This window comes from Ambystoma mexicanum, chromosome 5p, assembly GCF_040938575.1.
Source record: "Ambystoma mexicanum isolate Mex_15411 chromosome 5p, UKY_AmexF1_1, whole genome shotgun sequence".
Lineage (NCBI taxonomy): Eukaryota > Metazoa > Chordata > Amphibia > Caudata > Ambystomatidae > Ambystoma > Ambystoma mexicanum.
Window position 1 is genome coordinate 424,243,285 of NC_090930.1, and position 1,153,433 is coordinate 425,396,717.

General features: G+C 47.0%; 1 protein-coding gene across 2 annotated transcripts; it reads right to left on the bottom strand.

The window, feature by feature from the left end:
- Positions 1–14,475: 14,475 nt before the first annotated feature.
- On the bottom strand, positions 14,476–533,450 carry PHF6 (PHD finger protein 6). 2 transcript variants are annotated; one of them, XM_069612825.1, is made up of 10 exons: positions 533,246–533,450; positions 468,336–468,494; positions 372,436–372,537; positions 170,670–170,803; positions 170,332–170,375; positions 157,848–158,011; positions 157,404–157,547; positions 136,247–136,351; positions 65,558–65,691; positions 14,476–15,091 (listed from the first exon to the last, which is right to left on the bottom strand). In XM_069612825.1, exons 2-10 carry the CDS (start codon positions 468,468–468,470, stop codon positions 14,965–14,967), a joined length of 1,089 nt encoding a protein of 362 aa, XP_069468926.1. In that variant the 5' UTR covers positions 468,471–468,494; positions 533,246–533,450; the 3' UTR covers positions 14,476–14,964. The 2 variants fall into 2 exon arrangements, with proteins under 2 accessions (XP_069468926.1, XP_069468927.1); XM_069612826.1 differs by lacking the exon at positions 533,246–533,450 and adding an exon at positions 533,089–533,192.
- Positions 533,451–1,153,433: the final 619,983 nt, after the last annotated feature.

A 1,153,433-nucleotide genomic window follows, 5' to 3' on the forward strand; every position in this document is an offset into this window, starting at 1 on the left:
TCCAACGACGACAGGAAATCGCCCTCCTCCAGTTGACCCAGGACGTGTTGGAGGGTGACCATCCGGAACTTCTGTGCCTTGATGAATTTTTTCAGTCGTCGTAGGTCCAGGATGGGACGCCATCCTCCCGTCTTCTTCTTCATGAGGAAGTATCTTGAGTAAACTCCGGAGCCCCGAAGCCTCTTTGGGACGAGCTCGATGGCGCCCTTCTTGAGCATCGCCTTCACCTCCAAGAGAAGTTGAGGGACGTGATGTTCTTTCCTGGCCACAGGGGGGACGCGCTGGCACCTCCTTAGAAACTCGAGCGCGTGACCCTGAGCTAGGGCGTCCAGCACCCAACGGTCGGTGGAGATGGACTCCCACACGCTGACGAAGCTTGCCAGCCGGCCTCCCACCGGGGTGCTTCGGTGGGGGCCCGACCCCACGGCCGGTTCAGTCCTGCTTCGACGAGGCTTTGCCGCCTTGTCCTTGGCGACGACGGCGGGGTCCGCCTGACTTGCCTCGTCCCCTGTAAGCTTCCTGTGATGACGAACGGGCCGCTTGACGGTAGGTGGAAAATCCGCCTCTGGAACCTTTGGAGGCACCCTGTTTGCCTCTGCCGCTCCGAAAGGGCGGCTGCCGTTGCTGGAGAACCCCAAGAGCCCGGGCCGTCTCCGTGTCCGCCTTGATGGCTTGAAGGGAATCGTCCACTGTTTTCCCAAAGAAGGTTGTTTCCGTCGAACGGCATGTCCAAGACCCTGATCTGCACGTCCTGACGGAAGTCAGTAGCCTTGAGCCATCCACGCCGCCTAAGGCACACGCCGTTGCCCAACTGGCGAAATCCAGTGTCAGCGATGTCCGTTGCAATCGTAATGGCGTGGTCCGACGCCACCTCTCCTTCTTGCAAGATCTCTAGGGCTTCCGCCCTCTTGTCGTCTGGTAGGAAGTCCAGCAGGGGGGCCAGTTTGTACCACAACTCCCTGTCGTAGCGGGCTACGATAGCCAAGGCGTTGGCCGCCTTAATTGTCGTCGCTGATGACGAGATGACTCTGCGAAACCTTCCTTCTCTTCCGGGCAGAGCTGGAAAAGCTTGGATGCCCTGGGGATCATGGAGTGAAACGATCCAATCTCGTCGAGCGGGGAAGCCCGGGTGGGAGGTGACGACGGGAGATCCTCGTCGTAAACCTCGTCGTCTGTACCCGTCGCGGCCGTGTCAGTCCCCGTATCATCCCCACGTGTCGTGGACGGGGAGGAGGGCTGAACAGGGCGCAATGGCTGAAAAGGAGGTGGAGGATGAATCCTTCTTCTCTTAGGGGGAGGGCTCCCAGAAGGGCCTGGCTCCGGGTCCCCCGTTGGGAGCGGTTCCTCCGTTGGTGGTAACGGCAGTCTCGTCCTTATCTCCGAGCATAAGGACTGTATAGCCAACAAAATGGCCGCCGAGTTGTCTTGCAGCACTGGTTGAGGGAGATCCGACAGGCGATTAGGAGCCCCGTCGGCATCCTCGACGCCCTCGTCGTCTTCCACATCGGGGTCCCTCCCGACAGGATGGCCTTCTTCCACGCCAGAGCCTTGGCCTAAGACTTCGATCAGCTCCTCCTCAGAGGTTGAGGCCGAGTCCACGACGACCTCCGGGCCCCCTTTTTCTTCTCCGTCGGAGGTTTCACGGGGGTCCTGTCGATGGGCATGAAAGAGGACTCCCTCCGCGGTGGCAGGGAGATTCTGGGCCCCGGGGTCGCCACCACTGGTGTAGCCTCCACAGGCTGAACCAGGGCCGCCGCAACTGCCTCGATAGAGGCCTTGGCCGGATGGATCAAGGCTTTCACCACCTTAGGTGCGCTCACCGCCTTCTCCTTGGGGGGAGGGTCACCACCTCGCTCCCCCTCCGATGGGGCCTTAGGGCACGACCGGGGTCTCTCCAGGAGTTTTGCCGGGTGCTCGGCCGTCCTCTTACCCGAGCCAGAGCGTTGGCTCGTGGTTGATGGCGGCGGGGAGGATGCGCCCTGCCTGGCGCCCATAGAGCCCGACCGTTCGGCGCTCCCGGTGCCAGCGGACTCGCGGTGCTTGGCCTTCTGTTGGACCCCCCTCGCCGGGGCGCCCTCAAAGGTCTTAGAAGACCGCTCGGACTTCTTCTTCTTGCCCGACGGGCTCTTTCCTTCCAGCCAATTGGCGAGACGTAGATGGCGGTCCTTCATGGCCCGCTCCGACATATTGCCGCAAAACGCACAGTCCTTCTCCACGTACGTCTTGTCCTCATGTAGGCAGTAAAGGCAAAGGGAGTGTTCGTCCTCCTTAAAGACATTCTGAAGCTGGCATCCAGGGCAGACCCTGAACAGCTTTCTGGGCGTCGAGCTTCCCTTCTCCTGGGCCATGTCCGAGATGGGCCTGAGAAACTCCAAAAGCATGGCTCGATGAAATCTTCACCCTTGAGGGGCGTAGACGAATCCGACACGGGTCCCCGTTGATCGGATGAAGAAACGGTGGAGCTCGAGGCTCTTTTGACCGAAAAAGAGAAATTTTTCTGAGAAAAAAACGTGAACAATAGCACTAAAGCTCGAGAGCAATAGCACGAGGATCCCAACACTTGAACGTGCGGTAAAAATCTGAAGATGGCTGCCAGAGGCGGGGCTTAGGTAGAGGGCAGTCATTGGCTGTGGTCAGTATGACGCAGAGATCAGTGATTGGTTACTACTACGAAAGACAGATCAGAAACGAAACTGATACTGATTTTTTCTTTACCGAGGATTGCCAGCCTGACGACGGGGAATATTCATGAGCATGTGAATCCATGCCAGACCCCATGCTGGAGAACCTATACTTGCTCCCAACTTCGAGTTTCACAGTTACTCAGAACTTGGATCCAACCTTCAGGTGCTTCCAGTGTGCTAATCCAGCGTCAGCCCTCACTTCCCAGTGCAATCCTGCTGATTACCCCACTGAGGGAACTGGTACCTTCACTTGGCACATTCTGTCACTCCAGTATTCTCCCAGTCTTGTCAACCTCCTGGCAGGTGTCCCTTCTATTGGTCATATACAGAAAGCACTGCATTTAGTACAGCATTCGCCTAATCTGCCTTTTGCTTTCAGCAGCCATCCGGAGAAGCTGGTGTTCCTGTTCCTGCCACCTGTGGCCCTAATCCTCGAACAGCGAGTAATTTCTATTTTCGCTGTTGGTTGCTTAGGGACAGAGGTTTTCATACTCCTTGCGATCCACGTGTCTTGACAGGTACCTAGTTGATCCAAGAGGACCGAATCAATGGCAATGGGTATTGATTTTGAATGGTGACAGAGTTGAGGGCCCTGTAGTCTATGCAGGGCCGTAGATCCTCCTCCTTCTAAGGTACAAAGAACAACAGGGAGGCGGCAGGGGACCGTCAAGGATGTATGAACCCTGTATTCAAGGCCTTGTAGATGTATTCTTTTAGAATGACATCCTCCTTCTGGGTGAGGGAATATACGCACCCAGAAGGTATCTTGGCTCCAGAAACCAAATCGATAGGGCAATCATATGGTCTATGAGGTGGTAACTGTTCAGCATTGCACCTGTCAGACGTATTTGTACCGCTTGTAATCCTTGGGTAATGGTGTGGCATGACTGAAGCGGCATCCTAAAGCAGACAAGGACCTAGCCGTCTAGTGTCTGACCTCAAACATTGTGTCTCGCAATGGGCTGAAAGGAACTCTTCGGACGCACAGAAATGACGTCATAATTATGTACGTCACTCGTGGCGGCGCAGGTATTTACTTGTATAAATGTCAACCTTATGGCCCCAGAGAAATTACCAAATTTTTTTAACTTATTTTTTCATCTCTCCACATTTGTATTACTTACCTTTATCATGACGCCGCTCGCGCAACCACGAGTGACGTCATTAATTTTGGCGCATGCGCGAGTGACATTGCGCGAGTGACGTCACGCTGACCATTTTTACATATATAAACAGACTCGCGGTAGATGCGGTCGGAAAGCAGCGCTTCCTGATCGCATCTCCGCTACTGGACCAATTCAAATCTCCTAAATTGGTAAGTTTAAACATGGGCTACCTCTCTATGCCCATCTTCCTAACCTGTTCCTCAGACTCTAATATGTAAATCCTCCCCTAGGAGACAAGAATCAGCTAATAAATAAACCAGCATTCTGGTACAGATGCCACTTCAGAAATGAAACAACTTGGGAACCCCATTCCCTCATCTGTAATAAAGCCACTTCTTCAGACCTTTAGAAGAGGGGTGAGTTTCTCCCAGAATGATTATATCATGTATATCCATAATGGTCTATGATTAGGCAGTTTCTAAACACCACATCTAATTTGAGTATTATGTTACTGGTCACACAGTTTTTAACTGCCATTTTTTCAACACAACCCTGCCCAAACTAAAACTTCTACTAATAAGTGTCTATTATTTCATAGTCCAGTATCAACAGACATCCAAGCACACTAGGGACTTGTTGTCTATCTCTTGACTATTCTTGCTGAAAGAAGACTTACTCTAAAACGTACTTGTTTATTTGAAAAAACCTTTTTTGGATATATAAAAGAAACTTTATTTGAATGAAAAATATGTCAAAAATATTCTTTTGAATTTAGTATGACACCATGTAATTCTCTTTCTATATATGTTCTTTATAGATGCTTGTGAAAGTTATGTTGAAAATTTAAGCCCCTGATGAAGAGAATATGAATCTCGAAACACGTTGGGCCAACAGAAAAAAATCAATAAAAAAGGAGAAGACCTATGTATTCTCAAAAAGAAAAATGATCTATTGAATTTCTTTATGAACTACTGTCAACCCTAAATTTTGAATCATTAGAGATTAACTTTATACCAAAACTTTGTTTAACTCAACTAGGCTTTATGCCGTCTAGAAAGTGTGCAGGGGACGCAGTTTTCCATAAATTGGATTTCTTTTTGTTCTCTAATCTCTGTGGATAATCTAGAAGCAGGCAAACCAATCAAGGTAGTACAACTCAAAATGTAGAAGACAAGTTCTTCCTACCAATGTATCCCTCTGTCGATTGAATTAACAAACAGAGAGATCTATTAATTGGAATAGTGAGGGACACCCCACCGGACACCACCAGCTGCAATGCAAAATGTACAAGTCAATACCTAAACCTGACAAAAGTACAAAGAACAAGGGCAGTATCGGGCTGACCTTTGGTGAAAGAATCCCCTGAGTGGGTTGGTAACAGATGACTGGTACAGACGTGGGAGTTCTTCGTGAGCCGGATGGAAGTGTGTGCCTGTAACAATAATGCCCAACGAGTACAGTAAATAAAGGTGTGCCTGAAGAGCTAGGGAAATGACAGTGGTATAAGCAAAAAACCTCTTACAAGGAGTGTTGGGATCAAGAGAGGTAAAGATTCTGTAGTCCGAAAGTCCAATCGTCCAGGAATCAAAGATAGAAGTTGAAACAAACCCGACGGCACGAGGACGCATGTAGCAATATACCAGTGCAGCAGCAGGAAAGGTCTCTGGTCCTTGCACTGTGCAATCCTACCCTGACGACACGAGGACGCCCGAGTGTTTCCAGGAGGAGCACTGTGAAGAGAGGCTCTAGTCTGTGCACAATGCTGTTGGGGCGGCTTTCCAGGAAAGTAGCAGTGGAGTAGAATTGGATTCCAGTGGACGAAGCAGGGTCTCATAACAGGCAAGAGTGTTAAGACAGATTTCGGAACTCTGACCTGGTGGGCAGAGGTTCAGAAGGCCTGCCTAGTTTCTTGGAACAGGGTAACCTTCTGGAAAAGCTAGACCAATCAAGGTAGCATTGGCGGCAGTCAAGATTAGGTCTCAGGAGGGGTGAGGGTGACTGAAAGACCTCAATGAGCACACAGAGTAAAAGGACACTTACAAATCACTCAAAGTGAGATATATATATATATATATATATATATATATATATATATATATATATATATATATATATATAAAATCAAAAATACAAATACATTTATTCCAAGCCCTTTGCAATTCAACACCTAGTTAGAAAATCACAGCAATACGATTGAACTAATACAATCATATCTAAACACATATATACAAGACCAATGGGGTCGAAAGGATGAATGCACTAATGGGTCCACAATCTAAACAGGGAAGGAAGCAGGCAGTGCAAATAGTCTTTAGGCCCTTCTACATCAAACAGTCCTAACTGAAAGGCAGTGCAGTCCCTAAAATGAGTGGAGCCCATTGCTCAAATGTACTTTCAATGCTGGTGCACGCAGTAGTTCAAATGGGCGAAACAGGGTCTTTTGTAGGGGCTGTAGCAGCTCAGGAAGGTAGGTGAGGTGATACAGAATAGGTTCCCACTATTCGAGGAGGGCCTCCACGTGAGGGCAGAGTTGATTCCAAGAGTTTGGAATAGTTTGCACTAGCAGTGGAAAGGAGAGGAACCCTCAAGGGCCACTTGTGTGCAAAAATGGATGGAGGCGCTAGGGGCCACCGGTTAAGGTGGCAATTACTCACCGACCCCGGCGCACTCCGGACCAAATTTCAGCAGTAGAGTCCACTTCGGTTGCAGGTTCAAATGTGGCAATTTCGCGGTTCTGCGGCTTTCAGCAACGAAGATACAGCGTTGATTCCACTACGGGACAGTGGCGATTTCTCCGCTCCTGGTGGATGGATCAGGCCAGTTCCTCTTTAGCAGGTTTCAGGGCAAAGAGGACCACACCTGCAATGAACTTGCAAAGTTCGTCACCACTGCTGGGCGACACGGTAACCACGTGCACTCAGTTCAGGCGCACTCTTTACTCCAGACCTGGGAATGCCAAGTGTACAGAATTCAGTGTGAGTGCCGTGAACACAGAGCTTGTGATGTACCAAGTTTCGAGGGCCTCCACGAAATGGCGGTACTGACAGCAAAAGTCCTGCGTAAACTGGTCAGCCCAGGGACACTTCCGAGAAGGCTTACTTGCAGGTTCTGATGAAGGTGCTGAGAATAGTTGGTCCCACTATTCCAATGGGTCGAAGCGTCTTTGCAGACCTAGGACGACCAGATGCAGAGGGGTCCCACGGCATGACAGCAGGTTCAGGGTGCCAAACCTTTCAGCGGGTCACAAGTGGTTCCTCGACTCGGCTTCGTAGTTTCAGGATACTTGGATCCTAGCCTTCGTTCAGTGAGAACTCCAGAGATCGACATGGTATGGTTGTTTGGAGCCTTCTCTTATCCAAAATCTCCTTTGCGCCAAAACGAAGAGGACCCAATTGGAGATCTGCTCACATACAGGCATACCATCCGTGGACCAATCAAGCACCACAGTGGCGCAGGCATTCACAGCACTCCAGACTCTCTGGCACACAGGATGTGTATTGGAACCAGACGTTCCAGCCTACATCCTGGGGGCGTGCACCAAAGGCATGCAGAAGCCGGCGAAAGCTTGGCGTTTTGCAGGAAAATGCATGCCCAAATAAGGACTGACCCGGGTCGTCTCGACCTGGGGAAGATGAAAGGGCAAGATGGCCAAAGGACAGGATAAAGAATCTCGTGGCATGGCCATTTTGGAGCCAGGCGACCTATTTGTGCCAAACGCGGTAACCACGGTTTACTAGGCAGGAAACGGTTAAAAATATATGAAATGATAAGCTGCCACCAGCCCTGTCCAAGGCACATCTGCACTGCTCCTAAAAAATCCTTAGAGTAACTAGGGCCTTTAGAAATGACAGGAAGACCCAAGTGCACTGTAAGGTACTTTGCGCACTTGCAACATATTGCAGAAAAGTTGCAACATTGACGAGGACTAGGGGAAACAAAGTCTCCCAGTACTGACTGTCTTAAAGGGCATGTCTGTTTCCCAATAAGAAGTGACCGAAAAAGCTCAGGAGTGCAACAGAAGGCTGTGCTCCTCTGGTAAAGTCAGACTAGGATGTTTAAACAAAGCAACAAGTTGGGGGGTACACAACTGGTGGGAAAATTACACATTAAATGGAAATCTTTCCTAATAGAGAGTATCTAGGTACAAGGAGGCAAGAAGAGTAGCCGTGAGACTAATTCAGAGGTCAGTTTTAAAGTACGGGCGGCAGTAGACAAAACGTGAGACAAGGCAGTCTGAGTAATATAGCAGATCAAGGTATCGTCGATCAGCAGACATGGGGGCACGCAAAGGCTGCGTCAAAAGCAAAAAACAGCAATAGCAAAACACAGAGTTCCAGAAAACCTTTGTAATCAGAAGTGCCGAACAGAGCTGAAGGCGGTCCTTAAGTCTTGTGTGTCACGTGACTGGGAGAGCTGTGGTTTCCCAATCGGAGCGTGTGACGTAGAGTATGGTATGGTTTCCATAGTTTCCAGGGCAACTTCCAACGTGCACGGAGCGGCGTTCTCCGTCTGGAATGTAAATGTCTTCCTTACACTGGAATGCACCCGAGTAGGGGTTGGGTGACTTGCAGCATGAGCATGTTTTTTTTCCTCAGCACGGGAGAGACCCTAGACCAGGATACTGGCGGTAGCTTAAAGCTACATTTAGCAGATTCTTGACAGCTGCCAACAATCTTTGCCTGAATGCCAGTGAGACAGATCTCCCTCATCGGGGACCCCTGCTCCCGCTTTTCCACTGGCCTGCCGCCCTTGGCCATGCACCCTCACCTACCAATAAGGCATACAATCTTGGGGTCATCTTTGACTCCACTCTCTCCTTCTCTTCTCACATCTGAGACATCTCCAAAAAGTCCAACTACCAACTGAACCTCCTCAGAGGTATTCTACCTTTTTTCACTTTCCCCCAGAAGCTCATCACCTTGAGAGCCCCGGTTCTCTGTAGGCTGGATTATTGCAACAGCCTCTTTCTCAATCTTCCTACTTCTACTCTCCGTCCTCTACAACTCATCCAGAACAGAACTGCAAGACTTATCCTTGGACTCAAGCCCTGGGACTGTATCTCTCTGGCGCTGAAATCCCTCCACTTGCTCCCAATGGCTACAAAGATCAAGTTCAAGACCATCTGCATAATAAACAAGACTTTCTGGGGCCAGGGCCCGCACCATTTACAACGCTCTCTTCCTAAATACTCTCCCCTCTAGCCTCCAACTCTCTGCGGGTGAGACGCTTTCACAGTGATTTGAGAGTAGATCTTTATGCTCTGCAGGTGCTTCCCTCTGGAACAGCCTCCCTGCCTCTCTCCGTCTTGAGCCGAAGCACCTGAAGTTCCAGAAACTCAAGACCTTCCTCTCCTCTACCTCCTTCTCTATTCCTCTCCCCTGCTAACCTTTCTTTTCTCTCCACCCCACTTCTCCCCCCTAACTCTGTTCAGTTTTTGCTGACTGGTTGCCTGATTCACTTCCAGAGCCTACAGGTTCCAGGCACCCCAGTCAGTCTTCTACACTTGCCTCCGGGACGCTGCACTTTGTTCAACGTTTCTGCACTTCAGCTTACGCTCCTTGAGCGGGATAATCCTCTCAGCACTTAACCCAGGGCCCTGCTGGACCAAACTCTTTGTTCCGCCCCACCCTCCCCCTGCACCACCATCTATATGTCTGCATGACCTAAATGTAGTAGGACCAGTTAGTCTGTCTGTCCTGTCCCCCCCACCGTTTTTCCGTACCCGCCCTCCCAAGCTTGCTCTAGGAGAAATGTCATCAGGCCTAGTATGCTAGTTTTTCTGTTTAGATCATCGGAACCTTCAAGGCATAAGAAGGATTACTGTATTCCCTTGTTCCCTTACGCCTTGAAGGGCTTTAAAACACTTCACCTGTGTATAAGGGCTATATAAACAATAAATAAAATATAGGGGATGCAATCAATTTCTCACTAGTTTCTGGCCAGATTCTGACCATCTTAAAAAAAGCACTGGTGATTCCTTTGCTCAAAAAGCCATTGTTGGACGCTTCAGTCTTCGACAATTACCGGCTGATCTCCCTGCTTCCTTTTCTTTTGAAAGTTTTAGAAGCTGTTATTACCCACCAGCTGCAATCTTTTCTGGAGGCCACAATATCTTGGACCCCCGTCGGATGGGCTTTCGGCTCTTAATGGGGACCCAGTCTGTTCTTGTGTCAGTTCTTGACGATTTAACTATGATCAAAGATCAAGGCGGTACAGCAGGCCTTATTCTACTAGACCTGTTGGCCGCTTTTGATACTATTGATCACTCTTCTTTATCGAGTTTATCCAGACTACAGAATGCTGGCATTCCTGGCCAGGTCCTGGAGTGGTTTCGGGCGTTTGACTTCTAGTTCACAATTGGTGTCTCTTGCGTCGTTCAGGTCTTCACCTGAAATGGTGACCTGTGGGGTTCCGCAGGGCTCAGCCCTCTCCCCCCTGCTTTGCAATATATACATCCAGCCACTGGCAGCCCCGATTCACTCATTTGGGTTTAGTTTTTATTCGTACAGATGATACCCAGATCCTGTTTAGGCTGGATCTGGGCCAGGCAGGCACTGCGGCTTAGCTTGGATCCTGTTTGGCAGCAAGTGGGGCCTGGATGGAAGCTCTCAAACTTAATGTTGAGAAGACCGAGGTCCTTATTATTGGCCTGACAGGTGGGTAGGAGAACAGGACCACAGACTTCTGGCCATTAACATTGGGGCCTCTCCCTGATCTGGATGAGGTAGTGAAAAACCTTGGTGTAAAAATGTCAGCCTCCCTGAAAACAGAAACCCATGTTAATACTGTGTGTGGATCAGGCTTTCTCACGTTAAAGCAACTGGGAAAATCCTTCCTTTTATTCCAGAGGATCTTCACACGCAGGTAGATGCAGGGTATCTCAACAGCAGCCTAGACAAATCTAATGCATTTTGTCTGTCTCAACCATCATACCTACTGTATCGGCTGCAGGTTCTGCAGAAAACAGCGGTTAGTCTGGTGAAAGGTATCCCTTCTGGCCAGCATGTCTCGAATCCTCGACATGAACTTCACTTGTTGCACGCACAGGCCCAAATTAATGTAAAAGTTCTGTGTATTATCCATCGGGCTCTGAATGAATAGGGCGGTTTATCCCTGCAGGAAAAAATCCCACGGTACTGTCCAGGCCGTGTACTTCAATCGGCAGGGGCAGGACTGTTGAAAATACCCTATCATCGGGAAAGGACAGGCGGCCGGGCTTTCTCCATCGTGGGCCCTAAATTGTGGAATACGCTTCCAGTAGGGATCTGCTGTCTCCAGGACTTTGGTCTCTTTAAACAGAGTCTGAAGACTATTTATTTGCCCAATAGGTGTGTTTTTCCTGCCCATGCTTCTAGACTGCACCATGCCGCCATTGGTGAAAGAGCGCTTGACAAATGTGGTGATTGATTGAGGACCGATGAGTGGGAGCCTGATGGTTCCCTCGTGGTGTCTTGGGGCTCCGAACCGGATCCTTCGCTGCCCTAGTCTCCTTGATCCGACTCAAAGAGACCAGCAGCAGTTTCTGACTGCCATCATGGCATGTGCCGCACACCGTGTTTGACGCTCAAAGTGTTTTAGGCCTAAAGAACTCACAGGATGCGCAATGGGTCTCCTAGTGATCGTGGGGAAGGCAGTGGTTGCACACTCTATGGGTGTCTTTCCACAGCAACTTAGTTACACTTTGGACAGAATTTAAAAAGAGTGGAAAGAGAAATTAAGGGCAGCAAGACAAGAGCAATAGAAGCAGGGAATAGAGGTAGGCATTCTCTATATGAAAAAAATCAGTCCCACCCCACTTTCCCTACTACTAGAATGAAGCCAGTTGTAGGCCAAAGCCTGCTGCCGGAACAATCATCTATTTCAGTCTTTGTGAGGTCTTCCGTCGAGAGGCAAACGTAAAGTAGTAATGAAGAGATATTAACTCAAAATTAGTGTAGCTACATGACTCCGCGAGAAAAACAACTAACCAGGATGGTGGAAAGAAATAATCTGAGGGAACTCGATGCGTGAGGAATCACGGGGACAGTCGACGTCAAACTAGGGATCGAATTACAAACACGCTCAGTCGATGACCCTTTTCAAACAATCGAAAAATTCCTGTGCAATATGTGGGCTGGGGAAATGTGTATTTTTCATTATTTATGAGCCGAAAACCTTGTAGTGATTTTCTTGGGGCAAAGCTGGAGACCACTTTGGTTTAAATTGTACTCTTATTTTTTAAATTAATGTTGAGAAACACTGTTTTTTGCTCAGAATTCTGGGGTGGGACTGTATATGGAATCAGTCATGCCGCTCTAGCTGAAACTATACATTAATTCAAATATTTCTACAGAACAATCACTCTTGAACTCCAGCCCAATACCAATCCTCTATCTCAGCAGAGATTGTGCTAGGTGTGTGCTAGCTACATGAGAGTAACAAAGCATGTGGCGCTAACTCACACAGATAATGGCTGGACTGGCTAGCACCTTTTAAAAGACTTTAGCATGACCTTACGAACATTCACCCAAGTATGGAATTTATGTATGTTTGCGATTTATAAGGCACAAGGCTAGACGGAAAGCAACATAGTACTGTACAAGGGCGAGTTATCCAAGGGATTAAAAGTAAGGATATGGAGAAGCTGAAATGGCTAGGGGAGCAACGGAAAAGGGGGATCCAGAGGGGAAGAATTGGGGTTCATTAGAGTAATAGTCAGTTTGCGAGCGATTCTTTGGAAGGTAGGGCCTTCAGGCCTTTTCTGAAGTATAGGATGGAGGGAGCCAGTTTTATCTGCATTAACTTGATCCAGGGAGCATTGCATGGAAAGGCCTGTTCGCCCAACCTTGCAGTTCTTGGTTTCCAACCTGCCGATGTTTAGTTTGCTGATGATGCATTGGCCTCAGGAGAAGTTGAATTTCTCGGCGAGCTAAACCAGTATTTTGGTTGTGACTGCTTTGTAGGTAATAGAGGCTGTTTTGAACATTACTTGTGCTTGAAGTGCTAGCCAGTGCAGCTGCCAGAGGATGTGGGCTGAAGGCTTTCTTTTAAGGGTGTGTTTTTCCAAGTTAAACTTCTCAAAGGGGGTCTATGGACATCCCGACAAGCCCAAGTAATTCATATGGGCAAACCTATGGTGCTTCACCAGGCATTAAACATTCAGCACATGCCGGACACCAGTACAGACTCTTTAACCCCCATCCTCGTGGCCCATATGGGCTGCTGCTTGCCACATTGGTGGAAGTGCTCTGTTGATGGGATCAAGCTTGGACTCCTGTTCTTCTTCCACTTGTATGTCCTTTCCATCTGCCTTGGCAATCAGACCCCAGATGGTAGCCCTCTTTTTCCTTCACAGCGTGATCCTGTGAGACTCACTGTGTCCATTAATATTTCCTCTAAAGCCATTCCCACACTGCCTCCATGTGCCATCTGGCATTGGGTCCCAATTGCATACTTGATGCCAATGTGCCTAGAACTCCTATTACCTTCATCACTTTGAAAATAGTTATGCTTAGCAAGTTGGAAGCTTTTTGTATCATATCCTGTGAAGGGTATGATATTGAATTTCCAGTGTCTAGCACTGCCTCTGAAAGTGGTAACCCCATACTTTGGTTTTCCTCATCATCCATTTTGACACAAGCATGTGCAATTCTGTCTTCTGAGTGCGCAGTTATCAGTAAAATAATTAATTTGGAGTGGATTTGCTACCAAAACAACCTATTTTGAAGTGACATAGTTGTAGGCACATCACTGCAGGTAGGTCTTTGTTTGTGAATCTGGATGGCAAGTTTGGTTCATTCAGAGTAATAACCTTTTTCTATTAAGTTGAACACATCTTGAAACTATCCTTTTAAAAATTGAAAATACTAAATAAAAGTGTGGATCAGAGGACTCAATGTTTGGTATGTCAACCTAAAACAGATTCAGGTTGAAAAACACATCATCACATCCAGGTAGGTTAACTACTCAATTGTAAAGAAGGCTAAAAATAAGAATCTTTAGGTCAGGGCGGATTTAATAATAGGGAGAGCATGAGTAAAAACAATTTACCATTATATCATGAATATACTAGCCACTAAATGAAACCAATACTTTAAAAAAGAAGAAATGGTGTTCATTTATTTTAGCATACACATTGCATGTAGACCACTGAAATGAATGTTTAGGAGGTAAAGGTGTCTTGGCGGGGGGACTTAAGTTCTCACTGAGTTGAAGTCAATCTCCGGAACTGCAAAATTGAGGCACCAGGTTTGACACCCCTTGGGAGAGGTTGCATCAAAATCTTGCAGAAGTTCAATAACCTTTTGGCAAATGAAAATGTTTTTCAGTACAAATTTAATGGTTACCCTAAAACACAAGACTTGCAGCCTACTGCTATAAAGAAATAGCGGCCATAGTTTATTTCCATAAAATACAAAATGCAAAGATTCTCCTAACAAAAGGGCTCAGTAGTTTGGGGACAAGATATACTGCACACTACGCGCAAATTAGTTTCCAAAAAACATGAATGATTTAAATGGTCATTTTGGAAAAATAAATCCTTAAATCCAATACACACACATTCTGTTGAAAAATTCGAATTGTTTCCCATTTTTGTTTCTCTGTTGACAGACATAAATAACATTAGTATCCTGTTAGGACGTGCCCAGTCTAGAACCCACACCCCCCACCAACCCCCGACGGACTACAAACTAGACTACCATAAAAACATGTAAAAACTGCCGTTTATTGTAGGCTCACACATGAACATTCCAGGCAGTGTCATGACATTTCATACATGAGCTGGCCAGTATAAATTCACCAATCCCGTTTTTATTTACAAAAACAATTTAAAAAAGTATATTACTTGAGGATTAGTTTTATTCATTCCTAGCTTTCCATCTTTGTCCCATGAACATGTTCAAACGATGACAAGAGTGATTTTAACTTTATACAGAATAAAGAAATCCAACAAACATACTCTTGAAAAGCCAGATATTATTGGTAAACTAATGAGGTCTCCATTTTCATACTTACAAAATGAGCCAAGGTTCAAAAATACAACTTTCCAATTGCCCTGCAGTGCTTTACACAATTGTTGATAAAACGCACTTGACAGTCTTCAGAATTAAGACTTCTACTGCATTTGACTACATCAGCATCTTGGGTGCGGTTGAACACCTTGGAAATGTACCAATCAGGAGTAACTCCTATACTTAGTTTCCATTGACCTGTTGAGTGGCGCCACTAAGCTCTATGCCCATTTTACTTCGACTTTTGCTTTCTCGTTCTTCATCTTCTTCATCTCTTTCTTCATTCCCGCTATGGTTTTTACAGTAGAGTCTAAAATGAGAGTGCGAAAGTTAGTCTGTATTACTAGTACTGCAAAACATTTTATACCATAGCGTCTTCGTTAATATTTTTTTAAAAAGAACATTAACTACTGTATTTTTGCTACCATTTGTTTTTTGCCGACTGAGATTTACGGTTGACCAATTTAAAAGATTCGAAATAACTTGGATAATCCAGCAGGTCACAACAGATACCACGCCTCCTAAAGTTCCAAGGTTGTACTAATCACTGCAAACATAGAACATGGGGACTGACTATTCGATCACAAAACTTCCTTCGCTCACAGCGTAAGACGGAAGCAAGTTCAACTGGCACTTTGCAAACGTACTTTGTGGAACCCTGACAAGTTCTAACAATGATATACATTTGTTCTATGGTTATTCCCAAATAATTTAATTTCGAAAGTGGTTGTAGATTGACCTTTTTTAAGTATGTGTTTCATGCATCCCTACCCCCTCACGTATAGAGGCTGGTTCTGCCTGGCCCAATAGGCGTTAACAGAACTCACATTCATTAGGAGCACTTGTACTGCTTTGCGGTACTGTTGCCATTCAAAGCCAAACACATGCATGTGGCTCCCTGCTATTTGTAGCTCAATGTAGCTCTCACCCAAAGTGTGAATAGGAATTTTTGGCCCCACCGAAAAAGTAAAGGAATGCCTGAAAAACAAAGCACAATTTGGCATATTTATGGCTTCCTGGTGCAGTCAGTGGTGGTCGAGCCATAGTTCCTTTTTGGTGGGTTCCCCCTCAGAGAGGTTCTTAGGGAAGTTGCATTGCTATTTTCATAGACCTTAGAGTGGATATCAAGTTCAGGTAGATGTTGGGCCTAGAGCGAGTACTGGAAGTCAGTGATTATACAAGTATGGCCACTTGTGCATTATCTGTGAAAAGTTCCAATGACCGTCAAATGGACAGATTTACATTGTCGGAGTTTGAAAGCTTTTATGGCAGGACTATGTGGTCTGTGTAGGTTTGTAGGGTGGTCTGGTTGGTAAATTAAGAGTGAAGGCAGAGGCTGAGAGTAAGAGGTGGGGAAAAGAGGTAAAGGTGGGAGGGCATGTGTGGGATGAGGAGGGAAGTGTATGGTGGTTAAGTGGTCAATAGCTGCTGGACCTTAGAGGTGGGTGTGGTGATAGCAGAGGGGTCTATGATGGCCTTTTAGGTGATGGGAGGTGTGTGGGCATAGGAAAAGAATGGGGTTGTACAGGGCAGTTGGAAGTGAGGTGGTGGTGGGTTGCAGGTTATGAAACGATGCGAGTTGACAGAGTTGGAAATTGAGGCATCTGAAATGTGGAGTGCGACATGTTGGTGTGGTGGGAAGTGAACAAAACAGGTGATGGCTGGACGGTTTAGAATTAATCTTAACCTCTGGCATCTGGGAAACCCTCTAGACCATCGTTCTTTATCAGCTAAGTCATTCCGGAAAAGGAAAAGGCCATATACAAATCAGGCTTGGTATCAACCCAAAAGGGGCAGCCCAGCCCAAACTGCTTGATCACACCCCTTCTGTGCAAGACCACAAGCATCCCAGATATGTTCCTGCCTCATTAGGTGTCATCAGTGAGGTGTAGCATGTATCTCTCCGACCCAGCAGGCACAGGACCGACGTCTGGGCATACCGTACCACTCAGGGTGACTAAACAAAACAAAATAGGTGATGCTGGAAGGTTAAGAATTCCCCTTAACCTCTGGCTGGGCAACCCTCCAGACCATCGTTCTTCGCATGCCAAGCCATTAGAGAAAGGGGAAAAACCATATGCAAATCAGAAAGTGACAAGAGGGTTGGAGAATAAAGTAATTACGCATACTGGTGATGTTGTGGCCAAGTGGTGTACAAAAACGTGCAGCGCAGTCGTGGTGGTGTGAAGTGTGGTTTTAATTGCGGGCATTGTGTGTCCATGAAACTGTGGAAGGTGATCTGAACTATTGCTCAAGTGGACAGAAAGCAAAGCAGTTGTTTACGTAAACAAGAAGTGCAACGAAGTGTGATGCAGTTGTGTGTAAAACTGCAAGAGCATGAGTTGAATAGTTGGGAGACAGAGTATTATGGGGGCTGCGTGCCCTTGTCTGTAGTTGTGTGCACTATTTGGTAGTTGAAATGTCTGCATTGCATAGGTCAATGCCTCCATTGTATGATATGTGCACTGGAGGAGATATTTATCAGGCAACAATTAATTCAAGGAGTAAGTCGTCCCCACATCAAAATTCATCTTCTTGCTCCTCTCCATTGGAACGCCCTTCCCTCTATTTCTTCGATTCATCACCGTCTATTCCCTCTTTCGGGTCTCTTTGAAAAACCACCTACTTCACTTTCCATGATGGTTTGCTCTCTGACTTGATTTTTGAATTACTTTATATTTAATTATTTTTGTACCATTGTTTTTAACTTTGTACAGTGCTTTGGACAAAAGCGCTATATAAGACTCAATAAAATACAAATACACATCAATATCTAAATATTTGTGGGTTCTTCCCCAACAGTCTTAAACACATGCACCACCACTATTATCCCGCGCCCCTTTTCCAATAGGCAAACCAAGAATCAGGCGGGTATGCAGAAAGAATATATATTTATTATTTAGTAGACAAAATTCACACAATAAGTAGCAAAATGCACGCCACCTTACTCTGTGGCTCACAACCTTTCCTTCCTCCAACAACTTCAATACAAGCAACTTTTACTCCCAAAAAGGGGGACAATACATTTTGGGAGTAAAATTTGCAGACCATCTACAACACAACATGTGCATTTTTCATATTTACTTTCTATTCCCCCCTTGTTAAATAGATCGGTCTATAGAACACTTTATACATGGGTCGGTCACAAAAAACTCTTAATATCAAGTTAATTTAGGCAGCGCCCGAGAACATGACATGACAGTTTTACTTCACCATATAGATTGAAAATGGTCCGACTTTAAATGAAATGTAATGTTTTTCCACTTGGCAAAAGAATAAACCTGTGCAGCACACTTTATTTCAGTCCTCCCTGTGCATTTTTCATTTCTAGCAAGATTCTGGAACAACAATATTAATCAACAAATTCTTTTCTCAATATATAATGCAGCCTTTTCCTTTACCCCGAGGCATTGAGCAGTCGCTCACTCAAATTGGAGTCCCTTTCTCAATCTCATTAGAGTGTACTTTTAAATCAATTATTTACCAGGTTTCGCCAATTCCTGACTGTGATGCTGGAAATGCATTGCAGGGACAGGGCCCTCCATACCCTTGTCCTGTACTCCCTTATGTGCATTCTGTGTTTCTTGCACAGGAGTACATGTGGGACTCCTGGCAGTGCAGCTCTCTTTTTGGTTGTGGTGAACAGAGACCCTTGGGATACCCTTATGACACCCCTGGGTTGGGGTACAACCCTGTGCCCCTAATGTATGTTTTTGGACACCCGTGTGTGGCTCACAGAGCAGGGTATGGGCTGGTGGCAGATCCATGCTGAATTTGACAGGTGCTCCTAGTAGCCTACATTTTGGGATACCCAGGCCCTTGCCACAGGAATCAGTGGATTCCTGCTAGGAGACCAGATGGCCCCTGTGGCCTCTTGGTTTCTATTACCTGTTACCTTGTTTCCCAAAGTCCTGGGAAGCCCGGACTCTCTCCCTTCCCTGTACTGGCTTTTGGGTGGAAGAACCATATATGGTATGGTGGGGAAGTCCAGGCCAGACTGGCTGGAGCCTTCCCAGTGACTATGTTATGTGTACACCCTTGGGGTGGGACCTGGGCGTATGTAGTGTGTGACCGATATGCATTCCATGTTATGGGGGTCTGGTATCTGTGTGTGTGAGACAAAGAATGAGACAGGCCTGCCGGAAACTGACATGAATGTAGTGTGGCATGTTGAAAGGCTGGGTGCTTGCCCCAATCCACATTCCTTGTTATGGGTGTCTGCGTGGAAGTGAATGGCCTGAATGCACTGTGAGCCTGATTGGCTGGCTCCCTGCATGAATGCCCTTCTGACTGATTGAACTTGGCTCAGCAGTGTGAACGAGGGACAGATCTGTATATCTGGGGACCTCTCACTTACCAAATTGTTCAGAAGCTGAAGTTGAAACTTGAAGCTGCTTATCCTTGAAGCCCAGCTGGAAGAAGGTTTGCTGTTGCTCATTGTCAATGGAATCTGAAAGCTGCCGTGTCTGCCAAGGACTGATCCAAGAGAGGACCTGTTTAGGAGACTTCTCCCCGAGCTATGAGGAAACATCGTGCAGAAGCTGATCTTCATCAAGGCACCCTGGAAGTCAGTCCCAAAAAGCTGTTGACCGGAGAGTGGATCCATCGAGAAGCATTGAAGTAAAGCACCCGGACATGGAGGCCGTTGATATCCACCATTGCCTAAGAACATTTAAACGAAGGGCTCCCTTGCCATCAACATTGACTGCTTTTTCCCACCAGAGAAATTCGAGGTCACGGACAACCGAGGAGAATCCGCCGGTGGGTTTCCCATTATCCAAAAGTCCACAAAGACGCTGACGAGTGCAGATCCAGCCGTGGTCGAGTCCCGAACGTCGACACCCGCTGCCTGTCCTATGCTTGTCACCGAGTCCTCTTTGCGGCACTGAACTCTCATCGAGGTGCACCGCACGCCTCGTCTACGCAGGACATCCACGGTCGATCGTCAACGAGCACCGCGCAATTCGAAAGCTTCTGTCCCGATGACAGAGTTCACATTTTCTTCACAGCATCTCAACGAGAGTGGGTCCTGCTTTAAAGGAGGGCCACTCACGAGGAACCCGTCAACAAGCTGTCCATGACACTCTGCTAAACTCTGGTACATTTGGGTAGTGGAAAATTTTTGACCAGGAAACAAGACTATTTAAGCATAAAATGGACTGGGCTTGTAAATACACTTTATTACAGGTTGCCCTGGTGTGGGGGATCCTCACACAGAACTGTGTCTTGGTAGTTAAAGTACTATCCTGCTATTGTTTAAGCCAACCTGTCTTCCTTTTTATGTCCTATGCTGATACACATTATGGTTTGATTTGTATGCCATTAGAAACTGACCATTTGGTGCATTTTAAAGGAGTTAATAGTTAAGAGTGGTACCACATAGATATTTTATACATTTGCCATAATAGAATTGCCAGAGTACAAAGTGTGTCATTACTTGATGTATACACCTCGAATCTTATTTATATGAAGAACTGTGTTAGCAAATAACAGTGCATGGACATTCCTTTGGGGGGCGGGGGCTTGGGGACTACACTGTACTTCAGAACCAGCCTGCATCACCTACTGAGAGCTTAAGCCTTGGTTGCTCGTCCTTTCCTACCACAATAGAGAACCTTGGCTGGGGTGCGCTCTGTGCTTCTACTCTGCCATATAGAGGGCAGGAGTACAGATGACCCCCGCCCCTCCAGTCTTTACACTGACTGGTGATTGTTATTCTCTCATTTTGGAAAGAGAACCATTTTCCCATTGTGCAACTACTTTTAAAATCACACCCCAAAATCTCAATTATGAGGTGCCTGCTTATTGGCACGTGATTCTGATTTGACATCTATTTGTCCTCCCCGTTAAACAAGGCCTAGTCCCTTTTAGTTATTAGGCTCCATTTTTGGGAGTTATGGCTCCACCCATTTGGAATTGCATTTCTAAACACTTCAAATGGACTCACAATCTTCAACAGGACTCTTTTCCTATATGTATAAATAAGCGCCACAAACTATAGATTTCTGAATTGGTCTGATCATGCCGGTCGCAACGCACTGCGTCTCATGTCGGCACACTGTTGCAGGTTCTGAATGGCAGAATTTTATGATCGATTCAGAACGGATAAAATGTAGCATCGCAAGATGTTATAGCCCGGTATCCAATTTAATAAGCTACCATCGTCCCGGCTCTCTGCAACTTTTTAAGAGATGCTATAATCCCATTTTAGCTTTAACTCTGGTTCCCAAGGTCGAGGGAAGTTATATCATCAGATGGGGCTTTTCATAAGCTTTGAGCATATTTGAACCATGGTTGTAAGTGTCACGGTTCTCAAGTAAATGGACAAAATATGATTCTCTGTATAAACCTATGGCAGATTTATTAATGACATAAATACTTTTCACTTCCCATGGCGTCCATCTTCTTTTCCTCGCTGTCCGGAGGCACTGAAAAAGAGGAAGGGTTAGCCAACCTTTTCCTGGCAGCCGCCGATACCATCGAATCCGGCAATGGCTGTGACCTCTGGATTCCAGCACCCGGTATTTCTTCTCCAGTCTATCCAGTTTGGCCATAGCTGAGGGCCATGCTCTCCGCACACACGTCGTCCAGAAGGGGCACTGCCATGATTGTCTTCCTCTTGGCCTCGCGCCTCTGGTACAAGAAATCCTCCTTCCGGGTTTCTTCGGGCACAAGCTGGAATAGCTCAGAGGCTCTGGCAATCATGGAATGGAATGACCTCACCTCATCCGCTGGGGATGCCCTAGGCTGCGGAGACCAGTCACCCATTGAGACGATATCCTCGTCCATTCTTGTCGTGGCTGCATCCGTCCCCAAGGGGGCCTGACACGGACGTGGACGCTGAAATAGGGGAGTCGTATGACACTTCCTCTTTGCTGGTGGCTGATCGGGGCTGGGGGACCATTGGAATCGGGCCCCGTGGCATCCTCTTCTGGATCTCTGACACCAAGGTGTGGTGGGTCAACAGGATGTCCAGAGAGACATCCCTCGGCAGAGATGGAGTGATCGGAACGTGCCTTTGTCCTCCTCTTCGACATCCTCATTGATCGTATGTAAGGACTCCAGTTCCTCGTCATCCATGGACGAGACCTCCATGGCCTGTGAGGGCTGATCTGGGGCCTCCTTGCCCCCACCCCCTTCCACCCTGAGGGGCTGGAACCGAGTTCTGAGATGGCGTTCCCTTTTCCAGCGTCCCAGCAGACTTTGCCAAAGTCACTGCAGCGGTTTCGTGCCTCAGGGGCTGGGATAACTTCTACGTTGCGGGGGGCTACCTTCACCGGGTCAGCCACCTTAACCGCTGTGAGATCAGCTGCCATCAACTCTTATCAACAAAGTCTTACCTTGTGCCGACTGGGCCTTCTTGGGCAGTTCGGCCTTCTTCTCCTCCGTCTGTGGCTGCTCAGGATTCACCCGCAGTTTAGCCAAGTTGGATGATTTTCTTTCCGAGGAGGAGCTCGATTGCCAGCTAGCTGTGGAGGCGCAGGGTGAGGTCGATCGCGGCTTGTCCACCTTGGGACCCGCTTCCGCAGTGAACCTGGTGAACTCAGGCTTGCGGTTCTTGGCCTTGTCTTGGGCCCCCACGGATGAGATGCCCTCAAAGGACAAATAAGACCGCTCCTCAGACCAGTCTGGGTGAGGCATGACCCCGCTCGGAGCGGGGGGTAAGGGTCTTGGCGTTCAGCCACGCCACCACTCTACTGTGCCACTCCTTCGTCGTCTTCTTGTAGCAACCGAGGCATATCACACACTCCCCTTCTTTGTGGCCCAGATGCAGGCAGTAGAGGAATTGCAGGTGCTTGTCTTCAACAAACACATTCCGTAGCCTGCACTTGGTGCAGGATTTGAAGAGGGATCTTCTGCAGTTCTCCATCATGGTTGGAGGGCGCGAAGTAGGCACGATGGCCTTCTGAAAACTTTGACAATCTTCACTGACAATGGATCGCCGTTGTCAGTAGATGGAGAAGCGAGCACACAGGCTCTTTCAAAGCAAAATAAGAAACTTTATCCGTCAAAAACATGAAAGAACAGTGAAGTAGCTTGCAGAGCAAATTTAAGGGCTCCCAACACTGAAGCGTGCACTAAAAATCTGAAGATGGCTGCCAGAGGAGGGGCTTAGGGAGAGGACTGTCATTGGATGTGGGCAGTATGACCCAGAGGACAGTGTTTGGCTTAAAGGAGAAAGCCTTTTTTTCTTTTACTGAGGATTCCCAGCCGGACGATGGGGAATATTCATGAACATGTGAATCCATGCCAGACCCCATGCTGGAGAACATCATATTTAAACTTACTGTTCCCCTACATTCGGGAAAGTTGAAAGGATTCAAAAGTGTTGACTGGGGAGTCTTAGCCTGTAGAGTCGCTTGGCCAGCCGGCTCGCTTGGATGCAAAGTAGTGTGACAAAATCCCATATTTTAGACAGAGTGATGAAATTGGATTGGCCATGTGGGCTGTGTGCCACCACCTGCCGAATGATGTGGGGTTCAGAGCAGGTAGACTGGGGATCCCCCATGCCCATGCTCCCAGTCTCACGATAATTTCCCTCCTACTGTGCCCCAGGAGAGGACATGATCCTTCCACGGGCTCCAGAATTAATTGGCTCCAGAATAAGCAATAGCAGAAACAAGTTTGATAGACAATGGGGTCTGGCAGAAGGAACTTAACAGGGCTAGACCTCCTCTCCTCCTCGAGACAGAATCCTCTGGGCTGGGGGGGGGGGTAAATAAATCAATATGCTCCATACCCACAGAACAAGCCTTGCCCGATAGAGAACAGAGTTCATCCGCTTCATCCCATTACTTTTCTCCATCTGGTGTGCAGACCAGAAACTCCATTTCTGTCACATATACAACAATGTTATTAACCAACCAACAAACATACTACCAAACACTACCACTACAAGCTACAAGGTCGACATAGGCTCATATCATTAGCATCGGCTGTAGCATTTCCACCCATTCTCCATTACCCCCTTTGATTCACAATATAATTTAGATTTGTATCGCTTATAAAATGCTCCCATTGTAAATTGGACCTATTTTATTTCCAATAAAATCATTTTACAGCCAACTTTTAAAAATATTGTGAGAAAAATACTCCCACTTCAAAATCTTAATGAGTCTTCAAAGCACCTCACATCCATTGTCACATTCGTAGGCACTGTGACTAATTGATGGGATTTGTCCCCTCTCCCCAAGGGGGGGGGGGGGACCTCCCCATCACCATGAGGTTAGGGAGGCAAGCCCAGCCACTCAAGTTCCTCAAGGAATCAGTCACAAAAGACACCCAAGTATTACTTTCTTTTTGTATTCTAGGAATCTCTAAGCCTGTCTCAATTTGGCAAAATCTTTTCTGTCAGCCTAAAACATTTCCAGAACGGCAGTGCAGCCAGAATGGCAGTTTGCGCTGAGCAACCAAGCAATTTTAATCAGCCTCTTCTACATCGTGTATCTCACAGGCATACTCGAAAGCAGACAGCCAATTACTGATGATATTTTTCTCATCGTACATAATTAACAGATGCTTAGGAAATCCTGGATGAGAAGAGGATCCATAACGATCCCCAGAACCTCTGGAGGAGCCTTGAGACCCTTGTAGTCTGGCCGACTCTAACTGGTGTGCTCTGACTTTCTGTCATCTATCCTATCAAACTCAGGCTTAGACATGTTAAACGCCAACTCCTTTTCTCCAAGTCTCAGCTTTCCTTCAACTCCTACAAGGCCTCAGCTTTTGAGGTGGACATTGAAATAGGAGAAGTCCCTGCTTCTAAGTCCTCTGCATTTTCAATAGTGGCAGAAAGTACAAGTCCATTGCTACTGCTGGGACCTGCACCAGTATCTGCTGTATCACTACTAACTGGTAATGGAACAATCCTCGATTCCTTATCTAGCAATTTCTGTATAACATCAGCCTTTAAACCAGAGAATGGCAATCGTCCATCTAAACACTCCTTTTTCGTAATGTTCTATTTTGAGAGCAGCAAGAGTAGTCATGGTAAATGTTTCTATATAGTAGCCAACTATTATATACCCTACCAACTTCAAATCACAGTTCTGTGTAAAAGAATTAGAGTGCTACACCAGTGAATACTGGGGTATGCCCCAGACCTTATCCTCACCACAGAGCACCAACTTGTTAAGATGGATTTCTAGAATCTTTCCTAGCGGACAGATTATAGGACGCCACCCTAGTTATAGTGAACAGGGGAGCTCTGAGAGGTTAACAAAACCTAATCAAGGTAAACATGGGGAACAGGCAAGGCTATTCTCAGGAGAGTAGGTGGGATCAGGGGTCCAATATGAGTCCACATAATTAAGCACACAATAATTCAATTTAGACAGGAACGTATACAAATACAAATATTTGTCTAGTTCTTAAACACACACTAAAGTAATGAAACAAGCAGGTGATACTATCGCACAATACTCGATAATAAACATACACATTCACCATAGTTTCTTAAAATGCATTCAATTACTTGCCATTCCATTCCTTAGCACTCTCCAATCTGCGTCCCCTCACTCCTCTGACCCCAAGGTGCTGGCAGAGCTCTATTCCAAGACTCTGACAGCTGCAATCGACACCATTGCCTCGCATTGTGCCACGCCAGCCTAATCCGTCGGGGCACATCAACTAGTGGTTTACTCCTGACCCCCAAGAGCTCTGAAAAGAAAAACCCAGCTAGCAGAATCCAAATGGATAAAAACAGTGACAGATGCCTTGAAGCTGGTGTTCACTACTGCAGGCAAACATTACAACCAAGCTATCATCCTCGCCAAATCCAAAACCTATAATACTAGAATCACCAATGCAAAGTCTAACACCCGTGAAATCTCACTATCCTGAGAGAACAAGAAGCCCCCTCCACCCCCTCGCCACCATTAATAAAGATGACACATGGTGCACTAATTTCCAAGACGCCACGCTTGCAAAAATTAACACCCTCCACAAAAAAATAGACTTTGAGCTTTCTATGCTAAAATATTCTCAGCTCGGGATCTTTACCCTCTCTCACCTGGTCTTTTATTCTTTTTATGGGTGACCTTTTTATGTCTCGCCATAGTGTGTGTGATTGAATTTATAGTTCCCTGCAACTTTTGGGCTTTGGCTTGGTTGCCCATTTAAGCATCCCTTTATAATTTCTTTTATTATCTCTTGGGTGAACTACTGCTCCGAAGAAGTAAAGTGGGATTCCCATCCTCTTTACATTTCATATAGTTAACCGGCACACCCCACCTTATTTATCCCCTTTCTCACTTACCAGGTAACATTTATGTTACAATTGCAGGTTTACTTGAATGGCTGGTCACAGTGGTTTTACCTTAACTTTTTAATCTTATGCTCGCAGGCTGTCAAATTCGCCACAGTAATGCACAGAATGGTGGGCTCCTTTTTCAGCATTTTTAAGTATCATTGTTCTTTCTTAGGTCTTCTGCGGTCCTAGGCAGGAAAGATCTTGGTTGTATTCACGTCTTTGGCGGGAGTCCTTTGTATTGCCCGCCGATGCTCCAGAGTGTCTGTGAAGGCAGCAAGTTCCTACTGACAAGCTGGCTGTCATGATTGGACAGCCAGCCGCCCCTTTTCTGTAAACTGCAGGGAGAGTTTACACAACTTGTGCTGTAGTTGTTAAATACTCGAATCCTGGAAGCTGCAGACAATTCGAACACGGGAGCTAAATCCAAAAGAGTAAGATTAAGAAACGACGGCTGTAAAGATTTCGAGCGACCGGAGAGCCTGCTGTGTAACCGGAGCCTGATGTAACCCTTCCTTCCATCCGACCTAGTGGTCCCAAAGACAATGACCCCTACCAAGAGGCTGCTGAGACCCACTGGTCTCAAAAAGACCTGCATTTTGAGCCATCCCTCAACAAGATGCGACCTTGCTGGGCTACAATTCGTAAATATGCAGGGACCTTGAGCTATTGTGTGGTGCATGGTCTTCCAAAGTCAGATTCCTGCTGAAACATTGGTGGACTCCTGCTGGACCTTCAGAGACACGATTCAAATCCCTGAAGTCCCCTCGTCAGAGTGCAGGACCGAGAGAGTGAAGAGAATCCGACCGGTGATATTCGTTCATCTGGTTCCTGTAAAAGGGCGCCATATCCACACAGCCGCGAGAAGCCTTGATGAATCCTTTGTTGGAGGCCTTTTTCTAATGACTGCTGCTGCAAATTCCCATCCAGTGTCCATTGCTTTCGTCACCAGACTTAGATTCCAGGGACCCTGGCCTGGCCTGGCCTGTGCTGCTGCAGCTTGAAGCCATCTACCCAAGAGCTCTTCTTTTCTGTTAAAGTACTGTGTTGGCTTGGGTAATACTTACCTCGAGTCTTGTGTCGCTCCTGTGAGGCAGAGTGGATGATTTGTGTGTTTTGGAGATTGCCCATACCGTTCACCCAGACCTAACGCTGGAACACCTATAGGGTGTCTTCCAGGAAGTCCCTGAACACTTAACGAATAATAAAGCGAATACTTACGTGTTGAAGAAGATATCGTCTGGAACTCTCACTATCCTGCATCTGAACCCTACCTACTAGTTCTATCGCTCCTTTCTGTAGCATGGCTCGTACCTCTTCCAGCAGAGGGATGTGTTGCTCCTGACTGGGAACCAACAGAGTACGAGGACACCTGCGTTGGAACTCCAAGGTGTGCCCCTAGGCAAGAGCGTCCAGCAGCCATCTGTCGATGGTGACCTTTCTCCACTCGTCAGCCGGCCTCCCACTGGGGTGCACGAGTGGGGACCAATGTCTTGGCCGGTTCAGGCTTGCTTAGGTGCCGGATTCCTGCGGGCGATGCCGACCTCCACTACCGTAGGCCTGGGAGCGGCCCCTGTAGGCTTCTTGCATTGAGGAGCAGGAAGGCCGTCTGTAGGACATGGGGAAACCTGCTAGATTCTTCCTTGGAGGACCAAAAAGACAAGAAATGCTTCTGAAGAATGCCAAGGGAACGCGCTGTCTACCTATCTGTTTTGATGGCCTGGAGAAACTCGCCGACTACCCTCGCAAACAGATTCTTGCCGAAGGGCATGTCCAGCATCTTCGCTTGGACCTCCTGATGAAAGTTAGTGGCCTTCATCCATCCCTCCGACGAAGGCAGACACTGTTCCCCATATGCCAGAAACCTGTGTCGTCGACTTCCACTGCCACCGTGATGGCATGGTCTGATGCCACTTTCCCTTCCAGAAAGAGGGTGAGGACTTCATCTTCTGATCGTCGGGGAAGAATTCCAGGATCGGTCCTATCTTGTACCACAATTCCCTGTCGTGCCTGGCTAGGATCACCAAGGCGTTGGCCGCCTTGATTGTGGACGTCGCTGTATAGATCATTTTTTTACCCATGGCGTCCAACCTTTTCCCCCTCACTGTCCGGAGGGACCGATGCCAGTGAGGCCAGGTTAGCCGACCGTTTCCTCGCAGCAGCAGACACCACTGAGTCAGGTGATGGTTGCTACCTCAGGCACTTGGATACAGAGTCTGTCACCCTATACACTTCTCCAGCCTATCCCGCTCGGCTGGAGCCGTGCAAGGGTTCTTCAGGAGGGCCAGGCCGTCTTCCCAAATATCGTCCAGAAAAGGCACTGTCATGATAGCCTTCCTTTAGGCCTCTCACCTTTGATACAAGAAGCCCTCCTGCTTGGTTTCCTCAAGCAACTGATGGAATAGTTCGGAGGCCCTGGCATCATGGAGTGGAATGATCCCACTTCGTCCGGTGGGGAAACTCTTCGTCTTCGTCCGTACTTGTGGCTGTATCTGTCCCAGTACCCGTCTCTGGGTCCGCTGGGGGTCAAAGTGGTGGATTAGGAACAAGTTACTTACCTGTAACTGTTCTCCAGCATGGGTCTGGCATGGATTCACATGCTCATGAATATTCCCCGTCGTCAGGTTGGGAATCCTCGGTAAAGAAAAAAATCAGTATCAGTTTCGTTTTTCTGAACTGTCTTTCTCCTAATAACCAATCACTGGTCTCTGGGTCATACTGCCCCCAGCTTACCTAAGCCCCTCTGGCAGCCATCTTCAGATTTGGTAGCACGTAAAGTGGCAGTAGGACCAAGAGAAGAGCCGCAGAGGGGCAAGAGGGAGGGTTCGCATGTGAATCCATGCCAGACCCATGCTGGAGAACAACAGTTACAGGTAAGTAACTTGTTCCTTCTCCAGCATGGGGTCTGGCATGGATTCACATGCTCATGAATACAAGAATACATAGCAGTACACACATGCAACCACAGGAGGTGGCAAGGCTCAACATTAAGCATTACATCAACTCAACATTAAGCATCTCTTACCTCCTCACCAGGCTCACCTTAAGCGAACAGGTTGCGCAGCACTGCTTGGCTGACTCTGGACTCCTCCCTGGAATCCCGGTCGACGCAGTAGAATCTCGTGAACGTGTGCGTCGACCTCCACATAGCAGCCCCGCAGATGTCGAGCAGGGGCACACCAGACAGGAACGCCGTGGTAGCAGCAATCCCTCTGGTTGAATGGGCTCTCGGACGGCTGGGCAACGGTCGGTTTGCCAACCGGTGACAGTGCATGATACAGCTGGAGAGCCATCTGGAAATGGAAGCCTTCAAAGGGGCCTTCCCTTGGTTCACAGGTCCAAAGTTCACAAACAGCTGTGATGTCTTCCGAAAACTCTTCGTGCGGTCCACGTAGAACTTCAGCGGTCTAGCCAGATCCAGCGAGTGCAAAGTCCTCTCAGCCGGCGACAAAGGCGACGGGAAGAAAACAGGTAACACCAAGAGCTCGTTGAGATTGAAGTCCGACGGTACCTTGGGCATGAAGGAGGGGTGCGTCCTCAGCACCACCCTCGTCTCGTGGAATGTCAGGTAGGGTGGTTTGCAGGAGAGGGCCTGGATCTCTCCCACTCGTCGTGCGGAGGCGATGGCCGCAAGAAAAACTGTCTTCCACGATTGGAACTTCAACGGTGCCGAATGCAGAGGCTCGAATGGCGGCCCCATGAGCCTGCCCAGCACAACGTTGAGCTACCACGCCGGGGCCGGAGCCTTCACCGGCGGAATGATCGGAACAGTCCCTTCATAAACTCCTTCACCAGGCGATGAGACCACAGAGATGATCGCCCCGGAGTTCTGGTGTAATGGGAAATCGCCGCTAGATGCATCTTGATAGAGGCATGAGCTAGCCCCGCCTTGGCCAGCGACAGTAGGTACGGCAGCACTTGAGGGGCCGTAATCCGCAGAGGGTTAATCTTCTGTGCACGGCACCAGACAGAGAAACTCTTCCATTTGTGTCCATAGCACTTGAGAGTTGAGGACGCCCTGGCCTTTGCAAGCACCTCCATGCAGTCTCCTGGGATATCATTCCCTCCAAACTCTAGTGCTGCAGGAGCCAGGCCTGCAAGTTCAGCGACCCCCGGTCGTGGTGGAGGATGGCGCCTCCTTCTCTGGCGAGGAGATCCACGTCCGTCGGCAGTTTGACTGGGGGGGACGCTGACATGTCTAGAAGGTCCGGGAACCAGATCTGCCTCGGCCACGACCGGGACAGTCTGAGTTGATTGATGAGTCGCAGCAGCAAAGGCAACGGTGGGAATGCAGCCGTCCCAGGGGAATGAGAAGGCATCGCCCATGCTCCCTTGCTGGGGAAACCTGCTGGCGAACCTCCGGCACTTGGTGTTCGTCACCGTCGCGAATAGGTCGATCTGGGGATTACCCCATCATTGGTAAAGTAGATCCACTTGATCCTGACGCAGCTCCCACTCGTGGCACGAGCGTAGCTCTCTGCTGAGCGGGTCGGCGATGGTGTTCTTTATTCCTGCCAGATGGAAGGGGACCAGAAACATCCCTTGGGCGACGGCCCAGTGCCACAGATCCTGGGCTTCCTTGGATAGGGCTGGGGATCTGGTGCCTCCCTGCTTCCAGATGTAAAGCATTGGGGTGGTGTTGTCGGTGAAGACCCTTACCACCTTGCCCTTGAGGGACGGGAGGAACGACCTGAGGGCCCAGAATAAGGCCCGGAGCTCCAGGACATTGATGTGTACTGACCTCTCCTCCGGGAGCCACAGGCCTCTTGCGTGGAGATCTCCGGTGTGCGCTCCCCATCTCTCCAGGGAGGCGTCCGTCGTCACCGTCTGATGTGCCGGGGTCTGGAAGTCCATACCCGCTGCCAGATGCGCGGGTGCCCCACCACCGGATTGCTTGGCGGAAGGTCTCGTTGAGCGGGATCCGGTCTTCGAAGCTGCTCGCCGCTTGCATCCAACGGGCGTCGAGGAACACTTGCAGTGGACGCGTCCGCAACCTGCACAGGCGCACGAGGTGGAGTCACGAGGATGTCATACCGAGCAGGGACTTGACGGATCTCACCCTGGCCACGTCCATGGTCGACAGCTATTGCACCTTGCCCAGGATGGCCTTCGTCCTTTCCTCCGATGGAGAAGCCAATTGCGCCACTGTGTCGAGCCTGGCACCCAGGAACAGGGCGACTTGCGACAGTACCAAGTGGGATTTCGCGAAGTTGACCGAGAATCCCAGATCCGTTAGCAGTTGGACGGTCTTCGCTGTGTGATCGACAGCGAGCTCTTGTCTTTGCTCGGATGAGACAATCGTCCAGGTAGGGGTAGACGTGGATCCCCTGCAGGCGCAGCTGCGCCGCCACTGGTGCTAGGCACTTGGAGAAAACCCTGGGCGCCGACTTCAATCCGAAGGGAAGGGCCTTGGACTACGAATCTCAGGAACTTTCGATGTCCTTTTAGGATGGGGATGTGGAAGTAGGCATCCTCCAAGTTCAGCGACGATAGGAAGTCCCCTTCCTCCAGCTGTCCCAGCACGTACTGGAGGGTGACCATCCGGAACCTCTGGGACTTGATGTACTTGTTTAGATGACGAAGGTCCAGGATGAGCCGGCAGCCGCTGGTCTTCTTTCTTACGAGGAAGTATCGTGAGTACACCCCGGAGCCTCTTTGGGACGAGCTTGATGGCTCCTTTCTTCAGCATCGCCCTTACTTCCAGCAGCAGTTGGGGGACGTGATTTTCCTTCCTGGCCATGGGTGGAATGCGGGGGCACTTCCTTAGAAACTCGAGTGTGTCCACGGGCCAGGGCATCCAGCACCCATCGGTCGGTGGAGATGGACTCCCACATGCTGACTAACTTTGCCAGCCGGCCTCCCACTGGGGTGCTCAGGTGGGGGCCCGATGCTACAGCCGGTTCAGTCCTGCTTGGCAGCCGCCTTGGCGACGATGATGAGGTCCTCCTGACTTGCCGCATCCTCTGTAGGCCTCCTGCGACGAGGAGCGTGCTGCCTGGTGGTACGTCGAGGAGCCGCCGTCGAATCCTTTGGAGGCACCTTGCTTGCCTCCGGAGTTCCGAAAGGGAGGCCGTCGTTGTTGCAGAACAGCCAAGGCCCGAGCCGCCTCCGTGTCGGCCTTGATGGCCTGCAGTGACTCGTCCACTGTCTTGCCAAACAGATTGTTCCTGTCGAAAGGCATGTCCAGAACTCTGGTCTGCACGTCTTGGCGGAAATCGGCTGCCTTGAGCCAACCACGCCGGCAAAGGCAAACGCTGTTGCCAATCTGGTGAATCCGGGACCCGGTACTTCTTCTCGCACCGGTCTCTCCTGGCGGGAGCCGTGGACGGGTTCTTCAGGAGCGACAGCCCCTCGTCCCAGATGTTGTCAAGTAAAGGAATCGAGAGGACCGTCTTCCTCTTGGCCTCAAGCTGTTGAAACCTTCCTTCTTCTGTTCCTCGGGGCAGAGCTCGAAGAGCTTGGATGCCCTGGCGATCATGGCGTGGAAGGAGCCAATTTCGTCGGCAGGGAGGCCCGAGGAGGTGGTGATCGGAGGTCCATCCCGTCGTCGCCACCGCCGTCATCTGTCCCAGTCGTCGTCGTCGCCGTCTCCGGTCCCGTGTCATCCCTCGGATCCGGGGAAGGAGAAGTTGGCTGCGAAGGCCGAGAAGGCTGGAAGGGCGGGGGCCTCCTCTCCGCTCGCTTGGAGGGCTTCCAAACAGTCCAGGCTCCGCTGGATCGTCAGTTGGGGGTAAGGGCAACCTTGTCCTTATCTCCGTACACAAGGCCTGGATTGCCATCAAGATTGCTCCTGAGTTGTCTTGTGGTCCAGGTACCGGCTGCGACAGGCGCGACGGTTGGGGAGTGGAAGTCTCCACCTCCACGGGCTCCTCGTCGGCACCACTGTCGCTTTCTTCGTTCACCTTGTTGGGATCCCTCCCGTGGGACCAGACCTCCTCGAACTTCTTGTTCAGGATCTTCACGACTCCAGCCAGCTCCTCTTCAGAGGCTGTATCTGTGTCCGTGATGCCACCTCCCCCCCACTCTTTTTCCACCTGGGGTTTCACAGGGGTCTCATCGATGGGCTGAAAAGAGGATTCCCTCTGCGCTGGCAGGGAAACTCTAGGCCCCGAGGTTGCCTCCACTGGGGTAGCCCCTAAGGCTTCGCCAGGGCCTCCGCAACTCCCTCGATAGAGGCCTTAGCCGGGTGAATCAAGGCCTTGACGACCTTCGGCGTGTCTGAGGCCTTAACATTGAGGGGTGGGGGGGTAACCGCCTCGCTCCCCCTCGGCTTTCACCATCAGGATCAACCAGGGTTTCTCCCGAAGCTTACCCGGGTTCTTCGATTTCCTCTTCCTCGAGCCAGAGCGTTGGCTCATGGTTGATGGCGTCAGTGAAAGTGCGCCCTGCCGAGCAGCCGAGGAGCCCGACCGTTCGGCACTCCCGGTGCCGGCAGACTTGCAGTGCTTTGCCTTTTGTTGTGCCCCCATCGCCGGAGCGCCCTCAAAGGTCTTAGAAGACCGCTCGGACCTCGTCTTCTTCTCACCTGCTGCTGGACTCTTCCCTTCCAACCAGTTGGTGAGGCGGATACGCCGATCCCTCATAGTCCGCTCCGACATGTTCTTGCAAAACGCACAGTCCTTCTCCACGTGCGTTTTGTCTTCGTGAAGGCAGTAGATGCATCTGGAATGCTCATCCTCCTCGAAGACATTTTGCAACCCGCATCCAGGGCAGCTCCTGAACAGCTTGGATCTGGATGTCGTGTTTCCTTTGTCATGGGCCATGTACTCGCGGGGTAAGCCTTAAAGATCTTCCGGGATCCTCCAAGAAGCGAAACTCTGCAAAAACCTGAGGGGCGTAGAAAATTCCAAAACGAGTCCCCGTTGATCGGAAGTAGAAACGGTGGAGCTTGAGGCTCGATTGACCGAAAAAATGAGATTAAACTCTTTGAAAAATCGCAAAACACAGTAAAAGCTCGAGAGCTATAGCACGAGGACTCCCAATACTTGAACGTGTGGTAAAAATCTGAAGATGGCTGCCAGTGGAGGGGCTTAGGCAGAGGGCAGTCATTGGCTGGGGGCAGTATGACCCAGAGACCAGTGATTGGTTATTAGGAGAAAGACAGTTCAGAAACGAAACAAACCGTTTTTTTTCCTTACCGAGGATTCCCAGCCTGACGAAGGGGAATATTCATGAGCATGTGAATCCATGCCAGACCTCATGCTGGAGAATATTGATAAAGGGGTGTCAGATGATGCTTCCACTTTTTAGGCGGAGGCTGATCAGGAGCCTGGGGTACACTGGGGGCAAACTCATCTGGGTCTCCGACACCAAGGTGTGGAGAGTCAATAAAATGTCCACGGAAATGTCCCTTGGTTGAGAAGGTAAGGAGGGAAAACTAGGCCCTGAGCCACAGTCGTCCTCGTGGACCATATGCATGGACTTGTGCTCATCGATGTCTGTGGACGAGACAGCCGTAGGTTGAACGGCGACCCGGGAGGCCTGTTCCTCGCTCCCCACACCCCCTCACTTTCCCCCCCGAGGGGTCTGAACCAGGACCTGGGCCTGCAGCCTTTGTCAAAGCCTCTGCGGTGGTGTCGCATCGTGGGGGCAGGGACACATTTTGCGCCATGGGAGCCACCCTCGTAGGATCAGCGCCCTTAGCTGCCGTGGTAGTAGTAGACATCGACGAAGTCACAGCCACGGACTTTGTCTCTGCCGTTGAGACCGCTTGGGCTGCGCTGCCCTTTTCTCCTCTTCTATCCTTGGGTTATCCGATTTCTTCCATAGCTTAGCCTCTTTGAAGAAGAGCTTAATGGTAGGCTAGCTAAAGAGGTGGAAGGCGATGCTGATCGCGCCCTATTCAACTTGGGACCCACATCAGCGGGGAAGCCGGTGGACTCGGACTGGCAGATCTCGGCCTCATCCTGGACCTCCACAGATGGGGTGACCTCAAAGTACTTAGAAGACCGTTCTTCGGACCGGCCGATCCTGGACGAGGCATGACCCTACTCTGAGCAGGGGCCAGAGGCCTTGTTCGAGTTAAGCCATGCCCCCAGATCACTATGCATGTCTTTCATTGTCTTCTTAGAGAAACATAGGCATATTTCGCACTGTCTTGTTTAGGGATACAATAACTGTTCGGTGCAATGTGAACCTTCCCAAAAAACCTACATTGCGTTGTTTACAAATAGGTCATTTTGTGTTGTTTACCATCGCTGTGTTTGTGTAGACCGTACTAATGGAAGTAAGACAGTTACCATGGAGGAAACCACAGACAGATCCAACATCCACATGGTGAGGCTGAGTGACTTGCACATAAACTTACTTTATCGGTTTTGATGTGGTCTAATTTATAATACTAGTGTACATTTTCTATTTAACAAGGGTCTTAATATATGTATCAGTTAAAGGACTGATATTGTACATCTACCACTATTCCGGAGTCAACAGCAACTGCCCTCACCATTCAAATAATTTGATATCAATCCTTCAGAAGCAACTATTCAACATATTTATCGGTTTAAGTTCAACCGAAATAATATTGATTATTCTTATTTAGAATGTTAGCCTTCGAAACAAAGTGAACGTGCAAAGATGCCACTTGTGTGGTCTCCAGGATCTGTATTATAAGAAGGGGTGGTTAGTAGGTTTGAGCGTGAAAAGAGAAAGATAGCTCACTGTAGTGCTGTGCAGGTCGTTTTTAGAGGCGTATGCAGATGAGTGACTATTTGTACAGATTGTTGTTGTAATAACTGGCAATCCAGATGTAGGCTTCTGTGCAAATATCGACTATCCTTTGTGTGCAATTTTTATTTTTATTTTCCTTTTACATCTTTATTATTGATATTACTTGGATATAGGGGGAGGCTGGAACTGCTACAACATACTACTCTTCTAATGCAACCGGTCTAGTGGATAAGGTGTAACAACTGAGAATGTATTGAATTATATTAATAGTTTTTTTATTTATTTGAAATACTGTCTGCAAATTGCAAAGTATTAGATCCACAACCTCAATGTATTTCTCACAGAAACAAATGCCACAATTAAAGAAAAACTTCATAAAAACCTACTTTGTTACTGAATTACAGACACTTTCACTAAGCATATGAAGGCAATATGTTTCTGGTCATAAACTTTAGCCGCTTGTTAAAAATGATTATCGTTATAAAAAATAATTCAACGCATATGTTTTGCATGAAGATCACACACCTCTCCCGGCAACATCTCTAAAGGTTATCGGGTACACTTTTAAATCTGTCTTTTTAAAATGTTACATATACCAAGTGTTCGACTTTATGTCCATAATAATGAAAAAATGGTAACCAGACGATTAACCATATCTTTTTAGTAATTTATTACTGATTTTGTAAGGTCGACAATTATTAAAATGAACTGTCTCAAGATGTAGTTTGTGAGATCAATGATTTTAACTTTATATTGTTTAATAATCTAATAATTTTTGTTTAATTTGTTATATATAAGGAATGTACTACTGGACTGGTCGAAATTGAAGAGACCCATGGACCAGAAGTATACATAAGATATTTATAAATTTTAAGTCATCATCATTTATAACATTCATGTAATATTTTTAATTCTCTAATGTTTACCGGAGTGAAATTGGTTATATTTGTATATATAAATCTTGAAGCTGAAGAGCAAATTGCATGGTTGATACAATTTCAAATTGCTGGTTTGTCAGCCTGGTCAAGGGTAAATAATGAACATTTCTGTTTTAAATAAGTTGTTTATGAAGTGCTGTATTGATATGACATTGAGGCTATAATTCAAACATAATGTATGTTTACAAAAAACTAAGCATGTTTCTTTTCATCCATTAGAGACCCAATAGGAAGAAGGGGAGCATGAAGACGCAGACAACACCACAAACTAATGATGTGGCTTGCAAAACCGATGTCAATTGGGAGCAGCTACTTTTTGAAGCTCAGCATGGTCCAGTCAAGATTCAGAGCCGCGATGCAGATGTCCAGTGGCCGGAGTTTGAATGGAATGTCACCAGTGACCCACGGAAAGTAACCATGGATCATTGTTACAGCATAAAACATCACCCCGAAGAAACAGAAATAACAGACTATTTTTCAGAATGGTTTACAGAACCGTGCACACAATCTACACTGGCTAAACAAGTTCACTCTAAGAAACAGAAAATGTTCAACTCTTTCCCAAATACATTTGGAAAATACAGAAATGTCACTAACAGAAATAAGTCCAGCAATGTCGCAAGTGATCGACGATTGTGCTCGTGATATGGACTTCACTCTTCCGAGTGTTAAGGACTTATCCACCACCATGGAATCGCAAACCACCGTACTGCAGGAAGATTGGCTGTTGGGGGGGAGCCAAAATACATGTATCCGACTGCTACCTCATTCAGGTTATCAGAAAAATGATAAGATGTGATCATGAATGACGAAGGAGGATTTGTGGGGAGCCATTGGGAACTTCGTATAGTTAAGGCACAAACCTGAGGATGAAGGGGATCTGTGTACACAACCATAATACATTTTCATGGTCTGCGCAACCTATACTTGGAAAAGTGCCTGCTGGAAATGTACTTTGTTCATCTACTTTGCTGTTTAACGTATCAACGCTCAGTAAAATGTAAAGTTTCTGTACATTTGTGGGACTGGAGTTCCTTGCAAAAACCCAATACTACAGATATCAGAAGAAATTCTTGTTCCCGGCTACTAGCCAGGTATGGACACACAAACACATATGTTTGGACAATGCCTTCGATGGAAAAAGTCTCTGGTTTGCGGGTGATGGACAGTGTAGGTTTTTCTGCTAAATACTACACTTACCACTTTCAAAACATGGAAGCCAAAACAATTGCAAGTTCAGTCGTCATGCAAGTGTCTGAATGTACATCTTGGTTGCAATGCAAAAATATGGGTTCATTAAATCCATTGAACTTCTAAAATCCAGAGGAATGCAAATAGGCCTAATAGCCACTGACAGGCACGTGGAAATAGCCATGGTCATGCGATAGCAGTTCCCCCAAATACAGTATCAGTAGGTTATATGGCACGATGCAATATCAATTTCTAAAAAAGTTACAACTGCTGGTAAAAACAAAAATTCAAGTTGGTCACATTCTTTCAGAAACCATCTTTGTGATGGATCTGTAGATGTATATGTAGATATGCGCTTGAAAAATGGTGTTCATTGATGCAACATTGTTCAAACAAACACTCATCGGAATTAAACATTTCAACGAAAGTGCACATGGACCATTGCGCGTGAAGCATGAGTGTAAGAAAAGGTGGTTGGTGCCAGACTCCACTCGAGAAGATCGTGTATGACAAAAAAAACGCTTTCAAGAGACATGAGGGGACTCACCGAATTCTGCCACACTGGCGATTTGGAGGTGTTCCATAATATGTTGCTAAAGTACAGGCCTAAAAGGTTGCATTTTCGCCATCAGTAAAAGGTCTGAGCCCAACTGAGGGAGAACAGGAACATGACATAAGTTAGGGAAAGGGACCCCCTAACGAATGTGAATGAAGCTTGGGGAAGGGAACCCATTTAAGTGCTGTGATTGCGAGGTCTGAGCCTGGCTGAGGGAGATCCAAGTTGAATCAGGTACTTTTTGTTGAGAGGTCCAAGCCCGGCTGAGGGAGAACTACGTGAACTTTTGTTGAACTGTGAAAAAGTTTAGTGAACTGAAAATCAGTCTCTTTAACAATGAAGGCCAAGCGGGCCTCGGACCACATTTTAAACTGCTTTTTTTTTTTAATAAGCTGAGCCAGAGTGTCATCCTGTTTACAGGGGCCGTCTTACTCGTACTGTCCAATGTGGGGAGGAGAGCTGACTCAGCCACCTTGATCATCTATGTTATAACACTGACTTTTCTTTGTATACATATTCCCCTTTACACATTTCTGCATAAGCTAAGGGCACGCAATAGGTTTCTTAGTTCAACTATTATTGTTTTTGGACTAAGACTGACTAGTACTGTTTTTCTTTATTTTGAATGGTCGAGTTAACTCCCATTTCAGTATTAGGGCAAGTTAGGAAGTCTCCAACCCATTTAAAAGTGTATAATAAACACCCTTGAACTTGATCTTTTGTGTTGTGTTCTTACTTGTGATACCATGGGTTTGTCACAATCACTCCTGACGCTTGTTTAAAAATCCCAAAAATGTAAATGAGACCATAGGGGTCTAGTACTGTGAAACTAAATGAATCCCAACGTTTGATGGCACTCTGCGTGTTGTTGGCCAACTATTAACCCTCTACGCTAGGTACTATATGTAAAATATAATGTACATTTTATCATTAATGTTGCTATATACACAAGGTATGAGGGATTACCGTGACTGGCATAGAGCAGCATTTTGGTTCCAGATTTTGGCTTTGTACATTTGTTTTTCTATTATTTAGGGTTCCCTTTTCACCTTTCTCACTCCACCTCTTAGCCTTCTATGTATTGTGCCTACCACCATTTATTGAGCATTTAGTTGGTTTAGGAGTGGACATGGTCCGTCTTTGGCTCATTACAGTTTTTCGACATACAGTGCCCTAGTAAGCGTTATGTTTAAACCAAAGTACTTATTGGACCGTCTAGATATTCTATGTATAATTTTATTATAACGTGTATATTATCAATATACCAGTGAGGAGTATTCTCTTGGGGTAACTATTTAGAATAACCGTATTTCACTTCCAGCCTAACTCTTCTCTATTGAGGTAAACTGGACTGCTGTACTGGAGCTACCACCATAGTTTTGTCTTTTTGTTCATTGTAAACCTTGTCTAGCTGTTAGGTTAGATGGTGTTTGAACCATCACCAGAGAGATATGGAAATATCTCCAGAAAAACATGCAAGCAAGTTACCAGGGGCTCCATGGAGGTTTGGTAGTGACAGCAGAAATCTGACAGGCAAGATGTGTGATAAGGTAGACCGGGGCACTGAGAACATTTGGAAGATTAAGATGGTAGATGGGTCTGTACCTCCTCGGGGTGAAGATATAAATACAATGTTACAAGGGCTTAATTAAATTAAACCTTGTATGCTGTGAAAGACCACATTTTGCTATAAATAGACGAAATGCTGAATGCACGATCGATTGCAGTAGAGCTGGTCAAAGCGATCGAAGGGTCAGCTAGTGTTAAATCCTCAGGACCGGATGGTTTTTCACTAGAATTTTGTAATGCTTTCTCCATCAGAATTGTGCTTCACACGCACACCATGATGGAAGAGACTCTTGAGACAAGCAGGTTACCAGATTTAACTCTGAAGGGGCTCATTCTTTTTATTAAAACCTGACAGAGCCAAAACAGTGTTCATCCTTCACATATCTCAAATGAAGTTGGAAAATAAAATCCTGGTGCGGCTGATGGCAAATAGGTGTTGCCTTTTATGCAGTTTTTTTTTCAATGTAACATTTTATTGGCATTTATAAACAACAGAGGCTTCATTATTCTTTGTGACATGCTTTTGAGTGAAACATAATAAAGAAGAAAAAGAAAACATGCCTCAACTGAGGTAAAAAGAACAAAAAGTAAAAACGAAAGGGGGAAAAGATTAGGGGGTGAGTTCCGGGGTGGTCCGGGGGAGGGGTCGCGTCAGTCTCAGATTGAAGTTACAGAGTATGGGTGCTATGGTTGCGATAGGGTCAGCCGCCATGTGCGCCGTTCTAGTGTGCCGCTAGGATGATAATCCATTTTAGTTAGCCAGCGGAGCGCTGGAGGCTGTCTGGCCACTCACGGGAAACTTTCCGCAAAGTGCAGGAATGGGTCCCAGGTGCTGTGGAACTTGTTTTGGTTGCCCAGGCGGATGGCGGTAATTTTCTCCGCTGCGGCGATGTCCCAGCATTTGACCCACCACACGGGGATTGCTGAGCCTTCCTGAAGTTTCCAGAGCTTGGCGATTGAAATCTTGGCTGCGGTCAGTAGGTGTGTGCAGGGGTCCGCCAGGTTGCCGGTCATCGGGAACTGTCCTTCTCCCGTGTTTCCCAGTAGGACAATCCCGGGATCCTACGGTATTGTTAGGCCTGTGATCTGTCGGATTTGCTCCAGGACCTCCCTCCAGAACTTATCTGCCTTCGGGCATTCCCAGAGGAGGTGGAATAACTTCCCTATGTCTGTGCAACCACTCCAACAGTGTGACGGGATAGCAGAGCTGCATTTGTGAAGGATTTCTGGTGTCATGTACCACCTGTAACAGACCATAAAGGCTCCCTCTTTGTTTTCTGCAGTTTTTTTTTATTTTTATGGGCAAGTTGAAATTTATCCCTGGCTGCTCTACTTCTCATGATGCCAGAAGATTATTTATTCATTTGTACCGTATTGAGCCAATGATTGTAACTGTAATGAGTTATTTATAACACGCTTAATACCCAGAGGTTTCTAAGCACGAATGCCGGAATCGAACTTGTGTTGCTCTGCGTCATCTTGCTTCCAAGAGGAGCGTATTGACCCTGAGCTATCCTCCTGAGATTCCCGCAGTTGCTGTCCTATTGGATGCACCAAAGGTGTTCAATGCCACAGAATGTCTCTTCACATTTGCAGTACTGCAGAGGATGAGTTTGGACAATTATTAATCTCTCTCATTAGACTTCTACACACCACCCCCTTGGCCATCGTATGCACAAATGGTTGGCCAATCTCCTCCTTAAACTCAATCCAATTGTGCAACTCCGCTGCCCCCCTTTCCACTAGAGACACCGACCAAGCCGCTGCTTCCCGTGTAAGATAGGAAATAAAAAATGCCACCTTAGTAGTTCCTGTGGGAAAAGATTCTGGTCTGCACATAAAATGCAACTCACATTGCATTAGGAAAGATTTGTACTTCCTCAAATGACCCACTCCTTTGCCACTCACCACCTTCATCTGTATACAAAATTGGCGGTTCTTTTTCAGATTCTTTGTTAATCTTTGAGGGTCCTTCGTTTCGGTCTTGTGAACTAAACTACTTAACTCCTCCATTTTAGCACCTAAAGACAGGGGTTCCCTTCTAGCCTCCTTCATTTCCATCAACATCTTCCCTAGCACCTTTAAACTCAACTCTGACTCTGGGTCCATCCTCACTCAGGCAGGATTTATTACTTGGGCCTTTCATTCTGTCAGGTCCAGCCTCCGAATTCCTGCAGGAGTGACGATAGCCCACCAGCCCTCCCCTCTTTCCCCCCAACGCCCAGAGTGCCAATCTGACAGTCTTTGAATTACAACTAACAAACTGGCAAACTCAAGGGGAAGTGGAGAAAATAACAAAATGCAGACTTCTAGGTCAAAACCTCTGAACCCGATCACCTCTGGACTGGATATCTCAGATGATACCTAGGAAACAATTACACACATTACTTTAGTCTTATACTTCCCTTATCTCCTGTGGCTAACTCTCCTCCTAAACTCTCCCTCACCATACCTGCTGTCTATGCTCCTTAGCTGATAGGCCTCATATGTTTGAAGATTTGAAGGAATGACAGCTTGAAAACCCTTAATATGTTCCGGCTTGATACTTGAGCTGAGACACTTCCTGCCTTCAAACGGAATATCTTGTCTTTTTCAAAGGACTACTCTGAAACTCTTTCTAGAAATCTTTTCTGTTTTCTTCTTCACTTGAAACATATATAAAGTTTTCTCAGCTTGAGATCTGTCCCTCTCGAGAGACTCCCAACCTCCTGTGTCCAGATTACCCTTAACTAGAGTCCTCACTCCTATAGTTCATTGGGCTTGCTCGCTAATCCGCTCGTAGACTGAACAGCTGCTAAATATATATATGCTACCGTGCTAACTGTAACACTGCCCACGATGCTTTCATGCTGGAAAATGTCCCATTTACCTTATTTGCAGACCGAACGGTAAACCCGCTTATTCCTGTCACGTACCGCGGATCGTGAGCGGACAGTGTAACGACATGGACTTTGACGCTCTGCTCATGCACGCTCGCAGATTCAATGGGTCCTTTACTCTACAGGCCTGACGGGAACTCCGCGTGTAGACGCGTTGCAACAAAACGCTATTAGTTTACTGTTACATGCAAGCGCCGTCGGAATTAAGTTAGCACATTAGTCTTTGAAGTAACAACGCTTCCTTAACACACAAATGTTATTTTACATTAAATAAACTGCTTCAAACTGTAATCTCTTTCTAAGATTCTTTTACTTTGTACAAGCGTCAGTGCTAACGATGCAACCAAAACATGCTGCTTTTAAGTTATTAACAGTTTAAGAACTCATTGAACCTTTCTTCAGAGCTAGCAATTGAAAAGTTGAAATCACTTAGCTTTCATTCTTCTTCTGTATGCCTTTATCTTGACTTCCTCTTCTCGTCAGTTCTCAGAGGAATGACTGCTGTGACCGACTAGCTCCTCTAAGGGTCTCTCTTCTTCTTGTCCTGAAGATTCTTCTCACAAACTCTGGTTTTTAGTCTTTGATATCTGGAACTACTAAAGCTGCGACCTGCTCTGATGATTTCTAGGATGAAAGGCAGTTAAGAACTCCCTCAATCTTGGCATTGAGCGTTCTCCAGAGTTGCAAACAAGTCTATCTCTGGGAAACCACATTGTGCAAAAACGTTGGAGACCTTGGGCCTCATTACGAGTCCGGCGGTAACCGCGGCGGTAAAACCGCCTGGTTACCGCCGGACTCGTATTACCATTCCGCCTCCGTGATTCCCGGAATTACCGGGGCATTACAACCCCGGTTTTCCGGGAATCACGGAGGCGGAATGGTGTAAATCCCCATTCCCATTGAGTCCTAATGGGACTCAATGGGAATCTGGATCATGAAAACACCGGCAGCATCTCGTAATGCTGCCGGTGTTTCCTCGTCCGCCTGCATGCGGGAGGTGTTAAACCCGCCAGGTCAGACCTGGCGGGAACATCACCTCCCGCCTGCAGGGGTCGGGATCAGGCGATCCGGAAACAACGGTGGCGGCGGGTTTACTGGCACCGTTATTTCCGGACCGCCAGGGTCGTAATGAGGCCCCTTGTCTTCATGTAGTCGCCATTCGTACTCTACGGGCAGTGGGAAATCTCTGCTGAGCACGTCCGCTAGAAGGTTGAGTTCCCCTGGAACGTGTTGGGACAACAGGAACATCCTTTGTCTGAGAGCCCATTTCGAAATGTTCTTGGACAGCTTGGATAGCCCTGGAGAGTGTGTGCCCCCTTGCTTGTTCAAGAAGTACATGGCCATGGTGCTGCCTGTGAGAACTAGGACTGTCTTCCCCTGTAACTGTGCCTGAAAGGCTTTCAGTGCTTTGAATACGGCTAACAGCTCCAACAGATTTATGTGGTTGGAAGCTACTTCTGCTGACCACACGCTGTGCGCCGTCTGCTGAAGCAGGTGAGCCCACCACCCTGTGAGAGTTGAGCCTGTCGTGAGAGTGGCTTCTTCTGCGGGGGTGGTGAAGGCCTCTCCCTTCAAGAGGTTTTCCCTCAAACACCACTGCAGAGAGAGAACAAGGGCTGGCGCGACAACTACCAGATCTTCCCATTGTCCGCTGGCCTGACACCACTGGCTGTTGAGTCACTCTTTCATGGGACGCGCGTGAGGAACTAAGTAAATGCAGGATGCCATTATTCCTAACAGTTGGATGGCTTTGCGTACCATCACCTCTCGACTGGCTACATACTGAGGGATCTGAAACAACATGTTTTGGACCCTCTCGCTGGAGGGGAAGAGCAGGCCGTCTTTTGTCTGAATTGGAGCCCCTAGGAAATGTTTGACTTGACTGGGATCTAGGCTGGATTTCTTCTCGTTGATGGAGAATCCCAGGCAGAATAAGAGGTCTATCGTTTGAGTGTTCAACAGGCATGTTCCGCAGGAATCCCCTGTTATGAGCCAGCCGTCGAGGAAAGGGTAAACCGGAACGGAATCTCTGTGCAGGTGCGCTGCTGCCACTGCCAGTACCTTCGTAAACACCCTTGGCGCTGAGGCAATGCCAAAGGGGAGTACTTTGAACTAATAGTGCTTGGCCTCCATCATAAACCTTGGGTATTGTCTGTGTGCCTGCAACATTGAAATATGAAAGTATGCATCTTTCATATCCAGTGTTGCCATGTAATCCCCCTGTTTCAGCAGAGGGATTACCTCTTGAAACGTGACCATACAAAAAAAATGTGTTCGCTAGGCGCAAGTCTAGCACAGGGCGCATGGTGAGATCCTTTTGGGATACAAGGAAGTACATTGAATAAATACCCTTGTTTACCTGTAGAAGAGCGGCGACTTCTATGGCGCCCATTTCCTGCAGGATCTCGACCTCTTGTAGCAGGATACGTAGGTGTTCCGGCATCCAGCGTCTTGATTTTGGCTGTCTGAATTGAGGTGGTCGGCAAAATTCTATCCAGTATCCGTGGGCGATGGTCTTGAGCACCCACTGGTCTGTTATCCCCTCCCATGCATGAAGGAATGATGTTAAACGTTCCCCAACTGGGGAGGCATGTGAAGGGACCCGAATCTGAGGGTCAATTCTGACCCGAGGCCGTGGAGCCTCTGGGGGTGGAATTCCGGCCTCTACCCTTTCCACGGCATGGACCTCAAGGTGGATACATGGTGGTGGTGTTAGAGCCTTGTCCTGAAGACAAGTTGTTTCCTGAACCATACTGGTTTTGAGGGGAGCGAGATTGCCCATGAAAGGAACAAAGAGAGCTGATCCCTCTCTGTTGTGAAGGCCTCTGGGTAATTTGGTTTAAGGTCTTGAGAGAGTCATGTTCCTTCTTAGCTGTCGCAAGTGCTTCGTCCACAGCCTTGCCGAACAAGTTGGTTTCCTCAACCGGCTTTATTAAGGCTGCTTGGGTTTCAGGCTTAAACCCAGAGTTCCTCAACCAGGCGTGGCGCTTTAGTAATGTACCCTGGGTCCAGGTTCTTCCCGCTGTTTCAGCAGCGTCCAACGTGTTTTTAAGAATGTTGTGGTTGACTTGCTTGCCTTCTGATACAATCGCGAGCAGTCTAGCCCACATTGGTTAAGGGCCCTCTTAGAGGTCCCTCTTGCAGCAGGTTCCACTGTACATCTGAGAAGCTAGCCAATAGAGTGGTGGTGTTGGCTATTCGGGTGGAGAATGCAGCAGCAGCAGTCGTAACCCTTTTTCCCAGTGCATACAACTTTTTGCCTTCTTTATCAGGTGGTGCCTCACCTGTAGACAGGGCGACACCTGCCCTCTTTCTCATAGTTGTAACTATCAGGGAATCCTGAGTGGCATGACCTTTAATGTAAAGGGGGTCGGAAGGAGAAGGGCGAAACAACTTCCCTACCCTGGGATTAACCGCCCTGGTCTGAGCTGGTGTTAACAATGAAAGTGCCAGATGTCTCTTAATAGAGTTCAGTAAGGGAATGGCCTGACTGGCAGGAGGCTTTTCCTTCAGTATGTCTTCTACAAAATCCGAATCTTGCACAGCCTCCTGTGTGGCGATCTGAAAATGTATAGCCGCTTTCTTTAAGATGGCGTTAAACGCCATCTGATCATCCACAGGCGAGTCTGGACGGACCGGAGTGGTAGGAGGGGACTCCATATACAGAGCGTCAGTGTCCGGTGTAGGTGACGTCCAAGGTTGATTATCAACCGGATGGCTGTCTTCCCAATTATCCATGGATCAGCAGGATCATCTGTAGGGTCCCCAAAGGGATCATCATCCTGTACGTAGGTATTGATAAGATCATCATCAGTAAGGTCATAAACATTCTCATCATGAGAATCCTCAAAGGTCCGCTGAAACTTAGCCATAGGCGTATAAGGAAGCTCCTCACGAGGTCTCTTGGTAGCAAACCTTTCTGAGAATTCAACAGTCTGTTTCATGCACCCCTCAAACTTCTCCCTGATCCATGATGATGAACCAGGAGTCCAGGGGAGGAAGGGGTCTTTTTTTTTCCCCAGCTTTTTTTTTTGATCAAAGACTTTATTGTTTTGAAACATAGGAAAACAACTTAACAGTACGTGCATCTCTCTATGTATCAGGGCTGGGAGCAAGGGAGGAATCATACAATCAACATTTTCAGGAGGGGGTAAGGGAAGGAGAGAGAAGCAGGTAGAAAACTAAAAACAACAAAAGAGGAAAGAGAAGAGAAAAAACTCTTGGTAACTGGGACTGCCGTCTAGTGGTCCGTCAGACTTCGCCAAGACAGGAGTTACTCGTGACACGATCAGTACGTTCCTGGCTCGCTTCATTCGGCATCATGCGACCCTGTCCATTCTTAGCGTCTGCCGTGTCTCGCCAGCTAGAAGTCAGGCGTCTTCCCAGCGGCTCCATATTTTGTTCGCTTTTTGCGGGCAGCCCCTTGCAGCATATACCCGATGTTCCATGTCAGCGCAGATGTCTACATCCACAACCCATTGGTCGTAGTCCGCAGTGCGTTCTGCGCCCCACAGTTGTGCTATATTCCGCCTGAGCACGGCTGTTGCAGTAGAGCAGAGTATCTTTTCATACCGGGACAGGTCGGTTTCATTGGAGATCCCCAGAAGGAGATGTTTTGGGCATCTTTCTATTGTCTTGCCTATAACGCTGGATAGTTTGTCACAGCATTTCTGCCAGAGTTGTTGGATATTATTGCATTCCCATAGGATATGGAAGAATGTGCCTTCCTCACGCTTGCAGCGCAGGCAACGTGCGTCTGTCGTCTTCCCCCAGCGGAAAAGGGCGACTCTTGGGTAGTAGACGCGGTGCAGGATCTTTAATTGAACCAGTCTGAGTCTTGAAGAAATGGTTACCTCGCGCGGGTACATTAGGGCCTCCACCCAGTCTTCCGGCTGGAGCGATCCCAAGTCCCGTTCCCATTTGGTCTTCAGGCTGGTCAGTTCTGGTGTCGCAAAGGATGTAATCACATTGTACATGGTGAGGTGACTTTCCGTTCCACCTGGTCCGATACCATATTGCGCTCAAGGGGGGAGCTTTCCGGTATGTTACGTATATTCTGTTGGTGGGTGCTCCACGCATGTTGCAATTGCGTGTGGTGGTATCTTTCTGTGGCTGGGAGGGAAAATTCCTCTTGCAATGTTTCAAATGGTACAAGTTTGTCCCCCCGCAGCACAGCCCCAACGGTGGTAATTCCTCGTTGGACCCATTCGGGCCATCTAGGTAGCTTTTGTATTTCAGGAAGATGGCAATTGTTCCATAGGGGTTGGGCCAGTGTCAGTTTCCCATCCCATCCTAGGTGTCGGTGTACCTATTTCCATACTCTCACAATGTGTGTCACCATGTCTGGTTTCGGTGGGCGACCTAGGCTTCCGTAGAGATGTTCTAATGGTGCTGTTGTGTTGTGGGGGTTGATTGCCTTAATGTGCGGGAGTGTCCCATCTCCATGCAACATGTCATTGACCACCGTCAGCTGGCCGGCCCAGTAGTATGATTGCAGCCTGGGTAGTCCAATCCCTCCTTCCCATATGGACCTTTGGAGCGTGGAGAGAGCGATCCGCGGGTGCGCTCCTCCCAATAGCAGCTTTCTGAGGATGCAGTCGAGCTTATGGAATTCTTGCTGCGGGATATATAGAGGGGCGTTTTGCAGGATGTACAAGAATTTGGGGAGGCTAATCATTTTGAATAGTGCAGCTCTACCTAACAATGTCAATGGCAATGAGATCCAGGTGCAGGTATCTTCTGCGAATCTTGTTACGAGTGGGGCAAGGTTCAGGGGTGTGTAGTCTGCAAGTTGCTGCATGATGCGTATCCCAAGATATTTGAACTGCTCCATTTCGATCTGGTAGGGGCCGTTCATTAGACTGGTTGCAGGCACACCCCCTATGGGAATAGGATGGATTTGGCCCAGTTCACTCGTAGGCCGCTGAATGCCCCATATTGCTCCAGTATGCTCGTAACTCTGGAGCAGGAATTGGCTGGGTCCTTCAGGTAGATGAGCAAGTCATCAGCATAGAGCGATACTCTGTCCTCCCAGGTTGCTGACCAGCGGAAGCCTTCCCAGGTAGGTGTGTTTCTCAGGAGAATTGCCAGGGGTTCTATTGCGATCGCAAAGATCATGGCTGACAGTGGGCAGCCCCGTCTCGTTCCTCTCCCCAGCTCAAAGGGATCTGATTGCCATCCATTGATCCTGGTTCTGGCGGTTGGACAGTTGTATAGTAGGCGTACCCAGCTCATAAAGTTCTCGCCGAAACCCATACGGTGCATTATGACCCAGATAGCCTCCCATCTTACTGAGTCGAAGGCCTTTTCAAAGTCGATTGCAAGTAAGGCTAGGGGGCCTTGTATGCTGTGGGCTCTTTCCAGGGCTGAATATAGTCTGTAAAGGTTCATGCGTGTTGATCTCTGTGGCATGAAGCCACACTGGTCCGGGTGTATCAGAGAGGGGATGACCTGTTGGAGGCGGTCTGCAAGTATTTTGGCCAGTATCTTTGTTTCGCTGTTGATAAGTGAGATAGGCCTGTATGAACTGCAGGTAGCACCGGGAAGGGATTCCTTCCCGATGTCCGTCCTGGCAGAGCAGCGTCACTTCCACGGTGGTGTGAGAGACTGGTCCGGAAACTATTTCTGTACCATCCACTGTAGTGATTACATCTTTTACCAATTTAGGACATAAAGGAAGATTCATCCTAGCTGCCATATCTTGATCCACGTAGTTACCGATTGATCCGCTATCAATGAATGCCTTAATAGCATGCATACGATTTGGTTGGTCGGGGCTTATGAGGACCATGGGCAGTACGAAATGCGAGGTCGAGGAACTGGTTTTTACGCTCGGCAAGCGGACCTCTACGCTTGCCGGGCGAGGTCGTTTCCCGATTCTTGTTGTTTTGCATCCTTATCGGAAGCTCCCAAGGCTTTCTTGACCGGTTTCACTGAACAATCTCGAAGGAAGTGTCCAGACTTCCCACAGTAGAGGCACAGCTGTAACTGTCTTCGCCTTTCTCGTTCCTTTTGAGTTAAAGGTCCTTTCACGATGCCTATCTGCATGGGTTCCACGGAATCATTTCCTTTAGCAGGGTTTTGAGTCTTTGAGAACGTCCGGGTTTCAAATCTGGAGCGATCGGCCTTTCTGTTCTGTAGTTGATGATCTAATTGAACTACTAGGTCGATATAATCGGAGCACTCTTGCGGAGGATTTACCACCTGTGCTAAGTTCTCCACGTAGCCCCCTGTGGAAAAGCGTGATCCTCTTGTCTTCTGGCCACCTGGTTTCAACCACCAGTCTGTTAAAAGATGCTATGTACGCCAGGAGATCTTGGTTACCTTGTCTTAGCGATAGGAGTTCATTGTCCAAGGCCTGCCCTTGTGAGTGTCGTGCGAACAACTTTTCCATACTGGCCTGAAAGTCTTGGAAGTTTTGGAGGACCGGATCATCCTGTGTCACTAAAGGAATGGACCAATCAGCCGCATTGCCACTAAGATAGGAAAGTACAAACGCTACTTTAGCTTGGTCAGTTGGGAATGCAGCGGGTCTACACAAAAAGTGCAAGCGGCATTGGTTGATGAATACTGCATAGCGTTTAGGATCACCTGAGAAACGTTCTGGTGGAGCCAGGGGCACGTTCCCTGGCAGATTAATCTGCACCGGATTGCTTGAGGTTGTAAGTGGATAATTCCCTCCCGAGGTAGGCAAAGGTGCTTGCCCAGCTTGAATTTGTAGCAATTGCCTGGCCAGGTCGTCCGCTCGCTCTTTGGAAACGATCAATTCCCTTCGTAAGGCATTTGTTTCTTGACGAGATGCATGTACCTCGGCCCTCAGCTCCCCAAGCAATTGGGCCAATTGGTCTGTATCCGAGGTTTCCATTGCGCCTGGGTGGGATATTTGTGGTAGGCTTCGCGTTCTGTAACGCTCACTTGAATCCCTCGGAGGCGCGGGTCTGGTCTGGGCGTTCTCCGAACCTTCCAAAGTCACTCGCAGGTCTTTGGCACCACCCTGGAAGGGCCAGCTCCTTACTGTGATCTTAATCTGGAGAGTGAGATGTCTGCGGGCAGAGAAGAAACAGGGGTTAACGTCTGCCTGACGGGGTTTCGGCCCTTTCCCCTTCCTGACACTCCTACAACTCTCCTAGGCCGCACGTGCTCACCTTAGGTAGGTAAAAGCGGCGCTCTCCATCCTGCGTCTGTGCAGGGGCGCTGTAGCCAGTTACTTCACTGGACAATAGTTCAGCCTTTTATTGCGGAGGTAGAGTCCAGAAGGCAAGACCGTCGTTAGCTGCACGAACGGTGAGTGCCTTATATGAGTCTTTTTATTGTCCTTTCAGAATCTTGCCTCTTTTGCAGGTCCGGTATGCTGATCCGGTAAGTGGAGAAGTCCGGAGTTTTTGCAGGCAAGCAAAAAGTTCATCTGAAGTTAAATGCACTTTTAAAAGTCTTTTTTCCCTTTCTTTCAGGTCGCGGTGCAATCAGCGATGAAGACTGATGCCGAAGGATAGTGCCGGAGGATGGACAGGTATCACCACTTAAGGCGCGTGAGTAGAAATGGAGTCCTGAGCTCTAATAATGTCCTTCTTGTATTTTACAGGTGCGGACAAATGGCGCTTAACGGAGCTCGCGGAGACCGTGGCACAGGTAAGCAGATATCACAGAGTTATCGCTAACCTGTATTCTTTGTAGTTGCAGATGGCTGGAGAACGAAGAATGGCGGCACGAGGCCTTGGAAGGCGCCGGAAGGTGGTAAGAGCAGCTCTGGTACTTTCTCGTGCTACTCTAATGTTCTCGTTTTCCTTTTCAGATGTCGCGGAAGGCTGGAGCTGGATTCAGGAAGGTAAGTTGAAGATTTTCCTGTTTTCAGGTGCAGAAGAAGAAGAGCAGCTGGAGCCGACACGGTGAGCGTCCTGCTGCTATTGCAGAATAACGCGAAGCACGTGAAACCAATCGGGTGTGGTTTAAATAGCCTTCAGTAGTGCTTAGGCGTCTTCTTCAACAGCTTTCAGAGGTAAGAAAAGAGTTCCAGTATGTAATTCTTGGGAGTGGTGCTGGCCCCACCCAGCAGTTAAAGTAGTCCCAGCAGGATTGGATGAAGAGTTCATCCTGCAGGTAGGAAAGCAGCTTGGTCTGCAGGAGGTAAGTCCACCCAAGCACCAATCCTTTTTATATGAGCCCGGCGCTTCCAGTGCCGGGACTGGGTCCCTTTATGAGCATGAGCCTGGCGCCGCTGGTGCCAGGACAAGGTCCAAAAGGCCCCTACGGGGGCCGGCTTGTGCCTGGAATAAGGGTCATGACCCTGCTTCCAAGGATGTTGGGCTAGGTCTGACACCTTGGAGGCAGTGGTCATGACAGCCTCTGCCTTCCTGTTCTTCTGGGAGTCCAAGTATTCTGATATTATTCCTGCGTGCTCTCCCCTCCCGATCTTCTGCACAGTGTTCTAATATCTTCACTCGTCCAAGTATGTCCGCTACTTGAGTTTGAGTGCTCGCGATGTAGTTGTGTTGTCCTGCACTGTGAGTTCTGCAGTACCCAAGCGACATGCCACAGCACGCACATCCTGACGCAGAAAGCCTCACATCTACATTGACTGCATCAATTTTGTGCTACAATGCCGTCTTTAGCGCTGCTATTGCTGCCAAGATAGGGACTTCTTCCTGCGGGGCCACCTGCGATGGCGCGGCCATGTCCTTCGGGTTTCCCTGCTGTGTTATGTTACTCCCCTCCTTGCGTGCATAAGCCTCCATAACAGTCCGTCTGGCCTTCCCCTTGCGACACTTGTTAGGCATCTGGAATCAAAGTCTGAGCCAACTCAGCGCAGTTGTAGAAACAGTGTGTCACTTTTATTTCACAGCTGTTCAATTTGGAAGCAAAGATCTCCTCGATCCACCGCCAGGCGTCACACCGCCCTCCTTCACGTCTACACCACACAGGTGGCCACCTTCTCAGGATGCTTTGCGCTCACCTCGCTCTGTCTTAGGGTGACGTGTGTGGTGTTCGCCCCTCTGCCACCTGGGTCAGCTGGCCTACCTTTTTTCTCCTCCCTTCTTCTTACAGCCCTTCAGAAACAAGTGTCAATTCTTCTCTCTCAGCCTGAATACTTACTTTGGTATTTCTTCTTGCTGCACCAGTTTGCTTTCTGCTCTCCCCCGCTCAGGCCCTGCACCATGCTCACTTCCCAGCCGCCATCTAGGTTTTGCCCCTCTCACCGGCTCCCACAACCCTGCCGTTATGTATGCTTTACCCCTAGTATGTTCTCCCAGCGCTTTGGTACATCAAGCTGATGCAGCCCATACGCCACCCACCCTCTGACAGGCTTCACTTAATAGTCGTAGTTTTGACCCAGCCACATGAGCCCAGCACTGCGTTTCTCCTCCTCTCCTCAGTGCCTCCTGGATCCTACATATCTCGCTCATCTGGCAGCACAGTTAGCCAGCACCCAAGCAGCCTCTCAATTGTACCCTGCCAACGTGTATCATCATGTAATTATGACCTACGACCCTCTTGCCATCCGTTCCCCCTCTTGTACCAATCCATATGAAAATAGTTGTGTCAAACAGTAAATGTCCTTGGCTGTTAACTAGTATCTGTATATAATATAAGAGGAGCGTGGAAACTGGCTGGAAGACGTGAACTGCCTCTTCAGCAAAATAATATCGCTGCAGTGCTTAGGTTGTCATCAGTATCCCAAAAAGTTGGATGTGACTAATATCTAAGACTGACCAGTTCGGGATCCTCATAGCCGGCACTTCTCTGTGCTTCTCGTAATCCAGGGCGTCGGTATACACCCAAACTTTGCCCTCCGGTGGCCTCACCCGACGGGCTTTCAGGGCCCACGGGTTGTATCCCATAGTCCTTAACTGACTGCCGTGCCCCAGCAGGAGGCCAACTCACAGGCAGGCTTCCCACCCCTACAGCACTTTCCAGACTCTGACTACACTGTGTTTGGGCCACCGCCAGGGCAGATGCTCTCACCCAGTCTGTCGCCAAGGTTCTTCCATCCCGCCTCGAGGTAGCTGCTGGGTTGCAGGTCGCTCCGTCGCACAGGGTTGCTCCGTTGTGCTTTTCCCCACCTTCGGCTCGCCACTCCGTCGGTGCAACAATCCTGTTAGAGGAGTTTTACTAAAGTCCTACTAGCAGTAAGACTTTAGTAAGCTATCCCAGAGGTTTGTAGATCCCCCCCCCCCCCAACTATTAGTAGCAATCTGTACTAGATCAGGACCTTGGTAGTGTGGCAGAGCAGTGAGGCTCATCTTAAGAGGAAGATGTGAGCTGTAGGTAATCTTAGCTAGACAGGCACAACAAAAAATAACTTGCATATATACTTCTATAAAATACATATATTCATTATATTTACACCAGAATCACTTTGAATACTACAGACGTTTATGCTAGAACACTTCCAAATACTAAATAATACAATTCAAAGGGCACTTTCGCTTTTGTGTTTGTCTGCAGTTACATTTGTATCAACGTTGTAAAGGGAAAAGACAATGTTATCATATTATCGGTAATTGCGCACACATACAGTTTTTTTTAACAGGTTGTCCAGTAATGCATTTACTCCGCAAACACATATAGACCAGTCACTTAAAGAGAGGAAACTAAGTGGTTAGTGCAGCATGAGCTTCGTTCAAGGTTCTAGAGATGGTTTCTTCGCCTGTCAAGTCTTTGAAGTCCAAAGATGCAATCCTAGCTAAAGGTAGTTCGGAGAGGGCTTGAAGTCTTGGCAAACAACGAATAATGAAGAGTTCCTGCGGATTTCTTCCAGTGTCTAAAGTTATTAAAGCAGCAAGTTCGCAACTAACAAAGGAGACCTAAAAACCGACTCCAGAAGGGGACACAAGCAGCAGCTTGGGTTAGAGGTAAGAGGGGGTTGCTCTGGACACCTCTATGTGCGCTCTGGTGCAACTTCTTGGAATCAGGTAAGCAATACCTTTTTCCCCACAGTACCTTTGGCTTGAAGAAAGTGTTTGTGCTGGCTCCTCTGCGATGCAGCAGCTCTGGACCCGTCTTCCGGATTCCTTGGTCTGGTGACGAAAAGGCAGGACAATGGGCGGTGTCCCTCAGCAGCAGTCTTGAGGGAGGACCTGTAGCACGACTTTCAGCAACTTCTTGGTTCACTCTGCGGTTTTGCCACCTTTTCAGCAGCACCAACAAAGGACACAGATTGCCCGGTCAATCATCTTCGCTTCCAGCAGTCCCACACTCTGGTGCGGGGGTCTGGGCGAGTTGGATCGGATCTCTGGAGTGTGCTTACGGGGTCAGCACAGATTTGGGTGGATTCAGCCTTTCTACTATGATGCACTCGAAATGGGCAGGTCTGCTGATATTGGGGTTCTGCAGCTCTGGAAGCTCCTAGGAACTTTGGAGCTTGCTCATTTCTAAGTTCATCTTGGGATTGGTTGTTCCCATCAGCCGAAGGGAAGGAATAATCCTCTTCAGAGCACCTGCATCGCATTGAAAACAGGGACAGGACAGCAGTGGTCGCTTCAACGTCTTGCAAAGGGTCTGCAGGCGTCTCTGATCATCTTTTTATTCGGTTACTGTGGTTGACTTGCTTTACAATCCAGAAGCCTCACCTTTTATACAGTTATAGCACACACTCCTCTGAAATCTCTCAGCATTTTCCAGGAAGGGGTGATTGGCTGTCCAATCAGGACAGCCAGACACCCTGTAGGGGAGCTGGTCCTATTCAGGCACAGGACAGGGGGTGTGTAAGACTCCTCCCCCACTTCCTTCCTGCCCAGACACTCTGGAGCCTAGGCAGGGATACCTACTGGTTCCTGCCAAAGGGGAGACAGACAGACGCACAATAACCCCCACCCCTCCCCCGTCACCCTCGCAGAATGGTAGAAGGGCAAACAAAGAACAACCACTCTATTAATGGCGAAAAATAAAGCAGGGCCCAAAGTTGGTACTTGGGTGTACCTATTGTGCACTACCGGGGCTATAGACATAGCCTGCTGTATAAATAAAATACACAATAGTTGGTAGAACATGGCCACTGCCACCAGCCATAACTAGATGATTGTCTATGTGACTAGAAAGTCACAGGAGCAGAGAGAAGGGGGATACTAGGTATCCCTTTGGCACTCCACTGAAGGTAGTGCGTGCCCATCTCTTTTGGGAGGGATACGAAGTATCTATCTATCCTCCTTAAGAACTGTAGTTACTTGAGGATAAAGAAAAAGAATCTTAAAAGGAGAACCCTAGGGGTCCCCAGCAACACTGCCCATAAGGAGCTGTGTGCTGCAGTAGTAAACACAGATGCCTTTAAGAGCTGTGGAGCAGACCGACTCCATAGTACAGGTAGATTACAAAGAATAGAGTTCTCAAAGACAGAACTCATAGGAATGAATGAGGGGGAAAAAAAGGCTCCAACATTCAGGATTACAAGAAAAAGGTCCAGAAGTCCACCAAGGAGTGCTGGGGTCTCACTGGGAGAGGGGATGAAGCGCAATAATGATAAATCTACCTAACACCAGATTCAGCTGCGTGACAATACAGGGTGAGGAGCACTTCCCTCTCTGTTGTCAGGCCCCCACCACACTGCTAGCTCACCAGAGCACAGCCGTCGTCTTGGGTACGATCGCGTCTGCCTTTCACCGCTCTGTTCTTCTGCATCCATCGGGATACAACATCTGCATAAATGCGTCGCTAGTCTGCACAGTGTCGGAACCCCTTTTCTGGAAAATGTGTGGAAAATCGGGCAAATTTAGTTATAATTATTGAAGGATCATGCAGGAGCTTCACACCTAGCCAGCCTGACTGCATGGGTGTTAGCCACGCCCTCCAGGTAAAGCAAGTAGTTATGGCATAATACATAGTATTAAAGAGATACTGAGTATACTATAAAACAGTAATGGTCTTAAAGGTCTTTCTTTAACCCACTGCTTATATGTGGGACCACTAGCACAGGTAGGCATCAACATAAATGAATAGGGTGTGTGGAGAACAAGGTAAATATAAATCTCAACAAGCAGGTTAAGCAACCTATGGGCCTGCACAATTCAGTACAGTGTCCTAAAACACTGACTACCCCTGTATATGTGGAAGGCCCTAAATCTGGTGTTCAGCACCGAACACTTAGGTAGTGGATGGGAGAAAATAAGTAGATATTTTAACCAACAGGATAAATATTCTAAAAATCTCTATGACCTACACCAACATTCCACATTAATTTGGACACCCTATGGCATAGTATTAAAAATAATAATGCACAGATGATGATCAATCATAGCCATAGTAGGAAAGAAACATTTACAAAATGTACGGCAAGAATTAATAATACATTTTAGCAACAGTACCTCATGAATATATTTCAGGGGAAAATATTTACAGCGTCATCTAAATTAGCTAATGTTCAAATATATTCACAATTAGAGAAATGCAGATAAAAACATGACTTTAAAAATGGGTTCAAGATCACAGGGAAGTACTAAAATTATAGTTTTCATCAAGAGCTCACTGAACCTCTTGTAAGCACAGGTAAAATATCCAGGGGCAGGTAAGCATCCAGAGAATCAATTTAGGAGAGTTCCATAGAAACAAATGGGATGACAATGGGCCATCCACTTTAATGGAGGCAAGTCCGTTGTACCCCTCAGGTACGGATTCCATGACAAACAACCCCCCGGAGAGGTTAACATGATATTTCACAGTCAGTTATTCTGATAAACAGAGACAAAACACTGAGGTGTAGCCAAACTATTTGGGTAGTGTGACTTAACATCAAGGGTTAGACTTGGGGGTAGGGGGCATGAGAGTTGTGAAGGGTTCAGCTAAGAAAACACGGAACACTCTTACTAATATAAGTTAGGCAGCATGTATACAAATACAGTTATTTATTTGGGCATTAGACAAACCTTTAGCAATCAAAAATTGTTAGGGAGAATTTTAATTTCTGTGCCAATTCCCTTTAACCTTAGAGACCGCCAGCTCTTTTGCTGGACTCTGGGCTTTTTAATTTTAACTACTGAGTGAGTGGGACTTTTTTCTCACTCTCGTGTTTTTTCTGACTAGGATTTGTGTGTTTCTTACTGTTTAATTTAGTCTGGTAAACTCCACAGGCATCTGGTTTTTGCAGTGTGACACACAGCACCTTTTGTGCAGTGGCACTGAAATGTCCCTTATGTTTAACTACATTTTCTTAGGTGAACTACTGCTCCCAAGAATAGTAAGAGGACTCCTGTCTTACTTATCTTTTCTTTTGTGGGTCCAGCACACACCACCCTATGTGGAGGACTGGGGGGTTACATAGTAACTCCTTTATCCCACATAACATTATGTTACACCAACTAACTTGAATGGCTGGTGGCAGTGGTTTCTTTTTTACTACCTTGTGCATTGCATCTGCAGGATGATCTCAGCTGCAGGATAGCATGCAAGGGTGACGATATTTTCCGAAAATTGACCCAGTCTTCTTTTTTCACCATTTCTTGTCAGTTAGTTGCTTCTGGGCTTTTACTCTGTTTGAATCGGGTTTGAGTCCTCTGTGCGTTTTGCCTTTGTTGGGCTTCAGCCCTGAAGCCCGCCCAGGCTCCAGTGTGTCTGGAAAGGCAGGAAGTGAGGGAGGGTCCCGAAACTTCCCTGCCCTTTGTCTCTAGGGGTGCCTGAGTGAAACCAATTCTGATTGGCTGGCTCTCTGTCCAGGACGACAGCCACCCTGCTGACAGCCACCCTGCTGGGTGATTGACAGCCTAGGGCTGTGAATGAATGGGAACTTGCTTAAAAGGCAAGGTTTTTGGGACTAGAGGCAGAGTTAACCACTGGAGGACAACATCCGACCAAGACATGAAGAAACACCAGCAGCACCCTCCTGGACCGCAAAGTGCCCAGTGAAGCCCTGTAGCTGTGCTGACCCCGTTTTTGTTTCAACTGGGAAGACCCGTACGTGAGGACTTCTTCCCTTGGGCTGGTAGGACCAACTAGCCTTGAGACAAGCTACATTTTGGTGCAATCCTCGACTTGCTGTGACTTTTCAAGGCTGCAGAAGCCCAATGCCCGGGGACCCCCGACCATCATAGAGTGCATTGTCTTCGGAAGTGCAAATCCGGCCATAACTTTCTAGAAATTCAAAGGACTCTACCGAAGCAGGAAATCTTCATCCAGAGTCCAGGATCGAGGTATCAATTAATCTCTAACCGGAGCTGCTTGTTCTTCTTTGGTGTTGAGAAAAAATCACCAAAACCACAAACAGTCGCTGAATCAAGGAGAATCCATTGCTGCAGAGCGCCTCTCTCGCGAGTGCTGCTGCAAAAACCCGCCAGACACCCTCCCTTTCATCACCATGACTAAGAACCAGGAAAAAGGGTCTGCTACACTGCAACAGGAAGGCATCCAGCTCGAACAAATTCTTTAGTTCACAGGTACTGTGGGGTTTGGGGGTACATCTACATCTTGCCAATTGTGGTGCTTCCTAGCTTGCGCAGTACTATTTTACCCTCTTTTGCGCTGACCTCAACTTATTTGCACAGGCCTTTCAGCTTGCGCTTCAAGGTGGCTCCTCTTAAGCTTCTGTGATTTTCTATTTTAACTACTGACGTTTTAAAAACATTTTCTAGGAAGAGTGCACCAGGACTTTGAACTGGCCCATTGACTTTGTCTGTCCTGGCTCCCTAAAGGCCCCCTTCTGAACCTATTGGCTTTGGCAGTGCTTGTTCCCTTACAGGTTTGAATTGTTTAACACTTACTGCCGGGATAAAATACTGCCTATGTCCCTCTTCTAGAATCAAACTGTTTTTCTAAATACAAAGTATGTTCTGGTCCAACTAACATTTCCCTCCTTATAAGTCAATATTGCAAAGGTGACCACAAATAGGTGTTATTACTGACCTCAAATGACGCCACTCAATGTTCTGGAATGTGTACAACATATGAAAAAGGTTTACTCACCTGCTCTATGGCTTTTGTTGAACTGAATCCTAAGTTTGGGATTAATATTACTATTAGTTGCTGCTTTATACAGATCATCTAATTACCCTTGTGTATATATAAATAAATATTTATACTATAACTAAGTGTGTAAATGTTTACTTGGATATCTGTATTGACTGATTTCATTGTACAGCTCCTATTACTCCTCTTAAGAGAAGCCTGGCTGCTCAGTCACGCTAGCAACTTGGGTAGTACAGGCCTATATTAAAAGGTGGGTTACCTAATACCAAGAGATAGGTCTTGTAAAGTCCCACACCAGTTGGACTCTACAAATTCTTACCTAACAAAAACCGCAGGTAATTAACACACCAAAACTTCACTTCAAAAAGTGCAGTTAAAATCTGTAAGTGTAGTAAAGCAAGAGGATTAAAATATAGCTCTCAAATTGCTGACTTACCTGGCTTTAATAGCCTGAAAATAAATGAGTTAGAAAACACCATACAAAAACTCAGAATTCAGCCATGATCTTTAAAAAGTCCTTCCCTAGCCAGAAAAGAAGTGACCTAAGTCACAGGTCCAATTAAAATGCTTAAGCCAACAGGTGGTATGTAAGGTAGAGAAGTCAAGTTCTTAAACTCACACAATCCAACCACCTTAGGGGAGACCGTTAGGACAGTTTTTCTGAAGCCCAACGTAAAACCAGTCAACTGAGACAGTACAATACTCCACTCTTCGTATAAGGCTGTACCACCTGAGTATATGGTAGTGTAGACCGAGCAGCCAGGCTCCTCTTAGGAGGGAGAGAGGGCCGTAAGAACGTACATAGAACCTGTAGGACATCATGGAGTCAATATAAACACTTACAACCAGAAGTATTATAAAGAAAAATAAGGGTTTATTTTAAATAAAAGTAGGCCAAGTAAGTCTTGGGGTACGTACTGGTTGTAGAGTCAAACACATTAATAAAAACATCACAATGCTTGAAGGTACACAGACCAAAGCATAACACCTTCAGAATACTGAACAGTAATTCTGGGGACGTCAAACCACTCCATACACTTTAATTATAGGTCACACCTATTCTTTGGGAGTAAAAACTATTAGTTACTTTGAGATGACTTTCTGTAATACACGGGTAGTAGACCCTACCAGTTGCACTGTGACGCTCAGCAAAGAAATCACTTAGCAAACCAACCTGCAAGTATACTTTTCTTAACAGTGTAACACTCATTCAAGGAACAGTATATACCTAGAACTACATTTATGATAACGCACAGTTCTACTAGGTGAGTAAGATCTTTTTGGTGTAATATACAATTACAGTTGCTTTTCAGATCAGTGGAACACAGATTAGGTAAGCAATAACTAACTTGTTTTAGGATGGCACACAGCCAACACAAGGTAAGTAAAACCTATATACTTTTTAAAGCACCTACCAGCAACTTAAAAAGGCAAGTATAACCTAAGGCAGACTTATCCTGGTCAGGCTAACAGCAGGTCAGGAGAAGCAAGACCCAATTGGGGACACTCATACATTTATCCTAACATGAATAGAAAAGTGGAACCAACAGCATTACTCTTGGGGAAGAGGCACAACCAATTCACAGGTGATAAACTTAACTTGACATCTACTTTCTGTTAGAATGGCGAAACAGTTTCTAAAGAAAGTAAGACTTTACCGATACTTTTCAGAATGGCAAAACTTTTCCAAGTGAAGTAAAATAACCTTACATACATCAGAAGTGGCAGAACACTTTCAAGTTAAGTAACAACTTGTTTAACTGTTCACGCTAACAGCTACAGTTACCAACTAACTCTTTTACAAGTAAGTAAACTTTTCAACACTAGTTTTACTTTTCAAGGCAGACCCCTTTAAGTATCCAGCCCTTCCCAATTCTATGGTATGAGTTCTCTCAGAGAGGGATCCTAGTGGTCTAGGAGCCTGCTGTAGGCAGGCAAAGTTAGAGTTCCCGAGGAAGAGTGTTCAAACAAGCACTTTCAAAGTTAGTTGAGGGTCCAGGGACTTCAGAGAAGACATCCTAGGAGGATTAAAGCAGGGGCCTGGGTGAACTGGATGAGAAGACTCCCAATTACAGGAAACACCCCAAAGCTACACAGGAATCACAAGAGTCTTAAGGTACGTAATACCGAAGCCAACATAGTACCTCAGCACAGAAGAAGTTAGCAGCAGGAGGACTTCAGGATCTGCAACCAAAAACCCAGTCGTTGAATTCCTTTATCATGTAGACAGAAGACAGGACACTGGAAGGACTTTTGCCGTAAGGATCACGGGGAAGGCTCTAGGCAAGAGTTTCTTTGCCGCTGGATGCGGTTCTGTGATTTTGGCGCCCTTTTCAGGAGCCAGAAGACGACTATCGCAAGTTGGATTCTCATTTTTTGCAAGGTCCATTACTCTGGTGAATGGACTTTTTGGATTTCACGTCGCAGCAGGATGCCCATAGTTTCAGCAAGATTCGGAATTACGGAAGACCGTGCACCGCACAATGGCTCGAAGTCCCAGGGTATTGGGGTATTGCATCCTCACAAGGTCGCAGCATGACATGGGATGGCTCCAAATGCAGGTCCTTTAGAGTCTAGCGGATCTCACCAGGCTCTGGGTCGGCGTCGTCATTTTCAGAGTCCCCGGAATAGCAAGCTCTGGTTACACAGCAGGCTCTCCGGTCGCTGGAAATCGTCTCATCTGCGTTTTCTTCATCTCCCTCTTCTGTTTCAGTGGTCGACTACCTCTTCAGCTTCCAGGATTGGCCTTTTATGCAGGAACCCAGCCAATCAAACAGCCATGCAACATTCAAACCTGGGGTGATGGCAGTCCTTTCAGGACAGCCAGCCTCCCAGTTTGAACTGGATTCTCGCAGTCAGGCTGGAAGACAAAGGGCTGCAGAGTTTTGGACTCCTCTCTCGCTTCCGGCCTTCAGACACTCTGGAGCCTGGGCGGGCTTGACCGAGGTCTCCCGACGAAGATAACATTGACAGAAAGGATTTTCCCACCCTGTAGGTCAGGGGAAGGAACAAATGACATGGCATACTGAATAGGCGAAAAAAGAATACAGGGCCATTTTGGTAAAATGAGCACCCATGGGTGCCTTTGCTGGGGCTGTGGAAACAGCCTGTGGTAAAGGTGGACCGAATTAGTAAAAAGGTTCACTGGCACCAGCCATTAAAAGGTAAGCTTGTCCTGCAACAGAAATGTTACAGTAAAAAGGAGAAAGGAGATACATTGCATCTACCCAGCACTCCACATAAGGTGGGGTGTGCTGGTTTCACCTAACAAAATGTAAAAGGGATCCAAAGATCCTTTCTACCCTTGGGAACTGTAGTTCCCACAAGGTTAACCAGAGAAAGTTAAAAAGGGGAGCCCCAAGGGAAACCCTGCAACAATAGGCAGTATGTGCCGAAAGTTGTCAGAGGATACATTTAAAGAAGAGATTGCCACTCAGAGTTATAGGGAAAAATAATGTAATGCACAAGTAAAGTAAACGGTTCTGGGGTTGACACAGGTCAGGAAGATTTATCACTGCTATTAAAATATTACCTAACAGAGTCCCAGGGGAGGATAGCCAACCGGAACACCACCGTTAATGCCTATGCTAAGGAGAGGTAAGCCAGGAATGTATGCCCATAGGGATGTAGCTATGTTTATTCACCACCTGTACTCGGTCATCCAGGGACCACCACAGAGGTTCCCAAATGCACTGGGCCTTTTGGATTCATGCCTTCGTGCCGTTGAAGGAGGTCCACAGGCCTTGGGTGTAGAGGCCTCTTCAGAGGTCAGGTTTTTGGTCCAGCTAGTTCATGGTTCCATGGCTCCCAAGGCCCGGTTCTGGACACTGGCTTCTTGTTCCATAGGCTGAGCATCTGTGGAGTACCAAGGCTTAACTCAGGACAGAGACTGTGGCAACAAAGTAGCTCAGGGCGATATCGGGCGACCTTCCAGCATAGCTCAGTGATTCTGAGTGCTTCCAGCAGCTGGATCTTTTCGCAGAGTTCATGAATGGTTCTTCCACCAGTCCAGGGGTCGAAGCACTGATGATGGTCTTCAGGAGGTCTGCAGAAAGACAGGGTTTCACCGGGCACATCAAGAAAGTGCTGCTGGCTTCCATCCTTTGTAGGGGGTCTTGGCTCCAATGATCATCTGAAGTATGGCTGCAAGAGTTCCCCTTTTATCCAGGACCAGGGCTGGAATTGACCCCTCCGGACACCAATGGCAAGAAACGCGCCATTAAAACTTGGCTAGGGCTGTCCAATCCTGGACAGACTCTGGCCACTGCACCTGCCCAGCAACAGACACACTGGCACTAATGTGGACTGGGTGCAGACAGACCCAGCCCACACATTCAACTTCAGACAAAAAAATGCCACTTTGTCTGCGAAAGCTAGAGCTTTTCCTGGGAAAGGACATTCCATATATAGAAGATCTGCCCACTCCAGGGCAAAAAAAGACAAGACTATAAAAAAGAAACAGTAAAAACGTATCCTCTGTCACCAGCCCATCCTGGGCACATCATGCAAGTACCCACAAAGTTAGCAAAAACAAAGTTAAAGAGACACAAAGTGTCTCTACCGCACTTTGTGCGGGTAAAAACAAAGAGAATTTTACTATGGAGAACAGAGTACCCCTGTACCGATAGGGACGGATCAGTGCCCCCAGAACAGATGAGCTCAGCAAGGTAGGTGAAGGAGAAAGGTTTCACATACCACCAAAAGTCAGGAAAGGTTTAAGAGCATAGCAAAACAGTGAGTCCCATTGAGGTCTATGGAGAGAAAGCAGCCAAAATAAATTTTGTTCCCAACTACCCCAAAGAAGAGACACAGAGGTTGATTGGCAAACCAGACATCCCAAAGAAAGATGCATTAGCGCAGGACAAACCACTCCCCAATAGAAGTCTATGGGAAATATGGCAGAAAGTCTGCTCTAAAGAATCTTAACCCCGGATCGTGAGGGTGAGCATCACAAATAATCGCCCACCCCAGGACCCAGCGGTAGGCACTCACATCAACAGATTAAGCAAAGACTGCTCCAGCATGGCAAAACAACCCAGTAAATACAAGGCTTCTTTTACAATGTCGACTTTCAAGCCTGAATTAAAGAGTCAAGTGAGGAAGACTCCAGGAAGGTGAGGGAACCCACTTAGATGGCTCCTGGTAGCTTGGGGAAGACAGCACAGCAGCCAACAATTCCAGGATGAAGACAACAGCCGGAGGCGTACCCAGATGTCCCAAGTTGAAGACTTGGCATGGTGTTGAAGTTTCAACAACTTTCTGGCTCCATCTGGACCATGGCAGTGAGCCACAGCCCAGTGGAAGATTCTGGTAGGAATCAGTGGAATGCTGAGATTGAAGACCCAGAAAATGGTTTCAGCGTGTATGTTTCTACCCAGCAGATGTGGGGAAGTAGAAAAGATATTCAGGAAGCCTGGCCTGGACCTGCAGAGGCAAATGCAACTCTGGGATGTGCAAATGCCAATGTACACAGCCAGTATGGCCAGGTAAGAGCTTTAAAAAAAAGAATCAGAGTCAGCAGACCTGCTTCTTCCAAGCAGCAGAACAGGAAAACAATCACAGAGAAGGAGGACGTTAAGTCTACTGCAAAAAGGGGATGGCTAAAGGCCAGGCCACCAATCACAGATAGGCTTTCAACCGAGTGACTTCTCGACTGACTGAGGAAGGAATGAACAGATCTCAAGAGTAACAACGTAGGTGAAAAGAGTTTGAGACTCTATAGCAAAACTTTGATATACGACGACATTCAAATTGGTGTTAATTTATTAACAGTCTGCCATTATCAAGAAAAAGAATATGCTGACCATTAATAGGTCTTCTCATGACCTGGTAAGTTACTTACTTGTATATTCCTCTGGACATGTTTTCAATATATTTTGCCTTGTCTTGCACGCCGCAGTGGTAGTGGTAAGTCTTGATACAGGCTTTAATTTCACATCCAATTGTGGCACCAAGCTGACTGCAAAGCGTACATTTCTAGCCCAGAAAAATAAAGGATACAAGACCAATTGAGAAATATTGCGCACATTTTACATAGCTATAACAAACAACGTATAGCTCTTGCTTTGACTTTAACTTCTTTTATGGCTCTTTTTGAGATGATCTCTCGATCCACAATGCAAAAGGGGGCTAGGCTGCTAAAGTTTCCAAGTAGAGGTTTTATCCAACATGGGCTCTAGGTAGGAACACTGGCAAAACAAGGTGCTCAATATTACATACACACAAACACCTCTCAGTAAATATCACCATATGCCATGAATGATTACCCTTAATGTTTATCGTAAACCTGTGTAACTGAAGGCGGTGCAGAACTGACCCTTTTGTGATTAAAACAATTTAAAGGCCTTGCATAGGGCTCTTCAGAAGCCAACTTATCTTACACAGTAGAATGGCTGTACCAGGTACACCAGGAGGTTGGGTAAGGGAATGTTGCATTTACCTGTGTATATGTACCCTAGGTATGGTTTACACCGATTGGAAAGAATTAGCCCACCTCAATGGTGTACTCTTATTGACATCAAAACGATTAAGGGCTGGCTGTCCTGGCATGGATGGCAACCTTAGATGGGTTTGTGCAAGGTGCAGAAGTGTTATAATTCAGTGGTAATTTTTGCAACTTGTTTTATTGATCATGTCTAATAGAATTGTTACATAACACATAACAAGTCACTTTGTAAAACCCACCTCTGTACAGGTATTGGTGCTCCTTTTTCCACATCAGGAGGGACAATAACACATCAGTGCTGCAGTCTTCATATTGCTCAAAGGTATCTGCAGCAGGCACATGAACTAAGTGAGTATTTGGGCAGGGAGAGGATGTATAGCAGTAGCTGCCCCAAATACCTCCTGCACACCAGGTAGTACACACGTCTATACTTACCTTTCTTACAGAGTACCAATTTCATTCCACACCATCCCCGTATTGCTGTTTTGTGAATGTCCTACTCAACCATCAAACCAAAGATGGAGGAGTGGGTGATATGTTCTTGTTGTGGAAGGGTGAGGAGTGGAGGATGTGACTCCCACAGATCTATGCTTAGTGGGTGAGGGTGGAATTAGCACCACCATTACATGAGGAGTGGGGCATCCAGAGCTTCCCTCTTTGCGGAATGATGAGCATGGAAGGATGAACGCAGTGCAAAGGTCCTATGGATAGTGGAATTCCTGCACCGCATGTGCAAAACCAGAGGGCATGCGTGAACCACAAATCAGCACGGACTAATCCCACATCTTAGTGTACTGTGGGACTTTTGAGGGGGTTTTGAGCTGGGGAAGATAGTGTGGAAACATGAGAGGTTGCGTAGGAAATTGGAATGTTTGGTACTGTTTTGTCAAGTGGGCATAATCTTTTGAGGTACATTTATTTTCAAAACTACACAGATAAGTATGTGTTTTGAAAATGTTCTGATGTGCTTGTGTGCCACATTAACAATTAGTGTCCAAGTTGTGCATTGTAATTTGTGCTTTGATATTAACATGTTCGGCAAACAAGGAAAATTAACGTGCTCTATGCGCTTCTTAGGGTGTCCCTGAACTCTTATGTGAAGCTAACAAGGCAACCCCCAAGGGATGTTCGATGGTGGTGCAAGTTTTTGGCTTTTGCAGTTAATTCCATTTTACATTTAATAGCATGAAATTGTGTCCGACGCATGGGAACGGGCCCATCTAAAATAACATGCATGCCCAAATGCCAGATGTCACGTGACTATTGCGTGAGCCATTAGCCTCGGTTAGCTGATTAAATAAGCGGTGCATTAAGTCTGCATCTTGCACTGCTCACTAGGAGGACCATTAAATGCTTTTGATCGCCGGTACAGCATTACTAACTATGCTTAAACACATCTCCAAGCCCTATTAACCCAGGGCCATAAACAATGTCCAACAAATAAGTAGACCTAAATATTGGGTAAAAAAAAAAGCAGTGCTATACCAATGAACAAGAATCAAGAGATACAGGATAGAAGACTATGTTTTGGAGGGCATATAGTACTGTGGCAAGTTACAGACCCTCGATTGAGTAAAGTAGTAAAAAAAAGAGAAATAATAAAATGCTGGATGTGGGAATGAAAAGGATCACGATTCGGGAGCAGAGCAGGTCAGGTAGGAACTTAATTGACAAAAGAAAACAATGAAGTGGGAGAATTTTTCTTAATGCATTGCCATTATGTCGCCCTTATTATTTTTCCTTATGTTTTAGTGGACTTTGGATAGAGTACCCATTCCTGTTGGCACTGGATAGGCTGGTTTCCGCCATATCGGACTGCAGAGATGCACTGAAAGTGCTGACTTTGGGCATTTAGCCAGCCCCAGTTTGCAAGGGCATCAGCTTGATGCCAATGGACCTTGCTAGTCTAAATTTGTTTGCGCAATGAATTGTTCATCTACGACAGAAGCCATCATAGGGAAGGAGACCTACCCCCTCGCCAGAGGATGCAGCAACAATAATGACGTCATTGCAGTCTTATTTTTTCATAACCTTGATGCAATTTGGCTTTGTCTGTGGTGTGCTATAAATCCTGATCACAAATAACGTATCTGGAAATGGTCAGCCAGATGACACTCCATGAACAAACAAAGAAGGGAACAATTTGTAGTGAAAAAACAACCTATTTTTCCAGATAAGGCCGGAATAGTAGGACGGAAGGGTTGCTATGTGCCTTTCGACAAAGTGGGAGTCGATCATCTGGAGCAGATTTAAGGAGCGTAGTTGGAGGGTGGGCTGTTTAGCAGGTTGGGAAAAGGTTAATGTTAGGATGTGGTCAGTTTGTCTCGCAAGACTAACTGTAATAAGCACCATTGCCCATCTCATTGTAAGAAATTGACTTCATTTTACATTCACAGTACTACTAATAATGTAGTGATGTACATAGCGCTTCACGAGGATCCGCTTTCAAGTGCTGAAATAATTAGTGCCACTATTATTAACATAATACTTCTGCTATTCAAATTATTGACCTCATGAACATGACAGGGGTATCAAATTGGTTCTCTAGGAAATGTGGGCTGCATTTGAGCTATATACCCGGCTACCAGCCAGGCACTGCTTGAGAATTATTATTTGCAGCAAGATGAGCATAATGTGTCAGCCAGTGCCAATGCAAGAGGATATCAACATTTTTTGTAAACATGAAACTTATAACTGATTTGTGGAAGATCTGAAGAAGACGGTCATATGCCCACATCTGGCTGGTAAACATTTTAGAAGCATTCGTCCCCTGCCATTTACCTCCAGGGCAACTGGAGCATGCGCTCTACTCCATCATTGCCTGCATGCTTCCTACATAACACTGCTTCATTTCCATGCAAAGAAGGAAAAAGGGAATCCACATAGGAAAAGCGCTGCTAGTGCGAAAGATTAAACTGATATCTGGCATAAAACCATCTAAATACAAGATTCATAATGTATGGATAGCAACCAAGCAAAAGATTGAAAATTGAATTTAATATGATGTATCAGATCTGCCGACATGTGTTTCGACCCTTCCTGGGTCTTTCTCAAGGCAAAACTGGAAGCATAAGGACCCCCAAAACCAGGTCACGATTGCCAAAATACAAGAAAGTAATTGTGAAAGGGTGTACCAGCCATATGGTAAAGGACATCAAGACCATTAAAGAAAACATTTTGAAAATAAAAACATTGATTAAAAAATTTATTGAAACCAGAAGTCCAAATCAAAAGCAATAAGTAAAAATGCAAATCACATAATCAAACAATCAAATAGGGAGAGACAGGGGTTCGAAAACATGCAGAAAAAACACATACATTGTAACATAATAATGCATTAATGATACATTGTTTACAGATAAAGTTGAATGCATTGCACAGCCGTAGTGCAGGAAACAAGTATTTGGGAAACATAAAACCAACAAGAATTGCCAATTAGCATTTGAAGTATCATTAAAAAAATAAAATAAAAAAAATAAAGAGTACTCACACAATAGTACATCAATACAGCATTGTCCTAATGGTGCTAACACAACCTAGAAAGACTTTCCTTAATTGAAAACTGGCGAACTCGGTGCAATAGACAGTCTTGCTGAAGCAATAACACAAACGTGTGGAGTACACCGGGAGCTCAATCTGGAAAGACCAGACCCAAACTGAGGTGACCAAACTGCTTCCTGTCCACAAAAGTGTAGACATGCAAAGGTATTCGAAAGCATAGAATAAAGTGAGCAAGGGTGGACTCAAAACCAAACCATGTGTGTGAGAAAGAAAACCAATTAAATAGAGTGGCAACATAAGTCTCTGGTATAGTTCCCGTATGAAAATTTGGCTGGCGATAGATAAACTTTCAATAGTTCGGTGCGAATGGATGTCAAAAGACACTGTTACAAGAGCATTTCCATTGCCAATAAAGGAGGAAAACAAAAGAGATACGGGTACTCACATTAGCAAAGTGCAACTCCAAAAAGACCCTGTCCTGTCTGCCATGCTAGGGCATGAAGCATATGTGAAATACAAAGTGTTTACCTGATATATTGTCCTAGTCATAAGTCCAGTAAGGCTGTAACATAGGAGACCATCTCCTGTATGATTATGTATCACTCTTTCAATTAATATTTACAGTGGGATGCCTGTAGAGACATAATATATAACATATGCGTGTGAATCATCGCCTGGTGAATTAACTGGCACATGGGTGCTGTGAAGATTCGCTGATGCAAGGAATCCCTGATCATACATATGTCCTGGAATCAATTCCGCTGGGTCAGCAAGGCCCATGTCCTTGTTCATAAATCTGTGCGGCCCACAGTAGTAGCTACTTCCTGTTATAATGTACAAAATCGCATCAGTTGATAGACGCGAACACGTGATCTATGACTAAACACACATTTATGGCTTGTGTGCCGGCGTGTGGAGCACTCCAAAAATGAGCTCAAAGTCACAGTCTGTGGCCCGAAAATTTGTTTTAAATTGTAATTAGGTCATAATCAACATTGGCTATGCCATATGCATTAGAATTCTGAATGTGGGATATTAAATAGCAATACGGCAATCATGTGATACTGTCATGTGATTGGTTACTATGAGGTGTCCGTGAATTTGGCTAGATCTCAAAGAGAGTGACAGTAGATGAGATAAAAAGCCTGAGTTGACAATTAGGATTATTAATTATTGTGTAACATGACATTGGGTGGTTAGCACCCAGGACTGGATATGTGCACGCCTGTCCCCAAAAAAGGGAGGACAGGCAATGTTTGTTTGTATGTAGCCGAACAGAATCTAAACCGGATAAAATCCAAGGTGGATAACTTGGAATGAGAGTAAACCTTACTATAGGAGGGCAAGATTGTTACTTGGATAAAAGTGTGATCATCTGGTGGAAAGAAGGGAAAGGTGGAAATCTGGAACCTATGTGATTGAAAACAGAAATATCAGAGGAGATCAGAAAAAATAGAAAAAATTGAAAAATTATAGAACAAATATGTGGTGAGCAGGAAGAGAAAGGACACCATGGGCTGGTAGGTAAATACTGAGACTGTACCAAGTCATATCAAGTCCTTATAGTATTGATAAATGCCATTAGGAACAGTACCAACACAACCAAAGGACTCCTAATAGTGAGTGTCAATATAAGAAGACATTCAGTTCAGCAGCTTTGCTGAGTCCAAGTGTAATGCATCTGAGCTTGCAGATAGTGCGTGGGGATTGGCAATCCCCTCCTCTTGGATGAGCGTGTGCTTGAAGCAGTCCAATGAAGTGTATGTCCTTAACAGAGTCCAGTTGGTGGTGTGTTTGCCAATGTATCGCTAAGGGCAACTTGGAATTTTGAATGTTGAAGGGGAGCAAAATGTTCACGAATATGGACCCGTAATTCTCTATTTTGGAACCTACATACACACAAAATAGCATACAATACGAACTGATTTGCAGTTGATGAAGTCCCGTATCTGCAATTTGAGGCCATGGTGACGGGTAAGGAACAAGTTACTTACCTGTAACTGTTGTTCTCCAGCATGTGTCTGGCATGGATTCACATGCTCATGAATATTCCCCGTCGTCAGGCTGGGAATCCTCGGTAAAGAAAGAAATCAGTATCAGTTTCGTTTCTGAACTGTCTTTCTTAGTAGCAACCAATCACTGGTCTCTGGGTCATACTGCCCCCAGCCAATGACTGCCCTCTCCCTAAGCCCCTCCCCTGGCAGCCATCCTCAGATTTGGTAGCACGTAAAGTGGCAGTATGACCAAGTGAAGAGCCAGAGGGGATGGAGGGAGGGTTTGCATGTGAATCGATGCCAGACCCATGCTGGAGAACAACACTTACAGGTAAGTAACTTGTTCCTTCTCCAGCATGGGGTCTGACATGGGTTCACATGCTCATGAATATAAGAATACATAGCAGTACACGCATGCACAACCACGGGAGGTGGCAAAAGGCTCAACATTAAGCATTACATAAACTCAACATTAAGCAACTCTTACCTCCTCACCAGGCCCACCTTCAGGCGAACAGGTTGCGCAGCACTGCTTGGCCGACTCTGGACTCCTCCCTGGAATCCCGGTCGACGCAGTAGAATCTCGTGAAGGTGTGCGTCGACCTCCACGTAGCAGCCCTGCAGATGTCCAGCAGGGGCACACCAGACAAGAACGCCATAGTAGCAGCGATTGCTCTGGTCAAATGGGCTCTCGGACGGCCGGGCAACGGTCGGTTGGCCAACCGATGCCAGTGCATGATGCAGCCGGAGAGCCATCTGGAAATGGAAGCCTTCGAGAGAGCCTTCCCTTGGTTCACAGGTCCAAATTTCACAAACAGCTGTGATGTCTTCCGAAAACTCTTTGTTCGGTCCACGTAGAACTAAAGCACTCTAGCTACATCCAGCGAGTGCAAAGTCCTCTCGGCCGGCGACGAAGGCAACGGAAAGAAAACTGGCAACACCAAGGGCTCGTTAAGATGGAAGTCCGACGGCACCTTGGGCATGAAAGAGGGGTGGGTCCTCAGCACCACCCTAGTATCGTGAAAAGTCAAGTATGGAGGCTTGCAGGATAGGGCCTGAATCTTTCCCACGCGTCGTGCGGAGGTGATGGCCACAAGGAACTCTGTCTTCCACGACAGGAACTTCAACAGAGCCGAATGCAAAGGCTCGAATGGTGGCCCTATGAGCCTGGTCAGTACCACGTTGAGCTCCCGCGCCGGGGCTGGAGCCTTCACCGGCGGGAACGATCGGAACAGTCCCTTCATAAATTCCTTCACCAGTCGATGAGACCACAAGGACGGCCGTCCTGCAGTTCTGGTGTATCGGGAGATTGCTGCCAGATGTATCTTGATGGAAGCGTGAGCTAGTCCAGCTTTGGCCAGCGACAGTAGGTATGGTAGCACTTGAGGTGCCGTAATCCGTAGAGGGTTGATCTTCTGTGCAAGGCACCAGATAGAGAACCTCTTCCACTTATGTCCGTAGCACTTGAGAGTTGAGGAAGCCCTGGCCTTTGCAAGAACCTCTCTGCAGTCAGCCGGGATGTCGTACCCTCCAAACTCTGCTGCAGGAGCCAGGCCAGCAAGTTCAACGACTCCGGGTCGTGATGAAGAATGGCGCCTCCCTCTCTGGAGAGAAGATCTGCGTCAGTCGACATCTTGACTGGTGGGGACGCTGAGAGGTCCAGAAGGTCCGGGAACCAGATCTGTCTCGGCCACGCCGGTGCGACGAGGATCATCCTGCACTGGGACCTCTTGAGCTGGCTGTTGAGTCGAAGCAGCAGCGGCAACGGAAGAAACGCATACAGGAACAGGCCGTCCCAGGGGGACGAGAAAGCATCGCCCATGCTCCTCGGCTGGGGGAACCTGCTGGCGAACCTCTGGCACTTGGAGTTCATCGCCGCCGTGAACAGGTCAATCTGGGGTTTGCCCCAGCGTTGGAAGAGCCGATCCACTTGATCCTGGCTTAATTCCCACTCGTGGCACGAGCGTAGCTCCCTGCCAAGTGAGTCGGCGATGGTGTTCTTTATTCCTGCCAGAAGGAAGGGAACCAGAAACATCCCCTGGGCGACGGCCCAGTGCCACAGATCCTGGGCCTCCTTGGATAGGGTTGGGGATCTGGTGTCTCCCTGCTTCCGGATGTAGAACATCGTGGTGGTGTTGTTGGTGAAGATCCTCACGACCTTGCCCTCGAGGGACAGGAGGAACGACTTGAGCGCCCAGAACAGGGCGCGGAGCTCCAAGATGTTGATGTGGAGAGACCTCTCCGGGAGCCAAAGGCCTCTTGTGTGGAGATCTCCGGTGTGTGCACCCCATCCCTCCAGGGAGGTGTCCGTCATCACCGTCTCCTGATGTGCTGGGGTCTGGAAGTCCGTGCCCGCCGTGAGGTGTGCACGGGTGCCCCACCACTGAATCGCCCAATGGAAAATCTTGTTGAGGGGGATCTGGTCTTCGAAGCTGCCCGCCGCTTGCATCCAGCGGGTGTCGAGGAACTCCTGTAGAGGACGCATCCGTAGCCTGCACAGGCACACTAGATAGATGCAGGAGGACATCATACCGAGGAGGGACTTGATGGATCTTACCCTGGCCACGTCCGTGGCTAGAAGGCGCTCCACCTTGCCTAAGATGGCCTTTGTCCTTTCCTCCAATGGAGACGCCAATCGTTCCACTGTATCGAGCTTCGCTCCCAGAAACAGTGCCACCTGCGACGGACCCAAATGGGATTTCGGGTAGTTTATGGAGAAACCCAGCTCCGTGAGTAAGCGGACGGTCTCTGCCGTGTGCTCGATGGCGAGTTCTCTTGTCCTTGCACCGAAGAGCCAGTCATCCAGGTAGGGGTAGACGTGGATCCCCTGCAGGCGCAGCCACGCCGCCACTGGTGCTAGGCACTTGGCGAACACCCTGGGTGCCGACTTCAATCGGAATGGCAGAGCTCTGAATTGGTAGTGGCGTCCTTGGACTACGAATCTGAGGAACTTTCGGTGTCCTTTTAGGATGGGGATGTGGAAGAAAGCATCCTCCAAGTCCAACGACGATAGGAAGTCGCCCTCCTCCAGCTGTCCCAGCACGTGCTGGAGAGTGACCATCATGAACTTTTGTGCCTTGATGTATTTGTTCAACCGACATAGGTCCAGGATGGGGCGCCAACTGCCTGTCTTCTTTCTGACGAGGAAGTATCTTGTGTATACTCAGGAGCCCCGAAGCCTCTTGGGGACGAGCTCGATGGCACCTTTGAGCATCGCCTTTACCTCCAACAGCAGTTGAGGGATGTGATTTTCCTTCCTGGCCACTTCTTTTGAAATTCGAGAGTGTGCCCGTGGGCCAGGGCATCCAGCACCCAGCGGTCGGTGGAGATGGACTCCCACACGCTGACGAACTTCGCCAGCCGGCCTCCCACCGGGGTGCTTCGGTGGGGGCCCGACACTACGGCCGGTTCAATCTTGCTTGGAGGCAGCCTTGCCGCCTTGGCCTCCTTGGCGAAGACGCCGAGATCCTCCTTGCTTGCCACGACCTCTGTAAGCCTCCTGGGAGGAGGAGCGGGCCACCTGGCGGTAAATAGAGGAGCCACCGCCTGATCCCTTGAAGGCCCCCTGTCTGCCTCCGGCGCTCCGAAAGGGCCGTCGTTGCTGAAGGACTCCCAGGGCTCGGGCCATCTCTGTGTCGGCCTTGATGGCCTGCAGTGACTCATCCACCGTTTTCCTAAACAGGTTGTTGCCGTCGAACGGCATGTCCAAAACCCTGGGGTGCACTTCCTGACGGAGGTCTGTCGCCTTGAGCCACCCACTTTGTCGAAGGCAAACACTGTTGCTTAACTGGCGAAACCCGGTGTCGGCAAGGTCCGTTGCCACCGTTATGGCGTGGTCCGACGACACCTCACCTTCCTGCAGAATCTCCAGGGCCTCCACCCTCTTGTCCTCTGGTAGGAAGTCCACTATGGGAGCTATCTTGTACCATAGCTCCCTGTCGTAACGGGCCACAATCGCTAAGGCGTTGGCCACCTTAATTGTCGTCGCCGCCGACGAGATGATCCGTCGCCCCATGGCGTCCAATTTCTTACCCTCGCCGTCCGGTGGGGAAGTAGAGGTTGATGCTGTCGCCCCCGCCGCCTTCTTCTTGGACGCCGCTGCGACGACCGAACCCGGCATAGGTTGAACCCTGAGGCACAAAGGGGCGGCATCGGGGATCCGGTACTTCTCCTACCTGTCCCTCTTGGCAGGCGTCGTGGACAGGTTCTTCAGGATCGCAAGTCCCTCGTCCCAGATATCGTCGAGTAACGGTACTTCTTGGCCTCTCGCCGTTGTTAGAGGAAACCCTCCTTCTGTTTCTCGGGGCAGAGCTGGAAGAGCTTGGATGTCCTGGCGATCATGGCGTGAAGAGGAGCCAATTTTGTCGGACGGGGAAGCCCGAGGGAGTGGTGATGGGAGGTCCGTCCCGTCGTCACCACCGTCATCATCCGTCACCACCGTCATCATCCGTCCCCGTCGTCATATCCGCCGCTGTGTCATCCCTGGGGTCCGGTGAGAGGGATGAGGGCTCCACGGGTCGTGGGGGCATGAAGGGTGGGGAGGGATGAACTCTCCTCTGCTTGTTCAGAGGGCTTCCTGACGGGCCCGGTTCTGGATCGTCCGCCGGGGTTCGTGGTAATCTCGTCCTTATCTCCGTGCATAAGGTTTGGATTGCCATCAAAATGGCCGCTGAGTTGTCCTGGGGCTCGGGCAATGGCTGCGACGGGAGGGAAGGCTGCTCCTCCACTGGGGCCTTGTCTGCGCCACCGTCGCTTTCTTTGACCACCTCTTAGGGATCCCTCTCGTGGGATCGTACCTTCTCGAACCTCTCGTTGAGGTTCTTCACGGTTTCCACCAGCTCCTCCTCAGAGGCTGAATCCGTGTCCGTAATGGCCACCGGCCCCCCCCTTCTTTTTCCACCGGGGTCTTCACGAGGGTCTTATCGATGGGCTGGAAAGAGGATTCCCTCCGCGGTGGCAGGGAAACTCTGTGCCCAGAGGTTGCCTCCACTGGTGTAGCCTCCACATGCTTCGCCAGGGTCGCCGCGACTCCCTCGATAGAGGCCTTAGCCGGGTGAATCAAGGCCTTCACCACCTTGGGCGCGCTTGAGGCCTTCACCTTGGGGGGAGGGTCACCGCCTCGCTCCCCCTCGGCTGAATCCTTCGAGATCGAATGGGGCCTCTCCAGAAGCTTACCCGGGTTCTCAGATTTCCTCTTCCCCGAACCAGAGCATTGGCTCGTGGTTGATGGTGCCGGGGAAGGCGTGCCCTGCCTGGCAGCCAAAGATCCTGACCGTTCGGCGCTCGGCGTTCGGCGAAGACTCGCAGTGCTTAGCCTTCTGTTGGGCCCCCGTCGCCGGGGCGCCCTCACAGGACTTAGAAGACCGCTCAGACCTTTTCTTCTTCTCACCTGCTGGGCCCTTCTCCAGTCAGCTGGCGAGGCGGGTACGACGATCCCTCATGGTCTGGTCCGATAGGTTCTTGCAGAACGCACAGTCCTTCTCCACGAATGCTCGTCCTCCGTGAAAACATTCTGTAACCCGCATCCAGGGCAGTTCCTGAACAGCTTGGATCCGGGCGTCGAGCTTCCCTTGTCCTGGGCCATGTCCATGGTAGGCCTCAGATCATCTGGAATCCTCCAAGAAGCGCAATGCAACGAAAACTTCACCCTTGAGGGGCATAGCGTAGAACATTCCAAAACGGGTCCCCGTTGATCGGAAATAGAACGGTGGAGCTTGAGGCTCGATTTAACCGAATAATGCGAAAATCTCTGAAAAAAAGAGCGAAAACGCAGTAAAAGCTCGAGAGCTATAGGACTCCCAACACTTGAACGTGCGGTAAAAATCGGAGGATGGCTGCCAGGGGAGGGGCTTAGGGAGAGGGCAGTCATTGGCTGCGGTAGTATGACCCAGAGACCAGTGATTGGTTACTACAAAGAAAGACAGTTCAGAAACTAAACTGATACTGATTTTTTCTTTACCAAGGATTCCCAGCCTGACGACAGGGAATATTCATGAGCATGTGAATCCATGCCAGACCCCATGCTGGAGAAGGAGATTTGTGCATAAGGTGAATTGACAGATATTACACACGCCACATTTATGAAATCCTATCGGTTTGGGCTTGAGCCAAGTCATAGGGTATGACTGAGCAGGCTTCGGTTCGAGCAACGACGGACAAAGTTGATTTTTGAGAGTCTTATTGCAATTATTTGCTATTTAATATCCGACATTCAGAATTCTAATGCATATGGCAAAGCCAATGTTGATTATGACCTAATTACGATTTTAAAATGTTTTCGTGCCACAGACTGACTGAGCTATTAATACTTGGAGTGCTCCACAATGGTGCCGGCACACAAGCCGTAAATGCGTGTTTAGTCATAGATCACGTGTTCGCGTCTATCACATAACGTACAAAATCGCGTCACAACAGGAAGTAGCTACTCCCGTGGACCGCACAGATTTACGAACAAGGACATGAGCCTTGCAGACCCAGCAAAATTGATTCCAGGACACAGGTATGATCAGGGATTCTGTCATGATCTCTGCTTCCAAAAGATCAGGACTTGCCCGACTCCCTTGGAAGCAGAACCATAACCCCGGTTCCGAGTGCCAGCCAGTCCCAATTGGGACCTTTTGGACCCTGTCCTGGCGCCAGTGGCACCAGGCTCATAAAGATGCCCAGTCCCAGCGCTGGAAGCGCCGGGCTCATAATGCTTGGGTGGACTTACCTGCAGCAGACCATGCTGCTTACTTACCTGCCAGTTGAACCTCTGATCCTCTTCTGTTTGGGACTACTTTTCCTGTTGGGTGGGGCAGGAGCCACTCCCTAGGTTCAGAACACTGGAACTCTTCTGGAAAGCAGGAAGTCTTTTCTTAGGCGTGGCTGTGGAAGGAGACGCCTAAGCACTACAGGAGGCTATTTAAACCACACCCGATGGATGAATCTTGCTTTGCGTTATTCTGCATTCTCTGCAGCAGAACGCTCATCGTGTCTTCTGCTTCTGATCCTGGGCCTAAGGGAACAAAGGCTTACCATCCTGGAATCCAGTCTTCAGCAGCACCTGTGAAGACAAAGAAAGAACAGGTTAGCACTACGGTCTTCAGTGGCAGCGCATCTCTTACCTGGTCCATCGGCTGTCACCAACGCCTTGCGCTGCATTCCGGCATCTGAAAGACAAAGGCTTACCTACTCTTCGCATGCTCCGGAGGTCTTCGCACTGCATTCCGGCATCTGAAAGACAAAAGCTTACCAGCTCTTCGCACGCTCCGGAGGCCTTCGGCGCTGCATCCCGCATCTGAAAGACAAAAGAAGGAGCGTTTAAAGACATTGGGCAACTTTATTACTCACGTGCCATTACTCCTTCCCACGCCGAATCCAGTGGGTATTCCAGCACCCTTCAGCTTCTCCAAAGCTCCGAACTTGTACCTGCAAGATAAAAGGGACAGTTCGTGCGCATCGTGAAGCAGGCTACAAGCGCTTACTTACGTGCTTCCAGGCGCTTCTATTCCTCACGCGGGTTCGATCCTCAACTCTCATCAGCCCGCCATCCGCCATCGCCGGAACCCTGCAAAACAAGAGATATCATTACAAAAGACTTTTAAGACATTTGAAGTGCCCAGAACTTACCGTTCGTGCAGTTAACGACGGACAGCAGTCCTCTGAGGTCAAGAGGCCTGCACCCTTATCCAGTGAAGAAACTGGTTACGGCACCCTGCCCCGAGGCAGATGGAGAGCTTGGCGTTCACTTACCTAAGGTGAGGGTGTTAACCCTTTGGGGTTCTACAGGGGAAGAGAAAGGGAAGAGGAGAGAGGCACCCAATAACCCCAGTTCATTAATCCCATATTTTCTATCTGCAGACATCTTACTCTTCGAGTCAGACATACAGTGCACATAGGTCCAGCCCAAAGAGCCAACCGTGTGTTACACATCACCTTTGAAGATACGGCATTCACCCAGTCAAGACCGGTGCCTCTGCGGGAATCAGGTGAGCGTTACAGAACGCAAAGCCCATCGCAAAACTCCCACCCAGGCGCTATGGAAACCTCGGATACCGACCAGCTAGCCCAGTTACTTGTGGAACTAAGAGCAGAAGTGCATGCAGCCCGTCGGGAAACGAATGCTCTAAGAAGGGAACTGATTATTTCCAAGGAGCGAACAGACGATCTCGCTAGACAATTGCTACAGTCACAAGCCGGACAAACTCCGTTACCCGCATCAGGGGCAAATCTTCCTTCAACATCCTCTACGAACCCAGTGCAGATCAACCTACCTGGGAATGTACCTCTGGCTCCGCCCGAACGATTTTCTGGTGACCCAAAGAGGTTTGCAGTATTTATTAATCAGTGCCGGTTGCACTTCTTATGCCGGCCAGCAGCCTTTCCAACTGATCAAGCTAAGGTAGCTTTCGTGCTTTCGTACCTTAGTGGCAATGCGGCAGACTGGTCGATCCCTCTAATCAAGATGATCCGGTTCTCCATGATTTTCGAGCTTTTCAGCTCAGTATGGAAAAACTGTTTGCAAGACATTCACAGGGGCAGGCCTTGGACAATGAGCTCCTTTCATTGCGACAGGGTAATCAAGACCTTTTGGCTTACATTGCGTCTTTCAACAGACTGATAGTGGAAACTCGATGGCCTGAGGACAAAAGGATTACGCTGTTTTATAGAGGTCTACGTGGAGAGCTCAAAGATGTGTTAGACCAAGTAGTGAATCCCCTGCAAGACTGTTCGGACTATATTGACTTAGTCGTTCAAATTGACCACAGACTGCAGAACAGGAAGGCCGATCGTTCCAAGTTTGATGCTCGAGTATTTTCCAAACCACCAACTCCTACCAAAGGAGTAGACTCCGGGGAACCCATGCAAATAGGGGGCCTGAAAGGACCACTAACACAAAAGGAGCGGGAAAGGAGAAAACAGCTGCAATTATGCCTCTATTGCGGAAACTCGGGGCACTTTCTTCGAGACTGTCCGGTGAAACCAGCCAAGAAGGCAGTAGGAGCTGCAGTTACCAGGGTCACAAACTCTGAGCAGGGAAACGACCTCGCCCGACAAGAATAGAGGTCCTCTTGCCGAGCGTTAAAACCAGTTCCGTGACCTCGCATTTCGTGATACCTATGGTCCTCATTAGCCCTGAACATCGATTACATGCGATTGAAGCTTACGTCGACAGCGGTGCCATCGGCAATTATGTGGATCATGAAATGGTTTTGAGGATGAATCTGACTCTTTGTCCAAAGGCTGTAAAGGACGTCATTACTACGGTGGATGGTACGGAGATAGCCTCCGGACCAGTGACGCATACCACCCAAGAAGTGACGCTAGTAAGTCAAGATGGACACCATGAGAAGATAGTGTTCGATGTGATCAAGGCCCCCCAGTTCCAGATTATTCTAGGAATTCCTTGGTTAGAGAAGCACAATCCTCAGATCGATTGGCGAGCAAGGACGGTTCAGTTTCCAGAATGTGTCTCCACTTGTCACCCTCGACCTGGTGTTGCACTGGCAGCAATTTCCTCGGAGGCTCCTCAGTTACCTCCTGAATACCTAGAATTCCAAGATGTTTTCCGGAAGGATCAGGCTAACTCTCTACCTCCTCATAGGTCTTATGACTGCCAGATAGACCTGATACCTGGATCTACTCCTCCTTGTAGTAGTATTTATGCCCTCACCGAGCCTGAGAATCTTCACCTCCGACAATACCTGGATCAATACCTAGCGAATGGGTTTATTCGTCCTTCCAAGTCCCCTGCTTCATCAGCTTTGTTCTTCGTTCCAAAAAAAGAAGGGGACCTTAGAACTTGTATAGATTATCGCGCCCTGAACCAGATCACCGTTAAGAATAGATATCCGTTACCTTTGATCCCTGAACTCCTGGACCAAGTCAGAAAAGCATGCATATATACAAAGCTGGATCTTAGAGGAGCCTACCACTTGGTACGAGTAAAAGAGGGCGATGAATGGAAGACGGCCTTCCGCACCAAGTATGGGCTATTTGAATATCAGGTCATGCCCTTCGGACTTTGCAATGCCCCGGCCGCCTTTCAATATTTTATGAACGATGTCCTCAGAGCTCATAAATGTGTGTGTTGTTTACATTGACGACATCCTCGTTTATTCTTCATAGGAAACTGAACATCGGAAACACGTGAAAATGGTCCTCGAGAGATTGCGTCAACACAAACTTTTCGCTAAGTTGGAAAAATGTGTTTTCAACGTGACTGAAGTTGAATTCTTGGGATTCATATTATCACCTAGCGGAGTGCGTATGGATTCAAAGAAGGTCGATGCAATTCTCAAACGGCCATCGCCATCCTCCGTAAAAGGTGTTCAAAGCATGTTAGGCTTCGCTAACTTTTACCGCAGGTTTATCCCCGAATTCTCTCGAATAGTCCAGCCCATCACCGCCTTGTTAAAGAAAAACAAACGTTTTGAATGGTCTACCGAGGCGGAACAAGCTTTCCAGAATTTGAAGACTAGATTTATCTCTGCACCGATCTTAAAACATCCTCGCCCAGAACTCCCCTACATCGTTGAAACTGATGCTTCGAGCCTTGCCATGGGGGCAGTTCTATCACAAAAGGACCCAGTAACCAATCAGTTGCATCGTCGGCATTTTGGTCCCGCAAATTCTCGCCTCCTGAAATCAATTACACTATTACTGATAAGGAACTTCTAGCTATCAAGCCCGCCTTTAAGGCTTGGCGGCATTATCTTCTGGGGGCCCGACACACCGTTACTGTGATTACAGATCACCGAAACCTGCAATATTTGAAAACCCCAAAGCTCAATCCTCTAGGCAACTCCGTTGGGCACTATTCTTTGCCGAGTTTGACTTCATAATTACCTATCGACCTGGTACAAAAAACGGTAAAGCTGATGCCCTTTCTCGGATGGGAGTGGAAGAACATTTGATCAATCCTAAACCTGTACCTATCATTCCCGAACAAAGAATTCTAGGTGTAATCGCCACACAATCCATAGAGGAAGTTAAGGATAAAGCCAGGCTACTGGTAACTCCAGCAGACATACAGAATTGGCATCTGCAGGGAAAGGACTTTACGGTGAAGGACAACCTATTATATTTCCAAGAACGGTTATACCTGCCCAGCACAGATTTACAGAAAAAGGTAATCTCTTGTTATCACGATTCTTTAATGGAAGGACATCCCGGTATGACCAAGACCTCGGAAAAGATCAAGCGCTACTTCTGGTGGCCGTCTTGGAAAAAAGATATCAGAGACTTTATAATGTCCTGTGGAGTATGCGCCCAAAACAAGAGTCAAAAGGAAAAACCAGCCGGCCTCTTACGCCCTACTGACATCCCGCCTCACCCTTGGCATACGCTTTCTATGGACTTCATCACCGATCTACCTCCATGCTCCGGATACAATACGATCCTAGTAATCGTGGACCTATTCTCCAAGATGGTGCATTTCATTCCACTCAAAGGCTTACCAACAGCAGCAACTCTGGCCCGAGAATTTCTCGAACACATCGTCCGACTGCACGGTTTTCCTTCAGTTCTAATTTCGGATCGAGGTAGTCAATTTATTTCTCATTTTTGGCGAAGTTGCTGTCGGTCGGCTCAAATTGATGTGAGACTTTCGACCAGCCACCACCCTCAAACCGACGGACAAACCGAGAGGACCAATCAAACTCTGGAACAGTATTTGCGCTGCATGCTACAACAAACTGAAAAAACTTGGAAAGATATCCTTTGGATAGCCGAATATGCCTACAATAACTCTTTCCACTCGGGAACTGGGAAGACCCTGTTTTTTCTTTTATACGGTAGTCACCCTCGAACCTCGGAGTTGGATCCACTCCAAGATCTTGGAACACCAGCAGTAGACCACCTGCATTCTACAATCACCCAAGCCTTTAAGGAAGCCGTTTCTCACCTTCAAAGGGCTAAAGAACAATACAAGGAAGGAGCAGACCAACATCGGAAGGAAGCCCCCCAATATCAAGTAGGAGATCAAGTCTGGTTATCCACCAAATATCTACCTCTAAAAGGACCACGCACATTCAACCCAAGATACCTTGGTCCCTATTCCATCACTACCATACTAAATCCAGTAGCGGTCAAGTTGGACTTGCCCCCTCACATGAAGATACATCCGGTCTTCCACGTCTCTATTAAAACCCGTGCAACCTCAAACCCGACTAACTACATCTCCAAAACCTATTCTAGTTGATGGAGAACTCGAGTTTGAAGTCAAAAGCATCCTGGATTCCAAGATCTCCAAATCTAAACTATTTTACCTGATTGACTGGAAAGGCTACGGTCCCCAAGAAAGATCCTGGGAACCTGCAGAATATGTCCACGCGCCTCGTCTAATCAAAAGATTTCATCGAACATTTCCTAACAAGCCTAAACCCCCGGAGAAGCCCGGTTTGGGAGGGGCCTTGAGGGGGGGGTGCTGTCATGATCTCTGCTTCCAAAAGATCAGGACTTGCCCGACTCCCTTGGAAGCAGACCCATAACCCCGGTTCCGAGTGCCAGCCAGTCCCAATTGGGACCTTTTGGACCCTGTCCTGGCGCAAGTGGCACCAGGCTCATAAAGATGCCCAGTCCCAGCGCTGGAAGCGCCGGGCTCATAATGCTTGGGTGGACTTACCTGCAGCAGACCATGCTGCTTACTTACCTGCCAGTTGAACCCCTGATCCTCTTCTGTTTGGGACTACTTTTCCTGTTGGGTGGGGCAGGAGCCACTCCCTAGGTTCAGAACACTGGAACTCTTCTGGAAAGCAGGAACTCTTTTCTTAGGCGTGGCTGTGGAAGGAGACACCTAAGCACTACAGGAGGCTATTTAAACCACACCCGATGGATGAATCTTGCTTTGCGTTATTCTGCATTCTCTGCAGCAGAACGCTCATCGTGTCTTCTGCTTCTGATCCTGCGCCTAAGAGAACAAAGGCTTACCATCCTGGAATCCAGTCTTCAGCAGCACCTGTAAAGACAAAGAAAGAACAGGTTAGCACTACGGTCTTCAGTGGCAGCGCATCTCTTACCTGGTCCATTGGCTGTCACCAACGCCTCGCGCTGCATCCCGGCATCTGAAAGACAAAGGCTTACCTACTCTTCGTATGCTCCGGAGGTCTTCGCACTGCATTCCGGCATCTGAAAGACAAAAGCTTACCAGCTCTTCGCACGCTCCGGAGGCCTTCGGCGCTGCATCCCGCATCTGAAAGACAAAAGAAGGTGCGTTTAAAGACATTGGGCAACTTTATTACTCACGTGCCATTACTCCTTCCCACGCCGAATCCAGTGGGTATTCCAGCACCCTTCAGCTTCTCCAAAGCTCCGAACTTGTACCTGCAAGATAAAAGGGACAGTTAGTGCGCATCGTGAAGCAGGCTACAAGCGCTTACTTACGTGCTTCCAGGCGCTTCTATTCCTCACGCGGGTTCGATCCTCAACTCTCATCAGCCCGCCATCCGCCATCGCCGGAACCCTGCAAAACAAGAGATATCATTACAAAAGACTTTTAAGACATTTGAAGTGCCCAGAACTTACCGTTTGTGCAGTTAACGACGGACAGCAGTCCTCGGAGGTCAAGAGGCCTGCACCCTTATCCAGTGAAGAAACTGGTTACGGCACCATGCCCCGAGGCAGATGGAGAGCTCGGCGTTCACTTACCTAAGGTGAGGGTGTTAACCTTTGGGGTTCTACAGGAGAAGAGAAAGGGAAGAGGAGAGAGGCACCCAATAACCCCAGTTCATTAATCCCATATTTTCTATCTGCAGACATCTTACTCTTCGAGTCAGACATACAGTGCACAGAGGTCCAGCCCAAAGAGCCAACCGTGTGTTACACATCACCTTTGAAGATACGGCATTCACCCAGTCAAGACCGGCGCCTCTGCGGGAATCAGGTGAGCGTTACAGATTCCTTGCATCAGCAAATCTTCACAGCACGCTTTTGCCAGTTAATTCTCCAGACGATGATTCACATGCATAGGTTATATATTATGTCTCTACAGGCATCCCACTGTGGATATTCATAGGAAGAGTGATACATAATCATACAGGGGATGGTCTTCTATGTTTACAGCCTTACTTGACACATGACTAGAACAATATATCAGGAAAACCACTTTGTATTTCACATATGCTTCATGGACAGGAAGCTGCTTGGTCACCTTAGTTTCGGTCTGGTCTTTCCAGATCTAGCTCCCGGTGTACTCCACACGGGTGTGTTATTGCTTCAGCAAGACTGTCTATTGCACTGAGTTAGACAGTTTTGAATTAAGGAAAGTCTTTCTAGGTTGTGTTAGCACCATTAGGACAATGCTGTATTGATGTACCATCATGTGAGTTCTCATTTTTAATGATACTTCAAATGCTAATGGGCAATTCTTGTTGGTTTTTTGTTTCCCAAATACTTGTTTCCTGCACTACGGCTGTGCAATGCATTCAACTTTATTGGTAAACAATGTATCATTAATGCATTATTATGTTACAATATATGTGTTCTTTCTACCCGTTTTCGTGCCCCTGTCTCTCCCGATTTGATAATTTGATTATGTGATTTGCATCTATACTTACTGCTTTTGATTTGGGCTTCTGGTTTCAATAATTTTATAAATGTTTTAATTTTCAAAATGTTTTTTCATGTCTTGATGTCCTTTACTATATGGGTGGTACACCCTTTCACAATTACTTTGTTGTATTTTGGCAATCATGACCTGGTTTTGCGGGTCCTTATGCTTACAGTTTTGCCTTGAGAAAGACCCGGAAGGGTCAAAACACGTGTCGGCAGATCTGATACATCATATTAAATTCAATTTACAATCTTTTGCTAGGTTGCCATCCATACATTATGACTCTTATATTTACATGGTTTTATCCCAGATATCAGTTTAATCTTTCGTACTAGCAGCGCTTTTTCTATGTGGATTCCCTTTTTCCTTCTTTGCTTGTCCTAGTAGGATCGAGGCACCTACTAGTTCCACAAGGGTGCAATAGCTAGTACAGTCACCTGAATTTTACGTTATTTAGTAGACCTTACTTTTGCCCAAGCGCTCACTTTACCCGGCACACCTCGAACATTTTTTGTGCTTCATTTCCATGCATACTGCAAACCCTCACACCAAGTGATGCCCCCAGTTGTAAAATGTAAACACCACATGCATATTGGGGGTTGTTGTGGTATAACTGAGCAAAATAGATTCACCACATTTTATGCTTTGAGTGTTCATCTCGTTACAAATCCTCCTTGTAGTCTTTAATTTCTTCACCTTCTTTTTGCACCTATTCTGCCCCAACCAAAACCACCCTGCCAAGTGAGAGGTTGGGAAAGAACAAGGGAGAGAGAAAGACACAAAGAGGGACCTAAGGAGGGGGGCAGATGAAGCTATAGACTGACAAACTGTGGCAGAGAGGCTGGTACTAGAGAAGGAGGCAAAGTACCAGGAACAAAGGTGGAAAGGGACCAGGCATTAGAGAACGAGGTAGGAAAGGTATCTAGGGAGGAGGGGAAAAGAGAGGAAAGGTACCATAAATGAGACAGGAAATGGAACAAGTCTCTTTCTCCGATCCACTCCATCCAGGGAAATTAACCATTCCCCACTGTCCCTTGAAACTGTTTTTGACCAGTTTTCTTCGACAATCTCATATTGACATGGGGGAGTGGGATGTGGATATACACATGTAGGGACTAGGGGTTTACACAACAAAGACATTTTCTTAGAACAAACCATACCCAAATTGTTGAGTTTGCCCAGACTATAAAAAGTGTACTGATTTCTATTCTATTAAGGAGACTCCTCTCCTCTTGTCTCCATTAAGCCTGCAAACTCTTCCACCAGAAAAAATATCACAAAACCGTGGATAACTGAAATATTTCTTTGAGAAAAACATGGGACCACTGAGCAAGCAATAAAAACTTTAAGGCAGTTTAAGAGTTCCTTTTCGATGTTTCTCAAATGCGAACAAATTAGAGTCATATCACTGCCCCAAGAAGACATTTTATCAGCCAAGAGTGGCAATTAGAAGAGACTAGGAATAGGGCTATCAAGCACACTTTACAATATAGGAAAGCAGGGAATCAGCAATAGTTACAAATCAGATGCCCCGCATTGTATTATTCAGGTATCCAACCCCAGATTCATCAATGGTCCTTGCCTTAAAGGCCCATCACCAAACTCCAGCAACGGTCCAACATGCATATCTCTGCACACTGTTCAACCAGCCAACCCCATACACATTCAGACACTCCACCTACTCCCCCAATGCAGTAATGTACTTTCCATCCACCCCAATCTTAAAACAGGAATAGCACTATTACAGCCACACCCCACAGTCATATTCCGCACAATAACACAACATTATCCATCCCAGAAAGCACATACCCGCCCAGAAACTGCATGAAATCTCCACCTTCTAGCCATAGCCACACAGGTACTAGTGGCCATTCACTCCATACATCCAAACCGACCAGAGATACTTGGGAGGTGAGTAAAATGTAGAGGAGCAGCGAGAGGAAAGGATGGTGATGGAAAGGTGTGATGGGGATGGAAAGCGAAGAATAGGAAAAGAGGTTGCCAAATTTGGAAACAGAAGGCCTGGGCCCTTTCCCTGGATTCCCCAATAAACAGAAATTGTGCTATCTGGGATAAATCTCTATCACATTGGAAATGAAATGAGCACCAATATAAAGCACTTTATTAAGATAAATTGATGCAAGAGAAAGGATTTGGTCTAGTGGCTAAGATCTTAGAACATGATTATACGAGTTCTAATTTCAGCTTTACCGCTTAACAAAAATTGTGTGATTTTGGGATCATTATCTTAGTTCTCTGTATTCCCATTTCTGTATCCATCAAACAGCAGTGCTTAAAAATAAACTGAACACCAATGTGATAAACTAAATTGAATCTAAAACATAGCCAATTTTGGGACCACAGGATCCAGGTTCAAAGCTCAGCTACTTCATTTAAATCACAACTATCTGGTCATAAAGAGAAATCGCTGTATTACCCAGTTATTACCCTAATGGCCAAGAGGGCATGGAAAGAAACTGGACATCAATATGCAAGCAACATCACTCTAGAATACGGGTGAGGAGAACTAATTTAGTATCAAATTACATACTTCATAAATCAGATCTTCTGATTACAATCATTGGTGTTAATTGGGCATACCCTACATCACGCCTCTGTTGCTGCTAGCAATCAGTATGAAGGAGTAAGTTGCTTACCTGTAACTCATGTTCTCCAGCATTGGTATATTTCATAGATTCGCATGTTGTGAATATTCCCCGGCGTCAAGCTGGGAATCCTTGGTTACCTTTTTGTTTGACTTGTCTAAATAAAAATGTCGGTCCATTTTGCACACCATTTCCCTCTTATGGGTGCTTCTGGAGCCAACCAATGAGAAATCGAGTAGTTGGCCCCTCCTCGACAGCCCTTCTTCAGATTCTGACCAGTCATGCTGGCTAGCTATATAATCAGCTCTGAGGCTTTTACCTTGTAGGGGTGGATGGAGGGTACATATGAATCTATGAACGATAATGCTGGAGAACAGGAGTTACAGGTAAGCAACGTACTCCTTCTCCAGCATTGGATATTTCATAGATTCACATGCTTTGAATAGAATATGTAGCAGTAAAAGAACTGTTGGTTGTAAGTAGGGAAAATGCCTATCTTATTGGAACAGATGCTGAAGGCCTGCTGCGTGCTCTCCTTCCTGGCAGTAGTGCCTTGTAAACGTGTGAGGCACCGCCTGGGCTGCTGCATGACAAATGCAGCCCTCAAAATTAAGATTACATAAGCAGGAGCTACAAGCACCTCCTGGTTACCCAAAAGCAACCGGTCACCAGGAGCTACCACTGGGGAACGGGGAGCTATTAGATAGCATTAGGAAAATCTAACTTTCACATAAAATCCAAACATATTTTCATCCATTACTTATGATTCCATATGCTTTAAATATCATATAGATGTGTCCTAATGTTTATTTATATAGATTGTCCCAAATGTACAGAGGTAAATTCACATAGCTGTGTAAGTTTGGCATCAGTTGGCTTGGGGAGCCAAACGTTGTTCCTGGTAAATGTTGGTTTTAAGCTAACCAGGCTCTTCTAGCCGATAAGCAGGAGCTAAATTGCTCCCAGCTCCCTTCAATTCCGAAACCTGCAAATGTCTGTAAGCGGGACTCCTGTCCATATGCTTGGCGACGCTGCTGTAGCTCTTGTAGAATGAGCACGGGCAGCTTAACAAATGGCCTGCCTGCCTTTTCAGGGCATAAAGAAATAGCTGATGTGGTCCACCTGGATGTCCCTTGTTTGGATAGCGCTTTGCCTTTGTTGGTAGGTCCAAACGCTATGAAGAGCTGTGCTGAGGCTCTGAAAGACTTGGTTCTGTCCGTGTACTTCTTGATGGCTCTTTTTACATCCAATGAATGTAATGTGATCTCTGCTGGGGAAGTGGCATTCTGAAAGAAAATCGGCAATGCAACGGGTTGTGTTCTTATGAAAAGCAGTGGGAACCTTGGGAATGAAGAGCGGGTTGGTCATCAGCAGAACTTTATCTTCATGAAAGTAGGGCTTGTTGAATGCCAAAACTTTCAGTTCCGATATCCTCCTGGCCAACAGGACAGCCACTAAGAATGCGACCTCCCATGAAACATTTTATGTTCTTTGTAGCTAGTGGTCCGAAAAGTTCTCTCAAACTCTGCTAGGCCTGTATGCAGGCTCCAATCCGTCTGAGTTCTCTTTGTTGGAGGGAATGCTCGAAAAAGACCTTTTAGGAAATGCTTAACCAGTGTCACTGAACAAGGGGCGTATGACCCACTTTGAGTGTTTCTGGAGATGGCCGCTATATGCACCTTGATGGATGAGTGACTGTGTTCCTCTTTTGCCAGAGAGAGCAGTACAGGAGAAGCTGCTCCGGTGAGCAGTTGAACTGCTTGCTGTTTAGCGCACCATGCACAGACCCATTTCCACTTGAAGCTATATGAAGTTTGTGGAGGGCCCTGTGGCTGCTGAAAGGATGTCTTTGCAATCTTGAGGAATGGCCAGGCGTCCCAATTCTTTGCAATCAGGAGCCACGCTGTAAACTTTAGGGACTAGGGACTGCGGGGTGTGGTGCAGAAATTTGCAGTTGTCTTGGGATATGTCTGGTTGGTTGTGTGGCCTTATTGGCTGGTCCGCTGACAGTTGGTCAGTAGGGAGCAATCAAGATGAGCTGGCACGGATGTGCCCTTATCATTTGTATTGTCCGATGTGTGACCGGAATTGGCGGAAATGCATAGGGTAACAGGTTCGTTCACGGAAAGGAAAAGGCAACTCCCGTCGATCCCTGCTGTGGACTTCTGCTGGCAAACTGGGAACACATTTTGTTGCCGTTGGTGGCAAGGAGGTCAATGGATGAGTGACCCCATCACCGGAGAACTATGAAGTTGATGAATCATGAGATTGCTTGGATTGCCTGCAAAGGCTGTCCGGCACCTCGTTTTGGACTCCCAGGAGATGGAACGCTTGCATGAGGATGCAGTTGGAGATGGCCCTGTTCCATACCCGATGGGCTTCCTGGGACAGAGTCGTAGATCTCGTTCCTCAGTTTCCTGATGTAAAACAGTGGCGGTATTGTCCAGACCGTACATACTTTTAGCACTGGAAGGAAGGATTTGAGGGACCATCTCACTGCCCTTAGCTCTTGCACGTTCATGTGGCTTGCCACCTACTCGGCTGTCCAGAGCACCCCTGACATGTAGTTGGTCGACATTGGCTCCCCAACCCGACATGGATGCATCTGTGATGAGTCGGTTCTTGAAACGGATTCCCCTTTGTAATGTCTTTGTTGGGCCACCAACAAAGCTTCTGTAGCCAGCTTGGGGGTAATTTGTATACTGTCCTCATGTTCCTGCCACTTGGGACCAATTGGCGGCTATGAAGTCTTGCAGGGCCTCATGTGGAACCTGCAGTTTGGCATCGGTGGAATGCATGACATAGCACCTGTGTACTGACATCCATTTGCCTGGTGCGAAGGCAGAAAACAGTGAAGTTAGCGTGTTCAGCGTCTACCGACAGTCTCACTCGTAGTTCCCATGTTGGGAATTGTGCTCCAAGAAAGATTAATCTCTTGGACGGCTGCAGAAAAGATTTCTTGTAGTGGATTGAGAAGCCGAGATTCTGGAGCGTATGCATCCTCTCCGAAATAGATTATGAGCCAGTCATCCAAATAAGGATAGACGTGGTGGCCCTCCCTTTGAAAGCCTGCGACTATGGGCGATCGGTATTTCGTAAAGATCTGAGGGGCCGACTTGGAGGCCGCAGCACAGCACCCTAAACTGGTAGTGGGCGTCTTGTACCATGGGTACTTCCTGTGTTTCGGGTGTATAGGTATAAGGAAGTACGCATCCTGGAGGTCCAGGGACCCCAGGAGATCCTGCGGTTGTATTGCTTCCGATTACTTGCTGCAATGTCACCACTTGGAATTTTTGTCTTTTGACAAATTTGCTTAGCCTCTGTAGATCTAGTATGGGGGGGCCACTTGCCGTCTGGCATTCACACCACAAAATATTGGGAGTAAACTCCTTTTCCCCTGTGACGTCTTGGCACCTTTTCTATAGCATTATGATAGAAGCTCATGATAAGACAGACACAAGCGATCGCAGTTCAAGGGTGTTTATTTAACTATGAATTCGGTATGCAGGTTGGACAAATGCCTAATCTAAACCTAATATGGGAGAAAGAGTCAACCATCAAATGAAAATTAAGGCAGTCATAGTGGGGTTGTGTCAAAATATAAAGGGCCTATACTAAGAAACCTATTGCAAAACCTCACAACTAATACAAAAAGGGATGTGGAATAGTTCAAGAAAAGAAAGAAGTGTTCTCAAATGATATGCGGTAGCCTGGGTCTTCCATCCCCACGTTTTGACCACGGGCTAAGATGGGAGCTTGAAGCACAGTACAGTCTCGAGCTTTCCAGTACAAGACAACCGTTCCAATGGTAGTTCTCTAGGCAGTCGATGGCCAAGTCTCGTTTCCTTGGAAAATCTCTTGCCTTCGGGGCCTGACTTGTTCAACTAATAAAAACACAAAAGTTCCTTTAACAAATTAAAGTTTGTTAGGGTGATAATGATTCTCCCCTGGGTCCCCCTCTTCTGGGCGCTCACCTTTTTCATATTGTATTCCAAAAACATATCAAAGTTCTTTTAATCAACTTTGGGTGAGAGCTTCACCCCTGGATCTCCCTCGGTCAGGCTCAGATCCCTCTTTACTTCATATTCACAATTGTCCAATATCGTTGGGAATTCACTTTCCTTTCTTTCACAGTGCTTGTAGATCAAGGTCTTTCGATTGTACGTGGACATTTCTTGAGCCTCTGTATGACCACTTTGACCTACTTCGCTGGCCCTCCTATGGCCTTCTGGTATCTATAGTTTCTCTCATAATGGGGCTCGACCAGAGTCTCTTGAGCCAGCACCCACGTGGTGCCCGTTTCCCTCTGCCGCTTTATCAACTTTGGTTCAAAACTTGCCACTTTCCGATTCTTACTGAACACAGCCCGGTCTTTATCGGTTCTCCCCTCGGCTCACCGGCTGTGATGAACCGCTTGGCCGTTGCCTCTCTAGAGTCAAGGCGGTACCACAGGCGCGGGAGCTTCCCTCGCTCTTGCTTATCGGCATAGGTTTGCCCTGTGTACCGTTGACTTCTCCGGCAGGAGACTTGTGCTATTGTTCACGGTCTTGGCCTCTCTTCCACAAAGGCTCTGCGGGTCTGGGACGGAAAAGGGCAAGGCCACTTCGCTCCTCGCCACCCTCTCGATGCCTGCCCCCTTTCTCCTTCTCTTGAACTGCTGTGTGGTAGCCGTCTCATCGGGCTGTCTGCCGTGCTCGCCGTGCTCGTTCTGCACTCTCTTGCTCCACCTTTTATCCCTGTGGGGAAAAGGAAGGGCCGTCAGGTGTGTGATTTGAGTGAATTGCCTGACCCTCGGGTTGGGCCATGTCAGGTACACAGGTATAACATTAGTCTGTTGTCCATTGTGTTGTGCGAAGGTTTTCGTGTTTGAAAAGAAAAGGGTTTAAGTGTCAGTGTATCCTAATGGATGTGATGAGGAAGAGGTGCTATTATAAGAAGGGCGTTGGTTGGTAGATTGAGAAGGACAAAATGGGTACGGTTTGTGAAACGGATGAGAGCAACCAGGACTGTGAACAGTAGGTGATGGTGGGAATTGTAATTGTTGGTCATTTTCGACTGGGAGTTCAGAAAGTGACAGAGGGACAGGATTGGTAGGGTTTGCATGGTAAACGGGAATAGTTGGGATTGTGAAATAAACAAAGGGGATTGTGAGAACTGTAGTATTTTACTTGATCCTGTTGGGAGTGCAGGAAACAATGATGACTAGAAGGGTGTAGAAAAGAAGGACCGGGAGCATGCAGGTTTGAAATCTTAGGGGTTGGGTTCTGTATGGAGGGGTCATTGGATTGAAATAGAAGAGATTTAATGGGAGGTGGTGAGGCAGATGTATTGTAGCCTATAAAGGCCTCAGATATTTCGCCCGCCTCTCCTCCTTCCTCTGCATAGTACAGCGTTTCACCTGGTGCATTCCCCTGAGCATAACCCAGGAGTGCCCTACCCAGGTGATACTCCCTCGCTCGTCCACTCCCAGGGTTGGGATCGGAGAGCACCAGCCCTCCCCTGGCCACCTGAATAAGAGATTCTCGAGGTCTATTTGGGATAATACCCCCAGGTTTCTTAACATTCTTTGCCAACATTTGCATTACCTCTTGCAACAGCACCTTTAGGTGTGTGGAGGCTTGGAGGATGTTGTGGGGACATGTACATTCTAATTGGTGTCAGTGGGCGACTACCTCCAGATCCCACTTGTCTGTAGTTATTTAGAGCCAGTGCCGGACGTAGTTGGACACATTTCCCCCCACCTGCGTTGGTTTTTATTTGTAGTCATGGTAGTTGCTTCCACCGTCTCCATCTTTGGGAGCTTGGGGCTTGCTTGCCCCTCTGTCGCTGTCTGAAGTCCTTTGACCTTTGATAGGACATCCTGTATACTTGGGAGTAGTATGGTCCTTTTGTGTATGTTCGACTCCCTCTTGTGGAGGTGAGAATCCAGCTCTTCCTGAGGCGCCCCTAAAGGGATGAAAAGTCTTTCTTCCCTGCAATGAGCGACTGAGCAGTGTCGGTATCTGTTTTTAATGCCTTGGGGGCATCGTCTGCCTTAGGCCCAAAAAGATCACCCCCTTCAAAGGGCATGTCGATTACCTTAGGTTGCCCATCTGGCCTGAAATCTGTGCAACAAAGCCAACCTTGACATCTCATTACCAGGCCGTTAACAATCCGTTTAAATCCTGTCTCGGCCAGGTCAGTCCACCTCTAAATTAATATTTTTTTTTTTTGTAAACTTATTTTTTTTATTTTTGTCGGCAGAGGTTCACAAGGCACAAACTTCAAGGCAACAAGCATATAGACCAGGCATAGCATAAAACATCATAATTATTACAGAGTATAGTTCCAACAGTGGTTACAGAGCATCACCAAATAAAGAAGGACACAACAGCGATCACGATGCATGGATGGAGACTGGAGACAAGCCAGATCCGGGCGTGTTCTCACTTTGGTTGGAGATACGTATTCAATTCGCTCCAGATGTTCCTGGGGCGAGAAATTGGGCGGGCAGCATAGTCAGGTATTCCTCCTCACAGTTCCGTGACCATGTGAGCATACCCAGCCATTTCTGAGAGGCCGGTGGGGAGGAGCACTTCCAGCTCTGGAGTATACATTTTTTGGCAATCATGCAACTTATATTCAAAAACTTTTTCAGGCGCTTAGTTTCGTCAGTCCTCCAGACCCCAAACAGAACTGCCAAAGGATCGGAATCAATTACAGTTTCAGTTACTGCACTTAGTGTGTGTAGAACACTGTCCCAAAAATCGGACAATTTGTTACAGGTCCAGAACATATGTAAGTGATCAGCATCCACTGCCTTGCAACGCAGGCAGAGGTGCACCTCAGAGCGAGCAAACCCCGATGTCCTGCGTGGATTGTAGTAAAGCCTATTAAGAAGCTTATATTGCATGGCACGAAAACGGAAGTTGAGGGAAACTTTGTGTGTGGCAGCACATATCCTCCCACAATTCATCAGGTATTTATAGGCCCAGTTCAGCCGACCATCCGTCGCACGCCCTGAGAGCTGGAGTGGGGATGATGTCTTGTAGGATTTGATACAGTGAAGAGACGACGTCCTGTGCATCGCCCGAGTTAGCGATATATGCTATTGCCGGGTTATCTGGGGGCTCATCAGGAAAGGAGGGCCACATGGTGCGGAACACGGCGCAAAGCCTATAGTATTGAAGAGTCTCTAGGGGGGGATCTGGTGTGCCCCGGTTTCCAAGTTTGGGGATCGATGAATTTGCCTTCGGGATAGAAGTCCGATAGCGCCCGATACCCCAGTGTCGGGCGAAAGCGGTATCCAGCGTGGGCTACAGGCCAGGGAAGGCCCATACAGGAAGCCATTTGTAATATGGGGAGGGCCCACTTGTCGAATATAGCAGACGTGACCAGGCATACAGAGTCGCAGCAATGGGGTCGATGGGGGAATCAAGTGCATAGTGTCGATGTAGTATTAAGGACATTAAGTTGGTACCAGCAGACGCAAGCCGATCCAGTTTGACATGTGGGCGCAGTGGGGAGCCAGGGTACCAATGAGTAGCATGCTGGGCCTGGGCCGCGATCCAGTATAGTGCTAGGTCCGGAGCAGCAATACCACCCAGTTTGTATGAAAGTGCCATGTCAGTCCACTTCTTGCACACTGCACCGAGGTGCCAAAGGAATTGTGCACAGAGTGTATGCAATTTAGTGAAATAAGCCCTCCCAGGCCATATGGGTATATTGCAAGAGGTGTATAAGAGCTTGGGGAGCAAGATCATTTTAATAAGAGATAGTCGGCGAGCAACGGACAACGGAAGAGTGCGCCATTGTGAAATTTTGGTCTCAACTGTTCGTGCTACAGCTGAGTAATTATCAGCAAGCAAGGTGGGTTTGGTGAGGGATATCTGCACCCCAAGGTATCTAACACCCTCAGGGGCCCAACGCAGGGGATACTCGGTGGTGGGCTGTAGGGTAGCTTTAGTGAGCGGGAAGATCTCAGATTTGGAATAATTAATCGTAAATCCGGAGTGGGTGCCGACGCGGTTGATGTCTCTCAGTATGGGATCTAGGTGAGTTATGGGATCTCTGACTTATAGTAGGACATCGTCAGCATATAGGGATATTACTTCAGGATCGCCAACCAGTCTTACTCCTTTACGCAAGTGATGTGCACGGACAAAGTCCGCCATTGGTTCTATCACCAAAGCGAAAAGGATCGGGGAGAAGGGGCAACCCTGTCTGGTGCCTCTGAATAGCGTGAACATCTCGGATGTTAGTGAGTTAACTCGTACCCGCGCAACAGGGGAAGCGTATAATAGTTTAATGAACCCTATCATGTTGGGGCCAATGCCCATTGTTTCGAGGACCAGCCACATGTATTTCCAAGAGACCATATCGAAGGCCTTCTGAGCGTCCAGCGTAACCGCTACGGCCTGGACGTCTTGATCTATACGGGACATGACATTGAACAGTCTCCTGATATTATGGGAGGTGGACCTGCCGGGAACAAAGCCTGCTTGGTCCTCTTGTACCAAGTGCGTCATAATAGGTAGAAAGCGATTAGCAATGATCTTAGCAAAGATCTTTGTGTCGAGGTTCATGAGGGAGAGAGGTCTATAGGACCCGCACTCGTCATCAGGTTTACCAGGGATGGCCGCTTCCCGCATGGAAGGGGGAAGAATAGCGGCTCGGAGTGCCTCATTCCAGACCTCCAACAGCCGGGGGGCCAGAATAGCTATGTGCTCTTGGTAGAAGAACGCAGTGAGGCCGTCAGGTCCTGGCGGCTTGCCTTTAGGTAAGTGAGATAGCCGATACTATCTCGTCCAGCGTAAACGGGGCATCCAACTGGTCCCGGGTCTGTGGGGAAATTTCCGTGGTGGGGATCTGGTCGAGGAGCTCTCGCATATGTTGTTCGGTGTGCTCTACGGGCTGGGAGAAAAGGGATCTATAGAACTCGGTAAATATATCCAGTATTCGTTGGTCCGCCCATTGAGCGTCACCATTTCGATCTTTGATGGAAGTGATCTGCGTTCGGCCCAATTCCCCCCTCACAAGTGTCGCAAGCGTTTTCCCGGGTCCGTCTCCCTCTCCATATTTCCTGGCGGCCTGCGGGCAGCTGAAGTAATGAAGTGTTAAATACCTGGAGCTCATCCGAAATTTGGGCAAGAGTGGTGGGGTCAGCACCGAAGGAGCAACATTGCTCCAATCTTTTCAGTTTGGCCTCAGATCGCCCAAGAGCGGCTCCAATTGCTCTCAACACCCCAGCCTCCCGGGAGATAGACATACCCCTAATGTAAGCCTTAAAGGCCTCCCATCTAACTGCGACGGACGTGTCCTGACGAGAGTTAAGTTCAAAGAACGACTCAATGTCAGCTACTATCTCAGACTTAAACACAATGTCTTTTAGGGATTCGACTTAAATCGCCAGGTGCAGAGTGTTGGAATGGGAATTCCCAGTCCTAAGGACAATATGATTGGAGCGTGATCCGAAAATGTGCGGGGCAAAATGCATGCATCTTCCACCCTACCCATGACCTCTCTAGAGACCAAGAACAAATCTATCCTGGACGAACTATCGTGTACACAAGAGTAATAGGTGTATTCCCGCTGCTGGGGGTGAAGTGTTCTCCAGGCGTTACAGATGTTGAGCGACTGCATGTGGCCATGCAGCCTGCGCGCCACTCCAGACAGAACTCTGGCTGCCGTGGCAGTTCTGTCCAGGACAGTGTCCAGAATTAGGTTCAGATTCCCCCCCCCCCCCCATATGATCTGCACCCCTACGAAGCCCAGCAGTATGGTAGTTACAGTGTCAAAGAATTCCGGAGAATCTACGCTGGGACAGTAAGTGTTAACCAGCAGATACTCTTTATTGACCAATGTGCAGTGTAGTATAATATAACGACCTTCAGGGTTGACGTAGCTTTTATGCAGCACAAACTTGATTGATTTGTGGATCAATCAGTGCAATCTGTTTATAATTTTAAACTGTATTAGGCGTAGTCCAGCGTTCAGGGAAACCCTCTTGGTAAGAGAACGCCCCTAGATTGTGTGAAATAGGAGGTAAAGAACCTGGCAGAACCCCATGACGGGGCAACAGCCCTCAGAATGAGTCCATTGGAATGTGTCTCTTGTAGAAGCAATATCTTGCAATTGTGTCCGTTAGCATAGGCCACGATCTTACGGGCATTAGTGTGGTTGCTCAGCCCCCGAATATTCCAGGACAAAATGACAGTAGCCATTTCAGAGGTAGGCATCTACACACACAGTACCCATATTTCAGTGAACATCCCAGCTCCAGTGATGGTATGAGCTCCCAGAGTTGGAACAGCAAGTGGGCATGTTGCCCTTCAGCATGCGCGCTGAGAAACCTTGGGTGCCTTTTTGAAAAACCACCCCTTTCCTACCCCCCACCCTCACCACTAACCATAGATCAGCAGTGTAAACATCGCCCACCCTTAACTGCGCACAGTTGGGCCGTCCCCAACCTGGCCCAACACGTACCAAAGGTTTGAAAAAAAACAGTGCAATCGCAATGGGGAGCGCTGTTGCCATGCGCTAGCACACTTGGAGCCTAATGGCTCTGTTGCAAAACGAACAGTGGTAGCGGACACATGACGCAGGCCCCGCCCATGGAGCAGGTAATCGGGGACTGCGCACGAGCCCCTGCGGTTCCGAAACAAACCAAGACAGTTTCGACAGTCAAATAGTGTACATCCCTATGCCCCATATATGGGGAGCAGGGCTTATCGTAGAGAGATTATAGACCTGCATTTCAACAACAGGAAGACAGAAATTAAGGTAGGACAACAAAACAATGCAAGACTAGCTCTGTGGAGTGCCTCAATAACACGTCTATAAGGATGTGCACATTAACGCTGTAGCTCGTAAGGACTGCAGGGACATGGGTCATCGCAGGCGCATAACATTACAGTGAACAGAGCAGCCTTACCAGTAACGCATTGCAGATTAAGTTAACAAGTTCAACAAATGTCTACAACCCGTGCCATTCGCAATCAATTATCGTCCACACCGCCGTCTCCAGCACCCTGAAGCGGTATTTGCATCTCAATGAATTTCACCGCCTCGTCGGGGACGGTGAAAAAGTACAGTTTGCCCTTATGGGTGAGTTTGAGCGGTGCAGGGAATAAGATGGCATATGGGACATTGCGTTCCCTGAGCATTTTCTTGACGCCGAGGAATTGACGTCTTTCCTGCTGCACTGCCACTGAAAAGTCTGGGAAGATTCTGATAGTGTGAGACTCCAATCGCAGCTCCCCCTTCTCCCGTGACAGGCGAAGGAGGAGGTCCCTGTCACGATAATTAAGAATCTTGGCTATAATGGGTCTGGGGCTATCGCCAGGTCTGGGTCGCGGGGAAAGGGCCCGGTGAGCCCGCTCCACCGTGAAATAAGGAGAGAGGTCCGGATCACCCAGCAAATCCTTGAGTAGTAGTTCGACTGCGTCCTCCATGCGCCCCTTCAGGGCAGTTTCAGGGACCCCAATGATGCGAAGGTTGTTTCTGCGGGAGCGGGACTCCAAGTCATCGCATTTTGCCTTAACGCTCTTCATGTCGCACGATAAGGTGGCCACAGTGTCCTGAAGTGCGTGTATCGCATCCTCATTTGTGGAGATCCAGTTTTCCGCTTCAGTAATTCTAGATCCAGCCTGATCTACATGGGTTTTGAGAGAGGCAATATTTGCATCAATGTCGTGGAGCTTCTCGTGAAAGGAGGCAAAGTTTTTAGCCATTGATTCCATCATGGCAGTGAGGTCTGGCGCCGCCACCCCCGGATTAGGGTCGTTGTCAAGTTATTCCTGTGGGGGCGACGTGTGGCCCACCTCCGGCCGAGGGACCGTCTTAGTAAATTTGTCCATGGCACCCACCCCCTTTAGCAGATCCTCTGGAACAACTCGACATGGCCGGAACCAGAGGGGGAGGTAATAAGATGAACGAGCTGCCACAGGCTCGACGAGAGCAGCCCGACGAGTTGAGAACCCCCCTTGGTCAGTCCAGCCAGTGAGTCAGGTATTGAGAAGGCCCCATGCGCGGGGAGTCTAAATATATAGCTCAGCCAAGTATGAATCCAGGTGGATCATCGCATTCCCTATTTCGGTTCCCTCGAGGAGCGGTGTCAAATCCGGGGAGGCTGCAGCTCCGGAGCAATGTATGGTAGGGCGGCAGAGGGAGATTCCAGCGAGAGAGGTACCCCCTATGGTCACGCGGCTGAAGTGTGGATGATAGGTCAATCCGCCGTAGAGTGGCCGTGTCCCGGTGTTCCAGGGAATGGACCAAGCAATGCACACGCCGCCAGCCAGTGTCAAGGGCGAGGCGGCCCGAGGACGGCCCTCAGCGAGACACAGCGGGACAAAGATCTCCAGCTCCGAAGGCCCGATTTCCCCCAAAATTCGATGTGCGGATAGTGCTCGTTAGCCGCAGTGCAGGGATTGTGGCAGGGACACAGGATCCAAAGTAGAACCGCAGATGTCAACGGATAAAAGGCGGCTAGGCACGGAGCTCTCACACTAGGCAGCCATTTTGCAGACTGCTCAGCAGCACCCCCCTAATATTTTTAACACTATTTTTTTTTATTAGTGGTCCAGAAGATACATAACACAGTTACAACTTTACCTTAGAGCTAGAAATAAACATGACAAAATAGAAGATCGGTACACATATCATACATCTCATCAAGGTGGTAAGTTTACATAGCTTCATCTTCGTCGGAGATCATATCACACAAAAACATTCTGAAGGGCCCCCAAATATCTTTAGGTCTGCTCGCCGATGGGCGGGTGAGGACAAACTGTTTTTCAGCCTCATTTACATATGTCAATTCCCGGAGGAACTGCTTTACAGTGGGTGGCGCAGCATTCTTCCATTGTTGTAGAATACATTTTTTGGCAACTGCGCACGAGACATTAAACAGCCTTCTGATTTTTTCAGAGCACTTGCCTATATCTCTGTATAAATATTTCTGTGGGGTCAATGCCGGGGGGGATTTGTGTAATTTCTTCCAAGGATATCCGCCACCTCCCTCCAGAAGCCAGCCACCATCGGACAACTCCAGTACATGTGGAACGAACCAGCCTGATCCGCCTTGCATTTGGGACATTTGCCTGGACTATCTGGAACAAACTTGGCTATTTTGGCCGGGGTGTTGTGCAATCTGTTTATAATTTTAAACTGTATTAGGCGTAGTCCAGCGTTCAGGGAAACCCTCTTGGTAAGGGAACAGTACCTGTCCCAGGTCCTGTCATCTATAGGGATTCGGAGATCATTTTCCCATTTATCTTTTGAGGGTGAGTGTGCCTGTATTACAGTGTACAGGCTGGACACCCCCAACCGGTCGCCAGCCGTTATCATCTGCACGCAGGGGTGCGTAGGGGGTTCATCGGGGAAAGACGCCCAGCACCCCTGGAAGGCCGATCTCATACGATAGTACTGCAGTGTCCCAAGTGGGCCCCTGCCAAACGCCCCCATGATCAGCTGAAGGGTCGCAAACTTCCCATCAATAAACTTATCTCCCAGTCTCATCTCTCCATTGGGATCCCAGGCCTCACGTATGCTGGCGGCATGTTAGGGTAACTCCAAAGGGAAACCTCGGGATTATAAGGGGCCAGTACTCCCAGTCTTTTAAATATAGCTTTCCATGCACCAATCGTACAGCTCACCGGGTTGAAGTCGCATGTGTCCCTGTAGTGTGCATCAAAGATTACGGACTGCATGTTCGTGGGGGAAGTGGTGAGCTCCTCTACCTCCACATGGGGGGGATCCTCGTCTCTGGAATACCAATATTTCGAGAATTGGGCCTGGGAAACATAATAATATAGTTCAAAGTTAAGTGCTGTTAAGCCGCCTGAGGAGCATGCTTCAGTCAGTTTTTCCCACCCTATTCTTGGAGTCTTCCAATTCCAAAGAAAGGTCGTCGCCATTGACCTAAGGTATTAAAGAAGGGTCTTCCCGGCCATATTGGGATGTTCACAAATAGGTATAATAACTTGGGCAGGACTATCATTTTAAGGACTGTTATCCTACCATGCAATGATATCGGCAGGCGGTCCCATAACAGCAATTTAGTCTTCAAGGCCTGTAGTGTGGCATCGTAATTGTCTGTGTACAGCGTGTGTTTACCACATGAGACAAGTATCCCCAGATATCGGATGGACTCCCCAGACCACATAGGGAGCCGGGGCAGCTGGCTGACGGTGTGAGGGGGAAAACCTCCGACTTGTCTCTGTTTATGGAGTACCCAGAGTGTGCGGTGAATTCTTGAATCCCCGCCATAATAGGTGCTAAGTTGTTTTCTGGTTCACGGATATATAAAAGCGTGTCGTCCGCGTATAGAGAGATTAGCTGAGTAGCCCCTTTAAGGTTGATGCCCCTGTTGGAGTGTCGCAGTCGGACTGCTATAGCCATTGGCTCTATTGTCAAGGCAAATAGTATGGGCGAGAATGGGCAGCCTTGCCTAATGCCCCTTTGCAATAGAAACAGATCCGAAATTGACTGGTTGGTCAATACCCGCGCCCCAGGTTCCGTGTAGAGTAGTTCCACGTATCTAATGAAGTTAGGGCCAACCCCAAATGCCTCCAGTACTGCCAGCAAGTAGGCCCACGACACAGAGTCGAAGGCCTTCTCCGCGTCTAATGATACGGCTACAGCGTTTTTGCCCGGGTCTATTTGGGCCATAATACCAAAGAGCCTACGAAGGTTAAGAGCCGTAGATCTAGTGGGGATAAACCCATTCTGGTCAGGCTGAACAAGTGTAGGAACTGCCGGTAGAAGCCTACTGGCCAGTACTTTGGCAAATATCTTAGCATCTGAGTTAATAAGAGATAGTGGCCTATATGACATGTCCTGGGGCGGGCGAACAGTTATCAGGGCCTCTCTAATGGACGGGGGCAGTAATTTACATTGGAGGGATTCCTCCCAAACCCGCAATAACAATGGAACAAGTTCCGCACTAAACTCCTTGTGAAACTCAGCACCCAGGCCGTCTAGCCCTGGAGCTTTATTGGATGCCAAGTCCTTAATCGCCTCAGAAAGCTCGTCAGTAGTGAGAGGTTGGTCCATTGCCAGGCGGGTCTCTTCAGGGAGTTTCGGCATTGTCAGCGTCTCCAAGTATGCCCTGATTTCCGTGATCGTCTTAGTGTCTCTATTGCTATACAGCTGTTGATAAAATTTAGCAAACTCAACATTGATCTCACTCTCATTCAGTAAAATCTCTCCGCCAGACGTTTGTATGCTAGTAATTTGATTAGGGTGCCTGTCCTGTTTCAGTAAATTAGGCAGTGTCCTTCCCGCTTTGTTACCCTCACCATATTTACGGGCTTGGACCGGGGCCGCCATGTACTGTACTTCCCTAGCAGCTAGTCTGCCAAATTCCTGGAGATGTTGCTGTATTCCAGCTATTATGGCCTTATCATGTGTACGAGCGTACTAGTCCTCCAGTTTCCCCAGTTCGTCCTCAGTTTGGGTCAGGTCAGCTCTAACCCCTTTCAGGAGACCCACGGATTTGGCTAGCAGCGTCCCCCTAGCCCAGACCTTAAAGGATTCCCATAACGTGGAACATCTATCAACTGAGCCCACGTTCATTTCGAGGAACTCCGCAATTTCGGTGTGTAGCCCTTCTACCACCCCAGGATCACTCAGCAACCCCCCGGGCATCCTCCATCTTCTGGGAGATCTAGGGCAGTTTTGAAATGTAACCTCAAGTGTTATCGGGGAGTGGTCAGACAGTGTACGGGGCAGTATCTCACAAGACTTTGTTACAACAAGCATAGCGGGGGAAACAAACCAATAATCAATTCTGGACTCAGAATCGTGAACCGAAGAGTAGTATGTGTAGGCCTTTCCTTTCGGATGCATCACTCGCCAGGCATCATCGAGGGAGAGCTGAGAAAGGACATGTCGCAAAGTAAGAACAGCCCTACTCGGTGCTCGAACGACCGTGCTGGATCTGTCCAGTCTAGGGTCCATAGCAATTTGAAGTCCCCACCCCAGACTATAGTAGGAATATCAATGGTAGGTAGCAATTGGTATATATTTGTATAAAAGGCGGGGTCATCAATGTTCGGGCCATATGTGTTAACCAGTAGCATCCGCTGTACTGCAATAGAGCCCCACACCAGAGTATACCTACCAAGGGGATCTAATTTATGGCCATCGGGCTAGAATCCCAGACTTGGATGTATGAGCGTGGCGACACCCCTGGACTGAGATGAGTAGTTTGTACAGAACCTGGATTTGCCCCAGCCGGGCAGTATGCACTCATTACTAGTATCAACAGTATGTGTTTTCTGTAGCATAACAATTTGAGCGCCATGCCTGACAATATAATTTCCAACCTTCTTAGTCTTCAACCGATTATTCAGTCCCCTTACATTCCATGACAATAGTTTAACGCTCAATGCGTGGTCTAAGTCTTACATAGAAATGTTCGAATGGCATCTCCAACCTCCTGGATGTATCTTTCAAATAACATGGATCGTGTCAGAATCTCAAAGACCACTTGTTTAAACAGTAACCTATAACCAATTCCCCCCGATGGCCCCCACAGGGCAAGGTGCCATAAGGTGGGGGGCCTTTCCCAATTCAACCCATGGGATATTATATTGACAGCAACCCAATCCAAACCTCCCACCCCCCTCATCGTCACCCCCAACTTGACGATGTCTGCCCCTCAACTTGTGGAATATTCCCGGGGTAGTCATGTTGCCTCACATGACTGCCATCCCCGGCTCCCAACCACCACCAAACACAGAAGATGGCCATCTTTTGTATCAGTTTACTAGGGACCTTGAAGTAAGGCCCATACCTGCTGCAACCAGATCAGTACAGTACGCACATCTTAGTCCGCCGGCCGGGGTCTATTGTTCGCCGCAGGTCGTTCCCCTCTTGGAGGGAGGGGTATAGAGGACTCAATATAAGATAGAGCTTCAGATGGGTTTTCAAAAAAGTGTGCCCTTCCTGCATGATGAATTCTCATTTTGGCCGTACGTGATCTGCCGCGCTCTAAGGAGTTTCTTAACCGGTTCATAAGAGCGTCTGCTTGCCTGGACAGAAGCGGAGAAATCTGGGTATATATGTATACGGTTTCCCTCATATTGCAATGTACCAGCCTCCCTTCCCAACCGCAGGATTGTATCCCTGTCTCTAATTCAGGAGGCGAGCAATTATTGTACGTGGCAGGGCTCCTGGTTTGGGTACCGTTGCTAGAGTACGATGCGCCCTCTCCACAAGGAAATGCTGAGAGAGCGATTCGGGCACGAATAAGGATTTGAAAAGTTCTTCCACATGTTTCTCCATTTGGCCCCTGCCGAAGGATTCCGCCACTCCGACCACGCGGACATTGTTCCTCCTTGACCTGGATTCGAGGTCCTCACATTTGCTCTGTAATTTGTTCTTCCTGTCTTTGATGTAGGATATTTCTCGACTGTGGTGGGCAATAGTATCTTCGTTCACACTTATCCTGTTCTCAGTCTCTGTGACACGTGCACCCTCGTCTATTCTGGCTCTCAAGGAGCCGATGGTGGCAACTATTTCATCCAGTTTAGTGTTCACTGCAAGGAATCCGTTCTGTACTAGTGCGGTCAATTTATCCTCTCTATCCATCCCATCTTGTTCGCCCTGAGCACCCTCATCCGGATGTGTGTCCACCGTCACAGCGTGGCTAGCTGTGTTGGTAAATGTGTCCATAATGCCCTTCTTCCTGCCAGCGGGGGTTTGGATGCCCTGTTTGACTTGCTTGGCTCCACCATGCTTACACCGAGTCGCGTGTGTATATTGGGATTGTCGCAGAAGCTCGGGAGGGTCTAAACCTCTGTCCGTGGGCGAGGGCCAGCCACACTCCCAGGCGCCACGGCCAGTATGGTAGCACCACAAGGTTTGACCAAGTTTGAAGGGCGTATAAAGAAAGGCCGCGTAGCAGCGGTATGGCGGCCGCGAGGCACCACTTCAATCAACAGAGCTGAGCTTGCCGAGCTGCCCGGTGTGTCCCAATCAGCTTCACAGAGTATTTGCAGGCCTAAAGAGGTGAGCAGGGATCAGGAAGACCACAGCCCTAAATTAGCAGGTCTCGATGAAATGTCTGCCGAGGGCATCCAGCGTATAGAAGTGCCTCATATGTTGAAACACGGCAAGGAGCCGTCAGGAGCCGCCTCCGCGGCAGGACTGGCACACCGCGTCCCCCTTGCCCCCCTCTCGCTGGCCGCTTACTTGGTTGTCCAGCTCGACTGCCTGCAGGTCTATGCGCGGGCGGGAGTTTCGATACTCCGCGATCAGGGGGAAGGAGGTGGTCGAGTATCAAGCAGGTCGGCGCCGAGGGCCATCCACAGAAGAGACGGGCACCTCCAACCGCCACCTCGTGAAGAGCGCGGGCCGGATAGCAGGGCCGGGCGAGAGCCGCCAGCATAGGCTCCGCCCACTCGCGGCCTGCAGCGCTCAGCAACCATGGCCGCGGTCTGTTAACAGCCAGATCTCAGCAGTTCAGTACCGCAGCGGGCTCAGATTTTCACAAGTTGTGAATGAGTTCACCGTCAACCGCTCCAGTAGGTTTTAGCCCTCTAGACGGCCTATGAGCGGATCTTCAAACACAGGATCTTGTGGTGATGAAGGAGCAACGGGTTTAGGCGGCCATTTTCTACGTGCGCAACAGCGCCCCCAACTCCCGCATCCCCTGTGGTGCTCTGATTCTCCAGACCCCCAGGCTGTAAAGGGGAAAATGTCCCCTTCAGTGCCTGGGGGCAGCCGTGATGACGTCACCAGGAAATGAAATGTACATGCGGAGGCCTTTTGGCTTCAGCATGTACATTTTGCAGCCACATTTTTCAGTGCCGATTGTGCAGTTTCTACCCGATTTGCTTCGGGAAGGGCTCATTGAAAGGGGAGACTACCCCGTTTCCAACAAGCCCTCCCACAATCCGATTGCTGTTCAAGGAAAATTATTTTGTTCTCCATACGTTTCTGTGGTTGGCTAATGAATAAACATTGTATTTTTCCAACTTTTTCTATTTGCTGTGCATTCAGTGCAAAACATTCTTCTGCGATCACCAAAAGCAAGATCTATTCGGATTCCCTTGGGTTTCTCCTTTTCAAAACTGCATGCAGGTCCCACCTTTCCTTGGTGGCTGTGATGCCAGAGCCCACAATGCATGCGCTTGCTGCAAGCCCAAATATGCTCTTCACTGAGCATTTCCATGCTGGCAGTTTAGCCCTTTCCCTTCGGCTCAGGCCAGTAGTCCAAAACATCCGAGGTACAATTTTTATCGGGACACCTGTGACGGCGTGATAAGGTAGGTTATTCTCTATCTGCTAAGCATTTCAACGTTTTCCCAGAAGCAAATCTCTCAAAACACAGTAATTTGTTCCACTTTTTTGCAATTGCTCTGCTATCTGGGTAGGAAATACTTGCGTCAACAATGCACGCTGGGTGTATTTGAATTCCCACGTGTGTCTTCTTTTCAAAAACGTATGTGGTTCCTTGTTTTCTTTTGTGGGAGTAATACCGAAGCCCTAAATGTATGGACGGCCCACAAGACCCAATACACACTTCACAGAGCGTTTGTCATAGCTGTGGTTTAGCCATTTCCTTTTAGGAGAGCACCTGTGGGAATGTGGAAGGTAGGACATTTGTGGTCTTCTCTTGGTTGTGAAAATGTTTCCTACATTTCCTACTGCGCTTTGTTACACAACCCTTTCATTTCCCAAATGTGCCCTACATTCAGTTGCTGCGTGCTTCTGTGACCTGCGCAAGTCACCTATCTTTCAAAAGGTCAGCCTGTGTTCTTTTCAAACAATGTATGCCTGGCATTTTTCACCAAATTGGTTTTTCATTATTTTCAAGTAGGTCTTTTCAGACAGTCAGCATACACATACTGTGTACGATGGCTTGGTTTTTGTCTTGTGGCATTTCTTGTTTTGTTAAGCATTATGAACAATGTGTGATTTCCTGACTAGAAGTGTGGTGGGAATATAGTGGTGCATGCTTTTCTGAATATTCATGGAAGCCATTATTAGGACAGTTTTTCCTGAAGTCCTAAGGACTTAGTAAAACCATTCAACTGAGACAGTACAAGACTCCACTCTTAGTATAAGGCTGTACCACCCGAGTTCACGGTAGAGTAGAAAGAGCAGCCAGGCTTATTTTAGGAGGGAGAGGGGGCTGTAGAATCAGTACAAATGAAATTGTAATACATATGGTCCAAAGAAACACAAACACTATGGGCCTCATCACGAGTTGGGCGGTATCCCGGCGGTATTCCCGCCAGGATACCGCCTGCGCTAATAGCGCTACCGCCAACCAGTCCAGCACTATTAGCGCCGGATCACAGGTTTGGCAGAATGGTAGTTACCCATTGGAATCAATGGGGAATTTTTGGAGCCATTACCACGCGTTAATAGCACCAAAAATCGGCTAATTCCCAGCGGATTTCCCCCCAGCTCGGAGCTGGGAGTAAATGCTGTCAAACCCGTGATTTGTTGGACCTTTAAATGTGGCGGTAATAGCGTTACTGCTGGATTTAGGGGTTACCGCCCAACTCGTGATGACCCTGCATGTATTGTAAAAATAAATGGTTTATTTAAATACAAGTAGGCCCAGATAAATCCTGCGGTAAATAAGTACTATCACATTATATATAACCACAATTATAAAAACACACCACTATGCTTTAAGGTGTATAAGCCAAAGCATATAATCTTATTTACAACAACTAACATGAGTTCTAGGGAAGTCAAAACCAATAGTTACTTTTAGATTACTTTCAGTAATACCAGGGAAGTAGACCCCATCAGTTGTACTGTGATCCTCAGCAAGAAATTGCATATTAAATATACTTTTCTGATGTAGTAAAATGCAGATTCTAGAACAGTATAAACCTACAACTCTGATTCAGGAGAACACAATTATTCTAGGGGAGTTGGACCGTGGGGTGTAATATTCAATTACAGTTGCTTTTCAGTTCACAGACTAAGGGAAGCAATAACTTACTTATTTTAGGATAACTGTTATGCTCAGGATAAGTAAAACCTATACAATTTTTACAGGAGCTATCAGTAACTTCAAGGCAGGTGTAAATTTAAGACTCTGTTTTGTGCCTGGGTTTTGCTTTCCCTCATCTATTTTAGCCAGTGTTACACTTTATGAATGACTCAGTAGGTAAAACCTAAGGCCAACTTATTCTGGACAGGCTAATAGCAAGTCAGGGGAGGCAAGACCCAGTTGGGAAACTTAGACACTAATTTTCTGAAAGAAGTAGTTAAGTGAAGCAAACAGCATTACTTTTGGCGAAGAGGCACAACCAATTCACAAGTGAGTAAAATAACCTTATCTACTTTTCAGAATGGCAGAACATTTCTAAGTTAAGTACTAACTTTTGTAACTGTTCACTCCCAGAGTTACAGTTACCAACCAATGCTTTTACAATACACTTATTCCCTTTTATAGGCAAAAGCCCATTCCTTTAGAAGTCTTTCCCCTATTCTTGGAGCATGAGTGTTCTCAGTGGCAGAAGGGGGTCACTTGGGTCTAGTGTCCAACAGGCAGTGTCAGGATAGGTTCTTAAATAGCAAAAATCAGAGTTCCTAAAGAAGACTGTTCAAACAGGTGAGTATTTTAGGGTCCAGGGGCTTCACAGAAGACACTCTAGGAGGATTCCAGCAGTGGGCCTGGATGAACTGGACAAGAGACCTCCCAGTCACAGTAAACACCCCAAAACTACATAGAAATCACAAGAGACGTAAGGTAAGTAAATACCAAAACCAACACAGAAGAAGATTTTGCAGCAGGAGGACTTCAGGATATGCAGCCAAAAACCCAGTCAGTGGATTCCTTGACGTGGTGACTGAAAACTGGACCTTGGAAGGGACGCAGCAGAGATCAACGGGGAAGGCTCCAGGCAAGGTTTTCCTCATGGCTGGATGCAGCTTGAAACACTTGTGTATAGGCGCGTTACAAATGCCATATCATATCATATCATAGCTCTGTGGATTTGGCGCCTTTTCAGGAGCACAGAAAAAGACAGAATATCGCTGGTCGGATTCTCGTTGTTTGCAAGGTCCAGCACTCTGGTGAGGGGACTTTTTGGAATGGAATCATGCCTCTGGAGATCCAGCAGGATGCCCACGAAGTTTCAGCGAGATTCGGAATTCGGAAGACTGTGCAGCGCACAATGGCTCGAGGTCCCAGGGTATTGGGGTATTGCAGCCCTGCAAGGTCGCAGCACGGCATGGGATGGTCCAAAATGCAGGTCTTCCTGACCTCTGGTCCAGGGTCGTTGTTTTCAGAGTCCCCAGGTCGACTGGAAGGAAGGGCTACAGCAAGTTACACGGCAGGCTCTCCGGTCACTGGAAATCATTTTAGCTGCAAATTCTTCAGCTTCCTCTTCGGTTTTCTTTCCAGTGGTTGACTACCTCTTTAGCTTCCAGGTTCAGACGTTTATGCGGAAAACCAGCCAATCAAATAGCCTTGCAACATTCAAACTTGGGGGCTGGCAATCCTTTCAGGACAGCCAGACTTCCAGTTACAACTGGAATCTCGCACTCAGGCTGGAAGACAAACGGCTGCAGAGTTTGACTCCTACTTCGCTTCCTGCCTTCACAGACACTCTGAAGCCTGGGAGTGGAGATCAAGGACTCCCGCCGTAGATAAAAGTAACACAAAGGAATTTCCGACCCTGGATGTCAGGGGAACAAACAAGAAAAGGACAAGGATCACTAAAATGGCAAAAAAAGAAGACCGGGCCAGGTTGGTAAAATGAGCACCCATGGGTGCATTTACTGGGGCTCTGCAAACAGCTGTAAAGGTGCACCGAATAAAAAGGCTCACTGCCACCAGCCATTAAAGGTAAGTTTGCCTTGTAACAATTGTTAAGGTTGTAGTGTGAAAGGGGATACATTGTATCTCCCCAGCAGTACACATAAAATGGGGTTTGCTGGTTTCACATAATAAAAGGTAGAAGGAATCCAAGGACCCTTTCTATCCTTGGGAACTGTAGTTCTCACAAGGTTATGTCAGCCTTAGTATGGAGTAAATGAGGCGACTAACTGGATAACGGTAAATTAGATTTGGGTTATCCTTGATCCTGTTGGTGCTGTCCACATGGGTGTTTGATTGCTCTCAAGGCTGTAGAGAGCTTTAACAGTACTTCAAAGGAAAAGTTCAAACACTGTTTGTCAGGCGCTCCAAAAAGTTACTCTCTTACCTGGTAACGTTCTTTCAATGGGATGGTCCGATGACGTATTCCATATCTATGACGGTAATCACCACAGCTGTGCTGCTTCGGGTAGTCTTTCGGCGTCTGCGTCCCCGACTTCCGCAACCACGCAAACCTGTGTATTATGGTGCTCGCCGCCCTGGACCGGCTGACGCAATCTGCCATGTCCAGACCCGACTGAACGGCCTCACACATGGCATCCTTGCCATCCTGTATCATAGCAAGAAAACCATCCCGGTCGTCCCCTTAGGGAATATGTTCAGCCGCTAAGAAAACAGTTCCACAGAGTGCGTGAAACGTGACAAGGCACATATAGAGTTGGCTGCCTGAAGAGCCATACTCGCTGAAGAAAACACTTTCTTCGACCACCCATCAAAATGCTTGTCGTCCCTATCAGGAGGGATGGTAGGATACACCGCCTGCTTTGCTGGGGCCGTAGCCGCCTGCACCACCAAACTCTCCGGAGTGGGGTGCGTGGTCAAGTAGCAGGGGTCGCTACTGGCTGGGCGGTATTTTCGCTGCAAAGACTTGCCCAATGCCGGGAGACTCTCCGGAGCAGTCCAAGCCGCCGCCACCCTCCTTTGCAGAGCCATATGGAACGGCAATACCGGGTCAGTTGGTGGACCTTGGTCCAGGATATCCATCAGGTCATCCTGCAGAAAATCCCCTGGTGGAGCAGACCACCCCAAGTACTCAGTGACCCTCGACATAAGGCGCCGGTACGAGGACTCGGCATGGGTGCCAGGCTCAGGCCTACAGAACTCCACCTCTGGAGAGGTATCCAGACCACTGGCATTGTGCATCGACTGACGCATGTCCTCCATCTGGCTATGTCCAGAGATAATCTCGTCCGGTACCGTATCAGGAACCATCCCATCTTCAGAACCCTCATCCACCTCAAAAATATAATCTATATGGTGGAAAGTGGGCACAGAATGGGGAACAAAGACATGTTTGGCCTTGGCCAGAGCCTTTCTAGGGGGTTCCACCGTGCCACGGGGTACCTCTGACAAAACAGCCTCGAAAGGCGTCGAGGGCGTCTAGTGAAGCGGCGTCGACGTAGAGCATGGTGCAGACAGCATCGACGGCTTCGACACAGGCCTCGAGGGCGGAGCCCCGAGCGTGTCCTTCGACAGCCTGGGCGCCGATGGCGTCGACGACTTCCTCAGAGGCGGAGCCTCGAAAGAGTCCCTCGACGACCTCGGCGCCACAGGCGTTGACGTCTTCTTCGAAGACTTCACAGGTGCACACGGTCTCGAGGGCGTCGAGGACCGGGACCTGGAACGGGCACGACTAGAACGATTCCCCTTGTCCGAGCAGGACCTTTCCCGCGAATCGTGCCGCCCACCCAAGCCCGAAGGCGCACGAGCGGGGTCTCTAGTACGGTCACGCCCAACCCCACTCGGAGGCGCGGACGGACCGGTGCCCTGCGATTCAAGAATCGCCAACATTTTCTTACCAAAGGAAGCCCATTCCTCCAGAGTCGCATGCTTGGTGGGATAAGCAACCCACCGATGGGCGGAGTCCTCGGACGAGGAAGGCGACCGATGACGGTGCTTCCGGGAGTGTCTCGAAGAGGCAGAGGAGTGGGGGGACCCACTCCTCGAAAGCCCAGTGTACCTCGACTTCCGGGGCTTGGACACCTTACCGACCAACAGCTTCTTCTTAGGCTCCCGCAAGGCCTTGGACGTAAGAGACTGGCAGTCGACACAATCATCCGTGTCGTGGGCCTCCCCAAGGCACCAGAGGCAGGTGTCGTGCAAGTCCGTCACCGACATCTTGGACCCGCAGTCCCCACACTTCTTGAAGCCCAGACGCGGGATGGAAGAAGAGGAAAACCTCCCGATAAACTTCACAATGAACAGGTTCGAAGAACCGAAAGAACAAACTCCAAAGAGTCGAGGCGCGCCGAGATCTCCGAAGCGAACACGTTTGCGGAAAAAATGGAACTGAGGCTACAGGCGTCGTGCGTCCCACTTATAACATCTGGTGACGTCGGCCATCGACGTCATTGATGCAGGACGCAGAAAGATTTTCCGAAGCAGCACAGCTGTGGTGATTACTGTCATAGATATGGAATACGTCGGAGGACCCAATCCCCTCGAAAGTATTTGATTTGATATAGTTTTTAGAGTGTGTTGTTTTCACAGATGAAATTAGACAAAAGAATTTTTTAGCACATGTTAAATCCTCAACACGCGTTTCCCCACTTATGATGCAGTGGTTCTTCAGGAGGTAAGCTATGATTGAAAGTTTTTTGCTCAACAAAGGCAAAGGTAATGCTGGGAAAGAAGAACTGGCTGCTTGTACCAACTATTTTGAAGCAGACAACCTGTATTTTATTTTAACGTCTTTTTATTGGCATTTAAACCTTTCTTCACACAGCGTATCAGATGGCATTGCCACATTTTCAGTCAGGGTAGATCTGCCTGGACATATCGTGGACAGTACTCACTCACGCTGGGGCGCGACATGCGCATATCAGCAGCTACTGAGCGTTAGACGGTGGATGTCAGGTTGGGCCCTTACAAGCCTTCGCCATCATCGTGTGAAAGGCCCCAACATCATCCTGTGGCGACGGCTGAGCTAGGCTACTAGGAGGCTCCATTTCAGGGACTGTATCCGAGGCATCGGCCCTCCAGGGCGACGAGGACACTGATGACTTCTGGGAAGGCCCAACCCCACTGGCGACAGCAATGGCAACTGCACCGGAGGCGAATTCCTGGGGAGGCTCAATCGAGGGGCCTCCACAGGCAGACTGCGTACCACCGGGCTTGGAGCTGCCGGAAGTTGCGCATCCAATTGACCCAACAACGACTGGAGCGTACTCAACACCTGCATGGACAGCATAGAGTGTGGATTCCCCAAAGGGTAGAGGGGCGGGCCAGCCCCAAGCCCAACTGACGTAGACGGACCTGCCGACTACAGACCCAGCGCCGATGGATCAAATACTGGCTCATGTTCGTCCTCCAGACCAGAGGACACAGGATATGGAGCCAGGTCTTGCTGAAGAATGTCCACCGGGAGGAAAGGCCCAAAACCAGCCCCAGACTCCCACAGTTCTCTCGAAGGCAGCAAACCACCACCTGTCTCCAGCATAGCCGCCAATAGCAACTGCGGGCCACTTACAGACACGGCTGTTGACGAGGCCCCCAGCCCTGTCATAGACGGAGCCGACAACACCATCAACGAAGGAAGTGAAGGCAGCACCACAACCGTCGCCAGAGGAACTTCCGTCGACGAACCCCTCGTCGTTGGTTCTAAGGCCTCCAGTGGCCTGGCCTTCTCCGGTGAAGCAGACCAGAGCAGTGCTTCGACGAGTCACGGCGGGAAGACTCCCTATGATGGTCCTTTGATGAGGAGTTCTTCGAGGAGGAAGACTATTGAGACTTCGACTTCCCTCTGTCCACTGTCGTGGCCTGCTGCCCTGACTTCTCGGGCCTAGCACTCGCCTCCTTCGACTTGTCCGGTCTTGCTGATCTGGGGAGAGAGGAGCCACTCGCCCCTTTAGAGTGATGCAACCTGTACCCAGAGGCTCTGCTGCCTCTGCCCCCCCCTCCGATGCTGGCACCCCGGTGCACTGCTTCTTAGAGGGGGCTTCTGCGGACACCGCCCTCTGGTGTGTAGACAACACCTTTTCCGCCAGAAGGAAGACTTGTTCCCCCGGGAAGGACCCACCTCCGAACCAGAGTAAGTGCCTTCGTTCAGCCAACAAATCAACCGGCGGTTGCGGTCCTTCAGCGTTTTCTGAAAAAATCCATAACAGATCTCATCAGGTGTCCACGGAATGATTGGGGTACAGACAATCCGCATGGCCGCCCCCCCCCCTCAAAGACCTTTAGGCCGCAGGTTGCACAAGGCCTAAATAAGGATTTCTTCGGGCCCTCAGATGACATGATGGCCCAAGTAAGGAAAGCATGTGTAGAACACGAAGAGGAAACACGCGGTGATCCAAACAGTTTGGAGATGGTTGAAATCTGAAGAGAAGCCGCGGGGGTGGGGCTATACCAGACAGCCTATTGGTGTACCCTAAAGCACCCTAAAGTGTCAAAGGTTTCCATAGGAAAATGCTAGGTTAAAGTTATCGAGGTTTCCCAGCCTGACGACGGGAAATATTCACAGCATGTGAATCCATGAAAGATCCAATGCTGGAGAACCTATCATTTCATTTAATTTACTTTATGCAGCACCAGAGCCACTTCCGACACATATGTTTTATAGAACTCTGGGGGAAGTACATCGCTGCCCGGGGTTTTACTGGTAGCCAGCTACCCAATTGCTTCATTCACTTCATCCACGGTTATATCTTGATCTAGTACTGTCTGCTGTGTTATTGCTAAATTAGGCAACCCTATTTCTTCGAGCGTGCCCAATATTTCGTCTTGAGGAACCAGGCTCTTGTGCCCATATAGCATGCCCATATAGCTGGGAGTAAAATTCTGCAAAGATTTTATTTATTCCCAGTTGTGTTCTGCATACATTATATTCCCCGTCTCTCAGCTCCATGGTCAGGTGTCTAGGGTGTTCCCTCTTTCATAACCATGATAAGAGTCTGCAAGGTCCATCCCTTCTGGTGCTTTTAACTTTATGGTCAAATTTCGACAACCTCCCCCACACCTCTTGGCCACGCTGTTGCACCTCACCCGATTGATGTCCTGCCTCCCGTGCCTCTAGCTCTCAAATTTCCTCTTGTAGTTTCTCCAGTTCCCCTTTCAACGATTTTCAGATGCCTCCCGTGCTAGCAATTACCTCCCCACCGACAACCACTTTCAGTGTCTCCCATATCGTGCCCCCATTCTCTTACACTACCTACATTGTTCTCCAGAAACTCTCCCAGTCTCACTTTCAGCCCATCTCTAAATATTTGGTCTGTCAATGCGTCAGCGGGCATGCGCCACAGTAGTACAGGGGACTAGGGACCTCTCACGTGCCACTCCATCATTAGCGGGGAATGATCTGATATTGTTCTTCCGAGGTAGTGTGTTGCACCTATTTCAGCCATTTGGGTCCGTCCACAAAAAAAATATCTATCCTAGTGTACAGGCCATGGGGAGAGGAATAGTAGGAGTAACACCTATCCCCGGGGTGCGTCTCTCTCCACACATCCACCAAGTCTAGGTTAGCTAGTGCTGCATTGAGTGCTAAGGGTGCTAAGGGTGCCGATCCCTTAACTCGCCTCCCCATATGAGGAAACACTCACAGCGTCATGCTATCTTGGCACAGATCATGGCGACATGTGGCGGGATACCGCGGTTGGGAAAATATAAGTTAATTATACATACTTCCACCTGTTCTATGTACCCTCTCAAGATTAATACCTCCCATTAGAGTCCGCCTCCAGCAATCGGAATGGCGCACTTGCGTTGATCCACCTGAACACCCCCCCAGCGTATTTAGCATATGCCACCCCATATCCCAGTCCACCCCAGTGTTTAACCTATACTAATTCCTCCGCTGTGAGGTGGGTCTCCTGCAGTAGTTCGATGGACACTTTTCTCCTGGATAAAAAGGATTTCACAAGAGTCCTTCGCAAGTATGTGCCCAGCCCCCTCACATTCCACGTCAGTATCTTAATGCTGGATGCCATGCTTGCACGTATCGCTTGCCCCCAGCCCACCAGCATCAACCCCCCTTTCTGGACACCCTGGCTGTCGCGATACCCCGGTGTTTCCGCAGCCCCAGTGTCCCCCCCTTTCCCTGCCACACTGTCAGATCCACCATTTCTCTTGCATGACCATCTAAGTGAATAACATAAAACCAACAACCCAACAAACATAACCATAAACCGACGCCCACCGACTGCACCTTGTTCACAGTGCTCAGGCGTACCCGCACCCTTGAAGCCCATCCAGGCCATTGTGTGCGGAGTAATGGGTGTTAGCAACAGGCCAACACCAGTCTCTGCGTGAGATAGACCTTTAAACCCAAGGAAGGCAGACATACATTGCCCCCGTCATAACTAGGTAGCAAGTGTGGTTACATCCATTCCCTATGCACACTCACAGGTCAGCAACAGTTCTGGCAAATTTCTGTGAGTTCATGAGGAAAAATAAGTGGGTACCACTATGTAAATTGGTATTTCTTGGAATATTTTTTCATAAACAATGAGATTCGGGAAGGTAATTGGAAAAAGATTCACAGGAGCTGGCTTCGATGAGTCTGGAGACACCCTGACTCGTATAGCAAAAAGTCCGAATAGACCAGGTAAAACAACCTGACCACGTAGCCGATCTCTGTATATTGTCCCAAATAAAGGACAGTGTAATTTACAAGGATGGTACTGTTTTCAGTAATAATGGTTCCTTTTGTAAAAAAATTTGGTTGCGTAGAATAAATCACCAGTCTGAATCAAGGTCTCATTTGTTTATAAAGCAAACAGATTTAAAGGTAATGACTAACTTAGTCTTAGTCAGGACGCGGCTACCGTCTCCCACAGTTACAATCGACTAATGGTGCCAATGCATTTCGGAGCTAGACACTCCTTCATCAGGGCAAGTCTGTATTACATAATGTAACATAAATGAACGGAGTGTTGATAAAATCACATAATTGGCAAAAGGGCAAACAATGAAATATATAACACATCATGCATAAATCAATTAATACAAAATCAAGACATAATCATAAAAAATAATAGGTCACATACCAGAGCGTGTTGGAATGCAGGACGCGGTAAAGAGATAGTGGGAAAAGGAGATGAACAAGTAAAATGAATAGTGGGTTAACAGAAAGATAAGTCTATACAATGTGAAGAATTAGAAATAACCTACAGGGATCGAGGTAGCCAGTAGTAAGAAGGAGGACAAAATGTCCGGTTCACGAGGGATCGGAGGTCTAGGGACTCGATCCGATCAGACGAGAATCTGAAAATGTAACAGTATATCGGTAAGGAGGCCAAAAGGTAACATGGAAATGTCAAGGAGAAAAGAAGCAATGTGCTTACCTGCGCTCGCGAAGCTATGAGTGCACAGAGGCTGGAAATGCGGGTGGCAGTAGTGCGCCGTTTCGCATCGCCAGTTTACAGCATTGCCTAGGGAACTGAAGCTTAAATGGACACGTGACCGTAATACGTGACGTGTCCGTCTAGTGAAAAGCGCGGTGCGGTTTGTATGCTGTGTTGCGAGACTAAAGGGGCCATTCGAAAACAAACAAAATAATTCTGAGTGCTAGTGAGTGTGAATAAGCTATTGTGGAACATAGAAAAAATAAAAATAAAAAAAGTGGAAAAATAGTCGATAGACATAGAAAACATACGGTATACAAAAAGAACAATATCTGCATAGAGGCAGAACAAAATAGAGTAATGAAGAAATAAATAGATCAAAGTTAAATGACATCTTTGTGTACACAAGAAACTTGTAAGTATCAGGAGCAATTATTGTGCTGCACAGTTCTATTAAGACCATGTCTACAATTAATCATCAGAGTGTGGAATACTAATGGACACTCGTCCCAAATGGTAGCAACAACATGTGCTACCTTGGGTCCCAAACAGAAGTTCGGGAGGGGGGACAACAGTATCCAGGTAAGAATACATAAGATTATAAAGATGCAAGGCAAATATATGTGCAATTACCATGAAACAACAAGGATACCCTCAACTCTGGGGGAGGAATCAACCCATACCTAACATGGTCAAGGTTCAAACGTGCAAGAAGTCAAGACTACTCAATGCTAAGGACATATAATGTTTCACCACAAAGATTGATGTACCAGATAGTATGGTGTACAGGTGACAGATCACAATGTTCGTACTATTAATATATTGACTCGCAAAGCTTCACTAGCGAACCGCTAAGAGAAAACATAGGAACATAACAACTCAGATGTAACAATGGTAGTTGATCTCTTCATTCAGGCCATTCGGATAAAGACTACCTAGTCTGTCTATCCAAAAGGTTTCCCTTTGATTGAGCCGCAGGCCCAAATCTTCATGTGGATTGATGTTCTTCAATACTTCCAGGATCAGGAACCTGATTTGGTTCAAATTATGGCTTTTATCCCGCCAGTGACGTGCCACTGCTGAATTAGGGTTACAGTTGCGTATACAAGAACGGTGTTCTTTCCACCGTGCTTTGGCCGATCTTGTGGACTGTCCAACTTAATACTTCCCACAGGGGCATTTGATACCATATATAATGTTCACACTATCACAGGTTCCAAATGTTTTTAGAAAAATCTTATTGCCTGTTCTAGGATGGCATATATTGTTGCCCTTGATTACCAGATTACAATTGGTACAGTGTAAACAAGGATACGTTCCTGTGCATAGAGTACTCGGTTCCTTCACGGGGGGTCGTGTGTGGACCAGTTCGTCTCGTAGGTTCTTGCTTCTCTGGTAGGCGAATACTGGAAGTTGTTCAAAAAGATTCTGTACCCGGACATCATTTTTGAAAATGCTCCAATGTTTTTTTATGGAGTTTTTTTATTTTGTTACTTTGGATGGAGAACTTTGAGACATATACTGGAGTTTTAAGTTCTCTCTTGGGTTTAGGCGTACTCTTCAGTAGGGTATCACGGTCTAGGGAATCTACTCTGTGAGTCGCCAAGTCGAGTTCTTCCTTCTTGTATCCACGTGCGGTGAATTTCTCTCGCATTTTAGATTGTTGTGCTTGGCAGTCGTCGGGGTCACTCACAATTTTCTTGACTCTCAATAGTTGACTGTAAGGTACATTTTTGAGTAGACTGGGCTGATGAAAGCTCAAGCGGTGCAGTAAATTATTGCGATCTGTAGATTTGCGGAACAAAGAGGTGCTATAATTGCTCTCTCTTTTATCTATTTGGACATCAAGAAATGTGATCTTGTCTCTGGAGATCTCTCTGGTAAACTGAATGCGTTGGTCAACATTGTTAAGATATATAAAAAACTCATTGAATGTATCTTCAGTGCCTATCCATAATCCAAAAATGTCATCGATGTAACGTAACCATAGATGTATATTCTTGTTCCATTCAAGATTGTTAAGCACGTAATCCATTTCAAACTTATGCATAAAACAGTTCGCATATGATGGTGCCATGGAGGCCCCCCTTGATTACCCATGTTACCTTTTGGCCTCCTTACCGATATACTGTTACATTTTCAGCCTCTCGTCTGATCGGATCGAGTCCCTAGACCTCAGATCCCTCGTGAACTGGACATTTTGTCCTCCTTCTTACTACTGGCTACCACGATCCCTGTAGGTAATTTCTAATTCTACACATTGTATAGACTTATCTTTCTGTTAACCCACTATTCATTTTACTTGTTCATCTCCTTTTCCCACTATCTCTTTACCGCGTCCTGCATTCCAACACGCTCTGGTATGTGACCTATTATTTTTTATGATTATGTCTTGATTTTGTATTAATTGATTTATGCATGATGTGTTATATATTTCATTGTTTGCCCTTTTGCCAATTATGTGATTTTATCAACACTCCGTTCATTTATGTTACATTATGTAATACAGACTTGCCCTGATGGAGCGTCTAGCTCCGAAATGCATTGGCACCATTAGTCAATTGTAACTATGGGAGACGGTAGCCGCGTCCTGACTAAGACTAAATTAGTCATTACCTTTAAATCTTTTTGCTTTATAAACAAATGAGACCTTGATTCAGACTGGTGATTTATTCTACGCAACCACATTTTTTTACAAAAGGAACCATTATTACTGAAAACAGTACCATCCTTGTAAATTACACTGTCCCTTATTTGGGACAATATACAGAGAGCGGCTACGTGGTCAGGTTGTTTTACCTGGTCTATTCGAAATTTCTGTGAGTTCCCACACATGCAGCCCACGTAACCCACCCCCTTGCTGTTAATCATCTTCTCACGCAACAGGTTCTCTTCCGTTGTCCAGGTTGTTGTGCTGCAGCCACATGTTGGCCGCAGCTGGGGTCTCAAGGAAGAGCGTTTTGCCTTTGTAAATAACTTTGAGCCTGGCCGGATAGATGAGCATGTATTTAAAATTTAAGGCACGGAGCCTAGCTTTAATTGGTACAAATAAGTTCCTAACCCTTTGAACCGCTGGCGTATAGTCCGGGTGGATAGCTGTCTTAGAATTGTCTCGTTGAATCTCTCCACCTTCCCTAGAGTACTTCAGAATCACTTCTCTGTCCTGAAAGTTTAATATTTTCGCAATCATTGGGCGAGGGTGCAAACCCGGCGGCAGTGGCCTCTGCAGGGACCGGTGGGCACATTCCACCACAAACCCTTGCGAGAGGTTTCCTGCACCAATTTCCTGTATTAGCAAGTTCTCCACGTATCTCGTGGGGTTCAGACCCTCTATTTCTTCAGGGATACCCAGCAGCCTAATATTATTCTGCCGGACGCGTCCCTCTGCATCCTCAGACATAAACTCCAGAACAGTGTACGGCCTCTCAAGCTCTTTCAGTCTGGATTCCAGATCCCCTGCGGTCTCCTGGGTTTCCTTCAGACTCGACTCAACCGTTGTTACTCTTTCCGCCAGGTGGCAGACATCTTGACGCAGGAGCTCCACATCCACTTTGACCTTGTTTATTCTGGTTTCCAGTGATGACCTCAGCGCTGCCACTGCCGCCAGCACCAAGTCTTCTTTCTTGCTAGGATCCAGCGCTTCCAGTTCCTCTGCGCTACAGTGCTGCCCTGCATTGAATCACAGGACTTGCTGGCGATACTGAACGAGTGCATGATGAAGGTCTTATTTTTGCCTTTAGTTGGGGACATATTGTTCACAAGGTGGAGCAGCTAACAATCAGCTACATGCAGCGCAGCACTGGGTTTTCGTCTCGGGTACAACAGCGCAACGAGCCCGTCACCAGCGTCGTTAGCACACTGCCACTTAGCCAAATTTATTTCAGTGTCTGGCACGGGGTCCAGCGTGATGTTGTCACAGTGTCACACCCACCTCCTGTGTCGATGTATCCCCAGTATTTGTAGTAGACAGCTGGTGCCGGCATACGTCAGTCAGCAGTGTGGTTCCATGTCCATCATGTGTCCAGATGCGCATGTGGCCCCAGTGCAGGGTTTCGCTCCAACACTGCCCCAGGTATTTAGATTAGTGGGGATATAGCATGCACCCCTTCCATATGATTTTCCCTCCAAGTTGTGGTTGCACTACCTAAGCACACAGTCAGTGCTGCAGTTCAACCTCCCCTGCAAATTGCCCTCTCAAAAAACAACTGTCGACCAACAGATCCGCAGGGAGCACTCCTGTAGATCGCCTCAGCTCCCATATCTTTAATCAATTAGGTCAGATTGCACGGCTGCTGTCAGGTTAAAAGTACAGCCAACCAGCGGATGACACCCTGCACCCGCAGCTTTCCTTCCTGTGTAGCCCTTGTGACTCTGCTGGTTGCAGCGTTGATCAGACCCCCTCCACCCCCAAGGTATCAGCAAAGGCCTCACCCAGCGGCTCCTCCAAGTACACTCCAATGTCCCCAGAGGTCAGTAGCACCCTCGCTGGACTGAGGCCCTCCTCAGCGCAACACTTCCCACGTTCTCTTGCTTCCTGACCCACCCCACTGTGAGTCACCTCAACTGCAGCCTCAGCTCTGTTCCATCACCAGTAGCTTGTTGCAGTCCTTGAAGCATTGAGGTCTCAGTGCCACCGCCCACCCAGACGATGAACCCTTTGTCTTAGTTCCACCAACAGTCCTGGGGTTGATGCTGCCAGTTAATGTTCTGTTTGTTTGCAGATTTCCTACCACAAAACGATTAACGCCCATTCACCATGTTTGTTCATTGCCATGACATTGCTTGAATGCTTCGGTCACAATTCTGTTCATCAGCCAGCTCACTGCACCCAGCCATGCTTGGTCCTTGTTACTGTAACAGTTGCCACTGCAGTAGGCCCTGTTTAGCAACAATTAGGTATCAGTGGGTTGTTAGCTTTAAAGTGACGGTGTCCAGCAGAGCAGTGCGCCTATTCTGCTGCCTCCTGCTCTCAGCCGTTTAATATAAGTAATCGGCCGCTAACTTGTTGGTTGTGTCGCCTCTGAGGTGCTGGAGTCGCCTGCTTCGCACCTTCCGTTGCTGGCGTATTACAGTTTCTCCGGTCTCAGGGGCAGAGGGGGGGGGGTCATACGGCACTATTCGAACCCTTCTCACCCATGCTCAGGCACGGTTGCCCAGCAGTCTTTGTCCCGCACTTCCTCTGCCCAGTTATGCTGTCCCCGTTGTCCTCAGGCACCAGCGCACTGTATTCACCAGGGTTGGGGGCTCCACACCTTCTGGGGCAGACCCCAGCAGCCCTCGAGAGCCAAGGCGTTGTCTGCCTCAGTCCACGGGACGTTACGTTCTTCTAGCTTCGCTTCCACATGGCAGTGTCAAAATGGCATGCAGTTCGCCCCACATCTGTTTCCAGCAGTTGTAGACCGCCCCAGCTTCTCTCTTCCAGCGTATCCAGGGGCGCTGATAACGTAGTGTGCCCCAGTGTCCTCAAAGCAACTGGTCGCGTTATCCGACTCAGCTCCTCCACTCAGTCAGCTCCGCAGCGCGGCTCCGTCCACCATTTTTGTTTTCCTGGGGCACCTCATTCGGACGGGTTTTCCGCATGGAAGGCACTCTGTTTTCGGCCAACGTTACATTCATGGTGTGGGCTATCGCTTCTCGCACCCGTGAGCCACGTTATGTGCTTGCAGCTCTCACCACACCGCCGTTGTTCAGGATTCCAAACAGGAGCTCCGTCTCTGTGCTGACTCACTCCATGAGCTCAGGTCACGACCCCCGAAGCGGACCTAACCTGTAAAGGTCCAAGGCTATCGAAGCCAGAGAGAAGAAGGTCTTGAAGGCAAACCCAGGTTACTATTGTGGCAGTTAACACAAGAGAGGAAAAGAGGCTGCCCCTTTGAAGAAAGCTATTCAATCAAAAGGAAGAGTGCTGTGCCTACCAGAGGAGGTTGATGTACTTTGAAAATCTAATTTGTCGAAGTAGGTCTAGAAGTCATAGAAGCTGTGGCAGTAATCCAAAGTATTGAAAATAAAGAGGTATATCTGGTTATCAGTAAATGCTACATTGCAGTTGTCGAAACCAAGGTGAAATAATGTGGGACAAACAGGACTGTTCTCATAGTGAAGCAAGTAGAAGTATAATAGTAGAAGTATAATAGTAGAAGTAGCATTATTAAGAAGTCATCCTGACAAATATACTCATTTGACTGTCGAAACCATAGTTCAAGAAGTCCTAACTGTTAACCAAGAACTGTGCAACATTAACAGTGTGGCTATTGCATTTTTCCTTGAACTGTGGCAAATCTTCAGGTGGTATTGACAAAAGCATCATGGCCAGGATTACCATTGTGGCCATTTACTTACAAGTGGATAACTTTACCCCAGGAAGATTTGCCAGTGGAAACCTTTGATGATGAAATTTTGCTTTTTATGGTTGAACATTTTTATGAAGAGACTATAAATCCTGGGGAAAGGAAACCTCCCAGAACATTAGATGGCCATTTAAGAAATGTAAATAATGTTCATGTCATGTTGAATTGCCATATCTTTTCTTTATGCGTTTGTTGTTTAGTGTGAGGGCCAGTTATCCGGTGTTAAGAGTGTGTTCCCTTAGCTTTTAGACTAGGCTTGAATTCCTCAGCAGATTAGGGATTATGATACATTTTCTTTAAATAAAATGGCATATTTTGAAAGATCTAGAAACAGTTGTCCACTTTGCATTACTGATTCAGCACATTGCCCTCGAACTGGACCACTGGGCCCTGGTATTGGCTGGCCTGTCCCCAGGGGAAAGGGGCCCTGTAACACATTTGTTGAAGAATGGACTAATAACACTGAGCAATATACTTCAAACAAACTCTATTTATTTAAAACCTTTTCATCTTTCCTAAGGGGTGAACTTTGCATGGATAAACGGCTTCTTGATATTCTCAGAGCCTAGTAAGGTAGTATTCACTCCTCAGGCGGTGTAGGAAGTGGCATGTCTCTTAACTGTTATCCGTTAAGATAGCCTCTTTATTCCAATACAATGAGGATTTATATATCTACTAGTTCACTTTCCTATTGGTAGGCACGGCCTCATGAAGGAATAATATTATGTAGGAATGGGTAAACTCTCTCTCCTCTTAGGAGATTTTTTTTGGGATGGTAAAGTCCCTGTGTTATTCTAATGTCTCTTATTTCAAGCAGTTCATTATCTCTAAGGGCACGTTCCTGTTCTTAGGCTCGTTCTTTAGATTTTCACTTGCATACTTTCCAAGTTTCAGGAAGATAATTCAACAGTTCAATACTCATGCTCTTCAATCACTTTTTATAATTTTTTTTCTTCACAAGTTAATAATCTTTGGTGGTAGACTCAGGTACATCTATATTTTCCCCCCTTGATGGGTTTTCCTATTCGTATTCATACACACTTCGTGTCAGAGCAGGTTTCAGTTTCCTCACTTGTACATATAAAGGATACTATTGAAGTAGGTCTGTGCCGCTCTCAGCTTCTGCAGCTCTCCCGGACACATTTGCGGTCCATGTCTTGCCCTCTGCTCACCTTCTGATAGGATTTTGCTGTACGCGAGTCTCTCAGCTCCCTCTCTCCTCTCTCTGGCATTGCTCGGCATCTGCTTTCGTTTCACCTCTGATGGAACCCTTCTCCGGCTCTTCTTAGGCTGCTCTCGCTGCCAGCGCATCTCCGCTTCCCCGCTCTCTCGTGACAGGATTTCATTTAACAGCTGGGCTTAACAAAACAATGCGCTGCCGAAAAAACCTGCAGCATTAACCCTTTCTTAGCCAATTGTGGCTTCAGGTTAAATCGTTGAAGAATATATCTCGGGAATTTCATTCATTGAGTCATTTCAATACGCCCACTCGTAGCTCTCCTCTTCCAGCATGCCAGTCCCCTGTCAACACAACAACAACCCACCGTTAGAGGAAAGCCCCTTAAACATTTCACCTCTCTGGGCACTTGTAGGATTACCTGTGCCAATTCTCCAGGGTCCCTCCCTCATGGCTATCCATGCACCCTTTCAATGACATGATGACCTGTGTTGCCCAAGCTCATCTGCAGATTCTGCTCCTGTGGATTAACCCCTTCAAAGGCCCGGATTGGCAATATTCGATAGACCCCGAACTGGCATAGGAGGTAGTTTAGGAGAGTGTGGTTGAAATATTAGAGTCCTCTACATCTGAAAACTGTGGCGTTTTGGCCGGCTATGCCTTGAAATCCCTCTGTGAAGAGGGTTTTTGGGAAATCTGGTGCAGCGACTTAATAGTCTCATGCTCCTTCTTGGCTGTCTCCAACGCATCGTCTACCGCCTTCCCGAAGAGGTCGGCCTCTTCAATGGGTTTATTGATGATGGATGCCTGGGTCTCAGGTCTGAAACCCGTCTCATGAAGAGCTCCGCTATAGGGCGACCAGTTATCTGGGCGGAAAAAAACAATCTGAGGGACCTCGGCGCGTGAGGGATTTTGGGTACTACACACGTCACGATAGGGATAGTGTTTCAGACACGCCTATGCAGACGTCCCCTTTCGGTCCCCCGAAAGAAAAGATGCAATACTCCACTGTTACCACTGGATGTCGGACCATATGCACAGCATGTGATTCTAAGCAGATTAACAAGCATCAGAAATTATCTTCTGGCATAAGCTCACAGTATGCATTAGTTATCACCAGTGAAGTAATCACTTGCATTTGCTTTGCCTCCCGCAGCTTTATGTTCTCCTGCCATTGCCTGTGTTTAGGGGGAATTTTTGTGGCTTCAGGTGCTACTTTCGCCTCACGCATAGCTTTAGGTGTGCCTGTGGAAGAATGTGACGACTTCTCCATAGACTATTGAAGGGATTTCCCAGCTGACAGCTGCTTATTCACTGATGGGGTTTCCGTGGATGAGGGCTTATTGGTTGGTTGTTAATTCGCAGGCAGGTTTGTCGTAGGCAATGGCTTACTCACTGATGGTTGTTTAGTGGTCGGCGAGCTGTATCTCAATTGAATTGTAGTCGAGCCCTTAATCGTTGACGAGGATGTGTAACTTTTACTTGTGTGTTCTTTTTTTTTTTACGCGTGGACAGAGGTACCGTGGAACTTGCCGTCGACTGAGATGCTGACTGGTGTACCACGTATGAGGTTTTTGCTGCCTTGTTGGACTGCAGACCCATCGTCGACTAGCAGTCATCCGTCAACGATGGTGTTCCCGTCGACAGTACTTCCACCAGACTTTGCCGGTTTTTTGAGTGCACTGGACGACGACAAGGCCATCACTGGACTCTTCTTAGGCATGTCCATCTACAAGGTCGACAACAATGGCTTATGCCCCCCTGTGTCTTTAGTAGATGACGACAGCCTGCAGTGGTTCCTATGGTTTTTAAATGGCCATTCCTCAGAGCTCACTCTTTCATGGGAGAGCAGTGCTTTTTCTCTAGGCACGGCCATGCTCCTCGTGGATTCCGACTCTGAGGGAGCGTAATTCCCCTCTTGAAGTCATTATTCGAGTCACTGGATCATATCTTTAAGGGTTTTGGCACTAAACCCTTTACAAATGTCACATTCCTCTACCGAGTGATTCAGGTAGATGCAATAAATGCACTCCCCATGCTTATCTCCTTCGAAAATGTTTAAGGCCACAGGTGCCACAGGCTTTAAACGACTTATTGGCCTTGGCCTCCATCTGGTGTTTGCCATCTTCCAAAGCAATATTAGACTACTTCTTCTTGATGTTATTGAGCGGGTTGTTCCTCCCTTATGTTATTGAGAGGGGGTTTGAAGTAAGAACTTCACAAATCTTCACAGAACAATTGTTCTCTCACTGGAGAAAAACTCAAGGACACAGTTAGAGCCTGAAGAGGACTGTAGAGGAGGGGCTAACCACTCAATGCCCCATTGGATGGGACCAAATGCACCCTTAAGGAGGGAGCCATCATGCAAAACGCACCGAAATGTATTTAGACAAGTGAAACAAAAGGGTAACCAAAGAGTCCCAGCTGGGGAATATTCACAGCATATGAATCTATGGAAGATCCAATGCTAAAAAACTGCTTTGCAACCCTGGGATTTTACTAATCTGGCTACTGAGGCATTCAACCTGTCTTGGTGGGCACGGAACTGTGTTTTCAGCCCACCCCCGAATGGAAAGGGTATGAGGTGATGCTGAGGGGGCTCTGCGTGTGAAAGGACAGTAACATGCATTCCAACCCAGCCAAAGCAGTCCAACACCATTAGCTCATTGGCAAACGGCTGGAAGGTGGCAAAAAAAGAAAGAAGAAACAGGGGTGGGGAAGGGATGTGTCCAGAAACGATTGCGACTTAGCCCACAGGTTGAGGAAATGAAGAATGGACAAGCAGAAGTGGGTGCTGGAGGATGGACAGAGAAGAGGGATTACAGAATGTGGAGAGATATGTTTGGCTTGTGGAGACAGTCTCTCTGTCTCGAAGATAGAGTAAAGGGATGACAAAAAGTGTTTGGAAGAGTCCCACAGAACGGGACAGGCGGCAGGGGAAGCGCAAAAGTCTGGTATTAGGATCTGGAGGCTGAGCGTAGCCACTGAGGACGGCCGACACAAAAGAATACACCTTACAGAGGGTGTGTAACATTGGTTCTGAGGCAAGAGCGGGCCTTGTAGTGGGAGTTGTTAAGTCAGTACACCTTTATTACTTAAATAGTGATATGCTCATTTTATTCTGTACAATGAAGGAGAAATCCAAACAGAATCTTTTTACTCTTTACTAGTACGTCTTTAGATTTGGTAAATAGGTGTTTACATCCATCACTGATCACAGTTTATATACCTGCTAGAGCCTCAGATTTACAGTAAATTGTTTGAAAGATAGATACACTGGCCCATCATCTGGGTCACGGAATATATGATCTTTTCTTGTTATGTCACTGAGGTCAAGGACTGCGTCAGGTTTGCAATCTATACAGGTTTTGTAAGAAACCTCTGGTTCTAGTCCCACTTGTCTAAAATGGTGTGATTTGGGTCAATTCGAATCCCCTTCCCCTCTGCTTCAGTGGTCTTATCTGATAAATGTTAGAATGCTTAGAAATAAACTGAACAAATGACCTGTTTAAAGTGCTGCCACTAATCAAAAGGATTGGCAAGAATAGGAAAGGTCAGAGATGCGGGAAAGGCAACCGGAATATCTAGACATTCGCCTTCTCTGCTTAGCCAAAAGAGTTTGATCTCAGTCAAATCACTAGATTGTTGTGCTTCCGTTTCCCTTTATGCCATTTTTCTACTCCCCGAAGTGAAAATCAAATGTCTTCAGTGCACACTAATGAGCAATTTTAATCTCTCAATATTTTAAAAGTCGTTCCGTTGAAATAGCTGTGAGGAGCCAGGAATGAGACACAGACACAAAGGACTCATTGTCTTGGCTAGAAACATTTATTTTAAATATTAAAGGGGTTGGAAAATTCCTCACTATCCCTAATCTAGGCAGTAGTTCCCTGCCTCAACCAAAACTAATGGGACCGTCCTTCGTCAGGCTTTCCAAAGCAAAAATACATACTCTGTCTGAAATCCTATTTTCGCCCCTCACACTCTAAACCTAACTCAAAGGTGCAAAGGATATTGTTTCTGTATCTCAAGGCACACAAATATTTAAATTCAACACAAAGACGTAAATCCAACCAAAACTTTGCAAGTGGACAAATGTGCACAGTTCCAGGGAATGGATGCCTTTCCCAGATTCCATAACAACAAAAGTTCCAACAAAGAATAATTAAGCTCCTTCTCTGTTCTGGGGAATGACCCCCTTCCCGAGGTGTTCTCTTCAGGTTTCAGCTAGTGTAAAATCCTATGACTATTACAATTTGGGTGCAGGTCCCATCCTTGCAGGTTGCCTGGTATACTCTCCTGCCAAACTATTCTTCACTCTTATAGCACTTCACAATCACAAAACTGCTAGAACTTTCACAAAGTTACTTTTCCCTTTCATCCATTAAACGATTTTAGTCCAACGTTGCTGTATCCTCCCTTGCTTAATAAGGTTTGTTTCAATAATGGTTATCTTTTTCATGATGGGCTTTTGTCCCTTTTCCAAGTCCATTCGCATTTATTTGACTTTCTTTCTCAATGCTGTCTTTCGGGATATGGGCTCAGTGACTCATTTGTGGCATGGCTTACAGATATGTAAACCATTTCAAGTTGTTCCTGTGCGGCTTCTATGATGCAGCGCCCACTTTTAAGCAACACGGTAATCCTTCTGCCTTCCCTGGGCTTACCGGGTGGCTTATAGTGTCCCTTGCGTTTCTCCGCTTAGTTTTCCTTTGTGTGGCTGGCTCGAAGTGCGTCACATCATCCTCTGCACCTTCCCAGTGTCGTTCTCTGCTATATGCAGTTCGCACTGTCTTGCGCTCTCAGGAGGCAAGTTGACTGCATTTCGGTTTCCTCTTCCGCTGTTTGGATTAGCCACGACACGGTTTCCTGCAGCGTCCTCTCCCCAGGGTACTGGTCGGTATCCGTGCAAGCCTAGCATCTGCATCTCTCTCTGCTTCGTCAGCTGCGCTGGTTTTAAACTTCCCGGCATGATTGAACAATCTCAAAAGACTAGACTGTGTGGGCTTACCCGGTTTACTGATCATTATCCCGCCCCTCTTCCTCGTCTCAGTGGTTACCATATTGTTCTTTATAGGATGTTGAGGAAGCCGATACGAGATCTTATTGGGAGTGATCATTACTGCTCCCTGCCTCTTCCTCGTCCCATTATATACTGGCTTTTGTGTCAGGTTGGGGAATACGAAGAGTGGGTCTGGTAAGCGATTGAGGGAGGGTGTTACAGTATGCTATTAAGGCATGAGGAATGGAGGGAACATCTGCACAAGGGAATGGGGGGTCATGCGATTTCCTCTACTGATGTCATGTCATTCCCCTGAAGGCCTCTGAAAACCGCAGGAAAACCCCACACCCTGGACTATGGTATTAATGTAACACAGTATACTGAAAGAATTTATCCAGAGGTTGTTTTAGTTTTTAAAAGTTTCAAAAATGTATTTATTGAGATACATCATTTACAAAAAATGAATTAATCATTAATTAATGCACACATATTAAATTACATTACCATTGCAGGAGAGCATAAGACACCAGATAATAAAATCCTAACATCACCCTCATTCATCAACAGTCACACCATCATTTGCAACACGAATCAATCAGCCTCATTCACTCACAGTAAAAACATTTGAACTAAAACATTTAGTACAATTCATAAGTGGTAGCATTTCATAAATTAGCCCCACATAGTCTTTAATATTTCATTTTATCCACATGTAATGTGTAGCAGCACAACCATTAACCAGAAAATGTGCTCTATTCCACGGAGTGGGTATGTTCAATAATAAATGATAAATTCCATCCCCGGATGTTCTTCTCTACCGGTTTCGACGTTTTGTGGAATGATTGAAATAACGTCTTCATCAGGAGAAATAATTGATACAATAATACCACCGGCTCCCAATGTCATATGCTCCAAAAGATCAAAGCCCACAAGGTGTGGCTCAGGGACAATCAACCAAATTCCAAGAATCTCGGAAATGAACTGGAATTATTCCAGTATTTGGACAACTGTGGCCGGTATTGATGTTAACTTGGCACGAGTGGTTAAGGTTTCAATCGAGTAATTGAAGCCTACTCGAGGCAGCCGTGCGCGCTGCCAAAAAACCTGTTCGGATCCAAGTCTGCCGTTAAATCGGCATTCACCCGCTGTGATCGACACCACAGAGTTTTCCCCTGAAGGCCGCCTTCCCCCTCATATTGCCGCCCCAAGGGTCAGGATAAAGTAGGAGTTGCCATTGCCAGGTCACATAGGGAGAGGCTACCTCAGGCAAAGGAGGGATAACATCAGATCCATCACATAGCCTACTTTTCTTATCGATCAGTGTGTTCCAGAAAAGCGGACACGTGCACAGCAAGCCTATTAAAATTGGTACAAGCTAGAACGTCTGCCAATTGTTTATTCGATTACACTGTGTTGTACAATTCTGCATGCAAAGTTCCAAAACTCTCAGTAATGGGGCTCCCTGCCCCAGAGTTTCTCAGCCTTTGAATTATATAAATCTCCAGTCCAGGGGGTATGGCTCCCTTCCCCTTGATTCCACAAACTCAAGGGATTCTCCGTCGCTCTTCGATTACACAATTTACTCAAGTTTCTTGCTCAGGGGGTATGCTTCCCTTGCCCTACTTTTTCCACAATCTTACGAGATCACTCTCCCTCTTCCCAATTCGTACAGTACATTCACATTGCCTGGTGTACTCTCCTGCAAGGCCTTCACAACTTTTACTTTCACCTTTCTCCTATGCCTGGTAAACTCTCCCGCCAGTGCTTCTTTGCATATCTGCACCAACGGCGTATGAGTCTTCCCTTGGGTTCTCACACTTCTCCCGTGCCTGGTAAACTCTTGCCAGGGCTTTCACAGTAGGTTGCACCAAAGGGATACAAGTCTTCCCCTTGTGCCTTTACAATGTTCACTTTGTATTTGGGTACAGGTCCCAGACTCACCACACGTTGCCTGCTATACTTGTCTCACTGGTCTTCTTCAACAAATGTCTGTTTCGCTCAATTATGCTTCAACCCCTCTTCACCAGTTTCCCTTCTTAATACTTTCAGCGTTCCAGTTCCCTATCATTGCACTCGAGTGCGCTGGGCCGACTACGCTACGACAAGCCCCGATGTCCCACTTCGCTTCTTGGGCTCACCAGTCTCTTGTGGCAGCGTTGGCATTCTCCACGCCCCATCGCTCCCTTCTCCGGATGTCATCTGCTTCGTGCCCTGACCCGTATCAAGTAAAGTGGATCTGCGTCCCCTCGATTTCAATCTTTGCGGTGCCAGGCTTTTGAATGTCCCAGGACCAATCGGATACTTCCAATCACTAGAGTGCATCTCTGACTCAGTGCTCTGCATTACACCCACAATCTTTCTTGTCTCAGTCTTTCCAGAACAGGAATTGCAAAATGCCTCATAGTCAGCACTGAGTGGGGGAAACAGGTTCTATGTCGCAATATGCAATAAAGGTTGTGCGATTTAAAAGAGTTTCATAGCCTGATTGGAAAGTGGGATACTAGGTTTCTGCCAGTGAGTCACCTTCCCTCCAAGGAAGGTTGTCTCAAAACACGCCCACCCCTCCATGTGGATTCTCCCTCAGGCAGCCACCCCCTGGGTCAGGATCAGGTAGCGACGGCCCTTCTCTAGCCACATGGGAATCCACATCACTGGATTCACCACAGAAGTCCATCTTCTATACTGCCTGGTGAGTTTATTTGGCAAAGTTCACTCAGATCTACTGCGCAAGGGTTTGGAATGTTGTCAGAATATCCAGTTTTGCATTTTAGGAAAAGACAACCTTAACAGTTGCTCAGATTCAGGAAATTCTTTTTTTCACTTTCCTCTAGTGAATGGCCCCCATTTCAGTGCACTTCAAGAAGGATGGGGATGATATGGGACCAAACAGTAAAGCCTCAATTATCCAAATTTCCTTTTGCAACAACCCATCCGTTGCCCACCTCATTCCTTGTGGAGCTTTCAGTTTCAAAGTCTTCTGACAAGATTCCATCTACACTCCCCACAGCCACCAACTAGGCCCCTTCCCAACACCTCATATCCAAAAGTATGATCCCATGTTTATTATCATTTGGATTGGGCCCTTATAAATATCCTAGCACTAACACAATCTACAGTATTGCATCAGCCTCCTCAACTGCACGGCACTCTACCCCCGCCTGACCTCTGCATTAGATCTACCATGTACCATCCCAACCTCATCTTTTTTAGACTAGTCCAATTGGCTCTCAGCTCATACCAAGACCCTGTGAAAAAGACACCATTACATTTTAATTATTTCTGAAGATCTGGCACGTAGTTCGAGACTTCAAAACACCTTCTGGACCTCTGCAGTGATCCACAGCTAATCAGAAGATTCTGGAGATAAACGGCATCTGATGGTGGTAAAGCCGGCCAGAAACGGTTCTGGAGTGGTGGTCTCGACCCAGCTGATGTGGGGATACAAAACTTCAGGGGCCGGACTGGAACCTTCAGAGATAAAAAGCCTAAACCGGGATATCCCCAAACCACTGAATCCTGCTAGTATGGCCATCTTCAGCATGACAGCAAACCTACTTCTTCCTTGCTGCAGGACAGGAAACCAAAAGTATATTGGTCAAGGGCCAGCCAGTCACTTACTAAAAGGGGCCGAAGGTCACCTGACCTACCATACTGGTCGATCAGTAGGACTGCCACCAAGGCTTAGCCAACCCCACCGGAAGTGAGAGGGGAAAGTCCAGGGACCTAAATGAGTTAGGATCAATATGGATACTGCCATTATGGACCCAGAAAAAGGCATGTTGTCAGAATGGCCACTTTAAGCCTACCTCATGGTTACCTAGACAAAGGAAAACCCGGAAACACAAAATGGCAGACAGCAGGATTTAATAAACCCCATTGGTATCCCAAAGGCTACCAAAATGGTACATCGGGCTACCAATATGATAATATAGCTTGCACCCTTGGTATAGCTGCCACAACCTACTCCCTAAAACCTGTGTAGGGTTATTTTCAATGTGATACTTTCTAATATTAAATACTGCATGCCAAAATTAAATTCCCCCCCCCCCCGGCTGACTTGGTGTGGCCTTCAGTATTTGCAAATAGCCCTTTTTCATCCTCGCCGAACACCTGTGGAAACTGACCCCACCCGCACTGTGTGGTTTCACTCGAACCCTCCTTGCTTCCCCTGCGCCCTCTCTGCCATAAACATTACTCCCTAAAAACTCCCCCCCTCACAGGCAGACACATGCATACACACACGCGTGCGCACACAACCACACACAGAATCACATACTTATTAACCCACCAACCTCCTCTGATCCACGACATCTCTTCTAGCGCAGCTGCTCCTGTCACACCCAGCATGCACTCTGGAGCATCCAGGGGTGTGACAGTTCGCTTTAGAAAGACTGCACTGAACAGTCTCAGAACTGTCCTTTCAGAAGAGACCTTTTTTAGTTTCGGTACAGTGAAAAAAATGTGTTCACTCGGTACAGATAGAATCACCTTGGGGTTAAAACAGAGAGCCGTGAGGTAGCCATGGAATAGGCCACCTGGAGGGCGCCCAAATACCATATACCTTATATAAGGTGAAAAGGGACAAAGGCAGGGGTACCATGAGTCCCTTTCACCACTTAACAGATCTTGGAACCAAAAAGACAAAGGGGCAGGAGGGAGCAAAAAGCTGAGTGACTCCCAAAGGGTGGCCCTAGAAAATACGAATTCTGGCTTAACAACTTTACAGCACAGTCTACATGTATTACAACTATACAATAGTGTCGAAAACATAATTGAAGAGGATCTCCTCAAATAAAGAAGCTGGCATACCATTCGCTTCCCTCGTTTCATTTCCTGAATTACGGTTTTGATATCAAAATCTCCAAACTCTGCCCTCGAAGTCGTAGTCAGCTGTACAGTACCAGAAGAGAACAACTAGAAAATGAAAACATATATTAGTCATAGGACTACAAGCACACCCACAGACACAAGAGTAAACTGGGAGAATCCAAGTGAGTAATTTGTTAACATAATGGCTCAAAAAGCTTGTGTGCATAATTAACCCAAACTCTATGGCATCTAAACTTAAAAATAGGAGAAAACTGCAGGTCTCAGGTGCAGGGAATAGGCTGCAACTTTGTATGATAGGACGATCTCCAGAAACTATTGAAATTAGATTCCATCTGGCCTATTCAAAGTTACCAGCATTTCACTCTTGCTGAAAGGCTAATTCCTATACATGGTAAACAATCAGATTCCTCCACAAATAGGATTGAGACTATAGGGCATAGTAAAGCAGTGCATGACTGAAAGCGACTTATGCACAACAGATGACAACACTGATCAGGATTTACATTATTTGATATGGGATACGGTTATATTGAGCGTGAATCATTTGAGTGTATGTTAACTGTCACTGGTCCTCCTTGCCTGCTTGTAGAATATTGCTCCAGGTGGATGAAAGACAGCTCAGAGAATGTTGGGTGAGTGTGATGTACGTATGGATCCATGAATGTCCATTACACTGGAGCTGTGAATGCAGAGTATGGACCGGTGAGCATCTCCCCTTGTGTTTCATTTTAAGAGTAACTGGAACCTGAACATGTAGAAATAAAGCAGCACGTTTCTACTTCTGGAGCATTACTTTTGGGTGTCCAGCCAAAGGGTCACATTCAAAAGGGTCGAATACAATACACTCGACTCAAAAGGACCAAAAAAAATGATTTAATGCCTTATTTTTTTGGCCTTGGTATAGGTTAAATTTGTGGTTTTTGCCCAGAAAACAGGGGTTTGGGGAGGGCACCCCCATCCCCCAAAATAAAAAAATAAAAGTGCATTCAATTGGTCTTTTTTCGTTCCTTTTGATTAGAAACAATTGCATTTCTAACCTTTGTATTCGATCCTTTCACCCTAAACCTTACTTTTGTCCAGAGAAGCTATTTTATTTTACTCTGCATAATAGATGTGTTCCGATATGAAATAGTCAATCCACTAGAACACACACTGCCCTGACCCAATAGTCATGGGAGATGGTACAAGGAAAAAAAACAGTTGCTACTATTATAACGGGGTTAGAGTGTCCATGCAGTACATAAGAATGTTTGGAAACTGCCTTTGCAGCAATTTGGACTACGGGAAAGTTATATTTGTATTGGGGAAAACACTATAAAAATAGCATTTTAAAAAGTAATGGTGTTACCAAAACCTAATGACAGAAATGAATTCACTTGCTTGTATACTCTTTACTGGTGGATTTTCCCTGTTTGCAAGTTCAAGATTTCCCTAACAAGCTGTGAAGAAAAGAGCAGCTGGTTAGGGCAATTTGAAACAATATTGCAATTTCAGGGAATGTACAAAGAGAACATGCAGCCATATACTATATAAAAAGTACACAGAATCACTGGCTCCTGATAAAAATCAGCCAATTATCCAGGAACATATGGGACCTGAGGTGGGACATAGCAAAAATGTGTCAGACAAGAACTCATTTGAGTCATTTTTTTTGAGTTTCTAAAATGGGACAACCCCTAAAGGCCAGTCTCAATTACGGGTCAAATAAAGTATTACGTCTTAACCATGGGTGCAGCAGAAAATACAACCAGCCAGCTGCAAGTCTAAGGGACACCCACAGAGGAGATTCAAACCAAGAATTCAGTTCCAGGAGGTCAGGCAAGACTAGCTGCAGAGTGAGCCCAGGTTCATAATTGTGCAATCAGATCACAGTAGTGGGTAGAGAAACTACCCAGCACACAGAAAGGAGATCAGGGAAGGGGCGACCAACCACCTATTTGGGAAGCAAGGACAAGGGGACGAACAATTACGGTGCTGGGTACAAAAGCAACAAGCCAGGAATGGTGGGTTCAGAGGGGAGGTTAGGTGTCATTGTTTAGATCTAGCAAAGGCAGTTGGAGTCTCCAGGCAGTGCGACTAACTTCATAGTGCGCAGCAAGGACACAGACAAGGCAGCCCCGACCAAGGAGACAACTGTGGCAATGACTTACAAGGTCAAGAGCACATGGTGGACCAGTAGCAACACATGGTGGACTTGGCAGTCAACGAACAAGGTGGTCAGGTCTGAGCAGCCGAGACAATGAATGAAGGCAGCTAGCAAGGATAGATTTCCAAGAGGAAGACAATGGCTGGAGTCGGCTCAAGGAGTTTGGTCAAGAGTTGCTGGCAGGCCATCCCGGCACTGTACAGCACAGCACAGCACAAATTACTCACACCTTTAGGCACTTCAGGACAGGAAGGCGTTTCTCAGGAGCATCAGCAGCTGTGGGCAAGGAAGGCCAGACAATCCAGCCAGGAAGAAAGGTTGGAAGAAGGAAGAGGAGCCCCAACAAGGACAGTAGCGATGCACAGAACAAAAGGAGGCAGCGACAAGCTAGTATGGCCACATAAGGATCCTCAGCTGCAGCCCAAATAAGCAAACATCTTCAGGTGACGTGCAGGCCAGAAATGATTGGAAGTAAGAGTGTCCCCTACTGATAAACACATTCACTCAGGGTCCAACTACACCAGCTCACCAAGCCACAGGCATGAAGCATTCAGGTTTTGGCTGCCAGCCAAGGAGGATAAGCAAGCCAAACTTCCATATACTCAGGAACACCAACATATGTGTACAGTGGGAAGTCTGTAGTACCTTAATCTAGTTTAGACTGGCTTAAACCAAAACCAAGAATGCCTTTATTAGCTCAGAATGAGCCTACATCAACAAAAGAACAACTTACTTATCCCTGGCAACGTTCATTCGATTGGATGTTCCTTCCATGTATTCCTCATCTTTAAATATCTTTCCCGCTTTAGCCACTTTGGAATTTGTTTTTCGGCAAAGGACGCTGTGCATTGATGCAGTCGACTCAATGTCCCTCGAGGGCCTCCGTCTCGAGGTTGACATCATCATGGGTAAGTATAACACGCACAGCGCCCTTTAGCACAGCGTCTTGCCCAAGACAGTATCGGACAATTAAGGAGCGTAAGGTGTAATGCACAGAAATTCTACTGTGGGGTAGGCTGGGAGGGGCGATGAGGAATACGTGGGAGGAACATCCAATCGAAAGAACGTTACCAGGGGTAAGTAACTTGTTCTTCGAATGGATTGTGTCCTCCCACGTATTCCTCATCTTTCGATAGACTCCCAAAGCAGTGTAAGGTTTGGAGGAGGGAGTATTAATTTTGGAATTTATTCTCAGGTTTTGTCATGGACAGAATTCAACACTGCCTTTCCAAATCCTCCTTCCTGGCCTGAAGACAAATCCAGGAAGTAGTATTTTGTGAATGTATGAATGGTAGACCAGATGGCTGCTGCACAAATATCATTTATCTGCACCTCTCTTTGCAAAGCAATAGACGGAGCCATTCCCCTTGTGAGGTGAGCCCTCAGTCCTTCTGGGGGGATCCTTTCCTGCAAGCCTGTATATTTTGTAATGCCTAATATCCATCGGGATAATGTTTGCTTTGTGACCGCCAATCCCAATTTGTGTCCGGTGTAGCCCACAAAGAGTTGGTCATCTTGCCATACGTGAAATATAAAAACAAAGGGCCCCCTTTTGGATCTAACCTGTGTAGCCTTTCCTCCTCCTTACTTGGAGGCAGATAAAATGTTGGCAAAACAATCAGATGTGAAAATCCAATTCAATTTTCGGAAGGAATGTAGGCTTAACCCTTAGAACAACTTTGTCCTTATAAAACATAGTAAATGGTGGTTTATTGGATAAGGCCTGTAACTCGCTGACCCTGCAGGCAAAAGTTACAGCGACTAATAAGATGGTCTTAAAAGTCAGCAGTCTCAATGGACATCAAATGAAGCGCACATAAGAAATGTTAAATCTCAAATTGGAACTTGAAACTGTGTAGGATGGAACACATTTGTGAGCCCCTTTAGAAATGGTATAATCAATGCTATTTTGAAATCTGAAACTTCTTGCGACGTGCGCTTTAGATCAAAAGCGCCTCCAAGTACCCTTTTATGGTTCCAATATGGAGTTCCAGATTTGCCAGATGTAATAAAAAAAAGACAAAGCCACAGGTGTATCGCACTGAAAGGTGTCCACATTCTTATCCCTGCATCAGCTGCAGAATTTGTTCCAACGGCAGCAGTACAAGGATTGCATTGCCGGCCTTCTGGTCGAAAATAAGAGCTCCATTACATCATCCGGGAGGTCCCAATCCTTATATCTCAACTTCTCTGAAACCATGCGTGAAGGTTGAATGTCTTGATCTCTGGATGGAGAACCAGACCCTCCTCTCGCGAGAGAAGGACCTCTCTTTGCAGAAAATGCATTGGACAGCATATGGACATATCCAGAAGGTACCACGTCCTCCTGGCCCAATCCGGAGCAATTAGGATCATGGATTTCCCAAACTTTCTCAAACTCCTGATGACTTGAGGAAAGATAGGGACTAGAGGAAACTCGTACAGGAGTGGAAACTCCCAGTCCACTAAAAACATGTCCCCTAGAGCTACTCTTGGGGTAAATTCCCTGGAGCAGAACAGTTTGCACTTCCGTTTGACACTGATCACAAACAGATCCACTTGAGGAGTTCCCCAAAGGGAAAAGATCTCTGCAATGAATTCCTGAGCTAGTTCTCACTCGTGGGAGACACTGCTATGCCTGCTCAGAGCTTCCACTGCCGTGTTCTGCTCTGTGGCTAGGTGAACTGCTGATAGGGAGATTCCTTCTTGAATTGCCCAGAACCAGAGCTGCATTGCCTCTCTGCACACCACCTCTCTTGTTGAGGAAGTATATGGTCACTGTGTTGTCCATCATTATTAGGACAACCTTTCCACGTACAGACAGCAGAAAGGCCTTCAGCGCTAGTCTGATTGCCCTCAGCTTCAAAAGATTGATGTGTAGTGTAGTTTGGACTCCGATGGGGACCGCCGACCGCTGACTGTCAGATCATTGGAAAGTACAGTTATCTCCGGCACCAGGAAAATGCAGGTTGCCATGAGGTCAAGCAACCTAAAGAAATAGAAGGCCGGAAGAAGCTAGGCACTCTGGAACTTGGTGATCATCTGAAGAATTTGCTGAGCCCTCTCCTCGGGTGGCAAGGCTTTTCCCAAGGATGCATCCAGGACTGTTCCGATGAACTGGAGCCTTTGAGATGGTATCATGTTAGACTTCTTTAAATTGAGGGAGAAGCCCAGTTTGTGGAGAGTGGCAGGTTATGCCAAGATGTTCCAGGACCCATTTGGGAGAACCGGCCCTGATCAGTCAATCATCCAGGTAGGGTAGACGTGAATTCCCCCTCTACTGAGACTCTCTGCCACCACCGCCATCAACTTGGTGAAAGCTTTGGGGGCAGAGGTCAGCCTGAATGGCAGAACTTGAAACTGATATGAGAACCATCAATGGCGAACCTCAGGTACTGTCATGATGCCTACCCCCAGGCATACGGACCAAGCCCATCAGCCCCGGAAGCAGGCATCTAGACATTTAGTAAAACCTCAGCAGCCCCAGCTAGGGGCTATCTGGGTTCAGTCCTGGCGCCCTAGGCGCCAGGCTCATAGTAGGAATCAGTCCTGGCGCCTAAGGCGCCAGGCTCAGTCATTACTTACCTCAGGCAGACCATGCTGCAAATGACTCCAATCCAACATGAAGCCTGAAAGGGACTATTTTTCTACAGGGACTATTTTTTACTCGGGTGTGGTTCTAGGGACTTCTTACCTGGGACTACTTTTAAGGCTATTTAAACCACACCCGACCAGCAACACACGCTTCGCGTTATTCTGCATCCAGCAGCGTAACACTCACCGTGCCTGCAGCCTGCATCCAGTCTTCTGCCATGCCCGCCTCGAATCCGGAGCTCCTAAAACAAAGAGGAAAGAAAGGGACAAGGTTAGAAAATGAACTTATTTCTATTCCACACCTGATTCTGGATCCATCTTGTCTCCGGACCTGTAAAGAACATCATTTCTGCACGCGCCGCACCTCCAGCTGCAGCGCCGCGCCATACTCACCAGTCTTCACAGCATCCTTTGGGTCGGCGCTGCCTCCATCATTTCTTCGCCGAACTTCGGTACCTAGGAGACAAAAGAAAACCACAAGGTGAGCCGAGGGAACCAACAAATATAATTCTTACCACCATAGACTTACCTGATTTACCACGGGAGGCATCCTTTTGTGACTCTCCATATTTTCACATGCCGCATTTGTAAAGAGAGACAAAACAACACGTTTTCCTCGTGCAACATTTACCGGACAGCGCCGGGTAATACAGACTCTTACCTGAGCGCCACCAGCTGCCACAAGAGCATCTTTTCACAAGCCAGCTGCAAGACAAGAAAGGAAGGGGGGAACAAGAGTGAACATCGGACAAATTTAACTCTATGAACCTAATACTTACTGGTCCTCACCAGGAACCTCAGAGTCAATACTCTCCGGAACTCTCCTGAGCCTTCAAACCAGTGAAGTAACTGGAATCGACGCGCCCCTGAAAATCCACGCAGGATGGAGAGCTCATCTTTCAAGAATATGAGGTGAGATTGCTGTGAGGGCATTTCAGGGGTGATTAGTTGGGGAGGACTGTGGGGGTGCCATCACTTGAATCCACAAGTGGCTAAATCCATCTCTCCACTTGCAGGAGAATATTTCTACGGGTTAAGCAGACAAGATTAGGAGGGCATATCCAGTCAGTCATCGCTGCACTACGCATCACGTGGGTGGAGACCGCAGCTGTCCGGGTCCGACCGATGCCCCTGTGGGAGCCAGGTGAGCGGAACAGAACGCGAAGCCTATCTACAAATCCCCACCCAGGCGTTATGGAAACCTCAGAAACCAACCAACTAGCCCTATTGTTAGGGGAACTTAGGGCAGAAGTGCACTCCGCGCGCCAAGAGACTAATGCCCTCAGGAGAGAACGGATTGTGTCAAAGGAGCGCACTTATAATCTTGCTAGACAATTACTGCAAAAGCAAGCTGGGCAAACACCATTACCTGGACTCGGGGGGGAATCCAACTCCTGTTTCATCGAGCAATCCTGTGCAAGTGGTTCTACCAGGGAGCATTCCTTTAGCTCCACCCGAACGTTTTGCTGGGGACCCAAAAAAGTTTGCCGTGTTTATGAACCAATGCCGCTTGCACTTTTTATGCAGACCTGGAGCTTTTCCGAACAACCAAACCAAAGTAGCCTTTGTACTATCATATCTTAGTGGCAGCGCAGCGGATTTGTCAATTCCATTAGTTAACCAGGATGACCCTCTTCTTCGGGATTTTCAAGGTTTTCAATTGAGCATGGAACGACTATTTGCCAGACATTCACAGGGACAGGCCCTGGATAACGAACATTTATCATTACGACAAGGTAACCAGGATCTACTAACCTATATCGCCACTTTCAATAGGTTAGTGGTGGAAACCGGATGGCCAGAGGTAAAACGAATTACATTATTTCATCGTGGACTTCGGGGTGTACTCAAAGACGTTTTGGCCCAAGTTGTCAACCCACCTCATTATTGTGCAGAATATATAGGCTTAGTGGTCCAGTTAGACCCCCGACTTCAGAATTGAAAGGCTGATCGAGCTAAGTTCGAGATTCGGGTATTGGTTAAACCCAATGTTACCCTCAAAGGAACAGATGTATCAGAACCGATGCAGATAGGGGAGTCAAGGGACCCTTAACTCAAAAGGAAAGAGAAAGAAGACGGCAGATGCAATTTTGTCTGTACTGTGGGGCCTCAGGACATTTTCTATGGGATTGCCCTATAAAAACATCTAAAAAAAGTAGTCGGAGTTGCTGATAAAAATCAAACAGAGCCTGATTTGGGAAACGACCACGCCCGATAAGCGTAGAGGTCCGCTTGCCGAGCTTGAAGAAGGATACTCAGACCTCGCACTTCATCATACCAATGGTCCTTATAGATCCAAGGCAGCCATCACGTATGCACGCAGTGAGGGCATACATTGATAGCGGGGCCATAGGAAACTATGTGGACCACGAGGTGGCTTCTAGGATGAATCGATCTCTCTGCAAAAAGACCACTTCGGATGTCATCACCACAGTCGATGGAACTGAAATTGCCTCTGGGCCTGTAACTCATTCCACCGCAGAGATGACACTATTGGGTCAGGATGGTCATCGAGAGACTATTGTGTTTGATTTAATCAAAGCCCCGCAGTTCCAAATAATACTGGGGATACCTTGGTTGGAAACACATAATCCTTGTATTGATTGGCGAGAGAAGAGAATAACCTTCCCGGATTGTGCACATACTTGTTACCCAAAAAAAACCTTGAACCAAGGCCTGGCCACAGCCGCTACTCCAGTCGTGCAGTTACCTCGGGAATATCAAGAATTCCAGGAGGTTTTCCTAAAGGAAAAGGCAAACACCCTACCACCTCACAGATCATACGATTGTCAAATCGATCTCATACCTGGTGCACAACCTCCATGTAGTAGGATCTACGCCCTTACGGAACCCGAAAACCTTCACCTACGACAATACTTGGACCAATACCTTGGTAATGGCTTCATTCGTCCATCCAAGTCCCTGCATCTTCAGCCTCAGCTTTGTTCTTTGTGCCTAAAAAGGAAGGTGACCTCAGAACGTGCATAGACTACCGCGCATTAAATCAGATCACGGTTAAGAACCGATACCCATTGCCTCTGATCCCCGAATTACTAGACCAAGTAAAGGACGCTTGCATCTACACTAAATTAGATCTCCGAGGGGCATATCATCTGGTACGTGTAAAGAAAGGCAACGAATGGAAGACTGCTTTTCGCACCAAGTACGGGTTATTCGAATACCAGGTGATGCCCTTCGGGCTGTGCAATGCACCAGCAGCCTTCCAGTATTTTATGAACGATGTCCTTCGTGAACTCATTGACGTCTGTGTTGTTGTATGCATAGACAATATTCTAGTGTACTCCTCTTCAGAATCAGACCATGTGAAGCACGTTCGTGCAGTCCTTGAGAAACTACGCCAGCACAAGTTATATGCAAAATTGGAAAAATGTGTTTTTCATTCTACGGAATTTGAATTCCTTGGATTTATCCTGACTCCAAAAGAAGTCCGAATGGACTCTCGAAAGGTGGACGCAATCCTCAAGTGGCCATCACCCAGTTCAGTTAAAGGAGTACAAAGCATGCTCGGATTTGCTAATTTCTACCGCAGATTCATTCCGGATTTCTCACATGTTGTACACCCTATCACAGCACTTTTGCGAAAAAACAAAAGCTTCTGTGGACCGAAAAAGCTGAAAAGGCCTTCCAAGAGCTGAAAGTGAAATTCACGTCTGCACCTGTCTTAAAGCATCCACGCCCCAAACTTCCATACAAGGTTGAAACTGATGCATCCAGTTTAGCCATGGGAGCTGTCCTGTCCCAGAAGGATCCTGAAACCGGTCAACTTCACCTAGTAGCATTTTGGTCCAGAAAGTTCTCGGCACCCGAGTTAAACTATGCGGTTACCGATAAAGAATTATTAGCCATCACATCCACCTTCAAGGCTTGGCAGCATTATCTTCTCGGTGCCAGGCATACCATTACGGTAATCACCGATCACCGGAACTTGCAGTATTTAAAAACAGCCAAGGCCCAATCGTCGCGTCAACTTCGATGGGCATTGTTCTTTGCCGAGTTAGATTTCGTGATCACTTATCGACCAGGTTGTAAAAATGACAAGGCAGATGCCTTATCCCGAATAGGGATGGGAGAAGCATATGCGAACCCGGAACCGGTGCCTATAATTTCAGAAGAACAAGTTACTTTCTCACCTGTTAACGTTCTTTCGATGGGATGGTCCGACGACGTACTCCATATCTATGACATGTAATCACCACAGCTGTGCTGCTTCGGAAACTTTTTTCGGCTTCTGCGTCCTGCGTCGATGCGCCGTCATTGAGGACCTCCTCCGACGTCCGACGTCATCCGATGTGATAAGTAGGACGCACGACGCCCGTAGCCTCAGTTGTAGTTTTTTCCCCCAGAACATGTGACATTAGTCAACTGCCAGTCAGACACAAAGCCTTGCGGAACGTAAGCTGCAATCGCAAAAGAAATTCTGCAGGGGGGAAGGCAGGGCGGGAGCGATATGGAATACGTCGTCGGACCATCCCATCGAAAGAACGTTACCAGGTAAGAAAGTAACTTGTTCTTCGAGGGGATTGGGTCCTCCGACGTATTCCATATCTATGACAGACTCCCAAAGCAGTACCAGAGCAAGGAGGAGAGAAAGAATTTAGAATCAAAATTTAGAATAGCCAATCAAATAGCAGAGCAAAGGACTGCCTTGCCAAAGGCCAGATCCTGTGCTCGGATGGAATCGAGGGAATAGTGACGTACAAATGTATGTACTGAAGCCCAGGTGGCAGCATCACAGATGTTGGGAATAGGAACACCCCTCTGCAGGGCAGTAGATGCAGCCATACCCCTAGTAGAATGGGCCCGCAAGCCAGCCGGTGGGTCCTTACGCGCCAAGCGATAACACTCCGAGATGGCCAAAATAATCCAGCGAGACAAAGTCTGTTTCGTCACAGCTTGCCCCAAACGCTTTCCAGCGTAACCAATAAAGAGTTGATCGTCCACTCTGACCCGGGACATGCGTGAAACATAAAAGCTTAAAGCTCTCCTAGGATCAAGCCTATGGAGCCTCCCTCTTCCTTACCAGGATGCGGAGGAGGATAGAAAGCCGGAAGAACAACCTTCTGGGCCAAATGAAATTCCGTCACTACCTTCGGAAGAAAAGAAGGACGAACTCTAAGGACAACCCTGTCCTTGTGAAATACAGTGAAGGGTGGCTTAACTGAAAGTGCCTGTAACTCACTCACTCTGCGAGCGGAAGTAACCGCAACTAAAAACACAGTTTTCAGAGTTAACAGCCTCAAAGGGCAAGAATGTAAAGGCTCAAACGGAGCACCCATAAGAAATTTAAGAACAAGGTTTAAATCCCAACCGGGCACCAGGAAAGGTGACGGAGGAAACACATTAGTGAGCCCTTTCAGAAACTGTGAAATTAAAGGGATTTTAAAGTAAGAACACTCTTCAGACGAGCGCTTAAAGATGGACAGCGCCGCCAGGTAACCTTTAATGATACCTACTTGCAAGCCCCTGTGGGCCAAAGAAAGTAAAAAGGACAGAACCATGGGGATGTCACATGCAAAAGGATCCACATTCTGAACTCTGCACCAGTCACAGAACTTACGCCAACGGCACAGCGACTTTGTTGCTGGCCTTCGGGCCGAAAGCAACACCTCCATCAAGTCTTCAGGGAGGTCCCAATCCTTATACCTCAACCTTTCAGAAGCCAAGCGTGAAGGTTGAGGGATCTGACCTCTGGATGGAGAACCTGACCCCCCTCCCGTGAGAGCAGATCGTCTCGGTAGGGAAGACGACGTGGAGGGCAGATGGACAAGTCGAGAAGGTCCGGGTACCACGTCCTTCGAGCCCACGCCGGAGCAATGAGGATCATCCGGGAACCGAACTTCCGTAACCTCCGCAGCACTTGCGGGATGACGGGGAATGGAGGAAACGCGTACAGCAGCGGGAATGACCACTCCACCACAAACGCGTCTCCTAAGGCTCCTCTTGGATGAAATTCCCGCGAGCAAAACCTTTCGCACTTCCGGTTGACACTGGAGGCGAAGAGATCCACTAAATCCGCCAAAGGGCGAAGATCTCCAGGAGAATCTCCTGAGCCAACTCCCACTCGTGAGAGATCGCGCTCTGCCTGCTCAGAGCGTCCGCCGTCACGTTTTGGGCTCCGGCCAGATGAACTGCCGAGATCGAAACTCCCTGCTGGATGGCCCAGAACTCGAGCTGCATTGCCTCCCTGCACAGAGGAAGTGACCCTGCCCCCCCCCTTTTTGTTGAGGTAGTGCATGGCCACTGTGTTGTCCGTCAGGATCAGGACACTCTGTCCTCGCACAGTCGGCAGAAAAGCCTTCAGGGCTAGCCTGACGGCCCTCCGCTCCAACAGATTGATATGGAGTCTGGACTCCGACGGAGACCAATGACTGCCGACTGTCAGCCCGTTGGCATGAGCTCCCCATCCCATGAGGGATGCATCCGTCACGATCGTCACCTCCGGCCAGGGAAGCCAAAATGGAGCCCCCTTCATCAAGTTGCCTTCGACGGCCCACCACAGAAGGTCCCGGGCGACCGAGGGCAGCACCTGAACCGGGTCCGACATCCTGCCGGAGGACTGCGACCATTGCGTCTTGAGTGCCCACTGCAAAGATCTCATCCGCAGGCGAGCCTCTGGCACCAGAAGAATGCAGGATGCCATGAGGCCGAGCAACCTCAAGAACTCGAACGCTGGGAGCGTCTGGGCATGCTGAAACCTGTGCACCATCTGCTGAATGTGAAGGAGCCCTCACCTGGGGAGGAAAACACGGCCCCAGGGAAGTGTCGAGCACTGCTCCGATGTACTGGAGCCGCTGTGTTGGCGTCAAATGGGACTTCTTTAAATCGAGGGAGAAGGGAGTGGCAGGTGACGGACAGATGATCCAGGACTTGCTCGGGAGAGCTCCCCCTGATCAACCAATCGTCCAAGTAGGGGTAGACGTGAATCCCCCCCTTGCCTGAGATGCGCTGCCACCACCACCATGAGCTTGGTGAAAACCCTCGGGGCGGAGGTCAATTCCAACGGCAGGCCCCGAAACTGAAAGTGCGAGTCGCCAACCGCGAACCTCAGGTACTTCTTGTGCTTGGGATGGATCGGCACATGGAAGTAAGCATCCTTGAGGTCGAGTGACACCAACCAGTCCTGAAGCTGAAGGGCCTGGAGGACTTGAGAGAGAGAAACCATCTTGAACTTGTCCTTCCTGAGGAGTTTGTTCAAACCGTGCAAGTCCATGATGGGTCTCAATCCCCCGTCTTTCTTCGAAATCAAAAAATAAGGGGAATACCATCCCTTGTTCCTCTCCGCTACAGGCACCAGTTCTATGGCGCCTTTCTCCAGCAGGGCTTGAATTTCCTGGGCAAGGAGCGGATCCGGACTCTGCAAAGAGAGGTTCCCCGGTGGATTGTCGCGAGGCCTGTGCCGAAAGGGAAGACAGTAGCCGTGGGTTATGATCTCCAGAACCCACACATCTGAAGTAATGGCTTGCCACTCTACAAGATGCTGCGCCAGCCTTCCCCCAACCGGCGAACCATGGGACATGGCCTCATGACTGAGTGGGAGCAGCTGCAGCGTTACCTGAGGGCAAGGAGGCAACTGCCCGAGCGGCCTTGGCACCACGGGTACCCTGTCGTCCACCTCTGGTACCCCTGCGTTGGCCTCTTTGACTGCCAGCTCCTCTCGCTTTACTGAAGGACGAGTAATAGCGAAAGGAACCACCCCTCCACTGCTGTCCCCTAGGACGAAAAGGCAGAGGTTGGCGAACTGCAGCGCCCAACGACTTCGCTGCAGCTTTTGAGGTCTGCAACCTCTCAAGGCTCTCGTCAGCCTTGCTGCCAAAAAGTTTTTCACCCTCAAAGGGCATGTTGAGGAGCCGGGACTGCACATCAGGAGCAAACCCCGACTTCCGCAACCACGCAAACCTGCGTATCACGGTGCTCGTGCACAAACTCCCCTGGGGGAGCAGACCATCCCAAGTACTCAGAAACCCTAGCCATAAGGCGCCGGTACGAGGAATCGGCATGAGAGCCAGGCTCAGGCCTACAAAACTCCACCTCCGGAGAGGTGTCCAGTCCACTGGCATCATGCAGGGACTGTCTCAAATCGTCAAACTGACTATGGTCCGAGACAATTTAATCTGGAACCTGACTAGGAACCAGGCCATCAGAATCCTCCTCCGCCTTTGAAATGTATTCCAAGTGGCGAAAAGAAGGCACCCGAGAGTGCTTGCTCTTAACCAGAGCCTTCCTAGGGGGTTCCCCTGTGCCACGGGGTACCTCCGACACGAAAGGCGTCGATGGCGTCGAGCGAATCGGCGCCTGCGTCAAGAGAACAGGCATCGGCGCCGAGAGGATCGGCGTCGACGTAATCGGCGACGTCAGATGCAGCGCGGCCAGCATCGGCGGCGTCGACACAGCCCTCGAAGCCGGAGCCCCGAGCGTGTCCTTCGACGACCTGAGCGTCGACGGCTTCGACGACTTCCTCGGAGCCGGAGCCTCGAGAAAGCCTGTCGACGCCCTTGACGCCTCAGACGTCGATGTCTTCCTCGAAGACCTCACAGGTGCACACGGTCTCGAACGCGTCGAGGACCAGGACCTGGAACGGGTACGTCGAGAACGAGTCTCCTTGTCCGAACGGGACCTCTCCCGTGACTCGTGCCGACCACTCTTGCGAGCGGTGTCTCTCGACCTTTCACGACCGACCCCACTCGGGGCGCAGACGGCTTAGTACCCTGCGACTCAAGAATCGCCAGCATTTTCTTCCAAAAGGAAGCCCATTCCTCCGGCGTCGCACGGCTGGTCCGACTCCTACAAGGAGACCCACGAGACTTCCGACGATGACGCGGAGAGTCACCCCTCGAATCATCCGTCGGAAGCCCCGCAGACTTCGACTTCCGGGGCTTGGACACCCGACCTACCGACAACTTCTTCTTACGTTCGCGTAAGGCTTTGGACGTGAGCGACTGGCAGTCGATACAGTCATCCGTGTCGTGGGCCTCCCCGAGGCACCAGAGGCAGGCGTCGTGCGAGTCCGTCACCCACATCTTGGACCCACACTCCCCGCACTTCTTGAAACCCGGACGCGGGGTCGAAGACGAAGTAGAAAACATCTTCACACGAAGGATTTTCACAAAAACGAACAGGTTCGAAGAACAGAACTCCAAAGAGTCGAGGCGTTAACCGCGATACACGAAGCAACACGTTTGCGGAAAAAACGGAACTGAGGCTACGGGCGTCGTGCGTCCTACTTATCACATCGGATGACGTCGGAGGAGGTCCTCGACGACGGCGCATCAACGTCATCGACGCAGGACGCAGAAAAAAGTTTCCGAAGCAGCACAGCTGTGGTGATTACATGTCATAGATATGGAATACGTCGGAGGACCCAATCCCCTCGAACAAGGAATTCTTGGCATAACCACTCTACAGACACTAGAGGATATTCAAGTAAAGATCCAACAACTATTCGATCCAACAGCCCTGCAGGACTGGGTGAAGAAAAGCCCGGACTACTCAGTCATCAATGACCTACCTTATTATCAAGGGCGACTATTTCTACCACACAAGGAACTACAAGAACTAGTCATCTCCAATCATCATGACACCCTGATGGAAGGACACCCAGGTATCGCAAAAACTGAAGCTAAAATTAAGAGATAATTCTGGTGGCCCACCTGGCAAAAAGACGTAAAGTCATTAGTAATGTCTTGTGGCATTTGCGCCCAAAACAAGTCAGAAGAAAAAACCAACTGGCCTCTTACAACCTTTGGATATTCCACCTACACCATGGCACACCTTATCGTTGGACTTTATTACAGATCTACCTCCATGTAATGCATTTAACACCATTCTAGTTATTGTGGATCTTTTTTTCCAAGATGGCCCACTTTATTCCTCTAAAGGGATTACCTTCTGCTTCAATTCTGGCCAAGGAGTTCCTCGAAAACATTGTTCGAATACACGGATTTCCTTCCGTATTGGTCTCTGACCGAGGTAGTCAATTCATTTCACATTTTTGGAAGAAATGTCAACTGGCGCAAATCGACGTGAGGTTATCAACCAGTCACCATCCCCAGACCGATGGTCAGACGGAGAGGACCAACCAGACCCTTGAACAGTACCTACGTTGCATGCTACACCAGGCCGAAAGTAATTGGAAAGATATTTTATTGATTTCCGAGTATGCATACAATAACTCTGTACATTCAGGAACCGGACAAAGCCCCTTTTATACCATATATGGACATCACCCTCGAACCTCAGAACTAGATTCGCATCAGCATTTAGAAATGCCTGCAGTTAGTCATTTGAATTCTACTATTACACAAGCCTTCAAAGAGGCAACAGAACATTTGAAACAAGCAAAAGAGAAATAGAAGAAAAATGCTGATCAACATAGAAGTGAAACTCCACAATACCAGATTGGGGATCAAGTTGGGCTGGCTACAAAACACATACCTCTGAAGGGAACGCTGACTTTTAACCCTAGATATTTGGGACCTTACACTATTAAGGCCATTATCAACCCGGTAGCCGTCAAATTGGAATTACCCTCTAATATGTGCATTGATCCTGTCTTTCATGTTTCACTTTTAAAACCAATTCAACCAGGAACAAGATTAACCAAACCACCCGACCCCATCTTGATAGATGGAGAACCTAAATTCGAGGTAAAAAATATCCTGGACTCCAAGATGGTTAAATCAAAACTTTTTTTATTTAATCGATTGGAAGGGCTACGGACCACAAGAAAGGTCATGGGAACCTAGTGACCACGTCCATGCACCTCGGTTGGTGAAAAGATTCCATCGGAACTTCCCAGAAAAACTAGGGCCCAGGGGAAGAACAACTTTAGGAGGGGCCTTTGGTGGAGGGGGGGGGGTGAGGGGGCGCCAGGCTCATAGTAGGAATCAGTCCTGGCGCCTAAGGCGCCAGGCTCATAGTCATTACTTACCTCAGGCAGACCATGCTGCAAATGACCCCAATCCAACATGAAGCCTGAAAGGGGCTATTTTTCTACAGGGACTATTTTTTACTCTGGTGTGGTTCTAGGGACTTCTTACCTGGGACTACTTTTGAGACTATTTAAACGACACCCGACCAGCAACACACGCTTCGCGTTATTCTGCATCCAGCAGCGTAACACTCACCGTGCCTGCAGCCTGCATCCAGTCTTCTGCCACGCCCGCCTCGAATCCGGAGCTCCTAAAACAAAGAGGAAAGAAAGGGACAAGGTTAGAAAACAAACATATCTATTCCGAACCTGATTCTGGATCCATCTTGTCTCCGGACCTGTAAAGAACATCATTTCTGCACGCGCCGCACCTCCAGCTGCAGCTGCAGCGCCGCGCCATACTCACCAGTCTTCACAGCATCCTTCGGGTCGACGCTGCCTCCATCATTTCTTCGCCGAACTTCGGCACCTAGGAGACAAAAGAAAACCACAAGGTGAGCCGAGGGAACCAACAAATATAATTCTTACCACCATAGACTTAGCTGATTTACCACCAGAGGCATCCTTTTGTGACTCTCCATATTTTCACGTGCCGCATCTGTAAAGACAGACAAAACAACACGTTTTCCACGTGCAACATTTACCGGACAGCGCCGGGTAATACAGACTCTTACCCGAGCGCCACCAGCTGCCACAAGAGCATCTTTTCACGAGCCAGCTGCAGGACAAGAAAGGAAGGGGGGGGGGAACAAGAGTGAACATCGGACAAATTGAACTCTATGAACTGAATACTTACTGGTCCTCACCAGGAACCTCAGAGTCAATACTCTCCGGAACTCTCCCGAGCCTTCAAACCAGTGAAGTAACTGGATTCGATGCTACCCTGCAAATCCACGCAGGATGGAGAGCTCATCTTTCAAGAATATAAGGTGAGATTGCTGTGAGGGCATTTCGGAGGTGATTAGTTGGGGAGGACTGTGGGGGTGCCATCACTTGAATCCACAAGTGGCTAAATCCATCTCTCCACTTGCAGGAGAATATTTCTACGGGTTAAGCAGACAAGATTAGGAGGGCAGATCCAGTCAGCCATCGCTGCACTACGCATCACGTGGGTGGAGACCGCAGCTGTCCGGGTCCGACCGATGCCCCTGTGGGAGCCAGGTGAGCGTAACAGGTACTTTCTGTGCTTATGATGTATAGGCACATGAAAGTAAGCACCCCAAAGGTCCAATAACACCATCCAATCCTGAAGCTCAAGGGCCTGAAGGATCTGAGAAAGGGTGACCACCTTGAACGTGTCCTTCTTGAGGAACATGTTCAAGCATCTCAAGTTCAAGATGGGTCTCAATTCTCCATCCTTCTTGTGGATTAGGAAATAGGGAGAGTACCACCCTTTTTCCTCTCGATCACAGGCACTGGTTCTATAGCACCTTTCCCTAGCAGGCTCGAAATCTCCTGCAAAAGGAACTAATCCGGAACTTTGAATGAGTGGCTCCCTGGTTGAGGATCCAGGAAGCCTTCTTAAAAAAGGGAGGCAGTAATCCTGGTCTACTATTTCCAACACCCACACCTCTGAAGTAATGCGCCACCATTCTTGCAGATGCTGAGCGAGTCTGCCTCCAACCGTGGTTTTGTAGGTTAAGGTCTCAGAGGTTTAGAGGTGGCTGAAGGTAAAGCAGCTGTTGCTTGGGTGGAATTGGCACCTCTCCCCTGTCCACCACGAGGGAACTTTCTTCGGTCCCTTTGACCAGCCAGTCCTCTCACTCTAGCAAAAAAGAAGTAGTAATGAAAGGAACTACCGCTCCAAGCTGGTCCACTGGGGTGGACAGTTGTGGCTGTCCCATGGCGACACCAAGTGATTTGGCTGCCGCCTTCAAGGTCTGCAGCTTCTCCAACCTCTCGTCAGCCTTGTCGTAATGGGGCATGTTGAGCAGTCTGGAGTCCAGACTTCCTCAACCACGCAAACCTGCGCATCACTGGGCTCGCCACCATGGCTCTGCTGATGCGGTCTGCAGAATCCAAAGTGGACTAGAGAGACTCGCACATCGCTTCATTTCCGTCTCTCACGATGTTCAGGAAGCTGTCCCGCTCTTCACCTTCGGGAATGTGTTCAGCGGCCATGAAGATGCAGATCCACAAGGTGAACAAGAACTTCACAAGAGCGCAAGTGGCCTTGGCTGATGCTTCTGGCAGAAAACACCTTTTTTGTCATTGCTTCGAAACGCTTATCGTCCAATCTAGCGGTATGGTAGGGTATGTTCATTGCTTGAACGTGGAAGTAGCTGCTTGAACTACTAGGCTTTCTGGTGTCAGGCGTCGAGATAAGTAGTCTGGATCACTACTTGAGGATCTGTATTTATTTCTAAGGTTTTTATTGACATCCAGACTTGTATCTTGTGCCTCCCAATTTGCTTGATCCCTCTTTGTAGGGCACTGTGACAGGGTAATACAGGATCCTTTTGTGGTCCCTTATCCAAAATATCAGTAAGGTCGCCCTTCCCCATCCCAAAAAGTCAATCACCCTGGACATTAGCCGTCTATATGAAGCATCTGCATGCTCTGTTGGATCTCGTTTGCCAAATTCCAGCTCTGGCGATGTATCTATGCCACTTGCTGACTGTACATTTTCATAAAGGTTCTTCATTCTGGATTCCTCCAAGGCGAGGGCCGCAGGAACATTAGGAGTTCCAAACTCTAGTCTAAAGGGCAGAGTATCTTGGTCAGATGGTTCATGTTCCACATAAATGGAGGACAAAGACATAAGAGATTTATAAGGCTTCTCCAATTCCTTCGATGGAACTGAAGGTTTTGACATTGATGCGCCAGTGATTTTGATGCCGATGGTGTCAATCACTTAGACTGTTTTGGCGTCACAGGCTTCGACACTATCAGCGTAGATGGAGGACTCGACGCCCAACTCGATGGAGTCTTCGACGGACAAGGACTAGTCCCGTCGTCGAGTCCTCAACAATTCGAGGGGTCAATGGCTTGTCTACCGGGCACGCAGGATTTGGGTTTAGACTTTTTTCTTGTCGACTTTGGAGGGCACGACAGGATCATGGCTGTTGGACTTCTCGAGGGGGTCAGCCGCCTTCTCGAAGATTGAGCATTTTTTGCCTGAATACCTCCCATTCGGCTGGAGTCGCCGACTTACTTGGGTTGGCTATTTTCTTCTCAGGCAAGAAATCAGAGGAAGTGGAAGGAGAACTATGGCCCCTTTTCCTCATCTTTCTTGATGTAAATGGGAAGTGGTGTGAACCGGTCCTAGAACGGGAGCGTTTCTTGGACCTTTTCGTCTTAGGAGAGTTGCCTTTAAACTTGTCGGATGAGCACCTTTTCGACTGTCATCGAGGGGATTTATAAGGAGCCTACCCACTGCTAACTTCCCCTCATGCTCCTCCAATGCCTTACCTGTCGGGGACTGGCAAGACCCACAGTCTGCCGTCTTGTGCTCGACACCAAGGCACCACAGACACACCCTATGGGGATGTGTAATAGACATCTGGTCGCCGCAGTCATGGCACTTTTTAAAGCCTGTCTTCGGGGGTCGCAGCAGATGACAAGGCAATTTTTTTGATAAGTCGCAGTTTCTGACGGATCTGAAGCACGCTGTAATTCTCGAAGCGTTAGCGATCGCGGAAAACCAAAACTGTAGCTAACGGGCACTGCGCGTGTTATATATACCTGGGATGATGTCAACCTCGGGACGGAGGTCCTCGAGGGACAGTGAGTCGACCGCATTGACGTACAGCACACTCTGCTGACATTATTCCGAAGCAGCTAAAGCTGGAAGGGGAGGACACAATCCATTCCAATGGCGCTTTTGGCCATGCCTTGGGGACACACAAAGGGCACAAAACAAAATGGCTGTGGGTACATTAGTACCACAATCGCGATCTTCGGGTGCCTTTGGGAACTAATGTGATAAAAAGGACTACAATGGTGTTGTAACCAAAAGAAAAGTAGAGCTGCCGCAGCCTACTCCCCAACATAATATGAGTTACAGGGAGAGGGGGACTTCAGTACAAATCCCTCTGAACACAAGGAAAACAAAATTTGAAATCCTAAAAAGCTAGCATAAGGTTTAGGGGATTCACAAACAACCCCAAAAATTGGATTTTGCTAGCTAGACAAAGTGCACCCCATTTTTCCCCATTGCTCCGAACGATTTGCTCAAACTGAATGGCAAAATGTAAATCTGGTATAAAACTGTTTCCTTATTGCCTAACTGTACATTATGTTTATGCATGCGGTTACATTTTGTTGCATTTCCATGTCACAACACCTTACCCACTCAACACGTAGACTACCACTACAGATACACCTGTTGAAATGCATCCAAAAGTGGGCCTGCCTGTTGATATTCAGTATGACTTCTGTTGAGCATCACCCTTGCACCCAAATAAAAACAAAAAAGAGAGATAAGTTTGACTAATAAGGCAGAATGCTGCAAGGGACAAATCACCTACCATGCATCTGTAATGCGCTGCAGCCTTTTTGGCATTGAAAACATGGAGTTTGCCCCGGACTTCATTTTCCTCCTCTCCAGCATGACAAAATCCACATTTCTGACGGGCGTCACTTGGACTGCTTCTGTGTGGAGACCTTTCTCTCTGCAAAATAAAACCCCAAAACCCACACAAAAATAAGATTTTGACTACCAGTAGCAAATCTCCAACAAATTATCTGACAGTCAAATAAAAACTATTACTATATAAAAATGCCCAAAATATAAACAGTTGAAACATGTGTTGAAACCCAGGCATTCATTGCAACAATTATTCTTTACTTTAGGAAAACACAATTTACACTGCTCTTTGGAAGCAATATGAATGTGATATGGCATTTATAACGCGTCTGTACACAAGTGGATCTACTAAAACTACAAAAGAATATGCAGTTTTGCTACTTACATAGGAACTAGTTTCGTTTTCTACTGTTCTAAAAGACGCTGACTTTGTGTTTTCAGACTGTCCCTTTACATTTTTGGTTCTTGATCTGCCTTTATGCACCTTTGCTTTTTCAATGGGAGAAGGGGATTGCTTCACATAATCTTCAATACCTTCCTCCGTCTCATCTATATGAAAGTAATCATTGTTAAGGAGCATCAAGAGATAAACACTAGAAACCGCTCATTCGTTTAAAGCATACCCCAAGCATATACCTTTAATGCATAAAAATATGCAGCCAACATTCCAACATAAGCAAATGCAAAACCCTTTTCACTCTCCAAAAACAGTCTTTACACCTACTCTGCAACTCAGCGCTTTTTGTAATCGTGTTTTTTATTTTTTTTAAATGGGGCTTCACTTAATCTTTCATGCCCTGCATACTGCAACACATCCTAGGTTGCCATAACCATACTCTTTAGGGCCAGTCAGCTATGGTTGAGATAAAAATTAATGCTCTGGAGGCACAACTCATAGAACACTGCTGGTGATGTGTGCTCCTGCCGCAGCTCTATGCTATCTGAACGTCTTTTTTAATGTGTGGACATAAATAGGTGGAAGACTCGTCTCCAATGCCTCCAATGCATATCAACCGAGTGTTCTCGGTTCTTACTTTCTCATTCCGGTTTAGATCTGATGTCTTGTTCTCACTGATTGAAAGCATTGAAGACAAAATGTTCATTTTACCAGCTCACGCGCCTACATATTTGTGAAAGTATAACAGACATGCCTTCTCTACATCAGTCATCATTAAAATGATGCACAATGTATTGGTCTTGGATCGATGGATGAATGGATATTTTGCTAAAATGTTCTGGGGAACCAAAGGAGCTGCAGCTGATGTCACTATTTCAATAAGCCATCTCAGGCAATAGGATTTTTTAATAGTTACAATACTGACCATTAACATGTTCTAACAATAATAGACCAGGTCCCTGGGCTGTACCGGATAACAGCCCAGGGAGCCACTTGGCCCTTGCAATCCCAGGGTGCTAGTAGCAATGAACTGGGTTGAATCATCAGGACGTGTGCTCAGCACAACTTGTTGATTCAAACAAATACACACCAAAGATGGCTGTCATGGAGCCCCTCTTCTATTTCCATGGTGGCCAAGCAACAAGGAGTGGTGCTTCGGTAACAGAAAAGAACAGGCAAGTGACAGGAGAAGGGTGGGGAGAGGCTGGGTTGATGAGGTGTGGTGGAAAGCATAGGAAAGATAGCAGGCCAGGTGAGATTAGCTTGCTCCAAGTCTGGGCAACCCGATTAGCTGATGCACCACTCCCCGATATACTGACTTCGGTTAAATTTACTATCAGTGGTTCGTATGCCTTTATTTGTGAACCAGAGTACAGGGTTGCCGAAATTGCAGCAAGACAAATGGATGAACTCAAGATGCTAGCAGTGAAGAGGACTTTCCTTTACCTCAACCAAGTCGTATGGGTGACATATCAGCAAGGTGCGATTGTCAGAAGTGTCAACTGCTGCCCACATTATAAGAAAACATTTGTTTGGAGAACTAGGTGTGGAGTTCATATCTAGCAGACGGCCACACCCCCACAACTTGTTCCAAATTATGACCCCAGAGTTTGGTAAGAAAGGGACTAAATAAGTTAGCCATTCTTAAGATATGGCAGCGATCATCTTTGGCCTGCACCAGAGCAACGGTCTACTACTATATGACCTTTTACTGGCTGTCTCTTTGGGGATTACTTCAGCTGGTGTGGGTCACAGCAGAACATGCAAGATACGCCCACGCCAAGGAGGATTCTCAACCTGAAATCCAAACAACACGTACCCCTTGTGGGCTACTCCTCCAGCTGTAACAACGGTGGCTGGAGGAGGACCAGTTAGCGAATCTGTGTTCACACTCCGACACCCCCAAAAATCATCAACCAGGTAGGTCATTATAGAAACACTCAGTTTATATTTTGCATGGAGTGCGATGTGAAGTTGCCTTGCAAGGACACGAACTGGGTGAGTAAGGACTGTGTTCCAAAGGACCGCGCTGAAGACTCATTTCATGTATGTAAGCGCAACAAGCCAAAAACGCTTAAAGAGCAGAGTCTAGCAGTGGGCGGCCTACACCATGCAGGCATATTCCTAGCAGGGCAATATCACCGCCTCGGCAGAGGTCAAAGAGGGCTGGATTCAGAGTATCGGGGTTGACGCCAACCCTGAAGAGCCACACAAGGAGGTACTGACGGGAAAAACCTCACAGTTGGCCCACGCCTCTAAAGGACTGGCATTAAGTCAGCCTTAGGAGAAATCCCCTAACGGCCAGGTCACTGCCCACTCACATAAAGCCAAACACAAGCAAACACATGCAGGAGCCATCTCCAGAGAGAGCAACAAATGGTCTTGGTTGATTCCAAAGACTACAGACACGGGTGTCAAAACGACAAACAATTTTCACACCCTTTTCTCGTTAAGAGGAAGACACTGAGGTGAAGAGGTCGTCCCAAGCTAAAATGATCACCCCAAACAAAGCACATGGTTCATCATGCATGGGCACAGAAAGAGGATCAATCTCTGCATCCCCAGCACACGAATCAATGCAAAAAAATGGTTGATTAGATTTCTCAGCCTCTAAGGAAGTATGGGAGGATGGGGAGGAAGAAGCCAAAGAGGAAGCGCCTTCCCTTGTTGTCCTACTAACTAAGGCTACTACTCAAGCATTCCAGGTTCGAAACATTGTCAACTTTAATGCCACTAGGGCTGTAATCTCTCAATCATGCAAGACGCTGAGCGATGGGTGCTCAAGCAGCGCCAAGAGACACCAGTTTATGAATCTCAGTAACCTAACAGAATAAAGACTCAGATGGATCCTTTATCAGAGTCCCTACATGAGGGCTACTGAGCATTAAATGGCTATCTAGATTACCATAGAAAATATCCTCAGGAGGATGACCTTGTCAATCCAGGAGTACCCTATGGAGTGCCCTGAGGCCATAGCTCCTCCACTTAATGCGTCTTCTACAGATGAACCCTTTCAATACACCACTCTACTAAAGAGATCAACGGTTCCTTTTAGTGTTTGGGCACAGGAGTCTGTCAAAGATGTTGATTTTATAGAAGACGTCTTATAGCAAAAGATGCAAGTAGCACACTACGTTGCACGGGGGATAATAAAAAGAGGATCACTGCCTCACTCATTGTAGCAGGCAGTCACAAAAGGAAAACCTTAGAACGGAGAAATAGTACAAGCAGTCACCCTCAGGACCCCATGTATATCCAAGGCCATCCAACACCTGGCTTTCACTTGGTTGCAAACCCCCTAAAAAGAAGCAAAACACGTCCCACCACCTTCAAACGCCCTCTTAATTGGGAGAGCAAAACAATGTGTTTTGGGCCGTGGATGGCTATTTCAGCATCATACAGTGTCCACATTGCCAACGCAACGTCCGTAATGGCACACTACACCATGGCGCAATGAGATGAAATGGAAGCCTTATGCACTACAGCCATCCTTACAGAAAGTTCTTTAAGGGAAACTGACTGCTAATGACTACAATAAATATAAATGATTTGGATGCAGCAGAAACTGCAGGCTATTATATTGCAGGGGCCCCAATAGTAAATTGACTTGCTTTTGCTGCAGGGCACAGGTTTTAAGCCAGAAAGCAAGACAGTCTGCTCGAAAAGCCCCTAGAAGACTCTCTGCTCTATGGGAAGGCAGTTGATGACACCTTGGAGAAAGCCAAAAAAGCAGGATATGTTTGAAACCCTAGGTCAGATTAGCCATAGACCATAACAGTGATGGGGCAGCCTCAAATCGGTGCTCCTCTCGAGGCCAATTTAACCTGCCCTTGTACAGCACGTGGAATACAACAGCAGCACAGTCTTCTACTCGGCACAACCATGGTAGAGGACGAGGCCAATCCCCTAGGAGGCCTCCAACCCGTGACATGTCCCCTCCCATGCTCCCCAGTAAAACAACGATTAACATGGTTCACCCAGAGGATGGTGGGATCAGAACCGACAAGTAAGGGTGAAGCACAGTAAAGAAGGGCTAATGTATTCAGCAGTTAGAAAAACCATGCAACCTCTGGCAAAGAACCAGAAGAATTCCACATGAATGCCTAATGTAAATTGAAGTTGTGGCGCTTCTTCAGAAGAGAACAATTGTACCAGTACCTCAGTTGGGTAAATCAAGGCAGGGGACACAAATTCAAGTCGCAAGCTCTCTAAAAAAAGAAATCAATGGTCACCTCAATTCTCTACATGCACACAGCATAACATTTCTAACTTGCCAAGAGTCAAATAGTCTGTCTTCCTGCTCTCCTTCCTTCCCAACTAGTTAGAATGCCTGCAATCCGCAGACTGGTTTGAAAAAGAGATAGCTGCCCCTTCAAGAACTTGATCAGAGTTATGCGACTCTTTTACACGCATGCGTCCCTCCACATACCAGTCCCACCCTTCACCCTCACCTCACCGACTGTCACACCCAGTTCCTGTTTTTTCCACCTACTGGGCGGGTCGGAATTGCAGCGCTCCATGGCAACCTATTTTTTGGGGGCAATACTTTTTTTTGGATTTGTGAGTTTTATCATTTTTCTTCAGTGTGGTGCAGCCCTCCGACACATGACGTATACCACGGTATACAAGCAATGCGTCCGTTGTAGGAAGCAGTTCTCGGTGGCCTATCCTCATCATGCCTGTGTCCAGTACCTGGGGATCCATCACCCGGTGAGTGCATGCATATTTTGCTGTGGAACTCACCAGAGGTCGCTGCAAAGTCATCTTCTTACCATGTCAGAGCTGGGACCAGTACTGAAGGTGACTGAGGAATTTGTAATGAGTCCTACATTGCTAAGAGGGAGACAATACCTGCAGGTGGTGTATATGTTTCGGCCCCCGGCCCTCGGTACTGTGATGAATCTAACAATGTCCTCCCTACTTTTCCCTGAGGACCTATGTGGCCAGGGGACGGCAGCCGCTACCTGATCCTGACCTTGGGGGCAGCTATAAGAGGGAGTACCACCTGGTGGGGACGTACAGCTCAGGGGAAGGACAGGACATGGTCGGAGTAAACCACATGTCCCCACCCCCCTTCACTTTCAGGAATGTTTCCTCTATCCCCCTTGACCCTAATGGCATATTGAAATACTCCTCCCCAACCTCTTAGTAAGTCCACTTTAGTTTCTGCCCCAAAAACCCATTAGGGACCATATACGGACTACTGGGACGAAGAAGAGGCCAGGGGCAGGGAGTATCACTCCTAATGAAGCTCAGTATCCACTTCCTCAATACCATTCAAAAGGAAGTTAAATAGCCACTGACATGAGGAAAACCAATAAAGCAGTAATGATTACTAGGAACCGGCATCCAACGCAACAGTCTAGATGGTGGAAAAGGAATGACTGAGACAGGAAGTTTAAATGCAAGTCGGCCACAGCTGATATGAGAGACGAGAGGCAGGAGCTGCAGACGACGTCTGCTGGTTGGTCAGTAACAAAGTCGAGCACCAAATTAAGGGAAGGCACGCCACGGCAGTCAGCGGGAACACTAACCCGACTCTAGAAAAGCGAGAGAGGGGTGCCGGTGGTTCACTGCAAGAAAGGGAAGTGAAGCAAGAACCGCGCAACTGATGGGAAGAAAAGCTGAAGGCAACCGGTAAGACTGGGGAAAGCGAAAGGGGTACCGGGTTGCCGGCGTCTGGATGCCGGGACAGAGGCATAATACAGAAAGAAGGTAATGGAAGCAAGGGGATGCCAGAGACTACCGAAGAACAAAGTATACAAATGGGATGCCGGATGGTCTTACAGATTATGCCGCTTTACAAGAACGCAACGAGAAAGCAAGTATAAAGCCATTGAAAAAGTAAGAGTATTTGCCAACCAAGTTATGAATGGTACGTTAAAATCTTATCTAAGGGAGAATGTATTTGTGTAACAAAGTCCTGGCAGGAGAGTATACCAAGTGAAGACAAGTATGTATACAAATTGTGATGGATCTTAAGGAAGGACCATGCCTTTGAGACTATGAACTATTGTGTGCATTGTTGATAAAAGGATCTCAAGAAGTGCAATGTCATTGTGATAGTGAACTGGGAGCAAAGTGAATAAAGGAAAAGAAAAGTCCTAAGAAAGAAGTGTACCCTTTGAAGGCTTGGGGAAGGGAGCCATTTCCCCGAACAAAGTGAGTACTCTGAGGGGAGCAAGAAATCCTCCCGGAAACTTGGTGATTCGGTTTGGAATGTATTGTTATATTACAAAGAGTCTGAAGAAGGAGGTTCTTTCGTAGAACTGAACATTGTCCATGTGAAAACCTTTTTGTTGGATTTGAACTTGTGTTGAACTTTGAGCAGCTGAACACTTTAAGCAAGCAAGAGACGTTACCCTTTTCACCTTGGAGTTAATTTAGAGTGTGAGGGCCAGAATAGGAGTACAGACATAGGACATACTTTTTGTTTGGACATTAGACAGATCCATTCGTTTTGGTTGAGTTAGGGAAAATCCACCTAGATTGGGGAGAGTGAGATATTATCCCCCCCCAAATGTGTTTAATAAAGGTTTGTAGCCACAAACCGGTCTCCTCAATGTGTACGTGTCTCATTCCTGGTTCCTCACAGTGAATAGGGTGAAGAACGCAACCCCAGGTCCGGATTCTTCACAAGACCGTTTACGGGGAAACGCGGGGCGTCTACATTTTGGAGTACCCCGGGGGTAAAACCGTTAGTACCTCCAGGTGGGAAAGGATCCACCCGGTCGAGGATTTGTTAATTCCTGACAAAATTGTTACGGCACTGAGAAGAGCTAATTTGCTTTGGATGAGATTCTATTTTATTGATTCTCATATATTCGGTCTCCTCTACCCTTACTATTACTAAGGCTTTTTGGTCTGGTCCCAACTTTGTTAGGAATGTTCAGGTTCTTGGGAGCTCCTTCACAACACCCAGCCAGCCATCCCCAGCAAAACATACTTGATCACAACCACGAGTAGGCGAAGATAAACATTCACAAGCCTAAGAAAGCAAACATAACTTGGGCAGTAAATGTTTTTCTGTAGCTTTTATCTGCTTTGCAATATGCACAAAATCTTCAATAAGGATCTTGAACATACGAAACGGGGAAAAAAAAAGAGACAAGGGCTGCAGTGCGGCGATCACTTGCAATGGTTTTATCTGCACCACAATGATTACTAGAGGGTTCTTTCCTTCCTTCGTCCTCCAGGATCGGGCAGAATGTCCTTAATGGTGTGCAAACTGGAATGAATGGCGCAAGATTCATATGGATTGGGCCTTATATAGACCCTGTCTGGCCACCCAGAAAATCTCATGAGATTAGATGTGCAAGATCTCACTTCTCTGCTGGCCCTGCTACTTTCACACGCTGGCCTTGATGGTTTTGCATGGGTAGTCTGGCAATAGAGTAGGTATGGAAGTCTTCTAGTGAAACCGTACAATATTTTCCCCCATTCTCCCTATTGTACACCTTGTCGGCAGTTGCAGTCTAGGAGTGGCATCAAACTAGCACCTCTTCTCTCCGCTTCTTGTTGGATGTTGAATAGTGAATACTGTTCAGCATCGAAAAGAGCATCAGAATGGCGTAGAGCCTAATGCGCTTTCTGCTCTACTAACATGCAGCTAACCAATGGTGCAGGAAAATCAGAGGACATCAATGCATGAATCAATCATGGCTACATGCACATGTAGGAAGATAATGTGTTGCCAAAAAAGTGATGGGTGAAAGGTTTTGAATAAATCTGAACTACTTACTGGCAAGCCCCCCCCCTCCCGACCTCTCCAACACATCAATGTTTTTTAGTCTGTCTGTGCCATTGGAAAATGGGTCCATCCATATGCAAATCAGTCGGGTACTGACACCAATGGGAGCAGCCCAATCCAAACTGCTAGGTCCCCTCTGCACGTAAACGCAAGCAATCCCAGACATGTTGCACCCTTGGTGAGGTGCAACTTGGTTGCTTATGGCGCAGAGAGCAAGGGACCAATGTCTGGGGATATCCTCTCTCACAATGTGTGACAGAGCACCCATGGGTGCCCCCTTTTAAGTCTGAAAAACACTAGATGGCAGACTAATCAAAGCAGATTCCCAAGCATCAGAAAAATACAAACATACAAGCAAACAAATTTACCTGGATTATTTGTGTATCACATCTATTTTTTAAATCTATTTAGCAGAAAATTGCTAGACAACCAAGCACAAAAGGGTAGGAGCAAGGTTCTGCACTATACCCAAGCATATCCATGCTAGAAGTTTACAATTAAAGCCTTGTTATCAAGCCCATTTGGAATGTTTTTCTTCTTGCAATCCTTCATTAACCTCAATGGCATTCCCAACATCTTATTGCAACAGATTTGGATCCAGGATGACTTTTTGGATTAGGGAGATCCATTTAGCATCACTCACCAGCTCAACTCCCTTTGTTGGGGTGCACCGGTCAGTCCCTATGGTTTAACAAAGCAGGAAAGGCTACTCAAATTGTTCTCTTTTTTTGTTCTTTTTTTTAAAAAATGGCAGCATAAACCACCTAAGTGGAGTGCTGCAGGGACACATTGTGCTACCTTTATAATTTTGTTACTTTTGACGTAAGGCCTGAATAAGCTGGCGATGGAGAACACGGTGCACTACCATTCTCCTTTATTTTTACTGTGAGAATGTGATGAGTGACCACGTACTCAAAATGGCTGCTCTGCATGGTTGTAACTGTTCTTCGTTCCATATCCTCTATTGATTCATCAGCCCGCTCAGGCCGGAAATGACCATTTAAAGTTATGCACTTACGTGTGGCTCCTGCAAATGTAGCCCATTCCATGCAGTATCCCTGAACTGGGAAGATCCATATTCCAGCCACAGCAAGGTCTTGTTTATGGACAGTTGTTGGAGGGCTGGGCTACCTCACAGACGGTATTCAGGACAAAACGTGAAGAACAGGAGCCATTCTTTAGTTTGACCACAAGTTTCAAGTAGCCAACGCTGAAGGAAAAATACAAGGCTGCTGCTGCTGCAACCATCACTGCATAGTGAACATATGACTTCTATTGGACAGGGGAGACCACGAAGCAGATCCACCGCCTCTTAGACTGATGCGCACAAACAGTGTCATCCTACTTTGCTTTACTCACATCCCAGAGAGATGAAAAGATACAAAGTTTGCAAATGGCCTGCACTGGTGCATAGAGACCATCAAGCCTTAGGGCTAAAAACCTTGCAAGGTTCTTCTCTGCACTGCTGAGGCCTTCTTCATTTTGCTGCTGCTGCTCTTCAGCATGGAGAGTGGTGCGCCTGTAACCAAACTAGAACAGTTGTGGTGCTGACCATGTGAAGGTTTGAACCATCTGCTACTCCAGTCTGCTACTCCCGAGGGGTCCTAAATGGTCCAAGTCGAGCTGAGTTCACCCAATCCAGTGTAACCTGCTACTGGCTGTTGTGGCGGGTTGGAAGGAGTCAGGCACATTAAGGATACGAAGTAAAAGGACCATCTTTCCAGATTACTAAAGGGATCACCCTACATATCTAAATTAACTAAAAAAAAGGTACTCGTCTGTCATCAGGAAGTCCAAAAGCAACTGCCCTCAGTCCCAAACCTAACTTTCCCTGACCCTACCACTAACGTGAATAACTCAAAATGGCCCAAAGGAATGGCTCTCTTCTCTTGGTTGTCCCTCTTCTTGCCATCCTTCCAGGGACTTTCCCTTTCAGTCTTTATCTTATATCCTGGGGTTATTGATACTCAAATGTTTCGGTTTAGAACACATGCTTCTTTCAGTCATCTTCCGTAACAGTCTCTTGAGACTTCCTTCATGAGCTCCTGTAGCTTTTCCCATATACTTGTGGGTTTTGTACTTTCTTTAATGCCAGTCATACAACCATTTTCCTTGGAACACTTTCTCAAGTTCATGTCTTTAATTGTATATCTTTTGTATTCTTGAGTGTTATAATCTTCACTGGGTTTTGTGTGACTTTATGCCAAATATGGGTTCCCCTCTCCTGGGATCTTGGCACTAAATTGTCTCTTTTCGGATTCTGTCCCCTTAACAGTCTGTTTTCACAACACTTGTTACACTAATTGGCGGTTGCTCTCTCCTCTCTAAGCCTCTGTACCTGGGGGGGGAGGGGTTCTCGATTCCTCCCATGGTATTAGTTTTCACTTTTTATAGGTTTCCAATACAGGGTTATTCTGACTTCATAGAACTCAAATTATTCTAATTTAATGTTTAACTTTCATACTTGTGAGTATGAGAAGTTTCTCCTTTTCCCATATGTTGCTCCTGTGGCCTCCCGCCTTTCCCGTTCTTCCCAGTACCTCCGACGCAAGGAAACCTTGCAGGGCTTGGCACGTAGTCGGGTATTTGGTTTCTCAATTCCTCTTCTCTGTATCTGGTCTTGCCGGAGTTGCGTTCTCAGCTCCTCAACAGCTGTCTTAGAACGTGGGCAGCAGAGCTCATAGTACTTCCTTCTCGGGCAGTCTTGCCGTTGTTAGCTGAGCCCTTCCCCCACCATGATGCAGGTGTGGTCACGACAGCACCGGGTACAGGTAATTGGATGCCTGATCGGGTACGGTTCTCCCATTGCAGAATTCCTCTCCCTCCAGCATGCTCCGTGACTTTGCTCTGATCCGCCTCTCCAAGGCGTAATCATGTCAGGGGGCGTTCCGCTGCATACCATGCTCGCTCTCTCCTCCCAAGAGCTACTAGTCCCAGTTACATACACGTCTCTTTTTAAAGAGACATTTTCTTTTCCTTTGTATGGCCCATTGCTTGAAGCAAAATACAAGGAAGACAGATTAGTCTTCGTAACCGACAGTAGCATATAGGCAGATATGGCATTGTATCTAGGGAATTCCTCATCGAAACGGGAGTCCTTGTCCCCGAGGGGGAGTCACTCCAATTAAGGTCCCACTTGCCCAGACTCCTATGGAGGGTCTTGCGGAGTGGGCACCCCTCCCCAACCTCAAGGGTGGTGGCTCCCCCTTGAGGAGAAGGGACGGATACCTGTGATTCGCCACATTGTCCTGACCATCAGAAGAAGTGCTAGACCTGTGACAAGCAAGCCTCCTGCATCAAATCCAACAGTGAGCCATGTTGTCCTCAGCAATACTCTAGCTTGCAGCTGTTGGTTTTCCCATTCATAATTAGAGGGGAAGTGTGCTTATGTCTTTAATGCCTCCTTCTCTGCATTGGAATTCACTGGACCTGAAGTACACCTTTAGCTATACCTGCCTTGCTGTAGGCAGGGTAACCTGGGTGAAGGAATCCTGTCTGTTGTCCCCTTTGGACAGGTGAGATTGGTAGGATGCCTTTTTCTTTGACAGAACCTGACTTTAATAACACTGCTGTGGTCCAACTCTTGAGACTTTGTGCTTCAAGCCACCTTTCAACCTGTGTTACCTTATGGTCAAGCCAGTCGAGCCACAGGCCCTTTTCAAAGTTGGCTAGCAGTAACCTACATTACAGGGTTACTCCTATGTAGCACTAAGCATTGTACTGGATACAACAGGGACTTAGTTTAGTATTAAGAGTTGTGGTGCCTTGTAACCAATTAACGCTGGTAATTTGTTCCTAACTTCTTTTCCCTACTTTAGACTATTGTAAAAGAGATAGGTAGCGTCTTTATGAACCTTTATAGTTTACTTATCTTGATAGGAGTTTAATAAATGTGCATATATTTTTATAGTAAATACCTGTGTGGAGAATCCATTGATGGGCAGTTTCTTGCTATTAAGTACTCCTTGGTTTAATGACAAAACAACTAGGACTCAATTGTGTAAACATCCTTCAGCATGAATGAGTTTCTTGTCAAATTAACAGTCGTCCCATGTCCAAAAAATTGTATTGTGTTGAGCACTAGGGCAAGAGGTAGGATAAACAAAGTAATTGCATGCATGTTTTCTTAAACAGACAATCCAACGACTAAACGGGTGTACATAAAGCTATCAAATCCAAAACCAATCCAGGATATTTGTTCAGTTTCTCAGTCATTGCTCACAAAAGACGACAAAAAGACTAAGGGCCTCATCACAAGTTGGGCAGTATCCTGGCTGTAATACCGGCCAACTGTAATAGTGTTGGCGCCCACCCGTCTGGCAGTATTACCACCAGATCACGGGTTGGGCGTTAACGGTAAATACCCAATCCCCATTTGATCCAATAGAGCATTTTCAGTGCTAATACCGCAAGCTAAAACAGCCAGTGGTAATACCGCCAAAACGGATTTTCACCTCCAGAAAAAGCTGGAGGTAAACAGCTCATTCAGCGCCCAACTCGTGATAGGGTAAAGCCCTTAAATGCAGCGGTAATACCGTTACCGCCGCATTTAAGGGCTACAGCCCAACTCGTGATGAGGCCAGAGTGTTTAAACACATATGGGACATGGCCTAGGTATTGGGCTCTTGAAAGGATTGTGTCTCATCCATGTCTAGTGTATTTTTCATTACAATAGAAAATGACAGCGCTTTCAAACACAAACAGTATTTTGAACCAATTTACCTTCCGAGTTATGTGCAGTTTTCTTGTGTTTTCGACAATAAATCCTAGTAACACAAAATAGTTGCAAAATGTGTTAATGTTTAAGAAAATGAGTTTTATAGTTTTCATAAATAAAAGGTCAACTGTACATTCATAATCCTACATCCCGTATAAACCTCTCTATACAACTACAGTGTTGATAAAACCCATTAAGCTAACCCCTAAAGTTGGTCAAATCAGTTTAATTGCACAAACATAATTAATACATTTTTTCATTTAAACCTACATATTCAAGCAGGATGGCAGAACAAATTGTGACGTTTACATAGAAAGAATACTTTTTTTCAAAACATCCTTACATGAAAACGCCTTCTGATGATTTTTCCTTGATTTGAGCCTTATCATGCAATGCACAATAGAAATGATACGTCTTTTGACACGTTTTTACATCACACCCAATTGTTGCTCCAGGACAGTGGCATAACGTACACATCTGCAGATTATAAAATGAAAACATTTTAAAATTAAGTATTTACCACAGACATTTCCTCTTCAAAACTGTGTGTGGAGCGGGGGTGAGGAGACACAATTACAACACAGCAACTTGCCTACCAGTCATGGTTAAGCTCGAGCAAGTCATCAAAACAGATTGAAAATAAAATTGTATCCATATTAACATTAGTATGAAAATTCTTTAATTGTAACCTATCAATAACCAAAACAAGTTGTTTTCTACATCTAGTTTTTGCAAGAAATAAACCTTGATGCCAACAATGACGCATTGTGAAGGGAAAGTGGACCAGTCTAAGAAGTTGTAATTAATTGATTTTCACAGAAATTAGGAGAACTGAAAGTTCCATTTTAGTCCTCTTGCACAAAGCCCTGTGCATTTGTTTCCCTACTAGTTTTACCAGACTAACCTGATGAGTCCTATTCAGAGACTTCATTCCTATGCGAATAACGATGCGTGAGACAAATGGGTTGGAGAAAATTCTGTCTTTCTCCAACTCTAGGAGGGCTTTCCCTGCCTGATCAAAGCTAACGACTGTCTCGGTCAAGATGTCCTAAGTAAAAAGTCTTCCGTCCTAAGTCCAAAACCCTACACTGACCCTCACACGCTAAACCCACCATAAAGCGCAAAAGGGCTTAATGGTCCGTAGCTGTCACTTGCAGCTATAGTTAAGTTAAACTCAAAGTTCCAAAAGGGTGTCAAAGAAATGAACAACCAAAAGTTCCAGCATCACTGGAAGGGGTTTCATTTCCCCAAGTTTGTTAGTTCTTTCAGTTATGATATGATATGATATGTTTATTTATATAGCACCTATACACAATGTGTTTCAAAGCGCTTCAAGGCAAGGGAGGGAACAAGGGAAAAAACAATGACATTCTTACAGGCCATGAACAGTAAGGATGTGAAATTAACTATCGTACTCGGCCTGACGACATTTCAGCTAGTGCAAGAGCTAAAACATAGATAAGGAACGGAAGGGGAGAGTGGGAAGGAAATGGAAACAGACAGGCGACTACCGTACTAGGCCTGACAACATTTCTGGTAGAGCTGGAAAAAAAACAAGAGGTGAGGGAGAGGGGTGCAGAAAGGTAGGGGAGGAACAAAACAAGCGACTATCATATTAGGCCTGACGACATTTCAGATAGTGCTGGAGGGGGGGTGGGGAGGAAAAAACCAGTAAGGGGAGGGAGGAGGAGACAGACGAGGTTGCTATCATACTAGGTCCAGGGACAAGTCTGATAGAGTAAGTGCATAGAAGAAAGTAAGGGGAGGAGATAGGAAAAGGGAGAAGGGAAAGGAGGAGAGAACAGAGAGTTAGCAGTCAAAAGAGTAGAGAAAGAGGGCAGAGTGAATGCAATTGCAGAAGTCAGTAGTAACACATAATGGTACAAGCCAGGATACAAGATGAAGATGGGAACAGCATGAATCAGGGCCACCACGAGTACAAGATGCAAAAGAAGTTCAGCATGAGAGTTGAGAAAGGGCGTCACACCATGAATGAAGTCCATAAAAGTCAAATCCAGCAATGTCCACAAGACGGCGATGGTGAAACCAGAATGTATCAGGACAGACTCCTGCAGAAGCAGGCTTGAGTGGGCTGAGGGGTGAGCCGGGTAGGGGTAGTTCACAGTCTCAAACACCAAGAGGGTGTTCGCCTCCTCTCAGCCTTTCCTTCACTTTCAAATATATGGTTATTTCATATCAAGAGGTTGTCCTTTCTTCCACTTTACAATCTCATCCTTCCAAGGGACCGGTTTCCCTTTGCCTTGTTTTCACACATTCACAAGGTTTATTTACTTTCTCCTCTGGCTTGATTTTATCACAGTTCAGGTGTGAGTCTTCAGACTCATGAACAAAAAAAGGCCTGGTGTATTCTCCTGCCAGGACTTGGTTAAAACTCAGCTATTTATATTTTAGGTGCGGGTCCCGGACTTGCATTCCAATTGCCTGGTGTACTCTCCTGCCAGGGCTTCGCCAATGTTATAACACTCTCATAAGTTCATATTATTTTCTTTTGGAGTACTGGGTCTTTGCCTGCCTTTCATTCACAACTTCATGTGCTTGCCAGGTTCCTCCAGCTCCCCTGCTCGGGTTCTCCCAGGTTTTCCAATCACTTTTAACTGGAGTGCTTTGCCCAGCGGTAAGCTTCATCTTCTGGCCAGCATCACGTAGACTCCCGAGTCCTCGCACGACAGCGGCTCTCCCAGTAGAACGTCTCTTGCTCCTTACTTCCACGCAGCGGACCTCTGGTCTCAGAGCCTGCTCTTCCGACACTGCCACGATCGTAGCCTGCTCTCTTGTCTGCTCTGTGTCCCTTCGGTTTCCCAACCGGCCTTGGGTATGGCGCGTCTCCATTTTACCAGCTTGTCAGGTGCTTTAATGTTCCTGGGATTGGTCAGCTGTTCGGAAAACAACTAGCCTGCACTGTGTGGTTCTCGGCAGGCGTGATCTTCATTACTCTAGCCCTCTTCCTCGTCCCAGTAGGCCCATAGGAATAAGTATGGGTTTGTCTATGATTATTACAAGGAAGTTCCATATTACAATATGCAATACATAGCTGTGAAGGCAATGACTGGTGACTATTCCCTCTCACAAGGGTGGGGGGTATGACTTGTCTTTTATTGAGCCATCTTCACCCCACCAAGGTTGTTCTCCCCCATGCACCCCCGCCTCCCAATGTGGTCCACCTGCAGACAACCACCCCCAGGGTTGGAGTCCGGTAACCTCTGCCCTTCCCTTGCCACATGGGGGAAGACTCTCCCCCTGGGTTTAGGGAGGACTTCACCAGATTTGTCAGACCAGGGAGTATTCTTAAAAGAGCAGAATCGGATACAGATGCGGCCATGTATGTTGATGACTTCCTACCTCAGAAAGTGAGGGCTACAGTTGCCCAAACCATATCTCATCTTTTTAAATTATGTTTTATGTAAGTCTCAAACTATAGAGAAAGTGGAGAAGATTGGGCTGGTACCAAAAGCTTAAAACAATGCATGCCTGTGATTACAAGTAAAGTTACCCGATCAGTTCCCAATCTCCCACATAGTCTGAACTCTATTACCTTTTGGAATATGGGGACTCCTGAAGCACAAACTAAGACAGCTAACTGACGAGACATCACATAAGCATGCTCTGCTGGTGCATGCACTCTTCCAGTAATCATTGTGATGACAAAACGTTTCCCTGCATCTGAGGACACTGGACATTCACTGACCAGAGGAAACCAAATGAGATTACCTTCCCTTGACTCCCAGCATGCCCACTTGAGTCAATAGCATTTGAAGATACCCAGAAAGTAGGATGCCTTTATGACCACTCCCTGCACAGACCTGCCACAGAGAGGCAGAAGTACTGAACACAGATGCAACAGCTACCGAGGTAGCCCTAGGTTTATGTGGTTTCTACCTAAAGTAAAGAACAAAGCTACAACCATAAATAAACCCAAAAGTAACAATGGGATTCTGGATAATCTCTACCTTACATTAACTGCCCCAGTGTACACAGGCTGTACTTTTCCTGACAAACTAGACAGCTGCACTCCACCATAGCTCTGGCAGTTGTGCGTTGCTTTTACACTACAGAATCACCAGTGTATACAGCAGTCAGTGAACCTCAGCTGAATTGGAATTGCCAGAGTAGGCTCCTCAACTTGCAAGCAACAGAGCATTAATGTTCATTAGAAATTGCTGAAAATACCAAACCACAAGGTTCCTACCACTCAGCTTGACTTTTGGAAAGGCACTCAACTTCCAAAGTAATGGCGTTTCTGAAAAACAGGCCCCATCTTTATCAAAACATCCTACACTTGGCATTTGAGCACGACAGGCGATATAGAAGCTATCGATCTCAAAGAGAAGCCAGTGTCTCTCTAATTATATCATGACAGAGACAAACCTGGTTAAGCCAATGCAGTCCCAAGGTAACCCCTGGGTTAGAATTGTCAAACTTAATATTTTTAAGGTCCCAAGTGGACTTCGACTTGACACAAGTAGGATCATGATGGAGGAATGCTTCTAGAGACTTTCTGAACCCAATTATTTAACTAACATGCATCAACACCTTACCTATCTTTTACAAGAGGTCATATGTTCAGAATGCCTAATAATGGGAAACTTTGATTAGTCACAGTAATACCAGTTTCCCATCATCCTGCCACCAAGGGCCCCCTGAATGCTTGCATAATAGCACATGTTGCTCCTGCGTGGCACGACCATACCAAGGTATGAATTCTGCACTCAACTTCAGATCCAAATTATAGAAGCCAGAACGATACATTCTAGCCCTTTTAGTCCCAGTCAAACTATGGAACGTTTGATACCTGAGAGTCACACAGGGTCCTGACTTTATGCCCTATGCTTCTGAACCTTTCAAGATTCCTGGTACACCCCTTTAACAAATTCCAGAAATACTTCAGCCCCCAATGCAATTCAGTAATTTCTTCCCCCAACGTTGCAAAGGAAACCTTCTGTGGGTGGCCATCCACAGTCCTTGCAGCAGGCTCATTGTTTACACCTGTGAGCCTGCCTTTATCGACCTTCTGACTTGTGAGCTATGTATTCTTTAAACTACCAGAAAGTTACTGCTTCAGGAACAAACATTTTCCTTTGTCCTGTCCATTTAAAGTGTTAGGTGTTAGCTATTTGCTTCCAGTGGGAGTGCAGTTTTTTCTGTCTCGATGGCTCTTCAGTCTTAGCCTGAAGATTGTAGCTGCAGTCTCCTTGCCTAGTGCTGGACTCTGGTTCCTGTATTCTCGCTGCACCACTCGTTTTTCAGCTTCCTGGTTTGTTGCAGCACATTGTTTTCCTTGGCCGCTAGGTGCACGCATTACACCTACTGAAACTTGGATAGTTTTGATATCTAGGATGTTCCTGGCTTGGGTTCTAGAGTTTGTGTACTCTACACTTTGATTTTCCATTTCGGTCGCTTTTATACCTGGCTTTACTTTGTACTTCAACATACTCTATTTCTAATTAAATTTCCTGTGGTCTCCAATCATTGCATATTCTGTGTTCTAGTTTCAAGGCTGCTCTTTTTGGAGCCCACTACTTGATTGTTTAGCCCTTTGTTCATTCCTCTGTTTTTTTAGAGCATTCCAGGTGTGGCCTATATCCGTTTCAGAGCACTACCCAATTACTCCAAAAGGTGCTAGAGAGTACGAGACATTTCACATCGTTATAGCAAACAAACTATTGTTTCTTCAATGGTAGACTGTTTTACATGCTTTGCATTCCTTAGGTTTTAATCTTTTAATTTGAACGTTCCAAGATTATGTTCGTCCTTCTTTGTTCCTTGGCTAGTTTCCTATGTAAGGTTTTACAACCCATTGCCATTAAACCATGATCTCATTATTACTGCAAGTGGGACTCTCATGCAATTTTCCACTACCAGTGCTAACCATCTCCTACCACGCATTCCATTCGCATTCACAGATTTTGTAAAGCCTCATATATGCCATGCTCTACTCCTCCCACGTTCAGGTCCAGTGCGACAGAACCACGTTGATCCAGACTCCCTTGAGGATCCAGACACTTATATTCCAGTGCACCTCGCTCACTTTAAGAGTTGGACTTCATTGCTTGGCCACAGATACCTCGGATGAGCTAATGACAGCTCATGGCGCAACATAGACCTGGGAAATTCCTATCATCACTGATGCTTTTAAATTCCAGGGTATTGTTCTACATCAGTGAAAGATGAACGTTACAACATCAAACAAGAGCCAACTCTGAAAATTCACAGTAAGATATTTTTGCTGGAGATGCATTTGACATATCTATCAAATGTAATCAAGTACACCCCTTGATTCAGCAATCTTACTGCAGATACTCTAAATATATTCCATTTACAATAAGGGTGCTCCATAGTTACAAAAGGCAATGTCCTTCGGCCAGTCTTGTGCCATGGACCTCTTCACAAGGACAAAACCACCACCAGTTTCAAAATGACATTTAGTGGCCCATATGTAGAGGTAAAGTGGACACAGAGGGTGGGGTAACATCCACAAGCTTTGTGATCTGCTACATGGAGGAAGTAACATGGGATCACTCCCCACTGCCCAAACTCTTGACTCACCAGCTTAGTGGCAGTAATCTTCATAGTGGTTGGCAGAATTTACCTGGTTTGTTAAATGACCACAATCAGACTACTGGATTACTAACCCTGAACAACCTAAACGCGGACCAAAACATTACATATGTATGAAGAACACTTCTATGGGTATTGGAGTAGGATTTTTAGGAAACGTAAACCAAAATGTAACTATTCAGCTTTCACTGTAAAAAGGTTTTAATGTTTTGAACATGTATCCACTATGAAACTGTATCTTGTGACTCCCAGTTTCTAATCAGTTGCAACTGTATTATCCTTGTTTTAAAGTGCCTCATCTTAAGGGTCTCTTTTGGACAGAATTATCATTTTTTATATCTTTTTCTAACACACTCCTTTTGTAGAAAATACTTTATGCACAGTTGTTAGATAGAGTATCTGTAAATCTATATTTTCAGTGATTATACGGAGTGGTGTGGTAGGTCAGAAGGAGGAGACAGTTTAATAGGTGCCATTTGCAAATGGTTTATTGGAAAATATTAAGGACAAATGCCTAGGTTTCCCTATCCTAAGGGTTCTCCTACCTAAATGTCTTCAGCTGGTTTGTAATTCCTGGGTCTCTGGCTCCTCCCACATTTATTATGCAACACTGGAGCTTCCCCAGCTTCTCAGAATAGTTTGTCCTTTGATTTGTAGATATACTCTGCATAACTCCTTTAAGTTACTTCGTCTCAGTACTTGACATACAGGCATATCACTCCTATGTTCTTACTCTTCACAGTCGCAGGCAGTTACTTTTCTTCTGTCATTACATTACAATAACATACGTAACAGGAGTCTGGTTGTCTGTCAACTGATAAGGTTGTAGTGGGCATTTGTGGATAATGAAAAGGGAGTTCCTCTTTGGAAAGGGAGTCTGGGGAATCTCTCACTGTGAGGTCCTGCTTACCGCCACCCCTAGGGGGAATGTTGTGTGGCGGGCTCACCTCCCCAGCCGCACAGGAAGGGGCTCCCCCTTGGGAGAAGTGACTGAATCCTACGATTCGTCACACTATGTATTTTTTGCTACAAGCACAAAACCAAACCTCCCCCTTAAGTCTTACTTTATGCCTACTTCAAAAACACATTATTTCAATTGGAGAGAAATTCACATCACAAGGCTCCAGCATTACTTGCACTCCAGGCCTTTTCTGCATCTGATTGCACAGGCACTATGTCACGGAAAGGTAACGTTTGATAGTGGAAGGCATTCTCAGCAACTGAAAACACACTTTTGGCATTTAATTAATTCACAACACAAGAGACATGCTGGCCATCATCATAACCCATAACCAATACAATTGCAGATTTGCACCGGACTAAGTTTTCTAAGAAACAGTCGGGCTGGAAAAAGTTATTGCCCACAAGAAGTGCTTTATAACCTGAAATTAAGACAGTCAACTACCATGTATGAAATATTGGTAACAGAGAAAGAGGTCCCATTCTCTGTGAAAGGCAATGTGCTCCTGAGTCCACTGTGCAGTTAAGATGCTATAGATGATTACCAAAAAACCTTTCTTGTGCAGACGTGTCTACAGAGAAAACTATGAACTATGTGACTGTACCACCTACTAAAGGACGCCATGTAATTATCTTGTCTTAAGGTTAGTAATTTCAGCACTTCAGTCTTAGTATAAAATCATATTTCACAAATCAAAACAAATTAGCAAATGCTCAAATTTCATATAGATAAGGTTTTATTTCTTGTGAATATCCGATGTTAACAAAAGGTTTCATAGCATGAAAATGGAACTTGAGACGGTTGAGTTCAAAGTAAATGTTGTTAAAACATTTTTATGCATGAAAATACGTTTCAAAAGAGATCTTACAAATAAAAACCAGTCCATCAATAAGAGATATTGAAGATTTTATTAACTTTTTTGGTGCCCATCTTGATGAGGTCAGCAATCCGACATGCCACGTACCAAAGAGTGAGACCATGAAAATATTTGATCTAGAGATACTTTTCCGATGACAGAAGGACAGTACCTCACTTTCCACACTAAAATGGACGCAAACATAATAATGATTCCCCTAATACAGGGCCACAAACTATCCAATCTGCTTTTCTTCTGAGTCAACATTTCAAATTTTTGTTGAGACCATTCCGAGCTGGACCCACCCATTCAAGCATACATGGTCCCGGTGTTAAGGTTGCTTTGATGCCCTTAACAATCAATGCTGTTAGTCATTTGTCTCCTTGTGGTTGTTTCAACCAACGCTTACGGCAAGAGGGTCCATGGTAGGTCAGTAACAGTCTAAAACAGTGGACTTCAAACTTTAGAGTTTCCTCCTGCCCCAACCGAATGTTTGGCGATGAGGGGCTCTCCCTAACTTCTACAGCAGATGTTACATGCTACTAGCAACCACAAAAAGTCACTTAGCCCCTCAGTTCTCTGTATAAAACCAATAGAAAATGTGGTACCCACAAAGTCTATCACTATCCAGTGAGGCCAGTCCAGCAGTCCAGCAGTCCAGAAATCCATCAATGGTTGACTCTCCATCCTTAGTTCTCCTAAAATTCACAGTTTGATGGGAAGGAAATTAGGGTAAAGCCTTTATCTACTGTATACAGATGATGTAACAGAAAGGAAGGGAAGGAAAGGTCAGCTCTGACTTTGTGACTCATTCAGGTACATGTTAACCCACTGAGAGGGGTCAGTAATGCAAGGTGGACAACTGCTTGTGTTTTTATCCAAATTAAATATTTTATTTAACATAAAAAGTGCAATTTAATCCTCACTAAACCTACTCTATCAGGGAGTTCCCTACCTGGTCTAAGGGGATCACTCCTAGCATCAACAACACTCACACTAAACATTCAAAGTAAAACAAAAATGAGTGAATAACCAAAAACCAGTGATTTGGATGACCTTCACCTTCCTGTGTAGATCCTTTCACAAGGGTTGCTCCTAATCAATTTATCAAAATGTTAAAAAGGAAAAGCTAAGTCTTGAACCAATTTGTGATTTATTTGTTTTGGTTGGAAGTCAACCTTTCAAATACAGAGTTTAAAACAACATTTTTCAATTTTAACTATAGACATTAAAATGTTTACATTTCCAATTGTTTTACTGTTAAATACAAGTCACACAAAATTGTTTCAACTATGCATTTGATCATATCCCTAATAATTATCCCTAATAATAGACAATTAAAAATAATGCTGTATGAACGATAGAATTGCTAAAAATAGACAAAATTAGAACACAAAGTTGATTACTTTCTTTGATTAATTCCTTTAAGATTCTTTTTCAAAATATTCAATTTCTATCATTTATTTTATTCAGTAGTAAGATAAGGTGTAATTCACATCTGCCCTTATGGTCTAAAAAATATGTTAATTCCCATGAGTTATCTCACCACAGATTGATTCAAACTACTTTTGTAGATTCCATTGCAGCAGAAAGTTCTTGCCGCTAGATTCCACAAAATGTTTTTTTATTTTATATCTAAGATATTGCCATTGTTTTTTGGTGCAAATAGTAACATTTGTTCAATTCTGGTACCATGGGGTAACTCCTCCTACAGATTCAATTTTAATAGAAAATGTACTGTCGCTATGTTTAATTAAATATGATTTCCATTGAATATTAACAGCCACATTTGTTTGGGAGGTAATATTCTAAATTCATGGAAGAATTTATAAAAGGATTCTTTCCTCATTATAACTAAGCTCGGGCACTCTGCCAAGAGAGGAGTCTCAGTTGTGGTGTTGGACTACATAAGTTGGAAATAGTGCCTTGTTTCGATTGCAAAGCTAATATGGTTTTAGTCGGCCCTAGGTCAAAGTGCAATCGCATCAAGCTGTTCTGATCATTCTGATCAGGGAATTTCAAAAGATATTTTGGAATTTGTTTTAATGGTTTGACCATAAAATTGCCATTCCTGAAAATGTTGTATTTTTGGCAAATAATCCCATAACAGTCGCCAATCGGATTGGTAGTTTTGTTTTTGCACGCTCAGGGTTAGAAATTACTAAATTACTATCAAAGCTAGCTTTTTTCATAGTTCCCAGGCAGTGGGCTTTCCAAGTGATGAGGGATTTGCCATTGTTATTTTTTTAGGCATTCTACAATAGCCAGTAAATAACGGATGCATTAAACATTTTCTGTAGCGGGCTAGGGTCTGCCAGTCTACCATCGTTTGCAAAGACAGTAGGCCTAGTACAAAATGAATTATTTCAATAGATATACTTTTTGGAAGTGCTGATATTCTTTTCCAATAAATCCCTTCAATATAGTTAGTAAGGCTGATTTTCTGGAATGAGCTCCATAAATGACTACTGGGACAACTTTTGCTAACATTAACAATCCTGTCTAGATGCGAAGCTGTATTAAATCTAGGATGAAGATCGGGCATACTGCTGACCTTAGCTTTTGCCATAGACGCTCCCTTGATATAGAATCAAAGGACTGTTTAAAGTCTATGAATGCCAGTATAATGATAGGACTACTTGTTCAATAGCAGTTAAAATTAACAGATTGACAGCTGTGCACAGTCCTGCCATGAAACCCGATTGATGTTTTTCTACCTTAGCTGATAGGAGGGCTATAGGGCGATAGTTGAAGGGATCCTTTCGATTTCCCTTCTTGAATATTGGAATGATAATCGAGGTCTTCCACGAGGGTGGAATTTGGCTGGTTTGAAGGACTTTACGAAATATCAGATTTAAGATATGTGCCCATAGATGCAGATTTGCTTTCAATGGTATATTTGATAGCCCATCTGGGCCAGGAGCAGGAGATAACGCAGCCTTTTAATCAATAGAAGTAGATCTTGGTGTTCAAAAGGGTTTGAAGGTCATTAGTGCAGGTTATTCGGTTCTCATTGGGATCTAGAGGCTCTACAGGGCTTGCAAATATAGCTGTGAAATGAGTCGACCATGCTTGGGCACCAATTGCATTCAGCAAGCATGAGGGAGATATGTCATTTGCTCAAGTTTTTAACAGGTTCCATATGTCAGTGCCTGATTTTCGAAGCAATGGCGGCTAACATACTTTCACATCCTCTCTGCAGTTGCAAGCCCTTGTGTTGTTTAAGCAGATTTTTGGAATTTGTACCAATTTTTGCTATTTTTTCACAAGTATTTACGGAACTATCCTGTCAAAACGGGTTATTGCTCTCCTCATAACAGCTTTCATGGTTTGTACTGCAGGGTCATAGGTGAGTTTATCTAGGAAACGTTGCCTCGCAGCTTTTTGCGCTGGTTGGCAAAAGAAATTTTAAGTTTGGGTATATGGTAAAGACTTGGTACTTTGTGGTGCATCAAGTTCTACCTGCAATAACTCTGATAGAGTGTTTGGTTTCTGAGTATTCCACTTAATTGTGTTCCTACCTTCTCCCAGTTGGATTGCGAGTCTGTAATACCCATGAGGTTTCTGTTGTACTTGCGTCCACGTGATCTCCAGAATGTTGTGATCACTATTCAATGTGGGGACAATCATGATGTTTTTTATATTGCTCATGGTATGAGTCGGCATAAAAACATAATCCAGAATGGTGGCAGAGGCATCTCTGGACCATGTTGGCTTTGGGGGAATGTCCCATTCAATAGCGCCGTTTAGCATTGTAACTCCTCTTTCCCTCAAGAGTTTCATCCAGCATAGTGCTCGGTCGGTTGGCTTCTTAATCGTATCGCCAATACATCTTATATTTAGATCACCGACAATTGGGATAGATTACATTTTTGTGTCTGTTGCCATCAGATCCAGCATACTAATCACAAGTTCTAAAAAAAGAATTGTGCTGTATTATAGCCGGATTCCAATATAGGTTAAGAATGGCTGTGTCGATACCAAGAGGACTCAGCACACCTGTCGAAGATCATTTTGCCCGCTGAATACACGGATGAGGTGAGGCCCACAGAGTTAAAGTAGTTCCTAAGGACAATTTTACCACAGTTAGCAGACCGGCACAGGCTCTTCCCTTAAGATGGGAGATGACGGGAATCCAGCAGACTTCATATATCGGCCATGTGGGTTCAAGTAATATCCACGTTTCCTGCAGAGCGACAATGTCATAGGTGGAGAGAGGATTATTGGTGTTATTACTCATAAGGTATTAAAAGCCCCTTGTGTTCCACACAGCTATTCCAATAGACGGCAGTGGTGGTTCTTGGCATTAATACTTCTGATGTTCATTGGCATCAATCGCTTTTGCCAACCAAGACCAATCCGATTCTCTGTTGTGCTTTTGCAGTGTTCTTAAAGAAACCTCCCGATGTAAGTGGCCTTTTTTTCCTTGGCAATTGATATGCAAAGGCTCAAGTGTATTTATCTGTGGCTGGTCTGTCAGAATGTTATAGACTGGTTTGCTCATCTTGTGAGTTAATACACTCTTGCTTATGTCTAATTTGAACCCACATTGTTTTAATTTGTCCTTTGTGTTCCAATGAGTTCTTTAATGATTTGTGATTGAATCGTGAGGACAACTGTATCCATCTTCTTGTTATTGATGAATTGGATATATTGTACATCATGAGAATGAATTGCTTTTAGATAGTATATGGACCTGAAGGCAGTGAGGATTTCTAATCGATTGGGAAAAGATCTTCTCTATGCCTGTTGAGCATGATCAGCATCAAACACATCTGTATTTTCAATAGACGAGGTTTTGAAATCAGTTTCCTGTTCTCTGTTAGAATTAGCCAGGTTTGGGCCTCCTTCTCTTATGAGTACTTGCCTCCTTGGTGAGGTTTGTCATTCATGCCTTTGCCTACTAGATGCTCTTTTGTCATCTCTTATAGGGAGCCTAAGGTGTTGCTAAAGGAGTGTTTTGCCTGTACGATTCAGTTTTTGTTCTAGAGTCAAGAACTCATAATCAGGGTCTTCATTATCTATGTTCTTACCCGTCTCTACATGCAGCCACGTGGGAGTCGGAGACTCAGGCTTCACATGAGCCTGGGATGTTCTTCGTGAGGCTAAAGTTGATACTGAGTAAGTGGATACATTTATACATTTTTGCTCATCTATCGAGGGACAGTTGCTCCTGGGAGATGTTGCATCCTCACACAGATGAATGTGTTGCGACATCTCTTGGAGGCTTGTTTTATTAGAGATTGAAGGCCCTCTAGGTCTTTTTTTTAGAATTTGGTGGAGTCGTCAAATTATCTATAACATTTTTTGATTTACTTGTTAACACTTTGGCAGTATTTTGCAAATCTTTTGTATTTTGGGGGAAATTACCATCCGTTTAATTTTTTGTCTTCTTTTTTGCGGATGGAATACTTCAAACACTGACTCTTGCAAAATATGCAGCATCCTCTATGACGTCTTGAACAAGTACACGAGGAAGCAATGCAGGATTGGTGTGCGCGGCAAATCATCGGATTCTTATTAAGAGCTGTCGGTAATGCTAGTGTTTGCTAAGCATTTTTGTTTGTTCAAAGGCTACCCAGTCCACTTTGGCCAAAACCATCTTGAGTATATTGTTTTGAACGTCAATTTTTTTTGTCTAGGGTTTCAAAAATGTTCATTAGGCATATAGGCCATTAGTCATGGCATTCAGGGTGCTTTCGTATAATGGGATTGAAGGTTGTTTCAGCCCAAAAGAGGGATGCGGGGTGGGTTTCACAAATGACATAGGTGATGATACAAAGCTGTTAAAGGTTGAATTGGAGGATTCCGTGTATAGAATTGGCAAATGTGATAGATTAAAAGGTTTGGTGATTGGTACGTCCTCCAATTGAGTTTCGCAAATTGTACCATTTGTATTTGGATCAGGACGAGATGCCTGGACTGCTTTTGTAGATTCCCATGTCCAAATTTCCACCGGCTGAGATGTCCTTTGCTCGGTCGCCGGGACTTTTGGGAGTACTTGTGACTATAGTAATGAAAGTTGTGAATTGCCCAGTGCATGAATTATGGCCCCTGTTACTTTTATAACTGAGGAACTAAAATCTGTTATCTATTTTATCCGTTCCTGTATGGTTTTGATTTATACTTCCATGGCCTGGTTCAGCGTATGTTGCTATGCGCCCATTGTTAGCGCAAGACTGGGTTGGGATACATAATAGTTCAGCATCTGTGACAGGCAGTACCTCATTCGAAGGTTTTTGTGCAATTTCTCTCCCTTTGGGATGTTTACATGATTGTAGCCGATTGCTCGAACTTGGTGTCTGGAGCCGTATTGACAGAGCTGCAGCGTTCTGAGTATTTAACAACGATAATTGCTGAATATCTGATGTATGCAATTTCAAACTTTTGTTTTGTAGATTTTGCTTTTATTGAAGTTCTTAAGTTCAAGAGGGTGCGTCGGATTGGCCTCTGCGAGTGCATCGTTGGATACACTTAGCTTCTTTGCATAAGCCGGCATTGTGGATTTTAGAATATAAATCGACACTGAGAACTACTCTAGTAATAATGGGTAGATAAATGAGGGAGGCTCGAGCGAAGTGCTTGCTGCACAGCTAAACAGCACTCGCCTCGCACTATGTGCGGGTGCGCGATGCCTGCACACTGGCAATTTGATTTCCGGGTTAGGGGGCGTGGCTAGTGGCCTACTGTAAAACAAGGATTAGTTTGTTTTAATGATTAAAGCGCTATAAGGAATATGGTAGATAGTAAATAGCAGGCTATGGTAAGGTCGTACCACAAGTCTCAAAAGGTAGTCCACACAGTGATCCACAATAGATACAGCAAGTTCCCAAGTGAAACAGCAGTGGTAACACAGCGGATGTTCCAGCAGCAAGTACAGCTTAACAGCACTCGCCTCACAATCCCATGACACACCCCTATATGTTCCCACGCAACCCTTTATATTGATTACTCGTTATATCCCATTGCAGCTGGGTTACTCCCTTGTTTGAGGTCAGTGGCCGTAGATGTGCTGGTGGTGTACAGTTCTGCAGTTCCAAGTCTCTTGGGTCTTCAGTTTGGTCTCTCTCTCCTCCAGCTTGCAAGCTCCATTGAGGATCACCCTTCTACACCCCTCCACCAGGCTTCTCTTCAGCTGTCTCGAAAACAGCTCCTGTCTTGACACTTGTCTGCAGCTCCTAGTCCAAATATTTCCATATTCCATATGAACCAATTCCCATGAATTCCAAATGAAATAAAAAAAGTTCACCCAACCAAAATACACTGGTGACAGTTCTTCAGCTTTCTTTTCAGATGTTCCCCCTTCCAATTCTAGCCAAGAAAACAGCACCAATGGTAAACCTGGATATCCTCCTTCCGAGATTGGATTGCCACAGTTCAAAGGATAAACAACTTCTGCTTCAAGAACTTTCCTTGTAGTTCGTACCTCTGCAGTGCCTTTGACATCATTGTCAGGATGCTTCTTAGGGTGTTTGCTTTCCTCTTGAAAACCCTCTTATACTACTGTTACCGTGGGAACAGACACCTTTGTTCCACGGTATGCCACTACTTCAACCAAGATGCACTGACAGCATTATATACAATTTATTTTTATTTGATTTCATTTATAAGGAGTTTTAGGCATATGGTAACATGGCATATACAGGAATCTTAGGCATATGATACAAGACGTATACATACAGTTACTGTTGGCATGAGGTAGTACACAATACATATTGGTCTTATTTGAACAACCATGTTTTGAGTGCTTTGCGGAAGGCTCCAGGGGAGGGTTCAGCTCCGAGCGATGGGGGCAGCTAGTTCCAGTGTTTGGCTGCTATAAAATGGAAGCTACAATCACAGTTCTGGTATTTCTACTTCACCTTGATACTTTAGAATTGTTAGGTGTTTTAGACAAGATTCTTCAACCTCCACAGGTAGGCAAGGCACTCTTCTTTCATAGGGTAGAAGAAAGGGGCAGCCTCTTTGCTTCTTCTGTCTGCCTTCTTGCCACCAATATAAATCTCCCTCTGCTTTCTGACTGCTTCTCTTTCAACTTCAACAGTCCCAGCATTACAGATTGTTCACTTAATCATCTTACAAGCACCCAGCTTCGTTCACACCTTCATGGTTCCAGTAGCTACTCTGAAGCTGTAATGCCACACTTCCAGCTTTGGATAACAATGCCACACTTGTATCGGAGGACACTGGACCTTTAACTACCACAGAATGCAGGTGGATAGATTTCAACAGGGTTGGTTTCACTATAGAAATGATTCACCTAGTGGTTTGGGCAATGCGTGTTCTTCTCATCAGTTCAACAACTTCCACGGTTACAGAATACTTGTTCTGGATGTTACAAGGTTCAATCTTCCAAAGAGAAACAGATTTAGGTACACGCGACCACTCTTTCAGGAGGAGCTTCAACTTTAAACACCCATAAGGAATGTATTCCTGCTTTATTAACAAAGAGTTATACTCTGACTCCAGTCGGGAATCAATTGTTCACACGCACCCTCTCTTTGTTGTAATAAGCTTTAGGTTTCTGAGTGATTTAGAAAGCTTCGCCCTCCTTAATTGGAGACAGGTGACCACTTCGGTAACGTTCAAACAGTTAAACAATGGAAAATGAAAGCTTTTCTTAATATACAGGCACCCAGACTTGCATTAGAAGTGCGTGTGATACATTTCATTGGCAGCAGGACTCTTCACGTCCTACGCAAGTCATTATAGAGCTGGTAACAGTTACCGGCAAGGTTTTTAAAGTGAAACTGAATATGGAGCTTCACTCATCAGCTACAGGAACACTGCGGTTGCGGGCTGCTTCCACTTCGACGACTTCTGCTACTACTTTAGGCACTCTTGGTACCCACACCCCTCGGCAGCATAGGCATCTTCGGTCTGGCCTTAACCACGGGAGTCTCATTCACTCCTTTGTCTCTCGGCTTGCTTCTGTACACGGGCCTCGGGTTGCAGCACGGTCATGGCTCTGCAATCACAGTCACTAGGTGCACCTGGGAAGACTTTGAATCTCAGCACGTCTTTCAGTGCAGGCAGAGCAGCATTTGTGAACACAGGACTCTCTCAGGACTTGAATGTGAAATCTGCTTTCCTTTTGCCCCGACGAATACACTTCCTAATGAACTACCAGACTTGTGCCTTTCTCTTTCTGTTACTACTGCCAGCCTTCCAGACCCTGCTCCAACTACATTCTACTTCCCCCTCCTGCTGCAGCCTTTTATGCATCTTAAATGGGGCAATTAAATGGGGCCATTGATTTCAGGTGCAGGCCCTTATTGTTAATTGCCTGACCCTGGCAAAGTGTTAGGTCTGCTTGCCTGTCCTTCACTTCTACTACATGTCTCTTCAACACTCTTCTTCGTTTCAGTCACTATCGGATTCTGGGACATGTAGTTCACTTTAATGAAATTAGGTTTTTCTACTTCTTTAATAGAATTAAGGGTAGCTTTAATTCCCCATTTTCAAAAGAGGGATTGTAGTTTTCAACCTTATTAGTGGAAGAAGGTGGAGAGAAGTCAACATTTCCACCATTCTTTGTAGTATACCTTTGGTATTGAGGAGGATTTTTTTTGTTTTCTTTTTTTTTTTTTAGGGGTACAAAAGATTTGTTCTTTTGTTGTAATAGGTTTGGATTTTAAAACCTTAGAATTTACCATCTCAAGTTTTGCCACGAGGTGGAGAGATGTTAAAATGACAATAAGCCATAACGATAACCTCTTCTGGCATGGTGGCAAGAGTATCCCTTGTAGAGGAAAAATACTGGGTATCATCCCAAGGATTCTCCTTACTACCCTGGGCCCTGTCTCCACCCAGGTGATCCTCCTCCAATACACCACTGCAGGATTTGGATCAGGAAGCGTCTGCCCTCCTCTGGCCACCTGGGAGGAGACTTTAGCCAGGGTTTTGGTGAGGGATCCACAGAATTCTTCACACCACCTTCAAACCCACAGGTCGTGGTGTTCTTAGTTTTAAAGGCAGGTTGTTAATGTTACATTTTTCCTGAGGGAGAGGCCACCAAGATGAGGGCCAGGTTCCCTTTTTTATCAATAGGAAGTGTGGTTCTGATGCGGTCGATGGCCTGAAAGTGTGAAAAGGCCCCACTGCAGGGGCTTATCCTATTTGATGGCAAACTGTAGACTGCACCCTCGCCTAAACATTGATTTCAGAGCAGATGGAATTGAAGCATTTAGCCTTTGGATTTTAAAATCCAAACCTATTACATTTAGCCTGCTCGTACAAATTCCCCTGGTAAAGTAAGAAGGTCTGTTTCCAGATCTGCATCCTCCCATTTCCTCCAATTCAAAAAAGAACATTGCTGACCCAAACACCACACAGGAAGCCACAAAACCATCAATCACCATCTTGGACTCAACCAGCATCGAAGAAAGAACCGAGACAATCTAAAAATGGCTCACAAAAACACTAGATAACATTGCACAAGAAATACCATTCACCCCTTCAATGGAGAAATCAATGGTGAGGTGGTTCACATCCTACCACAGAGCACACTGAACAAAACTTAACAGGAAACTGGAACAAGAAAGGGCTGAAAAACTACGAACAGAAAAACCCACATACCAAAGATTGATACATCTATACAAGACTAATACTCAAAGCAAAAAAGACATACTACAACTGACTGATCACAAACTCAAGCAACACCCAGAGGGAGAGGGTACGTCATCAACGAGCTGAGAAACTCATCATGCAACAACACACCCACGCCAACACACAAACTATGCAACGACCTTGCAGACCACTTCTAAAACAAAATCACAAAGATGCAGCTAGTCATTAAGAGCCTGTCTAAAAACACCAACAACCCCCTAACAACCCAATGGCAGAACCATATACAGGACTTAACTAAACTACCCACCAATTTTGACAGAATCATTCAAAAGTCTAGTGAGCAAAAGCAACAGGGCTGGCTCTCCAGCAGACCCCTGCCCACCAGATTTATACAAGACTATCCTCACCCAGAAAACACCTGCAAAATATTTCCTCAAACCCTTCCAGCACTCACTAGCAACAGGAACTGTGCCACGGGCCTTCAAAATGGCATACTTCAAGCCACTTCTTAAAGAATCATTGGGAAGCACTGAAGACCCAACAACATACCGAGCTCTCTCAAACATCTGTAAGGGTTCAGGAGGAGGAGACAAACACAGGTGGCATGATGATTGCTATAGACATTTATTGGTTTAAGAAAATAAAGAGAACACCTAACTCTCCCCATCTCTAAGAGGGGTTTCCCTACCTCAACTAAAGCACCAAGGGTTCTGTCAGAATATTCATGTAAATCTATACGCCACCATCCTCTGTCAAAAACCGTACTTCACACTTAAAATCAAAACTAAAGTAGGACATTCTAGGTTCAAAAGTAGGACTCCCTTCTTCTGGACTGGGGATAAAAGTTGACTTCCATTTCTTGGCTGCTTCTAAGTGCAACAGCTCCCTCCCACGGGTCACAATTGGCCTCCAACATAAAAGGCTAAGTTCAAGCACTTTTCCGCGGCAGACACTCTGCCTATCGTGTAACACTTTGAAGCCAAGATACCAAGTCATTCTCCTGGTAACCAGTTATAAAGACTTTCAGATACAGAGTTCGATGCAACCAGGGGAGGGTGTGGGGGGGGGAGGGAGGGGGGGGGGCGTCGACGTCTCCCTTCCCTTAGCTCTTCCCACTTGGTTGCAGAGTTCAACAGCACAAGGGTAATGATTCCCTTTCACTGGTGAACAAAGAGTCTTGTGTCTTTTCGAGTTGGCCAAGAGAATGCCTCCCTTCTCCTGGCCTGGTGCATCACTTGGACTGGGGGAATGACTCACTTTCCCAGGATTATTGGCCCTGCCTTCAAGTTAGGGCCATGACTCCCTTCCCCTGGTCTACATATATCTTAGCTTCAAACACACAGTTCCCAAATGTTAAAAGTGTCTACAACACCAGCGTCTCTTCTTTGATTGGACTCACTTGGTATCCCTCTCCACCAAGTACTTGCTTTAACAGTTCAACACAACCAAGGGGAATGACTCCCTTCTCCTAGTATCTTTTCACTTGGTTGCACAGTTTCACATTGCCAGGGCGAATGACTCCCTTTCCCTGGTCTTTGTATCATGTAGCTTCAAATACACAGTTCTCAAAGTTTATAAGGGTCCACGACCCTGACTTCTAGGACTGGACTCACTTCATATCTCCGTTTACCAAATACTGTGATGAGGAAGAGGACTTGTGTTACTTTTTGACTTCATGTCTCAGACCCTGCTTTCTCCCTATTCGGTTTGGCCAACTTGGCTTACTCCTTGTAGAAATCAGGGCAGGAGACGGTATTGTAATGCCAAACAATACTTTATTTTCTTAATGTTTATGAAGCGCCCATAAACGAATAGTAGTTCAGACAAAGGCAGTTGCTTTACTGTGGTTAAAGTCAGGGAGTAAGGCTACTCCTCTTGAGCCTTCTCCTAGTCACTCGAGCCCGGTTAGGCCCACCAGTCGCTTCCTCTCTCCTCTCCAGCTTGCTGAAATGAGCAAAACAGGATAATCAATGCCAGTCCTTTTATCCTCTGTAATAAGGACAGGTCCTACTACCCCCACCTGATTGCTTGGTAGTGTGAAAGCCCTCCCCTTAAAATAGGAGCTGCCGTCCGGTCCCGCCTCCTCTCAGGGCTTCCCTCGCTGGTCGGTACGGCTTGGGATGCTGTGTTCACCTGCCACGTGGGTAAGATGTTGTGCCCGGGGTATGGACTAAACTGTGGGGCTGCTCCTCGTGACACTGTCCTCCCTCTGATGTTGGTTGAGTGGGCCGAGCATGGGACACGGGTTCCCCTTGCACGCTGCCGACCCCCATCGGAATGGGAGGGCAGTCTCTCATGTGCATAGCGCGGCGAGCGCAGCTTGTGCTGTCCTAGCACCGCCGGCTCGGAACACGGCCTGCTAGGTTGTCCCTGTACCGCCAGCTCAAAGGGTGACAAAATACGTGTCTAAGAACCGGTGGTACTCCTGCAGTCTGTAACTTCCTCGCCCCCCCTACATCCCCAGCCTCAACCATACCCGCGACTTCACCTCCCTCACACTCCCTCCCTCACCAAATACTGCTGTAAGGAAGATGTCTCGCTTCTTGATTTGGGTCACAGACCCCTCTTTAGTGGTTTTCATTAGTCTACTGGGACGAGGAAGCGTTCCTCGGATGCAAGACCCTTGCGCCGTCTGCCTCACGTCACTACAGGTCTGCCCGAATTTCACGAGGACCGGGTAGACCTCCAGTTTTTCCTGGGATTGGGTGTCTAGGACAGCAACGGCGTTCCTTCTCGGCTGCTTGGGTGTGTGAACGGCTTCTTTGCATTGCGATCTCAACGCTGTTATCAGACCGTCCAGTCCAACTAGACACAGTCACGCCACCGCACTGTCGGGACAGGCGACAAAGTTGCTTCTAGCTCCCCCGCCTCTGGACTTCCACGGCTGCTCGACCTCGTCCACCACTCCACCTGGTTCTTTCTCTGGGCACGATTCCCAACTCCTGGGTTCATTGCGGGCTGAAGACAAGTAGCCCTCCTTTTGCTTCCCTTTTATGGCACAGGCCGCACCATGGCGCAACGTGAACACCTGCAACTATAGTTGTCATGTCAGTCCTTATTCCTCCTATGACCAACTCGTTCCAGTACTTAGGTCAGGCAATCCTCAGAGTTCTCAAATATTTTCTTTGTTCCTGTACATTTGGTTGTGATGGAAGTGGGGCTTAAGGAGTGAAGGGGTGTATAGGTCATGGGTGGAGGGGGGATATACCCCATTTTCCCCAAGATGTTCTCCTTTGTCCCCAGAGGAGAGGTCTCTTCCCACGAGATCCTCGCGCTGAGTACCACTCCCAGGTGAACAATCGGGCAGCGGTCACACCACTGCAGCCTCATGGGAAGGGGCTACTTCCTGGGGAGAAGCAAAAACATCTTGGGATTCGTCACACATCCCATGCCCAGCAAAACTCCTAGAAAGCCATGTTTACGAACAAGGCCTGGAACATGTAGAAGACAATCAGATACTAGACCATGCACAAATCAGCTTCAGACCCATGAGATGAACAGAAACAGCATTATTATGATCTAAAAACCAACGCCGACTCAAAAGTTAAATCGGCACAAATACGACTAGATCTATCAGCAGCCTTTGACACAGTCCTCCACAAAACACTCATCAAAAGACTCAGATACAGTAATCGGCAACACAGCGTTACTTTGGCTAAAATCCTTCATGGCAGAAAGAAAGTAACAACTTGGCTAACCCCCTTTGACTCAATACCCTGCACAACAACCTGTGGAGTTCCAAAAGGCTCATCCCTCTGACCACTGCTATTGGACATCTAAATGACCCCCTCATCAAAAGACACGGCCTCACCTCCTTCAACTATGACACACAAATCTACAAAATCAGCACTAGTGAAGAACAAAACCAAACCCTTACAAACTGCCTCACAGAAATAAACCACTGGATGAGGACTAACAGCTTTAAACGCAATCCAGACAAAACAGAAATCATGATTGTGCCCAATGACCAGTCGAACCAACACCACATCCCATGGGCTACTGAAATGGGACACCTACCAGAACCATCCAAAAAGGTCAAAAATCTTAGAATATTAATGGCCAATGACTTAACACCTCGAACCGCAGGTCAACGCAGTAGTAAAACGATGCTTCTTCCATCTATACACAATCAAGCGGCTAGTTCCGATTTTCACCTTCCCACATGGAACACTCGCCCTAATTCCTCTCGTAATTTCAAGAATAGACTACGCTAACAGCATCTTTGGAATGCCAGAATACCTTATCAAAAAACTACAACAAAAACAGAACGCAGCAGCAAGACTACTCTTCAGACTAGCTCAGAGATCACATAACACCAGCACTGAGAACCCTACATTGGCAACTGGTCAAAAAGGGAATTTTCTCAAAAATGCTCTGCATTAATCACAGGGCAATCCATGGCCAAAGAGCAGAATTCATACAGGGAGAGATTTCCATCTACAAACCAAACCGAAAACTAAGGTCCAGCAACATTCACCACAAACCTGATACATTTGGAGGTAATTGCATTGCCCTGTATCGTGGCAAAACTTTGGCACTCACTCACGAAAGAAAAATGAACAGAAGATCACTTAAAGTTGAGAAAAGAGCTAAAAAAAATGATACTCTCAGAATTTAACAGGAAAAAATCAACAAAGGGAAACTGCCAAAAAACCACAATGGAAACACCAAAACACCTGAAAACGAAACATGGCAACCCAACGACATAAAATATTCTACCACAAATCACCATAGAATAGTGTGAACTCGAAAGCTCAACATAACCATGGCACAAAATGACAGATGAATCTGCAGTAACCCTACAAAATAACTCTCCAATATCCTGCATACTCACGCTAAAATGACCAAAATACACTTGTACCTCTATGCAGCAAAAAACTAAAACCACCACAAACTGCACACACCCCCGTAACACCCAACAGGATAGTAAACCAATTACACACATCCCCCATGCACACTCCTACATCAAACGGAACAAGTTACTTAACTGTAACTGTTGTTCTCCAGCATGGGTCTGGCATGGATTCACATGCTTATGAATATTCCCCGTCGTCGGGCTGGGAATCCTTGGTAAAGAAAAAATCAGTTTCAGTTTCGTTTCTGAACTGTCTTTCTACTAGTAACCAATCACTGGTCTCTGGGTCATACTGCCCCCAGCCAATGACTACCCTCTACCTAAGCCCCTCCTCTGGCAGCCATCTTCAGATTTGGTAGCACGTAAAGTGGCAGTAGGACTAAGAGAAGGGGGGGGGGGGGGGGGGGGGGGGTTCGCATGTGAATCCATGCCAGACCCATGCTGGAGAACAACAGTTACAGGTAAGTAACTTGTTCCTTCTCCAGCATGGGGTCTGGCATGGGTTCACATGTTCATGAATATAAGAATACATAGCAGTACACACATGTACAATCACGGGAGGTGGCAAGGCTCAACATTAAGCATCTCTTACCTCCTCACCAGGCTCACCTTAAGTGAACAGGTTGCACAACACTGACTGGCCGGCTCTGGACTCCTCCCTGGAATCCCGGTTGACGCAGTAGAATCTCGTGAAGGTGTGCGCCGACCTCCACGTAGCAGCCCTGCAGATGTCGAGCAGAGGCACACCAGACAGGAACGCCGTGGTAGCAGCGGTCGCTCTGGTTGAATGGGCTCTCAGACGGCCGGGCAACGGTCGGTTTGCCAACCGGTGACAGTGCATGATGCAGCCGGAGAGCCATCTGGAAATGGAAGCCTTCGAGAGGGCCTTCCCTTGGTTCACAGGGTCAAAGTTCACGAACAGCTGTGATGTCATCCGTAAACACTTTGTGCGGTCCACGTAGAACTTCAGCGCTCCAGCTACGTCTAGTGAGTGCAAAGTTCTCTCCGCCGGCGACGGGAAGAAAACAGGTAACACCAAGGGCTCGTTGAGATGGAAGTCCGACGGCACCTTGGGCATGAAGGAGGGGTGCGTCCTCAGCACCACCCTCTTATCGTGAAAAGTCAAGTATGGAGGTTTACAGGAGAGGGCCTGGATCTCTCCCACTCGTTGTGCGGAGGTGATGGCCACAAGAAATGCATTTTTCCACGACAGGAACTTCAACGGTGCCAAATGCAGCAGCTCGAATGGCAGCCCCATGAGCCTGGACAGCACCACGTTGAGCTCCCACGCCGGGGCCGGAGCCCTCACCGGCGGGAATGCCGGAACAGTCTCTTCATAAACTCCTTTGCCAGGCGATGGGACCAGAGAGATGATCGCCCCGGGGTCCTGGAGTAGCGGGAGATCGCCGCTAGATGGATCTTGATGGAGGCGTGCGCCAGCCCCACCTTGGCCAGTGACAGTAGGTACGGCAGCACCTGAGAGGCCATAATCCGCAGAGGGTAATCTTCTGTACACGGCACCAGACAGAGAACCTCTTCCATTTGTGTCCATAACACATTAGAGTCGAGGGCGCCCTGGCCTTTGCAAGTACCTCCTTGCAGTCCGCTGGGATATCATACCCTCCAAACTCTAGCGCTGCAGGAGCCAGGCCTGCAAGTTCAGCGACGCCAGATTGTGGTGGAGGATTGCGCCTCTTTCTCTGATGATGAGATCTGCGTCTGTCGGCAGTTTGACAGGGGGGGGCGCTGACATGTCCAGAAGGTCCGGGAACCAGATCCGCCTCGGCCACGCCGGTGCGACGAGGATCACCCTGCACCGGGACCATTTGAGTTGGTTGATGAATCACAGCAGCAATGCTGGGAACTCATACAGGAACAGGCCGTCCCAGGGGAACGAGAAGGCATCGCCATACTCCCCGGCTGGGGGAACCTGCTGGCGAACCTCTGGCACTTGGTGTTCGCCGCCGTCGCGAACAGGTCGATCTGGGGATTGTCCCATCGTCGGAAGAGGAGGTCCATTTGATCCTGCCGCAGTTCCCACTTGTGGCACGAGCGCAGCTCCCTGCTGAGTGCGTTGGCGATGTTGGTTTTTATTCCTGCCAGGTAAGGGTACCAGCAACATCCCTTGGGCTACGGCCCAATGCCACAGATCCTGGGCCTCCTTGGATAGGGCTGGGGATCTGGTGCCTCCCTGCTTCCGGATGTAAAACATCGTTGTGGTGTTGTCGGTGAAGATCCTCACCACCTTGCCCGTGAGGGACGGAAGGAACAACCTGAGGGCCCACAACACAGCTTGGAGCTCCAGGACGTTGATGTGTAGTGACTTCTCCTCCGGCAGCCAAAGACCTCTTGTGTGGAGATCTCCGGAATGAGCCCCCCCCCCCCATTCCTCCAGGGAGGGGTCGGTCGTCACTGTCTCCTGATGGGCCGGGGTCTGGAAGTCCATACCCGCCATCAGATGCGCGCGGGTGCCTCACCACCGGATCGTTTGTCGAAAGGTCTCATTGAGTGAGATCCTGTCTTCGAAGTTGCTTGTCGCTTGCATCCAATGGACATCGAGGCACTCCTGCAGTGGTCGCATCGTTAGTCTGCAAAGGCGCACCAGGTAAATGCAGGAAGACATCATACCAAGCAGGGACTTGACGGACCTCACCTTGTCCACGTCCATGGTCGACAGCCGTTGCACCTTGCCTAGGATGGCCTTTGTCCTCTCCTCCGACGGAGATGCTAGTCACGCCACTGTGTCGAGCTTGGCTCCCAGGAACAGGGTGACTTGCGACAGTACCAGGTGGGATTTTACGAAGTTCATCGAAAATCCTAGATCCATGAGCAGTTGGACGGTCTTCCTTGCGTGTTCGACGGCGAGTTCCCTTGACTCTGCCTGGATGAGCCAGTCGTCCAGGTATGGGTAGACGTGGACCCCTGTAGGCGCAGCCGCGCCACCACTGGTGCTAGGCACTTGATGAACACCCAGGGCGCCGACTTCTGTCCGATGGGAAGGGTCTTGAACTGGTAGTGCCGTCCTTGGACGACGAATCGCAGAAACATTCGATGTTTTTTCAAGATGGGGATGTGAAAGTAGGCGTCCTCCAAGTCCAGCGACGATAGGAAGTCACCTTCCTCCAGTTATCCCAGCACGTGCTGGAGGGTAACCATCCGGAACTTCCGGGACCTGATGTACTTGTTTAGACGACGAAGGTCCAGGATGGGCCGCCAACCGCTGGTCTTTTTCCTTACGAGGAAGTACCGAGAGTATACTCCGGAGCCTCTTTGGAACGAGTTTGATGGCTTCCTTCTTTAGCATTGCATGTACCTACAGTAGTAGTTGTGGGACGTGATTTTCCTTTCTGGCCACAGGTGGAATACGGGGATACTTTCTTAGAAATTCCAGAGTGTGCCCGCGTGCCAGAGCATCCAGCACCCAATGGTCGGTGGAGATGGACTCCCACACGCTGACGAAGTTCGCCAGCCGGCCTCCCACTGGGGTGCTCAGGTGGCCTCCTCGCTTGCCGCGTCCCCTGTAGGCCTCCTGCGATGAGGAGCGAGCCGCCTGGCGGTATGTCGAGGAGCTGCTGCCAAATCCCTTGGATGCACCCTGCTTGCCTCCGGAACCCCGAAAGGGCGGCCGTCGTTGCTGAAGAACGCCTAAGGCACGAGCCATCTCCGTGTCGGCCTTGATGGCTTGCAGCGACTCGTCCACTGCCTTGCCAAACAGGTTGTTCCTGTCGAAGGCCATGTCCAGGACCCTGGTCTGCACATCCTGACGGAAATCGGTTGCCTTGAGCCAACCGCGCCGGCGAAGGCAAACGCTGTTGCCCATCTGGCCGAAGCCAGTGTCAGCAATGTCCATGGCCACCTCTCCCTCCTGTAGGATCTCTAGGGCCTCCGCCCTCTTGTCGTCCAGGAGGAAATCCAGCAGGGGAGTGATCTTAAACCATAGCTCCTTGTCGTAGCGGGCCACAATCGCTAGGGCGTTGGCCGCTTTGATGGTAGTCGCCGCCGACGAGATGACCCGTCGTCCCATGGAGCCTAGTTTCTTCCCTTCGCCGTCCGGCGGAGATGTCGAAGATGAACCCGCGCGCCCCCGCCGCTTTCTTCCTGGCTGCCGCGGAGACAACCGAATCCGGGGTAGGCTGTGCCCTAAGGCACATGGGGCCGGGATCCGGAACCCGGTACTTCTTCTCGTACCGGTCTCTCTTGGCAGATGCCATGGATGGGTTCTTCAGGAGCAAAAGCCCCTCATCCCAGATGTTGTTGAGCAACGGGACCGAGAGGACCGTCTTCCTTTTGGCCTCCTGTCATTGATAGAGGAACCCTTCCTTCGTCTCTTCCACGGGGCAGAGCTGGAAGAGCTCAGAAGCCCTGGCGATCATGGCATGGAAGGAGCCAATTCCGTCGGGCGGGGAGGCCCGAGGAGGTGGTGATGGAAGGTCCATCCCGTCGTCATTCGTCCCAGTCGTGGCTGTCTGTTCCTGTATCTGTCATGATGCCTACCCCTGGGGACCCAGACCAAGTCCAGCAACCCCGGAAGCAGGCATCAAGTTATCCCACGCAAGCCCAACAACCCTTGCTAGGGGCTATTTGGGTCCAGTCCTGGCGCCTATGGCGCCAGGCTCATATGGAGAGTCAGTCCTGGCGGCATAGGCGCCAGGCTCATAGATTAAAACTTACCTGATGCAGACCATGCTGAAAACTCACCTGATGCAGACCATGCCGCAAGAGCTCCAAGCCAAAAGAGGCTTGGAAGGGACTACTTTACACAGGGACTATTTTTTTACTCGGGCGGGGCTGGGGAGGAATACTTACCTAGGACTACTATTCTGCATCCAGCAGCGTAAAGCTCACCGTGCCTGCAAGTCTGCATCCAGCCTTCTGCCACGCCCGCCTCGAGTTTGGAGCTCCTAGAAAAAGGGAGAAAGAAGGAGAAAAGGTTAGAACAAGAGCAATACCTTTGATCCTTACCTGAATTCCCGATCCATCGCGCCTTCAAGCTGGAAGAAAGAAGCTATTTATGCGCGTCGCCTCGCCTGCTGCAGCGCCGCGCTGAACTCACCGGCCTTCACAGCATCTTCACATTCCACCGCATCCTCCTGCATGTTTCCGCCGCACTCCGGCACCTAAGGAGAAGACAAGAACAGCAAGGTGAGCCAAGGGAATACACAGAGGAATATTAGTTACCCCCCATAGACTTACCTGATTTTACCACCGGGGGTACTATTCCTCTTCACGGATCGGCGCAGCTTCCACTGCATCTTCGCCGAACCCCGGCCCCTAAGGGGAAACAAAAGGACAGCAAGGTGAAACAAAGGAACTAACAAGCGGAACCCTCCTCACCACAATAGACTTACCTGATTTTACTGCCGGAGGTATTATTCCCCCAAGACTTCATACTTTCTCTCAGCGCCTGAATAAGGGAGAAAGCAACAGGTTACATATTGACATTATTTTATCGAACTGTGTTGGAAAATACAAATCCTTACCAGAATACTACCGGTTGCCACGAGGAACTTTTCATTAGGGTCAAGCTGCAACCTGCAAGGAATCGGACAAGAGTGAAAGTCAGGCATTTGAACTCTTACGAACTTTATACTTACAGCGTCTTGCTGGGAATCTCGGAGTTAATATTGTTCTGGAACTCACCAATTCCTTCGAGCCAGTGAAGCAACTGGTTATCAACGCGCCCCTGCGCTCAATGCAGGATGGAGAGCTCATCTTTTCAAACCATCAGGTGAGACTATAAGAGGGGACATCAAAGGTGATCTGTGGGGAAAACATCGGGGGTGGGGGGGATTTACGCTCAACTCCACGGGTGGTTAATTCCCTTTCTCCATTTGCAAAAGAATATTCCTACGGGCCAAGCAAACGAAGCTAGGTGGGCCAGTCTAGTCCATCATCTCGGGCCTACACGTCACATTGGTGGAGGCCGCAGCTGTCCAGACCGATCGACGCCTCTGTGGGAGCCAGGTGAGCATAACAGTATCATCCCTCGGCTCAGGAGACGGGGAAGAAGGCTGTGCCGGCCGAGAAGGCTGGAAAGGAGGGGGTGGATGAATTCTCCTCCGCTTGTTTGGAGGGCTCTCCAACGGTCCAGGCTTCGCTGGGTTGTCCGTTGGTGGTAAGGGCAACCTTGTCCTCATCTCTGTACACAAGGCCTGGATCGCCATCAAGATCACCCCCGAATTGTCTTGTGGACCAGGGACCGGCTGCGATGGGCACGACGTTTGGGGAGTGGAATCCTCCGCCTCCACGGGAACCTCGTCGGCGCCACCGTCGCTTTCTTCGCCCGCCTTGTCGGGATCCCTCCCGTGGGACCGGAATTCCACGGACCTCTTGTCCAGGATCTTCACAACTTCAGCCAGCTCCTTTTCAGAGGCTGTATCCGTGTCTGTGATGGCCACCGGGCCCCCCCTTCTTTTCCCACCGGGGTTTTCACGGGGGTCTTATCGATGGGCTGAAAAGAGGATTCCCTCCGCGGTGGCAGGGAAACTCTAGGCCCCAAGGTCTCCTCCACTGGGGTAGCCTCCACAGGCTCCGCCAGGGCCACCACAACTCCCTCAATAGAGGCCTTAGCCGGGTGAATCAAGGCCTTCATGACCTTGGAGGCGCTTGAGGCCTTCACCTTGCGGGGTGGTGGGAGGGTCACCGCCTCACTCCCCCACGGCTGCCGTCAGGATCGACCGGGACTTCTCCCGAAGTTTACCCGGGTTCTCCGCTTTCCTCTTCCCCGAGCCAGAGCGTTGGCTTGTGGTTGATGGTGTCGGTGAAACTGCGCCCTGCCTGGCACCCGAGGAGCCTGACCGTTCGGCGCTCCCTGTGCCCACGGACTCGCGGTGCTTAGCCTTGTGTGGGGCCCCCGTCGCCGGAGCGCCCTCAAAGGACTTAGAAGATGGCTATGACTTCTTTTTCTCACCCGCTGCTGGGCTCTTCCCCTCCAGCCAGTTGGTGAGGCGGGTACGACGATCCCTCATCGTCCACTCGGACATATTCTTGCAAAACGCACAGGCCTCCTCGACGTGCGTTTTGTCTTCATGAAGGCAGTAGAGACATCGAGAATGTTCATCCTCCTTGAAGACATTGCAGTCCACAACCAGGGCAGCTCCTGAAGAGCTTGGATCCGGGCATCGGGTTTCCTTTTTCCTGGGCCATATCCATGCGGGGTTGGCCTCAAAGATCTTCTGGAAACCTCCAAGAAGTGAAACTCGACAAAATTTCCACCCTTGAGGGGCGTAGAAAAATCCAAAATAGGTCCCCGTTCATCGGAAATAGAAACGGTGGAGCTTGAGGCTCGATTGACCGATAAGTTAGTTGAAATCTCTGAAAATTTGCAAAACGCAGTAAAAGCTCGAGAGCTACAGCATGAGGACTCCCAACGCTTGAACGTGCGGTAAAAATATGAAGATGGCTGCCAGAGGAGGGGCTTAGGTAGAGGGCAGTCATTGGCTGGGGGCAGTATGGACCCAGAGACCAGTGATTGGTTACTAGTAGAAAGAAAGTTCAGAAACAAAACTGAAACTGATTTTTTCTTTACCGAGGATTCCCATCCTGATGACGGGAAATATTCATGAGCATGGGAATCCATGCCAGGCCCCATGCTGGAGAAACCACATAACGTCTACCATCTAAAAACAAAACAGTACAGTGACCAGTTTTTCTGAACTGAAGCTACCAACAGCACAAAACTCACTTGCGCGTCTCCCTCTCAATCCAACTAACCTAGCCCTCCTCCTTTTTCAGATCCGCCACTGTGCCGGGAAACAATAAAAATTGCAGCGGTGTGCGGTATAAAAATATAATAACATTTTAGCTAGGAATCATAACCTGAGGGGATAGTTTACTAAGACAACATGTGGCGGTTGATTCTGGGCAGGCAAAACCAGCAAAAGATATCACCACCCCCGCCAACAGAGCAACATCACTCCCATAAACCCAGCCGCAACATGACCCTTCTCTCCCAGCAACCCTATCTTTCCGGGGGAGGGTCCCAGTTTCCCACCATTTCATGGCTCCCCAGGTGGTGCTTGACCAGCAACTCTAGTGCGGGGACCTGGTCCGTTAGTATTCAGGATGGCCAGATGGCAGATGAAACTATAGGTCGCGTGGGACCTTGCTACATTGGGGGAATACAAGTCCCAGTGTGCCTAGATGTTTCTTGTGGCAGCCATATTTAGTGTGGCTGTACAAGACTGAGCGTTGAACCTGCCATTGCACCAGTGACAGAGTCTTCTCTAAGATCTGTTTTAGCTCAGTAGTCACAACTAGCTCTAATGGGAAGGGGCGGGGTGGGGGTGCCTTAAAGAAACCTAGGATAGTGTTTGCACAATCTAAAAGACAGATGTTCGAGATTTTTCTACAGCCCTCTGGTGAGGGATGTAAAAGCATATAAAACTTAATTGCAAGAGGGTTTGCAAGATCAGATTAGATTGTTTTGGAATGCGCAAAACACCAAAGATGCGCAAAGCAGGAACATCCTGCATCTAGGAGCATCTGGCAAATAATGGAGCAAAAAGCTGAACAAAAGAAAAGACAGAAAAAGGAGCTCCTGTCAACAGGTTTTTTTTTTTTTTCAGAAAGCGAACAGAGGTGGAGGAACATGTGGCAAAATATTTCAAAGGTAAGGAGTAGCCACAAAAAAAACTTTGATTGCCTCGAGTAATGCACCGGGATGAGGGAACAGCTAAGAGGTGAAGCTGAGCGGTCCTACAAGAGCATGAAGGCTGATACGGGGTGATTTTTTTGTGCAATATATTGTGGTGCCAACCTGTGCATGTATTTATATGCCAGGCAAAAAAACTTAAAAGTAATGCACTGAATGACAGGCAGCCAGAGAAGGGAAAACCTGGGGCCGGAAATAGGGGAGTGTCTTGGAAGATTGAAGATGAGAAGAGAAGCTGCATTTTTTACTATTTGAAGACTGTGGATAAGTAAATCTGGCAAACCTATATATATAAAGCGTTAGCATAATCCATCAGGAATTAATCAGAGCACCAACCACTGTCACATGACCCGATTTGGGGAGGAAGGGAAGATTTGAAGGCAAAAAGAAAAAAAAAAAAAAAGAACAAAACATTTTTTTTAAAATGATTTTGTGACCTAACTTGGTTGATCAATCCCAGGTGGACCCAAGAACCAAAAGAAAGACCAACCACTCTGAAGTGGTAGCTAAGGTGCAGGGTTTGATATCTTTTATTGAGACTAACTATGCAGAGATGGAACAAAGCATTAGCAGTTCAAAATGATTTTTTTCTTAATTTGGCTCTTAGGGAATCATTTCATACTGTACCATCTAACAAAGAAGCCTGTGGGACGAATGCGTTGTGGTGTCCACTCATTTGGTCGAAAAAAAAAGATCGAATGACCATTTGGTCGAAACCAAATGGTCGAAAAAAAAAAATGGTCGAATTTTTTTTTAATCTATTTATATATTTTTTTTTGTTTTGTTTGGTTAAAAAAAAAAAACAATATATAAAAAGGGGGGTTGGGGGGGGAACCCGGAACCCCCCCCCCCCCAAAAAATGTTAAAAAAAAAAAAAAAAAATTCGACCATTTGGTTGTCGACCAAATGACTGGTAGCCATGTGTTGTTCCATCTCTACATAGTATTTTAAGTTGGTCCAACAAAAGGCCTCAAAACCTGCATCTTGTGTGATTTTAACACTGGACTAACGCAGCGTTTAACGTTTTGTGTACAATATGGATACCAATAAGACCCAGAGACAGCTGGCCCATCTGCAAATGAAGAAAAAGGAAGCCCAGTTGGACAGTGATATTTTTTCCTGGACTGCCCGAAATTAACAAAATTGGATACCAAATGGGCTCAGGATCGTAAACCCACTGAGGACTACCCATAACAAGGTATATGCTTAGCAGGTTCGCAGGAAAATTGAGAAAATAAGGAATAATCTCATACAGTGTTCGAAATTGAGGGGAGCTGGGAGCTATTTAGCTCTTGCTTCTGGCACAGTAGAGCCTGGCTAGCTTGAAACCAGGAGATATTTTTGTCTCTGGTGCTTTCCAAACATGTAAATGTTACATTAACTAAGTATATGAGAATGCTAATAAAGAAGAATTGGAACACATCTAATATACATTTAAACACAATGGTTGATACAAAATGGGCCAAAGGAGCATCTCCATTAGCTCCTGGTTTCCCTAAGGTAGCTCTTGCCTATAGGGTGATGCCCTTACGGAGAAGTGACTACATCCACGGATTCATCACAGAAATAACAAATGGAAGCATATAGACAACTTTTTGACACAAATACCAGGAACTTGCTGATGACCCCCACTGTGGAGTAAAAACAGCAACTAAAGAAAAATCTGGAACAAATAATCAAATCCATGCTGAGCTGCACAAAGTAACATCTCCAACATCTGATAGATAACAATCCATCACTGGTACTTTATTTGCTCCCAAAAATCCACAAGTAAATACATTAACCAGAGTTGTATCGGGATACATTGAATCCATCCTAAAACACTGGATGATGGACATAACAGTTTTTACAGGATGCAACACACTTCCTCAGAAAGATTTAAGAGATTGACTATGTACTACCAGATGTACTCTTGCCCATTTTGGAGTTCACCGCACTTTACTCCAAAAACCGCACTTTACTCCAACATTACACATGAAGATGGACTTGCTTTATGACAGAATTTCCTGCAAAAAGTGAACACCAACATGGACAGCCATTACAGATCTCATGAAATTCATTCTCATGCACAACAATTTCTGATTCAATGGAAGACACTTACCACAAAATACATTAACAGCCATGGGCACACAAATGGCACCATAGAATGCTAACCTTTTCATGAAAGACCTAGAACAAGTGTTTTTACAACATAGATCCCTGCAACCATTAACACAGGGTTCGAAACTGCCAAGAGCCGGGAGCCAAGTACTGTTTGTAAACTATAAGAGCCTGGTTTGCTTGACACCAGAGCAACCAGGTGTTACCTTGTACTAACCAGGCCAATTGGTACCATAACAGATCTATTTGACATTAACTCTTGGTATTTGGGAATGCGTACAAAGGAGCATTAAAAAGAACCTCTTGTTGAGATTTAAAATGTAATGGGACATATGTAACACACAAATAGTTTGCCTATTGGGTCGAAGTTAAATTTGAAACTTGCTATGTATCAGGTCCTCATTCCCCTGTGAAAGCTCCCGATTACTGGGTGATGCCATATACCTACAAGCCGATTTAGCCCCTTCTAAACAAATCCTTATTTTGCCCATGCTAGCCTAACTGTTATATTGTTGGCATCTTCTTGATTTGGACAGAAGGTGAAGACACAATTCTATGACTCACTAAATGGCGTCCATCAATGCATCAAACTCACCATGGAACACTCCAAGAAGAGCGTACATTTCTCGTCTACAACCATCTTGGTTCAAAGGAATAGCCATCTAGAAACAATTGTATACAAGAAACTCATCGGCAAATACCTGCACAGAGCAAGTTTCCACCCATGCCACACAAAACGGTCTGCTATTTACAGCCAGGCCATCGGTTACTCCCACATATGCTCCAACAGGAAGGCAAGGGACAACCAACTCGCCACACTCCGTACATCCTTTTTGCAGAAGTCACTAAGCCAGACAAATTGACAGGCAATTCTACTGTACATTGAAAATACCCAAAGACACCATGCTACAATACAGACACAGCAGAGATACAGAACAAATTCCAAAGGTTGTCACCTACTATTCGCCACGTACACAAATGACTAGGCTTGTTAAGGATATATGACACATTCAGCAAGGATGAGCTGAGAGAAATATTCAAAGAAGGTCTCCTGAATGCATACAAACAACTGAGAAACCTAGCAGTCTCTGACCAGGAGTACATTTCCACTAGACCAAGAACAAAGAACACCTGGAATGTATCCAGGCAACATCAGGAGAACCAGATCTGCCATAACAATCCTGCAGAACTAAGCAATACAGATACAATTGTAGATCCTCCAATGTTGTCTACCTCATCCAATGCAAAAATGCAGGCAAAGGAGTAATGTAGGCGAGACCTAAAAGGAGTTGCGATAAATCAACCATCTTGAACCACAAAACAAAAACAAGTGGGTCGACACTCCGCTGCACAGGACTCTCCCTAGGGTTTTCAGCAGGTAGGACCTCACTGGGAGCGACTTCCCTCTTGGGGACGAAGACTCCCATTCCAGAAGTGAACTCCCATTCCCAACCACTGTTGGAAAAGACTTACTATCTCCTACAATGACTATTTCCCATAAAGATCCCTCTTTGTATGTGTTGGCTACAGGCAATGCTGAACACAGCCTGAACGCCATAGTCAGCGAAGACGGACAACATTGTTTGTTCATGTGACGTGTGCAAGAGGGGGAACTCCTATGGAGAAGGAGGAAACGCTATGCAGATGCAAGCCTCCTCATCATTGATGTTCTGGAGGGGCAGAGCCACGCCTGCCCGCAGAGCCTGTGGCAACAAGGCGTATGAGCGAAGCGCTAGTCGAATGCCTGAAGTTTGGCGTTCCACCCGACAGATGAACGAAGGTTGGAGAAGGAACCGGGACAGGAATACCAGTGTCTCATCTAGAATGACGATTAACACGTTGTCTGGGTCCTTCTGGTTCGCCACAGCATTCATTGCAGGATCGAGTTGTGCTGGTTTTAAAAAGGTGGCCTCTCAGATACCACATACTGAAGGACATTGGAGTTAAGATGCTTAGCCCAAAAGAGAACGATCTGAACCTAGATATAGGTTTTATGACACAGTATGACCGACTTTCTATTACAAACAGGACCAGCAATGTCAAAGTCAGAAGACAACACTCCAGTACCATTTCTCACCATTAGCGGTTATAACCTACTGCTCAGGATCCCTAATGGATATGGGGCACAGAACAGGCAACAGACATCTTGGGCATCCAAGCTCAAAAGGGTGGCACCCATTGTAGAGCATGGGACAGGCTGAGATAACAGCAGACGCTGCACCATTTAAAAATGATTAACATATTTCACATTGGCCATTCTATATGCAAGTAAGGAAACCATTGTGAAGCTTGAGGCTAACTGAAAAGGTAACATTGGAGGCTGCGCCAGTTCAACTTCGGAAACATTTTCAAGTGTCACATTGTATACCAACAATGAAACCTTAGCATCTGCACTGAAATCACTAAACTGTCCCGACACTTGTGAGAAACCTCAGGGTATTCTCACACTCACTCCCCTTGGATCCTCCATGCAGGTGGCCAGGGAAAGGCCATCGCTATTGGATCCTGACCCCGAGGATGGACAGGCGAGGGAGGATCAGCTGGGCGGAGGAACCTTGGGGATGGGGAGTGAGGTACCTTTAGGCGAGACATGGTATCTCACTTATCCTCGGGATAGTCAACCTGATCTTCCCCCAACCTTTGTCGGTTATTATAAAGGTGTTTCACTTCATTCCCCCTTAAATATGCATAACAATATTGAGACGAGGAAGACACAACTAGGAACTGTGAAGATTACCTCCATTGCCTATTCAAGTACTTGGACGAAAAAGAGACCTGAAGATCAGGCATGACCCATTGATTTGCTTAATTATGGTCAGGCAATGCAAACCCTTGGCTTGCACCTGCAAAAACCGTTAGACAAGCACAGGTGCATAAAAGGTGGAAAGAAGCAGAGACGCCAGTATGCCACAAGAAGCCCTGGGAATCCCGCTGGATGGTGAACGCTGACCAGAGGTCCCAAAATGGAGTAGACAGGCAGCAGACGCTACAGGAAGGTGAAGCTCCACATAATAGGAGGCGAGTGCGAAGTGCAGTGCCCAGCTGTTTGGCTGTCCCTCGGAAGAAGAAAGCCAAACGAAGGAGCCACCGATACTGGGTTAGTGTCTGCGACACTTATACCTGGGGTGCTTGATGGATACGAACAAACAGTAACGGTCAATGAAATGAAGCAAACTACGTTACTTCTATTGAATGCCGAACTGAATGAAAGATATTAAAGTAATTTAGCACATTGAATGAAGCAAACCAATTCCGAAATGAATGAAATTACTTCTTTTAAATGAAATAAGCAAAAGTAATCTAACTCACTTAAACAAATGTTACCCCGTATTGAATACCGAACTGAATGATACAAGTGAAAGTAACTTAGCATATGGAATGAAAAACCATGTTGCTTATAATGAATATCTAATTGAATGTGTGAAAGGACCTTATGGTGAATACCAGTTTGAATGAACTGAGCAAAAACCACCATTTTTAAAAACTGCCTCGAATGAACTAAGTTAGCCGGCCTTTATTGGAATACAGAAGCAAAGATATATTGAATTGTATGAAAGCAAGACATATAACAAACTGAACTATTTATCTGAATGCAATGATAAAAGAAAAACCTCCATTGTGAAACAATGAATTGAAAATCAAAAAGGAAGCTTATTTGAAGGAAAGGCCTAAAAAGGTGGTAAAGTTGTGAAACTGCACTAAAAGAAACTGTTAGTTTAGTTGAATCTTGAACTTTGAAAGAAACCTGAAAGCTCCTGGTTGCGTGACATGTAATGGGTGGACTGTGTGGTCTGAAACTGTGCCTTGATCAGAGAAGTTCTTTATGTTAACAAGGAAGCCTGCTGAAGTGAAAGCAGGAAACCAAATATTGATAAACATCAGACTTGTGGGAAGGGCATGCTGAGTTATACAAGTTCAGTTTAAAGACTAAAGCTTCAATATATTTTATTTTGATATTAACATTGCGCTTGGGGAAGGGAACCCTAAGCTGTGGTGTCCTATAACTGTTATCTTGGAACTGTGTTGAACTTGGGGACGAGCATCCTGATTTTTATAGAACTGTATTTAATGTAATACTCAAAAGAGGAGAAAATTAACTTTGAGGTGCGCTTATTGACATATGGGAGAAAAAGTTGATGAATACGTTATAGCTGGAAATAGCTCAGATCCTTATGTTTGGAACACTTTTGAATTATAGTTAATGTGCCAACACATTGTTTTGTATTAGTTGTGAGGGCATGTATAGGATTTGGACAGAGACCGACTTTTATGTTGAACTTACTGACACTGGCGTTCCTTAGTTTATTTAGGTAGGGAAATCCCGCCCTAGAATAGGGCAAGTTAGGCCTTACTCCATACTGAAATTTTCTTTAATAAAAGATTGTTCAACTTTGAATCTGCTGTGTGCGTCTCCTTCCATGATGCCAACCACACACACTACATAGAGTATACAGACCAAGTTTCTTAATTATTTGTTTTTAAACCTCTCATTTCAAAATGCTTTTGAAAAAAAAGCATCAATAATTTTAGGAAACTATAGAAGCCCACTTTAACATTTCCTGAGCCTACTAGTTACATGTGAAATGGATTTGCTTTTCAATTTTCTTTTTGTTAAATGCAATTTTCAGATAGAAATGTGTACGTTTACAAAAAACCATGTGCTCCTTGCTTCCGGGAGTTTCATGGTCGTTTTAGGACAGCACTTTCCAGACCCACATTCCATGCATACTTTTCCTTCAGCCAATAAAGTTTAACATATTTTTTCTCTTCATTTTGGGGAAAAAACTGCTGTGGTTTTCCCTTTCTGATAATTTCAAATTGCAACATCTGACGAAGTAGTCTGTGGGAATGCTTTTCTTTTTTTTTTTTTTTTTTTAAATATAGCAAGTGATCAGGGTGACCGAATGTAGTGTACACACTCCAGTTAAATTCTCCATTCATATGACATTCTTGAGTCTGGGTAAAATGAATTTTGGTTTTCGCCAAATGCTTTAATGCGTACAAGAGTATTGAAACAGATTTTAGACAGGACATACATTAGTGACCATTTATTTATATTAACATTTATAGAGCGCACAGCAGCCCTTAGGCATCGTGGCGCAGTTACAGAAAGACTTGCTGGTTACAGGAAAGTGGTGTGCCTAGCGGTTACAGGCAGCAGCTTTGCTTAGTGGTTACAATGCAGCAGCTTAGCGGTTACGAGGACATAATATGCATAGTGGTTACATTGGATACAGTAAAGTTAATTACATGCTTAGCTTAGCGGTTACCTGAAAAGCAGAGGGGGAAGGTTACTGATTCTGCTTGGTTACAATACAATACAGCATCCTAGCATGATACATTACATTTTTCAGGTATTTTGGCCTGGACCTTAACTTCAAAGAAAACAGACTGTCCCTTATAACATTCCGGGATTCTGGTAATCAGATTAAATGTAACAATGTAAATCACATTACAACATTTTCAGTGTTGACATTTAACACTGGGGAGGGTGGGTTGACACAAATCGGGCAAAAGTGAATCTATTCTGCTGAGGAATGGATGGCCTTCATCAGGGCAGAAAAGAGGAGTAGGATGGTGAGATCCTGTTTCTCTCTGTCAAGACATGAACAGAGATGAATGCGCGAGTGTGTATTCATTTGGATACTAATTGGTTTAATTTACTTGGAATGCTTGTTTGTTGACAAAAGAAAACTCCCTCCAAGGAGAGGAAGATCATTATTCTTACCATGTTTTAGTTATTTCACTGTGTTTTCAATTAGGCAACCACTTCACGTTTTTTGGGGTACAGAAGATGGCAGGAAAATGTTAATCTCTCTTGTTACCAAGGTTCCTATGAGTGAAATAGTGGAAGTGGTTATGGGCCTGTAATACCCACTATGGATGGGTAGCAAATGCTACCCAAATGTCTAAGCCATTCTTGTATCGATACGGCACGGCACAGGACGGTAGCATGTTGCTCCTAATAGAGTTGTGCTAGTCATTAGTTTGTGACTAGGAAGAGAGGTTACCCTGTGTGTTGATCACGACGGGATAACAAAATGGTCCCCTTCTCAATATAGGGTGAGTTTGATCATGCACATTGTTGCGCTGGAGCGTGTATTCATCACATCACTGTAGAGGAAGGTGTCAGTGTAATTATGTAAATGCATTTTAGATATTTAGGTAGAGGGTCATTCAAGAATATGACATTCTTTGGGCGAGTTGCTGAATTGGGCTCGAGATGGTGATTAGTGAAGCGTTATAAATGGTGGTTAATCATTCGCAAGGACAGCAGTTTTTTGCTGGGTTATTCAACAATTCACATGCAATACCTATAAAAGTGCGCATCTATTCATACGTTATTCTGCAAAAGAAGTGCTGAGTGCCACCACTAAACTGTGCTAGTAGTCGGGTTGTTATGATCAATGTTTACAGTGACAACCGTGCTTGGGCATGGTGTTTGAGGTGTGCCGAAATTGAGTGAATTATTTGTGTTCCCTAGACGGACCAAATATATCTAGGTCTAGGGTAAACTAAACCAATCAGCACGGCTGTTGGGGCTGAAGAGAGTGAAAACTCAACAAATCTTCCAGTGTATACAATATATCGGCGCGCATGCCCGGATATTTAATCAAAAATGCCAGTGCTGGATCGGGGCTACGTTTACCCTTACCTGGCATTACTGTGTTATAAAGCTGGAAAACTGGCTGGTGCCGCGGCCTGCGCGTGTGTCTAGTGGTGTCGCTGTACCACTTACTGTAAAAGAAACGCTGTGCAGTATTGCCATAGCATCATTTGCATTATATGCATTGGGCCATTATGAAACTTATCTAGAAGAGCCGTAATGCTCTATGGAAACAGATTTTTACTGTGCACAATGCCAACAGTCTAAATTAAATTTTAGTCTTGATTGCCTGCAAGGGGTTCTTAATGCTCTGACTGAAAAAATACACACAAATGCCCCGATCGTAGGGACGCTAAACGTTATTGTTACCTAGGTGAAGCCTTTGTGTAGGAAAATTCCTTATGTGTGTGGCAGCCATGTTGGAGTGATTTATTGTTGGGCACCAACTGATGCACCATTGTGGATGTGTACGGGGGTAATTGTTTGATCCCTTCCATCCAGGTTCAAATCTCGTATTTTATCAATGTCATTGCCAAACCTCAAGCAAAACAACATTTAAAGGAATGTTTGTTGATCAACGAGTTTGAGCATACACATTATTCACAAATCTTTGATATAACGTGAATTCTAACCTTCAGGGTTGCCAGGTTTCCAAATGTTGCAACCAAAATTATAATTTCAAAATGTTACAGCTTTTTCCCTGGGACGGGATTGGCACACTGCCGGGCCTACCTGGTGGGGATACACTGTAACCCAGCCCAGCCAGAACTTTAGGACGGTTAGGTGTGATGTCCCTGGCCTTGGGCATTAGTTTCCCATGTGGGTCTACCATCCCCTAGCCCAGCAGCAGTCCAAGGGAACCCCGGCAGGGTCTGCGTCCGTTCCCAAAGGTAGAAGCTATAAACGCAGGCCAGCCACAGCCCCGGAATGGTGGGGGCAGATGTCCCTAGCCTTGGGCTGCTGTCTCCCATGTTGGTCGACCGTCCCCAAGTCCAGCGACAGTTCCGGGGAGCCCTAGCAGGATCCTCATTCCTCCCCGGTGGTGACATCTGTAACGCAGCACAGCCAGAGGTGCAGCCTGGGCTTGCAGACGGTCAACCCACATGGGAGACAGCCGCTCCCAGGGAAACACCAATGTTATGCTGGTATGGGGGCCCATTTGTGGGCTGACCCTGCAATTGTGTCCGAGTCCACCAAAATACCTCCCCATATGGCCCACTCCCGCCCTCACACCAACAGTCCAGCACCAGTCCCACCCACCCCACTGACAATGGGCCCTAACCTTGGAATAACAAAAAAAAAAAATAGTACTCGCATAACATTGCAGCTGCTCGCGTACAAAATGCTGTAAAGGAAACAAAAAACATGCGTTACCTATGGTCAACCCAGCAAAAACAAATCATACAAATCATAACCCTCACCCGCCAGTACAAACATGTGCCCCTTCTTAGGGGCAGACTAGCAATCTGCCCCCAGGGAGGGCTACATGAGAGACCCCCTCCATTATGGGGGGGGGGAGGGGCAAGAGGACCAGCCCCTTTCTATTACAAACATCCGTGGTGGTTTAGTGCCCCCCCTCATCCCCAACTAACTCATGTATATTTTTAGAATTTCATTTCTGCAAAACGTATTGCCCCATGCTTTGGGGGCCCATTCCAATGTTTTCTGGTGGCCCTCTCCCACCCCCACCTTAAATGGATGGGGGGCTTTTTTTATACTCCTTCCTAGGGGCAGTAGCAATCTGTCCCCAGTGAGGGCTACATGAGATGCCCACAATCCATTTGGGGTGGAGGGAGAGGGCCACCCCCCTTTCCACTAAAAACATCCATGGTGGTTTAGTGGCCCCCACCCTAAAACAATCTTTTGTTTTAGTTGTCTTTTTATGACTCTTTCCTAGGGGCAAATGGGCACATTAGTGTGCCCATCTGCCCCCAGGGTGGGCAAAATGTACTGCCCCATGCATTGGGGGCCCTTTGCCAACATTTCTGGTGGCCCTCTCCCCCACCCCGAATGAATGGGGGGGCACCTCATGTAGCCCGCCCTGGGTCCAGATTTCTGACCCTAGGAAGGGGTACATGAGGTGCCCCCCATCCCCTTGGGGTGGGGGGGAGAAGAGGGACACCCCCTATTTTTTTTTATAAAAAGGCCTGGTAGTCTAGTGGTCCCCCTGCCCCCACCCAAAACATACATTTGCCATTTTTTATTTTTCTTTTCCCCTTGCCTAGAGACAGACTGGCATATTACTGTGCCCATCTGCCCCCCCCCCCCGGGGGGGGGGCAAAACGTGCTGCCCCATCCTCTGGGGGCCAGGGGGAATAAAGAGGGCTACATAGTAAGCAGCCCCCTCTCTCCTCTCCACCCCCCACTTCACAAACAGATCCTTGGTGGTCTAGTGGCATTGCTGGGAACAGATCGAGCGCTCTATGCCTGATCCGTGCCCAGCAATACTTCAAAAAAGGTGTTGTTGGAAAGGGGAGACTCTTCCCCTTTCCAACGACACCTCCCTCGATCTGAACGGCATAAGTACGCGTGCCGACGTGAAACTGAATGAAATCCAAACCCCCGTCACCCACCCAATCTCCCCAGCCATGAGGAGGAACCTCCTCCTCACATAGCACAGGGGTTGGATTTCACTTGTGTGATCCCTACCTTGCAGCAGTGAAGTGACAAAGGACGAGCCATCTCGTCCTTGGCAACACAAAAGTAAAAGTAATGGCACTTAAGGGGTTAATAGACCCCAGGCTTGGCCTAGAATTACAACCGTAAACACAGATGAACACAAAATGTGAAAATTCAAAATGCAGCAATGTGCATTGAACATCCTGAGTGAGGGCTGAAGGGATGTCAAAAATATTGTATGAGTCAATGTTCTTGATGTGGCCTTTGCTAAATTGGACATCTCCCAGATATGTTGTTCGAAATACTGGTGGGCCCATCTGAGGCCACTTACTTTAGACCCAACCTAGTTTTAGGCAATCTGCACTAGGTGGTCCCTTAAGGTTCACGTATACTATATTAGTGTTTTAGAGCATCACACAGTATTCCATGGCCCTCTTCCTGTGGATCCAGTATTATTGGATTCTAGTGATGCATCTAGGTGCCCATGAAATGTTTCCATTCGACTGTGATGTTGAGTCCTTCTCTCACTGCGTCCAGACGGTGCACCCATCTTTGTTCTAGCTTAGCAAGGACCTTATTAAGATCTCTACCTCTTCTTTGAGGGGCCATCTTTAGCACGAACAACTTGAGGTCCATGTTCGTGTGTTTCTTTTTTTTTTTTAAACTGTTTTTATTGTTTGGTTCACATCCATACATCTTCAGACCACATTACTGAAGCATGTCACAATAATAATACATTGACAACATCACTGCGTGCACTTGGTACAATGGTAGGGGCTCCTTTACTAGCCCTTTAGGATTCCTCCTCTCTCCACAGCATGCCCTTGCCCTGAGTGGTGCACTCCATTATTTACCGCCACTCCCACCCCCTTATTCTGAAGGTGCATCCCTTGCCGTCAGGTACGCTATTAACAGACCCCATAAGCATTTAAGCCTGTTTCGCTGCCTGCATAAAGCAGCGTAGTCCCGATCCATGTCGCTCAGCCAGACCAGATCGTTGATCCATTTATTTACCCCGGGCGGGGAGGCATTAGTCCAGTTCATAAGAATACATCTTCTGGCAGCCATCATGCATGACGCCAACAGTTTGCGGTGTTGCTTAGGCACCCCAGCTGACCACCCAAACATAGCGCACATCACCGTACATGGGATAACCTGACCCACCACCTCAGTCATGACCTCCATCACTGCTTCCCAGTGGGGACACAACTTGATGCATGACCACAGCATGTGCACCATGTCTGCCGGGTCTGCATTGCACCTTGGGCACGAAGTTCGTTTAGTGTGGTCGTATTTGTGTACTCTTGCCGGCGAGATGTAAACCCTATGGAGGGTTTTTAGCTGGATTAATTGCAATCTGGAGCTGGCTCCCGTGTGTGTAATGCCACATATCATTTCCCATTGTTTATCACTGAGGGTCTCCCCCACATCTGCCTCCTATTTGCCTTTGCAACTGAGGGGAGCACGTTGTGAGTCTGCCTGGATGGTCCTGTATATTGCTGATATCACCCCTCTACATCCCAGTGAATGCCTAATAAATTGTAATAAAGGAGTCGTTGGAAGAACGTTGGGGGACCACCGGGGACCACTCCCTGAAGGCCGCGCGCATCGTAAAATATTGTAACCTGCATTGGGGCCCGCTTCCCATCTTGTCGACACTCTTCCTGCGACACAAACATGCCGTTTGGATACAAGTCCCCCAGCCGTGTTATCCCTACCCCCTCCCAATCCCGCACGAAGGATACATCACAATTTGGCGCCAGGACTTCGATCTGCCATAGTGATATACCTGGGTCAAACAGATGTTCCACCCCCAGCTTTTTCATAGCTCTCCTCCAGGCATGCACTCCACTTGTTCAATTTTATACCGGTCCGCCATCTTTCTGGAGATTAGCACTCCCTGTAGTGTGCGGGGGTACACAGAGCATCTCTCTATCCTCGAGTGAGGTGTTGGTTGCGCTCCTGGCATCCAAAACTTTGCAAAGGACAATTGGGCTCCAATGAAGTATGCCTCCACATCTGGTGCGCCAATTCCTCCCTTCTCCCATGGCAACACCAGCACTTCCCAGTTTATACGGGGGGCCTTCGGGTGCTATGCTAGTTTGATCATTTGGGAGCGCACTTCTTGGAAATAGCTCATTCCCGGCCATACCAGTAGGTTTTGAAACATGTACAGTAGTTTCGGCACCACCAGCATTTTCGCCACAGCCATCCTACTCATCAGCGTAAGCGGGATTCTACACCACCTCTCAACACTAGAGTCAGCAGGTAGCTCTTGTGATTATTATCGACCAAGGATTGAGCGTCCCTACTAACCTTTACTCCCAGGTACGTGACGGCTGTCTGTTCCCAACCGAACCAGTCGGTGTCCAGGAGACGGGCAGTCATTTCATTTAAAAGGAATAGGGTGGATTTAGTCCGGTTTAACCTAAGGCCCAACGCTTCCCCCAAATGCAGCTACCTCCCATGTGATTGGCGCTTTATTAACCACCGGGTCTTTTTGTATGCAGATGATGCAATCATCTACATTAGAGATTCATTCACTCAGCCCACCCATGATCAGGCCCCGTTGTCCATGGAGCCTATGCAGACTACAGGCTAGCACTTCAATAGCGATAGCAAAGATTCGTGGGAAGAGCGGGAACCCCTGCCTGGTCCCCCTCCCCATTGCAAACAGTTCCAACCATATACCCCGATGTTTATCTGGGCCTTGGAGCCTGCATACGGCAGCCGTACCGCTCTTAGGAGATATAGGAGCGCTCCCACCTGGGTCAGTACTTCCAATAGGTAGTCCCACTCAACTGAGTCAAACGCCTTTTCCATGTCTATAAGTGCTGAAACCGCCTGCGTACCGGTATTTATCTGTGCCAGAATTGCAAAGTGGCGTCTGAGGTTCAGTGAGGTCAACCTACCGGGGATAAACCCTGACTGATCCCTACCTACTATCTGTGTGACATGAGGCAGCAAGCGATCCGCCAATACTTTGGCAAATATTTTCATGCCCAGATTTAAAAGGGAGATCGGACGGTACGCAGAGCATTCTAATGGGTATTTCCCTGGCTTGAGTATTAATGTTACTACCGCCTCCCGCATCGATGTGGGAGTACTCCCATTGCCAATCCCTCCTCCCAAACTTCCAGCATATGCCGGGCCACTTCCAGGCCCCATTCCTTATATAACTCAGCTGTTATACAGTCTGTGCCCGAAGCCTTTGAGGTGGGAAGGGCCCTCACTGCGCCCAGCATGTCCTCTACCGTAAAAGGCTTTGCCATGGCCTGCAGCGCTTCAACATCCAGTCTAGGAAGTGCTGCTGCCTTAATGTATTCCCTAAGCTCATCCGCCGGCAAGGTACCTCTCGAGGTGTATAGGGATTCGTAGTAATCACGGAATACCTCCGTGATCTCGCCCGGTTTCACCACTACTGTCCCTTCCTTAGTCCTCACTGCAGTTATTTCCCTGTGACCCCGTTCGTGCCTGATCAGGGCTAGCCTCCCCTCCTCCCCATACCTACGGGCCATTGTGGGCTGGGCAAAGTATTTAATCTCCCAAACTGCTAAAGCTTGAAAAAGGTCCAAGCCCTCCTTCAATCTAGCAAGCGATGTTGGAGAATTAATCATCATCTTTCTCCTCCCTGAGCTTCACTTCTAGTTCCGCCTCTGCCCGCTTATCAGTGTCAGCACACCCATTTCGGTAGACATGCACACCCATTTCGGTAGACATGCACACACCCCCCCCCTTAGAAGCACCTTAAACGCTTCCCATAGAGTTCCTTTCCCCTGCACGGAGCCCGAGTTTTCCAAAAAATAGTGTTCAAAAGCGACATACACAACCTGATTAAACACAATGTCTAGCAACGCCGCTGCCTTGAATCGCCATTGAGGACGAGGCAGTGTCAGTGATCCGAGAACGTTTGCAGCAGCAGCTCGCATCCCTCCGTGCAGTGCACCAGGTAGGGGCACACCAGTATGTAGTTTAGTCTGGTTGAGGTATTGTGTGCTGTGGAGTGGTGTGAGAATCCCCTCCACCCCCCTGCTGCAACAACCTCCATACATCTCCCAATTCCAGTGCCTCCATGGCATTCAGCACCGCTTCAGCGGCTCTTGTGCGCTTCCTCCCCACCCTGTTTAATCTATCAGCAGTACGTTCAGATCTCCCGCCCACACTATGTTCGTATCCTGATAATAGTGGCATTTCCCAAGCAAGACATTGAAAAATTCTGGGTCATCCACATTTGGTCCGTAGGCGTTGACGAGGGTTAGTTTTGTGTGACCCGCACATCCTGAGACAATTACAAACCTCCCCCCCTGGATCTATTGCGACGTCACTCACCTGGAACCCCAGTGACTTATGGATCAGTGTCATTACACCAGCAGAGTATGCCGAATGCATGGTGAAGTATTTGCCATCCCCCCAGCTCCTGGCGACCGTTTCATTCCCCCGCCCCTTAAGGTGTGTCTCCTGGAACAGGACCATCTTTGCACCATGTTTCCCACAGTATTGTATTGTGTGTTACGTGGGTCATTCAGCCCCCTTACATTCCAGCTTATTACCCTTTAGGCCATCGCACGGGTGTGGATCACATAGGAGAGCTTGCCTTCCACGCCCTAGCAGCCATACCAGAGGTTGTCTAGTGGTCGTTCTGCGAAGATGTGAACCATTTTGAGGAACTCCAACTCTGCCAACCGGGCAGCCTGTCTTACTCCACCCCCACCTTCTCCCAACGTCCCATACTCTTGCCCTCCTCCACACTGCCCAACCCCAACTTGCATTGGATAACCCCCACACCCCTCTACATATCCCCACAACATGTAGCATAGAATGGGCACGTGCCCGGGGACGCCAGATACCACAATCCAAGTGGCTTCCAACTCTAGATCCTCGGAGGAGGAGGACTAGTTTAAAATAAGTTCTTGTGCATGCCACTGGTCTGACTAGGTACATTTCTAGCGCTGGTTTAGCATGACCCATCGGGGCTCTAACTCACAACTCCGTGACCCTGGTCCGCCCATGATCTAAATCTGAGGCTCTTGTGCCCCGATATTCCGGTTGTCATTTCGGCAAAGTTTCAGTGAATTTGTGCACCGCTGCTGGGTCGGTGAATAAATGCGCCCTCCCGTCATACTGGACCCTGAGTTTGGAGGGGTATTGCATAGAATATTGCAGCTCCCTGTCGCATAGTGCCCTCTTCGCTGCTGCAAATGACATGCAAGCCTTCTGGACGGCAGGGCTGAAGTCCGGGTAAAAGGATACCTTGCTGTTTTCAAAACGTGAGATCGCCAAGTTCCCTTGCCCTCCTGAGTATAGCATCCCAATCAGGTTGGTTTAGCACCTTTGCAATTACAGGGTGCAGATTCTGTCCCAGTCTCGGGACGATCTGAGCTATCCTATGCGCCCTCTCCACCAGGAATTCAGAAGACAGCGTTGGGTCTCGCAGTACCGGTTTTATGAAAGTTTCCATAAACACCATGTTTTGCTGTGGCAGTCTCCAGAATCCCCACCACCCTTATATTGTTTCTTTTCGACCTCAAGCTTCTTATTTTTATCTCTTATGGCCCTCACCTGCCTGTGCAGCTCCTGCACTGCTTGCAAAGTGTCATTGCTCGTGTCCTCCAGTATGCCGATCCTAGTTTCCACTTCTGAGGTTCTGCTGCTCTCTATCGATGCGCTCCTGCATCCAATCCACCTTGTAAATTAGGCCGTCTAATTTCCTGTTGATGGCGAATCCACAGCGCATTTCAGCAAGAACCACGCTCAATTCCAACACTTGGGGGTCCTCCCTTGATTCTGCCTTTGCTCCCGCCAGAGAGGGCATAGCCGCAATTGCAGGGGGTCCTGGCGTAATTGCCCCTCTTTCTGTATAAATGGCAAGCAGATCTGTCTTTTGCCCCCCCCCCCTTCACCATAAAGTTTTTGCTTGCCGCCGTCCTCCCAGATCCGGGGATCATCACCCGTCTCAGGGACCTGCACTCAGGACTTGGTCTATCTCCCCTGCACACCAGTCATATTCCTTCGCCTCCTTTCGCTTGCCAGCGCGTAATAACTGGCTATGTTTGGCTGGGTCCCGGTGCATGTGGTATCCTCCTCTCTCCTACCTTGCCGTGGGGCAGTCTGTGTTCCCAGTGCCCTTCCCAGTGCTTCATGTGCCCCGCTATTGTGCCTCTGTTATCCCTTGCCTCCGTCGTATATACTGCAGGGGGCTCCAGACTCCCACATGTGCTGCCTGGTTCATCGCATTCTACCCGATCATGGATTGTCTGCAGCTCACTGGTGTCACACAATGTCCTCTGTCATGCCTCGCTGTGTCTGAGGCCCTCAGTGCTCCGCTGAACCTCCGTGCCTCTGTTAGAGGACTGCAAGGGTTGCAGCAGGTAGGTAAACACCCTGCTGTGCTCACACTCCGTTCCTGTAAATGCAGCACTACTCTGTGGTTCTAGCGTAGAGGGCTCTGCCTGGTTGTGACCTGCTGCCCCCCGGCAGTACGTGGCCTAATGGTTCGCCCCTTGCGATAGCTTATGCAATCCTTTGCGTGCCCCCCGCCGCCGGTGCTCACCATGATTTCCCCTTCACGTGTCTGATGAGTGTGCGGGCTCCTGAGGTTCAAGCGGAACGCTTCCACTCTCTTGCAGTCTTCCCTGTGCCCTCTCCTGTAGCAGGTGGTGGCACGGTTGTCCCTTTATCAGCCTCCCAACACAATTACAGGACTCCCGGGGCCGTGGCTGGGCGTGCAACTTCCCGTTGGAGCTCGCCGGTCCCCAGCTTCAGTGTTCGTAGTAAACTGGGTCGCTGCGATTCCCTCGCCGTCCGCTCTCTCCCGCTCTCCGCAGGGCCGCCTTTGATGCCTGGAATCTCCGGAACACACTCACTCTCTGTCTAAGCCGGGTGCAGCTCTTCCGATGGAGGGTGCCGCTGTGTGGATGTCTGCTGTTCCACGGAGGGTGGCAGGGGGTGTCTCGTCCTGCACACCCCCGGTCCCCTTCTCCTGCAGACGAGTTTTTGCCGGAGTCCCAACTCCTGCTGCAAGTCCGTTCCAACGTTCCGTAGGGCTACGACATGCAGTTTTCACCTCGCCCCTCCCCAACCAGTCTCTCGTCACCCCGCCGGGGCACCAGTGTTTCCACGGCGTGCTCAGTGGGCTGCTACAGCCATGCCAAGGACCCCAGCGGTCCCGCTCACTAAACAGCACTCGGGCAGTGGTCGCCCGAGCCGCACTCTCGGCCCTCTTTCACACTTGGCGTACTTCACTGCAACTGTGCACCCAGCCAGTCTAGTTCCTCCAAACTGCGCCCCCAGCTTCCTCGGTCAGACCAGCACACCTCGCCTTGCTTTATAGCGTTTTTTGGCCCAGATGGGTCAGGTTTTATCCTCCTCTTTATGAGTCTTTCTTTGAAGCTCATAAGGATGCGGCCATCTTGGTCTCGGGCTCTCGAGCGCAACCCCGGTTTGTGTGTTTCGTTGCGGTGTATGATATATGTTCTGACATCCGTTGCTTCACCACCCTGATGGTTTTTCCGACATATAGTAGGCCGCAGGGACACTCGATGTAAATAACTAGCTTGCTATTGCAGTTAGTGTGTTCGGTGAGTTCTCAATAAACGTTCTTGTGGTTGAACACTTTCTTGGTCTCTGTGAAGCTGCATGCTACACAATGGGGGTCATTACGACCATGCCGGTCCGGTAACAACGGTGCTGGCATAATCTGAGTTCTGCGAGCGGGTGCCTTTCTGCCCGTCAGGTTTGGCCTCTCGCAGACCTTTAAGGATGCACCGGCACTGTTGCACACAGTGCAACGCCTCAACGTCCATAGTGGCTAGAACACAATTGTCTGGTAGTTTAATCTTCTCCAGAACATGTAACGTATCTGTTGTGTCTTTGATGTAGGATTCCATCTTGCTGACGAAAGGGTTAAGAAAGAAATCGGTGTATAATGACAGCAGTTCGAGGAGAGAATCACACGCTGAAACTATGGGTCGTCCTGGTGGCTTATTCGTATTTTTGTGTACTTTAGGGAGGATGTAAAAGGCCGGGATCCTTGGATGTTTTAAAAAATAATCTGTTCCTCTTCACATATCCAATCTTGGTCTTCTGCATGGCGTGTGAGGCTATTGATCTCTTCCTGGAGTCTCTCTGTCGGATCGTGATTGAGTTTAATGTAGGCCTCTGTGTTGGATAATAGACGTAAACATTTGTTCTCGTAGTCTACCGTGTTCATCAGGACTACACCGCCACCCTTGTCGGCTGGTTTAAAGGGCACGGTTTTGTCATTTTTCAGAGACGCAAGAACTGAGCTTTCCTCTTTGAGTAGATTATCTTGGTAGAAACTCTTCCATCCGATGACAGCTTTCGTGACTAGTTTTTCAAAAGTGTCGAACTCACAAGGTATGGTGTGTGGAGGAGAGTAAAAAAAACTGATTGCCTTAAACTAGGTCGAGTCCAAAGTAAGTGGCCTCAGATGGGCCCACCACTATTTAGAACAACATATCTAGGAGATGTCCAATTTAGCTAAGGCCACATCAAGAACATCGACTCTCAATATAATTTTTGACATCCCTCCAGCCCTCACTCAGCATGTTCAATTATACGGACATTGCAGCATTTTGAATTTTGACTTTGTTTTATCTCTAGGTTTACGGTTGTAATTCTAGGCCAAGTCTGAAGTCCATTAACAACGCATGCTTATGGGACGGGCTCCAGTGTAATTTCTTTTAAATTATTATTTTGGTTGCAACATTTGTAAACCTGGAAACCCCGAAGGTTATTATTCCACACATTTTTGATAGAACGTGAATTATATGTATGCTCAAACTCATTAATCAACAAACACTCCTTTCAATGTTGTTTTGCTTGAGGTTTGGTAATGACATTGTTTAAAATATGAGATTCAAACCTGGATGGATTCAAACAATTACCCATACACACATCCACAATGGTACAACAGTCAAAACCTTGAGAACCCTGTTGTATCTAAGCAAGTTCAAGACTAAAATTGAATTTACAGACTGTCAGCATTTTGTGAAGTAAAAATCTGTTTCCATAGAGCGTTCCGGCTCTTCTATATACTTTTCAGCTTTAAAACACAGTGATGCCAGGTAAGGGTAAATGTACCTGCGACCCAGCACAGGCTTTTTTGATTAAATATCACAGCATGTGCACCAATGTATTGTATACACAGGACGATTTGTCGAGTTATCAATCTCTTCGGCCCCAACAGCCGTGCCGATTGGTTTAGTTTACCCCAGACCTAGATATTTTTGGTCCCTCTAGGGATTGGCATTAAGGCAGAGGTCATTGGCATTAAGGCCGCCAATGACCTCTGCCTTAATGCCAGTAAGACCGAGATTCTACTCATCGGCACACACCCTCCCTCCTTCCCTGCAGCTCTCTGGCCGCCTCTCTTGGCCCTCTTCCTGCTCCCACCTGCAAGGCTAAAAACCTCGGGGTCATCTTCGATTCCATTCTCTCCTTCTCTCCTCACATCTCTGACGTCTCTATGAAGTCACACTACCAGTTGCACCTCCTCAGAGGTATTCTTCCTTTCCTCTCCTTCCCCCAGAAGCTCACTGTCTCCAGAGTCTGGTTCTCTCTAGGCTGGACTATTGTAACAGTCTCTATCTTAATCTGCCTGCCTCTACTCTCCGCCCTCTTCAACTTACTCAGAACAGGACTGCGAGACTTATCCTTGGCCTCAAGCCCAGGGATCGCATCTCTCCAGGACTGAAAACCCTGCACTGGCTCCCAGTGACTACGAGGATTAAGTTCAAAACCCTCTGCATTGTCCATAAGGCTTTCTGGGGCCTGGGGCCGCATTACCTTCAACCCTCTTCCCAAACATCTTCCTTCTAGAGCTCTTTGCTCATCTGCCTCCAACTCCCTCATGGTCAGTCGCTTCTCAAAGCAACGAGTTGGTGGTAGATCTCTCTCTTCAGCAGGGGCTTCCCTGTGGAACAGCCTTCCTGCCTCTCTGAAACTTGAAGAGAACCATCTCCAGTTCCGGAAGCACCTCAAAACCCTCCTCTTTGCCTCCACTTTCTCTCCTTCTCTCCCCTGCTGAACTCCTAGTTGAAACTGCACTGGTTTACCTGGCCACCCCCCTCTGTTCTTGTGCCCAGGCCCTGCGCACACCTGCACTGCCTCCCTGGCAACCCCTTGGACTGTTTCTGCATGCCTACAGTCCCCCTACCAGCACTTATGACTGCACTTACCCCGCACTTGCCACCAGCTGGCAGTTTTATTTATTCTACTATCCTTGTACTACACTTTCCCCTCTGCCCTTCCCCATGCACTTTCCCTCTCCCTCCTTCCCTGCACTTGCGCGATTTTAATGACACCTGGCCTAGTAAGATCGTTGTCTGTCCTCATTTGTTCACCCTCCCTTGCCTCGTCGCGCCTTGAAACACTTGTGTGTAGGCGCGTTATAAATGCCATATATATCATATCACTCAATTTCCGCACGCCCCGAACACCAAGCCCAAGCACGGTTGTCACAGTAAACATTGATCATAACTACCCGACTACTAGCATGGTTTAGTGGCAGCACTCAGGCACTTCTTTTGCAAAATAACGCACAAATAGATGCACACTTTTAGATGTGTTACATGCAAATTGTTGAATAACCGAGCAAAAAACTGCTATCCTCGCGAATGATTAACCACCATTTATAACGCTTCACTAATCACCATCTCGAGCCCAATTCAGCAACTTGCGCCAAGCAGGTCATCTTCTTGAATGACCCTCTACCTAAATATCTAAAATGCATTTACATAATTACACCGACACCTTTTTCTACAGTGATGTGATGTGATGAATACACGCTCCAGCACAACGTGCATGATCAACCGCACCATATATTGAGAAGGGGACCAATCATTATCCCGCCGTGATCAACACAAAGGGTAAGATTTCTTCCTAGTCGCAAATCAATGACTAGCCGAATTCTATTAGAGCAACATGCTACGTCCTACGTCCTGTGCATATCGATAACACAAGAATGGCTTAGACATTTGAGTAGCATTTGCTACCCATCCATAGTGGGTATTACAGACCCATAACCACTTCCACGGTTTCACTCATATGAACCTCGGTAACAAGAGATTAGCATTTTCCTGCCATCTTCTGTACCCCAAAAAACGCAAAGTGGTTGCCCGATTGAAAACACAGTCAAATAACTAAAATACAGTAAGAATAGTGATCTCCCTCTCCTTGGAGGGTGTTTTTCTTTTGTCAAACAAGCATTAAATGCGAAAGTAAATTAAACCAATAAGTATCCGAATGAATACACTCACACATTCATCTCTGTTCATGTCTTGACGTAGAGAAACAGGACCTTACCATCCTACTCTTGTTTTCCATCCTGATGAAGGCTATCCATTCCTCAGCAGAACAGATCAGCTTTTGATTGGCTGAAACACTTTTGTGTCGACATCCCCCCCAGTGTTAAATGTCAACACTCCAAATGTGGTAATGTGATTTATATTGTTACATTTAATCTGATTGTCCCGTCTTAAATCTGTTTCAATACTCTTGTATACATTAAAGCATTCGGCGAAAACCAACATTAATTTTACCCAGCCTCAAAGAATGTCATGAATGGAGAATTTAACTGGAGTGTGTACACTACATTCAGTCACCCTGATCACTTTCTATATTTTCCAATTTTGACCCACCTGGGTAGATCAGGGCTTAGCCAGGAGCCCTACTCATACTAGTCTGTGGGAATAAGAAGCTAATGCTTTGTTCATTCTCTTTATAGCATATTTAGTTAGCCCAATAAAATGTATCAAAATATGCATCTTGTGCGATTTTAAAACTGGACTAATACAGCGTTTAATGTTTTTCTTTGCATTAGTTACCCTTCTGTCACCCATAAAGAACATTCCACCAATGGTATACTGGAAAATACACATTATCAAATCACACATACAGCCTCAAATAAAAAGGAAGAACACGTACTTGGCGCTAATCATAACAAAGACAGTGTACATATCTAAACAGTAAAGGGCCATAGATGGACCCTGCTTCTCCCAAGGTAAGTGTATGCCCACTACTATCTGGTGGTAGACAATACATATCTAAGGGGTGGGGAGAAAAAGAGAACCCTAGACAATGTAAAGCACATTTAAAAGACATACTCGGAATTCAAAATGCCTCACATCAATAGTGAATGCAATTTCCTACACCTCTTGTACATAAAAGCATTCATGATACAAAAGGACACAATATAGCACCCGGAGGAAGTAAAGGCTGCAACACTTAACAATGCTCAGAGGGCCACCAATAGTTAGGCTAAAGAGTTAGAATGTAACATTCCCAGAAAATCAGGCATACAAAATAAAAAGTTAAATAAACTAAAAGCACAGTTCCTTAGACAGGAGTGCGTTTAAAATGAATACATCAGATTATATGCTAAAATTCCAGTTTCCTGCCGCAAACGCTAAGTGACCCAGGAAAAATGGCAGTGTACAGATAACATTCCAAAGTCCTACTATAGGAGTGGGTAAAAGTTCCCCCTACAAATAAGACAAATCCAATAGACAAAGCTGCAGTTATGAGAGAAGGCAGGTAAGTGTGTCCTACACCACAGGCAACAACCAATCCCAGGAAATGCCAGAGGGGACATTCTCGAAGAGTTCCAGTTCCAGACCAAGAGGCTCCAGGGATAAAGAACAATACAGGATTCAGATCAATGCAAGTCACTGCATAACTGCAGCAGAGGGTGACCTGCGGAACTCCAAAACCACATGGCCAACAGAGCTGCTGTTCGAAATCCAACGTATAACCCACCAGTAGAGGACCAGTGGTAGGTACCTAATGTGCCGGTTTTAGAGAAGTTGACTCACGAACAGCAAAATACCCTAAAGCTTTTTCCACAGGTTGAGTCACATGATCCATTACTGTGGAACTTTCACTTCGGACCAATGACAACCCAAATGACCAAGAAGGGTCACATGAAAAAGCAGATCCAGACATTTTAAGGGGCCACACAGAGCATTCAGACCGGAGAAAAAGGTTCCATGATGCAGGAGAGTAGGGAAACAATGGAAGCGACCCAAGGCGGCCTGGGCACATAGCAGAGGCAGGCCAGCCATCATTACAGACGATGCAGCCTTCCTACTTCAAGGCACTGTAACCAGAAATGCAAGACCGGAAGACAGTGGAAAAACCAACCCACAAACATTCCCAGCCCAGGGCATCCAGTCTTTCAGTGAGGAGGTACTTGGGAAGACTAAGGAGTGGCGAGGAAGGACATCCAGCAGCCAAAAGAAGACATTTTGTACAGGATACCTGGCCGGCCACTATGGCCAAACCTGGTCCCAAAATCTAGCAGCAAGGCTTTGTGGCAAACATCTTAAAGCATGCAGGTATGTAAACCTACAAAATCCCAGAAGACTTGAGAAAGGATACAGGGTATTGCCAAAATACAACCATTAAATCATGGTCTGGCTTATTCAGCCCTACAATCCGCCAACGGTAGACCCATAAAGGTGTTGGGTGCCAGCCAATCAGGATGGACCTAAAAACCACCCAACACTCACATCCACCAACAGTTTGTTCATTGGCCTGTATAGGGCAAAGGGCCAGTATAAACCTGTTAAAACCAGGTCAGGGGGGTGTAGGGCTAGGTTAAGAGTGAGACAATCTTTGCAAAACAACCATTTTAGGCATGCTTTGTTGTTCCCCAACAAAGGAATAGCCCAAAATGGAATGGCACAAAATAAAATGGCAGCGTGTAGGACATAAATACTTTAACATCCAATGGAGTAGAAGTCCCTCTGAACATAAAATGAGCCAGAGCTCCGAGAAAACCAGTGGGACAAGGGTGGGGTGGTGGAAAAAGTAGCATAGGGGAGTCCATAAAATGGGGCAGCAGATGCCAAAAAACTGAATTTCGATTTAACTGCAGCTCAGCAGACCACTGCAGATGGGTTCTATGGGATTTCTCCGATATGGGCTCTCCTTTACCATGGCACTGGAACTTGACACTGCTAGAGAACATGATCTCCCAAATACTTGGACAACCCCCAGATGTGATACTGCAAGAAACTTCTTGTGCATCTCCTTTGTATTCACACTGTGACTGGTCTAACCTTTGGGGTGATGGTTGGGATGGAAAATAGCGCAAGTGCCCCCAATTGCACCGTGATGCTGGGCATGATGACAAAGTAGGGAGGATTCCCTGGCCAACTCCAATATGCCCGGATCAGGAAGCAGGGGCTTGCCACAGAATGCCACAATGTGTCATTTCTGGCAACTCCTTTGCGACCAGCTCACTCTTCACACTGGCTGGCTCTGTGGTATAGTGTGGCTCTGCCCCGCCAGGACATCTACCCGTCAGAGGCGAGCCAGCCTCTGCATAAGATCCCTTCTCCTCCACTCAAGGTTCTTTGTCTTTTTATGTTTGCCACCAGAAACGAAAGGGGTGTGTCAAAAGTTCCTCTTAGGCTGTTAAGCTCAAGGGGAATCCAACATTGCCTTAGGCCAGAGACTGAAGTTATGTTACTATTTGTTGAATCCAAAACAGAAGTAACATCAGTCTTCCAATTGCCATATATGCAGACAATGTACTCTTGATAGGGAGTCCTTGTCACCTAGTGGGGAGTCACTCCCAGTGAGGTCCCACTTTTCAAGACCCCTAGGGAGGGTCTTGCTTAGCGGGTTCACCTCCCCAGCCTCAAAGGGGGGTGGCTCCCTGCTGGGGAGAAGGGATGAATAGTCCAGATTCGTCAAACCATATAACTAGGAACATCAGGGAATGGTGGCAAAGAGGAACCACCATTGCTGGCCTTATTAATATTTGTTACAGAATATTCAGAAGGAAGAGAGAATTCCTCTTGCTTGCAGTGCGCATAGGGCAGGTCTGTTGAAAGTGGCAGCCCAAGCCATTATATACACACACCTGGAAAGGGGTGGGGTGCAGTACAAACAGCCAAACATTATTAGTCCAGTGGTAGCTGAAGAGGCAGGATTAGGACTGTACTGAGCATATGAGCTCTGGCATAAGTTTGTGGATATTTGGAGAGGGAGTAAACTCTGAGGAGGATGGAGGGGAGAGCAGATAGTGAAAGCATAAAGCCAGTGAGGAAGGTGAGAAGAGAGGATGAGGATAGGAGGAATACCAGTAGTGAAGACATGAAACTAGATGAGACAACCATTGAAGTAGGAGGGTGAAATAGAGGGTCATTATATAGGTAGAATACAAGGAGGTAAGAGGTGGAGACTACAAGCAGAACAGTGGAGGACAGGAGGACCATCAGGAGAGGAAGCGAGGACTAAGATCTGGTTGAGGAAATGTAAGAATAACGGAGATGAAGAGAGAAGATGAGCCTGAAATCCGAGAAGGGACAGTCTAGGACAGGTAGAGGAGTAAGCAGGCTTCAATGCATCGAATAGGTGAAGCTCGTGAACAAGGGAGCAGAAAGAGTGAACAAGTAAGGTTCCCATAGGCGAGAGCAAGTAGTGAAGCATCATGGAGGAAAGTTAAGAGTGGGCTGGTGGGGAGTCAAGCCGGGACACTAAAAAAGGGAGGTGGCATGAGTCCCAAAGAACAGTCAATCCCGTTGATAATCTAAACTCTTGTCAAAGGTGGCTTAACTTCAACATCCTAAAACTGTCCCAGTTAGGAAATCTTAATCCAGACTTGAAACGACATGAGTAGTAAGCGAGTCAGCCAAGAAAGCAAGAAGATCAAGAAATACATTTCATCTAGCGACTCTGTGACTGGTGGTGGGAAGACAACCCTAGACCGCAGGGTGTTGAGGGACACCTTAAAAAGTCGAACATTCCAGAATTTAGCAGTTCTTTGAATTTTCTTTCAGCCAATCTGGTAAATATCAAAGTCTGTCTGAACTAAGATACTAAGGATGTGCATTTTTATGTAGCCCACTTGGTTTGATACCACCCTCTTGGACCTTTTCTTAAGACAGAATACTTAGTTTCGTTCCTCCCATTATGGATTCCTCATATAGCCCCAATGATCTCTCAGTGCCTTATGAACAAGCTAAGTCGGTTAAGACTACTGCATTACCTATTGTATACGCAACTATGCATGCTTCATCAATATAGACATCCGCTCCTCTACGGCAATGTGGTAAGGCATGTTACTGTTTGACTGAACCAAGTCCTTACCAAACAGGAGTGAACCAATTATTAGTATACAGGGGATGCCAATTGACCAATTAGATTCTGAAAATGTGAGATTTATCTACAGAAGAAAGCCTGTGTTCCAAGTTTAGGGCTATTGTTGACACCCCAGAAGCTCCAATGTTTAGCCTTACCCAGACTTCCTAGCTCTGTCTGCACACACACAAACCCCATCCTTCCCTTGCAGACTCACCATGTCACGCAGCCACAGTAACCTTTGCCAGGATGCTGCTCCCAACTCCAGCCTACTCCTTGCACACAACTTCACCCACGTCTTGTCATGAAAATGGAAAACGGGGCTCTGCTCAGAGTCCCGCATTCAATTGGCATGGTGGCCATTATATTCTGCCCGTCTCCCTCCTCCCTTCCTCACCATGGTCGGCATGTTACCTGCGGCCTGTGTGTGTTCAAAGATGACCATGCCTTTAGCAATGTTCTATTCCTCCAGCCATTACCAGGCAATAACATGCCTTGGCCTTATTAATTTCGCTGGGGCCCATTGTCCTGGGCAGAGGGTCATTTCCACCTGGAAATGGCTCTCGGAATGCACAATTATTGCTTAATGAATTGTATGCAACGTGCCTTTCCTGAACGATGGGAGTATGGGAACTTGCGTCTTCTGGCAACATCTTGATAAATGTTTGCATCTCATCGAATTTTGAGCAGTTGTAGCAAGTTGTGGGAGGATAAAAATAACAAGTACTCAACAATTTCTGGACTTTGTCATGATGGGTCTGAGTACTGCATATATGTTCTAAGGGGGAATCGTACTATAAAGTATATGGGTTACTATGGTAAAGGTGTGGCTCCACTTAAGGTACCTTTGACGGGCTAACAAATGGAATAGTTATCTTCCCTTGGGTTCCTTAACTAAATATTCCCAACAGTTTCAGTTCTAGTATTATAGTGCCCCGCTTGCTTCTTGACACTCCTAACAGTATTTCTTTTAAATGCTTACAGGTTTTATCAGACTGTGAGATCATCATCGAACCAAGGATCATCCTCAAGTGCCATCTCTGGCAAGCTCGCCCTCAAGGGAGAAGAGCTTCTTGGTGTGAGGGGAAAAAAGGAGATGCCACACTGTAATGGGTGATAAAAGGATTAGCTTGAAAAGTTGGTTCTGTGGAGCCAACTCAGCTATGAAGTGTCTGCTTGCGCCTCAATCCATAATAAACCAAACAAAAACGAATTAGCTGACTCTGGCTTTGCGTTCATATTTTGGCTCTGGAAAATAGCTCAGGTGCAACAACGCTCGCCTTGGAAGCAAGTTGACGCACAGCAACACAGGTTCAATCCCAGGGTCCGCGCTTAGAAACCACTGGGGTATTTAGCACGTTATAAATAACCAATTATATTTATTATTGTGCTTTTTCGTCTGCATACAGTGCATTTCCTCCAATCTCCTAAAGCAGATTTGAAGAGATCAATTTGTGTTCAAGTAGCGATTTATTTGCAACATAGTAAGCACTCTTTTTTTGCCTTAGTTACACCTTGTTGCACACACTGTCATAAATCGAAAAGGGTTTGGGATGTCCAGGTGTAACTCGTCACAGTCCTTTTCTTTGCTCCACTCTCCAGCTCATACCCCTCATCCCCCTAATCCTCTAGCGGAGTTCTTTTAAAGCCATGATCAGTGTTATTGTTAAAAGGTAAAAAACAAACATATTTCAGTTTTTTTTCTGTATTTCCACCCCCTTCTAGTAGGATTTATGGGCTGCAGCCAACCATTATTTTGCAGTGGGGTAATGTAATCCAATAAAGTCTTACGTAGCAGCAGCATATTACCTCCACTGTTTTAAAAATCGTGCAGACGGGAATAGTCCCCCATATCTTCACAGTATAGCACTGTGTCTATCCGCTTAGTCCACGCGGACCACAGCACCTTGAAAGCGAGAAGAGGCCATCTTCCTTTCCCAGCAGCCTGGCAAAACCTACAAACCACACATTTCCCTCAAACCATGGATAACGAGGAACTATTTACCACTTTGCTCAGTGGACTATTGTACATGATGTCAAACAGCACAATGATGTTAAAGTTACTTAATGGCGTTTCCTGCATTTTACGCACATTCTTTTTTGCAGTGTATTTGTCAGCCAGTCTTAATCATTGCCACTAACCAATCCATGTGTAGGCCCCCCTTTTCTCCACACACCAGTAAAACTCTAAGATACATCACCAACAGCATATATATAGTTCTCTCTCTCCCAACCCCCCCCCCCCCAACCCCCCAGAAGAGGCTCATTCACACCCTTCAAATCCACACGAAATAACAAACAGCATCAGCATCCATCGCATGGGCAGGCTCACCTAATTTATTTATAAGGCACTTGTACAGCTAGAGTAGTTGTTCCAACGTGTCCCATGACAATACATGAAAGGACAGTTAAAAGAGTGGAACAAACGTTGCAAGGAGGTAGAGGGGGAAATAGAAGATAATGGGAAAGTCATGAGAGTAAAAGATATGCAGTGAATATGGTTCCAGCCTTGGAACCAGAAGATCTGGGTTCTAATCCAAGCTTCACCACTTGACCAAAATTAAGGCATCTAATACTAATCGCCATCTCCTTGTGCTTCCGTTTGATTAGCTGCCAAACGTGGGGATGCTTACAAATTAAGGAAATTCCAATTTAAAGTGCCTTATAATATAATATGATTGTTTATTTTCATAAACCACAAAAACAGTTTACGAGAGAAGTGATGTGGTCTTATTGTTAAACAGCAGACTTTGCAAAAAATGTGCAAATTAGAACCATGTAACCCAAACCGTTTCACTCTGGGCAAATCATTTAATCTTCCAGCTTTTTGATTATCTGTCAAATCTGAGAATACCTAGAAACAATCTTCACACCAGTATACTATGCAATAGTGCATCAAAATGACTAGCCATTAAGTGTGGTTTACTTGCAAAATAGCACACTTCACATTCGTAAAGTCTGGTTAAATTCGAGGGAGAATTATAATCTAATCTGACAACTGTTTTGTTAAAGCCAGTATGCCTTTAACCTTGTAAATAGTTTGGCCTGATAATACCCGTTTTTCACCATGTTATTTAACAGTTTATGGTTTCCAATATTTTATATAGGCACACTGTGCCCTATCATGGAGGTTCTTCCTGCGATGCGATTGAGGGGTCAAGGGTTTTGCAAGATCACATTCATTTGGATTTAGATGAAATAATCCACTGTTTCTAAACCTTGTTAAAGAACCTACGCAATATTGTGTGAACATCAGCAATAATTTACCCCCTCCAGAGTCCCTATGTTTTACTTTTATCTGGCAAAGATTGAGAAGTAGAGAAAAGGACAACTATTTGGGTTCGTGGCAACTTTGTGACTTCGGTTTTATCTTGTAAAAATATCATGTTATTTATCTGTGCTGTAGTTTCAAATATCAGATTGTTTTTTAACCGTTTGCATAACATCAAATGTCTACAGTGCACATTACTGGTAGACTCTTCAGGTCTTACAATGTTAGCGTGGATATAGCCTACCTATAAAAATAAAGTATTGCATTGGAGTCCTGACAGTAGCGAGATAGGATGCGAGGTCAAACAACTTTCTGGGTGCCCGTCGATGGAGCCCCCCATGGACGTGTTCATTCCTAGGGCCATTCCCAGCCACTCACTCATTGCCAACCGTGCCACACCCCAAACATCCTCCTTGGATCTCTTTGAGCTAGCTCCATCATGACGCAATATCAAGCTTTTGCACCACAAATGGACTGCCAGTGTTATTTGTAAGCAGTCCTCTGACAGTTAATAGTTTAATTGCTTCTGTAAAAGGTGCTGCTGGTGTAATAAAAAAAATTCTTAGCCAAGTGTGCCTTCGAGCAACATCTGTTCCTTGCACTGTATTCCTGTTTAAAGAAAAAGGCTTTGGCAAAGATAAGCGTTTTGGCTTGTGTTTAGGTATCACAAGACATTTACCAGATCACAAACTATATATATATATTTTTTTGTTTTATTGGTTAATCAACGTTAAACCTTTAACATTTATCCAAAGAAGAAAAAGAGGAAAAAACACTTTAGAGCATCAAGTGTCCGCCCAGCTCTTTCGACTGTTAGGAGACGCTCCCAATATTCCTCTTCAGTTTCCAAGGAGATATTACTTGTGTAACTTCCCAAGTATGAGTGGCATTTTGATGCCAAGGCTGGACATGTTAGCATCACGTGCTTAACAGATTCGATTTGGTCCTTATTTCTGCAGAACGCTGATGATTTTTCAATAAGTCTTCTTCTCAGTTTTACCTCACGGGAGCACCATATATTGAGTCTACAGCGCAACAGCAGGTCTCTGTAGTGTTTAGATGGAAATTTCTGTAGGTACGGTGCGAGGATGTTAAGTGCTTTACGTTCCCAAATGATGTTAGGACACCACTTTCGTAACAGTTTGTTCTCCCGAGTTTCCTCCTAATCTTTTTCCCGTACAATTCGTTTAGCCTTGTCCGGGTTGCACTTCAGGATATCATCCGAGATGCCCAGCTGTACCAGGGTTTCCTCACATCTCCTTTTCCACTCCTGCAGGATTAGATCTTCGTTAGGTAGGCCAGGGCTTGCTAGAATATTGTAAGGCTGCGCTGGTTTGTCCAGAATACATTTCCGGTATAAGGATAGGGATTTCCATATCGTGATTGAGACCATGGATTGAAGTCTTAATTCTGATCTTATAAGTACTAAGGGAATCGAATTAGGTAGATGTAGGATCTTGCGCCAAAAGTAGAACTCACATAAGTTCCAGGTATCCCATCTTAATGCTAGAAGTGATTCTGTTCCGTATGTTAGTACGGCCACCACCTTTTGCTTATAAAATGTAATGATTGGCAACATTGAGAATTTTCCATACCTATGGTGTAGGAATAACCCTTGATTGGTCAAAGCTACCAATTTTTCACGAATCAGGGTATAGTGGGCTTGTTCATTACAGTTCTTATTTATCCTAATACCAAGGTATATGGTAGTTTCCACTACCTCCAGTTTTTCGTTTTCCAACATCCATATCTGTCATTTCCCCGCTGTTTTTTTCCCACAACACGAATTCATGCATAAAATCATCGATTTCTTTGTTAATTTGCATGTAATTACCTTTTAGATAATTATTAAAGGCTTCGATTCTTCGCTGTAAGCCTATTGGTGTCTGGTCAGCGAATACCACGTCGTCTGCATATAGCATCCACGGGACTTCCATTCCATTTATCTTCGGAGGGAAAGCACGAATTTGGTCTTGTGCTGTTTTCATGTCCGCCATATAGAGGACAAAAAGGAAGGGGGGCAATGCACATCCTTGCTTAATTCCCCGAGCTGTTTTGATTTTCCTTGATAGCCCACCATTCCTAGTAATTTGAACCTGAATTGAAGTGTCAGTGTAGAGAGCTTGGATCGCTTCCAACAGGTCATTCGGGCAGCCCCAAGTACTCAGTTTTGACCACAGGCGCTCTCGGTTTACTCCGTCGAACGCCTGTTCAAGGTCAATAAAAGCCAGATAGATCGTGGTCTTCTCTTTCAGTGCTTTAGCCTTTAATAAGTTTATCAAAAACAAGTTAAGGGCAGTGCCCACGCCGCTTATAAAGGCTGTCTGTCTTTCGTCCAAGATGTTGGTTCCTGAGGCCCATTTTTTTAAATTCCTTAACAGGATGGACGCGAAGAGTTTATCGATGGAGTCCAACAATGCAATTGGCCTGTAGTTCCTTGGATTACCACGATCCCCCTTTTTAAAAATGGGAACTATATATGCCTCCATCCACGTAGTTGGAATTTGTCTGGCTTTCATTATTTTTTGGAAAAGTGCATATATCAGGTCAGACCAACCTTCACAGTTCTCTTTTAGCATTTTGTTGGAGATACCATCAGGGCCTGCTGCCCTGGAGGTGCTGAGATTTTTAATGAGCATCAGTATATCATCTCTATCGAAATCCAGGGCCCAGGCAGGACCCTTAGGTCTTATCTCTGGTCCAGTCTCCTTGGTAGTTCCTTTAAACAGCGCAGCATAATGCCGGAACCAACTGTCCTCTGAGACTTGATTGACGCCTAATGCTGACTGGTTCAAGTCTCTATTATTAATTAAATCCCAAGTGCATCTTATGTTTGTTGATATCGCTGCCAGCATTTTTTCAGCGTCTCTTTGTGTTCTTAAGGAGCGAGTTGATCGCAGCCAGTTCTTATAAGTTTGCCGGCATTTCCTCAAAAGCTCTTCTTTCTCCGTGCTGTTAGACTTTTTTATGGTCTTGAGTTCTGCTCTATATTGCTTTCTTCTAGTTACTACAAGGTCATCATAGGCGTGCTTTTTTTCGATGATGTTCACTTTCGCTGGATCATACTTAACCACAAATGCTTCCAACAGCCATTTGTATTCAACTGACTCTTCACCTTTATTAGAGGCTTCTTGATAGTCATGTACCAACTTCGGTATGGCTTGATTTTTTAATCTCAATCGATTTCTCCCCCACAAAACTTCGGTCTCGCTCCATTTGTTAGTCCTTGTTGTTAATCTAATGTCCCACGCAAGCTCAGTTCTCAACAAGCTGTGGTCACTATTAGCTAGCTTGGTTATTGTGAAAGATTTAATCCATGGAAGCGTGTTTCCACCTACGAAACAGTAGTCTAGGCATGCAGCGGTTTTTCCGCTATGCCATGTGTTTGCACCCATTAGATCGCCTCTGGTCTGGCTGCTTAGCATCCTCATATCACGGATAGACATTTCCTTCATCCATCGACTTTCGTTTCCTCGTAGATTTTCTATCTCCCTAATTTTACCATCCTTATCTAGAAGTTTGATGTTTAGATCTCCATTTAATAGAATCAACTTATCTTTGTCTTCAGTCATGGACTTGTCAATTGTATTCATGATGGATTTTAGGTAAATCCCCTGGCTCGGCATGTTTTCGCTCCAGTAAGTATTAATAAGAATCATTTTTTTTGAGTCCTCCTGTTTCTCTGCTTTAAGAGCAATTGATAGGATTTGCACATAGGGATTAGGTATACTGTGTTCCAGGACTTGCAGTGGAGAATCCAATTTTTTTAGCACCATCAGACCCGCATATGGTCTACCTTTAGGACCCTTTTTAGCCGGGTTAAAATAGACTTCATAGCCCTCACATATTGTGGCTTCACGCAGCCAGGACTCCTGAATGGAGATTAGATCGTAGTTGGCTAGGAAGCCACTATCCTTCGAGAACAGATGTTGAAATCCTCTGGTATTCCATGAGGCACAGTATACCGATCTATATTGGTCTTCCTTACTCTATTGCTTCTTTTTGGAATTACAGGTGGTCATCGTCCATTGCCGATCATTAATTTTGAGTTCCGGGTAATTCCGGTTGAATTTTCTCTTCCTTGGATTTTCCAAGTTAGCCACTGTGAATCTCAGGTTTTTTAATTTCTCAGCACGGTACTCCTTGGTGGGGGATTGATCGTTAAGGATTTTTCCTTCTTTTCTAGTTTTTTTCTCCTCCCCCTCCGTCTCCTGTACTTTTACATCTCTTTTTCTCGCCTCCTCGCTCAATCTATCATTTGATTTAAAAACATGAGCCAATGGTTTTTCCCTACCAACCTCTATGGGCTCCGCCCTGGGTCTCCTTCCACCCAAGGTTGTATCTTTTGAATTTATATATTTGGTATCCCGGTCCCAATCTTCTAGGCGATAGCCCTTTTTTTTTTAAGATATTCATTGGCCTTCAGAAACTTCTGTTTGATTTCATTTGAGGTAAGATGTAATATTACTTGGTCCGTCCTCTGTTCCCTTAGGAATTCGACGACTTTTATGTCGTCTGATGAAATTTCCCGAAGCGCTGGAATCTGCTTACAGAGAGCCACCACATAACGTCTATTTAGAAGGGCCTTTCTAGGTCCATTAGATGTAGTTTCCAGCTTCAGATAGTATACTCTGGAGACAGATGGTTTCTTTTGAATTGGAACGTGCAACCTTTGTCTTTTTTTATCAACCATACAGTCCTTTTCGCTGTAGGTGCTTCTTTGCTCAGGGCGAGTATTTTCTTGTTGAAATCGTACATTCATTTCTTTGTAAGCCAACTCTTTCCTTTTTTGTTCTAAGGTTTTGAAGCACCAGGGCTGTTCATCATTCTCATCATGATCTTTTTCAGAAGGGGCAGCTTTTTTTCTTAGCCCCCCTGTGGACTTAGTAATTGGGGCCTTTTGAGATTTCATACCCCCTTTCGAGGATAAATCCAAATCGACCATGTCCCAGTTATCAATTGTCTTCCAATCTGACGGACTGATTCTTCCCCACTCATCTTCATCACTAATTTTGTCCATGAGATTGATCAGGTCACTCAAGTCCGCAGATTTATCCAAATCATCCCTTTTGTCGTCCACAGAAGGCTCCCTGATTTTAGATTCAGTCACTCCCTCGGCCTCCATACTATCTAATTCACCCAACGCCAGTTCTCTTCTTGGCTTCTTAATACATTGCAAATTTTCCCTTCTCGGAGGAGTTCTTAAATTCCTCAAGAAGGCTCTTGATCCATTCACCTTCCGTTTGAGCGTTTCATGTTTTGATTTTTTTCCATTTTCTTTAGTTTTATTAACCCACTCTTTTCCCAGCCGATGTTCCTTCTCTTTTATGGTTGTGCCTGAGAAAATCGCAAAATTAGGTTGCTCTAGTTGGGATTTCGGATCTTTTTTTGATCTCCCTTAGAACCAGGGGAAATAAGAATTATTTCCTCACGAGGTGTCTCTAGTGCGTTGCTTTGTTTCAATTTCATAGGGCCTTTCCCTCGGTTTAGATTTTCCCCCGCCTGCGGATCCACTTTATTTTGTTTATGCAAGGATCTCATCCATTTGCAGTCTTCAAGGACTGCTTCCATAAGCAGTGACTTATCACTAGCATCCCTTCTTGCTAGATCACCGAGGCGGTTTTGCCAGTGCTGAGTTTGTTCAGCTTCTTTATTTATTCGTATATTCAGGTTCTGTAAGGACAGATCCATTTGCATGTTTGCCTCCTTTATTTGCAAGTTCGTAGTAGTAACTTCTTGTACCGAGTCTTTTATCACCTCATAAAGTTTGAGAAAAGGCACTAATGAAATAGTCAGCGAGGTCATGATCACTTGTTGGATATGTTCCATGTCCTTTGCTCTTTCAGTTATACAGGCTTTGCTGATTAGTTGGGTTATTTGATGTTTTCGTAGAAAATCCGAATTCGACACTGGATCTTCCATTGCCAATGTCTGGGTCATTTGAGTTGTCGTACGAGGTCCACCGACTGGAGGTTGTGGAACTTGTTTTCGGCAACCTGAGCTAGTGTTATTCATCTCGGGATCAGTGTTTCGCTTCGCATTATCGTCCCGTTGATTTATGGCGGGTGACTCAGAATCGGCGGTCACAAAGGAACTCCCTTTTTCAAGTTCCATGTCCAATGCTGCCATCCTCTCATTTATTAAGGAGAAACTCTTCCTTTTTTCCCTTTGAATTTTCCCCGTCAGTAGCGTAAGGTCCTGCATGATTTTACTTGCAAGGCTAGAGTTACTCAGGTTAACTGGTGGCAGCAGTCCGGACCCTTGAGTTCTTAAAAGGAGTCATCCTTTCAGTATCATTTTGAGGGTGTTTATCTAAACACGCCTTTACTGGGTAATTCCCACCAATTGGACACGGCTCCATCACTGGATTTTCTAAGGTCATGGGTGTACTTCTCTCGTTTGTACCATCTTTTGGCCTCATATCCAATTTATCATTCTGGATGCAATTCTCTTCCCTGTAAGGCTGGAAAATATCAACAGCTACTGGGGATGCCTCCCTGGAGCCTAGGTGACATGATTTTTTCTCCATATCGATTGTAGAATCTTTCAGGGCTTTTTCCCATTGGGCCAACTCCATGACGTCCCAATCATCTCCATGAGTCCCTCCAATCTCAGATAATGGAGCCATCTTGTTGCTGGAGTTCTTTCTCGATTTTCGAGGAGCCTTTGGAGTGACGCTTCGTCTGCTCACCACCTTCTCCTCTGTTGTGCTCTCCATCCTTGGCTCCACGTCGAGATTAGGTTCGATACAAGTTTCGACAGTTTCGTCGGCACAGTGGCTCGTGTGAGCGTCATCTTCTCTTCGAGAAGTGGATAAATCCTTTCTCACATCAGTTTCGCTTCTAGCATATGTTATTCCAGTCTCCCTGTCGGCTCCTGTAGCCTCCCCTTGTGGATTTTCCGGGAGCGGTTTGGAATCTACTGGAGTTTTGGTACGTTTTTTTGAGGGAACAGAGCAAGCACTTTGGGTAGTTGCATCTGACACCACTGTGTTGATCTTTCCCCTTCTCCTGGTTAGTATCGTCGTTCTGGGACTTTGATGGATCTTGAAGCATAGGAAAAGGATCCCCCCCCCCCCCAACAGAGGGAATAGTACATGTCATTATCTGCTTTGGGGAGTTTGGTATCAATCGTGAGTTTTCTGGGTTTGGGCACATTTGAGGATCATTGGTCCCCATATCCGTGTTTGCCCCCACAGAAAGGCTCTTTCGTTTATTGCTGCAAAAAGGTAGGCGGCTTTGTTTCATCGGGGTCACTTTCGATGAATGCTCAGGAGTCCCCTTTGCCTCTGGTAAAGAGGCAACTCTTTGCCTTACCTGGAGTCTAGTTTGCAGCCCCGTTGCAGAGATGTCCATGGACGCTGGGGCTGGTTTCATCCTGTCGTGCAGCTCCTCTATGCAAACCTCCTAATGGGTGAATGAACTACCAATTCTACTCGTGGCGGAACGATCTCCGCTACAGCAAGCAGCCAAACAGCCCAACAGCCAGGAAACTCTCCAGATGATGCCCTTTGCGCGCTCGGGCTCACAAACTATATGCTCAGGTACTCGCACCACTTTCCAGCTCTTGCCATCCGACGGCCAGGTAGTACTAATATGTGCCTGGCAAATGTCTACATACAAGCCAAAACTGTGGCCTTTGCTCCTAGACAGTGACAGATTTAACATCATTGGCAGACATGTGCATAGGGAGCATCTTTTAAATTGCTGATGGCAAAGTTGTCTGCCATTTATTTATTGTTTCAAACCTGTATGTTTGTGCATGGCTTGTGAGAAATTAAGCCAAGGATTGACCAGAATGAAATATTTTCCACCATTTATGAAATTTCCATAAACCTGGTTCCCTGGTGAGAGCATATTATGCACACCAGTTTCCCAGAACGGCAAACATCTATGCTGAAGGTTTAGAAAATTATCCAATTGACAGGACAGGCACTGGGAAATCCCAATTTACCACCTCCAAGAAGTACACTGCACAGCTGGTGGACACCCCTGGTAAAGTGTGAAAGAAGGGGTGCTCAATGGGACATACCATACCACCCTTTTTCCACTGCGCTGATTCTTATTGATTTGAATAGGAATGTACCAGTCTAAAGCCTAATGGACTCCTAGCTAGGAACATGTTTTAACTCTAGGACTCTTCTGAATATTTGATGGGATTACCCCTTGCATGTAGGACAGAGGTCTACAACCTACAGCACTCCAGGTGTTTTGGAGTAGAAATTCCCATGATTCCAAACTGACTATACTGGTTTGGGCTTGTGAAAGTTTTATTCAAACATCTGGTGAGCAAACCCCCCCCCCCCCCCCCGATATAGAAAGTCTTGTGAGCGACTGAATTATGTCCTCCGATAATTGAGTACGCCAATCCAGTAACCTGCTTTAGGAAGGCAGAGGTGTTAATAGTGGGGAGCTTGGCACTGAGGTTTTGCAAAAGTTAAAGAGTCTGTTCCCAGAACTGTAGAGCATATATGGGCCCTTTAATGGGAAAGGTATCATTTACCATTAGATCAATGCAAGCAAGCAACTTAATTTGAATCTGTTTTGGATATTTTAAGACAGATCTACTGGCCACCGGACAGCTACAGGAATCAAATAACGCTTTCATCACCTAATCTCGCTTCATATGCCAAATGTTATACTCCCCCAGCACTGCTCACAGAGATATTTCAAAATCTGACTTATCAAAAGACAGCCCAACAGAAGCGGATCAGAATGGAACCACCCTGCCAGCCAATCCTGTATGCAGGGCCTTTCTCCAATCAGAAGAAAACAGGACGAGGAGGAGTCTGGCTATAAAAGCAGAGCCAGCTCACTCTGTACATGTCTTCGCCTTGGACAGGTACCGTGTATGTCTCGGCAGGCGCTGGTGAAGGGAAGAGGAGCTGTATCCTGAACCAGGAGATGCTTCCTGGGTGGAGGAACTTGGACTATCCTGGAGCGCTGCCTGAATAGCCTGAAGGAGACTACCCTTGCAGTCCACCTAAGCCAAAAGGGTGGAAGAGCTGGCCCACCTGGGAAGAGGCTAAGGCAAATCATTGCTAAGACCCTAGTACAGGGACAAGGGCAGAAGCAGGACCCCTGAAGAGAAGCAGGGCAATAATCCAGGGCCCATGAAGATGGGGGGGCACAGAGAGAGGAAAAGGAACAGAGAAGACAGACTCCTGAAGGAAAGAGGAGCCATGGCAAGAGAGAGGGAGGAATCACCCAAAGGATGGCGATAAAGAAACAAGGGCACAGACTCAAGCTGATCCCTCAACTAAGAGGCCCTACCGCTGGAAGGGAACTACAGGTCCCAGTTTGACTGCTTCGCATAAATCGCCCGGTTGGTTGAATACCCAAGGAAACTGTAAAAGATGACGACCTTGAATTGATGGACTTTATTTTAGGGAAGGACTTTTAAGTTAAAGATTTTACGCTCAACACTCTTGCACTTAAGGGAAGGACTTAGTTATTTTCACCATTTGATTTACCCATGCTGACCACTCACTTTTTGGAACTTTTGATTCAGGAATCCTTTACGTTCAAAAGCTAGTTGTGACAGGCAAGCTTACTTTAGGGGTTTTAGTACTTCGGACACCTTCTTACTTCATAGGTAAAGTGCACCTTAGTTTGCGTTATTTATTAAGGGATGGACTTTTAATTCACTTACATTTGAACACTTTGCTTTATTCTTTAAACCTTGTTTTGGTTATACATGCTTAATGAAGTATTTTCTTTACAAAGTCTGAGGCCCTTCTCTTCGCCATAACACCACTATGGGTAAAACCAAGAAATGTATCCCATCTGTAAAATGTTTAGAAAATAATTTGTTGCGATGAGCGGGGACATTTGTGGTTGGCACCATAAAAAAAGAATCGGTAGTGATAAAGGTGGTTTGCTCGGTTCTAAAAGTGTTTTATGATGGGATTCTAAGTGCTGTTGGTGTCTAGGTCCAAAACTGGAGGCTGGAGAAAATATCCTCCTTGGCAACCCAGAAGTAGGCTTATGGGTGGGTGGAATAGAAAGTGAACTCTCCGTTCTGCTCGATGGAAAGTGCTATAGATTTGGGCAGTGGATATCAATGTGCAGTTGTCTGAAGGCTCACAGTACTTGAGGTGGAAGGGAATTTGTAAACTGCCAATAAGGAAAGTACTCTTTTCCTCACCCAAAGACTGATCTTTCAACCATTTATTGGTCAGAAAGGAAATCTGCCGTGAAGTTTCCACAACCTGCAACTGGCCACTTTGCAGCTTCTGCCAAATAGTGTTCTGGGGCATGCTGCATTACTTCCAGATTTCATTTCTTGATATCAATGCAGTGTGTATTCTTACCAAGGTTCAACACTTTACTCACAGTGCAAATCCCAAGATGCATTTAGAGGGGACACATACCTTTCTGCTACTCTCTCAAAGGTTCACAAACACCACCCCTGGGTCCTCAACCATCATTCTTTAACAGAACTTTAGGTGGGACTGTGGTATATTTAATGCATTTGCTACATTTTTTCTGGAGAGCATCTGCCTGCATTTCAACACCATAAACTGTCTATCTTCCAGCTAACATATTTTTCAAAGGCATCCCCTGTTTTTGAGTCACACTTTCTCTTTACTGTGCTTCTTGAAAGCCAGGCTAATGGGACAGCTTCATCTCCTCCCACCATTTCTAAGGAATGACAAATAAAGGGTAACAAAATAATAAAAGGTCTACCTTTTCAGGATGTTCTATTATGGACCGACTGCTACAAAGAGGTTTGATGTAGTTTTCTCCCTCACAGCCCTCCGATACACAGGTCTAGGCCTGATTTTGCCAACAATGGGGTTCTGAGGAACAGTTTTATACCCAGGAACCAATTAATATCCGACAGGCAGTTTGTGGGATTTATGGGCCCTGGGAATCCAATGTCCGCTGTCTCAGTGGCCATGGGATCAAGAATAGGCTGGAAACAACAATTCTTAACTGCTGGCGTATAACAAACCCAAATAAGGAGAACATACACAACCTTCCTCCCTGTGGGTATTAAGGGGGTTAGGGAGGTGGGTTATGCAAATGATATACTCAGTACGAGCAACAACAAAAAAGCAGACCCCAGTTCTTTATTAATAGCAAGGCCATGTTTTTTGTTCAGCGTGGTAAACTGCTAGATTAGCACTATTGCAGAAACAATATGGATGGCCAAGAGCAAATAAAGTCTGTAAACCTAGACCCTTGCATAACACAGTCACTGAAATCCTTAGAGGTCTGTCCTATTCACTCAAGGCTTTTAGTGCGGTGGACTCTCTTAAATCTTCCTGCCTTGGAGAAGTCTTTCTAGAGCTCATGTACAGTGGAGAGGTCCCCTCCCAAGATCTCTGTTCCAGTCGAGTACCCGCCAGCTAGGCTGTGCAAGGCATCGATTTTGGGCTTGCTTCTCAACAAAAAAGTGCTGAGCATGGAATAGCAAGTGTTCACCTAACGGCATTCCCTTGCTTTAAACTTGGCGTCTCGTTACCTCCTCAGTCTGAGAGTCCTGGCTCTAGTGCCAACCAACCCACACACTCCCTTCGACATAGTCACAAGCTCCTACATATGGGCCATCAAAGGTCTTGCTAACCACTAGCTTCGACCTCCACCCACTCCAGGATCTTTTTTAAAAAAAAAAAAAGAAGAGGACAGGGTCTACCCTCCAACTACCTCCTGGTTTTTCCTTTTAATCAATCAGTCCTCAGTCTCTTCCTCTCCTCTGGAGTCAGATGTTCCTCCACTTCTCCCCTTTTATTCCCACACACTACTCCTTCAACAGCAATGTTCTTTCTTTCCTCCTCTACCTTCAACCTTTTCATCTCCTCACCCGAATACCTTCTCAAAACCGCTATCGTTTCCCTCCGACCTCACGACACAAGTGTCCTACCTTCCTCAGTCTGAAGCTTCCTGCCTTTGTCCCATTCACCAGCCAGCTCCCAAACACCATTGCCTCAGATTCCTACAAACACACAATGCTCTCTTCAACTGCCCTACATATATGAAGGCTTGGCCCCGCCCCTTGGATCGTTTCCGCTTTAAAAGTCTGGCGTGAGGTCCTTCAGTGCCATTATTCTGGGTTGGCCCTTAGTCTGGCATCCAGGGAACATCTGCCAATTTGGAGGCTCTAACTTCCTCACCTATGCTTCTACATACCAAGTTATTCTAGTAAACACCATCTTTGACTCAAACTGAATCTCTCTGCAAATACAAACTACCACGTTCTCCTTTTTTTGTTTGTGAATTGTGGGCTTGAAGGGGATGTCAGAAGGTAGGGACTTGTGATTTTAGGCTCGCTCTTCTCCCTAGTATGGTACATACCATTGCACTTGCTAGGTACGTGCTGGAATACACTAGCATGATATGCTGAGAGGCTCTACTAGTGACCCCCAAGGGTTTTTGCACATGGAGGGGGAATGCTTCCGGGAATGGATTGAGGGACTACAGTCTCAAAGAACAAACATCCCAAAGCACCTTAATGGAGGTGAGCCTCTGCCTCCCTTAGGTAGCATGGTGGGGTAAAGACCACCACCCCTGTGCCCCAATATCACAGTTCTTGTGATGGCAACCCAATCCCTTTGTGACCCCCACAATCCACCCCCTATGAACAGCCAGGGAACTTCTTCACAATCCCCTCCCTGAGACCTCTATTATGGGCTTGTTCACTTCCCCTGAAAGAATCAGTAGAGTGCCTCTGTGCAATGAGAATCCATAAAGTCCATCAACTGAGCCCTAGTCATAGGATGTATAAGAGGAGAAGAAAATTCATAGTTATATGAATACAAATGCTCTGAGCCACTGGGGTCAGTTAATTAACAAACCTTTTCAGATTTTCTTGAATATTAAATCTTGTGTTTTAGGCTGAGCAAGAATAACAAACTGATGTCAGAGACAATCCAGCTTATGGTAGCCATAAATGTATTTTATTTTTTGGGAAAAAAATAAAGTTAATCTTGGTCCTGGAGTATTTCCACACCTGCATAGTGGCTGTACTGCATTGCTTAGGTTCCGTTGATCCCACTTCTTCCACCGCTGATGGTTTTTGATCAGCAATGTGTACAAACCTTTATTTACTTTGTGAAGCTAAATTTGAGTGAGGCGTACATGTCCTAAAAGGAATCAAACTAGAAAGTAAACAGCAGGCAATGAATTTAAATAAATAATCTAGTAATCAAAAAAACAATCATTACTAAACCGGCACCATGTCAAATACAGATGCAGACTATCTACCATTGTTATTTCACCAGCAGTTTGCACCAAACCACCCCTTTTTTGTCAGTCGGGTCTATGTTCCTGCTCCTTAATGCTGTTCATTATTGCAGTATATTGTGACAGGATTTTATTTGCGCTGAAGAAAGCGTTTTGGCAATCTTCAATTTGTTTTAAGTTAGTGCGAAATACCCTGGGTATTTTGGATTCTACGAAACCTGAATCCCAACAGAGCCATCTTCTATTGCCCAAGACAATGCAAACTGATGTTTTGGTTGCAGATAGATGGCAACATGGTCTGCTTTTGTAGCCAGGATAATTAAGCATTGAAAGAATTGGAAAATGCTCGCTTTCAGAACCACTCGCCTCAAACCTTTTATTAGATTACTTAATTATCAACATGTCGAAATGGAACTTATCCAAGATATGCACCAGTGACTTTTCAAGTTGATCCCATGAAGGGGGGGGGGGGGGACACCTTTCCATTCACCCATCAGAGCCCCTAGTTTATTAATGGGTCATATTAACATCCCAAATGTATTTGATTTATTGATTTCCATGGTCATCTGGAAACACCATATACCCGATCAACTGTTATAACAACGTTACTCACAGAAGTGACTATCTTACTTCTAGTCCATAGTGCCCTTTCCTCCATACTTTTGGGACATTCCGTCCTATGGGACAGGACCAGAGTACTTTGAAGCATCCAAAAACTAGTTTTTGTCCTTTGATTTTTACACGGGGCCACCACATGCGGTAGTCACGCTGCCTTCCTGAGCTCCTGAGCTCCGTGGAGGAAAGTGGACCATGGAGTAGGAGTAATATATGCACTACATGGAGGAACTTTGTTATACTCCTACGTCCCACCCACTTTCCTCCATACTTTTGGGAGATTCCCAAGCACTAACCAAAGAAAACGGGAGGATGGAAATTTCCCCTAACTAGAACAGGCTTATAAGAACTGCCTGGCTAAATTGGGCATCAGCCTGGGAGCTCGGATCAAGACAATGTCTACAAAAGGCTGAGGAGAAGCCCACGTAGTTGCCTTCGCTATGAACTCCCAATGGACATATTTCTAGAAGGCAACAGCAGCCGCTTTGCCTCGAACCAAATGTGCATTAAAAACCTTTGGGGCCTGAAGGCCCGGCACTGTATAAGCCTCTGCGATACACAAAGCGATCCATTGTAAAATTCCTTTTGGTCCCCAAAGGTAATAGAGTTGTGGGGAGCTTCTGAAATGGTTTGTTCTTTGAAGATAAAACTTCAGAGCTCTCCTGACATCCAGGTTATGGAGCACCCTCTCAGCATCTGAGACCGGGTCTAGGGAAAAGAAAACGGGAGGGATACTGACTGGTTGATGTGGCACTCCAAGACAATTTTTGGAAGGAAAGAAGGATGATTGCGAAGCACAACCTTATCCCTGTGAAAGATCAAGAACGTGTGTTCAACAGAGAGCTTGAACCTCACTTGTTCTTCTAGAAGAATAAACTGCAATTAAAGCCACTTTCCAGGAGAGAAACTTGAGCTCTGTAGTGGCCAGTGGTTCGAATGGCTTGTGACAGAGCAGTAAGGACATTTGGATCCTATTTTGGCATAGGCAGCTTGACCAGCGGAAAGAGGCCTGCGGAATGCCTCGTGATTACTGGGTTTGTTAGCTAAAAAGAGCCATTATCCGTTGAAAGATTAGCTGCAATCACTGACAGATACGTTGTGCACAATAAGACGTGGATGCCAGATGCCGCAAGGTCCAATATGAATGACCGGACACAGTCAACAGAAGCATGTCGAGGATCAAGCTGTTTGCGAAGACACCAATGACAAAAATTAAGCCATTTACTTTTGTACTGCGCTCTTGTAGACAGGCTGATGTGCCACCTGGATTATTCGCATATTATCCTCCGAAAGGTTAAATTGCGCTGAGGACTTTAACTCGGGCACCAGGCCGCCAAATTGAAGGATCATGGGAGGGATGCCACACCTGATGATTGCTCTAGTGCAGAAGACTGGGGATCTGCAGTAACATATCGATAGGTGCTGAAGCTCCAAGAACCAGAACCTGGCTGGCCACCAAGGAGCTATGAACAAGAGAGTGCAGTTGGAGGCACTCCTGAGCTTCCAAAGTGAGCAATGAATCAACAGCATAAGAGGGAAGGCATAAGCCTTCATGTTATCCCACGGAATCTAGAGTGCATCCTCCAAGGAAGATGCTCCGAGGCAGTCCCTGGAGGCATAGTGTAGCAGTTTTGTGTTGGTTGTAGTCAAAGAGGTACACCGTTGGCGTACCCCATAACTAAATAAAGTTGGCAAGAAACTTGCTGTTCATTTCCCACTCGTGGTTTGCCATAGACTGGTGGCTCAGTGAATCCACTACAACATTGTTCTATCCCGGAATGTGCACAGCTGGTAGCCAGACATTGTGCTGGACTGCCCAATTCCAAATTTGGACAGCTAGATACACCAGATGAGCCCTGGTGCTCCCCTGTTTGTTCACGTAGAACATAGCCACAGATGGTCAGTGCGAGTTTGTACTACCTTGATGATGGAAGGCCGGAAAGCTTTCAATGCCAGGAAAACTGGCAAGAGTTCCAGGTAGCCAATATGAGACATGCTGTCTTGGGGTGTCCACAGATCGTAGACTTCGAGATGACTCAACGTAGCCCCCCAACCCAGAAGGGAGGAGTCAGTTGTGATCATGACCTGCAGTGAAGGCTCCAGGAAGGAGGTTCCCACTGAGAGGTTGTTGGAGGTTGCCCACCACTAAAGATCCGACCTCATGGAAGATGGGATCGGTATCATTTTGGAGTCCGGGCTAAAGCTTGATACCAACATTTCAGAAGCGCTAGCTGTGTGCAACTCATTTTGAGTCTTGTCAGAGGCAGAGCTAGAACACATGAGGCTGATGAGTCTTCGAAACCACCAGGCTGACCTGTGGGAGGTGCTTGGAAAAAGATGGCACATGGTTGACAAGTCCGCAATCCTGTCCTCCGTTAGGAAAACCCTGGCACTGATAGTATCCCAACGGAAACCTAGGAATACCAGGTCCTGAGCCACCGTCAAAGACCATTCCCACCAGTTTACCGACAGCCCCAGTTGGAACAGAAGCTGGAGAAGAGACAGAAGATTGGGGGGACAAGGACTCTGCAGAAGCCAATCATCTAAATATGGATAGACATTAGATCCCTGAAGCCCGAGGAACGCAGCAATGACCGCCATCATCTTTGTAAAGACTTGCAGTTCTGAGTTGAGACCAAACGGTAGCACTCGATATTGGAACTGTTCCCATACCATAGAAAACCAAAAAGTTATTTCCTATGTGGGGCCCAAATTAGGATGTGCATATAAGCGTCCTGGAGATCTACCAAACTGAGCCAGTCGCCCTTCCAAAGAGAGGCCCTTATCTGGCTGGGCGTGATAATCCTGAATTTCTCTTGGGGAAGGAAGGGAAGGAAAATGTTGAAGCGGGAGAGGTCTAGGATAGTGCACATGCCAGCCAGGTTGGGTTTGGGCACTGTAAACAGATTAGAGTAATAGTTTTTTTATATGTGAGGAGCCTTTTTGGTTGGGTTCCCCTACAAGCGGACCTCAGCGCCCTTCTTAGTAACTGCTAGCTGACTAGTTACGATCGCTTGACTATGTAACAACGGAGTTACCTTGGCTCCTTAACTCCGTTTGAATTATGAATGCAAGAAAATTGGTTACTTGAAATATTGTCATGCGCCCTTGTCGTTAGAGAGAAAAAGCAGACAAATGACCCTTTTTCTCCAATTTGTAGGCATTTGACTTTTAATTGAACATAGTTTCCGAGGTGCCCTTTGTGATAACGCGTGTTTCGACGTCTACATCGTCTTTTTCAAATCAGGGCTAATATTGTTGATTCAGTATTCATAGTTAGTGGTTTAAGCTTATTGGTCATGGGTTAAATCTCTGTCAGCGTGAAAGGACTTTTCGACACGGAACATGCTGACAAAGGAACAGAATCTGCTTCTGGAGGTGAAGGAGATCCGGGGCACTTAAGTCTGAGAGGGGCAGGGCAGGCCAGGCATTCCAGAGGGAGGCATCTGCAGAGGAGAGAGAGAGATCTACCATCCACTTGCTGCTTTGGTCTTCTAGCTCCACCTCTCTGCAGATCGGTTGCTTTTCAAAGGGCTCTAGCAGGAGGGTATTTCGTGAGAGAGACTTTGATGAATTGGATGTAGAAGGGTCTCAGGCCACAGAAGGCTTTGTGGATGATGCAGAGGGTCTTGAAATTGATCGTTGCAGCAACCAGGAGCCAGTGGAGAGATTTTAGAGATGGAGTGATGCGCCCCCTGCGCTGGAGGCCAAGGATAAGTCTTGCAGTCCTATTATGGATTAGTTGAAGGGAGCCGTTATGTAGATTGAGGAAACTGCTGCTGCTGTAGTCCAGCCTGGAAAGGACCAGAGCTCTGGAAACATTAGTTTCTGGGGGAAGGTGAAGAAAGGGAGAATGCCTATCTCCTTCATTGGGGATTACTTGTTGCAGGAACAGAGAATGAATTGTCCAGAATTGAGACAGTAGTCACTATCAATTTTCTCTAATGAACTCAATGGAGAACCGGATGAGAAATATTATAAGATGACAAATTTCCATGAACACTATCTTTACAAATCTCTACTGTTGGTTGTTTACAATGAGTTGTTGCTCTTGAATAAAAATAAGATTCAGAAAAGACAAATGGGTTAGAATCGGATGACTTGGACAGATTACAATTTAAAAACCTTCACAGTCAAAATATTTCGCAAGAAACTATGATTCAATCACCCTTCAGTGATCCATTTGTTTTTCCAACACAGTTAACTCTTATGGTCATTAAGATCATATCTGGGTTAATATGTTTGGCCATTATTATGGTGTTCATCCAATGAGTAACTTTATTTTTAAGGAATAAACATGCTTGTTTAAGCCATTAACTTTCTTTGGCACCCGAGAACCTGCTTCCTAAATGTACTAAAGGGCAACTCATTTGTCGTCTTACAGTTAGGTGTTTTAGATAATTTACTATAAGTGGGATGACGTCTCAGCCCGCGCGAGTCAAGGGCGCATTTTTGATCATTGTTTTTGCTGTGCTGCTTGGCTGTGTTGTGTAGGGGCTGCCTCCTGTGTCTCCTTGCTGACCTGTGAACTCCTGAGAACAACTCGAACCAGGCTGTATTTACAAACTGTGGCATTCCAACGGAATAAGGCACTGTTGCCTTAAAAGTTACGAAACGCGTAGCTCCGCCCATTCAGGAAGTGGTTGCGGAAATGGAAGGAAAGCATAGACGCCCTTGCGGCGTGAAGTCCACGTGAGTCAAGAGCACATTTTTTATCACTGTTTTGCTGTGTGCCGGGCAGCAGTCTCCTTTTCCCTCACCAGATGAGCAGAAGTATATTACCTACCAAGTGGTAGTGAGCTTTGGCTGACACCTGCGGGTCCGGACGGCGCCTAGCCCGATTGCACCCGATGCCACACTCTGCTACCAAAAGGAGTAAGCTGCTTTGATAGCCCACCTGGCTCATACTTGTGTGGAATCACTTACTAATAACGTTTCAACTGGGCGGTATTAGTCTGTACATTGACTGGGTGCCGTTGTGTAGCAGAGGCTGGGGTGCGCTGCCTTCGGAATCATTTTTGTTTTTGTAACGTTTCCCTCAGCTGCAGCCCATAACCCCACTGAGCTACCTGGCGACTATTTCCAGCATAGCTGGTTGTCTGTCGTTGGCAGTCTTTGAAGGTGCAGTGACTGCGTGACTTGGTACTTTGAACAGCACTTCTTCTACAATGGCTTGTTTTGTTCCATCTGCACGGGATCGGTTCTTTAAGATTTAACCAGTTCTTATCTGGCCACTGACTCTATACCGGCTTAGTTTCTAAGTCTGGTTTTCTTTGTGGACTCTGTTTGGGTGTACCTGGGGACTGCGGGGGCTTGCCATTGGCATTCCCCTTTGACCTAGGAACTGCCCATTTGCCTGAACTTCAGCTACCTAAACATACCATGCGATCTGGGCTATGCAGTGGGGGAGACCCCGATATGGCTGCCACTCAAAGCCGGTTAGCTGCACCTGTCATTACTCATCCCACGGATCTAAACCAAGTGGGTAAGACGGAGCCAAGGTTGGGGAGGTCATTTCCATATGCTCCAACCAAAGAATGCTTGCCAACATTTACATCCACCTTGATGCCATCCATGTGATATTGCATAGTCTGAATGACCAGGAACTGGGGGTTAACCAACATATTCACATATCCCACCCCCTGGTATCCTCCCTGCGAATGGATGAGTCAATTCAACATATGTTGACTATCAATGTCTCTGCTCATGGTGTACATCAAGCCCAATGCCATCTCTCCGAAAGAGGAGTGAGGGTTCCTCGGTTCCAAACACCCAACTCCACCCAGGGCCCGAAACCTATATCAGGCCAGCGTGTTATGCACCAATACTTCCCCAAGACCATCATCACCAGCACTGAACTTAAAGCTTTACCAGCTATTAAATGCAAAGCTACGTTAGATCATTCAGTCATGATCTCCCAGCCTAATTTCTCTGGTCTGAAGGATCTTACTGACATTAGCAACATCAAGGTGGCGGATCAAGCTGAGGCAAATTTGAAGTCTGACTCACCATCCTCTTCTCGGCCCTCAGCTGAGCAGGATGGGGTGGTTGGGACTATGGATTCACCAACTCCACTGGTGGAGTTGCTCACTGGAACCTCTCCGGACTTTGATCAATTTGATAACCCCCAAATACCACCAACAGGGGGGCTGGAGGGATCTATTGATTCATCAGTGCTTCACCACACCTTGAGGACAGTTGATTAATGTATTTGATTGACACACCCCACAGTATCGGCCTTAAATGTTGTTCCGAGTTCCTTTGTCTCCTTGTATGATAATGTGTGGGCTGAATTGAAGTCAACTAATGCGATACTGACTAAAGTTATGTTTAAATTAGAGTAGCTGAGAACAGAGGTCCGTCTGGGAAAGGATGGAGCGCGGCTTGAGGGGATGGGTGGCACAGAGATGGGCAACCCTTGCCTCCATGCCCTAATACCTCGAGAGCCAAGCAGGTGAACTGTGTGCCGCCTCCCTTGGTGCTTCCGATTTGGCAACTATTGAAATCTCGGATGATATTGCAATTGAACCCTCTACTAAATCACCCCCAAATGTGCACCTGGCTCACAGTCTGCCACACACTATCCCAGTATCCCCTGCCGTGGTGGATATTTCTAATATCTTATCCTCCCCTGGGGAATCTTGTAAAAATGATTTGATTAATTAAATACCCAAGACAAAGTGTCAATATAACAAAAGAGTGAATGTGACAAAGGGGAGACAGGCAAGGGGCAAACAGTGTTCATAAAAATCGGCTCTTATTGATCAGAGCTGCTCATACTTCCCTGTTTCGACATAGCCTGTCCCTCGTGGTAGAACTTGAATCCCCAACCTTGGTCCCGCCCTTAGCAACAAAAAGTGGATTCCATAAACCAAAACAGACTTTAGATTGCAAAATCCGCCATGGCGGAGTGGCAGTTGGGGAGGACAATAGTATTGGGGCATCTGAGGTTTTGAAGGCCCCGGATTCTGCCGAGGCCACACGTGCCTGTAATTCATTAGAAGGTGGTTCTTAAATCCCCTGCACCTAAAAATGTGGCTGTATTGCCCCCACCACTAATCCCCCCTCTTATTTCTACTCTTGCAGGGTGGGAACAGTACCCCCCTCGTGGAATCACTGAACTAATTGAGTCAGTTTGGCGACCCTGCAGGGGGGACTCTACCTCGGGTGAGATAGAGTCCAACCATGGGAGAGCAGTCTTTCTGTTCCAGTCCCAGGTAAGGAGGTGGAGGGGTACCACCTTTATCTGGTACGGTTGGGGCACCTGAGGTTGAGGGTCCCAAGTTGAGCATGGGATGTGGGGGCGGTAAATCAAGGTTCTTGGAGGTTGACATCCCTGACACTGTTACACACCCTCGTATCTCAGCTGGGGTAAGGGATGTTTTACAACTATCTGCCCCCTAAGTACGTCACTCTGCCCCAAAAGGTTCATATGGGAAACTTGGACAACCTATGGGGCCTTTTCCTTTAGGAAACAAAACCACCCCATATCGAATCCAGCTTAGCAGCAATCTGGAGCCAACTGTGTGAATAGTGCTAATATCCTGACAATTTTTCGCTGAAATAGCACCACTTGCCCTGGTAGTGTCTAAGGATATCCAACGAGTCTCATTCCCAGTGAAGACCCAAATGGGCACTAGCATCATCGATTTGGTATCTCCGCTGGTGGGGGAACTCATTCTAACCCAGAGGGAGGCCCTATCTGAGATGGGCATTGATGTTCAGAGGGTGGAGGAGGAGAAGAGTGCTATCAGCCTCCTAATGGTAACATCTACTATTGGCTTCCCGGGTAAACCAGGCGGACCAAATAAGGTGGGAACGGGAGAAAAGACAGACATGGACTGGGCAACGATAATCTCCTCTCTGTGGCAAAAACTGGTACCATGATCGGTCTCTTGGTGCGATAGCTACGAGGGAGGATAAACAATTTATGGTCAAATCTTGGAACTCCCGAGGTAATTTGCACCTTTTGACCGATCAAAAATGTGTTAAAGAGCTAAGATTGGCAAATTGTGTCTGTTTACAGGAGACAGGAGACATGGCTTACCTCTGCCCCTATTCTAGATGGCTTCACTGTATTCATGCAATCTGGGAAACAAAGTACTGGGGGTAGAACGTCAGGGGGATTGCTGACAGCCATTGATAATTCTTTGGGGTTAATTGTGGATACACTTGAAGATTTGAGGCCCTGGGAATTGAACTTTGCTCTGGGAATGATAGGGATAAGCTTCTCCATATAAATATATGCTGGCATAAGGGAATTGCACCCTTAGATAACTTCCTGGGTTCTATTGGCGATACCATTGATACCTGGAGTGAGAAACCTCAATGGGAGAATTATGGTGCTCAGCGACCTTAATGCCGATTGTGACAATCAGGGCCACCTATGGAATGGTGATGATATAATTGGGGGGGGGGGGGGGACTTCAGCAAAAAGAGTGCAGGGCTGTAAGTGGAGATTTGGGCTTGAGGGTCGTGGCCTCCATCCTCTTGTGGAAACAACAACTGATCAAAATGCCACATCGGATTGGAATACATGGCACAGAGGCTCCAGCAGTTCCATGATTGATTAAATCTTTGCTGACTCCTTTCTTATGAATCACTGTCACTCTTTTGAGGTGAAGATTACTGCTTGGAGTGATCATTCTATTCTGACAGCCTCGTTTGACCTCTTTCAAAATACTAGGGTCTCCATGTCCCAGTCACACGTAACTTCTAATGTGGCTGGGAATGCTGTCAAATGGTCAGATCGGAACATAAGCCAGCTGATTTTAAGGGTAAGGAGTGCACTTGAGCAGTCTTCCTGTGAATGGAAGATTAGATGCTTTAATTCCATTGAGCTCCAAAACCTTGTTGAGGGAATAGTGACAGTTACTGCCAGGGGAGTAGATGCAAATCGGTGCTTAGACATTCTCATATCTTTAATTCTGTAGCAGTTGAAGAAAAAAAGAGCTATGAGGAGGGAAATCCATAATGTAAGGAACAACAACTCCCAGCAAGCTAGGAGCAATGAATTAATTAGAAAGGTGAGACCGGCATATAGGAATCTTTGTAAATCCCGTAAGCACACCATCTTACAACAAGATGCAGAACAGACATTGGGCATATTGATGAAAGCTGATGTTGAGCGCGTTCTGGTACCTTGTGAACGGGCAAGACCCTAATTATGCTGTATCCCAGCTTAACTGCATCCTTGAATATGCTTGGGTAAAGTTCTAGGAGGATAGATTTGGGCCCCCGATTAGTGATAGCCTGTCCAAACCCTCAGTGAAGAAATACGATAGCTGGGACCCTCATCTAAACCTGGCGACTATACATGGCCTAATAACTAGAGCGAAGTACTCTCGGGCCCCCGGCCCCAATGGCCTGACTAATGCTACCTTTAAGGATGACCGTAATCGGTGGTTCAATCTTCTGTTCCTTGAATTTAAAGATATCATCTCCACTGGGATTACTCCAAGATCATGGAATACTGCACATGCGATTCCCATCTAAAAGTGTGGGGGCAGGACTGATCCTAGTAACTATCGCCCAATCTCACTTATCAATGCCGATTGCAAAATCTTTTCGGCACTCCTGCTCTCACACCTGGAGAAGTGGTAATCCATTTACCATCCGCTAAACCAATTCCAGACTGGTTTCAGAAAGGGAAATTCAATTAACCTCAATGGCCTGGCACTGAAGTGTATCCAAGAGGAGGCCTGGAGCCAACCAGGGAGGTTGCACGTACATGGCATCGAATGAGCTAACTGCCGTCTTCGACTCCATCGATCGAGGCAGACTATGGGCCAAATTATCCAAGTGGGGGCTTCCGGAGGGGTTGCGAAGACTCATCTCGGGGGTCTATGAAAATTGTGGTATTCAGGTTCGACAACCAAAAAGGGGATCTATCCAGTAGAATATGTTCTTTCCGGTGGGTGAGACAAGGTTGTGTGTTAGCACCTTGGCTATTTAACCAGTACTTTTCAGCTGTGACTATATCCCTGGCTAACGAGGGCCTGGTTGCCCCAAAATCGGCAAGGAGAAAATTGTCTGCCTAACTTATGCAGATATATTGATTTTCAACTGCACAAAGGTTGGGCTACAAAAATCGTTGAAGAATTTTGAAACGTTTGGCGATGACAACAGGCTAGTTATTAACCCAACGAAAACAAAGAACCTTGCTTAAAAAAAAAAAAAAGCGCCCAACTAACGGCCCTGTATGTACTGTGGGAGCCATGCCACTGGGGTTGGTCGAGTCGGTCCGGTACTTGGGCTTCCATGTTTCTGCCTCTAGTTGCATTAAATCTGCGAATGAGATCTTATTAAATAAGGCAAAACTTTTGGAGGCCCACGTTCTCTGAATCTATCGCAATTTCGGTAGATTCTCCCTGGAACCCTCTATGATGTTTTATGAGGATAAAATAGTTCCTAAAATGATCTATGAACTAGAGTTAAGATCTGTCAATTTATCCAATGTGTTGAACAGAATCGAGGGGAAAATATGGAGGCGTATCCTGGGAGTCCCGAACGCGGTACCAATCACAGCAATTTGCTTTGAACTGGGACTAGTGTCATTGTGGGCTTGAGTCCAATGGGCCCTGCTTGTGCTCTACTCCAAGATTATCTCTCCCATACCCGACTCCCTCTACCAGTTTATGTGCCGAAATGTTGATAAATCCCATGTACTAAAGGCCCCAAGAACTCGTGCAGACTTAACCCTGGCTGAGATTGGGATGACAGTAGAAAGTTTAATTAAGAACCCGGTTAGGACGAAACAGGCTCTATTTGATCATGATTGGGCACTGAACACTGATGTATTTCACTCCTACCCCTCGATGAGTCAGTTGACCCACAAGCATAGAAGAGGCACTCTGTCTAGGACTCAGATTCAATTCCCCAATCGGTTCTACAGAGGCATTCTCTTGAGGGGAAGGTGGAACCTGCATCCTATCAGAGAAATCCAACTCAGGAGATCCCTTATCTCTGTGGAAAATGACTTCTGTAGGTTCTGCTTGGCTAAATTGGAACCTCTTAGGTATCTGGTTCTTGAATGCCCTTCGAGCAAATTTTCTAAAGCCATTGGCAATGCCTCATTATCTCTACGACGAAGATTTAATATGGAAACACTGCATTGAGAACCACAACATACAGGAAGGGCTGGCCTTACCTGGCTTTATATTAAATCATTGCATCTATAGGCTGGAATCAGTATATTTGCAGCACTGGGCACTTTCTTCTTATCTGTTTTCTCTGAACCCTATGGGGAATTGCGGATCTTTGACTTTTGATTTTAGGAAAATCTCTTTCTGTTGTACCACCGGACCAATATTAGCGCAAATTTTATGTCTAATTTTAATTTTTTTTAATCTTCTTTTTAAAGGTGGTATTTCTTTTATTTGTGATGTGAATTATTTGTTGCTGATTTTCTTTTTCTGTATTCACTGCTGTATGTGACTTTGATACATTTTACTTCTTTTGTAAAGGTTAGATAAATATATATCAGTTGGAGTTTCAGATTTGTTTACATCCTTAATGAGGTTTTGAGATGTGATCGCACTGGTTTTCCACTCCAAATCCTCATTTCTTATTCCTTATTTTGGGTTAGCTTGCACTAATGGATGGTTGACTTTGGAACCAATTTCCTATTTATGGTCAACGCATCTAGTCCCATAAATGGAGAATTGCTCATGACACCATGGCAGCGAAAAGCATAGTTTCCTAATTACGTTAGTATGTTACTCAAGTGTTTTAATTTGCTCAGATATACACATACCAAAGGGCAACAGGTGAACTATGGATTTAACTACTGGTGATTTCAATGGCAAGCCATCTGTAAAAACTTGCATTAGATCTGTATACAGTGGTTTACATTTTCGTGTTCAGTCTTCAATCACAGCTTTCATTCTCCATAAAACACTCTAGTAATTAATAATTTACTTTATTTCCTCTTATATTTTGTTGGTCCTTTAGTAATGTCCCAAGCAACTCCTTCAGCCTAGTCTCATCACCACCATTAGCAGAATATGCATTTTTGGATTTCTTTTTTCGGTCCACTATGTTCGAGGGTAGAAAAGGCAGATTTCCTTGGAGGTTTAGATTTATGTTTAGTTGCTGGAACTGTGACCATGCAAACGCACTCAGGTTTGTCACAATTAGCTATACTCTGGGGTTTCCCATTTTTCTTAATGGACTTGTTGGGTAGATTGGCCCCTCACCTCTTTTCTGGCTGCTTCCCCATCTTTCATTTTTATTTGAAGACACGTATCCATATTTTTCGTTAGGTCAATCATATTCTCAGTAAGATTTGTTTTTGACATCCCCAAGGCAATCTTAAATTCCTCTATAAAAAGTGATATCAAATTGTCAGGTTCTGTCGAGTTATTAGTGACATATTTGAAACCCAAAGCCTTAAAGTCGTTCTAAGCATTACTGAATTTTGGCTCCAATTACCCTTACATTTGTAGGCGGTCCATAAACTTTTATAGGTAAGCATTTGGAAGCCGTTGTTGCCAGTGGCGAACTCTCAGCCTTCCTTTTCACCATATCAAATAACAGACGTTGCCCAGGCTTAAAAGTAACCAAACGTTTTCTGTGGTTTTCAACCAGTGTACAATGAGACATAAGAATTGGCTAAATAGTACTGTATTCTTTATCAATGCATTATCATACATGTACATACTAAGGAATGGTTAGCATGGTCAGTGAGCACCTCAATGTTGCATGCCTTCCAGAAGGGCCATAAACAAAATATTACTTCAGCTTGTCTGGCCCCTTCACTCCGGAGTCTTGTTTGACAGTGATCTGGGGTCTCTAGCTGTCTTTTTTTAGCATGCCTAGCTGCATTGAGCGGTTGTTTAATTTGTCTTTGTGGTGAAGTCTCCTGCTGTATTGGTGCCATCTGTTGTCTGGCTGGTCTCTGTTCGGGTGTCTCCAAAATTAGATTGTTGGGTGGCATGATTGAATTACAGGTTGTGTGTCACTGGGGGCTGTGTAATTGCCCAGATTCACTGGTCTTAATTTACCCAGATTTCATGTACTAAACTGTGGCACATTTCAGCATTTACTATGGCCATTTGTTGAGCAAATTGTTAGTCTAGGTTATGGTCATTTGTCAAGTGAAATAGCTATGGTAATTTGTTAAGCAAAGCAAGCATTAGTTGCTAGTTTATCCACCAAGGGCGCCACTTCAGCAACTTCAAATTAAGCAACCACACCATTATATTCCTTGTAAAAGGTTAGCCATGTTAGGGCCCCTTGGTCACCCTCTAAAGAGTATCCCGTCAATTTCTATAGCAGACAGTCATACACTTTCAAAAATATTAGATCAGTACAAAGGAACAAGTTACTTACCTGTAACTGTTGTTCTCCAGCATGGGTCTGGCATGGATTCACATGCTCATGAATATCCCCCGTTAGGCTGGGAATCCTCGGTAAAGAAAAAAAAATCAGTATCAGTTTCGTTTCTGATCTGTCTTTCTTAGTAGCAACCAATCACTGGTTTGTGGGTCATACTGTCCCCAGCCAATGACTGCCCTCTCCATAAGCCCCGCCCCTGGCAGCCATACTCAGATTTGGTAGCACGTAAAGTGGCAGTATGACCAAGTGTAGAGCCTCAGAGGTGAAGGAGGGAGGGTTCGCATGTGAATCCATGCCAGACCCATGCTGGAGAACAACAGTTACAGGCAAGTAACTTGTTCCTTCTTCAGCATGGGGTCTGGCATGGATTCACATGCTCATGAATATAAGAATACATAGCAGTACACATATGCACAACCACTGGAGGTGGCAAGGCTCAACATTAAGCATTACATAAAACTCAACATTAAGCATTTCCTACCTCCTCACCAGGTTCACCTTAAGCGAACAGGTTGCGCAGCACTGCCTGGCCGACTCTGGACTCCTCCCTGGAATCCCGGTCGACGCAGTAGAATCTCGTGAAGGTGTGCGTAAACCTCCACGTAGCAGCCCTGCAGATGTCCAGCAGGGGCACACCAGACAAGAACGCCGTGGTAGCAGCGATCGCTCTGGTCGAAAGGGCTCTCGGACGGCTGCGCAACGGTCGGTTGGCCAACCGATGACAGTGCATGATGCAGCCGGAGAGCCATCTGGAAATGGAAGCCTTCGAGAGAGCCTTCCCTTGGTTCACAGGTCCAAAGTTCAAACAGCTGTGATGTCTTCCGAAAACTCTTAGTTCGGTCCACGTAGAACTTCAGCGCTCTAGCTACATCCAGCGAGTGCAAAGTCCTCTCGGACGGCGACGGGAAAAAGACTGATAACACCAAGGGCTCGTTGAGATGGAAGTCCGACAGCACCTTGGGCATGAAGGAGGGGTGCGGGATAGGGCCTGAATCTCTCCCACGCGTCGTGCAGAGGTGATGGCCACAAGGAACACTGTCTTCCACGACAGGAACTTCAACGGAGCCGAATGCAAGGGCTCGAATGGCGGGCCCATGAGCCTGGTCAGCACCACGTTGAGCTCCCATGCCGGAGCTGGAGCCTTCACCGGCGGGAACGATCGAAACAGTCCTTTCATAAACTCCTTCACCAGGCGATGAGACCACAGGGACGACCGTCCTGCAGTTCTGGTGTATCGGGAAATTGCTGTCAGATGTATCTTGATGGAAGCATGAGCTAGTCCAGCTTTGGCCAACGACAGTAAGTATAGCAGTACTTGAGGGGCTGTAATCCGTAGAGGGTTAATCTTCGGTGCACGGCACCAGACAGAGAACCTCTTCCACTTGTGTCCATAGCACTTGAGAGTTGAGGACGCCCTGGCCTTTGCAGTCAACCGGGATATCGTACCCTCCAAACTCTAGTGCTGCAGGAGCCAGGCCTGCAAGTTTAGCGACTCCGGGTCGTGATGAAGAATGGCGCCTCCTTCTCTGGAGAGAAGATCTGCGTCCGTCGCCAGTTTGACTGGTGGGGACTGCAACAAGTCCAGAAGGTCCGGGAACCATATCTGTCTCGGTCACCTCGGTGCGACAAGGATCATCCTGCACCGTGACCTCTTGAGTTGGTTGATGAGCCTGAGCAGCAATGGCAACGGAGGGAACGCATACAGGAACAGGCCGTCCCAGGGGGACGAGAAAGCATCGCCCATGCTCCTCGGCTGGGGGAACCTGCTGGCGAACCTCTGGCACTTGGAGTTCGTCGACCGTCGCGAACAGGTCCATTTGGGGTTTGCCCCATCGCCGGATGCGTTGATCCACTTGATCCTGGCGTAGTTCCCACTCGAGGCACGAGCGCAGCTCCCTGCTGAGTGAGTCGGCGATGGTGTTTATCTCTGCTAGATGAAAAGGTACCAGAAACATCCCCTGGGCAACGGCACAGTGCCACAGATACTGGGCTTCCTTGGACAGGGCTGGGGGATCTGGTTCCTCCCTGCTTCCGGATGTAGAACATCGTGGTGGTGTTGTCGGTGAAGATCCTCACCACCTTGCCCTTGAGGGACGGGAGGAATGACTTGAGGGCCCAGAACACCGCTCGGAGCTCCAGTATGTTGATGTGGAGTGGCCTCTCCTCCAGGAGCCACAGGCCTCTCGCGTGAAGATCTCCGGGGAGGCATCCGTCGTCACCGTCACCTGGTATGCTGGGGTTTGAAAGTCCGTGCCCGCCGCGAGATGCGCGCGGGTGCCCCACCATCGAATTGCTTGGCGGAATACTTAGTTGAGCGAGATCTTGCCCTCGAAGCCGACCGTCGCTTGCATCCAACGGGCGTCGAGGAACTCCTGCAGAGGGTGCATCCGAAGCCTGCACAGGCGCACCACATAGATGCAAGAGGACATCATCCTGAGCAGGGACTTGATGGACCTCATTCTGGCCATGTCCGTAGTCAGCAGACGCTGTACCTTGCCCAGGATGGCCTGCGTTCTTTCCTCCGACGGTGAGGCCAATTGCGCCACTGTATCGAGCTTGGCTCCCAGAAACAGTGCGACCTGCGACGGAACCAGGTGGGATTTGGGGAAGTTGATGGAGAATCCCAGGTGCGTGAGCAGCCGGACGGTCTTCGCTGTGTGTTCGACGGCGAATTCCCCTGTCCCTGCTCAGATGAGCCAGTCGTCCAGGTAGGGGTAGACATGGATCCCCTGCAGCCGCGCCGCCACTGGTGCTAGGCACTTGGTGAACACCCTGGGCGCCAACTTCAATCCGAACGGGAGGGCTTGGAACTGGCAGTGCCGCCCTTGGACTATGAACCTGAGAAACTTTCGGTGTCCTTTTAGGATGGGGATGTGAAAGTACGCATTCTCCAAATCCAACGATGATAGGAAGTCGCCTTCCTCCAGCTGGCCCAGCACGTGCTGGAGAGTGCCCATCCAGAACTTCTGTGCCTTGATGTATTTGTTTATCCGACGCAAGTCCAGGATGGGACGCCAACCTCCTGTCTTCTTCCTGACGAGGAAGTATCTCGAGTATGTTCGGAGCCCCGTAGCCTCTTTGGGACAAGCTCGATGGCTCCTTTCTTGAGCATCGCCCATACCTCTAACAGCAGTTGAGGTATGTGGTTTTCCTTCCTGGCCACTGGAGGAATTCGGAGGCATTTTTTTTTTTTTTTTTTTTTAGGAATTCCAGAGTGTGCCCATGGGCCAGGGCATCCAGCACCCAACAGTCGGTGGAGATTGACTCCCACACGCTGACTAACTTCGCCAGCCGGCCTCACACCGGGGTGCTTCGGTGGGGGCCCGACGCAATGTCTGGTTTAGTCTTGCTTGGAAGCAGCCTTGCCTCCTTGACCTCCCTGGCAAGAACGGCGAGATCCACCTGACTTGCCTCGTCCCCTGTAGGCTTCTTGCGACAAGGAACAGGACGCCTGACGGTAGGTCGAGGAGACGCCGCCGAATCCTTTGGAGGCAACTTGCTTGCCCCCGGAGTTCCGAAAGGGCGGCCGCCGTTGCTGCAGAACTCCCAAGGCCCGAGCCATCTCCGTGTCAGACTTTCTTTGTGGCCGCTGCTGAGACGACCGAATCCGGGGTCAGCTGTGCCCTAAGGCACAACAGGGCGGTATCGGGGACCCGGTAATTCTTCTTGTACGGTCCCTCTTCGCAGGTGTCGTGGACGGGTTCTTGAGGAGGGCAAGTCCCTCGTCCCAGATGTCATTCAGCAGCGGCACCGCGAGGACCGTCTTCCTCTTGGCCTCGCGCCGTTGGTAGAGGAAGTCTTCCTTCTCTTCGGGGCAGAGCTGAAAAAGCTCAGATACCCTGGCAATCATGGTGTGGAAGGAGCCAATCTCCTCGGGCGGGGATGCCCAAGGAATCGGAGACGGCAGGTCAGTCCCATCGTCACAGCTGTCGTCATCCGTCCCCGTCGTGGCCGTGTCTGTTCCCGTGTCGTCCCTCCGGACCGGGGAAGGCGACAAAGGCTGAGAAGACCGCGGGGGCTGAAGGAGCACTGGATGAATTCTCTTCTTGTTTGGTGGGCTTCCCGACGGACCCGGTTCAGCCGGGTCGTCCGTCGGGGGTAGGGGCAGTCTTGTCCTTATCTCCGTGCATAAGGCTTGGATTGCTGTCAAAATGGTGGCCGAGTTGTCCTGCGGCTCAGGCTGCGACGGTTGCTCCTCATCCACAGGAACCTCGTTGTTGCCACCCTCGCTCTCGTCGTCCCCCACATCGGGAGTCCTCCCGTGGGACCGGGCCCCTTCCAAATTTTTGGTCATTTCCTCCTCGGAGGCTTCACCAGGGCCACAGAAAATACCTCGATAGAGGCCTTAGCCGGGTGAATCAAGGCCTTCACCACCTTGGGTGCGCTTGAAGCCTTCACCTTAGGGGGAGGGTCACCGCCTCGCTCCCACTCGGCCGGTTCCTTCGAGATCGACCGGGGCCTTTCCAGAAGCTTAGCCAGGTTCTCGGATTTTCTCTTCCCCGAGCCAGAGCGCTGGCTCGTGGTTGATGGAGTCGGTGAAGGTGCACCCTCTGCCTGGCAGCCGAGGAGCCCGACCGTTCACCGCTCCTGGTGCCCGCGGACTCGCAGTGTTTTGCCTTCTGTTGGGCCCCCGTCGCCGGGGTGTCCTCACAGGACTTAGAAGTCCGCTCGGACTACTACTTCTCACCTGCTGGGCTCTTGCCTTCCAGCCAGTTGGAGACGGGTCCGACGATCCCTCATAGTCCGATCCGACATGTTCATGCAAAAGGCACAGTACTTCTCCACGTGCGTTTTGTCCTTGTGGAGGCAGTAAAGTCATTTCAAATGCTTGTCCTCCTTGAACACATTTTGTAAGTTGCATCCAGGGCAGATCCTGAACAGTTTGCCGGTAGTCGAGCTTCCCTTCTCCTGGGCCATAGTCTTCTCGTCCGCGAGGTAGGCCTCAGAAACTTCTGGAATCCTCCAAGAAGCGTAACTCGACAGAAACTTCACCCTTGAGGGGCATAGATAAATCCGAAATGGGTCCCCGTTGATCGGAAGTAGAAACGGTGGAGCTTGAGGCTCGACTAAACCGAAAAATTAGATAAATCTCTTTGAAAAAGCGCAAAACGCAGTAAAAGCTCGGGAGCTATAGCACGAGGACTCCCACACTTGAACGTGCAGTAAAAATCTGAGGATGGCTGCCAGGGGCGGGGCTTAGGGAGAGGACAGTCATTGGATGGGGACAGTATGACCCAGAGACCAGTGATTGGTTACTAAGAAAGACAGATCAGAAACGATACTGATACATTTTTTCTTTACCAAGGATTCCCAGCCTGAGGACGGGGAATATTCATGAGCATGTGAATCCATGCCAGACCCCATGCTGGAGAAGAAAAACTGCCTCTTCTTAGAATGCCAACAGGTAAGCACTCGATTAGTATGCCAAACAACCATAGGTTTGCTTCTTGCGTCCTTCAATATCAAAATATAACAACAGGGGAGAACACAGTTGGCTTACAGGCCAGCCATAATCCAATGTACTACTTCTTCATATTAAAACTGTTCCAAAGTGCTGGGTGCTTGCACACATTGTTACGGCTCAATAAACTTAACTAAAGTTTGTTTGTGGCCTAGTCCTTTATTCATTTCCGACTACCCCCCCCACCCCTCCCATGGCAATTTCTGAGGGAGTCAGGTGGCCCCTACCTTGGTTTTCCAGCCCTCTTTTACTGCTCTCTCTGTTTCTTCTGCTATCAATCTGCATCCATCCTACTCAGCAAACACTTGGTAAGGAGTGCATAGCCTGTTTTGTGGTATGTTGGTGGGATAGTCTAGTGTTTTTTCCTACCTGTTTGTCAGCTGTACTGCTCCTAGGCCACATGGTTTGTGGCCTAGTCCTTGGTTTCTGGCTTTTTATTGTCGCTCCCAATCTCATCTCTTAACCACTGCTCCTAGGGGAAGCCACTGCCCGGCAGCCAGGCAAAGGGTAGTGGCAAAGGGGCTATCCAATGTTCCGTGTAAGCTGTGCACATGCCCAGCTTCCCTCTAGGCGCTGCTCAGCATTTTGGCATCGCACAACGACAATTTCCACTTTCTCAAGAATTAAGAAGGCACAAGCAACAGAGGTTACCTGGCATTTACTTTCCCTCTTAATAAAGCAAAATTATACAAACTAGTTTCGATATTCTGGTCTAAACTATTTACATTACCCTGCTATGCAAGGCTCACCTTGAAAACCTAAAGACTCTAAAAACAGAATATAACCCCAAAAGGTTAAAAACGAATATGAAAATCTGGCTCCATGAACATAAGATCTAAAGGCATGCCAGCACACATTAACCAATAACCTCCCTATCCCACCCATGACTACTACGCCCGACTCTACCACTCTTACACCTTATCACCAAGCTCCAAGACAGGGCCACATTTTCCTATTACATGACAACCTTGAATTATCCTACTGTGGCTCTGGGAAAGGTTACCAGGCTTGTACCTCCGTCCAGTAACTGATAACGGAATTGAAGATGAGGCGCACCTAGTTACAGAAGGAGGCCTACCAACTGTTAGAGAGGTATCTGCTATTAACCTAGAGAGTGAGAGAGTGAGAGAGTGAGAGAGTGAGAGAGTGAGAGAGTGAGAGAGTGAGAGAGAGAGAGAGAAAAGGGGCTCCACAAGAAAACTCAGTGAGGCTCTTGTTGAATTGCATCTACACTGTGGTGGTGGAAGGATGAGCAAAACTATGGGCTGTATTATGTGCCCAGCCATTTCACTTCTTAAATCAGCGATGCAAGCAAGGCTCTAAGATTTGACTCACTACTTGGAATCAAATGAGGTTTCAGGGACTAAAAAATTAATTCAATTTACCAATAGGGATACCTTATGCTTATTAAAAGATGTTATGTTCCCCTAAATATCCTCTTGAGATCAGGCAGCAATAATATTAGCGCTCCTTCCTATGCCACTGCTCTGCTGGTCACTGATTCAAACAGATCAGTGGAGCTTCATGTGAAGATAAACTCCTGTGTGTTTGTGGTTTTCCACTTTCTGATTAGCTTATTTTTACTTCCTACAAGCTGGGGTTGCCAGTGTCCCGATCAAGTGGCGTCTCAGGTGCCCTGGAGGATGTTGCTCTTGTCCTCTGATCGGCAAGTCGTGCTGCCGTTTGTGGTTGTATTTCAGAAGATCTTGATATTGATTTTCGCTTTGCATCAGATAGTGCTTTTCCAAGTGATGTTCATTTTTTGTGCTGCAAGTTTCAGTCACTCAATGGCTTCAGCACATTTGAGAAACTGTCCAAGACTGATTGTGCTCTCCTTGTGAATGAACTTAACTGTAATCTTGCCATTTCCCATATTTGGAGTGGCGTGATAAAAAAAAAAAGTTAGATTTTTTCAATTCCCATTTAAAAAATGCTTTGACCACTTTCGAACAGTATACAGTAGTAATACATTTCAAAGGAATAACCAACACATAAAACATTTTGTTTCAGAAACCTCTCCAAATTAGGCCTCCAGTGCCTACTATTGCGAATCGTGGCAAACATCAGTAAATGAAGGTGTTTACAGAGAATTTTTTTGCATCCAGACTACAATCTTGCCCCTAACAAATGAGGAATCCATGCAAAATGTGGTAGTTTTGACTTTAACAGTGTGGATTTGTATAGCCAGACAAACACACACCCACACATACATTCTACTTCATATATAAAGACTTTTTTGATGGGCATATTTTCTTTTTTTTTAAGGGTGTAAAAATGGGAGGTGTACATCAGTTTGCTGTAAGACGGTTTTTGAGTAGATGTTGTCATTACTCTGTCCACAGAACGATGTAATGTTGATGATCAACAGTGCCACAGGAATTCTGATTAGCATACTCTGTGGTAAAGTTATTCTATTGCAATTATAATCCTGACCCAATTTATGAGAGCATGTTCTCTTGGTCCCTGAAGTACTTCATTAAAGTGGCACAAGAACTGGTATTGATGTTTACTGGCACACTCCTTTGTCATTATTCCACCTGGCAAATAATGTACTATGTCTGAATATTATACCAGCCACATGAATTATAAGCAATATTATTTTTTTGTTATAAAGATAGTGTTTTTTTTCTCCATTGGCATAAAAAATGTTCTGCATTGTCTCCAAGCAGTGCCAACAAATGAATAGCCACAACAAAGCCTATTTATTCTAAGCACACAGATTTTTGTGCATACACTTACCTTTCTTTGCATACAAGCACTTTTGCAACGAATTGTGGCATATATTGAAGTCATGAACTGATTGATCTCTCTTTATAAATCACATTTAGCCTACATCTTTGGGAAAAGTGCTGTATAAATCACGTGGAAGGGGAAATATCCTTCCAAGCTCTTTTCAGAGATGACAGCCCACTTAATATGCATGCTCACAAAGTGGCTTACTTCATTCAGTGGTGCACAAGGAAAATTAAACCATTTCCGCACTTGAAGAAACCTAATCAGAGGGATCATTGGACCACCGCCGCCTGTTCGCCCCCGCCCAGTCCCTACTGCCACCCACTGTTTGGACAGAGAAAACTCAAAAGGTATGCTTTACTTCTCTCCTAGCACATAACTAGTCTGAATATGCTGACTGTGTTCATCTGTTACCAGTAAATCAGTTTGGATCCGGATATCTATCCCCAAAATCCCTTAGCACACAGCTAGATTGAATCATTATGCTAGCCACACATTGGTATGCTTAATTACACTGCTGACCATATATCTGGCACACAACCTGGTATGACTCGCCACATTGCATGTATATCCAACACATTGACGTAAAGAATCATTTGACTGTATTATACGCACCATAATTGTCTAGCTTGTGATCTCAGTCCCTCAACACCTAGCACAGTTATATTGAATTATTGCATTAGCCTACACAACAATTGTAATATGTATAACTCACTATAACGCTGACACCATAACTCATCTAGACACTCGTTTTCCCTGAAATCCTAGCCAAAAATCTTTGACCCACCGTGTTAAACTGCATGACAAGCAATTATCTAGATTGAATCAGTGTTTAGTAGCCAATACATATGTATAGCTCATTATACTGCTGACGCCATAACACATAGCTAGATCAGTTTTGCCTGAAAAACAATTGTCTAGACTGAATCAGTGTTCAGCATTCATTACATCTGTACAGCAAACTATATTTGCTGTATGCATTCATAAGCTGCTAATAATTGTTAGCCATCACAACAATTTCACTTCTCAACATACTGCTCACTGCATACCCAACAGTGGAATTTCACCCTCTGTCATTGCCTGAATACCAAAAACATAGTAACAGAGTATTGGTGTGCATATGCAACAGCGCTAGATTGAAACATTGTGATGTCCCACACTTTTTTGACTCCTTCATACTACAAAGTGCATATAACCATTATTTGGATTTGATCACAACTGCAGAGTTGACTCACTGTATGGTCTGCTAGCTGGCACATAGTTCATTTTAGTCGATTGCTTTTATGTATGCATCTATAACAAATTATCTTAGTATCAAACCATGAACACCTAGTGCAAAGCCAGATTGATCCTTTGCACTTCGCTAGATGCTGCTCTTAATGCTTTGCTGCCCAACATGATCTGCATCATAGATTTACAATGTTGCACCTGCTAAACTACTGCATAGTTCCATCATGTGTCTTCATCCCTAGCACTAGCACTAGTTCACCTGTGCCTACAAACCAAAAACAGAGGGTCTGCATACCAATCACCTAGAGACTCACGGTGCTATCCCTTATACAGCACTGTAGTTCGTGGCATTACATATACAACCCCAACGAATAACAGGTTGCACTCCCCATAATTACATGAACAACAAGCAACAAGCTAAATCAACACACCAAAAGTTCCTCATAAATTCTGGAATCAGAATAACCATGACCGCATACACTGCTACACCGAAAAACCCTTTCCATAACCTGACACCCCCCCCCCACTTCCCTCCCTCCAGATAATCATTTAATTTGTAAAGTCTACAAGCCAATTAGCCATTAACATTCTGAGAACAGTTTCATAATCTCCCAACTAACCATCATCATAGAAGTATAAGGAAACAAATAGACTACAAACTAGGCCGAGGAAAATTGAAGGGTGAATATCAGCCTTCCCATCTCTCCCTACCATATCACCCCCCTCTTCCCGATCCAGAGTATGAAAACACTGACAAAATGCCTAAAAAAAATGCAGACGGCAGAATCAGAAATAAAGAAACAAGGAGGGAGTCTCGGGAGGATAGCTCAGGGGAAACATGCTTGCCTTGGAAGCAAGACGACATGCAGCAACACAGGATCGATACCCGGGTATGCGATTAGAAACCTCTGGGTATTAAGCGTGTTCCAAATAACATATCAAGCAGCCCTCCCTACCCCTTCCGATCAGGCATCCAAAGACTACAGGCTTCCCACTACCTTATCTCAAAAGACTATCAACGGCTTAGCTCCATATACCGCCTAAACCACCCTGCTGAACCACATTACTATGAGCCTACATTGGTCTAAGAAAGAGGACTCACCTCACATCCTTGCCTGCATTTACCCAATATAGCCATTGATAAGACGGGACGTGCAAGAAACAATACCAGTTATTCCGTTTATCACCCTGCACCATCCACCTCAACCCCGCAGGAGCAACTGAGAAATATGCCAGACCCCAAGAATAGCCTACAAAGGCTCTTTGAATCTGAAAGACTTAAGGCAGACCCCTGCAAAACTAACGAAAAACAACCTTTAACAACCCAACAGAACGGTATTACCCAATCTGATTGTTTGGTACATCTGGCCAGTACCATTCGATCAATTTGAAACGATCAAATTGGGTAATCACTACATGGGGAGCAGGGGTGTCCCTCGCGCCCCATGTTTGGTAGTGACGGCCTTTGAGGGTAGCGGGGCATCTCCCGCGTCCGATGGTTTGGAGGCGGGGGAAAAAAGAAATAAGAAAAGCAGATCCTGCAGCGTCGGATGCGACCTGCGTAGGAGGGACGGAACTGACGCTGCAGGGTCAGAAGAAAAGTGAACTTCAAAAAGGTAAGTAGGGGTTGGAGGGGAGGGTGTATATTGGGCTGTGGGGGTTAACGTTTTGCCGGATTTGCCCATGGCAAAATTGTCTTTGCGGCAAAATTAACCACAGTCAAGTCGGGTGCAAAGAATTCTGCCACAGCCAAATCATATACATCCAACAGAACTGGTCCAAGCAGCCCAACTCACCCAGAAATGGCAGGCACAAGATGCCTCCGGATCAATGCATGTTCTGTCTCTAAGCACGCCTGACATTTTTTACCTCCTCTCCATACTTGGTTTCTCAGATGATCAATCCAAGAGTATTCCATCAGGCTTCAAGATCATCTGTGCTAACCGCAACCATATCAGAGGCAATAGCACAGCTCTGGACACTCCTTCATAGTCTCAGCACCCCCTAATGACATCATCCCAGACCATGAATCGCTTCATCTGACCTGCTCCATCTCGCCCAGAGGTACACCAAGCGTCCTCTTAATTTATAGACCTCCCACCAACAAACTATGCAACCATCATGTCCGTAGATCAACTACTAACTATACTTGGAGATTTCAACATCTGGCTCAAGAAAGTAGACAACACAATTACAAGGTCACTTGGAGCGAACCTTGCCGCAATACAACTCAAACAGATGGTTAAGAGTCCCACCCACATAGCTGGACAAATGCTGGCTGGCATTTTGTGTAATGAGTGCACCTCCCCTGGGGAGATCACTTCTCTATTCTGTTCACAACATTCACAAAGACACCACGCCTTACGCGACTTAAAGAGGTCAACCATGGCCAGACAGTGGAAAGAAATTTGCATCAACTCCCTCCTAGAAAGACTAGAAGCATCCAAATCTACCGCCCCCACAGATGGACCAACAACCACGCTGGGTGCAAAACTGCACATTCACAACTTCATAATTTCCACATTGGACTGTATTGCCCCATAGATTTTTTTTTTTTTTACAAAACTCAAATGCAACAAGCCAAATCTGAGTCTAAGTTACTTAAAGGAAAATCTCAAACTGGAGAGAAAAAGAAAATCTACACAGTAGCAAATTCTCCTATCATGAACAATTACGACTTTACAGGGCTGAAGTACTCAACAAAGCACTTCTCCAAACGTATGGATTAGTCATATCACAGCAAAGGGGAAATGTATAATAAGAGAATTCAAGCACTGACAGCTTGCAACACAAACCCCAACCCCTACACAGAGCTCTGACTCCATCTCTGCACACTTCAACCAAACGATCCACACTCACCTTGACAATAAAGGCGACTCCTTCCCACACATTACCAACGAGATCCCATCAACACCTCCCACTACTTCCTCTAGATTGTGTTTCCGCCTTCTGTCTGCAGAGGACCTACATGTTACCATTGACTCGCGCTACCCATCATGATCTCCTGATCCATGTCCCCAAATGTTATCATGAAATTTCCAGACTTAGCATCCATCTTAGTATCCCTACTCAATGACTCATCAGTACTGGAAGAGTCCCAACTCAGTTGAAATCTGCATACATCAAACACTTGAGTAAAAAGCCCAGAGCCAACCCATATGACACAGCCAGCTCTCGCCCCATCTCAAACATGCCTTTCATGGCAACTCTTCTGGAGACCTCATGAAGCAAACCAACTCCTGAATGAGGCACAGAGTGGATTTAGACCTTCTAGGAGTACAGAATTGCCCCTCTTCTCCATCTGGTATACGCTTAAAACAATGCAGATTTAAAGTCAGAGTGCACTCATACGGCTAGACAGCTCAGCCGCTTTTGACACCATCAGTATTGGTATTAAAGAAACAGCACTACACTGGATCACTTCATTCCTCAAGAGAAGAAAAGAAACCACTACACTTTGGGCCCCAACAATTCTCGGCCTCGCCCAATTACCAGAGAATTACACCAATGATCCACACTTTCACCTATAGTTTTCTACTTCTACATGACACCACTACTAGACATTAACATCTGAGATCACCTGCTACAACTACACAGATCACACACCAATAATCTACAAATATGTGAACCAGCCATCAATATACGCCCCAGATATTAAATACTGCGTTGCACAGGTAAACAGAAGTGATGCTACAGGTTCTAACTCCGCCTCAACCCCTTGGCCAAACCAGTAAACCACAGTAAAGAATCTTGAAACAATGGATAATACCCGTACTCTTGATCCACAGGTCAAAACCATCAAATCAGTTTCTCGCAGCTCTGCATGCTACACTGCATCTTTCATTACTGAACATTCACCCAGAGGGCAATGGTCAGAACTGCTCTAAAACTATCCAAACTAGACTATTCAAACAGCCTCCACCCCAGATTACCTAATGAGGAAACTTGAAAGAGTTGAAAATGCAGCAGCAAGACTTCTCAGAATTAGGCAATTTGAACATTTCATGCCAGCATTAAGTATTCGCCACTGGACAACAAAAAAGGGTCATTTTTCAATCTTTGTGCATCGCCCATCGTTCTAACCACGGAGTAGGCCCTTCCTCCTTCAGAAGTAAGTTTCAACACTAGACTACTTAAAGAACACTTAGGTCCAGCAATGTTCTAATACTGGCCCTCAACTTCAACAAGAAAAGGCAAGGAATCTCCTTTGTCAGTTCTGGCCACCAAACTAGCACATCCTACTCGAACCTCTGCATCTGGAAGTGAACCATCAGACTTTATGAAAAGAGCTAAAGACTAGGCTTTCCAACCAAGCACTTTGAAAGAAATGAAAAATATCAGAAACTTGGGCTAATTTACAACAAGCAAATTTCAAAACTGTTGGCACTACCATCAGTGGGAAACAAATTTGATTCATGGAACGCATGCTGGTGGCACTGGTCCACACCTTAATCTCTGTGAAATCTACAAGAGCCAGGCAGCGAACCCCCCCCCGCTCCCCTGCCCCTTCCCACCACCCTCCTCGCCCTTTTATCCCCCTTCAGACGACCTCCAGGTCTACACTAAACAGAATCAGACCCTATCCATCTTTTATCAACTCTGCTGTAAAGATTTGCACTTCACAGTCCGAGGGCTGCCCATGTGGCTAACCTGCCTTTTCGGCACACAGGTAACAGGTACTTCCGACCTGCATACATCAAACACCAAACCTTTCTGCATCTGCCTTCTGTGTAGGCATCATGAAGACAGACAAGACAATAGATTCAAATCTCAAAATAACCACTTTTATTAACTTAAATGTCAGGATGGAAAAAGGCCTAACTTGTCCTATTCTAAGGAGCTATTTCCCTACCTAAAAAAAAATAAAATGAAGGAACGTCCGAGTCAAAGAGTTCAACTATAGAATCTGTGTGTCCAAAACCTATACTTGCCCTCACAACTAACTTTATACAATGTGCAACGATAACTGTTTACCCCAAAGTTCTGCCTCTTTCCCAAGTGCAAAGTTCTTTCGTAACAGTCTCATTTATTCTTCATAGACAAAAAGGGACAATAGTTTGAATCAGGCCACAGGGTTCCTTTCCTAGGTTAAAGGTATTCACAACTAAAGCACTGGAGTTCCCTTCCAATTTCAAAATATTAGTTTTAAGAGGCTCAATAGATTCCCAATTTCTGGTTTTCACCTTCTGGCTGGTTGGCCTGCATTCAATCCAGTATTTTGAGGGATCAAAAAAAGAGCCATCTGCTTTATTTTAATTCAGTTCAATGTTCAAAATAGGTTTGTAGGTTTTATAATAAGCTAAGCGATAAAGATGCATTTTCCTTTACACCATTGCAATGTCTATTTTGCAAGTTGGAACCTTTCCAGATTGCCCCCTTCCTCATCTCAGGGTGTGCGGTCCCTTTTACACTTCACGTGATTGTTAATTCATTAAACAGTTCAGACAGACTTTAGAGAACGTGTTCTGCTTCTTTCAGACCCACGCAACCACTCAGCTACATTGCATACTTGCACAATCACTGGCGACCTACAAAAATTGAAATATTGACCTATAGCCAATAGAAATCTATAAACACAAGGGTGTGCCTGAACATACAAAGTCAAAAAATATCATTTGTGGAGATAACAGTATTATTCTCCTGGTAGCCTAAACAATAGATTAAATCAAATTCAATATTTAAATTTACTGGTCTCTCACCAGTCAAAGTAACCTTTATGAGGAAAAAAAAGGGGAAAAAAGACATTGGCATAAAAAAAATTATAAACTTGCTTTAATTGTTAGTTTGTAACTAGACAGTGTGTCAATTTAATAAAAACATACAACATGAAAAACATACAAAAGCAATGCAATTTACAAAGAGAAAAAAACAGGACTATTTAGTCCATACAATCAATGCGAGCAGAATTTATGAAAAGGTTCACAGAAGTAGGGGTACAACCCCACTAGGAAATACACATAGGAACCCAATATATGGGAACTGACAAAAAATTATTTGGTGTTAGCAAAACAGTGAATATATTTTAAATCATAAAAGTTTTCCGAGATAGCTAATAAAACTTAAACTATCCCTAGCTGACCCTTACTTGTCTAAAGGCTCAGATTAAACAATTTCGTGAATATGGCACAGTACATGCGCCAACCAGAGCCCGATTATGGCTACAACAAAAAAAAAAATTATATATCACACAGAATATTGTTTGCTAAGCCTAATTTTGGCTAACCATGTAAACAATGTCGCATAGTGCTGTGTGTTAAGCCAGATTTTGGCTGAAAAATTTGTTTTTCGACATATACAATGTCACCCAAACAGTCATTTATCTGCTGTGTTGTCACAGGCTGAAAGGGGGTGTACTACGCCTACCGCTATAAAGCGTGTATGTCCATGATGCCAAACCGCAGGAGAATGTAGTTCCTGCGACCATTACATAGGACTAGCTGGCGTTTCGGTGGTATATTGATGGGTAGCAACCACCTTCCTGGGATCTTCACATTCAGCCTTAATACAGACAGCCTTAATGTAGGGGGTCCTCCTGAAAAGGTAGTAACAGGGGACACTTTGTGAACTCAAAAGGTTTAACTTTAAATGGGAAGAGAACTAGAGAATATACCAATATATGGTGAAGGCATCAGGCCTCAGAGCCCCAAAAACAAGTTGGCAGTACCCCCAGACAGAGAACTTGAAGGTTACCAGAAAGGCGCCCTTAAAGTGTAAAGAGCGTGCCCAAAAACTAAGTCACCTCGTGAGAGAAATAAGTGAAAGATGTGATCATATAGTGAAAAATGTGTGTGATAGAATACAAAAAATGCTGTGCAAAAGAAAGGCACATAAATCAAAATATGGCAGAACGTACCTCAGAGGGCACATCATGTGCTCACCATGCAAGATGTCGTGCATTCAGCACATTATTTGGGTTTATCAATTAGAAAACGAACTGAATCTGGAATTTTCACCTAAAGTGAAAGAGGAGGAGAACAAAGACATAAAGGTGGCGATAGTTTATGTGCAGCGGTAATTTAATACGGCTGGTCTGCAGGTATGGTAAAGGTAACAAGAACTCACCATATGAATATGTGGATGCCCAGGAAGCGCTTCGTATTTTGCGCAGGACACAAAAACTCCTAGCCTGGGGCTGGAGGTATCAGGCTATGGGTTGATGAGTATTCTCATTAAAAAAGCAATTAAGAAGCATTGGTCAGTGGCACAATTAGCTTTACCAGCTGAACCATTGCCGGTCTTCGCCATGAAGAGACAAAAGAATCTCAAGGACCAACTAGTCCATGCCTCCTCTTCATTAAAATCTTCTAGATCCACTACGACCAGTTGGGACCTTCGCCCACTGACTGGTAATTTTCCCTGCGGGTCCTGCTCCATTTGTAAATTTGCGATGAAGACAAAAACAGTCCTGGTGCATGGCAAACTTTGGGAACTGAGACACTATTCAAATTGCAAGACTGCATGGGCTATCGATTGCATTGAATGCCCGTGTGGGCTCAAATATATTGGAAAAACTACACGGCCAGTACACACTAGAATCACAGAGCACCGCTCCAGGATTCGATGTAAGTCAATTAACTCACCACTAGTGAGCCATTACATGGAATACAGCCACTCTACAGAGGATCTGCGCTGGTGCGTGATTGATGTTGTCAAAAACTCTTCCAACCCCTCTCAAACTCTGTCCACAAAGGAGGCTTGTTGGATTTTCAAATTGGACACCATTTCCAATGGTCTTAATGAGCTATCTCCACTTTGGCACTAAGGCTATATTTATTTAACTCATTTTTCAACTAGTCCTCTTCAAAAGAACTTTTTTACAATTTTTTTCACAATTTTTGCATTTATGCATTTCTATATGTTTCTTTTTACCAATGTTTATTATTGGTTGGTTTTCAATTTTCTTTCATGCAGCTTCGAATTTGGTTGAACACTCCATATGCTTTGGGGTGTGCTGCCCCTTTTCGCTTTCTAATGTTTTTTTCATCCCTAGGATTAGTACCCTTTGCATATAGTACATAATGCCTGGCCTCACTAAAGTTTCAGCAAGCCTGCAATGTTAGTGTTAGTCCCTTGTCTATGTCCGGTCATTCATTTATAGGATTAGTACCCTTGCATATAGTAAATAATGCCTGGCTTCACTAACGTCTCAGCAAGCCTTCAATATTAGTGTTAGTCCCTTGTTTGTGTCCGGTCATTCATGGAAGGGCTCCATTTTGCTTTCCATTCACTTTGTTAGTCCAAGTCCCCTTTCTTTGTCTGCCTTTTTCATTCAGTGTTACGGTCCTTCCAGTTAAGTGCTACTACACCCCACTGGCTGCCTCTTTCTTCACTATGAAGAATAGCGTATACACGCAGCATTTTCCAGAAGCAAGCCGCAGCTTTCTTTAGAAGCAAGTTATTTGCTGCTTCTACGTGGTAGAAGTCAACAGTAAGTTCCACTTTACTTACTCTTCTCACTAGGCCATGGCACGCTCTTTACACTTTAAGGGCGCCTTTCTGGTAACCTTCAAGTTCTCTGTCTGGGGGTACTGCCAACTTGTTTTTGGGGCTCTGAGGCCTGATGGCTTCACCATATATTGGTATATTCTCTAGTTCTCTTCCCATTTAAAGTTAAACCTTTTGAGTTCACAAAATGTCCCCTGTTACTACCTTTTCAGGAGGACCCCCTACATTAAGGCTGTCTGTATTAAGGCTGAATGTGAAGATCCCAGTACCTGAGGAAGGTGGTTGCTACCCATCAATATACCACCGAAACGCCAACTAGTCCTATGTAATGGTCGCAGGAACTACATTCTCCTGCGGTTTGGCATCATGGACATACACGCTTTATAGCGGTAGGCGTAGTACACCCCCTTTCAGCCTGTGACAACACAGCAGATAAATGACAGTTTGGGTGACATTGTATATGTCGAAAAACACATTTTTCAGCCAAAATCTGGCTTAACACACAGCACTATGCGACATTGTTTGCATGGTTAGCCAAAATTAGGCTTAGCAAACAATATTCTGTGTGATATATAATTTTTTTTTTTGTTGTAGCCATAATCAGGCTCTGGTTGGCGCATGTACTGTGCCATTTTCACGAAATTGTTTAATCTGAGCCTTTAGACAAGTAAGGGTCAGCTAGGGATAGTTTAAGTTTTATTAGCTATCTCGGAAAACTTTTATGATTTAAAATATATTCACTGTTTTGCTAACACCAAATCATTTTTTGTCAGTTCCCATATATTGGGTTCCTATGTGTATTTCCTAGTGGGGTTGTACCCCTACTTCTGTGAACCTTTTCATAAATTCTGCTCGCATTGATTGTATGGACTAAATAGTCCTGTTTTTTTCTCTTTGTAAATTGCATTGCTTTTGTACGTTTTTCATGTTGTATGTTTTTATTAAATTGACACACTGTCTAGTTACAAACTAACAATTAAAGCAAGTTTATAATGTTTTTATGCCAATGTCTTTTCCCCCCTTTTTTTCTCATAAAGGTTACTTTGACTGGTGAGAGACCAGTAAATTTAAATATTGAATTTGATTTAATCTATTGTTTAGGCTACCAGGAGAATAATACTGTTAGCTCCACAAATGATATTTTTTGACTTTGTATGTTCAGGCACACCCTTGTGTTTATAGATTTCTATTGGCTATAGGTCATTATTTCAATTTTTGTAGGTTGCCTAAACAAAAGACATTTTTTTTGCCCATTTTTCATCAGCCTACAAAAATAGAAATCACATTTCTTCACTCCCCAGCCCCACCCCCATCGTCTCTTCTGGATTGTACTCCAAATCCTGGGGTTTCCAACCCCCGAACCACCCTCCCTCAGCACCCGCCACCTCCCTCCCCAAAACGCACACAAATGTACCAATTCTCCCTCTTGGCTACTGCTGGGTCCTGCTGTGCCCGTCAGCCCCTGCGTGCACTTGTGTGTCGCACGGGCTAACAGTTCGATTTAGAAAGACCGCTCTGTGTGGTCACAGAGCAGTCTTTCTGAATATGTTTTTTTCCCTTCCTTTTTTTGCAGTTACGCCAGAGAACTCCTGTTCTCACATCATCCAGGTTCAGACTGCCAGCCTCTGCAGTCCGTGGTATTCCGTCCCTCGTCACATTGCAGCTCTGCATCCAACGGTTCACAGCAGTGACTCACCTTCCCCTCCCTCCTCCCTCTGCTCTTTTGGTTTCCCACCATTAATAAACCTGTGGTGTGTGTATGAGCTCCAGCTGTCAGTCCTCTCTTTCAATTGCCAGACCATAATTAGGCTCATTAGTGTGACATGCCTGACCTTTGCAGTGGTATTCTCTCAGTACGTGTGGGGTGAGGCTGCATATTGGTGTGTATGCCTCCTAGTCTCTTCCTCGTCCCAGTAGTAGAATAGCCTAACTAAGACAAAATAAGAAAAGCTGGTCTACAATAATCCATAAAGGTTGGAGAAGGAATTGGTGGGTTGTTAGGAAAAGGGGGGGGAAATACTATGTCCCACCCAACGGCCCCCTGCTCCCAGTCTCCAAGGACCCTCCACCCAGGTGATTCGATCCTTGCTTGCCCACCCGCAGGGTCAGGATCCAAAAGCGATGGCCTTTTCCTTGCCACCTGCGCAGAGGATCCATGGGGAAATAGGCATGCAAATACCCTCAGGTTTCTCACAGTTCCTGCTATCAAACCCTGCCCTCCTTTCTTAAAGAGCCACGCGCAGCGAGGCAAACATTATTGGCAGAACGCCTCTATACAAGATCACTTTAGTTTAATTTTTCCACTGAGGCTTCAAATCTTGGCCCCAATCACCCTACTAGAATACACCTTTTAGGTGCCACTTTGACTGAACCTAACCTGCAAACAGCAGCGCTGTCGATAAGCACTCATTGCACGAGGGCCCATTAAAATAATTCTCCATAATAAATATCCTGTTTCCAAATTACAACACGCAGACTGGCAGTCTCTAAAATCTAGCATGCTTAAAATTAAATACATTAAAAAATCAAATGCTCCTTATTTTTATTGAATAGTCTCATAGTAGAAAATCAATCTTTGCAATGCCAAGATTGCTGGATGATTCAGCTTGTGAACGGCATAGCTTTTATACTTTGAAACCCCCAACACTTCACTACAGACACAGTGTCAGGAGGTTTGTGGAGATCAGAATTTCCAGTAGATTTATTGGTACCCTACTGATTTCAGCACTGCGAACAATTTTTTTTGCAAGAAAATGTTTTCCTCCTGTTTGACAGCACATTTGCTTGTCCCTTATTTTACACTTTTCTCTTTAAATTGTACCAATGATTCACTCTGACTGCCCCATAAACTTTGCAGGCTTGCTGAGTGGGAGCACAGCCACATGGAAACTAATTGGGCATGCGTGTTAAGGAGGTCTACAGGACTGCCCGTTACTATGGTGTGTCCAGAAGGCAAGGGCCCAGGTACAGCAGTGCAGCGCACTGTATCTCCTATATAAATTAACTGTACGCTTTTGCCAAGACTGTTGCATCTTTGTATGATTTTGCATTCAAGAGGATTGTACCATCCAGCTCTCGCTCCATGCTGGTACCCCTCTTTTATTATGCTAAGAGTAAGGGTCTCGGGAGTATATGAACCAGAGCCTACACAAACTAACAAGCCCACCCACACAAGGTGACCTGCAGAGGGTTCCAATACCATCACGTCCACTTGAAATCCAGTAACAAATGCATACCAAGACAATTCTTTAAAAAATAAAATACATTTAATGTGTAGGGATGTTCATAATGCACGACAAATTGGTATGAAGTGATTGGTGATATGACTGAAATAGTATAGTTGTAAATAGAAATAATCCCCAAGAGTACCAGTCTTGAGTAACCAGCACAGAATGTTCCCAGAAATGGGATCTTGCACATCCCTCACTTTGACCCAAGAAGTATGACTGATTAAGGTGTTGGGGAGGCTGTGGGCCGTTTTGTCACATCTAGAGACCCCCCCAGGAATATCAGTGTGGACGGCATGCTTACCATGCAACCCATGAGGGAAACAAGTTTCTGTGACAACTAGGGGTTAGAAAAGCTTAATTCTCTGTTGCCGTACACATTGTTGAAATAGGATGTTCAGTTCAGAGAGGAGAGAACTCGGCCTATCTATAGGAAGATGATATTTCGGGGAAGGGAGGAGGATTGGGGCATAAGGTAGAATAGCCACACTTCAAAAATAAGAGAACATTGAATCCTACTGATTATTTTATCAGACATATGCTCCGTGAATAAGGTGCTGGGATGAAGGTGACAAAACGAGGATCAGGACTAGCTTATAACAGTGAAGATCGAGGATACATCATCATTAATAATAGACGTCATTTTGTTTAGACCAGATCATTTTGCAGACTGGCTGTATCCATTTCTGGAGCCACTACCTACTCTTCCAAACTCTTCAGATTTTATGCATGAAGACGATTTATGAAGAGAAATCCAAGTGCCCCCCCACACCCACCCTCAACTTTCACATCTAAATCTGCCACATGGGCAAAAACTGAATGGTATCATGTTGGTTTTCCAACATGATTGTATTCAGAGTAATTTCTGCCGACAAAATCACTATGAAAAAACTCATTGAAATATACAAGGGGGCGCGTAAAAGGTTAAACAAGTGGGCTAGGGGTAATAACATAGGGAAATAGGGAGACCACCCAAAAGTTAAAAACATAAAAAAATTATAAGTTACTCACCGTAGTTAGTACCCTTTCCTCCATACTGCATGGGAGACGGAACCTTTTTCACCAGAAAAAAACGTCTTCCCCTTTAAATTTTTAGCGAAGCGCAGGGGTGCGTCCCAGGGAGCATGCGCCGCCCCGACTCTGCCCTCCGGAGCCACACCTCAGTCCCCATTGACGCATAGACAATAGATTATGATACCCAGATCCTCATCCCGTTGACGGGAGATTACAACAAGGATTTGGCCTTGGTGAACAGGGTGTACCTCATCCAGGCATGGATGGCCTCCCACAGTCTATGCCTAAAAGATGACAAGACTGAACTCATCATCCTCGGATCCACCCCAAACCTAAACAAACTGGATCACAACTACACTAGCTATATCATAGATGGCAACTATCAAGGTAGCCAAGGAAGTGAAAAGGAATAAGTTACTTACCTGTAACTGTTGTTCTCCAGCATGGGTCTGGCATGGATTCACATGCTCATGAATATTCCCCGTCGTCAGGCCGGGAATCCTCGGTATAGAAAAAAATAAGTATCGGTTTCGTTTCTGATCTGTCTTTCTCAGTAGTAACCAATCACTGGTCTCTGGGTCATACTGCCCCCAGCCAATGACTGCCCTCTCCCTAAGCCCCGCCCCTGGCAGCCATCCTCAGATTTGGTAGCACGTGAAGTGGCAGTATGACCAAGTGAAGAGCCGCAGAGGGGTAGGCGGGAGGGTTCGCATGTGAATCCATGCCAGACCCACGCTGGAGAACAACAGTTACAGGTAAGTAACTTGTTCCTTCTCCAGCAGGGGGTCTGGCATGGATTCACATGCTCATGAATATAAGAATACATAGCAGTATATACATGCACAACCACGGGAGGTGGCAAAAGGCTCAATATCAAGCAATACAACAACTCAACATTAAGCAACTCTTACCTCCTCACCAGGCTCACCTTTGGCGAACAGGTTGCGCAGCACTGCCTGGCCGACTCTGGAATCCCGGTCAACGCAGTAGAATCTCGTGAAGGTGTGCGTCGACCTCCACGTAGCAGCCCTGCAGATGTCGAGCAGGGGCACACCAGACAGGAACGCCGTAGTAGCAGCGCTCGCTCTGGTCGAATGGGCCCTCGGAAGGCCTGGCAACGGTCGGTTTGCCAGCCGGTGACAGTGCATGATGCAGCCGGAGAGACATCTGGAAATGGAAGTCTTCGAGAGAGCCTTCCCTTGATTCACAGGTCCAAAGTTCACAAACAGCTGTGATGTCTTCCGAAAACTTTGTGCGGGCCACGTAGAACTTCAGCGCTCTATCTACATCCAGCGAGTACAAAGTCCTCTCAGCCGGCGACGAAGGCGACGGGAAGAAAACCGGCAACACCAAGGGCTCGTTGAGGTGGAAGTCCGACGGCACCTTGGGCATGAAGGAGAGGTGCGTCCTCAGCACCACCCTCGTGTCGTGAAAAGTCAAGTATGGAGGCTTGCAAGACAGGGCCTGGATCTCTCCCACTCGTCGTGCAGAGGTGATGGCCACGAGAAATGCTGTTTTCCACGACAGAAACTTCAACGGCACTGAATGCATAGGCTCGAATGGGGCCCCCCCCCCCATGAGCCTAGTTAGCATCACGTTGATCTCCCACGCCGGGGCAGGGGCCTTCACCGGCAGGAATAATCGGAACAGTCCTTTCATAAATTCCTTCACCAGACGATGAGACCACAAGGACGCCCGTCCTGTAGTTCTGGTGTAACGTGAGACGGCAGCCAGATGTACCTTGATGGAAGCGTGAGATAGGCCAGCCTTGGCCAAAGGCAGTAGGTACGGCAGTACTTGAGGGGCCGTAATCCGCAGAGGGTTAATCTTCGGTGCACGGCACCAGACAGAGAACCTCTTCCATTTCTGTCCGTAGCACGAGAGTTGAGGATGCCCTGGCCTTTGCAAGAACCTCTCTGCAGTCGGCTGGGATGTCGTATCCTCCAAACTCTAGTGCTGCAGGAGCCAGGCCTGCAAGTTCAGCCACTCTGGTTCGTGATGAAGAATGGCGCCTCCTTCTCTGGAGAGAAGATCCGCGTCCGTCGGCAGCTTGACTGGTGTGGACGCTGACAAGTCCAGACGGTCCGGGAACCAGATCTGCCTCGGCCACGCCGGTGCAACGAGGATCATCCTGCACTGGGACCTCTTGAGCTGGTTGACGAGCCGGAGTAGCAACGGCGGGAATGCATAAAGGAACAGGCCGTCCTAGGGGAACGAGAAAGCATCACCCATGCTCCTCGGTTGTGGAAACCTGCTGGCGAACCTCCGGCACTTGGAGTTCGCCGCCGTCGCAAAGAGATCGATCTGGGGTTTGCCCCATCGTCGGAAGAGTCGGTCCACTTGATCCTGGCGCAGTTCCCACTCGTGGCACGAGCGCAGCTCTCTGCTGAGCGAGTCGGCGGTGGTGTTTTTTATCCCTGCCAGATGAAAGGGTACCAGAAACATCCCTTGGGCGATGGCCCAATGCCACAGATCCTGGGCTTCCTTGGATAGGGCAGGAGATCTGGTTCCGCCCTGCTTCCGAATGTAAAACATTGTGGTGGTGTTGTCGGTGAAGATCCTCACCACCTTGCCCTTGAGGGACGGAAGGAAGGACCCGAGGGCCCAGAACACTGCGCGGAGCTCCAAGATGTAGATGTTGGAGTGGAGAGTCTTCTCCTCCGGGAGCCAAAGGCCTCTCGCGTGGAGACCCCCCCGGTGTGCGCTCCCCAACCTTCCAGGGAGGCATCCGTCGTTACCGTCACCTGGTGGGCCGGGGCTAGGAAACCTGTTCCCGCTGTCAGATGAGCGCGGACACCCCACCATTGCATCGCCTGAGGGAACGCTTCATCGAGCGGGATCCTGTCCTCGAAGCTGCCCGTCGAGGAATTCTTGCAAGGGCCGCATCCGAAGTCTGCAGTGGGGCACCAGATAAATGCAGGAGGACATCATTCCGAGGAGGGACTTGATAGACCTCTCTGGCCACGTCCGTGGCCAGCAGACGTTGCACCTTTCCTAGGATGGTCCTTATCCTTTCCTCCGACGGTGAGGCCCGCCGCGCCACTGTCGAGCTGTGCTCCCAGAAACAGGGCGACTTGCGACGGGACCAGGTGGGATTTTGGAAAGTTGATGGAGAACCTCAGGTCCGTGAGCAGCTGGACGGTCTTCGCAGTGTGTTCCACGGCAAGCTCCCTTGTCCTTGCCCGTATGAGCCAGTTGTCCAGGTAAGGATAGAAGTGGATCCCCTGCAGGCGCAGCCGCGCCGCCACCAGTGCTAGGCACTTGGTGAACACCCTGGGCGCCGATTTTAATCCGAACGGGAGGGCCTTGAACTGGTAGTGCCGCCCTTTGACCACGAACCTGAGGAACTTTCGGTGTCTCTTTAGAGTAAGGATGTGGAAGTAAGCATCCTCCAAGTCCAACGACGACAGGAAATCGCCCTCCTCCAGCTGTCCCAGCACGTGCTGGAGGGTGACCATCCGGAACTTCTGTGCCTTGATGTATTTGTTTAGTCGTCGCAGGTCCAGGATGGGACGCCATCCTCCTGTCTTCTTCACGAGGAAGTATCTTGAGTAAACTCCGGAGCCCCGAAGCCTCTTCGGGACGAGCTCGATGGCCCCTTTCCTGAGCATCGCCCTTATCTCCAACAGCAGTTGAGGGACGCGATTTTCCTTTCTGGCCACAGGAGGAATGCGGGGGCACCTCTTCTGGAACTCGAGGGCGTGCCCCAGGGCCAGGGCGTCCAGCACCCAACAGTCGGTGGAGATGGACTCCCACACACCGACGAACTTCGTCAGCCGGCTTCCCACCGGGGTGCTTCGGCGGGGGCCCGACCCTACGGTCGGTTCAATCTTGCTTGGAGGCCGCTTTGCCTCCTTGACCACCTTGGCGACGACGGCGGGATCCACCTGACTTGCCGCGACCCCTGTAGGCCTCCTGCGACGAAGACCTTGCCGCTTCACGGTAAGTAGAGGAGCTGCTGCCGGCTCCATTGGAGGCATCCTGTCTGCCTCCGGAGCTCCGAAAGGACGGCCGTCGCTGTTGGAGCACACCCAGTGCACGGGCCGTCTCCGTGTCCGTCTTGATCGCCTGAAGGGATTCATCAACCGCCTTGCCAAAAAGGTTGTTCCCATCGAAAGGCATGTCCAAAACCTTGGTCTGAACGTCCTGGCGGAAATCCGTCGCCTTGAGCCATCCTCGTCATCTCAGGCAAACGCCATTGCCCAACTGACGGAAACCAGTGTCGGTGATGTCCGTAGCCACCGTAATGGCATGGTCCGAGGCAATCTCACCTTCCTGCAAGATTTCCAGGGCCTCAGCCCAACAGAGGGGCGATCTTGAACCACAACTCCCTGTCGTAGCGGGCTACGATGGCCAGGGCGTTGGCCGCCTTGATAGTCGTCGCTGCAGCTGAGATGACCCGTCGTCCCATTGCATCCAGCTTCCTACCCTCGCTGTCCGGAGTGGAGGTTGAAGTCGAGGCCGATGCCCCCCCGCTTTCTTCTTGGCCGCCGCCGAAACGACCGAGTCCGGGGTAGGTTGCGCCCTAAGGCACAAGGGGGCAGCATCAGGGACCCGATACTTCTTCTCATACCGGTCCCTCTTCACAGGAGCCATGGCAGGGTCTTTGAGGAGGGCGAGCCCCTCATCCCAGATGTCATCAAGAAGCGGTACGGTGAGGACCGTCTTCCTTTTAGCCTCGCGCCGTTGGTAAAGGAACCCCTCCTTCTTTTCCTCGGGGCAGAGCTGGAAGAGCTCGGATGCCCTGGAAATCATTGCATGGAAGGATCCAATCTCGTCGGGCGGGAACGCCCGGGCAGGGGGCGACGGGGGACACGTCCCATCGTCGCCTCCGTCGTCATCCGTACCCGTCGTAGTCGTGTCCATGCCTGTATCATCCCCGTGGGTAGTGGACCGGGGGGGAAGGCAGAGAAGGCCGCAGAGGCAGGAGAGGAGGCCTAGGATGCGTCCTCCTCCTCTTAGTGGAGGGCTCTCCGAAGGTCCTGGCTCCGGTTCCTCCGTCGGGGGAAGGTGCAACCTAGACCTTATCTCCGAGCATAAGGACTGGACGGCTGACAAAATGGCCACCGAGGTGTCCTGCGGCGCCGGAAACAACGGGAGCGAGGGCTCTTGAGGAGCCTCGTCTGCGTCACCGTCGCCCTCGCCCTCGTCGGGATCCCTCCCGATGGGCTGGGCCTCCTCCATGACTTTGTGGGGGTCTTCTCGATGGGCCTGAAAGACTCCCCCCTCCTGCCACCGGGCAGGGAGACTCTGGTACCTGAGGGCGCCTCCACTGGTGTAGCCTCCACAGGCTGAGCCAGGGCCGCGGCGACATCCTCAATCGAGGTCTTAGCAGGGTGAATTAAGGCCAACGTCACCTTCTGTACGCCTGGGGCCTTCACCTTGGGGGGAGGGTCCGAGCCTCGCTCCCCCTCTGCCGGAATCTTCGAGTTCGACCGGGGCCTCTCCAGTAGCTTCGCCGGGTTCTCGGACTTCCTCTTACCCGAGCCAGAGCGTTGGCTCGTGGTCGATGGCGCCGGGGAGGATGCGCCCTGCCTGGCAGCCAAGGAGCCCGACCGTTCAGCGCTCCCGGTGCTTACCCTTTTGTTGGGCCCCCGTCGCCGGAGCACCCTAACAGGACTTAGACCACTCAGACTTCTTTTTCTTCTTCTCGCCTGGCGGGCTCTTACCTTCCAGCCAGTTGGCGAGACAGAGGTGGCGATCCTTCATGGTCCGCTCCGACATGTTCCCACAAAACGCGCAGTCCTTTTCCTTGTGCGTCTTGTCCTCATGGAGACAGTAGAGGCATAACGAATGCTCGTCCTCCTTGAAAACGTTCTGAAGCTGGCATCCAGGGCAGGTCCTGAACAGCTTCCCGGGCGTCAAGCTCCCTTTCTCCTGGGCCATGTCCGGGGTAGGCCTCTGAACTTCTGGAATCCTCCAAAAGCGTAACTCGAAGAAATCTTCAGCCAGAAAAAATGAGAAAATCTCCTGAAAAAAAGCGCGAAAACGCAGCAAAAGCTCAAGAGCTAAGCACGAGGACTCCCAACACTTGAACATGCGGTAAAAATCTGAGGATGGCTGCCAGGGGCAGGGCCTAGGGAGAGGGCAGTCATTGGCTGGGGGCAGTATGACCCAGAGACCAGTGATTGGTTACTACTGAGAAAGCCCGATCAAAAACAAAACTGATACTGATTTTTTCTATACCGAGGATTCCCGGCCTAACGACAGGGAATATTCATGAGCATGTGAATCCATGCCAGACCCAATGCTGGAGAACCCTAGGAATCTACCTAGACTCTTCCCTCTCCTACCCACAAACAGGTTAGCTCCATGGCCTCCTCTACAGCCTACACATGTAAGCTAATAAGAGCAGCCAAACCCTTCTTATCCACCCAGAGCTGCATTACACTAGCCAGAGCCCTTGTACTATCAAAACTGGACTATTGTAATGCCCTTTACGTAGGAGCCAACAAATATGTTACAAATAAAATCCAGTCTCTGCAAAACAATGCTTAGAGCAGCGCTTAGCTTCCCCAAGAGAACACATGTCCAACTTCAGGAGAGCCCATAATTGGCTCACCACCACCTACAAAATCCTGCTCAAAGTCGCCTCCTTAACACACAAATGCCTCAACAATGCAGCCCCCTGCTACTTAGCCGACAGAATAAAAAGATACACCCGTAACAGGCCCACCAGAACTGCCAATACCAACCTGCTCACAGTTCCCAGTTTCAAACGAACCAAAACGGGTGGCAACAGTTTCCAGGTGAAAGCAGCCCAACACTGAAACTCCCTGCCATCTTCCTTAAGGACACCTCAAATCTACCCCCACTTTAGACGCAACTACATTCAGTGGATAAAGGACAATGACCGATAACTTACCTTGCCTTTGTAAATTATGTAAATATGCATACTTGTAAAATGTTCATCACTACATCTATCGCAACTGCTTTAACCTATGTACACACTGTAAATTACTGAACAGCACTAACCAAGCTGAGAATAACCTTACTGCTCCTGCGCCCTTATACCTTCAGGTCTGGCACGCAGTATAAATGAATAAACAAACCTTTAACATTGCTTAATGACACCAATATTAGTAGGGGGGAGGTTGGTGGGACGTATGGAGGAAAGGGGACTAAGAGTACGTTATTCACTACGGTCAGTAACTTTACTCATACGTCCCGTCCCCTTTCCTCCATACTGCAAGGCGATTACAACTGAATGTAGCCCCAGGGTGGAGAGGAGACCCTCCTTCAGCAAATAGGTTCCTGAGAACCGCCTGTCCGAAAGCTGCATCAGATCTAGAGCCGGCATCCAAACAGTAATGCTTGCCGAAAGCTGAGGGAGTGGCCCAAGTGGCCGCCCTGCTTATGACTTGCCAAGGGACATGGAGCTGGAATGCGATGGCTTTTGCCTTGGCCCCGACTGCATGGGTGTGCATGTTGGCCGGAAGCGGCTTGTGCTGGCCCTTGTATGCTTCCTGGATGGCAGAGACCAACCAGCGGGATATGGAGGCCCGATAGCCTGGCCTTGAGCCCCCGAAAGTGACAAAACAGGGCGTCCAATTTGCGGAAGCCCTTGGTCCTGTCCAAGTAAAATTTCAGGGCACGCCCGACATCCAGGCATTGCAGCACTCTGTGCTTCGTCCTTGGGGGTCAGCAAAAAAAAAAAAAAAAAAAAAACCTAGGAAGTACCATTTCCTCGTTCAAGTGGAAAGCCGACGGCACCTTAGGCAGAAATGCCGGTGTGTCCATAGGACTACTTTGTCCCTGTGAAAGGTAGAATATGGCGCCGAGGCGACCAGCGCCTGGATTTCGCTGACTGTGCGAGCCGAGGTGAGGCCGACCAGTAAGGCCATCTTGATGGTGACCAGCCCGATGTCCGCGGGCGCCATTGGCTCAGAAGGTTTGTGTGCCAGGGCGCCCAAGACTATGTTGAGATCCCACACTGGATGCAACCTCTTGACGGGCGAGTAGAGCCTTGCGAGCCCCGTCAAATGTTTGACAATAGGATTGGAGGAGAAGATCCACTCCTCCGAATTCCTGTAAGCCCCGATGGCTGCGAGATATGTATGGTAGGTGTCCACCTGCGCACCAGAGTGGGCGAGGTGTGCCGAAAATGAGAGCATGTCGTCCAAAGTACATGCCAGGGGGTCAATTTGCTTGGAGTCTGCCCGGTGCAGAATCTGGTCCATTTACTTTTATACTGGGCCTTGGTAGCCTTGCGCCCTGTATGATTTACAGATTAGCCTGGGAGAGGCTGAGGTGCTGCAGCGTTACATGCTCAGGTACCACGCTGTGAGGGCTAGTTTCTGTGGTGTGGATGACCCTGCCCCCCCCCCTTCTGCGCCAAAAGGCGAGCTGGGCCCGTCGGTAGGTGAATCAGAGGATCTCCGAGAGGCTGAGCAGCTCCAAAAACCATGGCCTGGCCAGCCACCATGGAGCTATTAGAATGATGTTGAGCTGGCAAGACTCCTTGATCTTGCAAATCACTCTGTGAATCAGCGGAGTGTGCGGGAAGGCGTAAGCCTACATGCCATTCCACTGAATCCAAAATGTGTCACCCAGGGAGCTGGGGCCCTGTCCCTGCCAGGAGGCGAACTGAGGGCACTTCTTGTTGTGCCAGGTGGCAAAGAGATACACCTGGGGACTGACCCTACCTGTAGAAGATCTCCTGAATGACAAGGTTGTTTAGCTGCCACTCGCAATTGTCTGCTCCCAACCTGCTGAGCCTGTCCGCCTCCAGGTTTGATTCCCCCGGGAGGTGGACTGCCGTGAGGTACAGGTTGTTTTCCAGGGCCCACTCCCACAAGCTGATAGCCGGTCTGTACAGAGGAGGGGGGGGGGGGGAGAGATCTGGTGCCTCCCTGCTTGTTGATGTAGTACATGCTTGTCGAGTTGTCTGCATGAGGACAACCTTGACCCTGAGAAGTGGTGGGAATGTTTGGAGCGCTAGCCAGATGGCGTTCAGCTCTAACCAATTGATGCGGTATCCCTGCTCCTGTCAAATCCATGTGCCGTGGACCAAGATATCGTCCAGGGTGGCTCCCCAGCCCTCAAACAAGGAGTCTGGGGTGATGGTGGCCTGCGGAGTGGGGGGCCGAAAGGTCTTGCCCGTCCATAGGTTTCCATCCCTTGACCACCAGGTTAGGTCCGGGTGGAAAGATGGAGGAACGTTGATCCTCTCGGATTGAGAGCCCCGCTCCTGGTTCCATGAGGCATTGCACATCCACAAAGTGCAGCCAAATCCTCCTCATCCTCAGTCTCATGTGTGGGACGGCTAATAGGACCGGCCCCGAGAGACCCAGGAGATGCTGGTACCACCAAACCGAGGTCACACGTTTGCTAAGGAAGTGGGTGGAGGACCTCTTGATGGCCAAGATCTTGTCCTCCGACGTAAATACCTTCTCGAAGCATGTGTCCCAGATGAGGCCCAATAATGTCAGTGTGTGGGCTGCAGCTGCAACTTCTTGAGATTGAGCGGGAAGCCCAGATCATGTAGCGTGTTCATAAGGGCATGGGAGGAGTGGTGAAACGCTTTCGGAGATATAGCCCCGACGAGCCAGTCGTTGAGGTATGGGTGGACGTGGAGGCCCTGCGCTCTGAGGAGGGCAGCCACTGTATTCATGAGACTGGTAAAGACCCTGGGAGCCGAGTTGAGGCCAAAAGGAAGGACCTTGTATTGAAAATGGTAGCCCATGATCCTGAACCAAAGGAAAGAACGATGGGGCTGCCAAATCGGGACGTGTAGGTATGCGTCCTTCAGATCCAGGGAGCACCTCCAGTGCACAAGGTCTCCTCTATAAAAGCTTGGTATTGGTAGTCCTCGTGCACTCCTATCTCAATGCAAGAATTTCGAAACATAAGCTCATTAAAGGTTAAGTAATGGGGTGCCAGAGAGAAAACAACCCTGACACTGGGTTGTGTTACTAGACTACAAAACGGATGTCCACAATCTTGTGGATCTCTCCCGTCCACTGCACAGCCAATGACAGTTGTATAGACAATCAAACGTTATTTGTTTATGTTCAATTTATAGCTCTAATTAAAAAATAATGTAAATCGCACACTTTTTATAAACCAATTTTTAGTGAATATATACTTTCTCAATCAACAATTATACATTTCGTGTTAATCATCAACCTCTAAGTTTTCTTAATTTGTCACAGTTGAATAGACAAATCTTTATCAGATGGTTTTACGTTTCCTCATGCATTCAATAATGACTCTACAATACAACTTCATAGCAGAGTAATGAATATCCAGTATTAGATTTGTGTCTATGCATTTCGTGGTGTTTTCGCCCCTTCTTCAGGAGTGGTCTATTCTCTTCATTAAGTTCAGGTTTCCAAGTATCATCTCTTATCTTTAGTTTACATTAAATAAGTACTTTTGTCTGTCATAATTCTCCATCTCATAATTACCTGTGTTTCTTCCTATTTCAACCTTTTCTGGTGAGCTAAAAAATGTTTCCTGTAAAAATCAAGAACATAAGAGTAAAGTAACTATACCACTCGACTAACCTCCAGAGTTGTTCAGTTATTAATAACCCAATGGTGGGTGTTTAAAGCCAAAAAACGATCTCTCAATATCCCAGAATTACCTGCTTAGTATTCTTGTTGGATTAACTGTGGTTAATCTAGGCTTTCTCTGTCTATTCGGCAACGTTTTATATTGCCCCCGATAGTGTGACTTTCGTGGCGGTCTCCATCTGCTTTAGAAGTTCAAAAGGATGCGCCTCTCAGCCTTCTCTCTTCCTCCATTTTCTCACGTGCTTCCTACACACACTTACATACCTATATATGTTTTTGTATCTCTATGTCCACTGAGGGTTGACTTGTGGCATTTCAAACAATGTTAAAACTAGAAAGTGGATTCTTACCAGATATCGGTCATCAGATGTTCCCCCTGGTGCACGGTACGCTCTTTAAATCTTGTCCCCCCAAAAAAAGGTATCTTTATCTGATGGATCTAAAAAGGCAAGTGTACTCAATGGCTGCTGTTATAAAAACAGTTGCTGGCCTCTCTAACACTCCCAGGGTTTGTATTGTACCTGTTGGGCTTAAATGATCTAACTTTCCAGTCCACTAGAGGCTAGTTATCTTACCTCTGTTCTTCCCGTTTTCGAGTTCTCAGCCGTGGCAAAAAAGAGCCGCAAAATGGCCGCCATTTGTTTATATCCATCGCCATAGTGACGCGGGCCCGCAATGACGTCATGCGCAATTACTGTGACGTTTTAGAGCCGTGATATTATTGGTTACTAACAATAATCTGTAGTGCACTAATAACTTAGTGACCTAAATTGTCAGAAAAAGATATATATATATATATATATGTATATATATAGCAAATAGTTATGAAAAGGCTAAAGAATGAATTAGAACTTACGATTCATGATGACTACTAAATTCTACATTACAATGATGTGCAATGCACTGGTAACTTGTAGTATTCTAAATTGTCAAAAAATATTATAAAAATGTTTGAAAATGCTAGAGGATGACTTGGAGCCCTTAATTCCCTTTTTGGGGATGTTTAGTAATCTTCTACAGTGGAACGGTCCACTGTAGAAGATATGAAGTCACTCTCAATCACCATATGTGTTTAGTAATTGCATGTCTGAATCACAAATAATTATGAACTGAAGAATATGCTCACATAGTGTTCTACAGGGCTGTAGATGGTTAACAGAATTGATGTGTTACATCCAACCTACTGATGATCATTACGAATGGCAGAGCGCTTCATTTTTTAATTTTTACAAAAAAACTCCCAAATTGTAGTCCTTATTCATACCCATAGGGGATATGCTACTCAATTTCTCTACCCAGTACATTCCTTAACGATTTAGCCTTTGTGTGATTTCCACCCCTTGGTGCTCTTTTCACTACTTCTACGACAATTACTTTAAGTTGTGATATATTATGTTTCTTTTCATCAAAATGACGGGCCACCAGGGACATAATATTCTTTGTCCTGATATTACTTTTATGCTCGTGCCACCTTTCTTTTGCTTTTCTGTTTGTCTGCCCCATGTAAAAGATGCCACAGGCAACTTAGTCCATATATGACTGATTTTGTATCGCATGTGGCGTAATCAATGTCTTACGTGGGTACCTTGCATTATGTTGTTACAGCGACCACAGCTGAGGCATGCAAATGTGCCTGTTTTTCTTGTCCTTAATGTTTGTTTCTCCTTCGGAGGTCTTTACGCTTTGATTAATTCATCATTGAAGTTGCGGCCCTTCTTGCATGCTATAATCAGGGGTTTTGGAAACAATTTCTTCAATTGAGGGTCCATTCCAATTATCCTCCAGTTTTTCTTGACCATCCTTGAGATGTTGTGGCTTTGTCCCGAGTATCGCAGGCCGTAAATAAAAGGTGACCCTTCTGGCTTGTCTTTAGGAGTTAATAATTCATTTCTTGTTAGTCTCTCTGTCTTTTCTCTATCTATTTCAATGATGTTTGTCGGATAACCTCTCCTGTATTTCTCGGTCATAATCAGATTTGCCTCTTCCAGTGTTGTTGGTGATATGATCATCTTTAAGCATAGAAATTGACTGTACGGTAAATTGTTTCGTAGATGTTTCGGGTGATGACTTAAGTAGTGTAGAGAGTTATTGACGTCAGTCTTGTGGTATAGGTTTATTATACCTGCTGGTCCGATCTCCAGTTCCATATCTAGGAAACGTAGTCTCAGTGTGCCAACTTCCATGGTAAATTTTATTCTTTTGTGTATTGAATTGAGGTATTCCAAAAATTCGTCCACACTTATCTTCGTTGCTCTCCAGATTACAAAAACATTGTCTATAAATCTCTTCCATATGATCAGGTTTGTTTTCCATCTTGGTTCAATCAATATCTGTGTACTTTCCAAATAGTACATAAATTGGCATATGCCGGGGCCATGGATGAGCCATTGGAGGTTCCAGCTGCTTTTAAGTAAAATTGGTTTCCGTATCTGAAGTAGTTATTAACTAGAATAATTTTGCTGAACTCCAATATGAGCACTTGGGTTGCTTTACAGTTGTTATTGTTCATAAGTGTCCATCCCAGTGCTTCCAATCCGTCTTGATGGGGTATAGACGTATAAAGGCTTTGAACGTCAAATGACACCAAGATGTCCTCCTCCCTGATTTATGGTAAATTAGTCAAATTGTTTAAAAATCTGTTGTCTTTCAGGTAAATTGTGGTGGCTTGTACCAACTGTTGTAGAGCTTTGGCAACGTAAATTGCAAGTGGATTGAAGATACTGTCTGTCCCGGCAACAATTGTTCTTAGTGGTGGCATTTGTAGATTTTTATGTATTTTGGGTAGTCGATAAAATACTGGTGTAAATGGAAATTCCTGAGTCATAACTTCTTGTTGCCACCCCCCAACTCCCAGATCCATCCTGCTTCGAATGCTTTGTCCAACGTTGTTTGGATGATTTTTGGGATTTGTGGAGTTGGATCTCGTCCAATTTTGATGTAGGTACTGATTTTTACAGGAAACATTTTTTTTAGCTCACCAGAAAAGGTTGAAATAGGAAGGAACACAGGTAATTATGAGATGGAGAATTATGACAGACAAAAGTACTTATTTAATGTAAACTAAAAGATAAGAATGATGATACTTTGATTACTTATTTACTATAGATTGGATACCTGAACTTAATGGAGAATAGACAACTCCTGAAGAAGTGGAGAAAATACCCCGAAACGCGTAGAGACACAAATCTAATACTGAATATTCATTAAGAAATTGGCTTATAAAACATGGTGTGCGACTTACATTGTTATTTTTTAATTCGAGATATAAATTGAACATAAGAAACAAATAACGTTTGATTGTCTATACAATTGTCATTCGGTGTGCAGGGTACAGGAGAGATCCACAAGATTGTGGACATCCGTTTTGTAGCGCGCTATAAAAAGCTGGCATAACCATCTTGAATGTTTGCAGAGTTAAGGAGAGGTTGAGAGTGGAAAGGTCCAGCAAAACTCTCGTCCTGCCTGGTTCTTCTGAATGCCAAAAATCCTGGAGTAAAAGCCCAAGCCTCGCTGGGCGGCTCAGACTTCCTCCACTGCTGGCTCTCTTCGAGCGATCGGATCTCCGCCAGACGAGTTGCTGTCCCAACCTGAGGGAGCAGAGCGGAGGAGGGAGAGGAGAGGCTGGAATGGATAGGCAGTACCCTGTGGATACTACGGAGAGGATCCAGAGGTCTGTGAAATTCTGGCACCAGTAATGTGCATGAAGAGCAAGCCTGCCCCCCACTGGAGGCACATGGACCTGGAGGGACGTGTCATGCCTTCTTTCCCACAAAGGCTGTCGCGGAGGATGGGGACTGGAAAAGGCCCTTACTCCCCCTGCATCCCCTTTTTGTTGCTTGCCTGGATCTCCGTTCCTGGAAGACGCGGAACCCTCCGTACGTACACCCCCTGTCAGAGCGCTGCTGTGACTGGGTGTACAACTCGGGCGTGGACTTTGTCAAGATGGATAAAGACTTGGCCGTTTGTGAGCCGTTTTTCTTCTTGTCCAGCTCTTCGTCCGTGGAGCAGGGGAAGAGGTACCCCCACTCCCACCCCCACTCAAACGGTAGATCTAATATGCGTTCCTGGACATTCGGGTTGAACTTCGTTGCCGGAGCCAGGCTGTCCTCATGTCCGTGGCAATGCAGATGGCACGGCCAGATATGTCAATATGGGTCATGGTGGATTCCATGAGGTCCGGTGCCACCAGCTTGGCCTCAGCCAGCCCTGACAAAGCGTGATTGGCTCTGCGTAGGGAGTTCCAGCAGGAAGTCCGCAATTTCCCACCATAACATTTGGTTAGTGGCAGCCAACATGGCATTGGCGTTGCCCTGACGAAGATGCAAGGACGCTATGTAATACAGCTTCCTCCCGTAAGCCTCCAAGATCTTCTCCTTGCTTAGCAGCATCACAGAGGCGGCGGCTGAGGACAACTGCGGCTTGGAGTATAGTGATGGTGCAGCGATCACTGAGTAGTGTGGCTGAGGGTAGGCCGATAGCAAGAGTGAATCCCCCTCCATCTGCCTTATTTGGCGTCCAGGCGCCGATTGACTGGCTGGACCGAGTGGGGCTTGAGCCAACCCTTCTTGGCCAGGGAGACTACATCAGTTTTCAGTGGAATCCCCGTTTTGGCACAGCGGCATTGCGTGTGGACTTCAGCCAGAACCCCCTCTGCCGGCTGTTCGACCTCGGGTTGGGGTAGACCCAGGTACTCCGCTAGCCCTGCAAGATGTTCGTGGAAGGCCCTGGCTGAGAATGTCGTGTCCGGATCCTCCTCCCTCATATGTATCCTGTGGGTCAGGCGGGTCCTGTGGAGGAGTAGCTGGAGCCGAGGCTGTGGTACAGTGACCGCGGCCGGAGGCTGAGAAGGAGGCGGAGGCTGGTGCAGAGCTTCCTGAGGAATCGGCTGGGGACCAAAGGCAGCAGCGGAGGCGCTTGTGGTGCCGCTAGCATCGTAGGGAGGACCTCCCTGATGGCGTCCTTGAGGATAACCCCCATCCGAGGTGACTTAATGAACCCGAGGAACCTCTCTAAGAACCTCTATTCACTGGCCAGAGACGTGGTAGGGGGTACAGACAGGGTAGCCGGGAGCTGCTGGAGCCGCTGCATATCCTGCCCGTATGGACGGAGTGGGAAGCTGCCCTGCACATAAGGATAGGCTGTAGGCCACATACCTGGTTGAGGCCAGTCCCACCTTGACACTTGTTCTCCGCCGAACTCCTGCAATGGCGTTGGACGGGTGCCTCTGTCTGCTGCAGCGGACATCTCGTCGAGCTGCCCGCCACGTGCCTGCACGGCTTGCTGGGCCCACCCTCCTCCAAGACTCTGGTCTCTGGATCACAAGGCCTACCCTGCTCCTCGGGCCTCGGCCTGGTGGGTGCGAGAGCTGCGTTTAGGTGCCCCCTCGGACGTATTGCCGGTACTAGGGCGCAGCCCTTTGGCCATATTGCCGGTACTAGGGTGGAACCCCTCGGATGATAATCCAGTACTAGAACCTTCCAGTCCCTCAACACTGCCACCAGGAGGATCTGAGGATCCCTCAGCACCAAGGCCAGTAGCTGCAGCAGCCTCGGTGCATGTGCTGGTACAAGGACCTGACTGGTCCCTCCCACGCGGGAGAGTCCTTGGTAAGGCGTCTCCTTTGCGGGCTGCAATAGAAAATAACGGCCCTACCTTGGGCCTGGCTCAGTGTTTCCTGAAGTTCTTGAGGTCCTCTGGAGGAGACTTCTGGAAGAGCTCCCTCCACTTGGCTAGTCTGTTCTTCAGCAATTTTGATGACAGCGGGCCACACTCTGTACAAGCTTGCCAACCGTGGTCTGGGTCAAGGCAACGTAGGCAGAGGACATAGGGGTCTGAAGTGGGGAAGAGAAAGTTGCAGGATGGACACCTGCTGAACCCTGGGGGAAGTCGACATGCGCTGGGGAGGAGTGTGACGCCGGAGGACCAAGTACCTGAATGATAAAAAGAGAAAAAAAAAAGACAAGTATCCGCGCATGGAATTACATGGATGAAGCCAAACCCAGGAGTGCTGGTGAATTCGGCCAGTTCCGGTCGATGTTGAAAAGGGGACGGAGGTGTGGTGCCGGAGGGCGGAGTCAGGGAGCGCATGCTCCCTGGGCCGCACTCCCACACGCCTCTAAATCTAAAGGGGAAGAAGGTTTTTTTTGGTGAAAAAGGTTACGCCTATGCAGTATGGAGGAACGGGGACGGGACGCAAGAGTATGTTTTTCTTATGGATTTGGTCAGTCAAAATTACTTCGAAAACTATTTCAAAAGGGACTCAGAAGCGTGTGATCAGTAACTGGGTCCTTAGCAATGTCATTGCAGGAAATCCCTGTCTGCTCTTTGACCACTCAAGACCAGGCAGAATCCAAAGGGATTGGTGCTTTGTGCATTACATCTCCTGCATCACAGTTTGGATGCTAGTAGCAGAGGAGGGAAATTCTGATTTTTCAGCACCGTGTTCCGCTCTGTGCAGGGAAGCTGGTCCAAAACAGCATAGAAACAGAAATAAAGTTTGGGATGGAAAATGTCACGGATGTGTGGAGACAAACAAAACGTGGCTGCAAGTGTACATGCAAACAAACTAGACGAGGCACTGTAATATACTAGTGCAAACCAGCAATTACTTCGTGAATTTACACACAATCAGTGTAGGAAATAGTATTGTGCAATATTTGAAGGTTTACAAGCACAATCTGTATTTAAAACTCTGTATAGACCAGTTACTCCCTTTGGACGGACACACACACTTTATCCAAAGTTGTTAATGTTTCAGTTACATGAGCTATCTGCTACCGTGTGGGTAGGGGTGGCCCCAACTGAGAAAATTGAGATGCCATCATGAAAACAATGGTGGGATCGGTTTAAAGCTGGCTGTTGCACGTGCAAATGTTCTTAGAATGAACCACTTTACTCAACTTTGATAGGAATTTGGGGTAAGAGGATGTCCTTGATACTAGCAGCTTTAATAATTTGCATTATGGGTCACCACATGGTTTTAGCATATGCAGAGCAAGGAACAAGTTACTTACCTGTAACTTTTGTTCTCCAGCATGGGCCTTGCATGGACTCCCATGCTCATGATTATTTCCAGTCGTCATGCTGGGAATTCTCGGTAAATGTAAAGCAGTTTAGCTACAATCTAAAACTGCTAGTCTCCTCTATAGCCTATCAACCAATGACACTAGTCCTCCTAAACTCCACCCCTGGTGGCCATCTTCAGATTTGGTTGTGTACGTAAAGTGGCAACATGAACCAAGAAGAGCCAGAGAGGGGGAAGGAAGGAGGGTTTGCATGTGAATCCATGCAAGACCCATGCTGAGAACAATAGTTACAGCTAAGTAACTTGTTCCTTCTCCATAAAGTGGTCTTGCATGGAGTCGCATGCTCATGACTACGATTACAAAAACAGTACAAATACACACCCACAGAAGGTGGCAATGCTCACAGAAGCAATAAAACCTACCCCTGGAACAAACGTTCCTCAAAGCAAACAGATTGTGCAGCACTGCCTGGCCAAATCATGACTCCTCCTTAGAATCACAGTCAACACAGTAGAATCTTTTGAAGGTGTGGGTAGACCTCCAAATAGCAACCCTGCGGATGTCGAGCAGGGGAGCACCAGAGAAACTGTCATCGCTGTGATGGCTGTGGTGGAATTGGCTCTTGGTTGGCCTGGAAGTGGTAGGTTGGCCAGACAATGGCAATGCATGATACAGCCAGAGAACCACCCGGAGTTGTAAGCCTTAGAAAGGGCCTTCCCATGTACCACAGGTCAAAAATGGACAAAACGCTGAGAAGTCTTGCAAAAGTCTTTTGTGCATGCAACATGGTACTTCAGGGCACGTGCAATGTTCAACAAATGCAACACCCTTTCAGCAAGCAAAGAAGAATTAGCAAGAAAACTGACAGAACCAAATGCTTGAGATGAAAGTCAGACTGAACCTTTGGCATGAAGGAAGGAGGGGTTCATAAAACGACTTTAGCAAAGTGGAAAGACTAATGCAGAGGCTTACAGGAGAGGGACTGTGCATCCCCCCCCCCCCAACCTGCCTGGCTGAGGTTATTGCCACAGACAAACTTGAAAGAGGCTTCATGCATTGGTTCAAACTGAGGCCCCATATGTTTAGACCATACCACATTGAGCTCCCAGGGGGGGTGGGGGGGGCAGTTTGGCTTTGGCTAGGATCATATTGCATTCCAACGGCACCAAATAGTGTCAAAATTCAAGAGCAAGGCTTCGAGGCTGAGAGACACTGGGTCGTGGTGCAGAGGAGAGTAGGTTGGAAAGTGGAGGCAGTTTGATGGCCAGGACCACCGAAGGATGGAAAAGGTTCAAGTACCAGATCTGCCTGGACCACGCCATAGCAAAGAGGATCATATTGCAGTGGCAACGTCTAAATGTGTTGATCACTCGTAGCAACAGCGGAATTGGAGGGAATGCCTACAGAAAGAGGCCCTCCAAAGGGAACAAGAAGGCATCCCCCAGACTCCTTGGCTGGTGATATTTGCTAGCAAACTTCCGACAATTGGCATTAGCAGCCGTTGTGACTAGGTCGATCTGAGATAGACCCCCACGGGAGATGCAACACTTGCGCTTGTTGAAGCTCCCATTCGTGGCAGGACTGCAGCTCCCTGCTGAGAGTCTGCAATGGTGTTCTGGATGTTTGCCAGGTGAAATGGGACGAGAAACATGTGTTGAAGAACAGACTAGCGCGGGAGAGCACCTCCCATCCAGTTTCCAGGTGTAAAACATGGTGTTCTCCAAGAAGATCCGCACCACCTTAGCCAGGAGCGGAGGCTGAAAAGACTGACGGCCCAGAACTCAGCCTGCAGTTTCAGGACGTTGGTGTGCAACTCCTTTTTCTCCATGAGCCAGAGGTCTCTGGCATGAGTGCCCTGTGTGAGCTCCCCAACCCTCCAGAGAGGTGTCGGTCGTGACTGTAGCCGGATATGCAGGGATCTGAAAGGGATTACCCTGTGAGAGGTGTGAACGAACAGACCACCATTGCAGGACTTGCCAGAATGCCTCATTGAGGGCAATCTTGTCAGTATGTGCCAGTTACTTGTTGCCATCTGGCATCCAGACATTCTTGAAGGATTTCTCATCTGTAGCCTGCTTAAGGGGACCAGATGGATGCAGGAAGACATCATCCCCAGCATGGACCAGACTGTTGCAATGGAGGATGTCGACAGCTGTTGGACCTTTCCCAGGATGGCCGTCACCCTCGCTTCTGGGGGAATCGCCAAACAAAAGAATGTGTTGAGTCAGGCACCCAGGAACAGTGTATTCTGAGACGGCCCCACGTAGGAGTTTGGTTAGTTGATCGAGAACCCTAACGAAGTTATAAGATGAAGGTCTCTGCGGTGTGCTGGGTTGCCAGCGCGTGGGAGCAGGACCGGATAAGCCAATCTTCAAGTAAGGGTAGACGTGGATTCCTTTGTGGCATTTGGAGAACCATTGGGGCAGATATTAGGCCAAAGGGCAAGGCCTTAAACTGGTAATGTCGTCCCTGAACGTCAAACCGCAGGAACGTCCAGCGTTTGCGATAAGTGGGGACATGGAATTAGTAATCTTCCAGATCGAGGGTTTTTGGGAAATCCACTTTTTTTCAGCGAATACGGCTGCAACATGACCCAGCCTTAACTTTTGGGATTTGAGGAACTTGAGGCGTTGCAGGTCTAGGATAGATGCAAAAGCCCCCCCCCCACCCCTCTTGCGCCCCCCCCCCCCCCCCCCAACTGCTTCCCTACCACAAAGTATCCAAGTACATTCTGGAGCTCCAGAGGCGCTGAGGGACTGGTTCTATTGCCCCTCTGCTAGCATGGCTTGAACCTACTTTAGCAGCTGAAACTGTGCACCACTTCTCCCGTGGCAGGAGGAATGTGTGGGCATTTGTCCTGGAATTCCAAAACGCACCCATGTTGAAGGACAGAGCAACCATTTGTCCATGGAGATCTTTCCACATTGATTAACACAGTTTGGTAGCCAGCCTTCCATTGGGGTGCAGAAGAGGGGGGCACAGGTCAAAGACAGGTTCATGCCCTCTTTGGCGTCTGCATCCGGGGAGGGGGCAACAATGACACTGGGTGCCACTGCCGTAGGCATGGCAGCGTCCCCTATAAGCCTCCTGGGTGGTAGAGCAGGAGGGCTGACGATAGGGGGTGATTATGAAGACCTTGAGACCCTCCCCTTGCAGGGGTCTGCAACCTGTGGCTCTCCAGATGTTTCGGACTACAACTCCCATGATCTCCTGACATTGACTATGCTGTACAGGCCGGATGGGAATGGTAGTCCAAACACATCTGGGAGCCAAAGGTTGCAGACCCCTGCGAGGAACTAAAGGACAGCCTCCTCTGCTGAAGGATGCCCAGAGAATGCGCCATCTCAGTGTCAGTCTTCATGGCCTGACAGTTTTGTCGACCGCCTTGCCAAACAAGTTGTCACCATCGAAGGGCACGTTACCTTGCTCTGCACATTTGTGCGTAAATTGTTGCAATTTAAACCACAACTCCCTGTTGTACCTGGAGAGGATGGCCAGAACATTGATGGTCGATGCTGCCGTAGTGAGGATGCACTTTCCTGCAACATCCAGCTTCTTACCCTCTTTGTCCAGGCGCACCATGGACAAAGAAAAGGGGTTTGAAGACCTCTTTCTAGCAGGGGCAGAGACCACAGTCTGGCAAGGGCTGGGACCTGAGGCACCTAGGTGCAGAGTCTGGAACTCGGTACTACTTCTCCAGCCTTCATAACCGCTAAGCTGTCCTCCCAAATGTCATCTAACAAGGGGACCCAGGCGATTCTTGGAGGACTATCATCTTTCAAAAAGGAAACCATCTTTTTTGGTTTACTCTGGTACCGGGTTGAATAGCTTGGCAGTCTTCGATATCACAGAGTGGAAAGAACCAATCCCGTCTCGGAGGTGGGTGGGGGGGCCCTGGTGGGCACATCAACATCTGATGGTTCCCCATCTGCCGCGGAGAGGAGGGGGGCGGTGTGTGTGTACCGGTCGCAACGGTGTCTGTCTGAGCAGGTTACTCAACCACTGGGGGGAGCGCCACTGGCATTGCCTGTAACCGGGGCCTTATGGAGGCAGCATCTGCAGAGCCCGAGGATGCCTCAAATGGTTTCAGACAGGAGCAGTGGGTGGTCACTGCTGGATCTCATCTACCAGATTGTGTAATGTGGTTAGTATGTCCAAGGACATGTCCCTCAGTACCGGGCTTGAGCCCCTTGGAGGGCGAAATGGCTGGGAAGGCCTATGGGCCTGTGACCCCTGATGAGGCATAAACAGAATGCAGTAGTGTTACCCTTGGCCCCCTTCCTGATACAAGTAAAACCCCTCTGGAAGGTCTTCACAACTGGTGTAGATTGCTGGGAACCTTCTGGGGGACAGCAAACGTGGCAGAGAAGAGTGGTGCAGCCTTGGTGGGCCTGGGTAGGAAGTCCAGAGCTGGGAGCATGTCTCACTAAATCACAGCCCTTAGGTAAAGTGGCAACGACAGGAAAGACATGCATTACTTACTGTAATAGCATTTCTGATGATTGTATATGCTTAGATTCACATGCTGTGCATATAGTCCGACATCCAGTAGTAACCGCAGAGTATTGCACCTCATCTTTCGGGGACGTCGGCATAGGCGAGTCTGTAACACTATCCCCATCTTGTCATGTACCCAAAATCCCTCACGCGCAGAGGTCCCTACGATTGTATTTTTTCTGCCATGAGGGAGCCCAAGGTACATGAGTACATAAAGGGAGAAAGAAGTAAGACGTCTATGTTCCTTCCACTCAGAGCGGAGAGGTAGGGAGTAACATGCTGTGCATAGACTAGCAAGCAGTACCCGGAGTTGGAGGTGGGTTGTGAGAAGTAACAGTAGAGAAAAGATGTCTTAGTACTGCTTGTCCCACCTGAGAATCAGACCTAGAATGTGTGTCTAGGCAATAGTGATTTGTAAAGGTGTGTACAGATCTCCAGGTTGCCGCTTTGCAAATGGACTCGAGGGGAACATTTGCAATGAATGCTATGGATGCCAGAGTGCCTCAAGTAGAATGCGCTCTAGGCTTGAAGGGCAGTTCTCTCTTAGCAAGAGAGAAACAGTGTGATGCATTTGACAATCCACCTTGAGATAGCCGATTTAGAGACATGAACCCCTGCTCTATCAGCTGCCACTGAAACGAAAATTGGTTTGTTTTTCTCAGTGGTTTAGTTCTTTCCAGGTAGAACATGACTGCCCTGCGCACATCTAGTGTGTGTAGGCTTCTTTCGGCCATGCTAGTGGGATTCTGGAAAAAAAGTAGGTACTTTAATCGACTGGTTCACATGGAACTTTGATATGAATTTAGGCGCAAATACGGGGTGCGTGTGCAGAGCTACCTTATCCCTGTGGACTGTAACAAAAGGGTCTAGAACAGAAAGTGCCTGTAGTTCGCTAACCCTTCCGATAGAAGTGATAGCCACTAGGAAGGCTGTTTTATAAACCAGGTCTTTTAGACTTGCTTTATGCACAGGCTCAAAGGGAGATCCATGAGCCTGGTCAAAACCACATTCAGGTCCCACCCAGGAGCTGTGTGAGAAATGGGAAGATAAATCCTCTTAACCCCTTCTATAAAGGCCTTAATCACCGGTATCTTCCACCACAACACTTTTTGTTGTGATGTGGTGTATGCCAACAGTGCAGCCAGATTAACTTTTAGGGAATGGAAAACCAACCCAGTGTCTAACAGATGGGTTAGGTACAGCACAATGTATGTGGGTGAGCAATCGATGGGATTGACACCTTTGGAATTACATCAGATGACAAAACGTTTCCATTTGCTGGCATAGCAATAACGTGTGTTCGGTTTCCTAGCTTCCCGGAGTATGTCCATGCACCTCTGAGGAAGCTGTAGGTGTCCAAACTATGACCTCAGGAGCCAAGCTGCCAAGTTCAGAGTTTGCGGGCATGGGTGTAGGATCTCCCCCGTCCTGAGACAGCACGTTGTATGGGCAGGGTAGCTTCATTGGTGGGGAGAGGGACATTTCCATCAGGTGAGCGAACCAGGGTTGGCGGGCCCACATAGGGGCCACCAGTATCATGGTAACTGGTTCCTGGTGCATCTTGTGCACCATCTTGTTGAGAAGGGGAGTCAGGGGGGAAAAGCGTAGACAAATTTCCCTGACCATGTTATTCAGAGACCATTCCCCTTGGAACAGTTCTGGGGGTACCTGGGGGTGTAGTCTTGGCATTGGGCGTTCTCCTGAGTTGCGAACAGGTCGATCTCTGGGAAGCCCCACTCTGCGAAGACATTGGACATTATGTCTTCGTGCAGACGCCATTCGTATTCTTCGGGAAGAGGAAAATCTCTGCTGAGCACATCTGCCAGAAGATGTGATGGAACATGTTGGGACAACAGAAACAGTGTCCGAGAGTCCATATCCAAATGTTTTGGGATAGGCTGGATAGCCCTGGAGAGTGAGTGCCACCCTGCTTGTTCAGGTAATACATGGCTGTAGTGCTGCCAGTTAGAATCAGCACTGTCTTCCCTTGCAGCTGCATTTGAAAGGCCTTTAGTGCTTTGAACACCGGTAATGGCTCCAGTAAATCTATATGGTTGGATGCTACTTGAGGGGACCACACTAAATGTGTGGTCTGCTGAAGCAGGTGAGCCCCCCCCACCCCGTGAGAGACGAGTCTGTCGTGAGAGTGACTACCACTGCAGGGGCTTTGAAGGTTTTCCCCTTCAAGAGATTTTGTCTTGACCACTACTGCAGAGAGAGAACGAGGGCAGGCGAGAGAAGTACCAGATCTTCCCATTGTCCGCTGGCTTGACACCACTGGCTGTTGAGCCACTCTTGCATGGGACGCATGTGCAGCCGCGCGTGGTGAACCAAGTATTTGCACGACGCCATCATTCTTAGCAAGACGAGAAAGTCTTGCATCCGAATTAGAGCTCCCAGAAATTGTGTTTGACTGGGGACTAGACGATTTCTTCTCGTTGATTGAGAAACTCAGAGTGAAGAGAAGATTTTACCGTTTTTTGGGTGTTCGAAAAACATGTGTTGTATGAGTCCCCTGTGATGAGCCAGTCATCGAGGTAAGGGTAAACTGGGACGGATAGTCTGCGCAGGTTTGCTGCAGCCACTGCCAGAACCTTGGTAAACACCCTTGGCGCTGAGGCGATGCCGAAGGGAGTACCTTGAATTGGTAATGCCTGTCCTCCATCATGAAACTTAGATATTTCCTGTGCGCTGGCAACATTGAAATATGAAAGTATGCATATTTCATGTCCAATGTTGCCATGTAGTCCCCATTTCAGCAGTGGGATCACTTCCTGTATTGCTACCATGCAAAACCTCTGGGGTTTTATGAACTTGTTCTCTGGGCGCAGGTCTAGAAGAGGGCGCATGGTGAGGTCCTTTTTGGGTACAAGGAAGTACACTGAATAAATACCCTTGTTTACCTGAAGAATAGCGACGGGTTCTATGGCGTCCTTTCCCAGCAACGATTCCACCTCTTGATTCAGGATCTCCAGATGGTCCGGTGAAAGGTGCCGTGAGCGCGGCGGTCTGAATTGTGGAGGTTGGGCGAATTCCACACAGTACCCGTAGGCGACCGTCTTTATGACCTACCGGTCTGAAGTTATCCCCTTGTTATGCTCACATGGTATCCACGGGGACGCCCTTATGTCCTGGTTGCCGGATTCACCCTGGACCCTTCCCGATTTCTGGATGGTGCCTTCTATGGAGGTCGGGCCTGAAAACACAGGAGGACTGGATTTAGGAAAATATTTTGTTTCCTCCCACCTGCCCCCTAGACTCGATCTGATGGCCCACTCCTCACCTTGTTGTGATGTCTGGCGTGCTCTCCGTCCTGTCTTCTGTGCAGGGGCACATAGTTTTCTGCGGGTTTGAGCGACCGAGTTAACTTCACTGGTGCCAACCCATTCAAGTGTCTTTAAACAGGTAAGTCTGGTTATAGCAGTCTTAAAATGTCCTGGCTTTCCTTTCTTGCGATTAATGTCTTTTCCTTATTTATTTCCCCTTAGGTGCACGGCGGTTCGGTGGATGCGCAGCTCGGATCGGGCTCCTACCAGGATGATGGACGCAGGAGCGTATGACAGATGGTAGGTCAAGCGCGAAGTGCGGCGCAGTAATGTCTTCTTTTGCTAACCTGTATTCTTTATTCCTTTTCAGGTCGCGATGGTCTTTCTGGAGATGGTAGGTCAAGTGCGAAGTGCGGCGCAGTAATGTCTTCTTTTGCTAACCTGTATTCTTATTCCTTTTCAGGTCGCGATGGTCTTTCTGGGCGTGTGAAGATTACGGGAGCGGCGCCGGCCAAGAAATGCCCAGCCAGGTGAGGTTCTCGCGTTTGCTGCCATAAATGCTGTGAGGAACCTGTTTTAACTTTGTCCTTCCTTCTTTCTCCCTCCAGGTGCTTCGTTCCGGTGAGTGCGTGGTGTCCCGATGATGCGAGGAGCAGGAAGACGGACAATCGACGGATGGAAAGTTGCAAGTAAGCAGGGACTGCTAATGATGTTCTTTTGTTTCCTCTGCAGGTCCGCTGTTCAAGGATCGCCGGTTTTTGGTCTCTGGACATGATGAGCGTCACGCTGCTGGCTGCAGAATAACGTGAAGCACTTTCTGTAACTTGGGTGTGGTTTATATAGCCCTCTAGTAAAGTAGTCTGGGCTTCCACACCCAAAACACTGCACCGCACAGTTTGGTTCTAGGAACTAGGCTGTGTGGGTGCCTCCATGTTGGCTGCAGGTCTCCAATGAAAAAGTAGTCCCTTCAAGACAGTATTCCACCCTGAACATGAGCCTAGCGTCAAAGGCGCCAGGACCTACTCCAGGAGAGTCCATGAGGATAGTGCAAGGCCCTTGGGGCCCCAAGTGAACCTTAACCCTACCTGGCATGTAACCATGCCAGTGGGGTTTTGGGTCATGGGTCGTGACAGCACTCCCCCCCCCCCTCCCCCTCCCCCTCTGAAGGCCCCTCCTAAGAGGATTCTCCTGCCTGGTCCAGCCAGGTTTGGCTGGAAAGTTTCGATGAAATATTCTAATCAAGCGCGGTGCATTGTTCTCACTAGGTTCCCAAGATGTGTCTTGAGGGCCGTAACCCTTCCAATCGACTAGATAGTATAGTTTGGATCTGGTATACATGGAATCCAGGATTTCTTTCACTTCGAATTCAGGTTCCCCATCGATCATTATGGGTTCAGGTGGTGGCTTAACTCGTGTACCGGGTTGTACTGGTTTTAGAAGTGAGACGTGGAAAACTGGGTGAATTTGCAGGTTAGCTGGTAATGCTAGTTTAATAGCTGCTGAGTTGATGATGGCTTGGACAGAATAAGTTCCTAAATAGCGAGGACAAAAAGTCTGGGTTCCTTTTAGAGGTGTATATATTTTGCGGCTAGCCAAACCCTGTCTCCTACTTGATAGTCCGGGGCCTTTTTCCGATGTTGGTCAGCAAAAATGTTTTGCTTGTTCTTGGCTTGGATTAACTGTTCTGTTGCTTTTTGAAGGCCTGAGAGATATTTGTATGAAGAGTCTTTACTGCCGGCATTTCTAGACTGGGAGGGCTGTCTAGTTCAGAAGTATGTGGATGTCTGCCGTAGAGGGTGTAGAAAGGTGTTTGACCAGTACTGGAATGTAATGAAATGTAAGTGTTTTCGGCTATCCATAATAGATCTCTCCGGGTTCCTTCGACTTGGTGCAACATGCACCGTAGGTATTGTTCGAGAGTCTGGTTGGTCCTCTCTGTTTGACCATCGTTTGGGGGTGATGGCTGGTGGATAGTCGGATGTTGATTTGAGCCATAGAGCAGCACTTTTTCCAGAAGTTAGATACAAATTGGCTGCCTCGATCAGAGACCAAGACTGAAGGGAATCCATGCAGTTTGATAATGTTTTCCAGGAACACTTTCTAGATGATATGCATCCGGGAGGCCTTTGAAAGGGATAAAGTGTGCCATTTTAGAAAATAAGTCTACTACTACTAAAATGGTGTTGAACCCTTGGCTGGGAGGCAAATCGGTAATAAAGTCGAGAGAAAGTGTGTGCCATGGTGCAGGAGAAATTTTTAATGGTTGCAGGAGACCAGCTGGTTTTTATTTTAGTGACTTGTTTTGTGCACACACCCCACATGACTGAACATATATATTGGATGATGTCTCGACGCCAAGTGGCCACCAATAATTGCATTTCACTTTGGCTAGGGTTTTGGCAATTCCGGGATGACCTATCAGAGAATCGTGAAAGTCTGAAATGATTTGTTGTAGCTCTGTTTTAGGCACATACAGGCGTTCATGGCAGTTGATTTTTAACGGTGTATTGCTTTCCTTTGGTATGCCATTCCAGTAATTCGTTATGGGTTATTTTACATTGGATCACGTTTCTAAGTTCAGTTTGTGTTAAAGCTGTGGTGAGGCCTAAGAGCTTGTCCTCAGGAATAATGGCTACTGGATCTGAGGTTGCATATACTTCCTCATTGATGCCCATGCGAGACAGTGCGTCAGCTTTTCCGTTTCTTACGCCAGGTCGATAAGTGATCACGTAGTCATACTCGGCGAAGAAAAGGGCCCATCATAATTGGTGTGAGGATTGTGCTTTTGCTGTTTTTAAATATTGTAGGTTCCGATGATATGCGATTACGGTGACTGTATGCCTGGCCCCCAAGTGGTAATGTCGCCATGCCTTGAAGGCGGATTTTATAGCAAGCAGTTCCTTATCGGTGATGGCATAATTGAGTTCAGGGGGTGTGAATTTTCGCGACCAGAAGGACACGGGGTGCTATTGGCCAGTTTCAGGTTCCCTCTGAGAAAGAAGCGTCCCCATAGCCATGCTGGAGGCATCCGTTTCCACGATGTAAGGAAGATCCGGACGAGGATGTCGTAAAATCGGGGCTGAGGTGAACCTTTCCTTAAGTTCTTGGAAGGCCTTTTCGGCGTCTTCTGTCCACATGAATTTTTTATTGTTTTTTCGTAGAAGTAACGTGATCGGATGCACAATCTGAGAGAAGTCTGGAAGGAACCGACGGTAGAAGTTTGCAAAGCCCAGCATGCTCTGGACCTCTTAACGAGGTTGGAGAAGGCCATTTAAGAATGCATTGACTTTGTGTACATCCATTCAGATGCCTTTTGGAGTAAGAATGAAACCAAGAAATTCTACTTCGGTTACGTGGAAAAAGCACTTTTCAAGTTTTGCATATAGTCGATGTTGGCGCAGTTTGGCAAGGACAAAACGGACATGCTTGACATGGTCTTGTTTCGAGGTTGAATACACTAGGATGTCGTCTATGTAGACCAGAGCGCAAACATCGATCAATTCCCTTAAGACGTCGTTCACAAAATATTGGAACGCCGCCGGGGCATTACAAAGTCCGAAAGGCATTACCTGGTAACTCAAACAGCCCATATTTGGTACGGAAGGCTGTTTTCCATTAATCTCCTTTTTTAACTCTGACCAGGTGGTACGCACCTCTGAGGTCTAACTTAGTATAAATCTGGGCATCTTTGACTTGATCCAGCATCTCGGGAATAAGTGGCAGGGGTTAACGGTTCTTCACGGTGATCTGGTTCAATGCACGATAGTCAATACAGGTTCTCAAGTCTCCTTCCTTGGTACGAAGAACAGGGGACTGGCTGCCAGTGATTTAGATGGGCGAATGAACCCATTTGCCAAGTACTGGTCCAGATAAGATTTTAGATGCTGGTTTTCTGGTTCTGTGAGCGCATAGATTCTGCCACAAGGGATCTGTGCACCAGGTAGGAGGTCAATCTGACAGTCATAGGACCTATGCGGCGGTAGTGTATTAGCTTGTTCCTTCTGGAACACATCCTGGAAATCTTGGTATTCTTCAGGGAGAGTATTAGTTGCGCCAAGTGTTGATATGCCGATCCTAGGACTTGTAGTAACATTGGAAGTGGATTTGTTTTCTTGGAACTAACAGGTGGAAGTGCAATCACGAGGAAAAGTCAATTTTCTTGCACGCCAATCTATCCGAGGGTTATGAGCAACCAACCATGGCATCCCTAATATTAGCTGAAACTGAGGTGCCTTGATGAGATCAAAGGAAATGGATTCCCGGTGTCCATCCTGGCACAGCAGGGTTATTCCTGCTGTACATTGGGTTACTGGTCCGGAAGCAATTTCTGTCCCATCCACCGTGGTTACCTTTTCTGTGTTCGGCTTAAAACAAAAGGGAAGCCCCATCTGTGCGGCCAGATCGCGATCAATGTAATTCCCAACTGCTCCGCTGTCTATGTAAGCTTCAACGGTATGCATCCTTGATGGTTGGTGATTGATTAGGATCACTGGTATTGCAAAATGCGAGGTCGGTGGCTCATTCTTCTCACTGGACAAACTGACCTCTACTTATGTCGAGCTGGGCAGTTTTCCGACTCCTTACTCATCCTTTTCTGTAGCTCCCACAATTCGCTGGGGTGGGGGTTTTAATCGGACAGTCTTTTAGGAAGTGCCCTGATTGTCCGCAGTACAAACATAACTGCTGTTGCCTTCTCTTGTCTCTTTCAGCTTTTGTTAACGGTGGTCGTATGCCTCCGATCTGCATAGGCTCTGTAGTATTCTCTGACGTGCGTGGAGTAGCAAAGTTGATTCGTAGATACACGGCCCGTGTATCTGATCTGGATCAATCTGCTTTCCGATCTTGTAGTCGATCTAATTGCACCACCAGGTTGATAAATTCACTACAGTCTCTAGGTGGATCAACCACCTGAGCCAAGTTGTCCTTTAATTCCCCTCGAAGGCCTCGCTGAAAAAATGTGGTTCTCTCGTCTTCAGGCCACCTGGTTTCAGCCACTAACCTATTGAAGTTTGTTATGTATGTTAGTAAGTCCTGATTCCCCTGCCGGAGTGATAAGAGTTTGATGTCTACAACTTGTTCATGGGTGTGTCGAGCAAAAAGCTTTTCCATTTCCCTTTGGAAACCCCCCAAAGTCACGTAGTAACGGATCATCATAACTCTTGATCGGGAATGACCAGTCTGCTGCACTACCGCTCAGATATGACAAAATAAATGCTACTCGTGCCTGATCGTTAGGGAACGCGCCCGGTCTGCAGAGGAAGTCAAGATGACATTGATTCAAAATGCAGCATACTTCCTTGGGTCACCTGAAAACCGTTCTGGCGGTGCCAACGGTATTGGTACCGGGTAGGGTGATTTGTACTGGAGCGGCAGATGACATGGTTGTCTGTGCCGGTGGATTATTCCCGGGTAATGGGGCTTGTCTGGCCTGTAATTGCAGTAATTGACTGCTGAGTTCTTCGGTGCGATCCTTGGTGACGACAAGTTCCCTTTGCAGGGTATTGTCTCTTGCCTAGCCGAATGCACTTCGGCACGTAATTGTCCGAATAACTGGGCGAGTTGGTCCATATCTGAAGTCTCCATGGTGCCCAGGTGGATAATGTTATAGAGTCTTCACGTTCTGTTACGCTCACCTGGTATCCAAGGGGACGCCCTTATGCCCTGGTTGCCGGATTCACCCTGGACTCTTCCAGATTTCTGGATGGTGCCTTCTATGGAGGTCAGGCCTGAACACAGGAGGACTGGACTTAGGAACAGATTTCGTTTCCTCCCACCTGCCCCCTGGACTCGATCTGATGGCCCACTCCTCACCTTGTTGTGATATCTGGCGTGCTCTCCGTCCTGTCTTCTGTGCAGGGGTGCATAGTTTTCTGCAGGTTTGAGCGTCCGAGTTAACTTCACTGGTGCCAACCCATTAAAGTCTCTTTAGAGAGGTAAGTAGTCTGGTTATAGTATTAAAATGTCCTTGCTTTCCTTTCTTGCGATTAATGTATTTTCCTCATTTATTCCCCCTTAGGTGCATGGAGGTTCGGTGGATGCGCAGCTCGGATCGGGCTCCTACCAGGATGATGGACGCAGGAGCGTATGACAGATGGTAGGTCAAGCGCCAAGTGCGGCGCGGTAATGTCTTCTTTTGCAAACCTGTATTCTTCATTCCTTTTCAGGTCGTGATGGTCTTTCTGGGCATGTGAAGATATCCGGAACGGCGCCAGCCAAGAAATTCCCAGCCAAGTGAGGTTCTCGTGATTACTGCCGTAAATGCGGTGAGGAACCTGTTTTAACGTTGTCCTTCCTTCTTTCTCCCTCTAGGTGCTTCGTTCCGGTGAGTGCGTGGTGTCCCGATGATGCTGTCGACTGGATGGAAGACCGCGAGCACCAGGAAGGAGGACAATCGACGGAAAGTTGCAGGTAAGCAGAGACTGCCAATGATGTTCTTTTGTCTCCTCTGCAGGTCCGCTGTTCAAGGATCGCCGGATTCTGGTCTTTGGACATGAGGAGTGTCACGCTGCTGGCTGCAGAATGACGCGAAGCACGTTCTGTAACTTGGCTGTGGTTTATATAGGCTTCTAGTAAAGTAGTCCAGGTAAAGTAGCCCGGGCTACCACAGCCAAAACACTGCACGCACAGTTTGGTTCTAGGATCTCGGCTGTGTGGGTGCCTCTATGTTGGCTGCAGGCCTCCAATGAAAAATAAGTCCCTTCAAGACAGTCTTCCACCCTGAACATTTGGTGCCAGGACTGACTCCAGGAGAGTCCATGAGGATAGTGCAAGGCCCTTGGGGCACCAAGTGAACCTTGAGCATTAACACTACCTGGCATGTGACCATGCCAGTGGGGTTTTGGTTCATGGGTCGTGACACCCATCCCATGCCGTGAGGAAAGATGTTAATCGCCCCCTGACCGGGGTGACATGGGAGGGGACCTGGGTCTGGTGGACCAGAGGCTGCAGCTCCTCTAGGATTGGGGACTCTACCTCTGCCGCATCGCTGACCCCTTGAAGGGTAGTAAATGGGGATTCCTGAAGTTTGGCCTGTGTTGAAATTCCCCTTGCCATAGTTTTGACCTGCACGGGACTGCCCTCAAAAGGACCGCCGAGAGTTATTACCTCTCTTGGGGGGGGTGGGGGTGTTTTGAATCACATTCTGGTTCACTTGTCTTCCCTCAATTACAGGAACCCCTGAGGCCTTCCTGAAGCAGGTTCCACTGAGCGTCAGCATAACTTGCCAATAGCGTGGTATTATTTGCTATCCGTGTAGTGTATGCAGCAGCCGAGGTGGCTCGTTTGCCTAAAGCATACAGCCTCTTGGATTCCTTGTCCGGAGGTGCCTCCCCCATGGCAAGGGGTACCCCTGCCTTTTTTCGGGTGGTAGTCACTACTAGAGAGTCGGGGATGGCGTGCCCCCTTATGTATAGAGGGTCGGAAGGAGTCGGCCAAAACTATTTTTCCACTCTTGGGTCCACTGCCGGGTTTCGGCTGGTGATACCAAGGAGGGAGTCAACCTTTTCTTGATGGATTTGAGGAGGGGGAATGGCTTGGCTAGACCGAGGTTTTTCCTTAAGGATATCCGCTACAAAATCCTGCTCAGGCACAGCCTCTTGAATAGAGATGTCAAAATGTTCAGCTGCCCTTTTCAACATAGAGTTGAAAGCCATCTGGTCATCTATAGGTGAAGCCTGGCGAGCTGGGGAGTACGGAGGGGAACCCAGACACAAAACATGTGTCCTGATCTTGATGTGGCAGTGTCCATGGGTCCGTAGCCTCCTGCTGGGTTTCCTCCCAATTGTCTGTGGCACCCTGCCATTCCTCTTCATAATTCAGTAGAAATGAAGCTTCTTCCTCGTCACTGTAAATGTCCCTATAAGTGTCCATGTGGACAATGTCTTCATGCTGGACTTGGACAGAAGGCTGAGCTTGCTAGTGAGAAGAAAATTGAGGGTTAGGCTCTCCACGAGACCTTTTCAGGGATAGATCAGAAAAACTGAATTCTCTCCAGCCGATCCACGCACCCTTCGATTTTCTCTCTAGTCCATTTGGAGGACCCAGACGGGCTTATGGGTGGAAAAGTGCCGTCTTCTGCCCTACAGCGCCGTAAAGTATTTTAGGGTGTCGGAAAGAGGCTCTTGACTCTCTTCATAAGTATCCTGAGAATCGGCGCCCCAAACCGCATCCGAAGATTTTTCCGCAGCTTGCCTCATGATTTTCAGCGGAACCGGGATAAGTCCAACCGACGCTGTAATCTTCTCAATGCGGTCTTCGATAATCGCTGAATCGGCGTGAGATAATTGCTCTGATGGTCTATCGGTAGGAGTATTACCTTCCGCGGCGTTAGAGCGCCTAGCGGTCGGTTTTTCAACTAGAGGCCTAGTCGTAGCTTTCGGCATACCGCAGCCTTTGGGACCGTCGAAGCGTTGGATTTCCACGCTTCGATGAAGTTTTTGGAGTAGCGCCCTTACTTGTTTTAGATTGCCCAGTCGCAAGATGCTGCTGCGGATGCGGGGAAGGCTTTGGATTTGCGCGATCCGAGGAAACCGTCGAAATTTTACGCCCCTGTTGGTGCTCTCACCTTTTTCGACGAGGACGTTGAAACCGGTGTAGGGGTTGTATGCTTACTGAGATGCGTTTGTACGCCCCTGTCGCCGGGTGTGGTCTCTGAAGCGAGACCAGAGTCAGGCCTTAAAAGGTCAGGGACAGGCGTGGCAGACCTAGAAGTGTCCGCCTCGAGGTCGATCACATCCGCAATGGATGTTTGGTCATTGAGGTGCCACCGTCACTCTCAGCAGGTGTGGCGGTGGGGGAAGGGGGCTCCACCTGCGACATACCGTACGCGGCCCACCGCTTTACACAGCGCTCCTTAAGGGGCTTTGGCCGAAGGAGTGTGCAGGCCACACACCGCTTTTTGTCGTGATCTAAGGGGAGACAGGTGTTGCACGTCCTGTGTTCGTCCTTCCAAGGATATCTGACCCTACACTTAGGGCAGAACCTAAAAGGAGTCCTTTCCATAGCCAAAGGGGAAGATTACCAGACCAAAAAGGTAAAGGGGGGAAAGACCTACCGAAAACATGGCCACCCCGACCCCATTCTCCCTACTGTAAAGGTCGGCCAGAGGGCCCGACCATGTGGAAAGTCAAGCCGTCGAATCATAGGCACCGAAATCCACCACAGTCTTCGTCGAAGATGTTCTTGTGACCGAAGTGACTTAATGGGGAATAACAGACAAGTCGGTATAATATAAACAATGTCTCTTCTGTAAGAGCTTTGCTATAGGGCAACCAGTTATCTGGGCGCAAAAAAACAATCTGAGGGACCTCGGCGCGTGAAGGATTTTGGGTACACTACATGTCACGATAGGGATAGTGTTAAAGACACGCCTATGCTGACGTCCCCTTTTGGTCCCCGAAAGACAAGATGCAATACTCCGCGGTGATCACTGGATGTCAGACTATATGCACAGCATGTGATTCTAAGCAGATTAACAAGCATCAGAAAGGTGCTGTCGTTGACGGGGCGGTCGTCAAAACTGCTAAATGAGGTCCAGTTGGCAGGGAGACCTTGGGCGTGGTAACAGTTGCACTGGTAAAATTGACAGTCATGCACAAACCTTTTGGTGTTGCAACAGAAGGAAGAGCAGACTTCGTAGATTGAGTTGTTGACGGGGCGACGGTCTTGGTGGATGAAGTCGTACACGACGGTGGAGCCAGTGATTGGTCCTTGGATGACTTGCTCTTCGACAAAGACCTGTGTTTGGCCGCCGACGCCAGTGACCTCACGGGCGAAGGCAGTGCGCATGGCAGTAGGCTAACTGTTGACGAAGCCAGTGACAGTCTCTATACAAATTGGGTTCCACAGCTGTGGCAACTGTTGACGAAGGCGTTGGAGCGTGTGATTTAACCTTCTTTTGGATCTTTGACAAAGAAGCATCCTCAAATGACTTCAACCTTTTACTAGAGGGAGCACGCTCTTTGGACATGCCGGCCTTGGAAGAGGCAGAACTACACTAGGAGGCCACGTCAGAGGCCTTATCTTTGATCCATGCCACCTTGGCAAATTGGACATCCGTCTGCAGCATTGTCAGGATGGAGACAGTAAATGCCCGAGGTGCCAATCCTCTATGAAGATATTCGTCAGGCCGCAGTTTTCACAGGACTTGAGAACTTCTTTGTGGCATCCAACGTGTTAGAGCAAGGCCCCAAGCCTGGGTCTGTGGCACCACAAGGTGAAGATCCACCGATGGGTGCCCGCTGCCGGTAGTCACAACGTGTCGGTAGACTGACAACACTTCTCAAAAATAGCCAAATGAGCTAAAAGCCATCGATTTTCAAGGAGCGTTGCACAAGGACTCCCAACATGAGAAACATGCAGTAACCATCCAAAGATGGTCACCAGGGGTGGAGTTTAGAAGGACGAGTGTCATTGGCTGGGGCAGTATGACCCAAAAGAACCCAAGTTTCTTCTTACATTGTAACGTTCTTTCGACGGGATGTTCCTCCGACGTATTCCTTATCTTTGATAATACGTTTCCAGCTTGCTGGCCTCGGAAATGTTTTCTATAGAGGGCGCTGCGCGTCAACTTCCGCTGAGTCGATGTCCCTCAACGGCCACCGTATTGGCGCCGACGTCACCATGCCCATAAATAGCCACGCATGGCGTCCGTTGCTCAGTTCTGTTTCGTAGCATAAGAAAACGGAATGCCTGAATTGGTTATGGACCTTGAAGGAGCGTAAGCTGCAACCACAAGGGAAGTATTACTGCGGGGATGGATGGGAGGGGCGATCAGGAATACGTCAGAGGAACATCCCGTCGAAAGAACGTTACAAGGTAAGAAGTAACTTGTTCTTCGAAGGGATTGTGTCCTCCGACATATTCCTCATCTTTGATAGACTCCCACAGCAGTGGCATGCGACTGGAGGTGGGAGTAAGAATGTTATGTATCCCTTTAGGGATGGACCGAATGTAATACGGCCTTGGCAAATCTGGTCTCTTGACTAGTGGAGGAATCCAGGTTGTAAAATGTTGTGAATGTATGGGCGGACGACCATGTGGCAGCCGCACATATGTCTCTGACCGGTACCCCTCTTTGGAGAGCCGAAGAGGCTGCGATACCTCTGGTTGAATGAGCCCTAAGATTTTGGGGTGGCTCTTTCCCTGTCAGTTTGTAACATTCCAAAATGGCCAAAATAATCCACCTGGAAATTTTGTTATGGGTAGTCCCAACTTGTGACCTGAGTATCCTACAAACAGTTGGTCTGCTTGCCTGATCCTAGTCATTCTGCTGATGTAAAAGCCGAGAGCTCGCCTTGGGTCCAGCCTATGTAGTCTTTCTTCCTCTTTCCCCGGATGGGGAGGAGTGTAGAACGAAGGTAAGGTCATTTTCTGAGTAATATGAAATTCAGAAACCACCTTTGGGAGGAAATTAGGCTTCACCTGTAGGACAACTTTGTCCTTGTGGAAAAATGTATGTGGGGGTTTACAGGAGAGAGCTTGTAGCTCGCTCACCCTCCTAGCAGATGTTAGTGCTACCAATAGGACAGTTTTAAGCGTGAGAAATCTCAGCGAACAAGAGTGAAGTGGTTCGAATGGAGTGCCCATTAGGAAGTTTAAGACTAAATTTAAGTCCCATAAGGGAACTTGGAATGGTTTTGGAGGATAAACATTAGTTTATCCCTTGAGAAATTGTATGACTAGAGGTAGTTTGAAATAGGACGGTTCCTCCGCAGTGTGCTTGAAGATTGAAAGCGTTGCGAGATAGCCTTTTTCAGTGCCAACTTGAAGGCCTGAGTTTGCCAAGTAGAGTAGAAAGGATAACACCGTTGGTGTACCACATGAAAAAGGGTTGATATTCCCTTCTCTACACCAGCTGCAAAATTTGTTCCAACGGCAGCGGTATAAAGACTTTGTTGCTGGCCTTCTGGCTGAAAGCAACACCTCCGTGACGTCGTCAGGGAGATCCCCAATCCTTGTACCTCACCCATTTAGAAGCCAAGCGTGAAGGTTGAGGATTCTGATGTCTGGATGGATAACCTGACCTCCCTTCTGCGAGAGAAGATTCTCTGAGTGGCAGACGGATTGGAGGGCAGATGGACATATCTAGAAGGTCCGGGTACCACGTTCTCCTGGCCCAGTCCGGGGCAATTAGGATCATGGTTTTCCGGAACCTTCTTAACCGCCTGATCGTTTGAGGAATAACAGGGACTGTTGGAAACGCGTAGGTGTGGAAACTCCCAGTCCACTACGAACGCGTCTCCTAGAGCTCCTCTCGGGGGAAATTCACTTGAACAGAACAGATCGCACTTCTTGTTGGTACTTGTGGCGAACAGATCCACCTGAGGGGTTCCCTAAAGGGCGAAGATCTCTTGAAGGACTTCCTGAGCTAGCTCCCACTCATGGGAGACTGTGCTCTGCCTGCTCAGAGCGTCCGCTGTCAAGTTCTTCTCTCCGGCTAGGTGGACAGCTGATAGAGAAATTCCTTCTCGAATTGCCCAAAACCAGAGCTGCATTGCCTCTCTGCACAGTGGCAGTGACCCTACGCCTCTTTTGTTGAGGTAGTGCATGGCCACCGTGTTGTCCGTCATTATCAGGACATTTCTCCCCTGTACTGATGTGTAGTCTGGACTCCGATGGAGACCAACAACTGCTGATGGTCAAGTCGTTGGCATGAGCTCCCCACCCAGTGAGTGAGGCGTCTGACTACCGTTATCTCCGGCCATGGTTGCCAAAACAGTTCTTTCAAGATGTTCTCTGGATAGGCCCACCATAGAAGGTCGCGGGCTACTTTGTCCGGAATCCGGAGGAGATCTGTCATTCTCCCTGAGAATTGCGACCACTGAGTTCTCAGTGCCCACTGAAGAGATCTCATCCTCAGGCGAGCCTCTGGCACAAGGAAGATGCAGGACGCCATGAGGCCTAGCAACCTCAAAAAGTCGAAGGCTGGGAGACGTTGGGCATTTCGAAACTTGTTGACCATCTGCAGAATATCTTGAGCCCTCACCTCTGGTGGCGAGGCTTTTCCCAGGGAAGTGTCCAGGATCGCTCCAATGAACTGGAGTCTCTGTGATGGTATCATCTGTGACTTCTTTAAATTGAGGGAGAAGCCCAGTTTGTGAAGGAAGTGGCAGACATAATCTAGCTGGGTCTGAGCTTGTTCCGAAGATACAGCCATGATCAGCCAATCGTCTAGGTAGGGGTAGACGTGGATACCTTCCCTCCTTAGACTCGCAGCCACTACCGCCATTAGCTTGGTGAAGACCCTCGGGGCGGAGGTCAGCCCAAATGGCAGAACTCGAAATTAATAATGAGTCTCGCCAATTGCGAACCTCAGGTATTTCCTGTGTTTGGGATGGATTGGCATATGGAAATGAGCATCCTGAAGGTCCAGAGATACCAGCCAGTCCTGGAGCTGGAGGGCCTGAAGGATCTCAGAGAGAGAGAGTTACCATCTTGAACTTGTCCTTCCTGAGGAACTTGTTCAATTCTTGTAAGCCCAGGATGGGTCTCAGTCCTCCGTCCTTCTTTGGTATGAGAAAGCAGGGGGGGGGGGTGGGGGGCAGTACCAGCCCTTGTTCCTGTCCGCTACCGGTTCTATGGCACCTTTCTCTAGCAGGTCTATAATTTCCTGCAGGAGGAGCGGATCTGGAACTTTTAGAGAGCTGTTCCCCGGTGGATGACTCTGAGGAATTTGTAGAAAGGGTAGGCAGTAACCCTGGGCAACTGTCTCCAATGCCCAAGCATTTGACGTTATAGCCTGCCATTCCGTCAGATGGTGAGTTAACCTGCCCCCTACAGGTGTCTTGTGTGGAAAGACCTCAGAGTGGTTTGGGGGCGGCTGATGCAGATGCCAAGGGTAAAGAGGCACCTGCTGCTGCTGCGGCTTTAGTACCTTTGACCCGTCCACCTCGGTGGATCTTCTCTGGCCTCTTTGAGCCGGCTGTACTCTGCCTTTCCCGAATGCGGAATAATAGCGAAAGGACTTTCCTCTCCCAGAGGTTCCTGAGGGGCGAAAAGGAGTTTGGCGGATAGCAGCTCCTAAAGATTTTGCTGCTGCTTTAGATGTCTGCAACTTTTCCAGACTGTCATCAGCCTTTTTTCCGAATAAAAAAGAGCCGTCAAAGGCCATATTCAAAAGCCTGGCCTGTACATCTGGAGCAAAGCCAGACTTTCGCAACCACGCATGCCTGTGGATTGTTGTACTTGCCGCCATGGCCCTGCTGATACCGTCAGCGGAATCGATGCCAGTTTGAAGTGACTCGCACATGGCATCCTTGCCATCTTTAATAATGTTGAGGAAGGCTTCCTTCTCTCCTTTGGGTATGCAGTCAGCCGCTGATGAAGTACACTCCCACAGTGTGTGACTGAACCTGGCTAGCGTACAGGTGGCGTTGATGGACTTCAACGCCATACTACAAGCAGAGAAGACTTTGCCATAGAATCGTACCTCTTGTCATCTCTATCCTGTGGGACAGTAGGGTAAGCGGTCCTGCTGCTTGATGAAGTTGCCACTTGGACCACCAGACTCTCTGGAGTTGGGCGTTTCGATAATTATTCAGGGTCAGCAGCAGCTACCCTATACTTGGCTGATAATCTTTTGTTGACAGCAGGGATAACTTCAGGAGTTTCCCAGTTAGATGCAATTTTTCTTTGTAAGGCTGTATGGAAGGGGACCACAGGATCCTCCTGTGGACCTTTGTCTAATATGTCTGTCAGGTCATCCTGTTCAAAAACAGGCGAAGGCGCAGACCAACCCATGAATTCAATAATTCTTGCCATCAGGGTTCTATAGGGTGTTTCGGCATGTTCCCCTGGGTCTGGCTTAACAATATCCACTTCTGGGGAAGTGTCCAGCCCACTCGCCTCATGTAATGACTCCTGTAGGTCTTTCAACTTTCTTTCCTCAGAGGTGAAATCCTCTGAAACAGGTAGTGTGGTCCTCTGCAACTCGAAGGTTTCCTGGTCAGAATCCTCCCCTTCTTCATAAATTGAAGATAATCCAGGGTACTCTGACCTTTGAAATGGTATAAAACCCATTTCTAAGGTAGAAGGAGCCAAATTCGTCATTATTGGGCGAGAAAACGTTGATGTCGACGCCGATGTGACAGGCTTCGAAGGCCCCGAGAAAACCGGAAGAGGCCTCAAAGAACTCGAGAGGATCGGGTTCCTACTCGAGGACATCGACGACGTCTCGGCGTCGTGCGGGAGGCTCTTGGAATCACCGTTGGCTGTGGAGTAGCCGTGGTCTTCTCTTTCATCAGCGTCGACGTCAAGTCGATCGACCGATGCGTCGAAGAACCCTTGACAACTGCATTGATTGCGCAGACCCATGCGTCGAAGGAATCTTCGACGACGGCGAGGACGGTGCCTTCTTACCCAATGGCCCGTGGCGCTCTCGGGTGGAATGTTTCGCCGGGTGCTGCGACTCGCGGCGTTTTGATTTTTTGGGTTTTTCACACGGGGTATCACCCTCAGCTGTCTTCGAGGGGGACGAGGCCGCTTTCTCGAAGACGCTTAACATTTTCGTCCTGAATTCCTCCCACTCAGCCTGAGAGCAGTGTTTTGTGGGGCAGGAGACCCTTTCTAGGGAAACAGAAGACGAGGAAGGGGATCTTCAACGTCTCTTCTTTGAGTGTCTTGATCTCGACGAATGGTGGGAGCTACTTCAAGATCTAGAATGGGAATGTTTGACGGCGAGGAGAGGAATGCCTCGACCGAAGAAACTTTCGAGGAGGTTTTGCTTTTTACTGACTTACCTCTCTCGAGCTTTCCCTTACGCTCTTTCAAGGCTTTCGCCGCCATGGACATGCAGTCCTCACACTCCGAACAATGGTGCTCGGCTCCCAAGCACCACAAGCAGATCCTGTGTGGATCCGTTAGACATTTTACCGCAGTCTCGACATTTTGTGAAGCCGGATCGCGGCGTTGTCGGTTCCGATGAAGATGCCATCGAGAACGAGTCGATATATTTCGAGTACCTGACTGAACTGAGCAACGATGTTCCGAGGCCCCATGAAGCGCAGAAAAACGGAACTGAACGACGGACGCCACGTGTGGCTATTTATGGGCATGGTGACATCGGCGCTGATACGGTGGCCATCGAGGGACATCGACCGGCGGACGTTGACGTGCAGCGCCCTCTACAGAAAAAATTTCCGAGGCCAGCAAGCTGGAAACATATCAAAGATAAGGAATACGTCGGAGGACACAATCCCTTCGAAGTGACAGACTATATAGAAGACAAGCAGTTTAACTTCTAGTTAAATTGCTTTACATTTATTGAGGATTCCCAGCCAGACAGGGAATATTCATGAGCATTTGAACCCATGCACCACCCCATGCTGGAGAGGCCAAGTTGTACTGAGACAACAGATTAGGTTGTTGAAGGTCCTGTGCTGGAATTGGAAAAGGGACAATATCCCGCTGAAGATGAAACCGGAGACAGCACTACAAGGACTGTGTTACCATCATTTGCCTTCGTACATCTATAAGCAGACATGCATAACTCTACTTTAAGACTCTGTTCCATTGCAAAGAATATAAATCATAAGTCACAGGAGCACTACTAAATGACAACAGATAAAGGTCCAGGGAATCTGGTCATGTGACATTTCAGGTGTATCGGCCAAATTGAGTCACCAAGTTGAGATCTTTGAATGATGTTAATAATGTCTCCTTCCCTATGCATATATGTTATTTCATTGATAAATGAAGGGTGTCCTAAAGGGTCAGCTGCATTGTATGCCTTCAATTGGTAATGGGCTGAATTCTTCAGAGACTAGTGCAAGCTGCAAACCTAGCTTAAAGGTGGACATTTCTGGGATGTTCATTGACAGTGTTTCATAGTAATGTTTTTCCTACTTTAATCCTCTGGTCAACATAGTCTGCCAAAAAATAAAACTGTTGATTGACAATTATAATTAGCGGGATCTTGAAATTAATAGTACCATTAATGTTGTATGCAAGACACACATTAGTTTTCCAAAAATGATTAGTAGAGTTCCCAAATTAAAATGTTCTTCGTTAGCAAACAAAAACGTACCTGAATAGCAATTTTGTACTAAATGTATTTAATATCACCAGAAGGTATTTGTATGCAAGACATAAAATTTGCAGTAATACAGCATTTCTATGTACCGCTGAGGCAAGACATTAGTGAGATAAGTGTCTGTACAATGTAAAGGTTAGCTGCATGAATGGACACATGATAAAAACGACTCTAAAAACTGTTTTCAGTGCAAGTACAGCTGCATGTCGTCAGTGTTGCACAAAGCAGTATCCACTATGCTGTATGCTTGTCCCATCAGTTGCTGTGTAAGAAGTTGTTCAGATGTTTCAGAAATCCAAAAGTTCACAACGTTTAAGGCAAGTCATAACTGAAGACTAAGTACATAGTATAGTGTAGCAGCAGGCAATGCAATTGTAAACCTCAGGTGGACAAGATGGCCCTAGCCCATCACTGATATGGACTGTTTTCAATATAGCATTAAATACCACTGTTGAGGAGGGTGTTGCCGGTAATGGCCCTTAAAGCCAAATCAGATAGGCCAAAGAGCAGTATTTCGTCCCTGTATGTCCATGAAAATGGTAGTTGCTATTGGCACTCAAAGCCGCCATCTGGGGCGATGATGCTTTGTTTTTAAGGGAACCAAGCTTTGCCAAATTCATGCTTCCCTTACCAAGAATGTACACATCCGTGATAAGAAATAACTATTTCCAGGACCTTGGAGGTGGGCCAGGAGATGTGCAGGTGAGTGGGTGGGGGGAGGATTGTTAAGAAAGATTTCTCTTTACAGCACCTTTCCCTCCATTTTTATGGACCTTGAAACATTTTGCTTTTATTTTTGACTGGGACCTGTCCTTTTTGCATTGCAGTGAAGCGTCCTGCTTCACTACACAGGCTTTTGCTCATTTGTGATGTGGAAACTGGCATGTCCTTCAGGCTGCCAGTACTGGGAAACATTGTTTCCCTTAATCGTCTTACTTTGTTGCCACTTTTTATCTTTGTACAATGCATCTTACAATGAAGTACACTTATTGTTTTGACCAAGACTAACACTTTTGGTTACTTTAGGTGTGCCTAAAGGGACAAGCTGGTAACAGCAGTTACATTTTGCCATTTCTTTTTGTGTAATTTTATTCAGCCTTACCACGTTTGGCTACCTCCTGTGGCTAATGTCCAAACATGGCCGGGCCTCAAGGTTTTTAGTTTATCCTTTGGCCATTTTGCCACTAACCCTTCTTCCTGATCGGTGACGACAGAAAAATCCTTATATGGACTTCAAGTGTCCCAGAAAGCGGAGGCTTTTCGCAGGCTACTGCAGTGCCATGCCTGTTTGAAGTGAAGTGGGTTGGGACTGTTTGGTCCCAATCCACAAACTAGTTTGTGTGTTTTAATGGTATGCAGGAGATGTGCCATAATTGGATCACTGCTGGGAGGAGGGGTAGGGGGGGGCGCTCAGATCTATGGAATGCGCAAAGCAGGTAAGAGCCGAACCTCCACTAGCCAATCAGACAGATCGTGGAAGAAACCTGAATGAGCCAAGAGTCCTGTCAAGTGGCAAGACGTGCCAGTAGACAGTGGACCCGTTGGAAGAAGGCCCGAGTCCTGTGAAGGAGCTTCGACCTTTGGAGTTGAGGGAACACCCATTCTCAAAGTCCGCTCAGAGTCCTGCGAAGAAGAGCCCTCGGATGTGCCCCTAGATCACCCAGTGGCAGCTCAACTCAGTTTTGGCTACCATGCCGTGCTGCTGACATTGCTGTTCTGCATTGCGGCCTGGTACTTTGGGGATCAACAGCTTGTGCTACAGGAGTCCTCGCTGCCAAAAGGTCGTGGTTCCAGATAGGAGGCGAAGTCCAACTGCGACAAGTGTGTCCTCCTGCGTCGCTGTGCATCAGTGGCCATCGTCCAAAAACACTTTCCTGCATTCAGCCCTGTGCTGAGAGGGAGCCCTGCATCTAGTCATTCTGCATTCTCCATCCTGAAGACCTTGCACCAGCATTTGTTGCCGGAGAAGTGCTCCAACCTGCAACCCCTGGCATCCAGGACCGTAGCTGAAGGCGGGAAAAGCGACCTTGGATCCTCTTCAAAAGACCTGCTAAGTCCCAAGAAGAATTAGAGTAGGGGGATGGGGGAGTTGTACCAGTACTTATCTGAATCCTGAACTGCCTTTTAAAAGTTGGTTAGCTTTAAAAAACTTTTATAACAGTTTGGAATGCTTGCACTAACACTCAATGGCAAAGCCAAAGGTTGAGGACACTTATCAGCTGGGATAACTTTTTGTCTACCCTTTGGAACTCTTCATTGGACCCCAGAAGCTCTCCACTAACTTTTTCCTGTCTCACAAAAATGTGAGAAACTAAAGTGAACCTTTGGGCACAAGGCCCCATTGTGTTTAAAGTTAGTGTTGTATATCTGTGGCCCTGTAGTGCTGCACACTAATACCCACCTTCCTTTGCAGGGGTTGGTCATGTATTTTGCCCTACTCCAGTGATTGTACATATGTAGCTTTTATTTTGTGTTGTGTGATAATATCACATGCTAAAGGTCATTTTTCATAGTGTTATCTGGCCATAAATAAATATTTTATAACTGTCCAAGTGTGTTCCTTGACTTTTCACTAGGTGTACTCATTGAGGTGTACTTATCAGGCTCACCCCTCTTGAGACTTAAGCTTGACCACTCGCATTGCTACCTTGAACCGATTTGGCTACAGCTTCCAGAGTTGCCCCATCACTAAACTAGATTGGTCTTCTATACATCTGTCCACCAGGCCAGAGCATAGAAAATCAGTTCTAACAATGATCAAGATGTGTCACTTCAGTGGAGACTCAGATTGGAGCACCGCCTTCAAGGACAAAGTGAATGCTGGGCAGAGGTGCACATCAAGTATGATCTGCTACTTGCGTACTCCATTTGCGTTTCTGGCCTCCAGATTGGCCAGCTCTCTCCCACAGGTGTGTGTATATATAATGGACTCAATCATAGAGCAAAGAGCACTGAAGGATAACTACATTGTATGGTATTGCTGTAGGTCTGTAGATATACAAATTGGATCAAACTATTGCTAAACTACTTTGCCTAAACACCCAGCAAGCTTTATGCATTCATTATGGAAGACATAAGGAAGAGAATAAGGAGAGTGGAAAGCATAGAAGGCAGAGAACTGGGCAAACTAGGTTGCATATTGTATTTGCGGACATCCCACTTTCAAGGTAGTTGGTAGAAAGCAACAGGGTGAGAAGTTGGAATGTCAAGGAGTTTGGGATCAGCCCAAGGGCTGAGCACCAGTTGTACAGATATATGCAACCGGTAGATCTTAGAACTAGATTTTCATCCAAAGCATTTGGCTGTTTTTATCATGCACATTTTCAAAAGTGTTCCCTCGTCAATATGATGTGCCTTCATCTATAAAATGAAATATAGTTGACACTGAGATTAAGCTACACTAAGCTAACCTTTATTGGAAAACATGGAAACAATGCAGTGTTTTACAGTAGCAATACTGTTATTATGTAGCAACTTACATTTTTACGAATAGCATTGCTGGAATGTCTTTTTTTAAAAAAATAAAGTGGATGCATACTGGCCTTTGCCAAACAGAATATCGTGGATCGAAATTGGGATGCGATTAGCAGGAGCTTACAGCAGCTCTTGGGTATTGGGCATCACACAGGAGCTGCCTCTAGAGAACCAGGAGCTAGTATAAAGCGTGACAAATCTAACTTGTGCATCAGCTGAAAGCACATTTCGGTCCACGATATACATTCCATTTTTTTTAAATGTCCTTTAGATGTGTCCTTGATTGCCCTTTGTCCATGTTGGAAAATATACAGAGTTAATATCACATAAGCATATTTGTAGAACACCAGTGGGCCTGGGGAGTCAAAAGTAGTTCCTTGTAACTGTTGATTTCAAGCTAACCAGGCTTTCCTAAATTAGAAGCAAGCCCTAAATAGTTCCCCGCAATTCCAAACCCTTGTACACAATTAGCTTAATAAAAAAGGTACCATACAGATTACTTCTAGCTTGCAATTATTTGAAAAATATAACATTTCTTGGCTAGCACTCCCACACAGGCCTTTGGCACTTTTAAAGTGAAGGAGATGATTACTGATGTACTCTCTTCCCATTACCACCTTTAAATTTGTAGTTAACAGAGAAAAGATAAGGGCAAGAGGGGACAGTCGGGTGAGCTGGGTTTTCATTAAACAGGGTCATTTAAATTGACAGCTGTGCTACACGAGTCAATTTAAATAGCAAATCTACAGAATTACATAGCAAATTGCTATGCAACCATGCTTATTTTATGCCTTGCATATATGCAATACAAAACTAGATGCAAAAGGTTGTCAATTATAGCACACTGATGAAATGCGGTACCGCGATTTACACAAGAGCCTTACACAGGACTGCCTGGCGGCAGTAGTAACGCTACCCCCTGGAGCAGGATGGCAGCAGCAGTGGTGCAGCTCACGAGTGGAGGAACGGATAGGCATCCATCCCTAGGCGTACCAGTGCTGGAACACCGGGAGCCGGGATGGCAGCATGTTCAGCTCCAAGGTATGAAGTCGATGAGAAAAGACAGTAGAGAGACACTGCAGGACCTCACAGGAAAGGCCCTTGTCTTTTCCTTCGGCAGCGCCAGGAAAAGTCCTGGATGTTTGGAACTCCAAAGAGCCAATGGGAGGACTGGAGTTCAAAACCCCATAGTACAATCTGGGGAAATTAAGGCAGTACTTCCATTAATTAAAATGAAAGTCTGAGCCCCAAGGATCAGAAAAATTATATTTTAAAAAAAAAGGGAGCCCAGGATAAACAAGAATACAAAAAGCAAATAAAGTGGATCTACAATTGAAAAATAGAAGCCAAACGGGCCAACAGTAAGAGTGCCTAAACGCAAGAGGACCATAGTGGAAACACTGCCAGTCAATCCTGTAAGCAGGGCTTTCCACCAATCATCAGCCAACAGGGTGCAGAGGAGGAGTCTGGCTATAAAAGCAGAGCCAGCTCATTCTGAACTTGTCTCAGTGAGGAACAAGTGCCATATACCTCTTTCCAGACGCTGCTGCATGAAGAGGAGAAGCCTGGGTGAATGATCCTGGACTACCCTTGAGCACTGCATCCCTGAAAGCCACCTGAAGAAAAAATTGACCCAGGGAGAAGAAAGTACCCCCACGGTGGATGAGCTGACCTGCCTCAGAAGCCTAAGAGACTAGGGAGACTAGCTGAAGCAGGGGGGTGGAGGGGAAGGAAAGTACCCCTGCAGCCCACTTAAGAATAAGGGTTGAAGAGCTAACCTGCTTAAGAGGCTGAGGAAACTGACTAACCCAGGAGGAAGCAGACCCACATGGGAAGAGACTAAGGCAAAACCTTGCTAAGATCCTGGTAAAGAGACCAGGACAGAAGCAGGACCCCTGAGAGGAAGAGGGGCAAAAGCAAATACCTCCTGAAATGTAGGGGGTGGGGGGTGGAATCCCGGACCACCCCCAACCCTCCCCCTCCCGAGGGGATGAGGGGCAAAGAAGAGAGAAGGAATGTAAGGAAGATCGACTCCTGAAGGAATGGGGAGTCATGCAGAGTGACAAATCATCAGAAGGCCAGAGATATAGAACAAAAGCACAGGACCCAGCTGATCCCTTGCCTAGGAGGTCCTGCACCTAGAAGACAACTACAGATCCCCGTTTTCATCGCACAGGGATGACTTGTAAGTCACTTACTTTTCAAGATCATATTTCATCTTTCAACCATGTTTTGCTTACACCTGCTTAATAAAGTAATTTCTGTAAAAAGACACAAAGTTTGAGACCCTTCTGCTCGCCATGTCGTCACATGCATCACAACTACTTGTGAACATTAGTCTATGTTCTAAGGAAAAGCATGCAATTGTCAATAAAGCCAATTGCATTAAGGTGTAAACTAAGTCAATTGTGGTAGGCCTAACAATTAACAGGCCTAACCATGCTAAAACAAATCCCTCGAAAAAAAGAAACATATATCACTTCCATGCTGCAGGATCAGATCCACAATGGCCATCCTCCATCTCTCTGCAGGTTTGGCATGCTGCTAAAATATTCAAGACCTCAAAGGAAACTAACAAGTACGCAAATCTGTTTCAAGCAGTCTGCTCCATTCTCAGAAGATATGCTGAAATGAGCAAATTCTTTACCTTTGGCAATAATCTTTTTAACTGATGTCATTAGTTTCACAGATTTGTCATCTTCAGAAGTTCTTCGTCCACCAAGGAGCACAACACTACAGCTTTGTTCAACTTTACTGGTGCCCATGCCGCTAGATTTGGCATCATGCGTGGCGAATATATGGAGGGCTGCACGCTATGTAAACAGTTTGTCCATGTTCTACAGATTGAGGCTTAAGTGCCCCCCCCCCCCACCCCCCACTGCACTAACAGTTTTCCTTGTCCACCCCTCCATGGAGCTCTGCCCAACTTCTTTGGTGTGCACGCACACATGCGCACTCCATTCCACCTACAAGTCTGCCTGTTCGACTAGGTGGTAATGCGGAATTTGCAATGGCATGTAGATGCATCCGAATATGGTCAATGCTGTCAAAAAGGTTCCTGCCAGCAAATTAAGGACCCACAATGTGACACCTAGGTTGAAACTCATAAGAAAGCACTTGTGCTGCTGCTCTCAAACCGAAACTACTGACCATATAATAGCCGTTAGTGAACCCCGGATGTGCAGCCAGGCATCTTGCAACTGAAAAATGAAGAAGGCCATTACACCTACAAGATGGGGAAAACTGAAGCGGTGTTCAGGGGCTGGCTCTGAAATTGCTGAACAATCTGTGCGATTTGAATTCTGATAAAGACCACAATCTTTCAGCAGAAACAACCCCTCAAGCAGATTTGCAGAATTGCCCCAATAAACCAAAATACCTAATAAAAGCAGCCTGAGGGAGTGGGAGGATTTCAAAGTTTAAGGAAAAGCCGAGACTGTGCAACAGGTGGCATGTGTGGCCCTAGACGGGAGTCAGCCTCTGGAGAGTAGGCACGAATGAGCCAGTCCCTCTCAGGAAAAACGGACACATCCCTGGTCCCTCACAAGTACAGCGGCCACTAAAACCAGCAGCAGGGTGGGCTGATAAAAGGCCGTAAAGAAAAGGTGAGAACTGGTAGTGAACACCTCACTCCTCCAAGCACAAACCTCAGATACATTAGTGGTGTACTGCTATATAAAAGCTGGTGTCCCGGAATTGGCAGAGGAACACCATTTTGCACGTGTACCTGTGAAAGGGCAAGCTGAGCAGCTATAGATCGAGGATTGGGGACACACTCCAGACTTCAGTACTAAAAAGAAATGAGTAATAATAAAAGTGCCAACCCACCATAATCATTCTGATAGAACTATTAGTCTTTTAGTTGAGGCACGGAAACCCCTCTAAGAGTTAAGGTTTTACTTTTTCTTAAATAATAGTCTATAGCAACCACTGGGCCACCTGTGCGTCAGTCTCCTCCTTCTGCACCCTTACAATCAACACTCAAGAACATACTACTGTTGGTTTTTCCATTAAGAATGCTATGCCACAATATGAAAACATGTCCAAACTGGCTGCACCAAAATGCCATTCTATCCATGTAATAAAATACAACAGCATGCTTGCTTTATCATAGGTGCCCAGTATAAAATGCATTTCCAAACAAAGTAGACTGGCTGCACCAAAATGCCAGTCAAGCCACTTCATAACACTTATGTTTTAGCCCATGATGCTTGAATCCCCCCAATAGTAGCTCAGCGCATCACAAACATGCACTCACAAGCCTGTGAGAGTGTCAGGGCAGGTGGGGAACTGAGGCGGGGTGCACGCTTGTGTGTGTGTGAGCGCATGTGGCGCGTGCATGCATGTGCATTTATACATGTGTGCGCATGCGTGATGCACGCTGAAGAGGAAGTGCCAAGTGTCATCCACACTCCAGCCACCCCCTTCGTAGTACCTGGTATTTTCACGCCAAAGTATGTGACGTATGATGAACAAATAAACCAGCAAAGAGCAGCTGTTGGGCTCTGCCCAGTGCCTACCAGAGTAACAGCACGTATTGAAGTCCCGACACCTAAGAAAACATGGACAGTAAGGTACCCATTGAGAAAACCAGATCTACAGTCAAGACGGAATGACGGTTGTCAGAAGGGAATACCCGAAGAAGCCAAGAAGATAATAAAGGAAGACGAATGGTGTTGTCATAAGAAAATCGGACAGACGCAAACAGATGATATATGACCAGAGAATGCTGATAGAAGACAAAGCCAAGAGGAGATGCTATGGATAAGTGACATATTGAGCCCTAGATAAAGAAGTTGACGTCAAGATGAAGAAACTTATGCCATATACACGATGAAGATATTCAGTTAGTTTAAACATGCACAGATGCAAGAAACCGCAAGAAGCAAAGAAATTGTTAAGCTTGCTTATGCTTAGCAGAAAATTCGATGGCAGCAAGCACCAACATATACATATGTACCTCAAAAGCACTTTATACATGAGTAACTCCAATACGCAAATGAGTAGAATTGAACAAAGGTTACTAAAGGTCTCGAGAGGAGAGTGTTGCAGCAAACAAATCTAAAATTAAAACTGAGCGAAACCCAGCTGAAGGTAACCATGCCAAGAAGCCAAGGTTGTATCTGGTTGGAAAAGGCCAACAGTGGATACAATTAAAGACAAAAGAACAGAGTATCCTGTTCAGAAAGGTCAACATAAGCCACAGATGGTAGAAGACTGGCAGAAATAAATCAAATACACTTAAATACATGAAGGGGCCGATTTCACGGTGTCCTAGCCACGTGACAAGGCAGGCAGGAAAGGATGAGACTTCACACCTACGCATGGATCCCTGCCATACCGATACTCCTTCACAAATCTTAGACCAAGAAGCAGACTCGATGCCAATCTACAAAGCAGTAATTGACACATGACCATTGAGGTGATTGTAACATAATTGGAGGGAAGCTGGGGTGCAGACTAACTCCCTGCACCTGGCTGGTCATTCTGCATGCTGCTAGACTTAAGTGGAAATGTATGAATGGGGTTGATGCCAACCCAATCATAGTGGACAGTGTAATCTGTAGGGTCCTATAGTGAGTAGAGCCAATGAGACGTCGTACTTTTAGTGACATTCATAGTGGCCATTTTGAAGGAAAGGCTTAGTTTCCCCCCCTGACATCGATTGTCCAATCCCCGCTCCGCGTTACCACATACAGATATAGTACCTATGTTAAAGTTAGCTTCCTATAACCAATCACGTTGCACGTTATGTTTTTAAGATTGCGCGTCAGTGATGACGGGTTTTTGCTATAAATACTGTGTTTTTTCTAAATGTAAGTTAGAGTTGGAAGAGAGAGAAGATAGAGTAGTTGCTGATGTTCATTGTACTCCGTTTTTTTGTACTCCTCATTAAACTGATTCCTTTGCCAAACTATTGAGTTTCCAGTTATTTGATGCATGAGTACGTATCTGCATCCCCATCTATCTCGAGGGTACTGCTACTCATCTTAAAGGGCTGTTTGGAGATCCCCAGTCAGAGGGCTGGTTGGAGACCATCCAGTGCAATGTGCTTGTGTGCACGCCTAGCAGTGTCAGTGGGCTTTTCCTCGCAAGAAAATCTTTTGAATAGGTTAAAATGGTACATTGTACAAAACACACTGCAAATTGTCTGGCTTTCCACCAAATGTTTCTATCGGTTTTGTAGGGTAACGCATAAAAGAAATGTACTAGATGCAAGTACCCGACAGTGCACAGGAGCATTTCCCCAAAGTATTGCGCTATGGTCAATTGCTCACAAGCTGGTGTGGGCTGGAAAGGGGGTCGGGGTCGGGGGAGGGGCAAGGAATCAATTGCCACCCATCCTCCCCCAGGCTGGCTGGGCTGGGCCAATGCTGCAAAATGCACCAAAATAAAAACTAAAAATACTTCAGAAGATAGGCTGCCACAAAGGAACAGAGTGCTGTAAGGCCTGCTCAATCTTTTTCGAGATGGGTGAGACACTTGTGTTGATTTCAGAAATGTTGCAGAGGTGCCTGTGTGGCCCCCACACATGCCTCCACAGTGACTAAATGAGGGTGAGGAGTTCGCTAGCACCCTGAATGCCAGTGTATAGTGGCCATGAAACTAGATGTTGGATTGCTTGGGCACAGTTGAAAAATGCATAAGAAAATATAACATTCAGGTATTCATTATTATTAGTAACCCGGCGAGAGACAATCAGAAGGCAAGAGCCATTCTAATTGGCTCTCGCCAGGTCCCTACCCGGCCGGGAATCCCTTCATCGGGATTCCACGGCCTTTGTTTCCGGCGGGGGGCGTGGCAGCCCCTCAGCCAATGAGGAGGCTCGAAGCGGGCCATCCCCGCTCCGAGCCTCCCCGCGGCGGAGAGGCTGCCCTCGTCCCCCTCTTCGCTCGGGTCCTTACCTATGGGCCCCGGGGCATTACCTGAGACGGTAATGCCCCCGACGCTCGGGTTCTATTGCTATTAGTAGATTACAAACTAAGGAGGTCATTCAGAGATGGGTGAATTTCTTTAAATGTCGCTGAAGAAAGTTAACATCTCCACCACTGGTATTTCTGAAAATCTACGCAATTCAAAATTCACCAGCAAGGGAGATGGTATTTCTGGAATACCTCCAGAGGTATTTCAGAAATACAAACTCTGCTGGTGGGAACATACGTTTTTTTTAAATTAAATGTTTGTCATTTTCACCTTCCCACTTTACATTTTTTGTATGCACAAAAGGGCTCATTCTGTCCCTTTCATGCATTACATGGATAATTTGGCAAGAGGGGGCACCAGGGATGCCCACATTGTCACCCCCTTACCATGGTAACTGTTTTCACTGTATTGACAGGGAGCACATGGGCTACCATTCAAAACAGTGATAAAAGGTTTTTTAAAGATTGGTGCCAATTTAGATTTTTTACCTCCACCTAATAGGCGGTGGAGGTAAAAAATCCGAGGTCAGCCTAAAATACTGCCTCTGATATTCCTAAGTAATATTGCTGGCGGTATTTGCTCAATCCCTGAATTGGGTAGATGGTAAAATCAGCAATATTTGCCAATACTGCCGATTTCAACGTTACCACCAAACTCCGAATGACCCTGTAAATCTGTGATCGTTTGTCATGGTCTTGCCCAGAACACTCGTACGTGACCAACAAAGGACACATGCAAATAAACTACAGATCTAAGATATTGCTGCCTGATATTGCGCCATTGTTTGCATTTTTATTTGCACTCACTACTTACATTTAGCCTCCTCCCTCCAAAAGTCCCCCTAGAGTGTCCTAAAAGTAGATTTTGGTGCATGGTTTTCATGCCACCATCACATACATGAAGACAAGTTCCACAGGGAGGCTACCGCCCCGGGCAACCCCAAAACGCTGCATAGTTCAGCACCCAATCAAAACCAAACCAGAGAATACAACACGAGAAAAGACCACGAAGAGAAACAAGCCACTACAATTCTCCAATCACAGCAAGGCAGGCGCCACTGAGTGTCACAGCACATCAAGACCAGGAAATTAATCAACCCAGGAGGGCACCCAACCCCAGAATATATCACAAAACTGAACCCCAGACCGAGGTGAAAAAGCAAGTCACAAAAATCCTACACCCATAGCGAGGCAGACACCACTGTGTGTTGCAATACATTGATCTAACACTTAGCCCAGGAAAGAAAGCAACCCAGCAGGGCAAATGCCCCTGGAATATATCACAAGACCAAGATGAAAAAGCATGACACCACAATCCTACAGCCACTGCGAGGAACACGCCACTGTTGATTACAGCCCACTGGCCTACCACCAAGAAAAAGAAAGTTGTTCCAGAAGGACCTCACACAGGACAAATCAGCTGCACCTGGGACAAAGAAAGCCACCACAAAACCTAGAACCACAAGGAGGCACCCGCCATTACATTTAAGCCCACATCAATCTTTCCCAACAAGAAACTACTCAACGCCACGACTCATCTAGTCAGATCAAAACCAACAGAGAATCAAGCAACATCAGAACTGCACAAGAAGGAATCCGAACGCCGAAAACAACGTAGTAGCACAACCAAACCCGCCTTATAACACGAAGCCATAACAGCCTGACACATCAAGACAACAAACATGCCACAATACAAGGAAGACCAAAACAAGAACGGAAAACAGAAGAAAGTGTAATGGAATCACTTCACTGTTGAACTAGAACGACCTACCAGAATTCCCAACACCTCACAAAGCAGACTAAAGATACGGACCAAGACGAGAACAAAAAATGCATACATATCCCGCTACCTCTCCACCCACAATCCTACCACAACAGAAAAACAACCCACAACTAAAGACCCAATGAATTCTAGAACAGACCCCACCAGACTACCACACCGTACAACACACAGAACACAGCAACTCCAAAGAAATGTTTGGAAAAAAACAACAACAAGAATCAGAACGACCATCCACATCCATCACTCAACTTAATTGAGCTCCTCAACGAAGGGATAGAGGCCCAAACTACACAACCAATAAATTACAGCCTCAACCAAGAGAACCGAAAATCCAACAGGCACCAGCCTAACTGAGACAAGAGAAATGATATGCAACAAACAAAACGCACACTCTACTCTGCAGTCTACTCAACTTAAGATGCATGGTTAAGCAAAAAACAGAAATGTACAACCTAAGCAAAGGCAGCACTGACGCACTCTTCCTCACAGAAACATGGCGATCGGACAATTACAAAACAATCGCCAGTGAAGCCATACCAAACAATTTCAAACTAATACATTCTAACCGAGAAAACCAAAGAGCAGGAATCGCAATAGCGCAAAACCACATCTGCTCCACACCAGTCTCCTCAACCAACATAGCACATTGTGAATCAAACCTAATCAACATCAAGCTCAACAACCAATCCAGCCTACTGTGCCTCCTGACCTACAGGCCACCATCCCACACCACCAACTTTGCCAAGAATCTCACTGCCAACCTCTCCACCTATGATAACAGAATTGTTCTGGAGCACTTTGGTTCGAACGAGAAAATGAAACCACAGCAAACTCCCTCAGCACCCTACTGGAAACTTTCCACTTCAAACAAAAAGTAAACGGCCCCACCCACAGTGCTGGACACACTTGGACACAATCTTCTCCAGAGGTGGACTCTCAACCACCACCAATCATATGGAGCGATCAACATATGATCACATTCACTGTCACAATCCCAAACCACAGGATGCCCACAAACCTAAAACTCCTTGTGACAAATCAAAGAAACTGGACGAGTCTTGAGCCAAATGGAATGACGCCGGACTCAGCGGAAGAAAAACTGGACACCTGGATCAAACACCCTAGACCAATTAGCACCTGCAAACCTTTTCAAACCCACCCCAAAGAAAATTGCAGCAAGATGGTTCCCAGAAGAACTGAGGGAATAAAAAAATTAAAACACATTAAGTGGAAAAACAATGGAGAAATCACTACAACCAGTCGGACAAAAACAAATGGACATATCCAAAATTTACAAATAAGCAGTCATGAAAGCAAAACAAAAGCATATTACACTACAATAATCCAATCAGCAACAAACCCACAAAAAGAATATTCCAAATCAAGGAAATTAAAAACCCAACCGTGTGCAACAAATTCTTCGTACCATCACAATCCCTATATGACATCACAAACCTTCTAAGAACAAATATAGAAGCAATACAACAGATCGATGCAAGCCACCCTACCAAAAACACGTCCCCAGAGCCACCAGAAATCAGCGTGCCACCAACCACAACACTCAATCGTTTCAAACCTATAAGCAAAGAAACCTTCAACAAATTAAGACACCAACCTCACCAGATTCCCCCAGTGACCCATGCGCACCGAGCATCGTCGAAAATCTCCACCACAGACCGCCAGCCTTTTACTTCAGACTACTAATGAACCTATTCCTAAACATGGAAATAGTACCTAAAACTTTTTTAAAAATCTGGAAAATACATCAAGAACCATCCAAAATAAATAAAACACACAGGAAATGTGGAAGACCCTACCTACTACAGACCTATAGCGAAACTACCTTAACCAGCGATAATCCTTGAGATTTACAACTACAAAATACTAAACCATGTAGAAAGCAACAGAAGGTATCTAGTCAATTAATCTAAACACATTCCATCGAAATGTTTCCATCTAAAATATTTCCATCTAATGCAGGTTTTTGCGGGGTAAAAGGTTAATTTTTGTTCAGGTGTATTTTAAAAAGGGTAAAAAACGGGGGTTTGACGACTCCTGCCCCAAAACTTTTTTTTGATTTAGATGCAATGGTTTTATATGAAATGACCATAAACCAACAGAATACTTGACAACTGCCAAGTCAGCTTTAGATCCATGAGAGGAACTGAATGAGCACTTCTCTCCATATGGTACGACCTAAAAATAAATGCAGACAACAGCACCGAATCTGCCCTCTTATTACCAGACATGTCAGCCACATTTGAAACAATCAGACAAACAACACAGACTGTAGGAATGCAGCATAAAAAAATAAACTATACCCTACAATGGGCTGAAATCTTTCCTCATTAACCCAACCGAAAGAACACAATTACCGCCATTTACATCCAACACTAAAAACATCACCTGTGGTGTACCACAAGACTCAAGCCTCTCCCTGCTCCTCTCAACATCTACATGTACCCACAAATGAAACTCATTCAAAACCATGCACTGAACGCCTAAATCTACATAGACGATACCAAACCATCTTCAAGATAACCTTCGCCCAAGATCCAAACACGCTCAACAAATGCCTCACCGACATGCAACTGGAAGACAAACAACTAAATCCAACCCAAACAGAAGTAATGATCCCCCTCCAGAAAACAAGGAAACACAGACATACCTGAGCCATCCACCGTGCATGGGAACTCAACCAGAGACATAAGTGATGAAAAACCTGGGAATCCTCATGGACAATGAGCTTTCTGGAAAACCACAAATCAAAGCAATAGCAAAAAAATGCTTCTACTCCAACTAATAAGTGGGATACTCCCCTACCTCAACTTCCCACAAAGAACACTTGCAATCATCTCCTTGGTACCATCAAGACCATACTACACAGCCTCTACCTAGGAATGCCAGAACACCTCACAAATAAAAATGCATCCAAAATACTGCAGCACGGCTACTCCCGAGACCAAATGGAAGATACCACATCATGCTAGCCCTGTAAAGTCTAAACTGACAACTTTAAAGCCTCTGCATTGCCCAAAAATCAATACAAAGACAAGGAGCCAAATTTCTCCAAGCTAAAATTAACCGCTACTAACCAGGAAGAAACCTAAGATCGAGCAACAATGTCCAAACAGAAACAAAACACTACGAGAAGAAAATCTGGAGGAACCGCATTTTCCCACTTGATAGCCAAACTATAGAACTCGCTAGCAAGAGAAATAAGAATGGAAGACCACATAACTTTCAGGAAAACTGAAACCCTGGCTATTCAACTCATTAAGACTAGCAAAAAAACATTCCGCCCCCCACAAACCATACTCTGAGACCAAAGCAAACAGGCGACAATACGGTTCAAAGAACCAACAATAAAACAACCACACACCCAGAGCCAGAAACCAACTAACAAACCCCTCTTTTCCAAACCCCGTACCCCTCCCGTATTGCACACTCCCAAAAGTAGCAGCAAAATTGCACACAAAAACACAAACTACACCCACTGCTAACCACGCAACAAGACCAAACGGTTACAAACAAACCAGAAACTGGATGCTACCTATCTGGACACAAGCCAAGTGGACACAACAAGCTCAGCGCAAACATAGCCGACACACAAAATGCCTGTTTCCCCTGGTTCTGCAAGCATCAACAGAAGAGCACAACTTCTCTCCTATCACTCTTCCCCCACTAACCAACCACACCCACATTTCCTAAAGAGCCACATGAGCACTTGGAGACCAGGCAAATGCAGCAGGGTGTGGTATAGATCACAACATATGAGATACACGTCACATGAACACATATACATGCTTCCACCTATAATTTACACAGTCACAAATGCAGTCAAACATCAGTACAATCACAGAAACAATTAGACACATGCAAACTATAGCTTCCGTGAAAGCACAAATAAATACAAGTCACTCTTGCTCCCTTGCAGTCACCAGATCACAGGTGGGCTCCCCTCAGTTCCCTCAGCTTCCAAGAGCTGAAGTATGAGGTCGACTTTCTTGGAAAGTGCACCTTGGGACCACAGTGAAAGCCAAGTCCCTTTTACGTCTTTCTCTCTGCATTGGACAAGTGGAGATCCCATAGGCTGACTGGCACATCAAGGTAGTCTACTGGAAGGTGGTGAGCAACAAGGAATTGGTGACTGTGCAATGTGGGCCCGTGGAAAGGTTGAGGGTAAGGGAAGGGGATCAAGTTAAGGGTTAAAGAATGGAGCAGAAGGGGAACAGAGGTCTGAACATTTATTGTAAGGAAGGGTGGTAAGGGGACATCAAGGATCTGGTGCAAGGGAAGGCCACTGAGGGTGCACAGTAGGGAAAATAGGGTAAATGAGAGGTACAAAGCTGGAAAGGTAGGTGAGCAGGTTGATTGATGGACGTTTGCTCAGATCTGCGCCTGACCTTCACGTCGCTGCACCAGATTGTAGGACTCGTTTGATACCTTTCTTTGTCTGACAGTTAGGCATACTTGCTTTATAAGCATATGTTTCAGTTAAGACTTCACATATTGTTTTAGGTTGCTTTATAGTGCGACTTGGTGCTTTGAAAGTAGACAATTGTGCAGACTAAGATCATAATTATAGGGAGGTGTCAATTATATCAGAGCATGTACACTTGTGTACTTTCAGATGTTTTTGCCGCAGGATACATCAGGTGAGTGCCGGTCCATCTGGACCCCCATCCCCATCACGCACCCTCTCCACTCCCTTCAGAATACACATATGCATGCATTCCCGGTGCACCAACGCACCATACAACACTCCCTCTACTGACTTGAACTACGGTTCCCGAGGGCGATCAACCAACCAGCGCTTTGTGGTCATACCAATGATATATAAGGCACCATATAAATGCCAAGTAACATAACATACTGACTATTAAGAGGATCCCCTCTTGTACATACATTGGTGTTTTGAAAGCCTTTTTTTATTGAACAGTGTGCTAGTTTATTCCTTGAATTACAACTTTGCAGAAAGTGTTTTGTTGGTTCTAATATTGAAGATGGCAGATTAAGTCTCCTCTGGTCTATAAATTGTGAACTGTGGATCGAAGACCGAGCTAAAATCCCCACCTTCTATACTCGATCCAGCACGTGATCCTGAGCAAATCACTACCTTATTTTCCTAAATTATTTGTAGGGAAAGTCTCACTAATATGAGTTCATAATGTACATTGTTACTCCATAAATTATTATAACTAACCATTTATATAATGTGAACTGGTGGGGACCAAGTGAGGGTTTTATGTGTATAGTTAAGGAGGGTAGACAAAGTGCCAGGTATGGGTATTGCATTGTGAGCAGGTGAGGCAGGAAGCCAGTAATGGGTCTTTCTGTGCCAACTCATGTTAGGATCCCAGCGAGCAGCACGGCCCCTGGTTCAGCTACGGCTTTGCTCTACCAATGAATTCCCTAAATTCGCCACCCGTTTAAAAAAGATGGCATTGGATGCGAGGAGATGTAGCCTGCTGTCCAATTTGGTACATGAGGAAACCTGGACTCTCAGAACAGCTTTCCCATTTCACCAATTATATGACCCTGGTGAAATCATTTTACTATGGCGGGTATGTGGAAGAGTTTCCTGGGGCCCTGGTCTCCAAGCAACCACAAACCTAACTGAAAAAAAGAAAGTAAGGCCTACTCGATATACACTTTAGAATGTGTTTGGTTTGAGAGGGTGGTAACTTATTCCGGAATTTGGGGTCACTGCACAATGGGCCAAAGAATATTTGCCCCCTAGGTCAAAGGTAGCCAGTCCTCCCCTGCCAACGGATATTTGTGGCAAATAATTACACCCCTCCAATTAAAGAAAGAAAAAAAACCCACCAGCCTCCATTACAAGGCATCCAGCTCACTTACATTGATGGTTGTGATAGCCAAAAGTAATAATGTATTTTAGGGAGCATTTGTGCAGATTCAAAAGGAAGAAGCAGCATCACGTATAGAATAATTTTCAAATCTCAGATAAGTCTTGGCTTACATATGATATGGGTGGACGTAATCGCACCACAATCTCCCTAAAAGCCCTGACAATGGGGCCTTTCAAACCCATGATGAAATGTAAGCCGTTAAGGCTAATAACTGAACCTTTAGTTAATGTTATGCCTAGTTACTACGTCAAAGGAAGAGATATTTGAATTCTAGCAGACCAAGCAAGGAACTGCAAAGTCATATCGAAATTCAAGTGGCCAGGTTGCTCAACCCCCCTGCTACCCCAACTCCCAAGACCTATGCGACACCTTGTCCAAACACTTCCATAAAATATCTATTGGTACACAGTGCCATTCTTTCTAAAATAGCAACAAGGCCCCCTCCCCGCTCTTCCAGTGTCTCCATTCCCTTCTGATGCCAACCTTCTCCCCATCTCACAACAGGAGCTCCTCACTCCTAGCGCAAAGCTGCCCGTCAGGCTCTCCTCCTCAAGAACATCCTAACAACCTTTGCAGGCAGCATTGCATGGTCAATCCTTAACCAATCCCTCACCTCGGGAATCTTCCTGAACACCTTGAAAAACCTCCTACATCATACCCCTCAAAAAATCCACATTCGACCCACTCATTCCCCAGAACTACCGGCCCATTTCCAACACCTGCTTCATTGCCAAACTCCTGGACCGCAGGGCATACAAGCAGCTTTGCCTCTTCACAGATGCCAACAACCTCCTTGTCCCAGCCCATCAGGCTTCAGACCCCTCTGAGGAACTGAGTCCTCCCTGGTGTCCGTTTCAGCAGAAGGATGCACTCCGCTCATCCTTCTTGACCTTACGGACGCATTTGATACCATCGACCACACCATACGCCTAGACAAGCTACACTCTTAAGGAAACTGCTCTCACATGAACTCCTCCATCTCGAATTGCTCACAAATCATGCTCCTCCCCCCATTGAACTCCATCTCTCGCTCAGTGCCAAAAGGGTTTCCTCAGGGAGCATCCATGTCTCCCCTACTCTTCAATATCTATCTTAGCCCTTTCCCTGCACTCATTCACTCTCATAACCTCATCTGTTACAACTACACAGATGACACTCCTCCTCCGAAAAACAGAAATCCTAGTATGCTGCAAAACCGCCGCCCCCTCCACCCCTCTCCTATCGCCTGGCCTCTCTCTAGGCACCTAAACCACTCCCCCGACAACTTCCACTTCAGTGAAAAACCACAGTTGCAAGATGGACTCCAATGTATCCCTCTGTTCCTGTGTTGCAATGATACAGCCCAAAAATACCGCTAAAAAAGCTGAAGGTGCATTTTCTGACCATTCGGGATGGACAAAAATACTGAATCCCATAATGCTGAATAAGGGGAGCGGGTGTGTACCCCGCTCACCTTCTGCATTATGGGTTCAGGAGTTGCAGGGGTGTCCCCCACTTCCATTGCATGGAAATCGAGGGACATAGAAAAAAAAAATAATCTTACCGTATTTAATTATTCCTTCATATCAGTCTGGTTTCTTATTTTTCTAATTACGCTGCGCATGGTGCTGCAGCCACTTCCAGGTTTAATGTTCACGCATGATTTTGTGCGAGTTTTACGAAAACGAAACCAACATTGATGCAGGCCCTTCCAACAGTAAATATGCGTTAAATATTTTTCTTTTTATTTGTGTTTAGAATTGCATTTAAATCTATGCATACATCGATCGCCTCATTAAACACAAATCTAACATCCTTCTGAACGCGACAAACGGCATTCGATATTATCATGCAGCAAAGTCTTCAGCGCTGCAATATTGTTACTCAGTATTCCCCGCTTTTAAGAACCATTGCAACTGCCATTTGTAGCAGGCTTGTGTGATGGTTTGTGAATTTAGAAGGTATTTCACATGGCACACTTGCATTTTCCATACCACCTTGTGTACCAATTGTGCCGATAGAAAAAGGTCTGCAAAGGTCCCTGACCAACTGATCCACAACGCAATGTCCAGACACCCCAGCTCCAGGTATCTCGATGTTTCAAAAAAAGGTAACATGAGACCCCCCCCTACACTGACCAGGATTCCCAAGTGATTTAAGAGGCGCACTGTGATATTTATGTGCGCCTTTCACTAAGCAACCATATTCTCCATTATCTAAAAATGCACATTGCTGGTCAACATAGGTTTGCCTAAACACTTTAAAAAACGTTGCAATGATAATTACAAGTGCTCACGTAAATCAAAAAGGTACTTTCAATGCTTGCAAGGGATTGAAATATTAAAAGCAGCATTTTATTTATCTTGTAGGGTAAACATTTTAAATGTCTTCAACCTCACAAATGCGTTGAGTGCCTTTAGGTCCAGCATTGGTCTCAATGTTGAGTCTTTGGAATAAGGAAGTACGATTGTGTGTGATTTTACTGAAGTAAAATTCAGAGTGGTTTCACCGAGGTACAAAATACCGGGGGGAAAACAATTTTTATTTTTAAATTGGAGGGCCCCCCTTTCCTACACTTAACACCATCCCCACCCATTTAAACCCCTTACCCCACTACCATACATATATTCATTCAACATTATTTTTTCGGTATTTTGTACCTCAGTAAAATGTACCACTGAATGTACATCAGTAAAATGACTTGATACCGGAAGTAAGCAGATTATACGCTTGGTTTAATTGTCAAAGAGTGCTATAAGCTCTGCTAACACCAGAAGACAGCGTTCTTATCTTGTTCTGTCCAGACTTTGAGGTATTGGGTTTAGTCCCAGACAAATGTGGCCGAGCTTAATCAGGTTATATGGTAATGCATATCGCCCATGTGCCGGGGGTGGGGTAATTTAGGGAGGCATAAATGGGGGGCTACAACCCAAAAGGTATCCAAGCACATTGCAGAGAAACAAAGGTAAATCAGCAAGTGCCTACAATAGGAGTAAACAAACAAAAAAAAAAGAGGGTTTTGATTTTCTTCCTAAACACCATCAAGTTATTCGTAAATCGTTTCTCTTCAGGAAACCGATTCCAAAGTTTAGCACCCACAAGTTCACAGTAACAGCCAAGGCCCCTGGAGACTCTGCAACGATGTACAATAATGTGAGATAGTGTTGGGGTGGTCTTCATTGTTTACTCTCCATGTATTTTTACTCAGCGTATTCTGTGGAGGCTACTTTTGTCTCAATCGCTCATGTTCAGAAATGTTGATAGCGTGGTGATCTCTGTGACCTCTCCCAATGGCAGAACTCTTCCCCTTCTGTGGTATTGTTTAGCTGAGTTCACTCCTAGAGATTAATTTACTTTTCTTTCTACGATTTCTCGATGCTGCATGCACTTGTTTGTCAAATTGGTTTTCTGTACGAAGTGACATTATGATCTGCACCTTCGTCTCAGGTTGAAAAACTGCCACTCTAAGCAATGAGCACATGGATACCAGTCCTAAAGCAGATTGCCCTCATCACGTTAGAAGCAATTTGGAACATCTGTACAATAGCATGTGCTTCAGCTATGGCTTGCTCAGGTAGTAGTGGTTCATTAAAGGTTTGCATCGCATTCCATTTGTAACAGTCATGTCCTGCCAGCAATGCGGGGGCATTAGCAATAGGGATTCTTCATTTCAGCGATGTTTTTTTTTAATGTTTTACTAAAAAAAATATTCAAGAGCGTGAGCACAAAATGCGTTGCTTCGATTGCTGTATAGATAATTCAAAAGCCCACATAAAACCTAGACGTGGTAAAATATGCATGCTTTTTCTCACCTAAAACAGTGAAGCTAACAGGTTAACCCGGTCTACAATTTAGACACACTTGAGCACACACCTTCTGAGCTTAGTTGGTAAACAAGTATAAGTTGTGGCTTTCAAGAACTATAATCCTGCTGAAATATAGATGTGTCTGCAAAGAAAACAAATCACATAATACAGAAACCAGACAATATACAACTCATTACAGAATTATGTTAAACCATTAGAGTATCACTGTAGTTATATCTTCCACATCCTAAATGGAAGCCTACAAGTTTCAGAATGTAAAGTAACTAGAGGCTGAGCATTCTCCAAGTTGTGCACCATTATAATTTTAGCTCTCAAGACATAATAACCAATTCCTATAGGAGGAGGACATTATCACACAATGTTTTAACTTGATTTTCCGGCTCTGCCGTTGTCATTTCTAGCTCCTTCCCTTCCATCTTTTACTTTCCCCTCTTAAAGTTCTGTCTATTCACCTCAAGTTCGGCCTCGTCCTGCTCCCCTTCCTCTTATCACATTTCCTATTTTGTTACTCATTTCTGTATCTCTCGCCCCCTCCACTCACCCGATTTGCATCTCCCTTGTATTGTGTTCCTCGCCTTTGCGTTTTTTGACAGTGTCTCCTCTCATCTGTGTCTTCTCACTTGCCCGTTCGCTCAACCTCCTCTCTCGCTCACTCTTCCTCCTATTATATCTCCTGCCCTGTCCTTCCCATGTCTCTGCTAGACTGTGCATGATATGGCATTTATAACGCGCCTATACAAAAGTGTTTCAAGGCGCGAAAATGGGCAGCTGGCGTCCATAGAACAAACTGTACCCCACTGCATAGGTACTCCCAGCATACTGTATGTATTCTACCAGTCTCTTCACTTTTCTCAATTGATTTTTCTTCCCTTTTTCCATCCTACTCTTTCCATCTCCGGTGACAAAAGCACTCACTCTTTCATATATCCCTTTTTTGCCATTTGCGAAAACACCCCTAGGCCCACATTGCTGTACACATTTCCTCATCTTTAGCATCCTCTCCCCCTTTCTCAGTCTACTGCCCATACTTTCCTGAACCCCTACTACTGAACTTTCATGCATTCAGCACCGTGCTCTTCTCATTTCTCTCTTTATTCCAGTGTCACTACTTTTGTTTATACAAACCCCTGCAGGGATTGAGAGTGGCTAAGCAGGAGCTAAAAACAGATCCTTGGTATGCAGCATTAACCAGTGCCCAGGAGCTACCACTGGCGAACCAGCAGCTCGTGCACAGCGTTGTGCAAATCTAACTTCGATAAAAGATGCAAACTTACCATGCTGCATCACCCATCATGCTTTAAATGTCATAATTATGTCCTAATGTTGATCTAATAGTTTGTTCCAAATAAACAGTTACATTCATATAGGTGTGTTTGTACAGCATCCGTCGGCCTCGGGAGCCAAATGTGACTCCTGGTAGTTGTTGGTGTCAAGCTAACCAGGCTTTTAAAAAATACATGCAGGAGCAAAATAGCTTCCAGCTCCCGTCAATTTTGAACCCTGCCCGGCTTTCCTTTTATCTTATCCCCCTTTCTTTCTTTGATTACATCTCTCATTCCGACTCCTTCCACCATTTATTCTTTCATCCCTTTTTCTTTCATGTTCACTTTCCTTGTGTTTTGTATTTTGTACTCTAAATCGTATGTCTTTCGTTCCTTCTTTTTCCAACTACCCTGCTCCTGCCCCCTCAACACTCCCAAACTAGCCTCTCCACTCTGCTTTACTTATCTTTAGTCTTATTTGTCTTTTGTTCAATTATGTGCCAAATGTGGAGCAATCTTTCACTTATCTCCAGCAAGTCTCTCTCTGAGGGGCGAACGTTAACACCTTCCCCAAGAAAAGCAGTGCCCCCATCCAAGTTAAGGAACATTTAGATTGGCAAAGAGGTGCCAATGTTTGGGATGGTTGATGAATAAAGTCCATGCTACCTGCATGAGGGAGGTCGGGGTGAGGAGCGTTACACTCACATTGACCAATGCAAACTCGACTGGTTCCGTTACTGTAGAGCTAGGTGACATGGAGCATTTAAAAACATCGTACTATCTGCCCAACAGAAGCATGACTTTGGTAACAGAAGGGACAGCTCTAGAATCGGCAGGAGTGTGGGCTATATGAAATAAATACACAAGGGGGCATCCTATCGTCAAGAGTAAACAGTTTATATTTCATTGATATAAACATTACGTTTTGTCATGTTTGACACAATTGGAATTCCTCTGTGTACAATTAGGCTTTAGTGAATAAAGAGCAAAACACGTACTATTTCAAGCTCAACCAGCATTTATTATTTTGCTTTCGCTATTTTTTCTGTTTCTATTTTTTGCAATTATTTATGCATTACGTTCTTTTTGTACATTTTGCAATCAAATCTTTAAAAAAAGCCATTTTTTTTACATAAATAGTGCAGTGATATTGGTGTGTCACCTTCACCTCCAGTGACTCGTGTTTCTAGTTGCACACTATTAATGGTTGTCACAATCAAGCAATTAGTAACAAGTAATGATATTGCAATGCCAAGCATAAGGTTGACCTAATGGTAGGTCAACGTCTAGATATCAATCAACAGGTTGTATTCTGGGGACAGCATGTGCACTAGAAGTGTGGTGTCCCAAGACGTTTCGGCATATAGGTTGAATGGCCTTCTGGGGACTGGATTGGTCTCCCTATAGGAGGGACATATAAAAAGGACTCAATTAGTGTTGATTTGTGTGCATTTGCTACAATATGGTACATAACATGCAACAATCTAATCTAGTCCACCATAAAATGTAATCTAAAAGTACAAGTCAGTCAGAAACTGACCTTCAATGTATTTCTCTGGTCACTCTCTGTGTTGGAGGCGGGGTAGTCCTCCAGTAACCGTTTTCTTCTTACTTCAGGGCATGGTGTTAACATTGTTGCTCCAGTGTAAGTAAGCTGTAGGTTAAAAAGGGAAAGTTCTGTTGGTATGCAGCAAGGAGGGGAAAGAGGCTAAGATGCTAAATACAATTTAAGCAAGGCTGGAACATTACCTTGTAGAGTATAAGTGCCAGAGGCGTTGTAGAAATGTTCGGGCTGGTCTCTACTTGTGAGGAGAGAGGCATCTAAGGCGGTACCTTTAAGAAAGATACCAGAATTTAGTAAAGCCACGGTCTGGCGTAGAGTAAATGTTTCGCTCTGAAAGGCTGTGGGTATAGCCCCAAGACCTCTTACCGTGTAAGGCGATCAATGATGCCCGTTGCTTCAGCGCTGTTGAAATCTGCTGGGCGAGACAACACTGTGGCGCTTACTAAGGGACGCGGAGCTGTACCGTGTAGATGAAGTGCACATGTGTTGCCGCAAGCAGTGTTCATGCTTCACGCATGGGCAGCGCGGCAGCGTCCCGTTGTCATGACAATAGTCATACAGGTAGTGGGGCAAGCGCCGGAGTTTCAGTGCAAGTGGCGCTGTGGCAACATAAAATAGAGAAAGTCAGCCATGCGTGTGTGGAACTATGGGGTGCCCATAATAATGCGAACATGTGACTGCATGGGCTAGGTCCGTGTTGGGCGCATGTGCTGTGTTGTGTTGTTTGGCAATGGGCCCCAGTTGGTAGAATGGGCGTCGCGTGCATGCTATAATGTAAGTACAGCATAAGTGTGCCGTGAATTAATGGGGCTAGATAACTACCCATAAACAGTAGGTTGTCAAGTGAATATTTATTGTGGGCATGGTCAGTGGGCGCCATAATGCATACCAAGGGGTAAATAACATTAAAAGGTGCCCCACAAGGATTTGAGAGACATGCATAGATATCCTTGCATGCTGCAGTCTGATAGGGAATGGTACGTGGTGGTGTGTGGGAGGGATTCTCGCTGGGGCGATAGGTGGTGTGTGTGGATAACCAAGAATATACTGGAGAGAGTTATGGACCGATTAGAAGGTAGCTGAGCTATCTAATTGTGCTTTAACCATAGGGCCACTTGATTCTGCCTCGTTGAGTCCATTGGTTATGGAATTTAGTTTAAAGATCCACCAAGTCTCCTTGTGATTCAATGTACTAGTGGCATTTGAAGTGTAGGGAACTGTATCCACCACAATATAGCATCCGGGCCATGTTGGAACTCCACAAAGTGTGACACAAGGGGGGCTGTGTGGGTTCTGCACCCAATACATGATCTGTGTTCCCCTATTCTTTTGTGGATTTGTCTTTTAGTTTGGCCCACGTATCTTAAGCCACAAGGACACTGACATAAATGACATTAGGCGTTTTGCAGTAGTGCCTAAAATGCCATTCTCAGTCATCAAAAAGGTGGTCATCTTTTTGGTAAATCTACGAACTGTGCATGTCCCACAGGGGTGATGTCCCCTGATCTCCCTCATGCTCCAGATGGTGGACCTTGTACTTTAAAAAGAAATTTCATTCTGGCATGGGCGAGTACATCCCTGAGGTTCTTAGAACGTTTTAGGGCCATTCTTGGTAATTTCTCTTCAGGTAAGCTTAATTGGACAAGGGGCCAGCATTTATTAAGTAGCCCTTTCAATTTGGTTGTAGTGGGTCCAAATGTTGATACACAGGTAAGAATAACTTCATTTTCTGTGTTTGAAGTTTTAGGCATGAGTAAATTCCGGTATCTTTTTTTTTTTTTTAAGGGTACCGCCTTAGATGCCTCTCTCCTCACAAGTAGAGACCAGCCCGAACATTTCTACAGCGCCTCCGGCACTTATACTCTACAAGGTAATGTTCCAGCCCAGCTTAAATTGTATTTAGCATCTTAGCCTCTTTCCCCTCCTTGCTGCTTACCAACAGAACTTTCCCTACAGCTTACTTAAACTGGAGAAACAATTTTAGGACCATGCCCTGAAGTAAAAAGAAAATAGTTATGGAGGACTACCACGCCTTCAACACAGAGTGACCAGAGAAATACATTGAAGGTCAGTTACCGACTGACTTGTACTTTTAGATTACATTTTATGGTGGAAGAGATTAGATTTTTGTATGTAATGTTCCATATTTTAGCAAATACAAAAGGGCTCAATTAGTGTTGATTCGTGTGTATGTCCCTCCTATAGGGAGACCTACACCAGTCCCCAGAAGAGGGCCATTCAACTTGTATGCCCAAACATCTTGGAACACCACACTTTTAGTGCACTTGCTGTCCCCAGAATACAACCTATTGATCGATATCTTGACGTACACCTACCATTAGGACACCCTTATGCTTGCATTTCAATTTCATTACTTGTTAAAAAATTGCTCGATTGTGACAACCATTAATAGTGTGCAACTAGAAACACTCACGACTCACTGGAGGCGAAGGTGACACACAAATATCAGTGCGCTATTTGTTTATATTGAAAAACTGGTGTATCTTTCTTTAAAGATTGGATTGAAAAATGTACGAAAAGAAAGTAATGCATAAATAATTACAAAAAACAGAAAAAGAAATAGCGACAGCAAAATAATAAATGCTGGTTGAGCTTGAAATAGTACATGTTGCTCTTTATTCACTAAAGCCTAATTGTACATAGTAATTCCAATTGTGACAAACATGACAAAACATAATGTTTATATGAATGAAATATAAACAGTTTACTCTTGACGACAGGACGCCCCCTTGAGTATTTACAACAGAAGCATGACGGCATGTTAGTGGCTGACATTTGGTGTTCTTGGGTGCGGTTTGTCTCCAACAGTGCAAGTTTTATTAATTGGAGATGTGTAGGAGTGGTGTGTGTGCATATCTGCATCAAGCTTCCATGAATGTGCATGTCCGAGTGTGGTGCCTTTGCATCTCCTTTATGGTATGGTCTATATATTCATTTAAGACATGGCCCACACATGAGATGTTGAAAGAATTATTTGATTTCACACTATGTAGATGAAATTCTGTTTTAGCCACGAGCGTTCCATTAGTATGATTGCCAAAACTCTCAAGCTGTGGCAACAATCTTCAAACAATACAATGTATAGGCTTCAGGGAGTAGGATTCAAACAATGAAATATATCAGTTGCATCGATAAAACATTAGATTCAACAAATCAGGTTTTGACATGAAGACAACTAGCCTGGTTCTAAAATAGGTGCGAGGGGTCAGCAGGGGCACAACCGTTTTCTAGATTTCATTTATATTCCTTGCCACATAATTAGGCCCAATTACATCTTTATTTTTTTATTTAAATGATATAAACGTTCTCATTTATACAGTAAATACAATCTCATTTCTCAAAAATATCAATCCATCCAAAAAAAAAATGTATGATCCCAAATATAGATAAAACAGCTCAGTCAATAAAAACCCTCAGTCTGATTATTTTTCCAGTTCTAGTATATTAGCAATAAATTGTGTGAGCGTAAAAATTGAGTTTTTATCTTGACCGCTCAGCATCTGGTCCAATCTGAAACCAGCCTCTAGATGGTATGTCGAAATCCCCAAAAAAAGTACCAAATAAAGCTTGCTTGTGAGCAAGAGCAGGGCAGACCATAAATGATGCAATGTTTCAGAGACATTCCGATCCATACAGAAGCGACAGTGTCTTTCTGATAATGGTAATTGTCTGATTTCTGTCAGTCTTTCTTGTGTCGGGAGAATATTCAATCAAATTTTCAGGAATATATCTCGGACTTTCGAGTCTGGAAATAGCCTCAAATATTTAGGGAGGGTCATTAATGGCTCGTATATCAGCATACAGTGAAGATTCATGGAATACTTTGATTTATCTTTAATTGTCTTCAACCAGTCATTCCTTTGCAGTTTTTCTTTGGCATGCTGGGGACATTGCATTAACATTTCAAGAGAAAGGTATATTAACAATTTCTCTTTTAGATGTTTTATCCACAATTTCAATTTGGTGTTATTCATCGAGTCGTCCGTACTATGTAATATTTGAATAGCTGGCGTTTCTGCATCACCGAGTACCTTTTGCAGAAATTCCAATTGCATTCTAAAGGACTATAGACGCCAAGGACTGCGTTGCAATTTCCTGCCTAATTCCACGCATTGGAAAGTCCTTTGGCAGACGCAGAATTTTCTGCCAAAATGTGGCTTCTAGTTTTTGCCAGTTAATATTACCTGCATTAATCATTGCATCGCTCCCATAAGTGATGAACCACTTTTTGGCGGTAGTATATTATTGGTTTCATAGGAAAAAAAAAAATTCCATATTTTCTATGAAGCAGGCATCCTTGCCATAGACTGCATTTTTCCTTCTACATTGGTCGCCCATTCTTCCTTGTTCTTGGACTGGTTGATTAAGACTCCTAGGTACTTTTGGACACTACTTGCACTATTTTACTGTCAATTGAGAACTTATGCTGCCTTTTTTTTTATTTGGGTGTTGCTTTGTCAGGGACATATATTTAGCTTTCTTTTTATTAATTCGTAAGCCATTAAGATCCATATATTCTTCAATTTTCCGCAAACTCACTTTTAGACCAGATATTGTTTTGTCCATGAGGAGGTCATATGCCTATATTAACACTGGTATCGGGACGGAGTACATTTTCCGCTGTAAATAGACAGTACAGGGTTGCTGCAAGCGGGCAACCCTGTTTCAATCGATTCCATGTTTTAATCGACAAGGTCGTCAGTCCATTTTATGATAGTCTGATGGTAATTGACGTATTTGAGTACAGCAGTTTAATTGGTTCAATTATCTCTGACGGGCAATTCCACGCTGTTAGTGTGTTCCATAATTTTTGTCTGTTTATGGAATCAAATGCCATGTTAAGGTCGAATATTGCATATACAGTAGACTGTCATTAGGGATTCATGTTCAACTAAGTTCCAATTCAAGAAGTTGGTATTAGTGCCTACATTAGCAGTAAAATCCGTCTGATCGCAAATCGGTTGGCCCATTCCTTCAATTTAAGGAGAAATGTGGCAAATAATTTGTCTAAAGGGTCAAGTAGAGCAATGGGACGATAGTTGGCTGGGTCGTCTCGGCTACCCTGTTTGAAGATTTGTAATAGGGTGGCTTTCCTCCATGACAACGGGATCTGATTTAGTTTGTTTATCAGTGTGAGCAGTTGACCCATCATATTTGCCCAGGCCTCAGGTTGCGTTGTACCCGCCATCAGAGCCCAGAGCACGTGAAACTTTCAGTTTGAGAATCATTTCCAAAATGTCTCGATTTCCCCATTGTAGGTTCCATTTTTGTTGGGAATTCCGATGGCTGACGTCCGAAGCTCGTTGTCTATATAAAGTGGAGAAACGTCTAATCCAATTGGCTTCTGATACATTTGAAACGAGAAGCTGCTGGTATTGGGAATTATTTAAAAGATTTCAAAGATCTCTCAAATTCCGATTTTTGAACGTTGCCAATATAGTTTGTAGCATCGTCATTATGAGATTTTTTCAAATTTGAATATGCTGGTTTAACTTTTTTTATCTTTTGCTTATTTTCAGCGTTATCAGACTTCTTCAGTAACCGTATTGTTTTCCGTAGGCTTTTCTTTTTTTCAGCTAATTCAGGTTTATAATGATGTTTACGCAAATTTGGTCCTGGAAGAGACTTTGCCTTCTGGAAGGCCAAAAGGAGCCATTCATGATTCAAATTTATCATCTAGATTGGAACTACGAAAAAGCCTAGGTAATGAATTTGCTTGGGTTTGACTTATTCTTAGTCTTGATAGTTTATTGTTAACTTCAAGCTGTATTACTGGTTGTTTCTTATTTTGATGGGACAAATCTATACCATAAATTGTCACCATATTATGATCAGTTTTCAGGGTTGGTATGATTTGAATTTTCGTAATGAGTTATGCAGTTGAGTTGACATGTATATATAATCAATAGTTGCCGTTCAATTACCACGGCGCCGTTTACGGCGGGCCCGCCAGCTGGAGTATCAGATTGGCGCGCACAGCGATCCTGAAAACCCCCAAATCCAGAGAAAAACTGAGTTTGGGACCCTGATCTGTGTATAAGGAGCCTTAGCTGGAGTTTTCGGGAGGACCGATAAAGACTTGGCTGTTTGAGTCCTTGCCTTGGTCTTTGTTAGTTCCTCATCTGTGGAGGAGTGGAACAATTCCTTATCAAAAGGGAGATTAAGCACCTTGTCCTGCCCTTCCTTTGAGAACTTTGTAGCATGGAGCCACGCTTGGCGGGAGATGTAGACACCGACCAGGAGGCCTCGAGCTGAGGTGTCTACGTGATGTGCCGCAGCCTCCAGCAGACCCTGTGCCAGTACTCTGGCAACCGACAAACCGGCTTTGAAGTCCTCAAACCTATCTACAGGAATACATTCATGGAAGTCGGATAGCTCCCTCCATAGCTTGACATTGGCCGCTGCCAGGATAAGCTCTGTGTTAGCCTGACAAAGCTTGAGAGCCGAACAGGAAAAGCATTTCTTCCCAATGGGGTCAAGAAGCTTGTCCTTCTTGGAGAGGATTTGGGCTGCTGCACTGGAGGATGTAGAGGCCGGCTTGGACTGGAGGGTGGCTGCTGCCACCACCGTCAAAGGGAGCGGACAAGTAGACAAAAGGTATGTATTCAGAAGTATGAAGCTTGTAGCGAGCGTCAATCCTCTTGTTGAGATGCTGCCCCAGAATGAGGTTTTCCCCAGACTTTACATGCCTCAGCCAAAACACCCTTCTGGAGGAACAGGCCGGTGCGCTCCTGAGGCCTCAGAATGAAGGCTCCAGAAAGCACCCCCTCTTGTGGAGTAGGGGCCTCAGGTATTCAAACAAACAGGGTAAGCTTGTGGAAGCTAGGGGACAAGGGTAAACCGTTGCCCTATTCTACCGTTAACAGGATACAATGTGGTAGCACAAAATACAACAGTTTTATAGGAGGAAGGCGATTCAAAAAAGCAAATTAGAAAATACGGATACAGACTTGAAGGGAAGGCCGCCCGGCTACCAGAGAATCGCCCTGGGGAAGAACACCCTGTCCCTGTCGGGGGTGCCTCGCCCTAGGTGGCGCGTGGTGTAACGCCTATCTAAGAGTGATAGTTGAGAGAGATGTCCCTAGCCTTCTATACTGGTGGCATGTATCTGGTTCACAACAAAGTATCAAATATTCAGAGCATTTCTAAATGGCTGTTGCAGCAGAAGAAAGAACTGTCCATTAGATTCTGTCGCCGCCCAATCTAGGTGGTGGCAACCTGAAAACAGGTCAACTAGTTGTATTCCTAACTGAGCATCAACTTTAAGTATGGCCATAGGTCTCAGTAACTGGAATGCAAGAAGTTCAGATGGAATGCCCATTCGCAAAGAACAAAGCTAAAAAGCTAAAATGGCTCTTATAAAAGCATCTCACTCCATACATGCGAGTGTGCAGACAATAGTTTAACAAAACAGTATCTCTCTGATGTGGTCTGAGATATCAGAACAGGTCATGAGAGCCCCCATGACCACAAGGGTCGACCGGTTTCGATGGCGTTGGGGTAATGACCCATCATCTTCAGGACCATGATTTAAGACAAAAAATACTGATCCAGCATTGTTGCACTGGAGGCATCACTAAAGTACATGCGCCTCCTGTAGGGAGAAAGGGAAAGAGGTTAGAAACCTCTGGCCTGGCCATCTACTGGGCAGTGGTGGTCTTCCTGCATCTAAAAGGAGCGAAGTAAAGCCATAAGTGCTTAACATGGTTGCAGGACTGGTGGGGTGCCTGATCACCTGTGAGGTGTGGGTCTCACCATCAAAGGAGGGGGGAGGGGAGGTTAGGGGAGTGTGGGATGGGAGCCCGTGTCCCCATATGCTACAGGGACTAGTGCACAAGGGCAAAGACCAGTCAAGCATGAGTTGCAGTGTGAAAACCTTGTGTGTTAGAGTGGCTACACACTGCAGCAGGAGCATGCTGAGCAGACTAACAAAAAACTGAAAATGTACCTCCCGGTGGACTCCGGGGAGACTGATGGAGCATCACTTGTGTCTAGCGGTGTGGCATCAGATAGCTGGAAAAGGCAAAATGCAGTATAAGTGAACCAGCTAGGAGGGGTTATGGAACAATCCATAGGCCTTGCCCGGCAGGCTCAGCGAACAGTACCTTATATGCCGGTGTACAGCTTGATGCGCTTAAAGCCGGAAAAAGTCCCCGATTGCCTTAAGAAACAAGAGTAGAGCGTGGTCACACTGGCATCTATGGTGACGCCTCCCAGCATCTGGGGGAACGCCTGATCCTGCTGGTAGTAACTGAGCGCGTCCTGGTAGTCAAGGGGACACGTGTGCCAAGAGGTGCCACTGTGTAAGCAACCAGGTGGGGGAGAAGAGGGGGGGGGGGGGGGTTGGAACTGCTTAGGGGGCAAAACCATCACAGTTGTTAGTAGCGGAAGAGTTGAGGTTAAACAACAAGCACTGTGGGAATGAAGACTGGGTGAGCAGTCTAGGGAGGGAGGTGCTGTGGGCAGGATGTTCAAACGTGGCAGATGATGCTAGGGGAGCGCCACCTCTAGAAAAACAGTGTCAGTCCATCGGCGTGCCCCCAGGCAGGGGGCTGGGTGAGGGTCTCTAGACATGGATCTGTTTGTGGTGGAGAAAACCGTATGCCAGCACCACTAATTCATGCCATTGAATGTTCTCGTTGAGGCCTTGGGAACAGGTTTCAAGTCTGAAGATCCACATCTGTTCACGCCTGAACAGAAAGTTGTGGAAATTGCCCCCTTTTGGGCGGTATGACCTTCTCTAGAATGGTCCATTTAAATTGGTCACAGTGTGTCCTTCTGCCGAAAGATGGGGCACTAAGGGAGCAGTCAACTTGTTGGTTCTTATGCATGATCTATGCTCAATCATGCGTGTACGAGCTTGCCTGGTGGTCATGCCTATGTACTTCAAATTGCATGGACATGTGATCATATAGATCACACCCTTAGTGTTGCAATTGGTAAAGGTATTCTGTCTCCAGGGGGTGTTCCAACCTAGGTCTATCTGTTGTCCTGGAGGTCTGGGCACACAGAATATTTGCCACATGTTGCATGTCCTTTGGCAGGAGGGGGTTCCATTGAGTGTGTTGGCTGGGGTTGCCTCCGAGCATGGTGTGTGCCAGAGTTTTCACTAGCTTGTTCAAATTAGGCCGCCTTTTAAGTGTAAAGCACGGGACAGGTATGCTGGTAGTGCCTGTGTTCAAAATAGGCCATAGTCTCTTCACCTCCCTTTTTATTTTATTCAGGAGGGTTGAGTAGCTAAAGACTGCTGTAAAGCATGTAGGGTTTTTGTAAGGTGACTAACCTGGGGATGTTCCTAGCTCTTTTGCATGTCTCCTTGATGATGCTCATCGCGTAGCCTCTTTCAACTAGTTGGTTCACAAGTAGTTTGGGTTGTGCATTGTAGACCGATGTCTGTGTGCATAGCCTCCGGTACCGTAAAAACTGTCTGAAAGGAAGGTTATCTTTTAAAGCTTTGTGATGGTAGCTTGAGTAGCAGAGCAGGGAATTCCTATCTGTGGATTTTTTATAGGCACCTGAGGCAAGGCCCCCCATTTTTGCCCGAAATGGATAGGTCGAGGAAATGGGTCCTGTAGTATTTGTCTTTGTCTAGTGTGAATTTCAAACGCGGATTCAGTGAGTTCAACCAGGCGTGGAAGGAGACTAGTTCCTCGTCCAACCCTTTGAAAAATTACAAAAATGTCATCTATATAGCAGCGCCAAGTGATCAGTTGGGCAAGGTAGGGGTTGGCGTCGGAGTAGATGTGATGTGTTAAAATTGATCAACATATAGGCTGGGGGCAAAGGTGGCCCCCATTGCCGTTCCTGAGATCTGTTGATAAAATGTATCTTCAAACAAAAAAGTTTCTGGTCAGGGCAATTTCTGCGAGTTGTAAGTTGAAGCTGGGTGGTACTTCCCCTAGGTCAATACCAGAGTGTAAAAGGCTATTAAGCATGTCTAATGTCTCTTGATGGGGTATTCGGTGTACAGCGACTATCAATTGTCACAAGTCATTCGTCTTCTGGATTGTATTGGAGCGAGTCTAGTAAGATTAGCATGTTGGTGGAGTCTTATATAGCTGTCCATTTTAGGAATCTGATCCTTGATGAAGAAGTCAAACTGACAGTGGTTGCAAAACAGAGCTTATGCCAGAGACGATCAGGCACCCTGGTGGGGGGACAATGCCTTTCTGGATCTTGGGTAAGGCATACATGGCTAGGACCCAGGGATGAACCGGAGACAAGAAAGATGCCTCGCAGGCACTGATGTATCCCTCAGCCGCGTCAAAAATAGGAGCTATAAGAGCGTGCAGAGACTGTATGATCTGTGAGTAAGATGTGGTAGCTATTATTGTCACTCAGAAGGGTATTGACCATAGTGATGTAATTGGCAGTGTCCATGATGACAATGGCACCACCTTTGTCAGCTGGTTTTATCGCAATGGCTGTGTTGTTGGCTAGATCGGTCAAAGCCAATAGTTGGGGTTTGGTGCAGTTATGGATGAATGGAACAGTGGTTTAAAATTCATTGATCTTCTTGAGAAGTGCTTGCTCGGACGTGACTGACTCAGCAGTGTTGGAGCAGTGCGGAGGAAAGGACTGATGGGGGCGTAGGCCCATGACAGCTTGGTCTTCATAGGTCTGGACGGCAAAATATTGCTTCAGTCTGATTTTCCGTATGAGTTGCGTGCATTCGACCCGTGTCTGGAAGGGGTCATACAGAGGGGTCAGGATGAATGATAGACCTTTTTCTAAGATCTCTTGTACGGGTTGGTCAGGGTATGATTCGAATGATTAACGATCAGTGAGGGAGGAGCAATGGTATTGCTCCTTGTACTCAGCTCCGTGTGACCACTGTTGATTGTGGGTGGTTCTGCCATCGAGATTCTCTGTCACGCTGGCCTAAAAAAAAAAAAAAAGGAACCACAGGAGGGTTACCTTGATTTGTGCCGCTGACTGTACTCGTCTATTATGCCAGTTACTATTGCTAGAGTTGCTACTTGAACTGTTCCAAGATCTATTGGGGCCACCCCTTTAGAGGTTCTGAAATCGTAGTTGGGCAGCGTTACGTCTGGCCTGTTTGGCCTCTTCGGTGAAATACTCCTTGCCCACGTAGGAATATACTTTCACATGTGTGAAGGCTAAAAGGTCTGAGTTTAACAATCTTTCTATTTAGGTTGTCGTCTTTGAACTCTTTCAGTGTTGCCTCCAAGATACTGAGTTGGGCCATTTAAATGTCAGCAGTGATTTTGGTTTTAAGTGGCTCACTTTTATCGTTCAGTTCACGTAGCAGTTGGTCTGTTACTGTTTTGAGTGTTAATGAGTACGAGCCAGTCTCTGGTGCATTTATTGGCAATAAATGACCAGTCTTCTGAATTTGAGATTGTCCAGAAAACTGCGGGGTTCTATTCGAACGGTAATTCAGTTGGGTGCAGCATGCGTTCTCGGGTATTCGGTCATTAAGGCACCGTGTAGTTCTGTGCGAATGATCTTTGAGAATTTCAATGTCATTCCATTCATCATGGTTGTAATATTTAGGGCCCTCGGGTACTGGAATGTCGAGCAGTGCCATCATGTCCAGCACCCGGTCTTGGAATGCTCTAATAGAGCGGGGCAGCTCATCGCTGTCCTGGTCAGCCTAATCGTCATCCAGTGAAGGAGGAGCAGAGGACTGATCGGCTACACTTACTGCCTCAGGTCCTAAGGTGTTAGGCCACGCCCTCAGTGTTTTCTCTACCGGAGAAAGTTGAGGCAGAGGAGGAAGTGGTGGAGGTCCAACAAGCAGAGGTGGAGGCAGAGGAGGCACCACCGTTATCTGCCGGAGCAGAAGGCAGAACAGGAGGCCTAGGATAAATGTCCCTAAACAGATCCTTAAAGTACGCCTTCATGGGATCAGAATGAATCAGTGTCTGAAATTTCCCCAAAAATGCATTGTCGCTGGAGTGGGCAGAGGCCGCTTGGAAGGGGCATACCCCCATGAATGCAATGAGGATGGTTGCCAGGATGGACCTCCACCAATTGGGTCCACTTAGATCAAGGGTGCAGATGCACGAGGTAGCAAGACTGTATGAGGCAACGGTGTCGGAGCATGCCAATCCATTGGAGGGTGGAACGGGTTCTTATTATCCGCATAGTGTGGAAATGGCTGCTCTGCCCCAAAAGGAGCCCCCCCCCCAGCACCAGCCTTAGTGAATGTTGGTGTAAGAGGTAGTCAAAATGGCCACCGTGGGCAGCAGAGGTTGGGCAACCATTTTGTCAATGCCTGAATCGAACTGCGTCACAGGAGAAAGTGAGGCAATAGTCTCCTCAGGGGAGTTAGGGACCTTATGTGCCATTTTAGCCTTGAAGCAAAGAACCTCAGCAGAGCAGGTACTGGCAGATCTAGGGTGTTTACTGGATACCTTAGGTACTGCCCCAGAATTAGTCTCAAGCAGAGGAACCTTGGCAGAGCTGGTACTGGTAGGCCTGTGGTGCGTGACCGCCTTTGCCCCCTCGACAGAACTGGTATCACCACGGCCCCGCACATGGAATGGCTGAGGGATGTACCTCACAGTCAGGTCTTTTCGAAGAGGGTCCCTCAATTCTGCCGGTGTTAGATTTAGCCCCAAGAAGGGGAACCTTGGGTTAAAGCCTGGTATGTTTAGCCCCCACGAGGGGAAGCGCGAGCCAAGACTAGGTGCAGGAAGTTCCAGATACTGAAACCTCAGAGCAAACCCTGGTACCCAGAGCCACAGAAGAACTGGGCCCAACTTTAGCCCCCAAACGGGGAACCTCGGAAGATGATCCAGTTTTGGCAGGCCCGCTGAGGGGACCCTGAGAGGAAACTCTGGTGTGCCTATTAGGCCCCTTGCAGGACACCTCAGGGATATCCCGGAAAGGGGTCCCCAGACCGGGGTGCCCTAAAAAAAAAATAAAAAGGAAAGAACTCACCAAGCATTTCTTTCTTTCGTCAAAGAGCGCGTTGAAATACCTCCTCCCACCTGACAAGCCGCTGGAGTGCCTGGACGGAAAGGGAGTGGCAATAGAAGCAAGAGTACCAACGGTGTTCCGGGCCTAAACACTCCAGGCAAAGAGTGGGGATCTGCCCTCGCAAAACGACGTTCACAGAATGAACAGGACATGAATCCCAGACGCTCCGTCATAGACTGAGGACAAGATGACCATGTAGCCTGAGCAGGAAGGAAGGACAAAAGGGAATAAAAAGAAAATATTCCCAATGATGCTAGTGTGTCCTACCCTGACCGTGCGGAGAGACGTACTGAAGGGCGATGCGCAGGCTGAGCTCAGGAGGGTGTGGTTATGGCCACGTGTGGTGGCCCAGTGTAAAAAGGAGAAAAATCAAACTTTTAATGCTTTTTAACAAAAGTGCTCCGGTCCCGTCCCAAAGGACAGAATGTCCCATAAGCATGGAGGAAAGGGGACGGGAAATAGGAGTAATTCTGAAATAATAGCGCCAGGTTAAAAACTCTGAGTTGGTGAAAGCGAGCAGAACTATTCCCTGTCCCCAGTCGGCGGGCAATGCGCCGAAGACGATAAAGGAAAGCAATTGCAGCAGGGGTGAAGAGTGCCCAAGACCCAGCAGTTTGACAGACACTGAAGCTGGCAACATAAAGCAAGCGGGAACAGAAAACGAAACAGTGAGTGTAAACACAGGGTTGGGAAGGACTGCAGAGGGCTACGCTTGCACAGATCCCCACATATTTACAGAAGGAAAGGTGTGGACCCCGTCTCTTGGAAGGCTCGACAACGGTAGAGGGGTAAGCTCCGGTCTACAGCCTGGTGAACTCACTGGGTGTATGGCTGGCCATTCTGGACGGGTGAAGGTCAAAGACCACAATGGAGGCCTATGCCTGCGGTCAAGAGAGTAAGCTGATGCCCCTGGCGGGGTGGCAAAACTGTGCCATTACCGGAGTCATCAGAAAAAACAGAATGGAAGCAAGCAGCAGATCTCGTCGGCTATTGCGGCCTTGCAGGCAATCCCTGGAGTCTAAAATTGATGCAGTCATGATAGCTGTGGGCCTACTTTATCAAGATGTCCGTGCCCTAGCCGGTAGGACTGGGAAGATTGAGGCACAAGTGAGTGATAGCTAAACAAATATTCAAAATATGCAAGTAGAAGTCAAAGAACAAACAGAAGGTGAAAGTGCTGGAAAATAGAGCAGAGGACGCAGAAGGCAGAGCCAGGCGTAACATGAGAACATTGGGCCTCCTGGAGGGGACAGAGGACACAAAATATGTTCAGACCATGCTCTTGCAAGAGGTGGGCCCTGGGGAACTCCTGCAGGGCTTCACATTTGAACATGCACATAGATCCGTGAACAAGAAGCCCCCGCCTGGAGCGCCCCACAGACTAATAATTGCTAAAATCATCTACTATAAAGATAGAGAGAAGATCCTGGCGTGCGAGAGGTGGAATTCAAAGAGCATCTGCGACGCTGGCTATATAACCGGATTACATGATGCAGGTACAAAGGCGCAGAGCTCAGTTCGGTCTCACAAAGGAATGACTCCGGCAGGTCGGACTGAAAAATATGCTCGTTTATCCTACTCGTCTCAAGGTCCTGCATAATGGCCGGTCTCTTTTTTTGACAGTCCGGAGGAAGCACATACATGGATGGACATGGTAAAGGGAGCTCTGATGGCAGAATAACACGACTAAAAGGTGAAGTGGACAATGGAAGACGCTGCTTAAATAGACGGTGCCCCTTAAGCGCAACCCATGACAATAAAAACAAAGCAACCTGCTGGGACTTTCTGTGACGGTCTAAATGTTGAAACTGCGATCAAGGGTCCCGTCGAGGTCCTTTCTTGAACACTGCATTATGGAGCGACAAGGGGTTTTCATGTAGGGGGAGAACACTGGAGGAACGAGTACTTCAGGAGCTACCCACATCTGTGAAGCTACTGCAACCCCAGTTTGAATTGTAACCCACAATACCAGTTTGACGGTATCTATCTGATGCACACCGACATATTGAACTATAGTGCTTGGTGGGTTATATGCGAGGAGCGGATATGCCCGAGAATGCTGCGTGTAGCAGGGCGATTGTTAGGTGGTGGGGGAGAAGAGGGAGTTTGTGCTGCCTTTAAAAATGTCTGAGCTGACTCTAGATTGTGTTGTCAATGTAGCGCATTTAAAGGAGGCGTCAACATCGCATGATATAGCTCCGTGCGTCCAAGCAGAACATAACTGGTATAGTATCCCCGATTTGGCTATTGCAGTGGTCTGGAAGACCCCCAAACTCTGCATGCCATGGCAGGAAGCCGGAAAATAGTAACCTGAAATGTGGGCGGCCTCAACAGTTACATCAAAAGAAAGAGTGCCGACATACCTGCGCAGGCATAATGTTTAGATTGTGCTATTGCAAGAAACACGTCCCAGTAGACGAGCAAAAAGCACTGATCAGAAAATGGGGCGGACACATGATGGGCTCTACATATTCGGCATATGCCAAAGGTGTCTTAATATGGATGGCACCATCAGTGCCTTTTAAGATACTCAAGTCAATACGGATGAAGGAAGGATGGCCCTTGTGCATGGTTTTCATATAGAACAGAAACATGCATAAGTAATACATATGCCCCTAATCATGATGCCGCCACCACCACCTTTTGTTCGTTATATTCTCAACTTGGTCCCTACAGAGGCTGCCCCTGCACCTGGGCAGTGAAGTTATGTGTACACTCAACCCCACCCTAGATAGGTCGGACAACAAATGAAGCCAGCCCCACCTGCCAAAGTACTGGTTACTCTTTTGGAATCCTTTCAGTTGTCCGACATCCAAGGCTACTTGCATTATTCCGCCCCACACAGAGTACACACTCGACCAGACTATGTATTCACAGGGCCAACGTGTGGGTGAATTTGTTGAAGTAGATTAAAAGGGCTTGCGTTCCGTCTGACCATGCCCCACTTCTCACATGGCAAATCGTTGCACACAGACATTGATCCCAAGGTGGAAATTGAGAAGTGAATCACTACAGGATGCAATTTTCAGGGAACATGTGAGGGAGGGGACTAAATGTTACTTTGAAACTAATACTGGCAGTGCACCTACAGCCAGTACCCTATGGGTGGCTTTTGAGACTAATTAGATGAGAAGCAATATGCAAAATGGGTGACGTACAGAAAGAAATAACAGGAACTATCCAAGGCGGAAGCGGACCTGGAAGAGGCAGAACAGAAAAGCATAAACTTAGAAGTCACGATCCAAGATATAACAGCATTAAGGCAAAAGTACATTGCTAGTTGGGAAAGAGGCAGATTAAGGGTATGCAAAGTACACTGAAAAGCTGCACGAAGGTGACAAACCGGGCAGACTGCTAGCTTGGCTCCGTCAGAGACAAATCAAGGAATGATTTGTTCCATTAAGGACATACGACGACGAACCAAAACCTAACACCAGATTTGACCACTGCATCAGAGACTTATGGGCTTCAGCATCCATCGGCTTAGTTAATTTCCAAGGAGGGGCTTCTGACCACTAATCTGTTGATGTACCTCTTCTGCAGCGCTCCCTGTGCAGTACGACAGCTCCCTTTCTGCCACCCAGACAGACACTACAACAGTGTTTGCCTCCAACTCTATAAACCCAAACCTAGGTATGGCATTTTTCTGATAGATCTGCAAAGACTAGTAGAATCTAATGTTACCTCCTCTGTAGCTCCTGTGGTGGGTCATAAGATGGGCACGGATCTTCCATCTCAATTTTGATGCATTAAATTAAGTGAAAACTCCTAACCCTCCCTATACTAAGGGTGTTCCGTGCAGGTCCAAATCAGGATCAGTCCACTGTCCAAAACTACCCTACTCTGACCCTACCACTAATAGAACACAAAGCAGAGGAGAATCCCTCCCTTCTCCTGTGAGCCGATTCTTCACCACTTTCCGTTCAATAACAGATCTGTAAGTGTTCTTGGCAACTACATTTATCAAGTCCCACAGTTCTGGCACAAGATCTTTGGTTTTAAAGTATCCTTTCTCGTTGACTACTCTTGCTCTCTTTCTTACACTCTTGTCTTATCCCTTTGCTCCCCGTTCTTTACATTCAGACGTAAAGGTTTATTTTTATTCAATGGCCACACTTTGACTGGAACAAATAATATCCCAGGACAGTAACAATTCTCACTCACTATTTATTCTTTATACTCTAGCTTGACTGGGACGAGTAGGAATGGTCCAGTTATCTTCGGTTCCCCTTCTGGGTCTTTCCCAGTCACCGAGTTGCACAGCAGGCTGGGACCCTCGTGGTCACTTGTCAGGTTGGCTCTTCGGCTTCTCTGTGGTTTCCGATATGGGCTCTTCTTCCTTCGCTCTGCTCTTTCTCCGTGAAAGTGGCGTTTGTGTAGTTTATGGACAGACTAGTCCACCACAGCTCGATCATGGTTATGCCACAACTTATTCCTCGTTCAAGGTAGGGACGCCTTGTGTACCCTCAGTGTTCTGCTGCTCTTCTCTTCATTGCCAGGCACCCACAGCTGCACGTTCAAGTTTCCTTCTGTGTACTTCAGCAAGTCAGTCTGAAACTTGTGCGAGTGCCCTCCCTTCCTCTTTCTTATTACATTATCTTGGGACTTCTCCAGTGCAACCTTGAAGTCCTTCCTTTCTGTTTGACTTGTGATCTTTATTCTTCCACTGGTTTTCTTCCTTCACAGGAACCATTTTGGTATTTGAATGACAATAACACAATCCGATTTGTTTTTAATGGCTTTCTTCAGTAGTTGTGTTTGGAGATGGGTTATGGAGTTCCCCATAAGAACAGGAGTCTTGCCCGCAGAGGGGGTTAGGGGTCCTCTCCCGGTGAGGTCCCACCTGCCTCTACAGAGGGTATTGCATAGCGGGCTCACCTCCCTAGCCTCACAGGGGAAGGCACCCCACCTTCCGTGTAGAAGTGGTGGAATCCTGAGATTTGTCACACTCCTCTGAAATCGGACATTTTAACCATACTTTTGATCACAACCAGAAGCTACCTTCAGACTTGGACAAGCTATCTGAATCATGTAAAATGGTACTAAAAGTACACAATTTTACTGACATCTGAAATTGTGCTTCATGATTTTTTTTTGTGGGTCTGAGGTAAGATTTTTTAAAAAGGAGTTTGCTTTAAAATAGATTTGTAACACTTTCCAAGTATCATTTTAAAGTATTATTTAAAAAAAGAATTCAGAATGTTTATTACCTTTAAAACTGAGACACGTTAGTTTTTTCATACATCTGTTATCCTAGTACTTATCTAATTTTAGAAATTATTTTACTGCAAGAATTTATACATTTCCGTATGTATACTTTGCGGACATTGCTTTGTATGCAAGCTCTACTTCGATACCAACCCTCTCGCCTTCTAAGACAGAAGCCACCAGTCTACATTACCTGTGTTGGATACAGTAATAACTTGGTGGAAACCCTGCGCAACACTATTGGTGAATCATCTGAAGCCCTCATAGGGCTTACGGAAAAATCCTACTCCAGATGACTACTCACTCCTTTATAGATCTTGCTGTTCCCTTTACCCCTCATCTTGAGCCCGGATTGTAAAAAAGATGCAGATTTTTGTAAGGCGTTTCCCTCAACTGGGGGTCTCAGTTCTGCCAACATGATCAGGGAAATTCAGGTGATATAAACTTGGTTTGCCATTTTAGATTGTCTGTTTTCTGTGTTTGTTGGAGTCACTAGCTGGAGCTTTGTCACAGAAGGATACCACCTATAAAAAGAGAAAGTCGAACAATATTGGGAGCCCAACCTAAGGTGCAAAAATTAATTCCAATCCAACTACTTCCCTAATGCAAACGCTATCCCACAACAAATTAAAAATGAATTCCAGTGCTTAAAGTGGGATAGAAAATCAAAGGGGTGGGGGCTGGTTCGGTCCAATAGGCGTGGACTAAACAGGGTCTGCCTGCCCCAATAAATACTTCAACAAGAACCTAGAAAAATGTACTTGGGTAACTCTCCATAGTCTCATGTGATGGTGTTTTCATCCAGTCAGCATACTGTATGTAAAACACCATTTGGCTCAGTATATTAACAATTCCATCAGTGAGTAAATCACGCCATTCAGTAAATAAATCACCAATGCTAAGCGGGAGGAATAGCACCAATATGGATTCTGGTCTGCTTTGCATACAGTAAAAACATTTTGGGAACTTTAACTATAGTATTTTACAATTGACAGCTAGGTCTAAAATAGTGATTCAAGCATCAAACATAAAACCCTTCAGAGCACACAATTCATACTAAAATGAGTGCTCATTTCATCTGTCACAACACTCACCCCAACAGTGTGAAGTCTGCAAAACGTATGTACTCAGCTCGCTTTAGTGAGGTTTGGGCTACCTTAATTGAGCAGAAGAAAACTTCAAACTTCCTCAAATGCATTTCTTTCTCTGTGCATAGCTTTTAAAATGGAGCGCTGAATCACAACTAGAGCAAGTCTCCTGAAGCAAATGAGTCCACAGGAGGAATCACAATGGGTGCTTATTGAAAACAGGGTGCTGTCTGGGCTCCCTACGCCCATGCTCAAGAGCGTTTTTTGTAGACTTCTGGGACACAATCCCAGCAAGCCTCCGCCCACTAAAAGCCTGATTATCTTGCACTACAGCTTTACAAGTCTCAATTTACAAAGCATTGAAGTAAACCAATTAATATTAAAATAAGTCATTTGTAGGCTATGTGGAAGGGACATCATTTGTTAAGAGTATGTAAAGGCAGCAATGCCTAACATTTGTAGAATTTATTTTTATAGCTACCTAAAAAAAGTTTAAAAGATAAAAAAAATAAAACAATTCAAAAAATTGAGTGTGTTGAAGTGTGACCTGGGGTACGATTTCCAAAAACTGCTGCTGAGCATTTGATGGTGGATCAGGGGCATATTGGATACTGTACATTTTTAGGTATTTTAGGAGCAATTATTTGTATTTCACAAAAATGTTTGAGACAGTGATACGGTTTGCAAAAACTTTATTTGACAAAAAGGTAAACAATTACTGTCCAGGTTTGTGGATTGGTAGGGATGCCTTCCTTTTCTCTCAAGATAGCCTTCATGGACGAAAATACATTTCTTGCAGGTCAAACATACTAGGCCACAATTTATGTATGCATCCTCCAATTGATGGGTCCGTGTAGGGAGGGTTGAAAAGTCACCCAACAGCAGTCCAGGTCTGCGTCCAGATTGTTTTCTGTCCATTTACGAGAAATGGCGCTAGTTTAAGTTTGTTGCTGGGGTGGAGATAGTGTTCGGAGTATGATGCTGGTGTTTGTAAATCTAGGTGGGATTTTGTTCGTCTGTCTCTGGGGTGGCGTTGGTTTATAATAGTTTTTTGTTTTGTAGGTGTGTAGCGTATGAAGCAGGATGTCGTATTTTCAAGTGGCTAATCATAGAACTTGTCCCAAGAGCGCATTTATTAGGATTGCCCCTTTTAATAGGCAGTAAACAAATTAGACACGTCACTGTTGTAGCACTTTTTACATCTTGTCTTTGCGGAACGTCAAAAAAGTCCCACACCCACGAACGAGTGTTTGTCAATTGAGCACACCTCCTAGGTTTCTGTCTTGTTGGTATGGTCCTTTGTCCTGTGGAAGTTTCAGGGGTTCGGGAGTCTGATAAGGTTGTTTTGCTTATCGTTTTGTGGCGTGGTTCAAGTGTCCTTTCCTCGATTTTGTCTCCTTCTGCTTGACTTGTGCTTGCACCTAAACAATAAAGCAATGCATCCTCGGACGGTGCGTGAGAGGAGTCCTTCACAGGTGGTCGAGGAGAAGGTGATGGTGGTAAGGGAGGCCATACATTACCAATCATCTGCAAGGAACATTACAAAAAGTTGTTAGTGAAAATTAATATATAATAGTTAAACGGTTATGAGATGTGTATGTGTGTGTGCACACATGAGCACATGTATACAGGTGTGGGTGAGCAGATGAGTGAAGTTTTGAGCACATGTGGGGATGCATATGAGGGGCGAGTGGGTAGACAAATGAGTTAGGGGTACATGGGCGGGTGGTCATGGGTGAGGGGGCAGATGGCTGGTATGGATAGGGGGTCTGAATTGCATGGTTTGGCTACGTTGAGGGGCAGGTCGAGGTGTGCGTTTATCTGTATGCATGCACATAGAGTAGTGGGCATGCACAACTTACCTCTACTCTGTTCCAGTTGATTAAATTTGCATATCCATAGAGGCCACGATGTCAGATTGAATGGTGAAGTAGGGTTCTTACAATTGGGGCGTGTTTGAGTGCAGGAGTGTGCTAACTTGATGTCATCCGCGTTTGCACTTTGCATCCTGGATCTTCACCAGTGTACACAGATAATCATAGGTGCGGGCAGGTTGTGGTGTAGTCCGTATAGAAGTCACAGTTGTACAGGTTACAGATGCTGTATGTGTGCATTTGCGCTTGCGACTTCCATATTTGTGTGTGGAATTACATATCCATGACAATATCTGCAGAACAGAATTCCACATTGTGTGTGCATCCTTCTGTCCCTACATTCTTATCCTGTATCCCATGTGACCAGTCTGTAGAAATCCCTGGTGTGGGGGTGTGGGAGGGGGTGGGGGCAGGGGGGAGGGGTGTGTGTTGCCGTATCAATGTCTCTGCATAGCTTTTAGGTCATGCATGCTTAGTTGTTGGTGTGATGGTGTGCGCGCGCATTATCTGCGCACACACTTTTCATACTTTTCATTCAGACATACTAGATGGGTCTGAATTATAAGTGCACATTTGGGATTTAAATAAAATATAAAGTTTGGCTGATTTAATTTTCGATTTCAATAAAGATACGGGGTGCACCGGTTCCAGGTACGGGCAAGGGATATGGAAAACACTGCATTTTGTACATTATTTTTGACAGGTCAATGTCCTTGAATGTTCCCCATACAGCATGTGCGTTTGGACATGATTTGTTACAAAGGTAGCATGGACAAGGTCAAAAGTTAGGAAAATGATAAACATGTTCTCTCTATGTAGTTATAGAACACCTTTATAGAGGTGCTGTTGTAACTTTGTATACATAAATCTAACAACTATCCCTTGATGCATTCAAGGGGAAGTCCAATGTCATTGGTATACATTGTGACACCTTTGTGTAATGTTCAAATTTTATGATTTTTTTTTTAAATTAACATTCCCAAATTAGCAGTAGACTGAGCAAGCAGGACAACCCACTAAATAATTGCCACAACATAACAAGCACTCTAAACCTGATCTTCAAAGAATGGAAAATCCTGCACTTTGGCCTAAAGGCTCAAGAAAATATGCAAAACACATGGCAGCCTTTTCTAAGGAAATAACTAGAATAAAATAAAGGACCGGCTTAACTGACCCAACATGTCGCTTTTCTTTTAAACCTTGTTTTAAGCCCATATCATATGATCAGAACACAAAGGAGGCACAACATAAAGGCAGCACTGGAATTACTAGTATGCTTTAAACCATAAACAGTTAGACAGGTCACCTATCCCAGTGACTTAGCCATGCAGCATCTATTGATATTAGAAAGAGCACAGTTTGTGTTTCTCTGATGCTACCACAAAAAATACTGAAATATTGTTAGAGAGCTACCCAGAACTGAATAAAAGCCACCATGAAGACTGCCACTGTCCCAAACATGGTCATTTGTAACTTTTACAAAGATGGAAACAAACAAGACATCAACCGGGAATACAAACTTACCAGTTTGCTGCCTCTTTTTAATTCCTTCTGAACATCTTCAACAGAAAATCCAGCAAGATCATCACTGTCGGAATGCGAGGACACCAGTGCAGATGAAAACAGCTGGAATGTATGTAAAAATGAATGTTTTTGCTTTACTACCTGTACTTTCTAAAAGAAAATGGCACAAATTACAATATTTATAACGGGCGTTAAACAAATTAAAAATGAACTGAGGCATGTGGCCAAATGGCAGAATTATCAACAGCTACTGGCTGAAACTGAATATTTATAAATACACGTGTTCCTGCTGTACTGTTAAGAACTAAATGAGCCCAAGTGCACAAACAGGTGCCCGCTGCAAACAAACTATTCCCGAATGAAAGCCCTCCTCATCCATCCGCTCTTATATCAAACCAACCCTCTCCTCCTCCTCCTGCTGCTGCTGAGGAGGAGGAGGAGGAGGAGGAGGAGGAGGAGGAGGAGGAGGAGGAGGAGGAGGAGGAGGAGGAGGAACGGACCGTTGCCAAAGTAGCTAGCCTTCTAGTGGAACACAAGCACCTAAAGATCAAAAGATCACAAGATCACAGACATATTGATGTAGAAGGACATAATCAGTTTAGTACTGGCTGTGACCGGGAAGGTAGGAAACATTCAGGACACAATGATGAGTGAGAATGACATGATTTTAAACAAGATTAAAAGAATGAGAACCATGACATGGTTGATGACACAAGAGAATATTATAGTGCTATTAACCCTGCCCCCAAATAATCACTACCATCAGTGTATTATGTTATCTGCACAGACCTGCAAATACTTAAGATGTAGTTTGTTACTCTTGTGCAATCCATTTCCTATCAGCTGCTTTAACGTACTAACTACTTTACCGTGAATGTACAAAGTTATGCAAGTCACCCAGCAATGGGGTTGTACAATCAGTCAATATGCCTTTTGTACAAAGCCCCATTGCAAAGCACTGTTCAAATTTCCATAAATATACAAGAAAATAACCCAATACAGAAATGTGTGAATTAAATCTTAAGAACCCTACATTTCGGCAAGACCAGGCAGATGTGTTTAGATACACTACTGGACTAGGTCAATAGGTCAGATTAATAGGCCTGGTTATAGCCTAAAAGAAAGCCTGGTAATACTGACACCAACAGCTTTCAGGAGCTACATTTGGCTCCTCAGGCCAACTTGTGTCATACAAACATTAACGTTACCTTTGTGCATTTAGGAATTTGTATAAAAGGGTATTAGGACAAATCCAGAAGACCCAAAGCATAATGTGTCATAAATGGCAAACAGTTTATGTCATGTGGGAGTCAAATGTGCAGCCAGCTACTTTAACAGCTCCTGGTTCCCAGAAGTAGTTTCTGCTTACTGGATACCTAGGAGTTGCTTTTAGCTCCGGCTAGTGAAATCCTTAATGCAACCCCCCTGGCGATTACATCATTATTAGGATAGTTATTGAGTGCATCTGCTTCCCGAAGCTAGGTCTGCAAAGGAGCAGGGTGGGAAATTTGGCAGTAAGGGGTCTACAAGCAACCACGGGAGAAAAACTGGTGAGCCAATCACCCAGTCTCAGGTGGTGAGTGGAGGGTATATGTGGACCTAGGTGTTGGGGAAGAACCATTCCTAGAAGAGGCGGGTTAGGAGCTCCTTCCTGAAATGTAGAAGCAAGTGATTGAGTTTGGTGTGGACTGGGTGGAGCTTCCAGAGGCTGGGTTTGTATACAGAGAAGGCCAGTCTCTGGTTCTTTCCTTCAAGAACTGGTGAAGGTAAAGTCTGCACATGTGCATATTTATGGTTGATCATAGGCCTCTGGAGATGCAGAGTTTCTCAGCGAGGTAGCTTGTGGACTTGAATGCGACACTTGCAGATGATGCAGATTAATGTGCTTCCATCTGGAGCCAATGCAGTTTGATATTGGTTGGACTAACCTACTTTGAGGAGTCATGCTGCAGCATTTACAACACATCTCAGGGGTGCCAGGGTAATCGCCAGAAGGTCTTCTGCCACCATCCAGGTGGGAAAGGACCATCGCTTGGATAGCAGATCCGAAGCGATTTTCTGGCATGAAGGGCTTGATTTTTCATAGGAGGGAAAGTTGGTAACAGTTTGTGTTTTCCTTGCCACTTGTGACATTGCACTGGTTGCCAGATGCAGTGTGAAGCTAGAGGTTCATAGTAGAGGGCTAGGTCTGGATTTCAGTGTTGTTGGTCAGAAGTAGGAATTTGTTCTTTGAGGGGCTCAATCGGCTGCATATTGGCAGATGTGGATGGTGTGTGGGGCCAGGAGGATTCAAAGCAGTTCCATGTAAAGTTTAAAGATCACAAGGGAGAGAAAAGATCCTTGCAGGAAGCCAAAGATGATATGTATAATTGGTGATCTGGCAAAATGCATTAGGACGAATTGGTGGCAGTTAGCAAGGTATGCTTTGAACCATCTGAGCACGCTCACTGCTCCCCATGCAGTGATGTAGATTGTCAGTGAGTGTTTTGTAGTTTAGTATAGATTGCTGCCGAAAGGTTGAGAAGAATGAGGAGGCAAGAATGGCCATTCATCAAGGATGTTGGGGGCATTGATCACCTTGATGGTAACCATTTCCTTGCTGCATTTGAAGCCAGATGGTAGAACTGAAGAAGGCTGTTTGCTCTGATATGCTGGAAGACTTACATGGCTACCGATTTCTTAGGGATCTTACCTTCAAAGGGAAGGGGGGTAACGGAGTGGTAGTTCCTGTGGTCGTCCGTGACCGTTGTTTGAGAAGGAAGAGGAATTTTCCTGTCAACAGTGCCTTGAGGGAGCTGTAGGAGTACGGAGGCGGGGAGGACAATATACACTTGAGGGAAGGTAGGGTGGCAGTGAAGTCTTCCATGGAAGGAGTCTTGAAAGTTGTCCAGGTAGTGGTGTTTTTCTGAGATGGAATTTGTGACATTGGCATCTTTGTCCTGGCAGATCATGTTGATAGTGGCTTTATTATGGAGTGCGGTAGAAGTGGGTCTGGCAGCAGGTTGATGCAATGCTTGATGGCGTTGAAGAGGGGGCCGCTTTCATTGTTGGCCATAGCCATTTTGGTAGCAGTTGGCCTTGGGAGTGGTGATCAGTCATCTGCATAAAGGAGGAGCTCCTTGAGCAGGGAAGAGGTTGGATGCGCTGCAGAATTTACCATGTTTTTTCTTGTTTTCTGATGATACTTTTGTTGAAGCAGATTTAAGAGTGTACCAAGGATCTTGAGTGGATCATTAGGATTTATACCGCAAACAGGTGTCATTTGCATGGTCTCCGAGCACTCTGGCAGCTCTGAAAGAGTGGTTCATGTTTGGTTGGTCGGATGCAAGTCAAAGTGCAAGATTGCATAGTAACTGTCTATATGTGCAGCGTCTTCATGCCTACAGCTTAGTGCGCTTTATAAATGTAAAAATAAATAAATTGCGGTGCACTTATGTTGATCGTGTGCTATTTATATAGCGCTTTTGCAAAAGTGCTTCACATACAGGATATTTACATACAATATCACCCAACCTAAGTTGGAACACCTCGGAAGGATGCAAGGCCGAATTGACCTCACCAGGATTCCAACCTGCAGATCACATACAGATAACAGCAGCAAGAGCTAAACCCAATGAGCTAACTTACCAGCATGCTTGCCAAAAGGAAGTACCTTGAGGTCTGCGTGCATTTGAGTTTTCTAGGTGTTGTGTAAGAATGTCTAGAAAGCAGACCTTTTGGACCCATCGTGCTAGGATTAATTGTCTGGGATCTGTGGTAAGGAAGTTGGTTGTAGAATTAGCGTTCCATTTTGCCATCTGGTTAGAGGGACAAGAAGTCGTGTAGGCGTGGATTTGTTGGTTTGCATGTGTTGAGTTTGTACACCGAAGTCAGAGTGGTTAGTGGGTAGGTTTAGCAGATGCCGAAGTAAAGAGGAGATGCAAGATCTTTGCCCATTGATTCTATGCACCCCCAAGCACCAGTTGGAAGCTGGCTATGTATGGTGTGGCAATTGAGCAAGCTTTACATTTGAGGTAGCTCAAAGAGAAGGTGACAAATGTGTTAAAATTTGGGATGCACTGGGCAACCAGGAGGGAGAGTTCTATTGGCACTCAAGTACAGAGTGACGATGGTGGTAGCAGGCATAACATTCTCTTGAAATGTAGTCGAAGATCCAAGATGTGCGTTGCTCTCCTGTTCTTGATACTGGTTTTTGGTTACCATAAGAATAGAGTTGCTTTCCCATTGCTGGGTGGTTATTTAGTTGATTAAGCATTGGGAAGTGAATCTTCAGCATTTTCCCAAATTTAAAAGGTGTTCCTGGATTGAGCGGATTTCCTTTGACAGTGTTCCAGAGTTTGGCCATCATTTTGGAGAAAGGTGATCCTCAGAGTCACTCTTTTTCTACCACGTGGTCTCTAGCTATACACCATTGCTAGATCTTCACCTCCTTCTTGGTCATTATTGGATTCTTTGCATGGGTGAATAGTGCCCAACCACCAAAACACACTGTGGGCCATACAGAGGGTTTTGAGCAGAATTTATGATTTTTTTTTTAACAGATGCCAGTGGGGAGGGGAGGTCTTAGTGTTGGAGTTATGCATCCCGTCGAGTTTGTTCTGCATGCATGCGTTAAGGTTTCTTTGTGAGATATTCCACCATGGAGCGGTATATTGTAGTCAGTTCTTGGTCAAACCAGTGCCAAATATGATGGAAAGGGTGCTGTTGATTTGTGGTTCCATGGCGAAGCCTTGGTCTGTAAGAATGCCAAAATTGTTGGGCAGGCTTCAATTCCCGCTGTCAAGGGAGTGATGTCTCCAGTAACACACTGGGTGAGAAACACGGTTTCTATTTTTTTGGCCGGGTTTGTTTTAGGTTATTTGTAGACATCTATGTGCTAGCCTGCAGTAAGCAGAGCTTGTCTCATTGTTGCTAACCATTTTGAAGATCATTTGTGTATCGTCTGCATAGTTGTACAGACAAGTCTAATAAGTGGGGCCATTTAATGTTAAAAGGAGGAGCGATTGGCTGAATCCTTGCAGGATTACAACTGAAAAGGGGAAGCAAGGAAATTTTGGTTCAATCCGCGAGGAAACACTTCATCCTTTGGAAGAAGTTGGACTACACAATACAACAGTCTCCAGATTAGATTGACTGTCAAAAGCTGAGATAACGATGAATGAGAGCCAAGGGACAGATGTGTCTACATCGATTTAAAAAGGTCAGGTCTGCATAGATAAGTGTCAAATATTCCTTTTATTGGTCTGAATCTTACTTGTGCATGATTTAAAAATATCATTGACTCTACGTGTTGAAGGAGTTGGCTGAACAAAAAGCTTTCTAGCAATTGGGTTGAGTAAAAGTTTGTTGCATCATCTGGGTCGCCAGTGGTATATTTGAGGAGTTGTGTAATGCATACAGTATTGAAGGATCATGGCACAATTCGTTTCCACAGTTTGGCAGTTTGCACAAATAGCAGTGGGTTTTCTTTGGCAACATAGATATCCTTGGACAGAACAGTAGGGGGTGAGGTGACAGGAGCATGAATGCTTACTTTTAGTAAAAAATACTTTTTTAATGCACTTCTGTGATTGGGTTGAATTGGTCTAACTTTTAGATTGTAATTGGGTAGCTGGTTAAGATTTAATTAGTTCCATTAGTCTGTGCTGCGTGTATGGCTTTTTGGATGTTTTTCACTTTATTTTGAAAGTGGTTGGTGATGTGTATCACAGTTCCTGGAAGGGGGTGGATTTGTTGCATGATTTAAGGTCTCTTTTTGTTGATTAATTTAAACATTTTATGCAGGTTTGGTTGCTGCTCTGATGTAATCGGTGCAGTGACTTTTTTGGCCATCAGAAACTGCCACCTTGTAGGGTTGAATCTTTATTGTATAGGCTGCATTGTCTTGCAGCTGGGTTTCTTCACGGTTCTTAGGTGAGGGGTAAACCATCCAGCTGCTTTAAATTTCTGACAGTTTGATACATTTCAGTGATGTACGATGTCCAGAAATTAAATTCTGCTGCAAATTTATATTTTCTTTTTAGGAGTGAGGTCCGTTTCTCAGGATTTTGTTTTGTGTCCACCACATTTCCAGGTTTTCCCAGACTTTGTTTTCTTCTGTCGAGTGTGCTTTATAAGTACTAGCAAGTTGGAAAATTGAGAACAAAAAGGACCAGAAGTTGGTTGCTCCACAAAGCATGCATGGGAGGTGCTGTAGTCGCTAGCACATCATAGAAAATTGCATTGAGTGTATGGCCAGCAGAATTGATCACTTCCTTAACCATTTAAGGTGGAACTCGCCCACGTAGGAGCTTAAATATTAATTAGGTGCTTGTGTTCCACCACAAGGCTAGCTACTTTGGCAAATAGGTTTCCTACAAAGGTTCGATTGCAGTGTGGTTGTCTGTTTATCAGCATGAAGGAAAGGGTTGGCTTGACGGTTTAGGAGGAGAAGATGGATGAGGAGTGCTTTTCATTCAGGAATTGTGTTGCGGCCCTCTTTTCTCCTCTTTTACCTATTTGGTTGTCTTAGACAAGTTGAAAATAGTTAAAATCCTTTAATGTCCCATTACTTTATAATAATCTGATAACCATGTTTCCGTAATGAATAGAATGCCAGTGCCTCCTTTGCTTAGGATTTTGTGGATCTCAGTTCTATACTGAAAGAGTGCAGAAGGAGGCTGACAGAGGTGGCTTATTTGTGGGAAAACACTTATTCAGTTAAAAAAAAAAAGATCCATCCCCATCTCTAGGAGGTGGATAGGGAGTTACCTGCCTTAACTGAACGATCCAAGGTGATAAAAATGTGCACCGTCCTGGGTCAAGAAAAAATGCATCTGTCCCTCACACTAGAAACTAGAACTAAAGTAGAATCATTCTGGCCAATCCCAGGAGAATAACTCCCTTATCCTGGGTTCAGGTTCCTGGTTTGTAACCGTTCTATTCAGTTCAAAATAGTCAGGGGGGGAGAGAATAGCTCCCATCCCCCGATAGCGTTCCAAACAATACTTCACATTTTATCATGAGAAATGGCTCCCTACCTCCGATGGAGTCCCAAGCACTCTGGTACTGCCTCTTGGTGGGTTAGGAAAAGGTCTACTCCACCCCCCCAGATACCCCTGATGCCGGTTTTCAGATAGCCTGGGGTATCGGCTCCCTTCCCCAGGCATACTTGGGCTTTACTGCCGTTGCAGACTACCATGAGAATGACTCCCTTCTCCTGGTATCTTCCTCTCAATTCATCACAACCAGAGGGAATGACTCCCTTCCCCTGGTCTTCTTTCCATCAGGCTTCACACCTACAACAGGCAATTCTTGTTTCACCTCTTCTTTGACTTGGCCCACTATCCTGCCAAGTACTGCCACGAGGAAGAGGACCAATTTCTTTCTTGCTTTCTACCCTTGGGGTCCTTAAACCTTGTCCGATGGTTAGTGGCCTTGGGGCTACCACCAACATGAGGAAGACATGCTCGGATTAAAAGGTCTCACTCTCACATTGGGGTCTTGGACCCTTATCTGGTGGTCGGTGGTTTTTGTACCATCACAGACATGAAGATGTCCTCTAATGCAAAGTTCACTCGTACTCTTTCAAATTAGGGTACTTGTGCCGGCCCCAGTTTCCCCCCCGTGTGCCCTTAATCAGTTGGCAGGACCCTCTCGCGCCCCCACCGGTCAGCAAGCTCTCTCCGGTACCTTCTGGGATCTTCCCGCTGGGTTCGGGTCTCTTCTGGGACATGAACTTGCCTCAATCTTCGGCAGCTTCTTGTTTGCTGCAGCGGCTCTACTGCCTTTGGCTCCGTATCAGCACCCGTTACAGTCTATGTGGTCCACCTCGTCCTGGAGGCCATGCTACTGCCTCGCCAGCTTCTTGCAGGGTCTGGTGTCAGACCCCGCTAAAGACGCATCTCCTACTCCGACAGCGTTCCGGTCTTCAGCCCTTTAAATCGCCCATGGCAAACAACGAATGCCGTTGATCCAGGGACGGCATGAAATGGCGTCAAGTCCCTCTATGGTTTTTAAGTCTGCACAAACCGGTTTCTCCTGGAAAGCTATAACGCTCCTCTGAGTTCACAGAATCATTCTTCCTACATCCGTGTAGCCTTTTCGTATCAGTACTTGCCTCCCAGGTATTCCGTCTCAGTACTACAGTCAGCCAATGGTTTAATGTCACAGTAGCAAACTGAGGTGCCAAGCAAGTGGAGGTTGGTTGAAAGATGGCAAGGGGCTTGGGAAGCATTAGGGAGAATTCTCAGAAATGTGCCAATTCCTCTCTACCTTAGCGACCCCCAGCACTTTTGCTGGACTCTGACTTTTGATTTTTAACCTGAGAGAGCGAGACCCTTTTCCCCCCCACTCTCTCATGTATTTTTATGTGATTTGAACTCAGTTTCTTTTTGGTTATGGAGTCTGACAAACTCCATAGGCATCATTGTTACATTGTGGCACACCACACCCTCAGTGCAGGGACGCATGGAAGTCTTCCATATTTCCCAAAAGTTTAAATCCCTTCTCTTAGATAAGCTACTGTTTCCAAGAGCAGTATGGTGAAATTGACTACTTACATTTGTAACTTTTCTAGGCCCAGCACACACTATCTTACCATAGGGTGCTAGAGGGGTTACCTAGTATCCCCTTTGTCTAGTTTCTTATGTGACATTTTTATGTTACCCTTTCTACAATGAATGGCTGGTGGCAGTGGTTTACTTTTTACTACCATTGTGTGTTTTTACCGCGGGCTGCGTTCGCAGCTGCAGCAAGGCACCCACGGGTGCCCATTTTGTCAAAAGGGCCCTGGTCTTTTTTCGCCATTTCTTGCTGGAAAGGTCCTTCTTGAGATTTACTCTGTGCGCCAAACCAGGTTTGGTCCCTTTGTTTGTTTTGTCTTTGGCGGGATTCACAAGTGAAGCCTGCCTCTGGCTCCAGTATGTCTGGCAGGACAAGAGGGAGGAGCCCGAAACTCACTGTGCTTAATCCCCTTGGTTACAGGAATGCACCCAAAGGTGATTGGCCAGCTGGCTGTCCAGCAAGGACAGCCACCCAGGCAGAAATGAACGGAAGAAACCTGCATAAAAAGCGAGGCTTTTTGGCTTGGAAGGCAGAGACGAACACTTGAAGGAATCTGAAGAAAAACTTGGAAGAGACTCCCGTTGCAACTCCTGGACCGTTGGTTTGCCCAGGGAAGCCCTGCTGCTGTGCTGAAGCTAAATTTGATTTGCCTACAGAAGCCCTGCAAGAACGACTTCTCCCCTTGCGTTGGTGGGACCAAATCAACTCCAAAGTGAACTCGTTTGGACACCCTCTCGGAGCTGGCTGTACTTCCACTGCTGGAACCGAAGTGCAAGGGAGAGGAACACCAAAAGGAGTGCATCACTTAAGACGGACCTGTGCTGAAGATAGATCCCCCCCCCCCCAGACTAAGCAGGACTCACCAAGTCTGAGCCACCGCCACAGAGTTCTGGACCCCAGTGCGAGGAAAGTCCAGAGTGGTATCCGTGAGACCGCAGTGGTGCCATTTGTTGAGACGTGAGGAGCTGAAACCGTGAAGTACCGCTGAATAGAAGTTTGTCTATTATCTGTCGCTGACCGTCCCATTGCAGTGCAGGAGCCCCAACATATCCTCCCTCTTGTTCCCATGACTGGGGCCCAGGAACAAAAGGATCTGCAGATCTGCACAGGAACAGAAACCAGTTGGAACCATTTCTTCCAACCAAAAGGTACTGTAAGGTTTGAGAGGACTTGCCTCTTGTTGTTGTAGCCTTACTTTATCTCAGTTGAGACTTGTCTTGGTTGCTTCTGTAGCGTTGCTTTCAACTTACACTTCTCACAAGCCTCCCAGCTTGTTGCCCTACATTGATTCTACTTTTTCTTCAAAGACCTCTAAAACATTGTGCAAGACTTTTATTCACCTACAAGAAGTGCTTCAGCTCACCTAGACTTTTGCCTTATTGACATTGGCTGGCCTGGCTCCCTGAGTAACTTTTCCTCCGACACTGCTTTACCTTTCCTTCCATGAAGGGGTTAACTTACTTTGCATTGGGGGTTCAAAAGTACTTACCTGCTTGCTTCAGAATAATTGTGTGATCACTTGTTTTATTCTAGAACCCTTTTCTTTGGTGCATTTAGAGCAATACTGAAAAACAGGTCAGTGATATATTAATGTCCATAGTGTCATAACTATTTAAGTCACCTCAGGGTGTAGGAATTGTCTGTGCCATACCCAATGGGTATTTGCTGATGAAGAGAAACTAAGTGTATTTTGGAGTGTCGTTGTTACTGATATATTGCCCCTTCTGAAGAAGGCTTATTCAAACTGTTAAATTAATAATTGTTTAATCAATAAGTGTTTATCTGGATACTTGTCACTGAATACCTGTGTAACAAGCGTACTGCTCAAATTGACCCTTATTGAGATCAGCCTGGCTCCTCAGCCATACTACCAACCTGTGTAGTACAAACTTATAGCCAAGGTTGGGTTCCTATTGCCAAGAGGACAAGGATTTTATAGTGCACCCTAAGGGGCTTCCCCTTGGGTAAAAGGGGCAAAATCTGATGAATCTTCACAGTACTTAGACATCGAACAAGCTTAGATCATGGTGCTGTGCATCTCATTTATCTCTGGATCTTAATTTGGTGTAGTTGCAGCCCTGTGTTTGTCCAGTCTAATGGGGGTTTTCGTAAATTCTGTGTTTGCAGGGTCTGGACTGGAAGGTTTGTGGGTGGTTGTTTATTTGGGATGGGATTCTAGTTAACTAGCTCTAGTAGATTGGGCGTTTGGTCACTATTGTCATTAATCGCTTGGTCTTTCTACGACGCCCGACACGTTTGTGATGAAAGGCGTGTTTTGGTCAAAGATTTCAGTTCGTTCTGTGATCCTTTTAGCTCATAATGGCAAGAACATGCTCACTTTTGGTTGGAGTGGGGGTGCCAGAATTCTAGCTTGCGTTTATTGGTCACAATGCGGATTGTAGTTTAGGGCCTTCATTAGCTTCTGCTATTGTTTTCCTGTTCAATGTAGCCTGTGCAAAAATGCAAAGTGTAGCAAGTTTTAGGTATCGGTTGCTGTCTCTTGTGAATATAAAGAGGTCCATAGTTGGCTGAACGTTTATCTTACATTGGAGTCATGGCTGCATCCAAATTCTCTTCACGGAAAATGGCCAGCCCAACGTAAGACCGTCAAAGTAAGCTAAATTAGCCATGGTTTGTGTGCTGGAGGAGACCGAGCGAGAATATTCCTGAGATTTGTTGCATCCTTAGCCTGTGCCGACTTCCAAAGAAATTTCGCTTTAAGTAAAAAAAAAAAAAAAAAAAAATAAAAAAAAACATAAAAAAACACTTTAGCTGCCAGGCTCAGGGAAAGGAGGGAGGAACGCAAGGTGAAAGAGATAATAGAGCCCACCAATCCCACGATGCACCCACCCCACTCATACCCAAGTGTTTTGCCAACTTTTACGAAAACCTATATACCTCCGAGCTGCTTTCGGCTCATTCTGACATATCGTCCTACCTGTCCGCAATTACTATGCCTACAGTAACACACAGAGACCGAACTCCTTGATAGTCCAATAACCGAACACGAGACACGAGAGGCGATCAAACGGCTTACACTAGGGAAGTCTCCGGGTGAAGACGGTTACACGGCCGGCTTCTACAAGACCTTCACCGACCAACTGTCACCCTTTCTCACGGAACTCTAATGAGATAATGAGCTCTGGGATCGCACCGGATTCCTTTAAGAAAGCCCTCATAACTGTCATCCCTAAGGAGGGCAGAGGCCCCAAACTATGTGGGTCATATCGCCCCATTTCCCTCCTTAATCTCGATGCGAAGATTTATGCTCAATATTGGCTGCCAGACTGGAAACTTTAATGCCCAAGTTGGTCCACCCTGACCAGGTTGGATTTATTCTTGGAAGGCAGGGTGCCAACACCATGCGTAAAACTCTACATCTTGTCCACGTAGGGCACAGTCTACCAGATGATCCGGCCCTCCCATCGATTGATGCAGAAAAAGCCTTTGATAGGGTGGAATGGGATTTCCTGGGTGCAGTCCTCCAAAAAGTAGGGATAGGCCCCAAATTCCGTGATGGGATACTAGCAATATACGCCTCTCCCAAAGCATCAATATTTGTGAATGGGGAATATTCCAGGTGGTTTGAACTGCAACGGGGGACCAGACAGGGATGTCCACTCTCCGCGATCCTGTTTGCACTTTCCCTCGAGCCCTTGGCTCAAAAAATAAGGAACAATCCCTGAATAGAGGGAATATGGCTGGGAGGGACAGAATATAAGGCAGGGTTGTATGCTGATGATATCCTTCTACATTTAACTAAACCTATGACCTCCATCCCTCATGCCCTAACTCTAATAGAAGAATATGGCCGGTTCTCTGGGTTTAAAGTAAACCTGTCAAAATCCATACTCTTTCCCCTCCAAGGTACCCCGGATGATAATGACACCAAGTTCCTCCCCTTAGGGCTCAAAGTAGAACACACGACGATTACGATACCCGGGCATACATATCACCAGAACCCTAGACGACCTCTACGAGGCCAACTTCCCCCTGCTCCTCCGTTGCTTCGAGAGACCTCGAGAAATGGAGCAAACTGACGATCTCTTGGCTACGGCGTATCAATGCCGTCAAGATGGTGTGCCTCCCCCGTTTTCTCTATCCCTTTCAGATGCTTCCGATCAAGATGTCCAAAAAATTCTTTGTGGATGCCCGAAAGATCATGTTGCGGTTCATCTGGCAGGGGAAGAGACAGAGGATCTCTTACGACACACTTATTCTCCACAAAGACAGGGGAGGAGTAGGTCTTCCTGATCTGGGAAATTACTATAAAGCCGCCCAGTTGCGTGTCCTAATCCCGCACCTTAGGGACCACAAACACCTGCAATGGGTTCAGATGGACAACCACTACATGTCTCCTGCCACAGTGGCAGAGTGGCTGTGGTCACCATACCAACGGGTCCAGAGGAGAATTAAACACCATCCCATACTGACTACCATATGGCGCACTGGGAAAGAGATGCGAGAAGTCACCACCTAGCCATCCCCGCTCAGTCACTTGTGGTCTCCTGGCATAAATGATCAAATTCCGAATCTAGAGCGGTTCCAGTCATGGTACGAGGCGGGCCTGGAAAGGGTGGGACAACTCCAGAGAAAAGACTCGTTCATCACATTACCTGATCTGACAACGGCATTGGGGATAGGTACTTTATCGACATTTCACTTTATCCAGCTAAAAGGGGTGTTAACGAGACCTGAATGGAGAGAAAAACTGAGAAGAGACCTTACCGCCTTTGAGAAACTCCTAGACTCAAGAACAGAAATGAAAGGCCTTATATCTGTAATGTATCAAACGCTATTAGCAGCAGGAGGTGGAACTACAGAACCCCTTAGGGCCAGATGGGAAAAAGACTTCGGCGAAGAGATACTCCCCAATCAATGGGACTTAATGTGCAGAGCTGCACCAAAATCCTCCTTATCCAACCAATATAAGCTTCATGCAATAAAGCTCCTACACAGATGGCATTACGATCCGCTTCGACTCTCCAAAATGTCCCAGTCCATGAGCCCGAAATGCTGGAGAAATTGTGGAGAAAATGCCAACTACTGGCACATGTGGTGGAGCTGCCCGCACATCAAAGTGTATTGGACTGAGGCTCTGGGATGGATTAAAGAGGTAGAAGACATCCATAGAGAACTTGACCCATACCTTGTTTTATTTGGCCTTGAAAGAGACGAGGAGGATTGGTTTCGGGTGAAAGGCCTGGCCCCCCCAGCTATTGCTGGCAGCGAGAGCCCTTATAGCGACCAAATGGAAATCTCCTCTGGTTCCGGGTAAGACCGAGTGGATCAAACTGGCCACGAGCATTTATGTGATGGAAACGATCACTGCCTCCCTGCATAATAAATTGGCGAAATGTGAAACCCTATGGAAGGACTTCAAGAATAAATATATCGCACCTACTTACGACTCCCAATCAGAGGAACCCCCAAAAGCCTGACCGAATGATGCAATGTTCAAAGAACACTACAAAGGATGAGAATCTCATTTCCAGATATGGGGGGAGGGGGGGGGAATAAGGCAAGCAGGACCCTGGCCAATATAATCAAAGAGGAACATAATATTAAACAATTCCAAGTCTCGTTGGAGGAGATGGCTCGGTGCACACTGAGCCCGGGGAAATCAATAGTTTCAACAATAGAACTAGACCACTACTTTGGATCGTTTCTGCTCCCCAAACTCGAACACCAGGAGAGAGTGCCATTGGAACTCCCTCTGACAGACAAAATTGAGCAGGCGATAAAGGGACCCGACAGCTGGGAAGGCCCTTGGGACGATTGCCTTCCGGAAGATTTATACAAATGCTACGTGGCAGAACTTTCCCCTAAACTGTTTGAAGTATGGGAGGGTGCCCCATCAACGATTATTATCCCAGTCTATGCGATAAGCAGTTATCACAGTCCTGCTCAACTTCAACACAAACTTACATCATACCGTCCCCCATCACTGATAATCAAGGACACCAACTTTTTCGCTAAAGCGATAGCGAATAGACCATTATCTAACATGAATAAGCTGGTACACCCCGACCAGTCGGGATTCATCCCCACGAGATCAACCTCCATGAACCTATTCAGGCTATTCGCCGCAATATGCCTACTTGACCCCAAAGCAAAAGTAATAGCCATCTCGCTAGACGCTGAAAAAGTGTTTGATTCGGTATGCTGGCAGTACATGTATGCAATGCAGTAAGCAGATGGGGTTCAGGGCACAATTTATGGGGTTTATACGACTACTATACAAGGACCCCAGTGCTAGAATCAAAACAAATCACACCCCATCACTCGGATTCTCACTACACAGGGGAACACGCCAGGGTTGCCCATTGTCCGCCACCCCCTCCCATTTACGCCCCTACTATAGAGAGAATGGCAGTGTTCATATGACACAGGCACATGGATAGAGTTATATGAATTTGCGCGCTCCCCCAATTGATCTCGCTTTATGCGGATGACACCCTACTGTACATTCGCGACCCGAAACTAATTTGGACCCGGTAATGCTACTCCGGGTATAAAACCATTCAGGACAAGTCAGAAATGATCCCGCTAAAGCATGGCACAGTGCAGACGGAAACCATGCTGGACTTTCGCTGGTTTCAATGCTCTGCTCGTTATCTGGGAGTTATTGTAGCCACAGACAGAAACACACTATACTCTGCCAACTACGAACCATATATATTGCAATTAGAAACTAAGCTGAAAATACGGAATAAACTCCCGATTTCAATGTACGGCTGCATTGCCCTACTGAAGATGGTAGTGGTACTGATACTCCTATACCTATTCAGTAACATTCAGATATGGCCCGGTAAACTTTCTTCGTTAGGCTACAGAAAATCACATCCAACTTCGGGTGGCGGTGGGGGCAAGAATGAGCTGGCCAAAGCTATGTGAACAATACGACAATGGCGGATTAGTCGGCCCAGATTCTTCGTTCCATTACTATGCTGCACAGTTAGCAAAGTACTGGTCCCAAAACAGAGAAAAAATATGCCCACATACAAGTGGAGAAATATGAAGCTGCTCCAGCAGATATACGCTCCATGATAATCACCTGGTCTGGTGGCAAGCGGAGGACGTAGCCCAGTGGCCTGCATGATACGGGCATGGGCCGGGCTGTTTCACAGGGTTGGGTGGACAGAACCATATAGCACATCCTCTCCCTTTGGCACTACCCAGCTATCACCCCCACATTTGACAACGCTGCAGAAAACATGGAACCCCACTTATGGAACTGACAGTGGGTGACTTGTTCCCAGGCGGCAAGTTCGGGACGCTGAACGAGGTACAAAAAAGGAATTGGGGGCGGTCTTACCATAGCACTACAATACCATCGGCTAAAAGCAACATGCAGGTACAAACGGCCCTCATTCCCCCCCACCCCCCACAACGAGCCGGCCCCACACCCATTCATATTAAACATTGTAACACGATAGGTAGCATACGGCATATTCACATCCCCCCCACCCCACAGAAGTAGCTACTTGGGGATATAGGAAAAGTAAACAAAGTCTCAACGGCTATTCACTGTGGCTGGGGCAGTCGCTAAACGAAATATACTCAGAAACTGTAAGTCACGAAAGTCGCCCACGGTCCAAGCATGGATTAAAGGCGGTGTATATTAATGAATGCGAGGAGAGCTTTATTTCATATGTCGAGTCCACGAGTAGACCAAAACACATATGGGCCCCATTCCACTGCTATTTAGCGAACGAACACGATGAGCCCCAAGCAATGACAGGGCACGAGGGGACCGTTGTAGGCCAATGAATCAAGCTAAATATTCGCCCTGTATGCATTTATGTTTTACTCTGTATGTAATGAAGTGTACGTGATTCAAGATGTAACAGTCAGCGAAAGAAAAGTTTTATAAAAAAAACAAATAATCTTACTTCAAACAAGCATTGACAAAGCAAATAGTTACGGCAGAAGCAGTTGGACACTGAATTGTACATTTATAGGACTACGGAACAAGTTACTTACCTGTAACTATTGTTCTCCAGCAGGGGTCTGGCATTCATTCGCATGATTATGATCCTGCCGCAGTTCCCACTCGTAGCAGGAGCACTATTCCCTGCAGAGGGAGTCTACAATGGTGTTCTTGAATCCCGTCAGGTGAAGAGGAACATCTCTTGTCCGACGGCCCAAGTCCTGCGCCTCCTTGGTGAGCGTTGGGGAACAAGTGCTCCTGTGCTTTGTGATGTAGAACATCATGGTGGTGTCCATGAAGATCCTCACCACCTTGCCCCTCAGAGACAGAAGGAATTACTTCAGGGCCCAGAACAAATCCCATAGCTCTAAGATATGGATATGGAGATCCTTCTCTGGCAACCACTTGCCTCTGGGCATGCAGATGTTCGGTGTGGGCTCCCCAGCCTTCCAGGAAAGTGCCCGTGGTGACAGTCTCCTGGTATGGGACGGTTGGAGGTGCGGGGGGGGGGGGGGGGTTGAAACCCTGTGCCCCGGGCAATGTTGGAGCGAATGCCCCACCACCTTATCGCCCGACGGAACTCCTTGTAGAGCGGGATCTTGCAAAGCTTCCGGACACCTGTATCCAGCGAGCGTCCAGGAACTCCTAAAGAGGTTGCATCCATAACTAAGGGAGATGCAAGACGACATGCCGAGCAACAAGTTGATGGTTTGCACCATGGCAGTCTTCGACAGTTGATGCACCTCATCCTGAATGGCTGCTACTCTCTCCTCCGAGGGCGACGCCAGGCAGGAGACCGTATTGAGTCTGGCTCCTAGGAACAGAGAATTCTGCGATGGTGTCAAGCAGGACTTTGGATAGATGGAGAATCTGAGATACGTCAGCAGCTGGACGGTCGTCTACATGTATCTGACGGCTAACTGTTGCGAGCGGGCCCAGATGAGCCAGTCGTCGAGGTACGGGTACACGTGGATACCCCATAGACGCAGATGGGCCTTCACCAGTGCCAGGCACTTCGTGAACACCCTGGGGGCCAACTTCAAGCTGAAAGGAAGGGCCTTAAACTGGTAGTGGCGTCCCTGCACTACGTGTTTCTTGTGAATGGGGACGTGGCGGTAGGCGTCCTCCAGGTCCAGCGACATCCAGACATCTTTTTCCAGTTGGCCGAGCACGTGTTACAATGTGACTATCCTGAACTTTTAGGACTCGAGGTACTTGATGTCGCAGGTCTAGAATGGGCCTCCAGCCCCACGTCTTTTTGTCTAAAAAGTATCTGCAATAGACTAGAGCTGCAGAGTTGTTGGGGAACTAGTAGCTCCATCGCCCCTTGTCGTAGCATGGCCAGCTGAGGGATGTGCTGCTCTGGTCGGGCCACCAGAGGGATCCACAGACACCTGTGCTGAAATTCCACAGTACGTCCCTGGGTGAGAGCGTCCAGCATCCATCTGTCAGTGGTGATCTTTCCTCACTTGCTGACGAACCCAGTCAGCCGACCTCACACCAGGTGAGCGGGTGGGGCCCGATGTCCTGGCCGGTTCAGGCTTGCTTCGGTGTCCTGCTTGTGCGCATCGGCGGTGCAGTCTTGATCCACCATAGGCCTGGGAACGCTTCCTGATCCATGGATCTGGAAGGCTGACGGTACGAGGAAAAACCTTTGTACAACCTGCTCTACTTCCCTCTGAGGAGTGAAAAGAAGAGCAGCGCTGCTGGAGTGTGCCCAGGGAATGGGTAGTCTCTGTATCCTCTTTGATGGCCTGTAGGGACTAGATGACCTTACCAAAAAGGTAATCTGTTGAAATGCATGTCAAGTACCCTCGCCTGGACCTCCTGGCGGAAATGCGTGGCCTTTATCCAGCCTTGGCAATGAAGGCAGACACCCCCCCCCCCCCCCATCTGCCGGAACCCTGTGTCGGCAATGTCCAGCACCACCATTATCAGACGCTACCTTCCCCTTCTGGAAGAGGGAGATTGCCTCCATCCTCTTGTCGTCGGAGAGGAACCCCAGAATCAGATCCAGCTTGTACAAAGCTCCCTGTCGTACCAGGCTAGGATCGCAAGGGTGTTGGCCACTTGATGGTGGACGCCGCAGGGCAACTCCTCATCCGCATCTTACACCCTGAGGGGGTCGGAGCCTGGCTCAAAAATGGCATCCCCTTCTCCGGCGTGCCAGCAGACGTCACCAAAGTCACTGCAGCAGGGACACCTGCACTGTGGGGGGCTACCTTCACGGGGTCAGCCCCCTTCACCTTAATAAGACCAGCAGCCACACCATTCAACATCCCCCCCTCCTTCTTCAGAAACATTAATAAACTATGTAGACGGTTCCTCTGGCAGGGAGGCAGGCACAGGGTGGCACTAGAGACACTTCAAAGACCCTACGAAAGGGGAGGATTGAAAGTCCCCAACTTCGAACTGTACTACCTTGCAAGCCAGCTAAGGCACGTGATGCGTTGGATGGCCGACGAGATCACCACAGACACCAAACTCCTCCAACCAGCCTTCCCTGACTTGCTTCTCAGGGATCTACTCTGGGCCGAGAATGGAACCCGGCGCTGCTACCCATACTTGGCCAAGCTCGGAATTCAGCTCTGGAAAAGAGCTTGCAGAACAGTGGTGTCAGCTGATCCCTATTCCCCACAAATCCCCATTGCAGCAATTATGGCCAATCATGCTTGAGGCCTATCAGAAACGCGCGCCCAGTGGGAACCCTGCGGTGTAGCTACCCTGGGAGACCTGGTCCAGGAGATCATGTCTTTCTCCGACCTCGCCGAGAACACGGGGCTACCAGTTGGACAATTCTTGCTTCATGGAGCAGTACTACAGACCATGAAGAGCAGATGGCCGGTGGCCATTACCCTAACAATGGATAATGAGGTCATAGAAACACTGTTGAACGCTGCCGAAGGAGGCCATGAAATTACGAGGCCCCGATGCAAGGCACGACAAGGCACGAACTCAAAAGCAAAGAAAAGTGAGAAACCGAACTTGGCCGAGACTTCGAGAGTGAGGAATGGGAGAAAATAACCGACTACCACAAAAAAATCTCTAGAAACGCCCGCTTACAGCTCATCCAACTATAGATCACCAACAGGGCTTATCTAACACCGGAGGCCATATCCAAATTTAAGGGTGCGCAGATCCAGGCATGCCCCAAATGCAACAAGCCTAGGGCAGGAATGACTCATATGTTCTGGAGCTGCCCAGAGATACAAATTTTGGACACAAGTACAGGATAGGGTGGCAAATACAGACGTCGAACTCGAAGTGCATAATCCTGCAGCCTGCATTTTGGGCAGATGTAAACGCAGCCACAAAAATAAGCCCCTGAACAAACTCAAAGACTTGATCTACATAACTGCGAAAAGACGCATAGCCATGAGTTGGAAGAGCCCTAGAGCCCCGGTCGAGGCGCAGTGGTGGGGAGACCTTATGAGGTGGATAGCGGCGGAGACTGGCGCATGGGAAACTGCAATCCACGAACAGAGGCTGGACTCCAGCGAGGAACTACACCGCTGGGTGGCGTTGACAGTGCCACTGCTTCATCCTACTGCTTTGGACGATACCTCGGACCGTCTTAGCCATATATCCGGTTTGATATAAACGGACAAAGTGGACCGTGGTCTTGGGTTGGGGGATGGGAATGCGTAATCCTTGTTTATAAGTGTTAAATATTACAATGATAATGATCATAGTTTGTCTATTGTCAAAACCAATAAAGAAGTTTAAGACCAGCTGCCACCAGCTCCATCGCCAACCAAGTTCTCCTGCGTCAATTGGGCCTTCTTGGGCAGCTCAGCCTTCTCCTCCGTCCCTGGCTTCTCCCGCAGCTTAGCCCGGGTTGGACAATTTCCTTTGAGGAAAAGCTCAATTGCCGGCTGGCAACAGAGGCGGATAGTGATGTCGATTACGCCATGTCCATCGCGGGACCCGCTTGCGTGGCAACCCTGGTGGACCTGGACTTGTGGTTCTTGGCCTGGACTTGGGCCCCCACGGATGAGGCGACCTAAGACCGCTGCTCAGACCGGATGGTCCTGGGTGAGGCAGGACCCTTCTAGGAGCCCAGGGCAGAGGCCTTGGCGTTCAGCCACGCTGGCAGTCTACTGTACCCATCCTTCGTCGTCTTGGAGAAGCCAAGACATATCTCACAATCTCCTTCCTTGTGGTCTGGATACAGACAGAGACATTGCAGGTGCTTGTCCTCCACAAACACATTCGGTAGCCCGCTCTTAGTGAAGGGCTTGAAGAGGGGTAATGGTAGGAGGGCGTGAAGTAGGCCCGATGGCCTTTTGGAAAATTAAACTATCTTCGCCCTTGAGGGGGTGGTGCTGAAATTCACAGACAACGGAACCCCACTGTCTGCAGATGGAGAAAGAGCACACACGGTCTTTTTAAACAAAAATTGAACCTTTTTCCATCGAAAAACACACAAAAACAGAAGTAGCTCGCAGAGCAAACTCAAGGACTCCCAACACTGAAGCATGCAGTACAAATCTGAAGATGGCTGCCAGAGGAGGGGCTTAGGGAGAGGACTGTGATAAAGGAGAAATACAGTTTGTAAGTGAAAGTGAAACTTTCCCTTTACGAGAATTCCTGGCCTGACTACTCGGAATATTCCTGAGCATGTGAATCCATGCCGGACCCCATGCTGGAGAAAGAAGAACTTATACCCTGTAACTACTAAGGTGCGCCAATAATTGCACAGTAAATAGAATTCTATTCACTCCATTGCATTGAAGTCTGTTTGCTGTGTCTTTTTATTAGCTTTGCCAATGCTTGCTTGATAGTTTGCATTACAGGGCAGAGTGCCTAACAAGGTAAGCAAAACTAATAAAAATTATTGCTTTGTGCCAATGAAGATTGTGACCTTTCATCGTGTACTACAGGACTGAAGTGAGACATCCAGCTACTAAACAGCTGCCCATAGGTTACAAACATGTAACTTTCCATTAAAACGGGTTCTGGTAAAAATATGAAAATATTTGAAAGACTTGTCACAGGAACGATGCATGAGAGTGAGCTAGGGTGCATGCAAGAGCGCCAAGGTGAAATCTAGAGCGAGAACAAGAGTGAGCTAAAGTCAGAGCAAGTGGCAAATAAGTGGTCTGCTGTGGTCCGTGGGGGACCGAGAATGGACCGTTCCCATGGTCGCTGGAGGCATAGGAAGTGCTTTTGGGCAGCAACAGATAGGCGGATTCGGTTCTCGAAAGACCGGGTATGTCCAATTAATCTAAAAGGTCGTTTTTCTGCCTTGCAAACCTTGTTCCCGCCCACTGCAGACTGCTAGAGAAACCGCCATTGGCTTCTCCTTGTTTTACCAAAACCCAGCGTGTTGCTTGGGGGGGGGGGGGGTGAGAGAGACAGGGGGGACTTTGCTTTTAAGGCCTTTGAACCCCTTGATGCACGGCTGGGACTGGGAGAGGCCAAAGAGGAGTGGTGCTGTGTAAAGGCTCGCAGTTCTCTGCAAGTAAGGGCTGAGAGAGCAGGTGTGCCTACCTGCTTTGTCATTTTTTCATGTGAACTTGGATACTGGCTGGCCGTATAGACCTGCTGTGTGCCCTGTTGAAAACTCCTCCTCTGACTTTTCAGCTTACTCTTCAGGGTGGAGAACAGTCAGTTATTGTACCCCAGAAACATTAATTGCTCCAACTTCTTGTATCACCGAGACTGCAGGGTATTCTGCTCCTTGAGCCGTTACAAACGCATAACTCTTAGCTTGCCGCAAGGAGATCTTTCAGAAGCCAAGCTCTGTCGAGGCCCCCTTAGCTTGAAACAGTATAATCGTAGTTCCATCACTAGAACTGTAATTTGTGGGCCAGGAGGAACTTCATACATGCTTCAAACAATGGTGGCTATTCTGATGTGGACGGGGGGGGGGGGGGGGGCGCGGGGGTCTTTGGGCGGAATGTGAGGGGGTGAGGGGAGGGGAACCTCTCCTGCACACGAGGTTACCAACCCGAACCCCGAGTACGCCATAGATTTGGGGAATTTGGTGTATGCGTGGGACACTGGGGCGATGACACCGTGGCATGCTAGACTGTCCATTTCCCCCCTCCAGAAGCAGTTGTACTGCTGCGGACATTGCGGCTCATCCATGAGGAGTTGTTTAACAAAGGGTCCGGATCGGGTGGCGACTGGCCCCTGCAGCTCTACAGATCTTAAAGTCCGCTTTGCGAGCTGAGCGTGGCGTAGTGTCCTGGCTGCGCGCCTCACCTGGGCCCTCGCCTTCTTGTCGCACTGCATTACGCGCCAGAGGGTTTCGCTGCGGTCTGTTCCAAGCTGCTGGACTCTCTGGTGGGACGGCACTACGGAGACCAAAGGCAGCCCCATCTGGGAGGCGGTCCGAGCAAGGCTCGGTGGGGCAGCCTGTGAGGAGCTGAGGTGTGGGCCCCGGGCCTTCAGGGACCATTGTCGTGGATCTTGCACAGCTAGTGGGGGGAGCGGAGGAATCTGAGGACACTGCCATCTTCTCCCCCCCCCCCCCCGCCCTCAGCCCAAATCCATGCTCTGGTCCCCATTGCAGGCAGGCGGAAGGCCCATAACTGAGCCGGCAGGAGGGGCCCGAGCCCCTCTTCTGCACTACAGCCTGTGGGGGCTGCCCCCCCCCTCACTATCATGGACTCACCCGTGCTAGTCCTCTCTGTAACTGCTCCCTAACGGAACTCACCCCCAGGACTGCACACACATCGAGCAGCTTGGATGGCCATGACCACCACGCCTGGACTGGCTGCGTTGTGATCCCTTGGTTGGGGGTCAGGGTGGAGTGGTCCCAGCACAACCACCCAGCCGATGTGGCAACACACAGGGTCTCTGGGTCTGCGAGAGGTGAGGTCAACAGGCGGCAGCTCAGCTGAACCTCACATCGGACAGGGGCCTGCCTCCCCTCACCCCCCATCTCAGGGACTCTCGATCACGTAGGGGCAGTACACAGCTTTCATTAAACCCCCTGTGCCCCCTTTCTGGCAATATCTGCATTCCTTGGACCCGGGCCCAACGCTGATACCAGGGCCTACGTGTGGGGTGGCTTCAATATGGTCTAAAGCATGGAACTCGTTACTGTCGGGACGCCACCCCTCTTTGGTCCCCCCGCTAGAGAGTTATTTCCGCCTTGCTCGGCTCTCTGCACCTAGATCCATACTGAGCTTTAGCCCCACGACGGAGTTTGGAAATGGGCAACCAAAAAAGCAAAGCTGGATCAATTCGCCAGAATAGACCGCGATTTAACACCTCCAGAATCCGAACCAGGAACTTCCCAATTGGATATCACAAAGCTTATCAGACACTGTTAGCGTTGAAGAGTAGTACAGATAACCTACGAGCCAAAATTGATGCCCTAACGTGCAAAGTCGATGTTTCTGCGATTCAGATTGATAAATTGTGCGGCAGAATGTCCGAGGCGGAGCAACGACTCGGCGACGGGGAGGACAAAATCGCAGCACTCCAGCGAGAGGTTGCATCACTACAGCAGACAGTCAAGAAGGTGGTGGCTAAAATGATGACCTTGAACGGAGGTAGATAAGGATTAATATACGAATCACTTGGGTTGGGAGAATCCACGTTAATAGAACATATGGCAGTTTGTGGAGAAATTGCTCAGGGACGTCCTAGATGATCCTCCTGTCTCGCCCTTGTTCATGGTGGAACGAGCCCATCGCTCATTGGCAGCTAGGCCGCCCAATCCCCTAATCCCCACCCCCATTCCCCTAACCCAAAACCCCCCCCACCCCTGCCAAGAGAGACATAATGGCCCGCATTTTTAACTACCAGGACCGTGACGTCATTTTCTGGGCGGCGGGAAAAAAGAAAAATCTGCACAGGGGCTCAGCAACGATCAGCCTGTTTCCGGACTTTAGCCAGCAGGTGCAGGACCACAGAAAGACCTTCCAGGCAGCCAAAAATGTACTTAAGATAAGAGGAAAAATATTTGAGCTTCGCAGGGTACATCATAGAATAACAGTGGTGTATGAAGGGAAAACTATTTTCGTTACGTCCCCGGAGGCAGCTGATTGATTTGCCTCTGAAATTCCAGATCCAAGCGCATCTCCTCGGGTATCCTCCCGAGAGGCCAGGGAGGGGGCGGGCCAGGCTCTTCATAGTGAACTACTTCAGGGTCCCTACTGAGTTTTAAGTGACTAGGGTGGTGAATATTGGCTCAATCAAGGTACTTGGAAGTCCAATCCTGGTTAGCATACGTGGTTGTGCGTCTCTATCACTCAGATGCACAACGGCTGCCGGCTCCCCCCGTGCCCAGCTTTTGACAAGGGATGTTTGTTGTGATTAGGGTGGGCAGTTATGGCCGATAGGTTGGTATTTCTGGCATGCGAAGGGGCTTGCGGGGGGTGTTAATAGTCTGACAAGTTGTTTCACAGGTTTTTAAGGGGGTAAATGGATGGGTACCCGCTTCCGGAGATTTAGGGCTCCTGGCACACGCCACATTTCTCATGCGTCGACTAATTCATCTAGCTTCCAGCCCGCTGAAGGCTTCTCTTGTAATCACGGTCCTGGTCCTAGCTATGACGCTACCTTCGCCTAGTAGGGATATCACTTTGCTTACCTGGAACATTTGAGGGTTCAACAACGGGAAAAAGTCCCGCCTCATCTCGAACTATGCCAGGGATCACCATGTGAATGTCCTCTACCTCCAGGAAACCCATTTGGGGAAGGAACATGAACTCCCTAGTTTGGCTAGGTGGGGAATTCACAGGTATGGGTCATTTACCACACACTCCCGGGGAGTTGCGATATATAGTCATCGGTTATTGGAATTTAATCTACACAACCTTGTATCTGACGAAGAGGGGCGATTTATTCTGGTAGCCGGGGAAATTGCGGGGTGGTCTGTTCTTTTCTTAAATATCTACGCCCCAAACTAAGACTGCCCTGTATTCTTTCAGACATGCTCAGAGTATCTTCGCACTTTCCCAGGGTACGAGGTGGTATGGGCGGAGGACTTCAATACAGCATTGTCGCAGACCCTTGACCGGGTCCTCCGCCACACAAACCACACAGTCCCCGTCGGCCCATAAATGGCACTATTGCTGTAGACTACGCCCTGGTTGATATATGGCGTTTCCTTCAACCGAACAGTCATGAATACACATTCCATTCGGCTGTGCATGGGAGTTCCACTAGGATTGACTACATTCAAATGTCCCCAGAACTAGCCAGGGTTGCCACTAAGGCCCTGATATTGCCCCGAACGCTCCGACCACTCGCCAGTCTTTGTACAGTTCACAGGCCCCATTGTTTCCCCCCTCCCCTCCCTAAGCAACGACTGGAGATTTCGGGCTCGGGCACTGGAGGATGTGGCCTTCCGAGAGGATATCGGCCAAGCTATCTCCGAATTCTTCCTGATAAATGAAGCCTCAGTACCAGACCACGTTTAAAGTATATATCTGGGGTTGGTGCATCTCCCAGGAGGGGGGGGGGGGCACTAAAGAGTATTCGCAGAGCCTTAGTATCAAAAGAGAAAACTAAAGGATATGGAGACTCGTCGGGCATCTCAGGATGCCTCCGATGTCCAGGAGAGCCTGGAGGGCAAGAGACACGAGATCCATATGCTAATGGATAGTGAGGATAGGTTCATAGGCGAGCCTGTCGTGGCCGCAAGATATGGGGAGGGAGATCGGCCAAGAAGGACCTTAGCCTGGGCTGTCAGGCAAGAAAAGCATTTGGAACCTATATTGGAAGTGGAAGCATTGGCAGGAGAGTGCACCAGAGACACTGAGGTAATAAATGATGCATTCTGTCAATACTACAGTAATTTCTATAAAGCCCAGAGTACAGCAGAACATGATGAAATTGTACGATACTTAAGAGTTGCATTGGGGTGGTCAAATCCAGAGGTTGGAGCGCAGTTAAACGCCCCTCCTACAGACGAGGATTTTCTTATGGTCATCCGCTCCCTCCCCAATGGCAAGGTCCCGGGAATAGATGGTATCGCCGCTGAACTATATAAAGCATTTCCAGCTTTACTTATACCTCACCAGCATAGGATAGTCGAGGAGGCTAGCACATCGGGCGTACCCCCTGAGTCTACCAGAACCGCCATTGTGACCTTCTCGCTTAAACCCGGTAAGGACCCCAGGCTGTGCGCATCATACAGACCGCTGTCGTTGGTGAACACAGATAAAATTATCGCTAAACTCCTGGCTGATAGGCTCTTGCCCACATGCCAGCTCTGGTCCTCCCAGACCAGGAGGGCTTTATACTGGGCCGCTCTACGCAAAACCACCTGCGGAGACGGTTCACCATGATGCAGAACGTGAATCCAGAGGTCCCATTCGCTGTGCCGCTTTGGATGCGGAGAAGGCCTTCGATTTGAGGGAGTGGCCTTTTCTGATGTCCTTCACCATGCAAGCCTGGGTCCTTGTATTGTTCGAATGTTATATACGGCCCCTCGTGTACACAAATGGCAGGCAGTCCAGTCCTATTTATCCGTCCCGGGGCACCAGACAGGGCTGCCCATTCTCCCTGATCCTGTTCGCCCTAGCAATAAAACCGGTGGCGTGTGCTCCGAGGCAGTACCATGCCCAAAGAGGGGCGACACTTGGTAAGCAGAGGTCTGTCCAGTTATACGCTGACGATATGTTAGTATACGTCAAATACCCGCAAGATAATCTGAGCCCAGTGGTGGAAGAGATCACCAACTTCGGAACCCTATCAGGTCTACGTATCAATTGGTCAAAATGGGAGGTACTTCACCCCCCCCTTACCATTGGAGTTTACCCGCACAATACTGCCAACTCTTGCCTGGTGCCCACAAGGTATCCGATACCTGGGCATTCGGGTGTCCACATCCCCCGTTAGGCTATACGAGGACAACTACTTGGTGGCATTACAATATTTGGAACATAGGGTGGACACTTGGGTGCGGCTTCCAATCTCTCAAGCAGCCCGCATTTCATTACCCAAGATGGTGATCCTACCCAAATTGCTGAATCTTTTTAATAACGTCCCAATAGGGCCCCCTCTCACCTTCTGGAACCGCCTGAGGAGCATGATGAATAGGCCGATATGGGGCGGGAAACAGGTTTGCGTCTCACTAGACGTTCCTGACCTCTTTCTGTATTATTTGGTGGCCCAAGCTCACTACGCGGGCTGGTGGTTACCTACCGAAGACCTGCCCCATATGAGCTTGGAGAGGGAGATTACCAACCCAGACGACCTCAAGGGGCTTTTGTGGGCTGCACGAGAACATCACACAAAGTCGGAAGTGCAACCGTTGGAAGTTACACTTAGAGCTTAGGATTGTCTGGCAAAGTGGATGGGGCAGGGACAATGGTACTCCTCGTCCCCCCTCCCCCGCTATGTCCATATATCATGCCCGGGGCCTACCTCTCACGCATGAGCCGATCTTCTTACAGCACTTCACCAATATGCAGATACATACATTGGGAGATATCGCTCCAGAGGCTAAATTTATCTCATGGGATGATCTCCAGTCCAAAGGGGAATCTAATTCTATTTCGCAGCTTCTTTACTTTCGACTGTAGGAGGGGATGACTAAATGGCCCGATTTCCCAAATGCTACACCTACTGTTGGAATGCATCACCAACCCAGCCAAAAAGTTGATTTCGATTTTATATGGAATGGCCCGAACTCTTAGACCCTCAGATCCAGATCGAAGTAGGGCTTGGTGGAAGGGATGCCTGGGTACACACTGACGGATGAGAAATGGAACCAAGCTTGTGCACAGACTAAATCCATTTCTAACAATAGGTTCCGCCTGATCCATTTCAAATGTTTCCACCAACTGTACTATTCACCCCTCAGTCCCCATAGGCTGTATTAAGTCCCCTCATTGTAGGAGGTGCCAACAGACATCGGCAGATTTCTTCTATGTCGCTTGGCTTTGTCCGCAGATTCGTCCACTGTGGGAGGGAATCGCAAAGATGGTAGATACATTCGTGCCGATTTCTCCTGAAATTTGGCTGCTGGCAATGGTCAAGTCAGAGTCCCGGAGAGAGAAGCGGCTGATAGGCATGGCTGTTACGCTCACCTGGTCTCTGCGGATGCGTTGGGGTACGGTTGTAGGCGCCTCTGATGTACGAACTTCCCTTTCTGGCTTCGTCCCCAGCGGATCAGCTATGGGCGGCAACAATTGGTGGCACTGCTCCTGATTAATGTTAATGATGAGCTCTCAGTACTTCTACTTCTGGCAGGGGCGCTTGTTGGTGGAATCTAGTTCCTTCACTAATTCCCCGAGTATTAGTCCAGTCCGGCTGCGACTAAGTTCTTCTTTCTGCTTTTTCTCAATGTCTGGTCTTTTCCCGCTCTTTCTGCGTTCTTTCAATGTCTTGATGTTATTGATCTCAATGTGGTCGTTTCACACTGAATAACCTTTCTCTGTTTTCTCCCAAATAGGTGGAAATACGGCTTAACAACGGCTGAGGCGGTGCAGAGCGCGGCAGAGCGGAAGAAGGATGCGACCGCGATGTCCAGCAGCAGGCGAGTGATGCTATTAGGAAGGCGCGAGGTTTTAAAGGCAGCGAGTCCTTAACGTAATGTCTGTTAAGTGTCTAACCTTTTCTTTTTCAGGTGCGGTGAGTTCGAATGGAGTGTGTCGTGACGCGGTGCCTAGAGGATGCGGTCTGCGTTCAGGGGTGTTTGCCTGTGAGCCGCGGTGCCAAGAAAATGTCTGCGCTCCGAGATGTTGCAGGTGAACTGCGGTGCCAAGATGATGTCTGCGCTCCAAGATGTTGCAGGTGAGCCGCGGTGGCAAGAAGCAGCGTACAGGTAAGAGCAGGGTCCTCCAGTGACAAGCACACATGAAAATGGCAGTATAGCTCCAGGTAAGATGAGTCCCAGGCGACAGTGAGCGTTAAGCTGCACAGAGGTGCAGAATAACACGAAGCGTGTGCCTTGGGGTTCGACTGGTTTTGATAGCGGAGCTCTTAAGGCCCCCTTAGCAAAGTTCTGCATGCCACACCCTGCCACTAAGTTAGAAGATGCAGACCACACCCGGACTAGTTACACAAATGAGTTCTTCAGAGTATTCTTGCTCATAGAAAAAGAATTCCTGTTTATTCTAAGCACTTCTGCTGTCCATAATGGAAATATCCTGTTTAAATCATTACATGAGGACTGTGTCCAACCAGGCCCTCCATGTATAAATGTCCCAAAGGGACGTGCGCGACTCATGATGCCCCCTCCACTTGATGGTACCATTCTTGTGATCCTGGGCAAGTGGCCATGACAATGGCCTCCTTGGTGGCCAGATCTCTAGTGCATGTACCAGGGGGGCCGTCAGGGCTCCCACATATCAACATTGGTTAAACCTTATGCTGAGTTGTGAACGTAGGGAGACGCTGTATAATTTAACAATTCCCCTGAATAGCAGACCCAAGGACTACTGGGTACCCTTTAGGAGCTATACCTCCAGAGACATGGAGCTGGTGAATGGTCCCAGAATGCAGAATACCTCCGATACCCTAGGGGACACGTCTGCCAGGACTGCAAAACTATGAACCTCAGTGCTAGGTAGCTAGCGGCAATGACGCTGGGCAGGACATTATTTGTGTGGGGCCTTAACTCTTTGGCGAGTGGTGATGGACGATGTAGCTGTGCTCTTTAAATCGAAGCCCGATGGACACTGTGCGGAATGTGGTGGGATGAATATGGCTGACTTAAGCGGGAGGGGTATTTGGGTCTCTAGTTATCAATTTCTTGTAATGTTTCTTGTGCAAAACTAATAAAACCGTTAAAAAAAATGGTGGCTATTCTGACAAGTATGGGGTCCGTGGCCGAGCCTCCACCTTGAGACCTGATGTAGGGTGCTAGGGTGCTGGTGGCATCGTCTCCGACAAACGACTACTTCTTTTAATCCAAGTGTGGGTTTTGCAACGTCTCCACCAGCCCTTGTTGATGGAGTGGGTACAGAGTCTTTGGCCAGCTCTGGTCCTGTGGTCTTAGGGGGGGTTACAATTTGACGTTTTACCCCATGAATGTGGGAATTTGCTCAGGTTAACAACGGGAAACCTTAACCACGCTTATCCATAATTGAGGAACACAAAAAAATCTTTTCAGGAGATCCTTACACCCCCCCCCCCCCCAAACAACAACAACTGCCTCACCCTAGCTAGAGCCACAATAGGTAGCGCACTGGACTACTGCAATGCCATCTTAGCAGTGAGGCAACACATGCAATTTTGTGTAGCAGCCTTATCAAGGTGCTTCTCCCGGTTAAAGGCCCACATTCCAAAGAAAGGTATTTGGACCAAAAATAAGTCTAAAAATGTATGCTCCCACAACAGGGGATGACGGAAATTAATTTAGATAAAGGATGTAGATAAGGTCTGGCCCTCACAAGAGCGGAAAAAAAGGAGAAGGGAAAGAGTTACATGGGGTCTGCGAGTGGGCCCCCCTGAAGGCGTTGGGCAGGGGATTGAAGGGAGTGCTCCTCAAGATGTTACACAACTTAGAGAGACCCCTCCTTTGACCCAAGCAACATCTCACTTTATGCAATTTTGGCAGAATAAATGTTTCCTCTCCCTTGGTTTTGAAGTGGCAGACGTGGGGATCTCAGCCATCTCCAAACTTTATGCTTCCAATGATGGGGTTGGTCATAAGGAAGTGGGGGAACAATATACCATGCAAGTGGACATGGATGAGCCTTTGTGGTACCCTATGCAGAGACCACAAAGGAATGTTACTCAAATATTCATACCCCGAGTAGAGTTGGACAGGAACCCTGCAATTCTGATTTGGCATTTGTATCCTGGAATTCCACAGGTTTTGCAAGCATAGTGCGCAATCAAGAGCCGTTTGCCTCATAAGACATCATCTGCCTCCAGGAAACTGTTGGACATGCGGATCATAGCTGGGTTTCACATAGTGATCATTGAAGCACAACGAGACTTAAGGGATCGTCCGTTTGGTGATAGTCTAACAGCCATCAGGCATAATCGGGAGCTCACTGTGTGTAAAAACAGATTCAGGCAGAAAGGATATGCTTGCATACCTTCCAGAATGGACAGTCCAGGGTGCGGGGTGACCAACAAGTGTTTGCTGGTTAATGTATATCTTAATCCAGAGGCCTCTAAAATGGAGGATGCTCCATCCACGCCCTTTCCTACTCCTGGGGTAAATACCGGAGGAGGGAAATCCCTGAGGAAGGTGCGTTAGTCATTGTTCTGGGGGACTAATACTGAATGCCTGGATGATTCCTGGTATCCAATCAAAATAGGAAGAAAATGTCAAAGGGCAGCACATGATCGGGGTGAAATTGTTTGACAGGGGCGTGGTCTAACAGAAACTTTACTGGGGACGTGCCTCTGAGCGTCACTTGTCCCAATGGTCCCTGGAGCTCTACCTTAGATTACTTCTTTCTGTCAGCTGATTTCAGAGGGGTGAAAAGTTTGAGAGTTGAGTGATCATTCTATGGTGCGCTGTGAGCCGTCATTGCCCCGGGTGAAATCTGCGCATGACATGATTATGAACGTTGAAATTAACCCAAGAAATCATGCGGTAAAATGAATAGCCCTGGCCTTTGATGACCAGATTGGCGGTCTTTTTTAGGTGCAAGGCAATACTTGAGTTCTCCAAGTGGCTTTGCCCTGTGTGTTTTATCGGTTTTGGGGGGGGGATTTATTGCCTGAGAAACAACTGGGGGGGGGGGGGGTGTAGGGGGGAGGAACAAAAAAAAAAGGCAGATGCACTCTGAAATCAGGGCAATATGGAGGGGGAAGCCGTCGCGAGAATTTTCAGAAATTCGTAAAGTGTAACAAAACTACAAAAATTGGTTAAACATGGGGAGCAAGGATGCCGAAAAACGTTGGGTTGCATGTTGGGAAACACTGCTAGCTTCTGGCAGTTAAAAAAACCCAGGAAGAATGGATCAGTTCTTGCAGACTCAGGCAATATATGAAGAAGTCTCGGTGAAGCATTTTAAGTCTATGTAAAGACAGGGTTGAATGGCTGTAGTTACTTTTCGCAAGTCAGTTGGTTGGGGGCATTCCGCTGGGACCTGGATGACATTGCTCTCTTAATAAAGTTGTGTCAAAAGTAAAACGCTGCGGCCCATTATGGTCTGTGTAACTTTTAAATCTAGCGTTCTGCTATGGTCCCAACTACCATCCCATTCATTTGGGAATATTTTGGTAAAAAGAGCTTCCAGGGACCTGGAGTGCAGCATTGAGTGTTCTGATTTTTAAGGGTTAAGATAGATTATCTCCCCTGCATTACAGGCCAATTTAGATATTGGATGCCTCAAAGAAGATTTTTGCCAAAATGATTTTGAAAGAGCTCCCTATCTGGGCTGGTGGTGCAAACTGTTTTGTCAGGCAGGCTTTAGGAAGGGAGTGGGGAGAGCCTTAAACAGCTTTGTATTGTCGCTCTATAAATGGAGTCTCATGGAGTCATGAGAAACTCATGGAGTTCCTCAGGGAGCATGCATGTCCCCTGTGCTATTCAACCTTTGTATCCAACCTTTCTAATATATGTTGGATGAGCTTTGAGTGCATTTCTCAAACTATGCTGATGACACTCAGCTAGTACTTGGGAGTTATTGGGGGCCTATGTCAAGGACGCAAACCTTCTTCAGACTACCTATCACCACATTGAGACCTGAAGGAGTAAGAACTGTATGGAGATAAGACCAAGTTGCTGGTCTTTGTACCAAGGATGCTCGAACAAAATTACACTATCAAATCATTCTCTAACCATGGCTGTCCAATCCCGGTCTCAGAGCGTTAAAATCCTGGGCTTCTAGCTCGACCCGTTAATCAGTGCAGATGCCCACACTAGACAGTAACAAATGGATCATACCATCTTCAGCTGCTGAGAAACCTGTGCCCTTTCTGGTCAGCGAAAAAAACTGCTCCTCGGTTGCTCGTGCTGCGATTCTGTCCAGATTAGATACGGCAATGCTCTATAAGCCAGAGCCGAAATCCCAGCTCTGCAAATCCTTCAAAATGATTCAGTCCGCATTATTGCGAAGATAACTAGAAGACAGTATCTCTCAGATAGCCGGAGAGATCTTCATTGGCTCCCAGTTACCGCTCCGCTAGAATTCAAGGCTGCTGTACTAACCCACTGAGCGCTATTTGGCACCACTCCAATCTATATTAAGGACCTGGTCTTCCTCTATAAGCCACTGAGGAATCCAGGCCGCTAAAATCTGGAATGCCCTGCCCCTGGAGCTTAGGCTGATAAAGGATTAAGATCTCTATTGTCGGAAACTGAAGACTGCATTAGTTCAAGGTAAAACTTAATGATTTTAGATTAATAAAGCAGTTTTCCTGACGCACTGGTTCTTCCTGCGCTTTTGTCCTGTGCCTTTATGTTTGTCTACTATGTTTTTGTTTGTGCGCCCCAATACCTGCGGGCTTTGGCGCCCGATAAATCAATAAAAGATCACTGGAGACAGTTTTTCTGGCCTCTCTCGATGTAAGCAACGCCTTTGACCATGTAACTAGAGAAATTCTTTGCAACAGCTTGAATGACAATGGATGCACCTTGCCCTTAATTGGGATTTTGGAGGCTCTCCATTCTGGGACTAGAATTTAGAGTCAGATTGGATGCCCATGGTTCATTTACAGATTGGATAGAGACGAATCGAGGGCTGTGCCAGTGGTGTGTCCTCCCGCCGTTCCCATTTCATTTTTATATCAAGGATATGGCTGCCTGTTGGAACTCTGCGAGAAACCCCACAAAATTGGGGAAGGAAAAACTTTACGCGGACGACAGTCATTTGCGATATAATCCCCATAGGCCTACAGAGAGACTTTCTGGGTAATTTGGACCTCTCAAACAGCATCAAATCTAAAATCTTCATGCTGAATAGCAGAAAGGACCAAATGGAAAACATTTATATGGTCCTTGAATGGACAAGTCTTGGCGGTCGTAAACAAGTACCTGGGTTGTTTTATTTACAATGGGAAGGGAAGGAGGGGACCTGATGGAGATCTAAAGTACAAATCTTAGGCAGCCACTAGTCAGCTAATTCAATTTGACTTTAAGTTCAGTAGGTTTTCGGCATTACTTGTGATCAAGTTATTCAGACAAAAACCTATTTTTGGGGGCTCAGACCATGGAAAACTGTGCTCCCTGGGCAAAGTTGGAGGCAAAATTGTGGAGAAAGAAATCGAGTCCCCCAACTTCAGTTCCCTTGGTTGGGATTTTGAATTGGGACAACTGTCAATCCAGACATTAATTGACTGGGGAACATTGCAAATCTGTGATATTATAGTCTCTCCCCCAAATGCTTCCTTCTTTGTGTACCTTAATGTGATGTGGTTAAAGGGCAACTGTAGGGTTCTCGTGAACTGGGTGCAGTGATGCATGCAGGTTCTCCTGAAAATGGAATCCTCAACACAGGAACTGCTACTGAACCCAAATAAAGTTAAACAAAAGCTGTATAGACATGCTTGGATACAGCTGAGGGCTCTAAAAACTATAACGTTCTGGCACCTTATTTGAAGAAGCATCCATCCAGAGACTTTAGGTCCAAAATGTTGAGGTTGAAGCTAGATTTGCCCCCTACCCAGTAAGTGTTGGGGATAAGGGGAATGAGACTATGTCGATACTGTGCTCAAGAGGATAGGACCCTAAAACATCTTAGTGTTTATTGCTCTCACTTGCATCCCTTCTGGAGGGGGAAAAAAATAATTGTTTTTAGTTAATTGTAAGAGGATTTATGGATCAGTTTTAAACAATAACATTTCCTTATCCTTAAGGATTTTAGAATTTTAATGTTTCACATATTTTAAAATTAATTCATTATTAACTGGTAACACTGCGATTTGATGTTTAAATGTGTGAAAAGTTCAGTTTATGTACTAAAATGCACAATAAATTTAAAGTCAAAGCAAGAGTGGAAGCTGGCCCCCCACTAGACCACCAGGAAATTGTTTTTATGGGAAGGGGATGTCCCCAAGCCCCCATCACCCAAAATGGATTGGGGCGTCATGCCGCCCTCTCTGGGCGCAGTCATCTGCTCCTAGGAAGGGGCATCTGACCCAAGGGAGGGCTGCATGAGATTCTCCGCTTATCCACCCCCAGGGAGGGTTGAGATGCCCCCCCTTGCATTTGGTGTGGGAGGCGAGGGCCACCCCCCCGCCCCCATTACATTAGAAAATTCCCCGTCTACCATTTTCAATTTTTTCTTGGTTTACCAAACTTCCCATGGCGCAGATGGGCACATTTGTCCCCCCTCTGTGATCAAACCTTACTACCCCACCCAATGGGAGGCCTGTCCCACGTTTTTTTGGTGGCCCTCCCCCTCCCCAAATGGAGGGGGGGGCACCTCATACAGCCGTTCGTAGGAGCCCCAGGGAGGACTGCATGAGGTGCCCCCTCCTCCATTTGGGGTGGTTGGTTGGGGCGATGGGGTTCAGAGATCCACCCACTTTACATTACAAAATTCCCCGGCAGTTTAGGGTGCCCCTCAGCCCTCCCGCCCCTAAAGTGCAGCCTACTGTTTTCAATTTCCTTTGTTTACCAAAGTTCCCTTGGCACAGATGGGCACATTAGTGTGCCAATCTGCCCCCAGGGTGCCCAAACCCTACTGCCCCATCCATTGGGGGGCCTGTCTGATGTTTTGGGGTGGCCCTGTCCCCCCCCACCCCAAATAGAATGTGGGGGCACTTCATGCAGTCCTCTCTGGGGGCGGATTTCTGCCCCTAGGAAGGTGCAAATGTGTTTTCACTGGTAGGTGAGGTTCAGTAGACCACCAGGGATGGCTTCAAAGGGGGGCCGCGATTGGAAAGTATTAGTGTAGATTTGATTTTGATGGGGTGACCGTAGGTAACAAATGTTTTTTCGTTTACAGCTTTTTCTGCGCGAGCAGCTGCAACGTTATGCGAGTACTGTGTTTTAGTATTCTATGGTTAGGGTCCACTGTCAGTGGGGTGGGTGAGACTGGGGCTGGATTGTTGGTGGTGTGGGTGGGAATGGGCGACTGGAGAGAGATTTTGGTGGCTGGGACACACATGCAGGGGTAGGCCACAAATTGGCCCCCCATGCCAGCAGAACATTGCGTTTCCCTGGGAGCGAATGTCTCCCATGTGGGTTGATTGTCTGCAAGCCCATGCTGAACTACGTTACAGATGTCACCTCCGGGGAGGAATGGGGATCCTGCTGGGGCTCCCTGGAACTGCCGTTGTGTGTGCTTAGGGGACAGTACACCCACATGGTAAATGCTTGTCCAAGGCCGTGGACATCACCTCCAACCGTCCTGGAGTTGTGGCTGGGCTGCATTATAGCTTTTCCCTTCGGGGAGGTATTGGCACACTGCAGGGACTCCCTGTTGGGGAAAATCTGTAACAGGCCAGCAAGAACTCCAGGACGGTTGGAGGTGATGTCTCTGGCTCTGGACATCCATTTACCATGTGGGCGTGCTATCCCCAAGCACAGCAGCAGCTCCAGGGAGCACCGGCAGGGGTCAATTCCCTCCCCAAGGGATATTCTGGATCGCAGCCCAGCCCGCGCTCCACAATGGCCGGGGCTGATGTCCCTGGCCTTGGGTGGCTGTCCCATGTGGATTCACCGAACCTCAGCAACTGTTTCAGGGAGCTCCGCCGGCAGGGTGCCCGAACTTCCCCAGAGGGAGAAGCTGCAACGCAGGCCAGCCAGAGCTCTAGGGTGTTAAGGGGTGATACTCCTGGCATTGGGCGGGTGACTACCATTTGGGTTGAACGTCTCCATGCCCAGTGTTGGTTCCAAGGAGGGTCGGGACATTGCCCGTCCTTTCCCAGAGGGAGAAGCTTTAACGCAGCCAGCCATAGCTCCAGAAAAGTCGGCAGTAATGTCCCTGGCCTTGGGCCCCCTTCTCACATGTGGGTCTTTGGCTGGACTTGTGGATAATAAAATCGGGGGAGATTTGCCAAGTCAGACATTTTTGGATTTCCCACGGGTGTCTTCTCAGAAATGCATGGGGTTCCCAGTTTTCCTCGGTGGCTTGGACACCCTAGGCCCATATCTGTATGGTGTGCGCTTGTGCAAAATTCCTGAAATTCTGCTTTCTGAAAAGACTTGGGGTTAGCAGTGTTGTATGCTTTCCCCTTTGCACCCAGGTAGGTGCACCCACACATGTGAGGTACCGTTTTTGTCGGGACACCGGTGGGAACGCGGAAGGTACGACATGTTGTGTTTGCATGATTTTCATAACGTTTGCATCCTTTTGCTGCTGCCCTTTGTCACACAAACCTTTCATTTCCCAAATGTGGCCTACATTTAGTCACTGCTTTAGGCACTATACACTCTTGTAACCTGCACAAGTCACCTACCCCTGAAAAGGTCTGCCTGTGCTCTTTCAAAAAAATATATGCTTGCCCTTTCTCACCACATTTGTTTTCCCGATTTACACATGCTAAGTACGTCTGTTCAGGCCGTAAGCATAAAACTCCTGTGTACCATGGCTCCGTTTTTGGCTCGTGGTATTGCTTGTTTTGTGAAACATTACAAAAATGTGTGATTTTCTAACTGCAAGAATCGGGGGAACGTAGCAGAGCATTGTTTTTCTGAAAAATAAGGCTAACCATGTCCACCACATAGCTTTTTTTCAGTCATTTTCTCCCAAAACTATGGAATTCTAACCTACATAGTTGTTGCCTGACCTGCGCAAATCACCCCTAAACTTTGAATTTTGTCTACTTTTCAGAAACGTATGCCCTTCTGTCCCCTCATTCAGCTTTCCAACCCTTTTCTTCCATTCCGTCCACGCACGTCCTATTGGGAAAAAAGGGCAAAATCGCCTACCTCTCACAAAACAGTAAAAAAGTATATAGTTAAATAAAAATGTTTAAATGTTTCGTTTCCACTCACACTCAACCTGTTCTTGAAAGCCAGAAAAATGGGGAATTCAGCACAGCAAACCCCTAGCTCTTACAAGGGGGAAAAAACAGGCTTCTTTGTATATCATTGTATTGGCTTTTTTTTTTAAAAAAAAAATCCAAACTACTCCCTTTTTGGTTATTTTCTCTCACCCCCCCTACAGCAAACTAGGATTCCTGGGTGGCGTTACGACCGCCTACATGTGGGGAAAAAAAGGGGCTAAATTTGGCCGAGATATCTCATGTAACCGAAACTTACAAGCCATTGAATGGGGACATACTGAAATCAGCAAAAAAGGCCTTGGCACTGGGGAGGGGGGTGGGGGGGGGTAAATACCGTAATTTAATTTAGTTAGCAAAACAACAAAGTCTTTTAGGAAGGAAAACGGATGGAAAAACAGTAGCAGAGCGGTTCTAGAGATGTTTTCTGCACAAGTACTAACCCTATGCAAAGGTCAGTTTGGAGAGGCTCAAAGTCTTACGAAGCAGCAGAACAACAAATGTTACAGTGGGTACTTTCAGTCGCTAGGTCAGAATTCTAGAAGAATTAACAACATAGGAGACCATGTTAAAGGGCTCGAAAAAGGGACACATGCAGACAGCTTGGGTCAAAGGTAAAAGTTGACACATATGTGCACTCTGGAGCAACTTCTTGGTTAAAGGTAAGCAATACCTTTTTACCCCACAGTACCTTAGATTTGAATAAATGTTTGTGGCTTGATTCTCCTCTGGGCAGCAGTGATGGTCCCGGTCTCCAGATTCCTTGGTCTAGTGACGGAAGACAGGACAATGAGCAGGGTAGCTCAGGAGCCGTCTCGAAGGAGGACCTCTGGAATTAATTTTTTCAGTTTCTATGGTCTGCGGTTTTGGCACCTTTTCTGCACCAACAAAGGACACGATTCGCCCGGTCAATCTTCTTTGATTCCTGCACTCTGGTGAGGGGACTTTGATGAGTCGGATTGTGTCTCTGAAGATCCACCTGAAGCTCAGCAAAGAAATTCAGCCTTGGCAAGATGATGCACTACAATTGGGTCAGAGGTCTCCTGGTTTTCGTGGTCTGTAGCTCTGGAAAGGCACAACACTTCAGGAGATGGCTCAGATTGTAGTTCGCCTCAGGGCTGGTTGGTCCCACCAGCCAAAGGGAAGGAAACGTCCTCTGTCGCATCAGGGCCAGACAATAGTGGTCACTTCAGAGTGTTGCAAAGGGTCTGCGAGCATCTCTGGTCGTCGTCTTCTTTGGTTACTTCCAGTTCCAATGGTCGACTTGCCTTTCACCTCAGGAACCTCACCTTTTATTCCATTTCAACACGCACTCCTCTGCAATCTCCCTCAGCAGTTGACAGAAAAGGGCAGGTGGCTGTCCAATCAGGACAGCCAGACGCCCAGTGGGAGCTGGTTCGATTCAGGCAATCAAGAAGACAAAGGGCAGAGGAGTGAACAACTCCTGCCCCGCTTCCCGTCTCCTCAGACAATGTAGCCTATACAGGGACACCCAAGGGTTCCCACCAAAGGCAAAACAGACACAGACCCTCCGCCCTCCCCCCAGACTGGTAGAAGGGATAGCAAAACAACCACACTAGAAATAGCAAAAAAAAATGAAAAGAGCCACCATGTTAGGACATAGGTGGCGCTTTGTGCACAACCGAGACAGAATACAGTCTGCGGTGAGAAATGAGCACAATAGTTTGTCAAACACCTCCACTGCCACCAGCCATAACTAAAGGGTTGTCTATGTTACTAAAAAGTCACATAAGCAGAGAGAAAGGGGATACTCCACATAAGGTGGGATGTGCCAATCTCTGAGTATAAAGTTTTGAGGGATACAAAGTATACCTCTATCCCTCAGAACAGTTGTAAGGATAAAGAAAGAATCTCAATGGAGAACCCAGAGGGTTCACAGCAACACTGCCCCCAAGGAGCTGTGTAAAAACAGATTCCTTAAAAGAGATGTGTAGGAAAGTCGAATCCATAGTAAACATAAAACATTGAACAGAGTTCCAAAAAAACAGATCCCAAAAGAATGAATGAGTGGAAAAAAGCTCCACTCATTCAGGATTGCGCACATTGTGGCAGTGTATTGGAGAGTGCTGTTCTGCTATGAACGGGTCCCGCAGTCCTACCTTCAGCTGTTAGAATACTGCTACAGCGTTCGAGCAACAACATAATCAGTGGACTGTGTGGGTACGCAAAGCCCCACCCACTTTTTCCCCCCAGCATCCCCATTTATACAGGAGCACGCACATTTTTGGGAGTGCATTGGGCAGTGCTGTTCTGCAAAGCAGCCGAGCAGCTCTCCCTTACACTAATACTGTACAAACATGCTACAACCGTGCCGGAACACGCATCCTGCGTGTTTGCCGATCAGAAGGATAGGCTAAACCTAGAATCTAATGAACTCCCCCAGCGCTCGAAATCACCATCAGGTGATATTAGGCAGTTCCATCAGAAAGAAAACGCTGCTCAGCAGCAACTACTCCTAAAGTTTTGCTGGTGCCGCTTTTCGCCCCCATTGATCCTGTACAGACTTCAATCATCATGAAGACTCCTCTTGTCCCATCTACGGTCGGGCTGCAGCTGCAAAACTGCAGCTGCAAAACTCAGATCCACATCTGACACTTACTTGCATATTCAAAGCAAATTAATGTACTTCCCTCTACGGAGGTAAAAATCATTAACACGCAGGATACGGCACAAATTCTACCACCTCATCACTGTGAAGCAGTAATACACTGAAATGACAATTCACAAATCCCACCCTTATGTTCCCAAATTGTGAAGAATCCAATGCAAGAGTCTGATGTCAAACATTCACAAGCACCAAATACGATACATAAAAAAAAATGGAGTGGTGAGAATGCAATACCGGAGAAACCGATTAGTGCACCTTGTCAATCTCCCAATACCGTTAGAGAAACGCAAATGGAGGATTTTCCAACCAAACCTCCCCTAAATTTGTCGAATTTGCCGATTCTATATCCTGAATATTTCAACAGCATCCACTGCCATATCTTATGTCAAACCTACCCCCGCTCATTTGGGATGATCCACCCACCAAACTAGGTTTATGAAACCACCTTATCAGCCATCAATACTGGCATCTATAGTTTAACCAAAATATTTGAGTCACTGGAAACAAAAACTGAGCAACACACATTCCTATTGACTACCCCATCGGCCAAAGTGGACTGGCTGGCTTTCGAAACACGTCCTGCCAACATTTGTCCAAACCATTCTAATCTTAATACTGCCTTCAACCAATGTGAATTAATAAGTGGGGCATCAAAACCAATTTTGACTATCGGGGTAGGTTCCCAGACATGTGAGGTAATAGAAGATGTATCCCAGGTCATTTCTTCAATGCCACAAAATATTTCTTCAGTAACTAGCACAGTTGAGATTATTGAACCTGTTGCCGATCAAGACCCAATCTGTGAGGAAATGGAAGAACCCCTGTTTGATCTATTTCGACCAATGAAACGCAAAAATAAAACTGCAAAGAAACATTAGTTTGAAACAAAAGAACCAGCCAGCCTTAACAAGAACAAGCAATAATAAATCCCAAAAATGTATTGATGCACTCACTACTGCAGCTCGAACTGTACCAGCCAAACCCAACCCTGGACTCCACAAACCCCAAAGCCATCCAATACTATGCAGATGGGCGCGAAAATACAGATTCAAAATTCCCCTGTATTGCCGGCTACTCTGATAAATCTAGATGAGGAAGAGATCGATGAACTGTTGAATCTCGACATTCCATCACGTACCTTCCTCAAATAGGTGCAATACACGAGATATTGCATCAACCGCGGCTGCTACAAGAAAATAGACGGGAGGAAAAAGGCACAGCGGACGATTATCCTCGTTTCAGAACTATGGAACAATATAGGGATTGTAGTCAGCACTATACAGCATACCCTCATCCAATTGAGCCATGTAATCCAATGAGATACACAGGCGAGGGATCGGCTAGAAAGTTCGAACTGTGTCGAAGTGCTGACTAAAAGGACAATCATTCTAGTAGGCCTCCACCTAGGCTTTTGGACAGTTTATTAAAAATGACTAATAGACAAAAAGCAGATCCATTTCCAAACCAAACATTACTGATGCATTTAAGACCGTACCAACAGCTAAAACTCATACAATCCCAAAGATTTATTAGTAATTCTAAGATGATACAGTGCAGCTATCGGTTTCCTCACATATTTCCTCACCAATGTGCCACTCTGCATCAAGGGGAGTTGGGTTATGGTGGAACACATTCTAGCCCAACTCCCCTTGGCGCAGAGGGGCACATTGGTGTGCCAATCTGGCCCCAGGGTGCCCAAACCTTACTGCCCCACCCACTGGGGGGCCTGTCCCACAATTTTTGGGGGCCCTTCCCCCCCCCCCACCCCAAATGGGTGGTACCGTTTTCATCAGGACACGTGTGGGGACGCGGGAAGGTAAGCCATGTGTTGTTCGCAGTGTGTTTCTGTGGGTGGCCAGAGCGAAAGGTCTCAGAATAGTCTAAATTTCCAGCCAATTTCAGAGTCATTTCCCTGTGTCCACTCACTGAAACACGTCGCCAACAACAGATGTCATTCCTTCTTGCGTTCCCACAGGTGTCCCGACGAAAACGGTACCTCATGTGTGGGCGCACCTACCGGGGCAGAAAAGGATAACCCACTGGTAACCCCAAGCCTTTCGGCACAGCACATTCTGTTCATGTGGGCAACCTACAGATTTGGTCCTAGGGTGTCGAAGCCAGCAAGGAAAACAGGGAACCCCATGCATTTCCCAAAAGAGGACACCCGTGGGAATCCACAGAGGTCTGCCTTGCGTAAATTGCCCCAGTTTTTATTAGCCACAATCCCTGACAAAGTGTGATATTTGGTGGGGGAAAAAAACACAATGTTCACTTTGTCTGGGGTTCTGGGTAATACATTCTGGGGCCCTTCGCGAAAGTCAGACCTCTGTGCATTCCCATGGGTGTCCTCTTTTCGGAAATGCATGGGGTTCCCGGTTTTCCTTGGTGGCTTGGACACGAGAGGCCCATATCTGTATGGTGTGCCTGTCTGGAAAAAGTGTGAAATTCAGCTGTCAGAACAGACTTGGGGGTAGGGGTCTTTTAGGCTTTCCCCTTGGCGCCCAGGTAGGTGCACCCACACATGTGAGGTACCGTTTTCACCGGGATACGTGTGGGAACGCGGGAAGGTATGACATTTGTTGCGTTTGTGGTTTTCATAACGTTTTGACCCATTTGCTGGTACCCTTTGTCACAACCCTTTCTTTACCAAAATGTGCCCTACATTTAGTCGCTGCTTTAGGCACCATACACTTTTGTAACCTGCACAAGTCACCTACCCTTGAAAAGGTCTGCCTGTGCTCTTTCAAAAAATGTATGCTTGCCATTCCTCACCACATTGGTTTTCCCGATTTACACATGCCAAGTACGTCTGTTCAGGCCGTAAACATGTGCTCAGTTTGGCTTGTGGTATTGCTCATTTTGTGAAACACTACAAATAATGTGTGCTTTCCTAACTGCAAGAGTCGGGGGGGGGGAGGGGATTGGGGGAGGGAGAATGTAGCAGAGCATTGCTTTTCTCAAAATTCATAGAAGCCATTGCCGTACCAAGCCGACCATATCCACCACATACCTTTTTTTCGGTAATTTTCCTGCCCCCCCCCCCCCAATCTATGGCATGTTCCCCTACCTAGTTGGTGCCCGACCTGCGCAAATCACCCCTTCCTGAACTTGGAATTTTGTCTACTTTTCAGAAATGTATGCCTTTGTCCTCCAATTCAGCGTTCGACCCTTTTCTTCCATTCCGTCCATGCATGTCCAATTGGCAAAAATTGCCAAAAATCGCCTACCTCTCACAGAAAGTTTGACGACATCAAAATATTTTTTTTTCCCGTTTCCACTCAACCTGTTCTTGAAAGCCAAGAAATTGGGGAATTCAGCACAGCAAACCATTTGTTCCTAGCTCTTACAAGGAAAAAAAACCACAGGCTTCTTTGCACATCATTTTATTGGCATTTTTTGAAAAATGCCCAAAATGTTCGCCCTTTTTGCTAATTTTCCCTCAACCCCCTACAGCAACCTAGGGTGCGTTACGACTGCCTACATTTGGGGGAAAAAAAAGGGGGCCAAATTTGGCCAAGATATCTCATGCAGCCCTACAGATAAGGGGTGTATCAGCCGCTTTTATTCTAAAAATTGGCAAATACTCACAAAAAAAAACTAGAGAGTAAACATACTCCAACAAAAAGAAATAGTGAAACGACACGAGTCTACCCAACTCCATGGATATGTTTGCAACAGCACTGCCACAGGAAGAACCTATTGTTACTGCCTCATCTAAAGAGGTAAAAATGTATCTTTTAATGTGAATGAATAACTAGGTGCAAAGTAGTATTTATTACAAAAACATTTCTGTTTTATAGTTAAAACCTATGTTTACTGCTTATACAAATACTCCCATTTAAACTGGGATTTACAAGTTTACTCCCTAAAAAATCATTACACTCCCAACTTTAAAAAATAGGGAGTAAAATACTCCCACTTCAAAATCTTATCTGGAGCACTGATCTCACGTAACAAAAAAAGTTACAAGGCATTGAATGGCCACATACCGAAATCACCAAAAAAGGCTGTGTCACTGGGGGGGGGGGGGGGGGGGGGGGATAAAAGCATCGAAGGGGAGCCAGATAACCCAGCGCAGGCATACCACAGCTGAACTACATCCACAAAGAGCTACAAATTCAGCTAATGTGAGGCAGCTACTACTACGCACCCATGCCACAACAGACTCTCCACCTCAGTTCAAATTTGAACATCTTATCACAGGGGGTCTATTTTAAGGATACTCCCTCGACCCCAGGACAGCAAAAATGGTTGTGGCTAAAATTTTAAAAACCAATTAAGGATACCAATCACTGTAAAATTTACTAACATCATGAGAGTGTTAAATCAGAATCTCACAATTGTGGTATGAAACACCAGAGGGTTCAAACAAGACAAAACAATCCCTTTAGCAAAATTTGACATTACTCTGCAAGTAATGTGGATAACTTCAGAACCCACTTGGCCAAATTATGACAGAACAGAAGTAGCCTAGCATCGAAAGCGGCTGACAATCTAGGTGTAGTGCGGCTTGATGCCCTCGTCTTTCTCCACCCCCCTGTTGTGTCCTGTTTTCTAACTTTCTCTGAGCGAACATGGCTCGGCACAGCGTTGCCCTGGGCTGCGCGCTTCTGCAGTCAGCCGCTCCTGCTGGTGTCGGCTGCTTCTGCTGGTGCCTGGTGCTCAGGGGAGAGGACGGATGGTCGGGGACTGAGGTGTGTGGAGGCAGCACTGCTCATTCTTTAGTGGGTATGCAGGATTGGGCTGGGCGCAGCAATGCAGGGCTCGTATAGAGGTCATGTGGTGATCCAGCTTTGCTTTCAGTGGGCCATTGTCACGCCTTTTCCACCCTCCAACTTTGCTTTCGGTAAAATGTATCTATAAGCAGGCAGTAACATCTTGTTAGGCATTCTTTATTCCCCACCACTTACTGATATTGGGGGGGTGGGGGGGGGCAGGCAGTTGTAACTATGGGTGGGGGTCTGGATGTTGTGGAGACCACCGTCAATATCTTTAACACCCCTACTGCTGAGAGAGGGGCTCAGTGGTTAGAGGTCCATGTAATGAGCACCTGTATGGTGACCAAGGAGATCATGGCCACTACCCCCAGGGCTTCTACTATGTCTTTGAAGAGGTAACGCCTGTCAGAGGTCTTATCTCTGAGTCTACGCAGAAGGCAACGGCTTGTCTCGGACAGAATGACCCTGCAAGGGTCATTAGCCCTATTAAGACCAGGGATCAGGATAAAGGTGATAAATCCCGTACCTTTGTGAATCCGATTGTTAAGGAGGCCATGAATTCCGGTAATGGCTCACCCAATCCCGGGGAGACATTCAATTCTAGCCCAACCATAATTGTCACTCGGATGCAGAGGTGCCAGTTTGACTTACGTTCTCTGACGAATTCCATACCTACAGCGTCAGTTACCTCGGAGGCACACACCCAGGAACATATCACTCCGGACCAATGGATTGTGGTAAAGACTAATATCAACCAATTAATCGGTGCCAAAACTTTGACGACTAACAATTGAATGGATTCCCTCGATAACTGTGTGGGGAACTATACTGTGAACGTGGATCAGTCCAGTCAAACTGATTCATTAATTTTCCACCGAGCAACATAATGCGGCCACCTGGTAAATGTCCTCTCGGCTTGCTCCACTTTCGAGAGGAACCGTCCGGGCCATCACACCTCCGTTATCGGATGTCTTGGCCACCTGTTTTGGCATGGACCCTTCAATGAGTCCTATTGCTTCTCCTCCTAGAGAACCTTATACACCAATCTCTATTGGGGGACTCTGAAGCTCTCGTCAACCCTAGGGATAGCGGGCGATTCTGTGAAAGTTAACAAAAACTCTATTTTAAAGAATTTCCAGGTAAGGAAATCCACAATGCTGAGGCGAAGGGAAAGGTCCATACAAAATGTTATCGATAAAAGGAATTTTATCATCTGCAATATTGAGAAGCCATCATAGAAGAACCCAGAGATGTCCTAAGGAATAAGGTCCTGGCATGGCTTTGCGAACGAACTGGGCCAGGAGTGGTCAGACAAACAAGACTTGAAATTAACTCATAGACTGGAGATTGATGAATGGTGTATCCAGGAAGGGAATAGTTTCTTACCTGTAACTCCATTTCTCCAGCATTGGTATCTTTCATGGATTCACATGCTTAGAATATTCCCCGTCGACAGACTGGGAACCCTCAGTAAGCTTCTAAAAGCCTTTTCCCGTAGGAAAATGTTCGACACTTTTGTGTCCTATCTACGTCGTTTTGGGCCACGCACGCCCCACTAGGACATAGTGGTATAAATGCCCCGCCCCCGCGGCTCCCTTCAGATTTCGACCCCTCCAAAGTGGAACGGGGTGAAACAAAATTACAAGTTGATTGCATTTTGGGGAGGCCGAAGGGCGCATGTGAATCCATGAAAGATAATGCTGGAGAAATGGAGTTACAGATAAGAAACTATTCCCTTCTCCAGCATTGGATCTTTCATGGATTCACATGCTTAGAATAGAATGCACAGCAGTGAACTTGAAACAACGGAGGAGGTGTAAATGCAATCCAGCACCCACCCCATCCTGCAAAAGGCGAATCATAATCAAATAGGATTTGAAACTAACAATATGCCACAGTATTGCATCGAGTAACATTTATATAAGGCAAAAAAGCCTACATAAACACACATACACACACACACACACACACACAAATACATATCCAAACCAGCATAGACCCTCCTCAAAGAGGAGGGCTTACCTTATTGAAAAAGATGTCGCAAGACAGCTCGTCCCATTTGAATCTCGTCCGCATGCTGACGGTCGAGGCAGTAGTGGCGGGTGAATGTATGGGGCACTGACATGCTGCCGCCCTGCAAATGTCTGTCAGTGGAACCCCCGCCCACAAAGCAGTCGACGACGAAGTCGCCCTGGTCGAATGAGCTCTCTGATGTCCTTGTAGCGGTTTCCCCGCTTTTGAGTGACAGAAGGCAATCGTCGACGAGACCCATCGGGCCAGTCCTTGTTTTGAAATTGCCTTCCCCTTTGTCGAAGGCCCATATGCAACGAAGAGTTGCTGCGTAGATCGAAGTTGTTCAGTTCGATGAAAGTAAAATTTTAGAGCTCTCTTGACATCCAGGGTATGCAAGACCTTTTCCGCAGCGGATGAGGGAGTCACGGAGTCACGAAGAAGGTGGGCAGGACAATAGATGAATGTTTATAAGTCGTAGGAACTTTCGGAATGAAACGAGGACTCGTTGACAAGACCACTTTGTCTTTGAAAAATCTGAGATATGGAGGGTCTATGACCAATGCCTGTAACTCTGAGATCCGTCTAGTCGATGTTATGGCTATTAGAAAAGCCACTTTCCATGATAAAAACTTCGACGACATGGCCATCGGCTCAAAGGGTGGTTTCATTAACCCTGCAAGAACAATGTTAAGGCTCCACGTCGGTGGAAACGTCCGGAATAGACCTCCTGAAGTGTTTCACTAACCTGTCACTAAACAAGGGCGTTGATTTCCTCCCTCTTGTGAATCTGGAGATGGCCTCCAGATGAACCTTTAGTGATGAAAAAGACAAACCACTCTTCGCCAAATGTAGTAGATACGGGAGAATCTGTTCCGGAGTAACCCTCAGAGGTTCCACTCCTGCCTGTCCTTGGCACCACGTACAGAATCTCCTCCACTTACACCTGTAAGACTTGTTGGTGGACGGGGCCCGCGCAGCCTGTAATATCTTCCGACAGTCCGCGGGAATGTTCAAGGCACCAAATTCTGAAAAGTCAGGAGCCAAGCTGTGAGGTTGAGGCTGCTCAAGTTGTGATGCCACACCGTTCCTTCATCCCGGGAAAAGAGGTTGGGCACCTTCGGGAACGCTATCGGGCGATCCGCGGACAGATGAAGCAGGTCGGAAAACCATGGTTGCCTCGGTCAACACGGCGCTATCAAGATGACTCGGCACCTGTACCTGCGTATCCACTGCAGAGTTCTCCGTATCAGAAGAAAGGCGTAGAGGAACATGCCCGTCCACAGGAAGGAAAACACTTCTCCCACCGAATCTTCCTGTGTCCACCTGCTGGCGTACATCTCGCACTTCCTGTTCGCCTTCGTGGCGAAGAGATCCAGTTGAGGTCGCCCCCATTTTTCAAAGACCTTCGACAATTGATCAGTGTATTTCCCCACTCGCGAATCTGGTCCATATTTCTGCTGAGCGAGTCCGCCTGCTCGTTCCTCACTCCTGGCAGGTGATGAGCTACGATGGATATATCGTGTTTTAGAGCCCAATGCCACACTCTGAGCCTCGATGGAGGGTTCTGGATCGCGTGCCGCCTTGTTTCCTTAAGTAAAACATTGCCGTGGTGTTGTCCGTCAGAACTCTCACTGTGGATCTCTTGATGTGAGGCAGGAACGCCCTCAGGGCCCAGCGGACCGCTCTCAATTCCAGAACGTTGATGTGCAGGAGAGATTCCTTCTGAGACCAACGGCCTTGTGTCTGCAGAGTGCCCATGTGCGCATCCCAGCCAGTTAGGGACGCGTCTGTCACCACGGTGAATCGGAACTCCAGCTCCTGTAGGGGTACCCCTTTGGAAATATTCTGAACCTTCTTCCACCACCGAAGAGTTGCAAGGAGCTCGTCGACGGTCAGCCTGTCTGACCAGAGGCCCTGAGCCTGCGTCCAACGGTCCACCAAAAACTGTTGCACTGGCCTCATGAAAAGGCGGCAGTTGGGCACCAGAGGAATGCAGGACGCCATAGCTCCCAGGATTGATGTATATTTTCTCACGGACAGCCTGGAATTGATTTTCAGCTGACTTGCCAATCGACTGAGCCTGGTGATCCTGTCGAGGGATGGTCTGACTAACCCCAACTGGATCTCAAACTGTGCACCCAGAAACACCAAGCTTTTGGACGGCGTTAACAAGGATTTTTCGAAGTTTATTGCAAACCCCAATTGTTGCAAGAAGCTCATGGTGTCCTGTAGACTCCTGTGTGTCGACGCCGGGGAGGACCCCCCCCAACCAGTCGTCGAGATACGGGTATACATGGTGGCCTTGCCTTCTCAGCCAGGCTGCCACCGGAGCCAGGCATTTCATGAACAATCTGGGGGAAGATTTCAGTCCAAAGGGAAGAACTGTGAACTGGTAGTGAGTCCACCCTACCACAAACCTTAAGTATCGGTATGTGGAAGTACGCATCCTGCAGGTCCAGAGACGCCAGAAAATCCCCTTCTTGAACTGACCTGATCACCTCCTGGAACGTGAGCATCTTGAACTTTGCGTTTTTCAGCGACTTCTTTAGTTCGCGCAGGTCTAGGATGGGACGCCACTTTCCATTTGGCTTTTTCACCACAAAGTATCGGGAATAAACCCCTTGACCCCTTTGCGACGACCGGACCAGTTCTATAGCCCCTTTTTGTAGCAGAAGTGCTACTTCCTGCAGCAACACGCTCAGATGGGATTGAGCTACACACGCCGGTGGAATATGCGGAGGGTTGCTCTTGAATTGCAGGGAATGACCGTATTTTACTGTGTCCAACACCCATTGATCTGTTATCAGCTCCCATTCGTTGATGTAATGCGATACTCTGCCCCCCAGAACGTTCCGATGCCCGTCATTGCTGGTCCTTACTCGATTTATCCCTCGTCTTGCTCTCTTCTTGGGGGCCTGGTAGTCCCGGCGACGTTTAGCCGCTTGCGAAGCTCGCCTGTATCCCTGAGAGGAATATGCTGGCCTACCGAAGGGTCGGTCCCTCGATGAAAATCTGGAATTCCTTGAAGCTCCTCTGAAGGGACGAAAAGACCGGAAACTCCAACCACTCTGGAGGGCCCCCAAGGAACACGCAGTGTCCGTGTCCTCCTTCATGCCCTTCAGGGCTTCGTCGACCTTCTCGCCGAAGAGGAGGTCTCCTTCAAAACGGCATATCCAGTACCTTGTACTGCATCTCCGGTCGGAAGTTGGTGCATTTTAGCCATGCCTGTCGTCGGAGAACTACGCTGTTGTTGACTTGTTTAAATCCCGACTCCGCAAGGTCCACCGCAATGTTAATGGCGTGATTCGAAGCCTCCTCACCTTCCCTGACCAGCAACATAGCTGCTTTTCGATGTTCATCCGGAAGGTGGACGCCAACCGATGCCACATCTCCCTGTCGCATCTAGCAACTATGGCGAGCAAATTGGCCGCCTTCACTGTGGTAGCACCTACCGACAGGACCTTTTTGCCGAACGGATCCTGGCGTCTAGCATCACTTTCCGGAGGGGTCGTACACTTGTGTTGAGCCCTTGCCTTTCTCGCCGCCGCAGATACCACAGAGTCAGGTGTTGGTTGAGAGGAAAGGCACCTGGGAGTAGAGTCCGGGGCTTTGAATTATTTCTCTAGGCGACCCTTCATCGCTGGCTCGGAGAAAGGGTGACGCATGGTCTGAAGACCTTCCTTCCACACATGATCTAGGATGGGCACTGAAAACACTGACCACCTCCTTTTACCCATGTGGTCGAAAAGAAAACAGTCCTTTTCCTCCTCTTGGGCCAGGCCAAATTCTGTGCAAGCCCTGGCCATCATGTTGTGGAATGACCCGATATCGTCTGGGGGAAGATTGCTTCAACCTCCTCAGGGTTTCCAATTCTGCATCGGACTCCCGAGTCGGATCTCTGGAGGGGGAAAGGGAGACCACCGACGACGCTCTGCTGCCTGATTCCGAATCCAACAGTTCCCCTTCCTCGAGGCGTGGGGCCGAGAGATTTGCCACCGGAGGCTCTGCCACAGAGGTTGAAGGTGGAGGGCGGCGAGACGCGCCCGGGTCGTCAACGACCGACCTGGCCGGAGTCGTTCGGGGAAGTCTGTCATCCAGTGTCTTCAGCAGCGTTTGCAGCGTGGACAAAACCTCCAATGACAAAAACGACTGCGGGTTGAGCAGGGGGGGGGGGGGTAGAACCCGGAATGCTCCCGGGGAAAGGTGTGGTAAGTTGTAACCCCAGGTCTGCAGGGGCAGCTATTCTTTCACCCTAGTCTCCCGAGGATACCGACAAAGCTTCCTGCTGTAGAAGTGTCTGGCAAAATTGGGCCGTAGACCTCTGGACGCCAGGCCTCTTGAGGGGTGTCCGTCGACAAAGCGATAGTTGGCCCCGTCGTCGTCACCTCCTGCAATCCAGGACCAGTTGATGTTAACTGCGATGACGGCAGAGAAGTAGATGACGACTTCCCAACCGTCGATGGTGGTGGTGGTCGCGCAGGCTTATGCGTTGCTCCCGCCTTCTCCGAACTCCACCTGCGTTTCTCGGTCTCTCGACTCGAGGTCGATCTATGATGATCGCCCGAGGAGGATTTAGATTTTTCTTTGTCTTTCCTCGCTGAATAAGAGGACGAAGAGGCCTTCTTCAAAGAAGAGTGCCTGAAATGGCCTACTGATGATTCCTTGTCCACCGGTCGCGATTTCTTTACCTGTGGTTCCGATGACGATGAGCGGCGCGGGGCCCCTGAAGATTTTGACACCAAGGCTGCGCTGCGTGTGGCGCCCATTTCTGAAGGCGGGTATGCCCACGCTCCGTCGTTCAACCATGCGACAAGTCTGCGACTCCGATCCTTAAGAGTCTTCTGGGAGAAGCCCTTACATATGTTGCACTTGTCAGCCGAGTTATGAGGGTGCAGACAGTAAATGCAGTCCATATGTCCGTCCCCCTCTTAGACCTTCAGTCCGCACGTAGCGCACGGGCGGAACAGTGCTTTCCCCGACATTAGGAGAAAAAACCGCAAGCGCACAACCTAACCAAGTAGAAAATACACAAGGTGCTCCCACTTTGGAGACGGTTGAAATCTGAAGGGAGCCGCGGGGGCGGGGCATTTATACCACTACGTCCTAGTGGGGCTGCGTGCACGGCCCAAAACAACGTAGATAGGACACAAAAGTGTCAAACGTTTTCCTACAAGAAAAGGCTTTACAAGATTACCGAGGGTTCCCAGTCTGTCGACGGGGAATATTCTAAGCATGTGAATCCATGAAAGATCCAATGCTGGAGAAAATCAGTTCTCTCCTGGTTGGCTGTGGATCCAGTAATTTACAGAGTTCTCAGTTTCTGTAATTACCTGCCTAGAGGATCACCGAATCTGAATCTTATAGTGGACTAGCCCACTTTCTGCTGAGAAAGTTGTATATTATGAATACGGACATGTTTCATTCCCGGGCTGCAGGCGTTTTGTTCCTTGTTGTATGTCTATTTGTTCATGGCACTCCGATGCCTGCGGGCATTCAGCACCTTTTAAATATATCAATAAATATGAAATCTCCTGGATCCCGGCAATAAAGCAGGCCACAGGTCGACCAGCTGCAGCAATGCTGAAAGCAGTAAAATTAGATATGGGAACTAAGCTAGAGACATGGGCCTCCCCGCATCACAGTAACCAATTAACTAAATTATCAACTCCCCCTCCCCCTTTAGTACACACGCAGCATTTTTAAACTTATATTGGAATCCGGTGGCCATTTCAGATAGATTCTTTGACCTTATAAATCAAATGCTAGACCTCATTGTACAGTATAATCAAATTCAAACACTTGTGGTTGGTGACTTGAATATTAGATGCATACGAAATGCTAGCAAAGCCCTGGCATCGAGAGCAGAAAGGTAGATCAATCTGATGACTGTAGGAATCTTACAATGCTAAATGGCACTGTGGCCGGTGATATTCTGCCAGCACCTACATGAAAAAGAATCATCCTATGTGATCCTGGATTACGTTTTCATCTCCAATGGTGCCGTTAACAGAATCCAAAGTTTTACTATTCTTCCCTCCTTATGCAACTATCACAATATACTGCAAATTACAAGGTTGCTGCCCGAGAGCCAACTTTGAGAATACTAAGATTACCCCATTGCACTTACTGAAGACAGAAACAGAATAAAATGGTCAGTTCCTAAATTAGAATCTTTTTTAATTAAACTAGAAACTGAACTCCCTGTCATTGCCATTTACATGTCTGGCCACACTCCATCTTTGATGAAAAATCCATCATGGGATTCCGCCCGATGTTTAAACATGCTTTTAACTATCACTCACTCCCTGAAATCGTAACTTAGTAGAAGAATCTCAAAAGATCCTTCCAGAGATATAAAGAAGGGCATTGGGAGACACTGCACACATTATAAAAATGTGATTAAACAATATAAGATCTCTAAAAAACTAAATTGATGGAGAAAGAATGTTGGCTGCAATAACCACTAAATCAAGTGCCCAAATATAACCAGATTACTCACCGTAGTGACCACCTTACTCCTAGTCCATAGTCCCATTTCCTCCATACTTATGGGACATTCCGCAGTCATTTGAGACAGTACCGGAGCACTTTGTAAAAGGCATCACATTTTTCAAAAATGTGTCCTTCCTCTCTTTTTATGCGGGGTACCGCACAGCCGTAACCCCGCCCTTCTTGGCTCCGCCCACCGCATCACCCATCAGTCCTTTTCTATCGCCAGGTCAGAGACCTTTAAGCAATAATAGAGGAACCTTATTAGAGGGGACGGCAGGCGGGCGTATGGAGGAAAGGGGACTATGGACTAGGAGTAAGGTGGTCATTACGGTGAGTAACATGGTTATACTCCTATGTCCCGTCCCCTTTCCTCCATAATTATGGGAGATTCCCAAGCACTCCTCACAGGACCTACGGGTGGATGGAAACCCCCTTACTGTAAAAGGTTTTTCAGCACAGCCTGCCCAAACTGAGCATCAGATCTGAAGCTCAACTCCAAGCAGTAATGTTTACAAAAAGCCGATGAGGAGGCCCAAGTAGCCGCTTTCGCAATGGTCTCCCAGGGGACATACCTTTGAAAGGCAACAGAAGCTACCTTGCCCAGTACCAGATGTGCATGAATCCCTTTAGGAGGCTGTAGACTCTAAACAGGGTAAGACTCTGTAATACAGGAAGCAATCCATCTGGAGTCGCTTTGGAGGCCTGCTTGGCTCACGGGTTACCAAAGGTCACCAAAAGTTGAGAAGAACTCCCAAGTTCAGAAGTTCTGTCCAAATAGAACTGAAGAGCTCTTCTAACATCCAGGCAATGCAAAAAACCCGCTCAGCTTCCGAAGCCAGGTTTGGAAAGAAGACAGGCATCGAAATGGACTGATTTAGATGGAAATCGGAAACCACCTTTGTTAGGAAAGAAGGATGTGTCCCAAGGACAACCATAAGAAGGGATGCTCCACCGACAAAGCTTGGAGCTCACTCACTCGCCTTGCCGAGGTAACGGCAACCAAGAAAGCCACCTTCCACGAAAGGTGCTTAAGATCTACCGTAGCCATTGGCTCTAAAGGCTTATGGCACAAGGCCGTAAGAACCACATTCAGATCCCACATCGGATGATGTTTGCGAACTGGAGGGTAAAGACGCATAAGACCCACAAAGTGCTGTTTAATCACTGGGTTTCACAGTGAGCAAGAGCACTGGTCTGTGGATAGGTATGCGGCCACTGCTGAAAGATAAGTCCTACAGGACATGAATGTCCGACTTTGCAAGATGAGAGATGAAGGACAGCACTGTGTCAATCGTAGCCATCCTGGGGTCCAACTGTTTGGCTAAGCACCAGTGACAGAACCAAAGCCACTTGCTCTTATACTGCGACCTCGTCGAGGCCTTCCTGGCTGCATGAATTATGCGCATGTTGTCAGCAGACAGGTTGAGATGTTCCTAAGATCTGAACTCTGGCACCAATGCCGCCAAGTTGAACGATTGTCAGGAGGGGTGCCACAGCTTTCGATCTCCCTGGTGAAGCTGATCGGGAACTAGCGGAAGCCTGATCGGTGGACACACCGACAGATGTTGAAGCTCTGAAAACCAGAACCTGGCCGGCCACCACAGAGCTATGAGCAGAAGAGAACAATTCACTGTGTTCTTCAGCTTGCAAATCCTCTGATGAATCAGAGGCGGGAAATCACAGGCCCTCATGTTATGCCATGGAATCTCGAGAGCATCTCCCAGAGAGGAAGCATACAGAGGACGTTTGTTTGCCGATGTCGCAAAGAGGCCCACTTCCGCAGTGCCCCAACACAGGGATATCTGCAAGAGGACCTCCGCTTTCAATTCCCACTCGTAGCTGACCATTGTTTGTCGGCTGAGGGCATCTGCTGTGACGTTCAGCTGGCCCGGGATGTGTACTGCCACCAGCCAGACACCATGCTGAACCGCCCATTCCCAAATGTGAATGGCAAGATCCACAAGGAGGAGGAGACTTGGTGCCCCCCTGCTTGTTGATGTAAAACATGGACACCACATTGTCCGTGCAGACACAAACTACTTTGATGGCAATGACTGGCCTGAACGCCTTGAGCGCCAGGAAATTACCAGAAGCTCCAGATGAGTTATGTGAAGGAACTGGTCTTGTGGTGACCAGAGGTCGGAGACCTTAAGAAGATCCAACATCACACCCCACCCCAGAAGGGAGGAGTCTTTCGTGATAGCCACCATCGGAGCGGGGTCTTGGAAACCCGCACCCACCGACAGGTTGCTGAGAGACGACCACCACACCAGGTCCACTCATGGAAGCCGGAATCGATATTATCTTGGAGTCCTGATCCACAGCCTGACACCAAGAACTCGGAAGAGCCATTTGCGTCCGCCTCATCCTGAGTCGAGCAAGGGGAAGAGCCAAAACGCACGCGGCCATGAAGCCCAAAAGCCTCTGGAACCACCAGGCCGACATGTTCTCCGACTGCACAAACATCTGACACATGGCCAACAGATCCGCCATGCTGTCCCCGGTCAGGTAAACTCTGCAGTCGATCGTGTTCCAACGAAAACCCAGGAAAGTCAGGTTCTGAGAGACCATCATGGAAGATTTCCGCCAGTTCACAGACAGCCCAAGGTGAAATAGGAGCTGGAGGAGAGACTGAAGATTGCTCGAAGATTTCAGTGGCCAATCACTGCGCAGCAGCCAATCATCCAAATACGGATACACATGGATACCCTGTAGCCGAAGATAAGCTGCGATAACCGACATCTTTGTCAAGATACGTGGTGCTGAGCTGTGGCCAAAAGGGAGCAATCGCAACTGGAAGTGCTCCTCCCCCACAGAAAACCTTAGGCCTCTCTGATGCGGATTCCAGATCAGGATATGCATATATGCATCCTGGAGGTCCACCATGCTGAGCCAATCGCCCTTCTGTAAAGAGGACTTGATTTGACAGGGTGTGATCATCTTGAATTTCTCTTGGGATAGAGAGAGATTGAACTGGGAAAGGTCTAGGATGGTGCGCAGGCCTTCCTGGTTGGGTTTGGGCACTGTAAACAGCTGGGAATAGATGCCCTCCACTCGTTCCCGGGTTCCACCGCCCTGAGATCCAGTAACTTCTGAATCTCGGCTCGGAGGGAGGGCGTCCCCGACTGCTGGAAAGGAGAATTGATGGGTGTGGGGGAGGGGGGGGATCAAGGGGTAAGCGGAAGCCCACCCGAGAGACTGACAGGACCCACCGGTCCTCGGTTATGGTCTGCCACGCCTCCCAATGAGACGCAATGCATCCTCCCACCGAGGTCTCGTGCGAGCGCAGAAAACCCTCATTTTGTTGGTTTGTCGGTGGCAGCACCACTTGACCCGGAGGAGGAGGCTGAGGCGCGGGAGAAAAACCAACTCCGGGAAATTCCCGCCGAAGGCAACAACGAAGGGGTGTCAACCCTGTGGGATTTCCGATCTAAAAAAACCCTGAAACCAGAGGAAGGCCAAGGGTTTGACAACGATCCATGTCCTGAAATGAGGTTTAACCAGGACAGACAAGGACTTGACGGTCTGAGTGCTGTCCTTAGTTTTGGTCAGCTCCACGTCTGTTGTAGAGTGAAAGAGCTCCTTGCCATTAAAAAGGCAGATCCAAAACTTTATCCTGCACCTCCATGGAGAACTTGGTGGCGTGCAGCCAAGCTGGACTATGGTATCCACACCGAGCATAAGGCCCCGGGCCGAGGTGTCGCCGTGGTTCCCCGCAGCCTCCAGGAGATCCTGTGCCAAGACCCTGGCAACCGACAACCCAGCTTAGAAATCTTCCAACTTTTCAGCGGGAATAAACTCCGACAGACCTTTCCACATTTTCATATTCGCCCCTGCTAACACCAGTTCTGCATTGGCTTGATGCAGCTGCAGAGCTGAGTTAGCAAAAATCTTCCTCACAAGGGAGTCAAGGCGCTTATCCTCTTTGGCCAGAATCTGTGTAGCCGTCTAATCTTCTTAATTGACAAACATTCCAGAAAGTGGCTTCTCCCAAACTTTACGGACCCTGGCCAAAACATCCTTCTGCAAGAACAAGCCAGTAAGCTCGGAAGGAGATAAGGGGAACACCCCCGAAAGCACGCCCTCCTGCGGAGCGGGTGCCTCAGGTACTGGAACATCTAACTGACACATTATGTCCAGCACCCGGTCATGAAATGCTCCGACAGATCAGGGCTGGTCTTCGCTGTCCTGATCGCCCTGTACATCATCCGACAGGTCCGGATCAGGTTAAGTCACATCCGGCACCACAATAGCCTTGTCCACTGGGGACAATGGAGGCGGGGGTGGAAGAGGTGGGGAAGGCCCAGCCGGTAAAGGCGGCATCAGAGGTATAGGCACTGCAGCCAGGACCGTCGGCGCAGGCGGGCATATCTCCCTGAACAAGCCTTGAAAGTACTCCTTCATGGGGTCAGAAAACATCCGTTTTTAAAACTTGCTGAAAAAGGCGCCCTCCGATGAGTTAGGTGTGACAGGAGGAGGCCTCATGAGCGGAGTAATTCCAGGGGCATAAGGGAGAGGGTTGCCAAGAGGGCCCTTCCCCCACTGTTGTCTACATAAAGGGCGCTGATGCCGCAGGAAGCGAGACATTGTGCGGTAGAGGCATCCGAACATTCCGGTCATAAACTGGACGAAACCAATGTTCACCTGAAAAAGCACCCCTACACCTAGGGCCGATGGCGTAGTTGAATGGGTTGTATCCAAAATGGCCGGCGTGGTCTTGGCGGGAACGGCCACCGTTTTGTCGACAACTGAGGAGAACTGCGACATGTGTGGAAGTGAAGCAGGGGTCCTCCACCGGTATGTCAGGGGTCTTCATTTTAGCTTTAACACAAGGAACCTCGGCCGAGCCGGTACTTTGTGGCCTAGAATGTTTGACATCGTAACAGCCAAACTAGCCTTCAATGGAAGGATCGCGGCACTTCGGTAATGGAGGGATTACGGTCCAAAACCTCACTCCATGCCCCCTCAACAGAACTGGTGTCTCTGCAATAGCGGGATCAATGAGGAACACACCTCACCGACAAGACCTCAACAGGCCTCTCAGAACAGTTGGTCACCTTAGCTTCTAAATGACGGGCCTTGGACCCGAATCTGGTAAAAGCCTCCTCACGAGGGGCCTCGAACCTCCGTTTGGTGTCAACAACCTCAACCGAGGTCTCAGGGCATACCCCAGTGATTTTATGGGAAGCTCCAACCAAGGAGACCTCGAAGCAAGCTCCGGTACCCGATGCCTCAGTAGAACTGGGCCCACAAACAGCCCCCACAGGAGGGGCCCCGGAATGTAATCTGGTGTCAATAGGCCCCTTACGGATGCCCTCGGAGAAAACTGGTATAATTATTAAGCCTGGAAGGCACCTCAGGGCTAGCCCCGGTAATAGAGCTTTTGACGCTCCGCCCGGACCGGGAAGACTCGGGAAGGAGTCCCCCGGCCGGGGTGTCCTAAAAAAAGTAAAGAACTCACCGGGCGTTTCTTTTTTTCGTCGAAGAAAGTTTGAAAATGCACTGGGGGAGTACGTTGAAACACCTCCTCCCACCGCTCCAAATGACGTCGAAGCGCCCGGACCGAAAGGGAGGCGCAATAAAAGCACGAGTCCCACCGGTGGTCTGGACCCAAACACTCCCCAAGCACAGAGGATGGGGATCCGCCCTAGCGAAGCGTCGCTGATAAGAACAATTTAGAAAGCCTAGCTGAAACGCCATAGACTGACTACCACGCAACCGCTAAGCCATAGCAAGAGAGAAGTAACTGGAAGGAAAAAAATCTTCCCAAGATGCAAGTGCGTCCAGCCCGAGCGAGTGGAGAAAAGGACTGATGGGCGATGCGCTGGGCGGAGCTAAGAAGGGCGGGGTTACGGCTGCATGCGGTACCCCGCATAAAAATTGAGAAAGGACACATTTTTGAAAAATATGCTTTTTACAAAGTGCTCCGATCCCGTCCCACAGGACGGAGGAATATCCCATAAGTATGGAGGAAAGGGGACGGGACATAGGAGTATGGTGTTTACTTAAGGAAGGAAATCCCAATGCCTCCTCTTCCTTGCTGTTCAATGCAGCTAACAAGATTGGGTCAATCATTTCTTGGATCTCTCCTCAAATTTATCTGGCCAGTCTGTCAAACCTCAATTCCATAAAACAGATTTGTCTAAACTAGTTTTTGACTGTACAGATATTGTTCTGTTAATTAATAAACGTAATATAAGGGCTCCTGGCCTGGATGGCCTTACAAATTCCACACTTCAAGCCCACCCTGATCAATGGGCCACCATTCTAGAAACCATATTTCGAAACATTCTGGTCACGGGTCAAATTCCGAAGAGTCTATCATAATCCCAATCTTCAAGAAGGGGGAAAATCGAAATGATCCCATAAATGGTCGTCCCATTGTCTTGCTGGACATTCCAGGAAATATTTTTGCGCACCTAGTACTTCGAGACCTTAATGAATGGCTTAAAGTAGCCGCCTTGCTGGACTGTCAGTCTGGATTTGTTAAAGGATTGGGAACATCAGTTAACTTTCTTCTTCGGTCAGCCATGAAAAAGCAAGCTATAACTACAAAACAACCCATCTTTATAGCCTTTGTAGATTTTATGCAAGCCTTTGACTGTCTCGAGAGACTTATTGTGGACTAAACTAATTGAACATATATAAAATATAAATAGGGCAACCTGCATCAATCAATTTTATTGAAACACTTCCATTAGGATGAAATTAAAAGACAAATTATTGTCGAAATCTATCCAAACCGGCTCTGATCTGAAGCAAGGCTTTATTTTAGCTTCTACTCTTTAACTTCTATATTAGGGACATTAATACATTTTTAGACCTGCCTCAATTCGACCTACAGTTGGTAATTGTCCTGTATCCTGGCCACTATATGCTGACGATCTTGTCATAATTGATCAGACCCCCTGAATCCCCCCCACGCCCCCCAATAGGGCTTCAAAAGTTAACTTAATGCCTTGGCATTGAATGCAGTAAGCCATGGTCTAGTGATCAATACCCAGAAATCAAATATCCTGATAATGCATACTACTAAAAGCAAGTCCACCCTGAGTGGGCAATTGACGCTAGCAGTTCATATTGTCCAGGAATATCTTGGACAAAAATAATTTGACAGACCAACCATATAAAACTGATCGAAATTCAAAATGCAAATATTGACGTCTGAAGGTAAATACAAAATAAGTTGGAAAATGTTTGCATTGTCCAGTTCTAAACTTTTACAAACACATATGTTGAGCAGGCGAAACTCCAAGAGAACAATCCTAAATGGGAGTACTTAAAGGGCATCTACTGGAAAAAGATACTATTCCTTACCAAAAAGCATACCAATTGCAATTATTCGATATGAACTCAGACTTGTATTTCTGGCTACTATGGTAGCCTAGCAATCATTATCCTGTCTTAGGAAATATCTTATGAAACCCCAGGAGGCTAATCCAACCCCTCATCTCACTGCTGCCCTATAGGGAAAACATGATCAATCCTTAAACATGTGGCAAATGTATATTGCATGACATTGATGAAAAATGCTGATATCAGTGAACAACTGCTTGTAGAGAATCCTGATCAAAAACGATGGCTCTGGGATTGGTGCGCAACTTGGGATAAGTTCAACACCTATACAACCTTTACAAATTGAGAATTTCACTTGAAAGTACTTCACCAAATGCTAATGTATTTAATGAAATTCTCTGACAATAAATATGCTGCAATTCTAATTAGAATACACTTTAATTTGTAGCCCACAAGAGTACAAATTATGTTACATTCAAAAGCCTCAAACTGTATTAGAACATGAAGGTTTTGCAATCAAACAGATCAAATTGAAACATTAAAACATTTGTGCAATGTCCACAGCTAACATTAAGGAAAGAATAATAATATTTCTGCAAATTTGTAATGATATCACAACAACAAATGTGGTTCAGGATTCTTAATGCAAATCACATCTTTAACCATTATCTCTTGGCATTAACAATATTCACAATGAACCTACTGAAGTAAGTACTTCAGGAACCATGGATTAAAGAGGTTCTAAGCCAGGATGATCACTCTGAGCATGTTATAAGATAAACACCCCCCCCATTGTCCTTTAATTGCACCTATGCTTCACATTCAACAATAGGGGGATAACATGCGCCCAATTAAATAAGCTCACCACTTACAAAATGTATTCATTCAGACCAATAACTTGCGACTAAGTCTTTTAAATTGCTGAATGCTCTTTACTCAATTTTTTTGAAAATTGCTTGTTTTCACTCAGCATTTGGAGGGTTAAGCTTCAAATTGTGTGTAGTGTTATCAATTACGTACTGCAACTAATACAGGTCATATTTCCATTTAGTCTCTTACATTTGTCACACAAATCCAACAATTGCGTTTAACATTGAGGCAGGACTATTTAAAATGTTTCAATATTTATTGTTTTAGTTGTGTAATTTATGTTCGTTTTGTGCTGTTGCGCCACTAGCTATTCATATTGTTACAAAAAATCCAAATCCTGCTAGCCCCTCGAAGCCGGATCTTAAAATGTAGTGAATATTTATTGTTGTAATGTTGTGTAATCTGTTTATTCGTTTATAATGCGCACCAGACCTGGGGGTATCAGGGCGCAGCATTTACAGGATATGCAAGTCTTAGGTTAAAGGTTACAGAATGTCAGCAGAAGTAATGCAGGTACAAGACAGGAATAAATCAATAAATACATAAAGGAGAATATACAAATGCAGCACAAGAGTGTAATTCACACATGAACGGGCCTTAAAGATTGGTAGACTTGAGCCAGTTGATGTAGCCAAGTCTGACATTCAGGTTGGGTTGATCTTGCCTGATAGGGTATGGCAGGGAGTTCCAAAGTTGGGCCCCTTTGACGGGGAAGCTGCAGCCACCAACCAATTTGTGTCTCGTAGCCTCATGCTATGCATATTGGCAAAAAAATTATCCATTGGAGATTATATTTTAACGACTATAATGCTTTAAATTTGATATTATGAAATTGTTTTTATATCACTAATATTCTCAATTGTTTTAGCCAAATGAATTTGCTTTTCTTGTAATTGTCAAATTATCTACTACACTCATGTAAAATAATTGCTGTTATATCCAAGATAATATTTGAAAGGTTGTGCTTAACAACCAAAACAAATAAAATTAAATTAAAAAAGAATCCATAGTAAAAGTAAAAAACAGAACAGAGTTTCAAAAGACAGCCCATAAGAATGAATGAGTGGAAAAAGGCTCCACTCATTCAGGATTGAAAGAAAAAATGTCCTGCAAAAAGTGCTGGCGGTCTCACTAGTACAGGGGATGAAGCATAACAATAATAAATATTTCTAACACTCGTCCCCCCAGACTAAGGGACGGGAGGATCTAATCCACTCCTGGATGAATCGCTTGATCCCGTTGGTCATACTTTCTGGAAACCCATCAGCATTATGTTGGGTTCCAGACCTGTGCTGAAAAAGTAAATCAAAGCATTGAAGTGTTATGGACCACCTGAGCAATTCTGGGCTCTCCTTTCATCTGCATCAACCACCTTAAAGGTTGGTGGTCAGTTTGAATCCTGAAAGTAGTTCCATAGAGGTATGGTCTGAACTTCAAGGCCCATACAATAAAAACATTCACATTGTGGCCCAACTGGTTTCCGTATCTTCGTTTTTGAATAATAAAGCAGATGGGGTGCTCCCGGCCTACGTTAACAAATGGACTCAAGACAACTCCTATCAGTCTGGACTAAGAAGGACTGAGTATAATATAGAGCGCTCAGCACTGGAGCTTTCCGGCCCGTGGAAGGCTTTTTCACAGTCCTCATTCCACTTGACCATTTTAGGACACTTGGGAGATGACAGTATTCAGAGAAAAAGCTATGCTCCCATAGTTCTCAATGACATTCCTTAAAGGGATGGTCTAGTAAAAAGTAAAAATTTTTATTCAAAAAAATAGATCGGCAACATAAAAAAAAAAATACTAGCATTCTCCGTTTTAAAACTCCCTATGTAAAATTTTGAGCTATTCAAGCTCAAAATTCGCAAAAGCAAGCACATGGGGGCATCCATTTTGTGAAATGGAGGCCCTCCTGTGCTGGCTTTTGCGGCACTAATGAAGGAAAAGCCAGCCAGCTGTAGTAAACAAAGGCTACCGCTGGGTGGCTTTCCCTTCATTAGTGCTGTAGGCGGAGGACGGGGACCGGAGACCAGAGCAGGAAAGCTGCAGCTGAATCTCGGTAAGTGCTATTTATTTATTTTTTTAAAAATAAGCACTAGCTGCGTTTTTTTTTCTAAGTTTTCCGGGCTGGAGGAGCCCGGAAAACTTAGAAATAAAACCGCAGCTTTAAAAACGTTGTATTTATGTTTGTGGTCGCTTTTGAAGCGACCGCAAACATAAATACAACGTTATTGTGTTGGAAAACGCTGCGGTTTTTCTTTCCAAGTTTCTCAGGCTCCTCCGGCTCGGAGGAGCCTGAGAAACTTGGAAAGAAAAACCGCAGCGTTTTCCAACACAACCACGTGTGTTTCTGCCTGCTGTGGCTATCACTTTGGGTCTCCGGTGCTCCCATAGGAGCACCGGAGACCCAAAGTGAAAGCCAAGGCAGGCAGAAACACACGCGGTTGTGTTTACATGCCGCGTAGTGTTTCTACCTGCAGCTGATTTCCCATTTGGGGCTCTCGGGCTCCCTGTGGGGAGCCCGAGAGACCCAAATGGGAAATGCTAAATGCTGCGTTGTCTGCCTAAATGTGCTTTCCCATTTGGGCTCTCGGGCTCCCCACAGGGAGCCCGAGAGCCCCAAATGGTAAAGCAGATTCAGGCAGAAACAATGCGGTTGTTTTCCGCAATGCCGCGTTGTTTCTGCCTGAATCTGCTTTACCATTTGGGGCTCTCAGGCTCCCCGTGGGAGCCGGAGGAGCCTGAGAAACTTGGAAAGAAAAACCGCAATGTTTTCCAACACAATAGCGTTGTATTTATGTTTGCGGTCGCTTCAACAACGTTTTTAAAGCTGCGGTTTTATTTCTAAGTTTTCCGGGCTCCTCCAGCCCGGAAAACTTAGAAAAAAAAACGCAGCTAGTGCTTATTTTTTAAAAAAAATAAATAGCACTTACCGAGATTCAGCTGCAGCTTTCCTGCTCTGGTCTCCGGTCCCTGTCCTCCGCCTACAGCACTAATGAAGGGAAAGCCACCCAGCAAAAGCTTTTCACAAAATGGATGCGCCCATGTGCTTGCTTTTGCGAATTTTGAGCTTGAATAGCTCAAAATTTTACATAGGAAGTTTTAAAACAGAGAATGCTAGTATTTTTTTTTATGTTGCCTATCTATTTTTTAAATAAACATTTTTACTAGACCATCCCTTTAAGTAACCAGTAAGTCCTAGGAAGGTTCTTGTTTGAGTAGTAGTGGCCCAGTCTTGCACAGCCTGTACTTTTAGTGCATAAGGGCTTAATCTCCCCTCCTCCTACCTTAGGACCAAGGTAGACCACCTAAACTTGGCGCTTACTTGCTTTGATGGTCAGATTGGCCTGTTGAAGGGCCTGCAACACATGTTCCAGGTGGATAATATGCTCTTCCAAGGTAGGGCTGAACACTGCAATGCCATCCAAGTATGCCATGCAGAAGTTCGCTTACCCATTCAAAACATGATTAACCATTCTCTGAAAAGTAGCAGGTGCGATCTTTAATCCAAAGGGCATGACGTTGAACTGGTACAAGCCTTTTGTGGTGGAGAATGGCGTTTTCTCCTTGGCATGGACAGTAATGGCAATCTGTCAAAAACCACAAGTCAAAAGTAATGAGGATTTTTGCTGAGCCCAGCTCATCCACCAGTTCATCGGTCCTTGGCAAAGGATGGGCATCAGTCTTAGTCACTGAATTCAAGGCCCTTTAGTCCACACAGAACCTACGTTCTTTGTTACTGCTTTTGGCCCATTGACTTGTGGAATGTTCAATCACTCCAAAGTGAAGCAACTTGTTGACCTCTGTAATGTGGTTTCTGACATCCTGTAGCCCCTGCTTTTAACAGGTACGCAATCACCAGTAACAATGTCATGTTGGACCCAACAGGTCAAGTCTGATGTAAGTGAGAAGAGAGGGGTAAACTGATTCAGAGCTTTGCACTACTCTTGTTGCTACAGTGTCAAATCAGAAGAGAGTTTTGACTCCTATGGTCCCATCTGAAGGGTGCCCCCCTGAGAAGATCTGGAAGAGGATCAGAAGATGAGAGCAAACACCCCGCCCCCACCCCCCACATCTGTGGTCTAGAAACATAAGCCTTCAGGCAGTTGGTATGAAAGACCCTAGGGGTCTCCTTGGGGTTACCCAAATCAACCAAATATTTCCCCTCTCCACGTTTGCCTACAACCTGGAAGGGTCCTGTCCATTTGTCCTGCAAGACCCTATGTTTTACTGGAACCATGATAAGAACGTGTTGGTCTGGAGTAAACTCCACCATGTTAACCTTCTGATCCGCCATTGTTTCACCAGAGTTTAACCAGCTTTCAAATTCTCAGAAGCCTTGGTCAAACATCTGTGCCATCCTCTGTCTGAGGGATAGCACATAGTCAGTAATCCTTACTGCCTTGAGGGTTGGAGCACTCTCCAGAACCTCCTTAATCAGGACCAAAGGGCCTCTTATGGACAATGAAGTAACTCAAAGGGACCAAACACCACTCCAGCTTGAGGTACTTCTCTATAGGCAAAGAGAAGGCATGGCAGAAGACGGTCCCCCTTCCTTTCAAGTGTTTTTTCTAAAGCGCCAGTCACGCTCTTCATAGTGCTGGTTAAACCCCTCTACCAACCTAATGAGGGTGGTAGGACGTTGAGAACTTTTAGGTGGCCCCGCAGTTTTCCACATGCCATGCATGCAGTGGGACATACAATTTGACCCCCTGTCAGATACAACCGCCATAGGAAATCCTACTCCGGTAGAAATACCAATTAGGACCTTAGCCACTGCCTGAGCAGTTGTCATTGATATATGACATGACATGACATTGGAATAGCTGGAGGGTATCTAGTGGCATGGTCCACTACAACCAATATACAACCGGTTGGCTGAAGAATTTGAAGGTTCTAGGGGACCAACAATGGCAACCCCCACCTTCTTCAAAAGGAACTCCCACAACTGGTAGAGGCACTAAAAAAAAAAAGGTGCCACATTCCTGGCTCTACTTATATCTGGCAAGTGCAGCAACTCCTACAATGTTTCTCAACCTCTGCACCCACAATGGGTCAGTAGAAGTACAAGGATATCCTCTCCTTGGTCCTTTTTGAGCTCAAATGACCAGCCAGTCTGTGTATGTGCCAATTGTAGGAATTTGGAACTCAATTCTTGGGGTACCACCAGTCTCCTGAGGTCCCCTGGAATAGATTCCATAGGCTCACTGTAGAGAGTCCATCCTCCCAGTACAGCCTATGCTTCCCAGGTTCTTTCCCTTCACTCTGGGAATCTGCCTGCTGATGAGGACCTTCTAGAGAGGGATCCTCTCTCTGTCCCCTACTTGAGTCTGTCATTGAGGATCCACCTTCTGCAAGCAAAGTCTGCAGCTCAGGATGTTCACTAGGATCCAGATCTTCCAGACAGGGTTGAATCTCTTCCACCTGACTCATCAGAAGATGGTTCTTCTGGGGATTCTTCTGGCACAAACGCTACCTCAGCCGTTGGTGGAGTCACAGGTGTTGCTCTTCTACAGCACATTCTTGAGGAAGTTTTGGACTTGCGGCCCTTCGTTCCCTTGGAGACTCTGGGTTTCCCCTTGGTCTCTGTTGGAAGGTATCTTAGGGTTGCTTTCCTTGTCAGCTCCCTTCCTCTTAGGAGGTTTTTGGGTGCTGGAAACTACACCCAGGTCCTTCACCTCATTGCCCAAGAGTACCCTACATAGCACTTCAATTTGGACACTCCCAGTGATTTTAACAGTCCTGTACATTTAATGAGAGCTGGCAGCATGGGACACATTGGGACTGGACCGCCTGCCAACTTGGTAAGCCTTTTGGGAGCCATAGCAACTTCCTCAAGTTGAACGCAACTACCAGTTATACTGGCCATAGTGTGTCTAATGGCAAGGGTGTCCTGGCTATTTACACGTACTCTTATACTCTGTCAGGAATACAATTATAGACCTCAATGTTCTGTTGTTCCCACAGTCCCAGAGATACTAAAGAAACTCTAGCTTAAACGCCAATGGGTTCTTCAGCTGGAGTGTGAAAGCTAGCACCCGTCATTGGTATATCCACATCACGTGTGAATACTAAACAAACAGATGGGATTGCTAAAGATTTACCCTTACATCTGGGATCCCCTTTCACATGGTTACCAGACAATTCCCAAATGTTTTCTGGAATGGGGGTTTCTGGTAACCTCCCTCTGGTTTGGGCGCAGAGGTTGCACTAGCCTTATAAGGTTGTTTAGGGGGTATTTACACTGGTTATGCTTGTGGTCCTCTTTCGGGTGGGGGAATTTTTGGAATGATCATGCTCATCTTTCTTATGCTTCTTCCCATCCTCGTTCATGTGAGGAGCCCCGGAATCCATGCGAGGAGCCTTGCTGGCCACCAACAGGTCAGTAGCCAGTGCTAACTTCTTGGGGTCCAGTTCCCTAGAGTCAAGAAGAGACATCTCATACCATCATAAGTGCCCACCTTGAAACCCTTAATCCACCCATCCAAGTAATTCAGGCTTTCACACACCTAAGTGGCCGACAATTTACCATCTCTCTTCTTGTGGTGCCTGAACCTTTTTAAGTATTGGGAAGGGGTCTTCCCAAACCTGGCTATGAGAGCAGTTTTTACCAACTGGTAATTTTGGCTATCCGCATCATTCAACTCCATCACAGCAATTCTGGGGGAGCCTAGAGATTACCCTTGGAACAGACTCCTTTTCACATATACCTTGTACTTTGCATGTAAACTCAAATGTACCGAGCCAGTCCAAAATATCAGTTTTAGCATCATATACACTCACCAAATCCTTGGGTGGGAAGAGTTGCATTGCCTTCCTTTTCATTAATTTCAGACTGAATCTCCAGTTTTCTAAAAATCTAACTGAATTTTCATTTTTTCCTAATTCAAAAACCAGCTCTGCTGACATGTTAGTCATAGTTAGGGGCGAGGTCAGTCGGTTTGCTGGTGGATCAACAATTACATTAGTATTCACATCATCTACCTCAATTTCTGGGAGATGAGGGCTAAGAGTTAAAATGTGTCCATTATCCAGGTCAAATCTGGGAGTAGGGGTTGCATTGTTAATCCAATGATGTTCAAACTGTTCATGGTAAAATGAATGTACCAGTGTAACCTATACTGGAATGTTTGAGGATATGAGCATCATTGATTGTTAATGTTCACGCTGGATGATGCAAGTATGTGGTTACTAGGTTTGTAAAATGCAATATAAATAAGTTAACAAATAAAAGCATACTGGATCAGTGATTTAAAGAACTGCAAGTATCTACAATAGGAGGACCCCCCCCACACCCATCCGATGAAACCGTCCCGAGTCTGCTTACTAATAGCAACCAAGGTCAATCTATGGGCTGAGCATTTTTTGTTCCCAGTTTGCCACAAAAAGTGCCTCGTAGAAAATGCACAACCAATGTTCAAATTAAAAGTCCACCACAGCACTCCCCTAAAACAACGAACTGCATTTTTAGCTGCCGTTCTGCACCTGCGCATACACATTAAATCAAATGCACTCATGCGTACACACACATGCACATGCCATACAGTATGGCTCAAACCCCACAACACACCTACTATGCCTCACATGCTTCCCCTACACTATCCCATCCACCACAGACCCCCTACACAAACATGGGGGGGTCATACCAGCATATATAGAGAATAACTCACTTAGCAACCCTACACACACCCCCATACACATCCTTTGAAGTACGCACTCCCGCTTACTTCCCTCCTTCATAGGCATACCCCACCTTTCACCACCTCATTTACCACCATCCAACACACAATCCCAACTTCCACACCGACTGGACTGACAAGAAAGACCAGAACTCTCCCTGCATCAATAGCTACCTTGGCAACTTCAACATGTTAGTTCCTATACAGAGAGCAACCCAATACTAAAAAGAGTATTCTCACTCCACTCACCTCCCTAACAACCCCCATAACCTCAAACGACTTCACTGCTCATTGAACTCAAGAGCAGACAGGCAATGTCACCTCCCACATGGAGATTAAACTCCCATTACATGGGTTTTCGGAGGCGTTACAGCACACTGCGAGGATTATTTCTCCATTAGAAGGTATGCAGCGATACATTTTTTTTTAAAAACATTGCAAAAATGACACCTGTGCAAATAAATCGCAGTAAAAATGCTGTGGTTTGACCCGGTAAAGGTGTACCCCATTATACCATTTAAGGGGAGCGGGGGTGTCCCCTGCTTCCCTTAAATGGTATAATGAGGTCTGGGGGTTACAGGGGTGTCCCCTGCATCCTTCACATGGATTGCGGCAGCAAAACCACTGCCTTTTTGCCACAATATTTTGCATCCAGGGCCATTTTTGCCGTGATTTTTACACATGGAACCGATTAAAGAGGGCTCTGTAGATAGCCCAGTCACAATCTGGGAGGGGTTTAAAATTTAGAGGGGAGACGATTTCACTAGTGGAGGAGGCACGTCAGAAAAAACATGCGGAGGCGGGAGAGGGGGCGTGGCTTGGCAGCCATGGAGTAGGCTGCACTCAACCTGGGCTCCTGCATCCGACATTGATCCGGGAGAAGCGTATGCTTCTAAACCTCATGAACCACACAAAAAATAAACAGCAGGAGCATGAACTGAAGTTAACTTCATGGACACATGCTGCGATCTGTTTAAGCAGACGTATCGGGAGTTATGGGCTGCTGCAGTTTCGTATGCTGAGTAAGGATCATGACCAAAATGGCCGGCGTTTCCAAACAAAGGACTTACTGGGAGACCGAGTAGCGCTGAGAGGAAGAAGCCACAGCATCTTGCCGCAGCCTTTGTTTGATGCACAGATGGCAGTAAGGAAGAGGGAGAATGCCGGGCGCGCACGCCGTACACTTGGGGAGGCAAGGCTATAAACAATATTGTTTTAGTTGTGTAATTTATGTTCGTTTTGTGCTGTTGCGCCACTAGCTATTCATATTGTTACAAAAAATCCAAATCCTGCTAGCCCCTCGAAGCCGGATCTTAAAATGTAGTGAATATTTATTGTTGTAATGTTGTGTAATCTGTTTATTCGTTTATAATGCGCACCAGACCTGGGGGTATCAGGGCGCAGCATTTACAGGATATGCAAGTCTTAGGTTAAAGGTTACAGAATGTCAGCAGAAGTAATGCAGGTACAAGACAGGAATAAATCAATAAATACATAAAGGAGAATATACAAATGCAGCACAAGAGTGTAATTCACACATGAACGGGCCTTAAAGATTGGTAGACTTGAGCCAGTTGATGTAGCCAAGTCTGACATTCAGGTTGGGTTGATCTTGCCTGATAGGGTATGGCAGGGAGTTCCAAAGTTGGGCCCCTTTGACGGGGAAGCTGCAGCCACCAACCAATTTGTGTCTCGTAGCCTCATGCTATGCATATTGGCAAAAAAATTATCCATTGGAGATTATATTTTAACGACTATAATGCTTTAAATTTGATATTATGAAATTGTTTTTATATCACTAATATTCTCAATTGTTTTAGCCAAATGAATTTGCTTTTCTTGTAATTGTCAAATTATCTACTACACTCATGTAAAATAATTGCTGTTATATCCAAGATAATATTTGAAAGGTTGTGCTTAACAACCAAAACAAATAAAATTAAATTAAAAAAGAATCCATAGTAAAAGTAAAAAACAGAACAGAGTTTCAAAAGACAGCCCATAAGAATGAATGAGTGGAAAAAGGCTCCACTCATTCAGGATTGAAAGAAAAAATGTCCTGCAAAAAGTGCTGGCGGTCTCACTAGTACAGGGGATGAAGCATAACAATAATAAATATTTCTAACACTCGTCCCCCCAGACTAAGGGACGGGAGGATCTAATCCACTCCTGGATGAATCGCTTGATCCCGTTGGTCATACTTTCTGGAAACCCATCAGCATTATGTTGGGTTCCAGACCTGTGCTGAAAAAGTAAATCAAAGCATTGAAGTGTTATGGACCACCTGAGCAATTCTGGGCTCTCCTTTCATCTGCATCAACCACCTTAAAGGTTGGTGGTCAGTTTGAATCCTGAAAGTAGTTCCATAGAGGTATGGTCTGAACTTCAAGGCCCATACAATAAAAACATTCACATTGTGGCCCAACTGGTTTCCGTATCTTCGTTTTTGAATAATAAAGCAGATGGGGTGCTCCCGGCCTACGTTAACAAATGGACTCAAGACAACTCCTATCAGTCTGGACTAAGAAGGACTGAGTATAATATAGAGCGCTCAGCACTGGAGCTTTCCGGCCCGTGGAAGGCTTTTTCACAGTCCTCATTCCACTTGACCATTTTAGGACACTTGGGAGATGACAGTATTCAGAGAAAAAGCTATGCTCCCATAGTTCTCAATGACATTCCTTAAAGGGATGGTCTAGTAAAAAGTAAAAATTTTTATTCAAAAAAATAGATCGGCAACATAAAAAAAAAAATACTAGCATTCTCCGTTTTAAAACTCCCTATGTAAAATTTTGAGCTATTCAAGCTCAAAATTCGCAAAAGCAAGCACATGGGGGCATCCATTTTGTGAAATGGAGGCCCTCCTGTGCTGGCTTTTGCGGCACTAATGAAGGAAAAGCCAGCCAGCTGTAGTAAACAAAGGCTACCGCTGGGTGGCTTTCCCTTCATTAGTGCTGTAGGCGGAGGACGGGGACCGGAGACCAGAGCAGGAAAGCTGCAGCTGAATCTCGGTAAGTGCTATTTATTTATTTTTTTAAAAATAAGCACTAGCTGCGTTTTTTTTTCTAAGTTTTCCGGGCTGGAGGAGCCCGGAAAACTTAGAAATAAAACCGCAGCTTTAAAAACGTTGTATTTATGTTTGTGGTCGCTTTTGAAGCGACCGCAAACATAAATACAACGTTATTGTGTTGGAAAACGCTGCGGTTTTTCTTTCCAAGTTTCTCAGGCTCCTCCGGCTCGGAGGAGCCTGAGAAACTTGGAAAGAAAAACCGCAGCGTTTTCCAACACAACCACGTGTGTTTCTGCCTGCTGTGGCTATCACTTTGGGTCTCCGGTGCTCCCATAGGAGCACCGGAGACCCAAAGTGAAAGCCAAGGCAGGCAGAAACACACGCGGTTGCGTTTACATGCCGCGTAGTGTTTCTACCTGCAGCTGATTTCCCATTTGGGGCTCTCGGGCTCCCTGTGGGGAGCCCGAGAGACCCAAATGGGAAATGCTAAATGCTGCGTTGTCTGCCTAAATGTGCTTTCCCATTTGGGCTCTCGGGCTCCCCACAGGGAGCCCGAGAGCCCCAAATGGTAAAGCAGATTCAGGCAGAAACAATGCGGTTGTTTTCCGCAATGCCGCGTTGTTTCTGCCTGAATCTGCTTTACCATTTGGGGCTCTCAGGCTCCCCGTGGGAGCCGGAGGAGCCTGAGAAACTTGGAAAGAAAAACCGCAATGTTTTCCAACACAATAGCGTTGTATTTATGTTTGCGGTCGCTTCAACAACGTTTTTAAAGCTGCGGTTTTATTTCTAAGTTTTCCGGGCTCCTCCAGCCCGGAAAACTTAGAAAAAAAAACGCAGCTAGTGCTTATTTTTTAAAAAAAATAAATAGCACTTACCGAGATTCAGCTGCAGCTTTCCTGCTCTGGTCTCCGGTCCCTGTCCTCCGCCTACAGCACTAATGAAGGGAAAGCCACCCAGCAAAAGCTTTTCACAAAATGGATGCGCCCATGTGCTTGCTTTTGCGAATTTTGAGCTTGAATAGCTCAAAATTTTACATAGGAAGTTTTAAAACAGAGAATGCTAGTATTTTTTTTTATGTTGCCTATCTATTTTTTAAATAAACATTTTTACTAGACCATCCCTTTAAGTAACCAGTAAGTCCTAGGAAGGTTCTTGTTTGAGTAGTAGTGGCCCAGTCTTGCACAGCCTGTACTTTTAGTGCATAAGGGCTTAATCTCCCCTCCTCCTACCTTAGGACCAAGGTAGACCACCTAAACTTGGCGCTTACTTGCTTTGATGGTCAGATTGGCCTGTTGAAGGGCCTGCAACACATGTTCCAGGTGGATAATATGCTCTTCCAAGGTAGGGCTGAACACTGCAATGCCATCCAAGTATGCCATGCAGAAGTTCGCTTACCCATTCAAAACATGATTAACCATTCTCTGAAAAGTAGCAGGTGCGATCTTTAATCCAAAGGGCATGACGTTGAACTGGTACAAGCCTTTTGTGGTGGAGAATGGCGTTTTCTCCTTGGCATGGACAGTAATGGCAATCTGTCAAAAACCACAAGTCAAAAGTAATGAGGATTTTTGCTGAGCCCAGCTCATCCACCAGTTCATCGGTCCTTGGCAAAGGATGGGCATCAGTCTTAGTCACTGAATTCAAGGCCCTTTAGTCCACACAGAACCTACGTTCTTTGTTACTGCTTTTGGCCCATTGACTTGTGGAATGTTCAATCACTCCAAAGTGAAGCAACTTGTTGACCTCTGTAATGTGGTTTCTGACATCCTGTAGCCCCTGCTTTTAACAGGTACGCAATCACCAGTAACAATGTCATGTTGGACCCAACAGGTCAAGTCTGATGTAAGTGAGAAGAGAGGGGTAAACTGATTCAGAGCTTTGCACTACTCTTGTTGCTACAGTGTCAAATCAGAAGAGAGTTTTGACTCCTATGGTCCCATCTGAAGGGTGCCCCCCTGAGAAGATCTGGAAGAGGATCAGAAGATGAGAGCAAACACCCCGCCCCCACCCCCCACATCTGTGGTCTAGAAACATAAGCCTTCAGGCAGTTGGTATGAAAGACCCTAGGGGTCTCCTTGGGGTTACCCAAATCAACCAAATATTTCCCCTCTCCACGTTTGCCTACAACCTGGAAGGGTCCTGTCCATTTGTCCTGCAAGACCCTATGTTTTACTGGAACCATGATAAGAACGTGTTGGTCTGGAGTAAACTCCACCATGTTAACCTTCTGATCCGCCATTGTTTCACCAGAGTTTAACCAGCTTTCAAATTCTCAGAAGCCTTGGTCAAACATCTGTGCCATCCTCTGTCTGAGGGATAGCACATAGTCAGTAATCCTTACTGCCTTGAGGGTTGGAGCACTCTCCAGAACCTCCTTAATCAGGACCAAAGGGCCTCTTATGGACAATGAAGTAACTCAAAGGGACCAAACACCACTCCAGCTTGAGGTACTTCTCTATAGGCAAAGAGAAGGCATGGCAGAAGACGGTCCCCCTTCCTTTCAAGTGTTTTTTCTAAAGCGCCAGTCACGCTCTTCATAGTGCTGGTTAAACCCCTCTACCAACCTAATGAGGGTGGTAGGACGTTGAGAACTTTTAGGTGGCCCCGCAGTTTTCCACATGCCATGCATGCAGTGGGACATACAATTTGACCCCCTGTCAGATACAACCGCCATAGGAAATCCTACTCCGGTAGAAATACCAATTAGGACCTTAGCCACTGCCTGAGCAGTTGTCATTGATATATGACATGACATGACATTGGAATAGCTGGAGGGTATCTAGTGGCATGGTCCACTACAACCAATATACAACCGGTTGGCTGAAGAATTTGAAGGTTCTAGGGGACCAACAATGGCAACCCCCACCTTCTTCAAAAGGAACTCCCACAACTGGTAGAGGCACTAAAAAAAAAAGGTGCCACATTCCTGGCTCTACTTATATCTGGCAAGTGCAGCAACTCCTACAATGTTTCTCAACCTCTGCACCCACAATGGGTCAGTAGAAGTACAAGGATATCCTCTCCTTGGTCCTTTTTGAGCTCAAATGACCAGCCAGTCTGTGTATGTGCCAATTGTAGGAATTTGGAACTCAATTCTTGGGGTACCACCAGTCTCCTGAGGTCCCCTGGAATAGATTCCATAGGCTCACTGTAGAGAGTCCATCCTCCCAGTACAGCCTATGCTTCCCAGGTTCTTTCCCTTCACTCTGGGAATCTGCCTGCTGATGAGGACCTTCTAGAGAGGGATCCTCTCTCTGTCCCCTACTTGAGTCTGTCATTGAGGATCCACCTTCTGCAAGCAAAGTCTGCAGCTCAGGATGTTCACTAGGATCCAGATCTTCCAGACAGGGTTGAATCTCTTCCACCTGACTCATCAGAAGATGGTTCTTCTGGGGATTCTTCTGGCACAAACGCTACCTCAGCCGTTGGTGGAGTCACAGGTGTTGCTCTTCTACAGCACATTCTTGAGGAAGTTTTGGACTTGCGGCCCTTCGTTCCCTTGGAGACTCTGGGTTTCCCCTTGGTCTCTGTTGGAAGGTATCTTAGGGTTGCTTTCCTTGTCAGCTCCCTTCCTCTTAGGAGGTTTTTGGGTGCTGGAAACTACACCCAGGTCCTTCACCTCATTGCCCAAGAGTACCCTACATAGCACTTCAATTTGGACACTCCCAGTGATTTTAACAGTCCTGTACATTTAATGAGAGCTGGCAGCATGGGACACATTGGGACTGGACCGCCTGCCAACTTGGTAAGCCTTTTGGGAGCCATAGCAACTTCCTCAAGTTGAACGCAACTACCAGTTATACTGGCCATAGTGTGTCTAATGGCAAGGGTGTCCTGGCTATTTACACGTACTCTTATACTCTGTCAGGAATACAATTATAGACCTCAATGTTCTGTTGTTCCCACAGTCCCAGAGATACTAAAGAAACTCTAGCTTAAACGCCAATGGGTTCTTCAGCTGGAGTGTGAAAGCTAGCACCCGTCATTGGTATATCCACATCACGTGTGAATACTAAACAAACAGATGGGATTGCTAAAGATTTACCCTTACATCTGGGATCCCCTTTCACATGGTTACCAGACAATTCCCAAATGTTTTCTGGAATGGGGGTTTCTGGTAACCTCCCTCTGGTTTGGGCGCAGAGGTTGCACTAGCCTTATAAGGTTGTTTAGGGGGTATTTACACTGGTTATGCTTGTGGTCCTCTTTCGGGTGGGGGAATTTTTGGAATGATCATGCTCATCTTTCTTATGCTTCTTCCCATCCTCGTTCATGTGAGGAGCCCCGGAATCCATGCGAGGAGCCTTGCTGGCCACCAACAGGTCAGTAGCCAGTGCTAACTTCTTGGGGTCCAGTTCCCTAGAGTCAAGAAGAGACATCTCATACCATCATAAGTGCCCACCTTGAAACCCTTAATCCACCCATCCAAGTAATTCAGGCTTTCACACACCTAAGTGGCCGACAATTTACCATCTCTCTTCTTGTGGTGCCTGAACCTTTTTAAGTATTGGGAAGGGGTCTTCCCAAACCTGGCTATGAGAGCAGTTTTTACCAACTGGTAATTTTGGCTATCCGCATCATTCAACTCCATCACAGCAATTCTGGGGGAGCCTAGAGATTACCCTTGGAACAGACTCCTTTTCACATATACCTTGTACTTTGCATGTAAACTCAAATGTACCGAGCCAGTCCAAAATATCAGTTTTAGCATCATATACACTCACCAAATCCTTGGGTGGGAAGAGTTGCATTGCCTTCCTTTTCATTAATTTCAGACTGAATCTCCAGTTTTCTAAAAATCTAACTGAATTTTCATTTTTTCCTAATTCAAAAACCAGCTCTGCTGACATGTTAGTCATAGTTAGGGGCGAGGTCAGTCGGTTTGCTGGTGGATCAACAATTACATTAGTATTCACATCATCTACCTCAATTTCTGGGAGATGAGGGCTAAGAGTTAAAATGTGTCCATTATCCAGGTCAAATCTGGGAGTAGGGGTTGCATTGTTAATCCAATGATGTTCAAACTGTTCATGGTAAAATGAATGTACCAGTGTAACCTATACTGGAATGTTTGAGGATATGAGCATCATTGATTGTTAATGTTCACGCTGGATGATGCAAGTATGTGGTTACTAGGTTTGTAAAATGCAATATAAATAAGTTAACAAATAAAAGCATACTGGATCAGTGATTTAAAGAACTGCAAGTATCTACAATAGGAGGACCCCCCCCACACCCATCCGATGAAACCGTCCCGAGTCTGCTTACTAATAGCAACCAAGGTCAATCTATGGGCTGAGCATTTTTTGTTCCCAGTTTGCCACAAAAAGTGCCTCGTAGAAAATGCACAACCAATGTTCAAATTAAAAGTCCACCACAGCACTCCCCTAAAACAACGAACTGCATTTTTAGCTGCCGTTCTGCACCTGCGCATACACATTAAATCAAATGCACTCATGCGTACACACACATGCACATGCCATACAGTATGGCTCAAACCCCACAACACACCTACTATGCCTCACATGCTTCCCCTACACTATCCCATCCACCACAGACCCCCTACACAAACATGGGGGGGTCATACCAGCATATATAGAGAATAACTCACTTAGCAACCCTACACACACCCCCATACACATCCTTTGAAGTACGCACTCCCGCTTACTTCCCTCCTTCATAGGCATACCCCACCTTTCACCACCTCATTTACCACCATCCAACACACAATCCCAACTTCCACACCGACTGGACTGACAAGAAAGACCAGAACTCTCCCTGCATCAATAGCTACCTTGGCAACTTCAACATGTTAGTTCCTATACAGAGAGCAACCCAATACTAAAAAGAGTATTCTCACTCCACTCACCTCCCTAACAACCCCCATAACCTCAAACGACTTCACTGCTCATTGAACTCAAGAGCAGACAGGCAATGTCACCTCCCACATGGAGATTAAACTCCCATTACATGGGTTTTCGGAGGCGTTACAGCACACTGCGAGGATTATTTCTCCATTAGAAGGTATGCAGCGATACATTTTTTTTTAAAAACATTGCAAAAATGACACCTGTGCAAATAAATCGCAGTAAAAATGCTGTGGTTTGACCCGGTAAAGGTGTACCCCATTATACCATTTAAGGGGAGCGGGGGTGTCCCCTGCTTCCCTTAAATGGTATAATGAGGTCTGGGGGTTACAGGGGTGTCCCCTGCATCCTTCACATGGATTGCGGCAGCAAAACCACTGCCTTTTTGCCACAATATTTTGCATCCAGGGCCATTTTTGCCGTGATTTTTACACATGGAACCGATTAAAGAGGGCTCTGTAGATAGCCCAGTCACAATCTGGGAGGGGTTTAAAATTTAGAGGGGAGACGATTTCACTAGTGGAGGAGGCACGTCAGAAAAAACATGCGGAGGCGGGAGAGGGGGCGTGGCTTGGCAGCCATGGAGTAGGCTGCACTCAACCTGGGCTCCTGCATCCGACATTGATCCGGGAGAAGCGTATGCTTCTAAACCTCATGAACCACACAAAAAATAAACAGCAGGAGCATGAACTGAAGTTAACTTCATGGACACATGCTGCGATCTGTTTAAGCAGACGTATCGGGAGTTATGGGCTGCTGCAGTTTCGTATGCTGAGTAAGGATCATGACCAAAATGGCCGGCGTTTCCAAACAAAGGACTTACTGGGAGACCGAGTAGCGCTGAGAGGAAGAAGCCACAGCATCTTGCCGCAGCCTTTGTTTGATGCACAGATGGCAGTAAGGAAGAGGGAGAATGCCGGGCGCGCACGCCGTACACTTGGGGAGGCAAGGCTATAAACAATAACGCTCGCAGCAGCGGCTTCCCCTGGAGAGGCGGTGAGACGGACGCGCGCCGCCTCAGAAGCGAGAGGACGTATACATAAGCGTCCCAAAGCCCCCGGTGAAACTGACAGGGCAGGTTGCAGGCAGGCACGCATCGAGCAGCTGTGGAAATTGGGCTGCACTAAATAACATGGCACTAAGGACGAGATAGGCACGGCTACGCCAGAGCAAGACAGCGCCTTCCCGAGAATCGCTGAGGCACAAACAGAAAGGCTTTCGCCGGGCCACACGGAGGGGTACAATGTAGCTGCCGGTGCGGATGGAAACGCGCTGCGAAGTGGAAATGATACAATGTATTGTCAATGTGTCTGTCGGCTGTATCAACGCTGCCCTCGCCCCCAACACGCTCACTTTCACTGTATAGTGCACATGAAAGGCGATCGGCTAACCCAACACATGAAGGGCAACACGGCCCTGAACACAATGACCTTATAAGCAGAAGGCGTGAGCGTGGAAACCTGCCCTTCTAGCAGGGTAAAAACGCCTCATACACCTAAAGAGGCCCTGTAGGCACAGAACATTGGTAGCATCATATGGCTGCTACAGAATAAGATATCCAATAAGCCCCAATCCAAGTGCATGGGCACCAACTGGGGCTGCAAGGTGAAAAAGAACAGATTGTGGCCCAACCCACGCCAGTGAGCATAAGGACGGATTACTGGAGGGGTGACACTGAGGGGCATGTCCAGATGACAAATAAGCTGGCCACATAACTCACTGCGGCTGATGGCATGAGGCCACCTGTACCCAAAGAGGGGAGGCCCAGAAGGAAGCAAGCACTGTAAAGGGGTGAAGAGTGGACAGTGAAAATGCAATAGAAGAGATAATAGCGCGTTGGGGAAGGCTGTCAACATTACACAGGAAGCGAGAGCGGCTAACCCCCCCACAAGGCAGACTGGACCAGTACGCAAGCAAGCGCAAGACGGGCAGCGCTATAGTAGGCCTGCAACCACGCAGAAGAAGCTGCAGCAGGTGGGGAGGGGGGTGGGGTTTAAAAGACCAACACACTACTGGTGAAACAGATCCTGGGGTAAAATAGGGTGGAAAAATGTCTGTAAGGGGAGGTAAAAACCAAGGGGAGCAGCCCACAATGGACATATTTGCTAAGTCGCAGCAGCCCCCTACCACCCGAGCACAAGGTATGGCTGCCGCAGACGCAGTTTTGCCGAGAGAGGACCACTTGATCTCAACAGCCATCACGGAATTGAAGACTTCATGGGGAATAGTGATGGCAGATCTGAGAACCGCACTGAAAACCAAAATAGATGCAGTGGGGATAGAGGTCAATCTGCTGAGACAAGACGTGAGAGCGCTTGAGGAAAGAACGAGTGGCCTAGAGAGCACAGTGAAAACCAGCACAAACAATGCCAAGGAAGTCCACATACTGAAACAGGTGGCCAACCTGGAGAACCGACCGGAAGAGGCTGAGGGAAGAGCGAGACGCTATAACATACGTGTGGTTGGCCTGCCGGATGGGGAGGAAGGCCAAGATCCCACAGACTATGTGCGAAACATGATTATACAAGAAATAGGAGCTAGCAAGCTCTCCCAAGGGTTCGCAATCGAACGAGCGCACAGGGCCCGGATGAGGAAACCGCAACCCGCCCTCCCCCACCCCCCTCGAGCAATTATAGCGAACATCCTGAACTACAGGGACAGAGAGAAGATCTTGGAATTGTTTCTGAAAGGAGGGACGATAACAAGGGCGTCCGCGACCATCACCGCATACCCTGATTACACCATGCTGGTGCAGAGACAGCGCTATAGCTATGTTGCAATCAAGAAGAGACTGCGCACAGCCGGATTCAAATATATGCTCTTGTATCCCACAAAGGTCAAAATTCTACACAAAGGGAAAGCGCACTTTGACACCCCGGAGGATGTGGCGGCATGGTTGGACGCAAACGGCTGCCCGGAACGAGAGGAGGAACAAGCCCGGGAGGAACACAAGTGATTAAAAAGTCATGCATGATAAGAGGCGGGAGGGGGTGGCCGGGGGCAGAGACTACAGAACTGATAACGATGATGTGGCTAGATGTGGCGTGTGTGCTGCACTCCATTGGTGCAGCACACACGCACTACGTGGCTCGTAGGAGCGACGTGGTGCGTGTGTACTGAGCCAATGACGGCCAGTGTTTTGTCCGGCCCGGAAGACAACAAAGACTTTCCTAATGGAGGGCTGCCGATGCTGCTTGCGGGCCGCCCTCCATTAGGAAAGGGTTTGTGCCTCGCGGGCCAGACAAAAGAGCATGGCGGGCCGCAACTGGCCCACGGGCCATGTGTTGTGCACCCATGCTCTAGAGGAACTAGAAGAGGTAGTGGTGCAACTACCCACCAGTAATAGGAAATGGTAGCAGGTGACACTTGAACACAGAGTGGAATTTAATAAGCAAAATGGGTAGCGTTAAGCGTGCTTAACTTGATGAGCAAAATAGGAGTTACAGGATGGAGACAGTCTACCCCCGGGAATTATAGTGGTAGGACCGCCGCTAGGGCGATATCTCCCGCTAGTACGGCAATTGCTGGAAAAGGGCTAGATGCTGGGGTGCCCGAGATCCAGGGATGGCGCTGGGCAACAGATGGGAGGGGGTGGGGGAGGGGTAGAGATAGGAGGGGGTAGAAGTGCAAGTTGGGGAAGAGGAGTGGGCGGAAAAGAGAGAATGTTGGAGTTGGGAAGTGTGTTAGGGTGGGGATGGGAGGAGGGAGGGGAGTAGTTGAAGTGTTTTAGTTAAGGGGAAGTTTGTGGTGGAGAACGAGCCTACACGTAAGGGGGGAAAAAACTTAGATATGGAATGTATGTGAGGGGAGCGGGATCCTAATACATCATGGGGACCTCAAAGTAATTACTTGGAATGTTAGAGGGTTCAATAGCTATCTAAAGAGGAATAAGGTTATGATGCATCTGCGTAGACAGAAAATAGACATAGCCCCGATACAGGAGACTCGCCTCCCGCAAGAAAAGTTGGAGGTGATCCAAGTGGAGGGGGACCGTTGTAGGCGCAACATATTCGGCCTATTCTAGAGGTGTGATTACCCGGGTAGCAATGCATGTCCTATTCCAGCTGCTACAATCTACAGTCGAAGCAGATGGGATGATGGTTATAAGAGCCCCGGTTGGAAAACAAGGAAGTAAGCATCATAAACACATATGCCCCGAATCAGGACACAGCGGCATACTTTAGAACCCTATACAACAAAATCAGCATGTGCTTAGGGGGGGCGGTGATTTGGGGAGACTAATTGCGCACTAAACCTGAAAATGGATAGACCAGATGGCAAAATAGATAGACCCGATCCAGCCGCAAGGGCGTTGCAGTCACTCAACGGATTTCGGGTTCGAGGATGCATGGAGGGCGCGCCATCTGCAGGACAGACAATATTCGCATTATTCGGCCCCACAAAATTTACACACCAGGCTGGATTACATGTTTGCCACACAGGAGCTAATGAAGAAATAGCGCAGACAGAATATAAAGCAAGGGTCCTATCGGACCACTCACCATTGATACCGGTATGGCAATACCGACCCACGAGAGCAAGAATACCAACTTGGAGCCTCAGAGCAGAGGCGTTGAAAGATACAATTTTCAGGGAAGATTTGAGACAGGAAATAATAAGCTATTTTGAGATCAATACTGGCAGTGTTGAGACAGCGGGCATGCTCTGGGAAGCCTTTAAAGTGGTAGTGAGGGGGATAGCCATAGGTAAGTCCAAGGGACTACAAGGAAGGATATTAGCCGAGCTGCAAGACGCAGAAAAAGAATTAGAAACAGCGTTAAAAAGGGGAGGCAATACCAAGGAAGAAAACGAAGCAATACTCAGGCTGCAACAGAAATGTGCTGGGCAGTGGGAGAGATTATGTAATCTCAACTAAAAAAAGTATAGAGACACAAGATGCAGTAGGGGATAAACCAGGGAGGGCCCTAGCATGTTATACAAAAGCGAGACCCCTAGACACACAATCAGAACAATAACTAAGGAAGATGGGCGCATAGTGGACACCCAAGAAGGCGTTAATCGGGAATTTGTAGACTATTACCGACTCCTTTACGGAGATGAAGAGGGAAGCGATTGCAGTAAAATAAGAGAAACACCGGAAGATATTGGTTTGCTACAAATTAGCGCAGAGGAGCGAGAGGAGCTGGATGCTCCGATTACTCTAGAGCAGGGGTGCACAACTGATTTTGACAGAGGGCCGAAAGTACCTTACATGAGGACTATAGTGGGCCGAAAAGTAAATGTGGGCGGGGCGGTAGGCGGGGCATGGCAGGAGGCTTTTTAAACCCCCAATTTTTATTAAACACATGGAAAAAGAATGTTTTTGAGGGGTAACGATTTTTATTTGCATTTCAAACTTCCATTTTGTACTACACATTTTCCATCGTTATAATTTATTTCTATTTAATTTAGTTATTGTATCTCGTCTGTTTAATTAACATATATATTTTATTGACCCTAGATTGGACATTCCGTTATTTTGGACTGCTATTGTTTGCTGTTTGGGTTGCCCAAGAGGAGTATGGCCTTCGTTGAGTCAGGTTTCCTCAAAAAGCAAAGGATGTACATCTCCTAGCTGTGCCTGTTTTAGCTTTATTATTGGGTTCACTCTTGGAGTGCAACGCTATGCCCCATGGCTCCCTCGACCCCTAACCAAACACTATGCCCCATGGCTCCCTCGACCCCCAAACACACACTATGCCCCATGACCCCTCAACCAAACACTATGCCCCATGGATCCCTCAACCGCAACCAAACACTATGCCCCATGGCACCCCCACCCCTCAACCAAACACTATGCCCCATGGCCCCCACCCCTCAACCCCCACCCCTCAACCCAACACTATGCCCCATGGCCCCCACCCCTCAACCAAGCACCCACTCAGACCCGAACCCCCATCCCCCAACGCAGCACACAAACATGCACCCATACAGACCCGAACCCCCACCCCCAAATCAGCATACAAACTAGCAAGCATGCACACATACAGACCCTGCATCTCAAAATACACCGCACTTAAACTCCAAAACAAACATTCATGCACACCCGACACCCCTGCATCTCAACATACACACACAAACATACAGCAAAACAGACCCAACACACAAACACAAACAGACCACTTACCGGAGACGTGCTGGAAAGCAGGTAAGCTGGAATCGTACTACGGCTGGCGTGGTCCAAGGCTGAAATGCCTTCCGGCATCAAGCCTTATGGACCACGCCAGCCGTAGTGCTGGCACTCCATTGGTGCAGCACACACGCACTACGTGGCTCGTAGGAGCGACGTGGTGCGTGTGTACTGAGCCAATGACGGCCAGTGTTTTGTCCGGCCCGGAAGACAACAAAGACTTTCCTAATGGAGGGCGGCCGATGCTGCTTGCGGGCCGCCCTCCATTAGGAAAGGGTTTGTGCCTCGCGGGCCAGACAAAAGAGCATGGCGGGCCGCAACTGGCCCACGGGCCATATGTTGTGCACCCATGCTCTAGAGGAACTAGAAGAGGTAGTGGTGCAACTACCCACCAGCAAGACTCCGGGGGCCGACGGACTCCTAGTGAATTTTATAAAATGTATAGCAATGAGGTGCTCCCCCCAGCTATTGGCAATGTTAAATGAGGCATACGAAGCAGGAAGGCTACTAGAGTCCCTATGAGAGGCGATTATTATACCGGTCCCTAAACCCAATAAGCCTGGCAATGACTGCGGTTCCTATAGACCGCTGTCAATGCTGAATCAGGATAGCAAGATGCTAACAGCGGTCTTAGCAAACCGAATGAGGAGGATCATTACTAAATTAATACAACCCAACCAGACTGGTTATGTCCCGAATAGGAATATATCCAATAACCTCAGACGACTCCACCGAGTTATTGAACATGCAAATGGGGACGAGGGCGAAATGGCAATTGTATCGTTAGATGCAATAAAGGCCTTTGACTTAGTCAAATGGCCCTGGCTGATTGCGGCACTGACCAATTATGGAATAGGACCTGGGTACCTCAGGTGGGTTAAACAATTATATAGCGCTGATGGCCAGGGTTAAAACGGGAGCAGTAATATCAGAGAGGTGGCAACTCAACAGAGGGACTAGACAGGGATGCCTGTGGTCCCCTATGCTGTATATCTTAGCCCTAGAGCCCCCGGTGATATGTCTGAGGCAGCAATATGACATAATAGGCATCACCATAAAAGGGGAACCGCACCTAATCTCCTTGTATGCAGATGATATGCGGTTATATTTGCATTACCCTGAAGAAAACCTCCAATATGTCCTGGAACTAATGGAAAGATTTGCAGAGCTTTCTGACATATTAGTGAATCCAAAATCTTATATTTCCATTCGGCAGATACAAAGGGATCCGGCTAGATCAATTACTTGTCTTACAGACACCATGGGAGGTCAACACGTCTGATATCTTGGGATAGACATCTATCATACGGTGGAGACAGAGCACCAACATAACACTGAGAAAGAAATCAAGAGTATTGAAAATAGTATGAAGTTCTGGGTAAAGCTCCCCTTAGCGATGATGGGACGAGGGGGCAATGCTGAAAATGGTGGTCCTGCCTAGACTACTACATTATTTTGGGAACATCCCACACCTGATACCAAGGCGATTTTTTGCTGGGATACATGGCATATGCAGGGGATTCCTTTGGCATGGAACGAGGAACAGAGTTGCCCTTGGGAAACTACAAAACGCACACGAGAGAAAGGGTATAAAATTGCCAAACTACGAGATCTACTATATAGCAAGCCAAGAACCAACCACAGAGTCCAGGCTGTTTCGACTGGACTGTGCCCCACAGGGTGTAGGACCTGTCAGGTAATGAAGAACCCACCCCTGTGTTCCCTGCAAGTGCCACTAGTTGCACTGACTGGGAAATGAGAGCAACTACGGATGGTGATCAGGATGCACTGGGAACCGGTAGGGATAGCAACTATGGGAGAGACATGGCAAGAGGGGAGGATAAAAGACTGAGTTGTTGGAGGAGGAAACGGGGCTACATATGGGACAATATATAACATACCATAGGGTGGTGCGGTGAATCAAAGAGACATGGTCCGAAGTAGTACTAGAAGATCAACCGGAAGCCACCATAGATACAATATATGACATAGCAGAAGGAGGACATGAAATATCTAGAATACATGAGCTGATGATGTCCAAAGTGGGGAAGGGAGTGGTACAACTGAAGCAGGATTGGGAAGAGGTGGGTGACCCAATGAGTGATGTGATGTGGGAGGGAGCCCAAGGGTACCATAAGAAAGGGTCAAGGATTGCAAGGTTACAACTATTTATAACCCACAGGGCTTATATGACACCGCAGAGGATAGCCACATTTAAAAAATACAGGACAAGCATGCCCCAAATGTGACGAAGAGAATGCCGGAATGGTTCACATGTTCTGGACATGTTCAGTGATTGAGAGATTCTGGGCAGAAGTAGCACATAGGCTGGAAGAAAAAGGGATTAAGATAGTGGTGGAAACAGCGTGGGCATGCCTGATAGGGGGGGGGGAGGGTTCCCAGACCGTGTAAACTCAAGCAAGTAAGTAAACTAAAAGACTTGGCATACATACTTGCAAAGCGTAGAATCGCTATGGGCTGGAAGGCATGCCATAGACCAAGAATAGAAGTATGGTGGAAAGACCTACAGAAAGGGGCAGAAGCTGAACCAGTATGGCAGTAGGCTAGTAGTTCTGGAGGGGAGGAGGAGGCTGAAACCTTGATAGCCTGGAAACAATCTGATAGCTACGTTATTTGGGCCCACGCAAGTTGGGTCAAGTGATCGGGACCCAACAAAGACCACAGGAGAGGAATCCCCACTGCAAGATGAAGAAGAAATAGAATATGAAGGAGTAGGCTCGAACGTGGGGGACAGAATGGGAGAAGTAGTAGACACGGATGTCATGATGCAGATTCAAAATGTTATTATATGCACTGCAAGTTTGGTTTATGGTGTTTGTGAAATAAACTTAATAAAAATTGTTTAATAAAAAAAAAAAAAAGGGAGGCAGGAGACGCAGTGGAAACGGCAGAGGCGGACTTCAAAAAGTCTGGGACTCTGGCCTTCCAGCTGTCGTTACAGACAGCCCAGGAAACTCTCAGGAACATAGTTCTAGACACGGCTAGCCAAACAGGCATGCAATTTAAGGCAAAGCCAGATTGATGAGGCCGGGTACAAGGCAGGGCAAATGTTGGCGTGGCTGGGGAAAGGAAATTTGAAAAAAAAATAATAAACACGGGCAACAGCCATGTGATAGTGCAGGATGCAGATATAGCCCGGGCATTCGCTGTGTATCATCTCTGTATGACACCCTGCTGGGGCGGTCGGCTCAGTGACCCTCTCACAGCTGGCAAAGCAGCAGCAAGCGGCCCTAGAGGCAGATCTGTTGGAGGAAGAAATATTAACAGCCGTCGGGAAGGTCCCCAGGTCCGAATGGTTTCCAGATTGATATATGGAAAAGGCTTGGGGGCATAGTGGTGGTACCTTTATATCACTTGTTCGAGCAGAGTAGGCAGGAGGGCATGCTACCCGCAGACCTGAGGAAAGCATGCATTGTAGTTATCCCAAAGCCAGTTAAAACACAGATCAGCGCCTCCTACAGGCCGATCTCGCTCATTAACGGGGAGAAGCTATTGGTAAGAATTCCTGCTACCCATCTGCTAGGTGCGATTGGTCAGCTGATCCGCCCGAATCAGTGCGGCTTCATGCAAGCGAAATCCACACGCATTTGCACAGGGTTCACGTGGCCATGGAGCAGGCTCCCACGATCTCAGGCCCAATAGCCCTACTTGCCGTGGATTTTGATATGGTGTTCGGCTCGGTTTACTGGGATTCGCTATGGAGTATCAAGGAACGTATGGGTAGAAATGTATGAGTTAGGTATGCTTGTTGTATGCCTTGCCATTAGCAGAAGTGTGGGTTAACGGAATTTCTTCTAAGGCATTCTCTATAACAGGTCTTCAATCTGTGGGGTGCGCGCCAGCATGCCGGGGGGGGGGGGGGGGGGGGGGGGGGGGGGGGCGCGTGATGCCTGGCGCAGAAGAAGAGTAACGCTTTTCTCTTTTTTTCCCTGCTGCACTGAACTGAGCATGTGCAATGGGGAGCCACTGGCTCCCATGCACATGCTCAGCCAGTGCGATGTGCTGGGGGCGTGGCCATGAAACAGGAAATAAACGCAGCCTGGTCGCGCGCTTTACTGCATTTGGATCGCGCGTCCAGGCTGCAGTGTGGTATCCTGTGTTCCTTGCTCCTGCTGCCGCCGCCCGTGAGAGGTAAGTGACCCCTTTATTTACAACGCGGCTCCCCCGTGGAAATCTGCCACAGGGGAGCCGCTTTAATACAGTACCGTCCCCCCCTTTGCCCCTCTCCCCCTGCGTCCCCCACATTAGGGGGCATGGAGGAGAGGAGGCGAGCGGGGGACCAAAACTGATCTGCCGGTGCTGTATTAATAACGCAGCTCCCCATGGCAGATGGGGGAGCCGCGTTGTAAACACCGGCAGAGAAGTTTCGGTCCCCTGCTCGCCTCCTCTCCTCCATGCCCCCTAATGTGGGAGACGCAGGGGGAGAGGGGTGAAGGGGGGACCGGTACTGTATTAATAACGCGGCTCCCCTGTGGCAGATTGCCACGGGGGAGCCGCGTTGTAAATAAAGGGGTCACTCACCTCTCACGGGCGGCGGCAGCAGGAGCAAGGAACACAGGACACAACGCAGCCTGGACACGCGATCCAAATGCAGGAAAGCGCGCGTCCAGGCTTCAATTTACTCTGAAGTATCCTAGTGTGCAGGAGACAGGAATATCTTTTACTCTTGGAGACCATTTCATGTGACTTTTTTGTATTTACAATTTTTGTGCCAGGGTTGTCGTCTTCTCCCCTGCACCTTTATACTTCTAAAATGCCTTTACCACCTTAAGCAATACTTTCTTTTTTTCTTAACAAGTGGTGTGCAATTTGGACAACTAATTTATTGCAGCTTCACTCCCATGCCCCATGGAGGAGAAGAGGTGAGCATGGGACTGAAACTGCCCTGCCGTTTTTTTTTTTTACAACGCGGCTTCCCCCTGGCAGATTGCTGGGGCCCAGCAATCTGCCATGGGGGAGCCGTGTTATTAATGCAGCACCGGTCCCCTCTGCGCCCCTCTCCCTCTGCAACCCCCACATTAGGGGGCATGGAGGAGAGGCGGCGAGCAGGGGACCAAAACTGCTCTGCCGGTGCTGTATTAATAACGCAGCTCCCCCAAGGCAGATTGCTGGAGTCCAGCAATCTGCCATGGGGGAGCTGCGTTATTAATACAGCAACGGTCCTCCCTGCGCCCCTCTCCCTCTGCGACCCCCACATTAGGGGGCATTTTGCCAACATGTGTCTGCAGAGTTTCCAATTTTATCGAAATGTGCAGTCAATGTACTGTTACCTTTCAGCACCTCATACCTGTGCGAAATTGGGTTCTCTGCACTTGCAGCCCTAAAGACAAAATATTGGTCAAAGCTGGAGGTGGAAGAAAGCCTGCGGTTGGCTATTGGAAAAATAGAACCCAATATTGACAGGCAGGCCCACCCTTCACACTAGTTCTCCAGTATGCCACTGCCCAACTTGCAAGTGACAGCATTGACAGTACGTTGTACTTGAGAAACAAATTGTTACAGCACTTGCATAGCAAATGTTACTACAGGACAGCAATATTGGGTGTTTTCGTTTTTGTGAAATAAATATCCAACACTATTTTTAGTCGAGTCCTCTATTGTAGCAAAATCAGAATGCTTGGTTCACAAATATTTGTCCTCTAATCTGATTTGAATCATTGCAAGCAATGATTTTGAAACAACGTGGTGTTTGGCATTCACTCCTTCGTTAGGGACACCATTCTACTCCAGCGCGCGATAACCATTTGCAACCGAGTACAATTTTGGAGTCCATGTTTATAGGGGGGGCCTGGGCCGGAGAAATTTTTCTTAAGGGGGGCTAGGGGTCAAAAAGTTTGAAGACCACTGCTCTATAAGGAGGGGGACAAGGCAGGGATGTCCTCTCACCCCCCCTACCGTTCATGCAGGCGATAATAGGTCCAGCCCTGACGGGACATGATTTCGATAGCCATGGGGTGGTGAATAACAGCTATCCTTATACGCAGATGACCGGTTGATCTACATGAGCCCACCAGTCTCTTGCCGTGCAGTGATGAAAGATCAGAATGATTATCAGGGCTTCATTGTTTAAAAAGGCCAGTTGGCAGAAATCAGTGTTTTTCCTGGTACAGGGACAAACGGGTGCAATTCCACCAGATTGTGTCATTATCTGGATTCAAGTATCTAGGGATCCAGACGTGGAACATATTGGAGTTTGCTGAACTGAACGTACACCAGATAATACATTCAAGCAAGATGTTACACACTGGCAGAGCCTACCACTGAACCGGATTGGAAGGGCAGCCCTCTTCAAGATGATATACTTACCTACATTACAAGATGGGTCATTTTAGGAGCTGGCAGAATTGTGGGATCCTGTCCCTAGCAGATGTAGTATGGGAGAGAAGCCTTCTCCCAATTTAGGTATTGCTGGGGGTGTTTGGTCTCTGCGGCTGTGAGCAATGTCCCGCAGAGTTCTCCATTGTGGAGGCCGATATAATCCCGGCCTGCACTGAAACCAAGGTCACTTCCACCCTGGACACAGGAGTTATCCCACCTGAAGGATAGATGGGAGGGGGACATAGGCCACTTGGCTTCAGAGGGATGGGTAGAGGCCCTGATGTTCCCCAGAGAAGGGGAAGGGTATATCTACGAGGCTCTGCCTAATACAATACAAGATCCTACACAGAGTCTTACCTCCCGTGTAATGCTGCATGAATGGGGAAGGGTTGAGGATGACAAATGCTTGCAATGCAGGGGAGATCGAGGCAGGTTCTACCACACTTTATGGGTTTGTCCACAGGTTCAAATTTTCTGGGAGAAATGCATTTGACTGACCGTCGGCCACATTGAGTGCCGAAGTTTCTAAAGACTCGAAATGTGCGTTGCTGGAAACATGGGTGAGGCAGACTTCAAATTCGAAAAAACTGTTTCGTCAGTTGCCATGGGACAGATGGAAAAGGCCATTGCCTTGTTGTGGGGGGGCCAGATCACCCTTGAATGTCCAGGTGGCTGGCAGAAATGGATACGTGCATGGCTCCGGAGAGGAGGGTGAATCACGCAAGGGGGTGCCCGAAGAAGTTAGTGAAAATATGAGGGGGGAAGGGGGCAATTGGGGGAGGGGCCTGTGGTTTTAATTACTGGAATGCGTGGTAGGGTTGCTACTTATTGCTCACCGGACCGCTGGTTGTATGATCAGAGAGGTCTTATCTGTAGCTGCTCTCTCACTACTTTGTCAAGCAATGGTTTTTGTTCATCACGTTGTCTCAATGAAAACAAAAAGTTTAATTAAAAAAATAAAAACTCATCGCCTACCCCATACTCACAGCTGGCACCACCCCGACCTTTTGATTTCAAGCAAAAATCATGTCAGTGGAGAATTGAATCTGCGTGTCTCGGTCAGACCACCCTTTTCCCCTTCACACCCACTCTACCACACAAGACCCCTCACCACCTGTCACACATCCTCTTAGCCCCCAGCCAGAACACATTACAGAGACAGAGCCTTAGCAATCCCCTTCTCCACACATGAAGATTCCCTCCTCACCTCAAAATTACAACACCATCATCATCATACAGGCACTGCCCCCGCCAAAATTACAAGAAACCCTACTGCTACCACCACCATGAAACATGGGTCAACAGCTGCCTCCTCTCCATCGAGCAGAAAGCCAGGAAGATCCTGGCAAAATAATCCATGCACCACCAGACCACCACTCAAATACTGCCACAAACAAAAACAGCCGTATGCAATGCCAAAGCCACCAATGACATCCAGGAACTCAAATTCACCACCAACCGTACACAAACTAGTCAACATTGTCAAATGCCTCTCCAAACCACACCCAAAACCCCCCCCCCTCCACCCGTCTACAGCAGTATACAACTCCCTCATGGACTTCAAATCCAAAATGCACATCAAGCAAGCCCTACTCGCTGCTCTCCACTCACACCCCCCGCTCACATTCAAAACATGGGACACCTTCCATCACATACACCCTTACGACCAAAACAAATCCTACACACTTCCTGGATGGTTCATGCCCACCTTAAGCCACATCCAATTGCATCACCACCCTCGCTCCCCACTGACTCAACATTATCAACTCCCCTCCTCTCACATGGTACTATCCCCATTGCACTCAAGCTGGACAAATCTCACCCCTCAAAAAATACTCTTACCACCCCATCACTATCCTGCCATACCGTGCCAGAATCACGTAATGCTTCATCATTGCCCAACTGCAACACCACAAAGCACCTCTGCCCCAAAAAAGTAGTTGAAATAAAATAAATAAAGTACTCTAGAGTGCTATACATTATGAACAAGACACAAACTGGATTGTTGCGCAAAAGGCAGCGAGGGCAGTTGCTTAACGGCTGTAGAAATGTGCGAACAGCAGGGAAGTTTCCAGAGACCTAGCCAGGCATTTTAGACTTTCTGAAGTTTTTGTATCCGATTTGTTGACAGGCAAATAGAGGCAGAGGTCCAGTCTAGATTATATAAAATCATTAACAACCTAGATCTGATGAGGGCACTGAGGAAAGTCTAAAAAAGGTTTTAATTGCCCAAGTTCGCTAGAACGAGTGCCCACCAACTACCTTCAGTCTAATGCCACACCCACACCCACACCCACGAGCTGGTCCTTCAAGAACTTGAATCTGTGACCTGAAATGCAAACAAGAGTTTAGCAGCAAGCGCTTAATCAGAATCCGCAGAGGACAATAGCTTAAAGATGTGGCACACAACCACTTGTTGACAAGAATAGCTTTAGGAGAAAGATTCAGTAGAAACCAAAAATGTAATAATGTGGTATTGTAGGGTCTCTGTTCAAACAGCCATGCTTTAAGCAAGTAAAGCTTCATGTTTTACTTACAAAAATGTATATAGAAGGTGAAGTTTTAAAAGTTAAAATTGGGAGGGATTAGAAGTAAACCGAATTGAAAGAGGAAAGAATTTCATTGAGTGGGTGCGAGAAACTGAAAGGGCAGAACCGGGAGAAAGCACACAGGCTCCACACAAATAATTCAACTCCAGGAGTTGCTCTTTTTCCTTTGCACTCCATTCTGCAAAGTTAGGCAAGCAAATAGAGGGGGCGGCAGCAGTACTTCAGACAAGAACACAGCGAGATGGAAGTAAAGTTTTGGTGGAACAAAAGGTTTAAGGCCTATTTTTGCTAATAGTGAACAGATACAAGCGACACGACTCAATAGAAGCAATTTGGGGTGGAAGAGAAATAGAGGAATTAAAAATAATGCCTAGGTTGCAAGTCGGAAATAACCACAGAGCAGGATTGATATTTTATTTCTATCGCGCTCGTACTTAAGTGTTTCAGAGCGCGACAAGGGAGGGGAACAGGGGAGAACAAAACGGCGATCTTACTAGGCCCAGTGACATTGAGAACGCGCAAGTGCATGGAAGGGGGCGAGGTGGAAAGTGCGAAGCAGGAGAAACCGATAAATAATAAAGGCAACAAACAGTGGTAATGCAGCCAGCAATTTGCAAGTGCTAGGCTTAAGGCAGCAGACAGGGTAGGTCTGATAAGTGCAGGAAGAAAAAGGGGGGGCTGTATGGGTACAGATACAGACTCCAGTGCAAGGGGTGGCCCGGAGGCAGTGCGGGAGGGTGGCAGGATGAGCAGGTACCTGGGCCCAAGACAAGAGGGTGGCCAGGTGCACGGTGCCAAGAGAACAGATCAGCAGGGGAGAGGGGGAGCGAAGGCAGAAGAAAAGAGGAAGATCTTGAGGTGCTTCAGGAACCGGAGATGGTTCTCAAGTTTTAGAGTGGCAGGGAGGCTGTTCCAGAGGGAGGCCCCAGCCGAAGACAGATCTACCCCCAGCTCGTTTCTTAGAAAAACGACTGACCCTGAGTGAGTTGGAGGTAGAGGAGCGAAGAGCTCGAGAGGGGAGGTATTTGCGGAGGGATAGCTGAAGGTATTTTGGACCCAGGCCCCAGAAAGCCTTGTGGACAATGCAGAGGGTTTTGAGTTTAATCCTTGCATCCACTGGGAGCCAGTGGAGAGATTTCAGAGCTGGAGAGATACGATCCCGGGGCTTGAGGCCAAGGACAAGTCTCACAGTCCTGTTCTGGATTAGTTGCAGAGGGCGGAGAGTAGAGGCAGGTAGATTTAGAAAGAGGCTGTTACAATAGTCCAAGCTAGAGAGAACCAGAGCTTGAGATACCATGAGCTTCTGGGGGAAGGAGAGGAAAGGCAGAGTACTTCTGAGGAGGTGCGGTCGGAAACCTGACTTTTTAGAGGCCTCAGATGTGGGCGGAGAAGGAAAGGGTGGAGTCAAAGATGACCCCGAGGTTTTTAGCCTCGCAGGTGGGGGTAGGAGGAGGGCCAAGGGAGGCCCGCCAGAGAGCGAGGGGAAAGGATGGTGAAGGTGTGCCGATGAGGAGGATCTCCGTCTTCTTGCTGGCATTCAGACAAAGATCATTGGCGGCACACCAATCTTGAATGGCAGTGAGGCAATCAGAGATGGGAGAGGTGGTGGCAGAGGGTAGCTTGAAAATGAGTTGAGCGTCGTCAGCGTAGCACTGGATATTTGAGCAGAAAATGGCAATGCAGTGGGCGAGAGTTGCCAGGTATTGGTTGAAAAGCCAGGAAACTAAAATGGTCAAGAAGGAATAGGAGAGGCTGGAAAATAAAAGATTCGTCTTTTTTGGACAGAGGCAAAGAAAATGTAAACCGCCCTTGAGCACAAGAAAAACAATCTGCTATAGGAATCCGTTTTACCAACATCGGATTTCAAAATGTTATGAAGTGTGGCGCAAGTGGCTAATCCAATCAGGAGTGCACAGAAAATAAGAAAACCAATGAGTGACTCACAGACATGTGGCAACTTGAATACTCTGTAAAATGGAGTATAGAAAGCGTCCAGAGTACTCATTTTTTTCGGTAACTAAGCCATGCTATTAATGCATAATTGTCATTTCAACACTTACCATACATTTGTGATGTGCTGCTACCTTGCGGTTGCTAGAGGTCAGCAACATGCCACATTCCTTATCCTTTGTGGACTTACAAAATGCACACTTTCGCGGTCTTCCAATTTTCTTTGGTCCAACAGGGCTAGACATGGTGGGTGACTTCAAAATAAACCACTGAAAAAGAAAGATCAGATTGCATGATTTTGTGCTGGTACACATTTTACATTTGAAACCAAAAAAAGCACTGTGCATCCAGAAGAGAAAATGCCACTAGGTTCTTCTCCCATCAAGGTGGTGAATGTTATGTTGAATTTGTGACTAAACATCACATAATGAAGGCTGTGAAACGTTCAGTGCAGGATTCGAAATTGCTGGGAGCTATTTAGTTCCTGGTTATAGACAAGAGGAGCCTAGTTACCTTCAAACAAAGAGCTACTTGCGACTCCCCAGGCAAGTGCTGCCATATAAACACAGCTATGTAATATTAACTATGTAGATTTGGGAATGTATATTAAAAAGAGAATAAACGACGCCCAAGACATTTAAAGCATATTGGATAATATATAATGGACTAAAAGTTCGAGTACATCTTATGCAACAGTGAGATTTGCAGGGCACTATGTGCTAGCTCCTGGATCTCCAGGCGTAGCTCCTACCCAGCTCGGGATGCTCCTGGTCAACAAAGCCGAATTTCAATCCATGTAAGCGTACATTTCATTTGCGGGCTGGCACAATATGAGTAAATGGAAGATGAGGTGAACACACAGGGCTGGAGATGGAATCCCCACTACAGTACCTAGGCCAGTGGCTCAGTGACACATAGCATAAAAGTCAGTACTTTAGAGACGGATAGCACCACAATCATTTAGTAATTGCTTATATTAACAGTGCCACTCAAGAACACGCTTTATCAAATAATACATTAGTAACCACAGTATGAAAGGAAGTCTACATCCACAATGGTGCCCAACAGTGGCAGCGCATGTTACCAATGACTAGTATTAATGGGGGGACGTGGCTAACTAGCCATGGACTAGGCTGTGTCTCCATGCAGTGCTCCTGATGATCCAACAAACATCCGTGAAACTACGCTACAAAAATGCCAATCGAGGCTTGAAACGAAAGAAAAGGATGTTGGAATGGGTTTACAAAAGGAATCCTGAAGGGCAAGTTAACCGTGTCTGCGGATCGGCAGATAATTGACTTTTCATGTGGCGGCCGTGTTGATACATTATTGCCAAGATGGCGGACAACAAAGGGAGCGGCACAGCAGCCTTACAGATACCAGATTGCTGCTGAAGGACACGGTGCACGAGCGAGGTGGCTGCCTGCAGTAATGAGGAGAAAACTTCGCCTTGTATTATATTATTGAAAGGGCGTCCTGAGCTTGGGTACAAGTAACAGCCTGTGACTGCTACATTGCTTACGAGGGAGCGCCGTGGACTGGGGTGGCTCCCCGCTGCCGGAGGAGACTACGGGACTCTGCCGAACCTGTCCTGGGTGCGGAGGCGTCGGCTGCGGTGAGCGCAGCCGAACATTGCTCTGCGCTGCAGGGGAAGAAGCGGTGCCCCCCGGCTGGACATTGAGCAGCACCCACAGACGGATGCGAGGTAAAAGTGAGCGCTCGTGGTAGAGAAGCTCCCGTCCGTTTATTAAGCAGAGCAGCGTGTGAAGATCGCTGGAAGCTGCAACTGCACGAGCGGGCTGCGGCGGGGGAAGCAGGCAGTCAGCAGCGTTGAGCGGCATATACTGGCGGGCGGTGTGGTCCCGTGGGCAGCAACGTTACGCCTATGCCCGGGACACGACCGATGCGCCGAGCCCCCAACAAACGGTACTGAGTATCAAATCAACTGCTTTTTTACATCAGTGACTGGGCTTTAGGCGCGCGAAGGTGCGCACTGCTTATATTAACAACAGGCTGAAATTAGAGCTGATCGGCTGGGCAATGACAGCGCACCATAGCGTGGTGGAAGCTGGCCTGGCTGTATCACGTGTCCGGGTACAGACCCCACCCAGGGCCAAGACATTAAATAAACAACTTGTGTTGAGCTGTATGGAGGCACTGTGACTACTAGGTAAAATCGCGCGTGCCAGAGTGCGCAGAAAGCATCAGAGGAGGCTGACCATCACTCGCATACACAGGAAGGTATGAACGGAAGGGGCGGATTGTAATGGCCGCAATATAACAAGAAGGCACACGAAAGGAATCCTTTTTGCTGTGGCAGTACTTGGAAAGTTCAGACCACTGGGAGCGCGGGCCCCGGAGGCGCGCCACTGAAAACGGGGCAGAAAGAGGACACGTGGGAGGACACAGCCCATTCCCGGATTGAGCCTGGCAGAGTGGCCCACCGAGACCACCAAACACTGTCTGGAAATGGTGTGATCACAGCGACATAGGTGTGCTGGTGCTAGACACAGCGAGACGGCAGTATGTCTGTGAAAGGGTCGAAGTCCAGGAGTAAACAACCCACTATGGATACCTATGCGAAGGCACAACGGACCCCTTCAACTCCGACACAAAAGACGGGAGAGGCATCGGGGGTTGATCCCCTCTGGAGGAGAAAATCAACAAGTCCTGGCAGCTATAACGACTTGAGTGCGAAGTGGGGCACGGCGATGGCGGAACTGCGGACAGCCCTGGAAAACAAAATAGATGCCGTGGGGATTGAAGTTAACTTGCTGCGGCAGGACGTTAGAGCGCTGGCGGAAAGAACTAGCGGACTGGAAAGTGCAGTAAAGATCAACACTGAAGTAAGCACGAACAACGCGAAGGAGGTCCACGTGCTCAAACAGCAGGTTGCCAACCTCGAAAACAGGGTGGAGGAAGCAGAAGAACGGGCGAGACGGAACAACATCCGAGTGGTTGGCCTGCCAGAAGGAGAAGAGGGCCAGGACCCCATGGATTACGTGGAGACCATGATCCTGCAGGAAGTGGTAGCGGACAAACTCTCGCAGGGGTTCAGGGTTGAGCGGGCACATCGAGCCCTCATGAGGAAACCACGGCCTGGTGCTCCACCGAGGCAGATAATTGCGAAAATTCTGAATTACAGAGATAGGGAAAAGATCTTGAGTACTTACGTAAGGGCGGCACGATAGAGGGCCTCTTCCAGGGTCACGGCGTACCCAGACTACACTATGTTGGCACAAAGGCAGCGATTTAGTTATGTTGCGGTCAAGAGAAGACTACGTTGAAAGTCCTACACAAAAGGCAGAGCGCGGTTCTTGGACTCCCCGGAGGATGTGGAATCGTGGTTAGATCTACAAGGCTGCCCGGCGCGTAACGAGGAACAGGAATCCCAGGAACACGATAAGTGAAGACACTATGTCATGTACCCGGAGGGGGGAGGGGATGAGTGGGGAGCCCGGATATAGCGCCTTGACTTGTTGGATAGACATGGCGTAGCCCTCGAACTTTGTGACTTTATGGGACTGGAATATAGTGTGTCAAAAGCTAAATAAAATTGAGGTAATGGGCGTAGTAACCTTTTACAAACAGGAGCGGCAGGATCACACTTACCTACCCCCGAGACTTAGTAGAAAGGCGGCCAATAGGGCGGCCTAACCCTGCTGAGCTGCGAGTACGGGTTGTACCAGAAAGGGCTAGATGCGGGGGTGCCCGAGATCGAGGTATGGAGCTGGGCAACAGTTGGGGAGGGTGAAGTTGGGGAAGGGAAGGGGGGAGGGTGATGAGGGAGTTGAGGGTGTTTGTAGTTGAAGGGAGTTTGAGTTGGGAAGCAAGCCTATATAGATTGAGATGGAAGTGGGATCTGGACTGCGCTGGTGAGAGGAGGAAAGGGATTTTAATAGGCCATGCGGGACCTTAAAATTATTACGTGGAACGTCAGGGGTCTTAACGCTTATCTAAAAAGGAATAAGGTTATGTTGTATCTGCGCAGACAAAAAATAGATATAGCGCTATTGCAAGAGACACACCTGACACGGGAAAAGATGGAGATGGTGATGAAGAAATGGAAAGGAGTTGTGGTGGGCTCGGCATATTCTGCCTAGGCTAGGGGAGTACTCATTTGGGTGGCGCCGCACGTCCCATTTAAACAGCTACAGGAAGTGGTGGAAACAGATGGGAGGATGGTCATATTGAGGGGACTAGTGGAGAACAGAGAGATAAGTATTGTGAATACATATGCCCCCAACCAAAACACGGCAACATACTTTAGAACTCTGTGCCATAACCTAAGCCTATGCATGGGTGGGGCGGTGATCTGGGGAGGAGATTTTAATTGTGTGCTGGACCCTGGGGTAGACAGATCGGATGGGAGAATGGATAAGACCTGCGCCAGCGGCTAAAGCGCTGCAGACTCTGCTGGACGATTTTGGTCTGGCAGATGTTTGGAGAACCAGACACCCCCAGGATAGGCAATACTCGCATTACTCTGCCCCGCAGCAATTGCATACGAGATTGGACTAGGTCTTTACGTTGGACGTGGTGATGGAGTGTACCCTAGCAGAATATAAGGCGGGAGTCCTTTCGGATCACTCACCCCTGGCCGTTGGGTGGCAATACTGCCCCCGAGGGCAAGGATTCCAACATGGCGCCTTAGGGCAGAGGCGCTTAAGGATCCTGTCTTCAGGGAAGATATGAGGGAGGAGATTGTGAACTACTTTGAGACTAACACGGGTAGTGTCGATTCGGCAGACACATTGTGGGAGGCCTTCAACGTGGTGATGAGGAGTAGCTATAGCTAAATCAAAAGGCCTACAAGGTGGGATCATAGCTGATATACATGAAACCGAAAAAGAACTGGAAAAGGTATTGGAGGGAGGCACAGACATGGAACTGACCCTGAGACTGCAGCAGAAATGTGCGGAGCAATGGGAAAGATTGTGTAAACTTAACTATAAAAAATATATAGAGAGCATGCGGGAAGGGATAAAACTGGGAGGCTGCTGGTGTGGCTATATAAGAGCGAAGCTCCCAGACCCACGATTAGGACGATTGTGAGAGAAAATGGGAGTGTAGTTGATACTCAAGGAGTTAATCAGGAGTTTGCTGAATATTACAGGGTATTATATGGGGATGAGGAGGGGCAGTAGTCTGGGGGAGATCACAGAAACACTGGAGGACATAGGATTGCCTAGGACAAGTGCAGAAGAAAGAGAAGAGTTGGATGCACCGATTACCTTGGAGGAACTGGAAGAAGTGGTGCGGCTGCTGCCCACCAGCAAGACCCCTGGGTCAGACGGGTTCCCAAGTGAATTTTACAAGATATATAATGAAGAAGTGCTCCCCCCCAATGCTAGGAATGCTTAATGAGGCGTTTGAGGTGGGACGGCTGCCGGAGTCACTCAGAGAGGCGATTATAATACCGCTTCCCAAACCCAACAAGCCCGGGCATAGTTGTGGCTCCTACAGACCTTTGTCGATGTTAAACCAGGACAGCAAGATATTGACGGCTGTCCTGGCGAACAGATTGCGCAGAGTTATTGGCAAACTAATACACTGTGACCAGACGGGTTATGTCCCGAATAGAAATATTACTCATAATCACAGGCGACTCCATCGGGTGGTTGAGTGGGGAGTAGGAACGAGGGCAAAATGGCGATTGTGTCCTTAGACGCGGTCAAGGCCTTTGATTCAGTCAGATGGCCATGGCTGCTTGCTGCCTTGGCAAGCTATGGAATGGGGCCTGTATACATAAAATGGGCAACGTTGTTATATAGAGCTCCGTTAGCTAGGGTCAAAACAGGATCAGTGATATCTGACAGATGGCAACTAGGACGAGGCACCAGGCAAGGTTGTCCAAGGTCCCCAATGCTCTATATATTAGCCTTGGAGCCCTTGGCGATATACCTTAGGCAACAATATAACGAAATAGGTATCGAGGTGAGCGGAGAACGACACCTGCTTTCTCTGTATGCTGATGATCTGCTGCTGTACCTGAGGTATCCGGAGGAAAATCTCCAGTACATATTGGAAGTGTTGGATAAATATGCTGGGCGGTCTGGCATAGCGGTGAACCCCCAGAAATCTAGTATCTTCCCGTTAGGTAGTTACAAAGGAATCCCTATGGGAAGGTTACCAGTGCTGCAAATACCCTGGGCGAATAGCACATTTAAGTATCTTGGGATAGATGTGTACCACACGGTGGAAGAGGAGCATAGACATAATACTGAAAAGGCCATTGTGAGAATTGAGAAGTGCATGAAATTCTGGGAGAAATTGCCCCTAGCAATGATGGGATGGGGAGCGATGCTTAAGATGGTGGTCCTGCCCAGACTCCTGCGTTATTTTGGAAATATCCCGTATCTAATACCCAAGACATTTTTCACCAAACTGGATAGCATATGTAGGGAATTTCTTTGGCATGGTACCCGGAATAGAGTGGCATTATGGAAACTGCAGAACTTTTACAAAAAAGGGGGAATAAAACTGCCCAATTATGAGGTATATTATGTCGCGAGCCAACTGCAATATATAGCTAAATGGCTTTCAGACGAACTGACCCCCGAATATAGATTGTTTGGACAGGATTGTGCCCCATTTTATCTTAAAGAAATGATCTGGCTGCCCAAGACAGAGATGGGAGGGCGTCCTGAGATGATGAAGCTAGGGTGGGAGATGTGGCGCCGAGCGTGCCAGATGATGGGGAACCCATACCCATGCTCCCTGCAGGTGCCATTAGTCGCACTGACGGGGGAAGACAAGCAGTTGAGAATGATACTCAGGAACCACTGGGAGGTGGTCAGAGTGGTGACAAGGGGGGACATCTGGCAGGGGGGGGACCATCACAGCGTTTGAAGTGCTTGGGGAAGAGATGGGATTGCACACGGGCCAGTATATAACATCACAGGATGATACAGAAAAGGAGGACATGGCTCGAAACGATATTGGAAGGAGAACCAGATGCTACTGTAGACATGATATATGATATGACAGAAGGGGGCATGAGATCTCCAGACTGTTTGAGATGTCTAAGTTGGGAAGGAGTTCACGCAATTGAGACTAGACTGGGAGACGGAGGTGGGCGCCCCGCTAGAGGATGGAATGTGGGAGCGTGCTTTGGGATATCACAGGATGGTGCCAAAAAATGCGAGGCTGAAACAAATACAGCTATATCACACAGAGCATACATGACACCAGAAAGGATATCTAAATTCAAGGATGCTGGAAGACAAGCCTGTCCCAAATGTAATGAGGAAAAGGCTGGCATGGTGCATATGTTCTGGACATGCCCAGTAATTGAGCGCTTCTGGGGAGGGGGGTGGGGGGGAAATAGCACAAAAACTGGAGGAAAGGGGGGTCGGGATGATTGTGAACACAGCATGGGCTTGCTTGCTGGGGGGGTGGGGGGGTATCCCAGACCACAGAAACTTAGGCATGCTACCAAATTGAGGGATCTGGCATATGTGCTCGCAAAAAGAAGGATAGCCATGGGATGGAAGTCATGTCATAAGCCACGGGTGGAAGTGTGGTGGAAAGATTTGCAAAAATGGGCGGAGGCAGAAACCATGGTATGGCAAGAGGCAAGCACTATAGGAGGTGAAGAGGAGGCAGGGAGCTTGATGGCGTGGAGATTATTGATAGCGGAATTGTTTGGAACAGTACAAGACCCGAGAGGATCCACAGGGCGCGAGACCCCACCACGTGAGGCAGATACAGAAAGCTTGGAGCAATAGGCTCGTCAGGGGGAGGGGGGGAAAGCAGTGACCAGAATAACTTTATGAACATTTGTATTGCTGATGCATACACTGCGTGTGTGGTTTGTATTGTTTTTGTTTGAATAAATAAAAAAAAAATTAAAAAAGGATGACTAGTATTAATGCATTCAATGTCTTAATCAGCACAGTTAAAAGGTTAGCAGTGTCCAGAATGTATATTACCGAGTACATCACAGAGGTTCCAGATTGTAATGTTGGAGCCCTAGTAGCAGTCGCTTTCAATTCAAGCGTGTTGCAAACAGGTGTGATGGTTCCCTCTTCACAGACCACCCATGAGTCAGTCTCCTTAAAAGTCTGGTTTACTTTCTTTACACCATTTACAAGGTTCCGGTTACTCTTGTTATGTGTTGCATTGGGGACCACTCACTGGCTCGCAAGGACATGCACCTCCCAACATTGCTACGCACAAGGTCCCACCTGCACCGTTGTGCTCTCGAACTGCAACAAAATACTTCAATGCATAATCTGTAGCTAATTAACCATGCTCTGGCCTTGCATTGCGGTATACTGTCACTTGATAATAGCACCTGCACCACGGTCGCCCAGAGACCATTGTATTACTGTGTAGTGCCTTATGGTCACCCAGAGACCACTGTGATATTGTGTAGTGCCTTATGGTCGCCCAGAGACCACTGTGATATTGTGTAGTGCCTTATGGTCGCCCAGAGACCACTGTATTACTGTGTAGTGCCTTATGGTCGCCCAGAGACCACTGTTACTGTGTAGTGCCTTATAGTCGCCCAGAGACCACTGTGATATTGTGTAGTGCCTTATGGTCGCCCAGAGACCACTGATATTGTGTAGTGCCTTATGGTCGCCCAGAGACCATTGTATCACTGTGTAGTGCCTTATGGTCGCCCAGAGACCACTGTGATATTGTGTAGTGCCTTGTGGTCGCCCAGAGACCACTGTGATATTGTGTAGTGCCTTATGGTCGCCCAGAGACCACTGTATTACTGTGTAGTGCCTTATGGTCGCCCAGAGACCACTGTATTACTGTGTAGTGCCTTGTGGTCGCCCAGAGACCACTGTGATATTGTGTAGTGCCTTATGGTCGCCCAGAGACCACTGTGATATTGTGTGGTGCCCTATGGTCGCACCCAGACCACATCTGAACTGTGTTGTGCCCTATGGTCGCCCCAAACCACATTTGAACTGCGCTGTGCCTTATGGTCGCCCCCAGACCACATTTGAACTGTGTGGTGCCCTATGGTCGCCCCAAACCACATTTGAACTGCGCTGTGCCTTATGGTCGCCCCCAGACCACATTTGAACTGTGTGGTGCCCTATGGTCGCCCCCAGACCACATCTGAACTGTGTTGTGCCCTATGGTCGCCCCCAGACCACATCTGAACTGTGTTGTGCCCTATGGTCGCCCCAAACCACATTTGAACTGCGCTGTGCCTTATGGTCGCCCCCAGACCACATCTGAACTGTGTGGTGCCCTATGGTCGCCCCCAGACCACATCTGAACTGTGTGGTGCCCTATGGTCGCCCCCAGACCACATCTGAACTGTGTTGTGCCCTATGGTCGCCCCCAGACCACATCTGAACTGTGTTGTGCCCTATGGTCGCCCCAAACCACATTTGAACTGCGCTGTGCCTTATGGTCGCCCCCAGACCACATTTGAACTGTGTGGTGCCCTATGGTCGCCCCCAGACCACATCTGAACTGTGTTGTACCCTATGGTCGCCCCAAACCACATTTGAACTGTGCTGTGCCCCATGGTCGCCCCAGACCACATTTGAACTGTGTTGTGCCCTATGGTCGCCCCCAGACCACATTTGAACTGTGTTGTGCCCCATGGTCGCCCCAGACCACATTTGAACTGTGTTGTGCCCTATGGTCGCCCCCAGACCACATTTGAACTGTGTTGTGCCCCATGGTCGCCCCCAGACCACATTTGAACTGTGTTGTGCCTTATGGTCGCCTAGGACTTAGCCTGTCTCTGACTGCATTTAGCCTGTCTCTAACTGCATTTAGCCTACATATGATTGCTCCGTCTAGCCGAGAGGTACCTGACTCTTGCAAACCAACTGCCCACGCCTAAAACCAGATCACTATGATACTAACTTTTATTTACCTGTCAGCCTTTTGGACCACAATGCCTAAAGTAAACCACCATCCGAGGCCTACACTACAGGGCATACCGCCCGTGGAGGAAGGACTCTTAACTCCCCCCCTAGAGCCCAGCCATCAACTTTCACACTCACTTATTACCTACCAATCGCTAACATACCTTCCCTGTGACATTGCAAGTAGAAATGCAAAACTACGTTCAAGATTACCTAAAATTTACGAACCATTAGCTAGACACAATACCTCTTGCAATAGAAGTAACACTAACATCCGAAACACTCCCCCTATAAAAATTGACCTCCATCGCAATAACCGCCCAAATAAGCAGCCCAATGCTAATAATAGCATACCTAAAAAGAAAAGTAATGCCACCCAGGCCACAGCAAAGCCGAACATCCAATTGAAGTGCGCCCTTATTAATGCCAGGTCACTAATAGCACACGCTACCGAAATTGCGGATCTTATTCAAATAGGAGACTACGACATCCTCGCCATAACAGAAACTTGGCTGCACCAAGCTGCAGGACCTGCCCTAATGCTTGCCTTACCCTATAATTACACCATACTTAGAGAAGACAGAGTCAACTCTCGAGGAGGTGGCCTAGCTATTGCTAAAAATAATCTCACCCTAAAAACTGAATCAAGTTCAACGACTAATTCCTGCGAATCACTAACGGCTAAACTCCTCGCATCTCCCTCTCAAACTATCACTATTCACCTTATCTATAGACCACCAGGCCCTATTGGCACGTTCGAGGAGGACATTTCCACGATCCTCTCAAACAACCTAAAAACTTCACCCCAAGCTATCCTTCTGGGAGACCTAAACCTAGGCTACAATGACCCTAAAGACCTGCAAGCAACTAATGTCACTAATGTCATCTCAGAACTAGGCTTCTCCCAAAAAATCCTACAACCCACACACGAAAAAGGCCGTATACTTGACTGGGTTGCTGACCATAACTGCAATACAACGATTGTCGATATCACCCCACAAATCTGGACAGATCATGCACTGATAACTTTCCTCCTAAATGTCAACTTGGCCCTACCTATTGAAACTGCTTTGGCTCCCCCCTTGCCAACCAGAAACAAAAAACTTATAACTACAGAAAAACTGCTACCGCTCATCCTCCCCAGACTAAACTCTCTACCTGACTTATTGGACACCTCATCACTAGTAAATGAATTGGACACCTCATCACTAGTAAATGAATTCAACTCTTCCATGGCTACAGCTCTAGATACTATTGCCCCACTGAAACTGAGAAAGAGTAAGTCTAGAGCCCACCTAAACACCTGGTTTACTCCTCACCTCAAATCTCTAAGACTTGAAAAACGCAAATGCGAATCTGCTTGGCGACTAACCCCAACAGAGACAAATAAAAGTACACATCAATGCCTCCAAGATTTACAAAAATGAAATAAAGAAAGCAAAAAGAGAGAATTTCAACAACAGAATACTGCAGGCCAAATCTAGAACTAAAGAACTATTCCTTATACTAAAGGAACTAGAAAACCCTATTCCTGTCCAGGATAACTGTGACAAAAATAAAATATGGTGTTCGAACATCCAAAAAGCACTAAATGACAAAATTGCCACACTCCAAACAAAAATTGAGATAAAGAAACAGAATATTCCACCCTCAACTAACCTAAGAGGCAAACCACCAATCAGCACTAAACTAGACCATAAATTTAACTTCTCGAAAGTAACTATACTTGAAACCGAAAAGATAATACTTTCACTCAAGCCATCCAATTGCTGTGGCGACCTATGCCCAGCCCAACTAATAAAAGACGCGGCCAGAGACCTCTCCCCATTCATTTCTAAGCTCATCAATGCCTCCTTTGCATCAGGCACTATACCAGATAACCTCAAGCAATCTTGGGTCCTCCCCCTCCTAAAAAAACAAACATTGGACCCATCCATCCCGACTAACTACAGGCCTATCACAACGGTACCCTTCCTGTTAAAAATCCTAGACAGGGTAGCCTACCTGCAGATCCAAAAACATCTCGAGTTGCACCACCTTTTAGGCACAAGACAATCAGGCTTCAGACCTCAGCACGGAACTGAAACCGCGCTCATCGATCTTAAAACCCAGGTCGACGAGCTGAGAGACTCCGGAAAGATGGCCCTACTCCTCTTACTGGACCTCTCTGCTGCCTTCGACCTGGTGGATCATGATGTGCTCTGCACCCACCTAGAAACAGCTGCCCATTTCTCCACACATGCCATCGCATGGATCAAATCATTCCTAACCGGTAGAACTATGAGAGTCTTCTCTATTGCTGCTGCTGCTGACCCTGTATCCATCACATGCGGAGTCCCACAAGGTTCTTGTGTCTCCCCCACTATGTACAACATCTTCACGAAGCCCTTGTTCGATGATCTAGATAATCTGGGTGTCACCTACACTAACTATGCGGATGACACTCAGATTCTCATACCACTTTCAGGGGATTATGAACAAGATTTGGCCTTGGTGAACAAGATTTATCTCATCATTCAGGCATGGATGGCCACCCACGGGCTATGCCTGAATGATGACAAAACGGAACTCATCATACTGGGGAACACACAAAACATCAATAGATTAAAAGAAGAATACTCCTCCTTCGTCATAGACGGTAACACTATCAAGGTGGCAAAAGAGGTAAAAACATTAGGGTTTTACCTTGACTCCCACCTCACCCTAACCAAACAGGTGAGCGCAATGGCATCCAGCACCGCATATACCTGCAAGCTGATTAGAGCCGCAAAACCATACCTATCCACTGCCAACTGCCTAACCCTTGCTCGAGCACTAGTGCTGTCGAAATTGGACTATTGCCACGCACTATATATAGGGGCCAATAAACATACGCTGCAAAAAATTCAAACACTACAGAACAATGCTCTTAGAGCTGCCTTAGGAATTCCAAGACGGGAGCATATTTCAGAGGCCAGAAGACAATCCAACTGGCTCTCCACAGCGGACAAAATCAAACTCAAAACAGCTTCTCTAACGTTCAAAAGCATCAATCATCTAGCACCCAAATACCTAGCTGCTAGATTCAACAGAAAAATCTCCACTAGACCCAACAGAGAAGCATACTCCAACCAGTTAGTGATACCCCCATTTAAATTAAGTACGGCCGGAGGAAACAGCTTCCCGGTCAAAGCTGCCCAGCTTTGGAACTCCCTCCCGCCCGGCTTGAGATCTACCCAATCCTACGCTCTCTTCAGATCTAACTGTATCAATTGGATCAAAGAAAATGACCGATAGTCCTGCCCTACACCAACATAACCACTGTTCTACAGACGTACTATGTACATAATTATATACTCTCTATCTGCCTACTGCATATTTCCTGTATATATTATGCTATATGTATATATTATGCACAATGTATATTCTCCTTACTGTCCTGCATTATTTAATTTCTACAATGTATAACCACTACTTGTAAACATGCGCAACCTGTAAAGTTTAAAGTATCCTTGAACAACGCGCCCGGTTACCCTCGGGTCTGGCGCGCGCTATAAATAATAAACAAACAAACAAGGTGAGTGTACAGACATAAAGCTGCATAGATTAGGTGGTAAGAGGCAGCTAGGGAGGCCCTTGGAGAACTTTTGTCTGTGAATTATGCCGACCCAGAGGAGTTCTTGGTAAGAGGGAGCCTGTACTGTATTAGTTAGGCCAGCTCATGGGTCAATTTTTATGAAAATTGTCAGGAGTTGGTACTTGCAACACAACTGCATACCGTGGCCCACTAAATCCATTTCAGCTTGGGCCAAATCGAGTCTCCCAGAGTACTTGCTCAAACAGTGCATCAATCTCCTGAGTTCTCATTCATTCAACACGATATATGATATGGCATTTGTAACGCGCCTATATACAAGTGTTTCAAGGCGCGACGAGGCAGGGAGGGGGGGGGGGGGGGGAAACAAAGGGAAGACAGACATCGATCCTACTAGGCCAGGTGTCATTCAGATCGTGCAAGTGCATGGGTAGAGGGGAAGGGAAAAAAACAAGGGGAGAGGGGAAGTGCAGTACAGGGTTAGTAGAACAACAAGATAAATAATAAGGGCCAGCTGGTGGCAAGTGCAAGGTAAATGCAGACAAGTGCTGGGAAGGGGGGCTGTAGGGATACAGGGACAGTCTAGCAGTGCAGGGGTTGCCAGGGAGGCAGTGCAAGGGGAGAGTGGCTGGGCCAAGGACCGAGATTGGTGAGAGTGGCCCAGTTGCAGATTCAGTGCAGTTTCAGTCAGGAATTTAGCAGGGGAGAGAAAGCAGAAGCAAAGAGGAAGGTTTTGAGGTGCTTCGGGAACCGGAGATGGTTCTCCTCAAGTTTCAGGGAGACAAGAAGGCTGTTCCAGAGGGAGGCCCCTGCCGCGGAGAGAGAACTACCCCCAACTCGTTGCTTGGAGAAGCGGCTGACCCTGAAGGAGTTGGAGGCGGATGAGCGAAGAGCTCAAGAAGGAAGATATTTCGGAAGAGAGAGTTGAAGGCATTTAGGCCCCAGAAGGCCTTGTAGACAATGCAGAGGGTTTTGAACTTAATCCTCGCAGCCACTGGGAGCCAGTGTAGAGATTTCAGTCCTGGAGAGAAATGGTCCCTGGGCTCTCGGAGTCCTGTTCTGGATGAGTTGCAGAGGGCGGAGAGTAGAGGCAGGCAGATTTAGATAGAGGCTGTTACAGTAGTCCAGCTTCAAGAGAACCAGGGCTCCTGAGACAGAGAGCTTCTGGGGGAAGGAGAGGAAAGAAAAGAATACCTCCGAGGAGGTGCAGCTGGTAGTGTGACTTCTTAGAGACGTCAGATATGTGAGGAGAGAAGGAGAGTGCGGAGTCGAAGATGATCTGAGGTTTTTTGCCTTGCTGGTCGGAGCAGGAAGAGGGCCAAGAGAGGCCGGCCAGAGAGCTGCAGGGAAGGAGGGAGTTGGTGTGCTGATGAGTAGAATCTCAGTCTTACTGGCATTAAGGCAGAGGCCATTGGCGGAACACCATTCCTGGATAGCAGACAGTCAGAGATGAGGGAAGGAGAGAAGGCCGAGGGTAGCCTGAAAATGAGCTGGGTATCATCTGCATAGCACTGAAAGTTGGGGCAGAGAGCGGCGATGCGATGGGCAAGGAGTGCCAGATACTGGTTGAACAGCCAGAGGTTAGATCCCTGGGGGACACCACAGGTAGAGAAAAAGATGTCGGAGAGGAAGGACCCCAGTTGGACCTGTGAGGGTTGATTGGAGAGGAAAGAGGTCAGCCACGCCAGAGCTTGACCAGTGATACCCAGGTTATCACGGAGACGGTTGAGCAGGATGGCATAGTTGACAGTATCAAAGGCAGAAGAGAGATCGAGCAAAATGAGAACACACAGAGTGTTGGAGTCAAGGTTCGAGAGCAGGTCCTCACGGATATTCAGGAGAGCAGTTTCCGTTCTTCTGGCAGCTCTGAAGCCAGACTGGTGGTCATGAAGACTACCAACATATTCAGCATGGAGATTAAGTTGGGAGATGGCCAGTTTCTCCAGGAGCTTGCCCAGGAAGGGAGTGATGGAGATTGGGCAATAGTTAGCCGGTCGGAAGAGGGTTTCTTAAGAAGAGGGTGCACAAGGGAATGCTTAAGGGGGGATGGGAAGACTCCAGAGGCGAAGGAGTGATTGCAGAAGTCAGCCAGGGCAGGAGCCAGTGAGTCGATGTGGTCCTTGATAGTTTGAGGAACAAGGGTGAACCTATTTTGACGAGACTTTCATAGATCAGACTTGTCTGGACACCTCATCAGCAGAGAAAAGGGGAAAGGCAGAGAAGGGGGCGGGTGGGTGGCTGCAGAAGGGCCGAAGGAAGAGCAGGGAATAGAGGGAGGGAGGTGATAGGAGGAGAGTGAGGACTGGATGTCCTGAGTTTTTGAAATGAAGTGAGGCCAGTGCTGTGCAGAGGGCCTGGGAGGGGACAGGAGAGGTAGAGACTGCAGCAGGGTTGGCCAGCTCCTTTCAGATTTTAAAGAGTTCAGCCGAATTGTTATATGCCGCAGAGATGCAGGCTTCGATAAGGGCTCTCTTCTTGGTGAGAGCGGAGAGCCAATATTGCCTTGGCAGCAGGCCAGTTTGTCAGAGGATGAACATGAAGCACGCCATTTCCTCTCTGCTACCCTGCACTTGCGTTTTTGGGTGACGAGAGCCGAGTCATACCAGGAGTTACATTTGGCTTTGGGCTTCAGGCGGATTCTCATGACAGGGGCAAGGATATCAAGAGTATCAGATATAGCAGAATGGAGAGTGGAGAGGGCTGTGTCAGGGTGGGAGTCAGCCGAAGGGGGAGGGGGGAGGGAGGAGCGAGAAGGTGGCGGCGAAAGCATCAACTGACACGCGCTTCATGGGTCAGATGACCGAGAAGGAGGGTGGCAGTGATGAAGGTGGCTTTGCCAGAGGGGTATGGAAGGTGAGGTGGGAGGATGAGAGAAAGTGATCACTCCAGGAGAGAGGAGTGGAGAGAGGGACAGAGAGGGGAAGGTCAGAAGAGATCAGAGCATCAACCGTGTGCCCTGCAGAATGAGTCGTCCCAGACGGGAGAATAGAGAGTGAGAGTCGCGAAAGTGTCCAGAGGGGGGACAGGAGGCATCAGGTGGATGTTGAAGTCTCCAAGAAAGAGGAGATGAGTGGTTGAGGACATGAGTGAGGCGGAGAGATCCGCCCACTCAGAGAGGAACGAAGGAATTTGACCGGGTGGCCGATAGATAGCCACAGTAAGGGAATGGCTAGGAGAGAGAGTTGGCAGACAAGGCATTCAAAAGAAGAGTAGGTCTGAGTAGGAGTGCCAATGGCAGGAATCCACTCAGGGAAGATAAGGGTAACACCCCCTCCCCCCCCAGCACGGTAGGGCCTGGACACGGAGAGGATCTTGTAGCCGTCAGGTAGGAGTGTGTCAAAGCTGGTGACAGAGCTGGCCGTGAACCAGGCCTCTGAGACAGAGGACATCAAGGTCCAGTTCCACTAGAAGGCGACAGATGTCAGAGGAATGTTTGCCACTCTAAACTCTCGCTCTGCTGTCAATGTGGAGAAAGTTGCCATCCTTGAGGACTTCCGGGGAGGGGTACAGATCAGAGGTACGCCCTGCGGAGGTGGAGGGAGCACGAGGGGAGGGCAGGGAGGGGGAAGGCAAGGTAGCCGCGGACAGAGGAGGGGGGACAGCAGGAGAGGAAAGTAAGTTGATGAGGAGCGGGAAGCGGGTGAAGGTTGGCCTGAGGGCCTTGGACCAAGACAATCCCATTAGAGTAGACATTAATGATGGCCTTAGAGGAGTGGAAGGAGGCCAAGAGGACATCCCAACCGGTGCCACCATTAATGGGAGAAGAGGAGAAAGGAGAGAGCACAGAGACCATATGAAGGGTCCCATAGGTCTGGCGAAGGCACGAAAAAGAATGTCGGTGAGAGTTTCCTTGGAGGAGGCACTGGTGTAGGTGTCAGCGATAGGGAGGCCTGGGCTGGAGACCAGGATGTCCTTTTTAAACTTTTTCCTACCAGATTTAGTGAGGAGAGCAGGATAGTCAATGGAGAAGCAGTTAAAGATAGGCGAGATAGAGAGCATCCTAGAAAAGGAGGGAGAGGAGGGTGGGTGGTGGGGCGAGGGGGGGGTGGGGGGCGAGCCGACAGGATAGCGAGCAGCAGACCAGTAGCGCAGTAGGACGGACTCTCAGGGTAAAGATCTCACAGTGCTCAGTATGGAACCAGAGTTTGAGAATCCTGAGCGGGGAGGAAAAGGCCTAGTTTAACACAGTACAGAAACAGTAAAGTATTGGCACAAAGCTAAAATGGTGAAACGGGTGTAGGAGGGGAGGGCAGGTGGAGATAGCAAGGTGATAATTGGCGCCTGGCCTCCCCTGCAGACACAGAGGGAGTCGCAACCAAGGAGCCGCCCTTTGCCTAAGGGGCCCTTAGCCGAGGGGGGCTGCCGGGCAGGTGGGCTGCCCAGGGGGGACAGTTTAAGGCAGAAGGAGGTGAGTAAGGGGGGGGGGGAGGGAGGGAGGAGGGGGGGGTGTGTGGGCAGGCACGGAGGAGGGAAGGGAGAGGAGGACCAGGAAGTGGCTGAAGGGGGAGGGGGCACAACAACGCACTCGGGAGCGCAAGCAAAACCAATATTTTTAAATTAGCAAAATTCGACTCACAGGAGGCCCACAGGACCTGGCAAGGCTTGGCCCTGAATTGCACTCTTAGTGGGATAGAATCCCTTGACAATTTGAATAGCAAGTTGTGGCTTGGCCTGCAGTCACACAGGGCTACCGGCCACTGCTCGCACCCGCTCCACTGTTCAAAGAAGCGAGCGGGAGGGGCGGGGGGAGCAGCCGTCGAGTAGTCCTGGAAGGGACTAGCAAGGCACCAATCATAGAGTTGGGGGGGGGGGGGGGGGAGGACCAGGAAGTGCACCAACATGCACCAACATTCTACCAGCATTTATGATGGCCAGCAGAACAAAACCTACTCAGACCCAAGATACAACAGTGTGTTCCAGCAATCCTCATGTCAGTAAGAATACAGTGATCACCAAGCATCGAAAATGCTGAGAGCCATTTATCTCCTGCTAGTAGTCTGGATGAGCCTGGTTCGCGTCAGCAAACGCTACTTTTTACTTCCCTGGCAGACTGGGGCATATGAATACAGATATATGATAACTGTATTCAGGAAAGAAAAAAATAAAGAAAAAAAATAAAAGCATGAAGGACCATAGACTATCAAGGCATTGAAGGCCTAAAAATCTATGTGTGTATACACATACACGTACATGGAACTGTCTTGTATAGGACTCTTCTGCCATTTTGGGAGCCGCTGGTAGCATTGCCCTGGAAAAGTGGGGGGTAGAGAGAGTCACGTGAGGAGTGCAGGCCAAAGTACCAGAGTCCTGCGTACTGTTGACTCCAGATGGTTTGTGGCAGTGACACGAGGGTGTCCGTTTACCCAGAGGGGCTTAAGATGTGAGGGCAAGGGGATGTCCGGAGACTCCAAGTGGCCCTACGGTGGCTAATGGGATTGTATGGACCTAAGGCTGAAATGAGCACAGTGGGTCTATAGTAGGTAGTGACGAGGTAATAGACTGAATGAGGTAAGAGGGGGGGGTAGTAGGGGAGCATTTATTTTGGGCTCGGGTAAGTTCTTTTTCCTGTAAGTGACTAAAGATATTGAGTACAACAATATTTATTGCATACCTAAGCTGGATGCATAGGCAGCTTCCAATCAGCCCCATTTAAACATTTGGTAGCCACCCAATCATGGGTGGCCGGCATATTCAAACTTGCAGGAACACACACTCAGGGTGTACATTTAGCAGTGAAGCCAAAACACCCATTAATATAATCGAGAGACCCAGACGTGGCTACTCCATGATGCTTACCCAATGTGTCTGGCTGTCGATGACCTTGTATGGCCATGCTTACAGGGTAAGCACAGACAAGGAGGATTATGGATTTCTAAAATCAAGTTGCCATTTTAAGAGACTGTAGGGGACAAGCCTAAGCTGCCTGAGAATAAAAAGGGTTTTAGAAGCATGCAGTCTTTGCCGATTATACTATACTAAGTGCTTGCTGCCATCAGCCAATTAGTTACACAAGGAGTCAAAGCAGGGGGGCCGTGCTCCAGGAAAGAAAACAAGAAGATACGTACGGCCCACTCATGCCCCGTGTCTGTCTCCTGTTGCCCCCCGCTCATGCCCTGTGTCTCTCCTGTGCCCCCCCCAGCCCCCGCTCATGCCCCGTCTCGCTCCTCTGTTCCCCCCCACCCATGCCCAGTGTCTGTCTCCTGTTCCCCCCCACCCGCTCATGCCCCGTGCCTGTCTCCTGTTACCCCCCCCTATCCCCCCCGCTCATGCCCCTTGTCTCTCCTTTCCCCCCACCCCGACTCATGTCCGTGTGTGCCCTGTACGCCCCCCCGCTCAAGGCCCGTGCCTCCCTTGTGTTCCTCCCCACCCCCCCGCTCATACCCCGTGTCTCCCTCATGTTCCTCCCCACCCGCTGCTCATGCCCCGTTTGTACCCGGTTCCCTCTCACCCCCCGCTCATGCCCATGTGTCTTCCCTGTCCCCCCCCCACCACCCCTCATGCCCTGTTGTGTTCTTTATACACCCCGCCTTCCCTTTCCATGCTGGCCATCTTGGTAAAAGATTTTCCTTCCTACACCGGGACGCCGCAGACGTCCCGGTGTAGGAAGGAAAACCTTTCTTTTTTTTTTTAACCACCCGGCGTTCCCACTTTGCGGACATAAGATGTTAGCGGTCTTCATCTATTGAAAATGATGTTATGGTGATGTTGCACTAATGAAAACCTTTAAAATTTAGTTACAAAAAATGTTAAAGTTGCACTAATTAAAACCTATGAAATTCAATGAAAAAACTTTGTTAAAAGGGACGTTATGGTTCCAAGTAAAACCGAAAAACCCTTGAAATTCGCCAGTTATGGTAAGCTAAGCAACCATAACTCACGCCACCACGGGGCACTGCTAAGACTAACACCCAGGACATCAAAGACGACATCACAAATGTCATTGATGACATCACTGATGACATCACATGTCTGGCTCACTCTTTTCTTTTGCTGACATATCTAGGCCACATGGGTTTCTTCAGTAACAGTCAGAAACTAAACCTTTTATTTGTAGACATATCCTTCAAGTAGGTTCTTACAGTAATTCCCTTAGAGTCCAGTCACATCATATGAAACATATACATACGGGGAGACAAGCTTGAAAGACAGCAATCCATTTTGTGCATAAAGATAATCAATAGACTTATGAGCACTTTCTGATAGTTCTGTTTTTTTATGGCTGTACTTTCCCTGTATATGGTCAGATTTGTATACATTGTACTCACACTACTTTCCTTAGGGTCCAATCACATCAAGGAACAAGTTACTTACCTGTAACTGTTGTTCTCCAGCATGGGTCTGGCATGGATTCACATGCTCATGAATATTCCCCGTCGTCAGGCTGGGAATCCTCGGTAAAGAAAAAACCAGTATCAGTTTCGTTTCTGATCTGTCTTTCGTAGTAATAACCAATCACTGGTCTCTGCGTCATACTGACCACAGCCAATGACTGCCCTCTACCTAAGCACCGCCTCTGGCAGCCATCTTCAGATTTGGAAGCACGTGAAGTGGCAGTATGACCAAGTGAAGAGCCGCAGAGGGGTAGGCGGGAGGGTTCGCATGTGAATCCATGCCAGACCCATGCTGGAGAACAACAGTTACAGGTAAGTAACTTGTTCCTTCTCCAGCATGGGGTCTGGCATGGATTCACATGCTCATGAATAAAGAATACATAGCAGTACACACATGCACAACCACGGGAGGTGGCAAAGGCTCAACATTAAGCATCACATCAACTCAACATTAAGCATCTTACCTCCTCACCAGGCTCACCTCAGGCGAACAGGTTGCGCAGCACTGCTTGGCCGACCCTGGACTCCTCCCTGGAATCCCGGTCGACGCAGTAGAATTTCGTGAAGGTGTGCGTCGACCTCCACGTAGCAGCCCTGCATATGTCCAGCAGGGGCACACCAGATAGGAACGCCGTGGTAGCTGCGATCGCTCTGGTGGAATGGGCTCTCGGACGGCCAGGCAGCGGTCGGTTTGCCAACCGGTGACAGCACATGATACAGCCGGAGAGCCATCTGGAGATGGAAGCCTTGGAGAGAGCCTTCCCCTGATTGACAGGTCCAAAGTTCACAAAGAGTTGTGACGTCTTCCGAAAACCCTTCGTGCGGTCTACGTAGAACTTCAGCGCTCTAGCTACATCCAGCGAGTGCAAAGTCCTCTCAGCCGGCGATGAAGGCGACGGGAAGAACACAGGTAACACCAAGGGTTCGTTGAGATGGAAGTCCGACGGTACCTTGGGCATGAAGGAGGGGTGCGTCCTGAGCACTACCCTCGTGTCGTGGAAAGTCAAGTACGGGGCCTTGCAGGAAAGGGCCTGGATCTCTCCCACTCGTCGTGCGGAGGTGATGGCCACAAGAAAAGCTGTTTTCCACGATAGAAACTTCAACGGGGCCGAGTGCAGAGGCTCGAACGGAGGTCCCATGAGCTTGGTCAGCACCACGTTGAGCTCCCACGCCGGGGCCGGAGCCTTCACCGGCGGGAACGATCTGAACAGTCCCTTCATGAACTCTTTCACCAGACGATGAGACCACAAGGACGTCCGCCCCGTGGTTCTGGTGTATCGGGAGATCGCAGCAAGATGAATCTTGATGGACGCGTGTGCCAGACCAGCTTTGGCCAGCGTCAGCAGGTACGGCAGTACTTGGGGAGCCGTAATCCGTAGAGGGTTAATCTTCTGTGCGTGGCACCAGACAGAGAACCTCTTCCATTTGTGTCCGTAGCATTTAAGAGTCGAGGACGCCCTGGCCTTTGCAAGAACCTCTCTGCAATCGGCCGGTATGTCGTATCCTCCAAACTCTAGCGCTGCAGGAGCCAGGCCTGCAAGTTCAGCGACTTCGGGTCGTGGTGGAGGATGGCGCCTCCTTCCCTGGAGAGTAGATCCGCGTCCGTCGGCAGCTTGATCGGCGGGGACGCTGACAAGTCCAGAAGGTCCGGGAACCATATCTGCCTCGGCCACGCAGGTGCGACGAGGATCATCCTGCACCGTGACCTCTTGAGCTGGTTGACGAGCCGGATTAGCAGAGGCAAGGGAGGGAACGCGTAGAGGAACAGGCCCTCCCAGGGGAAAGAGAAAGCATCGCCCATGCTCCTCGTCTGGGGAAACCTGCTGGCGAACCTCCGGCACTTGGTGTTCGTCGCCGCGAACAGGTCGATCTGGGGTGTGCCCCACCGTCGGAAGAGGCGATCCACCAGATCCTGCCGTAGTTCCCACTCGTGGCACGAGCGCAGCTCCCTGCTGAGTGAGTCGGCGATGGTGTTTTTTATCCCTGCCAGATGAAACGGCACCAGAAAAATCCCTTGGGCGACGGCCCAATGCCACAGGTCCTGCGCCTCCTTGGACAGCGCTGGGGACCTGGTTCCGCCCTGTTTCCTGATGTAAAACATGGTGGTGGTGTTGTCGGTGAAGATCCTCACCACCTTGCCCTTGAGGGACGGAAGGAAGGACCTGAGGGCCCAAAACACTGCACGGAGCTCCAGGACGTTGATATGCAGGGACTTCTCCGTCGGGAGCCAGAGTCCCCTTGCGTGCAGATTTTCGGTGTGCGCTCCCCACCCTTCCAGGGAGGCATCCGTGGTCACAGTCTCCTGGTGGGCTGGGGTCTGGAAGTCCATGCCCGCCGTCAGATGCGCGCGGGTGCCCCACCACCGTATCGCTCGTCGGAAACTCTCGTCGAGCTTGATCCTTTCCTCGAAGCTGCCCGTCGTCTGGATCCAGCGCGCATCCAGGAATTCTTGCAACGGGCGCATCCGGAGCCTGCACATGGGAATGAGGTAGATGCAGGAAGACATCATCCCGAGGAGGGACTTGATGGACCTCACTTTGGCCGCGTCGGCCACCAACATCCGTTGCACCTTGCCCAAGACGGTCCTGGTCCTCTCCTCCGACGGGGAGGCCAGAAGGGACACTGTGTCGAGCCTCGCTCCCAGAAACAGTGCGACTTGCGCGGGCACCAGGTGGGATTTGGCGTAGTTCACGGAGAATCCCAGGTCCGTGAGGAGTTGGACGGTCCTTGCCGTGTGGACCACGGCGAGCTCCCTCGTCTTGGCGCGGATGAGCCAGTCGTCCAGGTAGGGGTAGACGTGAATCCCCTCGCGGCGCAGCTGCGCCGCCACCGGTGCGAGGCACTTGGTGAAAACCCTGGGTGCCGACCGTAGTCCGAAGGGAAGGGCTTTGAACTGGTAATGACGCCCTTGGACCACGAATCTGAGGAATTTTCGGTGCCCCTTTAGGATGGGAATGTGGAAGTAGGCATCCTCCAAATCCAACGACGATAGGAAGTCTCCTTCCTCCAGCTGACCCAGGACGTGCTGGAGGGTGACCATCCGGAACTTCTGCGCCTTGATGAACTTGTTCAGACGTCGCAGGTCTAGGATGGGGCGCCATCCTCCCGTCTTCTTCTTCACGAGGAAGTATCGCGAGTAGACTCCGGAGCTCCGGAGCCCCGAAGCCTCTTTGGGACGAGTTCGATGGCGCCCTTTCTGAGCATCGCCTTTACCTCCAGGAGAAGTTGAGGGACGTGAAGTTCTTTCCTGGCCACGGGGGGGGGACGCGCGGGCACCTTCTTTGAAACTCAAGCGCGTGGCCCCGGGCCAGGGCGTCCAGCACCCAACTGTCGGTGGAGATGGACTCCCACACGCTGACGAAGCCCGCCAGCCGGCCTCCCACCGGCGTGCTTCGGTGGGAGCCCGACCCCACGGCCGGTTCAATCCTGCTTGGACGCGGCCTTGCCGCCTTGACCTCCTTGGCGACGACGGCGGGGTCCGCTAGACTTGCCTCGTCCTCTGTAGGCCTCTTGCGACGACGAGCGGGCCGCTTGACGGTAGGAAGCGAAACCGCCGCCGGAACCTTTGGAGGCGCCCTTGCCTCCGCCGCTCCGAAAGGGCGTCCGTCGTTGCTGCAGGACTCCAAGGGCCCGGGCCGTCTCAGTATCCGCCTTGATGGCCTGAAGGGAATCGTCCACTGTCTTCCCAAACAGGTTGTTCCCGTCGAAGGGCATGTCCAGGACTCTGGTCTGGACGTCCTGCCGAAAGTCCGTAGCTTTGAGCCATCCACGACGTCGAAGGCAAACGCCGTTGCCCAGCTGGCGGAACCCAGTGTCGGCGATGTCCGTCGCCACGGTGATGGCGTGGTCCGAAGCCACCTCACCTTCCTGCAGGATCTCAAGGGCCTCCGCCCTCTTGTCGTCCGGCAGAAAATCCAGCAGGGGAGCTATCTTGTACCAGAGCTCCCTGTCGTAGCGGGCCACGATAGCCAAGGCGTTGGCCGCTTTAATCGTCGTCGCTGCCGACGAGATGACTCTACGTCCCATAGCATCCAATTTCTTTCCCTCGCCGTCCGGCGGGGAAGTCGATGTGGAGGCCGCACCCCCCCCGCTTTCTTCCTGGCTGCCGCGGAGACGACGGAGTCCGGGGTAGGCTGCGCCCGAAGGCATAGGGGGGCCGTGTCCGGGACCCGGTACTTTTTCTCGTACCGGTCTCTTCTAGCTGGCGTCGTGGAAGGGTTCTTGAGGAGGGAAAGGCCCTCATCCCAAATGTCGTCCAACAGAGGCACTGCGAGGACCGTCTTCCTCTTGGCCTCGCGCCGCTGATAAAGGAAGCCTTCCTTTTTCTTCTCCTCAGGGCAGAGTTGGAAAAGCTCGGAAGCCCTGGAGATCATGGAGTGGAAAGATCCGATCTCGTCGGGCGGAGAAGCCCTGGTGGGAGGCGACGACGGAAAATCCTCGTCGTATGCCTCGTCGTCCGTACCCGTCGCTGCCGTGTCAGTCCCCGTATCATCCCCTCGGGTGGACGGGGAGGAGGGCTGGACGGGGCGCGACGGTTGAAAAGGAGGTGGTGGATGGATCCTTCTTTTCTTGGTAGGGGGAACACCAGAAGGTCCCGGTTCTGGATCCCCCGACGGGAGAGGTTCCTCCGTCGGTAACGGTAGCCTCGTCCTTATCTCGGAGCATAAGGACTGTATGGCCAACAAAATGGCCGCCGAGTTGTCTTGCGGCGCTGGCAGAGGGGAATCCGACGGGCGAGCAGGGGCCCCGTCGGTATCCTCGACGATGTCGTCGTCGTCACCTGCGTCGGGGTCCATTCCGACGGGCTGGCCTTCCACGCCTAGGCCGTGGCTTAAGACCTCGATCAGCTCCTCTTCTGAGGTTGAGGCCGAATCTACGACGACGCCCTGCCCCCCCTTCTTCCCCACGGAGGGTTTCACGGGGGTCCTATCGATGGGCACAAAGGAAGACTCCCTCCGAGGAGGCAGGGAGATTCTGGGCCCTGAGGTCGCCACCACTGGTGCAGCCACCACAGGCTGAGCCAGGGCCGCCGCGACCGTTTCGATAGAGGGCTTGGTCGGATGGATCAAGGCCTTCACCACCTTAGGTGCGCTCACCGCCTTATCCTTGAGGGAGGGGGCACTGCCACGCTCCTCCTCTGCCTTAGAGCTCGACCGGGGCCTCTCCAGGAGCTTCGCCGGGTGCTCGGCCTTCCTCCTACCCGACCCAGAGCGTTGGCTCGTGGTTGATGGTGCCGGGGAGGGTGCGCCCTGCCTGGCGCCCGTAGAGCCCGACCGTTCGGCGCTCCCGGTGCCAGCGGACTCGCGGTGCTTGGCCTTATGTTGGGCCCCCGTCGCCGGGGCGCCCTCAAAGGTCTTAGAAGACCGCTCGGATTTCTTCTTCTTCTCGCCAGACGGGCTCTTACCCTCCAGCCAGTTGGCGAGACGTTGATGGCGGTCCTTCATGGTCCGTTCCGACATGTTGCCGCAAAACGCACAGTCCTTCTCCACGTGCGTCTTGTCCTCATGAAGGCAGTAAAGGCAGAAAGAGTGTTCGTCCTCCTTGAAGACGTTCTGCAGCTGGCATCCAGGGCAGACCCTGAACAGCTTTCCGGGCGTCGAGCTTCCCTTCTCCTGGGCCATCTCCGAGACCGGGCCTGAGAAGCTTCTGGAGTCCTCCGAAGTGTAGCTCGACGAAATCTTCACCCTTGAGGGGCACAGATGAATCCGACACGGGTCCCCGTTGATCGGATGTAGGATCGGTGGAGCTTGAGGCTCTTTTGACCGAAAGAATCGAAGTTTTTTGTTGAAAAAACGTGAAAAATAGCACTAACGCTTGAGAGCAATAGCACGAGGATCCCAACACATGAACGTGCGGTAAAAATCTGAAGATGGCTGCCAGAGGCGGTGCTTAGGTAGAGGGCAGTCATTGGCTGTGGTCAGTATGACGCAGAGACCAGTGATTGGTTATTACTACGAAAGACAGATCAGAAACGAAACTGATACTGGTTTTTTCTTTACCGAGGATTCCCAGCCTGACGACGGGGAATATTCATGAGCATGTGAATACATGCCAGACCCCATGCTGGAGAAGTGATACATATACCTAGGGTAAATAGCAGCTTTGAAACAGAGCAATCATTTATTTGCATGAAAATAATCAGTTAAGTTATGAATTGTTTCTGCTACTACTTGTGCTTTTTTGCTAACTTCACTTTCCCTGTATATACCCATATTGGTATGTGTTCTTGTGTCTGTGTTTTGTCTATAGTAATGCAATTATGTAATACATGTGTTTTATTAGCTACTTATTACATATTTCACAGTACACAAAGATCTATTAAGAAAACAATTATTTCATTATTCAACATATTAACATTACGAATATTATACCTTCATCTTGTACACTGCACACAATGTTATGTTTCTGTATGAGTAGCTTAGTATACTAGATATAAATAGCATTCTATTGTGGGGTTCTATCAATGCATCGTTCAATGCACTAATTAGGGTATGATATTTATTGCAATGATCCTTGACACTTGTTTCGCAACATTATAAAAATCCCTTGTACACATATTTCATGAAAAGTACATACACATGTGATCAATGACATTTGTGATGTCATCTTTGATGTCCTGGGTGTTAGTCTTAGCAGTGCACGGTGGTGGCGCGAGTTATGGTTGCTTAGCTTACCATAACTGGCGAATTTCAAGGGTTTTTCAGTTTTACTTGGAACCATAACGTCCCTTTGACAAAGTTTTTTCACTATATATATATATATATATATATATATATATTTTTTTTTTTTCTTTTTCTCAAACGAAAATTAAGCCCAAAAGAGGGCCAAATCTGCAGAATGCACTCCCAAGAGCAGCCAGGTCCAGTAAATCCAGTACTTGGCAATAAGGGACTGCACGGCAAGAGTCAGGTAGCACCTAATGTTCTTTATTCATGAAAGGTGCAAGGCAAGGGAGAAAAAGGTTACATCGACGCGTTTCGCGATCAACTGACCGCTTGTTCACGATAGTAGGGTATATATACACACACACACACACACACACACACACACAATCTCTCACACACATACATTCTATCGTTTACCAGGAAGTTTAATTTACTAGTCCATATTCTCCTTAGGCGTGTAATATTTTATGCCAATTGTTTCGGCTACTAAGCGTTATTCAACAACTTTGAAGCCTATGTGGAGAGGCACCTTTTCAGGTTTTATTTTGGTACATTTACCCTTTTCACATGGTTTTAATAGTATTTCTTGGCGTTTGCAATGCCATTACCATATCTTCCATCACTGCTTGTTGGTCACTTAATAGCAGAGATGGCATCTCACACAGATCCATTACTCCAGTCAAAAGAAGCATGCATGGTGTGGCAGTCTCTGAAATGCAACTTGGTTATGTATTTTAAAAAAATGTAAGTTCACCTGAACACCTTATGGGAGTCAGAATGCAAATTTACAACAGAAGATATATAAAATGTGAACAAGCAACAACACTAGGCCATCACCGCAAACTCCCCCTCAGCCCCCACACCACTGGACTCGCTAGACGCCGTCCACTCCTTCTCCCTGCCACCCTGTACAGCTGTACCCCCCACTGTGCCCCTCTGTATCCTACTCACCACTGATGTATATCTGTTCTGTTACCTCAGTAAAGCGCTCAGTTACTTCTTGAAGCTAGGTCCACACTCGAATAATAAATATATATTTTTAAAAGAATGAGGGACGCAGTGATGATAGGTTGACCAGATTTTCTAAATAAAAAAAGCGAAACAGCCACAAACAATAAAAAGCACGAATAACCCCCTACCCAACCACCAACACCCTCTATAGCTAGTGTAGTGATCACATAGTAAATGATAAATAATTTTAATTTTCAGTACTGCTTTATATAATATGTGCAGATTTGGCTGTAAATGTAAGCATGTGAAAAACAAGGAGCCTTTGCTCCTATTGCTATTACAGGCAATAGATAAAATTTCCCAGCCAATCTCTGCAGCACAATCAGTTAGTGCGGGTAGGTGTGACAATGTCCATCATCAGATGCCATGTGCATTTCCTAACTATTACAAATGTTGATTTGCTTTATAAAAATGGATATAAGTAAAATGGTTGGCAATTATGAAGAGTGGTTGCCTTCAATTACTGGTTCAGGGTTTTAAATAAAAATGTAAATTAAAAAATATTTGCAGGAAAAAAAACCAAATAAAAAAACAAAAAACACCCATCAGGATGGGAGGACAGGGGGGGGCCAATTCCAGGACAGTCCCGGTCAGGCTACCGTGATTCTGTTTTTTAGTGTGGGTGGGAGAGTAGTCTGCAGGAATTTGTGGCCAAGCATGCAATGCAAGATACAGTTTAACTCCAAACCGCAATTTTCCCCGGGACACGATCAGGACCCCCGGAGACGAGGTACACTGCTAGGTAGAAGGGTGTAGTACCACCCTGGAGCATCTAGGAAAGACCCAGTCGGCGATTCAAATGTCAAACAATATCAGCTGCGAACCAATAGTGAGGATGAGACGAGAACAGATAACATAAGCCCCGGAGACCGATGGGGGGGGGCCAACAGAGCAGTGGCGTAAAGAGATGGAACCAAGAAGGCGTGCTGGTTCGCTGATGGGAACCAGGAGGTGAGAAACAGGGGTGAAGACAAAACAGAAAAGCATCCAGGGCATAACCCCCAAAAGTGAAAACCACAGAGCAAGTCAATGAGAGAAAAGCTGCCTGATGGGTTAAAGATGGAACGCATTTATAAAAACAGAATCAAATGCTCGTAGAACATTCATAAAGCGATTGCTGCAACTTCAATGATGAAGTGACCCTCAAAAGAACACGTCTGCTGGAATTTGGAAGTCAGAATTTCAAAAGGGCACATTGAAAAAAATAAGTGTCCACCTATTTGAAGTGCCTCGAAAACATGCACTTGCAGTGAAACGCTGCCTGATGGAATTGGGAACTTACAGTTCCCATACGAACACTGCGACCGTTAGTCCAGGATGACCAGTGCCACGTGAACGAGTACCACAACACCTGAAAATGTACATTTGGAATGAAATAAATCATTTAGGGCCCGATTCACAGAAGCATTTCATAACGGCGCAATCCCATAGGAAAAGCTCTGTGAATCAGGCCCTTAGTCTTTAAACTACATATTGCCAAGTGAAGCCTAGAAAGCCTTGACTTTGCACTTGCCTTTCAGCTAGGTGCTCCTTTCAAGTATAAGCAGCACCACGCTGCGCTTATTTCTTGAAAGGTGCACCCTGACAAAAAGGCAGCATTTCACCACTGATAAACGCTAATCAGCTGTCAATTGTTCTTTAAACTGAGGAATTCACCCCTCCCACCGGCATGGTGTCACACCCCACGAGGGGGCACGCTTGCTAGGACAGTATTCTTTAAACATGTATCAAGAATATCAGACTCACCTGGAGTTTCAATGTTGCCAAGGTCCAGCATTCCACAGAGGCTGGCCAAGTGTTCATAGCATGGGACAGGGCACCATTTTGCCATATAATCCTGATCCTACACATGCCCTTACCATTGCAAAGTACTTTGTTGCAAATGATGCAGAAGATCGGCCTGTTCATATTGCGGGGGGGGGGGGGGGGGGGTGAGATAAAGGAATTTGGGGGGTTGGCGGAGGAAACGGGTCTACACTTGGGGGAAATTATATATCAGAATGGTACGGCGGCTCAGGGAGTCATGGTCAGAAAATACTAGAAGATCAACCTGATGCGGCCATAGAAACAATATATGATATAGCAGATGGAGGGCATGAGATTCCCAGAATCTATGAGCTATTGATGACCAGTGCAGGAAAGGAAGTGGCCCAATTAAGACAAGACTGGGAAGAAGAAGTCGGGGAACCCATGAGTGACGGGCTGTGGGAGCGGGCCCAAGGGTACCATATAAAAGGTCTAGGAACGCGAGGCTACAGCAAATACAGCTCTATATAACCCACAGGGCATACATGACCGGCCCAGAGGATAGCTAGGTTTAAGAACACCGAGCGGCAAACATGCCCCAAATGCGGGTAAGAAAACGCAGGGATGACGCACATGTTTTGGGCATGTCCAGAAATTGGGAAGTTCTGGGGAGAAGTAGCCCACCGGCTAAATGAGAAAGGGATCAAGATAAATGTTGAATCAGTGTGGGCATGCATGGTAGGAGGGTAACCTAGACTGCGCCAATTGAAACATGTGAGCAAACTTAAGGACTTGGCATATATACTTACCAAGCGTAGAATTGCCATGGGGTGAAAGGCATGCAACAGACCGAGGGTAGAAGTCTGGTGGAGAGACCTTCAGAAATGGACTGATGCTGAAACGGTAGTGTGGCATGAAGCGGGCAGTAGTGGGGTGCGGGGGTGGGGGGTGGGGGGGGGGGGGAGAGAGAAACCCTGATGGCCTGGGAACACTTAGTGGCTACATTACATGGGTCCACCCTTACATGGGTCCACCCAGAACTGCTTATGCCACCAGGAATCTGCTGAGTATACGGAAAGGGAAATTCCCCCAGAAGAAGCAGAAGGCGAAGTAGAGTAGGCTCGAGTTGGGGGGGGGGGGGGGGGAAAGAGAGGGGCACTCGGTAAGCAGCAGAAACTTAATATGTATGATAAGTACTGCAGGTTTGTTGATGGTTGTAAAAACCAATACATTTTTAAAAAAAGTTTCCCCATGGCACACATCATACAAATAAAGTTAGTTTTAGTTGGTAGCAGTGACAAATCCTTAAAAATGCCAGCTACAAGTATCTACCTTGCCAATTGATCTCGTAAGGAGTGCCCCAACTGGCTGCCAAAAGCGCACACACACACACGTTATGACAGCAGAAAATCCAATAAATAGCTCCAAGCTCCGAGCAGTGGTCCACCATCACATGACCAAATATTCCAGGCCCAACTAGATAGCAGGTGCACTATCTCCTTTTTGTACATCCAGAAATAGAGACAACATGCCAAGACCACGTTGCAGATAAGGCCTCAAGCCTGGGAACAAACTTCTTTAAACTGGATCATAGCGGTTCGCCCATTTCTCCTTCCCCACCACGTAACTTGGCACTGCATAAAATCCCTTGATACCAGGTGAGCAAACATCTGACCAACCAAACCATATTCTTCTTATCGACTAGTGTAGTAGAGTGCCAAACAATGACAAGCTAGATTGAAATGCATCATTTGTAGAAGGATGTGTATCTAGGAGGTGTGAAAGAACCTATATTAAAAGGATCACCTTTGTTCTACATTCCACTAACCAATGGAGGAGACGTTTTTATGAGGACAGAGATCATTCAAAACAGAACTGACAAGGACAACGTGAAGGTCTTGGAAAGAGGATGAGCGGGAGAGAAGAGTATAGGAGAGAGATCAATGCTAGCATTCGAGAGCACGAGGGAGGTAGCTGAGAACGTCAGCGGAAACATGATATAAGAGAAAGGTGTGGGAAGTGTCTGCAACAAAATGTTGGAAGTGGTAGAGCGAGAGGAAGACAAGGGGGGGGGGGGGGGAGATGAAGGGGTGACGCAAGCTACCCAAACAAGTGTGCACGAAACACTAAAGTATCCACCAATAATGGGAGAACAATCAGATGTATGGAAAAGGGTAGGTCATCCCAATGTGACGGCACGGCACAAAATAAACGTAGAACCATGATGTGTGTCAACAATTGCAGAACGAGTATTGGAGGGTACCATACCCAGATACGTCGGACATGAGTGAGATTATAACACGCAAATGGAGGACATGAGCATCCAGCGGCATATATACAAGAGAAGTAAGGTTTAGAAACAAGGGGGTGCTGGGACAAAAATATACATGTGTTTCACATTTTATGCCAGTGTCTTTGTGAAGTGCAGAAACAGCTAAAGAAAATTGTAGGGATTGAGATAAAACAATGGCCGAGATACAGTTGAATATTGTCGAAATGAAACCAGGAGAGGAACAAGGTAGAAGAGAAAAAGCTAAATTGGCGAAATGGAAATAGTCAAAGAACGATAGAGGGAGCAATGATAAGGAACGTTACGGGAGAAAATTATGAGCAGGAATGTCAACAGCAAGGAGCGAACAGATATTTGGGAGAAAGTAACCATTACCCCAGGGGAAGAAGAGGGTGCGGATGTTTTGATAGGACAGGGCCACTATCTGGAGGTTTTGGAACACAGCATTGGACGTGTGGCAGGATCAGGCATTATGCACGGGCATAAAGGAGCTGAAAGGCAATGAACGAAGAATGGCAGAAACCCGGCACAAGAGTAGGGACTGTATTTCCCCTGCAATATTCTGCACCGACAAAGCAAGACCAGGGCACATTTCAATATATGCAAAAGCCACCATTCCCACGGAATAATGCACAGCCACAGATGCACCAGACACCACAACAGACACCCCTCATAGAGCAGCTGCAGCAGCCACAGCAATCAGTGAATCCATTACAAATGCCAACACAACATTCCAGACAGTAGGAAAATATTGCTGCAAACTCCAGGGGGTGCAACAGTGGTGAGAAGGAACCCCTTTACAGGAACAGGGAGGAGACGGCCCACAGAGAAGCTTGATGTATCCAGTTCGCTCAGTAACTCGCGACACAGGAGCGAAACCCCGGGAGGAGGCAGGTGCTAAGGGATAGGACGTTTTGTTTTTTGGTTGACACAAGGGCGACAAGATCTCGTGTCAGAAAAGGAGAGTTTCCATGGTCACAAATAAGAGCGAACGATACATTTAGAAGCAGCAGTGGTGCGAGAGGACAGAGAAGGGTTTCATGGGACAGACTAGGAAGGTGTTAACTGGCACACAGCCATAGCACTGGACTCAGCACAGCGGCTGAGCAACATGACAGACGAAGAGCTATTCAAAGACAATGACACAGACCAAGTTATTTTCAAAATGTCTATTCCATACCAATTGCAAATACAGTACTGTTGGCGAAAAGGGTACCATCTTTCTTGAAACAAGATTTGACAAAAGTACCAAGTGTACTATAGACTAGCGGCCACTACGATGTAGGTCTGCTGAAAAGGGATTGAACAGCACAAATAAAATTGAAGGAGGGATCAATCTCACCCAGAGTTAAATATCATCCCAGGTCAAGAGAGGCAGACAAAGGCATTTATGAAACATTTGCTGTCTTGATGCGAAAGGGTATTATTGTGCCATCGGAAGCCCCATGTAACAGCAGTGTACCCAGTGAAAAAAGCGAAAAGATCACAGCGATTCATACAAGATTTACACCCCTTAAACAATATTGTAGAGGCAGAATGTACAGCTGTAACCAATCCGGCTATGATTCTTTTGTAACATACGGCCAAATGCCACATATTTTACAGTGGTTGACCCAAGAAACATGTTTTCATACCACTGCACATAGACTCACTATCTTACAGCGTTTACCCATTGCAGGATTAGGCTTCAACACAGAAGACTCCTGCAGGGGTACGAGTCCCCCAGCGTCTTCATTGGAGTGCTACAGGTGGACTTGGGAAACATACAGACACCCAGTACGATTATACAGTATCGTGATGATTTGCTAGTGTGCAGCACCACAGAGAAAGAGTGCAGGACAGACTCTGTAAAGTTACTAACAGTATTGGCCAAGAAAGGGTACAAGGTGGACAAAGAAAACTTGCAGCATTGCCAGGAAGTATTCTATTTGGGCCAGATAATATCAAAGGGAGGAGGGAGACACCTGAAAGAGCAGAGGCAATTACCAAAAAAAACACCACATCCAGAGACCGTGAAATTCCTGGGGCTATTTAATTGTCACGTGTGGGTATTTGACTCCAGCACGTACATTCTGCCCCTTTTAGAAAGAACAAAAAGAAGAGCCCCATAATGTGGGCAGACAAGATTAATGTATGTATGAGGAACTGAAACAAGCAATAAGTAGAGCTGTTAAGATTTTTTTTTATTTCTGTGCCAATTCCCTTCAACCTTAGAGACCGCCAGCTCTTTTGCCGGACTTTAGGACTTTTAATTTTAACCCTCGAGTGAGCTCTCTCACTCACTCATATTCTTGATCTAATTTGGACTCAGTTTACTTTGTTTTTGGAGTCTGACAAACTCCATAGGCATTTTATGGTGACAAAGTACCCTCAGTGCAGGATCACAGAGAAATCCTTTAGATTTCTCTTAAGGTTTAAATGCCTTTTCTTGGGTAAACTACTGTTCCCAAGAATAGTAAAGTGAAATTGACTTTACTTACCTTTTCTCTTTATAGGTCCAGCACACACTATCTTATGTGGAGTGCTGGGGGGGGGGGGGTACTTAGTAGCCCCTTCTCCTACTCTCTCATGTAACATTGTTACCCTAACTACATTTAATGGCTGGTGGCAGTGGTTTAAATTTCCTACCATTGTGCTTTTCTACCGCAGGCTGAATCCTCAGCTGCAGTATAGCACCCATGGGCATTGTGTCAAAAATCGCAGGCCTTTTTATTCAATCGCAATTTCTTGTTTGCGAGGTCTTTCTTGGGTCCGACTCCGCGCGCCAAACCAGGTTTAACCCTTTTGTTTGTTTTGCCTTTGACAGGCTTCAGTACTGAAACCCACCTCTGGCTTCAGTGTGTCTGGCAGGGCAGACAGCGAGGGAGGTGCCTGAAACTCTCTGTCCTTAAGTCTCCGGGGCAACCTGAATGCACCCAGTCCTGATTGGCTGGCTGGCTGTCATTGTAGGACAGCCAGCCTGCTGTCTGAGTGACAGCTAGGCAGTGCATGAATGGGAGAAACATGCATAAAAGTTGAGGCTTCTTGAACTGAAGACAGTCGACCACTGGAAGAAAAATCCAAAGGAATCGTGAAGAGAAGCTTGCTGCAACCTCATGGACCTTTAAACTGCCCAGTGAAGCCCTGCTGAGGTGCTGAAGCTCCCTTTCTGAAATCGAACAGAGAAGCTCCGGAAAGGACAACTTCTTCCCTTGGGTTGGTGGGACCAACTAACCCCAAGACGAACTTTGCTGGACGACCTTCACCAAATGGCTATACTCCTTTGCAGCTGCTGGAACTGAGTGCCAGGGGTCGAGAAATCCGTAGTCGAGCACATTAAGTCGGACCAAAGTTCCAGGAAGATCCCGAGGACCGCCCCGAAGTAGGACAAACCAACCTCGAATCACCTCACCAGAGTGCTGGACTCAAGGAGTGAAGGAAGTCCATCCAGTGTCCAAGATCTGCCGTGATGATATTTGCCGGTAGCTGAAACCGCAAAGTGCCGCTGCAAGGCATAAAATAAGCGGTATTGCATCACAATTTGCGAGTTAATGATGTTTTGCTGTTTACTTTAACAGTAATGTCGCACCAACTGCGATGTGAATTTCCACAGCAAAAAGAATTTTTTTTTTTTAATTAAAAAAAAAGATTGTGCCTTTAAAGTTCGGCCTGCTGTGCACAACGTGCACTGCAGGCGAGGCAGAAGCATCCGGGCTGGGCTAAAAACATTGTATCAATGTTATGTCAGCCCAGCCCGGATGCAGCATCATCATGTGGTGAGAGGATCTCAGCAGCCCTCTCACACTCTGGCTTGACTTTGAGGTAAGGAGGCCTGGCCGAGGGAGTCAGTAGGGGAGGTTTGGGTGGGGGAGCCAGGCCCTTTAGATTTGAAATTTGGGTGCTGGGTGTAAGTGTCTGATGATAATATTTCTCAGCCACTTGCTCACACCCAGCACCCGCCATAATAACGCAGCCTGCTGCTCGTAGAAGGCCTCTTCTACGAGCAGCTGGTTGCGTTATTACGGCGGGTGCTGGGTGTTGGCGAGCACCCGCTCTCTAACACCCAGTAAACACAACTTTGATTCTTACTGCCCCTCATAGGCAATACATTGGGGTTGAATTAATATTTGCTGGGAAAGGTTTTTATCTAGACTTCATTGGGAGATAAAGTGCTCAGATGCTCCGAGACCCTGTTAACCTTTTCCCATTCTCTAACCTTTCTCTTTTGACCAAGCCTCAGAAATTGCCAAGTGCAAAAGTGATATATAAATGCCAATACTGTCCTAGTTAGTGAAGTCACCTCAGGGTGTAGGAAGCATCTCTAACTAGTATCTACTTGCTTGATTCTGAGAAAGTATTTTGAAGTGTATTTGTTGCACATTGCCCTTTTTAAAGAATGCTCATTTAAAACGGACTGTTAAATAATTATTTGACTAGGAAACCTTGAGTGTGTTATTTGGATACTTTTATTGGTGGATTCCGATGCTACAGCGCTACAGCTCACATGTACCCCTCTTGAGATAAGTCTGGCTGCTCAGTCACTCTACCAACTTGTGTAGTACAGACCTATACCAATAGGTGGGTTACCTAATACCAAGAGGACAAGACTGCTGTAGTCTCCCACAGGGTTACTGCATCAATTCTTGCCCAACAGCCCTGTGCTAGGAATACTGATTACAAGGAAGAATTTGATGTATTCGCACATTCAAATTGATAAGTGATGACGGTAGTCCTCACACAAAAAAAAAAAAAAAAAAAGAAAAAAAGGGACACAAACCCATGGCATATTACAGTGGGATCTTAAATCCAGTGATCAGAGGATATTTTCCATGTGAACAAGTACTGGCTACAGCAGTCTTTGCAATAGCAAAATCGTCTGCAATAACGATAGGTTGTGCAGTAACGTCGTATGTGGAGCATGCCGGGTTTGGTGTTCTTGAAAAACCAAAGTCCATGGCCACTACACAGCGAACATCTGGATACAAAGTCATACTGTATAATCCATCAAACATTGTAAAATGATGTGCGGTTAATCCTGCAATATTGATTGCTGAACCAGTAGAGGGAGGAGAATCGGTTCATGACTGTTCCACATACACAGACATGACGACATACCCCCAGTAAAAGAAACTAAGTTAGAGAGAAGGGGGGGGGGGGGAAAATCGGGGACTACCTTTGTCGATAGATCATAGCACTGGACTGAGGCATTCAGGAGCAGCGGTGGTGGTGGCGGCAAGGAGTAGGGGCGATGATCGAGACTGTGACAAGTATCAGATTACTAGCACATTTTTTCTGCACAGGCAGCAGAGTTAGCAGCAAGGATATTAGCATTCGAAGAGCACGAGAACCAGGCAGTGACAATCTTTTCCGACGCCGCCTATTTGATGTCTACAGTACATTCTGACGCCGCCTATTTGATGTCTACAGTACATTCTGGACTGTCACAGTGGAGGAAGGGCTTTAACCATGCAGACGGCACACCAGAACAGCCTGCCCAATTATTCGGAAAATTACTAGATGCACTGGTATATCCCAGAGTAGCTGCTGTGGTGAAGCGTGCATCTCATACTAAGGGCACAAACTTCATTTCCTGTGGCAACAAAGCAGCAGACGCAGAAGCAAAAAAAGGGCAGATTCCCAAAATTGCAGCAACAGCAATTGCCCCACACAAAATAATGCTCAACATGGAGAGGAGGGCTATAATGCATTACCATTAACACAAATAGAACTACACAACTCACAAAACAGATGAAACCAGATCTGTGAACAAAGCAGGGATGTTCATTATTCCCCCACCGGCCTGGTGTGGCGACAGAATAGAACAGTCTGTAAGGCCCCTTGAGTTACTTACAGTGGTGTCATAACACCACCACAGGGGAATATATAGCAGAAGATATATCAGGAGAGTGTTTGTCCCCAAACCTGCATGAACATGTGAATGTTATTGTTAACTGTGCCAGCAATATTCTTCTCGACATACCTTGAGAAGAGCAATACCCCCACCCTACAGGCCCATTTTAGCATTTTCATAGACTATATATGTCGATATGCTGCAAAGTTGTAACGGACGCCAATACATGACCATGGTGGCATGTCCCTTTTCACACTGGAAAGAAGCAGGACCATGTACCCATGCAGATGCCAAGTCAGCTGGTAAGTTACTCATACGTGAGGCGTTTCCCCGATGAGGAATGTGCAAAGTGCTGCAGTCAGATAAGTTATTTTCAGTAATGACATCCCTGCTTGGCATGAAGCACAAGCTTTGTTCTGCGCATCACCCTAGGCCAACAGCGTTGTAGAACATCTCAACGGCCTGTTGAAGGAACGCATTGCAAAATTGGGATACACGTTAATTGGTGGCACTTCCTTCTCCTGGATCCCCATGAAACAGTGATGGGCTCCTCCCACAAGTGCTTTATTGGATGCAGAGTTCTCCTAACGTGTTAGAGAGGTTATGTTGACCTGTACCAGGCACCGCTACCACCACAGAGGCGGTCTAATGGCACTCTTGTTGGCTCTGCAAAAGTGGACGAGGTGGGTTAGTGAGGGTAGAATAAGGTCCAGAAACAGGAGAAACTGGCATGCGCGTTTGATTGCAGATGGGTTGATTGCGGGCACTGGCTTGTGTATACGTAAGGGTGGGGCCCAATGCCTGCGTTTATTGTATGTGAATGTCTGGTTATGTTGGGTGTATGTGCTGTGGGTAGAATGGCTGGTATATAAGGTTGAGGTTGTGTGCACTGGCTGGCTAGTTGTATCCGTAGGGGTATGGTCCAGTCCATGGGGTTGCTTGTTGTATGTGAGTCTAACTTATGCCGGGTGTGTGTAGTTTGGCTAGCCCATAGGGCGTGCATAGTACAAGAGGTGTGTTGGAGGGTAGCAAGAGCGGGTGGTTAATACATTGGGAAATCCCAAAGTTCTTTACATTGGCTAATATTCACAATGCCATCTAAAGTGACGCCTGGCTAATGTACACAAATCTAAGTAACACGCATTTCTAATCTTTGCAAATTCCACCTAATGTGACGCCTGGCTAATCTTGAGAATTCTATCTGGGGACACCTGGCTAATCTTCGCAATTCTATTTAGATGCGACGCATGGATAACCTTTGCAAATCTCTCAGACTGACGTATTGGTTGATCTTTGCAATTCTATCTAATGTGACGCATGGCTATGCTTGCCAATATGTCTATTGTAACATTTCCTGTCTCCTCTAAGTACAACATGTTTCCTGGCCCCACAGTACATCTGGGTGCAACACATTTCCTTCCACAATTCAGTACAATGGCCAACTATGGAGCGCTGCATAGTTCACAATGTTAGTGTGAGTGTGGCAGGGTTTTCTGGAGCACAGCAACGACTGTTCTGCTCACCTGTATCCCCTTATGATGGAGAGTTACAGGCGCTGCAACATTCAACACAAGCCAGCAATGGGGCGGAACACAAAGGTCAACTATAGGGTGCTTTATAAACAAAAAACCCACTTGCTTGTATTATACCACTTTGTTGGTAAATAAATCTGTCATTAATCATACAATGTAATACGTACTCAATGACTGTACAGAAATAGGGGATCCCTTATCAACAAAAACACATAACAAATGTTTTATGCATATCGGAAACAAACCTGTACAAATACAACTAAAGTAACAACTCTCAATCCTCACTGCTCTCGTACACACATTCATAGAGTGTCTAGCGCTCACAATTGGAACCCCTTCGTTTAATATATATCAAGTGAGAAAAATATACCGAAGAATATAGTTGTACCAAAAGAGGCTACAACTAATTACTCAAAAAAAATAGCCGTTTAGACAGAAGCTGCCCAGACAAGGCTGCACTGGAAAGTCAGCCAAAATGAAGCTGTTCCAGTCACGTGGAGGGCACAGACCAATGAGAACCAAATGGATGGGCAGGGGAGGAGGGAGGGTCAGAGGATGGATGAAGGTGAACTTGAGAAGTCAGAGGGAAGCAGGGAGAGATGGCCGCTGGGACAGAGACAAAGATATCCAACTGCTAGGGGGTTGGGTGGGGAAAGGAAAAAAAGCCATAAACAAAAAGGACTACAGCACAAAGGCAGGGCACTCTAGAAGCAGACTAGCTTAAAAAACGGGTGGGTTGTGAGTCAAAGGAAAACAGAAACACTTCAGAAAACCAACAACTAAAATACACACAAATCCCTCCAAAAGACTCCAAGAACCAAGCTAAAAAAAACAGATTAGAATCAAAGTAAAACACTCAAACACCACCAGCAAGCCCCAAGACTGCTAGCCAAGTGTGCAGGATGACTACAGATTACATTCAGGAATGGAGAAGGAAGCAGGGGAGAGATCGCTGCCAGGACATAGGCAAAGAGACACCGACTGCCTGAACCAATTTCTGAGGGGTTCAGCGGGGAAAGGAGGAAAGCCAGAACAAAGGACTACAGCACAAAGGTCGGGCACTTTAGAAGCAGACCAGCTCACGAGATGCGAGTCAAAGGAAAATGAAAAGATTTAAAGTCATTTTGCGACTGACAAAAACGCGGATGAGGGAGAATGGGGGGCAAGAAGCAACCAACGACAACACAGGGAATTGTGGTGTAATATCCCCTTGCAACTATCCCTAGGTCGATTTAATATATGTGCAGAACCTCATCCGCAAGTGACAAGCTACAATTCGAGGGCCCATATTCTGTCCAGTATGCAACCCCCCACTGTGGTAAAAGTGCGCAGAAAGAAAGCATGGGTGCTTCTAAGTGATGTGAAAAGATTTATAGGCACAGCCAACCGGTCAGACAGAGGAAGGTGATCAGACCCCAGGCGAGAGCTGACAAGCAACATGAGACATGACACACTATCGAACAATGTATAAGAGCTAACAACAGCGTCACTCTAATATCTCAACATGTGTGAATGAAGAGATATTTGGAGAAAATGGACTACCATCAGCCTAATGATCAGCGCTCAATATAGCTGATAACATGAGCAAAGAAATGACACGAGTTAGGAGAAATGTGAGTAATGATGATTACTCCAGAGACAATAGTTTCAAGGTTATGCTGGGAAAAAAATATTTATACATTGGTACATGGATATTACCAAGGCAGGATGTGAGAAAAATCAGATGAACACTGCTTCGTATGTCCACTCCTTCCGTACGCCTTGAGTGTCTCCAGATATCTCATGGTAAAGGAAAAACCAGTAAACAGGGCAAATTACTTCACTCATTGCATTATGCAAAACAAGGGGACAATTCCAGGGAAGTTCAGCTTCCTTAAAATGGGTGACAAAAGCAGAATCACTTTATGAAGGTAATTTCCTCAAAGAAAAGAACATGGTGAACAAAAGTGATGAAATATATACTGTTGGGACACAAAGGGGTGCGGTAAAATTAAGTGACCATCCATTGTTGAATGTACTGACAATCAAGGATGACATATCCTTTTGCCAGGACAGCCCACTGCGACACATAACAAGAGAGGCGCTTACCTCTTGGGTTGGGTAGAAGGGATAATGGGATGTAGAGAAGAAGCGCTTATAGAATTCTCGTGGGGGACCTGTAGAAAATGCTTAGAAACAATATGACATATTGTTAACATGGTTGGAGGAAGGGCCAGTGCACACAAACAGGATAGAAAAGGCATTGCTGCATTTCAGAAATAAGGTGCAGTGAAGGCAGGGGACAATGTATGATGCAAACGCATCATGGATATGCCAGGCATGAAAGTAGGTACAGCAGTACTAATGGACCACCATTGGATCTGTGGTTCATGGGCTTATATACCACCAAATTGGGGTGGCAATGGCTCACTGGTAGCGTTACATGAACCAGCACTGGTGGCACCTCGAAGTGATGTGGTGCAAATGGGAGATTGACTCAGTGAAAAGTAAAAAGAAAAAAAAAAGTAAAAGTATACGAAACACTACAACACCCAAAAACTGGCTTATTTTTCTACAACATCCAACATCGCAATGGGCACTATCCCATCTGAACACAGGATGTTTAGCAAGGCACCGATGTTCTTTTCATCCTTTCTCGCCCCCTGCTTGCAAACATCAGTAAATGCCAAATTGTTGCAGATAACTCATGGGAGTTTCTCAATGCGATCAAGGAGGAGTTGAGAGCTATCAGATCGATGCCTCTCCAAAACAGATAGGTCCTTGGCCTCCACACGGCCATGAAAGGAGGCACGTGCGCATAAATTGGCTAAAGTGGTCACACATTGTTTACGTCATGCTCCCACTTTGCTCATCGTGTGCTGGTATGAATAACTTCCCTGCACAATGTGCACACAAAAATGGTCCAGGAAACGAATGAAGCTGAAGATGGGGACCGATTTACAGCTCTGTTCTTGTGGGTGCCTGCCTGGCTAGGTAACATTCAAAATAATAATAGCAGTACACATACAGGTCCCCAAGTCCTACAAATATTAGCACAGTGTAGGAAAACCGGGAAAAGGGTTGCAGAGCAGCACATGACAGTGATATGGGGTAACAATACGCCCACCCTCACACAGATGAGCCACTGTAGGTAAGAATTTCATATTTCTGATAAATCTTCCTGACCTTTTTCTCTTGTCCCTAAGTGAAGGGGAATCTTTTTCCCCGATCACCTAGTCTTTTGACCTTTTTATTTCTCGCCATAATGTATGGTTAGAGTTATAGTTTGCTATAACTTTTGGGCTTAGGATGGGTTGCTCCTTTGGGCTTCCCTGTTCATTTCTCTTTAATGTACTTGGGTGAACTACTGTTCCCAAGCGGTAAAGGGGGATTTTCATCCTTTACATTTTATATAGTGAGCCAGCACACCCCACCTTAAGTGGAGTGCTGGGGCATACAATGCATCCCCTTGCTTAAGCATTTTTGTTACAATTGTGTATTTGAATGGTGGTTTTACCTTAGTAACTTTTTTGCCAGATTACTTGCAGGCTGTTAAATCAGCCTCAGTAATCCACAGAAGGGCCACCATTTTGCTAAAATGGTGGGCTCCTTTTTTCACCATTTTTGTTTGCTTGTAGTATCTGAAGTCTACTTCTGCCATTCTAGGCAAGAATGACCTTAGTGGAAGCTTCGTCGTGAATCCTTTCTATTCCCTACCCAGGGTCCAGAGTATCAGAGTTGTCAGGAAGCGAGTCCAAAACTCTGCAGCGCTTTGTCTTTCACTTAGCCTGAAAGGGACCCAGTCTCAATGGGGGGACTGGGCTGTCCGACAGCCAGACCATCTCCTTCTGTAAACTGCAGAGCGATATTGTAGAAGTTGTGTTGTATTCCCTGCTAAATACTCTGAACCTGGAAGCTGCGGATAAGTCAAACACTGGAGCTGAAACCGAAGAGGAAGAAGAAAAGAGGCCTGTAGAGATTTCCTGCTGTGTAACCGTAGCATTATTTATTTGCCATTTGTACAGTGCACTTAGCCAGAGGCATTAAGGCGCTAGAACTTAAGAATATGGTTACAGTAAAGTGTTAGTACATCATAGATGTTACACTCATAAGGCAGGTACATGTGTGCTTCATGTTATTTACATTCATAGGACAAGTACAGGCAGACTAGTAGTGACATTTTGATTTTAGCAGATGTCCTAGAAGAGGGCATAGTCAGTGTGTTGCTAATCGTTTGTCACAGGTATGTCATTGTTGTGAGTCTAGTCTGAATAGTCTAGTTTTGAGACTTTCAGAATGACCATAGGGATGGGTCGTTTCTCAATTGTGGTGGTAGGGCATTCCATAGATTAGCTGCAACTACTGGGAAGCTAGCCCCTCCTGCTTTTGCCCTCTTAAATCTTGGGATGGTGATACGGTTGGAATAGGAGGAGCGAGTGAGTCTTTTAGATTGTGTTCTGGTGATTTAGTTGCCGAGATATGACAAAGCATTGTTGGCCAGGCATTTGTGGGTAAGGGTGAGAATTTTTAAATTAATCCAGTTGTGGAGGTGTAGCCAGTGTACGAGTCGTCTGGTAGAGGAGATGTGCTCATTCTTGGGTATGTTCAAAGCTGCTCGGATCGCGTTATTTTGCACAACTTGGAGTTTTTTGATGTTACTCAAACTAGTGCCTGCGAATAGTGAGTTACAATAGTCTAGCCAAGAGAAGATCAAGGCTCTTTTTAGTGTGACCCTATTGTCAGCAGAGAAAAGGTCTGCTGGATCTGATACGTTTGGAAGTGTAGGCTGCAGATAAGACAACAGCGTTGACCTGTCTGGTGAGGGAGAGAGATGAGTCAATGTAGACCCCCAATCTTTTTATTACTTTGGCTACCATAATCTTGTTTCCATCGACATTAGTATTCGTACTGTTTTGGCAAGTTATCAAGTTTGGATTCATTTCCCATTAGGATAAGCTCTCTTGTGTCATAGTTAAGACCCAATTCATTTTGGGCCATCCAGGCTTGGATGGCAAGGTAGATTTTGTTGAGGTTATCTGTGTCATAGCATCCTGTAATTAGGATTAGTATTTGTGCATAGTCCGCATAATTGGTGTAGGTGATGCCCATGTCATCTAGTTTGTCGAAGAGGAGTTTTGTAAATGCATTATACAATGTTGGTGATACGCATGATCCCTGTGCCCTGTGGGACGCCACAAGTTACTAGGATGAGGGAGGCTGCTGCTGTGGTTGAGAAGACGCATTGTACGATTAGCAAGAAAGGATTCGATCCGCTTGATGGCTTCTTGTGAGAACTGCACTGCAGTTTTGAGGTGGCTAAATAAGATGTTGTGGCATATAAGGCAGCCAAGAGGTCTAGTAAAAGAAGGCTACATGGGTTTCTTCCGTCTTTGAATTTGTCCATCTGTATTTTTAGATCGAGTAATGCGGTCTCTGTACCATGGCCAGGTCTAATCCCGGACTGTCGTAGTCCTAGTTTGTTGGCTTCTAAAAATTGTTGTATCTGCAGATAAGCAGCACGGTCGATTTTTTAGAAGGAATGATACTGTTGCGATAGGTCGAAAATTAGTTGGGATATTAGGGTCTAAGGTAGGTATTTTTTTTAAACAAGGGTAACACCCAAGCTTCTTTTAAGTAGTCTTGAATGGAGCTGGAGGCGAATGAGCTATTGATGATGGCCGTGATCAGAAGAGCTAATTCCTGAGCACATTCCTTTATTAATGTGGCGGGACAGGTATCGCCTTAACATCTGGAGGGTTCGAGTCCTTTGCTGAGGTTAATGGTTTGGTCTAAATGCGAATTTATCAAGCAAAGGTGGTTCTCGGGTAGCAGGTGTGGGTTTATGGTCTTGATCAAGGAGGAGTATGAATTTTTTGGCTTCAATTTCATTTTGTAAAAGGGAAATTTTGGGGGGCGTGGCTTGGAGCCGAAGCGATGCAGTCGCTCCTCTAAAGCCGCCCGTGGACTGCCCGCTGCTATAGCTAAAATTGTGCGGTTCCTGTGGCTACACGATCCATCGACGCCAGCTATGTGGATCGGAACCGATGGGGCACTAGCAGCTCAAAGATGAAAGCCGGGAGAGGGAGCACTATGTCCGTACTCGTCGCTTGAATCCCGGTCCCCCCCTCTGCCGCTCGGAGAATCCAAGATGGCGGGCGCACGTATGATGGCGTGCGCAGTCAGGAGTTGGAGGCGATCCTCCCCGTAGCACTCGAGCCAGAGGGGACGGACGAGCATCCGGATATCCAGTCAAGAAGCAGGGACTGTTCGGCCGGTGAGGGCGGCCCGGGCCCCACCCTGGAACCGGCGAGGAGCCCCACATGCACTGGCCCCGTTTTGTGCACCCTCTCCCTTTTCCTCCTGGTGCGCCCCGGCCCACGCCGCCCTACAGCCACACATCCAGCGGACGGAGATCTACGCGGGCTGCATTAATGGCCCACCTGGGTGCCCGATGGGGCCTACCTTCCGGCCTATGGACATATGCAACGGCCCTTGAAGCGACTCAATTTCCTGGAGCGGAGATGGGAGACCCTCCCCCCAACGGTTGGCGGCGGGAGCCCTCAGCAGGAGCCCCTTGAGAGATTTAAGGTAGGCCTAGCCCGCATGCTCTTCTTCCCGAGCCGTTCCTGGGGCACCCCGGCCCACAGCCCTGCTGCCCGCGGATAAGGCCTACATCCCGCATGGGCAGCGCTTCTTAACCTCTGGGGCGTGAGCAGCTCCCATAGCAACTCTTCTTCACCGCTACATCGCTCCCGGCGGCCATTGTCCCGCCGCTGACAACCAGCGCGATGACCAAGCAACAAAAGACCACCAAGTCTTCAGACATAGCAATTCTGCTGACCGCTTCCGACAAAGCTAAAAAAACAAGATTCCTGCCCCTCTATCTCACGAGAATCCCTGGATAACAAGGGACCTTTGGCGACCAAAGAAGATATACGTGAATTCATGGCGGATATCAAATCAGAATTCCGCTCTTGTATGGCAGAACTCACAACTAAACTGGAAAGCACAGATAAAGTCGGAGGTTGAACAAAGAGTGGGAGTTGTTGAGGATCATATCCAAGATCATGCCTCTGCGCTAACTGAGGTCCAACGCTCAATCGGACTATTGCAGGACAAGTACGACATCCTGGAATACAAGCAAGAGGACCTCGAAAATAGGGCCCGGCGCAACAACCTCCGCATTCGGGGGGGTTCCCACTTCGATCCTAGACAAGGGGTTGGCTGAATATGTGGGCCTCTTTTTCCAATCTCTCCTCGAAGATTCACAGCTTCTAGATTGCACCCACAGGCTGAACCCCCGACGCGGAGTGGAATCGGATACCCCCCCCCCCCCCCGACATCATCACTAGGGTGCACTTCTTTCCCACGAAGGAAGCCATCTCGGCGATAAGCCGCTCCAAAGACGAAATTACATTCCAAGGGACCTCCCTCCAGATCTTTCAGAACCTCTCTCCTCTTACTCTTCAAAAGAGGCGAGCCCTTCGCCCTCTAACCACCCTTCTTCAGGCTCAAAGAATTTGCTACAGATGGCTCTTTCCCACAGCTTTGCAATTTTCCTACAAGGGCTCGCTCAGGAAAATTAGCCACCTGGAAGATGCTACAGACATCCTGCGCCCAGATGCTTCCAAACCCTCATCTTTCCTGCCCTCCGAAGCAACGGCTGACTCAGAAACCTGGTGGCCTCCCCTAATCCCACACAAGATTCTTGGTCGAAGGTTCCCAGATTCCGGAAGAGGAAATAGCCGGATGCGACCCCATGATGGAGCTTCCACCTCGATCCCAGTTCGCAGCCCGGCACCATGATCCGATCAGCACCCTCAGGAACACAGATAAGCTTCACCCTTAAAGCAGCGGGCATTATCCCATGGTCCATGCCCGGTTCCAAGGCACAGTCCATCTATGAGTCCTTGGAACAAACCACTAAGATTACCTGTAAGGTTAGCCATGTTGGCTACACACTGTTCTATGGACCTGTTGGCCAAGGGAGGCATTAGACCCGCAAAAGGTCAGCCACCCTCAGTTAAAACTCGGCCCTCCCGTTGGCGGCCCGAGAAAAAAACCCCAAAGGCAGGTTGGGGGAATGGCCACGCACTCCTCGACACGATGGCTGATCCCTCTACATCTCCCCCTCTCCCCCAGGACTCGTCAACCTCCCCGGAACTGGCCCCAGAACATCGAACCTAAGGTTCGTCTCCCTGAATGTCAAGGGACTAAATTCACCCGCCAAACGCAAGTCCATCCTACAGAAGCTTCAGAACGACGGTGCAGCAGTGGCTATGCTACAAGAAACCCATCTGCTGCCGGCAGACCATAGCCGCCTACGCACCCGAAACTTTCCAAAGCAACTTTTCGCATCTGGGAACTCCAAGAGGGGTGGCAAAGCTATCCTATTTGGGAGGGGACTGAACCCTCAAATTCTAGACTCTATAATCTGCCCGGAGGGGCGGTACATGGCAGTGAAATGCCTACTACTAGGACAACTCTATTCTATAATTTCCGTATACGCACCAAACTCAGGCCAGGCGCTGTTCTATGAATCCCCGAGTACAACTCTCTCCCCGTTTCTGGAAGGCCAGATAGTGATTGGAGGGGACTTCAATGGGGTCCCGGACCCCACGAAAGACAAGTCACACCCACCCAGTGCCGGAGCCCTGTCCATAGCCCTGGCTCTCCTACAACTATTTAGAACTTTGGGGGTGGTGGACTCATGGAGAGTACTCCACCCATCCGAAAGAGACTTTTCCTTTTATTCTTATGTCCACAGAACCTTCTCCAGGATAGATCTTCTAGTGTCTCCACGTTCACCAACAATGTGACGATTGGCTCCAGAATCTTGTCTGATCACGCTCCGGTGACCCTAGAAATCCGAGTGCAGGAACCAGCTAACCCCCAACAGCGCAGATGGACTCTATATGATCCGATTCTCATCGAGATGCCACTCAGAGAAGCGATCGCAACCACGATCACCAACTTCTTTAAGGAAACCCCAATGAAGACACCTCTACCGCCAATACTTGGGACACAATGAAAGCAGTAGTGCGGGGTGAACTGATAGACACAAACGTCAAACTCGCCAGGGCCTTGAGGAAGACCTTAGAAATGCAGAAAGGACCCATAAGGAGAAGGGCTGGACCCCTTAAATTCAGCGGGCCATCCGGATAGCACAAAAAAAGATCGAGGCCCACTATGCCGAACACACTGCCCACCAAATGGCAAAAGCAAAGGTTTTATTATGCTAAAAACAACAAAGCAAATAAGCTACTAGTGGCCAAACTTGCCAAGGTGAAGAGGAACAATACAATTGTGGGCCTGCGGGACCAACGAGGCAAGGTCCATTACGCTGACCAGGACAAACGGCTCGCTACGACCCACCTGACTCAGGTGATGACCGCTCCAGTGCGGGACATGGAGGAACAGAAGGAATACCTACGGGGTGCAGCGCTTCCCCGGCTAAAAAGAACAGCCCGTGACTCTCTGGAGGCGCCGATTACTGACAAAGAAGTGGACGAGGCAATAAAAGCCCTCAAATCCCGAGCCCCTGGCCCTGATGAGTATACAACCAGGGTTTTACAAGATTTTCAAACCCCAACTATTAGCACCTTTGGTACAGTTGTTTAACTCGTTCAGGACCACGGGCATTGTAACCCCGTCCATGCAGGAGTCAATTACGGTCTTATTACCTAAACCTGGAGGCGATCCGAAGAACCCTGCATCATATAGACCCATTGCCCTGCTCAACATAGATGCCAATATTTACTCTAAAATCCTGGCATCAGGTCTGTCTCAGTTCTTTCCGGAGATAATCAGTGCGGATCAGAGTGGCTTCCTCAGACACAGCTCCACGGCCAACAACATTCGAAGAGCCTTGGATCTGGTAGAACTTGCCTCCCGGGATTCCCGGGAATTGGCGCTTCTGGCCCTGGACGCGACCCAGGCGATCGACAAAGTGGATTGGACTTCATAAAGCTCACCCTTGAGGCTTTTGGATTTGGCCCGGAGTTCTGCACTAGGGACGCTGGCAAATTACAAAGCTCCCAAAACCCTTCTCAGAGTTAATGGCACCCTCTCCTCCCCCATCAACCTAACTTGCGGAACCCGACAGGGATGCCCGCTGTCGCCACTTACTCTTCGCTCTAATTATGGAACCGTTTGCCCAGCGGATCAGGTTGAGCCCTGCAGTCGAAGGCTTTCAATCAGCCCCGGCACACCACAAGCTGGCCCTCTATGCAGACGATGTCCTCCTGACTATCACGAAACTCCGCTTCTCCCTCCCTCAAGCCCTGGCTGAGATAACGAGCTATGGCAAGGTCACAGGCTTCACAGTCAACTACCGGAAATCAGCCGCCATGGGAGTGGGTTTGACCCGAGAAGACCGAGCAGCCCTAGTTCCGCTGTGCCCAATACAATGGACGACCAAAAGAATTAGCTACTTGGGAGTTCAGATCCCGGCCAACCCAAGCGAGACCTATCGGGCTAATTTTCCCCCATTATTTACAAACTTGGAGGCAGATTTGAGACACTGGGCGGCACAAGAAATCGCTGATGGGCCGTATTACAGCCTGTAAAATGAACTTACTACCGAGATTTCTGTATGCGTGCTCCACACTCCTGGTGCCGGTTCCGGCGCCAGCCCTTCAACGCCTACAGAAGAAAATGCTGCAGTTTATTTGGAGGGGGAAAAAAATCTCAGGATCCCTAAATCCACGATGCTGGGCAACGCAAAACTGGGTGGCCTCGGGGTCCCTGACCTGCAGAAATACCAAATGGCGGCTCAACTGTCCTGTATCTAATCATGCCAAGTCTTCACCAACCGCCCTAGATGGATGGACCTCGAACAAGCGCAGTTACCCCTCCCGCTACGCTTTCTCCCACATGTCCCCCCCTCCGGAACAGCGACAGTGGCGGAATCTTTTGGCATCCACCAAACACACCATTTCGGTGTGGGAAAAGGCGTTGAAACAGAAGAGGATCCCGACGGGGCTCAGCCCCCTCTCCCCGGTGTTTATGAACCCGACCTTCTCTCCTGGTCTGTCTCCCCAGAATTTTAAGGCCTGGATTGCAGGAGGCCTAGAGACCTTGGGTCAACTTTTTGAAGGGGGCCAACCCTGCACCTTTGAGCGATGCAAAGAACTCTTTAGGATCCAGGAACAAGATGGATTCACATATACCCTGCCACGCCACTGGTGCACCCACAGACTCGCCAGGCGGCTACTCGTCCCCCCACAGCCATCGAATTGACCCTTAATGAGCTCCCGCCCCGAGGAAGAACCTCCACTCTATACAAGCGCCTCCAAACGGATTTCCTAACCTCCAAGACGCGGTATAATGGCCCTATGGGAGGCAGACCTGGGCCATCCGATTGAAGACCAACAGTGGGTTGACATCTGGTCCCGGGCTCACACCTCCTCATCATCATGCATCACAAATAGAGAGTGCGCCTACAAGATCCTCCTCTGGTGGTACTACCCTCCCCTAAGACTTCACCACATGAACTCCACACTCAACCCTCAATGCTGGAGGCAATGCGGCCAAATAGGCTCCTTCCACATGTGGTGGTCCTGCCCCAAGGCTCAAGCCTTTTGGAAACAATGCCTAGCGACGATAGCGGACATCACTCAGGTGCGACTGCCCTTGGCCCCCGAACCGATCCTCCTTGGATTACCGATCGCCGGGATCTACCCAAGGTCTGGTCCCAAGGCCAAACTATTATTGCAAGCCTACTTGCAGGCAGGAACGTGATAGCCCGCACCTGGAAAACAACGGAAGGCCCTCTCATGCCTTTCTGGTGGATGAAAGTCTGGGACATCCTGATCGTCGAGAAGATGACGGCTGCCGGGGCAGGCACTTCGCTTTCGCAACATCTGGGGTCCGGTATTGGATTTTGACCAAAGGTTCCCGGCCCCGACTTTCAAGCCCCAACTGGCCAGGAACTATTCAGGTCGGAGATCCCCTGCGGGGACGTGAAGACGGAACTGGAGACCGAAGGGTGGGGTGGGAGGAGCGTCAAATGGTATTACTGTATGCTACATGTCGCAAGTGATTAAGCTTTGTATTGCCATAACCTGCCCGTTTAAAATAAACACGTTTAATTAAAAATAAAAAAAAGGGGGACATTTTGTCTGCTAGTGCTTTTTGGACATTACTGCACCTCAGCTGATCTTTGGTAGTGTGGTCAGGTGTTGGGGCAGGTGACTCAACCTCACGGAGGATGGCGAATAGTTCTCAGGCGTTCTGGATTCTAGTATTGTAAAGATCACTTATAGCTTTAGTGATTGCTTCCTTGTAGTTTTTGGCAAGTGATTTGAAGATGGCTTTGTTTGAGGGTGTTGGCAATTTCTACCAGTTACATTTGGCAGATCGTTTAGTCGCACGCAACGTTTGTAGTTCAGAGATGAACCAGGTGTTAAGAGCTTTGAGCTTCATTTTCTTAGATTGCAGAGGAGCAATTGTGTCCATGGCTGTTGGCATGGTTTTGTTGTATAGCTTGTCTAGTGGGGATGGGTCATCTGGATATGTGGCATTTGTTAGAAGAGGCAGCATGTTGTCACAAATTATTTTTTTGAACTTCTAGATGGAGGCGCAGGTAGTTGAGGGGGTGCTTGATTATGTTTGGTGGTTATGGTGGTGGAAAATGTTATGGTATTGTGGTCAGACCAAGGTGATGGGGCATTCGATATGATATTCATATCACAATTGATATCGGCAATCTAAGGTCCAACCTTTTTCATGTGTGGGAGTACTAATGCGATGGGAGAACCCATGGGCTTTCGTTGAGTCGGCAAGAGAGCCTGTGTGTGTGTCTTTAGATTGTAGATTCAGATCATAAGCTAATAGAGAGATGGTCGTCTTCAAAAGGAAGATGGTGGGCGGGGGGGGAGGGGGTTTGGGTGTCTGTATACGACGTGTTGTATACAGGTGCAAGAGTGGGTGAATTAAACTTGTAAGGTGATCACTTCGGCAGTGGTAATAGCAGATTCTTCAGAGACTCTGATGTTAAGGGTGTCTTTGGCTAAGAGCCACTCCGCCTCCTTTGGATGTAGTTCTGTCCTTCCTGTATATTGTAGAACCCCGAGGAATGGCTAGTGACAAAGCAGGACCTGAGGCTGGAGGCAGCCAAGTTTCCGTGACTGCCAGTAGGTGAAGGTCATGGACTTTGAGGTCTGCAATGTCTATGGCATTGGCCGTAATGGACAAGGCGTTAAGGGCTCCTTTCAAGTTTATGGTAGACTCAATGTTTTTATGATTTGTAGTGTGGGAGTTCAAGGACAGAGGTTTGCGTTTTATTTGTGGGGGAGTTAGGCAGTTGTCTGTGTGTAAAGCTGAGCGCGTTAGTTTAGTTGTGGGATAGGTAGAGTTGGGTGGGGATTCTGTGATCAAGTGTTTAGGTGAGATTTGCTGTGGGTGGTTTGGTAGGCAATATATGGACAGTTCTGTTCTTGCGAGTGTAGTTGTAGGCCATGGGGAAATACACGCTGATGTATATCTTGCGAAACTTCAAGTCTTTCATAAAAACAAGGCACTGTTCTTAGAGACCCCAGAAGAAGCTATGGACTGGGTGGATTCACAGAATGGCCCACAGGAGGCGAAGGAGCAACGCGAGAGCAGAGACGAGAAGCATCAACCCGGAACACCGAGGTGCTGTGATAGATATATATATATATATATGGGACTTAAATATAGCTCTGCACAAGCTTGGGAGAAGTTAGAACGCACCGGCGGCAGGCAGAAAACATAGAAGCTAAATGCAGGAGGCACAGAGGACCCTTCTCATACCCACACCAGATAGACTAGTTAGGTTGCTAGTAGTGCGGCAACCTCCTGCTGGGTTCCTGGCACCGATATACAGGTTAGGACTAGATGTGGGAAGGCCCGAGATCCAGGGATGGAGCTGGGGACCGGGAAGGGTTTTAGTGTATATGGTTAGGGTTGTAGGGGTAGTTCGGGAACAAGCTTGCACCAATGTGCCTCTGCACATGATTCACGCCAGGTACACAAAACACATATGCCCCAAACCAAGATACAGTGGCCCATTTTAGAGACATTATATATTAACATCAGTCCCCACATAGGAGGAGCAGTTATATGGGGAGGGGACTTCAATTGCACGCTGAACCCCAAAATGATAGATCAGACACGAAACTAGATAAGCCCACCCATTCAGCGAAAATGCTACAAGCCCTGATGAGACTTTGGGCTGGAAGACATATGGAGGCAGCAACATCTGCATGATAGGCACTACTCTCACTATGCCGCCCCACACAACCTGTACACGAGACTAGATTACATGTTCGCCACTCTGGAACTTGGCGGGGGAAATGACGGGTTCAGAATATAAGGCGAGAATATTACCGGACCACTCCCCTCTGGTTCTGACATGGCGACATCAGCCCCCCAGAGCCAGGAGCCCAACACGGAGGCTTAGAGCTGAGGCATTGAAGGACACCGCATTTCGAGAGGACCTAAGGGAGGAGATAATTGGGCATTTCAAAAATAATACAGGAAAGGGGCGGCCATATCCAAATCCATTGGGCTCCAAGGTGGAATAGTGCGAGAGCATCAGGAGACAAAAGATACTAGAAGCATTTATTAAAAGAGGGGGCACCCCACAGGAGGACGCTGAACGTGTGGGCCAATTACAACATGCAGGTGCTAGGCTCTGGTAGAGGTTATGCAACCTGAACTATAAAAAAAATACATCGAAAGACAACAACACGCAGGGGGAGACAAACCAGGGAGGCTGCTCGCATGGCTATACAAAAACGAGACACCAAGAACAGCAATTAGAGAGATAACGTGAGAAGAGGGCCAAGTCTGGAACACCCAGGAGAGTGTGAACAAGAGATTCCTTAGATTCTACAAACACCTCTATGAAGATACAGGAGAGATGGCAGAGCAGGAGACGTTAGAAGACATTGGATTACCTAAACTGAGTGAGGAAGATAGGGAGAGCCTAGATGCCTCAATCACAATAGAAGAATTAGAGACAGTGGTAATGCATTTGCCCACGAGCAAAGCCCCTGGGACAGACGGGCTCCCCAGTGAACTCTATAAAACGTATAGACAAGAAGTGCTCCCCCTGCTAATTGCAATGTTAAACAAGGCGTTTGAGAAAGAGAAACTGCCGGAATCTGAGGGAAGCGGTAATTATTCCACTCCTTAAACCCGACAAGCCAAGCACAGACTGTGGGTCATACAGACCACTACGCATGCTAAACCAGGACAGTAAAATTCTTACGTCTGTGCTAGCGAATAGACGTAAGCGGGTAAAAAATAAACTCCTACACCTCGATCAAACCGGATATGTCCCAGGTAGAAGCATATCTGATAACCACAGGAGGCTCCACCATATTATAGAACAGGCAGAGGGCGACCCAAGTGAAATAGCAGTAGTCTCGCTAGATGCAGTGAAAGCCTTCGACTCTGTAAAGTGGCCTTGGATGATGGTGGCCTTGAAAGAATACGGGATGGGACCAGGGTACCTGCGGTGGGTGAAAATGGTGTATAGCTTCCCAACAGCCAGGGTCAAAACGGGAGCGATAATCTCAGATAAATGGCAACTCAGTAGAGGCACGAGACAGGGCTGCCCATGGTCTCCGATGCTGTACATCCTTGCACTAGAACCACTAGCGATCTGCCCGAGACAGCAGTACGAAGAAATAGGGGTTCACACTAGGGGAGGACCGCACTTGATATTGTATACGGATGCTATGCTGTTATACTTGCGGTTCCCAGAGGAAAACTTGCAATACATCTTGGAGGTGATGGAGCGCTATGCAACTCTTTTGGGCATTGCGGTGAACCCCAAAAAATCGTGCATGTTCCCCCCGGGGCGGTATAGAGGAGTCCCGCAGGAGAACTTACGCAGACCAGGACATTCAAATACCTGGGGATTAACATACGATTGCAGACAAGCACAAATATAAAACAGTAGGAGGCATCAAGAGCAGCATGGGGTTCTGGGCAAAGCTCCCCCTAGCCATGGTGGGAATGGTGGCCTTGCTCAAGATGGTCCTGCCTAGGCTACTAAATTTTTTTGCAAACATCCCACATGTTGCCCAAACGCTTTATGTAACTCCAGAGTTTATGCAGAGGCTTCTTGTGGCACAACTTCAGAAACCGTCCCTTTGGAAATTACAGAATACGTACAACAGGGGGGTATAAACCTGCCAAACTTTATATACCACCTGGCGGCGCAGTTACAATATGTCGCTAGGTGGCTGTCGGAAGACATTCACCCACAGCTTCCTCATCTACAGACCCCCTGGATACAACAGACATTTCGCCAACAACCTCTGATTCAATAGCTACCATTCAAGTAAATCACCCATCTATTACACTCCTAGAAGACTTTAATATCTGGCTCGATATCCCCACGAACCCCGACTCATCCGTTGGTTGACAGTCTTGATGCACTCAACATCTCCCATCATACGACTGGTCCAAACCACTCAGGTGGGCACACCCTTGATGCAATTTTCAGCTCCCATGACCTGGTTTACGTATCCCACCCCAAACCACTCATCTGGACCAACCACTACGCCATCCCTTTCTCTATCCACACCACTACCCCTCCTCCTACAACTCCCCTGCACCCCCACCCCCTCAAATACTGGAACAAACCTAGCCAAAGCCCCATTCTTCGCCCCCGTGCAAACACCCTGTTAAAGCCTCAACCATCGACTCCTTGCTTATTGACCCACCAATTCCCCGCACCCACTCTGCCTCATCGACCCCGCACAATCAGGCTTCAGACCGCGAAATGGAACTGAATGCACCGATATCGAGCTGGGATGATCTCAAGGTCACTGCAGACTATGAAGCATGGATTCTCCTAGATCTCTCTGCAGCCTTTGACACGGTTAACCACTCAATCCTCCTTGACCACCTTCACCCTCTAGGAATCCGTGGCACTGCCCTCTGGATCGCCTTCTTACGCAGGAAACAAATAATCCTACTCTCACCTTATGTCTCAACTGCTCACTCAGCGAACACTGGTGTACCCCAAGGAGCATGCTTGTCTGCTCTCCTGTTCAACTTCTATATGACCACTCTATCCGGAATCATCCGCATGCACACAATCTCCTGTTACAACTACACAGATGATACCCAAAGGATCCTAATAATTCCAAGTCAGGCATCAACCCCCTTCCCGAGCGTGAAGCCTGTCTCCGCAATATTGATTGATGGATGACAATAAACCACCTCCTTTTGAACCCTGTCAAAACTGAAATCATGGTGTGTGGCAATACTGCCCTTCTACCACATCCGCTCCCATTCCTCGGTCCCCCTCACCTCCCACCGATACAATTAAAAAACCTAGGCTGCACGATGGACTCAGGCCTGACCCTCTCCCGTCAGATCAACATGTCAAAACACTGTCACTACCACCTCAAACTTCTCAGACGCATTTTCCCCTACCTCTCCTACCCGAACAGACTTGCCGCAGTTATGTCCATTGTGATGTTGAGACTGGACTATGTCGCGCTTTGAAACGCTTGTGTATAGGCGCGTTACAAATGCCATATCATATCATATGTCAATTCTCTATACCCAAGAGCCCCGGCATACTAACTCAAACTCCAAAGAGCCCAACTGCTGCTGCAAAACTACTCCTCGCCCTGGGTCAAAGAGACCACATCTCACCAGCTCTCCACTGGCTCCCAGTTGGGACGAAGGACCACCTTCAAGACCCTACGCATCACTCACTAAGCAGTGCACAAGACCGGCCCATTATACCTACAAGAAAAGAAAACCATAACGCCCATCCTGCACCCTAAAATCAAGCACTGGCCTCTTAGAGGTTGGAATCACTAGATGTCAGGATCCGCATGCTCAACCTTGGCCCCAACTCTGTGGAACTCGCTTCCCCTCATATTTGACACACCCAAGACTATATGACATTCCGCAAAGCTCTAAAAAACGTGGCTCTTTCCGTAATACCAACCACGAACTTCTGAAGCAATGGAACCCTAGCAACCCAATGACTGGTGCTCAATGAGATCCCGAACAATGTCATCACTGAATATGCTTATTAATTCGCTATTAAGCAACTGCATGCCCGAAATGCAGAATATCGATCTCCTTAGATCATAACTCCAGGCAAACACTCTCCTCCCATATCACTTACTCTCTACTCTACACCATCACACAATTGTAGTGCAGCTACACCCCTCAATCAATTCAGCGGCCTAGCTGCTCACATACGAACATTACCCCACAAACACCTCAGCATTGTAATAAAAGAGCTACATCCCATGACAAACCGGCCTAGCTGCACACAAGCATCCTACAAGCCTAACGCAGCCAGGACCCAAGCTTGGTGTCCACCTGCCAGACTACACAAATTCAACTGATATCAATACCACCACACCTAATGCTAAGATGCAGCTACCATCAGGCAATTACATCAACACCGAAGCACCCTACTCTCTCAACTGACCTGGAATACAGTGCCAGAGGGTGTTCAACCTACCATCGCTTTGAGGTCATACTAACGATATATAGAGTGCTATATAAATAGCAAACAACAACAATAGCTAGTGCAAATTGTGCACGCCAACGTAAAAGATTATACAGTACTGGGCCAATGAAGGATACAGTTCACTCTCAAAAACAACAGAAAGAAGCAGCAACAAGTATATAGTTCAGCCATCTTAGCAAAGAAGATTAAGAAGTAGTGATGCATGCTTTGAAAAGCATAGACAAATCACTGGTATTCAGGGATGATCGGATGACCTTGCTCTTCAGGGAACACTTCACCTACAAGCATGAATATATAGACCATCAAGATGATCTATCCCCCTCCTCCACACTTTGTTCAACCCCCCTTTATTGTACAATGCTCTGGCTTTCCAACTAGGTTTGTGCTGTGTAAAGTCACCTACATAGTGGTACTTTTTTTGTAAATACACAAACTTGCTATTACAATAAGGTGGACAACATTCTGCAAGCCAAAGACGCAGCGCAAACCGACAAACAATGATATTTCACTACAAAGATAAAACGCAACCACAAACCCATAACTGATGCAGATTTCTTTTAACTGTTGGGAGTGCAACAAAGCACACTCCCCATGCATAGCTACTCAAGCATTCACAAAAGACAGTCTCACCAAAGAAACCCCAGCTCTTACAAACTAGAGACCCTAGAAGCTGGATACAGTAGAGGAGGTCCCAAATAAAGCCTGCAATGCAGTCGCCCATTTCGAAGTACAAGGAACATTCACACCAAAATATGTCACGTATGACGAGCAAATAAACCAGCAGAGAGCCGCAGTAGGGCTCTGCCCAGTACCCATCAGAAGAGCAACAACTATTGAAGTCCCAATACCCAGAAAACCATGGACAGTAAGGTATTTATTAAGAAAAACCTTACCAACAAATAAGACAAAATGAAGATGACTGAGTACTGTCCCGGAAGAAACCAAAAAGGCCTTAATGCAGTGGTCTTCAAACGTTTTTGGCCGGAGCCACCGCCCCCCCCCCCCCCCCCGAGAAAAATTTGGGCAGGTCGGGACCCCCAGAAATGCCAAATGGACAGTATGGATTGCACACCGTCACCTGCTCCCATCACTATCTCCCTCATCCCACTCGCTGTTCTCTCCCCACCCCATCACACCCTGGGCTCTCCCCACTCTGCTCCCACCACTACCCCATGGTTCCCGCCCATTGTGCTCCCACCATAGTCCCTGGGTTCCCCCCCCATCCCGTTCGCAACACCGTCTGAGGGCCAGTGGCGGCTTTATGTGGAGGGGCATAACCATTTCCCCCACAAATGTCATAGCGACCGAGTGTAGCGAGGGAGCCCGAACCAAAAAAGGGGGTTTCCCCCTGTGATTTTTTTTAAATAATGGGTTAAAATGTTGCATTGTAGAGCATACTTTTAACAAAAAAATTGGTAAATAGCCAAACAGTTTGCAATTGGTGCTGGGGGGGTCCAGGGGGCAGGCATGACATTTTTTAACTGGACATCTATGATAGATGTCCAGTAAAAAGATACCATCCCTGTCCCCTAGGCCCCACTGGGCCTAACACAATCAACATGATTATGTGTGTATGCAAGGCGTTGCACATTCATACAGCAATCACTATCATTCACACGAGCATCCATCACCATACAATCACTCATAACATAAGCATACACGCATCCATACATAAAAACATAAACGTACCTTCTGCATTGGCCTGCGTGTGGGTGCTGAAACGCCCTGCTCCAGGCTGCTCTGTCCATATGTGCGAGTAGGCGCAGGAGCTCCCCCTCGGACATACAGTGCCCCAGCGAGCATTTCCAATAAGCTATGCAATGCTGGCGAATCAAAACGCTGCAGCACTTGCATGGCTCAGTGAGCATGTGCGGCTGGGGAACTAAACTGAACTGTCAAAGGGAAACATTGTTTCCCTTTGACAGCTCAGCCAGCCCAGGAGCACTCCATCAGCTGGAAAAAGCAGCTGAGGGAGTGCTCACGGTTTCACTGGGCTGGCTCCTTAGTTCCTCCATAATGGGTGAGGGGCCACTGAGTGGGCGCCCCCTCGCCATTATGGATGAGCGGCCCGGCTCGGACTGGCCTATAGGGCAATGCCTGTACCAAAAATGTAAAATGCTGATGTGGGCCAGTCAAAATGGGCCACCATTTTGGCCAATGTGGACCAGTTTGATGAGTTAACTAACTATGCAGTTAGTAATTTTGACCATTGTTGCTGAATATATCACTATTTACTTACATTTTAACACAAAGCACCCGCTTGGGTACTATTGAAACAGTGGGCCTCATTACAACCCTGGCGGTAGCTGTGCCGGTAAAACTGGCACGGCTGCCGCCGGAGTTGCATACGGGTCCGGCACCCGCGAATGGGCAATTACCGGGTCATGCTGAGTTAGGCGGACCTGATAATTGCCCTTTCGCGGGTGCCGGTACCGGTAGATCCCCATTTGAGCCCCATGGGGCTCAATGGGCATGGGGAGCTCGGATGCACAGGCACTGTTAATAACAGTGCCGGATCATCCAACGAGCTGTGCTCGTGGGTGCCACACATCCTGCCAGGTCAGACCTGGCAGGCTGTCAGGCACCCGCAAGCACAACTCGTACTATGACGGTACGGTAGCAATGGTGCTGTTAGCTTACCGTCACCGTTAACGTACCGCCATAGTTGTAATGAGGCCCACTCTGTGACTAAAGGAATTAATATCCATTTACAACTGCGGGCCACTTTTTCATTGTTGCCCGAGACAGTTTCATGCTTCAGCCCGACCATGTGAGCCACCTCTGCCCATTTCTTCCAATCTAAAAAAAAAAAAATATTATTTGTTTTATTTTTTATATTTCATGTTGAGCTCTCAGGGCCCCCCAGGGATGCACCCGCGGACCCCTGGGGGGGTCACGACCCACAGTTTGAATACCACTGCCTTAATGGAAGACGAATGGTGACGTCACAAGGACTCGGACGGACTCTCAGATAGAAGAAATGATGACCCAAGGATGACACAAAGACGAAACTCCATGAATAAGGATATCGTGAATCTAGAAGAAGAGAACAATGTTGAAATACAAAGAAGTTTAAGCTGAAAGCAGGATGAAGCTGTTCAACCAGCTAATGCCTGTACATATGCTTGGAACCGCAAGAAAGTTAAGAAAACAGTGCGGCTTGCTATGCTAAGTAGAAGAATAGCGCGGCAAGCGCCATTATACATAATCTACTCAAAATGAAGCACAGTATTATAAGTGTGATTCCACTTTGCACGAAAAGCAGAATCAACTCAGGTTACTAGAGGCCATAAAACAAGATTCCTATTCTCGAAAACAAGAAGAGACAGCTGAATCGAAACTTGGCAGATGCAACGCGTGCCATTAGATCCAAGGTCAGACCAATAGAAGGAACGAACAGTAGCCTCGCATAATTGAAACTTAAGAACAGAATATCCGGTCTTTGAAAGGTCGAGATAAGGAGGCGTAGCCAGGTGGCAAGCCGAATAAGAATGAAATACAAAAATTGCGAGAAACTAGACAAATTCATGAAGCGGGCAGCACGTGACTAGCCAAGCGAGAAGAGGCATGGGTTCACTCCTACACTTGCCATCCGCCCAAGCAGAGATATCAGAACTTTTCCAGAAAAAGATAGTTTCGAGGCCAACCTCAGTGAACTAATTGACACAGCCACTAAAGTAATGATTGATTGAAGGAAGGCCGGGTGAACTGGGGGGCACCCTGCACCTGGCTGACCATTCTGCGTGCTGCTAAGCAAAGTGGAAATGTATGCATGGGGTTGATGCCAACCCAATCACAAGGGACCAAATAATCTAGGGTCCTATAGCTAGTAGAACCAATGGGACGTTGTACTTTTAGTGACGTCTACAGTAGTCATGTTGAAGGAAGGGCTTAGATTCCCACCTGACAGTGTTTACCCAATCCCCTCATTCCGTTACCATATACCGGTACAGCACCTATATTAAATTTATCTTTTCCTAACCAATAGAATTGCATATTAACTTTTGAGTGTTACACAGCAATTATGACGAGTTTTGAGTATAAATGTCACTCTTTGTATGAAGTTAGTTGGAGTTGAAGCGAGAAGGACGATCACATCACTGCGGATTTCTATGACTCCCCGTTTTTTGTACTTGTCATTAAAACGGACTCCCTTTCCCAAACCATTGAGTTGTCCTCATCGATTGGTGTTGGGAGTAATAAACCTGCACCCCCATCCATCTCAAAGGTGCAGCTATCTCGTCTTAAAGTACTTCGGAGTAAACCCCAACTCTTATGGGCCAGCCGGGGGTCTCCCCTGTACAATACATTATACCAAAACTTCCACAGCCTATGTTAAACTACTCAAAAAATTGCTAGAAATCCAGTCAACCTCCAATATACCCAGCTAAGAGTCCAGAAAAATAAAATGCTTTTAACAGATTCCACCTAGACCAGGAACAAGATATTTTGGCACCTTAAACCATGCAGCAATAAGGAGTCTGGAAAAAGCAGTTGTACACAAAGCTATACAGAGGATGAGGTCTTTATTCATGGAAAGGGCAGAAACGACCTTGCTTCCTCCTTTCTGATCCAACCTAAACGAAATAACCTGCCTGCAGGAATCGAGTCTATCTGATGCTTTCAAAGTTGTACATGTCCCCACATATTAGATCAAAAAGCAGACAACCTGCCACAACTACAGATAACGAATACAACGATGAGGTTGAAACAATTCGGCACTTGCTCCTCTACTGTTCGGGAACCATGTCAATAGGATGAAAATATCTGCTGCCACACTTTTCCACCTACCATACCCAAAATGAAGAGGTGCGGTGGGAAATATTAATTAGCAGTGAAAGAACTGCTTGGACAACTGCCACCGCACAGACACTGAAACAGATCCTTGGTTCCCTAAACCAGCAAACAAATTCAGCTTTACATCAGAACGAGAGATGTTTTTTCCGATTTCAAAAAGTTCAATTTTTCTGCTGCTTCTTCTTGTAAAAATCATTAATTTGATTCAATCAAGTCCATGGTGGGCCCTCCCAAGCCCGATCACAGTGATGATGATGATGATACAGATGAGATGAGGACAACAGACCCAAGGATGTACAGGCTGATGATACAGACATTATGGCTCAAGTTGGAGGGGTGGGAGGGTGCAGGACCGAAGAACATAGTTTGTGATGTTAACTTGTTAGACCTGAATATGGAAGTCTCAGTTATGGTATTGTTTGATGTGTTTATAAAATAATAAAATGTTTACAAAGAAAAAAAAAATGTATTCAATCAAGTAAATAAAAATAAAAAATATAACTTTAAAAAATGAGGCACAAGGAAACCAGAACTTCTCTCAATTGCCTCCGACAAGTGCACATGGATGACAATCAAAACTAAAAACCGTTGCATCATTGTGGATAAGACAAACTACTATTGTGTCGTACCAGAAGCAATCATTCCTAGGCCTACAGTAACAGGTACCACCTGTCCTAAACGTCAAAAGTGATAAAGAACCTTAGAATTGTTGGCTAAATATAGGCCTATGCAGGGATTTAAATCACGATTGGATAAGCAGGAGCTAAATAAAAGCAGCTCCTGGGTAGACAGCATTAACCAGAAGCTAGTACCTTGCGTTACAACTTCCACATAATATCCAAAAATGTCATTTTGTCTATTATTTATGACCCCTTACGCTAAACATTGTATAGATGTGTCAATGTTTATGTGTCGATTGTCCCAAACGCACCGAGTTCATAGGGATGTTAGTTCTGTAACAATTGACACGAGGAACCAAAAGTAGATCCCGATAGTGGTTGGTGTCAAGCTACAGGGCTCTTCTAGGCTACAAGCCGAAGGCAAAATAACGTCTCCTCCATTTCACACCCTAGTTGTGTTTCATCAGATATCAGCAGGCAATGGGTCGGCTAAGCAGTCTGTAAAGTTGATATTCTAATATCTAACCCAACTTTATACTTTGAAGGATTCAAATATTCCCATCAACATTACCACATTAATTGGAAACTGGGCCAGTAAACGAAAACCAACAGAACACATTTTAGAACCTCTCAACTGGAAGTACAGATTCACCGACAAGCGCACAGCGCCAGCATCTCAACCAGATACCCAAGTCCAGAACAACGACAGTGCTAAACTGCGATCAAAAACGCTACATACAAGTATTGTGCACGACCTTATGTATTAGGTTTTTAAAAGTAACCCAAATCAGTGGACTGTCCAGCAATGTTTTGAGAGCTGTAAAACATGCATTCGACAAGCCGTAAACACGAAATGCAAGCAACTTTTTAAATCTAATCACATGAAACAACAAAACGCCGGGTGAATACAAAACACAGGCTAATCCACATTCAATGAATACGGTTAGCTTTGCGCTCGGCAAACAAAAGAAGCCCCCGTGGGACGAGGAGACGTGCAGCTGCCACTATCCACAGATACCTCAGCGCCAATGGGACGCAACTAACGTCCCAACGCAAACTGCCTGGCCCACCCTTGTATTCAAAGCGCATATACTGGAGATATTGGAAGGCGCGGGAATCCCGCGGAGGGAGATTCCGTCCCTCTTTCTGGCCATACCGGTCGCGCACTACTGCTCACTCGCCCGCTTATCCACCGGCTACAATGGGTGAGCAAGCGCGCGCCCGTACTCTTCCCCGCGGGTCAGAGCATTTAAAGGGCTCGCTACCTTGCGCCTAAGGAGGAAGAGCCCAAAGGCAAAAGAGGAACAGCTCACCTGGGCCCACTGGCTGACACGCAGTCACGTTGTTTGTTTCAACTGTTTTCCCAGCACTGCTCTGTTACTGGACGTTTCCTTTCATTCGGCTACGTTCGGCGCACTGACGTCACGATGATCGCGTGATGGAAAAGGAGGGGTATGTTGCGTTCCGCTGCCTTCTTTGAATCATGCGTGGCGTCACTACTTCAGACCAGGAAAGGGTGAACCGGTTTAGTAGGAAATAAAAGATGAAGAAAGGGCATAACAATTGAAACTGAAAACGGACAAGCAACCATGTAGCAGCATTTTTTGGAAATACTAGTCTTTTTGAAAACACGAAGCATATGAAAAAATAACGATAATTATATTTCTTATTATTTATTGTTTTATAGGTCTAACGAACTTTTCACAAAAAATGAATATACGAAACTAAAATCATGAATTAGTAACATAAGTACATTTTCTTAGTCGTATAAACAATGAATACAAATTTACAATTAGTATACATCCAACTAAACATTAAAATGTACAAAATAAATAAAATCAAAACATACTTCTCAATGGTTATTATACATTTCCCAATGACCAAAATATTATTGTGCTCTGTTTCACCCTTTATGACAACATCTGGCAGTACATATTAAGGTCAGGCGGTAGGTAGCCTCTTAGCCATATATTAGTTCTATTCAAGTAAGACATTTTTAACCAAGATGCACCATGTCATTAAACATAGCTCTCAACTCACACGCTTTTGGCGGGTGTCACCCGCCTTGTAAAGGGCTGCCAAGCCTCCTGCACGCCCATGCATTTCAATGGGAGTCTCACCAGCGAAAAACAAAATCGGGTGGTTTCACCCGCCTTTGCAACACAAATGGTTGAGAGCTATGCATTAAACCTCAATAGTTCAACTTCGAAAGCCTGCCATACCCTCACTGTTATGGCTTGCCTGGTGCCTCGGGCCGCCTCACACACAACACGCACGCATACATACGGAGGAATGCTCCGGCACGTCTGTTGGCTGTAAGGTCCCGGTGGCAACTGCCATCCGAACCATGTTTATTTAACACGTGCATGCGTGAGCCCAAACGAGGCTCGCGCATGCGTAATACCTCTTGACTCCGTAACATCTCTCCCTTTCTTTAAAACAGAAAAACAAAACAAAACATAGTATAACATAACCACACTCAACATGAGTCATATAACTTTAACTCTTTTCAGCAACAACCATCGGAGTCCATGATGTAGTCTCTGAATCGAGCTGGCAGTTGACGTCCTTGTCTGCAAGGATATCTGCTGTTACTCCCTGTAGTTGGCACTGGGGCCTCCGCGGAAGGTTCCCGACTTTCAGGTGTGCTCAGGTCTGGCTGGGTTATCTCTGTCTCTAATGAAACTGCATTTCCAGGACTCTGCTGGTGGGCTCTCTTCAATTTTCTTAAAGAATCACTTGTTCCTGGTTTCGGTCCCTTGCTCATTTGCAGTGGTAACCATTGACCCTCTCACATGAGTTACCCCCATAGGTTGGGGCTCATAGGTGAGAGACATTTTTCCTTCAGGATGACGATTCTTTACTAGCACAGTGTCACCTATGGCAATGTCCTTGTCATGGAGATTTCTCAGTTCATTCTCTTTCTCGTTTCTAGCCAGTCTCTCGAGTCGGACACGTTCATCATCGCTGACTCCTGGTGTTCTCCCCTCCAGTTCGGGAATTAATCCTCTCGGACACCGTCTGAACAAAGCTTCCATTGGTGGAACGCCAGTGGATTGGTGAGGAGTCATCCGATACATTTGCAGGAATTCAAATAGGTCTCGCCGTAATTCTCCACCACCATTTGCAGAGATTCGAAAAATATTGTTTAAAGTTCTCATGAATCTCTCAACTTCTCCATTGGCTCTGGACCAAAGTGGTGTCACCTTTCAGTGCTTGATTCCCCTTTCCTCCATGTATTTTGCGAATTGAGTACTTTGAAACGGCGAGCCGTTATCTGAACAGAGTACCATCGGAAATCCGTGGGTGGCAAAGATCTTTTCCAGCGCCAAGATGGTGTGGTCACAAGCTGTCGATTCAACTAGTTCTACTTCTGGATATCTCGACCATTGGTCTATGACTGCCAGAAAATACATTCCTCTACAGGTGGACCCAAAATCCACATGTACTGTTTCCCACGGCTGCTCACTTCTGTCCATAGACTCAATCGTAGGTGCTCTTTCTGCCAGACTTGCTGCTTGACATGGATACACCTTTGTACGTGGTCATCAACTCTTTCCTCTAAGTCAGGGAACCAAACTTTTGGTCTTAAGCGAGCTTTAGTCTTGGCCAATCCTTGGTGTCCCGTGTGTGCTAGTTGTAGTACTTTGTCAACCAGCAATCTGGGGATCACTATTTGGTGGCCACGCAAGATCAGGCCACCCTCTGACACAGACAGTTCGTTTCTCACCTTCCATAGCGCTTTCATGTCACGTTTAGCTCTAGCTTCTCGTCTGGCATTGTTGCCTAGCACGTCCTTCCTCTCCCCAGTTTCAATTGCTGCCCTAATAATCCGGAACACTTCATCATTGTTAGATGCATTGACAATATCTTGATGTGCCAGGGCTGTAGTCGTAGCTGCTTCCACACCAATACAGACTATTTCTTGGTTTTCTGCAATTTCTTTTTCATCATGTGTACGCCCCTGGTTGGGATGGCGTGACAAATAGTCTGCAGGCTTATTAGTGCCTGGCCTATACTGGAGCTTAACGACATACTCAATGAGCAACAACATCCAGTGTTCTATGCGTGGGGGTGGTTTTGATGACACTCTAGTCATAATTGGGATGAGCGGCTTATGGTCTGTGATAATTGACACCGGCTTTCGAAGAATGTATAAACAAAAGTGGCGATAACCCCATAATATTGCCAGTGTCTCCCTTTCAATTTGAGAGTACCTCTTTTCAGTTTCAGTAAGTTCCCTACTGGCATAAGCAATGGGGCACATGTTGCCTTGCATGTCTGCTTGTGAGAGTACAGCACCCAACCCCACTGGACTTGCATCAACTACAATTTCAGATTCTTTCGCTGGATCGAAGTACGCCGTGGTTTCCTGATCGGAAAGCGCATCTTTGATGTCCTGGGACGCCTTTTGCTCTCTCTCATTCTATGCCCACTGTACATCATTTTTGGTTAACGCTTTGAGGGGTTCAGACAGTGAAGCCAGTCCTTTGATGAACCTGCCGCAGTAATTGACCATGCCCAGGAAGCTTCAAACTTTGCAGGTGACTTTGGTGCTGCTGCTTCACGAATATCACAAACTTTCTCAGGGTCAGGAGAGATCTCTTTAGCATGAACAACAAACCCAAAGAATTCTATATGGTTCTTAAAGAACTCACATTTGGTTCTGTGGAGGGTGAGACCTAAGTTGCTTAGCCTTTTCAAAGCTAGTTCCAATCTTTTCATGTGTTCAGCTTCAGATTTTGCGAATACAAGGATGTCGTCACTCATATTTATTACTCCTTTTAGCCCGACAAGGGCCCCCGATGGTGTTCTGGAACACTTCCGCCGCTGATGATACCCCGAAGCTTAGTCTCTTGAATTGATATAACCCTTCATGGGTAGTAAAAGTGGTGATATAGCGAGAATCTTTATGCAGTTCAAGTTGATGGTATCCTGAACGCAAATCTAGCTTTGAGAATACTTTAGGTCCTTGTAGTTCACTGATGATGTCATCTAACGTCGGCGTGATGTGACGTTCCCTTTTAATGGCAGCATTTGGCAAGCGCATATCCACGCAGATATGGACCGCACCTGGCTGCTTGGGTTTAGGTGCAATCACAATCAGTGATATCCAGGGAGTGGTGCCTTCTACTCTTTCAATGATGTCCATCTCTATTAATGTCTGGAGTTCCTTTTCTACCTGCGCTCTGAGATTGAATGGTATCCTCCTATGTTTGAGAACAGTGGGCCGTACTGTTGCGTCAATGTGAAGACGTATTGGTGCCGCTTTCAATTTTCCTACACCTTGGAAGAGGTCATTATATCTTTCCAGGAGCCTTTCCACGTCCGACTGGTACACCGCCATGGTGAAATGCACAATGTCCAAGGCTTCTGAAGCTGCACAACTTAAGAGAGAATGAGAGCTGACATCAGTCACAAAAAATCGGGCTTTGATAGCATTGGGTCCATGTGCGACCGGTGCAACGAATACACCTTTTATTAGCAAAGGTATGTTGCCTCCAAAATTGTAGATTCCTCAAGCATGGGTGGGCCAGGGAGGGCCTCATAATGTTCAGTTGACAGAACACACACCGATGCACCAGTATCAATTAAGACTGGCATGGGAACGCCCTTATTATCCACAACTGAAGTAGGTTGTCTTCTCTTTTTGGCTTTAGTGTCTATACTGGATTTAAAGAAAATGTCTTCATCATCCTCTTCTTCCTCGGCCAAGTCTAGTCTTTGTATGCCTTGTTCCACTGTCGCCACACTTCTGGATCTCCTAAAGTTTCCACCGGTATCCCTTGCAGGACCTCTGGGAGTCATCAATGGTGCTGCTGCCCTACACATTCTGGCATAGTGTCCCGGTGTGTTACATCTTCCACATACTCTAGATTTCGCTGGACAATCTTCAACGTGTGGCAGATCATATCCGCAATATTGACACGAGGCAGGGGCTATATCCGATCGCTTTTGACTGCACTTGGACTTTGTTGGCATGAACTTCCCCAGAGCAAAGGCCTCATCAGTTTTTCCATGATCTAATGGCAGCATCCATCTTAGCACCTCTGCTTTCTGCAAGGTCATAGGCCCGCCCAGGGCCAGAATTAGTGATAATGTCATCCCTGGTTCACGAAGGATCTGCCTCCTCAACTTGCCCGAGCTGCATCCCTGTATGATCGGATTCTGCACCATACCTTCTTCGTTTTCCCACCTACATGTGCTTGATAATTGGCTCAGTCTTGCACAAAATTCATCTAGGGATTCGTCGTCACGCTATTTTTCTCCACCCATTACAAATCTATCATAGTCCCCATTTGCTATAGGGAGAAAATATTCATTTAAAGCTGCTTTGACTGATGCATGTGTGACCACTTGAAGATTTAATGATTCAAAAATGCGGTGCACTTCATTTCCTGCAGAGTATATTAGTGTCGCTACTTTTGCATCATCATTGTCTTCACCAGTAGCTCTAAACGACATCTCCAATTTCTTGACCCACATTAGCCATTTGGGTCCCAGCTTATGTGGAGGTCCTGATGTGTCAAACTCTGGCATTGGTGCCAGTGTGCTTTGCTGTCGTCGTGACATCTGTGTTGGGGTAGTGGCTGCTCCATCCTGGTCACTCATCTCTGCAGGTCGCACAGGCACCCCACTTTATGTTGTGAAGCTGCAAACCTGCACTGATTAGCTGATGTAGGTCGCACAGGCACCTCTCTATGTGGTGGGAGGCCGCAAACCTTAGATAAGCCACACATACAGTCACTGCAGCGCTCTCTTGTGCCCTTGATTTTCTTGTTTATTGTTACAGATGTACACTGACCTCATATATGGAGTTCCAGTCTTTCAACAGACTTTTCTTGTACTTCTTTATCTTCCTGGATCACCTTTATGCTTGTTAATGGGCATCAGCGTCTTCACTGACTTTAAATCATAGCTTCCCCGTGTCGGAAACTATGAACGTTCCAAAAATTGTTCATAAATTAACCCACAGACAGCACACGAGCACCTTTTCAGGCCGCAACTGTCGTGTGAGAAAATCGAAAATGGCCGCCACCCACCGCGTCGGGTTCGGTGCTATGCAGCATGAGGAGAAGCCGCTTCCACTTTATAATGCGTGGACCGTCTCCCTCACTTCTACGCGCCCCTTGATCCTCGTCGCCAAATGTTATGGCTTGCCTGGTGCCTTGGGCCGCCTCACACACAACACGCACGCATGCATACAAAGGAATGCTCCGACACATGTGTAGGCTGTAAGGTCCCGGCGGCAACTGCCATCTGGACCATGTTTATTTAAAACGCGCATGCGTGAGCCCAAATGAGGCTCGCGCATGCGTAATACCTCTTGACTCCGTAACACTCATCAGGACTAGGGACCTGGACTGGCTACAGCCAGAGAGACCATTGTCGGGGAGGATTGGTCCAAAAGACCCCCCTTGCCTACATCCCCTCCCCAGGTGAGGGCCATGGCTCATCGGGCGTCCCCTCCTTACCACCAGGGCCCAGGTGGTGGATGGCTCACCTGCTGAAGACATTGCCCAAACGTATTGAATTTAGCTAGGCCCAGAAACCATTTTGTCTAATAAAGATGGTGTGAGCTCGGCGCACTGTAGCGCGGCCCCCACCTTTGGAGAGTTTCAATTATCCCTGTGGCCGCATCTCCCTGGCAGATCCGCTGTGAGCCCGTTCCCACGAACGAGACGGACATGAGCTAGTGTAAGATACCAACACTGTAACATTTCACCTTCTGCAGTGTATCGCTGCTCCCAGCATGACAGCATGACCCGGCCAGCAGAGCCTGGGTGGAAACAGAACTGAAAAATGGTCCTTTAATAAAAGCAAAAGTTCCCAAATTCTAATGCCAAAACTACTTGCAATACGTGCATTTTCTCCACAAACCCCTTTGATTAGAAAATGTGTAAAACGTACAGATATGGCAGAATACATGTTCACATGGCATAAGTAATGAAGCACCCCCACCACTGCAGTTGTGTGCAAATAATAAAAGTGTCCCGGGGGGTTATTTGTTATGTGCCTCAGTGAAAAGCTCACACCCCACGGTCCCGCGCCACAACCAAACTAATGCTGCTAGAGTGCAAAGAAAGACAAATGCAACCATACTGAGGGCTCATGCGAAGGACACGCGAGAATGCACCCTCCATGTGTGTAAGTCCAAGCCCCTTATGTGCCACTACCGTCATGTACGGTGGCAAGTCATTTCCTATGTGCTCCACCAACCATACTACTACCTCACTAACTGCAAATGTATATGCATATAACACAATGTTGTACTTGTTAAAACATAGTGTACAAATAATGTGCTCGGACTGGCTAACTTCGAGAGGCATTGGCAATGTTAAGATGTGAGCTTTGAAATGACTCAATTAGTATTGTATGTTATTTGAATGTTTATGATGCTTTCACCGCAAATCGGCAACACACGAGGAAGATGCCTTTGTGAGTTTATGCAAGGCCATTCCCCCTCCCACCCAGTGGAGCCTGCCAGACGAGAGGGCAGAGGCCCGCGCCGCGCTGCTCCACCTCCCCCAACTAGGCTGGAGCCGCTTCAAAGATTTGTAGTCCCTCTGCAGCACCCAAGGCCACGGCCCGCCAACTGCATTATTTACAGCCCAGTAGTAAACCTCCGCCTGAATACACAAATCCAAAGGCGCCCTCTCTTAAACCCCACAACCCACCGGATCACCTTAGGTTTATGGCCCCTGTAAAATTAGGACACCCAATACTATGGCAACATACAGCAGCACATTCATAACGACTTCTAACAAGACAAAAAGACATGTACCGCCTGTCCCATGCCCTGAGACCTAGCCCCACGACCTATGGTACCCGGTCAACAGGACACAGATAACCATGTACTGATGAATCGTCATCAAACACCTCTCAAGGTGCATTCCTCCTGTGTTGCATTAACCTGTAGAATAACCTATTGAAAGATTTACTAAAGAAGATAATATTGCAATAACTGAATGACTGCGGTGTGCATGGCCTAGGGCAGATAAATCAGGAAAAGACATTCATCTCTGACACTGGCCACAGTGGCACAACGACACCGCCCAGATGAACCCAGCAGACCTGCCAGGCCCAGCCCAACCCACGAGGCTGACCAGTGACGTCCTCCAGCCAACGCCAACCACATCGCAGCAGCACCTATAGCTAGTCGTCGCCACCCAATCCCATTGAACTTGTGCCCCCTATAGAATGTAGGTTCTGATGACGTTTTTTGTAAATATATACGCCTGTCTTTGCTATTGTCAGACAGAGCGCTCTCGGAGTTTGCAGAGTTCTTTGCATGCCCTATTCTGATTGATAAACTCCCATTTACGCTCACCCGCACTTTGCCTTGGCCTTATTCCCATCCTGGGAGAGTCCTTCATTGTCTCTCATTGCGGGGAGGATCGTGCTGGTTGGGGACGCTTGCCTTCACCATCTAACCAACCTGTATATCAAGCAGGCTATCAGCAAGGTTCATGTAGGTCTTTACATATATCTTAATCAGGCAGCTGCATTAAGTAAGTACATGTTGAAGAATTTCAGTCACGCCCACTCATTTACATAGGCGACAGATAAGCTCTTCAGATGGTAACTTCATCCACGCCCCTTTAACTTCCATTACCTGCAGTTTATTTAGGCACATTACCATAAATATCCGCCTGACAGTCAGACTTGGAAATTGATATATGTATTTTTGTGCCTTGCGATACAGGAAATATAGCCTGGTGTCAGTAGCTAATGAGGGTAATCTACCAATATGATCATGGCAACAGGCACAATTCCATTTCAATGCTTTGGATCTAAATGTTCTTAACAGGGAACCCAATCCCTCTGACCAATCTGGGCACCAAGCCAGTTTGATGAAAATGTCCTCGTTCCTGGCTCTAAACTCGGATAAAGATTTGCTGGAGCCACTAATAAGTTTTAACCTTACAGACCAAGTATAGACTGGGATTCATCACACATTATTTTTAGATATAAATTGCCACGATTTACATTAATAATAGTGCTCAGACTTGTGAGACCCAGCTCTAGTCTTATAGCCTGAATAGGAGTACCCTTTGGCAAGCCCAGAATACAGCACCAAATACCGCCCTCGAAACAACTAGCTCACACATGGTTCAGATAAGAGGTTTCCAGTGCATACAATGTACTTGCAATTCTATGTAAAGACCGGAGTCTCAGATTATGCTTCTCTTTAATTTTACTACACGAGCAGCAATTGACAAACCGATATTATGATAGTAATAAAGAGCAAACTACAACTTCCAGTTAAGAGAGAGTCTTTGGTAGTCCCAATATTATTGGTCTCTGAACTGACCACGTGACCAACATAACCAATCATTACAGTCCATGTCCATAAACACACTGAACATCCTTCATCGCTTCCTCTTTCTTTGCTGCTCGCCAGCGAGTTAAGTACACATTTATTTCCTTTATGTTTCATGATGGGAAAACTGTGATTATTGATTAATATAGTGTAGCATGCACGCACAGTGTGGGATATTGACTGAACATATCGGCAGGTGTGTTGGCAGAGTTCGCTGCGGCTGCGATGGGGCTGGTACTCTGGCGTCCGCAATGACTCAGTGTATCCACAGAAGGCAGCACGGTCACGGAAGGGGAGCGCAATAGGACCGCATAGTTCCGGCGCTTCCATTTTTTTTCAGTGACGTGTTGGTTAAACACTCAAGTGATAGATGACAACATTCTAAATAACTATTATCTCTACTGGGTGAACGCTCCCACTCCAGAGAGTACTTAATGTTCGATCCCTGGCTGCCCACCCCACAGAAATTGCTGACATCATTCTCACCAATGACCTCGACTTCCTAGCCCTAACGGAAACTTGGCTTCATGAGGCGTACGGACCACACTTATCACTAGCTATCCCGGACAAATACTCTATCCTCAGAGCTGATAGACCCAATGCTAGAGGTGGTGTCATGAGACAGAGTCTAGGACTCTGCGTGCAGGACCCTATCAGGGCCCACAGACCTGTGTTTAAACACTGTGTGCAGAAGCAAGGTAAAAACAAAAGAATCCAGCCATATAAAGGGCTTTTATGTCCCTATTCCAGAGAGAACTGCCTACAAACTACATTACCCAAGAAACCCTGGGCCAAGAACTACATTCTCAGGGCCACGTTGGGCGTGGCACGCACATGCATGCACACGCATCGGAAAGCACGGGGCTTGTGCTTAGAAGTTCAACCGAGGAAGACGTGTTCCTGGGAGCTCCGAGCACGGGGATCTGCACGAGGGGCTACGCCCCATCCGACCTCATCTCAGGCCCCTCGCCTGCAAAAGCTAAGTACAGCGGCCCTGGGGAGTCACGGCCACACAGGGGGAAGCCGTCTAATGCAGCAGCGTAGCGAGAGAAAGGCAGAGCGGTGTCGGCAGCAAGGGGCACGCGCAGGGGGGGCATTGCCCAGGGTTCCAGGTCCCCCGCTCCTACAAGCTAAGTCTTAGACTCCATAGACCATGGCGCTTCTGGCGGCAACCCCGATTTCAACCCGCATCCTGGTTGCAGCACGAACGCGAGCAATGCATACGTTTTGCATGCCAATTAGCCACGTGTAGCGGCTAGCAGAGCAGACACGATTGAGACGCCTGCGGTTCTTGACCACACCGCAACTTGCTGCCTGCAATCTAAGGCACTAAAAACACCCGCCGCAACTGACGGACTGAGTCAGGGGCTACATTGGTCAGGAACCGCACGTATTTCAGCACTGAGCCACGCGCGGCGTAGATCCGCATTGAATGGGCTGTAGCCCGTTGTAGCCAATATTTTAACACTGTAGTGGGCCTGCAGCAGCTGCCATAGGAAGAGAGAGTACTAACCCCTGCATGGGCAGAAAACTGTACCCAACCAATGTGTGTGTGGTGTGTGAGTTAACACACTAGTGAGTAACTGTCACTCTCTTTGCAGCACTGAAATCTGCCCCGGATTCTGGACCTGAGAGTGCGCAGGCAGGAGGCCAGCACTCACCCCAGAGATAAGTCTCTTCTGGTTTGCCTAAAGTGTGTGAATGGAAACGTAGTATTAGAACTGTATTGCATTGTGTTTTCCTGTGTTCCCCCTTCCCTAACCGCTTCCCTTTTTCCCCAACCCACTTTCCGGTGATCCTGCATGTCTCTACCTATCCAACCGACGAGATCCTAACCCTCTTTCTCCGCTGGGGTCTCAGAGGCTTGTGTGAGCATTGCCTTGCAGGCACTGAGACCACGGAGGGGGCGGTTGGTTCGCGCCACTCCTGGGCCTGGAAGACGCAGCTGTGACAGGTGGAGGCGTAGCAATCATTTACAAATCCTCCCTAGACCTCAGATCAGCCCCCACAGTGTCACTCACATCCTCCGAGATACTAACAGCAAAACTGCAAACCTCCCCCACAACCACGATCACCCTCCACCTCCTATACAGACCTACAGGCCCCCCTGGGGTCTCTGAAGAAGACATCACATCTCTCATCTCTGAAAACTCCAAAACCATCAGCACAAATCATGATCCTCTGGGACTTCAACCTCGGTTACCAGGACCCGAACGATGCACATGCTGCATCCCTAGCCGATGTCCTAACAGAAAATGACTTCACACAACTCATTGTACTCCCCACCCACCAAAAGGGCAGAACCATTGACTGGGTAGCAACCTACAATTGCAATACAACCTGCAAGGACCCCCAACCTCTGGCATGGACTGATTATCACATGATCCCTTTTGAGGTCATCACTAATAAGGTACAGCCCAATAAATACCCCCCCGCACCAGCTTGTCCCACCAGAAATAAACGCAACATCACTGCCGAAGCCCTACTACCACTGGTCCTACCCACCCTCAATGCTCTCCCAGCCAACGCTGACTTAAACCTGCTGATTGACACCTTCAATGATTCCATGGCTAGGGCAATGGATACCGTTGCCCCCCTGAAACTATGCAAAGACAAACCTAAAGCTCATCTGAACTCGTGGTACACCCCTGAGCTCAAATTACTTAGAAAAAAGAAAGCCAGGGCGCACCACATTTGGAAGACTAACCCCTCCGCGGAAAACAAATCCAACCTCACAAACATATCCTCACTTTACAAAAGTGAGATAATTCGCACCAAAAAAGATTTATACAACACCAGGATTACTCAGGCAGGATCCTCCACCAAAGAATTATTTAAAATTCTGAAGGAACTAGAAAACCCTATTTCACCTCCAGATACTTGTCTGAAAGACAAATCCTGGTGCACCAGCATCCAAAACTCCCTCAACAACAAAATCTCAGGACTCCAAACCAAAATTGAGGACAAACGCCAACAACTCTTCAATAACAAGATCACCAACCCTGGCCTACCCAAGCCCAACAATACTAGCTCGGGCTTCTCGTTTAAGAAAGTCACCACTACGGAAGTTCAAAAAATAATCACCTCCTTAAAACCCTCAAACTGCAAAGGAGACAGCTGCCCCTCCCAGATCATAAAAGATGCAGCTAGAGAGCTCTCCCCCTTCATCACCAAACTTATTAACCTATCCTTCGCCAATAACTCGATCCCTAGCAACCTAAAACACTTGTGGGTTCTCCCACTCTTGAAAAAACAATCCCTTGACCTAGCCATACCCTCCAACTACAGGCCCATCACCACAGTCCCATTCCTACTAAAAATCCTGGACAGAGTCGCCTACATCCAAATTCAGGAATACCTGGAATCCAACAAACTTCTAGGAATACGTCAATCTGACTTCAGACCTCAACACGGAACAGAAACCGCCCTTGTTGATCTCAAAAGCCAGATTGATGAAATTAAAGAAAAAGGCAATGCCGCAATTCTACTCCTCCTAGACCTCTCAGCGGCCTTTGACCTGGTCATCCATGAAATCCTTTGTAGGTTCCTAGCCACCGCAGCCCACTTCTCCTCCTCTGCCATCACATGGATACAATCCTTCCTGGAAACAGAACCATGCAGGTTTTCTCAACAACAGCCACAGCAGACCCCATCCCCATCACATGCTGGGTCCCACAGGGATCCTGTGTATCCCCCACTTTGTACAATATATTTACAAAGCCCCTATTTGACCAACTGGACCGTCTGGGTGTCACCTACACAAATTACGCAGACGACACCCAGATACTCCTCACCATCACAGGCAATTACCAAGCAGACGTCGCCCAGATCAACAAAATATTCTCCATCATTCAGGCATGGATGGCCTCGCATGGCCTCTGCCTGAATGATGAGAAGACAGAGCTCCTCATCGTCGGCTCCCCCAATACCCTAACTAAACTCAATCCCAACTACAATAGCATCACGATCGATGGACACACCATCCCTATTGCCAAAAGCGTGAAAACCCTTGGCTTCTATCTGGACGCCAACACCAACCTCTCCAAACACACCAATATGATCGCCTCAGCCTCTGCCTACACCGGCAAGCTCATTAGGGCCAGTAGACCATTCCTATCACCTAACAATTGCCTCACCCTCGCCAGAGCCCTTATACATTCCAAACTGGACTACTGCAACAGCCTGTATCTAGGTGCTAACCAATCCGTACTTAATAAACTACAGGTACTACAAAATAACGCTCTGCGCACAGCCCTCACCATTCCGAGATGAGAACATATCTCTGCTACTAGGAAAGCCTGCAAATGGCTCTCCATACGCAAGAAAATTGATTTAAAAACCATCTGCCTCACGTACAAGTCCCTCAATCACCTAGCACCACCATATCTAGCTAACAAATTCACCATGAAACCTGCTACCAGAACCACTAGATCCTCCAACACTCTATGCCTGACAGTGCCCAGATTCCACCTAATAAGAGCTGGTGGGGCAAGCTTCACAGTACTCGCCTCCCAACTCTGGAACACCCTACCTCTCAACATCAAAACTATCGAGTCCTTCCAGATCTTCAGGAAGCAGGTCATCAGCTGGCTCCTAAACAAAGAGTAGCCCCACTAACACCTGACCTCACACCCCCTGCGCGGTAACTGGCTCTTGTACTGTATTATATTGTAACTATATATTGATAACTGTATATATATGTATGTATTATAAATATGTACAAAGTATGCAACACATAGATACTTCACAATGTTGTAACCGTGTACTTAAGCGCACTTCTACCCCTGGGTTTGGAGCGCTATACAAATAAAATAAACAAACAAACAAAACTGAGAATTCAGCATCATGATAGCAGATCGCAATTATTCTTTGTTGAGCGCTAAGCCATTACAGATCATCCATGTTTGTATCAGACTATATATTTTGTTGAGGCGTCTTTAATCTTCACTATGTATACCAGATAGCGGGATGACACATTGTGTGTCATCTGCATGTAAGGTGTTTTTCCCTTTTTTTCTGTATGTATCAGTGAACTGCAACTTGTAAGAGATCTGAGCATAGGAGTCTAACACCTTACTGCACACATGTGCATACCATGAAAACCCAGGGGGAGGGTGGATGGACCCTATTAAGGGCCTAGAGAAGGTCAGCCCAGATGAATGACTGTGATTAAATAAACAGACAGTCTTGCTTCTTGTAACAAGCGTGATCCGCTTTTCTTTATGTATTTGAAATCTGTCAACCCAATCCTTGGTACACTTGAACGATATTGCACTACTGTGCTCCTAGCTAAGGCGCTCTCTGCTAGTACATGAAACTAACAATGTTTAAGTTCTCATTTCATCACTTTCGGTATCATTAATTACACATTTGCTGCCTTATTATTGAAGGGGGTCCTGTGGGCGCCTTTGAGGACAAGTTCATTCACATTTGGTACGTAAATATTCAAATATATCAGTGCAGTCCCCTGAGAAAGTTTGCATTCACATTTGGTAAATAAATATTCAAGTATATCATTGAGATCACCTGAGAACGTGCGCATTCACATTTGGCAAAAAAACATTCAAATATATCATTGAGGTCACCTGAGAACGTGCGCATCCACATTTGGTAAATACATATTCACATATATATATCAGAGAGGTCACCTGATAACATGTGCATCCACATTTGGTGAATAAATATTCAGATATATATATCAGAGAGGTCACCTGATAACGTGCGCACTCACATTTGGTAAATAAATATTCAAGTATATCAGTGAGGTCACCTGAGAACGTGCGCATTCACATTTGGTAAATAAACATTCAAATATATCATTGAGGTCACCTGAGAACATGCACATTCACATTTGGTAAATAAATATTCAAATATATATATCAGAGAGGTCACCTGATAACGTGCACACTCACATTTGGTAAATAAATATTCAAGTATATCATTGAGGTCATCTGAGAACGTGCGCATTCACATTTGGTAAATAAACTGTCGGTAATTTCTGGGGTCTGCAGAGCCGTGCCAATGGTTCGCGGACTCCTAGCTTGCGTAGAGCCCTAACTCCCTCCCTGGTCCCAAGAAGTCGAGGTCCACACAAGGAGCAAGGATTTACTGTGGTTTATTAGTCAAATGCACAGGGATTACATGCCACCACAAGATTCAGGCACATCTCGCCACAGTCTGGTTCGCAGGCCAATTTTGTGTCCTCGTGACGTAACACCGTTTGTCACTTGGCGGACCCCCTCCTAAACCTATCGAGGCCTGGGATTGGCTCGCTGACTGGTAGGTCCAGTATAGGACCCTATAGAAAGGATTACAACTGGACAGGTCTGTGTCAGGTGGTATACTTGGACCATCCCCTAAAGTTGTTACACTGAAGGTGTTAGTGAGTAAGCCTGGTAATAGGCTGGCAACCCTCGCCATCTGCCCCCTAAACCTATGATCCTGATTGGTCAGGTTGCGGGCCCCCAAGCCTGGGACAAATGCCGTTCCCAGCCCGCAAAGCACCTGTTCGCAGTGCATGTCTACTATGTTTCAGTAATTGCAACTATGTGTCTGCATATAACAATAGTATGAAGATGACTAATGGCATGAGAGCGCCCCATTCCCACCGCAGTTGGTGTCTGGAAGGTAACAAATATGTTGCAAGTTGCTGTCCAGCCACGGGGCTGCTTCTCATTCTCAGCCTCTGAGTCTTGGCTTGTTCACAACTTGGCTGAGTCACTTGGTCGAAGACCACTCTTGCAGGTTCAGTTGCCCCAAATTGGTGTATGTTTCACAGGGAATCTTGCTGTTGTCGCCAACGTTACCTTGGCTCAGGAGGGGGAATGTCACTTTGCAACACAATGCCCTTGATGGTCTGTGCTTACGCCGTAGGCGATTCTGCTAACGTAGCATCTCACAGTAAGGGTTTTCTCTGCGATCGCCGTGGCCTGCGGTTTTCCCTTGAGGCCTACTCTGGCTTCCAATATGGTGTCGTCATAATGTCCATATGTTAGTAAGCACTTTATGGTTAGTCAGGTCCTTTAGGTGCTCCTGTCCTTCCATTTGGTTAGCTGCTTAAAGGTATCAGAAAGCGTTCACGAGTTCTTCTTGCTTCTTGCGTTTCTGCGGTGCTATAGCGAGCCTGATGGTAAAATAATGACCATGCTACTATGTAGGTGTCACAATCCTCTATCTCACAAACTGTACATGTTCTTCATGTAGATTGGTGTGTATGAGTGTGTATGTGGTGCGCGGATTGCGCATGTGCTTCATGTCTAACAGAGCTATGTTGTCGGGATGTCTCTAACGACCTGCACATGCCACCTTTTAATACTGTATCTTAGTGAAGTCTGTCCATGCAGTTCTCCCCAACTCTGTCTTGTGCCTCCTCATTCATTCTCGGCAGGGTTCGTGTTACAGTGGGAGCATATGGCCGACTGGATGGGTACCGCTCACGGTAGTTGTCCCTGGTTAGAGCAGTGGGGATAGGCATACGTTCGTATGACTGGCGGCCATGCTGCTGTTGATGCTTCTTCCGGTTGGGGGCTTGTCCAGGACTGAGAGTCAGCTCAGATTTTTCCTCTTCAAAACATTCAAATGTAACATTGAGGTTACCTGAGAACGTGCGCATTCACATTTGGTAAGTAAATATTTGAATATATCAAAGGGGTCACCTTACAAAGTGCGATTTCACATTTGGTAAATAAACATTCATCTTGATTGGACCAGTGCCCCCTTACTACAGGTAGCTGCAGACTACCACTGGGACGTACAACACTTACACCACATTACATCAAGCACCCAGTCAGGGTACCGGGCCCTAATACCCCTCAGCACTGCATTGGGCGAGGCACCCTCGGAATGGATCCCAGCGGGAATTCTCAGATTCTGCCCCCAGAGCGATGAAGTGAAGGGTGAAGTGTAAAGCTCGGGGCAGGTTAAATCACTTTTCCCCCCCAGTGCAGAAACATCCGAGATAACCGGATCGATCCTAACTATACCAAAATTGGCCTAAACTGGCCTCCTGACAATAAGAGGGACCCTAGCAATACAAGGGTGACCCAACACTCTCAGGGCACCACTGGGCCTTATTCACAGTGCCTCCAGAGTCAGCCAAACCCCCCTCTGCGAAGCGTTGGTTAACTTACAGCCTCTCAGTGTCCCTCGGGACAGGAGAGGAGAAAATTATCTTCCGTCCAGGCATCCACAGCTTACGTGTTAGCCGCAAGCCGGCACACACATGGCACGGGGTCCGTTCTCAGTTTTTCCCTTTCCTACCTGACTGAATATACTTAGCGCGAAAACCGACACTGCTCTCTCTCTCTCTCTTTAAAGCGTTGGCGGGCCGGGTGATGCACCCGCCAAGTGCTCCCTCAACTACGACCTCCGGCACACTCCCTCGACCCCGGGTGGGGGAGAGAGACTTGCCTCCACCAAGCGGATGGCCTAACGGCTGGGGGCTGTCACTGAACACCAGAGGGCCTGGTTGCCCTCCATGGCGGACGGGAGTTCCCATCTTCGCTCGTCTCTCCACTGCCCTGACCCCAGCCGATCCCCTCACAGACAGCCCTGCTCCCCCTGCTGGTGGAGCACACCATAAATGTTCTCAACAATCTCTGCACACCAAAAACCACACGTATGTGAACATACAATGAAAAGAGAGAGTAAACAAAACATGCCAGCCATAACAACGTGACACATATCACATGCACACACGAAACCCACAGGATATGCGGGTTTACATGCATAATTAGTAAAGGCAATGTCATTTTTTTCCAATAGGTCAAAGAAGGGAACAGTAAACACATTATATAGAGAAGGTGATAAACAGACCCCCCTGTGGAACTCCCTAGGCAAGGAGTACAGGTGAGGCCTCTGTATCCATGCTGCAGACTCTGCACCATCTGTTACTCAAGAATGAAGTGATCCAAAGGGCAGCATTATCAGAAAAATTAGCCACCTCTTTCAGCCTAGTGACCAGCAGTGTATGATCGACAAGATCAAAAGCTGCGGACAGATCCAACAGCATAAGCATAGCCGCTTCTCCATTGTCTATGAAATGTAACAATCTTGATTTCAAATCAAGCAGCGCTGTGTCGGGTTCCATGCTCCTGCCTAAAACCCGACTGCCACCTGTTTAAAATCATGTGTTGGTTCAAATGTGCTGAAACCTGGATGTTTGCCATGCGATCTAAACATTTTAAAAGAAAAGGTTTATTGGTAATGGGCCTATAGTTGACTGCCATATATGGACAGAGGCCAGGCTTTTTGAGTAACATAGTTATCCGATCACTTTTGAGACCATCTGGGACGAGATTTTCTGCAAAGGAAGCATTAACAAATTTACATAAAGCCGTAATCAGCATGGGGGAGCAGACCTTTATGATAATTGCTGGGCAAGAATCCCCTTTGTAGCTAGTGGGTTTGAGATGATCCACAATATTCGCCAGTTCGGCTTTGGAAACATCCTTGAAGTTGAATAGGATATCTGATGGCTTTTGTGGAGGTAATACTCCTTCATGATTAATAGCAGCTGGGCCAATGTTGGTCTTCTTAACCTCAATGTCCTTTTTTATTCGATTCAGCTACTCACACATAGCATCTTGAACCTTAGTGCACCACACAGCGTCTTTTACCAGTGTATCTGCATTATTTCGATAAGGGGTTTCTAATTCTCTTAGGATTTTCAAAAGTTCTTTAGGCTCCGATTTCGAATTGGCTATTCTTGCATTAAACATACTTTTTTGGCTGCGATAACAGCTGTTATAAAATCTTTAGCAGCCAACCTGTATGCTTCCTTGTTAGAGATATCTTTCAATGATCTCCATGCATAGAAGGATTTAATTTTGATCTTTTTAAAATCATTTGCTTCAGGGGTAAACCAGTCATTCCCCCTTTTGTCAGTGACCTGTTTAGTTTTGAAAGGTGCAAGGGTATTAGAAGCTTCCTTTATGGATTGCATATAAATGTTAGCCATATCTTCTACTGTTTCTGAGTTGATAATCTCCTGCACCATAGGCCATAGCCATGGTTCATGAGTTTGTGGATTGAGCTTTTTTAGATGTCTGACTCTTATACTTTTTTCCCCTTCTTCCTGGTCCGTATAGGTTTTTGAAGGACTATGGTAAAGTAGATGAAAGAGTGATCTGACCATGTACAAGGTGAAGCAGTTAGGTCCCTAGTTATTGTATTATGTGTAGCCACCCATTCTAATATGTGTCCTTTAATATCAGTAGGGGTTCTAACCAGCTGCTCAAAACCGGTCATTTAATGAGTCCTCCAAGGCGATTGCGAGTTTCAGAGTTTCCACATAGATTTCTACATGACACCACACCAGATGAACCCCCCAAGATGCATATGTCTAAGCATAGAGGACCTACAGTTGTTAGAGGAAAAGCTGAAGGGACTGGAACACAAAAAGGCTATAAGACAGGTGACAGACTCCTTAGTAGAGTTCATAAGCAGCATGTTCCTAGTGAGGGGGAAACACAAAGTAAGACCAATCATAAACCTAAAGGGTTTCAACAAATTTGTGATATAAAAACATTTCAAAATGGAAGGGATCCTCCTGCTAAGGGATACACTAATTCAAGGTGACTGGCTTGCCAGGATAGATATGAAAGATGCATATCTGACTGTACCCATAGTGGCAGAACACCAGAGATTTCTAAGATTTATCTGGGGGGAGTCAACATGGGAGTTTCGGTGCCTACCTTTCAGGCTGGCATCCGCACCATGGTGTTTCACCAAGGTAATGAAACCAGTGGTGACCAATCTGAGTGGTCAGGGGATTCGACTCATAATCTACTTGGACGATATATGCATAATGTGCAGGACAGAGAGTTACTCCAAATACAAGTGCAGACAACAGTAGAGTTACTGCAGAGTATGGGCTTCCTGATAAATTGGGAGAAATCCAAGGTACAGCCAGAACAGACCATGGAATTCTGGGGTTCATAGTGGACTTGATAGAGGGATCTCTCAGTTTACCAATTACCAAAGTAAATGACATCAAGAAACAGATACTTTATCAAGGAGAGAGATGTCGCTGAGCGACATTGCAAGGCTTGTAGGATGATTAGCGTCACTGATCCAAGCTATGTTCCCGGGGCATCTGCATTGCAGAGCCCTACAAACATTAAAGATCCAACACCTCAGGATGGGCGCATCTTACAAATCAAGCATTACAATCTCCGAGGAGGTAAGGGAGGAGTTGGAATGGTAGCTGCATCACATGGATGCCTGGAACGGGAGAGCTATATTTGGCACATCCCCAGACATGGTCATAGAATCCGACGCTAGCAGATGGGGTTGGGGAGCCCGATGCAGGAACCTGTTGACAGGAGGCAGGTGGTTGGAACAAGAGACATCCCTACACATCAACTGTCTGAAACTGCTAGCACGGTCCTTTGCGGTGAGATGCTGGACTAAGGAGAGAGCACAATGTTGTGTTCTTCTCAAGATGAACAATGTGTCAGCAGTCAGATATATAAATCGACTGGGAGGCTCGAGGGCTAGGTTATTGGCCGAGATGGCAAAGGAATTCTGGGAACTTTGCCTTCAGAGGCAGGTCTTGGTGACAGCAGAACGGGCCACCAGAATGAGGTGGCCGACTGGAACTCCAGATATCTCAGAGATGCCAGCGACTGGAAGCTGGGCCAGGAAGTGTTCCGAGACTTGATGGTTCCATGCCAAATCAATCTTTTAGCATCGAGATTGATCAGCCAATTACCTCACTTCTTCAGCTGGAAGCCGGACCCGGGACCGGAAGCAACAGACGCTTTCCACCAAGCATGAGATCAGCAAATAAACAATGTGTTTCCCCCTTCTCTATGATTGCGAGGAAGCTAGCCCAAGTAAGGAGGCAGAAAGCATCCCTAGTTCTGATTACTCGAGACTGGGGGGGTCAAGAGTGGTTCCCCACTCTCCTGGAACTATCATATCACAACCCACTGGCTCTGCCCAAACACAAGCTCATTGTACGGGATCCCAGCGGTCTCAGCCATCCACTAGTGTGGACAGGCAAACTCAACCTGATCACATGGGCAATTTCAGGGGAGCTTGGGTTGGACCAGGATTATCTAATGATGCTGAGCTCATCATTAATTAATCCTGGGCACCAGGAATGCACAAGGCTTACAAATCTGCATGGGCTAACTGGAATGGTTGGTGTATGGAGAGGGACATTCATCCTGATGGAGCAGATGTGGTCCATGTAGCCAATTTCCTAGCCCAGGTGGCAGCCCAGAGGAAAGCATATAGTACCATCAATATGGCCAGGTCCGCGATATCGGCAGGGCATCCCAGGATTGAGGGCATCACTATAGCCCTTGATTTTAAGGCTTTCAAGAGGAGTGAAAATGTCCAGATCTCCCAGGGAAAATACTCTGAACTGTGGGATGTGGACACAGTATTGAAATTATTCCTATCATGGCCAGACAACCAGGATTTATCCAGGAAGGCCATTTCAGCCAAACTATCCATGCTTTTGTGTCTATTATAATGTAAGAGATTTTCGGAAATTAAAACATTGGAGGTCAACAGGAAAAGCATATCACGAATGGGGTGACTTTGTTTATAGCGAAAAGGACTAAGACAGGATTGAAATCTATATCATATGATTCCTTTCCAGGGCAACCCAAATTATGGCCGATCAGATGTTTGAAAGCATAGCATACAAAGATATTACGAGGGAAGTGAGACCCCCAATGTCACGCCCCTTAGGAGGCGCTGGTCCCTTTGGCATCGTTGGACTCGAAGGTATGCAGCATTAATTTTTTCTCCAAAGATGGCGGTTCACTCTGTTTGCTGCAGTCTAGATGTTCGACTCCCGAATGGCAGTTTCACTCCGCCCCCTACGCTGCGCACAGCATACCTGGCTCTCTCCCCAACAAGCAGATGCGTTGTTATTCTGCCAAAACAACGCTTCGTAAGTATGGACCTAGGCTTTGTCTTCCTGTCCATCTTACAAACTCTATTTATGCTCACTTTCCGTTTCTGTTTTCTACTTATCAGTGCGTTCTGACTTACACCCGCTGACCTGAAAACTCATCTCCAGAACACCCGGAACGAATGCTCGTACTTACACAGACTTCTCCTTCGCGTTCCAACTCCAATCCTTCCCCGGCTACCTCTGAGGTACGAAGGGGAGTACTAGCTTCTTAGTTCAGCTCAATCACTAGTTTCTTTGCTAAACTCTGTAATCTTCTATGTTTCAGTCGTCACATTACCAGAAGCAATATACGGCATTTGATTCACTGCTCAGACACAATCCCGTTTCTCATACCAGGTACATACCAGCCAGTAGAAATCCAGTCACTGTTCCTCCTCACTACTCTTGCCTAACACTTATTTTCTTTGGTAGCGAAACCTTTCAAGGTTCAAGATCTTCGGTCTATGTGTCATTTCTCACCGCAGCCAACATTTAAAGGGGTGAATCTCGTCTGCTTCTCTTTCATTCACTTACTTAACTTTATTTTCTATTTTATTATTACTCACCATGTCAATCTCATCTTTTCTGAGTAGACACCACAGATGAGCTACTTTGAACCAGCTACTGCCTAGAAGATACACCCGAAGCAGACGACTTCCAGACGCACAAGGTTTTATTCCCCCCAAGGGTTTCCCTGGAGTTCTTCTCTCTGTCTGGGGCTTTTTGTCACAGAGTGGGAGAGGGGTTTCAGGGGGATTCCTATAGCATCGTTTCTCCTGAGCCACGGACACAGACGTGTTGAAGAATCCCACTCTGCTGGTGAGTCCATAATTGAGGATCCAGTCCTTGCTTTATTGTGATATCACATGTGTATAAGTAATACGGTGGTTAACAATTGTTACAGCATTACAGTTAGCAATGCCGAAAAAAGAGAAATATCGAATAGAGCGGGAACTGGACCCTTGGTAGTGGTCTCCAGTTGACTGTCGGTTCTCAAAATGGACCCAGCTCAGCAACAACAATTGCTGACTGCTGTCCAGTCATTGACTGCCGAAGTACATGCTTTAAAACAGGAAAATGGCATTCTACGCCAGCATATGGGAAGGGCTCCCAGTTGCTCTGAATTGCCTCCCGGTCCAATTCCTGGGGATTTATATGATGGGGATCCTCATAAATTAAAAGCTTTCATAGAAGCGTGTACTGTCTAGTTGTCTTTAAATCCGCATTCTTTCACAGTGATCGTGACAAGGTAGGGCATATGATTTCAAATTTAACCGGTCCCGCCTTAGCCTGGGCTATCCCATTGGTTACTACTAATAATCCCTTGCTGGATTCTTACCAGGCCTTCTTGAACAGCCTTAGGACCATGTTTGGGAGGCAAGAGATCACAGTACCAGCTCAAGAACAGCTTTTAGATTTCAGACAAGGGTTGCAAGACTTATTATTATATATTACCAGGTTCAAACAATTGGCTGCAGGTACTTCCTGGGCTGATGATGCTCTCATCACGCTATTTAGAAGAGGACTAAATGAGGAATTAAAGGATGAGGTATCTAGAGTGCCTCGTCCCCCTAACCTCGCAGAATTGATTTCCGTAGTGATGCAAATGGATTACCGATTGCAAGAAAGACATAGGGAACGTCGTAAGACTATAAACCCACACATTTCTTCTGAACTTCCCTTCTCCGCGGCCACTAAAGCCCAAACAGACGAGCCAATGCAGATTGGGGTGACGCGCGGTCGCTTAACTCCAGATGAACGAAATAGACGTCGTCAACTAAAACTATGCATGTATTGTGGGGCGAAGGATCATGCGGTGCAGAATTGTCCCATTGCTCCTGTTAGGGGGCCGGGAAACGCGCGCACCCTACCGTTAGGAGAACCACGGATAGGGAATTAGTGAAGGGTTCCTCACCGGTACATGTGAATTCCCAGATTACAGAAGTCCCTGAGCTTCCCATGGTTGTTCTACGCATTACCCTCCTATGGGAAACAGCAGAACCTGTGGAGGTACCTGCCTTGATAGACTGCAGGGCTACTGGTAATTTTATTGACTATCTATGGGCGAAACGGATGGGAATACCTAGTTCATTAAAATCCCTAGCTATTCTGGTGGAGTCAGTAGACGGAAGCCCACTGGTTTCTGGGCCCATTACGGAACAGACACAACCTCTTCAGATGAAGATAGCTTCCCATATCGAAACCATCATACTGTATATCATTCGAACTGCCCATTATCCAATAATACTTGGATTACCCTGGCTTATGGTTCATAACCCATATATCAACTGGACGGCTGGAACCCTCTTTTTGGGTTCAGAATACTGTATAGGAAACTGCCTTTCGAGTGGTGCCTTGGGTTTTCATCCTGTGTCTTCCTCCCAAGAACGCAAGCCTAACGCCACTGTACTTAATCATATACAGGATGTTCCTGATGTCTATCAGACTTTTCATATGGTATTCTCTAACACAGAATATGCAGAACTCCCACCTCACCGGAGAGATGACTGTACTCTCGAACTGGTGCCTGATGCCCCTATTCCATTCAGGCGTATGTACGTCTTATCATCCAGAGAAAAAGAAGTTCTTAAGAATACCTTCAAAAGAACTTACGTCATGGTCTTATAGCAGAATCCACGTCACCTGCGGGAGCTTCTTTATTTTTTGTTCATAAAAAGAACACTACGGAACTCAGACCATGCATTGACTACCGTGGATTGAATAAGATCACAATCCCCAATCGATATCCTATGCCACTTATCCACACCCAACCCCCCTTATGAACACTGCTTGTCTTGGATCTACGTGATTGGTTTCCATAGACCATTTTGAGAGTTTTTGTTGAAGGAGGGTGGCGTAGATTGTCCCCAAAACATCGAGAAGTGCTATAGGTCTATAGTTTTTTGGATTAGTTCTGTTGCCCTCTTTGAAAATTGGGACAACCCCAGCACTCTTCCACGATTTAGGGGTGGCACAACTCTTAACAACAATTACGCAAAAGTCTGCCCACAGTTCCAGGTTACGCTTAATGGTGTAGTTCGTTAATCCGTCTGGGCCAGGGGCTCTGGAATCACGCACGTTGTTAATTGCATGTAAGATGTCCTCTCTCTCAAACACTAAATCCCATTGGTTCAAAATGGGGGCTTTCCAGTCCTCAGTTGCTGCGTCTTTACAAAAAAGGTTTGTATAAGACAACGCCCACTCTACTTCCGGGACCAAATTGGCCTGTATGGCGTGTTGAGGTGCCAAGTTGTTATTTATCAATCTCCAGTAGTCAGAGGAGTTTATATCTGCCATTTTTGACAGCATAGACTCTGAGTCGTTTTGTAACATGACGGCCATGTGCGCCTTGATCCAGTTCTTGTATTTCTGTTTAATCACTCTTTTACAGTCGCGAGTGATATCATTATAAAGCCCTTCTAAATTTCTTAGTTCTCGCTGCACTATTCTTTTCCGCTGCAGTACAGCCAAGTCAAATTTATGTTTTGGAGCGAAACTCAACGTGTTTCAAGTTGTGTTTGCGTTCCTCAAATTGCGTCACGAGGTGTTGGTATTCAGATGACTCTGATTTTTGCTGAAAATCAGATGTGATATGAGTTACTTCATCGTCTTGGAGATTTAGACGAATCATACTGGCTCCGGTACTCACCACATGTGGCCAAGTTGCTTGTTCTCGTAGGGTCCAATAGTTAAATCTAACTGTAACCATGTCGTGTTCACAGTGGATCATTTTGGTGACCTCTAGGCGAGTTGTCCTCATGTGAATAGTTTCAGACACAAATATGTAATCGAGAACCAAGCTTTGGTCTAGTCTTCTCCAGGTGGGCTGCGCTGGAATGTCTCCCTCTGTGTTTCCGTTTAACATTGTCAGCCCACGAAGGTCCATTTCAAGACGCCATTGATGTACTATCAGCTCTTGTTGTCTATTACCTTTCTTCTTGCCACTGGATGTCTCTTTGTTTGTGGTACAATCTATGTTTAAGTCTCCACAGATAATTAAATCCGTTGGGTTTTCCTTTTCAAGTAAGTCATCAATAACAGCTGTTACTTGTCGATATAGGACAAAGAGCCTTTAGCCCAGTGATTCCAGTATAGGTTGATGATATATATAAGCGGTACCTGGGTCTTTTCCTTTTGCAATGAACTAACTGTGGACATCTGAATAAATGGCGATATGTTAGAGGATTTCTCAATCCTGAAACCAGAGTCTTTTTTTACCGCCAAGAGAAGGCGGTTTATTGTCGGATTAAAACGCTATTTCGAATCCTTCGAGAAGGGGACTTTCAGTTAACCAGGTTTCCTGTAAACACAAGAGATCGAGGTCTTCTGCCCAAGCTGTTGAGAAAAGGTGCATAAAACCCTGTGTGTTCCAAGAACCCATGGTACAGACACTGGTGCCCTCCTGGGCCTGGCATTACTTGTTCTGTTCCCTGTTTAGTGTACCAGCAAGCCAGGACCAGTCGTTTGCCCTGTTTGCCAAGTTAACCATTGACTCTATGCCATCTGGATTAGGTGTTAATCTTTCAGGACCTTGAATTGTTATCGTTATGAGTTCTCCCATCTGGAATTTAGCTGGGGGTTCGGAGTTTAAAAGGCTTGTAATCAGTGGGGCTGGTATGGACGATGCAACAACTGTGTTTTTTCCGTCACATGGACTTGCTTCGATTTCACTCCGCGGTCTGTCACTCTAGGTGCTCCATTTTCCGAAAATCTGGGCAAGATACTATCGGCCGCTTTGGAGATGTCAAACCTGAGTGACATCAACACCGGTCCAGCTTCAAGCAAAGTGTCAGCTATAGGTTTGGACGGCAAGGGAAGGATCACTGCATCATTTTTCCTTTCATTGAAAAATTCAACGGTTTTCAGGTCCTCAGATTCAATGGCTCTGAGGCTGAGAACAAGGTGACACAACCATAGCACATTGTGATGATTTAAAATTAGGTTGTCAGATGATTCTATGCGTTACAATAACAAGTGATGTGGGGCTTGCATTTTTTGTATTGGTAAGTTTTTTCTTTTCCCATTTGTTGTTTGAGATTAAGTTTTTACTATTTCTGACACATTTGGTTGTTTATTTAGGAAGTCGCGTGGGGTAAATACCGACTTTGAATCTGGTTTGAGGTCATTAAGTATGCCATTCTGTGCATTACGGAGAGAACAGCAGACGGCTTGCGGCAATTTACTGATGGAAGGTCTGGATATTGTGTCTTTCTCACTTGTGTGAACACAAGTTGGTAGATACTTGGCAGCCAACTTCGTTCGTTTTTCATCCAGAGTCATAAAGGTTACCGCTGTTCCAACTTTTTCTTTTTGAAGCGTGAGAGGTGGTTGAATCAGTTGGCAGGATCTTGGCACTTTATTTGGGCGAGTCTCGCCTCTTGCCTCTCCTGAGACCTCCCTGCAGGGCATGGCGTGTGTCTCCTTGCGCTCCTCCTGCATGGGTGCAGCAGGCTCCCCCGCATCAGAGCCTTCCTCATCTTCATATGTTGACACATTCATCAAGTCCGCAGACACATCACTGATACAAGTGTGGTTTGCCACTGCTTCAGCTGACAATGATTTTGAGGCTTCCAGAGTCGACTTTATTTCACAGGTTTTGTCTTTTACGATAGGCTGTTGGTTAGTAATTTTATTGGATGTTGACGCCTTTTGTGGATTTTGTATGGCCAAATTTCCTAAGGATTGGCTCTCTTTTAATATGGCTGGGAACAGACTGGTCGGCAAGTTATCTTCTAAGATTGTGTTGTTTGGTTGTGGTTGAATAGTAGCTCGAGCTTCCTTTTCTGAACTTGCGGCCACAAGCGCCTTATCCAGCTGATTTAGCACATCTGTAGGTGTCAAACCCAGGGCGACGGTCTCCACATCCTGAGACAGGGCCTCTGGTCACTCGAGGTCTTTGTCAGTTTCTCTGTAGGTCACAGCTTTCTCGTTAGATGTGCCCGACCCCCCCGTGTCTGCATCAATCGCAGCCAACAACATTGGTCTACTAGTAGGCAGGGCTCGATCGTTGTAGGTTGTGGGCTGGCACCTTGCACAATTAGTTTTCACAGCTGAGTACCTCTTTTGTTTGTTGGGAGAGGTTCAAGGCTTCTTTAGCTACCTCTGCCAGAAGTTTTTTGCCCAAATTGGTGTTTTTGGTGTGCTCAGCCATAGTGTCCAGTGCCCACTCCATCTTCTTATGCATCCCGTGGAGCACTTCCTTACAGTAGATATTTCCATTTTCAGTAATCAAAAATTTGGTGTTCATTGCAGAGACCACAGTTGAAAGATCTTTGATATTATCGTTAAGGTGCTCGCACATTTTAATAAATGGAGCAATTGTTATCGCCATAGAGGACATTATGCTTACTTGCAGATCTTTCACGTGATGTACGTTTCCCACTACGTCCTCATCCTTGCCCACATGCCGTGTACCGCACCTCAGATGGTTTGTCGGTCGTCTGATTTTTGGAAACGGGCGTTCCATTAGTGAAGAGTCTGAAGAGGATTGGTCCGAAGAAGAATCAACTGCCAGCAGGCGAGCGTCTGTACCACCTCCGCCTAATTGCGTTTGCTCATTTAAGGAATTCAAGTGAGTTTTTGGGGAAGTATTCGCCATTTTAACCTTTTTTTTCTGAGAGCAACTGATACTAGGTGAGAGACTCAAGTCTAATCTCCTACGTTTGGAGAGGCTCCTTGCCCCGATAGCTTTTGCCTGTGACTGCTTTGGCAATGGGAAGCTTTCAGCGGCAGGTGACTCACTAACAGGCTCCAGCAAAGCTGATACCGTGTTTGTTGTACTTTTACAAGTTATTTCTTTATTGAGACGAGTAAGGTCAGCTAACACTTTGTTAACGACTTCCAACGAGTTTCTTCTGTTATCATTACAATATGAGTCTTTAGGGTCAAGTAATTTAGAAGAGGATTGGATTTGCATAGTGTCCTGCATTGTAGCCCCCCTCAGCGCCGCACATTCATATGAAGGACAAACCACATTGTCCTCTTCCCCACTAACAAGCACAACTTAAAGGCTGAGCGGTAACAGGGCGCCTACATTGTCAAATGCGCTATAGAAACGAGTGCGCGAAGACCCGAGATTTGTGCCTTTGCCCCCCTCCAAGTACAATCTGGGGCAACTCGGCATAAGCAGGTGACTGCCCTCACCAGCCGCAATTCCAAGGGAAACCCCCTCTCCGTCACTTGTTGGTTTTGTGTGGACTCGTTCGCTAAGCGATCGTCACACCAGGTCGCGCAGGGAGGAAACATCACAGGAAGAGGACGCTGTCAGCGGAATGCAGCTCGCCAAAACGTCGGTAGCCTCATCCGGCAAGTGGGCCATACTCATACTGTCTCTCACGTCCAACACAGTAGGACGCGCCCCTCTTTCATGTGCGTATGCGTTGACAAGTTGCACTTCTTGCATGTTGTTACCTGCTTTGTCTGCGTTTACTATATGAGTATTGGATGTTTGAAACTCGCCCACCATGCTGTCACTTACTTGAGACAGGAGCGAAGGCAGGGATACAAGCGGTACAGGCAGCGACACAGTAGACACTTCCTGGTCCTTGGACGCAGCCGATTACAGCCTTCGTTGCGCGCGTGCCTTTGAAAACGAGACAAGTTTCAAGCTGTTGCGCATGATTCAGCAAGATACTGCAGTAGCGGCTTCGTGGGGAAGGCAGCAGGGGCTGGAGGCGGGGCCGGCAAGGCAAACAAATGGGTAAGAGGCAGAGGGCAGAAAGAGGCAAGTCCGAGGTAAAGCACAGTCCAGTCCAGGATTCCACGGACTTCCTCGGACTCCTCAGACTCTGCCAGACTCCGTGCCCGCTCCGCAGGGAAAGCAGTGTTTTAAGGGTAAACACGCCTGCAGGATAGAAACAGTAGAGTTCAGGCAGCACAGCAAAGGAAAGCAGACTCCACTCCTTCACTCCTCAGACTCTGCCGGACTCTGCGCCCGCTCCATGGGGAAAGCAGTGTTTTAAGGGTAAACATGCCCTGCAGGATAGAAACAGTAGAGTTCAGGCAGCACAGCAAAGGAAAGCAGATTCCACTCCTTCACTCCTCAGACTCTGCCAGACTCTGTGCCCGCTCCGCGGGGAAAGCAGTGTTTTAAGGGTAAACACGCCTTGCAGGATAGAAACAGTAGAGTTCAGGCAGCACAGCAAAGGAAAGCAGACTTCACTCCTTCACTTCTCAGACTCTGCCAGACTCTGCGCACGCTCCGCGGGGAAAGCAGTGTTTTAAGGGTTAACAAACCCTGCAGGATAGAAACAGTAGAGTTCAGGCAGCACAGCAAAGGAAAGAGCAGACTCCACTCCTTCACTCCTCAGACTCTGCCAAACTCTGCGCCCGCTCTGCGGGGAAAGCAGTGTCTTAAGGGTAAACATGCCCTGCAGGATAGAAACAGTACAGTTCAGGCAGCACAGCAAAGGAAAGCAGACTCCACTCCTTCCCTCCTCAGACTCTGCCAGACTCTGCACCCGCTCTGCGAGGAAAGCAGTGTTTTAAGGGTAAACACGCCCTGCAGGATAGAAACAGAAGAGCTCAGGCAGCACAGCAAAGGAAAGCAGACTCCATCCTTCATTCCTCAGACTCTCCCAGAATCCGCGCCCGCTCCACGGGGAAAGCAGTGTTTTAAGGGTAAACATGCCCTGCAGGATAGAAACAGTAGAGTTCAGGCAGCACAGCAAAGGAAAGCAGACTCCTCTCCTTCACTCCTCTGACTCTGCCAGACTCTGTGCCCACTCCGTGCCCTCTCCGTGGGGAAAGCAGTGTTTTAAGGGTAAACACGCCCTGCAGGATAGAAACAGTATAGAGTTCAGGCAGCACAGCAAAGGAAAGCAGACTCCACTCCTTAACTCCTCAGACTCTGCCAGACTCTGTGCCCGCTCCGTGGGGAAAGCAGTGTTTTAAGGGCAAACACGCACTGCAGGATAGAAACAGTAGAGTTCAGGCAGCAAAGCAAAGGAAAGCAGACTCCACTCCTTCACTGTTACCACCTCACTTACCTGTCAGAGGGGGCGCGGTTATGGGTTCCGACGCGCCCCCTCCTGGCGTTGTTATCCCCGATACCGGTTGGGGGGATCGCGGCCATCCGCGGCACCCAGCGTTTCCGGGGTTTCTGTGTACCGGGGTCTGCGCATGCGCGGAAAGCCGCGGCTCGGTCTCCGCGCATGCGCAATCCACAAGCTTGCTTCCCAAGCCTCGTTCCGGACGCGGCAGCACTCGGGACAGCACGGCTTGCGTTCCAAGCCTCCTGAGTGCTGCCGGTCCTATTTAAGCAGCGAGATCTCGAAACTCAACGCGTCTCAACGCGGTTTGTTTTGCGGATCGTGTCCTCGCTCCTGAAGCCTTGCTGCTTCAGTTCCTTACCTGCCTCAGCCTGCCTTCTAGTCCTACCTGCCTCAGCCTGCCTTCCAGTCCTACCTGCCTCAGCCTGCCTTCCAGTCCTTACCTGCCTCAGCCTGCCTTCCAGTCCTACCTGCCTCAGCCTGCCTTCCAGTCCTACCTGCCTCAGCCTGCCTTCCAGTCCTTACCTGCCTCAGCCTGCCTTCCAGTCCCTACCTGCCTCAGCCAGCCTTCCAGTCCTTACCTGCCTCAGCCAGCCTTCCAGTCCTTACCTGCCTCCAATCTACTCTTCAGTCCTGCTCATCTGGCTCGCCTTCCAAGATCTGCCTGCCTCTTCCTTTCCGCCTACCTGCTGCCTCCAGATTGCGTCTTCTGTAATATACTACTGCAATCAGTCTGCAATCCTACCTGGCATATTGTTACATTCTGCAAGAACAAGGAAGGTGCACTTTTGGGGCGTTGGGAGCTGGTCCACCTCTAACCCTGTTGACTTCAGGGGAAGGGGTGCGCTGGTTTCTCGCGTTTCATAATCTACAATAACCTATCGGACAGCCTGGCGACCTCACCACGAACAACTACCGGAAGCCCAGGTACTCAGCGCCCTAGAGACGCCATCTTTAACAGATTGAGACGCCTGCCTTCCGATTCCGAGATGGACGAGACTCAAGAACTCCGGGAGGAGATGCGCGTTCTTCGGGCCGAAATGACAGCACTCCGCCAAGAGAACATTGGTCTAAGACAGATGATGTCACAATCCTCTGGAGGAACGTCTCAGGGAGAAGGGGCCATGTCCCAGACTACGCCCATCAAGTTTGACGGAGATCCGAGACGTGTAGCGGAGTTTTGCAATCATTGCAGAATACATTTCCTCTTCAGAGCCTCACATTTCAATTCCGATAAAGCCAAGATAGGATATATTTTGGGGAATTTGATCGGAAATGCCTTGGCTTGGGCCGTTCCGTTGGTGTCCACCAATAGCCCTATACTTAATGACTTTGCAGCTTTTGAAAAAGCATTTCTGGAAGTCTTTCAATCACCTAATTTGGCCTCCGCTGCCCAGAACTTATTGATGGAACTGAAACAGGGTGCTACAGATATCATAGCTTACATTGGTCGTTTCCGTCAATTGGCAACCGACTCCCAATGGCCTGAGATAACCCAAAAGACTTTGTTCCGAAGAGGTCTACGAGAGGAGTACAAGGATGAATTATTACATATTCCTGAGCCTGATACCCTGCAACAATTAATTGAGCAAGTCTTGCGAATTGACCACAGATTGGCAGAACGGAAGGGTGAAAGAAGACGAGCTGAACGGCTGTTTACAAGACCACCCAATGCTCAAAACGGGAATTCCGGACCCTCGGACTCTGGCCCTGAACCCATGCAGTTGGGAGCCGTTAGGGGTCCGCTCTCGGAAGCTGAACGGAATCGCAGACGGAATTTAAGACTTTGCCTATACTGTGGGGCTGCTGGGCATTTCTTGGGTACTTGCCCTTTACGCCCACAAAGAAAGTCGGAAAACTAGTTGACCTGTCGTCAGTAGGAAGGGCAACGACAGGTCCAGATTCGTATTCAGTCCTTTCCAGTTCAGTCTCTTCATTGCAGCCCATGCAACCGGCAGTTTTATTGGTGGTGAGGATTAAGTTGTCATGGTTAAACAAGGAGACAGAGGTGCTGGGCTTACTGGATTGTGGAGCATCTGGGAACTATATTGATGAGACATTTGCAGCCTGCCAAGAAATACCCTTGTTACCCCGGAGAAGTATCTTGCCCGTCGAGGTTATTGATGGAACTCCGTTATCTTCCGGTCCGATTCGTCAACAAACCATGTGTCTTCATATGCAGATTAAAGAACACGGGGAAAAGATCGTCTTGGATGTCATCAGATCACCCTCTCATCCCGTGGTCCTGGGTTTACCTTGGCTTCTTCACCACAATCCTACCATCAATTGGGGAGCTCGCCTTTTGGATTTCACCTCAGTTCTCTGCCTCCAGGAATGCTGTTTGGCCGGTGTGTCAAGGAAGGAGAATTCCTCCATACCCCTCACGAGGGGTACTGGCTGTCCTGAATTTTGTGCTCTATTGTCTGTTCCTCAGGAGTATGCTGAATTCCAGCCAGTGTTTTCTGAACCCAAAGACATACCATTACCACCTCATCGAACATTTGATTGTACTATTGAATTGGTACCGGGTTCAGTGATACCACATGGGAAGGTATACGCCTTGACCATTACTGAAAAGGCAGTTCTTCAAGACTATTTGTCAGACTGTATTAAGAAGGGTTATATCACTCCCTCGAAATCACCAGCCGGATTCCCACTATTCTTTGTGAAGAAGAAGGAAGGAACCCTACGACCCTGTATTGACTACCGTCAATTAAATGATATCACAAGAAAAGACAGGTATCCATTGCCTTTAATTCGAAGCATCATGGAGTCCCTTCGAACTGCTCAAGTGTTTACAAAGTTGGATTTACGAGGCGCTTATCACTTAATCCGAATTAAAGAGGGAGACGAGTGGAAGACGGCTTTTAAGACCCCTTTTGGGCATTACGAATACAGGGTTATACCATTCGGATTATGTAATGCCCCGGCAGTCTTTCAGCGTTTCATGGACATCATTTTTTGTGATTTAATCGGGATATCTGTTTGGGTGTACCTCGATGATATCCTTATTTTCTCTGTCTCCCTAAAGCAACATGTGGAACATGTTCGAGAGGTGCTTCGACGTTTGTCCCAGAACCACTTGTACGTGAAAGTTGAAAAGTGTTCTTTTCACCAGAAAAGAATGGAATTTCTGGGCTATGTGATCAGTGGCACTGGAATTTTCATGGATCCAGCCAAAGTACAAGCCATTCAGGATTGGACTCAACCTTCTGATGTAAAGTCCCTTCAACGGTTTTTGGGTTTTGCTAATTTTTATCGGCAATTTATACCCCATTTTTCCCAACTCACAGCTCCCTTAACTCAACTAACTAGCATTAAAACACCTTTTTTCTGGGATACGCAAGCCACCAAGGCTTTCAACGTCTTGAAACAGGCCTTTAGTACTGCTCCAATTTTGCGTCATCCCAATGACGAGATGCCATTCATTATAGAAGCCGACGCTTCCGACCTTGCGGTGGGAGCAGTCCTTTTACAAAGAGAACCAGAAACGGATGTGGAACACCCTGTGGCATATTTTTCCCGCAAGTTAACACCTAGCGAACAGAATTATGCAGTAATCGAGAAGGAATTGTTGGCAATAAAAGTTGCTTTCGAAGAGTGGAGACATCATCTCCTCGGAGGTCAGCATTCCGTGGAAGTACGTACTGACCACCGAAATTTGCAGTATTTGAAGTCCCTTCAGTGCAGAACCTCTCGTCAAGCCCGATGGGCCTTTTTTTTCTCTCATTATGACTTCCATATCACATACATTCCCAGTGCTCAGAATTTTAAGGCTGATGCCTTGTCTCGATCCTTGGAGGTAGAAGCAGGAAAGCAGTACAGAGAAGAGCCAATAATATCCCCAAAGCATTTCTTGTTCACTCTCTCACCTTATCTTCAGAAGATACTACAAGAAACAATATCCGATCCTGATCGGGAAAACCTCATGAAACGTCCACAGATTACTGAAGATAATGGACTGCTTTTCTTCCGGAACAGGCTATATGTTCCCACGACCAGTCTTCGAACTCTAGTGCTTCAGGGGTTTCACGACTCCCGAGTTGGTGGTCATAGGGGAATCGGGGCAACTCAAGAAATAATATCCAGACAGTTCTGGTGGCCCGGTTGGGCCAATGATGTGGAACGTTACGTAAAGAGTTGTCCTGTGTGTGCCCAGGTGAAGATTCCTAGGAAGAGGCCCCTGGGATTGCTTCATCCCACCGAGATTCCTCCATACCCTTGGCACACCATAGCAGTTGATTTCATTGTGGAACTTCCTCCATCTGAAGAATATACCTGTATCATGGTTGTAGTGGACTGTTTTTCCAAAGCAGCGCATTTTGTTCCATTCTTTAAAATACCAACTGCTACTCAGATGGCATCAGCATTTCTTTTGGAGATATACAGGTTACACGGACTACCGCAAAAAATCATATCCGACCGAGGGTCTCAGTTCTTGTCATCATTCTGGCGTCAATTGTGCAGCCATCTCGGCATTCATCGTGCACTCAGTTCTGGATATCATCCTCACACCAACGGCCAGACAGAAAGGACTAACCAGACTCTGGAACAATATCTTCGCTGTTTTGCCAATGCCACTCAATCCAATTGGAAGTCTCACCTGGTTTTTGCTGAAGTCTCCTATAACAACACAGTCCATTCAGCTACGGGACTGAGTCCGTTTTTCTGTTTGTCTGGCTTACATCCTAGATTGGTACCCTTTTGTCCTGTACCTTCGAGTATGGTTCCCTCTGCTGATTGGCTCATCACTTCCATTCAAGATCAACACTCCTTGGCTCGCAGTACTTTGGCAGAGGTCCAGACTCGGATGAAGAGACAGGCTGATAAGGGGAGGTCACCTGAACCTGCTTTTCAGGTGGGGGATTTAGTTTGGTTGTCCTCAAAACATCTTCCCATTCGCAATCTACCCACCAAATTGGCTCCCCGGTATTTTGGCCCTTTCAAGATCACTAAACGTCTGTCTGCTGTGGCTTTCCGTTTGCAACTGCCTCAAACTTGGCGGGTGCATCCGGTTTTTCATGTCTCCTTGTTAAAGCCATACGTGGTGGACACATTCGGCCGATCTACTCCTCGTCCAGCGCCTGTTGTGATCCGGGGGTCTCCCGAATTTGAGGTACAGGAAATATGCGATTCTCTCATCAGGCGAGGGGTGTTGCAGTATTTGGTGGACTGGAAAGGCTACCCAGCCTGTGATAGAACTTGGGAACCACACAGTCATGTACATGCCCCCCGCCTGGTCCGAGATTTCTATCGCCGTTTTCCTTGGAAACCTGGGGTTTCTGGGAGGGGGCAAAGTGTTACCACCTCACTTACCTGTCAGAGAGGGCGCGGTTATGGGTTCCGACGCGCCCCCTCCTGGCGTTGTTATCCCCGATACCGGTTGGGGGGATCGCGGCCATCCGTGGCACCCAGCGTTTCCGGGGTTTCTGTGTCCCGGGGTCTGCGCATGCGCGGAAAGCCGCGGCTCGGTCTCCGCGCATGCGCAATCCACAAGCTTGCTTCCCAAGCCTCGTTCCGGACGCGGCAGCACTCGGGACAGCACGGCTTGCGTTCCAAGCCTCCTGAGTGCTGCCGGTCCTATTTAAGCAGCGAGATCTCGAAACTCAACGCGTCTCAACGCGGTTTGTTTTGCGTATCGTGTCCTCGCTCCTGAAGCCTTGCTGCTTCAGTTCCTTACCTGCCTCAGCCTGCCTTCTAGTCCTACCTGCCTCAGCCTGCCTTCCAGTCCTACCTGCCTCAGCCTGCCTTCCAGTCCTTACCTGCCTCAGCCTGCCTTCCAGTCCTACCTGCCTCAGCCTGCCTTCCAGTCCTACCTGCCTCAGCCTGCCTTCCAGTCCTTACCTGCCTCAGCCTGCCTTCCAGTCCCTACCTGCCTCAGCCAGCCTTCCAGTCCTTACCTGCCTCAGCCAGCCTTCCAGTCCTTACCTGCCTCCAATCTACTCTTCAGTCCTGCTCATCTGGCTCGCCTTCCAAGATCTGCCTGCCTCTTCCTTTCCGCCTACCTGCTGCCTCCAGATTGCGTCTTCTGTAATATACTACTGCAATCAGTCTGCAATCCTACCTGGCATATTGTTACATTCTGCAAGAACAAGGAAGGTGCACTTTTGGGGCGTTGGGAGCTGGTCCACCTCTAACCCTGTTGACTTCAGGGGAAGGGGTGCGCTGGTTTCTCGCGTTTCATAATCTACAATAACCTATCGGACAGCCTGGCGACCTCACCACGAACAACTACCGGAAGCCCAGGTACTCAGCGCCCTAGAGACGCCATCTTTAACATTCACTCCTCTGACTCTGCCAGAGTCTGCGCCCGCTCTGCGGGGAAAGCAGTGTTTTAAGGGTAAACACGCCCTCCGGATAGAAACAGTAGAGTTCAGGCAGCAAAGGAAAGCAGACTCCGCTCCTTCACTCCTCAGACTCTGCCAGACTCTGCGCCCGCTCCGCATGGTAAGCAGTGTTTTAAGGGTAAACATGCCTGCACGATAGAAACAGTAGAGTTCAGGCAGCACAGCAAAGGAAAGCAGACTCCACTCCTTCACTCCTCAGACTCTGCCAGACTCTGCACCCGCTCTGCGAGGAAAGCAGTGTTTTAAGGGTAAACACGCCCTGCAGGATAGAAACAGAAGAGCTCAGGCAGCACAGCAAAGGAAAGCAGACACCATCCTTCATTCCTCAGACTCTCCCAGAATCCGCGCCCGCTCCACGGGGAAAGCAGTGTTTTAAGGGTAAACATGCCCTGCAGGATAGAAACAGTAGAGTTCAGGCAGCACAGCAAAGGAAAGCAGACTCCTCTCCTTCACTCCTCTGACTCTGCCAGACTCTGTGCCCACTCTGCGCCCTCTCCGTGGGGAAAGCAGTGTTTTAAGGGTAAACACGCCCTGCAGGATAGAAACAGTATAGAGTTCAGGCAGCACAGCAAAGGAAAGCAGACTCCACTCCTTCACTCCTCAGACTCTGCCAGACTCTGTGCCTGCTCCGTGGGGAAAGCAGTGTTTTAAGGGCAAACACGCACTGCAGGATAGAAACAGTAGAGTTCAGGCAGCAAAGCAAAGGAAAGCAGACTCCACTCCTTCACTCCTCTGACTCTGCCAGAGTCTGCGCCCGCTCTGCGGGGAAAGCAGTGTTTTAAGGGTAAACACGCCCTCCGGATAGAAACAGTAGAGTTCAGGCAGCAAAGGAAAGCAGACTCCGCTCCTTCACTCCTCAGACTCTGCGCCCGCTCCGCATGGTAAGCAGTGTTTTAAGGGTAAACATGCCTGCACGATAGAAACAGTAGAGTTCAGGCAGCACAGCAAAGGAAAGCAGACTCCACTCCTTCACTCCTCAGACTCTGCCAGACTCTGCGCCCGGTCCGCGGGGAAAGCAATGTTTTAAGTGTAAATATGCACTGCAGGATAGAAACAGTAGAGTTCAGGCAGCACAGCAGAGAAAAGCAGAATCCACTCCTTCACTCCTCAGAATCTGCCAGACTCTACGGCTGCTCCGCAGGGAAAGCAGTGTTTTAAGGGTAAACACGCTCTGCAGGATAGAAACAGTAGAGTTCAGGCAACATGCATAGGTTTGAAACTAGTACACCGCAGCCAAAAACTGTTATGCCACTGCGAGTTCCCTCAAACTTCTGTAAAGTTAATAACATGTCGCAGAATGTACTGAAGAAGCATGCAAATGTTGATATTAGACAATTTTGTAGAGAAACTATACAAACTACAGAAGTGTGCCCAATAATTGCGCAATCGAGATCAGCCTCACAACTCGATTTAACTGTCTCAACGTTTAAGTCTGTACCAGACTTTATTCTTTCGGCTGGCTACAAAGGCACGCCTTATACGCAAATTCCGATTAGTGCCTCCAATAATGCTCCCAATGCAACTTTAAAGAGTACACCCTCTGCGCTACCTGTACCTGATACCGCTGAATATGGAGGTAGAATGCAGGGAGAAAAGCCATTGTATAGCCGGTAAAGTTATATCTGATCCCAATTGGTCAACCTCTCAGTGTCCAGATGACTACGCAGAGATAACAACATATACTGTAAATGAGACGGTTGAACCCACCTTAGCAAACAACCAGCGACAATCTAGGCCTGCAGTGATTGAATTAGAATTAAATCGCTCTGACTTCTCACTAGATGATCAAACGAATAATTTATCTGACTCCCCGATCATGTTTGAATATGGACGACAAGATAATTCAGTGCTAGCCACATCCTATGCAGCGCCTACTCCTAGAAAGATACAAAGTCATGCTTCCTCTGAGCACGTATTAAACACGCCAAAAACATTGCTGACCTTATTTATTTATTATTTATTTATTTTCATTTTTAAAGCACTCGCACAGCCTGGGGGCATTGAGGCGCTGTTACAGGAATATGTCTCTTAGTTGCGTATTTATAACGCGCTTAATACCCAGAGATTTCTAAGCGCGGACCCGGGGATCGAACCTGTGTTGCTTTTTGTCGTCTTGTTTCCAATAGAGCATGTTGCTGCTGAGCTATCCTCCTTGATAGAAACAACCTTGAATGCAATGAATAGGGCAATAGGATTGCTAGCAAAATTATTTGAATCACTTGACCCGAAGTTAATCAAACAAGAATCTCAAATAAAGAAAATATTTGACCAACAGTTAGCCCACAACCTACTGCTGGGAAAAATTGAGTAGCTCAACATTGAAATCGAATAAAGGAAATACACTTTTGCCTTCATATAAAATACCGAAAAAGCGCCTGAATGAACAAATGGTAAAAGATATAGAACTGCCTGAAAGCGCTTTACCTACCTCTAATCCCTAAGATAATATTTCCAATTGAACCTGAAAAATAGAGCCCATTGCTCTTCAGAATACTGATATAATTGAGAGTATCTCAAACACTCCCCCCTTTATTGCGAGTGCAAAAGATAACAAGCGATCCTACACAATTTTTACATCTCGTATAAATAAAAATAAAACAAAAATAAAAAAGGGATACATAGTGTGCAAGAAAACAAAACTAAAAATATGAAGTAGACACCTCTCCCATCCCAATCAACATTGAAGCATTTCCTTAAGACTATGAAAGCATCTAATGCGGTAGTAAAGAAATACTCACACTTAGCTCAGCTGACTGCATTCAGATGACCAGTAAGACTATTAGATCATACGAACCGCTAGATGAATTGGTGATAGCGGCCATTGAATTGGAAAAAGCTGATAATCAGGGAAAAAGAAACGAGAGCCACAAATCAAAAGAGCAAGTGAATAAAACTGCTCTCATTGAACCTGATTTGATTGCACAAAATCTCGATGCAAGACGTAACGAAATCAGAAAAGAAATTGATATGTATATGATATCCTGTAGAGATAGACCTTTGTCAAACAATGTCAGACAATATCGACTCTTGCCCCCGTAGTGTAGCCGAAGAGTCTTCAAAATAATACTCTTCCTGAGCGTTAAAACCAGAAAACTCTGGGAAGGTAATTAAGCAGAAGATGGACCCAGTTGAGTGATGATGTCGTCAAACAAGATAGGTAATCTCCAGAGTAAACGCCAAAAGAAGAGAACACCTGCATGAGGAACATTCACATTCAATGTCTGCTGAAGACTAATGAGGTATGAACAAAACCTGAGATCAGACAAAACAACTAACCTGTATGATAGGTAGGAGCTGCAGACCAATATAGACCAAGACAATCGCAGACCGGTTGGGGGGCTCTCTACCTGCAACAGTGATTTCCAGATTTACTAACAGGGAACGATTATGGAGAGGACAACAACCCAGTTAAGTAAAAGTATAAGCAGGCTTACCAGGATGGGAGTGACTGAAGGTCCTTGACAAGTAATCCAGATGAAGATGGTACTATCCCGACGGCACGAGGACGCCTAATCCTGGGGTGGCCAGTCTCTAGTTCCAGGTGTGCCACCGGACCCGACGGCACGAGGATGCCTAACCTAGAGTGGGGAGTCTCTAGTCCCAGCTGCGCCACCGGACCCGACGACACGAGGACGCCTTCCAAGTGGGTGGAGAAACTTGTCGGAAACAATCCAGAGTCCCAAAGCAAATGAACAAGATCCATGCCAGTGGGTACGTACAAGGTACTTCTGCAGCAGCAACCACAGGATTCAGAGGAGAAGAGAGGAACAGAGAAGCACTGACCTCAGTCCCGGTCCTGGAGTATAGGGATAGGGTTAGAGGTCAAGACTCCATACCATGGGCTGGGCAGCACAATGCGAAAGTTCACAAAAAAAAGGTTCTGGCAACTGGCTGGCAATAACGTAGCAAAGGAGCAAGGCAGGCAATCCAGGTGAACGAAGCAAGGAGGTCGGCAACTGACTGGCAATAACGTAGCAAAGGAGCAAGGCAGGCAATCCGGATGAACGAAGCATGGAGGTCGGCAACTGGCTGGCAATAACATAGACAGACAAGGGCTAGACAAAGAGGGAGTACCTGAAATAGATTTCTGTGGTCAACAAGACAAACGACTTAAAGGTTTTCAAAGCAATAACTCCTAATCAGAAGCGCTGCACTCAAGTCACGGAGTGCTTAAGAGCCCGCTTCCACGAGACTCGGCAGAACGTGTCACGTGACCTGGACGTCGACAACGCCGTGCCAGCTTCCATGGCAACCGGCATCGTTCCAGGAAGCTGGTGCGAGCCGTAAGGAAAATCCTACGTGACAGGGAAACATCATGATGCCTGGTTCTTGCTCTCCACACTGGCAACGCACGTGAAACTGCACAATTTCTCCTCAAAACCGTCACGCGTGACAAAGGGTGAAATGGAGCACGAACACCAGCAGGTAAGCGTCTCCTGACAACCTTCTTCTAAAATAATCTCGACTATTACTGATCAATCCAGGAACAAAGACTCATGAAAAAGAGAATGAGGGAACGTCTGTTACTTTTACCCAAAATAATAAACAATTTGATCAAAAAATCATTGTAATAAATGATGGATCAATTGGTCTGGAGGTGAATAATATGAACCTCGCTGCTGCCCAAAACCAACAGCTAGGCAGAAAAATTGACCATGGCGAGGCGAAACAAGAAGAAATTAGATTAGCTGTCGAAATTACATGAAAGAGAATAAAATTCAAATTCCACCACCATGCCACCACCAATGTCAACATAACAATGTGTTACCACCTCACTTACCTGTCGGAGGGGGCGCGCCTATGGGTCCCGACGCGCCCCATCCTGGCACTGTTATCCCCGATACCGGCTGGGGGGACCACGGTCATCCACGGCACTTGGCGCTTCCGGGGTTTCTGTATCCCGAGGTTTGCGCATGCGCGGAAGGCCGCATCTCGGTCTTCGCGCATGCACGGTCCTCAAGATGCTTGGGAAGCCACAAGCTTGCTTCCCAAGCCTCGTTTCGGGCACGGCAGCACTCGGGGATAGCACGGCTTGCGTTTCAAGCCTCCTGAGTGCTGCCGGTCCTATTTAAGGAGCGAGATCCCGAAACTCACCGCGTCTCAACGCGATTTGTTATTCGGATCGTGTTTTCGCTCCTGTAGCCTCCTGCGGCTCCAGTCCCCTGTTGATTCCTGCTACAGCCTTGCCCTTCAGCCTTGCCTGCTTTAGCCTTGCCCTCCAGCCTTGCCTGCTTCAGCCTTGCCCTCCAGCCTTGCCTGCTTCAGCCTTGCCCTTCAGCCTTGCCTGCTACAGCCTTGCCCTTCAGCCTTGCCTGCTTCAGCCTTACCCCTCAGCCTTACCTGCTACTGCCTTGCCCTTCGGCCTCAACATCTACGACCTGCCAGCTTCTGTCTTCCTGCATCCCAGCCACTCCCAGTTTCAAACTTTCTACTCAGCTCTACTATTGGGTTTCCAGTTGTTTTTCCTGGAATCTGGCATCATATATTTTGTGGACATTCACCTCACTCATCAGTCTACCTTTGAGTTCCTCTCTGAAGTATACCACAGCATACAGTCCGCAATACAACCTTGCAGACTGCTCCGGCGCCACAAGACTCAGGAAGGAGCACGCTTGTGGCGTTGGGAGCTGGTCCATCCCTAACCCTGTTGACTTCAGGGAGAGGGCTGCACCGGTTTCTCGCGTTACATCATCTACAGTAACCTGTCGGACAGCCTGGCGACCTCACCACGAACAACTACCGGAAGCCCAGGTACTCTGCGCCCTGGTGACGCCATCTTTAACAGATTGAGACGCCTACCTTCCGACTCCGAGATGGACGAGGCTCAAGAACTCCGGGAGGAGATGCGTGTTCTTCGGGCCGAAATGACAGCACTCCGTCAAGAGAACATTGGTCTAAGACAGATGGTGTCACAATCCTCTGGGGCAACATCTCAGGGAGAAGGGGCTATGTCCCAGACTACGCCCATCAAGTTTGACGGAGACCCAAGACGTGTGGCAGAGTTTTGCAACCATTGCAGAATACATTTCCTCTTTAGAGCCTCTCATTTCAATTGCGATAAGGCCAAGATAGGATATATTTTGGGAAATTTGACTGGAAATGCCCTGGCTTGGGCCGCTCCATTGGTGTCCGCCAATAGCCCCATACTCAATGACTTTGCAGCTTTTGAAAAAGCATTTCTGGAGGTTTTTCAATCACCTAATTTGGCCTCCACAGCCCAGAATCAATTGATGGATCTGAAACAGGGTGTTATGGATATCATAGCCTACATTGGCCGTTTCCGTCAATTGGCAACCGACTCCCAGTGGCCTGAGATAACTCAAAGGACTTTGTTCCGAAGAGGTCTAAGAGAGGAGTACAAGGACGAATTACTACATATTCCTGAGCGAGACACCCTACAGCAATTAATTGAACAAGTGTTGCGTATAGACCACAGATTGGCAGAACGGAAGGGTGAGAGACGACGAGCTGAACGGATGTTCACAAGACCACCCAACGCTCAGGCTGGAAATTCCGGGCCTTCGGACTCCGGCCCCGAACCCATGCAGTTGGGAGCCGTTAGAGGTCCGCTCTCGGAAGCTGAACGGAAACGCAGAAGAAATTTAAGACTTTGCTTATACTGTGGGGCCGCTGGGCATTTCTTGAGTACTTGTCCTCTACGTCCACAAAGGAAGTCGGAAAACTAGTAGGCCTGTCGTCAGTAGGAAGGGCAACGACAGGTCCAGATTCGTATTCAGTCCTTTCCAGTTCCGCCTCTCTATTTCAGCCCATGCAACCGGCAGTTTTACTGGTGGTAAGGATCAAGTTATCATGGTTAAACAAAGAGACAGAGGTGCTAGCCTTATTGGATTGTGGGGCCTCCGGAAACTATATAAACGAGACATTTGCAATCTGCCATGAAATACCCTTGTTCACCCGGAGAAGCGTCTTGCCCGTCAAGGTTATCGATGGAACCCCATTATCTTCTGGTCCAATTCGTCAACAAACCATGTGCCTACATATGCAGATTAAAGAACATGGGGAAAGAATCGCCTTGGATGTCATCAGATCACCCTCCTATCCCGTGGTCTTGGGTTTACCTTGGCTTCTTCACCATAATCCTACCATCAATTGGGGAGCTCGCATTTTGGATTTCACCTCTGCTCACTGCCTCCAAGATTGCTGTTTGCCCGGTGTGTCAAGAAATGAGATCTCCTCCATACCCCTCACGAGGGGTACTGGCTCTCCTGAGTTTTGTGCTCTATTGTCTGTCCCTCAGGAATATGCCGAATTCCAGCCAGTGTTTTCTGAACCCGAAGACATACCACTGCCACCTCATCGAATATTTGACTGTTCTATTGAATTGGTACCTGGTTCTGTGATACCTCATGGGAAGGTATACGCCTTATCCCTTACTGAGAAGGCGGTTCTTCAAGAATACTTGTCAGACTGTATCAGGAAGGGATACATCACTCCCTCGAAATCACCTGCTGGATTCCCGCTATTTTTTGTGAAAAAAAAGGAAGGAACCCTACGACCCTGTATTGACTATCGTCAATTAAACGATATCACACGAAAGGATAGATATCCATTGCCTTTAATTCGGAGCATCATGGAGTCCCTTCGAACTGCCCAGGTTTTTACTAAGTTGGATCTACGAGGCGCTTATCATTTAATTCGAATTAAAGACGGAGACGAATGGAAGACGGCTTTTAAGACCCCTTTTGGGCATTACGAATACCGGGTCATGCCATTTGGGTTATGCAATGCCCCAGCTGTCTTTCAGCGTTTTATGGATAACATTTTTTGTGACCTAATCGGGATATCAGTTTGGGTGTACCTTGATGATATCCTCATTTTTTCTGTCTCCCTGAAGCAACATGTGGAACATGTTCGAGAGGTGCTTCGACGTTTGTCCCAGAACCAACTGTACGCTAAGGTTGAGAAGTGTTCTTTTCATCAGACAAGAATGGAATTTCTGGGCTATGTGATCAGTGGCACAGGAATCTTCATGGATCCAGCCAAGGTACAAGCCATTCAGGATTGGACTCAACCTTCTGATGTGAAGTCCCTTCAACGATTCTTGGGATTTGCTAATTGTTATCAGCAATTTATACCCCATTTTTCTCAACTCACAGCTCCCTTGACTCAACTAACTAGCAGTAAAGTACCCTTTCTTTGGAATTCACAGGCCACCAAGGCTTTCAACGTCTTGAAACAAGCCTTTAGTACTGCTCCCATTTTGCGTCATCCAAATGACGAGATGCCGTACATTGTAGAAGCCGACGCCTCCGATTTTGCTGTCGGTGCAGTCCTGTTGCAAAAGGAACCAGAAACTGATGTGGAACACCCCGTGGCATACTTTTCTTGCAAGCTCACGCCTAGCGAACAAAATTATGCAGTAATCGAGAAGGAATTGTTGGCAATAAAGGCTGCATTTGAAGAGTGGAGGCATCATCTCCTCGGAGGCCGGCATTCTGTGGAAGTACGTACTGACCACCGAAATTTGCAGTATTTGAAGTCTCTTCAGTGCCGAACCTCTCGTCAAGCCCGGTGGGCCTTCTTTTTCTCTCACTACGACTTCCATATCACATACATCCCCAGTGCTCGGAATCTAAAGGCCGATGCTTTGTCTCGATCCTTGGAGGTAGAAGCAAGAAGGCAGTACAGGGATGAGCCAATAATATCCCCAAGGCATTTCCTGTTCGCTCTATCACCTTATCTTCAGAAGATTCTACAAGACACAAATTCCGATCCTGATCGGGAAGGCCTCATGAGGCATCCACAGATTACTGAAGATAATGGGCTGCTTTTCTTCCGGAACAGGCCATATGTCCCCGCAACCACTCTTCGGACTCTTGTGCTTCAGGGGTTTCACGACTCCCGAGTGGGAGGCCATCGTGGAATAGGAGCAACTCGAGAAGTAATATCCAGACAGTTCTGGTGGCCTGGTTGGGCCGATGATGTTGAACGTTATGTAAAGAGTTGTCCAGTGTGTGCTCAGGAGAAGACTCCTAGGAGGAGGCCCCTGGGGTTGCTTCATCCCACCGAGATTCCTCCTTACCCTTGGCACACCATTGCGGTTGATTTCATCGTGGAACTTCCTCCATCTGAAGGATATACCTGTATCATGGTCGTTGTAGAATGTTTTTCCAAAGCGGCTCATTTTGTTCCGTTCTTTAAGATACCTACTGCTTCACAGATGGCATTGGCATTTCTTCAGGAGATACACAGGTTACACGGATTACCGGAAAAGATCATATCCGACCGAGGGTCTCAATTTTTGTCATCTTTCTGGCGTCAATTGAGCAGTCATCTCGACATTCATCGCGCACTCAGTTCTGGTTATCATCCTCACACCAACGGCCAGACAGAAAGGACTAACCAGACTCTAGAACAGTATCTTTGCTGTTTTGCCAATGCCACTCAATCTAACTGGAAGTCGCATCTAGTTTTTGCTGAAATCTCCTACAACAACACAGTTCATTCTGCTACAGGCCTGAGTCCGTTTCTTTGTTTGTCTGGCTTGCATCCTAGACTGGTACCCTTTTGTCCTGTACCTTCAAGTGCAGTTCCCTCTGCTGATCGGCTCGTCACTTCCATCCAGGATCAACACTCCTTGGCACGCAGTACTTTGGCGGAGGTACAGGCACGGATGAAGCAACAGGCTGATAAGGGGAGGACCCCGGAACCTGCTTTCCAGGTGGGGGATCTGGTTTGGTTGTCCTCCAAGCATCTTCCCATACGTAATTTGCCCACCAAGTTGGCTCCCCGATATTTTGGTCCTTTCAAGATTGCTAAGCGCCTGTCTGCTGTGGCTTTTCGCTTGCAGTTACCTCAGACATGGCGGGTGCATCCGGTTTTCCATGTCTCCCTGTTGAAGCCATACGTGGTTGACACGTTTGGCCGATCTGCCCCTCGTCCCACACCTGTTATTGTCCAGGGGTCCCCTGAATTTGAGGTGCAGGAAATTTGCGATTCTCGCATCAGGCGTGGGGTTCTCCAGTATTTAGTGGATTGGAAAGGCTACCCAGCCTGTGATAGAACTTGGGAACCACGTAGTTATGTACATGCTCCCCGCCTGATCCATGATTTCTATCACCGCTTTCCTTGGAAACCTGGGGCTCCTGGCCTTTCTGGGAGGGGGCAAAGTGTTACCACCTCACTTACCTGTCGGAGGGGGCGCGCCTATGGGTCCCGACGCGCCCCATCCTGGCGCTGTTATCCCCGATACCGGCTGGGGGGACCACGGTCATCCACGGCACTTGGCGCTTCCGGGGTTTCTGTATCCCGAGGTTTGCGCATGCGCGGAAGGCCGCGTCTCGGTCTTCGCGCATGCGCGGTCCTCAAGACGCTTGGGAAGCCACAAGCTTGCTTCCCAAGCCTCGTTTCGGGCACGGCAGCACTCGGGGATAGCACGGCTTGCGTTTCAAGCCTCCTGAGTGCTGCCGGTCCTATTTAAGGAGCGAGATCCCGAAACTCACCGTGTCTCAACGCGATTTGTTATTCGGATCGTGTTTTCGCTCCTGTAGCCTCCTGCGGCTCCAGTCCCCTGTTGATTCCTGCTACAGCCTTGCCCTTCAGCCTTGCCTGCTTTAGCCTTGCCCTCCAGCCTTGCCTGCTTCAGCCTTGCCCTCCAGCCTTGCCTGCTTCAGCCTTGCCCTTCAGCCTTGCCTGCTACAGCCTTGCCCTTCAGCCTTGCCTGCTTCAGCCTTACCCCTCAGCCTTACCTGCTACTGCCTTGCCCTTCGGCCTCAACATCTACGACCTGCCAGCTTCTGTCTTCCTGCATCCCAGCCACTCCCAGTTTCAAACTTTCTACTCAGCTCTACTATTGGGTTTCCAGTTATTTTTCCTGGAATCTGGCATCATATATTTTGTGGACATTCACCTCACTCATCAGTCTACCTTTGAGTTCCTCTCTGAAGTATACCACAGCATACAGTCCGCAATACAACCTTGCAGACTGCTCCGGCGCCACAAGACTCAGGAAGGAGCACGCTTGTGGCGTTGGGAGCTGGTCCATCCCTAACCCTGTTGACTTCAGGGAGAGGGCTGCACCGGTTTCTCGCGTTACATCATCTACAGTAACCTGTCGGACAGCCTGGCGACCTCACCACGAACAACTACCGGAAGCCCAGGTACTCTGCGCCCTAGAGACTCCATCTTTAACACAATGAAGGGAAAACGCGATCTGATGAAATTGTAAATGAAACACACCTAAACATTTCAAGACAAAAACTATCTCAGAAAGAGTAGATATCATTTGAAAATAGGAATGATACGACTTCCTATAAAACGAGATCACAGAATCTTACTAGTCAGATCTGTAACAAAGATGATCCATACTCAGTAGTCATCAGTAGTAGACCCTTTCCTTGCCCTTGGTATGATTTAAATCGGGCAAGCATACTTGCAATATTTGCTGAAATTTCAGCCCTAGAAGATATTAGCTCTGTAGATATAAATCAAGTGGAATTCATCGAAGAGAGAAGCTCAGCCATATCCAAAATATGTCTTTCCTCCAGACTGGTAGTAAATGCGATCTGGTTGGCCAAACAAGAGCTATTTGCTCTGGGTTTTGAAATCTCGTTGAATTTATCAACATTGAGAAATAACCCCCGGAAATAGCATTGTGATGAAAGAGGGTGCAGATCAACTTAATGGGAAGAAAAGTCCATGTAAAATGACTAAAACAACAGAAAAGCTTAGATCCAAAGCTAGCTGTGCATGTTGGAGAGCTAACCCATAACTGAACTCAGACCACCGATACCAGTCTATTCAAAACACTTGTTGGAATACTAGAGGTTGCAACCATTTGATCAATAACCAAGAGAATATACTAGCAAAGTATGATGTAGTTATCCTACAGAAGACATGGATGATGACTGCCCATGTTTGGGATAACTACGATATTCTCCTCAATCCAGCTAAATGAGCTACGAAAGGTAGACCTATGGCAGGCCTGTTGATAGCTGTGAAACAAAGCTCTGGAATTACTGTGGAACCATGGTTGACCCCGAATGTATATATTCAATTGGTAAAAATTAAATTAGATCAAGTATGCATTGCGTTAATAAATACCTATTGGAATCTGACAGGCATAACAATGTGACCACTTTATTAATGAGATTACGGCATTATTCGATCTGATAAGCTCTTCTCCTCAAATATCTCATGTTATGTTGGCTGGTGATCTCAATCTGCATTATTTAGATAAATTAATGTCCCAGAAGAATACACAAATAATAAAATGGAACAAACTAATGGCATCAAGAAACATGATTGTGGTTAACGGGGTGCTACTGGGTGATATCCCCCCGAAAAAAACATGGAAGAGAGGTCTTTTGAGGGCTACAATAGATTATGTCTATGTAGACATAACACTGTTTCCTCAAACTACGGAGTTTCATGTTCTTGATGCTAAAGACAGTGATCACAATATTTTTGTTCTGAAATGCTCAATGACTACTAAAAGGAAAAACTTGTCACAGGATAGGTTTATGGGCTCATTAATCACAAACAACTTTAGAAATAGATTTCGATGGACTGAGGAATCATTAACAAATTTGCATGCTACTCTATAAAACAATTGTGATGGATCTCCCTGTAATACAGAAATAAAGAACTTTGAATTTGGAGATCTATTACAACTCTTCAGATCCATTAAGAACCCAATGAGCTTTAAGAAGTTCAAATCTAACAATCTATTTGATCCTATAGTTAAGGAAAGAAAAGCTGCTTTTCGTTATGAAAAAAAAGCCATGACTTTACCTTCTGAGGCCAGATGGATTAGACTAAAAACTATAAAGAACTTCATCAAAGTAGTGGGGGATGACAAGTCACCAGCATTACTAGATCTTTACACCAATCCTGCGGGAAAAGAAGCAAAAGGGATCCTCAAAACAATCCCAGCACAAGAAATAACAGATGACGTGACTATCGCAGCCCTAAACAGCAAACTAATTGTACAACCAAACATGGGCTATAAAAGGTGTGCTTTAACTCAGTGCCATCAACTGCCCCATGAGACAGTAGATGAATTTGCCATCAGACTACAAAAATAATCACATACTCTGAATTCACAAACCTTTCCCATGAAGAAGCGATCTGCCTGAGAATAATAGAAGGCTTCTCCTCATCAACCTTCTGCAAACACCTAATGAAAGACATAATAGACTTAGCATGTATCTATGAAAGAGTGGATGTCCAGGCGGCTGCCATTGAGAGACCAAGGAAAGGAGACACAGTTGTTGCCATCCACTTTACACAACCTCCAACAAAGCCCCAATACAGTGCAAGTCTACCTCCATACCAACCCGCAATACAATGGAAGCAAGGGACGCGCATATGCTACAGGTGCGGATTGACGTTTCCACACAGAGGTCCATGCCAGCTTTAGGACAACACTGCGATAAGTGCAGGAGAGACAATCACTTCCTGTTGGTATGCAGAGAAGGGGCGCCATTCCCACAGTAACCTTTCCCACTGGCTCAGTCGAATATACCCACAAGATCGGAAACACCAAGACCAATGCCTTCCCCCAGGCAGCAGCCAACTCCCAAGAAGAATGATAAGGGGACTAGAAGACATATACATACACGAACAAGAAAATCAAGACGACCCAACAGAACAATACTCCAGAGAATATGTACACCTAGTAAGGGAGGAACTAGACGATGACACTGCACACAAGTCACACTGCAAATAGGAGGTCGAAATCACCAATTAATTGTTTACACAGGAACGACGGCTAACGTCATGAATGAAAGTGACTATAACCCAATCAGAGAGGCACACACCCTCATGAAGTCCAGAGTAAGGATATACGAACGGGGGCGACTCATCAACTGCTGGCCAAGGGACAGTTCACATGTCATCTCCAATAAAAAGAGACAATGATTTCTATAACTATACACGTTCTCCAGAGTCCACTGGCAGGTTGGGGTATGCTAAACTACATGACAGCAAGAGCACTTGCCCTTATCAACATAACTATAACAGCTCTGAAATAGTGCAATGTCACCCAGTCACCAGGACAGAATATACTCCATTGATAATGGCCAGATGTCAATGACCTACATACGCACCATATTTTTGGAGCAATTCCGAAGACTAGGGAAACTAAAAGGCACAATTATCAGGAGGGTCGATTTCATCTTTCATCAAAAGTATCAGCGGAATTACACCGCCTCCTCCTAGATGACATCATCGAAAAAGGAGAAGGCCCAACCCCCTAGGTATCGCTGCTAGCCATAGTATCAAACGACAATGGATGTGTTAGGTAAGAATGAGTGCAGTCCAAATGGTGTGGGACTACACAAGACTTATCTCTTGCTATTAGGGACCCACCTTTTAATATAGGCCTGTACTACACAAGTTGGTACTGTGACAGAGCAGCCAGGCTTATTTAAAGAAGGGTAATGTGAGCTGTGGAGCTGTACAACGAAATCAGTAAACACAAGTATCCAAGTAAACACTTACACATTTGAAGGTATAATGAATTAATGATTTATTTATACACAACGATATTTAAAGCATTCTTTAAAAAACAGCAATTAGTTGTAACATTAATCCCAAGTTAGGATTTATTTCAAAAAGTGAACAATAAAGCAGATGAGTAATTCACTCATATGTTACACATGTTCCAGCTCCCACAGGTGATGTCAGTTGAGGTCAGTATAACATTTATATTGGTATCACCTTTGCAGTATTGAGTTATTTAAGGAAGGAAAGGTTAGGGTTAGATCAAAACAGACTGATCAGTTATAAGAACAGTTACATTCTCCCATAGTGATGCAGGCACTCTATTATCCCAGCATTAAAGTGTTCAACATTTAAAACCTGCAAAGAACAAGCACTGCCAAAGCCAATATGTTCAGAAGGATGGCCAAAGTCAATGGGAAAAGTCAAAGTTCTGATGCTCGTCTTCTTAGAAAAAGGTTCTTAAATAGTCAGTGTTCAAAAGTGAAATCACAGTAACTCAAGAGGAGTCACTTTTAGAAAGCACAAGCTGTAAGGCCAATACAGATAAGTTTAGGTCAACTTAGTGTTGGGTTAAATCTTACTCGCAAAGGTTGGAAGCACCCTACATGGCAAAAGGATAGTATACCCTAAGCCCCACAGTACCTTTGAAATGAAGAAGATGTTCCAGTTGGATGCCTTCTGGATGCAATGCTGCAGACCGTTTTTCCTGGTCCTTGGTCGTGGTGACGAAAGGGAGGATGTCTGGTGGGCTCCTGCAGCACTCGAGAGAGGGGCTCGGCAGCATTGGATTTCTGTCAATTCAGCATCTCTTTGGGGGTTCTGGTGCCTTTTCCTCAGCGCCAAAGAAGAATGAAAAGCTCCAGTTAGAAGTTCCTTGATCCTTCAGTCCTGGACTCTTGTGCGGGACTCTGAATGCAGATTTCTTGCTTCTGTAGGGTCCTCTGGATGCCCAGGGAGATTTGACTCGATTCGGATTTTGGAAGACAATGCACTCACAGATGATCGAGGTATCACAGGTATTGGGCTTCTGCAGTCTTGGAAAGTCGCATCAAGTCGCGTGATATGCCAAAATAGAGTTTGTCTTGAGGCTAATAGGTCCCACTATCATAAGGGAGGAAGTCATCCCACATGGGTCTTCCCTGTCGATTCGAAGAGGGGGTCAGCACAGCCGCAGGGTTTCACCAGGCACTTCGCCTTCAAGGAGGGTGCTGCTGGTGTCTTCTCTTGTCTTCTGCTTCAAATTTTGTCCTCAAGTGGTCGACTCTGCTTCTAGTCCCAAAAACCTCGCTTTTTAAGCAAGTTCCCATTCATTTACAGCCCAAGGCTTTCAATCACACAGCAGGGTGGCTGTCCTGTAGGACAGCCAGCCGGCCAAAAGAAACTAGTTTAGTTCAGGCACACATAGATACAAAGGACAGGGAAGTTTCGGGACCCTCCCTCACTTCTTGCCTTTCCAGACACACTGGAGCCTGGGTGGGCTTCAGGGCTGAGCCCGCCAAATGCAAAACACACAAAGGATTCAAACTTGATGCAAAAAACAGAGTAAAAGCCCAGAAGAAATTAACTAACAAGAAATGGTGAAAAAAGAAGACAGGGGCCATTTTGAGAAAATGGTCACCTTTGGTGCAGCACTGCAGCTAAGGTATCAGCCTGTAGATACATGTCACTAGGTGGTAAAAAAAGAAACCACTGCTACCAGCTATTCAAGTAAGTTAGTGTAACAAAATGTTACATGAGGAATGGGTTAAAGGAGCTACTTATGTAACCCCCCAGCCCTTCACATAGGGTGGTGTGTGCTGGACCCATAAAACAGAGGTAAGTAATACAGGGACATCTTACTATTTTTGGGAACAGTAGTCCACCCAAAACAATGTAGTTTAACATTAAGAGAAGTCCAAGGGACTTCTCAGTGGCCCTGCAAAAAAGGTGCTGTGTGTCACAATGTAAAAGCTGAATTTAAAAACAAATGCCTATGGAGTTTACCAGACTCCATAAAACAGTAAGCAGCATAGAAAATAATAGGCAGGAAAACAATTGAGTGAGTGAAACAAAGGTCCCACTCACTCAGGACAAAAAATGTAAAAGCCCTGAGTCCAGCAAAAGAGCTGGGGGTCTCAAAAGGTTAAAGGGAATTGGCACAGAAATGAAAATTCTCTCTAACACTCGCCCCCCCCCCACCCAGACTAAAGGACAGGAGGATTTAATCCACTCCGGGATGAATCTCTTGTTCAAGTCGTTCATACTTTCTGGAGAGACCATCAGCATTTTGGTGATTGCATCCTGACCTATGCTCAATGGTAAAATCAAACCCTTGGCGGCTGATAGACCATCTAAGTAATTTAGGATTTTCCCCTTCATTTGCATTAACCATCTCAAGGGTTGGGGGGCATGGCTAAGCAGCCATGCTGTAAGGACGTCTCTTCCACTGCTCCTGATTTATCTGGTACGATCCTAGCCAAAGAAGCAGATCCTGTGAACCCTAATATGACAGTGAGCTAATCCGGTTGAGAAAAGTGAGAGTACATACAGGCAAAATCCAAGAGAAATCAGAAGCAGTATAGTGGAGAACGAGCCCGCTGATGTAAACCCCTTGGTGGGCGGTGGAATACCCAAGATGGCAGCGGTTGCGGGTACGACAAACCGGTTCGACCCAACAGTGGTGCAGAAGCACTCAATACTGAGGCTGATGATGCCACACTGACTGCGGAGGGCGCCCAATTGTAGCAAGGGTGTGCGGAGCGAGCAGAGGCAGGGAGGAGCCCAACGCAGGGTGGTGAGGAGTATTGTGCGGCCGCAGAGTCAATTAGAGAATCGGCAGCACCACCCTGAGGCTCACCGGAGTGTCAGGTCGGGGCAGATGCGACCCAAGTGTAAGGACTGACAGGCGTGAGCATATAAGCGGCACCGCGCAAAAACGCTGAACGAGGTGAGCAGCACTGCATATATGCCAAGCCTGCAGCTACAGACGGACGGCTCCCTACACCCCGTGAAACACTCAGAAACACGAGATGTAGCACTTTACAGCCCCCAAAATGGTGCAAGTGCAAAAGAGGAACACAATTATAAACATCCTGAGGGGGCACACATAAGCAGGGTGACATGAAAGACTTGAATACATGGTGCACAAGACGTGTAACCCTACGACTCTGCTTGCAGTAGCCCTGATAGCCTGTGTAAGTTGCTGCATATATAGGAGAGCCCAACAAAGCAGAGAGACAGAAGTAACATTTGACTGCAGTGCACCATGATCATACTACACCGCCACCGCTCACACCTTCGGGAAAGGAGCACAGTTTAAAATCAAGGATTGGACAGATACAAGCCTAGTAACGACGAGATACGAATATCGCCCGAGAGCAGCGCATAAGACAGTTAGCAAGAGACTCAAACATGTCCTTCAAGGCACTTAAGAACAGACCAAAGCAACCCACGTTGGACACGTATGCGAAATCAGCAAACACAAGCGAAGCTACCACGCCGACAGCACCAACACAACAGGAAAAACTGGAATAGATGAAGGGAGACCAGCAAGTCCCGGCGTCAATAGCGCCCCTAAAAATCGCACTGGAAATCAAAATGGATGCCATCAGCCTAGACGAGAATCTCTTGAGACAAGATGTCAGAGCACTGGCTGAATTAACAGGGACCCTGGAAAAGCAGGTCGCAGAAAACACGGTAGGTTTGAAGGACACCACAAAAGACATAGCAACACTGCAACATCAAATGAGAAACCTGGAGGGAAGGGTCGAAGATGCAGAAGGGCAAGCCAGAACTAATAATGTCAGAATTATCAGTCTCCCTGAAGGGGAAGAAGGAGCCAACCCCACGAACTTTGTTGAGAACATGCTACTGCAGGAAATTGGCCTGGGTACCCTCACTCAAGGCTTTACAGTTGAAAGGGCACATAGATACCTAGCCAGAAAACCGCCGCTGGTGGCCCCACCACAGCCCACCATAGCCCGGATATTAAATTATAAAGACAGAGAAAAGATCCTAGAACACTTCAGAAAAGGTGGTGCAACACACAGAGCATAGGCAAAACTTACAGCATACCCTGATTGTACCCTGCAAGTGCAAAAACAAAGGATGCACTTCACATCTGTGAAGAAGAGGCTCCGGGAATCTAATCTCAAATATATACTGTTGTACCCGGCGAGGCTGAAGATCATATGTAATGGCTGAGCCGGCTTCTTTGATACCCCAGAGGATGCCCCCATCCGGGGCTGACAGACAAGCAGTAGACACTGCGGATGCATGATGCGAGCACCTCATAAGTGCCGATGGGAGCACGATCAGACCAACAGCAGACTAACTGCAGGGAGCGACAAACCCACATGAAGGACAACCTTTGGCACCAACTCCTTTTTATGGACAGCAGGAACAATCAATGCATGCTCCGGAAGTCAGGAGCATGTTGCAAGGAAGCGTCCTTTACCCAAGATTGTTTTTTATTTTCGGATACTAGCTGTTACGTATCTGCCCGCTGCACTCCAGATACCAGTGGACAAGATAACTGGGGCGGGAGTGAGAAGCGGGAATGCCTGAGCACAAGGTACAGAGCTGGGCAATTGTTGGGGGTTGGGAGGGAAAAGGGGTTGGGGGATAGTTGGGAGACAGCCTATATAGCCACACAGAGCATGCACGATAGGAACATTAGACCATTGGGACGCACAAAATATATCACCTATGATAGAGAATCTTAGGATAGCCTCCTGGAATGTCAGGGGGCTTAATAGTTACATTAATAGGAACAGGATAATGACATACTTGCACCGCCAAAAGATAGATATAGCACTACTAAAAGAGGCGCACCCTACTGACGAGAAACTAACTGCTGTCACTAAGAGATGGAATGGCATCACCCTGGGATTGCCGTATTCGGCGTACGCTAGAGGGGTATTTGTATTTGTATTTGTATTTATTTTATTTGTATAGCACAAACCAGGCCCAAGGGCAACTGGGCGCATATCTTCAGAACAAAGTTACATGAGGAATTACAGTTGCGGGTACAGTGAAACATATTTATACGCAGAAGCATTATAGTACAAGAACAGTGCAGATTTGATCAAAGTCAAGCATACATAAAGTCGTAGTCATGCGCTCAGTAGGACAGTTAGTTGTGTGTAGTGACTAGCCACTGCTTAGCCTTTTGTTTAAAGAGGTTGAGTGACGTAAGATTTCTCATGGTGGGTGGTATAGTGTTCCAGAGTTTGGCGGCCTGGACGGGGAAGCTGACACCTCCATTGATATGGATATGGATAGTGCCAACCGTACACTTTAGGGTTCTTAAAACGGTCAAAGATAAGGAAGGTAGGATGGGGAATACCTACCTCCAAGGTCGGACTGGCCCGGTATTTCCCCATTCAGGGAACTGAGACCCGGACCCGAGTTTGGTGGTAGCCATGCCCTTATTGAGGGCATGGCTACCACCAAACTCGTAATGAGGCCCAAGATTATGTTTTCATAGGTGAGGAAACCCTAGGTGAATAACGACTGCAGAATATAAAATGCAGGTACCGTGCACCCCGCTAATAGTCATATGGTGTGTGTCCCTCCTAGAGCACGTATCCTGGAAGCTCAGAGGTGAATCCCTGAAAGATGAGATGTTCCGTGAACACCTTAGGGTGGGCATCAAAGACTACTTTGAGTATAACACTGGCAGTGTAGCATCTGCTGGGAGATTATGGGGAGCCTTTAAAGTGGCAGTTAGGGGAATAGCAATAACCAAGGCAGGAGGAATACAAGCCACAATAGAGAGCGGCTTACCCAAGGCAGAAACCATGCTAGAAGAAATAGAGAGCACAGATAGTATGACCAGGGAGCGAGCCCAGGAAGCTAACCATCTGAAACACGAATGCTTGAAACACTGGGATAGATTGGGCACACTGAATTACACAAAATATGCAGAAAAGCAACATGCAGAGGGGGATACGCCAGGACGGCTGATGGCCTGGCTATACAAAAGTGAATCTAAGCAGGATATGATACGGTCAATTAAAGGTAAAGATGGTTCGCCATGCATGATGCAAGAGGGGATAAATAAATGTTTCCTTGACTACTGCAAAGATCAATATGCGGAGACATCCGAGATACAGCCCCCGAGATAGACGAGGCCCTGGAATAGATAGACCTCCCGAGTTTACATTTCAGTGCTTGAGCCGCCCAAAACTTTAGAAGAATTAGAAGCCACTGTCAGAGGGCTGCCAACTGGCAAGACGCCGGGAACAGATGGGTTAACCAGTGAATTTTACAAAGAGTACATAGCGGATATGATGCGCCCACTGCTGGCAATGCTGAACGAAGCATTTGATACAGAAGCCCTCCCAATGGCGCAGAGGGAATCTATTATTATACCGCTGCTGAAACCAAATAAACCCGACACAGACTGTGGGTCATACAGACGTCTGTCGCTGCTAAATCAAGACAGGAAAATACTCACAGCGCTACTGGCCAATAGGCTCAAGATTTCAATAGCTAAGCTCATACACTCGGACCAAACTGGATATGTACCTGACAGAAACATTACATGGAACCTACAAAGGTTGCATCACATCATTGATCATACCATAGACAGTACAAATCATTATGCAGTAGCCTCACTAAACGCGGTCAAGTCATTTGACTCGGTTAGATGGCCTTGGTTGCTAGCTACACTGAAAGGATTTGGCATGAGGCCCACATACATTAAATGGGTACGGCTGCTGTATAGCAGGCCAGTTGCGAAAGTCAAGACAGGTAACCAGATTTCAGAACAACAGGTGTTAGAAAAAGGCACAGGGCAGGGATGCCCAGGGTCCCCTATGTTGTTTATACTGGCCATAGAACCCTTAGCAGTGTATCTCCGGAAGGAGTACCAAGAGGCGGGAAAAAACACACATGGAAGATGGAATCTGATTTCCTTATATGCCAACAACATGCTCTTATATTTACAACACACAGAGACCAATTTACAATACATATTGGACGTGTTTGAGCGCTACGCTGACCTTTCAGGCATCACGGTTAGTAGACAGAAATTGTGCTTGTTCCCTTTGGCGGGTTACAGAGGGAAAGCACTGAACACACTACCAGTGCTGCCAGTGAGGTGGGAGGTGGAAACATTTAAATACCTGGGAGTTGAAATCTATCATGACCAAAGACAGAACACACACAAAATACACAGAAGGCGGCAGACAAGGTTGGGAAATCCATGGACTTCTGGGCTAGCTTACCTCTTTCACTGATGGATAGAGCCGCATTACTGAAGATGGCGGTGCTCCCTAGGTTGCTTCATTATTTCACTAATATCCCATACGACAACCCAAGGAGCTTCTTCAAGAAGCTAGACACTGCATGTCGGAGGTTTCTATGGCGCGACTCTAGATGTAGATTGGCACTTACGAAATTACAGAAACCATGACCAAGGGGGTACAAAGGTCCCCAACATCTAGGTGTATTTTGTGGCGAGTCAATTACAGTTTGTTACAAGGTGGTTGTCAGACAAACAGATTCAAGATACTCTACTACTGTAACCTGTGTGCACTCCATTCTTTCTGAAAGAAGTAATATGGATACACGTGCCACAATTGTCAAAGCCTCTGCTCTTGCTGTCACTAGGGAGGTCAATATGGCATAAGGCTTGTCGTTTACTAGGGAATAAGACGCCCTTTTCTCCTCAGATCCCACTGGTGGCACTAAGAGCAGACGACCCGCAAACCAGACTAAATGTGAGGAAGTATTGGGAACCCCTGGGAGTGGCGACAATTGGGGACCTGCTACGGGAGGGGAAACCAATGGACTTCAGCGCACTCACTACAGAAACGGATTACAAGGAGGGCAACATATACTACATGCCTCTTTCCTCACAAGGCTCAGGCAGAAATGGGCAGAAGTGGCAAGGGAGCTAAAACAAGATGAAGCGATTGAGAGACTCTATGATATTTTAGAAGGCGGCCACGCACTATCGAGGCTATACGAATAAATTATGTCCCAGCATGGAAATTCGTTGGCGCTGACCCGTCATAGCTGGAAAGTGGGCCTACAGGAGCCAATACCAGACAAACAGTGGGAAAGAGTGATAACATACCATAAAAAAGTGTCCAGAAATGCAAAACCAACTAATACAGTTATATTTAACCCGCAGGACGTATTTAACACCCCAGAAAGTTGCGAGATTTAGCAAGGCAGCAGAACAATGTTGCCCAAAATGTGGTCTGATTAACGCGGATATGGTGCATATGTTCTGGGACTGCAGAATGATCCAACAGTATTGGGAAGACGTAGCTCAAATGCTAGCCAAGGCAGACGTAAACTTGGACATACGGTCTCCCACAGCCTCCCTGCTTGGTATTTTTGCACGTCTGAAACCTGGCAAAATGCAGGATAGCGATCAGCTGGAAAACACACAATGGCCCAGATGCACGGCTGTGGCGGGGGGACCTCCCAAAATGGTCATTAGCTGAGACCTCAGTTTGGCAAGAAGCAGCCGTCAGGGCCAAGGGGAGCAAAACACAGACTTGAACTCTTGGAGGCATTTGCTTCAGGAACTGTTGGCCTCTGCACATATAACAACCCAGGCAGAAGTAAAGACCCTGTCGCCTTCGATGGAAGAAGGAAGATAGACACGAATACTCTGTACAGACTAAACGGCAAATGGTACCAGAAGTAACGCAGGTGGCATAGGCTGGTAGGGGGTGTGGGGAGTTGGAGGGAGTGGGGAACCGGGAAGCAGACATAATCATTTGTCCATTGTCAAGTATATTCATGCAAATGTCTGTAAGTTATGTAAATATTAATAAAACACATTAAAAAATACATCTCAAGGGTTGGTGGTCTCTTTGAATAAGGAATGTAGAACCATACAAGTATGGCCTAAACTTCTTCAAAGACCACACAATGGCAACACACTCACGTTCTCTAGTTGCCTACTTTGTTTCACGATCCTTCAGTTTCCTACTGATGAAGCAAATAGGGTGTTCTCTGCCTTGCTCATCCAGTTGACTTAAGACTGCACCTATCCCTGTATTAGAAGCATCTGTTTGTACTTTAAAGGATTGGCTGTAATCAGGAGCTCTTAAGACTGGAGCTTTGTAGAGGGCTTGTTCCAGCCCTTCAAATGCCTTGGCACACTCCTCATTCCATCTGACTTTCTTTGGAAACCTTGGAGAGGAGATGACATTTGGGGGAGAAGCTATACTCCCATCATTCTCAATGAAATTTCTGTAGTACCCAGTGACACCTAGACAGGCTTTCACTTGGGTCTGAGTAGTGGGGGTGGACCAGTCCTATACAGCTTGTACTTTTCTAGGCAAGGGCCTAATCTCACCACCTCCTACCTAATGTCTGAGGTAGACCACTTTGCTCTGACCAAATTTGACATTTTCTTGTCTTTATGGCCAGATGGGCCTGTTCAAGAGCCTGCAATACATAGAACAGGTGATGAAGATTGTCTTCCCAAATGGGGCTGAACACTGCAATGTCATCCAAGTATGCCATGCAGAACTCCTCTAACCCATTCAGATACGGGTTCACCATCCTTTGAAATGTAGCAGGTGCATTCTTTAGTCCAAAAGGCATAACCCTAAACTGGTATAAGCCTGCTGGGCTGGAAAATGCAGTTTTCTCCTTGGCATGATTTGGCTGTGCTATTTGCCAATACCCTGAGGTCAAGCCAAATGTACTGAGGAACTTGGCAGATCCAAATTTATCGACCAGCTCCTCTGTCCTAAGGATTGGCATCAGTCTTGGTGACTGCATTCAGAGCCCTATAGTCCACCGATAATCTCAATTCCTTGGTCCCTGCTTTGGCACTAGTACAGCTGGACTAGGCCATGGACTGGTAGATGGCTCTATAACCCTGAATTCAAGCATCTTGTTAACCTCCTCCTTTATATGAGTTCTGACATGATCAGACATTCAATAGCTCCTGCATTTGACACGGAGACTGTCACCAGTGAGGATATAATGCTGGCCCCATGGAGTCAAGCCTGGTGTAAGAGAAAACATGGAGGCAAACTGACTTAACAGAGCTTTGCACTACTCCTGTTGCTGCAGACTCAGATCTGAAGAGAGTTTTACTCCTTCAATTGTCTCATCGGAAGGTTGTCCATCCCCTGAGGAGATCAGGGAGAGGCTCATTCTCCTCCTACTCTTGATCAGAGGCAAAGCTCCCAGTTCTGGTCTAGAGACATAGGACTTCAGACAGTTAGGGTGAAAGACCCTAGGGGCCCCCTTGGGGTTACCCAAGTCCACTAAATAATTCACCTCTCCAAAGTTTGCCTACAACTTTGAAGGGTCCTATCCATTTGCCCTGTAAGGCCCTCTGCCTTGTAGGAACCATAACCAATGCTAACTGGTCTGGAGTAACTCCACCATGTTAGCCTTCTGGTCATGCCAATGTTTGACCAGAGCCTGACCAGCTTTCATGTATTCTGTTGCTCCTGTCATCAGAAGTACGATCCTCCTCCTGAGGCCTAGCACATAGTCAGTGACACAGTCTGGCTTTAGGGATGGAGGACTCTCCAAACCCCCTTTAATCAGTTCCAAAGGGCCTCTGACAGGATGACCATAGAGGAACTCAACAGGGCTGAAACCCACTGCAGGTTGCGGCACCTCTCTGTAAGCAAATAAAAGGCATGGCAGTACAAGGTCACACTTTCTTCTTAGGGGTTCTTCTAAGGCACCTATCATGCTCTTCTTTGTTCTGTTAAACCTGTCTACCAACTGGTTTGTTTGAGGGTGGTAGGCAGTTAAGAACTTGTAAGTTACTCCACAGTTCTTCCACATGATCTGCATGTAATGGGACATAAAATTAGATCCCCTGTCAGAGATAACTTACTTAGGAAACCCAACCCTTGTAAAAATACCAAAGAGGGCCTTAGCCACTGCTTGAGCAGTAACAGTCCTCATAGGTATAGCCTCAGGGTACTGTAAGGAACACATGGTGGCAACAGTAAAGACAGACACAAGTGATGCCAGTTCAAGGATGCTTATTAAACTGTATGTAGGTTATAAAAACACCTGATCTAAACCTAAACCTAAGACCAGAGCAAGCGTCAACCCTCAAATGAAAATAAGGCAGGCCTTGTGGAGTCGTGTCAAATAAAAGGGCCTATACTAAGAAACCTAGTGCCAAACCTTACAACTAATACAAAAAGGGTGTGGATAGATCTTAAGAAAAGAAAGAAGTGTTCACAAATAATATGTCAGGATGCGGTAGCTTGGATCTCCCTTCCCCACGTTTTTAAGCATGGGGTAAGATGGGATCTTGGAGCACAGTACACACTTCAGCTCTCCTAGCATGAGTCAACAGCTCCACTTGCAGCTATCAGGACCGTCGATAGCAAAGTCTTGTTTCCTTGAAAGTCTCTTACCTTCGAGGGCCTGACGTATTCAATAACAAAACAATAGTTCCTTCAACAAAATGAAAGTTTGTTTCCTGGTTTTATTTAGGGTGAGGATTCTTCTGGGTGCTGACCCCTCTTTACTTTCAGCCTCCCTCCTCCAGGTTCACTGTGGCTTTTCTTTCGCTCACAATCTTAATGTCTTTTTAAACAGTTCCAGTGGACATCCCTCGGCCTGGTCCACCTTTGTCAACACACTGTTTCCTGGGACCTTAGACTTTGCCCCCTTCTCAACAGCATCCCTCATCCGGGTTTACACTTGCCAATTTCATCTTTATATTTACTTTCATTGTGGTATGGGATTCACTTCCGTTGCTTTCTCACAGTTCTTAGGTCAAAGACTTTCGACTGTACAGCGATTTTGCTTGACCTCTGTATGACTACTTTGACCTATCTTGACAGCCTTCTGGTATTCATAGTTTCACTGAGACAGGGATCGACCAGAGTCTCTCGAGATAGCACACACATAGTGCCGGTTCCCTCTACAGCTGGTCTCCCCTCAACACTTTTACAGTTCTGTGAACTTGGTTTAAGCTTGCTACTTTGCGTCTTTCATTCACCACAGCCCGGCTCTTATCAGCTCTCCCCTCGACTCACTGGCTGTGATGAACCGTTTGGCTTTCCTTGTAACTGGAGTCAAGGACCGTACCATGGTAGCAGGAGTTTCCCTCGCTCCTGCTTATCAGTGTCGACAAGCTCTGTGTACCATTGACATCTGCTGCAGCACATTTGGCTATTGTACTTGGCCTTACGATTCTTCCTCTGAGGGTTCATGGGGTTTTGTCAAAGAGGGCATGGTTGTGTCTCTCCTCATCAGCCTCTTGATGTTTGCCGCCTTTCTCCTCCTTTTGAACTGCCGGGTCTGGATAGCTGTCTCGTTGTGCGGTCTGCCTTGCTCGTACTGTGCTCCCTTGCTCCACCTTTTATCCCTCTGGGGAAGGGAAAGGGACACCAGGTGTGTGTGATTCTTATCAATTGCCTGACCTTGACTGACCCTTGTATTGGGACATGTCAGGTAAATGACTCTGGTGTTAGTCCGTTCTCTGGTGTGTCGTGCAAAAGTGTTTGTGTCGGAAAAGGGGGGGGCAGTGGTTTTGAATGTCCTATGTGGTAGGATGGAGAAAAGGTGTTGAAAGAAGGGGGATACAGCGTCTAACCTGTCGGACCCCCCATCCAGGTGATCCCCCCCTCACTGGTCCACCCCCAGGAACTAGATCCACTATGGATGGCTGTGTCCTGGCCACCTGGATGACAGATTCTGGGGACTAGCTAGGGAGACACCTTCATGTTTTTCACAGTACCTGGTAGCATGGTCTACCACAACCAATATAAATTGATTGCCTGAGGAAGTAAAAGGGTCTAGTGGACCAACAATATCAATCCCCACCCTCTCAAGAGGAACTCACACCACTTGGAGGGGCACTAAAGGTGCCAAATTCTTTGATCCACTTTTATCAGAGGTCTGGCATTTGTGGCAGCTTCTACAATGTGTGTCAACATCTGCACCCATCTTGGGCCAGTAAAAGTACTGATAAAGCCTCTCTTTGGTCTTGTTGGAGCTCAAGTGACCAGCCAGGGGTCTCTCATGTGCTAGTTGTAGTCTCTTGGAGGATACCTCCCGGGGTACAACCAGTCGCCGGAAGTCCCCTGGGGTAGATTCTGTAGGCTCACTGTGGCTCACTGTGGAGTGGAGTCCACCCTCCCAGTAGAGTCAATGCTTTCCTGGCTCTTGCCCTTCCAGCTGGTAAGCTGTAGTTTGTCTCAGACCATCTAGAGAGGAACACTCTCTCTGTCCTGTGCTGAATTCCACCCTAGAAGGCCCACCTTCTGCAAGCAAAGTCTGCAGCTCAGGATGGTCTCTGGGATCCAGATCTTCCAAGCAGGGAAGGATCTCCTCCAGTTCTGTTTCACCAGTAGCTGGGGTTTCAGGAGTTGGTTCGCCCACCCACTCAGCCTCAGCTGGGGATGAGGTCACTGGGGTGACCTCGGGCTGTCCACTTGGGGAAGTCCTTATTTTCAGAGCAAGTTTGGGTTTGAGAGCCTTTTTCTTACGAGAGACTTTTGATTTCTCATTGGTATCTTTCTTCTTTCTGGAGGTGGAAGGTTGGCCTGCCTGCTGGTTTGAGATGCTGGATTTCTCCTTGATGTCAAACTGAGAGTCTCTCAAGGTTGCCTCTCTGGCCAATCTTGTCAGCTCCTGTTTCTTTTTGCTGGGAGGTCTGGGGGTACTGGAGACTACTCGAAGAGTGTTCAAGTCATTACCTAACAGAACTCGCCCAGGTACTCAGATTGCACAGTAACAGGAATTTGTACAGTCATGTTATTGCACTGGATGAGGGCTGGCAAAATAGGAACCATTTGGATAGGGCCTCCAGCAAGTTTAGTGGGACCTTTGGGTGCCTTAGCTACATCCTCAGGTTTGAAGAAACGTTCATCAACCACTGTAATGCTGGCCCCAGTGACTCTGATGGCAGGAGTCTCCTGCCATCTACAAGTACACTATCCTTATGATATTCTTTTGTGTTGTCAGGTATTGTGTTATACACATCTACATTATGTTGTTCCCACAGACCCAGGCACACTAAAGAAGCACTAGCTTGAACTCCAAAGGGGTCATCAGCTAGTAAGTGAAAGTGAGCACTTGTTATTGGAGGTTCCTCCTCAGGAGTGAAGGCTAAGGAGACAGTGTGGACCCCTGAAGGTTTACCCTTACATCTGGAATCCCCTTTCAAATGGTCACAAATCACATATTTACCAAAGCTATTCTGGAATGGGGGTCTCTGGTAACCCTCCCCCCCCGGTTTGGCCCCAGAGGTTTCCCATGAAATTTACCCTTGCGTTTTTTTGTGGCCCTCTTTAGGTGGTGGAGGATTCAAATTTTCTTTACTATCTTTCTTATGCGTTTTCCCCTCATCCTTTTTCTGAGTTTCCCCAGAATCCTTATGAGTGGCCCTGTTGCCTACACATAAATCAGCAGCTTGAGCTAGTCTCTTGGGACCAAGCTCCTTAGAGTCAGGCAGGTGCTGTCTCAGCTCAGGAGAACAGACATCCACATATTCTCTAGTAAAAAGAAATTCCTCATTCCTTCAAAGGAATTTACAATTTACTTTATAACACTTAACCCAATCGTCTATGTTTTTCAGGCATTCACAAACCCAGGTAGCCCATGGGGTACCATCTTTCTTTTTATTGTCTCTAAACCTTTTAAGGTATTGAGAAGGAGTCTTCCCAAATCTGGCAATAAGAGCCTGTTTGACTAGTTCATAGTCTTTTCAGTCTGTATCACTCAATTCCATAATATCATCACAACCATTCTGGGGAGCCTAGACATAATCCACGCAACTAAATAATTCCCACAAATATTCTGCAAACCATATTTGAATTAAAATGTACGCAACCAATCCAACACATCAAGTTTGGGATCATACATATTTGCAGCCTCTTTCGGTAAGCAAGGTCTCTTGGTACTAGTAGACCGAGAGGACCATGTGAAGGAAGCGGGATCAATGGACATCTTTTTCATATCATACTCATGTTGCATTTCCCTCTCTCTGAGCCTTCTCTCTTTGTCTTTGTCTTCAGATTGAACTGCATGTTTATTTATTTATTTATTTATTTATTTATTTATTGGGCGTTACAATACAGATCTGTACTTTTTATGCAAAGCATACAAAACAAGCTAAAGACATTTGACAATTTCAATTTCAATACATTTAATAACCACTAAAATTTCCCCCATCATCCATCATCTAAAAATAGTAACCATCAAATAACAATATTCAAATAAAATCTCTTAATTTGCACGTTACAACCATTACAATTCCACTGCACTTGCCTTTAAAAAACAAAATGATAAAGACATTTCATTTGTGTTTAGGATCCCCCTCCACAGATCCTGTTCCGTAGGTATAAAATTCATTGATATAATTTTACCCTTCAGTGTACACAAGGTGGGACAATGAACACATACATGTTTTAAAGTCTCTGGGCCTCATCACAAGGTTGGCGTCCGGTAAGAACGGCACCGGTAAGGCAATACCGGCATCCATTACCGGGCCGGTGTATCATGACCCTAGATGCCGTTGCTACCGGCATCGTCAAGGACCCGCTGTGGCCGTGCACCACCGTACCGGCATGCGGGCATGCGCGCAGATGGGGAGGCCTTAATACTGGCATGCCGCAAAGAAGGGGACACCGCGAGTCACACGTACAAATACATACCGCCATCGAAATGCCGGTAAGAAGGGCCACCATGATGCCGGCAATACCGGCATCGCGGACCACCCGTAAACAGCAAACTGCTGTGTAACCAAGTGCCACAGATGCACTCAATCAGCACAGGTGGAGGCAATGGAGTCAGCGTCAGCACAAAAGGAGCATACCCACACACCACACCCCCCTCCAAGGCAAAATGCTACCATTTGTACTTGCCATACTGGGCCTGGAGGACATGCCTGCACTGCTACTCCTTGAGCAGGCAGTACAACAGGAAACACAGAGGAGACGCCGGAGGAGAAGGAGGGTGAGACATGCCCAGCAAATCCCACCAGTGCAGGCAGTCGCTCCCCGCAGACAGCCAACAATCCAACGTATAAGGGCCAATCCATTTGACTTAACCCCAGCACAGATCCACACCCTGTACCGCCTGGACAGAGACACCATCACCAACATAGTGGAATTAATACAGGATGACTTGGTCAGCCTGATCAACATCCGCACAGCCATCCCCCCTTTGCTGAAGGTGGCATCTGTGCTCCACTTTCTGGCCACAGGCACTTATCAACACACAGTGGGCCAGATGCATGGCATGTCCCAATCATGCTTCTCTGTTGTGTTAAACCAAGTGCTGGATGCACTACTGAAGCACGCAAATGCCTACATATCCTTACCAAGGACACCACAGGAGGCAAATGCCACCAAAATAGCATTCCATGCACTGGCAGGCATGCCCAATGTAATTGGTGCCCTCGACTGTACCCATGTAGAGTTGGTAGTCCCACATGCCGTGGAGGCGGTGTACCGCAATCGGAAGCTATACCATTCCATCAATGTGCAGATGGTGTGTGATGCCAGCCAGATAATAACACACTGCTGTGCCAGATACCCAGGATCCACGCATGATGCCATGGTGCTGCGGAACTCCTCACTACCCCGCTACATGGAAGGAGACGTTGTACGAAGTGGCTGGCTGTTGGGTGAGTCTGCCCTCTGGGCCATGGGGGCAGATGGATTGGGGGGGGAGGTACATGCATATGCTAGGGGAATGCCCTCTGGGCCATGGGGGCAGATGGATTGGGGGGAATGGTAGCTTCTTAAGTCATCCGCCGACACACAGCCCTCACATTTGCATGCAAAATGCCCCTAGCCAAGACATACATTGCCTGGTGCTTTAAAATCCTAGGACCCTAGGTCTTGTATGTCACACAAGGCTCCCTCTATGGATTGGCATGCACTGTACAGGGCTGACAGTCATGTGGATGTGGCTGCCAATGCCGAGATAGTGCATATGAACTTGAATGATGTACAGGCTGAGCACACCTGTCAACTGAGCCTCATCCTCACACATACCTCCTTCTGCTCCCATGTAGGTGATGCTGGATATCCCCTGAAGCCGTGGCTACTCACCCCTGTCAGGAACCCGCAGAACAGGCACAAGCAGGACTTCAATCGTGCACATACACGTACACGTGTGGTCATTGAGCAGACGTTTGGCCTTTTGAAGGCACGGTTTTGCTGCATCAGCAGGTCGGGAGGGGCACTCATATACGGGCCTGAGAAGGTGGGCAAGATCATCACGGCATGTGTAATGCTACATAACATGTGCATCCGGCGGAACATACCCCTGCCACCTGACGTGGAGCTGCCACCACCTGGATAAGTAGAAGGAGAGGAAGGAGTAGAAGTAGGACATAGGCCAGGACGCGAAACTCGTGAGGGTCGCGCAGTGCGCAAAATGGTCATAGACCAATCATTCTGATGTACTTTAATGCAGAGGGTGCCATGTGTTGTGTACTGTGGGCACTGGTTGTGTGGGCACATGTGCACGAATCACCATGAAGCAATAAATTGGCATACAAAAAATCAGCAATGTCCACTCATGTGATGTTTGTTACACAACTGGTGTATTCGTGAGAAATTAAGTACAACATGATTCAACAATCCACGGCCCCACCACCACTCCACCTCCCCCAACCTACTCCAATGCCCCCAAACACCCCAGTACTACACACTACACCCACCACCACCCTCCACCTCCCCTAACCTACTCCCATGCCCCCAAACACCCCAGTACGACACACTACACCCACCACCACCCTCCACCTCCCCCAACCTACTCCCATGCCCCCAAACTCCCCAGTACTACACACTACACCCACCCCCACCCTCCACCCACCCCCTAACACCCAAAGTCAACTATGGCACGACATGTGTCTGGATGTATGCCCAAAGGGATTATGCAGGGTGGCCCTGCTACTGTTGAGCCCCCTTAGGAGGTGGTGGTTGGATCTCTGAGCGGCACGAACTCCGCAGGGACATGCGCACAGGGCTGGTCTGCCTCGAGCCCGATGGCGTGGATGATGCGGATGACCCAGATGGTTGTGATCCAAGGGGCAGGGTTTGCCGTTGGTCCATGCGGTCAGCAATCCTGCTGAGGATCTGACCCAAGGCATTGAAGCCATCACGCACTTGCTGTGCACTTGAGTTAATGGCCTGGATAACGGCTGCGGTGCTGTCCTGGATAATACGGCGTGTTGTCTCCCCTTCAGCAAGGTACTGCTGCACATAGCCTTGCATCACCTCCTGCCGGGCCTCCATCCTGGTGAGACGTCCCTCAAGGTCCCGTATGGCAGTGTGGGTTGTGGTCGGTGGGTGATGTGGTGGCACAGCATGGATCATGGGGCTGTGCATGGCCGAAGACCACTGTCCATGGCTGCCCTGGTCGGATGAGTCCCGCTGAGGTGTGTCCTGTGGGGTGGCTTGCGGGCTTGGTGTGTGCACTACAGGCTCTGAGTGGACAAGTCCTGCATCGCCCTCATTGTCCGGCCCAGCTACCTCATCAACACTATGATCTGCCGATGCAGCCATCTCCCCAATTTTGCTGGCAGCAGCAGAATGTGTGCCATCCTCCATGCCTGCTGTGTCCTCAGCCTGTGTGGATGGTGTGACCACGGATGCAGGTGTCAGCTCGTCCTGTGTACTTGTCTGTGGTGCTGTTTTTGCACCGGTTCTTGGCCAGCTTCCCGCATGGCCCATCCTTGGTCCACTTGAGGTTGATGGACCTGTGCCATCAGATTGCCTCCTAGGCCTTTTGGCTGGTGTTGTGCATTGTGCACTCCCTTGCGCTTCATCACTGTCAGCATCCGTACCTGTGGGGGACAGAGAATGGCAGGATATCAGTGATTGTTCCGCTTGCATTGTGCATGCATTAGTCATTGGACATGTGGCGCCATCTGATCAGTTGCATTCGTGGCTTTGTAGGGGACTGTGTACATGCAATGTTGAAGAGTGGATTTTGATAGCGTAGTCGTGTCCACATGTAAGCATTGTTGGGTGCAGTTGGACATTGATGTGTTTTGGGAGGGTCGTCCTGGGTGGCACATGCCCATGAAATGTGTCTTGTGGGTGTATTCGTGTATGACCGCAACATGAATTGGGATAGGATGTTGGTAGACCCAGAATGTGTACATGGATATGTGTGGGTGTGCATGATGGCCCATTTGTTGGCTGGTGTAGCAGCCACATTTGGGGGAGGATGATTATGATTATTTTTACTGTTTCAGTAGGGACACTCACCTTCATCTGCCGATGTTGGCACGCCAAACTCTGCTTCACTGACTCCTTCGATGGACTCCACGTCTATGATGGAGCTGCAGGTCTCCTCCCATCTGGCCAATTTCAGTGGGGAGTGTGGTCCTCCTCCTGTTGCCAGCCCCTGGCTCCGATTAGCTGACAATATGTGCCGGACTCTCAGCCTGAGGTCGTCCCAATGTTTTTTGCAATCACGCACTGCGCGTGCGGTGGTGCCGACTGCACTTACTTTCTGGGCAACTTCTTCCCAGATGGCCTTTTTCTTGAGCTGGGCTGGACGCCTGAGGTCGTTGCAGAACACCACTTCTGCATTTGCCACAAGGGTGTCGGCCAACATGTTCAGTTCATCGTCTGTAAAACGTGGTTTCCGCAGGCGGGCTGTGCCTCTCTGGGTGGTCTTCGACATGTTGTCAGTGGTGGCCTGGGAGTTGGGGTGTAGAGGGTCCTGGAGGTGGAGGACGGCAATGGATTGTGTTTTTAAAGATGGCCGCCATGGCATTTCCCGTTCCGGCGCGATGACGTTACTTCCGGGTCCGGTATTAACGCACCCGTTATTTGCACTATGTTAATAACGGTAACGGTATTTAGGGGTTGCCGAGGGCGGAGCCGTTCTGTGCGTATTGGTCGATGCCGCTGTGTGGGGGTTTGGGGGTCGTTACCGGCATGCCGGTACAGCCGTAACCGGCATGCAGGGATGCGCGCGCCCGCGCACTCTTGATCGTCCACTATTTGCGGGTTGGTGCCAAGCCGGACATGTTATTACCGCCATGCCGGTTCGGCCAGATTTTTAGTGCCAACCTTCTGATGAGGCCCTCTGTCTCCTTGTGGCAGTGCCGGCATAGTCTCTGGTCCCTCAGCACTTTATTTCGTCTGCCGAGAACTTCTTGAGTTGGGAGTAAATTTAGTTTAAGTCCTAAAATTTGGGACCTGAAGAGCCTTGATGGGTGCTTTTTCAAATAGGGAGCAATGTTGTTATAGTTCTTGATTGTCCAGACAAAGTGATTGCCAAAGCACTGATGTTGCATTAGATTCTCTATGAGTCCAACCCACACATGTCTGGCTAGTTTTTGTTTTACCAAGTAAGCTGTTGCTCCCAATTCTTCTATTGAGGCTTCTATAATTTGCAATGTCTTCAGACACTCAGTCCCCCACTCCACCAAGACCTCTCATAGATAGAGGCAACCCGGAGGAGCCAATATTCTTGCAAATTTCGGCAGCTTCCCCTAGTCAATCATAGTCCGAATGGGGAGCTGTCCCAGTTCATATAATATCCCCGCTAATGGGACTAATCGCGGTAGACGTAAGACCCCTCTCCAGATAATTTCCTGAAGTTTTAACCAATCAACTTGTGCGTTCTTGGTCTCTGCTCCATATATTAATTGTGGGACAATTTGTTGTTTGTACAGTTTTAGCACTGGGAGGAAAGAGAATCTACCAAATTTAGAATGGAACTGCCGAAGCTGCACTAATGCTCCCCTGAACTGGGCCTTGAGGTTGTTCAACAGGTCAGGGCTCCCCCATTATTATAAATGAGGGACCCTAAATATTTACATTTATTTACCACCTCAAGGCTACAGCTATTTAGCTTCCAAGGAACAACTCTGCCTTTTTTGCTTCCTCACTTTAGCACCAATACTTTGGATTTCACTGTGTTTATTGACAAGATCAAACTACCCAAAAATTCTTCCACTGCAGTTAAAGCTCTTTGAAGACCAAAAGATGTCAGGTCACAAATCACAATGTCATCTGCGTACAATAAGTGTTGGATTTTGAACTCTCCCAACCTAGCGGGATTTGTTCTTATAGAGCTTAGGTAGTCTAATATTCCTAAAATATAAAAACAAAAAAGGAAAGGCGCCGGCACACACCCTTGACGCAGACCTCTGTTTGTCTCTATCCATGCTGTATAGGATCCGTGGGCATCAAGTCTAACTCTAATACTTGCCCACATGCATAGCCTCCAAAATCCCCATCAAGGCAAGTGGGCAACCCTTTTCCTGTAAGGCTTTTCCATAGCAAGGCCCTATTTACATGGCCAAAGGCCTTGCTAATATCCAGGAATGCCAAAAACACAGGTCTACCTTGAGCCTTTGCCTGGGATGAGAGTAATTTCAGCACACAAACTATTTAAAGCAGTTCCCATACCCTGGCGGAACAAAGTCTGAAAAGGGTCCAGACAATTAGAATCACATGCCCAGTTTTGATGTTCCTTAAGTAGCATTTTGGCGAAAACTTTATTTGAAGCATCCAACAGTGATATGCGTCTATAGAACTGGGGAGAAGGCCTATCCCCACCTTTAGAAATGAGAATTATGCAGGCGGTAGACCAGGTTTCAGGGAACTCTTTAATAATCAATATGCTTGCAAATAAAGCTGACAATAATTTAGACCAAACAAAAAGATTTGATTTAAATATCAAGTTTGAAAGGCCGTCAGGGCCTGGAGTGTTAGATTTCATACTCCTTTTTATCAATATCGAAATGTCATCCAATTCCCACTTGATTGCCCCCTTTACACCTGGCCTGCGACCACTCTTGGTTCCCGTTTAGTCCCGGTTTCATGTAGAGGTCACTAAAATGTTTAACCCATGCTTCCTCTGGGATCGCCTGGGTTTGTAAAAAGCGATCTCTACCTTTGGGCTTAATTAATTGCCAGAATCTGCCCATTATTCCCTGACAACCAAGCCAGCATTTTGTCGGCATCATTAATATACATCGCAAATTGCCTACCCGTAATCCATTTTCTATAATTTTGTTTTACACTGCGAACCTCTTTAGGGCATCCTCTTGGGAGTTCCTTCTTTAACCTCGCATTTGTTTTTTACGAGCCTGGATCACCCCATCAAAACCATGACTACCGGGGCGTGGCCTGGAGCGCCATCGATGAGGCGGTTCCTTTAATGGCCTCCGTGTGAAGCCAGCTTTCGTAACGAATAAGATGCAGTTCCCGCTTATCAATCTGATGGTTGGAGTCATCCACTGTGACCGGAATGGTTCGGGCACAGTTGGCATCATTGTGAGCTCCTAACGCTCACTCATTACACCCGACCGCAGCTGGTGATTGCGGCGCCCATCAGCAGAGCTCTCCAAGATGGCGGGCAGACTCCGCGACACGAAGAGGAGGAGACGTGCCTACTCCGGACCCAGCTGAACCAGCCCATAGAGGACCCAGGTGATAAATGTACGCTGTCAGTGAGCTACACAGACCACTTAGAGGATCGCCCGCCACAGCCGAGACCCTGCCCGTTAACATTGGTGCGGGGGGCAATTACTCACTGTTCTGCACCACACAGAGACACAGACCCCAGCTCCCAGGCATGACAGGTAGCTGGGACCAACATCAACGGAACACTTCAGGGACCCGGCCCTTTGTCGAGCAGCCAATTCTCACGGAGGCGCCCCTGGCCCGATCAGCTATACGATCCTCACAGCGGATCTCCACTGCAACCGTATAACGACCGAGGTCTACGTCCATTGATTCAGGCGCGGAGAGTGACTCCTTATCTTCCCGCACCACATGGAGGGATGAGCCCTGGCTCCCAGGCGCAACATGTAACTGAGGCTGACATCTCCCAGATCCCTGCAGGACCCGACACTTCAGCGGGCAACGGATTTTTGTGAAGGCACATCTGTCCCCAACAAATTACACAAAGCTCACCACGGTTCACCGGCAACGGCCGTATCACTGCTGAGATTTCACCCATCAGCACAGGCATGAGAGGTGAATCCTAACATCCCGCGCCACATAGAGACACAGACCTCTTCTCCCAGCCGCAGCATGTAGCAGGGGCTGACATTACTTACACGCCTCAAAGAACCGGCGCCTCATTGACCAGCTAACCCCTGAGAACAAGAGGGATGCAGTTAATCTGAGTTCCCTGACTTGACCAGATTCCCTGATGACCTCCACCACATCAAAGACACCCGCAGCACCATCCTGTTGACAGCGCTACCCAGAACTGAAGCAAACACAGTGAACTGTCTATGTAACAGCCCTGGGTCCTAACAGGGGAAACCACGACTTAATCTATGCAAACTGATCCAGGAACCCAGAGCCCAGGCTGCTTTCCCTCCTCCTCCCTTCCCCCCAACACCCAGAGGGAGTAATGTCAGATGCCTAGGGGTACACTGATAGATTTGGTACTGAGAGAAGGACGGCAGCCCTATTCTCTCCCTACCGCGGGAGTCTCCACCATTATAGAGAAGCAAGACATCCCTCCAATGAAGGTGACTCAGGAGCGGAGCTCTCATCAGCACCTGCTCGGCTCCTTTTAGGCCTCCAGGAGCCCAAAACTATAGAGGCTAGAAGCGACGGACGACCCCATCCTGTGGACACCTACCGCAGCTCCTATCAGCCATATCTCGGAGGAGGCACACCAAAAGCATACTGAGACGCTGCAAAAATGTAAAAACACCTTAAAACCCCCAAATGTGCCGATATCGCTACCATGCTGCTCCCATCTGAGAGGGGTAAGAAGTCTGAAACACCGAAATCTCTGCCTCAGGCTTCACCAGATGGTGCTTTTCAACTGGCGACCAAAGGAGACCTTCAAGCTTTTATGTTAGACATTAAAGCAGAATTCCGATCCTGTATGTCGGAGCTCACCACTAAGCTCAAGGGGCGGAGTAAAGGGTCTTGGAGGTGGAAAAGAGAGTGGCGGACGTAGAGGACCTAACTCAGGAACACTCAGCGACGCTTCTGGAAGTGCAACACAAAATCCAGACCCTAACCGGTAGGAACGAGATTCTAGAATATAAACAAGAGGATCTGGAAAACAGGGCCAGAAGGAAAAACCTGCGTATACAGGGGCCCCCTCATCGATCCCAGACCAAAATCTCATGGAATATGTGGGTGACCTATTCCAATCCCCACTCCCACAACTCAAAAAGTCTCAACTCATGCTAGACCGCACCCACAGACTGCAGCCTAGACGAGGGGAGGAAGCGGATCCCCCCCAGATGTAATCACCGGGGTCCATTTCTATACAACCAAGGAGGCTATCATGGCAATAGGGTGCTCCTGAGACAAATTATCTTTCCAGGGGACCCCCTCCAAATCTTCCAGGACTTGGCTGTGGCAACAATGCAGAAGCGGAGGGCCCTGAGGCCCATAACATTATTTCTTTGGGACTTAAAAATAAGATACCGCTGGCTGTTCCCAACTGCGCTTCAATTCTCCTACAAAGGGGTACCCCGGATGATCAGGCATCTGAAGGATGCAGAGATGATCTTGCATCCCAAGTCGCCTACGAACAAAGATGGCGTCTCTCCTGACTCCCCGGATGGTGGCACTGAAGAACTCCCCCCTAAACCAAAGCGATGGCTTGGATGAAAGTCCAAAAGGGCCGGAATGGGTCGGGAACCGATGGGCTGGAGGCAAAAGACCGCCAATGCCTCGACAACCGGCTATACCCCAGACTTGTGATCTCGGACAGGCGGTCCAGTAGACACCGAATTAATAAGGAACACAAAGTAACCAGATACCTGTGAATGTCACCTCAAAGCCCTTGGAGTGAATTACGGACAGTTTTGTTTCAGTTGGTTAAGGAAGTTGCAGACAGAAAATGGTTAACTTCCTGTAAGTTTGCTGTTATGGCTTCACGTTTGAAGCTCAAGTTAAAACCCTAGTTGCACTGTGGCTTCATGGATGCAGAAAACCTAGATGGCGACTGAGTCACAGCCGGTTCCCACCCCTCACACGCGGATTGTGGGCGTCCTAGGGAAACCCCCACCACACCAGAAATGTAACTTTATCTCGTTGAATATAAAGGGCCTGAACTCTCCCCCTAAACGGAAATCGGTACTAAAACGACTCCAGGACATGGAAGGTTCAGTGGTCTTCTTATAGGAAACGCACCTGCTGCCGCTGGACTTCATGCACCTCCGAAATAGACAATTCCTACTCCAGTACCTAGCCTCCAGTGGAACCAAAAAAGGGGGAACAGCAATTCTGTTTGACAGAGGAGTGCAGTTTAGGGCACAAGAGACATTGCTGTGTCCAGAGGGGAGATACACAGCAGTCAAAGGTTTCATATATGGACAGATTTACTCTCTCATCTTGGTTTAACCCCCAACCCATCTTTCCGAAACGATGTCGGCATCACCTCGAGACAAAGCTCAAGAGATTAACTATTTGCAGTACACCACCCTTCCACGACTCGAAGGGCCGGACAGAGAGAAGTTGGACGCCCCGATCACAGGTGAGGAGGTGGAGGCAGCCATCAAGTCCCTAAAACCTAGAGCCCCAGGCCCAGAGGGGCTCACGACAAGGTTCTGCAAAGTGTTTCACCCCCAGCTGGTAACCCCACTGATGGCTCTCTTTAATTTGTTTGGTGTCTCGGGCTCTATCACTCCATCTGTGCAAGAATCTATCAACGTTCTCCTGCTTAAACCCAGTACAGACCCCAGGGAAAATAGTTCTTAAAGACCTATCTCTCTACTGAACATTGATGGCAATATCTATTTGAAAATTCTGGCTAATCGCCTGACAGCCGTTCTTCCCAATTTAATCGAATCAGACCAAACAGGGTTTATAACACATAGGTCAACCACCGATAACATTCGAAGAGCCCTGAACTTAGTGGACATAGCGACCCAAGATTCACACAAACTAGCCCTGTTGGCTTTGGACGCCTTCAAAGCCTTCGATAAGGTGGACTGGACCTTTCTACAGCTCACCTTAGAAGCCTTTCACTTTGGTCCTAGCTTGCGTATAATGGTCCTGGCCAACTACCAGTCACCTAAAACCCTTCTCCGGGCCAACTACAATCTATCAGATCCTATCCCCCTTGACCTTCGGGACCAGGCAGGGATGCCCCCTGTCCCCTCTCCTGTTTGCCCTGGTAATGGATCCACTCACCCAGCGGATTCATATGGAGCCTAACATTAAGGGCATGCCAATCAATGTCTCCCAGTATAAGATCTGTGTGTTATACCCCAAGATATCTATGCTGATGATGTACTGCTAGCCTTAACAGATATTTGTCCCTCCTTGGTATCAGCTCTTCAGGAGCTCTGTAGATTTGGGAAGGTCGCATGGTTTGCCATTAACTTTGGGAAATCGTCAGCCCTGGGGGTGGGCCTGAAGCCAGGGGAGTGGGAAGTGCTTAAACCCTTATGCCTGATTCAATGGAGCAGGAAATCTATACCTTACCTGGGTGTCTGGATCCCAGCCCACCGAAAAGATGTATATCTACTGAACTTTCCCCTGCTTTTTAAAGAACTGGAGAAGGACCTTGAGCAGTGGACAGGAGATATCCCTTATTGGTGGATCACCGCCTGCACGATGAATCTCCTTCCACGATTCCTTTACGCCTGTTCCTCTCTGCCCACTATGATCCCACTGCCCCCCCTTCTGTGCATGCAGAGGAAAATGCTTTCGTTCATAAGGAGAGGTAGGAGGGCAAGGATATCCCAGAAGGCAATGATGGGCAGCTCCTGTTTGGGAGGCTTAGGGGCCCCCAACTTACGTAAATACCATGTGGCATCACAATTAGCCCATGTCCAAGCTTAGGGTATGTCCCCCGGTCCCCCAAAATGGGTGGAACTAGATCAGTCCCGTCTCGCTCTTCCCCTCTGCTTTCTCCTATATATTCCACCCCTGCTATGGAAGACCTAGGCAGGGATCCTGGCCTCCACCAAAAACACTCTTAAGATATGGGACTGGGCATTAACATACAAGGGCACCCCACGTGGCCTGGGCCCTCTCTCCCTGATTTTTCATAACCCGAACTTCTCGTCTGGGTCTCACCCTTTGAACTTCAAAAACTGGGCTGCAGGGGGTCTGGAATCCCTGGGACAACTGTTTCAGAATGGCCAGCCTTGCACCTTCGAACAATGCAAAATGACCTTTCAACTAGCAAAAACAGACAGGTTCTCTTACTCCCAACTTTAACACTGGTGTTCTCATCCCCGGGTTCGACAAGCAGCTACACGAAATCTCAGCCCTCTTGCAGGAACTGTCACTAAGGGGAAAGATCTCCAGTCTATGCAAACTGCTGCAGGAAGACATGTTTACCATTTGACCCCCGTGTACCTCTCAACTCGCCTTCATCACTTCAACCAATCCCTTGACCCCCACTGTTGGCGCAAATGTGGACATCCCGGTTCGTATTTGCATATGTTGGTGGACCTGCCTCACTGTACAATCCTTCTGGGACCAATCTATCTCTGCTATAAAAGACATTTCTCAAGTTATACTCCCTAGAGAACCGGGAGTCATCCTGCAAGGTGCACCTGCGCCAGGGGCCTACCCAAGGACAGGGAGAACTGCCAACCTCCTTACGCAACTGCTACTGGTGGGTAGAATCACAATTGCTCGCAGCTGGAAGACCACTGAGAGCCCCTCAATGACTCTATTGTGGATCAAACTCTGGGACATCTTGGTGGCAGAAAAAGTCACGGCAGCCAAGGCAGGCCTTTTACACCGGTTCACAGACATTTGGGCCCTGCTTATAGAGTATGACCAGACCTTCCCAGCGCTAACCCACAAGCCCCGACCAGCACGATTGGCCCTACAGCTTGGCTCCGAACTAACTATGAATTATTTAGCTCCACTGGGCAAGAGAGAGGCTGTAACTGGAGATGAGGGAGGGACGGGAGATGGGGGGATTGGGGAACCCGGACAATGATCACTCAGCCATAATTAGCTGCAATATCATGTCAGATTGTGTGCTCTGTACTTATGGGCTAACTCCACTTGTGCAACTGATTTAAAATAAACATGTTAAAAAAATTTAAAAAACATGACTTCCACCCACCTTTGAGGACCCGATTTTCAAATATTTTTCTGTGGTGAGGCTACCCAAGACAGCTGCTATGGTAGACGGGAACCCTTCAGGTGAACAGAGAAAGGCCAGCCCCTCTGCACTCAGTCCTATGATCCCGTCGTCAAATGCCCTTGCCAATTTTGGGGACCATTTGACCTCATGATTCCCTTGTCAAATGTCACATAACATAAGAAAAAAAAGAAGTTCCAACATAAACTGCGATTTGCAAGTAGATATGGTTTAATAGTGGCTGTCTGTTCCCCGCAGAATAAGTCTATCCCGAAATTGAGTAACACAACCAGTTTCTTTAAGATCACTGCAGTATATGAACTGCGATGTGCAGTTATATTGTTTAAAGTAACAAAATCTGTTTCTCATAGTTTAAGTCTATCCGATCATAAAAGGAGGAGACCAGTTTGTTAGGGATTGCTGCAGCGTCTGGGGTTGACAACACTACGAGAGAATTGCTACAGAGGGGCCTGAGTTCCAAAAGGCCCCCAACAGACGGTAACTCGAAGACCTTAATCTATAGTCGCAGTACCCCGTCAAACCACCTCCACACTACTGCCGTTAAACAAACAAGTAATCTTTCCAGTACAGCACAGCATCCCTAGTAGGCTTAAGTAGCGAAGTCGCAGGGAGCTCCAAGGCCGTAGCCTGCAGTCACTCCCTGCCGCAAAATGACAACTCTGCGTTATCAGGGGCACAAACAACCTCACATAGGCTGGGGGTTACCCAGCCATCAACCGAGCACTGAACCCACAAAGCCTTTCCAGCGAACACACTGGATAGTCAAAAACAAATTTTAAGGGATTCACTTACTCAGAGTCCTGCCAGTTATAAGTAATATTAGGATTAGGCAGAGTGCAAAGTAGATGAAGAACAGGACTAGGCGAGGCATACAGCAGGCACCAGACACACTGCTCCACACACCGCGCCGCGCTCCACGCTGGTGTTGGAGTTTTATGGATCTCCTCTTTTCCGTCCGCCTCCAGGCATGCAGGCTCACAGAAAGCAGCGAGAAAGGAATTCAAATGAATACACCAAAGAACTGCAAAACGCTGAATACTGCAGTACGCTGAAGAAATGTTTTTGCAAAGCAAAGTTATGATCCGTCTGGGTATATCTTGCCACCAGTACCACCAGACCCACTGCTCCACACACTGCACCACGCTCCGCGCCTGTGTTGGAGTTTTATGGATCCTCCTCTTTTCGGACCGCCTCCAGGCTCGCAGGCTCACAGCAAGCAGCGAGAAAAGACTTAAAATAAATACTCCAAAGCACTGCACAATGCTGAATACTGCAGTACACTGCAGAAATGTTTTTGCAAAGCAAAGTTAGGATCTGTGTGGGCATATCTTGTGTGGGATATATTGACCCACTCAATGGCATAGCCGCACATCACTAAGCTGCATTTGCACAGAAACAACCACAAAAGGGTTGCGCTGGCTCGTATGGGCGCCATGGCTCAAAACTCCGTTTTGCAACAACAACAAAAATGGCTGTGCAGTCCTGCCAAGCACACATCGGGCAGGATGGAACCAAGGGGCACATTAAAGGAGATTGCCAGTGGGTTCCCACATAAACAAAAGAAGAAAGTGGAAAAAGCAGCATTGCTTTGCTTCAAAAGCCAAAATATCCATTGAAAAGAAAACCTTTTTCACCTTTAAAAAAATGCGGCTTTGACGTTAATTCTCTGTTCCTTAAAACCACTGTGATTAATAAGCCCTACCAAGCACTGTGTGTTTCACTGTGCCTCAGCAAAACAAAGCATTATTCTAAATTGACAAGCCCAGTCAAACCAACTAGGAACCTTACTTTTACTCACACTGGAAACACGGTCATTTTCTTTGCAAAAGTATCCAAAACTCAGCTGTTCAGAGAGAGACTCTAACTAGCTGAGCCATGCCTGCTTCAATGTATCTGTGTTTCAGACCAACTCCAGCATTTCAAGAGAATAACTATAGCTGAAGAAAGTGTGTGAATCTGCTGGAGATGAAAAGTTGAATTTTAAAAGGAAGGCCAGCTGCACCACGTATAAAAAAACGGGCTTTTGCAAACTAAAGAAAAACAAATGCCTGTGTGTTGGAACAGTACACTGGTGAATGAAAGCCTGCCAGTCTTTGACAATAAGAAGGGGTTTATGCAACCGGCTTGCTTTAATTCTGGAATTAAGATCTGAAATTAAAGGTTAAAACAATAGTGGCTGGAGTTGCAAGTTGAAAAACAGGTTTTCTGCTTGGAGGGGTGGCACCAAAAGGAGGGTTCTCTCTAAGCAGATGATGACAGCCCCCTGATAATTATGGGGTTGAACAGGCTTTCATCTCATCTGGGACTCTGACAATGAAGCTCCCAGGAAAGGAAACCTAAGGTGTGAAGGGGCAATATAACTTTAATCAAGGGAGAAACCCCCACCATGCTCTGAAGGAAATGACATTTGGCAGCAGTTGAAGTTAAGAAAAAAATGACCCCGTGGGCAAAGGAACTGCCATTTGTTCACAAAGACTAGTTCAGGAATAAAGTTTAAAGACTTCTATCTTTGCAGCAAGACTTTGAGAAATTGTAAAAATGTTGCAGTGTAAAAGTGCTTTTTTGTGCTGTCTTTACATACATGATAGAACTCACTGACACTGACACCTTGGGGGCAGAAAGGGCAAAGTATTGAGGATAAAAAGAAAATGATCAATGTTGATCCACAATAGAGTCAATGTTGCAAACATACATTTTTGTACAAACATCCCTTGGGAGAATGCACATCTGTGTATAAAGTTAGGGAATTGTAGGCCAAATCTTTCATGCTCAAAATTATCAAATTGTGTCAGAAGGGCGAAACAAGGTCCCACAGACTGGAGGATTGGACGGATATGTGCTGCACAAAATATGTAACCTGTGTATATAATTTGCCAAAAGGTTGCAATGGTGTAAATGTATGTTTTTGGCAAAATCGGATTTTAAGTAACGTAAATGTGGGAGTTTTTGGACATTGTAAAACTCACCTCATAAATCTGACATCATTCCCTTAGAAATCCAACCAGTTGAGAGCAAGGCAGAGATTAGCACCACTGTCCAATCCAAGTATCTGTAACGCTCACCTGATATCCAAGGGGACGCCACTCAGCCTGATTGGACCACTCGCGATCTCGAGCACCTCCCTTGGAATCTGTTCGACCGAAGATTGGGCCTGAATTATAGGAATTTCGGATTTAACTTTACTGTCTCTTGTTGCTTGGCTCCCACCTCCTTTGAGAACCAAACCTTCCCCATAAGTCCTCTCCTTACCTTGTTTTCTTATATTATGTGCTCTCCGTCCTGCTTCTCGGTGCAGGGGTGCGTTGTTGATGTGGGCACGGCGCAACCTAGTTGCTTCACTGGTGCCGTCCCTATGAGTCCGGACTTGCTGTAACTCCAGTCTGACAAGGTAGGTTTGTTGGTTTTGATGAACTGTCATTTTCTTTTCTCTTGCCCCTAATAATGTCTCCTTTTCTCCCTTTAGGTACTGGAAGAGGTCGTTGATGGTGTTGTGATGCTTGGGACCGAGCACGAAGTGGTGAGTGAAAGCGCGATGCGCGGCGCTATTCGCCTTTTTCTTGTGCTGACCTATGTCTCGCTTTTCCCTTGCAGGCCGCTGCAATGTCCCAGAATGGCTGATGGCTGAGAGAGTAATAAGTGGTGCGTAAAGCGTAATGCGCGGCGCCTTCTTGTCTTTTCATGTGCTAACCTGTGTTTTTTCTCCTTTGTAGGTCGATGGTATGCTCTGGAACAGATGTGACCATGAGCAGCTCGAATCCAGATAAGTGTGTGATTATTCTTGCTGTTTTCAGAATCGGAATATGGGAACGCTTACTAATGCCTTTTTTCCTTTGTTCTTTTCTTCCCAGGATGCAGCGTTCTGCAATTGGAGGTGGCGCCGCCGAGATGCTGTTCTCTGGATCAGAGAGGCGATGGGTGGAAGCAGGATTCTACTCAAGGTAAATGTTGTGCTAATGTTGTTCTTGTTCTTTCAGGTACGCGGTTCTAGGAAGGCACGCAAGAATCTCAGGAGACCGATCAAAGTTCAGTGAGTGTCACGCTGCAGGCGCAAAGTAACGTGAAGCGTGTTCATCTGCCCGGGCGTGGTTTATATAGCCTCCAGGTATCCCAGGTATCCCTAGGCCTAACCACATCCAGAAAGCTAGACTGCATAGCAGAGTTCATAGAACTGAGCTATGTGGGGGCGTCCATATTGCACCAAAGTCCATTACCAAGTCCAGTTCTCAGTCTGTCCTCTGAACATGTTTGAGCCTGGCGCCAAAGGCGCCAGGACTGACTCCAAGAGGGTCTCCGATGAGATGGGAAGGACTTTAAGGCCCACATGGAGGATCGTAGCCTGGCTCCAGTGTTTTGCCTATGAGGGTTAGGGACAGGGATCATGACAGATTAGGGGCGTGCTTAGTTAACCCTGCCCAGCCTATACTTTGATGATGTCATTATGCGCTATAAATAAGGGTCCCTGACAAGACTCTAGACACACTCTTCCTGATTTCCTGCGCTGCGTTACTGTACCCGTCATCTTCCTGATCCAGACTGCAGCTACAAGGCCAAGCATTGCTGATCCTACTCCAGGGCCACTGCCAAACACACGCAGGGGGAATAGTGTTTGGTTGGGGGTGGGAGCCATGGGGCATAGTGTTTGGTTGGGGGTGAGGGGGCCATGGGGCATAGTGTTTGGTTGGGGGTGGGAGCCATGGGGCATAGTGTTTGGTTGGGGGTGAGGGGGCCATGGGGCATAGTGTTTGGTTGGGGGTGAAGGGGCCATGGGGCATAGTGTTTGCTTGGGGGGTGAGGGGCAGGGGGCATAGTGTTTGGTTGGGGGTGGGAGCCATGGGGCATAGTGTTTGCTTGGGGGTGAGGGGGCCATGGGGCATAGTGTTTAGTTGGGGGTGAGGGGGCCAAGGGGCATAGTGTTTGGTTGGGGGTGGGAGCCATGGGGCATAGTGTTTGGTTGGGGGTGAGGGGGCCATGGGGCATAGTGTTTGGTTGGGGGTGAGGGGGCCATGGGGCATAGTGTTTGCTTGGGGGGTGAGGGACAGGGGGCATAGTGTTTGGTTGGGGATGGGAGCCATGGGGTATAGTGTTTGGTTGGGGTGAGGGGGCCATGGGGCATAGTGTTTAGTTGGGGGTGAGGGGGCCATGGGACATAGTGTTTGGTTGGGGGTCGGAGCCATGGGGCATAGTGTTTGGTTGGGGGTGAGGGGGCCATGGGGCATAGTGTTTGGTTGGGGGTGAGGGGGCCATGGGGCATAGTGTTTGATTGGGGGTGGGAGCCATGGGACATAGTGTTGCACTCCAAGAGTGAACTCAATAATAAAGCTAAAATAGGCACAGTTAGGAGATGTACATCTTTTGCTTTTTTGAGGAAACCTGACTCAACGAAGGCCATACTCCTCTTGGGCAACCCAAACAGCAAACTATAGCAGTCCAAAATAACGGAATGTCTAATCAAGGGTCAATAAAATATATATAATTTAATTAAACAGACGATATACAATAACTAAATCGAAATAAATGATAACAATGGAAAATGTATAGTACAAAATGTAAGTTTGAAATGCAATAAAAATCGTTACCCCTCAAAAACATATTCTTTTTCTATGTCTTTAATCCAAATTGGGGGTTGAAAAAGCCTCCTGACATGTCCCGCCTACCGCCCCGCCCACTTTTACTTTTCGGCCCGCTATAGCCCTCATGTAAGGTACTTTCGGCCATCTGTCAAAATCAGTTGTGCACCCCTGCTCTAGACACACTCTTCCTGATTTCCTGCGCTGCGTTCCTGTACCCGTCATCTTCCTGATCCAGACTGCAGCTAGAAGGCCAAGCATTGCTGATCCTACTCCAGGGCCCACTGCCAAACGCATGCAGTGCTGATCCCATTCCCAGCAAGGCCTCCAATATAAAAAAAAACACTAAATTTCCCATTAACAAGGGGAAAACTGTGGTACCTTTGACATCCTGATCCAGCCTGGCTTGCTGCCACTCACTGCATGCTGCTGCAACCCTGCTACCCTGATGACATATGGTATCCAGTGACCAGAATTGACAGTCTAGAATTGCTACCCGGTAACCTGAACTGCCCAGCTGTTTGCCAGTGACCAGAACCGTTGACTTTCAAAATCCAAAAACTAAAAGTGGACTGTGAGTATCAATTGCCACCCCCTCTAAACCCATAGCCTATCTTGTCCTGGTCCTTATCCCCCTCTCTAAGTCACCCTATCCTTATCCTGATACCTTGTTCAAACTGTCACAATCATTCTCGCCACCCTGCCCTTGATTTCTAGTGCTAGCGCCATCTCTTTAGTAATTTTGTCTTGTGAAATCCTAAACTATTAATCCTATTTCGAGTGATCGGACTGGTTCCGCCGGTGCGGGCGCTGGAGCGAGCTGGTTGAATTCGCGAATCAACCCTGGAGCTTATTGTGTCCCTCTTTGGTGGCCTAGCCTGAATACTCTAGTGTAGAGTAAAACTATTCTTGCCACAACTGATTTACTTTCCTTTTTCGCGGCTTCATTTACTCAAAGTGCCCCTTCTTAGATCTTGCATAACTCATTCAATTTACCAGCTAAAGACTTACTTTCACTTCCATAGTGTATCTGTGATCTATAGCTATCCCCCAACACAAATACTGCATTACAATATTTCACCCGTTTTTCAAAGAAACCGTTTTAGTATATTTACATTGAAAACGGAAATATTTGCAAAGTTTCTAACGTGTAATTTTGATTGTAAACTGTTTTAAATCGTCCATTCATTTTTCGAACTGTATGCTATTGCTTGTGATTGTTAGTACCTTTACATTGTTGCTTTAGCGAAGAACTGTATTTGTTTCAAGGTTTTTGCACACATTCCTTATTTTATTCATCCATTTCCGAGTGTCCTTTTTAACACTGCATGGGTTTCAAATACGTTTTTCACTCTTATTTGGGGAGGGAAGGGCGGATTTGCATTCCGTTTTCGGCTCCTTATTCCTGATCACCTGCCGCTTCCTTATATCCATTCAGAATTGATTATTTGTGGGTTGAGGGAACTTTGCAGTGGGAAATCCTAACTTGGGTGCTATCTGTCCTAAATCAAAAGTGCTCATATCCTGTTGTGCTGTGTATGTACTCCACTAAAGTCAAACCCAGTGCATTGCTCACATTCTCATTTGTAACTATCACCCCATTGGTGATTGCTGCCCCAACCAGACCGAAACACGTGTCTGGGGTTTCTGTTGGTACTCTTGTTCAGAGGAGAATTGCCTAGCATTTCGGTGCGGGACTGCCCCAGGGCAGGACAAAGACTGATATGTTTGGGATATTTCTTCTCTGTGAAAGATAGTGAGCTAAAGACTCTGGGTAAGTCTCTCGTAACCAGGACTAATGTCTGGCAGAGGGACTCCCAGGACCCCCCTTGTTAATTTGCATATTTAAGTAACTTTGGGTCTCACCCTAAGTTACTAGGGGAATCCAGACGTGGACCCCTTGCTCACTATTCTTAGAGAGGCACAGATCCACCCTACTGATGAGGTCCAACCAGACCGAAACACGTGTCTGGGGTTTCTGTTGGTACTCTTGTTGAAAGGAGAATTGCCTAGCATTTCGGTGCTGGACTGCCCTAGGGCAGGACAAAGACTGATATGTTTGGGATATTTCTTCTCTGTGAAAGATAGTGAGCTAAAGACTCTGGGTAAGTCTCTCATAACCAGGACTAATGTCTGGCAGAGGGACTCCCAGGACCCCCCTTGTTAATTTCCATATTAAAAATTGTATGACTTCTTTTGAATTTTAAAATAAATAAATAAATATTGCATTTTATCAACCGGTCTGGTTCATGGTCCATCGTGGCCCGGGGTATTTGAAAAGGGGGTGTGATATGAGTGGTGTATCATCCTAAAGTTGAATCCACATAAATAAGGAGAAAAGCATTCAGTTAGGCGCTACATAGTAGACCGAGACCACAGTGTGCGTGTTGCCTGATTGAAATCTGTTAACGCTCACCTGATATCCCCGGGGGTGTCTGGAAGGCTCTGAGATCTGGAACCCTGTATGCGTAGTTGCCCAGTGCTGAATAATGAATCTGCAATTACAGAAGGGAGGATTTGTGATAACTGTCTCTAATGGGTGAATCTCGCACCTCCCTCTGACCGATTCCCTTCCCACTGGGTTCTTTTCTCACTTTAGTTATTTGTAGGGTGAGCTATCCGTCCTGCGTTTCTTGTCCAGGGGCGCTTGACGTTTGTTGGCGAGCTGCCCGAGTTGCTTCACTGGTGCAGTACGCCTTGTGACACCGAATCTGATGGTCGGCAGGTAGGTTTGTTAATTGTAAGTCTTTGTTCTGTTTATGGTGGGTATATGTTAATGTCTGTATCTCCTTCTTTTTAGGTGCAAAGGTCTTGATGCTGGCGTGCCGGATGGAGAGGCACGTTTTCTAGGTAAGAGAAAGCGCGAAGCGCAGCGCCTTTATTGTCTTTTAAAGCTAACCTGTGTTTTCTTCTTCTTCTCCTCACAGGCCGCTGTGGTGCTGCGAGTGGATGAGAGCGCGATGAAAAACAGGCCCCCAGAATCTGTTAAGGTAAGTACAGTGCTGTGCGGTTGTTTAATATTGAAAGCGAACCTGAATATGTCTCTTTTCCTTTGCAGATGTTGCTGTGGTGCTCCGGATTGAAGCGTGGCGTAGCGCAATGGAATTCAGGTAAGACTGATGGAATTTGATGTTTTGGAAGCACGCGTTCTAATATTGTTTTTCCCTTTCTCGTTATTGCAGGTCGCAATGTTCGAACAGCAGCTGTGGTAGCGGTTCGCCGGAAGTCCTTAAGCTAGTACTCACAGGTGAGTGATGTTTCTTCTTCTCTCAGTTTCCACAGATTGCAGCCCAGTTGAGATGCTGAGTGCTGGATGGTGTTTTCTCAGGTAACACAGAATAATCTTGTTCTTGTTCTTGCAGGATTACAGGAAGATGCTGAAGACCAGGAGCTGGACACGGTGAGCGTCACGCTGCTGGTTGCAGAATAACACGAAGCGTGTTCTGCAGTCAGGGTGTGGTTTATATAGCCCAGGTAAAGTAGTACCAGGGAAAGTAGTTCCGGGCCTGCCACACCCAAAACACTAGACCGCATGCCTTGGTTCTTAGAACTAGACTGTGTGGGTGCTTCCATGTTGGATTTAAAGGCCCATGTACATAAATGGGACCTAGTTTGAACAGCCCTTCCTTCCTACATATGAGCCTGGTGCCAAAGGTGCCAGGACTGGCTCCAGGAGCCCTTTTGCAGTGGTTTTAAGGCCCACAGGGTCTGGTGGGAGCCTGCTTGTGGCACAACTTGTGCCCCCTTACAGTGGTCATGACAGCACTGCCCCCCAAGGCCCCTCTCATGGTATCCTTCCTGTCCGGTCCGGATTTGGTGGGGTTATCCAGGTGAAACCTCTTAATCAGACGTGGTGTGTGAATATGTTGATTTGGTTCCCAAGTTCTGTCTTGAGGCCCATACCCTTTCCAGTCCACTAAATAGTATAGCTTTGATCTGGTACGTTTCGAATCCAGGGTGTTTTTAACTTCAAATTCAGGTTCTCCATCAACTAGCACAGGTTTTGGTGGTGTTAAGACTCGGGTTCCTGGTTGTACAGGTTTTACAAGTGACACATGGAACACCGGATGAATTTGCATGCTTGGTGGTAAGGCTAACTTGACGGCCACCGGATTTATCACCAATTCGATGGTATAGGGTCCTAGATATCTTGGACGAAAGGTCCGGGTACCTTTTTTGGGCACATGTTTTGATGCCAACCAGACTTTGTCTCCAACTTGGTAATCGGGAGCTTTCTTTCGATGCCGGTCTTAGAATTTATTTTGTCTGTCTTTGGCTTGCAGTAAATGTTCATTTGCCCTTTTGAAGGCTTGGGTTATGCTTGTGTGTAGAGTCTTTACCGCTGGCATTTCCAAAGTCGTGGGGGAGTCTAGTTCAGAAGTACGTGGATGTCTTCCGTATATTGTGTCGAACAGGCTTTGTCCCGTGCTGGTGTGTATGGAGTTATTGTATGCGTATTCCGCTATCCATAAAAAGTCTTTCCAATTCTCTTCCACTTGATGCAGCATGCAACGTAGATATTGTTCTAATGTCTGGTTTGTTCTTTCTGTTTGTCCATCCATTTGGGGGTGATGGCTAGTGGATAATCGAACATCAATTTGTGCCATGGTACAACATTTCCTCCAGAAGTTGGATACAAATTGGCTTCCACGATCTGAGATTAGGACTGAGGGGAAAACATGCAGTTTTATAATCTGTTCAAGAAATGCTTTTGCCAGACCAGTAGCGTTAGGAAGTCCTTTGAATGGAATGAAATGAGCCATTTTAGAGAACAGGTCTACAACCACCAGAATGGTATTAAAACCTTGACAGGGAGGTAAGTCCGTAATAAAATCAAGAGAAAGAGTATGCCAGGGAGCCGGTGGAATATCCAGTGGTTGTAGGAGGCCAGCTGGTTTCTGTTTTTGTGATTTATTCTGTGCACATATCCCAAACGATAGAGCGAATCAAGCAATGTCCTTACGCCAGGATGGCCACCAATAACTCTGTTTAACCTTGGCTAGAGTCTTAGCAATTCCGGGATGGCCTTCAATCAGGGAATCGTGATAACCAGACATGACCAATTCTTGCAGATCTTTACTTGGCAGATGTAGTCATTCCCTGAATTAGGGTAATCCATCCAGAACCGTGTGATGTTCATTTTGGGAATTCCATTTCTGCAAGATCTCAGGGTTCTTTAAGGTTCGGATCTTATCTTGAAGTTCACTCAGAGTCAATGTGGCAGTGAACCCCAGTAGTTTATCACTTGGGATGATGGCAACAGGGTACAGGGTACTGTTTGTTTTCTCTTCAACACCCATACGAGACAAGGCATCCGCCTTCCCATTCAGAACTCCCGGTCGGTATGTTATTAAGTAATCGTATTCTGCGAAGAATAGAGCCCACCGCAACTGTCGTGACGATTGGGCTTTTGCTGACTTTAGGTATTGAAGGTTTCGGTGATCTGTGATTACTATGATGATATGTCTGGCACTTAATAGATACTGCTGCCAGGCTTTGAAGGCTGATTTTATTGCCAACAATTCTTTGTCTGTAATTGCATAGTTAAGTTCTGGTGGTGAGAATTTATGTGACCAAAAGGCCACGGGGTGTAATTGGCCTGTCTCTGGATCTCTTTGAGAGAGAACTGCTCCCATAGCTACGCTGGAAGCATCAGTTTGCACTACATGGGGGAGATCAGTGCGAGGATGTCGTAAAATAGGAGCAGAGGTGAATCTTTTCTTGAGTTCTTGAAAGGCCTGTTCCGCCTCTTCAGTCCACTGGAATTTTTTGTTGTTTTTTTCTCAGTAACGATGTGATTGGGTGGACTATCCGAGAGAAATCTGGAATAAATCGGCGATAAAAATTTGCAAAGCCGAGCATGCTTTGGGTTCCTTTAAGTGAAGAAGGTGACAGCCAATTAGGGATGGCATCTACTTTGTGTAACTCCATCTTGACTCCTTTTGACGAGAGAACAAAACTGAGGAACTCAACTTCGGTGACATGGAAGGAGCATTTCTCGAGTTTAGCGTACAGTTTGTGCTGGCAAAATTTTGCAAGGACTGACCAAACGTGCCACATGATCTCCTTCAGAGGGGGAATACACCAGGATGTTGTCAATATAGACCAGGGCACAGACATCGATTAATTCCTGTAATACATCATTCATGAAGTACTGGAACGCTGCGGGAGCGTTGCACAGCCCGAAAGACATTACCTGATATTCGTACAGGCCATAATTGGTGCGAAACGCGGTTTTCCATTCATCCCCTTTCTTAACACGTCCAAGCTGGTATGTTCCTCTGAGGTCTAGTTTGGTGTATATTCAGGCATCCTTGACTTGGTCCAAAAGTTCTGGGATAAGGGGCAAAGGGTAGTGGTTTTTTGCTGTGATTTGATTAAGTGCGCTGTAATCGATGCAAGTCCTCAAATCTCCTTCCTTCTTGAGTACGAAGAATAAGGGAGAGGCTGCAGGTGACTTTGACGGGCAGATAAACCCATTAGCCAGGTATTGATCCAGATAGGAATTCAAGTGGAGATTTTCGGTTTCCGTAAGTGCATAAATTCGACCACAAGGAACCTGTGTGCCAGATATCAGGTCGATCTGGCAGTCATAGGGCCTATGTGGCGGTAGTGTGTTAGCCTGTTCCTTCTGAAAAACATCTTGATAATCCTGATATTGTTTTGGTAAGGTGTCCATTGGTTCCATGATCCCCGATGCTATTCCTGAACAGATTTAAGGTTTGGCTGAGGTATAGATTTCGGGTAGCAAGCGTGGGGGCATTTGTCGAAAAAGGTCAGTCTCTTTGCACGCCAGTCTATGTGGGGATTGTGAGTTACTAACCATGGCATCCCTAAAATCAACCGGAACTGAGGAGCTTTGATGAGGTCAAACGTGATTGCTTCTTGATGTCCATCCTGACACAGAAGGGTTAATTCTGTTGTGCATTGGGTTACTGGTCCCGAAGCAATTTCTGTACCATCAACATTAGTTACCTTTTCAGTTGTTGGTTTTGTGCATAAGGGAAGTCCCATTTCTGTTGCCAGATCTCAATCTATGTAATTACCAACTGCTCCGCTGTCTATATATGCCTCTATGGCATGCATCCGTGATGGTCGTTGGTGAGTAATCAAGGTTACTGGTAGGGCAAAATGTGAGGTCTGTGACTCATCCTTCTCGCTCGACAAGCGGACCTCTACGCCTGCCGGGCCTGGTTGTTTTCCGATTCCTTTCCATCATCTTCTTTCTCTGTAGCGCCAACCACCTTCGTTGGAGGTGTCACTGGGCATTCTTTGAGGTAGTGACCTGATTTACCGCAGTATAGGCATAACTTTAGCTGTCTCTTCTTGTCTCTTTCACCCTTGGTTAAAGGGGGTCGTACTCCTCCAATCTGCATGGGTTCTGTGGTATTTTCTGATTGACGTTGAAAATTATCTTTTGAATGTAGGTACATGGCACCATTTTCGAGTCTACTTTGGTCTGTTCTTCGATCCTGTAATCTGTGGTCCAACTGAACTACCAGGTTGATAAACTCTGCACAGTCTTTAGGTGGGTCCACTTGAGTACCACTTGAGTAAGGACATCCTTCAGGTCTCCTCGTAGGCCCCGATGAAACAACGTGGTTCTTTTATCTTCTGGCCACCCCGCTTCTACAACCAGTCTATTAAAGGTGGCAATATAAATCAGCAAATCTTGATTCCCTTGGCGGAGGGACAGGAGTTTGTTATCAAGAGCTTGTCCATGCAAGTGTCAAGCAAATAACTTTTCCATCTCCTGTTGAAAACCCCTGAAGTTCTGCAGTAATGGGTCATCCCGGCTCACTAAAGGTACCGACCAGTCTGCAGCACTTCCACTCAAATATGGTTACACAAAGGCCACCCTCACCTGGTCGTTTGGGAAAGCCCCAGGCCTACAAAGAAAATGGAGGTGGCACTGGTTCATGAATGTTGCGTACCTTCTGGGGTCTCCATTAAATCATTCTGGTGGTGCCAGGGGTACTTCTCCTGGAAACGTTATCTGTACTGGATTGACTGATGATGGTGTAACGACGGATGGGGCGAATCCGGGCAATGGAGCCTGCACCGCCTGTGTTTGTAGTAGCTGTTTGCTTAGTTCATCAGTACGGTCTTTTGTGACTATTAACTCTCGTTTTAAGGCATTGGTTTCCTGCCGGGCTGCGTGTACCTTGGCGCGTAATTGTCCCAAAAGCTTGGCTAACTGATCAGTTTCAGATGTCTGCATGACGCACAAGGTGGATAAGGTTTTGGCGGTTTTGTGTTCTGTTACGCTCACCTGATATCCCTCGGGGCGTTTGGAAGGCTCTGAGATCTGGAACCCTGGATGCGTAGTTGCCCAGTGCTGAATAATGAATCTGCAATTACAAAAGGGAGGATTTGTGATAACTGTCTCTAATGGGTGAATCTCCCACCTCCCTCTGACCGATTCCCTTCCCACTGTGGCGCCACCCGATGACGGGCGCACGCGGCGGCGTGCCGTATCACGCCGCCACAGTTTGTATAAATAAAGGGGGCGTTCCCGGCCGCGGTAGAGCGACCGGGAAGCCCGAACTGGAAGGACTGGTGCCCGTGTGAGTCCTTGGGTGAGGGGGCTGACGGGACCGCGTGGGGGCTCTGACCCGCCCCCAACAGTGGCGACGAGTGATGAGGGAGACCCGGGCCCGGCGGTGAAATTGTTTATTCCGAATTTTTGAATGGAAGCGGAACGAAGCATCGCTTCGCTTCATGCCGGGTCGCGGGACGCACACGCGGCCGGCGGCCATTTTGTCTTGTAGGCCGTGAAACTTCACAAGGCTCCGGTTTGGAGCGGGAGTACATCACGGGCCTAATTTTTGGAAAAATTGGAAGTGGGAGTTATGACCTGCATGCCCATGCTGGTTTTGTGCATTTTTACACAATTTTGGGACTCTTACGTCGTGTGAAAGCCAGGAGAAGGACCAACTTCACAGGGCCTGTACGGGCCCATCCAGTGCCTAGGCTCAATTTTTGGAACCCCCAGGCCTATATGGACTTTGACAAGGGGAATTCACTGCTTTCTCTTTGTCTCCTTCATCATCAAAGCGCTGTGGTTTCTTCGCTGGCTCCTTCATCATCAGGTTTGGCTGCATGTTGTGCCTCCATTGGTGCCCTGCCTAGAAACCTCCCTCAAGTTGGGTGCCTGGAGAGGAAGAAGTTTGAGTTGCGGCCCTCAGGACAGTAGATAGGGGGTGCCTGTGCGCTCAAACCCATGGGTGACTCTGATGATTCGGACAGTGGTGGTGCAGCTGCGTCACGTCCCCGCGATCGTGGCCAGGCTGCTGCTCAACAACAGGCTGTCCTTCCACCGGTAATCCAGGCCCCTGCAGGACTGCTTCCTGGACAACCAGGGCTTCCCATTATGGCCCAAGCACGCGCACCTGCGGCCCATGCCGCCCTGCAGCCCATTCCTGAGTTCGATGCATCGGGCCCACCCTCGAGCATGGGGCCCCGATGGAGAAGATGGGTGAGTCGCCTCGACATGTATTTCAGGGCTGCTCAGGTGACGGATGAGGACAGCCGGATTGCCACCATGCTATACTCGGCCGGACCGGCTGTCCAGGAAATATTTGAATCACTTACTCCCATCAACAACTCCTACGATGCGGCCAAGGCGGCGCTCGTCGCGCATTTCCTCCCCCTTGCGAACGTGGACTATGAGAGGTTTGTTATGCTTTCGGCTAAGCAGAAGGAAGAGGAAACACTGGACACTTTCTACGGTCGCTTACGCCGCCTCTCCCTCGGATGTGCATGGGGAGACGCAGACGACATGATGCGCACGATGCTGATCCAGGCATGCTCCTCTGGCAAGCTCAGGAGGCAGGTCCTGAGAGAGCCAGGCATCACGCTGCCCCGCATACTGGAGCTGGGCAGATGCCATGAGGTAGCGGAGGCCCGAGCCAGCAAGATGGAAGCAGGGTCTCGGTCGGGGAGGCCTGAGGAAGTGTGTGTGGTGTGGCGAGGTGGCCGAGGTGTGAGACGCCCAGGTGGAGGACCCCGAGACAGGGCAGGAAGGAGTGGGGAGTCGTGCCAGAAGTGCGGGTATGACCTCCCCCACATGACAGAGTGCCCTGCGGTCGGAAAAACCTGCGGGAGGTGTGGGCTGGCCGATCACTTCTCGCGGGTATGTCGTGCGGCCATGCCAGTGATGGTGCCGAGGGGTCAGGCACGGTTGTGGACTCCGCGCCAGAACCAACCGCCCAGTGTAGCCCAGGTGGAGCAGGGTGAGGTCGAGCCCCAGGCGGAAGGAGCTGAGGAGGAATACGAAGAGAACGTTTTTTTTGTCTCCAGCGTAGAAACACTCAAAAGGAAAAGCAGGAGACAGCCAAGATGTGTAGTGGAGATCAACCACTCCCCAGTCCCGGTGCTCGTGGACACTGGTGCTTCCGTCAATGTGATGGCCAGAGGACATTTTGACTCTCTGAAACCCCTCCCGGGTCTGGCCACACCGAGAGCCCGCATTTTTTGCGTTTGGGGGCCAGGAACCGATACCGCTGGACGGTGCCTTCGTGGCTGACGTGGAACATGATGGCCCACACATTAAGGCTCGAGTCTACGTGACCCCGGTGAGCAGTAATACCTTGCTCAGCTGTGCAGCTGCAGAGGCATTAGGGATCGTGAGCTTCGCCTACTTCGTCCACCTTGAGGATATACATGACCTCCTGGACAAGTACGCTGCCCTCTTCAACGGCATCGGAAAGATGACGGGGGAACCCATTCGACTACACATCGATGAGTCGGTGCAACCCATCGCACTGAAACACCGGCGAGTACCCTTTCACTTAAGGGGGCTGGTGGATAAGGAACTGGACAAGCTGGTGAGCCTGGATATCATCGAGAAAGTGGAAGGCCCAACCCCTTGGGTGTCCCCGATCGTGGTGGCCAGAAAGCCCAAGCAACCTGACTCAGTGCGCATATGCGTGAACAAGAGGCTCCTGAACAAAGCGATCAGAAGGGAGCGGCATCTGACACCGACGATTGATGACATCATTGCGGATGTTCAAGGGGCTCGATTCTTCTCCAAGCTGGACCTCCGAGCTGGCTATCACCAGGTCGTCTTTCATCCTGACTCCCGGTACATAACGACTTTCACCACCCACCGGGGTCTGTATCGATATAAGCGGTTGAGCTTCGGGGTGTCGTCTGCCGCTGAAGTGTTCCAAAATATCATCAGGGGCGCCCTAGCAGACCTGGAGGGCGTCCTTAACATTAGCGACGACATCCTGGTGTTCGCCAAAACTGAAGTGGATCACACGAGGAGGCTGGGAAAGACCTTAGAACGACTCCAATCTCTGGGCCTCACCCTTCACCGGGAAAAATGTGAATTCATGCGCTCCTCCATCGAGTTTTTCGGATTCATCTTCAAGGAGGGGGGGGTGTCGCCAGACCCGAAAAAGGTCCAGGACATCAAGGCGGCGAAAGCCCCCGAGTCGGTGACCGACGTGAGGAGTTTCCTGGGGATGGTAACTTACTGTGGGCGGTTCATCCAGAACTTGGCGTCGAGATCTGAGCCACTCCGGGCGCTGACCAAGAAAGAATCACTATGGCAGTGGGGCCCCCTTGAACAAGCCGCTTTCGAGGACATTAAGGGTGCCCTCACAGCGGAGGACACGATGGCATTCTTCGACCCAGCATTAGAATCTGAAATCGTGGTCGATGCAAGTCCCTTCGGGTTGGGAGCAGTGCTGACGCAGGTGGACCGCAATGGGAGTGTTCGACCTATAGCATATGCTAGCAAGGCCCTCACTGAGACTGAACTGCGGTACTCCCAGATCGAGCGGGAGGCCTTGGCGGTGCTGTGGGGCTGCAGGCACTTCCGGCTCTACGTCCTGGGACGCCCGGTGACGGTGGTTACTGACCACAAACCACTGCTTCCGATCCTGGTGGGCTCCTCTTCGAAACCACCGGCGAGAATCGAGAGGTGGATGCTCGCCCTCCTGGAATATTCCGTTACCCTGGTGTACAGGCCCGGGGCCAACAATGCCGCGGACTATCTATCTCGTCACCCGGGAGTGTGCGGGGGAGAGGGATATGACACCTGCGGAGAGGAAGCGGACAGTCATGTTCGCATGGTGGTGGAAGCGGCAACACCAAACGCGATGTCCCTAGAGGAGTTGGAGGCTGCGGCAGCTGAGGACGAGTGCTTTCGAATTCTAAAAGACTCAATGCACAGTGGGTCGTGGAAGTCCATCCTCGAAGCAGGGGCCGGACGCACGCAAGAAGCCAAAACAGTATTGGAGCAGCTGTGGAAGGTAAAGGAGGAGCTGTCGTTCTCGGACTCTGGGCTGCTGCTCCGGGGTGACAGGATTGTTGTCCCACAGGCAAAGGTGGCGGAGGTGATCCATCTCGCCCACCATGGACATCAGGGCGCCGCCAAGACCAAGGCGCGGCTCCGCTCAAAGGTCTGGTTTCCAGAGTTAGAGAAAAGGGTGGATGACTTTGTGGCGGCCTGCGTATGGTGTCAGGCGGCCTCCCCTCTGCAACGTGAACCTGCCATTGAGGCCATGCCCCGAGGCACGAGGCCGTGGGAGATCGTCCACGCCGACTTTGGCTCAACATCAGTGGGTACCCATTTCCTGGTGCTAGACGATGAATACTCGAGATACCCCGAAGTGGAGTTCGTTGACTCAGTGGCCTTTGAGCATGTGGTGGTAGCGATGGAGAAAATGTTTGCGGCGCATGGTTTTCCCCACACCCTATGCTCCGACAATGGATCGCCCTTCCAAAGTGAGCGATTCTCCAAGCTGCTGGAGAGCTGCGGAATACAACACCGGAAGATATCCCCCCTGTGGCCTCGAGCGAACGGGGATGCAGAGAGACTGATGCGGACCCTAAACAAAACCTTCCGGATTGCTCAAGGGCAGGGCCAATCTTTACAACGGGCCCTCTATCAGTTCCTTCGGGTGTACCGCACCACCCCACATGCAGCCACGGGAGTGGCTCCGGCAGAGGTGTTATTCAAGAGATGCCTCCGGGGGCTGCTGCCGGAGGTTGGGGAGAAAGAACCGGGGGTCATCGATAATGAGCGGGTAGAGGCTCAAAGGCGAGTCCGAGTTGAACAAGAAAACCTGCGCCGGGGTCTCCGCCCTCAGAGACTTGAACTAGGGGATGAGGTCCTCATCCGTAATCGACACCCCCACGGGAAGCTATCACTCCCTTATGAACCGGAGCCCCTGGATGTAGTGGCGGTGAAGTGGTCCATGGTGACGGCCTCGGATGGACGATCAGCTGTCACCCGAAACGTGAGCTTCTTCCACGAACTGACACCCCACCTGAACCGGATCCACCAGACACGCCGGCTGACGGAGGCCTCTATGAAGCGGCGCCCGAATCCCCCGTCCGGGGAGAGGCGGTGGAAGGACGTCACGTGCCGGAGGTAGGCAGGAGGTACCCCCAGAGGGCTGGGCGAGGGAAACCTGCCTACCTCAGCGAATATGTCGTGGGACAAATGGCTAGTGAACTGGGGTGAGCAGATCTGGGTGGATGACATTAAAGGGGTTTTTTCTTTGGGTGTGCAGTAGCGTTTAAAGTAGATGTGTGATTTTCTGGTTAATAAAGTTAATGTTATTGCGTTCTGTTGTTCCTCCCGGAAAAGGAGGAGTGTGGCGCACCCGATGACGGGCGCACGCGGCGGCGTGACGTATCACGCCGCCGCAGTTTGTATAAATAAAGGGGGCGTTCCCGGCCGCGGTAGAGCGACCGGGAAGCCCGAACTGGAAGGACTGGTGCCCGTGTGAGTCCTTGGGTGAGGGGGCTTACGGGACCGCGTGGGGGCTCTGACCCGCCCCCAACACCCACTGGGTTCTTTTCTCATCTTAGTTATTTGTAGGGTGAGCTATCTGTCCTGCGTTTCTTGTGCTGGGGCGATTGACGTTTGTTGGCGAGCTGCCCGAGTTGTTTCACTGGTGCAGAACACCTTCTTTGGACCCAGGCCTGCTGCGAGCCCAAATCTGCTGGTAGGCAGGTAGGTTTGTTTATTGTAAGTCTTTGTTCTGTTTATGGTGGGAATTCGTTAATGTCTTTATCTCCTTTTCAGTTGCAAAGGTCTTGATGCTGGCGTGCCGGATGGAGAGGCACATTTTCTAGGTAAGGGAAAGCGCGAAGCGCAGCACCTTTATTGTGTTTTAAAGCTAGCCTGTGTTTTCTTTTTCTTCTCCCCACAGGCCACTGTGGTGCTGCGAGTGGATGAGAGCGCGATGAAAAACAGGCCCCCAGAATCTGTTAAGGTAAGTACAGCGCTGTGCGGTTGTTTAATATTGAAAGCAAACCTGAATATGTCTCTTTTCGTTTGCAGATGTTGCTGTGGAGCTCCGGATGGAAGCATGGTGTAGCGCAATGGAATTCAGGTAATACTGATGGAATTCGATGTTTTGGAACCGCACATTCTAATATTGTTTTTCCCTTTCTCGTTATTGCAGGTTGCAATGTTCAAACAGCAGCTGTCGTAGAGGTTCGCCGGAAGTCCTTGAACTAGTACTCACAGGTGAGTGATGTTTCTTCTTCTCTCGGTTTCCACAGATTGCAGCCTAGTTGAGATGCTGAGTGCTGGATGGTGTTTTCTCAGGTAAGACAGAATAATCTTGTTCTTGTTCTTGCAGGATTCATGGAAGATCCTGAAGACCAGGAGCTAGACACGGTGAGCGTCACGCTGCGGGTTGCAGAATAACACAAAGCGTGTTCTGCAGTCAGGATGTGGTTTATATAGCCTAGGTAAAGTAGTACCAGGGAAAGTAGTTCCAGGGCTGCCACACCCAAAACACTAGACCACATGACTTGGTTCTTAGAACTAAACTGTGGGGGTGCTTCCATGTTGGATTTAAAGGCCCATGTACATAAATAGGACCTAATTTGAACAGCCCTTCCTTCCTACGTTTGAGCCTGGTGCCAAAGGCGCCAGGAGTGGCTCCAGGAGCCCTTTTGCAGTGGTTTTAAGGCCCTCAGGGTTCTGGTGGGAGCCTGCTTGTGGCACAACTTGCGCCCCCTCACAGTAAGCCAGGATTTGGGTTTTTGGTTGCCACCCGTGACAGTCTAACACAGCAGACCAACCTGCAAGGAAGTAATACTTGTGTGGTTAGAATACTGGGTTACACTGTACAAGCGCCTCCCAAAACAAATACTCTAAGTACCAGGCCTGTGGCTAAAATAAATGCTAAGTCAACCCCAAAATAGACAGAAAAAGCAACAGAATACAGTTTAAGCATACATAAATAAATAAAGAAAGAAAGAACATGACCAAAATGACCGCGGTAGAAATTAACATGGCTAGGGAACACCTTCTGCACAAGTTATTTGTCAGAGGTGAGTGGCCAGAAAAGGATGAAAAAGTCTGGCTACAAGAAATAACCCAACAGGTCACCGCCATGAACCTGCATACATGGCAGGACGGGGGTCTATTACACCAAGCTCTGAGCAAGCTATATATGACCCCAAAAATTAAAGAGGAGCAAATCAAAATTGCCAGAATCACAGCCTACCTGTATCTCTACACGGGAGTGATGCGGGAAAAGCAGGAGGAAAATGAAACTTTAGAGCAGAATCAATCTGAACTATTAAATAAGATCCAGATTGATTTAAGTTTAGCGGAACACACCTTACAAAAGAGCCAAGAGTTGGAGGTATAATCTGCAAACTATGTCATAAAATTAAAAGAGGATTTGGCTCTCCAACAGCACAATAATGCAGATCAAGAGACCCAATTAGAGGCACTGAAAGAAGGGTATAAGGAAAAGGTTGACTCTCTGAAAGAGAGTCAACAGAAGTTAAATCAACAAATACATTTTAATAGAGCCTGCGCAGAGCAGATGGTTACCCAACAAGACCAGATAGACAAATTGAAAGAGGAAAATAATAAATTAATCATGAGAGACCTCCACTCTCTAACAGAATTTGATGAAGAGCGCCAGAAATTCAATATCATAAGACAACAAAGGGATGATCTGGCTGAACAGAGAGGCACCCTAAATCAGGAGAAAGGTGACCTAAGCCAGGACATCAGCAGATTAAAAATAGAGTTAAAGGGGAGTGAATTAGCACTCCAGAAACTCAATGAACTGAAAACAGAGTATGGGAATCTACTGGAGCACGCCAGATGGGTAGAAGGTGCTCTGGAAGAGAACACCCAGACCAAAGATGCTAACACTCAAGAGTTGAGTATCCTGCAGCAGAAGTTGTCTCAGTATTCCCAGACCATACAGGAAGCGCAGAGAGACAATGAGACTCTCTGTGAAAAGAATGATGGGCTCAACAAACAAGTGGCAGTGCAAGAGCGGGTCATTGAGGCCAGTAAAGCCTTGATCGCTGAACAAAAAGCTCAGATCTTTGCTTCTTATCTAGAAGCAGGGGCTGAAAAGGAGAAACTAGCAAGGTTGGAGAAAGAGGGTGCTAGATTTAATCTTAACTGGAGGGACCCCAAACAGGTAGAGAGGGACAGGTTAACCCCTGATCATAGTATAGGGACCTCTATGCTAAGGGACTCCAACCCATTTTATACTGTGACCACTGCCAGCTTCATGTCTACCGGTTCACATGAGCCAGAAACCATGAGGCCGGCAGTATTCAAGAGACCCAGCATGATGGAAATAACAGATCAGCGCCCCCCAGAAATTGATGGACGAGCGTCCCTGTATAGATACCCAAACATTCAGGCTGATGTCTCTGACAAGGAAGTCTCCTATGAGAGGAGGGTCAGGGACTTAGATCCACCGAAACATTACTTTCCAAGGGACCAGTTGGTCCAATTTAATGAAAAACCCGATGAAATGAGGCCCGAAAAGAGCATCCTGAAGACCTTTACCCAATTAGGGCAGTGGGGGGAATACTCTGCCAACCCTGGGAGTAGGGAAGAGTCAGAAGACTACTCTTCTGTGCCCCACAGGAGTGGAGAAACTAGGCCCAACCATTCTGTGAGCCCCTCTCAAACTCACGGAATCCGGGAGAGCCTAGATAATCATGAGGGGACCTCAAATAGAGGTGCATCAGAGTCTGAGCGCAAGTGGACTCGGGTGATTCAGCCAAAGAAGGAAAACAAACTCAAGCGAGTTATGACCAAAGACCCCATTAGGCAGATTAAGTGTCATAACCCCCTACCATAAAAATGCGAAATATTCTGTTTGGGAACACCTGGAGCTCTATGAGCAGATGATGGACACTTTTCATATGAAAGACAACCAAAACTGAATAGAGTATGTAAAATGGTCATTTTCCACTGAATACTCCAGTTTCCTTGTGGGACTGGAGGACCAGAAACACTCAAGATGGTCCACGTAGAGGGCGGCCATCTTGAAACACTTTTCCGCCCACAGAAACCCCCAGGAGGCTCGCAAAGCAGCATACAATCTGCAGTGCGGGGAAGATCAGGCACCACGAGAGTTTGTGCAGGAGCTCAAACGCGCCTTCGGACAAACCACTAGGAGGGTGCGCACGGATAGCAGGGAGTTTGTAACCACCTTCTTTCATGCACTCCCCAAGTATATTATGACCCAGCTGGTGAGGGACTTCCACGAGAAAAGAACTCTGGACTGGGTCATAGAGCAGGCGACCCGCATTTATGAGGTCCAAAAACCTGCAGGAAATAAAAATCTGAACAAAAACCCCAAACCAGCCAACACCCCTGCTGCTGCTAAGGTGGCGGAGGTGAAGGTTGCCCCCATTTTAGACCTAGAGATGGGGGAGCCTAAAAACACACCTGCCCAAAGTCAGCAAAATCAAAGACTGAGAAGGACCTCAGGCCAGTCACAAACAGGTGGTCGTCAGGGAGGTAATCCCACTAATGGGACCCCTAACTCCCCTAATTATATCAGCCCCTGATACAAGGGCAACAGACCAATCCTGGGGTATGTATGGACTCCCCTAGCCCAGGGGGGGAATCCAACCAGGTAAGTGCTGCCCCAGGAAACTTCCTTCCTAACTTCCCCCAGAAGGGCAGGAATTCCCCAAATGCTGGGTTAAGCTTCTTTCCCCGATACCCACAAAGCCCCAACCTGCAGGACAACCCTCCTTTCATTCCCCGCTTTCAGGAACCCAGACAACCCAATCCAGGAGAGGGGAGGCCAAGGGTTGAGGGTTACCAAACTTCACCATATCCAGGGTACTATCGGATAAGGGATAGTTACCCTTCCCGTGATCCACCTACGGTTGACCAGAGACCCCTGTATCAGCCGGAACGGGTATCCCAACTGGAGGGACAGGTCCAGAACATAACCCAGGATCTGGGTCGCATGTTGAGGGCTCAACAGAACCCTCAGACAAACATGGCGGCTCTAAACCACACAAACCAAGGACCTGGCACCCCAGAACAATGACAGGGCGAGAACCCTGACAACTCACCGGTTCCAGAGGAAGTGGCACGGGGGGAAGGGGGATGTAAAGCCCTAGAGGAAGCTTCCTTCCTCCCTCGTGAAAAGCCCCTGGACACCCAGGAACCTGAACCAAAATCTCCTGCCCCTGAAAACCTGGCACCCAAAGAACAGAGGGGAGGTAGGAGAAATAAAGAACTCAAAAAGACCCAGTTTGTCGAGGAGGTTAGTATCCTCCAATTTGAAGGGGAAGAATCCTTAGAGGATCCTGAGAAAAAGATCTTCTCCTTCAGGGACGGGGGGACTCCTCCCAAAGAAAAATGGGTCCCAATAGATCTAGATGAAGACTGGATGGGAGTGGGCACTGATTCTGAATCGCCCATCCCAGAACCCCAGAATGAGCATCAAGAAGACATAATATTAAAAGAGGATTCCCAAACTTCCCAAAGCAATTCTGGGGGCTGTCTCCAAAAAGGGGGGGAGGCTGCCCAGAATCAGAAAAGGAGGATCCTGAAACTCCTCGAATCTCTGAGTGCAAAAATTTTCTTTCAGATTCCCAAACTCCTACAAAGAATTATGCCCAAACTACCCCTGTGACAGAGTCCAAAATAAGGAAATTGACCACCCAACTTGCCCAAAATGCACATTATCTTTGCCCCTTGGAGGAGAAGGAGAGTAGATTTTATGCCCCGGTCCAAGGGCAAGGGCAATGTACATTTTCGGCGCTGGTGGACACTGGATCCCAAGCCACTCTTCTGTCAAAAAGGACCTTTGATCAGATAAATTCAGGAAGGGGGAGAGATACCAGATCTCTCTCACCCCTCTTCATGGACAACTCCAGAACTTCGATGGGAATGAAATTCCTGTCGAGGGGACTGCAGATTTGGAAATAAAAATTGGGTGACATAAGGTGAAACACCCTGTCGTAATCGTGACTCCAGAGGGCACACCCTGTCTACTAGGGAATGACATCTGCGAAGGGTGTCCCCCCTAATAGACTGTGTGAACAAGGTCCTCTGGACTCAGACTATCTGGCCAATAAAATTGAAACAGAGTGTCAACCATGTTAGTTTAAATGGCACATGCCACATGGTTGAACAAAAACCTGATCATGTTGAGTTTAATTTCCAGAATAACCAAATACCTGACGTGACAGTAATTGCTGTAGGATTACAAACTGGTGATGGGAACTCCTCTCCATTCCTGAAATTTTACCTTCCTTCCAGTTTCAAGTGGCATTCCACAATGGAATGAAATACTTTGACATGCTATACTGGTTTACAATCTGAAAATCTCAATTCCATAGTCAAAAGTGATGATAAACCAGCTCAAAGTTTAACTGACATTCTGAAAATTAGAGAACAGTTATTGATCCCTATTCAGTTAAATGAGGGGAAGGAATCTGTTCTCGTCCGAGTGTGCGTGAACAACGGCAAAAGCTGATTCAGCGAAGCCATGTTCCGACAGCTCCCAAAAGACCCGCCATTCCCACATTTAAATTGATCGATAAGTGGGAAATGAGCCTGCAAACTCCCAATTTCAAACATATACTGCCTAGCAGGTGTATGCTCAAAATCTCTATCGGAAACAAAAGCATAGTACATAATTGTTTGGTTGTGCGAGATGTCCCTGCTGCATTCTATTTAGGTAGTGACATTCTGAATTGGTTTGCCATTAATTTGGACCTGATCAATTACAAAGCCTGGTCCCGACTAGGGGGCAATCCCATGGACTTTGATGATTCAGAAAAGGCTTTTCAGTCAGCCCAACTGCTGCCGTATGCAGTTGAAGTTCAAATTGGAGAGCAGGTCACCATCCCAGGACGGACACGACTATTCCCACTCGAATTAAAAATTAAAAGAGGACAGAAACTGCAAAATCCTGATGCATATGTACACCTCAATGCCCATCTCCAACAGCAGGGGTTGGGGCTAAACCCAACACCATTAGTCAAAGTAGAACACAACATCATTCCAATATTGATGGATAACAGAGACCTTAGGAGTATCACTCTGGGCGCAGGCACCATTAGTGGAATGGCGGTTGATGACCAACATTTTTCCATGGATCTAGGTAATGAACTGATAGGACCAATCCCCAATGACTGTTTTGACAGTGATAGTGACAATGACTTACCACCAGACAGGATCTTCACTCGGGAAGGGGGGAATTTCCTGATGTACTCTTCCTGCCCTTACAGGGAGGAAAACGTGACTTGTGACATCAGGCAGGATGAGGTTATCTTCCAGGTCCCCAATGACAGTGTCGCCTACCTGAAACCCTCTGTCCAGATCAATACTCTCACCAGGGACCTCTCCGCCCAGCTGGAGGAGGCCGCTGAGATAGTAAAACCGGAAGTCTTTTTAGGCTTCAGGCAAATGGTTGAAGAGCGAGTCAACCTAGCTGATGCCTGTGAGACTCCGGAGCAAAAGCAAAAGTTGAAACAGGTTTTCTCAGATTTTCAAGATCTCTTCGCGGTGGACTCGTATGACTGTGGTCGCACCGAAATCCATACAACAACAATTCCCATGGAACTTGGAATGACTCCAGTGTTTATGAAGCAATACCGCTTGCCTCTCGCATCCATGGAGTCCCTGACGGAAATAATCAAAAACCTTGAGTTCCATGGGATAATTTGTCCAGTCCACAGCACCTTTAATAATCTGGTGCTGGGAATTTTAAAACCGAATGGCCAGTGGAGTCTCTGTGCTGACCTTAGGGAGCTAAATAAATGGGTCCACCTGTCCGATGGCCGCTCCCCTACATTGACCAGGGGCTGGCACTGATCTACGGGTCAAAGGTATACACTGCCATTGACCTGAACAAGGGGTTCTGGGCCATGCCTGTCAGTAGGGAGGACCAATACAAGCTGGACTTTACCTTCGGGGGCAGCAGTACACCTGGACCCGGACTCCCTTCGGAATACATCAACTCCGGCAACAAATTCAACATGTTCCTACATAAGGCCATGCCCAGCTTGGGTGAAAGGGGTAACCTGCCCTATTAGGGTGATGTCTTGATAAAAAGCTCAACTGTGGAGGAACTCATAGCGGAAATCCGTTATGTTCTGACACAGTTGAGGGCTGCCAGAGCAAAACTCTCCTTTCAAAAGGCACAGTGGTACAGAACCTGTGTCAACTTCCTGGGACATGAAATAACTCCTGAGGGTCTCTGTCCCCAGGAAAAGAAAGTGGAGGCACTCCTAAAACTGAAAGACCCCACAACTCTGCGTGAGCTGGATTGACTAATTACAGTAGGAAGTTCATTGAGGATTATGCAGAGATCACAAGACCCCTGATCCATCTGTTGAAGGGGGGGTCAAGTAGGAGTGGGGTCCAGAACAAGCTGAGGCAGTAAAGCAACTCAAAAGAAGCCTCTCACAAGCGCCTTGTCTAGCTTACCCTGTCAAAAACAAGGAGTTCTTCTTGGAGACAGGGTTCTCGAATACATGCTTGACAGCAGTATTATATCAAAAGCATGACAAGGTCAATAAAGTAATCTCCTATGCAAGAAATACTTTATCCTCTGTGGAGGAAAAATTCAATGATTGTGAGAAGGCACTCCTGGCAACGGTGTGGGCATTGAAAATTTACCGCCCGTTCATCCAGGGGGAACACATCATAGTGGAGACTCCACACCAGCCTTTGCAATACCTCCAAAGTGACAGAATCCGGGCCGGAAATGTGAGTAATTCCAGAATTACTTGCTGGATTCTGTCAATGAAAGGCTTTCCTGTGGAGGTCAGATATGGCCAAAACAAGAAGAGTCCCTCATGCAAGGTCTGGCTGACTTGCGTGATTGTGCCAGAGAAAACTGTCTCAAGGACGAAAGTCTTAAAATCCAGGACAACATGGAGCATACCTGAATTCCCCACACAAAGTCCATGAAGAAGACAAGTGCGACGGAATGCCCACAGTCTATGTGGACGAGTGCTCCTACATGTTGACAACAACGGGGAAAAGGAACTGGTGGCCGGCGTTGGGAATGCCTGGGTGAATGATGCCCTGCAACCCCCCGCTGTGTACAAGATCGGTCCCTGCAGTAGTCAGGTGGCAGAGTTGATGGTAGTTCATCGAGCGATCTTCACTGCTGTCCAACACCAACTCCGCGAACTGGTCATAATCACTGATTCAGATTATGTCCGGAACGGGTTCGTGGGGCACCTGGTTAATTGGAAAACCATAGGCATGCTATGTGCTAATAATAAGCCGCTTAAACATGGCAAACTCATCCAAAATATTGCTGATCTGGTCACTTCTAGTGGGATGACCATCTATTGGAAGATGATCAAGGGTCATTCCAGAATAGAGGGGCCAGACAAAACTGGATCGACCTAGCCGATCAGCTGGCAAAACCCCGAGCCATCCAGGGGGAGCTCCTCGAGATCGAGTCCCTGTTGGGGGAAATCCAGGTCACTGCTATCACTAGGTCCCAGACAAATGCTCACAATAAACTCTCAACTGCCCAATGGAGTAAGAAGACCCCAGATGCTGATTTAATCATGGCACAAAAATGGGATAAGATTATTGGTAAGTTTTATCAACACATTGAGGACCCTGAGAACTTTCCCCTGATGGATACCGTTTACATTGGGAAAGAGGACCTCAGAGTGTTGATGAAATGTCCAAAAATGTTCAGAATCCAAGACGGTTTGTTGGTAAGGACATCCATATCTGGTTGTGACCAGTGGGTGGTCCCTACTTCATTCCGAAGCCTGATGCTAAGTCACGTCCATGATGCGGCTACAGCCGGTCATCAGGGGTTTCACACTACTTTAGAAATCTTGCGAGAGGTTGCATACTGGCCACACATGAGGCAGGACCTCGACCAATACTTGAAGGGGTGTCTTGTGTGTGCACAATTTCAGCCAACATCACTCACACACGAGCTCCCCTCCAGAAGAGGGGGATGATACTGCCTTGGTCAGATTTACAAGTAGATTTCATCGGGCCCATGATTAATCGTAACATGCTTCTTTACCAAATGGGTGGAATGTCTCCCAGCCCCAAAATGCAAGGTAGAAACAGCAGCTGCCCTGATGATCAATCACATCTTTTAACGTTTTGGCCTACCCCAAAGGATTGAGTCAGACCGAGGTAGCCACTTCACCAGTGAAGTGATGACAAAGATGTGGGAGATACTTGGGGTAAAAAGGAAACTTCAAATTGCATACCGCCGTCCTCTAGTGTTGGAGTTGAAAGGTAAAATAAAACCATTGTGAGCATTTAAAAAAAATGTGTGGCAGATTCTGGGCCTAGTTGGGACATCCAATTACTGCTTTTCCTGATGGCCATCAGATCTACACCTTCTTCTGCAACAAAGATGTCTCCATTTGAGCTGATGACTGGACGAAGGATGGTTCTACCTCAGCATCTGTAGAGGGGATGAAGACTCAATATGATCTAAAAACAACCAAAAAGGAATACCAAGTAGGAGACAGGGGGCCTCATTACACGGTAGGCGGTGAGCCATGGCGCTATTAGCGCCATGGCTCATGCCGGTAAAATACTGGCACCGCCTTGGCGGAAAGGGGATTTACCGCCCCATTCCAAGGTTGGAGGGGCGGTAAATCCCCCTTCCGCCATTGCCCTTCCCCATTCCCATTTCTGCCCCATAGGGCTCTATGGGAATGGGGAAGGCGCTAATTACGGCACCGCAATTTTGCGGTGCCATAATTAGCTCCGAGGTCCCTTAGCGGGTTGGTTTTTAACGCCTGCAAAAAGCAGGCGTTAAAGCACCAACCCGCTAAGGGACCTCGTAGTAAGGCGGTAATGGTTAACGGTCACCGTTACCATTAACGGTGGCCGTTAACCATTACCGCCATCTGTGTAATGAGGCCCAGGGTCTACTTGTACAATTTCCAAAGAAGCCAGACCAAAGAGCGCAAATTTATGCCTAGCTGGCGAGGACCTTTTGAAAGTGTAGACAAAATCTCACCTGTCGCCTACAGAATCCACATCCCCAAAAGCGAATTGACAGAAGAGAAATGGGTCCATATTAATCAGCTAAAGAGTTGTCACCCTAAGCACACTTTGCAACAAATTGAGGAGCCGAGAGAGAATCAAAAAGGGGAGACATCGGAAACATGAGAATAAGGAAAGGAAGAACCAGAATGGAACCGATAGTATTTATAAATATGATTCTGTAACAGGGAGTATTTTCTTCAGCATCAATTGTGATCAATTGAATGCTTGCGTATCCCACTGCTGTCAACCCAATTGGTGGGCAGTTAGTGGGAAGTTGTCGTAACCGGTTTGTGTTCTCTTTCATAGATTCATACTGGTTGCGCCTGTCTAAAGACCAAGGAGGACCTCCCCGACAACCTGGAAGGGAGAAACCAAAGGAGATTCGGGAGTGTCGCTCCACACCATGAAGGGAAAATCCCAGGGAAAGCAGGGGGTGTCGTTCCATGTTCCGACCAGAGACAATAAGAGGAGCAGGACGCACTGCTCTCTGATGGAGAAAGGACTCATACCTGCCTGATCCTGTTGTGTCCCATGGAGAAATCCCACTTGCCCGACTCTGCCTCGACTTGGAAGCCCAGGAGAAGTCGGGGGAGATGTGTGGGATATATTGTCCCACTCAACGGCATTGCCCCAAATCACTAAGCTGCATTTGCGCAGAAACAACCACAAAAGGGTTGCGATAGCTCCTGTGAGCACCATAGCTCAAAACTGTGTTTTGCAACAACACCAAAAATAGCTGCGCCATCCTGCCAAGCACAAATCGGGCAGGATGGAACCAGGGGCCACATTAAAGGAGATTGCCAGTGGGTTCCCATATAAACAAAGGAAGAAAGTTCAAAAAGCAGCGTTGCTTTGCTGCAAAAGCCAAAATATCCATTGAAAAGAAACCCTTTTTCACCTTTAAAAAAATGCGGCTTTGACGCTAATTCCCTCTGTTCCTTAAAGCCACTGTGATTAATAAGCCATACCAAGCCCTGTGTGTTTCACTGTGCTTCAGCAAAACCAGGCATGATTCTGAATTGACAAGCCCAGTCAAAACAACTCTAAAGAAATCAACCAGGAACCTTACTTTTAATCCCACGGGAAACACGTCATTTTCTTTGCAAAAGTGAGCTGTTCAGAGAGAGACTCTAATTAGCTGAGCCATGCCTGCTTCAATGTATCCGTGTTTCAGACTGTGTCGGTTTGAAGTCTGAGGAGAGGGCCGTGAGTGCTGAGGGGGCCGGGGAAAGCATGGAATCCGTGTGGTGGGGGTGCCGATTTAGGCACGTACAAAGCCCTTTTAATCCTGAGCACTGACAAGGGCGACTTGCACGCTCCCCAGCAAGAAATGGTGCCGCATCGAGCGTTTGCGCGCGTGGAGTGGGTCACTCGAGCTGCAAGTAACAGGAACGCAGATGCGACCTGGACATGGGCGAACAATGAAGGAGGCGGCCAGCACCTGCTCTGTGCTCGGCGGGGAGGGGAACATCCGGGTTCTGTTCGGACGGCACGCCGCAGCACTGCCACGGCTCATGGAAGGGCAGAGAAACTGTATGAAATACCGCACGAACGGCAATTGTCAATAAAGGCTGACACTCCCCACAACAAGGGAAACGTAGGTGACTTCCATACCAGAGAGAACTATGGAAACACAAACCCCAGTACTTACCACAGTCCTCACCTCGCGGCACACAGGTGGAGTGCATCATGGCGACTGGCATCAAAGAAGGAAGGGGACGGGCTTGGGGGCTTGAGGGGGTTTATCAAGGCTTAACTGGGTAGGGAGCACTGATTGGCCCAGAGTTGACCAGCCCCTATATAAGCCAGATAGAGAAAAAGGACTGATGGTGAATTCTCCCCTTTTTTACAGAACCGTATTGGAAGCGAAGAGACAGGAGCCTCTTACTGTTGAGGTTACGAGGATTAAACCCAGGTTTATACCATATCCTCCAAGGAAGCCTCCAAGGACTTCAATACTTGCACTAACAAAGGAGAAGTTGGAAGCCTGACTGGGAAGATTTATTTCTTTATTTTTCTTCTCCTTACTTGCTTTATTTTGTTTGTTCTTTAAAAGTCAATAAAGACTATACTTTTGGTTACATTAAACTACCTTGCCGGAGTGGTCCATCACACAGACCAACTCCAGCATTTCAAGAGAATAACTATAGCTGCAAACAGTGTGTGAATCTGCTGGAGATGAAAAGTTGAATTTAGAAAGGAAGGCCAGCTGCACCACGTGTAAAATAATGGGCCTTTGCAAACTAAAGAAAAACAAATGCCTGTTTGTTGGAACAGTACAGTGGTGAATGAAAGCCTGCCAGCTTTGACAGTATGCAACCGGCTTGCTTTAATTCTGGATCTAAGATCTGAAATTAAAGGTTAAAACAATAGTGGCTGGAGTTGCAAGTTGAAAAACAGGTTTTCTGCTTGGAGGGGTGGCACCAAAAGGAGGGCTATCTCTCAGCAGATACTGACAGCCCCCTGATAATTACGGGGCTGAACAGACTTTCTTCTCTGCTGGGGCCCTGACAATGAAGCTCCCAGGGAAGGAAGCCTGAGGTGTGAAGGGACAATGTAACTTCAATCAAGGGAGAAACCTCCACCATGCGCTGAAGGAAATTACAGTTGGCAGCAGTTGAAGTTAAAGAAAAATAAAATGACCCCGGGGACAAAGGAATTGCCATTTGTTCACAAAGACTATTTCAGGAATAAACTTTAAAGACTTCTATCTTTGCAGCAAGACTTTGAAAAATTGTAAAAATGTTGCAGTGTAAAAGTGTTTTTTGTGTGCTTTCTTTAGAGACATGATAGAACTCACTGACACCTTAGGGGCAGAAAGGGCAAACTATTGAGGATAAACAGAAAAGTATCAATGTTGCAAACATACATTTTTGTACATACATCCCTTGGGAGAATGCGCATCTGTGTATAAAGTTAGGGAATTTTAAATCAAATCTTTCATTCTCAAAATTACCAAAATGTGTCAGAAGGGCGAAACAAGGTCCCACAGACTGGAGGATTGGACGGATATGTGCTTTACAAAATATTTAACCTGTGTATATAATTTGCCAAGAGATTGCAATGGTGTAAATGTATGTTTTTGGCAAAATCGGATTTTAAGTAAAGTAAATGTGGGAGTTTTTGGACATTGTAAAACTCACCTCATAAATCTGACATCATTCCCTTGGAAATCCAACCAGTTGAGAGCAAGTTGAGTTGAGAGCAAGGCGGAAATTAGCACCCCTGTCCAATCCAAGTAGTTTGGGGGCGTGCTTAGTTAACTCTGCCCAGCCTATACTTTGATGATGTCATTATGCACTATAAATAAGGGTCCCTGACAAGACTCTAGACCATGGGTGCACAACATACGGCCCGCAGGCCAGTTGCGGCCCGCCATGCTGTTTTTTCCGTCCCGCGAGGCACAAAGACTTTCCTAATGGAAGGCGGCCCGCAAGCAACATCGGCCGCCCTCCATTAGGAACGTCTTTGTTGTCTTCCGGGCCGGACAAAACACTGGCCGTCATTTGCTCAGCACACACGCACTGGTACACTCACCTGGCTCCCACAGGGGCGTCGATCTGAACTGGACAGCTGCGGTCTCCACCAATGTGACGCGTAGTGCCGAGATTACAGACTGGACTGGCCCACCTAGCTTTGTTTGCTTGGCCCGTAGGAGTATTCTTCTGCAAATGGAAAAAGGGAATTAACCACCCATGGAGTTGAGTGTTTACCCCCACCCCCGCTGTTCTCCCCACTGATCACCTTTAATGTCCCCTCTTTTAGTCTCACCTGATGGTTTGGAAAGATGAGCTCTCCATCCTGCATTGAGCGCAGGGGCGCGTAGATAACCAGTTGCTTCACTGGTTCGAAGGAATTGGTGAGTTCCAGAACAATATTGACTCTGAGATTTCCAGCGAGACGCCGTAAGTATATAGTTCGTAAGAGTTCAAATGTCTGACTTTCACTCTTGTCCGATTCCTTGCAGGGTGCAGCTTGACCCTAGCGAAGATTTCCTTGTGGCAACCGGTAACATTCAGGTAAGGATTTGTATTATCCAACACAGTTCGATCAAATAATGTCAGTATGTAACCTGTTGCTTTCTCCCTTATTCAGGTGCTGAGAGAAATTATGAAGTCTCGGGGAATAATGCCTCCGGCGGTAAAATTAGGTAAGTCTATTGTGGTGAGAAGGATTCCCCTTGTTTGTCCCTTTGTTTCACCTTGCTGTCCTTTTATTCCCCATAGGGGCCGGAGTGCGGCGAAGATGCGGTGGAGGCTGTACCGACCCGTGAAGAGGAATACTACCCCCGGCGGTAAAATCAGGTAAGTCTGGGGGGGTAACTAATATTGCCTCTGTTTATTCCCTTGGCTCACCTTGCTGTTCTTGTGTTCCCCTTAGGTGCCGGAGTGCGGCGGGAACATGCAGAAGGATGCAGTGGATAGTGAAGATGCTGCGAAGGTCGGTGAGTTCAGCGCGGCGCTGCAGCAAGCGAGGCGACGCGCATAAAATAACTTCTTTCTTCCAGCTCGAAGGCGCGGTGGATCGGGAATTCAGGTAAGGATTAAAGGTATTGCTCTTGTTCTAACCTTTTCTCCTTCTTTCTTCCTCTTTCTAGGTGCTCCAGACTCAAGGCGGGCATGGCAGAAGACTGGATGCAGACTTGCAGGCATGGTGAGCGTTACGCTGCTGGATGCAGAATAACGCGAAGCGTGTGCTGCTCTTCGGGCGTGGTTTAAATAGCCTCCAAAGTAGTCCCAGGTAAGTATTCCTCCTCGACCCCACCCGAGTAAAAAATAGTCCCTAGGTAAAGTAGTCCCTTCCAAGCCTCTTTTGGCTTGGAGTTCTTGCAGCATGGTCTGCATCAGGTAAGTTTGCAGCACGGTCTGCATCAGGTAAGTTTTAATCTATGAGCCTGGCGCCTATGGCGCCAGGACTGACTCTCCATATGAGCCTGGCGCCATAGACGCCAGGACTGCACCCAAATAGCCCCTAGCAGGGGTTGTTGGGCATGCTTGGAATAACTTGATGCCTGCTTCCGGGGTTGATGGACTTGATCTGGATCCCCGGGGGTAGGCATCATGACACGCACCACGTCACTCCTACGAGCCACGTAGTGCGTGTGTGCTGCACCAATGGAGTGCCAGCACTATGGCTGGCGTGGCCAGTAAGGCTTGATGCCGGAAGGCATTTCAGCCTTGCTTGCCACGCCAGCCGTAGTACGATTACACTTACCTCGCCAGCGTTCCAGCTTACCATGGTGTATGCTTGAGAGTGTGTGCTGAGTTGGGGGGTGGGGGGTTCGGGTCTGTATGGGTGCATGCTTGAGAATGTGTGTGCTGCGTTGGGGGGTGGGGGGTTCGGGTCGGTATGGGTGCATGTTTGAGAGTGTGCTGATTTGGGGGGTGGGGGTTTGTGTCTGTATGGGTGCATGTTTGAGAGTGTGTGTACTGAGTTGGGGGTGGGGGGTTCGGGTCTGTATGGGTGCATGGTGTATGCTTGAGAGTGTGTGCTGAGTTGGGGGGTGGGGGGTTCGGGTCTGTATGGGTGCATGTTTGAGAGTGTGTGTGCAGAGTTGGGGGGTGGGGGGTTCGGGTCTGTATGGGTGCATGTTTGAGAGTGTGCTGATTTGGGGGGTGGGGGGTTCGTGTCTGTATGGGTGCATGTTTGAGAGTGTGTGTGCTGAGTTGGGGGGTGGGGGGTTCGGGTCTGTATGGGTGCATGCTTGAGAATGTGTGTGCTGCGTTGGGGGGTGGGGGGTTCGGGTCTGTATGGGTGCATGCTTGAGAGTGTGTTTGGGGCATAGTGTTTGGTTGGGGGTGAGTGGAGCCATGGGGCATAGTGTTTGGTTGGGGGTGAGGGTCAGGGGGCATAGTGTTTGCTTGAGGCGTGGGGGCCATGGGGCATAGTGTTTGGTTGGGGGTGGGAGCCATGGGGCATAGCGTTTGGTTTGGGGTGAGGGGGCCATGGGGCATAGTGTTTGGTTGGGGGTGAGGGACAGGGGGCATAGTGTTTGGTTGGGGTGAGGGACAGGGGGCATCGTGTTTGGTTGGGGGGTGAGGGACAGGGGGCATAGTGTTTGGTTGGGGGTGGGAGCCATGGGGCATAGTGTTTGGTTGGGGGTGAGGGGCCATGGGGCATAGTGTTTAGTTGGGGATGGTGAGGGGGCCATGGGGCATAGTGTTTGGTTGGGGGTGGGAGCCATGGGGCATAGTGTTTGGTTGGGGGTGAGGGGGCCATGGGGCATAGTGTTTGGTTGGGGTTGAGGGGGCCATGGGGCATAGTGTTTGCTTGGGGGGTGAGGGACAGGGGGCATAGTGTTTGGTTGGGGGTGGGAGCCATGGGGTATAGTGTTTGGTTGGGGTGAGGGGGCCATGGGGCATAATGTTTAGTTGGGGGTGAGGGGTCCATGGGACATAGTGTTTGGTTGGGGGTCGGAGCCATGGGGCATAGTGTTTGGTTGGGGGTGAGGGGGCCATGGGGCATAGTGTTTGGTTGGGGGTGAGGGGGCCATGGGGCATAGTGTTTGCTTGGGGGTGAGGGACAGGGGGCATAGTGTTTGGTTGGGGGTGGGAGCCATGGGGCATAGTGTTTGGTTGGGGTTGAGGGGGCCATGGGGCATAGTGTTTAGTTGGGGGTGAGGGGGCCATGGGGCATAGTGTTTGGTTGGGGTTGGAGCCATGGGGCATAGAGTTTGGTTGGGGTTGAGGGGGCCATGTGGCATAGTGTTTGGTTGGGGGTGAGGGGGATTGGGGCATATTGTGTTTGGTTGGGGGTGAGGGACAGGGGGCATAGTGTTTGGTTGGGGGGTGAGGGACAGGGGGCATAGTGTTTGGTTGGGGGTGAGGGGGCCATTGGGCATAGTGTTTGGTTGGGGGTGAGGGGGCCATGGGGCATAGTGTTTGGTTGGGGGTGGGAGCCATGGGGCATAGTGTTGCACTCCAAGAGTGAACTCAATAATAAAGCTAAAATAGGCACAGTTAGGAGATGTACATCCTTTGCTTTTTTGAGGAAACCTGACTCAACGAAGGCCATACTCCTCTTGGGCAACCCAAACAGCAAACTATAGCAGTCCAAAATAACGGAATGTCTAATCAAGGGTCAATAAAATATATATAATTTAATTAAACAGACGATATACAATAACTAAATCGAAATAAATGATAACAATGGAAAATGTATAGTACAAAATGTAAGTTTGAAATGCAATAAAAATCGTTACCCCTCAAAAACATATTCTTTTTCTATGTGTTTAATCCAAATTGGGGGTTGAAAAATCCTCCTGACATGTCCCGCCTACCGCCCCGCCCACTTTTACTTTTCGGCCCGCTATAGCCCTCATGTAAGGTACTTTCGGCCATCTGTCAAAATCAGTTGTGCACCCCTGCTCTAGACACACTCTTCCTGATTTCCTGCGCTGCGTTCCTGTACCCGTCATCTTCCTGATCCAGACTGCAGCTACAAGGCCAAGCATTGCTGATCCTACTCCAGGGCCCACTGCCAAACACATGCAGTGCTGATCCCATTCCCAGCAAGGCCTCCAATATAAAAAAAACCCACTAAATTTCCCATCAACAAGGGGAAATCTGCGGTACCTTTGGCATCCTGATCCAGCCTGGCTTGCTGTCACTAACTGCATGCTGCTGCCATCCTGCTACCCTGATGACCTATGGTATCCAGTGACCAGAATTGCCAGTCCAGAAGTGCTACCCGGTAACCAGAACTGCCCAGCTGTTTGCCAGGCACCCTGCCGTGTAGTGCCCAGAATCGTTGACTGTCAAAATCCAAAATCTATAAAAGTGGACTGTGAGTATCAATTGCCACCCCCTCTAAACCCATAACCTATCTTGTCTTGGTCCTTATCCCCCTCTCGAAGTCATCATATCCTTATCCTGATACCTTGTTCAAACTGTCACAATCATTCTCGCCACCCTGCCCTTGATTTCTACTGCTAGCGCCATCTCTTTAGTAATTTTGTCTTGTGAAATCCTAAACTATTAATCCTATTTCGTGTGATTGGACTGGTTCCGCTGAGGAGGGCGCTGTGGTGAGGGACTTGAATTCACGAATCAACCCTGGAGCTTACTGTATCCCTGTTTGGTGGCCTAGCCTGAATACTCTAGTGTAGAGTAAAACTTTTCTTGCCACAACTGATTTTCTTTCCTTTTTCGCGCCTTCATTTACTCAAAGTGCACCTTCTTAGATCTTGCATAACTCATTCAATTTACCAGGTAGAGACTTACTTTCACTTCCATAGTGTACCTGTGATCTATAGCGGTTGTAGGTGAAAGGATCTAAAACAAAAGGATCGAATGCCTTTTTTTCGACACCAAAAGTGCTGAAAAAAAAAGTTTTGAATGCTTTTTTAAATGTTTTTATTTTTTTAAGGGGAGGGGTTCCCCCACCACCCCGTTTTCCTTTTAAAAAAACTTTTTTATGCATACTAAACTAAAGAAGATATAAATAAATAAATATAAAAGCATTTGACATTTTTTTTCAGTACTTTTGGTTTAGAAAAAAGGACATTCGATCCTTTGTTTTCGATTCTTTGACTGGACACCCTCTATAGCTATAACAATATTTCCCCCATTTTTCAAAGAAACCGTTTTAGTAAATTTACATGGAAAACGGAAATATTTGCAAAGTGTCCAACGTGTCATTTTGATTGTAAACTGTTTTAAATCTTCCATTCATTTTTCGAAGTGTATGCTCTTGCTAATCCATTGCTTGCGATTGTTAGTACCTTTACATTGTTGCTTTAGTGAAAAACTGTATTTGTTTCAAGGTTTTTGCACACATTCCTTATTTTATTCATCAATTTCCGAGAATCCTTTTTAACATTGCAAGGGTTTCAAATCTGTTTTTCACTCTTATTTGGGGAGGGAACGGCAGATTTGCATTCTGTTTTCACCTCCTTATTCCTGATCACCTGCTGCTTCCTTATATCCATTCAGAATTGATTATCTGTGGGTTGAGGGAACTTTGCAGGGGGACATCCTAACTTGGGTGCTATCTGTCCTAAATCAAAAGTGCTCTGATCCTATTGTGCTGTGTATGTACTCCACTAAAGTCAAACCCAGTGCATTGCTCACATTCTCATTTGTAACTATCACCCCATTGGTGATTGCTGCCCCATATTAAAAATTGTATGACTTCTTTTGAATTTTAAAATAAATAAATAAATATTGCAGTTTATCAACCAGCCTGGTTCATGGTCCATCGTGGCCCGGGGTATTTGAAAAGGGTGTGTGATATGAGTGGTATATCATCCCAAAATTGAATCCACATAAATAAGGAGAAAAGCACTTCAGTTAGGCGCTACATACTAGGCCGAGACCACGGTGTGCGTGTCGCCTGATTGAAATCCTTAACACTTGCCACCAGTACCACCAGACACACTGCTCCACACAGTTTTGTAATTCTAGTTCCAGTCTCCTTCTTTCACGTGAGAGATATTCTGTGCTTATATTGTGACCCACAGGGGTCGTGATAGGAGCTTGTTGAATTACAGGGACAGGTTGAAGAAGGGAGTTACTCACTCCTTGAGGATTCATCTCACTTTCTGACCCATTTGGCAGATGGCAGCTAAGCTCTAAAATATCAGTTTCATTGATTTCTTCCATATCAATGTTGGGAGTAGGGGTTATGGGCCTACTCCCAGGGATTTTGGTCATTTAACAATTTTACAATCAACTCACTCTTTCTACCCTTTAGACTCAGTCCCCTTGTCCTACATACATCTTTCAATTGTAAGTGTAGTAAGGGACTGTTCATTCAAATTATCAATTTCTGGCATTCATTTTTGTTACAAGTTTACTTTTCTTTATGGTGGATCTAACCTTGTGGATGGTTATTTGGGCACAAGTATAACCAATAGTCACTATACCCACTCTACACCAATCCCACCGTCTGCCACCAGTATTAGGTAAGAATTAGTGCAATCCAACAGGTGTGGGACTACACAAGACTTATCTCTTGGTATTAGGTAACCCACCTTTTAATATAGGCCTGTACTACACAAGTTGGTAGTGTGAATGAGCAGCCAGGCTTATCTTAAGATGGGTAATGTGAGCTGTAGAGCTGTACAATGAAATCAGTAAACACAAGTATCCACTTGCACAATTACACACTTAAAGTTATAATACATTTATTATTTATTTATACACAAAGATATTTAAAGCATTATTTAAAAAGCAGCAATTAGTTGTAACATTAATCTCAAGCTAGGATTCAATTCAAAAAGTGAACAACAAAGCAGGTGAGTAATTCATTCATATGTTACATATGTTCCAGCCCTCAGCAGTGACGTCAGTTGATTTCAGTATAACATTTCTATTGGTATCACCTATACAGTTATTTAAGGAAAGAAAGGTTAGGGTTAGATCCGAACAGACTGATAGGTTATAAGAACAGTTTGATTCTCCCAAAAGGATACAGGCAGTCTAATATCCCAGCATTAAAGTGTTCAACATTTAAAACCCGTAAGGGAACAAGCACTGCCAAAGCCAATAGGTTCAGAAGGTGGCTTTAGGGAGCCAGGACAGCAAAATCAATGGGCAAAGTCAAAGTTCTGAGGCTCTTCTTCTTAGAAAAATGTTCTTAAATAGTCAGTGTTCAAAAGAGAAATTGCAGTAACTCAAGAGGTGTCACATTTAGAAAGCACAAGCTGTAAGGCCAGTGCAGGTAAGTTGAGGTCAACTTAGTGTAGGGTTAAACCGCACTCCCAAAGGTTGGAAGCACCCCAAATGGCAAAAGGATAGTATACCCCAAGCTCCACAGTACGTTTGAAATGAAGAAGTTGTTCCAGCTGGATGCCTTCTGAATGCAAGATTGCAGATCCTTCTTCCTGGTCCTTGGTCGTGGTGACGAAATGGAGGATGTCTGACGGGCTCCTGCAGCAGCACTCAAGAGAGGGACTCAGCAGCAATGGATTCCAGTCGATTCAGTGGCTCTTTGTGGTTTTGGTGCCTTTTTCTCAGCACCAAAGAAGAACAAAAAGAAAGAAGAACAAAAAGCTCTGGTTAGAAGTTCCTTGATCCTTCGGTCCTGGACTCTGGTGAGGGGAGTCTGGATGCAGATTTCTTGCTTTTCTAGGGTCCTCTGGATGCCCACAGAGATTTGGGTGGATTCGGAAGACAATGCACTCACAGATAGTCGAGGTACCCTGGGTATTGGGAATTTGCAGCCTTGGACAGTCGCAGCAAGTCGGGGATGCGCCAAAATAGAGTTTGTCTTAATGCTAGTGGGTTTCATCAATCCAAGGGAGGAAGTCATCCCGCATGGGTGTTCCCTGTTGATTCAGAAATGGGGTCATTACAGCTGCAGGGCTTCACCGGGCACGCTGTGGTCCAGTAGGATGCTGCCGGCATCTTCTCTCGTCTTCTGCATTGGATGTTGTCATCCAGAGGTCGACTCTGCTTCTAGTTATGTTATGTTATGTTACTTTGCATTTATATAGCGCCTTATGTACCATTGGTATGGTCTCAAGGCGCTGGTAGGTTGAACGCCCTCTGGAACTGAAGTTCAACTCAGTAGAGAGAAATAGAGAAGGGTCAAAAGGTGCGTGTGAGCACCGGATATGTGTGCAGCCGGTGTGGCATTCGTGTGATAGTTCCTTCTAAGCGGTTGGTGTGGTGGTTGAGAGCTCAAGAGTATGTGTTTGTTCTGGCAGGTTGTTATCCAGACCGATTCTGGCTGCGTTAGGCCTGAGGAGAACTCTTAGGCTGGAGGGTCTGTAACCTGCAGTGTTTAGTTAGGGTGATGGGGAGTATGAGGCAGATGATGGTCTGAGAACAGCTATACCGAATGGTGTCATAGTATCGCTGTGTTCTAGTTGAGTGGTGGTGTAAAGAAGAGAGTAAGTGTGGAGATGAGATATGGTGGTTTGCCTTAGGTGCTTGAGATCGCGCCCACTCCAATAGTTCCATGTGGTCCATCCGTTCCATGTTCTCCAACTGTTCTATGCATACAACCGTTTCAAGCACTCAAAACCGTTCTTTTCAATGCTCTCTCAAACGTTCCACACACTCCAAACCAATTCCATGTAAGTCACGCCGTTCCATGCACTCCAATCTGTTCCATGCACTCCAATCCGTTTCATGCACTCCAATCCGTTCCATGCACTCCAATCCGTGCCTTGCACTCCAATCCGTTCCATGCACCCCTCCCGTTCCATGCATCCCAATCCGTTCCATGCACTTCAATCTGTTCCATGCACTCCAATCCGTTCCATGCACTCCAATCCGTTCCATGCATTCCAATCCATTCCATGCACTCCAATCCGTTTCATGCACTCCAGTCCGTTCCATGTACTCCAAGCCAATTTTATGCACTCCAACCATTTTATGCACTCGAACCATTTTATGAACTGCTCCTTTCATTACTTCATCCGTTCTACCATTTCACCCGTTCCACCCACTTCACCCGTTCCGCAAACTTCACCCATTCTACACCAGTTCATCCTTTCCATCTACATACTTCACCAGTTCCATCCACATACTTCATCCGTTCCTTTCACATATTTCACCCGTTCCAGTCCCAAATACCTTGCTTTTTATACAAGTTCCCATTCATTCACAGCCCTCGCTGTCAATCACACAGCAGGGTGACTGTCTTGCAGGACAGCCAGCCCGGCCAATAGAAACTGGTTACATTCAGGCACACCTAGAGACAAAGGACAGGGACGTTTCTGGGCCTTCCCTCACTTCCTGCCTTTCCAGACACACTGGAGCATGGGCGGGCTTTAGGGCTGAAGCCCGCCAAAGGCAAAACACACAAAGGACTCAAACCTGATGCAAACAACAGAATAAAAGCACAGAAGAAACTAACTAACAAGAAATGGTGAAAAAAGAAGACAGGGGGCATTTTGAGAAAATTGTCACCCTTTGGTGCAGCACTGCAGCAGAGGTATCAGTCTGCAGATAAATGTCACCAGTTAGTAAAAAAGAAACCACTACCACCAGCCATTCAAGTAAGTTAGTGTAACAAAATGTTCATGAAGAATGGTTTAAAGGAGCTACTTATGTAACCCCCCGGCACTTCACATAGGGTGGTGTGTGCTGGACTCATAAAGTAGAGGTAAGTAAGACAGGGGTCATTTTACTATTCTTGGGAACAGTAGTTCACCCAAGAAAATGTAGTTAAACATTAAGAGAAGTCCATGGGGCTTCTCAGTGGCGCTGCACAAAAGGTGCTGTGTGTCCCAATGCAAAAGCAGATGCCTATGGAGTTTACCAGACACCATAAAACAGTAAGGAACATAGAAAATCATAGTCAGGAAAACATATGAGGGAATGAAAAAAGGTCCCACTCACTCAGGAGTAAAAATTAAAAAGCACTGAGTCCAGCAAAAGAGCTGGGGGTATCTAAGGTTAAAGAGAATTCGCACAGACATGCAAATTCTCCCTAACAGGCTGAATATGTCTGTGTGTAGACATGCACATCCCCAACATGGCCATCCAACAGGAGAGACAACCAGGCCCAAATATAGAGGACATGCTCGACAAACTCAACCATGCTGTTCTGGTCTTTAAACTTGGCCTGAATCAAGGCTGCCACCAACTCGTCCTCCACCCTACTTCACGACCCACTGCCATAGTCGCCACTCATGAAGGCCAGTTCTGATACAAGCGACTAAACTTTGGTATCTCGTCAGCTGTGAAGATCTTTCAAGAGACAATAAGACACCTCCTCTCACCAAAAAGTCTGCTTTCAACTATTGCAACGTCATCCTCGTGTTCAGCATCTCACAGAAAGAACACAATGAAACACAAGAGGAAGTCTGCATAACCCTACCGGAATCAGGGTTCACACTAAATGAAAAAAAGTGTGACATAAACAAAACACACTTAAAGTTCTTTGGACACATCTTTTTGGATCAAGGGATGATTGCAGACCCGACAAAGTACTGGCCATCCTCACACTAACCCCACCTATGCAAGTGGCTGAACTCAGATTCTTCCTGGGGATGGCGGGGTATTAAGCATGTTACCTCCCGAACTATGCCATGATGACAGAACCACTGCAATGACTACTCAAAAAAGAAGCCATCTTCCTGTGGAAGGATGAATGCCAAAAAGCATTTGAAGACATACAAGCTGAACGTACAGCAGCACGCCGCCTGGCCTACTTCATCCCAGCATGGCACACAGAGATCATAGTAGAAGTCAGCCCCTTGAGGCTAGGAGCCATACTGGCCCAAAGTAAGACAGAAGCACATATGCCAGTAGGGCCCTGTCGGACAAAGAAGCAGTTTACTCCCAGGCAGCAAAGGAAAGCCTGCCAGCCATCTGGGCCTGTGAACATTTCCATTATTTTGTGATCGGACGCCAGTTCACACTCATCACGGCCCACCAAGTGTTCTTACCCCTGTTTGGAAATCCAATTTAAAAGGCAACTACAAGTGCGGATCCTGCTCAATATGCAATTATTCTGCCAATTCCAAAACCACCATAATCCTACCCAGTGGACAAGAATACCACATCAAAGACTTCATTGACTGCAACTCAACCTTTGTGGTTCACGGAATAACATGTACATATCAGAAAATATATATATAGGCAGTACAATCAGACATTTGAAAACAAGCATATCAGAACATCTAAGAACTTTGAGAAACAAGGACATGAGATACCCACTCGCCAATCACTTCTTCTAAGATCATTCTACAGATGACCCAAAAGCTATCTCATTTTTTGGGATTGAAAAATAGCCAAACCGTCAAGAGGTGGCAACCGAGAAACGATACTGCGCCAAGGTGAAGCCAAATGGATATGCTTGACAGACTGCTGCCATGTCGGTTTAAACTCTGATAATGAACTATGCCATTATATTTAAACTGTGTCTAAAGAAATGCCATCTATCCAATAAGTATTTAGCTTTCTAATTTCACAATATTCTCCACTACTGTCTATTCAATATTTTCCACTACTGTCTATTCAATATTTTCACCCAATATTTTGTTCCGTCACAATTTATGAATATTTGTTCTGTCACAATTTATGAATACCTAGCCCTTATCTCCTTCAAAAGTATACATGACTGTATCAACTCTCAGAACTCTAACAAAGTTTTTTCAGGTTCGTCACCTTGTCGACTTGTAATAACATACTTTGAAATACAATATAAATTATGGATCTGCACAAACCTTCATCCTCGCCCATATCTTCCAATACTCTCCTTTTCGCCCTCAGAGTGTCACAAGGATCAAAACATCTTTTAATTTCTTTAAAATGATTCTTTTCACTACAAATAAAATTCAGCTATTTACCAATGCATTAGCACGGCTAAACTACTGCTCATTCCAAGATGGCGCCGTGCTCGATGACGTCATGACGTCACATTATAAATGCGCCGTACACGATGACGTCATCATGTCACGTTACAAACGCGTGATGTCGCTGTGACATCACCACGTTGGTATAAATAGTGGCCATCTTGGCTACACAAAACAAACCAGCATGGTTGTCAGGCCATCCACAGACCATTAAACAGCAAGGACTCGGCTCTACAATACCCATTAACAACACCACACAATGTGGAAGCCCTGCGAACTTTAGCATCCATCCAAGTATTAACAAGAAATACACCACAGTAAGAGTGAATATACTCCAATCTATAAGCCTCTATTGAACTAAAGCCAGCACCAAGAGAGTAAAGGCTACCCACACCTAAAACGAATGATTATACTATCACCAAACTCAAATTGTGAGTACCTATTGCCCCTATTTGTTTATCCTTGAGACACTCAATCACGTTCTTAAATGAGATATGTGCCCCTTACAACTCTTTTTCTCTCCTTTCTACATTTTTCAATTTAACTTTAACCAACACAAAAAACAGAATTTACACGATGCATTTATTTTTACAGCTACTGTTCTTTCTAAAATACCCTCCTGAGGAATCAGATTACTCCGTCTGGACAAACACGTGTTGAGGGCACCACTATGATTCTCAAATAATTTCTAGCAACACTATGGGCCTCATTAGGACCCAGGCGGTAAGGGGTTTACGGCGGCGTAAACAGCGCCGACCCTTACCGCCTGATTCCGAGGTCCCTTAGCGCCATGGAGGTTTTAACACCTGCTTTAGCAGGTGTTAAAATCCATGGCGCTAAGGGACATTGTTGTTAATTACGCCACCGTAATTTACGGTGGCGTAATTAACGCCTTCCCCACTCCCATTATGCCCTATGGGGCAAAAATGGGAATGGGGAAGGGTAAATTATTATTATTATTATTATTTATTATTATTAAATGGGTTAATGGGGACTTACCGCCCCACTCACCTCGGAATGGGGCGGTAAGTCCGCCAACCACCATGGCGTAAACATAGTATACGCCATGGTGGTAAAGGTACGACCCGGGCGGTAATTTACCGCCTGGGCCGTAATGAGGCCCTATATGTGAAGCAACATATATTAAGGGCATACATATCAATTTCTACTATTTGAACTTTGAAGCAACTTCCTGCTACAACTCAAACATGTGATGTAACATGCATTTGAATACTCAAAAGAATGCAAAGCATATATTTTCAATTTGCAAATAATTGTGTAACTGTGACTCAATCCAACAACAAAGTGGAGAAATAGTAAATTGAAAAGTGAGAAAACATTTTTGGTTTTTGCAGAGCAACTGCGCATTGACAAGTTAACATTTTCTTTGAAATCTGTGAAAATACAAACTTTCAACACTTAAGCAGCTTCAATTTGATTTTGTTCTCTTCATTTTACCTAATTCAAGGGCGCAGAGAATTACCAGGTGTTTCCTATTTTGAACAAGTTCTCATCAACACTGGGCAGCCTCAGTGCCAACACCATAAACAGTAGCCCTTAATACCAACTAAAGCCAAAACAGCTAGAAGCATTTAATTTCTTTAACTCGCCGAAGGTTGCCTTTTAGGCTGCACCTTTGCACCACTTTTTCGTCACCAAGTGTTATTATCCCTGTTTGGAAATCAAAAAAACGAAAATGCCCCCAGCGTATAGAAAGATGGGACATCAGACTTCAGGAATACGTCTATGAGATAGTCCACAAACCGGGGGGTCAACCAGACCCAGCAGAATATATATCAATACGCCGATGGGATGAACAAACAAGACCCTTGAAAACAAAGCAGAATGCTACATACTTTATATCTCAGAAAACGACCCCCCCCCAGCTCTGGCGATGGCCACATTCTCAAAAGATTTGAAAGAAGCCCGAACAATCAGCAGAGCAACAAACCTAACAAAGGAAGGTAAATGGAAAAATTATAAGAGCATATTACTACCATACAAAGACGCAGATACAAGAGAGATGGACAGAAAGGCCAAAATAAACGCAAAACTGGCAGTAACTGAGCAAGGCATCCTATTGAGAGGGTGTAGATTGGTAGTGACTAAGAGTCTGAGAAAACAATAGTGAAAATGGCACATGAAGGCCACATGGGAGTGGTAAAGACCCAAAAAATACTCTGAAACCAGGTGTGGTTTCCATTAATGGACGCCATCGTGGAAGACGTCATGTAGCACTGCGTGGCATGAAAATGCACATCCGCAACAGCAGCACCACTCCTGCTAACGATCAGACCGATGCCAGAAGACCCATGGCATCGCGTGGTGCTAGATTTCAATGTACCCCTGTTAGAAGGAGGTCATCTGTTGGTGGCAGTGAATGAGTACTCCCGATTTATGATAGTAAAAGCCACACTGTCCAGCGTTCTAAAATGTTGTGCGAATACTAGACAAAGTCTTCAGTGAATGGGGCATTCTTAACATTATAATAACAGATATCGGACCACCTTTCAATGGGCACAAATTCACACGGTTTGCAGCACACATGGGTTTCAAACACCAAAGGATCACGCCATTATGGCTACAGGCTAACAGAATGGCGGAAAGATTCATGTCCACCATTAAGAGGACCAGACAACGAGCAATCATCAACAAAATTCCAGTGCAGCAAACGCTGTGCCAGATGCTGCCTTACTATCGGAATATGACACATGTATCACAGGAAAAACGCTGATAGATTTCATGGTCAAATACAAACCGAGGATGCAACTGTTACAACTGGAAGCATACACAAGTGAGGAAAAGGGACGAGGAAAAGAAACACAAAAAAGAAGTGGACTGACAGAAAGAGAATGATCAATTGGAGAAGAGGTAATAATAAGCAGAAGCATCAGAAGAAGACAGATTCAAGATACGTCACGTAACCCTCCACGATAACAAACACAAAGGGACCTATGATCACAGCTCAAGACGAGGAAGGGAAGATCACACGAAATGCATCTTTCTTCACCATTTCAACAGGCCAGTAGAAGAAACCGAGTGTCAAGAAAGAGCACCTCAAGGAGAAGGACAGAACCAGCAAGGACAGAAGGATTTGGAAACTGAACAAGTGCCCAGAACAATTTTTGAAGAGACTACAACAATCCAGAACATTGAATGACCGCGACGAGCAACCAAGAGACTGCAGAGACTCGTAGAAGAGAAATGAGAGCAGTAACATGAAGTGGGGGAAGGTTTTGTATACAGAATCAGGAACATACAACTTTAAGAAAGAAAGAGGAAAAGGAAGGCAGAGGAGGAAGAAGAAGAAGAGGAGGAGCTTTGAGAAAAAGGGGAAGTGAGAGAAGGAGAGAATAAAGAGAAGTTGTACCTGATACTGGCTACATGTGATCCATTGTAAGAGGTTGCTGTTCCACCCTGTGTTCCACCCCCTACCTGAAAAAGGTTGGATATCCAACACCATCAGGGATGAATCGGTGTCTAGTCAAATGGTCGACAGACAAATGGTTGACAGACAAATGGTCGACACAATTTGGTCGACAGGTCAAATGGTCGAATGGTTGAATGTTTTTTTATTTATATATATATATATTTTAGGTTTTTGTTTAGGGAAAAAAGGGGTTTTTAGCAAAAAAAAGGGGTTTGGGGGGACCCCCCCAAAAAATAAAAAAAAAAGTGAAAAAACAAAAAGATAAAAATTCGACCATTTGACCTGTCGACCTTTTGGTGTCGACCATTTGTCCTGTCGACCATTTATATTCGACCAAATGACCTAGAACCGGATGAATCAGGGTCCCTGTAAAGGGTTAGTATGCGCACTCATGGAGTCCCGGGTGTAGGCACCCCCCGTGAATAACTACGAGGACACATGTCTGCTGCCGTCGGGCTCCGGGCACGCTCTGCTTACCAGGCTCGGAAACACCCCCTTTATTGTAGAACATGCGACGGCTCAACATAGCCGTCGCACCATCATGCAACCATGATTGCATTCCTCTGTTTTTATAGGGAACAAAACTGAACACATTACATCTCAGTTACGAACATAACTCCACAACAGCTGGCCCAACGTGGGCAAAAAACATGGTATAGCCCAACGTGGCTGTAACATAGATGAACAGTAAATTACCCTGAGTATCATGCTTTGTGCCAGGATAGTCCAGTCCCACTTACTCGGACATAACACAATACACAAAATGGGTGGGTCGCCTTCTGCTTTCCCGACAGGGGTACCTGCCACCTTCGCCCTCTCCCATTGCCCGGACTGGGGCATGAAGCCCCCCGGCGGGCCCTGGGTCATCATCACTCTCAAGGTTCTGGGCATCTGTCCCCTCCCTTAGGTCCCCAGATGACATGACATGCTACTCTCCCCACCCTTCTGAAAAAACTGGAGTTGAGTGTCACTGTCCCTCTGGTGTCTGCAGCCGTGACCATGGACCCCTTCACTTAGACAACAACCAAAGGTGTCACGGATCATATGTGATGGATAGCATTCCTTCAGGATGTCTGATCTTTACCAACACTGTGTCCCCCACCACCAGGTCAGGTGGCTTGAAATGTCTTCTCACATTTTCCTTCTTATTGTGTAGTCTCCTGTCCTCGAAGGAATGAGACCTCGGGACAACTTTGAAACAGTGCCTTAGCTGGTGCGACTTCTGTTGCACTGTGCAGCGTGGACATGTACTCCCGCAAACATTTATACGTGTTCTTTTGAGGCAGTTTCCTTGTCCTTGAGCAATGCAGAAGATTTTGGTTAGAGTGTGCATAAGGCGCCCCGCCTCGGCCAGACTGGTGATACTTTCCGATGTATTATCCTGCACTCTCTTAAGAACTCCACAAAGCATCCTCCTTGGAACGGGGGTCCATTGTCCAAGCAGATTACCCAGGGGAAAACGTGGGTCGCAAATATCTTCTCCATCACATGTGCCACCTGCTCAAACAACGTTGAATCCACCAGCTCCACCTCCGGGTATCTGGACCACTGGTCAATCATGACTAGAAAATGTGACCCTCAGCCCCTGGATCCAAAATCTATGTGTACAGTGTCCCACGGTTTGTCGCTCTGGGGCATGGACCCAATTTGTGGTTGTCTGTTGGCAGGCGCTGCGGACTGGCACCATACGAATCTGCTGATGAAGTTGTCTACTCTCTTTTCCAAATTGTGGAGACATACCTTCAGACGCAATCTAGCTTTGGTCTTTGCCGAGCCCTGGTGTCCTCTGTGTGCAAGCTCAATCACCCTCCGTACAAGTGTCATCGGGCTCACCATCCTACTTCCCCTCAGCAGGAGCCCCTCCTCGGTGGTCGAGAGCTCATGGCGTATCCGCCACAGCTGTTCCAACGCCAGTTAAGCCCCCTGGACCTTCTTGTGGAGATCCGACAGAATGTTTTTCCAGTCACCACTCGCCACGGCAGTCTTGATCAGGCCAAAACACTCATCACGATTGGAAGCCTCTAACACTTCCTGGACTGAGAGGGACACTGGATTGGCCGATTCGACCACTAGCTGGACATGGTCCTCGGCTGCCGTTTGTTTGGCGCTCTCCATGTCTTCTTCCTCCCGGGGGTGCCATGAGAGGTAGTCCGTCGGGTTGTGTGACCCTGGTCTGTACAGTAGCTTTACCCCATATTCCAACACTGCAAGCATCCACTCATCCACTGCTTAATTATTGGGGGTGGTTTCGATGAAGAGCCTGCCATGATGGGTAGCAGCAGCTTATGGTCAGTGACTACTGTTACTGGCTTGCCTAGAATGTATATTTAGGAGTGGCGACACCAACACAAGACTGCCAGCGCCTCCCTCTCAATTAGGGAGTACTGTTGTTGCGTGCTGGACAGGGCCTTACTCGTGTACCCCACGGGTCCTACTTGCCCTTGAGAGTCGCTCTGAGTCAGGACCACTCCCAAACCCACCAGGCTGGCGTCCACCCCCGATTTCTGACTCTTTCTGTGGATCGAAGAAGGCCATGGCTCTTTGCCAGTCAGTATCTTCTCAATGGCTTCAAATGTCTACTGCTCCTTCGGGGTCCACCCCCAAGCTTTGTATTTCGGGGTGAGTCGACTGAGAGGCTCGGATATGGTCGCACGATTCAGTATGAAGCGTCTACAGCACGTGACCATTCTGAAGAAGCTTCGGATCTCTGAAGCACTTCCTGGCGGCCTAGCCTCTTGAATGTCCTGTACCTTGCATGGGTCTGGCGATATGCCCCCTTTGTGAAAGATGAATCTGAAGAATTCAATGCACTTTTGCAGGTATTCACACTTTTCCCTGTGAAAGGTAAGACCCAGGTGCTGAATTCTCTCGAGTGTCTTTTCCAATCTTCCCATGTGCTCGGCCTCCGAAGCGGTGAACAATAGTATGTCATCACTTAAGTTGATAACGCTGTCCAGCCCTGCTAAAGCTCCTCGAATCACTTTTTGAAATACATCAGCTGCAGAGGATACCCTGAAGCTGAGACACTTTTGCTGGTATAGTCCTCTGAGCGTTGTAAATGTCATGATATAACGGGAGTCCAGGTGAAGTTCCAGCTGGTGGTAGCCTGCTCTCAGATCGAGCTTCAAGAACAGGCGGGCTGCCCGTAGCTCCCCCACCACGTCATCCAATGTCGGGGTCAAATGTCTCTCCCTCTTGATAGCCAGGTTGGAGAGCCTCATATCTATGCAGATTCACACCAACCCCGGCTGTTTCGGCTTCTGCGCCACAACTATGGGAGACACCCACGGGGTCGGCCCTTCCACCTTTTCGATAATGTCTAGATTCACCTGGTTTTCAAGTTCCTGATCCACCCGTCCCTTTAGGTGAAATGTTATTCGACAGTGCTTGAGTGCCACCGGGTGGATAGACTCGTCAATGTTCAATTTGATGGGTTAGCCTCTCAACTTCCCAACCCCCACAAACACGGTCTTGAACGTCTCCAGGACAGCATTAATGTCTTCAATGTACAACCCATATGCAAAGTGCACAATCCCTAAGGCTTCAGCTACTGCACAACTTAACAGCGTGTCCTTACTGATGTCTGTGAGAAGAATTTCACCTTGATCTGATGTCCGTCATGTGTTACTTTGGTTGTGAAAGCGCTCTTCAGCGGAATGCATTGTATGTCCCCGAATGGGAAGATCTTGGCCTTTGCCGTACCTAGTGGTGGTGGGCCCGGACGAGCTTCATGGTGCTGGAAAGCTATCACGCACGCTGATGCCCCTGTATCCACTAGGACTGGTATGTCTGCCCCTTCAATTGCCACCATGCACTTTGGCTGTCTCCTTTTATTCATCTTCAATGAGCCAATGCTCGAGATAAAAAATACCTCCTCCTCTTCCTCTTCTTCTTCTGCTATGTCTCGTTCTTCTAAGTTGCCCCCTTGTTCCACCACTGTCACGTTCTGTTGATGTCTCAAGACGTTGATGCTTGTCCTGCTCGGGCCACTTGGGATTGCCACCGGAGTGGGGGCCTTGCACATTCTGGCTAAGTGTCCCGTTACTCTGCACCGTCCACACACTTTACCCTTTGCTGGGCATTCATCCGAATGAGGGAGGTCATAGACACACTTCGGACAGGGCATGGAATTTTCCCCTCTCTCTCCTGGGAGCCCACCATGGCTTTGCGGCCGTGGTCCCCTGCTTTCAACTCACTGTAGACGCCTCCACCAAGCTTGAGAGACCGGATTGCTGCGTTCATCTTGGTGGGCCACATCTCCACTAGCTCCGATCTATAGGATGCGAGGAAGCATGAGCCGCTTGGTACAAGTTGTCCACTGGTGCAAGGGTTTTAAAGGGTTTTTTTATTCACCTCTGATCCAGCCGAGTATTTAAGGGCGGACACTTTCACGTCCTCATCCGTCTCCCCTGTGGCTCTATAATACATGTCTAGTCTCTCAACCCAGAGATTCCATTTGAGCCCTAGGCTTGATGGATTGCCTGACGTGCAGAACTCCGGCATCGGGGCCGGTGAGCCTTGTTGGCAGGGGCCTCCTCTTGTTTGAACTGTGCGTCCTCCCTTCCTCCTTCAAGTCCACATGTGTCCGAGCACACAGGCACCTCCTTAAAAGTAGAGACTGCAACTCCCACGTGCAAGAGCGCAGAAGCACCTCTGTGCAGGCATAGGCCGCAACTCAGAACGTCCCCGACACCACTCTGAGGCAGGATACCTTTCCTTTCATGCTCCAAACACCTCCCAACCCTGAGCTTCTTTCACCAACCTCAGAGTCTTTAGCTTGTCTACCTCCTCACACTCACTCTTGCGCCAAGATCCTTCCCTTGACACTGATTGATTCCATGTGCATTCAAAAAAGAAATATTTTTTATTTTGTTTTTGAGAATTGGGCCCCTTTTGGGCCTTCTGCGTCGTGTGCACACTGAAGGGTGTTGCATAGGGGTTCCCAAAATTATCCCCTAGGTGCACAAGCGCTCCACGTGGGAGCCGATGCCACTGGGATGATCAAAATGGCAGTCAAAGTCTTACTGTGAACTGCATCTGGCAGACACTGAGAGGAATGAACGTCGCCACACGCCGTTGCAGTGCAAACCGAAATCCTCTTCCCTGCCCAGGCGTCGTCCTCGTCGCCAATGTTAAGGGTTACTATGTGCACTCATGGAGTGTCATGTCTTCCTGGAAACTATGGGGTAGCTGGCTGCGCCATTACTAGTTCCATCACGTTATTGACCATCTTGTTGCAGCCGTCTAGTTGTTTTTCAAGATGGCCATCGCCAAGAATAAACACTCACAGCAGCAGCAGCGATGCGCGTTGCACCTCAGATTCCTCTGTGCTACACGCTTGTTTTGCTTGCGCTTCAGCCTAGTGCTGTGTTTCCCCTCCTGTCTCTGTCCTACGATTTCAGCCTTTTGTTCTCGTCCGCCTGCCTTGGTTCCGTGCCGTTTTTTTTGTCCTTATTCGCTCCTTGTTCCTCACGCTATTCCATTCTTTTCTGTTACGCTACTCTTAGCGTGGTTCCCTCTTTTCTTCTCTGCTGCTTAGCTCCTCTTTACCTGTTTCTTCTTTCTGCCCTTTCGGGGTCTGCCTCTCTCTTTCCGATCCAGATTCCTGCTAATGCTTTTCGCCCTTAGATTTTCTCCCAACTTACCTGGATTTCATCTCATACTCTTCGTTTACCTCTTATCTGGATACCGCCTGCTCTCCAACTCCTGTTGTCTGGGTCCTAAGCCTTCTTGCGGTCTCACAGGACCTAGTACTCTTCCTTTTACCTTGTTGCATTACGGTCTGTTTGGGCTGCTGGCTTCCTGGTTCCTGAGTGCCAGTTCCTGTTCTAAGGTTTCTGTGTGTCATTGCACGCTGTCAAATCCTGCTATTTCCACCCACCCTTCCTTCCACCGAATCTTCTTCCGGACTTCTCTTCTTTCTCCTAGTATTCTTCTGTTTAAGCTTTCCTTTTCTTTCCTTCTTTTGGAGTAAATAGGCTCTCTCTCCCCGGGATGCCGCCCTGTCAGTAGGGTGATCCCCAACAGAGCGATCTCCCCGGGAGCTAGCCCAGAAACAACAGGAAAAGCCTCCCGGCATAAAAACCCTGTAAGTCCTGGCCCTTGGATGTCAAGTCTGTATGAGAAAGTTGGCAGCAACTTAGAAGACAAGGATCTCTTCCTTGTATCTAGAGTCAAGAATGCAAGTCCAAAAGCACTCAGGAACCAGGAAGCCAGCGCCCCAAACAGACCGTAATGCAACAAGGTAAAAGGAACAGTACTAGGTCTCCTTAGTACAGTATCACAAACTGGTAACAGCCATACAAGGTCTGAAAACTGAGATGCAGACCCTCCGCTCTGAGAATGCTGCATTAAGACAACAAGTGGCTGAAGTGGCCGCTAGGGACAAGGGGAACCGGGTTGACTTGCCTTCTTACCCATTGCCCTTTGGGAAGTACAATGGCAACCCAAAGTCTTTAAAATAATTCCTGGATGCCTGCCTTATATACTTCACTTTCTGGCCTCGAGCCTTCGAGATGGATAGGGCAAAGGTGTGATTTTTGGTATCTAATTTGGTAGGCAATGCCCTGGCTTGAGCTACCACTTTGATCACCCGATCGGACCCAGTCACCAATGACTATGCCCTGTTCGTCCAACAATTCAAGACCCGTTTTGAAAGGCCAGAGGTTCAATACTCCACTTACGAAGCCTTGATTGACCTACGACAGGGTTCACAAGACGTCCAAACCTATGCCTCAGCCTTTCAGCGCCTGGCGGCTAATGCTGGCTGGCCGGATTCAGCACAACAAACTTTGTTCCGCCGAGGTCTCCATGAAGATTTAAAGGACAAATCGCCCGTCCTCAAACTTTTCAAGAGTTAGTCAGCCTTGCTCTGCAGATGGAGTTCCGTCTAGGTGAGCGCAAGAATGAAAAGAGAAGAAGCCGTACCTACCAATCACCTCAGCTGAACTCCCACTCAATGAAAGAGAAGACCATCGCCTCTTTGGGAGAAGAGCCAATGCAGATTGGTACAGCCAGAGGACCTTTAACATCTGAAGAACGAAGAAGAAGAACAGAGCTTGGCTTATGCATGTACTGTGGCTCTCAGAAACATCTTCTAAGAAACTGCCCAGAGGTCCCACCTAGATGGGCGGGAAACACAACGCCCCAAACCTAAACAGCGATAGGTCGGGGGTGATTGCCATCAGTCCCTGTAATTCATCCAGAGTGTATAGAGACTCGGAAGACAGTCGCCTCATGGTGATAAGAGCGAGACTATCTTCAGATAGCAAGGAATGGGAAGCTTTAGCTATGCTGGATTGTGGTGCAGCCGGCAACTTTCTTGACATCAATTGGGCTCAGGAGAACACCCTTCCAATCCACCGCAAGGTCAGATCAATTCCAGTTGAAGGCGTGGATGGTTCTCCTTTATCCTCTGGACCAACTGAGTGGGAAACATTCCCAATTGGGGCAACCATATTCAAACATCAAGAGGAAATTGTATTCGATCTTATTAAGGCAGCCCATTTCCCCATAATTTTGGGTATGCCATGGCTGCGTCGCCATAACCCTTCTATTGACTGGACTGAAAATACTGTGTTCTTTGCTTCCCCCTACTGCAGAGATCACTACCTGGGTAAATATACATTTGAACCTCTCCAGGGTGTCCAAGACGAAGCATCACCAGTAGTGGTTAGTTCTGTGCCCATCCAGTACCATGACTTCTCTGAAGTTTTTGAAGACAAGGCTCATCATCTCCTTTCTCCTCACCGAGCTGAAGATTGTGCCATAGAAACTATCCTTGGGGCCTCAATTCCTTTTGGTAGTATGTATCCCTTTTCCATTCCTGAACGACAAGCCTTGAAAGACTACCTGGAGACCAATTTGGAACATGGACCCATACGTGAATCAAAATCCCCTGCGGCAGCCTCACTTTTTTTTATCCCAAAGAAGGGGTCATCAGAGCTACAACCCTGCATAGACTATCGTGGTCTTAACCAACAGACCATCAAGGACCGTTATCCCATGCCATTGATAAAAGAAATACTGTAAGATGTTTGGGGGGCTACCATTTTCAGGAAGGTGGGCCTTAGGGGAGCCTACCAATTGTTGCGCATTAGATCTGGCGATGAATGGAAGACAGCATTTTGCACTCCCCTAGGCCACTATGAGTACACCGTCATGCCCTTCAGCTTGGTCAATGCCCGTGCAGTGTTCCAGAGATTCATGGACAAACTATTTTCCGATTTACTATTTGTAAATGTCGTAGTCTATCTAGACGACATTTTGGTGTATATTTCATCCGCAACTGAACATCGTAAGCAGGTACGTGAGGTGCTTTCACGTCTTCAAGCTAATCCTCTTTATGCCAAACCAGAGAAATGTGAGATTGAAGTGTCGTCCATTGCCTATCTGGGATTCATTCTTTCTGCAGAAGGGGTTTAGATGGATTGTTTGTTTGTTTGTTTATTTGTTTATTTTATTTATATAGCGCTCCAGACCCGGGAGTAAATGGGCGCTTAAAGATAGGTTACAGGCATTTGTAACGTTATGTACAATATATACAGTCAGAGGTAATTAGACATACAGTTGTGGTGTTTATGCATGTACAATATATACAATTTGTAGTGGGCTAAATCCGACTAAGGTTGGTTATTATTCAGTAACCATCCAATGGCAAGTTTCCTAAATAGTTGGAAGGATTTTGTCAGTTTGATGTTCGGAGGCAGGGTGTTCCAGAGTTGAGAGGCGAGGACCGTGAAACTCGAGCCGTCGGCTCTTTTAGAGGTGAATCTGGGCACTGTGAGGCATAGAGCGTTGGAGGATCTGGTAATTCTGGTGGCTGGCTTCATGGTAAATTTGCTCGTTAGGTAAGGAGGGGCAAGGTGGTTTAAGGCTTTGTAGGTAAGGCACAGGGTTTTTAAGTACATTTTTGTTGAATGGAGAGCCATTTGCATGAGATTCTAGTGGCAGAGATGTGCTCACGCCTAGAAATGTTTAGTGCTGCTCGTAGCGCAGCACTAAACTATCCCTCCAAGATTCAGGCTATCCTGAAGTGGCCCAAGACAGTGAAAGATGTCCAACGTTTTTTAGGACTGGCAAACTTCTACCAAAGGTTCATTACTAACTTTTCCGATAGGGTGTTGGCCATCACTGCTCTACTAAAGAAAGGAGTTTCTTCCAGTGGATTGCTGAGGCGGAGAAGGCATTTATCCAACCTAAGCAGGCCTTTACCACTGCTCCCATTGTCGGACAACCTGACCAAAGTCGCCCATTTATTTTCGAATCAGATGCTTCCGATGGTGCCATTGGGGCTGTGCTTCCCCAAGAGGGAGAAGACGGAATGGAACACCCTATCGCATATCTCTCCAGAACTCTTACCACCAGCGAACTGAATTACACAGTGATAGAGAAGGAGCTGCTTGCCATACGTCAGGCTTGCCTGTGCCACTTCATGTGCTGGTCGCCTGCAATACTGCAGATGATAGCTCATGGTGAGGCTGGATAGTTAGTCCATACGTGCTGGTAATGATGGCAAATAAACCAGCCTCATTCAAAAAGCCGGTGAAATTAGACAGTTACGCCAGAAAGTCAACACTGGACACTTGTCAGACATCCCAAAAGGAGAGGCCTGTCGATAGTGACACAGCTGATGGTGACCCGGTAGATCCCATTGCGTTGGCTCTTCGCAGTCTCCAGGAAGGTATCGGGTGTATGGGTGACAAAATGGACACTTTAAAAATAATATATATTATTTTATTGTTTAAAGCGCAGGCCAAGCTCAAGAGCAGCAGGGTGTGTGGGTAGCCTGCATTTGGACTGGCATCTTTTAACAGCAGTGCTGTGTGTTCTGTGTGTCGGTATGTGCGTCCATTGTAATTAGTCATTGGTCAGGTGTTGAAAGAGCCATGTTTTGCAAGATTTGAGAAATTGGAGAATTGTGGGGGAATTTCGAGCCGACACCGGGATCGAGTTCCAGAGGATGGATGCATGACAAGAGAAGGAGTGTTTGCGGGTCCTCTCTTGTGGACAAGTTGTGATTCTAGGTGGTCGGTCGGTTTGCTGCGTGAGGAGCGTGTGCCACCAGATATGTGGAGCTTAGCCACCAGGTACGCTGGTGTGCTACTCATGACTGCTTTGTAGATGATACATTCAGTCTCGAACAGTGTCCTGGCTTGGAGTGGAAGCCAATGTAGTTCACGTAGGCTAGGGGTAATTTGGTCTAATTTCTATGCTCCGTAATAAGATGTGCTGCAGCATGGAGCCGTGTCAGGAGAGAATTTCCCTCAATGATGTGCGAGACCACAAGAGCCTACACTACGGTTCAGAAGTCCTGCAGCGGGATGAAGGGTCTGATTTTCCGAAGGATTCTGAGCCAGGCTATTTGGGCCTTCTTGGCTATGTGTTTCTGGAAGGACAGGCTGCTGTCCATGGTGAAGCCTAAGGATTTTGCTGAGTCTAAGAGTTGTGGATCAAATCCTTGTAGGTGCATATCATTTAGCCATTGTTGGACACGTTGTTTTTTTCGGTGGGCAGACCAATGAGGACAAATTCAATCTTGGATGGGTTTAGTTTGAGGTAGGCAGTCAACATCCAGGACTGGATGATGACTAGATAATCGTGGAGACGAAAGAAAGATGTTCTGCATGCTATTTACTCTCATGTACAACTGGGTATCATCTGCATATTGGTGGATGGCTATATTGGGATCTTTGAGGAGAGTGCCCAGAGGCTCCATATAAAGGTTAAAAAGGATTGGTGAGAGGATGGAGCCTTGGGCGACTCTACAGGAGACCTGCAGTCGGTTAGAATGCAGTGAGTTCATCTGGACAGCCTGGTGTCCTCCTGAGAGGTAGGAGGTAAACCAATTCAGGACAGTGCTAGAGAATCCCATCCTGTCAGCAAGGAGGGATAGAAAGATGTGGTGGTCGATGGTGTCAAATGCAGCCAAGAGGTCAAGGAGGACGAGGAGGCATGAGTCGCCCTTACCCATGATTTGGAGAGCATCATCCACCATCTGGATGGTGGCTGTCTTGATGCTAAAATTGGGGTGGAACCCTGACCGATAGTCATTTAGGAGGTGGAGTTTGTCAATAAAGGGAGGTTCGTAATGTGCCTGTAGCTGACCAGGTTGTCTGGATCTAGGGTTGTTTTTTTCAAAAGAGGTTGTATGAGACTAGTCTTGAGGATGTCTGGGAATTATCCTTCTGCGAGGGAGGCATTGATGATGCTGAGGAGTACATTAAGCGCCAGGCCCGTAAATTGTTTAATGAAGGAGGCCGGATTTATATTGTTGGCGTAAGAAGTAGGTTTGAGGGAGGAAATCATTTTCAAGCGATCTGGGGAAGGAGAGCAGCAAATATGGCCCAGAGTGGAAGTGTGTGCCCCGGGGTGCAGAAAATGCTAATGCTGTGAGAGGTTGATGCAATGGTTTCTCGGATTTTGTCTATTCTTTCAATGATAAATGTTTTGATTCTGTTGCATTTTTCCTGAGTTGCTGGTACATCTGGGTCGGTTGATGGTTTGGTACAATGCTTTACTACCTCAAAGAGGGCTTTGCTCCTATAAGAGGCTGCCGCAATGGTGGTGGAGTAGTAAGCAGCTTTTGCCTCGGTAATCAGAATCCTACGGTTTGCGGTCGGGGAGGTTATGGTTTTTGCACCACCATTTCTCTATGGCTCTGATTGAGCATTTGTTGGATACTTGCTCAGGGGTATACCATGGGGTGAATGGTTTGGTTTTAGCCTGACTGAATTTTAGGGGGGCATGAGTGTCATCCAGTTTCATAGCAGAGTTGCTGAATAATTCCAGGGGGCCTGAGGAATTCCCTGTGATGGGGTAGTCTGCAAAGTTTGCTTCTAGCTTATTGACTGAGGAGGTTTTGTCTGTTAAAGGGGACTCCTCCAATGCTAAGATAGAGCAATTGTGTATTAGGATGTCTGAAGCTAAACAAAGAATATCCAAGTCGAAGGCTTCAATCCTGGCACTAGAATCCGCAGTGCAGACACTTCAGAAGGAGCTTAAGGTGATTCAGGCTAAAAATGGCAACCTTGAAAATCACTTTTTTTCTCTTCCCACTTCCAGGTCAAGAGAGTTCACAGATCTTTAGGGGGTGCGACGTTCATCCAACGCCCGTTTTTTTCTGCAGCACTTTTTGCCGGAAATATTTTGCCGAAGAGATCATCGAAAATGGAGGGTGGGTAATGGCATATAAGTGGTAGGGTGGGGTGGGGTATAGAGAATAAATAATAGGGAGGGGAGATTGTGGGGACACCACCCCACCCTTCAACAAAAAAAAAGGAAAACATTCAATGCATTTCTCCAGCAAAATATTTTTGGCAAAAAAGACTGCAAAAAAATAACTGGGGATGAATGAACATAGAATCCTTTGGGGCCCAGACCAGCTCCTGGTCTCCCTCTGTGGCCTATAATCACAAAAATCTTCAATTTCCTCAACAGGGAAGGGTTTGCTGCAATTCCTGTCTGCTATCCTTTAAATCTACCCCGATTTTAGTCACACTGTGCAAGTGACGCAGAAACCCTTCAACGACATCAGGAAATACCTATGCGATAGAAAAGTGATGTACGCTATGCTGTTCCCTGCGAAATTCAAGATTATAATCATGCTAATAAGTCTCACTTTTTTACCTTATCAGCTAATGCAATGGAGTTTTTGTATGGCCATTCGGTTCGCCAACCCCACATCCCTGAAATCCTGCACAAGAACACTCTTGCACATCAAGGGGATGTATTCTTTATTTAATATGACAACACTCATAATATTGTTGGGATGATTTGTTGAGAGATGGGGTGGTCGTGCGCTTTACACCATTACAATAAGGCAGAACAAAAATGTTTCGATGTTTAATTGAATCATGAACAGCCGACACGTGTTTCGACACACAGGTCGTCATCAAGCCTGGTTAGTTACAACAAAAAGCAAAAAATGAAAAATTTAAATATTGACATGCACATCAAGAAAGTAAAGGACACGACAATGATGATGTTAAATGCACACCAAAAGACAAAGAAAAATGACATAGTCAAAAAATGCATAAGAATTTCAGTTGCACATTGAAACATATCGACCACAAAGTTTTAAGAAAAAAGTACATCAAAAATCAAAATGTAAGGATACATTTCATACCACGTATCCGGTTGGGAGGGAAGAACAGATGCAGCGGGTGCGGTTGCTTTAGCACCAGAAAAAGCAAACAAAATCACAATAAGCACATGCATCATGATTGGTATATTTGTTTAAAATTCCATATCAGTCGGTATGCTGTGGTCATTACAATGTTTCATAATAAAATGCCACATGAGAAAAATGGGTGCCCTGCATTGGCCTGGAACACCGACATCAACCTGCATGCAATCCAAGCACCAGTCACCAGAAGAAATAATTGTGAAAGTTGGTTCCAAGAAGACGAAAAACAGGGTGAGCGGGCTCCAACGGGCTTGGTAGAAATAAGTGCTGAAGTAGCGCTGCAACCAGTTGATGAAGCAGCTGAATCAGAAATCCTGTGAGAGGACTAATGGAGCGTTACAAGCAAAGAGTAGTTTCCCACATGGTAGTTACTTAAAGCAAGTGAGGGTACATTTGGAGTGAGTAACAGGGTGGAAGTCCTTACAGCACACAATTGGAATCACAGAAATCCTGCAAACTCCTGAATAAAGAAAACCAATACTATCAGATGTCAAGTGACTGATAATAGTATATATGTGAAGAAGAAAACAATGTAAGGGACATACCTAATGGAAGGCCGTGAGAATACACAGCTCTACGAACCAAGAAAGTCAAATAATTGACAAGCAAAAGAAAAGTAAGGCCGTAATGGCAGAAGTAAATATATCGCCTGAAAAATAAAGGAAAGAAAGACACTAATTTAATCAAAGGAATCCAGGTATATTCCTCAAAAAAGTCAGGTCTAAAGGTTAATGAGAGCAGTCATTCAGTGGCAAAATAAAGATGCAGTTGCAAAAACGTACTCATCAAATCGAGTGGCGCTAAAAAGAAACAGGGAAATCCCAGGACACACCACCGGCCGTGGCGTGTATCGTAATTATGAAGCCGCGTATGTCACGGAAGTGACGTAGGCAGCGTCGCGGGCGTGTTACGTCGCGTTCGTGATGTAAAAGATAAACAAACGATGTCCGCGAATGAAAAAAGAAATCCGGTGCTTGGGAATCGTCAATAGCATAATCAAGGCACAATAAGGTTAGCAAGAACTGGAAGACAAAATAAAAAGGAGAATGGGAAAGGATAAATGGAACTAGACTGAATAGTAAAACTCCCGCGTGAATGGGAACTACTTAGCGTGTGAGCCCGAGTGGGTAAGAAATTATAAGGTTGAGTCTCAATGGGGTACAGTAACGGTGGGTGCTGCACAATATTAAATGGTAATTATACTCACAAAAACGCTAGTTAGCAATAAAAGAAAAATATGTTGATATACAAACCAAGTTGCCGGAGGAATGGTGAAGAATGGCATACACCATTCTGCCCGAAAAATAAGTCAGATGCTATATTGGACGACAAATGAAACTAACTGGATAGAACGGCACCTGCCATGAGAAAGTGCAGTGGGCGCTCACGTAATATATAGTAGGTGCTGGTGCTTGAACAGAAGAGGAATAAAACCCTGGTGCAGGCCAACCAGGTCCCAGTTGAGCCTGTATCACAAATAGAGAAAGGATACTTGAGGCTTGTGGAGACTATTATTAATCTAGCAACACTGAGGTCATGTGCCCAATGAGTTTACAGAAATACATACATCTCATGATCAGAACTGAGACCTCGAGTTGTGCAAAGTAAAAGACAAATGAGTTTTGCTTCCATTTGTCGCAGTTTATTAAGTTGGAGATTGCCTCCCTTTTTCCCCGATGCACTTTCATCAAGCCAATATAACGTAAATCAGAAATATGGTCCAACTGATGTTCAAGTTGCCAATGAACGGCTAGAGGAGATTTGGGTTCGCACATCCTGAGACTGGTCAAATGTTCCCTAATGCAAACTCTAAGCTGCCGAATAGTGCTACCCACGTAGAGCTTGCCACAAATACGAATGATGGCATAAACCACGTAAGTAGTCTTACAATTGATAAAATCCCTTATGGCCACTTCTGAGCCAAATTTGTCATGGAAGACTTTACATGTGGGGTGAGCCCAGGGACACTGATTACAATTCCCACATTTATGAAAATCTGCCGGTTGCTGTAACCATGCGGAACTCACCAATTTGTTGTCAAAGAAAGAGGGACTCACCATTGTTTTGATCGTAGGTGCTCTTATGAAAGTAAATTTAGGTTTGGGTGTCAAGTAAGGTTCAATGTCATGATCCAGTCTCAGGATGTGCCAGTGCTTTTCAACCATTTTGTACAATAATGAGGAATCATTGCTGAATTGAGTAACAAGAGAGATGTATTGCGGGGATTCCTTAGACTTAGAAACATTGGCCAAGAGGTCAGATTGTGTTACATGTGCAAACTTGGCGTATGCTTGATTGATGACAGTACTTTTGTATCCTCAATTCAAAAAACGCTGATTAAGTATATTACATTCCTAGTCTTTAGAATAAGTACAATTTCGTCTGGCCCTGTGAAATTCACCCATTGGTGTATTGTCAATGGTAGTGCGTTGATGATTACTCTGGGCCTCATTAGGACCCTGGCGGAGAGGGTATTACGCCAGCGTAGTGCATGGCGTACCTCTCCGCCATACTACGAGTTCCCGTAGCGCCATGGAGGTTTTCTCCGCCTGGTTTTACCAGCCGGAGAAAACCATGGCGCTACGGGACCTCGTTGTTAATTACGCCACCGTATTTTACGGTGGCGTAATTAACTCCTTCCCCACTCCCATTATACCCTATGGGGCAAAAATGGGAATGGGGAAGGGCAGAATGGGGATTGGGGATTTACCGCTCCGCCGAGGTCGGAATGGGGCGGTAAATCCGCCAACCCCCATGGCGCTATCGGCGGCTTTCCGCCATGCTTCGCGGTGCATTTAGCACCGCGAAGTCCGCCTGGGTCGTAATGAGGCCCTCTGTGTGGCCAGAATGGAATTGACCTCAGTCGATTTTCTGTAGGTACTAGTAAACAGGTGTTTACCTTCAGCAAAGATATGTAAATCCAGAAAGTCAATTTGTTTCGAATCACATTTAGCGGTAAAGTTAATCCCAAACACATTGGTATTTGCATAAATTAGAAATTCCAAAAAGGAATCTTCAGTGCCTCTCCAAATCAAAAGAATGTCATCAATGAAGCGCCGCCACATGACAATATTAGAAACAAATCGAGGTTGATTGAGTATATGGGTTTCTTCATCGAAAGCCATGAAGAGATTCGCCAGGGAGGGTGCGAACTTCGCGCCCATGACAACTCCCTGCATCTTTATTTTGCCACTGAATGATTGCCCTCATTAACCTTTAGACCTGACTTTTTGAGGAATATACCTGGATTCCTTTGATTAAATTAGTGCCTTTCTTTCCATTTTTTTTCAGGCGATATATTTACTTCTGCCATTACGGCCTCACTTTTCTTTTGCTTGTCAATTATTTGACTTTCCTGGTTTGTAGAGCTGTGTATTCTCACGGCCCTCCATTAGGTATGTGCCTTACATTGTTTTCTTCTTCACATATTTACTATTATCAGTCACTTGACATCTGATAGTATTGGTTTTCTTTATTCAGGAGTTTGCAGGGTTTCTTTGATTCCAATTGTGCGCGGTAAGGACTTCCACCCTGTTACTCACTCCGAATTTACCCTCACTTGCTTTAAGTAACTACCATGGGGGGAACTACTCTTTGCTTGTCACGCTCCATTAGTCCTCTCACAGGATTTCTGATTCACCTGCTTCATCAACTGGTTGCAGCGCTACTTCAGCACTTATTTCTACCAAGATCTTTGGAGACTTCACCCCCCCCTGTTTTTCTTCTTCTTGGATCCAACTTTCACAATTATTTCTTCTGGTGACTGGTGCTTGGATTGCATGCGGGTTGATGTCGGTGTTCCAGGCCAATGCAGGGCACCCATTTTTCTCATGTGGCATTTTATTATGAAGCATTGTAATTACCACAGCATACCGACTGATATGGAATTTTAAGGAACATAAGCATATGCTTATTTTGATTTTGTTTGCTTTTTCCGGTGCTAATGCAACCGCCCTCGCTGCATCTGTTCTTCCCTCCCAACCGGATACGTGGTATGAAATGTATCCTTACATTTTGATTTTTGATATACTTATTTCTTAAAACTTTGTGGTCGATATGTTTCAATGTGCAACTGAAATTCGTATGCATTTTTCGACTGTCATTTTTCTTTGTCTTTTGGTGTGCATTTAACATCACCATTGTCGTGTCCTTTACTTTCTTGATGTGCATGTCAATATTTTAATTTTTCTTTTTTTGCTATTTGTTGTAACTAACCAGCCTTGAAGACGACCTGTGTGTCGAAACACGTGTCGGCTGTTCATGATTCAATTAAACATCGAAACATTTTTGTTCTGCCTTATTGTAATTGTGTAAAGCGCACGACCACCCCATCCCTCAACAAATCATTCTATTCAATACCAACCAGGGTGGATTGGTTGGCGGGAGTAGGAATGCTGCTTGCACTTCTCTATCATTAATTTTTGACCATAATATATTAGTGATCACTAGCGCACGGATACCCAACTTCGAATCCACACCTTGATATTTACGCTCATAATATTGTTGCTGTTTTTCCAGGAGTGGTCGTCTGCCCCACTGTAGCCGTATGGTGAATTTCTGTTGTGTCGTTTTTGTTTCAATATCCTGTTCTGTTTTCATAAAGGGGTTCCACTGGTAAGTTTGGGAAGCCAGTGTGAGTGGGGAGTGGGGGCGAAAGGGGAGTAAAACTGAAATTGCCATTATCGCTGTATAAGCCCCAAGGTGTATGTTGATCACGAGGTACTAATTGGAGGGGACTTCAGTGTTACGTTATTTGATGGACTGGACCGATCCTCGCAGATGAGCATAGGTCATCCTAAAACAGTGGAAACCATTTGCAAGGTATATTCCACCTTGTGTGCGGTGGATATCTGGCGTGCTCTACATTCAAATATGAGTGATTATACATTTTACTCCTGTAAGGAACTCATGGTGGCAAAAGTAAAGACAGACACAAGGGATCACAGTTCAAGGGTGTTTATTGAACTTTACAATGGGTGAGATAAACGCCTAATCTAAACCTAAATCTAAGATGGGACCAAGCTACGACCATCAAATAATAATAAGGCAGTCCTAGTGGTGTCTTGTCAAATAAAAAGGGCCTATACTAAAAAAAAAAACTATTACCAATCCTTACTGCTAAATTACGAAAAAAGAGATAATGTTCACCAGAAAAGAAAGAAGTGTTCACAAAATCAAAAGTCAGGATGGTATGGCTGGGTCTCCCGTCTCCACGTTTTAAGCAAGGGACAAGGTGGGACTTCTGAGAACAGCACACTTCTGGGCCTCATCAGCACGAGGTTCACAGTTCCAGTTCAATTATTTCAAATACCTTCAGAAGCTAAGGGGGTCATTACGAGTATGGAGGTAGCCATGGTGCTATTGGTGCCATGGCTATCCCCATACCGCATACTGGGTCCGGGTTCCCTGAATGGGGAATTACCGGGCCATTCCAACCTTGGAGGACCTGGTATTTCCCCATTCAGGGAACCCATCCCCATTCCCATTCGAGCCCCCATAGGGCTCAATGGGATTGGGGAGGGAGCTAACAACGAGCCTGTTAATAATGGGCCCATTGTTAGCTCCCTGGTCCTTTAGCGGCTCCCACTAAGGGCGCCTGGTAAAACCAGCCGGCCTTAGCGGGACCCGCTAAAGCACCTCTTAATGCAGCGGTAAGGGGTTAACGGCACTGGCACCCTTACCGGCGCCCTCAACCCCTTACCGCCACCCTCGGAATGAGGCCCTAAGTCTCTTTCCAGCAAAAATCTCTTGCCTTTAGAAAGCCTGCTGATTCACAACGACAAACAAACAAAAGTTCTCTTGATGATCTTGCACATTGGACAATTGCTCTTCGCCCCCAGGATCTCCCTCTGCCGGGCTCGGATCCTTCTTGCAATTTGGGCCTCCCTCCGTCAGGTTCACTTCGGCCTTTCTTTCAAACAGTTCATGTATTTCTAGCAGAGTTCATGCATTGCTCATGCACCTCAACTGGGCTTTCTTTAAAGTTCAAACACACACACACGTTCTTTCTTTTTCGGATTCCATGCATTAAAAATGTTTGCCACTTGCAACCTTGGGCTCAACACAATTTGGTTTATTATCATCTTCCTCCGACTCACTGTGCTGAACCCTTCTTTGTTCTCTGGCGTCAAGAATAGTATCACGGTAGCCAGCTTGCCTCTCTGCCCTCGTTATCAAAGCGGGAGGCCTCCAGGTACCATTGACATCTGCTGCTTTGCACACCAGTTGTAGCTCCCGGTCTTATGATTGCCCTTTCTGAAATTTTGTGGGTCTGAGGTGAAAAGGACAAGGGCAACTCTCTCTTCACCGTCCTTTCAGTTCTCACTGCCTTTCTTCTTCGTTTGAACTGCCAGTTTGGTGCAGCTGTCTCCTTGTGCATTTGGCCTTGCTCGTAGTGTGCTTCTGTTCTCCGCCTTTTATCCTTGTGGGGAAGGGAAAGGGCGTCAGGTGTGCGTGATTATTGTTAAGTATCTGACTCTGCATGACCCGTGTGTTGGGACATGTCAGGTAAATGGCTCTGGTGTTAGTCCATTGTCTGGTACCGTGTAAGAAAGTGTTCGTGTGGGAAAAGGGGAGGGGTAGAGCTTCTAAATATCCTACCGAGTAAGATGGGGAGAAGGTGTTTTTTGGGAAGGGGATACCGCGTCTCAACCCTCAGTGTCCCACTTCCACTCCGCAAAGACCCCATCTGCCAGGAGATCCTCCCCCACTGATCCACCCCAGGAGCTAGATCCAATAGTGATGGCCGTGCCCTGGCCACCTGGATGACAGATCTCCGGGGGCTAGCAAGTGAGACACCTTCAGGCTTCTCACAATCCACAGCCCATAACCTTTACTTACAAATTAATATATGTTTGGGAATGTAAGGGTGCAGAAGGACGAGACTGGCACACAGCTGGCATGGTTGTTGGCATACACATTTATTGTCTTAGAAAATAAAGAGAAAACCTACCTCTCCCTAACTCCAAGAGGGGTTTCCCTACCTCAACTAAAATACTAAGGGTTCAGTCATGATGTCAATGTAAATAGAGAGTCCACCGTCCGGTGTCAAAACCCTGCTTTTAGCCCTTACACTTGTAATTAAACTAAAAGATAGGGGATTGTTCTTGGGCCAGAAAAATGACTCCCTTCTTCTCAACAACAGATCGTTCTAATTGCAGGTGGGACCTTTATCTGAGGGAATATCTCCTTTCCTTAGGTCTCAATCTCTTTTAAAAGTACCAGACAAAGTTCCAGATTGTAAAGCAGTAAAGCTCTCAATTCAGATTCAAAAGGTAAAGTTCCAATTCTTAGGTGGGATGTTTACCCTTTCCTAGGGCTCAACCCCTTTTCAAGGCACAAAAAAGCAATGTTCCACATTAAAGTTCCAACTTAAACATCAACATTTCTTATTGCCCATAGTTGTTTCTTCACTATAGGGTTCCTGGAGAATGTCTCCCATCTCCAGCTATCTCGCTCTCAGTACTTTCACAATGCCAGGTATGAGAAACCTGAGGGTATTCTCACTGCTAAACTCCTTAGATCCTCTATGCAGGTGGTCAGGGCAAGGCCATCGCTCTTGTATCCTGACTCTGAGGGCAGAGAAGCGAAGGGGGATCACCTGGGTGGAGGGTCCTTGTGGACTGGCAGTGGGGGGCCCCTGGGCGAGACATGGGGCCTCATTACACGGATGGCGTTAGGGATTTACCGGTACCGGTAAAATACCGGTACCGGTAAATCCCTACGGCCTTACTACGAGGTCCCTTTGCAGGTTGGGGGATTTAACGCCTGCTTTTTGCAGGCGTTAAAATCCAACTCGCTAAGGGACCTCGGAGCTAATTACGGCACCGCAAAATTGCGGTGCCGTAATTAGCGCCTTCCCCATTCCCATAGAGCCCTATGGGGCAGAAATGGGCATGGGGAAGGGCAATGGCGGAAGGGGGATTTACTGCCCCTCCAACCTTGGAATGGAGCGGTAAATCCCCTTTCCGCCAAGGCGGTGCCGGTATTTTACCGGCATGAGCCATGGCGCTAATAGCGCCATGGCTCACCGCCTTCCGTGTAATGAGGCCCATGGTATCCCCCTTTCCCTATTGACATCCAATCCAATCTTTCCCCAACCTTCATGGGCTCTTATAATCTAGTTCACCTCATTTCTCCACAATTGACAATTGACAGTACTTGGATGAAGAAGAGTCAGCTAAGAACAATGAAGACCATGCTCTTTTACCACTCTGGTACTGGGACGAAGAAGATGCCTGCTAAGAGCTGTAAGGGTCAGGCATGTCCCATTGAGGTTTATGATCTTTCCATCGAAAGGGTTTCCATCGAAACCTTTTCCAACGAAAGTTTTCCATCAATTATTTTTGCATCGAATGCATTTTTTTGCATTTGTTTGGGGGTCCCCTTCCAACCCCCCTGTTTACACTTAAACCCCCACCCCAACGAAAAATAACACTTTACCCCATCCCTATATGCATTCAATGCAAGAAAATGTGCATTCGAAGCAAACAAATTCGATGCAAAATTTACGTTGGAAAGGGTTTCGATGGAAAGACCAGATACCCCCATTAATTATGGTCAGGCAGGGCTAATTGAACACTCACACCTGCAGCCTGTCAAGGGGCTGCAGGTGTATAAAAGGAGCTCAACAGAGCAGCAGAAAAGACAACAGGGATGATAGGCAAAGCAGCAAGGAGGCCAGGGCAAGCAGCAGGGAACCTGCCTGGAGCGAGACGCTGGGGACCATGGAGAAAGGTGGTCGAATGAAGTGTGGTGTGTGAGCTGGGTCCGCCTGGAGCGGAGGGAATGAAGTGAGGGAAGCCATGTGGGAAGGCTGCCCCTTTCCCTTATGCACGTGATGCTTGCTCCCCTGTGTTGAGAGCCCAACACAGGGATGCCTGAGGGGCAGAGGTGGGAGCCTGGCCTTGGAAGTCGGAAACTGTGTGCTCCAAGTTGCAGTGAGAACTGTCAAGCGACCAGTGAGTTTCTGGTGGATGGGAAATGCGGTGCGCGTGTATGTGAACTATGTTAAAAGGGAATGTCTTGTATCAGAGTGGCTGTGTGTCTCAAACGAACACGTTTTTGAAAGTCTCCGGTCTTTCACATTTTAAATTACTGAATCGGCAGGAATACCTTGTATCGGAGTGGTCGCGCATAGCATGAAACACATTTTCAAAGGTCTCCGAACACTAAGCAATCCTTTTAAAGTGAAATGAACAAATATTGTACATTTAAAGTGAAAAGAACAAACATTAAACATTTAAAGCGGAACAAACAAACATTAAACCTTTAAAATGGAACAAACAAACATTAAACATTTAAAATGGAACGAACAAACACTTAACAGAATAATTCTTGAACAACAGACAATGTAAAATGCGTTACAAGTGAAATCATAAATTGTTGAATATCGAACTCAATTAAAACTTTGCGAACAAACAGAATTAAGACCTTTTTGAAGCTAAAGCAGGAACAGGACCCTAAATTCAAGCAAAATATTATATGCTGAGTTCCAAAGTGAACATAACTATGAAGAACAAGCAAACTACTACATGTTGTTTTCCAAATTGAAAATAACTTTGAAGAATAAACAAATAATATCCGAAGTCTGATCTATAATGGAACTTTAAACTTAAACAACAGAAATAAAAATAATTTTCAACTTGTGTGAAAGCTGCCAGAACAAATATTTGAAAATGGAAGCAGCAGAACTGTGAAAATTATAATAAAGAAAGCAAGGATATTTTCTTTTCAACTGTGTTGTTTGACCAAATTATACCTTGGGGAAGGGAATCCTTGAGATCTGAGACATTTGCTGGAATGAGGACGGAGTATAAAGGTTCCCTTGTGTTTTGTGGCTTGGAACTTGGGGAAGGGAACCCCAAGTATTGGTTAAAACTATATGCTCTTGAATACAAGAAAGGTAACATTAAGACGTTTTGTAGAACTGCTTTACACTTGGAGAAGGGAGCTGAATGGAAGCTGCGAGATGGAAGAAGCTCAGACCTTTGTATTGAACACTGTTTTCTTTTGGTTACTGACATCCCTACACATTGTACAGATATAGTTGTGACGGCAAGCACAGGTTTTGGACACAGGCAGATTCCTAAGTTGAACTCTTTGACTCAGGCTTTCCTTAGCTTTATTTAGGTAGGGAAATCCCATTTTAGTATAGGGCAAGCTAGGCGTTCAACCATCCTGACACATAAGCTAAATAAAAGTGTTAGTTTGAACTTGAAGTCTGTTGTCTGTGTCCTACTTCATGATACCTTCACACATGGGAATGAACCCCTACACAGATGTTCTCTCAGGGTTTGTTTTGCAGTTCACAATGCCAGGGGCAATGACTCCCTTCCCCAGACCTTTTCTCAGACCTGGTTAGCAATTCACAGTGCTTGGGGCAACGACTCCCTTTCCCCAGCCCTTTCTCAGGTTTGGTTCGCAGTTCACAGTGTCAGGGGGAATGACTCCCTTCCCCCGTCCTTTTCTCAGGCTTGGTTTGTAGTTTGCAAAACCAAGAGGAATGGCCCCCTTCCCCTGGTCTTTTCTCAGGCTTCACAGTATACTTCGCAATTCACTGGGCCAGAGGGAATCTACCCTTTCCTCTGGCCTTTTGTTTTTCTCTCAGGACCTTGCAGTATTGTTCTTCTCCCAAACTGTACCAACTTGGTTTACTCGCCTGCCAAGTACGGTATGCCCTGAATGAATATTTCTCTTCATGCGATGAGGGCTTTTCCTTATCGGACACTGTTCACATTATCCATGGGAATCTCTACTTTCTTCTAGCGTCCCTTTTCCCCCCACAGTCTTGGAAGTCTTGGAGTATTTTCCCTTCTCCAAGTTCCACAAACTTGGTTTTATCTCCTGTCAATTAAGGTTGGTTTCTCTCAGTAAGCTTTTTGCTGGGATGACCTCTAACCCTCTATCTTTCATTCTCCAAGATTTGGTTTGCCCCACTGGGACAAGGAATATCCCTCCACTCTTCCTCCTTTGGTTGACCACAGCCCTCAGGTATCCCCAGCACCCTCGGCATACCTTTTTGCTTGGCCCGCTGGGTCTCCGGTCTTCTCTGGTGTCTGTGGCTCACCTCGGCTTCCCTTTAGCTTCCACAGTCGGTTCTCATGCTGTGGTGGCTTCCCCATGCTGGTCTCTCCCTGGACATCGGATCTCCTGCAGACTGCTCGATTCCCTGCTCCTCTGGAACTGGATGTCGGGTTCTCCAGCCTTCAAGTAAATCCTTCTTTCTTCCTCCTGTTTCTTTTGAGTCCTGTCCTGCAGCTTCTCCCGTCAGCGCTGCTCCACTCCCCTGTTTGAAGCTCCTCCAGGGCAGAACTGACCCCGCAGGTTGTTCGTTCTTGCTTTCTAACTTATGGTTTGCATTGGCTTTTTCTAAGTGACTAGACCGCTCGCTATAGTTGTTTCCCACTTTGATCTTCAGGGTTCCATGCTTCTCCCTCATCTCAATATGACTATTGTGTTTCTCCACTGGGTCACACAGATTCTTCTTCGTCCCAGTCCTTGAATCTGGATAGTCCCTATTCTTCCTCGTCTCAGTTCTCCTCAGGAAGGAGGTTGGATTTCCTATCTTACACACACATACATGGAAGAGTGGGGTGCTGAAGTGACCTTTGTATGATAGGAGGGTGAGGGAGGGGTGGGATGGAGTATGGGAATACTGTGTTTCCCTTGGATGGTCATCCCTGTCCCTAGAGGGGGCGTCTCTCCCCTTGGGATCCTCCCACTGAGTATCCCCCCTAGGGGACTATCGGGTAGCAGCTTCACCTCCCTGGCCTCATGGGAATGGGCTGCCCCTCAGGGAGAAGTGACAACATCCAAGGATTCAGTTCTATAAGTATCCTGAATAGATCAGTTAAATGTGACATTTCACCTAGAACCCTGTCCTACCATGGTCCGGTACTACTGGTGGTCCGGTTACAACGTGGGACCTGTGGGGCAGCCATGTGGTGATTCAAACCCGAATCTCTGACTGACCTAGTATTCAGAACCAAGGTACAAGAAGAAAATCATCAGTAGAAGATTATGCTGTGGTTTGAGAGGCTTTTCAGGCATTCATCAGGGGGATCTGTGCTACAAAGGAATCTGGGATCTTGGAATTAGTCTGCAGGGAACTAAATGAATGTGAAATACACTTAAAATCACTGTATGATACTCATGCTGCTACTAACTCGTCCACCACTATGTGAGAAATTCACAACTGACCATGGTAGATTGGCGGAGAGAGAGTATAAACTGTGCACCTGCAAACCAATGGCAAGACGCTACGCAGAGCCTCATAGACCTGGCAAGATGTTAGCCCACCTGATTCAGCGAGAGAAGGGCCTCAAAGTGATAGCCTCTATAGTGGATTCGACTGGTGCCTGTGTGTTAATTTCCGAAGAAATAAACTCTGTGTTCTTACACTATTATTCGTCCTTATATTCATCCAAGTTTGAAAAAATCAGGCCCCAATTGGGAGCATATCTAGACAGGGCCACTTTGATATGGCTGAGCGGCGAGCAAAGGGAGTCATTAAATGCCCCATAATGGCAAATTAAATTGGAGTTGCAATTTGGGAGCTGCAGTCAGGCATGTCCCTGGGTCCTGATGGACTGATAGCCAAATTCTACAAAGAATTTGCATATATGCTGGCCCTGAAGCTGCTGGAATTGTACGCAGTGGCCCTGGAATGGGGCATACTCCCCGTTACAATTAATGAAGCTAGAATTATAGTACTGCCAAGGCCCAATAAGGTCTAAATCCTATTGACCTTTGTCCATGTTGAATCTAAGCAATACGATTTTTGGTAAGATCCTGGCGTGCAGAATTCTCCATCTCCGACCAAATATGGTTATGGATGACCAATCAGGTGTTGTGCCTGGCCACGCTACTTCTCAATCTTAAATAGCTGTTTTGTAAATTGGCAGCGATTAATCCTGCTGTTCCTGCCATCGCCGCCTTTTTAGATGGTGAAAAAGCATTTGATTCACTCGAATTGTCATTTATGGATGAAGGACTTACTAGGCTGGGCGTAGGCTCCAATTATATACAGTTGTATTGAATTGTATTGTTTATTTATAAAGTGCTTAGACACAAAACGAGTGCTTCAAAGCACTCCAAGACAGAAGGGTAACATGGGATACAATCAATCATAAGGCCTTGGAAAATTCTGAATATTATACAATAATAATAAGCATAATAGGCCAGAACGGCATTTCTGCTAATTCAAGTGCGTTGCTAGTTAGTGGGGAAAGCAGGGAGAGGGGTACATGAAAAACAACTTGATAATATGGAAGTGTGTGACAAACAGTGAGGGTAGGAGGGAAGGGGGAGAGAGGTGGAGGCACGTAATATTTCACAGCCATTCTAGAGAACATTTCTTGCTAGAATGAACACAGTAGACATTGATATAATGGGGTGGCACAAGGGAGGGGAAGGGTTAAGTTGGTTGTACGTTTTATAATGTGCCACTAACACAAGTGTTTCAGGTGCACAATGCTAGGGGGGACAAGGGGCAACAGGGGGGGCAGACACACAAAGAGCTTACAGGTTTGGTGCATTCAATTTGTGTAAATGCACATACAGGAAGTGCTAGGGTTGGGGAAGGGATACGGCCACCTGGTCCAGGAGGGCCGGGTTAGAGCAGAGGGTTATCTCTTTATGGAAGTCCGTAATGCAATCAGAAGTGTGGGTGCCCAGAGGCAGTGTAGGGTATGGTGAGGGTGCCTGGGATCTTTAGGTTCTGACATGATGCAGGAAACCAGTCAGCAAGCTGAGCAGAAGGAGCAGGTAGGGAACGTAGGTTAGCAGGGGAGAGGTAGAGAGAAGGCAGAGGAGAAGAGGGAGGACTTGAGGCTTTTCTGGAATTTCAGGAGATCTGGCTCAAGACCGACAGAGGCAGGGAGACTGTTCCAGAGGGCTGCCCCTGCAGAGGATAAGGATCTACCCCCAAGTCTCTGTATGGAACAATGTCTCAGTCTCAGTTGGAGGAGGACAAGCAGAGTGCTCTAGAGGGAGTGTATTTGGGAAGCATGTGTTGTAGGTAGTGCAGGTCCCGGCCCCAGAAAGTCTTGTGAACAATGCAGAGGGTCTTTTACTTGATCTTTGCAGCCACGGGGAGTCAGTGGATGGTTTTCAGTGCCGGAGAGGTGCAGTCCCTGGGCTTGAGGCCAAGGATAAGTCTTGCAGTTCTGTTCTGGATGAGTTGTAAAGGTCGGGGTGGAGCAGTAGGGAGATTGAGAAGGAGACTGTTACAGTAGTCAAGTCTAGAGAGAACCAGAGCTCAGGAGACAGTTAGCCACTGGGGGGAAAGTGAGAAAAGGTAGGATACCTTGGAGGAGGTGAAGCTGATAGTGGGATTTTTTGGGTACGTCTGAGATGTGTGGGGAGAAGGACAGAGTGGAGTCGAAAATGAACCCCATATTTTTTGCCTCACTGGTGGGTGTGGGTGCAGGGCCAAGGGAGGCCGGCCAGAGTGCGAGTGGGAAAACGGGAGCAGGGGTCCCAAAGAGAACAATCTGTGTCTTACTGGCATTAAGGCAGAGGTCGTTGGCAGCATACCAGGAGTGAATTGCGGACAGACAGTCATGAATGCGCAAGGAGGAAGAAGAGGCTGAGGGTAGCTTGAAGGAGAGCTGAGTGTCATCCGCATAACACTGAAAGTTGGAAGTGAAGGAAGAGATCCTGTGGGCCAAGGCGGCCATGTAGATATTGAAGAATCAGGGGGATGGGTTAGAGCCCTGCGGGACCCTGCAAGTAGAGAGAGTGATAGCGGAGAGAAAGGGCCCGAGTTCCACCTGGGATGGTCGGTCAGAGAGAAATTAGGTGAGCCACGCCAGGGCCTGATCAGTGATGCCCAGGGTATGACAGGGACGATTGATCAGGGTGTTGTCATTTACTGTGTTTAATGCGGAGGAGAGGTCAAGGAGAATGAGGACAGAAGGAGAGTTTGTATCAAGATTTGAAAGCAGGTCTTCACGGGTATTCAGGAGAGCAGTTTCTGTGCCTCTGGATGCTCTGAAGCCATACTGATGATCATGGAGACAACCAACAGATTCAGTGTGGGGGGTAAACTGAGAGATAGCTAACTTCTCCAGTAGTTTGCCCAGGAAAGGAATGATAGAAATCGGGTGATAGTTTGCCGGGAAAGAGGGGTCGGCAGAGGGTTTTTTGAGTAGTGGGTGCACCAGAGAGTGTTTGAGAGAGGAGGGGAGAACTCCAGTGGTGAAGGAGAGGTTGCAGAAGTCCGCCAAGGCTGGAGCTAGAGTGTCAATGTTGTTCTTTATAGTTTTGGAAGGAGATGGATCCACCTGTTTAGAGGAGGCTTTCATAGACTGGACTTGCCTAGTGACCCCATCAGGTGTGACAGTGGAAAGAGTGTGGGAGGCCGAAGGGGACTCAGAGGATGTTGGTGCATGGGTGTCAGAACTCGCCCACACTCCCCAAGAGGTTAACCAAAGGCTGCAGGTAGTTAGTTGAACTCGTAGTGTAGTAGACGAGTTTTCCCTACCAATGTACCCCTCTGATGTTAGAAAAGAACAATTAGAGGGATCTATTAATCAGAAAAGATGCGAGGGCCGCACCGCAGGACACCACCTGCTGCAAAATAAGGACACAATTAAATGACCAGTCTAGAATAGCTGTAAACGTGCAATGCACAAGGACAAACAATGAGGGCTGACCTGTATGTGGCGTAGTGAAAAGAATTATAGCCAGGGTATCCCTTGAGTCAACCTGAAGGCGGTATACCCTGTAACAGATAGGCCCATGTTTGTGAGGAAGAACTAGAGAGCAATGGCTAACATGAGATAAGGAATGCACTGGGTTCTTATCGAAATGTGGCATCCAGGGAAAGTTTGCGAAGGGAAGGCCAGGCGATCCTCTTTGAAGGTTCTTTAATCCAGGAAGGGAAAGCTATCCCTCCGGCATGAGGATTACTAGTTGAAAAGGTCTCTCCGTAGAAGTCTCTTTCTGTAATCTAGGAGTGGAAAACTATCCTGCCGGCATGAGGACGACTAAAGAAATCCAGAAAGTGCACTCGTAGGAAGTCTCTAGTCCGTGCACGAAGTGAGAGGAGGAAGTCCGGAGAAGCAGGCAGAGGAGTCCAAAAAGGTAAGCAAGGTCAGCAACAAGTGAGCAACAACCAGGGGCTAAGGAAAGCGCAGGCAATCCACAGGACAGTACTGAGTCAGCTTTACACAGGCGGCATGGTACAGAACGTGAGGCAAGAAGTCCAGGAAGCAAACCAACTTAAAAGCCGTGGAATCAAAACAGGACACAAGGAGCAGGCAAGGTAAGGTCCAGAAAACAGGCAATGGGTCAAGAAACAGGAACGTAGACGAAAGCGATGAGTTACAGGGCAAGCAGCTGAGAGAATCAGAAGCACAGGGGCAACGCGTGTGCGAGGCTTATGAGGAAAATGTCACATGACTGAGCGGGCTGCGGCTCCCGGTCAGAGCGTGTGACGTAGTGCGTGCACAGGGTACCAGCCTTTCCATGGCAACCGCCAATGCGTACGGAAGGACGTACTGTGTCCGAAGGGCATAGTGTTTTGGCAGATGCGGGATCGTAGACCATGGGGCTTTGGATGTTTCTTATAGTGGTGTCCTGTTTGGCCATGTGGAGGCATAACTGTGGTTAAGGATGGCAAACTGGTAACACTTGTGTGACGTGAACTGGGCGTGACCCTGAGTGGTTTTCTGACAACATCGTTCCCAAAAGAGCCGCCCACCCCCCGTGAGGAACGGAAACGAGACAGTAGAACGGGAACATGGATGTTTTCCTCAGGTTCCCCCATCCGATCCTCCAGACCATACCCTTTCCAATCGATGAGATAGAGGCGAACTCCCCTACAGAACTTGGTGTCAAGGATTGCGTTCACCTCATATTCATCCGAACCTTGTACAGAAACAGGAAGAGGGTGGGATGGGAGCTTAGTGCTAGGCCTGAAAGGCTTTACCAGGGACACATGAAAAACAGGGTGTATTTTCCATGATGCAGGTAATGCAAGCCGCAATGCTAAAGGGCTAATGGCTTCCGTAATCATATAAGGACCAACAAATCGTGGCAGTAGAGGCCTGCGACCAGGGATACAGAGGTTTTTAGTGGACAACCACACCTGCATGCCGGCCTGATAGTCTGTGGAAGGAGCCCGGTGTGGGTCCGCAAAGGCCTTGGAATGCTCCTGGGCCTCCACCAGGTGTTGTCTAATGCCATGGTGCAGATCGTACAAGTCACTAATGCAAACAAGAGTTGCTGGGTTGTTCTAGGGAACCACTGGACCCAATGGGACAGTCCGAGGGTGTTGGCCGTAGAGGGCAAATAAGGGGGAGGAACAGTGGAGGTGTGCAGAGAGTTGTTATATGCGAATTCTACCATCACCAAAACAGAAAGCCAGATTTCTTGGTACTGCGAGTTAGGCAGCGTAGATAGTGTTCCAGGGTGGCATTAAGTTGCACCGTTTGGCCATCCGTCTGCAGATGGTAGGTGCTGGAATACCTCTTCTCAATGCCCAAGGATGAGGTGAGAGCCCTCTAGAAACGTGACGTGAATTGTGATCCCCGAACCGATATAATGATATCAGGGAGCCCAAAGAACCCGAAAATGTTCTTTAGAAACAGATCAGCGAGAACTGGGGCAGTCGGCATACCCTGACAGGGGACAAACAGAGCCATCTTTGAAAAATAATCGACAACTACCCATATAGTGTCGTAACCCCTGATTAACAGAAGTTCCACAATGAAATCCATAAAAAGCATGGTCCAGGGTCGTTTAGGAACGGGAAGAGGCTGCAAGAGACACATGGGTTCGGCAGCCGTGCTCGTACTCTGGGCACAAATTGTGCAGAAAGCAATGTATTCCACAACATCCTTATGCATCGACGGCCACCAACACCAACGTCGAAGCAGGTCAATGGTTTTCCTTCTACCAGGATGAGCCGCCAACAAGGAATCATGGCACCATTGTAAAGCGGTATGGCGTGTGAAGATGTCCGGGGTGTATATCCTGCCTTGAAAGTAGGGCAAGGAATGGACTATGTCCATATTGCATTCCATGATCTCCGGAGGTTTCCTGAAGACCCAGTCTTGGATCGAAGATTTCAGGGAAGGCTGCAGAGTACATCCGCAAACCACTTGATGTGGTGATGTGGAAGAAGGAGAGAACCATCCAAGGCATGTTGCGAGGGGGTGCCTTGAATGCGAGAGAGTGCATCCACCTTTGAGTGCAAGGAACCGGGGCGATAACGTGATGACAAAGTTGAACATGGAAAATAACTCATGCCATCAGGCATGACGGGCTGTGGTGCATTTGACAGACTGCAAAGCCAGCAGGTTACGATGATCAGTGTACACCTGTACAGGAAGGACCGCCCCAATAGGCGATGTCTCCATATCAGGAAAGCGTCGCTTACAGCAAGTAGCTCACATTCAGTGATGATGTAGTTCTGCTCGTACTGTGTTAGCTTTCGAGAATGGTAGGCAAAAGAGTGCAGAATACTAGAGCCGGCGCATTGTTGTGACAAAACGGCACCCACGGCCACATCAGAGGCATCGGCGTCCACAAAATAAGGCAAGGTAGGAACCGGGTGTTGTAGTACTGGTGCTGTCATAAAGGCATCCTTGAGTGTCTCAAAGGCCTGCTGAGCCTCCGCATTCCAATTGTATTCTCTCTTGCAACTGGTGAGTGTGATCAGGGGGGCAACAATTGCAGAGAAAGACTGCATGAATCGCCTGTAAAAGTTGATGAAGCCAAGAAACGATTGCAGCAACTTCAGGTTAGTGGGAGCAGGTCAGTCCAGTACTGCCTTCACTTTGGGTTGGCTCATCTTGACTCCCTTGTTGGTGATATCATAACCAAGAAATTCCAGCTCAGTGGCATGGAATATGCATTTCTCGGCTTTTGCATGCAAACGGTTCTCCCTCAAACGCTGCAAGACAGAAGAGACGTGTTTCACATGTGATTCATAGGATGGGGAATATATCAAGATGTCATCCAGGTAAACTATGACGTATTGATCGAGCATGTCCCGAAATACGTCATTCATAAAGTATTGTAATGTTGCTGGGGCATTACATAGCCCAAAGGGCATGACACAGTATTCAAACAGACCGTATCGGGTTTTGAATGTGGTCTTCCATTCGTCCCCCTTGAGTATCCTGACTAGATTGTAGGCTCCACGCAGATCTAGTTTCGTGAACACTACAGAGGTGACAAGCTGGTCTAGAAGTACCGATATTAACGGTATCGGGTACTGACTACGTGTCGTAACCAAATGAATGGCCCATTAGTCTATGCAGGGCTGTAGATCACCCTCTTTCTTTGGTACAAAGAACAACAGGGATGCTGCCGGGGATCGTGAAGGGCGGATGAAACCCGTCTCCAAGGCTTTGTCTATGTATTCCTTCAGGACGATGTCCTCCTTCTGGGTAAGGGAGTTAACCCGTACGGAAGGTATCTTGGCCCCATCACTAGATCAATGGGGCAGTTGTAAGGCCTGTGAGGGGGTAAACAATCAGCTCCACACTTATCGGAGACATCCTTGAACCCCTGGTATTCCTTAGGCAGTGGCGCAGCCGCAACCATCCCGATAACAGAGGCAGTCTCCAAAAGCGACCGACAGGGGCTGCGTTGTTTAGTGTCTGAGCCCAGACACTGCACTCACAATGAGTTGAGAGGAATCCGAGTTCCCCGGACTGCCAGTCAATAACCGGGTTATGTAGTGTGAGCCAATGCAAACCAAGAATGAGTCTGAACTGGGGTGCGGCAATCAAATTGAACGTTATAGACTCCAAATGACCGCTTTCAGTGGTCATTACTAGGTCGATAGTACGCTGCGTCACTAAACCAGAGATCAAAGTGGTCCCATCAACTGCGTTGATGAGTTTGGGACAAGCTTTCGAGACAATTGGTATGCCCAACTCCGGGGCATAATGGACATCAATGTAGTTTCCAGTAGCTCCGGAATCAAGGACAGCCGATGACGTCCAGGTTTTGCCAGAGGGATACATGAAGGTAACGGAGATGGTAAAAGGGGCCAATACATTGGAGTCCGAAGACTGACTGCTCGAAAACTGGACTCCTTCTATTGTCGAGCTTTGGCGTTTCCCTGTTTATCTGTGGATTGCTTGGGACATGACCGTAAGAAGTGTTCAGAGGAACCACAATAAAAACACAGGTTGCTTTTCTTTCGGTGTTCCGCTCATCGGAAGACAATGGACCACGCACCGCCCCAATCTGAATGGGCTCACTGTTCCCAGTGTCCTGGGCCTGTAGGTGTGAGGGAACTGGGGGAGGCTCCTTTTTTCTCATTTCCTCTTGGCCTTTCTGGCATCAATTTGGAGAACAAGGTCTAGTAATTCTGAGAACGCCGTAGGAACCACAGGCACGGTGGCCAACGTATCCTTCAATGGGTCTGACAGTCCTTTATAAAACAGGGAGGCCTTTTTATCCTCTGGCCACCCGGTTTCAGCCACCAGTTGATTGAACCTCGCCAGGAATGACAACAGGGAAGTCTCCCCCTGCTGCAAACCTAGTAGTTACAAATCAGTGGCCTGTGTCTTATAACAGGTGTCGAAGACACGACTCAAGGCGGTGATCAAGACATCGCAATCGTACAGCATGTGGCTACTCTCTTCCAGCAAAGGGTTGGCCCATGCGGCCGCTGTGCCTCCCAGGTACGATATCACAAAGGCAGCTTTAGTCGTGGCATCTGGGAAGGACGTAGGAAGGCACAAAAAGTGAAGTCTACATTGGTTTATTAAGGTCCTAAAATATTTTGGATCCGCATTAAACCTCTCTGGGGGAGCCAATGGAAATTGGGCAGACATGTATACAGGAAAGGTGTCCTGTCTAGGTAAAGAGGAGCCAGAGCTAGATGCAGTTACATGAACAGATGCCTCTGCTCCTGAGGACCGGATACCGGCCTGTAGTTCATCTATATGGCGCAGTGTGGAGTCATGTGCAACCGCCATATCCAAACGTAATTCAGCAACCAACTGAACTATAGTAGCCAGGGTGTCATTGGTGTCAATGTTGTAAGGCTTCTGATTATGTCAGAACTCGCTCACACTCCCCAAGAGGTTAACCAAGATCTCAGGGCTGCAGGTAGTTAGTTGAACTCGTAGTGTAGTAGATGGCTTCTTCCTACCAATGAACCCCTCTGATGTTAGAAAAGAACAACCAGAGGGAACTATAAACAAGCCCCGCTCAGAAAAACAATGCTGGAGGACACCGTGAGAGCCAATTCCGGGCACTTGACCGTGCATGAATCAAGTCCACAGGACGATCTCCCCCCGAGTCATGTGTGCATGGATATTTTATAATCTCGTGATGTCAGTCACCATGACGCATAGTTCCAGAACTTTCCCTGTGCAAAAATATAGGCTGGTTCATGGAAAAAACCCAGCTCTCTCTGAGATGCTCCCTGCTCGCTCCTACCCCCTCCCTTGGAGCCCTCTCCGCGAACACTGGAATGTCCTTATCAGTGCCTTCCCAGAGAAAAGCAAGATTAGCTTGGAGCCAGGGCTACCGTTAGTGAGGCTGAATATTCTAAGGGAAGCAGGGATGTATTAACCCCATCTGCAAGCTCTAAAAGGCATGCACTCATAGCTTAGTGTTTATAGCGCTTAAGACTGGCTATCTAAGCGCTATATAGGTGCCATGATGTTCCAAACACTCCAAAAACCTATTAGCTACAGAGCTAGGGACCCTCTCCCTGCCGGTCTATCAACAATGCATAATGTGACCTATTTCATACTAGGCCTGCATATCCCTTGTAGCTCACTACTGCATAATGGAAGTGCTACAACAGACTACTGTCAGCATTTTTAGCACATACTTTGAATACACTATTGGCTTTCAGCGGCTAATGCTGTCATCTAAAGCCCTGATTGGCAAGGTTGCAATTTCGTGTATCACTACATTCCACCCCTATTCAACGTGTGTGCGACAAAATGCTGACTAATACCTATCAATATAGTATTTAGTGCAGTGATAAAGACCTTGGGGCTTTGCAAGAGGTTTAAGCAAACTATCTTCTAGCGGTTAGTTAGCGTGTCATGCAAGGTAAAACACTACCTAAACAAAAATGTACACAAAGTGAACAGTGACATATACCCTTGCCAAAACCTGGCCTACACAAAAAATACCTACACCAAGTGAACATGGACATTTACTCTAGCCAAAACATGGCCTACACAAAAATACCTAAATCAATTTTGTATAACTGATTGTCAGTTAAAAAGCAGCATGCAGTGAAAATGTCAAGGCAATCCAGTGTAGTCTAATCTACAATGCACTATTGCATTTATGTATGGTTACCAATTCTAAAACCTGGCAGCCTTTCACTCTAAGGGCCTACCTCCCCCTGATCCCAGGGCATTCAAGCGTGACTATGGGCTGTGTGACTAGACACTTCCCCCAGGTAGGTGGAACCCAACCAGAAACCATCTAATTTCGTGAACAAGGTGAACCCATGGGCACCAGGTTGTCTAAATAAAAACAATTCTACTAATTTACATCAAAGCATGGCATGTGTTATTCATGCAATCAAAAAGCAAGCAATTCAATCCATATGTATGCTGGTAACTGTAGCTCTGCGTGCCAGTGTGTGGAGGATGGTTGCCCCCACCCAGTAAAAAGCCAACACCTGCTGATTTAACAATGTTTGCCATACAATGCATTGTGTGTATTTAGCAGTCTTGTTGACCTGCCCTATTGCAGAAAAAATGTCTTCATACCTAAAATTCTGCCATCTTCAGTTGGCTGTCAATACTTGTAGCAGTGTTGGGCATATCAATGGGCCCCACTAGGCCAGAAGTTCTATAGCAGAGCTGGCATCAGAACCCATAGTGGCTAGCTTATAGTGCACAGTTTCTATGTCACAAGCATATAAAGCTCCTGCAATTAATGAATCTAGCTCCCTAGCTACGCGCACTCTAGTGATGGGCCATACAAATGGACTCCATTTGTAGCAGCTTGGTAGTACTAAGGAAACATTGCCTCATAAATCTATGTCTAAGTGTATCACTGTAATTATGGAGGTGTGCATTACCAGCCTACCTATTGTGACTTGGAGAATACTCTTCTTCAAGTGGGATATCTACCATATACAATATTAACTTTAGCCACAAACACCATACTACTATCCGGCAGTGGCTGTTTCATCACACCATGGTAAAATGCCTTAGTCAAGTTATAGTCCATAAAATCTTGGCGAGAACACTCGCTGCAGTTCTTGGTCAGAAAAACATCACATTAGACAAATTAAACAAATGGTATCCATTCAGTGACAAAAGATGCCTGACAATGTGCCAGGCCAGCACGCTAGCAATTCCATGTGGATACTCATTTGTAGCGCTTTTCCAAAGAATTATTCCAAATGTCTACAATCAAAAGGTGACTCTTTGCATTAGTGTGCTGGAGACAGCTGTCCCCACAAAAACATGAAACTGGTTGGTTTAGCAAAAACCGTGTCACACTCTGTGTCATAAAATCAAACATCAAGTCAGTCATGGTTTCATTTACCTGCCTTAAGCTGGCTGTAAAAGCATCCAGTGTTTCAAAGATTACCATTTCAAATTATAGCTCACACACTTGGCAGCATTACTTCAATTAAGAAACTTAACCTACGCACAGGTGACTTTGATGTGCGCACTCATCTTATCTCAAAATAAATTACACTCCTGCTTGCATAATTCTGCTGCCCCAACAGTTCATAAATCATTTTCCTGCCTACGTGCAATGTAGACTATTTTTTTTTTTCAAAAAACAAAACATCTCTGGTTAAAGCAATTCAGTTGGAAGAGTAAAACCATTTCGTTTTTTTTTCAGATTCATCTCAACAGTGCATTTAAAAACCATTTTTCAATGTGTTAGCATTCAATTGCTGTGTCACACATCTGTTTGTGGTGCCTGATGTTACAGTCCACAACTCATTGTCCATAGTCCTTTAAACAAGAAAGGGCAAACCATGTCATTTAAGTTATTTCCAGCAACTGAATCATTTGAATGTGTAGCATCAAATACTTGATAATTAGCCAAGTCTGCACCGTGCCAGTTCAGCAAGAGTTATTACTCTGTTGGACACTTTTCGCAGGTTGCAGCAGCGTTGTGCGGTGCAGGGCACGTTAAAAGTTGAAATAGCATGTCGCAGTGGCTCGCCTTCTCTGAGAATGCGTCTGACCCTTCTTTGATCAGTGTCACCCGGCATTTGCACACGTCTACCCCCCAATCTATTTCTTGGTTATTTGCCTAGGCAAAATACAAACAGAAATGTTAGGATTTCATCAAAACTTCAATATCATTATTCTTCATGTTAGGATGTCATCAAAACTTCAATATCAGCGTTATCCACCCCTTCCCATAATACCACCCCCATCTTCAAAAAGTCTCATCAGGTAACTACACACTTTATCATTGCTACTGCAATTATTTATCACCCTTCTGCATGTTTCTGGGGGCTTATTTACACTCAACCATACGGGGTGTAACTGCCTAATCACAAACTCATTTGTGCAATGCGATCATAGTTGGTCAATGGTACCTCAGACTGATCTGTGCTTTTACAAAGCCATATAGTAAGTACCCAGGTCGCACAATGCTTTTCTTTTTCACCAAAGCGATCACAAATGCCAGGCGCCAACTTGCTTCCAGTGTCTCATGATCTTGATTTAGTTTGCCCTGCTGGCATCACTCCATTTTTCAAAGGTAAAGTCTTTCAGTCCAATACCGCTTACAGTTGCACAAGCAGCTGTTTATTTTTTTTTTTCCTTACAGGCAGTGTCTTTTCAAGCCTCTGGTTTTTTCACTTGTCATTTTCTCAAAGGGTGTTTGCTGTTTCTTGAACCACCCCTTTGAGTGCGATAGTCTAAGTCAGTTTCTTTTGTTGCTTCAACAAATCATTCATTCTTGCACTAAGCCGTGTGGCTTCTGGATCATGGCTAATGTGCAGTGTTCATGTTATACTTCAAAGCCCCGCTCTGCATGTTGTCTCTTGCAAAACGGCTAAGCACTTTTGTCAGTTTTGCTTCCATCTGGAATGCCATAATGTCTTTGTCAGTTACTCCATCCCTGGCAATGTAGCTTGCAGTTTGCCAGATGTGTATTTTCTCTTCTCAAAGCGCCTAGAGGTTTCTTCTCCAGTGCACAGCGCTTTACTTCAGTTCACATCACATGGAGCATTGGAATGCAGCTTGCACAGCAATAGCGTTTCACTTCACTTCACATAACATCACATGGGAATGCGGTTTGCACAGTAATGTCTGTTGGAATGGGCAGCTGTCTTTTCTTGGCCCATTCACAGATGCATAGGTAAATGTTCAGATGTGATGTGCCCGTCTGCCATCCTGCATGAAGCCTTTGTTTCCCTACCACAGTGTTCATGGGCAAATTCTTTACTTCTGAACAGCTCTCTGTCTTTGCTCCCCCTTCCTCAGGAATGCAGGCATTGTTTATCTTTCGTGTGCACCTGGCAGCGCCATGAGCACGCAGCTTATCTCTTTTGCCTATAACTCTTATACTGTGGCGGCTTCAATGGGAAGCACTCGTTTCAGACAGTTCATCCAGATTAACTCTTTCTTGTACTGTTTCTGCTTTTGTTTGCCTTCCTTTCGCGCACCTCGCCCAAAACAGCTTCAAGGCACAAGCTCTGCACACACAGCAAGACTCTTGTTTTCAAAAGCGGCACTTTTCTTGTCATCAGATTCTACTCCATGTAATTTTGCAAAATGTCAAAGCGTCTTTTTTTTCTTGTAATGTGCGATCTTTCAAGAGAACTCACAACCCATTAAACCTTTGTGCTATCTTATCACACACAGATGTTTCATTCTGTTGTACCATTGCCAAACTATAACCACTCATTTCAGTGCATTTAAAAAAATTAAAATGCCATATTTAGTTTGCAGCTCCCTGCACGTTTTCCTGCAAGAGGAACCCACACTCTATATATTGCTTGTGGGCTGTTTAATGTGTCAACAACATTTTTTCATCATGTATCACAGTCAACAGGACACTATTTCCAAATCATACATCACTTATAAGGCAACAGCACAAATCCATGGCATAGCATGGGATCAAAAATACTCCAGGGGCAATTTAGAAAAATATAAATTGTTTTTCCCCCAAACCATTGCAAACTGATTCTGCAAATTCAAATCAATACACAAAAATCGAAAATCCAAATAACATTCACTCACTTTCCTTTTAAGTGAGTCTCTCACCCATTAAAAGCATGGCACAGCTTAAAATGCAATATAATCATTTTAGTGTGTTTCCTTTAAAACAGAATTCGCCACCACCAGCACATGGAATTTTACAGTTGCCAAAAGAAAAACAAACCCTTTAGGCTCTCAGCACAGATGTTACTCATTCTCCTAAGCATGGCTCCTCATTATTCAGGAATGCCAACATTCAAAAGCATACATCAAAAAAGCGAACCTTCGCCTCCGAACATTACAGCCCCCACTCGCTAGCACACTGGGGCTGAGTCAATGGTTAAATCACTATTCACAATTTGCATGTCAAATTCTTGCAATTATTTTTTTCCTGCCCTCATGACAGAATAGAGATGAGAACTCTGTCTCACTATGCATTCCAAATTACAACTTTAAACTGGGGAAACCGCATGATAAAATTCTTTTCTAATTGAGCATACATCTTTCTTGACCATTCATCGGAGTGCTTTAAACAAAGCCATTTCCCGCTCGTTTATCGCCTTGTACTCCCTGGCTCCATCCCAAGCAATAAGTCAGTCACGACTGATTTACTGAAGGGAGTCTTAACCACACAAGCTATCGGCCACGGCAAGCCGACACAACATTGCTGCCTTTTGAAGTCTCAGAGCTGCAGTGAGACCACCAAGGAAATGCGACAGCCTGCTCCCCACTCTACACTGTGTTCTCTCACACACTTTGTCATGTAATAGCATGGCACTGCTCTTCACAAATCCCACAAAGCTGCCACCAAATGTCTTGATATGGGCAAAATCTTCCTCGGGGCCAGCCCTTTGAGAGCAAAAATACCCAATTCAGCCCAAAATACAGGTTCTATTGTGCTGAGCAGTGATCTCATGCTAGTGACAAATGACACCCTCAAAGTTTTAGCATATTTATTCTAAGCAGTGAATTTCATATACATTTGGGATTCAAGTTAAAGAATATTACAAAGCATAAAACATAGAGCAATGCAAAATATAGTGAAACATGGAACTTAGATAAACATAGAGAAACATAGAGAAATATAGAGAAACATAGAGAAACACAGTCTTACGTCCCTTTAATCAGCACTGGGAGACCTTGGCTTTTCATAAGCTAGCTGTAAAAACAAGCCCCGCTCAGAAAAACAATGCTGGAGGACACCGTGAGAGCCAATTCCGGGCACTTGACCGTGCATGAATCAAGTCCACAGGACGATCTCCCCCCGAGTCATGTGTGCATGGATATTTTATAATCTCGTGATGTCAGTCACCATGACGCATAGTTCCAGAACTTTCCCTGTGCAAAAATATAGGCTGGTTCATGGAAAAAACCCAGCTCTCTCTGAGATGCTCCCTGCTCGCTCCTACCCCCTCCCTTGGAGCCCTCTCCGCGAACACTGGAATGTCCTTATCAGTGCCTTCCCAGAGAAAAGCAAGATTAGCTTGGAGCCAGGGCTACCGTTAGTGAGGCTGAATATTCTAAGGGAAGCAGGGATGTATTAACCCCATCTGCAAGCTCTAAAAGGCATGCACTCATAGCTTAGTGTTTATAGCGCTTAAGACTGGCTATCTAAGCGCTATATAGGTGCCATGATGTTCCAAACACTCCAAAAACCTATTAGCTACAGAGCTAGGGACCCTCTCCCTGCCGGTCTATCAACAATGCATAATGTGACCTATTTCATACTAGGCCTGCATATCCCTTGTAGCTCACTACTGCATAATGGAAGTGCTACAACAGACTACTGTCAGCATTTTTAGCACATACTTTGAATACACTATTGGCTTTCAGCGGCTAATGCTGTCATCTAAAGCCCTGATTGGCAAGGTTGCAATTTCGTGTATCACTACAGGGATGCAGGATCGTAGACCATGGGGCTTAAGATGTTTCTTATAGTGGTGTCCCGTTTGGCCATGGGGAGGCCTAACTGTGGATAAGGATGGCAAACTGGAAACACTTGTGTGACGCGAACTGGGCGTGACCATGAGCGGTTTAATGACAATGGGCGGGTGAAGGAGAGAGGAAAGGATGTCCAGGGATTTTGTGGGGAAATGTGCTGCCAATGACGAGCAAAGGTCTTGGGTGGATGCAGTGGCTGATGTTATTATCGCTATTGTATTCAAAACCCACTGGCCCTCATTACAAGTCAGGCGGTGGACCATGGTGCTATTAGCACCATGGTCCATGCCGGATTCCGCCATGGTGGATGGCGGAATTACCGCCCCATTCCAAGGTGAGTGGGGCGGTAATTCCCCATTCACCATTTGCCTTTCCCCATTCCCATTTTTGCCCCATAGGGCTCAATGGGGATGGGGAAGGCGCTAATTACGGCACCGTAAATTACGGTGCCGTAATTAGCACCAAGGTCGCTTAGCGCCTTGGACTTTAACGCCTGCAAAAAACAGGCGTAAAGTGTGAATCAGGCGTTAAGGGTTAACGGCGCCAACGGCGCCGTTAAACCCTTAACGCCTGACTTGTAATGAGGGCCACTGCCAGGATATATATGTTAATGTTAATGTTAAAGGACATTTGTACCACGCACTATAAGCACCGGAGACGTCCCCTGGCGGCTCTGAAAGAGGAGGGGAGGATGGGTTAGTGGCAGGAATCTGGAAAAATGCAAGAATGCAGTGATGTGCTGTTGGCGGCCTCAACCCGGTGGGTCCGTTGGCTGGGTTTGTGGTGTTTGCGGCCGGTAGTCGTTGTGTACTGTTGTGCGAGTCTGAGTGTTTTTTGTTTTGCTGTTGCAGTGTAGTGAAGTTTGTGCGGTTTGTTGTGCTGTAGCTTTGTGGTTGTGTTTGGTTTCGAGTTTGAGAGGTGTATGCAGAAAGGGATAGTGTTAGTGGAATTGGTTAGTTGGCATCTCTATCCTGAATTGAAGAGTTGGGCTTGCGTAATATCTCCAGATAGGGTGCGGGGGCACCCTGTGCCTCTGGCCTGATCTGGGCCCGTCCTGCTGCATTCAAGGTCCCTTTCACATCTCCCTCCCACCTCCACCAGCCTCCCTCACAACCCCACCTGTCCTTCTTTCCCACTTATATAGCCAGTGCACCTGCCAGTGTCCACAACTCAGTTAGTGTGGTGATTGGTAATATCTCGACAATTCCACAACACTGTGGTATCTAGTAGCAGCTAAGGGGCGAGTGAAGATGTTGGATGGGATTGGCTGGTGTTGTTGATTCCGTCTCCATGGGTGTCGCCTGTGTTCCACTCTGTCCGGTGTCACCCATCCAGGTGCCGTGGGTGCTTCTCAGTCGGTTCTGGGAGCTTGTCAGTGTCTTTTCCGGTTTAGTCATTCTTTTTCTTTCTGTCGTTTCGGTTTTCAGTCTGTGGCGTTGAAGAGCCAGGTGTTTAGTAATTTTCAGAATTTTAGGTGATCTTTGGTGTTTCTTATTTCTTTTGGGATGTTGTTCCAGGTTTTTGTGGCTAAGTGGTAGAAGGCAGTGCCTCCAAGTTGTTTCTTATGATATGGTTTTAGTTCCAGGCGGATTTCGTTGCTTGACTTGAGGAGTCTCGTTGGCTTGTAGATTGTTATTTTCTTTTGGAGGAATTCTGCTCCTTGTCCACAGATTGCCCTGTGTGTTATGCACATTGTTTTGAAGGGGATGCAATGTTTTACTGGGAGCCAGTGTAGTGTTTTTAGGGTAGGGGTGATGTGGTCTCTTCTGGATAGTTTGAGGAGTAGTCTGGCTGCTGTATTTTGGATCTGTTGTAGTTTTTTCAGGAGGTATTCTGGTATTCCGATGTAGAGACTGTTTGCATAGTCGATTCTTGACATGATGTGGGCGACGATAGTGAGTGTTTTGTGCGTGAAGGAGAGGAAAGGTAGGATTCTTCTTGCTGTGTGGAGGAGGAAGAAACATTTCTTGACTGTTGCATTTATTGTCGACTCGCTTCACACTTACAAGGGGTAAACATCAGGGTTATCCAATTTACCCGATATTATTCGCCTTAGCTATTGAGCCTCTTGTTGCTATCCTCAGAGAACATCATGCAAATAGAGGTATTAAGCTGTTTGACCAAAATGTAGTACTTGCAACCCGGGCAGGCGGTGACTTTCGATGGTTATTTTCTTTTTGTTTACATGAATCTCACCATTCGAAACATGCCGCGGAGAGGGATAAAAATAGCATGGTCAGTGGCCATATTGGAATCCGGGCCTAGGAATGTTGCGGCTTCATTTTGAAGACAGAGTGAGCCATCCAGCCCAATTTTTGGAAATTATTGTGGCAGACAGCCATATCTTGCACATGATGTGCTTCTTGATGTGAATTTTGAACATTTCCACCCATTTTTGTCAAGTGTTGGGTGTGGAGCCAGGGGAGGCCTGCTGTTCTGTGTGTTCCCTGGGCCCACCCTGCAAAATTTATGGGGACTTTAGCCTGAACTGTGTCTGCAGCATCTGCTCCCCAATGGCTTGTGGGACTGTGTCTGTTGGGGTTTCTACACACATGGATGCCTTTTGAAGCGCTGGTGATCGTGGGAGGACATTTGCTGGACTGCCTGTGAAACATCTTTGGCCTGTCAGTGTCCAGTTGAAGGGGAACTAAAGCAGGACTATGCCGCAAGGTGAAGTGGTGCGAGTTGCGGCCCCATTCAGTCCATCTGGGGTGCCTGTGCGCTCGTCACCATGAATGTCGACCAAGCTGCGGCCTAGCAGCAAGCCCCTGCAGTGGCAGTCCAACAGTCACCACCAGCACTACCACCAAGACCACTAATGAGACTACTAATGAGACCACCGGGGGCCCTGCAGCCAATGCCTGAATTTGATATTTCAGGTGCATTTTCTAGTCTGGGGCCCATGTGAAAAATGTGGATGGACAGGTTAGAGATGTACTTCAGGGCCACCAACTACTTTCTTCCTCTGGCAAATGCAGACTATGAATGTTTTCTCATGGGCGCGGCCTACCAGAAAGAAGATGAGATGTTAGACACATTCTATGGGAGGCTGTGCCGCCTCGCAGTGCCCTGTGCTTGGCATAATCCCGACACAATGATCAGGAACCAACTGATTCAAGGGTTTGCCTCTAGAAAGCTGCGCTGACAGATCTTGAGAGAACCGGGCATCACCCTCCCTCGCATCTTAGAACTGGGAAGGTGTCATGAAGTGTCTGAGCTACAGGCGACCCACGTGGAGGCTGGAGTATGTCCCAACAAGGTGGAGGACATTTGTGTTGTGGGCAGAGGCATAGGATTCAGACGACCGGCGGGCGGTCAGCGTGACAGAGGGTCGCCGCCGGTCAACTCGTGCATGAAGTGCGGGTTTCACCTCCCACACCCTGCGGAATGCCTAGCCATTGGAAAGTCATGTGGCCGCTGCGGTGCTGCTGAACACTATGCCCGCATGTGCAAGGCCCCAATTCCGATGGTTATTCCAAGAAGTCCTGTCCATGCTGGCTTCTTCCGCCAGCAGCTCTCATCGAATGTGTCCCAGGTAGACCAAGGGGACGTCAGCAATGTCCCAGACAGTGAGGAAGAGGAGGAGGAAGAAGAAAATGTGTTCTTTGTGTTGAGCATGGGTATTTTGCGCTCAAAGTCCAGGCGGCAATCCCGATGCCATGTGCTAGTCAATAAAGACTCTGCTCCGATGCTTGTGGACACTGGCACCTCTGTCAACGTAACGGCCAGGGAACATTATGATGCTATGCAATCCCCGCCATGCCTCTCCACGCCCAAGGCTTGCATCTTTACCTTTTGGGGGGCACAACCAATCCCATTGGAAAGTCATGTGGCCGCTGCGGTGCTGCTGACTACTATGCCCGCATGTGCAAGGCCCCAATTCCGATGGTTATTCCAAGAGGTCCTGTCCATGCTGGCTTCTTCCGCCAGCAGCTCTCATCGAATGTGTCCCAGGTAGACCAAGGGGATGACAGCAATGGCCCAGACAGTGAGGAAGAGGAGGAGGAAGAAGAAAATGTGTTCTTTGTGTCGAGCGTGGGTATTTTGCGTTCAAAGTCCAGGCGGCAATCCCGATGCCATGTGCTAGTCAACAAAGACTCTGCTCCGATGCTTGTGGACACTGGCGCCTCTGTTTACGTAATGGCCAGGGAACATTATGATGCTATGCAATCCCCGCCATGCCTCTCCACGCCCAAGGCTTGCATCTTTACCTTTGGGGGGGCACAACCAATCCCACTTGATGGTGCATTCCTCGCAGATGTGAAGCATGGAGGGGCGAAGATTTGGGCAAGGTTCTATGTCACGCTGGCGAGCAGCAACACTCTGCTGAGCTGCGTGGCGGCAGAGGCCCTGGGCATCGTGACCTTCGCGTACGCCGTGTACGCAGAGGATATCCAGATGCTGCTGGACAAACATTCATCTCTGTTCGAAGGCATTGGGCGGATGACTGGTGACCCAGTCAGGCTACACATTGACGATTCCATCCAACCTGTGGCATTGAAACTTCGGCGGGTGCCATTCCACTAAGAGACCTGGTGGATCAGGAGTTAGACAATCTGGGCGGACTGGACATAACTGAGAAGGTGGAGGGCCCCACTCCCGGGGTCTCCCCTATCGTGATTGCACGAAAGCTGAAGCAGCCTGACTCAGTCAGGATATGTGTGGACATGCACCTACCTAACAAGGTGATCAAGCAGGAAAGACACCTGACGCCCACCATCAATGACATTATCACTGAGCTACAAGGTGCACGCTTCTTCTCTAAACTCGACCTGCGAGCTGGGTACCATTATGTGGTGCTCCATCCAGATTTCAGATACATCACAACCTTTACCACCCATCGAGGGCTGTACAGGTACAAGAGACTCAGCTTTGGGGTGTCTTCGGCTGCCAAGGTTTTCCAAAATATCATCAGAGGGGCCCTCGCAGACCTGGAAGGGGTGCTCAACATCAGTGATGACATTCTGGTGTTTGCGAACACCGAGTCAGAGCATCTATCCAGGCTAGCAAAGCATTTGAGTGCCTCCGATCCCTGGGTCTCACCCTGCATCGTGACAAGTGCTAATTCCTCGGCTTCGTCTTCAAGGAATGCGGGGTGTCGCCCGATCCCCGGAAGGTGAAGGACATCCAGGAAGCCTGACCACCCAAAAACCTGTCTGAAGTAAGAAGCTTCCTGGGCATGGTCACATACTTTGGCCGGTTCATCAGGATCCTTGCCGCACGGTCGGAGCCGCTGCGGACACTCACAAGAAAAGAAGTCACCTGGAAGTGGGGGCCGTTGGAACAAGCAACCTTTGATGACATCAAGGGTGCTCTCACTGCTGAGGATACCATGGCCTTCTTTGATCCGGACCTGCAGATGGAAATTGTGGTCGGCGCAAGCCCCTATGGTCTCGGGGCGGTGCTTACCCAGGTGGATGCCAATCTGGAAGTCCGGCCGATAGAGTATACCAGCAAAGCACTGTCGGACACTGAACAGTGGTACTCACAGATTGGGCAAGAGTTGTTGGTGGTCTTGTGGGGCTGCAGGCATTTCAGACTGTACGTGCTGGGGAGGCCGGTGACGGTGGTCACAGACCACAAGCCTCTGCTCCCCATCCAGGCAGGTTCGTCCTCCAAACCACCTGCGAGGATAGAACCCTGGATGCTGGCGCTCCTTAAGTATGTCATGTCACTCGTGTATTGGTCAGGCAGCATAAATGCCGCTGTCATGGGTCAGGACTTGAGTCTCACTGTCATGGACCCAGTTAAGGGCCAGGGCTAAAGAGCAACCATGAACAAACAAACAAAAGACATAAGAACCAGAATCCACTCTTACAGGAGACTTATGTGCCCTATTTGCAGGAAAGCAGCCTCAAAAACTACATTACCCAGACTTCCCTGGGCCAAGAACTACTTGGACAAGCCCAAAGGGGGAATAATCGCGTGCGTGTGTGCGCAAGAACATCCATAGTATGGGGCTTGTGCTTGAACATGTTCTGGAGAGCTCCGTGTACGGGGATCAGCACGAGGGGCCACGCCCCAGCAACCTTCCTCCCAGGCCCCTCGCCTGAAACAGATAAGTAACACTCGCATTGGGGGGAATTCAGCAACACGGGGGAGAGCGCGCAATGCTGCAACGCAGCAATGGAAGACCAGAGCAGTCACTGAAGGCGACCTGGGGCACACGCAGGGGGGCACCAGCCATGTTCTACCGTCCCCCTGCTCCAAGGAAGCTAAGTCAATCCAATAATATCCGGCACCCGAGCAGCAGCCTGGGCAAACTGCGCGCATAACCCGCTTGGCATGGCATGAGCGCAAGAGCAGTGCATGTGTTTTGCATACTAATTAGCTACGTGGAGAAGCTTGCATTTGTACAGTGCGGCTACGCCGCAACTCGTCATGTGCGACAGGCAGCATACATTTCAGCTCACAAGGAGCAGGATTGCTCAAGGGTCTGCAGCCCTGTGAACATAGCAGCCACAGTGCACAGCAACGTTCGGCTTAACTCTGCATGTGCCATTCCACTTACAGACAATAGTCAGCGCACTAACCTACAGTGTTCCGCACTGTTTAGGGCACGCAGAGGGGTGAAATTAACCATTTGCATGCTTAGCAGTATAAAATCCAGTGTGTGAAGTAACACACAGACTAGTAACTCATACTCTCTTTACTGCGGTAATACGCTCCAGAAACCGGACCTGAGATTGCGCAGGCAGGAGGCCAGCACTCACCCCAGAGATAAGTCTCTTTCTAAAGCTTGTAATACATGGTGCAATGTGTATGTTTTATTGTGTTATCCAATGTCCCCTTCCCTGTCCACTTCCCCTTTCCTAAACCTCTTACCAGTTACCCTGCTGCCTGAACCCATCCAACCAGCGAGTTCCTAACCCTCTTTCCCCGCTGGGGTCTTGGAGGCTTGTGCAAGATCCTTCTTGCAAGCGCCCAGACTGCGGAGGGGATGGTTGGTTTGTGCCACTCCTGAGCCTGAAGACTGAAGCTGTGACAGAAGCACAAGCCCAAGTGTACCAGGCCCCTGGGTGGTACGGGCCAACTGGGTCATCGAGGAACTCACGAAAATCCTGCAAGATTTGCAGGCCGAGCTTGCTGCCACTAGGCAGGATTATGCGGTGTTGGCCACTCAAGTACGCAGTCTAACTGCGCAAGCATCTCATCTTCCCGGTGGAACTGCCGCCCCCACCCCAGTTCAGGTCCATGTCACCCCAGAACCCGTAGTGCCTCTAGCCCCACCTCAAAGGTACTCAGGGGACCCTCAAAAGTACCAAACCTTCCTTGCCCAGTGCAAACTCCATTTCCTGACTAAGCCATCCGTATTTAGAACCATCCAGGCTAGAACAGCATTTGTTGTTTCCTACCTAACTGGTGATGCAGCGGCCTGGGCAAACCCTCTGGTACAAAGGGATGATGGGAGTTTGTACGATTGGGAGGAATTTCAAGCTGAGTTTGGGAAAATCTTTAACCGCAAGGTGGCGACTATGTGCAATGTCCCTGTTCTACCAGGGCTTGAGGGATGAGCTTAAAGATCTCATAGCCCAAGTGGATCCTCATCCACAGAACTGTCCAGCAATGATGGATTTGGACTTGCGTTTAGATCATCGCCAGACAGAGCGTCGTGGGGACAAAAGGCGCGGGGAAGCACGTCCCATAGCGTGATTGGATCAATCCCCTTCCCCACCCCCTGCCAGCTTGTTCGAGAGGATGGCTGTGGACGAGCCCATGCAAATCGGCTCTGCTAAGGGTCCGCTTACCAAGGAGGAGAAAGGGCGCCGACGTAAGGAGGGGCTCTGCCTATATTCCGGTACCACTGGACACTTTGTGAAAGAGTGCCCTACAAAGCTTAAGTCTCAGGGAAACGCCTCAGCTTGGCGGTCGTAGGGGTAGGACAGTCAAGCCAGGTAGCTGAAGTTACCCCAGTGGTTGGGTTTGTTAACTTTGCCCCACATGTCACCTTATCAGGAACTTTAGGGTTCCTTGGCCGAGATGGTGCCTGTCACCCCCATCTTAGATACAGGGGCCACGGGTAACTTCATCGATATTGCCTATGCCCGAAAGCTGGGAATACCGTTGTGTCCAAAGGATACCCCAGAGGTGGTGAGAGCAGTTGATGGTACTGCTTTATGTTCCGGACCTGTTACTAATAGTACACAGGTGGTTACGTTGTGTTGTCAACAAAACCATGTAGAAAAGATACAGTTTGACTTAATAGCAGCGCCTCAGTTTGGTGTTATCTTGGGTCTCCCATGGTTTTGTAAACATAATCCTCAAGTCATCTGGTCTACTGGACAGGTGTGTTTAACTTCTCCAGACTGTTTAGCGCATTGCATTTCTCCAGCACACAGTCAACAGTCTAAGGTTAATCCAGAGGTTAGTGTGTGTGTGACTGCTATAGAGGGTGTTGATTTAAGTACTCTGCCTTCTGAATACCATGAGCATGCAGATGTATTTAGCAAACAGGCGGCAGAAACATTGCCACCCCACAGACTATTTGATTGTCGAATTGATCTAGAACCATGGGCAGTGATGCCATGCAGTCATGTTTATGCTCTCACGGAAGCTGAGACCACACATTAAAAAAATTACATAGATACCAATTTACGCAGTGGTTTTATCAGACCCTCTAACTCCCCAGTCTCATCGCCTCTCTTTTTTATACCAAAGAAGACTGGCGATTTCAGAACGTGTATAGATTACCGCAGTGTTAATCGCATTACAATCAAAAACCGGCATCCGTTACCTTTGATCCCAGTATTGTTGGATCAGGTACGCAGTGCAACAATTTATATGACATTGGATTTACGCGGAGCATATCACTTGGTACGAGTAGGGCCCGGTGATGAATGGAAGACAGCATTCAGAACCAAGTTTGGACTGTATGAGTATCAGGTTATACCCTTCGGGCTGTGCAATGCTCCGGCGGCCTTCCAGCACTTCCTCAATGAGGACTGCGTGGATATCTGGATGTGTTTGCCAGAGTCTATATAGACGATATTCTGATCTATTCCCAGAATACGCATGACAATGTGAAACACGTCAAAGCTGTGCTTCAACGATTACGGGAACACCGCCTTTTTGCTCAAACTGAGAAGTGCGAATTTCACCGTTCTACAGTGGAATTCTTAGGATATTTTTGACACCCTCTGGCATGCAAATGGACCAGCGTAAGGTGCAGGCAGTTTTGGATTGGCCAGCCCCCACGTCCGTTAAAGAGGTACAAGCCTTTTTGGGGTTTGCTAATTTTTATCCACGCTTCATTAAAGGCTTTTCCGAGTTAGTAACACCCATTACCAAACTACTCCAAAAACGGAAGATCTACCAATGAGACGTGGCTGCAGAACAAGGTTTCCAACAATTAAAACAGGCCTTCACTTCAGCACCTGTTTTACGGCATCTGGATTTAGCTCATCCATTTATTGTAGAGACGGATGTCTCTAGCTATGCTCTAGGAGCAGTACCCTCGCAACAAAACCCTCAGACTGGACTGTTGCATCCAGTAGCTTATTATTCCAGAAAGCTATTGCCAGCTGAAACCCACTACACAATAGCGGATCGGGAGCTGTTGGCTGTAAAAGCAGCCATTGAGGAATGCCGGCATTATCTCTTGGGGGCCCATCACACCATAACAGTGATAACCGACCATCGGAATCTGCAGTTTATTAAGACTGCTAAGACCCTCAGTCCCCGGCAACTACGCTGGGCATTGTTTTTGCCGATTTCGATTTCCTTATCACCTATCACCCAGGGACAGATAACAAAAAAGCAAATATTCTATCCCGCTACCCTGAGACAGACGCCAAGGTCACAACTGAGCCATTTCAATAGTGCCAACCACACGTATAGTAGGAGTGGTAGGCAGACCTAACATCTTCGAGGATGTCTTAAAGGCTATGTCGTCTCAAGAGTTACAAGATTGGTGTTCTAGAGGCTCACAACATTCGCTTATGGGTTGTCTCCTGTATTACGGTAAGGCGTTCTATTTACCCAGAGTGACACTCAGAAAAGAAGTCTTACAATCGTGTCATGATGCTTCCACCGCAGGCCATCCAGGGGTAGCCAAAACTCAACAAAACGTAGCACGCCACTATTGGTGGCCCACACTCCACTGTGATGTGCGAGTTTACGTATCTGAGTGCGACATCTGTGGGAGACAAAAAGCCAGTCATCAGAAACCTGCAGGGTTACTATGACCATTACCCACTCCTCCAACTCCATGGCACACAGTTACCATGGACCTGATCATGGAGTTACGCCTATTCAAAATTATACGTCCATTTTGGTAGTAGTTGATTCCCCAAGTAAGATGAGTCATTTTATTCCTTGCAAGGGAGTACCCACTGCCGGGGAATTGGCAGAACTATTTCTGCAAAACGTTGTGTGACTACATGGACTACCCACACGGGTCATCACAGATCGTGGTCCACAGTTCACATCTCGCTTTTGGCAAGCCTTTTGTCGGTTAGTAGGCATGGATTTAAGTCTATCCTCAGGATATCATCTATAAACCGATGGAAAGACTGAAAAGGTAAACCAGGGATTAGAGCAGTACCTACATTTTTATACTATGAGTGCTGAAACCTCCTGGATTCACTGTCCATAGCTCAACTAAGTATACACCATTTTTTGGGATATACGGCTATCATCCAAGGGTTTTGCCCACAGCCACTATCTCACCTCAGAACAATCTGCCCACCTTGATAGGGCAACATGCTCATGCACAACAAGTTTGGTTCCAAATACAACAAAATTTGGAATTAGCTAAGAACACCTATAAATTATACGCTGACAAGAATCGTTGAGAGGGTCCGCAATACAAACAGGGAAATTGGGTTTGGCTCTCAACACGTGACATTAAGATGACGGGTCCTCGTAAGCTCCAACCCTGATTTTTAGGTCCATTCACCATAACCGCAGTAATCAATCCAGTGGCAGTGAGGCTGGATCTACCCGGTCAAATGAAAATTCACCCCACCTTCCATATTTCCTTGTTAAAGCCAGCCAAACAGTCCATTCCTACCAAAAAGCCACCACCCATTGTAATTGAAGGACACCCTGAGTATGAGGTAAGAGCAATCCTAAACTCACAGCAGTGAAAGGATGGCCTTTATTATCTCATAGACTGGGTAGGGTACGGCCCGGAAGATCGTTCCTGGGAACTAGCGCATAATGTTCATGCCTCAAGGCTAGTTAGGGCATTTCATCAGAACTACCCAAATAAACCCAAACGCAGATCCTTCTGTGCGGGGGGGAGTACTGTCATAGCACAGGCCTTGAGTCTCACTGTCATGGCCCCAGTTAAGGGCCAGGGCCAAAGAGCAACCATGAACAAACAAACAAAAGACATAAGAACCAGAAACCACCCTTACAGGAGACTTCTGTGCCCTATTTGCAGGAAAGCAGCCTCAAAAACAACATTACCCAGACTTCCCTGGGCTAAGAACTACTTGGACAAGCCCTAAGGGGGCGGGGCATGCACGCACGTGTGCACAAGAACATCCATAGTATGGGGCTTGTGCTTGATCGCTCGACTGGAGAGGACGTGTTCCGGGGAGATCTGTGTACGGGGATCAGCACGAGAAGCCAGCTCACTAACCCATAGTGTTCCACACTGTTTAGGGGCACGCAGAGGGGTGACATTAACCATTTGCATGCTTAGCAGTGTAAAATCCAGTGTGTGAAGTAACACACAGACTAGTAACTCATACTCTCTTTACAGCAGTAATACGCTAGAGAAACTGGGCCTGAGATTGCGCAGGCAGGAGGCCAGCACTCCAGCCAGAGATAAGTCTCTTTCTAAAGCTTGTAATACATGGTGCAATGTGTATGTTTTATTGTGTTATCCAATGTCCCCTTCCCTGTCCACCTCCCCTTTCCTAAACCTCTTATCGGTTACTGTAACGCTCACCTGATTCCCGTAGAGGCGCCGGTCTTGACTGGGCGTATACCGTATCTTCAAAGGTGATGTGTAACACACGGCTGGCTCTTTGGGCTGGACCTCTGTGCACTGTATGTCTGGTTTGAAGGGTAAGATGTCTGCAGATAGAAAATGTGGGATTAATGAACTGGGTTATTGAATGTCTCTCTCTTCTTCCCTTTCTCTTCTCCTGTAGAACCCCAAAGGTTAACGCTCTCACCTTAGGTAAGTGAATGCCGTGCTCTCCATCTGCCTCGAGGCAGGGTGCTGTAAGCAGTTTCTTCACTGGATAAGGGGAGCAGGCCTCTTGACTTCAGAGGACTGCTGTCCGTCGTTTACTGCACGAACGGTAAGTTTCGAGTAATTCTAATGTCTTTAAAGTCTTTAGTAATGATGTCTCTTGTTTTGCAGGGTTCCGGCGATGGCGGATGGCGGGCTGAAGTGAGTTGAAGATGGAGCCCGTGTGATGAATAGAAGCGCCTGGAAGCACGTAAGTAAGCGCTTGTTGCCTGCTTCACGATGCGCTCTAACTGTCTTTTTATTTTGCAGGTACAAGTTCGGGGCGGCTGCAGGGTGCCGGAATACCCACTGGGTTAGATGTGGAAAGGAGTAATGGCACGTGAGTATTAAAGTTCCCCAATGTCTTTAAACGCACCTTGTTTTGTCTTTCAGATGCGGGATGCAGCGCCGAAGGCCTCCGGAGCGTGCAAAGAGTTGGTAAGCTTTTGTCTTTCAGATGCCGGAATGCAGTGTGAAGACCTCCGGAGCGCATGAAGAGTAGGTAAGCCTTTGTCTTTCAGATGCCGGAATGCAGCGCGAGGCGTTGGTGACAGCCGATGGACCAGGTAAGTGAAGAGCTGTCACTGAAGACCGTAATGCTAACCTGTTCTTTCTTGTCTTTATAGGTGTTGCTGAAGACTGGATTCAGAATGGTAAGCCTTTTTCCTTAGGCCCAGGATCAGATGCAGAAGACACGATGAGCGTTCTGCTGCTGAGGATGCAGAATAACGCAAAGCAAGATTCATCCATCGGGTGTGGTTTAAATAGCCTCCTGTAGTGCTTAGGTGTCTCCTTCCACAGCCACGCCTAAGAAAAGAGTTCCTGCTTTCCAGAAGAGTTCCAGTGTTCTGAATCTAGGGAGTGGCTCCTGCCCCACCCAACAGGAAAAGTAGTTCCAAACAGAAGAGGATCAGAGACTCAACTGGCAGGCAAGTAAGCAGCATGGTCTGCTGCAGGTAAGTCCACCCAAGCATTATGAGCCCGGCGCTTCCAGCGCTGGGACTGGGCATATTTATGAGCCTGGTGCCACTGGCGCCAGGACTGGGTCCAAAAGGTCCCAATTGGGACTGGTTGGCACTCGGAACCTGGGTTATGGATCTGCTTCCAAGGGAGTTGGGAAAACCCTGACCTTTTGGAAGCAGAGATCATGACAGTACCCCCCCTCAAGGCCCCTCCCAAACCGGGCTTCTCCGGGGGTTTTGGCTTGTCAGGAAATGTTCGGTGAAATCTTTTGATTAGGCGAGGAGCGTGGACATATTCAGCAGGTTCCCAGGATCTCTCTTGGGGGCCGTAGCCTTTCCAGTCAATTAGGTAGAATAGTTTAGATTTGGAGATCTTGGAGTCCAGAATGCTTTTGACTTCAAACTCGAGTTCTCCATCAACTAGGATAGGTTTTGGAGATTTGGTTAGTCGGGTTTGAGGTTGCACGGGTTTTAATAGAGAGACGTGGAAGACCGGATGTATCTTCATGTGCGGGGGCAAGTCCAACTTGACCGCTACTGGGTTTACTATGGTAGTGATGGAATAGGGACCAAGGTATCTTGGGTTGAATGTGCGTGGCCCTTTTAGAGGTAGATATTTGGTGGATAACCAGACTTGATCCCCTACTTGATATTGAGGGGCTTCCTTCCGATGTTGATCTGCTCCTTTCTTGTATTGTTCTTTAGACCTTTGAAGGTGAGAAACAGCTTTCTTAAAGGTTTGGGTGATTGTAGAATGCAGGTAGTCTACTGCTGGTGTTTCAAGATCTTGGAGGGGATCCAACTCTGAGGTTCGAGGGTGACTGCCGTACAAAAGAAAAAACGGGGTTTTCCCAGTTCCCGAATGGACAGAGTTATTGTAGGCATATTCGGCTATCCAAAGGATGTCTTTCCAAGTTTTTTCAGTTTGCAGCATGCAGCGTAAATACTGTTCCAGAGTTTGATTGGTCCTCTCGGTTTGTCCGTCGGTCTGAGGGTGGTGACTGGTCGATAGTCTCACATCAATTTGAGCCGAACGACAGCAACTTTGCCAAAAATGAGAAATAAATTGACTACCTCGATCCGAAATTAGAACTGAAGGAAAACCGTGCAGTCGGACGATGTTTTCGAGAAATTCTCGGGCCAGAGTTGCTGCTGTTGGCAAGCCTTTGAGCGGAATGAAATGCGCCATCTTGGAGAATAAGTCCACGATTACTAGAATCGTATTGTATCCGGAGCATGGAGGTAGATCGGTGATGAAGTCCATAGAAAGCGTATGCCAAGGGCGAGGTGGGATGTCAATAGGGCGTAAGAGGCCTGCTGGTCTTTCCTTTTGACTCTTGTTTTGGGCGCATACTCCACAGGACATTATAAAGTCTCTGATATCTTTTTTCCAAGACGGCCACCAGAAGTAGCGCTTGATCTTTTCTGAGGTCTTGGCTATACCGGGATGTCCTTCCATTAAAGAATCGTGATAACAAGAGATTACTTTTTTCTGTAAATCTGTGCTGGGTAGGTATAATCGTTCTTGGAAATACAATAAGTTGTCCTTTACTGCAAAGTCCTTTCCCTGCATATGCCAATTCTGTATGTCTGCTGGAGTTACAAGTTGCCTGGCTTTATCCTTAACTTCCTCTATGGATTCTGTGGCGATTACACCCAGAATTCTTTGTTCGGGAATGATTGGTACAGGTTTAGGGTTGATCAAGTGTTCTTCCACTCCCATCCGAGAAAGGGCCTCAGCTTTACCGTTTTTTGTACCAGGTCGATAGGTAATTATGAAGTCAAACTCGGCAAAGAATAATGCCCAACGGAGTTGTCTAGAGGATTGGGCTTTTGCGGTTTTCAAATATTGCAGGTTTCGGTGATCCGTAATCACAGTAACGGTGTGTCGGGCCCCTAGCAGATAATGCCGCCAAGCCTTAAAGGCAGACTTGATAGCCAGAAGTTCCTTGTCAGTAATCGTGTAATTGATTTCAGGAGGCGAGAATTTGCGGGACCAAAATGCCACGGGATGCAACTGATTGGTTACCGGGTCCTTTTGTGATAGAACTGCCCCCATGGCAAGGCTTGAAGCATCAGTTTCCACGATGTAGGGGAGTTCGGGGCGAGGGTGTTTTAAGATTGGTGCAGAGATAAATTTAGTCTTCAAATCCAGGAAAGCTTGTTCCGCCTCGGTAGACCATTCAAAACGTTTGTTTTTCTTTAACAAGGCAGTGATGGGCTGGACTATTCGAGAGAATTCGGGGATAAACCTGCGGTAAAAGTTAGCGAAGCCTAACATGCTTTGCACACCTTTTGCGGAGGATGGTGATGGCCATTTGAGAACTGCATCGACCTTCTTTGAATCCATACGCACTCCGCCAGGTGATAATATGAATCCCAAGAATTCAACTTCAGTCACGTTGAAAACACATTTTTCCAACTTAGCGAAAAGTTTGTGTTGACGCAATCTTTCGAGGACCATTTTCACGTGTTTCCGATGTTCAGATTCCGATGAAGAATAAACGAGGATGTCGTCAATGTAAACAACAACACACACATCTATGAGCTCTCTGAGGACATCGTTCATAAAATATTGAAAGGCGGCCGGGGCATTACAAAGTCCGAAGGGCATGACCTGATATTCAAATAGCCCATACTTGGTGCGGAAGGCCGTCTTCCATTCATCGCCCTCTTTTACTCGTACCAAGTGGTAAGCTCCTCTAAGATCCAGCTTTGTATATATGCATGCTTTTCTGACTTGGTCCAGGAGTTCAGGGATCAAAGGTAACGGATATCTATTCTTAACGGTGATCTGGTTCAGGGAGCGATAATCTATACAAGTTCTAAGGTCTCCTTCCTTTTTTGGAACGAAGAACAAAGCTGAAGAAGCAGGGGACTTGGAAGGACGAATGAACCCATTTGCCAGGTATTGATCCAGGTATTATCGAAGGTGAAGGTTCTCAGGCTCGGTGAGGGCATAAATTCTACTACAAGGAGGAGTAGATCCAGGTATCAGGTCGATCTGGCAGTCATAAGACCTATGAGGAGGTAGAGAGTTAGCCTGATCCTTCCGGAAAACATCTTGGTATTCTAGGTATGTGGGAGGTAACTGGGGAGTCTTTGAAGAAATTGCTGCCAGTGCAACACCAGGTGGAGGGTGACAAGTAGAGACACATTCTGGAAACTGGACCGTTCTTGCTCGCCAATCGATCAGAGGATTGTGTTTCTCTAACCAAGGTATTCCTAGAATAATCTGAAACTGAGGGGCCTTGATCACATCGAACACGATCTTCTCATGGTGTCCATCTTGACTTACTAGCGTCACTTCTTGAGTGGTATGCGTTACTGGCCCAGAGGCTATCTCCGTACCATCCACCGTAGTAATGACGTCCTTTACAGCCTTGGGACAAAGAGTTAGATTCATCCTCAAAACCATTTCATGATCCACATAATTGCCGATGGCACCGCTGTCGACGTAAGCTTCAATTGCATGTAATCGATCCGGATTATCAGGGCTAATGAGGACCATAGGTATCACGAAATGCGAGGTCACGGAACTGGTTTTCACGCTCGGCAAGAGGACCTCTATTGCTGTCGGGCGAGGTCGTTTCCCTGCTCAGAGTTTGTAACTTTGGTAACTGCAGCTCCTACTGCCTTCTTGGCAGGTTTCACTGGACAGTCTCGAAGAAAGTGCCCTGAGTTTCCGCAATAGAGGCATAATTGCAACTGTTTTCTCCTTTCCCGCTCCTTTTGTGTTAGAGGACCTTTCAGACCCCCTTTTTGCATGGGTTCCCCGGAGTCTACTCCTTTGGAAGGAGTTGGCGGTTTGGAAAATACTCGAGCATCAAACTTGGAACGATCGGCCTTCCTGTTCTGCAGTCTGTGATCTATTTGAACGACTAAGTCTATATAGTCCGAACAATCTTGTGGGGGATTCACTACTTGGGCTAACACATCTTTGAGCTCTCCGCGTAGACCTCTATAAAACAGCGTAATCCTTTTGTCCTCAGGCCAGTGAGTTTCCACTATCAGTCTGTTGAAAGACGCAATATAAGCCAAAAGGTCTTGATTACCTTGTCGCAACGAAAGAAGCTCATTGTCCAAGGCCTGCCCCTGTGAATGTCTTGCGAACAGTTTTTCCATACTGAGCTGAAAAGCTTGAAAATCATGGAGGACCGGATCATCTTGATTTACTAGAGGGATCGACCAGTCTGCCGCATTGCCACTAAGGTACGAAAGCACGAAAGCTACTTTAGCTTGATCAGTTGGAAAGGCTGCTGGCTGGCATAAGAAATGCAACCGGCACTGATTGATAAATACTGCAAACCTCTTTGGGTCACCAGAAAATCGTTCGGGCGGAGCCAGAGGTACTTTCCCAGGTAGGTTGATCTGCACTGGATTCATAGAGGATGTAGAAGGAAGATTTCCCCCAGATGCGGGTAACGGGGTCTGTCCGGCTTGTGACTGTAGCAATTGTCTAGCGAAATCATCTGTTCGCTCCTTGGAAATAATCAGTTCCCTTCTTAGAGCGTTCGTTTCCTGACGGGCTGCATGCACTTCTGCCCTTAGTTCCCCAAGTAACTGGGCTAGCTGGTCGGTATCCGAGGTTTCCATAGCGCCTGGACGGGAGTTTTGTGGTAGGCTTTGCGTTCTGTAACGCTCACCTGATTCCCGTAGAGGCGCCGGTCTTGACTGGGCGTATACCGTATCTTCAAAGGTGATGTGTAACACACGGCTGGCTCTTTGGGCTGGACCTCTGTGCACTGTATGTCTGGTTTGAAGGGTAAGATGTCTGCAGATAGAAAATGTGGGATTAATGAACTGGGTTATTGAATGTCTCTCTCTTCTTCCCTTTCTCTTCTCCTGTAGAACCCCAAAGGTTAACGCTCTCACCTTAGGTAAGTGAATGCCGTGCTCTCCATCTGCCTCGAGGCAGGGTGCTGTAACCAGTTTCTTCACTGGATAAGGGGAGCAGGCCTCTTGACTTCAGAGGACTGCTGTCCGTCGTTTACTGCACGAACGGTAAGTTTCGAGTAATTCTAATGTCTTTAAAGTCTTTAGTAATGATGTCTCTTGTTTTGCAGGGTTCCGGCGATGGCGGATGGCGGGCTGAAGTGAGTTGAAGATGGAGCCCGTGTGATGAATAGAAGCGCCTGGAAGCACGTAAGTAAGCGCTTGTTGCCTGCTTCACGATGCGCTCTAACTGTCTTTTTATTTTGCAGGTACAAGTTCGGGCGGCTGCAGGGTGCCGGAATACCCACTGGGTTAGATGTGGAAAGGAGTAATGGCACGTGAGTATTAAAGTTCCCCAATGTCTTTAAACGCACCTTGTTTTGTCTTTCAGATGCGGGATGCAGCGCCGAAGGCCTCCGGAGCGTGCAAAGAGTTGGTAAGCTTTTGTCTTTCAGATGCCGGAATGCAGTGTGAAGACCTCCGGAGCGCACGAAGAGTAGGTAAGCCTTTGTCTTTCAGATGCCGGAATGCAGCGCGAGGCGTTGGTGACAGCCGATGGACCAGGTAAGTGAAGAGCTGTCACTGAAGACCGTAATGCTAACCTGTTCTTTCTTGTCTTTATAGGTGTTGCTGAAGACTGGATTCAGAATGGTAAGCCTTTTTCCTTAGGCCCAGGATCAGATGCAGAAGACACGATGAGCGTTCTGCTGCTGAGGATGCAGAATAACGCAAAGCAAGATTCATCCATCGGGTGTGGTTTAAATAGCCTCCTGTAGTGCTTAGGTGTCTCCTTCCACAGCCACGCCTAAGAAAAGAGTTCCTGCTTTCCAGAAGAGTTCCAGTGTTCTGAATCTAGGGAGTGGCTCCTGCCCCACCCAACAGGAAAAGTAGTTCCAAACAGAAGAGGATCAGAGACTCAACTGGCAGGCAAGTAAGCAGCATGGTCTGCTGCAGGTAAGTCCACCCAAGCATTATGAGCCCGGCGCTTCCAGCGCTGGGACTGGGCATATTTATGAGCCTGGTGCCACTGGCGCCAGGACTGGGTCCAAAAGGTCCCAATTGGGACTGGTTGGCACTCGGAACCTGGGTTATGGATCTGCTTCCAAGGGAGTTGGGAAAACCCTGACCTTTTGGAAGCAGAGATCATGACAGTTACCCTGCTGTCTGAACCCATCCAATCATCGGGTCCCTAACCCTCTTTCCCCGCTGGGGTCTTGGAGGCTTGTGTAAGATCCTTCTTGCAAATGCCCAGACTGCGGGGGGGATGGTTGGTTCGTGCCACTCCTGAGCCTGAAGACTGAAGCTGTAACAGCCGCAGACTACCTCTCCAGGCACCCTAGGGGAGGCGACCAGCAGTCCAGGTATGCGGAGGAAGCGGACGAGCATATCCGGCTGGTTGTCGAAGCGGCAACACCCATCACGGTGCCTGTGGAGGAACTGAAGCGGGCCTCAGTGGCTGACGAGTGCTTCAGCATTCTAAAAACGGCCCTGGAGCAGGGCGCATGGAGGACTGTGATGGATTCACTGGACCGAAGAATGCAAGAGGCCAAGGTAACCCTGGAGCAGCTGTGGAGGATGCGTGAGGAGCTTGCGTTCTCGGAGGCTGGCCTGCTTCTTTGAGGGGACCGCATAGTGGTGCCACAGGCTAAGGTGCAGCAGATCATGGAGCTGCCACACCAGGGGCATCAGGGTGCGCCAAAGACAAAGGCCCGCCTCCGACAGAAAGTCTGGTTCCTGGAGCTAGAAATGAGAATAGAAGAGTTTGTGGCATCATGTGTGTGGTGCCAGGCGACGTAACCTGCGCTAAGGGAACCGACCATTGAAACCATGCTCAGATCGACAAGACCATGGGAGGTAGTGCACGCAGACTTCGGCTCCACGACCAGGGGCACATACTTCCTGGTGGTTGTTGACGAGTGGTCCCGATACCCAGAGGTGTAGAGTCTGTTGCGTTTGAAAAGGTGGTGGTGGTGCCGGAGAAGGTCTTTGCCACCCAAGGACTGCCCAAAGTGTTGTGCTCGGACAATGGAGCACCCTTTCAGGCCGAGAGCTTTGCAGGCCTGATGAGAGGATACCGAATACACCACAGGAAAGTCACCCCGCTGTGGACCAGAGCCAATGGAGAGATGGAGCGCATGATGAGAACGCTGAACAAAGTGTTCCGCATTGCTCAGGACCAATGTCTGCAGAGGGCGCTGTATGTATTTCTGCGAGGATACCGGACAACCCCACACACATCCACGGGGGTGGCGCCTGCGGAGGCCATGTTTCAGCGCTGTCTGAGGGACGTTCTATCAGAAGTGGGGGAGCGTGAGCCCGCAGTCATTGACAATGAGCAGGTGGAAGGGGAGAGAAGAGTACGGACAGATCTGCCCGAAGTGGTCTAAGGCCCCTGAGATTTGTCCCGGGGGATGAGTTATTGGTGAGAAACTGACACCCTCAAGGAAAGCTCTCCCTCACGTATGAGCCAGCGCCGATAGATGTGGTGGCAGTAAAGGGGTTGATGGTCACTGCATCGGATGGAACGGCTTCTCTAACCCGCAATGCTAGCTTCTTCAAAAAACTGGGCGAATCCACGGTAGAGACTACAGCAGACATGGACATGGAGGAGGTGCCTGATGAAGGTGGTGGCCTATCTCTTCTACCGGGGTCTTTGACCCACGAAGGGCATAGTGATGGAATGCCGACCCGAGAGACTGGCAGGAGGTAACCCCTGAGGACAGGGCGAGGGAAACCTGCCCGTTTTATGGACTATGTTATGGACTAGATAAACTGTTGTTATGTCCCGGATACCACGGGGGCCGACGCTCACCTGGGAACCAGGGTGGATGTCATTAAAGGGGTCTCCGGGGATATGTTGGTGCAGTGTGCTGTGATGTGTGGTAGCAAGTGCTTCCTTTTCATGTGTTTTGTTGTTATGAAAAAGGAGGAGTGAGGCGCTGCCCCTTTAAGGGCACGTGCATGCGGCAGAGTGATGTTTCACCTATAACACTGTGGTCGTGTGTGTCTGTGAAGAGGTGGGGGGCTCACGGGACACACAGAGAGTGGCAACACTGGTGGTCGACACTGCCTTCTTTACGGCTAGGATTTCCCCGATCAAAATGGTTCTACTCCTTAAGTGCATATATTTGTTTGCCACCATACCCATTAGCCTCACTGCCTCCTTTTATGGGGCGATACGGACAGTCTTGATTGGTCTTATTTGGGGTGGGAAATCTCCTCGTATAAAGTGGGATACACTGACATTACGATATTGTCAGGGAGGGTTAAACGTCCCAAATTTTGAACTCTGTGCACTGGTTTGCATGCTGCATCGTGATTTATTGATATCAGAATCCCCCAACACCACAACATGATAAATTAGAAAATATGCTCGCCTTGTCATCAGCTCTGCAGAACATTCCTATTTCCACGGATGCATGCCAATAGACCTGGTGTAGAACACCAAGTGGGTATCCCTAACGTTGCATAAAAAAATGAGCCCTTTATACTCCTTATACCCTGCATGTTTTCCTGTACAGCGGATCCCATTAACTGAAGATAATGGTATGTAAGGGTGCAGACGGAGGACACTGACAGACAGGTGGCATGATGATTGCTATAGACTTTTATTAGTCAACATAATAAAGAGAAAACCTAACTTTCTCTAACTCTAAGAGGTTTTCCCTGCCTCAACTAAAGCACAAAGGGTCTCATAACGAGGTTTACCCTGTAATACTGAATCCAGCGCCTGACTTCCCGGTGCCATTACAGGAAGTCAGGCGCCGGATTTTGTAAGTCCCCATTCCCATGGAGTCCATTTGGACTCCATCGGAGTGGGGAGACGGAAGCAATGGCACCGTTGCTAACAGTGCTGGTGCTTTCATGATGAATCTGTCTTCCCAGGCCGCTGTGCCCGACAGGGTTAGAACTGTAGGGCGCAGCGGTCCCCGGTAGATAGGTAGGCAGACTCGTAGTGTGGCGGTCCAGAAATAAGAGTGTCAGTGAGCTTACTGGCACCCTTGTTTCTGAACTGCCACACTTGTAATGAGGCCCAAAAGCTTCTGTCAAAATATCTGTGTAAATCAATAGTCCACCGTCCTGTGTGAAAAAATAAACCTACTTCTGTCCCTTACACCTAAAACTAAACTATAGATAAAGTAGACCTATTTGGCCCAGAAGCATTACTCCCTTCTTCTGGACTGGGGATAGAAGTTTGTTTTAAGGTTTTGGCTTCTTCTTATGGGAATGGCTCCCTTCCCCGGGTCAAACCTTTCCTCCAACGCAAAAGGCAAAAGTTGAAGCACTTCTCCTTGGCAGACACACTGCCTGTCTTCTAACAGTTTGTACCAGAAAGTCTTTACAACTTTGCTAGGCAGGAAAATGACTCCCTTCTCATGGTATCTTGATTTACGAGTTCAAAACAACCAGGGGGAATGACTCCCTTGCCCTGGTATTGGTCAGCAGGAGAATTACGCCTTTCTCCTGGTATCTTGGCTTCAGAGTTTGATATAACCAGGGGGAATGACTCCCTTCCCCTGGTCTTGTTCCACATGGTTGCACAGTTTAACAACACCAGGCAGAATGACTCCTTTCCCCTGGCTTCTTTTCACTTTGGTAACACAGTTTAACAATACCAGGGGGAATTACTCCCTTCCCCTGGCTTTTCTCTCAGTTTGGGGACCCAGATCTAGGCTTCCTCATCTCTGGACCGAGGCAGACTTGGTTCACTCTCCTGCCAAGTACTGCCATGGGGAAGATTACTTATGCTTCTCTTTCCTTGTGGGTGCGGGTCGCAGGCCCAGGTTTCTCTACAATTGTAATCTGGCAGACCTGGTTCACTCTCCTGCCAGGTACTGCCATGAAGAAGATGACTTGTAACTCTATTCTTTTGTGGGTGCGGGTCCCAGACCCGTATTTTCATATTTTTCTGTTTGGCATTCTCAATGTCTTCTTTGTCTACAGGGTTTCCCCTCTTGCCCTGTAGTGAGGGTGTGGGGTCTTTATCTGTTGTTTATTCTCACATGACCCTTTTATGGCCCCACCAACCATCCCAGTAACCCTGGTATCTTTAGGGTTTCTGCCGGTGTGCTCCAGTTAGTCTTGGGCTCTGATTCTCCTGTTCTCAGGCTTCCCATGCCTTCCTTCTCTCTCGGCATACTGCAGTGACTCTGCAATCTTGGACCTCTCACCGTTTGTGCATCTGTGCTCAACCATGCAGACTGACTTCGCCGAGGGCCAGGGCTTCTGCTTTTCCTGCTTTCAGTTCAGTCTCTCCACGTCGGACCGACCAGGTACGTCTCTGCCTCCTCGGCAGGTTCCCAGTCACTCTCCTCGTCTGTCATACCGCGCTGGGCCGTCTCCATGCTCGCAGCCCCTCCAGGGATGGCTGGACATATTTGTCCGTCCTTCTTTTGTTTTTATGACGAGTGAGTAAAAACAACTAGAATGTTTATTCCAGTCCTTGCCATGACTCTTCATTGTTCCGCACCTCCTCCTCAACCCAGTACTTGTCAAGGAAGTCATCCTCACATAGTGCCTGCTCTTCCTCGTCTCAGTGGATGTTAAACATATCGCCTTACAGGCATACATATTAGTATGGGATGTGGAGGTGAGGTTCATGGGATAGGAAGGTGTATAGGGTGAGGGTGGAGGGTTGGTATACCTCATTTTCCAGAGATGGTCGCTCTTGTCCTCAGAGGGAAAGTCCCTTCCTTTGAGATCCTTGCATGTTCTGAACACTCACAAGGCATAACAGGTTTGTCTGCCCTCGCTGTTATTCTCATGATTTGTTTGTACTATTAATTCAATTATTTATCTTTGTTGTAATTCATTGTCTACCTTCCCCTGTCCCCACCCTGTTGCCCTGTGGGCGTTTTGAAAATGTTTTGCTAATAAGTGCCTAACAAGTGACCAATAGATAAATAAATCCTCCTTCTGAGTATCACCCCCAGGAGAACTATTGGGCAGCAGCCTCACCTTCCTGGCCTCATGCGGTGGGGCTCCCCCTCGGGGAGAAGTGACAACATCTCAGGATTCGTCATAGGTATGAACAAATTGCATAAGGCTTGACTTACTAGATTCTGGGACTTGTTCAGTAATGGGCACTTTATTGCCCTTGTGAGGTTCCAAAAGCTATTGTCTCCCACTTTGTCTACAGCCTTTCTGTATAATCTAATAAGGGGGGAGCTGACGGCAAGAAACCATGTATGCCAGAAGAACCCAAAGCTAGCTTCCTCCTGAATTATTTACTGTCCAATAATACTGTAACCAAAACCATCTCTTCAGTGTATAAATTGGCCCGGATCTTTGTGATTACTGTGACGGCTGAAAATTGCGACTTTAAAAAAAACTTTTACAACACATATATATGCGGGGGTGAGACCCTCCCAACCCACCCATATTAATATTATACTCTAAACCCCCCCACATATATATGTGGTGTAAGGGGGATGTAAAAAAAAAACATTCAGCATTTTCGGCCGTCGCAATTCCCAGGTTGACATTTTTGTACGATTCCAGTTGGCCCTATCCTCTTTGGCTCCGGAGCTATGCAGCCAGATCCAGGTGGTAGAATGCACTGGGAGTTCCCATTGATGATAACAAATGGGAAAAGATGTGTTGGCAATCAAGATATATTTCCCTGAACTATAAATATCTGGCTTTACAGTACTGCTTCATACACCAGACGTATTATACTACGGTTAAAGATAAAAAGTTTGACACAGCAGCATTGGCTTCATGCCCTAAATGTAAGCAGCGGGAGGCCAATTTCCTCCACATGACTCGGAAATGCCCAAGAATAGCAGAATTTGGATGCAAGGTCACTAGTGTGGTTTTGGATATTATGAATACTGAAAACATAGAATACCCTCTGATATGCTTGCTGGGTCTTCCCCCTCTCCTTCCGAAAATGTTGAGTAGATTTGTGATACTGGCACTGCTTTTAGCTCGGAAATGCATTGTCTTGAAATGGATTGATAGGAACACACCATCTAAGTCTAAATGGATGCATGACCTAATTAAAGTGACTGAATGTGTGGAGATTTACTGTGAATTGGTTTATCTAACAGCTAGGCCCAGAGATATTTGGTATTACTAAGAAGCTATTTTATGGATAAGGGGATGGGAGTATCTGTCGATGCAAATTAGTGATTACTACTTGACCGAATCTGACAATGTCGTCCCTTCTCCTCTAGGGGGAGACCTCTGCAAGGGGGCCAGGGCAGAGCGTCCGCAGTACAATAATCCCCCTGAAGCGGTGCACAGCGGGAGGATCACCTGGGAAGGAAAGCCCATTATGGGACCAGGGAAGATCATCTTCAGGTGATGTGGTATAACCCAGCTGAAAATCCATCAAACCCTTTTCAGGAGTTAAATTCCCCTCCCATCTGCCCTGTTAAGATTGATGTTTCATTGTGAAACCAATCCAACTAGGAAATTCATACAGAGTAAAGAGCGAACTAATATTGACATTGGGCCTCATTATATCTCCGTCAAGTCGCTGAGCCGTAAAACTAGTAAAAACGTCAGAGTTGTGCTTTATTTCGGCACCTGGCAGTGGGGAATCACTTAAGGAAGAGCGAATGAGATGCCCAGAAATAGAACAGGGCACGGAAGCATGTTGGGTTACCCTGATAGGGGGACAAGTACAGAGCCGTATCCTAGCTCTATGTGATCTGCTTTATAAAATCTTGGAAAACCTGGGTAGAGTGGGGGTGGAAGAAAATAAAAGGGCACTAAGTGAGGAGGCGGTATAAGAGGCCTTCCCACTGCTCTCCACCGCTTCTCAAGATCGTAGGGTACTTGAGGATCAGGATATGATACAGATGATGGGTGCAATGAAAGGTGTGCCAACTGGCCGGTTGAACATCTTGTTTTTTTTTTTTTGTTGTTTCTTTGTTCTCCTTGCATTTGTCGGTTTTCTTGGTCATGTTGTTTGCCCCCCCCCCCACCTCGGCTGTGTGAAATACGACATGCTGGATTTGTATTATATTTTAACGTTTTGTACATCCTGGAACTGTATGAATTGTTACAAAATTGTGAAAGATTTCTTTCTATTGTAGTTGGAAAACAAAAGACAAATAAAGAATGAAAAAAGAAATGGGGAATCACCGGGGCATCACAGCCCCGGCCGTCCCTGAAGCCAGGCGCCGGAAAACGTAACTCCCCATTCGAGTCCCATAGGACTCAATGGGAATGGGGAGGATGGTAGCACCAGCAATGTTAATAATGGTGCCGGTGCTACCGTGAAAGTCTGCAGGTGTGTGCCGTTCCGCCCGCCAAGTCAGGCCTGGCGGGCGGGAGGCCATCCCACCCTCAAACTTGTATTTTGCAGATCTGGTGACAACGGTGCCGGTAAGCCTACCGGCAGCGTTGTTACCGGACCGGCAATGTCATAATGAGGCCCATTGATTTATTACATCTGAAACCATGTACTGGATGAGGAAGAGGACTGCGAGGATGAAGATCACTCGAGTGAACCAAAGTGAGCAGTCTAGTTCCTTAACAAATCCGATTGCTTCAGAACAACTCTCTTTCCCAACGTGGTAGTTTAAATCTAGCACACCTGACAGCCAGAGAAGAATCCCTTTGGTGACCGGGAAGCAATGGTGTCAGCTGGAAAGCAGTGGACAATGACGCAAGACCGACACAGAACTTTCTATGATTTTTGGGAATAGGGCTCTTTTCTCTTGAACTACTTTCTCCCCAGGTTTAATCTAGTAGGGGTGTTTACTGTTATTCTGCAGTAGTATTTTAATATCCCCTTTGAAGTCTGGATCTATCACACCAGCTAGGACATCTACACCATGCTTCCAGGCCATACCAGATTTTGAGGTCAGTCAAATGTAAGTCCAAGTAGGTGGAATCAACACTCTGAACCTCACTTACTGAACAGATGCAGGAGCATCTTACCGTGTCCACGGCAACGCTCAGGCGAGAGCAGACCGGAAGCGGGACGCTGCCCATGAACAACCAAACCGAGAGCAAGTCCAAGGGCTACTGGAGCCTCAAGACAGGATCCCGCCACCCAGAAGATGTGAAATGAAAACAAAGGTATGCAGGCTGGTCGGGATTGACAGGAGGTCTGGGGAAGCCGGGTGAAGTGCAGAAAGGACCGAATGAGGGTCATAAAATATTGTGAACTAATACACTAAAAGAGATACAGAGAATCAACGTGGCAGATTCCCCAGTCATTAATAAATGCATGACATGTGAATACATGACAAGTGAAAACTTGACTTTGGACTGGTGTATTTTCTACCATGGCTTTTCATCTGATTTGCTTTATAGCACTGCAAACTTGCTTTTACTTGGTTTACTCTCCTGCCAGGGCTTTTTATCTGAATTACTTTGCAAATTTGCTTTTCTCTCACATTCATCTGATTGACTTTATACATTTGCAAATTTGCTTTTCTGTCACATTCCTCTGATTTGCTTTAAAGAATTGTAAACTTGCTTTACTGTTGCAGTTACCTGATTGACATTGTACATTTGCAAACGTGCTTTTCTCTCACATTTAATCAGTAGACCCTTTTCTGGTAATATTGGGTTTCATATTCCTTCTCAATCACTTCATACACGTTTGTCGTTCTTTGGCAGCGTTTCCGAAGTGCACCAGTGTCCCATTCTCTCTCTCTAGGAGTCACCAGTGTCTTGCCCTTCGGTTCCTTTGCGGTAAACAGGAGGCTGCACTCCAGTATCCCACCTCCTCCTCACAGGTGCCCCAGCTTCATCTTACAGCTTCCAAGTCCTTTCTGGCTCCCGTTTTCCACTGGGCTCTCGCTCAGTGTTCAGATGACAGTGAGGCTGTGTCCAGGTTCCCTTGGCCGCTAGGAAGTTTCTTCTTCGGTTCCTCTTGCATTCGCTTCACGGCGAACTGACCTCTGTAGTTCTCTGTTTTTGCCTTCCTCCCGAGCCTGCCGGCTCAACGGTCATCTTCACACTGAGAGGGCTCAACTTACCCAGTCAGTGTTCTTTCACTGCATGCTGGGTAAAGCTTTTAAATGTGCCGGCACCTATCACGCTCACAAACACTAGAGAGTCTATGGTGCTTCTCGTCCTTGGTGACCTGCATTACTCCATTCAGCCTCCTCGTCCCAGTAGTATTAGATGTATGGAAATTATAGGCAGTTCTTGGCGTCTTGTGTATAGAGTATTAGAAGGTGTTACCAGTAGGTTTTATGGATTGTGGAAGGGAATCAGCACAATATGCCATCAAGGCATGGGAAATGAAAGTGGTATCCCTAGAAGGGAAAGTGGGATACCATGAGCCTCATTACAAGTCCGGCGGTCCGGAAATAAGGGTGCCGGTAGCAACGTACCAGCACCCTTTCTGGACCGCCAGACTATGAGTATCCCTGCAGGGGCCGGTGCTCCCAGCAGGATTCACCTGCCAGGAGCACCGACCCCTGCAGGGATGATTTTCACAGAAGCACCGGCACTGTTAGCAACGTTGCTGGTGCTTCTGTGTGCCCATTCCCGCAGAGTCCTATGGGACTCCACGGGATTGGGGACTTACACTTTCCACCACCGGGACTTGTAATGTCCCATTGGCACCAGGATCACGGGTGGGGGAACGATGTTACGAGGTTGGCAGCAACCCGCCGGTATCACCGGCGGGTTACCACCGACCTTGTAATGAGGCCCCATTTCTCATCCGATGATGTATCACCCCTCTGAGGGTCATCTCCCCCCATGTCAACCTCATGTACTAGATGGCAGTATTCCTTTTGTTTCTCAAGGTGTTTCATGCAGGTAATCCTCACTACTCTCGGTTGTCTCTTCTTCTTCCCAGTATTTTTTGGAAATGGGGAGATGGAATGGGATTGCAAATATCCCATGAAAGCTGAGGAAAGAGTTTCAGATGGGAAATGGGGAGAGGGAGAATACCATGTCTCGCCCTCGGGTATTCTCTGCCCAAACCCCCGGGACCCTAGACTCAGGTGATCCTTCCTCGCCTGTTCACCCCCAGGGTCGGGATCCAAAAGCGATGGCCCTTCCCAGGCCACCTGAATGGAAGATCCCGGGGCAGTCGGTGAGAGAACACCATTAGATTTCTCACAATAGTTACCAGGTTATACAAAGATTAGCTTGAATCAAACCCGTGGGGAGATCGTCTGGTTGTCATGAACACGCAACACTCACCGTCTCGTCTCCAGTGGTTTCCAGTCCAGCGGGGTCGGTACGCGATGAGAGCGTGGTGGCTCCTTCCTGCATCGCCCTGCGTTCTTTGTGTAGGTTGCCATGGCACCTGCACGACACTGTGCAACGTCAGCACCTGTCAAGTTCTGGGCATACACGACTAGTGGTCACGTGACTTCTGGATGTCACGTGATCCACACAAACAAGAAATCCCACAATGCCCACGGTATTTAAGGGACCTTCTCTCACTTCATGGTGCTTCTCAATGCTTATGGGTGGCAACCTTGTTTCTTGCACACCTAACCTTGTTTTTATATCTACTATTTTGTTTGGATTGCCTGGCTGCTCCTGACCCATGGCTTCATGTACTGGATAGCTTGTGCATTACCCAGCTGACTCTAGTGACACTGTTTCTTCGACCTAGCTCTCACTCCTGGATTGTCTTTGAATTTCCCTGCTGATTCTGGTGACCTGTGTTTTGGACTTTGCTATGCTCCCTGGATTGCTTTTGGATTACCCTATGGACTCTGGTGAACTGTGTTTTGGACTTGAGTTTCTCTCCTGGATTGCTTCTGGAACTTGTTGAACTTTGGTGGTCTGAACCTTTTTGGTTTTTATGGATTGTGTAGCATTTGGATTATAGTACCCCCGGAAGAACCCCTGTGGGACCCTCTACTGTACTCCTGGTTGGTGCGTTCCTACCCTTCATCAGGTCTTCTCATCTACGCACCATCAGAACGTGGGTTTTCTTGGTGTCAGGTAAGAGCAAATTGCATGTACACCGTCCAGTAGGGGGTGGGTGCTTGACAATAATGTATTGTTGTTAACCACCATATTTCCCTTTCAGCCACCGAATATTTCCAGTTCCACCTGTGGTCTCAATAGCTGGCTAGGGATTACGTCTTTACTTTCTCTGGCTGGCGCTTTAGAACATAGGTATAAGTTCACCTGGGAGGATCAAGTGTATCCCTGGTGGACTATTAATGAGAGCCAGGAATGGTCTTGATACGAATGAATTTTTCCATAATGTTTTTTATGTTGTATAAGTGGGGATACTTGTGGTTAAAGTGAGTGAAAATCATCATAACATACTGATAGTTAATGTTTATGACTATCCTGCAAATATCAAAACTGCTAATCTCATAGCACATGTGAAGCTCATTCTTAGCGAATTGATACTTTTTGACCCTTTTGGTAGTTACATTATTGTGAGAGACATGAATTTCCAACAATACCCATCCAGACCGTATAACCTGAATAGCGATAATTGTTTTAATCTGGACAGAAACAGTTTTAATGTAATGGCTATGGATTTAGACTATGAAATGGAATGTCCTATTATGAATATATGGGAAACTTTTATTTCATATTTGGGAGTTTTACAATTGTATTCTGAAGGATTGCTGGGTGATCCTGAACGATATGTTACCCCATTAATATCACCACTCCCTTCTTCTTCTCGCCTCCAGAGGCAAATAACTGTTGCAGGAATGTTCTAACCCGCATCCGCTTTTCATCCTGCGCGAGCAAGTGCGTCCCTTGCAGGAACACTATTGATAGAGACATTTTCCCATCTTACACAGGACAGATTTCCTTTTCATAGGGGAGTTTAACACCTGAACATTCCATGTGCCCACCACCACCAAATTCCCCCACACACTGTTCCGCTGTTACCTTATCCGGAACACATTATACAATCAGGCCATATCCACCCCCCTCGTTATCTTTTGGTATATTCCACAGTAGCACCTGTGAACCAACTTCATTCTGTAAGGAGCTCATGGTGGCAACAGTAAAGCGATCACAGTTCAAGGGTATTTATTAAACTGTATGAATGGGTGAGAAAAACGCCTAATCTAAACTTAAATCTAAGATGGGAACAAGCTACGACCATCAAATAATAATAAGGAAGTCCTAGTGAATATAAAAAGGGCCTATACTACAAAAAACGATTGCCAATCCTTACTGCTAAGTTACAAAATAGTGTGGGATAATGTTCACCAGAAAAGAAAGAAGTGTTCACAAAATGATAAGTCAGGATGGTATAACTGGGGTCTCCCTTCCCCACGTTTTTAGCATGGGGCAAGGCAGGACTCTCGAGCACAGCACACTTCTGGGCTTCTCCTGCACAAGCTTACACCTCGTTTCCAAAATATCAGGGCCTTCTGTGGCCAAGTCTCTTTTACACCATGTCTCTTGCCTCAGAGGACCCGATGTAATATAAACAACGAACGAAATGTTATTTTCAGTAATCCTCCCATCGGGTGATTTCCTTTGACCCATGAATCCACCTCAACCGGGCTCTGATCCTTTTTGCAATGTTGGACCCCCTCAGTCGGGTTCTCTATGGACTTTTATTCAAAATATCAGCAACTTGTGACATTCAAGAATCTCAATGGGCCTCATTACGATACTGGTGGTAGCCGTGTGAGTAAAACATTTGTTTTCCTGCGCCCGCGAATGGGCAATTATCAAGTCATTACGGCCTTGCCGGACTCTGTAATTGCCCATTCACGGGCGCCGGAAAAAAAGCTGCCCATTCCCATTTGTGCCACATACGGCTCAATGGGAATGGGGAGGTTGGATGCACCGGCACCATTCGTGAATGGTGCCGTTGTTAGGCAGAATCATATCCAGTACCCTTAGGGAACACTACATACAATTAAGTCTACAAGTGATAGTACAATTTCATCGTTGTTACAAGCTTGTACTACACAATTATAGTGGTAGCAGTAGCAGAGCAGCCAGACTTATCTCAAGAGCAAATGAGCAGTAATAGAGATTACACAAAGGACTACAATTACTGTGACTCAAACAAACACTGACTCAAGGTTTCTGGTTAAAAAATATAAGTACATTTATTTTTAAACCATCTGTTCACAAAACACTTCACTTCTTTTAAACAAAACCACACTCTAAATATACTACACACAACCAATTCCTCTTGTTCAGGTCAATTCAAGGTAAGTACATTAGGATTTGACAGACCGGTGTTTCGAAACAACGAAGTTACCATGGGTTAATACGCAATCACTTTTTGACAGTAATGACAGTTCGGTCTTAGGAAAAGAAAGCGTACCCGCGGGAAGAAATATACCCGAAGTTAAACACACTTAGCACATAGAATTAAAACAAGGGAATCGTGGATAAAAATCATAGGCAATACTTTTGTCAAGGCAATAGAATCAGAGGACGTTTTCTAAGAGGCAGATAAAAGTCAATAGGCCTGCGCCAGTGTCAATTGGAGCAGGGGCTCTGTTGTCGAGGATCACACGGTTAGAATAGCTCACGATTAAAGTTTGCCAGGAGTACTGGATATTGTCAAAGGGAAGCAAAAGTTATAAGAAGGAAGGAAGAAAGGACAAGCCTTCGGAAAGGAAATGGGTTCACCCCGATTCCTCAAGGTCGGACGGAGAGAACGACCAAATGGACACAGTACCTTATTCGAATGAAGAAAGCTGGTGCTACGGCAGTTGTTCCTGGTAGTTCCGCAGACTCATGGTTCCTGAAGCTTCAGTTGTGGGGACAAGAAGGAGGACGTCTGGAGCGATCTGCACTACCCAGGGATGAAGCCAGCAGCAGCAAAGTGACGATGAAGAAAAGTTGCACTCCTTAAAAACAGGAGAGGGCTCTTCTGATGGCTATATGGACCACTACAGCTCTGTGCAGTGATTTCGACCCAGAAGACGTTTCTCTGGCTGTAGAAGGTGAGCTGGTTGATCCCACCAGGCTCAAGGGAAGAAGACTCCGGACTGGATCTTCTCTGTCGTTGAAAGGTAGATAGCTCAGGACTGCAGCAGCGCTTCACTGAGATCCAGGAGTTTCAGCAGCCGTCTTCTTCTCCACTTCTCGTCGGTTCTTGTAGTTCCAGTGGCGACTCTGACTTCCAGCCCAAGAGTCCTGCCTTTTATGCCAAAATCCCCCATTCACACAGCCTGGCTGTCAATCACACAGCAGGGGGTTGTCCAACCCGGACAGCCACCTCAGCCAATCGACACAAAGTGCGACTTGCGTCTCCAAGGAGACCCTGTGCAGGGGGTTACTAAACCCCTCCCTCACATTCAGCCCACCGAGACACCCAGACGCCAAAGGAGGGCTTCTTTCAAGAAGCCCGCCAAAGGACAGCAAACAGAGAAACCAAACCTGGTTTGGTGCGAAAAGCAAACAACAAGAAAGACCTTTCCAACACGAAATGGTGAAAAACCACCCTAGGACCCAAGATAAAAATGATATGGGGTAGCAGGTTTTATGTTCACATCTGTCACCACAGCCAGAAAATTAACACGGGAATCTGCGTAAAAATGATAGTTACCACTGCCACCAGCCATGTCGAGTCAGGAAGGGGGACACAAAGTGCCCCTTGAGTTACAGAAGGACAGGGGAAAGATGTTCCCCTCCAGTACTCCATTGTATAATGGTTTGTACTGGATCTGTATTTTTAAAAGACTAGTAAAGCCAATGGTGACTTTACATGTTGAAGGGGGACAGTAGTCACCCCCAGAAATGGAGTTCACAAGGGAAGTCTAAAAGACATCCCTGTGTCACTGCACTAAAGGTGCTGTGTGACACACAAGTAAAAAGATGATGCCTAGGGAGTTGGTGACACTCCATAGCCCATGAGCACAAAAAGTACAACACACACAAAGATACACTGTAAGAGTGGGAAAAAGGTTCACACTCTTACCAGGTGGAAAAAAATAAACCCCAAAAATCTAGCAAAGCTACTGAGGGACTCACTAGGTAAGGGAAATTAGCCATAAATGAGAATGCTCTGCTTACCGGTACCGTTGTTACCAGTACCGTTGTTACCGTACCGGCAAACTTATAATGAGGCCCAATGTCTTTTTAAACAACGGTTCACTGTGGGCATCCCTCAGCCGGGTTCACATTTGCCAATTTAACACAGTTCACTTAGTTGTAACACATTGTGGGATTCTGTTGTGTATGCGTTATGTATTGTTGCTCTGTGCAATGTGCCAATGTAAGGGGAGGAGATGTGTTGTGTCTGGCTTAGCTGGGTAGTGGGAATGCAGAAGGAATGTTGTGATGTCATGTGGAGTGTTTGTGTCTGAGTGTCGGAATGCGTGAAGGAAGGTTCTATGTTGGGCAGGTAGTCAGCCTGAAGCCTGGGTGATGGGCTGCCAGTGTTTCTGTCCTATTAATGTAACTTACTTAAGGACTATGTCACTGCTTGTGAAGGTGTCCTGAGAGGCTGTAATAAACCTAGCATGTCAACCTAAGAAGGCTGGGAGCTGCTTCGTAACATTGGCGACGAGTCGGTTTTAAAGAAGAAGAACCCAAGTGCAAGAAAAAGTAGGAAGCTGAAGAAACCTGCTGCGGGGGGTGCAGGAAAGGAAAGGCCAAGAAGAAGGACAACACTGCCCCCAATACAAGTAAGACCCATCACCCAGGGTGCCAAAGGGGGAGGAAAAAGACCTGTAGACCCCATAGCATGAGGGACCAGCAGCTCATGATCTGGAGGGAGAGCTGAGTCCCGGGGGCTGGAGAGGGAGCTGGGCCAGAAGATGAAAGCAAGCTGTGTCCCAGTAATGAAATGAGAAGTCATGCTGGATAGGATGTAGAAAGGAGCTGGCCCATAGGGAGAAAAGTGATGCTGTCCCGGTTAAGTGAAGTGGGAAGTAGCTGCTTTCAATGTAAAGTGGGAGGTTTGCCCATAAAGGAAGAGCAGAGCTGTCCCATTAGGTGTAATCATATGTCCCAGCAGGTGAAACAAGGGACAAGGCAAACCAAGGGAAAGCTCCCCATGATGAAGAAAATGAAAGTAAATGAAGCCAGGGTGAAGGGATGTGTCCTTTGTACTGGTAAAGCCTAAAGTGATCATGGTGCATAAAGCAGAGTCAGTAGATGCCAGAGACAGTGACCGTTGGGTAATCAGAGGTCTTCACTACCCTGTGTCTGGCAAGGGAATGGTGACCTCATTATGGAAGTGAACGGAGTTGGCGAATGAGCCCAATGCTCAGGAGATGCAGGAATCGGTCCTTGCGAGGTTTAAACAAGCTGAACTTTCAGGAGTTGCAAGAATCGGGAGCCTTAAACAATGCGGCTGTATCGCGTCAAAGTTGAGAAATGATGGGAATTTACGAGTAAGGAACCCAAAGGCGCGGGGCTGCATGTTCAGGACGCAGCGTAATGTTCATTGAGGAATAGTACAGCACACAGAAGTTGAGTGTGCGCTTTGTTGTACTGTGGCGGGACGTTCAGGTAGCGGTCTACCCAGCGAAGGGAAAGTATGCGATGCCACGTTGGAGTACTACTTATGCATTCTGAGCGGCATGGAGAGGGAATAAGTCTATGTATTGTAAATGCAACGCAGACTTGGAGATCTATCATTCTCCCCACCGAAGGAGTAACGGTGCGGGGGACGAGGTGCTGTTTGGTTGTCTAAAAACTGATGGACAGACCACTGAGATGGTGACGGGTTATCTTCTAAGGATTCAAGGAGAAGGGACTTAAGTATCCTTTTGTGATATTATCCTTGTCTTTTGCGCCACTGATATTTGGTGTTTCAAGAGGGGATGGTTACACTTTGAGGATTTGTAGATACATAGGAGGTGAAATTGACGTCTTGTTTTAAGCAAATGCATTTCTGGTTAGCTACTTCAGGTAATGCTATGGGTGTTTGCTGCATAGATTTCTCATGATTATTTGTGAGTGGTGTGGGTCATGTTTGAAGACTAGGGTTAACCTTTTGAGGACTTTAAGCATTTAGGTCGCTAAGTTTGTGCCATGGACTATTAGGATTGGATTGGTTCGGAATTCATGAAATATGGTGTTTTTAAAAAAAATGCATCATTTCAAATGTATAGAGCAATGCAATGTGAACTGTATAATCTCTTATGTGATGCATTGTGTACAGTATGGAAAATATGTATTGGCTCTGGGAATTTAGTGAGATTGGGGGTAGCGGCTTCAATTGTTTCTTGTATAGGTGTGGATATGATTGTTTGGTGAATGCGGGGGTAGTGCCTCCCATGTGTTTGGTTTTGGGTGAAGCTTATATGTGATATATAAGTATGGTTTTGCTGATGGTGTGAATGCCAGGTCAGCATGTTTGTGCCTTCCAAATGTGATTTCTGGGGGTAGCGCCTTCAGTAATATTTTGAGTATGGGTGTGGAATGATATAAACAAGGGCATTTGGGAGGTAGTGCCACGTTATGTGATGTTTGGGGGAAGCGCCTCCAGTACAGTATGAGCTTGATTGTGATGAGTTGCGCAGGGTTAAACAGTGTACGTGGGTTTAGGGTGGTAGCGCCACCATATATGTTGTGGCATGACTGTAATAAGTTATGCATGGTTATCCCACCTATGACTGTGTGAGGTGGTAGCGCCACCAAGTGTTGGAGCTTGACTGTGGTCATTCATCCAAGGTGAATGGTTTGGTATCTGGGTGGTAGCGCCCCCAGTAGGTGTAGGGTTGTGACTGCAGTATAGTTCACGCATGGTTAGGGGTATGTGTGTACGGGGGTAGCGTCCCCGGTTTTGGTTGGTTTGGGATTGCCTGTGGTATTAGGCATTGCATGGTCACGTATTACCCCGACTTTGTGGTTTATTTACCAGAAATCATTTATTGTTCTATTTGTTGTGCACATGCAGCTGTGTTTAGCTCTACTGTGTGTCCTTGTATGACTCTTTTCACCCCATCATGGTCCGGAGTGCGACAGTGACATTAGTTGTTGGTCCTGGTATGCCTGGCCAGCGCACCGGGTATGAGGCAAGTGTTTGAGTGTCAGAGCACATGTTGTGTGCTTGCCCTGATGATGTGAGTCAGAGTGAATGATTTTGATGTGTATGGAGGTGTGTTGTGTAATGTCTGTGTTGTTGTCGGAAGAGGGGAGGTGTGTTGTGTATGCGTTATGTATTGTTGCTCTGTGCAATATGCCAATGTAAGGGGAGGAGATGTGTTGTGTCTGGCTTAGCTTGGTAGTGGGAATGCAGAAGGAATGTTGTGATGTCATGTGGAGTGTTTGTGTCTGAGTGTCGGAATGCTTGAGGGAAGGTTCTATGTTATCCAATCCGCATGCCCTATTACAATATACCGATATAGCACCTATACTTAAGTTACCTTTCCTAACCAATTGTATTGCATGTCGTGTTTTTGTAGAATTAGATGTCAGTGATGACAAGTTTTGCCTATAACTATTGCTGTTCGACTGAAGTTCGAGGAAGTTGGAGCGAGACAGGTGATCGCAATGCTTTTGATTTCCATTTGTTTCTCTGTTTGATGAACTTGTCATTAAACGGACTTCCCTTTGCCAAACTACTCATTATTGAGTCATATTGGAGTAAGTGAATCCTGCACCCCCAATCCTCACATGGTGCAGCTATCTTGCTTTATAAGTACTAGAGAGTGCGCACTGATCTATGGGCCCGTCAGTGAAACCCTGCTCCTCTGTACACTTGGTAGCAAAGGATGGTTTCGGCCATTAATTATTGATTATATAATACTAAGACACCTTTAGACCGACGGCACAAAGTAACTCTGGGCCTTTGGCAATATCACAAGTCCTTTCGCCATTCCGGCTGAGTAGACTAAGAAGCTTCCCGTGGGCAATGATAGAGTAAAACTTCGAAAAACTGCAGTGGGTCTGAAGGAACCTGCCTTCCAAGCATAACCCTTCTCATTTCCACGGGCAGCCAATCGGATGAAAAACCCTTAAAAGGCTGGAAGAGGAAGGGACGGTGATCCCGCAGCTCCAGAGAGGAAAAGATGTGATGGGTGAGAGAAACAACAAACTCGTTACTTTGGCAAATGTTGTGTAGGCGTTAGAGCCAGTAAGGGAAAGGTAACAGTGGGTGGCGGAGAAAAAATTAAAATAGTCAGAAGTAGAGAAGACTGTATATATATAGGGGGTAACGACTCAAGCATAAGAGATAACGAGTGGATACCAGGGGGACACCCGAGAGAAAAACAAGGGGTGCCAGGGGGACACCTGAAATAAAAACGAAGGATTGCCAGGGGGACACCTGAGATAAAAACGAAGGATTACCAGGGGGACACCTGAGATAAAAACTAAGGATTACCAGCGGGACACCTGAGATAAAAACGAAGGATTACCAGGGGGGCACCTGAGATAAAAACGTAAGGATTTGCCTTGTTCCTGCGCTTTAATACAGCGGTCAGAAGAAACGTGAACTCATAGCCCATATAATAAGGGACAATTAGACTACGGTGGCGTTTAAAGGCGCATCAAAGGAGTTTGTTTAAACTCCATGACGGGGTATTGATTAGAAGGCAGGTATATGTATGACCAGCTGGTGTCCGTCTAGTCTGTCAAGTGTCTGTCATATGTGTTCTGTTGTACGTCGAATGTAAAATAATTGTATTATTGATTGTGTAAAATGTAATTTGGCTTTATGCAATTCTGTAACTAAGAGGGAATCACCAACAAATTGATAGTTTTCTGAGCAAATTGATATTATAAAATTTTGGCGGGAAAAGATTGGATTGGAGCTTGCGTGGTTGGTGCTTGCTCATACTATTGGTAGGATAAAAAACTGTATAATATTGTTGGTGCCGAAATCAAGAATGGAGGAAGTTACTCCACTTGCACATTTGTGCATGCAACTACCTAATCATGCTCCTAAACTAAAAAAGTATAGCACAGAGTGGGTTAAGGGTACTGCCCACAAGATGTTTATGCCTTGGCCACAGAATGGGTCCTCATCTAAAGCCGTTTTACAACATATGACGACTTTTCTACATGCCATATATACAGGCAAGAAGCTAGAGAAACGTCTTGCTATTCTAGAATTGTGGAAGATGTTTGAAGAGACGAAGGTGGAAGAACCACCCACAGACTGGATACTAAATGTATGTACGGAGGGGGGTGAGACGCCTACTGCGCCATCAGCCCCGCCTGAGCCAGTCATTGAAGGGAGTAAGACAGAGGGACTTTATCCGCTAAGAGAATTTAAGACAGCCACGGGGTATAGCAACCCTGCATATGAGTCGCCTACATACAGTAGTGTACATACAGTAGTGACGACAATGAGGGAAGGGAACAGGAAACCAATATTGTCTCCGCAGTCCCGAGGGACAAGGAGAGACGCAAAGATGAAGGAAAAGATCAGGCACAGAATTGTGCACCTCCTGATAAGGAGAGAGAGGGAAGTAAACGATAGGGAAATGAAGGTAGAATTGATGAGATAGCATTCGCGAAGGACAAATGGATGGGAGGTCAGATATTACTGAAGTTGGATGGAAAAGGAAGTGATGATATAAGGCCAAGAGGTAGGTCAGATGAGACGCAAAGGAGAGAGAGTGAAAAAGAGATGGAAGTAAGGGATGAAAGGACAAGAAGGAAGGATAGGCTGAAGCGAGAACAGCTATATCGCGAAGAGCAAGAGAAACAGCTTGATCGCAAACAAGAGGCAGCCTACGACCAGTACAGACAGACTAAGCAAGGGATGTGTCAAGTTTACTAAGGAGATAGGGTTTCAACCCCCTCTCCCGAACCACAGAAGCCGAATAGATCGACCCTCCCGCCGTGGTTGGCACAGGCCTCTGAATGGAAATACACAGATAACCACGTGGCAGCCAATGGGGGGAAGACGGAGTTAGGGAAAGGGGGTGGAATGACAAAGGAAAGGTAGGGAACAGACAACATGCATTTGCAATACAATACTTAATCCTGAACCACAAAATATAGTCTAGTACTTCCTACTTGATACTACCTGTCTTACTAACCTCCTAAACGCTTAGGGTTCTTAGTTACCCTATACCATGACCATACTTATGACCGTGTAATTATAACATGTAGCTAACACATAGCGCACAGGAGCGATACGAACTGCATGGCACATACAAGGGAAACTCCCTTACATGAAGTCAACATACACATGGCCCCAAGGACTGACATTGAACATGAGCAAACAGAAGCAGTAACATAACCCAAGTTTTCCCTTCGAATCGAAATGAACAGTTTTGCCCTTAATCTCTCAGGAGAAATATTCCTGCGGTAAGTATTGCCTCATACTTATCCAGGAGAGAATGTTCCAAACAACCTGTGGACTTGTCAAACTTAATTGAGTCTTTTAACGTATCAAGTAAACAAAATTCTTGCCAATATAAACAAACACTTATCAGGATACTTATCTTCGAGTCTGGGTGACTCACAAGTACACCCGGACGATCTGATATGACGCCGTGAAAAACGCCGCCGCCCTGTGGAGCGGCTGCCGCTTATAGAAGTGAAGACAGCAGTCTGACAGGAAGGAATTGTTCACCGCTGCGTCACGAGAGGTATGGGGAGCTATGCGTGAAAGCCCGTGCTGCACAACATTAATTATCAGCACCTGTGCCAGGGCGGTTAACGGCTAAATACACCAGTAATGAACTCCAGCTGTCCCTTAGCGCGAATCCAGGACTACATTGCGCCTCTAAGCATGCTGATAATCGTAGTCTTTTCCCTATTTCCTACAATATTGTTGTCTAGGCTTGCCCCAGACTCTATTCCTGACAGTACCTCCTCTCCCAGGGCTCTTCCCTGGGCCTGCCTTTTCCGGGTGACGTAAATGGAACTGTCTTACCAATCTGAGTGCATGCACAGAACTGGCTTGTTCCCAAGCACAATCCTCCACTCCGTAACCAGCCCATTCAATTAAATACCACAGATTCCCCTGTCTGCGCCTTGAATCCAATATCTGCTTGACCTCATACTCCGTTTGTCCTTCCTTGGTGATGGCTGGCGGTCTCTGTACTCGTGTTCCCGGAACTGCGGGTTTAAGGAGAGACACATGAAATACAGGATGTATTTTCAATGTTTCAGGCAATTTTAATTTAACAGCCATTGGCGATATACATGTTATCACTTCATACGGACCAATGAATTTGGGAGCAAATTTACGTTATCCTGCCAATGGTAAATTACGTGTGGATAACCAGACTTTGTCGCCTATTTGATATTTAGGGGCTTCCTGTCTCCTTTTGTCTGCCTGTGTCTTATAATCCTTCTTGGCTTTCTCCAAATTCACTCTAGCCTTTTGTCTTATGGCCAAAAGATATTCTTTCCTCTCCTGTAATGCTGGCAAGATTGCCACTGATGGTAACTGTTCTGGTAACATGTTCAGTTCTTGTCCATACAAACATTCATTAGGTGACATCCCTAGTGAAACATGTTCAGTGTTATTGTACGTAAATTCTGCTAGCCATAAAGCCTGAACCCAGGATTCCATACCATCATGCAAATAACATCGTAAATACTGCTCCAAAGACGGATTGTCACGCTCTGTTTGACCATCAGTCTGTGGATGATAACTGGTGGATAATGCGCATTCAATACCCAGCATTGTACAGAAAGCACTCCAAAACTTCGAAGTAAACTGTGGGCCCCTATCCGACACAATACTTTGTGGCAAACCATGCAACCGAACAATGTTTTGTAGGAATAATTCTGCCAGTTTCCCTGCACTAGGAATACCTTGACAAGGCACGAAATGAGCTTGTTTGGACAGATAATCCACTACCACCCAAATAGTGTCATAATGCTTATCCTGAGGCAAGTCAGTTATGAAATCCATTGAAATATGAGTCCACACCTTCTCCGGGGTGGGCAAGGGCTGCAACAGTCCCGCTTTCCTTACATGATCTGCCTTACACCGTGTGCATGTTTCACATTTTTTAACATAATCAATTGTATCCTGTCTTAAAGTTGGCCACCAAAAGTACTTAGTCAACATTGCTTGTGTCTTTTTCCTTCCTGCGTGCCCTGCCAAAGGAGAGTTATGACACCAATGCAGTGCTTTATTTTGTAAACCCTGAGTAGGTAAATATAACTTCCCTGCATAGTACGGCAGACCTTCTTTAACCGTCTCCAAAGGGTCCTTAGTACCCCATGCCGCATTTATGTTTTTCTTCATTTCTTTTTTCACCTGTCTTAATAGACTATTCGTTATCGCTCCCACCACCTTTTCCACTGGAAGTATAGTCTTCACCTCTGGCACCACATTTTCCAAGTTTTGTTGCCTATATAGTGAATCAGCCTTACCATTTTTCTTTCCTGGTCTGAAAGTTACCAAGAAGTCAAATTCATTGAAATATTGTGACCACCGCAACTGTCTGGGGCTTAAAGTGTGTGCGGTCTTGAAGTATTGAAGATTCTTATGGTCAGTTACTACCACCACTTGATGTCCCGCTCCCATAAAATAATGTCTCCACTCCAGAAATGCTGCCCGTATAGCCAATAATTCTTTGTCCGTAATGGAGTAATTCTGCTCACAACTCATAAGTTTCCGGGAATAGAAAGCCACCGGATGCCACTTCCCTTCTCCATCTGTTTGGGACAACACTGCCCCCACCACTGTATTTGATGCATCAGTTTCTACTTGAAAAGGTTTTTCAAGATTTGGGTGTCTCAGCACAGGAGCAGAGGCAAAGGCCAATTTTAGTGTGACAAATGCATTCTCTGCTTCTTGGTCCCAACTAAACCCAGAAGACTTTCTTAACAACTTAGTTATGGGCGTAACAATTTGTGAAAAATTCGAAATGAATCTTCTGTAAAAGTTAGCAAATCCCAAAAAGGACTGAATGTCTTTGATACATTGAGGCACTGGCCAGTCAATGACTGTCTGTACCTTCTTCTGATCCATTACAATACCTGTGGGAGTGAGTATGAACCCGAAAAATTCCATCTTCGTAGTGTGGAATTCACATTTTTCCAACTTCACACATAATTCATGCTCCTGTAACCTTTTTAACACCAGACGTACATGCTCAATGTGTTGTTCTTCTGAGGCAGAATAAATCAAGATATCATCAATATATACAATGACGAATATGTCCAGAAACTCTCTCAATACCTCTTGCATAAAATATTGAAATGCGGCAGGTGCATTACACAAGCCAAATGGCATAACTAAATATTCAAACAGTCCACATTTAGTTCTGAAGGCCGTTTTCCACTCATCTCCACTCTTTACTCAAATCAAATGGTATGCCCCTCTCAAGTCCAACTTAGTATAAATCACTGCTGATTTTACCTGATCCAACAGAACTGAAATTAAAGGCAAAGGGTACCTGTTTTTTATCGTCACCTTGTTCAATGCTCTATAGTCAATAGAGGTTCTAAGTGTTCCTTCTTTTTTAGGCACAAAAAAAAAAGGAGATGACACTGGTGAGGTAGAATGTCTAATGAACCCTTTTTCTAACATCTCATCCAGATACTCCTTCAAATGTTGATTTCCTTTTTCTGTTAGTGCATAAATATGACTGCATGGTAACTTCGCCCCAGCCTCCAATTCAATCACACAGTCATATGAACGATTTGGAGGTAACCTCTCAGCTCCCTTTTTGTCAAACACTTCTGCAAACTCCACATACTGCCTAGGAATGCCAATCCCCACAGCCCCCACCACTTGTGAGTCACCTGTTTGATCCGCCAGAAATAGAGCCGGCCCTACCCCTTCCTTCAAATGTTCTTCACACTCTGACCCAGTGAAAGATACCTCTCTGGTGACCCAATCAATACGAGGATTGTGTAAGATCAGCCATGGCATACCCAAAATAAGACCAAAATGCAGAGCTGCAATCAAATCAAACACAATCTAATCCACATGTCCAGATTCACATCTCATCTGAATTGGTTGTGTTTGTTGGCAAATAGGACCAGAGAACAAGGGAGAACCATCCACCGACTGTACCCCTTCCACCTGTACTTTATCCCTCAATGGTAATCCCAACTTCCTTGCCAAACCGATATCAATAAAGTTGCCTGTCGCACCTGAATCCACCATAGCTGACACCATTTGTTTTATGCATGCAAAAAATAATGTTACCAACAGATACACATGAGAGTTCTTGTGATCCATCGTATTAGCTGCCCAATTTGGGAACCTCTTCAAATTGGGGCCTGACCCTTGAGTTCCCACTAAGGTCGGCCCAAACCTTTTCCCGCCTCCACCTTACTCCCATCGATCCTCCCGACTTTCTTTGGCGTATTAGGGCATGTTCTTATGTAATGGCCGGATTGTCCACAATACAAACATAAGTTATTCACCTTGCGTTGTTCTTTCTCGATAGCTGACAAGGGTCCCCTTACGCCCCAATATGCATGGGCTCTCCATCGCTACTCTTTCCCCCCCTACCCTTATCCAATCTTATAAAAGGTACCATTTCCGGTTTCTTCTTGTCACCCTTCCTTTCATTCATACGATGGTCTAACCTCAAAGCTAGATCAATCATCGCTGTACAGGAACTCGCTTGTGGTTCCACCTGGGCCATCGCATCTTTCAATTCCTCCCTGAGTCCCTGATAAAACAGAACTGTCTGTTTATTTTCCGGCCAATCTGTCTCTATTACCAACCTATTGAATTGCGTAACATAGGATACTAAATCACGTGACCCTTGTTTTAAGGCTAACAATTCCTTATCCTGAGCTAATGAAACTTCTCTTCTATCAAATAAACGTCCAAATTCTGTTAAAAACTGATCCCAATTGTATAGCAAGGGATCATCCTTTTGCACCAGTGGCATAGCCCATGCTGCTGCGTCCCCTGTTAGATAAGATATCACAAACGTTGTCCTAGCTTGTATCGTTTCGAACGCAGCGGGTTTACACAGAAAGTGTAATCTACATTGCGTCAAAAAGGTCATATACTTCCTCGGATCCCCAGTAAATCTTTCTGGTGATGCTAATGGCACACTGCTGGGTGCTTGTACAACAACAGTAGAGGTCCTTCCTGTGACACTCCCTGTGGACGTTCCCGCTCCCTCCAAGGGGGTACCCAGGGCCACTAAGCCTTGAACTTGAGCCTTAAGAGCATTTGATTCCTGTCTGGCATGTGCTAATTCTTCTTGGATTGCTTGTAATGTCGTTAGCACGTCTGCTAACGAAGGAGGATTCGAATCCATTTGGCTTGGGTGGTTTAAATACCCCTAAAATCGGGGGCTGATAATTCTGTCAAGTTTACTAAGGAGATAGGGTTTCAAACCCCTCTCCCGAACCACAGAAGCCGAATAGATCGACCCTCCCGCCGTGGTTGGCACGGGCCTCTGAATGGAAATACACAGATAACCACGTGGCAGCCAATGGGGGGAAGACGGAGTTAGGGAAAGGGGGTGGAATGACAAAGGAAAGGTAGGGAACAGACAACATGCATTTGCAATACAATACTTAATCCTGAACCACAAAATATAGTCTAGTACTTCCTACTTGATACTACCTGTCTTACTAACCTCCTAAACGCTTAGGGTTCTTAGTTACCCTATACCATGACCATGTAATTATAACATGTAGCTAACACATAGCGGATAGGAGCGATACAAACTGCATGGCACATACAAGGGAAACTCCCTTACATGAAGTCAACATACACATGGCCCCAAGGACTGACATTGAACATGAGCAAACAGAAGCAGTAACATAACCCAAGTTTTCCCTTTGAATCGAAATGAACAGTTTTGCCCTTAATCTCTCAGGAGAAATATTCCTGCGGTAAGTATTGCCTCATACTTATCCAGGAGAGAATGTTCCAAACAACCTGTGGACTTGTCAAACTTAATTGAGTCTTTTAACGTATCAAGTAAACAAAATTCTTGCCAATATAAACAAACACTTATCAGGATACTTATCTTCGAGTCCGGGTGACTCACAAGTACACCCGGACGATCTGATATGACGCTGTGAAAAACGCCACAGCCCCATGGAGCGGCTGCCGCGTATAGAAGTGAAGACAGCAGTCTGACAGGAAGGAATTGTTCACCGCTGCGTCCTGAGAGGTATGGGGAGCGATGCGCGAAAGCTTGCGTTGCATTCCCAGTTAACCAGCAAAGTTAACCATGCTCGGACCAGACTCTCTCCTTATTGCCGAAAGCCTTCGTCCACCTTCCTGGACTTAAATCATTCACTCTTCCTCCTGCGTTCCTCACACACGCCGTCGTGGCCGCCCGTGCTGCACAACATTAATTATCAGCACCTGTGCCAGGGCGGTTAACGGCTAAATACACCAGTAATGAACTCCAGCTGTCCCTTAGCGCGAATCCAGGACTACATTGCGCCTCTAAGCATGCTGGAAATCGTAGTCTTTTCCCTATTTCCTACAATATTGTCGTCTAGGCTTGCCCCAGACCTTATTCCTGACAGGATGCAAGAAGAGCAAAGGGTACGTGAGAAGAGAACGAAGAGAAGATGAGGAAATTAGAAGGGCAAAGGAACGTAGAAATGAAAGGATGAGGGAAGTAGACAAGGCTAGAGAAGAAGTGAGGAAGCGCAAGGAAGTAAATGAGGAAATGGAACGTAAGCACAGACAGAGGGCATGAGATCTAGAATATTTGGAGCGGGAAGTTAAAAAACCCAATCCTGTTGTAGAATGGGAAGACATAGAAGAATTCTTTCCTGCGAGCGACTCGGTGCAAGGTATAAGTGAGACAAATATTGAAGGTGACTTCGACACCAGAAGCATCGGGGAAACAATTGATAAAATATACGATGAGATGGGGCTAGAACGGATATCCGATGGGGGAAGGGAAGATGAGCGCTTGGAGAGCACTCAGCTATATGACACTGAGGATGTCACTCAAAGTAGTGGGAGCAGGGGACTGTCCCTAGATGTCATGATGCCCGCTCCCGGGGAGCCGGTTCAAGCCAGGCGTCCCCGAAAGCGGACATCCAGTCCCCAAGGAAGGACCCAGCAACCCCATATAGGGGCCCTTTGGACAGTGTCCTGGCGCCTATGGCGCCAGGCTCATAAAAGACATCAGTCCTGGTGCCGTAGGCGCCAGGCTCATTATGGGAATGCTTGGGTGCACTTACCTGATGCAGACCATGCTGCAGGATCCCGGCCTCCTTGAGGCCTGAAAGGAACTACTTTACCTGTGGGACTAATTTACCATCCGGGCGTGGTCGGGGAAGGATACATACCTGATTGGAGGAAGGATACATACCTGGAACTTCTTCCAAGGCTATTTAAACCCCACCCGAACAGCCACACGTGCTTCGCGTTGTTCTGCATCTAGCAGCTGGACGCTCACCGTGTCTGCTCCTGCATCCTGACTTCTGCCACGCCTGCCAGCATCCTGGATCACCTGCAAAGGAAGAGAAGAAGAGAACAGAAGAAGGAAAAGTCCTTACCTGCTAAACCGCATCCCGGAGACATCTCGCCGACAATCCTGAAAAGGAAGACATTAATTTAAAAGCTCATCGCGTCGATCGCTGCAGCGCCGCATTCCACTCACCTTTACAGGGCACCTCCATGTTCAGCAGCAATCATCCGGATTCGCAGTCACGTCCTAGCGCCTACGGAGAAAAACACCAGAACAAAAGGTGAGAGAGAGAAGGGAATAAGGAAAGCTAAATCTCCATGTTAAGACTTACCTGTTGATTCATTCCCTCTTCATTTCGGGTCCGCGCCGCATCCTGGTATTTCCGGACCCCGGCCCCTAAGGGGAAAAAGAGACATCAGCGTTAATGAGCGAATGAAAAGACATTACCAAAAAACGCTCATTAAAGACTTACCTGATTTCTACAAGGATTTCACCGCTCATCTCGGGTCGGTGCCTGTTCCCCGGCATTCCGTACCCTTGCCCCTATGGGGAAAAAAACACTAGCATAAGTACATTAATGCATGGACACAAGGGGAACCTCTTATCAAAAAACTTACCTGGAAGCCAAGCAAGTTTGGTTCTCACCAATCCGAAAATCCAGTGAAGTAACTGGATACCAACGCGCCCCTGCATCAGAAGCAGGATGGAGAGCTCGTCCTTCCAGACCCTAAGGTGAGACGCTACTAGAAATCACAGAAGGGTTTCAAGGAGGGTGAGAGGGGAAAGTGGGAGGCCGATTGCATTACCCCGCAGACAGTTAATCCCCTATTTTCGCTTACAGAAGGATACTTCTGCGAGCCAGATAAGCCAGATTTGGGGGCCCGGTCCAGTCCGTCTTCCGAACCCTGCGCATCACCTTAGAAGAGGTCACAGCAGCGCGAACCAGGCCAGCACCTCCGTGGGAGTCAGGTGAGCGTAACAGAACGCAAAGCCTTTCTACAAATTCCCACCCAGGCGCTATGGAAAGTTCTGAGTCTGAACAGTTGGCCCAATTACTGGGGGAATTACGGGCCGAAGTACATGCCGCTCGTCAAGAGACTAATGCCCTCAGGAGGGAATTAATAATATCAAAGGAAAGAACTGATGACCTGGCCAGACAGCTTTTGCAAGGTCAAGCTGGGCAAACTCCTCTACCCGGTTCCGGAGGGAAACCCGCTCCTGTGGTTTCCAGTAACCCTGTGCAGATTAATCTACCTGGAAACATGCCGCTGGCCCCACCCGAGCGCTTTGCTGGGGACCCCAAACGATTCGCCGTATTCATGAATCAGTGTCGTTTGCACTTCCTATGCAGACCTGGGGCCTTCCCTAATGATCAGACCAAGGTAGCCTTTGTATTGTCATATCTCAGCGGCTGCGCTGCCGATTGGTCAGTTCCACTGGTTACTCAAGATGACCCGATTCTCCGTGATTTTCAAAGGTTTCAAGCAAGCATGGAAAGGTTATTTGCTCGACACTCTCAGGGGCAGGCTCTGGATGACGAAATTCTATCCCTGCGACAGGGCAATCAGGACCTCCTATCCTATATTGCAACCTTTAATAGACTAATTGTCTTTAATAGACTAATTGTGGAAACGGGATGGCCAGAGGATAAAAGAGTCACGTTGTTTTATCGAGGCCTTCGCGGAGAACTTATAGATGTCTTGGCCCAAGTTGTAAATCCGCCCCAAGAATGCACAGAGTATATAGACTTAGTGGTCCAATTGGATCATAGACTTCAAAACAGAAAAGCAGATCGGTCCAGGTTTGAGATTCGGGTGTTGGTCAAGACCCATGCTAATCCCAAGGGAGTTGATGTCTCTGAGCCTATGCAAATTGGAGGGGTTAAAGGACCCTTAACTCAAAAGGAACGTGAAAGGAGGCGGCAGTTAAAATTATGTCTTTATTGTGGGAATTCTGGACACTTTCTACGAGATTGCCCGGCAAAACCGCCCCGAAAGGCGGTAGGAGCCGCTGATGAAAACCATGAAGACTCTGTTTCGGGAAACGACTCCGCCCGACAAGTGTAGGGGTCCGCTTGCCGAGCTTGAAAACTAACTCTCAGACCTCGCATTTCATTGTGCCAATGGTTCTCGTAGATCCAGAACAGCCTAAGCGGTTGCATGCAATAAAGGCATACATCGATAGTGGGGCTATTGGAAACTATGTGGATCGTGTATTGGTCTCTAGGATTAACCTCCCTCTTCGTCCTAAAACCAGCAAAGATGTCATCACCACAGTCGATGGAACTGAAATTGCCTCTGGACCGGTAACACATTCCACTACTGAGGTGACTCTTATTGGTCCCGACGGCCATGGGGAGGGTGTTGTGTTTGATGTAATCAAGGCTCCACAGTTTCAGGTTATTCTTGGAATCCCTTGGTTAGAGACACATAATCCTCGAATTGATTGGCGAGCTAAGAGAATAACCTTCCCGGATTGTACACAAACCTGCTACCCAGAAAACCTGAAGATTAATCTAGCATCTGTAACCTCTGCCTCCATGCAACTACCTCCGGAATACCAAGACTTTCAGGACGCCTTACAAAAGGAACAGGCCAACACGTTACCTCCTCACAGATCGTACGATTGCCAAATCAATCTGGTGCCCGGTGCACAACCCCCTTGTAGCAGGATTTATGCCCTTACCGAACCTGAGAATCTGCATTTGAGACAATATTTGGATCAATACCTAGCTAATGGTTTTATTTGCCCGTCAAAGTCCCCGGCATCCTCGGCTTTGTTCTTCGTGCCCAAAAAAGAAGGCGACCTTAGAACTTGTATCGATTACCGCGCATTGAACCAGATAACGGTTAAAAACTGTTATCCTCTGCCTCTGATCCCTGAACTCCTTGACCAGGTGAAGGACGCTTGCATATACACCAAGTTAGATCTCCGGGGGGCTTATCATCTGGTACGAGTTAAAGAAGGCGACGAATGGAAAACTGCCTTTCGTACTAAATACGGATTATTCGAGTACCAGGTGATGCCTTTCGGATTGTGTAGTGCGCCGGCTGCCTTCCAATACTTCATGAATGATGTCCTTCGGGAACTCATCGATGTTTGTGTTGTCGTATATATCGATGACATTCTGGTGTACTCGTCTTCGGAATCTGATCACAGAAAACACGTCAGGGCAGTACTTGAAAAACTGCGCCAACACAAACTATTTGCTAAATTGGAGAAATGTGTTTTCCATACCACAGAAGTCGAATTTCTAGATTTCATCCTGACACCCAAAGGAGTCCGAATGGACTCAAGAAAAGTGGATACCATCCTCAAATGGCCATCACCTAGCTCTGTAAAAGGGGTTCAAAGCATGCTCGGCTTTGCCAATTTCTATCGCAGGTTTATCCCGGAATTTTCACGCGTGGTACAACCCATTACTGCACTCTTGAGGAAAAATAAACGTTTTGAATGGTCTGAAGAAGCCGAGCAGGCCTTTCAGGATTTGAAAGCTAAGTTAACCTCCGCACCTATATTGAAACACCCGGGTCCAGATCTCCCTTATGTCGTCGAGACTGACGCATCCAGCCTAGCCATGGGAGCTGTCCTGTCCCAAAGAGATCCCGAAACCAACCAACTGCATCCCATAGCATTTTGGTCCAGAAAATTCTCGGCACCCGAGATTAATTATGCAATCACGGACAAAGAACTGTTAGCCATTAACTCCGCTTTTAAAGCCTGGCGGCATTATCTGCTTGGCGCTCGACATACCATCACAGTGATCACTGATCACCGGAATTTACAGTATTTGAAAACCGCCAAGGCTCAGTCATCACGGCAGCTCCGATGGGCTTTGTTTTTCGCTGAATTTGATTTTGTGATTACCTATCGACCTGGCTGCAAGAATGGCAAAGCAGACGCCTTATCCCGAATTGGAATGGGAGAATCTGATACAAACTCAGAACCAGTACAAATAATTCCCGAACAGAAGAATTTAGGCATGACTCTGTTACAGACGCTTGAAGACATTCAAGCCAGAGTGAAACAACTCCTGGACCCTACAACCTTACAGGAATGGATACAAAAGGGATCAGACTTTACCATAGATAATGGTTTACCTTATTTCCAGGGACGCTTATTCCTGCCGCATAAGGAATTACACGAACTAGTTATTTCCGGTTATCATGATACATTAATAGAGGGACAACCCGGTATTGCCAAGACAGAGGAAAAGGTGAAACGAAAATTTTGGTGGCCCTCTTGGCGAAAAGATGTTAAATCTTTTGTGATGTCCTGTGGTGTTTGCGCCCAAAATAAAAGTCAAAAGAAAAGACCAGCCGGTCTCCTTCAACCTTTAGACATACCACCAGCACCCTGGCACACCCTATCAATGGATTTTATTACGGACCTGCCTCCTTGTTCGGGGTACAATACTATTCTGGTAATTGTGGATTTGTTTTCCAAAATGGCCCACTTTATTCCTTTGAAAGGTTTACCTTCAGCTTCTGTCCTAGCCAAAGAATTCCTCGAAAATATTGTTCGGCTACATGGATTCCCATCTATACTAATCTCTGACCGGGGAAGCCAATTCATTTCCCACTTCTGGCGCAAATGTTGTCAAATAGCGCAGATCGACGTAAGATTATCGACCAGTCACCACCATCAGACCGATGGTCAGACCGAGAGGACAAATCAGACCCGTGAACAGTACTTACGGTGTATGTTACAGCAATCTGAAAGCAACTGGAAAGACATTCTTTGGATAGCCGAATACGCATATAATAATTTGGTACACTCTGGAACTGGCCACAGTCCTTTTTATACTTTGTTTGGGCATCACCCTCGAACCTCAAACCTTGACTCACCTCAGAACCTTGGAATGCCTGCAGTAGAACATCTGCATTCTACAATTATCCAAGCCTTCAAAGAGGCAACTACGCATTTACAACAAGCCAAGAGAAAATACAAGGAGAATGTTGATCTACATCAGAGTGAAGCACCTCCGTATCAGATTGGGGATCAAGTGTGGTTAGCTACCAGACATTTACCACTCAAAGGGCCTCGAACTTTTAACCCAAAATATCTGGGACCTTATTCTATTACGGCAATAATTAACCCAGTGACTGTTAATCTTGATTTACCAGCTAGTATGCGAATTCACCCTGTTTTTCATGTGTCACTTCTGAAACCAGTGGTATCCGGAACCGGACTACTCAAACCTCCAGAACCTATTCTAATAGATGGGCAGCCCGAATTCGAAGTGAAGAACATTTTAGGCTCAAAAATGTTTAGGTCAAAACTGTTCTACCTAATTGATTGGAAGGGGTACGGACCTCAGGAGAGGTCGTGGGAACCCAGCAACCATGTGCATGCACCTCGATTAGTCAGGAAATTCCACCGACTCTTCCCAGACAAACCAAAACCCCCGGAGGGAACAACCTTGGGAGGGGCCTTGGGGGGGAGTGCTGTCATGATGCCCGCTCCCGGGGAGCCGGTTCAAGCCAGGCGTCCCCGAAAGCGGAAATCCAGTCCCCAAGGAAGGACCCAGCAACCCCATATAGGGGCCCTTTGGACAGTGTCCTGGCGCCTATGGCGCCAGGCTCATAAAAGACATCAGTCCTGGCGCCATAGGCGCCAGGCTCATTATGGGAATGCTTGGGTGCACTTACCTGATGCAGACCATGCTGCTTCATCCAGGCCCTCTTGAGGCCTGAATGGGACTACTTAACCTGTAGGACTACTTCACCACCCGGGTGTGGTCGGGGAAGGATACATACCTGATTGGTGGAAGGATACATACCAGGAACCTCTTCCAAGGCTATTTAAACCCCACCCGAACAGCCACACATGCTTCGCGTTGTTCTGCATCTAGCAGCTGGACGCTCACCGTGTCAGCTCCTGCATCCTGACTTCAGCCACGCCTGCCAGCACCCTGGAACACCTGCAAGGGGAGAAAGGAAGAGAATAGGAGAAGAAAAGCCCTTACCTGCTAAATCTGCATCCCGGAGTCATTTCTCCAACGGCCCTGAAAAGGAAGACATCATTTTAAAGGCATTTCGTTTCAATCGCTGCAGCGCTGCATTTTACTCACCTTTGCAAGGCGCTTCCATCTTCAGCAGCGATCTTCCGGATTCAGCTACACCCCGGCGCCTAGAGGAAAAAAGACAAGAACAAAGGTGAGAGGGAGAAAAGGAATAAGGAAAGCTCAGTTTCCTTTTAAGTCTTACCTGTTGGATTATTCCCACTGCATTTCGGGTCCTGCCGCTTCCTGGCATCTCCGGACCCTGGCCCCTATGGGGAAAAAAGACAAAGACATTGAATGAGCGAATGCAAAGACATTACCTGAGCGCTCATCCAGAACTGTTTCACTTCGGGTCGGCGCCATATCTCCGGCACTCCGAACTCCGGCCCCTAAGGGGAAAAAGACATAAGCATTAGCGCTTGCTGCAATTAGACAGCGAACATTATTATTAAGCTTGAACTTTTGAACAGAACTTTTACAGCGCCTTACCTGAACAGTCAAGCTTACCTGAACTCCCATCAATCCTCAATCCAGTGAAGTAACTGGGTTTCAACGCGCCCCTGCATCAGAAGCAGGATGGAGAGCTCATCCTTCCAAACCCTAAGGTGAGGCTTCACGGGGAATCGTGGAGGAGGTAGTGGGAGGCTTGAGCATTGTTCCACAGTTGGTAATACTCCCTTTTCACGCACAGGAGGGTATCCAACGAGCCAGGGAAGCCAGAATAGAGGGGCCCTTCCTGTCCATCTTCAGAGTTCTGCGCCTTCGACGCCGCGCCTCCGTGGGAACCAGGTGAGCGTTACAGAACGCGAAGCCTTACCACAATTTCCCACCTGGGCGCTATGGAGACTTCCGAGACAGATCAGCTGGCCCATCTTTTAGGGGAATTACGGGCAGAAGTGCACTCAGCCCGCCAGGAGACTAATGCTCTCAGAAGGGAACTAATCCTATCCAAGGAAAGAACTGATGATCTGGCCAAAAGGTTATTGCAGGGCCAGGCAGAGCACACTCCTTTACCTGTTTCCGGAGATATTTCTACAACAATGGGTTCGAATAACCCGGTACAAATCAATCTACCTGGACACATGCCTTTGGCCCCGCCGGAACGTTTTGCGGGGGATCCCAAGAAATATGCCGTTTTTATGAACCAATGCCGTTTACACTTTTTATGCAGGCCCGGGGCCTTCCCCAACGACCAGACCAAAGTAGCCTTTGTACTATCTTACCTCAGTGGCTGTGCTGCCGATTGGTCTATTCCATTGGGAAATCAGGATGATCCCATTCTCCGGGATTTCCAGGGCTTCCAGGCCAGCATGGAAAGATTGTTCGCTCGACACTCGCAGGGACAGGCCCTTGACAACGAACTGCTATCCTTACGACAAGGTAATCAGGATCTTTTGTCCTATATCGCCACCTTTAATAGACTAGTTGTGGAAACCGGATGGCCTGAAAATAAAAGGATCACATTGTTTCATCGAGGCCTGCGCGGAGAGCTTAAAGATGTTATAGCTCAGATAGTAGATCCACCCCAGGCCTGCGCAGACTACATAGACTTAGTGGTTCAACTTGATCACAGACTTCAAAATAGAAAAGCAGATCGGCTCAAGTATGAAACCAGAGTACCTATCAAGACCCACGTTAACTCCAAGAGTACTGACGTTTCCGAACCTATGCAAATTGGCAGTGTTAAAGGACCATTAACGCAGAAGGAACGAGAGAGAAGGCGACAAATGCAACTTTGTCTGTATTGCGGAACTTCCGGTCACTTTCTTCAAAGTTGTCCAGTTAAACCACCCAAGAAGCTGGTTGGAGCCACTCATAACGAGTTATTGACACCTGGTTCGGGAAACGACCTAGCCCGACAAGCGTAGGGGTCCGCTTGCCGAGCTTGAAAACAAACTCTTTGACCTCGCATTTTGTCATGCCAATGGTGCTTGTGAACCCAAAACAGCCTCAGCAGTTGCATGCTATAAAAGCATACATAGACAGTGGAGCTATTGGAAATTACATAGACCGTGAATTGGCTTCCAGGATTAAGCTTCCTCTCCGCCCGAAAGTAACCCAAGATGTAATTACTACAGTTGATGGAACCGAAATAGCCTCAGGGCCTGTAACGCATTCCACAGTTGAAATCACTCTGGTGGGTCAGGACGGACATCGGGAAGCAATCGTGTTTGATGTGATCAAGGCCCCACAATTTCAAGTACTTCTTGGAATCCCTTGGTTAGAAACACATAATCTGAGAATAGACTGGCGAGCAAAGAAGATAACTTTTCCTGATTGTGAACCAACCTGTTACCCAAGGAATCCAGCTACGGGTCTAGCCTCTGTAACTTCCACCCCTGTACAGCTACCATCTGAATACCAAGAATTCCAAGACGTTTTTCAGAAAGAGCAGGCTAACACCTTACCTCCCCATCGATCTTACGATTGCCAAATCGACTTGGTACCCAATGCACAACTACCTTGTAGTAGGATTTATGCTCTTACTGAACCTGAGAACCTGCATTTGCGCCAGTATTTGGATCAATACCTGGCCAATGGTTTCATTCGCCCATCAAAGTCACCAGTCTCTTCCGCTTTGTTCTTCGTACCTAAAAAGGAAGGAGACCTTAGGGCCTGTATTGACTACCGCGCCCTAAATCAGATAACGATTAAGAATCGTTACCCTTTGCCCCTGATACCTGAGCTTATCAACCAAGTAAAAGATGCTCGTGTGTACACCAAGCTAGATCTCCGAGGAGCTTACCACCTGGTACGTATAAAAGAGGGCGACGAGTGGAAGACTGCATTCCGCACCAAATTTGGGCTCTTCGAATATCAAGTAATGCCCTTCGGTTTGTGCAACGCACCTGCCGCCTTTCAGTACTTCATGAATGATGTTCTTCGGGAACTTATCGATGTTTGTGTCATCGTTTATATTGACGACATCCTGGTGTATTCCTCCTCAGAATCTGATCACAGAAACCATGTTAGGGCAGTTCTTGAGAAATTGCGCCAGCACAAATTATTTGCCAAGCTCGAAAAATGCATTTTTCATACCACAGAAGTGGAGTTTCTCGGATTCATCCTGACACCTCAAGGAATCCGAATGGACTCGCGGAAAGTGGACGCCATTCTCAAATGGCCATGTCCTAGCTCTGTGAAGGGAGTGCAAAGCATGCTTGGCTTTGCCAATTTCTATCGAAGGTTCATCCCGGAATTTTCTCGAACTGTTCAACCCATCACAGCTCTCCTAAAGAAAAACAAACGCTTTGAATGGACTCTTGAGGCTGAACAAGCCTTTCAGGACCTGAAAACCAAATTCACCTCTGCACCTGTATTGAAGCACCCGCGCCCAGATCTCCCTTACATCGTGGAAACCGATGCATCCAGTTCGGCCATGGGAGCTGTCCTGTCGCAAAGAGACCCAGAAACTAACCAACTACACCCTGTAGCCTTTTGGTCCAGAAAATTCTCTCCACCTGAACTCAATTACGCAATTACCGACAAAGAACTGCTGGCTATTAAATCAGCTTTCAAGGCTTGGCGTCACTATCTTCTCGGTGCAAGACACACCATCACCGTAATTACGGACCACAGAAATTTGCAGTATTTAAAGACGGCCAAAGCTCAATCTTCGCGACAACTTCGATGGGCTTTATTCTTTGCGGAATTTGATTTTGTAATTACCTATCGCCCTGGCTGCAAGAATGGTAAGGCAGATGCCTTATCCCAGATAGGCATGGAAGAACCCAATTCGAGTTTAGAACCTGTGCCAATCATACCGGAACAAAGAATTCTGGGCTTGACTTCATTGCAAACCATTGAGGACATCCAAGCTCAAGTAAAACAGCTTTTTGACTCTTCTGCCTTACTGGAATGGAGTCAAAAGGGTCCTCACTACATCGTTAAGGATGATTTACCCTACTTCCAAGAGCGCTTATTTCTGCCAAGTAAAGAATTGCAGGAACTTGTCATTACCCGTCATCATGAATCATTAATGGAAGGACACCCCAGTATCGCGAAAACAGAAGAAAAGATCAAACGCCACTTCTGGTGGCCTTCTTGGAGAAAAGACATAAAGTCATTTGTGTTGTCTTGCGGAATCTGTGCCCAAAATAAGAGTCAAAAGAAAAGGCCAGCCGGCCTACTTCAACCTTTGGACATTCCACCAGCACCTTGGCACACCTTGTCAATGGACTTTATAACTGACCTGCCTCCTTGTGGTGGTTACAACACGATTCTCGTAATAGTGGATCTATTCTCCAAAATGGCCCATTTTATCCCTTTAAAAGGATTGCCGTCAGCTTCCACCTTGGCCAAGGAATTTATGGAAAATATAGTGCGGTTACATGGTTTCCCTTCCATATTAGTCTCAGACCGTGGAAGTCAATTTATCTCCCACTTTTGGAAGAAATGTTGCCAACTAGCACAAATAGACGTGCGGTTATCCACCAGCCACCACCCCCAGACCGACGGACAAACCGAGAGAACCAATCAGACTCTCGAGCAATATCTGCGGTGCATGTTACACCAATCCGAGTTGAATTGGAAGGACATCCTTTGGATTGAAGAATATGCATACAACAATTCAGTGCATTCTGGAACCGGACAGACTCCTTTTTATACCCTGTATGGTCACCATCCTCGGACCTCTGACCTAGATCCACCTCTGACCCTGGAGATGCCTGCAGTAAATCACCTACATTCCACAATAACCCAAGCCTTCAAAGAAGCTACAACCCACTTACAGCAAGCCAAGAAAAAGTATAAAGAAAACGCTGATTTGCACCGAAGTAAAACTCCTCCTTACCAAGTAGGAGATCAGGTATGGCTAGCAACTAAACATCTACCCCTCAAGGGTCAGCAAACTTTTAATCCCAGATTCATTGGGCCTTACCCCATCAAAGCTATTATCAACCCAGTGGCCTTTAAACTCGATTTACCATCCAACATGCGGATTCATCCCGTTTTTCACGCATCTCTTCTAAAACCAGTACAACCTGGAACCAGACTGTCTGAGCCCCCAGGCCCTGTCCAAATTGATGGAGAATTAGAATTTGAAGTGAAAGACATTTTAGATTCCAATATAGTTAAGTCGAAACTCTTCTATCTTGTTGATTGGAAAGGATATGGACCTCAGGAAAGATCTTGGGAACCCAGTAACTATGTTCACGCACCACGATTAATTCAAAGATTCCATCGAAGATTCCCGCACAAACCAAAACCCCCGGAGGAAAAGACCTTGGGAGGGGCCTTGAGGGGGGGTACTGTCATGATGCCTACCTCTAAGGAACCAGGCCGGGCCCAGCAACCCCAGAGGCAGACATCATTTTCCCCAGGGAAGTCTCAGCGGGCCCAAGTCGGGGCCCTTTGGACTCGGCATGGCGCCTTAGGCGCCAGGCTCATAGCGGACCCCAGTCCTGGCGCCTTAGGCGCCAGGCTCATAGAAGAGGATATGTGTTTAAGTGCTTGGGTGCACACTTACCTGATGCAGACCTTGCTGCTTCATCCAGGCCCTCTTGAGGCCTGAATGGGACTACTTAACCTGTAGGACTACTTCACCACCCGGGTGTGGTCGGGGAAGGATACATACCTGATTGGTGGAAGGATATATACCAGGAACTTCTTCCAAGGCTATTTAAACCCCACCCGAACAGCCACACATGCTTCGCGTTGTTCTGCATCTAGCAGCTGGACGCTCACCGTGTCAGCTCCTGCATCCTGACTTCAGCCACGCCTGCCAGCACCCTGGAACACCTGCAAGGGGAGAAAGGAAGAGAATAGGAGAAGAAAAGCCCTTACCTGCTAAATCTGCATCCCGGAGTCATTTCTACAACGGCCCTGAAAAGGAAGACATCATTTTAAAGGCATTTGGTTTCAACCGCTGCAGCGCTGCATTTTACTCACCTTTGCAAGGCGCTTCCATCTTCAGCAGCGATCTTCCGGATTCAGCTACGCCCCGGCGCCTAGAGGAAAAAAGACAAGAACAAAGGTGAGAGGGAGAAAAGGAATAAGGAAAGCTCAGTTTCCTTTTAAGTCTTACCTGTTGGATTATTCCCACTGCATTTCGGGTCCTGCCGCTTCCTGGCATCTCCGGACCCCGGCCCCTATGGGGAAAAAAGACAAAGACATTACCTGAGCGCTCATCCAGAACTGTTTCACTTCGGGTCGGCGCCATATCTCTGGCACTCCGAACCCCGGCCCCTAAGGGGAAAAAGACATAAGCATTAGCGCTTGCTGCAATTAGACAACGAACATTATTATTAAGCTTGAACTTTTGAACAGAACTTTTACAGCGCCTTACCTGAACAGTCAAGCTTACCTGAACTCCCATCAATCCTCAATCCAGTGAAGTAACTGGGTTTCAACGCGCCCCTGCATCAGAAGCAGGATGGAGAGCTCATCCTTCCAAACCCTAAGGTGAGGCTTCACGGGGAATCGTGGAGGAGGTAGTGGGAGGCTTGATCATTGTTCCACAGTTGGTAATACTCCCTTTTCACGCACAGGAGGGTATCCAACGAGCCAGGGAAGCCAGAATAGAGGGGCCCTTCCTGTCCATCTTCAGAGTTCTGCGCCTTCGACGCCGCGCCTCCGTGGGAACCAGGTGAGCGTTACAAAGTCTTGGACGAAAACTATCCCCGTATTCTACCATATATTATGCCAAGGGTGGCCTGAACCGGTGCAGAAGCAGCTCAAAAAATCGGTAGGAGTAGAAGCAAAACCATGGGCAGAAATACAGTTGACAATTGCACACTACTGCAGATTGTTGCAAGAAAAGAACCGGAAGAAGGAGGCAACTCGTAAGGGTTAGGAAGCAAAACTGGTGAAAAAGAAACTCTCAAAGTTTGCTCTCAAGGGAGCCATGCTGACAAGCCCAGCTGAATCAAGCAAGCAATCAGTAGCTAACCCATCCCAGAATAACCAAGGTAGCGCAGGATTTTACCCGAGGGGAAGGGGTTTTGGAGGAAGAGCATGGCAGAGTAATCAGGGTGGGTTTTGAGGTAACCAGGGAGGTTTTCAAAATAATCAAAGTGGCTTTCAGAACACGCAGATGGGCAGTCCAGCTACGCCAGATGGACAGATGGCCCGACCACCGCCAGTGTGTTGGTTGTGTGGAATGACAGGACATGTGGCGCGCGTGTGCAGAAGCCAAGGCATGTGGCAAAATAGCCAAGGGATGGGGGCAGGCATGGTGAATTAGCCTGCCGTCCCGTAGTAGGGCAGTGCACAAAATCACACAGTGCAGCAGCAGGCACCAGGCTTGCAGCAAGGTGCACAGCAAGTGGTTCAACCCCCACACATGGGGAATGTACCGCAGGGACAATTCCAGGAGGCACCACTGCAAATGTCCCAGGGCACTAGCGCCGGAGGGGGAGTCAACCCTGGGGCTGGGGGAAATCAACAAGTATACAGTGGGCCGATCTTATATATGAAATAGGACAGCTCACGGGAGACTCTGATGTGTTCTATCCTATCAGTGACACCAGACCTTAATAGGGAACCTAAGGTGGATGTCATCATAGGGGGTAAAGAATATTCCTTCTTAGTTGACACGGGTCTGACGCACTCATGCATACGAGAAGGCAAGTTTTCCTTGTCCGGCAAGGCCATAGATACTCAGAGTTTCACAGGAGCTCACAGTAGAGTTCCCTTTACTGACGCACTCCCAGTCTCTGTGGGAGAGCGTGAAATGTATGTACCCTTATTATATTCACGTCAGACCCCAGTAAACATCCTGGGTCGGGACTTAATAGCTAAGTTGAATATGACAATCTCATTTACCGAGAACGGTATAGTGTGCTCCACTCCAGGAATGCATTATTCAAACGTGTGCGAAATGATCAGAGCATACTCAGGGCGCATAGCCATGAGAGCTATACCGTTAGAGCCAAAAGTCTTCGCATATGGGGTGCGGGTACTCATGGCGGGATTGCCAGGCCTCTCAGATAGAACTATGAGTACACCTGATGAGTTTCTATTCAGACCAAGAATACCTATGCACAAAGAGGAGGGACAAGTATTTCCCTTAATGATACAATCTGCTGCAGTGCGAGGGAAAGTGGTATTGGTCGAAGGATATGATGACAAAGGCAGACAATGGTGTGCGATTATCGCCATTGAAGAAGGGTATCGAGTGACTGACGTCACCGATGATGATCTTTTCGAAGAACACCCTGACCTAGAAGAGATGAGGGTGGAAGTAAGTCTCATATTTTGGGCCAAAATGATCAAACGGGAGGTGCCACAGAGAATGATGTTGGCGCTCATATGTCCAGAATACTTTGATGACGACATGGCCCAAGTGCCTGCCGCGGTATGGACTACAGGGCCCTATGACATAGGCCTCCTAAGGGGGGGAAGGTGAAGTAAAAATTAAACTCAAACCGGGAGCAATTCTACCACGAGCACGACAATATCCTATGTCCAGAGAGGCAGATGAAGGAATCACGAAGACAATTTCCGCCATGATGGAGCAGGGAATTCTAGTGACGTCAGAATCACCTTGCAACACAGTGATTTACCCTGTCAAGAAATCAAAGGGAGGGTCTTGGCGTTTAATCCAAGATTTAAGAGCATTAAACGATATAGTCGAAGCCGAGTTCCCTCTAGTCCCTAATCCATCCACCATTCTATACAACATACCCACTGAAGCAAAATATTTCACGGTGATTGACTTAAAAAATGCGTTTTTCTCAATCCCGTTGCACTGTGTTTCTCAAGACCTGACGTCATTTGCTTTCAGACAAATGCGCCTGAAAAGTATGAGGTTGCCACAGGGGTACTGTGAGTCTCCATCCATTTTCAACAGAGTCCTGCAGATGGACCTAAACAAAATTGCAGTATGTGGATGACATTCTGATCTGCAGCATCACTGAGGAACAATGCAAGCGAGACTCTGTCCAGCTACTGACAATCCTGGCTGAGAAAGGATATAAAGTTGATAAGGAAAAGTTAAAATACTGTCAGCGAGAGGGTACATAGGCCAGCTAATCTCACACAAAGGGAAAAAAGGTAACCCCAGAAAGGGCTGAAGCTGTCATGAACACGGCTAAACCACTCACGATAAAACAAATGCAAAGCTTCTTAGGCCTTTGCAACTATGTCAGAGCATGGGTCTTCGACTACAGCTCATATACCAAGCCCTTGCTTCAGGCCCTAAGGAAGGCCCTGGTGACAATGTACTTGTGAGGAACTTTACCAGGAAGAGGTGGGATGAGCCACGATTCAATGGCCCTTTCATCATAAAGGACTTGGCCCCTTCCGCCGTCAAGCTACAGGGCAGAAGGGCATGGATCTTCATAAATGACATTAAACCTTATATAGGGGAGAGTACTCCTGCTGCATCCAACTGCGAAGAAACCACAGACAACGGGGAAGAACCTCAGCACATGCAGACAAGATCCATGGTGAGGAAGAAGGACGCATGAGCAGCATAATAAAGGTAAAAAGAACACTGATTTAAATTGTGGTTTATAAACAAGACATTTTCCAAACCAATGAAAGATAATAAAGGACATAAAACAAACACTCTGTGCATCCCAGTTGCAGGGTAAAGAGAAGCACATCCAAAGCCACAACAACATTGATAAAAACAAACATTTGGAAAAGCACGTCATGCCCAAGTAGTACAAAGAATCAAGACTCTGATAGACTGCAAACAAAATATTTTCTGAAAGTGTAACACAGTACCGTGCAGCAACCAGTATCGAGACTTTGTTCGCAGAATTTATGGTACATTCCAGCAGAAGTCTCAAGTAGGATGTGCTCACCTATTTTCAACATGTGGTGTTATCTTATCCGTCACTCATAGGGAGAGAAGCCAGTGTCACAGACTTTGTCAAAGATCCAGCCAACAAGAAAATAATCTGGCAACTACTGACTGTCATCGCGGAAGCCTTTATTTTACTGCCCGAGTACGGTGATAAGGACACAGATGCTTCCACCACAAGTGATCATTGATGAGCTCACATACACACTCTTCTTTCGCATCATAGAGGAATGCCCAGGACTCGTAGGGAGAACCACGGATACCCTAACATTCATCAGAGATCCAAGAAACAATGAATACCTGAACCAAATGTGGATCAAGCTAAATTACGTGGTCGCAATCCACGCAGCAGGAAAGTGTAAAGACTATTCACATCACAAGAAAGGACTATGATCTAGAAACCAGAAAAACAGGACGAATGTCGTTGTCACCAGAAGACAGCAGATATGCATACCATGTCTTCGTGCACCTCATTGAGAACTTTCCAGAACTAGTGGGTAGACCAACCAATGTTGACATACTCACATTTCTCGGAGATCCAGTGAAGAGTACTCAGTTAAACATGCTCTTGCATGCCATTATAGCTCAGATTAAAAACACTAATGTCCATCGACTTCTGAGGAGATTCCAGTAAGACTTTCGCTGTGGGACAAACCGAGGACAGAGACACAGTTCTTCAATTTTCCGCCACAGGACAGATTGAGGAGAGCAGAGACAAGAACTACACCATCCTATTTTCCTTTTTACCTTTTCCTCTATTTTTCTGTATTTTTATTTTTATTGTTATGTTCACTTTTATTTTTATTTTTATTTTTGTTTTTACAACATTTTATTTTTGTGTGATTTTTAGCAGTTCCGTCTTTTCATTCCTTTACATTGAACTGGTTCCAGCCTGTCCTCAGGACCAAAGCAAAGTCGAGGAGTGCACTGAGACTTACCTACTATAGATATGCATAATGAATGTATAGATTACTAGATTGCTAGCCTAACCCTTTTCCATAGTCTAGCAAAAGGAACTGTACTGCATACCCAGAGATCACCGACCGCACCCACAAGAGGGGGGACATTTGTAAAGCACTCGTCACTTTTATAGTAATGAACTCTTGAGCTACGAGATCAGTGCAAGAAGAGGAATAAATAACTGACTATGGACTTGTTTGAAATGGGGGCACAGAACAGTAACCTGGTTTTACCACCAGCACAGGGGCGCCCCCGCTTCCCTAGAATGAAATGCTGCCAGATGTCCTACAAGTCTATTATGTGTATATGCGTAGTAATTATCATTGTCTTTCTATCGTTAACTATCAGAACTGCCTTCTTTATTGGTGCACAAAGTGTCCCCATCTCAGTGCACCCATCAGACAATGAACGTCTGGGGCCTACGAAAGCACCCAGACCCTACATAGTCATTCCAGTCCCAAGAAAACCTGATGGTAAAATTAACAAACTGAAATTAAATGTAATTAGCAGTGATTTAGACACCTTTGAGGTAACAAATGAAGAGAAAAGCTGGAGACAGGGTCAGCACGGAATGAATGAAAACGCTGCACTGACCACTGCACGCACCCACACACAGGATGCACACAGACAAGGGCAAGTGTCAATGGCTACAGGGCCTCCAACGAAGGCTGCATAGAAGGGAAGACAGCCTACCGAACAATCAGTTCCAGAAAATAGTGGAAGTAATCAAGAGAAGTCAAGTGAGAAACCCAAGAGAGAGGGCAAAGCAAAATCCCTCGAAAGAACAGAAATAGCCACAAAGGTACTCACAGAGAAAACGCAAGCACTGATAGATTAATTGTTCCCATTCATAGTCAGAGCAAAGAAACTGCATGAGGAGCTGAAAAATAGGACTACAGAGACTGTAATAACAAGCACGCCAGCTCGAACACTGCTAACAAGCACCAGATCTACGACACAGTCATATGTTGAGGAGTTGGTGAGCCAATGGCGGCCAGAGAACCTTGATGAAGAATTACAAGAGGAGAGGAAGAGAAACGGAAAACCTTTTCCTATCACAACAATGCAGCCAAAGGACCCTGCTCCACCAGGACGCCCAGAGTGGAAAAGCAACACAGACGCTTTTAAGGACATAGTCACAGCAAATTACAGAAAAACACTGAGAATAAAGAGAATCCCATACGAAGATAACAATGAACTTAACGATTACATGGACAGCACAGCCCATCTCGGAAACAACATATGGTACCAGCACATGAAGGAAGTAGGACGAAGAAAGTCAGAAGGAGAATGCTTCATCTGTGCTCTCCTGCCGTACAGCATGGGCAAATCCAAAATCTTCGTGGCTGTAGAAATTGATGTCCCCATAGCACACTGTATGTCACACGTAGCAATGTGCAACACCAGAGGACAATTTATGGGAAGAGACGCTTCACTGATATGGGCCTCCGAAAAGGACTACCCAGACGAAGATGGCTACGTCCAGGACATTAAAACAAAAAACAGGGCGCACACCAGGAATCACATGATACGATACAAGAATCCTGACGTCAAAGGATCAGGAACACGATGGGTGACAAACCCGAGACTGAACATTCAAGGAAGAACTGCAGAAGAGGCACAAATCTGGAAGAACAGAGGCCAAATGCACATCTGGGGAACAGTATTTTCCCCAAATGGATGGGAAGAAGGAGTAGTCATCTGCCGAGCTTGGATGGTCCTTGGAGCCTACAAAGAAGCAGTAGAGAATTCGCAGAGGTTATGCAAACCTCTATGGCCAAAACTGGTAAAGCTTCTAACATGGGTCAAAGACAGAGGAGGACCCCTGCAGATAGTACCACTGGAAAGCCCAAAACTATGCTTCAGAAGTAATGGCACGAGGAAGATGGGAGAGAATGTAAACTGCAGACAAATCTTTGGAGCCCCAGGAATGACAGAAGGAACCGCAGTCATAATGGACCATTACTGGGCATGTGGATCCAAGGCATACATAAGACTGCCGAAAAACTGGGGAGGTATATGCACGACAGTGAACGTCCACATTCCCGCGCTGGTGATCCCTAAGAATGACCTGAAGTTGGACAGTTTCCCGAAAGGAGAAGGAGGTCTGTGGAAATGATGTCCAGAATGAAGAGAGAAAATTACTTTTCTACCAAATCAGAAGAGGCATTCCAGGCAATCCTATACGAACACAGGCTGTTCAGCCTTACCTCAACAGTGTTCACCACGATGCTCTTGCCACAGATCCAAATTGGAGTGAATGCTAAATGGTTGCAGATAACCAGATGGGAGTTATTGCAGACCATCAATACCACTATAAAAAGATTCAACGCGATCAAAGAAGAGCTGAGAGCAATTAGACTGATGACCCACCAAAACAGATATGTGCTTGACATGATCACAGCAATGGATGGAGGTGTTTGTGCAAAAATCGGAGAATCATGTTGCACATTTGTACCATCACACGATGAAGAAAACGGAACCTTAACAGAGCCCATAAGTATGTTGACAAACTTGAAAAACCAGATGATCGATGAAAGTGATGAAGTGGACGATGACAGCTGGTTTGGAGCCCTGTTTTCACGGGTCCCACAATGGATGGCAGATATATTCAAGTTTCTGGGAGCTTTACTAGCAATGGTACTGCTAGGATTCTGTGTTATCAAGATAATCATTACACAGTGCCAGAAAACTGCGAAGAAAGCCATAGGGATGAAAATAATGGTTGATGTCGAGCCAGGGTGGAAACCCAGAGACCTGACTGATGAAGAAATAAGAGACTTTGTGAAGGCCAGCAAATTTTCGCCAGAAGGAACAAGGTTCACATATACTAAGAAACTAAGAAGATATGAAGGAAAATGGATATACTGCAGTCCAAATGGACAATGTCAGCTAATGACATGGAACAAAGACGAACATGTGAAAACAGCAGGGAGTTTGAAAGGGGTGATAAAAATATGGACTCCAAAGACTCACACATTCACACCATCATGTACAAACCCTGATGACGATGAACATGACACTGAAGAACCAAAGGAAATATGTACAAAAGAGATCGCAGAAGTGATCGATGAACCGACCAGAGGGGGGAGTGTAGAGGAGGTCCCAGATATGGCCTGCACCCATCCCCTCAGTTCGAGGTACCAGGAGCATACTCGCCAAGGTATGTGATGTATGAGGAGCAAATGAATCAACAAAGAGCTGCACTGGGCCTCTGCCCAGTATACATCAGAAGATCCATACCTGTTGAAGCGCCCATAACCAGACAACCCTGGGCAGCACGGTACCCTATCAGACAGCCGTACCAGCCGCTGATACGAAACATAGGGCATCATTACACGGAAGCCGGTGAGCCATGGCGCTATTAGCGCCATGGCTCATGCCGGTAAAATACTGGCACCGCCTTGGCGGAAAGGGGATTTACCGCCCCATTCCAAGGTTGGAGGGGCGGTAAATCCCCCTTCCGCCATTGCCCTTCCCCATTTCTGCCCCATAGGGCTCTATGGGAATGGGGAAGGCGCTAATTACGGCAGGCCAAGTTTTGTAACCCAGCCAGAGGCAAGAGAAGGAGCGGAATCGAAACTCAACAAAGAGCGGCTCATGCCTAGGAAGTCGAGGTCATCCAGTGGAAGGGAGGAGAGTGTCAGCTAACAAGACTCAAACTTCAGAGCATACCAGCCTGCCCCATGAAGGTCAAGATAAGGGGGCCCATGCAGGTGGCGAGGCTGAAACAGAATTAAATGCACTAAAAGCTGGAAACTGAAGCAGAATCATGTTGAATTTAACAAGTGATCAGTCAGGCGCGAAGAAGTACCACCGCCTGATGTCAATCAGGACCCGAGGATGCCATAACTTTTCCTGATAAGAGGCTACAGTTTCGAGGCCATACCCAGCCAACTAATTGACACATAGCCCTAAGATACTGATTGATGGAAGGGAGGCAGTGTGAAACTTGGGACACCAGGTACATGGGTGTCATGGGTGTGCATCTGCATGCCGCGTATTAAAATGGGGATTTATGTCTAGGGGTGTAACCTGCCCAATTACAATGGACCAAGTTATCTGGAGTCCTATAGATAGTAGAACCAATAAGACGTTGTACTTGTAGTGACATCAATCACGTGTGATGTAGTGGGATGGGCGTAGACGCCCACCCGATAAGAGTTATCCAATCCACATGCCCTATTATCATATACAGATATAGCAGCTATACTTAAGTTACCTTTCCTAACCAATTGCATGGCATGTCGAGTTTCTGTAGAATTAGACGTCAGTGATGACGAGTTTTGCCTATAACTATGTTCGACTGAAGTTCAAGGAAGTTGGAGCGAGACAGTTGATCGCAATGCTGCTGATTTCCATTTGTTTCTCTGTTTGATTAACTTGTCATTAAACGGACTTCCCTTTGCCAAACTACAGTCCTCATTATTGAGTCATGTTGGAGTAAGTGAATTCTGCACCCCCAACCCTCACATGGTGCAGCTATATTGCTTTATAAGTACTAGAGGGTGCGCACTGATCTATGGGCCCGTCAATGAAACCCCGCTCCTCTGTACACAACCGACTTCAAATGCCTTCAAATAAACAGGAAAAACAAAAAAGATGGAGGCATCACAATAGCATTCAAAGAAGACCTGAAGAAAAAAAAAAACAGATGAACCGCTTAACATCCTCAACTGCGAAACCATGTTAACACACCTAACAGCAAGCCCAAAAACCAACGTCTGATTCATCCTAGCTACAGACCACCGACATATGATGAAACCTTCGTCGATAACTTCATAGAAGCCATCACCAACATAGCCATCGACCACGAACACCTAATCATCCTGGGGGACTTCAACTTCTGGTTTGAAGACAGTCACGGCAACTCCCAAAACTCACTGATTGAACAACTGACTACCATGAAACTATGGGAACAAGTCAAAGGGGCAACACACTCGGTAGGACACACCCTCGACACAATTTTCTCCAAGGAAAAAACTCATCACCACAGCACCGCCGATACAAATACTGTGGAGCGACCATCTCATATACCATTCGTGATCACTCTGCCTACTGAAGTCTGCATCCAACCTCCTAAACTCACAACCACCACAAAAAAAACTGGAAACACGTCAAAGAAAGCAACCTATTTGAACAACTGGAGTTAACCAAACCCTCAACTACAGAACTAGAGCTAGCTGACCTAGACGGGAAAGCGGAGCTACTACACAAATGGATTGCAGACACAATTGACAAGATCATCCCAGAAAAACCATTCACCCCATCAAAAAAAATAACAATGGCAAAATGGATCACCCCACTATTAAGCACCATGAAAAAGGAAAACAAAAAGATGGAACTGGAATGGAGGAAAGAATACAACTCAGACACAAAAACACGGTTCCAGAGACAAATCGCGCATACAAGAAGGAAATTCAAAAGGCGAAGAGAAGGCATTATGATGACAGAATCACCAATGCCACCAACACACAAAAAGAAATGCTTAACATAATTAAAGAGATGAGAAACCCACCAGGCTGTGACAACACCCCAACTCCCTCAGAGAAACTATGCAACGACCTGGCCGACAACTTCAAGAAACAAATCAATGACATCCGACAAACCACAACATACTACCAAGCGAACCTATCACAGAACCTCAGCACAAACTCAAAAACTTTCCTGAAATATCAGCAGAGGCATTCGCAATGCTGGTAAAACACAGCAAGAAAGCGGGATCACCCATGGATCCCTGTCCCCCGGACATCTACAAATCAATCCTCGCACAAGGAACGCCAGCAGAATACTACAGAAACCTTCTGAACCTATCACTAGCAACAGGAACTGTACCAAGAACCTTCAAATCAGTATATATCAAACCACTTCAGAAAATCACAAGTGGCGACGTAGAAGACCTCACCAACTACAGGCCGATTTCAAACATTCCCTACCCGGCAAAACTCTTGGAAACCTACATATATAAACTAACCCAAGAACACGTAGAAAAATGCCACCTGGTAGACCAAGCTCAAGTCGGTTTCAGACCCGCAAGAAGAACAGAAACAGCACTACTATCCATCTGAGATGACCTAAAAACTAACGCAGACTCAAACACAACCTCATCCCTTATCGTACTCGACCTCTCTGCAGCCTTCGACACAGTTAGTCATGACACCCTAACCAAAAGACTAGAAGACAGAGGGCCTCATTACAACTTTTCCGGTCCGGAATGCGGTGATTCCGCGGTGGCGGTAATAAAGTCTCCGCGTCCGCAAGGTTGTGGAAAGACAGGCCGATTACGTGCTGTCCGTTGCGCGCCCCACACGGTTGTGTAAATGGTGTAACCGTCGCCATGGAAACACCCACGGAAATGGACATAGCGGCGCCACAAGTAGTGTAAAAACTGTGTCCGCCGCTGTCGCCACGGACACAGAAGCGGAAATACCATGTTCACCATAACCGGAAACAGAGAGGCGGCCATCATATAAAGCACAATCCATTGCCATCCATTGCCTTGTAAGCACAAGCAGATTCCACACAGTGAGAAGCCAAAAAGGACCACCAGCATGTCTGCCAGGATTCCAGCCCAGAGGCAACGCAAACAGCGCTTTAGTGAGGCGGAGATAACAGTTTTGGTGGAGCATATAGTGCAGCATGCTGAGATGCTGTTCAGTGTTGATCAACGGCATGCTACACAGCAGTGCAGGAGGGAAGTGTGGGCAGAAGCAGCATGCAAGTGCACCGCTGTGGGCGTGACTGTGAGGAGCGTCAAGGACTGCCACAAGATGTGGGACGACCTCAGGCTGAGGGTGCGGAACCTGATCTCCACACACCGCCAACGCAGCATTGGGACAGGTGGAGGGCCCCCTTCCCCACTGAGGCTGCAAACATGGGAGGAGCGCTGCAGCAGTGTCCTCCACCTTTTATAGCATCCATGGGATCGGGGATGCTGAGACAGGAGTGAGCCCAACTGCAGATGCTGGTAAGTGTGCAAATATGAATGCCATAAGAGTACATGTGTGGCCCGAAGGACCCATTAACAACCCCCCCCCAGCCAGCGCATGAGTGGCCCAAAGGACCCATTAACAACCCCCCTCCCAGCCAGAGCATGAGTGGGCCAAAGGACCCATTAACAACCTCCCCCAGCCAGTGCATGATTGGACCAAAGGACCCATTAACAACGCCCCCAGCCAGTGCATGAGTGGGCCAAAGGACCCATTAACAACCCCCCCACCCCGAGCCAGTGCATGAGTGGGCCAAATGACCCATTAACAACCCCCCCAGCCAGTGCATGAGTGGCCCAAAGGACCCATTAACACCCCCCCCAGCCAGTGCATGAGTGGACCAAAGGACCCATAAACAACCCTCGCCCAGCCAGTGCATGAGTGGGCTAAAGGACCTATTAACAACCCCCCCCCCAGCCAGTGCATGAGTGGGCCAAAGAACCCATTAACAACCCCCCCCCACCCAGCCAGTGCATGAGTGGCCCAAAGGACACAATCATGATCCAGATGACGATCCACATCACTACAATACATGTCCGTCGACAAGCATATGCATGCAAATGCTACTGTTAACTGATCAACCTGTCTGATGCATGTGATGCACCCATCAGGCACCACCACACAACTAATTGCATGCCCTCTGTGTCCCCACAGCCATATCAAGTGACAGTGACACCGCACAACAGCCCAGGCAATGAGCTCCTGCACGCGTGCAAGCCAGCGCCCCTGCCAAGGAGGATGCTGCCAGCAGTTCTGCATCTCTGCCCCTAGTAGCATCTGCTACACATGTGTCGGCCACCATCACCAACATCTCCGCCATCTCCATGCTGCCTGATGCAACACAGCTGCCACAGGCACCCATCATGCCTATACAACCCACCACAGAAAGTATCTGTACTGCAGAGGAGGCAGCATGTAGCGACAACAGTGCCCCGGCACTGCAGTCTGATACAGGGCCACAGGGGGAGGTGCCCACCCTGGATGGATTGGCATGAATTGGCATCGTTCCATGAGCTGGAGTTCAACCCCACATCACTCCACAGTCCGATGAGGTCACCTACCCCCTCAATGGCTGAGCTCAATTCCCGCGTGCAGTGGATGGAGGAGCAGCAGGCTACCCTCACCCAGCTGGTGGAAAGGCAGCTTGAGGAATCCAGGCTGCAGAGGGAGTGCTACAGCACATCTGTACGTCGCCTCCCAAGGTCCATTGGACGCTTCGCCAGCACAATAGTGACACTGGCACACCATGTGTGGGAGGGCAATGACAACACTTCGAGGATTGTTGAGTCCATGTTGATTGGCCAACAGGCACATCTTGCACATTTGCCAACAATCCCAGCTTCAGTGCCATCCACTACTACCACCCCATCCAGCTCCACCTCTGCAAGTCCAAGGAGGCGCTCAAGTCGGCTAACAGTGCCCTCGGGCAAGGATGCACAAGCACCAAAGCGCACACGGATATGATGGCATGTGTGTCAGGCACTGCAGGACACATGGGGACTAGAAGGGTGTGAGGGGGTGGGTACGTTTGGGTGATGGGGGAGGTCCATTAGGGGGTTTGTGTATTGGGGCCTGGTTGGGGGTGGGTACGTTTGGGTGGTGGGGGAGGTCCATTAGGGGGTTTGTGTATTGGGGCCTGGTTGGGGTTGGGTACGTTTGGGTGGTGGGTGGGCACGGGTGTACAGCTTCCCTTACCATTGCACCTCCATCCCTGTTGTAATGTCATGAATATATCATCATTTGAAAAAACACATTCATGAGTGGACATCCATCATTTCATTTGCAGTACAACAATTTATTTACTGGCATCGCCATATCCATGCAATGCTGTGAATGTGCAGTCTCTCAAAAGTAAATGCGAATCAGTGAATCCTGTGCTCGTTGCCCATTTAGTGGACCCCCAGGAGGAGGTTGAGCCATCCCATCCCCACTCCGATCCCCATCCCCATCCCATCCAGATTGTGCAGCATGGCACAAACGAGCGTAATTTTACCCGTCTTCACTGGACTGTACAGCAGTGATCCGCCAGATCTGCTCAAACAGCGGACCCGGGCCTTCAATAGTCCAAATGTCCTCTCAATCGTGCCACGTGTGCGGACGTGTGCCCTGTTGTACGCCTCTTCATGCCTGTTCCTTGGCCTCCGTACAGGAGTCTTCAGCCATGGCGTGAGTGCATATCCAGCATCACCTATATGGGATGTAGATGTGGGGGTCATGTCAGTGTTTGTTGTATCACATCTTCATCATATGCAGTGCAATCTTGTGTCATTGTTCATTCATGCAAATGTGGCATGCAGTGGTTGGACCGGTGGGTGATTTCCATTCTTTGGTCATTGTAGTGGACGTTGGCAATTGGACATTGACCAACACATTGGTATGCATGTGTACTTTGCCCTGCGAGTGACATTGGCTGGTAAGTATGGCATTGTGCAGTGATGTGCACACATGGCAGAGTCAATCTGTCGACTGTGATGATGTTGTCGATGCAGGATGTCTCATGCAGGCATCATGTGCATTGGGAGGGCAGTACTGCATATTGTGGGTGGGGGTATGCAGTGGCTCCAGGTGTATGTGCCAGCGGCAGTATAGGCTGTGTGTGCCATGTGGCAGGGTGTGTACGGGCACACTGTGGCAATCTGTCATGTGTTGCTTTGTGATGTTTGGGTGGTGCTGTCTATTCAGTTAATGGGTGGGGGGGTGATGCATGTGCAGTCGCAGCAGCCCACTCACATTGCTCATTGCCCTGGACACACACACACACACCCCTTCCACAGGGCCTGTGCATTGGCAGCTGTACTCACCCAATAGCCATGTGCTTTGTCTAGCATAGCGTTCCATGTACCGTGGCAATGTGGAATTCCGCAGTACCATTGAGTCATGTGTTGAGCCCGGGAAACGTGCGCAGCAATGTGTTATCACTTGTGTGGCATCACATACCATCTGTACATTCAGTGAGTGGTACTGTTTCCTATTGCGGAACACCATCTCAATCGCACTTGGTACTGTCAGCTCGATGTGGGTGCAGTCGACTGCACCTATGCAATTTGGCATGCCTACAATGGCATGGAATGCCAACTTGGTGGCAATGACCTGGGGAAGGGCACGGGGTAGGGCAATCTGTTCAGGCACATGGCGCAACAGGGCATCCAGTTCCTGTACCAGGAATTTAGAGAAACAAGGTTGTGATATGCCGTGCAGCTCACCAACTGTGTGTTGATAGGTACCGGTGCCAATAAAATGCAGTACAGCCACAACCTTCAGGAGGGGGGGGTGGTGGTGGGGGTGTCTATGTGGCTGCTGATGTTGTCCTCTATTATGGTGGTGATGTGCAGGATTGTTGGACTGTCCAGCCAGTATAATGTGTGGATCTGTCCTGGGGTAAGGTTCCAGGGTGAGGCCCTGATGTGTGGTATTGCAGGCTGCCTGCAGGGTGGTGCCGGTTGGACAATGGGGTTTGCCATGGGTACAGGGTTAGCTGGTTGCCGCCTGCGCCTCCTACGCCTCTGCCTCCTCCTCTGCACCATTACTGCCATCATGTGCAGCGCTGCCTGTTGGTTGAGTAGGCCCAGTCCCAATGCTACTAGAGCTGCTGCCTGCATGGTTCTCTTTTGAGTTGGACTGGGTGTGGCCCTTTTGTTGGCTCCCAGTGGCCTGCTGGGTCCAGCTGGGTTGATTTGGTGCACCTGTGCCCTGATTCAGGTCACCAGGAACTGTTTAATGTCATGTTTGCGGTGGCGGCGGTACCGCCACCGTGGTCAAGGTTTTAGCGCCATTTTTGTGGCAGTGTTTCCATGTCCATGCTACTTGTGATGCTCGCGATGTTTCATATGGCCGGTAACGGAGGGGTTTCCGTGCAGGCGAAGTTTACGGGTGCTTACACTCCGCGGTGGCAGTTTATGGTGGTGCTATTTCCGGGTCCGCAGGTCATAATTTGGCAGTCGCGGAAACGGTGCCGGTATGGTTATACCGGCAGCGTTAAGTCCGGACGGTGTACTTGTAATGAGGCCCATAGGCATAACAGACACAGCACTACTATGGACTAAATCATTCCTAGCAGACAGAACAGAAACCGTATGGATTAAACCCTTCCAATCCACTCCAAGAGCTAACGACTGTGGAGTGCCACAAGGATCTTCACTATCACCACTGTACTTCAACATCTACCAGACACCGGTTATCAGAATCTTCAAAAAATACAACATTACATGCTACAACTATGCAGATGATACTCAAATCATCTACAAAATCAAAGACACCCAAGCCGATCATTTAACCTTAATCGAGTGTCTAAAAGAAGTCTTCAACTGGATGACTGCCAACAACCTGAAAATCAACCCAGGAAAGACAGAAATCATGATCATATCCAAAGACCAAGAGAAGGAAACCGTCATCCCGTGGCCAATGGAAATGGGAACTGCCCCATCATCATCTAAGGTAGTAAAAAATCTGGGAGTCCTGATGGACAACACACTAACCTTAGAACCACAAATAAGTGCAGCAGTGAAGAAATGCTTTTTCCTGGTCAACACGGCAAGAAGAATCTTACCTTTCCTCTCCTTCACACACAAAACACTCACTATCATCGCCCTCATCATGTCAAGAATCGACTATGCAAACAGCATCTACCTCGGAATATAAGAATACCTCCTGAAGAAACTACAACGGATCCAAAGTGCAGCAGCCAGACTACTCCTCAAACTACCAAGAAGAGAACACATCACTCCTGCTCTAAAAACACTACACTGGCTCCCAGTAAAACATTGCATCACCTTCAAAACAATGTGCATAACGCACAGGGCAATCAGCGGACAAGGAGAAGAATTCCTTCAAAAGAAAATAACCATCTACAAGCCAACAAGACTCCTCAGGTCAAGCAACGAAATCCGCCAGGAACCAAAACCATACCTCAAGAAAAAACTTGGAGGCACCTCCTTCTACCACTTAGCAGCAAAAACCTGGAACAACATCCCAAAGAAATAAGAAACACCAAAGATCACCTAAAATTTAGGAAATTACTAAAAACCTGGCTCTTCAACACCACAGACTCAAACTGAAAACCGAAAGAGAAAGGAAAAGGGATGACTAAACTAGAGTGGACACGGACACCTCCCAGAACCGACTGGGAAGCTCCCACGGCACCCGGAGGAGTGACGCCGAGCATAGAGTGGAACACAGGCGACACCCATGGAAACAGAGTCAACCACGCTACCCTAATCCCACCCAACACCGGCACTCGCCCCTTAGTTGCCACCAGGTACCACAGTGTTGTGAAATTGCTGTGATATTATTAAACACCACAATAGCTGAGCTGTGGACATTGGCAGGCGCACTGGCCGTATGAGTGGGAAGGGAAGACTGGTAGGGCTGCGAGGGAGGCTGGGGGAGGAGGGCGCCAGATGTGAAAGGGACCTTGAAGGCCGGACAGACCCAGATCAGGACAGGGGCGCAGGTGTGCTCCTGAAACCCATCTGGGGAGATTACAGAAGCCCACCGCCTCAAGTCAGGATAGAGATGCCAACTAACCAATTACACTAACAATTTCCCCTTCTGCATACATTTCTCAAACACAACCACAAACCTACAGCACAACAAACCGCACAAACTTCACTACATTGCAACAACAAAACAAAAACACACATAGACTCGCACAACAGTACACAACAACTACTGGCCGCAAACACCCGAGGCCCAGCCAACGGACCCACCGGGCTGAGGCCGCCAACAGCACATCACTGCTCTCCTGCACTTTTCCAGCTTCCTCCCACTAACCCCCTCCTTTCCTCTTTCAGAGCTGCCAGAGCACCAGGGGACCAATCCGGTAGTGATAGTGCGCAAATGTCCTTTAACGTTAACATTAACATTAACACCCCCCTACACATTTCCATTCCCGGTTAATACCAGACCCTTATCCAAAAGAAGGCAGGATTAAACATAGCCAGGGTGCCCATAGGAATTATGTCATACTCCATATGAGTAGGGGCAGAGGGAGCACTCCTGGGTAGAAGCAATAGTTATTTCAAGAATTTATTTTCTGGGGGCGTGCCCAGGAGCACCAGCGAGGTGGCAGCTCCCTTGATGGCCTCCGTGCGATGCATGCAGCGTATTATGGATAAATGATGCCCCTGCCGTCTTTTCGGAGCGGATAAAACAGCTGTGGCTATTGGAAGCTCTGGGGCACCCACTGATGACAAGATGGGCTCTTGACGCTGCTTGGAGCCCCGAAACGGTGTCAGTGAACTCGGCACCCCCGTCCACTGCTCCTGATCCAAGATGGCGGACGGACCAGGAAGACATGATTTCCGTGCTTTATCCGAAGACCACAAGTGATGCCAATGCCAGCGACCTCCAGGAAACAGGACACTGCGTCTCAGACCCGTCCCACACAAAGTCATCTCAGCGCTTCCAGCCGGCTGCGGGCACAATTGCAGAGTGCTCCCGCTTTTTCATCCTCGGTGCCCCTGTCCCTCACCGGTCCCCGCCGCCGCACTGAGGCAGCCCCCGGTGCTCTGACGGCCCTGCACTGCCCAATGCACTCTGGGCATTCTCCGCTTCCCTGGCTGGCCCCCCTCTGGGCCCAGAGAGGTGATGCGGGACTCCATCGCGTCTGGCACCAGCCCCTGACCCTCAGGAGCGGGCGCCTGCAGTGCCAGCTGTGCCGCCACGGCTCTGTCTCTCTTGGTTCCTGTGATCATTGCAGCCTGTGTCAGAAATCCTCAGCATACCCTCGGGCGCAATTCGTGGCATCGCCCGTCCCCGGATGTGACCCCCTAACTTCCCAGGATCTCTTGATCTCCCCCCTCACTAAAGAGCTCCAACTGCCTCGCCTCATGGTGACCCAAGTCAGCGGGACACTCAGCAAACAGCACAACTACCCTTAGGGGGCTACCCCCCCTAACCTGACGGCCTTCTCCCACCAGGCTCCATCTCCTTCAGCCTGTCCTGGCTGCACCAGCTTCACCTGCTGCTTCCTGGGGCACCCCGGCCCATTCCCCTATCTTCAGCCTGAAGACACAGGACCCGCTGCTGCCTACTGGAGGAAGCCTCAATACCCTCATTCCTTGCCAGCTAGCCGTGGGAAGCGGCCCCTCCTGGAGAGCCAGCAGCTAAATGGCGTGCCTATTGGGATTCTGAAACCAGACGCCTGATAGCACAGACCTCAACGATATATAATAAAGTGCGTCAAGACCTACCTTCAATGACCAGCACCAGCCTCGGATTCCTCTCTCACCTCCTGCCCTACTCTACGAAGACCCAGCCAGGGCCCCTACTAATGACCCAAGATCCGATCTCACCCACGGCTCCACTCTCCAAATGCCAACCTTTCACGTCTGGAGGCTCGCTCCTCTACATAGTGTTGAACAGAAATCGCGGATCTCACCCTGCCGCCTCCAACTGCAGTTCGCGCCTTGAAACACTTGTGTATAGGCGCATTATAAATGCCATATCATATCATATCAGTCTTCCTTAGGTCCTCTTCATCTCCACTGTTGTGTGCCAGGGTTGGCATAAGTGTCCCTGGAACTGAGACCGGGAGCAATGGCTAAACATCTCAAAACTCCTAGAAGCTCAGATATCTCTGCGATGTTGCGCTCGGCGTATAAAGGGAAGAAGTCCGACCCCCCCAAACTCATGCCTCAGAAGATCACCGAAGACACAGGGATGCTGGCGACCAAGGAGGTCATCCAGTCCTTCATGTTAGACATTAAAGCGGAATTCAGATTGTGCATGTCGGAGCTCACCACTAAGCTGGAGCGGACAGACCAGAGGATCACAGAAGCTGAACAAATACTAGGAGAGGTCGAAGACTTGACCCAAGGGCATGCTGCAACTCTTGTGGAAATGCAATGCTTGATCCAGGTCCTGCTTGACAGGAGCGAGGTTCTTGAATTTAAAGAAGAGGACCTTGAAAATAGGGCCCGCCGAAACAACCTGCGGATACATGGGGTCCCCTCTTCAGTGCCGGACAAATATCTAGCTGAAAATGTGGGTGATTTCTTCCAATTGCTGCTCCCACACATGGATAAAGCACAACTCATACTGGACCACACTCACAGGCTGCGCCCGAGACGGGGGGTAGATTCGGACTCCCCACCAATGTAATAACAAGGGTCCACTTATATACCACCAATGAAGCCATCTCGGCAATAGGGCACTCCCGAGACGAGTTAAACTTCCAAGGCGTCCTGCTCCAGATCTATCACCCTCCTAATGTTGCAGAAGAGAGGAGCCCTCAACCTCTAATGCTTTTTCTTCAAGATCACCAAGTCCGATACCGATGGCTATTCCCAACGGCTCTACAGTTTTCCTACCAGGGGACTCTACGCAAGATCAGCCATTTTGAGGACGCTGCAACGATCCTATGTCCTGACTCTCCTGGGGGCGCAAGAAACCCCCACTCCTGACCGCCTTCCGGGTGAGCTAAACATGTCTCCCCCCAAACCGTGGCACCCGTTCTGGTCAAAGGTCCAGAGGTACCGAAACGTAAAATGAATCTCCCACGATCCGTTCTCTGAGATGGTCGGCATTGGAGCACGGCGCAACAGTAGCAATGCTGCAGGCCTCATGAGGCCCATGCCCTCCTCCAAGGCGTATGCCATCAAACTCCCCTTGGAGGCGAATTCAGACTTTGTTCACTGTCCTAGCCCTGTTGGCTACCTGGACAAGTTGGGCCCTGTTGGCCATGGGACCCGCCGAGCCAGAAGAATCGACCTCCCAAACCTTTACAATCTCAGCATCCCATTGGAGGTGGTTAAAACCCCAGCCACATGACGGCCACATCTTAATTAAGCCTCCACATGACAACAGACATCCATTCTGCCTAATCCCCACCCCGAGATTTGATGGAGGCTCAGGACGCACCTCCACCGCACCGAAAATTGAAATTTCTCACGCTGAATGTCAGGGGTCTGAACTCTGCCCCTAAAAGGAAATCCACACTGCAACACTTACAGAACGAGGAATCCTCTGTGGTTTTCCAGCAAGAGACTCATCTGATTCCAGCAGACTTCCCCCGTCTTCTCAGCAGATTCTTTCTGTTGCAATTCCTGGCCTCCAATGTCACTAAGAAAGGGGTACTGCCATACTTTTTGCAAAAGGCTTCAGACCACAAATTCTGAACACCTTGCGCTGCCCTGAGGGCCGCTTTATGGAGGTTAAATGCTTGATCTATGGACAACTTTACTCCCTCATCTCGGTCTACGCTCCTAATGACAAACAAGAAGGATTTTATAGTGACTTGGAAGAATCTGTCCTTCAGTTCATCGAGGGTCAAACTATCATTGGAGGTGACTTCAATGGGGTCCCTGACCCGCTTAAGGACAAATCGCATCCCTCGGCCCACAAAGACTCCAGGCTGGAGGCGGGCCTTCTCCATCTGTTCAAGACCCTCGATGTGGTGGACACGTGGAGAATGCTCTACCCCAACGAAAGAGACTATTCTTTCTATTCATACGTCCACAGAACCTACTCTTGAAATCGACCTCCTGCTGGCCTGCCCTCAAGTTTAGGCCTTCGCTGATGATGTCATGATTGGTTGCAGGGTGATTTCTGACCATGCCCTCCCTGGCGTGGATGGAACTTATGTGACTCCGTCCTCAATGACATGTCACTAAGCAATGACGATCAAGAACTTCTTTTGGGAAAATCGGAACGAAGACTATGTCACCAGCTAACACCTGGGATGCGATGAGATGAAAGCAGTGGTGCGAGGTGCATTAATCACCCAGGGAGCAGCCTTTCACAAACGCAGGTCCGCGAAGCTGAAGACGTCTGCAAATGCAAAAACTGGACCCCGAGATCCCATCGGGCCCTACAGGCTGCACAAAAGAGGCTGGAAGCACTCTACGCCGAGGACACAACTCAGCTGCTGGCTTAAACCAAACAAGGATACTATGCCAAAAGCAATAAGGCGAACAAACTTTTGGTGGACAAACTCGCCAAGGAAAAGAAGCAGAACACTATCCTGGGCATACGTGACCCCCAAGGCAGAGTCCAATTTGCAGACCAGGACAAGTTACAACTTGCGGTCGCCCACCTCTCAGACATCATGTCAGCGTCCCAGAGGACTCTCGAAGAACAACAGGACTACCTACGGGGCGCTGCTCTTCTGCGCCTTAAAGACGCGGCGAGAGAGAACCTTGAGGCTCCTATCACAGGTGAGGAGTTCGACGCGGCTATTAAGAGTCTCAAACCCAGGGCCCCAGGTTCAGACGGATACACAACCCGGTTCTACAAAACTTTTTGCCCCCAATTTATAGCGCCTTTGGCAACTCTATTCAATTCCTTTGCCACCTCGGGAACTATCACTTCCTCTATGCAGGAATCAATCACGGGCCTCATTCTTATGCCAGGGAAAGACCCCAGTGATAATAATTCGTATAGACCCATTTCACTACTGAACCTCGACGCCAACATATATTCAAAAGTCCTGGCAAATCGCTTGGCAGGCGTCCTTCCCGATCTCATAGACCCGGATCAGATGGGATTCATAATGCACAGATCGACGGGGCACAATATTCAGAGTCCTGAATCTGATAGATGTTGCAAACCAGGATTTGCAGAGGATGGCCCTACTGGCCCTAGACGCAACCAAAGCATTTCACAAAGTGGATGGGGTATTCTTGCGACTCTCCCTTGAGTCCTTCCACTTTGGACCCGCCTTCCAGAAGCTTGTATTAGCTAACTACCAGTCCCCAAATCCCTCCTTAGAGTCAATCGCCTCCTATCCAACCCGATTCCTCTGACCTGTGGAACCAGAAAGGGGTGCCCCCTTTCTCCCCTACTTTTTGCCCTAGCCATGGAACCCCTTGCCCAACAAATCTGTCTAAATACCCAGATTAGAGGCCTCCAAGTGGGCCCCTCCCAACACAAGCTCACACTTTACGCTGATGATGTGTTGCTATCTATAACAGAGATCTCTGCCTCATCGGAGACAGCCCTTGCGGAGATTCATAAGTTTGGCAGGGTATCAGGCTTTACCATTAATCTCGAAAAATTGGTGGCATGCCTGGGAAGTGAACTTCCCTTCACTTTTCAAAGAGCTGGACCGGGACCTCGACCGATGGCTTCTGCAGGAATTCTCGCTCCTTGGCCGTGTCACGACCTGCAAAATGAATCTCCTTCCACGGCTTCTCTATTTCTCTATGCTTGCATATCCCTCCCCACTACAATCCCGCAGCCCCCGCTCCAACGCCTACAAAGAAAAATATTCTGCTTCATTTGGAGGAGTAAGAAATAGCAAATCCCCAGGAGAACCACGATGAGCAGTTCTAGGCTTGGAAGCTTGGTGGTCCCCGACCTCTGGAAGTATCAGGTAGCGGCACAGTTAGCCCACACTCAGGCTTGGGCCATCGCCTCGAGGCGCCCGAAATGGGTAGAGTCTCGCCTGCCCCTCCCCCTACACTTCCTTCCACCCCCCCCCCCCCCCCTGCACCGGTCTTTGCCAGGCATTCTGTCATCCACTAAACACACTGTGAAAGCATGGAATTGGGTTCTGAAACATAAAGGCATCCCGAGGGGACTAGGCCCCTCTTCCCCAATCTTTTATAACCCGGCCTTCTTGCCAGGATCCTGCCCCTCGAACTTTAGGAACTGGATTCCGGGTGGCCTCAAATCCCTGGGTCAACTTTTTGAGGAGAACCAACCGCGCCCCTTTGAGCAATGCAAGATAGCCTTCCAACTGGCAGAAACGGATAGGTTCACCTATTCGCAGCTTCGACACAGCTGCTCCCATCCGCTAACCCACTCGGCAGCACTATGCGACCCTAGCCCCCTTGATCTCACCATCGAAGACCTGCCAGCTTGGGGAAAATCTTGACTCTTTGCAAGTTATTGCAAGTGGACTTCTTCGCTGCTAAGGCCTCCTATATGTCACAGTGGGAAGCAGACCTGGGCACCCTATAGAGGACCAGACCTGGGTAGATATATGGTTGAGGACGCACTCTTCCTCTTTTTGTATCACTAACCAGGAGTCCGCTCGTAAGCTACTCCTACAATGGTACTACCCCCGCTCCACCTGCACCACTTCAACCGGGCCCTAGATCCCCAATGCTGGCGTTGTTGTGGCCTTCACGGGTCCTACTTGCATATGTGGTGGACTTGCCCAGTCGTAAGGGAGTTTTGGTCCCAATGCATTTCTACAATTACAGACATCACTCGGGTAGTAATCCCATTGGAGCCGGAACCTATCCTCCTGGGAGTCCCAATTCCGAGCATCTACCCGAGAACCGGAAGGAGAGCTACCCTCTTAACACAACTTTTGCTTGCCGCAAAGATCACTGTGGCACGTACTTGGAAGTCTGCTGAGGGCCCCCTGATCACCCTATGGTGGCTAAAACTTTAGGAAATTCTAATAGCAGAGAAAATCACTGTGGCCAACGCTGGCCTGCTTCACCACTTTGCAAACATCTGGGCCCTGTATAAAACTATGATTAGAACTTCCTGGCATTAACTTACAAACCAAGCCTGGTCGCAAGGGCCCTTCAACCGGTTTGCAAAGGGCTGGCACCAGCTCATGCCACACCGGACCCTGGCGACAGCTGAGGGAGGGGATGAGGGAGAAGCCATGTGCATGCTCATGTATTGAACTGGATGCAACCTGTGGCTTGATGTCTGCCAGTTTATATGTCATCTGTGTGCTGGTTTAAAATAAACAAGTTTAAAAAAAAAGATTTTGTTTTTTATATTCAATTGGCCAACCTTCCCATGACCCCAGAGCTCTGACCCATATAACACTGCTGGCTTTACTTGCTTTCTATATAGATCCGCAGCCAGGGACACAGCACCACTGCCATGACTCCAAAAGTATGACCTAACGGTGCCACTTAGTTTATCCATGTTGATTGTGTTTTATCAACCTGGGCAACCCAGCCGGAATACTCTTGAAACCTCACCCCAAAATAGTCAAAGTGGTCGACTTGTTCAATCAGACTACCTCCCACTTTTAGGTGGATTACCCTGTGTTTAGTGGGTTTAGAGCTAAACACCATCGATTTGGTTTTGCCGATGTTCAATTTCAGGTGGATCTCAGAACACTTGGCCAGAAAAATAGATAAAGATTTTTCTAGGACCTGTGGATTGGTTGAGATTAAAACTGCACCGTCCATGCAAAAAAAGCACTCGATATTTGCATGAGGATAGTTTCGGGCAGTCCTGGCACCTGCTCAAAAATGCATTGATTATTTCCTGTTAAAAAGGAGCGGAACCAGGACACAACCTTGTCTAATACCCATGGACATTTCGAACTGGTCAGATGTCTCACCCCCCCGGGCAGTAACAAACACAGGCCTTTGTATTTGAGTACAATTGAATTAGGACATGGATCAAGTTACGCGGGGCCTTCTGGGTTAAAAGAATTTGCCACAACATTCCCCTTGAAATAGAATCAAAAGCAGTGCTTCAATCAAGAAATACATCATAAAGGTTCATTTTCCAAAGAGAGGTGTACTTTTGGATAAACAGGGATAGGATCAAACACTGGTCCATCGTGCCCCTGTTTCTCCTAAATCCTGCCTGAAGGTCGGTTATTATATTGCTGCTATCCACCCAACCTTGGAGGTGCTTCAAGATGATTTTGCCAAATAACGTACCCACACCGTCAAGTAAGGAGATTGGACAAAGAGGGCGCTTGAGGGCCAACCAAAATGGCCGTATTCATGTGAGCTCCAGCGCGGCCCTGAATTAATCAGAATCAATCCTGCATATATCCCCGGTGGCGAGGTGCTGTCAAGCCAGCCGGTGCAATTGGAGCTGAAATCGGAGGTTCCGTGGCCACGAACTTGCTGACTGTTGGATGCCCGGGGTCTGCTTTGTGGCCGTGCGGGGAGGAGGCTAGGGGAAGCGGTCCAGCCCAACATATCCTGAGGAAACGGGGCGGAGTCGCGCAGGGTGCGGCCGCTCACACGCTGGGGAAAATCTCACCGGCACACCTGAGTCCAGAGCCCGGGCGGGGTCCCTCACGTGGCGAGACTGCTCTGCGACGCGGGTCTGTGACCGCGGCAGTCGCAATCGGCCGGCGGCTGCGCCGAGCATTGGGAGACTGCGGGAGCGGCCGGGGCTGACTCTGTGGTCGTGGGAGTGAGGACGTCGGCCTGGCTGCAGAGGTCTCGCATGCCCCGGCTTCCCCCCAATGACGGCGGAGAGTGGTGCCGGCGGGCTGCGCCACCCCCCCGTTCCCCGTCCTCAGCGAGGAAAGTGAAACCAGGCAGGGATCCCCAAAGACTGCAAGCAGCTGCTCCCCAGCGACGTGCGGTCAGCAAAGCCCCGTGGCCATCCCAACATCCCACAACACCGTTTGGGTACGGCGCAAGTGGCAGCTATTAAATGCCACGGCCGTGGCACGCATTTGAACTGCACACCCCCCGGCTGGAATCACAGCACGCCGCTCAGGCAGCCCCATGGGAGAGGCCCCTGAGCCTATTTAGCTTGCTACAGCTGTGCCACTGCTCAGCAACCTCAACCCCCAAACCTCAATGGGGCAACGGTGGGGAAAGAGGGAAAATAACCCCAATGCCAAACCACACGACACAAGGCAGTGGCCAATTCGCTTCACCATTTCGCAGGCGGTGTTTATCCCCTCACCCTCCAGTGCGCTCACAGGGCAAAACAGGCAGAGTTTATCGGTAATGTAAACACCACTGGAGACTACAACCATCAGCATTTCCCCAGAGCGTCGCACTCCGACAAAGTACTGCCAGTAGGGGCCACAATAACTGCCTACAGACTCCAAACACTGCATGGAGATACCTCCCCCGGCACAAATAGAATGGGCAAAACTGATAGATCGCAGAGGAAGCTAAACTTCAAGACCAGATCAGCCCCCAAGACGCCCAGAATGCGGGAAAAGCCAGAACCCCTGGCAGACAGCGCACTCCAGATGGACGAGGGAACATGCTCTACAGGCATCAAGGAACTCCTGCTGAACTTGAAAGCAGGCATATGGAGTCTGAACAATAAAATGGATGGCCTTTCCTCGAAAGTTGACCTCCTGCAACATCGCCTTGATACCCACACTGAACGCCTGAATGAGGTTGAACACCGCGTGTCCGATCTGGACGACGGCGCAGCAGCCCTAGTGGCCAGAGTGACGCAACTGGAGACCCAAAGGAAGGCGGCAAATGCTCGAAGTGAAGATTTGGAGGGCCGCTCCAGAGGAAATAATATCAGAATTGTCGGAGTGAGGGAACACCAGCCGCAGACGAAAATGGCAGAGTTTGTGGAGGCGCTATGTACCACCATCTTCGGCCACGAAGCTCTTTCCTGCATGTTTGTCGTCGAGAGAGCCCACAGAATCCCATCTGCCAAACCCATCCCGTGAGCTCCTCCCCGGCCAATAATTGCAAAATTGCTTAACTATAAGGATCATGACACAATTCTCCGGCTCGCCAGGGAGAAGGGAGGGCTACACCACGATGGAGACAGAGTGCACTTCTACCCAGACTTCTCTCCAGTGGTACAGGCACAGAGGAGATCATTCACAGCTATCAGGCAAAGGCTCAGGGATAACCAAATTGCCTATTCAGTGCTCTTTCCGGCACGGCTCAGTGTACAACATGGTGGGAGGGTCCAATTCTTTCAGTCTCCCGAAGAAATAAATGCATACCTTGATCAGGCTGGTTGTCCCGCACTGGACCCTAGCCATGCATGAGCACAGGGAGAAAGAAACCAAAGGAATCCGACATAACCAACTAAGGTCAAAGGCGGAAATACCATTCACAAAGAACGGCATCCTAACCAAAACTATCAGTGGAATTAAGTGCACCAGGGCTGCAGAGCTTGGGAAGCCCCTAGAGCCCCTTGCACAGCAAGAGTTATTTTACCAGTTGATCGTTAAAGGGTGGGGAAATGGGAGTCGGACATGCAAAGTTGTGGTTCACACCCGGAATAAGTAACCAAATGGGCGAGTTGGGGGTTGCCTGTGTAAGGAAGGTTGTTAGTAAAGGGGGGAGGGAGAAGCGCCACCAAACACCCAGCCCCAGCCAGTCCTCCATGCAGCTATACAATGCCAAACCGCTTCTACAGAACATTAAGTAGAGCACCAGCAGCCCTTCATTCTCATCCTCCACAGGATCCCGCAACACCACAGGACATATCTCATAAAATCAGCCCAGACATGAATCCCAATTGGGCAATTCAAAGTCGCCACATGGAACATTAGAGGAGGCAAACTGCCATTCAAAACAAGGAAAATCCTACAATACTTGAAGAGACACGAGGTGGATGTGGCCATGATCCAAGAGACACATCTCCTCCCAGGAAAAGAACATCACTGGGCCCGAAATTGGGGCTGCCATAGGTACTTCTCCTCATATTCATCGTACGCCAGAGGAGTGGCTAGTTTGATTAATCAAAGGGCCGGCTTTCGTCTGATAAAATCCGAAAGAGATACCGAAGGCAGGTCACTGTTGGTGAGGGGAATCCTGGTAAGCAAAGAAGTTATTTTCGTCAACTCATACGGCCCCAATGTAGACGGAGCAAATAATTTCGACTGGGTTCTCACACACCTTGCCGAGACGGGTTCTGCCACAATCATCTGGGGAGGAGATCTGAACAGTACTTTAGACCCCTTGAAGGATAAATCACGAAACACAGCTATGCCAATACCCAAAGCTAGCCTCCAGATACAGGAAATTTGTGATGCCTACAACCTTGTGGACATATAGAGACATAATAACTGGGAGAAGCGTGGCTACACCTTCCACTCGGCAGTACACAACACAAGCTCCCGGATCAACTACCTGCTGATCTGCGCGAGAAGCCCTTTCCTGTAGGGACCCTGCCAAATCCTCCCTAAAACCTTCTCGGATCACGCTGCTGTGACCCTCAACTGCAATCCCTCCATCACCAAACTGCGCCTACTCCAATGGCGATTTAAGCCAGGTTCTTTGCAGAACCTGGTGTTTGCATCCGAGCTGCGGGACGAGATTACAATGTTCATAGAAATAAACCAGGGCTCTGTTTCCTCGATGGGCACATTCTGGGAAACACTAAAGTCTCGAGTCCCAGTGCTCCAATACAAATGATCCACATATCCAAGCGGCACTTAAGGAGGAACTACTAACTTTTAGAGCCGCGGCTGAGCGTGAACTAAAATTCCTAGGCTGGGATCGACAGATTTGTCAATACGGGTAAGGCCAAAAACCAGGAGCCCTGCTTGCGAAACTGATAAATGCAGACAGGAAACCGATGATGGTGGAAACAGTGCGTATCAAACAAGGCATGATAGTATATACAGAAGAAAAAATTGTGGAAGAATTCAGAATCTTCTACCAAGAACTGTACACCTCAAAACACAACTCCAACTCTGATGCCGTACACAGGTACCTGGAAGACACAGAACTCTATTGGGTGGAGAGGAAATTACGTGAACCTCTTAACAAACCTATTACGGCAGAAGAGATCATAGAAGCCATCAAAACCCTACCAAACACCAAAGCCTCTGGACTCGATGGCCTAACGGGGGAATTTTATAAATCCTTCGCAAGCACTCTGGCCCCCATCCTTGTGGAGGTGTACAATGAAGCGTTAAAAACCGGATCCCTACCGCAGACCCTTTGTGAAGCCAACATAATCATATTATACAAAACAGGCAAGCCCCCGAAGAGTGTGCATCTTACAGGCCTATCTCTTTACTAAATCTCGATAATAAGATCCTGGCAAAAATACTAGCTAACAGGCTGCTCCCCTTGATGCCGACGCTGGTGCTTGCAGACCAGGCTGGATTTGTGCCTCGATGCAGCACAACTTTCGGCATCAAAAGGCTGTTCGGACTCATAGAGGCATTTGACCCTGCCCACCAGGCCATTGCAGTTCTACTAGACGCAGAGAAGGCCTTTGACTCTATTGAGTGGCCTTTCCTGTTCGCAGTGCTTACTCAACTAGGCGTCGGGCCCACTTCATCAACCTAATCTCTTTGTTATACACCAACCCCCAAGCCTCCATTGTTTTGGGATCAACAAAATCTGCCCCTTTTACTCTACAACGAGGCACCAGACAAGGCTGCCCGCTGTCAGCACTAATATTTGCCCTAATAATGGAACCCCTAGCGTTGAATCTGCGATCCCAACAGCTACATAGAGGCCTTACCATTGGCCCACACAAGCTAATAATATCCCTCTATGCGGACAATGTAGTGATATTCATTCATGACCCCATTGAAAACCTAAACCCAATCATGAGTGAGGTGATAAAATTCGGCACAGTATCTGGCCTGAAAATCAATCATACTAAATCAATCATTTTCCCGATGACTCCAGCCACTAGGCCATTCGCAGATGACTATCATTTTGCATGAGAGAAAGCACATGTACGATACCTAGGGATTCTGATGTCCCTAAATTAACAGGACATATTTCGTGATAACTATGAGGCAGTAGTGAAGATACTGCAGGAGAAGGTGTCCCGATGGAAGACACTCCCAGTGACCTTATGGAGGAGAGCCTCGCTAGTATAAATGGTGATACTTCCAAAACTACTATATTTATTTGCCAGCATACCTATCCTAATACCACAATCCTTCTTGAAGATAATTAAAAGTCTAGTCCTTGAACTACTCTGGGCGGGCAAACCAGCGAGGGTGGCTTACTTGACATTAATTCTACCAGTGTCCAGTGGAGGCCTCGCCCTCCTCGACATGGAACGATATTACTGGGCAGCCCAGGCGCAGTTTCTAAGCCACTGATACTCCACACACTTTGTTAGACCACACGTTCAAATAGAACGAGCCCTAGCGACACCCAACCTATTGAGAGCAGTCATTATCAGTCAACTGCCAGTACCCCACACCGCACTTAACGTAGTCCTCGCAACCTACAGGATCTGGAAAAAGATGGCTCAAAAATACAACATTCAGATCAGGTTCTCCCCCCTCCTCCCAATCAAATTCATACCAGGGATTCCCCTGACATCGGAAAGGGTCTTCCATCATTGGGTTACGAAGCTTCAGATAAACACTCTGGGAGATCTATTTAGCGAAGGAACCTTTATAACACCCCAACAAGCAACTGAGAGAGGGAGCGCCACTTCCCTCGACACTTTTCTTTACTTCAGGCTCCGATATACCCTCCAAGCACTTTTCCCTACATTCCCTCAACAACCACCTACATGGCAATTACTACATAATGTGATCCAGGCACAGGGTGAGGGCAGATTAGTTGCATCCATTTATAAATCTCTATTAACCGACACAGTACCTGTTAACACACGTGCGAAAACAAGATGGGAGAGATCCCTCCACACATCAATCCCAGATGACGAACGGTCATACATCCTAAGACAAACGCAAAAAATAGCGCTGAACTCACGTTTCAAGCAAATTCATTTTAATTTCCTGCACCAGACATACTTCACCCATGCCAAAAAATACCTACAGCAACCAGAATCATCAGTGGCGTGTGAAAGATGCAGAGACTCAACAGCCGATTTCTTCCACCTTGCATGGGACTGCCCCATGCTGACCCCATTCTGGACACAGGTCTTACAGACCGCATCAGCGATAGTGGGAGAAGAAGTACAACCCACCCAATTGGTGTAACTACTCGGGATGACCAAGCAACTATCACTGGCAATAAGAAAACTAGCGGGAGTTTCTGTTGACACTAGCTCGCAGGAGAATTGCCATGTCATGGGGCAGAGGACCAGTCCGGACAGTAGCGAACTGCCGCAAAGACGTTCTCTACTGCCAGGATGTGGAGTCAGACTTCATCAGGACATTACCCCAACATGCACGCCCCCCAGACATTTGGGGACCATTAGTTACATACTTAATCAATGAGGCAGAGGAACCGACATCATCCTCGCCGGGAAGACGAGACTCCCAGGACACTGGCCCTCATTACGACCCTGGCGGAAAGCGACTGACCGGAGCGCCACAGCGTAAATAGCGTTTCCGCCATTGCACGAAGGAGCAAAGTGCGGCCCATTCCGACCCATCGGGCACGAGCACCACGGCATGGCGGAAGTGCAAAGTCCGCGATGGCGGAAATGACCCCAAAACGGCCCACACCGCCGCCGTACGGCGCCCCAGGTGCAATACCGCCACCCCTCTTAGCGGTCACCGCAGTGTGCGCCTACCGGAAAGTACGGTGGCCGGAAATATACGGAAACGGAAGTTAAAACATGGGCCCGGAACGGGAAACATCCCGGCGTACACCTATAAATACACTAAAACCACACAACCACTAAAATCACTACCCTGAAACACACCCCAACCCGTCAACCACCCTAGCGAAACCAAGAATAATGGGAAAAGCAGCGAAGAAAGCGTGCGACCGCAAGCGGCAGGTCCACTTCTCCCGTGAGGAACTCACCGTGCTAACAGAGACCCTCCAGGAGAATGCTGCCGTCGTCTTCTGCACGCAAATGACCAGGACGGCACTTGCAAACAAGAAGGCCATATGGGCTCTGGTGGCACAGCGGGTAAGTGCGGTGGGGACCGCACCCCGCACCCCACAGCAATGCCGCAAGCGATGGGACGACCTGCGGATACGCGTCCGCAGCATACTCTCTGCCAACCGCAACATTGCCACAGCCACCGGGGGAGGTCCTGAATCACCCATCAAGTTGACCCCCTGGGAAGAAATCTGTGCCTCCACCATCGGAATGGAGAGCATAGAGGGAGTCGGAGGGATGGAGAAAGGAGTGCAGACATCCGAAGATTCAGGTAGGTGGGCCAGATAAAACAATGCCAAATCCACACAGTCCATCCATGTGAAGTACCATGCGTCCACATAGTGCAACAGAAACACATGTCCAGGAGAACGTCCACACACATCGGCCTGATAGCGCACGTTAAAACCCACAATAAATACATAAATAAATAAAAACCCCTAATACACGCACTACACGTGCAGCAGGCACACCCTAACTGCAGGCTGCCAAACAACTGCACCCTCACTCCACACACAAATCAAAGCACCTCCAAGGGCCCGGCCCAAATCACCCTCAGGTACCACCCCAATGCTTGTGACACAATGCAATTCCAAATCCCACAGACCCACCAATAACCCTCGCCCTCCTCTACTCCACCACAGGGTCCGATCCAAACAACGAGCTACAGGACACCCCTACCAGCACACCTGCAAAGAGGGCCAAGACCAACGGCCAGAGACCCTCCACCTCAGCTGCACGCATCAAGACACGGCAGCAGCACAAATCAGGTGGCAGCACAGAGGAGGGAACATCAACAGGCACCCCAGCAGCCAGCATGCCCACAACACCACCACCACAGGTCCCCCCAATGGATGCCACAGAAGGCACTGCCTCCGGTGGCAGCAGCACCATAGGTGACACCCCATTGATGGCAGCATGCTCCGACACAGAAAACAGGGATGCCGAAGTCAGATCCATCCATGACCTGTCCCAATCCCCCTGTCTGTCCCATCCCGTACAACATGAGGATACCACGCAGGGGCACCCACAAGACGACGACTGGACATCCCCCACAAGCCCTGTGGCAATGCAACATGAGGACAACAGCCCCTCTGTGACACCCCCGCAAATGGCCTTGGCCCAGCAGAGGCAACAGTCCCTCGACCAGTTGATCGAACAACAGCAGCGACTGGCCACGCTCCTCAAGGACCATGCTGATGAATGTGGGGGCACTAAGGCAGACATAGAAACATCAACTGAGACACTTAGGGCACAAATCGAGAGTAGCACCGAGAGCCTGAGAGTCCAAATGGAGAGAAGCACCGAGAGCCTCAGGGGGGAACTGCATGCGACGGCCAAGGACGTATGTGCCGAACTTGCCGCAGTGCGCCGTGTGCTCACTGAGCTCTCGCAAACCCTTAGGGACATGCATGGACGTGAGCAGGCAGACACATCATCCGTTGCAAGCTCCGTCCAGGGCAGCCCCCAACGTAGATCTGGAAGGAACCTGCGCTCCACAGGCAGGGGTGCCCCTGATACCCGCAGAGGGGGCTTGCAATAGCGACAGCCCACTGACAATGAGCATCTTTGGACACTGGTGTTCGGGGGGGAGGTAGGGGGGTGGAGGGGGTGTGTTGGGCTCACTTGGGTGGCGGGTCGATAGGGTGTTCAACATGACATCACATATGCCATAAAAAGTGCACGATCAACCAATGAGATGTGTGGACATTGATCTTTGTGTACTAGGCCATCATAGGCGTACAGTCCATATTGCGCTTGTCCCAGACACACGCAGTGCCACGAGTCCCGTGTCCATGTATCAGCCACCAGGCGTGAGTGCTAGAAGCATACATCAATGAGATGCTGACGAATGTCACGGGCCTCCGGTGCCTCGCAGACTCCATGAGGTGCTGCCACATCCCCACCCTCATCATGACCATCATCAGGTGCTTGCAGTTCTGCGTCAGGGGGCATGGGCACATTTCTACGTACGCACATGTTGTGGAGCATGACACATGCCATCACCATCTTTGCAACCTTCTCATGGCGGTACAGGAGTGCCCCGCCAGACCTGCTGAGGCAGCGGAAACGGCCCTTCAGTAGGCCGAATGCCTGTTCTATGACTACACGGGTACGTGAGTGGGCATGGTTGTAGTCCTCCTCATGCTGGTCCCGTGGGTTCCGGACTGGTGTGAGGAGCCATCTCTTCAGTGGATATCCAGCATCACCTGTATGTGGACGAGAAACGTATGATGTGGAATGCCATTGATACGTACGCACACCCCCCCCCCCCTTCCTGCCAGGTCATTGCCAATTCACATACCCCACATCATCATGCATGTAATGAGACTCACCGAGTAGCCAGGATCTGTTCCCTGCGTGTCGCTCCATGTAGCGTGGTATTGTAGAGTTCCTCAAGACCATAGAATCATGGGTTGATCCAGGGAATCGGGCACAACAATGTGTAATGATCCTGTTGGAGTCACACACCATTTGTACATTCAGGGAATGAAATTGTTTTCGGTTGCGGTACTGGGCCTCCATGGCATGTGGGACGACCAATTCCACATGGGTGCAGTCGATGGCACCAATGCAACCCGGTATGCCTGCAAGTGCATGGAATCCCACTTTCGTGTTTGTAATTTCCTGCTCCGAGCGTGGTAGGGAGATGTAGTCGTCTGCGTGCTGCAGGAGGGCATCGAGCACTTGCAATAGTGTCCGTGAGAACAGTGGCTGAGAAATGCCATGCAACTGTCCGACTGTGTGCTGGTAGGTGCCTGTGGCCAGGAAGTGGAGTACAGACACCACCTTCAGTAGGGGTGGGATGGCGGTTGGGCTATCTATCATGCTGACAAGGTCAGCCTGTGTCATGTCCACAATGGCGGCTATGGTGTCACGGTCCAAACGGTAGAGGGTGTGGATCTGCTCATAAGTGAGGTTGAACGGATGTGCTCGGAGGCGTGGGATTGTGGGCTGCCTGCGTGGTGGTAGTGGCTGTGCTGGTGGGCCTTGCTGGCCCTGCCTTGCCCTCCTCCTCCTCCTGCGTCTCCTCCGTGCGGCCGGTTGTAGTTGGTGTTCGTCTTCCTCTTGGAGTTGGAGCACTTGCAGTGCTATCAGGTCCCCCAGGGCCAACATCGCGAGTCCTGCCGGTAGCATTTCGGTGTGGTTGTGGGAGGAGACTGGCTGTGCAATTCATGTGTTTTCAGGCTGTATGGCCTCCACCTGTGGTGATTCATTCCACCTGTGCAAACTGCCCTCCCCTTTGGCCGGCACGTCACGCGCACAACGCTGCAAATCGGGGAATGGTATCTTGCTATTGCTATCATGTATTTGTACCCGATGGGCGTGTTGGATTGGTTGTTATGTTCATTCGGCTATGGTCCCATTGTTTCCCATTCTATCTGTGCAGTCGCGAACAGACTTGTGAAGGGTCAGTGGAACGTAGTACTCGAGTTACGGTGGGCCCTCATGCATCACTGTACCGAGTTGCAACGACGGGCGGGGCGTCCCATTCGTGGGTGAAGGCAGTTGCCATTTTCACACACAGCCGCACTCGATGGAATAATTAGTGATTTCAAACGGCCACAGATGCCATTTCGACGTGATGTTGCAAATGAGGAATTCGAAGGGCGGCGCTTTCGGTTATCAGCTGGCGGCGAGGAGATGCCCACAGGTCTGACTGCAAATATGACGTTCTATTGTTCAATGTCCTTGAGACAGGGCCCATGGCGAGGGAGCAATGATTGATATGAATAGTTTGGGATGCGCATTAGCTACGTGGGCGATGAGGCCGGCCGTTCCCAAATACATGTTACTTCACAACACTGGAATTACGGGCTGGGGCACTGTGGATTTTGCAGGCTGCATAACGCACAGACTCAATGGATGTTTCTAATGTCATGTGAGTAATTATTCAGGCGTTTTGATCCCGGGATGAGGGAATGATGAATGGATGCATGGGCAGGTGATTTGATACAGAGTTTGCCATGTACAGGGCTTCTTGGGATCTATCCGCCTCCCCTACGCTATGTGATGCAGGCCTGCCATAGTGGGACCATCGTCTATCTGGCCTTGTTGAGCCCTCCCTGTCTCGAGGCACCCTCAGACACTTGTGTCCATGCACGTTGACATTCCCATCTGATGGATTCTGTTTTGACAGACGCATGCACAGGTACACTCGTTTGTGATGGTGTTTGCACCTCGATATAGATGGTTATGAGTCGCAAGTGGTTTTGGGGTGGTGATGATCCTTTTGAGTGGGCTAGCATGCATATGGCTGTGGATTTCGTGTGATCATTGAAGTGAGTTGTTCGAATGTAGTTCTGATGGCCATTCTGTTCTTTTTCTTTTCTTTTGGTTGACAGGTATCTCCTCCCCTTTTGCCACTGCCATCTGTATGCCACGCCTGCAGATGGATTTTACTCCCGACACCTGCTGCTTCGTGTTAATCGGTGGAGCAGCATTACGATCTTATGGGACGATCGCCAATGGCCCACATGCCCTTACGCAGTACTGGTGTCTCGGAGCAACATTTCGGCCTTTCAGCTGGACTAGTGCCTCCCCATTGGGACAGCCCTGCGGTTCTGTGCGCTTCCATGTTGCCTTTTCGTACGTGAATGTGGCTCTGTGTACCATGGGAGTACAGGGCGACACACAAGTAGTGGCTGGTCATTTCTTGCGGATGCAGCCCACAATGGTGATTAGTGTTCTGGAGTTCATGGCCTGATGGCTGTATGGGCTTGGTGTCTTTGATGTGCATAAATTGCTATTCTGATTTGGCCCGTGTAGCGTTTTTCTTTGCAAGTGATGTGGCATATGCCTATTTGGGGGGCGATGTATTGTGAGGAGATCTGCATTGGGTTCCAGCTTCGGGGTTTAGTTGCGGGGTACTGTACTGGGCGCGTTTGCCTACTGAGCCCGTGAGGTCAGGGATGGGGGATGCCTATATGACAGTTTGAATGTTGTCATGCTCAGGGGCGGGGGATTGGGTTTTGTGTAACAGATGCCGGTCAGCCAGGTGGACTGGTGGAATGATGTGATTTTCGGAATGTTGCTGGGCACAGGTGCCTGTGTTTGCGTGCGTTTCTTGGTGGGGGACTGCGGTCATGTCCATTGGGATGGCTTCTGTATTCGTGCCATCTGTGCCCTGCAGCTCCCATTGGCCCCTCTTGTGTTTCTTTTGTTCGTTGGCATGCATGGGTGCTTTGTGCATTTCAATGGTTGCATTGTGACTTCATTGCACCTACCGGGAGTTGTACTTTGTGGGCAGGGAGCGGTGTACAGGCACTCAGTGGGGCCGTTTACGGTTGATTCGCGATGCCGTACTTCTCGCCATGGCGGAATGGTACATTCCGCCATGCCTGATGGCGTTAGGTACATGTCCGCTAGGGTCGGAATTGGCGTACCGTTGCACCATGGTGGTGTTTGCGGTTTGGCATGGCGCGCGCGCGCGTGCTTGGTGCAGTTAGCGTTGGCGTTCACTACGCTGTCGCTAATGGCTTCGTACTTTGCGGTGACGGGTCATAGTCGCACCGAGCGCTATTCGATGGCGGTATTGCATTTCCGCCATCGTTTTTCGATTTCCGCAAGGGTCGTAATGAGGGCCACTGACTCCTAGTTCACCCAAACATTGGGACTGGCACACATCCTAATACCTACTGAAGTGGACACACTCCTCTGCCAAATCCAGAGGACTGGTGGTGGGACTGAGAGGGTTGGGGAATTTGGATGGCGCATTGTTGTTGGAGTATCACAAAATCACAAAATCTTTGACTCTGGCCCAGTCTATGGCTGAAATGAAAATATGATCAATGGTGGAACAGCCATTCTGACCATTAAATGATTAAACGTGTGGCATGTAGGCTGGTCATTTGGGAACCGCCCATTACAGGCCCTCAGATTTAAGTTAAACATTGTGCAGGAAGACTCCGTGGCAAAGCAATGTCTTCTAATAGGTGCATTGGCCTTCAGAGGAGGGATGTCCCCGGCTAAGTCCTGGTCGTACCAAAGCCCTGATAGCTTTCTTACGGGTTCCATCTGGAGATTAAAGTCCCCTGCCACGCTGATACATTTTTCCTTGTACACTATCGGTACGAACCTTGTGTTAATTAAATCCTGCAAACATACAAGGGTTGACAAACCATGAGGTGACCATGGTCTGTTATAGATGTCAATTAAGCAGAACAGTTCCTTATTACCAACCCAGATAAACAACATTTGGAGGCCTATGCAATTAGTTGGTACAACCTCTAACTTCCAATCCAGTAACACATTAATCCAAATTAGAAGACCTCTCGACAATCTCCCTTTAGGACCCTTAATTGCTGGTTTAGAAAAGGGGTGGTGACCCTGTAACACAACCAGGTCAACCGCCCAGGTCTCTTGAAAAACAATGATATGGAACCTACAGATAAAAGATCACCAGGTGTTTACAAATAGCTGCAATATTCCATGAGAGGAGTCTGAGACCCCAGGGGTCACAGGAAAACCATCCAGCCCCTCGCACCCGATATACATAGGGCAACCTTTGGGACCTTGAGTCGCATGGCAATGAAGGATGGTGTGGTCATCAGAGTGAAAGTCAGTGATGGACCAAGTTTCCTGCAATAAGTAAACCCCACTTGGGTGTATTTGAGGAATACCAACCGGATATTCTAAAAAGAAGCGATGGCCAGAGGTGTTCCAGAAAACCCACTGTATAGAGTCAAAAGAGTAAGATTGTCATTGCTTATCTGTATAAGCGAGTTTTGGATCCCAGTATGTGGTCTCTCCTATCATATGCGTTTTATAAGATGTTCCTTCCAATGAGGGCATCAAACTAGGGGGGTAATTACAAGTTTGCCGGTCTGGGAACTACGGTACCGGTAAGCTTGCCGGTACCGTAGTCGCCGGACCGGCAAACTACGAGTTCTGCTCATGGGTGCCTTCCCACCCGTCAGGTCTGACCTGGCGGGCGTACCGGCACCCGGGATCCGACCTCCCCTTTCCCATTATGGGAATGGGGAGCATTTCATTCCAGCGCCCGCGAATGGGCAATTATCGGGTCCGGCAGGGCCGTAATGACCCGGTAATTGTCCATTCGTGGGCACCAGAAATGTTTGCAAGTTTGGCAGCAGCCTGCCGGTTTTACCGGCATGGCTACCACCAAACTTATAATGAGACTGGTCTTTCAGGCAATTGATCAGTGGCAGGATTAAACACAGATGGAACATTCATTTTACCTGTAAAGTTAACATCGTCATGGATCTTAATCGATCGCTTGCAACATACAGCAAGTTGAAAACCCAAATTGTGCTACAGATTAGAACACATATGTAATAAGGAGGTTACTGCTGGTGATGCAAATTCAATTAGAACCCAATTTGTGGCACTGTAGAAAACTGTAAGTTCCACCCGTAGTATGTTGTCGCTAGTAATGCCTGAGAGACCCGGAATCAGCATTTATTTATTTTAAAATGTTTTTATTAGCATTTATATAGGCGTTGTTGTACATGTATCAATTTTGTCCATGTTTACCGCATACTTCCATGTCCATACAATGCATTATAAATTACAAACAGAACTATCTTCACTTGTCCAGCGCCTTACAGTATTAAGCGTCCCTTCTTTTTTTCCAGGTGAGCATGGGTTTCCGTGTTATACACTATTTCCTATTCCGGGGTATCACCCTGACCATTACTTTGAGTATGTTGCATTCCATGACATCATGGTCTAGGTGTCTTAGTGAAAGTCAGTGTGCATTCATGGTGGTTTATCATCTGAGGGATGAAACATGTCCCAAACCAGTATTTTCCAGGCTTCGTAAGTGTCGCTCGCATCTTCCGCTGTTCTGGCCACCCCCTCTCTCCACACTCTAGTTTCTGCTTCCGCCCAGCACTCAAATTCTTTGTGCCAGCGTGTATATTGTGGGCCCCCAGCTGATTTCCAAGCCATTGAAATTGATCTTTTGGCTAGTACACACGCCATGTCCATACATTTAACCACATGTTTGAATTTGCTTACTCTGGGGTGTGCACCCAGCAAACATTATTTCGGAGTCCAGTCATACCGTACTATTCCTGCTTTCCTGCAGGCGTGTTCTATTTGTGCCAGAAACCGCTGGGTATGCGCACATCCCCAAAACATATGGATTACACCGGCCTCCCCCATCCCGCACCAGGGGCATAGTGATTGTGCATTGCTGCTGAATTTAGCTATTTTCAGTGGCGTCATATAAGTGCGATACAAAATATTCAGCTGGATCAGCCTAAATCGAGGGTTCCTTGACACTTCCCAGGGGTATATCAGAATTCTTTCCCATTCCCTTTCTGTTATGTCTCCTCCCAGGTCCCTCTCCCCCCTTTCGTTCATCATTGCGCCTTCAGGGTTGGGTCTGTCTATCGGTAATCCATAAAGTCTTGATATCAGTTTCCGACCATCACTCAGATTATGCATTTTATTAAGAGGTTCACTGCTGGCTCCTCAGGCCAACTGTTCCATCTTCCCTTTGCTACCAGCCGTGCCCTCTGGGGGCACCACAAAAGCTGTCCTTTAGGCAGCCCTTCTTTCTCAGCCAGAGATCCAAACTCTCTAAAAACACCCTCCTCATACAGATGATACCCGGGAGGATAGCTCAGCAGCAACGTGCTTGCCTTGGAAGCAAGACGACACGGAGCAACACAGGTTCAATCCCCGGGTCCGTGCTTATAAACCTCTGGGTATTCAGCGCGTTATAAATAATCTATCATTTCATATCATATCTACCCAAGTGTAAATACCCCATCTTTCCCAGTCTCTCGCCGCCGCTAGATCCTTTCTGTCTTTGCATACATCAGCAGCCAATGGTGTTTCATTTGAGTAAGGGTGCTCTAGTTTCAGCAATGACTGGGCCCTGTGCCACAACGTTCTCCCCAGCGTCACCACTATGGGGGCGTTTCCCAGGCAGCCCAATGGTACCCATAGTATTTCCTTCAGGCCTGCCGGGGCTACCAGTTGCTGTAGCAATACTGTTTCTGAGGTAGCCTCATCCGAAAGCCACCTAGTTACAACGCTGAGTTGCGCAGGAAAGTAGTACTTTTCCAAGTCTGGCAATTGTATTTCCTCCTCCTTATAAGGAAGGGTTAGTGTGGCAAGGGACAGTTTATGCCGGGCGGCGCCCCATATAAATTCCCAAAGCAACACCTCTAGCAAGTGGAAGAAGGAGGCTTTGACATAGCAGTGAACATTATTAAAATAATATAAGAAATGTGGCAGAATTATCATTTTGGTGATGGCCACCCTGCTCACCAATGATAAAAGCAACTTAGTCCAAAACGTCATGGATTTCCTTAAGCCTTTTACCGCTGTTGCCGTATTGCTGTCGTGCATTTGCTCCGGTGTGTGCCTTATGTTCACTCCCAGATATTTGAATGTTTCTAGCTGCCATTTGAGTCTCACCTTCGGCAATTCCTCCACACCCTTTCCCCTCATGCCCACCAATGAAAATATACATGATTTTTCTCTGCTGAATAGAATCCCGGATACTCTCGCGTAATTGTCTAGCACCTCCAGGACATTATGGTGTGGGTCCCTTAAGTACAGTAATACATCACCCACGTATAGCGAAATTAGGTGGCCAACTCCCTCCACCCAGATACCCGCTTCTGGAAACTGCTTTCTAAGATAGACTTCTCTTGGCTCAGCCCCAGCACATATAACATGGGTGGCAACGGGCACCCCCGCCTTGTGCCCCTTTGTATGTCCGTGAGCGATGACACCACCCTCCCAGATTTGACCCTTGCCACTAGTGCAATGTATAGTATCTTTATCCACTTGATAAACTGTTCACTGAATCCAAATTCTTTCAGCGCTGCAAGCAGCCACTCCCAGTAGAGCGAATCAAATGCTTTTATTACTTCGAGCAGGATTATTGCATATTGCTCCTGCTAATCTGACGTCGACGATGTGCTATGACATGCTGCAATCGGCATAGGTTCATTTCCGTGTTGCGACCTGGGATGAAACCATTTTGATCTCCATGTATCAGATCCCCAATAACCCTGGCGAGCCACTTAGCTAATATAGTAGTCCAGATCTTGATATCATAATTTAACATTGCTGGTGGTCGATACAAGTCACATTCATTGGTGGCTTTCCCTGGTTTGGGCATCGAGATCACTAATGTTTCTCTCATGCTCTTCGGCAACACCCCTATTTCATAAGCCTCTTTGAACACTCCAAGCAACACCAGGGTCAGAGTTGCCGCATATGCTTTATAGAACTCTGGTGGGAGTCCTTCACTCCTAGGAGTCTTGTTAGTGGCCAGTGATTTGATTGCTTTGACCTATTTCGTCAGCTGTTATATCCTGTTCTAGTGTCTCGCTTTGTGTTTGAACCAATCTAGGTAACTCAATTTCCTCCAGTGTGCCTAGTATGTCCACCTGGGGTACCTTATGTTCGTGTCTGTATAGTTGGGAGTAGAATTCCATAAATGTGTAATTGATCATGTGTTGTGAGTTGTGTACCATGCCTTCATCGTCTTTAAGTTCTGTGGTGGAATGCCTCGGGTGTTCCCTCTTCCACAGCCAAGATAACAACTGGCTTGGTCTGTCCCCTTCTGCATGACCTGTAGTAGTCTTTACAGTATAATCAAATTTAGCTAACCTCCCTCAGGCTTCCTGGCAGCTGCTTCTGGCTTCCACTAGACTTAATTCCTCCTCCCAGCTTCCCAATGTGTGGTTTTCCATGCATTTAATATCCTCTTCCCACTTCTCCAGTTCCGCCCTTAGTGTCTTACTGATACCGCCCGCACTGGCAATAATCTTCCCACTCACCACAACTTTCATTGCCTCCCACACTGTACTCCAATTTTTCACACTACCTACATTCCATTCCATATAGTCCACTAATTTGATTTCGAGTTCGTCTCTGAAGGCCTGGTCTGTCAGGGCATCAGTGGGCATACGCCACAACGGTATGGGTGGCCTTGGGCCCAACATTTTCGACTCTAGCATTAATGATGAGTGGTCTGAGACTGACCTGCCCAGGTATTGCGCCAATTCTATTTGAGCCAGTTGGGACTTGCCATTAAACAGGTAATCTATCCTGGTGTACAGGCCATGAGGTGGAGAGAAATAGGAGTAGCCTCCATCTGTAAGGTGTAATTCCCTCCATCCATCCGCTGTCCAGTTATTTGGTCGACAGACAAATGGTCGACAGACAAATGGTCGACGCAATTTGGTCGAAAGACAAATGGTCCAATTTTTTTTTAATTTATATATTTTTCAGGTTTTCGTTTAGGAAAAAAAAGGGTTTTTTTAGCAAAAAAAGAGGGTTGGGGGAGAACCCCCCCAAAAAGAAATGTGAAAATACAAAAAAAAAAATTCGACCATTTGTCTTTCGACCAAATTGCATCGACCATTTGTCCTGTTGACCATTTATTTTCGACCAAATGTCCTGTAACCCATACATCCACCAGGTCTCGGCTTCCTAGCAATGTATTCAGTGCTGTAGAAGATGCCGCAGCCCGGTTCACTGGTGGGCTGGACCTATCTAGGTTCAAATCCCACACACAATTGAAGTCACCCTCCCAAATGAGAAAGCATTCCCGGTGGGGGTCATTTTGGCACACATGTTCAAGTGTGTAGGTTTCCCGTGATTGGGGAAGTAAGAGTTAACTATACACACTTCAACTCGTTCTATGTGCTCACTTAATATCAAATACATCCCCTCCGTGTCGGCCTCCATCGCTAATAGCCAGAAGGGCACAGCAGCGTTTATCCATGTGAAGAAACTGCGCGCATATCGAGAATATGCCACTCCATACCCCTCTACCCCACATTGTTCCTTCACCTTTGCCATAGCACCCGCAGTTAAATGAGTTTTCTTGCAATAGTGCGATAGATACTTTTTTCCTATCAAGAAAGGATTTCACTTGATTCCTGCGCAAATACGTGCCCATTACCAGTATGTTCCCTGTTAATACCTTAACATGGAACATACGGTTAGCTGCCAGTGAAGAACTACTAACAGTTTGAACAACAAACAGAACGAAAAAATTTTGCCCAACTGCTGCAAACTCCCCACAGTGTTCAGGCGCCCTACCACAGTCTAGACCCATCCGGGTCGTCGTGAGCGAGTTATACCATGTCAGCAACTGGCAGACACCAACTATTTAGCAGGTTAGACCTGCAAGCCCAAGTTAAGTGGCCCGGCATACGCCCGTCAAATTTAAGTTTCGGTAGCATGGTTTTGGTGGGCAACAATTACCATTCTGCTAAACTTGAGTAACCCTTTTAGTGAACTGCCGTGTTTCCCCGGCCCCGCCACCTTTTCTGAACCAAGTGCTGCTCACGTGATAGCTTCTTCCCCTCCAGCTAGATTGTTGTGTTCCAGCCACATAGTAGCCGCCGCTGGTGTTTCAAGGGAAACAGCAGGATCATTGTAGATCACTTTGAGCCTGGATTGATACATGAGCATGTATTTGAGGTTCAACTGACAGAGTCTGCCTGATTGGCACAAAGGAGTTTCTGGCCCTTTGCACCGTAGGCATGTAGTCCGGATATATGGCTATTTTAGAGTTGTCTCGCCCTATTTCTCCTCCCTCCCTAGAGTGCTTTAGTATGACTTCCCTGTCTTGAAAGTTTAAAATTCTTGCAATCATGAGGCGGGGGTGTGGTCCCGATAGAGGACGTTTTTGTAAGGATCTGTGGGCTCCTTCCACCGCAAATCCCTGCGAGAGATGGCCTGCTCTGACCTCCTGTAGCATCAGTGTTTCCACGAATCCCTTCGGGATCGGGCCCTCCATCCCCTCCGGAATTCCCAGCAGGCACACATTGTTCCACCGGGTGCGCCCTTCAGCGACTTCCGAGCGTGATTCCAGCACTGCATTCCTCTTCTCTAGTTCCTTCAGTCTTAATTCCAGGTCCTTCGTGGTCCCCGTGGTTTCCTTTAGACCAGTCTCTGTAGCTGTTATTCTTTCCGCCAGGTTGCGTGTATCTTGCCACATGAGCTGCATATCACTGCTGACCTCTTCAATTTTGGTGTCTATGAATGTCCGCAGCGCTTCAATCACTTCTAGCACTTGTCTGTCCCTATTGCCAGCTTCTTGCGCCCTCGGTTCATTTTGTATTGCTGTACTGCCCTGCGATGATTCACGGGGTCTGACTGTGTTTAAGGAGTCCATGATCGTTGCTTTCCTTTTCCCTTTGGATGGGGACATGCCCTTCTTTGCCTGCGCAGAGGTGGGTTGCTAGTAGCGTTCTGATGCTCGCCCTTCCTGGCGCTGCGTGGCTCTCTTCCTTTATGCAGGTATGATAATCGTGAGTATTCCCAGTTCCACCCACAGTTGTTGACCGTTAGGCTACCCTATTCACAGTTTGAAATAACTCCTGCATGGTAGTTAGTGCTACTTTTGAATCTGCTCTTGGGTCAGCGTTATCTTTAGATTGCTGTGTTCGCAGTTGTGGGGCCAAAATGTCCCACAGCTTCTCTATTTGTTCCCTTTGCAACTCGTATCTGGAGACTTCTCCCAACAGTCCCTAGTGGACCACTGTCGCGCTTCAAGTACAAGGTTTGGGGGCCCACTGTCGTGGCTGGCCCACTGCTTTACTTTGCTTTGTGCACTCAGCAATTTAGCTGTTGTCAATGGACCCCTGACCCCACTCTTTTGAGGCTATCTGCCCGCTGCACCTCAGTGGTGCTCCTCTGCTTCTGGATGTGCTGGCTTACCCCCACTTTCCACAATTTCAGCAGTCTGCTTCAGCCCCTGTTCGTAAGTAGCAACTATCTGCAGCATGTTATGCATGAACTCCACTAATGGCACCAGTTAATGGCCTTTTATTGTCCCGATGTGCCCCGTGCGCTGCGGCCGCCACTCTTCCAGTCAATGCTTACCCGCCAGCGCAATGTACCAGCATGTCAGCAACACTGGCCCATGTGGAAGCGTGCTCTTGGGCTGTCTATCACTCAGTGTCCTCTGCACTGTAGCGGGCCACCCACCTGCAATATCCTCTAGTTTCGAGCCTCTTAATCTCTATCCTCTGCCCTACTTGTGCTTCAGTCCGGGCTGTGCTCGGGTTGTGTCATGCCTCTGGGTTAGTTGCACGTTTGCCCGTTGGTGTGTTGTCTTGGCAGCCAGACAGGCTCCAGCAGTTCTCCTCTCTGTTAGTGCGTAGTAGCTCTAGTGCCTTATATCACCCCGCTTCCCAGCTTGTCAATACACCTCTGACAGTGTGCTCTGGGCTCTCTCCTGAGTCTTACACTTTCCAGGCTCTTTTCTCCTTTAGTTCTGTGAGGGCACCCCTGCCGTCTATAGAGGAGGCCCCCCACCACTGCAGCTCACCTCGCTCAGCAGTGCCTACTTATGAGTCCAGGGGCATGATCCCTCATGTGTTGGCCTTTGGCTTGGCTCACCTTTTCTCAGGCGCTAATCCTTGTCCCACCAGCTGCTCCTACGTTGCGTGCCTCGCTGCCTGTGAACCAGGGACGGTGTGTCACGTACCTTTCACACCTATCATTGTCCCGAATCCCCTGAGTTAGCAGTATTAGTGGCGTCCAGGTCTGCAGCTTGGTGCATTGTGTCCTGGGCCGTGCACCTTCAGGCTGGCTGTTGGGGGCAATCTTTCTGATGCAGGACTGCCTTCCGCGTGTCTGTGGGAGTCGGGTCAGCCGTTGCTCACCGCGTCACAGTTCGCCTTGTTTCTGTGATCACCCACGGCTCGTAGCTACCGGGGTCTTGCGTTCCATTTTCGCTCTTCCCTCCAATTGTTGGGCTTTGTTTGATTCTGTCCTGTGTCTCCAGTATTTCCCGCGGGCTACGTTTGGCCCGCTGCTTTGTCCTGTGCTCAGGGTCACATAGCTTGCGTCTCACCTCCCGCAGCCTGGGTCCTTGCGGCGTGCCTCCTCTCCTCGCTGCGGTGTAGTTATGAGCTGGATCTCACCCTCGTTTGCGCTCATCCGCTCCTGTATGCCGCGGACCCCACCTCCAGATCAGCGAGAAGCAGTTTTGTTCCCTGTAGCCTCGGACCTGGCCGTCCTCTTTGCTGGTTATGGCCCCTCCACCTTCTCACTTCGATGCAGCGGCTAAGTCCGCCATCTTGCCGGGGGCACTCTTTTGCAGGCTTCTTTTTCAGTCAGTGCAACTCCGATTTTCACCGTTGGTTCGCAGCGGGGCTGGAGAACAGTTTCATGTATCTGCTAGTACGTTTGGTGTCTCGTTATTCACCATTCACCAACAGCATTAAGGATCGTATTAAGGATTGTGACAGGAGCTCTACCCAGACACCTCTTCACTCCATGTGCTCAAGCCACGTCTCCTGGAATCATCTTCAATAGAGCTGACAAAGAGGGTCTATTTAGGAACGGGGTCTCAGCTTTGGGGTTTATTTCAGCGGGGGAGGACCCCGTGTACGATTGATATCTGCTGCAACAAATGCTGGCGATCGTTTGCGGTCTTACATTTCTTCTGCAGAGGTTTCACGGGCCTTGGTCAGAAAGGGCAAGGTCACTTCTCTCCTTTGCACCCTCTCAATTTGCGCCATCTTTCTCCTCCTATTGAACTGCTGTGCTGAGTTAGTTCCCTCGTCGTGCTGTCTGCCTTGCTCGTATTGTGCTCTCGTGCTTCACCTTTTATCCCTGTGGGGAAGGGAAAGGGCAGTCAGGTGTGTGTGATTCTGGTCAATTGCCTGACTTTGCCTGACCCTGGCATTGGGACATGTCAAGTAAAGGGCTTTGGTGTTTGTCGTCGTCTTTCGTGGTGTGCGAAAGTGTTCGTGTTGGAAAAGGGGGTGGGCGGCAGAGTGTTAGAGTATCCTACGGGGTAGGATGGGTAAAAGGTGTTATAAGATGGGGGATACCTCGTCTCAGCCATCAGTGTCCCACTTCCACTCTTCGAGGACCCCCCATTCAGGTGATCCTCCCTCAGTGGTCCACCCCCAGGAACTGGATCCAATAGTGATGGTTGTGTACTGGCCACCTGGATGACAGATGTCCGGGGACCAGTAATTAAGACACCTTCAGGTTTCTCACAGTATTGAGAAAACAGTGAGGTGATAATTACAAAAGCCTTGTGCATCTCCTATTAGAAGGCATCCTTGTTGAGTAATGCAAGCCCTGTTGCCTGTTGGGGATATCCTTTGAACCAGGATGATTATATAATTCCGCCGAGTGTGGGAGTCTGAGTGTTTGGTGTTCGGTGCTATGGGGCGTTGGCCCCAGGCCCTGGGGGGCAGACGGTAAGAACAATATATTTAAACACGTTGCTGCATCTGAGCAAAAATTATTTTCCTAAGACTCGCCTCTGCTGCAAGAATTAATGAACTCAACTAAGATCCAGCGAGCGACACTACGCAGCGACACTCAGTGTCAGGGAAAACATTTGCAGAGCCCACAAACTAACAAGAGCTCTGCCCGCGCTGCTCCAAGTAGTAAAACGTTGGCTATGACAGGTGACACGCAATGTGCTCCTTTCCAAACTACAATAAAGCCCTTTTTTGTCAAACGTCCAGCTACCAGTTTTAAAGTAACAGGCTCTACATTCATAAAAAAACAAATGGAAAATAGAGAGGATGGTACCATGGAGTGCAACATTTCAATTGACAGCAACGGCTCCCTCCTCAAATTATGCCAGGGCATTCAAAGGAACTTGTTGGACCGGGCTGATTTTGTTTTTGATAATGTGCTCTCATCTAATTTATCCGGTACCCCAGACTTGGAAAAGCTGTTGACCTCTGCCGAGTCCCTATCTGATGACAATTACAAGGAGCAGGACTCCGTGGGTTTGCCTGACTCACCGTGCTTCCCACAATCTAAGTATCCCTGTGGTAGTCCCCTTAGCGGCACTGGAAGCAAAAATTGATGCTGTGCTACAGCCTTACTCCAACATGGTGGAGGAGCAGTTGGGCCTAAAGGAGGGCCTGTCTAAAGCGATTGGGATATTTCTTCAGAATTCTTCGAAGGTGGGTATCCAGGTGAATGTAGGAGTTGCTTTGGCGGCGGTGAGTGGGGGTTTAGTACCCCCCCCTTGGCTCCTAAGCTAGCAGCTCCTCCTGACATCGAACTCAACCTGGCACATGGCGCTATGACTCTGGGCCCCTCACAGGCCATGTTCTCTCCAATAAGGGATGAGAAGTTGAGTTATACAGCCTATGTGGTGGCTGAATCTGAAAGCGGCGCTCTGGAAGCAATTTGCGCAGAACTATCGCTGCTTAATAGCCCTCTCTGCTTGCCCCCTCCTAAGCACAAATTTAAACATTATAAGAAAAAGGCTATCCAGCAACAGAAGACCAAGACCAAGGTCCTGAGTGGTAAACAAGCTCATATGGGCCCATGTATGGTCCAATTATTGAAGGAAGGGGTAGGATGGTGACAAGAGGAACGGGCATTGGAGATGTGCGATGGGTATGCTTGTGGGGCCCCTGGATGGCTGGCTTGGTCATTGAACGAGGGACGCTGAACCTCAGCATATGCCTGGCCGGTCCGTTCCTTCACCATCCATATCAGTGGCTCCAGCCCCCCATCAGTTTCGGACCTACTGCCTCCCCCCTCAGGTGCCCCCCCCCCCCAACTGCAGGACCAAACTAAATCCTCTACGGCCCCCTCCTCTTCTTGCCTGCCCCTTTTAAAAACAAGTGTGATGGATCAGTGTCCCTCATACCAAACGGACACATGCCCATGTTATAGGGCCCCTAGGGTGGAATCTAAGTCCTTCCAGAGGGGTATAACAGAGCTACAACTGAGGGAGAGGGCTCCTTTGGGGACTTCTCAGCCCTTAGCTCAGCACACAATCAATCAAGAAATGTGGCTAGAGAGAGTGGAGCAGTTGAGACCTAGTTCTCTTGACAACTTGGGCAAAAAATCGGATGCAGCTTGGTTTAAGGAATTGTTACACATCAAGTTTGTGGAGATCAACCCTACAGCACTTAGCCCATTTTTTAATCGAACATGGTTGCTAGAGTTATTGCATCTTATTCCGGACCTCTGCACTATTTCGACCAAGGACATATGTCAATTAGAATTGCCTAGTATGGAGAGTGTGGTCAATTGGTCTTTAGTAACTTTTATTTCACTGGTGGTGGTGGAAGTATTTGTAAAAATGTCGAGGCTCTACGCCACCTGGGTTTTGAAATTATGGTTTACCATCCCTCATGCCAAGGTGTCCATCACTCCCCTAGTTCCCAGCCTATAAACATCTTCAAAGCGACAAGTCAGCTTAAATGGAACCTGTTCACCATGAGACAGCAGGGACAATGGCTCCAGGTTGAGCACCAATGGTGTTGACCGTTTTGGCAAGAGGAGGTGAGGGACCTGACCCTGCTGTCCTGGAATTCTAGAGGCCACAATTACTTTATAAATAATCTAGAGTCTTTGGCAGTCTTAAAGAATGTACAGGGTTTCTTTCTCCAGGAGACATGGTTATGTTCCTCTTTTGTTCTTGAAGGATATACGACTCTTTTCCGCCCCTCCCTTCTGCCGTTGAGGGGCTGCCCAAAAGGTGGCCTATCTATAGGGGCTAAAGTGGCCTGTAACATTTCTGAATATTCTCCCTCTAGGCCACATGGAAATGTCCTGCCGGCTCGTACGAAAGATCTTTGGCCTGGCCAAGAGACTCTGGTGGCCACGTTATATAACCCACCAGGTGGCGACATTACGGCTGAGGTGGTGGTGGAGAGATTTTGTTGCTGGCTGATGCATTGTCCCAAGGGTGCAATGGTTTTGACCGGGGACTTTAATGCCGATAATAGGCAGCTACAACACCACAACACCGAAGAGAGAGAGTGGGGTGTGGAGCAGGGGGTTGTGCCTTGGTGGGGAGTTCTGGCTGAATTTGAATCATGCCTGTGGTGGTGATTGGGTATGGAAAGCAGTCCACCTGGTCAAAAGGACAGTATAGTAGTTACATCGATTTCAACTTCTCTAATCCCCGCCTGGCTAAATTTAACCCAGAACTTGTGATCCGGGATACATCGGCTAGTGACCATTGTATGTTGGTCATGAATTGGTTGGGACCAAAAACTGTTCCTGCTATATGATTGTGCCACAATCCTACCGTTAATATTCAAGACGATATGTTGCGATGGTCAGCCGGTAACATTGCAAAATTCAATTTGTCTCTGGGTCGATGTGGCTATAATGAGGCAGACATTTTGAGGAAATGTAGTGGTGATCTGGGAAAATTACAGGTGCTTCTCCCCCTCCTTGATCGCAGGTATTTACTCAAGAATAATGAGCCGATCAAGTCGGGAGGCAGATTTGATAATGGTATATCCCAAAGGAAAAAAGAGTTGAATGCGGAGGTGCGCAAAATAAAGAGAAATGGCTCATTAACTAGGAGGGAGAAAACTGAAATCATAGCAGCTACCAGGACACGATTCAAGGGTTGGTTGAGGCCATATAGATTCTTGGAGAATAATGCAGGCTGGAAATGTATTAATTGCCTAATAAAGACCCACGATTCAAAGATGATTTGGCAACTTATCCGCAACTTTGGGGGGGATGAGGGGGCCAGAGAGCTCTCTGGTATATCGGCAGGGCTTTGGGGCCAGTATATTGAGAAATTGTATGGGTGGGGGAGACTTAGGAGTCCAAGTCGGACTCAGTGGTAGGTAGGCACATTAGGGAGGCCGACCTGGTGTTAAGTATTAGCAGGTTGAAGGCTTCTGGGGCCACTGGCCCTGATGGACTATGTAATCTGGTCCTAAATTTATTTGATTATATTATTTATTTATTTAATCATATTTGTGATTATGGTGTCAATCCGCCCACTTGGAAATCCTTAATCCGGATTCCCGTCCACAAGAAGTGTTTGCATGACCAACCGGCTAATTACAGGCTACTGTCTATGTTGGATTGCAGCTCCAAGTTATTTGCTGGCTTGCCATTGGAGCTGTTATACTCGTGGGCCAGAGAGAAGGGTCTATTGAATTTTAACAGAAGGGTTTCAGGAAAGGGTGTGGGACCTCCCACTACATTTTGAGTGTGCTAACATTGATGTCGGATAACCGGAGCTATCCAAGAACAACTCTTTATCTATGCTTTGTCGATTATTCGGCCACTTTTGATAGTGTAATAAGCGCAAAACCATGGGAAAAGTTGGCAAGATGGGGAAGCGATTCTTCGCTTTATTTTATGAAGGCTTTATACAGTGACACCCAGGTCAGGGTTAGATTATCACAAGATTGGAGCTATCTGGTACATTATTTACTAAGCGAGGTCTGAAGCAGGTGTGTCCCCTAGCCCCCCTGATTTTCAACTTGTATATTTCTGATTTGCCTCTGGCTCTTAGAGCCATTAACAATCACCCACCGTGGTATACCAGGGAGGCTATTCCCTGCCTGATGTATACCGATAAAACAGTCATTTTAGACCGCACACCAGTCGCCCTCCAGAGATCTTTTAATGCCCTTTTTATTTTTGCTAGAAATCACGGCCTCACTCCCAATGCAACTAAAGCTAAAATAATGACCTGTGGGAAAAGGGCATATGGTGCTCCGTCCTTTATTTGGAGGATGGGAGCTATCAGATTGGAACAGGTAGTAGAGTATAATTATCTGGGTGTTTTTGTTAGGGCTTCTTTATCGCCTTCTCGCCTGGCTGAGGGGATTTCTCATAGGGCCTGGGCTAAATGGCTTGCATTTAAAAGAATCATTGATGCCCAGGGAGGCCATTCCCTTCAGGCACAAATCATTGCTTACAGGTCTGCAACTATCCCAGGCATATTGTATGCCCTGGAGGTTTTTCCACTAAGGGCAGTAGATTGGCTGCCTAGACTGGAGGCAAAGATTCTTCACTCTTTTCTGTCCCTCCCTTGTAGAATGCCAGTGGAGGCGATAAGGCTAGAATTAGGTGTGCCTCCTTTGCTGGCACTCTGGAAAATTGCTGCCTGCAAGTTCTGGGCCAAGATCCATTATGGTTGTACGGGAGATGACTCGCTGTTGCGCAGGACGGTGGGCCACTCCAGAAGGTTCTCTAAAAGTGTCTGGTATAGGGACTTGGAGATGCTGGCGAGGTCCCACTTTGTGGAGGTTGGCATAGCTAATCTGGTATCTTATTTTTCCTTTTAATGAATGATGAGTAGTGTAAAAGATCACTAAATGTAACCAAATGCACTTAATAAAAATAAAATATATTTGCTCTGGCTTACGGAATGGATGCCTCGCTATATGCCCCACGTCATCTTTGGACCAAACTAGAGGGTTATGTCTGGAAAACACTGTTAGGTCTACCGAATTCGACTGCCATGCCGGCCATTAGGAGAGAGCTGGGCTTAGTGTCATTAGCGTCGATGGTAGACCAAAGTTCAATGAGACTGTATAGGAGAATAATCATGTCGGACACATTACCCATCTTCAACATCATGAGGGAAGAAATCGAAACAGGCAAATGCAAGGCTCTGAAAAAATGGGTAAAGGCTAGAAAGGATGATCTAGCCCAAATCGTATGTACAGAAAAAGAACTGCAGGAAAATCCAGATCGAATTAAATGAAAAATGGAAGAAATGGACTGGATCATAACAATAGAGAAAGCGGTGGGGAATAAACTTCTAAGCCACCTGCCACCAACATTCAACAAGTTGAAAAAACCGCAGAATTACTGCCTGAAATTTCCGGACAAAAAAAATGAGAACCTGCTTCATGAAAGCGAGACTAAACCTACTGCTGACACGTGAGATCATAACAATTCGAGGAGCTCAACTGACAAGAGATGTCGCCTATGCAAAGAGGAATCTTCGGCAGAAACACTAAAGCATCTGGTGATTGAGTGTTCAAAAACCAACGCCAACAGGAACATCTACCTCCCTCCGCTGGTTGAAAACGTATGGATCTTTCGACCTGAGGATCTGTGGAATAGACTGATTTCCGGCGAGAAAACGAGATGGACAATAGCGCTGGTCAAACGAATAGAACTTGCATTCAAACAGATAAATCAACAAGCGTCCCAGGGTGGGTCTCCATAAGGCGTGGGTCGTAGGAGGCAAGTTTCAGGTATCCCGTTTACTAGTGGCCAGCGCAACGCACCAGTTGTTGGGAGGTTTTTGTAGATAGAGATGTTTTCAGTGTATCGCGATTTGTGGTTGTGAAAAATTTGATAAAACTTAGTTTTAACTAAGTAGAAGTGAAATAAAAAAAAAATTTTAAAAAAAAATAAAATAGTGGGAGACTGAGAGGGAGCACACAACAAAGGCTCCTGATTTGTTAATGGCTTCCCATTGCCTGGGTCCATTCGGGATGGCAGAGTCACGGCTGGGGCTGCAGTGGTAACGTCAGGGCAAAGCCATTTGTCTATGGGCCCATGCAGAACCACCTGCCTAGTAGTGCCATCGCCTTGGTCTCTGGTAACCAATGTACACTCAGATGTAGTAGGATGAGATTTACTAGGAACCAGATCAGTGTGAGGCCGAGAGGCAATGCTATAAGTTGATTCAGGGTGACAGGCTGTAGATAACTTATACATAGGCCGGCATCTTAGTCGCTGTTCTTTTCTTTTACGCACACAAAGGGGGCTATCCAACATGAACAATTCGTTATGTAGTGCAGCAATGGCGTGCTCCTCAGTTTCTGCGGTTACTTTCACAGGGTCCTGCAGACAAGCATTAGTTCCAACAGTGGGAGATGTCATTGCTTGGGGCCACGTGGCTAAGGCAGGCTGGCATGCATTAGTTATTTCTACATGATCCATATGGGTGTTGCCGGAAGAAACTGTAGCCAATGGTACCCAAGGCAATAGAACTGGTGCGCTGGGGCACTCTGAATCCACTAAAATTTTAATGAGTTCAGAGTTGCAACCCAATATGACATCAACCACCCTAACCCAGGTTTTCTTTAGTTCACAATGATCCTCCACCAAATTGATACATAAGAACATTCAGTTTGGACATAAGGACATTTGACGTTGAAATACAGTATATCCCTGTTGGATAAAATCGACATAATGCTAGCATGTGTGGAGTTCACAGCGTCACTGTCACTATCAACGTCGCTCTCACTGGTCGCTTCACGAGAAGAGAACCGTTTTTCAAGATCAGGACTAGTAGAAAGATTGGTACCAATAATGTTATTGTGGCCGACAGTGGTAGATCCCAGTGAGTTTCTCTGCAGAGTGCAGCAAAGGTTTAAAATAAAACAGAATGTTACCTCGACTCGCCCATGAACACGTCTCAGTGGCGCACTTCATATTCACTAAACAAAGTTAAATAATACAGTTCCTGATCTCAATACACAAACACAGGACATTAAATCACCTTAACACAACCCCCATGCATATTTTAGGTTAATTTAGAAAGTATTTTATTAAATACATATTTTCAACAAAATAAATCCTACATTAACTTGAATTTTCCCCTAACTAGCAATCACACTGATTATCACATTTCAATGTATCATAGTTTTTGAGCATTTACTCTTTTTTTCTCCCATTCAGGAAAAAAAAGAACTACACTATCCCAAGCCCCAAACCTTCACCAATCATCCTTCCTCAGTCTTACCACATGCTCGCTGCCCTCAGAACTCCCTAATGTACACCCTCTATATAATTTGATGGCACTTTACAATATTGATTCTGAACTTGATTCATAAATTTCGTAATGGGCGACTTTCAGAACTCAAAAAACTTGGCAACAGCAATTCATCGTGGGAGATATAACTACCCTTTTGGGTATAGAGGCACTCCGCTCTGAACTAATTTAAAAAAGACCACTGGACAGATTTGCGCCAAAACAAGAAAAGATGTCCTTCAAATGTTTCTTGCCGACTTTTTGGGAAAAGTGAAAACACACCCATTTTATGACCGCTTATATCTTTTGAACCGTAAAATGGATGTGCATGACACATTCCAGTCCTGGAGTGCCCATATCCTTATATTGTCATGAACCATCGAACTCGCCCCTTCTGGGCCTCCTGGTCCCTGACACGTCGGGCCTTACACTCCATAATACTACCAACATGGCGGCAAGCTCAGAATGCTGCTCGCCAGTCTTCACGTTCTACGCAGCGTCCTCTATAAAGAAGCCACACCCCCGCGGCCCAGCGCGTCTCAACGCTGCTACTAGCTGTGATCGGACGTGTGCTCTGAACCTTCTCTAGTGCTACTTGCTATCCCCTGGCCCCTGGATTCCCTTCTCCCGACTTCTTCCCTCTTTCCTACTTCCCGGAATCCCTGTGCCGCTTCCGCGTGCCCCTAACACCTTCTTGAATAATCCTGGAGTCTCCCGTGATCCTGGACATCGAAGCTGAACGTAATCTGGAAGCCGAGGACGGCCGAGCGGGCTTGTTTAAGTCCCGAACCATACGAAAGAAGACTCCACCTAAAGAGGACATCAGGCAACATAGACAGGTGAGAAGGGGGGAAACCTGTGACATATATAGGCATTCCAAGCGCTGTGCTGATCAGGCCTACAGGTCAAATGTTATTTTTTTTTTTTTTTTAGACTTTTATTTTTGCTGGCAGAGGCAAACACAAACAGACACATCAGAGGCATATGAATAAAGTTGTGGCTTGTACATACACATACAGAACACATTAGCAAAGATGCGGCGACAGTAAAAAAAGGGAGGAGCATATCACAGGTGGCCGAAACACGGAGTCTCTGACTGAGGGACTAGGAGGATTCATCCGTTGAAGAAGTGTCATTTGAATTGAGCAAGTAACTGTTGAAGGCCGACCATATGTTACGAGGTCGAGAACGTACTGGGAGCATACACAGAAACTCCTCCTCGCAGTTTCGGGACCACGTAAGCAAATTTAACCACTTTTGGAATGTAGGGGGAGAAGGGTTTTTCCAGTTTTGTAAAACACATTTCTTGGCTATGACACAGCTCACATTTAGGAACCTAACAGTGTCTCCAGCCCCCCCAGTCCGCCACACCCCAAACAGAACCCCCATTGGATCTGGGTCAACAACAGTATCAGTGATTGCGGACAGTGTCTCTATGATTTTACTCCAAAATGTCACCAGCTCCGGGCAGTCCCAGAACATATGCAGGTGGTCGGCACCCTCCGCACCGCAGCGGGGGCACAGTCTAGGATCAGAGCGGGCAAACCTCGAGATTCTACCTGGAGTGTAATATAACCGGTTGAGTAATTTATATTGTATGGTGCGGTAACGGAAGTTTAGGGACACCTTGCTAGTGAGAGAACACATCTTCTCCCACTGCTGATCTGTGAGATCCAGGTCTAGCTCGGAGGCCCAATCAGTACGAGCCCTGGATGGAGGGGGAGAAGCGGCGGACAGGAGGAGCTTGTACAGTGAAGAGACTACCCCGTGAGCACCACCCGAGTTAGCAATGTAAGCAATTCCAGGAGAGTCCTGGGGCTCAATGGGGAAGACAGGCCAGGCATTTCGAAAGGCGGCACGAAGTCTGTAGAACTGCAGAAGCTCCAGAACCGAGCCCGAGTGTCCCGGCCTCCACGTTTGCGGTGTTATGAACTGTCCCTCCGGATAGAAGTCAGTGAGGGCACGGTAGCCCAGGGCCTCCCAGTGTCGCGCCAGGGTGGTATCGTGTGTGGGTTCCAACCCGGGGAAGTTCCAGACGGGGAGCCATTTGTAATAGGGATGTTGCTCGTCGCAGGTTTCAAATATCTGGCCCCAAGCCTGCACCGTAGTCCGGACCGGGTCAATGGGCGAGTCTGGCACATACCGCCGGTCTAGAATCAGGGACATTACATCGGTACCCGCTGCCGCCAGGACCTCTAGTTTGACGTGGGGACGGGGTGGAGGCCCCGGATACCAGTGGGATGCGTACTGCGCCTGCGAGGCAGTCCAATATCGCAACAGGTCCGGAGCTGTAAATCCCCCTTTGTCATAGGGTAATGACATAGCCGACCACTTTTTACGCACAGCACCCGAGTGCCATAGGAATTGAGCGAGCAGTTTGTGCAGGTTCAGGAAGTACTTTCTTCCTGGCCAGACGGGGACGTTACTAAATACATAAAGCAGCTTGGGGAGCAGTATCATTTTCACCAGCGAGAGTCTTCCGGCCAATGACAGTGGAAGAGCACGCCAGCGTGCAACCTTGGTCTCGGCCTGCTCAGCAACAGCCCGGTAATTGTCTGCCAGGAGTGAGTCCTTGGAGAGGGACACCTGAACCCCCAAGTACTTGATTCCATCCGGGGACCAGCGGAGCGGGTATTCGGTGGTGGGCTGTGTCGTGGAGCTGGTGAGGGGGAGGATCTCAGACTTAGTATAATTTATAGTAAACCCAGAGTACGTACCGATGCGGGTGATGTCACGCAGAATTGGGTCTAGGTGGGCCGTTGGGTCTCTTACAAAGAGCAATACATCATCCGCATAAAGCGAGATAATTTCAGGGGGGTCTTTCAGCCGCACCCCCTTGCGCGCATGTCTTTCCCTGACATAATCGGCCATCGGCTCTATGGCCAAGGCAAACAGAATCGGGGAGAATGGGCAACCCTGTCGAGTACCTCTGAAGAGGGGGAACAGACCGGATGTCTGGGAGTTAACTCGAACTCTGGCCACCGGTGAAGTGTATAGTAGCTGGATGTATGCTATCATTTTGGGTCCTATGCCCATATTCTCCAAAACCAACCAAGTATATTTCCACGACACCATGTCAAACGCCTTCTGCGCATCCAGTGTGACCGCAACCGCACTCACTCCCTGGTCAATGCGTGCCATTACATTAAACAGTCTTCTTATGTTATGGGATGTTGATCTCCCAGGGACGAACCCTGACTGATCGTCATGGACCATGTACGACATGACCGGGAGGAAGCGACTAGCAATCACCCTGGCAAAGATTTTGGTGTCCAGGTTCATTAGGGAGAGGGGCCTATATGATCCGCATTCGTTAGCAGGTTTACCAGGCTTAAGCAGGACAGTGATGACAGCCTCACGTAATGACGGGGGAAGGGAACCCAGCCGGAGTGACTCGTTCCAAACCTCCAGTAGTTTGGGTGCCAGAATGGCCACGTGCTCCTGATAAAACTCGGCTGTCAGCCCGTCCGGACCAGGTGCCTTCCCTTTAGGGAATTTAGATATAGCCTCAGTTATTTCGTCCAAACGGATGGGGGAATCTAATTGGTCTCTGGTTGCGGGAGAAATAATAGTCGTGGGGATCTGCTCGAGGAGGTTGCGCATTTGGACCTCGCTATGCTCGGGGGGCTGGGTGTATAATTCTGAATAGAAGTCCGTGAAGACCTCCAAAATACGCTGGTCAGACCACAGTTCCGACCCCCTGGGGTCCTTGATACAAGGTATCTGGGCTTGGCCCCACTCACCCCTGGCCAACGTCGCCAGCGTCCTGCCGGGCCTGTCTCCCTCCCCATATTTACGGGCAGCCTGCGGGCGACTAAAGTAGTGAACTTCCCTCGTAGCCTGTTCGTTAAAGAATTGGAGTTCCTCGCCGATCCGGGACAGAATGGCAGGGTCAACGGATGCAGGATAGGCACTCTCAAGTTCGCGCAGCTTGGTTTCAGAGCGAGCAAGGGCAGCCCTAATGGCTTTGAGGGCTCCCGCCTCCCTGGCAATGGACATTCCTCTGATGAAGACTTTGAAAGCCTCCCACCGGACCCCCAGAGAGGTAGCCTGGGGTGTATTGAGCTCGAAATAAGATTGGATATCGGATAGAATGTCAGCCCTAAAGACTATGTCCTGTAAAGCCAAGGACTTGAAGCGCCATGTATTAATCGTGGGGGGGGGCCCACCCAAGTCGAGAGATAATCGGATCGGCGAGTGGTCCGATAGGGTGCGCGCCAGTATCTGAGTTTCTACCACCCTCCCCAGCAAGGCACTGGACAGGAGGAACATGTCAATTCTAGAAGAGCTATCATGGACCGAGGAATAGTGAGTATATTCACGCAGCTGCGGGTGCATTACCCGCCATGGGTCTTGGATGTCGAGGGTTGTGCTGCGCGCAAGGAGCCTGCGAGCTGCATTGGAAAGGAGCCTAGGGGCCAAGCCTGTTCGGTCCAGTGTGGTGTCTAATATGAAGTTCATGTCCCCCCCCCAGATGATCTGGACCCCGATGTATCCCAGCAATATGGAGGCCACCTGGTCAATAAAGTCGGGGGAGTCCACATTGGGGCCATATGTGTTAACTAGTAGATATTCCCTGTTGGCTATTGCGCAATGTAGGATAACATATCTCCCCTCCGGGTCAATGTAGCTCTTATGGAGCACGAACTTGAGTGACCTATGGATCATCGTTAATACCCCTCTGGCGCGGGTCGAGTAAGCGGTAGAATATCTGTGGGGGCCCCAAGAGGGTGCCATGCCCCTGGCCAGTCGGCCTTTACAGTGTGTTTCCTGCAAAAGCAGAATCTTACAGCCGTGCCTGTTGGCATAGGCCATGATCCTGCGCGTTTTAGTGTAGTTGCTTAAACCCCGGACATTCCAGGACATCACTATTGTGGACATTTCAAATGCCTAGGGTACATCCCACAGTCGCAGCCGGGACCACGTCCTAAGTGAGAAGAGTCCGCATAGGGGGTAGCCCTCCCACCACCGTCGCCGCAGTCCAAATGTGAGATTGAGCCTTCTCGGGTGTAGAAGACCCGATGTGATGCGGCCTGCCGGTCCGCCTCTGCCTTTTCCGATAACATTTCTCAAAACCCCAACAGTGCCGCCCCCCTCCCTCACTGCCCACCCCCAACTTGCAGTGTAAGTCCCCCACCCCCCCGTGCCAGTGCCATCAGTAAACCCAACTCTCCCCAAGAAGCAGAGGTCGGAGGGCGTAATCCAACCGGTATACGCCCCATTCAAAGCCTAACAGGGGCAAATAAGCAATGACAACCAACAAAACATAAACATTGCAATCGCAAGTAGGTGTGCTGTTGCCGTGTGGGCGGCTCTTAGAATAATATGTAGGGCAGCATGTGCTGCCTGATGTAGGTTCTGCTGCGGGCGGATCTCCAGATAGGTCTCCATATCTAGCCGAACGCTGCGGGCGAGACAAGACCAATAAGTAACTAGGGAACATGGCCGGCACAGCGCCCCGGAGGGCAGGAAAGGTGCCGTTGACCTCAGTGAGGTCTAGTCTCAGCCCCATCAAACGCCAGAGGAGCTTGGATCATTGAGGGTACAGTACGCTGTTGCCATAAACACGTCCCGAGTCTCGGATTCACTGGATCAATAAATGGGTTCCGGGTAGTGTCTCTCTGGATCACTCGGCCTCGGCAGGGGCTCCCGCCGGGTTGGGGAGCGGCAGATGTGCCTCAATGAATTTCACTGCCTCCTCCGGAACAGTGAAGAAGTACAGTTTGCCATTATAGGTAATCTTAAGACGTGCTGGGAAAAGAATGGCGTAGGGAACATTCCGCTCTCTAAGTAGCTTCTTGACTCCAATGAACTGGCGCCTCTCCTGCTGCACCGCTATTGAGAAGTCCGGAAAGATCCTTATAGTATGTGAGTCAAGGCGCAGGTCACCCTTCTCCCGCGACAGACGAAGGATAAGGTCTCTGTCCCGATAATTGAGGATCCTGGCTATTATGGGCCTAGGGATATCGCCCGGTTTGGGCCTTGGAGATAAGGCACGGTGAGCTCGCTCGACAGTGAAGTATGGTGACAGGGCCGGGTCACCCAGTAAATCTTTGAGCAAGGTTTCCACTGCATCTTCCATGCGCCCCTTAAGGGCATTTTCAGGGACCCCGATAATTCGTAGATTATTTCTGCGAGAACGGGATTCGAGGTCATCGCACTTCGCTCTCACACTACGCATGTCACGAGACAGGGAGGCAACAGTATCCTGCAGCACATGTATTTCGTCCTCATTTGCTGATATCCGATTCTCTGCATCCGTGATTCTGGTCCCCGCCTGATCCACCCGTGTTTTTAATGAAGCGACATTGGCGTTGATGTCGTCCAGCTTCTCGTGAAAGGAAGCAAAGTTTTTGGCCATCGACTCCATGAGTGTAGTCAGGTCCGGGGGAGAGGTCATGGGATGGTGGTCCGCTTCCCGCTCCTCCTGCATGGGTGATGCATGATCCTCCTCTCCCCTCGGGACGGCCCTGGCGAATCTATCCATAGCTCCCCCCCTGGAAGACCCCCTGGTCTTGTTAGGCATCGTGGATTCAAGCGTGGGAGTGGCGCTGAGCAAGGACCCGGTCGTTGAGGGAGAGAGCGTAGTCCAAAGGGTAATATGGCCAGGTAGAGGTGTCAGTATATCCCAGGCAGTGGTGGAAGTGTCAGCAGGGGGGGCACCCAGTGCAGGTGAGAGCAGCAGCCACCCCACAGTCACTGCACGGAATCAAAGCAGGGACCCGGGGTATGTGATGCTGCGCAGCTGAGGAGAAGGTATGGGCAGCAGGGGCACGGGCCTGGCGTATGTCCACGCAGCACGCACTCCGGGGGGCGTAGTAGGCCCAAGGGCCTCAGGCAGACAGCGGGCCAGCAGCGCGGGTATCGCCGTAGCCCAGAGTGGGACCCCCCCCTGCACCTCACCTCGATATGCCAGCGTCCACAGGTCCACAGGTCGGCTGCTGGGGCCACAGCCGGGCAGGGGCCAGCAGCGAGTCGCAGTCGCGGCGCTGGGACCAGGGGGGGGCGACCGCCGCCAGTCACCCAGCCGCGCGACCCGGATCGGGCCCAAGGCAGTCCAGCGGGCACCAGGAAAGGCGAGCGGGATCCTCAGGGTCTCGGGTGCCGAACGCCCCCGGCTCGGCGGCGATCCGCGGAAGGCAGCCCCGGCAGGCCGCCGACAACTTAATCCATGCAGGGGGGCAGCCGCAGCTCGCCCCGCAGCTCAAAGCCCCGACCGGGCCTCCGCTAGCCCAGCGGGGACCACAGGCAGGCAGGCGGCGCACCCAGGTGCAGCGCCCCGCGCCGCGCCGCAGAATTCAGCAGGCACCCAGAGGAGGAGGCAGGAAACCGGCGGATGCCGATGTCGCGAGGCCGCGGGCCGCCACAGTAGGGGGCTCGTCCGGAGGCCTCCCGACACCAAGAGAAGTCGGGACTTCGCAGGCAGCAGCACAGTGATGTAGGGCAGCGGCTCGGCCGAAATGTGGGTTGATTATTCCCCGTTGTTCGCAGATGGAAGCAGATGTCCGCCAGGCCCACACGGAGCTCGAAGGCTAAGCAGCCATCTTGGGCTGCTCCACAGCGCCACCAGGTCAAATGTTATTAAACATAGAATCTTCACTTTTCCTTTGGATGATAGGGTTCCCCTTAGCTATCTGGTGCCGATATTACACAGTCCACGGTAGCGGGCGTGTAGTTATGGTTAAGTTGCTAAACCCATAGGAAGGACACTTTTTGGGTGGCTTATAACTTTGCTCCCCATGGACGAATATACATAATACTTTGCCAAAAAAGCATATGGGGCCTGCTGAATTTTCTTGGAAAGTTGGGTGAGGTTTCGTGCAGGGGGCGGCAAAGTGATAGGCGGAGTCCCAATTTTTTTTTCCATAGACTGAATGGGCAGAAATTTTGTGCAGGCCTACAGGCCAAATGGCTGGACGGATTTTAACCAAATTTGCGGCAGGAGCAGGGTTTTTGGTTACGAAAACGTGCTTTCGTGTGTTTGGTGGAAATCCGACCAGTACTTTTGTTGTAAAGAGCTGAAATGTACATCTAAAACAATTAGTGATATCTGGCTCCGCTACGCGGACCCATTTCCCTGTTGGCTCCGCGGACAAAAGTCTCATTGGCTTGCAGTATGCCGTGATGTCGGCGAACACTGGACGTGGCCGGTGGTTGGCTGGAGGGAAGCATGCTGTGTGTCAACATTTTTGGGAAACGCTGCCATGGTTTATCGGAGGACAGTGCGGCGCCGGAAGGGCCTGGAAAACATACTTTACGCCATGTGGTGGTGGGAAGAAGGGATGGAAAGGGTGGTGGAGTGACAAGTGGTTCATCTGATAATTCTCATTAGGTGGAAGAAGACGGTGGTGTGCCTGCAGTATCCGTGCGTATTGCGCCAATTCGCAGGTACCTCCACAGGCGACTACCTTGTGTGGCGAATGCAGGCAGCCTGCGTTACGGCACGATACCTGGTGCAGCGAACTCTTTCCGTGGTGACTGATGGCAGATCAATGGCAGAGGGGAGTGCATTGCACATGACATGAACATTTTAACATAGAGTGTACTATGGTGTGGTGCATGTGATAAGATCGTAGGCCCTTCGATGCTTGGGTGGAGGCCTTGCACCGACAACTATGTGTCCTGGTTGCAAGTAGGTTTCACATTGTTGCCTTGTTTGTGTGGTTCGTCAACTTTGCATACACTGTTGGTTCCATGGGTTTGGGTATTGTTAGCACATCCTACAGTGTGTACTCCATGGCTGGACCTGATGGAGTGAACAGTCCTGCAGTGTGTCCAGTGGGTGCAGTGTGGAAGTACTGTGTGCATAAAAGTGGATAGGGTTGTACTGCATATTTTATCGGCTTGGGTACTGTCCATTGCACAGAGTGCTGACTACTGTACTGCACCATGAAGTATTGGTTTTGTGCACTTAATAGAGTGCTGGGAGCAGGGCCACTGTTGTGAAGATTTTATGGATGGGTTGGCAGTAATACAATGCTATGTGAATAGAAGTGGGTAGGGGTGCCCGACACTGTGGTATGTTTGTGGATTCTGCTAACCGTTACATGTGTGCATGCATCGCTGTATTATGTTGCAGGGGTTGGGTAGAAGTTTCGCTGCCTATGTTATGTTTGTGGATTGTGGTACCTGGCCACACGTCCGCCTGCATGGCTCTGTTATGTTGTGCTGGGTGTGGGCAAGGCCTACACTGTTGGGTGCATGGCGAAAGGCCATAGGCCGTAGGCCATGCACCCAAGAACCTAGGCCTTCACCACAGCCACCACAACATAATGCAGCCATGCAGTTTTAACTCTGCATCTCTTCGAGGGTGGTGACCTTTAAAGAATGGTTGTGGAGGACATTTTAGACGTGGTAGAACAGCAGAAGTGAGCTGATGTGCATACATTACCATATGGTGTAGATTATTGCACGGGTTGCACATTAGGGAGCCACATGTGACCATTTGTGTTTGCTATGGTTTGCCCTTTATAGCACCCTTCCCATGTTACGTTTGTGGATTGTGGTATGTGGCCACCTGTTCGCATTCATGGCTCGATTATGTTGTGGTGGGTGTGGGCAAGACCTACACTCTTGGATGCATGGCAAAAGGCCATGTACCCAAGAGCCTAGGCCTTGACGATAGTCACCACAACATAATGCAGCCATGCAGGTGTAACTCTGCATCTCTCCAATGGTGGTGACCTTACCTTCAAAGAATGGCTGTGGAGGACATTTTAGACTTGGTAGAACACCTGAAGTCAGGTGATATGCGTACATTACCATATGGTGTAGGTCATTGCACGTGTTGCACATTAGGGAGCCACATGTGAGCATTTGCGTTTGCTATGGTTTGCCCCTTATAACACCCTTGCTGTAAGAAGTGCTTTAAGATATTGCGCCATGAACGGAAGTCCTCAGCATCACACATTCAAAACATGGACAATGTACACAGCCACCCACATACCGTTTACCACACCCAATGCAGCGACATGCAGCAATGCATGCAAACAGGTGGCCAGGGTGAAAGTTAGCAGGCTCAATTGCAGCTGGGGAGTGCATTGCACATGACATGAGCATTTAAACATAGGGTGTACTATGGTATGTTGTGTGTGGTGAGATCACTGACTACTGTACTGTACTTTGAAGTATTGATTCTTTGCACTTTCTTGGGACGCTGGTAGAAAACAAAATATTGCTACCTCTACTTAGTGGTGATGAGTGCCGCTCTGGGTGAATCTGGAGGATGAAAGCGTAGATACTTTTGGAGAACTTTTAATTGGAGGTGCTTTCAAATCACATGAGATGTGTACTCTGAGTGTGTAACGGTACATGCTATCATGATGCCTGCCCCCAGAGCACCGGGACAGGCCCAGCACCCCCGGAAGCAGGCATCATGCCCTCAGGAAAAAACCCAGCGGCCCCTAATAGGGGCTCTTTGGACTTTGTCCTGGCGCCTTTGGCGCCAGGCTCATATTGGACATCAGTCCTGGCGCCAAAGGCGCCAGGCTCATAAAAGAAGGTGTTTGGTGCACTTACCTGACGCAGACCATGCTGCATAAAGCCTCAAGCCAAATGAGGTTTAGGAGGGACTACTTTATTAAAGGAACTATTTTACTTGGGTGGGGACCGTGGAAGAATACTTACCTGGAACTTCTTCCAAGGCTATTTAAACCACGCCCGGACTGCCACACGTGCTTCGCGTTGTTCTGCACCTAGCAGCTGGACGCTCACCGTGTCTGCTCCTGCATCTTGACTCCAGCCACGCCCGTCTGCATCCTGGGACACCTGTAAAGGAAGAAGAGAAGAGAAAAGGTGAAATAAGAACATTACCTGCTTTTATCAGAAATCCGGATCCATCACACCGACGATCCTAAAGGGAAGTCATTCATTTTAAAAGCACATCGCATTGCTCGCTGCAGCGCCTCGTTCCACTCACCTTCACGAGGCGCCTTCGTGCCCATCAGCGACCATCAGGACCATCCGCCGCATTTCCGCGCCTAAGGGAGAAAAGAGAAGAACAAAGGTGAGCTAGGGAACAGATTGAGGAAGGCCTGATTTTCCACCATAATACTTACCTGATTAATGTTGGAACAATCTCTCCTCACTTCGGGTCGGCGCCGCTTCTTCGGCTCTGCCGTACCCCGGCCCCTATGGGGAAAAAAGACACAAGCATTAGTGGGTGAATGCAAGGACACTAGGGAACCACCCATCAAAGACTCATCAGAGTTTACCTTCGGCGATTCCATTCCTCAACTCGGCATCTTCACTCAGCACCTGAAAAAGAGTAAACGGACAATGGTCAATTAAGGCTTGAACTTTACAACAGTATACTTACGGCATCTTACCGGAAAAGTCAAGCGAATTTGAACCCTTACCAATCCGAGATCCAGTGAAGTAACTGGATATCAACGCGCCCCTGCATCAGAAGCAGGATGGAGAGCTCGTCCTTCCAGACCCTAAGGTGAGACGCCACGGGGGATTGCAGAAGGGTTTTGAGGAGGGTGAGAGGGGGAAGTGGGAGGCCGACGCATTACCCCGCAGACAGCTAATCCCCTAATTCCACCTACAGAAGGATACTTCTGCGAGCCAGACAAGCAAGATTTGGGGGTCTGGTCCAGTCTGTCTTCCGAGTCCTGCACATCACTTTAGAAGAGGTCACAGCAGCTCAAACCAGGCCGGCGCCTCCGTGGGAGTCAGGTGAGCGTTACACATATGGAGTGGTGTACAGAAATGATAGTGTTCGATGCAGTGGTCTTGGATGTGATTGCTGCATGCCTGTGTGACTATTTGATAGTACCTAATCAGGGAGTGCTGCAAAAACAACAGTGAAAAGGGAAGAAGGGCTGTCCCTGCTTTACTGGGGCGTAGCCTTCGCTATAGATGGGAAAGCGCACGTGTCACATTCTGCCCTTCTCAGCATGGTGGGCATGGAAATGGAACTGTGGGGATTATCCAATCAGGTGTCAAGGGTGTGCTTCACAGGAAGGAGCGGTACTATTTTTTCCCAATACTCTGTGTAGTGAGGTTGGCAGAGATGGAGAGACGCAGAGTGCTGATCGTGGGAGATACCTTTGTGCAAGATCTGCACAGGTATGCTGTGCAAAGAGGCATTGCTGTTAGTTTTGAGTTGGAAGGAGTGGAGGCTTTCTGGGGCGCTCTCTATGAGTGCAGTTTAGACTGTATGCTTGACATTTGCAGATGTGTGGCCTCTGTCAGTACTGTTGATGTTGTCGTGGTGCATTATAGAGGTCAACATTTGGGGTACATGTCGTGTGGACATTTGCTCCGTCACCTAAAGAAGTTGATGAAAGCAGTGATGCAGATTTTTCCCACTGCCAAAATGGTTTTCTCAAGCATTTCTTACACACACCCGAAAGACTAGAGGAAATATTTCTCTAGACCACATGTGAACAGCCCTCTACAATTTGGTACAACACAATATATTCACAGGGTCACTTGTTTCCCCTTACACCATTCGTGTCTGCCTGTTTGTATGTGGTATTATTCATTAAATCATCACATACCCATTTAAAGTATCAAAAATATCAATTTATTAATTTTTCTATAAAACATAGAATCATAAAAAAGCATACACTTTTATAACAAACGTGCAGACATCAATATAAAACAGATTTACAATTTTGACATATTGACACTGTACTTCAAAAATATATTGTGGTCTCTTAATTCTTCAATGTTTTTCCTTCTCTCATTAAATTAGTTTTCAGCATGGATCTGAGGTCAGAGACCCTCTCCAAATGAGACGGCACACCCTAGTCCTTTTCACTTTCACCCGTCAGTATTTACTCTACTCATTACAAACTTTCATACTGCATTCACAAATACTCCCTTGGTTTTCTCAAGCATACCACCAAGAGGAGCATGGGACCATGCCAGTGTAATTTGTCCCCAGCCGGAGGTCGGAAGGTGTCTTTCAAACAGAAGCATGTGTCACTTTATGTGCACTGCTGGGATGTTCTCCGCCGATTATGACATCGTGAATGAGCAAAATGTGCACTGGTTCCATGCAAATGTCATTTCTATGACCGCCATTAGCAATGCTGTGTTGTTTTACACTGTGCAAGAAACGTTGAAGAGAATCCTGTAAAAATGTAAGGAGGAAAAGAAAACAGAAACTGAGATAAAGCCTCTTTTCAGAGCCACCACTACAGATGAAATCCCTACTCTGGTTAAAATGTATTCCCCCATTCCTGGAGATGTGGATGAATCTGGATGCAGAAGTCTTGGATAGTTTACTGAACTATCTACTGGACGTGCTTTCGATTCACATGACACTTGCTATCTGAATGTGTAACGGTACATATGAAGTGTTGTACAGAACTGACAGTGTTAGATGCTGACGTCTTGGATGTGATCGATGAATGCGTGTGTGACTATTTTACAGTACCGAATGAGGTAGTGCTGGAAAACCAATAGTGGAAAAGGAAGAAAGACTGCTCCTGCTTTATTGAGGCACAGCCCTCACGGTACTTGGAGAAGCGCACTTGCCACATTCTGTGCTTCTCACCATGCTGTCCAATGGAAATGAGACTGTAGTGATTATCCAATCAGGTACTGAGGGTGTGGTTCACAGGAAGGGGCGGTAATACTGTATTTCATTGCTCTGCGTAATGAGGCGGGCTGACATGGAGAAACGCATTGTGTTGATTTTGGGTGATGCCTTTGTGAAAGGTCTGCACAAGTATGCCCAGGAAAGACACTTTGATGGCAATTTCAGTTTGGAAGGAGTGGACGCATTGTGGTGCGCTGTCCGTGTCTGCAGTTTTGGCGTTATCCTTGCACTTTGCAGACAAGTGGCCAGTTTTGCTACTGTTCATGTTGCCGTCATGCATTATGGTGGCATGCATTTGGGTTACATGGCTTGTTCACGTTTGTTCCATCAACTGAAGAGGTTGATGAATGCAGTGAAGAGGCTTTTTCCCACTGCCCATGTGGTTTTCTCAGCCATACCACCAAGAAGAGTATGAGAATATCCTAATGTATGTTGTACCCAGCCAGAGGCTGGAAGGTGTCTGCTCAATAGAAGCATGTCTGATTATTTGTGCGCTCGTGGGATGTTCTTCTGTAGCAATGACATCAATAATTCTCAAAACGCAGAGTTTTTCTGTGCAAATGGCATTTCTTTGTCGAGCTTTGGTGATGCTCTTTTGTTTGCCCATCTACAGGATGCATTGAAGAGTTTACTGTAAGATTGTGAGGAGGAGAAGAAAACACAAAACCCTATAAAAACCAAAAAAAAGATGTTTCTCTAGAAGCACCTAAAAAAAAGCCTCTTTTCAGAGCCACCACTACAGACGAAAACCCCTACCCTGGTTGCAATTTATTCCCCCACACATAGCACAAAAGCCACATCCGAGGCTTTTGAGGATGGCGGGCATGGAAATGGGACTGTGGAGGCTAAGGGCTTGTGCAGTAACGTTTCTGGGTGGGCTGTGTATGCAGAGGAATGTTGTACAGAACTGATAGTGTTACATGGAGAGCTCTTTAATGTGATTGATGGATGCGTGTGTGACTATTTACCAGTACCCAATGAGGGGGTGCTGGAAAGAAGATAGTAGAAAGGGAAGAAGGACTGTTCCTGCTTTACTGGGGCGCGGCCCTCGCGGTACTTGGGGAAGCGCACGTGCCACATGGGAATGGGACAGTGGGGACTATCGGTACTGAGGGTGTGGTTCACAGGAAGGGGCGTGAATACTTTTCTCCATTACTGTGCGTAGTGAGCCGGGCTGACATGGTTGCCATTACTTGCAAAGGTAATGTAGCATAGCAGAAATTGTTCCAAAATCAATTACAGCTCACAGCTATGTGGGCCGTTACTCTGTTCTGAAAAGCTACAAACAGAATGAAGAGCAGTTCTGGGGTGTGACATTTTGTAGGGCTGCTGCAAAGACCTTGCAAACGGCAAAGAGGCCTAAATCGTTGAACCAAATACATACATGTGCAATGGCATATTGTGGGGTGTTTGTAAGCATGCACTTTCCCAATTACACTCCGTAGAGTGCAGAAGATTGTACTTTTCCACTGTCCGAGGGTCCGTATTATATCTACGATATAAGGGCCCACGCGCATCGTGGGTGCGGTTGCATGGTGATGTCGCGAATATTATCTATTGGGACGGCTGTCCGCAAGAACGCGTTTTGGGCGGAATACTTCGTGCGCATGTGCATAGGTGTCCTATGCACACCGTTGGGATCTCTGGACTGATTAATAGTGCGACACACGTGCAATACAAACAAAGATAGTGCTCACAGAACTGGTCCCTTTTTCCCTTGGCTTCTGAGTTCGTTTCTGTAGTATCGAAGTTGTGGTATGCCTCCCAGACGGCGCTGAAGAGACCAGAAAAATGGGCTCTAAGCGCCTCGTGGGCGACACCCTCGGGAAACCCTCTGGGGAATAAAACCCAATGTGCTTGGATTCCAAAAGACGTGCAGGTCTGGTGATGTTCCTAGTACAAAGTCCTTTGCACTGTGGGCTGAATTGTCCATCTGAAGTAGTCAGGAAACACAGCTCCGTGTAGTCGAGTCTCGTGAAGGAAGGTCTGGAACAGGACAATCTTCTTGAGTCTTCTTGATGGAATCCGGGGGCAAGGAAAAGTAAACAGGACGCTCTACGGGGCAGGACGGCACCCGGAGCAAGGTGTAATGGAGCACGGAAGTCACACAGGAGGCAGGAACGAAGCCCGTAAGGAGCAACCGGAGGCTCGCCGGGCTGCAAGAATTCCTGTGAGGAGGAGCAGGGGGCACAGCGATGCCGAAGCACAAATAGGTAGGAGAGAGGAGGATACGGCAAGGAAGTACAGCCGCGGGAAGGGAAAGGAAAAGGTGGATATAACGAAGAGTTAGGAAAAAGGAAGACCGTAGTCAGAAAGGCGGAAAGGATTGAAAAGGCAGAAGCGTAAGCTGCTATGAAGCTGCACAGGATGTGGAGCGAGTAGCGACGCACCTACCTGGGTCTCAACGAGACTGATATAGCGTTTGGCTTGAGGAGGTCGCCATTTTGGAATAAGCTAGACCTGCCCGGAGCATTAGGAAAAACGGAACCAATTGCAGATGGGCCGGGCAGGTGCGGTGTCCATAGGACACCTCCATTTTGCTTAATTGCAGTCATTCCCACCAGTACTGTGCGTCACTGAGTCATAACAGTATTTTAAAAACAAAGGAAAGGCCACATATACACTCAGGAACAATTTACATATCAACATTCATTTCCACACATTCATAAATACTATTAGGAAAGGGAAGGGATAGCAGAAGTCGATAAATATTGTGGGGAATTGGGGATTTGTACAAGTTGGTCATGAGGGGAGGAAAGGATTGAGGTATCACTGTGACGTCTCTAATCACACCGATGTTGAAGGGATGGCGGGCTGTGAAATGGGGAAGGTGTACACGTGCAGGTCAGCCAATGGTATTTTATTTTGTACATAATATGTCCTTGTACGTTATCTTTTAAGGCAGCAAAATTGTTCACCAATTCTTCCATTTTGGCTTCCAGGCTGTCCAGTTTCCTATTTACAGAGTTTCCTTCCTTTCCTGTGCTCGTATGTTGTTGTGGAAGGGGTGCTGCTTGTGCTGCTTTGCTTTCCAATATGTTCTCTTAAAGAAAAGATAATCCGTTTGGTGTACACAAGGCAATAGATATTACATATTTTACGTTTCAGACTGCGGTGCGTACCAATGGTGTTACTATCGTAAGTCACTTCGTCGTTAGGGAAATTCTCTTCCAGCCACTCTAAGGTGCTTGGCATTGCTACGTAAAAAAAAATAAACGTTATGCTTATCTACTATTGTATACTGCACCACCTGTGCAATTATCAGACAAACTTTAGTGTGCTTACTAGGTTGTAGTGACGTTCTGGTCTTAGTACTTTCCAGTCCTTACTTTGGCCATGCAAAGCAGCAGTGCGGTAAGATTGTTGAAGGAACACTTCTCTTGTTGGTGCATTCTGTTATGGTGTACTCCCTATGCCTTTGTGCTGTTTGTTTCATAAGTACACAGTTTGCAGACCTACTCTATTTTCCCTTGCAATTCATGTACATGGTGCTATTTGTATATGTTCCTTGTGTTTTCTGAATGGTACCACTATGTAACACTATGTAAGAGAGCCCCTGCCTTTCTGAGTATGTTGGATGCCACCCGATGTCCACCACCAGACACATAGTCTGCGACTGCTGTGCGTATTAACATGGTGCCAGCGGGTTCAATGTGTTGTACAGTACATCTTTACAAACTAAGGGTATTCTGATAAAAACCTATGAAATTCAGTGAAAAAACGTTGTTAAAGGGACGTTATGGTAAAGTTGCACTAGTAAAAACCTATGAAATTCAATGGAAAAAAGTTGTTACAGGGACGTTATGGTTACAGGTAAAACCAAAAAAAAACAGAAATTCGCCAGTTATGGTAACCGAAGCAACCATAACTCGCTCCACCACTGTGCACTGCTAAGACTAACACCCATGACATCAAAGGTGACATCACAAATTTCATTGATGACATCACTGATGACATCACATGTCTGGCTCCCTCTTTTTTTGTTCACTGACATATCTAGGACAGGTGCTTTTCTTCTCTGACAGTCAGGAACTTAAAATTCAAAAGTTACTATTTTTGTAGACCTTACCTTTTTCATAGCTTCTTACACGACTTTCCTTAGGGTTCAGTCACAGCATCTGATACATATACATAGGGGAAGACGCAGGCCTGAAACACAGCAATCATTTTGTGTGCAAGAAGATAATCAGTTAGGTTATGAACACTTTCTGGTAATACTGCTGCTTTTTTGCTTAGTTTACTTTCCCTATATATGCTCATATTTGTATGCCTTGTGGTCTCATTATGTTTGGTGTGCAGTAGTACAATTATGTGGTAAGTGAGGCATTATTAGCTACTAATTACATGTTTCACAGTATACAAAATTCGGAAATGAAAGCATTCATCATTTTACTATGCAGCATGGCAAGAGTTTGAATATTGCACCTCTATGGTGCATGCTGCAGACAATGCCTACATGAGTAGGTTCCTGTACTGAAAAGAACTCTGTAATGCAATGGTGTTTATAGCGATGCACTGCTTAATGAACTATGCATCTCATGATAGTTCTCCCAATGACCTCTGATAGTTTTCTGCCAACATTATGCGCACAGTATCTGCCACTGAGCGTCCATTAAGTTCTTTACAGTTTTTTTTCCCATTCCCTACCATCAAGTGGCACTTCAACGGTATGTGCTTGAAACGTTTTCATTTACCCACATCATACATTGTAATATTGAAACAGGAACTCTCTGCTTTCCTTCCTACAATGCTACGAATTGTTTTCCCTACTAACCCATCTCCTACATAAATCGTAAAAATATGCCACCAAAAGCAGCACTGAATGTATCTTACCAACCTTAAGCAAGTTCCCAAAAAGTAACTGTCTGCAGAGCTGTGCTTCTGTCTAGGCTGGACTATTGAAACAGGCTCTTTTTAAATCTGCCCGCTTATACCCTTTGCCCTCTGCAACTCATCCAGAAGAGGACTGCGCGACTTGGCCTTAGCCTCAAGCCCAGGGATGGTATCTCTCCTGCACTGAAATGTCTGCAATAGCTCCCAGTGGCTGGGAGGAATAAGGTGAAAACCCTCTAGATAATGGACAAGGCCTTCTTGGCCCTGGGACCTCAATACCTTCAACTCTTACTTCCTATATATCTCGCTGCTCGAGCTCTTCCCTCATCCGCCTACAACTTCCTCAGGGTCAGTCGCTTCTGCAAGCAACCAGTTGGTGGTAGATGTCTTTTTCAGCTGGAGCCTCCCTCTGCAACAGCCTCCCTGCCTTCCTGAAACTTGAGGAGAACCATTGCCAGTTCCGGGAGCACCTCAAAGCCTTTCTCTTTGCTTCTGCTTTTTCCTTGGTGTGGTGCAGGCCTTGGTTTTTGGGTGCATGGCCTACGGCCTTTGGCCATGCACCCAATAGTCTAGGCCTTGGCCACACCCACCGCAGCAATGCAGTTGTGACTGCATCTCAGCATCCAAAATCATCCATAGCGGCACCCATCACGCCTTTGACCATGCACACAAGAGTCTACTGCTTGCCCACACCCATCACAACATAATGGAGCCATGCATGCAAACATGTGGCCGGAAACCACAATCCACAAACGTAACATAGGCAGCAGCACTTCTACATACCCCTAGCACCATAACACAGCGATGCATGCAAACATGTAACAGTTAGCAGATTCCACAAACATACCACTGCCTCCAACACCCCTACCCACTTCCATTCACAAAGTATAATGTCACAGGTAACCAGAGCACACAATCTTCACAACATTGGGCCTACACCCAGGAAGATACAGAAACCAGAATATAAAAGCACATAGAATATTCACTTCAACCCTACCTCCGTCTATACTGACAGTGTTCCAACACTACACTGAGTGGGCACACTGCAAGACTTTTCACTGCACAATCTCCAGCCATACACCGAAAACCGTAGGATGTTCTAACAATGACCGCACCCATGGAACCAACACTATAAGCATGTCAGCGGACTTCTGGTGCTCTATGCAGAGTAAAATGTGCTCCACAACCATTCTGTAAAGGTGACCATCCTCTGAGAGTTGCAGTCACAACTGCATTTCTGAGGAGGGTGTGGTGATGGCCTTGGCTTTTGTGTACATGGCCTATGGCCTACGGCCTTTGCCCATGCATCCAACAGTCTAGGCCTTGGCCACACCCACCGCAATGTAATCCAGCCATGCATGACAACATGTCACCAAGTACCACAATCCACACACGTACCACAGCTACCGGCGCTCCTACCCAACCTCTGCACCATTATACAGTTAGGCATAGAAAGATGCTCCTTTTAGCAGAATCTACAAACTTAACACACCACTACCCACTTTCATTCGAATACGATGGTGTTACTGCCAAACCAACCACCCAACAATACGTGCATGTCAGCTGACTTCTGGTGCTCTATCAAGTGTAAAATGTGCTCCACAACCATTCTATAAAGGTGAGCACCCTCTGACAGATGCAGTCTAAACTGCATTGCTGCGGTGGGTGTGGGCAAGGCCTAGACTATTGGGTGCATGGCCTACGGCCTACGGCCTTTGGCCATGCACCCAATAGTCTAGGCCTTGCCCACACCCACTGCAATGTAGGCAGCCATGCATGGCAACATGTGCCCAAGTACCACACTCCACGCACGTACCACAGCCACGCCTGTCAGAAGCTCCCTTCTTTCTCACTTTTTTATCCTTGTTGGCGTTCTTCCAGGATGTGGCTTCTTTCTTTTTCACCGACCGTGACTTGTATAAGCCGGAACGCGAGTCCTCGGGTTCCAGCGTGGAAGCCGGCTGCCAAGCCGGTAGCGTTTGAATATCCAGGAACAATGTCAATTAATCCAGGAAGGAAGATAACGAAAGGTAAGGAATAGAAGTGGGTAGGGGTTCCAGGAGAGAACGAAGGTAGAATGCACGATTAACAGAGAGCGAACTCGAACACGTCTAGTAACTCGTAGGGGTAGAGTTGAGATGCACGGAGCCGCGGGGGCGTGCCAGTTTTCTAGGAAGCTGGCGAGTGCACGCAAAGGCTAGACCGCCGCAGCTCTGTTTCAGCGGCCATTTTGGATGGGTTGCAGAGTTAATGCCTCGGTGCATCAAGAACCATGAAGTCCAGAAAGGTTGAACCCGGCCATTCATGACAGCCTCCTGAGCCAGGATCCACCTGGTTTGCCTGGGTGTATTCGATGAAACCTTTGTAGTAGACGAGGAGCATTCATGTTAGAAACTGGTTCCCATGTACGCTCACTAGGGGGATAGCCTTTCCACTCCACCAAGTATTGTAGTTGGCATCGTCTATACCTGGAATCACATATCCTGGAGACCTCAAATTCGACCTGATCGTTGATGAGCACAGGATTAGGTCTAGGAACTGTCTGATTGGAGTGTACATATGGCTTCAATAATGAGGTGTGAAAGACCGGATGAATTTGTTTCCAGGAGTCTGGGAGCTGAAGTGGCTATGCCACTGGGTTAATGATTTCTTTGATGGTGAAGGGTTCGTAATACTTGTGAGCCAGTTTGTTAGGCCGTAGATGTCGAGGAAGGAGTCTGGAGGATAGCCACACTTCCTCCCCTATTGAATAAGAAGGGCTAGGTCTTCGCTTAGCGTCTGCATATCGATTAACAGCTATCCTGGCCTTTTCCAAGTGTTCCTTAGCATCCTTGTGGCCGTTCACCAATTTTTCAATCCAGGAATCAACTGCAGGTACCGGGGTAGGATGTGGCAGAATTGATGGTAAAACCCAAGGATGCAATCCTTGACTGCAGAAAAAAGGACTTGTCTGGATGGCCGAATGGTCTGAATTGTTGTAAGCAAATTCAGCTACCGGAATCAATAGTGACCAATCATCCTGGACCTTGCTAGCAAAACAGCAGAGATATTGCTCTAAAGTCTGGTTGGTTCTTTCTGTGATCCCGTTGGTTTGAGGATGATATCCTGAAGACAATGCTCGCTGAATACCTAGTATTTGACAGAGGTGTTTCCAGAACTGGGATATGTACTGGGGACCTCTGTCAGAGATGATCTTGGATGCTAATCCATGAAGTCTGAATATGTGTTCAATAAATATCCCGGCAAGTTCAAGTGAAGAGGGCAATTTGAACAGTGGTGTGAAATGAGCTGTATGGGTAAACAAGTCAATTGCAACCATTATGGTTGTATAACCCCGGGATGGTGGTAATTCCACGATAAAATCTGTAGCGATGAACTCCCAAGGACGTGTTGGTAATGTAGGTTGATGCAGAAGACCGGCAGGTTTTCTATTGTCGTGTTTGTTTTGATTGCACACAGCACAGGATTGAATGTAGGCCTTTATGTCTGTGATCATTCCTGGCCACCAAAATTGCCTCTGTATGAGCTGAAGGGTAGTAGTGATGCCTCGATGTCCTGAATGAAAGGTATCATGACAGAGATTCATGACTATATTTTTCAGTCCTTGTGTAGGGATGACCAGTCATTGATCCTTGAAGAGATAACCATCCTTAGTATTCAAGTTTCAATGATTATTCTGGGTGTATTCTTTTCAGAGATCTGAGAAAGGAGTATGGGCATGGATGTCTTCCAGGAGGCAATTAGCTTGTGCCACAAACACAGTTTTTGGAAACATCTTGGGAAATGCCCTGACCTCCACAGATTCGTAGTCAGGGCGTCTTGACAAGACGTCAGCAACGATGTTATTGATTCCGGGAAGGTGGTTGATCTGAAACTGGTACTGCGCAAAAAAGAAGGCCCAACGGGCCTGGCGACTGTTTCTGCACTCCAGGGATTGTAATACTTGTAAGTTCTGATGATCTGTTCATACTTGCACTGGATATTTAGCTCCCAGGAGTAAATGACGCCAATCAGTGAATGCTTGTCGGATGGCCAAAAGCTCGTTCTCCAGGACCGAGTAATGACATTCACTTGGGGTCAAGGTACGGGATAGATAAGCAATTGGATGTTCCATCTTGTCCTCAAATTCTTGTTTTAGGACTGCCCCAATAGCATAGTCAGAAGCATCGGTTTACACCATGAAGATTTGATCTATGTCGGGTTGGGCTAGGATAGGACCTTCAGTGAATTTTCTTTTTAGATGTTGGAAGGCCTTCTCTTGTTCTGTAGACCAAACAAATGGTGTATCCTTCTTTAAAAGAGCCACGATGGGTTGTACAATTGCAGAAAATGTAGGAATGAATTTTCTGTAAAAGTTTGTAATCCCAAGAAGGATTGTATTTGCTTCACAGTGGTAGGTGCCGGCCACGAGAGTATGGAATCTAGCTTGCCAGGGTCCATTCCAATTCCTTTAGGACTGAGCACAAAACCCAGGTAGTGAACGGTTTCAGTATGGAATAAACATTTTTCAGGTTTGGCCAGGAGTTTGTTTTCTCGTAATCGCTGTAGAACTGCCTTAACATGCTCTTCATGAATCTGAGGGTCTTTAGAATAAATCAATATGTCATCCAGGTATACGATGACAAAAAGGAACAACATATCCGAGAACACTCTGTCCATGAATCGTTGGAATACCGCAGGAGCGTTGGCCAGACCGAAGGGCATGACCAAATACTCAAAGTGGCCGAAGGGAGTTCTAAAGGCCGTCTTCCATTCATCACCCTCCTTAATTCTAATGAGATGGTAAGCACCCCTAAGGTCGAGTTTGGTGAATATAACAGCTCCTCGAACGGCCTCCAGAATATCCGAAATGAGTGGTAATGGATAACGGTCCTTGAGGGTACATTGATTAAGACCACAGTAATCCAAACAACGTCGTAACTCCCTTGTGTTTTTCTTTGGAACAAAAAACATGGACGCGCCTGCGGGAGACTTTGAATTCTGGATGGTTCCATTTGCTAAGTTGGTATCCAGGTACTCACATATTGTAACGCTCACCTGAATCCCTCGGAGGCGCAGGTCTGGGCTGGAGGTTCTCGGAGTCTTCTAGGGTCACGCGCAGGCCTCGAATGCCACCCTGGAAAGGCCCTTTCCTCACTGAGATCTTGATCTGAAGGGTGAGGTGTCTGCAATTATGAGAGCAAGGGGTTAATATGGAGATATAAGCCTGACTGGGCAAGCTGCCTCCCCTTCCTGGTACTCCCCAAGTAGTTCGTAGGCTAATGTGCTCACCTTATGTAGGTGAAAGCGGAGCTCTCCATCCTGCGTCTGTGCAGGGGCGCCGAAGCCAGTTACTTCACTGGTTAATTGTCCAGCCTCTTGGTTGCAGAGGATGAAGATTTGGAGCTAGGCCGTTGTTAGCAGCACGAACGGCGGTTGCTTGAATATGGAGGTCCGGAGAGCGATGGAATGGCGAAGGTATTGCAGGCAAGTAAGTAGAAAATGTCAATTCGAAGTTAAAAGCACTTCTTAATGTCTCTTTTCCTTTTTCAGGTCGCAGAAGCAGCTGGGTAGAAAAAATGGATGTCGAGGAATGCGCCGAGGAGTGTGAAAGATGAGAGCTGCCCAAAACACGTGCGTATAGATGGGGTTTTGTATTTCTTAATAATGTCCTTTTGTTTTGCAGATGCGAGTAGCAGCGTCGGCGGAGGCGAGAAGAATGCAGTGCCGGTAAGGAAAGTTTCACTGAGGTTTACTAACCAATGTCTTTGCTTCCACAGGTTGCCGGAAAATGAAAAGCTGCAGCCCGTGGCTTGAGATGCACCGATGGACTGGGTAAGTGCTGCGCTGGTTTTTATCTCGTGCTAACCTGGTGTTCTTTTCCCTTTTCAGATGCTGCTGAAGACGAAGATGGTATTTCAGAAGGTAAGATTGTGGATTTCTCTTTCCCAGATGCAGAAGTTGAAGATTCTCTGGAGCTGACACGGTGAGCGTCCTGCTGCTATTGCAGAATAACGCGAAGCACGTTGCTCTGATCGGGAAATAGCTTACTGGAGTGCTTAGGTGTCTCCTTCCACAGCAGCCTCGCCCAGATAAGAAGTCCCAGCTTCCAGAATAGTTCCAGTATCCAGTCCCAGGGAGTGGTGCTGGCCACACCCAGAAGGTAAAGTAGTTCCAGCCATGGATGGATGAGGATTTCATCCTGCAGGTGAGTGAGCAGCATGGTCTGCAGCAGGTAGGTCCACCCAAGCACCATTCTTTACATGATGAGCCCGGCACGTCCTGTGCCGGGACTGGGTCCCCTTATGAGCCTGGCGCCACTGGCGCCAGGACAAGGTCCATAAGGCCCCTATGGGAGCCGATGGGTGCCAGGAAATGAAGTTGTGACCCAGCTTCCGAGGCAGTTGGGCTAAACCTGACTCCTTGGAGGCTGCGGTCATGACAGCACCCCCCCTCAAGGCCCCTCCCAAGCTTGTCTTTTCCGGAGGTTTTGGCTTATTGGGAAAAGCCCGATGAAATTTTCGGACTAGACGAGGTGCATGCACATATTCTGAGGGTTCCCAAGATCTCTCCTGGGGTCCATATCCCTTTCAATCAATCAGGTAGTATAGTTTTGATTTGGAAATTTTGGAGTCCAAGATGTCTCGAATTTCAAATTCGGATTCTCCGTCAACTTGGATTGGCTCAGGAGGTTTAGTCAAACGGGTTCCGGGTTGCACAGGTTTCAGGAGAGAAACATGGAAGACAGGATGTATCTTCATTCGAGTAGGTAATTCTAGTTTGACAGCCACTGGGTTAATCACGGCCGTGATTGAGTAGGGTCCTAAATATCTTGGGTTGAAAGTGCGTGACCCTTTTAAAGATAAATGTTTAGTGGACAGCCAGACTTGATCTCCTTTTTGATATTGAGGAGCCTCTTTTCGATGTTGGTCTGCTCCTTTTTTGTATGATTCTTTAGCTCGTTGAAGATGAGCTGTGGCTTCTTTAAATGCTTGAGTTATCGTCGAATGCAGATGGTCAACAGCAGGTGTTCCGAGAGCTTGAGGTGGGTCCAGATTTGAGGTTCGAGGATGACTTCCATACAGCAGGAAAAAAGGGGTTTTCCCCGTCCCAGAATGGATTGAATTATTGTAAGCGTATTCAGCAATCCAAAGGACATCCTTCCAAGTACCCTCGGATTGATGCAACATGCAGCGCAGATATTGTTCTAAAGTTTGGTTAGTTCTCTCAGTCTGCCCGTCGGTTTGAGGGTGATGGCTGGTGGAAAGTCGTACATCAATTTGTGCTAAACGACAACAACTCCGCCAAAAATGGGAAATAAATTGGCTCCCTCGGTCAGAGATTAGTACTGAAGGGAAACCGTGCAACCGGACAATGTTTTCAAGAAATTCTCGGGCTAGAATGGAAGCTGTAGGTAAACCCTTCAGTGGGATAAAATGAGCCATTTTTGAAAAAAGGTCCACGATCACTAGAATTGTGTTGTATCCGGAGCAAGGGGGTAAATCCGTGATAAAATCCATCGAGAGTGTGTGCCAAGGGCCTGGTGGAATGTCTATTGGACGTAGTAATCCTGCTGGTTTTTCCTTCTGACTCTTGTTTTGTGCGCAGATACCACAAGAAGCCACAAACTCTTTCACATCTTTCCTCCAAGATGGCCACCAAAAATGCCTTTTAATTTTCTCTGAGGTTTTGGCAACTCCAGGATGTCCTTCCATTAGAGAATCATAGTAGCAGGTGATGACCTGTTTTTGTAAGTCAGCGCAGGGTAAGAATAGTCTTCCTTGGAAATACAATAGGTTCTAATCTATTGTAAAATCCTTTCCTTTCAATTGCCAATTCGATGAATCTTCGGGAGTTATGAGTTGATTGACCCTTGCTTTAATCTCTTCGAGGGATAGTGTGTTGATTGCCCCTAGTATCTTTTGTTCAGGAATTATTGGCACCGGCTCCGGATTAGCTGTAAGTTCGTCTACTCCTATCCGGGAAAGGGCGTCTGCTTTTCCGTTCTTAACGCCTGGTCGATATGTGATTACAAAATCGAATTCTGCGAAGAATAAAGCCCAGCGTAGTTGTCTCGAAGATTGAGCTTTAGCTGACTTCAGGTACTGGAGGTTACGGTGATCCGTGATTACAGTTACTGTGTGCCGGGCTCCCAAAAGATAATGCCGCCAGGCCTTAAAGGAGGACTTAATTGCCAAGAGTTCTTTGTCCGTAATTGTGTAGTTGATCTCAGGAGCCGAAAATTTGCGAGACCAAAAGGCGACAGGGTGTAACTGGTGCATTTCGGGTTCTCTTTGTGACAGCACCGCCCCCATTGCAAGACTGGAAGCGTCTGTCTCGACGATGTAGGGAAGTTCTGGACGGGGATGCCTTAAGACTGGAGCAGAGATAAATTTGGCTTTTAATTCTTGGAAGGCTTGTTCGGCTTCTGGAGTCCACTCGAATTTTTTATTCTTTTTCAGAAGAGCCGTGATAGGTTGGACTACCCGAGAGAATTCAGGAATGAACCTTCGGTAAAAATTAGCGAAGCCCAGCATGCTCTGTACACCTTTCACGGAAGTTGGGGAAGGCCATTTGGTGATAGCATCCACTTTTCTTGAGTCCATGTGAACTCCGTTGGGTGATAAGATGAACCCTAAAAATTCCACTTCCTTTGCGTGGAAGGTGCACTTCTCCAGTTTAGCAAACAAGCGGTGTTGGCGAAGTCTTTGTAAAACCGCTGTGACGTGTCTACGATGATCAGTTTCTGAGGCTGAGTATACCAGGATGTCGTCAATATAAACGACTACGCACACATCAATAAGTTCTCTGAGGACATCATTCATGAAAAACTGGAAAGCGGCCGGTGCGTTACATAATCCGAAGGGCATTACTTGATACTCAAATAATCCATATTTAGTGCGAAAGGCCGTCTTCCATTCGTCGCCCTCCTTAATGCGTACCAAATGGTAAGCTCCTTTGAGGTCTAACTTTGTGTATATGCAGGCGCCTTTTACCTGGTCCAATAATTCAGGAATCAAGGGCAACGGGTATCGGTTTTTGACTGTAATCTGGTTCAGGGCGCGATAATCGATACAAGTTCTTAGGTCACCTTCCTTTTTCGGGACGAAGAACAAAGCTGAGGAAGCCGGGGATTTCGAGGGGCGGATGAATCCGTTAGCCAAGTACTGGTCCAAGTATTGCCTGAGGTGGAGGTTTTCTGGTTCAGTGAGGGCATATATTCTACTGCACGGAGGGGTGGACCCAGGTATTAGGTCTATCTGGCAGTCGTATGACCGATGCGGAGGCAGGGTGTTGGCTTGGTCTTTCTGAAAGACGTCGCTGAACTCTTGATATTCCAGAGGTAATCGGGGGTCCTCGGAATCGATGGCTGCTAGCTTGATTTCGGGCTGGGGATAACAGGTTGAAGCGCATTCTGGAAACCGAATTACCTTGGCTCGCCAGTTTATCTGGGGATTGTGCTTTTCCAACCAAGGCATTCCCAGAATCGCCTGAAACTGCGGGGCCTTGATTACATCAAACACAATCTTCTCCCGATGTCCGTCTTGACATAACAACGTTACCTCCACGGTGGTATGAGAAACTGGTCCGGAAGCTATTTCAGTACCATCCACTGTAGTGATTACGTCCTTTACCATCTTGGGACGTAGGGGCAGATCCATCCTGGTAGCCAAGTCTTGGTCCACATAATTACCGATTGCTCCGCTATCAATGTATACTTTGATAGCATGCATGTGATCTGGTCTATTGGGACTTATGAGGACCATAGGCATTACCAAATGCGAGGTCAAGGAACTGGTTTTAACGCTCGGCAAGCGGACCTCTACGCTTGTCGGGCGAGGTCGTTTCCCGATTCCAGTTTCTCAGCATTTTTATCAGAAGCTCCTACGGTCTTCTTGACCGGTTTCACTGAGCAATCACGAAGGAAATGTCCAGAATTCCCACAGTATAGGCACAGCTGTAATTGCCTTCTTCTTTCCCGTTCTTTGTGAGTTAATGGTCCTTTTACTACTCCTATTTGCATTGGTTCCACGGAGTCATTCCCTTTAGCGGAGCTCTGAGGTCTTGAAAGTACCCGGATTTCAAATCTGGATCGATCGGTCTTCCTGTTCTGTAGCCGATGATCTAATTGGACTACTAGGTCGATATAATCTGAACAGTCTTGCGGCGGATTAACCACCTGTGCTAAAACGTCTTTAAGTTCCCCACGTAGACCTCTGTAGAAGAGCGTGATTCTCTTATCTTCAGGCCACCTGGCCTCAACCACCAGTCTATTAAAGGATGCTATGTAAGCCAGGAGATCCTGATTACCTTGTCTGAGCGACAGGAGTTCATTGTCCAAGGCCTGCCCCTGTGAATGTCTTGCGAACAACTTTTCCATACTGGTCTGAAAGTCTTGAAAGTTATAGAGGAGCGGGTCATCCTGTGTCACGAGAGGAATGGACCAATCTGCAGCACTACCGCTAAAATAGGAAAGTACAAACGCTACCTTGGCTTGGTCCGTTGGGAATGCGGCGGGTCTACACAGAAAGTGCAAGCGGCATTGATTGATGAATACTGCATATCGCTTTGGATCACCGGAAAAACGTTCGGGCGGGGCCAAAGGCACATTCCCTGGCAGATTAATTTGCACCGGATTACTTGAGGTTGTAGGAGTGCCGCCCCCTCCATAGGGAGGCAGTGGCGTCTGTCCCGCTTGAGCCTGTAGTAACTGTCTGGCCAGATCATCCGTCCGTTCCTTGGCAATGATCAACTCCCTTCGTAAAGCGTTTGTTTCTTGGCGAGATGCGTGCACTTCTGCCCTTAGTTCCCCAAGCAATTGAGCCAGTTGATCTGTGTCCGAGGTTTCCATTGCGCCTGGGTGGGAAAATTGCGGTAGGCTTCGCGTTCTGTAACGCTCACCTGAATCCCTCGGAGGCGCAGGTCTGGGCTGGAGGTTCTCGGAGTCTTCTAGGGTCACGCGCAGGCCTCGAATGCCACCCTGGAAAGGCCCTTTCCTCACTGAGATCTTGATCTGAAGGGTGAGGTGTCTGCAATTATGAGAGCAAGGGGTTAATATGGAGATATAAGCCTGACTGGGCAAGCTGCCTCCCCTTCCTGGTACTCCCCAAGTAGTTCGTAGGCTAATGTGCTCACCTTATGTAGGTGAAAGCGGAGCTCTCCATCCTGCGTCTGTGCAGGGGCGCCGAAGCCAGTTACTTCACTGGTTAATTGTCCAGCCTCTTGGTTGCAGAGGATGAAGATTTGGAGCTAGGCCGTTGTTAGCAGCACGAACGGCGGTTGCTTGAATATGGAGGTCCGGAGAGCGATGGAATGGCGAAGGTATTGCAGGCAAGTAAGTAGAAAATGTCAATTCGAAGTTAAAAGCACTTCTTAATGTCTCTTTTCCTTTTTCAGGTCGCAGAAGCAGCTGGGTAGAAAAAATGGATGTCGAGGAATGCGCCGAGGAGTGTGAAAGATGAGAGCTGCCCAAAACACGTGCGTATAGATGGGGTTTTGTATTTCTTAATAATGTCCTTTTGTTTTGCAGATGCGAGTAGCAGCGTCGGCGGAGGCGAGAAGAATGCAGCGCCGGTAAGGAAAGTTTCACGGAGGTTTACTAACCAATGTCTTTGCTTCCACAGGTTGCCGGAAAATGAAAAGCTGCAGCCCGTGGCTTGAGATGCACCGATGGACTGGGTAAGTGCTGCGCTGGTTTTTATCTCGTGCTAACCTGGTGTTCTTTTCCCTTTTCAGATGCTGCTGAAGACGAAGATGGTATTTCAGAAGGTAAGATTGTGGATTTCTCTTTCCCAGATGCAGAAGTTGAAGATTCTCTGGAGCTGACACGGTGAGCGTCCTGCTGCTATTGCAGAATAACGCGAAGCACGTTGCTCTGATCGGGCGTGGTTTAAATAGCTTACTGGAGTGCTTAGGTGTCTCCTTCCACAGCAGCCTCGCCCAGATAAGAAGTCCCAGCTTCCAGAATAGTTCCAGTATCCAGTCCCAGGGAGTGGTGCTGGCCACACCCAGAAGGTAAAGTAGTTCCAGCCATGGATGGATGAGGATTTCATCCTGCAGGTGAGTGAGCAGCATGGTCTGCAGCAGGTAGGTCCACCCAAGCACCATTCTTTACATGATGAGCCCGGCACGTCCTGTGCCGGGACTGGGTCCCCTTATGAGCCTGGCGCCACTGGCGCCAGGACAAGGTCCTTAAGGCCCCTATGGGAGCCGATGGGTGCCAGGAAATGAAGTTGTGACCCAGCTTCCGAGGCAGTTGGGCTAAACCTGACTCCTTGGAGGCTGCGGTCATGACACATATGGCCTTCTTTTCAGGCTCGGATAGTATAAACATTCTCCCGAATGGAATCACAGCGGAAGAGTCTGTTTCAATGGTGCAATCCTCAGGTCTGTGGGGCGGAAGAGCTTGAACAATGTCTGTTGAAAACACATCAGAAAATGCCTGGTAAGTTTCCGGTACTTGGATAATGTTGGACACGCTCAGGGAGGATGGCCATGGTTCTGAGAGTTTACTAGAGGGATCCGGGATGTGTCCTGACATAAACAGTGTGACATACAAAACTCAGAGCCAAGGAACAAGGAACCCGCTGTCCAATTGATGTAAGGGTTGTGCTTCTGTAACCAGGGCATGCCTAGTACCATGGGATAGTGGGAAGCCTTTATGATGTCAAACCATATTCTTTCCTGGTGGTTGTTTATTAATAATTGTAGTTCCCTTGTTTGGTGAGTAATAGGACCTGAAGACAAAGGTTTTCCGTCGATTCCCTCCACGGGTTGTATCACTTCTTTGAGCTCTCTTGGAATCCCATGAGTTGTGGCCCATTCATGATTAATGAAGATCCCCATGGCACCGCAGTCCACGAGAGCCAGGATGGGAAAGAATTCATTCTCAGTAGTTGTCAGTACAGTTTGTAGAACTACTAAGGTGTTCTGTCCTGAAGTATTCAAGGAAGAAATGGATGTGGGGCAGGCATTTCTCTCCCAAAGCTGTGCTCCGTTTAGGACTTCACAAAGTCTGCCTGCATTCATCACATATGGTAGTCGTCTGTGCAGGGACCGGCGAATTAGCACAGTACGCATGGATACTCCAGGCACACCACCGACTTCATCCACCTAAAAATCACACATCTCGGATGAACCACTTCTCTCTCCCCCACCCTTTCTAATCCCTATTACAACCACAACATGCTGTACATTATGTTTGCCAGTCCCTTTCGGCGCTGCACTGTCCTCCAATACACCATGGCAGCATTTCCCAAAAACGTTGTCGTACAGCACGCTTCCCTTCAGCCAACCACCGGCCGTGTCCAAAGTTCGCAGACAGCACGGCATACTGCAAGCCAATGAGACTTCTCTCCGTTGAGCGAACACGGAAATGGGTCCGCGCAGCAGAGCCAGATATCACAAATATTTTTAGACTTACATTTCAGTTCTTTGCAACAGAAGAACTGGTCGGATTTCCACACACAAAAGCACGCTTTCTGACCCAAGACCCCGCTCCTGCCGCAAATTTGGTGCAAATCCGTCCAGCCGTTCAGGCTGTAGCCGTGCGCAAAGTTTTTGCCCATTCAGTCTATGGAAAAAAAAACATTTTTGGGACCCTACCTATAACTTTTCCCCCCCTGCTCGAAACCTCAGAGTGGGCCATATACTTTTTTTGTAAAGTTTGGTGAGCATTCCCCCAGGGGGAGCAAAGTTATAAGCCACCGAAAAAGTGGTCTTCCTATGGGTTTAGCAACTTAACCATAACTACACGCCCGCTACCGCGGGCCGTCTAATATTTGTGCTTGGGTTGTCAAGTGGTCAACTTGCATAATGCGTTAAAAAGAGATTTCAGATTTTGCATGTAGGGCATACCTTTTATAGTAGCATATTCTAGTATGTGATTGTTGTGGTGGAGACTGCACGTGTTGGCTGCAATTGAGTATATAAATTGCACCATGAACATGATAACTATACCTGACTTATGATTCTTACCCAGAATAAGAAGACATTACTTGGCCATTTGAGACTGCACTTCCCTTATAATGGTATCACATAGCGATGTGAGGCGTTATCTTGCACATGACTAATGTGGGCCTCATTATGAGTTTGGCAGTGTAATAAAAAAGTGGCTTTAATTCCATTACTATCACTTTTTGGGAGTAACGGAACTACCACCACTTTTACCCATTTACTGCACAGCTGTAGGGTTAGATTAACCTCCCGCATCATTCTGGAGGTTAATTCTCCACTTTAAAGCCAAATATTAACTGATTCACTGCACAGCATTACCACTATTGGTATATCTGCCAAAAATCCCCATGGAGTCCTAAGAAAATGGGGATTTACACCTTCCTATTACCACTAGTAATTCGGTGGTAACGCCACGGGATCGAGTCAACAGATTTACTGCCAAACTTGTAATGAGACCCATATATGTAGACTATGAGGCTTTGGGCCTCATTACGACCCTGGCGCTAATGGGTTAACGGCGCCATAAAAGGCTGCGGTGCCATTAACCCATTAGCGCCTAATTACGAGGTCCCTTTGCGGGACCCGACCTTAACAGCTGGTCTAGACCAGCCGTTAAAGTAGGGACCCGCAAAAGGACCTTCGCGGTAAGTACAGTACCGCAATTTGCGGTACCGTACTTAGCGCCTTTGCCATTCCCATTATGCCCTATGGGGCAAAAATGTGAATGGGGAAGGGCCATGGGGAAATGGGAAAATACTGCCCCGCCAACCTTGGAATGGGGCGGTATTTCCCCATTTCACCATGGCGGACACGTTACGATACCGGCACCAACCATGGTGCTAATAGCACCATGGTTTAGAGCCGTTATCGTAATGAGGGCCTTTATCTGGGATAGCTAATGTGATAAGCACTTGCCTCTACCATGGGGCAGACCTGCACCTCGCAGGTTTAATTTCTGATCATTCTTAGGTGCATAAATGGAGATTTAAGATATAGATATATAGCTTTGTTTCGGCATTAAAAAAAGCCATAACGTATTTCGGCTTCATTACGACCCAGGCGCTAATGGGCTAACGGCGCCGTAAAAGGCTGCGGCGCTGTTAACCTATTAGCGCCTAATTACGAGGTCCCTTTGCGGGACCCGACCTTAACGGCTGGTGTAGACCAGCCGTTAAAGTAGGGACCCGCAAAGGGACTTTGGTGCTAATTACGGTACCGCAATTTGCGGCACCGTACTTAGCGCCTTCCCTATTCCCATTGAGCCCTGTGGGGCAAAAATGGGAATGGGGAAGGGCCATGGAGGAAGGGGGAATTACCGCCCGCCAACCTTGTAATGGGGTGGTAATTCCCCCTTTCTCCATGGCGGAGTCGGTAACTTACCGCTATGGACCATGGTGCTAATAGCACCATGGTCTTCCGCCAGGGTCGTAATGAGGCCCATGCTATCTCTACTAAATAAATAAATGACGTTTTATTAGATGGGAGAATAGTGCTTAGAAGGGGAAGAAATCTGACATGAAGCACTGTGTTACAAACTGATATTATCGGGTATTGAAACTTGACTTGGCATATAGTGGCGGTACCCGAGCCTACAAGCCTGTACCTGGCATGTGAGGCTATTACGGCTCTATTGTACATTGGCATAAGAGGTTTCACTTAGCATATGCTGGAAATCCCATGGCAAACGAGGATGTACCTTGAATAAGATGACTTTTGCTGGTATAAGATGCCAGTATTTTGGCATTTGGATCGCACTTGTCATGCGAGAACAACACTTGATCATATGAATCTATACCTTGGCTGTGATGACTATTTGGTGTGTGACTCTACAGCGGAAATAGAAATAGGCCTCATTACGACCCAGGCGCTAATGGGTTAACGGCGCCGTAAAATGCTGCGGCGCCGTTAACCTATTAGCACCTAATTACGAGGTCCCTTTGCGGGACCCGACCTTAACGGCTGGTGTAGACCAACCGTTAAAGTAGGGACCCGCAAAGGGACCTTGGTGCCAATTACGGTGCCGCAATTTGCGGCACCGTACTTAGCGCCTTCCCCATTCCCATTAAGCCCTATGGGGCAAAAATGGGAATGGGGAAGGGCCATGGAGGAAGGGGGAATTACCACTCCGCCAACCTTGTAATGGGGTGGTAATTCCCCCTTTCTCCATGGCGGAGTCGGTAACTTACCGGCATGGACCATGGTGCTATTAGCACCATGGTCTTCCGCCAGGGTCGTAATGAGGCCATATATCAGGCTCTAGTTAATTGGCATATGTGCACTTTGGACCTCATTACAAGTCTGCCGGTCCAGAATTAAGGGTGCTGGTAGAAACGTACAAGCACCCATTCCGGCCGACAGACTACAACTGTGCCTGCCGGGGCCTCTGTGCCCGGCAGGGTCTGACCTGCCATGCACATCGGTCCCGGTAGGCACAGTTTTCACTGAAGCACCGGCACCGTTAGCAATGGTGCCAGTGATTCTGTCTTCCCATGGGAATGGGGACTTACGATTTCCGCTGCATAAGATCCCAGGCCACCAGGATTTGTAATGTCCCGGTGGCATTAGGATTTCAGACGGGGGAAACGGTGTTACGGGTTCCCGCCAACCTCGTACTGAGGTACATTGTGTGTGCCTGGGAAATAATGCACCCCTGGCACATCACAGCAGGACTGTGTCATCTTTAGTGATTTTTTTTATTGATAGCAATCTTACAAAAACTATAAAAATGTTTGACATCAGTAATATCACTTCCTTGTAATATCTTCTTCTGCGATGTCATCAAGTGTGTGATGTTACTTCTGCTACCTATGGCATTTTTTTGAAATGACATTTGGAATGCAGCATTTACTCATACTCGTCACTGTCCTTACAATTGAGGTGCACCTTTCCCCAGACACTTGCTGTGAAGCAGTTTTCTTGCCCATTTTATAGTACCCCCCACCCCTTGAGGGCTATAAAGGATGGTCCTAGCCAGACCACATTCTGCATATTGTAAGTAATATGTTCAAGATCTCACTACAAATAGGAGTAATGAAGATTACTGGTAAGTAATCAGGGCATTACCCTTCATCCTATTTTCCTCATCCCAGTCCTGACAAGTGAGGATTCAGCAAGCCTGAAGACAGAATAACAAATAATATGCATAATTGCAAAACACAGGCCTCATCACGAGTTGGGCGGTAGCCCTTAAATGCAGCGGTAACGCTATAACCGCTGCATTTAAGGTTCCGCCCAAACATGAGTATGGCACCATTTACCCAGCTCTAAACTAGGGGCAAATGAGCTGGAAAAATGCAGATTTTTCGGAGCAATTACCGTGCTGTAAGACCGCCGGTGGTAATTGCGCCGACAATCCCGCATTGGGGAATTATGTTTACCGGCCAACCGGTGGCCGGTAACGCAAATACAGTCGTGAGGAGGCTTCTTCTTCGTAAACCATTTACAGAGAGCCAGAATTCAGCATAACCATGCAGAAAGAGCCAGCCACCAAATCTTCCACATGCAATTAATAGTGTAAGGCAAATGTAGAAGGAGATGCCCAAGTGGCAGTTTAACAAATCTCATCCATAGAAAACCCTTTCAATTACGGCCAGGAAGGGCCACCCCATCCACCTTCTTGAATGTTGAGATACAGGGGAATCTAACTAAACTCATATTCCATTTTTATGGTCTTTCTCACTCAGGGGTCAAGTCGTGAAAAGAAAGCTGGAGGGGGTTTGGGGGGTCTCATTAACCTACCAATTCAATGTGGAGTCACCAGAAATTAGCATATCAAGGAGCCTTCTGGAAAAAGTGGGAGGGCTTGTGAAAAAAAGTGGGGGGACTCCGTCCACCTCCGTGTGCCCTCGACTTGAGCCCTGCGTCACCTAGCTTCACGGTGTAGTTTTATAGTGCTTCTTATCATTTTGAAGATGACCATATGGCAAAAGAAGGCATTCACAAGAGCAACCTTTTGATAGGCCGGAACCACCCTATTGACGTCCAAGAGATGGGGGGAGTCATTACTAGCCAGACACAAAGAAAAAAAACAAGTTCCTTTGCTAAATGAAAAGCTGAGGCCACTTTAGGGTGAAAAGATTCAGATCATCTCCCGAGAATCTTACTTATGGTTCTGAACTAACTCTCCCAGCAGATGTTACGGCCGTAGGTTATACCACCTTAAAAGTAAAGAGACACATAGAAGCATCTAATCAACCCTCTCAACAGCCATACAGAGAGCATGAGATGATGTATTGTTGATTTCAGAAAGGACAACCTTGGAGGGCATGGCATTTGAGCACCATTTCAGAACTGTACAATTCCTCTCAGCCTACCCACATGATACAGAGCACCACCTATAATGGATCTTTCCATTACACGCAATAAGACCTCATCCAGCGTCTAGAGGCCCTGTGATGCTATGGTGGCCCCCAATGAACACAGGACACTGGACTGGGGTGGAGGTGTTTATTCTGACACCTTGCACAAACAGGATGGAGAGGGGTTGCACCAGATCATAGGGTAGTACTCACAGTTCGGTCCTGTTACAGCAGTGCAGTTGGCTTCACTGCACGGAATGTACCATGGATATTATTTATATCCTCTGCCTGCTAAAGCTCCCATGAGGCTTGCCTTCTGCCATCGAATTACGTTCTGCAGCCACTGGGATCTGCTTGTAGAGCAGACTTCAGTTATGGAGCTGATTCCCTTTTTACAGGAGGAGCACCGAGGCCTGACTGTCCTCCTGGTGTCTCGCTCCAACTCTGCCGGGTTTCCGACCCCTTGCGCTCTTCCCGCGCGCAGTCTTGCGAGATCTTGGCTTGGCGAGATCTCGCGTGATCGGTCCTGGGAAGGCTTGGTCCTAGTCCATGATAAAGTCTGTGAATCTGGTTGGCTTCCGTCCCTCACGTTGGGGTTGGTTCTGGTCAATGGCTGCTTTGGGGGAATGGGTGGTTATGCGAGATGTGTCGCTTGGGGTTTGGTCTGCTGAGATTGCGGGGTGTGGGGCTCATGGGGACACCCTCACTTTGGTTTTCTTCTTCCCTGACCTCCATCTCTTGCTGTTGAGCGCTGTCAGTTAATTCCCATGGATCATTGCCATCTCTTATTCCCATGGAGGGGTGAGCTGTCGAAGCCTTTTTCTTGTACACGGCCACCCTTTGAAGGTTCCACCTTTTCCCATCACTGGTATAGACGTGGTTGGTGCCTTTCCATGTGACTTCTATGGCTTGTATGGCTTGGCTATATTTGGAGCCTGTTAAAGTATCTTTGTGGGGCAGGAATATCTTCACCAAATCTCCTTCGTTGACCTCTGTGCGATATGCTGCTTGTCGCTCTGAGATTTCATTATCTCTTTGCTCTCCTGTGGTCTAAACACAATCTCGCTCATGTCGATGTCGTTGTCCCGTCTGACCTTATGTAGCCACAGTGGTATCAGTGTAGATGCGGCCCTTCTCCCTTTTAACATCTGAAACAGAAATACACCTGTAATGGTATTTGGTGTCAAGGGATGCGCCGCCACAGCCGCTTTGACGGACTTGCAGGAATTCATGCCAGATGCACGTGCCAGTTGTAAGTCTCCTTTAACAAATTGGTTTGCCCTTTCTACCAGCCCGTAGGCTTGTGGGTGATACAGACTTGCTCTCAATTGCTGGATATTGTGCTTTTTGAGGAAGCTTTCCATGTCTCTGGAGACTAACTGAACTCCATTGTCCATCACAATCTCTTTTGGGAGTCCTTCTCTTTGGAAGACGGATCTGAGTACTTTAATGACTGTGCATGTGGTGATGTCCGGCACAAATTCAACTCCCACCCACTTGGAATCATAGCCCACCATGACTACCAAGGTACTTGCTGTCCCTCGACATGCCGTCCAGCGGGCCAATGAAGTCCATGCCCTATTTTAGGCCACACACCGGCTGGAATTTCTGTGGATATCATGGGTGCTTGCCTCAGTTTTAGCCGTTTGTTGCTGTTTGTGAATTCATGGCATCTTTTGATCATTGCCCACACTTCTTGGTCCATTCCGAGCCACCAGTATGCGTTGCACACTCTGCATTGTGTCATATTGCTGCCTAGATGACCTGCATGAGCTCCTCATAGAATCACTTTGCGGATGCCTCTTGGAGGTATTACTTGGTCGCCTCTCATTACTAGACCATCCATTTCTGTGATCTTGTTGTTGCCCTGCAAATACGGTTGCATGTCTTCTGGGATTGCTCTCTCGTTTGGCCAACCTGGGCGGGCCCATTTTGCTTCTCGGCCCAGGGAATCATTGTGTCTCATTTCCTCCTGCCAATGCGACTCGCAAATTTCCATAAAGTCCTTGTTTCTTAGGACTCCTATGGATGCTACAACGCATTTGTCTTCCAGGAATGTGGTGCCCGGGGTACTTTGATCCAGTAACCTGCACATGCAGTACGCTTGGGCGTTCTTCCAGCCGGTAATATGGGTGATCTCGTACGTGTACTCTTGCAGTTTTGCGGCGATTCTTGCTAGGCGTGGCATTGCTGTGTTTGTGCCCCGGGGGCTCAAAATGTGCACAAGGGGGGGGGGGCGTGGCTAGCGCGCGAACGATGCGGACGTGAGCCGAGTGAGCTCCCGTAAGCGCCGATACAATCCTGTACTTTTATCCTGATTTCTGGGGATTTCGGGCGACACCAACGCCGCGATTGTGCCCGTGAAGGTGTGGGCTGGGATCGACTGAAATCTGGGCACCTATCTGCCCACCCGGCGGGCCAAATCTACAGTTTGCTGAAGGCCGGCAGCCCCGTCCGAACTGCGAAACCAAGATGGCCGCCGGGGCCTGAGGGCAGACCTCCTCCGCATGACTGGGGCTTGGGGCGGCCTGACGTGGTGCGGTGTGGAGCGGGATACGAGGCGGACACCAGTTGAACCTGCTGACATCCGGAAGACTCCCGGACAGACCCGAGCCCTCCTGCGATCCCGGTGACAGGCGGCTCCTGCTCTTGGGCCGTCTCGACTCAGCGCCGAGCGGTGGAGGACAGCAGCGGCTCGGCTCGACCGCGCCAGATGTAGGTGGGTTCCCCCCCTGCTCCATACAGAAAACGAACTCTGGTGCCGCATAGGAGGCATAAGGGGACCACCACTTAGCGGGTGAACTGTGAGATACACCGGAGGCCTGCACGGTCTCTGGAGGCCCCGTGAAACCCCAATAAAGGACGCCGAGCCCCTGCCACCCAAAGTACATATTAGCCTGTTGGAGGACGCTCTGAGGGACCCGCGGCTCTCCATCTGACCCGCTGCAGGGCTGCAACACCACACACCGGAGAGGATCCAACTGAGTATAAATAATATCATTCGACTCCACGGCCTCCGGAGCTATGGGGAAAGACAGGCAGAAAAAACCATCCACACAGAGCAGTATGGACCAATTTGCCGCCGCTACTACCCCGGCCCCGGCGGGCCCAGCAACACGACCGAACTCCCCCACGGGGGATGGCTCTCTTTCCCTACATGACGTAATGGCGGCCATTGCTAACTCCCGATCCTCCATGGAGACAAAAATAGACAGTATGGCGGCGGTTGTCTCCTTCCTGCGCCACAACCTGCAGAAACTAACTTCCAGAACAGGAGAGGTGGAACACCGCATCTCTGAAGTGGAAGACAACATTGGCGGGATCAATCGTCAACTGTCCCAAGCCTTAAACTGCCTTAAAACCCTTGAATCAAGAGTGATGATGGAGAGGGAAGATCCCGCCGCAACAACGTCCGCATCCTGGGCCTGCCGGAGGGGGAGGAGGGACAATGCATGGAACTATTCTTGGAGCAGTGGCTCGTGGACATCTTCGAGGCCACATCCTTCTCAAAGTTTTTTTCAGTGGAGAGGGCTCATAGGATGCCACCGGGCAAACCACTCCCGGGTGCTCCGCCACGTACTATCATTGCCCGCCTACTCAACTACCGAGACAGGGATGCCCTCCTGCAACTGTCACGATCACAAGGGTCGATTACCCATAACGGCTCCTGAATCGCCTTCTTCCCAGACTATACCCGAGAAGTGCAGCGGGCACGACAATCGTTTGAACCACTCAAGAGACAACTGGCTCAACTGAATGTGAAATACGGCCTGCTCTTCCCGGCCCAACTAAAGATATACCATAAAGGAACTACTGTTCACTTCAATGACCCACATGAGGCATGGAAATGGGCGGAGGCTCACGTAGAAGGCGATTGGACTGCAAGACCGAGGAGACCGAGAGGAAGACCCCGACCGAGGCCTAGGCGAGCTTCCCCGAGGAGAAACGCAGACCGGGAAGGACAGGAGATCCTGGAGCCAGTGGCAGAACAGGAAGAACACTAAACAGACTATTGTCCCCTACTCCGGGGGCCTAGGAGCAGTGCTCTGACATGTGGGTGTGCACTTTTCGCACCTCTGAGCCCGACGCAAAAGTAGTCCACCATGGAAGATGTTGACATTGGGCGCAAGGGAGGGAACTCTGGAGGAAGCTCTCATCCCTCCCCTAGTTAAGCCCTTTCTCTTTCCCTTTCCCCCCCTCTCTCTTTCTTGCTTATCTAGACCCTACCCAAGGGTCTGGTTTTTGAGCTGACACCTTAAGTTGAAGGTTCAGCTATGTTTGGGCGACAGGTACTTCGTGTTGGGGTGGAGTATAGGGTGGGGGTGAGTTGGGAATGTTCAAAACCTTGTTTGTTATTTCAAGACTGTCACATGCTCATAGGTCAAACGAACCATTATCTCTGGTTGAAGACGCTCTGTACCACTTTACAGAGCACCCCCGCCCTTCTGATACAGGTGGGTACCATATCGCCATCTCTCACTGATCGCTACACCCTTGAAAACCCCATCATGTGTAATAAGTATCCTCCGCACAGACTAGCAGAACACCCATGCGACATACTAAATCTCTGAAATTCCTTATTTGGAACGTGAATGGGATGGGGTCGGGAATTAAACGGCGTCTTCTCAGGCAATTTTTAAATAGACACTCCCCTGATGTGGCCCTTTTGACAGAAACCCACCTGGCTGGATCAATCTGTGCCTTTTTTCAGAGGACTAACTACCACCTTGCCTTTCAGGCGGGGTACACAATGGGCTCCAGGGGCACCCTCATTCTGATACACAAACGCATCCCATTTATTCAACAAACTGTTGAACGGGACCCGAGGGGCCGATACGTGTTCGTCATGGGAACGATCTGGGGTCAGACGGTGGCTATTGCCTCAATCTATTCTCCACCTGGGCTGGGACAGGAGTTACTAGACGACCTCACTACCCTTATAGGGAAACACCACCCTGATACACTTGTTCTGGGGGGAGACTTCAATGACACCATGAATGATAACATTGACCGTTCCCATCTCCGAAATCGCAACCCAGACACCCCTACTAGATTAGCCAACTTTACATCTGCTCTTGGGCTCCGAGATGTATGGAGGGAGTTACACCCGAATGCTAGGGAATATTCGTTTCACTCCGGTGCTCACGGCTCCATGTCCAGACTGGATTACGTCTTTCTACCACATACCGACCTTTACAGGGCAATGTCCGCAGATCTGCTCTCTCGGGGCATCTCGGACCACTCACCTCTCTTAGTTGAAATGTGTATGCAGGGTCCCCTTCCCCCTAGAACGTGGAGACTTAACAGTTACTATCTAGGGTTCCCGGAACTGATAGATCGCCTAGAGGAAGTATCTGCCGAATACTTCGAAATTAACGAGGAGTCGATGGACAACCCTGTGATACTATGGGAGGCATATAAAACAGTGCTCAGGGGTGAGATTCTCTCCTGGACGACACATAAAAGAAACACCCGGCTTCGGGAAATACTAAAATCCGAAGAGGAAGTGAGTAACTGGGAGACTAAGCATATCTCTAACCCTACGCCCGAGACCCATCGATCCCTCCAACGCGCCCAAGAGTGCCTCCGGAACAGAGCGATGGATGCCGCTAAGCAGGCCCATTGGCAGGCTAGAGCGAGGGTGTACGAACTAGGGGACAAGGCGGGTAAATTGCTCGCCTGGCTACAGAGAAGGGACGAAGGACAACGTTATGTCCGGGAAATAGTTACACCACAGGGCGACAGCTATCACTCAGACGCTGGGATTGCTGGGGCCTTTGCAGAGTTTTACACAGACTTGTACCGAGCCCCGACCTCATCGCTAAACCCCTCCCTCTTAGATGCGGTAATGCTGCCGACTCTCTCGGGGCAACAGAGAGACCAGCTGGACTCTGCCTTATCGGAGGCTGAGATTTCAGAGGCGCTATCTCAACTCCAATCAGGGAAGGCACCAGGCCCGAATGGATTCCCTGTTGAAACTTGGCAAAAGCTAGGGGCAGATAAAACGGCGGCTCCTCTGCACAGAATGTTCCTTGCTGCCCCGGAACAGGGGACCCTCCCACCAGATCTTTGCAAGGCGACTATCGTGGTCATTCCCAAGCCTGGCAAACCTCCACATGATTGTGCCTCCTATAGACCTATATCACTGATCAACGGGGAGGCTAAGGTCCTCGCTAAGTTACTAGCGAACCAATTACAATTAGTTGCACCCACCCTGGTCCATCCGGACCAATGTGGATTTATGCCTTGCAAATCGACTCGGATGAATCTACACCGCCTTCATCTAGCATTGGAGAGATCCCCGATTATAAACGAACCCTTGGCCCTGTTGGCAATCGATTTCGAAAAGGGGTTCGATTCCATTCGATGGGACTGCCTCTGGGAGATCATGCGCCGTATGGGATTCGGAGAGGCCTTTCTGGGATGGGTGCAGTTACTTTATACTAACATCAAAGCTGAAGTGAAAGTAAACGGCTGGTCCTCCAGGTCTTTCCCCCTGAGTCGGGGTACACGACAGGGATGCCCACTGTCCCCTCTCCTATTTGCCCTTGCTATCGAACCACTGGCTCTTTGGCTTCGCCAAAACACCGCCTGGAAAGGATTCAGATGGACGGAGGGACATGAGGATCGCACATCCCTGTATGCAGACGACCTCCTTGTATATCTGGGTGAGCCGTCAAGGTCTTCCCCCATTGTAACACAACTGCTCATCCGCTTTGGGGAATTCAGCGGACTCAGAATCAACTGGGAGAAATCAGTTTTCTTTCCGGTAAAGGGTGGAGAACAAGCAATTCCCCAGGAGTGCCCGTACCGGGTGGAACGACAGGGCTTTCGATACCTGGGAATATGGATATCTGGGGACCTAACAAGTTATATAGAACACAATCTCCGACCGATCACAGACCGCTTCATTATTGACGTCCAACACTGGAAACTCCTCCCCCTGACACTTATGGGAAGAGCGGCACTCTTTAAAATGATGACCCTTCCCAGATTCCTTTACATTCTTCAGAATGCCCCACTTAAAATCCCAGATCTGGAATTTCACCAAGTGGAGACACTTCTCAGAGATCTCATATGGGGGGGGAGGCCAGCCACGAATTGCGTTAACCACACTTCAAAGATCGATCTGGGAGGGAGGAATAGGAGTTCCCCGTCTCCAAACGTACTACTGGGCATTACAACTGGCAGTGGTTAATGATCTTCTTCATGGAAGCCGAGACCTACCCCATATACGTGCTCAGATAGCCACTATGCAGAACACCGACCCGCTGTGCCTCCTCTATCAACCCCTCCCGAGAACTCCCCCACCCACAACCACAACACACATGATTACGGTATGGAGACAAGCACACCGATTCATTGGGTGGGAAAACAAAGTTACTACCACACAACCCCTCTGGCAAAACAATAACCTAGCTGAGACCCGGAAGTTTGAGCCATGGCCCAAGTGGGTGAAAGCGGGGATCATTAGGGTTGGGGATATGCTCACGGAGGGGAGATTGACCTCATTTGATGACCTGCAACTGCAATTTCAGATCCCAAACACGGAACGATACCACTACATACGCCTGACCCACGCCCTAAGACCTTACCTAACAGTAGATACACAGCTACCAGACTATACCCCTATAGAGCGTAACATCCTCCCGGCGTATATTCCCACCAAATGCACCTCCATCCTCTGCAATGCCATATCCTCCTTTGCTACCCCTGAACTGAACGAGCTGAAGGCGAAATGGGAAGCGGATGTGGGGGAGATAGATCCAGAGGACTGGATACAAGTCCTCATGCACCCCCGAGAAATCGCTATTTCCTCTAGGCTTCGACTTGTGCAGCTGAAAATACTGCACCGGGTTTATTACCCTAGAACGCGCCTATATGGCTGGAAACGGGCCCCAAACCCGAATTGTTTGTGATGCGGGGATGAGGAGGGAACCTTCATTCACATTTTGTGGGCATGTCCCCGGATACAAACTTTTTGGAATGCATGCTGTAGGGAACTCTCCCGAGTTCTGACCCGCACCATACCACTGGACCCAAGGGCCTTACTCCTGGGTGTGCCTGACGAGATAGAGGCTAATAAGTGGGAGAGATTACTCCTGCACACGGCGATGGGACTGATCAAGCGCAACATAGCGCAGAAATGGGGAGCCCCTGATTCCCCAACACTGGACCAATGGAAATCAGATATGGACATATGCGCTATGATGGAGCATAGGATTTACTCAGCACGAGGCTGTCCCAACAAAGCCTAGAAAATATGGGATAGATGGGAAGAAGGAGCGACCTGAGAATCCCTCCTACAAGCTGGGGAATGTGCACTGGGTGTTTTGTATTACACATTACTACATGTACTGAGGAAGCCGTTCGACTTCTGATGTTATGGGTACTATCTCCACTGATTATGAATGACCATGACAGTCTTTAAATTGATTTGTTTGTTTGTTGCTTTATTGTGATTATTCTATTATGTTAATAACAATAAAATACTTTATAAAAAAAAAAAACATGTGCACAAGGGGTTTGTGGTCGGTGACCAGGCTGAACTTGGTTCCCCAAACGTACAACCTGAAGTACTCCACAGCCCAGGCGCACGCAAGAATCTCCTTCTCGACCGTGGAGTAGTTTTTTCTGAAGTAGACAGTGCTACTGACGCGAAGGCAACTATATTTTCAGTTTCCCCCCTTTTTTGGGTGAGGGTGGTGCCCAAGCCATACGCACTGGCATCTGTTGTTATGTATGTTTCCCATTCGCGATGGATCAGTTTCAGACACGGGGCGTGTAGGATTCTCTTCTTGATTTCGGTAAAGGCCTCAATTTACTGTGATTCCCACGTGTACTCCGCTCCTTTCCTCAAGAGCTCTCTCAAGGGGGAGATGATTTCTGAAAATCGGGGAACGGATTTTACGTAATACTCTGCGAGACCCAAGAACGACCAGAGCTCGGCTTTTGAGGTCAGAGCTGGGGCGTCAACTATGGCTTGGAGCAGGTTTTTTTTTGGGCTCACTCCTTCTTTCGAGATCCGGTAACCCAGGTACTCTCCTTCACATGCCCCAATTATACATTTCCCACGGCGAAGGTGAACTCCTGGCCTCTGTAACTTGCCAAGGACTTCTCTCTGCACTCTGTTGTGGGTTTCTGTGTCTTTGGCATATACCAGGATGGCGTCCTGGAAGTATGACACATTGTCAACGCCATGTAGCAGTGAGTTCATCATTCTTTGGAATGCTGACGCGGCTGATGACAACCTGAACAGCATTCCTGTGTATTGGAATGTGCCGAATGGCGTGATGAATGCTGTGAGGGGACGTGAGGTCTTGTGTAGATCAATCTAATGGTAGGCATCACGCATATCGAGTTTTGAGAAGATTTTTGCATCCTTCATCATTAGTATACATTTGTTGATCTGGGCAAGGGAAAGCTGTCTGTGATGACCTTTTCGTTTCCATCCACTTTCACTATGCAATAGGGTTTCTCCCTTGTGGCTCGAGATGCGTTTACCATGATTATCATCAGCCTATCACCTGGTTCCTCCTCATCACTCGTTCCTCTGTCTCCTTCGATATGGGTGACTTTGTTTTCCCAAAAAAAAAAAGCTTTCCAACTTATTATGTTTCAGTCATTTAAAGGGATTAGTGGTTTATTGGTGTCGTAGACAGTTTAAGGTGCAGGGGGGAAGAGTCTCAGCCTTGGTATCTAGGCTGGTAAGAGGCAAAAAGAAAAAAAGGTTTACAACTAGGAAACCCGCACCCCCTGCACACTGTTGGTGGCAAAAGCCTAAATAATATTTATACCGTACCCAATGAATTCAAAGGTATTACTTTGTTAATTTGTCATTCAACATGTTATGAAAACAATACATTTATGAACAAATGACCAATACAATTTGGTTTTGAGTAGTGTGTCACTCTTCATCAGGGGCAAGATTAATTTCAAACAATTTCTAGAAAGAAAGAATCATTTACAAGAGAGATTTTAGTTCATATTTCTTGAACTGGTCTGAATGAAAAGCATTGCATAGCATTTAAATACCAAAGAAATAACATATTTCTGAATTGTTAATGTATTCTAGACATGTTAGCATCCCTTTAAATCCAACTATGCATGTCCATGCCTCTTAACATAATGCATCTAATATGGAGAAGTGCTGCATGTAAATACTTCCACATAATTACTCCTTTTTTGTTAAATAGATGTGCAAGAGGAAATATTCCCTTCAGTATTTTGCCAGGTCAATTTTTAAATTATTGGTATATATATTTTGCGGGGATATTAACACCTGGAACCCCTCTGCCTGCTAGAGTTCCCACAAGGCTTGCCTTCAGCCATGGAATTACGCTCTGCGGCCACAGGGATCTGCTTGTAGAGCAGACTTCAGTTATGGAGCTGATTCCCTTATTACAAGAGGAACGCCGAGGCCCGACTGTCCTCCTGGTGCCTCGCTCCAACTCTGCCGGGTTTCCTACCCATTGCGCGCTTCCCAAGATAGTCTTGCAAGATCTCAGCTCGGCGAGATCTTGCGTGATAGGTCCTCACAGATGGCTATCCCAGCTCTGTCAGTGCCTTCATTAGTGACGTGGAACGTGTTATTGAGCGTACCTATCCCTCGTGCACAGTGCAAGGTTGTACTCGCACAGCCTTATAGGCCTCTTTGTACATGCTAACCAATAGGATCTCTCACCATGTTACCTCCGCAAAAAACGGTTGAGGTCACCATGACAGTATACAGCCATGGCTGCGGATTTGTTCTGTTTGTTCCTCATGTACATCCACCGCTCAAAAGAAATAAAATACTGTCAGATACAACGGTGCGCCCCTTTTGTGCTCTCAGCTCAACTTTCATCAACATTTTATTTCTTCATTTTTCAATTGCATTTCGCTCGATATCTCCACCTGGGTCTCTTCGTACCTTTATTCCTTACGCCTAACTATACCCTTATGTGTGTGTTATGGTATTCGTTTTTTAACACGTGAATGTACTGTGTATGTGTACGTCTACATTTCAATACAAGTAATCAATCTACATGATTCTTTGTAGATCATTTTGCACATGTTCATGCTCTCCAGTTATACTATTAGTATTGACAAATGCAATACTATCTAATAGCATAGTGAACTTCCTTACATTATGGACATTTAAAGAGTTATCAATGCACCCCCAGCAGAGTGGGAAAGTAAATATGCTTACCAACATGACTATAATTAACACTGTCCACTTCTAGGAATGAGCCAGTGTTAGCATTTTTGTTACATGGCACATCATGTACTATGTGCTACAAAGGGTGAATTTCATTTGCGCAAATTCAAAGGTATTTCTTTCATGATTTGATGTGGCTTGAAATACCTACAGTACTACTGGGTAATACTTCTGACAAATTACTGAATCTATAGGGAATAATAGCAGACCAACACAATTTCACATATTTAAAATATATCTCTTATATTAGTTTAGCAGGTCACACATTGTGCCTTTCTCTGATAGTTATTCATGTAAAGCTTATATTGAGTTCTAGTCTTTCTTTTGTGAATGCACAACTGAAAAACATCCACGTTCCATTTGGTATCAAACCAGTGGCACTTCCTTTGCAGTGGAACTGGCCTTCAAGTGTTAGTATGGGACCTGGTTTCACTTTCTCTACACACTGAAGCTGTGGGGTTTTGTTAGGGGTTTTATCATAGGGCTATTACATAACTTGATTGGTATTTTAGTTTTGTGGTAAATTGGTGGTAAAGTGGCAGTAGTTTAGTATTGTGGTATAAAAGTGGTGAGCATATTTATAATACTACCCTATATGATGAGACCAGCCTTTCCCCCTTTGTATAGATATTCTGTTTTAGGGTTGACTGTAAGTACAAATCACTGGACCTTACACTTATAGGAACATCATAGCACCATCTGTTATGTCGATGACTTATATATGACATCAGCCTACTGTTTTTTAACGGTTCTGTTCAGCTTCCAGCATGCACAGCTGAACACACACACACATGCATCACAGGTTTTCTAGCTTGCTATCTTGTCCTCCAACATTTACTTTCACTTTACCGCAGGAAGTAAAGGTTTTACTGCCATCGGTTGCACTATGACACCTTCCTATTATTCCCCTCATTCAAAGTAACCAACAGACAAAAATAAATTGCAGCCCCACCACTTCTGATTTTTGGTGCGATTATTTTCTTTTATGCATGTAGCATCTTGAAATAGCTGTTGCGATACCCATATTACACACTCAACACTTTTGTAGAAAATACATTAGCCATCTTCTACACAGTGAAAACATATTTTTTCTTACCAAAACCTGAAACACGATGCGATTACAGAGCGTACTTTCTAAGAGAAAAGGCAACATGGATAGCGCAAACCACTTTTCATTTTTTTCGTTAAGCCACAGTGTTCTCAATTACAATGTGAGAAAAAAACAATAATTCTTTTGAAACTAATGATCATTTCTGTCTATCTGACTGCAAAGATAATACTCTCCCTGCACTCTCCTCACCTTACAGATACTCACCCTAACCTGTGAAGCCTCTGCGATTTATCAGAAAAAGCTCCCTCTCTGCCGTGGGTTATCAGCAAAAGGAGTGTTGCAAACTCTGCACTGCTTTTGCACCCCCAAAGGTCAGCTCACAGCCCCAGCTGCATCTAAGGCCTGGACAGCTCGGCTCTCCCTCTGTCTGCTGCTCTCCCTCTCTTCTCTGGGCAAGCCAGAAGCAAAAAGAACCCTGCACCCTTTCTGCATCTTACATTTATGCCTGAGCCCTGTCACTTAAGCTAGTTCATACACCTTTTCTGATGTTTTCTGTCACCCCATCTCTCTTCTAGAGTTCTGACATCTCCCTCTCTCCACCCAGCTTCTGTAAAACTTGTATCCATTTTGCTTCCTGCAGCACACAATGCCCTTCTGAATAGAAAAGACAGCTCATTCATTTTGCACGCATGTTCAATTTTCACCGAAAAACAAACAGAATCTTCCAGGTATATTTAGGTGTTGGTGGGTTGGTTTTTCTTATTTTGATTTTGCTTGCAGCAACAGCGCATATTTGTGAGTCTTCTTGGCTGGAACACAAATTGGCTATATCCTCCCAACTAGGACAGCAAAGTCCCCAGCAACAGTGGCACCATAAAAAATCCTGACTCTCTAGTAGGACTTGCCGAGGCATCGCTCCAAGCGTTGGTGTGTCAACCTAACCACCCGTGTCCCAGCAAGAAAAATTCAGTGAAGCACTTGACTCAGTCACGCAGACAGGTAAAGAGCGAGTCCCGTTGAGTCCCGCTTTGCCGTGACTATCTGCTTCAACCCTGTGGACTTGTGACTACGTTTACCAGCAGACTCTCTGGTATCACTCAGGAGGCGGGTGCTTAAAAGGAGAAATATGCGCACCGCGCGCGCGCAACCGAGTGAGTTCCGTTGAGTCCCGCTTTGCCGTGACTCTCTGCTTCAACCCTGTGGACTTGTGACTACGTTTACCAGCAGGTGAAACTGAGAACCTCAGAAACTGCATTCATTTTTATTTTACTAACTGAGTCCCTCCACTCATACTCTGTTTACCCTTGTTTAGGCTCTCTGGTATCGCTCAGGAAGTGGGTGCTTAAAAGGAGAAATCCACAAGCACCGCCCGCGCGCACCCAAGCGAGTCCCGTTGAGTCCCGCTTTGCCGCTTCGCCGCGGCTTTCGGGGCTCAACAGGACCCAGAAAGCTGCCTTTGTTCCTCTTGTGCTAAGGTTGGAAAACACTGAGTTCGTGATTGACTTATTACTTGGCGGCACTCAGTTCCCATTTCATCTCATGGTTTTCAAACAAAGCGGTCCTTACCGCCTTACGACCGCCATGCCTTCTAACATACGGCAACGGATCATGTCTGAATCCCAGTCGCTACAGGAGGATCGTCCTGCAGAAAGCACAGCAGCCAACCTGTGTTCAACCCCCATACAGCGTTCCTCCCGAACCAAATCTAAATCTAAGGATAAGACAAAAATGGCTCCTAAGGAAAATGAGGACATTCGAAAATATGGTTTTGGCATTGTGAATAATGCCGTCTCAGTGGCCTTGCCCTTTATTGACGTGTCTCAAGTCGCCACAAATAATGGCGCTATTGCTTTGAACCTTGATATGTACATGGATGACTGTGCTTTGCCCATTTCGAATATTGACACACACCCGGAAGAAAATTCTAAGACATCCAAAATGCCTATCTCTCTGACAGACAGCATGCTTTTACAAAATGCACCATCTGGTGTACCACGCTCAGTGGTTCCTGTAATGCTTGAAACCTCTAAAGAGGCTGTAATTGAACTTGACACCAATAACTCGTGTTTCTCGGCCAGAGCAGATGGCTCTAACCTTTCTCAATCACCTGATATGTTCCGGCGCTCTGACTGTAACATATCACTGTTGGACGTGTGCTACGTCCCTCCGACTCCTCAGAGAACATGCGATGATCCAGCGAACCCGGTAAAAACCTCTCATTCACCTAAAACCTCTAATTTGACGCTTGAGGTAATGAACATCTCCCTTATGGCCCTTGCTAAGCTATTTGAATTGGTTGATAGCACACTGAAGTGTCTATCTGACTATTTCGACTCACTCAAATCTGATCAAATGAAACTGTCCATAAGTGTTAACCATTTATGTGGTGATACTAACACAAAATTAAATAACGTAGTCAACCTACAAAAAGAAATAGCCCAGTCTCTGGCCCAGAAACAATTTCTAAAAATGAAAGATAATGCCACATATGTAAATGTGTTCACTCAAACACTTGAGGATCCAGACTGCCAAATTGTAGAAATTATTCCGGATTCACAAACACATCAGCATTTATCTCCAACTACTCACACACATAATACAGAGATAGCCATCCCTTTTGTTGCAGGCATTATAATGGAAAATTGCATCTAACTCTTCTTATATGGCTCCATCTAATAATCCCCGGTCAAATCAAACAGAATTTATTTTAAATGTGGATCAAGCGTCCAAATCGACATACTCTGTTTTTGATTTGAGAGCTGCAAACCAGGCTGCGGGAAAGACAAACTCAAAAAAATTGTGTCGACAGCCAGCACAAAAAAAATAAAAAAATGTGAAAGCTTCGAAGCTGGCGGTCTCATCCTCCACCAAACAATTCATTAACAACTTAACACGGGCTAATAGCAGATCGATAACGGCCTCGAGCCTCATAACTAAAAAATATCTTGCTCTAGCCAATCTCTAAAAAAGTAAGCATCTGGAGTCTTGCCCCTCCCCAAGAATAATAGTAGATCACCCTCCGCTAGATGAATTGATCGAACTGGCCGAAAGTCATCTCCAACCCAAACAAAGCAAATCTGTGAGTGTATCTTTCAAAACTACACCAAAGCCTTCTCGTGATTCTGGAGATGACAACACTGAACCTTCCAAAGATGCTGTAGTATGAAGGCAAACCTTAAGACACGAAATTGATCTGTACCTTGAGACTCGAACATTTGAACCCCCAATCTTTCCCATTATAACCAATGGCGCCGGCTAAATCCACCATTGTTTCCTCCTCTGAATTACTACCAAAGCTGTTTCCCAGAGATACTCAAAATATCACTGTGAAGCGAGTCTCCTTTGCTGAGTCGGTACCTAATGCTGTTGCGAGCCCAGCTCAGGCTTGCATCTCTAACAACTCCCTCTCGCAAACAGATCTGGATGAAATTAAAGATTCCATTGCTCGCCTGTGGACGCTCAATACTAAATCGCATCTTTTGTCTCCACCAAACAAAAGTCTGGTAAAAATCAATTAAGCTTAGAATATCCAGACACTCGCGTAGATACCCCATTGGGTAACTCGCCTCGCAAACAGAGCACACCATCCTCTAAGAAGATCTTAACTAAAGCAGAAAATAGACCTTCTTTGACACTCACTTGTCGACATGACCTATCCTTATCATACATAATGAATCGACAGAGCATCCTGAAACTCTTATATAGACCAAATTGAATTTCCAAACAAGTATGACCTTGGTACAGTCTTTGTCTGGACCCGGTCTTTAATCATTCACAACATTATCTGGGCTGCACGAGAGGACTTGTTTAAATTGGGTTTTGTGCTGTCACTAAATGATGCGTTGAAGGGTTCTTTAAAATCATGTCTCAAAACTACCCAAAAATTCCATCCTTAAGCCTCTAGAAATAACAATGATGCAATTCCAATTGGGCTGAAGGGCCACAACCACATGACAAGAGTATAAGTAGAACAGATTGAGGAGCGGGTATGTTTATCTATTGTGAGCTGGAATACCCCACTCACCTTATTAACAATCCTGAGAGTTTTGTGTGTGACTATGATCTGTTGTTATTACAAGAAACATGGTTGTCTATTGCTCCAACTTGGAACAATTATGACATACATCTAGAACCAGCCATACGAGCAACTAGAGGAAGACCAATGTCTACTCACTGCAACTAACTCTCTAGCAAACATACAACTGCTTCCACTGCATGCTCCAAACCCTTTTATCCAATGCTCTTATATCACTGTTGGGCCTTTCAAAATTGCCTGTTTCAATTTGTATTGGAATCCTATGGGTATCTCAACTGCTTTATTTCTTAAAGACCTAACAACTGCATTTGAGGATATTATGCTTTCACATGGTATCATACATCTCATTGTTGCTGGTGACCTGAATTTACATCTTTTAAAAGAGGAGACATCTAAACAGCAAGAACGGGTACGGATGTGGAATAAACTTGTAAAATCTTGGACTTGGTTATGGTAATTGGTACGAGTGCAGCCGACTCCCCCCTGCTTCCAACCTGGTCTAGACAAAAACAGTCAGCCGCTATTGATTATATTTTTGTCTCAAGAGGCCTTCTTGAACATACCACCGATTTTGCGGTTAAACCATCTGAACATAGTGACCATCGCCCGCTGACTTTTAAAATTGTGTTGTCTCTTGCTCCAGCTGCGAAGAGACACTCACTTAAGGGCGTGTTCGAAATTAACAATTCTCTAAATCAGCTAAAATGGTCAAACTAGTCTTTACTATGCTATCGTGAACATTTAAAGACCTATGAAGATACAAGTAGTGCACCTGCTAAAGTAAACAATGTGGCTCCTTTTGATCTAATGCAACTATATGCCTCCAAGCAGAATGTTAACCCGAACATACCACAAGTATCTGACAATGCAGTCCATATCAGGAAGTCTCAGTTTAAAAAACAGAAAAGACAAGTTCGAAATCTATTACCAGCTCTGAAAATTGCTTCATTAAGACCCATCAAAACTGCCTATTGGAATACAAATCCACAAAATACCAAAAAGATGGAGAAACCATGCTCTATCAGATACAAGGTAAAAACACAGCACAAATTTGGCAATTACTCAACTCTGTCACCAATGCGACTCAACTCTCTTCGCACATAAATGGGGTGTCGGAAAATGACTGGTCACTCCATTTTACTTCTCTGTATGCTTCTCCAACTTCACCCGGGACCCTGGACATGCTCTCTACTCCCTTTGATCTTAAATTTGATGAGGAGGACATTTATTACTTTATTAACAAAGCTAGCATGTCCAGAGCCCCAGGTCCGGATGGACTTTCAAATGCTGTATTAAAGAAGAACATTGATCTATGGGTTCCTATTTTATATTCACTATTTCGACTAATCATCCGTTATCAAGAAATTCTGAAATCTTGGACCCATTCTATCATTGTTCCAATTCATAAAAAAGGAAATAGGCAAAACCCAATGAGCTATCGTCCTATAGCGCTTTTGGATGTCTATGGAAAAATCTTCTGCAGACTAGTCCTGCGAGACTTAAACACCTGGTCTCTCCTACACAAACGAAGAGACCCGTTTCAAACTGGTTTCGTGGCAGGTCTTGGTACTAGTATTAACCTAACAATCCTCAATGCCATTAAATCCTCTTATGCTACGCGGAAGCAACCACTATATGTAGCATTCGTGGACTTTCACATGGCGTTTGATTCTGTTGGTCGGATTTTGCTTTTGAGGAAATTGGTGAATTATGGCTGTCCTAAAGAACTGATAAAGATTGTGAGCCTGTTACATTCAAAAACATTAGTACAAGTAAAGCTAAATTTAGAGGGTCTATTATCCAAAATAATTCCAACTGCTAGAGGATTGAAGCAAGGCTGTATATTTGCTTCAACCCTGTTCAACTTATTTCTACTGGATATAGCTGATTAATTTGCGGCTGTTCAATCTGATCCCCCAAAGCTCGGAAATCAAGCTATTGCATGGCTCCTCTATGCGGATGATCTAGTCTTGATTTCCCAAACTCCATTTGGGCTCCAAACTTTGCTCAATGTGCTTGGCCGGTATGCCTCAGTAAATAATCTCACTGTGAACCAAAACAAAACTCAAATTGTTATTCTTGGTAAACCCAAAGTATCAACTCAAAATAAATGCCAATGGCTGATAAGTAATAACAAATTACAAGTTGTATCTGAATATAAATATTTGGGGCTACACTTTAACAATTCCATTTCAGAAAAATCGCTTGAATTAACAATTCGACTCAAATTAACCAGGCTTATTTCCCAAGCTAAAATTATTCATGCAAAATTCGGTAAATTTACTTGCACGCCGATTATGAGCTTTTACCAGCAAAAAGTGCTACCCGTTATTACATACGGGTTAGAATCTCTGTTACTCAGAACCTCCAAATTCTGGAATGTCCTAGAAGCTAAATTTTGGAAGAGCATACTTGGGCTTCCAAAAAGCACTCCTAATATGCTCTTAAAATTTGAACTTGGGTTATTGCCAGTACATGTCCAAGTCACTTGGAAAATGTGTACCCTATTAAGGAAATGTATTATGGGCACATCTAATCGAGACAGTCTAGCCATTCTGGCCAATTATCTGCTGACCTTGTCTCACACGTTTCCCTTAAAATGGAGAACACACATCTCAAATGCCCTTGAAGAGGCAAATATCTCGATTGATCTACTTGTTACCAATCCGAATCGTGCAAAGATCAAACTTTACCAAGCTGATTGGTCTTTCACGCAAGAAAGATGCCTTGAATTAAAGGACTTTAACAGAACTCTCTTTGGTCACAAACAATTCCGCAGAATGGCAGATTACCTTGTTAGATGCCCATCACCAGATTTGAGACTAAAAATTCTAAGGTTTCGTCTTAATCTGTGGCCGGTCAATCAAGTTTTGCTAAAACGTGGACTTGTTCCCAAGGAATTGAGTTTCTGTCGTTTCTGCAAAGACCTATCCTCCATTGAAACACTTGGTCACATTATAATGCACTGTAAAGCCTTTATCTTACAACAAACTAAACTTGATAAATGCTTGACTCGGAAATATGCGGATCGCTCTTATGATGAAATATGGGCTGAAATATTTGGTTCTAGAAAAATATCTGTTAGGATTGCAACAGTACAAATCCTTGATGCCGCTTTTCCTTTTGAAGGAAAGTCTCTCACTGCTCTAAAATGAAACATACTATAAGCATATTTTGAGGGGAAAATGGAAAATGTTTTTATACTTTGCCATAAGGATCTTCCTGATCTCTTGTTTTTAAGAAATGATCGCACAATGAACAAGAAGTAATAATTGCACAATGAACAAAAAGAAAACATGTAAACTTAGTGTCTATTGATACATGTGTTCTTTCTCCTTTTTACTGATGAATATTTGTAAAGTTGTAATTTCAACTACATCAAATACATTTTTTTTTAAAAAAAAACAGAATCTTCCATCTGGGTCACTTTGCATTTCAATGTTAGAAGGAGTACTAATTGAATAGGGTTCAATGTGATTTAATAGGGACTTGTTAATGGATTAATTTGGGTTAGTTTTTCAATGCAAAACTACACAGATGTCGAATTCATTTATAATATGGAACATTTTTTACACAAGCTCAGTGCATTCAAATCTGCATTGAAAACCTAGTTCACAGCCCCCCATGAGCCCTGTGCATTACCTTTTAATTTGCTGTCTCCACTTGCACTAAATAATTTGCTGATTCTATTTGCCTTTATTTCTACTGACTCCACTAAAATAATGTAATGTCATGTACTAGTCCACATAGGAGTTTTGTATCATGTATTATTCTACAGTTTCTCGCTGCCACAGTATCCAGCCGTTTCTGACCCCATTCCACAAGCCTCAATTAATCCCAGGAAAGCTCACTGTGACACAATGACTACTGCTCTGCAAGAATACAGGGATGAGTGGTGGCTAAACTGCCTACTCAGCCCCACACTATTACTAAATCAAAAGTGATGCCAATCATAAAGGTGAAACAGGTACAGCCAGAAAGATATAATGGCTTCAGCATTTGGCATAGCCAAGGCTGAGGGCAGGCTATGTCTTCTGCAGTGGTATGAGGTGATAGCAGTAACAATCTGGATAGCAATAATACAATATTCCAAAAAAACAAATGTCCAAAGGTTCCATAACAATATAGGATTTTAATTAAAAAACAAAGATGCTGATAATGCAAAAAACACAATAACAAACCTACCCCTTTGAAAAAACACAAATAATGCAAGTTGTTGTAGAGTAGTACTCTGGGTATATGAGCAGAGGTGCTCAGGCACTCAGCAACATGTCAGCCTTCAAGGAAATGTCTTACAAGAAAAAGGCAGAGAAGGGGGCCTAAAGGTCACTATGGTCCCAAAAGTGGACCAGGGGGACATGGCCTCTTCACAATACTTTCTTTTCTTTTCTTGGGTGCTCGACAGCATGGAGCCAGGCTTCTAGGAGCTTGCTTACAGTCAAGCTTGTTGTCGAGCCAGGTCAAATTGTGTTGATCCAGTGGAGAGTCTGTATTAAGTCGGTGTTGAGATGGGGCTCTGCTTGGATCGAGTCAGCGCTCAAGAGGATTTGCACGGGTTTGAGTCAATGATCATGTTGGACCGAACTGATGCTTGCAATGGTTCAAGTCGGTGAGTGACACGATGGCTTCCAGCAGTTTGAGTCGGGTGTTGACTTGAGGTTCTGTTGTATCGCTGTGATGCTCAGAGTGCTTCTACAGGGGTGAGCCGGCACTAATATCGGGGTGGCAGAGGTCCTCACTGTTGCAAGGCAGTGTCTAGATGGCTTGAAGAAGCAAGTAAGCAGTTTGATGTTTGTGGAATGCTAAACGCAGCACCATGGGACCTGTGTCAGCCCTAAGTGCGTTGAACATGGTCAAAGAGGTTTGAAGACCATGTAAAGTGATGAAACAGGGTTCCAGCTGCTCTTGCACTTCTGGACTTCAGGGCAAGGGGAGTTCTGCTTGCTCTGCCATCCAAGTCCAAGGTGTTTGGCTGGCACCTACAGGTGTTCCTTCATCTACCGTGAGGAACCTGGCTCCAGTACTGCTGGCAGAGTGGCAGGTCCACAGAAGTTGACCCCCCAGTGTTCACAGAGGATGGGAGACCGTCTGTCTTTATCTCTGTGACAGAGGGCTCTGGAATGGACTGCACTCCCAACAGAGGTCGAAAGGTTTTCCTCCTTTCTGGTGTCGAAAGATGAAGCAAAGAATGAGGGGGTGCCCCTCACCTTTTCAAGGCAAAATGCTACAGTGGTTCGGTTCAAGGGAAGCCTGCTGTAAGGGGTACAATCCCTGTTGTTGTAACAAGTGATCTTTGCCTTATGAAAACATACCCAGAGTGCCTTGCTTGCAGGAAATGTAGGGGGTAGGAAAGGGAATAGAACTCTAACAGAAAGCAAGATGGTGGGACCCTTCTTCAGGCCTTCCTTTCATTGTTGGCTACTCTAACCATGCCCCTTGCCATGCTTGCCTCAAAGGCATTCCAATGATCAGCACCCCTGTGTGAGGCTTCTTTGTTATGCCAGTACTGCCTCTGAAGCACAGTTCTGAAAAGTCCCCTGGGGAGGCTTTGTTGTCCTTGGAGAAGGTGTGTCCTTTCCCCCTGGAGAATCAAAGGAGGCAGCATCCTTGCCATTGCTCCACAAGTAAGCTGTGGACCCTCTCAACCTCGACGTCATTACACCCAAGTCCTCTCACATGTGGGATCTGCTCACAGAACTGGCACTGGTGCAATATCAGATTATTGTGGGTTTCAGAATTGTTTGTTTTTATCAGACACCATGTCACAACAAGACATGGTCTATACTTAGGGGTTAAACTGCCACCAGACTAGGACACACAATGGTCCTCATTCTGAGCATGGCGGTATAGAAATAAGGGTGCCGGTAGCAACGTACCAGCAACCATTTCCGACCGCCATACTAAAACGATGCCGGTAGGGGCCACAGATCCCCCGGCACGCCTGACCTTCTGGGTTTTTAGGCCCCTACCAGCATGGTTGTCATGGGAACACTGGCACCATTAGCAATGGTGCCAGTGCTTCCGTTTCCCCATTCCTATGGAGTCCTATGAAACTCCATGGAAATGGGGAGCAACCGTTACCATCGCCCTTGTGATATCCCAGTGGCACTGAGATATCAGGCGGAAGTACGCTGTTACGCGGTTGCCGGAAACTCACCGCCTACTGGCGGGTTTTCCGGCACCCCCGTAATATGGGTCAATTATTATATTTTACATCAGCAGTTCAGAAATTAAATTGCTACCTCTTTTTTATTTTTTTACATGTGATGGTTTACAGTAAACCTTACACTTGTCATATTACACCATTAAAACATTACATCAAAAACTAATCAATTAACTAAACATCAGTATATCAAATGTAAGGGTGCAGAAGTACAAAACAAAAAGGTGATGGCTGGAAGGTTTTGAATTAATCATAACCACGGGGCACGGGCACAGCTCTGGGCAACCCTTCAGACCATCATTTTTCAGCCTGCCAAGCCATTACAGAAGGGGAAAAACCATATGCAAATCAGGCTTGGTACTACCCCTAAAAGGGCAGTCCAGCCCGAACTGCTAGGTCACATCCCTTCTGCACGACACCACAAGCATCCCCAGAAATGTTTCAGCCTTTTTGGGTGTCATCAGTGAGGAGTAGCTTGGGTCTCTAGGCCCGGCAGACTCAGGACCCATGTCTGGGCATACCCGTCCCACTCTGGGTGACTTTAGCAAAACAAAAAGGTGCCCGAACTGCTAGGTCACATCCCTTCTACACGAGACCACAAGGCGAACAACGATGGTCTGGAGGGTTGCCCAGAGCAATGCCAGAGGTCAAGATTCATTCTAAACCTTCCATCCATTACCTCTTTGTTTTTGCCACCCTGAGTGTGACGGGTATGACCAGACGTGGGTTCCGTGCCTGCTGGGCCTAGAGAAACAAGCTACTCCTCACGGATGAGGCCCAACAAGGTCGAAAAATGTTTGGGGATGCTGTGGTCTCGTGCAGAAGGGATGTGACCTAGCAGTTCGGGCAGGACTGCCCCTTTTTGGGTGGGACCAAGCCTGATTTTCATATGGTCTTTTCCCTTCTGTAATGGCTTGGCAGGCGAAGAACGATGGTCTGGAGGGTTGACCAGAGTAATGCCAGAGGTTAAGATTCATTCTAAACCTTCTAGCCATCAGCTCTTTGTTTTTGCTTTGTCACCCAGATTGGGAAGGGTATGCGCAGACCTGGGTTCCGTGTCTGCTGGGCCTAGAGACCCAAGCTACTCCTCACTGATGAGGCCCAACAAGGCTGAAACATGTTTGGGGATGCTTGTGTTCTCATGCATAAGGGATGTGAACTAGCAGTTCGGGCTGGACTGCCCTTTTTAGGGTGGGACCAAGCCTGATTTGCATATGGTCTTTTCCCTTCTCTAATGGTTTGGCAGGCGAGGAACAATGGTCTGGAGGGTTGCCCAGAGCAATGCCAGAACTTAAGATTAATTCTAAACCTTCCAGCCATCATCTCTTTGTTTTTGCTTTGTCGCCCCAAGTGGGACGGGTATGCCCACACGTGGGTCCCGTGCCTGCTGGGCCTAGAGACCCAAGCTACTCCTCACTGATGAGGCCCAACCAGGCAGCAACATGTTTGGGGGTACTTGTGGTCTCATGCAGAAGGGATGTGACCTAGCAGATTGGGCTGGGCTGCCCCCTTTGGGGTGGGACAAAGCCTGATTTGCATATGGTCTTTTCCCTTCTGTAATGGCTTGGCAGGCGAAGAACGATGGTCTGAAGGGATGCCCAGAGCAATGCCAGAGGTTAGGATTCATTCTAAACCTTCCAGCCATCACATCTTTGTTTTTGCTTTCTCACCCCGAGTGGGACAGGTATGCCCAGACATGGGTCCCATGCCTGCTGGACCTAGAGACCCAAGTTACTCCTCACTGATGAGGCCCAACAAGGCCGAAACATGTTTGGGGATGCTTGTGGTCCCGTGCAGAAGGGATGTGACCTAAAAGTTTCAGCCTGGATTCCCCCTTTTGGGGCAGGGACCAAGCCTGATTTTCATATGTTTTTTTCCCTTCTGTAATGACTTGGCAGGTCAAGAACGATGGTCTGGAGGGTTGCCCAGAGCAATGCCAGAGGTTAAGATTCATTCTAAACCTTCCAGCCATCACATCTTTGTTTTTGCTTTCTCACCCGAGTGGGACAGGTATGCCCAGACATGGGTCCCATGCCTGCTGGACCTAGAGACCCAAGTTGCTCCTCACTGATGAGGCCCAACAAGGCCGAAACATGTTTGGGGATGCTTGTGGTCCCGTGCAGAAGGGATGTGACCTAACAGTTTCAGCCTGGATTCCCCCTTTTGGGGCAGGGACCAAGCCTGATTTTCATATGGTTTTTTCCCTTCTGTAATGACTTGGCAGGTCAAGAACGATGGTCTGGAGGGTTGCCCAGAGCAATGCCAGAGGTTAAGATTCATTCTAAACCTTCCAGCCATCACATCTTTGTTTTTGCTTTCTCACCCCGAGTGGGACAGGTATGCCCAGACATGGGTCCCGTGCCTGCTGGACCTAGAGACCCAAGTTACTCCTCACTGATGAGGCCCAACAAGGCCGAAACATGTTTGGGGATGCTTGTGGTCTATGCAGAAGGGATGTGACCTAGCAGTTCGGGCTGGACTGCCCCTTTTGGGGTGGGACCAAGCCTAATTTGCATATGGTCTTTTCCCTTCTGTAATGGCTTGGCAGGCGACGAACAATGGTCTGGAGGGTTGCCCAGAGCAATGCCAGAGGTTAAGATTCATTCGAAACCTTCCAGCCATCACATCTTTGTTTTTTCAGGGTGCAGAAGTATGACTCTAACACAGTGGTGGCATGGTGGTTGGTAATGACTTTTATTCAAATAGAAAAAGGAAAAGATAACCCTATCATGCCCTAGTTCTAACAGGGGTTTCCCTGCCTCAACTAGAATCACTAATGGGTCCTGTCAGAATACCCAAATCAAAAAAGTCCACAGTCCTGTGTCAGAATCCTATCTCTTTGCCTTACACTATGAACTAGACTTAAGAAGTAGCATGTCTTCTTGCTCCAGAAAAATGACTCCCTTCTTCTGCGCAACAGATCAAAAGGTAGGACTGTATGCTTGAGGTAGTAGCTTCTTTTCCCCAGTTTACAGTCTTCTTCAAAAACTTCTTCAAAGCAACGTATAATGTTCCAGGTTTGAAAGTTCTCAGTGTTCGGCCAATGTCTCCCTTCCCCGACCCTTCTCAGGTCTGTGGCACAGTTCAATAACTGATGGGGGGAATGCCTCCATTCCCCTGGCCTTTCTCAGGCGTATAACACGGTTCAATGACTAATGGGGGAATATCTCCCTTCCCCTGGCCTTTCTCAGGCTTATGACACAGTTTAACAACTGATGGAGAAATGTCTCCCTTGCCCTAGCTTGTCTCAGGTTCATGGCATAGTTCAACAACTGATGGGGGAATGTCTCCCTTCCCCTGGCCTTTCTCACGCTTATGACACAGTTCAACAACTGATGGGGGTCCCAGACCCTGGTTGGCAGACCTGGTTTACCTCTCTGCCAAGTACTGCGAAGAGGAAGAGGGATTCCTATCTGCAGTGTGTCCCAGATCCTGGTGGGCAGATCTGGTTCACTTCCTAACTGGTACACCTGGTTCACTATCCTGCCAGGTATTTTCATAGCCTATTTTACTTAAGGCCTTCTCTGTATATTGGTGTGGGTCCCAGACCCTGCTTGCTCAGGGTTCCTACAACCCTCTGGTCTTCCCCAACAATCCCCGTACCTTTGGGTTCTCTGTTCAGTCTCTTCTGCATGAGTGGAGTGCTCCCGCAGCTCTGTTCACTTTCCCGTGGTCTCTCTTTCTCACAGGTTCCTCGTTCTCTGTGGCGGCTCCACAGCAATAGCAGCTGGGCGGCTGGAGGCTCTCTCCACAACCGCCTTCTGTGCTGATAGGGAGTGGCCCTGTAGCTCTGTATGGTTTCCCACATTGTCTGTCTCTCGCAGGTTTCTTGCACCCTACGGTGGATCCACAGTGGTGGCTGCTGGGCGGTTGGAGAAATCCTCCTCAACCACGTGGCTCGGGAGCTTCCCTTCGCCTGGCTCCCTTGCTTCCAGCATTCTTCTCTGTCTGCAATTTACAGCCCGTTAAGGGACGCCTCAGACCCGTGTCCCGACTAGCGGTCTCCTCTCTGCCCCAGGGCGGATGTCTCCCTGGCCCTCGGCTCCTCTTGGGAGGGTCTACCTCTTCTGTCAGTCCAACCTTGATATTTATCATGATGTTATTTTACAGGATATAGGTTGTCTAGACTGCTTATGTTGGTTCCGCAGAGCAGTCTTCATTGCTCTGCACCTCTTCTTTGTCTCAGTGATTGTCATTCTTGGTTTCTTCAAATCCTCTGGAATTCTTCCTTATCTCAGTGGTTCCTACCTCAGAATTCAGTATTAGAGAAATACACGGGAGAGGACAGTAAGAATGGGGAGAGTGGAGATGAAAGAGAGGTGTGTTTGTTGGAGGAATACCATGTTCTCCCATGATAGTCGTCATTGGTCCCATAGGGGGCTTCCCTACCCATAAGATCCCCCACTGAGTACAACCCCTATCGGATAGTGGCATCACCTCCCTGGGCCTCGTGGAAAGGGGCTCCCACCAGGGAAGCAGTGAAGACATCCTGAGATTCGTCACACAAAGTAAAATAGATATAGTAAAATCCTCCTACTCAATTCAAAAACCACTTTCCTCACAAATTAAGTTCATTACTTTGAAGAAGAATACAACCTTAAATATCCTGTGTAAAAATTAGGTGAAACATCCAGATTTTATACTTTGCTCAACTGGAAATATTGCAAAGATAACCCTTAGCTGTGACCAATGATACCTGATCACCAGAGATTGTTTCTTTTTGTGCCATTTAAATAAACATCTGTCTCTTCAATATGATTTCTTTAACCTCTTCTTCACCAAGTCTGGGTTTGTCTTCAGCAGCTCTTCATTCACACCTAAGGATGCTAGAATGATTTCACATTTCTCTACAAACTCTCTGACAACGTTTGAGTATTTCTCCAACTTCATTTTCTTTATGACATCACAATTACAAGCAGAAAGTTGGCTCTAGTCTGATATATGGCTTAGAGATATTGCAAAACACAGACTGGGACTTTCTCAAAAAGCTTGAAGGTATCATCTGGAGGAAAGTCCTGAGATTACCTCAGTGGGTTCTGATTGCTACGATTGAAAATTAACTAGATCTGTCATCTTTGCAATATTATAGTATTGGAAACTTCTTGCAACATACAGGAATATACAGGAAGATAGTAGATCCCACAAAGAATAACACATTGAATACATAACCGAAGCAAGTCAGTTTGTCCTTTAAGAATTCACATTTGTCTTTGTGTATGGTCAATCCGTCGTTGTCCAGTCTGTCGAGGACGGCTGCTAGCCAGAGCAGTTGTTCCTCTTTGCTGCTGGTGTGGACCAAGATGTCATCACTGACATTTAGCACCCCTAGGATGCATTGCAGGACTGACTGGATTGTCTGTTGGAACACTTCTGCTGCAGAAGATGTCCCAAAGTTCAGTCTTTTGTACCTCCTCAGAGGCAGGTGCGATGACAAAGTTGTAATGTATCATGAGTCTTTGAGCATCTTTAGCTGGTGGTATCCAGCGTTTAGGTCCAACTTTTAGAAGAATCTTGATCCTTTTAGGTCAGCGATGATCTCATCCAGAGTCGGGGTGATGGGTCTTTCCCGGATAATTGCAGTTTTTGGCAGATGCATATCGATACATATGTGCACCTTCCCTGTTTTGACTTTTTGGTGACAACCATGGGGGAGACCCATGGTGTGGGTCCTGTCACCTTTTCTATTATTTCTGCTTCCTCTAGTGCTTCCAGTTCTTTTGCAGCTAGGTCTTGCATATGAAAAGGCACCCTCCTGTGTCACACAGCTTTCGGCTGTACTGACGTGTTGATATCTAGTTTGATTGCCTTCCCTTTTAGACACCCTATGCCACAGAGTAGTTTGGGGTGTTTTGCCTGCACATCCTGTATATCGTCTATGTCAGTGATTTCACAGATGAACTTGATCAGCCCTAGGTCCTTTGCAGAGTTCCAGCTGAGCAGACACTCTTTGCCCACATTGATGACGTAGATCTTGAACTGGATACTTGTGTCCCCACTGCTAAGTGTCACCCTGAACCGCCCCACCACGTGTTAAGGCATCTTGCAGCCATAGGCATACAGGAGTGTGTCTGTATTTTTCTGCTCCGGCAGAGGCTACATCTGCCTGAAAACCCTCACTGGCATGATGTTTAGAGAGGCCCCGGTGTCAGAGGTATTCTTCCTTAACTCTACTTCTCCCAGAAGCTCACTGTCTCCAGAGCTCTGGACTACTGCAACAGCCTCTTTCTAAATCTGCCTGCCTCTACTCTCCGCCCTCTGCAACTCATCCAGAACAGAACTGCAAGACTTGTCCTTGGCCTCAAGCCCAGGGATCGTATCTCTTCAGGACTGAAATCTCTGCACTGGCTCCCAGTGGCTGTGAGGATTACGTTCAAAACCCTCTGCATTGTCCACAAGGTCTTCTGGGGCCTGGGGCCTCAATACCTTCAACTATCTCTTCCTAAATATCTCCCTTCTCGAGCTCTTCGCTCATCCGCCTCCAACTCCCTCAGGCTCAGTCGTTTCTCCAAGCCACGAGTTGGTGGTAGATCTCTTTCTCTTGCTGGGGCCTTCCTCTGGAACAGCCTCCCTGCCTCCCTGAAACTAGAGGAGATCCATCTCCGGTTCCAGAAGCACCTCAAAACCTTCCTCTTTGCTTCTGCTTTCTATTCTCTTCTGAACTCCTGGCTGAAACTGAAACTTCACTGAACTGGTCACCTAGCCACCCCCTGATCTCGGGCCCAGGTCCCCTCCCCCGCCAGTTGCACACCTGCACTGCCTCCCTGGCAACCCCCGCACTTGGGGACTGTTTTCTGTATCCCTACAGTCCCCTACCAGCACTTGACACCTGATGTCTGCACTTACCCTTGCACTTGCCACCAGCTGGCCGCACTTTTTACTTATTGCTTTTATTTTTTCTATTTTTTATTAGTAATTTCTTTTGATGTTACTAGCCTCTACTCAGCTGCGTTTTGTTCTCTATCCTTTCCAACAATTTTGTTGGTTTCCCACTCAGTCTCATATTGTGTTGACCCATCTCTTTCAGTATTGTGTGTGCACGTTTGATTCTCAGCGCAGACTCATTTACTTTTCAGGTAATTTCTTTGGACATGCTCTATTTGCCTGTCTACTACTCTTAAGTCTTTTACTACTTTTACACCATCTTTTGTCTTTATGTTTCCTGTTGTTACAGTAATCTATTGCTCTCCAAGTTGAAGTATTTTACCCGCGGAAGCGCATTACATTCCTGAAATCGCTATCTCCATTATTTTGCACTTTGAATTTCGGAAGACACCGTTTCTATTGGTAAACAGAACCTTTTTATTCTTATCCATTACTATCCCTACTGTGGGCTATACGGTCTTTAGAACTAACATTAATACCTTAATTTTCTCCAGTCACGGGGTGGCCATGTCATTTGACTGTCAAATCGCGGTGTAGATGAATCCCCTTTGTAGATATAAATAATTTAACGGTACAAAATTCAACTGGAACCACTTTATCATGAATAATGATTGAATATGCCCACTCGGTATAGGGCACACTAAATGGATGTTCTTTTCTCTTTCTCTTTATACTATGTGACACACTAAAAAATGACACAGATTGTTTAATTGATCACACTGAAATATACAGCTCATGTACTACATCATATGTTAAGATAACTTTTACAATTATATCCAAATGTTCCTTCCTTTCTTTTTGCTTTAAGAATTCGATTTTGGCCTTTTGAAGAAGAGGAAAATATCCTCTAAACGCGTTGCCACTTGAATTGGATTCTACCACCTTTTCAAATTTACTGTAACCTGTTGATTCAAATTTTGTTTGCCTCTCTACTTGATATTGTTTTCTAGTGTTTTTGTGAATGAACATTGACTATATGTTTTATGAATCCTCATTCTGTTGGACAGAATTGAATTGTCTGGTTTACATTCTTTTCTGATATCAATATCTAAATTGAGTAGTGGACTTAGTCTGCACATTTGAAAGTGTGCAGGGGACGGGAGGGTTCCTATACTGAATCCTCTGCCCTTTTGTTGACCTCTCAAATAGAGGTCCTAATCCCAATGGTAGAACACAAACCTTTTTTACAACATTGCCCAACTCTGACAACTCTCAGTTTTCAAAACAATGTAAACTAAATACGTACCAAAGGGTCAAACCACTAGGGACTATAAGATCCAGAATGCCCATAGTGATGGGACGAGGAAGAGGGCCTCAGAGTAAGGATCCAAAAGGGTGTGAGTCCGGCTGAGAGTCCAGTCTCTCCTCAGTCTGACACTTTTGCTTGTTGGAGGTGTATCCTGTGTGTATCCTGCTGCAGTGACTTAGTTTAAGCTGAAAGAACTGCCCATAAATTTGAGAAGTAGCATGTAATGCTGGCTTGTGAGTCCGGCTGAGCTAGAGTCCAGTCTCTCACAAGTCACTATCGAGCTCTGCTAATACTTCGAAAACTTCAGCCTTACTACTTGACGTGGCAGAGCAATTGCTGAGTCAATGGAACAAGTGGGCATACGAATGCAGCAAAAGCAATGGCTGCAAACGGCGTCAGCAAGACAAAGTGAAAATAATTCAACCTGCAAGGTGAGTGAATGGGCTGTGAGTAATGTGGGCGGGATGCCAGCTCATTCTGAAAATACCATCTATACACAGACAGCGACAGTTATAGACATAGCTGTAAACACGGTGCAGAAGAAAAGTGAAATTGAAACTGACATAGAATGCAACGTGACTATTCTTGATGTAACAGATGCAGAACTCCTGCAGGCTGACGCCATCCTTACATATTCAAAGATTAATCAGCAAGAGAGTTCAATGCTAGGACAGATGATAGTCAAACCTTACAAAGAGGATAATAAGGTTAACAATCTCAAAACGATCAAACAGAATAATCGGGACCAAGAAGTTGAACGAGAATGGCACTGCAATTAAACTGAAGCACAAGCAAGCTCATTGGCGGTAGTCTGCTCTGAGAATCAAACGTGCACACACAATGCTGAAAGAAATGGGTCAACACAATATGAGACTGAGTGGGAAACCAACAAGATTGTTGGAAAGGATAGAGAACAAAACGCAGCTGAGTCGAGGCTAGTAACATCAAAATAAATTACTAATGAAAACGTGCCGACCGGAAATAAAACAAAATTTCAATGATGAGCAAGAGAAACGGATTATTACAAGACTAAAGGAGGACACCAGAGATACGAGGGAGCGCATATGTGAACAGTCACTGCACTTCTCTTTTGAGGAAAGGTATTCGAACAAAAACGCTAGCAAATACATCTCAACTCCTACTGTCACTGCGGTATCCAAAGGAAAACAACAATTCTTTTCAATCCTCAGACTCTTAAGTGATCTGAATGCAGAAGTGAACGGTGATAAAAGAGACCTAGGTCAAATGACGGAAACTGCGACTGCTGACGGACAGTCTCCGGTAAACATCAGCAACGTACACAATGACAATTGTCATGTGACAAACCTTGACTCGTCTGGTGTGCAGTGCTCGCCGACCCTATTTGCTGTTAAGTAATCACTTGTCGGAAAATTAACCGAACTTGCAAAGACCGCAGCTTTCTAGCGAGGCTGTGACGCAGATTCACAACAACGTAATGGCAGCGCTCATTATTTCGCTTGCCCCCTTCTCAAAGCTCTCCGAAGATATTCACAGTAGCTTAAAAGATCATGACACCTTGCTTGCTATGATTCATACCAAACTCTTACATGTAGAAACCTTTACAACAACTATCCAGGACAAACTGGATGTTGAGGCAGAGTCTTCCGCGAGCCCGTTTAAGTGACATGGCACAGGTCGAATATAATTGAATAAACTAATATGATGGATGCACTGCTGGAGTCCATGAAAGGAATGAGAAAAAAATGAATTCAACACCAAATAACAGGGCACGTTACCATATCAGATTCACAAGACTCAGTGCTACACAACGGAAAAATAAAACCAAATGAATCTAATAAACAGAAACAAAAAGAAGTGCGATCTGAGCCTAGTAGCGGCAAATTGATAGAACTGCCAAGAAACACAAGTTCGGCAATTCCATGCTTGAATGATGAGGCTCAATTCCTCAAAGATGGCGAACAAGGTGGTGACCACACAAAAACTGTAATCGGTACGGTGGAGACTCACAAGAAAACAAAAATCAACACCAGACTCGACAGCTCCTTGATGAACGCGACATCAACTGTAGCACAAGTTGAACGGAATGCTACATTTGATATGAGCAATCACATGGACAGGCAATCGGATGATTTGATATGACATGATATGATAGGTTATTTATAATGTGCTTAATACCCAGAGGTTTCTAAGCGTGGACCCGGGGATCAAACCTGTGGTGCTCAGTTTCGTCTTGCTTCCAAGGCGAGCACGTTGCCCGTGAGCTATCCTTCCCAGATGAAGAAGTATTTGATATTTTCAAAAAACAAACAAAACAAAACAAAACACACAATCAAAATCAGTAAAAATCTAAAGGCCTACTGGACAAAGAAGCAACATCAAAAAATATCAAAGGGAAAATTAAACAGAGAACAAATGGCACTCAAGCTTTTTAAGGCCCCTACAGTTGCCAGTGCAACGTATTAGCAGTGAGACAAGAGCCAAAAGAGAAGTACATCAAAGCGAGAACATAACCCTGCTCTAAATAACAAGACCCATATAAATGACGAGCAAACCTCTACATCAAATAATGTAAACAAAATGACGACAGAAACGGCTCCCTTGACAAGTCAAGAAGTGAGCAAATTTGAAGACTATGACCCTTTAGAAGATCTGTTGCAATATTTGGAAGAGAATGAAGACTCAAGAATAAGCTGTCAGGAAATCACAATTAATGCAGTATCATGACCACCAAGATCTCACCCTCAGGAGCGCACACCACACACACTCACTTCACTCTTAGGGCCTGTGGGAAAGAGGGCTGGACTGCTTTGTGGCGCTCTTGGAGGTCATTGGGCCATGCACCTGGCAATAGTTCTGTTTCAAACCCTACCAAGATGGCCTCTTAACTTCCCCACTCCAAATACCACCAACATGGCCAACAACCTGGCCATCCATCTGCTCCTGTTAACTGTACAGTGTACATGGGTGGGTACCTATTTAAATCGCACCCACGCTTGTTCCTGTGCTTCGCATTACTTGCTTGCAGCGTGACGCTTACCAAAGGCACACGGACTGAAACCTGCAAAAGAAAGAAACAGCTGTTAGAGACTGAAGTCTCGTACAGACCTTGTTGTAACTACAGAACATTTACCTGTTGAGTTGCTTTCGTTTTCCGATCCTGAGATTCCACTATCCTTCACTCTCCGGATTCAATCCGAGCTCTGGGACGTCTTCATCCCGCAGGCAGCTTTGTTCCACTGGCAGCTCCAAGTTCCTCAGGCTCCGGTCCCGGCCCGCACCACCATCTAAGAAAAAGAAAACAAAAGGGAAGAGGTGAGATTGCGCAGTGCAACTGCAAATGACAACGTACTGAGCAACTGCAGGAAGCAATACGCAGTGAAGAACCTTGTTAGGGCAAGACTACACCAAAACAAGGGCACAACTTTCAGCTAAACTGAGATGAACATTAAATGACAATATCAAGAAAGATAGGACAGACATTATTCTCAAAAGTTACAGCAGGCCTGGGCTGCTCCAGTGAGGCAACGGGAGAAAGAGCAAGAAAGAAGTGCCCCTTCGCCTGACAGCCGGAAGGAGAGCGCCTTTTCATAAACCAAAAGGTGAGCCAGTCCCCCTTGGGAAGGGAGGGGAGACAGAAGGGGGGGGCACATACAAGAGTAGGGTTCACACTTAACACATGTGTTCTTGTTCAGGGAGAAGTCCAAGGGCCTAGGTCAGCAACTCTACCCTGACCTCGTCTCAGCACGCAGGGAGTGTACCATTCCAGTACAGCTAGGCAGCCAGAGAAACCAGAGGATCCTGACGCTTCTGCTACTACAAGGTAAGCGTTACATGCAGCCGGGCAAGATGCAATGTACAGTCCAGCTTCAATACATCTAAAAAGGGGATTTAGCCGTAAGGGAAGGAAGCGTAAATCAAGTTCAAATATAGACCATGCAGGGATAGCTTCAACGCAATTTCTGGCCCTGTCACAGAAACAGAAAAAGCTGCTTGAAAATTATGGAAGTAAGTCCCGGCCTCAAAGGGGAATCACTGGGATCTTCGAATGGCAGAACCTTTAATCCTACAAAACCCCACAATAGAAGCCAAAAATCAGCAAATACAGCCAATCTCTACAAAAAACCATTGAGACATCCAACAAGAGATCAGAGTAAAGTGGTCTTAGAAAATATATTAACAAAAAACGAGGTAAAATTGAACAGAAAAAACAGAATGAAACTACTACATTTTGCTCCAGCTCTAAGAACTGTCAACTCGGATGACATCACAATTATTAAATATGCAGAAGAGACCAGAATAGACTGGGTAATATTACATATGAAATCACAACTGACAAAGGAACTGCTACTAACAGCCAAGACTTCAATCCTATCCTTTGGTTTTGAAATAAGAGATAATACCCGGCACAGGGACTATGACAATATGCAAAGTCACAAGGCTGAGTTCAGCAAACACCGAAGTAGGTCTGAAAAATAAAAAGATCAAAGATTTGGTCTCAGCTTTGAAACTAGGGAAAATGTCCTGACTGTAACCTTCAAAAACAGACCACCACAAAACAAACAAGTGGTGCAAAAAAATCAAAGAATAAAGATAATGATCCCATAGCCTGGAATTGACTTTCAAGAGCCTTAACAAATAAATCTTATGACTAGCCACAAGAATACTGGAAGAAAGAATCAGGAACCTTGATCTTGTGGAATACCTAAGGGTTTAAACATCTCTTTGGGAAACAATCTCTTAATTTGGAGAAATATGACATAATCTGTCTACAAGAGACATGGATGCATGATATTCCTTCCCGAGACGGTTATTCTATACTACTAAATCCAGCGTTAAAAGGCCAACATGGAAGACCTTATGCAGGGTTATTAACAATGATTAAAAATAACCTGGGGTTCTCGATTAAGAAAAGTGAAAACAGTAATCCCTTTATCCAGGTAAGGGCCCTGCAACTTACTTACATTGATGGAGGTTTACCAGTATATACAGTGATCCTAAATCTGTACTGGAACACGATTCTAATATCGACAAACAAGTTCATGGGAACAATAAACACAATAATTGATAATTGCCATTTGAGTTTATCAAACTTCCATCTCCTAATATATGGCGATTTAAACATCAAATGCCTAGACAAAAAGGGAATGCCGAAAGATTTCGAGTCTATTACAGCGTTTACTCTAGAACGAAGAAATGATCTATGACATTGAGAGATAACGCTCTGAAATTGCTACATGCTAAATGGACAAAAGACTGGTGATATTCCGAGTACACCAACATGGAAATGGAATTGCAGTACACATACCATTGATTACATATGGAGCTTGTGTAACTTTACACATATCATCGAAGGACTAGATATAATATCAACAGACCTGAATGACTACGATTCAATTTGTATGACATGGAAAATCAGAAAAAAGAGCTCAACGAGAGTACACTTGCATGAAGCCGTAGTAAACCAAAGAAGAAATCGACTGAAGTTTTCTGTGAAAGATATCAAAATGATAACAGAAAAATACTGGGAGCAAGAAAATAAACAGCACAGTGAAAACTCCTATGTGCCACTATTGGCAAGCTATGAGATGACGCAAACTGGATTCAAGTATCCATATCAAAAACCAAAATACCAATATGGTACCGAGGTGGGACAACAAAAAATATCCTTAAGGAAGGATCTCAAAAAAGCAAATAAGATACTAGAACCACTGAGATCAAGCGCTAACAGGCAAAGAAAGCAGCAATATCGTAACTTGATGCATACATTCCAATTACTTCAGGATCAGGAACAAGGTGAGGAGATGCTTAAGGCAATCTGCAAGGCAAATGGCAGAGAGACCTGGATTTTGCTAAACAAGACAACGTTAAACCAACAGGCGATTTCGAGTAGTGGTGCAAATGAAGGAAAATGGATAAAACACTACATTAGAGTATTTACAGATGTAAATAAAAAGACAGATCTCCCTATAGCCAAATGCTGGCTACCATGGCAGATCAAATTCGACTAAATTGAAATAAGTGAAGGTATCATAAAGTTAAAATCCTCAAATGCACCTGGCCCGGATGAGCTGACAAATAACATCCTAAAAAAGCACTGGAGGATTGGGCCAAACTGATAAATGAAATATTTAAGAAGATCACAACAACTGTCAAATTACCTCCAACCTGGACAACGGGCATCATTGTGCCAATTTACAAGCAAGGAGATAGATTGGATCCCAGAAACTATATAACCATTGCCTTATTAGATGTTATCGGAAAACAACTTGCAGCCCACATTCAGAAACAACTGATATGTTGGACTATCAGCTATAACCTCATTGATACAAGGCAAACTGGGTACACAAAGGGAACGGGAACAGATCTCAATCTCTTCATTCCAAATGCCCTAAAAATGTAAACAATCAGAAATAAAACAAATCTATGCCTTGCATTTATCAATCTCCAACAAGTCTTTGATAGCATAAATTGGTCAAAATGATGGGACAAAATGCGCGTGTGGAAATGTCCGGATGTACTGTTAGAAATCATCAAGGCCTTTCACATCTGGTTAAACATATGCTTAAACAAACAATGTGACCTATCTTCAAAAATAAAAACAGACAAAGGTGTGAAACAAGGATGCCCCTTGGCGTTCACACTATTCAACCTCTACTTAGCAGATCCGCCGTTGACCTTGGAAAATGTGGCTGACTTTTCACCAAAACTTTACAGAAAACACATTTCATGGATCCTATATGCAGAACATTTAGTGCTGATTGATCGTATTCAAATAAGACTCCAAAGATATGTGAGTCACCTAGAAGAATACATGCTAAAAAATGAGCAAATGATCAACAGCAAGAAATCAAAAGTCCTAAACATCGTACATGGGCATAAGATAACAACTTCATTCAATTCCAAAGTAGGAAATGAAGTGTTGGAACAACTTGATTCGAACAGATAATTGGGCATTCAATTTAACAACGCATTTGGCAAAGCTATCTGGATAAATATTCTTAAATCGAAAATTAAAATGCTTGCCTCACAAGGAGCCATAATTCACAGAATATGGAAAATTCACAATGTTGCCATTTGGTAATTTTATACAAACAGAAAGTGATGCCAATAATGATGTATGGCGGAGAAGCAGCCTTAAGTTTGATTTGTACAACTTGGAATCTGCTTGAAGTTGTGTTTTGGAAAACCGTATTACACATACCCAAATGCATTTCAATGAGTGTCATTAGAAATGAATTAGGACCACAACCCCTATATTCAATTATATTATGGAAAAGTCTGTCATTCTATAGGACACTTATCATGAAAGACTCGGCTATACCATACCATATTCTAATTAGACCAACAAATGGCCCTCATATGTGGCCTATGGATGAATGGCACAAGATGAATGGCACCTGGAAAACCTGGACACGGACCAAGCAACCTTAATCAGGAACTCTGATGCAGTGAAAAAGAAGCTACAACGGAGAGACTGGATTGAAACATTAAAACAAAGAGAAAACTACAAACCTTTAACGCTCTTTTCCAATGAACCACATAGGCTAAATACGGTGACAAAATATCTTCAAAAGTGTCCTAGCCGGTATCATCGTAACCAATTTTTACGGCTAAGTCTCAACTTATACCACACTAAAGAGATCATGTTTAGAAGAAAGCAAAAGAACTGCCTTGACAATGTGTGCCGATTTTTCAAACTGGACATGAACATAGAATCAGCAAAACATCTGCTAATTGCCTGTCCAGCCCTAAAGTCACATAGAACATTATATCTTGGAAAGTATGTCACAAATGCAAGCTCCCTAAATGTGGATGAATGGGGGAGTCTTTTTCTGTTAGGTGAAAAAAAACATCTCTTGTGTGTGCTGGTATAAACATTCTTGACAAAATATTGGAAATGCCAAAGATGGCTGGATCCTCAGTTGTGTAAAAGATCGATGGAAGTACCTGGCACTAATGAAGTTGACAAGGATGACAACAAAGACTGTTCTGATAAACGTGTCTCTAAAGAATGACAAAGTGATATTTATTATGTGTAAAAAAGTTAGTAACAAACTATAACACAATAAATATTAAAGGATAGTTCCGGGACTTTTTTTTTATTGCCCCTACGGTTCGGCCATGTGTTTTTAAGCATAACTCGGTAGATCATAGAAAACTTTCCTATGGACCTTACCCGACTTTTCGTCCATTAACGCACTCGAAATCAGCCGCCATTTTCTGATAATCCTATCATTTCCCCCCATCGCCCTGGCTCACCTGCTTTTGCGGCACTAAATCAAATCCCCCGCCCCTGAGCCTGACATCAGCAGACGCGTACCGCCCATTTCCCAACGCCAAAGCACGTTTCGTGTCAACAATCGCTGCGCCTCAGCTAATGACGTGTCGCCATGGAAATGGCAGGACGCCTCTTTCCTCAATAAATATAAACACACTGTTTCACAACACACAGCAGCAGATTTTCGATTCCATTACTCTCTCTGTGTTACTTTGAGTATTCTGTGACTCGTTTCTGTGCTCTGGTCAGCTACCTTCGCCGCTTCTAGGCCTTGTGAACACCTGTACCATCTCTGTAAATTATTTTACTTTCTTTACCACACAATGGCTACAATAATGCCGTATATGTACGAGCCCGAGTACACCGAGGAAGAACTACTGGAAAGGCAAGCACGCGAAAACGATGGGGATTCGGACGGCAGTTGGGAGGACCAGTCAATGGATGAAGAGCCTGGACCATGTCGCATGGACGGCGTCTCCACCTGGTGCACGTGCAATCGGTGCGAGCTAATGCCAACTGAGGAGGAGAACTGCTGCTGCCGTGAAAATTCCGGGTGCTTGGCCTACATTTCGGAAGGCGAGCCAAGTCCGCAATGCATCACCGAGCTGCCAGAGTTCAGGGAAGCCTGCCTCTCACGGACCGTGTTGAGGATGATGATGGTGCTTATGCACGAACTTTGCGGCACTGTTCGTCCGCGTAATCCGAGTAACGAGTAAGTATACTCTGGTTGTGATGTCAGTGATGCCACTACTATTTCATGGTCGTCTCATCATTCGAATGCATGTAAATTGGTTCCATGTTGTGCATTTTCTAGATAGAATTTTTTTCAAAGCAGAATGACATTTTTTACCCGAATCGACAGTGATAAGAAAGTTGTCATTTTAATACAGTTTGCATCTTTCATTTTCACAGGTGGTACAGGCTGGTGGCCTATCGTTGCTTCACTTGGTGGCTTCACGGGAGGCTCGGACACCGCGTTCGGAGAGTAATACCTGCCTGTGCGGTACTTGCCATTAGACAACATTTCCCCAGCGACAGTGGACAATACCGCGGATTTTCCCTGGATGTGCTGCAACCGCAACTTTACAATGTGTAATGTTTATTATTTATGTTCAATTGAAATTAAGATCTAAAATAAAACCCAACATATATTTTAACAATGGTTGTTTTGATTTTTTAAATGAATCTAGTGTGTCTCCATTGAATAGTCTTCCTGTGCCTTGTCTTGTCACACCACATGTCTCCGGCCAGCATCCTCCCTCACGCTGGCCGCCCACCTTCAATCCACATAACCGTTGAACCCATATGCAGCAGACATACATATGTTATTTTGCGGGTTGGCATCAAGCCTCCCGGCCTTGCCTCCGACCCCAAAAATACTTACCACACCACTTTGTTCAAGCGTTGGCAATAAAAGGAAGGCCGTTGGATTTTATTGATACAAAACATGGTTATAGGTAAATAATCAATATGGTTGATCATAATAAATCATCCTTTTGGGCACCGGGTACAGAGATGACCCCCTCTGGCCCGTGCCGCCTTGCCACCACAGGCCAGCCTGCTGCTGACTAACTGCCTAGGCATCCAGGGTCTCCAGGGTGAACTGCACCCATATATTCTCCTGGGAGGGTGAGGTATTTATAAACTCACCCCCCTGCCTTCCATGTACTAGATCCTGCAGCCTGCCTCTTACATGCAGTTAGATGGCCTCTCCTTGGTGAGGCCCTGCGGCAAACGAGTCTTGTCTGCACGACCACCGCCCCAATCCACCCCCCGCCCTATCAAAGGCAGTTCGCACCGGGGTACTTGTGCTGGCAAGTGGAGCTGTCAGGGAGCGATAAAGGCCAAGAGGTGCCAAAGACCATGTACACTTCAAAGTGGTCTATAGAGCATGGGTTGTTGTTCCCATGTCTACCGCCAGACCCCGTGTCTCCTGCCAAGCATCCCCCCTCACGCTGGACGGCCCCCTGCAATCCACATAAGTGTGTCTCCATTCACGAGTCTTCCTGTGTCTTGTCTGCACGACCACCGCCCCAATCCACCCCCCGCCCTATCAAAGGCAGTTCGCACCGGGGTACTTGTGCTGGCAAGTGGAGCTGTCAGGGAGCGATAAAGGCCAAGAGGTGCCAAAGACCATGTACACTTCAAAGCGGTCTATAGAGCATGGGTTGTTGTTCCCATGTCTACCGCCAGACCCCGTGTCTCCTGCCAAGCATCCCCCCTCACGCTGGACGGCCCCCTGCAATCCACATAAGTGTGTCTCCATTCACGAGTCTTCCTGTGTCTTGTCTGCACGACCACCGCCCCAATCCACCCCCCGCCCTATCAAAGGCAGTTCGCACCGGGGTACTTGTGCTGGCAAGTGGAGCTGTCCGGGAGCGATAAAGGCCAAGAGGTGCCAAAGACCATGTACACTTCAAAGTGGTCTATAGAGCATGGGTTGTTGTTCCCATGTCTACCGCCAGACCCCGTGTCTCCTGCCAAGCATCCCCCCTCACGCTGGACGGCCCCCTGCAATCCACATAAGTGTGTCTCCATTCACGAGTCTTCCTGTGTCTTGTCTGCACGACCACCGCCCCAATCCACCCCCCGCCCTATCAAAGGCAGTTCGCACCGGGGTACTTGTGCTGGCAAGTGGAGCTGTCAGGGAGCGATAAAGGCCAAGAGGTGCCAAAGACCATGTACACTTCAAAGTGGTCTATAGAGCATGGGTTGTTGTTCCCATGTCTACCGCCAGACCCCGTGTCTCCTGCCAAGCATCCCCCCTCACGCTGGACGGCCCCCTGCAAACCGCATAATGCCACGACATATACATGTCATTCATTCACAAACACACCCCTGTTTCGAATTCTTTATAACCCACTTCATATTTCTAATGAGAACTTCTTTGCACTTTGCTAGTCAACCCGTGAAGGTGCTGGTTATCTGCTCTTCGTCTCTGTGAACTTCCGTGACCACTTCGAGGAAACTCGTCAGTTTGCAACCTGTGAACTGCTCCCTGTTCTACGACAAGAAACTACTCTGATCCCTGCATCTAACTGTTTGCTCGTCAAGGTAAGGCCATGTACCATACTCATTTTGCGTCCAATTTCTTTTCGTTCAAGACAGTACATGCAAGGAACTAGTCACATGTTCTGAGTTTAGTCAAATTATTTTTCTATTTTTTTAAAGTTATTCAAATACTTATCCGCATGTGAATAACGTGTATAGTTCCAAGAACCAAAACATACCTTGCATTGAACCTTTTATGTGTCATTTAATTTTTTTAACACATTGATATTCATAGAGAATTGTTGATCTTTACTTTTCAGAACTTTCCACAATGCCTGCCTGTTCCATTGGCGGTTGCCCTTCGAAGACCCATAATAAATCTGAAGGTACTATAATGCATGTTTTCCCTAAGACAATAGATCAGATAAGAGAATGGGTCCGATATTGCGGATATCCACCCTCTGAGCTTGAAAGTAGAGTCCTAGAAGTCTTTGCGGACAAGAGGGGTGATCGATACCGCATCTGCAGCAGGCACTTTACCTCTGACATGTACTCCACATCATTGCTAATAAAGAAGAACACACCGCGAGCGAGGCGAAAATTGCTCTCAACCGCTATTCCCACTCTATTCGTCCACATCCCTCCACTGGTGAGTCAAGTTTACGTATTTATCTCTCGGCCTTGCGGTAGTGTGTAGCATTAGCTAACAATAATTTCCCCATTTATGTATCCACTCAATATGAAGGCGGAAGATTCTCCATCCGTGTCGTTATTGCAGTCATCAGCCACTTCAAGCGCCTATCGGGTAATCTTACTTGGCTATTCTGCCACTGACTTGTTTTAGGCATGTAAATCAATAGTTTTAATTTATCGTGTAATTATTTTACCTAATGGTACACCCTTGTACTCGTCCTCTAGTCTTTGTTTTCAGTTATAATTATTGTTATCCAAAATAATTCAAGTACTGTCTTTCAGGGAGATGCTGAGGAGTCCAACGTATTGACGACTACCGTTGATGTCACTCAGATGCTCGAGGTACGTTTCAGGACAGTTCCATCGATGGAGATCATCAGATCTTGCATTCTTGTAGCGTGATTGTTACACACAATGTTTCTTTCGTTTTTAGCCATTGATATGTCCTTATGTCGTCGCCCTCCTATGTGTCTTCTTTTTTCAATATTGTGTTCATTACTAATGAAAGTCCTATGTTTCAGGGAGTCGATGGAGCATTAGTCCAAGAAGAAGGGGGAGCGTGCAGTTACGGGTCGGCGCAACAGCTTGCAGAAGTGTGCACCGCAGTTACATCGTCCCTTGATGTTCTTATGCATTTCGAGGTATGGATACTGACAGTTCAATCAAGCGAAATCATATGACGTGATTACATCCGCTATACTTCCTTCTTTATTAACGCAAGTACTATGTTTCAGGGAGATGACAGAGCTTCTTCTACAAGAACATCACCCCTAGTAGTTGATGCAGATCTCTGGGTGGTGACACTTCCAACGATTGAGTAAATCGAATCATATTTACATATCCATTATTTATTTTAGACAACTGATCATTTGTGCAGGTCTATTTAGATGAGCCGTTCACGCCTGCACAAAGTTTCTGTTCTTTTTATCAAAATAGAAAACCATACTAATGCAATTACTGTGTTTCAGGGAGTCACTGAAGCATCATCTTCAATAATATCATCAATGGAAGTCTATGAGGAGCCCGAGGTATGGATCTTGACAGTTCCATCTAACTAGATCAACAATGCGTGAATAATTGTCGTTTGAATGTTCTACACAAAGCGTTCATTCGTGTTTTGCTATTGAGATGTACGTGGGTATTGGTCCCCAAGTACATTTTGTGTTTTCGATATTATTATACATACTAATGAAAGTTCTATGTTTCAGGGAGTCGATGGAGCGTCAGTGCGTGATGGATGTGCTTATCAGGAAAACATAGTCGTTGCAGCGCAAGAGGAAGTGGAGACATGCACACACGAGTCGGAGCAACAGCGTCCTGATGTTGAAGTTCGAGGCAAGAAAGTTTCAAAGAAAAGAAAGCAAAAGAAGGTTAGTGTCCTGGTCACTATATTATGTTGTTTTTCACTGTTAATAGTTCAATACTGTAAGTTGTGTTTAAACTGAACATCCCTTTTCCAATCTGTCCTCTAGTTGCGAGTGGGTGTACGAACTAGATCTACACAGACAGTGAAGCGAACGAGAGATGTTGCTTGTCAAACCTTTTGGCAGGGACTTGAGACTGGAGATGCATCGTGCCAATGGGAAGAATATGAAGTGATTGACAACGGAGCTATACCAACACCAGCCATTGATAGTGAATGTCCTCCTAGTAGTTCGGATGCAGTCGGAGATCAATTCACAGAATCCACACCCGCAAAAACTAAGACCGCGAGAAAGTTGAAGAAATTGTTTTATTCACCCATCTCCGGAGAAGGAACAGATGTTGCAATGGAAGAGAATGAAGTGGACGACAATGAAACACCATCAATATCACTGAACATAGCGGAAGACGATATCAGAGATTCTACCTTTCATGTGAGTGACATGTCCTCAACGTTACAGGCCGAACCAGCTGGGATGCAGAGTGACAGTATAAGGAAAGAGGCCAAATTCATTGTATTCGATAGTTGTTTGATTGATATTATTATTCGGATGAAATGTGGGCATTCGGTTGGTGGGGAAGTATGTGGGGAGCCATTCATTAATGTGACTCGTGCAATTCGAGGCACTAACCTTAAAATACATGCCACCTGTACAAAATATCATCCTTTCTCATGGTCTGCACAACCTATGCTGGGACAACTGCCAGCAGGCAATCTACTTTGTGCAGCGGCTGCACTTTTTAGTGGTTCAAGTTTTAAAAAATTAGAGTCTTTCTTTCAGTTTGTGGGAATCCATTTCATTGCGAAAACTCAGTTCTACAAATACCAAACCGATTATCTATTTCCAGCCATTAGCGAAGCTTGGAGAATGGAAAAAATGTCTATTGATAGTACATTCGCGGGCAAACGGTTCAGGCTAGCCGGTGATGGACAGTGCGACAGCCCAGGATTTTCAGCCAAGTACTGCACCTACCACTTTCAGGACATGGAAAGTAAGAAAATTGTGAGTTCGGTGGTCGTGCAGGTGTCACAAAGTACATCCTCAGTGGCCATGGAGAAAGTTGGCTTTGTAGCATCATTGCAAGAACTACAATCGCGGGGAATGGTGATCGACCTGATAGCCACGGACAGACACGTTTCAATTGCCAAGACAATGAGAGAACAGTACAAAAATATAAATCACCAATTTGACGTTTGGCATCTTGCAAAATCAATCAATAAAAAATTGTCGGCTGCAGGTAAAAAAAAAGAATTGCAAGGTATTTCACAGTGGTCCAAGTCAATCAGCAACCATCTTTGGTGGAGCTCAAAAACATGTGGAGGGTCGTTGGAAATTCTACTGGAAAAATGGCGGTCAGTAATGCCACACTGTACAAACGTTCACCGATGGAACACGAACCAACATTTCCACAATTGTGAACATGGCCATTTGTCCACAGAGGAGGCACGGAAGAAGAAGTGGTTGATTCCTTCATCACCCACTCACAAAGCCATTGAAAAGATTGTATTTGATAAAACTATAACAAAAGCTTTGAGGGGACTCTCGGAATTCTGCCACACAGGAGATTTGGAGGTGTTCCACAATATGTGCCTAAAGTACAGGCCAAAACGATTGCATTTTGGCATGGAGGGCATGATAAATCGGACTCTTTTAGCGGTCTTGGCACATAACCATAATGTTGGCCGTCAACAAAGTAGGACGACCAGAACTTTAGGGACGCTTCGCTACAATAAGGCCTTCACTAAAAGAAGTAAACAATGGGTGATCAAACCAGTGTTTAAGGATATGCAATATGAGTTTATTGAGAAACTTATTGTTGACGTCCTAGATAGGCACATAAATGGAGTTGTGAACGAACCTGTGCAGGGGACAACTGCATTGCCACCCAACATTGCCTCTGTTCCATGTCCACCTAAAGAAGAACTCATTGAGAAATACACATCACGGTTTAAATGATTGTAATTTGATTGTCTGTTCTCTCGAGTCTCCTCATGTCGCAGGCCCATTGAATATGTGTAGCTATGTATTGTGTAAATAAATGTGATTGCTCAGTGTACATGCAATGTGTCTCTCCACCCTTGCCCCTCCCTTCACCGTGCAGTAGTGCGAACCACCCGGGTGTCACCTGTGACTTTGCTCTGGAGTCTCCTCATGTCGCAGGCCCATTGAATATGTGTAGCTATGTATTGTGTAAATAAAAGTGATTGCTCAGTGTACATGCAATGTGTCTCTCCACCCTTGTTCATTTGCGCATTAAATTAAACCAAACAGTAATATAAATCATTTTTCAAAAAATATAGAATGTCTCCGTATTTATGGTTCTGTGGGGCTGCAAAGCACGCAGACAAAATGCAAAGATGGAGTGTAAATTTCAAGTCCTGTGAGACGGCCTTACACTGAATGTAGCTAACTAGGAATGTGTGCTCGTTCAAAGTGAAGGTCAGCTGCTTTGATTTTTTCTAGGGTGCCAGAATGGCCCACGACTCAGTTTAAGGTTCTATTGTTATTTGACCTTGACAGGCCGGGACCACGTAAGAAACGATAATGAATATAATTTCAGAAACGAAAGCCATTTCATGTTCGTTCATTAGAAGAAATAACGTCTGCATAGAAGGAGTGGTATTTCGGGGCTGCCCTACGCACAGACACAATGGAAAATGCAAATATAATGTAAGTAACTCTTTAGATGAGTTTATACCGCAATTTAATTACTATACAGTAGCTTTAAAGACCGGTTAAGTTGGACTTGTTCGTTCTATGTGGCATATTGTTTTGTACCGTGCACTATCTTGGGGAGAACCGTCTCCTTTTACGGAAGCACCTCAAAACCTTCCTCTTTGCTTCTGCTTTCTCTCTCCCTCTCCCCTGCTACAACTGGTCCACTGTCTGCGATCTCGGTCCTGGGCCCTTCCACTCTCCACCTGCACTCCCTGTCAACCCCTGCACTGGGGGACTGTCTCAGTATCCTACAGCCCCCCCTTGACGTTTAAAACCCAGTTGCACTGTCCTAGCTATGAAATAATTTACCGACCGAATATATAAAATGAATAATTTTAATAAAGATCTGATGGTGAGACTAATTTCATTTTTTATGTTTTTCAAACAGGTACTTCACCCATTATTGTCTGTGTCACGAGTACCAGACACCGGCGGATGGCTTTTATAACCGCCAGTTGCTTCTCCGCGTGAACAACGTTACCACCCTGACCATTTTATGGGACGATCGCCAAGTACAAGTATGCCCTTACGCGGTACTAACGGCTAGATGCAACATACAGACCGTTGTGGTGGCCTAGTGCCTCGTTGTTGGAACAGCCATGCGATTATCAGTGCGACCGAAGAGCTTATGTTATCGTAAACCAACACCCTGTGTACTGTACACGAACATCGCTTGCCTCAAGACGAACTATTTTGGATCGAGAGCAAAGAAAAATGAAAATCGCTGAATATTCTCTAAACATTTGATGTCCAATAAATGTACTTTGCCAAATGTACAATCTTGCAGTTTGCTTTTAAACCACAGTTTCATATTCCGAATTGTGGCGCTGTATTGTGAGATGATCTAAGACCCTGTGTACAGCAAAGGAACATCGCGTGCCTCAAAACGAACTTTTTGGAACGTGAGCAAATAAAAATGCAAATCGCAGAATATTCTCTAAACATTTGATGTCAAATAAATGTACTTTACCAAATTTACAATCTTGCGGTTTGATTTAAAAGTACAGTTTCATATTGCGAATTGTGGCGCGCTGTGTTGTGAGCTGATCTGTGTTGGTTTCCGGGTTCTGTGTGGAGTCGCGTAGAAGACGCCTGGGCGCGTTTGCCTGCGCAGCACAGTCACGTCACGGATAGAGGCGGGGAATATGAATGTTTTGATAAAGTCTGTTTCAGGGGCGGGGGATTTGATTTAGTGCCGCAAAAGCAGGTGAGCCAGGGCGATGGGGGGAAATGATAGGATTATCAGAAAATGGCGGCTGATTTCGAGTGCGTTAATGGACGAAAAGTCGGGTAAGGTCCATAGGAAAGTTTTCTACGATCTACCGAGTTATGCTTAAAAACACATGGCCGAACCGTAGGGACAATAAAAAAAAAGTCCCGGAACTATCCTTTAAAAAAAGAGATTAAAAAAGGGCAACTAACCAGAATTAGCGGTTTAGTTGCTGTAAAGGAAAACACCTGAGCAGAGCATTTAAATGGAGAAATTAATTGCAGCTGAGAGAAGGTGTGAACAGGGTATATGTGTCCATTGATGTGGGTTTATGTTTATTCTTGTGACTGCACAATTGAAATGATCAACCAATAGTGGCAGTTATCTTTTGTTGATATTGCATTGGGATCCAGCCTGTCTTACTGGATCATACCTATATGTATTGTTTTTTCTAAACATCTCTGGGTGCTCTATCCCCACTAACCTTATCCAGATGTCATTAAATACTTTTTGTGAAAAATGATGCAGTAAGAAGTGACTGTCATATTTACTATAATGTTGGAACTCTGTGACCTCTCACCCTGAAGTTTCTGTTAATTTAAGTATACCCACCTGGGTTTTTCAGGGCTCTGCCAGGTGCCCTTATCTTCAATTTATTTAGGGACATGCAACCACACCTTGAACAGTAGTAGTCTTAAGTTAAAGGGGAAGTGCAGTCAAAAATGTTATTGTTCCGATCGTTCGGGCATGTATTTTTAAGCATGGTGTAATTGATTTTAAGATTTTTTCCTATGCATCTTACCTTAGTTTTCCTCGCTTATACACATGCGAAACAACGGGTTGGGCGTGGCCATCTTGCGCTAATCTTATCTGTTAAGGCATTGCTCTAAGTTCAAGCACGCTCACGGCAAGAATACAGATCGCCCACCCCTGAAGCTGACATCACTATGCCTACTTTCGTGACGTTCGTGTCCAGCATAGCCAAACGTGCCCAGTCATCACCCACAACATAACGTTACTGAATGCAGAACCAGGAAGATAAACACATACACCCTCTCATAGCATGTAACCTTTCTTTTCTGTCCCCGATCTAATAGCAAAACATTATATTTATAGAAAACATCAATAATCTGCAATTTTATAAGTGCTTTTATTTATCAACAAACGCTCAAAAGAGAATATAAACTCCACGGAAAGAATTATATTTGTTTTCCATAGAAGTTATAGCTGGCGAACATTGCATGATTCGAATGTTATTTATAACTTTCTCATGATACGCCGATTGCGATCAACAATCGATTAATCCCAGCACTATAATTCTTTTGTGTCCTTATGTTACACCTGCACATTTTTGTAATGACGCTCATGGTGTGCCCTTTCAAGTGCAACGTTTTCGCTTCAACAGGACATCACATCGTGAACGTTGATAGGTTGCTCTTTATTATCGGTAACGCCAAAGGGCAGATTGGTCCCTGTCGGTCGTCCTACATAATGGTGATGTTGTAAGCACTGTTTATCGTAATCCGCCAATGTTGATGGAAGAATCCATCCGATGGCAGCTGGAAACTCTGGCATACGCAGAACGGTACAATATATCTGTGTAGATATAGAATACAAAATATTTTAGTTGCAGTTCCGTAATCAAATATAACAAGTTAACTTACACTTCAGAGCCGGCTGAAACCTAATGATAAACACAAACCACACATAATGAGCATGCATGTGACAAAATGGGGGAGTATTTCAGACCATGACGTGCATGAAAGGTTAGCACTTTGAAGGTGGAATTGCTCCCAATTGTTAGTCTGCATTTATCTATGATAGTTTAGCATGTGCTAATCCATTCATACATGCATCCATTTGGTATAGGCTATGTTTAGCATTATAGTTTGTTTTGATTATAGATCGATATTTGCTCAAATCTATGCAGGTATGTTTATCTTGTTATTTTGTATAGCACATTCTGTGTTTCTAGGCGCTAGATATGGTCTGCTTTCTGTCCATATGAATTAGGATTTTTGCTGAGCGCGGAGAGAGAATTGTGTTTGCAGCCGAACACAGTGTAGATGTTTTCATAACAAATCTGTCTCTTGGCAGACAACCAGCTATTTTTGAGCAGAGGAAACAACCTTGGCAGCTGCTCTGCTTTCGTTCGTTCTTCATGAGGCTGTCTCGATGTGCGAAGAGACAGGAATGTTCTGTTCTTAGAATAGAATAGAGAACATGTCATGTCGCTGTGTTCTAGTATAGCATGGAAGGCAGTCTCACAGTTTTAGAGCCAGAGAGCTGGCTGTGTGGGGGTTGAGCTAAGGCTGGGAGAGCTGGTATTACTGAAGCTCTCATTGCTAGAGAGTGATTGCTTTTGATTGGCTTGTTAGTGACTAGTGACTGCTGCCATGCATAAATAAAGATGCATTTTGTTGGAAACCAATGAATTTCTGTGTATTTGTGATCTTCTCTGTTTTGTTTACATAGCATAGCATATATTTAGTTTTACACAATGGAATGGAGACCCAGGTGTGGAAAATCAGTTCAAAGATAGTAAAGTTTTATGTTGGACCACAGACGGATGTCATTATAACGGAACTTGTAAGATAAGGGATCGAAAAACGAACCAAGTGCCCACGTCAAATGTCCATCGGCCGCCCATCCACCCGAACCCTCCACTTTATGGTGTTCAAGGATGGAATGGCGATAGCACGCCTGGGTATTACAAGGGACAAAGTGGTTTAGATATCACTAACCCGCATACAGTTTGTGGGTGCGGTTCGTCGATGAATAACAACGCAAGTAAGCAATAATGCCAAAATAATCGAAACATCGATTAGGTCCTCTTCAAACTATACAAAAATAAAATCAATACTAGACAGATAAACAAACTGCGAGTTATGCACTCAGCGTTTATACTGAGCGGTGTAGATATCAACATAACACAACGTAATGTGTCCATTATTTTGGTCAGATCGCACATTCGAACGTCAATGAAATTAGTTATTGTGCATAGAGCACATGTGCCATTTTTAATAGCAAAAACATTATGTGAGGTTGAACTCACATAATTTCAGGATATTCCATGTTCGCGTTCTCACGCTGAGTAACCGCTCCCGACAACAGATTGCAGAAATGGAAACTAGCTTTCCCTAGCCCACTTGCAATATAATAAATGTTATCATTTTTTGTGGGCATTTGACGCCTTGTGTCCTTCGAGAAGTTGCTAGCTTTTGCTCAAGGCCAAATAACAATAGCTGCCTGTTTTCGGTGATGGGAGACAGAGACGCTTAGGTTTCAATTTTGTGAAAGAATTCCGACAAGAAAAAAAACAAGACGCTGGAATGAGCTAGTAGTTCAGAAAACCACAGACAGTTGCACACAGCTATGTAAAATATTTTTCACAACAGGAACAGAATTTCAAAAGGTATGAGTTGCTACCACCCACGTAGATATATCATCTCTGGAAAAGCAAATACATTATAAACCCAACCTCTCCCTCGTCCTGCACTGTATCATGGCACAAAGCTCAGAATGAGTTGTTAGTATAACTATGTCTTCCTCCCTCCATTCAGGAAACGTCTGACAAGCATTCCTGGTGCATTCCGTAGTGACATAGTAATAGGCATTAGCGTATTATCGTACTTTTCAAAATGTAATTTATGAAAGTCCAGGACATCATTCCATGGTGAGATGAGCCCAACGGACCTGTGTGTCAATCTACAGACTGCAGAAAAACAAACCAATTGTGACCTGGCATCCCGTATGGAGCAGGATCATGTGTACTGTCCAACCAATTGACAGTTCGTTTTCAGGCACTATATCTGATGTCATTATCAAAGCGGTCGTCTCGTACAAGGCTCCAACATTCACTGTGTAGTCTGAATGTTCTAGAGCAGCAGATCCTTTTCTGATCATTTTTGTATTCTCTACAATTAATCCTTATCATCCTCGCTGGTTATCTATTGGCTTCTCTCCCTAGAGGGTTGCATTAATTATGGTGTGAGCATTTCACGGGACAGCCTTCGATTCCACAATGCTTACTATCACTCATGCATGTTTGTTCATACTCGCTTGCACACCCGAGTCAGCCCTCCAGACCTTCAGGCGTTACAGGTGACATTGCGTGCCCATAGTAAATATGTTTATTTTCAATTCAAATATTATTGTGGGCATATTTTGAAGACACCTATAAATCATTTAAATCTTGAAGTCAACCTTTCTACAAGTTCTGATTTTGGAGGACCAGGCTTGTTTACAATGTTTTGTGGCATTGTATGTGTCCTGGGAACACAATTGGGATCCATTCCATGAGTATGCATGGCCAACACAGTCAATGTCAGATCTTTGACAAATTCAAAATCCATTTCCTGGTATATTGACTTGCCCACCCATTGTTTTCCTCGTTTTGTAAAGGCCATGAGGTAACAAAGCATCCCAAATGTTTTCACTTGTTCTCTCCCCACGTTCTCGTTATGCACAAGTACAACTAGTCTTGTCCTGGCCTTCATACCATCTATGCCAAAATACACCATTTTTGCCCTGTACTTTAGGCACTTATTGTGGAACACCTTCAAATCTCCAGTATGGCAGAATTCTGTGAGTCCCTTCTGGCCTCTTGAAAGCGTTTTTATCGTACACGATCTTCTCAAGTGCTTTGTGTGGAGGGGAACATGGCACTAACCACTTCTTCTTGCGTTCCTGCTCCTTTGATAAAGGGCCGTGTGCACATTCATGGAATGTTGATTTTCTGTGTATGAGTGTACGTTTGAACAATGGTGCATCAATGAACAGCATTTTTCGCGTAGAATTTCTATAGATCCATCACAATTTTTGGAACTCCACCACAGATGGTTGCTGATTGATTGACAAAACTTTAAAATATTTTCAGAACCCTTTTTTATTGCCAGCAGCTGTAATTTTTTTATTGATTGATTTGGCAACGTGCCATATATCAAATTGATACCAAATGTTTGGAAACTGATCTCGCATGGCCTTGGCTATTGAAACGTGCCTGTCAGTGGCTATCATGTCTATTTGCATTCCCCTGTATTCCTGATGTTCAATGGATTTAATGAAACCATGTTTTTCCATGGCCACAGATGATTTACATTCAGACACCTACACAATCAATGAACTGACCATTGTTTTACTTTCCATGTCTTGAAAGTGATGTGTGCAGTACTTAGCAGAGAATCCGGGACTATCACACTGTCCGTTACCAGTTAGCCTCAAACGCTTGCCAGAGAATGCAGTGTCCATTGACATCTGTTTGACTTTCCAGGCATGACTAATAGCGGGGAATAGGAATTCTCTTTGATATTTGCAGTGCTGCCTTTGCCGAGGAATTCAATTCCAACGAATTGACAGAAACTAGAAATCTTGCTGAAAGTCGATCCGCTGAAGCGTAAAGCTGCTGAACAAAGTAGATTTCCAGCGGGCACTTTGCCGAGCATCAGTTGAGCCGACCATGAAAATGTATTATGGAGGTGGACACAGGTGGCCTGCATTTTCAAGTTGGTGCCTTGCAATACACAAGACACATTCACCAATGGCTCCCTGCAAATCTTCCCTCTTAATGTATGATCACAATTTAGCATTGGTACAATCTCTAGCAGGCAGCTGTCTATTACAATGTATTTTTTCTCCTTTAGTTGCCAATCGTCCGGCAATACTGTGTTTCAGGACTCGATGGTGCTGGACAATTCCCCCAAACTAGGCAAACTAAAGTCTAAATCTTCAGCAAATTCATCAGTCAATTGCGTTGAAGCTTCAGCTTCTGTTAGTTCCGGTTGTGATATTTCCGCATGAATTGGAGAAACAGGTAACATAGAATGCCTGTTTGGTGGAACATTTTTAGATTGTGTTGATTGTGTCAAAGGGTCTGTAAGCAATTGCAAGACATCTACACTGTCTTCTGTTATATCTTGTCGAGGTCGCACAAAGTAGCAATCGTCCATGGTAACTTTGTACGGTTCACAGGTGGGATTCCATTCATTTTCTGGCCACTGAACATATGCAGCATGAGTCTGAATATTGACTGGTCCACACTGCGCCTCAAATAGTATTTGCTCCATTGTTAAATCTGTTTGGCAAGCAAAATCTTTGGTTTCAGTTGTTGTCTGAGTCTTTATGCCCCTCTTCCTTCTGGACCTCTAACAGATTTATAGAAAAACATGCTCAATGCATAGCACCTATACAGAAGATATGATTTTCATCCTAAAAACGTAACATGACTAAAACATCCACTTAAAAACTTCTCCATAACTAAGTGGATAATTTTGACCCATGTTTTCTTATTTTGCTTCGTAACCTTGGCCTTCTCTTTGCCGACTGCAACATCAATCTGAAAAAACAGCGTTTTTATATGGTTGAAATAAAACAAATTTCGATTGCACACAAAGAAACATTTGCACATTGCTACAAACAGAACCAACTTGACGGATTGGAAAACATTAGCACATTATAACAATGTATTCCTAATGCAATCTGAAGTCCAATTGTATTTCATATTGGGTTATATATACCTCTGGTCCTTGTGCCTCTTCTAATTCCACATCTGGATTACACTCCTTGAATAGAATAATCCTTATAAAGAAATGTAAATCCCAATCATACAAAAAATAAAAAACATTCAGCAATCAGAGTATATCCGCAGAAAGTACTTCAAAATTTATTGTGCACCATATACTACAGGGTTTGTTGTTGCAAAACAAATATAACATTTGTATGAACATACCCTCAAAAATAGTGTATGTGAATTGGTCATAATATACATTTTTGATTTCACCTGAGAACCTTCTGAAATGGCACATGTACTTGATTTGATATCACCCTGAAAAACATAGTGATTATAATGTTTCATTCAAAAATAGTTGGCTTTGTAATGTTACCTTTGCAATCAGTTCAGCATTAGGGAGGAAGTGCAACGTCAGAACAAAAATCAGAAAAGTTTGAAACAGTGAAAGGTTATACGCATTTCAGTCTCAAAGTATAACCTTTGTAGGATTTATTTACATTCTAGCAAGTGAACTGTAAGTACGCATACCTCATACCCTGGACCTGTTGCAAAGGAGGACGTGATTGTAGTCGAAGTTCCAGCATCCCCCTATAACGCAGTACTTGTTTTAATACAGATGAGAAAGCAAAATGAAACTAAAAAAATGAGATGTGGATGATGGTAAAAACAGAGAAGCATACGTAAAATGCCACTCTTTTTGTAACAAGCCTATACTGTACAAATTAATTTTAAACATGTGGAAAATCCAAGCATAACACATGCACGTAGTTTGATTGCATATAAAGAACTAGCGCAATGTAATTACTTAATATGCGAGTGAGGTTGATGTTGACTCCAGAAAAGTAATTGATGTAGAATCTTGCTCCTTCATTTTCAGCACATTGCCTGAAATTAGTACAATGGAAAATGTAAATTAGTATTAGCAAAGTGGCCGCATCCAACGCTCTAAAAGATCACTTTGTGCAAGTCGGTAGGGCTCACCATTGGGATACTAGATGTGCCGGTGTTATCGTCACTGGTGAGTGAGTGTCTGTGCTTCCATCAATGTGCTCTATTTAAAGAAGGATATGTCAACCTATACATTTCAAAGACATGCTGAGAATGTTATAGCTTAGTATGTAAGTTTTTACTAAGGGTCAAATTTCACTGATTTACTATGGGCTCCCGCAAGCGGGGATAGATGAAGTTGTGTAAAGTGAAACTGTTTTATATTCTTTTGACTCTGGTAGCTCTGGAAAGTTGAGTATTACAACTTTGACGTTAATGAACACAGAAAGCTCTTAACCATTCATGAAGTTAGCTTTTCATTACCCTACTTTAAATAAATAGAGAGTTCCTTTGAGAATACTGATTTATGAAGACCATCGTCCAACTTACCAACAAACAGAACAAATTAGTCATCCACTACTCATGTGAGCCACTGTGTGCAGAAATTGTGTCGGAACAGCATTTGGAAGCAATTTACAAAGAATTCTGGGTTGACGCTTTTTTGTGTACTTTGTTCGTACATATCGTTGGTAAAGTGCAGGCTGCAGGGACGGAGTCGATTGGACCTTACGTCGTCCTTCACAGCCTGGGCTCTACTTTCAATCTAGTCCACTGGGAAGCCGCCCTTAGGAATCCCTCTTCTTGTTAAATCAATATCCTTCGGGAATGTATGCAGGACTGTGCCCTGAGTTTTGGTGTGGCTCACAGAAGGGCAACCGATTCATGAAGGCATTCTCAAACAGTCAGTAAGATCTGTATAAAAAATATAATTGATTATAACAAATAGTACTGTCTGCATGTGAATACATGAATTGTAACAGTGGTTTTTGAAAATCTTCCTTTTTAATAACGAAAGCAAACGTGTGTAACCTAGTGGAATGAACTCTGTGATAACTTTCTTACAGAAATGATTGATATGCCACATATCGTAACGTGTTACTTGTCCGTTGAACTAACTTTCAAGCATCAAAAGCAAACAAGCTTGCAAACGTGAACCACGAAACATTGCATTGTATTGCAATGCACAGTGATGCAATGTGCTATTTGCTGAGATAATGGTGAAGTAAATGAACATTCCAATACTGGGTACATTTGGTGGAATTCAATAGTAACTTCCAGGTCAGCAATCGATAAAGATAGAGAAGTAAATTGCTGGGCTACCCTTACTTGGAAGTACAAATAAACCGATTCAGCAAGCAGGGGAACAAGGGCCGCGAAACAGGTATCCGTGGAGCAGGTATCCAGTGAACAGATAGCTTGATGCAGATATACCTTGTAGATCTCAGAGATGTTCTCCTGGTAAATGTGAAAGGTGTTTATAAAGGCTTAGAAAAGTGGGTGTGTATGTGAATGTGTGACATGTTTGTTGACTCCCACTCATCCTCTTTGCCAATGTTTCACATCTGCCATACCCACCCACCCATCCCCTTTGGGAGCGGACAGGCATAGGGTTGCTCGTACAGCATATAGGGCAATAGGGACATGGTTGCAACACAAAGGAAAAATTCTTTTGTGGGTGGTTATTTAAAATGAAAGTGGCATACTTTTGTGGGGCATGTGTGCCAGTTTGATGAGTGACTTCAATATGGGCCTAGTAGTCGGGAACACTCGTAGGCATAGGGTTGCTCGTACAGCATATAGGGCAATAGGGACATGGTTGCAACACAAAGGAAAAATGCTTGTGTGGGTGGTTATTTAAAATGAAAGTGGCATACTTTTTTGGGGCATATGTGCCAGTTTGATGAGTGACTTCAATATGGGCCTAGTAGTAGGGAACACTGTTGCTGAATATATATTGTTTTAGAAGCTCAATGTGCATCCCCTTTTCTTCAAAATACTCACCATTGGATTATATTGAAATGGTGCCCGAAATTGAATGAATAGCGACTGCGAACAGTGTGCCACATTTTCATTGGTGGACAAGATAAACTAATGGCCGAGTACGACCCTGTCCATATGTGCCAACTGCCATTGATACTAGGAGGAGAATGGATGTGGAAGAGGTGAGCGCAAAAGGCCGGGGACACTGCTCAAGGGATAAAAACATATTTAGATTGCAGGGAACGGGGTCTTGAACAGGGGAGTCTCGAGAAACTCTGTCTGGAATGGCCATGTGGCCAACGGATATCATGGGCCTGGAAGGAAGCTGCCAGCAAGCGCAAGAGAGCTTACCAGACATGCCGGTCCCCAACACACGGACCTAAGAGCTTCACGGTACAAGTGCGAAAAAGTACAGAACTTAGATAACGATGCACAAAGGTTGCATTCTGACAAACACAGTAATGTTGTTCGGTTTGTAATTGTTATGTGTAATAGAAACCACAGACGTTTGTTGCCAACACAAAAACAAAGAGTCTGCATAACTTTATATGATGCGTAATGTATATTTTCAATGCTACACACAGGCTAGCTATTCAACAGCTTGTGGCACCTTGTGCAACCACAACCGCTGCGCTGCCTTTCGAGGGCATGTTCCGGGTGCAAAATGCCTTCCATACTGAGGAGGGGGGAGGAGGATGGATGGACTGGAACACGGGAGTATGAGAGACACTGGGGCTAGGGAAGCAAAGGGAACAATGGACCATGTGCAAAATAAACATGTGAGGTGCACATGGTGTTTGGCAACTGGAGTGTTCGGACCTAGCCAGCCCCCTTGGGAGCGCACAGTCGTAGGTGTGAACTGCCATTGATACTGGAGGAGAGATTGATGGGAATGAGTCAAGCGAAAAAAAGCCACGGAACACTGTTGAAGGGACACAAACCTATGTTGATTGCTGGGGCTGGGTCTTGAAGAGGGGAGTATGGAGACACTGGGTCTGGCGAGGCCATGTGGACAATGGTCACCATGCGGACGATCCCTTTGAGGTGCACATGGTGTCAACTTCAGTGTTCCCACCCACCATGCCCCCTTGGAAGTGCACAGGCATAGGTGTGAACTTCCATAGATACTGTGGAGAGGGGCGGATGGGCTTGAGGTGAGTGAAAAAAGCCCAGAACAATGCCAAAGGGATACAAACCTATGTGGATTGCTTGGGCGGAGTCTTTGAGATGGGAGTCTGCAGACACCGGGTTTGGGTGAGGTTATTTGAACAATGGTCCCTGTCAAGGAAGATGCCTTTGAAGTGTACACAGTGTTAGGCAACTTGAGAGTTGCCACCCACCCAGTACCGAGGTGGGATACCGGAGGGGGGATGGATGGGGACCAGGTGAGCGCAAAAGGGCACCAACCCTTCTGTCATGACCCTCATATACGATTGAGTGTGTTCTTGACTCAATGGAAAATTCAAACAACCATTCGTATATGCTCATTTGTATTTTATTTAATTTTGTGATGCTCATGGCACAAACAAACTACAAATTGTATACTTGAGGTTGCAGCACAGAGCGTGAAAATCCCCTGTACTGTCCGCCGTTGCTGGGGAATTTGGCGCGAATGGCTCGAACGACACAAGCGGGTATTACTCATCGAACATGGAATACAAGCCTCTCATAAAGCCACCATGTAAATGAATGGTAGGCCACCGGCCTGTACCACCTGTGAAAGAGAAACATACATATTTTCATTGAATGAACATGATAAGTGTACCACCTTACTTGAAAATACATCAGAGATTCTAAGGCATAGACCTTGGCAAAGTAACTTTCTTGAAAAATTTACTCGGTTTTGAAGTCTAGACCCATTACAAAAGTGAAGACCGATTCAGGCCAGAACTTTTTGGGCCATAGACAAATATTGTTTGTTTGTTGAAAGTGAAAGACACGTAAGTGACAAACACTCTGAATTCCAAGAAGCGAGAGAAATATATTCTATTAGCATGCTAAAATCCTACATCATTGATTGATCAAACTTATGCCAGTGTAGGAGCTAAACAAGAACACTTACTCGAAACTTGGATTGCGTGGGCAAACTGTTGCGTGAAATTTGTGTATAAGCACCATCATAATCCTCAACACGGACCTTGTGAGGCAGGCTGCCCTGAAGTCATGCCGCTCGGTATCGCATAGTGGTGGTGTGCCTTCTTTGGCTATGTAGGACAAGCATCCAGAGTTTTCTTGGCAGCAGCAGTTCTCCACCTGGCATGACCTCGCAATGATTGCAGGTACACCAGGCTGAAATATCTTCCAATGCGACTAGGCTCATGGCTCCGGTTATTCATCTTCCCAACTAACGTCCGAATCGCCATTGTTTCCGCATCTCTCTCTTTCCCTAAGTTCCTCCTCTGAATGCTCAGGCTCGTAGTGGTATGGCTGTATTGTTGCCATTATACAAAGTATTTAGAAGAAATGCAAGTAACGAGTGTAATCAGTTATGCTAGTGCAAGTACCTGTTTGCAGGGGATTTGTGCAAGGAAGATATCTAAACTGAACAGAAACGATTCACAGGCGATCTAAACTAAATACAGTGAAACGATTGACAAAGCAGATCCAATGTTTTCTGATCTGAAATGGTCTGTTTACGCTAGTTGAGGAAAGAGGCGTCCTGGCATTTCCATGGCGACACATCAATAGCTTGCACACAGAGAACGCTGACACGAGACGTGCATTGGCGTTGTGAAAAGAGCCGTACGTGTCTAGTGAAGTCAGCGTCAGGGGCGGGTGATCTGTATTCTTGCTGCGAGCGCACTTGAACTTAGAGCGATGCCTCAACAGATAAGATTATCGCAAGATGGACATGCCCTACCCGTTGGTTTTGCATGTGTAAAAACGAGGAAAACTAAGGTAAGATGCATAGGAAATGATTTTAAGATAATTTAAAGCATGGTCTAGAATACATGCCCGAATGATCAGGTCAATAACATATATGAAAGCACTTCCCCTTTAATAGAACAATGACCTGTAACATCGCGTTCGCTTCCTACACAAGCAAGACGCCTTTCCTCAATACGCGCATGTTATATTTCCTTTGTTTAAAGAATCTTTAATACAGCGCTCCACTTCTACTCACTCAAAATCTTACATGAGCGGCAAAAGAGCTGATTACTGTTAGTGGCAAGGCTGGCGCAATTCTTTAGGACGCTGTGCTTCACTCACCAGCTTCTGAAGCATTTTCTCTGCGGATCACACTGCTTTCCTGACTTCTACTACAACTTCTACCGCTTCTGGCTCGCTGTGGACCCACACCCTGCTCCTGAACAGGTGTTTCCGGTCCGGCCACACGTTTTTGGAGTTTCATCTACTCCCGAGACCCTCGACTTGGAAATTACTTCTTGCCTCAGTGTTCAACATGCCAGCAGCTTGACAACCATAGCAATCAGGCTCACATGGGGAAAACTGTTTCTCCAGCATGCCTTCCACTGTGCAGCCTCTGCACGTCAGAGTTTAGGAAGACAGGACTTCTCAGAACACTCAGGTGAAATCTGCTGCTCCTTGTTCCGGCGTCCCTCTTGTTTTCCCACTTCTGCTTGGTTTGGCAGTTTCGTGTCTTCCTTCTGCTTCCACTGCCACATCCTGCACTCCAGCCAACGTTCCAGCTCCTTCCACTCCTTCCTCCTTTCCCTCCCTGAGGGGGCCTTTTATGCCTCCCAGGTTCAGTGATAATTTTCAGGTGTGGGCTACTAGCAATAGCAACTAGACTTAATTGCTTGACTTTGACAACTGCATGCCTCCTCAGCCCTCTTCCTCATCTCAGTCCCTCTAGGATTCTGTGACTTGTAGTTTCTTTCAACAAATTTATGTTTTAGCATATTTGAATTACTTTTAATGGTAGGTTTAATTCCCTTAAAGTTATTAAGAGAGGCCGCTGAGGCGTCACTATGGGGGTTTGGTTGTAGCCCTGGATAGAAGCTCAGAGGCTACAACTAAAAGGCTAGCTAGCGCTGAGTCCCGACAGTCCCGATATTAGCATAGCCCCAGATCTTTTCCAGTACTAGCAATACCCCTGAGAGAGGGGCTATGAAGATTAGCTTTTAAAGAGGAAGCTAGTTTATTGATGACAACATTTCCACATTCCTTTATAGTGTATCTTTGGTTTTGAGGATGGGGTTTAGTTTACCAAAAAGGATCTTTCTTTTGGTAAAGTTTGCTCGGATTTCACAACATTACGTTCCGGAACTGGAGATCTAACATGAGGGTTAAGGACATTGAAATGACAATAAGCCATTAGCTCTTTAGGTAACTTGGGAGAATTCTTCCTTCCTGAGTAAAAATACTGTCTCATCCCACGGAATCTCCTCACCACCCTGGGCCCTGTCCCCTCCCAGGTGATCCTCCCACAGTACACCACCCCTACGGTTAGGATCAGGAAGTGTCTGCCTTCCTGTGGCCACCTGGGAGGAGACTTAAGGCAGGATTTCAGTGAGAGAGCTGTAGGATTCTTCACAGTATGTTGGTGGGAGGTTGAAGATGGTATGGTAGTATATGTAGTCCGTGGAAGCCCCGTGAAGTCCCGCTTTGCCCGGAAGTCGCTTTTCTGCTGCTTGCAAGCTGGTTCACTGTCATTTGCTTTACAGCTACTGAAATGGACTGCAACATCCAGGAGGTGAATTGTTTCACCACATTGACTTTTTTAAGTTATTTTAAAAGTGTATTGATACTCATACTTGCCTAATCTCTCTGTTTGTACAGCCTTCACTCTTGATTGGAAGGCGGGCTATAAGAACAGGAAGCCCCGTGAAGTCCCGCTTTGCCGCTTCGCCGCGGCGTCCGGGGCGATACAGGGTTCCCTGTTCTACCCACTCAGTTGGTAGCTCAGCTGAACCACTTTTAAAAGCACCACTTTTTTTCCATTCTTTTTCCACCAAGTGTGGCGTTTGTAGTGTGCGGATTCAAATGATTCGCAAACCCAGCGAACCATATCGTCTTACAACGGAGATGCCGTTTGATATATACGCCAACGGATCATGTCAGAATCCCAGGCGCTTCCAGAGGAACGATCCTCTGCAAAGGCGGCAAAAAGGTTGTGTTCAACTCCTAAACAGCTATTACCTAAAAATAAAATGAAAACAAAGGAAAAGCTGAAAACGCCCATTAAACACAATGTTGACATTCGGAACTATGGGTTTGGAGTGAAGAGTAAATCTGCTGTAAGTCTTCTTCCTGCTGCATCTGTGCCTCTAGTTTTAGCATCAAATGAAGGTTTGCCGATTGACTCTGTAGTGTGTATGGCTAAGGTTGGTTTACAAAGCACTATTGCTGATACTGCTGTATGTGTGCCAGCCGATTCCATAATGTGTTTAGCTAAAGATGCTGTGGCTATTTCAGATACTCCTATGCATGCCGAAGGAAATATCAACTCACCAGAAATGCCTATTCCACTAACTGATAGTATGCTGCTAGAAAATGTTTCTTCAGGTGACCCACTTTTAGGAGCCCCTAAAACGATTGACACTTCAAAAGAAATTACAAACATCTCAGATGTCAACAATGTGAGTACCTCGTCTAGAGCAGTTGATTCTAATTTATCTAAATCTCCTGAGATGTTTAAACAATCGGAAAGCAGCATATCTACGCTAGATGTTTCCTACATTCCTCCAACCCCACGGAGGCTAAATAACGCCCCTCTGAGCTCAGAAAAAGTATTCAATTCCTCGAAATCTACAACGTTAACTCTAGAAGTTATGAACATTTATAAGGGCGATCCCTTATGGCTCTTGCAAAACTTTTTGAAACTGTTGATGGTTCATTGAAGTATGTGGTTGAGAATATCAAAGCCATGGAAATAGATCAAAAGAAACGCAACTTAGTTGCGAACTCTAGGCACAATGACATAAATAACAAATTGATCCACATTATTGATCATCAAAATGAAATAACACCGTTGTTGGCTCAGAAACAAGATAGAAATCTAAAAATCAACATGATAGGAGTTTGTGCTTCCACCCAAACAATTGAAGACCCTGACTGTGAAATCATAGAAGTGATTTTGGACTCACAAATACATCTCCCTTTCCATATGTCTAATTGCCAACAAAATGTCAAATCGGACATTCCGTTTGTTGAAGGTATTATAAAAGAAAAAATTGCAACAGCCACTTCCACTTATCAACACGCGAACTGCCCGCTTTTGTGAGGGGAACAAAAGTCAGATTGTGGACATAAATCCAAACCTACGTATTCTGTTTTTGACATGAAAGTGGCTAACAAAGCCATAATCAAGTCAAAAAAGAAGAACTGTAATAAACTTTCAGAACAAAAAAAAAAGCCAAAAAATGTAAAAACTGCAAAGCAACCAGGAAACTCTTCTACTAAACAATTTATTAATATTCTTGCTAAAGCAAATTTGAGATCGACAGCGGCTGCGAGTCTCATAACGAAAAAATATGTTGCCTTAGCTAATTTGAGGAAAAAAATAAACAAGCAGATTCTATTCAATCGTCAAAAGAAATTGCAGACCATCCCCCACTAGATGAACTCATTAAATTGGCTGAAAAACAGCAATCTGCACATGACAAAAACTTTGATGCGCTCTTGAATCCTATACCAGTCATCTCTGGTGATCAGAAAATAGATAATGATGAGGTTGGCAAAGACATAGCAGCATCAAGAAAGGCCTTAAGACATGAAATTGACTTGTATCTTGAATCTCGGAAGTTTGAACCACCAATCTTTCCAATTATAACTAATGGCCCAGCTAAATGCTCCACTGTTACTCACTCTGACACTATGCTAAAAATGAGTGCAACAACAAATATCCCAGTAAAGCGAGTCTCGTTTGCTGACTTTGCTTCTTCTGGTGTTGAAAACAAGAGCCAAAACCACTCTAGTAACAATAATTTTTTACAAACAGATCTGAATGAAATCAGAGATTCTATTGCGCGTTTGTGGCAACTCAATGCCAGATCACAGACGGTATCTTCCCCAAAACAAGCTAATGAAAGACATTGGACAAGCTTGCAGTTTGTTCCAAATGTAAAGTCTTCTTCAGGCAAAACATCAATGCTATCTAACACCCGGATAGTAAAGGTGGAAAACAGACATTCTGTGACACTTTCATGTCGACAGGACTTAGGTTTGTCATACAACATGAATCGACAAAGCATCCTAAGACTTTTTGCCGACGTGAAATCATTACAAGAAATTCAGTCACAAGATCTTGACCAAATTGAATTTCCAATAGCAGACGACAACACCACAGTTCTGATATGGTCCCGGTCATTAGTCATCCATAACATTATTTGGGCTGCGCGACAGGACTTGTCTAACTTGGGAATTTTACTCACCCATAATGAAAACATTCAAGGACAAATTAAATCTTGCCTGAAACCAGCATTCAGTTTTCAACCTTACACTTCAAGAAATCCTGCTGACCTTACAAAAATTATGTATAAAGCACAAAATCATATGACTAGAGTATAACTAGCTAGTAATGAAGAGTTTGTAGAGCTAGCTGTAGTGAGCTGGAACACACAAGGGTTTACTCATTTAATTAACAACAAGGAGAGCATATTGGGGGATTACAATCTAATTTTTCTGCAAGAAACATGGCTCTCCACTACACCAACGTGGAATAATTACGATGTGTTGCTCAATCCAGCTATAAAAGCAACCAGAGGCAGACCCATGTCAGGATTGCTCACGGCTTCGAACTCTTTAGCAGGCATTCAGCTCTGTTCCACACCCTCTTCTAACGCATACATACAATGTTCTTACGTCACTATCAGCTTGATTAAGATTGCATGTCTTAATATATATTGGAACCCTATAGGCATAACATCTGCTCAGTTTTTCAAAAATTTAACATCTGTTCTGGAGAATGCAATGTTGAAACATGAAACTATTCATTTGATCATTGCTGGCGATCTAAATTTACATCTTGTAAATAAGAAAAAAGTGAAAGATAATGAACGCGCATTTATGTGGAACAAATTCATGAATTCCTGGGACTTAATCATGCTAAATGGTACGAGTACGGCTGATTCGCCTCCTCATGACACTTGGTTTAGGCAAAAACAATCAGCCATTATTGATTATATTTTTGTCTCGAGAAGTTTGTTTGCACATTCAAATGATTTTGCTGTCAAATCATCACAAAACAGCGATCATCGACCTCTGACCTTTAGGATCAATCTATGCCTTGCTTCAACTGTACCAAGACATGTATTCAAAGGTCAATATGAAATTAATAATTCTTTAAATCGACTGAAATGGTCACATGAATCTTTGATTTCATATTATGACCATCTACAATCTTATAAAGCATCTGTGTCATCTTCTGAACCAAGCAAAATATCTCCGTTTAGTCTAATGCAATTGTATGCTTCAGAACAAAGCATCAATACCAAAATAAGTAAAATCTCTGATAGCATAGTTCGCACTCGGAAAGCATTATTCAGATCACAAAAAAGAGAAGCTCTGAAACTACCTTTACTTCTAAAAACACAGGCTTTGAAATCTATCAAGACCAGTTATAAAAATTGGTTGAAAGAATACAAAATCACCAAACATCAGAACAATGGAGAACTCATGTTAACTCAAATTAAAAATAAAAACACGGCACAACTCTGGCAACTACTAAATTCAGTCACCACCTCGTCCCAACTATCTTCACACATCAATGGTGTTTTAGAATCTGATTGGTGCCTACATTTTGAAAATGTGTATGCCGCTCCAACTGCAGATGATACTGTGCATATGATATCTACTCCTTTTTCTTTTGAATTCGACGAGGATGATATCTATTACTTTATCAACAAAGCCAGTATGTCCCGAGCCCCAGGCCCAGACGGTCTATCTAATGCCATCCTAAAAAAGAACATTGACTTATGAGCGCCGATTCTATTCTTACTTTTCCAACTTATTATCAGTCATCAAAAAATCCCATCATCATGGACTCAATCGATCATTGTTCCCATTTTCAAAAAAGGCAATAGGCAAAACCCGCTGAGTTATCGACCTATTGCCCTCCTTGATCTTTCAGGGAAAATTTTTTGTAGGCTGATTTTACGAGAATTAAACAATTGGTCTCTACAGTTTAAACGAAGAGACCCCTTTCAAACTGGGTTTTTTTCGGGCATGGGCACTGCTGTTAATTTAACTATTCTCAATGCCATCAAATGTTCGTATGCCGTGTGGAAGCAACCACTTTATATAGCATTTGTGGACTTTCGCATGGCTTTCGATTCGGTGGACAGAGTGCTGCTAATTCAGAAATTGGTGCGATATGGCTGTCCGGAAAATTTGATAAGAATTGTGACACTATTACACTCCAACACTTCTGTACAAGTCAAACTAAATATGGAGGGTTTACTTTCCAAATCTATCTCGACTGCAAGAGGCTTAAAGCAAGGGTGCATCCTTGCATCCACCTTATTCAATTTATTTTTACTTGACATGGCTGATGATTTCATGAGAACTCAATCAGATCCTCCGAAGCTGGGTAATCACGTTGTTCCCTGGCTCTTATATGCTGACGATTTAGTCCTGCTGTCTCAAACTCCCTCTGGCCTTCAAAAACTACTGACAGCTCTTGAGTCTTATGTTGTGGAAAATAACCTCACAATTAATGAAACCAAGACTCAAATTGTTACACTTGGAAAGCTTCCAACTCACTCACATAGCAATTTCCAATGGACAATATGTGATAAGAAACTTCAGGTAGTTCCTGAATATAAATACTTGGGCGTAGATTTCAACAACCTATTATCTGAGAAGATAATTGAGACAAAGCTTCAATCCAAATTGACAGGACTCATTTCCCAAGCAAGATTAATTCATGCCAGATTCGGAAAATTTACCTGCATACCGGTAATGAGGTTTTATCAGCAGAAAATACTTCCTATAATTACATATGGTTCAGAATCCTTGCTACCCAGGTCCCCTAATTGTTTGATCAAATTGGAAGCTAAATTCTGGAAAACCATCCTTAACCTACCAAATAGCACTCCTAGCTGGTTGCTTAGGTTTGAACTTGGTCTGTTATCAATCCAATCACAGGTCACTTGGAAAATGTGTGTTCTTCTAAGAAAATGTATTATGGGTCTATTTAAACAAGATTGTTTAGCTATTTTAGCAAAGTATCTTTTAACATCATCCCACTCATTTCCATTAAAATGGAGAACTCACGTATTGGATGCCCTTGTAGAGGCAAATATCTCTATTGATCTACTACTCACCAATCCGAACCGGGCAAAAACCAAAATTTTCCAAGCTGACTGGATCATGACCCAAGACAAATGTTCTAAATTAAAAGACTTCAACAGGATGTTATTTGGTCACAAAGAATACCGAAGAATGGCAGACTATTTAGTTAGATGCCCATCATTGAGTTTGAGACATAAAATATTACGATTTCGACTAAATTTATGGCCTGTCAATGAAATTTTGCTAAGACGAGGACTCATAACTAAAGAGTTGAGTTATTGTCGATTTTGTACTAATAGAACTATCTCTGAAACTTTGGCACACATTATTATGCAGTGCGAAGCCTTTGAACTTCAACGATTTAAAATAGCTGAATGCTTAGCCTGGAATCTTGCTGATCATACATACGCTTAATGAAATATGGCATGAGATTTTTAGCTCCAGAAGGATTTCAGTCAGGATCGCAACAATGCGATTGCTTGATTTGGCCTTTCCGTATGTGTTGAATCCTGTAAATAATAACAAAAAATCAAACAAGGTGCTTACCTAGTAGCTGAGAAGTTCTTTTTCTTTTTATTCTTACTCCACATGGAGCTCAAGAGTCTAAGTTGATGTGTTTAAAAACATATAAATTCAAGAGGCGATAAATCATCTCCACATGTGAAATTATGTAAAAATTGTTATATGTTATTTATGCATAAGTGTTTTGTAATAGTTGTTGTCTCAGATCTTAACTTATGTATTGTCAGTTATAAAAAATTTGTAAAGTTGTTATTGCAACTAAATCAAATAAAAAAATTAAAAAAAAGATGTAGTCTACTAGGTAATTGGAGACAAGGAAGTAGGCACAAATCTTGGCTTCTTCACCTGACCAGCATGTGTGACCCTGGAAAAATTGCTTTATCTCATAGGGCCTAACCTCTCAAATGGTCATCATAAAAAGTGATTCAGTTAAGTTTGCACTAGAACATAAACAAGCCGAATAATGTAGCTAGCGTTTCAGGCTTTACCTGGCATACAATGACAGTTCTTGGGTAATCCTGGCAATTATCACAGCACTTGGGCTTGCGAGGCTGTAGTTTCTGTATGATGACTATACATGGTGTATGAGGCTTAACTTGTTATAAGATGGCGCTACATGGGATATGAGGTTTCTCTTAGCATTTCATAGCAGTGCCTGACATGTGAGGCAGTATTTAGCATAGTATGGCTACACCTGGCATGTGAGCCTTTAAGAGATATAAGATGGCAGTGGCTGGCATGAGAAAGCAGTGCATTCAGCTGGTGATAGTTCAGCTGGGTGTGCCCCTAGCATATCATAACTGTACGCATAACATAATGGGACAGCACTGCCTTTGATATATGGTTGAAAACTAAAAATGCCTTTTCATCTTTTTAGTACTATTTGTTATTTTATTAATCATATTCTTATTGAATATGTTTTGTACTTTTAGAACGTCAGTTCTTCTCATGTCACCAGGGAAACAGATCATATGGCATCACTTCCTGTGATATTGTCATGGTCAAAGGTCATGTGATGTCTGTTTCTGCAATGTCATCAGGTAGATTATGCCACTTCTGCTACCCCTTGCTTTTCGGTGAATGTACGTCCCTGGTAAAAACTGCATCTACAGTCGTGCAATCACATGGGCTGGGGTTGTTCCTGTTGGTTTCTAGTTTAATGGGAACAATGCAGAGTTCTCTGTTGGCCAAAAAACGGATCTGCAGTCCTGCGATCATATGTGCTGGAAGGACCAATCTAGGACCTGCTTGCTCGTGGACAAAAGCCAGGCGGAATGGTCGACCAAATATCACCGGCAGCCCATCTTTTCCAAACAGAAGGCCCGGCTAGAACATATAGGGTGCCAAAACAATTAAAAACGATTTAAAATTAGACGACAACCGCCTGCAGTTCCGGAAGGGACAAGAGGGCATTGTCACTCCACAGAGGCTACCATGTACAACGATCACTAGGCGCTGCTTGCGTGCGCCAGAGTTGACTGCGCCATTCGAGCGCCTGTTTCTATGCTCATGAACCTCTAGGGCCTGATTCAAAGCTTGTGCTAATTATAGTGTGGCAAGCCGACATTCTCCCCTCCAGTTACCAGAACCATCATTCTGAGATGGGTGGACATATTGGAGGGGAAATGTTGTGCTTTCCAGCAGCAAAAGCTGCTAAAATCACACGTTGTGGGGGAAATGTGTTCTCCAGTGGCATTGAAAGCATTTCCCAAAAGACGGCCACTTTTCTGATTTAAGAAAGTTTTCATAAACTTTCACCAAACTAGAAAAGTGGTGCTGCAGTCAGAGAAATGCCATGTTTAAAATTGTAAAAGGTGTGCTGTGTTATTTAACTGGCACCTCCTAGAGTCCCGTTAATGAACGCCAGCCTAAAACCCAATTACCCGTTCCATGAAGAAAACGTCGGATGAAGGCGTCTTCCAAGTTGTAGGCCGACCCCGGACACTCCTTTGCCATTTGCATAAAGTCATGCAACTGAAAATGACCATGGCGCCACACATGTCATTTATGAAGTCTTGTGTGGTGTTACAAAACTTTAGTTCGTACTCACCCCCGTGTTCAGGAGGCACCTGACTGTCACCGCTTATTCCCCCACATGCCCCAGCTTAAGGGCCCGTGTCCTTTAGCTACATGGGTTCCCCATTCCGTGGCACCGGACACAAGGGCTTGATGGAATGTTGGAAAGAAAAGCTAAAGAAAAGAAAGACAGTGACAGAACGCCCCTACCCAGGAATGGGCTGAGCAGGGGAGGAAATATTCTAAAAGTAAAAGAAAAAAAACCAAAAAAGGCAGTTAGAAAAACGCTTGATGAGAGAAATGATAAAGGAATAAGAGAAGCAAGGGAAGAAGGAGAAGAGAAGCAGGAAGAGAACATGGGTACCCACAGGGCTGTGGCGAATGACAGGCCACCCAGGGACCAGACCTGACGGGCCCTGCGACATCAAAGGGTTGGGGCAACGTGCATGGGGCTGCTCAGGCCGAATAGTGAGGAGCTGCCCAGTCCGGGCCATTAGTGGGGGTCAACCCGAACTGGGCAACGCAGCCGTGCCCCCGAGTCAGCCCACCTCGTGGCTGGTGAGATGGGCCAAGTCTGCTCTGCCCTGCCCTGGTTAGGCAGCCCGAGTGAAGAGCGGGACACTGAAAGAAGTCCCAGGCTGCCTCATCACGGCAGCCTGGGTGAACAAAAACCCCGGGCTGCAACGACGAAGCAGTCTGGGTGAAGAGGAGCGGCCCACGCCCACCCCTGCGTCCCTCCAATGCAGAGACTCCGGCAGGCCGCAGGGCACATTGGAGACAACAGTGACATCTGCATGACAACGGGATGCCGCCTGTACCAAAGATCATGCCACGGGGCACATTGATGATGCAGACGGGTCCCCAGGGCACAGGCCTGACTAGGAGAGAACCAAATGGCCAAGGGTACGGCATTGAGTGTGAGGGGCTCCCCAGTCTACGGGACCATCCAGAAGATACTGGAAATTGCCATGCCTCACGGCGGTGATGTTGGGCCACTCGGACAGTGGGCCACTCATAAACATTTTTGGAAGTGTAGGTTAAGCACAGTGTGTGCGGATGGCCCACACATAGTGGGCAGGGCCACCCAAAAGTAAGACCTACACCCTACCGATCAGAAGGAAGGAGCTGCCATACTGACAGCCCTATAAGGTACTGTGAAAGGGGGGGCAGTTACCCTTTTGTACAAAGACATGTTTTATATGTTGTATGTCATTGTTTGTGTTTATGTATATTTGTATATATATATTTACGTATACAATAAATGTTATGTAGGGAAAATGTTATATTTGGGGTGTTATGAGGAAATGTTAAGTTTAAGTATGTTAAATATTAGGTAGGTTGTATGTATAGGAAATATAAAAAGTGGCGGGCCTGCCTGAGGGCACCGAGGGTGTGGGACCACCCACCAAGGCCATCCTCTGACCTCATGCATCAGTGGGTGGTACCAGGCATTAGGAAGGGGTCCTATTATGTCTGTCCCACCCTATGGGTCTCCCTGTGACCCCCCTAAGGGTGGGCTGATGGATAAGGTCACCTCTCAAGGTAGGAACTCACACCAGGGGAATTGGAGAAAGGGAATTAGAAATAAGAGGTTAAGCGCCTCATTACACGGTAGGCGGTGAAACATGGCGCAATTAGCGCCATGGTTCATGCCGGTAAAATACCGGCACCGCCTTGGTGGAAAGGGGAATTACCGCCCTATTCCAAGGTTGGCGGGGCGGTAATTCCCCCTTCCACCATTGCCCTTCCCCATTCCCATTTTTGCTCCATAGGGCATAATGGGAATGGGGAAGGCGTTAATTACGGCACCGCAAATTGCGGTACCGTAATTAGCTCCCTGGGTCCCTTTGCGGGTTGGTTTTTAACGCCTGCAAAAAGCAGGCGTTAAAATCCCCAACCCGCAAAGGGACCTCGTAGTAAGGCGGTAAGGATTTACCAGTATCGGTAAAATACCGGTAAACCGTTACCGCCTACCGTGTAATGAGGCCCTAAGTGTTCTTTTGTAAATAAAGATGGGTCCCTGTTATATCCCTATAAAATTCACCATGGTGTCTGTGTGCAGTTTTTTTATTTTTTTTAATTTTATTTTATTGATTTATTAACACAACAAAAAAATACAAATCAAACAAGCAGTGCAACCTTCATCCACTTCATTATACTTCCTTGATTTCTAGTCGCTGCTTCCCTTTCCCTCCCCCCTTTGCAAGTCTATTTCTTTTAACATTCTGTTTCTGCATCCTGTGGTGCGGTCTCCCCTTCTATAGCATCTGCCGGGTTTCCTATTGACCCAAACAGCTCGGCTATCAATAATTTCCAGGCCATCAGGGACTCAGTCTCTTCCTCCCCCCCTGTGTTACTAGCTTCTTGCCATACCATGGTTTCTGCTTCTGCCCATTTTTGTAAATCTCTCCACCACACCTCCACATTTGGCATATGGCAGGTGTTCCAACCCATGGCAATTCTCCTTTTTGCAAGCACATAAGCCAGGTCCTTCAGTTTACTCACATGCTTGAGCTTCCGTGATCTTGGAAACCCCCCAACAGACAGGCCCAAACTGTGTCCACTACGATCTTAATCCCTTTTTTCCCCAGTTTCTCTTTCACTGCACTCCAGAAGCTTTCTATGATCGGGCATGACCCGAACATATGCACCATGCCCGCGTTCTCCTCATCACATTTGGGGCATGCTTGCCGTCCAGCATTCTCAAACCTCGATATCCTCCAAGGTGTCATGTATGCCCTATGCGTAATATATAGTTGTATCTGTTTCAGTCTCGCATTTCTAGATACCTTCTTATGATACCCCTGCGTCCGTTCCCACATCCCATCCTCCATCGGGGCACCAACTTCCATTTCCCAATCTAATCTCAACTGCATGACTTCCTTCCCCACTTTAGACATCAACATTTCATATATTCTGGAAATCTCATGACCCCCTTCTGCTATGTCATATATCATATCTGTGGTGGCATCTGGTTCCTCCTCCAGCACTGTTTCAGGCCATATTCTCTTAATTCGCTGCACCATTCTGTTATATGTAATGTACTGGCCCCCGTGCAACCCAGTTTCTTCTCGCAGCTCCTCGAAAGTAATACTAGAGCCCTCCCGTCAAATATCACCCATTGTTGCCACCCCAACCGGTTCCCAGTGGTTCCTGATTATCATTCTTAGCTGCACATCTGCCCCCGTTAATACAACCAGTGGCATCTGAGGAGAGCATGGGGACGGGTTCTCCATCATCTGGTATGCCCTGCACCATAGCTTCCACCCTAATAGCAGCATCTTAGGGCGCCCCATCATTTCCGCCCTGGGTATCCACATCATTTCTTTCAAATAAAATGGTGCACAATCACGCCCAAACAGCCTGGATTCCGAGGTCTCCTCATCAGAAAGCCATTTGGCGATATATTGCAACTGGCTTGCCACATAATACACCTCATAGTTGGGCAATTTTATCCCACCTTTGTCATGGAAATTCTGTAACTTCCATAACGCCACTCTTTTCCGCGTGCCATGCCACAAAAAATCCCTACACATGCTATTCAGTTTGGTGAAGAACTTCTTAGGGATCAGGTACGGTATATTCCCAAAATAGTGTAGAAGCCTTGGCAGAACCACCATCTTTATCATTGCTCCCCGGCCCATCATTGCTAAGGGTAGGTTGGCCCAGAATTGCATGCACTTCTCAAATTTTTTAATGGCTACTTCTGTGTTGCACCTATGCTCCTCTTCCACATTATGGTATATATTGATCCCTAAATACCGAAATGTACTGACCGCCCATGGTACTTGCAATACAGGCAATTGCTCCGCTGGAATCCCCATGTACCTCCCTAGTGGGAACATGCTGGACTTCTGGGGGTTCACCGCTATACCGGACAACCCAGCGAATCTCTCCATCACTTCCAAAATGTACTGGAGATTTTCTTCTGGGTATCGCAAGTACAGCAACATGTCATCAGCGTATAGGGAAATCAGATGTCGCTCCCCTTTTACCTCAATGCCTATGATGTCCTATTGCTGTCTCAAGTATATTGCAAGAGGTTCCAGGGCCAGTATGTAGAGCATTGGGGACCACCGACATCCCTGCCTGGTGCCCCTGCTGAGCTGCCACCTTCTCGATATCACAGATCCTGTTTTACCCCTAGCCAGTGGTTCGCTATACAATATCTTTGCCCACCTTACACATCCAGGCTCTAACCCATAACACTCCAGGGCCGCAAGCAGCCATGGCCATTTAACTGAATCAAAGGCCTTTATTGCGTCTAAAGACACAATCGCCATATCCTCATCATTTTCGCCACCGCTCTCAACAATTCTATGGAGCCGTCTATGGTTATTGGTAATATTTCTGTTTGGGAAATAGCCCTTCTGATCTGGGTGTATTAGTTTGCCAATGACCTTCTTCAGTCTATTTGCTAGGACAGCCATCAATATCTTGCTGTCTTGATTCAGCATCAACAAGGGTCTATAGGAGCCGCAGCTGTGCCCAGGCTTATTGGGCTTGGGGAGCGGTATTATGACAGCCTCTCTCAATGATTCGGGTAAACTTCCCATCTCAAACGCTTCGTTTAGCATTTCTAGCAATGGGGGAAGGACCTCTTCTATGTACACTTTATAAAACTCACTTGGGAGTCCCCGGGGTCTTGCTAGTAGGCAGCTGCCTCACCACCTCCCCTAGCTCTTCTAAGGTAATTGGTGCATCTAGTTCCTCTCTCTCTTCCTCACTTATCTTTGGCAATCCTATGTCCTCCAACGTTTCTCTCATCATAGCGCGACTACTTTCACCATCATCTCCATATAATACCTTATAATAGTCCATAAATGCTTGATTGACTCCCTCTTGGGTGTCTGCTACGCTACCGTCCTCTCTCTCTATGGTCCTGATTGTGACTCTGGGAGTCTCGCTCTTATAGTCTGTGTGCAGTTAATAAGGTATGAACTCTGGGTCTAGCCCATCTCGTGTTATCAGCAATTTTATTTTACAGGTGCAGCGCCCCTCCCTATGCAGCCGTCCTGGTGGATAGGGGGGTGGATTTAATGGAGGCCGCCCTTGTCTGTGGTGAGTGAGGTGTTGTCAGTATGCACACAATAATGGAGGAGAGAAATCGACACTCTCCCCCGAACCACAGAAGCCGAATGAATTCGACCCTCCACCCGTGGTTGGCACAGACGCCTGATTATAGACACAGGACACCACGTGGCAGCCAATGGGGGGAAGAGGAGTTAGGAAGAGGTTGTGGATAGGGTAGGGATGTAGGAACACCGGATAGAGGGTTAGGGAACTCCTAAGGTGGATAGGAAAGGGGAAGCACAGGGAAAAAACCTCCTTATCTAGTTCTTTTACGAAACCAAACACAGGGTATGCGCTATTAATCTTGCCTCCAGCCTACTCTCTAAATCGTATAAACACACCTTAATACGTGTGAACATGTAACAAGATAAACATATAGTAAGCATAGATGAACACCAACAATGGAATTAGATTCCATACATGAAATACATGACACATGGCCCGTTGGGCAAGCTGAAGCACCACTGAACACATATAGCCATAATGTACATGCCCAGACAGGGACACAGATAACTGTTGTGCCTAAACAACCCCCAAACCTGAATGTCCTGTACTGTATGTTGCTGATTTAGCAACCCTAAACATGGTCCGCACTCTGCCGTGTGCCTTTAAACACACGCGTATTGAGCATCAAAGTCCTTAACAAGGATTCACTGAAAACACACACTTTGCAGGAAACTCGTAATGTGCCCAGTACTTACCTGAGCTCCGAGCGGCCCCACGGAACCACTCGGAGTCTGAAGAAAATGCCGTAACCACTGTCAGCCAGCCCACCCGCATTCATCCTGCTCCCAGTATTCACCAGCGTAATTTGCCCATTACTTATCTGAGCTCCGAGCGGCCCCACGGGACCACTCGGAGTCTGATGAAAACGCTGTAACAACTGCCAGCCAGTCCGCCAGCTTCGTCTTGCTCCAAAGTCTTACGGGCTGTAAGGAAAGCTTTGCTCACTTCTCGCTCCGACCGCACCCATCCAGGAACACAAAATAAGCCACACCTGCGGTTGCGAGCGTGTTGGCTTTATGCTGCCCTTCATTACTTGCAGCTGGCAACGCGCGGCAACTTGCGCTGAACTACAGGTTCTCCCCGGAATGCTGGGAAATGTAGTTCTCTTTACCAATGCAATGCTTTAATAAGCAAACTTAGTTACTCCCCGGCGGCACCAGCCCTTATTCCTGACATTACCTCCTCTCCCAGGCCTCTTTCCAGGACCAGGTTTTTCCGGATGTCTCAAATGAAATAATTTCACCAATCTGGGGGCATGTACGGCCTCTGCTGGTTCCCATGAACAGTCTTCTGGTCTGTAACCTACCCATTGAATGAGGTACCATAGATGCTTCTTCTTCCTTTTCACGTCCAAAATCCTTTTGACCTTGTATTCCTCTTGTCCATCTTGTACAATGGGTGGAGGCCGTTTGGTCTTCATTCCGGGAGCTGCAGGTTTAAGTAGAGATACATGAAATAGCGGATGTACCGGCACAGTCTTTGGCAATCGCAATTTCATAGCAGTATTTGATACACACTTACATATTTCATAAGGACCAATAAACCGAGGCATAAATTTACGTGATCCTACCAATGAAAGATTGGGTGTTGATAGCCAAACTCTATCTCCCACTTGATACTGCAGACTTTTTTGTCGATGTTTATCCGCCTGTCTTTTATATGCTTCTTTGGCTCTCTCCAGATTTGTGCGTGTCCTCTGTCTGACTTGAAGAAGCAATTGTTTTCGCTCTTGCAATGCTGGCATATTTTCCATGTTCGGTAGTTGTTCTGGTATCATGTTTTGTTCATGCCCATACAAACATTCATTAGGTGCCATTCCCAAAGAACTGTGAAAAGTGTTATTATATGTAAACTCCGCCAACCACAGTGCCTGCACCCACGATTCTCTGCCATCCCCCAGGTAACCTCTCAGGTATTGCTCCAATGTCTGGTTCACTCTTTCGGTCTGCCCATCGGTTTGGGGATGATAGCTAGTGGACAGAGCACAATTGATTCCCAACATCCGACAGAAAGCACGCCAAAACCTGGATGTAAACTGCAAGCCCCTATCCGACACAATGCTCTTTGGCAGACCATGCAATCTGACTACATGTTGCAAAAACAATTCTGCCAACTTGCCTGCTCCCGGAATTCCCACACATGGAACAAAATGGGCTTGTTTGGACAGAAAATCTACCACCACCCAAATGGTATTGAACTGATTATCGGGTGGTAGGTCAGTAATGAAATCCATTGACAGGTGAGTCCATGCTCTTTCAGGAGTGGCCAATGGTTGTAAGAGCCCTCTCTTTTTTACATGCTCAGACTTATTACGCGCACAATTTTCACAATGTAATAAATATTTCTCCATATCTTTTCTTAATGTAGGCCACCAAAAGTACTTCTCTAACATGATTTGCATTTTCCTTTGCCCAGCATGTCCTGCTAAAGGAGAGTTATGGCACCAATACAACGCCTTTTCTTGTAATTCCTTGGTGGGTAAGTACAAATGCCCATTATGATAAGGCAACCCCTCCCGCACCATTCGTGTTGCATCCATATTTTTCCACTTCTGCATTTGACTTGGTGACAACACCTTCTTTATTTGGTCAGTTATGTGTTTAGTGACTGCTCCAATAACTTTTTCTGGGGCAATAGTTGTTTTGACTTCCTCTACTAGATTGTCTGTATTTTGTTGTCGGGATAAGGCATCCGCCTTCCCATTTTTACTGCCTGGTCTGAATGTTACCACAAAATCAAACTCATTAAAATACTGGGACCATCTCAGTTGTCTCTGGCTCAGGGTTTGTGCAGTTTTAAAATATTGCAAGTTCTTGTGATCTGTTACCACCACCACCTGATGCCGTGCCCCTAGTAAATAATGTCTCCATTCTAGAAAGGCTGCCCGAATGGCCAACAATTCCTTATCAGTAATGGAGTAGTTCTGCTCACAACCGGTCAATTTTCTAGAGAAAAATGCCACTGGATGCCATATTCCATCCTCCTCTTTCTGTGACAGTATAGCTCCTATGGCCACATTGCTAGCATCTGTCTCCACCTGAAAAGCTTTCTCAATTTTTGGATGTCTTAACACGGGTGCTGTAGTAAAGGCTTTCTTTAATTCTTTGAAAGCGTTTTCTGCCTCAGAATTCCAAACAAATCTTACTGCCTTCCGAAGTAATTGTGTGATAGGAGAAACTATCTTGGAGAAATTACTAATAAAACGCCGATAAAAATTGGCGAACCCTAAGAATGATTGGATATCTTTAATGCACTGCGGGGAAGGCCACTCAGTTACTGCCTGCACTTTCTTGGGATCCATAACCACTCCTGCTGGAGTCAGAATAAATCCTAAAAATTCAACCTGTTTTACATGGAATACACATTTCTCCAATTTTACACTGAGTTGGTATTCCTGCAGACGCTTCAACGCGGCCTGTACATATCCAACATGTTGTTCTGGGGAATCTGAGTATATCAAAATGTCGTCAATGTAAACAATAACAAAAATGTCAATGAAATCTCGCAATACTTCTTGCATAAAAAACTGAAAGGCCGCCGGAGCGTTACATAAGCCAAATGGCATTACAAGGTACTCAAACAACCCAAACTTAGTTCTGAAGGCCGTCTTCCACTCATCACCCTCCTTAACTCTTATCAAATGATAGGCACCTCTCAAATCAAACAGTGTAAATCTTTGCGGACCGTACTTGATCCAACAAGACAGAAATCAAAGGTAGAGGAAACCTATTCTTAATTGTGACCTTATTTAATGCACAATAATCAATGCATGTTCGTAACGTGCCTTCTTTTTTGGGAACAAAAAATGGGGGGGAAGAAACAGGGGAAGTTGAATGTCGGATAAACCCTTTAGCCAACATCTCATCAAGATATTCTCTGAGATGTTTGTTTTCAGTTTCAGTGAGAGCATATATCCGACTGCAAGGCAACTTGGCCCCCTCCTCTAATTCGATAACACAATCATATGGTCGATGCAGTGGTAGTTGTTCCGCTCCTCTTTTGTCAAAAACTTTAGCAAATTCCTTATACTGGGCAGGGATCTCTGTTTCCACCGCTCCTACTATTGGCATATCCAGTTTCCTTTCCACCAACAATGCTGCCGGTCCCAATTCTGATAACATATGTTCCTTACACTCCTGTTCCTCGAACCATAACCTCTGCTTTACCCAGTCAATTCTTGGATTATGTTCTTTCAACCAAGGCATTCCCAGGATCACACCAAACTGAGGTGCTGCTATCAAATCAAATGTGATTTCCTCTCTATGACCTGCCGCACATATCATCTCCAATTTCTCAGTCTGCTTCCGAATTGGTACAGATATCAACGGGGACCCATCCACTGACTGCACACCTTCCACCCTCTCCTTGTCTTGCACAGGTAATCCTAAATGTTCAGCCAAAGTAATGTCTACAAAATTTCCCGTAGCCCCCGAATCCACCATTGCCCATACCTCTTTTTTGGACAACGCAAAACATAATGCCGGTCAAGTGGCACAGCGAGTAGAGCGCCCGCTTTGACACCCGTGCAGAGCCTGTTAACGCAGGTTCGAATCCCGGCGGGGCCAAACTCAGCCTTTCATCCTTCCGAGGTCGATAAATGAGCACCACACACCGTGGGTAATAATAAGCAGCGCTCAGATACCTGAGGGTTTGTAGCGCTATATAAAAGCCTAATTATTATTAAATTATTATAATGTCACCAAGATATAAAAATGAGAGGTTTTGCTTCCAACCGTGTTTGCTACCCATCTGGGGAACCTTACTTCACTCGGGCCAGACACCTGTGTTCCCCCTAAGGCCGGCCCATCTCTTTTACCGTTTCCTTCTTGCTCTTGTCTCCCCCGCCCCCTTTCTGAGGAGTATTAGGGCAATTGCGGATAAAATGCCCTGCTTGTCCACAATAGAGACATAGATTGTTACTTTTTCCGCTGTTGATAAATGTCCTCTAATACTACCAATCTGCATGGGTTCCACCTCACTCAACCTTCCTCCTCTACTTCTATCTAGTCTCGCAAACGAGACGGCCTCCGGTCTTTTTCTTTCACCTCTTCTCTCGTTCAATCTGTGATCAAGTCTCAATGCCAAATCTATCATAGCTGTACATGTTCTAGGTTGCGGTTCCACTTGAGCAATGGCATCCTTTAGTTCATCCTTCAATCCTTGATAAAATAACACTGTTTGTTTAGCCTCTGGCCATTCTGTTTCAATCACCAATCTATTAAATTGGGTCACATACGTTACCAAATCTTTAGCACCCTGCTTCAACCCTAATAATTCTTTATCTTGGGCCAAAGACACTTCCCGCCGATCAAACAACCTTCCAAATTCTGCCAAAAACCCATCCCAACTATACAGCAAAGGATCATCCTTTTGAACCAAGGGCATTGCCCAGGCCGCCGCATCCCCTGTCAAGTATGATATTACAAATGCCGTTCTGGCCTGAATGGTCTCAAACGCCATGGGTTTACACAGAAAATGCAATCTACATTGTGTAAGAAACATCATATACTTCCGAGGATCACCAGAAAACCGTTCAGGTGCTGCTAACGGTACATTACTAGGAGATTGAACAATAACGGTAGCATTTTGACTAGTAGATGGTTCTCTAACATTAGACCCACTAGCCCCCTCCAAGGGAGTTCGCTGAGCCATCAAACCTTGTACTTGTACTTTTAAGTTGTCTGACTCTTGGCGTGCCTGTGCTAATTCTAACTGAATATCTTGAAGAGTCTTTAGCACATCGGCTAAAGGCGGAGGAGTCGTATCCATTTGGCTTGGGTGGTTTTAGTATCCCAATATGGGGGTGGCTTATTATGTCAGTATGCACACAATAATGGAGGAGAGAAATCAACACTCTCCCCCGAACCACAGAAGCCGAATGAATTCGACCCTCCGCCCGTGGTTGGCACAGGCACCTGATTATAGACACAGGATACCACGTGGCAGCCAATGGGGGGAAAAGGAGTTAGGATGAGGTTGTGGATAGGGTAGGGATGTAGGAACACCGGATAGAGGGTTAGGGAACTCCTAAGGTGGATAGGAAAAGGTAAGCACAGGGAAAAAACCTCCTTATCTAGTTCTTTTACGAAACCAAACACAGGGTATGCGCTATTAATCTTGCCTCCAGCCTACCTCTAAATCGTATAAACACACCTTAATATGTGTGAACATGTAACAAGATAAACATATAGCAAGCATAGATGAACACCAACAATGGAATTAGATTCCATACATGAAATACATGACACATGGCCCGTTGGGCAAGCTGAAGCAACACTGAACACATATAGCCATAATGTACATGCCCAGACAGGGACACAGATAACTGTTGTGCCTAAACAACCCCTAAACCTGAATGTCCTGTACTGTATGTTGCTGATTTAGCAACCCTAACCATGGTCCGCACTCTGCCGTGTGCCTTTAAACACACGCGTATTGAGCATCAAAGTCCTTAACAAGGATTCACTGAAAACACACACTTTGCAGGAAACTCGTAATGTGCCCAGTACTTATCTGAGCTCCGAGCGGCCCCACAGAACCATTCGGAGTCTGAAGAAAATGCCGTAACCACTGTCAGCCAGCCCGCCCGCATTCATCCTGCTCCCAGTATTCACCAGCGTAATTTGCCCATTACTTATCTGAGCTCCGAGCGGCCCCACGGGACCACTCGGAGTCTGAAGAAAACGCTGTAACAACTGCCAGCCAGTCCGCCAGCTTCGTCTTGCTCCAAAGTCTTACGGGCTGTAAGGAAAGCTTCGCTCACTTCTCGCTCCGACCGCACCCATCCAGGAACACAAAATAAGCCACACCTGCGGTTGCGAGCGTGTTGGCTTTATGCTGCCCTTCATTACTTGCAGCTGGCAACGCACGGCAACTTGCGCTGAACTACAGGTTCTCCCCGGAATGCTGGGAAATGTAGTTCTCTTTACCAATGCAATGCTTTAATAAGCAAACTTAGTTACTCCCCGGCGGCACCAGCCCTTATTCCTGACAGGTGTACACCGCTGCTTGAGCAGGGAAATCAGGGGCTACATGTGCTTTAATCTCCCATCTGGCTGCAGTGATGCTTTTGGTGTAGCCTCCTTGACGTTTAGCCACTGACTCATTTCTTCTCCCACCTGATCCTTAGAATTTATGATGTTAAGTTGTACACTGCCCTCACTGGCACTCTCACAGTGTCTCCAAGGGAGCCTCCATCTGCTTCTCTCCTTCGCTTCCACTTCTCCACCTCTCTTCCCTTCTGCCTCTGATGTAACTCTTCTACCAACTCCCTAAATTACATCCTGCTTCTCTTTGTCATCTCTACCTCTTCAACTTGGTTTCACACCTCGTTGTAATATCTCATTACCCTTCCTCACCCCTCTGTTCATCCTTTCTTCCACCTCCTCCTTCCATTTCCCCATGACTCCTCTTCTTTCCTCCTGTTCCCTTCTTTCCTCTTGCATCTCAACCTCCTTCAACATCTCTTGGTTCCCCACTTCCTCCTGTACTTACAACCTATCCTCCTCTTTCCAGCTTGTTCCCACCTCCAGCTTCTTTGGCATACCCAATCTCTCCAGCAGCTCCAAACTTTGTCTGCACTTCCAGCCTCTGCTCCACTCTCCTGCTTGATTCTCCAAATCCCCATAATGATCCCAGGGGCCCCGGCTTTCTATAAGGCCCTTTCTTTTTCCGATTGCAGCGCTCCTCCTTTAACGGACAATCATCAACAGCCCCTAACTCCAGACATCATTCCCCTCGACCCTCAAGACTGGACAAATCTTCCTCTTCTCAAGAAACTAACACTGGATCCTGACGACGACCTCAGCAACTCATAAACATCCAGCAAGTCATTAGCACTATGCCCAAGGACATAAGCAACAGTATCACCACTGATGCATCCCCAGAAGCCACCACAATGCTGAACTGTTTCACAATTAATTCCACAGAAGACATTATTAAACTGGTTACGGAAAGCAACAAACCTGCTCCCCAGCAGACCCTTGCCCACCACACATCTGCAAGAACATCCTCCGCAACAAACACCGGCACATTACTTCTGCAAGCTTGTGACCCACTCTCTGGAAAAAGGAACCGTCTGCAGAAGATTCAAATCCTTCTACATTAAACCCCTTCTCAGAAATCCCACAGAAAGCACAGACAGCCCCACCAACCCCGCCAACAATAGGGATCAAACATTCCTTACCCGGCCAAACTCCTAGAAACATACTTGTATGGCCAAAAGGGTGAAAAACAACCATCTACTGGACCAGGCACAACTCAGTTGCAGACCTATGATGGTGTTCCATAAGACTCATGCCTCTGACCACTTCTCTTCAATATCTACATGGCTCCCCTAATGAAACTCATTAAGCAACACAGGCCTATACTACCTTCTCTGCCCCATTCAAGAGGAGCAAAAAGGATGTATTGCATCCCTGCACTCTCTCTAACCTGCATGGTTTTGACTCTCGCCAGCTTTGGCAGTTAGACTCACTTGGTGCACATGGAAGCAAGGCTCCTCTCACGCTACGAGTGCCTTCATAGTGCTAGGGCGAGGGTGAAGAAGAGAGCATCAATGTGCTCCCTTCGTCTTTCTTCTTCCCCATTTACAAAAGCTAGGCCAATGGGAAGGGGGAACAGGAGGAGTCTAGGGATGCTGTGTTCCAATCATGCAGCTAGCCCTGCATTTCATTAACTTGCCATATGATGGTAATAGCTGGTAAAATATGTTTGGAGCTGGCCATTTGATGACTATGGCATGTGGTTTGAGTTGCTTAGCATATAAAATCAGCATATAGTGTGAGTACCTGCAAACTAGATGGAAAATATGGAACCATATACCATATTCACTTGGTATCTGATGGAAAAACCTAACATTAAATGTGTGAAGCCTAACATTAAAAGTGTGAATACCTGAACAATGTCAGATACCCTGCCACTGGTGTGAGTACTCTAGCATGTGATGGCAAATCCTGACACATAGTGTAGGTAGCTAAGCCTATGATAGCCATCCTTAGGATATAGTATGAATGCATGACACATAGTGTTAGGCAGTTGCATATCATGGCAATACTTTGCAAAAGGTGTACTTAAGCCTACAAAAGTAACTCTTTTCAAATTGTGTGTGTATCAGGCCATATGGAATACTACCTATCACATGGTGGCAATATATGGTTTCTGAGGTCAGCATAAGGCCATATGATGGCACTAACACATATATGCTAGCAATGCTAGGCGTATGATGTATTTGGCCTTATCATGACATTAACTGGGAAACAATGGGAATGTTTTGGCAAATGAAGGGCATAAGCATATTGGCATAAAATGGAAATGGCTGGCAAATAAAAAGAGTTCATATTTATCATCATCAAATTATTTTATTTCGGCAAATTGCCATAAAAGAATGAACCACATATGAATATATCATAAAAGAATAAAACACATGTAAATATGCATGTAAACATTATAAATGAATAACACAGATCTCAGGAGCACTACAGAGTTCTGGCAGATGCAAATGCTGGAGTACAAGTTAGAAACACTATTTATATGTTCCAGATACCACAAGGTTAAAAATTCATCTGTTATCAATAAAAGTAATGAATGATGAAAAGCAACTGTATGCTTTTTTTTCAAGCGTTGTGCAAATTGCACATATTAACATGTGCCTCCCCCATCTGTTATTAATATTCTTGGCTGGGCCACTTTGGTGAGACCATCAACTAATACAGATGAAGGATAGCACAAATGGCCTCATGGCCATAGCTTGTCTCAAGAAGAATAACAATGACCAGCTCACAAAGAGATTTTCTGTCCAGAGGAGCTATAACAAGGCTGGTCGGCATTGTGTGAATTGTCTGTCTGCAAACACTTGGGCCAATGTTCTTGCTCTAATGTCCTTAAAGACTGGACCGAAGAACACGAAGTGCAAAGTATCCTCCACGGCATCACAACCAAAAGGGCACACATTGCTCTCCCGGCCCCCTCACCATCAAGATAATGTGGATCTTATTGAGAGGCAATTGTATCTTGCTCGAGTTATTTATAATTTTGTAATGTGGTGTATGTAAATTACTCACTTCTAGGTGCCAAGGACAGGGAGGGGAGCAAAATACAGAGGGCAAAGAAATGGAATAGAGGAGGGAAAAGGGTACAATGGTACAACCGAGGCCTATTGTCAGGTAGACAAAAGTTGCATTCCCGAGTCATTAAAATGCATGAGGATAGCACACAGTCCAGAATAAAGTTTTAATGACATTTGACTGATTTGGTTGGTTTGGGCAATTTGAGTTAAGAGCTTCATTCAACAGTTTATTTTGATGTCCCTCCTAAACTTGATGAGGTTTTCCTGGGTTCTCAGCTCTCTATGCATTTGATAGAGCAATCATGGTTTTCAGCAACTAGGCATCATATAGAAAAGCCTAGCACACAATGGCAGTATCAGGGAATATGACTGCACTACTTGGCAAATAGCGTAAGTTCCTAGACATATGATGGCAATACTTAGCAATAATGCCAGTACCTGGCCATGTGATGCATGTTATCATTATCTTGCTTATGATGTCCCAGCCAGAGCATATCAGGCCGATAACTGGTACATAATGGTACTATGTGGGAATATGATGCCAATACGTGGCAAGTGGCATGAAATTATGGTGACAGCTTGCAACACAGAAACAATGTTCACTATATAAAAGCCACAACTATAGGTTTTGCCAATCATTGCTTAAAAGAAATAACATTATTTTGTCTTGTTTCCTTTATTTTAAATGTAATTAACTTTCCTTTTCGATTATGTTCATATTTTGTTTTATATAAAGTGCCCATTTACAGCATTATACGTTTGCAGTAAAAGCTTCATAATTGATGCATTGCTCTGTAGGTTTTCAGCATTGATTCGATTAATTAATTGCTAGCACCTAAATACTACTATAAAGCAGTATTAAGGTGCTGCAACTCATGCTATAATTAACTATTATAGAAGATCGTAGCACTTGAGAACAAGCAATGGCAAAGCCACTAGGTCTGTCTTTTTCTACAAAGTGTAAGTTTGTATGTAAAGACTGCAGGGGGGTCAGTACTTCCGCTCTCTATATGGTAGAGGAGAGGCACAGAGGACCCCAGCCAAGGTTCTCTATTGTGGTAGCAATGGACGAGCAATCAAGGCCTAGCTTCTCAGGAGGTGATGCAGGCTGGTTCGTAAGTAAAGTGTAGTCCCCAAGCCCCCACAAAGGAATGTCCACACACTGTATTAGTTAAAACACAGTCTTTATATAATTAATATTCAAGGTTATGTATGCTATCAAAATAACTCTCTTTGTGCTCAGGAAATCAACAATGGTAAATATATACAGTTCTAAGTGGTACCACAAATATTAGCAGATCTCATTAAAGTGCATCAACTGTACTCTGGTTAAATGTCACACAGATCAAATTAATAAAGGAACCCAACAATAGAAAATAGGAGGAAAGCAGTTGGTTACAACAATTGGCAGAATACTGGCCCCTACAGCTAGACACAGTTCTGTGTGGAGATCCCCCCACCTGGGCAACCTGTAAAGCAAAGATGTATCACAAGCCCAGTCCATATATTGTTCTGCAAGTCTTATTTCCTTCTACAATAGTTCTACAACCCCAATGTACCTGGAATGTAGCGTTCGTCGTCGGGGAATCGACGGCCCTTCTTGAGTGCCCTTCCTTTAAGGTAGGAGTCACGGGTCGTCAAACGTCCGACGGAGAACAGGGTGAACTACGGTGGTGAAGTGGCAGTTTCTTTCCTAGCGGTGCTCGTTGACAACAGAGCATTGGCGTCCTACAAGGAGGAGGCGTGCGGGGCACCTCGGTGATGATAGTTCTGGACCGCAAAGAGATGATGACGAACTGTGGCCCAGCAAGGGCGTCGAGTCGTCTGCGTCTCTGTGGTCTTTAAGTGGCGAGAAACCCACTGGCGGATGCTCCTCAGCGCGTCAACGGTCGGGCCTTCCCCAGCGGGATAAAGCGGGCGGCGATGTAGATGAGAGCGTCCTTGGATCAAATGAAGTTCTTAGGCAAACGGGAGCACGGCGGCTCCAGTCGGCGATGCGGTCGTCGACAGTGGCGGACAACAGTCCGGGCGCTTCTCTTTGGGATTCCGCAGCAGTCCCCGTCTCCGGTCGGCAGCCCGTCGTAGGTCTGTCTACCAGGGAGCTTTGGCAAAGGTCAGCTGGTGCACAATGGTCCCTTGTAGCTCGGGAAGAGGGCGTCTTACAAGGTCCTCTCTGGGTCAGTCCTTGGAGACACAGCAGCTTTCAGATTGTGAAGGAGAGCAACAGCAATTCTTCTCTTCCAGCAGGGCTTCAAGGTTAAGCTTCAGTTTTACTGCAGTTACTCTTCGTAGTGGACTTCAGCTTCTGAACACCAATTCTAGCAGTGAGAGGGCCCCAGATATTCTAGTTGATCTCCCATTCATTCTGCTGGGTCACACTCAGGCAACCAATCGGTCAGAAGGGCATTCATGCAGGCAGGCATCCAATCAGGTGCATTGTGCATTCAGGCCATTCACTACTCTCCAGACATTCACAACAAGTTATGTGTATTGGGACAAGTACCCAGCCATTCAACACTCCACACTGCATTCATACCAGTTTCGGGTAGGGCTATCTAAGTCATTGTGTCAACCACCAGATACTAGACACCCACAACACAGAATGTGTATTCATCACACACTCCATTCACCCAGGTCCCACCCACAGGGTGTACCCACAACATACAGTCACTGGGAAGGCTCCAGCCAGTCTGGCCTGGACTTCACAACAACACCATGTATGGAACTTCCACCCAACAGCCGGTCAGGGGGAAGGGACAGAGTCAGGGCTTCCCAGGACTTTGGGAAAACAAGGTAACAGGCAATAGAAAGCAAGATGCCACGGGGGCCATCTTGTTCCTATAAGGAATCAATTGATTCCAATGGAGGATACTGAGAGCACCTGTCAAATTCAGCATGGAGCTGCCACCAGCCCATACCCTGCTCTGTGGGCCACACACAGGTGCCCAAAAACATACACTAGGGGCACAGGGTTGTAACTCCTTCCATGGGTACCATAAGGGTATCCCATGGGTCTGTACACCAAACCAAAAGAGAGAGCTGCACCGCCAGGAGTCCCACATGAACTCCTGCGCAGAAAACACAACAGAACACACGATAAAAAGCAGTAAAGGACAAGGATACGGAGGCCCTGTCCCTCCGATGCATTTCCAGCATCACAATACCAACCTATCCAGGACAGGAGAATACATCCCAGAAGAAGGGATAAGACTGAGCTTATTCTGACTATCTTGAGTGGACATTGTATTATCTGAAGCTGAGACACATTTCGTTTGTTGGTTTGGCCTTCCTAGCTGGCAGACATGTAGACAGAGCCTGAACAGGCAAAGCCCCCCTAAAATCTGTAAATGCCTTATGGGTCAGAACACCAGCCACCACTAAGTTTCCCAATGGGGGGTAACCCTATGCTAAGCTGAGGCTTAGTCTTTCTTTGGTCCTTCTTTTCTTGGTAGGGCAGAAAAAGGTTAGTGTAGTTTTGAGAGAGGACAGATTTTGTTTTTGTGAGACAACCTGACAAGCACCTGTTTGTTGTTTTCTAGCAAAGAGAATTCATTAGAGAAATAGGGACTAGAGTAGGTGTTTTCTTTAATTTGTTGAATAAACCATCTTCAAACATGTTTTCTTGTACATCTCCTATGTCTGACTTACTACAAAGTCAAAACTGTTAACTTTGCCAATGCTTGTTTTTCACAGATTTCAGTGCAAGGACACACATACTGCTTATAAATCAAGTGGCGGAATGTGCACTTGGTTATAAGATCTTTAGTACACCAGTAGTCTGTTTATAGCTGTAGTGTTAAGCCATTAACTTTCTGAAAACTGCTTTGAAATAACACTGGTACGCACTCGCAGCACAATGTTTGATTTTACTGCTTGATAAAGCTAGCTCAATGAGATCTGAAGAGGATGTGTTTTGGGTAGGGAGGGACAGTTAGTGGGTTTTAATGAGTCAGATGGAGCCACCAATGATTCCCCCGGCGGTGACCTCCTCCCATTTGGCCAGGAGACGGCAGCCGCACCCTGATCCTGACTCTGGGGGCGGCTATATGAGGGAGGATCACATGTGTGCAGACAGTCTCGGGGAGATGTCATGGCTTCATCAGGGGAGACATGGTATCCCCCATTTCCTCTTGAAAATAACCCTCCCATATCCAAGACCCTCATGGCCTATTGTGATACAGCCAGTTCTTCTCCCATGAAGAAAAGGGAAATCACCCTCTTCAATTCCACTCATCAACCACCCAGAACTCATTCACCATTTAAGACTACTGGAAATGGTTATTTAAGTTTTTCTCAAAAGTGAACTTCATCTTCCAAAACACTGGGATGAAGAAGAGGAATCGAGCAGTACAGAGCGAGAGAAGCTACAAGTCCAGTGAGCGCTCTAGTGGTTGCTTGCAAACACCTGTGCCTGGGAACTTTAAAAGGCAACTGAAGCAGGGAATCGCAGTCTGCTGCTGGTGGGAGAGAGCTACATCTCTCTGTGAAGGTGAAGAAACCGAAAGACAGTTAAAGGTGTGGTAGAGCCCGGCGGCTCACCAATGAAGAAGGAAGAGACTGCGCAAGAAAGACACGCTGCGGGAGCGCTTCTCCGGTTGACCGCGGGAGAAATGAAAGATGCCAACAAGAACCGGTGAGTCCACTCTGAGGCACTGGGGACCCTGGGGCGTGAAAGTGGTTAACACACCCCACTAACCTCCCCAAAACCCTCTCTTGCAGAGCCATGCGACTGACTGGAGACTGCCCCTGGGTGGTAGCAGTGTGCAGTATAAATCAACATAACATAACAAATAATCAAGAAAGAGAGAACGAATGAACTTGATGTAAAAAGGGGGATTAAGAAAGAAACAAACCCCGTTCAAGCAAAAGCACATATGTTATACACATATGGGGAACACCCAAACTGGATGGTATATCCATAGGACCGACTGACAAACCAAGTGCATATGTCATGATCTCTGCTTCCAAAAGGTCAGGGTTTTCCCAACTCCCTTGGAAGCAGATCCATAACCCAGGTTCCGAGTGCCAACCAGTCCCAATTGGGACCTTTTGGACCCAGTCCTGGCACCAGTGGCACCAGGCTCATAAATATGCCCAGTCCCAGCGCTGGAAGCGCCGGGCTCATAATGCTTGGGTGGACTTACCTGCAGCAGACCATGCTGCTTACTTGCCTGCCAGTTGAGCCTCTGATCCTCTTCTGTTTGGAACTACTTTTCCTGTTGGGTGGGGCAGGAGCCACTCCCTAGATTCAGAACACTGGAACTCTTCTGGAAAGCAGGAACTCTTTTCTTACCTAGGTGTGGCTGTGGAAGGAGACACCTAAGCACTACAGGAGGCTATTTAAACCACACCCGATGGATGAATCTTGCTTTGCGTTATTCTGCATCCTCTGCAGCAGAACGCTCATCGTGTCTTCTGCATCTGATCCTGGGCCTAAGGAAAAAGGCTTACCATCCTGAATCCAGTCTTCAGCAACACCTATAAAGACAAGAAAATCCAGTCTTCAGCAACACCTATAAAGACAAGAAAGAACAGGTTAGCATTACGGTCTTCAGTGACAGCTCTTCACTTACCTGGTCCATCGGCTGTCACCAACGCCTCGCGCTGCATTCCGGCATCTGAAAGACAAAGGCTTACCTACTCTTCGTGCGCTCCGGAGGTCTTCACACTGCATTCCGGCATCTGAAAGACAAAAGCTTACCAACTCTTCGCACGCTCCGGAGGCCTTCGGCGCTGCATCCCGCATCTGAAAGACAAAACAAGGTGCGTTTAAAGACATTGGGGAACTTTAATACTCACGTGCCATTACTCCTTTCCACATCTAACCCAGTGGGTATTCCGGCACCCTGCAGCCGCTCCGAACTTGTACCTGCAAAATAAAAAGACAGTTAGAGCGCATCGTGAAGCGGGCAACAAGCGCTTACTTACGTGCTTCCAGGCGCTTCTATTCATCACACGGGGTCCATCTTCAACTCACTTCAGCCCGTCATCCGCCATCGCCGGAACCCTGCAAAACAAGAAACATCATTACTAAAGACTTTAAAGACATTAGAATTACTCGAAACTTACCGTTCGTGCAGTAAACGACGGACAGCAGTCCTCTGAAGTCAAGAGGCCTGCCCCCCTTATCCAGTGAAGAAACTGGTTACAGCACCCTGCCCCGAGGCAGATGGAGAGCACGGCGTTTACTTACCTAAGGTGAGAGCGTTAACCTTTGGGGTTCTACAGGAAAAGAGAAAGGGAAGAAGAGAGAGACATTCAATAACCCAGTTCCTTAATCCCATATTTTCTATCTGCAGACATCTTACCCTTCGAGTCAGACATACAGTGCACAGAGGTCCAGCCCAAAGAGCCAGCCGTGTGTTACACATCACCTTTGAAGATACGGTATACGCCCAGTCAAGACCGGCGCCTCTACGGGAATCAGGTGAGCGTTACAGAACGCAAAGCCTACCACAAAACTCCCGTCCGGGCGCTATGGAAACTTCGGATACCGACCAGCTAGCCCAGTTACTTGGGGAACTAAGGGCAGAAGTGCATGCAGCCCGTCAGGAAACGAACGCTCTAAGAAGGGAACTGATTATTTCCATCGAGCGAACAGATGATCTCGCTAGACAATTGCTACAGTCACAAGCCGGACAGACCCCGTTACCCGCATCTGGGGGAAATCTTCCTTCTACATCCTCTATGAATCCAGTGCAGATCAACCTACCTGGGAATGTACCTCTGGCTCCGCCCGAACGATTTTCTGGTGACCCAAAGAGGTTTGCAGTATTTATCAATCAGTGCCGGTTGCATTTCTTATGCCGGCCAGCAGCCTTTCCAACTGATCAAGCTAAAGTAGCTTTCGTGCTTTCGTACCTTAGTGGCAATGCGGCAGACTGGTCGATCCCTCTAGTAAATCAAGATGATCCGGTCCTCCATGATTTTCAAGCTTTTCAGCTCAGTATGGAAAAACTGTTCGCAAGACATTCACAGGGGCAGGCCTTGGACAATGAGCTTCTTTCGTTGCGACAAGGTAATCAAGACCTTTTGGCTTATATTGCATCTTTCAACAGACTGATAGTGGAAACTCAATGGCCTGAGGACAAAAGGATTACGCTGTTTTATAGAGGTCTACGTGGAGAGCTCAAAGATGTGTTAGCCCAAGTAGTGAATCCCCCACAAGATTGTTCGGACTATATAGACTTAGTCGTTCAAATAGATCACAGACTGCAGAACAGGAAGGCCGATCGTTCCAAGTTTGATGCTCGAGTATTTTCCAAACCGCCAACTCCTTCCAAAGGAGTAGACTCCGGGGAACCCATGCAAATAGGGGGTCTGAAAGGTCCTCTAACACAAAAGGAGCGGGAAAGGAGAAAACAGTTGCAATTATGCCTCTATTGCGGAAACTCAGGGCACTTTCTTCGAGACTGTCCGGTGAAACCTGCCAAGAAGGCAGTAGGAGCTGCAGTTACCAAAGTTACAAACTCTGAGCAGGGAAACGACCTCGCCCGACAAGAATAGAGGTCCTCTTGCCGAGCGTGAAAACCAGTTCCGTGACCTCGCATTTCGTGATACCTATGGTCCTCATTAGCCCTGATAATCCGGATCGATTACATGCAATTGAAGCTTACGTCGACAGCGGTGCCATCGGCAATTATGTGGATCATGAAATGGTTTTGAGGATGAATCTAACTCTTTGTCCCAAGGCTGTAAAGGACGTCATTACTACGGTGGATGGTACGGCGATAGCCTCCGGGCCAGTAACGCATACCACTCAAGAGGTGACGCTAGTAAGTCAAGATGGACACCATGAGAAGATCGTGTTCGATGTGATCAAGGCCCCTCAGTTTCAGATTATTCTAGGAATACCTTGGTTAGAGAAACACAATCCTCTGATCGATTGGCGAGCAAGAACGGTCCAGTTTCCAGAATGTGTCTCTACTTGTCACCCTCCACCTGGTGTTGCACTGGCAGCAATTTCTTCAGAGACTCCCCAGTTACCTCCCGAATACCTAGAATACCAAGATGTTTTCCGGAAGGATCAGGCTAACTCTCTACCTCCTCATAGGTCTTATGACTGCCAGATAGACCTGATACCTGGATCTACTCCTCCTTGTAGTAGAATTTATGCCCTCACCGAGCCTGAGAACCTTCACCTTCGACAATACCTGGATCAATACCTGGCAAATGGGTTTATTCGTCCTTCCAAGTCCCCTGCTTCTTCAGCTTTGTTCTTCGTTCCAAAAAAGGAAGGAGACCTTAGAACTTGTATAGATTATCGCTCCCTGAACCAGATCACCGTTAAGAATAGATATCCGTTACCTTTGATCCCTGAACTCCTGGACCAAGTCAGAAAAGCATGCATATATACAAAGCTGGATCTTAGAGGAGCTTACCACTTGGTACGAGTAAAAGAGGGCGATGAATGGAAGACGGCCTTCCGCACCAAGTATGGGCTATTTGAATATCAGGTCATGCCCTTCGGACTTTGCAATGCCCCGGCCGCCTTTCAATATTTTATGAACGATGTCCTCAGAGAGCTCATAGATGTGTGTGTTGTTGTTTACATTGACGACATCCTCGTTTATTCTTCATCGGAATCTGAACATCGGAAACACGTGAAAATGGTCCTCGAAAGATTGCGTCAACACAAACTTTTCGCTAAGTTGGAAAAATGTGTTTTCAACGTGACTGAAGTTGAATTCTTGGGATTCATATTATCACCTGGCGGAGTGCATATGGATTCAAAGAAGGTCGATGCAGTTCTCAAATGGCCATCACCATCCTCCGTAAAAGGTGTGCAAAGCATGTTAGGCTTCGCTAACTTTTACCGCAGGTTTATCCCCGAATTCTCTCGAATAGTCCAGCCCATCACTGCCTTGTTAAAGAAAAACAAACGTTTTGAATGGTCTACCGAGGCGGAACAAGCTTTCCAGGATTTGAAGACTAAATTTATCTCTGCACCAATCTTAAAACACCCTCGCCCCGAACTCCCCTACATCGTGGAAACTGATGCTTCAAGCCTTGCCATGGGGGCAGTTCTATCACAAAAGGACCCAGTAACCAATCAGTTGCATCCCGTGGCATTTTGGTCCCGCAAATTCTCGCCTCCTGAAATCAATTACACGATTACTGACAAGGAACTTCTGGCTATCAAGTCTGCCTTTAAGGCTTGGCGGCATTATCTGCTGGGGGCCCGACACACCGTTACTGTGATTACGGATCACCGAAACCTGCAATATTTGAAAACCGCAAAAGCCCAATCCTCTAGACAACTCCGTTGGGCATTATTCTTTGCCGAGTTTGACTTCATAATTACCTATCGACCTGGTACAAAGAACGGTAAAGCTGATGCCCTTTCTCGGATGGGAGTGGAAGAACACTTGATCAACCCTAAACCTGTACCAATCATTCCCGAACAAAGAATTCTGGGTGTAATCGCCACAGAATCCATAGAGGAAGTTAAGGATAAAGCCAGGCAACTTGTAACTCCAGCAGACATACAGAATTGGCATCTGCAGGGAAAGGACTTTGCAGTAAAGGACAACTTATTGTATTTCCAAGAACGATTATACCTACCCAGCACAGATTTACAGAAAAAAGTAATCTCTTGTTATCACGATTCTTTAATGGAAGGACATCCCGGTATGGCCAAGACCTCAGAAAAGATCAAGCGCTACTTCTGGTGGCCGTCTTGGAAAAAAGATATCAGAGACTTTATAATGTCCTGTGGAGTATGCGCCCAAAACAAGAGTCAAAAGGAAAGACCAGCAGGCCTCTTACGCCCTATTGACATCCCACCTCGCCCTTGGCATACGCTTTCTATGGACTTCATCACCGATCTAACTCCATGCTCCGGATACAATACGATTCTAGTAATCGTGGACTTATTCTCCAAGATGGCGCATTTCATTCCGCTCAAAGGCTTGCCAACAGCAGCAACTCTGGCCCGAGAAATTCTCGAAAACATCGTCCGACTGCACGGTTTTCCTTTGGTTCTAATTTCGGATCGAGGTAGTCAATTTATTTCTCATTTTTGGCGAAGTTGCTGTCGGTCGGCTCAAATTGATGTGAGACTATCGACCAGTCACCACCCTCAGACCGACGGACAAACCGAGAGGACCAATCAAACTCTGGAACAGTATTTACGCTGCATGCTGCAACAAACTGAAAAAACTTGGAAAGACATCCTTTGGATAGCCGAATATGCCTACAATAACTCTGTCCATTCGGGAACTGGGAAAACCCCGTTTTTTCTTTTGTACGGCAGTCACCCTCGAACCTCGGAGTTGGATCCCCTCCAAGATCTTGAAACACAAGCAGTAGACTACCTGCATTCTACAATCACCCAAGCCTTTAAGGAAGCTGTTTCTCACCTTCAAAGGGCTAAAGAACAATACAAGAAAGGAGCAGATCAACATCGGAAGGAAGCCCCTCAATATCAAGTAGGGGATCAAGTCTGGTTATCCACCAAATATCTACCTCTAAAAGGGCCACGCACATTCAACCCAAGATACCTTGGTCCCTATTCCATCACTACCATAGTAAACCCAGTAGCGGTCAAGTTGGACTTGCCCCCGCACATGAAGATACATCCGGTCTTCCACGTCTCTCTATTAAAACCCGTGCAACCTCAAACCCGACTAACTAAATCTCCAAAACCTATCCTAGTTGATGGAGAACTCAAGTTTGAAGTCAAAAGCATTCTGGACTCCAAGATCTCCAAATCTAAACTATTTTACCTAATTGACTGGAAAGGCTACGGCCCCCAAGAGAGATCCTGGGAACCTGCTGAATACGTCCACGCTCCTCGCCTAATCAAAAGATTTCACCGAACATTTCCTGACAAGCCAAAACCCCCGGAGAAGCCCGGTTTGGGAGGGGCCTTGAGGGGGGGTACTGTCATGATCTCTGCTTCCAATTTTTATTTTTAAATGTTTTTATTGGCATTTATAAGTGTAACAGAAACAGTTGCGCAAAAGATGTGCGTCATTTCAGCTATAGCGTATCTTGTTTGCCAAGTGAACTGTAAAGAACAACAGAAAAGGAACACGCAGCAAAAAAGAAAGGAAGCACGAGAGAGAATAGAGAGAGAGAAAAAACAATAAACAGAAACAGGAAAACAGTGGTAACTACTTTGACTGCCCTTTTCCTTCTGCCCTACCGTCCTTCATTCTTCGGGCTTCAAGCCCAGAGCCCAGCACCATCGCTCTCCATTGCCTTCACATGGGGGGTGGCTCGAGGGAGTGCCCGGGCCCACCGTCCTGGTCAGTGCTTCGAGCTTACAGTCTGTGCAAGAAGAGTCAACTCAGGGGGGTTTGTAGCTTGTGGAGAAGATCATATCTCTCATGAGGGCCTTCCAGGACTCTAGTGTGGTGCTCCCTTCTTCTCCGCCCCAATTGTTCCCTTCCTCCCAGGCTTTTGTTTCAGCAGTGGACCATCTCTCCAGTTCCCTGATCCATGGTTCAGGCCTGGGACCAGCGGGCGACTTCCAGGCCATAGCAATCGTTCTCTTCACTAGTATACACGCCATGTCCATGAGTTTCACTAAGTGCCTGACTTTGCTCAGTCTCGGGTGAGTGCCCAACAGGCACTCTTTGGGTGTCCATTCGTACATTTCCATTCCCGCTTTCCTGCAGGTCTGCTCAGCTGTGTGCCAGAGTTTCTGTGATTTGGGGCAGGCCCAGAACATATGGAACATGTCGGCACGTTCGGAGGGGCACCATGGACAAGTCGGGGGGACTTTATCATTAAAGGCAGCTATCCTGTGCGGGGTCATGTAAGTCCTGTAAAGGACATTCAGCTGGAGCAGCCTAAACCTGGCGTTCCGTGACACCTCCTTCGGATACAGCAGGGCTCTTGCCCATTCTCCATCCGTGATTTCAGTCCCCAGATCAGTCTCCCACTTCTCTTTCAGGCGCGCACTTCTCGGGTTAGACCTGTCGTTTATTCGTGTGTATAGCCTCGATGTCGGTTTCCAGCCGTCGCCAAGGTTGTACATTTCCTGCACAAGGGGGTGTATTTCTGGCTCCTCAGGCCAAGTGTTCCAATTTGTCTTGGCTGCGTGCTTCACCCTTTGGTACCATAGAAATTGTCCTGTGGCAAGCCCATCCTTCAATTGTAATGAGTCGAAGTCTTTGAACAGCCCCTCATCAAACATGTCTCCCCATGTATAGAGGCCACAGCTCTCCCAGCTCCTCATCGATGGTAAGTCTGTGGGGATTTTGCATACGTCTGCAAGCATGGGGATGTCCGGTGCATATGAGTGTTGCAGTCCGAGCAGTGATCTGACCTTGTTCCAGATTTGTCTCCCCAGCTTTACAATCATGGGTGGGTCAGGGGGCCCTATTCGAGTGCTCCATAACACCTCTTTCGGGTGCATAGGTGTGATTAGTTGACGGAGAAGGCCTGTCTCAGCAGTCGGTTCATCCAGTAGCCACTTAGCGACGTGCGTTAGTTGTGCTGCCAGATAGTACCTCTGGAACTCAGGCAGTTGTATGCCACCCTCTGCATATGGGAGCGTAAGGATGTTCAGTGTAAGTTTGTGTCTGGCCCGGCCCCAAAGGAAGTCTCTGATTAGTGATTCCAGTTTCCTAAAGAAGGACGGGGGTATGTAGTATGTTATGTTGGTAAAGTAATAGAGGAGTCTCGGTAGTATAATCATTTTGGAGATTGCAGCCCTGCCCATCATTGAGAGCGGTAACTTCGACCAGAATTTGATAGACCTGCGCACTCCGCGTATTGCTGCTTCCGTGTTACACTCATGAGTGGAGGCTGGGGTGTGCATGATGGTGAGACCAAGATAGCGGAAGGCTACCGGCTGCCATTGGATCCCGATCTCGGGTAGTTCCTCTGCGCCCTTCCCTTTAAGCCCAGCCAGGGGGAAGGAGCAAGATTTTTGTCTGCTGAATTTTATCCCTGAATATTTCGCAAAATTGTCGAGGATGTCTAGCGCGGTTGGTGCGTTCAGTTGTGGGTCTCGCAGGTATAAGAGGACGTCGTCAGCGTACAAGGAAATGATGTTATCTACCCCATTGATGTTGATGCCAGCGTCGAAGAGCTGCCTCCTGAAATAGATTGCCACTGGTTCCAGGCCAAGGATATACAGCATTGGTGACAGTGGGCACCCTTGTCTGGTTCCCCTTTGGATGGCCCAAGCCCTCGACACCATGCCTCCTGTCTTCACTCTCGCCACTGGGTTGTTGTAGAGCACCCTAACCCACCGGATGAAATGTTCACCAAGTCCGAACTCCCTCAGGGTCTCGATCAGCCACTCCCAGAATATTGAATCAAAAGCTTTTATGGCATCAAGCGAGAGTACTGCCAGGTCGTCGTTATGCTCAGCTGTTTGAGCCATTATGTGTTGGAGCCTTCTCAGGTTGGCCGTTGTATTGCGTCCTGGGACAAAACCATTCTGGTCCTCATGTATCAGGGATCCTATCACCCTAGAGAGCCTCTTAGCTAATATCGTTGTCAATATTTTACTATCATAGTTTAGCATCGCTAGGGGGCGATACGAGTCACACTCGTCGGCTGGTTTGCCTGGTTTGAGTATCGGTACTATGAGGGTCTCTCTCATACTACTTGGTAGCGTCCCGGTCTCATATGCCTCCGTGTATACTCCGTGCAGCATGGGAGCAAGGACCCCCTCGTAAGCCTTGTAAAATTCTGGAGTTAGGCCATCTGTTCCAGGGGTCTTGCTCGTGGAAAGGGATCTGATCGCCTCTGAAATGTCCTCAATAGTGATGGCCTCTCCTAGCATATTTCGTTGTTCCTGGCTCAGTTTAGGCAATTCAACTTCGGCCAGGGTGTCTCTGATGTCTGATTCAGGGATTCGGTCTTTGTGAGCATATAGTTCGGCGTAAAAGTCTGAGAATACGTCGTTTATTGCTTGCTGTGACCTGTGAGTTGTGCCATCTTTATCCTTGATCTCTTTGGGGGCCTGCCTCGGGTGCTCCCTCCTGCATAGCCAGGCAAGAATCCTGCCTGGTTTGTCCGCTTCCTTGTGTGCCTTAAGGGTTCGCACAGAGAAGTCGAATTTGGACAGCCTCTCCCATGCGATTCTGCACTCTTCTCTGATCTCCTTCAGTCTGGTTTCCTTCTCCTTGGTAGGGTGGAGATTGTTCTCCAGGCGTCTGATCTCCTCCTCTCTTGACTCGAGCTCCTTTCTCAGTTGTCTCCTGATCCCTCCTGCTTCAGCTATTATCTCGCCCCTAGTTACCACCTTCATGGCATCCCATAGTGTGCTCCATTTCTCGACTGATCCCTTGTTGATCTGCTTCCAAAAGGTCAGGGTTTTCCCAACTCCCTTGGAAGCAGATCCATAACCCAGGTTCCGAGTGCCAACCAGTCCCAATTGGGACCTTTTGGACCCAGTCCTGGCACCAGTGGCACCAGGCTCATAAATATGCCCAGTCCCAGCGCTGGAAGCGCCGGGCTCATAATGCTTGGGTGGACTTACCTGCAGCAGACCATGCTGCTTACTTGCCTGCCAGTTGAGCCTCTGATCCTCTTCTGTTTGGAACTACTTTTCCTGTTGGGTGGGGCAGGAGCCACTCCCTAGATTCAGAACACTGGAACTCTTCTGGAAAGCAGGAACTCTTTTCTTACCTAGGTGTGGCTGTGGAAGGAGACACCTAAGCACTACAGGAGGCTATTTAAACCACACCCGATGGATGAATCTTGCTTTGCGTTATTCTGCATCCTCTGCAGCAGAACGCTCCTCGTGTCTTCTGCATCTGATCCTGGGCCTAAGGAAAAAGGCTTACCATCCTGAATCCAGTCTTCAGCAACACCTATAAAGACAAGAAAATCCAGTCTTCAGCAACACCTATAAAGACAAGAAAGAACAGGTTAGCATTACGGTCTTCAGTGACAGCTCTTCACTTACCTGGTCCATCGGCTGTCACCAACGCCTCGCGCTGCATTCCGGCATCTGAAAGACAAAGGCTTACCTACTCTTCGTGCGCTCCGGAGGTCTTCACACTGCATTCCGGCATCTGAAAGACAAAAGCTTACCAACTCTTCGCACGCTCCGGAGGCCTTCGGCGCTGCATCCCGCATCTGAAAGACAAAACAAGGTGCGTTTAAAGACATTGGGGAACTTTAATACTCACGTGCCATTACTCCTTTCCACATCCAACCCAGTGGGTATTCCGGCACCCTGCAGCCGCTCCGAACTTGTACCTGCAAAATAAAAAGACAGTTAGAGCGCATCGTGAAGCGGGCAACAAGCGCTTACTTACGTGCTTCAAGGCGCTTCTATTCATCACACGGGGTCCATCTTCAACTCACTTCAGCCCGTCATCCGCCATCGCCGGAACCCTGCAAAACAAGAAACATCATTACTAAAGACTTTAAAGACATTAGAATTACTCGAAACTTACCGTTCGTGCAGTAAACGACGGACAGCAGTCCTCTGAAGTCAAGAGGCCTGCTCCCCTTATCCAGTGAAGAAACTGGTTACAGCACCCTGCCCCGAGGCAGATGGAGAGCACGGCGTTCACTTACCTAAGGTGAGAGCGTTAACCTTTGGGGTTCTACAGGAAAAGAGAAAGGGACGAAGAGAGAGACATTCAATAACCCAGTTCCTTAATCCCATATTTTCTATCTGCAGACATCTTACCCTTCGAGTCAGACATACAGTGCACAGAGGTCCAGCCCAAAGAGCCAGCCGTGTGTTACACATCACCTTTGAAGATACGGTATACGCCCAGTCAAGACCGGCGCCTCTACGGGAATCAGGTGAGCGTTACAGTATATGCAACTTGGGGAAAGGGCAGATGCCCCATGTGAAGATATACAACTTTGGGGAAGGGCAAATGCCAGTGTTAAAACAAGAAGCCCTGGAAAGAAAGTATACCATGCAATTACAAGTGTGTGAACAGCAGAAGTCATGCCAGGATAGTATACCAGGCAATCACAAGTGTGTGAACGCAAGAAGCCTTGGCAGGAAAGTATACCATGCAAATACCAGTGTGTGAAAGCAAGAAGCCCTGACAGGGGAGTACACCAGGCAACAATAACAGTATGATATTAAGAGATCCTGAGAAAGAATATCCGAACTAGAAAAGAGATATGTGTACCAGGAGAGGAGAAATAAAAGAATGGCAGAAAAGAAAACCAAGTATTCTGGAAATACAATTGCAAAGGTAAACAAGTGTGTATGTCAATTGGAGTGAACCTAGAAAGACACAAAGAGAATTGTTGTATATGAAACTTCAGAGAGCCAAGAGAAATCTAGGGGAACGGAACCGCCCTCTGGAACAAGGATCTCTATCCTGGAAGAACTTTTGAGTTGGAGCCATTTATTCTTCTTTTGTGAACACTTTTCTCTACCTCCAAAGGTTAAAGACATTTCCCATTTCACCTTAGAGTTTAGTTTTAGAGTGAGGTTCAAAATAGAACTTTGAGTCTGGTCACAAATGACCATGGAAAAGCTTACACACATCATACAGGGCTCAAAAGAATCCTTCTCAAAGAAATGGGGAGAGGTTCTGGACTATCTGCAATCAGACTATGGAGCAATGGTGCCCACAAAATATTAGAATAACAGACATATTTAGTTCATAGACATTCCCAAGAACAAAAGAGACATCGAGAAGATCTTCCGAGGAGGGTGAGAGGCGGGGTAGTTGGGGGTTGATATTCAGTTCTTTGTTTGTATTTGAAAATAATAAAAACATACTTAAAAAAAAATAGAACTTTGGACACAGGACAGTATTGGTTTTGACCTCCTAACAGAGAAAGGTCCTTAATTTTGGTTTAGGTAGGGAAATTCCTCTTATAGCAAGGTCAGCGAGGCCTTTTCTCAACCCTTTTATTTTCAATAAAAGTCTTTAACTCGTTGTTAGGAAAGATTTCCCTTAAGTGCAATGTTCCATCCATTTAAACCCCCCAAAGTTTTTGCTTTTGTTTGGCTTGTCTGGCTTTTGTTTGGCTTACCTAACCTGCCTCCTCTGGGCTTTCGCTAATTTGGTAAGGGGAAACTGACACCTCCTTCAGGCTGTCAGTACTGGGAAACTATGTTTCCCTTAGTCTTCGACTATGTTGCCATTTCTTAGTAACTTTTTATCTATGTGCCAAGTACCTTACAGTACCGCACATAGGGGTCCTTTTGTTTTATGGTCCTAGACACCATCTAAGGATTTTTTGGTGTTTGTACAAGTATGCCTAGGACACAGTGGTGGCAGCAGTTTACTTTTAAAGTATTTTTACTTAGTTTTTATGGACCATACCACATTTACCGCACTGTGGACAGTGCCAAAATTGGCTGTGCCACGAAGTCTTTTGTTCTGTCCTTTGGCCATTTTGTCCCTTTGCCTTCCCTCAGGATGAGAGATCCGGGTATTCCTTATTTGGGCATGCAGCCTCCCACGAGAACCGCATCTTTCACAGGCTCCTGCATGCCACATGTGCTAGTGCCCAGGAAGAGGGTCGTATGCCAGTATGCATGGTAGTCATGAATGACTGGAATCACTGTGGGCCACGATTGGCCCACACCTGTCGTGAATGCAAGAGAGCAGATCTTCCATTGGCTATCTGAGATTTGAGCGTAAAACAAATCTTGGATAAGAGAAGGGGCTCTGCATCCATTTCAGGTCGATCTACTGAAGTTCACACCGAACTTCATAAAGAGCCAAGGATCCTTAATGAAAGAGAAGACTCGAGGAACCACCAGTGACGTGCTAGGGAGGTTTGGCACCCTGACCCCGCTGTTGTCCCGTCAGACCCCTGCTTTTGCCTTGTACCAAGAAGGCCTGCAAGGGCACTTTGCCCCTTTGGTGTAGTGGGAACAACTATTCTTGGCACCTCCTACTTACCGTCGCAAAGAGCCCCTGTGGCAGTGTCTCTGGGCCATCCAGTGAACTGTCCAGCTCGAACCCAGTGTATCGCACAGGAACGCAGCCACCCCAATTTGAGACTTGAGACTTTTTGGAATCGCTTATATGTGGTCCCGTCCTAGCTCTTCTGGCTCGCGATTTATGAGAGTGCGCCACAATGCAAGCATTTGCGGTCCCTGTATCGCCCCGCTGTGGGGACTGTCACTGAAAGTGCCTGCAGACCTCCCCCACTGTGTCCTGAGGCATACTGCATCAGAACTGTCCTTCTCCTTTTTCCGAGAGCTCAGTAAAGGCTACTGTTCTGCCACAGACGATCATCCAGTCCCACAGCTGCTGAGACTTGGAGCATCCTGACACTGCAGGGTTAACACCTACAAGCAAAGTGGGCTAAACTGCCAATGTTTGGACTGGACTTTGTCAAGGGTCGGTGAGTACGTTCATCTCTTACCGGTGGTCCCCTGGCACATCCATCCCTTTTAACACACGAGAATCCCTTTAAAGATACTCACCTTGGCTTGGCTAGCCTGCGCTCCCCAGCTATTCCTGAACTCCAAAAGTCGCTCTATCCGCGAGGGTAGACCCTCCTCTAGGAATAGGAACTCATTCTTTATCGCCTCAAGCCCCTTCCTGGGCAGCTACAGCCCCCTGAAGAGAACCATCATTTTGTTTTATGTACGACCGTGCATTGTTAATGCACTACAGTACTTTGAGTGCTAGGCTCCTTACTTCGTAGGGCTGGACTACATAAATTAGGGATTGATTGTGAAGAACTGCCTAAACTGATATCTTTGTTGAACTTTCCCCTTTCTGTTGCAGGTTGTGGCTATTTTCTCCCCTTTCATTAGCATTAGGCTAAATGCATTCTGTATTTATTTATGCATTTAATTTATTTATTGGATTTATTATACGCCCAAACCCGTTGGTGTCATGGCGTAGTTACAGACATCTTTGCATAAATGGATACAGTTAAAATCAAAACCTTTACAAATGGCAGCATAGGTTTCACAATACATAACATAGCAGTCAGATACTGGCAACATATAGTAAGAATGGCGATAAAATAGGCTGCCAATGGCAGAGGGGGAAGTTACCTGGTCCTATCTGTGGGGAGAAAGAGGGGGTGGGGTGCAGCGGCCTAGAATTTGTTGAATAGCCATGTTTTTAAGAACATCTTGAAACATTGGTGAGAGGGCTCATTTCTAGTATGTAATGGGAGTGCGTTCCAAATTTTTGGAGCCATTACTGGAATGCTGCTTCGTCCAGCTCTGGAACATTTGTAGCGTGGGACAGAGAGATGTGCATATTTGTTTGATCTAAGTACACTTGATGTCTTGTTCAAGGTGACAGTGTTGTTGAGATATGTGGGTGCCTTCTTAGCGAGACATTTATGGGTGACACAGAGTGATTATGATTCGGGCTTTTATGGGTAGCCAGTGGGCTTCCCGCCTGGTAGTGGAGATGTGGTCTGATCTTTTTAGTCCAAGGGCTGCTCGCAGAGCTTTATTTTGCAGCAATTACAATTTGGCCAAGTTGGTGTTTGAGGTACATAGCAGTAGAACATTACAGTAGTCTAACTTCGATTCAATGAGAGCCCGGGCTAGGGTGGAGCAGTTACGCGGTGGGAGGAATTGATGACAATGCAATCAGTTTGGAAGTGTAGAAGGTGGCCGAGGATAGTGCATGAACGTGTTTAGACATTGTTAAATTTGCATCTAAGTAGACACCTAGTGTTTTAACCTGCTTTAGGGCTGGAATGGGGGTTCCGTCGATATTGATTGCTGAGTAGTCAGAGCGGAGGGCATTGATTTTGGCTGGGGAGCCCACAACGAGTATCTCCATTTTCTCGTTGTTTAGGCAGAGATTGTTGAATGCCATCCTGTTTTATTGATCATAGTTGTCTCCTGGTCATAATTACCAGTGATAGGGATAAGGATCTGGGTGTCGTCAGCGAAATTCGTATAAATGGCACCCATTGCATCCAGGGCAGCAAATAATACTTTAGTGTACGCATTGCATAGCGTAGGCGACAAACAGGATCCTTGCGGGACTCCTAGTGGTATTGGGATGGGGTCTGCAGCCTCCTTGCCGATGGAGACTTGGGATGTTCAATCAGCAAGAAAGGATTTGACCCAGGAGGTGGCTTCCTGCGAGAACAAAAAATCCTTAGCTAGTGTGCCACATAGTTTATCATGATTGACGAGGTTGAATGCAGCGGACAAGTCTAATAGCAGAAGAATGCATAGTTTGCCAGAGTCTCTTATGGAATCCATCCAGATTTTAAGGTCCAGAAGTGGCGTTTCGGTGCTGTGATTGGGCCGAAAGCCAGACTGTCGAGCTCCGGGGAGGTGGTTTCGTTCGAGGTGAGATTGAATTTGAGAATAGGCTATTTTATCGATTATTTTCAGCAAGAAGGGGACAGTAGTTATGGGGCGATAGTTCGTGGGGACTGTCGCACCCATGCTTCCTTGATGCTGGTAGGGACGGTGTTTGTGCTGAAAGAGGCATTCACAAATTTGGTAATGATGGGTGTGAGTGTAGGGGTGCACAATTTGACTAGGTGTGCTGGGAAGCTCTCCATTACAATTGGAGGGTTTTAGTTTGGAGATAGTGTCTAACACTTGGTATTGGCTTACTGCGGTGAATTTGAATTGGGTATAGGTGTTATCACTGGTTCTGTTAATGGTAGGTGAGGTGAATTTTTGTTAGCCAATAGCTTTCTTTTGGTGCGATTTTTGCTTGAAGCACTTGGATTTTTGAGGCTAGAGCATTCTGTATGGTTGTACACCATGCTTTACTCGAGTTGAGCTGCATGGAGGATGAGATGGGATTCTCCAATTCTCTAAGTATTGTAAAGAGCTCTTTGGAGTTTGAGGCAGCATTGCTGACACAAGTGTTCAAGGCATTGGCTTTATGCCATGATAGCTGCTTTCTAGGTTTGGGTTGCTTTTAAGAATGTATTGGCAGTGTCAGTGGTAGGTTTTTTTTAATGGATGTGTTCCAAGGACCTTTTATTATGCCTGAGTAGTACAAGTTTGTCATTAAACCAAAAATGTGAGCGTTTGTCTGGGCGTTGTGTTTTAGTTGTAAGTGGAGCTAAGGAGTCAATGGTAGTTGTTAGGCATTTATGATAGATGTCTGCAAGACAGTTGGGGTTGTCACTTGAGAGGGTGTTAGAGGAGAGGGCTTCCTCCAGAATGGGGGTGAGGTTGTCAGCTGTCAGGTTCCAAATGTTTCTTGTCTCAACCGTGTCCATTGTAATAGGTGTGGGGTGGAGTTTCTCATTGCTGGAAAGAGTAAAACTAATAAGATGGTGGTCTGTCCAATCAACTGGTACAATGGAATCAATTGAGATAGGAGTATTTATTGTGAGTATCCAGTCTAATACTCTGCCCTTATTGTGAGTGGGGGCATTGACTAACTGAGAAACTTGGTGTTGGGTTTGAAGTGGGGGGTATGGAGAAGTGGGATATCGGATTTAGGGTGGGTGTTATTATTGGGCGCTCTGTAGATAACCAAGATGTTGAAGGTAGTTTTCAGGTTTATTGCGAGTTTAACAAGGAGGAGTTTGTATCCTTCTATTAAGTCTAGTGGGCAAGATCTAAGTTGCAGGCTGGTTTTGGCTATTATGGCTACTCTACCTCCCTGTGCATTAAGTCTATTGGTCCTTGTAATGTTGAATCCTGATGGGATGGCCAGTGCTAGTTGGGGACCGGAGGCTTGGTGCAACCAGGTTTTAGTTACAACTAGTAGCTCCAGTTGTTGGTCTAGAATAAGGTCATGGGTCTCAATGGCATGAGCTCCAAGTGAGCGCACATTCAGAAGTGCACCTGTATATATGTTACGTAGTGAATAAGCTTGTGTGGTAATTGTTTTCTTGAAAACTTTGGTTTAATCGTGTTTTGTTATAAAGGCCTATAATAAATGTATTTTTCATATACATCTGTCTAAGGATAATCTGTGGAGTCTTACTGTGTGTGCTCATTGTGGGCCTCTGATCCCTCTCCCCCCTCCTGCGACTAGTCTTGACCGCATGCCAAGCTACCGTACATTGGTCTGATTTGTCCAGAAGGTTCCCCCGTTCACTAAACTACGGTGGCCCCCTAAACCTCTGCCAACCAGGTCAGAGTTTAGAAATCCATCTTAACACTTGTGTCTGAGTTTCATTCCTGACTCCTCACAGGGTGGAAATTACCATAAGCAGTAGCACGGTCATAGCCAGTCAATGAGTGGGTAAATGGCCAATCAACACCCACAGGCTGTGTATAACACCTCACATCTGATATCCCTCACAGGAGTACTCCAATGTAATAGTTTTAGGTTATTAATGGTGCTTCAGAGTCGCCTAATAGACAAAAATAAAAAGGGACCCCCAAAAACATTGAAAGCAGCTTTCCTGGTGAAACAGTGAAAAGAAGACGATTATGCATGAGGCGTGTATGAGGCATCTTCCTTAACGAGGGACGAGGAGTCTTCGTCTGTGGAACAGGATGCAGAGAGCTCTGAAACAGGTGAAAAGACAGACCAGAAGGAGAAAATGTTAGACCCCAAAGTCCTGGTCCATCCCAGGTCAGATCAGAGGGATGGGAGCCAACAGCGAGTGTAGCCAATTATCCCTGTAGACGGCTAAAACCACCTGTGGACAAGTAGGCCAGGAACAACCTAAGGATGCCATCCGTCCAACCTCTGCTGAGTAAGAAAGCTACAGTGACACCAGTGCTGGAAGATGATCACCTTTTCAGTAAACCTTGGTAAGGACCTGTGCTGGGTCGGAAGAAAGAGTTGGACACTCTGAAGCCATGGTTCAGGTTCTTTTAATGTAAATTATAACTAGGCGGTCTAACTTTCCCTATCTATATAGGGAACACACTGCCTATATAAAGAAACAAAAGGTGCTTGGACGTTATCATGAAGTCAAAAAGAAAATATGTACTCAGTCCAAACCTACCCTATCTGGCCCTGCCACTAATTCTAACTAACTTTAAATAGACCAGAGGAATGATGTGTCTTCGCCTGGCCTCTCCTCCAGTTCATTCAATAATGTCTTGAATTATAACACCTCTCGGTGGGACAGATAGTCTCTGCAATAAATTTGTGTAGTTCCTCAAGAACACTTTTCTCTCTCTTAATATTTGTGCCCCCCTTTTTAGATTGTCCTCAACGGTAATATTTCTTGATACTCAGATTGTTACTTGTAGCTTCCTTCCAGGCCTCCCCTCCAGGAATACTTGAACAGGGTTTTCCTTCACTGTTTTCTAAACTCTCATTATCATACGTTATCAGTCTTAAAGTGTCTCTTCTTGTACTGATTACATAACAGCTGTCTGTGTTCAACCCCTCTCTTCTAGGCTTTTCACTTTTGGTTGACTGTGTTGCTTATTTGATAACTCGCCCTTCGTACTCGGGCGAGGTTCCAGCTTCTTATAATAACTCTCTTCTTCTCTGGATTACTCATTATTTGCCTCCAACTCCCATCACATAGTTTTAGCCGGATTGCTTGTTCTTGTGACTGCAACAAGTTTTTGCCAATTGATAACGATATGCTGTGGGTTTCCTGCTTCTCGCGGTCTTCCAGGTACCGCTCTCTTGGTACATGCCGGCAGTTGGGCTCGGCTCTTATTCAGAGCTGTTTTCTCTCTCTCACTGCTTCACATTCTCAGATCTGTGTCAAACTGGTGCTGCTTATTGGAAGCAACCCAGGCTTCCCGTATAGGCAGTATCAGTGTTGTTCCTGGGGTGTCCTCCCCACCATACCCAGCTTGTGGTCACGCCACCATTGGGTTGCTTATTCCTTTGTGGTCGACCCGAGACTCTTCTTCCCTTTGCATATGCCGGTTCTCTGGTGTCTCGTGCTCGCATTCTCTGTCTCTCTCCAAGACGACTAGCTTGCGCTCCATCTCCAGCCAGCGTGATGATGCCAGGGGGCTTCCCCTGCGCATCAGGCTCCTCACGTCTCTTCCTCCTCATCCCAGTGTCAGAAAACTGAGGGTATTCTCACTCCTACTCCCCCAGGATCTTCTTATCAGGTGGTCAGGGAAAGGTCATCACTTTTGGATCCTGAACCTGGGGATGGAGAAGTGAAGGAGGATCACCTGGGTGGAGGGTCCTTGGGAATGGGAGTGGGGCGCCTACAGATGAGACATGGTATCCCCCTTTCCCTATTGAAGACCAACCTAACCCTCCCCCAGCCTTTATGGGCTATTGTCAAGCATCTTCCCTCATTTCCCTGCACTTTACCTATGACAGTGCTAGGACGAGGAAGAGGCGACTCAGAGGGATGAACACTAGTGGGTTATTTCACCACCCTGGTACTGAGATGAGGAAAAGAGGCATGTAAAGTATTGTGGACAGCATGCATATCTCCTTAACTATGGTCAGGCATTTAGACCAAATGACCCACGCCTGAGCTCATTTAGTAATTGTCATGAAGAAGGCGAATAGTTCGGAGGTGAGAGAGACCAGATAAACCTGCTGGCAGGAAGCAGGAGCTGTGGTGTGCTGCGGGAAGGAGATCGGCATGCAACCTGAAGGATGGAGCGCTTGGCGAGACAGAGCAGAGAGAGGGAGCAGGTGGCAAGACGGCAGGCAAGAGCAGACGGGGGCATGAAAGGACCAGAAGCGAAGCAACCGATTTGGAAGGTCGGCTGCTCACCTGCCCAGAGATCGCTGCTCTGCCCGCAGAGGAAGCTGGCAAGTGAACGTGGAGCCATGTAACAGGTGGGAGAGGCAGCTGGATCTCTCCAGCAAATTCGGAGCCGACACTGCATTAACCAGAGGTCATGGAATGTTGTAAAGACCAGTGAGCCTGCCAGACACCAGTGGAGAAAGCGTGGTTTAGAAGGAGCAGAGCGCAATCATAAGATACATGCAACCGTTTGAATACCGAATGAATGGAAAACACTATTGAATACCGAACTGAATGAGAATTTGTAGCAAAGCTACATCAAGCACATTGAATATTGAGTTCAGTAAAACTTTGCGGGCAAAGCTGTTAACTGATGAAAGTCAAAGTGCCCATTTGAAAACCACTTACGGAAAAGAGAGCAACTGTGAAAGAGTGCGACAGAAAGGTGGGAAATTAATTAGACCACCACAAAGTGAACTATACGAATGGAGACTGTGTGGCAATGCCAAAGATTGGCATAAGACGTGGAACACTTTATGACAAAGCCAAGAGGTTGACCAGGAAAAGCCAGGAGAGTGTGAAGCTACATATAAAGCCAAGAGTCCGACAAAGATAAGGTAATTGAATGTGAATTGGGGCACAGGGCAAATGCAGAAGAACCTGTGTGGGCTGAAGAGCCTAGGGTTCCTGGTTGCGCGACCTGTGATGGGTGGGCCGTGTGGTCCGACAACTGAGCCTAGACCATGGAGCCCTAAATTGTGAAAACCAAAGACATAGTGAACCACACCAAGAAGGAGCACTGTAAGTAAACTGTTGATGCCATCCAGAAGAAGGGTCAAGCTGACCTGGAGTTGTGTTGAACTTTGAAAACCCGGGAACAAGTAAAAGTTGCTACGTTGAACTCTTGGGGAAGGGAACCCAGAGACCTGATGAAATGCAGATGCTGTCTTGAGGATGATGTTTCAAGAGCCTTTTCTGTAGAACTGTTTGCCTTGAACTTGGGTAAGGGAACCCCGAGGATTGTGTGGAACTGTATTGCTTTGAACTTGAGAAAGGTAATCTTGAGACTTTTGTGGAACTTTCTTGAACTGGGGAAAGGGGAGCTGAAGAGGAAGCAAAGAGCTGGAAAAAGCTCAGAACTGTGTGTTAATGTCATGATTCCTGCCTCTTAAGTGCCCAGCCCTCCAAGATTTCAGGCTGGAGCCAGGCCACAATCACCTACATGGCCCTCAAGGGCCTCTCCATCCCTCCAAAGACCCACTTGGAGTCAGACTTGGCGCTTGTGGCACCAGACTCACTCACTCCCATAGGATAACATTGGGGATTGGACTTGTAATGTATTGATGAGGACAAGATGGATGCCCCAACATATTTCAGTTCCCAGAACTGCATGTGCAGTCTAGTCTTTTGGGTGTGGTTCAGCCCAGAGACACCTGGGATACCCAAAGACTATTTAAGCCATGCCCTGGCTGAGAAACATGCTTTGTGTTTTCTGCACCTGCAGCGTGACACTCACCATGTTCGGATCGGTCTCCAGTAGGCCTGCATCTTTCTTCTGCGCTCAGCTTCTGCAAGAACAAGAACACCGTTAGGAACAGCCTTACCTTGCGGCACTTCTGCCCATCATTCATCGCTCCTTCTGCAGTGTCATTCCCATCCCGGCACGCCGCTTCCTAAGGAAAAGGGAAAAGAACAGAAAAAAGGCATCAGTAAGCATTCAGCAAATCTTCGCTTATTTTTAAAGACTGTACGAGCTTCAAACGCTTACCTGAATCCCAGCCGCTCTGGGGGAACTCTGTCTCCGGAAGTTCTCATCCATCTGCAAGAGGGAAAAGACACTCCAGGTTAGCGTGGAAACATCTAGAGGCGCTGCATACCGCACGTACTCACCGCATTTCTTCTTCATAACCGCCATCCACGCTGAAAACGTTGTGGCACCTAAAAGACACAGTAAAAGAACTCAGTTCAATACAAATACGAAAGGGTCGCATCGCGCATCGCACTCTCACTCACCTTCAGCGCTACTCATCTCAGCAGCACGTCACCATCCCCTGACGGTGACCGTCATCTAAGGAAGGAAAGGAGCGAAGTTAGAGAACTGTTCAAACGACTCATTATACTTACCTGTCGGACACTTGCCAGTGAAGTAACTAGGCAGCAACGAGCCCTCATCAATCAACGCGCCCCTGTGCTGAAAGCAGGACGGAGAGCACACTTTCCAAGAAAACAAGGCCCAGTCTCCAGTCGAGTAGACTCCAGGGAAGGGTTTGAGGTCGTAAGAGGTCAGAACAGGCTGAGGGACGTCCCCGTGAATACCAGGTGAGCGTTACAGAACACAAAGCCTCACATCAAAATCCACCTGGGCGTCATGGAAACGTCAGAAACCGACCAGTTAGCCTACATGTTGGGGCAGCTACGTTCCGAAGTACATGCAGCCAGGCAGGAGACCAACACCCTGAGGAGAGAGCTAATAGTAGCCAAAGAACGCACTGATGATTTAAGCCGGCAACTTCTCCAGTCACAAGCAGGGCATGCACCATTGCCGGGAAGCGTGCCCTCGATGCCAGCACCATCAGCCAATCCCGTTCAGATAACCCTTCCTGGGGCAGTTCCCTTGGCCCCGCCCAAACGATTTACGGGGGATCCCAAGAGGTTTGCAACGTTCATGAACCAGTGCCGCCTGGCCAACTGGTTCATCCGTCCCTCAAAGTCTCCAGCAGCCAGCCCTCTATTCTTCGTACCGAAAAAGGAGGGGGACTTGAGAATGTGCATCGACTACGTGCACTGAACCAGATTACCGTAAAAAACGCTACCCCCTGCCACTGATCCCTGAATTGCTTGATCAAGTCAAAGATGCCCAAATCTACACAAAACTAGACCTGAGGGGGGCATATCACCTTGTTCGCGTAAAACAGGGGGACAAATGGAAAACTGCTTTTCGCACGAAATGCGGCTTGTACGAATATCAAGTAATGCCCTTTGGCCTTTGCAACGCGCCTGCAGCATTTCAATACTTCATGAACGATGTCCTACGGGAATTGATTGATGTCTGTGCTCTAGTGTACATCGACGATATTCTAGTATATTCCGCATCAAAGCAGGACCACGTTAAACACGTCCAATCCATATTGGAGAAACTCTGTCAACACCAGCTCTACGCCAAGCTCGTAAAGTGCTCATTCCACATCTCTGAGGTGGAATTCCTGGGCTTTATTCTCAGCCCGAATGGAATCCGAATGGATGTACACAAGGTAGATGCTATCCTGAACTGGCCATCCCCAAATTCATTCAAGGGGGTTCAAAGTATGCTCGGTTTTGCAAACTTCTACCGCCGGTTCATCCCAGGATTTTTTGCAAATTGTGCATCCCATCACGTCATTGCTAAGGAAAAGCAACAACAAGTTCCAGTGGACAACAGAAGCCAAGGAAGCTTTCCAGGAACTCAAAGCAAGATTCACATCTGCCCCAATCTTACGCCACCCTCGCCCTGATCTCCCATACCTGGTGGAAACGGATGCCTCAAGCATGGCTATGGGGGCCGTCCTCTCACAAAAGGACCCAGAAACGGGCCAGTTACACCCTGTTGCCTTCTGGTCATGTAAATTCACACCCCCTGAACTCAATTACGCTATCACAGGCAAAGAACTCCTGGCCATTAAGTCAGCCTTTAAGGCATGGCGGGACTACCTCTTGGGCGCCAGACACACAATCACCGTAATAACTGACCACCGGAACTCCAGTACCTAAAAACGGCCAAGGCCCAATCCTCGCGACAACTATGTTGGGCTGTTTTTTTTGCTGAATATGACTACGTGATTACATTTCGAGCAGGGGTGAAAAACGGGAAGGCCAATGCCCTTTCCCGTATGGGGGTGGAAGAGCCAGGGTATCAGACCCCTGACCCAATAGCAATCATCCCGAGTGACAAGCTCCTAGGAATCACAGCAACCATAACTCAGAAAGAATTACGTGAAGAAATCCAAAACCTGATGAGTCCGGAGCAATTACAAGTGTGGAGTGCACAAGGAGAACATTACATGATAAAAGATCAGTTGCCCTATTTCAGGAATCGTTTATTCTTACCAAACCAAGAACTACGAGAACAAGTCATGTCCGGTTATCATGATTCCTTGATCGAGGGCCACCCCCTGGAATCGCTAAAACCCTAGCCAAGGTAAAACTAAATTATTGGTGGCCCACGTGGCGTAAAGACATTATCCAATTCATCCTATCTTGTGGAGTGTGTGCTCAAAACAAGTCATCCAAGCAGAAACCGGTTGGGCTATTACAACCATTGGAAATCCCACCAGCACCCTGGCACACGTTTTCCCTCGATTGTATTACTGATTTACCACCTAGTCAAGGGTTTAACACTATTCTTGTGGTCGTGGACCTATTTTCAAAAATGGCACATTTCATTCCTCTTAAGAGGCTCCCAAATGCTTCCACTCTGGCAAAGGTATTTCTTGAAGGCATTGTACGGCTCCATGGGTTTCTTTCAGTTTTAGTCTCAGACCGAGGTACTCAATTTGTATCTAACTTCTGGAGAAAATGCTGCTCTATGGCCCAGATCGACATCCGGCTATCCACCAGTCACCATCCCCAACGGATGGTCAAACTGAGAGGGCAAATCAGACGCTCGAGCAGTATCTGCGTTGCATGTTACACCAAGCTGAAGGAAGCTGGTTCGACCTATTGTGGATAGCTGAATATGCTTATAATAATTCCCCACACACCAGCACTGGGCAGACACCCTTTTATACCATGTATGGCAGGCACCCACGTACTTCTGAGTTGGACTTTTCTAAAACCCTGGAAATGCCAGCAGTCAAAACCTTGCACACAACCATTTCTCAAACCTTTAAAAGGGCAGCTGAACACCTACATCAAGCTAAGAATTGTCAAAAGAAGTTTGCTGATGAACACCGAGCAAAGGCCCCCAACTACCAAGTGGGAGACAAAGTCTGGCTGGCGTCTAAATACATGTCCATTAAACTTTCCGTCCAAGATACCTGGGTCCATTCACCGTCACCTCCGTGATAAATCCTGTGGCGGTCAGACTAGCTTTCCTGTCAAACATGCAGATTCATCCTGTGTTCCACGTGTCTCTCCTTAAACCTGTTCAACCTGGGACCCGGGTAGCAATGCTACCACAGCCGGTATTAGTCGCCGGGGAGCCAGAATTCGAAGTCAAGGACATCCTGGATTCAAAGTACGTCAGATCCAAATTATACTACTTAGTAGACTGGAAGGGGTATGGTCCACAAGACAGGACATGGGAGCCTTGTGAGTACATCCATGCACCTCGCTGGCTTAGACGATTTCATCAAATCCATACAAACAAACCAGGACCAGACAGAAGAGCCACCTGGAGAGGGGCCTTGGGGGGAGTGCTGTCATGATTCCTTCCCCTCATGTCCCCAGCCCTCCAAGATGTCAGTCTGGAGCCAGGCCACGATCACCTACATGGCCCTCAAGGGCCTCTCCATCCCTCCAAAGACCCACTTGGAGTCAGACTTGGCACTTGTGGCACCAGACTCACTCACTCCCATAGGATAACATTGGGGATTGGACTTGTAGTGCATTGATGGGGACAAGATGGATGCTCCCACATATTTCGCTTCCCAGAACTGCATGTGCAGTCTAGTCTTTTGGGCGTGGTTCAGCCCAGAGACACATGGGATACCCAGAGACTATCTAAGCCACGCCCAGGCTGAGAAACATGCTTTGTGTTTTCTGCACCTGAAGCGTGACACTCATTGTGTTCGGATCGGTCTCCAGTAGGCCTGCATCTTTTTTCTGCGCTCAGCTCCTGTAAGAACAAGAACACCGTTAGGAACAGCCTTACCTTGCGGCACCTCTGCCCATCATTCATCGCTCCTTCTGTTCTGCGGGCATCTTCGGCGGTGTCATTCCCATCCCGGCATGCTGCTTCCTAAGGAAAAGGGAAAAGAACAGAAAAAAGGTATTAGTAAGCATTCAGCAAATCTTTGCTTATTTTTAAAGGCTGTACGAGCTTCAAAAGCTTACCTGAATCCCAGCCGCTCTGGGGGAACTCTGTCTCCGGAACTTCTCATCCATCTACAAGAGGGAAAAGACACTCCAGGTTAGCGCGTAAACATCTAGAGGCGCCGCATACCGCGGTTACTCACCGCATTTCCTCTTCATAACCGGCATCCGCGCTGAAAACGTCGCGGCACCTAAAAGACACAGAAAAAGAACTCAGTTTTCAATACGAAAGGGTCACATCGCGCATCGCGCTCTCACTCACCTTCAGCGCTACTCATCTCAGCAGCACGTCGCCATCCCCGGACGCCGGCCGTCATCTAAGGAAGGAAAGGAACCAAGTTAGAGAACTGTTCAAAATACTCATTATACTTACCTGTCGAACACTTGCCAGTGAAGTAACTAGGCAGCAACGAGCCCGCATCAATCAACGCGCCCCTGCGCTGAAAGCAGGACGGAGAGCACACTTTCCAAGAAAACAAGGCCCAGTCTCCAGTCGAGTAGACTCCAGGGAAGGGTTCGAGGTCGTAAGAGGTCAGAACAGGCTGAGTGACGTCCCCGTGGATAGCAGGTGAGCGTTACAGTTAATTACCATTTCTTTTATTATTGATATCTCTACCCATTGTTTAGCTTTAGTTGTGAGGAAAAGGATATGTTTTGGACACAGACAGACTTTTAAGTTGAACTCTCTGACTCAGACTTTCCTTAGTATCGTTCAGGTGGGGAAATCCCACCTTAGGGCATGTTAGGCCTTCAACCATCCTGGCATTTAATTTAATAAACCATTTCATTTTGAACTTTGAATCTGTTCTCTGTGTCTTGTTTCATGATGCCTTCACAACAGTTAAACGGGTGTCCCATATTAAAGAAATAGCTTCATTTTCTTGTGCAACTGGGTTTAGTCTTTCATTGCCTTCAGCCAAACATAAGAATGCCACATTCTTCAAGTTACAAGGTAGTTCCATGTATGCAGCTATATTTGTTTGTCTAGGGAGTTCCTCACAGGAACGGGATTCCTTGTCGGCTCCCCCTTGGGCAGAAGGGGCAAATACCTGTGATTTGCCACAGATTCTAAACAGGACCATAACAGGACCTAGCAGAGCTGCCAGGACAAATTAGTGGACATGGCAGGGCCCCTGGCTAAAATAACGGAGATGGCCCAAGCAGCAAAGAATGAGGGCACTGCTGTCGACCTAGAAGTCTTAATGAACTGGACTGAAAGTGCAATTTGTTTTCTGGGAAACGCAAGCTGTGCAAGTTCCATAGAGAGGCGCAGGATAGTCCTCATAAAAATAGATCTGGAATTAGCTCAGCTGGTTGCATCTGAAGGGAGCAGGAAGGTGGAGGGTCTCCTATGTAAGCGAGATGCACAGGTTTCTTGGGACCTATACGCTGCTGGAAAAGGCGCAATAATATAGGAAAACAGGGTTTAGCCATATGTTTTCGACAAGGCTGGGCAATGATGAGCCGCTCGTCCAGCTGTGGCATGCACCAAATTTTCCATGGAGGCAGCGGAAGATTCAACAGAAGCACGGACACCTGATTTAACAACTTTCCCATCACGTGGAATAGTTGGTAGAGAAAGAGGGTAGAGAGGAGTATAGAGACAACTGCCAGCCCCCACAGGTGAGTGTGGTGAATGCCCAGCATCCAAATAATTCAGATTGGCTCTGTGCTTAAGGTACAGGTGCTAGGTTACTAGGGACGCATGGGTGTCATAAAGAAGAACAAGGATTTTTCTAGAATTTCTTTCAGAAACACTTTCTGTCAAGAAACACTTGATGATATGCACAATATCATATCAGAGCACACACAGCAGTAGTGGAGTAACCCCCCTTTCATCAACTGACAGGCCTTAACCACGCCCTAACCGGATGTCCCGCCCCTTGGGGTGTCCATGGCAACGCATGTCCCGCCTTAGCGGATGTCCCTGTGCTGTAGTGACGTCATGTGTTGTGTTGAGGGGCGTGGTGGTGTAGGAAAGGGCGTTTCCGGGGGGTGATGTCGTGGGTGATGTAATATTTTGGGGGGCTAGGCGTGGTCTAGCAGGTGTGGTGACATCACGGGTGTGTCCCTGAAGTTTCCCCTAAGGCCTAACCTAACAGTGACGTCATGGCTTGTGTTTAGGGCGTGGTGGTGTAGGAAAGGGTGTTTCCCGGTGGTGATGTCGTGCATGAGGTAATATTTTGGGGGCTAGGCGTGTCCCAGCAGGGATGGTGACATCACGGGCGTGTCCCTGATTTTTTTTTTGTAAGGCCTAACCTAACAGTGATGTCATGGCTTGTGTTTAGGGCGTGTTGGTGTAGGAAAGGGTGTTTCCCGGTGGTGATGTCGTGCATGAGGTAATATTTTGGGGGCTAGGCGTGTCCCAGCAGGGATGGTGACATCACGGGCGTGTCCCTGAAGTTTTTTCTAAGGCTTAACCTAACAGTGATGTCATGGCTTGTGTTTAGGGCGTGGTGGTGTAGGAAAGGGTGTTTCCCGGTGGTGATGTCGTGCATGAGGTAATATTTTGGGGGCTAGGCGTGTCCCAGCAGGGATGGTGACATCACGGGCGTGTCCCTGATTTTTTTTTTGTAAGGCCTAACCTAACAGTGATGTCATGGCTTGTGTTTAGGGTGTGTTGGTGTAGGAAAGGGTGTTTCCCTGTGGTGATGTCGTGCATGAGGTAATATTTTGGGGGCTAGGCGTGTCCCAGCAGGGATGGTGACATCACGGGCGTGTCCCTGAAGTTTTTTCTAAGGCCTAACCTAACAGTGACGTCATGGCTTGTGTTTAGGGCGTGGTGGTGTAGGAAAGGGTGTTTCCCGGTGGTGATGTCGTGCATGAGGTAATATTTTGGGGGCTAGGCGTGGTCCAGCAGGGATGATGACATCCCTCTGGGGTCAAGGACCAGGGTTTTGATGAGATGATGTAGATATGAAGTTGTGATGTCAGGGGGGCAGGCCGGGGGACGTTGTGGGGGTGATGTAGTTGTGGGTCCTCCCCTAGGGGTGGAGTATGGTGTATATATACAGAAGGAGCTCTGGAGAGAGGTAGACGGCGCTCTTGGAGTCTGCGCTAGTATGCATGGTCTGACCCTATGTTTAGGTGGGCTATGGATGTGTGTGTGTGTGTGTGTGTGTGTGTGTGTGCTTAGAAAATAAGAAAAGATTAACAGTTATAAATGTTGAGCTGTGTTGTGGTAAAATGTGGTGCAGAAAAAAAAAAAAGCTTTGGTTTTTTATGGATGAATCATCCAGGCAATGTAGAGTTAACTGGAGTCTTTAAAGAAGCTTTGTGACGTTGAGGGAACGATCAATATTTCGGTCGCACTCTGATGTGTAGCATTGGCTCATGTTTGTAAAACAAGTCTTACTTTCGTTTTGTATGGAGCATGGAGTTTTAAGCTGTGTCATTGTATGTATTTGTAGAGTGTACGTGTACCATTTGGAAAAGGCCACGTCCGCAGATCTAAGAGGTTAGGGTCCTGTCTCTGACGATATACGTTTCTATGTAAATTGATATAAAGTGGGCTGACTAGCTAAACATTAAACAGTCTAGGTTATAAATATACCGGTAACAGGAAAGCAGCCTTTTCATTTACACTTTTGCGCCTGAAGTCATGGAGTTTGGAAACGAAGTAAGTGCATTTTTTCTTTTTTTATCTTTAAAAAATGATTCAAGGTGTATAATTATTGATTCCTTTTATTTAGAGATACGAAGCACCGTCCTTTTACGATGAATTTGACTGCCAAAAAATATTAGACAAGGGTATGTGTATTTTGTTTTATAAGTGTAGAATTAATGTTATACTTGGAAAAAGGTTAAATTGTTTGAAAAAGAGTCCCGTGAGTAAAACAAAAGGCAATGTAAACATAGGAGGTTCTGCAAAACCAAAAGAATTGTATTTAGGGTTTGTGTATGAGGCTAATAAAGCTATACTGTGTGTTTTATTTATAATAGATACGACTAAAGATGAGAACATAGGCGCTTTACAAGGTAATCTGGATGCTTAAAACCTGTTTGTTGTTTGCCGCTTTGTAAAGGATATATGTGTAGGTAATCTCTAATATTGATTAGTTAGACACGCAGTGGAGAGCGAAGGACTTTGGGCCTCATTACACGGTAGGCGGTAGGGATTTACCGGTACCGGTAAAATACCGGTACCGGTAAATCCCTGCCGCCTTACTACGAGGTCCCTTAGCGGGTTGGAGTTTTAACGCCTGCTTTTTGCAGGCGTTAAATACCAACCCGCTAAGGGACCTCGGAGCTAATTACGGCACCGCTAAATTGCGGTGCCGTAATTAGCGCCTTCCCCATTCCCATTGAGCCCTATGGGGCAGAAATGGGAATGGGGAAGGGCAATGGCGGAAGGGGGATTTACCGCCCCTCCAACCTTGGGATGGGGCGGTAAATCCCCTTACCGCCAAGGCGGTGCCGGTATTTTACCGGCATGAGCCATGGCGCTAATAGCGCCATGGCTCACCGCCTACCGTGTAATGAGGCCCTTTGAGTTTTTGAAAGGTTTCAGGCAGTCATTGTTTTAGACTTGTGAATTTGAGAGTTTTAAATGTAGGGTGGACAGACAATTATTTGAGCCTATTCAAATAAAATATATTTTTATTCTAGAAATGAATGAAAAAAAAAGAAAACAGCGGCCACATGCTATTTTAGATAAAATAAAGATGTTTCAGATGCTTATGGGACCCGTGCAATGTAAAAAAAAAAAGAAGCTGTATTTGACTAGCCAATCTATAATATTGATTTTTTCTCTGACCAGGACACCGTAGATAAATATTGAACAGCAGTGTATAAATGAACATGGCCATCGTAACTTTTTAAAATGAATTATTTGGGTTACAAGTTAATGGCTTTTATGAAAATTATGTTTTTAGTTAAAACACTAATACAAGCAGGAATTTTAACATGGTTTGCTTATAAGTGGAGGGTGCAACCTTTAAACGGTATTTTCAGTTTGTATTTGGCAGTGGTGCGATTGTTACACTGTGTAAAGACACGATGCGACTTATGTATTTAGACACGTGTGTTTCTATAATATTGATTTTTCTTTGACCAGGACACCGTGGATAAATATTGAACAGCAGGGTATAAATGGACATAGCCATCGTAACTTTTTAAAATTAATCATTTGGGTTACAAGTTAATGGCTTTTATGAGAAATGTGTTTAGTTTAAAGCTGTAATAGAAACATGAAGTTTTAAAGTGGAGGGTGCAACCTTTAAACAGTATTTTGAGTTTGTATTTGGTTATGGTGCGTTTGTTACACTGTGTAAAAACACGAGGCGGCTTATGTATTTAGACACGTGTGTTTTGTAAATGATATTTTAGAGTGTTTTTTATTTGAACACCTGAAGTCTTAGGATATTAGGGTTCAAGGTGTAATCACATATGAATTAAAAATGTATGCTTTTGTATTAACATTATAGTAGACCGTGTCTATGGGAAAAAGGCTTCCCAAAAGAGGAAGCATGTAAATGCTGCAAATTCTAAACTTGTGAAAGACACACCGGCGTGTACGAAAGGTAATCCAATTAATTTTAATTTTATAGTGGTGTGTGTGTTTGTGTGTGTGTTTGGCTGCAGTGTGTAAGGATTAATGTTATAATGTTTTTATGTAGATTTACAATTGTTGGGAAAAGCAGAACATGTTGAGGGTCAGCCGAAAAGAAAGCGCTTAGAGGTGGATACGCATGGTACGTGATTTATGTTTGCTTAGCAGCTTTAAGGCTTATTATAGTTTATTTTTTTATTTTTTATGGGTTTTGTATGCTTTAGAAGGAAACAATTATTAGGATTTATGAGCTTCTTTGGTTATAAGGAATCACACTTATGTTTTAGTTTTGTAAACATGTATCTGATTATGTTATGGTCATTTTTTTTAGGGTCTAGTGTTGTGAAGAAGTCTAAAGGATTAGCACATGGTACCTCTGGATGGCAGGCCGCCGATCGTGTGAAAAAAACAGGCCAGAACTTAGAGCATTTTAAGGGGATTTTGAAAAGGACCTATTCAGGGGACAGCACGCAAGGTATGTTATTTATGCTTGCTAGCTTTACAGATTAAAGGTTTATAAAGGTATCTAGGGGATATATTATTATAGGTGTTTATGTGATTTCATTGTTTTAAAAGGAAGCATGTATTAGGTTATAGGATGGTGTATGTTTATAAGGAATAGGCTTTTGCTTCGAGTTTGTAATGTTCTTTTAATTATGTTTATTTTTGGGGTCTAGTGTTGCGCTTACGCCCTTTGCGGTCCCACCAAAGACTCGTGTGAAGAAAACAGGTCAGCCCTACACAGAACACTTTAGCACAACACGGGAGGAGGGTTATTAGGAGTGTTTGGGGCTCAAAAAATGTTTAAAGAACTCTAAACTAAGTTTGAAAAAAGATGTACGGTTTACAGGGGTTCAACCTGTTTTAAATATGACTAACTCTGAAGCTGTGGAAGATCAAAGTATTCAGGTAACTCCGGCTGATCCCCCTCAGGCCCGGTCTGTTAGATGTGATAAAAAAACAAGGTCTCGTGTAAAGGTTATACCACCTATAGACCCATCAGCTAATAGATTGCAGCTGGAGAGTATAGGTTGTGGCGATATTACCCGTCTAATGTGCTTTCATCTTTAAAGGTAGTAGCCCCTTTAGACACAATACAGGCCGTCGTTAGGGCACGGTCTCCTGATTATGGATACTGTACACCGCCCCATACCTATTCACCCACAATCCCCAGCAGTGAGAGGTATGTTGATATTCCCCAAAATTTAGAACCAGCGTTGGAGGTACCAGGTGTACCAATAGCCCCTGATTCTGAAAATGTTATAATAATTATAGACTCCCCTATAAAAGTACCTCTTGGAGATTGTCCTGCTTTAGACCCAATACAGGATACCATTAGGCAACAGTCTCTGGATTGTGGAGATTATTCAATACCCCATACGTGTTTACCTACAAGCCCCAACAGTGAACAGTGTGCTGATATTTTCCAGAATTTCAAACAGGTCCCTTTGGTACCAGATATACCAACAGCCCGTGCTTCTGAACCTGTTATAATAATTATAGACTTACCTGTAAAAGAGCCTATTGTAAATCCACCTATAAAAGAGCCTGTTGTAAATCCCCCTATAAAAGAGCCTATTATAGTTAACTCAGACTCCCACATAAAATTAGCTTGTGAAGAATTTGTATATGCCTCTGTTATTTGTAGGTTAAATGACCCCCCCTAAGCCGTTAGATCTTTCAAGCACAGGGCCAAATGGTGTGAACAAACGGGTGTGTGCAGTGAACAATTTTCACAAGCTTGATAATAAACCGTTGTCTCCCCGACATACCTTTAAACATGTTAACACACGAGCCGCCCGGGTGACGGTTCCCTGTTATAAAAGGGGTGACACTGCTAAGCGATTATTTGAGGTAGATGTATTAAATAGTAAAAAAGGAAAACATCTACCAGGTATACAGAAGAAAGTAAACTTAGGCTGCCAGAGGTATAGATTAAAGCAAAAGGGTACTAAAAAAGCTTTAATTGATACACGTCGAGGTTTTTGTAAGGCCAAACACCTTTTGTTCAAGATGAAATCTAAAACCAATGTACTGGCCCAAGACTATAAAAAACAGTCTTTAAAAAATAAAGCTAGGGCTGTTCCAAATCAGTTGACAATCCCTATCACAGCATTAAGGACTGGGTTAGGTCCTGGGAAGTCCACAAATGGTATAGATGTAATGACACCCCCTAGCACCATAGGGTATGGTTTGGAAGATGTGCATACACCCCCTAAGCCTGTAGACACACCACATTTACCTGTAAAAGGTACAAAGGCCTTGCGTTTAAAATGGCTTCGCTCGAGGAGACAGAGGAAAATGTTTTTGAAACGCTTAAAAAAAGCAAAAGCTATCATTATCCGCCGTGCAAAGAAAGATATAGAGCTTCACTCTCCAGATACACCTGACACGTCTGATACAGAAACTGTTTTTTTACAGAGTTTGGGAACTTACCAACATGATAAACCAAAATATAAAAGTGTTGAATACTATGAAGTTTTTCGTTTTATGAATCTAGATAGGATAACCTCAACGGGTCACGCACTATTACTGATAACAGAATCGGTTGATAGGCTTGTTTCCCACATTTTGGAATCTGCTGGTCCTAATGACTTTGTCCAGATCCGTTTAGACAGTTCTACTTTAAATGAACCTCTTTTTACCAGACGAACCCACCGACAGGTGTTTGATGTTTTAGAGTTTTTAGAAAACATTGGCCGTTTGCTACAAAGTAAGGCTGAGCTTCTTGTAACGGAACCCTTAAGAATTGTAACTGTGATTGTTAGATCTAGAGAGGGTGGCGTGTACAGGCCTTTAAAGAAAACACTCTACAGTATGATTGTGGCTAAGAAGAAGCGTTGGCTTTTGGATTTTAACTATGGGGACTTAAATATATGTATGGCTGCCAGTATCATAGGTCTGCTGGAGCCTAGAACTGTTGCTGACGGTTACATACAAAGAAAGGCTTTAGAGGTCCACCAGACTCTGGGTATACCCCCTGACGTCATGGTTGGTTTTAATGAAGTGTGCCTATTTGAAGATTACTTTGGGGTGCCGATCAAAATTTTGTATAATGAAGGCCGGATTTGGAAATATTTTCCCCAGGGTGACACTTCTAATAAAAACACTGTCTACCTTTTACATCATGAGAAACACTATTACGGCATTTTAAACCTACAAGGTTTTCTAGGGGTAAAGAATTTATGTCCTTTTTGTTGTAATATATACAACAATCGAATGGCTCACAAATGTAGATTACATTGTCACGTGTCAAAGAGATGGGTGTCTTGTGTTGGACGAATCAAAGTTTAAATGTCCCAAATGTAAAACTTTTGCCCGGTCTGAACAATGCCTTAAAAAACACATTGAGAAAGCAGCGCAGGGTTTAGCCCAATGTTATTTGAAAACGGACTGTGTTTCATGCGGTCGCTTTATAAATGCTAATCATGAATGCCGTGGTAAAATTTGCCCTAGATGTAAAATTGAAGTTGTTTCATTGGAGGACCATTTGTGTTACATGACCGTTCCAAAAGATGTGGCTAAAACTGAGGATTACATTGTGTTTGATATAGAGTGTATGCAAGAGACAGGCATACACGTCCCAAACTATGTTTATGCCAAACATTTCACGGGTGATAAGACGTGGTCCTTTTATGGTATAGACTGCATTAAGCGTTTTATTACTAATTTCTTGGATGAAAAATTTAGGGGGTATAGCTTTCTGGCACACAACAGTCAGGGGTATGATTCCTTCTTTTTGATACATGAAATGATTAAATAACGAGGAGCAGTCAAACTGGTAATGCATGGTGCAAAGCTAAAACATTTAGAGGTAATACCCTTTAAAATTCGGTTTATTGACAGCTTAAATTTTTTGCCTATGAAGTTAAGTAAGTTGCCTAAAGCTTTTGGATTTCCAGAGTCAAAAGGTTATTTTCCGCATTTTTTTAATACCCAGCAGAATCAAAACTATGTGGGTCCTATTCCTCCTGTGGAGTGCTATGGTTCAGAATTTATGATGTCTGAAGAAAAGGAGGCATTTCTAAAATGGTACTCAGAGGCCCGTAAAGATGTTTTTGATTTTAAGAGGGAGCTAAAAAGGTATTGTCGTGAAGATGTTAATATTTTGAGAACAGCCTGTAACATTTTTAGAAACGGTATCATTGAGCTAACCCAAAAGGAGCACATTTTGAAACCCAATACTCCTGAGGAGTTAAAATATGTGACGTATGTTGATCCATTCACTTTTATCACGCTAGCTAGCATGTGTATGCATATATATAAACAACTGTTTCTTGAGCCTGAAACAATAGCCCTAGTGCCAATCGACTTGTATCATGAAAAACAAAAACGTTTTTCTACCCCTTCTATACAGTGGTTGATGTACTTGTCCCATCAAGATGGTATACCTATACAACATGCCCTGCGTGGAGGGGAAAAAAAGATTGGTCCCTATTTTTTAGATGGTTATGCGTGTCTAAATGGGGAGGAATTGGCCTACGAATTTAATGGTTGTTTTTTTCACAGGTGCCCCCGATGCTATAAGGAAAATGACTATAACACCATGATGGGCTGTACTAATGACCATTTACATAGAAGAACACTTTTAAAAAAGAATTTTCTTGAAAACAAGGGTTTGCGCGTTATTACACTTTGGGAACATGAATGGACAGATATGCTAAAAAATGATGAGGGGCTAAACATTTTTTTGAAACAAACAAATCTACCAGAACCCTTAGAACCCTGTGATGCTTTCTTTGGGGGAAGGACTAATGCTGTTAAACTTTACCACGCGATAGCTCCTGGTGAAAAGATACATTACTTTGACTACACCAGTCTCTACCCCATTTGTTAACAATTCAAAACCATACCCGCTAGGACACCCCAAAATTATCTATGAAGATTTTGGAGATGTTAAACAATATTTTGGACTGATTAAATGTCAGGTGTACCCCCCTAAAAAACTTTATTTCCCAGTGCTCCCTCAAAGAGTTTCTGGAAAACTAATGTTCCCACTTTGTATGACTTGTGCCACTACAAAACAAACTGAGAAATGCACACACAGTGAGGAGGAACGCTCTATTACTGGCACCTGGTGTACTGTTGAGCTACAAGTGGCCTTACAGAAAGGATACCGGCTGGGTAGGATTTATGAAATGTGGCACTTTAGGAAAGCTACAGTAGAGCTGTTCACAAAATACATTTGTCTTTTTCTTCGAGACAAACAGGAAGCGTCGGGTTACCCCGAATGTTGCAAGGATGATGAATCCCGACAGCGGTATATAGACGAGTATTACAAACACCAAGGGATACGGTTAAGACCCGAGTTTATTGAAAACAATCCCTCTAGACGTCAGTTAGCTAAACTGTGTTTAAATTCCTTATGGGGTAAATTTGCGCAAAGAACCAACCTTCCAAACACAACCATTATAACAGACCCCGAAGAGTTGACCGCTTATCTTTTTGACCTGGGCTATGACATTTTAAGCTTACAGTTTATAGATGAGGAAACAGCGTATCTTTGCTGGAAGCATGCCAAAGAGTTCCCAATGTGCTCCAACAACATAAACATTTTTATTGCATGTTTTACAACAGCCCACGCCCGTTTGGAGCTTTATAAAGTCATGGATGCCCTCCAAGACCGTTGTTTGTACCACGATACTGACTCTGTTATTTTTGTCAGCTCACCCGGTGACGAGGACCCGCCCCTGGGTGATTATCTAGGTAATTTAACAAGCGAACTAGCTCCGGGAGAGCACATTGTAGAATTTGTTTCTGCAGGTCCCAAAACCTATTCCTATAGGACATCCAACGGTGTTGTCTGTATGAAAGTAAAGGGTATCACTTTAAGGTTAGCAATAGTATAAAATTTAATTTTGACAGTTTAAAGGAGCTGGTGCAAGAATACTCTTTAAACAACATAACCAAAAATATCACAGTTCATCAACCTTCAATAGTGCGTAAAAAGAAACAATGGGAGATTAGCAGTGAAACGCTGCAAAAAACCTTGAGGGTAGTATTTGATAAGCGTGTGCTTACTGCTAATTACAAAACATTACCCTATGGTTATTGAAAAGGGAACAACGTATACGATGGATACCCGGTTACAACACCCTTTTTCATGCGTGTTAGCGGGACCTTCTAGCTGTGGTAAAAGCTATTTTATTAAGCAGCTATTAGAAAACGCACCCTCTGTTATGAATACCATTCCTGAAAATGTTATCTGGTTTTTTTCTTGCTGGCAGCCCTTGTATAATGAATTGGCATCTAAAATACCACATCTGAAGTTTGTGGAGGGCTTACCAAATTCTTTGAATGACGACCGCTTGCTACCACCAAATCTTGTTAATATGATTATTGTAGATGATCTTATGATGGAAGGTGGGCATAGCTCGGAAATCGAGAAAGCTTTTACACAATACTCACATCACAGGAACCTTAGCATTTGCTACATTGTTCAAAATTTATTCTACCGCGGAAAGGGCAACCGCTCCATAACATTAAACGCCAGCTATATAGTGTTGTTTAAAAACCATAGAGATAAACATCAACTAACTGTCCTAGCGAGACAGATGTACCCGGGTAATACCCGTTTTTTTATGGAGACCTTTGAAGACGCTACCTTAAAACCTTGCGGTTACCTCTTGGTGGATCTAAAAACAAACACTTTAGAAGACTACAGATTGAGGACCGGTGTTTTCCCTCCTGATATACCCGTGGTTTACGTACAAAAGACGTCTAGAAAACCACAGTGAAAAACAATCTTTCCTCATTAGCGACGATGACCAGCTACCATGACGGCCCGTATACGTAGGAATTTTGCTCTTCTTAAAATGCTAGTAACAGCTCCACCCCAACAACGGAAGGCCATTTTGTGCTCAGCCTCTGAGGATCTAGTATCGGCTATAGCAGAGATTGCCTTCAACACTATAAAAGGTAACGTTCCGTTATCCACCCAGCAACTAGGCGTTTTAAAAAAGAAAAAAACCCTCCTTAAAAAGCTGAGTAACAAGAGGTCGTCTATAAAAACCAAAAGAAAGCTTCTAAAACAATCTGGGGATTTTATAGGGGCACTCCTAGGTTTGGCATTGCCTCTAATTACTAGGCTTTTAGGGGGTGGTTAATGGAGCATGCCCAAAAGATGTATTTGGTTGACAAACGTCAGTTGGAGGGTATAAGTACCCCGAAGCGGGAAGAAGCAGATATCCGAAAATCAGCCACTTTAAGGATTGACTCTGAAATGCAAGGGGTTTTAAAGCGGCATGATTTATCAGACTATGATAAAGTGGGGCTCTATTCAACTATTCTACAAAAATACTTAACATACTTTACACAGGTCGAAAATGAGAAAAATAAAATGATGTTGTACATGCCCCCGAAGACCCTGCAATTAGCTCTAAGCCCTCCCTTTCAACCTCTGCCCCGGATCCTATCGTAATGGAGGTTTTGGACACTATTAACCCCCGTTATCGGAAAAATGCAGAACTTTTGATGAACAAAATGGGAAGTGAAAAAAACGTGGCAACATGGAACAACAAGGGAGAATTTATCTACAAAGGAACAGTTGTTAAAGGATCAAATGTTCACGATTTAGTTCGCAGCATTACCAACCCTCAGGCTTTTGGAAGACACACAAAACCTCGAGGATGGGACCTGTTTATGCAAGCAGCTGCCAATGTGAACCTGCCCGCAACTTTAATTGGAAATATGGGACATCGCGAACTGTTGGAAAATTTAAAAGACTCTGAGATCAAACCTTTAACAGCAGCTATTGAATCATCTGAAATGTCAATAAAAAAAGAAAAAAAATTAAAGCCAGTAAACGAGCCTCTTGGTTTAACGTGTAACCTCATTTTTTTTTTCTTTAACAAAATCTTTAACCGTTGTAAAATATGTATATACATGTATATCTTTTTTTTTTTTTTTTTTACTATTATTACTTTTCCAGTCTGCAAAAAAAAATAAAAAAATAATAAGTTCATTGCAATAAAAATATTATTCATACTTTCAAAGGCGTTATGTCTAATCATTTTGATCATGTCTAACATGTTTATAAAATATTAAATAAATGAAAAAATAAGACAGAAAAAGACTGTTTCAATTAAAAAGAAAATGTGTTTATTTATATGTGTACACAATTTAAGGTTTAGTAATAAGAGTACATTTTTGCCAACGATCAAAAACATTTACAGGGGATCTCCGAAAGCTGTTCTTATTCACAAAAGCAGTAACCATGACATCATTTTGCCGGAGGTCCAGTGAATAGGTCTGCATAACCCTTATCAGCGAGTGTTTCTCAGACATGTTAAATACAAAGCAACAGGAGTGCTGGCCACATGTGATGTCTTCAGGATGTTGCACAGGTGTTTTATTATAATGTATAACGGGTGCTATATCCTTCACATAGTCCAGGATAGCGCCTCTGTATATGGGGTGGCTTGGGAAACACCACAGGCTGTCAAAGACTGTTATTGTATCCTTGTTTATAAACATACCTTTCCAATGGGTGCCTTCCTGATCTTGGGGATCGGTGTTCGCCACAAGACTAATGGGTCGCTCATTACTTATGTCTCTTGGAAGGTTATCACATGAATACACACCCTTGAATGTTTTCTTAGCGTGTTTGTCTTTACTTAGAAAACGCTTGATCTGGTAAGTATCCATTACATGTCGTACAGGACTTGTCGTTGATTGTTGAGTTCCATAACCGAGTCAAATAGAGCCATAATAATTAGATTCACTGTGTTGGGTAAATTTGCAGCAAAGCATACCTCTATGCGTAGATTACCATTTCTAATAAGATTATAATGGCCGGTTGATGTATTATCAGGTCTCAAATCAAAAGCTAAAAGAGTATAACCCCCATCATAATCGTCCCGGGGTATCACAAAACCTTTATCATGCAGATGTTTACCGCTGATGGAGACAAGTCCCAAATACTCCCTAATTGTATTTTTTTGTTGAAAACTGGGACTGTAGGCTTTAGACGGTATAACGACCCCGTCTTTAAAAAGAGCTGCGTAGTTGATGTTGTAATGTTTAAAATTAAAAGGGTTGCTGGCGTAAGCCCCAGAAAAAGCTGTGTTGTCCACAAAACCAATGATGATTATTTTCGGTAACTGTCCAAGGAATAAGTTATCTTGACTGGCGACACGGCTACCCGCTGGAACACTGAAAATTTTCAAAGATGTCCGCTCCACCGGATATTTTAAGTTTGATACTTGTAGAGCATCAGCATGAGCTAATCTGACCGTGGGTGACACATTCACCCTTTTAATAAATAAACTAGCTGATACTATAATCAGCTTGTAGGCTTCAGCATCATCGCTGTTGAGGCAAAAAGCATCTTTATTTCTAGAAAGTTTAATTTTCAGATCAACGCCGTTTACCATTAGTTTCTCCTGGAAAAATAGATCGGAGTGTAGACGGCCTAGTAAATCAAAATTTCTGCTCCCTCTGGCATGTGTAGCTCTTTTTATAAAACCTACATTAGCCCCATCTAGAGCATAATCCTCCATATGGCCTGCTGTGTCCTTATAGAAAAGCCCCGCTGTAAACTGAGTGTCCAAAGCGTCATTGCTGTAGTTCAAAATGCTTTCTATATAGGCCCTGTACGCATACATGTTGTCGCTCTGTGTAATCAGCCGGTCGCCTAGAGTAATATCCACTTGATTAAAGAGGGTAGCCACAGGGTAAGCAATCGTAGCAACTTTAGCCGTTGCGGGGATAGCTGATCCATCAGCTTTTGTTATTTTACAAGTGTGGTAAAGTAACGTGTCATTTAAATCCAGATACATCTCTGTTGAGCCTGATATATAAAACTCTATAGGCGCTAGCGGAGATAGTGCAGCAAGGGGAGCCACTTCCATGAAAAAGCTGTTTTCAATGCTAGTTTGTGTCGGGGGTACAGCAAACAGATCGAGTTCAGATTTCACACATTCCCCCGACGTACAATGGATAAACGCCATCTTTTAGAAAATATTAATGCCGGGGCTGTTTTTTTTTTTCTTGACCGATCTGTTCTTGCGAGTTCTTTTTCTCTTCTGAGCCGTTTTCGGTGCTGATCCTAGTTTTTTATGCATTCCTGGAGGGCCCCATCTGTGCAGTGATTTCCTTTTTCTTTTGTTTGTGTTGTTTTTCACATAAACCAGCCCAGAACCCTCTTGCGGTGGTTGGTTAAAACGATTTGCGATGGATGTTGTAGCCGTAGACACCACATCTTTAGCAATATTTGTGGCTGCTGTTTTCACATGTGGTTTGGCTAATTCAAACCCCTTTCGTAGAAATGGCATAGCCCTTCGAAAGAGGCTTCTAAAAATACTTCCGAAACCCGCACCATACATAACGGGTGCCCCTTGAAAGTAAGGTTGATTGCCATAACCAGCTTGTCGGCGGTAATAATCCCTATAAACGTACGGCTCCCCATAGTTTTTCATAAATACCATGTTTTTTAATAGTCTTTTTCTCGCCTAGGACGGAGATGTAGTTTCACTAGGACCTTCCCGTATTTAAATGACACCAACTCCCCCTGATCATCCCTTATCTGTATATTGATGGTGTCAAAATGACTCTTAGAAACCGGTATATAATCAGGTTTAATATATTGTATATTAACGGTTTATAGTCATAATGTCGAAAAAAAAATGTCGACAGACAAAAATGTCGAAAAAAAAATGTCGAAAATAATAATGTCGACATCCTATACTTATAATGTAAAAAGTCATTTTTTCGAAAAAAAAATGTCGACTTTTTTTTTGTTGACATTATGACTATAAACCCTTAAAACTATCAACACCTCACCCAACACCCCCCTGCCACCCCCCCCCCCCACACCCCCCAACCACCCTTTCACCCCTCATACTCAACACATACCAATTATTTATTTATTTATTTATTTATTCAATAAATAAACTAAAAAAGGATCATTTACTATGGGGGGGGTCCCCCCCAACCCCCCCTCACCCAACACCCCCCTGCCACCCCCCACACCCCCCAACCACCCTTTCACCCCTCATACTCAACACATACCAATTATTTATTTATTTATTCAATAAATAAATAAACTAAAAAAGGATCATTTACTATGGGGGGGACCCCCCCAACCCCCCCTCACCCAACACCCCCCTGCCACCCCCCCACGCCCCCCCAACCACCCTTTCACCCCTCATACTCAACACATACCAATTATTTATTTATTTATTCAATAATTAAATAAATAAAAATTGTATTTACTATGGGGGGGTCCCCCCCCAACCCCCCCTCACCCAACACCCCCCTGCCACCCCCCCCACACCCCCCCCAACAACCCCTCATACTCAACACATCATATATATATTTATTTATTTATTTATGCATACACTAAATTAAATTTCGAAAAAATATCGAAAAATGTCGACATTTTTGTTTGTCGACATTATTGTTTTTCGACATTAATTTGTCGACATTTTGACTGTCGACATTATTGATGTCGACATTATGACTGCACACCTATATTAACAATGCCATTATTTTCACCTTTCACCTGGGCTGTTCTCATTAGCGGGGCGTACGAGTCACCGACCCTTTGATATTCTACTATATCACTGTAGATCATAAGACTGTAAAATCCCCCATCAATATCAGCACATGTTTTGTCCAAATCTTTAGTACTTTTTACATGTTGAACGGTTCCCAAAACACGAAAAAGTTTCCCAGTACATATAAACTCGGTGGTAAGATCCGTCGATTTTAGAAATACTTCTCTGCACCTTATCCAGAAACAATTGTATATCAGAATAGCGTTCAATGTTTGTGAGACTTTTATTGATAGCCTCTAGCAAAACTTGTATACTGCTGTAAAATCCATGAGGAAAACCGGCGTGTAACACTTCGATAGGACCTTCACGTTTGATGGTAAATTTGGCCTCTCTTCTAGACACAGTGTCCCAGGTATGGGGGTATTGAATCTCCATTAGACCCGCTTCCCACAATCCTTGTAAATCAACGGGTTTAGCCATTTTAACACAATAATTTGATATTTCATTGTTTGGGAATGTATCGTGAGAAGCGTTACTGGGTAAGGTGATATAAAATCCACTGCTTTCCATCTTCTCAGCGAGCGCCTTTGCTTTGTAGATCCTTTAGAGATGAAGCGCTAACCCAACTGTTAAATTTCTCAGGCCACCCTGTCCATTTTACCAGACTTTGTTTTTTATTTCCTTTACCTTTACTCTGAAGAATTTTCTCAACCCTATAAAAGCTTTGGGGCTCATTGGTGACCTTCTGTAACTCTTCGGCATAAAAATTACCGCTCACACCATCACCATCATAATCAACCAGCTGATAGATGTAAACCCCCTCTTTCACAGTTACTTTGGTCACTATAAATATTTCATCCGTAAATGATTGCTGATACCCCTTTGTAAAGACACCTTTAAGCTTAGAAACTCGGACATGGTCCCCCATGCGAAAGGATGGTTTCTTGACCTTCTTCTTTACCATGTCAGCGTACAAGTTTTTCCAAACAGTTAGAGAATTTTCAGACGTTACAGAATTTGGAGTGATTTTTATAGAGCGATGATAGCTATGGTTGTACGCCTCTATGAAACGTTGTAATACTGTAACGCTCACCTGATTCTCGCAGAGGCGCCGGTCTTGACTGGGCGACTACCGTATCTTCAAAAGTGATGTGTAGCACCCGGTTGGCTCTTTGGGCTGGACCTCTGTGCACTGTATGCCTGACTCGAAGAGTAAGATGTCTGCAGATAGAAAATATGGGATTAATGAACTGGGGTTATTGGGGTGTCCCTATCTCTTTCCTTTTCTCCTCTCCTGTAGAACCCCAAAGGTTAACGCTCTCACCTTAGGTAAGTGAACGCCGAGCTCTCCATCTGCCTCGGGGCAGGGTGCTGTAACCAGTTTCTTCACTGGATAGGTAGCGCAGGCCTCTTGACTTCAGAGGACTGCTGTCCGTCGTTTACTTCACGAACGGTGAGTTCCGAGTATTTCAAATGTCTTTAAAAGTCTTTTGTAATGCTGTCTCTTATTTTGCAGGGTTCCGGCGATGGCGGTTGACTGGCTGAAGTTAGTTGAGGATGGACCCGTATGCGGAATAGAAGCGCCTGGAAGCGCGTAAGTAAGCGCTTGTTGCTTGCTTCACGATGCGCACTAACTGTCCTTTTATTTTGCAGGTACCAGTTCGGAGCTGCTGAAGGATGCCGGAATGCCCACTGAGTTCGGCGTGGATGGAGTAATGGCACGTGAGTATTTAACGTTACCCAATGTCTTTAAACGCACCTTCTTTTGTCTTACAGACAGATGACTTCCGGAGCACGTGAAGAGTAGGTAAGCCTTTGTCTTTCAGATGCAGGAATGCTGCGCGAGGCGTTGATGACAGCCGATGGACCAGGTAAGAGATGCGCTGTCACTGAAGACCGTAGTGCTAACCTGTTCTTTCTTGTCTTTATAGATGTTGCTGAAGACTGGATTCAGGATGGTAAGCCTTTTTCCTTTAGGCCCAGGATCAGATGCAGAAGACACGATGAGCGTTCTGCTGCAGAGGATGCAGAATAACGCAAAGCAAGATTCATCCATCGGGTGTGGTTTAAATAGCCTCCTGTAGTGCCTAGGTGTCTCCTTCCACAGCCACGCCTAGGTAAGAAAAGAGTTCCTGCTTTCCAGAAGAGTTCCATTGTTCTGAACCTAGGGAGTGCCTCCTGCCCCACCCAACAGGAAAAGTAGTCCCAAACAGAAGAGGATCAGGGGTTCAACTGGCAGGTAAGTAAGCAGCATGGTCTGCTGCAGGTAAGTCCACCCAAGCATTATGAGCCCGGCGCTTGCAGCGCTGGGACTGGGCATATTTATGAGCCTGGCGCCACTGGCGCCAGGACAGGGTCCAAAAGGTCCCAATTGGGACTGGCTGGCACTCGGAACCTGGGTTATGGGTCTGCTTCCAAGGGAGTTGGGTAAGTCCTGGCCTTTTGGAAGCAGAGATCATGACAGTACCCCCCCTCAAGGCCCCTCCCAAACCGGGCTTCCCCGGGGGTTTTGGCTTGTCAGGAAATGTTTGATGAAATCTTTTGATTAGACGAGGAGCGTGGACATATTCTGCAGGTTCCCAGGATCTTTCTTGAGGGCCGTAGCCTTTCCAGTCAATTAGGTAAAATAGCTTAGATTTGGAGATCTTGGAGTCCAGGATGCTTTTGACTTCAAACTCGAGTTCTCCATCAACTAGGATAGGTTTTGGGGATTTAGTTAGTCGGGTTTGAGGTTGCATGGGTTTTAAAAGAGAGACGTGGAAGACCGGATGTATCTTCATGTGAGGGGGCAAGTCCAACTTGACCGCTGCTGGGTTTACTATGGTAGTGATGGAATAGGGACCAAGGTATCTTGGGTTGAATGTGCGTGGTCCTTTTAGAGGTAGATATTTGGTGGATAACCAGACTTTATCTCCTACTTGATATTGGGGGGCTTCCTTCCGATGTTGATCTGCTCCTTTCTTGTATTGTTCCTTAGCCCTTTGAAGGTGAGAAACGGCTTCCTTAAAAGCTTGGGTGATTGTAGAGTGCAGGTAGTCTACTGCTGGTGTTCCAAGATCTTGGGGTGGATCCAACTCTGAGGTTCGAGGGTGACAGCCGTATAAAAGAAAAAACGGGGTTTTCCCAGTTCCTGAGTGGACAGAGTTGTTGTAGGCATATTCGGCTATCCAAAGGATATCTTTCCAAGTTTTTTCAGTTTGTTGCAGCATGCAGCGTAAATACTGTTCCAGAGTTTGATTGGTCCTCTAGCGTTTGTCCGTCGGTTTGAGGGTGGTGACTGGTCGATAATCTCACATCAATTTGAGCCGACCGACGACAACTTCGCCAAAAATGAGAAATAAATTGACTACCTCGATCTGAAATTAGCACTGAAGGAAAACCGTGCAGTCGGACGATGTTTTCGAGAAATTCTCGGGCCAGAGTTGTTGCTGTTGGCAAGCCTTTGAGTGGAATGAAATGCGCCATCTTGGAGAATAAGTCCACGATTACCAGGATCGTATTGTATCCGGAGCATGGAGGTAGGTCGGTGATGAAGTCCATAGAAAGCGTATGCCAAGGGCGAGGTGGGATGTCAATAGGGCGTAAGAGGCCGGCTGGTCTTTCCTTTTGACTCTTGTTTTGGGCGCATACTCCACAGGACATTATAAAGTCTCTGATATCTTTTTTCCAAGACGGCCACCAGAAGTAGTGCTTGATCTTTTCTGAGGTTTTGGCCATACCGGGATGTCCTTCCATTAGAGACTCGTGATAACAAGAGATCACCTTTTTCTGTAAATCTGTGCTGGGCAGGTATAATCGTTCTTGGAAATACAATAAGTTGTCCTTTACTGCAAAGTCCTTTCCCTGCAGATGCCAATTCTGTATTTCTGCTGGAGTTATAAGTTGCCTGGTTTTATCCTTAATTTCCTCTATGGATTGTGTGGTTATTACACCCAGAATTCTTTGTTCAGGAATGATAGGTACAGGTTTAGGGTTGGTCAAGTGTTCCTCCACTCCCATCCGAGAAAGGGCATCAGCTTTACCGTTTTTTGTACCAGGTCGATAGGTAATTATGAAGTCAAACTCGGCAAAGAATAGTGCCCAACGGAGTTGTCTAGAGGATTGGGCTTTTGCGGTTTTCAAATATTGCAGGTTTCGGTGATCCGTAATCACAGTAACGGTGTGTCGGGCCCCCAGAAGATAATGCCGCCAAGCCTTAAAGGCAGACTTGATAGCCAGAAGTTCCTTATCAGTAATAGTGTAATTGATCTCAGGAGGCGAGGATTTGCGAGACCAGAATGCCACGGGATGTAACTGATTGGTTACTGGGTCCTTCTGTGATAGAACTGCCCCCATGGCAAGGCTCGAAGCATCAGTTTCAACGATGTAGGGGAGTTCGGGGCGAGGATGTTTTAGAATTGGTGCAGAGATAAATTTTGTCTTCAAATTCTGGAAAGCTTGTTCCGCCTCGGTAGACCATTCAAAACGTTTGTTTTTCTTTAACAAGGCGGTGATGGGCTGGACTATTCGAGAGAATTCGGGGATAAACCTGTGGTAAAAGTTGGCGAAGCCTAACATGCTTTCAACCCCTTTTACGGAGGATGGTGATGGCCATTTGAGAATTGCATCGACCTTCCTTGAATCCATACGCACTCCGCTAGGTGATAATATGAATCCCAAGAATTCAACTTCAGTCACGTTGAAAACACATTTTTCCAACTTAGCGAAAAGTCTGTGTTGACGCAACCTCTCGAGGACCATTTTCACGTGTTTCCGATGTTCAGGAAGAATAAACAAGGATGTCGTCAATGTAAACGACAACACATACATCTATGAGTTCTCTGAGGACATCGTTCATAAAATATTGAAAGGCAGCCGGGGCATTGCAAAGTCCGAAGGGCATGACCTGATATTCAAATAGCCCATACTTGGTGCGGAAGGCCGTCTTCCATTCATCGCCCTCTTTTACTCGTACCAAGTGGTAGGCTCCTCTAAGATCCAGCTTTGTATATATGCATGCTCTTCTGACTTGGTCCAGGAGTTCAGGGATTAAAGGTAACGGATATCTATTCTTAACGGTGATCTGGTTCAGGGCGCGGTAATCTATACAAGTTCTAAGGTCCCCTTCTTTTTTTGGAACGAAGAACAAAGCTGAAGAAGCAGGGGACTTAGAAGGACGAATAAACCCATTCGCTAGGTATTGATCCAGGTATTGTCGGAGGTGAAGGTTCTCAGGCTCGGTGAGGGCATACATTCTGCTACACGGAGTAGTAAGATCCTGGGATCCTGGGAACCTGCAGAATATGTCCACGCTCCTCGTCTAATCAAAAGATTTCATCAAACATTTCCTGACAAGCCAAAACCCCCGGGGAAGCCCGGAGTAGATCCAGGTATCAGGTCTATCTGGCAGTCATAGGACCTATGAGGAGGTAGAGAGTTAGCCTGATCTTTCCGGAAAACATCTTGGAATTCTAGGTATTCGGGAGGTAACTGGGGAGTCTCCGAAGAAATTGCTGCTAGAGCAACACCAGGTGGAGGGTGACAAGTAGAGACACATTCTGGGAACTGAACCGTTCTTGCTCGCCAATCGATCCGAGGATTGTGTTTCTCTAACCAAGGTATCCCTAGAATAATCTGGAACTGAGGGGCCTTGATCACATCGAACACGATCTTCTCATGGTGTCCATCTTGACTTACTAGCGTCACTTCTTGAGTGGTATGCGTTACTGGTCCGGAGGCTATCTCCGTACCATCCACCGTAGTAATGACGTCCTTTACAGCCTTGGGACAAAGAGTTAGATTCATCCTCAAAACCATTTCATGATCCACATAATTGCCGATGGCACCGCTGTCGACGTAAGCTTCAATCGCATGTAATCGATCCGGATGATCAGGGCTAATGAGGACCATAGGTATCACGAAATGCGAGGTCACGGAACTGGTTTTAACGCTCGGCAAGAGGACCTCTATTCTTGTCGGGCGAGGTCGTTTCCCTGCTCAGAGTTTGTGACCTTGGTAACTGCAGCTCCTACCGCCTTCTTGGCTGGTTTCACCGGACAGTCTCGAAGAAAGTGCCCTGAGTTTCCGCAATAGAGGCATAATTGCAACTGTTTTCTCCTTTCCCGCTCCTTTTGTGTTAGTGGTCCTTTCAGGCCCCCTATTTGCATGGGTTCCCCGGAGTCTACTCCTTTGGAAGGAGTTGGTGGTTTGGAAAATACTCGAGCATCAAACTTGGAACGATCAGCCTTCCTGTTCTGCAGTCTGTGATCTATTTGAACGACTAAGTCTATATAGTCCGAACAGTCTTGTGGGGGATTCACTACTTGGGCTAAAACGTCTTTGAGCTCTCCACGTAGACCTCTATAAAACAGCGTAATCCTTTTGTCCTCAGGCCATTGAGTTTCCACTATTAGTCTGTTGAAAGATGCAATATAAGCCAAAAGGTCTTGATTACCCTGTCGCAACGAAAGAAGCTCATTGTCCAAGGCCTGCCCCTGTGAATGTCTTGCGAACAGTTTTTCCATACTAAGCTGAAAGGCTTGAAAATCATGGAGAACCGGATCATCTTGATTAACTAGAGGGATCGACCAGTCTGCCGCATTGTCACTAAGGTACGAAAGCACAAAAGCTACTTTAGCTTGATCAGTTGGGAAGGCTGCTGGCCGGCATAAAAAATGCAACCGGCACTGATTGATAAATACTACAAACCTCTTTGGGTCATCAGAAAATCGTTCGGGCGGAGCCAGAGGTACATTCCCAGGTAGGTTGATCTGCACTGGATTCATAGGGGATGTTGAAGGAAGATTTGCCCCTGATGCGGGTAACGGGGTCTGTCTGGCTTGTGGCTGTAGCAATTGTCTAGCAAGATCGTCTGTTCGCTCCTTGGAAATAATTAGTTCCCTTCTTAGAGCATTCGTTTCCTGACGAGCTGCATGCACTTCTGCCCTTAGTTCCCCAAGTAACCAGGCTAGGTGGTCGGTATCCGAGGTTTCCATAGCGCCTGGGCGAGAGTTTTGCGGTGGCTTTGCGTTCTGTAACGCTCACCTGATTCTCGCAGAGCCGCCGGTCTTGACTGGGCGACTACCGTATCTTCAAAAGTGATGTGTAGCACCCGGTTGGCTCTTTGGGCTGGACCTCTGTGCACTGTATGCCTGACTCGAAGAGTAAGATGTCTGCAGATAGAAAATATGGGATTAATGAACTGGGGTTATTGGGGTGTCCCTATCTCTTTCCTTTTCTCCTCTCCTGTAGAACCCCAAAGGTTAACGCTCTCACCTTAGGTAAGTGAACGCCGAGCTCTCCATCTGCCTCGGGGCAGGGTGCTGTAACCAGGATATGTAGCGCAGGCCTCTTGACTTCAGAGGACTGCTGTCCGTCGTTTACTTCACGAACGGTGAGTTCCGAGTATTTCAAATGTCTTTAAAAGTCTTTTGTAATGCTGTCTCTTATTTTGCAGGGTTCCGGCGATGGCGGTTGACTGGCTGAAGTGAGTTGAGGATGGACCCGTATGCGGAATAGAAGCGCCTGGAAGCGCGTAAGTAAGCGTTTGTTGCTTGCTTCACGATGCGCACTAACTGTCCTTTTATTTTGCAGGTACCAGTTCGGAGCTGCTGAAGGATGCCGGAATGCCCACTGAGTTCGGCGTGGATGAAGTAATGGCACGTGAGTATTTAACGTTACCCAATGTCTTTAAACGCACCTTCTTTTGTCTTACAGATGCGGGATGCAGCGCCGAAGGCCTCCGGAGCGTGCGAAGAGTTGGTAAGCTTTTGTCTTTCAGATGCCGGAATGCAGTGCGATGACTTCCGGAGCGCATGAAGAGTAGGTAAGCCTTTGTCTTTCAGATGCAGGAATGCTGCGCGAGGCGTTGATGACAGCCGATGGACCAGGTAAGAGATGCGCTGTCACTGAAGACCGTAGTGCTAACCTGTTCTTTCTTGTCTTTATAGATGTTGCTGAAGACTGGATTCAGGATGGTAAGCCTTTTTCCTTTAGGCCCAGGATCAGATGCAGAAGACACGATGAGCGTTCTGCTGCAGAGGATGCAGAATAACGCAAAGCAAGATTCATCCATCGGGTGTGGTTTAAATAGCCTCCTGTTGTGCTTAGGTGTCTCCTTCCACAGCCACGCCTAGGTAAGAAAAGAGTTCCTGCTTTCCAGAAGAGTTCCAGTGTTCTGAACCTAGGGAGTGGCTCCTGCCCCACCCAACAGGAAAAGTAGTCCCAAACAGAGGATCAGGGGTTCAACTGGCAGGTAAGTAAGCAGCATGGTCTGCTGCAGGTAAGTCCACCCAAGCATTATGAGCCCGGCGCTTGCAGCGATGGGACTGGGCATATTTATGAGCCTGGCGCCACTGGCGCCAGGACAGGGTCCAAAAGGTCCCAATTGGGACTGGCTGGCACTCGGAACCTGGGTTATGGGTCTGCTTCCAAGGGAGTTGGGTAAGTCCTGGCCTTTTGGAAGCAGAGATCATGACAAATACGTCCACATAACGATGTCTATTCTTTGCTGTAAAATATCGCCAAATCTTAGATTTTAAGGTTCTATTAATATTAAAGCGCTCAACAACAGCCGCCTTAACTTCGTTATACGTTACAAAATGATACACGTTATGTTGTTTTAAAAGATTTTGGAAGGGTTTATTTAAAAACTCCTTACCAGCATCCGTTTGTAATTTAACAGGCACCCGGCCTTTACTAAAAACATGTTTAAAAGCTGCCGTCACTCTTGATCCAGTCTTCTCCTTCAAAACTTCGGCAAAGGCGTATTTTGATAAAATATCAATAACCGTCAAGATGTACTGCGCCCCGTCGTTCTGCTTCCCATAGGTCCGCATATCCACAATATCACCCTGCCATTGTTCGTCTATTTGGGAAACCACTGTTCTTTTTCTGTTAAAACGTTTTCTAGCATTTTTATGAAGACTATATGCCTCTTCACCAGATAACCATTGCTTAACAGCTCCGCGTGAGATAGGTTTCTTGGCATGTTGTAATTTTTTATAAAGAGCATCAACACCCCGATAACTGCCAACACCGCTTTCATCATAATAGCTTTCATGCATGCTTCAATAAGAGATGTTCAACACTTCAAAAAATAAACAAAGGCATAATGGGTGAAAGATGATTTTATTACAACTCTTATACATATAGCGTCTGGCACAACGTGACCCTTTTTGATATTTTTTCTGCAGCCTTATAAATAGCATTATACAAAACTCCCCGTTCCCCCCACATATAACTCTGTATACATAAAACACTTGAGGCATTTAAAAGTTCATACAATTCGCGGTCCTGTAAAACGTATCCTTTAATGCTAAAGTAATGTTCATACAATTGCTCCAACAGCTGATGTAACACCTCTCTAGGGTGTAAATATAAAGAACCCACATCATATTTGTACAAATGCCAGTATTCATCCAATACCGGGAGCCATGTGTTGGTACATATGTTACCAATACACATCAAACTTTTACAAATTGGCTCTGGTCGGGAGGTAGGTATCTGTAGCTATTTCAGGGTATCTGGGGCAATTTCCGATATCCGCTCTTTCAGCATAGCGTATAACAGTTTTTCCACACATACACGGCCCGGTTTCAGTTTACGATCCACACGCCTTGCTGGCCCTTCAGAAATCTTATCCTAGAAACAAATATACACATATAAGAAACAAAACTCTGTTTATTTCTCCTCTCTCTTTAAAACAGTTTACGGCGTGCTACACAAGGCTTCAGGGGATTCCCAAAAGTGTATAGGTCACAAAAATCTTTATCCATTAAACGGGCTACCCTGTTTCTAAAACGCACAGGACCAGCCATGTGTAAAGATCTCAATTTTTTCTCGGGATTGCGGCAATGGTATATTTCTATCCATGTTTGAGATAGAACACTCTCCATACTAGCATGTACACGCATGCCCATGCCTTTATATACAGCTTTAAGCAGCTGAAAACCTTTATATGAATTCAACAGAAAACATATCCGACGTATTGCTCTAGCGTGATAATTCAGAAGTAAACAGTCATGAGCATCCTGTTGCGGGTCATCGCTTTTATGTCCATAACACCAGCGGTAATAATCACGCTTCAAACACACTTTCACTACACAGGCCGCAAAAGCCTGAACAGTTGAGGTTTCCAAAAAAGTCATAGCTTCCTCTTCTTCTTCATCAGAACTTTCAAAGCGCTTTAAACAAACACACTTCTTACACATATTGCGGGCTTGTGTTGCTGGACTTTCGATCATTTTTGAACAGCACACACAGTAAAAATTGACGGTATTAAATGAAGACCGCTGACTTTCAGTACCGTCAACTTTATCTGCCGTTTTCTGCAATTCAAAAAAGAAAGAAATGTAACTCTTCAATACATATATATATATATTTTTTTAATTTTTTTTTAACACATAGTTCACACACACACACACACACACACCCCTTTTCCTACATACCAATTTACACAGAACAGGTCCCTCCGCCTCCGCCTCCATAGCACCAGCTGCATCCATAGACAAACCGGCCTCCACAGCATCTGCTGTCTCCATAAACAGCCTATCTTCATCAGCGCTTGTTTCCAACTCCGGGGTCATGGCTACCTCTGGAAACAGCTCGTCCAAAACCCCCAGATCCGCATACAGAGGCTCTTCAGAAGTCTTCATAGATTCGTCCATAGCCTTCAGATCGGCCTCTGCATAGTCTGCATCCATTATACCAGCCTTTACACCATCAGCATCTTTAAATGGATAAGAATCAGGAGGTGTCATATCACCCAGATTCATTAAAAAAATGCCCTGGCTCAACTCATCCTCATACGCCATTCCACTATAAGTGGGACCTTGCGATTCCTCATCAGCTACAGGAATTATTGTTGTCGGACTTCTAGGACTATCAGCCTTTTCAGCGGTGTTGCTGACGTGTTCCCCTCCTGTATTCTTAGAGTAGTAGCTGTAACGCTTCATGATTCAGGGGTATTGTAAGCGTTATGCAAATAGTACAGTCAGACTCCAAGAGCGCCGTCTACCTCTCTCCAGAGCTCCTTCTGTATATAAACACCATACTCCACCCCTAGGGGAGGACCCACAACTACATCACCCCCACAACGCCCCCCGGCCTGCCCTCCTGACATCACAACTTCATACCTACATCATCTCATGAAAACCCTGGACCTTGACCCCAGAGGGATGTCATCATCCCTGCTGGACCACGCCTAGCCCCCAAAATATTACCTCATGCACGACATCACCACCGAGAAACACCCTTTCCTACACCACCACGCCCTAAACACAAGCCATGACGTCACTGTTAGGTTAGGCCTTAGAAAAAACTTCAGGGACACGCCTGTGATGTCACCATCCCTGCTGGGACACGCCTAGCCCCCAAAATATTACCTCATCCACGACATCACCACCAGGAAACGCCCTTATCTACACCACCACGCCCTAAACACAAGCCATGACATCACTATTGGGTTAGGCCTTACAAAAAAAATCAGGGACACCCCCGTGATGTCACCATCCCTGCTGGACCACGCCTAGCCCCCAAAATATTACCTCATGCACAACATCACCACCGGGAAACACCCTTTCCTACACCACCACGCCCTAAACACAAGCCATGACATCACTGTTAGGTTAGGCCTTACAACAAAAAAAAATCAAGGACACGCCCGTGATGTCACCATCCCTGCTGGGACACGCCTAGCCCCCAAAATATTACCTCATGCACAACATCACCACCGGGAAACACCCTTTCCTACACCACCACGCCCTAAACACAAGCCATGACGTCACTGTTAGGTTAGGCCTTAGGGGAAACTTCAGGGACACACCCGTGATGTCACCACACCTGCTAGACCACGCCTAGCCCCCAAAATATTACATCACCCACGACATCACCCCCCGGAAACGCCCTTTCCTACACCACCTCGCCCCTCAACACAACACATGACGTCACTACAGCACAGGGACATCCGCTAAGGCGGGACATGCGTTGCCATGGACACCCCAAGGGATGGGACATCCGGTTAGGGCGTGGTTAAGGCCTGTCAGTTGATGAAAGGGGGGTTACTCCACTACTCACAGCTACTAAAACCACCCTCATTTCGTTTTTTGCAACAGAAGAGGTTCAGACGATAAATGAACAGATCAATCATTAGCCAGGAAGAATGCCCTAGTGGCTGTGTAGCCCCAACAGGGCTGTTAGAAAAAGTGAGGCCAGTGAAAAAGCTGAAAGGGCACAACAAGATGGAGGGTATTTACTTCTTCAGGTATCTGCTGTAACCAGGAGACTGCTTAGACAGGTTGGAGATCAAGGATACCTACCTGATATTTCCCCCACAGATGTTTTCTCAGATTCGTCTGGGCGTGACAGATGTGGGAGTTCACATGTCTGCCCTTCGACTTACCATGAGCCCCCTAGTGCTTCATGAATCTCCTAAAGCCAGAGGTGCCCTCACCCTCTGAACAGGGAATACAAATTAATATTTACCTGGATGGTATATCTTCATGTCACAGGACAGAGACATGATTTGCAAGGAAGTGCAAGCAGCAGAGAATTCGCTGCAGACCCTCATATTCCGGGTGAATTAGAAGTTGTCAGAGATAGAGCAGCTCAGAAAATGGAGTTCCTGGTGTTCTCTGTGGATACCGTTTTGGCTTTACTCAGGCTTCCATTTCACAAGATGCAGACAATTCTCAGGAAGATGGAACGGATGCTATCGAAAGACACTAGTCTCTCAGAGAGCTAGCAAGAATAGTAGGTCTGTTAGCCTCTTCTATCTAAGCAATATTCATGGGACCCCTTCATTACTAGGCCCTTCAGAGGATGAAGATCCAGCACCTAAGCAGAGGGTTGGATATGGCCAAGTAGTTCCGATCACCAGTGAAGCCAGAACAGAAATGTACTGGTGGTTGGATCACTTGGTGACCAGGAGAGTGATGTTTAAAAGCTCCCCAGATGTAGTAATAAAATCAGATGCAAGCAGGAAAGGTAGGGGAGCTCAATTCTGGACTATGCCAACCAGAAGTAAATGGTTGATGGGGGAGCCAAGTATCATATACATTGACTCGAACTTCTAGCTTGCTCTTTTGCCATCACAGCCCTAGCTCTGTAAGTGGTGAAATGCTGCTTACTGCTACAAATTGTCAATATCTGAGCAGGAGAAAATCTCAGTGAGAGCAGAGTACCTCCCATGTTTGTCAAACGCAGTTGCTGGCAACTATATAGGAAATCCTCCAGGACCATGTTCGGCAGATGTGTTTGCCTCAAGACTCAATCGTTAGCTTGGGAGATTTTTCAACTGTTAGACCGGATCTTATGGTGACAGTCATGGACGTATTCCTCCAGAAATGGGGACCAGCGACGGAATACACGCTTCTTCATTCATAATCATCATGCATACACTATTGGATGTCCGGATGAAAGAAACCAGATCGGTGATGATGACACCACTTTGGTTGTCACAAGCTTGGAGTTGGCAGTGAGGCCTCTGAAACTCCTCCCTCAGATTGCACACATACTCACTTTAGTGGCATGGATGATTTCTTTCGGGAAAGCCAAGACTTTCAGGGCAAGATCAGAGTTTCATCCGCAGTGCATGGTCTCCGGGTACAACAAAGTCGTACAAGGCAGCTTGGAGCAGCTGGTGCATGGGGGAGGAATCGGGATCCTGTTACAGCTGATGTGGTAGAGGTAGCACATTTCTTGACAGAGTTATCTTCAGAGGGCAGAGCATAAGGGTTTGGTTAACATTTTTAGGTCAGCCAGGCACACTCTCATCGGGAGGTTGTTGAAGGGGATCCTAGTATTGATATGATATGATATGATATGATAGTTTATTTATATCGGGACCATACACAAGTGTTTCAGGGCGCAAGCCTCTAGTCTGTAAGTACCCACCCTTTTTAATGTTAACAAGTTCTCTGCCTTTTTAAGTTAGGCCAATAATGGCCAGCTATCTAGATAGGCCTTATCAGCCGGGCTGGCCAGGCCCCCATGCCTTATCTCTGGAGTGTGTCTGGCGTGAAGGCATTCAATACGACATATAAGATATTTGCACAGGAAAGAGTCACCTTCTATATTTCAAAGTGGGCAAAGAAAGGTATTACGGCAGCGTTGTATCCTGGTTTTCCAGACAGTAGTGGGATACAAAATTCCTCAATGCTGGGTGTGCTACGGGCCTGCTCCATCCAGCTAAGTAGCTTGTTTTCCTTAACTCATCCTGGGGTACTCACGCATTCTGCCCGACTTAGGCTTTGGGCCTGTTTAGCCTAGATTGTTGTTTTACTTCTCTCAACCCCCCCTGGGGTACTCACATATTCAGCCTGATGAGGGATATCGGCCCGGTCAGCCTGGTTGCATATCTTGCTTCTCTCTTCTGTCCTTGATTCGGCTTGGACTATTGGTTTTCGTGACCTTCTTTTCCCCCCTGATGGGATGCTGGGACATATAGTCCTACACAAGCTTGACGTTTGTATAGCCTGTTCCCCCTCACCTCCCTCAGACTGCTTTCAGTATGAGGTAGTGCACCTCTTTTACAATGTTGGGGCTTCTCTGGAGCGTTGGGATCTCCGGTGAGCGTGGTTCCATGTCTCAACACTGGCTTCGGGCTGTGTGGCTATGCTTTGTGCGGCGGCTTCTCTTCTTCAGGGCGTGCTCTCCTGGTTGTCGGTTGTGAACCAGCTGCGCCAGGCTTTGCTTTGTTTCGCTGTCTTTCACGGGCTCTCCGGGTCCTCCACCTTCAGCAAGCGGCAGCAATCCATGGGCTTCATGAGCTCTCCGCTCACCACATTAGTGACGCTGTTCTTTGTTCCCCTTCTCTCTGTGAGGGGCCGAACCGGCTGGCGTTTCTTGCTCTTGGCTGCTCCTCTTCTCTGGTGCTGGTTTTGAGGTACATTTATGCTCCTCCCTAGGATGAAAGGGAGGATACCATTGGTCCAGGTCTTCACAAGAAGGCAGTGGCGAAACCGAGCCATCTTCTTTAAAGGGGCCCTGGATATGATTATCCTGTTTGCCCCCATGTAACCAAAAACATTGCAGATTTATATGACGGAGGACGTGGGATGGAATCCTGACTTGGGACTTCCTTGTCACCAGAGGGGGAACACCGCCAATGAGATCCTGAATCCCCTGTCCCCTGGGAAGGGTATTGTGTAGTGGGCTCTCCTCCCTAGTCCCAAATGGGGTGGCTCCCCTTTGAGGAGAAGGGATGAATTCCCTGTATTTGTCACAAAATACATTCGCTAACACACAATACTTTATTTATTTTATTTATTGAGTATTTAAAATGGACCTATACAGCCAAATGGAGTTTCAAGGCCCATCAAGACAAGGGTGGAGGAGATGCAGGGAGAAAACAAACAGTAGCATTCCTACTAGGTCTTGAAGCATTTGGAATGTGCAAGTGCCGTAACAGAAAGGGGGAAGGGAGGGTAGGAGGGAAAGTGAAAGGAAGGGAGGGGGTGAACAGGGGAAAAGGACAAACAATAACGTTCCTACTAGTTTGTGAGACAATTCAGAGCATGCAAGCGCAGTAACAGAAATGAAGGGAGAGGGGAGCAGGGGAAGTGCAGTAAGGGGACGAAGGGTAATGTTTGACAGGACGGAGGAGAAGGGAATATAAAGTGCAAGTGAGCAGGCTCGCTTGAACTTTTGAGGAGAGGGTGCCCAAGAGCATGCTAGAGGAGAAGCGGGAAGGAGCACAGTCGCAAGGAGTGAACGCAGAGTCTGCCAAGGCTGGAGCAGCTGAAGCAATGTTGTCCTTGGAATACAGGAGCAGCAGGGGAACAACAGTTGCATGAGACTCTCACAAAGCAGGGCAATCCAGCAACCTTGCCAGGTGATGTGGGAGAAAAAGAGGAGAGTAGGAGGGCAATGGAGGCCAGAGAGCAGGTGAGGGAGCAATGTGAACACAAAAAAACAATGCAACCATCTAGAATTAAACGTCCAGGGTAAAGGGGAAAACGGCCTAGGTTTCAACATACAGCAGGAAAAGCAAAACACCTAGATATGAATTTCCTGGAAAGGGGGAAAAAGGCCTAGATTTCATACATACAGCAGGAAAACCAAAAACACCTAGATATGCATTTCCTGCAAAGGGGGGAAAAAGGCCTAGGTTTCAAACATACAGCAGGGAAACAAAAACACAAGATGCAGGTTATCTGGAAGGACCTAAGTGCCCCAGATTGACAACATAGAAATGTGGGTGACAAACAGCAGACTGAGGAGAAGGGAAAAAGAGTACTAAAAGAAGGTTGGACAGTTAAATAGGGAACAATAATGGCTGTTACCCCTGCCTGCACCTTTCTTACCTTGTCAGTCGCTGCTGGTTGATGGCTGCACTGCAAGCTCCACCGGCGAGCACAGGCAAACAAAGTCTGGAGCTGCTACTGTGGAAGCTGCTACTGTGTTGGATGTCCTTTACCTCTGGGCCCTTTGCCGCAGGGTCTGCATGGGCCGTGAGGCTTCCCTGAGTGAATCACTTAAGTAGGACAAGGACCCAATAGGGCAGGTTTCAGGACAAAGGGAGGGAGCCACACAACACAGAAGCAACATTGTAAACACACAGAGCGCACAGCGCTCAAACAAGGAAGGAGGATTACAAACACAAACATTACAGATGTGGGCAGGATGGAATGGATACCTCACCTCAGTGCCAGTGGTGGGTAGGACTCTATCTGATCATGACCCATCAATAACGATTCTTGTTTGGTATTCCAAAAGGCAACCTACACCTACAAGGAAACTGAGCTGGCATACCACATTCTTTGATGAAAACAGCATGTAGCTGAGTCATTTGGGAAGCTATAAAATGTGTGATATGGGGTGAACTCATCTCATCCACAGCAGGAGTAACAACCACATTCACTGGCAACTTGGAGAACCTCAACTAAGTAAGAACAATTATGGAGCATATACGGGAGAGACTTTACATTCAAGAGACAGGTCTAGAAGACTGTGGACATGCCTGCTTAGGAGTGAGATAGAGAGATGACAGAGAGAGAAAGAGAGAGAGAGAGAGAGAGAGAGAGAGAGCGAGGAAGAGAGAGAGGGAGACCACGAACGAAGGAGCATAACACAACTAGCTGATGAGAATGGTGGGATTTGGCATGCACAGTGTGATGAACCCGTGTATAATGCAGGTGAGGAATTGAAACAAGAAAACCTGACTTACCCTCTGACCACTCCGTCCAGACGGAGTCCGGTTACAACTACAAATATAGCACCTTTTACCTTTTCACTTCCTGACTGACAGTGAAGAAAGGCACCTGGCTTACATATGTCAGTGAACAAAAAAAGAGGGAGCTAGACATGTGATGTCATCAGTGATGTCATCAATGACATTTGTGATGTCATCTTTGATGTCCTGGGAGTTAGTGTTAGCAATGCACGTAGGTGGTGTGAGTTATGGTTGCTTAGCTTACCATAATTAGGGAATGTGCAGTGTTTTTTGGTTTCACTGTGATGTGTAACATCCCTTTAACAAAGTTTTTTTACTGAATGGACATATAAGTAAATGGCAGTGAACGTAAACAAAGGGCCAAAACATGTGATGTCGTCAGTGATGTCAGCAATGACATTTGAGATGCCATCTTTTATGTTCTGGTTGTTAGTGTTAGCAGTGCATAGTGGTATGGCAGGTATGGCGGCTTACTCTACCATAACTGGCGAATTTCAGGGGTTTTTCGGTTTTACCTTGAAGCATAATGGGGAGGTTGAAAAGTTTTTTGTAGTGAAGTGCACAGGTTTTTGGTAGGGCAACTTAACCATAACGTCCCCTTAACAAAGTTTTTTTGTAGTGAATTTTACAGGTTTGTGGTAGGGCAACTTAACCATAACGTCCCCTTAACAAAGGTTTTTTTGTAGTGAATTTTACAGGTTTTTGGAAGGGGAACTTAATGGTAAGATTATGATAATGAAGTTGGTGTGCTGAATATACACTGTTGTCATGTGATTTTGGGAGAAATGTAGTATAATGCACGTACTTGATGTACATGTATCATAGAACATACAGAACCCCCTCCCTATTGATATTAGAAAGGGACGGACTGAGCGCCTGTTTTTTGGTATGTGGTGCAGAAATAATAATGGCTTTCTGTTGTTTTGACACAGAAATGACGAGTACTTTGGAGTGGTTGGAACAGTACTTTCCGCATGGGGAAATAGCAATGGTATACAGCACTCTGCGTATGCAAAGTAATGGGCAGTATTTTATGAGCATTTAATAGATATATATTTATATTTTACAGACCAGGAAAGAAAAGAAGAAAGGCCAACAAACGAGACAGAAGAAGACAGGATGAAAAGGATTGAGCGGAAAATGGACACGTTGAATGAGAATTTTAAAAGTTTAAGGGAGTTTGTGGAGGACTGTATGAGAGGGAAAGTACGTTACCACTGTCCCACCTGTACCTGTCCCCTTCTCCATTCCCTAATGAACCATCCCCAAACCTTCAAGAAGAAAATAGCTGTTTCGACAAAACATCCATCCCTTCTTCCCCTCACAAATCTCCCCCTCATAACCAGCCTGTGTTGAATCCTAATTCTCCTATATTTGTGTCAGTATCTGCTTCCCCCGGTATTTCTTTGGAATGAAAGGTGTGTGTGTGTTTGGAATGTTTTTGTATAGTAGTTGTAGTTAAAGAGGGTGAGAAATACATTTTCTTTTTTTAAAAGACTTAAAATGTTCGCGAACAGCGCGCCTGTTCGACCTATCCATAAGGAATGGAATGTGGATGTTGTGAAGGCAGTACACCTACCCTTAGTAATGGCAAGTGCGATGGAGATGATGTTTGACGGCACCATCTGTGCAAGTTGTGCGTACATAAACAGAAAGGGGCATCCTAAGGACGTTATACCTCGCCGTACCGCTGACAAATGAGATAAAACATGTTCGTAGAACACACCAGGTGTCCGGGATGGAAGTGAATGAGCAAAATAGGAGTGTGTTAATGACAGTATACCTGCCTGTATGCTCTGCAGGAAAGATGGTGGCATCCGTAGGACAGGCGCGGTGGCCGGCAAGTTCATAGTCAAACAAAATGGAGGTGTCCTAAGGACAATGGACCTGTCCGTACAGTGAGCATATCATGTACGCACATGTGCAGTGCAACCATAAGTACGGCGAACATCGCGCCTGACCTTAACTGTCCGTCTCACTTGTGTCGCACTTTGAATTAGTTTGAGAACCCGAACACTGTCCTTAGGACACTTGCGCGCATGCGCAAGTTTGTTAGTCTGCATTTGCTGTCCAGCGGACACCGCTGAGCGTGAGGACTAATTTGCGCAGTTTGTGTGCTTCCGCAACAGTACAAAAGGAACTTATGCACACAAGGCAAATTATTGTGCAGTCTAAAAATATCATTTCACATATCCGAGACAATAGCTTACCTGTGGACATGTTGTGTAAAAATTTCGGAACGCTTTTCAATAATGAAGAAGGTCACGAGGCGCACCTCGCCACCCCTATAAGTGGCCACATCCCTGAGCGCATCTTTATTGTCCTTGTCTATAGCAGATTGAGGTGTACTGCCTTTACTGCTGTAGTGACCAAAAGGAAAGTAATCGGTATGGCATCCATGGCTGCTGTTGCTTCATTAGCCTCTGCACCAACCCCAAACCCGCCACCACCACCCCAAGGGCCTGCAGAGAAATATACGGGTGAGGATGTAGAGATCGAGGAAGAAGAGGAGGAAGAGAATGAGGTGGAGTAACTCTGCACTACAAGCACTCGCCAGGAGTCGTGGGTGTGGCGGTTGTTCTCCGTTTATGGGAACGTACCAAAAGCACATGCGAACCAGGTGAGCCAGCGCCAGGTGGTGCTGAGTCGCGGGAGACCTTGTGTGTACAGCTTTGGTACGACAACCATGAAGCGACACCTCACTTCGTTCCACAGTGCGGACATTCGCAAGGTGGTGCTATGTGAAGAGAGTAGTCGATTGAGTTCCTCCACAGCATTCTTAGTGTCCGATCCTCTCACCACAAGAGACACTCCTGTGGGGGAGCGGCTCCCTCACAAGCCATTCGCAATGCTGTTGACCCTTACCTTTCAAAGGTGACAATAGTGTGTACGTATTGTGACGCCGTACTCTGCAGGGGGGAGAGTTTTTGAAGTGCTTTTGAGGCTACGGTCACGGAGCACCAGATGATCTGCTCCTTACCTAAGTAAAGCTCACCTTATATCTTTCTCTGTGCACTTGCAATTTCTTATCCCCGTGGTTGGTGTCCCTTCCTTACCCTCCTTTGTCCTCCTCTCCTAGTGTGTCGTGTGGCCAAAAGCAGGAAAGTGGAAAACAACAAAAATAAAAAAATGGCTCTTTTCAGAGCCACCTTTCTCAGTTTAACAATAGAACTATCAAGTGACCGATGTAGGCCTCCGCACATTCGTGAAAAATTTCGCGGACAGTCGTAGGACACACAAAAAAAGAGGGTGCAAGCAGAGCAAACCCAATGAAGTGGACGCTGGGAGTAAGTGGTGGCTCTGAAAAAAGCCTTTCGGTGGTGTGTTGTGTGGGTCAAAAACTGTGGATTGGAGAAAACGGATTGTCAGATAGGTTATTGTGAATGCAAAAGAGGTCGCAATGCATTTTGTACATTGCGAAGTAAAATCTGATTGCCAGCATATGTGATATGGACTCCATCTCTGCAGAAAATGAAAGAGCTGCGAAACAAAATGTTTTCATTGTGGAATGAGGACATGCCAACATCTCTTAGAAAAGCACAAATAGCCTTATTCACATTGCGTCTCGCTTTCTCCATTTGTGGACCAAATGCAGAAGAACGCAGCCATATTTGTCTTTGTGCAATACGGGAAAAAAGTATTTGACAATTTGGAAACATGTCCATGACCTTCACAAGTCCTTCCTTCATTGCAAATTGCAAAGAAATTCCAGAGACATGGCCTAAACTGTTCCCTCTGCAATGAATGATAAGTATATCTGGAGGACGCTCTGTCAGTAAAGTAACACAGAGAGGTACCAAGTCCAGCCACCTCATTCCACGCACGCCATGCCAGTGCACTTCCACATGAGGAAATCCGAGATCTGCAGATAGACGGCAGCTTTCTGCATGCACCTTCAACCAATGTATCCATTAGTCTCCCAAAATCCAGATCATCCGTTTTCGAGTATGCAGAGCCATGGCTGTGTGGTCTCCTGTCAGGGAGAAGACGGTCTTACTGAATCTCGCCGTTCAGAACACAGCTACTGAACTTTATTGACCAATCCCTAGCTCTGCTCATTCTCATTTTCATGCGTCTCCACCCCAGAATCCCCGTTGGTGATATGCGCAGCCTGCAAACTACCGCCATATCCGCGGACATGTATGGGATCAGAGCGTGACGACGGTACATTAAAGTATTATACCCCTTTTTCCCCTTTAAGGCGGGCTCTGAAAAGAGCCGTTTTTTTTGTTTTTGGGCAGATGCCTTACAGACATCTGTTATTTTATTTATTTTTTTGTATTTTTTGTGCTTACTGTACTCCGACAACCGTTACAGAACCTTCTCTAAAGCAAGCCTTACATTCCAAAAGAACATGGCATTTCCCAAAGAAGATAGCACAACACCATCTGCCTCAAAATAATCTGCATTACTTGATGCAATGTTATCGTGGCTGCAGAAAAACATACCAGCTCGTAACATGAAAGCACGCATGCCACGATTGATGATACACCTCCCAATACTTTGATCTGGACAGAAAACAGAATTGTTGTCCCATTTTACTCTAGGGAGTAAATCAGATAAAATGACTTTCGTTGTTGGGAAGATGTTCATGAGTGATTCAACCAACTGTCCCAAATCTGCCAACAAAGTTCGTGAACTCACGTAACCCAAATGGCAAGCACCGTAGTGGAAAATTACCACATGATGAATGGTCATTGTACGCATGTCTCTGCAAAGTTGGAGAATTGCTGCAGCAATGGCATCAGAGTCAGCGCTCCACACCACCTCCACTTCTCTCACATCGAAATGGTGTGCCACATGCCTACTCTCGGCATAGTGTTGTAAGCCATGGACAAAAATGTCTCCAAGCACCAAAACCCTACCCTCTCCACCTCTGCCATCTTCAGTATACGCACCGTCTTTCGACACAAAAGAGTAATGTGAACATCTGATTGGCTGATGCCTACAGTCCCCTTTCGATGCAGGATTTGCGGTAGAAACCCGTATGTGACACGCCCTACCCGCGGACAAACGTTTTTTACATGCGGCACGTAGCTCTTACCCAGTCCTTCTACCCTTTCCACATCGGTAGCAAATCGAGTCCCTCATTGGACACAACTAAGCAGTCACACAACCATCCACCAATCACATTCAACATCACTAAATCTAATCCGTCATCAACATTGCGCACTTCAAATGTGCTGTCGATAACTCTGACTGGAAGTCGCATATCATTGCAAAGCACCTACTTCACAAACTACTGTGCAAGTGTTGCGGATTTCTACGTGCAGCTCCATGTATGCCCACATGCATGAGTGTAGAGTACAGGTACGCATATTTTAATCAGAGAACATGTGCAACCCTTATGATGTAATTTAATTTCATTAATGCAGCTAAATGTGCATACTCAATACATACCAACGCTCCCCCTTTTAAGTGCAAGATGTCCGATTTATCATTGACAAACCGCACAACTTCTTACTGTCTTCCGCATAACCTATACATACGTTACAAGCATGCCTATTTAGGGTGAAACTGGATTTTGCATTAGAAAATGTCAGAGTTGTGTACTGTGTACGGCCTACAGTAATGGTACTTGCAATGTAATGGTATGAGAAAAATAAGCGCTCCCGATTGCTGTGGTGACATCTCCCTCTGAGGGTCTTCCGATGAGTCGGCATTGTGCTTATAATTTGTAAGTAGAACATTTTTTCACATCTACTATTATGCCCTATCGCATACAAACCTCTCTCCTATAGATAGTATACCTTTTAAAAAACAAGACATTACCATAACCTTAAAATTGTTCACAATTCAGAAGGACTTGCAAGTAACATATTGCAAGTAACATACTAAAGCTGCACAGAGTGAAGTGAAGTGCACAGGTGCACTGGCTCGAAATATGAAAGGAGAATGCTCTGACGAAAGATGCACAGTATCATCAATTAATGTTTTTTTTTCAATCGCAGTGAAGACTACTCTCCTGAGAATCAACAGTATCTACACTGCACACGACATATCCGAAGAAAACTGGTCATTTCACAAAAAAAGTAAGCACAGTACTAACTTTATATTGTAACTATTCCTCAAAGAGGCTGCGTGGGTTATTTATTTAATTTGTACACCAAAGCAAACATTGATTTCTGAACCATTCTACCTACAAATACCCATTTATTCAACAGAGAATAACAGGCAGAATGGCTCACAAATCCCTGTGTGTTTGGAACTCAAATAACATACAGAATCATTAGAATGTTAGTTCTAGAAAAGAAGTTGCTGTTTCAAGTTTATGGCATTTTGTTTACTAATAATGCTTCTCGTTACCACTAGGCCACTTTGTACTCTCATCTGAAGCACATTGTAATAGTATACAAACAGTAAAATAGCCTTCCCAAATCATTGAAAAAGGCCAATGCACATTCACACACCATGACAAAGAGCTTCCCCATGAGACTCATTCACGCATACACACAGCACACATACATTGAACAACAGACCAAAGCATGCCTTCTTTTTTTTCAACAGACACCAAAGAATGCCTACCAAAAAGCAACTTTGTAGAAAGGAACACAGAACTAGAGCAAATAAAAATAAAAGTGTTCAATGTAAGCATCCATCTGTAGTAGAGGTTGTAGAGAACGTTAGAACAAACCAGCTTTTAGGACAACAAAGGAAGCTTCAACTACTGAAACTTTAACTCCTCCATCAAAATGTGTCACAAAACACAAAACGCGTGGCAAAAAATCGGCTACCAGTACAGCTAACAATGCTCCTAATAATCCTGATATAGTAACAAGAACCCATAGTAAAAAAAGTATTTTAGCAAAAATGTTTCGTCACAGAGTGCTTCAGAATCTACTAAGAAGAGGACCGAAATCATCATCACCCCTTAAAACCTACCGTAGAAAGTTAATCCTACAAGCGCTCGTGGACAGTGCAATTCTTCTCAAAAGGAAGTTGTTTATATTAGTGTTAAGTAGGATGAAAGCACTAACAAAACGTACCAAACTACAAAAGAAACTCAGCAATAAACGGAATGTGAACAAAAATAATTTCTTAAATGTTTGTGAAGGTGAATGGAGTCACACGACAACCACAGAACCATATTTTAATGAGGAAGCATACAAACAAAATCAAACAAACACAATTGCCATCCATAGCAGTGGTCGAGGGTATGAGAAAATCAATAGTACCATCAGGGAACAAGAAACAATGCTTATAAAAGTATCCCCTGAAAACTTAGAATTAGATCTCGATTCAACAGAACCACACCGTCCAGTATACAAATGGCCGTGCACATCAATGTGTGCCATTCCAAACAAAGCTTTCAAATTCTTACGTCAGTCCCTCAATCTGTATGTAAAAGGGAAAGACAAAAGTAAAAATGAAAGTGCTGCAAAATATGAATATTTGTCCAGTGCGCAAATACACAGGACTACAAGGACATTCATTAGCCTGCATTTCTGGGCCTATTTACAATAGCACCTTCCATGATATCAAAAGGATATCAGTACATCATTCAAATGTTAGAAATCTAGTGTATAAAATGTACTATGCAAAAAGTCCAGCTTCAGAATTAGACAATTTAAATAACACTCTTCTGCATGGTACACCCAAATACTTACAAGAAGAAATTGACCGTATTGAGAGAAAGTATTTTGGAAGTGAAAGCCACTCACAAAATGCAATAGTTTTACAGCATAGTAGCAACAAATCTGCACATAGCAACCTTCTATTACACACATACAGAAAAGAAATACTAAAATGTAAAAGGGCATCGGCTGAAGTACCAAACCATGTGTGTGTGTGTGTGTGTTGCCGCAGAACGTTTTACAAAAGGAACACAAAAAATGTGGACATAGCATACAAAATAGAAGACAATGAAGATTCCAAATGGGTTGAATTAGCTCTCTACCTTTTAGCAGAAAACAAATATGAACTAACTGAATGCCTAATATGTTGCAGTTACTGTACTACAAAATTAGACAACAAACACACTCCTTCACGTGCTATTACCAATAATTTGGAATTGTTCCCACTACCAAAAATCCTGCAACAACTCAATTTGTATGGGAGCATCATAATTCAAACAGTTCACCCATTTCAAGCAATTATACGCCTTCATCCAAAAACAGCAAAATTACCTCCCTCTGAATTGGTGAAAGGCATTTGTGGCAAAGTAGTTTATTTGCCATTAGATCTAACTGAAAATTTACACACTCTAGGAGTGCAACATTTAATAGAGCATTCTTTAATAGTCTAGGTAAATGGTGTACCAACAAAAGACAAAACAATTTGGCAACAACTGGTTGACTAACATAAAGTTAGACAAGCATTGCAATATCTAAAAGACAATAACGAGTACTACAAGGAAATAAATATTGAAGAAAGCTTAAGGGAAACAACGGAAATAATTCAAGAGCCATCAGAAACTGGACAATTCGAACTTCTGGATCCTGCTACAGTATCCACTCTTTTGGATCAGTACACAATTAATCCATTGGTTTCCAATGAAAGCATAGATGATGCAATAGAAATTTACCAAATGCGGCAAACCAAAGGTTCACCAATGAGTATATGGGAAAAAAGTATAGAAGCATGTGCTTTTCCACTGCTATTTCCTACTGGCAAAGGTAGAAGATTCAATGATAGACCCACTCAGATTGGGGCATCAGAATACCGCTCATTATGAATGTATTCACAAAATCCCAGATTTAGGCAAAATGTTGAATACATATTTCACCTACTCTATGAAAGTGAATTAGCAATGCTATGTTACAGAGTTGCACATATTTTTAAATCTGGAACCCACTTGTATGTCAGCTACGCAGTTAATACAAAAAGTACAGGAAAAAGATGAGGTTTTACAATCAAGTATAACAAATTTGTTTGCAAACATGTGTGGTACAAAGGAATACTGGTTCCAGCGGCACGGAGACGTGCGATGTATGATCAGAAACCTTGGACCACCGACTTGGTTTGTTACACTACGTTGTGCAGAATATGCATGGGAAGATTTACATGAGTTCCTACGCATAGCAAACAGCAACAAAAGCAACATAGATATATTAACACCTGGAGAATTTTGCTCTCTAGATCCAGTTAATGTGTCAAGATATTTCGATCATCGTTTCATTGCCATGCTACACTTTATTTGCAATAAAACTGTTCCTCCCCTTGGAGAAGTGCAATACTTCTTTTGGAAAAAAGAATATTAAGCGAGAGGAGCATGACATATTCACATGCTGTTATGGATCAAAGGTGCACCTAAATTTGGTCACGACAGTGATAGCACTGTTTTGCAGTTTATCCAAAAATATGTCACTTGTGAAATCCCTTCACAACAGACACATAATGAGCTGCATGGGCAGATTTTGCAATTTCAAAGACACAAATGTGGCAAATATTGTCGCTGCAAATACAAAAACAAAGGTAAATACAACACCAAATGCCGCTTTGGTTTCCCTAGACCAGTTACAGAAACAGGTGAAGTAAACAACTTCATGTCTTCAGTTGGACATAGTGTTAAAGGTAAATCACCTAAGAACACGTATTACATATAAAGAACAGAAGAATCAAAATATATCAATGATTACAATGTAATCATTGCCCTCTTATGGAATACAAACATAGATGTGCAGTACATTGCAGACAATTCTACTGCTGTTGCATGATATGTTACAGCCTACTTAACAAAAGCAGAAAAAACAGAGCTTCAAAGTAGTAGAACACTTACTAGATAACTATGACTGCTATGAAGATGCGTTTAAAGCAAATGAAAGCGCTATCACCGATGTGAACTTTACGCAGTACAAAACAATGTTACACAATGAGCAGCAATAGGAAGAGGAACTTCAGACCTAACTAGATAAGGACTCTTCCGACAGTAGTCAACCTTCTGTAACAGGAAATCAAGAACCACTAGGACAACCACTAATAGCAAATGAGGCAGAAGTAGCTATTGCAGAAGTAGAAAACACCATGTATCAGTATCAAGAAGATACAGAAGACTTAACTGTATAACAAGCAAAACTTAACAAAGATCAGCGCACCATTTCTGAAGACGTAACAAAAGAAATTGTACATGGTGTTCAACACGAAAATAAAGAATGTACCTGCCAAAATTACAAACCTATACTGCTGTACATGAGTGGTGAAGCTGGATCAGGAAAAACATTCTTAATCAAAATCATCAGAAAGTTCCTTCAACAATTGACAAACAACAAACTGTCAGCTGTTGTAACGGCCCCCACAGGTTTAGCTGTCTACAATATAGGGGGTGTCACTTTACACCGATTACTACTGCTTCCAGTAGAGCATCAAAATAAATTAGACTATTACAAACTTTCTGCAGAAGCTGCAATGGAAGTACACAGAGTATTAAAACAAATGAAAATGCTACTAATAGATGAAGTGAGCATGGTCTCCAACCTAATGTTGGCTTTGATTCACCTCAGATTGCAAGAAGTACTTAAAAGTAACAAGAAGAACTCTTTGCAGGGAAACACATTATCGTTTTCGGAGATCTTCTACAATTAACACCAGTGAAAGGTGAACCTATTTTTAAAACCTTAGGCCACAAACTCTGCCGTAAAACTGTTGGCAGCATAGTAAATGTCAACCTTTGGCAACATTTCCAATACAGAGAATTAACAGAGAACATGCAGCAATCTGCAGATCTCACTTATGCCAACATCTTAAAAAGTATTAGAGTTGGTGTACTATCGCAAGAAGCACAAGCAGTATTGAAAACACCGGCACATTCATGAACTTTATGGTGAAAATGCATGTGCAACTGATGTTATGGAACAAATTGCGCATAAAAATGTCAATTGTATGGCCGTAATGCCAACTCTTGCAAGCTGTTTCAAATTTAATGAAACAATGTTAAATAAAGAAATGCAACCAATAATTGGTATGACAGTACCCATGTGTGAGCAAGCCACAACAAGACTAAATAGTTTCGAAAATTCAATCTCCAACACAGCTGGGTTGGAAAAAATATTAAAATTATCCTTAAATTGTAGAGTAATGCTTAAACGTAACCTTGACGTCGAGCAAGGACTAGTTAATGGAGCACTGGATACAGTTGTTGGCTTTCAATCATACCCACATGACAGCAACATTCAGTTTGTCAATATTAGCTTTGATAAACTTTCAGAAGTGAAAAGGATAGGACGCTCAATTGCTCGATTCCTTCTCTTCAAAGACATGTATGTACGTAGAGAGCAATTTTCTCTAGCTCTTGCATATGCAGTTACCATTCATATATTCCAAGGTCTTACCCTAGACAAAGCATTGATAGATATAGAAAACACAGTCTTTAAAGAAGGCATGAGCTACGTAGCATTATCACGCTTACGTACACCTGACGGTTGTTAGGGAGGATTGTCTCTTTAGGCTGAATTTCCTAACCTAGTGAGTCCCCCAGCAGCTTTGCTGGATTTCTGGAGTTTGTTTTTCCTCCTGCCAAGAGTGAGACTCTTTTTCTCCCACTCTTGGACATGATTTATGGTATTTCTTTGACTGGTAATGTGTTTTATGGGCTATGGGGTCCTTTACTCCATAGGGTCTCATGTGTTTTTCCTATGTGTGTTACACAGCACCCTCTGTGCAGTAACACAGGGGTGTCATAGTGACACCCCACCATAGACTCCATACCCTGGGACTGACTACTGTCTCCCAGGGCATGTAAAGTCACCATTGGCTTTACTAGTCCCAAATTATGAACAGAAACCAGTACAAACCATCATATTGTGGACGTACTGGTCGGGGCAATTCGATTGCCCCGGGGTCTGTTAGTCGAGGGGGCACGTCTCCGTCCCCCCTGATCGAGTTTTGGCTGGTGGCAGTGGAAACTACTTTTTATATTCGACCGCGAATATTTCCCTATGGGATTTTCCCATTGTTCGAGGCTACCAACTTTAATTATTTAATTCTCATAGCCTCAAACATACCGCCGGTTTATTTAATTAATATTAATTCTCCGGTTGGTATTTTTTGCCAAGACTCGATTCTAAAATGGCGTTTGTGTTCTCTTCTGTGACTCCAACCCAAGTCGAGCCCTTTGTTCCACTTTTTGGCGGGCTTCTCCACAGAAGCCTCCAAAAGTGGTGCCACTCTGTCTGGGTACCACAGGAGGTGTGGGAGGGGGTTTAGGCACCCTGGACTGGGTTACCTTGGTAACTCAAGTCGCACTCTTGTGTGATTGGCCCAAGTGGTGAGCCGGCCGGCTCACCACTTAGCATGTTTGAGTGACAGCTAGGCTGAGTGAATGGGGGTTTTCTGCATAAAAGCAGGGCTTTGGGGACTGGAACTTCATAAGTCGCCACATGACCTGAGAATCCGATGAGGGAGAAGCTGAGCCGACCTACCACGACGACACCACCGGTGGAGCCCTGCAGAACCGACTCACCACTTCCCGATGACAGAGAAGATCTCCTGGCTGGAGAGGCTTCTTCCCCTGACTGGTGGGCACAACCAGTTTACCTTTCTTTCTTCACACCCCAGCCCGGTTTGTGGTCGAACTGCCCGTGCCAAGCACCCCGGCAGCCGGATAGCCACTCAGCACTGAACCGCGAACCAACGCACCGCTCCTTGTACGGACCGCGGCTGGTTTCTTCCCTGGCAGTGCAACGGACTCCTGTCTTCCTCCACGACGAGATCCTCTCTTCCCCCGGACGAAGCACCGACTTGCATCTGCTGCCAGGAACAACTGCCCCCGCTGGAGCATTCTCACCACTTTAAGGTACCGTGTCCACCAGGCCTCCCTTTCTAAAGATTGCAACAAGGTAATAATAATTCCTTAACCTTCTGGACTGGGCTGGCCGCCTTGACCCTCTAACTGGTCCCTCTCTTTGATCCAACTCCTTTTTGAACCATTACAAGACTTTTGTGCACTGCTACCGTGTGACCTTGGACACATTTCGTTTCGATCCTCTTAAAGCGGATCCGGCCTACTGACTCTGAATTCACGGTTTTACTTTGCCTTCCCCTCTTGTTCTGTTCTTGTAAAAGTGTTGGGATCTGTTTCAAGTTGTTCTCTGCTTTTCTCTCCCTTTTTAAAAACGAATTATTAGAGTGCCATCTACGTCAAGCGCTCACCTCTGTCTGAAAATAAGTGGGGCTTTACTTAAGACTTGTCTAATATTCTTTTAAGGGAGTGTATATCTTTTAGTGACCGTGTTGTTGAATTGCTTACTATTAGTGCCTGTGTGTTTTTCTAGATGTGGTTTTAAATAAATAATTATATAACTTTTACACCACGCCCTGGTCAGTGTTTACTTGTTCTATTGTGTGCTCTTGACCTATTGTGACTACTCTGTATACTGCCTAACTCTTCTTGAGGGAAGTCTGACTGCTCAGCCACAGCTACCAAGTGAATCTGTGTGGTACAGACTGCTACCAAGTGGATTTACTGCCAAACACCTGTAGTCCTAAATCTTTTGCAGTGGTCCCAGAGGGAACTGCACAGGTTTCTGCCTAGCAACGGTCTATTGCTAATGAACTTTGATGCAAGTAAAGTCAAAGCTGATATTCCTTGCATTCTAGAGTACAATAGACTGCGGTCATTGTACACCCCCCATCTGAAACAATATCTTGTTCCAGATAAAGTGAAAAGTGGTGAAAGAAAACTAAATCAAACAGTTATGCAACAGAATCTTACAGCGAATCCCTCAAAGAAAACAAAAGAGGCTAAAGCTTCATCAATTACCACAAACAAAGAGAACCTATTAGGGAATGTAAACCAGGTACATCTTCAAAGAAGGAACAGAAACTCCGAAAAATGCACTCAGATACAGAACGACCTGGTCCATTCAAATTTGCAAATGAAACTGGGGTAAGTTGCTATGCAAATGTAGCAATGAATATTCTACTTCAATTGCCACCAATTGTTAACAATATTTACTTACACAGTACAGACCAATTGTGTTTGCAAATGTTAGTGCTTCCTAGAAATGCAACAAACAATCCTGACAACACATACAGTGTTCATGGAATAAGGCAAGAATTGGACTACTGTGCTGGAATGGTGAGATTCACTATGAACTCACAAGAGGATCCACAAGAATGTATAATGTACTTACTACTAGTAATGGAAAACAAAAGCATACCTGTAAATGAAATCTTCCAGATATCGTACATGTGGAAACATACATGCACTCTATGTAACAATGTAACAATGTGACAATGTAACAATGTGATACAGGAACAAATCCCAAATGAGCGATTTGTGTATGTTTCCATACCTAATTGTGAATCCATTCCATTTCAGCAACTTGTACAGAATGCAAACCATGACAGATTATGTACTATTTGCAATTCAGACAATCGCTCCACCTTACTGATACAATTGCATAGTGCCTACATAATACTTATGCTTCGACGTTATAATTGCACAACTGCAAACTGACTGGATTCACACACGGTCAAGTGTCACTTGGAAAGAAAACCTTTACAACAGTAGGTATAATCTACCATGCAGGAGCTACAACCAATGCAGGTCACTACACTGCATACATTAAAAAGAAATGTGGATAGTTCAAATGTAATGATAGCGCCATTACTCTAAAGCAGAGATCGACAGTTAATCTTACAAATGCGTATTTAATCTTCTTAAAGCCAAAATGTAATAAATAATGTGTACTTCAAGACTACCAAAAAATTATGGAAAAGACTACAAACAGTTAGAATACGCCAACAGGTATCTAACTGCCCAAGAGGATATTACAACGACACAAATAAATGAATATCACAGAACTGTAAGAACAAATGCACAGTTAGAATACACCTACAGGTATCTAACTGTTGTTACAAATCGCCAGCAAGGCAACAAACATAACATTATTCAGAAAGATGAAGGAAACACTCAAAGGAAACAAGGAAGTAGTTAGTATCATAGCAAATGAAGGTTTTTTTTAATCCGACATGGATTTTTTTTTGCGAGCCCAAGGATTAGAAAAGCAAACAGAGAAGTTGAGCAGAACGCACAGTACATTGGTTTGTAAACTAAATATGAGGGTAAAAAAAAAAGGTAAACTGTCTATTATGCAATGTAGTAAGTTTTCATAAAATGCAAAGACTAACATACTTTTTCCTTTTATCACAGAAATTACAAAAATGATACTTCTGCCAAGTACTAAAGTCATTTAGCACATATATGGATTCTGAACAAAGTAACATGTGAACCTACACGTCTATTCTATGGTACTAATATGCTGCAGTGGCTGTAGGCTGGCCCTTGCATCTTGGTTGTGTACCCTACCACCTACGCCTTACGACCAAGGTACAAACATATAGTTCCTACCCACAACCATTGCTGCATATCAAAACCATGGTCCTTGTAAATTAACTACTTATAAGTTAACTTTTGGGACCATCGTCTGCAGCCATGCAGCCAAGACGCTAGGACATGCACACAACTGCTGCATTACACCACACCCATATTCACTTATAACCCCACTGCTTATGACTTCAGTCTTGGGTGCATGGCCTTTGGGCATGCAGGCAAGACTCTGGCAGAAACACCACAGCATATCGGAACCATTCTGCCTTGTAATTTCACTACATACAAACTCCCACAACCATCTTAATGATGTTGCATAGTACAAGTGTACTTATAGCTGTGGTATGCTGCAGTAGTTTGTAGCCACAGGCTACAGACGTGAGTGTGATGCCACAGATTTATCAATGTATGGGTATACAGTATTTAAAATCCATAGTTGCTTATAACTGCAGTGCTTATTGTTTTGTTCAAATACTCTACATCCTGCCCACTACTACCACACCATATGACATCCATTGTGGCATATAACTACACTACATACAAATGTGCTTTTGGGGGCATGGTTTTGACCATGCACCCAAGACTGCACACACTACCCACAACCAGGCAATTATGCATTACTACGGGTGTATCCAGGGATGTGACATGCTGTGGTTGTGGTGGTGGTTGTGGCCAGGGCCTACAGTCTTGGAAGTAAGGCCTTCAGCCTTCGGCCGATGGCTATGCATCCAACACTCTAGGCCCTGGCCACAACCACCGTAGCATGTCACAACCATGGCAGCGTACTAATGAATACAATACCCGTAGGAAAAAGTAATGCAATTATGGCATGTTGTCAATTTGTCCTTACAACAGTTACAAGTTCCCTGTGCACTGCACGGACTGAAATGCTACCCTTATGACACCCCTCATTTTCTGTGCGTACAAGGTGGCCATAGAAAATACATCATGAAGAGGTTATAACTTTGTTGTTGGGTGCATGGCTTTCGGCCATGCACCCAAGAGTGCAGGGTCTCCCCACAACCACCTCAGTGATGTGTGGTAGTTGGGGTTTTCCTATAGGTGTGGTATCCGTCAGTGCTTCTGGCCAGAGGCTGCACTCCTAGCTGTATGTCCATAGATATTACATGTGATGAGTGTGCAGTGGCTTGGACGTCCAGTGCTTATAACTTTGTTCTTGGGTGCATGGCCTTTGGCCATGCACCAAAGAAGGTACACACTCCCCACAACCAGCCAATCGATACGCAATACTACGGGTGTATCCATGGGTGTGACATGCTGCAGTGGTTGTGGCCAGGGCCTACAGTCTTGGAAGTAAGGCCTTCCGCCTTCGGCCGACGGCCTTGCATCCAAGACTCTAGGCCCTGGCCACAACCACCGTAGCATGTCACACCCATGGCGGCGTACTAATGAATTCAATATCCGTAGAAAAAAGTAATGCAATTACGGCATGTTGTCAATTTCAATGTTTGCAAACACCACGCGTGTCCGTACAACAGTTACAAGTTCCCTGTGCACTGCATGGACTGAAATACTACCGTTATTAGACCCCTCATATTCTGTGCGTACAAGGTGGCAATAGAAAATACATCATGGCGTACTAATGAATGCAATATCCGCAGGAAAAAGTAATGCAATTTCGGCATGTTGTCAATTTCAATGTTCGCAAACATCACGTGTGTCCGTACAACAGTTACAAGTTCCCTGTGCACTGCATGGACTGAAATACTACCGCTATTAGACCCCTCATTTTCTGTGCGTACAAGGTGGCCATAGAAAATACATCATGAAGACTGACCACCAGAACAAATGCATTCATCACCCAAGTCTTACTGTCTGAACCTTTCCCAACGCTCTATGACACAGCAAAAGAGTTTTATAAATATAGCATGTTTCCGCTGGTTGCCGCTCTTCTGGCTAGAGACTGCACTCCTAGCTGTATGTCCATAGATATTACATGTGATGGGTGTGCAGTGGCTTGGACGTCCAGTGCTTATAACTTTGTTCTTGGGTGCACACTCCCCACAACCAGCCAATCGATATGCAATACTACAGGTGTATCCATGGGTGTGACATGCTGCAGTGGTTGTGGCCAGGGCCTACAGTCTTGGAAGTAAGGCCTTTGGCCTTCGGCTGACGGCCATGCATCCAAGACTGAAGGCCCTGGCCACAACCACCGTAGCATGTCACACCCATGGCGGCGTACTAATGAATTCAATATCCGTAGGAAAAAGTAATGCAATTACGGGATGTTGTCAATTTCAACGTTCGCAAACACCACGCGTGTCCGTACAACAGTTACAAGTTCCCTGTGCACTGCATGGACTGAAATATTAACGTTATTAGACCCCTCATATTCTGTGCGTACAAGGTGGCCAAAGAAAATACATCATGGCGTACTAATGAATGCAATATCCGTAGGAAAAAGTAATGCAATTTCGTCATGTTGTCAATTTCAATGTTCGCTAACACCACGCGTGTCCGTACAACAGTTACAAGTTCCCTGTGCACTGCATGGACTGAAATACTACCACTATTAGATCCCTCATTTTCTGTGCGTACAAGGTGGCCATAGAAAATACATCATGAAGACCGACCGCCAGAACAAATGCATTCATCACCCAAGGCTTACTGTCTGAACCTTTCCCAACGCTCTATGACACAGCAAAAGAGTTTTATAAATATAGCATGTTTCCGCTGGTTGCCGCTCCGCTATCGGCGGATCCAAGATGTCGGGCACATCCAAACAATCTGACGCAGAACACGTCTCACTGCAGCCAATCGGCAGAGACGTTGCGTGTCCGCGGTCATGACGCCAGCCCCTTAGCCAATCAGTGTCTTGTCCGTGGACCGAACAGGGAAGTGGGGAAGTGTGACCGCGAAGCCGACATAGATATCACAAATTTTTTCAGACCTACTTTTTGGTCATTTTAATGAAAAGTACTGCACAGAAGGTCACCAAATTTACAAAAGCACGCATTCTAGACCAAGCCCCTGCACCTGCCGCAAATTTGGTGAAAATCCGCCCAGTGGTTTGACCTGTAGCCATGCACAAAGTTTTTCCCCCATTCAGTCCATGGGGAAAAAAAGACGTTTTGGGACCCCCCCTATAACTTTTCCCCCCCTGGACCAAACCTCACCAAACTTCTCGTCCAGGCGCAGCGGAGTTATAAGCCACTCAAAATGTTCTCTTCCTATGGAAACAGCAACTTAACCATAACTACACGGCCACTACCGTGGCCGTGTAATTCAATGAAAAAACTTTGTTAAGGGGACGTTATGGTTAAGCTGCACTAATAAAAACCAATGAAATTCACTGAAAAAACTTTGTTAAAGGGACATTATTGTTAAGTTGCACTCATAAAAACCTATGAAATTCAATGAAAAAACTTTTTAAAGGGGTCGTTATGGTTAAGTTGCACTAATAAAAACCTATGAAACACAACAAAAAAACTTTGTTAAAGGGACGTTATGGTTAAGTTGCGCTACTAAAAACCTATGAAATTCAGTGAAAAAACATTGTTAAAGGGACGTTATGGTTCCAAGTAAAACGGAAAAACCCCTGAAATTCGCTGGTTATGGTAAGCTAAGCAACCATAACTCGCGCCACCACCGTGCACTGCTAAGACTAACACCCAGGACATCAAAGATGACATCACAAATGTCATTGATGACATCACTGATGACATAACATGCCTGGCCCACTCTTTATTCCTTTACTGATATATCTAGGCCAGTTACAGTCAGGAACTAAAAATTCACTATACTATTGTAAAAAGTACTATATTTGTAGACTTATACTTCAAATATGTTCTAAAAGTAATTCACTTAGGGTCCACTCAAAGCATATGAAACATTTTGATGTGTCATAATATATTGAAAATCACCATGATTTGATATCACCATAATCTTAGACTTTTCAGTGTTAAATTATTCTTTGCAAGATATCATGCTTTACCATGCAGAGCCCGCTGAAGGCCAGCAGGCATGAAATCCAGCAACAACAGGTCATCTGCATATGCCATACAATTGACTTTAAAAGGGGCTATTTTTGGAGCATTCGTATTCCATTCCATACTGCTTGGCCATAAATCTGACATATATATATGATAAAGTGTTGGGGCCAATACACATCCCTGTCAAACACCTTTGTTGACTGGAATTTCGCAAGATAATACACCTTCAGCGTTTAGTCTTATCTTAACAGTATTTTTAGAATGTAACAACTGAATAATTCAAAGTAACCCCTGATTCATACCCAAATTCTTTAATTCATCCCACAGCAATTGTCAATCAACATTGTCGAAGGCTTGAGATAAATCTAAGGTTGCTACATGCAGCTTTCTTCCTGTGGCTTCTCCCTCCTTTGCCAGACATGTTAACAATGTATGGTTCCTGTACCTTTTGGATTAACCCATTTGAAGTGGATTTAGCATTACATTTGTGTTTATCCATTTCGTGAACCCTCGTAGAATAATGTTGGATAACATTTTTGATGGCACATCAGTCAGAGAAATAGATCTGTAGCTAAATAGATCATCTCTGTACCCTCTTATATAAATTGCTATAACAATTGCAGTGTGCCACGTAGAAGGAAGGTGATTATACTTAATTATATTCGAGAAAAGTCTCACAAGTATTTACAACCACAGAACAGGGTTCTTTTTTAGAAGTATATTAGTTTATCCATCAGGGCCACAAGCCTTAAAGTTGTTCAGCTTTTCAATTATACATTCTATCAGCTCTTCATCCATATCATGTTGCCATATCCAATCCTCATTCACACCACTCTCGGTACAGCCTCTTTCTTTCTTCTCCTCCAGCCACAATTAACACTGAAGAACTGTACCCAAACCTTTTCTGAAAGAGTACAGGATTGTTTTCTAATCTGCGCCTCTCTGAAGTTTAAATTACCCCAAATAGCTCTTGAATTATGTTTTACAATATCTGCCAATAGTTCTTGATTTGCCTTTATATAACATCCCACGTTTTGATTTCTTAGCCAGAATTTGAAGTTGTTTTTCACAGAACTAATGTCTGCAACTATTGACTTCCATTCACCACCTGTTTAATTAATCTTTTTGACTTTACTTCGACATTGCCATTTCTCAGCAGCAATCTCTCTGTCAACCACAGAGAACCCACTATCACACGAAATTCTGCTTTCGTCAATATGTAACAGTTTTCATATTGTTTTAGCTTAGATAACGCACTTGTGAAGTTCACAGCTTTACAAACCCAGTCTTTCTCAAATGCATAAATTGAGACCCACAAAGCGCTCAACTCCTTATTAACATATTCATGATTTTTAGAGAATTGTACCACTCTGTTTCCTTCTGTGTTTACAATTAAATCAACACCGTTGGACTTCTCACTGATGACTGCTGGGTTTTCCAGCATAATTGTTGCAGATAGTAATGGATGGTCACTTTCTTTGTCTTAGTTACTACAAAAGACTTTATCAAGTTTATAACAATGTTGGTTGTACAGATATAATCTGTAACAGATTCACGCCCTAAACCATGACACATTGGCGAAGGCCGTGTTGTTTCTTTGAACATTGTATTCAGTTGTCTAAAGCCCCACCTTGCTAGAAATGCTGCCCTAATCCTTCCATTGTTACTGTTTAGAGTTTTGACATTCAAACATAACCCACCAGACATTTGTATCAATTCTTCAAACCCAAATTCATCTGAAGATCACCAACCAAACCAATGAAACCATTCTCCCGAACTCCTACACTATCTGTCAAAACATTATCGATATCGTTTAGGAGTAAATCAAGCTCTACTTTTACAGGATTAAAGTAGACATTGATGACCAACACCACAGAATTCATTTTTCCAGAATTGTCAATTATTTCAATTGCTAGGAAAGATTTGGATAATAAACAATATCTTTTCACTGCCATACCTGGATTAATTTTAACAGCCATTAATATTCCACCCTGCGGACAGCCTTTCTGACCTTTTTTTTTAAAGACACTTAGGGCCTCATTACACGGAAGGCGGTAAGGGTTAACGGTCACCGGTAATGGTACCGGTGACCGTTAACCCTTACCGCCTTACTACAAGGTCCCTTTGCGGGTTGGTACTTTAACGCCTGCTTTTTAGCAGGCGTTAAAAACCAACCCGCAAAGGGACCAGGGTGCTAATTATGGTACCGCAATTTGCAGTACTGTAATTAGCACCTTCCCCATTCCCATTATGCCCTATGGGGCAAAAATGGGAATGGGGAAGGGCAATGGGGGAAGGGGGAATTACCGCCCCGCCAACCTTGGAATAGGGCGGTAATTCCCCTTTCCTCCAAGGCGGTGCCGGTATTTTACCAGCATGGACCAATGTGCTAATAGCACCTTGGTCCACCGCCTACCCTGTAATGAGGCCCTAAATCCATCTAAAATCGGATTTTCAGAGAGCCACATTTCTTGTAAACACACAATGTCATATTAAGAGAATTCATTGCTCATACTTTCATCCAAGAAACTATTAAACCGCTTGGTGTTCCAGGACATCATTTTCAGATTGTTATGAGATGACCTACAAGGGGAGAGTATTGAGAAGCGAGGTAAGCCACGACCAATCTTCTGACTCCAAGTAAATGACAACCTGCCTCACTCCCCCTTCACCTTCCACACATTTTTATGCTCAAATTATTATCCAATTTGTACAAATCTTTTCCCACTGAATCATCAATAGCCTTAACTCCCTCATAACAATCGAAACCTTGTTTAATAAACTACTCATGACAGCTCCATACAACATCTTTGACCAACAAAGAATGGAAATGAACTTCACATTTACCAGGTTCCTTGCGATTGAATATATGGACAAACTTCAAGTCCTTCAATGTAATTACTGACAGTTTAGGAATAAGTGACAATAGCAATAACATCTTAGATCTATTCAAAGGTAAGTTCTTTTAATTTGGAATAATATATTTAAACACAGTTGTGGATGAATGTGACACGCAATCTGAACTTGGCTTTGTCATCTTATTCTTTTCACGATTTTATTTGGGAGTTTGTCCAACTTTGGCTCCCATGAGCATACATTAGGTCGCAAGGAGATCTTTGACAGGTCATTTCCCATACTCTCTTTCAATGTCACCAAACAGTCATTCAAAATTAAAATGTTTACAGTTTCATCTTTAGGCTTGTCTTCTGCCTTATCATTTTTCTCTACTGTCTCACCATCCCCTGATAGTGTTTTAACCACTTCTTCAATCACCCTGTTATCTTCTTCTTCAGTTACCGTTGGACAAAACCACCTTTTGATCCCATGTTTCTCTTTATTCATATTTTTTGACGGTTTTGTCCTCTTCATCCTTTTCGTTTTTACAGTGTCTTTATTTAACATTTCACTTTCAGCCACACAGTTGAAAACTTCATTATGATCACTTATAGTAGTCATACAGGACTCAGTACTATTGATGACAATTACTTCAGGCATAAGATATATGTTTTGCGAAGTAATATCCATATCATCCAAATTAGAGGTTTTAGGGATCTTTCTGATAAATGTCCTAGATCATCTATTGCTTGATTTTGGTAGACCTTTCATGTTCTTATTTTTTTTCCTTTAATCAAATTATTACCCAATTCCACTAATCGATGTGGCTTGCATTTACTCAACAATTACAGTTTGATCTTTAGCTGAGACTGAAGATGTTGTACCAGTCTCAACACCTCCTATACATGTATCTAATTGTATTATATTCTCAGTAATTGGGACTTTTGTGAGATTAGTGATTTTATTTCATTCAATATGCCAGTGTTCGATCTAACTTCAAACACCACTATGTCATAAAGCCTTATGAAAGACTGCAAGGCAATATTCAATGCAATCAAAGGACTACTCACAGCTTCAATGATATTATTCTTGATCGTGTCTTTTTCTAGACTGGGAGAATTGGCTTTATTAGCTCCAAAATGAGTATTCATTTTTGACATGTCAATTTCCTGTACATCCTCATCATGTATAAGGTAATTTGTTTTACTGGGACTACTGCTAGATTCAGATCCTTGAATATCTGAAGAGTTAAATAGTCTTGGTGACATACTTAGTCTCGGGGAAGGGAATTCAACCTCCAACATCTCCTCCTCAAGACTAATACAAACATCCATGAGAGAAAGAGTGTCATGATTCACAGAACACGCCCCTTTTGGACTTCCTGGTCCCTATCACAACGGGGCTTGCACTCATTGGTACTCCCAACATGGGCGTCTAACGTGGTACGCCTTCCACCAGCCTCCACGTCGGACGTAGCGCATTCTACAAATAGACCACGCCCCGCGGCCCCGCGCGTCTCAAGGCTATCGCTGGTAGTGGCTAGACGTGTGCTCTGTAGTTCGCTGAACTATTCTCCTGTTCCCGGTTCCCGGGCCCTCTAAATCCCATCTCCTTTCCACCCTCTTCTCTCTACCTTGCTTCCTGAATTTCATGTGCCGTCTTCGTGTACACCTTCCTCGTTTCCAGGACTTCCCGGAGCCTCTGAGTATCCCGGAACACTGAACGCACGCTGGAGCCAGAAGAGGCTCGTGCGGGCTTGTACAAAACCCGATCCGTGTGCAGGAAGACTCCTCCCAAGAAATCCTGCAAGGATCGATCTCAGGTGAGAAAGGGGAAAATCCATGACAGGGAGACTAGCCCATCTCCCTGCATCAGAGAAGACAGGACCAGAGATATCACAAAGAGTTGCTCTTTCATTTACTAATTTCCCCATCACAGAATCTGAAATTGATTGAACCACTGTAAGCACTTGGGAATATGTTTTGTTTTGCACCCGATGATAAAAGCAGTCATCTTTTCTCATTCAGACAGTGCTTTGAGTTTTTCGACTTGAATGTTCAATAAGACTTCTTTATCTAAAGGAGAATTGCCACCGGTTCTGAGATTATAGCATTTTTTCCCCCTCATGATTGTTTTTCAACGCGCGATGAAACTATGAGTTCCACAGGTAATTTGCTGACAGGTCCAAACTTCTTGATCGTTCTTAGTCAATACACACTCCTCTATCGCTCCTATTTGCAACCAATCTCATCCCCACAACTTGGCTGAAAGAGTTCACCTCCACAGTCACCAAGAAGACAGTTAAAAGTAACTATCTAGTGGAGCAGGCGTGTCCATGTATTCCATAGAGTCTCGACAAAGTAATCAAATGAGTGTACGTATATATCAAAATCTTAGTCCCAGAATCAGCACCTCGGCTCAACGGACGAATTTGCTGATGCAAGCAATCACAACCACTTGCTTACTGTCAGAGTGTAACGCCGATTGTTTTACTCACCAGTCCACACGTGAGAGGAGGAATAAGAATATATATGGCTCTACAAAGGAGCATCTGGCTCTGATGCCCACATCGTCAAGGAGTGTATTTAAGAGCAGCGCTTCTCCTCTCCCTCATGGACTGTAGAAAGTCTCAAGCCAACAGCACTGATTCCACAAAATAACTAGGCTTCACTACAGACTCTTCTCACTCCACATTCACCTTTTCATTTCCTGGATATCCCCTGAAAAACCTTGATAAGAGGGGACACTTGCATCGGTGGAACCATCTTGTCACTGACTGACTCAAAGTCAAAAGAGAAGGAAGTGGAAATGATGCGTGACGTCTGTGTTATGGTGCGTTATGGTAAATTACTGGACCCTGTGTCGTGGGAGATAGAGCTCACACTACATATTATCAATCTGCCAACTCTGACTATTGAACATTGATTTGGTATGGGATATGGATTTTCTAAATGGATCTGCCTTATTTACGCTGCACCCCTGGGCAGGGTCAAGATGAGAAAAAATATATCGAATGTTTGGAATATTAAAACTGGCACTAGACAGGGATGTCTGCCCTCTCTGATATTGCTTGTGCTGGGATTTGAACCATTGGCTGTGTTACTTAGAGAAGATTTTACAAACGCTTCAGTACAGGCTGGAGATTCAAGACACCTTATATCAATGTATGCGGATGATATACTTCTTTATGTTATGGACCCTTTAGTGAACTTACCTTATATCCTGGATGTTTTTGAAATTTATGGCAGATTGCCTGGTGTCACTATCACTTGAGACAACTCTTGTCTCTTCTCTTTAGCCTCTTTGTTTGGTAGGAAAAGATCAAACTTTCCCATGCTTCCTTTGAAGTGGTCTGGGGACTCTTTTAGGTATCCGGATATGGATATTCATCATGTGATGAAGGATACATATTATGATAACACGGTCACAGAAGTATCAGCATTTCAAATATGATAGGGTTTGGGAACAGGTTACGCCTTTCATTGATGGGCAGAGTGCCTCACCAAGATAGTGATTCTACTGGATTACTACATCACTCTACTTCTTCACTAATATCCCTGTACATTATTTTGCGTCTCTTACTGTTAAGATAAGGCAAATTGTGTGGACTAATTAATACCAGACAGAGGACTATGAGCTTTTTTTCTGTCAGCACAACTACAGTTTATTATAACTCATTGTGCCTCGTTATAATAGTGGCGGTCCGGAAACAAGGGTGCCGATAAGACTAGCGGCACCCTAGTTTCCGGACCGCCACATTCCGAGTCTACCTGCCGGAGCCGCTATGCCCGACAGGTCTGCCCCTGCTGGTCACAGCAGCCACAGTAGGCAGACCGGGCATGGAAGCAATGGCACTGTTAGCAACAGTGCCGGTGCTTCCGTGGCCCCACTCCAATAGAGTCCTATTGGTCTCTATGGGAATGGGGACTTACATTTTACCGGTGCCTGGCTTCCGTGGCCACAGGGGTTTTAATCTCCCGGTGGCACCGGGAAGTCAGGCGCCGGTAAATATTTACGGGTCCGCCAGACCCGTAATGAGGACCAATGACTTTCTGATGAAGAAATACTAGAAACGCGTCTGATGACAAAGAGAATATTCCCAAAGGTAATGAAGGACATCCTTTGGGTGGATCATCTGAGAACAGGAAGCTCTCCAATGATGTTGGAGTTAAGTCACCTGATATGGAACAGGGTGCTTAAAATGTATGGGACTGATAAGCCATTCTCTCCCAGTGCTCCATTAGTGATGGGAGCGTGTGGGAGCTCAGAAAAAATAACTCAATACGTTGTGACAAATCCTATGATACGGTCCATTTCCATGAGGCCACGGAGGGGAGGCCGCTACCCGATAGTACCCCTGGGATGATGCTCAGCGGGTGGATCTCATGGGGAGGGATTCCCCTCTGGGATACAGGGAGGACATCATGGGATAACGCATTATAATACACCCTTAACCACCTTTCTTCCCTCACCTTCTTTTCCTTCCTCTGATCACTTAAATTACCCCATGTTTTTATGCTATAGCAGTAGTACCATTAGAACTGGGAAGAGGAAGATTTGGGTGACTCCACTGAGCTATTACCCCAATATACTGAGACGAGGAAAAAGTTCTGCACCAGAAAGAACACACAAAAGCCTCTCATTGAGCAGTCTAGCTTTTGTGTTCCATGAAATTTAAAATGGGAAGAAGGACTAACAATATTGTCAGTCCCTCCCCGGAGGCACTGTGAGCAAGGCAACGACAGTGCAGACTGAAGAGCTGGACCTGCAGTTATTGACCGTGACGTGGCTGAAGAAGAGAAGGCGTACCTACCTGCTTGGAAGAGGACTGAAGACCAGAAGAGGCTGAGGCTCCCGACACGGAAGCACACTAAGGAAGACAGTCCAGCAGGTACGGGCAGCCAGGCTCCCAGGAAGTGCGAGAGACCTGTGTATGGAAACACGCAAACAGAAAACAAGGTAGAAGAACCGCCGGATGACGCAAGGAGGGCCGAGACCAAGCTGAGAGACCGGGAGCCCATACAGAAGGTACAGGGGCAGCCCGGGGACCTCAAGGGCACTCAAGAAGCCAATGTGAAGGGGGCTGAGGCCCGAGAAGCCAATACAAAGGGGTCTGGGACTCGAGAAAGAGAAACACATTTACAAGGGTCTGGGACCTTTGATGAATCTGATGTTACCACTCCTTTCCCGGAGGAAGCCTCTCCTCATTTGGCCAGGGGACGGCAGCCACTACATGATCCTGACCCTGGGGTGGCTATGCGAGGGAGAATCACATGAAGGAAGGCGACCCTCAGAGGGATGGACAGGCATCATCAGGTGAGACATTGTGCCTCATTACAAGGTTGGAGGTGGCCTTGCCGGGAAAATCGGCATGGCTACCACTAAACTTGTTACAGGGTCCGGAACCCGCGAATGGGCAATTACCGGGGTATTCCAGCCCCGCCCGACCAGGTAATTGGCCTTTCGCGGGTGTCGGAGCCGGTAGATCCCCATTCCCATTGAGCCCTATAGGGCTCAATGGGAACGGGAATACATGTAGCACTGGCACAGTTCATTACCGTGCCGGTGCTACAGGCTTGCTGTGCTCACTGGTGCCTTTCATTCGCTAGGTCAGACCTGGCGGAATGAAGGGCACCCGCAAGCACAACTGGGAGTTTGCTGGTCCGGATACAACAGTACCGGTAAGCTTACCGGTACAGTTGTATCCGGACCGGCAAACTCGTAATGAGGCTCATTGTATCCCCCCTTTCCTTTTCGGGATATCCCCTCAATTTCCTATGCCTTAATGGCATATTGTGAGAACCCCTTTCAACCTCCTGCAAAAGCTTCTGACAGAACATATGAACATTTTACAATTTGTAAAACAACATCTACCAAGACGAGGAAGAGGACTGCCATGAGAAAGAGTGGGAACCATAATGCGCAGTCTGGTGTTGTGAAGAATGTGATTGGTCCAAAACATTTCCCAGTCTGGAGGCGGGAGTTTAAATCAGCTTCTGCGGAAAGATGGAGAGAGCTGCATTTCCCATGTGTCGGCTTGGAAACTATCAGAAACCGCAGGTTGCAGTGCAGAGCAGACAGCGTCTCTATCCGGGAGGGAACCCTGAAGGCAGGCGAGTGGAGCCGGCGAGAGAGGGAGCCAACCCAAGCACTTCTGGCTCATCACGCAGACCGAGGAGCAGAAGGGACTCAGAGCCATAAGCCGCAGAGCATTGCCGGCGAGAGGAGAGGTGCAGAGCTGAACTCCAGACCGACTGCATAGTAAAACGGTGCCGGTTGACTGTGGAGTCGGCAGATGAAGAAGGAAGTCACGGTGGGAACTGGAAGCCAGGACGGGTTTTGCTCTGATGCAAGAGGCAAGAACGCTCTGTGCCGCTCACTGGGTAAAGCCACTCGTGTCCAGCAAATAAAGAGGTGAGTACCCGTATACGTACGAGTGGAGTGAAAGAACGTATATGTTGTCGGTGAAAATAGAGGGAAGAATGGGATGCCGAAACTGAGGCAAAGGGACCCTGAAAGAATGAATTGATTGTGGAGAGTGGGGGTTGGGGGAGAAAGTAATGCTCATTGGAATCACTGTCATCTTCATAGTCACAGTACTTTGCTATAAAGTACCTTGGGGAAGACCCATACCCCCTTGCACTGAATGAGAAAGAGAAATTGCAAACTAAAGTCCTGGCAGGCGAGTACACCAGGCGAACTGCAGATCTGGGATTCGCACCCACAAGGAACTGTATAAGAAAACTTGGCAGGAGAGTATACCAAGTGTTTTGTGAGTTTGGGAATTGCACACAAATTTTGTAAAGGAACTGTAGAAGAGTACCTGACAGGAGAGTATACCAGTTGTTTTGTGAGTCTGGGACCCACTACCAAGTTGTGTTATCTTGGAAAGAGACTCCTAAGGAAGACTCATGCCCTTAGGATTTGAATTGTGTTGAATGTGGAAATAGACCTGTGGAAGGGAGTCATTTCGCCTGGAGTGGATTACAACACCAAGAGGAGGAAGCTATCCTCTTGGGCTATAAAGAAATTGGTAATTCTTTGAATTTTTGTTTTGCTAGAGAGAATCCTGGGCATGGGAGTCATTCCCTCTGGAACTGTGAACATTATCCATTTGGAACTTTGTTGGAGTTATACCTTTTTTGAACTTGAAAATGTTTGCACTTTCTAAACCAAAGACAATAAATACCCTTAACACCTGAGAGTTAGTTTTAGAATCCGAGGGCTAGGATCGGATTTCAGACACAGGACATTTTTGCTTTGGACATCTTGACCCTCGACAGCCCTTCATTTTGATTGAGGTAGGAAAATACCTCCTATATTAGGGAAAGTGGGGCATTTTCCAACCCCCTTTATTATTTAATAAACGTTTATGCAAATCACCATGAGTGCTCTGTATCCACATCTCATTACTGTTTCCTCACAGACCTGATAAGCTGATACAAAGGGGTATGGGACCCTAAAAAGAGAAACATAGATACAGGAGTATGGGACCCCAGAAGCCAATCGCGGACCGCATAAAGAGAAACACGGAGACATGGGTCTGGGACCCAAGAAACCAGTGTGAAGGGGTTGACAACCCGAGAAAGAGAAACCAATGTGAAGGGGTCTGGGACCTAAGAATAAGAAATCAGAATAACAGGGTCACAGACTTTTTGGAGGAGAGACAGTATTCCTGGCAGAGGTGTGTACCAGGGATACCGTGAAGAATCAGTCAAGTATACAAAAGGGTCAAGGAGCCAAACTTGCGTGAGGACAAGGTCCTCCAACAAGGCCTCTTCTTCAAAGTACTTGGTAAGGTCGAATACCAGGTCTGTCCAAGTGAGCCACTGCAGGGGCTCATCAGGGGCGTGAGAAAGGCCACAGGAAGGGGGTAATTTCCCCTACTTTGTGGAACTTTGAGATTAAGCCTCAGAAAGGCATGGGGAAGGGAGACATTCCCCCTACTTTGTGGAAATGTGAAATCCAGCCTAAGAAAGGCCAGGGGAAGGAAGACCTTCCCCCTACTTTGCTGAACTGCCAATTATATAGAACTGTACATGTCCAGAGGAAGGGAGTCATTCTTCTGGACCAAGATGACAGTAACCCACTTTAGTTTGTTTTCAAGTGTAAGGGATAGAAGTAGGATTTTGACACTGGATGTGGACTCTTTATTTCGGGACATTCTAACATTTTCCTTAGTGTTTTAGTTGAGACAGGGAAACCCCTCTTAGAGTTATGGAAAGGTAGGGTTTTCGCTTTACTTTCTTTAGAGAATAAAAGTTTTTTCTTTGCATTATGGGACTTGTAGTCCAAGCTTTATGATGGGAAAAGTGGAACTACAAGTCCCATAATGCAGATAAAATAAAGAACTGGATAAGCACCTACAGACTGGAATGGGTCATGCTGGCAAGTATGCACACATTTATTTGGGATTGGTGTATAGGTTGGGGCCAAAACAAGAAACAGGGTGAATGAAGGTAACTAAAATGTCTCTCAAGGTTCATCAGCAGCCCCCACCTAGTGGACACATCCCCAATTGCGTCTCTCTTTCTCTCTGCTGCTCGGTTTCAGTTGTGGTTGTCTCTCCTCAGATCTTCCCAGTGCAGGTTTAAAGGGATTCCCGGACTCTATTCAGGAAAACTTCATGCAACTGTTTCTGGGTTTCTTGATGGAACCAGCACAGTTCCTTGTGGAGAAGATGGCAGGCTTAAGCTAGGTTGACAACCTCCTGGGGACCCTGGCCTCCCTACTGATGTTCCCAAGTTTCCCCCGGTTCTGGCTACCCCTGTCCCAGCCACCTCCATATGATAAGCTCCCTCTTTGCAAATTTGCCACCAGATTGTTCCTACTCCCACCTCTAATGCCTGCCTCGGGCCATTTGGGCACCCTCGTCCCTCCCGACATTGTCTAGGTACCTGAATTTCCCTAAAGCCATCTTTCAGAAAACAGCCTCTCCAGTCTCCCACTTTCTGAATGCCTACTTACGATATCTTTTGAGGGGCTCTGTTTCTATCTCTTTCAACATCCTAGCCTCCTCACGCTTTTCCAGGAGCGTCTTTCACCTCCTAATCTTCTCCTCCACTTCTAGTTCTCTTATCAGTGCTTGTACAAACTTGTATCTATTGCTTCAAGTTCCCTTTTTTCCTCAACCCCTGTTTGTATTTTCAAACCTTCTCTTCCTCCTATGTCTCTGTCACCCCTTTGCTACTTTGAGTCTTACTATTCTACCCCCATACTGGATCTATTAATGATTTTAGACTTTTTGGACAACTCTCCTCATTAACTTCCTTAATGTCTTCTCCAAACTCCCCCTTAGTACTCTCCTGCTCCACCTCTTTGTTCTTGCCTTCTTTTACTTTCTTCTGACTCTTATCCACCTTGTTGTTCCCTCCTCCAATGTTCTCGATCCCTCCTCCTTCCACCTTCTACATTCTCTTCTACATCCCTCATCCAACCAACTGTTCTCTCAAAGCTTCCACCCCCCACTAATTCTCTAGTTTCCTCCTACTTTACCTAATCTCCTCTCCGATAACTCTCCAACCTCCTCTAACAACATATCTCCAGTATCCTCCTTTATAGCTCTCCAACCAACCTCCTGACCCCCCTATGCCTCATCCTTAAGCTTATATAGCTTCTCCCTATGTTATTAACCTATCGTATCCTAAATCTCAACATCCTCCTTCTTCATATGTTCACTATTTTCCCCTTTCACTTCACCAACTACTTCTATAATCTCAAACATCTCCTTAAATTAACCAACCTCCTACAACAACCCCTTAGCTTATGCTTGGCTCTGCTAACCTCCTTTGAAAATACTGTCACTTCCTCCTTATATTCACCACTCTCCACCATGGCTGTTTCCCACTTTGGCCTTCCATATACTTTCCTGTCTCCTTCAGGCACCACCTGGCTAATTCCGCACTCCTTCTTCCAGCTCCCCTTCTCTAGTCATTCTCCTTTCTGCCAGTTCCCACACTGACTGACTGGGAATCTGGGTTTATATAGGTACTTTGCTACTCCCTCTGCATCTCTTTTGAGTAATAGGTTTCAAGTGTCCTGATTTGGTGTAGGAGGCTTGAGAGTTGTAGTGCATTGGCCACTGGTAGGTCTTCAGTTACTACTGTGAGAGAGGCCTGGTATCAGCAGATGAAACAGATAACAGATGTAACCATTTTGAAAACCTTTATTAAAATGTCAGGATGGGTATAACGCCTAACTTGCCCTATAACTATGGTGGGGATTGCACTACCTAAAGAATCTAAGGAAAGTATATGTCCATAAATCCAAATCAAAAGGCTGCCTGTGTCAAAACCTATGCTTGCCCTCACGTATAATACCTAAATGTAATGCAGCGATATTCGAACTCAAAATAGTGTCCAACATAAACTGCCTCATCGCGAGTTTGGCGGTAACCCTTAAATGTAGCGGTAATGCTATTACCACCGCATTTAAGGGTCTGCCAAATCACGGGCCTGGCAGATTTACCCCCAGCTCTGAGCTGGGGGAAAATCTGCCAGGGTTTTGCTGATTTTCGGCGCTATTATCGCCGGCGGTAATACTGCCAGCGGTAATAGCGCCGAACATTCCCCATAGGGCCCAATGGGGAATGGGGAATTCCGAATGAGCCCAATGGTGAATGGGGATTTACAGTTCCACCAAACCCGTGATCCAGAGTTAATAGCGCCTGGGGGTTTGGCTGTAAGGCTAATAGCCCCGGCAGTAATACCACTGGGGTTACCGCCCAACTCGTGATCAGGCCCACAGTCTCGAGCAATCTCTAGCTCTCTTCCCTAAGTTCAGGATACAGTTCCAAAATCAATGTTCTCAAGAAACTCAGGCTTTCCTTCCCCAAGCTTAATGCACTGATTTACAAGACAAAGTTCCAAAACCAGCCTGGGATTCCCTTCCCCAAGCCATAATACTAATGCACAAAACAATGTTCGTCAAAGGTGCTCAGGAGTGCCCTTCCTCAAGCTGCAAATACTGCTGCACAAAACAATGTTCTCAAATGAGCTCAGGAGTTCCTTTTTCCAAGCTGCAAATACTGCTGTACAAAACAATGTTCTCAAAGGATCTCAGGGGGTCCTTTCCCCAAGATTTAAGCACTTTGATTCATAAAGTTCAACAACTGTTCTCCAGTGTTCAACAGGACTCCTTACCAAAGTTCAAAGTCTCTCATCACACCATTCAACAGGATTCTCCTTAATTACTTTCATAAGGCACTTTGTCACAATATTCAAACACAGGTTTCTTGTTATCATTAATTACTTTCATAGTTGGTTGGGGCCCTCTGGTCTCGGCGCAGTTGCTAGAGAGCACGTCCACCCATTAAAGGTCATACAACCATATGCCCTTAGCTTCCCAAGCTCTCGTCATTGTGTGTTTCACTCAAGTTTCTCAGCAATTACTTAGTTCTCTGTATTTCTTAATTCCCTTTTCCGTTTTGTCACAATAGCCTTTCTTTGGCGCCACTTTACATTGTTGTTCCTTATTTTGCTCACACTTCATGTTGCTCCTCTTTTCTGCTGCACAATATCCTTCCTTGATACTTGCAAGGGTTTGCCCATTGTTGAGAATTTTTCAAACAGGTTCTTTACATGCGGTCACCCTGATACAATGTTACACACACTTTATCTTTCACACGCTCCTTTGCATCATTCAGTTCATTGTTCATTTCCACACTCGATTGTCCTCTTGTTAAGGCTTCTCGCCATCTTTTGGAGATTTTCGACAACATGCCAACTGCATGTGACCACTCTGCTCCGCTTTAGCCGGTCAGATAGCACAGCGAGTAGAGCACTCGCTTTGACATCTGTGCAGAGCCTGTATGCCGGTTCGAATCCCGGCAGGGCCAAACTCAGCCTTTCATCCTTCCAACGTCGATAAATGAACACCACACACGTTGGGTAATAATAAACAGCCCTCAAATGCCCGAGGGTTCGTAGCGCTATATAAATGCTAAACTATTATTATTATCCAGTCACTTGCATTCACTTGCACACCGGGTTTCTTAACAACCAAACTCACTGGTCGCTCTGTGGGTTCTTGCTGCTTCTTCGTTTCCACGGTTTCTGCCCTTAGGCACTCCTGGGGCACTGCTGGGTTGTTTTTCCACCCAGGGGGATGAGCACTCTGAAACTGCCAGGAACGGACCGCCTACTCACACGGTCTCCCTTCACTACTGCTGTCATCCCCCCGGAGGCTCAGTTCTCCTAACATACTCCTGCAGAACTCTCTCTGCTTCACTACAGCGTCTTTGCGTTCCTGTTTCTTCCGCTCTATGGCAGCTCTGCTTGGCTTTCTTTCTGCTCCTCTCCCCCACACCTTCTGTTTGCTCTTGGGGTTTCCTCCTTTTATACCGCTGCCAGTTAATAATAGGTTGCAGGTGCAAGTTATCAGACTTAATTTCCTGAACCTATAAACGGGACATGTTTGGTTTGAGTCATAGTATTCGTCCATAGTCCTCTTCCTCGTCTCAGTACTATACTGGTGTTTCGAAAGGGGGATATGCAGGTTCCATGTGTTTATAATGAAAAATAAATATTGAAATGACAAAATCTGGTAATTAAAACATAAATAACTAAATACATTGGGTTCAATCTAAAGTGTCCTTATACCGAATATGGAAATGACGACAGATGTATATATGTTAATGTTAATGTTAAAGGACATTGTCCCTGGTGCTCTGGCGGCTCTGAAAGAGGAGGGGAGGTTGAGTTAGTGGGAGGAAGCAGGAAAAGTGCAAGAGAGCAGTGATGTGCTGTTGGCGGCCTCAACCCAGTGGGTCCGTTGGCTGGGTCTGGGGTGTTTGCGGTCAGTAGTTGTCGTGTACTGTTGAGTCTATGTGTGTTTTTGTTTTGTTGTTGCAATGCAGTGAAGTTTGTGTGGTTTGTTGTGCTGTAGGTTTTGGATGTGTTTGGTTTGGAGTTTGAGAGGTGTATACAGAAGGGGAAATTGTTAGTGGGGTTGGTTAGTTTGCATCTCTGTCCTGACTTGAGGCGCTCGGTTTGCGTCATCTCCCCTGATGCGTCTCTGTCCTGATCAGGGTCCTTCTGGCATACAAGGTTCCATACTCCTCTGGCCCCCACCTCTATCATGCTCTCTCATAGCCCCCACCCATCCTCCCTTCATACTCCTGTGGCCAGTGCACCTGCCAATGTCAACATCTGAGGTAGTGTGGTGATTGCCAATATCTCGGCAATTCCACAACACTGTGGTACCTGGCGGTAACTAAGGGGCGGGCGAAAGTGTTGGTGGGGTTGGCTGGGGTAGTTGACTCAGTCTCTGTGCGTGTCGCCTGTGTTCCAGTCTACCCGGTGTCACCCGTCCAGGTGCCGTGGGAGCTTCCCTGTCGATTCGGGGTTGTCAGTGTCCTTTCCAGTTTAGTTGTCCTTTTTCCTGTTTCGGTTTTCAGTTTTTAGTCTGTGGTGTTGAAGAGCCAGGTTTTTAGCGATTTCCTGAATTTTAGGTGATCTTCGGTGTTTCTTATTTCTTTTGGGATATTGTTCCAGGTTTTTGCAGCTAAGTGGTAGAAGGAGGTGCCTCCAAGTTTTTTCTTAAGGTATGGTTTGAGTTCCAGGCGGATTTCGTTGCTTGATCGGAGGGGTCTCGTTGGTTTGTAGACTGTCATTTTCTTTTGTAGGAATTCTGCTCCTTGTCCGCTGATTGCCCTGCGCGTTATGCACATTGTTGTCCGCTAATTGCCCTGTGCGTTATGCACATTGTTTTGAAGGTGATGCAATGTTTTACTGGGAGCCAGTGTAGTGTTTTTAGGGCTGTAGTGATGTGGTCTCTTCTGGATAGTTTGAGGAGTAGTCTTGCTGCTGCATTTTGGATCTGTTGCAGTTTCTTCAGGAGGTATTCTGGTATTCCGAGGTAGAGCCTGTTTGCATAGTCGATTTTTGACATGATTAGGGCGACGATATTGAGTGTTTTGTGCGTGAAGGAGAGGAAAGGTAGAATTCTTCTTGCCGTGTGGAGGAGGAAAAAGCATGTATTCACTGTTGCATTTATTTGTGGTTCTAGGGTTAGAGTGTTGTCCATTAGGACTCCCAGATTTTTTACTACCTTCGATGGTGTTGGTGCGTTTCCCATTTCCGTAGGCCAGGGGATGGTGGTTTTGTTCTCTTGGTCTTTGGATACAATCATGATTTCTGTCTTTCCTGGGTTGATTTTCAGGTTGTTGGCATCCATCCAGTTGAAGACTTGATTTAGACAGTTGATTAGGGTTGAATGGTCGGCATCAGTGTCTTTGATTTTGTAGATGATTTGGGTGTCATCTGCGTAGTTGTAACATGTAATGTTGTATTTATTGAAGATTCTGATGACCGGAGTCTGATAGATGTTGAAATATAGTGAGGATCCTTGTGGCACTCCACAGTCGTTAACTCGTGGAGTGGATTTGAAAGGTTTGATCCATACGGTTTCTGTTCTGTCTGCTAGGAATGACTTGGTCCAGCGTAGTGCTCTGTCTATTATGCCTATGTCTTCCATTCTTTTGGTCAGGGTGTCGTGGCTAACTGTGTCAAAGTCTGCGGAGAGGTCAAGCAGAATAAGGGCTGAGGTAGTGTTCGAGTCTGCGTTATTTTTGAGGTTGTTTCAGATGGATAGTAGTGCTGTTTCCGTTCCTCTTGCTGGTCTGAAACCGACTTGTGCTTGGTCCAGCATGTGGTGTTTTTCTACGTGTTCTTGGGTTAGTTCATATACATAGATTTCTAGAAGTTTTGCTGGCTAGGGGATGTTAGAGATCGGCCTGTAGTTGGAAAGGTCATCTACATCACCACTTGTGTTTTTCAAGAGTGGCTTGATGTATGCTGATTTGAAGATCCTCGGTACAGTCCCTGTTGCTAGTGATAGATTTAGAAGGTTTCTCTAGTGTTCTGCTGGCGATCCTTGCGCAAGGATTGATTTGTAGATGTCTGGGGGACAGGGGTCCATGGGTGATCCCATTTTCTTGCTTCATTTTAGCAGCATTGCGAATGCCTCTGCTGATATTTCAGGAAAGCTTTAGAGTTTGTGCTGTGGTTCCGTGTTAGGTTCGTTGGGTTGTATGTTGTGGTTGGTTGGTCCCTTTTGTATGGTTTGTCGGATGTCACTGATTTTTTTTTTAAGTGGTCTGCCAGGTCGTTGCATAGTTTTTCTGAGGGGTTTGGGGTGTTATCGCAGCTTGGTAGGTTTCTCATTTCTTCAATGATGCTAAACATTTCTTTTTGTGTGTTGGTGGCATTGTTGTTTCTGTCATCGTAATGTCTTCTCTTTGCCTTTTGAATTTCCTTCTTGTATGCGCGGATTTGTTTCTGGTACATTGTTTTTTTTCCCTGGGTTGTATTCGTTCTTCCATTCCAATTCCATCTTTTTGTTTTACTTTTTCATGGCGTTTAACAGTGGGGTGAACCATTTTGCCATTGCTCTTTTTTTTGATGGGGTGAACGGTTTTTTCTGGGGCAATCTTGTCTATTGTATCTGCAATCCATTTGTGTAGTATCTCTGCTTTCCCGTCTAGGTCAGCTAGCTCTAGTTCTGTAGTTGAGGGTTCAGTTAATTCAAGTTGTTCAAATAGGTTGCTTTCTTTGACGTGTTTCCAGTTTCTTTTGGTGGCGGTTGTGAGTTTCGGATGTTGGATGCAGGCTTGAGTAGGCAGAGTGATCACGAATGGGATGATGAGATGGTCGCTCCACAGTATTTGTATTGGTGGTGCCGTGGTGATGAGTTTTTCTTTGGTGAAAATTGCATCTAGGGTATGTCCTGCCGAGTGCGTTGTTCCTTTGACTAGTTGTCATAATTTCATGGTGCTGAGTTGTTCAATCAATGAGTTTTAGAGTTGGCGTGGCTGTCTTCAAACCAGATGTTGAAGTCCCCCAGGATGATTAGTTGTTCGTGGTTGATGGCTAAATTGGTGATGGCTTCTATGAAGTTGTTGACGAATGTTGCATCATATGTCGGCGGTCTGTATACCAGGATGAATGTGATGTTGGTTTTTGGGCTCGCTGTTAGGTGTATAACCATGGTTTCGCAGTTGAGGATGTTGAGCGGTTCATCAGTTTTTATTTTCAGGTGTTCTTTGAATGCTATTGCAATGCCTCCTCCTTTTTTGTTTTTTCTGTTTATTTGCAGGCATTTGAAGTTGGTTTCAAGGCAGCTTTCGAGTGTGATTTTGTAGTTGTCGTCCAGCCATGTTTCTGTGATGAACAGGATGTCAATGCCATTGTCGTCGAGTAGGTCGAAGATCTCTGTTGAGTGTTTTGACATGGATCTTGCGTTTATTAGATTGCAGTGAAGTTTGGAGGTGTTGTTTGATTTGGGCTTTCTTGTCGAGGTCATCTTCTGTTCGGTGTTGAGGTTTCCTTCCTGGTCGATCTCTTGTTTGGCTGTTGGATTCGGGGCGTCAGCGTCTTCGAAGAGTTCTTCTAGGTGCTGTCTTGGTTTTTTTTTGTTTTCATCGGGTTCGTCTTCCGTGAGTTGTGGTTGTTGATTGGAAGTTCCTCTTGTTTTTATGATGTAGGGTGTTATCGCGTCGGTCTTCTGTTTGTTGTTTGTGTTGGTCATCTTTCTTCTACTTGCTTGTGTTAGGTTGTTTGATGTTGCTGCTTCTAACGTTGGGTTGGATTGCTGTGGTGGCCAGTTGTCAGGGAGGTATGGAGTTAGGTACAGGGAATTGTCTCCTCTCTCAGTGTTGGTTTGATTTGTGTTCCTGTCTGTGGGGGTCCATTCTATAGTTGTCGTTCTTAGTCGCTGTTCTGGAGTGTTTGTTCTTTCTTCTCTTCGTCTTTTCCTTGTAATGGGTTGTTTGCACGGCATTATAAGATTGAGAGTTGTTTAGTCTTTGGTGACGTCTAGTTGGTCCTACTTTGGTCTGGTTGTCTTGTGGTGTTGTGAGGGGGGTGTCCGCTATTAGTTTGGGCTCCGTCTGTAGGTGGTATTCCGGCTGAAGTTGGTGACTCGTTCAGTCACTGTCCTAGGAGGGGAAGGGGGGCAGTAAGGGTTATTTAGTTGGGTGTTATCGGTGTATCTCTTTACTGTCTGTCTCCCTGAGCGCGGTTCACTCTGGTGAGCAGGCTATTTGGGTTTGGGAAGGGTATCTTCTGGTTGAAGAGTGGCTTGGGCGGGCGCAGCTTGGACTTTGGCCTTGTGATGCGAAAGGCCCTAGTCAGAGAGACACTCCACCATAATTCACTGGTGGGTTCTGTCTCACTTGCGAGTGTGCTCGATTTGCCAGTGAGCTAAATTTCAGACACCTGTACAGTGGGAGAGAGGCCTATCAATGCAATTTGGGAATCACAAAATGCAGTTTCGGCCCAGCGGATCTGCTAAGTTGTTACACCTGTACAGTGGGAGAGAGGCCTATCAATGCAGTTTGGAGATCACACAATGCAATTTGGGCACAGAGGCCCTGCTAAGTTTGAGACACCTGTGTGGTGGGAGAGAGGCCTATCAATGCAGTTTGTGGATCACACAATGCAATTTGGGCACAGAGACCCTGCTAAGTTTGAGACACCTGTGTGGTGGGAGCGAGGCCTATCAATGCAGTTTGGGGATCACACAATGCAATTTGGGCACAGAGGCCCTGCTAAGTTTGAGACACCTGTATAGTGGGAGAGAGGCCTATCAATGTGATTTAAATAACATGAAATGCAGTTTGGGCCCAGAGGCCCTGCTAAGTTTGAGACACCTGTATAGTGGGAGAGAGGCCTATCAATGCAGTTTGGGGATCACACAATGCAATTTGAACACAGAGGCCCTGCTAAGTTTGAGACACCTGTATAGTGGGAGAGAGGCCTATCAATGTGATCTAAATAACACAAAATGCAATTTGGGCACAGAGGCCCTGCTAAGTTTGAGACACCTGTACAGTGGGAGAGAGGCCTATCAATGCAGTTTGGGGATCACACAATGCAATTTGGGTTAACAGGGGGTGATCACATTGTTAAACATTGGTTTTACCAAGTGGTTAGGTTTCTAGGGTAGAGCTGTACCTCTCCCCAACCCAAGCCACCCTACCTTACTGGTCCTTGTAGTTGCTGGTTGACGGTTGGCCACTGGCTTCCCCTGCGGACACCTGCTGACACTTCCTGGAGCCGCCTCTTTTGGAGCCGCCCTTGGCCTTGGGGCCCTTAGCTGCAGGGGGCTGCCGGGCAGAGGGCGGCCATGGGAGGACCAGTGATGAAGGGCTCGAGGCCCAATCAGAGCAGGGATGGGCGGGTCAGGAGGCGGGAGGGGACAGAGACCAGGAAGAGGGTGCGGGCGGGAGAGGGACGCTTCGAGGGCCTGGGGGCCTAGTCTTTGGCCCAAAACACAAACGAGAGTCCAGAGATGGGCTGCCTCACCTCACGCCGGCTTCCTTGCAGTGGAGGCAGGGGCCGGTGTGAGGTGGGTCGCTAGACCCTTTCCACCCGGGCTCGGGGCCCAATCAGAGAGGGGATGGGTGGGTCGGGAGGCGGGAGGGGACAGAGACCGGGAAGAGGGTGCAGGAGCGGGAGAGGGATGCTTCGGGGGACTGGGGGCCTAGTCTTTGGCCCAAAACACAAACGAGTGCCCAGAGATGGGCTGCCTCACCTCACGCCGGCTTCCTTGCAGTGGATGCAGGGGCCGGTGTGAGGTGGGTCGCTAGACCCTTTCCACCAGGGCTCGGGGCCCAATCAGAGCGTGGATAGGCGGGTCTGGAGGCGGGAGGGGACCAAGACCAGGAAGAGGGTGCAGGGTGGGAGAGGGACGCTTCGGGGACCTGGGGGCCTAGTCTTTGGCCCAAAACACAAATGAGTGCCCAGAGATGGGCTGCCTCACCTCACGCCGGCTTCCTTGCAGTGGATGCAGGGGCCGGTGTGAGGTGGGTCGCTAGACCCTTTCCACCAGGGCTCGAGGCCCAATCAGAGTGGGGATGGGCGGGTCGGGAGGCGGGAGGAGACAGAGACCAGGAAGAGGGTGCGGGAGAGGGACGCTTCGGGGGTCTGGGGGCCTAGTCTTTGGCCCAAAACACAAACGAGTGTCCAGAGATGGGCTGCCTCACCTCACGCCAGCTTCCTTGCAGTGGATATAACGAAACCATAGTGAGCAGCAGCAAAATAGAGGAAATAGCATATTTGCAAAGCATGGCATTTATTTTGAAATACTAAATAAAGAAAAAAAGACTTACCAAGAGGCGTCCAGAAAGCAGATATTGTCATACCTCACCCGTTCTGGAAACTTTGGCATTATGGAAGCGCCGCCATTGAACAGCACTTCACGCTGTTGCCCAATGTGCGAGCGCGCTCCAGTTTGTTTTTTCCTCCTCAGCATCTCCCGCTATGCTTATCAACAGAGACCACGGTAGCCACTCTGTGTTGCAAACCTCCAGTTTTCTTCTGTGGGTAAGATGCTGGTTTTCTTTGGCTTTCCTTTGCTTCGTACCTAGTTACCCTATGTCTGTTGTTCCCCCTTTGGCTTCCTGCTGCTCTTGTATCCCTCGCTTGATACCCTCTGACTCTGCTACACTTTTTCCTGTCGTCCTTCGCCTTCCTGCAACTTACCATCCAGGGAATTCCATCAAGCTATGCTATCATCTGGAAGGCTATACCACCTGGAGGGGTTTTTGCAGCCTTTGGCCTTTCCCCTAATCAGCGAAATCTGGGAGGCGGATCCCTTGCCTTGACAGTTCTTGGGATGTCGGGCATAGTGGCTTCCTCTCGCAACCCACCATTCCTCTGTGAGGGACGCCGGTCGTTGAGGCAGAAGGCAACCTCCAAATTGAGCGAAGAAGGATCATCAGACTCTGCATCAAAATCCTCAGGTGAGGCAGACAAGTCAGTGTGTGAGAGATGTATCCAAGTACCATAGAACAGCAAATCCAATTAAATCCATGGAAGAATCCAGAACGTAGATGAAAAACCAAAAAATCCACTCATGGAACCAAGATTTGAAGAAAGCCAATAAAAATATTTAAAATAATCGAAGAAATGGGAAGAAATCAAACCAAAAACCAAAAGTCCAGGGAGCCAGAAGTGAACGCAGGAACCAAAGAGCCAGTCTAAATCCAAATCCAGTGACCGAAATGTAAAGAAATCAGGGACGTCATTTCACCAAAATGCCAGGGGTAGCGGAAGTGACATCACACGACCCTTGACCCCCCTGATGACATCACAGGAAGTGATGTCATTTGACCCCACCCTGAAGTGATATCGCAGGAAACGATGGAACATGACCTTTCCCCCGTTAACAAAACAAGAGGTGGCATCACATATGATATGATATGATATGGCATTTATAATAGCATTGTACACTATGAAAAATATGGTTACGATATCACTATAATGTGATGTACATTTCATACAAGAATGGATTGCCATATGTATCATTGTGTATAGGCCGATATTACCAAATTACTGTGAATGCAAGCAGATGTCCATGACCAAATGATAAGCTTAAGCGCTTTATATAGAAAAATTATATATACCCAATATCACCCAAACTGTGTTGGTATTCATTTATCGACCTCAGAAGGATGAAAGGCTGAGTTGAGACGTTTAAGAACAGACTAAATCATTGACTCACCCCCTGAGGTGTGCCTGAAATAAACCTTTAATGAGTCTAGCAATTATTGTATAGAATTCCAGAAAGACACATTATTTGGTATTCTTATTCTTTCTTATTTAGGGTCAGTGCTGAAAGTGTTAGACTTGTGGCACTCCTGTTCTTTATTATTTATTTTTTATTGTTGTGTTGGCTATAGAAAAATACATTTTTCCAACCTTTCAACATTTACATTTCACATTTTTACAAATTTTAATTTTTTTTACAAGAATATCATTAGGAATATCACAGTAATTTAATATAGATAGATATTTCCTTGCGTACACTAGAATGAAAATTAATTGTTCCTTGACTCATATGACATCCATCAAGTACAAGGATTGAATACGCATTCCATTAAAATCAATGTCATTGCAATACCACATCCACCAATAAGTCCTGATCGCAGCCACGAGTAGTGTACGCAAGCGATTTTAATATAACATCCTATAGTTAAACAGCTTTCAGAAAATTCGTTATTGCATATTGGACTGATTTTTTATCTGTGTGTAATAGTGTACGCCATAGCTGTTCATGCATAACATTGGTGTACGCTTGAAAAAAAGGATTAAACAATTTACATATTAGAGCCAACAAATGCACACAGTCGACCAATAAATGCTGCAGGGTCTCAGGTTCAATTTGGCAAAATCGACAATTGATTTTTTCCTGCGCCAGCATGTTATGTTTGCATAGAAGATCAGCCGTTAGACATAAATGAAGTCTGAAGAGTAAAAAAGCCAAGCGATGCTGAGAGTTAGGTGATGCTAACAAGTATCGAGCTGTTTGGCCATGCTTTTTTAATTCAAATGGATTCTCTTGGAATTTTTTATATCGTATGCATTGAGCATGTGTTTGATTCCAATCGTACTGTCACATGTTTTCCTTGGCTTTACAGGGATTGTTGATCAACAGTTGCGTAGATATGTCAGCATCACTAAGCAGTTTGAGCGCTCTAAGCCTTCATGTTCTTATAAAGTCATCGTGCATTTCCTCTGCAACATACACTGTCATCAGATGAGCTAGGCCATTTTGCAACTCACCCATTATGAGCTTACGATATGGGGAGCACCATTGCCACTTGTATCTGCCATGGAGGGATATTAATCCTAACTCCTAGCGTATCAATGGCAGTGGCTCAGAGTTGGGTAGCTGTAGCATTTTTCTCCAGTAGGCTCCTTCGATTCTAGCCCAATAGGCATAGGGACGCCACTTTTTGATTTCTGTTCCATATAACAGAACAGGTGTCATTTTCTGTTTATAATATGCCAGCCAAGGGATGTATTGAAAATTTGCAGAATTTCGCCCTGATAATTCTGGCTTGCAATATGGCATTGTGTAATTTGGCCTGCTTGACTTCCTCGTAGGGCAGATCGGTGGGGTTATTGGTTATCAGAACGCCCAAGTAGCAGTATCTTGTAACCGCACTCAGGGCGCTATTTTGCAGTATCCACGAATATGTGCGACATCTCTGCTTGGGATTTCCAAATTGGATAATTTGTGTTTTGGTCGCGTTGATAGAAATGAAGTTGGATGCCGCATATCCATCGAGTGCTTTCAACATAACTTTACGGCCCTGAGGTGTCTTCGATAGTAGGACCATGTCATCAGCATGAAGAAGCCAATTTATAGGGGTGCCCTTGAGTTTCGGGACGTCTGTGTTCAGACCCTTGAAGGAATTGCCTATGTCCGAGATGAACAAGTTGAAAACTGCGGATGCTAGGAGACGCCCCGGTCAAACCCCGGTATGTTTTGATGTCATTGGATAATAAGCCGTCTCTACGGAGGCGAACTTGGATGGTTGCTTTAGAATGAAGCTGAATTATCCATTGCAAAATAGACCAGGGGCAGCCCTTATCCAAATGTTTCTTGAATAGCAACTCTCGAGGTACATTATCGAACGCAGTTCGGAAGTCAATGAAGGCCACAAACATAGGCTGTTCTTGTTGTTTGTGAGCATCTATGAGAGAATTTAGAGTAATCAAATTTATGGATGTACCAAGGCCAGCTACAAACCCGGTTTGAAAATCATCCCTAAGTTGTCTTGTGGTTAGCCACATATTAAATGCAGCTAGTAACAGGCGTGCAAAGATTTTTCCTGGACAGTCCAAAAGGGTGATTGATCGATACGATCTTGTATCAGACCTCGGGCCTTTTTTGTATATTGGCACTATTATGGACTTTTTCCAAGAGTTGGGTATCTTGCCGGTCTGTAGAATGTGTTGGAAGATATTATATAAAATGGCTGCCCATTTTATCAGATTCTGTCTTATTGCTGAGTTATGTAATCCATCTGGCCCTGCTGCACGAGATCTGCTTAGTTTGGAAATACAGTGTACTATATCATCCATGTCAAAATGAAAGTGTGACTTCATCTTTAGAACCGACCAATTTAGCTCAATCTGCGGAAAGGGGGTCCGATAAAGGACAGTATAGTACTCAGACCATGTTGATTCCGGAATTGGTTTGGTGTTACACCAACCACTGGTCACCTTACGCCCTCACTCCCTGAAGCAGCACGGCAGCGGCGCACAAGAGGACATCTAACGTGCTATGGTCATATTCATCCATTGCAACGTTGGCAGTTGCCATGGCGTCTTAGAGACAGTCGACGGAGACGCCGGCTTTTCCGCCCCATCCTCAGGAAGACCCGGCAGCGTTTTGAAATTTGGGTCATGTGACAAGGAAACGTGCTACATCATCAGTCACGTGATGGGTCATGTGACACTCCTAGGCCCCTTTATAACCGGAGAGGGAACGCTCATTCAGTGCTTCACAGCTGACCCAACCAGGCACTGTTCGGCGTCTTCCTGTCTCCTCATCTTGAACCTGGACTACGGACTGTTCTTCTTGGATTCCCCTGTCAAGCCCTTGGATACTGTTTTGCTCTGCTGTTTCAGGACCTTGGAACTGTATTTTTGGACTCCTTTGGATTACCCCCTGGTTACGACGAACTTGGCTGGCTTTTTGACCTTGGAACTCTTAACAAACTGTTTTCGGATTTCCTCTTCTGTTACCTGCTGGAGTAGCCTTTCCATACAGGTCTTGCAGTGCCTATTTCTACAACCATCTATGCCTATCCACTGCTGCTTGCAACACTCTGCAGCCCCACGGAACACCTTCTTTTTTTCATCTTGTTCTTCATGTCCCCAGACCCTTGGTAAGCCCCTTGATACTTCTTACCTTGTTATTCAGTATATTGTTTGCCATTGTACTGACCCATTGCTTGCTTTACAGCGGTCGAGGGGTCACCTGTGTTCCTGGTTCCTGGCGTTCTTCGGCACTCAAAAAACCTATGGCCTCAAGGATTGCTCAGAAAGTTATTTGTATCTTTCTGAGGGGAACCTGGGGACAGAGGCCCCATAATCTTCACGACCATCAAGTCATAACAGACTGTGAAGCCGACAAGTCGTTCAGATTATGGAGGCCTCGGCTGGGGACCCCGTGGCCGCTCTACTGCAAGCAGTTACAACCTTGAGAGACGATATGGCCGCAGCCACTGCGGCGTTTTACCATCGCCTTGACTCTCTTCAGAGTGCTCGCCATCCATCCCCTACCTTCTGATTCTGAGTTTGGGGACTCCACACCTCCAACCCCTGGTCCTTCTGCCACCCCTTCCAACGCTTCCGTCATCACACCAGTAATTGCTCCCACTCCTTTTCCTTTAGCACCCCCTGAGAGATTCCAGGGAGACCCCAGGAAATTCTGTACATTTTAGAATCAATGTAAATTACATTTCCTTTGTAGACCTTCAGCGTTCCCTGATGCACCTGCCAAGGCTGCGTTTTTGCTTTCCTATTTGTCGGGTGTCGCCGCCACATGGGCCAACCCATTACTTGAAAACAAGCATCCAGCCCTTTATGACTTTGAAGTGACTGAAATTTCTAAGGTTTTTGACACTAGACACAAAGCTCAATCCAGAGATTTGGAATTACTAGATCTCACTCAGGGGAAAAGTACCCTTATAGAATACATAACACGATCCAATCAGTTAGCGGCAGAAACATCCTGGCCCGAAAACAAGAAGGCTGTAGTGTTTTACAGAGGTCTAAGTGGCTCCCTTAAGGACGCTTTGTCAGTGGTGCCGTCGCTCCCAACTCAGTACTCTGATCTGGTTGATCTAACACTCCAGTTAGACGCTCGATGCACCGAGCGCAAGGCAGAAGTCAGATTCTCAGGTACACAGTTGTCTGTCTCTCCTGATGTAGCCAGTGAACCCATGCAAGTGGGTGGAATACGTAGTCCTATAACTATGACGGAACGAGAAAGGTGGAGAACCGACAATGCTTGCTTTTATTGTGGACTTAATGGACATTATGTCGACTTGTCCACGCCGTCCAAAGCAAAAGAATCCGGGTTTTCCGACTGCTCATCCCTGAATATGGGGACCAGGATGAGTTCTCCACAGTCCCCCTCTTATTCTCCTCCAGCATTTGGGCCTATTAGACCAGTCACAGTCCACGCCTTATTAAAGCCTACTCCTGACACAATGCACCCCATTCAGATTATCATTGATTCCGGGGCCACTGGCTGCTTTATCGACATACAAATGGCCTATGCCATGAACCTTCCACTAGTTACCAAGGAGTTTCCTGAGCCTGTACAGGCTGTGGACAGGACTTCCCTTGCTTCTGGACCTATTCGACAACAGACTGCTCCAATGGAAGTAGTCATTCAGGAAACACATAGGGAAACACTTGCCTTTGACCTCATAACCACCCCTCAGTTTGATATCATTCTCGCCATCCCTTGGTTAAAAAACATAATCCCCTAATCAATTGGGGTACTGGCCCGGTCTGTTTTGAATACGAAATCTGTCAACATGTTTGTCTTATCGAGAGAGAGGAGATAATTAATACACCTGCTGCAGCGTTGGGTGCAGTAGCACATCTGACCCTGTCCGAGACTGATGAACATGACTCCTCCACTTCACACATGGTTGGTGCTGTCTTTTCCAACATACCTCCAGTTTATCATGAGTTTTTGTCAATCTTCAACAAGGGCAACGCAGAGAGTTTACCTCCACAGAGACCCTACGATTGCCCCATAGATCTGATCCCTGACGCTCAGATCCCCAAGGGCCGAATCTATTCCTTATCACCAGTAGAGGATAAAGCCTTGAAAGAATACTTGCAGGAGGCATTACGTTTAGGCCACATTCGGCCCTCTTCCTCGCCTGCTGCATGCCCTATCTTCTTCGTTCCAAAGAAAGAGGGGGATCTTCGCCCCTGTGAAGACTACAGACGTTTGAACGCCATCACTATCAAAGATAGATACCCCATACCTCTCATCTCTCCACTCTTGGATAGACTAACACACGCTTCTATATACACCAAATTAGATCTTCGGGGAGCATACAATTTGATACGTGTCCGCAAAGGGGATGAGTGGAAGACGATGTTTTGCACCCGACAGGGTTTATTTGAATACATAGTAATGCCCTTCGGTTTATGCAACACCCCTGCCACCTTCCAGCGGTTTATGAATGAGGTCTTTGGGGACATTCTGGACAATTATGTGGTGGTCTATTTGGACGACATTCTGATCTTTTCCTCCTCTTTAGATGAACACATTCTTCACGTCCGAGAAGTCCTATCCCGTTTGCGCAAGAATGCACTATTTGCCAAACCTGAGAAGTGCCAGTTTCATACCAAAGAAGTAGAATTTCTGTGTTTTCACATTTCACCAGGTGGGTTGACTATGAATCAGTCTAAAGTACGAGCTGTTTTGGAATGGCCTGTCCTGGTAAACTTGAAGTCTTTACAGTCTTTCCTGGGCTTTGCCAATTTTTATAGACGGTTCATCCCTGGTTTTTCTACTATAGTGGCACCATTAACTAAATTGACCAGTCCACGTGTCCCATTTACCTGGACCCCCGAACATCAAGCCGCTTTCGAGTCCGTAAAATGGGCGTTTACCTCAGCTCCGGTCCTACAACACCCGGATCCGGAGTTGCCATTCGTTGTCGAGGCAGACGCATCATCCTTTGCAATGGGAGCGGTATTGTCACAACCTTGCCCAACCTCTGGTCAATTACACCCTGTAGCTTATCATTCACACAAGTTTACATCTACTGAGTCCCATTATACAGTTACCAAAAAGGAACTCCTGGCGATTAAAGACGCATTTCAGGTATGGAGACATCATTTGATGGGGGCCAAACACCAAGTCACAGTTTTTACTGATCATAGGAATTTGCAGGACCTCGCATCTCTCAAGTGCGTCAACAGTCGTCAGGTGCGTTGGCACTTATTCTTCGCAGCCTATGACTTTGTTGTGAAACATCGTCCTGGTCTGTCTCATGGTAAAGCAGATGCTCTATCCCGCTCTCCTGGAGGGGTGTCACTTCCAGTCTTCCCAGAAACGGTGCTTGACCACGGGCATGTAGTTTGTCTATGTGCTCCTTCGACTTCCCTGTTGTCAGCCATACGCTTATGGGTTTCCCAACATCCACAACAGTTAGCAGAATGGGATCCCGTTTATCATGATGGTCTACCTTTTGTCCACAACAGGTTGTTCCTACCCTCTAGTGACACACGAAATCTAGCTATGGAATGGTCTCATGATGCTGCCATCCATGGCCACCCAGGACAACAGCGTACTCTGGATCTACTTAAACGCTGGTGCTGGTGGCCTTCGATGCGGCATGACGTTGAGAATTATGTCAACACCTGCTCAGTGTGTGCCCAGTGTAAGTCCTGTAGAGGCCGCCCTTTGGGTCTTTTACAGCCCTTGCCGATTCCCCCCAGACCCTGGCATACCCTTACAATGGATTTTGTTACTGATCTCCCTCGTTCACAGGGTTATGATACAGTATGGGTTGTAGTAGATGCCTACACAAAGATGGCTCGCTTTATTCCTTGTTCTGGTATACCCTCTGCACCTACATTGGCAAATCTGTTTTTCAAGTCCATTTTTTGTTTATTTGGGCTCGCCACGGTCTTGGTTTCTGATAGAAGTTCACAATTCACATCCCGTTTCTGGCGTGCGCTCACTAAATTATTGGGTATTGATGCACGATTTTCCTCTGCTTACCATCCGGAAACCGACGGCCAAACAGAAAGGGTAAATCAGGCCATGGAACAATATTTACGTTGTCTTTCACTACAACATCAGAAATCATGAGTACACCTGCTACATCTCGCTGAATTCGCCCATAACAACTCCTTGCACTCTTCTACTGGCTTTTCTCCGTTCTACTGTCTTTATGGCCAACACCCCCGTACATTGCCCATTCCCGATTATGCATCCTCTTGTGCTCCTGTTGCCTCATCTTGTGTTCGCGACGTGGCCATGGTTCATGCCCAGACTCTTGCCCATCTGCAGGAAGCTCAATTGGCCATGAAAGCTTCAGACGATAAGAAACGGGTTGCTGCTCCTCTTTATTGTGTGGGGGATCGAGTTTGGCTGCCGTCCCGTTATCTACACTTGCCTGGCTGTCGCAAATTGCTTCCCAAATTTGTTGGTCCTTTTCGGGTGTCTGGCGTCCTGAGTCCTGTGGCTTATCGCCTATCCCTTCCTTTGACCTGGAAGGTACATCCAGTTCACCATGCCCTGGTCCTACGCGCCTGGTCTCTCGCCCTGCCCCCGTGTCATTGGATGACCCTGATGTTTATGAGGTTGGGGGTATTCTGGGCTCTCGTTTCTTCAGGGGGCAGCTCCAGTATCTCGTGGATTGGCTGGGTTACGGACCTGAGGAGCGCTCTTGGGTTCCTGCCCAGGATGTGCATGCCCCTCGTTTGGTGGCTCAGTTTCATCGAGATTTCCCTGCTTGCCCACGAGGTTGTGGGCTTTTGGGGGGGCTCTGTTACACCATCCACTGGTCACCTTACGCACACGAACACCCGTGCAGTCACTAAGCCCTCCATCTCAGGTCCTGATCTGCCTTCCATGTCCTCACTCCCTCAAGCAGCACGGCAGCAGCGCACAAGAGGACATCTAACGCGCTATGGTCATATTCATCCATTGCAACGTTGGCAGTTGCCCTGGCGTCTTAGAGACAGTCGACGGAGACGCCGGCTTTTTCGTCCCGTCCTCAGGAAGACCCGGCAGAGTTTTGAAAACTTGGGTCATGTGACAAGGAAACGTGCTACATCATCAGTCACGTGATGGGTCATGTGACACTCCTAGGCCCCTTTATAACCGGAGAGGGAACGCTCATTCAGTGCTTCACAGCTGACCCAACCAGGCACTGTTCGGCGTCTTCCTGTCTCCTCATCTTGAACCTGGACTGCGGACTGTTCTTCTTGGATTCCCCTGTCAAGCCCTTGGATACCGTTTTGCTCCGCTGTTTCAGGACCTTGGAACTGTATTTTTGGACTCCTTTGGATTACCCCCTGGTTACGACGAACTTAGCTGGCTTTTTGACCTTGGAACTCTTAACGGACTGTTTTTGGATTTCCTCTTCTGTTACCTGCTGGAGTACCCTTTCCATACAGGTCTTGCAGTGCCTATTTCTACAACCATCTATGCCTATCCACTGCTGCTTGCAACACTCTGCAGCCCCACGGAACACCTTAATTTTTTCATCTTGTTCTTCATGTCCCCAGACCCTTGGTAAGCCCCTTGATACTTCTTACCTTGTTATTCAGTATATTGTTTGCCATTGTACTGACCCATTGCTTGCTTTACAGCAGTCGAGGGGTCACCTGTGTTCCTGGTTCCTGGCGTTCTTCGGCACTCAAAAAACCTGTGGCCTCAAGGATTGCTCAGAAAGTTATTTCTATCTTTCTGAGCGGAACTTGTGGACAGAGGCCCCATAATCTTCACGACCATCAAGTCATAACAATTGGTTTGCAGGGCGCTTTGAGGCGAGAGAATGGCCTCATTAAGCAAGGACCATATGCCACCAGTTGATTTAACCAGAATCTGGGACAACATTCTTTCGCCATCTTTTTGGTATTGTGTGGCACGCCGCGCCCGATACCAATTCTTGTAAAGTTGTTTTAGAGTTTTTATCAGGTCAATGTTCTTTTTCAACAATTTTAGAGAAAGATGTCGTACGTCTCAACGCAGCTGAGTTTTCCTTGTTTTAAGCTCTAGATCGAACCCATGAACATGCCTGACATCATACTGGCGTCCACTGGGCCCCCCCTCTGCTAAACATTTGCATAGAGTGAATATAGCATCCTCCTTCTTTGTCATGTGAGGTTCCTAGTTCAATTTGTAAAGCCTGATTATACATTACGAGCTTGCGATCGGTCCCTGCTTGATTGATCTCAATAGATTGCAAGTTCTGTCTGGCCATTTCCATGTTAAGCATAGTTGGTTATGATCGCTTAAATCTGTCTCACAAACTGTCAAGGAGGTTGTAGCGTCCATTAGGGCAACAACTGCATATATATAGTCCAAATATGCTGTTAAGGATTCCCTATGCCATGTTGCCTTTGCCGGTATGTACCCAGATATGGAGCCATTTAGCATTATGAGATTTCTGTCCCTCATCAATTGTATCTATTGTGATTCATGGGACGAATGATTTGTAGGCTTGCTTGGCAGTAGATGTAAGTTTAAAGAATTGTGTGATTTATGTAATTATACATAATTAGGGAATTGAGTACATCAGAAATGTGTGAAAAAAGAGCTCTGCTGATAATTGTTGCTTTCCCCAATAGACGTTAACAATGGCAGTTGCAACATTCCCCTTGTATAATTTTACTGCCTGAATATAAGGCGATGGGGATTTACAAGAGGTAATTCACAGATTCAAGGATTTTTTTATTGCGATCAAAAGACCTGCCATCGGGCGACCAAACAAGTTCTTGATCGCGGGGGTCATGACAATGCAATGCGAATCCCATATGGGTTCGTTGACGAGCCATGTCTCCTGGAGAACAACAATGTCAAAGGCATGGAGTTCCTTATTTGATGTATTTAGGAAGTGCCTATGACCACGCGTGTTCCATGAGATCAATTTAATATGTTCATCTGTCTTGCATTGTTATGAATTATACCGACGGAAGTCAGAATCCTCGGCTGAAGCCTTGTTTACATGATTCGGTTGTATATTCGTGATGTTAGAATAAATTCTGGAAAGTGGCATGGATGTAGAGGAGGGCGTCTCTTGGGTTGTATCTTGTGTTATGATAAATCCTATGCTGTAGAACTCAGCTCTGGCTTGCCACAGTGCATTCAGCGTAATCCCTGATCGCATAAATAGTCTGACTTTGGACAGGTTATTATGATTAATGAATTCCACAAGATCAATGGCTGTGCTTGATAGATCTTGAAGAGTTGAAGAGTTGATATTTCAGCACAAATATTCAGAACACTCATACGATTTAAATCGTATTCGACAAATGGATGAAGGCGGCAGGACATCACCAAGCGATGACAATGTGAGTAGGCTCCATGAGCATGGGCCTGCCGAACAGATCCCATGGATTCTGAGCAGGTAGATGCTATTGTTGTTTGGGGCTTAGGCATTGACGATGGCATTTCACCTTGCTTGGTGATTGGTCCTTTCAGTAATTGGGATACATCCGGCATTGTCGCAGATGGCTGCTTAGTCATTAACAAGGATCTCAAAGCATCTTTAGATTGCAAGATGTACTGTGCTATCGATTCTCCGATCTCGTCGCGCAGATCTTGCTTGTTAGAAGTTATGCTTGTGAGATTCTCTTGCACTTTGTCATCCAAAGGCTGTGCAGTAGTGTCTTTCACTTTAGTGACAGAGGGTACAGTCATTTTTGCAAAATGCTGAGATAATGCCCCCTTGATCTCATTTCGAACCTCTTCTAAAGAGGGGCGCGTTGACAAGTTGGCTTGTTCCTGGTCAGGCTGAAGGGATGGAGCATTTGCGCTTGGTTTTGAGCTGGCTGTGAATTCCACAGCTTCTTTTGAATGTGGAGCAAGGGGGCAGAAGTTTGTACGAGAGGAAGGGCTATGGCCTTCCCGATTTCTTGTCGGATTTCGTCTAACGAAGGACTGGTGTGCAAATTGACACTTTGATGTTCTTTTTGGAAAGATTGACTGCTGTCCTTTGAGTTAGGATTGGATATTAGAGCCACCAATGTATTTAGGGGCTTGTGTTCTTGAGGACAAAACACGTTTCATTTTTGATTTGCATTGAGCTGATTCAATTGCGTTATAACTGGGCCCTGCAACCTGGTCATATCTGGGACGGTGGGTCTCACACTTGCCTTTTTCATTGGCGGCTCTTTAGAGGTTTGCGTTTGGGTAGCATCACAGATTTCTTTCTTTTCAATTGGTGATGTGTCGCTGACTTTCCCATAGGGAGAATGGCTTGGTCAATTTCAGGCTGAGGTGTTGCTCCGAGGTTTGGGCTTTTTTGGAGCAACGTTGGTCCAAGATGATCGGTAGATTGGCATTAGCCATTTCCCTGACATTTTCTTGACTAGAGGTCAGAGCTAATGTTTTAATTTGGGAAATTTCATCCTCCTCACGAGTTTTGCCTGGGCAATACATGTTTTTGGATGTTTTGCTAGTGTTTGCATGTTCAACATTTTGAGTATCAGCGGTATCATCACCGGTGTTGTTTTTGATCCTCGATGATTCCCCTGTCCCCAGATTCTGTTGCGTTGTTTGTCCAATATGCAATACATTCAGCTGATCATTACAGCATTCAGTTTGAGTGGCCAAGTTGTGAGCCTCAGTAGCTTTAGAAATAAGCACCAAGGGGCCTACTGTGGTCGGTCTGGGTACATCAGGAGCTCGTGACCCTTGTCTTAGTAGTTGTTGTAAGATCTGCGTCTGGTTGTTCATTTTGGTTTCTAGAACCTCATAAATCTTGCTATTGTCATCAAAGCTGTGTTCATGGCACTTAATGTGGTGTTAAGAGCTGGTGCTTCCGGAAAGGAAGGATGACCAGCACGGAGGCCATTAATAAAAAGTTGTGGTCAGAGGGTTGCTCGCCAAACCTGGTCCCCCGAGGGGTGGGCGCAATGAAAGATACAGAGGTGTTGGGTGAGCATCCCGGAGATTTGTCAAACATGGCTGGGGATTTAGGTAACTCGCTGGACGGAATCATTGTCCCAATCGCCATGGGTTCAAATTTAGAAGGTGTTGCGTGTTTGGGGGACATTCCTTTTTGAGATATAGTTATGTTACTGCCTTGACTCAGCTGGGTCAGATCTCCTGTATTTGAACAAATATACATGACATCAACGGTATCTATGCAGGTGGTATTAGATGTGTTCATGAAACTGATCATGTCCTCATCTATCTCACCTGCAATGATCATAGCCTCATGCGCTGCGCGCATATGTTGTGTTGAGCAAGAATTGTGCAGAGCGGCACAGGTTGGTCTGAGAGTTCGGTATCTTGTTCCAGAGCCAGTTGTTGTGTTTTGATCAGCTCACCGCTATTGCATGCAGAAAGTATGGTTAAATCTGAAGTTTCTCTAACCGGCCTTAGGACCGGTCCGTTTATAGCTCCTAGATGTGATTGCAGTTGGGTACTGGTGCTAACATAAGCAGCACATGGTATATCAGAAATCATACTAGAAGTTGTTTCAGTTAGAGAATGGGGAACGACATTAGCTGAGCCTAATTCTGGCTGGGTATCAATGAGGTTGATCTGGCATGGCTGGTTAGATGTGACATCATTGGAACTTTTAGCTGTGTCAGTCATCATTGGAGTCAGGGATTTGGGAATGACATGAGAGCTTAAACCTAAGATGCTAGTGTTTTGCGATTTTGATTCACGCGTTATTAAATCACCAGTACAAAATTGGCATATGTCGGAGGCCAAAGAAACAGAACGTTCCCTTCTTTTTTGTACACCTCCTATTTTGGATTTGGGGGGCAGTTGCATTTTTTTCTTAATCTCAAAATTTAGAGATTGTTCATCTTGCTCCGCATTAGCATTGGATTTGGGGGGCAGTTGCGTTTTTTCTTAGCCTCGAGATTTAAAGATTGTTCATCCTGTTCCGCATTGGGATTGGACGGCATGCCTGTTTTTAAAGTATAAGTACCGGCAGCCATAGTAATTATAAGAGCAAGCAAATGTGAATACCAAATAAATAAATATAGAAGACGGTGTGAAAATATGCAATAATATTATATGAAGAAAAGAAAAAATATTGCACATCAACAAATAATTTCCACCAAGGAAAAACGAGAGATTAATAAGCAGAATGCTAACTCAAATCTATACGTAAAGTTCAAAATCCCTTTAGATTCGAGTTCACCTTCAACCCAAAGTAAAATTAATGGGCATTTACCTTTATACTTTAGTGAATTAGCCAGCGCCCGCGCTGCGCCCCGTGAACAGTAAACAGTACTTTCACGTACTTCACGGTGCGCGCGCGAGTGCGCTGGCTTGTGGGTATTTGTAGGGAGGTAGGCACGACAGAGTCCAGGGAGCGGGGCCACCAGTCGAGCAAGCTTCTTAAAGGGCCCACAGCAGTTCAGTGTTGCTTATAAAACAATCCTCCTGGAAAATTTTCGCTGCACGACAGCGTCAGCATTCAGATGGGAAATCCAGCCGGCAATGGGAAGACACAAGCAAAGTCCAGCACCAGTAAACAGTACTTTCACGTACTTCCTGTTCTTATTTTTCTTCTTTTTTTAAGGGGCCTGAACAAGAAATACAGCCACTGCAGAAGTTAAGAGCCACATGGTGCTGGCCAGAGCCCAGGAGCTTGCATATATAAATAAAAAGAAATTAAAAAAAATATATCTTTTGTTATTTTTTATAGGTCACAAGGGAGACGTCTGGCGACCCCTAAATGACGTCCCTGAAAGAAATCCATCAAAATGTCAACAAAAAACCAGGAAAATGTTGAGAAAACAAATTCAATAAAGGCGAAAAACGCAAACAAAATCCAAAAGTCCAGTGACGCAGAAGAGATGGAAGTAACCCAAAGAACCAGTTTCAATCCAAATCCAGGGACCCAAAAGTGAGGAAATCAACAAAAATGACGAACGCGAACCAGGAAAAAAGAAAAAATCCAATGGAAAAGGGAACTCCAGACAGAGCTGTCTGATTGTGTATAAAGTTGAGGCAAAAAATGGCATTGGGATTGTTTCTGGTCAAAATACATTGAAAAAAGCCATACAAAGAGTGGCACCTACTGACGGAAAATAATATTGCAGTTTAAAAAAATAACTAGAGTCATAGTTTTAAATGTTAATATAAGCTACAATACAATGCACTCATTTTTATGTTAGTCAATAAAAAATGTCATTGTTTTTAATTCACAGAAAATGATTTTGTTATTATTTCTGTCGTTATTATCACTGTATACCGGTTATGCATTACTCTTTGAGGCTTCTTCTTCGCCCCAGTACTTGGTGTATTTTCAGAGGGTAAAGCAGGATAGAAATGGCAATATCTTATAAAAGCTCAGGGAGAGTAGGTAAATCGGTGTTAGAAAAGGGGGATACCATGTCTCGCCTTCAGGCACCCTTTCCCCAATCCCCAAGTACCCTCCACTCAGGTGATCCTCCCTTGCCTGTCCATCCGCAGGGTTGGGATCCAAAAGCGATGGCCGTTCCCTGGCCACCTGAACAGAAGATCCCTGAGGTTTACATGTGAGAGTAGCTTGAGGTTTCTCACACTTTTGGCCCTCAGCCTTCAGAGTTATGCCCGCCATCTTAGAGTTCCTACCTCTATCTCTTTCGGGTGATTGTATATTAACTTTCAAAACCCATCCTTTGGAAAGTGAGTTAATATTGTGCAGTTGTCAATTAGCACCTAGGTTATTAGCCTGAGGAAATGGAATATTAAACCAAATGACTGCTTGGCACAAACCTGTGCAGAATGGGGTTTATTTTCCAAATGAAACCCCATTTGAAAACTACAGTGACATTTTGAAATATGTCATATCTTGTCACTGAGCACTACTAACTCATAATTTGGTTAAATCAGCATATCAAGGGGGCGCTAGAGAGCCAGTAGCCAAAATTTCTGCATTTCTCTAGCCTGCACGTCAGAACCTTTGTGAAGGGGAGATCGCTAAATCACCCACCGGGCACGTTTTCTCACCCAAGCAACAGGAAACAACCACAAATTGGTCGGCTGCCTGCAGCTATAGTTTGGCGGCTGGAGAGACCAGCGGAGTGCCAAATAGAGGCGGCAGTGCCGCGATGTGGGAGCGGCCTGGCTGGATAACCAACGCCGGGAGAGAGACAAGTGAAGGACGGTGGAAGCCTCCCGGAGGGGACCCCTAACGAGGCAATCTGAGATTAGTGGAGGGGCTGGACGGAGAAACCCCTGTGGCGGAGTAATGGCAACATCGACTGACTCCAACAGAGGAGTTGGAACTGCTCTGCGGGTGCCGTGGAAGTGATCCGTTGTCTCCCTGGATTCAGCTGGCGGTTTGGATATGGTGGGCAAAGCCACAGCAGGCAGGCAGACACAAGTGGAGGCTAGCCTTCAAAGGCAAGCGCATCCCCCACTAATAACACTGGTGGACCTGGGCCAGCAATTACGGGCCAAGCGGGAGACTACGGAACTGCGAAACGTGAGACCCCCTGCAGGAACAGCGCAGTGCCAGCTGCTTTGAATGGTAAGCTTGGCAGGAGAGACGCCGTGACCAACACAGTACAGGCGATTGCCAGTTCAGACCCGCTGACGATCCGTGGAGGGGTGACGCCACGAGAGGAGGATATTGGTCCGGGAGGAGGAGCATCACTGCTTGGTGGCGCCTGCATTGAGGGAAGGCGGGGGGAACGGGGGACCACTGCGACCTGAGACATCGTTGCATCCATAGGCTGAGTAGTGTGGGTTCCCCCCCCTGTTCTTGCCCCTGTTGTTCTATGCCCTGGCCCAGAAATGATAATGCGTACGCTGTTGAGTTTACATGGAAAAATTTGTGGCCGTAGGCCTTTTTATTATATACAAATTTGACGCTACACACTGGTTGTGACAACTGTACAATAACCAACGCTTTTTGGGCACCTCGTGTCCAGGGGTAAGGATGCCCCCCCTTTCTTTAGCCTCCATTTCGTTGTCCTGTGGCATCCTTTCCTGGACACGTGCCGCCACCTACGACTTTTTCTTTTACCGTGTACCTGGGAGCTTACCCGAGTGAGGTGAGCTCCCAACCTGGTTGTGATTTGGTCTTGCTCCTCTGGGGTACTTATACCCCTTCCACCTTTTGTTGTGTAGATTGGGGGCCGGTGCTCCTTCCTGCCCCTCCCCCCTGTTCCTTTCCCACCTAGACTCTACCTGCTTACATGTCTTTGTGCACGCCGCGGGTGGGGGCGCCGCTCTGTCTGCCCCTCCCTTTGTTTTCCCGCCGGTTGTGCTCCCCCCACCCTGCGCCTAACTCCCCAGGCCCTCCAACGTGCCGCACTTCGTGCAGCACGGGGCCTGTGGCATAGGCTGAGTAGTGTGGGTTCCCCCCCCCTGTTCTTGCCCCTGTTGTTCTATGCCCTGGCCCAGAAATGATAATGCGTACGCCGTTGAGTTTACATGGAAAAATTTGTGGCCGTAGGCCTTTTTATTATATACAAATTTGACGCTACACACTGGTTGTGACAACTGTACAATAACCAACGCTTTTTGGGCACCTCGTGTCCAGGGGTAAGGATGCCCCCCCTTCCTTTAGCCTCCATTTCGTTGTCCTGTGGCATCCTTTCCTGGACACGTGCCGCCACACCTGAGGGGTTGCTAGTGTATACCGCTCAGGTCCCCCCAAAACAGCGACCCTACCACGCCCCTATTTGCAACCCTGTGCTGCTAACGCTTGAAAGATGTTGTCCGTAAATCTCCCCCAGCCCTTGTTGGACAGGTGTACCCCGTCCTGGTGGAACCAGTCGGGGTCATTCTGTGATAGCGCATGTTTTATGAAATGGAGTCCTGTGCTCCTGCAGTACTTCTCTATAGCTTTGTTTAGTTTTTTCCGTGCCGTCTCAATGGCCTGCCTCTTGCGCGCCCCGTACCAGATTCTGCGGGTTATGATCTCTGACATAAAGATTTTTGTTTTACCCCAGCAGTGTGCTATTGCCCTTAGTGATTCGCACATGTCGCGCGTTAGCTCGCCCCGGTTTGTTCTGACCAAGTCGTTCCCCCCGAGGTGGATGACCAAATACTCGGGAGGGTCCCTGAAACCAATCAGATCTGACAGCCTGTCGTGGATGTCCTCCCAGTGCATCCCTGGGAGGCCCCACCATGAAGTTATTGTTTTTTTGAAATACAAACCCTCTCTGTAATCCTCGATCCACCTGCCTGCTCTCGTCACGAATGAATGGCCGACTATCCATGCTGATCTGTAGGGTGTTTTGTCTGCATGGAAAATGGGAAATGAATCATATCATGCTCTCTCGCACATATCTCTTGAAACAATGCGTTTTCCAACCCCCAATACTCTTTACCCCGTCTGCGCCCAGTCCCCCTGCCCATGCTGATGTGGCTGCACCTATCCTGAAAGAGTGGGTCCCGAACTCTGCCTTGTCCCACCCTGCCTTTGTTATCGTTTTCTTTAGTACTGCCTGAAATTGGTACCTGCTGAGGGCCCTGCCGTCCCTATGTATCAATAGCTGGCCCCCTACTTCCGGACGTACTTCGAGGAATTGCTTTGTAATGCACCTTGGGCAGTGCTCTCTTTCTTTGATACAATTTAGCTCTATTGTCCGCCCCCTCCCCTTCTGGTCTGTTTTAGACTTCCTTAGTAATATTGCCATTCCTTCGGCCCTCATGCATATGTCGGTTTTTGCTAAGCCATCCCCTGCCGCTGTGTTACGCGCTACTAGCTCCCCGACCCTTAGTGCCCCATAATATGCTAATGCGAATGCTGCCCTAAACAATTTGATCTCGTAGCTGCTATTGCATGTGCTGTGTAAAAGTTTCAGCAGTATTGCCATCTTTGCAAAATTCAGAGGCCTCCTGCTGTCAGGTGTCTTTCCTTCTAACCTTGCCCACCCCTTCATTGCGTACTTTATTCGTGAATTTGTTGTCGGGTCTGCTATCCCGGCCACTTTTGCCGTGTATGCTATCGCCGCCAGGTGTGCTGCCGCCCAACTTTTCCTCTTTCCTTGCGAAAATGCGCTCCCCACAAAGTTACATAACATTGCCACTGTGATGTCCCCGACCTTATTGGCTCCTGTTTCTTTTAACACATTATTCACATGCTTTTTATATTGCTCACCCGTTCTGTATGTTATGGCGTTTCTGGCCAACTTCTCTACCGTCTGCTCCTTTGGTTCTTTTTCCTCTTCTGAGCCAACCTTGTAGTTGACCGTGCTTCCTCCCATTCTTCCAGCGGTACCCATGCTTTCCTTGGCGTGGGCGTTTTTATCCTTCTTGCATCTGGGCGCATTTTTCTGAACCTGTCCCACTGAAAGCGAGATAAGGCGTCAGCGACCATGTTTGCTTCACCTGCGATATGCCTTGCCTTTAGGCTGACATTATTCATCAGACAACTTAGGGTTATAGCCCTCATAATTTCCAGCACCAGTGGGCATGAGGCGCTCCCGTTATTAATGACATGCACTACTGCCATGTTATCCGACCATACCTTTAACTCCTTGCAGCTCAGCTCTTTTTCCCATGCGCATAGCGCTACCCATATCGGGAATATTTCCAACAATGTAATATTACTAGTCCATCCTGCTTTTTGCCACTCTTCTGGCCATTCTTCCGCACACCATTCTGTCCCTAGAATTGCGCCGAACCCGAAACCCCCGGCTGCATCTGTGAACAAGACCCTTTCGTTTTCTTCATTCATAGGTGTGCGCCAGATTACTGAACCATTGAAAGATTTTAAGAATTCTGCCCATACCCCCATGTCCCTTTTTATACCTTCCCCAACTCTCACCCTGTGGTGTCCTTCTCTGGCCTCTCTTGTTCTCAGCTCTAACCTTCTCTGGAATATCTTACCTTGCGGTATGATTCTTCCTGCAAAGTTCAGTTTTCCTGCCAGTGATTGTAACTCTTTTACGGTGGCCTTGTTTTTCCCTTTCAGGTCTTTGATTTTGTTTAGTAAGTCTGCTACCTTTTCCTCCGGGATCCTGCATTCCCCTGCTCGTGAGTCTATTTCGATGCCGAGGAATTGTATTGCTTGTGTTGGGCCTGTAGTTTTTTCTTCTGCTAATGGAAAACCCCACTCTTTTGCCAATGCTATGAATTTCTGCAGTGTGTTTTGACATTGGTTGGAATCATGTGGCCCCACAAATAGAAAATCATCCAGGTAATGTACTACCTGTGCCCCCTCATCTTCCTTTGTAAGAACCCATTGCATGAAAGAGCTTACTTTTTCAAAATATGCGCATGAAATGGCGCAACCCATTGGGAGGCACCTGTCCACGAAGTATTTGCCTTCCCACTGCATGCATAGCCACCTCTGGGACTCTTCTCTCACTGGTAATAGACGGAATGCCGACTTTATGTCCGCCTTTGCCATCCATGCTCCCTTTCCCGCTTGTCTGACTATGCGTACGGCTTCCATAAATTCTGAGTAACTTACTGACACTGCCTCTTTGTTGATACCGTCATTAACTGAAGCCCCCGTTGGGTATGATAGGTGGTGGATCAGTCTAAACTCGCCTGCTTCCTTTTTTGGAACTAACCCTAGCGGTGAACATATGTACTCTTTGAACGGGGGGGAGCTGTAGGGGCCTCTGATCCTCCCTAGCTCGATTTCTTTGCTGATTTTCTTGGTTACTAACTCTTTGTTTGCTAATGCTGATTTCAGATTTTTGGGCGTGTTGGTAGAACCGTGTCCTTCAAAAGGGATCTTAAAACCCTCTTGAAACCCTTGCCTGATTGTTTCTGCAATTTCCTGATCTGGAAATATTCGTAGCCATTTCTCCATCCTTTCCAATTTTACTGGAGTGGCCCCTTTCTCGCCTACCCTTCTAGTACCGCTTCTCTGGCCCCCTGTACTTATTGTATGCTGACCTTGTGCATTTACTGGTAGCATGTTCCCCCCCACAATTCTCGCATTTGTGATTGAATCTGCATTTCTTCCCCCAGCTGCATGGCACCCCTTTCTCGAAATTTCTGCATTGTCCTGGCTGTGCTTTTGGACCCCCATTCTCTCCCTTACCACCCCCTTGTGCTGTTGGTGGTATGCTGCTCTGCCAACTTCTTTGTGCCTCGTACTGCCTACTCCGAAAATACTGCTCGCTTGCCCTGTCGCGACTACCATCGAATCTCCTGTTGTTGTATCTGTAATCGCTTCTATAGCCGTTGTACCCATACTGTCTCCTGTAGTAGCCGCCCGCATTTGTTTGCTCCCTGCTGTCCCATTTCTCTTTTAATACATTAAAAATGTACAGGTTGTAATTCTCTTCGTCCCACCCAATATCCGGGAAACAATCCATCTCCTTCCTAAACTCATGATCATACTCTTTCCATGCATCTCCCCCAAATGCTTTGTAAACCTTCAGTACGCTCTGCTGATAGGTGACCAGTGATGGGCCGTCCTCGGGGAATTTCTGCAAAATGATGGACGACATTATTTGGAATGCTGCTGTCCAATTGTCAAACTTCTTTGCTACTGTTGATCTTTTCAAAAACCCTTTCTCGTCCTCTTTTATGTCCTCTTTTGCTACATCCTGGCCCCTTTTCTGTACATCTAGCAATGTGAATATGTCTATTAACTCTTTCCTCCATATTTTTTCCTTCACTTTGTCACTAATATGCCAGGCTTGTGCTTTCAATGACCGCCCCTGAGCATCTTTGCCTATCGTGGGTCTCCCATACTTTGTCATATTCGTAGGTGGCTCCTTTACTGTTACTATGGCAAGCTCTGGCGTTGCTATTGGGCTTTGGGGTGGCCCTGGTGTAGGGGTGTTGGCCCCGTTATCTGTTGGCCCCTGCCCCCCTGCCCCCCCACCTGTTCTGTCCTCAGTATTCTTTCCTCTCCCTATTATCCCTTTCTTTTTTACCCAGGCTCGCAGGTGATCTCTTTCTTCATCCTCGCTACTTTCCAACTCTGATTCCATTCTGTCTTGCCCTTCTTCCTTTCCCCTTTTGGCTCTAGGCGACTTACCCTGGGCCTTCATGCATTTGACATTTGCATTCAATACTTTAATCATTTTGTTAATGCTGTTGCTTAATTTTACGATACCTTTGTTTTTCTGCTTTTTCTTAGGCCTCTCTGGTTCTTGCGACTCTTCCACTGCTCCTCTTGCCCTCTTCTGACCTTGGGGTACCGCCGCTTCCTCATCGCTGTCTGTGGAATCCTCCAGCAGCAGGGGCGACATTGCCCTAGCCCTTTCTTCCCTCTGCATCACATCCAGGACCCATTTGGCCCCATAGTCTTTTTCCGCCTTTTTGGCCCATGCGCTGAATTCCTGCGCTCTTCTTATTTTTTCTTTCATTCTTCTCCCTTTCTTGCCTCTGGTGTTTCACTTGTCTTCCAGGCCACAATGTTCCACTGCCCGGTCTCCTGACTGCTGCCCAAATGACCACAGAGGCCAATACCAGGCTTGTATTGCCGGCGATCCTGTGTGCCAAAAACAAATCAGCAGCCGTTTTTGCTGAAAAATTCCTTCCTGCTGTCTGCCGTGTGTCAGGGTTGGTTCGAACCCCCCCAAAGTTGTGATTGTCCCAGCTGGGAAGGGTGGAATGCTGAGATTGGCCTTGCTTGGTTTCGAACCTGTGTTAGCAGGCTCTGCACAGCTGCCCAACTCGAGCACTCTACTCGCTGTGCCACTTGACCGTCGTAATCTTCCGCCCTTCTTTCCTGCTCTTCCGGCGCTTGGCGGTGTGTACTGCCGCTTTAAGGCCTACGCTGGTATGTCCCTCGCCCCGCCTCCGAGGCGTGACGTTTTCCTCTGCTCCTTCCGCGGGCGCCTGCTTCCTCCTCTCCGGCTCTCCTACCCGGCGACACGTTTGCCCGGCTTCTCCTGCTTCTGTCCGCCTCCGAGGCGTGACGTTTTCTTCTGAATCTTCCGCGGGCGCCTGCTTCCTCTTCTCTGGCTCTCCTACCCGGCGATGCGTTTCCCGGCTTCTCCCCCTTCTGTCCGCCGCCTCCGCTGCCTGGATTTCCCCGATGTCACTGTGGCGGTCTTCTTGCCTTCGTTCACCTTCCGTGGTCCCGCTCTTCGCTGTCGGAGGCGCAGACCCGACGAGGTGAGTCTTCCTTTCCTTCGCTCCATCAGCGGTCTCTTTGTCAATTAAGCCCGCAGAGGCAAAAACTGACTATGTGAAACCGACGCACCGACGCTTAAGCCCGCAGAGGCAAAAACGAAACCTTGACCGCCTTATCCAGGCCCTGGGAGCTTACCCGAGTGAGGTGAGCTCCCAACCTGGTTGTGATTTGGTCTTGCTCCTCTGGGGTACTTATACCCCTTCCACCTTTTGTTGTGTAGATTGGGGGCCGGTGCTCCTTCCTGCCCCTCCCCCCTGTTCCTTTCCCACCTAGACTCTACCTGCTTACATGTCTTTGTGCACGCCGCGGGTGGGGGCGCCGCTCTGGCTGCCCCTCCCTTTGTTTTCCCGCCGGTTGTGCTCCCCCCACCCTGCGCCTAACTCCCCAGGCCCTCCAACGTGCCGCACTTCGTGCAGCACGGGGCCTGTGGCATTACAGCTTTGACAAGAGCCTGCTGAGCATGTGTGGTCCCCCCTGACCCCCAGGCCCGGTGTTGTATGCTATCCTGCGGGCCATGATAGATTGTGGGAGGCAGTGTTCGGCAATCTTCGGAGTCACGCCCACTTGATGGCTACAGCCATACATGCAGCCCAAAATGAAAAGCTAATGACATAGCCCGCCTACAGCCCGCCCTCCAACATCTCTATTGAGGGATTGGCCAGAGCTACCAGGTGGGCGTTGTTTCAGGGCCTTCACTCTGTCATGGGAAGCCGAATATCATACAGTATGGTATAATATACGGCTTCCCATGTTGTTGTTTTTTTTTAATACTGTGCAAAGTCTGGGAGCCTAGCATTCGCTCAATTGTACATTTGAGCACATGTTATTATTTTAAACGGTATAATCATAAGAAAGGTTGTACTGTTACAGTAGATGGGGCACTTAAACATGTTTTATGGCATAATTAACCTTTCTATATTTTATTCCAACATCACACTACAGCCAGAATAAGAAAGGTTGTACTGTGACAGCAGATAGGGCACACATGTTATTATTTTAAATGGTATAATAATAAGAAAGTTTGTACTGTTACAGTAGATGGGGCGCTTAAGCATTTTTTATGGCATAATTAACCTTTCTATATTTGATTCCAACATCAAAGCACGAGGAATCACTGCAGGAGCCTCTCTTAAGGATAAAGGGGGAGGTTGGGCTCAGTCACACAACTCTGTCATAATGCAGGGGGGTGCACGGTAGGGTCTCCCTTCAGCGTGTGTTATTGGGAAGGGAAGTCAACAGTATTTTAACTAATTGGTGTTAAGCTCCCTGTTCACCCCCGGCTTGGTAAACTGTGCACATTATCACACACTGCTGCAAGTGACTGGTATGGGCTGCGCTATGTCATGGATACAACACCACTGGGCTAATGAGGCTCAAGCCCCCTACCTAAAGTTTGGGCTGTTTGCATGGGGATGAAATGCAGACTAGTGAGAGTCTTTGTAATTCCTTTCCTTTTTTCCTCAGCGGTGCTGTTCTTCGGCGTGCATGCAGCCATCACACACTACAATGGGGCATTGCCAACCGAAAGATCCCCTTCCACTTACAGCTACAACTATCAATTCTGTGTCTGCTTCCAAGACGGATCTATGTGATTACTGTGCCCCAATTACTATGACCCCCACAATGTTGACTTTTTTATTTCAACCCCATTTTCACCTCATATATATGCTGGGAGAGACACCATCAGCCCCCTTACATGTATTATGGTAATTCGCATCCCCTGTCTCCCTGGGGTTAACTCACAATGACACAAGTCGTCATCCTGTTTAACGTTTAATCTGGTCCCTACCAATGTAGATGCACCATCTACCCCCTCCCGGAACACCCCCATACCTTTCGATTGTGGGGGGTGCAAGATATCATGGCCTGAACACACCTATGGTAGTTCGCATCCCCTACCTCCCTGGGGTTAACTCACACTAGCGCACGTGGTCATCCTGCTGTATGTTTAATCTGGTCCTAACCAATATAGAGGCGTCCCCTAGCCCCTTCCTGGAAACCCCTATGCCTTTTGATTGTGGGGGGTGCAAGATATCATGGCCTGAATGCACCTATGGTAATTTGCATCCCCTATTTCTCTTGGGGCTATTGACACTAGCGCAAGTGGTCATCCTGGTTTATGTTTACTCCGGTCCTAACCAATGTAGAGGCGTCCCCTAACCCCTCCCGGAACACCCCCATACCTTTCGATTGTGGGGGGTACAAGATTTCATGGCCTGAATGAACCTATGGTAGTTTGCATCCCCTACTTCCCTGGGGTTAACTCACACTGACGCAAGTGGTCATCCTGTTGTATGTTTAATCTGGTCCCAACCAATGTAGATGCACCATCTAACCCCTCCTTGGAGACCACCATGCCTTTTGATTGTGGGGGGTGCAAGATATCATGGCCTGAATGCACCTATGGTAATTTGCATCCCCTATTTCTCTTGTGGTAATTCACACTAGCGCAAGTGGTCATCCTGTTTTATGTTTACTCTGGTTCTAACCAATATAGAGGCATCCCCCTAGCCCCTCCCGGAACACCCCCATACCTTTTGATTGCGGGGGGTGCAAGATATCATGGCCTGAATGCACCTATGGTAATTTGCATCCCCTATTTCTCTTGGGGCTATTCACACTAGTGCAAGTGGTCATCCTGTTTTATGTTTAATCTGGTCCCAATCAATGTAGATGCACCATCTAACCCCTCCCTGGACACCCCCAAACCTTTTGATTGTGGGGGGTGCAAGATGTCATGGCCTGAATGCACCTATGGTAGTTCGCATCCCCTACCTCCCTGGGGTTAACTCACACTAGCACACGTGGTCATCCGGCTGTATGATTAATCTGGTCCTAACCAATATAGATGCGTCTCCTAGCCCCTCCCTGGAGACCCCTATGCCTTTTGATTGTGGGGGGTGCAAGATATCTTGGCCTGAATGCACCTATGGTAATTCGCATCCCCTATTTCTCTTGGAGTAATTCACACTAGCGCAAGTGGTCATCCTGGTTTATGTTTACTCTGGTCCTAACCAATGTAGAGGCGTCCTCTAACCCCTCCCGGAACACCCCCATACCTTTCGATTGTGGGGGGTGCAAGATATCATGGCCTGAATGCACCTATGGTAGTTTGCATCCCCTACCTCCCTGGGATTAACTCACACTGACGCAAGTGGTCATCCTGTTTTATGTTTAATCTGGTCCCAACCAATGTAGATGTACCATCTAACCCCTCCCTGGAGACCACCATGCCTTTTGATTGTGGGGGGTGCAAGATATCATGGCCTGAATGCACCTATGGTAATTTGCATCCCCTATTTCTCTTGGGGCTATTCACACTAGCGCAAGTGGTCATCCTGTTTTATGTTTAATCTGGTCCCAACAAATGTAGAGGCACCATCTACCCCCTCCCGGAACACCCCCATACCTTTTGATTGTGGGGGGTGCACGATATCATGGCCTGAATGCACCTATGGTAATTTGCATCCCCTATTTCTCTTGGGGTAATTCACACTAGCGCAAGTGGTCATCCTGTTTTATGTTTAATCTGATCCCAACCAATGTAGATGCACCATCTAACCCCTCCCTGGAGACCACCATGCCTTTTGATTGTGGGGGGTGCAAGATATCATGGCCTGAATGCACCTATGGTAATTTGCATCCCCTATTTCTCTTGGGGCTTTTCACACTAGCGCAAGTGGTCATCCTGTTTTATGTTTAATCTGGTCCCAACAAATGTAAATTCACCATCTAACCCCTCCCTGGAGACCACCATGCCTTTTGATTGGGGGGGGTGCAAGATATCATGGCCTGAATGCACCTATGGTAATTTGCATCCCCTATTTCTCTTGGGGCTATTCACACTAGTGCAAGTGGTCATCCTGTTTTATGTTTAATCTGATCCCAATCAATGTAGATGCACCAATTAACCCCTCCCTGGACACCCCCATACCTTTTGATTGTGGGGGGTGCAAGATGTCATGGCCTGAATGCACCTATGATAGTTCGCATCCCCTACTTCCCTGGGGTTAACTCACACTAGCGCACGGGGTCATCCGGCTGTATGTTTAATCTGGTCCCAATCAATGTAGAGGCATCACCTAGCCCCTCCCTGGACACCCCCATACCTTTTGATTGTGGGGGGTGCAAGATGTCATGGCCTGAACACACCTATGGTAGTTCGCATCCCCTACCTCCCTGGGGTAAACTCACACTAACGCATGTGATCATCCTGTTTTATGTTTAATCTGGTCCCAATCAATGTAGATGCACCATCTAACCCCTCCCTGGAGACCCCCATGCCTTTTGATTGTGGGGGGTGCAAGATATCATGGCCTGAATGCACCTATGGTAATTTGCACCCCCTATTTCTCTTGGGGCTATTCACACTAGTGCAAGTGGTCATCTGTTTTGTGTTTACTCTGGTCCTAACCAATGTAGATGCACCATCTAACCCCTCCCGGAACACCCCCATACCTTTTCACTGTGGGGGGTGCAAGATATCATGGCCTGAATGCACCTATGGTAATTTGCATCCCCTACCTCGCTGGGGTTAACTCACACTAACGCAAGTGGTCATCCTGTTTTATGTTTCATCTGGTCCCAACGAATGTAGATGCACCATCTAACACCATCTAACCCCTCCCTGGACAGCCCCATGTCTTTTGATTGTGGGGGTGCAAGATATCATGGTCTGAGCACACCTATGGTAATTTGCATCCCCGGCCTTCCTGTGGTTAATTTACACCGACACAAGTGGTCATCCTGTTTTGTGTTTACTCTGGTCCTAACCAATGTAGATGCACCATCTAACCCCTTCCTGGAGACCCCCATGCCTTTTGAGTGTGGTGGGTGCAAGATATCATGGCCTGAACACACCTATGGTAATTCGCATCCCCTACCTCCCTGGGGTTAACTTGCACTAGCGCACGTGGTCATCCTGCTGTATGATTAATCTGGTCCTAACCAATATAGAGGCGTCTCCTAGCCCCTCCCTGGAGACCCCTATGCCTTTTGATTGTGGGGGGGGTGCAAGATATCATGGCCTGAATGCACCTATGGTAATTCGCACCCCCTATTTCTCTTGGGGCTATTCACACTAGTGCAAGTGGTCATCCTGTTTTATGTTTACTCTGGTCCCAATCAATGTAGATGCACCATCTAACCCCTTCCTGGAGACCCCCATGCCTTTTGATTGTGGGGGGTGCAAGATATCATGGCCTGAACACACCTATGGTAATTTGCATCCCCTACCTCCCTGGGGTTAACTCACACTAGCGCACGTGGTCATCCTGCTGTATGATTAATCTGGTCCTAACCAATATAGAGGCGTCTCCTAGCCCCTCCCTGGAGACCCCTATGCCTTTTGATTGTGGGGGGTGCAAGATATCATGGCCTGAATGCACCTATGGTAATTTGCATCCCCTATTTCTCTTGGAGTAATTCACACAAGCGCAAGTGGTCATCCTGGTTTATGTTTACTCTGGTCCTAACCAATGTAGAGGCATCCTCTAACCCCTCCCGGAACACCCCCATACCTTTCGATTGTGGGGGGTGCAAGATATCATGGCCTGAATGCACCTATGGTAGTTTGCATCCCCTACCTCCCTAGGGTTAACTCACACTGACGCAAGTGGTCATCCTGTTTTATGTTTAATCTGGTCCCAACCAATGTAGATGCACCATCTAACCCCTCCCTGGAGACCACCATGCCTTTTGATTGTGGGGGGTGCAAGATATCATGGCCTGAATGCACCTATGGTAATTTGCATCCCCTATTTCTCTTGGGGCTATTCACACTAGCGCAAGTGGTCACCCTGTTTTATGGTTAATCTGGTCCCAACAAATGTAGAGGCACCATCTACCCCCTCCCGGAACACTCCCATACCTTTTGTTTGTGGGGGGGTGCAAGATATCATGGCCTGAATGCACCTATGGTAATTTGCATCCCCTATTTCTCTTGGGGTAATTCACACTAGCACAAGTGGTCATCCTGTTTTATGTTTACTCCGGTCCTAACCAATATAGAGGCGTCCCCCTAGCCCCTCCCGGAACACCCCCATACCTTTTGATTGTGGGGCGTGCAAGATATCATGGCCTGAATGCACCTATGGTAATTTGCATCCCCTATTTCTCTTGGGGCTATTCACACTAGTGCAAGTGGTCATCCTGTTTTATGTTTAATCTGGTCCCAATCAATGTAGATGCACCATCTAACCCCTCCCTGGATACCCCCATACCTTTTGATTGTGGGGGGTGCAAGATGTCATGGCCTGAATGCACCTATGGTAGTTCGCATCCCCTACCTCCCTGGGGTTAACTCACACTAGCGCACGTGGTCATCCGGCTGTATGTTTAATCTGGTCCCAATCAATGTAGAGGCATCACCTAGCCCCTCCCTGGACACCCCCATACCTTTTGATTGTGGGGGGGTGCAAGATGTCATGGCATGAATGCACCTATGGTAGTTCGCATCCCCTACCTCCCTGGGGTTAACTCACACTAGCGCACGTGGTCATCCTGTTTTATGTTTAATCTGGTCCCAATCAATGTAGATGCACCATCTAACCCCTCCCTGGAGACCCCCATACCTTTTGATTGTGGGGGGTGCAAGATATCATGGCCTGAATGCACCTGTGGTAATTTGCATCCCCTATTTCTCTTGGGGCTATTCACACTAGTGCAAGTGGTCATCCTGTTTTATGTTTACTCTGGTCCTAACCAATGTAGAGGCATCACCTAGCCCCTCCCTGGACACCCCCATACCTTTTGATTGTGGGGGGTGCAAGATATCATGGCCTGAATGCACTTATGGTAATTTGCATCCCCAGCCTTCCTGTGGTTAATTTACACTGACACAAGTGGCCATCCTGTTTTGTGTTTACTCTGGTCCTAACCAATGTAGATGCACCATCTAACCCCTCCCGGAACACCCCCATAAATTTTCTGTGGGGGGTGCAAGATATCATGGCCTGAATGCACCTATGGTAATTCACATCCCCTACCTCCCTGGGGTTAACTCACACTAGCGCACGTGGTCATCCTGTTTTATGTTTAATCTGGTCCCAACCAATGTAGATGCACCATCTAACCCCACCCTGGAGACTCCCATGCCTTTTGCTTGTGGGGGGTGCAAGATATCATGGCCTGAACACACCTATGGTAATTTGCATCCCCTACCTCCCTGGGGTTAACTCACACTAGTGCAAGTGGTCATCCTGTTTTATGTTTACTCTGGTCCTAACCAATGTAGAGGCATCACCTAGCCCCTCCCTGGACACCCCCATACCTTTTGATTGTGGGGGGTGGAAGATGTCATGGCCTGAATGCACCTATGGTAATTCGCATTCCCCTACCTCCCTGGGGTTAACTCACACTAGCGCACGTGGTCATCCTGTTTTATGTTTAAACTGGTCCCATTGTAGATGCACCATTTAACCCTTCCCTGGAGACCCCCATGCCTTTTGATTGTGGGGGGTGCAAGATATCATGGCCTGAACACACCTATGGTAATTCGCATCCCCTATTTCTCTTGGAGTAATTCACACTAGCGCAAGTGGTCATCCTGTTTTATGTTTACTCTGGTCCTAACCAATGTAGAGGCGTCCCCGTGCCCCTCCCGGAACACCCCCATACCTTTTGATTGTGGGGGGTGCAAGATATCATGGCCGGAATGCACCTATGGTAATTCGCATCCCCTACCTCGCTGGGGTTAACTCACACTGACGCAAGTGGTCATCCTGTTTTATGTTTAATCTGGTCCCAACCAATGTAGAGGCACCATCTACCCCCTCCCGGAACACCCCCATACCTTTTGATTGTGGGGGGTGCAAGATATCATGGCCTGAACACACCTATGGTAATTCGCATCCCCTACCTCCCTGGGGAAAACTCACACTGACAAGTGGTCATCCTGTTTTATGTTTAATCTGTTCCCAATCAATGTAGATGCACAATCTTACCCCTCTCTGGACGTCCGGATACCTTTTGATAGTGGGGGTGCAAGATATCATGGCCCAAACACACCTATTGCAAATTTAATTCTAGCCACCCTGTGATCTTCCGGCCAATGGCGGACGATGACGGATCGTCCGAAACTCTGGAGACAAACTAGTTTGGATCTTTTTCAACCATCCGCACCGCAACCACGTGAGCATATGGCTCTTTAGTAACGTGTATGCAATGGATGGGGTTGCAGAATAATTCTGAGTCCAAATAATGGAACCAACTCGGGAAGATGGCAAAGGTACTGTTTTATTAACAATTATCCAAAACAGGGAGGTTACAACGGACATCAACGGACGTTCGCTCAGGCTCTTGACGATTTTCTCATAAAAACATCCTTATATGCAAAGAATACGTCAGACGTGATGTCATACTGCATGGCAAATAATAGGAAACCTATCAAAGGCTGTGATAGGCTTAAGAGGAACAACTAAGTATACATTGCATAGGGACTAGGATTGGGATTTGCTGCCCACTCTCAGGTGGAAAACGTTTGCCTACCTCTTAAAACTTGTAAAGTACACAGTTTATCATTGGTCTTCAAACTATAAGGCCCTTCACTATATGGCCCTCTACAAGTGGTTGGCATACTCGTGCCATGTCTGGAACATTCGGTTCACTTATCAGCACGTAACCTCAAACCCAGGTGCCAGGTGCCAGGAGGTGGACTGGACATTACCTCCCCACACAATTAGCCCAGCATCTCTCATCAACCATGGCTTCTGCCATGAAGATTGTTTTAGAAATTGGCCTTGCAAAGTATCCTTGTCTGTGGGAATATATGGGAGTGCAGGCTCTCACTATCGTTGTTCTAGGACTCCAAGCTGAACTCTATTTCCATCCTAGGCTCACATTACAGGAGTCCATGAATTGGCCCATTTTGCAGCAGCCAACATGACCTCTGACCCTTTCAGTACAACTCACACAAAGGGAACTGATGTATGTGTTATTATTGTGTTACAATGCAATAATACTATTATGTCCGTGGCACTAAATCATAGATATGTACTGTGAATAATTTAAAATTCCAATCCGAAGCATATGTGATTGTGCACTTCTAACAGGCAGGGCACCTGGGTAATTGGCGTGCAGGCCAATGGTGGTATGTGGGTGGGAGCATATCTATTCTCTGTCTTTGCATCAGGTGGTGTGGGTTTTCTTGACTGTGTTTGTGCTTCTTTTTGTCACTTTGGTTGGGTGCATTCTGGTACATGTAGTGATTTTCGTATTGGTGTACGGAATGGATGTTGTTACGCATGCACTGGATCATTTTCTTCAATTGAGACACACCTGTCAAGCCCTTGCACTCACGCATGCTATTACTGTGTTGCATCTTGATTTCCCCCGCTACACTTGCACGTTCAATGCATTCACTAGCAATAGTAGGTTTGTCTCCCCTTACCTTTTTTTATCATTACTTGTTGTACTATTGTAGCAATTATTGATCCTTGCTCTAATTCATGGTCTACCTTCCCCTTTACCCACCCTGTCTGCCCTCTGTGCGCTTTCAGGGTGTTTTGCTAATTGCATGAGCGCAGAATATTTGAACAACAAATAAAGGAATGCATACACTGCGCACAGCCACTGCTGATCAGTGTTATACGTGCCCATAATTCAACAGTGCACATGCCCTTGTAGTTACATTCACCCAGCATCCAGTTACACAGTCCACTGTGACGTGCCATGTACCCAGGCAGCGTGGAGTTGCGCAGCACCGTGGAGTCATGGGTTGAACCAGGACATCTGGCACAGCAGTGGGTGATGAGGTGGCGGCCATCACACACCATCTGCATGTTCAGTGAGTGATAGTTTTCTGTTCCGGTAGACTGCCTCAACAGCATGCCTGGCCACCAGCTCCACATGTGTTCCGTCCAATACACCTATGATATAATATGGGATTTATAACGCACCTATACACAAGTGTTTCAAGGCGCGATGAGGCAAGGGAGGGGAAACAAAGGGAAAACAAAGACAATGGTCTTACTAGGCCAGGTGACATTGAGATTGCGCAAGTGCAGGGGAGGGGGGAAAGGGAAAAGTGCGGGGGAGGAGGTGGCTGTGCAATACATAGGATCAACAGTAAAAAATAAATTAAATTTAAAAAAAAGGTAAAAGTGCAGCCAGCTTGTGGCAAGTGCAGGGGTAAGTGCAGACATCAAGTGTCAAGAGCTTGTAGGGGACTGTAGGGATACAGAAACAGCCACCCAAGTGCAGCTGTTGCCTGGGAGGCAGTGCAGGTGTGCAACTGGTGGGGGAGGGTACCTGGGCCCGAGATGAGAGGGTAGCCAGGTGACCAATGCAGTTTCAGTCAGGAGTTCAGCAGGGCAAAGGGGGAGAAAAGAATCAAAGAGGAAGGTCTTGAGGTCCTTCCGGAACCAGAGATCGTTCTCCTCAAGTTTCAAGGAGGCTGTTCTAGAGGGAAGCCCCAGCCAAAGAAAGAGATTTACCACAAACTCGTTGCTTGGAGAAGCGACTGACCCTGAGGGAGTTCGAGGCGGGTGAGCGAAGAGCTCGACAAGGAAGATATTTAGGAAGAGAGAGTTGAAGGTATTGAGGCCCCAAGCCTCAGAATGCGTTGTGGACAATGCAGAGGGTTCTCAACTCAATCCTCGCAGCCACTGCGAGCCATTGCAGAGATTTCAGCCCTGGATAGATACAATCCCTGGGCTTGATGCCAAAAAACAAGTCTTGCAGTCCTGTTCTGGATGAGTTGCAGAGGGCGCAGAGTAGAAGCAGGCAGATTAAGAAAGAGGCAGTAGTGCAGCCTAGAGAGAACCAGAGCTCTAGAGACAGTGAACTTCTGGAGGAAGGAGAGGAAAGGAAGAATACCTCTGAGGAGGTGCAGCTGGTAGTATGACTTCTTAGAGATGTCAGAGATGTCAGGAGAGAAGGAGAGTGGGGAGTCGAAGATGACCCCGAGGTTTTTAGCCTCACAGGTGGGAGCAGAAAGAGGGCCAAGAGAGGCTGGCCAGAGAGCGACAGTAAAGGAGGGAGTAGGTGTGCCGATGAGGAGAATCTCCGTTTTACTGTCATTAAGGCAGATGTCGTTGGCGACGGACCACACCTGGATAGCGGACAGACAGTCAGAGATGAGAAAGGGAGAAGAGGTGGCAGAAGGGAGCCTGAAATGAGTGTCATCCACACAGCACTGAAAGTTCGGGCAGAGAGCAGCAATGCGGTGGGCAAGAAGTGCCAGGTATTAATTGAACAGCCAGGGAGAGAGGTTAGACCCCTGGGGAACACCACAGGTAGAGATAGAGGAGAGCAAGGATCCTAGTTAGACCTAGGAGTGTCGATCGGAGAGGAGAGAGGTCAGCCAAGCCAGGGCCTGATCAGTGATCACGGAGACAGTTGAGCAGGATGGCATGGTTGACCATGTCAAAGGCAGAAGAGAGATCCAGTCATGCCTGCAAGGGCATGGAAGACAATTTTAGTGGCATTGACCTGGTCAGCAGTCCTGAGTAGGATGATGTGGTCTCCAACCTGAAACAGGACACGCGAAAAACAGGGTTGCAATATCCCATGCAGTTCACCCACAGTGTGTTGGTATGTGCCCGTGGCTATGAAGTGTAGCACAGACACTAACTTGAGCAAGTGGGGGGTATGGCTGTACGGATATGTTTGTGTTCCTGTCCTTTTTGTTGTTCCTCTTCTTCCAGGAAAGGTTTAAGTGCCTTGCCTTTTTTTTCCTTCATAACTCTTTTTCCTTAATCCCTTCTACCTCATATTCAGTTCTTTTTGACCTTGGAATAGTTGTTTAATGTGGTGAGAATTTCTGTGTTGATTTCTTTCTAAAATGTAAAACTGGTTTAGTCACTGTATGGATTAGCAAAGTTGGGTGGCATGGTTGATGTTTGGAGAGGTTTTTTTCTTTTGATCTTTGCTGTCTTTAAAGGTGGGTAAGAGCCAAAGGTGAAATTCTCTATTTCTGTAGCAGACCGTGAACCAATAATAGGATTCTATCCAAAATAAAAAAAGATGCGTATTGGTACAAATTTACAACCATTTGCTTCTTAAATATCCATTGTGAAACATGTTTAAAAGTTATCGAGGGGGGTGTGGCTTAGGAGGCCCACACACGGATGCCTCCTTAACAGTCTCCGGACATCGCCGGGCCTTCAGTGTTAATGGCGCCGTCATAAGTGTCGCCAGAGCGTAGAAATCCTCACTCTGGCTAGGTGAGGCCTCGAGGCATGCAGGGACCGGGTTTCGGCACCCGCAGCCCTCGCTGGACAGGGTTGGGAATCCTGGAATCAGCGGAGCGGGGACCGCACCAACTCCAACATGGCGCCTGCAACCCTTGCTCGCCATAAACTGAGCAGCTGACCCTCTTCTCCAGGGTAGAGATGCGTGGGTCTGGGACTGTAACTTGCACTAAGCTGTCTGACCCGAGCTTTTCCTTTGGGGTACCTGTTGTTTTTTCTCTGCATCTTTCTCCGCTCTTCCTTTGGGAGCTGCCTTGAATTACATGCTTTCTGCCCAGCTGGTGAGTGCTCTGGCAGTTGGAGGCTTCCCGCGAGGACTTGCCAGATGCCTGACTCATTGCTTGATGCATACGGAGCATCTCCTTGAGGGCTTTGGTTGGTCCTAGGTGTGTGGTGCCTGGTTGTGCGGTGACTCTTACTACATGGGTGATAGTGGTATCTGTTGGAGTCCCTATGCATGGATTACATGCTGCCTTATCTCTCTTTACGAGCATTGTAGTTAAGAGCCCTCAGTCCCTGTGCACAGATCACATACTGCCTGATCTTTCTTTATTGGTGCTGGGGCTACCTGCGGTCCCTGGATTTGTTACCTGGAGGCTGTGATGGCAAAGAGGGGAAATACCCCTACAGATGGTGATATTGCGTGCTTGGTACATGCCTGTGAAGGACCTAAGAAGATTGACAACGCTGTCCTGCTGGTGCAGTGTCCCCAGGAGAGGGGAGAGGACATGGCTCTACCAGCTACCAAACCGGATCTGGCTAACCTGCTGAGGGAACTGAAGCGGGCACTCCAAAACAGTGTTGCCGAGCTCTCCTCTAAAGTTGTGACAATTGACAAACGCGTGACGGAGGCAGAACAGTGTATTAGGGACATTGAGGACTCTTTCTGAGCAAACCTTGGAGTCTTGCAATGCTTCCCAATGCCTTCCGAGGTGTGAGGCCCTGGAACACATGCAGGAGGACATTGACAATCATTCACGACGTAACAATGTCAGGCTACGAAGCATACCTAGATCTGTAAGTGACTGCACCCTCTTCCGGTCTCCTCTCTGACTGTCTGAGGATGCCAAGGTGGAACTGAACCATACCCATAGTCTTTGAGGGTCTCTCTGGGTTGGATCAAGCCAGTCACCTGATGTTCTCAGTAGAGTCAATTTCTTCACGTTTAAGCAGCGCATCATGGAATCAGCACGTGCAGACCAGTCTTCACTTTTCGGGGTGCCGACCTTCAGATATCCCAGGATCTGGCGACTTTCACAATCCAGAGGAGCAGGATGCTTTGTCCACTTACTGTGTGGCTCAGGGAGGATGGTATTCATTTCAGATGGGGCTTCTCCACTGCTCTGTTCTTCACTTTGGAGGGGAAACAGTGATCAATAACATCACATCAGGATGCTTAGGATTTACTGTCATCATGGCCATCTGGCCCTCATGAGGTTGGGTCCCTAAGCCACAGAGGGGATTGTGGTCAAGAGCTGGTAAGGCGCTCGGGAGTAAAATGAAGGTGATTGGCCCCACGCAGGTGAAGTAGTTCTGGATGCTTTTTTTTTTTTTACTTATCTCTATAGGTTCTGGTTGAAATTAAAATGGATATTTTATTTCTATCGCGCTCATACACAAGTGTTTCAGAGCGCGACAAGGCAAGGGAAGGGGAACGGAGGAGAAAGAAAAACAACGATCTTACTAGGCCCAGTGACATTGAGAACGAGCAAGTGCATGCTAGAGGGGGAGAGGGAGAAGTGCATGGAAGGGGGATCAAAAGGAGAGTGCGGAGCAAGGAGGAAAAAAAACATAAATAATAATAAATAAATTAATAAATAAAAAGGCAACAAACAGAGTGCAGCCAGCAAGTGGCAGTGCTGGGTTTAAGGCAGCAGGCTGGGTAGGTCTGATAAGTGCAGGAAGAACAAAACAAAGGGGTAGGGGCTGTGTGGGTACAGATACAGACCCCAGTGCAAGGGGTGGCTCGGAGGCAGTGCATGCGGGTGGCAAGAGGAGCAGGTACCTGGGCCCAGAGGAAAGAGGGTGGCCAGGTGCATGGTGCCGAGGTAGAGTAGAATCAGAAAGGGGAGAGGGGGGTAAAGGCAGAAACAAAGAGGAAGGTCTTGAGGTGCTTCCGGAACCGGAGATGGTTCTCCACAAGTTTCCTCAAGATGGTTCTCCTCACTTTAACTGTTTGGACGATCTAGACTCTGTGAGCGGATGGACTTGGTGATGGCATGAATATTCTCTCTATTGATTTGTAACTGTGTTTTGGTCTGGCGACAGCAGGCAATAGCCCCGGTCTGTGATAATAGCTCCTTTTCTGAACCGTTTTTATTTTTATACGAGTCTTTCTTGTTGGTTGTTGTGGGTTGGGCTTTTTTGGAAGGGTTCTCGTAAATGTTGAGGTAAAATTGGATGCGCGATGGTAAGAGTCATGATCAGTTCACTACTTATAGAGTGTGACACCTGCTTAGTTTAAGCTTATCTCTTATTTCCACTTAGCACTGAGGTCGTGTTAGCGGACTCCCCGTTGGGCCAGAGTTAAAGAACTTGCTCTTAATGTGCACAGATTGAACTCCCCCTTAAATCTGTGTTGCAGAGATTGAGGGACCAGGAATGTTCCATAGCCTTGTTACAGGAGACGCACCTCTATTTTCGTAAACTGCGCAATAGACACTTTGCTAAACAATATCTTGCCTATTTCAGTACTAATAAAGGTGGCACAGGGATCTTTGTTGAGTTGGGAGAGAAGAATGACCCGGGGGGGTCGGTTTATAGGGGTCAAGGGCTTGTTAGGCGGTCATCTGTTTACTGTCATATCTCTTTATTCCGCCAGTGAGAAGCAGGGTGGATTCCTGGTGGACTTTCTGTCGGAAAGGACTGCTTTTGCAGATGGACAAGTGATCTTGGTGGTGGGGGTAAGGGGATTATAATGTAGTACCTGACCCCATGATTAATCACACCCATCCTCTGCTACAGACTTTAAACTGGCCCAGTCTTTAATTAAAGTTCTGAGGGAAATGAATCTGGTTTACTTGTGGAGGCTATTGCACAAGGGAGAACTTGACAACACACATTTTACACGCATATAGGACTTTCTCAAGGATCAATCTCTGGCTCATATCTCCCTTTCTCCAGCATGGGGTCTGGCATGGATTCACATGCTCGTGAATATTCCCCGTTGTCAGGCCGCGAATCCTCGGTAAAAGAATAAACTGTTTGACTTGCACTTCAAACTGTCTTTCTTCTATACACCAAACACTGAGCTCTGGGTCATACTGTCCCCAGCCAATGACTGCCCTCTCCCTAAGCCCCTCCACTGGCAGCCATCTTCACATTTTTACTGCACGTTCAAGTGTTGGGAGTCCTCGTGTTGTGCTCAGAGAGCTTTTCTACGTTTTTGCGCTTTTTCGATAAAAAGTTTCTATTTTTGTCAAATAGAGCCTGTGTGTTCTTTCGTTCCTTTGACCGGCAAGCAGGGATCCGTTTGTCGGCGTCTTTCAACGCCCCTTAAGGGCAAGAATTTCATGAAAGAGTTTCATGGAAGATTCCAGAACGCCAATGGGCCTACATCGCACTCCGGACCATGTCGGAGGAGAAGACAGAGGGAGGCTCCCTCTTCAAGCTCTGCTCCAGCTGCGGATTGAGGAACTTGTTTGTGGAGGACAAACACTCTCAGTACCTCTACTGTCTCCATCAGGACCACAGCGAAGCATATTGTGAAATCTGCCTTGGGTTCTCCAAGCGAACCATCAAGGACAGTCACAGTAGGTTGGTGGCATGGCTTAACGCCAAGGCCTCTACCCTGTGCGGCAAGCAGGGGCATGCCTTACCCAGGACCGGCCGAACCAAAGAGCTGGCTTCTAAGTCCTTTGAGGGTGCTCGATCCGCGGGGGCCCAAGACAAGGCCAAGTACCGCAAGTTTGTTTCCGTCTGGGTTTCCGCACAAATGGGTCCCACGATACGCAGCACACGTTCATCTTCGCCATCTGCCTCCATCGCCAGTCATCGCTCCAGCTCCTCCTCGAAGAAGAAATCGGTTAACCCAGGGAAGCTGCGGGAAAAGCCAGAGAAGACCAAGGCGCAAGGAAAGGTGTCCGACCTGCCCCTGAAGGCCCAGGTGGTCCAGACTAAGTCATCCTTGAGGATCGAGCTGGTGGCGGCCGCCCTCTCGAAGGCAAAGGGGCTGACCTGGTCCAGCGAGTGGGAAAAGATCTCCACCGACCGATGGGTGCTGGACGCTCCCACCCACGGAAACTCTCTAGAGTTCCAGCAGAAGTGTCCGCGGATACCACTTGTGGCCCGGCAGGAGCAGCACATCCCTCCGCTCCTGCGGGAAGTACGGGCCATGTTAAAAAAGGGGGCTATAGAGCTGGTTCCGATGTGACTGCGGGCTCCGCAGTCTACTGCAGATACTTCTTGGTGAAGAAGACTGGAGGCTGGAGGTCCATTCTAGACTTGCGGCGCCTTAACAAATACCTCAAGTTCCAAAAATTCATGATGGTCATGTTGCAGCACGTGCTTGGCCAACTGGAGGAAGAGGACTTCTTGTCGTCGCTGGATCTGGAGGATGCATACTTCCACATCCCCATTCACGAGAAGCATCGGAAGGTCCTGTGCTTCGTAGTACAGGGAAGGCACTACCAGTTCAAGGCCCTTCCCTTCAGACTGAATTCGGCACCCAGGGTGTTCACAAAAGTGCATGGCACAAGTGGCGGCCCATCTGCGCCTACAAGGGATACATGTGTACACGTACCTTGATGACTGACTCATCCGCGCCAAGTCCAGGGAAGTAGCAGTTCAACACACGGAGAGGACCGTCCAACTGCTGACAGATCTGGGGTTCTCCGTCAACTATCCAAAATCCTGCTTGATACTATCGCAGAACGTGCTATTTCTGGGGGCCAGGCTCAACTTGGTCTCCTTCCTGACCGCCCCCTTGGAAGAGAGGATAGTGGCCATGCTGGGCAAGGTGCAATGGCTGTTGACACTGAAGACTGCCACTGTGCGGACCATCAAGTCAGATAGGGCATGCTTGTATTCAGTGTTCTCCAAGTAAAACTATAAAAAGTCTCTTTGGTTATCGACCTCCTAGCCCAGCACAGGCTTTCCTGGAGAAATTAGAATTATTTCTGCCAGACACAGGGAATAAGCATGACAAGCTGTTATGTTTGGGGGACTTCAATATATGGGCTGAGGAGGTGACATCTGGGGATGGGAGAGAATTAAAGGAGACCCTGGAAGCCCATGCTTTGGAACTTCTAGCATCATTCCCCTCACATTGCCAGGACAATTGTCTTGATGTCCTGCTATATCGAGGGAAGATAATTTGTTATGTTGAGACAATCGCAATATCATGGACAGACCACTATGCCATAGTATTTGAAATGAGAATGCATAAGAAAACTCTGGAAGTGCACACGGAAAATTGGATGGGGGAGTTCCGCAAGCTGAAAGATTTATTGAAAATCTCAGGGGAAACTCTGAAACATGCTTTGGAACAGATTGAAGAGGCTCTTCCATGTTAGGAGTTCTTCAATAAAGGCATGTAAATCATGGCTATTCTATGTAATGCACAGGCCCCTCTCCAACAAAACAAAGCCATGTAACCCCTGGTTTTTGCCAGATTTGGCCAAGAAAAGGGTACAGGTGAGATCTTTAGAGAAAAAAATGGAGAAGACATCGTACAGAGGGCATTTTAGAACAGGTCAAGAGCGCCTGAAGAGAATATGGAAAAGCCATTTTTGATGCCAAAGCTAAATTTATAACGGGGAAAATTGACAAAGTCATGAACAGGCCACGGGAATTGTACGCTGCTATTTCCCAGTTAGCAAATCCTGGGTGTGCGTCAGCAGCACCTGAATCGTCACAAGCACAGGCGGATGCTTTTAATAATTACTTTATAAATAAAATAGAGCTAATACAAGGAAAGATTATGGAAATTAAACCATTACATCCCCAAGAGGATCTGGAAGTAACAGAAGAGATTAGCCCAGAATGCATATCTCATGATGAAGACACTGGGGTGGATCAGAAGCTATTTATGTTTACGAAAGTATCCGAGGAAAGGGTCTGCACCTTGCTCTATGCGTTGAAGGCTACTAATGATGTACTCTTCGTTATTCTATCTTCAGTAGCTAAACTAATAGCTCCAGATATTACCCCATTTATCAAAAAATTTGTTAACAAATCTCTTACATCAGGGGTAGTACCGATGATTCTGAAGAAATCTGTGGTCATGCCACTGCTAAAAAACTAATTTAGACCCTAAGAATTTCCAGAATTACAGGCCAATGGCAGGATTGTCATGGCCATCGAAAATTCTGGAAAACATTGTGCTAGCTCAGCTGCAGGAACATCTGGATCAGGAGAATCTGCAATCCACTGCAATCCGGCTTCCGACCAGGTTTTGGGATGGAGATGGCGTTGCTGACGGTCTGGGACTATCTATTGGAGACGGCGGATCAGGGGGGCGTGTCCCTGTTGGTCATGTTGGACCTGTCTGCCGTCTTTGATACGGTTGTCCATGGGACCCTGCTGAAAGAAGTGGGTGGAGTCTGAAAGAAGTGGGTGGAGTAGGGAAACAAGCTCTTCAATGGTTTGAATCTTTTCTCTCTAGAAGAGAACAAAGAGGAGGATTTGGAGATTTCTTGTTAGATTCAGGATTACAAAGCTGTGGAGTCCCGCAGGGATCGTCCCTTGTCACAGGTTTCCCCCTTTCTCACCTGCTTTCGCTGCTTGATGGAATCCAGAGGAGTTTTCTTCCGTACGGATCGGGTCTTGTACAAGCCTGCTCTGCCGTCTTTGGCTTCCAGTGTTCGTTCAGCTTTAACGTCCGGGAAAAAATGAGGAAACTCCAGGAAGACCAGGAAAGGAGAAGTGCACTCGGAGGCGGGTGCACGGAATCCGGGAAGAAGGCTAAATAGGAGGAGGGAGGATAGAAGGGAAAGCGGAGGGTCCAGGAATCGGGAAACTACAGAATTCCGCAAGGCGAACTTCGGAGCACACGTCTAGCCACAGCAACAGTAGCGTTGAGACACGCGGGCCGCAGGGGCATGGCCATTTTATAGAACATGCTGCCTCGGACGTAAAGACTGGTAGGCAGCGTTCTGTGTGTACGGCCATGTTGGAAGTAGTACAGAGTGTAAGCCCCGACGCGTCAAGGACCAGGAGGCCCAGAAGGGTCATGTCTGATGGTTCATGACATCCCTCTCCCCACTGCTTTTTAATTTATATGTTAAACTACTCCTGGACATTCTGAGGAAGCACGGCATACAGTTTCACTCATACGCAGGTGTTCTTGAGGATACAGAATCTAGAGGAGACGTACGAAATAGTTGACCGGTGCCTACAAGAAATACAGGCTTGGATGTGTGCGATCCAGCTACTGCTGAATGTCAGCAAAACAGAAGTGACTCTATTCGCTTCAAAGCACAATCTGCAGAGGGAGCATTTACACTCTGAATTTCTCCAAGAAAATAAAAAATGTAGGCTGTGTCTGGGAGGATAACATGGGAAGTGGAGCTCAAGTTAGTGCGAATGTACAAGCAGCTTTCCACTCACTACGCCTATTGAAACATATCCTACCATTCATTGCGAATGAGGACAGAGCGGTAGTCATTGGCACTCTGGTCAACTCGAGGTTAGACTATGGAAATGTATTGCTGTCGGGTATACCAGCCTATCAGTTGCGAAGACTGCAGGTGGCCCAAAATGCAGCGGTTAGGCTGGCGTATAGGGAAAAAATCAGCTCCAACCTCTAATTTAAGAAGAGCCCTACATTGGCTGGCAGTAAAGGAGATAATTGAGTTTAAGGTACTCTGCTTGGTTTATAGGTGTGTTAACAAGACAGGAACAAGATATCTATCAGATAAAATCAGGAGACATGTTCCTACCCGACAACTGCGCTCAGCAGATCCAAATCTGCTTCATATACACCACACCAGGTATATGTGCAAAGGGGACCGCAGATTCGGCGTCTACGGTCCAAGAGCATGGAATAAACTACCCAGAGAAATCTGTGAGATTAAAACCTTTCCGGCATTCCAAAGGCCGTGAAGACCTATCTGTTTTGTTAGAACTCTCCTAGACCTTAACTGGTGTATTTCAATCTCATATGATTAAGTGGATTAAGACATGGGCCTCATTACGAGTATGGAGGTAGCCATGCCGCTTTTAGCGGCATGGGTACCGCCATACCGGGTACCAGATCCGGGTTCCTGGAATGGGGAAATACCGGGCCATTCTGACCTTGGAGGGCCTGGTATTCCCCCATTCCAGGAACCCGGACCCGGTACATCCCCATTCCCATTTGAGCCCCCATAGGGCTCAATGGGAATAGGGAGTATGCTAACCACGGGCCCGTTAATGACAGGCCTGTTGTAAGCATCCTGGTCTGCTAGCGGGTCCCACTAAGGACGCCTGGTTTTACCAGACGTCCTTAGAGGGACTCACGAGCAGACCTCGTAATGAGGCGGTAGAGGGTTAACGGCACTGGCAGCTCTACCAGCGCCGTTAACCTGATCCGGCTCTGCAGGTTGCTGATAGGACGCCTTCAGGAATTCCTGGCGCTTGGTGGATCCAGGTGTCTGGAAGCTTTGCAGACAAGATTGTTCTCGACGAGGAGTTCCGTCGAGCGATAAGGTGGTGGGGCGTGCGCTCCAGCATTGCCGGGGGCACGGATTTCCAGAGCCCCTCATACCAAGAGACAGTCACCACAGACGCGTCCCTGGAGGGCTGGGGAGCCCACACCGGACGTCTCCACGCCAGAGGCCTGTGGCTACCATAGGAGAGGGCTCTCCACATCAATGTCCTGGAGCTGCGGGCAGTGTTCTGGGTCCTCTAGTCATTCCTTCTGTCACTCAAGGGCAAGGTAGTGAGGGTCTTCACGCACAATACCACCACGATGTTCTACATCAGGAAGCAAGGGGGTACCAGATACCCGGCACACTCCATAGAGGCGCAGGACTTGTGGCACTGGGCCGTCAGCCAAGAGATGTTCCTCATTCCTTTTCACCTGGCTGGAGTCAAGAACACCATCACCGACTCCCTCAGCAGGGAGCTGCGCTCTTGCCACAAGTGGGAACTTCGACATGATCAAGTGAACAACCTCTTCCTCAAATGAGGCAGACCCCAGATCAATCTGTTTGCGACAGCGATGAATTCCAAATGCCAGATATTCGCCAGAAGGTTCCACCAGCCGAGGAGCATGGGGGACGCGTTTTCCTTTCTGTGGGAAGGCCTGTTCTGCCGGAATTCCCCTTCCCCGTTGCCTCTCCTGCTGCGAGTCATCAATCAACTCAAACGGTGGCGATGCAAGATGATCCTCATCACCCCGGCGTGGCCGAGTCAGATTTGATACCCGGATACCCGGATCTTCTCAGCCTGTCAGTGTTACCCCCGGTCAAGCTGCTGGTGGTTTGGATCTGCTCGCCAGAGAAGGAAGCGCAATCCTACATCACGACACAGGATTGCTGAACCTGAAGGCTTGGCTCCTGCAGCCTTAGGGTTTGGAGTGTATGAGCTGCCGGCGGACTGCAGGGAGGTCCTTACCAGAGCCAGAGCATCGTCGACTCTTCATTGCTAAGGGCACAAGTGCAAACACTTTGCAACGTGGTGCCGGACGCAGAAGACCAACCCTCTGAATATCTCAGCTCCGCAGATTCTTCCGTACTTGTACTTGGTCAGGGCAGGGCAAACGCAAGCCTCTATCAAGGTGCTTCTGGCGGCTATCTCCCGCTACACCAGGTCTCCAGGACGGTCTTCTCTTTGGTCCCACCGTCTAGTCAAGGAGTTCCCCAAATGACTGTTTTGATCATTACCGCCGGAGAAGGCCCCTACCCCGGCGTGTGAACTCAACGTGGTGCTGACGAAGATCATGGGGACTCCCTTCAAGCATATGCATCAGGCCCCTCTCAAGTTCCTTTCGTGGAAGACAGCTTTTCTCGTGGCCATCACCTCTGCCAGGAGGGTAGGTGAGATCCAGGTCCTTTCCAACGAACAGCCTTAGCTGACTTTTCAGAACACAACGGTGGTGCTGCGGATGCACCCCTCCTTCATGCCAAAGGTTCTGTCGGAATTCCACCTCAACAAGCCTTTGGTGGTGCCTGTGTTTTTTCCAAAACGTTTGTCGCCGGCTAAAAGGACTTTGCACTGGCTGGATGTGGCTTGTGCGCTGAAGTTCTATGTGGCACGCACAAAGTGTTTCCGGAAGACATCTCAACCATTCATGAACTTTGGTCCTGTGAACCATGGGAAGGCCTTGTCCAAGGCTTCCATCTCCAGGTGTCTCTCCGGCTGCATCACACACTGTCACTGGTTGTCAAACCAACGCTGCCCGGCCGTCCGAGAGCCCATTCTACCAGAGCGATCGCTGCAACGACGGCGTTCCTGTCTGGTGTGCCCCTGCTGGACATCTGCAGGGCTGCTACGTGGAGGTCCGGGCACACCTTTACAAGATTCTACTGCGTCCACAGGGATTCCAGAGAGGAGTCCAGGGTTGGCCAAGCAGTGCTACGCAACCTGTTCGCTTGAAGGTGAGCCTGTTCCGGAGGGAAGAGTATTTGCTTCTGTTGAGCCTTGCCACCTCCTGTGGTTGTGTAATGTTGTACTGCTATGTATTCTTTATTCATGAGCATGTGAATCCATGCCAGACCCCATGCTGGAGAAGGAACAAGTTGCTTACCTGAAACTATTGTTCTCCAGCATGGGTCTGGCATGGATTCACATGCAAACCCTCCCTCCTGCCCCTCTGTGGCTCTTCTTGGTCATACTGCCACTTTATGGGCTATTAAATCTGGAGATGGCTGCCAGAGGACGGGCTTAGGGAGAAGGGCAGTCATTGGCTGGGGGCAGTATGACCCAGAGCTCAGTGATTGGTTTATCGGAGAAAGACAGTTTGTAAGTGAAAGTGAAACTGTTTTTTCTTTTTGATTCCCGGCCTGACGACAGGGAATATTCATGAGCATGTGAATCTATGCCAGACCCATTCTGGAGAACAATAGTTACAGGTAAGTAACTTGTTCCTTCTGATTCCGTTTGTATCAGAGGTACTCATTGCTACCCATGTACTCTCAGATCATGCAGCAGTTGAGTGTACACTTTCAGTTGATAGGTTGTCCCCCGTTAGCAGGCCCCCATGGAAGCTGCACGACACGGCCCTCTCAGATTTGGTGTTCAAAGGACTCCATAACTGATTTCTTTAGGGAAAATAGCACTGATACCGTTCCGACTGCCACGGTATGCGACCCTATGAAGGCAGTGATTAGATGGGAACTGATTGCTCACACGACTGCTTGCACTTATAGGAATAGAACCCTAAGGTAGGCACTTTAGGGGGAGATGCGCGCTTCAGAAATGCTTCATAAGCATTTCAATTCTGTCATGGCCAGGAAGGGCCTACGGGTAGCGCGAAATAAACTAGAAGCACACTTAGCAGGACATACGGCCAAATCGATTATTCGTGCTAAGCAATCTTATTATGCCATGGGTAATATGGTGAATACATTTCTGGTTCATAAATTGAAGGCCATACATACAACAAATACTACAGCAGTGCTGGTAGACTCAGACATAAATATTCAGTACAGGGAATCAGCGAAAAGGAAGGTTTCTGAATGATATTTACCCACAGAATCTGCAGCAGGCCGCCCCCCCCCATCTCTGCGATTTATGCCAGACTACCAAATCAGGCTCTCGTCTACTGGGCAGGAGACCTTAGACACTCCTGTAACCACGGAAGAGGTGGCAATAGCAATAGTTTCTCTTAAACACAGGACCCCTAGTCCAGATGGTTTCTCAGCATCGTTTATACGATTTTTCAACCACAACTACTCAAACCTTTGACTAACTTATTCAACTTGTTCCCGGAATTTAGGGAGGGTTACTCCTTCGATGGAGTCAACTACAATTTTAATACTTAAGCTGGGGAATCCCACACAGGATTGTCACCCGTACAGGCCAATTTCTTTGAACCTGGATGCCAAGTTGTACTCTAAGGTGTTGGCCTCGAGGTTGGGGACGGTTCTACCCCAACTGATAAATCCGGATCAGGCTGGGTTTATTCCAAAGCGAAGCACACAAGACAACATCAGATGAGTCTTGGATATCCTTGACCTAGCCAGGAGGGGATAGTCTTGCCCTGGGAGTACTCACACTGGATGCTATTAAAGCATTCGACAGAGTGCACTGGCCCTACCTTTGTGAGGTTCTGCTTGCTTTTGGATTTGTCCCGTTGGCTAACTACCATTGACCTTTTACTGGAATAAGGGTTAATTGCCCCTGTCCCTATCGCTCATGGAACTAAGCAGGGTTGTCCACTGTCTCCTTTGGTTTTTGCTCTTGTTATGTTATGTTATGTTATGTTATTTTGCATTTATATAGCGCCTTATATACCATTGGTATGGTCTGAAGGCGCTGGTAGGTTGAATGCCCTTGGGAACCGAAGTTCATATCAGTAGAGGGAATAGAGAGGGTCAAAAGGTGCGTGTGAGCACCGGGTATGTGTGCAGCTCGTGCGGTATCCGTGTAATAGCTGCTTTCTAGCGGTAGGTGTAACGCTCACCTGATTCCCACGGAGGCGCAGGTCTGGCTTCGAGTGCTGATGCTTCTTCAATGGTAAAGCGCAGGACTCTGAAGATGGACAGGAAAGGCCCTCTACTCTGGCTTCTCCGGCTCGCAGGAATATTCCCCTGTGCGTGAAAAGGGAGTATTACCTACTGACTGAGTTATGCTCAAGCCTCCCACTCTCTTCCAACCCTCCACGATACCCTGTGAAGTCTCACCTTAGGGTCAGGAAGGATGAGCTCTCCATCCTGCTTCCGATGCAGGGGCGCGTTGAAACCCAGTTACTTCACTGGATTGAGGATTGATGGGAGTTCAGGTAAGCTTGACTATTCAGGTAAGGCTCTGTAAAAGTTCTGTTGCAAGTTCAAAAGTCCAAGCTTAATAATAATGTGCATTGTCTTTTTTCAGCAAGCGCTAATGCTTATGTCTTTTTTCCCCTTAGGGGCCGGGGTTCGGAATGCCAGAGATATGGCGCCGACCCGAAGTGAAACGTGCAGTTCCAGTTCCAGTAAATGGCAGGTTAGTTCTGGATGAGAGCTCGGGAACTGTCTTTGCATACGCTCATTCAATGTCTTTGTCTTTTTTCCCCTTAGGGGCCGGGGTTCCGGAAAAATGCCTGGAAGCGGCAAGACCCGAAATGAAATGGGAATGACCCAACAGGTAAGTCTTATTCCCTTCCTTCTCTCACCTCTTATTCTTGTCTTTTTCTCTAGGCTCTGGGAAGTGGCTGTGTATCCGGATGATCGCTGCTGAAGATGGAGGAACCCAGGAAAGGTGAGTGAAATGCAGCGCTGCAGCGATCGTAACGAAATGCTTTTAAAAATAATGTCTTCCCTTTCAGGATCGTCGGTGATGTCACCATGGTGCAGATTTAGCTGGTAAGGTCTCTTGTCTCCCTTTGTAGGTGACCCAGGATGCTGACAGGCGTGGCTGAAGTCCAAATGCAGGAGCTGACACGGTGAGCGTCCAGCTGCGAGGAGCAGAACAACGCGAAGCGTGAGTTGCTGATCGGGTGTGGTTTAAATAGCTTTGGAAGAAGTCCCAAGTGTGTATCCTTCCTCCGATCAGGTATGTATCCTTCCCCGACCACACCCGGGTGGAAAGTAGTCCCACAGGTAAAGTAGTTCCATTCAGGCCTCAAGAGGGCCTGGATGTGGCAGCATGGTCTGCATCAGGTAAGTGCACATTAAAACACTTGAACACATGTCTAGCTTTATGAGCCTGGCGCCTAAGGCGCCAGGACAGAGGTCCAACATGAGCCTGGCGCCTAAGGCGCCAGGACTGCGTCCAAAGGGCCCCAGCTTGGGCCCGCTGGCACTCCCCTGGGGGAAATGATGCCTGCCTCTGGGGTTGCTGGGTCGGACCTGGCTCCTTGGAGGTAGGCATCATGACAGTAGGTGTGATGGTTGAGAGGTCAGGAGTATGTGTTCGTTCTGGCAGGATTTATCCAGATCGGATGTGGCTGCGTTAGGACTGAGGAGAACACCTGGCTTGGGGGTGTGCAACCAGCAGTGTTTACTTAGAATGATGTGGAGTGAGCAGCGGATGTTGATATGAGAACAGTTATACCGAATGGTGTCATAGTATCCCTGTGTTCTAGTTGAGTGGTGATGTAAAGGAGAGAGTAAGCATGATGGTGTGATATGATGGATTATATGCTCTTTCAAACGTTATCTGCATTTCAGACCATAGTATACACGTCACGCAATTCTATGCGCTCCTGTCCGTTCCATGCACTCCTATCTACTCCATGCACCCCAGTTTGCTCTATACATTCCGGTCCGCTCCATGCACTCATGCATTCCGGCCCGCCCTGTGCGCTCAGGTCCGCCCTGCGTACTCTAGTCTGCCCCAACATTCACAATTCTGTATAAGTGTGGACATGCTAACATTCAAGGTCCTATCTAGATGCAACGCAGACCAATATTCACAATTCTGTCTAAGAGTGGACATGCTAGTATTCACAATTCTGTCTGGGTGTGGACATGCTAATATTCACAATTCTGTCTGGGTGTGGACATGCTAATATTCACAATTCTGTCTAGGAGTGGACATGCTAATATTCAAAGTCCTATCTAGATGCAACGCAGGCCAATATTCACAATTCTGTCCAACTGTGGCCATGCTAATACTCACAATTCTGTCCAAGTGTGGATATGCTAATATTCACAACTCTGTCTAGGTGTGGACATGCTAATATTCACAATTCTGTGTGAGTGTGGACAAGCTAATATTTACAATTCTGTCTAAGTGTGGACATGTTAACATTCACAATTCCATCTAGATGCGACGCAGGCCAATGTTCACAAATCTATCTAAGAGTGGGCATGCTAACATTCACAATTCTATCTAAGAGTGGACATGCTAACATTCACAACTCTATCTAAGAGTGGACATGCTAAGAATCACAATTCAATCTAGATGCGACGCAGGCCAATGTTCACAATTCTATCTAAGAGTGGGCATGGAAGTATTATGGCACTCTATGTTATTGGTAGGTAAGATAGAGTGGCAGGGGTTCTCTGGAGTAGAGTGATTGCTCTACTCCCCACCCATGCCACACTCACGGTTTTTGTTGGTGTCTGTTGGATGCTGGCTTCCTTGGCGTCCCCTTGCGGACACCTGCTGACAATTCCTGGAGCCGCCTCTGTTGGAGCCGCCGTTGGCCTTGGGGCCCTTAGCCGGGGGCTGCACGGGCAGAGGGCTGCCCTGGAGGACCAGTGATGAAGGGTGAGAGGACCAATGAGAACGGGCCTGAGCAGGTTGGGAGGTGGGAGGGAAGGGAGAGAAGGAAGAGGGTGCGGAGTGGGAGCGGGCTGCTGGGGGATCAGAAAGGCCTCTGGATATGGGGTCAGCCACAAAAGCCTGCTGCCTCTGGGTGTGAAGGAGGCAGGCAGGGGGGACTGCGGCCGCTAGGCCCAACGAGGAGTCAGGCTCCACCAAACACGGGAGGGGGTGGGCCAGGAGGCGGGAGGAGGGAGAAGGGACGCGGGAAAAAGGCAGGGGAAGCAGGATGGCGATCGGGGGAAGGGGGTCAGCCACACAGGCCGAGATGTTGTAATGGAGCCATTTGCGCAAAGGATCAGAGACAACTCGGAGATCACAGGGACTGAGGTAGCTTGGGTGCAACACAAAATGCCTCTTTATGCCGATGATGTCATGCTCATGTTAACTAATATACCAACCTCCCTTGAGGCTGTCATGTCTGAATTAAGATGATTTTAACTGGCTTCTCTGTCAATTACTAGAAATCCTTGCCATAAGTGTGCAATTGCCCAAGCAAGTCATTGCCGCTGCGAGATCCACCTGTCGAATTCCGTGGGCATCTGACACTATTGAGTACCTGGGGGTGAGGATTCCTATTTCCCCGCAGGATGTATATTGGGTCAACTTCCCAGGGTTGCTTAAGGATCTTGCCGAAGATCTTAAATGTTGGAGTAAGCAGGAAATATCACTGATGGGGTGAATCGCTGCAGTAAAAATGAATCTTTTACCCAGATTCTTGTATCTTTGTCAAGCCTTGCTAGTTAAGATACCCAACCTTGAAGTACGTATGCTGCAGCGTAGCGTCCTACAATTTATCTGGGTGGGCAAAAAGCCTAGAGTTCCAAAAGCTGAGGTTTTAAGCGATGCCCGGAGGGGAGCAATGGCGGCTCTGGACCTCCTCAGGTATTATGTGGCTGCTCGGGTTACGCACATTTTGGCTTGGAGGTCCCCTCCCAGATGGGTAGCTCTTGAGAAAACCAACTCCTCCTGCCGGTTATCTTTCTTACCCTTTATCGACAATACTAAACTCCCCGATCTGACACACACTTGAGCTCGACTAAATTCTTGCTGTATTACTGGCACGTGGCTTTTATGAAGAAGTGGGTGAATCGGGTTTCAGACCGTGCTCTCCAGTCTTTGGTAATGCAGAATTCTCCCCAGGATTCTTAGGGAATAGTTTTTCAAATTGGCATAATGGGGGTCTGCATAGCTTGCATCAGCTGTACCAGGAGGGCTCTCCTCTCTCGTGTCCGAATGTAAGGCTCAATTCTCAATAACCGAAGGCGAATGATTTAGATATGGTCATATTCGGCACTGGATTTCACAACTGTGAGGAGCCAGGTGACCCGCGAAGGTGAGAGTATTGGAATGTACCCAACAGTATGGCATAGATGGGGGTAGAATCTCATGCTTTTATAAACCTTTGGGAGGCAACTTACTAACCGTCAGATCCTCCTACATTGCCATTTGTAAAGCGGATGTGGGACCTCCTGTCGAGGATTTATGGGAAGAGATCTGGGCTAGAAACTGTAGGGGAGGATTGGTCCAAAAGACCCCCCTTGCCTACATCCCCTCCCCAGGTGAGGGCCATGGCTCATCAGGCGTCCCCTCTTTACCACCAGGGCCCAGGTGGTGGATGACTCACCTGCTGAAGGCATTGCCCAAACATATTGAATTTAGCCAGGCCTCAGGAACCATTTTGTCTAATAAAGATGGTGTGAGCTCGGCGCACTGCAGCGCGGCCCCCACCTTTAGAGAGTTTCAATTATCCCTGTGGCCCCAGCTCCCTGGCAGATCCGCTGTGAGCCCGTTCCCACGGACAAGACGGACATGAGCTAGTGTAAGATACCAACACTGTAACATTTCACCTTCCGCAGTGTATCACTGCTCCCAACATGACCCGGCCAGCAGAGCCTCGGTGGAAAAAAGAACTGTAAAATGGCCCTTGGATAAAAGCAAAAGTTCCCAAATACTAATGCCAAAACTACCTGCGATGGGTGCATTTTCTCCACAAACCTCTTTGATTAGAAAACCTGCAAAACATATAGATGTGACAGAATGCATGTTCACATGGCATTAGCAATGAAGCACCCACACCACTGCAGTTATGTACAAATAATGGAAGCGTCCCGGGGGGTTATTTGCTATGCGTGTCATTGAAAGGTTTACACCCCACGGACCCGCGCCATAACCGAACTAATGCTGCTAGAGTGCAAAGAAAGGCAAATGCAACCATACTGAGGGCTCGTGTGAAGGACGTGCAAGAATGGGCCCTTCATGTGTGTATGTCCAAGCCCCTTATGTGCCCCTACCGTCACGTATGGTGGCGAGTCGTTTTCTATGTACTCCACCAACCTCACTACTACCTCACGTACTGTAAATGTATATGCATATACTAAAATTTTGTAGTTGTTAAAACATAGTGTACAAATAATGTGCTCAGACTGGCTATATTTGAGAGGCATTTAGCAAAGTTAAAATGTAAGCTTTGGAATGATTCAATGAGTATTGTATAGTATTCGAATGTTTATGATGCTTTCACCTAAAATCGGCAACACACGAGGAAGATACCTTTGTGAATATGTGCAAGGCCATTCCCCCTCCCTCCCTGAGAAGCCTGCCAGACGAGAGAGCAGAGGCCCGCGCCGCACATCTCCACCTCCCCCAACTAGGCTGGAGCCGCTTCAAAGATTTGTAGCTCCCACTGCAGCACCCAAGGCCACGACCCGCCACCTGCATTATTCACAGCCCAGCAGTAAACCTCCGCCTGAATACACAACTCCAGAGGCGCCCTCCCCTACACCCCACAACCCACCGGATCACCTTAGGTTAATGGCCCCTGTAAAATTAGGTCACCCAATATTATGGCAACCTTACAGCAACACATTCATAATGACTTCTAACAAGACAGGAGGACATGTACCGCCTGTCCCATGCCCTGAGACCCAGCCCCACGACCTATGGTACTCGGTCAACAGGACACTGGTAACCATGTACTGATGAATCGCCATCAAACCCCTCTCAAGGTGCATTCCTCCTGTGTTGCATTAACCTGTAGTATAACCTATTGGGAGATTTACTAAAAAGAATAATATTGCAAATGACTGAATGACTGTGGTGTGCATGGCCTAGGGCAAAGAAGTCTGGAAAAGACATTCATCTCTGACACTGGCCACAGTGGCACAACAACACCGCCCGGATGGACCCAGCTGACCCGCCAGGCCCAGCCCAACCCACGAGGTTGACCAGTGACGTCCTCCAGCCAAGACCAACCACATCACAGCATCACCAATAGCTAGTCGTCGCCACCCAATCCCATTGAACTTGTGCCCCCTATAGTGTGTAGGTTTTGATGACGTTTTTTGTGAATATATACGCCTGTCTTTGCTATTGTCAGGCAGAACGCTCTCGGAGTTTGCAGAGTTCTTTGCATGCCCTATTCTGATTGATAAACTCCCATTTACGCTCACCCGCACTTTGTCTTGGCCTTATTCCCACTCTGGGAGAGTCTATTACTGTCTCTCATTGCGGGGAGGATCGTGCTGGTTGGGGACGCTTGCCTTCAAAACCACGCCTCCGCTAGATGTGTAACCAATAGAGAATGTATGCATAAACTTTGCTACAGATGGTACCGGCCTCTGCTAACTTTACATAAAATGAATGCTGCTTTGAATTCGGCTTGCTGGAGGGGGTGCGGCCTCGGGAAGCTACTTTCATATGTGGTGGTCCTGTCATGTATCCACACTTTTTGGGTTGCTGTACTGTCTCACATTAAGGAGACAACTGCAGTGGACTTACCCCTGGCTCCACTAGTTGGCCTATCGCGTCGCTCAGTGGAAGATGTATAGCCTAAATCGGGTTGCAGAGCACAATCGGCGACACACCAATTTTTAGCAACTAAAATATAAATAGCACGATCGTGGAAGGCTCCTATGGGGCCAGTATTGGCATAATGGTGGATGGAGGTATGGGACATCTTGGTTGACGAAAAAGTTACAGCATGTGTAAAACAATGCGTTGCCTTGGTATCTAGATTTCTGGCTCCCATTTGTTGACTATTACCAGAATTTTCCCTCCCTAACTTTTAAACCGTCTCTACTTTCAAACTATTCCCTGATGTGATGTCCTTGGTGTGGTACTTTTTTTTTTTATTTTAACAGGGTTATGCATTTTCGCATTAGCGCCTCGGTGGTGGGATGGCTTGTTGGACCCGGGAATGTTGTGCATTATGCATTCAGCCATATTTTACTGTCTATGTATGTCTCGCATCCTTGTTTGAATAAAAGGTTTGGGAAAAAAGTTATAGAAATTTGCTTTTATACTTAACCGATACTTCATTGTTCTGATATTGTGAAATGTGTAGGCTTAATTGAGCTGCAACAAGAATGCTGTGTGACTTGACTAGTTTATATTTGTGTATGATTTTGTATTATCTGGGGAGATGGTTTATATTTATGGCCTGTATTGTTTGTCTAATTGTGCATAGGAGACTTTTAAATATTCATGTTCGTGTGCAAGGTTTGTTGGAAACCAAAGCACAAATGGAAAAATAAATAAAAAGGAATGCTAATCCATGCACTGGGAGGAATTCTTACCCTGAGGTGCAGGCCCGTTTCTTGGCATGGGTGAGGCGGGCAGCTGCCCGGGGCGCAACCGCCAGGGGGGTTCGCAATTACCCCGCTACACTGGAGCCTCTGGAGGGGATAAAATTCCCCAGTTTGTGGGGCGGCGCATTGCCGTGGGGAAAGTTCTATGGGTCAGGTACTGGCGCTGCCCCTTCCGACTGTAATGTCACAAGTACTACGTAACATTACAGAAGTCAGGGGGGCGTGGCTTGGAGCCGCTGGCGAGCGGTAGCTGATCTGCCGAGCTCTGGCCGAGACGCCGTTTCCTGATCCTTTTTCTCCGGCTCACGCGTGGCCCCAGCCCTTACAGAGGGATGTGCGGTTGGGGGAAGCGATTCTGCACCTGAATAACTATTCGGCTCGCCGAGTTGGACCCCCGGACGTGGCTGCAGCCCCAAAACGGCTCTTCCCCCTCCCGCCCTACTCGGATCCAAGATGGCGCCTCGCACTGCATAGCGGAGCCTACGAGGGGTACCCCTCCTCCAGCGGACTTCCAGGCCTGACGGGGTGAAGCGGAAGCACGAGAAAGTGAAACGACTCCCTCTGGTGCCGTCCGTCTGATAGAGGACTGGCCCGGCTCGGGTTGCTCTACCAATTCAGCTCCACAAGAAAAGGCACGCGGCTTCCCGCCCACCCTCACACCTCTGAAACTCGCCTCTGTGGCCGCACGACCAGACACGGGGGCGGAACACAGCTCATGGCCCGGGGTTCAGCTGGGCAGGGGGCAGGGGGCCCCACTAGCAACTCCGCAAGTGATCTATTCTTCGAAACCTAGGACATCCGCAACCATCACCTCAAGATGGCCGCCAAGAGCAAGTCCAGAGCCGCCACCATGGACTCCTTTGTTTCCGCTAAGGTGAAGACCCCCGCTCTTGCCGGGGCCGGCTCCTCTGAAGCCACCCGGACGAGTGAGGGGGTGGCCGCCGATAACCACTCGCAGATACTTGATGCCATAGCCTCATTAAAAACGCATATTGACTCTAAGATCGACGAATTCAAGGTTGAAATTCAACTGATCCGCCAAGACGCTCGCAACTTGGCGGAGAGGGTTGCGACCGTCGAAAAGTCGACGGAGGAAACATCCTCAACCACCACAGCCTTGAGTTCAGAAGTTGCCCTCCTGAAGAGGAAAGTTGCCTTCCTGGAGGAAAAGGGGGAGGAGGCCGAAGGTCGGGCCAGACGGAGCAACATCAGGATCCTGGGTGTCCCGGAGGGGAACGAGGGGGCAAATACCACATCCTTCGTCGAAACCCTTCTGCTGCAAGAAATAGGGGCCGGCAAACTGACCCAGGGATTCTCAGTCGAGATGGCCCATAGATCCCTCCAGAGGCGCCCTCCCCCTGGATCGCACCCCAGACCTATAATCGCCAAGATACTGAACTTTCAGGATAGGGAAACTATCTTACGGCGGTCCAGGGAGGGGGGCCCCATCGAGAGAGGGGACTCCAAAATCTCTATTTATCCGGACTACACGCAGAAGGTTCAGAGAGAGCGGAATTCATTTGTCCCGATAAAAGCTAGGCTCCGACAACTGAACCTAAAATACAGATTGCTATATCCATCACGCCTCAGGGTCGTCTACAAAGAGCGGCTGGTATTCCTTGATAACCCAGAGGCAGCCAACATGTGGCTAGAGGACAATAATGTGGCGGATGGCAAGGACAATTCACGGAATGAGGCCTAACCCCCCCTGCTCTCACAAGCGATCCCCAATAACAGTGAGAATCATTGTACATGACGCTGGAACTCAGAAGGTAATCCAACTTCAGTCTTTTACTTGGAAACGGCCTCGCTCGGCTCCGCCGTCAGGCCCTTGCCCCACCCCCAGCGTAGAATTCACCCGGTCTAGGCACCCGCCTGATCCAGCTCGCGCCCAACTCCCGGATGGGCTCCGATGGCTCGAGAGCGCCTGAGCACCACGACAATGTTGTAGTCGCTGGGCGCACCAGTTTGAGTTTTGTTGTTAGTTTTATTAGTTGTACAGTCTTCATGCTTCTTTTGCCAACAAAGACCGAGATGGGTCCGGGACGTGACCCCGACGACTGGAACTTAGTGTCGTTTCCCCCGCAGCCCACCTACGGAGGACTAAAGCTGGGCCGGGCTCTGGTGACCGAGTCCCGCATTAAATCCAAAACTCGGACCCGATGGCGGCACACTTCACTGTGATGACATGGAACGTGAGGGGTATGGGCTCCTACCTCAGACGCAATCGTATACAATCCTATCTTAAGAGGAAGAAAGTATCATTTGCACTCCTTCAAGAGACTCACCTCACGACGGAGGCCATGTCCAAGATTGCAGACCGATGGGCTGGGACTGTGAGAGGGTCCCCCTATTCCAAATATGCCAGAGGGGTGCTAACATGGATAAGCCCGGATGTGCCCTTCCAGATGGAGGGGAGTGAACAAGATAAAGAAGGGAGATACGTAATGATCTGGGGCACAATGGAACAGACCCCAGTCTGCTTGGTCAACTCCTATTTCCCACACCACGGAATACCGGCGTACCTCACCACAATGATTACAAAGCTGATTCGACACCGGGACCGCACCTTCATATGGGGAGGGGATTTCAATTGTGTTGCTGACGCAACCGCCGACAGATCGCTGCCCCCCCCACACCCGACCAACCTTGCTTCCCGTGCCCTAAGGGAAACTCTGGAGCAGCTCAATCTAGTGGACATCTGGAGGGAACATCATCCGGCTGATAGGATTTACTCCCACTACTCAGCCCCTCACGGAGTCCATACAAGAATTGACTATCTGTTCATCAACAAGGAGCTCGCCCCACATGCTGCAGCTGCAGAGTACTTGGGGCGAACGATCTCCGACCACTCCCCACTGACTATGCTATGGCAGTTGAGGGGCCCCTGACCCCCCATCCCCATGTGGAGGATGCCGACTGCAGCACTTGAAGATCTTGAGTTCAGGGAAGACCTTGCCGAAAAATTGGAAGATTACCTCGAAATCAATATGGGGTCGGTATCCTCCTGGGGCACATTATGGGAAGCTATGAAGGTGGTGACCAGAGGTGAAATTATATCGAGAGCCGGTGGTACTCGCAGACAATTGCAGAGGACGCTTGAAGCACGAGAAGCTGAGATCTCCCGGCTAGAGTCTGCTCACGACAACTCCACAGAGGCCGAGAACAAATTGAAGGAAGCCCGCGCGGAATGTCGACAAGCATGGGAAAGACTAGAGAAATTTGATTTCGCCACACACACCACCCGATCCCACAAAGAATCGGATAAACCAGGGAGACTACTGGCCTGGCTCTGCAAACGGGAACACCCCAAACATCTCCCAGTTGAAATACGGGATGCCGATGGGACATCCCACACGACCCAGCTGGGGATCAATGAAGCCTTTGGCAAATTTTACACCGAATTGTATGCTCACAAGACGCAAATTCCTACTGAAGACATTATGGACACACTCGAGGAGATAGAACTTCCACGCATCTCGCTTGAGCAGAGAGAGGAACTGGAGATGGAGATCACTCTTGAGGACGTACAAGGGGCGATCAGGTCCCTCTCTAACAACAAGGCCCCTGGCAGCGACGGCCTCCCGCCTGAGTTTTACAAGGCGTATGAGTCCATCCTCACCCCAGTTCTCCACGAGGTCTACCAGGAAGCATACATGAATGGGATTCTCCCCAACACCATGAAAGAAACCATAATCGTCCCTATGCTTAAGCCGCACAAATCGCCCACCGATTGTGAGTCTTACCGCCCTCTGGCCATGCTAAACTACGATGCCAAGATCCTCACATCCATATTGGCTCGCAAGCTAGCCAGAGTGGTGGGATCCATTGTCCATGAAGACTAGAACGGATTTGTGCCTGGGCGTAACACCACTGCTAACCTCAGGAGGCTACAGCATGTAATGGCTGAAACATACGAGAGGGACGAGGATCTGGCGGTGTTGTCGCTCGACGCTATTAAGGCCTTCGACTCCATATACTGGGAATGGATCAGGGAGGTCCTGAGAAGATTTGGCTTCGGAGGGGGCTTCATCAGGTGGATCGAGGTCCTCTATAATTCCCCAATGGCGAGAGTGAAAACGGGAAGAACGGTATCAGCAGCCTGGGAAATACAAAGGGGAACGAGACAGGGGTGTCCGCTATCGCCCATGCTGTACATACTGGGCCTGGAACCGATTGCATTGTATTTCAGGCAGCAGCTTTTCGACGCTGGTATCAAGGTGGGCACTAAACACCACATAATATCTCTATACGCAGACGACGTCCTCCTTTACCTAAACACTCCCGAGTTTAACGCACCGATAGCACTGGAGGTTCTAGATAATTACGCGAAGTACTCGGGGATCCGATTCAGCAGAAGAAAATCCTCTGCCTTTCCCCTGGCGGGCCTACGCAACATTCCAGAAAGCAAACTTCCAGTGATAGGAATAGGTTGGCAACTGGTCAAGTTCCGTTACCTGGGGATCAATGTAAGCCATAACTCGCTACTCACGCACGAACACAACACTGAGGCCGCCATCATGAGTCTTCGCCGCTCCATAAAATTCTGGTCCAAGCTCCCATTGGCCATGGTGGGCAGGGCAGCGATAGTCAAGATGATCGTACTCCCCCGATTCCTATATTTCTTTGTGAACATTTGCCATTACGTTCGACCGCCCTTCTTTAAGAAGTTGGAGGCTATCATCAGGGACTTCCTTTGGGGCCCCCACAGGCACAAACTGTCACTATCTGTTCTCTCCCTACCACACAAAGAGGGTGGAATAAAGCTGCCGGATCTCCAGTTATACTACCTGGCCGCCCAGCTGAGTCACATAACGAAATGGCTCTCGGACGAATCTTCGGCTGAGACGGAACTACTGAGGCAATCCTCGAACAATGTGATCCCCAAGGAGACCCTGTGGAATCCTACACGGCAATCCCCGGTCACCTCACAACTGATTGACCTGGGAAGGAAGATATGGGCCAGGTCCTGTTACATCAGGAGAGTACAACACCCATATTCCCCGGATAACCCCATCTTAGCAGATGCCTGCCGAACGGATGCAGACCTCTCTACCGCAAGGAGGTGGGAAGAAGCCGGCATATACACATGGGGCGACATGTACGAGGAAGGGGAATTCAGGGACTTTGAATCTCTCGAGGCCGCCGAAGGAATACCCCCGGGCCAGTTCCTCTGGTACCACCGCCTTAAACAGACTGCCAAGAAACAGTGGACAGGCTGGCCGGAGGAACCCTCTCCCGACCCCCTACTTCAGGAAATGCATGACCTCTCGGATGGCTGGAGACCAGTCTCCAGACTCTACAGCAGACTATGCGACAAACATAACCCTAAAGGCAAAGAACTGAGAGCGAAATGGGAGGCGGATCTCGGGACCTCGATCACGGATAAAGAATGGGAGAGAGCGCTAATATTTCCCAAAAAAGTGTCCAGGAATACCAGATTCGGTCAGATCCAACTGAACGTCCTGTATAGGACATACATGACCCCTCACAGGGTCGCCTCCTTCAATAAGACATCCTCCCCTGCATGCCCATGGTGTGGGAATGATAAAGCGGACATGATCCACATGTTCTGGACTTGCACTAAGGCGATGACTCTATGGTCCAAAGCCAAACAGACTTGCATGGACGCCGGAATGACGAGGTACAAATGGACCCCCGGCGAGTGCCTCCTGGGGATTTACCCCAGACCTAGCAAGTCCAAGCATGCTGTCAGACTAATGGACATCTCATGCATCCTGGCCAAGAGAACAATTGCAATGGCCTGGAAGACGCCGTCGGGTCCCAGGCATGAACAATGGCTCAAAGAACTCGAGAGATGGACAGTTGCAGAAACCAGGGCCTGGCAAGAGGTAATCACGTTAAGCGGTGAAGCAGAATGCGGCACCCTGGAATCATGGAAGGCCCTCCTCAGAGACATACGCTTCAGCGCCGACTACAAACCCCCCTGAAATCTCGCAGTATCACACTGACACTATCCCCTGAAGCCAGCACTGGAGGGACAGCCTTCATGTGCGACCCCCCCTGCATCCTGAAATTCCGGGTCGCAGGCCCTAACCCATCCATCCACTGTGAGTTCGCTGTAATATGAAGACTGTTGTTGATTTGTTTGTTCCCTCCCCCTCCCCTGCCCCCCTTGCACCGTCCCCTCCTTTGTTTGAACCACTGTTTGATTTCTTGTTGTATTGCACGTTCTTTCTTTTTCCACTAAAATCAATAAAATACGTTTTAAAAAAAAAACATTACAGAAGTCAGAGGCTTCCTCTGACCACTTTTGCGCCACTTGTGGTGGGGGCATAAGCACTACAATTAAAACACTTCAGGTCCCCCTGCAGCTAAAACCAGCTCCTCCCATCACAATGCAGGCAGGAAACTGCTAATGGTGGGCCATTAGTCACTGAATGGTTTCCTGCTGACATTGTGTTGGGAGGGGAGGTAGTGTGGGGCGTGGGCGTGCACTGTAGGCAGCTTTGCCTCTCCCAAAATAATAGTTTAAAGCGGCGCTATTTCTTTCATGCTGCTTCTTTTCCAAACTTGATATCAATTCCACTTTAAACCACTTCCATGGCACTGGTGATGAGTTACTTCATTATGCTGATAATAGTTTTGATCAGTGTTGCTGAGTAAATATTCTTTAAGCCATGACCCGGTTCATTTATTTATTTATGCAATGTTTGTCGGATACCTGTATCCGACAAACATTGCATAAATAAATAGGTACCCGACAAACATTGCATGAATAAATAAATAATCCGGTTCCATGTCTCCTTATAACAAGTCAACAGTCAGACTTTACTGTATGAAAGCATACACTTGATTCCCATTGAAAGAATTTTAAAGTGATTGTTTATTGTGTTCGGGTGTCTCCTTGTCATTGCCCTTTTGGCTTAGGTTGCCTCCAAACCCCCTTCAGCATCTTGTGTTCTTTGATGGTTGCATATACTGCATCCTGTGCCATATTCATGTTCTCTTGGTGTGCCCAGTCCTCATTATCTGCAGCCTAAGTGGGACTAGAGCATACAATTGTCTTGGGCACCAATGAAAAAGTGGCCCACTGTTGCAAATGGCAATTCATTCCTTGTGTAACGGACTGTTTGACTTTGGGTAGGAGTCCCTTAATGGTGTAGTTTGGGAGTGGGGTGGGGTGCGATGCACTGGGGCTGGCGAGCGGGGTGCGGTGGGGTTGGGACGCGGGGTGCGGTGGGGCTGGGGCGCGGGGTGCGGTGGGGCTGGCGCATGGGGTGCGGTGGGGCTGGGGTGCGGGATGGGATGTGGGGGGGTGTATTCCTAGTGTTTCGCTCTGGGCACCAAATGGATTAGAAACTGCCCTGCTGAAGTGCGTTATAATGGTTTTCAAACAGGCAACATAACTGTGGAAACCATGATGACCATTCTCCATGATAAAGAGAGTGGAATTAACATGCAAGGAGGATTCATGACAAGTGGGAGTATGGCATCCATCCTGCCACAAGACTGCAGCCTACCTTGTGTTCACTTATTTACAGGCACGCCTGATGCAGACAGGTGTGAAACCATTGTTCGCTAAACACTCCTTTTGCTTGGTATAATATTTCTTTACATTAATGTTTTGGCTATAGAACAGTGATAAAACACACAAGTTATGAAATAGTTAAGTTGACATTCATCACACAATGTTGTCCATGCACGAAGCCCCCAAAACAGACCACCTTGAGTTAAGCATTTCCATGAAACTTTCAGGTGCGTTTCAGCAATATGGTGATTAGCCCTCTCTTAATATGGCATTCTTCCGTGTTAATGTGTCTACGTACATGGGGGAGTAAACAATGTTACGTTGGTGTCATGAAACAGAAAAGTCAAAATGTTTTTCATTTATGTGATTTTTATTATGTTTTGATCCCAGCAATTAAACCACTGTACAGGGCTTTTGTAATCCTCGGTAGCCTTTCGAATACTGTGCTTTCGTTGTGTCGGTGCAGAAGGGTCCCTCCTTTGTTCCTGCTCAGTCCCGTGTGTGCCTCGAGCTCCTGTATTCCCACCACAGCCCCGCAGTGTAGAGCTCGGTTCTACTCCATGCGACTTAATTTCTTCAAACCCCCTCTTTCCCAGTCTCCCCTTCCTCTCTCCACGGCCGCTCAGTGTTGCCAGGTCAGAAGGAAAAAATAAGCTGAATGTTCCTTTAAAACAAGCCCAAAACAAGCTGATTCCCAACCAAATAAGCTGCAAAAACAAGCACACCTCTAAAATAAGGTGGAAAGGTCTCAGAAGTTGAAAAATAACTATAACGCAAAGAATACATACAGAGAGACCAAACATATGTTAACAAAAAGCATTTATTAAAATTGTTATTTTCTAACAATTGGTGTCTATTTTAATTTTTTGTATGTGTGCGACTTATAAAAGCAACATTATTGGCTTTTTGGATCCTTGGCTGCTCTGGTCCTTGATTCGTCGCTCCCCTCTGGTCCTTGGCTCCATTGCAGGTACCTGCCAAGTAGCCCCATGTACTTCATGACACTGAGCCAGTCCAGGCATTTCCTATTAAATGCTAGGACTGGTATTTTATTTCTTCCCATTATAAGTATGGGCCTACAAGGACCAGTATGCAAAGGGAAAATCCAGGACTAGCTCATGGCGACAAGCGTGACATGGCCCCCCCACTGTCGTCCTTCTGGTATTGGGAAACCTGGTTGATTGCTGTCATCTGGTCCTTGGTTCATATAGTCCATCACCCCTCTGGTCATTGGCTCCCTCATGGCTTACTCCTCTAGTAAATCACTAGCCCACCCATTGACTGTTCATTGCCATGCTAATCCCCAACCCTTTTCTTGCCCCTCCCCGCCCAAAACACCTTCTCATGGGAACTCTTTGAGCTCTCTTTAATCAAGCCTTAACATTAAACTTTGCACTCAATGCTGAATTAATTTTAGCTGTAAATGCTACTGGTGTAATAGAAATGTCTTAACCTGGTCTGCGTTCAGCCAATCAAGTTAAAAGCACTGTGTGTGTCCTTCAGTGAAGTCATGTTAACAGTTTTTGGCTTTTGCAAACTTATCAGGCATTTGCCAGGCACTGCCATTAGATGCCCTGGTACTTGCACCATTTTGCACCTGGTGCCGTTCATACAACTAAAGACAGCAGTGCCTGCCAAGGGCCTTTCCCATGCCTACACAAAACCCTAAACTGTTGTCATTGTCTATGCTTGTTTCCATCATGACTAAACTACATGTTGCTGTAAATACCCCATGTTTACCTCTTGGCTAGGTAATGCATCTTCAAAGGGTCTCTCATATTGAAAGAGCCCATCAATGCAAAAGAAAGGAGTACTTGCAGGTCTTTAAGGGGCTGCAGACAGCCCCGTCCAGGACGCTGCATGGGGCTTCACATCAGGAAGGCAATCAGCCCGAGCCTCACAGCGTGTGCATAACTGCTTACAGCAGGACGGCATGTTCGCCTTTCATATTCATTTTTCTTTTTTGGGGCCAAGACAGACAGACTGGCAAACAAGCGGAACAATAAGCACACAATTAAGGAAAAACGCGACAAAAACCGCGACAAGCAACCTGCTAATATTATAAGCGACTTTGGGCAAAAACAAGCCCAAAGTCACTTATAATATAATAAGCGGACATGGCAACACTGCTGCCGCTACAAAAGACGAAAATATGAGAACTGCTTAAATGATGGACACGGGCACTCTAGGGCAGGGGTGGAGCTATGCAGATCACTGGCCAATCCCAGGAACAGAAATGTAGGAGGGTGGGCTATGACATTAGCTTTTCATTTCGGGCTGCATGTATGGCTGTAGCCATCAAGTGGGCGTGACTCCAAAGATTGCCGAACACTGCCTCCCACAAGCTACCATGGGAGGCACGATAGCATACAACACCGGCACGGGCAAGGCGGCCCCATAGCTGGCAACAACGTCTTTAACACAGGCTGTCCAGGTCTTGGGCCAATCCGGGGGGGCTGCTCTCCCCCACCTGTGATGAGGATTGCCGGATGTGAGGGCTGCCAAGACCTCAAGGGAACTCCAACCAGGTCGGGTCCAGCACAGAACTGCTAACTTAAAGAATACCTGACCCGGGGAGCCCCGGTGCACAGTGGCACACCAGCTGCCCCTCTACTGCCGGGACCTGTGGGCTGGGTCCCTCCCCTGGGCATCGGTATGGGCTGGGTCCCTCCCCTGGGCATCGGTATGTGCAGTAAAGATATATAGCGTATAGAGCCACGCAGAGGAGCGCGGAGGGGAGTCGCCACAGCGCAAAAACAGCACAAGGGGAGCCCTGAGCCCGCTTGAGAACGTATTTCAAGGCCTGACTAGGAGGGGACAAGCCAAGCCTTGCCTGGGGCATAGTGCCAGCATTGGAGGAGTGCTGCAACGCGGAACAAGGAGGAGTGCATGGCTAAAGGCAATAAACGTCAGCCCAGTCTGACATTGTCCCAGAAGGACGGTCTGTGCAAGGGGAACGAGAAGATGTTGACACCCTGAGACACCATGGACAAGGCACCCCTCTCAGGCCAGGAGTAGCCACTCACGAGTCCGCATGGGGGCCATCAGTCGGAACTTGACCAGGTACTGGCAGATATGAGGACGGACTTTGCATCCATAAAACTAGATGGTATGGCATACAAGGTCATCAGGATGCAGGAGCGCTTTGAGAAGGAAAGCAGGAGAACCTCCGAAGTTGAACACGGGGTGGGGCTGCTTGAAGACACCAGTGGAGAGATGACACAGGAAATCCAGGAGTTAAGGAGGGAGGGTAGAATGGTCAAGGATAAGAATGAAAATCTAGAGGTGAGGTCACGTAGAAACAACATCTGCGTGGTGGGGGTTCCCAAATCGATATCCCAGCAGAACATGGAGATCTTCATGGAAAACTTCATCAAGGAGGTGCTTCAGGGGGCCCAGCCATCCACCCAATTCTTGGTCGAGAGGGCCCATCGTGTCTCACAGGTGGTCCAAAGGCCAAGGCAGAGTCCTAGCCCGATTATTGCACGGCTGCTAAATTATACAGATCGGGATGCCATACTCTGCAGGGCCAGGGAACTGGGCGATCTGACCTACGAGAATACCAGTCTCCTTCTATCCATACTTCACCCCGTCATTTCAGAAGGCTCACCTCTCCTTCCTGGTGGCGAAGAGAGCACTCTGAGAACAGGGGATACAGAATGCTATGCTATAACCGTCCAAGCTACGAGTCCAGCATGAAGGCCGCTCTCACTTTTTCACAAACGCAGGAGCGGTGCACGAGTTCCTAGAGTCACTGCCGAAACAGCTGGCTAGACCATATCGTGGGGACCAACCGGTCGAGAGAGGAGACCGGAAGAGTCATTTACCCCATCTGCGAGCCGAAAAGGGCTGATTCCTAGCTAAAAATAGCGCATGAGGTTTAAGAATGTTAGTACCCCCGGTGGATAGCCAAAAATGTGATGTAAATGTAATGAGTCAGTCCAGCTGCAAAAAAGAGTTTATACTTGGATCTCCCCCTGAGGTCTGAGCGATGAGAGGTCACTTGAGCAGCAGGCTGTGATCCATGGTAACTCAGTTGTTGAGGGTAATGAAGGAGGGGGCACTGCAAGTTGGGGGAGAGCAGTGTGCGTGGGGGTGGGTGAAAAGGGGAAAGGGCCAAGGGAGGAACAGGAGGAGGGGAGTGGGGGTGTTGTAGAGACCTAGAAGTTAAAAAAGGATTCACGTCTTGTAGATTTAATAATTGGCCGAGATACAGCATAAATGAGCCTGTGTGCGTATCAGAGGCATTTAAAAAATATACTAGCGAATGGCAGTGAATAGAGTGATAAGCTGGAATGTAAGGGGCCTGAATAATCCTTGCAAAGCCCGCAAAGTAGTCCAGTACTGCGAATGCCACGGGGTTAAAGTGGTCCTGCTGCAGGAGACGCACCTGGTGGGTAAAGGGAACGAAGTGGTAGCCAGGTACTAGGGTAATTGTAAATAATACACTTGCTACTCATCTTACTCGGCAGGAGTGATGACTCTTTTGCACAAGCCGCTGGGCTTCCTCACCCCCGAGATGGTAGTCGACCTGGGGGGAGGGGGGGCGAGATACGTGATAGTGTCAGGATGCTGCGGTGCCACAATGATTACATTCATCAATATATATGGACCGAACGTGGATGATCCTGGCTTCTTCGAATCATTAGTGAATATGTGCCATAGATTCCTCCACACCTGCTTGGTATGGGCTGGGGACCTTAATATTGTCCTCGACGTGAGGAGAGATAGATCGACGGGAGGGGAAAGTCCGCACTCTAAAGCTGCAGAGGCGGTCCAGAAGGGTTTGAAAGAGTTAGGACTGGCCGATGTGGGCAGGTTGCTGAGACTTGAGGTGAGTGAGTACTCGTTCCACTCGTCTGTACACAGAACCTCCTTGCAGTTCGACTACATTCTAGCGACCCCTCCCACGATACGTAGGATGGTGGCTTCTGTTCTCCTGCCCAGGACGCTATCTGACCACTCACCGGTACTCTGGTCGCTGAGCCCAGAAGGGGGGGGAGCACTTCTCGTGCTTTTTGGAGGTTTAAACCTGCAGTGCTATCAGACATAGTGTTCAAAAGTGAAGTGCTCGACCTGCTCACGTCATACTTTCGGGAGAACATGGGCACAGTGGCGGGGATGTGTATGGTCTGGGAGGTGTTCAAGGTGGTACTCGGGGGGCTGGTGCCTGTCTCTAGAACTAGGTGTGCTAAAATTGATACGCAGGCAGTTAAATGAATTGGAGTTGGAAATCAAGGTGCAAGAAGCACCAGTGGATGAAGAGGGGGGGGGGGCGAGAACATATGGCGGATCTAAGGAAAGGGTTAGACCGCTTGAATGACCTTGCAGAGCCTGAGGTCCAGTATCTAGCATGCCCAGCAATGACTCGCAGGTACTGGGAGGAAGGCCGACCAGGTAATCTGTTGGCGGTGATGATCCGACACGAGAGGGCGAATGCAGACATAGCAGCAGTAACAACACCAGAAGGGAGGGTGGTGGTAAAGCCAGAGGAGATAGCAGACACCTTTTGCCGATTATACGAGAACCTATACACGTCTGAGGGGTAAATACTGATAGGCGAGTTGGAAGGGTATATAAAGGAGGCAGCCCTCCTGGAGCTGAGTGAGGTGGTCGAGGCAAAGGTGGCTACACCCATTACAATGGAGGAGATTCTTCTAGCAATCCGTGCCTTGCCCTCCTCCAAAGCCCCGGGCACGGACGCGATCACTGCCGAGTTTTACAAGTAGTGGGGACTTGTGGTTACACGACACATGCTAGCGGTGTGGGAGGAGGGTATCCAGGTAGGACAACTCCCCCCGACTATGCGCGAGGAAGTGATAACGTTCATTCTGAAGCCGGACAAGGATCCACTAGAATGTTCCTCTTACCGTCCAATTTCGCTGCTGAATCTAGACACGAAAATCTTCGGTAAGATATTAGCAGGCCGCCTACTCCCGCATATATCTCATGTTATACACTTTGACCAATCGGGTTTTATACCTGGGAGGTCCACATCGTCAAACCTGTGTAGGCTCTTTGCAATCCTAGCCCAGATAGACCCCAATATGTAAGCTGCAGCAACCCTTTTAGATATGGAGAAAGCCTTCGACTCTGTTAAATGGAGTTATCTTTTGAGGTGCTGCGCCAGCTGGGAGTGCCAACATAACCTCTCGGCGGTGAAGCTACTGTACACAGGATCGAATGCTCGGATAGGGATGGGAGGCACAAGCTGCTGGGCCTTTAAGCTGGGGCGGGGGACCAGGCAGGGCTGCCCGCTTTCACCCCTGCTTTTCGCTGCAGCGATAGAGGTTTTGGCAGCCTGGCTGCGTAAATTCCCCAGGGCAAGAGGCCTTGCCATGGGCGGTATGAGGGAGCTGATTTTGCTGTATGCAGACGACACTATCCTATATTCAAAGACCCCGCCACCAACTTGGGTCCACTATCAAGGGAGGTCGAGAAATTTGGGAAGCTTTGGGATTGAGGCGTAATAAGGGCAAATCCACTCTTTTCCCACTGAATGAGGCCACAGCGTGGCAACAAAACACTGAGGGATACAGATGGGCGCAGCAGGCTGTTACATACCTGGGGGTGAAGGTCAGTAGGGGCGCCCAGGCACTGTTAGCAGATAAGCATTTCAAACACCTGCAAACACTGAAGGCGAGAGTGGAAAGGTGCTGCAGTCTCCCCCTTTCACTCCTGGGTAGAATTGTGGTAGCTAAAATGGTGGTGATACCCAAATTATTGTATATGTTCCAAAACATCCCTGTCCGGCCGTGGGTTGGTTTCTTTGCAGAGGTGAGAGCCCTACTGGTTAAACTTGCCTGGCACCCCCGAACTCCACTCATCAGCTGGAACACATTAACTCTTCCGTGGGGCAGGGAAGGGGTCGGATGTATTTTATGGTGTCACAGCTGTACTTTGCCACACGGTGGAGGCCCGGGGCACCGGCTTCCCCACACATCCGCATAGAAAGAGGCTTGGTACATCCGTCTTCTCTGCAAGGGCTTCTGGTTTCCAAGAAGGTGGGGGATAGACTGAGAGTAGATGTCCCCTTTGACACAGGAATTCAAGTGTGGAATATAGAGAGCTTGACACCAACTTGTGATGAGGACATTGTCCGGGAGGGGCTGGGGGCGGGCATTAACCAGATTGAGGATATGTACCCAAATGGTTTCTTTGTCTCACTGCAGCTATTTACTGAAAAGATGGGTGAGGGCTCTCAACGTAGACTGCAGTATTTTAGGATGAGGGCAGCCTTTAGAGAGTGGTCTCCCTCGTTTCTGGAGATGCCACACCCCACCCCGCTGCTGAAACTCATTATAAATGCATCAAAAAGCAGGGGTGTGGTCTCCATATTATACAAACGGATTCAGCTAGTCTCCCTCCAGGAGCCCCTGAAATGCAGAAAGAAGTGGGAGGAGGATGCAGGCTCCCCCTTCACGGACAAGCAGTGGGCAATGCTCTAAGAAATCAGACACACCAGGGCATTTAACACCCGATTACAACTGATTCAACTTAAGATGCTGCACAGAGTATATTTGTCCCCAGCTCGCATCCACCACTTCGACAACACTAGGTCGGCCTGCTGCCAGCGATATAGTCATGATTCGGCCGACTTTCTGCACGTGATGTGGACTTGTACAAAACTGAGAGCTTACTGGGAGGAGGTGGTAGATATGCTGGGGCAGGCTATACCTTGTGAACGTCTCTGCTGTATGTTTGGCTGGGTGCCAGGTCTACCTAAACTCTACCGTAAATTGCTCACGACATGCATGATAGTGGCTAGGCAATGTATACTAATGAGATGGACCAGCCCATCTCCGCCTGAGGGAAAAATGTGGTTAAAAGATTTGACTTAGCTTAGCGATACCAATAAGGAATATGGGCTCCTATGCGGGCTACAGAACAGACCCAAGAATATATGGGGCCCCCCTAACGGCATACCTACTGGCTTGCAACCCTGACTCGGAAAAGCAGGGAGGGGGGATGAGGGATGTGTATAAAACTGACCTTGCCCCTGGGGCGCAGTCTGATGATTGGGCACATTGGAGACTTTTGGCCCCGGTAACAATGCCGGCCCGAGTGAGACCCCACATTGACAGTCACTTGACTCGCTTGAACAATGCCCTGTAGGTCTGCTGAGCACTACACTGGCCTACTGTTTTATCTCAATTGCATATCGTACTGTTGGATTGCCTAAAGCTATTTGACGTGAATCTTCAATAAAGAAAGTTTTAATTTTTTTTTTTAAATCAGCATATAAATGAAGGAACATGCTTTTGATTGGACAGAATGTAACAGCAAATCTCACTTTTACAATTGAAAAGTACACCAACTTGCCAGCCTGTGAGTGATATGATCTGATATGATGTGGCATTTATAACGCACCTGTACACAAGTGTTTCTAGGCGCAACAAGACAAGGAGGGCGAAACAAAGGGAGGACAAAAGAACAATTTTACTAGGCCTTGTGCCATTCAGATCATGCAAGTGCGGAGAAGAGGGAGGGGGAGAAGTGCCAGGGGGAGGGGAAGGAGGAAGTGGAGTTAACTCACAAGTGTAGCCAGCCTGTGGCTCATATGTGCAGAGAGAAGGGACTGTAGGGTTGCAGATACAGACCATTAAGTGCTGGGGAGCCCAGAGGCAGTGTGAGGGCAACTGGACATTCAGGAGCCTTGGCCCGAGTTCAGAGTGTGACCAGGTGACCAGTGCATAGAGCAGTCAGGTGCATCAGCAGGGGAGAGAAAGCGATAAAGCAGAAGCGAAAAGGAAGGGCTTAAATGCTTACGGAACCGGAGGTGGTTCTGCTCAAATTTGAGAGAGGCAGGGAGGCTGTTCCAGAGGGGCACTAGTCCAGCCTAGTGAGGACCAGAGCTGTGGAGACAGTGAGCTTCTGTGGGAAAGTGAGAAAAGGAAGAATACCTCTGAGGAGGTGCAGCTGATAGTTTGACTTCTTACAGATGCCAGAGATGTGAGGAGAGTAGGAGAGGATGGAGTCGAAGATGAAACCAAGGTTCTTAGCCTCACAGGAAGGAGGAGGAAGAGCGCCCAGAGTGGGCAGCCAGAGAGAGAGAGGAAAGGAGGGAGCGGGTGTCCCAATGAGGAGGTTCTCAGTCTTACTGGCATTAAGGCAGAGATAATTCCTGAATTATGTCCAGACAGTCTGGTATGAGTGAGAGAAGAAGCAGAGGTGGCTGAGGGGAGCCTGAAAGAGAGCTGAGTGGCATCTGCATAACATTGAAAATTGGAGCAGAGATGCAGTGGTTAAGAGGTGTCAGGTAGTGATTGAAGAGCCACGGAGAGAGGTTAGACTCCTCGGGAACACCACAAGTAGAGAAAGAGATAGAAGCGAGGAAAAACACCAGTTGATCCTGAGAGGGTCGTTCAGTGAGAAAGGAGGTCAACCAGGCCAGGGCCTGACCAGTAATACCAAGGTTGTCATGGAGGTGATTGAGCAGGATGGCATGGTTGACCATGTCAAAAGGAGAGGATAGATTAAGGAGAATGAGGACAGAAGGGAGATTAGAGTCAAGGTTGGAGAGTAAGTCTTCACGGGTGTTCAGGAAAGCAGTTTCCATGCTGTGGGCAGCTCTGAAGCCAGACTGGTGGTCATGGAGATAACCGTCAGATTCAGTATGTAGATTAAGATGGGAGATGGCCAGCTTTTCCAAGTGTTTTCCCAGGAGAGGAGTGATGGAGCGATAGTTAGACGGAAAGGAAGGATCGACCAAAGGCTTCTTTAGAAGGGGGCGCACAAGAGTGCTTAAGGGGGAGGGGAAAGATCAATTGGCAAAGGAATGATTGCAGAATTTGGCTGTAGAAAGGGTGTTTATGTGGTCTTTGATGGTTCTGGATGAGCAGGGGAGAACCTGCTTTGGCGAGACTTTCATAGATCAGACTTGTCGAGAAACATCATCAGGGGTGAACAGGGGAAAAGGGGAGAAAAGAGGATGAGAATTGAAACAAGCAAATTTGGGCTCAACCCAGATTGACCTTGACATATTCATACATCATCTGAGTGCAAAGGGGGTATTGCTAAAGGGAAAGCAAAGCCCATACTAGACTCTTGGAGCCCCAACACCAGCGGGGGGTTAGAATGGGAAATTGTCTGTTCAGTCAGGCACAACTAAAACATATTTTATGTTTTAAACTTTATTTAATAAAGGTTCACATCTTAGTTGAGTACATTTATACACTTAGCATTACAGAAGTCATGACCCCTCAGGCATGTCCCATCTTTAGTGGAATCAAATCACATATGGTGGGACAGGATCAGATATGCCCAATGAAGGAGTCTTGAATTGCACCATCTTAAATCTAGTATTCATAGCACATGTTCTAGTACATTCACACAGTTGGGTCCACTGTTCATCACTAAAGTCCCTACCTACATCCCTTCCCCATTTCGATCTGCATGTAACCGCCTGATTTGGGACATTCTGTTGAACTATACAGTAAATGGAGGAAACTATACTGCGAGCGTTAGCCAAGTTAATGAGAAATTGCAATAATGGGGTAGTTGCCGGTTCAAGGGGAAAAAACTGGAGACCACGTTTGGAACGCTGCAAGCCCACTGAATCAGCCCATTGGTAAGGCAAACAACTGCTGCTGCCTGCGGGCAGATGGTCCCGCAAGATGTGAATAGTGATGAAGAAATGCTAATTACTGGCCCTATAAATCAATCAGTTATGTGATGTAGAAACAACCCCTTTCGATTGATTTAGGCTGATCCACATAAGGAGGACTAGTGAAAAGGATACTGTAAGAATAAGCGACATGAAGCTACAAAAGAGTGTTGATCTAATGGACGGTGCAGCCAGCCAGCAGGAAGCAGAGAACTTCCTGGCCCTGCTGAGGCACAGGCACCGCATCAGTGTTCTATTTCCAGATGGGCGAGCAGGATTCTGCAAAGCCTGGTCCAAGGGGCAGACCGTGGGGTGGATGTATTTTGAATTTACCTGAATTTTCACTGAACAGCCAATTCCCAGCTCTCTTGCTCTCTTTCCCTCCCTCTCTCTCTCTCTCTCTCTTACACACACTCACAGTGGAGCGAACAGGCGTGGCGAGACGAAGGTGCAGAGAGCACGGAAGGCGCAGGAGAACGAGATGGAGAGGGATAAATGCGAGAGAGCTTAAGGTGCAGAAGGATGTGCTGATGGTGCAGAAGGAGGAGGTGAAGAGAGATCTGCAGTGGGAGGTGAAGAGAGTGCTGAAGGAACAAGAGGAGAGGACAAGATGGTGGGAGTGACCTGAAAGTTCAGGTGGAGGAGCAAGGGAATGTGGAGAAAAAACTGAAGGTACAGGAAGAGAAGGTGAAAAGAGCTGAAAGTACAGGAGGAGGTGGCAGAGAGGGGGGAGTCAAAGGTGCAGGATGTTGAACAAGGGAGAGAGAAACATAGAGAGGAAGAAGAAAATGAAGAGACCACCAAGGAGGATTGGAGAAAAGAGAGCTTGGAGAAGTGTATTAAGACAGGGAGGAGAGTACAGATGAGCTAGGAGGGAAACGTTGGAGGGGATGCAAATGCTGAAAGGAGGAGAAGAAGAGAATAGGGAAGTTACTGAATATGTAGGACCAGCCACGCAGAGCGACTCAACAACAATTAAACAAACATTTAACTGTTATCTGGAAGGAGTTGGAGGAGGAACAATCTTGTTGCCAACTGAGTAGGAGGGCAGCTGAAAGGTAGCCAAAGTGTCGGCATCCAGGCCTAGAGCAAGCCCTCAGGAATGTGTAAGTGTTGGGTTGCTAAGGCGGAGAGTACGTTGTGACTTGGGGACAGGATCAGGCCGTCGGAAGCCCCAGTAGCACCATGGCCCCTACCCAGGCACCTAGAGACCCACCAGACTTACCACCTTACCTCGAGGAGCCACTGTGGATGCTAGTGCAGCAAAGCTTGGTTCTGCAATAAAAGTGCTTTTTGTGCCGTAAAGACAGTACCCATTCGGTGGCCACAGGCAGAAATCCCAACTGGAATCCAGGACACCAACCACATGAGACAAATGATGGCAAGAAATATTGAGCTGAACTGGGGAAAGACCAATAGAGACTATTTGTGGAAAACATTTTTGTTGGTTTAAAGACTTCGTTGTCAGAGAGACAGCTTGAACTAGGGTCTTTGTTTTGGGAAGAATTTGTTGAAATAGTTTCTTTGTGGCGCAAAAAGGAAGATATCAAGTTTTTGAGACTTTTAGGACTAAAAAGCATAAACACCAAGACTTCTATTTCCCTGGGAGGAAAATGTTGAAATTCTTTTTCTATCCAGAGCTGCCCCAAAGAGAGGCGGATTAACTCAGTCCCCTAGCAAGGGTGGACTTCGAGATGAATACCTTCAGTTATTAGTTGGCCATCCCTATTAAAAAAAAAAAAATTACTACCCCTTGATGGATGACTCAAATGTGTCAGAATTCTGTGCACTGTAAAACCAGGAATTTATTTTTATTTATTTTATTGAGCAATTATACAGCAGAATTGTGTTTCAAAGTGCCACAAGGCTAAATGGGAAGGGAGCATGGGAAATAAAAACAATGGGAAAACAGTAATGTACAGTCGTGGTCCTACTAGCCCCTGTGGCATTCGACCGTGCAAATGCACCAAGGAGAAGTACTGGGGAAGGGGGTGGAGCAGGGAACAGAGGAGTGGACAAGTGCTGGAGGAGCGTCCAGGAGGGAAGTGCAAGAGAAGCCAAGGAGGAGAACCTCAGGCTAAGTACTGGTACAGGCGACTCCCAAGGTGGGATGTGGCGCAAAAAGCAGGGGCCCGCAAAGAGTGCAATGGGGGGTGGGGGTTTCTGGTTTGACTGGGAGGAAGGGCCTGGGATCCTGTCAGATTTATGAGGATCAGGCTACCAGTCACAGCAGCAGTGGGGTGATTAGCAGGGAAGGGAAAGAGGTAGAGAATAGCAGAGTTTTGAGCAGTTTCCGGAACTTAAGGAGGTCTGGCTCAAGTCTGAGAGGGGCAGGGAAGCTGTTCCAGAGGGAGGCACAAGCCGATGAGAGACACCCCCCACACCCACCACTCTCTGCTTGGAGAAGCATTTGACAGTCAGAAATTTGGAATTAGAGGAGCATATGGCTCTAGCAGGGGAGTATGTTAGGGAGGAAAAGTTGGAGATAGCGTGGACCCAGGCCCCAGAAGGCCTTGTGGATGATGCAGATGGTCTTGAATTTGATTCTTGCAGCCACCGGTAGCCAGTCGAGAGATTTTAGGGCTGGAGAGTAATGGTCCCTAGGCTTGAGGCCAAGGGTAAGTCTTGCAGACATGTTCTGAATTAGCTGCAGGGGGCGAAGGGAGGAAAGAGGGAAATTGAGAAAGAGGCTGTTGCAGTAGTCCAGCCTGGAGAGGACCAGCGCTCTGGAGACATTGAGCTTCTGGAGCAAGGTGAGAAAAGGAAGAATGCCTCTGAGGAGGTGGAGCTGGAAGTGGGACTTCTTGGGAAGGTCCACGATGAGAGGGGTGAAGAAGAGAGCAGAGTCGAAGATGACCCTGAGATTTTGGCCTCACAAGATGGCGGAGGTAGAGGGCCCAATTAGGGTGACCAGAAGGTAGGAGGAAAAAAAAGCAAAGGTGTCCCAATGGGGAGGATCTCCGTCTTACTGGCATTGAGACCGAGATCATTCGCTGCACACCATGCCTGAATGGCGGATAGACAGTCGGGGATGAGACGCGGACACAGAGGAGGAAGTTTGAAGGAAAGCTGTGTGTCATCAGCATAACACTGGAAATGAGAGAATGAGGAGATCAGGTGAGCAAGAGGGAGGAGATAGATATTGAAGAGCCATGGGGTACTGTGGGATGTTTTTACCCATGCATCCAAGCCCTACAATAAAACTGTGCAGTACTGGCATGGAAAACATCATGATGGCCAGAACTCCCCAGAGAGTGCACAGGGAAAACATGAAGAATAGGCTGCCACCCATTTTTGCCTATGTTGTGAGCACAGGAGGGCACTGCCTAAAACCACCAGTGGGCTAAGCACACAGTAGCCTGAAACCATTGGGAATGGCAATGCTGATTGCCAAAAAAGCAACTCAGAACTGTGGGGAATTAATTTTCTTAATCCCAAAAATGGTTGCATTACCAGTACTCACCACTATCAGAAAGCCGGCGTTTTAAAACCACCAGACTTTTGTGTAAAACTGAACAAATGAAACAAAACCAGACCAAGGAAAGACTTGCTAAGAGGTGGATACAATGTAAAACTATATTCTGAAATGACTTGAAGGAAGTAATTATTTAATGTATATGTAAAAATTGTCAGTTTGATTTGAATGTAGAAAACTGGGAACAAAAAGTGACATTTAGCTGAAACCTGGCTTAATGAAACTGGATTCTGCCTGACAACTACCCCCGACAGGAGTTGAAACCGGTTCAGCCACTCCCCTTGACAAAAGGAGTTGTCACCTCTCTGATTAGATTAGGGGTGGAGCAGCTGGGGACTGGTTGACCAAAGGCTTGTCCTGGACTCAGGCAAATCTTATATTGGGGGGCCGTAAAGTGGCTTCCTCTTAGGGGAAACTGGGAGGGGCAGTGCCTCTGCTAGCAGCTGAGCTTGTGGGAAGTGGATAAACCAGTTATTTCCCCCTGTGATGTGGGAAGCCATACCCCTTTTTGACCAGGGCATAATTTTAAAAAGATAGATCACTCATAGTGCGGACTTGTCAGAATTATATAAGTAATATCATTATTTTTGTGATTTTTCTGTGAACATTTTGAGAGGCGTTAGGACCATGTGGTGCATTCTGGGGGGTTGCTAGCGGAAAATAGGGTCTCACTCCAAATGTCTGCATGTTAAAAATCTGACACTTCATCAATTAATGTCCATACTCCTTGCGCACATGTGTGTAATTTTGGGTAAATGTCCGATATTGCAAAACCAGTTAAAAAGCGCAAAATGTTGTAATTTTTGAATGCAAGCCCCCAGGAAGATCAGAGGCGGACAAGCATGGACCATAAGGAATATATAATGTGCACATGTAATTTCAACAAATTGTATATCTGGGAAGGATGTATTTGAATCAAATATAGATTTGTGGGCAAACTGACCAGGGGAGGATCCTCTGACCCATAAACAGACTTCATCATGCTGACAATCCATTTCCTTCCCCCAATCATGGGAGAGGGGAGAATTGGGCCAATGACAAGTAGAGAGGGGCAGGCTTAGCTAGGCCCAAGCACACACCCATTTTCAAAACACATAAAAAGAGACTGCTGGGACAGGTAGAGACACTCAATTCCATTTGCTGCGGAGCATGCTGACCGACGACTTCACATCCAGAGATCCAGACTTCAAATCCATCAATCTCCAAAGATCAGAACTTTACTTCAGAACTTAAAGCAAGGGCCTAAACCCACAAACTGAGAACTCTTCTCAGCAGGCCTCAGCAACCTTAAAATCATTTGCGAACTATTCCACAGCCGGGCGAGCTGTTTGAATTCTTTTGCCAAGAACAATTGGCAGAGACCAGACCAGAGATCCAGAGTGACCCAGACCGCTGTGAGAAGAACCAGAGAGCTGACCCAGATCACTGTGAAGTGCAGGGACCAGAACCGGAGTCCAGTCCAAAACCTGACCAGATCTGTGGCGAGGCCTATTTCAAATTTATATTGTGAGTACCTAGCAGAACTGTGCAGAACCAATCTCTTAGTTAAAATAATCTAATCCAAACTATTTTAACCTAAGTAGAACTGCCTCCTAGAAATCGTGTCATCTGTCATTTGTAAAGCTGCACAACTGTCACCTGTCAATTCTGAAGCTGCAAGACGTCACCTGTCATTTTGAGTTTACTTTAAATCCGAAAACTACCTTTACTTAATCGTCCGTATCTCTGGAACCGTTTGGGCTAGGAACGAAATCTAACTTTCCTTATACATTTGCCGTAATCACGATTCACGCACTCGCGAATTTTGCCGCGATTTGCGATTTGGCCTGATTTCTTTACCTGTAAAAAGATAGCAGCTTTTTACTTTCCTCTGCTAAAAATTTGTTTGCCTCTTAATAACCATCCCTGAATCATTGCTAAAGTGAGCCTGAGCTCATCCCAAGTATCTCTCCCTCACCCTGAACCTCCTAAAGGGAATTAAAAGCATTTTCAGCATATTTCTCACTTCATTGCCACCACATTCAAAGCACTTGGGCCTGTGTTTTAAAACTCATACCGGTTTTCTCTAAGCTTGCTGGGTGGGAATTGAATTTCGTATTGTATTTGATTGCAAAAGTGATTGTCTTATATTTTGCTAAAATCATATCAAGTATTTCTGTACTGCATTTTATTCCTCATTGCTTTTCCCTTGAAATCATAAAAGTATTTTTGCTACTTTATCCATCCTATACTAACCCCTCATTGATTATAAAGAAGTGTGCTAGTGTCAGATTACCCATTGTTGATTAACATATTTATAAGGGCGATATCGATTATTAATTTATTATAAAAGCGTGGTATCTATATTTTGTTTTATTTCTCAAATAAACCTTTTAAACTTGCAAAACAGAACTACTTCTTGGCTCAGTGGGGTCAGGGGGATTCTAAGAGAGGGGTGTTATATAGGGGTAGTCATCCAGAACTCATGAACTGGACATAAAAATATATCAATAAGGGTTTCCATTCAGTATCCCAGACTAGGCATTGACTTAGCTGTAGTGTTGAATTGAATCCTCTTACAAATTGGGGGCTCGTAGCCGGGGATTCCGGATTAGATCTATCATTTGTGCAGATTAATACAGTGTGCTAACTGACAAGATACATACATCTGGTCGGATCACCACGCTGTGTTATGCTGTAAAGCACTCCTCAAAGGAACGCTCTAAAGAAACGGTCTGTTTTGCAAAAATAAAATACAAACTTCTGTAAGTCAGGAAGGAACTCAAATTCCAGAATGACGACACTGGTAGACATCAAAATAGCCAGAGAGCACTTCTTACATAAGCTATTTGTGAGAGGTGAGTGGACTCATCAGGACCAAACGGTCTTGTTGCAGGCAATCGCGCAACAGGTCACTGAAACAGGGTCAGATATATGGGGAGATCAGGGTCCCCTACATGTGGCCCTGAGTGAACTATATATGGCCCCTAAAGCCAAAGATGAACATAATAAGATTGCCAGGATAGCGGCATATTTGTATCTATATATGGGAGCCATACATGACAAATGTGCTGAAGGCCAAGATCTGGCAAATAGGCAACAGATGGCGTTAGAGAAGGCCCAATCTGATCTGGACTCTTCTGAGCAGAGGCTGCTCAGGAGCCAGGAGTCAGAAAAGGACAGCAGACAGTACATCATTAAAATAAAGGAGGATATGGATGTGCTGCAACAGGAAAAGGCGGACCAGGATACCAGATTTCTGGCCTTGCAGAAGGAGTACCAAGAAGGTTTGGACTCTCTACTGCAGAGCCAGAAAAATCTGGAGCAACAATTAGATTTCAATAGGGCATGTGCCGAGCAGGTAGTCACCCTGCAAAGCCACCTAGATAGGGAGAAGGCAGAGAGCAATAAACTGATTTTGAAAGACCTGGATACCCAGGCAGAGTTTGACCAGGAGCGCCAGAAAGCTGGTGCCTTCCAAAGGCAAAGGGACGACCTGGCGGCACAGATGCAGGCTCTTAGTCAGGAAAGGGATACCTTAGGCCAGGAAGTCTGCCACTTAAAAAGGAAAATGGAAGAAAATCACCTGGCCCTCCAGGGACTGGGTGACCTCCAAAAAGAACACCAGAACTTGTTAGAGCACACCAGGAGGGTGGAGGATGCTCTGGCAAGAAAGGAGCAGGCCAGTAGGGATGGGACTGAGGAGGTAACCCTCCTGCAGCAGAGACTGGCCCAGTACTCCAGGACCAATCAGGAGGCACAGAGAGAAAATGAGGCTCTCTGCCAGCACAATGATAGGCTCCAGCAACAGGTAGCGATGCAGGAGAGACTGATAGAGCCTAGTAAGGCCTGAACTGAGGAACTGAAAGCGCAGGCTCTTGCATTGCAACAGGGAGGAGGGGCTGATAGAGACGAGGTGCGCTGGGAAAGGGAAACGCCTGAGCATAACCTCAGGAGCCCTGGTACCAGAGGCCTTCATCTCTCCCAGTCCCTGGACTCTGCCACTCCCATGTCCCCTCGCGCACATGAGCCCAGGGCCATGGAGACGGCAGATTACTATCCAGCTAGAAGTATGGGGCTCATAGGCCAGTACCTCCCAGGAATGGATGGGCGGGCATCCGGGTATGGGCACCCAAGCGCAGTGCAATTTAGTGGGGAACCCCAGGAGAGTAGGCCCATTAAGGGCATCCTGGAAACCTCTGCCCAGTTAGGTCAGTGGGGGGGGGTACCCATCAAATCCTGGCAGCAAGGAGGGATCTGAAGACTCCTCTGAGCATTACAGGACACAGGAGACCAGGTCCCCACATTCTGCCAGCCATTCCCAGGCTCGCAGAATCCGGGAAAACCTGGAAGATCAGACGGGCACCTCTGGGAGCAGCGCTTCTGAGTCGGAGGATGAATGGACCAGGGTTACCCGAACCAAAAAGGCCAATAAGGCAAAAAGGGCCTTGCTTAAGGACCCATTGAAACAAATAAAGGCAATAAGGAGTGTCATCACGCCTTATCATAAGAACGCCAAGTATTCTGTTTGGGAACACTTGGAGCTCAATGAGCAAATGAAGGAGACTTTCTATTTGAAGGACAGCCAAAGCTGTATTGAATATGTAAAGTAGACCTTCTCGCCAGAATACTCCAGTTTCTTTGCGGGGCTGGAGGACCAAAATCATTTAAGATGGTCCACCTATAAGGCGGCCATCTTGAAACATTTTTCTGTTCACAGAAATCCTCAAGAGGCTTGCAAGGCAGCCTACAATTTGCAATGTGGGGAGGATCAGGCCCCACAAGAGTTTGTGCAAGAATTAAAGCGTGCTTTTGCGCAGACCACCAGAAGGGTGCGCACGGATAGCAGAGAATTTATAAATACGTTTTTCCATGCCTTACCCAAATACATAATGACCTAGCTCGTGAGAGATTTTCATGAGAAAAGATCTTTAGACTGGGTCATTGAACAGGCTACCCGGATCTATGAGGTGCAGAAGCCCATCGAAAATAAAAATAATGCACCGAAAAACCCCAAAACCAACAGCACCCCTGCTGCTGCCAAGGTGGCAGAGGTAAAGGTTGCCCCCGTTTTAGATTTGGAGATGGGGGGGCCTAAAAACCTGCCAGCACCAAATAATTCACAGCCCAGAAGGCCCTTGGGCCAGTCACAGACAGGGAGTCGAGGAGGTAGTCCCACAAATGGGGTCCCCCGCTCCCCTGACTATGTAAGTCCCCGCTACAAGGGAAACCGACCAATCCTGGGTTATGTGTGGACTCCTCCAGCCCAAGGGGGGGGATCCAGCCAAGCACCTAACCCAGGGAACTTCCCTCCCAACTTCACACAGGAGGGCAGAAATTCTCCAAATCCTGGGCAGAACTTTTTTCCCAGGTATCCACCCAATTTCCAACCCCAAAACCATCCATCTTTCTTTCCCCAATTCCCTGAGCCCAGACAACCTAATCTGGAAGAGGGGAGGCCAAGGGTGGAGGGGTACCCAAATCTTCCCAATCAAGGGTACTACCAGAGAAGGGATAGCTACCCTTCCCGGGATCAGCCCAGGGGAGAAAATAGAGCCCCGTATCAGCCTGAGCGGGTTTCACAACTTGAGCGCCAGGTCCAAAATATGGCACGGGATCTGGGTCACATACTGAGGGCTCAACAGAACCCTCAGATGAGCATGCCACCGCAGAATGCCCCAAACTCTGGACCTGGTGCTCCAGAACAATGACGGGGGCAGCACCCTGATAACCCACCGGTTCCCAGGGAGGAGGCACAAGGGGAAGGGGGGTGTAAAGCCTTGGAGGAAGCTTCGTTCCCAACTTGTAAACAGCCCCTGGAAAACCAGGAACCGGAAACAAAATCTCCTACCCCTGAAAGTCTGCCACCCAAGGAGCAGAGAGGAGGTAGGAGAAACAAAGGACCTAAACAGACCCACTTTGTGGAGGAGGTACAGGTCTTTCAATTTGAGGGAGAGGGATCCTCAGAAGATCCTGGGAAAAGGATCTTCTCCTTCAGAGATGGGGGAACTCCTCCCAAGGAAAAATGGGTCCCAAGGGATGCCAATTCAGACTGGGGAGATGTGGAGACTGAGCTACCGCCGCCCATCATCTCATCCCAGAACTGACAATACCGAAATCCCCTGGTTCAAACCCATCCTGGTGACTGCCTCCAAAAGGGGGGGGCGAACCAGAACCAGGGGAACCCACAATGGCTCTGATCTCCAGTTGCCAACTTTTTCTTTCAGATTCCCAAGGCTCTCCACAGAATTCTACCCAAATCTCTTCGCTAGCAATGTCCAAAACCAGAAAGTTAGCCCACCAGTTGTCCAAAAATGTGCATTATCTGTGCCCCCTTGAGGAGAAGGAGGGAAGATACTATGCCCCGGTACAAGTACAGGGGCAGGGTACAATTTTGGCACTGGTGGACACTGGATCCCAAGCTACCCTTCTGTCATAAAGGGCCTTTGAGGAACTAAATGCAGGAAGGGGGGAGAATTACCGAATTCCTCTCACCTCTCTTCCTGGACAACTGCAGAACTTTGACGGGAAGGAAATTCCCATTGAGGGGACTGCAGACTTGGACATTAAAATTGGGCGACACAAGGTGAAACACCCGGTCATAGTAGTGACTCCAGAGGGCACCCCTTGTTTACTAGGGAATGACCTCCTGAGAAGGTTGTCACCCCTAATAGATTGTGTAAACAAGGTCCTCTGGACCCAGACTAGCCGACCAATAAAATTAAAACAGAGTGTCAACCATGTTAGTTTAAATGGCACCTGCCACATGGTTGAACAAAAATCTGACCAAGTAGAATTTCACTTCCAGAACAACCAAATTCCAGACGTGACAGTAATAGCAGTAGGGCAACAGACTGGTGATGGGGGGTCCTCTCTATTTCTGAAAATCCACCTTCCTTCCAGTTTAAGGTGGTATACCACACTGGAAGGAAACACCCTGACATTCTTTACTAATTCACAATCAGAAACTCCCACTCCTATAGTCCAGAAAGATGTGAAATCAGCTCAGAGCCTGGCTGATATTCAGCAAATTGGAGAGCAGTTGTTCATCCCTGTCCAGTTAAGTGATGGGAAGGACTCTGTTCTCGCTCGAGTGTGTGTGAACAACGGTAAGAGCTTCATCAGCGAAGCCATGTTCCCCCAACTCCCAAAAGATCCAGCCATTCCCACATTCAAACTGATAGACAAATGGGAAATGTACCTGGAAGCACCTAATTCCAAACATCTCCTGCCAAGCAGGTGTATGCTCAAAATCTCCATTGGCAACAAGAGCATAGTCCATAATTGTTGGGTCGTGCGAGACGTCACTGCCGCCTTTTACTTAGGCAGTGACATTCTCAATCGCTTTGCCATTAGTTTGGACCTAATAAACTTCAAAGCTTGGTCCCGATTAGCGGATAATCCCATGGGCTTTGATGATCCAGAAAAAGCATTTAGGTCAGCTCAATTGCTACCTTATGCAGTTGAAATTCAGATCAAAGAGGAAGTCACCATCCCAGAAAGGACCTGACAATTCTCTTTAGTGAAAGTTAAAATAGGACAAAAATTGCAAAACCCTGATGCTTATATACATCTAAATGCTTCTCTCCAACAGCAAGGGTTGAGGGTAAACCCAACTCCATTAGTCAACATAGAACATGACACCATTCCAATAGAGGTGGATAACAGCGACTTAAAGAGTATTACTCTAGCCACAGGCACCATTATTGGAATGGCGGTTGATGACCGACATTTCTCCATTGATCTAGGAAATGAGCTGTTAGGACCAATCCCCAAGGACTGTTTTGGCAGTGACAGTGATGACAAAACAACACCAGCCAGGGTCTTCACCCGGCATGGGGGGAACTTCCTGGTGTACACTTCTTGCCCTTACGGTAAGGAAGATGTGACTTGTGACTTCAGGAGGGATGAGGTGATTTTCCAGGTCCATGAGGGCTGCCTTTCCCACCTGAAGCCTCTAGTCAAAATCAGCACTCTGACCAGGGACTTCTCCACCCAGCTGGAGGAGGCCGCTGAGATAGCCAAACCAGAAGTCTTTCCAGGTGGAAGAGAGAGTCAACCTAGCTGATGCCTGTGTGACTCTGGAACAGAAGCAAAAGTTGAAACAAGTTTTCTTGGATTTCCAAGATCTCTTTGCGGTAGACTCATATGACTGTGGTCGCACCGACAGCCACACCACAACAATTCCCACGGACCCTGGAATGACTCCAGTGTTTGTGAAGCAATATCGCTTGCCTCTCGCATCCATGGAGTCCCTTACTGAAATAATTAAGAACCTAGAGTCCCGGGGAATCATCCGTCCAGTCCACAGCACTTTCAATAATCCGGTGCTGGGAATATTGAAGCCAAACGGCCAGTGGAGACTCTGCGCCGACCTTAGGGAGCTCAACAAACGGGTCCATACTTCCCGATGGCCTCTGCCCTACATTGACCAAGGGCTGCCCCAGATTCAGGGGTCACAGGTATTCACAGCAATAGACCTGACCAATGGATACTGGACCGTGCCTGTCAGTAGGGAGGACCAATACAAACTGGCTTTTACCTTTGGGGGCCAGCAGTACACATGGACCCGGACTCCCTTCGGATACCTCAACTCCGGCAATGAATTCAACATTTTCCTACATAAAGCCATGCCCGACCTGGGTGCGAGGGGTAACCTGGCTTATGTAGATGATGTCCTCATCAAAAGTTCATCTGTGGAGGAACACATAGCGGAGATCCGTTATGTTCTGACACAGTTGAGGGCCGCCGGAGCAAAACTTTCCTTTCAGAAAGCACAGTAGTGTAGAACCCGTCTTAATTTCTTGGGGCATGAGATTACTCCTCAGTGTCTCTGTCCCCAAGAAAAGAAAGTGGAAGCACTCCGGAAACTGAAAGACCCCACAACTCTGCGGGAACTAAGGAGCCTCCTTGGACTGACTAATTACAGCAGAAAGGTCATTGAAGGCTACGCAGTGATCACTAGACCCCTGATTCATCTCTTGAAGGGGGGGGGGTCAAGTGGGAATGGGGTCCAGAACAATCCGAGGCGGTAAGACAACTCAAAAGAAGCCTCTCACAAGCGCCTTGCCTAACTTACCCTGTCAGAAACAAGGAGTTCTTCCTGGAGACGGGGTTCTCTAATACGTGCTTGACGGCAGTATTATGCCAAAAGCATGACAAGGTCAATAAAGTAATCTCCTATGCGAGCAAAACTTTATCCTCTGTGGAGGAAAAATTCAACGATTGTGAGAAGGCACTCCTGACAACGGTGTGGGCATTGAAGAATTACCGCCCGTTTATCCAGGGGGAACACATCATAGTGGAGACTCCACACCAGCCTCTGCAATATCTCCAAAGTGACAGAATCCGGGCCGGAAATGTGAGTAATTCCCGAATTACTTCCTGGATTCTGTCAATGCAAGGCTTTCCTGTGGAGGTCAGATATGGCCAAAACAAGAAGTGTCCCCTCGCGCAAGGTCTGGCTGACTTGCATGATTGTGCCAGAGAAAACTGTCTCGAGGACGAAAGTCTAAAAATCAAGGACAACATGGAGGCATACCTTAATTCCCCACACAAAGTCTTTGAAGAAGACAAGTGTGAGGGAATGCCCACTGTCTATGTGGATGGATGCTCTTACCATGTTGACAACGACGGGGAGAAAGAACTGGTGGCTGGCGTAGGGAATGCATGGGTGAAGGAGTTCCCAGAACCCTCCGCTGGATACAAAATTGGTCCCCGAAGTAGTCAGGTGGCAGAATTGATGGCTGTGCATCAGGCCATCCTCACTGCTGTCCAGCATCAACTCCACGAACTGGTCATAATCACAGATTCGGATTATGTACGGAACGCGTTCGTGGAGCACATGGTCAACTGGAAAACCAGAGGCATGTTATGCGCTAATAACAAACCCCTCATACATGGGAAGTTAATCCAAAATATTGATGATCTGGTCACATCGAATGGGATGACCATCTACTGGAAGAAGATCAAGGGTCATTCCAAAGTAGAGGGACCAGACAAAACTGGAAATGACTTAGCTGATCAGCTGGCCAAAACCGGGGCCATCCAAGGGGATCTAATAGAAATAGAGTTCCTGTTGGGGGAAATCCAGGTCACTGCGATCACTAGGTCCCAGACAAATGCTCACAATGATCTTTCAACTGCCCAATGGAGCAAGGAAACCCCTGATGCTGATTTGATTACAGCTCAGAAGGGGGATCCAATCATTGATAAGTTTTACCAACACCTTGAGGACCCTGAGAACTTTCCCCTGACGGACACAAATTACATTGGTGTTGATGAAATGTCCAAAAATGTTCTGAATCCAAGACGGTTTGTTGGTAAGGAAATCCCAAGCTGGCCATGATCAGTGGGTGTCTCCTACCTCATTCCGAAGCCTGATGTTAATTCACGCCCATGATGCGGCCACCGCCGGTCATAGGGGGTTTCACACAACACTGGAAATCTTAAGAGAGGTTGCATACTGGCCACACATGGGGCAGGACCTCGACCAATACTTGAAGGGGTGTCTTGTGTGTGCACAATTTCAGCCATCATCCCTCACACACCGTGCGCCTCTCCAAAAGAGGGGGATGACACTGCCATGGTCAGATTTGCAAATCGACTTTGTAGGCCCCGTGATTCGCTCGTCTAGAGGAAACAAGTACATGTTGACCGTTACATGCTTGTTTACCAAGTGGGTGGAATGTCTCCCAGCCCCAAACTGCAAGGCAGAAACACCAGCTGCCCTGATGATTAACCACATCTTTTCCCGTTTTGGTCTACCTCAAAGGATTGAGTCAGACAGAGGTAGCCACTTCACCAGTGAAGTAATGACAAAGATGTGGGAGATACTGGGGGTTAAAAGGAAGCTACACATTGCTTACAGGCCAGCTTCTTCTGGAGCAGTAGAGAGATATAACCGAACCATTGTGAGCATCTTAAAAAAGTTTGTGGCAGATTCTGGGCCAAGTTGGGATATCCGATTACCTCTGGTCCTAATGGCCATCAGATCTACCCCTTCATCTGCAACCAAAATGTCACCATTTGAGTTGATGACTGGACGCAAGATGGTGCTTCCCCAGCATTTGCTCTACAGAACCCAAGAGCAAACGTTGATAAATGCCTCCACAACTCATGAGTATGTGGATAATTTAAGGAAACACCTTCAGCATGCTTTTGCCTATGCTCAGCGGAATCTAGAAAGATCAGCCGAGAGCATGAAGACCCACTATGATTTAAAAACTACCCGAAAGGAATATAAGGTGGGTGGTTGGGTCTATCTATACAATTTCCAAAGGAACCAGGCCAAACAGCGAAAATTCTTGCCTACATGGAAGGGAGCGTTTGAAATTATAGACAAGATCTCCCCTGTTGCCTATAAGATCTGCATCCCCAAAGGCAGTCTGGCGGAAGGGGAAGACAAGTGGGTCCATATTAACCAGCTAAAGTGTTGCCATCCCAGGCACACTTTGCAGCAACTGGAGGAGTCCTCTGCAATACCAGAGGGGACCGCTCCAGATTAATTCAGTTCCAACCCTAAAATATCCCACATATAGTCTCTAAAATATTATTCTCTTGTAAGCCACTGTCTTTGAATGATAACTTGTATCTCAAAAGTAAAATGTTAGGTATGTTAAAGTATAAAATGTATATGTCTGCCACACCATTAGTAGTGATGGAAAAATGTCTACGAATAGGTATTGCCGCTTTTCCTTTGTCGTCCTAGGAGAAAGAAAACCTGGAGACTGGCCAAGGAGGACGATCCGGAGACCGGGAGCAGAGACCCAAGGGGCTCGGGGTACCGCCCAATATTCCCATCAGGACCGGCGAGGAGAACCGATCGATCCAACTGGATGGGGGAAAAGATGCTGAACTGTGCCATCTACCGGAAGAAGATGAGGAGAACATCCCAGATCTTGCGAGTTCCATCTGAGAAAGGACAGAATGGCCATCGCAAGAGGGGGGGCTTGTGGGATGTTTTTACCCATGCATCCAAGCCCTACAATAAAACTGTGCAGTACTGGCATGGAAAACATCATGATGGCCAGAACTCCCCAGAGAGTGCACAGGGAAAACCTGAAGAATAGGCTGCCACCCATTTTTGCCTATGTTGTGAGCACAGGAGGGCACTGCCTAAAACCACCAGTGGGCTACGCACACAGTAGCCTGAAACCATTGGGAATGGCAATGCTGATTGCCAAAAAAGCAACTCAGAACTGTGGGGAATTAATTTTCTTAATCCCAAAAATGGTTGCATTACCAGTACTCACCACTATCAGAAAGCCGGCGTTTTAAAACCACCAGACTTTTGTGTAAAACTGAACAAATGAAACAAAACCAGACCAAGGAAAGACTTGCTAAGAGGTGGATACAATGTAAAACTATATTCTGAAATGACTTGAAGGAAGTAATTATTTAATGTATATGTAAAAATTGTCAGTTTGATTTGAATGTAGAAAACTGGGAACAAAAAGTGACATTTAGCTGAAACCTGGCTTAAAGAAACTGGATTCTGCCTGACAACTACCCCCGACAGGAGTTGAAACCGGTTCAGCCACTCCCCTTGCCAAAAGGAGTTGTCACCTCTCTGATTAGATTAGGGGTGGAGCAGCTGGGGACTACAGAGAGTTGAACAAAGGCCTGTCCTGGACTCAGGCAAATGTTATATTGGGGGGCCGTAAAGTGGCTTCCTTTTAGGGGAAACTGGGAGGGGCAGTGCCTCTGCTAGCAGCTGAGCTTGTGGGAAGTGGATAAACCAGTTATTTCACCCTGTGATGTGGGAAGCCACACCCCTTTTTGACCAGGGCATAATTTTAAAAAGATAGATAACTCATAGTGTCAGAATTATATAAGTAATATCATTATTTTTGTGATTTTTCTGTGAACATTTTGTGCGGCGTAAGGACCCTGTGGTATATTCTGGGGGGTTGCTAGCGGAAAATAGGGTCTCACTCCAAATGTCTGCATGTTAAAAATCTGACACTTCATCAATTTATGTCCATACTCCTTGCGCACATGTGTGTAATTTTGGGTAAATGTCCGATATTGCAAAACCAGTTAAAAAGCGCAAAATGTTGTAATTTTTGAATGCAAGCCCCCAGGAAGATCAGAGGCGGACAAGCATGGACCATAAGGAATATATGATGTGCACATGTAATTTCAACAAATTGTATATCTGGGAAGGATGTATTTGAATCAAATATAGATTTGTGGGCAAACTGACCAGGGGAGGATCCTCTGACCCATAAACAGACTTCATCATGCTGACAATCTATTTCCTTCCCCCAATCATGGGAGAGGGGAGAATTGGGCCAATGACAAGTAGAGAGGGGCAGGCTTACCTAGGCCCAGGCACACACCCATTTTCAAAACACATAAAAAGAGACTGCTGGGACAGGTAGAGACATTCAATTCCATTTGCTGCGGAGCATGCTGACCGACGACTTCACATCCAGAGATCCAGACTTCAAATCCATCAATCTCCAAAGACCAGAATTTTACTTCAGAACTTAAAGCAAGGGCCTAAACCCACAAACTGAGAACTCTTCTCAGCAGGCCTCAGTAACCTTAAAATCATTTGCAAACTATTGCACAGCCGGGCGAGCTGTTTGAATTCTTTTGCCAAGAACAATTGTCAGAGACCAGACCAGAGATCCAGAGTGACCCAGACCGCTGTGAGCAGAACCAGAGAGCTGACCCAGATCACTGTGAAGTGCCGAGACCAGAACCGGAGTCCAGTCCAAAACCTGACCAGATCCGTGGCGAGGCCTATTTCAAATTTATATTGTGAGTACCTAGCAGAACTGTGCAGAACCAATCTCTTAGTTAAAATAATCTAATCCAAACTATTTTAACCTAAGTAGAACTGCCTCCTAGAAATCGTGTCATCTGTCATTTGTAAAGCTGCACAACTGTCACCTGTCAATTCTGAAGCTGCAAGCCGTCACCTGTCATTTTGAGTTTACTTTAAATCCGAAAAACTACCTTTATTTAATCGTCCGTATCTCTGGAACCGTTTGGGCTAGGAACGAAATCTCTAAGCTTCCTGGGGTGGGAATTGAATTTCGTATTGTATTTGATTGCATTCCTGAGAACTGTGTGTGTTACTTCCATCTCCTTCCATTTCTTACATGCATAGGGGAGGGGGGTGAATTGCCAGAGAAAAAGTGATTATCTTATCTTTTGCTAAAATCATATCAAGTATTTCTGTACTGCATTTTATTCCTCATTGCTTTTCCCTTGAAATCATAAAAGTATTTTTGCTACTTTATTCATCCTATACTAACCCCTCATTGATTATAAAGAAGTGTGCTAGTGTCAGATTACCCATTGTTGATTAACATTATATTTATAAGGGCGATATCGATTATTAATTTATTATAAAAGCGTGGTATCTATATTTTGTTTTATTTCTCAAATAAACCTTTTAAACTTGCAAAACAGAACTACTTCTTGGCTCAGTGGGGTCAGGAGGATTCTAAGAGAGGGGTGTTATATAGGGGTAGTCATCCAGAACTCATGAACTGGACATAAAGATATATCAATAAGGGTTTCCATTCAGTATCCCAGACTAGGCATTGACTTAGCTGTAGTGTTGAATTGAATCCTCTTACAGTACACCACAGGTAGAGAGGGTGGTGGTGGATGAAAAAGGGCCAAGTTGCAGCTGTGAAGGGAGGTTAGTGAGGAAAGAAGTCAACCAATCCAGTAGCCGGTCAGTGATGCCGAGGGTGTCACAGAGTCATTTTATGAGGATGGAATGGCTGACTGTCAAAGGCAGAGGAGAGATCGAGGAGAATGAGAACAGCAGGAGAGTTGGAGTCGAGATTTACAAGCTTGGTTTCACAGGGTGTTCAGGAGAGCATTTCCATGCCTCTGGATGCCGGGAATCCAGATTGATGGTGAGAAAGCAACCAACAAGATCAGTGTGGAGGGTCAGTTGGGGGAGGAATAACCTTTGAGAGTTTACTCAAGAAGGGGGGTTGTAGAGATCGGGCGTTAGTTAGCCGGGCAGGAGAGGTCAGCAGATGGCTTTTTAGGAGAGGGTGCACAAGGTAGTGCTTGAGCGATAGAGGGAAAGAGCCAGGGGCGAAGGAGTGGTTACAGAAGTCAGCAAGAGCCAGGACGAGAAAGGAAATGTCCTTGATGGCTCTAGAGGGGTTCCATGTGTTAAAATCGCGGCAGAAATGGCGGTTTACACTAGTAATCGTGGCAAAAAGGCGGTGGTTTTGCCACCGCAATCCATGTAAAGGATGCGGGGGACACCCCCGCAACCCTCAGACCCATTAAACCATTTAAGGAGATTGGGGGACACCCCCGCACCCACTGCGCCCCTTAAATGGTATAATGGGGTACACCTTTACCGGGTCAAACCACAGCATTTCTGCTGCGATTTTTTGTAAAGGCGATATTTCTGCCGCAATTTTATTACTGCATACACCTGGAGGGGCAGGGGAGCACCTGTTTGGAAGAGACCTTCATAGAGTGGACCATGATGCTAGTTTGCCTTTTGTTGCTGCCTTTTCTTGCTAAGTCTCCTCCTTTACCCACTTTGCTTTCCTGGTTTTGTGCGACTGCCGTTATTCCGCTCCAGCTCTGTTACTTGCTGAGCTCCGGTTGCTCCGGTGTTGATTGTGGATTCTTCCCTCAACATTCGACCAGGTTGGTGGCTTCGACACTTTCTGTAACCCGTTCCTGATCATCCAGATTGTAACAAAAACTTCTATCAGTTGTTGCTTCACAGCCTTTTCTCCTTGCTGGTTTACACCAGAGAGGAGATCCCTAGCTTATTCTGGTTCCTTCAGCTGGGCATAGTGGCTTCTTCTCGGGGCTGGAGACCGGCTCGCCGAAAGGCTACTGCTACAGCATCTGAGCGGCGCTCTATTGATTCAGCGACTGTAACGCTCACCTGACTCCCACGGAGGCGCTGGCCTGGTTCGCGCTGCTGTGACCTCTTCTAAGGTGATGCGCAGGGTTCGGAAGACGGACTGGACCGGGCCCCCAAATCTGGCTTGTCTGGCTCGCAGAAGTATCCTTCTGTAGGCGAAAATAGGGGATTAACTGTCTGCGGGGTAATGCAATCGGCCTCCCACTTTCCCCTCTCACCCTCCTCGAAACCCTTCTGTGATTCCCCATAGCGTCTCACCTTAGGGTCTGGAAGGACGAGCTCTCCATCCTGCTTCTGATGCAGGGGCGCGTTGGTATCCAGTTACTTCACTGGATTTTCGGATTGGTGAGAACCAAACTTGCTTGGCTTCCAGTTAAGTTTTTTTGATAAGAGGTTCCCCTTGTGTCCATGCATTAATGTAATAATGCTAGTGTCTTTTTCCCCATAGGGGCCGGGGTACGGAATGCCGGGGAACAGGCACCGACCCGAGATGAGAGGTGAAATCCTTGTAGAAATCAGTTAAGTCTTTAATGAGCGTTTTTTTGGTAATGTCTTTTCATTCGCTCATTAACACTGATGTCTTTTTTCCCCTTAGGGGCCGGGGTCCGGAAATGCCAGGATGCGGCGCGGACCCGAAATGAAGAGGGAATGAATCAACAGGTAAGTCTTAACATGGAGATTTAGCTTTCCTTATTCCCTTCTCTCTCTCACCTTTTGTTCTTGCCTTTTTCTCCCTAGGCCCTGGGGCGTGACTGCGAATCCGGATGATCGCTGCTGAACATGGAGGCGCCCTGTAAAGGTGAGTGGAATGCGGCGCTGCAGCGATCGACGTGATGAGCTTTTAAATAAAAGTCTTCCTTTTCAGGATTGTCGGCGAGATGTCTCTGGGATGCGGATTTAGCAGGTAAGGACTTTTCCTTCTTCTGTTCTCTTCTTCTCTTCCTTTTCAGGTGATCCAGGATGCTGGCAGGCGTGACAGAAGTCAGGATGCAGGAGCAGCCACGGTGAGCATCCAGCTGCTAGATGCAGAACAACGCGAAGCACGTGTGGCTGTTCGGGTGGGGTTTAAATAGCCTTGGAAGAAGTTCCAGGTATGTATCCTTCCTCCAATCAGGTATGTATCCTTCCCCGACAACGCCCGGATGGTAAATTAGTCCCACAGGTAAAGTAGTTCCTTTCAGGCCTCAAGGAGGCCGGAATCCTGCAGCATGGTCTGCATCAGGTAAGTGCACCCAAGCAATCCCATAATGAGCCTGGCGCCTATGGCGCCAGGACTGATGTCTTTTATGAGCCTGGCGCCATAGGTGCCAGGACACTGTCCAAAGGGCCCCTATATGGGGTTGCTGGGTCTTTCCTTGGGGACTGGATGTCCGCTTTCGGGGACGCAGGGCTTGAACCGGCTCCCCGGGAGCAGGCATCATGACAGCGACTCAGGTGAGGAAGATAAAGATTTGGAGAGTATGCAAGGCCCAGTTAATATGGCCACCGCTGTACTAATACAAAAATTGATTGCTGCTGTACTGAGTCTCTCTTTGGAAGTTCAGGGACAGAAGACAGAGAACGCAGTGCTAAAGCAGTTAGTAACTGCAAGAGATTCACACCCTACAGATTTTCCTCCTTTGGGACTGGCTTCAGGTAAATTCGATGGCTCTCTAAGGAAATGCGTGAATTTCAGGATGCATGTGTGGTATATTTTACCTTTCGCACCACAACATTTATTTTTTATTTATTGTTGACATTTGTAGAGTGCACCTATCCCTGAGGCATTCGACATATGCATCAGACAGATCACAAGTTGGTTTTATGATATCAAACATGGTGGGAAATGCCTAAGCTTGGGCTACCCTGTTGGTTACAGCTGCTAACCCAGTGTTACAGGATTATGCTGCCTTTGTTGCTCTTCTTAAGCAGACCTTTGAGCGACCAGAAGAGTTTGTTAGGAAAGATTTCCCTTAGGTGCAATTTTCCCTCCATTTTTGGAATCCCCCAAACGTTTTGCTTATGTTTGGCTTACCTAACCTGACTTTTTCCAGTGGAGCACAGCATTCAGCTGCACTCCTCTGGGCTATCGCTCATTTGTTATGGGGAAACTGACATGTTCTTCAGGCTGTGAGTACTGGGAAACTAAGTTTCCCTTAGTCTTTGACTATGTTGTCAATTCATGGTAACGTTTTATCTATGTGCAAAGTACCTTACAGTACCGGGCATAGGGGTCTTTTTGTTTTATGGCCCTAGCCACCCTCTAAGGATTTTTTGGTGTTTGTACAAGTGTGCCTAGGACGAACTGTTGGCAGCAGTTTACTTATTTTTTCTATTAAACATTTGGAGCAAAAAGACACCAAATGACATCACTTACTGCTCATTGCTAAAAAGTTACACCATTCAACATGAGTCATCCTGGTTACACTTAGCTGGATGGGTAGAACTTTTATGATGGCAATTAATCTCTCCCCCCCTCCCCAAAGACCCTGCATGACTTGTATAGTTTATTCCTCACCAGGGTTCAAACGATACTTCTGTTCCCCCAGATACAGATAAGTTTTGCTAGTCAGGGTTTAAAAGTCACTGCCGGGTATTTAAGGTCGTAGTTCAGTAGGGGAGTCCATGTAGACAGAAATTGGTGGATTTCCCCCTCCTTTGCTGCCGTTACCTTTTCTGCTACAAGCACATCCCATACCTAATCCACCATAAGGAGAGGTCTGGGTCCACTGTCTACTTCCAATGGCAGGCAATTGTAATGCTATCTGCCAACAGCAAGTGAGTCAATAGTTTCGCCCGCACCCCCGATTTAGGCTACACCTCCTCGTATGGGGTTCCCCAAAGCAATGTTTTGGGACACATCAGGAGTTTGCTGCCCGTGATAGATTCTATTGTCATCACAATGGCATCCCAAAAGGACCGCATCTGTGAGCATGCCCCACCACATGTGGAAGTAAGAACCCAACATTCCACAGTTTTGCCAGCAAGAGGGGGGAGTTGAAGACTGGAAGTGGTGTATCTGTGCAGGGGGATAATACAAGCAGAATAGGAGTTTCAAGGCATACTCGTTGGTCACGCATCTGGAAGAAGGGTGTCCCGTGGTCCAGATGTCTAACCATGCTTGATCTTCCAGTCGCTCACCCAAGTCTGCCTCCCAGCGGGTCATGTAGTCTGGACGGAAGGTTAGAAGATCTGACCTCAGAAGTTTGTACAGTTTAGAAACCCCACCCGTCCCTGGGCCTTCTGAGGCTATTAGTTTAAGTGGGCTCAGACTTTGTGTCGCTTTTTGTCTTATTATTGGATGTGATATCCAATGAACCAACTGCACATATGAGAACCTATCCATTTCCGAGAGGTGGAACGCCTTTTTACATTCTTCGAATGAGCGAGGTTGGCCTTAGTCAAATAGTTGCATTAGAGTTTGTAGTCTCCCCCGCCTCCAGTTCCCAAAAGCCTGTGACTGCATCCCCGGGGAGAAGGCTGGTTTGCCAAAGACTGGAGATATGATATGATAGATAGTTTATTTATATAGCACCTATACACAATGGGCCTCTACGAGGTTAGAGGTAGCCAGGCCGGTTTTGCCGGCATGGTTACCCCCAAACTCGGCTCAGGCACCTGCGAAAGGGGAATCACTGGGCCATTTCGACCTCAGCGAACCCGGTAATTCCCCTTGCACGGGTGCCGGAGCTGGTACATCCCCATTCCCATTGGAGCTCCCATAGGGCTCGATGGGAATGGGGAGGATGGTAGCAGCGGTACCGTACATAACGGTACCGTTGCTACCATCATGTTCTGCTCGCAGGTGTCGGTATGGCCACCTGGTTAGACCAGGTTGCTGCTAGGGAATCCATGAGCAGAACTCGTAGTATGGTGGTACGGTAACAACGGTGCCGGTAGCAATACCAGCGCCGTTGTTGCCTTACCGCCATACTCGTAATGAGGCCCAATGTGTTTGAAAGCGCTTTAAGGCAAGGGAGGGAACAAGGGAAAATACAATGACATTCTTACAGGCCATGAACAGTAAGGATGTGAAATTAACTATGGTACTCGGCCTGACAACATTTCAGATAGTGCAAGTGCTAAGACATAGATAAGGAAGGGAGGGGGAGAGTGGGAAGGAAATGGAAACAGACAGGCGACTACTGTACTAGGTTTGACGATATTTCTGGTAGAGCCAGAGAAAAACAAAAGGTGAGGGAGAGGGGTGCAGAAAGGGAGGGGAGGAACAAAACAAGCAACAATCATACTAGGCCTGACGACATTTCAGATAGTGCTGGAGTGGGGTGGGGGGGCAAGCAAGGGGAGGGGAGAGGAGACACACATGGTTGCTATTATACTAGCTACAGGGACAATTCTGATATGATATCTATGATATCGCCTGGCCTGCCCATCTCTCTAGGTCCTTTTCTAGGGATCTGATGAGGGGTGGGGGGAGTTGTCCGTATATAGAGATCTTTCGGGGAAGCCATGAGCCGAACACCTAGATATTCGATGGAGTCGACGTCCCAATTAATCGGGCAAAAGGATTGGAGAGAAGTGATGTCCTGAGGAGATAACCCCACCCCCAATGCCACTGATCTCCCATAATTTATTTCGAAGCCTGCTACTTGGCCAAAGGACTGGAGTTCTTAAAGGGCTGCTTGGAGGGAAGGACAAAGATTAGTGATAGAGTAATACATCATCAGCGCAAAGAGACACCTTGTGGGGAGAATCCTGAACCCTAACCCCCTGAATTGCTACATTGTTACGTATATGTTGTGCCAGCGGTTCCATGATTAGGGCAAACAAGAGACGAGATAGGGGGCAGCCCTGGCGTGTTCCACAAGTGAGAGTGATAGGAGATGATTGTTCCCCGTTAACCTAGAGTTGAGTATTTATGGAGGCATAATGGGGTGCGATCATTCTTCTGAATTGGGGTCCAAAATGAAAGGCTTCTAAGGTTAAGTGCATACAGGACCAATCGACCTTATCAAAAGCCTTAGTAGCATCGAGGGCCATAATGGACCATTTTCCTTTATTCATTGTGGTAGCTTCTATCAGATTCAGGGCTCGCTTGATGTTGTCACCCGTCTTCCTTCCCGGGATGAAGCCTGTTTGGTCTGCATTAATCAGTGTAGCGAGAAGAGGGGCCAAACGGTTTGCCAATATCTTCGCGTAAATGTGAACATCGATATTCAGAAGAGAGATAGGCCTGTAAGAGGCACAATCCCTCATGTCGTTCCCAGGCTTTGGTAATAATATTGTGGTGGAGGTTTGCATGGAGGGGGTCACTCTACCCGCTTCTATAAAGGAATTAAAGAGGGATGGAGGAGCAGCTGGTTACTGAAGAGTTTATAACATTTTGGCCAGAAACCATCAGGGCCTGGAGCTTTCAGTTTCAGGGATCTTATTACCACCTCCACCTCTTCCTGCTGAATTAGGGCTTCTAATGCCTCTCTCTCTCCTGCCGGGAAAGGCCTGGCAGGGCTGCCTCCTCAATGTACCTGCACTGGGCCGATATCGATCTAGCCGAAGCTGACATCGTCTCCAGCAGGTGGGCTTTCGCTAATTGAAGTTTAGTCTGTTCTGCATATTCTATCACCCCCTGTTGATATTTAAGACCTATGATATAGTTGCGTTTTCTGAACTGCGCCAATTTCCTTGCTAAGAGTCGGTTGGCCTTATTGCCTTTAGCATAATATCCCTGTTTAGTGGACAATAGGGACTGAGGCGTCTCTTCGGCATATAAGACCTCCAGTTTATTTCGGGCGATGCGGAGGGCTGAGTGAAGCTTAGGGGACCAACCCTTTTTATATTTATCCTCAATTTCTGAAATGTCTAGCTCCAGTTGGGCTCGGGTTTGTTTTTCCCATTTTTAATAGGCCGCCGTATGAGCTATTGAGATGCCCTAATGACTGATTTCATGGCGTCCCATGTCATGGCAGGGGACGTCAGTTCAGTTGGGTTCTCCCTAAAATAGTCCTTAATGGCTTTCGCTACCCCATCCCTCAGGGCCTTGTCATTTAAGATTGGGTCATATAGGTGGAACATCGCGTTTTGGGTTGGAGGTTTTTGGCTCCCATGGGAATCCCCGGAGAAGGGACATTCCCCCTGTCCAGGGAGACAGCATTTAAGATCCCTTCCGCAATCTCCAGACAGGAAATTGAACAGGGCACCCCCTTGTATGTGAACTACAAGGAGGCAAGGAACAGCCAGCAGTATCTGATCTTCTGGTCCTGCAAGAAGAGAGTAAGGGGTCGGAGCATTGTGCGATTCTGTATCGTGGCTGTCGCAAGATCTTGAAAAATCTGTAGGGGAGAGTCCTGAAACGTAATCTCGTCCCGGGAGCATCGCACTGCTAGAATCTCTTGTTTTGTCGTAAAGAAGTGGACTTGGGTGATTATGTCCGGGGGATATTGCGACTTCAGCCCCTTGCGAGTACACAATCTATGCGTGCGGTCCAGTAGGAGAAGGGGTTTGTCGACCTCTGGCAAAATATTTTGAAACAGATCCCCTACATACTCTGTCAAATCTTGGTCTTGGACTGATGATGGTACCCCCCTAATACGAAAGTTATTTCTTTGGGCCATGTTCTCCATGTTCTCCTGTTTATATTCCAGGGTCTTGTTCCTGTCCTCCAAGGTATGAATCTTCTGTTGTACCTCCAGCAGGGCGGCTGTGTGATACCGGGCTTGTTCCTCCACGTCTCCCAGTCTTTGCTCCATTTTCACCACCCTTTGATCAGTGTGTTCCAATTTAGTGGATAGTTACACCAGGCAACTGCTTTTGATGTCGAGCATGAACAATTGGATGTCCTCCTTGGTAGCTAGTTGCCCCGGTGGGCCGGCCTGAGCCCAAGACAGTGACTTTGCCAATTCTGGCTTCTTTCCTTTCTCCGCTGGGAGTGACATAGTTGAGATGTTCACATTCTTCTGAGTCTTGGGGTGTTTCGACATAGTGAGGTTCTTTGATGCGGGATCCCACTGTGATAGGTTATCCTTGCCTTCGGTCAGTTATGATCTCCAAGTGGCTTATTTGTCAAATGTTTCAGAGGAGTAGGGGGGTTATCCAAACACTGCGTGGACCCGTGGGTGGCTGCCTGTAACACCTTGTCCTCCACCTGCTGGGGGGCCACTGCTTACGGGGAGATCCTTTATTGGGCCTTTGTGAGTGCTTCCATGGCCGGGGGGGCCGGGCTAAAATGAGTCAGTGGGGGGGGGGGGCTGAATTCCATACCTCTGCATCACAGGGGTAAGAGGGTGCAAAAATCAACCTTAGGTGTCTCCAGCCTCTGGTAACTGGTTGAGAAGTGCAGCGAGTTGATGGTTGCCCCGGGATGAAGTGGGGAGAGGAGCCGGCAGAGCTAGTGTTACCGTAAACGTCCGTGGCCTCGGGGAAGATCCCTCATGCCACGCGCTACCATAGCTCCAGAGCAAGTGTTTCAAATGGGGGAGGGTGTGTGCCCCCAACCTGGTATAACAGAGCCTCCATGCTCTGAACCGAAGTGGGGGGAGAGAAGGCGTTCAGGTGATGCCTCGAGTATGAGCCCCCGACTCATTGTTAGGCTCCGAAGTAAGGCAGGCACTGGGTCCTCATTGTGTGTTCTTAGTGTCCCAAAGAGTGGAGGAGCGGAGAGAGGCGCAGATGCTACCGCTTCAAATCTGAGCACTCCCAGAACGCTCTCCCACCTTGCACGTTGCAGGACTCTCCAGGGGCCGGCACCCCCACACCGGGGACCAGTACATGATACTCGCTCAGTGCCGCAAACTCACTGCGAGTGTCCCCAGAGGTGAAGAAGGGCGCATCAGATGAACTATGCTCACGGTCACTGTCGGCTTCCACAGATTAGCTGTACGTCCACTTACTTGTAGCTCTGTCAGCCGTGCCTGGGTGTCCTCGGCTGGTGTTGTAGAGGACATGGGAGTGCGACGGTGCCGGAGTGGGTCGCGGGCTTCAGTGTCTGTGCCAAACACAGGGCGTTCCATACCCCCAAAAGCTGTTTAAACTCGCCTCATATTCAGATCTTCATTGCAGGAGGTCCGCACGCTGGCACCTAACGGGAAATGCCATTTTTGCCATTGTTTCGATGGGGCCATTAACAGAGCAGCCACATCAATGGCGATGCTGGTCACGCCTCAGCAGTTTATTTTTAAAGTATTTTTACTTCGTTTTTATGGACCATACTGTGTTTACCGTGTTTGGCCCAAGACTGTGGCCAGTGCCGAAAATGGCCGTGCCACAAAGTCTTTTGTTCTGTCCTTTGGCCATTTTGTCCCTTTGCCTTCACCCAGGTCGAGAGACCCGGGTACACCTTATTTGGGCATGCAACCTCCCACAAAAACTGCATCTTTCGTGGGATCCTGCATGTTACATGTGCTAGTGCCCAGGAAGAGGGTTGGGACTGTCTGGTCCCAATCCACACTACTGGTACCAGAGTATGTCTGGTAGGCCTGAAATCACTGGAACCACCGTGAGCCACTATTGGCCCATGCCTGGCGTGAATGCACAAGAGCAGATCTTCAATTGGTTATCTTAGATTTGGGCACAAAACTAATCTTGGAGAAGAGAAGTGGCTCTGCATCCATTCCAGGTGGATCACCTGAAGTTCACACCGAACTACAGAAGGAGCCAAGTATCCTGAACGATAGAGCAGACTTGTGCAACCACTGGAGATGTGCTAGGAAAGTTGGTCACCCTGACCCCGCTGTTGTCCCATCGGACCCCTGTTTTTTTGTCGTACCAATAAGGCCTGCAAGGGCGCTTCGACCCTTTGGAGTAGTGGAACCAACTACTCTCGGCCCCTCCTGTTTACCCTTGCAAAGAGCCTCTCCGGAAGTGTTCCTGGACCATACAGCGAACTGACGAGCTAGAACCTGGGGTATTGCACACGAGCACTGTCGTCCCGAGTCGAGACTCAAGATTTTGGGAATCGCTTGCTTGTGGTTCTGGGCCCTCGTCGTCCTAGCTCCTCTTGGTCACGATTTCTGAAAGTGCGCTACACTGCAAGCATTTGCAGTCCCTGTGTCGCCCCGCAGCCGCCGAGAGGCGAAACGCCCTGTAACTGCAGGTGCGAATCCTACTAGCAAAGTGAACTAGACTGGCAAAGTTTGTCCGGACTGTGTCGAGGGCCGGTTAGTATTTTCACTTAACGGTGGCCCCCTGGCACATCCATCTGTTTTTACGTACGAGAATGCCTTAAAAGATACTGACCTTAGCTGGGCTAGCCTGCGCTATTCCCAAATATCTGTAAGGGTAGACCCTCCTCAAGGAGTAGGGCTTTATTCTTCATCACCTCAAACCCCTACCTGAACAGCTACAGCTCCCCGAAGAGACTCCTTGTTTTGCTTTACGCATGACCACGCGTTGTTAACGCACTGCTGTACTTTGAGCATAAGGCTCCTCACTTCATAGGGCTGGACTGCATAAGATAGGGATTGACTTCGAAGAACTGCCTAATGCGATATCTGTGTTGAACTTACCTCTTCTTTTGCAGGTTGTGGTTATTTTCTCCCCTTTCATCAGCACTAGGCTAAACGCTTTTTGTATATTTGTTATATAGTGGAAAATGTGTGTGGTAGCTGTTTTATTATTACTGTGGTTTATTTGTGTTTTGTTGTACAGGCCTATGATAAATGTATTTTTGATATATATCTGTCTAAGAGTAATCTGTTGAGTTTTACTGTGTGTGCTCACTGCGGACTTCCAATCACTCTCACCCATCCCGAGACATAGTCTTGACCACCTGCATATTTGTCTGGTTTGTCCAGAAAGTTCCCCTGTTCCACTAAACTAGGGTAACTTCCTTAAACTCTGCCCACCAGGTCAGAGTTTCGAAATGCTTCTCAACATTGTTAGATTTTGCTTAGGAGTCCCTCTTAGGCAAGCCTCTTCCGATCTCATGTCCTATATATCAGCATTTAAACGGACAACCGCTGATGCAGAATGGTCAGAAGCAGCCCAGTACACAGTGTTTATAAGGGATTTACACAAGGAAATTAAGGAGGAACTCACTTGCTCCACTCGACATATGACTGTGGAAGAGCAAATCACTCTGGTGCTACAGATAGACTACCGCTTGTGAGAACGGAAGAGTAGCAAGAATATACCCTTTACTCCTGCTCCTTCATCAAATAGTCCTTCTCTTACTGAAGGAGTGGCCAAGGAAGAACCAATGCAGATAGGATCTGCTAGAGGACCATTAACAGCTACAGTAAGAAAGAGAAGACGACATCATGGCTTATATCTATACTCTAGTTCAGGAGCCCATCTTCTCCGAGGGTGCCCTGAGGTTCCACAGAGGAGACAGGCAAACAAAAGACCCCAGTCTTAGGTGGGATCCCTAACCTGGGTAATCAGGATGGTCCCTTCATCTCTACAAGGGTTGGATAACCTCTTATTAGTGGTTCGAGTTCATGGGAGGATCCATGAGGGAAGAAGCACCGAAGTCTTGGCCTTACTGGATAGTGGGGCAGCCATTAATTTCATGGACATTGTTTGGGCTGATCAAGAGGGCATCCCAAGAATGGTACGCAGGGATGGTCAACCGTAGAAGGGGTCAATACTGAACCCTTGTCTTCGGGTCCCATCACTTACATGTCTGAACCTATTTCTGTATCCATGTTTAACCACAATGAATCTTTATGTTACAATATCATCCGGGCAGCTAACTTTGCCCTTAATTTGGGGATACCCTGGCTTCGGCTACACAACCCTACTATAGACTGGTAACAGAACACACTACAATTCTCATCAGAGTACTGTTTGTCTCATTGCCTCGGTTCCACCTTAGAGGCTGATAGAAATCCTTCTGAGACACCTTCCTGTAACAAACCAGCGGCAATAAAGGTCTGTTGTGTACCTAAAAGATATCAGGAATTTTTGGATGTTTTTGAAACCAGATACCCAAGGATCTGCCACCACATCAGCCTGAGGATTGTGCATTAGATCTTCTTCAAGAGGGTATGGTACCCTTCAGACGCATGTATTAACTTTCCTTACCAGAGAAAAATGCACTGAAGGAATACCTTGATAGCAATCTTCACAATGGCCTTTGTTTCAGCACTTTACGGACAGGCTTTTTTTCAGATCTACTATACCACTCAGTTATCCTTTATGTTGACAACATTCTTGTCTACTCCGCATCCAAGGACCATCACTAAAACATCTTGTGGAAGTACTGAAGAGGATCCGTCAACATCATCTTCTGGTCAAGCCAGAAAAGTGTCTATTTGAAGTTACTTAAGTACCCTACCTAGGCTTTGGGCTATCAGCTAGATGAATCGAAATGGATCAGCGTAAGACCACTACCATCTTCCAGTGGCCCTACCCATCCTTGGTAAAGGATATTCAATGCTTCCTAGGATGCGCCAAGTTTTTTGAAAATTCATTAAAGACTTCTCCAGCATTGTTCTTCCAATAACAGCTTTACTTAAGAAAGACGTTCCCTTTTTTGGAACGAAGGGGCAGGAGGGGCCTTTCAGAAGCTCAAATACCTATTCTGCTCTGCACCCATCTTGAGACAACCCAACCAAGTTGTACCTTTTATTGTGGAGACTGATGCTTCAGAGACTGCCATTGGAGCTGTCTTTAAGCAGTCGATCAAAGGTGAAGAACATCCTATCGCTTACTTCTTGCAGACACTAGGTCCAAGTGAAAGACACTATTTTGTAATCAAAAAGAACTTCTGGCTATGAAACAGGCCTGCGCCGAGTGGCGCCATCTTCTGCAGGGAGTAGCTTATCCTTTCATCATCTGGACGGACCACAGGAACCATAGATTCCTCCAACAGATGGACTGCCAAAAACGCCCAAGATGCCCGTTGGGCATATTTCTTTGCCAAGTTTGATTTTACCATTATTTACAGCCCTAGAAGTGAAAACATCGAAGTTGATTGTTTATCCAGATGTCCGGTGGTCACCTTGGATACCCATGTTCCTTTTGAGCGGATCCTTCAAGACAAAAGATTCCAAAATCTGATTTCTAAATTTCTTCAGGAGGTAAAAGAAGCCTCAACCGAAATTGATTTCTTGGTTTCGAAGCAGAGTGATAGGGAATATACTAGGAAAGACAGACTCATATTTTTTCGGAGACCAACTGTTGATTCCCACTTGTTCTCTGCAAGAAAGGATAATGGCTGCCTGTCATGATTATAAAGGTTCTGGACACAAGGGTTTTGCAACCACCTTATATGCTCTCTTACAATCCTTCTGGTGGCCAACCATCTGAAAAGATTATAAACAACTATGTTATGACCTGCCCTGTCTGTGTTCGGAGTAAGTATATCACCATCCATCCGATAGGTTTGTTGGAACAATGACCCACACCTACTCGTTCTTGGAGCCATCTCTCCGCGGATTCTGTTGTCGACCTACCTCCTTGTATTGTATTGTACTGAAACTTGTAGAGCGTGAACAAGACTAGACGGCATCAAGGTGCTAGGAGAAGAGAAGGGAAGCAGTAGATCTGAGAAGTTAAAACAAGAGAGTTTTGAGACGTTTACGGAAGGGGGTCGGGGGAGTCAAGAATATTTCGAATCTCGGAGGGGAGGCATTCCATAGCCTAGGACCGAGCACAGAAGGAAGGATCTTCCTCCAGCTCGGGTCCATTGGAATTGAGGAATACTGAGCAGAGATTGGTTGGCAGAGCGGAAGACTTTGCTGGTTTGTAAGGTGTACGTCTGGATTGAAGGAATCCAGCCCCAACATTGTGGGTGGCTCGAAGAATGAGGCAGAGAATTTTAAATTGAATTCGGCTCATCACAGGGAGCCAATGAAGATGCCAAAGAAGGTCCTGAGAGTGAGCCAGTCTAGGGGCATTTAGGGCAAGGCGGGCCGCTGAGTTTTGAAGAATCTGTAGACGTTGGAGCAGAGCTTCTGGTTGGCCAAGATAGATGCCATTACAGTAATCAATTGAACCCATAATGGATGCTGCAACAATTATTGATCTGGAGTCTGTCGGGAGGGAAGGAAGAACCTTTTTTCAGTACTTTAAGTTTTGCAAAGCCCATTTGACAGACTGTCGAGATTTGAACTGCTCTGGGGCCTGAGGACATAAATTTAATGCCTAGACTTTTGACAACAGAGGAGGGTTCAGGGCAGGGGGCAAGAGAGGTAGGCCAAGAGGCAGAGGTCCAGGATTGTCCTGTACAGGTAGAGCCCAACAATACAATATCGGTTTTATCACCATTTAGTTTAAGCCCATTTTTGGCCATCCAGATAGCAACTGCCAAAAGACAGTCCTTCAGCTTCTGTGGGGGATCAGTCGAAGGGGCATTAAGACGAAAGAGAATCTGTGTGTCATCTGCATAGGAAAAGAAATGTATGCCATGACTGGAGATCAATTTAGCCAGAACCAGCATGTACAGATTAAACAAGAGATGGGAAAAGGCCAATCCCTGAGGAACTCCACAGTCCAAAGTAGTAGGAGGAGAAGTGACTGGGGAAGGGAAACAGTCTGGACTCGATGGAAAGAAAGGAAGAGAACCACTTCAGGGGGGTACCTGAAATTCCATCTCCATGAAGACATTGGAGAAGCCTGTGATGGTCAACAGTGTCAAAGGCAGCAGAGATGTGAAGGAGAATAAGCACACCAACCTCTGTGTTCCTGAAGTAAAGCAATGTCATCAATGAGAGCCACCAAAACAAATTCAGTACCAATTCCAGGGCGAAATCTTGCCTGCAGGGGGTGGAGAAGATGGTTAATTTCAAGAAAGACAGAGAGTTGAGGAGTGGCGATAGATTCAAGCAGTTTCATAATAACAGGGAGAAGAGATATAGGTCGGTAATTTTCCACAACAGCAGGATCAAGATGAGGTTTCATCAATAAGGGAGAGATCGCAGCCTGTTTAAGCGAATCAGGAATATATCCAGTACAAAAAGAGTGGAGCTGCCGTGAGAAGAGGGACAAGTTTATGAGAAAATGTTTGAAGGATGCAAAGTGGGAATGAGTCAGTGAGGGAAGCAGATTTGAGCTTAAGTAAGGCAGCAGAGACTCATTGCATCTGTCACTCCCGTGAAGGTAAAAATATTGGAGGGGTGCACAGCAGGATGAAGAGGGACTTCATAGGAGTTAGCAGGAGTAGGTCTTTCAGTGCGTATCCGATTTTTTCTTTTAAAAAGAGCAATGCGGTCTCAATGTGCTTGCGTATGTAGAGCAATAGGAGTGGACGGACAAGAGTGGTCAGTTCCTTGGCCACCCGAAAAAGCTCTTTAGAAGAGCAGGTAGCACTCAAAATACGGGCAGCAAAGTGCTGGGCTTTGGCTTTTTTAATAGAACTTGCGTTGCGTGCCTGCACGTAAGCCAGTTTCACAGAGGAGTCTAAAAGGCGATGCCATCTCTGTTTGCTTGTTGACATTTTTGCTTCAACATTTGCAGTTCGCGAGAGTACCAGGGAGCAGAGGGTTTGGTACGGACAATAGAAAGCCTAGAAGGGGCCAGGGAGTCATCAGTAGACTGCAAGGCCTTGATCAGGGAGTCACATGGCTTAGTTTCCATGATAAGGCCTTGTTGATTAAGAGTTTCAATGGAGTTAACTATTGTTTCAAATGGGACATTAGACCACCGGTGCTGACGTTTTACTTGGTAATTCAGTCTAATTTTGGACTGGACAAGAGGGAGAGAGAAGGGGAGCAGGAAGACCAGAGCACCGGCCGAGGGGAGGGACATCTGACAAAATAAGGTCAAGCTGATTGCCAGCCGAGAAAAAGAGATGAGTTTGGCAGCTTGTAAGTGAAGGGGGTTATTAGGATGGGGAGCCAAATACCCCAGTATGACTATTTCAGGATGAGTTAAAGCTAGGGCAGCCAGTAGCTGTGCAAAGCTACTCAGAAATTGGTTGGTGGCGTAGCCTGGAGGGCGATAACAAATGAGAAAGTTTATGGAGTGTTCGGTAGAAACCTGTATTTTAATAAGGAGTAACTTGCAGGTGAGTTTATGATTAAAATCAATGGTTAAACGGCAGAGAGATTTCTTGAACTCAATAGCGACTCTGCCTCCAAGTCTGGGGGCTGGTCAGTCAAAATGAAGAAAGCCATATTGGGGAGAAAGGATTTGGACGATAGCAGGACCAGAGTTTGTGTTGAACCAGGGCTCTGTGATACAAAGAACGCCAAGCATAAGATCATCTAGGACACAAAAAATATCATTGCGGTGGGCAACTGCCGACCGTGCATTGATAAGGACGTATTTTAAGCTAGAGGGAGATGCAGTATTGACCCTCAAAGTAACCGGCGAAGAAGGAGTTGTAAGGCCCTGTGGCCAGGTCAAGTTAGGTGGAGCAAAAGTGGTTAGGTGGTTGCGCGAGTAGGTAATGCAGCGCAAATGTGGCCGCCATCTGTGTCAGTCCCAAAGGCACAAGGCCCAGAGCGGTCACAGATGGGCTTGCCTTAAGTGTGCGGGTGTTCTCTCTGGCACATATATGCCGGAGGGGAAGATCAGCAAGGCGTGAATAAACGCTGTCAATGGAAAAAGAAGGCGGACTCGCAATACAGCAAGGAAGGCAGAATCAAGGGAAGCCTTGATAGGAGGGACAGAGTCCGG

What these genes read in the sequence shown, in the direction of transcription:
- PHF6 (XM_069612825.1), bottom strand. Translation starts at nt 468,470, where the DNA reads ATGTCTAGCCCTGTTGGACCAAAGAAAATTGGAAGACCGCGAAAGTGT. An exon ending in CAGCACATCACAAATGTATG is followed by an intron (nt 372,538 to 468,335) that starts GTAAGTGTTGAA and finishes CATACATTCCAG; the next exon opens with CTGTTTTCATCTGCACTGGT. An exon ending in AACTGCACATAACTCGGAAG is followed by an intron (nt 158,012 to 170,331) that starts GTAAATTGGTTC and finishes ACTTTCATATAG; the next exon opens with ATGAGACGGAGGAAGGTATT.